Source organism: Artibeus jamaicensis, unplaced genomic scaffold (genome assembly GCF_021234435.1).
Source record: "Artibeus jamaicensis isolate MK-2021 breed Jamaican fruit bat unplaced genomic scaffold, CSHL_Jam_final contig_3214, whole genome shotgun sequence".
In the NCBI taxonomy this organism is placed as follows: Eukaryota; Metazoa; Chordata; class Mammalia; order Chiroptera; family Phyllostomidae; genus Artibeus; species Artibeus jamaicensis.
Window position 1 is genome coordinate 1,092,381 of NW_026521760.1, and position 1,153,433 is coordinate 2,245,813.

At 38.5% G+C, this 1,153,433-nt stretch overlaps 11 protein-coding genes across 42 annotated transcripts in view; 6 read left to right on the forward strand and 5 right to left on the reverse strand.

Moving 5' to 3' along the window:
• The window catches only part of KIAA0825 (KIAA0825 ortholog), a 412,101-nt gene extending 298,564 nt beyond the window's left edge, over positions 1 to 113,537 (reverse strand). For 3 of the 4 annotated variants that reach the window (XM_053663575.1, XM_053663576.1, XM_053663577.1), the window contains exons 1-4: positions 113,365 to 113,537; positions 61,023 to 61,154; positions 38,205 to 38,367; positions 34,630 to 35,299 (exon numbers count right to left, since the gene is read on the reverse strand). In XM_053663575.1, the coding sequence (XP_053519550.1) occupies positions 34,630 to 35,299; positions 38,205 to 38,367; positions 61,023 to 61,154; positions 113,365 to 113,369 (970 nt within the window). In that variant the 5' untranslated portion in view covers positions 113,370 to 113,537. Of the gene's footprint in view, positions 1 to 34,629; positions 35,300 to 38,204; positions 38,368 to 61,022; positions 61,155 to 90,217; positions 90,370 to 113,364 lie in introns of all 4 variants that reach the window. The other variant, XM_053663574.1, reaches the window with a different exon arrangement.
• Positions 113,538 to 113,545: 8 nt separating this feature from the next.
• On the forward strand, positions 113,546 to 179,526 carry SLF1 (SMC5-SMC6 complex localization factor 1). 4 transcript variants are annotated; one of them, XM_037164127.2, is made up of 21 exons: positions 113,546 to 113,630; positions 120,441 to 120,554; positions 120,718 to 120,793; positions 125,585 to 125,825; positions 130,878 to 131,040; positions 138,411 to 138,554; positions 140,859 to 141,002; positions 142,156 to 142,302; positions 143,679 to 143,801; positions 144,920 to 144,973; positions 145,970 to 146,128; positions 146,955 to 147,118; positions 149,515 to 149,646; positions 150,213 to 150,378; positions 158,850 to 158,997; positions 170,772 to 170,917; positions 172,130 to 172,293; positions 173,283 to 173,416; positions 175,335 to 175,427; positions 175,862 to 176,044; positions 178,543 to 179,526. In XM_037164127.2, exons 2-21 carry the CDS (start codon positions 120,441 to 120,443, stop codon positions 179,022 to 179,024), a joined length of 3,177 nt encoding a protein of 1,058 aa, XP_037020022.2. In that variant the 5' UTR covers positions 113,546 to 113,630; the 3' UTR covers positions 179,025 to 179,526. The 4 variants fall into 4 exon arrangements, with proteins under 4 accessions (XP_037020022.2, XP_037020023.2, XP_037020024.2 ...); XM_037164128.2 differs by having other exon boundaries at positions 170,844 to 170,917; XM_053663578.1 differs by having other exon boundaries at positions 113,571 to 113,713.
• Positions 179,527 to 197,905: 18,379 nt separating this feature from the next.
• On the reverse strand, positions 197,906 to 691,805 carry MCTP1 (multiple C2 and transmembrane domain containing 1). Of its 17 annotated transcripts, none has more exons than XM_053663569.1 (24): positions 691,721 to 691,805; positions 470,193 to 470,307; positions 433,973 to 434,115; positions 425,978 to 426,057; positions 422,656 to 422,767; positions 414,320 to 414,358; positions 413,349 to 413,384; positions 407,465 to 407,524; positions 401,222 to 401,299; positions 396,468 to 396,638; positions 393,718 to 393,848; positions 380,984 to 381,170; positions 376,171 to 376,264; positions 358,039 to 358,141; positions 356,197 to 356,299; positions 355,768 to 355,869; positions 355,313 to 355,387; positions 353,232 to 353,351; positions 291,130 to 291,249; positions 264,838 to 264,891; positions 207,183 to 207,292; positions 204,506 to 204,615; positions 200,841 to 200,938; positions 197,906 to 199,913 (listed from the first exon to the last, which is right to left on the reverse strand). In XM_053663569.1, exons 2-24 carry the CDS (start codon positions 470,251 to 470,253, stop codon positions 199,842 to 199,844), a joined length of 2,259 nt encoding a protein of 752 aa, XP_053519544.1. In that variant the 5' UTR covers positions 470,254 to 470,307; positions 691,721 to 691,805; the 3' UTR covers positions 197,906 to 199,841. The 17 variants fall into 17 exon arrangements, with proteins under 17 accessions (XP_053519544.1, XP_053519528.1, XP_053519542.1 ...); XM_053663553.1 differs by lacking the exon at positions 691,721 to 691,805 and adding an exon at positions 680,119 to 680,871; XM_053663567.1 differs by lacking the exon at positions 691,721 to 691,805 and adding an exon at positions 545,490 to 545,660.
• Positions 691,806 to 742,103: 50,298 nt separating this feature from the next.
• Positions 742,104 to 798,661, forward strand: FAM81B (family with sequence similarity 81 member B). The gene is made up of 11 exons (XM_037151706.2): positions 742,104 to 742,204; positions 747,807 to 747,841; positions 748,310 to 748,407; positions 750,550 to 750,614; positions 764,977 to 765,220; positions 769,311 to 769,429; positions 779,632 to 779,761; positions 787,449 to 787,555; positions 794,998 to 795,133; positions 796,701 to 796,896; positions 798,528 to 798,661. The coding sequence occupies exons 1-11, from the start codon at positions 742,104 to 742,106 to the stop codon at positions 798,659 to 798,661; spliced, it is 1,365 nt and encodes a 454-aa protein (XP_037007601.2).
• Positions 798,662 to 810,392: 11,731 nt separating this feature from the next.
• Positions 810,393 to 888,028, reverse strand: SKIC3 (SKI3 subunit of superkiller complex). Of its 5 annotated transcripts, XM_053663550.1 has the most exons (43): positions 887,961 to 888,011; positions 887,343 to 887,464; positions 886,404 to 886,536; positions 878,966 to 879,056; positions 874,890 to 875,033; positions 873,487 to 873,578; positions 872,992 to 873,067; positions 872,323 to 872,463; positions 869,555 to 869,653; positions 869,340 to 869,448; positions 863,732 to 863,872; positions 862,499 to 862,600; positions 861,547 to 861,686; positions 859,419 to 859,505; positions 859,226 to 859,329; positions 858,387 to 858,513; positions 857,637 to 857,816; positions 856,308 to 856,432; positions 855,042 to 855,295; positions 854,564 to 854,666; positions 852,206 to 852,382; positions 851,973 to 852,117; positions 851,751 to 851,829; positions 851,601 to 851,662; positions 851,437 to 851,493; positions 849,103 to 849,171; positions 847,380 to 847,454; positions 846,589 to 846,730; positions 844,419 to 844,512; positions 842,551 to 842,628; positions 840,705 to 840,829; positions 839,764 to 839,887; positions 837,176 to 837,394; positions 836,099 to 836,171; positions 832,264 to 832,317; positions 831,972 to 832,083; positions 828,528 to 828,656; positions 825,227 to 825,348; positions 823,041 to 823,199; positions 819,567 to 819,719; positions 815,232 to 815,362; positions 813,199 to 813,322; positions 810,393 to 811,589 (listed from the first exon to the last, which is right to left on the reverse strand). In XM_053663550.1, the coding sequence occupies exons 4-43, from the start codon at positions 879,053 to 879,055 to the stop codon at positions 811,515 to 811,517; spliced, it is 4,692 nt and encodes a 1,563-aa protein (XP_053519525.1). In that variant the 5' UTR covers position 879,056; positions 886,404 to 886,536; positions 887,343 to 887,464; positions 887,961 to 888,011; the 3' UTR covers positions 810,393 to 811,514. The 5 variants fall into 5 exon arrangements, with proteins under 5 accessions (XP_053519525.1, XP_053519523.1, XP_053519526.1 ...); XM_053663548.1 differs by lacking the exon at positions 887,343 to 887,464 and having other exon boundaries at positions 887,961 to 888,028; XM_053663551.1 differs by lacking the exon at positions 886,404 to 886,536.
• Positions 888,029 to 888,170: 142 nt separating this feature from the next.
• Positions 888,171 to 932,611, forward strand: ARSK (arylsulfatase family member K). Its single transcript, XM_037153851.2, has 8 exons — positions 888,171 to 888,421; positions 895,008 to 895,137; positions 901,629 to 901,788; positions 912,824 to 913,106; positions 915,493 to 915,664; positions 919,513 to 919,737; positions 927,104 to 927,328; positions 931,990 to 932,611. Exons 1-8 carry the CDS (start codon positions 888,284 to 888,286, stop codon positions 932,277 to 932,279), a joined length of 1,623 nt encoding a protein of 540 aa, XP_037009746.2. The 5' UTR covers positions 888,171 to 888,283; the 3' UTR covers positions 932,280 to 932,611.
• Positions 932,612 to 942,185: 9,574 nt separating this feature from the next.
• GPR150 (G protein-coupled receptor 150) lies at positions 942,186 to 944,054 on the forward strand. Its single transcript, XM_037153852.2, has one exon. It carries the CDS (start codon positions 942,186 to 942,188, stop codon positions 943,473 to 943,475), a length of 1,290 nt encoding a protein of 429 aa, XP_037009747.2. The 3' UTR covers positions 943,476 to 944,054.
• Positions 944,055 to 961,218: 17,164 nt separating this feature from the next.
• On the forward strand, positions 961,219 to 1,003,892 carry RFESD (Rieske Fe-S domain containing). Of its 4 annotated transcripts, none has more exons than XM_053663572.1 (5): positions 961,219 to 961,326; positions 968,904 to 969,079; positions 969,189 to 969,223; positions 974,852 to 974,917; positions 1,003,298 to 1,003,892. In XM_053663572.1, exons 2-5 carry the CDS (start codon positions 968,905 to 968,907, stop codon positions 1,003,553 to 1,003,555), a joined length of 534 nt encoding a protein of 177 aa, XP_053519547.1. In that variant the 5' UTR covers positions 961,219 to 961,326; position 968,904; the 3' UTR covers positions 1,003,556 to 1,003,892. The 4 variants fall into 4 exon arrangements, with proteins under 4 accessions (XP_053519547.1, XP_053519546.1, XP_037009724.2 ...); XM_053663571.1 differs by lacking the exon at positions 961,219 to 961,326 and adding an exon at positions 961,400 to 962,058; XM_037153829.2 differs by lacking the exons at positions 961,219 to 961,326; positions 974,852 to 974,917 and adding an exon at positions 961,409 to 962,058.
• On the reverse strand, positions 972,948 to 1,002,725 carry SPATA9 (spermatogenesis associated 9). Its single transcript, XM_037153830.2, has 5 exons — positions 1,002,559 to 1,002,725; positions 1,002,291 to 1,002,379; positions 989,291 to 989,518; positions 978,183 to 978,278; positions 972,948 to 973,211 (listed from the first exon to the last, which is right to left on the reverse strand). The coding sequence occupies exons 1-5, from the start codon at positions 1,002,617 to 1,002,619 to the stop codon at positions 972,948 to 972,950; spliced, it is 738 nt and encodes a 245-aa protein (XP_037009725.2). The 5' UTR covers positions 1,002,620 to 1,002,725.
• Positions 1,003,893 to 1,041,222: 37,330 nt separating the features above from the next.
• Positions 1,041,223 to 1,092,586, forward strand: RHOBTB3 (Rho related BTB domain containing 3). Of its 2 annotated transcripts, none has more exons than XM_037153824.2 (12): positions 1,041,223 to 1,041,354; positions 1,041,494 to 1,041,722; positions 1,046,398 to 1,046,584; positions 1,054,848 to 1,054,999; positions 1,058,073 to 1,058,184; positions 1,061,339 to 1,061,704; positions 1,068,398 to 1,068,510; positions 1,071,847 to 1,071,967; positions 1,076,574 to 1,076,747; positions 1,080,043 to 1,080,209; positions 1,084,112 to 1,084,208; positions 1,090,457 to 1,092,586. In XM_037153824.2, coding segments are annotated over exons 1-12 (1,836 nt in total). In that variant the 5' UTR covers positions 1,041,223 to 1,041,352; the 3' UTR covers positions 1,090,573 to 1,092,586. The 2 variants fall into 2 exon arrangements, with proteins under 2 accessions (XP_037009719.2, XP_037009718.2); XM_037153823.2 differs by having other exon boundaries at positions 1,041,224 to 1,041,354; positions 1,054,845 to 1,054,999.
• An 11,516-nt stretch (positions 1,092,587 to 1,104,102) lies between these two features.
• GLRX (glutaredoxin) lies at positions 1,104,103 to 1,113,625 on the reverse strand. 2 transcript variants are annotated; one of them, XM_037153845.2, is made up of 3 exons: positions 1,113,336 to 1,113,625; positions 1,106,885 to 1,107,003; positions 1,104,103 to 1,105,313 (listed from the first exon to the last, which is right to left on the reverse strand). In XM_037153845.2, exons 1-2 carry the CDS (start codon positions 1,113,540 to 1,113,542, stop codon positions 1,106,890 to 1,106,892), a joined length of 321 nt encoding a protein of 106 aa, XP_037009740.2. In that variant the 5' UTR covers positions 1,113,543 to 1,113,625; the 3' UTR covers positions 1,104,103 to 1,105,313; positions 1,106,885 to 1,106,889. The 2 variants fall into 2 exon arrangements, with proteins under 2 accessions (XP_037009740.2, XP_037009739.2); XM_037153844.2 differs by having other exon boundaries at positions 1,104,103 to 1,105,318; positions 1,113,336 to 1,113,621.
• Positions 1,113,626 to 1,153,433: the final 39,808 nt, after the last annotated feature.

Below are 1,153,433 nucleotides of genomic sequence, written 5' to 3' on the forward strand. Positions count from 1 at the left end.
CTATTTAATTCTACAATAATGTAAAAATTTTAAAAATGTTTCTCAAACTTTTTGACCAAAGAATACATTTACTAATACATCTATTAACATCAAGGATTTTCTCAGAAAAATTAAGAGGATCCTGCTTCTGATTATACTTTAAAATTTTTTTCACTGTGAAAAAATATGCACAGATAATCATAGAACTATTGTTCTAAAGTAAAAAATAAATAAATAAAGCCTAGAAAAGGGGGGGGAGAGAAAAAAAAGAAAGCAATATTAAAGAATATAAGCTATATTACATAGAAAATAAAAACTCTTTAAAAGCTGATATAAACTACAGACTATACACTTAGGGGTGTATCTCACCTAGTAATTAAAAGTTAAAATATTAATTCCATTCTCATATAGCAAAATTAGGGTCATTGAAAATAAATCTAGAAGGACATTAGGACTCCTCACATTTGATCCACAACAAAGCAGCATTTGGAATAATTATCAAAGTCCAGCTAAATCAGACAAACCATAAAAATAAAGGTAGTGGCTAAAAGCACACATATTATTTTTCAAAACCATTAGCAACAGAATTCTTGTTAATAATAGCATAAGATACAGGAGAAAATGAGAAGCTAGGAAATCAGATAATCCGAGGCTGGTGGATCAGTATAATAGGATAAAAGGTACATATTTTTGTTTTCCCAAGAAAAACGAACACTAGCCACCCTATGATTGAATGTAAAAGGATCTATTTCAGTGAGGAAGTATTCCTGGTGCCACCAGACAAGTGATATGAAAGAGAGGTGAAACAAAAAAGGTACTGAAAGTCTCATTATTCCAGATGAAATTCATGACATAATCCAAATGGAATACATTTGTTCCAGTAAAGAAAACTTTTAATCAATATTATAGTTGAAGTCAGGAGGGACCGCATAGGAACAAATAATAAGCAGTCCTTCTGCCAGTACCCTGGCCACTTCCTGAGATCAGGTGGGCTGCCGCCCTCACGGTGGCCTGAAGGAGCCCCGGGCTCCTCAAGCACCTGCTTCCACAGAGCCGAAGAGTAAGGGAAGGAGCAGAATATAAACACCATACCACTGAGTCTATAAAGACCCTTCTTTGTCGTGTGTGCCTAATTAGTAGCTGGAAAATCATGAAGGACTGCAGGCATGGTTTTTTGTCATAAACACCAGGAAGAAATAGAAGCTCTTCCCCCCCCCCCGCCCTTTTCTTCAGCATTATTTTTGTAACTTATTTTTCAAATTTGTATGACTAGAAAAGCATCTGAGGTCAAACTAAGACAAGATATATTTGCATCTTAGTTTTCAGAACTGAATTTATTATTTCTTCTCTCTTTTGAGGAAGCTTCATAAGTAGTGCCCAAAACAGCCAGGGTAAAATTTTAAGATAAACTGAGTAAATAAGCGAGTGAGTGAATAAATGATTCAAAGGATGAAAAGATCATCTTTGAAGTTGAGAGAGAATGCAACCTGGCTCAAGCTGAAGATGTGCAAAGGTAGATATCCCACAGATAAGTGTCAGAAGCCCTCTTCAATGTGGTCAGAGACTGAAGAAGGAACTACCAGGAAACTGAACCTCATAAAAGTTAAGGAATCTGAATTTGAAGTTAGAAAACACTGAACTCTTTGAAGATGGAAGTTGGACTCCTCTGACTCTCTCCCACTGCTGTTTTTCCCCCATGTTTTATTATGTGGCATACTGCTCTTTGTGGAACCACCACCTGATGCACAAGAGGGAGGAGAGTAGTTAACACATAGAATTATGAGCCAGATGGCCTGGGTTAAAATCCTGACACTGTTCCCTACTAGCTGTATGACTTTGAACATCTACTTCGTTTCTCTATGTGTCAATAGTATATGATGCTCACTGGAGTTCACATATTACAGTAGTAACAGAGAGGTAGTAAGTGCTGCAGAAACGTTAGGTATTTACACAGCACTTGGATATCGCCTCTGCGAAGCCTGCCCTCAGATCCCAGGCCAGTTTAGTTTCCTATTCTTGGTGCTCCTTCTATTTTAACCTGCACATAACTTCATTTTAGCTCTTACTACGTCACATTCTAATTGTTAGTTTGGGAGATGTCTCCAGATACTTTAATCTCCTGAAAGGCAAAGGTCTTTTTCCCCATTATGGCATTTCCACTATGCATTACAGTGTCTACATGAATGAATGACCGCAAAATGTTACATATTGCCAAGTGTTAGAGACAAGACTAACTGCTTTTAACTCACTTTGGCTCTTTCTTCCTGTCGTTAACATGCTTCTTCAGGGAGATACTAATATTAATGAGGTTAACATCAATTACTGTGTGTCAACCTGAAAAGGAAATATTTTGGGAGGAAAGAACCACAAACATCACATCAGAGACCTGACTCACTATGAACTACTTTAAATACCATTATTCTAATGGACTCCATCTCTAAGCTGAACCATGTGTCAAGTTGAATGGTGGCCATACTCCAAGACCTTCCACCACTTCTTGGTTGTGTCAACCCTTCAATGCACTGGGTTTGTTTTTGTGTGCTCATCACCTGTTTTTAAGAATTTAATACAGTTTATGTATTCGTGCTCATAAAAACAATTCTTCGCATATAGTTCTAGGAAGTTACCTGATCCTTCGAGTCCTATTGATCATCTGGAGGGTTCTATTGATCATCCGGTGAAGGACCTCTGCCTTTGGTCTGCCTGACTTTATAAGTAGGCACCATAGCACTCCCACCACCAAGGAAACCCATAGCTGCTAGACATTTCTACTTCCCTTTGTGGAAGAGGAATAGGTCCAGTCTAGCTTGTGGTTTATAATCTCCTTATTACTCTTCCCCTACAATAAAATTAAAAGGCCTCAAAGCTTTTAAGTAGATAACTAACTCTTGCCAACTATGACATAGTCACTGCCTAAGGTAAGGGGATAAAAAAACTAAGGAAAAATGAGGAATAACTAATGTTCCACCCTTTCAAGAACTTAGACAAACACACAGATTAGTACCAAGTGGCCACTGTTTTTATAGTGGTATATGACAACCAAAACATTCTAGTAGAAAAGAATGAATTGTTAGTATTTGTTACACCTGCATTTTCTGTAATTTCTTTATCTGATTGCTCTAGGCCAAGACAGGATCAACAATAGTGATCTAAAGATGGGTCGGCACATGGGCAGAGAGAACCATCATGTTTGGAATAAATCCTGACAGCCCACCAAAAGCCCCCACGGGACAGGGAGCTTTGGAGGGGCCCACACAGCAAATATATCCTTGCTGCACCACCTAAGAGAAACCTAACTGGCTGAAAAGAGAAGCGACAGAGTCACCTTGAAGCTATTCTTCTGGGTCAATGAGAAAACTGAAAAGAAACAACTTCTATTATTACCCTTGTATGGTTCCCAGGCCAACACTGATTCAACTGGATGTCACCTAAACATACTGTTAAATGATAACAAAATTCTCCCACACTCCATTCCATCTTCTCTGGCAAAAGCTGTCAGTATTACATGAACAAGGGATCAGACTTCTTGCTCATTTGCCAAGGGTATAATACTCATGTCCTTCTCCTATTTTCTACCTTTCTTATTTTGTTTTGTTTGACTGAGAACATGAGAGAGATATCTGACTCCTGATGTGGTCACAGTTAGTTTAACATGCTAATCAAAGAATAGTTTACCTTTGAATTCAGCCAAAATTGAGAATTGTACCCAGGACAAATTTCTGAATATTTTTCTCAACTGACTTTTCTTTTGTTTTATGCTGGTTTAATTCCCAGTTATAAATACTTAGATATGCTGACCCTTTCAGGGAATGTCTTAATAAAAAAGACATGTACAGCATAATAAAATGGGTTTTAAATTCTAAGTAATGTATGCTAATGGCACATTATTAATGAAATACCTTCCTAATATTCATTTCTTGGTCTCAATTTTGCTAGAGTTCAGTTAATTATATCTTTTATCATATGTGTTATTTCTAATATTATCATGACTAAAAATTAACTTATAAATAAAAAAATAAAAATTAACCAATAGAAAAAACTTAAACTCATTCATTTTTACTAAAGTCTAGAGCTGTATCTGAGTATTAATAATTCATTTTTTAAAGAAAGAAATATGTTATGACAGAGAGAGGTTACATTATCAGCTCTTAATATAACTTGTTAAAATTAATTTTAAAAATTTAGTACTGGAATAAAAATCACTATCATCAAAAAGATGGATTTAAGTTGACACCTGCTGAGTGTGCTTCCTGATATATTTTCTAATTGAATCATAAACCTTTCAAAGAAAATTGAACATTTTTTCCTTTTTTATACTAAAAAATAAAGAATAAGATATTCTTTACACTTTTTTAACAGGTAGGCAAATTGTAATACCTATCAATGTATATCAAAATTAATATGAAAAGTGAGAGCCATGGTGATAACAGAAATCTCTCGCACCCACACAGAAAGTTGTACTCGTGAACTCATTATTCTAACAGAGAGTGGGCAGCCATTTCTCAGGTTTGATGGCACTTCATAGGGTAAGTTTCATAATTAATTTTACCTCTTTAGCCACCTTCCTCACCTAAGAAACAGTTATTTAGCCACAGAAGTCATATTTCCTGCAAACTTCAAATACGGCATTGGAGCACCTTGGTGGCAGATACTACATTCTACACTGTCCTGCCTCAAAAGGCCTATGAGCTACAAGTAGCATTTTTAAGTGAGTTTCATCTGCTAATTCAACCAAGATTTGCCTTGTACCTACAATGTACCAGGCACCATGCAACAGATACACACACGTTTTTGGCCCAGGGTGAGATCCGAAAACAGGTTGGGGTGACCAACAAGGGCCAGAGCTCACCCCAGTCACTATCAGCTGCCTGTGGTCACCCCTGTCTCCTCAGAGTATAGTTATCCCTCTTTAACTATTTCAGTTCAGGCGAGAAGAATGTATTCAGTTCAATATACAAGAAACATTCAGAGCTAAGAAAGTCTATGGATAAAAACAGTAGTTGAGGAAAGTATCAGGAGTTGATTGTCATTATGTTTTGATACAAATGGTTGATATTGGGCTCTGTTGTTCTGTTATGGCTTGTTTCAAGGACACATTTTTTTTAAATTACAACAAGTAAATAGAAACTACATAAAAATTTAGGAAACCTGGGCATGTACTCTGACCTAGAATCGAACAAGCAACATTTCTGTCACACGATGACATTCCAACCAACTGAGCCATGCTAGCCAGGGCCTGATTTTTACATTACAATTAAAAAATAAAACTTTGATAAACACCAATACTTAAAAATCTACTTGTATTGCATGTTGGGTCCAGTGTTGTTAGTGGCTGGGTTGTGGCAAAACACAAAGTGAAACAAGAATAGACAGAAAGGGAGAAAAAGAGAAAGGCAGTGAGACACTGGTACTGACGGCTTATGAGACCCGTCTAACCCACAGCCTGTCTTGGTGAGCTAAGCTGGTTTTTCTCTTTGTAAATGGAATGGAAAAAATCAAAATAATAAGGATATTTCATGATGTGAACACTATATGAAATTTAAGTTTCAGGGTCCACAAATAAAGTTTCATTGGAACATAGCCACCTTGCTTTGTCTCCATGCTGTCCATGACTGTTGTAATATAACAGCAGAGTTGAGTAGTAAAGGGGGAGACTATAGCGTTTCTCCCCCTGCAGAGCTTAAAATATCAACTATTTATCTTTTCAGAGAAAAGGCTAGCTCTGCCTTTAGAAGAATAGGAAGAACAGAGAAGAAAGTCACAGACTAACTGACACAGGAAGGGAGAAACCATGGTTAAAAGGAGGAGAGGGAAGATGAAAGAAGAAATGGAACTGAGAACAATTATAGCTATGATTTACTAAGCACACACTATATAGTAAAAACTATGTACGGTATTTCTAATCTTCAGTGAAACCATAATGAGGCAACTGAGGTTCAGAGAAGGTAAGTTACTTAGCAGTGAAGGACAAAGTAAACTTACTCTTTCAGGAAAACAGCAATGACACCAGATTTTAAGTGAAGAGCAAAGTTTGGGGGTCAGGAGAAAATTTCTACTAACAGTTTGAATCTGTATGATCCATATTGGAATTATACAGACACTTCAGGTAGAATTAGGGATCATCTTTTATTTTTCTCTGTCTTTCAAACAACAAGTTCTATCAAGGATAATAACAGAAAATGCATATTGCTTACAATGTGTAAGAAGCTATTATAAATACTTTCCATGTATTTACACTAATCCTCTAAGCTCTGTGAGGAAAGCACCTATATTCATATTTAGCTCTAAGGCATGAAGAGGTTAAATAAATTACTCAAGGCCACAAAACTCAGAAGTAGCTTTTTAAATACACTATACTGGTATTAACCTGTAGCAGGTATCAGAGTCACCTGGAGAGCAGTTAACACACAGATTGCAAGGGCACCCCCTAAATTTCTGATTCAGAGTCTGGGGTAGAGCCTGAGGAGAATATAGATTTGTAACCTGTTCTAGGTGATGCTGTTGCTGCTGACTTAGAAATCACATTCTGAGAACTATTTCTCTACAAGGTCTGTCCAGAAAAAGTCCAGCCACTGTTTCTGTAACATGAACAATTTGGAAGACATCGATGTAACCTGGCAGCCAAGGAGAGTGGACTGGAATAAGCATGTGTGAACAATGACGACTTCACTGCACTAGTGAGGGCAGTGGATACCATTGAGTAAGCATGTGTATTGTGTGGCCATCACATTCAAAATGACTGAACAAGTAGAGTAATGAATCTACATCAAACTTTGCATTAAGCTTGACCATTCCTCTGCAAAAACTATTTGAATTATTCAGAAACCTGCAGCTAAGGGCAACTGGTGATTGGCAGCTTCATCCCAACAATATGCCCTCTCATGCATCACATCTCATACAGAGTTTGTTTGTGAAACATCAAATCACCCAGGTGACTCAGTCCCACTACAGCCCAGATCTGGTGCCCTGTGACTTCTGGCTTTTCCCCAAGATTAAAATCACCTTTGAAAGGGAAGAGATTTCAAACTGTCACTGAGATTCAGGAAAATATGATGGGGGAGCTGATGGCAATTGGGAGAACTGTGTGAGGTCTCAAGGTGCCTGCTTTGACGGGGACTGAGGCGTCATTGTCCCATGAACAATGTTTCTTGTATCTTTTTCAATAAATGTCTATTTTTCATATTATATGGCTGGATACCTTCTGGACAGACCTTTTATTGCCTATTATTCCTGTGTACTCCCACCTAGCTATCCTGTTCTCAATTTTTTAATTAATTGATTGATTTTTAGAGAGGGAGAGAGATTTGTTGTTCCATTTATTTATGCATTCATTGCTTGATTCTTGCGTGCATCTTGACTGGGGATCAAACCTGCCACCATAGGTTTTGGGATGATGCTCCAACCAACTGAGCTACCCAACCACAGTCTGGTTCTCAATTTTAAAGCTTCTCTTTAATATAAACTCTTATCAAAATTTACTTGGACTCTTGGGGAAAACTGGTCTTCTAGGGGGTTTCTTTCCATCATTCCCCCAGTTCAGGTGATCTTACACATCACTGGATAAGTTCTATTCCTGAAACACCTCTCAGGTTACTTTTCTGCTCAAAAACTTTAACCATCACATGTAATTTCAACATCAAAGACTAGTATGTTTCAAGACTCTTGGTAATCTGCCCTTATGCTACATATCACATTATCACAGTTGACCATTTATTTGACACTTTAGTTTTTGTGTGCATGGCACTCCTATCCCTTTTCTATTGTAGTAACGAGTTGATCCCTTGGCCAATCAGAGGTCTCCCTTGAGACTTTTTAAACAGAGGTTAACAGGGAAGTTGTTAGGATGTGAGCAGGAGGCTACCATGGGTACACACCCTACTAAGTGGAGAAACTGGCCTGAGAATGAAGTCATTGCATGAGGGAGAAATCAAAACGACAGATGGTGAAATACAGCTTGAAAGCTAAGTACAAGTTGCTCAGGTTTCCAGATATCCTCTAGTCTCTGTTCTTCCAGATGTTTAATTGTTTAGCTCCACATTCTGTGAATTACCACATTTTTCTTTAATAAATGCCCTTCCCTTCTTTGACATAAGAAGCAGAGATGAGAACTAGAGGAACAAAGACATCGCTTGCAAGCTAAGAGTCCTGGCTAAGGTCTTTATCAATAATATATAGAATAGATTTTTCAACTTCCACCAAGATGGAGGCATAGGTGGAGACGCTGTGCTTCCTCACACAACCAAGTTTAGAAACGACTAAATAATAGCAACAGAAAACACAGCCAGAACACAGAAAATTGAACTTTTCGGAAGTCTGATAACAACAAATTCTGCAGCCTGACCCGTAAGAGAGGTGAAAACAGCAGCTGGCAGAGTGGGGTTGCACAGGAAAACTAGGTCAGACAGACTCAGGCGCATGGAATCCAGGCGCAGGGTTGGACCTGGTGGGCAACTCAGCAAGCGACTGACCACGGGGAAGCAGCAAGGGAGCAGGTTGACTGTGGTCGCGCATTCGTGTGTGGATAGACAAGCGAGGGAGTGAGAGATTGGACGAGAGCCAGCAGCCCCAGCAGCAAGCGTAGGTGGAGGGCACCGCCATTTCCCTGCTTTGACCCCGCCTCCACATACAGCCTCAAAACCCAGCGACCTAAGTGGCCCTGCCCTGGTGAACAACCTAAGGCTCCTCTCGTCACCCAGCTGGGGGCCGCCATTTCCCCACTCTGACTCCACCTCCACATACAGCGTCACAAACCAGCGACCTGGGAGTCCAAGGCTCCACTTCTCAGACTTAAGGGGCACAAACAGACCAAAAATGGCTCAAGAAATCTCAAAGCCCCAGAGCCTATAAATGTAAGTGATGAAGAAATAGCAAAACTCTCAGACGCACAGTTTAAAACACTGGTCATCAGGATCCTCACAGAACTGGTTGATTATAGCCACAAATTAGACAAACATATGAAGGCGAAACTAATTGAAATGAATGGAATTGCACAGGAAACTAATAGTGATGAAAAGGAAACTGGGACTCAAATCAATGGAGTGGATGAGAAGAAAGCAAATAATGGCCAAACAGAAAAGAGTGAAGAAGCAAAAATTCAAAAAAATGAGGAGAGTCTTAGGAACCTCCAGGACATCTTTAAACACTCCAACATCCAAATTATAGGGGTACCAGAAGGGGGAAAGGCACAGCCACCAGTGGAAAACTTATTTGAACAAATAATAAAGGAGAATTTCCCCAATCTGGCAAAGGAAATAGACTTCCAGGAAATCCAGGAAGCTCAGAGAGTCCCAAAGAAGTTGGACCCAAGAAGAAACACACCAAGGCACATCATTATTATATTAGTCAAGATTAAAATGAAGGAGAGAATCCTAGAAGCAGCAAGAGCTAAGGGGACAGTCACCTACAAAGGAGTCCCCATCAGACTGTCAGCGGATTTCTCTGATGCTAATATTTAGTTGTCCTTAAACTTGGTTGTGAGAGGAGGCAGGCACATCCACCTTAAACCTCCATCTTGGCGGAAGTCCAGATTTCTCAAAAGAGACCTTACAGGCAAGAAGGGGCTGGAAAGAGGTATTCCAAGTCATGAAATCCAAAGACCTAAAACCAAGATTGCTCTATCCAGCAAAGCTTTCATTTAGAATGGAAGGACAGATAAAGTGCTTCTCAGATAAGATCAAATTCAAGGAGTTCATCATCACCAAGCCCTTATTATATAAAATGTTAAAGGGACTTATTTAAGAAAAAGAAGTTTAAAAAACATGAACAGTGAAAGGACAACAAACTCACAGTTATTAACAACCACACCTAAAACAAAAGCAAACTAAAAGGACAGCTAGATCAGGAGTGGAAACACAGAAATGAAAATCTCAAGGAGGGTTAGCAACAGGGGAGTGGGAGGAGGAGAAGGGGGAAGAAGGTACAGAAAATAAGTAGCATAGACAGTAGATAGAAAATAGATGGGGGGCAAGAATAGTATGGGAAATATAGAATCTAAAGAACTTGAGACACATGGTCATAAACTAAAGGGGGGGTAATGGTGGGGACTGGGGGGTAGGGTGGAGGGGAATGAAGGGGGGAATAGAACAACTGTAACAGCATAATCAATAAAAAAATAAATTAAAAAAAATATATAGAATAGGCCCCGGGTGCTGGTCTCTGCTCTCTTCACGGTCTCCAATGGTAACCCCCACCACTGGTATGCCTGAAGTGCAAGGGAAACTCTTTTTCTTTCCCCCTACCTATACAAGGCATACTCATCCTTCAAGACAAACTCAAGTTCAAATCCTTCATCATGTTTTTGTAGCTTGCTCTTCCTCACACAAAAATCTCCCTTCACTGAATTCCTTATGTACTTAAAGTCTTCTACAAATTATTTGATAATTTAAAATGGCATTATATACTTTTTTCCTTTCATATTGCTTTGTGGGTTAGTCTTATTTAGTACTGGATTTGACAGGCACCTGAAAACACTAAATTTCAAACTTCAAAAAAAAAATGCTTGCAGAAAAGGTTTGCATAAAAGAAATATAATTAGTTGCTCCAGAGCTGAGCTAGGGGGTGAGATGGGTGGTGGAGAGTAGGTCGGGGCTACTCAATAAGACACCTTGTTGTAATACTCAGGGTTGAGTGATGAGATGCGAGAAGCCAGAAGACCTGAGAAACAAGGTCCAGGATTTCTTCCTGTTATGCCTTCAAAAGGAACTCTCCATTCTGTATAGATCCTCTGCTTTGCATCATAGGAAAGCACCAGAAAGTGGACACTGTTGTTCATTTCTTCCTGCTTTCTGTTACTCCAGATACTGCCCATCTGCAACCAACACAGTTCCATTTCATCCTGATCACCCTGCACAGAAGTCAGAAGAGACCCCCTAGCTCCTGGGATCGCTTTCTCAGAACTCCCCACTGCTTGTCTGCCTAATTCCCAGCAGTCTTTCATATATTCATATTTTATTTCTCAGACTAGATGGGAAGTAATAAGGTTCTTCTACTTCTTGAAACCCCCATTAATGTTTGCACAATGTTTTAAAATAGTAAGGGCTCAATTAGTAAGTTGGTGATTACATTATACCTCCAGATACTGATTTATTTCAAGGAAATGAAGAAAATGATTCAGTTAAGAAATATTCATCAAACTCCTGTTGTGTGTTAGGCAGTGGATTGGGTGCTGAGGAAAATAAATAATACTTGCCCTTGGGTGCTGAGAGTGCATACGGGAGGCAGGCCCCTAATTAGATATTTTAATAGAATATGCTAAGAGCTTTGAAAAAGGCATATGGAGATGCTGTGGGAGCATGGGCTAGGGGCTCTGGCTCAGATAAAACTTCCTGGAAGAAATGACACACGAGCTGTCATAAAGGATCAGTGGAAATTAGGCAAAAGGGAAGAAGAGGGTAAGGAGATAGGAGAGGCCACCACACAGGATTTCTGTCAGTTCAGTGTTGGTAGAGGCTGAAAAATGAGTTGGGGAGAGGCATGCGATGAGGCTCGAGAAGGCAGGTACTAGGTGAAAGAAGGCTTGGCTTCTAATACTAAGTATAGCGGGTTTTATGCTGCCAGTGATGAGGACCCTGCCTTTTATTTACCTTTGGAGGTAAACAAAAATAAGGGCAAGGAATCCAACTGTAAAACAAAACTATTTTAATGGTCCAAATGAAAGGTGATAAAGACTTAAACTGGGCCTTGATGGCAAGAATAGAGAGGAAGAAATAGACTTGGAAATATTTAGGTGGCGTGTCAAAATAATCCTGATTGTTTTGATGGTAAGGAAGAGGGTCAGACAGGGAAAATGAGTCATAGTTTCTGCTTGAGCAGTTATTGATGGCATTAACCTGACCTGGGGAAGAGGAGCAGGGATCAGGGGAATAATAAGCTCTGGTTTATCCATGCTGTGTTTGAAGCGGAATATCTAAGGGACCCAGTGAGCAGGCGTTTAGCTCTAGAAGCAGGAAGCTCCTGGGTGGGACCAGCGCTGGAGCCAGTTCAGGCAGCCAGTCACACACAGTGATGGTCAGTGGAGAGGAAAAATAAGAGAGATCCCCAGATACATCTATCATTCTAATTTAGTCTGATTTCGTGACTATTATTTATTTAACTAGAAAAAAGTTACTGTAGCACTTCCAGGGAATATTATATGGAGCACTTTAAAGAGAAATTGAGAAATGAGAAATTGATTTAAAAATAACAAACACGTAGCCCTTTGTCTCATAGTGGTGTTGAGGAACACCACATGAAAGTCTGATGGCAAGTCTCACCTTGTCAGTTTAACACTATATATGTGTATGTATTTATGTATATGTCTTAAATAATATAACAAAGTGCTTAGTTTGTGCCAGACACTATGTATAATATCAACAGTAATACTTAGATACCATGAGGTAGGTTTTATTATCAGTTCCATCTTACAGATTAAACAGCTGACACTCCTAGAAGACAAGCAACCTGCCCAATGCCGCACAGCTACCCAGCGGCCAGGCTGGAACGGAAAGCCAATTCCACCTGGCTCCAAAGCTCCAAGACATTAAGCATTAAGTTCCTCTCTTTCACTCTATCCCTTTGCCCCATATTTTTCCATCATGAGAGGATATCTGGCAAAAAAAAAGCAATAAACTGGATAATCCAGGAGGAAGCAGGCTAGTACAGAAATTTTAACATACAAAGTAATTCATAACAAACTGATGTCTAAATGAATACAGGCATCAATACAGCTATTCACGCTTCTGAATAGTATATTTCAAACCCAGTGAGTATAATGGTCTTAAAGGGCAGTTTTGAGTTACATAACAAAATTTAAATTAGCTTACTCTTTGACTCAGAAATATTACTTCTAGGAATAATACTTTCAAAGATACTAACATAAGCATACAAAGAAATGAAACTGTGAAAGTCCTAATATCTATCAACAGGAGTTACTTAGCTAAATAATTAAATAATTATATAATCAGCCCTGGCTGGTATGGCTCAGTGGATTGAGTGCTGGACTACAAACCAAAGAGTTGCCAGTTCGATTCCCAGTCAAGGTATGTGCCTGGGTTGTGGGCCAGATTCCCACTAGGGGGCACACAAGAGGTAACCACATATGTATGTTTCTTTCCATCTCTTCCCCTCTAATAAAACATAAAATCTTTAAAAAATGATATAATCATACAATATCCTGTACAAAGAATAATGTAGACCATTTTGTATGTACTGGCAAAATTTATACAAGAGATCCATGATATGTTAAGTTTTTAAAAATTGCAGAGGAATTTGTAGAATGTAGGTATATAGTACATGCACATGCATAAGTGTGGAAGAGTACAAGCCAAACCATTAATAGGGATTAATTTAGGGTACAGCAATTAAGTGTAGAGAGGTGAAAGAGACCTAACAATTGTTACTTTATACACTTAAAATGTGTATACACACACACACATTTGTATATAACAGTGGGCATGTATTGCTTTTGGAGAGAAAAAATTAAGATTTTTCTAAATCTAGTGAGTCAACAAATCTAATAAAATCAATTTAAATTTAGCCTCATGCAAATAAATTATGCCACATCTATATTACGGAAGATCACGTCGCTGCTGAAAAGAATGTCAGACCAGATTGCACCGACATGGGAGGAGGTCATGAAATATTAATGAAAAAAGCACATTGCAGAACAATATGTCTAGTCTGATCACATTTTTAAAATCAGATTTATATATTAATTCTTATATGTGCATAATAAAATTCTAGAATATTCAACAAAGTGTAAATAAGATCGGTAATCCTGGGAATTGGAAATACAGAAGAGAAAATGAGAGGACTTTACTTTCTCCTTAATATAGATTTGATATTTTAAGTTTTATAATGAAATTTATTATCTGATAATTTTTAATAAAATCATTCCTAACAAAATGTATTTCTAGCAATCACTTTATTTCTTTTATTCCAGTCTTAAATATTTGATATAAAATCTACAAAAGTGTCCTAGAAAAAAATTTCAGATTCATGTTTATGAAATCTGTAAGTTAGCATAATTTTACATATTTAATTATGTACAAAGGATTGTACAAAAGGTAAAAATACTGTAATATATTTTTAAAATACTAGTTTTTCTTTCTTCCCATTATCAATGTAAATCTGGCCTTCTTCACATAATTTCCTAAATGATGAGTTTCTATAACATCTCATAAATAATCTAAACGATCTCAATTTTATCAATTCTTTCCCCCTTGTTAATGTGAGGAAACATAATCAAGGCTTTCACAAAGCTTCCACTTTTCACAAATCTGTATTATTTCTGAAACAAACCAAACCAACCCGGGCTCTAGAAATGCCCCTGGGTTCATCTGAAAGTCGCCCCTCTGGCCCCGCCTCCCCTCTGGTGACCATACAACTTAGATTTCTTCTCTAAGTGGGAAGGCCTCTGGTGAGACCCCACTGCCCTACAAATCGGGATGTGTCTTCACATTAAGGTCCTTAGCTGGAACATCTCATCTCTGTTCTAGCTCTTTCCACAGCACTCACACTCCATTATCTATTTAACAGTCTTACCCCTGCCTCTAAGAGCCTACTCATGCCTTAAGCATTTCTCTTTCCCTTCTTGGTTATCTTTAGAGAAACTCAATTCAAAAACCTCTCCGATTTCTCCTGAGGGTTCAGGAGGAAAGTCTTGCCACTTGAGAAGCAAGTATAGGTATCTTCCTAATGAGGAAGAGTCCACTCTGAATTTTCCAACCCTTGGCACCCTCCAGGTTGGTAGACATCTGGGAGCAAGACTCCCTCACCACTAGACCAAAGTGGCAGGGCCCTGCAAGGCAATGCTGTGGGAGAAGCCTATGATTTCAGCCTGAGCACCGAGGATTATCACCACAAATGTACCTATAATTCAAAGGGGCCTAAGGGAAGAAAAAACCTCATTTAGATCAGCTTGCAAATTACTCTAATTTTAACAAATGATATTGAGAGAATATTATCACACCCTAAAGATCTCTTAAATAAGGCATTTATTGAAAAGATCATATTTCTCCAAGGTGTTTGGAGAAGTAGTATCAGAGAAGAAGTAAATTTGAGCAATAACTGGGAATTTAGGGTAAGGCTATAAGGGTGGTCCTTGTCTCAAAAACGTAGAGGGACAATGACTAATATACCGGAGAGAAAGTTGTAAAGGCCCCTCCCTTTAATCACTGGTGGGCTTTGCTTTCTCTCATACCAAACGAACATGACTGGAAAGCAGTCATCTACAGTGGTTTGGAGAACCAAGACTTCCAGTACGCACAAGCGAGGCTTGCATGCTTGGAATTCACTTGAAGGCTAGAAGGCTATTTGGGACACACTGGGGAAGCATTTGTGTCTCTTTGTTTTTATCACAAAGTGGCAGGAGTGATGCCAAAGTGATATTAGATGAACAATCTTATTTTTGAGAGTGATTCAAGATGAAGACCAGATTTTATAAATTCTAACTACTGAGAAAAAAAGCACAACTCTGTTCTTTTCTTGAGAAAACATAAAGCTATATTAACAGAGACTACCTTTTTAGAATTACCTTATATTAATTAAAAGTCAAAGTTACCATTTAGAATTATGTCCATGTAATATTAAAAAGTAATCTCAGCATTCGACCCTTTATTTCATGGAGATACCAAAAGACAATTTTGAAGAAGCCAAAATCAAATCTAAGTTATGGTATAATAACTAAGCATGAAATATGTCCACTCCACCACAACACCAATGAAGATTAAATACCTCAAACTGTGAAAACATAGATAACTAAGCAATTTTATTTGATGACTATAAAAGCTGATTACATGCAAATTCTTTTAAAATTAGTATAGAGGGTCACATCTATATTGTATCAAAGATCTATTGTAAATAAAAAACATGAAAATAAACCATCACTGAGTAGAGACAGCAAATTCTTAAGAAAAAAGGTCCAATTAATGATAAATATACATAGAAATAATTCTAAAATAATTTAGCAGGAAATTCAAACTTTATTACAAGTCAAGATTCCAATACACAACTTCTGTATGATACTGAGTAACCTCATGACCTTTACTATTAGTTTGCAGGGTTTGAAAAATACAACTAGATATCAGCAACCAATTTGTTGACTCTATTATCCCAAGACAGTGTTTGCTACCAGTGGGAAAATGCTGCTTATGTCCTAACTACTATTGCACACTTCATAACCTGCTAATTAGCACTTAATTTTCCCTTTGCTTGGAGAATAATGATTGTTGCCTTCACCTAGTATGACAAAGAACCACCTTTAACAACTGATTTTTAAAAATTAGCTAATGATCCACAGACGATGCTCACCACTCCACGAGTGCCTTACATCTTCCATCAGGATGTGATCATCATTAGAACTGTCAAGCTCGGCCAGAGAGAGTAATACTATCATAAATGCAGAATAGCCACTTTGATTATTTTAGGAACTATAAAACTTTGAACATTTTGACCTTTGGTGTGAAAATTTGAATCAACAGTTTTAAATTTGCATTGTAAAAGATTAGGGCATGACTTAAAATTTTTACCATGATGTGGCAAAAGATATTAATTTCCATAAAGTAGATTTTGAAGAAGCAAAGCATAAACTTTTATATTCTTTAAACTATAGAGAGAGATTTGGTAACATGTAACCATTATTCTTGGTAAAGAAAATTATAAAAGGTGAAAGCTGACTTCTAAATTTTGTCTGTGGTTTTCAACAGCAGACTCTAATCTGGAGACAAACCTTTCTATTTAATATGTTTTTCTTTATATTCATAGATCAAAGCATGTAACAGTGTTCAATATTATTTTCTTTTTACTGAATCATGTAAATGTCATAAGGTCTTGATCTTAGGACTGAATGCACAGTTCCAAAGGGCAACTCTGCTCCACTGTCTAAACCTAAACACATGGCACACTCCATTCAAATAATGGGTTTGAAGTAAAAGGTAGTGAAATCTGGGTTATAACTCAGCTGATGATGAAAGCATCAAAACCTAGATATTCTAAACTATAACTGTGAATTTATGATGTGCATATAATGCTTGATGTGTATCACTATCAATTAATTCCTATCATACACAGTGCCAAATAAATGAATATGCAGTCAAGAAAATGAAGCCAAAAGGAGACTTACTAGTCTTAAAAGGAGTTAAGTAAAATATTAACCAAATTTCCAAATTCTCATTTCTAATTAAATCTATTTAATAAAAAATATAACAAACTACCAAAAATGTGAGCCAAAATAATTTAGATAACTGAAACAACAAATGATTGGCAAGAAAATGGAAAAAGCCATACCAAACACTTAGAGGTATAAGGTGAAAAAAACAGGAAAAAGAATATAAATTTTAACGGAGTGACCCACATTTTATTTGTGGATTATGGTATCCAAACGAAAGATTAAAGAAGTCAAGCATTAGGAAAAATTAATGGAAAAGCTCAATATTTAATGTTTATTATATAAGTTAAAACAGAAGAAAACAAAGTTAGGTTTGGGTTAAATGAGATATAGAATAGTTTGTTTTATAAAGTAAAGAGAAGGCAACAGCAATTGTGTACAGGGAAATTTTAAGGAGTAAATTATCAAGGTAGTACATGGGGAGATGCATGCATAAATCCCATTAGCAATAATGTGTTCCTCTGATCTTGGTGATAAGCACTTTTAAGTGATGCCATAACCACTGTAACAATCCTGCGTTTATGGCAGTATTCATCTACCCAGGTCCCCAAAGACAGTGAACTTAAAGGTAGCGTTATTCTTTCTTTTGCATTTACTAATGATGTATGTAGTTTTATAGGCACTAGTCACAGATAGACCCTTTTTTATGTCTCACTGTGGTGTGTAATTTTTAAAAATAACTGTATATTTGAAATACTTAGTACTGCTGGATATAATCACTAATTTCCTAAAACTGAAAAAGGCAACTTAATATTTCTGCATAGCAGCTGTAATATACAATATTGCACAAAACTAAATTATTACAAACAGTGCTGGCAGTTTTCTATACACAGTACTTAAGATAATTATAAAAAATCATCTTCATTACTGCTTGCTAGCATTTTTAAAACAGTTTAATTTGGATAGGTTACAAAATACATTCAAATCACACAGATATAATTACTGGAAATCTAAGAAGCTATAAAATGTTCCCAACCAAATCCCTTTGACCCTGTTAATGTCTATTTCTTGTTAATATAAGGCAAACATTGTTTGCAGCGTACATTTGTTACAGAATATAAAAAAGGAGGGGGTTAGAAAATCCCTTAACAGTTATTATTGATTCCACCATTTACACTGACTGAGAGTTAAGTGCTGTTTACAAAACAGAACAGATGCAGATGCTGACAAAAAGGTAAACAATTGTTGCATGGCTTCCTGCCAGATTCTGAACCGATATATTAAACTCCAAGTGAAGCACATTTCCCCTATGGATTGCACTTATTGCCACTTCATTTCCTGTGTGCTTCTACTCTCTATTGCAGTGCCTGGCACTAAGCTATTTCCAGTTCTTTGCTGACCCCTGAGGCCTGCTGCTACCACACACAGCCATTAGAGAAGGGAATTGCATGTGTCTGACACGGCCTGAAACCAATTATTTGATATTTTCTTCAGAATGATGCCCAACTCTGTTGGGAATGAGCAATCATGAAATAATTTACCTCCTGATTTAATTTTTTCCTGCACAAATTAGTTGTAGACTGAGCTGGCTATACAGGGATGCCTGTGACATAGCTGTGTCTTATCAAGATGATACTTGAAATGAAGCAGTGGTGTCTGAACTGAATAGGTTGGGGAATCCTGCTTTAAAGAGGCATTGACAAGTTTATCAGATATACTGATCACATGTACTCTCTGCTGATTGAAAATGACAGAACCTTAAAGAACTATCAGGATAGCAGAGAAACCACAAGGATGCAAACCTTATCACGGTATTTAATGTTTTGAAACATCTCTCTGATTTCTGGTTTCCTTTTGGTGGCCCAGAAATCTTGACACATTATCAAAATTTAACAAAAAACAAATTCACATTGATTCATGACTGAGTGAACCTTCAATAAATTTTGCAATTCAGTAATTCTGTTTTCAGATATAGTCATAAATGTTCAGAATGTTTTTTTGTTAACTCAAATCCCTACAAGTGCTTTATATGCTGTTCTCTGTATGTCACAGAAATAAGGCAAAACACCAGTTTACCACTCATCAATGAACAAAGAAAACTTGTATAAATTTGTTCATGTTTAATCCAAATCAAATCATGAAATATTAAGGTCAACTGCTCAAGCTCAGTAAAGACAACAGAGGTCTCTTCGGAGGGACTGGCTTGATCATAAGCTTCAACCAAATCTGTGCAGTGATTTCTATAAAGTCGAGTGAGGACTACCCTCATTTTTGCATACGGATTTCACATCAGATCTTAGCTATTTAAATCTTAAAAGGGCTATGATTGCTGTGCCTTCCTACTTCTCTTTAGGGTCTAGGCTCTACCAGCCACTAGACTCATGTACCAATAACCGTGAATTTTATGGCTTTTGTAACCATGACTAAGAAAAATGACAAGAAAAACCATGACCTTCCATTAAAGTACACCCTCTTCAAATAGCTGAAGGATTATGATTTTATTGTGCTTCAAAAAAGCACATGAAAATGATGATTACAATGGATTTCAGTATGATTTGGAAAAGAGATACAAGAAGGCATTATAAAACAATTTTATAATACAACTTTCTCTGATAACAATCATCATAAAATCTAGAGGTAATTTCTCTCCTTTTCAAGACAGATTATTTCTCAAACCTCCGTGTCTACTCCAGTAATTATTATAATTAGCACTGTTATTTTTTGCTAATGGAAATGCTAATATTGAATTTTAAACTTAATTTCTACCTTGGAGGACAAACAATATAATGTCAGTTATTCTAAAATGAGCTCAGTACATGCAGAAATCTAAAAATACCAAAAATTCAAATTATTTAGTCTTTTATATTTTAATGAAATAAAACCTTATTAAAAGCTTGTCAAAAAAAATAATAATAAATAAATAATAAAAGCTTGTCTCTCGCTAGCTTTTACCTGTTCACTTACTACTTACTATTGTTCTGTTATGCTCAAACTAGTAATAGGGTGAAATGAACTATATTTATCTAAATAATAGGCAAGGACTTTTATTTAGATAAAAGATTCAACCTTTAAAGGAATCTTACCAATGATTATTCACTTTTTAACCTTTTCTTCTTGAACCCTTATGAAAAAAAGAGTTGGGGTACTAATAATTGAGTAATAGTATAATAACCAGAAGCCAAAGATTACATTTTCTGAGAACCTGAGAAAAAAAAGTTAAACAACATTCAACATTATAATAGTTCACTGGAAAATAACCACATATTGAACAAGAATTTAGGGAGGTATGACATATACACACAAAAACCTGTACATGTGTTCATAAAAAAACAACAGAACTAAGAACTAGCATTTATTCTTATGTTCACAAACTCGAGATCTAGAGAAACAAATAATTTTCACACGGGAAAGCAGAATTCAGAAAAGTTCTAGGAAGCTTTCATAGCGAGTTAGCAACTCTCTTTCTAAAGAATATGAACTTCTGGCTTGTAGCAACCTCATGTATATTACTTGTTCATATTCTTTGTTCAATATAGGACAGCTGCAAAATAAATCTGTTCACTTTTAGAATAATTTTATTCTAAACTTCTCAATAACTTTTGTAATTATTTTCATTCTTTTAATGTATTACTTACAGTTTTAGATGATTTCTTTCTCCAGTTAAAAAATATGACTTTAATATCGCAGTATTTTAATCCCTTGTTTTAGTTTTTCAGTTTTAAAAAAGTTAGTGGGCAATAAGGTATATAAATCTCAAAGTGACCTATGATCCCTCCTGAGAAATCAAACTGAGTCACTTTTATCTATCATCCTCAGTATATAAATGACATAATTAGAGGATGTAATGAGTGAAATATTCTTTCTAACCCTCGGAAGAATATACAGCGTTTTAAGGAGGGAGGAAGTCAATAATTGAGTACAATTTACTATTTGCTAATTGTTGCTGTATGGAAGCAAACATATTATTCAAATTAAGTGTGTCGACTTTCTCTCTTCCAAAATATATGTTCCATCTCCCTTGCTCTATTGTCTTTAGAACAAAAAATCAGAGGCCTCATAACATTTAATGGTGAATAGTTGGGTGAGAGAAATAAGAGTTCACACAGCAGAAAACATGTTTTAGGTAAATAAAAATATGTGCACACATGCATAATATATACTATATACCTACTCAAGCACATAACATACACCCTCTAATACACATACACGTTCAGTCATTTTTATCATAGTTTTTAATCAAATAATTTTTCATATTATACAACCTTTAGTTGAAAGAACTTAAAAACACCATCAATTCCTTAGGGAAAGAACATGCTAATATTAGACATTCTGCTTATTTTCTTCTGAAGCATTGAGGTACAATGGGAAGATACTTCTTAGTTCAGTCTCAAACTTGACTTGTTAGGCAGCAAAAATGCCTTAGGTTTTTCACCCATAAAACAAGAACTCAAATTCTGCACTAATTTGACTGGTTACACAGCAAACATTTAATAAGTAATATACAAAAACCAAAAATGTGGAAGCATCTTGTAAACATAATGGTGTTATTAATCACAAAAAGGATCTCAAATCTAACCATAATTACATCAACTATTTCAACAATTTAGTTACTTTTAGCCAAGCTCTAACAAATAAGCTTAAATGTAAGCAGCTTATTTGAATCTCTGAGTAAGAGTCTTGATCTACTACTTATTTACATTGATTCAAATATTAATGTATTATTTTCCTTCTTATGTACTGATATGCATTACTTGGATTTTTGTCTTTCCAAATAATTCCCAAACAGAAAATCCAATGATATAGCTTTGTACTCTTTTACAGTTCCTTCCAAATTTCAAGTTTAATTTTATATGCAGAAAAAAAATAGTATAATTTCAGAAAGTCCAACACAAAAATCAGTATCTGTGGCTAAAGTGGGAATTACTCTTCAAATTACAAAAGGATTCTTTATCTTACAAGTAAATTTAGTTTGCAAAAGACAAACTCACAGTAGTAAGCTTGGTCATAATTCAGAAAAGGATCTGAATCCCAGTCAAGATACTTTCTGGCCATAGGACTTCAGGCAAGCTACTTAACTTGTCCGACCTCAGTTTCTGTATGTATACAACAGGGGTAATTCCAACTTTTCACAGCTGAGGCAAGAATTGAGTGGTATACTGATACCTAAAGTGCTTAATGATGCATGGTGAATAAAATGTACCTAAAACAGTATCTATTATGTAAATGACTTTATATACTTATAAACAGATAAGGAAAAATGATCAGTAGTAGGACAATATTAACAAAAATTAATGTTTAATTCATGTCTTAAGTAGCACAATTTGTAAAGTATGTACTTCATTCAAGTAGTTCCTGCAAAATAAAACCTAAGCTACTTGTATATCACTAAAACTCAAGAATCAGAATGGCTGTCCTGGCTGGTGTGGCTATGGGGATTGAGTGCCAGCCTGTGAACCAAAGGGTCACTGGTTCAATTCCCAGTCAGGGCATATGCCTGTGTTGAGGGCCAGGGCCCCTACTAGTAGTTGGCATGCAAGAGGTAACCACACATTGATGTTTCTCTCCCTCTCTTTCTCCCTCCCTTCCCCTCTGACTAAAAATAAATAAATAAAATCTTTAAAAAAAGGAATCAGAATGGCTGAGAATGACTTTTAATACAAAAATACTGTCTTAAATGGCAGGAATAATGTGTCCTGTTCTGCTTACTATATAAAAGATGAAATAAAAATGAACAGTTCTAACTTTTACATTTACTCCAATGGCTCATCTTATGTATGTCTACTATAGAAAGATGGGCAGTACAAAAAGGAATCAGACTGAATGGAGAATGCCTTCCTGGCTCAAACAAAGGGAAGACGAGCCCCTTTCTCTTTGATAAGGGCATGATGGCCCTAGCACACTCAAAGAGAAGCACAAAGAGGCAATGAACATGCCACATAACAGAGCTCATAGGAGGGAAGGCTTTAACTTCAGTTATAACAAAACCCAAATCACTTTTGATTTTCTTTACATACTAAAAAAAGGGAAAAACACTAAAATCATTTTCAAATGTTTAACATAAGTAATTGTTTCATTATAATATAGCTTGGAAATTCTTATCCGTGGACTCAGGAGAATATCAATCTTCCATGCTTTATAGGTCTAATTCTGAGTCTTTCCTTTTGTACTTATGCAGGGATTTGTATGGACCCAGGGATGCTTTTTGGGAAAAAGCATTGTCCATGCCTACTACCTACAGCCTTGCAGAATTGAGCTGGTTCTTCCCCAGGCCAAAACACAAATTATTATTGAATCCCTGTCTTGCATGCCAGAGAAAAGACCTATGGATTTCTTTTCAATCAACAATACAGAACAATAATAACATTTCCAGTTCTTTCCTCTGATCTTAATTTTCAATTATCTGATTTAAAACGTTCCTGCAAAAAATTACAACTGAAACTAAAAATAAAACAGAACAGAGGACTTCTGGCTAAGATGGAGGTGTAGGTAGAAACACTGCGCCTCTTTGCACAACCAAAAGAAGGACGACAACAATTTAAAAACAAAAACCAACCAGAACGGACAGAAAATCAAACTGTATGGAAGTCCAACAACAAAGGAGTTAAAGAAGAAACATTCATCCAGATGGGTAGGAGCGGGGGAGATGGGCAGCCAGGTTAGACAGGACTCATGGCAAGGCAGCAGCTGGAGGATCCAGAGAGGTGGCAGATTGTGGACTGGGGTGGGCAAGGCTGCAGCTGGCTGGCAAGGTGGCAGCTGGTGGACCAGCGAGGCTGCAGCTGGTGGAGTGGGCAGTCCCACCTTTGAGTGCAGATAAATAGGGAGGAAAAACAAGAACGAGACAGAGCCTACAACCCAGGGCTCTAGCATGGGGAAATAAAGCCTCAAACCTCCTATTGAAAACATCTGTAGGGGTTGTGGTGGCAACGGGAGAAACTCCCAGAATCACAGGAGTTCGTTGGAGAGACCCACAGGGTCCTAGAATGTACACAAACCCACCCACCTGAGAATCAGCACCAGAAGGGCCCAATTTGCTTGTGGGTAGCTGGGGAACTGACTACAAACTGGCAGAGAGCCGAGCAAGCAGCACTGTTTCCTCTTGGACCCCTCCTGGCATACAGCATCAAAACACAGCCACCTGGGTTGCCCTGCCCAGGTGAATATCTAAGGCTCCACCCCTTACTATGTAACAGGCATGCTGACACCAAAAAAAAAAAAAAAAAGGCCCAAATGAAAGAACAGATAAAAGCTCCAGAAAAAATACAACTAAGCAAGGAAGAGATAGCCAACCTATCAGATGCACAGTTCAAAACACTGGTAATCAGGATGCTCACAGAACTGGTTGAATGTGGTCACAAATTAGAGGAAAAAATGAAGACCATGCTAAACAAAATAAAGGAAAATGCACAGGGAACCAAAAGTGACAGAAGAAAACTGGGACTCAAATCAATGGAGTGGACCAGAAGGAAGAAATAAACATTCAACCAGAAAAGAATGAAGAAACAAGAATTCAAAAAAATGAGGACAGGCTTAGGAACCTCTGCGACAACTTTAAATGTCTCAACATCGGAATCATAGGGGTACCAGAAGGAGAAGAGGAAGAGCAACACATTGAGAGCTTATTTGAATAAATAATGAAGGAGAACTTCCCCAATCTGGCAAAAGAAATAGACTTCCAGGAAATCCAGGAAGCTCAGAGTCCCAAAGAAGTTGGACCCAAGGAGGTATACACCAAGGCACATCATAATTACATTACCCAAGTTTAACCAGGAGAAAATCTTAGAAGCAGCAAGAGAAAAGGAGACAATTACCTAAAAAGAAGTTCCCAGAAGAATGTCAGCTGATTTCTCAAAAGAGACCTTGTATGCAAGAAGGGGCTGGAAAGAAGTAGTCAAAGTCATGAAAGGCAAGGATCTACATCCGAGATTGCCCAATCCAGCAAAGCTATCATTTAGAATGGAAGGGCAGATAAAGTTCTTCCCAGATAAGGTCAAGTTAAAAGAGTTCATCACCAAGCCCTTATTATATGAAATGTTAAAGGGACTTATCTAAGAAGAAGATCACAACTATGAACAATAAAATAACCACAAATGCACAACTATCAACAAATGAACCTAAAAGAACCAAAAATTAAAACTAAGCAAACAACTAGAACAGGAACAGATTCATAGAAATGGAGATCCCATGGAGGGTTATCAGGAGGGGAGTAGAAGGGGGAAAGGTACAGAGAATAAGTAGCATAAGTAGTAGGTAGAAAATAGACAAGGGAGGTTAAGAATAGTATAGGACATGTAGAAGCCAAAGAACTTATATGTATGATCCATGGACAGGAACTAAAGGCGGGAAACGTGGGTAGGAGGGGATTTGCAGGGTGGAGGGAAATAAAGAGGGGGAATGGCCCCATTCCCTACACAGATGGGACAACCGTAATAGCATAATCAATAAAATACATTTTAAAAAATAAAACAGAACAAAATACTTGGTTATGAGACCAAAGGGGAAATCCCAGAAAGAATTACTAGGAATAGCTTCAGATATAAGCTGAAAGGAGAGACTCAATTTCCTGTTTTTGTTTAATTATCTACCTCCCTCCTCATACCCACTACCCCTATTAAAAAATGCATCCATAGGAGGTGAACGATTTTGATATTATTTTCAAGTTTCACTTGGGAAAGAAAAATCACACAGGTAAAGTCTAAATAAGACTTTTCTACCTACTACTGTGGCATACAAAGCCACACGCTTAGCCAGTTAATACATTTGTAATGTCAGCAGAAAAAATAAACCTGGCAGTTTCCAAAGACCAATTGTAGGCATGAAATTTGGTTGTGGAAGGACTTCATTGTCATTTACAATCTCAGAAAAAGTTTAAATTTAAAGTTCCTACTATAACCCTTTTATCTTATTACAAAAAGTCCAAGAGGTTAAATTACTTATTTAAGGCCACAAAACAAGGAGGTGGGAAATTTGGGACCAGCACCCTTGACTCTCAATCAAGTGCACTTTGCACCTTCTGTAATTAAAGTAAATGTCAACACAGAATGCACCCGTATTTCACTTAAAAATAGCAATTATCATAAAGCAGTGAGCGTGGGGGGAACCCTAATCAACAATTCATATTTTTGACAATGGTACAGCAAAAACCCCTGAAACTACATTATCATTTAAAAATAATTAGTGATAACTGAATAAAGATGTTTCATTAGTTTTTTCCCCACTTACTATTTCATATCACTTGAAATTCTAGCTTCTACTACTAGTAACACACATAATTTTCATCAGAGATCTAAAAGAGATCTTCTGTCTCAAGAGCACAAAAGGGTGTCTGTCTAGCAGTCTTGGTCTCTTCTGTAACAGCACTTATACCAATGCTTCATTTTGTATATATTTTGCATGCTGGCCTCAATATACATCTGTACCTTTCCTGGAGATCATCACTCAGGTAGTAATATCTTCTAAAAGAGGGTGACTTTTGTCTGGCCTACTTTCCAATTGTGATCTGTGTCTCCCTAACCAAGAATTCTACCAGTACCTTTTGGCTCTCTGAGCAACACCAGGGTGGTTGACGAGAATATGCACCTTACAAAAGGAGCCAAGGAGAAGTGGTTGGCCCATTTTCTAAGAAAGATTGGCATGATATGAAAGCACCAGCTATATTCAATATAAGAAATATTGGAAAAACACCAGTCACAAGAACTCAAGCAACCAAAATTGCATCTGATAGTTTCAAGCGTTGTATTTTTGAAATGTGCCTAGCTGATCTGTAGAATGATGAAGTTGCATTTAGAAAATTCAAACTATTACTAAGGATGTTCAGGGCAAAAACTGCCTACCTATTTTCAATGGCATGGATCTTACCCATAACAAAAATGTGTTCCATGGTCAAAAACTGGCAGATCATGATTGAAGTTCAGGTTGATGTCAAGACTATTGATGGGAGGATTTCCGCCAAGATGGAGGTGTAGGTGGAAGTGCTGTGCCTTCTCACACAACCAAGTTTAAAAAAAAACAAAGTTGTAGCCACAAAGACGCAGCCAAACCACAGAAAATTGAACTATATGGAAGTCTGACAACAACGAACCCTTCAGACAAACCGGTAAGAGGGGCAGAGCCAGCAGCAGAGTGGGGTTGGACAGGAAAGATCCACCAGACCGACCCGGGCACGTAACCAAGGTGCACCAGCACCTGTGAGGGGACCCATTGAGGGCTGAGGGAGTCACACATTAGCATGCAGATAAACCAGTGAAGGAGCGAGCAGTGAGATGGACCGCGCAGGCCCCAGGGGCAAGATGTGGCAGAGGGGATGACCACTGTCCCTCTCTGACCCCACCCCCACATACAGCATCACAAACCAGCAACCTGTGTGGCCCCATCCTGGTGAACACCTAAGGCTCTGCTCCCCATACGTAACAGGCAGGCACAGATCAAAACATGGCTCAAGAACAACCCAGAGCCCCAGAGCCGATAAATCTAAGCAATGAACAAATAGCCAAACTTTCAGATGCACAGTTCAAAACACTGGTGATCAGGATGCTCACAGAACTGGTTGATTTTAGTCACAAATTAGAGGAACATATGAAGGCTAAACTAATCGAAATGAAGGGAAATGCACAGGAAACCAATAGTGATGGAAAGGAAACTGGGATTCAAATCAAGGGAGTGGACCAAAAAGAAGAAAAAAATGACCAAACAGAAAATGAAAAAACAAAAATTCAAAAAAATTAGGACAGCCTTAGGAACCTCCAGGACATCTTTAAAGGCTCCAACATCCAAATTATAGGAGTGCCAGAAGGGGAAAAGGAACAGCCATGAGTGGAAAACTTATTTGAACAAATAATAAAGGAGAACTTCCCCAATCTGGCAAAGGAAATAGACTTCCAGGAAATCCAGGAAGCTCAGAGAGTCCCAAAGAAGTTGGACCCAACAAGGAACACACCAAGGCACATCATAATTACATTAGCTAAGATTAAAATGAAGGAGAGAATCCTAGAAGCAGCAAGAGCTAAGGGGACAGTCACCTACAAAGGACTTCCCATCAGACTGTCAGCAGATTTCTCCAAAGAGACCTTACAGGCAAGAAGAGGCTGGAAAGAGGTATTCCAAGTCATGAAATCCAAAGACCTACAACCAAGATTGCTCTATCCAGCAAAGCTTTCATTTAGAATGGAAGGGCAGATAAAGTGCTTCTCAGATAAGATCAAATTCAAGAAGCTCATCATCACCAAGCCCTTATTATATGAAATGTTAAAGGGACTTACCTAAGGAAAAGAAGATTAAAAGATGAACAGTGAAAGGACAGCAAACTCACAGTTATTAACAACCACACCTAAAACAAAAGCAAACTAAGAGGACAGCTAAATCAGGAGCAGAACCATAGAAATGGAGATCACATGGAGGGTTAGCAACAGGGGAGTGGGAGGAGAAGGTACAGAAAATAAGTAGCATAGACAGCAGGTAGAAAATAGATGGGGGGGGCAAGAATAGTATGGGAAATATAGAATCTACAGAACTTGAGACATGTGATCATAAACTAAAGGGGGGGGATGGTGGGGGAGAGGCTGGTCAGGGTGGAAGGGGGGAAATGGGACAATTGTAATGGCATAATCAATAAAATACATTAAAAAAGCCTATTGATGGTTATTTTCTTCATCTATTCTGTGTTGGTTTTACAAAAAAAAAAAAAAGCAAAAATCAGATTCTGACACCTGGAATGCTCAGCATTGACAGGTCCACCAAATCCAGAACATGATGGAAATCATGACCTGAGAGGTACAGACAAATGACTTCTACAAAATGGTCAATAAATTGATTTCAAATAGCATTGGAAAAGACATAGAAAAAGCTTTCCAATCTGTTTACCCACTCCATGATGTCTTAAAAAGATTAAAATGCTGAAGGAGCCCAAGTTTAATGAGGCAAACTCCTACAGCTTCATGGCGGCAATTCTGAAAAAGCTACTGGGAATGACACAGGCAGTACAGTTGAATGAACTGATAGATATAAACCCCAGTCCAAGAATCTGTTTAAACTTCAGACTTAATGGTGACAAAAAATCCTATTTGTGATTTTTAAAAAATTTACCCCTATTTTGGTTTGAGGGCTTTTTTATCCATAAACATCTTTTCATACCCATGTGGATTCTGCTTCCTCCCACCCTTGATTTCTTTTAAACAAAATACAAGGGGCTGTGAAAGAAAAGAGACATCAGAGGCGCTGAGTTTCACCCTCTCACCCACTGCAGAATGTTAGACCTCCCAAATATTCAAAGGCATGTATCACGTTCTCTTAAGTCTCTATCTTTCAAGCAAACAATAAACTCAAAGAAAGTCAGAATAAAATGTGCAGGGAACCATGAAATTTATCCTAATCACATTGTTTCATATTAAAATACAGAAGATTTATTTAACAAAATTTTCTACACAGAAAGAAAACTCTCTTTTTAAAGCACTGAGAAATGTAACAATAACTTTTCTTAAATCTAAAAAAATATAATTTTAAGAGTTAAAAGTAATTTGATCAACTATCCACTGCAAGTGTAGACGCAGAAGAATGGCACTGTTCTCCTGAACTGTAAATGACACCTGGGCACAGGTAAATATGAATCTGACTTCCCAGATAACGGTGGTCAGGTTACAGTCAAAGTGCTGGATGCAAATTTCTAGCTTTTTGAAAGCTGTTTGTTTTGACTTTCCAGTCTTTTAAACTAAATAAAAAATGGAGCAAAAACCTTAATAAAATGATAACTTTCCTGAACACTTATTAGAAAAACTGTAAGAATATGGATTTAAAAAGTTATTGAAAAGATCTTGGTTTTTAAATCTTCCTTGAAACTTTGTAAAGAGTGTATATAAAAATAGTAATTTTTTTTCTAGGATAGATCACCAAATCACAAAGATTCTCTAAATCTATATTACCACTATTTCATCATTTTCCTCAAATAATAAAATATAAAAGCTGTATGCTTCTAAATGTATTGTAATACTAAAGCAGCACACACTGCCTCCCCTAAATAAAACCTTCAAATTCATATGAATGTAAAGGAGGAAAAAGGGTACTATGTAATGCCAAAATGTACCATTTAAATCAGGGGATAAGCTTATATGTAAATAAAATTGTCTGGTATACCACAAGGAAATGGTGAGAGAGACTGTCACCATATTTTAAGTACATGTAAAGGACAGCCTGAATCAATGCCCAGCTATGTGGTTACAGGTGAAACTCACTCTGTGCTCACGTGAACACTACCACCGGAAAGGCAAGCTGGTAAAATAAATTAAAATAGCATAAAAGCTGAATTTAGTCAGTTTCTGAGTTAATAAGCACGAGCAAATCAGTTAGTTATGAGTGGTGGGGTGAAAATGAAGACAACTGTACTTGAACAACAATTTAAAAAAGAAGAAAAATAAATTTAAAAAAGCATAATTTGGGGGAGAAAAGGAGTCAGTTATGAATCATTGCCAATAAAAAAAGGAAAACAAAAACACTGAATGGGGTAAAACACAGGAATGTTAAAATCAAAAAAGAAAATTTAAAAAACTTTTTTTTGCTAACTATGAGAGTGCCTTGCACAGTTTTTGCCATGGAGATTAGCAGCACATCAGACAATATGCCAAGCAACTGCAAAAGGAGGAATCCTCTTTCTGAGGACTATTCGCTATGTGGCTTTGAAAAATAGTTGCCCTTATGAGCCCTGTTTTCTCATATTTAAAATATGAATAATATTAAGTGCTGTTTAGAAGATTAAAGGAACATTCATGTTAAGCCTTATACAAAATAATAAGTAGTAATTGTTATTTTTGATGCTCAAATAATATTCTCTTTATGTATATTTTATAACTATAAATATAAACATGCATATGTTTATACTAATGTGTACATAATTTAAAGATCATTCAGGGAAGAATCAATTAATTCTCAATTGACTAGCAAAATCAGAGTCAATTAAAAATTCAGTATGCTCAAATTGTCTAGCTCATTGAGAACATGGTAGATACATACATAAACAGACAGGACATTAGCTCATTATATACAAATTCTTCCAAAAAAATTAAGAAGAGGAAACATGCCCAAACTCATTTTAAGAAGCTAGCATTACCCTGATACTAGAGCCAAATAAGGGCACTAAAGAAAAAATTACAGACCAATATCCCTGATGAACACAGATGCAAAAATTCTCAATAAAATATTAGTAAACTGAATTCAACAGCACATTAAAATGATTATACATCAGGATCAAGAAGGATTTATCCCTGTGCAAGGATGGTTCAACATATGCAAATTAATAAATGTGATACAACACATTAATAGAATGAAAGGTAACAACCATATGAGCATCTCTACAGATGCATAAAAAGTATTTGACAAATTTCAACATTCTTTCATGAAAAAAGTTCTCAACAAAACAAATATAAAGAAATATACCTCAACATGATAAAGGCCATACATGCCAAAACATAGAGACAACATAAGTTCCATCTACAGATGAATGAATAAAGACGTGTAAACACACACACACACACACACATGCACACAAGAGAAGGAAATCCTGCCATTTGTAGCACATTGGATGGAACTTGAAGGCATTATGCTAAGTGAAGTCAGAGAAAGACAAATACTGTATGATATTGCTTGTATGTGAAATAAAAACAAACTGAACTTGGAGAAACCGAGGGTTTTAGGGTGGTTACCGGGGGAGAGGGCATGGGGAAAAAGAAGAAATGTTGGGATAAATTTCCAGTTAAAAGATAAGTAAGTTCTGGAAATCAAATGTACTTAATTATGATTATAGTTAGCACAAATATATTATATATTTAAAAGTTGTTTAAAAAGTAAATATCAAATGTTCTCTTCACCACTAAAAAATAAGGCTAGTTATACAAGGTGGTGGAGGTATTAGCTAATGCTACAGTGGTAACCATTTCCCAATATATGTGTATCAAATCAATACACTGTCCATCTCAAACTTATACAATGTTACATGTTAACATCTCAATAAACCTTGAAACAAAAAGACTGGCATACATACAAGGCCTGTTTAAGATATAGCAATAGATCACAAAAGAGAAATTATAAGCAAAATCTTTCAAAATGGCAATTATAGTCTTCAGATGAAAAGAGTGTAGGGTAGTTTGGAGAAAAGTAAAACAATGACCAAAGCCAAGTCCACGCACTGGGCAGTGTTTTTAATAGGATGTGCTACTTCCATACCGTTCTTCTAGGCTCTGGAGTAAGGCAGACGTGAGTCTGAATCCTGGCTTCACTCTGGAACCCCGAGTAAATTACTTCATATCCCTAGGCCTTAGTTTCCTCACTGTCCAATACAGATAGTAAATAATGTACCCACCTTGCTGAGTAGATTAGAGGAGATCATGAAGAGTTAAACAAGATAACATATCTGTGTCTGATCCAGTGAATGTTAGCTAAGGTAACTTAAGGAATGTCTTTCTATAGTTTCACACAAATATCAAAGACTTGGTGAGGATAAAGATGATACTATGTATATATACTAAAGATAATATAACATACAACCCATTCAATTCTATAGAGATTTTATTCAAATACGAATATAAATTGTTATTTTATTAATGTAAATAAATTCTTATCATTTTGTTTACCTTAAATTGTATTTCCTTAATAAATACAATTTGGTCATCGGGTCAGATATTAGTAATGTTGATCAATCTGGAGCTGGTTTAGCTGTATACACAGCATGAGCAATGACTCATTCACTTTTCTTCCCTTTAATGTGTCTAGCTCAGAACCTTAAACATGGGAGCTGCTAAATGACTTGCTTATAGTAGGTGCCCCAAAGAGCTGAACTGAATAGATTTTCAGGTAGCCCACACAAAAAGTACTGTTTAAAATTTCTTTTAAAATGACAAGTATTTAATTACACACTTTCAGATAATGACCAGTAGCATTAACGGTCAAGCTCATGGGTCTTAGAGACATAAAGACCATATGAATCCTGCCTCAGTACAATAAGATCTAGGGCAAGTTAATCTAAGCGTCTTTCTTTGTTTATGAAATTAGAATAATAAGAAACGTGATGTATTTAGCACAGTGCCCAACATATGGAACTCATTTGTGTAACAAGTGATTTATGCCAAAGTTCAGATAAAGGAGCTTGAGAAAGATCAGTGCACCTGGACTTGTGGAAAAAGCATCAATTTTTGGTATTAAAGCTGACCAACACACATAGTTTTCCCTCACAAATGGGAAAACACCTCAATATCAGCCTTAATGACTCCATAGCAAATTATATTTTCTACCATATGGATCTTTTCTTCTTTTATAAACTTATATTTAGCACATATAAAACTTTCACATTGAAAACACTTTATAAGTAAGCAGATTTTTTGGAGGATATAAACACTTTAGAAAATAAGTACACCCATGGAATGCATTTAAAATTTGTGTTAACAATTAAAATGAAACTCTATTTGCTTTGAGCAAAATGGTATTGGTCCTAAATTAGCCTACTTTGCATTCTGCCATAACCTAAACTTTGCTGATGCAGCCCTCTTCTGTAATGTGATACAGCTTCTGAAGGAAAATAAAAACTTTAAGAGAAAACATTAAATTATTTGAAAATTCATATATCAGAATAATTAGGCATTCTTGCATTTTACTAAGGAAGGTAAACAAAAATATAGTGAGCTATATAAATTTTCATAAAGTGATCATGACTTCAAAGATAGCATTTGCCAAATGATAATTTCCAAATACTGAAAAAAGTTTGTGAACCTATTTAGAAATATACCTGACTTTTACATAAAATCATGACTAATCAAGATTATCAAAATAATAATTTTTTTACCTTGATTTTTCGCCACTGGTGAAAAATTTAAATGATGACAGGACATAGTTTACTACCTCACAATAGTTTCTCTCCTTTTTTATCCTTTGAATAAAATCAGGGATTTTCAAATCATCTTTTATTTGTATATAATCTTACAGAAATTACATTAGAGTAACTTTTGCAACAGCTACAGTTAAAATGCTATGCCTCTATAACCAATTATAGTATAAAAGTTTATGATTAATATTTCATAATAGCTTTTTATTGGAATTGGCTCACTGAAATATAATTTTAAGCTTCCAAGTTCACTTAATGTAAATTTCAACAAATTTTCAACAATTCTTTTTACATTATAATACTTCAGCTTTGGAAGATACCATGGGTTAAAAATTATACTTTTTCATTTTATATATGTGTAAATACAACAGACTATGTGCATGTATTTATTGTATATGCATGTATACACACACATAGTTTCACCAAATAATTTATGCAATCAAAAAACTCAAAACTCTTCCTTGCAGTATTTTTTACTTATATTTCCACTATCTTTAATAATTTAAATAACAGGAAAGAAAACAGTTCTAATACTACTTACAGAAAAAAGAATGCATATGAGAAATGTGTTCTGCAAAATTTCATGACATTTATTTTCCTATTTATTTTCAGGTATGCAATTAGGTTTAACCAAATAGAAAAATGTTAGATAATTAGAGCTATCCAAAGGCTTAAGTTAAACCAAACAGAAATTGTAAAAATCACTAACCCAAAGCATGCACTGCTCCTCTATGCCTGCTGGAGCGCTTGCTTGTTTTAATCACACCAACAGCACTTCCTTTGAACTGCAGCTCACAAAAATTTGCAAGAAATTTTGCCATTTCTTCTGTAATAGTATCCAGGTAAGTTTCTTTAATGAATTTCACTGTTGAGGATGGAGCTAAAATTTCATGCAGTACATTAAAATCCTCTTTTATTACTGAGTATAACTTAAGCATTGCACTTTGGTGTCCATGAACCATTACGTCTAAATTCGATTCTCTGCTGTAAGAAGGAAAGCAGTTCTGCAGAAGTTTAGCCAACGGTTTATTCTGTATGCTTTGATACTTGATTATAACTTCTGATTCTGGATAAAGAAACAAGAGTTGTTGTATGCACTCATTTTTCAACAAAATTTTCTGCTGCAAACTGTTTATTTCATTATGGCTTTGTAATTTGCTCACTAAGAAGCGTCGAAGATGTAGTCTTATATCATCCCATAGAGATATTACATCCATAGAGGAATGATCTTCAACAGAATGAAGAGAGGTCCTAGAGAGGAAGTGGAAAGAGGTGCCACTCAGAGTTGACGGAAAGGAAATGCTGCGCTGGCAGGAGAGGTCCCAAAGTAAATCCAGTATCATTTCTTCTTGGTTTGGTTCATTCTTCAACAAATCTTGCTAGTAAAAGTAAATTATAATGTTAGAAATGTGATTAACCATAGGAGTGACAGCAAAATATTATGTCTACGGTCATATAGAATTTCATAATTCATTTTAAATTAGAATACTGATTCTCTTCAAGATTACTTTTGCACTTACAATGTAATGAATTAAGATATTTTAGAATGTTAATTTGTGATAAACTATATTTTCAGTTCAATTCTTAGACATACAGATTTTAGCCCTCACTACTAACTAGCCCTTGGTATGGCCTAGGTATTGTAAAAACTGCAGCTTACACGTTCCAAATAAAAACCTATAGTAAAACATCTATTGAAATGTATTCCTAAGACAAGATTATTTTGAAATCATATCCTAATTAATTCCTGGTCGAAAATTTCCATGCCTGAATGAGTAAACTTATTACTAGAGAACCCCAAACGAACATACAAAATGGAGACCCATGAATACAAGTTTGTTCCTAGGGGGCACTTATAGCTGCTATCCTGAGAAATAAAATTTAATACATTTAAAGACTTTCATTTAAATTCCTTTTTGAGAGCGATCTTAAGAGAAATTTTGCTTTGGAAATTAATCTGAGAATATTTAAGTTCTCTCCAAAAAAATAACTCAAAATGGGGAAATGACACTCTCAGAATCATTCCCCAAAAGATGCTATGAAAGTATTCCTTTATACTTCCCATGCTGACAAAAACCAACGGGAGGTGTAATGATGAATACCACGGGGACAAAATATTACTTTCTTTTTGGACTTTGTACACATTCTCTTAACATGCTGACTTTCTTAATTATGTCTACTTCAGCTAATACTGAAATTCATTTAAACTCTCTAGGTAGCAACAACCTGATTATAAGAAAATGGAAGCAAAGTTCAAGTGGCATAAAATAAGGCTGGTGTTGAAAATTTTTATTGACAAAAAATACCACAGGTATTATGTGTGATTGTGAATGAGGAACAACTCTTAGACACATTCCAGAAATTTGCTTTAGGTCATTCCAAGCACTGTAATGTCTAGTTTAATACTGTATCTGTGATAAATGATACCCAATATCTATACAGAATTTTATTATAGAAAAAGCACTTTCCATACAGTTTCTGACTTATTCATCCTGAAAACAGTGTGATATAGGTCTTTAAAAACCCAATCTACAGAGAAGAGCACTGAAGTGCATGTCCAAGTTCCTTTCCGAACGTCACACCAGGGTAGAACCCACGGATCCCCAGCTCCACTCCCCGCACCCCCGTGCCCCTTACTGCACTCTGCAGAGCCACAAAGCACACTGGCCTTGCTGAAGCTTCTCTCTCTTTGCCATGTAGTTAGTCTTTTGATATTTCTAGAAGAGAAATGTCCTTAGATAGAGTCCAGGAAATCAGTGTTATAGTCAATTGTATGAAGCAAGTGAGTCATATTGGTGCCACAATCTAGGGTTTCTTTAAATCAGTCAATAACTATAAATATTTGATCAAGCAAAGTATAATAGATTACAGAGATTTTAAAAATGTGTTTAGTCTGATTGCTTAAATTTTAAAAATAACTTCAGGATAACTGCCACAATGAGGACCTGTTTCTTATTTAAACAGCTAGATAATTAATAAACAGAAAATTTTCTATGAAAAAAAAGTTGGATGAAAAACACTGTTGAGATTAACAATTTTACCATGTAAAAACTTGTTAATAAGGTCATTTTAAACTGTATGTATTTTAATAATGTACTCTTTCCTCAAAATTACATGATCAGTTATGTAAAAATAAATCCCTACGTCTCAAACAAGCCTATCAGTCTAATGAATCTGAGCAAAACTAAGGCGGCCTTTGCCCTGCAGTGAATAGAAAATGACTTATGTGTGACAAATTAAAAGATAATTAAAAGCTTTTGCTTTTAATTAAATGAGAAAGCATTATTACATCAATATTAATGAAATTCAATACACATGGCTCTTAATAGAAATTAAAGGAATAACTATATCCATATTTATTCTTCAAGGCTCCACCTTCAAGAGATAATGGGTGAGAGGATTTTCTTAAAAGAATAAGGCTTCAGGGCACATAGTCTTCCTTTCTCTTCTTCCTTTTATTACTTTGTAAACATTAAAGAGACATCTGCAATAACAGCCAAAAACTATTTTCATCTGATTCTGTCATCCCAAGCCATCTACAACCTCCAGATATTTTCCACATTTTCCTTAGTCAGTGTTTGATGTTTAGACAAAAATGGTGTCCCCTTTTTTCCTGAATTAAATCAAAACCACAGCTACAGAAATACTGCTTTGTAACACTTGTGCTGTTGCTCTGGGAAACTGTTTTGCAAGCTAAGCACCCTTGTAGATATAGGAGTGATGTATTAAACAAAAATTTATTCAACATAGAGGGTGGTCAGTATCAAGAAATAACCAATGTAATAATTTTCCACCAATGAACGACAGTTTCATATAAACTGCTGCCTTGATTGAAAGAACTGGACATGCCTGCAGGTTAGGGATAAAGGGAATGACAGACAAGGCTACTTAACAGATAAAATCAATGGTGATCTTATTATGCTTAATAATGAGCACAGAGAGAAAATGACTAGTTACGGAGGAACACAAAATGTAATAAATATAAACTTTTCTGGTAGACAATTGTGGTATATACTTTGTGATGAACATTAAATCACAAATCATTCAGGAGTTACATATAATCTCTCCATAAAACTTCATTTTATTGATAAACATCATAGAAAAAATAAAATTAAACAGCTCACTGGAGTCCACTGGGGATACAGAAACAGAGTAAGATGCAAACCCCAACCCCAAGATACGGCAGGCTAACATGGACACTAAAATAAACCACATAGAGAACCTGAATGAATCATATTTCTTGTTTACCCACCCCACTTCACTACAAAACAAAGATTTTTTTACCAGTGTTTTGAGAAAGTTTATCAGATCTCCATGTGGAATAGAAGGTGATTTAGGTGAAGTATAGTTATTTAACAATTCAAAACAGTCAGTTGTTGTCTGCAGACGCACATCTGGCAATTGTTTGTTAACTTCGGACTGTATTTCTTTAATGCAATGTTCTAAGCTATAAAAACAAGAAAAGAAAAAATTATTTTGGTAGGAAGTAGGTAGTTGCTCTGTCTCATAATATCACAGACCCTGAAATGTTTATATGGGGTACTTGGTTTCATACAATTTACAAAATTATAAAATGTTCATATGATATGGAAATAACAAAGAGTCTATAATTGAAACTGAAAGTTAAAATTTTCTGGAAGTTTCATTTCAAATGCAACATGGGAAATATAAGGTATATAGTTGCTCAGAAATTAATTAGAAATTAGCTGTGTTAAAACAAAAATCAAGTATAGATGCAATGAAACAATGGCCTCTTGACGACAGGCAGTATATAGAAGGCAGAGATAGGATACATTTGATAACTGAAGACCAGAAATGTACATTATCTATAAATAGGCAAATGGCTACATAAATTAAGGAAAACTTCAGTAAATGGAATATTAAGAAGTGACAAAGCACATACAATGAACTTATAATTTTAAAAGTTGAAAAAGATATATGCTGTTACTATATACACTGTTACTATAGCTAAGTACCTTTTCCTGCCATTGAACTTTATTCCAAAAAATAAAAACATCCTAAACATTGCACATAAAAGAAGACTGGAAGGAAATAAAACATAAGGTTAATAGCAATTATCTTTGATAAAATTTGAGGCTTTTAATTTTATTTTTCTATATTTTCAAAATTTTTAGAACACATAAAATTCTTCATTCACTAAATAAATAAATGGGGAAATGAGAAAATATGTCCAATTGAATATTCCAATATATACCTGCTTCTAAAGGTTCATTTGAAGTCTCCTTAGCTCTGATATAAAGCAGATATACTACGTTATTTTACTTTTTGTATAAAAGTCTGTCCATCCGTGATACAAATCTTTGAGGGGTAAGCCGGAGCCACATGGATATGACATATTACTACCACCTGATGGCAGCATATCTAAACTGCGAGAAAGCTTATAAAAAGGAAAATTCATTTGAAGCTGAACCTCTTAAAACCAAAATTTATGGTTATGCATTTGCCTCTTAACAGTATTAAGAAAGATTTGTTATTAAATTTTTCTTACTGCTTTTAAAATATCATTACATTTAAAATATAATTATAGAATCCATGTGACTAAAAATGTAGGCTTTGGAAACCCAGCTCTGATTATTAAAATTGATAGCATATGAAACTTTTCAAAATTCATCAGGTATGTGTTATCTATAAAACATACACTGTAAAACTTTAAGGAAGGCTTCTCACGAGATTTCTGAGCATGGGTGAATTCAAACTGAATTATCTCGAACCAAATACATTCTGAGATTCAGAGAGCCTTTGCATGAAAACAAAGAACTTAAAAGAAAAACAATACCTCCTTTGGCCACAGGCCACTCAATTTCCTCCAGAAATGGTCTTATTCTGGAATGTCAGTTGTAAGCCTAACACGAGATTGGAATATATTTCCTTAACTTATGAAAGCACCTCTACGGACTCAGAAACATGATGCCCTAAACATACACCTTGACTTTAGGGGCCCTTTATCAAAGGTCTTTATCACAGCGCCCTCAACTGTGTCATTCGGTGAAATCTAAACAGATTACAGCAATGTGAATTGGAAAGGCTCAGTGGTTAGTCTGCCTGTTTCAATTAGGACTCAGCTTTTGGGCTAATCTCTAACATCTGAACCTGGGCAGAGGCCAATAACTATAGTTTATAAATAGAGCAGAGCCTACAGAGGGCCAGATACTTTAGCAATTTGCCCAAACACTGACAGGGACTGAGCAGTTGCATTTCAGAGGACCTCCCTCACTGCTAGTTGAGTTGCCTTTTAAAAGTATTTTGTCACAAATTTTAAAATGTCAGAACTCATTATCTGCACCTGATTTGGTTTTTAGTTAGCTAAATACCTTGTCATTCTGCCATTCACCACTGTCTGTCTATACATCTTGTTTTCAAAGTGCAATGGTTGAAGTCTAAAGATTTATTGCCTGATTATTATTCAAAATAAAATTTTCAAAATTTAAAATGGATGTCTTTCATCAGATACATGGTTAATCTCTTCATTAACATCTAAAATATATAAAAAGAACTCGTATAACTCAACAGCAAAACAAAACACCAGATACAATTTAAAAAGGGGTAAAGGAACTGAATAAACATTTTTTTCCGAAGAAGACATACAAACGGCAAACAGGTATATAAAAAGGTGCTCAACATCACTAATCATCAGGGAGATGCAAATGAAAACCACAGTGAGATACTCCCTTACAACTGTTAGCATGGCTATTATTAGAAAGTCAAAAGATAAGTGTTGGCAAAGATGTGGAGGAAAGCGAGTCTGTGCACTTTTGGTGGGAAGGTATTGTATGTATATTGGTAGAGCCATTACAGAAGATGGTGTGGAGTTTCCTCAAAAAATTAAAAATAGAACTATCATATGATCCAGCAACTCTACTTCTGGGTATATATTCACAGGAAATAAAATCAGTACCTTATAGAAGTACCTTCCCTGGCTGGTGTAGCTCAGTGGATTGAACATGGGCTTGTGAACCAAAGGATTGAGGTTCGATTCCCAGTCAGGGCACATGCCTGGGTTGCAGGCCAGTTTCAAGCAGGGGACCCATGAGAGGCAACCATACATTGATATTTCTCTCCCTCTCTCCTTCCCTTCCCCTCTAAAGATAAATAAATAAAATCTTTTAAAAAAAGTATATTCCGGCCAAGATGAAGGTATAGGTGGAAACACTGTGCCTCCTCGCACAAACAAGTTTAAAGACAACAAAGTTTTAGTAACAAAAACGCAACCAAAATACAGAAAACTGAACTGAATGGAAGTCTGACAACAACGAACCATTCAGCTAGACTGCTAAAAGGGACGGAGTCAGCAGCTGGCAGAGAGGGGTCACAGCAGGAAAAAGCAGCTGGACCAACCCAGGAGTGCAGGCAGCAGTTGGCAGATCCCAGGCGCCGGGTGGCAACGGGCAGACCCAGTGAGGGCAAAAGGTGGCTGACTGACCACAGTCACACATTCACGCGCAGATAAACCAGGCAAAGGAGCGAGCAGTGAGACCAGCCGAGCAGTCTAGGGCGCCAGTGATGGGAATTAAAGCCTAAAAGCACCAATTGGAAAAACTTTCAGGGTCAAGGGGCTGGGAGAAGCTCCCAGGCTCACACAGAGTTCGTTGGAGAGATGCGCAGGGTCCTGGAAGGTGCACAGGCCCACACACCTGGAAGCCAGCACCTGTGGGGCCAGCACCAGGGGGGCCAGGTTTGCTCGCGGGATGCAGCAGAGGGGACCAAAATCCAAGAGACAGCAGAACAAATGCCATTGCCCCTCTCTGACCTCACCCACACATACAGTCATAACCCAGCAACCTGGGTGGCCCCGCCCTGGTGAACACATAAGGCTCCGCCCCTCATACTTAACAGGGGGGAACAGACCAAAACAGGGCTCAAGAAGAACTCAAAGTCCCGGAGCCGATAACTCTAAGCAACCAAGAAATAGCCAACCTATCAGATGCACAGTTCAAAACACTGGTGATCAGGATGCTCACAGAACTGGTTGATTTTAGTCATAAATTAGAGGAACATATGAAGGCTAAACTAATTAAAATGAAGGGAAATGCACAGGAAACCGATAGTGATGGAAAGGAAACTGGGACTCAAATCAAGGGAGTGGACCAAAAAGAAGAAAAAAATGACCAAAAAGAAAATGAAAAAACAAAAATTCAAAAAAATTAGGACAGCCTGAGGAACCTCCAGGAAATCTTTAAATGCTCCAACATCCGAATTATAGGGGTACCAGAAGGGGGAAAGGCACAGCCACCAGTGGAAAACTTATTTGAACAAACAATAAAGAAAAACTTCCCCAATCTGGCAAAGGAAATAGACTTCTAGGAAATCCAGGAAGCTCAGAGAGTCCCAAAGAAGTTGGACCCAAGAAGGAACACACCAAGGCACATCATCATTACATTAGCCAAGATTAAAATGAAGGAGAGAATCCTAGAAGCAACAAGAGCTAAGGGGACAGTCACCTACAAAGGAGTTCCCATCAGACTGTCAGAGGATTTCTCCAAAGAGACCTTACAGGCAAGAAGGGGTTGGAAAGAGGCATTCCAAGTCATTAAAACCAAAGACCTACAACCAAGATTGCTCCATTCAGCAAAGCTTTCATTTTGAATGGAAGGGCAGATAAAGTGCTTCTCAGGTAAGGTCAAATTCAAGGAATTCATCATCACCAAGCCCTTATTATATGAAATGTTAAAGGGACTTATCTAAGAAAAAAAAAGATAAAAAAGATGAACAGTGAAAGGACAGCAAACTCACAGTTATTAACAACCACACCTAAAACAAAAGCAAACTAAGAGGACAGCTAGATCAGGAGTAGAACCATAGAAATGGAGATGACATGGAGGGTTAGCAACAGGGGAGTGGGAGGAGGAGAAGGTGGAAGAAGGTACAGAGAATAAGTAGCATAGACAGTAGATAGAAAATAGATAGGGGGAGGGTAAGAATAGTAGGGGAAATATAGAATCTAAAGAACTTGTGACACATGGACATGAACTAAAGGGGGAGGAGTGGTGGGGGAGGGGTGTGCAGAGTGGGGGGAATAGGACAACTTTAATGGCATAATCAATAAAATATATTTTAAAAAAAGAAGTATCTGCACTCCCATGTTCACTGCAGCATTGTTCACAGTAGCCAAGATATGCAAACAACCTACATGTCCATCAACCAATGAATGAAATAAAATGTGGCAAAATATACAATTGAATATTATTCAGCCCTAAAAAAGAATAAAAACCTGCTATTTGTGTCAAATGAATGAATCTGGAAGACAATATGCTAAGTGAAACGAACCAGACACAGACACATATATATCACATGATCTCACTCACAGGTGGGATCTAAAAAAAGTAAAAAGTTAAACTCATAGTAATAAAAGTAAAATGATGATTACCAGAGGCTATATAGTGGGTGCGTGAATGTTTATCATGGTCCTCTATATGCCTTTTCATATATCTCAACATTTCTTAATATATTTGAACACCAAAGTGCTTTAATTATAATAACTCAGAATTATCCAAGTTAATGATGTATGCAAGTGGATTGCATTGAGAAGCTGCACGTAAATCAATTTATGGTAAATTTTAAAAATGCAATATGCAGTATGCTTTTTAAAAGGATATCTGTGGTAATTTTCCCATTCTCACTTAGGTTCCTTAAGTATAAAAATTACTCATTGAAAGAAAGCATGTTTGATAATCATTAACTGAATGGTGGATGCATGTTAGGGACTGTGCTCTAGGAATGCAAACATAAATAAAACATGGTCCCAAACCTAAAGGATTCCAGCTAGTGAGAGAGCTAAGTAAATAAATGACTATAGTATAGTAACACTTGATCAGGTGTGTGTATAATATGCTAAGGCAATGCACAGGAGGAAGCCACTAAATGTGCATGTGGGAGGCGTAGAAAAGGCTTCTCCTTGCAGAATAACATTATGTGCAAGGGTCTTAATACTTAAAGAAAATTAATAGAATCACTGTAGTTGGAATTCCCTGACCCTTGACCCCTGAGAATCCAGTGTTGATCATTTAATCTTAATGCTCTGTCACTTTAAAACTATATTTATTTGGATAATAAAGATATGAATTTACCTTTATGCTCACAACTACATTTATTCTCATATGTATGTGTGTATGTATGCATTACTGTACCTCGGAACGATTGAGATGTCCTACCATTAAACAGACATAACTGAAAAAGGACATTAGCACAAGAGCTGGTGCAGGGGGCTGGTGCAGTTGAGGATGAGGAGAGGAACTGAGAAAAAGAATAATTATGACATAAAGTCTTAGAACTTAAGATTATTGTAAAAGCTCTTTTATGATTTAAAACACATAGCCTTTATTATTCAGCCACAAAATAGTTAAAAGGAAAAAAACATGTTTCACTGGTAAAAATTATGAGAACTTTTTTTGATGCAAAGGTTGTGGAAAACATACATATTTCCTTTGGCAGCAGGTCAGAATTTCTATTTTTAAAATCAGGATAGCAGTGTCATGACACAGATTAAATATTATTTTTATAGTATGGAAAATATAAACATTTGAATACTTTTGTAATGCTGTTACATTCTGATGATCTTGTTTATACTTTTTACTCACAATATACATTCAGTCTAAGGAAAAGGCTTTTTCAATTTGATTATATATTTAAAAGCACAAAGAAATAGTTGTAAGGTAGAGTTTTCTGGGTTTTAGGTAAGTCTTGCTTGTTTAATGAGATTACTAAAATGCCATGGAAATAACAGGTAATTGATAGTGAAGAGGGCTGATATATAAAATCTAGTGTGTAAACTCCAAGTGAGCCATGAAATGAAAGCTCATTTTCCTGAGACAAACATATTTCTGAGCAATAATTTTAAAGGCTGAGAAAAGTATTCATAAAAAAACTATAATGGCTAAAATGTATAGTAAGAGATTAAACATTTATGCTGAACTGTTTTCATTTTCTGAGAGGTTTTGGTTATTTCAAATGTTTTACCTATACTTTCAAGGAAAAAACTTCAACACCAAATCTTGTTAACATCATATCTTTAAATCTTTCTCAAATGTACACTCTCCTTTCATTTTTATCCTGAAAGACTGGGCTCAGATTCTTAATCCCTCATCTGCACTATGTTAATATCCTCCCAAGATTCTATTGTTAACCCTCCTTTTGTTCAGAGTTATTCTAGGAGGAACAGAGTATGAAAGAAACTTCAGAATTAGGACCCTCGGTAGTTTGTTGCGTTATACCACCAATTCTCACTGTAAAGTCTGAGAGGCTCTTAAATAGTCCAGATTGCTTTAAGTTCAGACCCAGTGTGTATCTATGCCAACCTGCAAAATCTAAAGTGCTTACAACAGAGTCAATTAATTGTGAAACACTGTCCAAACTTCCAGTCATGGCAGAGTAGTCCTGCTAGAACTGACCAGTCAGCCTGGCACTACATCCCAAGACACAGTTAAATCTCTTCTTCTCCCTCTTAAATTTATATCTGAGTTGGAATCACTTTTCACAGACTAGTTATGAGTCCTAGACAGAGGTGACACAGGGCTCTGTAAACACTGTAAAAAGAATTTTCCAGAAATGTTTGATAGAGACATATAGACAGGACAGTTTAATACCCATGACAAGCCAAAATAAGTTAATGCTCCTTTTTTTATCTGTGGAAGCTATGGAAGCTTGTCTAGTACTCTTAGCACAGTTACCGAAGTTAGAATTCGAGCCATTCCGAGTCCAAATAAACTGAAATCAGGAGAAAAGCAGGGAATCTGCACTAGTGTTAACTCTATGCCAATTCCCTGACTCTTTTCCTGAAAAGAGACAGAAAAGAAGAGGGAGAATTTACATAATAATGGGAATCAGAAGAGATTTGGAAATGCTTTCAGTCTATCTTTATTTCCATTGCCTGGATAAATTCAACCACTAAGCTAGATAAAAGATTTGACTAGAAGTTACAAACTGAGGGTTTTAATAAAACCTATGGTCTCACTGTAAGGAGGCAATGCAAACAGCATGCATTCTCATACAGTGCCAATGCAAGAAAAGACCGGGGCAGCCCTGCTGGAGAACAACTCTGCAAGCGTCCCTGTGTCATTTCTAAGAGACTATCACGTAGATCAGCACTCGTGAGGAAGTACACGGGTGCATGTGGGTGTGTGGTAATGGAAGAAAGGCTGCATAACAGGTAAATGCTCACAACAGGGAACTTGTAAGTAAAATTAAAAAGGATGAAGTAGCATTATATGAAGAGGTTTTTTAAATGTATTAAGTAAAAATATCTAATTATGATATATATATTCAAGATGGGCAAAAGTAGATTTACAGTTGATTAATAAATAATAATACAAGAATAAACCATGTTCCACATACATCTGTAAACCTACTTTTCCCTACTGCTGTATAATTCCCATTTGGGTAAAAAAAGAAAATGTATTTGGGGGTACATGCTTATATATGTAGAGAATATTTCTGGATAGTTCACAATAATTTGTCAATATAGACTACCTCTGAGGAACAAGACTGGTAGGGTCAGAGGAGGAAGAAAACTTTTGCTCGTCTCTCTTCACACTCAACTTTTCCTTATATCTGCTTTTCTCTACTGAAAGTTTCCATGAGAATGTATTACTTTAGTAATGTAAAAATACTTAATGAAAAAGTACCTGATGATAGCTTCTTCTATCATATCTACTCATCTAACTTCACATAAGATAAAGGAAACCTCACACATGCCAAACAAATGTGCCCAACAGGAATTCACTGACTGTCTTCAAGCCGACTTCGTGCCAGTGCTGTTTCAGGCAGTGGGAATACAGGAAAAAGAGGTGAAAGTCTTTAAAATAGAAATGAAGGAGGTAATAGCACCAGCTTCCAGCCTCCTCACTCGGCTCCCACCCCCGGTGCTATAGGGAGATATTCTTAGTTGTGACATTCTAAAATTAGGACTGTGATTAGCAATGGTGGTGTTGCTAGTGCTGATTTTTACACAAGGTATTGACTCCGATGAATCTCTGACAAGACCCTTTTCCAGGGAATGCTGGCAGGGTTGGGTTTAAAGGCATCAATCATCTAAGGGAAAGATGAGCCAGCCAGAGCAGTCCTAACTTCTTACCGGGCTCAGTCCTCTTTTCATATTCCCTCTTGTTGGTCTTGCCCTCACAGCTGATCAGGTCTTCACTGGCACCCCCTGTTGTTACCTCAGAAGTGGGGGCTTACTTCCCTCTAGTGGCTAGAGGCCCGATCAACTATGATTTTCCGTGGCCTAACTATTGTTGGCTCAATCTCTTTATCAGGTTTGGATTTTTACTACAATATTATTCATACTTTTGCTATCATAACAGTTTATACACAAGCAGACACTTGCCTTTTCTTATTTTACATGGAAAGATAATAACAATAACATTCTTTAGGTATATCCTCAAACAACAGTTCTCTTTTTTTCTATCCAGATATGATGGGAAATTCTAAAAAGGTCTTCTGGGTACCTTGATCTTGCTCCCTAGATGGGAATAAATCTTGGTATCTCTCTTGGGTGGCTAAAATCTGCCTTGGATCTGTCTCCCTATTTCTGGGAGTAGCTGTTGATATTTATAGCTGTAGATTTGTTTGCTTCCTTCTCTTTGTCCAATTAATCCATTTTTCAGCTGTGGTCAGTAACTAAAAGTGACACCCACACCATTCTTAAAGTGACTAAATGTATTTTATAAACAGGGCATCATTATTCTCGATGAGTAATTTGTACCAGAGCTGTGTGGTTCTTTTCAGATGTATTAAGTAAAATATTCCTAAACTACTTAAGTGATTTAATAATGGATTTAACCTATAAGAAACCATATTTAATAGAAAATGGGTAAAAGAGTTAACATTTATTGAACCTTAATTATGTTAGGCACTATGATAAGCATCTTAAATACATAAATTTCATTTAATCCACATAATGTTTTGTGAGGTAGGCATTATTATTCTGAGGAGTAAAGTAACCCTAGTAAAGGTCCAAAGTTTTGAGTCTACTTATAATTGATTTCTCAGAATATCACTTTGCCTCCTGGTGCTCTGGGAGACAATTCTCTATCGTTTTATACCTATTTGGCCAAAAGTAAGAGAAGCTAACACTTTTAAAAATAAGTTATACTCTTAAAAAATGTCAAACACTTAAAATTTCTGTATTACTTGAAAGAATCCATTGACAATCATCTAATGGAGCTACGTACTGATCCCACATTTTAGGATGATGAGTATCCTACTTGTCATGATAAAGCAGAGGTCTAAGGGAAGCACTGAATACACACAGCATAGAACTATGAGGGAAGGTGCTAAAAATATCACAGACTCTCAAACAATGAAGCCACTATTTGCTCCATTAGTGACAGAAATTGATGAGAAGAAAGTGGGGGAAAAGGCCACTATGAAACAGAGAGTGGCTTGTCTTTTTCTTATTTACCCCCATTTCTACCTGTATATATTCCCAGACTTCAGATTGGGAGCTTCAGTGGGAAGACTGGAGAAGTTTGAAGAGTAGAACATATGAATGGGGCTGGGGAAAATTTAGGTTATTGAGCTCTGAGGGCCAGGATGCCATGCGCCTTGGAGGCATTTTTCATTCTGAGGAAGATGAGAATAATGAAAAGGACCCAGACAGAAGAAACCGGAAAGTACCTGCGTAGGTCTTACTCTGGGTTCAAGCATAGATGGGAAACCTTTCAGGTATCTTCCCATGTGGCCTGGTCTGGTTCAGTAGGGTATGATAAAAGGTAGATTCTGTCAGATAAAGTACAGAAGAATAGAGAAGCACAAAAGAGAAGTACAGACACAGGAAATTAAAAAACAAGCAAATATTTATTCGCATCTTCTTGTTACTACTAAATAAGTGCTAAAATACTCCCATACATCAAAATACACAATATAGTCTTTAAAATGACTAATTTTCATCTTATATAATTTTCTTTGGCCATAAAATATATTAATGCGTGTGAGTGCCCACTGGCAGATTTGTCGTTGTGCCATGACAAAGCTGAAGTTAATAGCATATTTGAAGATTCGTTTTGGTTACTTCTTCTAAGACCTTTAGGCCATCATGTGGAAACTCAAAAGAAAATTTTCATATATAAATTCAAAAAACTGAAGCATTACGTGAGAAGTAAGTATAATCTATGGAATAGGTATGCTCTATGAATAAGCATGATTAAATTTATAAAAACCATGTACACAATATTCTATTACAAAAGTTGATGCCACCCCCCATCCCACCCCCATAACTGATCTCTTGGATTGAGACAAATATTGATGCTAGCACTTGTTTTTTTTCTTTACATTAAAAAAAAAAAAAAAAAGGAGCCCTGGCTGGTGTAGCTCAGTGGATTGAGCACAGGCCTGTAAAGCAAAGGGTCGCTGGTTCCATTCCCAGTGAGGGCACATGCCTGGGTTGCAAGTCAGGTCCCCAGTGGGGGCCATGTGAGAGGCAACCACACACTGATATTTCTCTCCCTCTCTTACTCCCTCCCTTCCCCTCTCTCTAAAAATAAATAAATAAAACTTTTTAAAAAAAGGAATAATATTTGCAGTACCAGCAAAACTGATGTCCTGTGAGGTTCACCAGATTGTCTATAATTACAAAACTGAAGGTAAAATAAACTCATAATGATAGAATTATATCTACCCAACTGAATATTAACAGGAGAAAAATCATCCTCTGTCACATTGTGAGTCCAAGAGAACATCTATATCCCAATATATTGTTAAACTAATAAGGTCCGTTTAGCTCAAAAAAATATTTCAGTGCTGTGTGCAGTTTTCACTTACTGAACTCCCTGAGTCTATAGGTACAACATTCATACATTTCTCTTTGGCAGATTATTTACCCTTTTGTTGCCAATGTTGAGATGTGTTTAAAGTAAATGATTCATTCTCACTGATTTCTACCATCAGACCTAGGAGACACCTAGCTGACTTGAATGGAAGTGAGGGTGTAAAAGTAAAAATAATCTGAGGGAATGACAGCCTCCTAAAGGGCAGGTGAAGGTTCAGTGACCTCTGGGCACTCTGGTCCATTCTGGTGAATCACTGCTTTGGGGAAGCAAAGACCTTGTGGCTCATAAAATCTGATGATATTAAGAAGGAAGGAAAGAGCTCTCACTTAGAATTCAAGACAACTGCTAGAAATACAACTTTAAAAATTTAAGGGTATGGAAAAATACTATATTTAAAAATGAATTACTAATGTTTCTTTCTTTAAAAAGTACTGGGAAAACCCGTATTATACAGATGCTCATTACTTATTCAATGTGCACCACTGAGAGACAAATAGAACTGTTTGAATACAAAAATGCCAAAGGTAATTCAACTACTGCAGTGTAAGTGTGGCATAACTGATTCGTCATGACATACAATTTTCTAAAAGCTATTCTGTTAGAAGGCAATAAATGAGTGCATAAATGATTTACACTCTTCTGAACTATGGTAACTATTCAGTATTTTATTTTTAAAAATATATACACCCTATACTATTATGTTTATTCTCTAGAGTATAATAAAAACATAATTGAATTTGATGAAAAATAGACTTGATTCTAAATGTAGCATGCAGTACATAGAGCTACTCCCTTATTTCATTTGTTGTAAAGATCAATGGTCACTTGAGGTGGTTCTGCTCAAGGTTTGTTTTAATATATGGACAATAAAATATTTTTAATTTAAAAATTATATCCTTATATTCCATGTCCCATTTTCTTTTTAATAATACCATCTGAGTTTTGACCTACATAGCAATTTATGAATGCAAAATACAGAATTTTAATCACTGTTTTACTTCTAAATATGATTTCTTATTGACCAGGTAGGGCAGGAAATTAACTACAGATGGTTTAGCAAATAAAAATGAAGCAGTCTATAATAAACGCTACGATGTTCACTGGCTTTTTTTTGTTTTGCTGGAACCTAAATGCTATTATGAATGAAGAAGGTTACCTTTTAAAAAAATACTAAAATTTGTTTTAATATAACCATCTCTAAAATTTATATAAATGACTGTTAATCTATTTCATTTAAAATTTCCTTTTGAGTTAGAAACTCTGTCTTGTAATGCTTAAATATATAATATATAACATAAATTACCATACTATATAATTATACTAAAGTTCCACACAGCTACTTTATATTTATATATAATACAAATTACAATATACATTGGCTACATATATATAATAGTGTGATTAAGTCATAAGTATACTATATTTAAAATCTATATTTATAAAATATGATACAGAATATCATTTTTAAATTAAGAACACACATATATTTGAGAGGATCGAGATGGCAGCAGAGTAGGTGGATGCTATACTAACCTCCTCCCAGGTTCCAAACTGGAAATACAACTAAATTATAGAACAATCAACCTGAATAACCAACTGAACAGAAGCTGGATAGAAGCCTTATAACTAAGGAGTTATGGAAGAAGCCACTGTACCACATGGAGACTGGTAGGAAGTACAGAGGAGTGAGAGGGCTAGCTGGGCTCCCATGGGCAGCGGCTTAAGTTCCAGAGAGGTATTTCAGCAGCTGGGGGGTGGGGGTTACCCTGAGAAGTATGGGGTCTAAAGACCAAGATGGGCTCCCCAGCCTATAGCAACACAACTGGGAAAGGAACCCAAATAACATCTGGCTACGAAAAGCAGTGGGGCTTCTGTCTAACAGGAAGAGAGAGCTAGAGAGGCAGAAAGCCTCTTAAAGGGCCAATGTACAAAAATTTGTTTGTAGCCACTAATCCTGGGCAACAGCAGACAGGGGAACAGTATACTAGGGATGCATGAGGAGAGACTAGGGTTGATGGCTCTGAGACCTGAAAGGTCAGCTACCAGGAACCATGAGATCTGCCATTCCAAACACTGCAGAAGCCGTCTTTCTCAGGTACACCACTCCCCTCCATGCAACATCCTGAGGGGAAGCAATAGCCCTACCTGCAGGGATCTCTCTCACCCCAACCTGTGGAGCTTAAGCCTGGCCGCTGAAGAATATAGCATGAGACTATTTCAGAGAAAAAGCCTAACAGAAAACCTGCAGTCTAAGGTGGATTTTTAGGAGCTCTGAGATCTTAGCTGACCCTTCTCCAGAACTGGTGCTGATAAAAGCCATGGTTCTGTCTGCACACAACCAGGCCCAGAAGAGGGAGCCATAAGCTGTGGATCACTGAGAGTCCAAACAGGTTGCCGGGGGCAAGCCATAGGCAGCGTCTGACAGAGATCTGCACCAGAGTCTTTGTAGATTTACCTAAAATTGTATATAGAAACACCCACAAAGAGGCAGACAAATAGGAAGATAAAGAAACACACACCAAATGAAAGAACAGGAGAATTCTCCAGAAGTAAAAGAAATGGAGGTAAGCAATTTATTAGATATAGAGTTTGGAGTAATGGTAATATGAGTACTCAACAGCATGAAAAAGAACATAGAAACCATAAAGAGGAGCATTCAGAAATAAAGAATGCAATATCTGCAATGAATAATACACTAGAAGGAATAAACAGTAGGTCAGATGAAGGAGAAGATCAAATCAGTAATTTGGAAGACAAGTTAGAAAAAAAAAAGAAACCCACCCAAGCAGAGCATCAAAAAGAAAAAGAATTTTTAAAAATGAGGAGAGTTTAAAAAACCATTGGGACATCATGAAGTGTAACAACATCTGCATGATGGGAATACCAGAAGGAAAAGGGAATGAGCCAGAGATGAATGCCAATTTGAAGAAATAACGATCGAAAGCTTTCCTAACCTGGTAAATGAAAAAGACATACAAGTCCAGGAAGTACAGAGAGTCCCAAACAAGACAGACCTGAAGAGACCGGCACCAAGACACATCATAATTAAAATGGCACAGCTTAAAGACAAGAACAGAATCCTAAAAGCCGCAATAGAAAAGCAGTTAGCTACCTACAAAGGAGCTCTAATTAGACTGTCATCTGATTTCTCAACAAAACATTTCAGGCAAGAAGGGACCGGCATGAAATATTCAAGATGATGAAAAGCAAAGACTTACAACCAAGCTGTCATTTAAAATTGAGAAGAAATAAAGAGCTTTCCATATAAGAAAAAGTTAAAGGAGTTTAACACCAAACCAGCATTCCAACAAATGTTAAAAGGCTTGTTTTAAGAAAAAGAAAGAAAAAAAAAAAAACAGAGGAAAATAGTTCAAAAATAAAATGGCAGTAAATATGTATCTATCAATAATCACTTTAAATGTAAATGGCTTAAATGTTCTAATCAAAAGATGTGGAGTAGCTGAATAGATAAGAGAATAAAACTAACTCTCTCTCTCTCTCTCTCTCTATATATATATATATATACACACACATACACATACATAGTTTTATATATATAAAAACTGTCTCCAAGAGAGAGACAACATGTCTCAGAACAAAAGATACACACAGAATAAAAGCAAAGGGAAGGAAAAAGAGATTTCACACAAATGAAAAGGGAAAAAAGCAGGGATAGCAATACTTATATCTGACAAAATAGGTTTTCAAAGAAGCAAGGCTATAATTAGAGACAGAGAAGGACACTACATAATGATAAAGGGAACAATCCAACAAGAGGATATAACCCTAGTAAGCATTTGGGCATCCAGCATAGGAGTACTTAAACATGTAAAACAAATCTTGATGGACATAAAGGGAGAGACAGACACAAATACAGTCATAGTTGTAGATTTTAACAACCCACTGACTTCAATGGTAGATCTTCCAGACAAAAAGTCAGCATGGAGATAGCAGCCCTAAATGACACACTAGATCAAATGGATTTAACTGATATTAGCAGAGCATTTCACCCCCACATCAGCAAACTATACATTCTTTTCAAGTGCACATTAACCATTTAATAAAATAGAGAACATGTTAGGACACAAACAAGTCTGAAAACACTTAAGAAGACTGAAATCATATCAAGCATCTTCTCCAGTCACAATGCCATGAAACTAGAAACCAATCGTAAAAAAGAAAACTGAAAAATACACCAAGACATGGAGCTAAATAACATTATTAAACAATGAATGGTCGAACAACAAGATCAAGGAAGAAATCAAAAGATACCTTGAAATGAATGAACATGAGGACACAACAACCTAAAATCTGTGGGACACGGGGAAAGCAATCCTGAGAGGGAGATTCATAGCATTACAGCCAACTCAAGAAAAGAAAAAGCTCAAATAAACAATCTAAATTTACACTGAAAGAAACTTGAAAAGAAAAATAAACAATGCCCAAAATGAGTAGAAAGAAGGAAATAATAAATATCAGAGCAGAAATAAACAAAACAAAGTCTAAAAAAACATACAAAAGATCAATGAAAACAAGAGCTGCTTCTTTGAAAAGATAAACAAGATTGACAAACCTTTAACAAGACTCATCCAGAAAAAAAGAGAGAGGATTCAAATAAGTAAAATCAGAAATGAGAGAGGAAAAATAACAACTGACACCAAAGAAATACAAAGGATTCTAAGAAAATATTATGGACAACTATATGCCAACAAACTGGACAACCTGTTCAAAATAAATAAATTCCTAGAAACATACAACCTTCCAAAACTAAATCAGGTATAATTGGATAATTTGAATAGACAGATTACACTTAGTAAAATTGAAGGAAAAATTAAAAAAAAAAAAAAAAACTCCCACAAACAAAAGCCCTGGACCAGATGGCTTCACATATAAATTCTGTCAAACACTCTGAGAAGAACAAACACCTCTTCATCTCAAACTATTTCAAAAAATTTGAGAGGACTCCCAGTCTCATTTTATGAGGCAAACCTATCCTAATTCCAAAACCAGATAGACAGATAGACACTAAAAAAAGTATGGACCAATATCTCTGATGAACATAGATGCTAAAATACTCAACAAAATAGTAGTATTCCAAATATAGCATATATCAGAAAGATCAAATGCTATGTTCAAGTGGGATTTATTCCAGGAAGGCACGGTTGGTACAACATTAGCAAATTAATAAATGTGAAACACCATATCGACAAAATGGAGGACAAAAACACATGATCATATCAATAGATGTAGAAAGAGCATTTGATATCCAGCACCCATTTATGATAAAAACTCTAAGCAGAGTGTGAATAGGGGGAATATACCTAAACATAATAATGGCCATATACCAAAAACCCATTGCTAACATCATAGTCAATCAACAAAAACTACAAGCATTCCCCTTAAGATCAGGAACAAGACAGGGATGTCTGCTTTCACCTCTTTTACTCAACAGAGTACTGGAAGTCTTAACCATAGCAATTGGACAAGAAGGAGAAATAAAGGGCATCTAAATAGAAAAGAAAGAAGTAAAACTGTCTTTATTTGCAGATGATATAATACTGTACATACAGAACCCTAAAATTCTACCAAGAAACCACTAGAACTGATAGCAGAATACAAGATTAATATACAGAAATCAGTTGCATTTTTATATGCCAATAATTAACAAAAAGGGAAATTCAGAGGACAATCCCAAACAAAACTGTTTCGAAAAGAATAAAATACTGAGGAATAAATTTAGCCAAGGGTGTAAAAGACCTATTCTCAGAAAGTTATAAGACACTGAACAAACAGATTGAAGAAGATACCAATAAGTGGAAGCACATACCATATTCATGGAGAGAAAGAATTAACATCATTAAAATGTCCATACTACCGAAAGCAATCTACAGTTTCAATGAAATTCCTAACAAGACACCAATGACGTATTTCACAGAACTGAAACAAATATTTAAAAAATGTATATGGAACCATAAAAGGCCCCTAATAGCAACAGTGATATTGAGAAAAGAGAACAAATTTGAAGGAATCATACTATCTAATATCAATACTATAAGGGCATAATAATCAAAACTGCATGGTACTGGCATAAAAACAGGCACACAGATTAATGGAACAGAACAGAGAGCTCAAGCCCTGGCTGGTGTAGCTCAGTGGATTGAGTGCCGGCCTGTGAACCAGACAATCGCAGTTCGATTCCCAGTCAGGGCACATGCAGGGGATGCAGGCTGGTTCCCTGCAGGCCAGTTCCCAACAGGGGACCCACGAAAGGCAACCATACATTGATGTTTCTCTCCCTCTCTCCTTCCCTTCCCCTCTAAAGATAAATAAATAAATAAATGAACAAAATCTTAAAAAAAAAAAAAAAAAAAAAGAATTGAGAGCCCAGAAATAAACCTACATCTTTACAGTTAATTAATATTTGACAGAAGAAGACCTCCGCCAAGATGGAGGCATAGGTGGAAGCACTTCACCTTCTCGCACAATCAAGTTTAAAAACAACAAAGTTTTAGCAACAAAAACGCAGCCAAACCACAGAAACTTGAACTACATGGAAGTCTGACAACAAGGAACTCTTCAGCCAAACTGGTAAGAGGAGCAGAGCCAGCAGCAGAGTGGGGCCAGGCAGGAAAGGTCCACCGACAGAGCCAGGCACTCACCCCAGGTGCGTCAGCAGCCGAGGGTGGATCCCAGGTGTGGAGAAGCGGGTGGACCCACTGAGGATGCAAGGCAGTGGACCCACTGAGGGCTGACGGAGGTCACACATTCGCATGCAGATAAACCGGTGAAGGAGTGAGCAGTGAGACAGACGGCTCTGGCCCCAGCGGCAGGAAGAGGCAGAGGGAACCGCCATTGTTCCTCTCTGACCCCGCCCCCACATGCAGCATCACAACCCAGCGACCTGGGTGGCCCTGCCCTGTTGAACAATTAAGGCTCCGCTCCTCACATGTAACAGGCAGGAACAGATCAAAACATGGCTCAAGAACACCCCAGAGCACCAGAGCCAGTAAATCTAAGCTATGAAGAAATAGCCAAACTTTCAGATGCACAGTTCAAAACACTAGTGATCAGGATGCTCACAGAACTGGCTGATTTTAGTCACAAAGTAGACAAACATATAAAGGCGAAACTAATTGAAATGAAGGGAATTGCACAGGAAACAAATAGTGATGGAAAAGAAACTGGGACTCAAATCAAGGGAGCGGACCAGAAGGAAGGAAAAAATGACCAAACAGAAAAATATGAAGAAACAAGAATTCAAAAACATGAGGAGAGGCTTAAAAACCTCCAGGACATCTTTAAATGCTCCACCATCCGAATTATAGGGGTACCAGAAGGGGAAAAGGAACAGCCACCAGTGGAAAACTTATTTGAACGGATAATAAAGGAAAACTTCCCTAATCTGGCAAAGGAAATAGACTTCCAGGAAATCCAGGAAGCTCAGAGAGTCCCAAAGAAGTTGGATCCAAGAAGGAACACACCAAGGCACATTATCATTACATTAGCCAAGATTAAAATGAAGGAGAGAATCCTAGAAGCAGCAAGACATAAGGGGACAGTCATCTACAAAGGAGTCCCCATCAGACTGTCGGTGGATTTCTCAAAAGAGACCTGACAGGCAAGAAGGGGCTGGAAAGAAGTATTCCAAGTCATGAAATCCAAAGACCTACATCCAAGATTGCTCTATCCAGCAAAGCTTTCATTTAGAATGGAAGGGCAGAATGGAAGTGCTTCTCAGATAAGATCAAATTCAAGGATTTCATCATCACCAAGCCCTGATTATATGAAATGTTAAAGGGACTTACCTAAGAAAGAGAAGATAAAAAAGATGAACAGTGAAAGGACAGCAAACTCACAGTTATTAACAACCACACCTAAAACAAAAGCAAACTAAGAGGACAGCTAGATCAGGAGCAGAACCATAGAAATGAAGATCACATGGAGGGTTAGCAACAGGGGAGTGGGAGAAGAAGAAGGGGGGAGAAGGTACAGAAAATAAGTAGCATAGATGGCAGGTAGAAAATAGTTGGGGGGAGGGCAAGAATAGTATGGGAAATATAGAATCCAAAGAACTTGAGACATGTGGTCATAAACTAAAGGGGGGGAATGGTGGGGGAGGGGTGTGCAGGGTGGAGGGGAATGAAGGAGGGAAATAGAACAAGTGTAATGGCATAATTAATAAAATATATTAAAAAAATATTTGACAGAAGAAGCAAGCAAACACAATGATCTAAAGATAGTTTATTCAATAAATAGTGTTGGGAAAATTGGACAGATATGGGCAGAAAAATGAAACTAGACCATTTTCTTATGCCATGCACAAGGATAAATTAAATATGAATTAAAGACTTAAATATTAGACCAGAAACCATAAAAACCCTAGAAGAAAACATTGGCAGTAAAATCTCGGACATTATTTGTAGCAATCTTTTTTCTAATACATCTCTTCAGGCAAGGGAAACAAAAGAAAAATAAAGAAATGGGACTACATCAAACTAAAAACATTTTGTGTAGCAAGGGGAACTATTAATAAAATAAAAAGACAAACCACTGAATGGGAGAACATACTGACTGACACATCTGATAAGGCTTAATATCCAAAATTTATAAAGTACATATAAAACTAAACACCAAAAAAAGGAAACAATCCAATTAAAAATGGTCAAAGGACCTGAAAAGACCCTTCTCCAAAGAGTACAGACAGATGGCCAATAGACATATGAAAAGATCTTCAACATTACTAAACATCAGAGAAATACAAATTAAAACCACAATGAAATATCACCACACAGTGGTCAGAATTGCTGTCATAAATAAATCAAGAAACAAGTGCTGGCGAGGACCTGGAGAAAGGAGAACCCTTTTGCACTGTTGGTGGGAATGCAGACTGGTGCAGCCACTGTATGGAGATACCTCAAAAAAATTAAAAATGGATCTGCCTTAATCTGGTGATTCCACTTCCGAGAATTTAGTGGAAGAAACCCAAAACGCTTATTGGAAAAAACATAAGCACCCCTATGTTTATTGCAATGTTATTTATAATCACCAAGATATGGAAGCAGCCATATTCAGTTCACTCATATGTGGAATCTAATAAACAAACTGAATGAACAAAAAAAAATAGAGACACACTCATACAAAGAAAGCAGGCTGACAGCTCTGCTGGGGGACAGAGGGTGGGTGTGGAGAGACTGAACAAAAAAGAAAAAAAAGGATTCTTGGACGTGGGCAATAGTGTGGTAATTGCAGGAGGGCACTGTAGGGGGTTAAATGATAATAAAAATACAACAAAATATTTAATAAAAATATAAATGTAGATTAAGGGCAAATACAAATTACGAATAAGACAATTCTTCCTGTTTTAATTAAGGAAAAAGATTTCCCTTTTTCTTAAAGCATTTACTTTAAAAGTTTGTAATTGTAAGCACTTTTTCAGCTCTTGGACATGTATCCCTTAGAAGACTAGATAGGCCTTCGGTCAACTTTCCTAGCCAGAACTGTCTTTCTCAAACCCTGGGAGCCATCTTTTCCAAAGGCAAACACCAAGGGAGATAGCTCCCAGTTTGTGTGGAAGTGTAAGAGCCTACTTCAGTGGCTCTGTTGTTCTCATTTACAAAACTACTTCTTTCCATAAAGATATGTGAAATTTGTTTCTCCTCACGATAAGGCCAAATAGCTAACACAGGTGTTTTTTAACCCTGATAAAGTTAGCATAAACTATGTGTGAAAAAATCTGCTGTGAAGTCCTATGTTTGAGGACTAGTTACCATGGAGACATATATGTAATGGGTTGTAGCTACTGAAGTATATGAAGGGATGAGATTCCTTTCTGTCACTGAAATCTCTTAGCAAAATGCCTATGGTGGGCATTGCATTCTGGTTCAATGCTTATTGAATAATAAAAGTGTTTTCTTTCTCTTCTGACTTTCTGGAGAGGATTTCCGGAATGGAAGGACATTTTGTCTTCACTATAATTTCCCAACAATATGCTATCCTTTGAATCTGTTATCTATATTCATTATTATAATGATAAAAATGTACTGTATTTTCATATAAAACTTGAGAATCATAGGAACATTTCACTTGCATGGTTCAGTTCCTTGACAATTCAATGTAAGTGTATGTTAAATTTTAAAAAAGGAAATACTGATATTGTACAAGAGAAATTTTTACTGTGGCTTGCATATTTGTAACCCACATGAGGTTAATTATTAGAAGTTTTGACCAAAAGGATTTAAATAATTGAACTGACTCGATTTAAGGGCTCAGAAGTACATGTGAAGACAAAGTACTTTCTATCAAAGAGCATATATTAGTGGGAAGCTACTTAGCTGTGCCAGCTTCCCTCAGTGTTTAACACTTCTGGAATAGGTAAGGAAGGCTAATATGACATAATTCTCTGTGGAATCTCTATTCCCCCAAGTAAATGAGAAGGAGGCTTTAAATGCCAGATATTGCATATTGCAGGGGAACTCCCTTCAGGTGCAATATGGCTCCAGCAGCAAAGGCATCTGGGAAATGCTGGAATCTTACTTCTCTGTAGCCTCAGCCTTGGCTGACTACCCAGAAAACAGGAATTCCACCCAAAGCAATGTCATGCTCCCAAGGAGTTTAATGAATATATAAAGTGTGATAACTGCCTAATGTTATCTGAGGAGTGCATAGTTCTTCCTGATGGTCTACATGACTATATGGTTTTACTATTAGCCCCCTATAAAAAGGGACCCAGTCCTGGGAGGAGGAGGATTCTTCCTGGCTACCACTGAGAACAGCAACTGCTTTGCCCATGTATATAAGTTTCTCTTATTAAAGCTCTTATGAATTTGAGTAAGGTGGGCTACATGCCAGTTTTTTTGGAATCAATCCAGAATTTAGACGTTTAGGGCTTTCCCCCAACACATACAAATAATTTTTAATGTTCTGTTTTCAGCAATTCAAACAATTCATGGTTTTATACCATTATTTTATTTCAATGCATTAATTTCACATTAAAAAATTTTGTGCACTAGTCATTGGATCAGAATGTTTAATTCTAAACATATTAATGAAAACCTAAGCCAACAATATTGGCAAAATCTAAGAAATCATTAATAGCAATTCAATAAACTTTAATGTAACTAACAGCAGCACCTTTTTTTTAAGTTTTATTTAAAGTACTAATCAGATAAGGAAAATCACGTTAAAATTTAGGGAGGAAGGTCTCATCAATTTTTTTCAGCAAAGTTAATGACAATGAAAACCTTAAGTCATCTAACAGTAGGTAAAATTCATGTAAATTGAACATGAAACCAACTTGCTTTAAATAATTAGCAACATTTACCTTGCAGCATTTTGTTCTATCTTTTCATCAATGTCACTGAAGATCTGCTTAAACTCCAAGTCTCCAGGAAATGAATTTAACAAACAATGTAGGTCAAAAGAATTATGGGAATATTCATCTCCCCAATCCATTCTGAGGAACAAGAATAAAAAACATGTTAGTTACACCAAAATAAAGAAAAAAACCTATCTCAAACTGTGACAGTAAATCAAAACAAATAATTCCCATTTTAGGCAAAATGAAATACAGCAGTAGAAGAACTAGGGTATTATTAAGCTAGGTAAAGTGTTTTGTTATTTAAATTTCATGAGGTATGACCTAATTTTCACACTTTCCTGTAGTTTGAAAGCCGAACAAAACAGCACCCCTCAGAGACCACTAACAAACATCATGCTGCTTCTCACTGTACCAAGAGCTGCAAAGTAAATCACAAAAACTCACAGACCACTGTGAACAAAAGTGGTTGCAGAGAGACTTTAACACCTTCTGTCCTCTCTTACCAACAAACTGATCTAGACATTGTAACCTCACAATGGTTTAGGTCTCATCTCCTGGCCCTGTTTAAATATGGAAACGGCAGAAAATTCTCTCTGGCATATTGATACAGGGTGCAGCCGGGGGGGGGGGGGCAGAAAAGGATTTGGGATGGGGTCCAGAGTTCAGGGTGTCCAGGAAATATTAAGATGTCCTCACCTACCCACCCCCCAGGGGGAAGGGACAAATAGAGCCAGGACCTTTGAGAGCTATTTTGCATAGCAACAGTTTTGCAGCTAACCTCTGGAATGATCATTTAACATATCTATAACCTTTAACTGGTTTCATAGATATGTTAAATAGCCGTGGCCAAGTTTGGAGCCAGGGAGAAGGGAGTGGCTTCTACCCAGAATGTAACTAGGGGCTGTGCCCCTGAGGGAGAATGCCTACATGAGAGCTCAGAAAAGACTGGCTCCAGGATGTGAGGTGATAACTGCCCAGGTGAGGAGGGAGCCACGCAGTTTCAGCAAAGTAAGGGTCCCCTCTTGGCCAGGTGAGGGGAGAGCCATGCGGTTTAGGGCAGAGTAAAGATCCCCTCTTGGTGAAGTGAAAGAGGGAGCCACGTGGCCTTGGCAGAGTGCGGACCCCCCCTTCCCAGGTGAAAGGGAAAACCACGCAGCTTTGCCAGAATGGAGATCCCTGCAGCCAGGTGAAGGAGAAAGCCACATGCTTTTGGTGGAGTGCAGACCCCTGCAGCTTTGGTAGAAGAGGCCCATGAGGCTTTGGGGTGCCCCCTTTGGCCGCGTGGCCTGGAAAGCAGGAGAGACTTTGACTGGAACTGGGTACAAAGAACTCTTGCCAGTGGACTGTGAGAGGGTACCACAGTACTTTGGATTAACTAGAGATCCTGCCTGACACAGCTGACGATACCAGCGGCCTGAAACACAGACGTGTGTTCTTTTCCTGATTTATGGTACCCGCAGTTGGGACAGTGGGAGAAGGGAGTGCTGTGTGGGTGTAGGTGTATACCCTAAAGGACTCTGATATTTTAGTGGAGGCATTAGACCTGAATAGCATTAAATAAACATTTCGTTTCCTTTTCACAAATCTCTGGCATTGAGAGATGTCTTTCCAATTGGCGGTGGACAGAAGAGCCCAGTAGATATTAGTATTCTGTCCTTGGAGGGGCCCTTGTTCTGTAGCAGTTTTTGGCATCCCTAGGTGGGCCAAATATTGCTCCCCCCCTCGGACCTCTTGTTCGGTAACAATACCTATTGATAAATAAAATTTGAATATGCTACTCCTTAAAGAAACATACTTTCCCACTATCAAGCATTATTCATCCATTCATTCCATATGTGTTTATTAAATGGTTGATAAGTAAGAAGCACTGCTGTACAAGCTGGGGATACAGATGCAACAACTCAAAGTCCCGGCCTTTATGGAGTTTTTATTCTAGTGGGGAAAGTAGATTTGAAAAACACATAAACAAATATTTTATCTGTTTAGCACAAGTATTGCTATATGAACAAGTAGATCAGGGCAATGGGATAGACTAAGAGTGACAGAGTTCATACAAAGTGTGTGTAACAGTGCAAACTGGGGCTTGGCCACTTGGCACCTTTGAGTCACATGACTCAATGATTTGTGTTGAAGGAAATAGATTTTTATTAATAGGGTTCCAACCTTGAGGGTTGCTGAGAGCATTCCTGCTCACAGCCCTCTCTCCCACGAGACCCAGAACTTTCCTTGCTCCCTGAAAGGCTCAGAAAGTCCTCATTTCCGTATCTGTCGTTAAGCTGGTCACACAAATGGATCTCCATCATCTCTGAAATATGCACTTGTGGTTTTCAAGGTTGCCATTCTCTCGCAGCAGCTCTCTCCGTCAGTATCTGTGGTGCACTGTTCCCAGTCTCTATGGTTCAGGAAACCACGTGCGGTGTTACCCTGCCCCAAAGGGTGGAGCCCAGGGAGGCACATGAACCCAGCATGGAATCCTGCCTCCAGGAGTTAGCCCCCATTCCCTGTGGGGTCTAAGTTCCTGATGGGCACCACATCTCCTGGTCCCACAAGTGCTCCCAAGCCATGTGGGGAGCAGGGCCAGAAGCCCAGAACATCCAAATGTCAAAAACACAGAGGGAGAGAGCTTGCATCAAGTTCTTAAGTCCTATACCAAGAGATTCCATACCAAGAGAGTGACTTCTCCTTAAGCCCTGGTCCCCTGGTCACGGTGAAGCTCCAAACATCTCCCATGTGTCTGTGTGCTTGGCCAGGCAGGCTCTGCAACTCCACCAGCTCTGTTGCCTTTGTCTCTAGACCTCCTGGCAGACTTCCCAACCTCCTTTGTGGCATGCTCCTGAACTCATGGCAAACTTCCCTTCAGACGTCCTGTTACTTGGCCTGCTCTAAGTTAAACACTTGGCTCGGACCTTCCTATGTGGCTGAACATATGGCTCTTCCTATGGTGCCTTAGTGTCTGCCATTTTTGTCAGCTCCCCGGTGTCTTTGACTCTCTTTCGGCTGCCATCTTTAGTCAGGGCAAGAGTTCCCGGCAATACATGGGCAACTGGATGCACATTCACCCACAAAACTCAAGCAGGCTCTGTATGAGCTCCTACCTTTTCGCCCCACCATTGTCGCCCCCACCAACGCCATCCCCCCCATCAGGAGTCACTCCACTGGAGCTTGTTCTCACAGTCAAGTGCACAATTTTGCCCCAGGCAGCAGCCTTCTTCCCTTCAGGATGGCAGGGCTGTTAATCTGCCTTTGTTATGCAACGTGCCTTAAACACTGTACTTTCCCTTGTTTCCCTGCCCCCTCTCCTGACTCTTGTGGGGCAAGGGGTTTCCTCTATTTTCAGGGGACCCATGCTCTGCACCCTGTTACATATGGACTGTTTTATTTAGGGATATGTTATTTTTGGACATAAAAGAGTGCTTATAAAATATTTTGATGACTGATGGTATAAATGAATGATAAATTTAAACATTAAATGATAACATATAACCAAAATATTAACAAAAAAGGTTTAGGTAAATATGGTTTTAGTTTGGATAAATCACAATGCTACTTGAAAAGCTGTCTATAAAAACTTTTGTAGAGGCTATAATACTAATAAAATTCATCATCTTAAATTAGTTAATTATTAATAATTTCAGCTAATTTATTACACTATAATAAAATGTCGACATAAGAAACATCCATACCTGTAAGAATTGTTGTGAGTTTATCTGAGCTAAAGTGACAACAATAGACAAGAAGCAAAACCTCAACAGACTATGAAAATTTCTGGAAAAAAGGCAGTTTTACACTTTATTTGTACATTACAATCAAATAGAAGACGCATATGTGGGTTACATGGAATCCACTGGTGATAGATTAGGGAGGTAGGCGAAAGCAAAGCTGAAGATTTCCAAGTCTGATCTAAAATGAAGAATTAGTCTGAGGATAAAGCTTTTATTATACTTCAAAGATACTATTTCAAAAGAAAAACATCCAATTAAAATGTTTTCATGTAAAAGTCTACAGTATCCAACATCTGTCATTTGTAAATTCAACTAGTTCCAAATACAGAACAAGAACTTTAGTGGTTTAAAAGAGTCACCCCAAGATGTACCCCATTGGTTTGTGGGTTATTCTGACCTAAAGGCAACTTTGAATGAGAGGGGCCACACATCAAACCTGACAAGGTCAGAAGAGGCCTGCATGATGGCTATACAAACTCAGAGACCTAAAGTAACCACATAGGATGTTCTGAAGTTAGAACCTTTCTAACTAAAAGTGAGTTATGGTGGGTAGTCATTGTCCTAGGCTGGAATTTTCCAGGACAAAAGTCAATCTTTACCTTAAACGAGACTGTCTATTGTATTTTTGCATCTCCTGATAACACACCTTTGGAATGTAAAATTTCCTTTTTCTGGACCCCTCAAAGCACAGGCACCACACCAGAGAGAGACCACAAATCCTCTCATTATTGTCATCATGTTAATTGTTGACTGTTAACTGTCCTGTACCTACCTACCTGTGTAAACAAGTATGTGTCTATCATTTTACTTTTTATCCAATCCCAGAGGTTTCCCTGCTTTGCTTTTTCCTGCCTACCTAATCAATCACCAGTGGAATTCACGTAACCCACTTATGCATCCTTTTGATTGTAGTGCATAAAATGAGGTGCAAAACTGCCATTTTCTGGAGCATTTTCTTATTCTGTTGAGGTTTTGCTTCCTGGCAATTGTTGTCACTTTAGTTCAAATAAACTCATAAAAGTTCTTACAGGTTTTGACATTTCTTGTGTTGACACATCAAAACCCCTGCAATCTGAAGAGAAATTTCTGCACCCCGAATCTCATCCAACTACCTAGAAAAATTTGAATTAGGGCTTAGCCCATCAGAGAAAATCTGGTTTAACCTATTTATACGACAAGACAGACTACTACAATTACTCAAGATCTGTTCTTCTTATCATCCTGCAATGACCTTCTTCCCCTCTGAAACCCCAAGTTGATCTTTAGCTCAGAATGTCATATATACCTCATTTTCCCTTTCTGTCTTCAAATCACTCATGTATGTGGGGTTCCCGAGCATGCGTATGTATTAAATTTGGTTATTCTCTCCTGTTAATCTGTCCTATGTGGATTTAATTATTAGATCAGTAGAAAGAACCTTGAGAGTAGAAGAAAGTTTCAGCCTCCTGCACAGCACAGATATAACATTTTAAAATAGCTAAATCAGTATTCCAGCCAAGATGTAATCATAAGTAGATTTCCTTTGCTTCCTCATATAACCAAAAGAAGGAGAGTAACAAATTTAAAACCAAAAAACAACCATAACATCCAGAAAAATCAAACAGTATGGAAGTCAGACAACCAAGAAGTTAAAGAAGAAACATTCACCCAGACTGGTAGGAGAGGTGGAGATGGGAAGCTGGGGCTAAGAGGACGGGTGGCAAAGTGGCAGCCAGTAGACTGGGCCGGGTGGGCAATGTGGCAGCTGGCAGACTGGGCAGTCCCACATTCACATGCAGATAAACCAGAAGAAACAACTGGGAAGTGAGATAGACCACACAACCCAGGGTTCCAGTGTGGGGAAGTAAAGCCTCAAAACCTCTGGCTGTAAAAATCTGTGGGGGTTGCAGTGGCAGAATAAACTCCCATTCTTACTGGAGAGTGCACTGGAGAGACCCAGAGGGTCCTACAATGTAAAAAAACCACCCACCTGGGAATCAGAAGCAGAAGGACCCAATCTGCTTGTAGGTAGTGGGAGGAGTGACTGAAAGCAGACTGACCACCAAGCAACTGGTACTGTTGTCTCTTTGACCCCTCCCACACACAGAGTGCCACAATGCATCAAAGTGAGTTGCCCCACCCTGATGAATACCTAAGGCTCTGCTCCCAACAATGTGACAGGTGCTCCGAGGCAAAGAAAAATGGCCCAAAAGAAAGAATAAATCAAAACTCCAGAAAAAGAACCAAACAGTGAGTAGATAGACCACCTATCAGAGGCAGAGCTCAAAACATTGGTAATCAAGATGCTCATAGAAATGATTGAGTATGGACTCAAAATAAAGGAAGAAGTAAAGACTATACAAAGTGAGATGTGAAAGGGAGGAAACCGGAACTCAAACCAACAATTTGGAGCAGAAGGAAGAAATAAACATTCAACCACAGCAAATGAAGAAATAAGAATTCAAAAAAATGAGGAGCGGCTTAGGAACCTCCAGGACAGCCTTTAAACATTCCGACATCCGAATCACAGGGGTGCCAGAGGAGAAGAGGAAGAAATTAAAAACTCACTTAAACAAATAATGAAGTAAACCTTCTCCAATCTGAAAAAGGAAATAGACATGCAAGTCCAGGAAGCTCAGAGAGTGCCAAACAAGTTGGACCCAAAAAGGAACACTGAGACGCACCATAATTGCATGACCTATGATTAAAGATAAGGAGAGAATCTTAAAAGCAGCAAGAGAGAAGCACAGAGTTACCTTGGAGTTCACAAAAAACTATCAGCTGATTTCTCAAAAGAAACCTTACAGGTAAGAAAGGCTAGAAAGACGTATTCAAAGTCATAAAAGGCAAGGACCTACATCCAAGATTACTCTATCCAGCAAAGCTATCATTTAGAATGGAAGGGCAGATAAAGTGCTTCCCAGTGAGCAATTTAAAAGAGTTCATCATCATCAAGCCCTCATTAAATGAAATGTTAAAGTGTGTTATGTAAGAAAAGGGAAAAGATCAAAACTATGAACAGTAAAATGATACCAAACTCACAACTTGATCAACAACTGAACCTAAAAAACAAAAACTAAGCAGACAACTAGAACAGGAACAGAATCACAGAATGGAGATCACATGGAAGGTATTCAGTAGGGAAGGGGAGAATGGGGGAAAAGGCACAGGGAATAGGAAGCATAAATGGTAGGTACAAAATAGGTTAAGAACAGTATAGAAAATGGAGAAGCCAAAGAACTTATATATACAACCCATGGATTGAACTAAAGGAGGGTGAGAATGCGGGTTGGAGGGGTTGCTGAACAGAGAAGAATAAAAAGGAGAAAGAATTGGGAGAACTGTAATAGCATAATCAACAAAATATACTTAAAATATAGAAAGTAAAATAAAATAGCTAAGTCCTAGTACATTTGGATATATCTCGTTCAAAGCATTTTGTAGTAAATGCTATAATTTCTCATTTGAAAACAAATATTTATCTAAATTTCCCATAATAAATATTACATTGAAATCAGGCTAAAAAACAAAAACAAAACAAAACCATAAGGTAAGTGGTGGGAAACCTCATGTCCATCAGAAGTTATACTTCTTTAGGACACCAAAACCTCAATATCTCCATATAATCAGTAAGTTTGACATTTTCATATCTCCCTAGCAGCTTAACTAGCTACTACTTTTATCAGAACAGTCACTTCTAAATCCAATAGCCATCATTAGTAATAATAAATTTAGTTTTTATATTTGCATACATTTAAATAATTTGGGGGTAGTCTAACACCTCAGATGATGAATTATTCAAAACTTGTTGCAAAAACCAAAATTTCACTTTTTTAATAAAAAGATTTGATGGCTGAAGGTTCTTGTACAGAACTCTAATTTGTACATATTTTGTGTTCACAGCAAACTTCTTTGTTATAAGGGGTTACAAGTTACAGTATCAATACTCTGTTTCAGAACTGTACAAATCTGTCAATACTATAAAGCCTCATTAATTCACACAACACATGCAAAACTTAAGAAATTATGTATAGAAATAAGCTTAAATATAATAGCAAAACAGCAATATGATCTGTTGTGTATCTACTCTGTACAAGGTATTTTACATACATCATCTTCTTTAATTTTCATGATAACTCTACAAATAATTCATATCCTAATTTACAGAGGAGGAAACTAGGGCCCGAAAAGATGAACTAGCACGTCCATGTGACACAGCTACTCAGTGTCAGGGACACAGTCTGCACCCTGACCTAGTTGGCTCTAAAACTGAGGATGCTCATACCCCTGCTCTCAGGGGACTATGATTTTTATTTTACATTTTCTATCTCTCTTTATTTGAAACATCTTCAATCCTTAATAATTCTCTCTTGCCAATTGGTGCTTATCATTTCTTGCAAAATCTAATTAAAAAATTATACAATTCCTAAACATCTCTTGACTATTACCATTTCACCAGCCTTTTGCATTATTTTGTACTATTTGTGCTTACAAATGCTGTTAAAAGAAAAAAAATTGTATTATTTTGATAATGAATGTATGTGTTATATTCCTCCCTGAAATCAGTTCTGGAGTAAAACCATAGTAAATTGCAACACGTAGAGCACTCAGATAAGGCTGGCAATCATGATTTTGAAGGATTCCCTATCTACATGGTTGTGTGATTTTTCTCTGCCTAACCACTGTAGAAGAGTTAATCAATAAACACAGCAAATGCATTAAAGGAATGTCATTTGATACCAATGATAAGGTACCAGAATGATGATGGGTCAGAGTTTTCTTGTGACTGGTATAAATCTATGATGCTTCCATACTTACACAGTTCCAAAGTAATGAATGATAAGAGAAACAAGAATCACCTTTTAGGTAAAGAGGCAGCAAGTTTAATATGCTGTGTGATAGGAAAAAAAATATGATGGGTAAAATATTACCAATAGGATAAGAAAATTAACTCAAGTAAATAGTGATGCACAGCATGAAATAAGAGATAAATAATGGAGAGTAGACTGTGGTAAGCAATGCTGAAGCTCGGATTTGGAAGTTTTCTCTTTAGATTGGCAGGGATCCCTACAAGACTGTGGGCATGACTGTAGGCACCAATCTCCTCTTTCCTTACATGCACTTCGTGGGCCTACAGAATGGCTTCCCTTGCTGGGCATCATGAAGGAGCACAGAGACTGAACAGTGTCTCCTCACAAGGAGCAGTGACAGTAAAAAGAGTAAGGACATAAAAAAGGGAGTCAGTAAAAAGATCACCTGCTATTTTGTAAACATAACTATGACCTCAGGAACAGAAAAGGAAATTATTGAGGGACCAATATAACTTGGCAAATACTCCAGTATTATTTCAGAAAGGCAGGACAGACCTGGCTTGAGCATGGATTGAGCAGGGGCCTGCAAACCAAAGGGTCATTGGTTGGATTCCCAGTTGGGGCACATGCCTGGGTTGTGGGCCAGGTCCCCAGTGCGGGGAGTATGTCAGAGACAACCACACGTTGATGTTTCTCTCCCTCTTCTTCTCCCTCCCTTCCCTTACCTCTGAAAATAAATAAATAAAGTCTTTTTTTTTTTAAAAAAGAAAGGTAGAACTATAAAATTTAGAGGAAAAAGGAAGAGGCAGTGAAGTTGTGGCCCAAGATACAGCTTTTATAACCTCTTTATGTTTCTATATTTCCAAATACTAAATTGTCATCAGGGAGACAACAATAACATGACATAACGAATGAGGTCTATTATCCTAATCCACGATCAATCAAAAATGGGGGCTATAGCTCTTAAAGTACAATCACTTTATTTTTGAAATTGCTATTCATAATACTGTTTTTAAATGCTCATTCTCCTATAATGTCTGATTGTTTTTTGTATATGATTAAAAACACAGTACTTAATATTTCAAACATGTGTAAATATCCAATCAAATATTAATTACTGCCTTTAAAAGTGAGTTATGTTTGAAGAATTGTATCTAAGTCAAACACCTGTATATCATGTTTCAGCCATAGGCAAACTGTAACAGTTGAGTTATAAATTCCTAAGAACAAGGAGTATAATAAATTTGAACATATTATTAGCACTGCCAGAAAACATTACAATAAAGCAATAAAAAATTTCCTACTTTATGAGACCAAAAGAAAGCTCCCCCCATCCAAAATTCTGAAATCTCACTTGTCCTTTAATGTATTTTAAAATGATACTTTTCTTTTTTCTAATTTAAACACATGTAATGGTTAGAGTCCTTATTTTATCTTTTTTCTGGTTCTTCAATAAGAAAAACCCAGAGTGCCATTTTTCTTATAACCAACTAATAAATGTCTAGAAAGGACTGGAGAGAAGACTGAAAAACTAACCATTGGGAAGAAACCACACTGTAACTGAGTTAGAAAAGGGAAACAATAGGGCCAGGTAATATTTCCTCTGCAAAAAAAAAACAAAACAAAACCCACAGTGAGACGTCATATACCTTCTGCCCACAGACTGTGGACTTAATGTTGCCACTGGCTCTGACTCACCTGAGGTGAGTATTAAGTATCATTGTCTAACCTAAAATAAACACTGTTAAAAAACATGGTAAGGGGTGGAGTGTTCTGATTAATTGAAAATAACTAAATATTATACCTATAACTCAACAAGTTTTAAAATGTTGCAGAATGGTAAAACAAATTGAACTCAAAACATTATTGAACAAAGAATCAATGGATTGGAGTCCTGATGCTGGTTCTGCTATGTCTGTGTGGATTTGGGTACGTCACTCAGTGGGAAGGCACTCACATTCCTCATTTATAAAATGAAGTGAATGGATTTATAGGCTCTAAGGTTTCTTCTAACTATAAATTTGTTTCATTCTCTTAAGAAATGATAATTGAAGTACATATTCCTAACCCCCCCAAATTAACTCTTCCAATGGACCATTTCATTTGTCAATACCATCATTTTTCCTGTAAGTTGGACTCTCAGATCCATTTTTTAACTATTCCCTTTTTCCTTCTCCAGGACTACCATGTAGAAAGCTAAAGTGATACCTATAGCTTAGCAATATGTTTGCTATTAAACAAATAAATAATATGTTTTAAAAAATGTGAGGAATCCAGACATTCTTTTATAGTAAGATAGATGCCTTGCATTGATGTTCCACTCTGAAAATCCCAGCTCCCTAAAATATTCTAAGAAGCAACTAGCCCATGTTTCTGAGCCACTCTGACTTGACAGACTCTTCCCCAGCAAAATATTTCTGAGACCAACTGACTTTGGACATGAGCCTCCAGAAGGAAAGGGGCAACATCAGAGAATCATATATTGACAAGCATCATGTATCCTTATATAGTCTTCATATTATTTGTATTATACTTTGTATTGTTGGTTTGGCTTGAGTTGCTCATTTGATTAAAAGCAAAGTGAAAATTAACTTTCATCATGTCATCATTCTTAAACTGAACCAGCCTTTTTCTGGCCTGGTTCATTTTTACTTTCCCATTCATATCTAATTATAAATTAATCTTCCTATATCATTCACAACATCCTGCCAACATTATATAACTCAAAATTTAATCTTTACTAAATCTAGAAAATTTTATATAAGTTAGTGAACTCATTCATTGAGATATAATTTAAAGGTAAGGAAGATACAAGTAAGTGGAAGCATATACTGTACTCATGCACTGGAATAATTAACATCATTAAAAGGCCCTTACTAACCAAAGCAATCTATAGATTCAATACAATTCTTATTAAAATACCAATGGCATATTTCACAGATCTAGAAAAAATATTCCAAAAATTTATATGGAACCAAAAGACCCCAAACAGCCCAAACAATCTTGAGAAATAACAAAGGTGGGGGGATCACAATGCCTGATATCAAACTATACTATAAGGCCATTGTAATGAAAACAGCATGGTCCAGGCATGCGAACAGGCATATAGATCAATGGAACAGAAGAGAGAGCCCATAGATAAACCCACACCTTTATGGTCAATTAATATCTGACAGAGGAGTCAGGAACACAAAATGGAGTAAAGACAGTCCCTTCAATAAATGGTACTGGGAAAATTGGACAGTGACATGCAAAAAATGAAACTACACCACCAACTTACATCCTATACAGGGAATAAGCCCAAAATAGACAAAAGACTTAAATGCTAAATCACGAACCCATAAAAATCCTAGAAGAAAACATCTCAGACATCTCCTATAGCAATATTTTTTGCTGATACATCTACTTGGTCAAGGGAAACAAAGAAAAAATAAACAATGGGAGTACAGCAAACTAAAAAGCTTTTGCACAACGAAACAAACCACCAACAAAATGAAAAGGGAACCCACTGAATGGGAGAACATATTGGCCAATGATACATTTTATAAACGGTTAATTTGCAAAATACATGAAGAACTTACACAACCCAACACCAAGAAGACAAAAAATCCAATTAAAAAATGGATAAAGAGCCTGAATAAACACTTCTCCAAAGAGGACATATAGATGGCCAATAGGCATATGAAAAAATGCTCAACATCACTAATCAGAGATATGCAAATTAAAACCACAAAGAGATATAACTCCATAGCTCTCAGAATGGCTATCATCAATAAATCAACCAACAACTAGTGCTTCTGAGGATGTAAAGAAAAGGGAACCCTTGTACACTGTTGGTGGCAATGCAGATTAGTGCATCCACTGTGGAAAAAATTAAAAATGGAACTTCCTTCTGACCCAACAATCTCACTTCTGGGAATATATCTTAAGAATCCCAAAGCACCAAGTCAGAAGAATATATGTAGCCCTATGTTCACTGCAGCATTATTTACAATTGCCAAGATATGGAAACAGCTCAAGTGCCCATCAGTAGATGAGTGGATAAAAAAGAGGTGCATTACACAATGGAATAGTACTTGGCAGTAAAAAAAAAAAAAAAAAGAAAAGAAAGCATATCTTCTGCAACAGCATGAATGGATCTAGAGATGATTATGCTAAGTGAAATAAGCCAGTAAAAGAAAGACAAAACACCATATAATCTCACTTATATGTGGAATCTAATGAACAAAACAGAAACAGAGAAGTATGGACACATGGAACAGACTGACAACTCTCAGAGGCGAGGGGTGATGGAGGACTGGATGAAGGAAGGTGAAGGGACACACACACATACACACACATGCATATCACACATATACACAGACCACAGTATAACAGTGTGGTGGTAGCCAGAGGAAAAGGGGGTGGAGGTAGGTGGAGACAGAAAAAGCAGGAGAAAAAGGAGACAGAAAGAGACATTGTTGGGACGACAGATGCAGGATGGAGTGTGCAGACAAGGTGTTACTGAGTTACACACTTGAAACAGGTATAGTTTTATGAACCAATGTCACCCCAATGAATTCAATAAAAAATCAAATAAAGTCAAATAAATAATAAAGAACAACAAAATAAAACAATCCCCACACACAAACATAAATTTATAATCTCCATACGGAGGATATGGAAACTGAGTCATAGAGAGGTTCATGATTTGCCCAAAATCACTGACATAGGAAGTAGCAAAGCTGGGATTCAGGCTGCTTCAACATCTATCCTTAGTTGCAATGCTAAATATAAAATGTCTCTGTGTATATAGCCATAGTTAAAAAAATACTTTACCTCTTACATGTGTTGATTTGTTTACAGGCTTATATATTTGACAGCATTTCTTAAAACCATTTCTTCACTATGGAATCTATGTAATCTCCCCTCCATTTTTTTTAAGGCTAGATCTTCCATTGTGATACTTCAGAATTGTCAGTAATTCATTTCTTTTAATCAGTTACTAGAAGTTAAAAATTTAATATATCATCTTCCCTCAGAGACTGAGAAGCAACTCATGGGGAGATCTCAATTTGTTGACAGTCACTTAGAATACCTTATGCATTAAAATCTTATACTAGAAAATTTTTAAAAACTTGTTATTCTACTCATTTTATTTTTCTACTCTCACCTGTATATTAGGTTTTCCTCCAGACTGCTACACTTTCCATAAATAACTGTGGAAGTTATTATTATCATAATTATATGGGCTAGACTATTAATATAGAGCCCCAAACTGCTCATATTAACATACTACAGCTATTAAAATTCCCTTTAATAAAATACAAAATATTTCATTGTAGCTCCTCTATTAGTGATGTGCTGGTATATATGTGTATGTATGAAGTAGAAATTGACAGGCTCAGTCAGCATACGCTATTGTAGCTTGACAAGCAAACAGAATTAACTGTCATATGCTTTACTCACCAAATATGACATTGCTGTCTTTAGTTTTCAATGCACTTCTCTTTCTAGAAAATATTTTCATTTTGATAACTATTTATTATCTTCAATATGCAATCCTGGCCATCTCTTGCTTTAATGTAACAGTGAGATTATGATATGTAAAAACAAGTTTTAATTTCTTCATTTTTTATAACTTTGCATGCAAACATTTCACATGATTTTAAAATCATGAAATTATCATAGTTTGAGATTAAATTGAAATAATATCACAAATCATGGAAGCAATGATTAACTAATGAAGTTTCAAGTGTAGTAAAACCTTAGTAATTTTACTAAGAAAATAGTACATCTGCATTAGTAGAAAGTTTAAGAGATGAAGCACTTTAAGAAAAGCAGCTGTACTATGTATCAATGAGAATAACAACAAACATAGCTTGTGAGATGTCAACTACATTTTAAGTAACTTTGTTTTAATAACTAGATTAGAATAATTTGAATTTAGCATGTACCTTGTATATAAATGGGTACTTCTAAAAGACTTAGGGTTCTTAAAATATGGTTCAAAGGTTTAAGAATTTCTCCTGAAATTTTACTAATATTAATTAGCTAGCCATATTAATGTGATACTGTCCTCTTAAATTTTAACAATGTTATTAACATTAATTTGATGGATAAATGTCTCCTTTGAAATACCCTTTTATGATTTCTGGAGCTTTTGCTCCATCAATTATCATGTGCTATAGTATCAATATCCCTTCCAGCTGACTATAATAAGTTCAAGTTTCTTGTTCGTTAGAAACCAACAAAACCCACCATCGGACACCTCCCTCTTCCTTTCAGAGCCCATCACATTAAAATTGCAGTCCATAGTTCCTAATTTTATATTCTCACCTCTCATTCACTTCTCAACCCAGAGTGATCTGGATTCTGCCTCTGTCCTTATACTGAAACTGACAAAATATTTTTCAGTCCCTGTCATACTTAATCTCTGCACTATTTGGAACTGACACCTACTTCTTCTTTGAAGTTGTCCTCTCTTGCCAATCTTCCTAAGTATTATGGGTTCCCAGTTCTCTTCTTGTCTTTCACACATTTATTCATGTGCTCTGGGTAAGAGTCCCCACTTTAGGTAGCTGGCAAGCTCACAAAATTTCTTCTTCTTTTTAATCTGAAATATACAGATATACAATGCTGTCCATTTCTATGCTAGAGGACCCGTCCACCTTTCCTGGTGGTAACGAATTGTTCCAGGGTTAAACAGTTGACCCAAGCTGAAGCATCAGATTCACACTATTTCAAATTTCAAAATGAATTTTGAAATTTGGAGCAAAGGCAGGGAAAGAGAGCCACTGGCGGTAAACTGATCAAGTTAACTCCAGCCTTCCAAGAGGAAGTGCACTGCCAACAGCCACTTTTTCTTTTTTCTTTCTTTCTTGCTTCAATTAACCAAAGAACTTTTTATTAAACTAATAAATATCTGGATTGGCTCCTCTCTCATCTCATCATCGAACACTGACATCGAACACCACAGGGATCTTTCTAGACTGGCTTCTCATTTTCAATACTTTGCCTAAGCATGTCATTCAAAGCCACTGCCTTCTTCTCATGTAATTTTACCAGAGTAGATGTGTGTTTTTCTCTGAAGAGTTTTAATTTTTTAATTTTGTTTTATTTTTATTAGTTGGATTTTTCTCCCCCTTAGACCTCAGAAAAAACTTTTTTTCTATTAGTTCTAATTTTGTAGTCTTCAGAAATTTCCTTCCGCCTTGCCTGACTTGGGAAAGGAAAATGAATAAATCTTTCTCTTCTCTTCTTATTCATTTCATGCTGGCATTCTTAGTGTTCACTGTATTCAACATGCTTCTCACCTACTATCTTGATGATAGAAATTCAGTCTGTCTCTCTAAACTTAGTTCTTCTTCCAAAACCCCCACGCTTATTTCCAAGCCCTTATTAGACAATTTCACTTCACTGATTCAAAAGGTCCCTTGCACTCAACATGTCCAAAGTTTAATTCAAAATTTTCCTAAATCTGGTTTTTCTTCCTCTGTTATGGGGTCACCACCTACCTAATCACTCCCTCCCTTACCCTAGTACCTTAGTATGAAGTATCAGCAAATGATGGTGCAGTCTGTTTATTCCATGCCCTGTAAGCTAAGAATGGGTTTTACATTTCTAATGAGTTGCAAAAATAAAAACAAACAGAAGATTATACAGTGGCTATATATGGTCCATAAGCCCTAAAATATATACTGTCTCTTGACAGAAAACATTTGCTGACCCCTTCAATAGTCACCAGATTCTTTGACCCTTTCTTTCTCTAGTGCCTTAATGGTCACCAAATTCTCTCAAAATGTTCTCCCTCTGTCTACTACCACTACATCCAAATTGATGTTATTTCCTGCCTGCTGAAAAAAGGAAAAAAGAAAAAAAAAAACCTCTTGTGTGGCCTCTGGGATTTACACCTTGTGGTATAATAAAATATATATGTATTTGGGTATTGCTCCTCATTTCCCCCACCTTCCTTTGTCCTATGCATCTAATTTGGCCATTCTTGAGTGTATGCTTTTAATAAAACTGTAATCAGAAGTATAGTGCTTTCCTGAGTTCTGTGAATCATTCCAATGAATTAAGGAACTAGAGGGGAGTTACAGGAATCCCCAAATTTGTAGTCAGCCAAGCAGAAGTCAGTATCCCTCGAAGACCCCACCTGTGGCTATGTCTGAAGTGGGGGGCAGTCTCATGGGGCTGAGCCTTTAACTTGTGGAGTTTGCACTAAGTCCAAATAGTTAATATTAGCATTGAATTGAACTAAATTACAGAACATCAGGTGGGTGTCCACACTACATACTGGCAACAGACTTCATGTTTTACAAACCGAATCAGATCTTTTCACTGAAGGACTTCTACAATGCACAGGACAACTCCAGGCCCTTTACCTTGTTTTTGTTTTACAAATAATTCTTCACGTTTCCTTATATTTTTCTACTATTACTATCCTTAACTGACGTCTTGAAATAGCTTCCTAACTATAACTCCCTCGACTAAGGATGGTTTTAGTTGAAAATCACAATCGTGGAGGGCATTAACTTTATCAGTACTCATAATACTATTTGTAGGCAACATATAACTATGATAACATAATTTGTACATTATCTTTAACCAGAAAAAGGTTATCTACAATTATGGTTTAAACTGTTAAGTCCCTTTTAACAACAAACTATTTTTTAGAAATTGTGAATGGTACAAAAATATACTTGTAATGAAAAATCAGGATTTAACATTTAAACTATCAAATAAAATTTAAATGTGATGCCTTAAAATGCTTTCTTGTTTCCATCAAGAAAAAAAACAATTAAATAATAATATTCTTTTAAAACTTAGTTTTAAAATTCTATTGTTTTTATCATGTGGTCTATTTCTTTCATCTTGCCTTTGCAGTAAACTTTTTAATTCTATAATTCAATAAGGTAATTTGTTACTGGTTAAAGTAAATTCATATAAAATGACCTAAAAATATTATTTAAAAGGCAATCAGTGAAAGTGAGTATCGGATTTCTTCATGTTAAATCTAAAAATCCATCACTATACTTGCTTTTCACTTTATTTGCTGCTTAACATATCTCAGCAGTGAATCTATCATATCAACATAGTCATCATGATTCAAGCTGCAAATAATAGAGAGTGTCAGTGTCAATTTTGCTTTCTCACACTTGCTTCCCTTCACTTCATCTGATTTTAATAATCCCTGTCAAACCACAAACAGTCCAAATTACCTTCATGACACAGAAGCTTTCAAGGAGCAGACAGAATCTCAACTTTCATTTAGCAACTACAAAAGAAAGCTGTCCAGCTGGACAAATATTATTTCCACACTTGACAATCTCTACAGTTGAGCATGAATTTTAATTTTAACTAAACCTGCCAGGAGTTTGATATGAGCTTCTTGTTTTGTGTAGACTGACTCACAGGATTATCAGACCAATGACTGTAATTGTGATGAAAGAACCCAACATTTTTATACTAAAAGATAAATTGTATACTAAAGCTGAGGGATCAAAATGAATGTCTTAAGAGATAATGTGAAGGAATAGATTTCAGGAATAAAAACTACTTACATTAGGTGTTTTAATGACTAAAACATGTCTAAATATATATAACACAACTTGATGTAATTTTTAAAAGTAACAGCTGAGTAAAACTAAAATATAAAAGTTAAAATCTTACTCCAAGATACCATGCAAAAACAGGTTCTAAGAATGAAATTTAAAGAGATTTTTACATCATTTTAGACTGACCTGATTTCAAAGTCAAATTTCTAAAATAGTTCTACGTATCCGATTATAATAAATCTGATGTTCTCGACACATATTAAAAAAGTCCACTCTACACTAATTAATGTGTAGACACATTACTTAGTATACACACAATGTAAACCTTCCAAAAAGCCAGAATGAAAATAAATGTTTGTAGAGTATTAGAATAAAAGTTATAGTGTAAACCATACTAAGGACTATTATATCTTGGAAGTTTGATTTGTTAAACTTAAGTCTAAAAGTTTCAAATGGTAAAGTATTTCTGGAAGGGTTTCCTGTCTATGCTAGGACTACATTCCCCCTACAGTTATGGGAACCTCATAATCGCCAAGTGTCTATCAAGTGTTCCACCCTGCTACACTTGATTCTCGTGTTAGGTTCTTCTTTCTCCAAAGGTGACCCATTGGCTATTCCAGCATGATTTCTCCCCCAACTCCACCTTGAACACTGCAGCTCAGTTTCCTTTACCACCTCTTTGCTCTTTCTTTCCCTTGGTCTTCTGACTGGACAATTTCATCCACAAACTCTAAACAGCAGAACTCCCTTGGAGCCACATAGGCTCCTCAAACTCAACATGCTCCCAATCAATTGCACTATCTGCTCTCTGAAACTTCTTTATTTTCTTGAGGTCCTTATGATCGTGAGCAGCAGTACTATCAATCTATATACTCAAGTCAGAAATGTGACAGTCATCTCCCACATTCCAACATTATCTCACCATATCATAGCCAAAGGATCAGTCTTGCCTTTTACCTCTCATATCCATTCATCTCCTATTACTCCTGAGTAGGTTAAAACTCCATCATCTGAATTAGTGCAGCAGTTTCCTAATGAGTCTCCCTTATATTTCATACCATCTCCTTCTAACTCGTTCTCTGTCCTACCACCAGAATGATCTTTGTAAAACAGAGAGAGGAATTGGTGCAGCAAGCTTTTAAGTCTAAGTGACTAGGAGAAAAGCCATCCTCTTAAGAGACAGACAGAAATCAAAGGAAGGAGTTAATTTCTAGGGAGAAATGGGCTTGAAGTACAAATATTACAGTTGTGTATAAATAAAAAGCAATTGAATAGGGAAAAATTAATTGTACTGAGGAAGAGAGAAGGACACATATACACATAAAAGGACCATATCATTTATCATCCAAGTCAGGATATTTTTTTGAGTGAAAATGGTACTGAAAATAGTTTAAATTACATAATTTTTGAAATGTATATATAATAACCAATTGAGTGGTTTTATTATATTGTGGGCCTATATATAATTATGTATTTTTTCAAAAATAGCATTTAAAAAATCTTATAACTGTACTTACAAAAGTAAAAATATTATTTGAATATTAAATATAGGAATATGATTCTGGATATATTTTCATATACTTTTAATCAATTTCTTAGTTGTCTCTGTCAGTTATTTTTCTGAAAAATGTATTTTTTATATTATTGTATTATTTTTATATTTTTCCAAGTTACATTTTAGGCTTAGTAAGTTTTAAATTGTCAATGCCTTCAACAGATTGTTCAAAATATCTTCCTTGAGGGGCTAAGCTACCTAATGAATTTGTTAAGTTCAGAGCAAAATTTTCTAACAGAGACTTTAATTTTTTAAAGTCTCAAATATTTCTCAAATCCAAAGAGAGAAAATGTATACTGCCATGGCTAAATTATTTTTGTTTTCTTTTTATCAGTCTAATCACAAAAATCTGTAGGTTGGTTATCATGTCTATGTATAAACACATTTGTACTTTTTGACAACTACATTTTCTACTTAGCTTGGTAGATTCTCCAGATTTTTGGATGCTATTATGAATTAGAATGTGTATCACAACATATTCCAAGTACAGTTTTCTCCATAGGTTTTACATTTATTTAAAAAATGTTTATGATGCCATGTTCCACCACAACATATTTTAACATCACCAAGACCAAATAATTTTACCATGTTGCAGTTTGTATTTCAAATTATAACAGTATGTAACATTTGCTGTTTCACCTTTTACAGAATGAATTTCTAAATGCTTTGATACCATGAATTAGACACAACACTTGAGCTATTGGAATTGATTTTCTAAATTAGAAATATTCAATGATACTGAAGTAAAACTGGTATCATTTAATTGTTGATAGAATTTTTTAATGAGCCAATATATTAAAAGCTGTTGTTTACCTTTCATACATGCACATGAAAACTTGAAACTGAAATTGTGTGATATCAATTTAGAACCATCACTTAATCTAAATCTCATGTTTCACAGAGGGGTACACAAATATACCTTCTGCAGCTAAGTATTAAAATGTAGTATTTGCAGGCGCAGTCTTAAAACAAGGCTGTGTAGTAGATGCTGATCTCCAGCAGACGGATGTCTTCTTGTTTTCATGAGATCAGGGATGTCATTACATCCCCCATCGAATGTGAGTTATACATGAATTCTTTTCAGCAAGTCATAGGAAATTCAGTACTAACTGTTAAATGTGCACTGCTGTCTGTTTTTATCGATTACTGTCATCAAAAGGATTATTACAAAATAAAAAACAGTTACCTAACAATACAATAAATAGGTAGTTGTAGATTTATACTACATGATATATGATAAAACCCCTGTAGCAACAGCATTTAGTGCACTCACTGTATGGCAAGATTAAATAGAGGCTGAAAAACTGTACAATCCATGGACCACGGCATGTGTCTAGTAGAACTGGCTGGCACATTAAGTGACCAGCGGTGGTAGCATCAAATATTTCCGCCATCACCGTCACACAAAAGCTGAAAAAGTTAGCCGTACCTAACTGTTCATGCCAGAGTGCAATCATTTTACCAGCAAGTACCTTTCATGATGCCCTTAAAAAAAAAAAAAGTGTTAGCTTATAGTATTACTTCTGGAAGGGAGCTGGAAAAGAAAAATGAGACATTGCCAATTTAACCATATGTTAAAGTGAGAATTCTGTTCACTACACTGACATCGCACATATGAGATCACGGCACAATGTGGAGATACAAAGTGCAGGTCTACCTAAATCTAACCTAGTTTATTTACATGCAATTTTTAAATAATACTTCATTCAAAAAAGAAAAATCTGAGACAAATAGTAAACCAGAATATCAGGACAAAAGGCATGAAATGAAATGATTCTGGGTAAGTTGTATAACAGGATGTCATTATGAATGCTATTTTAAATGACAATACGACATATATAAAGTGGAACTTATGTACCTATGAAAAATGATCATCTAGTTCTGTGTGGCATGACCCAGAAAGATTTCCAGAAAACTGTATTATTCCATTTTAAAAAGTAAGTTGTAGAACTACAAATACAGTACAATAATTGTTTAAAAAACATAAAACCACCCCAAAAAATCAGAAAGGATACTCGACAAGCTATTAACAGTGAAAATCTATGGGTGACAGAACTATAAAGGGAAAGGGAAAAAGAAATTTTTACTCTTTATAGTCTATTTTTTCTTGAACTTACTATAATAGGCATGTTTTATTTGTGACACATAGCAAAAAATATAAAAGCATAAAAATATTACAAAATATTAACTAGTTTACTATTAACTGAGTGGCAACAAGTAACAAATGACCTAGAATCCTGTATTGGGAAGTTCCCTATGGGTAGATGAAGATTGGGAAGTCAAGCTGCCAAGAAAATGGAAGATGAAGGCATTCTTTTTTTTATTATTATTTTAGTTTAATTGTTGTTCAAGTAGTTTTCTGTGTTTTACGCCCATCCCAGGCCAGCCACCCAGCCTTCCCCCACTCCCTCCCATTTCCGCCCCCCCTAGTTTTTGTCCATGTGTCTTTTATACTTGTTCCTGTAAACCCTTCCCCTTTTCCCCCGAAATCCCCTCCCCTCTCCCGTCTGGACACTGTCAACCTATTCTCTATTTCAGTGTCTTTGGTTATATTTTGCTTGTTTGACTGTTTTGTTATTTAGGTTCCTGTTAAAGGTAAGATCATATGGTATTTGTCTGTCACAGTCTGGCTTATTTCACTCAACATAATGCTTTCCAGTTCCATCCAAGCTGTTGCAAAGGGTAGCTCAGTGGAAGGAGCTCCTTCTTTCTTTCTGCTGCATAGAATTCCATTGTGTGTACGTACCATAGTTTGTGAATCCATTCTTTTAGTCATGGGAACCTAGGTTGCTTCCAGCACTTGGCTATTGTAAAATGTGCTGCTATGAGCACTGGGGTGCATAGATTCTTTTGGATTGGTGTTCCAGGGTTCTTAGGATATAATCATTGCAGTGGAATTGCTGGGTCAAAAGGCAAATCTATTTTTAGTTTTCTTAGAAAATTCCATAGTGTTTTCCATAGTGGTTGTACCAGTCTGCAATCCCACTGACAAAGTACTAGGGCCCCCTTTTCTCTAAAACCTCTCCAGTTTTCTTGGTTTTCTGGGAAAAATTCCATACTGTTTTCCATGGTGGTTATACCAGTCTGCAATCCCATCAACAGTGCATTCTAAAGGTAGTAGCCCAGTGATCTTCCCCAAAGCTCACAGGACCCACAGTGGGAGACGTTTAGTCTCTCACTATATATAGGTTCACGTGTTCTCCAATCCTGGGAATGATCCCATAACTACTGAAGGAAGGACGTAAGAAGCCTTAGACAGACAATAACTAGAGAATTAAAGAATATGTTTATCTACTACTTATTTCCCTCTCTTCCACAGCCAGGGCTTTTACTCAGGTGCGTATTACCAATGTATAATTAGGTCCCTATCTTGAATTTTCTTTGCGCATACTGGGATTCCACTCCTAGACCCTAGCCACAGGGACCTGCTCCAGATTCATGAAATACCACCAGCAGGGAGGGGTCTCTGGTAATTCAAATGATGAGAACATCCCCGGAGCATAAATGAAACTGTCTGGGGAAGCTGGAGCAGACAATTTATAGATGAAAACAGTGAAAGATAAAATTAAAGAAGTATGCTATGGCCAGCTAGGTATGCTAAACCCTGCTTTTTTCCTCTAAGAAAAATACATTTGAACTTTATCCTGTATAAAACAGGGAGTCATATGTTTTTAATTAAGGCAGTACATGACCAGTGTTTATAAATATTGATCAAACAGGGTAATACATGGTTTGGCATGGGGAGAAAAAATAGAAGTGGGAATATGAATTAGGAGGATGATCAATTAATCCAATTGAAGGACATGATGAATAGGAAGAGGATGAGGTCATGAGAAAAGGAAAAACAGCTTTTGTAAAGAATTTCCAGAGCATAAATTAGATAGCTTGGAGTCACTGAGGCAGGAAATTATAGCTGAAAGAAAACCAAGCAGGTGTAACACGTCCCAGGCATCAACAAGCTTCAACTTTAGACCCACCTCATCAGAAAGACCAAGCAGGACAACTGGAAATTATAAGGTCCTGTTAGGAGGCAGAAAATTTGTGGATATGTCGCTAGAAACTAGCAAAAGGTAAAAGCCAGGGTGTGGTCCTTCCTGGACAATAAAAATCAGTGCAGGGAAGGACCACTCATGACAGTAGTGACTAAGTAAAAGAGGTGAGCATCATGCAGAGCAGGGCATGCTTGTGGTCAAAGGCTCATACAGTCTTGCTGAAGACAGCCAAAAATACCATCCAGCGCATGTTCATGCTAGCCTTCAAAAGGCCGGCAGGGGAGCAGCTAACTACTATGGCTGTCCATAAGGTTTTCTGCTGGCTGGAGTCCAAGAACAGGCAAGGGCAACAAGATGAGGCTATAGGGAATTTTATGTGGCAAGGGATAAATTATTACAAAGGAAATTCTGAAACTTTCATCTGGATGACAGAATGATGGTTTATGAATATATTTTTAAAACTTAGGAAGAAAAAGTGATAAGGCACTGCAAATTCAGTTCTAGACATGACAATTCTGAGTGGATTATATGAATGGAAATGTCCAGAATAGAGATGGAGGAGGAATGGGAGGGAAATACATGAGAAAACATAGTGCTTATAATGTCTCACTGAAGTTCAGAACACCAAGAGTCAGACAGTCTCCTTCAAATTTTTTGAACTAGGAGACCCAGATTAAAAGAAGTACACTGCAGTCTAATGTGTATGTGTGAATGCACAAAACCTAAACAAAAGATTCATGAAATATTACTTACCTTTGGTACTTTCATTTTATTCTACTCTAGTCTTTTTCTTTCTCTTCCCACTACTTTTTCTTTTAATGCTGCACACAACCTCCAAATTGATTTAAATATGTATATTGTGGCTAAGATTTTTAGATTACAAAGAGATCTTTGTGGTCATTTTCTACAACTATCTACAAAAGTACAACTGACAAATCCAGAAGAGATGTTCTTTGAGAAAGGGTAGAGAGGAGAAAAGAAGAAAATTAAGGATTGGAATGCAGAATACAAATAAGAGGTAGGAGAAAGACCAAAGAAGATTCAGTAAAGCAGGATCAGAAGACGGGAAAAACAAAAATCAAAGAGGACAATGTTGAAAAGAGGAATGAGTAGTCAACAAAAGCTTCTTTCAGTTTGTGCCTTTGCCTCTACTGCAGTGTTTTTCAAAGTGTACTCTAAGAATAATTTAAGTAGAATTACCTCAGCCACTTGTTAAAAATTCAAATACCTGGGCCCCATTCCAGGCCCAGTGAATTGGAACTCTCTGGAGGTGGGTCCTGGAATTGGCAATATAAAAGTTTCTGAGGACATTCTTTTCACCGAGTATTTTATCTTAGTGCCTTTAACAAATCAGCTTTCAAAACGGTATTTTTTAGACACATGCAATTTTACTTTACACATTAGAGGTATTCTTAAAGAGCTGTTAGGTGAGTGCCTGCATACAAAACCATTATTCTCCTAAAGACTACAATGATTAATTTCAGAATTGTGTTCATCCTGAAGGAAACAAAAAAGTTTCTTGGAGTGCTCATCCTTTAAACAAACATCTTTATTCATCTAATTTTTCTGTATTGCTTATGCAAATGGCTGGCCAACTGGACTTACATCATTACCTTTATTCGGTTTAAAAGCACATAAATTAAAAAACTCAGTATACTGTTAACACATTTTATTTTTATTTTGAACTGATTTCACTGGACTTAACAGGTTAAATATCACAATCAAGTGACATTTAGCAGAACTCACAAGGAGAAAGTGCCACAGGAAAATAGTTTTCAGAAAATGTAAAAACTGAAGTTTGTAATTTAGACTTTAACAGCAAAAGTATGCCTTTATGTGATGAGTTCTGCTAAGATATATATTTGTCAGTTTATTGCTAAGTGATAGTCAAGATTCGAATCTATTCCTATTCCAAGATAGGAACCATAGCTAACAACTACAGTAGCTAACATTTATGCACTTTCCCATATAAGGCCCTGTTCTAAATCCTTTACCTGGATTAACTCATTTCTTCTTCACCACAATCCTGTGATGCATCATTTTAGACTTCATTTCCCAGATGATGAAGCTGAGGTACAGGAAGCTGTATAACTTTCCTGAGGTCCCACAGCTAGAAGTAGGAACTGAGATTCAAATCCACGCAGCCTGTCTCTGAAGTGTACTCAAAGGCAATTTGCCTCACTGTGATTATATTGATAGAAAGTCTCAGATGTTGAAGTAATTAGTTGCTATGCAGAAAGAGTTGCTGTTTATAATCGGGAATTTTTTTTCCTATTCTTTATACAATTGACTTCAAGGTAACTGGGGTCCTACTTTAGATCCCTACTCATGTTCAGTTACTAGATTTTATTATAAGGTACTTTATCTATGATAGGAATATCCCAAAGAGCATAAAGATGGGTTTTCAGTAACACATTATAAATAAAAATAGAAATTTGTTTTAAAAGATACTTAATTCTGTTTATAAGGGCAGGCTAGCACAGTGACTTAGAGGTGTGTTTCCCAAACTTTAAGCTACCAATAACCTAGAAATCTTGTTTAAAATGTAAGTCTTCAGTAGGCCTAGGTTGGGACCTGAGATTCTAAATCTCGAACAATTCCCAGGTAATAGCTGCTGGCCTGGAGACCATTACTTAGAGCAGTGAGGGCTTCGAGTATGAACTCTGGGGTTACACTACTTGTGTCTGAATCCCAGCTTCATTATTTTATTAGTTTTGTAACATTCTCTTCATGTGCCTGCATAGCATCTATGAAATAGTGAGGTCATTAAAAGGCTGTTAGGAGGATTACATGAACTAATCCATGGAGTGTATTAGATCAGTTGCTGGCATATAGAAAGTACTCAATACACATTATACCTTACTATTACAGAAAATTATTAAAAGCTTTTATTGTACCCTGTTAGCCATTTACAGAATTGACTGATGTAACAGAAACAACACACAAAATTTCATCATTCTTTTCCAGGCAGTCACTAGAACATGACTGTTCATTGAAGGACATTAAATATATAAGTTAGAATAACAACCCAGCTTCACTAAATAAGAAAATATGAAACTGCTCTAATTTGCAAGAAGTTGGGTTGGCCTATAATGTTTACGGTGAATATTTTAATTTCTCTCTCAGAAAAAAATTTTATACTGCACATGTACCCTGAGTTATAATTCATTTATTTGAATATTCTCCTCTGAATTTAGAAAGTTTCCTCTGAATTTTTGGTTAGAAATCTTATTTTTGTCAAATAGAAATCTGAACTAGTATTAGTATAGACAATAATAATGATTTTAAAAATTTGTTCAAACAAAGGCACTAGTGCAGAGAGAGTTTGGAAAACTTAGCTAAAACCTTCACACACAAGTGTATACATTTTCCAACCACTACACAATAAAGTATGATTACCTCTTATTGTTGAGGACGGGGGCTCAGAAAGAACACTACTTGTTAGAATTTTGATAATTTAATACTGATGAGATATGGGAGGACCCAGGGGGTAGGAAAAGTAAAGTTAGGGCTGGGAATGAAAACAAAATTCCACAGCGCTGTTCTAAATGAAAACTGTTAGAAATTTCTCGAATTCAACACTGTTTGAAAAATAAAGATACACACACATGTGTATGTGTAAGAGATAGGAGATGAAGTACACTAGGAAACAAAGATTATTGATGTTTGCCCAGTCATGGACAAAAAGCAGGAAGAATAAAATCTGGTGGTTCAATCAAGGAGGAGATGAGCTATGGAAGTGTTTTGGGTTGGTCAGTATCATCATGAGTCAGCAGGATAAGATCAATAAACAATTTGCTTCTCTTTTCATCTCTTATTTCTCTAATGCAGATGCTGAAAAAAGACAACTGTGTGATAGATTCTGATGTTCATTTCTCTAAATTAAAACTACATTCAGCATAGGCAATGTAGACGTGCTCTGGCAGATCATGACAGATAAGAATCAAAAAAGGACAGGAATTTGGGTAAGTAGATTATTATCCCCCTCCTCTCTTCCCTTTCTTTCTTTCCCTCCAGAATACTCCTGGGCTGCTCCTTTGATGTCTGGTGTGGCAGCTAAAAAACTCATTCCACAAGTAACAAGTGTTACTTACTTTAGAGAGCAAGATTTTATTTTCAGAAATCTGCACAACAGTGTGTTATAAAAATGTCTGCCATACGAAATTTGTTAAGGCATGGTTTACCCATACTCAAGTACACTGAATAAGAAATCTTCAAATGAAATAATTATCAAGTTTAACTCATAACTTTGGTGAAAAAAATAGCAATTGTGGGAACTGTGATTCTTAACATCTACAGATGTTAAGAGTATGAACTACCAAGATCTACAGAGGTGATAACCACCAAGATCAAATGGTTAGCCTTAATGGTGCAAGAATAATAGAGTGTGAACTGAATTATACCAACATCATGCCTTGCTATTTGGGTTTATATTAGCCTGAATCAAATTTCTGAAAAACAGAAATTCACTAAATGCCTCAGCTAACTTTTTCCACTTACAAGGCAGGTATTAGCTGTCTTTCAACGCCAGAGAAGCAAGGAATTCCTCTTCAGTGTGACCTATTTATGCCTCTTAGATTTAACATATGCATTTTTTAATGACCCCAAACCAAAGGAAATGTGGAAACCTATTTGAAAAAGCTGACATTAAGGTTGTGACACCAACCAAAACAACAAGAAAATTTAAAGTTAAACTGACACACAATCCCCAAATCAGCCCGTTACACTCCTAATTTAAAAACAGTTACTATGTGAAATTGTGATGGCATGTCAGCTTCTGCTTTGAAACTCCTGAATATTGTCATTTGGTGTTTGTGTCACAACCTCAGTATTTTTTAAATATCTATTATTTAAAAAATATCTTTGAATTGAAGATACTCGTAAAGCTTTGAAGAAGCCAACCTCAAAGCACTCGATTCCTAGAGTGCCACTTGTATCAGAAGTGGTGCATAAAACATTCTGTTGATAAATCTAATTCATTAAAAGGTGAGATGGATGCATTTTAAAATAACTGGCTGGCATCATTATCTGCAGTGCCTTTTATAAATTATTCCTCTTTCCCTTTTGACTGAACTTGTCACAGTTCCCTCTCAGGGTCTGAGTGTTATGCCATATAGTCAATGCTTTCAACATGTTTAGACAAGTCATAAGTTAAACAAGCAATCGTACTTTATTTTCTAGAAATGAGAAAGGGTTGCAGAAATAGTTACAGGTTATTTCAATCAATTCATTGATTTTTAACTAAAGACATGCAAAGATAGTTAGTGGTGGTTTCATCTCACACAAAGGATTTAAAAATAAAACTATACTGTTGGGGTAAAGGAAGACTGTCTGAGAAAGAAACAAAGAAAACAAAGAGACACGCTGGCAGCCCTGCTGCACTGTTGTACAGACTTAGTTTAAAATTGAATTGTGCTTCCCCTGACACGGGAGATCAGGTACATCATGAGGCTGACAGCTGGCTAGCAAGCTAACTTCCTAAGGGAAAATGTGAACTGCATTTCTGTTAGAGGCCAAAGGAATAGAACTGCAGAAGCCTTCAAGGAAATGAAGTTGGCAGAGTACAAATTATTCAGAATATGAAGGAAAACATTTCTTACCTAATTTTGTTTCAGAAGATGCTAAGAATGAGCTGGTCTTCTAATCCTAAGTAGGTGGAAAATTATTTCCTTCCGATTTGTCAGGTAAAAGCTGCCCTTTCTTTAGGATTTTTGGCAGAGCATGTTTTTTTCCCAAAATATACAAAATGCACCTATAAAATAATTAGATAAAACTTTATTACTGTCACAATAGAGGGGTCACAGTTACAACATTAGTTCTCCACATCGGTAGTGGCAGTACTCTCATTAGGTTATGACATGCGGCCTCAATCCAAGAGAGGCTGAAGATACAAAAAGACACGCTTCCGTTGGAGTACCTTAGAAAAGCTTATTAACAAGATGATCCACAGCTTACAAGCACATGGGTAACAAAGGCTCCTAGAAAAAGAAATATTCAAACATTTTCATTGATTTTTCAAATGTTTCTAGAGAAATGCAGGTCACAGAGAACAAGGGAGTGCTGCACAATATAGAGCAAGCAGTTAGTTGACCCGTAACAGTGTATTAAAACCATCCTCTGCCCACTCTTCTGGGTTAAAACAGATCTGACTCAACTGATCTGGGGCTGAGGCCTGAGATTCTGTATTTCTAACAAGCTCCCAGGTAATGCTACCAATGCTGTGGGTGGGTCCACAGGACACACTTTCTCTAGTGAGTTTCCACCAGTCTGTTTCTCCTTCCCTGCACCAAAGTACACTGCTGTTATTTTTAGCTATTGACCCTTTGTCTTTCCATATAATTTTAGAATCCTTTGTCAAGTATTTTCTCTTTTCCATCAATATAGGCACAAATTTGACTGAGATTTCACTAATTAAGAATCCATAAAACGTTGACTTTTACAAGTCATGCATATTTTATATCCTTCTACTTACTGAGGTCCTACTGACTACATGACAATGCTTCCCTGTCTTCCCCATGGGAGTTTTGTGCGTCTCGTTATGTTAGATGTTTTCCTATGTATCTCATATTTTGAATGTTAGTTTAAATAGTATCTCTCTACTAAAGCTTTTTTCGTTTGTGTTTATAAATATATTTGTATAGTTTTGTCTACTGACGTTTTTATACAGGATATTTGCTAAACTGTCAATTTTTCTGTAGTTTTACATCATGTACAAATAATTAGTTTTGCCTCATTCCCAAAATTATACTTCTTATTCATCTCACCTTACTAAAAGAAAAAACAATGAAGTAATAAATATACCTTCTAATAGAGAAGAACATTTTGTTATCTACAATCAGCCAAAATGATCTTTTGGTTAGGCAGGCCTAGGTTGACCAGAAAACTGATGTGAAGAAGATTCTGTGTTTCTGTTGACATTTATTCATTGTCCTCATATTTTTGGCTTTTCTTTGGTGCCTGACATACACAAGAGCTTGAATGTTACTAACATCTACTATCCCAAGCTGATTTCCAATGTATATTTCATCAGATACAGATAAGAACCCTCATGGACAACTTTTAGCACTTGTGAAATAAATCTGAAGGAAAGCAGAAACAGAGGAATTATTACTACAAGGGATGTGGTTCACTTCCACTTAAGAACTAATGTGGAGGTGCCAATGAGGGGAAGCCATTTTAGAGGTGCAGTCCATAGCCTAACTCCACAGCTAAAATCACAGGGGTTTTTTTTTAAACTCATAAATACCTAAAATTACGTTTCTGGTGACAAGGTCAGTCTGCTCCAGGGTAAACTGTTCTTCCTGAGAGCTCTCCTTCAATCAGCTTGACCAAAGGAAAAAATTAACACCTACTGTTGCACAAACTGTCAATGTTCATTAACACTATTACCTGAGGAAAGGTAAATATACATGATGATGGAATGGTGGAAAGGGTAAAGAAAAAAAGGAGGCATTGACTAAAATAATAACCATTATAGTAATCATAAAAACCCAGTAAACTGTTTCATTAAAAATGAGTTCACAATTGACTACAAACAGTAATTATGAAGAAGTAGGGCAATGTAGAATATGTTTAAATGGAGAAGTAAAAACAGAACTCAAGACAGCAGGTACTCACTTCATCACAACTATTTAAAAATACGTGCACAAGCCCTGGCTGGTGTGGTTCAGTGGATTGAGTGCTGCCAGCCCGCGAACCAAAAGGTCACCACTTCAATTCCCGGTCAGGGCACATATCTGGGTTGAAGGCCAGGTCTCCAGTAGGGTCTCACGAGAGGCAACCACACATAGATGTTTCCCTCTCTTTCTCCCTCCCTTCCCCACTCTCTAAAAATAAATAAATTAAAAATCCTTTAAAAATATGCGCACAAAATTTTTCATTAGAAACATCAATCAGTGTGTATATTTCTCCATCTCCCTCCAGAGATCCCCTTAAAAAGATCATAAAAGTGTATATTGGGGTGGAGGGAGAGGATGTGAACCCATTAACAGTGAAGATAATGAGCAAGCTCCCCCTATAAATTTGTACAAGGTAAGACAGATGTATAAACATTCACAGGAGAAATAGCAGGAAAAGCCAAATTACAGAATGTTTGCGCAGAGCACTGCAATGAAGGGAATAAACCAGATACCCCTGGCAGACGTGTGAAGTAAGAACTGGAGCTAAAATATGCAATCAATTGAAGATTTGTCCAAGAAACACTGAATCTCCCTTCCCTATCTTGTTGTGCAAGCAACTGCTTTCTTTTTATCTGTAGTCAAATATCTGACTGTGAATAAGAAAAAAATAAGTAAACGAGAGAAGTGTTGTGTTTGAGGAAATGAATTGTCTAGAAAAGTAGAAAACAGAGTGTGGATCTGAATGCCCTCAAAAAGAAGTTGGCCTCATTCTGGCCTTTAGTTGACTTCCAGTAAACTAATGATTCCCCACCTAGTCACTCTACAGCAAACCATGTAAGTCAAATCAGTACCATCCAAATATAATTTCCAGGCAGCTTTTTTATTTTTTTCTTTTCCAATATGAATGCACAGCCAAGGACCACTGGGCATTTGAAAAAAATCTTTTTTTTTCACATTTGAGATCAATGTAAAATAAAAATTTACCCCAAAAGAAAACAGAGATAAATCAGTGAATAGAACGTATAAATTTTCATCATCCTGAGAGAATAAAGGAAAAAACTGTATACATCACACAAGACCAAAAACAGGACTTTCGGGTATGGCTGATTGTGATCAGCAAATACCCTTCCAAAAAAGAAACTAAAGAGCTAGACAAAATTGACAAATACAACTATTTTGGTGTTCTAGAAATTGACCAAAGGAATATAACAATTTGAGAAACACTTACACTGGAAAAATTGCTCATCTTTAGGTAAGAACACTAGGGCCCTGTGGCATTCTGGCCTGGAGCTGCTCTATCAATCACAGCTTAGACTGTACAGAGGTCCTTCCAGGGTGGGGAAGATCACAGGACTGGAAATTTCTCTACTGTGGTCAAAGGGTGGTCACCTCTGTTTGAGTGGTAGGTGATGTCTAACTCAGCAGTGTCTTAGTGGAAGTGATAACCTGAGAAGCAGGCAAGCAGGGAGAGCCAAACAGGTCTATTAGTCCAAAATCACTGTCAAAATTGGGGCGAAAATATTCTTGGCTAAGGCTAAGTATGTGCAATGGAGACTAAAGAGAAACAAAACTAGCCACACATTCCTGAGGCTGAACAATCACATGCGTGGAGGAAATGTGAAAGTGTCCAGCAGAAACGCAGAAGCGGGGACACAGCAGGAAGATTAGAGATGACTTACTGACATCAAATGTTTAGGCACAACCACTGCCCAAGAATCGGCTTATCATTTAAGCTACACACAGACAGGGGCAAGTCCCAGAGAACCAAATGTAAAATTCAAAACAAGAATATTAAAATAAAAACCCAGATATACCAGTGGCCATACATTACAAAGGAGATTGATGCCAACGAATTAAGTTTAGCCAAATTACTAAAAAAGAAACCAGCAAATAAACAAATCAACAAGAACAACATTCAGAGATTACAAAATCAAAATCCAGAGCTGCTACTATATATGTTCTAAGATATCCACTTTTTAACAAAAATTATGAGGCATGAAATATGAAAAGAAAACAGTCAACAGCAACATTTTGAGTGTCCTTAGATGTTGGATTTAAACAAAGTCTTTAAAGCAGCTATTATAAATACACTTAAAGAACCAAAGATAACCATATTTAACTGTCTTTAATTTACCAATTCTTCCTACAGGTCATTTTGAATCTGCTCTCAAGGCCCTCTAGTGAATTTTCTTTTTGTATATTGGACTTTTTAACTTCAAAATTTCTACTTTGTTCAAAAATATTGAGAATCTTTTTTTTTATTCATTGTCTTACTTTCCTTTTATTTCTTAACATACACTACTCAATTTGGAAAAACAAAAAAAAAAATTTTTAAAAAATGAGCAAAAACTGCCTTGGCTAGTGTAGCTCAGTGGATTAAGCACGGGCCTTCGAACCAAAGGACTGCACTTAATTTCCAGTCAGGGCACATGCCTGGGTTGAAGGCCAGTTCCTGGCAGGGGACACACAATAGGCAACCATACATCAATGTTTCTCTCCTTCTCTCCTTCCCTTCCCCTCTAAAGAGAAATAAATAAAATCTTTTAAAAAATGAGCAAAAACTCATTGGCATTTGGGACAATCATAACCATATATTAGCATCCCAGAAGGAGACAGAATAACAAGTAGAAAAATATATATACAAAGAAATAAGGGGCAAAAACATACCAAATTAGATGAAAAGCAATAATCTACTCATCAAAGAAGTTCAAAGGACCCCAAGTAGAACAAATATGAAGAGACAGATATCCAGACATAACAATCAAACTATTAAAGGACAAAGACAAAAAAACTAAAAGCAGCAAGAGAAAAGTAACTCATCACATAAAGGTAAAGCATCAATGAAACAATGGAGGCCAGAAGTCAGTGGAATGAAATACTCAAAGTGCTGGAAAAAAAATTGTCCACCAAATATTCTGTATCGAGAATAACTATACTTCAAATTGAAGGCAAAATAAAGCCATCCCTTTTAAAGCTGAAGACAAGATAAAGATTGAGAATTTGTTACTAGCAGAGCAGTCTTTAATAATAAAGGAAACTTTTCAAGCTAAAAGAAAAATAACATCAGATGGTAAAATTGTGGGTTAATGTGAAAGACTGTGAAACATTATTTCATTGATATTTTTTACAAAGGCATAAATTGTATAAAGTTATAAGTATTAAAATACATTATTTAGTTTATAACATGTACAGCTACAATACATATGACAATAGCAGAAAAGGGAGGAAGGAATAGAATTACATTAGAACAAATTTCTACAGTTTGTCACAGGCAAATTGGTATTAACTGGATTGTATTTAGTTGGTTGTGGTAAATTAAAATGTAGCCTGTATTCTCCAGACCAAACACTTAGAAGATAATTTTTTCAAAGGTAAAGTTGCACTAGAAATTAAATGTGCATACATTAAAAATAATTATTTAATACAAAAGAGGGCACTGAAGGTAGAAAACAGAATTAAAAAGCTAGGAGTTATATAAAAATGAACCATAATGGGAAATGTAAGTCTTACCACACCAATAAGCACATTAAAATGTGAACCAGAAGCAGACATTGTCAAACTAGATAAAGAAAGCAAGATCCAATTAAATCAATAGCAAAAATAAATCCTGGAAAACCTCCAACATTTGGAAGTTAAAAAGCACACTTCTAAATAACAATGTCAAAAAAAATCACAAGGGATATTAGAAAATATTTTTTATTGAATGATAGTGAAAATACACACGTCACATTTTATGGGATACATAAAAAGCAGTGTTTAAAAGGACATCTATAATTCCACTTCTACCAGAACAGAATAAAGATCACAAATAGATAACATAACATTGGATCACTAAAAAAAGGAGAGTAACCACATCCAAAGCAAGGAGTAACACAAAAGATTACAGGTGAAACAAGATAGGAAAAAAAATAGAGAAAATAAAATCAAAACCTGGTTCTTTGAAAAGATCAACAAAATAGCAAACCTTTAGCTAGACTGATCAAGAACAACAATATACATATTACCAAAATAATAAAAAAATGCCACAACTGACCATACATAAATTAAAGGATTCTAACACAACACAATGAACAACTTTATAGACATTTTCTTTAGAAAGACATAAATGACTAAAACTGACTTAAGAAATTTGAAAATGGAATAGATAGGTCTATTCCGGGTAAAGAAACAGGTAAAGAAATTGAAATACTAATTCAAAAATTTTCCCATAAGGAAAAGTTACAAGAGCTTCACTGCCGAATTTCATGAAATAATACTAACATTTCACAGTCTCTTTCAGAAAACAAAGGAAAGAAAACTTCCTAACTCATTCAATGACAGTATTACCTCAATAAGAAAGCCAAATAAACACATCACAAGAACATAAAACTGCAGGTTAACTGCCTATATTAAAAAAGAAAGATCTAAAATCAATATGCTAACCTTCACCCTTAAGAAACTAGAAGAAAGAAGGGGAAGCAAAACCCAAAGCAAGCAGAAGAAAGGAAACAACAAATATTAGACTGGGAATAAATAAAAAGGATAGAAAGCCAACAGAAAAAAAGTAATGAAACTAAAGTTGATACTTTGAAAACATGTTCAAATGACAAATCTTTAGCTCAATTAAGGATTGAGCTAAAATTAGGAATGAAAGAGGATACATTATTACTGACTTACAGAAGTAACTATGAAGGGATACTAAAAGCAAATGTATATCATCAAATTTTATAATCTAGATCAAGGGTGTTGAACTCATTCTTACCAGGGGCCACATCAGCCTCACGGTTACCTTCAACGGGCTGAAATAATTTTAGGACTGTACAAATGTAACTACTCTTTAACTGTTAAGGAGTTGAAATTACATTCAGCCCTTTGAAGGCAACTGTGAGGCTGATGGCCCCCAGTGAAAATTAGTTTGACGCCCCTGATCTAGATGAACAAATTCCTAGAAAGACACAAAGTACTGACAAGAGTCAGGAAAATTTTTTAAATATGAGTAGACCTTTAACAAGTAAGCATATTGAATTAATAATTGAAAACTTTCCCACCAACAGAAGCCCAGGGCCAGATGGCTTCACTGGCTGGTGAATTCTACCAGAAACTTAAAGAAGAATGAACACCAATGCTTCACAGATTGTTCCAAAAAAAAAAAAACAGAACAGGAGGGAACACTTCCCAACTCATTCTCTGAGGTCAGTATTACCCTGATCCCAAAATAAGACAAAGACATTACAAGAAAACTGTAGACCAATGTCTCTAGAAATATGGAGGCAACATACTCAAAATATTAGCAAATAAATAAAAGAATTATATACCATGACTAAGTAGAATTTATTCACGATGGTAAAGTTGAACCTACATAGGAAACTGAGTCAATGTAATATACCTTGTTAATACGATAAAGGACAAAAACTACATAATAATCTAAGTATATGCAGAGAAGAATGTGTTAAATTCCAACACCCATTAATGATAAAAGCACTCAAAAAACTAGGAATGGAAGGGAACCTCTTCACCTGATAAAGGACATGGATAAAAACCCACAGCTGAGTTCATACTTAATAGTAAAAGACTGAAAACTTTTCTCTTAAGATTAGGAACAGGACAAGAATGTCTTTTAGCATTTCTAGTTAACATTTTATTGGAAGTTCTAGTCAGGACAACTAGGCAAAAGTAGTACATAGAAGGCATCCAGACTGGAAAGGGAGAAGTAAAAGTATCTACTCATAGATGACAAGATCTTGTATGTAGAAAATCCTAAGGGATTCTAAAACAAAAACCTCAAACTATTGGAGCTAATAAGTACATTAAACAAAGTTTGCAGCATATAAGATTAACAAACAAAAATCAATTATATTTCTATACACTAGCAATTAACAACTTGAAAATAAAATTAGGAAAATAATTTCAGTTACAATAGCACCAAATAAAATAAAATACTCAAGAAAAAATTAACGAAAAACACTGTAAGACCTGTTCACTGCAAACTACAAAACATCTTTGAAAGAAACTGAATTAGACCTAAATAAATGAAAAATCATGCTTATGTATTGAAATATTTACTATTGTTAAAGTGGCAATACTTCCCAAAATAATCTACAGATTCAATGCAATCCCTATCAAAATCCCGCTGCCTATTTTGCAATAATTAACAAATTGACTTTAAAATCCATATGGAAGTACAAGGAACGCAGAATAACCAAGCCATCTTTAAAAAGAACAGCACTAGAGAACTCACATTTCCCACTTTCAAGACTTATCGCAGAGCTACAGTAATCAAGGCTGTGTGACACGGCAGGCATAGGGTGGGCATGTCATCACCGCAATGGAACTCAGAGTCCAGAAACACAGCCGTACGACATCCAACTGATTTCTGGTGAGGGTTTCAAGAAAATTCAATAGGGAAATATTAGCGTTTTTAAGAAATGTTGCTGAGACAACTGGACAGCAACAGGCAGCAAAATGAAGTCAGACTCCATCAAAAGATGTTCAAAAATTGTTTGGTTTGCAGGCCCTCGCTCAATCCACTGAGCTACCCTTTGCAACAACATGGATGGAACTGGAAAGCATTATGCTGAGTGAAATAAGCCAGGTGTTGAAAGGCAAATACCATATGATCTCACCTTCAACAGGAAGCTAAACAACAAAACAAACAAGCAAGCAAAATAAAAACAAAGACACTGAAATAGAGAACAAGGGGACAATGACCAGAGGGGAGAGGGGAGGGAATTTAAGGGGAAAAAAAAGGGGAGAGATTTAGAGGAACAAGTATGAAGGACACAAGGACAATAATAAGGGGGGTGGAAATGGGAGGGAGGTGGGGAGCACAGGGCGGGGTGGGCTGGGATGGGAGAAATAGAAAACTGTACTTGAAAAATAACTAAATAAAAATTTTTTTAAAAGACAAAAAAAAGATGTTCAAAAATTAATTCAGACTTCATCAAGGACCCAAATATAAATGCTAAAATATCTAAAATTCTTAAAAGAAATTATAGGTGTCAATCTTCTTGACTGAGATATATACAAATTGAGAGCACATGAAGTACAACTTCACGGCTCACCAGAATAGCTAAAGATAACAAATAAACAGTAACAAGTGTTGGGGCAGGTATGGAAAAAATGAAGCCCCCAACACTGCTAAACGGAAATGTCTCTCCCCTGCCCTGTCAGTGAAGACATTTCCTTAACAGCACTTTGCATTTTGTAGGTAGTTTTGTGATCTCTCCCACTAAACTGAAAGCACATGAAGACAGTTATTAGGTTTCTTTCCTTCCCTTGCGGATATGATCAGTTAGGGTACTTATCATTCTATGGTATCTGCAATCACTGATTTATTTACCTCTTTCAACCACTAGATTATAATCTTCTTAAAACAGGGACCGTTTCTTCTTTATTTTTGCATCCCAGAAACCCAAACTACCCTTGACACAGAGAAAGTACACAGAAGAGGTTACATAAGAGATCTCAACGTGTGGTACACAAGCTCCCTGGTGGAGCCTCAGTATTCTTTCAGGGGGTTCTCAAGGTCATTATTTTCATAATAAGACATTATATGACATTGAGCCAGACATTCACTAAGTTGACATTTGTACTAAGAGTGCAAAAGCAATGGTGCCCTAGCACAAAGTGCAGTCCCCCAAACTATATTAGTTATATTAGTTTTCTATTGCTGTTGTAAAAAGTTACCACAAATTTATTATCTCACAGTTCTCCCTGTCATAAATCTGAATTGGGTCTCACTAAGCCAAAACCAATGACTGGCAGGGCTGCATTCTTTTCTGGAGGCTCTGAGAAGAATCCACTGCTACCTTGCATTTTCCAGCTTTTAGAAGCTGCTCTCATTCCTTGGATCCTGGCCCACTTCCCCCATTTTCCACCTAGCTATATGGGTGGCGTCCTTTTCACATTGAATCACTCTGAATTCCTCTTCTGTCTTCTACCATTTTTGAGAATCACTATGATTACACTGAACCCATTTGGATAATCCAGGATAAACTATTTTAAGGTAAACTGATCAACAACTTTAATTTTCTTTTCCATATAATGTAACATTCACAGGTGCCAGGAAGTTGAATGTAGGTATCTTTAAGGGGTCATATTTTTTCACTGCCACACAGTTGCAATAAAAAAGAATGCCAGGTGCATTTAACGATCTGACAGTAAAAATTATTAATTCTATTAACCTTTTAGGTATACCACAGATTTTCGCAAAATCAACCAAATTGGACTGTCATTTCAAGGAAAATATTAGTGTTATTAATGATAACATTAGAGCTTTCAAAGCAAATATAAAAACTTTGGAAAATTCATATATTGTCATATGGACAGTTTCCCAGTATTTTAAGATTTTCCTAATGAGACTGCTGCCGATATTAACATGCAATTTTTTGATAATGTATAACAAAATGAATTAAGATTCAAAAGATCAGCATACCTCAATGAGTCATTTTTTCCCATATGGCCTATGCATTGTGACAAAATCATGAGTTTGTAAAGATTCATTCAAAGTTCAAGACAGACCAAGGGATTTTAAAGTAACAGAGCACAAAAAGTTCATTGGTATGATTTCAAAGTCCATATTGTAATTAAACTTTAAGAAGCTATCACTTGTTACTGTTCTGGTGAAAAGGACACTGGAATACTCCTTTCTTTTACAATTACATGCCTGTATGAGGTTGGATTTTGTTTACTTTAACCTAAACATACTGTAACAGACTGAATATAGCAACAAATCTGAATTCAGCTCTCTTCTATTGAGCCGGACATTGAAGAGGTTGCAAAAATATAAAATAATTGTATTCTCCCATTACAATTTTTATTTTGGAAAAAATATATAGTTATTTAAAAAATACTTATGTTACTATGTATGGCTTTATTATTGAATTAAATCTTTTTAAAATAATAAATTTTAATTTATAATAAATAAAACTATAATTATATACATAAAAACTCCCTGAGGTCATCAATAATTTTTAAGTGTAAAGGACTCCGGAAACTGAATGTTTGAGAAGTGCTGAGTTAACTAAATGAGAAAACCCCAGAAAGAGTTTAAGTTACCGGATAAACCTAATCCAAACAATGAGCACAGACAGCCTCAGGATACCAGGGTGCAGCAGGCAACACAAAAACTGAGCCTAAGAAGAGAGTTCTTTTTGTAAATAGACCTTTCTGAAACTCTTCCCCAGTCAAATCTATGAATAGTAGGGGACAGAGGTCACCATTACTAAATTGCTCATAGGCATTTTTAAGGCAGGTATGAATATGTGCTAGAAAATAAAAGAATCATATATATTTTTATTATTAATGAATAAATTATGTGATTTTACACAAAACTTGCATTTTAAAAATGAAAAATATTTGGTGAACTGAAGCCTAAAAATGTAAACAAAATGGGTAAAGAATGTCATAACAATGAAGCACAAAATGATATTCATTGGTATTAGAAAAAATTAAAACCTTATCAATATAATGAGCCTCAAAAAGAACTTCCTTCACTCCTTAGTTAAATCAGGTAAACTCCAGTCTTAAACTGTTGCATTAGCTGTGTTCCTCCCACCCCCACCCCCCAAAATAGACTGTAAATTCAGCACAGCTGCTGAATGCTAGAAACCACCTCCCTCATACTTAATGGTCAGAGTCAAGGAAGAGTTCTTTTCAGTAGATCTTAAAAAAAAAAGTAATGAAAATGACAGGGAAAAAACCCCTATATTAACCAACTGGAAAACAGTAACTGTAAGTAAAGCAAACAAAAAGCCTCTTCTTGAAAATAGGAAGCCTTTTCCTGGAAGCATGATATAAAAGAAAGCTCTAAAGTTGCATTCTTAAGACCTAACTTCTGGTTCAAGTCACATGTTTCAAGTTATCTGGTCAAGTTAAATCACCTCTATAGTCCTCAATTCCTAATGTAAGATAAAGGAAGTTAGTTTAATCTTTTGCTTTAAAATTCAACTGTGATTCACAGTTATAAACATTTTATATCCAAATTCTGAAGCCACACATATCTGAAACAAAAATGCAGGCTCACCAGTCACCAAATTGATGGCGCTGTGACCTGCCATTTGAAAAGCATTGAACTGACTGATCTCCACAATTGCTAATTATTAAAAACAATATAAGGGGGAGAGGACCCAGACAAACAAAACTGTAATATCTAGATCTTTTTAACCAAAGAGGTATCTTTGTTAAGGAAGAAAATGGATATTAACATTACTCAGTTATTTAAGATTGCTGTATTTGGTTCTGGCCAGGATGGAGGCATAGGTAGAAACATTTTGCATCCTTGCACAACCAAAAGAAGGATAACAACCAATTTAAAAACAATAAACCACCAAAAGTGCCAGAAAATCAAATTGCATGGAACTCTGAAAAACAAGGAGTTTATTCAGACTGGTAGGAGGGGCAGAGACTAGAGACCAGCAGCTGAGTGGAGAGGAAGGGTAACAGGTGGTGGGCTGCTCAGACAAGGTGGAGCTGGCTGAACAGGAAACTAAAGCCTCAAAACCTCTATCTGTAAAACACTGCGTGGGTGCAATAGCTGGAGAAAATCCCAATCTCACAGGACAGTTCACTAGAAAGTGGGGCTAGAAAGGAGGGCATAGAATTGTTCCCTCTCTGAACTCTCCCCCGCATACAGTGCCACAATACAGCAAAGAAGGTTGCCTTGCCTGGTTGAATACCTAAGGCCCCGCCCCTGACAACAGAACAGGTGTACGGAGACAAAGAAACATGGCCCAAATAAAAGAACAGATCGAAATTCCAGAAAAAGAGCTAAGCGATGAGGAGATAGACAACTTATACAGAGTTCAAAACACTGGTAATGAGGATGCTCACAGAACTGATTGAGCTCAGTCACAAAAAGAAGGAAGAAAGGAAGGCTATACAAAATGAAATAAAGGAAAATGTACAGGGAACCAACAGTGAAGGGAAGGAAACCTGGATTCAAATCAATGAGCTGGAACAAAAGGAAGAAATAAACATCCAACTGGAACAGAATGAAGAAACAAGAATTAAAAAAAACAAAGAGAGGCTTAGGAACCTCTGGGACAACTTTAAGTGCTCCAACATCTGAATCATAGGGGTGCCAGAAGGAGAAGAATAAGAACAAGAAGTTGGAAACTTATTTCAACAAATAATGAAGGACAATTTCCCCAATCTGGTGAAGAAAACAGATGTTCAGGAAGCCCAGAGAGTCCCAAAGGAATTTGACCCAAGGAGGAATATACCAAGGCACATCATAATTAAGTTACCCAAAATTAAAGATAAGGAAAGAATCTTAAAAGCAGCAAGAGGAAAGGAGAGTTACCTACAAAGGAGTTCCCATAAGACTGTCAGCTGATTTCTCAAAAGAAACCTTGTAGGCAAAAATGGGCTGGAAAGAAGTATTCAAAGTCATGGAAGGCAAGGATCTACATCCAAGATTATTCTATCCAGCAAAGCTATCATTTAGAATAGAAGGGGAGATAAAGTGCTCCCCAGATAAAGTCAAGTTAAAGGAGTTCATCATCACCAAACCCTTATTATATGAAATGTTAAAGGGACTTGTCTAATAATAGATCAAAAACAATGAATAATAAAATAACAACAGACTCATAACTATCAACAACTGAACCTAAAAAACAAAAACAAAAACTAAGCAAACAACTAGAACAAGAAAAGAATCACAGAAATGGAGATAACATGGAGGATTATCAGTGGGGAGGGGAAGAATTTGGGGAAGGTACAGGGAATAAGAAGCATAATTGGAAGGCATAAAATAGACAAGGGAAGGTTAAGAATAGTATAGGAAACAGAGAAGCCAAAGAACTTATACATACAACCCATGCACAAGAACTAAGGGGGAGGGGAATGCTGCAGGGTGGGGGTTTGCAGGGTGGAAAGGGAATAAAGGGGAGGAAAAAATGGGAAAACTATAATGGCATAATCAATAAAATGTACTTTAAAAAGATTGCTATATTTATTGGCTACCTGGATTTAGAAATTTACACAGCAGTTTGTGTTTAACCATGTAATATCAAAAAAATTAGTTGCTTAGCTACTATTTGCATTTTTCAACTGTTACTTGCAAGAGATATTTTAATTCCTTTAATAGTTCTCTGGCTAACAAAACTGTATTATAAAATATAAAAAGCTGTTAGTCTGGGAACATGTGTCTCAAATGATAAGGTTGACATCTGAGAGCAGGGATTATATTTTTCTTAGGGGAAGTGGGGGCAGGCAGTGAAATTCAAGAGTTGAAATTTAAATACATTTGTAAATTATAGTGTATGACAACTGTTAATTATTTTTACTAATAGCTAACATTATATCAAGTACTGGGGTGACATGAGATGCCTCTAACAGAAGAATTTGGCTCAAAGATTCCCCATGGGCCTGGTTTAAGAAGCAGTTTGAGATACTACTGACCCTTCTCTCCTGCCTTCCTTCCTCTAGTCCTTCAGATTGTCAGACCTGTACTGAGGGCGCTGTCTTCCCACTCTTGCTCCCTTCTTTATCCTTCACAGGCACTTTCTCCTTGCATATCTAAATCCCTCTTTGGCATGTGCTTCTTTGAGAATTTGAGCCAATACAGTGCTTACAAGTCCAGCCACCATATTAAACTTTATGCATCATTATTTCATTTAATCTCCACAAAAGCCCCGTGAAGACATTATTACTATTCCCATTTTACAAATAAGGAAAGAACAGAAAAGTAACTTCCCCAGTGTCACACAACTAGTGACAGAGCTGGGATTTGAACTCAGTTCTATTTAACTTCATAATTGGAACTGCAGACCTCATTTTAAAGCAATTAGACTTTATTAAATAACAACAAAAAAGTGAGACCAATCTCTAATAAAATTTTTCTGATGACTATGTGCTTATATACATTATCACATTTAATCCTAATAAATCCATACAGCTGATGTTACCATTTTACAAATAGACAAATTGGGGCTCAAGGAATTTAAGTAAATTCTTAAGATCATAGAAGTTCATGAGTTTGAGCTCATGCTCAAGTGGTCTCTGAATTCAGCTCTTTTATATTATACTCCTTTACCTAATTAATCAAAATGGCAATTAGATCATTTTCATGAGAACTTAATTCAGCAAAAACTCCCTAAAGGATTTAAACAGCTGTATGTTTGTTGTCAATTCCTGTGGGGGTATGTGTAAATATATAGATACTATAGCAGCCATTTAGAATATTTCCTAAGCTGCCTCTCTCCTTGTTTACTTGTATTTTAACTGAAGTTTATGAGGATATAGCTTGAGCATTGTTTCAAAAACCTGTCCAATAACCTATCAACAATTGAGGCTGGGAAACAATATTCTTTTTTCCACATTCTCAGGCTTCTTAACATAATTATAATTTTTGCCTTTGCCTCCAGACTCAAAAACTTCCCTTAACCAGAGTCAACTGATGAGGTGAGGTCTGCAGAATCTTTACTTCTAATGAACAAACCCTGCTTCCCAGAGAAAAAAAAAGATACAGCCTAGCAGCAGTCTGCATTCTGACTGGCAGAGACTAATGGTGAACAGCCTGGGAGTAACTCAATCGTATTCGAATGCTAGAAAGGGGATGGGGTTTTTGTGGGGTGTTTTTTGTTTTGTTTTGTTTTGTTTTGCTATTTGTGGAGAAGGCTTCACAGAAGGTCATGGAGTAGAAAGGAGGGCCAGAGCACAGGAAGGAGAGGCACATCTAAGTCTGACCCCACCGTGGTTGTCCTAGAATTACTTCCGGCAGAGAAGAGCCTGAGGGTCTTCTACCCAGTTCGACCTGTGACTTTAGATGGGAAAACTGAGGTTCTGAGAGAAGCAAATGGTTGCTTAGAGTCACAGACATCAGGATCAGGAGCCACAGAGGAGACAGCAAGAAGGGGTGAGAAGACCTCAGAACTTGAGGGGCTCAGAACCCTACTACCATCGCAGCTGCGTCCCAGTACTAAGCCCCCACCCTCTCTATGTGTTTGTGGACCAGTCCCAATGTGAGTCCCAGATATGGGGAGATAGATGTCCCCTCCGAGCTCCCTCCCACCTCTGGGCCAACCTGAGCAGAGTTCACCAAAAACAGAGGGGTGCTCCCCAGCAAGGAGGGGATCTGGATGGGAGTGGGGGACAGTGGGCAAGGGAAGATCTGGGGCTGAAGTGGGATCATGGGCAATTATTCATTTATTTGTATATTCTTATTTCTGTAACAAATGAGTGTTATTTCCACAATAAAGAAATCAAATGGCAACCCACTCTCCACCTCATCCTGATAATTCACACAAATCACTGCTTACTGTGAAAAGCCTAATGTCTTTAGCATGATCACACTGTTATCCAGAGCTTACTCTAAACTCAGCCATTTTCTCTTTACTATTAGCCTACACATATGAAGTGAAGTAGTCACTATTTTCTCTTCTGTCGCCTTTTCATACTTCAATGGAACACTCTTCCATCTTGTCCCCCTACCAAAACCCTTACATTCTTTAAGGTCCAAATTCAGCACTACCTTCTTCATGATGTCTTTCCCTATCTGCCCTCCTTGAAGCGAATTTCTTGTCTGTTTTCCCATCATGTTCTGTGTTCAATGATCACATGTAAACTGTCTCTCATAATATAATAACTATTTGTGTATATACCTTTATCTTTCCTAGCAGACTGTAAGTGAAAAGATTTATCACCTTTGGCTAATTTATAAAGCATTTTTATATCCACCAATCTTCTGTTATCCTTACAAGACTGGGGGAAAGAAAATTTATATTCATTTAATGGCAACTGTGTGCCAGATGGTATGTTTGAGGCTTTCTGTATATCACTGCACTTAACCCACACAGCACTCTCATGGATCCATTCCACATGTGAAAACATAAGCTCACAAGGTTCACTGACTTACTGTGGTCATAAGCTAGCCAAAAGTATGGCTGAGTTGTTTTGTTTTGTTTAAATTTTGGTCTTGTTCTTTCCATTACAAAAACATAATTGTACAGCTACCAATGTTAAAGAAACAAATACATCCATGTAAAATTCCACTCATGGTTTTCTAGCACACTAGAGAACAGCTGCACTGAGTTAATACATAAAAGTCAACTAAAGTCAGTGGATTTTAAAGCTGGAAGGGACCTTAGAAACCATCTAATCCAACCTCTGAATCTTATAGATGAGAGATATGATCTTCAGAGAAATAAAATTCCCCGTGTATACATATACCTGGTTAGCAGACAAGCCAGGATTAAAACCTAATTGGAGGCATATAACAAAGTAGTTAAGATTATGGTATTTGAAAAAACTGTGGTACATTTATAAAATAGAATACTAAGCAGCAGAAAGAAAGAAGGAATTGCTACCCTTTACAACAGCATGGATGGAACTGGAGAGTATTATGGTAAGTGAAATAAACCAGGTGGCAAAAGACAAATACCATATTATCAAAAAAAACAAGTGAGAAAAACAGAACCAGAGGCATGGAAATAAGGAACAAAACAACTGACCAGAGGGGAAGAGAGTAAGGGGATAACAGCTGAAAGAAAAGGTCTAGTCAAGGAACATGTATAAAGGACCCATGGCCATGGACAACTTGGAGGGATTAACTGGTGGGCGGCGGGTAGGGTGGGGGAGAGCAACACTCTGACTGGTTCCAGGAATTGTTACTAACCCCCATGGCTAAGGATGAGTGAGCAACCTCCGGAATGCGAGCCACAGGAGACAAAGCTTGTCTCTGGTAGCAAATGCTGCCTCAGTTTCCTCCCTCTGCCCTCAAAGCATGGTGGGAAGTCCATGATGGGTAAGTCTCCTCACAGCCAGGGGCAACCTAAGCCAGACTGGATTACTTGGGAGGCCTTCATGGAAGGACTCGGGGGGCTGTGGCAAAGAGAGAGCAATAGACCCTTCCTTGCCCCACCACCACCACTTTGACATAGCACAAGTCCCCTTGTCCTTTGGGAGAAGTGCTTCCTGGCTCTAATCCACTTAAGCCTGAAAACCTGATGGAGAGGAGTGCAGCTTCTTGCCTTGCTAGAGCAGGATCCGGGGAGAAATCTGGCATAAGAAAGAATTCCTCAAAATCCTGTGAAACCTGCTTTGATAAGAGTGCTTTCATTTATATGTTAAGGACCCGACCAGGAAACCCCGAAGTTTCTGCAAACTCCCTTCCTGACAGACTCTGACTCACACTAAGCCCTCAGAGTTCTTTGAAATGTTATCTACTGTTTGATCCCTGCCGCCCTGTGTTCCTGTGTATTACAACCCAATAGAAGCCCCTGGAGGAAGGGCCTCCAGGCCTTTTTTTTCCCTCGGAAAAACTGGCCAACTCTCCTCCCCAAGCAGATCATGTCTTAGTAGTTTACTTTTATCCGTGGTGGACTGGGGGACTTGTGGGAAGAGTCACCCCCACAGTCAAGGAACAGGTATAAAGGACTCACAGACCTGGACAACACGGAAGGATGACTGGGGAGTGGGGGCAGGGTAGGAGAGAGCAATGGGGGAAAATTGGGACAACTAATTTAACAACAAAAAAAAGACTTGAAAAAAAAAGATTTTGGTCTTTGGAGTCAGCATTGGTTCAAATCACAGCTCTGACACTTCATGCTTGTTTGTAACCTATGATGATTTACAAATCTTATCCCTGGTTCAGTTTTTTCATCTATAAAAAGGTGGATAATAAACTCCTATAGCGCTGTGAGGGTTAAATGTAACACTACATAGAAGAAAGTAAGCAACAATAAATATTAGGTATTCTCTTATAGCTTGTCACAATGCCCAGTTTTCTTTGTAGGATGCCTTTTCTGGATAACTGTGAAGTGGACATACTATTTCGAAGTCAAAGTGTGTAGCAATAAATAAGTATGCATTTATCTATGTGATAAGTCTCTTTTAAAAAACACATACACAAGTACTTCTCTGTAGATTTAATTGTTCATTCAGTGTTTATTAAGACCCTACTTACTACATGTTAGGCAGAGCGATACGTGGCAGGGTAAAAAACTGATACAACCTCAACCTTCATAAGCACTGAAATGTGACCGAAAACAAAATACTGCTGAGCTCTACCTATGGGATACCCAAGGCAAATATCTTTCATATAGTTAAGTTAATGCAATATAATTAAATGCACATTAGAGACTTCCACCAAGATGGAGGCATAGATGGAAACACTTTGCGTCCTCGCACAACCAAACCTAAAAACAACAAGTTTTAACAACAATAAACGCAACCAAACCACACAGAAAATCGACAATATGGAGTGCGAGAACAATGAAATGCTCAGCTAAACCGGTGAGAGGGGCTTAGTCAGCATCTGAGCAGGTTGGACAGGGAAGATCCCACAACCCGGGAGGTGCACAGGAAGCCGAGGGTGCGGATCCCAGGTGCGGGCTAGGTACTGGCGGACACAGGGAAGAGGCTTGGCTGGCTGTCTGCGGTAGAGCATATGTGCGCAGATAAACCAGTGAAGAAGCGAGCACTGAGACTGGGAAGCACAGGGCGGTGGGGCTTGCACATTTACGCTCAGATAAATGGGGGGGGTTGAGCGGTGAGGCGGACTGGGGGAGCAGAGAGGACCGCCATTGCTCCATCTCTGACCCCGCCCCCACATACAGCATCATAATCCAGCGACCTAGGTGGCCCCGCCCTGGTGAACAACTAAGGTGCCTCTCCTCATATGTAACAGGCACAAACAGATCAAAACATAGCTCAAGAACAACTCAGAGCCCCAGAGCCAATAAGTCTAAGTGATGAAGAAATAGCCAAACTATCAGATGCACAGTTCAAAACACTGGTGATCAGGATGCTCACAGAACTGGTTGATTATAGCCACAAATCAGAGTAACATATGAAGGCTAAACTAATTGAAATGAATGGTAATGCATAGGAAACCAATAGTAATGGAAAGGAAACTGGGACTCAAATCAAGGGAGTAGACCAGAAAGAAGGAAAAAATGACCAAACCGAAAAGGATGAAGAAACAAAAATTCAAAAAAATGAGGAGAGGCTTAGGAACCTCCAGGACATCTTTAAACATTCCAACATCAAAATTATAGGGGTACCAGAAGGGGGAAGAGGAAGAGCAACAAGTGGAAAACTTATTTGAACAAATAATAAAGGAGAAATTTCCCAATCTGGCAAAGGAAATAGACTTCCAGGAAATCCAGGAAGCTCAGAGAGTCCCAAAGAAGTTGGACTCAAGAAGAAACACACCAAGGCACATCATCATTACATTAGCCAAGATTAAAATGAAGGAGAGAATCCTAGAAGCAGCAAGACATAAGGGGACTGTCACCTACAAAGGAGTTCCCATCAGACTGTCAGTGGATTTCTCAAAAGAGACCTTACAGGCAAGAAGGGGCTGAAAAGAAGTATTCCAAGTCATGATATCCAAAGACCTAAAACCAAGATTGCTCCATCCAGCAAAGCTTTCATCTAGAATGGAAGGACAGATAAAGTGCCTCTCAGATAAGATCAAATTCAAGGAGTTCATCATCACCAAGCCCTTATTATATGAAATGTTAAAGGGACTTACCTAAGAAAAAGAAGATAAAAAATATGAACAGTGAAAGGACAGCAAACTCACAGTTATTAACAACCACACCTAAAACAAAAGCAAACTAAGAGGACAGCTAGATCAGGAGCAGAACCATAGAAATGGAGATTACATGGAGGGTTAGCAACAGGGGAGTGGGAGATAGAGAAGGGGGGAGGAGGTACAGAAAATAAGTAGCATAGATATTAGATAGAAAATAGATGGGGGAGGGTAAGAATAGTAGGGGAAATACAGAATCTAAAGAACTTGAGACATGTGTTCATGAACTAAAGGGGGGGAATGGTGGGGGAGGGGTGTGCAGGGTGGAGGAGAACGGAGGGGGGAATAGAACAAATGTAATATCATAATCAATCAAATAAAAAATATTATAAAATAAATATAATGCACATTAGAATTTGAGGCTAGTTATGTACATTTTTTATACTTATGTCTCAGTAAAACAGGATATTCTTTCCAATTGTTGTCATTTCCAGTATTTGTCATTTCAACTATATTTTAGTGAATTCTCTAACAATTAGGCCATTTCTATTTCTCTACATTAAGTAGAATATTGGAATGGGCAGGTTTAATTAAGCACATTCCCTTAAAACATATGATAATTACCATCTGTTTGAAGATTATATGAATAGGGGAGAATAGTTTTACTAATAACCAGTAAATAGTAATAGTTCTTTACAGCACATTAAAAAATTAAATTTTATGAATTTGTGCTCATTCACTCACTTTCTCCATACATCCACACCATGCATAAGGGTATATGTATATAAATGTATGTGAACAGTTGCCTATAGATATAGTTGGATTTAGGGTCACCAATATACTGATGGTCTCCAGATTGCCTATATTTGTTTGAGTTAGGATAATAAAACTGGCCAAGGATCAATGCAAAAAAGAAATTTAATTATTTATATGTCATACCTTATGATAATTTCTATAATCTCTAATACATTCCTTCATCCTTAACACATTAACATAAGAAACTAATTCCTTACTTTCTTAACACAAGAATGTGATACACCTATCATCTATCCAATTTTATGTGACAGTGAAAATGATTCTGTTATGATTAATTATGAACCTGGTAAAGAAGCCAAAGTGTGGAGTCAGGTAGATTGGGTTCAAATCTCAATTGTCATTTAATTGCATAATTTGTGGGAACATCTTTGATTATTAGTCACACATCTTTGGGTCCCAATATAAAACATTTGCAAAATAGGGATAATATGATTTTTCTTGTAGAAGTATAGTCAGTTTAAATAACATAATGAATGTAAAGTGCCTGGCAGAAAATAGCTCTTTGTGGTTAGTATTGGTGGTTGGCTATATTAATTTGAAAGGCAGTATCACAAATCAAGAGTAATGATTTAAAAAAATCAGTGTCTACTTAAGAACTAGTTGCTATAAAGAAGAAACATGTAACCTCCCTTAAATTATTACAATTTTTTTCAATTGGAGAAATAAAGGAAAAACACAAGATTCTATAAAAATGGCGAAACTGAGATTAAAAAAGGTTATAAAAATTCGTTGTTATTAATCAAGATTAAACATGGTGCTGTACTTTCAAAAAGTAAAAAGGCTCTTGCTGATGCATCAGAGGCCTCGAATTAAACATACTTATTACATTGATCTTTATGGTACAGATATCCTTAGAACTCATTTTACAACTGGATGTTTTGAAAAAAAATCAATCAGCTGGCTTCTCTGAAAGAGAGAGAGATTATTTAAATATAAGGTGGTGAGGAGTGGAAACTATTTACCTGAAGAAACAGCATTACTCAAAGAAAGTCTCCAAGGTTTACTACATCACGTTGGTTTGGATTTTTTGTTTGTTTTTTAATCTTGGGCTGAAAGAGCACCTTACCTCATATTATCCCTTTTCCGGAAGCAATTTCTCTTCACAACTATTCTGCCTACCTCAGATCTCCAACCAAAATTCTCCTGAATCCTTTCTTATCTAGGAAGCTTGGACAGTGAGCCAGCACTTCTTTCAAGAAGGTGCACCTATTTACTGATCACTGGTGTTTCCAAAAGGTGAAACATGTATTTAAAGAGCGTTCTTGAAATTTTAAGCTTGTTCTCTATCTCATTAGGTGATAGCAACCAGTAAAATAAAGACAATTCTCACCCAATTCAAAACTGCAGCGGGAACGCTGAATTAATTCTAAATCAGGTACGAACCGCTCATCCAACTTCCAAAATGTTGGTAAAAAGATGTCCACGACTGCCTCTTTTTCAGGCACTGCAATCCAAGGCAATGGAAACAGTACTCAGGATAAAGGATGGTAAAGCAATTCTCGAAAATTGAGAATGACAAACCCTGCCAACGGTAGAGTAAGAACACTCTGATTATTGGTAGAGAGACTAGGTACTACACTGAGTTGGGGGTACCTGTTTCCTTGGCATTGCCTAGCAGGGACACCTGGGGACGGGAGATCAATTCCCAACTTGTAGATACTCCGAGTGAAAAAGATGGTAAGCCGAGATTACACACAGGGCCTTTTCCAGCAGCACAGAGGGTTAAGCGACTCAGGGATGGATGGGGACTCCCTGGTTCAACCCTCTCCCGCTCACTTCTAGGTCCAGGAAAAATGCTGTACGGTGTCCTGACCGGAAATAGCAGGCCCAGGAGGCAACTCAAAAAATCACTTACCGCATCCCACCTCCTGCGCGGATCTAGCAGGAGGCTGGCCAGCCCACCAGAATCTAGCGGGGCGCCCTCTCAGACCACCTGACGACGGCTGGAGAGAGTCACTGACAACCACCCGGAAGTAACACAACAGCTTCCGGGGCCATGAGCGCGCGGCGGGAAATTATTTCCCAGAGCCCGGATTAGCGAAGCAGCGAGTGCTGCAGCGTCAGTCGTCTCCCCTTGTCACCACCGCCACCCGAAGGGAGCGAGACACTCCGGCCTGGAAGGTAAAGGGCCTCAGCTCGGAAGACACAATGTACCCTGACTGTGGGGATGTTTCCTGCGTGCCCCCGAAGTTTCTTCCACTCCTGTGAGGCTGGGAAGGGGCTGGGGTGATCAACTGCGGCGCTGCCTCTTGCGCTTTTTGCAGCCGCTGTTCGATCTCTTTCGCAGGAGGAGGAGGAGGAGGAGGCTCCCGCGCGTGGGTGGGCGGCAGTCCCAGACCCCGCCCCACTCTGCCCGTGCTGCGGAGGGGTTGGCCACCGACCCCCCTTTCTGCAGGGCTGGGCCCAGCAGCTTCCCCGCCTCCTGTTTGCGCTGTTTCGCTGCTCATTCCTCTGCAAGCCTAGAGCTAGGCCTGCGCGTCTATCGTTTCCATAGAATCGCCTGGGACGCTTCTCCCTAGGTCCCAGATTCTTGGCTCTTTTCCATAATTTCGCGTCACGGCAGGTGGCTGGGATCCCCCAGGCCCACCTCCCTGTGACGAGGAAAAATGGTGTCATTCTTTTCTTCATAGTAGAATTTTTAAACGTATTCAAATGGTAGTCAGCGTATCTCTGCAGCTTACTGTAGGCCTTTAAACATAACACACGTACACACACGTTCTCCTAAAAAGGAGGGGAGGGCTGTTTTCCTGGGAATTAAAATATTTTAGCTGAGTGAAGGCTTGGAACGAGACATAATGGTAATTCTGGGATTTCTTTCACTCCCAAGGCCTCTGATTAAATACTGGCAAAAAGTTGGCCTTCCTCGGTTACTCCAAATCACAATTTCACGCAGAAATTAGAGCTTCATTTTGGAAGCTCCAAGGGAGCTCGCTCGCTCTCCCTCTTTTTCTCTCTTTAAACAAATGACTATTCTGTACCAACAACAACAAAAAAAATTACCGTTGAGACTTCAGGGGTGGAAAGTTAACAGAGTTTACAGTATACGTGTGACACTGTACCTAGTGAACTTTCTCGTTTTTTATTATGCCTCAATTCCTAGAAGTGTCTTTTGATGTGCAAGATGTTCCCATTTTAGGAAAGTTTGACTAACCTGTATTGCAGGTGTTCACTACATAAACTGGTAGTTTTGGGTGGATTTTTATAAGGGAATTAATTAATTTGTCAAGTCTAAGTTAACTCAGAGTTCATTTAAATGAACCTGGATGTTCAGATACTTGATTGGGTAAATTTTAATTGTAAAGACAGCCTTCAGTAATGCAAATAAGCCCCTGTTATATCTGTTTTCGAAATCCACTTTATCTTTTGCATTATCTACTTAAAGTTAGATTATATGATTGAATATTTTCCTACTTCCCTAGAGCAAAAAACATATATCTTGTGAAAGAGTCTTGGTCAGATGTGGGTACTTTTCATAGTTGAAACTCTTAAGATTTCATAAGTATCCTCCATTTCCTCTAATATCTGAAAACATTGGTTTTTAGAAAAACAATAGTATAGCTATTAATTAGACAGTGTTTTCTTGATTATTCTAAATAGTCTTCACTATTTAAAAATTTGTAAAATAAAAACAGTTCACTATAGAGTCTGAATATGAATAATAAAACCTAAAGATGGTGAAGAACACTCTCCCTCAAAAATATATAAAATAGAATATTGCATTACTCTTGTAATTGACTCTTCTTAAATATGCTAATAGGAAATATATGCCACAAAATACACTAAGTACTGTTTCTTCCCTTTAAGGACATCTTCCTGCTTAAAAGTAAACTATTCCTAAAACTTATAGGTTCACATAATTTTTACTTTCTTTATATCATAAAATAAAAATACACGATTTTTAAAAAGGTAGCAATTGTTATTACTAACAGTTTTTTTAAATATTTTTTGATGAAGGTGAAAAGCCCATATGCATTAGTCTAGTGATTAATTAATGCCATATCCATTTTGAGAGGCAAGTAATGAAAACTTTCTTTTTTATAAGGAAAAAAAGGTCCCTCTTTCCATGGTTGCTAGAAATGCTTTGAAAGTTTAAACATTAGTGTTATTTTTCTGAAATTTATTTATAGTTGTTTATGTAAACAACTATATAGTTGTTTATCACTATCATTTTTAGTGATATTGCTGATTTAAATGTTTCCCCACCCTCATAGCAGATTCCTTTCTGTGCAATTTATTTTTCCCTTACACTAGCTGAGAATAGATTGCTTTGTAAAATTATATTGTGGTTAAAAGTATTAGACAAGATTCTGATACTTCATTCAGAATGGTATTGCAGAAAAGGCATAGTTTTTGCACCATTTTTGATTTTTGAATCTTGGTTTCACCATTTACTAGTTGTGTAGTCTTCAGCTTGTTTCTTAACCTCACAGATTCTCCAGTATCCTTAACTTGTATATGAAGGGTAAACAACACTTAAATTGTTGAGAAGGAAATGAATTAAATATAGGAAGTACATAAACTGCAGGAGGTCCTCAGTTGAAATCCGACCTGTTCAGATTTAGACCTTTTGCTTCTACTAAGTAATACAAAGTCCCTGGGATATTGATGTGGGTGTGACTGTCATCCCCATAGCTAACCAATACTTACTGTCCATTCCTTTTTTCCTTGAACATTATACCTCCTTAGGGGTAAAAGGCCCCTTTATCACTAAAGCTAGCAACTCCAATCTAGCATGTTCTTTGTACAGTACTGGATTTAATGGCTATCTCCATAAATCCTCTTAGCTTATCATTTCTCACTATAGTCACTTGGCTACTGCTTCTTCACTTCCTTCATGTACTGATCATGACTGCTTCTTTTCCAAATAATGTCATTAAAGTAAAAACATCGTCCATGTCTTTCCACTGCAGACCTCAATAAATTAATTAGTTTATATTTGTACACACACAGGATCATTCCATATCTTCGAAGGATGGGACAGTCAACAGACTCTACATCTCTTTTTTTAAAATATTTTATTTATTTAATTTTAGAGAGATGGGAAGGGAAGGAGAAAGAGTGGGAGATAAACATCAAATGTGTGGTTGCCTCTCATGTGTCCTCTAACTGGGGACCTGGCCCGCAGCCAAGGCATGTGCCCTGACTGGGGATTGAACCGGCAACCTTTTGCTTCACAGGCCTGTACTCAATCCACTGAGCTACACCATCCAGGGCCAGACTCTACATCTCTTTAAAAAAAAAAATCCGAAGGTCAACTGAATGAAATTAAGACAAAGGCCTAATTCGACTCCTTGGCCCAGAGAGTACAGAATTCCTAAACTCCACTTGATGTTATAGCATTCAGAACCAAATAGTACTTTACTCACACAGTATGAGTACTGTGATTAATGCCTACTTTTGCAGTATTAGTTAAAGCATAGATCCAACATGTTAACTGACTTTTCCTAGTTTTAGCGCTTATTATTTTCCCAGCTAAATTCTTTAGATAACATGAATCATGAAAATCTTTCAAACTTTAATTCAGAGCAGCAGTATTGGTTGTATTCAAGGTATGGTGTATTCTTTCCAGGAGAGGTTATTAAAGGTATTTTCCTTAGGTTTAAAATAAAAAAAGAAGTAGGTTCAAAATTAAAATACTTCAGTTGAATAAGGAACATTAAGAAACCACTGGTTTGCCCTAAAACTGTACAGCCTTAAAACTGAAGAATATTCAGTGGCTTGGAAAAATGATCACAATATAATTTTATATAAAAACTAAGATAGAGAACCATATGATATTTAAATTTTGTGGTATATATATTCATAAACATGCATAAAACCTTCAATTCAAACTCCTTTCCCCATCCCCATATATTAACAGTGATATTATAGGATGAAAGAATTAGAGATGATTTCAATCATTATACTTTGTAGTATTTTTCAAAATTTCCGTAATAAGCATGTGTTAATTTAGACGGAGACAAGTCAGTAAAACTTACTTTGAAGAAAATTTTTAGTTCTTAAATGCAAATATAAACTGTATAAACTTTTTAGTAAAGTTTAAGGGATTTATAAACTTTTATAAATCCCTTAGTTATCTTAGTTAATAGCATACAACTTATAAGATTCATTATATTCTCCAAGTTGTATAATACCCAATGACTGGTCATAAAAAAATTTTAATGCACAGTAGGAAAAGTTTCTCCTTATTTTCCTACCACAGGCCTCTATTAAAACATTTCTTTAGCCCCCCTTTTTCTTGTAGCATTTTCTTCTTTAACCCAACTGTTACACCCTGCACTTCAAATTCTGCCTCTTGTATTCATAATCTGTATTCCCACCTCTACTTTTCTCTGACTTTTCAGCGTATTATAGCTATGTGTCATAAAGAATTCATAAGACCCAAAAAGCAAGTGCATAATGTTCTTAATTATGATGAATGCTATAGGTTTATTTGCATTTCTAACTGGCACAAACTGCAATGGAATTTCAGGCATCAGGGATAGGCCCATGTGGGAGATATTTTGGGAAAGTCCACACCACAGAGACAGTTGCTTGCTCTGCATAAATGCCAGCTCTGTTCACAATCATTATCTCCTTAGTTGTATGCATTATATGGTTCAAGGTAAGTGACTAGATTTATTTAAATTGCTACAGTGTTTTTTAAAATTACTATAAAACTATTTTTTGTAAATAAAAATCTAGTATATGATTTTTAATTTTTTTATAGTAAAGATAACACTTAACTACTAAGTAAATGCTCTTCTTTTTTTTTTACACTCCTCTCCTTTGTTGTGTTAGGATAGTATCTTCTGTGTGAATGCTTGAAGGACCACCTCCTTTATAAGTTCCAGAAAAATACATAATTTCCCTAGAAATACCACTAGTACAATTACATTGCAGTATATTTACTTTCTTTCTTGTGTTGAAAGACTTCTAGAAGTTACCTCTTAATTTTCCATACCCTAGAACATACGACCTGTACAAAACTTTACCCTACTTTTAAGGACTTGGATCATTAATAGGTATCACAGCAGTTGTATGTAGTGTTCTGTTTGGGTTGATTGACATATTAGGCTACTGTTTATTGTTTTCTTAATCTTGCAGGGTCATAGAAAGAACCATTAAACCACTAATTTCATAAATAAAAACAAATCTATCCATATATATATGTATATGGCTATTTTTATATATGAAGATATCAATTTTCCTATGGTACTATATGAGTAAGATCTGTGATCTAGGCTATTAGTTCATCATATAATGTGATATTAAGAAGCATTGCTAAATGTATTGTAAATGCAGTGACTTCGAGTAGATCATTTTATTATAGGAAGCTATTAGGTTATTGAAATTTGTTATTTAATCTTTGCTTATTGTATGCTATCACTAGGATTCAAAAATCTGTGAAAGTTAAGCAGATAGCCCAATTTTTCTGATAAACTTGTGAATAAATGTATATTCTGATTATTTTCAATATTTATATTTTAATGAAGATTAATGAATCATATTTTAATATTCATAGTGTTTGAATCAGGATGCCCTATTATTTCAGCTATATTTTTTCCCTCCCCCTTTTTTTGTTTCACTTCTATTTCATGTTTGTTTTTCAAAGGAAAAAATTCCTTTACAAAGCCTTGCCAGTTTCTACTGTTAAGCACAATTGGCCCTGTTTTTATTGTATTATGGACTCTGACACAAAATGTTAAATATACAAAGTGGGTATGTTTATTTCATTATAAATACTATAAGATTTAAGATGAAAACCTTGCATTATACACTGACTCTAGAAAATCTAAATCCTTTTTGCATCAAACCAAAAAATATAATAAAATATCACCTTGTTAATGATTAACATTTAAATTGTAAAATAGGTATTAATTTTGTCCAGAAGAGGAACATACTATGATTGTTTTTCTTACAAGTCTGTAGAAAATATATTTAATTCTCAGGAGGCAGAACAATAAAACTCAAAGGATAACCTTTAAATAAAACTTGAGTAGCATTACAGTGATATTCTTATTGCTTTCTATATATTCTGATTATCACTACTTTCTCTGTTACCAGATTTTAGATTTACGCAAGATTTTAGGTTTTTAAACCTACCCAAACTTCCTTAACATTATTTGAAATAGCTTCCTAAACAGGTTATGAAACTCTTGAATACATAAATAAAATGCATGTAGTAGGTAAATTATATGTGGTTAAAACACTCATAATCCTCTGATAAAAGTGGCTTTCAACAACTATAAAAACTGCTGTCAGTATCTATGAGTTATGTATATATGTTCTTTGGCTAGTCCCTTCACCTTCTTTCATCTAGTCTCCCTACACAAAAAAAAACCACAACAGTACTTTTATTTATTTATTTTTTTAAGATTTTATTTATTTATCTTTAGAGGGGAAGGGAAGGAGAGAGGGAGAGAAACATCAATGTAGGGTTGCCTTTTGTGCATCCCCTGCTGGGAACTGGCCTGCAGGGAGTCGGCCTGCAACCCAGGCATGTGCCCTGACTGGGAATCGAACCGCGATTGTCTGGTTCGCAGGCCCGCGCTCAATCCACTGAGCTACACCAGCCAGGGACAACAGTACTTTTAAAATGAAGCTAACATGCTGATATTTATATAATATATAGCTAATGTATAATATAAGAAGAACTATATTAATCAGTGTATCTTAGTGGAAAGTAATGTAGTATGGCAAACTTTCCATGTTCAAATTAGGAAAAAAATCTCACTCTTTTTGTCACATTTTGAGAAGACAAATTTTAAATCTAATTTTTATTTTAATAGGCAATTTTAATTTGGTATTTACAGCTTGGTTTAGTTCATTATATATTTAATGTAATGGTTTTAGTTTTATTTTTAGCATTCCTAAATAAGAAAAATAATAATTTTAACCCAGTGAATAATATCTCTAATATGTTACCTTCTTTATGTGTATATATGTTAGATGGAAGATGGTGCCCCGAAGCATGTCATTCAGATGACAGGATTTAAGATGGAAGAAAAGGAAGCCCTAGGCAAATTGCTTTTAAAACTAGATTGCACTTTTATTAAGAGTGAGGTGAGTACAGAAACTTTACTTACCAAATATTGATGTAGAAAAATAACATTAAAATACTTGCCTAAAAATGATAAGATGTCCCCTTAATATTTTAGGAATGAGAAGAATGTCATAAAGGAAATTTTACCTTTCTAACATTTTTTCATGTGGTTTGTCCTTCCAGAAATACAAAAATTGTACACATCTTATTGCTGAACGCCTATGTAAGAGTGAAAAATTTTTAGCAGCTTGTGCGGCAGGTAAGTTTAACTGCCTTCCTTCCATCATAAAATCTAAAAACATCTTTATGATAAAGAAAAAGTACCATAGCCCCTAGGAAGAGGTATGTTTATGTTCTGACATTTATCTGAAAATATCTATATTTGATATTCTGTTTTTCTTTATTTTTCTGAGTCAGACTTTGTAACACATGAAAAGTGCATTAAATAGGCAGAATATTTCTTTCACCAAAATTTTCATGTAAGTGCTTTATGTAAGAAAAAATATTTTAATGAAAAGATTTGGGTTGACTTCCAGGCAAGATGGAGGCATAGGTAGATATACATTGCCCCCTCCCACAACAAAAGAAGGTGAACAACCAATTTAAAAACAACAAAATAATAACCACACTGATAGGAGGGGCAGAGAAAATGCACAGCAAAGTGGTGGGTGGAGGACTGGGCAGGAGAGGCTGGCGGACTAGGCGAAGTGGCAGCTGGCAGAGCAGGTGGTCCCACATTTGTGTGAGGGTAAACCAGGAGGAACAACTGTGGAGTGAGACATACTGCACAACCCAGAGTTCCAGCTCAGGGAAATAAAGCTTCAAAACCTCTGACTACAAAAAGCTATGGGGGTTATAGTGGCGGGAGAAGCTCCCAACCTCACTGGAGAGTTCGTTGGAGAGACCCCCCAGGGTCCTAGAACATACACAAACCTACCCACCCACCCATGAATCAGTACCAGAAGGGCCCAATTTGCTTGTGAGTAGAGGGGGAAGTGAGTGAAAGCCAGCTGAGAGCTGAGCAAGTGACATTGTTTCTTCTCAGACCCCTTCTACACATATAGCATCACAACACAGCAATGTGATTTGCCCTGCTCTGGTGTATACCTGAGGCTTCACCCCTTACTATATAATAGGCATCAGGCATGTAGAGACTGTGTGTGTGTGTGTGTGTGTGTGTGTGTGTGTGTGTATACACACACACACACATACATACATACATATCCATATCCAAAATGAAAGAACAGATCAAAGCTCCAAAAATAGAACTAAGTGATAAAGAGATAGATAGCCAACCTATTAGATGCACAATTGAAAACATTTGTGATCAGGATGCTCACAGAAATGGTTGAGTATGGTCACAAAATAGAGGAAGAAGTGAAAGGAAGAGAAATGTACAGGGAACCAACAGTGACAGGAACAAAACTGGGACTCAACGATTTGGAGCAGAAGGAAGAAGTCAACATTCAACCAGAACAGAATGAAAAAACAAGAATGCAAAAACATGAGGAGAGGCTTAGGAGCCTCTGGGACAACTTAAAATGTCCCAACATCTGAATCATATGGGTGCCAGAAGGAGAAGAGGAACAACAAGAAATTGAAAATTTACTTAAAAAATAATGGAGAACTTCCCCAGTCTGTCAAAGGAAATAGACTTCCAGGAAGTCCAGGAGGCTCTGAGAGTCCCAAGGAAGTTGGATCCAAGGAAGCACACACCAAGGCACATCATAATTACATTACCCAAAATGAAAGAGAAGGAGAGAATCTTAAAAGCGAAAGAAAAGGAGACAGTTACCTACAAAAGAGTTCCCATAAGGCTATCAGCTGATTTCTCAGAAGAAATCTTGCAGTCAAGAAGGGGCTGGAAAGAAGTATTAAATGTCATGAAAGGCAAGGACCTACATCCAAGATTGCTCTGTCCATCAAGGCTATAATTTAGAATGGAAGGGCAGATAAAGTGCTTCCCAGATGAAGTCAAATTAAAGGAGTTCGTCACCACCCAGCCCTTATTACATGAAATGTTAAAGGGACTTGTCTAAGAAAAAAAAGATGATCAAAAATATGAACAATAAAATGACAACAAACTCACAGCTGTTAACAACTGAACTGTAAACAAAAGCTAAGCAAACAACTAGAACAGGAACAGAATCACAGAAATAGAGATCACATGCAGGGTAATCAGTGGGGAGGGGGAGAGTGGGGGGAAAGTTCAGGAAATGAGAAACATAAATGGTTGGTACAAAATAGACAGGGGGAGGTTAAAATAACATAGGAAATGTAGAAGCCAAAGAACTTATATGTACGACCCATGGACATGACCTAAGGTTGGGGAATGCTGGTGGAAGAGGGGATGCAGCATAGAAGGCAGTAAAGGAGAGGGGGGAAAAATGGGACAAGTGTAATAGTATAATCAATAAAATATTTTTTAAAAAGATTTGGCATGAAATGCAAAAAAAAAGCTGTTGTAGCTTTAGCTGTTGTCAGTCAAGTTTCTTTTCTTTGATCTACCATTAGAATTAATGCTTTTCCTCTTCTGCTACCTACCCTCTCATCTATGCTATAAATGATGATCATGCTACTTTATTTTTCTAAGATTTTAAATTCTATTCTCTCTTTGACACAATTGATGTTCCTTTTATAGTTTACTATGATTGCTGTTGTGTCATAGTAGTCTGCTGGTTGCAAAAAAATAAAAATATATTTAACTCAGGTGAATTCGCCATTTTTTAGAATAACTTACCAGAAAAACACTTGGATTCACTATTAAGGCCACAAACGAAAACATACGTTTTCCATTCTGTTTAAAAAGATCATTCCCAGATGAAGAAACTATCAAATGTTTGCAAATACCCTGAAAAACTCTCTATCTTATAAATTTGTTTTACAAAGTATAATGATGCTGTCAACATTATTGGAAAAGTTTTTAGCATGAGAGAGAATATAAATCTAACCCAAAATAGGGATTAAGAAGTAATCATAATTTAAATAATACTGCATTTTATTTTATTAAGCCTTTATATTTTATTTAGTAACAATTAGAATTATAATTATCATGGGGAAGTTTTCATACAATGTTCAGTGATGTTGTAGGTCTCAATATCAAAAAATTCAGGAAAACAGAGCGTAGTTCAAAGGTAATGGTTTAGTAGTCTAAGAGTCCCATGTTGAATAAAGTTAACTTTTTCAGTTACAGTGGATATATAATATTATATTACTTTCAGGTATAAACTGCAGTGATTAGACATTTATATACCTGATAAAGTGATCCTAACAAATCTAGTACCTGTCTGGCACCATACATAGTTTTTACAATATTATTGACTATATTTCCTTGTCGTACTTTATGAAGGCCTGCCCCCAAAACATGGAATTACCTTTTGGAGGACAGTCCCTTTATAGTACTGGCTTCCCCACTAGGTGAGTGTTTAGGAACCCATCTGTATCACTGTACCAGCTGGCATTGTAAGAAGCTACATTTGGATTCAATGAAATTTTTTTGAAGATTCTTTCAATGCATTTGCCCATTTCGTGATGGGTAATTTACAAGTGCACCTGCCCATACCAGGATGAATGTTCAGCAGGTTTTGACTAAAAACATCATGAACTCCCATGCCCCACCCTCCCGAGTCACCCAGTCTCTTTTCTAGCAACTTCTTTTTTGTTTCCCCTAATGAAAAACGTCAAAGGGAAGCATTTTGCAAATGTGGATAAAGTGAAACAAGCAACAGAAGCACTGAAAGGCATCAAAATTGACAAGTTCAAACTCTTTTGAGCAGTTGAAAAAAATGTCTTGATAGATATATTGCATCAAATGGAGAGTACTTTCAAGATGACTGAAGTTTAAGCATGTAAGAATTAATACAGAATTTTAAATAAATAAATACTGGGGTTTTGGGGTCCCCTCCTCATAAATTCCCTTGACTGTTTTTATAACTGCCAATTTGTACATCTCAGTCTTTCTCACTTTTTTCGCCCATCCCTCCAAACCCCTTCTGGTTTGGGAACCATCAGTTTTTCTCTTATCAGTGAGTTTGTTTATTTTCTTTTTTTAGGTTGTTGCACATATAAGTAAAAGCATATGGTGTTTGTCTTTCCCGAACTTGTTTCACTTAGCAAAATATACTCTAGGTCCATTCATATTATTTCAAATGACAAGATTCATTCTGTTTTATGGCTAATATTCCATTGCATGTTGAGCTGTTGTGAATTCTTTATTTTAGATATTTTGAATATTAACCCCTTCTTAGGTATATCATCTGCAAATATCTTCTCCCATTTAGTAGGTTACCTTTTTGTTTTGTTGATGGTTTTCTTTGTTGTGCAAAATCTTTTTAGTTTGATATAGTTTCATTTATTTATTTTTGTTTTTGTTGTTTTTGTCCTAGGAGACCAAACAAATATTGCTAAGACAAATGTCAGAGAATTTATTGCTTATGTTTTCTAAGTCTTTAATCCATATTGAGTTTGTTTTTGCATATGGTATAAAAAAGTGGCGTAAGTTCAGTTTTTAAAATGTATCCAGTTTTCCCAACACCATTTATTGAAGACACTCCCTTTACCCTAATGTATATTCTTGCCTCCTTTATCATAGATTAATTAACCCAATAAGCATGAATTTCTTTCTGGGCTTTCTTTTCTGTACCATTGATCTATGTGTTTGTTTTATTCTAGTGCCAGCTGTTTTGTTTGCTGTAGCCTTACAGTGTAGTTCAATATCAAATAGTATGATACCTCCAACTTTGTTCTCTTTCAAGATTGCTAAGGCTATTTGGGATCTTTTGTGGTTCCATATAAATTTTAGAATTGTTTGTTTTATTTCTGTGAAAAGTGCCATTGGAATTTTGATAGTGATTGCATTGAATCTGTAGATTGCTGTGGGTAGTGTGGATATTTTAACGATGCTAACTCTTTTTGTTCATGAACATGGTATATGTTTTTAATTACTGTGTTTTAAGTTTTGAGAAAATGTAAATTTTATTTGATATTTGGTCTTTACTGTTTACCACTTATTAGAACTGAAATTATAATTGACAGTATATTTGCTTTTCAGGAAAGTGGGTGCTAACTAAGGACTACATAATTCATAGTGCCAGAAGTGGCAGATGGCTTGATGAAACAACTTATGAATGGGGATATAAAATTGAAAAAGATTCCCATTATTCACCTCAAATGCAATCTGCACCCAAAAGATGGCGTGAAGAACTGAAACGCACTGGTGCTCCAGGAGCCTTTCACAGATGGAAAGTTGTCCTCCTTGTTAGAGCTGATAAACGAAGTGATTCTCTTGTAAGGTAAGGTCAGACCTTATAAAGGCTAAGGCAGTTCTGAGAAAACTACTTTAATTTGCTTGAATACCTTTTAGTATTCCTTTGTAATTATTAGTTTAGTTGAAATGAGCCACGGTGGTTTACTCTTAGTAATTTCTTGTGATTACTTAGTTAACCCATTCATTCTACACATTTAAATGTATGTGTCTAACGAAACAAAGTGTATTTTCTAATATTGCTTTACATTAGTTTTGTGTTCTTTATTTTACTTTTCGTGCTTTTTTTTTTCCTTTTGGCCAGTCAAGGCATATATATATTTTTTTAATTTTAACAGCACTTGCAGATTTTTGCAAGCAAAATATTACTTTTATCACATCTGTTCTCCAGGTTTATATAGTGTACTGTTCAACAGTAGGGCTCATACTGTTAACATCATAATTTCATTTCTTTTATACTTTATATCATATTTTAAAAAGTGTTTTTGTTGGATAAATTAATTCTAAGATTGCCATGACTTTGGGGAGGGGAGGATGCAGAGACTTCTTTTTTGTCACTAGCAGAAGTATAATTTATAGACAATAATATGCACGCATTTTAAGTGTCCATATTGATGAGTTTGAATAAATTTATACACCTTTGTTAATCCCCATTACAATCAAGATCTGTAACATTTACATCATCCTACAACTTTTGTTCTGTACCACCAATACCTGACAGCCACTGATATTTTTTGTCATTGTAGGTCAGATTTGTTATTTTTCTTTAGAGGTTCATATAAATGTGATTATATTGTATAATATTCCTTTGATTTTGAGATATATTAAAATCATGAAGCAGCACTTTATTTTTTTGTTGCTGAGTAGTAGTCTATGGATATATCACATCAATTTATTCAGCCATTGATGAGCATTTATGGGATTTTTGCCTGTTTTTAATACTCATCTGAGGACATGCCCATTGATATTAGAGAGATGGGATAGGAGGAAGGGAGAGAGGGAGAAAAACATGAATGTGAGAGAGAAACAGCAGTCAGTTGCCTCTCGAACACACCCTGACTGGGGACAGAACCCACAACCCAAGCATGTACCCTGACCAAGGATCAAAGATAGGGACCCTGGCTGGTGCAGCTCAGTGGATTGAGCGCGGGCCTGCAAACCAGACAATCGCGGTTCGATTCCCAGTCAGGGCACATACTGGGGTTGCAGGCCAGTTCCCAGCAGGGGACGCATGAAAGGCAACCATACATTGATGTTTCTCTTCCTCTCTCCTTCCCTTCCCCTCTAAAGATAAATAAATAAAATCTTAAAAAAAAAAAAAGGAATCAAAGATAACCTTTTGGTTTATAGGACAACACTCCAACCAATTGAGCCACACCAGCCTGTGCTGTTTGTTTTTTCTAGTATGAATAAAGTTGCTATGAACATATCAGTGCAAGTTTTCATGGAGACAAGTTTTCAGGAATGAAATTGCTGGCTCAAGTGGCTGTTGTATGCTTAACATTTTATGAATATACCAAACTATTTCCCAAAGTAGTTGTACTGTTTTACAAACCTACCAGCAGTGTATGAGAGTTCTGGTTGCTCTGCAGTTATAGTTGGCACTGTAGTTGAAAATCAGTTTACCATATTTGTGTGGTCTGTTTCTGGGCTTCTCATTTGGTTCCATTGGTATCTATGTTGACCTATGCAAACAACACACTGTTTAATTACTGTAGCTTTATAGTGAGTCTTGAAATCAGGTAGTATGAATCCTCCAGTCTTGTCTTTTTCAAATTTGTTTTAGTGATTCTTTTTTTTTTTTTTTTTAATCTTTAGAGGGGAAGGGAAGGAAAGAGGGAGAGAAATATCAATGTATGGTTGCCTCTAGTGTGTCCCCTGCAGGGAACTGGCCTACAACCCAGGCATGTACCCTGACTGGGAATCAAACCGTGATCCTTTGATTCACAGGCCCATGCTCAATCCACTGAGCTACACCAGCCAGAACTGTTTTAGTGATTCTTGATCCTTTATATTTCCATATACATTTTAGAGTTAGCTTGCCAACTTCTACAGAGACACAAGCTGGAATTTTAATACTGGAATTGTGTTGAAGTCAGATTGGGGAGAATTGAGATCTTAACAATATTGAGTTGTCCTGTCAAATTATATATCCATCCAAGTCTTTTAAAATTTTTTAAAATTTTAATTATTTTTAAGTTCCTGTCATTAAAGTTTTATAGTTTTCATTGTATAAATTTTGCACATGTTAAATTTAATCCTAGGTACTCAGTGTTCTGGAATGCAATTATAAATGGATTGCTCTGAAAGTTTTATCTACATCTGTTAAGATAATTGGCTTTTCTCCTTTATTTTTTAATATAGTAAATTGTTCTTTCAATTCTTAAGTGTTAAACCAAACTTTTGTCCCTGAAATAAACTTTATTTTAGTTTATTATTCATTTTTAAGAATTATTTATTGTATTTGCAAATATTTTATTAAGAATTTTTGTAATTTCAACCTGCAAAATGACATCTGTGACAAAATCTAACTTAATATCATGGAGTCTTTTTTTCCTTCCATAATTGGGAAGAAGACATGAATGCTTACTGTAGCCATTTCTACAGGTATTAGGCAGTGCAATAAGGCAAAGAAACTAAATAAGAGCGTAGAGTTGGAAAGAAACAAAAACGAAATAATTGTTTTTATTTTAAAAGCCATGATCATGTACTAAATAATTTACCAGAAAAAAAATGTTATTGTACTAACTAGTGAATTTAGCAGGATCACAGGATAACTATAAAAATTGTTTTTATATTCTAGTAATGAACAATTGGAAATTAAAATTTAAAAGTCAAGATGACTTTTGCTTTTTAGTGGTTTGATTATGTGTCCAGATGTGTGTGTGTGTGTGTGTTAATTTGTGTTTATGCTATTGCTTGGGGTTCTCTGAGTCTTGAACACATGCAGGTGTTTTTGTCCTATATTAGTTATGGAAAATTTTCCACCATTGTATTTTAAGTATTTATTCTATTGTATTTTTTCCTTGTGGACTGCTCTCCCCATATTTTGGACCATGTGATTATCTTACACAGTTTTTGTATGCTTTGTTCTGTTTATTTTTCATTTTGTGTTTTCATTGTATAATTTCTATTGACCTATCATCAAGTTCAGCAATTTCTTCCTTAGTTTTGTGCATTCCACTGTCAAACAAATTTTTCTTTCATATGGTATCTTTTATTTCTACCATTTCCATTGTACTCTCTTCCGGGTTCCCCATCTCTTCATGTAGATTGTTCACCTTTTTCCTATATCCTTTAACATGTTAGTCACAGTTATTTTAAAGTCACTTTCTGATAATTTCAATGTCTGAATCATCTCTATGTCCTGTTTATTCCTTTATATCTTGACAATCATTTTTTTTCTTGCTTTTTGTGGATGCCTTTATTTATATCTAAAAACATATTCTGCCTCTTCTGTAAAGTTAAGTTAGGTAGGAGTGGTTGAGTTAACCTTGTCAGTTGAGCTTGGTTTGGGTTTTTTAATGGTTATAGTCACCTTCAGTGCATCATTTCCGTTTATTCCAGCAGTGGGTTACCATTTCTTTGGCTTAGTGTAGGACCTGGGTTGCTAGAGGGTTTTTAATTAGTTTTCTTTCTTCACTCTCAGCTTTCTGTAGTCCCTGTACTACTGAAAGGACTCTTAAATGGACTCATAAAAGGATTCTCTCTTCATCCTCTTCCTGTCTAGCTTGTTACTCATTTCTGTGGTGGGGTTTAAGGGTGGATGTATTCTGAGTGCTGCTGGCTAAGCTCTATTCTTAATCATTCTTTGTGTTTTTGGTCCCTGGGCTTAGGACTTTCTCAATGTTTATGTCTCAGTCCTCCAAGGCAACCATATTCTGCCTGCCATCTATGGACAGGGTCTTGGTTAAAAAAAGAATTTCTATCCACTACCCAATATTAGATCTCTGCATTGTATTGGTGCAGGATCCTAAGCCTTAGTGGCATTCTTGCCCCTCTTCCAGGGATAGATGGCTTTTGCTTCTGTCCCTCAACCAGAAACAGTGGATCTTCTTTTGGGCTGCACTGCAGTTTTCCTGTCCCTCCATGGAGACAGATAGATTTATTTCCAGTCTCAGCAGAAGCAGTGCACCTTTCCTCAGTTCTGATGGTAGAATACTTTTTTCCTTTACCCAGATGGCTTAAGGCTCTTGTATATGAAAGGAGGATCCAGGGAAGTGGGTCTGGTTTTATGTGTGGCAAAGAGGTTGCATTCGAGAGTGGGCTTTCATTGTGTCAAGGACTCCTACTTAAGAGTAAACTGTCTTTCTACCTATACCTGGCCTAAAATTTAAAAAAAAAAAAATCTGGATTCTTATTTGCTTTGATGACAACCACTTCTCTCCTGCGCCCTGGCAAAAATGAAATAGTTTGAGTGTTGGAATCTCTATGGAAACTCAGTTTCTTGGTTGGCTTAGTTCCTCAGTTCTCTGACAGGTTCAGGCAAAATTATGATTTTTATAAATTATTTGACTTTTTTATTAGGTGGTAGCAGTGTTCTCTTGTGGCTTTCTAAATCCTAGCCAGAATCAGAACTTTCTGTGAAACTTTTTGGATATATGTGTCTGTGTGTGTGTCTTATGAATCTAAATGTAAAGTATATTTCCTAATGTATATTAGAGTTAAACTTTTTCAAAAGCTAATTAGAGGAAAGTTGGCAGTTAGTTTCATTTTTTTTTGTGGTTCAGAATTATTTCCTTGGAGGTAGGTTGCTGTCTGAGGTAGCTACTTCCTTAGAATTCTTTCACCATTTCTTTGGCTTATTGAAGTGACTTTTCCTGAGGAAGTGAATTTAATCTTGATTTTTAAAAGCCTATTCCATATCAAGCAATTGATAAATAGAATGAATAGCCCCATTCCTTAAGCATCTGTTCTGGAAAACTTATAATTTAAGAAATCACTGCAGTAGTTATTCTTCATAGCACTTAAATATGCCAAAGGAATTTAACTCCTTTCAGAAAACTACTCCTACTCCAAGGAAGTATAATTGATTTAGATAATTTGACTGAATATACTTACTATTTATATTCTTATTTAGAGTTTTGGAGGCTGGAAAAGCAAACGTTATTTTACCAAAAAGTTCATCAAGTGGAATAACTCATGTGATTGCCAGTAATGCAAGAATCAAAGCTGAGCAAGAAAAAGATAACTTTAAGGCTCCATTTTATCCAATTCAGTATCTAGGGGATTTTCTTTTAGAGGTAAGTGAAATAAATGAACACATTTTTTAAAGTTTATTTTATAAATTACTCATGTAGTAAGGTGAGACGGGACCCACCAAAAGCCAGAATTTATTTATTAAAAAATGTGTATTTATTCTTACATGTTTAAACTTTAGTCATCCTCAAAGTACTCTCCATTTGATGCAGTCTACCCATTGAGACTTTTTTCCACTGCTCAAACTAGTTTTTAAACTCATCGATTTTGACGCCTTTTAATGCTTCTGCTGTCTTTTTGTTTGTTAGTTTGTTTGTTTATCTCTTCCATAATGGCAAAATGTTTCCCTTTGAGGACTTTTTCATCTGGGGAAACAGACAGAACAGTCACTGGGGGCAAGATCATTCAGTGGGGGTGAATAGGAGGAGGGTGGGGCACAGGGGTCACCCCGAGTTTTTGGTCAAAAACTGTTGAACACTTAGTACAGTGTGGGCAGGTGTGCTTGTAAATAAAATCACCCATCATAAAATGGGCAAATACGTTGAAAGAGTCTTCAAAACAAATTCACTGGAGCTGAATGCTGCTTCTCACAACAGTGCCAGCTGGTTGCAGATGGGTTCCTAGTGGGGCAACACTTACCTAGTGGGGGAAGCCAGTACTACAAGGCATCCACCCTCCAGAAGATAATTCCATTTTTTGAGTGTGTCCCCTTGTACAGTAAAATTATGTTCTGAATTTTGAAAATATAATGGTTGAAAGTAATTAAAATGACATTTTAGACATTTGCACTCAGTTATTTTAAGTATCCAAGAATACTTATGATAATTTTGTCTTGAGTTTCTTTTTTTATTTTCAAGTGTTTTAATGATGTTTACCACAAAATAATTTTAAGCATTTTAATGTAAGTATAAATGAAATAGCAGTGGGCTATCTATCATATGGGAATTTGGGGTTTATTTTATACAATTTGTTAAAGAGGAGCTAGTTCTAAGAATTTAGAATTTTTTTTTTCTCTATTCTTCTACCTACCTCTTCCCACTTGGCGCATATACCACTGCTTAAGTAGTTTGAAAGGAAACGACTCCAGAAGAACCCCTCTGGAACTAAGCAAAGAAGAATTTTAAAGAAGGGTCACTCAAGTAGAAGAGAAACCTAAGTTATCTGAAACTGATCCTTTTCCTTCCAGGAAAAACTGTCTTCTTCTTTGGTGTTTTCATCTCAAAGGAAACCATAAGCTTTTATGTAATAATTCATGTTGGAGACCTGGGAATCACCCTTGAAACCTTCCTTGCCCTTATTCCCCAGTTGTCAGTTACCAAGGCCTATTGATTTTATTTCAAATACCTCTTCTATCAAGTTGCTTTTCTCCTTTTGTTTTATTTTTATTTAAGTTTTAATAATTTTTATTTTATTTTATTTTTTATTGAATTTATTGGGGTGACATTGGTTAATAAAATTATATACATTTCAGGTGTATGATTCTATAATACATCATCTGTATATTGTATTGTATGCTCTCCACCCAGAGTCAAGTCTCCTCCTTCCACCACCATTTAGCCCTTCTTTATCCTCTTCTATCTCCTCCCATTTTCCTCTCTCCCCCATTTTTTCCTCTGGTAATCACTATACTGTTGTCTGTGTCTTTACATTCTATTTTGTTTTATTTTTCTTTGCTTAATCCCTTTACCTTTTTCACCCACCCCCCCCAAACTTCCTTCTTTCTGACAACTGTCAGTCTGTTCTCTATATCTGTAAGTCTGTTTCATTTTGTTTGTTGGTTTATTTTGTTAATGAGATTCCACATGTAAGTGAAATCATATGGTATTTGTCTCTCTATGACTGGCTTATTTCACTTAGCATAGTACTCTCCAGGTCCATCCATGTTGTCACAAAAGGTAAGATTTCCTTCTTTTTTTAAGGCCTGTTAGTATCCTATTGTGTAAATATACCAGAGATTTTTACCCACTCATCTACTGATCGGAAGTTGGGCTGCTTCCACATCTTGGCTATTGTCAGTAACATTGCAATGAACGTAGGGTGGATACAGAGTGGGGCAAAAGTGGGTTCAGTAGTTCGAATGGAAAATAATACAGGAATAAACTCTGTTTTGTGTTGACTATAAACATGTATTTGCCTTATCCTGTATATCTTTCTAATTAGTGTCTCAAGTTTCTTTGGATAAATTCCCAGAAGTGGAATTACTGGGTTATAAGTCATTCCCATTTTTAAGTTTTTGAGGAATCTCCATACTATTTTCCATAGTGACTGCATCAATCTATATTCCCAGCGGTGGAAGGAGGGTTTCCTTTTCTATTACTCCTTGCCAGCACTTGTTTGTTGATTTATTGTTGGTAGTCATTCTGACAGGTGTGAGGTGATATCACATGGTAGTTTTAATTTGCATTTCTCTGATGACTAAGTGACATTGAGCATCTATTCATATGTCTGTTGGCCATCTTTATGTCCTCTTAATTCAGCTTCTTTGTTCATTTTTTAATTGAATTGCTTTAGGTTTTGTTTTTACTTGTTTTGCTGTCGAGTTTTGTGAGGTTACAAGGTTTTGATATCAACCCTTTATCATATGTCATTGATGAATATGTTCCCCCATTCATTGGGTTGTCTTTTAATTTTGTTGTTGGTTTCCTTTGCTGTGCAAAAACTTTAGTTTGATGTTATACTACCATCATACTGAGTTTATCCTCCTTACCCTGTGTTCCTGGACTAGAGTCCTAATTAGTCTTCCTGTTACCCTACCTTTACACTCTTGCTAATGTCCTAATTACTCTTCCCTTTTCTTTCTCTCGTTCATGGTACTTTATTCAAAAAGGAACAGCCAAAATGTTCTCTCTAAAACAATTCTGATTCTGTTACTCTCCCATTTAAAACCCTCCAGTGGTCTCCCATTGCCTTAAGATAATAAAGTTCTAAACCTCTAACATGGCTTACAGATTCCCATAGGATACCTGTCTCTCCTACCTGCTCCACTTTTTTCTGTGCTCACTCTACAATAACAAAACTACCTTCTCCCAGTTTCTGAACAGACTAAGCTACTTTCTACCTCAGTGTCTTCTCAGTAGCTATAGTCTCTGCTTGGCAATGTTCTCCCACTACTCTCTCACTCCCTGTGCTCATCATTCAGGTTCTGGAGATAATGTTGCCTTTTCAAGGAAGCCTCCTGATAACTGTATTAAGTTAGGTTCCCTATAATGGTGTTCTTATACCATTATTTTGCTTTATACTACCCATTTAATTATAATTAATTGGCTGATTACTTGGTTAATATCTATTTCCCTACTAAACCAAAAGTACCACCATGTCATCAAGGATGTTTCTTCCATAGTTATATCTGAATCATGCATAAAACCTGGTACATGAGTTCTCATTTTATGTCTGTCAGGTCAATAAGGAAATTATAAAAAACCTTTGAGTGTTCCAAACGTAGATGTATATTCTATATTTGCCTTTTCTTACTGAATAGCATCATTGTAGATTGGAAATTTGACCTTACTTCAAGGAATAACTCTTGAAAGTGATTGATCTAGGAATGGGCATGTGAACCAGGTCTGAACTCCACAACATGAAAAGAGGTGTATAAAAACTTCCTGGAAGTTTATTCTTCGTTCTGAAAAGAAAGCCACTGGTAGCCTGGCTCCTGCTAAATGTAAAGATGGAAGAATGCAACCTAAATTACCACTAGTAGCCATTCTTTGACTATGAGGAGAAGTAGCCACAGGATGAAACCAACTCTATAGAGAGAAAAGTATAGTGACATAATCTAGACCCTTACTAAGATACTTCAGTTGCTGGATTAACCAACCCTGAAAACTTAGTGTTAGACCACATTGCCATTCGGTGAGGTAGCATATTTCCATATTTAAGTTAGTTTGAGTTGGTTTTCTATTGTAGCCAAAAGCATTCTGATTTACATATCTGAACAGTTTAAAGGTAGAATTAACTGTCAACAGAATGAAAGCCATTCTTAAACACACAGGTTAGTAAAAGTACCCGAATTTTCCCCTTTTCATGGCAAGAAATGATTCAAATACAAAATGTTTTATCCACAGTCTTTTTTGCAGTAATCTGAAAACCTTCAGATATACTGGAGGGAAGCAATAATATATATCAACTAAAACTAGCAGATAATTTCTAATTTATATTTGTTTTTAGGATACATTGTTTTATTAGTTCTGGCTTAAGACAGCTGGGAGTTCATAACCATTCAGTCCAAATAACAAAGGCATTTTGTGATCACTTCCAAGGAGAAAATATTTAATTTTCATGTCTCGCCTTTCTTCTGCATCTTTGGCATAGAACATATTTACATTGTTCATTAGATGGATTCTGTGGTGTCCTCTAAAAATTGCTATTAAAATCGCTGAGTTAAAAGTAACAATTAGGAAATTGTTAAAGTAAACTTTTGTTTAACGTAATTACATCTTTTAGAAATCTGCTGTGTAACAGAATCAGGAATCTGTTTCGTTTAAGTTTATAGATACATACTGAAGACTTTTGTTGTAACAGGCAATATGCTATATACTAGGGAAAATGAATAATACTACACCTCAGACTTCAAGGTACTTACTATTTAGTGGTGAAAACAGTACATTGAAACTATTAATTACAGTTAGCGTATATCGTGCATTGGTAAAATAGTGTTCAAGGTTCAGGAATGCAAAGAAACAAAAATGACTAATGTGTCTCATTTGTTTAACCCAAGGAAGGCATCGCAGAAAGGGGAGCATACTTAGGAATACTTAACTACCTGCTTAGGAGAGGAGATGAAATTAACCACAGAAAAGTCTCATGGAGATGTAGGAATAATTAAAAATACAGTTTTTGCGTCAGATCCATAAATTTGTGACCCAGGTTTATAATTTATTCATGACCATATGAAAGTTATTTATCCTGTGAATGAGTTTTTTTTTTGTATATAGAAGATAATACTTACTTTACTTTAATTTTTGTGAGAATTGTTACAGCTATTATTTTGGACTAATATTTGTTGAGTAATTACCTTGTAATTACCATGCTAAGTATTTTCAATGCTTAATCTTATTTTAAACCTGATGCTTTTGTGGGGTATGCATTAAGGCCCCCTTTTGCAGTTGGTGATGTGAGGTACAGATTAATTTGCCCATGATCCCACAGCTATGTCATATCAAAAATTTAAAGCCATGCCCTCAATAAATTTTAAGACTTCCTCCTCAAATATTCCTTTCTTTCTATCATTTTGGGTATTATTAGATTCCCTTTATACTCACCTAGTCTCTTTCTAGGTAGTTAAAAATACCTAATGCTATAAAAATAATACCATACACTAGTAGTTAATCAGAGGATTATAATACATCATTTAAGAATTAGGGAATAAATACAAGTTAAGGACCATACAGAGCACTCAAAAGAACTTTGTTTTTTTATTTGACCTCTCTGGCTCTCCATATGGTCTCATGAATTCATTCAAATTGCATAGCAAATGCCATAGCAAATCAAGTAATAAGGCCTGGAGACCAGACTATACCTCTGCCTTGTCCAGAACAGGAAACCAAGTCAAAGATCTGCATCAAGGCAGGCCAACGGTTATTGCCACATAGCTCTGCTCTACATGTAGATAACAGAATGATTTACTGAATGGTAGGCTTTGGTCCTTTGTTTGGAATATACCTGGTATTATGCTATATAAAATACACTAGGCATGACCCTTCTTTCCTGCATCATATAGGAGACTGTCACCTAACAGAGTGTACTAAAAGTATGTAGTTGGAACAAAGGAAATATTTATAGAGTAAGAAATAAGAAATGAATATTTATAGATAAATAAAATAATTCCTATAAATTTTATAAGAGTAGCCAATTGGAGAGACTATTGGTGGCTTGGAAAAATTTATATGTTGATCATTTGTTTGGCTGTCCAGAAAATAGATCCTTTTATTTTAAGTTTTTCATATGCAATAGTTTATTTATCAGGTTATGGTTTTGAATAAGTTAATTTATATAGGGTGCTTACAGTGTCCTTCCTAATTCATAGATCAATATATGGCATCTGAAGTGAATATATAAGTAAATATATTCAAGATTAGAAGGTGTGTTCTTGCCTAATTGCTAATGATAATAGTATGTATGTTCTTTTGCATTTTTTGTGTAACCAGAATCTATATGGGGTTAATTTATCCTGTATTTTAGACATTTCTTGATGAAGTAGGACTGAGGATTTATCCTTCTCTTGTCAACCATGTGAAATTTAAAGCCAGAAGCTCATTTTATCCTACTTCAAGTTGTCCACAACAGAAATTGTTATTTGTACAGAGTAATTCTTTCCTTGATGCTAGAAATAAGGAAGAAACATCTTCATTTTTTTAGTTTTCAGTTTCACTTAATTCAATCAGCTACTCTCAGAGATTGTTTTCTATTTGCAGGATTGGAGCCTGGTAAAGGGCCTCATACTTGCATAGGAAGCTTAGTACAAGGGAACGAGAACCAAAGATACACTACAGGCATTACCATATTCTAGCTTACCCATATTTTTTAGACCATAGGACAGACCCAGGTTTTAGAGAAGGAAAATAGGAAAAAAAAAATTGAAGCAAAAAACGTGGTAAAATATTTAATAACATAAATAACATGATATTTCACCAATGTAAATGTAAAGCTACATTCGGACTATGAGACACACCCCCATTTTCCTCCCAACTTTGTGGGGGAAGGTGCATCTTAAAGTCCAAAAAACGCAGTACGTCATAACTGTTCCCTAGGAACACAGTGATTTTCTAGTCTCTTTGTGTAAAGGTAGTGACTTTGAATACTTATGTTTCATAAGTACATTTGGGACCTGTCATGAACTCAACTTTGCTCCTGACTGTTTATTCTACCAAACTTCTAGAATTATTTATATACATGTATATATGCAAATATTTTTTAAATTGTTGGTAGGTGGTTTATGAACCAGTTTGGATTTCTTTAAGTGAAGCTATTACTCAGCCTGTTTTTCTCTCTGTGTGGAACACTTGTAAATGAAAAATCTTATCAGTAAAAAACTGAAAAATAATGTGAGAAGTAATCTATAATCTGAAGATTTTGTATCTAATTGTAATTTTAACTTGGACAGGGACTGGATAATGTCATTTTGTTAGTAATTATTTTAAAAAAGGATTTATTGTGATTAGACCAGCAAGGTATCAGCTTTTATTGAGATACACAGAAGTCACTTTATTATTCAGAACCTTTGTTATAATGATTTTTTCCCCCTGAAAAAAATCACTAGGGTTTAATAATCTTTAATTTGGGAGAATGCATTTCACCTACTTGTTTGTTTGGCTACCAAAGTATTATACAATTATAGATAAAGTTGAATACCATGAAAAGTAGAATTATATTAAAATTATACTTAATTGTCTAAACCATTTTTACATACATACAGAAAGAAATTCAAAATGATGAAGATTCCCAGACCAGTTCTGTTTGGACTAAACATAGCAATCAAGAAAATAACAAAGATTTCAGGAAAGATACGGGTTTTCTTGAAATGAAAGGTGCCTTCAGAGAGACCATGTGTAGAACCCAGGTAAAACTTCATTGGCTGAAAAAAAAGTACATTTCTGGTTCTTACAGAATTGTTTGAGAGGCAATAGAAATAACATGGACTTTGGAATCACAGAGCTGGTATTTGAACCCAACTGTTTTAAAGACTGATTTGAGCATATTAGGATATTGCCCTATGTCTCTGTTTTGAGATTCTTTTTGAACTAATGCATATATGCATACAGAAACATAGTTCCTAAAACACAATATATTGTCAACACATAATTACTTAGAAATCTGCTCTATGCTTAATATAATGAACGTGTCTCACAAAGGATTTTTATCAGCACTATGTATATATTCATAATTCATCATCTAAATTCAAGTATTTTACTGAATATAGAACACATTTTTTAAATGACACAAATGAATTCTGTTTTCATAAAATGCAAAACAAAAAACAGGAATGACTTTGAACTTGAAGCAATGAAAAGAACTTTAAGACAGCATATACATGGCTGTCAATTAAAAATTTTTAAATAGCAGCAGCAACCAAAAAAGGGCACGATTAATTCAATTTCATATTGTGTTTTATAGAACAGACTGTTTGAGTTAACTTACCAAATCATTAGCCTAGTAATTATTATTATTTAGTCTAAACTAAAATGTATTTAGATGTGACTAGGAAGGAATTAAAAACAAATTCTGTTTTACTGCATCTTATCAAAAATTTTACAAAGAGAATTATAGGATCAATTTGGAACTTAATAAACTGAACAGTACTTCAAGAAATTTTATATGGAGAGTTTAGATAAAACTTTCTAAGAGTTTAAAATATTTTTTTATTTTTTCTGGCTTTCCCAAAGTATAGTTGATATTTATGTGACTTAGAAGACTACTACTTTCTTTTTAAGATTTTGTTTATTTATTTTTAGAGAGAGGAGAAGGGAGGGGAGAAAGAGAGGGAGAGAAACATCATTGTGTGGTTGCCTCCCACATGCCCCCCAACTGGGGACCTGGCCCACAACCCAGGCATGTGCCCTGACTGGGAATTAAACCAATGACCCTTTGGTTCACAGGATGGTGCTCAATCCACTGAGCCACACCAGGCAGGACGAGAATACTACTACTTTCTGTGATTAACTACATGTACGTGATCTTAAGAAGAGGCTATTTGAGTTGATGTGTCAATTTGCAATTATAGACCACAATCTAAATATTTTTAATTTAGAAAGGAATGATGAAGTTATTAAAATAAAATTTTTTATTGAACATGAAAAAAGAATCAAAAGGATATTTCATGAAAGAAATAGAACTTATTAAAATATAGCTTATATATACCTTGAACTCCTTTTAGGATTTGAGGATACAGTTATAACTCATGTAGAAATTTGTATTCTTTAATTTAAATTATTTTTAATTATTCATTAATTTTTAGAGGGAGGAAGGTAGGGAGAAAGAGAGAGATACATCAGTGTGTGGTTGTCTTTCACATGCCCCCTCCTGGAGACCTATCCACAACTCAGGTATGTGTCCTAGATTGGGAGTTGAACTGAACCTACAACCTTTTGGTTTGTAGGCTGGCATGTGATCCACTGAGCCACACCAGCCATGGCATAAAATAAGTTTCTTAATATAATTAACAATATAGCTTGTGATACACCATACTGTGTTTAATGGTATTATACTTGAGTCCTGTAAAATGATTTTCTTGAGGCCCTGGCTGGTATAGCTCTGGATTGAGCTAGGGCCTGTGAACCACACGATCGTGGTTCGATTCCCAGTTAGGGCACATGCCTGGGTTGCAGGCCAGTTCCCAGCAGGGGCCTCATGAGAGGCAACCACACATTGATATTTCTCTCCCTCTCCCCTTCTCTCCTTCTCCTTCTCTCCCTCTCTAAAAATAAATAAATAAATAAAATCTTTCTTGAGATGTTTCATTTGATATGCCTAATAATGGCAAGATTCTATTTGATCTGCAGCCTCAATTATTTTTACAAACATTTGGAAAAGTAAAATAATGAAATTAACTGTATTCCATTCAACAAATCATATGATAGAAGAAAAAAAGATTCCCAGAAAGACTAAGTTAATAAAATTAAAGCTCCTAATTAAATGTATATGTAAACATAATATAAGCCTTTGTGAACTAAAAATCTACATTTTCTACTTCATGGTAAAACTATAATGTAATATAATTCACAAGACTCTTTACAGTATTTAATATCACATGTATGTTTTACAAAAGCTACCTTCCTGAGTGGGTTTTTCTGTTGTGACTTGCTTTGGTTGTGTTAAGGTTATGGTTAACCTACAGTCTAATTAAAATACTTTTATAAACATGCAGAAAAAATTTCAGAATCATGAGGAAGATCTTAATATTTCTATTTTCACTGAACATCACAAAAAAGAAAAATTCAGAGAGTCCAGTAAATATTTAAAATTTATTAAAACAAGAAAAGCTTTAAGAAGGCACACAGATAGAAATCAGGTAAGATCTTCCAAATGAAAATTAATATTGATTTTACAGTTCTTTTTTAAATATACCAGATATGTCAGTTCTTTTCTAAATGTACCAAGTCTGTCAATCATGAAAATTTTTTAATTATATGTACAAAAGTATTTCTAAAGCATTTATGCACAGTTTTTCAAAGAATACAAAAATGAGTGCTGTGTTAATCCAACAACTAGGTTAAGAGGTAAAGTATTCCCTGTGTGTGTGTGTTATTTCCACACCGCATCTGTTTTTCTTCCTCTTACCTATTGGGAAGCTCTGTCTCAGAATTGGTTTTATTTTCTTCTTTTTCATTATAGTTTTACCAGCGATCACTGTATCCCTGATGATACATATCTCTAACAATATATTCCCTTTAGTTTTGACTGTTAATGAACTTTTTTCAGTTCATGGTATTTGTAAGTCTTCTTTGACTATTTTTTTTCTAGTATATATAGTTTTTCATTTTTGCATAATTTTATCTTCTGTCTATTTTACTACTGATAAGTTTTGGATTTCTTTATGTTCTGTTTTCTATTGGTTGGTTGATTTTTGCAATTATGAACAATCCTGCCATAAACAGTGAACATTGTTTAAATTTTATTTATTTATTTATTCTTAATTCTCACCTGAGGGCATGATTATTTATTTTTAGAGAATGGGGAAGGGAGAGAGAAAGAGAAACATCAGTGTGAGAGAAAAACATTGATTGGTTGCCTCCCATATGCCCCCTGACCTGGAACTGAACCAAAACCTAAGCATGTGCCCTGACTAGGAATTGAACCCATGACTCACCTTTCAGCTTTCAGGACAATGCTCCAACCGCCTGAGCCACAGAGGTCAGGGCAATAATGTGAACATTTTTTTAAGTGTGTGTTCAAGAGTTTCTCTAGCTTAGGATATACTCCAGGAATAGAATTCTTATGCTGGCCCATAAGGACTTTGCATGTTCAACAGTACTAGATAACATCCAACTCTTTTCCAAAATATTGTACTTAGGAGATACCCCCTCCAACAGTGGATGAGGGTTTCTATTGTATATAACTTTATTATTTTTTAAATATGTTATACTTGTCTTAAGTTTATTTGGAATTTATGACATATAGCATTCGTGTTGACATCGGTTTAATTGTGCTCCAAATACATGTAGAAGGAAGTTAAGAAAAAGCATGAAGACATTCAAAGGAGTTATGCTTTGAGGAAAAAAGACAAAAAAGAAAAAGAAAGAGGTTCCAAGAAGGACATCAAACATGACAAACTCAAAAGTACCTTAAGAGAGTACACATATCGAGATCAGGTAAAACTTTGTAAGCTAAGTGAAACAGTTTTAATTTTTTCTGGCTCTTCCCTAGTATAATGTAGGCATAAGTAATCTGCTTTTTATGATTTCTCACTGTGCACTGTTAAGTATAACCTGCACATCTTATTAAAAAAATGAGTTAATCTGGTATGATGTGCATAACTAATGTTATGATTAGCTTTGTTTCACAATGAAAGTATTTTTACATGTATACACAAAGAAATTGGAGTTAATAATCAGGATATTCGATTACATTTTGTTTTGCCTGAATGTAACAGAGAGAAACAACAAAAAAAGAGGCTAAAATTCTTAAAATGAAAAGTGCCTGAAGAAAAAATGTGTATGTATTTTGGTTGACACATTCTAATCTAATGATTAGTTTTTACCTTTCTCTTTTCTAGTGTAGTACAGACCATTTTATTAAGATAGCTTGTCTTTTTTTAAATATTTTATTTATTTTTCATGAGAGGGGAAGGGAAGGAGAAAGAGTGGGAGAGAAACATCAATGTGTGGTTGCCTCTCGTGAGTCCCCTGCTGGGAACTGGCCTGCAACCCAGGCATGTTCCCTGACTGGGAATCGAACCTCGATACTCTGGTTCGCAGGCCCGCGCTCAATCCACTGAGCTACACCAGCCAGGGCTAGCTTGTCTTTTAAATGGGATCATTCTTAAGGTAAATTTTCTAGCATATACTTTTATATTACCATTTAAACCACAGCGTGTGTGTGTGTGTGTGTGTGTGTGCACACATACTTATATATACAAATACATACATATACATATATATATTTAGGAGGCTCTTCAGAGAATGATGAGGGTAAAGAAATAATGGATCATGTTTTGTGAGAACAGGGCAACCAAGAAACAAAAGAGAGGTTCTAGGAGAGATTTGGGACAGGCTAAAATGAAAAATACCTTAAGAAAATGCATATGTAAATATCAGGTAAAACTTTCCAAATCAAAATGTTTGCTTTAAAATTTTATTTTTAATTTTTAAAGATTTTATTTATTTATTTTAGACAGAGGAGAAGGGAGGGAGAAAGAGAGGGAAAGAAACATCAGCGTGTGGTTCCTTCTCATGTGCCCCCTACAGGGGACCTGGCCAGCAACCCAGGCATGTGCCTAACTGGGAATCGAACCGGCAACCCTTTGGTTCACAGGCCAGTGCTCAATCCAGTAAACCATACCAGCCGGGGCTAAAATTTTTAAAAATTTTATTATATAATGTTTATATAATATTATTGTAAGGGTTTTTGCCTTCATTAATAGTTCGTTAATATGTCTTGTATTATATTGTCCATTGTAATACTAATCATTTGTGTTGACACTATCTATTGCACATTAAGGTACTTTTTTTCGTTTCTTTCCATGCAGAAAGAAGTGAAGATTTCTGTTTTTACTGATCATGCCAAAGACTCAAAAACCAAGGATATCAGGACAGATGTGGATATTGTTGAAATAAAAAATGCCTTAAGGAAGCACATATATAGAGCTCAGGTAGAATTTGGCATACTAAAAATTTTATATAGTTTCCTGTTCTTCTCTATTATAACGAAAATATAGGAATAGTAATAATAGTAATAGTAAATGGTTCATTATTATGTTCAGTATGTTGTAAAATAATGTGTTACTAATAGTAACGTATTTGGCTATTCAGTAAATATAATGAATTCTCTGCCTTTTATACCTCCATGATTACAGATAAATTATTTGTAACAAGATTTGCTGCCTTGCCCACAGCAACCACTGTTTATTCACCTTGCCCAGGCCTTCATCTAAAGGGAGGATTTCTTTAGTCTCCTGTCCTGGCTCCTTTCTTTTGCATAAGCACTTGGTGAGATCTGTGGAGAAGATCTTGCCATTAAGTGCAACCTCCCCTGATGTCTTAGATTTCCAGTAATTCTGTTGTCTTGTACCACTCACTTGACCTTTAGTTAGTGGTGAAAAATTTTAGCTGAAATTTTCTTACCCTCTTTAATTGAGGCCTCTTCTTTCTACCATGCTGTCTTAGAAAAATCAAGTCCCATATTGTTAGGGGCTCCTGTCTGTCTTCTCTTTCAGTCTAGTTGATTGTACTAAGGCCTTTGCTGTCTGATGGGTTCAAGAAAAATTATTTGGTAAAAATTTTAGTTTTTTATATAATTAGGATAGTATCTCTGTATTTGTTGCAGATATTTTTCTATTTTAATATTTTAAACAAATACAGTTATAGGAATTTTTAAACACTAGAGGAAGATTGATATGTGATTATATAGAAAATATGACTTTTTTCCTGTGGACCCTTATACAAAATGTTCTTCCTACTTATATTTCTAATTATTAGAATACTAAGGACAGTGGACCTCGCCAGGTCTTCAAAGTAAACATGACTTTACCTTTTAATTTATTTTAATTTAATTTAGAAGGAGAAAACAGAGAAAGTTCATACTCATCAGAGTACCATTACCCTAAAATGGTAGATGTCCTTGGCCTGAGGATACATGAGTATCAGATCCATTAATGGATCTTCCTGAATCTGTTTTATGAGTTTGGCCAAAGTTTGTAAGCTGAAATGTATTATTATTTTTTTTTACTAAAAATGTTTAATTTTTAATGATCTGGTTGCTGTTTTGTAGGCTATCAGATACAGCTGCGTTAGAATGGATAAACAACCAGTGTACAATGTAGAGGTAAGGACATGGAACAGAGTGTTGACAGGGGCAAAAATGAAGCTTTGTGTTTTGTTATTTTTAGTTATGTGATGTAAAGGAATGTGTGGTCTGCACAACAAAGCTCTCTGTTAAATTTTACTGTAGTTTCTCTCACTAGAAATGAAAACTAAAAATAGTATTATGTCAAAGCTTTAAAAAACTTTATATGGTAGTAAAAGCTAATAACAGGAATGAAAAACTTAGCTGTGCTCATCACAAGTGAGTTTTATACCCCTGTTCTCACATTTTATAGCTTTATAATTACTACTTCTAAAGTTGCAATATATTTACAAATGTCTGTTTCCTTTATATAATTATTCATTTCTTGAAAATGACTTTTATTTCACATAGTTTTTTAAAAAGAGTATTTTTGTTTCTTGACTAGTTCAAAGTAGTTACTTTTATTATTAAAAAATATTTTGACCAAGGGAATGTGTTTGGTGGGACTCTCAGAATTATATTCATGTCTACCCTCAGAGTGATTTTATAATTATAATAGCAGTTGTTTCTGAAAATCTTAATGGTGCTTGATGAATTCTAATGTATTTAGTATATCTTAAGAGACATAGTTTGCTTAGAGGTTTAAAAGAAAGGTAAAAAAATATTTTTACACCTGTGAATTATGTGTAGTTGTAGCTCCGACTTAGATTTCTTCATTGTCAGCCAGACATTGCAAATGCCTTTTAAGGGTTTTCTTTTAGAGATAGTGTTTTCCCTTTGTAAAGCAATAGAGAATTGCTTTATTTATTTATAGTAAATAAAACAGCAATATATTTTTTGCAGTGCCTTATAGTTGTAAAACACATTTATGTAAATAATTCTTTTTGAACCACCTAACAATTCTGTGAAATTATAAAGGCAGGATTTATCATCACTTTATATAGATGAGGAGATTACAGCTCCTTGGTAACTCAGGATTTGATCCCAGAATTCTATGACCCTTATCTTTTAGTCATAGAATCTTTCCTTTCTTAGGTTAAAAATGCTGAATTTCCCAGAGGTGTCTTAAATTTAATTGAAAGTCTCATAGAAGGCCAGTTTTTTAAAGAAGCGATTGAAGAACTTTCCTCTTTGCAAGCACATTATATCCCTCCTGTATGCCTTCTTCATGCTCTTCTAGAGAACATTCTACAGGTAAAAGCAATGTTTCAAAGAATGTTAAATGTGAACATTTTTTTTAATTTCTTGTATGTTTACAGCTAATTTTCTCTTTTCATTACTTCCTTGATTTCACTAGGTAATGTGGTTCCCATATATTACCATTTCTCTTCTGGTTTTAAACTATTTACTGGGTATCACTCTGAGTGCTTTTAACTTATTATTTTATCAGAATTTCCAAGATAATTTTATCTTGGATAAAATTTATCTGATTTTTTTTCTTGGCAATAAAGTATCCAGTATGAATGAAAATTTGATCTAGGATGCCATCTGGTAAAATCTCTGCTTCAGTACATTGATAATAATCATTTTTATTTATAGTATAGATAGACAACATGCTTTCTAAACTGTGAGAACCAATAGAAACAGTCTTCAGAGGTGACTCTCTAATCATATTCATCATCTAGGTGCCAATTTGAAGAAATAACAAATGTAAGCCTTGTCCGGCTAATGTTGGAAATAAGTAAGAGGAATGTTGCATGAAAATTTCTAACCTTCAGTTCCTTTTAGGTCATATTTGCGAACTCTTAATCTCACCACAATCAGTGAAAGTAAAACGAACATTTCATATAAGTTAATCCCAAAAGCTAGGATTACTTAATGTATAGATACATATTTAGAGTGTGACTCCCTCTGTTGTATTTAATTAGCTGAATATGATATTTTCATCTGATCTTTTGTCCAAACACATATTTCGAAAGAAAGATAGGCCAGGGTTGTTATAGTTTTAGACTGAAATAGCTGGTGAAACTATATTTTTAGCTATAGTGTTTTTATTTGTTTGTTTCTTTTTAAATAATAGGATAACATAGATACATATTCTGGTCGATACTTCCATATATTGGCAGCGCTTCTTCACTTGCATCCTCCTTGGAAATCCCCAGCCATGTCAAGATACTACTTAGAATTGTTTCAGTGTCCAACCTGTATGAAAGGAGCCTGGTCTCTAATAGAAGTGCTTATCAGGTAAGGAGTTTCCCAGGTGAGGCTTCAATTTAACTTAGTAGTTGTTACGCTTTTTAATTCATGAAAAGAAGTACTGTACATGTCTTTGAAAAGTTGATGTGTATGTGAATATAGAATGCTTGTGTTGTATGTATTACAAAACTCTTATAAAAAGGCTCCATTGAATTTGGTCATGTTTGTCAATCAGTTTATTTAAAAAACAAATATTTATTGAATGCATGAAATGGACTTACAGGAAAGCTGAATTTGTTTTTATTTTTAACAAAATGTTGTTTCCATATTTTAAAAGTTAATGGGGAAAATAAATTTTTTGAGTATGAATATCAACATCGAACTTTGGTCATCAAAAGTATAAAATTTTAACTGTATACAGTATCTATTTCAGTGTTTGTTGTATTTTTTCAACTAGTAATTTGAATTTTGAAACTGAACTTACTGGTTTGTTTTTTTGGTTTTTGTTTTTTTTAACCTAAGAGGTTTTTTTTAATGTTGTTCAAATACAATTGTCTCCATTTTCCTGCCACCACTTTACCTCAACCCACCTCCCACACTCCATCCTTCACCCCTTCGGCTTTGTCCATGGGTCCGTTTTACATGTTCCTTGACGACCCTTTCCATTCTTTCCCCAGTCATCTCTCTCCCTCCTCCCCTGCTGTAACTGTTAACTTGTTCTTTATTTCAATGTCTCTGGTTAGGTTTTACTTGCTTGTGAACTTACTGTTTTCTAAATATGTCATCTCTTTGTGCCTCTGCACATGCTGTTATCTAGATGCTTCGTTGTTTTACAAATGTTACTCTTTAGAAATCCTTCCTATTTCTCCTTTCTCCCAAAAAGAACTAATTGTTTTTCCATTCTTTTCTGATAGCTTTCTGTCTCTGACAGCCTTCCTCTGTATGAGAAGTACTTTCTTTTTATCCAGGTGTTCAGTTTTAGGGGGTCCATAGTAGTGACAGAAAGAATACTTGACTAGCCAGGCAAAGTCTAGCTAGACTTTTGGTTATCAATTTGAGATTGTAGAGTTGTAATATATTTGAAGCGAGTTAAACTGCTAGCTAGCATACATTTATTCATTCTTTCAACATATGTTTATTGAGTACTTACTGGGAGCCAGGCACTGTGCTACATTTTAGGGATAAGAAGATAAATATAAAAAACAGTTCCTACACTTTTGAATTTGACTGGAATATAAACACAATTCTAACACAATAGCACTAGCCCAGTATAGCTATAGATTTGAGGATATATGGTTTATGTAGTTGACATTTTCCAAATTTCTAAACCTGTCGTTCTCTTTATTTTGAAAGCCCTCATTGCTTTTCATGTAAACTATTACAATACCTGCTTTGTTGATCTTGATTTCACTTATTTTCTCTTAATCTTCTAAAGTACCCCAAGTATGATCTTTCCAAAGTGATCTTCTCATTTCCCAGATAAAAGTCCTACATTAACTCACATATCAGCTGTAGGAGAGGGTTTTAATTTCTTAGCAAAACATGTAAGACCCTTCATGATTTAGCCCTCTATATGAGGTCTGTCCAGAAAATGAAGACCCTTCATGATTTAGACCCTCTATATGAGGTCTGTCCAGAAAATGTCCAACCCTATAATGAGAATGGTTTGTGCCACATCATTGTGACCTGGCAGCCAAGGAGAATGGACTGAAGCAAGCATGCGTGAACAACAGTGACTTCACCGTATTAGTCAGGGGGCAGTAGGTGCCACTGAGTGAGCATGTATACTGTGTGGCCATCCCATTCAAAATGACTGAGCTGGTAGAATGAGTCTGCATCAAATTTTGCATTAAGCTTGACCATTCCTCCACGAAAACTCTTGGGATTATTTAGAAGGCCACAGCTATGGGCTACTGGTGATTGTCAGCTTCATCAAGACAGTGCAACCATATCCATCATCTCAGAATATTCTGTGGTACAGGACTACTATGAAGATTGAAAATATATTATGAATTTTTGGAACTTTAAAAAATAGCCCTAAAATGACTTATTTTACTAAATAATGAAAGAAGTTATCTTGAGTAAGAGGATGGTTATAGAGAGATGTAAGTTGAGGGTATAGCTGGCTATCCAAATTAAAAGGATTTAATGAAATTCATTATTGTTTTTTCTTTATCACTGATATGAAGAGTACAAAGGGAGAATACTAGGTGGTTGCTAAACATTACAGTCATTGAAAAATACAGACATTAGATCTGTATTATGAAATATTTGACATGGTTGAAATTTTAAAGAAAGAAAATATCATTAACATTTTATTGAATTTGCTTTAAATTTTTTAAAAACATTTCATTGAAATTCCAGTAATGCTGTAAAAAAAATTTTTTTTGTCTACAAATTACTCAATAAATTGATTATATTTTTGTTTTGTTTATATATTTCAGGTCTTGCCTTTTCAATGAAAGTTTTTGTCATGAAATTTCAGAAAATATTACTGGCCCTAAGGTACTCCACCTGACATTGCTCAAGTTTTTCTTTAATTTAGTTGAAAGTGAAGTGCGACATCTGAGTCAAAAGTAAGTGTTAATTGCAAAAAAACTCATTTTTCTATGTTTAGATTGTTTTACGTACCATTTTTCTAATCACTTTTATTCATAGTTTTTTAAAAAATCACTTGGTTTTCTAGTCTAGATTTATTTTTAAAACGTATTTTCTAGACACAATACTTCAGTGGCATTAGAGATTTATATACTCTTTTTAATGTATCCTTAGTTCACATATTTATCTTTAACTTATATATTCAATAGATGAGAGTATTTTTATTTTTTATGATTTATATATTTTTGAATTCTTTAGTAATTGAATGCTTAAGTAAAAAGTTATACTAGGTTTTAACATTGAATCTAATATTCATGATGTTTTGAGCAAAGTTAGATTACTATGTATGCTTGTTGGTGGTTATGTTGAACTCAGGCCATTTTTTATATTTTGTCCTTAAGATTACATATTATAATTTTTATGTATTATGACCTTTCTGTATCAAAAATCACTGATTTTCTTATTTACTGATAAGATATAATACCTAGTAACTATAATGATCAAATTGACCATAAAGATATGCTATTGTTCATACTTTCATCAGGTTATATGACTGGTCAGATTCTCCGAGTCTGAAAATAACAGGAAAAGCAATTCTCCTTGAAATCTTCTGGTCAGGAAGTGAGAACTCTGGGCTTTTCACCAAACAAGTAAATATGCTTTTGGAGTGGACTATATATTCTCACAAGGAGAGATGCAAGTCTAATGATGTAAGTAGAATTAGTTTTCAGATGAATAATTTTATGTGAAAAAAGTATACCTTTGAATTACACATTTTTCTTTACTTTTTGAATTGAAAAAAATTAAAACAAACCCAAATATATCATCATTTTCTATTTATTTGTCTAGTTTTAAGATAAAAGGTTTTTTGGAGACTCCTTTCTTTGTCATCTTACATTAGATATAGGAGCTAGAGATAGTTATTTGATCTTTAATGATGAGAAATCTATAGTTAGAGGTTTGATGAGGTTCTGGCCAAGATTGAGGTGTAGGTAGATAATGCTTTCCTTCCTCACGCAACCAAAAGGTAAAGGTATTTACTAAAGGTAGCTAGGTAATACTATTTTCAGGAGCAGTAAGCATGGTAACTAAGGTGGGCACATCTGGTGTCAGATGTCATAAAATCTATTCTACCTTAAGGGAAATCCATACATAGTTTCTCTTCTAATAATTTCTCATCTATTTTCTTCTACTTTTAAGTTCCAATTAATCTTATATTTCACCTCTTCTTTGTATTCTCTTTTACCCTCTCATTTACACTTTATTAATTTATTTTTAATTATATTATATTGATTATGCTATTACATTTACCCTGATTTTTCCCACTTTGCCCTCAGTCCACTTTGCCCAATGACTGACTGTGCTCTCCACCCAGCACTCCCACTCCCTCAGGCAATCCCAGCACCATTGTTCATATGCACGAGTCATGTGTATAAGTTCTTTGGCTACTCCATCCCTCTACTCTACCTTATATCCCCATGGTATTCTCTAACTATGTATTTGTTCTTCTTAATCCCCTCACCTCTGTACCCGGTCCCCAAACCCCCCTCCCATCCGGCAACCATCAAAATGCTCTCTTTATCCATAATTCTGTGTTCTTCTTGTTTGCTTAGTTTGTTTTTTAGATTCAATTGTTGATAGATTTGTGTATTTTGCCATTTTATTATTCATACTTTTGATTTGTTTTTCCTTAAATAAGTCCATTTAACATTTCATATAATAATGGTTTGGTGATGATGAACTCCATTTTTTTTTCTTGTCTTTGTAGCTCTTTATCTGCTCTTTGATTCTAAATTATAGCTTTGCTGGATAGAGCAATCTTGGCTGTAGGTCCCTGTTTTCCGTGATTTTGAGTATTTCTTACCAATCCCTTCTAGCGTGCAAAGTTTCTTTTGAGAAATCAGCTGACAGTCTTATGTTACCTACCTTCCAATAGGTAACTAACTGCTTTTCTCTAACAGCTTTTAAAATTCTTTCTTTATTTTTAACATTTGGTATTTTAAGTGTGATACATCTTGGAGTTGGCCTCTTTACATCCATCTTGTTTGAGACTCTTCTGTGCTTCCTGGACTTGCATGTCTATTTCCTACACCAAATTAGGGAAGTTCTTTTTCATTATTTTTTCAAATTTCCAATTCCTTGCTTTTTCTTTTCTGCTTTTGGTACTCCTATGACATGAATTTTGGAACACTTGAAATTGTCATTGAGGCTCCTTACATTATCCTTGATTTTGGGGATTCTTTCTTCTTCTTCTTGTTTTGATTGGTTGTTTTTTTTTTTCTTCCTTATGTTCCAAATCATTAGTTTGATTCTTGGCTCACCACTCTACTGTTGTTGCCCTATAAATTGTCTTTTATTTCAATCAGTGTAGCCTTTGTTTCTGACTGGACTTTTTTTTATGCTGTTGAGGTCCTCACTAAGTTCCTTGAGCATCCTAATAACCACTGTTTTGAACTCTGCATGTGACAGATTCCTTATCTCCATTTTGTTTAATTCTTTTTCTGGAGTTTTACTCTCTTCTTTCATTTGGGCCATGTTTTTCTGTTTCCTAATTTTGGTAGGCTCCCTGTTTTTGTTGCTATGTATTAAGTAGAGCTGCTGACTCCCTGTCTGGATAGCATGGCCTAATGTAGTGGGTGTCTTGTAGGGTCCAGTTGCACACCCTCCTTGTCACCCACACTGGGTACTTGAGGTATACACCGTCAATGTAGGCTGAGTCCAACCTCCTCTTGTAGTTGAGCCTTGATTACTGTTGGCAGGTCAATGGGGGGATTTACCCAGGCCAGTCAGCTGCAAGGACTGACCGTGACCACAGACTACTAACCTCTGCCCTTTATGGAGGGTCAGCTGTATAGAGAGGCACAGTGGTGGTGTTCGATGGGGTCTTTAGCTGTCCACTGGGTGTATAGATCCTGGGGTTCCCTGAATGGTACAGGCCAAGCTCAGTCCCCACTTCCGTTATGCCTAGGGCTACCCTGTGTGAGCACAATCTGCTACTTTTGCTGGGCTTGGAGATTCCTAGGGGAAACTAAGATGTGAATCTAGGCTGGCTGCTGCTAGTGCCAGGCCTGGGGTCACCTCACAAGAGGTATGAAGGCTGGAGCTCACTGAGGTCAGCTTTTGCTTCTTTGAGAGGATTTAGGAAGTTGTGAAGCATGAGCCAAGACCAGCCATTCCTATGGAAAAGCCACTATTAACAGCTACCTGGGCCTGTGAGTTGAGTGGAAAGGAACCTCGGGGTATCTCCAGGGTAGGGCAGTCTGGCTAATATTTAGTCTCAGATTCTCAGATACGGCATCTGCCTGCAGGCTCTGTGGCTCCCTGTGGGCAGGGTTCAGAAAAGGGACAGTGGCCTCTGCCTGCCTTTGTCTGTGAGAATGCTGGTCCCTTTCTGACACTTCATTCCTCCCTGTATGTCACTGGTGCCTTTCAAGCTGCTACAGAAATGCTGAGGCTCAGAGGGAGTAAGTCTAAGTAAGACTGTGTGTGATTTCTTTAGGAAGAACTGCTTGGTACCCCAGAAGTTTCTTCTACTGACTCATTCCCCTCTAGTTTTTGTAGCTAGAAGTTATGGGGACTTACCCTCCTGGTACTGGAACCCTGGGCTGGGGGACCTGGTGTGGGGCTTGGACTCCTCATTCCCAAGATATTCTGCCTGAATTTTATCCACTGCATATGGAAGTAGGACCAGCCCATTTCCTGTCTCCACCCCTCCTACTAGTCTGGATGGATGTGGTTTCTTTAATTCTGTGATTGTTGGACTTTCATTCAACTCTATTTCTGACAGTGTGAGTGATTGATGTTCTATAGTTTAGTTGTAATTTTGATGTGGTTGTGTGAGGAGGCAAGCCATGTTATCTACACCTCCATCTTGACTGGAAGTCCAGTTTCATTTGTATTTTCAAATATTGTGTGTACTTGGAACAGTCTGTATAATGTCTTTTCATTCAATTTTAATTCACTCTTTTCAGCTTTATCTAATTTGTTGTTAAACATGACTGTTGTACTTGAGTTTTTGTATTTTTTCCAGTTTTAAACCTTCTTACTTCAAAGTTACTATTACATATTTTTATGGCTTCTAGTTCCCTACAAAATTTTCAAGGTTTTTTTTTTTTTTGTCTTTCAACATGGCAATAATGGTTATTTTGTAATCTGTGTCTGATTATTGCATACTTGAAGTCTTTGAGGATCTGTTTGTATTTGTTTCTGATGTTCGTTATCTTATGTCTTTTATATTCCCTTGCAAGCTAATTATTGTTTTCTTTGAAACATAAATTGCATTTGAAAAATTGTCTGTCGAAACAATTGTGGCAAAGACACCAGATATCCTTCTCGGAAGAAAATTTCTCTTTGCTTCTGCCAGGTGCCTAGATGTAGTACCCTTGAGGACTGCTCTAGTCCAGTATTTAGGTTGGAGGGTTACCGGATGGTCCAAATGAAGTACCAGTCTACAAATACATGTATTTTGCTTCTGATTTACTCTTAGTCTGAGGGTAAAACCCTTCAGGATATAAGAGTATGAGCTATTAGGTCTTGGATGATTCTTTTTATACTCCTTTTTCCCTAGGTTCCAAAACCATACTTCTGTACTCCAGCTCTTTTTCTGGGGTTAGGAAAACGTTCTTAGGGCAATGTCAGCTAACTTTGAGTGCTTCACTTGGCTTTTACCTTCTCCCAGATTTTGACTTAGCAATTCTTCATAACTTTCCAGAAGATATTTTACATATTTTATTCAGCAGTTTTAGTTTTCTTTTTAATAGGGTTTATCTGAATTACCTAGGCCTCCATTATCAGAAACAGAAGTCCTTATTACCTTTTAAAAATTCAATTTGTTGGGGGTGGGGCAGAGAGGCAATGCTTAAAAGAAAATTCTTTTGAGGGCCCTAATTTTTTTAATTGACATTTTTTAAAAAGATTTTTTTTGGTGCGTAGCTAGACTTTGTGATCAGGTAAGCCTGTTACATAGCAATAACCAGGTGAGTAGCCATTTTCTTGTACATGTATCTGGTTTAAAAAGAATATGATTATACAAATGTGTGAAACTTCTAAATAGTCAGCAGAAATAGAACTATCTAAACTTCATTGCCAATTGACTGTAATACTTCTAAAGTAAAACTGAAAACATTCTTATTTATTACCATCTGCCTTTGTATGTATTTTTTAGACAATAATCATTAAGAATAGGAAACATTTCCTCATTTTTAATGTTTCTTTTTTATCCATTTGATTGCATAAATGAAATAGCTCATTTATCACTAAAAACAGTAAAACTAACATTCTCACAATTTTACTAAATTACCAAAGGACTATCATGAATAAGAATTTACTCAGGAAATAATTATATAAATAGAAACAGATTTATATGTATTTACCTCGAAGATTTTTGTTCACATTTATAAATGGCTTCATAAATATGTTGAATTTTTCTGCAATAAATTGTAGGATCAGTTGCATCATGAGAACTGGTTTTAAATGTTGCAAATTAATATTTTATTTATCATTTTAATTGCTTAAGCTCATATAAAGTATGTTTTATTGTGTTATCTGTTAGAATTCATTCTTGTACTTAATTAAATCTTTTTGGCAGTTTTCAATTTCAAGAATTCCATGCATGTTCACAGACATAATTTTCTGTACTGTAAAGCATTTGTTTCTTGATTTGCTGAGTTGAAGCATTCAATTTAAGTCATTAACTAAACAGAAGTCCTCAGTTTATGCTAATACTGTTTTGTCATAATGTCAATCAACAAGTATTGCCAAGTGACACCATGGCAGTGAATTTCATTGTCATTAATCTGAGAAAGCTTTGGGCTTTCCTTGGCAAAGAGCAGAGGTGGGCTGTGTCAAGGTTATTGAGGAGGTACAAATTTTTCTGAGCTTGGTGGTTAGTCCTCCTTTTCTTTGTGATGTCCTTAAGTGCTATTTCATGGTATTCTACAGTTGTAGGTAGAAACAGAACCTAGTTTGTATTTAAAGATAAGAAAATTGAGGCTAAAGAGTTTTAAGTATTCAAGGTGTTCTCAGCCTATTAGGCAAAGCCTTCATAGAGTCCAAATCTCCACCGCAGCATATTTTTTCTGATTTCATTCAAATGCAAGTTTTTAAAAGAGGGAGAGACACAATGTGTTCATTATGTTCACATCTTTGTGACAGAGGCACTAGAGGAGCAGTTTGTCATCTGTTTCAGTGGAATGTCAGAAAGCCCTACCTGGGAATTAGATGGCCGAGATTCTCGTTTGTTCTGTTATATGCTAGTCACTTTTCACAAGATTGTCAAGTTTCTAAACTGGAGAATACTTGTACTAGCAGATAATAGAGAACTCTATTGGCAGAATATCTGATAGTAAACTTTAGCATGTTAGAAACGAGTTCTAATGTAAGTATATGTTGGGTGTACAAACCATGTTATCATTTATTTCTTTCTTAATTCTTAGGGTATTCATGTTCTGTTCTTTAAGTTTTAGCAAACATTTCAGTATTTCATGAATACTTTTTTTCCTTTGGTGGTTTATCATTTTTCTCACTAATCCATTTCTAGAACATATGCTAGAAATCATAGTTTTCTTTGTACCCTATTAAAGTCACAGTGAATACAATCCATAGCACAATGTCTTGGCCCTATGTTGATAGTGCCATAGTTAAGAATATAGTATAATAGGATCCAAGAACCTTGATTTGAACGGGTCTTTTTATATAGAAATTTTCTACTGTGAATATGTGCTGTGTTTCATGTATGTTTAGCTAATAGCACACAGATAAGAATAACTTTGGCAGGATCTTTGCTAATCATAGTAACGGAGCTATAGTCCTTACATGGGAGCACTTCAAGACCTGTCTATTTCTAACTTTAATAGTGGTAATATCAAGGGAAATTGAACATTAAGTAATATTGATATTTCTTTGTGATACCAGGTACATATATGCACATATATTTGTGTACATATATTTGGAAAGAGGGAAAGTTCCATCTGGTTGATTTGAAGTTATTTTTAATTGATGGGAGTGCTGGATTGTGGTTTTATATGATGAGGCTTTAATAAGCCTCTGTAGGCTAACCTCCCTTTTCCCTGTCTACAGTCCTACGACCAGGGATCTGAAGTGATTCTGATTTACTATTCACTTGAGCTAGGAGAATGCTTTGAGAAATCGAAACCTACCAGCCTCTCGCTTCCTGAGAAATGTCATTGCCGATGTTCAGATACCCATTATGTTGGAATGAGCATTCTGTGGTGTGGCTCTTGACATGAGCAGTTTACTAGTTTACACATAGATTTTTCACTGTCCTGTTTTACTTTCTCTTCATAATTTGAACCATGAGAAGTGAAACTTGCCCAGGGTGATCATCTTCATACTGGCTTTACAAAGAATGAATTTGGCTTCCTGCAAAGTTCTTTGAAGACTGACTAAGACCCACTGCTTAAGGAGTTAGTTCTAGTCAGCTGCAAGGCTTGGACCCTACTAGGGTATAGGGGAGGCATTGGTACTTTTCCAGACTTCTAATCAAATCAAGGCAAAAGAGGTGGTGGTACTGATGTTCCACTCATGTATCCTGACCTGTCAGGATCTGGCTATAGTCAAGGTTCTGTATTGTGGGCCATGATCATATCACAGGAAGAATAGTGCTTCCCTAATCATAAAATCCTCTAACCCCATTCTTCAGAGTCTCTCTCCCAGATTCTAATGTGTAGCCCAGCCAGAGTACAGCATACTTACCCCATAATGTGATAGGGCAACAGAGGACTTGCACACCTGCTAAAGCACCCAGCTCTGAGTTTTCCCTCTGTAAACTGTTTGGTTTGCCTGATGTATGTGCTGCTTGAGCATTTGCCCTTGTTTGCACAACAAACCAGAAATAGCATCTCAGTTTTGAAGTCATTTAACTAGTAGTTTCTTATGATAATGAATGGTTCCCTAATGAAATACTATAGGTATACCTGTTAGAACCTTGTCACCTGAGGGCAGGGGAAATAAAACCAGTAGTCATTGAAGGTTCAAAGTGCTAGAGATTTTTTGTCATTGATCCCCTACTAGGCATAGTATGATGGTAGAACATAGCAGTTATAATCTATTTGGATACCATAACATTTATTGAAACCCTTTCACATGCCTTCTATACTACTGATAATTTGGTGGGTTTTTTTCATGACTAAACAAAATCAGCAAAAATATAGGAATTTCAGTGATATCAGTTTAATGTCATTGTGACAAAAGAGTTTTTATCTAAATCCAAGGTGTTTAAAACTATTTTAATACTTCCTCTTTACAGTTTACATGTTAGAAAGATATTTTTAAACACTAGGGTAAAGCACACTTACTATAAGTAAGGTTTGTATGTCTTGCTATAAGAATTTAATAGTATTTACTATAAAAGTGATAATATAGACAATATTCATTTTTAAACTATTATCTCTGTATATCTCTAAGTTATGTAATGGTGTTTGATATAATTTAATAGTTAAAATTTGAATCAGTTTCTTTACAACAAAGAGTAATTTCATTTGCCAAAGCTTTTACTTACTGTGTTTTTCAAGTATTTCTGTAGAAATGTAAAGGTTAATTTTAAATATAAACAGTAGGGGTGGCTAATCTATTTTTTTAAATAGTCATTCTATAGTCATATATTCCTATTAATAGAAATCCACTGAAGTAAGTTATTTCCTCATTATTTTAATGGATTTATTGCCTGACTAAAACACCTGACACCATTGGCTTAAGTAACCTTAAAGGTTTGTTATAAGCTATCCATACATAAATCCTGGAAATTTTGTTTTATTAACTGTTTTGTCATGTAGCGATAGATATAGATGGGGAGGAAGGAATAGGGAAGGAAGTAAAGGAAGAGAATAGAGGGAGTTAGTTTGCTTGGATTCTTAAGAATACCTTTTATCATTAGCATAGTCTGTTTTTAAATACCATATTTTGCTATGTATACTGCACACTTTTATGCCCAGATTTTTTAGGGAAAGATAAGATGCACATTATACAGGATGTAGTGATTACCTGCTGCTGTGGGTAAAATAATCTCATATATAATGTGCATAGAAACATGGGTGTGCATTATACACAGAAGCACATTATCTGTGGCAAAATACGGTAGCTAAGTTTTGCCTCAACAAATGACTCAAAAAAATACAGATAGAATTCATATGTTTTAATACCACTATTCTCATCTTAATGTTAGGTCTTCAAACATGAACTAGCTTACTTACTGACTGGAATTCTTGGAGCAGCAATAGATTATTGGATCTTCCTTGGTCTTAAAATGGGTAGAAATGTGATGCAACATATGTCTGATGACTTCGGAAGTTACGTTTCCCTTTCGTGTGATGGTAAGTATGTCTGTTTTTTGTTTTCCATTGTGGAAATTGGTTTTGAGTTTCCTTTAGGTAGTCGGTAATCTTTAACATGTGTTCATGTGAAGCTTCCCTTAAACCATTTATATACATACATACACACATATATATGTAGACAATATAAAGAGGAAGGTAAAAATTACCCATAATGACTTTTCCCGTGTAGATAACCACTGTTAAGCTGGGTTTTTTTTAAATATTTTATTTATTTATTTTTAGAGAGAGTAGAAGGGAGAAAGAAAGTTAGAGAAACATCAATGTGTGAGAGAAACATTGATTGGTTGCCTCTCAGCCTGCAACCCAGGCATGTGCTCTGACTGGGAATCAAACTGGTGACCTCTTGGTTCACAAGCCAGTGCTCAATCCACTGAGCTACACAAGCCAGGGCCCACGGTTAAGCTCTTAATATGCATTGGTACCTCAGTCCTCGTCGTTAATACCTTCCAGAACTCATGATGAGTGCCGAAACTGATGAGTACAGAACATGTCACATGATGAAGCATTTTCTCTTGCGGGGTGGTGTCATGACTCATACAAGTTCTAGCAAGTTTGATGAGTCCCAAGCAAGCACCGAGTGCTGAAACATTTTTTCTCTTCAAAATACGAGTACAGGGTTTGACGAGTTCTGAAGCCGACCAGTATGGAGGTATGACTGTATTTCTTTCTAGTATTTCTAACCTTTTTTACATAGCTAAGCTCATATATGTAATTCTTATTATTTTCTTCAGATACTACATGAGCCTTCCTCCCCACCCAACACCTACATCATTTGTTCAAAAATATTATCAACTCACCTATAAGTGGAACTTAACAAAAACAAACATGCAAGCAAAATAGAACCAGAGACATGGAAATAAAAAAAACAAACTGATAGTGACCAGAGGGAAGTGGGGAAGGGGATAACAGGCAGGGGGGTGGAGAAGGGGAAGGGTCAAGTCAAGGAACATACACAAAAAGGACCTACGGATAAAGACTACGGGGGGGGAGGATTGAATGTGGGAGAGAGGAGATGGGCAAGGCATGTGAGAGCAATGGGGGGAAAGTGGGGACAACTGTAACTGAACAATAAAAAATTTTTTTTAGATTTTATTTATTTATCTTTAGAGGGGAAGGAGAGAGGGAGAGAAACATCAGTGTATGGTTGCCTCTAGTGCATCCCCTGTAGGGAACTGGCCTGCAGGGAACCTGCCTGCAACCCAGGCATGTGCCCTGACTGGGAATCGAACCGTGATTCTCTGGTTCACAGGCCCGTGCTCAATCCACTGAGCTACACCAGCCAGGGCTTACAGTAAAAAAAATTTTTAAATATTATCTGGGTGATTTTTTGAAAACTGAAATTAGGTTATAGTATTAGATTATAGAAAATAGTACTTGGATGTAAATTATGTGTATAATATTACTGATGCTTCCCTTAATACTACAACTAAAAATTAAACCATCATATGCAAGCAAACATTTAACCAAATCTGAAATCAGTGTATTCTCTTTTTACTAGAGACAGAGATTGCTTGTTTATATATGGTATTTTTTGAATGTCACATGGTAAGAACTATTTTCAGTGTCTTCAGTACTTCTGATCATTAAAATTGAGGAAAAAGCATTGTAGTCCTCTAATTTTATCTGTGCTGTGTGAACAGTTCCTAGATCTCTTCCTCAATGAATACTTAACAATATTAAAAAATGAAATACATTGAATCAGAATACTTATTATGTTTTAAAGTGATATATATTTTCTTGGGTTATATAACTAATTAAAACATTTTTCCTGTATACTCGTTCCTGTATAATTTTTCTTATAATAAAAAGTAGCTGCTGTTTTTTCCATTGAATCCTGTAATCTAACAGATGAGCGTGGATGAAGCAAATAGAAGTAATTTCTATATAAACATTTTTATTTCTTCCTTTTATTCCCTTCATCTACTTCAAAGTATCCACTCAAATAAGTGGGAGGTAGAATATTTTTTAAGCAATGATGACAGAAATACTCATTTTCACATTCTCACCTTACGAAAGGTTCTACCTGTTTTGAGTCTCCTAGAGACAGGGAGGCTTTCATAAGACCTTATATATACTCCTAAACTTCAAAGCCAGTTTGGGGGAACTATGAATCCTTTTCTGTCTGTCTGTATTTGTATAATCCTAAATTCCTAAAGTAAACATATTGTAAACCTCGTGAGCTTTTTGTGGCCCTCGAATATAAAAGATGATTTTTATGTACTTAAACATATTTTAGACTGCCTAGTAAATATTCTTTTTTGTTACATGTGTTTTAGTGTGGCTTGGTTTTATATGTAAAAAAAAAAACTTTTTGAATATGCTGCCAGTCACTTTAATACTTTGAAAAGAAAATCTGGAATAAGAATCCAGTTCAGGATTTATTTGATGGTGTCCTCTACAAAGTGAAAGGTCTTATTCTTATACTACTGAGGTTAAAAGATTTTTATCTAAAGCATTTTATCTGCTTGTTTTCCTTTCTCATTGAGCTAAGGGGTGATTCTGTTTCTTTTGTAGAGGAGCTGCCCTTTGCTGCATGAGTTTTAACATTTTTTACCTCAGATTCAGTCTTCCCCAGAACCCTTTCTTCCCATTTCTTCCCCACCCTTTCTGCTCAGTGTTTTTTTCCATTTCCCACCCCCATTTTAGATACAGCAGAATTCTGGCATTATTTGCTAGTGTGATAACTAAACATTCAGTTAAAAGTTTTCCCAGTTTTCATTCCAAACAAAACCTCTGAGTTTGGCAACTCAGGACAAGAATAACAGTGATTTTAGAGACTGTGAATGTGGTTATATGTGTTGTTTCCTGTATGTATTGGCTTCCTTTATTGATTTTAGCCAAAAGCAGGAAATAATGAGCCCTTATTAACAGGGTTCTAATGTTAACAGGGTGCATCAGCCTTAGTGCTTTCTTTATTCATATTCTGAATCACCCTTCATTTTAAAGGTAATATTATCCACTGTTATTCCTAGTTTTCACATGGCAAGTTTAAACCCAACAAGTTTGAGCCTGTAAGTGACTTAAACTAAGATTAGAGTTTAATGTTAGCATAGAAGTCCTGTCAACTAAGTGGTTACTTTGCTTTCCAGAATCTGTTTGATCACTAATATTTAAAACTCTAGATGAGATTTAAACTATATCCGTGTTTGGAAAGTATGTGTAAGCTTTTCCTTACCTTTCTCAAACGCACACAGTTGCTTCTTTAGACTTGAGTTTAGGCCACAGATAGGCAGTTTTTAAAAAGCAACATATATTTCTCAAAATAGTTCAAATTAATATCTTCCTAAATTTTTGTTATTACTATGTCTAGATTTTTAACCTTTGTCAAGAGAGAGAATTCAAGTGAACAGTTCACTTGTAAGACAGCAATAACTTTTCTACTGCTCATATGCAAAATTAAAGTGTCTATTTTAGAGCTGGTAGAGTAACACATTTGTCTCAAAAAATTTTAAAAAATGTTCTAATCGTGTTCTTTTTGTCAGTGTTTTGATACTTTGATGAAGAGCCACTTCTTTTTCTCTGAGAATATGCCTTCTTTTTTTAAAAAAGATTTTATTTATTTATTTTTAGAGAGAGGGGAAGGGAGGGAGAAATAGAGGGAGAGAAACATCAATGTGTGGATGCCTCTTACTGGGGACCTGGCCCTCATCCCAGGCATGGGCCCTGGCTGATTGAACTACAGCCTTTCAGTTCCCAGGCCTGTGTTCAATCCACTGAGCCGTACCAGACAGGACTCTTTTTTTTTTTTAATGTTTCTTTGCACTGTTCTTCAGCTCAGTTACTATTTTTGCTTTTCTTAAGTCATTAGTAAAGATGTTATAATTTGGCAGCTCTGTAACTTCCAGTTGAAGGTATTGGTCCATCTGTTTCACTTATGGCAAACTGGATTGTTTTGTTTTTCCTAGTCCAAAAGAAACAATATATTATGATGAATTGGCTTAAACTAAGGTTGGGAAACTTTGTTTTGTAAAATACCAGGTAGTGAATGTTTTGGGCTTTACAGGCTCTCCAGCCTCTGTTCCAGCCCCTCAGCCCTGCAGTCTCAGGGAGAAGGCGGTGGCACGCGGTACACACACGAGCACGGTTGTGTTCCAGTGCAGCTTTAGTCATGATAACGGCCAGCAAGGCGCAGTTTGCGTATGTCCTGACTTAAACTCACTTCTTCTCCTGCTTTCAGTGGGAAGAAAACATTAAATCTCTAACATTTTTCACACCTTTGGATAACTTTAATAAAGCTTCCTTTGCCTTTGTCAGGCTATGTGATTATCTTTTGCTAGTAAGTAGTTTTCTCAAATCTTTATTTACCTTTTTAAAATCTGTATTCTAATGCTTCTCCATGGTTCAAACTTCTCCCAAAATTTAAATTTTATGATTTTACTGTCTCAGTGAAAACGTTTTTATTCCCTTCATTTATTTAACATATTTTCATTGTCCCTGTCCAATCATGGATCTTTACACTTCAGATACAGTGGAAGAGGGAAACAAAACATGGTTCTTGCTTATTTTTTTGGAGAGCTGTCAGTGGAAGAGGCAGATTGTAATTAAGTTAATATAAATATATTATTTAAAAATGCTATGTGCTCCAATGACAAAAACTAGCTGTAGAGATGGTTGAACTAACTTTTATTGGGTGGTCATGGAAAGCAGAACCTGAAGGCTAGCTAAGTAGGAGTTTGGCAGAGTTGGAAAAGTGCATTGCAGTCAGAAGGTACATTTACCAAAACTGAGATAAGAAAATGCCGGGCCTTTTAAGAACCTGGTACCTGGCTGATAGTAAGCTGTAAGGAGAAGAGAGACCAGAATAAAGCCAAAGAAGGAGAAATGGACTTTGCTTAGGAACTTCTAAGATGGGTTAAGGAGTTAGAAAATAAAGAAGTGGCACAATCTGATTAACTTTTCTAAAAAGATCCTCCTGGCCCTGGTCGGACGGCTCAATCAATTGGAGCATCGTCCCGTACACCAAAAAAGTTTTTGGGTTCCATTTCTGGTCAGGGCACACACCAAGACTGCATGCGGGTTGGATCCCCGGTCAGTGTGTGAATCAGGGGCAACCAACGGGTGTTTGTCTCTCCCCACGATGTCTCTCCCCGTCCTCTCCAAAATCAATAAAAACATATTCTTGCGTGAGGATTAATCCTAGAGTGGCTGTCTGCTAGTCATTTTTTGTTCATTTATCAATTATTAAATGTTTATTTTGTGCAGGTTAGTGACCTACAAGCTTGAGGGCTACAAAAATAATCCTTTTACAGATCTCACAGTCCAGAAGCTAAGTTTCTTATGTTCTTTTGTTTATTATTTATCATTCTCTTTGCATGTGATACTACTATTTGGATCCATTATAGTTTGTATTTCCTATTTCTTTCAACCCATCAAATGCTCTTACTAGCTGAATAACTGCATTTGGAAGTTCCAAGGTGAATGATGTCATTTCAACTGTATAGTACAAGCTATTTATGCTTTGCTTTTGCCTCTTGTTAGAATTGATAAGTTAAGAGATCAATTGATTATAATAAACTCCATGATGATAGATATGATTTTTTAAATGTGTATGACTTGAGATTTAATGTTCAGAAGATAATCTTTCAGTTCACTGCTTGTGTAGTTTCAGATAATACTAACAGCCTAGAAGGTTGTAAGTAGTCAGTTATAATAAAAGGTTGTAAATAACTACTTCTTCATCTCCATTTCTTGCAAAAAATGGTTGAAGCCATTTTGGAAAGTATTGTTTGAATTCAGCAATCCTGTCTGTATGGAAGTAGGTGAAACCTACCTGACATGTGGCTGGAGCCATTTGCCCACATGGCAGTCTGCCTAAAGGCAAGAACCTCAAGTGTCTTTATTCAAGGCAGAATTTCTCTCTTAGCCTGGGCCCTGTTTATGTTTTAAGGCCTGATGATTTGTGAATTGTAGGATGTTTAGTGACATCCCTGGCCTTTGCCCACTGGAGGCCAATAGCAGTTCCTCAGTTGTGACAACCAAAAATTGCCAGGTGTTCTCTGGGGATTACCCTACTCTCACCCTTCAATCCCTCATTCTTTCATACCCTGCCCCTCACACACACACCCACGTTACTAGAAAAGAAACAGTTAAGGACTGCAGATAACTGAGAGCCCAAGCCTTTTGGGAAGGCATTTGAGCCAGACAGGACTTTCATTGGGTGACTGACAGACCAAAGGAACTCAGCCCTTGAGTGAGGTGGTCGATTTTATACTTTATATTGATATTATGTTTATTGTTGTCTAATTATTTTTAATATATTTTATTGATTATTCTATTACAGTTGTCCCATTCTCCCCCTTTATTCCCCTCCACCTTGCATACCCCCTCCAACCTACATTCCCCCACTTTAGTTCATGTCCATGTGTCATAAGTTATTTAGTTTCTACATTTCCCATACTATTCTTGCCCTCCCCCTATTTTCTACTTACCATCTATGCTACTTATTCTCTGTACTTTTTCCCCCCTCTGTCCTCCTCCCACTCCCCTGTTGCTAACCTTCCATGTGATCTCCTTTTCTATGGTTCTGTTCCTGTTCTAGTTGTTTGCTTTTGTTTTAGGTGTAGTTGTTACTAACTGTGAGTTTGCTGTCTTTTTACTGTTCATAGTTTTGATCTTCTTTTTCTTAGATAAGTCCCCTTAACATATCATAAAGTAAGGGCTTGGTGATGATGAACTCCTTTAACTTGTCTTTATCTGAGAAGCACTTTATCTGTCCTTCCATTCTACATGAAAGCTTTGCTGGATAGAGCAATCTTGAATGTAGATCCTTGCCTTTCATGACTTTGACTACTTCTTTCCAGCCCCTTTTTTCTCTCTTAAGAAATCAGCTGACAGTCTGATGGGAACTCCTTTGTAGGTGACTGTCTCCTCATCTCTTGCAGCTTCTAGAATTCTCTCCTTCATTGTAATCTTAGCTAATGTAATTATGATGTGCCTTGGTGTGTTCCTTCTTGGGTCCAACTTTTTTGGACTCTCTGAACTTCCTGGACTTTTTGGAAGTCTGTTTCCTTTGCCAGATTTGGGGAAGTTCTCCTTTATTATTTGTTCAAATAAGTTTTTCACTTGTTGCTCTTCCTCTTTCCCTTCTGCTACCCCTATAATTCTGAATATTTAGAGATGTCCTGGAGGTTTCTAAGCCTCTCCTCATTTTTTAAAATTCTTCTGTCTTCATTCTTTTCTGTTTGATTGTTTCTTTCCTCCTTTTGGTCCATTCCATTGATTTGAGTCCTAGTTTCCTTTTCATCACTATTGGTTTCCTGTACATCTTCCTTCATTTCACTTAGTGTAGCCTTCATTTTTTCATCTAATTTGCATTCAGTGTCAACCAGTTCAGTGAGCATCCTGATCACCAGTGTTTTGAACTGTGCATCTGATAGGTTGGCTATCTCTTGGTCACTTAGATGTATTGGCTCTGGGGCTTTGATCTATTCTTTCATTTGAGCATCTTTTTTTGGGAGGGGGAGGTCTGGTTGAGCCTGTTAGGTAGTGAGGGCTGGAGCCTTAGGTGTTCACCAGGGCGGGGCAGTCTAGTTGCTGGGTTGTGACATTGTATGTGAGGGCAGGGTCCGAGAGTAAACAATGGCACTTGCTCTGTTCTCTCTCAGGTTTCAGTCCCCTCCGCCACTTCCCACAAGCAAATTGGGCCCTTCTGGCACTGGTTCCAAGGTGGGTGGGCTTGTGTACGTTCTAGGACCCTGTGGGTCTCTCCAGCAAATTCTCCTGTGAGGCTGGGAGTCTCTTCCGGCATCTCAACCCCCACAAGTGTTTTCAATCAGTGCTTTTAGGCTTTATTTCCCGTTGCTGGGGTCCTGGGTTGCGTGGTCTGTCTCCCTTCCTGTTTTCATCTGGTTTATCTGCTCTCGAATGTGTGACCTCAGTCAGCCAGCCACCTTGCATGCCTCACTGGGCCCACTCGTTGTCACCTTGCGCCCAGGGTGTGCCAACCGCCTCCTTTCCTGCTGTGACCCCTCTCGGGCCACCGACTCCACTCCTCTTACTGGTCTGGATGAATGGTTGTCGGACTTCCTGTACAGTTCCATTTTCTGTCAGTTCTGGTTGTGTTTTTGTTTCTAAATTTTTGTTGTCCTTAATTTTGGTTGTGCAAGGAGGAACAGTGTTTCTACCTGTGCCTCCATCTTGGCCAGAAGTCCATAATTATTTTTTATTATAATATGGCTTGTATCATATTTCTATTGGGAAACACTAGTTTATTTTTATTTTTTAAAATCTATTTTTTAATTATAGTTAACATTTAATGTTATATTAGTTTCAAGTGTATAGCATAGTGGTTAAACATTTATGTAACAAACAAAATGATCCCTGATAAATCTAGTACCCACCCAGCACCAAATATATTATTACAATATTATTGGCTATATTCCCTATGCTGTACTTGACATCCTGGGACTGTTTTGTGATTGCTAACTTGTATTTCTTGATCTCTTCGTCTTTTTTGCCCAACCCCATTAAGCCTCTCCCTCATGTAGCCATCAGTTCTCTGTATTTATGAGTTTGTTTCTATTTCTTGTTCATTTATTTTGTTTTTCATATATATAATTGAACCCATGTGGTTTTTGTCTTTTCTCTGTGTGACTTATTTCACATAGCATAATACCCTTTAGCTCCATCTATATTATCTCAAATGGCAAGATTTCTTTTTTATGGCTGAGTAATATTCCATTGTTTGTATGCACATCTTCATCCAATTGTGTATCAGTGGGTGCTTAGGTTGTTTCCATATATTCACTATTTTAAATAATGCTACAGTGAACATAGGGATACATATATCTTTTTGAGTAGCATTTTGGAGTTTCTCAGGTAAATATCTAGAAGTGGAATTGCTGGGTCACATGGTAGTTCTATTTTTAATACTTTGAGGAACCTTCATACTGTACCAATTTTTGATACCACCAACAGTGCACAAGGGTTTGTTCCCCACTTTCCACATCCTTGTCAATACTCGGTCACTGATTTACTGATGATAGCCATTCCAACAGGTGTGACGTAATATCTCATTATGGCTTTGGTAAGCATTTCTCTGATGATTAGTGACCTTCAGCATCTCTTAAGGGTCTGTTGACCATCCGTATATCCTTTTTGGAGAATGTCTTTTTGGGTCCTCTGCCCATTTTTTGATTGGATTGTTTGAAGAGGATTGCTTGTTTTTGGTATTAAGTCTCATGAATTCTTTGTATATTTTGGACATCAACCCCTTATCAAATGTATTATTGTCAAATATCTTCACCCATTCAGAAGGTCATCTTCTCATTTTGACTTCCTCCCTGTTTCTAAATATTAGGTAGATCTGCTACCCCTCCCAGTTTTGGCAGTGTCTCCTTAGGTAGTAGGTATCCTGTGAGTCACCTGTCACCTGAACTGGGTCCTCTAGGGGTATCCCTTCTGTGAGCTGTATTTGCCCTCCAGCTGTAGTTGAGCTGTAATTACTGTTATCACATCAGTCACATCATGCTGACTCTCTGTGAGTGTAACAGGGAATGTAGAGGTCCCCCAAATGGGGAGGTGCCCCCACTAACCTGGCTTGGGAGAAGGGGAAGGGGAGCAGGGCCATTCAGTTACTTTGCATATCTAAAGATGCTGGCCAGTATTTTAGTAATGCTAATAGCTGTGCTGGTCAAGCCAGGAGCCAGGGAGATGGGCATGACTCCAACCCATGATGCATGTGGGAGGTAGTCCCCTGTTACTCTACCACCCTTGTGAGAGACTTAGAGGAGGTTCCTAGGTCACAGGGCTACATCTGCCCACAGTAACAGTGGCAGCCAAGAAAAGCAGATGTAACCCATTGTGGGAGGTGTCGGAAATGGGGTTATGGAGGAAGAACCAGCTGGTATTTAAACTCAAGCATGGCAGCTAGGGCTTAACTCTGTGGCTTAAGAGCCTAGAATGCAGTCTTCACCATGCAGGAGGACCCCCATCGGCCAACCATGGGGAGGGGCCCTGCAGTTTTGGATTAAGAGAAGGAGCCTAGCTGAGGACCTCGGACTGGGAGCAGCCAAACGGGAATCTGCCTTCCTGAGCTGCAGACTTCCATTTCTTTTCCTGAGAGAGTACCTGTAACTGACCTGGTTTGGCAAAAGGAGGCAGAACTGTGTTTATGGGTGGGTGGGATTTTTTTCCATTTGTTTGTTTGTTTCTACAGGGAGTGGGATTTAACAGCAGAATTCTGCCGTTTTTCTCAATCTGCGTAACTTTGAAATAGTTCCTTTCCTTTTTATAAGACTGGCATTGGGGGGGGGGTCACAGTATTTTTTCAGCAGTGGGCAGGGGAATGCATTGGGGTCTGTTTCATGAGGACTGGCCATGACTTAGTGGACTACTGTTGTTAGAGGGCTTGTACCATGGAGCAGGATTTGTTTTAGCAGAGCTCTAGTGCCTAGAGAGTCCACCCTTTGCGTGTAAAGTTTGTGGATCTAACTGGGTGGTGCTTTGTTGTGGTCTAAGGTCACCCACCAGCTGTGTTAGTTCTGGGGCCTCTTGGGAGGGCCTTCAGTTCAAGCCAAGGTCAGTTACTGCCTGTACCTAACCAGGGACAACCTGGTAGGAGCTACAAAGTGATCTTGAGTTGCTAGCTACCTGTGTTGGACTTGGATATACTTGGGAGATGCTATCCTGGGAATCAAGGGCTGGCTTTCACTAGTGCTGGGCTTGGGCTGCTTAGCAAGTGGTTTTCAACGGTGGTTGTTCTATAATTTGTTGTAATTTTGATGTGATCATGGAAAAAAGATGACCACAGTATTATCTACTCCATCATCTTGACTGGAACCTCAGTTCTATGTAGTCATTGTGTCCAATTTTTTAAATGTCTTTTAACCTATTATGTTTATTTAGCTAATTTTATTGACCTGTTCCTCATTCTTCATATTTCTAGTGTTTGTAGTTTAATCTGCCTTATATAATACTACAGCGTTTTTATCTTGTTTGTTTCGGTTTTAGTTCTTTTAGTATGCTGTTATTTTGTTTTGTTTTTAATTCTTTCCACTGTATTATTCATTCTTATGCAGGAAGTATTAATGGAGAACATGTGTTTGTTCATACATTTCCATGTTATTGGAGAACTTGGGGATTTTGTAAAGAAGGTATTTGAGATTCTTAGTGTTTTGGTTTGTCATTTAAAATTATACTTCCCCCCCCCCACTTGCTATAGTAGAGTGGGTGCAAATTTCTAAAGAAGTCTGTATGCATTAGAACCTAAAGAAGTTCTCTTATATTACATTTTCCCTCTTCTTTACCTTTTGCCTTTCACTGTGGTGTTGGGATTCGTGGGTATTGTCAGGGAAAGGATATAATGTATTGCTTCCTATCAGCTCAAGACTGATCACTGCAAATTAAATATAGTTGTACCCATTTGAAAAACAAGTACTGGTTTTCGAAAAATGCTACCCTACTGTGGGAAGAGACCTTCCACATTAATTGGAAAATATAATGAAAAGTCCCATGTATATCTCACTTATTATCGGTCTGTTCACATGTGTATATATATAATTTCATGACTTTTATTTAAAATAATAAAAAGTAATGATTGTTTCAAATGTGAGAACATTGCCATAAAACAATTTCTCTTCAAAGGCAAGGAATGGGAATATTATCTGTTTTTCATGGTCTAAAATTATGTGGGTGAATTTTACTGGTGTGGGAATCATCATTTGCATGAATAAAATCCACAGAGGATATAGTCTGTAGAAAGAAATTTTATGTGGTATAGCAATAACTATATTTACTTATCTTGCTTTCTACAGACTTTTCTTCACATGAATTAGAGATTTTCATTTGTTCATTTTCATCCGCCTGGCTTCAAATGTTTGTTGCAGAGGCAGTTTTTAAAAAGTTGTGTTTACAGAGTTCCATCAGTGTTTCTTCTGAGCCGCTCTCTCTTCAGAAAATGGTGAGCACCACTCTGTTCTAATTCTTTTAATTTCTAAGAAGTGAGTCCATAAATTTAATTTTAAAACATTCTTAGTTGTTTCGGATGATTAGAGCATATTAATTATAAGTCTTTCAATGTAAGAGTATGTATTTTTCTACCTTAAAAATCAAGTAATTAGTAGATAGGAAGTTTCATTACTTGAGAGTAATTAAGGATTGATAACAGGAAAATAAATCAAGACTTTTTTTTTAGTGATTTGCCATAGCACATAAGATTATTTTAGCCTTGAGAATATTATGCTAAACGAAATAACTCAGTCAGAAAAAGCTAAGAACCATATGTGAGATATAAAACTAAAACTCATAGACACTGGCAATAGTATGGTGGTTACCAGAGGAAAGGAAATGGGGGAGTAAGGGTCAAAGGGGCCAAATATCTTGTGATAGAAGATGTTTTGACTTTGGGTGGTGTTCACAGAGTGCAGTATACAGATCATGTATCAGAGAAATCTATACTTGAAGCCTATATGGTCTTAATTAATCAATGCCACCCAAATAAATTTAATAAAAAAAAAGACCTAGAGTCCCCAAAATTCTACATAGTATTTAATAGTATTTAAAAATAAACATTGCAAATGATGTCCAATATTCCCTTGTATTCTGTATATACACACATGTAAACTGCATCTGATCCAAATTTTTCCAGTTTTACCTTGATTGTCTATCATTAATATGTAGTATCTCTAGCATTTTCTTCAATAAATGAGAAATACAGTTGCTAATCTGTTTGGCAACAATCCTTGCCTTTAACAACTTTTGCACTCTTTACTGTTTATTCCAGACTTGTTTTCTGTTGAAGGAAGACATTATTAGAATGGAAATAACGAAATACCAGTTGTACATTAGCTATAAATATTTAAAATATGCAAATAAATTATAAGTTGGGCATAAAACTAATCAAAAGAATTTTCTAAATGAAGATCACAATTGAATTTGTAAAATATAATTATCTTTAAGAAGGCATTTTTCTTGTATACATCATATTGACGTAATGACATGGAACTATTAACTTAATGTTCTAGCATGTTTAAAGGAGATTGTATGACAAACATAGTGTTAAAACCAGAAAAAATACAACCAAATTTTATGGTGCAATGAATTGAGTAATTTATTTTTACTGCTTTCCAGGTCTTTGTAGTTGAGAAACCAATATAATATTATTTTGCAACAGGTATATTCCTATTTGCCAGCTCTGGGGAAAACTGGTGTTCTTGGGACTGGAAAGATGCAGATACCGAAGAAAATAGGACATCGGCCTTGCCTTGAATCTCAGAGGGCCTTACTAATGCTGAATGGTGCTAAACAGAAACAAGTTGAAGGGCTACCACAGTTACCGTATGTAATGCCTATATGCCAGCTATGCTGTGTTTTAGAGTGTGGCCCTTTTTTCTAATACATTTCTTGAACTTTATGGTTATTTGCAGTACTTTCTGAATTATACTGACTAGCAAAAAACTCAGCTTTATAACTGTAAAATACACACAACCCAGATTTTTGTTTTCTTTAGTTAAAGGCACATGCTTTCTTTCTACTGACATTAAGTCCTTTCCAAAAGAAATAAAACTATTCATCACATCATTTTCCACATAATTTTTGCCCTGTGATTTAAATTACTACTTGTATATCACAAAGGTAGATTTCAGAATGGGTGGTCATGTAAGATACTTCGAATTGTTTAATAGCTTCCCCAAAATGAAAAACTTCCTCTAAAAGTATATTATATAAAACTCAAAAAAACAGAAATGTCTTTCGGAAGAAGAGAATAGGATCCAGTATTAAAATAAGAATGGGGCTCAGTGGATTGAGCGTGGGCCTGCGAACCAGACAATCGCGGTTCAATTCCCAGTCAGGGCACACACTTGCCTGTGTTGCAGGCCGGTTCCCTGCAGGCCAGTTCCCAGCAGGAGATGCATGAAAGGCAACCATACATTGATGTTTCCCTCCCTCTCTCCTTCCCTTCCCCTCTAAAGATAAATAAATTTTTTTTAATCTTAAAAAAAAAAAAAAAAAGAATGGGGAGTAGGAGCTTGCATTTTAATTTTAGCATTTTGCTTTATTCTCTCTGTCAAGTAACCTTTACTTTGTCTCTTTCTCTACATGACATTCCATATTCATAAACTTTTCAGTGGACAGTGGAGATACAAAGTTAATAAAATGAAAGCTGCTACATTAAAATTTATTTATGTAGAAAGCAGTAAAGATTTGAATAATAAAGGAGTTTAAATTAAAAGAGTACCAGATTTTTTAAAAATACTCATGAGCTAATGTATGCTGCCATTCCTTGGTGAAAAACAAGCTTTTATTATTTCTTACTTTCTTTTCAGAGAACTGAACCTTGCTAAATGTTCCTCATCATTAAAAAAATGGAAGAAGAAGTCAGAAGGAGAATTGTCCTTTTCCAAGGAGAATTGCCCCTCTTTAGTTAGAAAGATGAATTTCCACAAGACTAATTTAAAAGGTATTCCAAATGTCAAAATTAATTTATGCTAAAAAACTTCTCATGGTTGTAATCAGTATTTGCAAGTTTTACACACTGGCTCTGATGAATACCTGAATGTAACTGTTAGAGGAGGTCCAGGAAATACCTTCCTGAAAAGCATATTATTTTTTGAACTGAATGTCATTTATATAAAAAAGTAATTTTAATACCCGTATAATACAGCATTCCTTCCCTTCTTTTGTGCTGCTGCCTCACAGATACTGAACACAGTGTGTAGCTCACATAAGGATTTTCCCAGACTTGCCCGCCTTACTTTTTTATTCTACCTCAACCTTTGCTGCTTAGGATCAGTCAGTATCTTTTGATTTAAAAGTATAATTCAGTCTTCATCTCTTTCAGTCCTAGACATTTTGTGAACAAAGAGTGAGGACTAGGCTATGTTACATAGCTGTGTTAAGCATATGGACTCTTTTCTTCCAGGCATTGCGCCCAGACTGTGAAATGTGTTTGGCTTTTGGTTCTAACTATACTGGAACCTAAGTACCTAAAGGATGGAGTAACAAGAATAGTGTTGTAATAATTCACTCCAGCACCTCTTTTACTTATGCATCTCCTAACTCACAAATACAAGTTCCTTTTAAGGGGGTCTATACTTGGCCCAAGTAAATTTCTGAGTCTCTTGTTTATGTGCTGTGTTTTCTCTTTAACACAAATGTTACCGCTATGACACCAGTGGAAACAGTAACAGTGAAGCTCTTCCATCCTTTCACCATAAGTTCATAATTGCATATTACAAATTCAGAATAACTGTCCATTCGGCTCAAGATGTGAAAAATGTATTAAATGAGATCTCAGATATTAATTTTTAAAACAGTGTCCTTTTTCTTTGTTTATTGTGTTAGAAAGTAAAATGAAGAGCATATGAATGACTTTAGGCTGAACCGCAGAAAGAACTGAGGAAGGAAGGGAATTGAAAAATAGAGAAAAACTTCAAAAGCTCTTCAGTGCAGTAGAAGAAATGTTTAGTAGGACTTATGGAGTTAGTCTATAAAATAGAACACTGAAATAATGTGTCTAGTATTTTACAGCAAGGAAGAATTCAATTCAATATTTCATTTGTTTTCTAAGCACTAACTTTTATGTTTTTTTTTAATTCCCCTTCAAATTATCACTTACATCTTATTAATCTTGGTTATAACAAAGATAGATGTGGACAGTTTTAGCCAGCAGGCACTAATTGCATCTCTCCTAGAAAAAAAACTTTGCCATTCTATTTGTCACTCTTGTTCAGGTTTAAATGGTACTGGGATTTTTTCGTGTGTGTGTGTGTGTGTGTGTGTGTGTGTGTGTGTTTATATTAAGATTCTCCCATTCCCCCTTCTATGTGCTGCTGTAGCCAAGCCAGACAGCCTATTGAGAAGCAGCAAACCATCTAATGGATTTGAAGTTCTGAATTATACTTGAGTGTGTAGAGGCACTCGTGCTTAGCCAGAAACATTCATTTGAATTAAGCTATAAATGCTGTATTAAAAAGAGCCATACATTTAACGTAGGTTCATGAATAAATTTAAAAGAGGGCAATTGCACTCTAAACTTTTATTGCTGTAAAACCCAGTATTTTTGGTGTTCTCTGATCATTTGGGGTTTTATAGCGGGATTGAAGCTTTAAACCTTGAACTAGGGGGAGACAATGCCTGTGTTAAATCTTTTGCAGTAAAATTTCATTGCTGAATTGCTGATAGAACAGAAGCTCTATGGATTGGTGGGGTTCCCTCCCCCTCTTTTTTAATGCAAGAGATGTTTAAAACAGTCAAAAGGAAAACTCAATAAATAATTTTCTGTCATGGGGCCAGATCTCCTAGTTCATGCCCTTTGATTATTTTCTTTAGTTGATATCTTGTCTTCTCTGGAATAATCTATTAATATTTTATGGCAGGAGAAACAGCCCTCCATAGAGCATGCATAAATAACCAAGTGGAGAAATTGATTCTTCTTCTCTCTTTGCCAGGAATAGACATCAATGTTAAAGGTAAGTTTTAAATCTTTGTGCTCTAATCCAATATCTTAATATTTGTGATATTAAATAGCTAAATGTCAACATTAAGAAAAATCACTTAACTATTTTCTTAACGTATCTTAACATATCTATTTTCTTAACAAGTATTACTAATAGCAAAACCAAGAAATTCATAATAAATTGATTTATAGCTAATAGTGCAGAAACATTTTTTGGTGTCCATATTTTTATTAGATTTCGACATCAATATCTTAAAATTGTTTTAATATATTTTAATTTATTTTTCTTAAAATTATAAGTATGATTGTACTCTATGTATTTTTATCAGAGCATTCTATTTGTATATGAAGCATCTAGCAGATCACATTGATAAGGGAAGTAGAATATCATTACTTTACTACCAAAAGTCCTACTTTTGCTGTTTTAAAACTTGATTTTTAATTTAGACAATGCTGGCTGGACGCCTTTGCATGAAGCCTGTAACTATGGCAACACAGTGTGTGTCCAGGAAATTTTGCAACGTTGTCCAGAGGTAGATCTGCTCACTCAAGTGGACGGGGTGACTCCTTTGCATGATGCACTGTCAAACGGACATGTAGAAATTGGCAAGCTGCTACTCCAGCATGGGGGTGAGTGCATTTATGCTAAACTGGTTTTGATAAATTATCCAGTTTTTTGATGAATCCTTCAGAAGTAGATAGCATTTTATATATTTAAGATCTGTAAGGAAAGATGCCTTTATTTTATATTAGTGAAAAAGTAAAGATAAAAAGTCTCCCAGAATATAAGCACCTTTTATTTAGAAGGAATTAAAAGCCTTTTTATAATATGTATTTATTGTGTTATTAAGCCTGTTTAGTTTTGTGTATGAGAATGTATTTTGAATTGAGTATGTTGGTTTTAAATTAACACTTTTACTTAAAGTGTGTAATGTCTTTGTGAAATAGCCATTTCTGAAAGCTTATTAATAAGTGGATATAAATGTTCAATTGTAATTACTTAGATTTTTCATTCTTGTTTCATTTCCTATATATAACTGCCAACTGGATTAACCTTTTTTATGAATCATTTCTTTCAGACTATTAAAAGGTATCCTAGAGTATCTTCATTCACATTTTGCAGTCAATTAAGTTAAAGTAGGAGGATTTTCAAATGGTGATAACTGTTGTGCATGGGTTTTATGATGGAGGCAACTTGAGCTTAATATTTACCTTCTGCTTTTTCTGCTGATTTTTAATCTCTGGTTTCATGATCCCTCCCCCTCAGTGACATTGTTCTTATATGTGAACTTAATAATATAGATTTCCCATCAAAATATTCAAAACGGATTTTTGTTTTAAAAGAAAAACAAAGGAAAACTGATGACTAATTTACGGTTGTAGAAGGTTTATACAATTTCCTGTTTTTGGACCAATTTTATCTTGAAATTTAAAATTATTTCCCCCCATAATTAGTTATTTGATTCTGCATGAAAATAAAAAGCATATTTCTTTTAGATGTCTTTTTACTGTCTCTCGCTCTCTTTCTCTCTCTGTCTGTCTCTCTTTTTCAGAAAGGCTGTATAGCATGATAGCTTAAAATGTTTGCTTATTTATTGTCTTCTCCTGCCCCCTAAAGGCCTTAGAATGTCTCTTTTACTGAGAACATTTCATAATCCGTATGTATTTCAGTTCTCCATTCTTTAGTATTATATGTTTACTGAACAATGTTCTTGTTTCCTAAGTGTTTTACTTTTCTATAACCATGTATCTGACATCCCAAACCAATATTTGGCCTCACTTCAAATGTTCTCAGTGATATAACAGCCATTCTATTAAGTACAACTCTTCAGAAGAGAATAGCACCATACCAACCAGTGTGAATTCTTCTAGGGTCCTTGGTTAGGATGAGTCCCTTATCCTAAGAGGAAATCTAGTTGTCCTTGCATTTATCAGTCCTTTGGCAATTAGACTTTTCTTTGCCTTTGCCATTCTTGGTTTGGCTCTCTCAGATGGTTTGATACCATAATTTAGTCATTCAGTCTTAAGAACACTAATTTTAAAAGTTTATTTGTGTTTCCAAAACCTTTGTTTTGGTATCTCATGTCTGTAATTTTGTTGTAATTATTTTTAACAGGAGTAACTTGTAGCACTTTCATTGTTTAATATTGACATAATGAAAAGAAGCCTAATATTGATTTAGAATTCTTTTTCACAAATTACACGTAAATCATATATCATCATAGTATATCTTTAATAAATTAAATATATTTTTTTATCTAGACCACAACTTATGTCTGGTCAGATTCATCATTAAGAGTTTTAGCAGGTTAAACTGTTCTGTCTCTGTGACATTATGTTCTATGTTAAATGGTAGGACATTCTGATTGTACCAGTACTAAAATCTTTATAACAGTTTTATAGCAAAGTGCATAAATAATTATAGGACTTGACTGACAGATATACAGATATTTCCATACTTTGCTATGTGACCAAATAATGAATTACTGTTGTTTTTGCTCCTCCTTCATCATCCTTTACTACATAGAGGATAGTTTCTAAGTAGATGGTTAAATAGGTTTATGTAGGGTAAATGAATGAAATCTGAGTTTGACACAGCATAGTTAACATTGTATTTTTTATAAGCCAGTTACCTGTATTACAAATTGAACATGAACAAGGGTAAATGAAAAATACGTCCTGTGTCTGTGCGAGGTTGTGTAGTCCTTGCACGGCTCCAGTCCCCTGTCACCAGTGGAGGGGGTGCTGCTTTCCCCCTGGTGATGTTATGAGATACCTATAAGACTTACTCAGAATTTAAGATGAAAATATGGATTAGTTTCTCCTGGGAACATTGAAATTCTTATTTGAGGATGGTAATTTATGAAATTTCATAAAAGATTTTTTCCATTAGAATTTATATATTACTTAGGCAACTCTCATTAGGTGGTTGACTAGAATTTTGGTTTTTCTAAATGTACCGTTATTAGGCACTCAGTGTGCATAGCCAGTTAATTATATGAACATGAGTAAGTACAAAATATGATTGCAAACAGAGCTCTGGATGCTTTAAATAAAAGGAAAGAGAAAACAGCTGTGAAGCTGCCAAAATAAAAATGTTTTAATATTTTGCATTCTATTTTTCACAGGCCCAGTGCTTTTGCAGCAGAGGAACTCTAAGGGGGAGTTGCCCTTGGATTACATTTTATCATCTCAAATTAAGGAAGAACTGTTCGCAATCACAAAAATGGAAGATACAGTGGAGAACTTTCATGCACAAACAGAGAAACATTTTTACCACCAGCAACTTGAATTCAGCTCATTTTTACTCAGTAGGATGTTGCTAAATTTTTGTTCAATTTTTGATTTATCTTCAGAGTTCCTTTTAGCTTTCAAAGGGTTAACTCATCTAAATGAACTGCTTATGGCTTGTAAGAATTACAAGGAAACTACCAGTGCACATACTGACTGGTTATTGGATCTTTATGCTAGAAATATAAAAACTTTACTGAAGCTCCCAAGTATTCTTAAGGAGCTGCCTGAGAATTTAAAAGTGTGTCCCGGGGTACACACTGAGGCCTTACTGGTGACGCTGGAAATGATGTGTCGGTCAGCCACAGAGTTTTCATGATGATGCCAAAAAATGAGTCAACTTTTGAAACCTGTTCAGTTTGCTTTGTCATTTATATGGACTTCTTAGCTCGTTACCAAATGTTGATTTGATTTGATTTGATTTGATTTAGTGACAGAATTTGCAGCCTTGCTGAATTTCAACAGCACTTAAACAACTTCTTGAAACTTTAGGTTTTTCTGTCTTTTTCCAGTATAGAATTTGACTCAAAAGTAAAAATATAGTTTTGCTTGAAATATACCGCTTTCTTTAATGTTTATGATTATTTTGTGCCCCAAAGTGATATTATTTATCTATTTATATTGTATATGTAAAAATTAATTTAAATATTTTTGTAATGTTCTCTATTCTAGATGCTCCAGGTCTTAGAATCATGGTGAGAATATTCATGCAAATGTGCACCTGTAAACATGTAGCTTCCTATTTCTTCTCTGTAGTCTTCTTGTACTAAAATACCCATTTTAGTTTTACGTGTTTCTAAAATAAACATTTCTTAAATTTACAGTATTCTTTTTCTGATTTTTAAATGCAGTGAATGTGCAAAGTTTAACCATATGATCCCTTGATCTATTTTATTATAGCAATTTATGTACAAAGGTTGTTTCTACTTAGCAATCAATATTCTGTGAGTGAAAACATTTTGCATAAGTTTTATTAAATATTAAGGTTATAAATGGCAACTAAATAATAGATTTCAGATTATCTAAAATCCTAATGCACACTATGAATTTACAGAGTAGTAATGTTTTAGTTCACAGTTTTTTTCTGAATAGCAATTTATAGTAAAACGAAAAGAAAGGATGTGGATAACAGCCCCTTTTGAAACGAGTTGCTTCACTAGTGGGAATAAATTATGTTGTGATGCAGCTGGAAAAAAAAACATTAAAACTTTCATTTAGCTTTTTTTTCAATGTTTTTTTTTCAATTAACCAAGGTAAGCAATGTGTAAGAATCTTTTTTTTTAATGTTTATTTATTAATCTTTAGAGGGGAAGGGAAGGAGAGAGGGAGAAAAACATCAGTGTATGGTTGCCTTCTTATGAGTCCCCTGCTGGGAACTGACCTGCAGCCCAGGCATGTGCCTTGACTGGGAATCAAACCGCGATCGTGTGGTTCGCAGGCCCGCGCTCAATCCACTGAGCTACACCAGCGAGGGCTCATCTAGCTTTTACACAACTAAAGTGATGATCTCCAAGCAATCAGTCTGCTAAAGAAGCATACTTTAGTTTTACCTTATCAGTAGATCTTTTAACAGATAGAAATACAAATATTTGTATTTGTAACAAGATACAAATGCTGAGTGTTTTGTTACTGTGTTTATAATCTAAAATGAAAACTCCTATATTAGTTTATCAGCTCTGATTAAAAATCAGTTCTTTCCTATAATTTTAAATCAGTAATTTTTTACATACTGTAAGAAATATTGTTTCTAGTTAGCTTCAGATGTGACATCATACAAATTCTTTTTAATCTTTACTTAATCTGTCAAAGCCCCAAAGAAAATGTGATGACAGGACACTATCTAAGGAACACTAAAATGCCCATAGATTCCCCAGATGATGAGTAAGAACATTCTTATTCCAAAGAGTAAGACAGACATAGTTTAATATCCTTGTCTAATTTCTTACTAACTAAATTGCAAGGCAAGTTCCTTTCTGAGCTTCGTTTCATTTTTTTGTTTGTTCAGTTGTTTACAGTTTAAACACCATTACTCTATACATAATTGCAAATTAATATAAAGCATCTGGGTTTCAACCCCTTCTTATTTAATAGGATTCAGCACAGAAATATTCATATAGCATTTGAAACAACAAACAAAAGCAGAGGTGTATGGTGCATGCACTCAGCCTCTTGCATATACTTTTGTCTCCTCATGCCCCCTCTGGAATACGTACATGATACATAGGAAAGCACAGGTTAGACTGTGACCATGGGGGGGTCCCTGAGCTTTGGTGTCTTTACCTATTAAATGGAAATAGTACCAGGTATCTTTGATGTGATAGAATTAAGTTAGTCTATCACCTTTCATAGCACTAGTAAATGTTACTTCCTTTCTTGTTCTTACTTCCTCTTTAGAGTTGTAATGAATCATTTAAGTAAAAAGTTATGGGTTTGCACTGCTAAGAAACAGTTTTTGAAAACTAAATGTTCCTAAGAAATATTCATTTAGTTTCAATTAGTATATTTTATATTTGCATTTCTTAACTGCTAGCTTCTACAAGCCGTGATGACATAAAGTATTAAACACTTAAATGTCATTGAGGACTCTGTCTTTGAGAAGGTATTGCAGTTTTGCACTTCTGCAAAAGCACAACTTGGCAAACATTAAGTTAACTATGCTCTGTGGCCTTGTTAGCAATACCAATAAATGTAAATGAACCTAAACCTGCAATGAGAACATTTATTTCCAGTATAATTTCTTTTATTTTAGAAAACATAATTGCCTCAAGTCTATCTTTGAGATGGAGGAAGTAGAAATTTTATTAAATAAAATAAAATTTATAGACTTTGAATCCTGGCTTTTTAGTTGTAGATGTCTCAGAGTTACAGTAGCTGAAGACAAGGCTGAGTAATGCTGTTCTTCACTGCAGTCTCCCAGAATTCATATCATAGTCAATGGAATTGACTATGTGTTTTACCTGTTTGTTTGTTTATTTTTTCATTTAAAAGACTATAACAGCCTTTATTACAATATAAAGAAAGCCTGGAAGGTTTATTTTAAATAAATTTTATTGATTATGCTATTACAGTTGTCCCAATTTTTTCCCCTTTGCTCCCCTCCACCCAGTACCCCCCATTCCCTCTGGCAGTCAGTCCTCCCCTTAGCTTATGTCTGTGGGTCATGCATGTGCATCCTTCGGCTTCTCCATTTCCTATACTGTTCTTAATATCCCCTTGTCTACTCTGTACCTGTCAGTTTGTGCTTCTTAATTCATGCATCTTTTCCCCCATTCTTCCCCTTATCCCTCCCAACTGATAAGCCTCCAAATGATCTCCATACTCATGATTCTGTTTCTGTTGTTTGTTTGCTTAGTTTGTTATTTGGATTCAGTCTTAGATAGTTGTGAATTTATTGCCATTTTGATGTTCATTGTTTTGATCTTCTTTTTCTTAAATCACTTTAACATTTCTTGTAACAATGGCTTGGTGATGATGAAGTCCTTTAGCTTTACCTTCTGTGGAAAGCACTTTATCTATCTGACCTTGGGTTCTAAGGGATAGCTTTGCTGAATAGAGTAAAAACTACATTGTAGGTCCTTGCTTTTCATTGAATACTTTGAATGCTAGTATGTTCTAGCCTGAGAAGTTTCTTTTGAGAAATCAGCTGACAGTCTTATGGGAACTTCTCTGCTTTTTTCTTCTTGCTTTTAAGATTCTCTCTTTGTCTTCAACTTTTGGCATTGTAATTATGATGTGTCTTGGTGTGGTCCTCTTCAGATCCAACTTGTTTGGGACTCTGTGATTCTTGGACCTGTATGTATATTTCCCTCACCAACCTAGGGAAGTTTGCTTTCATTGTTTTATCAAATACGTTTTTTTCCATTTTTTAAAATATATTTTATTAATTATGCCATTACAGTTCTATTTCCCCCTTCATTCCCCTCCACCCTGCACACCCCTCCCCACCATTCCCCCCTTTAGTTTATGACCACGTGTCTCAAGTTCTTTAGGTTCTATATTTCCCATGCTATTCTTGCCCTCCCCCCATCTATTTTCTACCTACCATCTATGCTACTTATTTTCTATACCTTCTCCCCCCTTCTCCTTCTCCCACTCCCCTGTTGCTAACCCTCCATGTGATCTTCATTTCTATGGTTCTACTCCTGATCTAGCTGTCCTCTTAATTTGCTTTTGTTTTAGGTGTGGTTGTTAATAACTGTGTTTGCTGTCCTTTCACTGTTCATATTTTTTATCTTCTTTTTCTTAGATAAGTCCCTTTAACATTTCATATAATAAGGGCTTGGTGATGATGAACTTCTTGAATTTGATTTTATCTGAGAAGCACTTTGTCTGCCCTTCATTCTAAATGAAAGCTTTGCTGGATAGATCAATCTTGGATGTAGGTCTTTGGATTTCATGACTTGGAATACTTCTTTCCAGCCCCTTCTTGCCTGTAAGGTCTCTTTTGAGAAATCCACTGACAGTCTGATGGGAACTCCTTTGTAGGTGACTGTCCCTTAGCTCTTGCTGCTTCTAGGATTCTCTCCTTCATTTTAATCTTGGCTAATGTAATGATGATGTGCCTTGGTGTGTTCCTTCTTGGGTCCAGCTTCTTTGGGACTCTCTGAGCTTCCTGGATTTCCTGGAAGTCTATTGCCTTTGCCAGATTGGGGAAGTTTTTCTTTATTGTTTGTTCAAATAAGTTTTCCACTTGTGGCTGTTCCTCTTCCCCTTCTGGTACCTCTATAATTCGGATGTTGGAATGTTTAAAGATGTTCCTAAGCCTCTCCTCATTTTTTTAAATTCTTGTTTTTTCATCCTTTTCTGTTTGGTCATTTTTTTCCTCCTTCTGGTCCACTCCATTGATTTGAGTCCCAGTTTCCTTTTCATTACTATTGGTTTCCTGTGCATTTCCCTTAATTTCAATTAGTTTAGCCTTCATATGTTCCTCTAATTTGTGACTAAAATCAACCAGTTCTGTGAGCATCCTGATTACCAGTGTTTTGAACTGTGCATCTGAAAGTTTGGCTATTTTTTTGTCGCTAAGATTTATCGGCTCTGTGGCTTCCTTATGTTCGAACCTGTTAAGTATGAGCAGCGGAGCCTTAGTTTTTCACCAGGGCGGGGCCACCCAGGTCGCTGGTTTGTGACGCTATGTGTGGGGGCGGGGTCAAAGAGGGACGTTGGCTATTCCCTCTGCCACTTCCTGCTGCTGGGGCCTGCACAGTCCGTCTCACTGCTCGCTCCTTCACCAGTTTATCTGCGCAAGAATGTGTGACCGCAGTCAGCCCTCAGTGCGTCCACTGCCTTGCACCCTCAATGGTTTCTCCCGCTTTGCCACACCTGGGATTCGCCTAAGGCTGCCGGCGCGCCCGAGTCGGTCCCGTGGATCTTTCCTGCCCTACCCTGCTCTGCTGCTGGCTCTGCCCCTCTTACCGGTTTGGTTGAAGGGTTCGTTGTTGTCAGACTTCCGTGTAGTTCAATTTTCTGTGGTTTGGCTGCGTTTTTGTTGCTAAATCTTTGTTGTTTTTAAACTTGATTGTGGAGAAGGAGCACAGTGCCTCCACCTATGCCTCCATCTTGGCGGAAGACTTATCAAATAAGTTTTAAATTTCTTGCTCTTTCTCTTCTTCCAGCACCCTTATGATTCTAATGTTGATATAGTTGAAGTTGTCCCTGAGGCTCCTTACCCTATCCTCATTTTTTTGGATTTGTTTTTCTTCTTCTTGTTCTGATTTTTGTCTTCCATATGTTCTAAATCATTGACTCGATTCTCAGCTTCATCCACTCCACTGTTGGTTTCCTATAAGTTTTGTTTATTTCACTTAGTGTAACCTTCATTTCTGCCTGGGTCTTTGTTATGCTCTTGAAGTTTCCAATGAGTCCTAATAACCAGTGTTTTGGACTCAGCCTCTAATACATTGTTTATCTCCATTTTGTTTAGTTCTTTTTCTGGAGTTTTGTTCTGTTCTTTCATTTGGGCCATATTTCTTTGTCTCCTCATTTTGGCAGCCTCCCTGTGTTTGTTTCTATTTATTAGATAGAGCTACTTTGACTCTCTGTTTTAGTAGCATGGCCTATTGTAGAAAAGTGGTAAGTTGCACTGGTAAGTTGCATGGGATAAGAACCTTAGGTAATCACCAGGGTAGGGCAATCTGTGTTAACCAGGTTTATGGAGTCTCAGGGTATTGCACCTCTGTCACTGTTTGCAGGGTGGGCACTCAGAAAAGAGACAGTGGCCACCGCCTGGCCTCTGTAGTTTTGACCAGGAGTAAGCTGTCTCCCAGCACTTGTCCTCATGCCAGACACTTCACTTGCTCCCTTTATGTCACTGGTGACCTTCCAGCTACCACCCTGGTGCTGGAGCCCAGAGGGACTGAGTCTGCATAAGTCCTAAAGACCATTGCAGACCCTTTTAGAGGAGATGCCTGAGAATCCCACAGTTTCTTCTGGTACCCCAACCCCCAATTTTTTATAGCCAGAAGTTATGGGGATTTATCTTCTTAGCACTGGAACCCTGGCCTGAATAGGCTGGTGCGGGGCTGGGATCCCTTGTTTTTGAGGTATCTTTCCCGATTTGTATCCACCAGACATGGGTGTGGAAGTGCTCATTCTGCATCTCCGCCCCTCCTATCCATGTGAATGAATGTGACTTAATTCCTTGGTTGTCAGACTTCCATACTACTTGATTTTCTGACAGTTATAGGTAATAGTAGTTTTGTAGTTTAGTTGTAATTTTTACTGTGGTTGTGCGAGGAGGCAAGCTGTTTACGTATGCCCCCATCTCGACAACAAGTTCTGGAAGGACTTCTAAGCTGTTGAGATTAACTTTTCATTATGCATAATCCCCACAAATATTTGGAATATAAATGATTTAAAATGTTAACTGGAAACTCTCTAGCAAGGGTCTCCATAAAGTTAGAGTTCTTTAGCTTTTTAGTTCTTAATTCTATATGCAAAATAAAATAGTTGAAGTATGTACATATTCTGTCACTAACTCCAAGATGACCAGGAAAACTAATTACTAATTCTTGTATAAATCAAATGTGAAATTAATCAGTGTTTTGAATTTATCTTTTCCTAAGTAGCTATTATGTAGCAGGTTGTATGCCTGATGGGCTAACCACAATAAAAAAGGAAAAGCTTACAGTCCAGAAAGATAAACTGACCTTAAATATTCTTAGTTTTATTATCTTCTGTATAGGCTCTTGAAAAAATTAATTTCAGCTTTGTGCATTTCTAAACTTACATTAAGGATGCTCTTTCAGTTTTGGGATGTGAATATTACACGGCCTTTAAACCAAAGGGTTGCCGGTTCAATTCCCAGTCAGGGTGCACACCTGGGCTATGGGTCAGGTCACGTCTCCAGTAGGGAGCATGCAAGAGGCAACCACACATTGATGTTTCTCTCCCTCTTTCTCTGTCCCTTCCCTTCTGTCTAAAATAAATAAAAAATCTTTAAAATAAAAAAAAGGAAAAAAGTGAATATCACAAAGGTCTTATAATTTAATCCCTCAATCAGTATGATTTCAACAATTTTGTTTCAGACTGACTGGACTGTGGGGTATGCTTTTGCATCCTTAGTGAACTAGAACTCATTCCTAGGTAAACACAAATGCATTAACGCTAGTATAGTTTCTATAAACACGAGAAAGTGTTTGCCATTTTTGTTTATGCAGTTACAGAGATTTAAATGAATACTTCCATGTGAAAAAATTATTGGTCGAATGTACAGTCCATATGACTTCACACACCTTTCTAGCTAAGTGATGAACTTGATGAGAGCCTGTCACTGTTGCTCCTTAATCACTAGCAAGGGGTCATCATTGAGTGACATGAGGCACTCTTTCCCTCAGGCATTTATCACGGAGCTTCCACACCTGGCATACCTCTTTTTGACATGGAGTTTGCAGAATTGAGAATGATAATTGTTTTTATAGCATGTGGATTGAGTCAGTGATGGCATTATTGAAATTAGGCTGTCCCTATTGATATCAAAACTAGAAAAATGTAATACTTAAATATTTCTTGTAAATTATCAAAAAATTCGCCTTACATGTTAAAATAAATTATGGGAGAATATACTTCGATGGTTATTTGCTCTCATATAGAATTAGAGATTGTTTGACTATTAATTAGGAAAGGTTTCAATATTGTTTTATTTGGTTCCAGGTATACATTTTTCAAGGTACTACAAATCCTACTGAAACAAGACCTTTTTAGAGGAAACAAATGTAAGATATTTTTATATCATTGATTGTTAGATTTTTTAAAAAAAGAGTTTTCCCTCTTAAGTAAACAGTAACATTGAAGAACATTAAAAATATATTTAATTGTGTTTCCCAGTTTATGAAAGCACCAAGCAACATCTTTGTTTCTTGAGAGAATATGAATTCTTAAGGGGGAAATACTCTTATTAAGTTATTTGAAAAAGAAACTTCGTAATAATGTTCCCCAATCACAAATTCAAATGATTAGCTTTTTATTACAGAAGAATCTTTTCTGGGTTTATACTTTTGTATTATAAGTGAAGTTATATTTTATATATTTAATATATAAATATTTTTCAATATTTTGAATATTTGAACTCAGAACTGCAGGTCTTTTTCTTAGTATATGTATATAGTTTGGGTTAGAAGTACACTTGTATACCTTTATTTCTTTTTATTTTTTTATTTTAAACAAATTTATTGAGATGGCATTGGTTAGTAAAATTACATACATTTTAGGTATACAATCCTACAATACACCATTTATATATTGGAACAGTGTTCACCACCCCAAGTCTAGTCTCCTTCCATCACCATTTATACCTCCTTTACCCCTCTTTACCCCCTTCTACCTCCCCAGCCCCTGCCCTCTTGTATTCACCGTACTCCTGTCTATGTCCATGAGCCTTCCTTTTTTATATTATCCCTTCACCCATCTCACCAAGCCCCACCCTCCTTCCCCGAGAGCTGTTCACTGTATCCATGAGTCTGTCTCCACTTTGTGAGTTTATTTTGTTAATTAGATTTATCTTTTTTTTTAGGTGAAAAATCTTAAAATATAATCCTTAGCATTACATACAAGTGACTGCTTTTATTTTTTTTGTAATGCTGCTATACCGTTTAATATATAGGGTCCAGCACAAATAATGCTCCTTTTTTATTACAAAATCATATAAGCATGTAATCTGTAACATAACTATATCACATTCAAGCACACCATTTGACATTTTAGGTGAAATGTTCAAATTAAAACTATAGATAATTATACCCATATTATTACCCTACCAACCATACTCAAGTGGGCATCACTGCTGCTGAACTGTCTATATATACAGACACACACTTATATTTTTATTTTTTATTTTCTTTAATTTTTTTATTGATTATGCTGTTACAGTTCTATTCCCCCTTTCATTCCCCTCCACCCTACCCCCCCATCCCCTCCATTACCCCCCCTTTAGTTTATGACCATGTGTCTCAAGTCCTTTAGATTCTATATTTCCCATGCTATTCTTGCCCCCCCATCTATTTTCTATCTACTGTCTATGCTACTTATTTTCTGTACCTTCTCCCCCCTTCTCCTCCTCCCACTCCCCTCTTGCTAACCCTCCATGTGATCTTCATTTCTATGTTTCCACTCCTGATCTAGCTGTCCTTTTAGTTTGCTTTCGTTTCAGGTGTGGTTGTTAATAACTGTGAGTTTGTTGTCCTTTCACTGTTCATGTTTCTTTAACTTCTTTTTCTTAGATAAGTCCCTTTAACATTTCATATAATAAGGGCTTGGTGATGATGATCTTCTTGAATTTGATCTTATCTGAGAAGCACTTTATCTGTCCTTCCATTCTAAATGAAAGTTTTGCCGGATAGATCAATCTTGGTTGTAGGTCTTTGGATTTCATGACTTGGAATACCTCTTTCCAGCCCCTTCTTGCCTGTAAGGTCTCTTTTGAGAAATCCGCTGACAGTCTGATGGGGACTCCTTTGTAGGCGACTGTCCCCTTAGCTCTTGCTGCTTCTAGGATTCTCTCCTTCATTTTAATCTTGGCTAATGTAATTACGATGTGCCTTGGTGTGTTCCTTCTTGGGTCCAACTTCTTTGGGACTCTCTGAGCTTCCTGGATTTCCTGGAAGTCTATTTCCTTTGCCAGATTGGGGAAATTCTCCTTTATTATTTGTTCAAATAAGTTTTCCACTGGTGGCTGTGCCTTTCCCCCTTCTGGTACCCCTATAATTCGGATGTTGGAGCGTTTAAAGATGTCCTGGAGGTTCCTAAGACTCTCCTCATTTCTTTGAATTCTTGCTTCTTGACTCTTTTCTGTTTGGCCATTATTTGCTTTCTTCTGGTCCACTCCATTGATTTGAGTCCCAGTTTCCTTTTCATTGCTATTGGTTTCCTGTGCAAATCCATTCATTTCAATTAGTTTCACCTTCAGATATTTGTCTAATTTGTGGCTATGATCAACCAGTTCTATGGATCCTGAGGATCCTGATCACCAGTGTTTTAAACTGTGCGTCTGAGAGTTTTGCTATTTCTTCATCGCTTAGATTTATAGGCTCTGGGGCTTTGAGCTCTTCTTGAGCCATGTTTGGTCTGTTCGTGCCCTTTAAGTGTGAGGAACGGAGCCTTGGACTCCCAGGTCGCTGGGTTGTGACGCTGTATGTGGGGGCGTGGTCAGAGTGAGGAAATGGCGGCCCCCTCTGCTGTTTCTCTGCTGGGTGAGGAGCAGAGGCTTAGGTGGTTCACCTGGGCCGGGCCACTCTGAGTCGCTGGGTTATGACGCTGTATGTGGAGGTGGGGTCAGAGCAGGGAAATGGCGGCGCTCTCCCTGCCGCATGCCGTGGGGACCCGCTGGGTCCCGGTCCAATCGCCCTCTCCCTCGCTTGTCTATCCGGGCTCCAAGGCGTGACCACAGTCAACCCGCAGCCCTGCTCCCTTGCTGTTTCCCCCCCCCCCCCCCCCCGGTCGCTCACTAGGTCCAACCCTGCGCCTGGATTCTGCGTACTTGAGTTCGTCTGACCGAGTTTTCCTGTGCAATCCCACTCCACCAGCTGCTGGTTTTGCCCCTTACCGGTCAGGCTGAAGAATTTGTTGTTAACAGACTTCCGAAAAGTTCAATTTTCTGTGTTCTGGCTGTGTTTTCTGTTGCTAATATTTAGTTGTCTCTAAACTTGGTTGTGTGAGAAGGCAGGGATATCCACCTATGCCTCCATCTTGGCGGAAGTCTCTATATTTTTATTTTAAAACCAGATATAGTGAACTCTTTTCTGGCTTTTTAAACCACCTGCTGAATTAAGACCAGATAATGTAATTAGAAAAGTAACCAGTGATCACTCACTATAAAAATAATATTCCTAATAAAAATATAGACCAAAAATATATAATAAAGTTTCTTATTTAAAAACACCCCTAAATAGCAGTCTCCAGTTAGGATTGAAAATTATTCGACATTTTTTTTTATTCTGACCTCCAAATCTTTATAGAATGTTCAATCCAGATTTGGTAAATCTAATTCCAGTCCTTTCAAAAGTATCTAAATTGGATCAAGTGAACTTTAATACACAATGGTGTTAAAAATTAATAGAGAATGGCTAACTCCTTTGGAACATATGACTTAGTTCTACCAAACAATGGGCTTTTTGAAAAAATGGAAACGTGCTCAGCACTCCCAGCAGTTAAATGCACTGCAATGTAAATCTGGAGTCGGCTTTGAATTTACACCTATTACACTATCATTTATCTTAATAGTAAATGAACTAAAATTTCCAATGATTCTCATTCTTCTGTCCTGAAATGAAATAGTCATGTTGAATGAAATCATTAATCTTAAAGTGGTGACAGATAAAAAAGAACTTAGCTTGTCGTCAGTACTTCTTGACTTAAAGGTTAGGTCAGCAATGGTTAATGTCATGACACTGATAAATTTTTCCAGTGGCCAAAATGGTTTGATTTATAATAGTTTTTTGTTTTTGTTTTATGATGTTTATATCTAGGATATCAGACTTCATCCTAAACATGTACTTTTTTATTTTGTGTTGTTTCTCTTTGGCAACATTGAGGTAAAATTATAGAGCAATAAGTAAAATTTGGTAAAATTAAAATATGCATTTAAAAGAGCTTTTCATAAAAACAAACAAAAAATGTACCAGTGAGAATTGGGCAAAGGGATGAGGGGGGAAATGGGAAGGAATCATTCTTTTTTAAAGGAATTAAGAAAGATTTTTTTAATATATTTTATTGATTATGCCATTACAGTTGTTCTATTCCCCCCTTCATTCCCCTCCACCCTGCACACCCCTCCCCCACTATTCCCCCCTTTAGTTTATGACCACGTGTTTCAAGTTCTTTAGATTCTCCATTTCCCCTACTATTCTTGCCCTCCCCCCTATCTATTTTCTACCTACCATCTATGCTATTTATTTTTCTGTACCTTCTCCCCCCTTCTCCATCTCTCACTCCCCTGTTGCTAACCATCCATGTGATCTTCATTTCTATGGTTCTACTCCTGATCTAGCTGTCCTCTTAGTTTGCTTTTGTTTTAGGCGTGGTTGTTAATAACTGTGTTTGCTGTCCTTTCACTGTTCATCTTTTTTATCTTCTTTTTCTTAGGTAAGTCCCTTTAACATTTCATATCATAAGGGCTTGGTGATGATGAACTCCTTGAATGTGGTCTTATCTGAGAAGCACTTTATCTGCCCTTCCATTCTAAATGAAAGTTTTGCTGGATAGAGCAATCTTGGATGTAGGTCTTTGGATTTCATGACTTGAAATACCTCTTTCCAGCCCCTTCTTGCCTGTAAGGTCTCTTTTGAGAAATCTGCTGACAGTCTGATGGGGACTCCTTTGTAGGTGACTGTCCCCTTAGCTCTTGCTGCACCTAGGATTCTCTCCTTCATTTTAATCTTGGCTAATGTAATGATGATGTGCCTTGGTGTGTTCCTTCTTGGGTCCAACTTCTTTGGGACTCTGAGCTTCTTGGATTTCCTGGAAGTCTATTTCCTTTGCCAGATTGGGGAAATTCTCCTTTATTATTTGTTCAAATAAGTTTTCCACTGGTGGCTGTGCCTTTCCCCCTTCTGGCACCCCTATAATTCGGATGTCGGAGCGTTTAAAGATGTCCTGGAGGTTCCTAAGACTCTCCTCATTTCTTTGAATTCTTGCTTCTTGACTCTTTTCTGTTTGGCCATTATTTGCTTTCTTCTGGTTCACTCCATTGATTTGAGTCCCAGTTTCCTATTCATTGCTATTGGTTTCCTGTGCAAATCCATTCATTTCAATTAGTTTCGCCTTCAGATATTTGTCTAATTTGTGGCTATAATCAACCAGTTCTATGAGGATCCTGATCACCAGTGTTTTAAACTGTGCGTCTGAGAGTTTTGCTATTTCTTCATCGCTTAGATTTATAGGCTCTGGGGCTTTGAGCTCTTCTTGAGCCATGTTTGGTCTGTTCGTGCCCTTTAAGTGTGAGGAACGGAGCCTTGGACTCCCAGGTCGCTGGGTTGTGACGCTGTATGTGGGGGCGTGGTCAGAGTGGGGAAATGGCGGCACCCTCTGCTGTTCCTCTGCTGTTTCTCTGCTGGGTGAGGAGCAGAGGCTTAGGTGGTTCACCTGGGCCGGGCCACTCTGAGTCGCTGGGTTATGACGCTGTATGTGGAGGTGGGGTCAGAGCAGGGAAATGGCGGCGCTCTCCCTGCCGCATTGCCGTGGGGACCCGCTGGGTCCCGGTCCAATCACCCTCTCCCTCGCTTGTCTATCCGGGCTCCAAGGCGCGACCACAGTCAATCCACAGCCCTGCTCCCTTGCTGTTTCCCCGCGGTTGCTCGCTTGGTCTCTCGTTCAGTCACTCACTAGGTCCAACCCTGCACCTGGATTCCGCGCGCCTGAGTCCCTCTGACTGAGTTTTCCTGTGCAATCGTGCTCCACCAGCTGCTGGTTTCGCCCCTTACTGGTCAGGCTGAAGAATTTGTTGTTAACAGACTTCCGAAAAGTTCAATTTTCTGTGTTCTGGCTGTGTTTTCTGTTGCTAATATTTAGTTGTCTCTAAACTTGGTTGTGTGAGAAGGCACGGCTTATCCACCTATGCCTCCATCTTGGTGGAAGTCTCTGCTCTAAGTTCTTCTTGAGCCATGTTTTGATCTGTTCATGCCTGTTATGTATGAGGAGTGGAGCCTTAGTTTTTCACTAGGGCGGGGCCACCCAGGTCGCTCGTTTGTGAGGCTATATGTGGGGGCGGAGTCAGAGGCCACCCAGGTCGCTGTTTTGTGACGCCTAGGTGGGGGCGGGGTCAGAGAGGGACAATGGCGGTCCCCTCTGCCGCTTCCTGCCACTGCGGCCTGCAAGGTCTGTCTCACCGCTCCCTTCTTCACTGGTTTATCTGCGCGCAAATGTGTGGCCGTGGTCAGCCTTCAGTGATTTCACTCCCCCACACCTTCAGTGGGTTCGCCTGCTTCTCCACACCTGGGGTCCGCCTACAGCTGCCGGCGCACCTGGGTCGCGCGCCCGGGTCAGTCTGGTGGATCGTTCCTGCCCAACCCCACTCTGCTGCTGGCTCTGCCCCTCTTACAGATTTGGCTGAAGGGTTCGTTGTTGTCAGACTTCCATGAAGTTCAATTTTCTGTGGTTTTGGCTGTGTTTTTGTTGCTAAAACTTTGTTGTTTTTAAACTTGGTTGTGGGAGGAGGCACAGTGCTTCCACCTGCACCTCCATCTTGGCGGAAGTCCTCAAGAGAGGAAGGATTTTTAGATGTTTATTAATTGAAAAGTTAGGTAACATATACAATTAGATATGAGGCATATGGACAAATCTCCTGATCTCAGGAATAAGCTGCTTTTTAAAAATGTTTTAACAATGTTTAGTATAACAAGGGTGAAGATAAATCTTCTGTGGAAAGATCTTTCAGGTACAAGTCAATAAAAAACAAAAAATAAGAAAACTACCAGTTTTAATGGTATCATCAGAAATAGGCTATTTTGACTAGTAATATTAAGTCTTTTCCTCAAGTTTAGGTAAAGCTAGATTTCCTATTTCTTATTTTCTCATGATTTCAGTTCTTTTACTATTTAAAAAATACTTTTAAGTTCATACTCAGCCATGTTGTTGGAGAAAATGGACTTTAAAAGATGTTGAAAGTTTTTTATAAAAAGTGGCTGAACTGGTTCCCTCATGAATGCGATTTTTATTGACTAATTTTAGGGTGTTCTTTTAACGGAAACTATTAAAATGTAATTAAAATTTTCTCTAAGTAAAATTACATAGGGAAAAGAATTGTAAGCAAATATATTACTAACAGTGGTTGTACTTGTCGAAGAATTTTGAATATTTTCTTTTCACTTCTCCAAGTTTCCTTATAATGAGATTTATATTTATTTTTAACACCAATAGCCAATTTATTTTTCAAAGCAATGCTCTGATGTAAGTACGAATCAGTTTTAAATTTTTCTAAAGTTGTTTTCTTTACACTGGATTTTTAAAATATGCCACTTTCCTTCAAGGTAGGATATAATTCAACAGTATCACAAATCTCAAACATACACTTATACTTTATGCCTCTCCCTTCACAGTGAACCTGGCTTATCTTGGTAGTGATATGCTTCTTTAGTCTTCATTGTGAGCCACTTCCAAGTCCTGCCTCACCATGATGGGTAGAGTCATTACTCCTTAGTAGGATTCTTTTTTTTCTTGTTGTTCAAGTATTGTTCCCTCCACCATTCTCCCCCACCCTCACCTTCTACCCCCTTTGGCTTTGTCCATGGCTCCTTCATACGTGTTCCTTGAAGACCCCAAATTACAAAAGATTGAACTTCTTCATACAGACACCTTGTGGAGTCATTATAACATGTCTTCAACATCAGCCTTTTCTGAGTTTAGAAGTACTCGTGGAACGCGAAAATTACTTGTGTTCTGGTGGGGTTTTTTTTCCAGATTGAACACCAAAAGTAGTGAGACCATAAGAGTAAATAATGGCTGCACTTATCAAAGTTTGAACCTTAAAGGATTTTGGAGGGAATTCACTACTGTGTTATTAAATTGAGAATTTTTTTCTTCTATCATCATAGATATGCAAAACATTGACTTTCTAACCTAGATCTTGTTATTTACCATGTTAATGCAGATACAGCCAGCCTTCCGGTGAGAGAAATTGGAGTCAGTGTCTTGCCACAGCCCTCCAGAACATGTTATTTTGCACTTCGTCTATGGAGGCTAGGAAAATTGCTTATTGTAAGGTGCTGTTTTAAGTAGTACAGTAGAAAACACAGTGTTTTAGCAATTGTTTTATATAAATGCATTGGATGCCTACCTCATAACTACAGTACACTGGAGGGTGTATCACATCGAGGTGTTTTGGGGGAGATTTTTCACCTGCCTGTCAGGGTTGTGTCACAGTCATGAGGGATCATGGGAAATCAGGTCAGGAACTAGATGTGTGTTCTTCCTGTTAGCATTGTAGTGCCCCAAGAATAGATGGTGTGTACCTGGTAGCCCACCCCACAAGAGTTCCTATGCCTAACTCTTGGTTATCAAGTGCTGAATGTTTTGTGGCACCCCCACCCAAAGGTAGTTTTTTTCTGTTATATCTGAAAATGCATTTTTTATCCTACAAGGTAATTTAAAAAGTAATTTTCAGCAACCTCAAATAAAATGGAACACCATTTATTGATCTATTCCAAACATTCATAGTATGTTGACTTTTCCAGGTGGGTTCCCATGCACTTCAAAGACCCTTCTATGGTTAGCTAGGTCGCTGTGTTCATGGAGTCTGAGTTGGTAGGAGTTCTAGGACAAAGGTAAGTGTTAGGTATGCCATTGTGTAAGGTTGGGTCAGAACTTGGGTTAGCTACCTCCCTTATAAAACAAACATCCTCTCTGTATAGAAGAAAATAGATATTTGCATTTTTATCATGGTTGACACCAATAAATTGTCTTCCATGGTTCCAGTATCATGTTACACGCAAATTTTGACTTGTAATTGTCAACCACTATTGTATAAAGGGAGAATGTTTTGTGCAAATGATATAGTTTGGTTATAAGGTTTATACTTCTCTGAGCAGCTTTATTAAAAGATTTTCTCTGAACTTGGGGCAAATATTGGCATTTCCTTTCCCTCACCTTTTTTCTGTGGTCCAGCTGCCTCTATAATTTCTCTTAACTATTATTATAGGTGTGTCTCCAATCAAGAGTGGTTGGGGCCAGGTGTGCACCTTTCTCTATGCAAGTAGCGTTTCCTCTAAACTTGTTACCATTTTGAACTCTGGCAAAATAAGATGCTTCATGTTGACTCATGATATCCTGAAGTGTCTTTGACCAGGAAGTGGAACTGAGCCTGTATTACCACCTCGCCTCACCAGCAGCAGCAGCAGCCACCCTACTCAGCCAGCCAGGTCTGAGGATCTCATCAGATGCCTTCCTCTTGAGAAAATAAGAGATGGTTTGCAGGTTTGCTCATCGACTCTCAGCTTGGTCACTCCTTTTCTTTTTGGGAGCATTCTGTTGCAATTCTGTTTTTCCTGCAACTGATAAAATTTTGGCACTGCCAATTTCATAACTATTTCTGTTCTCCTTAATTCAAACAAAGACTCCAGCTTAGAATGACACTATTAATTGACTAGAGCAGAATGGCAGTGCCATTGGTTGCCTTTTTAAAATTGAGTCTCAGAGTTTTTCAGTGACATTTGGAGACAAAATGATAACATAAGAAACCTAACTGTACAAAAAAACTGCATGTACATAGGACAGTTTTTTGTCAGTTTAGAATGTGAAGGAAGGAGGATCCTAATAAATTGAAACTTTTTTGAGATCAATTATATATTTGATTGTCTCATTTTGGGGGGGAGGGAATGATTTAACCCCAATTACCACTATACAAATGTAAAAGTGAAGTCATAGAAGGTTACATTATCTCCAGAAAAAGAATGTTTTGTGTTTTTTCTTTCAGTGAGTTATACGAGTCCTGGGAAAGAGAATTCTAATGGAAAAGAATGACACTATTGTAAGTATTCATTACATTATTTTTTTTGTGGTTTTAATTCATACTTGACTGAGCAGTTAGAAAAGACTGATTCTAGATACTATAATCAAATGAATAGGCATCTGCACACACATACAAATTCATACTTGACATTTAAAGTCCCAGAATTTAAATAAACATTAATCTAATAATACCTGAGGCTTTTGCAAGAAGTATAATGGTGACTGTTTTTATTTGTATTTCTGGAGCATCTACTGCCTTATATATTTTGGGGGTTTGTTTTAAGCTAAGTGAGTACGAAAGTCAAAGATAGACATCTAGTTACATTTAGCAAGTGTAGAAACTGAAGTTACAACCTCTGAGTGAGACTTGTTAATAAAAGAGTTGACTACATTTAGTATTAGGGACATTTGGATAATGAGATTAAAATGGGGAAAAAAATAGTTCCTAAGGTCCCCGGATAGGAGAGCTTACTACTGAAGTTTTCTTCACTTTGAAATACAGAGTAAAATTCTATAAAAGGTACTTTCAGAAACATGTCAATTACATTTTGGTTTAACTGTACTTTAGCTCCGGATTTTAATATATTATTATTCGGTTGATCATTGCCTGTGACAGGGCAAGTCACACAGTATGTACTTAATCAGTATACCACAAAACAAAGTCACTTAAAGAATCTAATGAGAATCTGAGAATCTAATTGAGAACCTCTCAATTCAGGTTCTCCCTGTGCATAGAACGGTTTGAAAATAATTTGGAATCCCTATAGAATCTATCAGTTTGAGTCTGTGGAACTGTATCAAAATGAACCAGAAGTACTAAGTTCTTTTTATAGAAGAAAAAAGTTCATTCCTTACAAATTGTCATAGTTTGGAATATGAATGACCTTCAAAGAATTTACTCACTAAAAGATACTGGGGGAAAGATATCTTCAAATATTTACATGGCAAATCTCTCAAAACTGAATAAAGCTAAACATAGGGGAAATAGTTAAAAATTCTATAAGACATGTCTCTTGTTTTTAGCCTGTGAATGTCGAAGTTTCTAAGAGCAATGAAGATCCCTCTGAATATCACTTTCATACCTCAAAACAGTTCTTCCTGGATGCTCACCCCTCTGAAGGTACTGAGTTTTTTTACAACAGTCTAGGATTCGGAGAAAGCCTTGTTTGTCCAAACCAAGCATCACTCCTCTCTCAGCCAGCCACCCACTGCCCCCGACCCCCCCAAAAAAAGAAAGAGTACTGATTATACTTAGAAAAGGTTTTTTTTAATATTTAATGCGGCGAACGTATGTAGTCAACATTATTATTGAACTAAACATCTGAAATTTCATAAAATGAAACAAATTAGTCATCTGTTAATGGTTACTATCCACTAGGTACCTCTGAGGTTGTAGAATATCAGGCATGTAGACATCTGAGTAGACTGGCACCGTGAAACATAAATCTCACACAACATGTAATCAAAAGTTATTTCAAACAAATTATCCTACCGATAAGCTTTCTGTAGTAACATCAGCTTCGTGGAGTATTATGTTTTAGCAACGAACAGTGACGGTATGCAGATGTAAGCATGTCATGATAAACGATGCACTAAATAGAGCATATTGAGGTCACAGCCTTTCCGTAGAAAGGGATTTAATCGACAATCTCTCAACCATAGTGTATAAACATCAAAATAGTTCTATCATAAGAAATAGTATTTAACAACATAGCTTTAAAATAAAAATACTTTAAAAATCAGCTTTGATGAGATTAGTTTTAAAGAATCTTTAGAATGAAATATATATTTCTTGCTTTTCGTTTTTCTACACTTTTCCAACATAACCCCCACCTTCACCCCATCCCTTTATTATTAATAAAGTAGTGCAAAACATTGTAGCAATTTCAGCCAAGCTTAGTCCCCTACCAAGTAGGAGGGGGGAATAAGACATTCTCACCAAATTCTTTCTTTCCAGAGGTATACTTCCTTGATATGACCGGAAGCTAGGTAGAAAAACTACCCTAAGAGACTTGGGAATGCGATTTTTTTAAATATAGATTCTATAGTACGTAGTGAAACATTTGTAAAGGCAAACTCCCCCTCCCCATAAGCAGTTTATTTTACAAAATAGGTTTTCATGCATTCATATTATCAACAGTGATTATTTCTTCTACAAATGGATGTAATGAAACACTGGCATATCACCGAGCACACGCATTCTCTTCTGCATTCAAATTCGCACTAACAACAAAAACTGCAGTATGCACTAAAGCATTGCAGTAACCTAAGGAGACAGCAGGTACTTTATTTTTCTGTGAGAACACTTCAGTATTAAATATTTTTAGGTACACAGAGGTATACTCTAACAACAAAAGCAATATGGATATAGTTTGCTAGTAATATGTTTGACTACTGAAATTTTGCTAAGTTGCTAACTTGGTACAAATTAAAGTAGTGATAGATATAAAAATTCAGATAGGCAATCATTATAAACCTGGCAGTATTTATGTGTAATCCAGTAGAGATATTAAGGTTTTAGATGGAATGATAGAAGGTTTAGAAGTTTTCTTTGTAGGATTTCAAAGTGTAGAAGATTCTTTTGAGGTTGTGAATATACCTTCACTCAGTAGCTTAAAATCAGCCTAGTAATATCCAAATACTTTGCTCAGGAATAAACATTGGGATCTGAAATCAGAATTCATGTTAAATTGAAATACATCTGTTCCATTATTCACGTTTCAGGACTCCTCCCTCCCTTTTGAAATGTATAAAACATAGAAAACTGTAATGGATTACTTTTCAGATAAAAATAGTCACGTTTAAAAAAACTTTAAAATCAAATGGACATTTATATGTTATATAGATTTAATCAGAGCAAAGTATTTAATCTAATCTAGCTCTTCCACGTGTGGTTAGGGAGTGTGTATCCTGCCGTGTATCCATCCTCACGTTTGCTGTTCCAACATGTCATATTATTATCCACGGCTAACAAGGCTTTCACACAGCAGTAAGGAAACCTTTATCAAATTGATTCTGTACAATGGAAGTATATTTTCAAAGTCATATGCCCTTATACACTATTTACAAATTCTCTTGATCATGATAGAAAAAAAAGCAAAATAAATAAAAAGCAGAAAGAAAGGAAATGCTGCTGAGGCTTGAAGGCTTTTTCTTTTATCTTCCCAAACAGATGCTGGGCTTCTCAGAGCTGGCGAGCTGGCTAGCCAAGATTGTTTTTCTTCCTTTTACATGGGCTATGAGAGGGATCTGGTTTCAGTTCTTGGTATTGCACCTGTTTAAACAGAGTTCAGAGAAAGACTGGTCAGGTGGCCACTTTCTGGCAAAGGAAGCAAAAGCAAAGGAATGAAAGACTGCTTGGAGGAAAAAAGGGCTCACTCTGGAAGCTGCATGAGACCTGCAGCTGGGATGCTGGAACAATGGAATGATATAGTGAGAGTTGGAAGGGACATCCTGCCAGAAACTGCACGGGAGCCCTGACGTGAACTTTGGTAACAGACTGGGGTTTTCACTGTCTATGAGACATTCAAAATGGAAACCATCTCCATCTATTGATTCAGAAGGGACAGATAATGGTTCTTTGCAACTTATTGTTTATATAATATAGGTTTAATCTCCATCCAGCCTACTCTCACGTCTGATACTAAATCAAAAACTGAACTGAAACAAAGGAAAAAATGTAGCTGTAACCCAGCTTCAACATTTTGATAAAATCATTTTTCATTTTACTCTGAAAATAGTTGATGATTAATGGGCAATAATTAACCTCAAAGGATTTTTAAAGAATTGCGACGTGCCCCCGTCATTACTCTTCCCTCCTCACTGACTCCAGCATATGCGTCTTTAAAATTCATTTAACTTATGCAAATTGTGCAAAGAAGTGTTTTTCTCCCAAATGTCCACCAGCACACTTACTCATCTAATATTCCTATTTCCTCCCTTCAGGTAACGGTGACTTCCCTCGAGAGACCCCAGCTGACCTTTCCTTGGAGATCTGTTCCTGACAGCTCTGGTAGGTTCTTCATGTAATCCCGTCTCCTTCCCCGTTCTTCTCTGTATGGTTAGCACCCCAACTGGACTAAGTTTCTGAATGGCAAAATCTGCCACAGGCTTTATTAACTTCACCTGTCTCCTCTTAAAAGGATATAAAAGTTAAAAACCAATGCTATACTAAATCAAAATAATAATGAAAACTACATACCACTTGTACATCTGAAGGGACTCTGGAAAGGAAGTCAAGTAGTTCATTGTTATCAATTGCATAGGGACACCGAAGCTTTTTTGTAAATTTATTGATGCCTGAAAAAGTAGCAGATCAAACATTATTGAAATCTCCAAAGTTTGGAGTTGCAGAAAACACATTTCTGGCAAATGTACTAAAGTGATTCAAAGGTCTAGATTAAACAGTCCTTTAACCCTGACTGAATGAACCAATGCAGTCTATGGCCATACCACCCTGAATGCGCCCATCTCGTCTGAATGAACCAGTGCACCCAATTTTCTCCCTTCCTTCCTGATTCCTTCATTCCCTTCTTTCTCCTTTTGTCGATCCTTTACTCTCTCCTTCCCATCCCAGTGGCTGCTGTTTTTCTCTTTGTACTTCAGTGACTTCCTTTGCAGAAAAAAAAGCTCCTTATTTGGGCAACAAAAGACACCTGGCAAGAATGAGCAATGACCTTGCTTCTCCCCTCAGTGTTACAGACTTAGAAGCTTTGCTTTAGTGTCAAAGATGAAATGTCTTCCTACATTTTGGATTGAGATGGTTTTTAAGGCAAGAAGTCTTATTTATTGGTTTCCTCTTTTTCAAAATATAAAACAGTTTTTGCACATGTGTGGGGCAGTGAGGGGTATCTGTACGCTGAATGCTTAGAAGACACTTGACCTTTACTTTATTTCAAAACAAATCTAAATGTATATCTTTTTTCAGCTAGCACCTACACAGACATTTTTTTCAAAGAGGACATACGATGGCCAACAGGTACGTGAAAAGATGCTCAACATCACTAGTCATCAGGGAAATGCAAGTCAAAACCACAATGACATATCACTGCCCACCTGTTAGAATAGCCATTATAAAAAAAGAAATGTGTTGGCAAGGATGGGAAGACAGAATCTGTTGATGGGACTGTTGATGGGATTGTAAATTGGTGAAGCCAGTATGGAAAACAGCAGGAAGTTGCCTCAAAAAATTAAAAATAGAACTGCAGTATCATCAAGCAATTCCACTTTTGAGTATCCGAGGAAAATGTAAACACTAGCTCAAAAATATATGTACACCCATGTTCATTTAGCATTACTTATAATAGCCAAGATATGGAAACAACAAAATTGTCTACCAATGGATGGATAAAGAAAATGTGATATATATATATATATGCATATTTATACACACACATATACACATATGTGTGTTATTCAGTGATAAAAATAGAATGAAATCTCACCATCTGCAACTACATGGATGAACCTTGAGGGACATTATATGAAGTAAAATAAGTCAGACAAAAAATACCACATGATCTCATATGTGAAATCTGAAACAGAAACTAGTTTTTAGATACAGAGAACAGATTGGTGGGGTGGTCACAAGAAGAGGGTGTTGGATGGGAGGTGAAGGGAGTCATAAGGTACAAATTTCCAGTTATAAAATATATACGTCATGGGGATGTAATGAACAGCCTGGTGACTTGTTAGTAATACTGTATTGCATATTTGAAAGTTGCTAAGAGTACATCTTAAAAGTTCTCATCACAAGAAAAAAACTTTCCATTTCTACGTCTCTGTCATTTTAGAAACCAATTTTCCTATTAAATTACACAAGATTTACTTTTAATGCTTGCAAAAGACGCTGCCATGTTTGACTCTCTTGGATCACTTCTTGGATTAGAATAGCCAAGAAACTACTGACAAACAGTGTCTACCCATACTAAATTATTCACCAGTTAATCCTCTGTACTACCTCAAAAGTTAAATGTGGTTAAGGGGTCAGGGGAGGTGAAATTGGAGCTATTATACAAACAAAAGATTTCAAGAGATAGGAATGTCAAAATATAAAACTAGAAGTATATGTCCTATGTATTGTATGGTATAATGTAGGATTTCAATGGGATAAGTGTATTCTTTTATATTGCACTTAAATTATCAAACATATATAGATAAAAATATATACATAAACAGCTTGATACGAAATCAACAGTCTGGTATAACCTAAGCCATAAACTAGAGCACCTTGGCTCTCTTTAGGGTGTGCAGCAGAATAATTTTATTCATCAGTCATGATTTTGGTCCCTGTATCCCCTTGTGAGACCCATCTGAAATTTCTGGTTAATATTTCAGCAATCACCTACCACTTAAAGAAATACTGTTCTTATTTCCTTGGATGAAATAAGAAGCCCAAACACATTCTCTAAAAATTACGTTTAAGACAGCTAGCCAGTGAGGCCACCCCAGGTTACACAGCCAGATGTCCGCCATGGGTTCCAGTTTCTGAGAACCTGGGAAAGTGAAATCGGAGGTTCACCACCTATCACAACGGAGATGGCAGGCCCGACCCTAAGTTGGTTAAAGGTAATAAATTGCCACACCTCGTGCCCTGCCCTAATTCCTTCACTAAAATAGCATCTGTTTTAAATATCAGGAAGAAATGAAAGATGAGGGCATGAACATACAACAGGGAAATAAGAACATGGTGGGAAATGCCTCTTCCCTAGCATGGTGAAAGTACTGTCTCAGTTGAAACTGTTTCTCTAAACTATAGAAATTTAGAAAAGAAAAAAATAATCTCCATTCCCCCTACCTTTTTCTTCCTACCCAAGATACAAAGGTAATGCCAGTTATGGTAAGGGTTAGGAGGGCTTACTTGTGATATGAAAAGAGGCCAAAAAGAATAGGGGGATAGGAACCTTAAAACTGGAGGGCTTGGAGACATGAGACCCCCTTTTCACTATTCCAGCACAGTGCTGTAAAAGCCTTAAAAATAAAGGAAAGAATATGCTCTCTGATCTTACTGCTTTCAGTGTTTTCTGCAGTTAAGACTCATTTCAGTTCTCTGTATTTTGCACAGGTTTAGCAGTTTTAGGTGTGTAGGGGGCTAGGGCAAGTAGAGAATTCTGCTTCTACCCGTCTAGCCATTCGTGTGTGTGTGTGTGTGGTTACTGTTGAAGTTTTACATGTTAGTCAGTCTTGGAGACTAAGAATTGAATTTTTCAAACCAAGAACTTTGTCAGATGGGAGGAAGACTTAAAACTGAAGAATGCTGAAACTTAATACATGAGAACTATTGGCCTGCAACATAATTGCACTAAAATTAGGACCCCAAAATATCACCTTTAACGTGAGTTTTTGCAGAAGCATTCTTATTAATACACATAAAACAAGTTCCTTATTTCTGAACAGCCTGTCAGTGCCAAGGACCCTTTCCCTGCACCGCAAAGGTGACCTCTTAAACAGGAGGCTGTATATAGTGCCATGTTTACGGACACTTCCACAAGACAAAGTACCATAGCACAAAAGCATATTGTCCTAAATGCACCACATGGATCGAAATGCCTCGTTTGTTTACGTATAAGTGGGGAAAATAAATCAGAGTGATATCTAGACAAAACTACTCTTTGATATATGAAGAATCTGCACAACTACATGTTTATAGTATGATGCAGCCTATGGTGCCAGGCAAGAAAAATGCATTTTGCAGGTAGACCTAAATCTTTATACTGTTGTGATTTTTAACCAACCTGTCTCTTTTCATCATGGAATAGCTTCATGACCATAAATATAGGAAACTACTGACAGTGTAATTCATCCCTTAAAAATAGTTTGTTCTTAGCAGCTAAGACAGTTTAAAAAAAAAAAAAAGGTTTTACTTACCCCAGACAAGGACAATGTATCTCAGTGGAATGAAGTAGAGGATGACTGTGAACACACAGAGGGCGACGATGGCCAACCAGCTTAAGAATGGGACTGTCCAGTTGAAAGTACTGAATGAGAAGTGAACACATTAGCAACTGGCATTTCTGATCAGGAAGTGAGGAGGCCCCCAAAGACACTTCAGGAAAATGAGAAGTTGTTTTTCTTCTAATTTCCTGGTAATGTGTATTATACTCAATTGGGGTGGGGTTTGTCCAGGACAGTATTTGATCTAGTAAAGGGTGACTGTTAAGAGGTTTTTTCTTCCAACATCGTACCTCAACATAACACTTGGGAGTTATTTCTTAGCATTGAAGCATGTGGCTTGCTTCATGCTTCATGCTTGTGTCTCTCTAGGTCAAATGTTTCCTAATTTTTTTTGTGTGAGTAAAAGAACCAAAGTTGGATCAATCTGGTTGTCTTATTTTCAGTCACTCTTAGGGTCTGGCTTTTCTGTCTTTGTCCTTTCCTCCCATGGCCAGAGAGAGCGCCCTGAACGGTTGCCAGGTGAAAGATCACGGCTCCCCTCCCTTACTGACACCTGTGCTTCCCTTGGTTCTGCTGCTTCTAGAGAGAACAGAAGGCTGAGGGTCTGCTTGCTTTCCTGCGGCTCAGCTCAGAGCCGTCCATCGAGCCATCCATCACACCCTGCCATGTGTGAGGGCACTGGCTCTTCACTCAGAAAACCCTCCTTCTGGGCCGCTTCCCTGAAGGGCTCCCTGTGTTCCTTCTCCTCTTGAAAGAATAAATATAAAAGAATCTTTACCAGTGTACCTAATGTTAGAGGAAACAAGGCGGCCCTTTTCTGCTCCCACAATGCATCATGGAATCTAAATCTAGAACATGACATCCCCCACCCCCAATAAAGAGATGCAGTCCAAGAAACTTCTGAAATGAATAGTAACAAATTGTACTTATAGAGGCTTTTCACTTTGTACTTAAAGATCGCTTGCTTCTGAATCTGCTTTCTGGATCGATGTATTATAGTCCATATGACCCTAGAGGAATTTCTCTTTATTTTAAATATTGGAAAGAATACTGTGCAGAAGAGGTGGCTCCTACAAGACTCACTGGATCCTATGCTGAGCTATACCTCAGCCTATATTTATACCTATATCACTACTATACCTATGGAGCTTCAAAACCCAGTTTACCCCAAGGCTGGTCCACAGTCAGGAACTAGTCATATTCTTCAACTGGCCATGATGTTTTCCAGCCAAGCAGCTGTTCTGAGGCCTCCTGCCACCCAGAGTCATAATGAGACCTCTGGCCCTCGGTCATTCACTAGCCTGACCTCAGAGCTGACTGAGTTGTCTTCTGGTATAAATGAGATGCTGCTGTCATGTATCAGTACCCAGTGTACCTCAAAGAAAGGACAACACAATAGGGAAGTACCCCATGTAGGGCTTCCTCTGTGTTTCAGTGGACAGGGTGAAGAGGGCACAGAAACACTCTTAGAGGTGGAGAAAAAAATCAAATGGAAGAAGGAAAGAGCACAGATACAAGAGTCAATTTTCAGAAGTCTGAGACCGGATGTTGCTTAGAGGCACATGTGGGAACAAGAGGAAGGCTGTTCTCTCTAATATGCTCTGAGAAAGGAAACTCAGCACCTATGCATGTGTGGAAATGTATTATATAAAAAATTATATGAAATAAGATGCATTATCCCTTGAAACATGAAAGGCACCAAATGAATGACTCATAGCATTACTTTTAAGTAATTTGCTCCTCTCAAATTCTGTGTATGCCGAAGGAGCCAAATCTGCAGAACACCTTTGGTTATGAAAAATAAGCAATGAATAGGTATATGAAACTGGGAGAATGCAGGCTGAACTGGATATACAGCACCCTTCCTGAGGAGACCATGTAGCAGCCATTATGTAAGCCAATTTTACATGGTTTAGTAGTCTAGGGTCTTAGTACATCTTTCTACTGAAAAATCAACTGTTGTATGTCACCTTATTGTTTATACAACAAACAGTTGTTTATATAAGTATAGTAATAAAAAAATTATTTGAAGTAAAACACAACTAGTATAAAATTAAGAATGTAAGTTTCATAAATCTTCATTAGACATCAGTGAAGCTATATATCCTTATTTTAAAAAATTAAGGTGATTCTTTTAAATTTTTAAAAAATTCTGTGCATTTTTAAAAGACAAACCATTAGTTTATTTCATCTATAAGTTGGTAAGGTGAAAAATATATATATATATATATATATATATATATATATATATATATGTATAATATGATTTTTTTAAATTTTGGAGTAACTTGGAAAAAAACCCTCAACCAGTAATTATGTGGCTTATTTTTTTCTATCACAATTTCGTATTTTGTTTAAGAACAAAGTCTTTTATTGTGAAAATGTGCTAGAATTTAGGAAGGTGTTATTTCTTCAAAGCTAGAAGTATGACTTCTTTCCAAGCAATATGTTCTAAATTTCAGGAAGAAAATTGACAGAACTTTCATAAAACCAAGACTGGCAGGAACAAAGTAAATAATGAGGAAACTGAGCAATAGATCACCCAGAAGGAGTGTCCCGTGCCAAAAAGAATGTGGCATTTCACCCTCTGAGAAACAAATGGACCCTCTGTCCCACAGAAGGCCAGGGCTCACGTGTCAGCATCACTTACTTCTTTATCCTTTCGCCAAAGGAAGCCACTTCATCTAGGATGTTCTGGACACTGATACATACCTCCTGGATGGCATAGATTTTATTTATAAAGCCCTTTTTTTCACTGTCCTAAAATACAATAAAAAGAGAGGTTCTGTATGAGTGATGGTATTCTTTAGTGCTTGAATTCCTTGACTTGTCCCTCTCTTGTATTTTTAAAGTTAAATGAACTTTATGTCTGATTATATGTAAACAGATACAGGCAGCCCATGAGAATTTCAGAATATAAAGGGAGGTGGAGGAGGAAGAGTAGCTAGCATTATAGTATGCTAGTAAAAAGGTGTCTGCAAAGCAGGAGACTCAGATTCTGTTTCTTGTGCCCTGATGACAAGAAAAACTTCAGTCGGGGAGGGAGGGTACAAAGGTGTAAGAGGGAGGTCACATCTCAGAATGACCAAATCCAGAACCTGTGCTGACCTTGGACCCACCGTGACTCATGACTTAGCAGACCCAGTTTTTCTGAGCCACTCACACACCTAAGTTTGGTCTTAGCTCCAGACATTTCAATAGCAGAGGATGCTGGGTACAAATGAGAGGGGATGCTGGGTGCCTGTAAGCAATGAAAACTGTAAAAACATGACAGGGTCAAGTTTTTGGAACCCATAAAGTGGACACTTCTTAGTACCTTATACAGATGATATACACAGTAAGCCCAGCCCCTCTCAGGAGTAACAGTCACAGACTTCGTACAGTAGCATATGCTGTGTCAGTCAGGGTTCTAACTAAACATTTTCCCCCTTCTTTGTACTTAGTTTTCATTTTTAAACTTCTGCTGGAGTTAAGCAGACTGGTGTGCTCCAGGGAACAGGTGGATGGGGATTGAGCACAAAGCACCCAGAGAGTGGTGTTAGCCTGGGGGAGGTGTGTACATTTTGTAATTTTAGACCCAGAGGAAGAAATAGTGGTGGCCTTTCACGACTGAAAATTCTGCTTAGTAGCCTGGCATCACAGGCCCGTGCCTAGGCTGTTTGGTGGAGACTATCCAACCTTGATTCCATGACTCCAGTCCTCCATGCCAGCTTGAATATCTATGAAAATGTAGATCCAATTTCATTACTTTAACTTCTTTTGAACACTTGTGCACTGTGCCAGAACACTTGAGACCTCATGTGGCAGTTAGTACTTGCTGAAAGCAGCCAGGAAGCTAGAATAATAATGTCGTCATGTTGCACATTTACATACTTTCATTTCAGAAGAGTCTGAAGCACTTTGCACTGTGAGCACTTGGCTGAGGGTAGCATCCTGCCACCTTAGAAACCTGGGGTAAGTGAATGACAGGTGTGTTTGCAGCCCCCAAGGATAATAGGACACAGTGGTACTAAGGACATGGAGGCCAGTTTTATAACATGATCTTTAGACACCAGTCATTTAGATCTTTTGCTTTTAATTTAGTTCCCATAAGAGATATTGCCTACATTATTCATCTTACCTATGCCACAATGGACTAACAGACAGTGAAGCAGATGAGATGCATAAGGCTCAAAGTATAAGGTAAATTATGTACTCTCAGAGTCCCCACTGTCTTCAAAAGTTGTCCTTTTGTTATTACAGATGGGTTCAACAATTTCTTGTCCTTTTTCCCTCTTCAGTAATAAAAGAAAATGCATAATTTTACCAACTTATTTTACACTTTAGAATAAAATGGATAACCGGTGACTCTAGTCCCTTTCTCATTATCAAGTTGGTCTGCTCTAATCATCCCCATGGCCTTCAATGTTCTCTCTCAAGCATTACCTAAGTTCACTTACATTTATGAAGTAAACTGCTCCTATAAATATTTTTCCACATACAGAATAAATCGAGCTGGAGTGGAAGCATGCTGGTAGTACAATGAAAGTTCATTGAGAATAACATCTTACCAGTTTGAAATTAAGACATGAAAGATATTAGCAATAAAATATATAAAACATTTAGGCATAACCTTAACAAGAAATGTATAGAACCTATATAAAAAAAAAACCAGATATTGTGTTTCTGCATTGGGACACTGAATTATATTAAAAGAATGTATTCTAAGATGGTGGCATAAGTAGATATACACTTTGCCTCCTCACACAACCAAAAGAAGGGCAACAACAAATTTAAAAGCAAAAAATAACCAGAACTACCAGAAAACTGCACTATAAGGAAGTCCAGCAACCAAGGTGTTAAAAGAAGAAACATTCATCCAGACCAGTAGGAAGGGCAGAGATGGGCAGCTCGGGTGGAAAGAACTTGCAGCAAGGCAGTGGCTGGAGGACCAGGTGGCCCCACATTTGCATGTGGTTAAACCAGGAGGAACAGCTGGAGAGTGAGACAGACCCTGCAATACAGGATTACAGTACAGGGAAATAAAGCCTTGAAACCTCGGACTACAAAACCTGTGGGGGTTGTGGTGATGGGGGAAACTCCCAGCCTCATAGGACAGTTTGTTGGAGAGACCCACAGGGTCCTAGAACATACATAAACCCACCCACCAGAGAATCAGCACCAGAAGGGCCCCGATTTGATTATGGGTAGTGGGGGAAGTGACTGGAAGCCAGCAGAGACCTGAGCAAGCAGCATTGTTCTCTCTTGGACCCCTCCTACACAGACAGAGCCACAGCACAGCAACATGGGTTTCCCCACCCTGGTGAACACCTGAGGCTCCACCCCTTACTGTGTAATAGGTGTGCCGAGATGAAAAAAAATATGGCTCAAATGAACACATCAAAACTCCAAAAATAGAACTAAGTGATGAAGAGATAACCAACCTATCAGATGCACAATTTAAAACACTGGTAATCAGCATGCTAACAAATGGTTCAGTATGGTCTCAAAATGGAAATGTGAAAGCTATGAAAAGTGAAATGAAGGAAAATCTACAGGGAGCCAAAAGTGACAAGAAGGAAACAGAACTCAACAGTCTGGGGCAGAAGGAAGAAATCAACATCCAACCAGAATAGAATGAAGAAACAAGAATGCAAAAACATAAGGAGAGGCTTAGGAACCTCTGGGAAACAAAACATTCCAACATCCAAATCATAGGGGTGCCAGAAGGAGAAAAGGAACAGCAAGAAATTGAAAACTTACTTGAAAAAATAACAAAGGAGAACTCCCCCAGTCTGTCAAAGGCAATAGACTTCCAGAAAGTCCAGGAAGCTCAGAGAATACCAAAGAAGTTGGACCCAAGGAAGCACACACCAAGGCACATCATAATTATATTACCCAAGATGAAAGAGAAGGAGAGAATCTTAAAAGCAGCAAGAAAAAAGGAGACAATTACCTACAAAGGAGTTCCAGACTATCAGCTGATTTCTCAGAAGAAATCTTGCAGGCAAGAACGGGCTGGAAAGAAGTATTCAAAGTCATGAAAGGCAAGGACCTACATCCAAGATTACTCTACCCAGCAAAGCTATTATTTAGAATGGGAGGGTAGATAAAGTGCTTCCCAGACAAGGTCAAGTTAAGGGAGTACATTAGTAAAATGAACAGTAAAATGTTAACAAATTCACAACTATTAACAAATGAACCTAAAACACAAACAAAGTAAACAACTATAATAGGAACAGAATCACACAAATGGAGATCAGATGGAGGGTTATCCGTGGGGATGGGGAGGGGGGAAAAGATACAGGGAATTAGAAGCATAATTGGTAGGTACAAAATCAACAGGGGTAGGTTAAGAACAGTATAGGAAATGGAGAAGCCAAGGAATTTATATGCACAACCCATGGACATAAATAAGTTGAGGGGTGAGGTATGAATTCTGGTGGGAGAGGAGTGAGGGTGAGGGGAATAAAGAGGAGAGTAACAAATGGGATACCTTAATAGCATAATCAATAAAATATAATTTAAAAAAGAATATTCTTTTTTTCAGTTGGATGTGCAGGTTTAATGTGATTTCAAGCAAATCCCAATGTGTTTGGAGGGGAGTGAAATGGGGAAAATGTGATAAAGTGTATTGACAATTTGTTAGAATAAAGGAGGATAAGCAACAAATTTTTGTAAAAGAAATAATGAGAAAGCATGTATTGTTCTAGATATTTAAGTAATTAAAATATGAAAGATAAACACTGAAGGAGAGATTGGTGTATGATAAAGCTCCATCATAAAGAAGGAAGTATAATGTTGCTGGTAATTGTATTAACTATTGGGAGAAAATTATGTTAGATCCTACCTTAATAGATTCTCCAATCTATTTAAAATAGCACAAAACTCCCTTAGCAAAACTACCTCAGATAGAGAGCTTCCATACATTCTAGAGTAATTAAAAAGTGGAAAACTAAGCAAATTATGAAAACAGAAGAAAATACAGGTTAGTTATTTACTAACCTTGGAACAGGAAAGAACTCTCTAAACATACAAGCACTAAAGGAAATCACAAAGGAAAATAACTGATAGCAAAGGTTACAGAAAATTGAAAACATTATGTCAAGTCATAAATCTAAAAGGCTAAGGGGGGGACTTCTGCCAAGACAGAAGCATAGGTGGAAACACTGTGCCTTCTCGCACAACCAAATTTAAAGACAATAAAGTTTTAGTAACAAAAAATGCAGCCAAAACACAGAAATTGAACTGTACAGAAGTCCAACAACAACACACCATTCAGCCAGACCCGTAAGAGGGGCGGAACCAGCAACTGGTGGAGCAGGGTCATGCAGGAAAACTCGTCCAGACTGACCCAGGCGTGGGGTTGGGATGGGCAGACCCAGTGAGGGGGCAAGGTGGCAGGCTGACCGAAGTCACACATTCGGGTGCAGATAAACCTGCAAAGGAGCAAGCATTGAGACAGACCGCGCAGGCCCCAGTGGCAGGAAGCACCAGAGGGGGCTGCTATTGCCCAGCTCTGATCCCACCCCCACATACAGTGTCACAACCCAGTGACCTGGGTAGCCCCGCCCTGGTGAACACCTAAGGTTCCGCACCTCATAAACAACAGGCACAAACAGATCAAAACATGGCTCAAGAACTCAAAACCCCAGGGCCCATAACTCTAAGCAACCAAGAAATAGCCAACCTATCAGATGCGCAGTTCAAAACACTGGTGATCAGGATGCTCACAGAACTGGTTCATTTTAGTCACAAATTAGAGGAACGTATGAAGACTAAACTAATTGAAATGAAGGGAAATGCACAGGAAACCAATAGTGATGGAAAGGAAACTGGGACTCAAATCAAGGGAGTGGACCAGAAGGAAGGAAAAAATGACCAAACAGAAAAGGATGAAAAAACAAGAATTCAAAAAAATGAGGAGAGGCTTAGGAACACCCAGGGCATCTTTAAATGCTCCAACATCCAAATTATAGGGGTACCAGAAGGGGAAGAGGAACAGCCACCAGTGGAAAACTTATTTGAACAAATAATAAAAGAGAACTTCCCCAATCTGGCAAAGGGAATCCAGGAAGCTCAGAGTGTCCCAAAGAAGCTGGATCCAAGAAGGAACACACCAAGGCACATCATAATTACATTAGCCAAGATTAAAATGAAGGAGAGAATCCTAGAAGCAGCAAGAGCTAAGGGGACAGTCACCTACAAAGGAGTTCCCATCAGACTGTCAGTGGATTTCTCAAAAGAGACCTTACAGGCAAGAAGGGGCTGGAAAGAAGTATTCCAAGTCATGAAGGCCAAGGACCTACAACCAAGATTGCTCTATCCAGCAAAGCTTTCATTTAGAATGGAAGGGCAGATAAAGTGCTTCTCAGATAAGATCAAATTTAAGGAGTTCATCATCACCAAGCTCTTATTATATGAAATGTTAAAGGGACTTATCTAAGAAAAAGAAGATTAAAAAGATGAACAGTGAAAGGACAGCAAACTCACAGTTATTAACAACCACGCCTAAAACAAAAGCAAATTAAGAGGACAGCTAGATGAGGAGCGAAAACATAGAAATGAAGATCACATGGAGGGTTAGCAACAGGAGAGTGGGAGGAGGAGAAAGGGGGAGAAGGTACAGAAAATAAGTAGCATAGATAGTAGGTAGAAAATAGATGGGGGAGGGCAAGAATAGTATGGGAAATATAGAATCTAAAGAACTTGAGACACATGATCATAAACTAAACGGGGGGTAATGGTGAGGACGGGGGGTAGGGTGGAGGGGAATGAAGGGGGGGAATAGAACAACTGTAATGGCATAATCAATAAAAAATAATAATCTTAATTAAAAAATAAAAGGCTAAATGGGAAAAATTAACAGCAAATATGACAAATCAGGAGAGAGGATTTCCAATACATTCAGTAAGCATCTGAAAAATGCAGTTTTGTTTACAATAACAAAGGAAAAATCACATTATGGTGCATGCAATTGATATACTATTATGAAATCACACAATATTTTTTCGAGAGAATATTTAGTGAGAACAAAAATGCTTATGGTCTACTAGCAATTGAAAAATCAGAAAGTAGCCCTGGCTGGTGTAGCTCAGTGGATTGAGCGCGGGCCTGGGAACCAAGCAACCACGCTTCGATTCCCAGTCAGGGCACATGCCTGGGTTGTAGGTTAGTTCCCAGCAGGGGACACAGGAAAGGCAACCATACATTGATATTTCTCTCCCTCTCTCCCTTTCCCTCTAAAGATAAATAAAATATTAAATAAATAAATAAATAAAATCTCAATGCTACTAAGAATTAATAAATGTAAGTAAATTAAAAAAAAGAAAAATCAGAAAGTAAATGTGATATAGAGTATAAATAATACTGGCTTTTTTTTTTTTTTGAAGTGGTTAGGTTGGGAAAAAGGTGAAGGGAATGTGTCAAAATATTAAAAGTAATGGAAGTCTATTTTCTTCATACCTTCCTGTAATAACCAATTTTTTGTAATTAATGTGTTTTACTTTTATACTTGTATTCTCCAATATCACTATTAAAGGAACAAGAGTAGAAATAATAAATGAATTGATACTCATTGACCATGATCTTACATGGTTTATCTTTTTTCCTTATGTTCTTTTTATACCTATCTTAAATTATTTCCAGAAAGAAGTAGAATATAGACACTCACTGAGCACTGTAAAGTGTTTTTCACATAGTTCATCAATCCACACAACCTTTCTATAATGTAAGTATTTTTGTCCACTGTACAGAAGAGAAAACAGGGTCGGAGAAAAGTGGCAGAGCCTGGACTAGAACCGACTGCAGAGTCTGCCTGGTGTGTACCATGGGATCTTTCCATTCTACTCAGGAAGCTTTTAGTTCCTACCCAGAATGCCTGTGAGCTAAACAAGATGGCAAGACTTGAAAACATTTAGAAAGTTATATTGTAGACACCATGATCAGCAAGAAAATGACCTCTGAAAACAATTGTTCAAGAGTGGAAAGTAAAAGATGTGATGGAAACCACTAGAATTAATTTCAGTGCAGGGGTGGGCAAAAGTAGGTTTACTGTGCCATTGTAACATTCTTTAGAGTTCATAAAGCCATTGTAATCATCCTAACTGACATGTCTTTTCCATATGAACCACTTTAAACCTATTTTTGCCCACCCCTGTATTACAGTGTGCTCAAGCAGTGAGCCAAGATTAAATATAAGACCTTCATGAATAAGATGTGTTATTTAAGGCATTTCCAAGATCATATTTAGTAGCTGCTTGAACATCGAAAGTGTTGATGTATAATTATTGGCTAAAGAGTCTTAAAAATTTGCTCACTGTTGCTTTTTCTTATTTCTAATGCACTTACACCCACCCCGCTAGCCCCTCACCCCTGGCCACCAAAACCCAAAATAAGATAGTCTGTAATGTTGGCAAAGTTTTGACAAGCAAATGCTTTGGGATAAAATTTTTATTTTAAAATCTTTCACCAAATTCTATATTTCTCCACTGTGGTCTCCAACCAATGAAGTAATTACTCTTTATATACAGTATATGACCCAGAACTGCAATGGGTAATGGAATTGCTCTGGGTTGCATTCCAATATTTCATCCTTTTTTCACTAATGTTCAATACTTTATTAGTATAGAATAAATTGGTACATTTCTTTTATTGTCGTTTTTGCTTTCCTGTATAAACTAGCTTGGATGAAAGAAATATCATAAGGGTAGTTAATCATCCAAAGGCTTAGTAGTGACGCGGGTTTTTTTTTTTAATGCATTATTAAGGTTTCTTTTGAAGATGTAAAAAAAAATTACCCATAAAAAGAGCTATAACTATAAATCTGAGAACATGTGAGATTTATACGGTACAACTTTTTCTAATGATTCTATATAATTCTATATTTTCTAATGATTCTATATTTTCTAATGATTCTATATAATTTTTTAAAATCTTGTTATTGTATTTTAAATAGTCCATAAAACATCAATAACTGCACCTTGAAATACAGTGACTCCTTTATATTCACCTATTTTACTATCATATATCACAACAAAAAGTTAACTATATTTTTCCAAAGAAGTATCTGCTTCCTGGCTTTCAGATATTTAGGGAAATTTAAAGACCTAAAAATCAATAGGAAGGTCTTACATATTTGGAGGATCCTGTTCATTGATTTTCAAACTGAATAGCAAGTGCCATTCACTGAGTCTGTTCCAAAAGGGAACAAGAAGCCAGTGTGATAGGTGTTGAGATGTATATTGTGGGGGTGGGTTCCTCATGCATCCAGCTGCTTCCTGTCATGGTCATTAACGCTGTTTAGAGGCCCTTCCAAAGTGGTCATCATCAGTCCTGTTGACATCATAGAAAATGAATCTGTTGAACACGTGTGCCGTATTGATCACAGCAGGAGTGTAGAAAGTTTGCTTGAAATATTAATGTTATAAAACTAATATTATTTCACTTTCTAGAGTGAGATTGTCTCAAGAGTGTGAAGTATGTATAGGGTAGGGAAGGGGGGCACTGGTTAAATCTTACATTAGGTCTAGCATAAAATGAAATGGTCCTAGCAAACCAGGGCACAGGTTCGCCTAACTGATTTCCTAGAGAAAGCATTCAGATTTGCCACTCCAAAGAGCTAACCTTGACCATAACTTTGCTTTTCCTTTACAGTCTTGCTAGGTAACTTCTGGCAAAAGGTGAGCGACAAGATTGATACTTGCTATGAGACAACTGTTATAGTTTATTATTGACTATAGCTCTGTGAACAAATACAGCCTCACATCGCAGTAAGTGTACAATTGTTTGGAATGTGTTTGTTCGATGTGATTTAATTTTCATGCTAAGCATAGTTTTGGTGGAAAACTTCCTGAGTTCATTCAGGAAAATGCCCTGCAAGACAAACTTTCTCTCAGGTCTATACTTCTAACCCATGGAAAATATATTCAGTAAGAGGTATAAATTGAATAAAGGCACACAAAGTGATGAGATGTTTTCTCTGTGCCAATATTCCTTCTTTTTCAGATTTAGAAAACTATGTTTCAGCCTGAAATTTAGAATACTAAAATTCTCACAGAAGCTTAGCAGCTCACAGAGACCCTAGACGTACTGAATCTTCTCCTAGTGTCTTACTCGGTTCTTATTACATCAAATCTAACCTGGGTTACTTTGTGCCTTGGCTCTTTCCCTGATATTAACCTTAAAAATAGGAACCCTCCACGGAGACATTAAAGGACTTGGAGATATATTTCAGGTTAAGAGGACAGATGGACACCACTTAAAACAGTACTTTTTCTCTTAAAAAATAAAACAGCTCTCAAAAACATCTGTATTTCTGGGTTATAAAGAGAACTAAAATAAGACAAGATATGTAGAGCTTTTGGTACATGCCATGTACAAATAAACTGTCTATAATTATTACTGCTAGTAGTAGTATTAAACTTACGGATATAATTTCTTATTAAAAGAATTTGAATTATTTTAATCTATTTTTGCTTATATTAAAAACAATTTTTGAAATATTAGAATTCCCAAATATGACATCTTTCATGGGTGTTTAGTTTCTCCCCAGAAGACATAGTGTTAACTTGTCAGATTCCATTTTAGAAAATATGTTACTTTTAAGAAGATGTTTTTCCCCCTTCTGCTGACTCTGCACATATTTTGTGCAGAATGAGCATTTACCTGGTCTTAATTTTTTGTTTCCTCTGTTCAAGGTAGCCCGATGCTTTCCGGAACTCATTTTCTACAATGCAATTTTTAATCACATTTAGTTGTGCCTTGCCCTGTTAGTTTAATGTTACACATTTTCCACGTAACTTTCAAAGTATCCTCATGAGCCACAGTTCCACTCTACTCCTTTAGGAAATGCAATGAGAGGTTGATTTACTGTAGCAGAACTGAAGTCCGGAAGTAACAAAAACAGCCTTATTTGGCACCAGCCACATTCATCCCACCCCGAAGCTACAACCATGGGGCCAGCGGTGAAGGGACACGTGTCTGACAAATGTGACAGGCTGTTGAATGGTTTACGAAATAAGCCATGAGTATATGACTCACTGATAATTCTGTTCCTTGGCGGTGGGGGAGAAAAATCACATTTCTTCAGGAATTTTTATTTATTTTATTAAGAGCTTTTCTATGTAAAATCTAGCACTTTAGAATGATCTGTTCTCCCTTTACTTTGGGCCTAGGAAAGTGTGTCCTCTGGGCTCAGCAATATAAACAACAGCCATTTTTGTAAAGGCAGCTGGCACTTGTAAGGGGTATGCTGAAAGCCAAGAAAGGAAGAACAGAAGGAAGGGAAAAGAGAGGGAGGAAGGAGCAAAAAGACAGGCGCAGGGAAACAAAAAAAGAGAGAGAGAGAAAAGAGGTGGAGATTGAGGGAAAGAGAAAGGGGAGGGGCAGGGAACACTGGCAGAAGAGCCTCTCCAGGGACTGCAAGGACGCGGAGGAAGCCTGGCGCTTGCGGACGAACATGAGGGAGGGAAGAAAAACGTCATGGGTTAGAAACAAAGATGACAAAGCCAAGGCCAAAATAAAACTTGTTCACTGATCGTGTTCCCTTCTAATGAAGCAAAAGTAATTATTTGTAAAAGGCTGTTCATACTATATTTCATTTTCATTTAATGTAAATGTAAATAAACCTGAATTTCTTGCTGCTCAAAAACTCATCATGTGGGTCCTAAGGGACTTGCAAATCTGCCTCTTCCTAATGATTTAGGAAAACTTCTTTTAACTGTCCTGCTAGTGCTTGGAAGCTCTTAAAAGATTAGGACTATATATCAATATCAAAACCTTTGACTTAATCTCCTTGCCAGCAGGCAGGAAGTGTACTTTCCAGTGAGTGGCTTTATAGATTATCCCATGTCGGGCTTTGGTCCCATGAGAAGTTCTCCTTTTAGAAGGACTCCCAAGTGAAAGAAAGGGCCGACTGGCCCGGCTCGGGCTAACCCCATGGAAACAGCAACAGAAGCGGCAAAGCTGCTGTTCGGAAGGAACGGGAGAGGAATGGGAGTGAGTGACAAAGGAGACTTGCACCCGGGACAGTGCAAGTGTTGAGATAAGACTTTGTTTGCCTCCCAGGGTTTTCTGTCAAGTCCTGATGAACAGATTGTGGCAGGGGTTTGAATATGTGAAAGCATACTCAGGATTACGGTAGCCCGGGACAAGCCACTGCCTGTCCACAGACCTCATTTTTTAAAAATAGAGAAAGGTTAACTAAAGTGTGTCCTAAACTCCCTCTGGTTACCCATTTGCCAGTGTACAGAGAAGATGACAGGGCTGCGGATAGTCTCCACCACTCGGGGCCACCTGAAAGTTTAATTAAGGATGTTGCTGGGGTGTGGAAATTCTCCTGCTCTTTCTGTGGGCTCAGTAGTTGAATCTTGTGTGACAATAAGGAACCCAAGGTCCTGTTTATTTCTGAATCCAAACAGCAAATGCTAGGCTAGTTTTTCTTTTTCTTAACTTCTAATGAACAAGTTGTGTGTATATGTGTGATTTTGAAAAATGTTTGAAATCATTTGTGTTTTTCGAATGTGTCTGTAAATAGGGTTAGAGTTCAGATGCAGAGCTGAGAGGGCAGCTGGGAGTTTAGAGGAGGCTGTGCGCACTCTATTATTCCAGATGCCCACAATCATGGAGAAAATGGCCAGGTTTCAGACTGGCTCTATTGCTAAGCATGATTCAAATCCCCCCTCCACAATTTCCTTAGCTATGGGATTTTGGTCATTCTACTTATTTTCATCTGTGAAATGGGGATAATGATGAAACCTATGTAATGGTTATAAAATTAAATGAGTTTAATCCATTATCACAAATGTCTGGAACATAGGAAGTACTCGATGTATGTTAGTCATTAATATCAATAATTTGAACAGAGTGAAAAAGGAAATAGTAAAATTTACCATTTAAAAGTTTTATAAGTCTTAATAAAGATGACAGGATTTCCTCCCTTCTTATTTATGATATATCTCAGGCATATTATGTTTTTATAACTTCTTTGTCATCCAACATGATCATGGATGACCTTGTACATGTCATTTCTCATGATCCAACAGTCACACGGTCCTTACGATAATAGGTATTATTCTCATTCCCTCCATGAGGAAGCAGAAGACCAGTTACCTCATATCCCAGCACAAACTTCCACCCACTCTTCTTTGGTGCCTTCAGCCATATCTATTCTCACCTGAGATATGGGTTTTGAAAAACGAGCAGAAAATTCCTGTTTGTTGTATTCCCTGCTGAAAGTTACATATTCTCCCTAGACAATATTCATTCAGGTAAGGCACACACCTCTGTATCATGTGGTTTTCACATGTCATTACCAATATGGATAAACCATTAGAACCAGTGACTTGTCCTTCACAAGCCTCACGGTCGAATCAGGACCAGAGCTCATATCATTTTAAACAGCACAAGCTTTGTTGCTAATCTACTTACCCGTACAGTTTTTAACCAAAATATATACATATTATATATACCAGAAGGCACACACATGAAGGTATAGAACCCTCAAAGATTTGTTTTCTTGAATAGATTCATTAGAATAATTATTTACCTATTTACCTTTGTATAGGACTTCATGGTTGATAAAGCATTTTCCATTTATCTTCCCATTGCAATTGCAGGAGCAGGTGGCTCCCCTGTTTTACAGATGAGGATACTGAGGTTTGGAGAAGTAAAGATCTGGGTACTAACGAGTTCCTGAGACTTTAACCAACATCTCAGGACTGAAATTGGGCTCCTTTTCAGGTCACTGTCAAAAAGCCATCAAATCACATATGGTATTTCTTCACTATATTGTTTTAGATATTTAAACTTGGCTCTTCCCAAAAACTCATCTTGAGTTATAATCAAATTGTGTGAGAAAAGAATCATATTAGTATTGTAAAAACAATGCTCTTTGTGATATCTCCAAAACCAAGTAAGGATTACTTTGTGAAATCCGGAGGCTATTTTTCTTTACAAATATTTTACAAGACAAACTTGTACCTTTCTAAAAAAGCACATCTGTTGCAAATTACTCCCTTACAGAAACAGAGAGAATCACCATCCTTTCTTCCCATCTGAGCTTAAAAGAGATTTGTTGACATATTCTAAGGCCAGCACAGACAAAACAGCACAGGAAAGAGGAGGCGGTCAGCAGGACCAGGGCTCAGCTTTGCCTAAACTAATTCCACATGCCCCATGAACCATTAGCTGTTTTTTATTTCCTGCTCTAAAGATCTGTAGTGAAAATAATCTGGGGTAGAGAAAAGCTGCACTTATTATTTCTTTTTCCCCAACAAGATGCTGTGTTAGCAAATAGAACAGATGAGCCACCTTTCGAAAACCGAGGTCTTCAATAACCCATTTTTCAAACACGGCTGGTATTTCCTTTCCAAACAAAGATGGGCTGTGACTGGAATCAATTTCATCATTTGGATGGTTACAATTGCCAAGTTTCTGGAAATAATCGCCATTTAAATACTGGATAATATTTTTTATAGGAAGCCAACAACAGTTTTATTGGTATTTAATTTCCATGATTTGTTTGTTTGCTGTGAGTTTTCAGTGTTCTGAGAGCAAGATGTTTGGGGATAAAGAAAACCCTTAAGAACAGGTCAGGGAAAAAACAATGCCAAAGCCATGGTAATGCCCTGCCTGAGTCAACCGAATGAGGGAAATTAGCATTTGGAGAGAAGCGATTTTCTCTTCTATTTTGGGCTTTTCTTCCTCACTTTTCCTATGATTTGCACAATATGAAATCTACCATTTTCAGACCTTGGCATAATGAAGGAAATCAAGGACAAGACTGAGGCCTCAGATGAATCCCTCATGAAGATAATAGGGCTCATCAATGAAATTTGAAAAAACAGAGATGATGCTGGTACAAGGAAAGGGCCGCGTGAGTTTGGAGGGAGCGAGGCCATCTCTCTCTATTGATGCCATATGGAGCACATACCTGAAAAACAACTTCGTGCTCTATGGGATGCTGCTGATATATGGGGTGGACCCAGTCCGTAAACCCCTTCCTTACTGCAGACTAAATCATACTAAAGCAGGCTTAGTCTGAGGTCAACCTGGAAGAAAATGCCAAAGGCCCACTTTATCAATCTGACAGCGGTATTGTTGTTTACTTAGTTGTATGGATTATGGTTTCCATTTATTTAGGGAGGGGAGGTAGGGAGTGAGAAAGGACAAGAAAAACTTGGGAAGCAATTTGAAAAAAAATCTCAAATTATTTCACTGGGGATGGCCATTAGCTTAATAGGATAAAATAAGTGCTTCAGAAATAGTAGTTTATATTCCTGAATGTGAATTTCTGCATTTAAAATAAAAGGGCAGCAATCAGCCGAGGCTATGATGTACTTTCCTGGGCTGGTCCTAATGAGGCAGATGGAGGCCGTTGGCTTGAAGCCTCTTGTACATTTTACAGCTGTGTGATGGCATACATGTTACTTAACCTCTTAGGTCCTCGGAATCCCCATCAGTAACATGGAGATAGTGTCTGCCTGAGAGTGCCAGTGTGGGGACAGGTTGGAATACTGCATGTAAAGCCACTGGCACATTAGTAGATACTAAATAAATGTTCCTTTCTCCCCACTAACTGTCTTTCTTCTCCAAGTGTAACATTTCCCTCCTAATTTCTCTCTTATTTTCCTCTTTTTTCCCTGGAGTTTGTATTTCAAAGCCTGGTTATCCTTCACTTCATTCCCGTCACCTCTCCACTTGAGCAGTGTTGTGTTTAGCCAAATCTCAGTCCAGTCTTTTTTTCATCTATTCAATACATATTTCTTGCATGCCAACTATAATACATATCAGACACCATTCTAGGCTCTGGGGATACGGTGATAAACAAGACAGAACCAAACAAAGATACATAAAGAAGGAAATGGCAGGAAGTGAATGTACAATGAAGAACCTCAAAATGGGTACAGGTGCAGGAGAGCAGCCCAGTGCCCAGGGAGGGCTGCCTGTGGCCTGACTGCATAGCTGGGAGCTGTTACGGTCAGAAAAATAAAAACTGCTCTTGGTTTTCCAAACGAATGAATTTAACACAGTGAAGTAGCCACACTGGTAATGAAAGAACTGAGAATCAAATGGAGTGACAGATGTTAGGAATGCCGAAAGCCAGTACCGGGTGAAGGGGATGTTTCTGGGGCTCAGATGCTAGACAGACAAACCCACTAGCAGAAACCAGGGCCGTGGCCAGGGCTGCTCAGAGGTATTCATCGTGATCAGGGAGGAGGAGCTGTCTCTGTCCATTGCAGAGCTGAAGCACCGAGGGGGCCCCGCCCTAGTCACTCCTGGAAAATGCAGCCTGAAGCAGAGGTGGGGCAGTGCCTGGAGAAAGGGCAAAGAGGAAAGAAAGGGACTCTCCTGGTTTTTCCCTGCTTCCAGCATCTCCCATTGGTGAAATACTCCAAAAGCCATTGTCAAGGTAGCTGGGAAATGTGGTTTTGAGGAGTGGGGCGGGATCAACCTGGAAGCAAAGGCAGGGACCAGAACAAGCTCTGAATGATCACAGGGAGCTATCTGGAAAGACTAGGGAACCAGTACAGGTAATGCAAATGCTTAAAGGTAGAAACCAAGTTAACTTGCTTGAGGAAACCAAGGATGCATAGAACGTGGTGGTCAGGGGGAGGGGAGGTGCCACGGGAGGCCTTGTGAACCCAATACAGGAGTGGGGAACTTATTACAAGTGAGAGGGAAAGCCACTGGAGTGTTTCAACCAGAGGAATGACATGAACCTAATTTATGTTTTTAAAAGACCTTCGGGCAAAATGTATGGTGGAGGAAAAACAAGATGGGAAATTATCATTGTAGCCCACAAGAGAATGATAGCTGAGACCAAGGTGGACATACTCAGTGTTTTGGAAGTAAAGTCATGTAGACATGTTAATAGATTGTATCTAAGAGGTGAGAAATAGAAATCAAGGAACTGCCTACATTTTTGACTTGAGCAACTGGTTAAATGAGGCAGGTTTTACTGAGCTAGAGAAGAGTGTAGGAAGAGCAGCATTTGGGCCATGGGGCTGCATGACATACCTGGTGGATATCCAGGAAGTGATATCAGTAAGTGGATGGATATAAGAATCAGCGCCGGAGATGCAGATGTGAAAGTCCCTGGTATTTCACAGGTTCTTAAGATCACACTAATAGAAGGAGTCATTCAGGGAAAGGATATAGACAGAGAGGGGCCCAGAACAGAGTCTCAAAGCTCAACAAAGCTGTTGACCAGATGAGAAGAAGCCAGCAAGGGAGACTGAAAATGACTGAAGTAGGAGAAATACTAGGAAGAGGCTTCAGAGAAGTCAAAAGAAAGTAGTTCCAGAAGGAGGGAGGGGTTACCTCTGAAACTGCTGTCAGGTCAAGATGTACCAATGGACCGGGCAAGTGGAGTTTATTGACAAGAACAATTTCAGTTCGGTGCTGGGGATAGCAGCTGTGCATAGACTGACCAGAGAATGTGAGTGAAAGTGGACACACTGTAGACACCTCTCTCAGGAAGTTTTGCTGTAAAGGGTTAATGAAAAGTGAAGAGGGTGCTGGAGAGCACATGTGGGAGTCAAAAGGGGGATTTTTGTTGTTTTTTAAGATGGGAAATACAGCCTGACTACTCAAATTATGGTCAGTATTTAACAAGATCCTGGGTGATTCATATGCAGCTTCCTGTTTGAGAAGGGCTACACCAGACTGCTTCTCTTGCTCTTGGACTGATCTAGCACAGAGGAGAAGGGACGCTGCAGGAAGTGGGCACTAGCTGTAGGAGCAATATGATTGGGAAGGAATGGGACAGAGCCCAGTGGGGCGGAGAAGCAGGGATCCCTCTTCCCCTGCGAAGGGAGGGAAGGTAAGAGGGTGGGCACATAAAATTGGTTTGGGATTTGGCAGAAGCAGGGTATGGAGGTGTGGGAGTTCCTAACTGCTTCTGTTTTCTCAATGAGGCAGGAGGCAAAATCATTTGGTGAGAGTGAGCAGAAGCAGGGGTGGGTGGAGGAGGTTGGTGGAGACAGCGGCAAGTGTGAAAGTATCTCTTCACTGGCAAATACTTTGTCCTCAGGTGTGTTCACGGGCCCTGTGTGGTGATTCATACAAGCTCTGCACTGTCGTACTTGCTATTGATTTTTCATTTTAGTCTCTTTCACTGCCTTAATAAAATTAAGAATCTTATCCACCTTGCCTAGCCAGTCTCCTATTTAAAGCTTAAAAGGATGTCACACCCTTTAGAGTTAAAACGTCTAAGCCATTGTTGTGTTCAATAGCCATGATCTGTTTCCATAAGGAGAAAAAAAGACCCTCCTTTTGGATAAGCCCTGCCCCCCACAGTACTGAGCAATCCAGCTTGCACCTGAGCCACAACCGGGCACCTGAAAACAAAAACATATCACTCAGTCATTGTTCCTCACTATGTCTTACATTTTATACATGGCTCTTTTGATTTCTAAGGAAACCTCAGATAGTTCTTGGCTAAGTAATTGGAAAAACAGTTTACAGTGTGGTCAGGTAGCCAGTAACCTAGGTTTGCTCCACTGTGCTGGCGTGGTGGCAGAAAAATCAATCTCTGAAATCTGTGAACAGCCTGCCAGACTGATAACATCTACTGGGGAATGATTTGTTGCCACAAAAGAGCTTGGTTGACTTGAGGATCCACTTGCATCTGACTGGTCGTATTAAAGGAATGAAAGAAGGTTCCTACCGTCCTACCACAAGTGCTTAGTTCTACTAGAGTATGTTTCTAGTCCTGGCTCTTTACGTAAACATTCCTCCATTCTATATCCTGGGTGGACCTTTAACCCCAGTCCTGTTTGTGCCATCGAACAAGAGGCATTGTTTGGATGTAAGCTGGAAAGAAGTGGTGACCCAGAGGCAAGTATCAACGTCGTACCTTGGAAGAGGAGCTCAGTGGGCATCTCATACAGGTCCCCCTGCCAGCTGACTGTTAACTGCACTCCTCTCCTCCTGTGACAGCCGTTCTTCCCCGCTAAAACACTATTCCCAAATGTTCCAGAGGGGAATTAGAAATAGATACACATCTGGGAACCTCTGTGACATTAAATAAAACCATAAACACTTTGAGTTCTGGACCACGGGTAATGCAACTCCAGCCAAGGACAAACACACACACAAACTGCAGGAGAGGCTGGCCAACATAAAATCCGGTAGTTGGTTCAGAAACAGAAGAAGAAAAAGCCTCCAGTGGGAAGGAATTGGGGAGGGTGCCACGGCAAGAGGGTATGCCCTTACTTCCAAATCTTTCCTCTGAGTGTGCATTCCAGGCGGACAAAGAAAATTAGTTTTGGTATGTTTTCTTGCAGAGCTTAATAAGTCACTACATATTTAGAGAAATTTAAGATCATTCTGAGTCTAATAAGGTAAATTAATCTTGAATTTATAAAGTGTTTCCCTTACTGCTTGATGCATAGTAAGTTCTCAAAAAAGTCACTTACCATTTTAATACTGCTAGTTATTTTTGTTACTATTAGCAAGTGTTGGAAGATAGATTACGATAAATATTGACTTTTCCCCCTACCTGGTTTTTCTGTTTCTATGCTATCAGATACGCACAAACACTGAAACGCCTCTGTTGACGCACGTGCCTTGATTGTAAGCATGGAAGTTGCAACAATCTGCTCTTCCTCAAACACACTGTGCAGAGTTGATGGAAATTATTTTTAACCTTCTGGTTGGTGTGACTTTTTTGGCACATCCACCAGTATTATGAATTAGATATTTTCTCTGAGCCAAACTGCTGCTCCGCAGAAACACAAATAGGAGCGTCAGTCTCCAGACAAACCCGGAGCCGCGGGAAACAAAGACAGCACTGGAAACGGCATGCGTCACAAGGCTTTTTATTATTCACTTTATTAGTCTGAAGGCCCCGGACTTTTCCTGCAATTTCTGTCTTGTTTCTTTATTTCTGAGAGTCATTTAAATACTTCTCTCGAGTAAATTGGCATTTATTTATTCCTACTGACAGTAGAGAGAGCAGGTGATATCCATAAAAATGTAAAGTCAGTGATTCCAGGTAGCAGCCGAAGGTCATTTCATGGAAGACCTGTTGGAAATGTCCTGTGGGTGTCGTCAGCAAGGGGAAGAAAATTGCCCCAGTGACTGCAGTTCAGAAACAGTGCTAAAAAGCATTAAAAGGCAGCATAATCCCATTGCAGGAAGGGTCCATGACAGGCGATGCTTCTTTAACATTGCTGACTGCGGTGACTTTATTTTTCTGCCAATATAAAATGTTCACCCATCTAAAGGTTTGTATATTTCTTCTTAGTACCTTATTAGCTTAATTAAGAAATATAATCAACCTTTTAGTTGCTTAAAAAATTAAATCATCCAGGTACGGTTTATTCAATTGCTTTTATATATTGAAATTTTGGACCTATAACATTTAAAGTTGAATTTTGCACAATTACTGGTAGAATCCTTTTATCTGCCCCAAATATAACAAATTTGATTATTCTTATCTACTTCATGAGCTAAGTAAACTCACTGCTTGAGAGGGTGCTGAAAATTACTCGGAACACATGTTAGAAAAGCATTTTGTAAAATTAGTATTTAAAATATATTTAATGCGATTGAAGTCAGAGAGCAAGAAGCAGTACAGAATTTTTCCGTTAAAAGTTCTGCTTTATCTTATTTGTGGGAATTACATGAGTGATGAGAAATTTCTCAGGGCTCGAAGGTGGACATCAAAAGGTTTGTGGCTTTAGGCAAACATCCAAAACCCATCGTAATGCAATAAGTTCTCCAGAGTCCTCAGGCACAGCAACGCGATCAATAGAAGATTTCCATCTTTTTCCCTTAGAACATAATTCTGGAGGTCACAGGAAGGCTCTGTGCATGTTCTGCGTCAGCGCATAGGTGCCAATCATTGGGCCCTTAGGATGGTCCCGGCTCCCCCGCTATACTCCGTCCCCACACCAGTAAAAGGGGATGCTCCATACCTTAAAGGAGCATTAGTAGGGTTAAGTAAAATATTTGATTAAAAATCAGTCCCTTCCCTGTTTCTCAACCAACTTTCAGTTCTTTATTCATGACCAGGACACCGTAATGACTGTGAAGCAGAAATGGGAGGGAGGCATCCTGAGAGTCTTGCTCATGCCTGATACTCCACTAAACTCTTCACTTGCATTAGGAACACACTCCATGAGCAACCCAGCAGAGACCATGCTCTTAGCCTCATTTTGCAGATGGAGAAATATCATCTTAGAAAGATCACAGCGTATACCAGTGGCTGAGTGGGGACCAGAACATAGATCTGTCCACAGTCCAAACCAGGGAAAAAGAAAAAAACAAAGATCGGGCCTGGTGTTACAGAGAAGACCTTAATGTTTGATTAAGTAACTCCAATCCTAGTTCTGTGATCCCTCCTCTGTGCAAAGTGATGTTGTAATTAGCATTCAAATTACCCCCTCATGTACCTCCAATCCTTACTAAGTGTACCAGCTGCCACGTACATGCCACCACCATCCTTTCCAGAATCTCTGGAAGTGCTGCTAATCAAATGCAAACATTCTCTAGGACTCATTAAAATAGCTGTTTCTTCCTCTATAGTTAGATATGGCAAGAAAAATAGAATTTTTTTTAGGATGGAGGCTTATAACATTGTATTTCTTTCTAATCATAAATATACTACATGTTCACTATGGAAACATAGAAAATAAAAGCTATCACAGAAGTAAAAACTCTGGCAAACATAGTTAATATTTTAGAGTTTATCCTCCCAGTCTCTCCTCTAGTTGTTAATTTTTTTATTAATCACATGAATGTTGTGTGTCAAGCGCTGTGTCAGATGCTTTGGGTTTGATGAACAAGGGAGGCTTCACCTGAATCCCTGACACCAAGCATATAAATTGGTTGCACTTTTCAAAGGAGATTCTGTAGTGTGAACACATGTGTACATATTTGTTGCTTTTAATCTCCAAATGATGAACATTTTTTTATTCCTTTCTTCATTTTATCATCCTAAGTAATGATGCAAAGAATATCTTTGCACACATGTTTTTGGTGTATCTTTTACAATGTTCTCAACCTAAAGTCCTAGAACTTGAAAGGTAGGAATGAAGGATACACATATCTTTTAAAAATTTTAAATAACAAAAAAAAGGTTTTTTAAAAGTAGATCATACACATTCAAACAGGTATGGAAAAGACCACCCCTTACTGCCTGGCTCCCAGCCAGTTCGCTCCCCTCCCTGGAAGCAGGAAGGTCACCACTACGCATAGGAAAGCAAATATATATGGTAGTCAGGAGTGTGTGTATTCTTTTCTTTTCTTAAAGCATAAACAATATTATAAATACCATCATGCCTTTTTTTCTTCTTAACTAGTTTAGGTAGTTAGAAGACCCATACCAGTGCTGGAAAGTGTCTTCATTCTTACAGCTGCATAATAGTGAATGGTATCAATACACTGTAATTTATTTAATAATTTTTCCCTTAATGGAGGTGTAGGTTCTTTACCAACATTTGCTATTACCAAAAAAAAGTAGAAGCCAAGAATACCTTGTCTATATGATAATTTCACACAGGTGTCAATGTACCTGTAGGATAACCTTCTGGAAGTGGAATGGTTTGGCCGCAGAATTTGTGGTTTTGTGATTTCTACACCTACTGCCCAATGGCCTTCTAAAGAGACTGCAGAGTTCCTCTCCCACCTGGAGGGCGGGACGTGCCCAGGTCCTCCCCAGGCTGCGTCAGAGGCGTGCCGGGTCTCTCCCCTGCACTTTCAGGAACATGTGCAGATCCAGGCTAATTGCTGCGGCCATTCCATAGTGTTAGTTTTTACACCTTTAACCAAATATATGTCTATATTAAATTTTGAATCATGTGATAGTCACTTTTATTTACATGATTATTGAGTACATTTTATATCGTAGATAGGAGGACAGTGACAGTTTTCCTCTGGCTATGGAAGGCCAAACCAGGTCAGCATGTTACAGTGTAGGAGGGTCATGCATAATTTCCAAACTACTAATACAGTAGAAACTTTCTGGTTAAATGACAATATGTACCTATTGGGATTTTTGTGCAGGAAAATTCAACACCGCAACAGAGACAGGCAGTAGAGCATTCAGGGGGGCCCATGGGCTGTCCCCCCAGAAATAGCCCTGGGCTGGGCGCTCGGTTTGCTGACTACTTGTGTACCCAACTTATCCCCTCTGAGCTCAGTTTCTTTACCTATAACACATGATTGATAACACTGTTTGATTATTAGACATATTAAGTGCCATATACTAAATACTCAACAAATGGCATTTACTATGACCCCCACTCATAATACTGTTGTGGAAGCACACAGTCCCAAGTCCAAATATTCTATTCTATTGGAAGATGTGTTCCTCCCATATTTACATAAATAAATAAAAGCAATATAAACACAGGTTACCACTGAGAATTTTTGCATAACCAAAATCTGGTTGGGTTAATCTAGAAAGATTAATACCAAAGAGCTAGGACTCTCAAATACACACACATACATACCCAAATGTGTGAGAAAATATTTTTAATAAAAGATTGCAAGAAACAAAGAATATGTGAATATTTTTGCATGAAATTCTTTTGAGTCATTTTCAGAAGGTAATAGAGGTAAGCTCTGATTGCCTGATTGACAAAAATCACTATGCAGGACTTCCGCCAAGATGGAGGCGTAGGTGGAAACACTGTGCCTTCTCACACAACCAAATTTAAAGATAAGAAGGTTTTAACAACAATAAACGCAACCGAACCACACAGAAAATCGACAATACGAAGTCCAAAAACAATGAACCGCTCAGCTAAACTGGTGAGAAGGGTGAAGCCAACATCAGAGCAGGTCGGGCAGGGAAGATCCCCCGACCCGGAGGTGCACAGGCAGCCGAGGGCGCGGATCCCAGGTGCGGGCTAGGTAGCAGCGGACACAGGGAAGAGGCGTGGCTGGCTGTCTGCAGTCAAGCATTTGTGCACAGATAAACCAGTGAAGAGGTGAACATTGAGACCACGCAGTGCAGGGCGGTGGGGCTCACACATTTGCGCTCAGGTAAACAAGCGGGGGAGAGTGGTGAGGCGGACTGGGCAAGCAGAGAGGACCACCACTGCTCCCTCTCTGACCCTGCCCCCACATACAGCATCACAACCCAGCGACCTGGGGGGCCCCGCCCTGGTGAACAACTAAGGCACCTCTCCTCATATGTAACAGGCACGAATAGATCAAAACATGGCTCAAGAAGAACTCAGAGCCCCAGAGCCAATAAATATAAGTGATGAAGAAATAGCCAAACTTTCAGATGCACAGTTCAAAACACTGGTAATCAGGATGCTCACAGAACTGGTTGATTTTAGTCACAAATTAGAGGAACATATGAAGGCTAAACTAATTGAAATGAATGGTAATGCACAGGAAACCAATAGTAATGGAAAAGAAAGTGGGACTCAAATCAAGGGAGTAGACTAGAAAGAAGGAAAAAATGACCAAACAAAAGGATGAAGAAACAAGAATTCAAAAAAATGAGGAGAGGCTTAGAAACCTTCAGGACATCTTTAAATGTTCCAACATCTGAATTATAGGGATACCAGAAGGGAAAGAGCCACAAGTGGATAACTTATTTGAAGAAATAATAAAAGAGAACTTCCCCATTCTGGCAAAGGAAATAGACTTCTAGGAAATCCAGGAAGCTCAGTGTCCCAAAGAAGTTGGACCCAAGAAGGAACACACCAAGGCACATCATCATTACATTAGCCAAGATTAAAATGAAGGAGAGAATCCTAGAAGCAGCAAGAGATAAGGGGACAGTCACCTACAAAGGAGTTCCCATCAGACTGTCAGCTGATTTCTCAAAAGAGACCTTACAGGCAAGAAGGGGCTGGAAAGAGGTATTCCAAATCATGAAAACCAAAGACCTACAACCAAGATTGCTCTATCCAGCAAAGCTTTCATTTAGAATGGAAGGACAGATAAAGTGCTTCTCAGATAAGATCAAATTCAAGGAGTTCATCATCACCAAGCCCTTATTATATGTAATGTTAAAGGGACTTACCTAAGAAAAAGAAGATAAAAAATATGAACAGTGAAAGGACAGCAAACTCAGAGTTATTAACAACCACACCTAAAACAAAAGCAAATTAAGAGGACAGATCAGGAGTGAACCATAGAAATGAAGATCTCATGGAGGGTTAGCAACAGGGGAGTGAGAGATGGAGAAGGGGGGAGAGGTACAGATAATAAGTAGCATAGACAGTAGATAGAAAATAGATGGGGGGGGCAAGAATAGTATGGGAAATATAGAATCTAAAGAACCTGAGACACGTGTTCATGAACTAAAGGGGGGGAATGGTGGGGGAGGGGTGTGCAGGGTGGAGAATGGAGGGGGGGAAATAGAACAAATGTAATGGCATAATCAATAAAATTAAAAAATATATTTAAAGTAAAAAAATTACTATGCAATTGTACCTGATTTACTGAGATCAAATAGAAAGGACACTGCATTGTTTTTTTGGATGAGAAGAACAACTGCTAGTTCATGGAGGGTCTCCTCTATGTTCCATACCACACCAGGCCCTGGGAGAGAGTTCTAAGCCCAACAGACGTGGACCCTACCTTCCTGAAGCTTATAGGCAGGTAAAATACCATGACAGAGACAGTGCATGTGAGACACACTCTCATTGAGCTCGCCAATGGTGGGAGGAGCTTACCAGACAGGCTATTATCTAACACATTATGCCAACAGTGAAGTAGAAGCAACAGGCTATGCCGCAGAGCAGTCAGCTCAGATATTATTGGGTTGGCCAAGAAATTTGTTCGGGATTTTCGGTAAGCTGGCCCTAGTAGCATTTGTTTGCCTTTAACTTCATTCAAAACAATTCTGTTAGATTGTATTGTGACAGCTGTCACATCAATTCCCATTTTAAAAACTTATAAAAATTGGTGAATTTTTGTGTAGCCATTTTAATATTGAAGATGGAAAAATAAGCAATATTTTCAGCATATTATGCTTTATTATTTCAAGGAAGGCAAAAGTGCAACTGAAACACACATACACACACACACACACAAAAGATGTGTGCAGTGTATGGAGAAGGTGCTGTGACTGACTGAATGTGCCAAAAGTGGTTTGCAAAGTTTCATGCTGGACAAAGCTCCATGGTTGGGAGACCAGCTGAAGTTGGTAGCAATCAAATCAGGACATTTATTGAGAACAGTCAACGCTGTACCACACGGGATACAGCTGACATACTCAAAATATCCAAATCAATAAAGTTATTAGTGGACATAAAAATGCTTTTTTATTTTACTGAAAAACTATATGGGTTTTTGGCCAACCCAATAGAATGCACAATTTTCACACCACTAAGCACCTAAATAGTTTGATTTTATTTATTACAAAATGTACTTGTCACTATTTGGATACTAATTAAGTCAGTTTCCTGGGTAAGTGAATAGGAAAAATTAAAATAAAATGGGGAATCCTGGAAGAGTATCATTTAGATAGCTTCAATTTTGTACACAGGTTCTTATAAGTTTGAAATAAATACTACAGAGTAATAGTTCAGTTTTTTCTATTAATAACTAGTTACATAAGTTATAAAGTTATATTTTACTAATAGAAAATCTAATTTGATTTAATTAGAAATAGAATTTTCAAAATTAACTAAACAAACCTTTCAACTAAAGAGCAGTGAATCTAAAGCCACGAATAATGCACGTTCGCCACCCAGTGGCATTTTCAGCAAACTGCAGTCACGTTGCACTTAACAGTAAGTACTCTGCCAATTTAAGAGGAGAGTAACATCAAAAACTTTACTGATAACTTCTACTTTCTACATCATTTATGATGTTTTAGCCCCTCTAATGTTTTAGAAATTTAGCAAAATAACCTCTCGTTTCATCTTCAACTTCCACCATGCAGGCCACCCTCATCTTTTCCTGGCACTGTGGCTGGGTTCTCCGACTCCTCTTAAACACCACCATCACAGCTTTTCCCTGCTTAAGAAATAGGAAATAAATTCCTTTGCAGCACGTTCAATAGAAGCACCTGGGCCTGATGCAAAGTGGCTGGTCCTGAACTTGCTCATCAAGCTTAATTTAGTCTAGCAAGATGTTCAAGTGTGACCACTCTGAATACAAGTCATGCTTCCCAGCCTGTCCCTGTTCTGAATGCCCAGCCTTCAGACTCCTCATCCCTCCCCTCCACCTGGCAAATTCCTACCCATTCTTCAACACTTAGCTCAAAGTCCCTTGCCAGTAAGAAGCCTTCGCTGAAGACTGCAGTCCTTTCATCTCTCCCTGTGATGAATTTTGTCTGTGGGGTTAGACTTCCCCTTGACTTGCTTTTACTACCCTCTTATTAGTATTTATTATGTCTTCAGCCAGGTAGACAGTTTCCCAGTTGATGCAGAGACCATTTGCATGTAGCAATTGTTGTTGTGTGTTTTTCAAACCCCATCTCCATGCACCCAGCTCAGTGAAGAATACAAAGCTCAATAAATACCAGAGGGTTACATCCACCAATCCATAATAGCATTTCATTATTCTTTAGTCTGCAGATGACTCCCAGGTGTGGCTTCTGATCACCCTGTCATCTTTCACTAGTTAAACACATGTGATATTTTCAACAGCAGCAGCAGCAGCTTCATGTCAATATATCTGCATATTCAGTGAGGAGGAAAACTGCCATGATGTTTCCTAGTAATTTAGGCTATGAGAACAGACCTTCTTTGATTACCTGGGTATTTAGAGTGAAAGTTGGGGTTAATATTGGCAAGGATTTGTCTCATTTATTCATTTCACTTTGTATGTGCAGAGCAGTTGTAAGTGATTTATGAATGCCTTTCAAAGGTCACTATCCATCTTTAAACTACATCAATCTTAAGTAGCAACCTTCCACTTTGAAGAAAGAATCTTACTGTTTCACAAACACGTTGGACAAGAATGTGGTTTGATCAACAGGACATAGGATGCATGAAACCAACATTTATTCATGTGACACAACCCAAGGCAGCCAGCACACTTCTGGTTTTGATTAAAACTACTGCCACAACAACTAATGGGTCTAGAGGAACACTTAGTTCTTAAATTAATTTAAATATACCCTGGACTGACAAAAGGTATTAAAGTCTGCCACATGGGCCCGCAGTGGTATAGCATTCCAATAGGAAGGCTGGGCGGTGTTGGTCTCCCCACAGTGGGTAAAACAGGGATTACACACCCCACCCACTGACATCCCCAACCTTCATCTTAACCCTCTAGTCATAAGCATACAACGGGATGTTAATGCTCTTTAATTTGGAGTAAGGTCTAAGACAGTTTTAAATACATTTTTATAAGGCTCAAATCTCTTCATCACATGAAGTGCTACAGCAATTACTTGCCAGACACAATATTTTCCTGAATCATACACATATTGAAAATATATGCATATATACATTACAAAAATAAAATTCATGTTGACTTATCATTCCTAAAATAACTTTCTCTACTCATATCCATTTATCTCTAGACAAACAGTCATTGAAAATATGATTTGCCAAGGATTTGAATTTGTGTATCTACAGGCTGCATATTCTTACAATAAAAAAGTAGAAAAATCTATTTACATGCCTTCAGTTATCTTTGTTGGACTTGATTTTTTAGATATAAATAACCAAACTCTCAATGTAAGCCTGACACCGATAATGAATATGTTTCCGATGGCAACAGGAAAGCATACTACTGCTGCAATTAAATGCAAATGTTTTGAGAGCAGGCAGTATTCAAGTGTAGTCGAAGCCACTGAATGAGGAAATTCAGAAGTTAAGTGGCTCAAAAGGAGTAATTTAAACTTGCTGAGTCAGATTCTTCCAGTGAACAAGCTGCCCCTTGAAAGTAAATCTGATGTGGTTGTAAGTGGTAGAAGCTCTACGTGTTGGATTTCATAGTTTTAATATGAATCATTCCTGATCCCTTAGCAATTTCTATGCAAAGTACACAGGGTGTCATTCTGATGGAGTCCCCATCTCTGCTCATTTAGTCAGTCAGCCTGTATTTCCTGAGTACCCACTGGGGCAGCGTTATAAGCCAGGCATTTGGAGGTACGCTACTTCTGTGCCCTGGAAAAGCTGAACAATCCCTCCACACTTTCAGATACTTGAGAATCGTGAGTCCATTAATTTTGGGGGCAGTGATCATGAGGTAGGCAGGATTAATGAAAGAAGACTTCCTGGAGAAAGTGAGGATAAGGGATGCTGAAACACACGAATTATTACTGTATGAGGGTGAGAAATCGATGTTCTGGGATAAAGCCAAAAATCCACACGAGGGGGAGCTGAGGCTGGATGAAGTGGAGGGGCAAGCTGCTGTCTGGACCCGCCCCCTCCCTCCCCGAGGTGCCAAACGCTCCCTCTCCACCCGCAGTCTACAACTGATGCCAGAGAACCCCGAGAGAGTCTTTTTCACAATTCTGTTGTCAAAACTTAAAATTTCAGGTATTACACAGAAAATACTTGGTCTCTGGAGATACTCTCACATAGTGGCCCTTGTAAATCAATACCTTAAAATAAGAGAAGGAACTAATGATCCCTCACAACAGAAGTGTAAAAATGTAACTCTGGCTTACACATTTCTAATTGTACTTTCCATCCTAAACCAAAGGATAAGAGAAAATGTTAAGAGACACTCTGGTTTCCAAATTTAAAATATTTGTATCTGCTCTTAGTAAATAAGGTGCCCTTTACTTTTCTTGTTCTAATAATTACAGGGTTAAATTCAAGATGGAGTCCAATACAAAGGCCATGGCTGGTTGCAAACAGAAACAACGCAAGCTCAGGGCTCAGACCTGATGGCTGCTTCGGTCGGCTCTGCTACTGGTGCTGCATTCATTGTTTGTTTGTTTGTTTCTTTCTTTAATTGAACTTGTGTCTAGCTTCCTTTCAGATGCTTTACTAATAGTTGAATAAGGGCAGCCCATGCCACCAGGTGAGGCACTTCATCCTCTGAGAGTCACCAGCACCTCCTAGATGTGGAATTTCTGCAAAGCAGCCTATGAAAGCAGCATGTTGGGTTAGTAGAGGGGCAAATGCTTGATGACCTGGCTTGGAATTCCACTCTGTGACCTGGCATAAGTTCTTAGCCTCTCTAAACCTCAGTCTCCTCATCCGTAAGATTGGGTTAACAGTAATACCCATCTCTTAGGATGATTATAAGGATCAAATATAACAAAATGAAAATGCTCATCCTAGTGCTTAGCCACAGCAAACAGTCCATAAATGTTAGCACTTAGTTTATTTCCAGAATGTTTAAATTGTATCATGGAAGCTATGTGTTTAAGGCAGAATCTTGAGTGCCATTTTTAGGGTGAAAGTTCTGAAAAGTGGAAAACTATAAGAAGGAATATACAGTTCTACTTTAGACCAAAAGCTGAAAATAAAAGAAGTAACACATTCTTTTTTTTTCCAATAGTTTCAGGTATTTCTACTGGTTTTTCATTTCTTGGGACTGGTGGTCCTAGGCAGACAGAGTGCCTTGGCTGTCATTTGTCTCCATGAGGTGACAGCTGAGCCGGGAATGGTGGCTGCTGGCCATTAGGTGGGACAGCCCTCCAAGGGGGCTCCCTGGGCACAGGCAAAGGGCCCGAACACTGCCTGCTGAAGCCACATCACAGGAGGAAGGAATTAGGAATTTCTGAAGCTGCTTGGTTTTTCCAAGGACTGGACAACAAAATATCCATTTGGTGTTTAAGTACTTAACGCTAAATTCTTAAATGGAGGGAACAATAAAGAAAAAATACTGTATTAAACCATCAATACCATTGATTAACTTGAGGGAGTGGCATCTACATCCTTTCATGTCAGACTAAGGAAATGTCAGTTAGATCATCTTTCTATCCATTGTGCATGTGCTCAAGGAATAATTCAGTCACTGAAACCAAACTGAACACCTAGCATCCTCCAGGCTGTATCTGAGTAACTGATACACAGATGATGACACTCAGTTCTCGCCCCTAAGAGCACAGGCTGAGAAGTCCTTAGGATCCTATCTGGAAGCATAGAAAGATGGGGAGATAGCAACTGGTGGATTTAGGGAAGGCTCCAAGGGAAAGCAAATGACTTTGTAATCTACCAATCAGAATAATCAGGAACAAATTGAAAATCTAATGAAAACATCAATGCAATCCAGTACAAAAAAAATCTAGGTAATTATTCACTGCTTCACTCCCATTTTTCTACAAATGGACTAAGTCAGAATTGACTACACTAAAATTAACCCAAAAACTATGTTTGGAGAAATAGTAAATGTTGGGCTGATTAGCCAACTAGCCACTTACTTATATGCAGCTCAGTAAAAACGAGATCAAGGGTCTGACATGCCAAGCTCTGACTCCACTCTGAGCAGGAGAGCAGGCAGAAATGAGAGAGGCGGCCTGCAGTCTCAGGAAAGTGAAGTGAGGTAAGTGAGAGTCTGAAAAACGCTTTGTGACAGGTGCCAACGAGTAGCTGTCGGGGACTCAAGCTCAAATGCCTGCACCAGCCAGGCTGGGCGAGAGGCCACCAGAGCCCAGCTCCCCAGGACAGTGGCCATGTAGAACCCCAGATCCAAAGTGACCAGAACTTATTTTTTATTTTCTAAGAGAAGCTCAAACTCCAATTTTTTGTGTGGGAGCTCCTGATTTTTAAAGATTGTTTTAAAATCTTGCTCACGCTGAATTCAACCCCTTGACTGCAGTCCCTGGGTCTCCAACACACAGAGACGGTTGTGGTGGGTAAAGGATTAGGGCAGGGGCTTTCCGCTGGATTCACATCCCACCCCACCTGTGCTGTGCTGACTCGGCCAAATCCTTAAAATGGCTGAGTTTCAGTCCTACAGTCTTTAAACTGGGGATAAACAGGTCTTTCTCATAGGGTTTTTGTGAGAAGAAAAATATGAACTAACATACAGTAAGCTGCCTGCAAATGACAGGTTTATTATACCTTCAGAAAAGCCTTCATTAAGGAAGACGGGTGAGAGCCGGCTCACCAGAGAGAGGCAGCTTGGTGGGGGGGCTCCCAGGGATTTGGGAGAGAAGCAGCAAAGGCACGGACACTGCAAGGAGGCAAAAGATCCCACCTTGGAAAAGTGATGCCTTCTGGTTTGAATGGAACAGAGTAGGTGATGGTGTCAGGCCAGGACCCAAGTGCTGGGGCTCCCCAAATGCCCCCTGAGTGTGGGCTGGACTTTCTGTCGTGGGAAATGAGAAGACAATAAGGTTTTCGAGCCAGGAGTCAGAATCAGGTCGGGACTGTTCTTTATGATACATTTATCCCACCAGTGTTTACTGAGGGCCGACTATGTGCCAGGTGCTATGTTTGGCTCTGGGAATGCAGCAGTAACCAAGGCAAACAAACCAGGTCCCTGACCCATGGAACTTACACTGTGGGAAGCAGACGTGGGTCCGACTGCAGGAGCCCAGGGCTGAGGAGACCAGGTGGTTGGCCGCGGCAAGAGATAACGAGGGCCTGGTTTAAGGCAGTGGTGGTGAGATGGTAAAGAAGAGGAGTCAAAAGAAGCAACAAGCTGTTGGCAAACTGAGGTTTTGGGGCTAGGATGACAGTTACAATGTATTAGCAGACACAAAGAAGGCGCGAACAATGAGTAGGCTTCATCCTTGTAGAGTTGTGATAACCGGCGCACTGATTGGTTGCTGATGGCCCCATCTGCAGCATCTTGGCTAAATGATAATTTCTGGAAGAAGCTGGGTTTCCTTACCAAACAGTAATTCTTAACTGAATTACATCCACAGATGTGACACCAAGGCTGACTAAACCTATGATCAGCTCCTTTCCCAAAATACAGTATCAAAGACTGAGCCTGAAGACAAAGCATTTCATGTCAGAAAACCATTTGCTTTTAAGATGGTGAAAAACAAGATGAGAAGGAGGACTCCAGAGCATTCTTATGATACACTCCCACCTGCGTAGAATAAAAATGTTCCCTGGCTGTGGTTTATACGTGCGGATTTCTTTCTGCATAAACCTGAGTATGGCAAGGCCCAGGAGGGAATTTACAGGCTCTGGTTTGAGCACTTGCTTAATGAGCACCTTTGTGTTTGGGGGCAGTTTATCCACAACTGAACTACCCTTTTACCCGAGTGGATCTGTTATAATGTTCTAGATGGGGATTCTGTGGCTATGCCAGAGCTGAGAGAGTGCTCTTTGGTGCAAGACACAAAGCAGGATAAAGGAGCTGCATTGTCTTTCTTGACCAATTCTTACACAGTGACCATTTCTTTCCACTTCAAAGGGAAGGGGTAGGAGACATGTGTGATATATAAAAAAATAGATCAGCTCATCCTCACATCATCTGCACTTTCTCTCTCTTCTTTTCAGGGAATAGGAAGACTGGGCAGTTAGAATGGCATGAAAGACAGAGGTGGAGAGAAAAGGCCTTCAGTTACTTTCCATCTGAGTATCTTCCACAGAAAGCCTCAGGTACTTTTACAGAGTGAAATTAGGTGGCAATCATTTTATTTATATTCTTAGCATCTAGCACAGTACCTGACACATAGTAGGTGCTTGAAATACTTAAGGAAGTAAATGTGTCGAAGAAAAAATAATTTGTAGAAGAAATACATATTTGTAGAAATGAATAAACAAAGTCAACTTTACATAATGAGTCTTCTAGTTACTACCTGCAAGTACCTGGATACTGAACAAACAGTGATTCGGGTAATAAATTGTCCTCCTACAATAAGAAGTACAAGAGCTGATGGTCACTGATGGTGTTTTAGATGTTCAAAGACATCATTGGGGCCGCAAGAACTTTCTGTCTTTCCGTTCCCACGTGTTCTCTCTGACGGTCTCGTGGTGGCAGAATGGATGCGCCAACCAGGGCCGTCACATCCGCATTCAAACTGAATGAGAAGAGAAAGGATGGAGCCGGTGCTATCTGTCCTTTTTTTTTTTTTTAAATTAAGAAAGTAAAAAACTTTTCTAGAAATTCAAAAAAAGCCCTGTTTTTCCAGAAACCATCTCTGGCAAGAACTATATCAGATAGTCATTTGTAGATGTAACAAAACCTTAGAAAATGAGTATTTAGTCATATTTGTTGCCATCATGTATAAAACCAGTCTTCTATGAGCACGGGTAACGGGAAAAGTGGGTACTGGACATACAGGTAACAGTGTCACACTGTTAAAGCCCTTCCCGCTGCCCACCCCTTCTGTTTACTCAAATTATTGGGCTGGCCAAAAAGTTCGTTTATTTTTTTCCCTTAAGATGGCTCAGTAGCACTTAGTTGTCTTTAACTTCATTCGAAACAATTTTGTTAGATTGTATTGTGACAGCTGTCATATCAGCATATATTTTTAAAAACTTACCAAAATTGGTGAAGTTTTATGTAGCCATTTTAACATTGAAGATGGAAGAAAATATGCAATATTTTTGGTATACTATGCTTTATTATTTCAAGAAAAGTAAAAATGCAACAGAAATGCAAAAAAGAAAAAGAGAAGAGATTTCTGTAGTGTATGGGGAAGGTGCTGTGACCGATCCAACGTGTCAAAAGTGGTTTATGAAGTTTTGTGCTGGAGATTTCTCGGTGGACAATGCTCCACAGTCAGGTGGACCCACTGAAGTTGACAGCAATCAAATCAGGCACTTATTGAGAACAATCAACGTTGTACCATGCGGGATATAGCCAACATTCTCAGAATATCCAAATCAAAAAAGTTACTGGTGGAAATAAAAAATGTGTCTTTTATTTTACAGAAAAAAACTAAACAGACTTTTTGGCCACCCTGATACTTAAGGCCCTGTATTAACTTATTTTCGTCACATTTTCCCGAGTGAAGGCAGAGCCTGTGTTTTACTCATTCCACCTATCTTTTACACAGGAGGCCCTCAGTTAGTGTTGTTAAACTAAAAACATTATGCTTTTTTAAGTACATGTAAAAAGGTGTTTTTTAAGTAGCTATAAAAAGAAAAACTATGAATTCATTTTTACATTTATGCATTAGCTAGCATTCTATTTGACACACTCGTTAAAGTAGGTTTAAGTGTAGTTTCAGGAAGGGACATGAGAAAAATATAAACAACGAATGTAAAACATCCTTATAATCTTAACAGTGCAGACAAAATTGAAATTCATCTCTGTAAGAGGAAGTTAATTTCTTGTTTCTTTTTCCACTAATGCATTCTGTACCATAAAGATAGATACATTCTTCTGGAAGTACTAATTCTTTCAAGTTTAGAAACCGTATCTTGGGTGGATCTCAATGCAGTCAAGGACTTCCCACATCCCTTGCTTCAGTGCTTAGCACCGTACAGTCCCGCCCCAGCCAGCCTCCCTCGTTCTGTCATTCACAGCTCTTGTGTCAGAATACTTTGCTCCAGCCAAATCCTTTTACTCATCCCTCCCCAGTGCCTCATGGACATCCGAATTTCCTCGACTTCAAATGCCTTGGACTCCTCTCATGGCTTGTCGGAATCTGACTCAGCCTTCAAAGGTGATTCGAATATCAGGTTAATAATTAGATAATATGAGTTTCCAGAATTCCTTTTTTTTAAAATTTTATTTATTTATCTTTAGAGGGGAAGGGAACAAGAGAGGGAGAGAAATATCAATGCATGGTTGCTTCTCCTGCATCCCCTGCTGGGAACTGGCCTGCAACCCAGGCATGTGCCCTGACTGGGAATCCAACCACAGTCTTTTGGTTCGCAGGCCCATGCTCAATCAATCCACTGAGCTACATCAGCCAGGGCCAGAATTCTTTTATTTTTAATTGATTTAGAGAGAGAGAAGGATGAGAGAGAGAGGTTTATTATTCCTCTTATTTATGCATTCATTGTTTGATCCTTTTATGTGCCTTAACTGGGAATTGAACCTGCAACCTTGGCATTTAGGGACAATGATCAACTGAGCTACCCAGCCAGGGCCAGATTCCAGCATTCTCTAGGCTGGACATACCCTCTGTGTATAGAATATTTTCTGCCTATGTTGGGTTTTATCACTTCAGTTGTCCAAGATTCACGTAAGTAAACTGTCATCCTAACCTTTCTCACTCAGCAGAGCACAGCAGCGGCAACTGTTTCTTCTGCAGTGGCTTTGCTAGAACCCTGGTAGTGGTTACACTGTTTAGGGAACAATTATATTAGTATACTTACACGTTAGCTAACATTAACTATATAGGAACTGTGTAAAGAACTATAATTCGGTGCTTATAATATTATGAGGCACTATTTGTATTCCCATTTTGCAGATGAGGAAACAGAGGAACTCTAAGTTTCTGATCCAGATGTCTATAGATTTTTTCTGTAAAGGGCTATATAACAAATATTTTTACCTTGAAAGGACATGCAGTCTGTCACAACTGCTCAGCTCTGCCAGGGCAGCACAAAAGCAGCTGTGGACACTAAGTAAACAAATGGTTGTCATTGTGCTAAAAAAAAAAACACCACATTTACTGACAAAAACAGGCAGTGGGCTGGATCTGGCACATGAGCTGTAGTTTGTTGACCTTTTCTCTAATCCAAACGACCCATTTTATGTATTAGGCCAAGAGAGGAAAAGCCACTTGCTCCAGACTGCACCAGAGGCAGATCTAGCATCCAGGTCTTCTGACTGGTTGTTTATTGGTCTGTAATACTAACTGAATTGGGATAATTATTTCATAATAAATTAAGCTTTTGAAGCTAGAAGGCAGGTCTGAAACTATTGTCCAATTAGATCATTGTAACCAGGATAATTAGATTTATACATGTGGATTTTATTCTACTTCTATTTTGAACTCAGTTGCCTTATTTATCTTGCAGAGGAAAGCATTTCCCAGACCAATTGCATGCCATAATTGCATGTGTAGTGAGGACCCAGTGCTTGTTGAAAAGCAGGGTTTGGTGCGTTTGGTGCTCCTGGAACGTAGTTGGGACAGCAGTCCCTTAATGAGATTCCTCAGAGCAGCTCTGAATTTGCACGGCTCCCTGCCAACTTTCTAACTTGGCCTTCTATTTTACCAGGGACACTCTGACATGGTTGGAAGGGGCAGGTATATCCTTTGTGGTGACAGAACAAAACTCATGATTGCTTGACCTCCTTGGCCCCTTGCTCTAAAAATTTTTAGTTCTGCATTGTTGATTCAACTCTTTGACAGGAAATAAAATTTCTGTGGGGAAAGCTGTTACTCTGTGACCTTTGTTCCTTCTATTAATAGCCATGGAATGTCATGGAAAATGTCCTTAATATTCTTTTGCACATCTACTTCTCGAGCTCTGTCATCAGCACCCCGAGCTTCTCCATCATTGTCTTAGGGTTCTGTAATGACATTAATAGCTTCAAGAAGTATTTCTTGGAGCCAGAAGTATCATAACACTATATTTAAAGCTTTCTATTGGGCCTGCAAAGTAAGCAAAAACTGAGAGAAGTTGATTGGACCTATTATACTTTACTCTCCTGGGTAAAGACAAGATGCTGTTACCTTGACTGTCCACGGTGACTAACGGGGAGCAAGCTAGCCTCCCCACTCAGGAGCCTCAACCCATCGGAAGTCTGGGAGACGAGCTGACCCTAGAAGGTCAGGACATAGTTATCCTTCAAGCTCCAGCTGGAATTGTGGCCCCACAGCATTCTTGTCCTTGACTTATGTGATGACCCAAGTTATATTTTGATTCTGAGTATCCATATCTTATCAGGTTATACATATCATATTTCAACACTTATATCAACCTTGAAAGAGGTTCAGAATCTTTGCCAGCCTGCATAATTTTTGCTAGTCCAATCTGTCATGAAGGAGGCCATAGAAACTTTTTTTCTTTGAGTAGACATAGGTATTTGCTGTGGATGAATGGACAGAAGACACCTGCAATGGTGTCTTAATAGTTGACACCTTTTAGCACTTAAGATATATGCAGCCCTGTGCTCTGGAGCCTGTTTTTGAAGAATGAAAAATATTAAAACTATTTTATCAAAGTGGTGGAAAAAGAGCAGTTTCCCCCAATTTCAGAACCTATAATATTGTATTAAAGTGAATAAGAAAGGTATAAGTAACCTCCTGCTAGGGATAACATTCGTGGAGCCTTGACCAAGCACTTATAAATATATTTTATCAGTGCTGTGAAGTCAATATTATTACGATATCCATTAGACAGATGAGCAAACTGAGACTATAGAGAGTTAGGCAAATTTCCCAAGACCATTTAGCTAGCAAATGATGGGATCTAAATTGAGGAAGTCTGACTCCAGAGCCTGAACGAACCATTACTCTAATTTGCACAACCACCTGGTAAAATCTGTATCCTTCAGTGGAGACTTGGTGAGTGAGAGACAAAGCGTGGGTACAGCATATTGCAGTTTCCTTCCAGTAGAATACTGCTGACATATTACAGTGTACATCCCGCCTTGTGCTCTTGTCCACTCCTGTACAGTCACGGAGGGAGGTACTCATCACAGAAACCTGTCACCACATTTCCACATTGCTATTTCCCAGCAGTGACCAAAGTCCACACCTTGCTTTTGTAATGTTAAGTGAAGGGGGAGGCATTAAGATGTTAACAGATAAAATTGCCCATTTTGGGGTAAACAAGGCTTGTTTATTATAGTCATTTTCTCCCTTCATTATTTTAGACTCATGAAACTCCTAAACCTTTCTAGTAATCATTAAGGCCCTGCACAAATACTCTGGCTCTGTCTTTTCCAGCCTGTGGTAAGATTGTACTTCTCCAGCTTCTATAAAGTGAATTGCACTGGCCGATGAAAGGTGAGCAGAAATGGTTTGTGTTGCTTCCAGGAGGAAGCCTTAAAAGTCAGTGTGTGCTTTACCATGTCTCTCCTGCCGATGTGCTAACCGGCAAAACAGTGACTGCTCCATCAGCCGAGGGCCCAAGGAGAGCACAACAGCCAGCGTATGGAGCAAAGCCCCCTGCCCACCTCTGATGAATGCATAGTATAAGCAGAAATAAAGCAGCGTGGTTCTGAGCCCCCAAGATTTGGGGTTGTTACTGCAGCAAAGCCTAGCCTGTCCTGACTGGTCCATTCTTTCAGAAAATATTGATGCCTAATTCAAAGCAGCAACAGAGAGAATAAAGTAGAAGAAGGAGGTTAGGCTCCAGGCTGTTGTAAAGGCCATCAGTGCTACCAGCTAACAGGAAATCTCCAGGTGTTGCCAAAAAGACTGGAAATAGCAGTACAGAAAGAAAAAGTCCTCATCACCCATGGCTGGACCCCAGTCAGGATTTCTCTGGAAGTAGAAGTTGCAATTTCCACTTCCTGCGCCTGGCCCCAGCTGACAGAAGCACCCAAGAAGCCCTAGATCTTTCCCAGGTGTCCTTAGACACAAACAAGCACTCCCTGAAAGCAGTGTGGAGTTTTTAACCAAAAACTGGCCAGGCAGAGGAAGCCACTCAGAAGCACACTCTTTAACTTCCCTGGCACACAAGATCAGTCAGCAGAGCAGCCAAGGGCTTTTCTCTCCCTTTCTCCTTTCAGTCATGATCGAAAGGAGCGATGCTGGAAGTGAGGGGTTCAAACAGAAAGAAATTGAAATCCATGACAGTGATGACTTAATAATATTGCAAATTATAGTTTTTAGTTCAGGTAATTTAGCATACCAAATCACAGTTTAATTTCCTTCTACAGAGCCCAGGCATGTGAGACAGTATAAGGGAGAAGGGATAAGGTAGGTGGAAGAAGGGGGTGAAAATGAGAGTAAGAAAAAAAGATTTTTAAGGTCCCACAAATGCAGATGCCCTTGAAAGACTAATAAAAATGACCTGGAGAACGTAAACCACCGCTTAATTCGTGGCAAGGCCACAGCCCTGATCTTTGGCAGCCCGGGAGTCCTTGCTCGCTTCTGTTCGGGTGCAAGCTTCTCCTGCCTAGTGGAATGTGAGGATCAAGTCCCCAGAAGAAAAGCATAAAGTGTGCAGAGCTCTGACAGCTCTGAAAGGAAAGAATGACTTTGAGGGCGTCAGCAGAACGGAGCTGCTGTTGAATGGCATGTGTCCTTGATTGTGCGTGGCATCGCGCCTCCTGGAGGAGGGCAGGGTGGGGGCGCTGAATCACTCAGTGATCTGTCTTTTGTTCTAGGATCAACCTTCCAGAAATAAACCACTATGCCACCCCTACTCACCACTCACCTTGCAAAGTATTCAAAATAGCTTCCTCAGATATATCAATTAATTCACCTGGCTGAAGCAGTGTCTATGTGTTTGTAAGAGAATTGGGAAAGAATTCTTTTGCCTGAATTTCATTCAAAATAATCGCCTGAGTCCCAGCTGTGACAGGATAGTGAGGACCAGCTCGGACCAGCTCTCAGAGCGTGCTTGGGAAATACTAGTTGTTCAAGCTTGTCAGTATCACCCAGTCAGACTGCAGCTGATCATCTTGCTGGAATGTTCAGCAAAGAACCTTGGAGTAATTATATGCCTTTGCATGTACCCGAGTTCTGAGGTTAGGGGTCAAATAGCTAGCTTGAGTTTTTAGGTGCTTGAAACTAAAGTTTGCAAACTCTAGTCCAGTGACTAAAACTCACCTAGTTAAAAAAAAATTCCTAGATCCCACTCCATTCTAACTGAATTAGAATCTCTTGTGGGTGGGGCAGAGGAGTCTATGTTTTAAAATGGTCCCTAGATGACTTTGATAGAAACTAGGGTCTTCAAAATATCCTCAAATTTAGCCAAGTAATAAAAATAAATAAATAACCCCTTCATTGACATAAAAATCACAAACACAAAAGCACCTCCAAAAACAAAACTCAATCCAAAGACCTCATATAAATAGAGAGATCCTACCCTTTATCATCTAAACCAAGACAGTTCAGAGCATGAAATTGGGCACTATTAACAAATAATACAGTAGGGAAATGCGGGACTCTACTAAAGCAAATCAGGATCCTGGTTCCTTGCGTTCTGGGACTAATCTAGGCATGAAAGTTGATTAGGGTTTAGGCCACCAACCCCACAGGAAGCCCTCATCTAAGTCTCAAAGCTTGTCAAGCACTGTAAAGATTTTCACAGGGAGGGGCTGATAAACCCTAAATCCAGAGGATCTGGATTGGAGGCTTGCACTGGCTTGGACAGAGCAGGATAAACTCTCAGCTCCCAATTATCCTGACTAGGAAGAGAGCAGTAGAAGCCTTGACCTTGCAGTGGAAGAGTGCACACAGCAGCGACGTTTACCCACAGCAACTTCATGAAATGTGAAGGACTGATCCTCAGAGGCAGAGAGGAGGATAAATAAACCAGGCATTATTCTACTCCTTACACTCATCTTCCAGTTTCCAGGAAACTCCCTTTCCCAAAGTTTTCAGTTTTATTTTCATGTGGTTTGCACAAACCAGATGACAATTACTGTCACATGGATTTCCTACCGCTTTCTTTCTGGGATAACTATTGGGATAGTCTTGTAGAACAAAGAAAGAATGAGTTGTACATTTTCAGTATTCAATGTATACAATGTAATCAGTGTGTAAAGAACATTTTAGACGTGCAAAGTAGCTAAATGCAAAAGTATGTGTTTCTAAGAAATTTCATTTATTTCTTCAGTTTTAATGATAGTGATATAAAGTTACTTTTGCAAATAACTACAATGATGTTACTGCATGCTTACTTTCAGAGAGTACTTCCATTTTGAAAAATAAGCTCAAAATACAATGTTTATTCAATTGTGCATCTCTTAGCAAACAAAATTCTACTCTTAGCTTTATGAGTAAACTGCCCAATATTGGAGCCTCCTCCTTAAAATGTGAAGACTAAAGAAAACGTATAGGCAGAAGAATCAGTATCTTCGCGACTTAACTTCTCTTCTAGAAATTATATATAGGATAGACTGCACCTCTCTGTGTGTAGTTGCCAGCACATGGAATGGAAGGAGAACATAATTGGTGTGGGGACCCCCAAGAGAAAAGCAGTATCTGAGGAAACATTGAAATAATTACTAAGTATGTGTATAAAAGAGGCAAGTGATAGTACAGGAGAAGGGAAAGAGAAGGAAAGGAAGAGAAAAATCGTTCTTAGATGATTATAAAATATATCTTATTTACCTGAGAGAGTTAAAGTGCACTGGCTATGCTTTTTAAAAACGGGTCTTAATTACCCTTGAGAGCAGAATTCCATATGAGGTAAATATGTTTTTAGATAGTTTTCTAAAATATGTATAATTTACTCAAGGAAAAAAGGACTGTGTCCTCTAGAGCCAATGGAGCCTCACAGGTAAATACACATTGAAGTAGATTCCTAAGGAGGATATTATGTACAGTGGCTGATGGGGTAGATGTCTACGAAGAAGCTGGGAAGGTCCGTCAGTTAAGCACATAATAAAAATGTATTAGAAAAATACATCTTTTTCTCAGTGGACTATAATTGGCTATGCATAATAAGAAGCCTTATTTTCAGAAATGTATTCTGCATCCACAGAGCTTTAAATCTCGATAACTGTTATTTTTAAAACTCAAAATGCTAAGAAATATTAGTGAGAGTGACAGAGGAACCACATGGTAGATGTCATTCTACAATTTACAACTCTTTGACAACTTTTTTTTCTTCTTTTAAAGCAGACTTCATCTAAAGCCATGGGTGAAAAGTTAAAGAAGATGGAAAACAAAATTTAACTTTCCTTACTAAACAGTCTAATTGATGTTTTCAGAAATGTCACAGTACATTTAACTTTAAAAATATGTCCTCTTTTATTATCCAGGAAGAATTTTCTATTACAAACAACGAAGAGGAAAGAAAGGTAATTTAAAGTGTCCAGAGTAACACAATTACCTTGTTCTGCCATTTGCACCTTAGTTTGGTGGGCAAGCTTTCCCTATCCACTGAATAAGAGGCTTCCTCCTTCTACCTCTTCACCATTCTTCCATTTCATCCACTCAGTTTTGGCTTAACTTGTCTCTTCTTATGCAGACTTTATTGTACTTGTCATTATGTGCTTTCTGTGTTATCATCCTGTTTCTGTACAAATCACTCTGGGCTGTTGAGCTGCTACCTGCTCTGCTTCGACTGCTATATGTAGACTCCCGTTACGGTATATGGCCCCAGCCAGGCTTTCATGGTCACTGAAGGACCTGTTCATTCGTCTCGTGTGAACAGGCCATCACATTCCTCCCAAGCATTCTTTCAGTCATCCTCCTTTCTCCAGAGCCTCCCACTTCAACTTTCAGCTCACAACAGGTGACTATTTCTTCCACTTTCCTGAGACAGCTGAGGCCACATGTGTTTGCTCAGCACCCACCCTTTCAGCCAGGATCTACCCATAGAACTTCATCCCTCCTCTTGTGCTTTCTTCCACCCACTCCTGTCTCTTCCGAGACTTTGATTCTCTCGCTCTGGAATTCTGGCTCTGGAATTCAGCCTTCTCTACTGGTTCCTTCTCAAACAGCATGAGTTCTGCATTACTAAAACAAACCTTAAATTCTTGCCAACTTCATAAGCCCTTGTCCCTCCTCCTCTACCCCTTCAGAGTCAAACCACTTGGAAAGGCACTTCACACAAACTGCCTTCAGTTTGCCTTGTGCTTTCTGCCCTCACCATTCTAGGGAAAGTATGAGCACCAAAGTCATGACTGATCTAATTGTTACTATTCGTGATGTTTTTCTCAGTTCTCGTCTTCCATGAGCATTTGCCATATTGAATTCTAGCGAAATGTCTTGAAACACTTGGTTTCCATGAAAAGGACCCTTCTAATTCCCCTCCTACCACTCTGATGATTCCTTCTCAGGCATTTGCTCGGCTCCTTACTCTCTCTGGCCCCTGAAATGGAGACATCTCCACAGAACTGTCCTCAGCACCTTCCCTTTTACTCTCAACAGCCTCTGTTTCAGCAATTACTTTTATTTCTAATGAGTGCTTCTCAAGTTTCAGTTTCTAGCCATAACCTTGTTTGAACTCCAGGTTTCTATTTCTAGTACCTGCTGGAATACCCAGTTGGATGGCCTGGTGACATTTCAACAGACTTGGGACAAGAGGCATACCAGAGATCTTTAGGTCCTTGAGAAAAAATAATTTGGTCTCATTTCTTTTTAATACTTCAGAGCACCTAGCACTGTGCTTTGAACATTCCAAATACATAGTACATTGTTGCATAAATGAATGAAGGTAAAGATTCTGGAGTTATATTCACTGAAGTGACAGTTCAAATTGTGGGTATAGATTAGTTCTCTAAGGAAGAACAAGTTGGGAGGTGCAGCCAAACACTGGAGACAAAGTGAAAAATGAAAGTGTTCGACTAATGCAACGGGAACATATAGGGAAATAGAGGGGTGTGTTAAAGGGTGGTCAAGAGGGCAATGGGATAAATGCATTAAAACGGTATAGGACCAAGTGAAGTTATAGATTTCTTCAAAGAGCAAGTTTAGTAAAGTATTAAAGATGGAAGCCACAAAGGAAGAATAAAGATTGAACAAAAGTGGGATAAAAATGGAGGCCACAGGTGTGAAGCATTCCTGAGAGAGAAGGGGAATGGAGGAAAAGAAAACTCAGAAGAAGTCAAGAACCGGGTGATTTCACTCATATGTGGGATAGAAACCTGAAAGCAATAAATGAACAAATAAGACAAACGAAACTCATAGACGCAGACAACAGTGTAGGGTGGTTACCAGAGGGGAAGGGTCATGGAGGGGAGGTAGAAAAGGGAACGGGGGTCAGATGCATAGTGATGGGAGGAGACTTGACTTGTGTGGTGAATGCACAATGAACAGATGACGTATTACAGAATTGTATGCTTGAAACCTATATAATTTTATTAACCAACATTATCCCAATAAATTTAATAAAACGTAACAAGTGGAAAACTCACTACACTTTTCTTAATATGTATTAGTACATGAGGTATGAAATAGACGCTTGTCATTGGTATGCAAATATTTATTAAGTGCATGCATGCATGAGTATGTGAGAGAATTAATGGAGTGAATCATATTGAATATGAGAAAAGTACCATGTTTTGATTTCTTTTTGCTTAATCAGAAAATTTGCACCTTCATTTCTGTGTTGTGGGTGAGTACACAGATACACACATACCTATAGGTGACAAAGTTGACCAACCCGGTAAGATAAAAACTGATCTCTTTCTATCCTATTGCTCTTTTACCTGTTGTTATGGGAAGGGACTCACACAGGATGATTTAGACTGTGGGGAGGGGAACATTTATGAATAAATACAAGGGATTTTAATTTTCATATGATTGTTTAAGTGTAAGTTATAACCCCTCTAAGTGGGTGGCCCCAAGTGGCTCCCATATGGATAGTTTATTTTATTAAAACTAATTGTTTTGCATGTTTGGAAAATGTACAATTTTATCATCACAGAGAAAAGTCTGTACAATATCATTAAACTATGAAAAGAAAACATGACTGACGGGAACAAAGAACACCTGAAATCAATAAGCATCTATTTACTGTTCTTCATATAATGAGAAGCAGACACCAAAAAATATTTTAGATATGGGCTTGCCTTTTTTTTAATGCTATGAAATTCATGCTGAGTGGAGAAAACTCACTCGATTCATTCAACTTAGAGTACATTTTCAAGGTGAATTACTAAATTCCAAAGAGCTGACCTTCTAATGAAGGCACTGATGCAAGCACGGAGTTGGTGGAAAACCCTCAAAGACATAAAAATGCATAGATATATGATCAACGAGGGACGAATTCTGAAGGAATTATCACCAGATCTCTAGCACAAGGCATATCTATCGAACATGCGTCCTACAGGCTTTGATTCCATTAATCCCCTGACAAAAGACATCGGGTAGAGTTCTGGATACCAGGTGTGTAAACACTAAGGGATCCTGATATTACGCTATCTTTCCTGCAGAAATCCGAGCACAACCCAACCAGACGCAGCAGCCAGCTTCCGCTGGGAATGCCACCTACCCCTTTACTACTGGCATCATTACTGAAATGTTTAATGTAGGAGAAACTGAAGGCCAGAAAAGAACGTGCCTGCACTTAATTTCAAGTGACAGCTAATACGGTGCATTAAAGGTGTAATACTATACACATGGTAGTTATATATAAATAGTAACATTAAAAGGGGTTACAACATCCCTAAGACATTTTAAGTCTAAAACACTTAAAAAGCACATTTGCACTACAATTTATCTTAAATTATTTTAATTGGTTTCAAGAAGGCTTCAGATTAGTGATGGGCTTTGACTCTTTTTGATTATGAAAGAGAAACACAGATGAATGCTTTTCAGGCGGTCTGATGTCGTTCATCCCCAGGTAGACTACCAGGTAACCCGTGTTACTTAAATGCCATTAACTATCAAGGAATGGTATCTTCACATATGTTTTATGTAAATTTTATTTTCCTAAAGTTATCAGTTCTCTTCATAAATATAGCTAATGCAGAATGTCCTTTTCCCCCTCTTTTGTTCCTTCTATGCATTCATTATCCAGGAACTTCTTTAAAGAGAAAGGAGGGGGACAGGGGAGGCAGTGACAGAGTTTGAATACTTAGCAACCATTTTACTGTTGAGGGTGTGTGTGTGTGTGTGTGTGTGTGTAAAATCCAGTTACATTCTTTAGCTCGATTACTTACAAATAATTTATCTGAAGTAGAAAAAAATGAAGTAAATCTGTCGGTTGTGGAAGGTTTTTTTTTCCATGTGTTATCTAGAGATAAGCCAGCCTGTACTATTAGATTTCCACTGACATAATTGTGCATGAATTCTGATCTGATTTGGTATTACATGGTGCAAAAGGTGACACGTTTTCTCTAATATACCCCATTAGAAAGGAAAGAAATTGCCAAAGTATGAAATCCGAGGACCTTGATTCAGAAACTATGCGACTTTGAGGTCAGTGCAATGGAAAAAAAGAACTTGTTCAACCACCCCAGGCACTGAAGGTTGTGACAAGCAAACGTAATACCCAGGGCACTTATTCTGCTGGATAATCAATAAACTCTTAACACTATCAGACTGCAACAGCTGTATATGCGTTTATCATATTGCCTTGTATGTCTCCAAAATATTCAAGTTTGGAATCACAGAAAATACAGATGCTGGCCCCATTCCCAAATCACTGCTGATCAGAACACTCAGTTAAGACACCAGAACCAAGAAATAGCATTTATGCTCACAGCACGCTAGACATTGGTTTTTAACATCCACGTGATGCTACCTCACTACAGCAGGAAAACCTCAAGCTCCAAGGAGCCCTCAGGAGAGTCTTGACCGAGCTACTTACAGTTTCTCCAACAAACTTTTTAGAGATATTAGTGATTTTTAAATCCTATGAGAACTATCCTTGAACAAACTAGTAAAACACCAGATGTGAACTGTTGGCAGTTTCAAATTACATTTTCTAAAAAGTAGGAAGGCTTATGTTTTAAGAAGAAAATGTTCCTCAACCTCTTTTCTTCACTTGACTTTTTTATTTTTGCCAGCCAGAGAGTAAGCAAAGCCTGACTTCCCAGTCACAGGGCAGGGGCGTTTGTCTTCCCTCATGGCTGGAAGACAACAGATGTCCATCACAATTTAAATAGGAATTTAAGAAGAATTCCTTACAACTCCTTTCTACTCCCAACTAGCTTCAAGGGAGAGCTTAGCCAGCAGGTGAAATTTTGGGACCGAACCTTTATCTATGAGCAAAGCAAAAGATGTAAGTAGCCTCTGAGATTTCAGCAGAACAAGAATGACAATTCATCTATTCCTTGACTGTGTCTTATTTTGTAAATAAAAAACAAAAAATAAATAAAAACATATAAGATAATAACACTTGGATATACTGAGCAATTTGAAAGTGCTATGTTTGAGATAAACTAATTCGGCACTATATGCTGATAAACCTCAGATAAAGAGCGAGTCTCCTGGTAGGCAATAGGGTCCACTTTCCTTAATACTAGACAGCTGTTAGAGAACCTTTTGCTCTTTGGAAATTGTGGCTGATTTTACTTTCCAAAGACAGCCACATAATATCTCCCATTCCTTAGTTCTCACTCAGTATGATGTTGACACTCCTGATTAAGAGGTAGAGCCGAATTCGTCCTCTCTTTGAATCTGGGCTGGCCTTAGTGGCTTATTTGACTAATATTAATAGTATATGCAGCAGCGGTGACTTTCTAAGAATCTCACGGCAAGGTCATAAAAAAAACCTTGACCATTCCACTGGGTCTCTTGAAACACTCACTTTGGGATTTTCTCTCTCGGGACTGAGCTGCCATGTTGTGAGAAGCTAGCAAACAACCACTCATCATCAGAGGGAGGCATCGTGAATATTCGGCCTGGCTGAGCCTTTAGATGGCCACAGTCCCAGATGTCTGTCTAGAACCACAGGAGAGAGCTGGGGAAGAACTGCCCAGGTGAGCCCAGTCAACCCACCGAATAATGAAAGAATATCAGATTATTACTTTAGTCATTAATGTGTACATGCGTGTGTGTCTTATGCTAAATATAGTGAGCTCTGGAGAAAGACTAGGGTTTGAAGTTTGATTTCACTTTTGTGACTTTTAGTGAGTTGCTTTATGTCTCAGAGGTGTCAGTCTTTTCATCTAAAAATGTAGTGACAATAGTAGCTGTTTCTCAACTGACCCACGTTCCTCCAGCATCATTATTTTTCTGATGACTCTTAGATCAAAGCCAGAAAAAGCATGGTTACTAAACTACCTTTTGCTCTGAACCAACTTTTGAGGCATTAAGTATATTTTGCTTCCATTTACATTAATACTTCTTGTTTTTACATTGGATCTGTACTTACTTATTGGGATCACACTGGATAAAAGGCCCTGTATATGGACCTATTGCAATCATCTTTCCGAATGCTCTCCTAAGACGTAGTGCCCAGGGAAAAGAGCACTGGGCAGGCACATAGGGTCTCTACTGACCAGAACGGGCTATGGCTACGGCGACGCAAAACCGCATTCCAAGTGGCCTCGCTGTCATCTCTAGATAGGTGGACAGGCTTTGCTATAACAGGACTGGGGAGGAAAATTAACTAGAGGATTTATTTTCTGACCTCATTTTCTTCACATCAGACAAGTTATCTAATTCCTACACTTAGCATTTCTATTAGATATGTTAACTTGTTTTTAGGCTCAAGTACTTCTCCATTTTCGTCACATTAACTGATCTCTAATCTTAGCTACTTTCCCATTAGTCAAATTAATGTTCCTAACACTGACCCGTGGGAATGATATTTGATAAGTCAGTGCACAGCATTATTGTGAACATTAAATACAGCAAGGAAGGGAAAAGGAGTTAGAAACATGTGCCGTGCTGTACAAATGTAAAGATGTCTCAGCCGGGCATCTCCTGGCCACGTGCAGGCCTAAATTCCTCTTACTCTGTTCAACGTAATGTTTAAAGTAATCTTATCACAGTTACTGTTAAAAATCTCTTTCAAATTTGTTTCTATTCTCATTATGACTATTCAAGTGCAAGATGCCATTATTTCTTGCCAGGGCCACTGTGGCACCTCCTCCCTTTGTATTCCGTTCCCTGCCCAATGGCCCACTTTTTCTTCTTAAAGAACAAGTTCCACCACCACAGTTCCCTCCTTCGGAACCGCATTTGATCCCTCATTGCCTGGAGAATATAATTCAAGTTCCTCAGATGATGGGTAAAGCCTTCGGTCTTTTTTAAATATTAATACCTTTTAATGGTTCACACTGTTTCTTTTTTTTAAAGAATTATAACAAAAATACATGGAATTTAATATGAGATTCAATACATTGGACAATCACAGAATCTACACAAGACAAGTTCATAAAGTACAATCCTTCTCACGGGGCCAGAACCTTCCATTCCACTAAGCAGAGAGAACCACAACATGATTTGATGTGATCACCGCATCCTGCCTATTGTTCTAGTTTCAGAGACTGGCAGACCTGGAGGTGAGCAAATTAAGAAAACAAATAAAACAACACAGTCAACTGCCTCAGTTTCCCTCTCCACTTTTTCTTCTCTCATTTTTGTCATTCAACCAGGTGAGATGAAGGTGTGAGGCACAGCCCTGGCGGATGGTTCCCTGAGGTGACTGAGAAAAGTACTTTGAATCGACTATTCAGTGTTGTAGCTGAAAACTGTAAGTCGATGGTTCCCTGAGGTGACTGAGAAAAGTACTTTGAATCGACTATTCAGTGTTGTAGCTGAAAACCGTAAGTCGAGGGGAGGGAAAGAAAATGGAGCTATACAAGACTCGCTGGTGTCCACAGCATGGGTTTGTCTTCGGAAGCTTAAATGTGCCTTTCCAGTGTCCTTTTCCTCCAATCCCACCTGAATTTTAGGCTCCTACTACACCACGTACACACCACGTACTCCTTGATGTGACACACCACACTTCCTCTTACATTCGCATTCCTCCCTCAAGACCAAACTAAATGCCACTTTCAGCCTTTGCTGACGACTCTGTGAAAAGACACCTTCCTGATTTTCCCCACCCAAACTCTCTCCAAAACTTTATCATGTTTCTCGCTGCAATATAATTACTGGTTTACATAACCAAGGATCCCATCAGACAGTGACTACTGAAAGCCCATATTGCGTCATATTCATCTTTGTCTACTCAGTGACTGGTCCCTCAATATATGTTCATGGAAAAGAGTATTTTTCAATCAGAGAGACACAATAACAAAATGGTGAAACCCATATATGAGACTGGGCTTCAAGGTGTGAGGGTAGGTAGGTCTATGAACTTAGAAAAAGGCATTTTAAATCCTTTCTGAGACTTCGATTTTTATAAAAATTTATGTTTTATGCCAAATTATAATACTAAGACGGTGATTCACACAGAGTGGTATGGGATGGGGTGACGTATCTGTCAGCATAGACTAAATTATGTTGTAGTAGCAAAGGCCGAAATCACAGAGGCCTACAGAAACACAGGTGTCTCGCTCACACTACGGGCCCACCAACAGGGCTGGTGCCATGATGTCTTTATTTCGGAACTCAGGCTAATGGCAGACCCTCAGAGTGAACAGTTCTGGCTGCATTTCAGAAGGAAAAGACATGGCAGAGCCCAGAAGTACTCTTGAGTCTTCTCTCGGGCAGCAGCATGAGCTAGTGAAAGTGAGTTATATGTCAAACCTGAAATCAGGAGGCAGGGAAAGATGTCTTGAAAAGAAAGGAATCTACCCAAGATGCTGTTGAAGGTAAAGAGGAGACATTGTTACTACTGTGTTAGACCCTCTAAAATAGTTTCCTGTTGGTAGGCATTAAAAAAAACACCCCACTAACATAGTTATAGTCATACATCTGTGTTTATTTTGAGTCTAGCTTAAGTTGAAATTTTAAAAGTTAGTAGCATAAAGTTTTCAAATCCATTGGTTTTGTATTAGTTATGGAGGGCGATGAAACATAAGAAGTACAGTGTTTCTTGTGTGACGAGATCCTGGCCAATGGAAGCATGGAACCAATAAAATTGAAGGAGTACCTATCACTGCCTACTTTGGAAATCTATTAGACATTGTGGATTTTTGAAAAATAAAAACATCTTGATTTTTAAAGACTTGGACCCTACCTGGCTTTGGATTTGCCCTAAAAAAAAAAAAGAAAAACTTTTTTTTTAGTTCATCATATTACCAAGAAAAATAACCCACATGCCACTGGAAATATTTTGGTGAAGCCACACTTTTCTTGAAGTTGTGTTCTCACCAAATGATGTCAACACTACAAGAATTTCTGACATTTGCTTAATATTTCCCTTTGGCATGTAACCTAATGAAAATAGATACCTGCGTTTGCATAGCCAACTCCTGTTGGCAAGCTATTACAGTCAAGAATTCCTACTTCATGAAGTCCTTTAGAATCTGCAGAGTCAATATCGTTAGCATGGTAAAGCCTTTCTTTGCCAAACAAACTTTCAGGCAGAATAAAAATCTTGGCACTCTGGACTCAGATGGAGCATCTGTGATGCTTGGCAACACATCTGGTTTTACTGCTTTGGTGAAAAAACATGCTCCTCATCTCAACATACAGTGGTGTCAGCCGGTGTCAACGCCTCTGCCAGCGACACTGAAAAAAACTGTGTCTATTTCTACGAACGTTGTCAACCTCCTGAGAGCCAGGGCTGACATGCTGCTATTTCGAGAGGTTTTGTCAAGAAATGGGAGTGCGGGAGGAAGTTCACTGCTGTAGTAGAGAAGTTAACTAACTTTCCAGAAGACCTGTCTTGACACATTTGGTTGACCTTCAAATAAGAAGTTCTGCTTTTTTGAGGAAGAGGAAATCCAATTATTAGAATAATCCAACAAGAAAAAGTCCATTCATAGTTTGCTTTACTTGATGGATATTCTTGCCAAATTATCTAGTTAAATCTTTCCATTTAAATTCTCTTAGCTTAGCTGCCACTCTGGAAGGGCACAGAGGGCAGACATGCACCCGAACATGCCAAGGCTGGCAGGGGCAGTGCGTCTGCAAACTGGAGCGAGGAGTGACGAACTTGGCCAGTTTGCTTACAGAGAGAAGGATGGAAGGATCGCTGGAATCATTAAATAGAACTCCTTGAATGCTATTTCTGTCTCCAGTGACCTTAATGTGAAACCATGAATATACAGTCCTTTTTTTAAAGAAATAGTGTAGTACTAATGATGAAGACTTTCCCAAAGATGATCTCCTTGACACAATGTGAATTCGACAAGGGTTCTGGAGGACTCCAGGAATCTCACTATGTCTCACAAAGCCTCAGCGACTCCCAGGTTGTTTGTTACTCTTCTCTTTCGCCAACTCAGTGTTTTCCAGCCTGATGTCTGTACTTTGTACAGCATCTGTACTTTGATTTTGTTTTTCCTGGAAAACCTAGTCTTAAGGAAGGGCAAAGATGCCAAACTTGGAAAACCTGAGTGTTAGTACTGGCTCTGCCACTTATTATCTGTATCACCTTTGCCAATTCACTTAAATTGGGCTGAACCACAGCTTCCTCATTTTAAAATGAGATTGAGCTAGGAGAGGCAGGGAGAGGAGGGGCTGGGAAGGGTTGATGGCCAGGGGCTGCTCAGAGGATGGCAGGTCTCATGGGCTCTCCTAAGTTCCCTTGGCCTACCAAGGGAGTCCTGGGATGAGAGACAATGAGGCCCCGAATCCCAGAATTCCACTAAGAAGTCTGGCTCACACCATTCATCAATCAAACCCCAACCCTCCCGGGAACCTCACCAGTCAGAGTCACAGTGCTGCAGATCCTCTCTCCCCGGGGACTCAGCCAGGTGCGGTGTGTCTGGGCTGTGCTTAAGGACTATTTGGGGGCAGCACTAGCTGAGGCCACAATGAGGATGTGCACTGCACATGTACAGGCCTGCCTCCTCCAAGGAGGCATAAGGCCACAGGGCAGAGAGGCAGCCTTCTGAGGCTCACCTGTCTCGGGCATCCTGCAGCTGTGTGTTGCTGTGAGTCTAGATTAAGCAGAGAGTGTTTCTACCGTCTTGAGGTCAGTGAGCTCTTAGCTCAATGGATCTAAGCACCAACAGGTCCCCAAAAGAAGGAATGGACCCATCCCCACTTTTTGCCAATTTTATTCTTATTTGCTCTTCTTCCCAGAAGGAAACAACAAAAGGAAACAGCCCACTGGGTTGGCTGCATGTCCGGCTGCCTCTCACCCCAGAGCAGAATGAGGAAATAAGTGAAACATATTGCATTATAAAATATACCTCAGTTTACACCTCTGGTATGAAATGTTTCCTATAATTTTTGAGAGGACATGTCTGATTTGTTTATTATAGAACAGTTATATCACAGCCTAACAATAGATATAGACAAGGAACACAAACATTGCTCCATTTCTGTTCTAGAGCATGGGTGGGTCTGGATGGTTGTAGCAGGCAGAACTGTGAGATGGCTGCCAAGGTCCCACGTCCCAGGGCATTGCTCCTGTACACTCCATTCCCCCTGTGTGTGAGGGATCTAGAAGTATGATGGGATAGTCATTCCCATGATTGGGTTTTGATGGCACATTGACTTTTAAATGGGAGATTATTTTTGGTCAGCCTGACCTAATCAACAAGCCCTTAAAGGGAGTAGGCTCTTTGTGAAGAAGGAGTTTTGAAGGGTGAGAAGGATTTGACAGATGGGAGGGTCTCCACTGATGGGTGTAAATTTGGAGAGGGTCATGGAAAGTGGTCACTAAACGGAAAGCTGACAAGAAAACAAAGGCTTCAGCCTTCTAACTATGAGAAACTGAATTCTATGGACAAACGGAATGAGCTTGGAAGGGGACTGTTCTGTAGAGCCTCTAGACCAGAATGCAGCTTGACTGATACCCTGAGTGTGAGACTCTGAGCAGAGAACTCTCCTGAACTGTGCCTGGACTTCTGACCCACTAAACTGACAGCTAATAAATGCATATGGTTTTAAGCCTCAAAATTAATGGTGATTTTTTTATGCAGCAATAGAAACTAATAAACTAATAAAATGGTGTTCTACTTAAACATGATTTGGGATTTTATTTAAAGGAGATTTTTTTCTTGTCTTCTCTTTCCCTGCTTTTCTCCAAAGCTTTAATCTGTTTTCCCTGCATGCAGTTATTTTATTGAATAAGAAAATGCCATATTGTCAGATTAAAATCTTCTCTCATATCATGTATCAGAGTTATCTTTTTTTCCTCCCTCACAGTTGGTTTGAGACACAAAGATGTATGCACCTTGGGTATATTATATACATGCTTAGGGCTGGAGAATCTAACTGGAAGATACAGATTTCAAGAATTAAAGCAAACAATCTGTATTTTGAAGTAATTCAGATATGTTTCATTCACTGCATTTAGTTTATCTTGATACACAGTAACCTTGACATAATGGTTGAAGAAAAAAGGAAAAGCAATGTGAGCATAAACGCCTGGACATTTTAATATCTTTTACCAATAAACATTACTAGAATGCCATGCATTTGAGTCCTTGCCTTTCCTGAGGAAAACCTGCATTCTATCTTCTGCTTCCTGATATTGCAGCTGGGTCCCATTATAAGGGGAGGACACACCATGGGAAACATGCCTAAACTTTTTAAGCTACAAAACAAAAGTTGATATTCATTAATTAGATGTCTAAGTTATCTCGATTGACCACTGTATTATATATAACATAGTGAAAAACACCCTTATACGGCTTGTTGATAGCTCCTCCTAGGTAATTTAGCTAAGCCTTATTTACAAGATATTCTATTAACCACAAAGTCAGGATTTGGCGTCCGGTCAGAAATCAGATCAAACTGTGACTTTGTGGTTGGTGGCTGAAAAAACTCTCTATAGCGAAGGGAACTGAGAAACCAGTATGATGTCTTTCTAACATTTAATTGCATCTCCGGCAAAGCTTAACACAGCATTACTACATAAAGCAGGTAAGCAAAAATATTAACAAGCCAATGATGTAGGCTAAAGTCAACAATGGATTCTGGAATGAAGAATAAGTCCAAGGATCACAAACCCTCAGCTGTTTTAGTAAAAAGGAAGAATTCACATGCCCAAAAATACCCAAAAGGCCACAATGTACAACACTTAAGATCTAGGGATCCAGGTAAATGATGACTGAGCTTTTACCACCTTTACCCAAAGTCTTCCCAGGTGCTAAAATCAGCACTAAAGAAAAGCTATTACAAAACTACTATGTTAAGTAATTATATCTTGGTCTGCTTCAACTTCTTATACCATCTATGTAATTATGTTGAGAGAAAACACTCCAAGCTCAAATGAAATAAATGACTTCAGTTTATGCCCACACGGACCTTGTCAAGTAGCCAATGACTTGCCCTTTCATTGTGAGTGACTAATATCAATGCTGGCTCTAAAGAAAGACACTTTTCATAATCGCCCAACAATCTGCTAAGTGAAAACATATGGATAAGCTTAGGCAAAGCCTGCCAGGGGTCTTTGCTGAATGGAAAACAGGTGCTCTCATTCTGTGCCATGTAATACCCCATTTACCCCCAAGTCCAAAGGTTATAGGACTAATAGTTGCCTTGTGGTAATCAGGGAAAGCCAAGACACCAGCCCTGGTGAAACATCTGGGACATATTTTACATACTTGCAACATATGCTTCAGGTTCAATTAAAGTGAGGCTTTGGCACATTTATTAATCTTTTTTACTTTTATCCTATAAGAGGACCCATTGACCTGACCCTACTATTATACCATATGAGAAAACAGAGAAATAATGAGAGCTAGAGGTCAATACCTGCTCGTATGGCAAAAGATACATTTGTTTTCTCATGAAATTCCATTATGCATGACTCTATACACAAACTTTAAATAGAGGAACCAATGAATTTTTTAAAGTAGGAAATTACCCGTCTCCCACTCAGACACACTGATAGCCAAGGCTTGCAGCATTCACCACTGCAAGAGCTGCTCCAGAGAAGCTGGAAAATAGAAACTTGAAGAATCCTTTGGTATTTCCATTTCTTAGAGTAAAAACTTTGTTCTTCAAAATGTCCACTCTAAAAATATTCCCTCTACTATGCAAGCCCCTAAAGTCTACTGTAAACTATTACATTTGAGATTTTCTTTCTGTTCAGATATGATTTTAATGTTATAAATCACATTATGAATTTAAAAAGAAAAATCTTATATATCACTCAAATAAAGGACTGGATTTATGAAAAACAGCTCACAGTCCTTCCATATGGAAAACACAGTGTTTGTTGGCATCCTGTACAGAAGAATCCAGTTGAATCACACAGTAATTTGGGCACACCTTTCAATTAACTTCGGTAACTAGGTCTAAAAATGTGTTAAAAAGGGGGGGTGTCAAGTTCAGACAACTCAACACTGGATTACAAAGGGACTGGTGCTGCTTCCACCATGGCATGTCCTACTCGGCATCTATGTTTTGGTAAGCTGGCTAACCAGGTGTGCTATTGATTTTCCACTGCTACCATCCTCTCTGTTAGAAAATGACCATAAAGCAGAGATTAGTGGTATAGAATATCAACAAATTGGCTATAAAATACAGCCTGACTTCAAGCAGGGACAATTGAGGCACTAGACTTCACTAAGGGTCTCCATTTATTAACAGTTTTGGGGAAATGCCCACCGCCAGAATGGATCTTCATGGTGGCTTTAATAATAAAGCAGCAACAAGCAAAGGAAAATGGCCATAAATAGATGGCAGCTAAGTGTTTATCAGCAGGGAAATGATGATTCGGAACTGGCACGTTGAGTTAAAATACAAGCTCTCTACAACTCTACAACTGACCTTAACAATAAATCATACCACATAATGCCATAAGTGTATGGTCTTGTTATTAAAAACAAGCACATAGGTGTTTTTGTAGAAAGATTTTTGTTAGTTTATGTTTGCTGATATTGCTAATGACTAAATGATGTACATAAGAAAAATTTTACATAAAAGCTCTATTAATTTAAAAATGTTTGAAAGAGCATTAGTAAGGAAAAAATGTGTGTGTATGTGTTTCCATTTTCTTTTTAGCATTAAATATTAGGGAAAAAATCATTTGGGAGTTAAAGAATCACTGTGAATTTTTTTGACATTTCCAATGCTTGCCTCTAGCACACAAATTCTTAAACTAAAATATGACTGTACATCTCTACTAGAATCAAAGGTCAAGGGTATAAATTAAGATACACCATTTTTCTCCTTCCTTCAGAAAAATTTCACTGCTTTACTTTAACAGAATTCAGATAGATTCTGCTGAAAGTCAAAATCCGGTTTTACATGTTAGAACTAATGAACAAGAGTCTCGCTCGCCCTCTCAGTCCCACCCGAGGACGAGTTTGCCTCTTGAAGTGCCCAACATGACAAACCAGCGTTGCTATCCTCCCTGCCGCACAAGGCCGTTCTTCCGACCCCAGGCGCTGCTGCAGCAGTGCAAGGTCATTCTAATTCCTCCCCTGAGTTGTCCTCTCTCCCCAGGGGACAACCAATCCAAGTAGTCCTAGAAACTAGCTGTGCTTTACTGTAGACACCATCCCCAACCCCAGGAGCAATTGAAAAACAAGCCTCTCCAAACATGCTTTCCTGACCAGGAAGCCACAGGGCCATTCCAAGTCAGGTCTAGGCAGAGGGCAATGAGCACCAGGATTATTTAAATGCCCCTCTGCTCACATGTGTTCCTTTGATCAGCCACTTTTCGAAAATTACAGATGACAATATCCATGTTCAACTTAGGCAGCCTGCTATTTTTCCTCTTCTCTCTTCCCCCAAAGTGTAGCCCGATTTGTAACACTCAAGACAGGACAAATTTTTGCCCTTCAAAACAGTTGTCACTGCTGTTATCTTCAGGAGAGCTATCAAGTTCCAGACAAGCTGAATTATTTTTTTTGTCCCTGGCAGAAAAATATTTGACCCAGCTCTGGACAAAAGCGAAGAGGATTTATAGCCCTCTCTCCCTCTTTGCAACATGCAGTGGCATTGTTAGGATGATAAACAGCACTGTCCAATTTTCTGGACTCAAACACTTCAACTCCTTTGTTAACTGTCTGTGAAAACAGTGTCATGTCTGCATTTCCCCATCCCCAGGTACCCGAGTGCTGGGAAAGATAATTACCTTGTCATCTTTGTCATCTTCTTCTTCCTCGTCCTCTAGCATGTCCTCCACTACCTGCAGACAGAAACAGAAGTCGTTTTCATGCTCTTAAAGGAGAGAATTTTGTTCTGTCACTTTGAACCTTTTGGAAATGAAAACTTTATTAACGTTTGAAACAGATGCACTGTGAGGGAATATTTGATCTGGAGATAGTGATGAGGAAAATGCCATGCCTTTAATTGATTAAAACCAGGGAACTGAATCCCAGTCAGGGGAACCCTATTTGTGTGAAATATTCTGTGACAACCCAGAGAATCTGAAATATGCATTAGGTAAATGAACATTCATTTGAGAGATGCTTGAAATCAGGAAATTTCCTTTTTTACCTACTTTGCTGTCTCTACTTATCAAGCGCTTTAAATTTGGAGCTAGATAAGTAAGCAGAAAAAAGCTCTATTTTTAATTTAGTTTCACCAAACTCTGCTCATTGAATCATGTGGGTGGTCTATGGCACAAAACTAACCTTTCATGGCTCTAGTTTTAATTCTGTGTATAACTGTCAAGCCTTGACTATCTCTGTATTACTTTTTGATTTTGTAGGTTAGCTGATATGCTAACATTAATTCTCTGTGATTTACAATGAGAATGGATGTTATTATTGAAAGAAGATTAGAAGTGTATTTAATAATCAAAGGTGTATGATATGCATGTACGCAGGTGGATATGCACACATGTCTTTTTTTAACAGCTTTTAGTTTATCTCCTTAGCAGAATGGAATAGTCATTTTGGATTTGCCAGATAGTTTCTGTTTACCTTGATCATTATATAAATACAGCCATTATGACTAGGACTTCAGGTGTTAGATTATGATTTTATATACCTATGCACATATGCACATACACATAAACACAACATTCAATGGAAATAAAATTTTTTTAATTGGGAGGGTTGTTCAAGTGAGTGATAACTGATGATTCTATTCATGTCATTTCTAAATCATGTGGCATTTCTACTTTTTTTATCTAGTCTGTATCTCTAGCTCCTAATAAACTCAATAGATAATGTGATTATCAAATATTTTTAGCCTTCCTCCTCAGGGTGATACCTGTACAAGATAAGAGACCACTAGCCCTTCCTTCCTGGGGCTTTATGATACAGACAGGAACACACATAGTCATTGAACAAAAACTTCAATAACTAAGATGGTATCATGGGAAGAGTTACATAAACTAGATAACATACAGGACTCTCAGTTATCCTAATAATTTTTGTCACATATTCCAAAAGCATTATTCGCTTTAAAATAATAGCCCAAACACAAACATCCAGTTCTTATGAACCAATATGGCTCAAAGCATCTAATAACCTGAGAGACTGTTCTTAATTTAATGTCATACTTTCAACCTTCTATTATATGGTTTGTTCAAATTGTCTTGCATTTGAAATTCAGCATTTTGAATAAACTGTAGTAAAACAATGTGTTTTACTACACACGTTGTTTCCAGTGTCACTTGAGAGTTTACTCTTATTTTGGAGACATATAAAGCAATTCAGCCTCAGCAAGAAAGAAGGATTCTTGACCTTCTCTCTATAACTAGATGCAGCCAGTCCATAAGCACCATTATAAGTCCCATTGGCCCAAGGAGCACAGTGCTAGGTAAAGTGGAAATACAAAATGAGTAACACAGAGATAATTCATCTATACTCATATCAGCTCTCAAAAGGCTTATAATCCAGTAGAATTTTAATGAGGACTATAAGATAATTTTCCTGTTGATTTTTAATTTCCTACACTTTTAAAGTACTCATATCATAGGTATACAGACTACAATAGTAATGATGTATAACGTAGGCACTATATGCCAGACTATTCCCAACTGGGCTGTGTTGGAGGTTCAAACAGGAAAAGCAGTCACAATATTTCAGTACATTGTATTACATCAAAAGAAAAGAATTCACCGAACAACAAGTAGTTGAACTAGGACTCAAACCCAGACTGTGGCATAACAGAGTGGGGTTTCAAACCCTACCCAGTTCTTTAAAAAAAAAAGCCCAAAAACCTACCCCTCATGAGACTTTTAAAAATGATTATAATTTTGTATCTCTAATAAAATGATGTTTTAAATTTTAGATTTACAACTAAGTAATTTTTAAGGTTGATCATTATCTATTTCATTTTATTTATTTGGAGGCAAACTATGTATCCATTGACAGACAAATGGATAAAGAAGCTGTGATATATATATGCAGTGGACTATTGCTCAGCCATAAAATATTATAAAATGAAATATTGCCATTTGTGTCAATAAAGATAGACCTGGGACCTAGAGAGAATTACGGTAGGTGAAATGAGTCAGAGAAAAACAAATACCATATGATATTGATTGTATGTGAACCAGAAGAAACAAAATAAACAAAACAGAAACAAACTTATAGACAAACATCTTGATGGTTGCCAGGATGGGTGAAAAAGAGGAAGGGATAAGATGGGCAAATTGCCAGTTATAAAAGCAGTCATGGACATATGAAGTACAACACAGAGAATATGGTCAATAACATTTTAATAACTATGTAGGTATCAGAGGGGTACTAGACTTATTGAGGTGACCACTTGGCAAGTTATAGATATCTAATCACTATGCTGTACACCTGAAGCTAATTCACTATTGTATGTCAACTGTAATTAAAAAAGAAAAATTATTAAAAACAAATAAATAAAAATTATATACACTAATATTAAGGTATACAACATGATTATTTAATATGCATTAGATTAAGTAGTTTTTTGCTAAAGTTACCCATGCAAATCATGTATCAAAAATGTCAAGGAAAAAAATGAAGATTACATTCTTATTCCTGTGTATGAACTCTGACGATACTTTCACTAGATATTATTGAGAATCTTACATGCCTCCCCTCTTCAGTGTTGACCATCACACTGAAGGCGCTAGAAAGTCAGGGTGGTGGTGTTACATTGTGCCCAGCAGACTGCAAGATACATAGTGGGTATTCAAGAAGTATTTGTTGATAGAGCGAATAGATGCCTGCATCATCTATTCTTTGTATTCTTGAACACACTTTTTGGTAAGGTGCCTGTATTTATCTCACAGAACTGAACTAGCTCGCCTGGAAAGATTTGTACTTCATCATGCAGGTTAATAAAAGCAAATATTCAAAATGTCTTCACATATTTGTCTGAAGATACAAACCATGAATATCTAACCTTTATTTTAAGATCTGGAAATCTCCATCACCTTCAAGCTGATTTTCAAAAATTCAAAACATTATTGAACCATAAAACAAACCAAAAGCTTAATTGACACATTGTAAACTGCAGATCTTATGTTCAAGAATGACTCAAAGTGGACTACAGATCCAGGCTCTTCATTTGTGAAACCCACACTGTTCTTACCCTTCACAAGTGGGTAATTGGCTACGCACAATTGCTCCACAAATGTGCAGCCAGAACCACCCAATGCAACCATTTGCTTTTACATTTGGCAGAAGAGTGTTGTGTTAGCGAGAGGCCTTTGTGTTTTGTCTGGCTCTCTGGTGAGGGCTTTCCCTTCCTCCAGTGCTCTTTTAATGTTCCATCATAAACATCTACAAGGGAGGATTTATAATATAGCTGGTTTCTTATTGATGCCTTTAAGCTGGTTCAGAATGTATCCCACTATTATATTTTGCTAAGATGAAGCTTAAGATGGCTTGGAAAACAAAGATAGTAGTAGCACCTCTCCCACAGCTGACTGACAATCCAATGAGGCAATGTATTTAAAGTGCTCAGCACAGTTCCTGCACTGAAGTACTCATAATGTTAGTTATTAAAATAAAATCAATTTACTAGTATTTAGAACATTAAGTTTTGGAAATTAAATCATATATATACAATTTTTCTGTGTTCTTAATAGCATACAAAATTCCAGCTCCTGTTTCACAAACACTAAGAAATACACAGAAGGGCATGGGTAAAGGTGCGGCTAAAGATTCCCCAATTAAAATGATAATGCTTTCACAACTAATTTTCAGGCTTTAGTGGTCCAATGAAATAGATGGCTTTGAAGGCCACAGTGTCTCAGAAGCTGGGCTGTACTTGAAGACAAGAGCCCTAGCCAAATGCAACATATATAGAAACTGCAAACTGAGCTTTTAAATAAAAACAGTGTGCATATCACTGAAGTGCATTTAATGACTGCACAGAATTGCAACCTTTCCCGGAGAACTCACATAACACCCACTATTTAGAAAGAGAGTGCTGGAGTTTAACACAACCAAGGAAAACAAATAAAATAAAGGAGTCCTATTGTCCAATCCCAGCTCTTTCCTCTTCAAATAGAACCAGAGAAGGACTGCTGAGCTTTGTTTTCAAGCACACAAAGTCCAGTTGCCCAAACATCTGTCAGGAATAATTTTATAACAATACATATGTACTATTTCCTTAAGAAAAAAAAAGAAGTGACGAAAAATGCACATGTTAGAAAACATACATTTTTACAAAGTTGTTTATTTTCTTTTTCCTTGAGAGGGAATATCTTAGATCGGCTCTAGAATTTTTTTCCAAATTATGATTTTTGATACCTTGCTTGAAAACAAGTAGTATTAATCAAACAAAGGAAGGGCACCAGGGAAATCAGAAAGATGTAATGCAAGCAGTTAAAAGTGACATGACCTTCCGTAATGTCGCTCATCACAGACTTATATGCCACACACTGAAGGAAGGTCTGGAGAGAAACTGATTCTTGGTACTATTCCTTGAATGTAATACTAATAAAGATGACATTTTAAAAACACACGTAGATAGCCCCAAATACAGCATGCTAGCTACACTACGCCCCCCCCAAAAAAGCAGGTAACCTTTTTAAAAGCATAGTGTTTCTTCTTTCTTAGTCCATGTTTGCTGAACATTTGTCATTACCACATAAAATATGATATGTGGCTGTACATTTCTAAAAAGTCTATTTTCAAAATAAACCAAAATTGAATCTGTAGAATCAATGTATTTTACATAGTTGTTTAGGAGCTTTCTTAAATATTATGACTTTTAATTATAACTCAATACAACTAAAGAATTTATGATTTACAAGGAAATTAAGTTTTATCTGGGTGAAAATGTTAATAATGATGTTGGTAATCTGAGTAAAGATGTGACCGCATGGTTAGAACTATTCTACCAGACACAGATGTGCAGGTGAGGGGACCATACGGATGCCAAGAAGGAAGATCCAGGCAGTGCAAGGAGGAGGGAAGTGAACTTAGGTAAATGTCATATTAAAACCATCATGGGATGGTGGATACTAGTTATGCCTTTTTAATATCAATTTAGGGCACAAGTTTTAAAACTGACAGGACAAAAGGGGGTTAAAAGTTCCATGAAGAATCATGTTGTATTATCATGTTCCCAGGAATAAAGAATTCCACTAATTTATATCCCTTTAAACAAAAAGGAACCAAAAGAATCCTGGTGGGGTCACCCTTATCTCGAGTAACACAAAGCCAAAAAGCTTCCAAAATCAAAGCCGACACAAACCAGTTTCTGTCATATGTTTACTTTTTCCTTGGAAATAATCTTTGAATTAAATGGATGTTTTGCTATGTTCAGGATGAATAGTTGCACAATTCAAATTGCTTTACTCAAACAGTCTATTAAAAAAAGCAACACTTTCAAATTAAAGAAGAAATCACTGCTGTCCAGATGTGCACTGTGATGTTAAAAAATCAAAGAATGAAAATTGTCACAAAGGAACAAAGTTTTGTATTTCATTTCATATTCACAGAACATCTGACTGTGTACAGATACTATTTGGATATACTACAAACTAAATTTCCACCCTGAAGATATGGAAGAATTTGGGGAGAGGAGTATTCTTCAACCTGGTCTAGAGTCCATTTATTTCATTTCCTGTGTGCATAATCCAAGTATAGCATGCATGTGTGTGCCCATGGATTTGTTACATGTGTAAGCATCAGATAGACTGAGAAGATGCATATAATCACTCAGATTATCTCAGATCAGCCTGGCTGTAGACTTGTGTGGTCAGGAAGATCATCATAGGTGAGCTTGTGTGTCATTTTCACAAGAGGACATCTTCTGCTCACAAGATTTTTGAGAAAAAACTTTTGCAAAATGAATGGTGCAATTAAACCCTACATATAATTTACTCCATGTCTGAAAGGATAATAAGACCCATAAACAGGTCTGGGATATACTGTCTCATCGATTATATCTCAAAAGCAACTGCACGTATGATGGCTGCTTAGTTTGATTCATGCTATTAAAAATTTGACCTTGGAGTATTTCAGCTACAGTAGTCATCAAGATAACTGAACCTCTAGATGTAATAATAATTAGTGTGATAGACTTGCCAGTGAGGTTGAATATATCGCAATACAAAAGAAGGCAGACTAAAAAGAAAAGCATTACTACTTACTGCTAAAAGACTTCCTGATTTTTAGAGAGACACTCAAATACAATTATTTCTTCTTACAGAATGCATTTCCTTGGCTCATTCTCGGAAGTGCCATGTTGTAATTTAGTCTGAGTCTTAATAGGAAATGTGGCTTTAATGTGGCTATGAGGTGACTTTTGATGCACACCACTGATTACATACAGCCTGTACTCTGCATCATCAACAACAGCATTCTTATTTGCAGTATAATATGCTTTACTGTAAGGTGCATGGACGGTAAATTTATTTTACTGGCCAAGAGTATGTAACCTTTCATTTTTAAGTGTCAGCTTAATATGCAGAAAAACCCTCCCATTAAAAAAGGTTAAATATAATATAAATTCTATAATCAGTATAAGCATCTTAAATGAATTTCTTCTTTTATTTCCTTCTCAGTATTCCTAAATGCTCATTCTTATACTTACACAAAGCACTGTGAACAGAATTCTCGTGTTTATTTGAACTATGTCTCCATCTAAAGGCTTCCCGATGTATTGTATTTTGGCTTGCAGGGAAATTCTAATCTTGGCCGTCTTTAGGATATTGCATATCAATGCAATTCAGTAGGGAAGATAAGTCAACTGTTAACCTACAAGATGCTTCTTAAATAATGCTTTCTTGAAACTGGGTTATTTGTCAGGTTAAAACAAGTATGCAAAAGGTCAAAATATTGAATTGTTTAATGTGCTTTGCAAATGACATTAAAAGAAAACTATTAGGCTTATAACTAATATGTTTTATGAAATTTAAATTTTCAAAGCAAAACATTTTCCCATTAATAATAAACATATATCAAATAAAAATTATGTATGTAAGCCTTGCTATATAAAACCAAATTTCCATTCCAGAGCCAAAAATTTATAACAAAAAAGGCATAATTTTAACCTAAGGAATTTTTAATTTTTCAGTGTCTCATGAAAAGTCCACATTACCTATTGAAAATAGTTTCTGCCAAGCAAGAAGGAGCGGCTAGGGACTCTGAGAATTCTACATCCTTCAATCTCCAGTCTTCTCAGAAATGTCCTTTGCTTTTTAACCCCATCGGATATGTGTGAGAGCATGAATGCTACCACAACAAGAAGTTCTTATGAGGTAGATACGTAGTTCAGCACATGTACTACAGGAAAATGCTACACTTTTGGAACTTTAGAGACCTTTATAGCATTGGAAAAACAAAAAAATTTCCTGGAGATTAATGGTAGCAAACTTTGTTAGATTTGATTCACTCGTTACAAAAATTCACAGGTACTGCCCACATGAAGCCATGTATTGGGAGTAGGGTAGTGGGTGAGGGGAATAGGTGGACATTTGAAGAAAAAAATATTCTGATGCTAATTTGATTTTTCTTTTTCTTTATTTCCCCCTTGTGCCTAGAATATTTTGAGGCCTGAGAACATTTTTAGAAAATCGAACTTTAAAAATGAAGCATGTATTGAGTATCAAAAATCATATAGTCAGAAAACGTTATTCTTTTTTCTTATATCCCTTTTCTATACATAATAATGATAAAAATATTTTAAATCTTTTTTTGTAAAGAATAAGCACCTCACAAAAGACAATCTGTGTGGGTTTACATTTGAACTGGAAAGAATGTCTGTGGTGAATGGTGAATTGTAGCATAAAAGCCTGAATGAAAAGAATGTTCATGAAACCTCACACAGAACCTTCGTAACCATTTTATCATGGGCTTCCCACAATGTAACACAAGAGCTCTATATTCTAGGAAAAGCTGGCCTGGTCCACTTATCATTTTGGCGTTATGTAGTGTACTGTGTGATTGCTAAATTAGCGCATAATGCATTTATAATATTTATAGTACCAATACTTAGTTCAATAACCTTTATGTAAGATTTATGTTGATTTTTTTATTTCTCATTTAATGGCAAATTATGAAGAGCATGTTTCATAAAGATAATTCTCCATTTAAATTCATCAGTCCATTAAATATTAAAATTATGTTTCTGATGCAATTGAGAACAAATTTGTCCAGCTTCAGTGATTATTTGTACTCATAAAAATTAGGCTTGATTAATAAAATTTAAATGCTTGATTAAGTTGACATTTTCATGTTCTATTCTGATTTATTAAAATTAGTCCCTGTGCCCAGGCCTGGTACGTTAGTGTACGTTTACCTTTCACCTGCTCAGAGTTGACATCCGGAGTGAAGCTGGTAGGACCAAGTATTTAGCCTTGGACTCAGTGATGGCTTCAGGGAAACACCTTGTTCTTGGCTGACAGTGTCGCCAGTGCTTGTCCTTACGCATTGTGCATGGTGGAGATTTGTATAACAATAATCAAGGAAAATGTGTCTTTCAAATATCTATGGGTATGATCTGTAAAACGGCATACATGTATAGTGTTTCTGTAAAACTCAGTTACCAAGAACTCTTAATCTGTAGACGATTGCTCAAATATTTTCATTTGCTTTTTCTGGTGATAAAAATACATTAACAAATGTTTTGTGGGACTTCCAGATACACAGAAGGGGGATTATAGACACACAGGAAATCTTCCTTTGGCAATGCTGTTGTCTTTGTCTACAGACTCAAAATCTAGAACCACTAACGGCCATGTAAATTCATCCTTTCCAATAGTGCTTTCCAGGGAATAACTCTTCAGAAAAGGTAGTGACTTATATAATGTTTAAATTCCCATTATACCCACACTGGCCTGGCCTGTTTTATACAGGACTGTGTGCTTAATGGGCACTCACTGTATGCTTAGTACAGTATGTTAACTGGCTCTAACCCTCACAAGACCTCAACCAGGTGGGCATTATCAGCTTTTTAACTGGTGAGAAATCTGAGGCTTAGGAGAATGAATAAATTTGTATAGCTAACAGATAGAATGTGCAGAATTTAATCCCAAGTCTTTCTAATTTCACAGTTTGGGCTCTTAACCTTTACCAACTGGAAAGGGGTAGTGGTAACATTCCTTTTAAATATGCTTTTGATCTGGCCATGGGAGTGTAATTCATCTGGAAACTTTGTTTTGGTAAATGACCTTTCATTTAAACATGCTACCAGAATACTTGGTTATTTTTAAAATAAGTGATATGGTATAACAGTTATTTTATTTTTCCTGAATGGTGAAGTAAATTCTGTAACAAATGACAGAGAATGTCTTTGAAGGTGTGTGTAAGTAGCGTTGCCTATGCGCGCTGTTCCAGTGCAACAGATGGGATGGGGAAGGCTTTCAAGTTTCATGCTGTTGATATACGAACCTTAGGCAACACTGAAACAAATTACGAATACAAAACTCTCAGGATTATTGGAGCCCTAATAATAGTTCTGATTTATAAACATTTTCCACACACATATATCATGTGATTTGCACTTTTAGTTTGTTAATGGAGGTCTTGCAGTCTCCTGACACCTTTCTGAACCTGGGGCAATAACACTGCACAAATATCGTAGGACACCAGATGCCAACACCACCTATTACACAGGGTGTGATGACCAACAGCAGTTATGCAGACCAATCAGGGGGGCACGAGTCAGCCAGAAGGTGCTTCTGTTGGCCCCACATCCTACCTCCGTAACCATAAAGTTTCAAAGAGCTGCGGCTACCTCCAAAGAGTAGCGTGCAAAATCATTCAGAAAAAGCGAACAGGACATCACTACAAATAGGTAGCAGAACACATCCACCTTGAGAACTGAGACCAGAACTGTAGATATCCTTTTTTACTCCTTTCCTCAGTCTTTAATTATAGAATGGACAAAATTGTAGGGGCAGATCTTTTGGAAGAACAGAGATAATAAAAACATTTGGTTACCACATGGATAAATGCTTGTTTTGGACACATTAGAGAACCATCTTGATGGCGAATTCTTCGGATCCATGGGAGGCTTTGAGGGGAGTTTAAGAAGCTGATTTTCCAAGGAGTTCCTGGGGCTCCATGGGTCAGCTGGGGTTCAAATAAGAGACAATCAGCCACCTATGGGGCAAGATCTAAAGGTTTCCTTCAAAGTTTCCAGGATAATCTATTGGGTGGGAAAGAAACTGGGTTTCAGGGCAGAAATGTCTAAAAGAATGAAGGGCATCTCTTCACCTCCCTGCATTCTCATATGGATCTTTGGAGAGCCTGAGAGAGGTAGGCAGGACTCAGGAAGATGGGGGCGGGAGGGTGGGCAAAAATGTAAGATTAACTATAAGTATCTTCTATGACAGCTACTACTGACTTTAAATTCTAATTCTCTTTCCTGAGTCCCAATAGACATAAAGTGAGAAGTTTATATTCCCATGAGGAAAATCTTTAGTAAATTGACTTATAAAAACAGAAGTGTTTATCTTTATATCTTTCTCTACCTAAACTAACATGTCACATACAGGTAACACTCATCTTCTATCATTCTATGATTTTACCTTTTCAATTTGAAGTTTAGCTGCAATCTGAGAATAGAGTAACATAACAGCCAATACACAGAAGAAGTATTAAAGGCAAATATGGAGTTAAATACTGGGTGAAAGGGACAGACGAAAGTGTGGAATAAGAGTTGTGGCCACCGATAGATTGTTTCTTTTCTTTATATATGCAGCACACACACATATCTGGGGTGATCTAAATGTCTAATATGCACACTCTGAATATTACACAGAGACCTCTAACACCGCACCGATTCTACTCATGTATTCAATTTAGTTGTTTGTTTCCCTCACTACAACCTGTGATGGGCAAGGACCAGGGCTTAATCAATTTTGAACAACAGCCAGCACAGTGCCTGTAAATGTTCAATCAATTTTTGTGGAATGGAAATAATTCTGCATGAAATTTAGACCATTTTTGATTTGGAAAGGAAGATCAGACTAAAATATTTACTCATTCATCAAACATTTTTTGAGCAACTATTATGCTTCTCTGTCTGAGACATCTTGCTCTGTGCTGGAATTACATACAGAAATTGAAGATGTAATCATCAGAATAACCTCAGGCTGGTGGGGAAGACTAACAATGAGCTGAGTATTAGAACACAGCAGTGGGACATGGGGTCTCTGGGGGCGAGTTCACTTAACCTCTCAGAGAGCACATTGGTGGCAGTGGGCTGCAGGCAGGGAGTGAGAGTGTGAGAGAGGTCAGGAGTGGTAGAGACAACTGGTGGTTCTCCAGGCATGTATGTATAAAATATTAAAGCCTTAATGGGTGGCAAGAATACTCAAAATGCCTGTACTCTGACCCAAAAATTCTCTTCAAGGGCTTTATCAAAGGACATTACTGGAGACCTGCTAAAAAATGTGGTTGGGATTTTCTTTGCAGCAGCAGTTGAGGTGGCACACATATTGGAAACAAACATTTCTAAGATGAGTGTTTAAGGAAAAGCACGCATGGGGTGAAAACTATGTAGGAGTTAATAATCGTGTGGTTTTCCAGTGACATGAGGGATACTTATATATGTCGCTGAATATGAAAAGTAGGTATGTTGAGTGTGCTTAATTGGATTTAATTTTTGCAATAACAAAATGTGGATGCCAAGCAAGCAATCTACATTATATTCATAAATACTCTATTTTTAAAGAACAGGGTACAACACATACAGAGAGTGTATCCACTACTTGGGGAACTACTAGGACAGGAACTCTGTTCCGGATACTGCTGTGGTGGCCCCAGCCACCCTGGTCCTCCTCTCCTGAGGCCATGAACCCACCACCACCCCTCAAAATTCTCCTTTTTTTGAAGACAGAAGGCCATTCCTTCACCTCTTCCTCTGTAGTGGGGCCTTAAACCCCAGGGCTAATGGAAGCCAACACCTGCCCATCAAAGCCAACATGGTCCCCTAAAAGTTCCCAGTGCAGGTCAAGGAGGTGCCAGGATAGCTGAGCCCTCATAAGGATGTGTGTCCTGTCTTTGTCGGACCCAGTGGCTGCACTGTCTGTCCCTGGTGCCTCCGTGGCTTCCAGGACTCCTCAGAACTGGCATAGCACGTGCACCTCCATTAAATTCAAGAGCCAGGGTGTGCTGCCCTCCCCTAGGCCACCATCACTGTCTTGATCACTGTCTCTCTAGAGGTTACCACCTTATCCTAGGCCTCAGTTTTCCCTCTCTCCCTCCTTTCCTACTTCCTACTGTGTCATGCGGACCAAGTCTTTGCCTCCCTGGAGCCTGTGGAATAGGTGATTTGGAGGAGAGGCAGAAAACACTTGCAATGGTTGCTTTCAGCTAAAAGGGGTGACAAAATAACATGGGCATTATCTGCTTCATTCTGTAGCTCTCCCCATCTTCCCACTACCTCTACATTTTGCTCATTAAACATTCCATACTCAGAAACAAACAAACAAACAAACAAACAAACAAACAAGAACCAACAAAACACACATACAAACAATCCTGCCAGAATACAGGTGAGATAAAGCTGAGGCTATGGTTTGGATGGAGCTTGTTTATAAGGAACATTCTATGCCTGAAGCTGTTGTGGAAAGACCAAAGTAGCAGAGGAAGATAGAGTTTTCTTTCAGAACTATCATATTCCTGTAAGTCTTCAGGTTAGAATACCAGGAGCAATTTGGGGTAAAGTTGCCAGAAAAATACAGGACATCCAGTTAAATTAGAATTTCAGATAAATAATGACAATTATTTTATTATAAACATCTCCCATTGTTTATCTGAAATTCTGATTTAACTGGGAGTCTTTATCTTTATTTTCTAAAATTAGGTTTATAGGCAATCCTATCTTGGAGACAAATCCAGGAGCCTTCAGGGACTGGAATTTGAGGGAATTAAGAGAGGTGGAAGGCCCCCCGTCCGTTCACTGAGAGGAAAGAGATGGTGGCATGGTGGCAGTGAACAGTGGACCGGACGTGGGAAGCCTGTTGGTCCGGGTCCAGAGACGGATGAGGCGGCGGTCATCAGTGTGTGGGGAGACCCATCTGTACACCGAGCGGCTGGCATAGCTAAGCAGTTGGTGAACAGCTTTGAAAGGGTTCACAGGGGATGAACTTTTCTACTGACATCTGATTGGCTGTTGGTGTCTACTTCTTCATGCTAGTGAATTTGTTGGAAAACTAAAGGTCTTATTCTTTTCATGATCCTCTTTACATTTTTTTGCAATCTGGTGACCTTCTGAAAAAATTGAGAAAATTGCTGTTGAAATAAGCAGGAAAGAGAAAAGAGTGATCATCCATTTTTAGATGTGTTTACAGGCTGCATGACTCAGTGCTGCTTCTGTTAAGAGCAAGTGTGTGGTCTTTTTTGGTACAGAGATGCAAACACAGGAGGCTGTGGTCTACAGCACTTTCTGTGGATGATGAAGCCCCCATGAAGTATGAGGGTCTGACTGTACGTGAAGGTGCTTTACATACTGAGTCCTTTCCTCTCAGTTCAGCTTTGGACAGTCTCTCTAGGTCCTGTTAGGAATATTTCACTTATTCAATAGTTCATTTATTCAAATATTTCATCATGAATTTCTTTGCAGCTGAGAACACTGGCTGAGAAAATAAGAAGTTTGATTTACAGGAACTCAGGTCAAACAGTCAGATATTTCTTTGGGGACTTGTGTCTGGTGCACCATCCCATATTGTCCAAACAACAGCAGCATTTAGGGAGGCAAATAAAATTCTCGAGATGATGTCAGCAGCGTGGCAGTGTGAGAGACCTCTGGGTCCCCGACCCCAGCTTTGTGTTACAACTAATTGGACGGCTATAACTCAACAAAGGATTCCCTGCTCCACACACAAACATGTGTGAGAGACAAACGCATTGAGACATCTGAAGGTGAGCCTATCAGAGCAAGCAGGAGAGATGGGATGGGGAAGGACAGAGACAGGAGCAGCAGACACAGTCCAGCACTCACAGTGGCCCTGCTGCCTTGGTAGCTGCAGAGAGTCAGATTGCAGCCCTCATTTGACGGGTCATGAAAAAGCGGAAGCAACATCCCAGCCTTAGTGGTCAGTACACATTGCAGCTATACTCAGTGGGGGAAAAAGCCACAAATATGGGAACCTGCCTCCCTGCCCCGGTCCATCCTGTCCCCTAACTATTGCAAAGAACTTGGTAGAGGCTGCTGGGATATCTCAGACACTACAGCATCACTGGGGGTTTCTGGTTGCAGGGAACAAGCCGTGGGAACTCTGGCCTAGAGCCCCAGCACCTGCACAGCCCACCACGGGGTGGTGCCCTGAGACCAAGGTGACCCAGTCACAGAGGGGATGCCCATCTCTGGGAATATGGGGCATTTTCAGTGGCCATGGGGATATAGCTCCACCAAGATTCTGGAAGTCCCAGTAGTGCACATAGATTACTCTACTCAGCAAAGCTATCATTTAGAATGGAAGGGCAGATAAAGTGCTTCCTAGACAAGGTAAAACGAAAGGAGTTCATTATCACCAAGCCATTATTACATGAAATGTTAAAGGGACTTATTTAAGAAAAAGAAGATCAAAACTATGAACATTAATTAAAAAGGCAACAAATTCACAACTATCAACAATTGAATCTAAAAAAAAACAAAAAACAAAAAAACAAAACAAAAGCTAAGCAAACAACCAGAACAATCATAGGTATGGAGATCATTTGGAGAGTTAGCTGGGAGGGGGAAGGGGAAGAAGTGGGGGAAGGTACAGAAATTAAAACGCGTAATTGGCAGAAATCAGAGACTTGCTCTGTAGCACCCTCTACTGGAAAACAAAGACAGACCTCTACTTATCATCCTGCTAAATTGTTTTAAAAACAAAAATCAGAACTTAAAAACTATGATTTCAGTTCCTCAAATGCCCTGGCAGAGATATAATCCATCGAATAGCATGAATAACCAAGGTACCAAGGTAGCTCAGAAAGAAAGTTAAAAAGTCTCCAGGAAACAAACTCAAACACTCAGAAGACTATGTTTTAAATGACTGAGAATTCAAGATTGCAGTTCTGAAATAACCAGATATAAGAAAACTCAGAAAGGCAGTTCAGTGAGCTTAGGAACAAAATCAATGAACAAAGAGATTTTTGTTCATTTCACTCTCTTTGTCAACAAGATTGAAACTACAAAAAAAGAACCAAACAAAAATGCTGAAGCTGAAGAACTCAATAAATGGGTTGAAGAATGAATCAGAGAGCTTAGGAAATAGAGCAGACCAGATGAAAGAATTAGTGATTTTGAAGATAGAAATCTAGAAATAACTCCAAAGAAGAGAGAATTGAGAGTTTAAAAAACTGAAAGAAGTCTATGCAAACTGTCTGGCTCCATTAGAAAGAGCAATATAAGAATAATAGATAACACACGAAGAAGAGAGGGAACAGGGAACCTATTCAAGCAAATAATCAATGAGAACTTCCCAAAACTATGGAAAGAGCTAGACCCTCAAATCCAAGAAGCTAACAGAATATCTAATTATCTCAACACAAAAAGATCTTCTCCCAAACACATTATATTAAAATTGTCAAAAGTTAATGACAAGCAAAGAATCCTTAAGGCAGCCAGAAAAAACCTCCACAAAAACTATAACCTATAAAGAAAATTCTATCACTTTATCATTGAATTTTTGAGCAAAAAAAATACAAATCAGGAGAAAGTAGAATCAAATATGCAAAATATTAAAAGAAGAAATCACCAGCTAAGAGCAATATAACCACAAAGATATCGTTTGGATAAAGAGGTGAAGGAAAGTCTTTTCCAGACAAACAAGCTGAGGAAATTTACCACCATAAGACCTGAATTATAAGAAAGGTTGAGAGGAAGTCTTCTACCTAAAGAAAAAAGACAAAAGAATTGAAAACTGTGAAGTAAGATGACAGACAGTAACAAGAAACTGTAACTCCATTTTGGAGCAAATATTAAATATTTAATTATAACAAAGATTACTGGGGGGTTAAAGCAACAGAAATACAATAGCTTCTGCAATTTGGAAACAAAGACAAGCATAAAAAAAGGTTTAATTTGTGACAACAAAAGGGAGAAGAAAAAGTACGGAACTTGCAGAGATGAGATGCAATGGAGATAAGATGCAATGAGAAGGAAAAGAACTATTGTACATGTGAAACTTTTTTTCATAATGTAATGGTAATCACAAAATAAAAATCTAGAATGGAGACATGTAACATTAAAAAAAGGAAACTGAGGAAAAAAATCATAGAATACCACCAAACTAAAATAACACACAGAAACATAAGGGAAAAGAAACAATGGAGATACAGAACAACTAGAAAATTAAAGCTAAAATGGCATTAGTAAGTCCTCATATACAAATACACACCCTCAGTGTAAATGGAGTAACTCACCAATTAAAAGGCACAGCATAGTGGGATGGATTAAAAAAAGACTCATCCCAGTCAGGGCACAGGCCCGGGTTGCAGACCAGGTCCCCAGTAGGAGACACTTGAGAAGCAACTGCACATTGATATTTCTATCCCTCTCTTTCTCCCTTGCTTCCCCCATCTCTAAAAATAACTAAATAAATATTGGGGGGAAAAACAAGACTCAACTGTAATGTTGCCTTTAGAAGATCCAACTCAGCTACAAAAACAAACAAATGAGGTGGGACCCAAAAACCCTGAAATTTATTTGTAAAAAGTTGTGTATTTATTCTTACATGTTTAAACTCCAGTCACCTTACAAGTACTCTCCATTTGATGCAATGCACCTATTGAGCCTTTTTTTCCCACTGCTCAAAACAGTTTTGAACATGTTGATCTTGATACTGGTTAGTGCTTCTGCTGTTTTTTGTTTCACCTCTTCCACATCAGCAAACTGTCCCTCTTTGAAGATTTTTTTTTCATCCAGGGAAACAAAAAAAATCACTTGGGGTGATATCAGGTGAATAGAGAGAGTGAGGCATGAGGGTAATGCTGTTTTTGGTTAAAAAACTGCTGAACACTCAGTGAGGAGTGGGTAGGTGCGCTCATAAATCACCCATCATGAAATGGGCAAGTGTGTTGAGTCTTCAAAAAACATTCCCTGAAGCTCTCTCACAACAATGCCAGCTGATACACTGATACAGATGGGTTCCTAGAACACTCATCTAGTGGGGGAAGCCTGTACCACATGAGGCCCACCCTTCAGAAGATAAGGCTTTTTTTTGCTCTGGGTCTGACCCTGTAGACTCAAAGTAAAGGGCTAAAAGATGATACTTAAAAAATATCAAATGTAGCTATGCTTTCATCACACAAAATAGACTTCATGATAAAAAAGATATGTGTTCATCAAAGAAGATATAACACTTATCAACATATATGCACCGAACTTGGGAGCACAAAAATGTATGAAACAATTACTGGCAGATCTAACAAAGAAACTGAGAAACATACAATTACAGAAGGGTACCTAAAAACCCCATTGACAGCAATGGACAGAGCAGCCAAATAGGAACTCGATAGGAAATACATTAAACGACACAGCAGACACAACGGACATAATATTCACAGAGCTTTTTCATCCCCGAACAACAGAATATACATTTTTCTCAAGTGCATCTGAAAAGTTCTCAAGAATAGACTATATGCTGGGGCACAAGACAAGTTTCAATACATTGAAGAAGATTGTAATCATGCTAAGCATATTTAAGCATTTTTTTACCAGAAAGATATGAAACAAGAAATTAACTACCAGAAGAACACTGAAAAAAAAAGCACAAATGTGTAGAGAATAAACAATATGCTACTGAACAACCACTGAGTCAAATAAAACATAAAAGAAGAGATTAAAAATTCATAGAGACAGACAAAAATGACAACACAGCATATCGAAATTTGGGGGATGCAGTGAAAGTGGTACTAAGAGGGGAGAAGTTTATCGCATTACAGGCCTACCTCAAGAAACAAGAAAAATCTAAAATAATCTAGCATCTCAATTTAAAGAACTAGAAACATAAGAACAAATGAAGCCCAAAGTAAGAATAAGAAGGAAATAAAAACTATAGCAGAATTAAATGAAACAGAGTTCAAAAAGACAATAGAAAGATAATGAAACAAAAAGCTGAATCTGTGAAAAGATGAATAAAATTGACAAACCTCTGGCTAGACTCACCAAGGAAAAAAGAGAAATGACTCAAAATCAGTAATGAAACATAAGTAATGATGAACACCACAGAAATAGTAAGGATCATAAAAGAATACTAGGAACTATGCCACCAAATCTGACAACATGGAAGATATGGACATATTCTTAGAAATATATAACCTTCTAGATTGAACCACGAAGAGCCAGAAAACCTGAACAGATTGATCAACAGTAAGGAAATTAAAACAGCATTCAAAAACCTCCCAAAACACAAAAGTCCATAACCTAATGGCTTTCCTGATAAATTCTAACAAACATTCAAAGAAAATTTAATAACTATACTTCTTCAAGAAAACCAAAGAGGGAATAGTTTCTAACTCATTTTATGAGGCCAACATGACCCTGACACCCAAAACAGGCAAGAACAATACACACACACACACACACACACACACACACACACACACTTATGGGCCAATATCTCTGATGCAAAAATCCTCAACAAAATCCTCACAGACTGAATATAAAAATAAATTAAAGAGATAATATGTCACAATTAAGTGGGGTTTGTTCTGGATGCAAGAATGTTTCAATGTTGCAAATCAATGAATGTGATATACTACATTAACAAAGTAAAATTATACAATCATGTCAACAGATGTAGGAAAGCCTGACAAGATAAAACACCCATTTATGATGAACATACTTCATAAAACAGGTAGAGAAGGAAAATACCTCAACATATAGGAAAAATCTCAGCTAATATGATACTCAACTATGAAAAATTGAAAGCCTTTTCTTTCAGATCAGGAATAAGATGATGCCCATCATTATTTAGCATAGTAATGGAAGTCCTAGCCAGAGAAATCAGGCAAGAGAACAAAATAAAAGGCACCTAAATTGGGAATGAAGAAGTAAAACTGTCACTATTTGTAGATGATATAATTCTATATAGAGAAATCCTAAAGATTCCACCAAAATACTATTAGAAAAAAATAAGCAAATAAAGTTGTAGAATATAAAATTAATGTACAAAAATCTGTGCTCTTGTATACTACCAATGAAATGTTAGGAAAATGAAAACATCTATTTGCAATTGCAAGGAAAAAAGATTAAATACTTAGGAATAAATTTAACAAAGTAAATGGAGGACCTGTATATTGAAAAGTACAAAACATTGTTAAAAGAAATTAAAGAATACACAAAAGAAATGAAAAACTATTCCATGTTCATGAATTAGAAGAATTAACATAGTTAACATGGCCATATTACCCAAAGTAATATAAACATTTAATGCAATTGCCATCAAAATTCCAATGGCATTTTTAAAGAAATAAGACAAAAAACCCCTCATATTTGTATGAAACTGCAAAAGACCCTGAATAGCCACAGCAGTCCTGAGAAAAGATAACACAGCCAGAGGTATTGGATTCCCTAAATTCAAAGCTACAATAATCAAAACAGCATGACACTGGCAGAAGAAAACTGACACACAGACCAATGGAATAGAATTGAGAAATAAATCCACACATACAGGGGCAGCTAATTTTTGACAAAAGAGCCAAAAACATACAATGTAGAAAGGAAAGGCTCTTCAATAAATGGTGTTGGGAAAATGTGAAGCCATGTGCAAAAAAAATGAAACTACCCTGCTATCTGACACCAAACACAAAAATTAACTAAAAATGGATTGAAGACTTGAATGTAAGTCCTGAAAACAATAAAATACACAGAAGAAAACACAGGCACTAAACTTATGGATCCCGATCTCAGATGGATTTTTGTAAACTTGACCCCAAATGTAAGTGAAGTAAAAGCAAAAATGAATGAATGTGACTAGAACAAACTGTGCTTCTGTGCAGCAAAAGAAACCATCAACAAAATGAAACCCAAAGGGAGAAGATATTTACAAAGTACACTTCCAACAAAGAGCTAATATCCAAAATATAATGAGGAACTCATACAACTCAACAACAAAAAACGAACAATGTAATTAAAAAATGGGCAGAGGACCTGAACAGATACTTTCCCAAGATGACACACAAATGGCCAACAGATACTCATATATATAAAGACGCTTGATCTCACAAGCTATAAGGGAAATGTGAATCAAAACCCCAATTAGATACCACCTCACACCTCTTAGAATGGTCACTATCTATAAGACAAGAAATAACAAATATTAGAGAGAATGTTGAGAAAAGGAAACCTTTGTACACTGCTGGTGGGAGTGTAAATTAGTGCACCCTCTATGGAAAACAGTATGGAGATTCCTCAAAAAAATTAAGAATAGAGCTACCATATGACCCGGAAATCCCTCTTCTGGGTTTGTACTCAAATAAATTTGAAAACACTTAATTTGTAAATCTATATGTACCCTTATGCCCATTGCAGCATTATTCTCAATAGCCAAGGCCATTCTGAATAATTTGTGTCCTTTAAGGGATGATTGGATAAAGAAGATGTGGTACATATATACAGTGAAACACTACTCAGTCATAAGAAAACTCCCATTTGTCACAACAGGGATGGATCTTGAGAATATCATGACAAGTGAAATAAGTCAGGAGGAAAAGGAAAAGATTCACACAATTTCACTCATGTGGGGGATATAAAAAAGAGAAAGCAGCAAATGAACAAATAAAAACAACCCTATACACACACACAACAGCATGGTGGTTACCAGTGGGGAAGGGGAGGTTGAAGAAGGTCAAAGGAGGTCAAAATATGGAGGTGGAGGAAAACTAGAGTCTGGGTGCTGAGCACAGAATGCAACATCCAGATGTACTATAGAATTGATTACTTGAAACTTATATAATGTTATTAACCAATGTTATCCTAATATATTTAATTAAATTAAAAAATATTAACTTCTTATAAGCTGTATTCCTAGAGAGAAGGGCTCTGGGCCTAATCGGAACAGACCCAACAAGAAACAATATTCAAACAGAGAAAAGAATTCCCAGAGTCTTTGCCATTTGAGGGAGCTAACAAACTTTGCAGAACTTACTGAAGTACCTTAACAAGCAGACTTTGGCTCAGTCTCTGTCACAGTCAGATCCTGAGTCAGAAAGTGAGTTCATTGATCTGCTCTACTCTTCAGTCTTAATGCCTCCATTGATTAAGCAAGTGAGACTATGTGGGAGGAATATCATAAAGTAAAAAGGGATGTTCTTTTGAAGTATAATTAAAAAATGCTGTTGAAGAATTTTTGTATGCCAAAGACATTTAAAGATTTTCTCTACGAATGTGAAGGATGTTCAGCTTTGCTTACTCCTCCCATGCTCACCGGGGTAGATGGAAAGCAGTGCCCCAGGTCATGAATATTTTTAAAGTAAGGGGGTCACCTGGGATCCAACAGCACTAGTTCTTGAGGGGCCAGTGTGTACGTCCTAAGAAACTGATGTTCCCTGGGATGCCACGTAAGGACCTGGGCACTTAAAAAGTGATCCCTTGGGAAAGCCACGCCTCAGCGTGTGCCATGGAAATAACCATGGTCCCAGAGCACAGGGTTCCAGAGCACAGCAGCACTGGGTTCACATCCCACGTACCCTGTGGAGTTCATGAATATTTCCTGTCTGATTGTATCATTTGTAAAATGAGGACAAAATCATGTAGAATAATTTATTTGATGCAGTTACAGTGAAGAATAAAAAGAGTTGATGTCTTTAAAAGGCTTAGCAGAATACCAATATGTAAAAGTTGTTTGATCATTATCTGCTCCGTTTCCCTGAATGAGAGGTAAGGAGGCTGGGGTGGGGGGATGAGAAAAATAGGGTTTTCCTTCGAACAGTGTGCTTAAAGGTAGAGTGAGTGCTACTGGCTTTTCTGCAACTCCAGTGAGAAACTTGCTCTAAAGGTGCCCAGGGAGACCTAGGAGGTACCAAAACGCAGCCCTAAGATGAAATGTGACTGACTGGTGGTAAGGAGGGAACAGCACAAACGTCAGACGGATTGATGAGTTTTAATGCCCACTTTGCCATGTTCTAACTGTGTGCTTTTGGTGCTTTTGGCTAAGCTATTTAACCTCTCTGTTAACTGGATGTAAAGTATTGATAATGATACCTGTCTCATAAAGGAGCAATAGACAAGTGTCTGCTTGGCTAACCCATTCTTTCATTCTCTGACACTGGAGTCTCCTCTCTGAAGGAAGGCCTCTTGTAGCCATGCTTATTCCTCATATGTTCCCTTGCTTGTCATAAAGGAAGAGACCAGGGGTCACCTGACTTAGAAGAACCCAGCCCATTGGCTGGGCTGACACAATCAGCTTCTCTCTCCTGGGGGAGGACTAAATGACCTGAAAAACAGTACTTAACGTGGTGCGGTGCCCAAGGTGTCACGAGGGGTCAGTAGTAAGTGAAGACCACGGTAAAGGCCACTTCCTGACATCTACTCTCCAACACATACCCAACACACACAATTTCAGTCCACAGTAGCTGCAATGTGAAAAGTTGGCACAAGCCTCATGGGCAGTGCAGGGGACAGTTTCCCCAGGTTTTGCACTGACAGTTCAACTCGAGACACATTCCCATCTTACATCCCCTTCATGTCAGGGACATTTCTGTATGAAACATGTATTAAACAGTTTTCTCCGGAAAAGCCTCACAATTCTCATGCTGGAGGTTTCAATGTCATGATCGAGTATAGCTGGATTCAGATCTAGGACGTATTTCTAACAAGGCCAGCTAGGAAACAGCAGAGATGAAATACCGGTTCTAACCATGCCTCTTTCTCACGGCCCCTCAGAGTCTGCAGCGCTAGCCTCAGGAACAACTGTTTCCTTATCCTGTCCTCCACTGTCTCAGCTCATTAAGGGAGGCAAAAGGTACTTGGCAAGGATCACATGTCATTTTTCTCATTAACTAGAACAGGCACCATGGTGGGAAAGAGATGGGGGGTTTCAGCTCCTATGATCTTAAGTCTCCGAGAAAGGAAATGATCTCCTAAATAAACAATAAACACACAAAGAAATCCTTTCCTATTTTAGTATTAATCTCAACTATCAATATGTTGAAGACAGAATTTCTACCCATCTATGCACTTTTCATCTTTCGCAGTGTTTATTTTCTTTTCTCTTTTAACTCCTTACATAAGCAATATTTCCCTGTCTCTCTTTGCTATACAAACCCGAAGGTCATTTTGATTTATATTTTTTTATAATTTTCATCCTAATTGAATTTTCTCAGCTGAATGTACAGATGAGATTTTGTTTTTCATGACAGAAAATTCATTTATATTCATTTATTCATAATTCATATTCTCTCTCTCTCTCTCCCCACCCGCTCCCCACCCACTAAACAGAAAGTTTCATAGTTTGGAATCAGCCAACAGTGTGATTAAAGCACTTCAGACATTCCCCAAAGTTTTCACACAAGCAGAAAAAATTCTGCATTGTTTTGTGGATACCAATACAGACTTAGGGCAGAAGACCGTTCTAGTGCTATGCACTATGCAGTAGCCACTTAAGCACAGCATGGTAACTCCTACAAACGAACGCTTTCCTTTAATTTATGTGTGCGTGTGTGGGAATATATATGTACAAAAATACGTGATTTATACATATATAATTTGTAACCAGCAAAGTATAATAGCACAAACCAGGTTTCCTTTCAAAAGGAGCAACCAGTTCAAATGCACAGCTGGGTATGGCAGAACACACAATTAGACAAATTGGATTTAAGAGTTACATAAGGTCTCAACTGAGCCAGTGAATGAGAAGCTGAATAAAACGTTGTGATTGCCGCTCTGGTGTCTCGAAAGAACAGACTATGTGGCTATGTGTGTTTTGGGCAAAGGAAAGGCAATTACTGGGAGTTATGGAGTATAGCTGGCATTCCATGAAAGTTAGACTACGCAGTGCTTCACAGAGGGCTGTGCTGGGAATAAAATGTCCACGGTGTAAAGGGGGGAGTCTGTTAGGCACCCTAAAGAAAAGACTTGGCAAATACTATTTTGAAGTTCTATTTTTTGGAAAAAAATGAATGTAGAAAAATTTACATAATATGTAACTTTTCAATAGGTTTATAAAAATTCTTAGAGAATATTAAGTACAAGGGAATACATTATATATTATTTCCCCTCTAGAAGTGAACCTTTTCAGTTAAAACAGGAATATTGTGAAGAAGATAACAAGTCTATAGTTTCAAAATTTTTCACTAAGAATACTCAAGCCAGAGACTAAATATTGAAGATAAGCACCCTTATAGGATTAGAAAGCTGAAACTAAATTACCACTTTTCGCTATTTGCAAATAATCTTATTTGCAAATTTGTCTCAAGGCAGCTGAATGAAAAGCAGATATTCTTGTCTCTCAACAATCTCCCTGAAATAAATGGCACAAAAAAGCAATTGTCTGAGAGAGTTCTATTTTCTTAAAGAAAACGTCTTGTATTAATTGACAAAACTACCTACGAGTCCCCATGACACCAATGCCTATGGCATTCGGGGCTTGTCTCTCGGTGTGCAATTTAAAAGCATAGCCACGAAATCCTTGCCAACAACAATAACTTCTTGTGTGTTGGTGCTGTCTAACCACTAAAATCTCCTTTCAGCAATCTCACATTTAGTTTGTTAAGCCTTACAAAAGGTGTTTTGAACATCTCGAATTTGCAAAGCATATGCTAGAGACAGTGGCAAGGACGAAGGCAGACTGAGTGCCCCGCCTCAATTTATGATCCAGCGAGAGGGGCAGGCAGATCTGTTGGCAACTTTATCACATACTCGATGGCTGTGCATCAGGGTTTTCTCTTTTACTTTCATGGTAAAGCCAACTATTAAGAGTGTATTTTGCTTGTGTTACCATTTGAAGTGTATTTTGCTAGTGCTATTTAAAAGACAAATTCTTTTATGTCACAAGTAGGTCTGTAAAACCATTATGGTATTAACTATTATAATAAAGTATTTAATAAACTATTTAAGCTGATGATCAAATAACTGTTTCTGCATTATTATGGCAAAAAGTCCTGATTATAAGTCAAATGAAGACCCTTCATGGCAAGCAAAAAAAAAAAAAAAAAGAACTCCATGTAATCTAATGGAGACATATAACTACCAAGGTTTCTCATGTTTGACAAAACTTTAAATTCCTGTCCACAATTGTGTGTAGAGTTAGCAAATTGCAAATGTCCTATCTGGAGAAGTAACTCCCCTCTCATCTATTTATAGATGAGAAAGCTTTCTGAAGTTGGATGTTTGCTAAGGGTATAGCGATTGAGATAATCTAAGAGGAATCAAGGTTAGTAGAAGGACAAGTGTGATTGTTCTGTGGCTAGCTTCCGCTTCTCAGTCTGCGCCTCTTTCGGAGAAAGAGAAGGTGGTCTCACACATCCTAAAAAGTTTCAGGAATGCCAGAGAGGGCGAGGGTCCCGAATAACTTTCCCTAGGTTACATGAAACCTCTTTATCCTTGAACAGGTACCCTAACACACCCCTGACACAGAGAAGAATATTTGCTGTAGTTTGGTGAATGTTTATTGAATTAAGGTACTTTACCTACTTTTTCAGGCCAGCCGACCATCATCAGTTCTACCTTGGTTCTAATGATAGTCCACAGAGAAATGTCTTAAATAAAATACATTTCATTTGATCTGATCACTAATAATTTTGCGATATTATGTTTTAATTCAGAATTCATTAGGTCAAAATACAAATAAAGACAACAAAAGAAATAATCATTTGGAATAACCCATTTATAATTAAAAATTGTAGTTCATACTTTGGTGTTCTCCCAATTTTAGTTGCTACCAAGATGAGAAATTGTGTCAGAAATTGTGAATACTTTCTATTGTGTTAGAATCAAAGAGATCTTAGTTTTGAACTGATAAAACTTTTCTCCGAACCCGAATATTTATAAACAGAATTTCTGGTGTGTAAAACCAAATTCAATGTCGATCTTGTCAGAAGGACTAGACATAAGAACAAGAACACAGACAAACAAGGAAAGAGAGACTTACTGTATCACGTTGCCTGTTATCTTTCCCTGATATTATCAAGAAGTAGTTCCATGTCAATAGCAACAACAAAACCAGTGGTATCATGTAGAGCTCAAAGTTCCAGACAACAAAGAGAAAGAGCTGGAGGAGAGAGAAGAGAGGAAAAAAGATGAGTCAATTTTAAATTTCATTAAATGGACTCTCTTGTCCATACGCCACTTCAAAAAAAAAAAAAACAAACACAAAACTAAATGCTTCAAAACAAAAAGATCTATCTTGAAAACAAAACCTTGAAACTTGTTAGGCATTTTTATAGAAGTACAAGTGAGCCCTGGAAAGTTACAAGTAACAGTTTTATTTTGTTTCATTTCTGTGAAGGAAAAACTGGTATCACTGCATTGTCGACAAGGCAATTTTAATTTTTCTCCTTTAGTGAAATGAGTGTGAGGTGGAACAAAATACAGTTTTAAAAAAGAGGCAGCAAAATGAGTTTTACTACATTGTCAGAAATAGCCAGTCTAACTGCCTTAATAATAAAGAATGAATTGCTACTTAGTCTTAGGGACTTTTTAAAACATCTCACTTGGATGACACAATGTAACAAGCACAATAGGCAGATGAAAATACCAACACTATACAAGAGAGCCTCAAAGACTTCACGTTCCGAATAAAAGCACTGCTACCAACACATGTAAAAAAGATTGGCTTAACACTGAGCACCAACCATAGAAATCAAAAGGCTATTTCAAAAAAAAATATGCTGAAGGAAATTTTAAAATGTCTATTTCTATTATCTGTTTTAAAATACCTACTTCTCTAAGTACAGAAATGATTTTTTTAAATTGTAAGACAAATATTACATTAAGAAATCACCTAGGTGGGCACAATGAGAGCATCTAAGAGCACCTGCATTGTGAGTAACTAGCTGGGGATATAAAGTGTGACTCTTCCACACCCCCCATCAGGCTCTCATAATCCTGGACAGATCATTGAGATTTTCTGGGTCTGTGGCAGCTGCTGCTAAATTAAGATCATGTTAAGTGAGATGACAGTTAAAAGACAGATTCTACCCCTGATGCTCACTAGTCCTATAAAGTTTTGGCACCACACATATTTTCCCTTCAGTTTCTTCCTCTGCAAACTGGGAGTATCTACCTGCAAAATGCAAGTATCTACCTTAGAGGTTGTGAGAATCAAACAGCTGAAACACTTTAAGGATTTAAACACTGCCTAGCATCCAGTAAATGCTCACAACATATCATGGTGTAAATGATATCAATACCTTACACAAGTCAGAAAGTTAATTATTGACTGAGATCCTCAAGTAATGCATATTTTAATAGTGAAAACCAGAAAGTCATCTGCCTGCTAGGATTTAACTGAACCGTGGTATGACTGGGAATTTGAGCCAGATGGTAAAACAAGCACCTTGCATTTGATAGACCAGACGAGTTAGGAGCTTTACCCTAAGTCGCTAGTGTTGGGAACAGCCGCACCGGCCATTTGCAGCCTTCTTGATAAACCTCAGCCGAGTCTACAGCCTATTCAAATGGCAGAGAAAATAAAACTGTGCAAGGGCTTCTGAGCCTTAGAAAGTCATTCTGCCTCACTGTTTTAATTTCTAAACAGAGGTCTATAGATCGAATCACTGCTAACATATTTTCTCTAATATTTAAAGTGATATTATGATATTACTGTATCAGTAAGACTTTTTAAAATGTGACATTAAATTTTGAAAATTGTATATTTTTGCTGAATTACTTGATGTTTTTAACCCAGATAGACACCAAAAGCATAAGTAATGGCTAAAGATTCTGAGAAACAAATTGTGGACAGAATGACATGGTAACTATAGACTCAGATTCCTGGGGGAACAGATCTAAATTTACCTGTGCTTCACACACGGACCTTCTTTCCTCCCACCAGAAAGGTGAAAACATTCCAGAAAAGGAAATATTTCCCTTAAATTTAAAAATTTACACATAAACTATAACTTGGTGACTATGACTAATATCTTAAAATGTATTTTCAAAAGATAGTTCTTTACTTAGGATGCAAATTAAGGCAAATCTGGTGGACATTAACAAACATAGATGAAAAATTATTTCTGGCAAGAATCCACACTAATTCTTTACACATATATCAGTGAAATTTAAGTAAGCACTAGAACAGAAGTTATTATGGGTAGGGACTTTTTCATTTTGCTCACGGTTCTACCCCCAGAGCCTAGAACAATGCTCCATGTGCAACAGATGTTCAATAAATATATATTTGCAGAGTTCATGAATCAATGGACACCGGGTTAACATAAGTCTTCTTAATTGTTTGTATTAGTAAGTGTACTATAGAGGCACTGTACAAAACTGAGCGGCTTCAGGAAAATGTGTACAGAATTACAGCCTGGGACACCACTAATGAACCTACTAATGAACTTCTCTCCAAGGTGCATAAGGTAGAAGTACCTTGTGCTTCCAGATTCTCTTCCCATCCTTTCAGTGTAGTCACAAACGGTCTTGTGCATTACAGTCTGACCACAGTCTTTCCTATTCGTTGTTTTTCCCGAGGACATTCATCTGACTCAGTGTGTTCTGGCCCCATATGATTCCATTTCCAAATATACCAATTGTAATTATTTTTAACCTATTGAGCATATGTATATCCCCCCTGGTAATATCTACTCATTGGTGTTAGATTCCTGTTGTCGCCCATAATAAACTTTCCTATAGTGTCCACATACTGGTATTAGTTGTAGGCTAGACATTGCATAGAATCAACTCTCTAGATGACAGCTCTGTAAGTAATCCAGACACCTGCCATGCTTTTTATTCTCTAGGCTCAGCATCACTAGTTGCTTCAAGCACCAGTTACAAGGTGGTTTCTGGTATTCTACATGACAGACGTCTTCCTCTCAACACATACAAATCAATACATCAGTAGTTTTCTTAATGCGCAGCACTCAGAACTGACAACACTTCTCATGAATATCTGTGGTTACTGATATGACCTTACAACATGAGTACCAGAACTCAGGATGGAGAAAACTATAAAAGAGAGACAAAAGGAGAAACTGCATTAGTTTTGTGGATTCTGGTAGTATAAAAATAGTCCCTTTTCCTATTGTGCATTTTTTACAAATCTAATTTTTTGCTAACTATGCAAGGAACCTATGATGTTGGAAATAGCTTTTAAAAAAGAGTATGTTTCTGAAAACCATAAGACACTGAAGAAAGAAATTGAACAAAATAGAAATAAATGAAAGAATATATTTTGCTCATGGATTTGAAAGATTAATGATGTTAAAATGTCTTTATTACCTAAATTAATATACAGATTCAATGCAACCCCTATTAAAACACCAACAGTATTGTTCTCAGAATTAGAACTACTAATCCTAAACTTTATATGGAACCACAAAAGATCCCCCAAAACCAAAGAAATCTTGAGAAAGAACAGAGTGGAAGATATCATGCAACCTGATATCAAACTATACTAAAAAACTACAATAACCAAAACAATATGGCACTGGGAAAAAAACAGATACATATATCAATGGAACAGAATAGTGAGCCCAGAAATAAATTCCCACTTACTTGGTTAATTAATCTATGACTCAGGAGGCAAGGAAACACAATGAAGTAAAGACAGTCTTTTTATTAAGTAATGGCGGGAAAACTGGACAGACACATGCAAAAAAATAAAATTGGACCACTTTCTTACTCCATAAACAAAAATAAACTCTAAATGAATTGAAGATTTAAATGTTAGATCTAAAACTATAGAACTCCTTGAAAAAACATAAGCAGCAAACTCTGACACTAGCAATATTTTTTTGGATATATCACCTCAATCAAGGAAAACAAATGAGAATGCATCAAACTAAAAAGTTTTCCACTGAAGGAAACCATCAACAAAATGAAAGACAACCTACTAAATGGGAGAAGACATTCACCAATGATACATCTGATAAGTGGTTAATATCCAAAATAATTTTAAAAACTCATAAAACTTAACACCAAACAAAGCAATTAATAAAAACAGACAGAGGACCTGAATAGGCATTTCTTCCAAGAGGAAATACAGATTGCCAACAGAAATATGAAAGATGCTCAACATCAGTATCATAAAGAAAAGGCAAATTACAATGCGATATCACCTCATACCAGTCAGAATAAAAAAATCAACAAACAACAGTGCTGGTAAAGAAGTAGAGACAAGGGAATCCTTGTACACTGTTGGTAAGATTGTACATTAGTGCAGCTACTATGGAATATAATGTGGAAATTCTCCAAAATGAAAAATTCTGGGTATATATTAAAAAAAACACTAATTTGAAAGGATATGTGTACTCAACCTATGTTCATTGCACCATTAATAGTAATAGCCAAGCTATGGAAGCAAGCTGAGTGTCCATCAGTATATCAATGGATAAAGAAGATGTGATATATATTTATATATATATACACACACACACATGCACACACAATAGAATAATATTCAGTAATAAAAAATGAAATCCAGTCATCAGTGACAATATGGATGGACCTAGAGGATATTATGCTAAGTAAAATAAAGTCAGACAAAGACAAATACAGTATGTTCTCACTTGTGTGTGGAGTCTAAAAAAGCAAAATAAATAAATAAACAAAAGAGCAGTAGACCCACAGCTGTAGAGAATAAGCTTATAGTTGCAAAAGGGAAGTGAAAAGGGGATGGGAACAAAAATAATGAATCAATACATAAATAAAGAAATATGCAGTTCCATCCATGCTGTTGTGAATGGTAGGAGCTCCTTCCTTTTTCCTGCTGTATAGTATTCCATTGTGTAAATATACTATGGTTTTTGATCCACTCATTTACTGATGGGCACTTAGCTGTTTCCAGCACTTGGCTATTGTAAATTGTGCTGCTAGGAACAGTGGGGTGTGTAGGTTCTTTTGAATTGGTGTTTCAGGGTTCTTAGGGTATAGTACCAGCAGTGGAATTGCTGTGCCAAAAGGCAGTTCCATTTTTAGTTTTCTAAGGAAATTCTATACTGTTTTCCACAGTGGCTGCACCAGTCTGCATTCCCACCAACAGTGCACTTGGGTTGCCTTTTCTCCACGACCTTGCTAGCACTTGTATGTCGATTTGTTCATGATGACCATTCTGAATGGTGTGAAGTGGTATCTCATTGTGGAACTGCAAACAGAGCATTATGCTTAGTGAAATAAGCCAAGTGGTGAAAGACAAATACCATATGGTCTCACCTATAAGTGGAACCTAATCAATAAAACAAACAAGCAAGTGAAATATAACTAGAGACATTGAAATAAAGAACAAACCGACAGTAACCAGAGGGGAGGGATAAGGGAGATAATGAGGAAAGAAGTGGGAAGGGTTGTCAAGGAACACATATAAAAGACACATGGACAAAGCCAAAGGAAATAGGATTGAGGGTGGGAGGTGGGGGTGGCTGGAGCAGGAAAAGTGGTGACAATTGTATTTGAACAACAATAAAAAAAATCTATGTAAACAAGAGATCTTTGAGTAAACTCTAAATGCAAGAGCTTTTTTTTTCTTTCTGGATATCAAACAGTGGATTTCAAAAGTCCATGTGTTAATAAAATGAATTTATTGAACAGTTACTATGTGCTATATATTACTGGGTATTCAGATTAAGATATGACATTGTTTCTGGACTCAGATTGCTAAAAATTCCTAAGAAAGAAGCAATTGTTCACTATTGTATTAGTGACGTTTCTAACACTTGGTAGAAGGCAGGATGTTCTAATCAAGAGAGCCTTTTTAGGGGAAGAGGAGGATCGTTTAGCTCATCCTTTTCACACTGAGCTTCACTTCTCCCTGGGGCTCACCTGCACTAATTCTCTCCTCTTTGCTACAAAAACCAAGGCAACTTAAGGCTGGGTTCTCAGTGTTACTAGGACAACAGGGAAAGAAGGCAGCTCAGAGAAACCCCAGGAAGACCAACACAGCGCAGGATCTGTGCTTGTTCCGACCATGGTTTTTCATAGATCTGGTGGGGTGGGGGGAGATACAATGGACTAAAATGAGGTAAAAAAAAATCAAGGAATCCAAATAAATCACTGACATACCCACAAAATAAAAATGTAAACCATAAAATGCCTGGCATTTCATCCCAACCTAATACTTCCAGAACCTCTTCTAGCCTGTGAGGGGCATGGAAAGAGGACTTGATGATTCTAGAATTTCTCAGTGTTAAATTAGGTAAGAAGGACCCTCACACATTCACATAGTATTTTATTTTCTTTGCTTCCATAAAGAAATAAAGGCATTCATTTTTTATTTTCCTTTCTATTTCTATCACAGTCTCTCTGCCTTTTTTAATCTCTCCCAGTGCTTTTATAAAAAGTAAACTTGGACTACCTGCATTTTACTTTAATGAAACCCATGTCCCCATTCCAAATAAAATATCTAGCCCTACATTAGTCATCCTTGCTCAGTAGAGACAAAAATTATTCTAAAAATTTGATGATTTTCTTTTTGAAATCACTAGATAGCTGTTATAACTTACCATTAGGATTACATAGCATAAAACCTTCATGAGACATTAGTCAAATGGTAATAAGTACACATAACCTTTATCAGCAAAAGGATGTTGAGAGTTTCACTCACTATTCTGGACTTTAGAAGTTCTCTATCTGCCTTTGACTGCCAGCCATGACCATGGGGATTCCTCAAGAAGCAGCGGCAGTGTGGTACAGTGGAAAGAGTGTGGGTGCTTGAATCAGGAGCACATTTCCATCCAAGCTCTCTGGTCACTAGTTATGTGACCCTGGGCAAGTTACTAAATGTCTCTTAGTTTATCATCTGAAAAATGGAATTTGTGGATTTACTTTGTATATTTGAGAAGAAAATTAGCCTAGTGCCTGGCACCTATAACATGCTCATTGAGCAGTAGGTGTTATTACAAGCAGGAATCTACTGGCTCATACTATGCATAAGCTATTTGGCCCTTTTTTGCAACTCATTGCTTTTTTTCTATCTCCTAAGAATCCATAGATAATGACTGTTTTGATCATAAGAGTGATGTTAATAAAGCCACGCCAACTACAGGAGGAAAAGATGATGAAATGAGAACATTTTTAGTCTTTTTGTGTTTAGCTTGCTGTGACTGCATGCAGTAGTCATCCCATTTGTTTATGTCTCCCTGTACACCCACCTTTTGTAATACCCTCTCATAACAACACTGGGACTGGGCATGCGGCTTGTTTGGGCCATGGGGAGAGTAGCAGATATGAAACGCAGAGACTTAAAAAGCACTCGCACACTGGGCTTTGCCCCCTGCTCTCTTAGAACCCTGAGCTACTGTGTCAACCAGCCCAAGGCTGCCTGCTGCATAATAAAAGGCATGTGGCGCAGTTGTCTCCATCACCCCAGCTGAAAGCCGCACAGCAGCCGGCAGCAGAGCTGCCTAACTGACCAGGAGCTGACTACAGATACATGAATGAATCCTGCAGAGAACAGAAGAAATATCCTGCTGAGCTTGGTCCAAATTGTTGACGCAAAGAATCATCACTGCAAAAATGGTAGTTCCTTTAAGCTACTAATTATGGAGTGTCTTTTTCATAGTATAAAAGCAAATTGGTACATAATAATATTTCTCCAGTGGGACAATGTGATATGGACCAGGAGCCTGCAAAGAGCAGTTTTAATTTTATTTCTGCTATTTGATCATCATAGGAACTTGAGCAAGTCAGTTACCTCCTTTCATTTAAGTCTACCATCTATAAAATGGAGATGGTGATACCTGCTCGTTTCACAAGGTGACTGTAGGAAACGAGTGATGTAATATATGTGAAAATGTTTTACCACAAAACACTGTCGATATAATGTCTTTCATATTTAAAATTACTTCTGAAGAATTAGAGACTAACTAATACTACACTATAAACTAACACTACATGATAAGTCAGTATAGTAATCATTCTTTGAGCAATTGGAGATCACGGGCAGTGTTCCTTAGGGGTCTGTGTGTAGTAGGGAGAAGGGGTTTGTTGGGAGAAAGTCGTACTAAACACAGGGGTTGCAGTTAAAATTTTTACTACTAATAAAAAAGCCCAAATCTTTACAGAAACTCATTATTATTAGCAAATGGCATTAGCATGCACTGTGGGTTTTGTGAACTCTGAAGTCAAAACAATTAGGTTTTTAAATGTTAACTGTTTTTAACAACCCCATGCCCATAGATATAAAAGAATCTTGTTCTGAACTAGTAGTTTTATAAATGTCAATTCCTGCCCATAATTGTTTCACTTTTAAATCTCCGTATCCTTTATCTAAATTAACATGATCTTGCCAATGCTATTAGTATCAATGTCACAAAATGCAATCCTTCATCATCCATTTGGGCAAGGCTTTAAGAACAATCTACATTTAAATCCTAAGTATTCAGAATGGCTTTCTGGAAAAAATATATAATTTACTGAAAGGCAAATAACATAACTTGTTGTATGAAGTATCTCACATCGCATTGAAGAGAATGAACTTTAGGGAAAAAGTCCTGAGAGGCCGGCCGGGAAGACAGACTATTACCTGAATTTTACAGATGAGGGAGCCGAGACTCAGGAATTCGAGACTGTCTAAGGACACCTGTACTGAGTGGCGGACCCAGGTCCCTGGGTTCCTGATCCAGTGTGTTCTTCCCACAGTGCTCTGCTGCCTCTGCGGTGAAGGATTTGATGTGAATGTCAATGCCCTGAAGGTACTGATTTTTTAGGGACAGATTTTTCAGTTTGTAGGTTTCCGTATCTCTGTATTTCTTTTCCTTCCTCTTGCTTTGGGGTATCCACTTTTGCATTAGTAGGAGGAAATGGAATACCACTTTCTAGGTTTTCTGGTAAAAGTTTGGTATTGAAAAGAGGTCAAAAACTCAGGGTTGAAGTAAGGTTTGGGGAGCCAATTTTATTCTTCCTTTTTTTCACGATCTCACTTAGCTCTGAATAATTACAAATTCACTATCCACAAGGTTTCTATGAAGTGGGGTTTTCTTCTGTCCAAAATGTTTAGGAGAGGTTAGCAAGGTGGCTGTAAAGGTAAAGATTGGAAAATAAATGAGCCGATTACATTTTTATGGATTAAAAAAAAACCAAAGATGAAATAAACAAACAGAAAAAAGCAAGCCCTTTTCTCCTCAGAAGCCAAGTGAAAGTGGGCTAAGACTTCTTACTTCTATTGAAACAAGGTAAATTATAGAGTGAACAACTTGAAATATTAAGATTTTATAGCAACACCATTTCTTAGTAGGTGAAAGACAGGCATCTTTATTTCTTTGAGTCTGGGGTTTTCAGCGTCCCCGGTATGCCGGGGCCATTCACGTCATCCCATCAGTTGGTGCTCTCATTGAAGTACTGTGGAGGAAGCCTGCTTTCAATGATCACTCAGTGCGCCATGTGACAGCATCCCTGGGGGAGCGCACTTCAGAAAAATCATTTAAGTTGGAATATTGAATATCCTATTCTTTTGCAAACTACAGTATATTTTAAAAAGAAATCTCATCCAAAATGATTAACACTTCCTACTGTTCAGGAAAAAAGCCTGCCCTTTCAGACTAACAGCTGTGGATCATTAGCTCTCCAGTGATGAGATGTGTTTGATGAGTATTTTTCTTTCTAATTAAGAGATGAGATTCTCTGTTTGACTGTCTCTTCAAAAAGGAGGGAAGAAAAAATTCTCTGCCTACATGGAAAGGCCATCTCCTACAAAACAATTAATTATTTCCCGGCCTTTTTAGAAAATCATTTTCCTCCCTAATTTCGATTCATTTTTTCCTAAAACTTAACACATTGACACCACGCCTTCACGGTATTAACCCATTTTTCATCCAACCTTCACCCTCTGATTTTTCTGTGTTTCATTATTCAACAATATCATTTTTCAGATAAAATAGAATTATATATGTGTGTATGTGTGTGTGTGTGTCTTAACAGAGAGCATTTGAGACAGAAATAGTTTCTGATGTGAGAGAGGCCTCAAATTAGAAAGCTAAAACTACATAGTATTTGCCTTATGAGGAATTGGGCAATGCTTTAAAAAATAAAAACTTAAAGGTACCTGAAATATATAAAAACTTGTTATTTTTAATTAATTAATTAATCCTTAAAAGGAAACCTTTGTCAATAAGACTGGCCTTATAGAACAAAGCTAGAGGATGTCAAGTGAGACCACAATATATGGCTGCTCTTTCTGACAAAGCCATCATCAAGGTTGTAAAATTCCTGAATTAAAAACACGATGGAAAAGAATAGCAGGAAGAAAAAAAACCCAGTTTATAAATTAACCTTACCAATGGTATCCTTAACCTTTTTTGGTACAAGGAAAGAAAGAAAAGAAGGAAAAGAGTCAACTTCCAAACATTTGGGTGCTGTGCTGACGCGTCTGTCCCCTGCGAACATGGAAACAGGTAGGGATGTTTTTGGTTGTTCAACTGCCTGGTGCGACATAGAGCAGGTACGGGCATTCAGTGAGTGGGGCAGAGGGTGTGAAACACCCTCACACACACGGAACTGTCCACTACTATGAGAAATGTGTCTTCTCCAAATGCTAACAACAGTCCTTTTTGAGAACACTGACACAATTTCTCACATAGGCCATAGAACATCCTCCAGTTAACCTAGAAAAGAATAGCACATACATATACAAACAGCACATACATATACAAAGGCATCCCAAAGAAGGCTACGTTTATTTCCTAGATGATGGCATGAATTACGACTTAAGCGTTTAGGGAAAGACAGGAGTAGAGGGGAAAAATTACACTCACTCATAAACATTTGCACTAGATGCTCTTTTGCCACCTACTTAGGTTTAATATTCCTTAAAATATGCCTAAAGAAGAAGCAGAGGTGAGCCTTCTCTGCCCATTTACTCCCCTTCGGATGAAGTCGGGCCACACACATCATCATCAGAGTCTTCAGAACTGCATCTTCTGAAAGGGGGTGGTTTCGCCTTGATTTAACTAGCCAGATGGTTTCACCACCTGCTCTAAGGTCTTTCCTTCTGGTTGGTTCCACTAAAGTCTTTGTACCACTGCCATTCAACAGAGGAGAGAAGATCAGCAAAATGAACCTGATTAACTCCAGTGTCCTGAGAGACTTCTCAAGGTGGTTTCAAAGTATGACACATTGCTCTCTTGAGGAGAGGCTTCAGTTTGCTTGGACAATTTTCTAAAATAAACAGCAGAGAACTGGTGACAAGTTGGCTCACTTCAATTTGTTCTTCTGTTTCCTGTGGTCATGCCACCAATGCTTTTTTCTTGCTCAAATACTTGTTCCTATACAAGGCTTCTCTCCCCTCTCTCAAGATAGAACGAGGGCTAACATGGCTCCCGCAGCTGCTTTCTTTCCAGGTAGTTTCATCCAGACACCAAACTGACAAGACTTCTGTTGTGTTTTGGGGTGTGTGTCTATCATTTATGTGTTTAGAGAAAAAATCAAAGTGCACTCCCTACAAAATGACCCCTCATATTAATCAGGCACATTATATGAGAGAACCATCTATGTCTGTTCTGGTGACAGAATGAGTGTATAGTTAGGATTAGGAAAAAAAGAAAGAAAGTGGTTGAGTTCAAAGGCATAGCTTTGAATCAAATGCATATATTATAACATAGTTGATTTATTTACTGATAGTGTTGAAAAATCATTGTTTACTCCAATTCACTTAGACTACTTCTAAAATACATATCAGAAAGTCCCAATCCTTACTGTGTGACATCGTACACCGGGTTTTTGAAGTGGCTATCTGAATCTCAAAGCTCACAATCTTAGTGCATTCATGCCTTTTTGAAAAGCATGGCTTAACTCCATCTATTAAAGAAGCAAGTGTGACAACCAGATAGGACTCATTTGAAGATGGCTTATACCCAACTCATGAAAATGCCTACTAAAGAATCTCCACAAGAAAATGAACCAAAACAACCTCAAAAAATGGAGGAATCAACTAATGATAGCATAATGCACACTACTTTCTTTGATGGAGATATTATATCAATAGAATCTGTCAGCAGAAGGCTTGGGAAGTTATTTATTTATTTAGATATTTTCTTATTCTTTCCCAGATTACAAGTTGTACGGCTATTTTGTATCATTTTTATCAGTCAGAGATGGAAGGCTCTGGCTTTGCTTTGAGGACACTGACAACTCCAAAACACAGAGCCCAGAGTATGTCCAACTTGAGCATACATCAACCACACGTGAATAACTGATAAGAAATCCCTGCAATGTTGTGAATTTAATGTGAGTCAAAGTTTGGGTATAGAATGAAAGCTACAGATGCTCTTAAATGCCTGGAGAATGCTGATTCTCTGAGGCCCCTTTCATTAGAAATTATTACTTTACCTAGAAGTTTGTGATGCCTGGTGTGGTACCAAGCACAGCTGCGCTGTTTCATTTTAAGAGCTTTATCATTCACGGAAGTTCTGTGTTCAAAAGTGGGCTGCATGCAGAGTCATTCTTGCAGATTAAAGATCAACACATACTTATCGTTTTAAATGACCATATATGGACAATTAAGTGGAATTGGTGAATGGGTATCATTTGGTTCAGAAGGACATGTTGGTATCAAGTAACAGGCACTCTAAAAAATACTTAAGGACCACATCAAAGAAACATATAAGAATAAGTTAAGGTCATTAAGTTCTTCGAAGTGTTCCCATTTCTCCAGGATCCAACTGGTTCTGGAAGGACTCATGACTACCTATGCTGTAATTATTTTCTAGGTTAAAAAAAGGTGTTTTAATGTTGGTTCTTAATTTTCCTTTTTCTTGTCTTTATGTCTCCAGTGCCAGTGAAAAAGTCATCTTTTCCCCCTTCTATTCCAATCATTATATAATTTTCTGAGGTTACTTTATGTCTTTTAAGTTCACAAACTATCATTTAACAAAATTGTTGGATTAAAAATATTTTATTTAGGGATACTGTCTTGCAAATGTACTATTTCTATACATATTCTAGGACTTTAGAAGTGCTGTAAAAATGTGTTAAAGCTTATTAAAGGTAGTTATCTTTTTTATGTTTAAAGAACTGAATCTGTGGTCATTACTACTGTGAAGTAGGTTATTGATCAGCTCCCCTCTGTGTGTGTAAATGGTATGTCTAGACACACGAAGCTGACACCAATGTTTGCCGATGTACAAAACATAAGATTTTTCCCTGAGCTTGAAATCTGGCTTTCAAGCCATCTCCGTTGTGAACAGGTACAATATTTAGGGCAACAGCTGGCATGGAGTTGCTCCTGGGGGGAAACTCCCTCTGTTCTTTACACTGTGCCAGAAGTAGGGTGCCCAGCTGACAAGCCAAACACATGGCAGTGAAGTCTGTGACACCAGTTACTTTAAAAATTAGTCCTGTAGTCCTTATATTCCCCATTCTAACTCACCGAACAGGAACACCTTTAAAAAAGCAGATGATCAATTATAGTGACTGCTTTTTTATGCAGCAGCTGATATGCAGAGGGATGGGGTGCACTCTGCCAAGCTTTGGGATGTTTGGGACCATTCTGATTCATCCCCGCCAAAATTATCTTACTCAGACTTACCCAAATCATACCAATATCTTCTCTGGGCTACTGATTTCTGGTCTTTCTTTTTAATCCTTCATAATGTAACCTAGCAGTTACTGCTGGTTACTCTTTGTCCAGATTTAATATCTTCATTTCAATCTTAAAAATCACACAGCCAAAGTCAGAGAGTGTGTTTTAAAATTTTCACCCTCACAAATAGATTTAAGACCTAATAATATCATATATTTCCTCTGTCTTACCAGCTTCTGAAACTTCATCTCCCATTCTGTCTTATAATTTTCTAATTTTCTCCTTCACTGGTCTCATTCCCCCCAATCCCTCTGTTCTGGAAAAACCTCAAGAGTTATGTTTAGCAGCTCTAGCTATGTCTGAACATTTCTCTTTGCAATTCAAATAATCATCTTCGGCTGATTTTAACAGCCTCCTTCACTCCACTCCATCTTTTACCCTTGCTGTGTAATGTTTACTGATGAATGTCTTTCTCCCCATTTCTTAACAGATCTAAGTGGTCTAGTTACTGCACGGGAAGCCTCGGGGTTTGAACACTAAGTATACATTTCTCTTGGCTATTTTCCATACCTCTAAACATTCTCTTAAATGCAACAGGGCTTGTATGGCAACGGCAACAGAAGTTATCAGAGAACACTAGTTTAGACAGCAAGCAAGCCGAACTCCAACTGTTCAAACAGCCTGACTTTTACAGTAAAAGGAAAGGCCCTGGGCCAAGCCCACTGAGATGAGCAGGTATTTTTAGTTCACTTGTAGGCCAGCTCTAATGTAATTCTGAAATGTTTTCTTCAAACCAAACCCAACTTTTTCAGGGCTGTCCAAATCTGTTTTCTTTTATAGCAAGTACAAATTCTTGGAGCAAGGGAAGCATGCGTATCATTTGCAATGCTGCTGCACGTCTATGGTGTTGATGCCCGATGGCTCAAATTAGTCCGCAAAACAGATGAGCGCATTGTAATTAGCTCTTGTCAAACTGTTAGAAATACAAAAACCATTTCCACTGTAATAAAAATTACGAAAAAGAAAAATCTCTCATCTCATTGTCAGCCAAAATAGTTCCTGAAATGTCTGGTAGTTTAGGATTCCAGAGTTCTAAAAGAAGGCCATCTCATTTTCAGAAAGCTTTCACTGCATTGACATGTACATGCTGAGATGTGTTATCTTTCAGGCATTTTTGTTCTATTTGATTGCCTATGAAATCTCATGTCTAAAAATGACCTGTTGGGAGTGGGCACATTTTGTTCAGCCACACGACACTGATGTATGATTCTCAACACTTAAACTGCTTTGAGTAGTTTTTTTAATCAAGCTTTTCTGAACTTTTCCTAGCAGTGTGTTAGTGTCATCAGTTCCCCCAGGTAATTCAATAGTGCATTCTGTTTCAACAGAAGAGGACTTAATTAAGGGGACAGAATCCTATGTGCTGATGGAATAGCTTCTATGTTAAACTACCATGCAGTGTTTCCCAGTTTCTTAATGATGACTTATTTGGATGTTTATTGTTGAGACAGTGACGCAATAGAGTATATTTTGCTCAACATTTAAATTATTCCCAACCTTCAGGAGGGTTCTGGAGCTCTCTGGAATTTAATAACCTCTCAAAGAAAAAATAGGGCCATTAATAAGTGGCTAATTCAAAAAGTAAATTTAAATACTAACCAAAAGATTGTGCAGTTAGTTTGAGATTAGGTTACATGTACCAAAAATTTACCCCCTTCCTCTTGCTTTCAAAACTTTTCTGAAGATATTTTCAGGTGAAATTATGGGAATAAATAGGATGGTATTGATGTAGCTATCTTTAATTTTATAAAATTACCATATATAAAACATAACATAAATTGATCATAGAGCTAAAACTATAAAACTTCTAGAAGAAAACATTGTAGAAAATAGTTGTGGCCTTGGGCTCTGCAAAGAATTCACAGATATAACACCAAAATCATAATCTAAATACGTATTTAAAAAATTAGACTTCATTAGGGACTTCCGCCAAGATGGAGGCATAGGTGGATGTGCCGTGCCTTCTCCCACAACCAAGATTAGAGAAAACTAAATATTAGCAACAGAAAACACAGCCAGAACACGGAAAATTGAACTTTTCAGAAGCCCGTTAGCAACAAATTCTTCAGCCTGACCGGTAAGGGGCGAAACCAGCGGCTGGCGGAGCAGGGTTGCGCAGGAAAACTCGGCCAGACACACTCAGGCCCACAGAATCCAGGCGCAGGGTCGGACCTGGTGAGCGACCCAGCGAGCAACCAGGCGAGCTACCTCGGGGGAGACAGCCGGGCCCGGGGCTGCGTGTTGACTGAGGTCGCGCATTTGTGCGAGGGTGGACAGGCGAGGGAGTGGGCGGTTGGACCGGGCCGGCAGGTCCCCATGGCAAGCGCAGTGGAGGGCTCCGCCATTTCCCTGCTCTGACCCCACCTCCACATACAGCGTCATAACCCAGCAACTCTGAGTGGCCCGGCCCAGGTGAACCACCTAAGGCACTGCTCCTCCGCGCCCAGCTGTGAGAAGTGGCAGAGGGGGTCGCCATTTCCCCGCTCTGGCCACGCCCCCACATACAGCGTCACAACCCAGCGACCTGGGAATCCAAGCCACCGCTTCTCACACTTAAAGGGCCCGAACAGACCAAGAATGGCGCAGGAGGATCTCAGAGCCCCAGAAATAAATCTAAGCGATGAAGAAATAGCAAAACTCACAGACGCACAGTTTAAAAAATTGGTGATCAGGATCCTCACAGAACTGGTTGATTATACAGACAAATTAGACAAATATATGAAGGCGAAACTAATTGAAATGAATGGAATTGCACAGGACACCAATAGCAATGAAAAGGAAACTGGGACTCAAATCAATGGAGTGGACCAGAAGAAAGCAAATAATGGCCAAACAGAAAAGAGTCAAGAAGCAAGAATTCAAAGAAATGAGGAGAGTCTTAGGAACCTCCAGGACATCCTTAAACGCTCCAACATCCGAATTATAGGGGTACCAGAAGGGGGAAAGGCACAGCCACCAGTGGAGAACTTATTTGAACAAATAATAAAGGAGAATTTCCCCAATCTGGCAAAGGAAATAGCCTTCCAGGAAATCCAGGAAGCTCAGAGAGTACCAAAGAAGTTGGACCCAAGAAGGAACACACCAAGGCACATCGTAATTACATTAGCCAAGATTAAAATGAAGGAGAGAATCCTAGAAGCAGCAAGAGCTAAGGGGACAGTCACCTACAAAGGAGTCCCCATCAGACTGTCAGCGGATTTCTCAAAAGAGACCTTACAGGCAAGAAAGGGCTGGAAAGAGGTATTCCAAGTCATGAAATCTAAAGACCTACATCCAAGATTGCTCTATCCAGCAAAACTTTCATTTAAAATGGAAGGACAGATAAGGTGCTTCTCAGATAAGATCAAATTCAAGGAGTTCATCATCACCAAGCCCTTATTATATGAAACGTTAAAGGGACTTATCTAAGAAAAGAAGTTAAAGAAACATGAACAGTGAAAGGACAACAAACTCAGTTATTAACAACCACACCTAAAACGAAAGCAAACTAAAAGGACAGCTAGATCAGGAGTGGAAACATAGATATGAAGATCTCAAGGAGGGTTAGCAACAGGGGAGTGGGAGGAGGAGAAGGGGGAGAAGGTACAGAAAATAAGTAGCATAGACAGTAGATAGAAAATAGATGGGGGGGGGGGGGGCAAGAATAGCATAGGAAATATAGAATCTAAAGGACTTGAGACACATGGTCATAAACTAAAGGGGGGGTGATGGTGGGGATGGGGGGGTAGGGTGGAGGGGAATAAAGGGGGAATAGAACAACTGTAACAGCATAATCAATAAAAAAAATTAAAAAAGAAAAAAAATTAGACTTCATTAAAGTTAAAAACTTTTGTGCTTCAAAAGTCACCGTTAAAAAAAAAGACAAGGCACACACAGGAACAAAAGAGTTATAAATTATATACATATATAATAAAGGACTTGTACCCAGAGTATATGAAGAACACTTAAAACTTAATATCTAAAGACAAATCCCAATTAAATATGGGCAATAGATTTGAACAGACATTTCACCAAAGAAAACACATGAATGGCTAAGAAGCACATGAAAATATGGTCAACATCAGTAGTCACTAGGGAAATGTAAATTAAACCACAAGGGGTACTACTTCAACCACTACAATGAATATAATCAAGTCAGAAGGTACTAAATGAAGATATAGAGAAACTGAAACTCTCATACATTGCTGGTAAGGATGTAAAAGGGTGCAGTCATTTTGGAAAACAGTTTGGGAGTTTCTTAAAAAGATAGACAAACTTAACACATCAGCCAGCAATTCCACTCCTAGCTCTCTACCCCAAAAAACTAAAAACATATGCCAACATAAAAGACTTGTACCTGAATGCTCATTTATAACAGCATTATTCATGATACTCTAAAAATGGAAGCAACCCAATTGTTTATCAACTGGTGAATGGATAATCAAAATGTGCCACAGCCATACAATGGAATGGGACACAATAAAAAGACAATGCTGACACATTCTATGCCATGGCCTCAGAAACATTATGCTAAATGAAGTCAGTCAGATGTAAAAGACCACATGTGCGAGATTCCATTGATGTGAATCTTGGAGAAAAAGTAAACCACTGGAGACAGAAACAGACTCCTGGTTGCTGAAGTCTTGAGGTGGGAACAGGAGTGACTATAATTGGCATGAAGCATCTTTTTGAGGTGATGGTCATACAACTCTGTAAATTTACTAAAACTTAGTGAACTATGCACTTAAAATGGGTGAATTTCATGGTGTATAAATCACACTTAATGAAAGCTGTTAAAATGAAGATCAATAACTTCCATGAAAGTAAATTCCATTCCAAAAGCCTGAAAGAAAGTAGGCTGAAGAATGAATGATCATAGATCTTGGAGTTGTCTTGCCAACACTCTCAAAATATTTAAAACCCTAGTTGGTGACACCATCTACATGGTAATTCTTTGGGCAGTTGCTGCTCCTTTGAGTTCAGAGAAGTTTTATAGAGACTATTAGGAAATAGCTAAAGCAAACATTGGTATCAGTTATTGCTAATTACAATTAGGAAAGCTATATCCTGGAGGCAGATGATGAAAACATGGGAGCTAAATGCTACCACCCTAAGTTGAGACTGTTATGATCCATTTTGACAAAGAAAATGTTGAATTCCTTAGCCTTGGATTAAGAAATGGCTGAAAAGATGCAAAAAAAATGCTAAGGAAAACTTAGAGAAGATATGGGAAAAAGATAGAAAAGGAAGGATGGACAACTTAGAGCAACTGGCTAAAAGAAAAAAGTCAAATAAAGCAAAGCAGAACAAATCTTAGCACAGGAGAATGGAAATAGAGCATACAAGGTCAGCTTCCCAGCATACAAGGTCAGCAGAAGAAAGCACTGCTGGGTAAATATGACACTGTTTTCTTGCTTTGCAGTCATGCTGGGAAGCTCTTTTAATTTGAGCCTAGAGTCTTAGGCTTTCATTTGAATTCATCAGGGATCTCTATTACCAAGTTACCTACAGTACCACCTATCAGGAAATAAAACTTCTCGCCCCCACTTCCAACCACAAAAATAGCAAGAAAGCATTAGGAGGGATTTGTTTTATTTTTCTGGTCAGCAACAGTCAGCAGCTCCCTTTGGTTGATTGGGTTTGTTTTTTTTTCTTGGGATATTACATCAAGAAAATAGAAATGAAAACTGCTGAACACAGCAGGAAGAGTGAAATAAATCTGAAAACTGCTTCCAACTGTTTTTATTCAAGCACTTCTAAAACTCTAGGATAATCCCGTATCTTCCTATACTCCTACATACATTTTTTAATTTTTTTCATGACAAAGCTTAATACATGTGCTTGTAAGTTAACTAAATTATATCAGGCATGGAGAAGCAGGTGAGCCCTGGCAGATTTCCCGTTGTTTTTACAACCATTTTCTCTCTCTATCAATTGCTGCAATCTAACCTGGCCCCCTGGTCTGCTGTCAGTGCCACAGAGCTATTCTGTCTCCCAGGGCGACAGGTGTGGCTTTGTCCTCCCAGTGCATGACACCGGGCGAAATCCAGCTCACCTTTCAGAAGCTCACTCTTGTGGCAACACTGTACTTCTTTCATTTATGTCTCTGCCTTTCAGACATGTTCGACCACGTTTCTATCCAGAAGTGTTCCTTGTGTTTCTTGCTCTAATAAAGACATCTACCCAGTGGCAACTCTGGATTCAGCGTTTATTGGTGTAATAGAGAGGAAGTGGTATGTTTCCTCTTTTCTAGCTCTAGCTTGATCTTGAAGAGGCAGGGGGAGGTGTGTGGCTTCTAAATATCAACTACAGAAGAGCAATAGATTGCAAATTACAACAAAAGTAAATGGATTCAGGTCAATATCAAAGAGAGGGCAATATGCTCCCTAAAAACAAAACATGTACCATATCATCTATCATAAAGTTCTCTGAATCGACTATATAACTGTATTTCCCTCTCCTTTATGCCTAATCTATGCAAAATAAAGGGTAACTGTCATACAGACAGAGAAGCAGGGCCTAGAAGGGAACACTAGAAAGATAAAATTGAAAGGGCTGAAAAATGGGCTCTGAGATTTGTCCCATAAAATTATTAAGTCTGTTTTTCCTTTCCATTAGAAACTTTATGCACGAGAACCTTAAATCAGCTGAATCACTTTAGTGTTCAGGGAAAATAGGTTATGTATAAACATATTTACCAAGTGTGTATATTAAGATGTTTGTGTATATGAATATAAAATGTGTATATATAAATGTATATCTATGTTATTTAGTCTATATTTAACTATACTTTTATTTGTCCCATGAGAAGAATGTATCCATAAATATTAAGTAATTATTTATAGGCTCCTCTCCCTCAACTGTAGAACGGAAATATCAATTCAATTATAACATGAAAGTTCATTAAATGCTGTTAATGATAGAGTTTATCTCACTTCTAAGGAAATAATTTTAATGGGATTAATATAGTACTGTTAATATAGTTAAGGAATTTTATTATTCTTTAATAGGAATTGAAAATGAAGCCTGCTTTAAATAATTTTAATTAAGTAAAGTGATTACCATGGAGGTGTAATTAGATCTAAGCATATCTATGCCCCAAGGGACCATTTAACTTTTTTTGCCTTTATAATTTTTAATTACTTTTATTCCCATATTGCAGATAGGAAAGTTGAGTTTAGGATAAGGAAAGTATTTTCTAACATATATATTAGCCCTAATTTTTAATCTCTACTTTGCTATGTTATTTCCAGAAATCAGGTGTAAAATTGCAGAGGGTTTTAAACAACTTTTGTGTCCTCTCTTTAAGACCATATAAAAAGGCCTAAATATACATTTTTAAACATGTTAAATATAAAGGAATATTCTTATATTGTACGATGTAAAGGCATCCTTTTATTAATCTACTTTAAAAACTCTCTCTTGCTATCTTAAGATCTATTAAAGATCGTGTTAATGATAAAAGGTGTCAAAGATAAGAAATGTTCTTGATAACTGGTACTGAAAACCTATAACAGAGAAATCCTATACCTTGCTGAAAACCTCTTATCTTCTCACATCTTCAAGACTCACCCAGTGCCTTGGCACAGCTGAAATGTAACTGGCCTCCTATACGAAAGTAGCTGAAATTTGCAATCCATCATAACCTTTCCATTCCACCATCTGCTTGACAATTACAGGGGTCTTAGTTCCCTGATTCACTGGGTATCTAGAAAAGTAGTGTTGGTTCTAGTTTCAGTTGTTGCTTTCATCATTTCTTTTTTTAAATATATTTTATTAATTATGCCATTACAGTTGTTCTATTCCCCCCTTCATTCCCCTCCATCCTGCACACCCCCTCCCCCACAATCCCCCCTTTAGTTTATAACCACGTGTCTCAAGTTCTTTAGATTCTACATTTCCCATACTATTCTTGCCCTCCCCCTATCTATTTTCTACCTACAATCTATGCTACTTATTTTCTGTACCTTCTCCCCCCTTCTCCTTCTCCCACTCCCCTGTTGCTAACCCTCCATGTGATCTTCATTTCTATGGTTCTGCTCCTGATCTAGCTATCCTCTTAGTTTGCTTTTGTTTTAGGTGTGGTTGTTAATAACTGCGAGTTTGCTGTCCTTTCACTGTTCATCTTTTTTATCTTCCTTTTCTTAGGTAAGTCCCTTTAACATTTCATATAATAAGGGCTTGGTGATGATGAACTCCTTGAATTTGATCTTATCTGAGAAGCACTTTATCTGCCCTTCCATTCTAAATGAAAGCTTTGCTGGATAGAGCAATCTTGGATGTAGGTCCTTGGCCTCTCATGACTTGGAATACTTCTTTCCAGCCCCTTCTTGCCTGTAAGGTCCCTTTTGAGAAATCCGCTGACAGTCTGATGAGAACTTCTTTGCAGGTGACTGTCCCCTTAGCTCTTGCTGCTTCTAGGATTCTCTCCTTCATTTTAATCTTGGCTAATGTAATTATGATGTGCCTTAGTGTGCTCCTTCTTGGGTCCAATTTCTTTGGGACTCTCTGAGCTTCCTGGATTTCCTGGAAGTCTATTGCCTTTACCAGATTGGGGAAGTTCTCCTTTATTACTTGTTCAAATAAGTTTTCCACTGGTGGCTGTTCCTCTTCCCCTTCTGGTACCCCCATAATTTGAATGTTGGAATGTTTAAAGATATCCTGAAGGTTCCTAAGCCTCTCCTCATTTTTTTGAATTCTTGTTTCTTCATCCTTTTCTGTTTGGTCATTTTTTTCCTCCTTCTGGTCCACTCCTTTGACTTGAGTCCCAGTTTCCTTTCCATTACTATTGGTTTCCTGTGCATTTCCATTCATTTCAATTAGTTTAGCCTTCATATGTTCCTCTAATTTGTGACTAAAACCAACCAGTTCTGGGAGCATCCTGATCACCAGTGTTTTTAACTGTGCATCTGAACGTTTGGCTATTTCTTCATTGCTTAGATTTATCGGCTCTGGGGCTCTGAGTTGTTCTTGAACCATGTTTTGATCTGTTTATGCCTCTTAGGTATGAGGAGCAGAGCCTTAGTTGTTCACCAGGGTAGGGCCACCCAGGTCGCTGGTTTGTGAGGCTGTGTGTGGGGGCGGGGTCAAAGAGGGACATTGGCGGTTCCCTCTGCCGCTTCCTGCCGCTGGGGCCTGCGTGGTCCTTCTCACTGCTAGCTCCTTCACCAGATTATCTGCATGAGTATGTGTGACCTCGATTAGCCCTCAGTGGGTCCACTGCCTTGGGCCCTCAGTGGGTCCACCTGCTTCTCCACACCTGGGATCCACCCACAGCTGCTGGTGCACCTGGGTCACGAGCCCAGGTTTGTCTGGTGCATCTTTCCTGCCTGACCCTGCTCCACTGCTGGCTTCGCCCCTCTTACCGGTTTGGCTGAAGGGTTCGTTGTTGTCAGACTTCTGTGTAGTTCAATTATCTGTGGCTTGGCTGCATTTTTGTTGCTAAAACTTTGTTGTTTTTAAACTTAGTTGTGCGAGAAGGCGCAGTGCTTCCACCTATGCCTCCATCTTGGCGGAAGTCCCCTCATCATTGTTTCTTTTGCTATGCTTCAATCTCTATTCTAGGTTAAGTTTTAGTTATATAAATCTGACTTGATCTGCAACACGAGAAAGTTATTGTGTGAAGGGACCACCATGCCCTACCAAAAATCAGTTCATTAGTTTATAATTTACTTGTGGTAGTTCCCATTCTCGTAACTATTGGTTCAAATACACAATGGTTGCTGTCTTCATTAGGACTGATGATCCATCTGCCACTAACCCACAGTTGACCTCATTTGTTTCTTTACTCAGCACCCTGAATTTCCCTGTGGAAACTATCTACCACTCTCAGTTGATGATTTCTGATGGAGCTGATTCCACCTTTGGCTGCAGAAGGATGGACATTGGACCAAGCCCTGTTCAGTGACAGCAGCACCTGCTTCTAGTCATAGTCATTGGTTCAAGGATGGGCCAATCAAAACCAGTGAGACTCAAGTCTGGGTCTTTGGGTCTACTGCAAAAGAGAACCTCTTGTGTTTCCTGACTAAAAGCTAGACTAATGTAGTCCTGGAATTGCTGATTATCATTTAGGGGAAATCCTGCCTAAGATCAATGCTAACACAGCAAAAACTGGGCCAAGAAAGGACAAGAAACTGACCTCTGACTGAATCACTTGAGCCACTAGGTCCATACATGTCTGAAAGTGTCATTCGGCCTTACACATACAAAAAAAAAGGTAAAAAAGATGATCCAAACATTTCAGTGCAATTCTCATAGTTTTTGAAAACTTTTCAATTCATCCACCATTTCTGGCCCCACCAGCCTGACTAAACTAGAACCTGTGGCAGTGGAGCCCTGAAATCTGTATTTTCAATCATTCCCGCAGTGTTTCTGGTCACCAGTCAATCTGGGGAACCATTGTGGACATTCACCAAAGGCTGTCACTACTTCTCCAACACCGTCAACACACAAGATGAAGTTCACATAATGCCCTAGAGGCTTCCCAGAGAACACACTATAAACAGACAAAGTGTGCTAAGGGCCAGTTAGTCTCTTCTGGTAGGTTTAATGCTACCACCCTCTTTTTTTTTCCTTTCCAGTCAAGGAAGAGAAGAGACTGCAATTATGCGGGAGAGAATTTAATGGAGGGAGGTCTCCTTCCTTCTTTTCAATAGCCTTTTGGTAAATTAAGATGGTCTCTTAACCCATCGGTGTTCCAGAAAATGGGGAGCTTACTTTCCTGCTACCTGTTTGACTAGGACTGGTCAAAGTAGAATGATCAGATAAAATATAATTTGAAAAAGAACAACCAAATCTAATTTTTTTTAGAAAATTAGTTAAACTGTATAATAGAAGGAACTGGGTTTGTCTGTTATGTTCTTTGAATTATTTATTTTGATTATTTGGGGGACATAGTTTCCCAAGGTGTAAGTGGAGTCAGATCTCAATGGACTGGCTGCATTTCTTCCCAATTTTATAGCAATGGAGATTACTCCAAATTTACCTTCCCGTGTTTCTGACTGGCTTCCAGTAACACTTTCCACATAGCATAGTTGTTTAGAAAGGATGAGATAAGCAAAATATCCAGAGAATATTTTCAACTTTCAGGTCTGCTTAAGGGTGGTTTCTGATCCCTGAAGATTTGTCATCTATATCAAATCTAATTTTAGGCAACAGGCCCAATGTGACTAGCTCATTAAAAAGAGATGACTGTTTATTCTCCACAATTATCAGTATTTTTAATATCATTAGATATTCTAAGCTAGTTTTCCCCATAATAATTTTCAAGTCCACCTTTTCATGCCAGAATTTTATCTGAGGAGCAGGCTGATCCTAGGCACAGCTTCCTACCACTGACAACTGTGCCTTTTATGGAATTGGCCACAAACAATATGCTTTCATGTAGTTAATTCTGGGGCTTTTCAAAATGGACAGGAATTCAGTATGGGCAAGCTGCATGAGGCCCTCTGGGTTACCAAGAGTTAATGATCCTGTAGAATCTGTCCCTCTGTTTCATCTTGAGTTGGGTTTTAAGGATGAGTTGTATTGGTGAATAGAAAGTTCCATGAGATAAAACAGGATGTGTTCTTCCCTTCTTCACACTAGCCCACACTTTTCTTTTTAATTTTTACCTTAATGACATCTCTTTTGACTGAGAAGACAGCAAAAGAGCGAGAAAAGAGAAAACATTTCCTAAAGTATTAATATCATGGCTTTATTGTCACAAAAAATAGGCGTGAGTTTAAAAAACAAATGGCCTTCTATTTAATTAGTATTAAGAACTGCATTAAGATTAATCATTCTAAAACTCAAATAATTATTTTTGGCAGAGGCTCTATAACACTTCACTCACTTATTAGCCAACCACTCTGGACAGGATTTTATCACCTATGGGTAACAAGTTTATGTAGAGGACTCACAGGAAGTTCTACAGTTAGCTATTCTGTGAGTATTCTAATGGGGCCTTCCTTATGTCTCTGGCAGTGGGAATTTCGTAACATTCTCTTTAACATTTTTGCAGGCTAAAATAATCAGTCATGCTCTTTGGCATAGAATTTTGAGGTTTGTGAGAAAAATCTTGTCCCATTCTCAGCCCATGACCATGTGGAGGCGAGGTGGCATTTTGCAGACGTATGTTTTGGTTCAGCTTCTCAACTTTTAAAAGAGTTGTCAACTGTATTCCTGTCTCCGCTGAGGCTTAAAGCATGGTCTGTCCCTAACTGGCAACAGAATATTTGCACTCCCAGTACTTGTCAAAAGAGGATAACGCTGAGTCCTTGCTGCCCAGTGCTTATCAAAAATCAGTCATGAGAACTCGTATTTATGGAAGGGTGCCTGAAGGACATACATTCCCTTTTAGATCTTCTCAATTTTATTTTGGATTTAGCCAGACCATCTGAGAGTAACATACTTAAATGCCACAGCTAGGTCATGTCAAAATAATAGTCATCATTCGTGGTCATGTACCTAGCACTGAGTGAGGTGCTTTTACATATTAGTAATAATCTTTAAAATAACCATGCAAAGTAGGGCTTAATATCTCATTTCCCAAATGAGGAAACAATCCTAACACCATCAAATTGCTTGCTGAAGACCACCCACCAAGTAGTCACAATTCAAACCAAAGTTTGTCTGGCTCCAAATTTTATTCCCTGTATACAAAGCTAGAGTGGCTTTTACTGAACTACATTTTGGTGCTATAGTAGCCTCTATGAAGGGAAATCAAAAGAAAGAATTCTATGAAACAGCATTGTTTTAACTTGGGGGATTTTGCTTACTTTATACACTGTTAACTTTATGGAGGTTCTTTTTTTATTTTTTATTTTTTTGACTATAAATATTTTTTAAATTTATTTAGTTATTTTTCAAGTACTATGGAGGTTCTTGATGAAGAATTCTTGAGGTTTTAGTACCAGAAATAGTTGGGCTTTCATTGAATAACATAAACTTAATATAAAAATATTAAGAAGATTGTGAGTCATGTAACTGATAGTTTGTTCCTTCATCTACTGTCTGGGACTATCAGATCCCAAATTTTGACCTTCCTCTATCTAGTACTTGAGGCATTTTATATTCCACCTTCACCATGGGCATCATCTATTATATCCTCCCAATCTCTGGCCGTCAGTGTGATGCACTTTAACTATTCTACAGCATGTATTTTTGTAACCCTCTTCTATTATTTTTTGGAATGAGGTAGGATATAATTAAACTCAAATAAGAAGTCTGCATTTATTAGGCATTTAGTTTCAAGAGCTGTGCTAACTAGCATTATATAATATTATATTTTCACTTTGTAATCCTTATAATTACTGTGAATTAGGTCATATTATTAGCTCACTTTTATAGGTGAGGAAAATGAATCTCACAGCGGTTAAGTAAAATGCCCACATTCACATAGAAGAGCCAGATTTCTGGCTGATTCCAGAATCTGAGCTCCTAACCACTATGCAAGGGGCTCTTCAGATCCACAGGATGGTCAGTTAAGAAGAGAAGTATATAATAGAATGGGAATGAAAGGTTACATGGGGAAAGAAAAAGGGTAAGAAAAAGATACGCTAATGGGAAGAAAAGGGACAAGTAAAAACGGTGAGAGAAAAGTAAGGTAGAGAAAAGGAATGAAAGGTAATAGAGAAACAAAAGGACCCAGGACAGGGAAGGAATGTATTCACAACTCTGCCGTAACAGTGCAGAGTTGTCTGAATGCTCAGAATGATTTCTTCTTGAAGTTTCAGCTTGAATGTTACCAACACACAAACTTCAACTCTTCACTGTAAACTTCTCTATCTCATTTTGTTTGAATCATTCCTTTGCACAAGTATATGCTACTCTCCTTTGCTATTTATCTTGTTTTGTGTTTCTGTTCTCAACCCAAGTAGTGTCTACCACTTGACAGAAGATAGTTTTGTTGCATTTGATCTAGTAGAGGCAGCATCCATGAAATTTTATAATGTTAATTTCCAGGAAAAAGCCTGGTATTTTTTCACTCCAAATAAATTCATCTCTGTTACCATCCATGGGAGTAAACAAAAAGAAGATTCAAGCACACAAACAAAAACAAAACCTCATTTTTTTTTTCTGATACCAGGCCAAGAAAACATCACTTTTTAGTGTCCTTCCATAGCCAGGGACATAAAAAGTAAATGTGAAAAAAAACATTCTCAAGAAGTACAGCTATTTACATGGATATATATATATATATATATATATATATATATCAGAATAAGTTATCCCTGTAATTTGAATTTATAATTAACTCTCCAAAAACTTTAAAAGTAACCATTGCTGCATTAGAAAACACCTTCCCTCCTTTTACTTTTAAATTTAAGATTTTTCAAATAAAGGTTTCTTTTCCCATGAAATTTCAAAGGATATGTTATAGCTTAAAGGATGCTATGGATTTTTAAAGTTTGCATTGGAATCAGCTTAGTGTCTCTAAATTTACAAGCTGGAAATACCTTTAGAATTTAATATCTGCCATACTGATAGTATTCAAGAGAATTAGGTTATATAATTACTGATTTCTTTATGTCTTGTTTGGATTTGACATTCCAGATATGGTAATTTCTTTGAGTTCTCTTCTTTTCTGGATCAAATCTCATTTTTTATTAAGTCAGTTCCTCATGGAGGAAATATATGTTTTGGGGCTGAATGTTTCTTGTTTCCATAGTCACATTCTTGGCTTCTTTCCTTATCTCCATGGGAGAGATTTCTAAACACAGACAAGATGGGTCATTTCTTAAGTTGCAATGTCTCTGAACTGAAAAAGACTATAAAATGGTGAAGCAAGACGGGGTTTGGCTCCAGGTTTAGCCCCAGACCCACCACGCGTGACGTGCACTGCGCTGGGAAAACTGTGGCCCAACCGATCATACAAGATTGCTCTGAAGATAACATATGCGAACATGCTTTGTAAATGGTAAAACATTAACAAATTAAAGATAATTAAATCCAGACCCAGGTCCATATCTAGATAAAAATAAAGGAAAGACTCTGGATTTTCACTCCACTGCTGCCAATTAGCTGACACTTACTGAGCGCCGTTCGACTGCTCAGGAACACATGGAGCCCCAGACTTCTCTGTTAAAGGGTAGGCTACCGAAGCGCAGGGTCACACTCATAACCCAACACCAGGATCAGTAAACCACCCATCGTTGCCAGTAGACTGAAGACTGAGAATGAAGTGTGTAAGTAGGAATACCAAGAAAAATCTTGACTACTATATGGTTATAGGCTAATATAGTTCAGAGTTGATGGCGTTCAGTCAAGGGTGTCTCCAAACAGCACAAAATGGGCCTACCTATGAAACTCTGGCTCATTCACTTCTTCATCACTAGGTGTCCATAAGAGCCTCCAAACCACTTCTATATGCTTCCAACTTGCAAAAACTTATAAGGAATTTACTTTATCTTTCGTAACAATATGCCAATAAAAATACATTTACAAAGAATTTTTATAAGAACTTTGTTTAGTTTTGAAACTCCCAAACTTAATGTTACCTGTAAGGGCATGCTGAAAATGTTCTTCTCACAGCTGCCAGGCACCTGACATTTTAACCACTGAGCACGGTGTCCCATCTTTTCTGCAGGGTGCGTTTTTAGGAGTCAAAGGCGCTTAAGTGAGAATCCTCTTTATAAATTAAACTTGAGTTAAGATACTTAAGAGTATAAATGTCCACAAGGATTTTATATAATGATATATACATTTTCTTGTGGCAAATAGAGGTATTTGGTTCTTTAACAATAGAAAGATAAGAATTTTGTTAATGCCAATAATATTCAGGCTAGAGAGAAGGGAAAACATTCCAAGAAAGAAAGACTCCATGAAAATCTTTTACGGGTCAAATAGTAACCCTGAACAATTCCTTAGTGAATCTGCTAATGTTTGATTAGGATATTAAAAGATTTCTGACAACTGGGGCAATTCCAAGGGTTCTGCAGTCTCTGTGATAGCCTTAATTAATTCCACTTTGAATTCATTTTTCAACAACACCATTGGGAAAATAAAGGTTCTGCATCTCTTTACACAAATGTTTGGGAGTTTTTATAATGCGGTCCCCCCCTTTCACAAGCTATCTGTTCTAAACTAGAGTAAGAAAAGATACTACTCATTACATTGCTAGAGGAGTGAAGAAAGTCACCCTCTACTTTCTTCCATGTAGAAAAAGAAAGTTTTCAAGTAATCACCAATGCCCATGTCAAGAAGACAGAGCCAATTCTTCCCCAGCTTCATTTTTACTTAAGGGTATTTTTTTCTGGGGAAATATTATAGTGATTTCTTTGATCAATAACTTAAATACTTAGATCTCCCTCTATAAATTACTCTGAAAAAAGTACACTTGGTTTCTTTGGCTCACAGTCCCCAATTATCCTTTGAGCTCTTCTTCCAGTCATTTTGACATAGGTTCTCCTCTCTTACTTTGAGCTATCTGATCTCTCTCTCTCTCTCTCTCTCACACACACACACACACACACACTCACACGTGCATGCACACGTTCCCCTTCACACTGACTTCATGACAACTGGTCTGATTTTGAGCACTACCTTAAATTTCAGCTGCCCTGTTGGCTCCTGTACTTACAAAGTCTGAATTTATTGTGGGTTCCTTGTAGTGCAATTTTTGACACATCATTAAGCTTCTTTTTCATTGGGAGCCTAAAGGCGTATACAGGCTCACTGCGAAAAGCTAGCCTAAATAACGGTTAACACACGTGTCATGAGCTGCAAGGGGCTTGTTTGCCAGCAGGGCAAACAGTTCACTGCAGCTCAAGCAATACTCTACAACAGGCTGGGTGGGTATAATGAGATAACCACACACCACAAGTGAGTTCTTCATCTTTGTCTTCAAGCATCTAAGAACACAGTTATCTCAGTAGGATGGTGCACCCTGGAGAGTTATAAATATCTTTCAGAAGGTAAAGAAAAACAGTACAAAAAAAAACAAAACAAAAAACATAAGCAAAACAAGAGTTGTGAACAATTTTTTGAAGCAAAATTTCCCCTTACCGGAACTTATTGAATCAGACCAGTAAGTTCTGAGTGCCTTTTTTGCAACATGGTCTACTCTAATTGTATGCAGGTTTAGTCTAACATTATGATGCTAATCAATCTGTGTAGCTATAATAAAGGCAATGTCAACACCTCATCAACTAATCACACTGCTTCTTTTATCCTAGACACCATATCCTCCCTACACAACACCGAACTACTCTGAAAATTATTTATCCAAATAAACTATAATCTAAGGACTGAAAAAGCATAATAAATTATTCGTGATGTGGCCCAATTATGTGGTAATTTCTTTGTTTTAATTATTTGCATAGTTTTAATGAAGGGGTTGCTAGATGGTGGAATCATTTTTATATTTAATGGAAAAAACAAACTTGTTTTTAAGAATGAAAACAAAGACAATTATCTCTTAAATTAGAGGCATACTAATAGATGTGTGTTCCTAAATTATTACCAGTGTTATTACTTTGTTTGTGCTGTCAAAACTTTTTCTTTCTGGAGCTCTGATGTTGGCTATTCAAGTTATTTTTCCCATTTCTGTAAAATGTATTAATATCTTGCTGTTCATCAAGTGCCAAAGTAAAGGTTAAAAAAGTTCCCTAGTTTATCTACAGAAGAAAAATACTGGTGGGTGATGACAACTATGATCTTTCAAGATGCAGTTTATGAATTCATAATAACTTAAGAAAGTGAGAAAAAATAGATTTATCAAGAAAAGAGAGAACTCTCCTAAATTCAACACAGCAAATCAGCAAATTTCTTCAGGGAAAGACATCAAATTTGAAAGGCATCAATACTTTTCTGCTGTCACCAAACTGTTATTTATGCTCATGTGCCAGCTGGATTTGTGTATGTGCGTGCATAATCTTTTTCTCACCACTGATGTCATCATTAAAGCTGTGCAAGAATTTTGATTTTCGCCTTGCACAATCTTCAGGGGAGACTTGGACATTATGTGAAAGTTTGTGACAAGTCTGCAAAGTAAGAAAAGGAGGCTTTAAGGCAGTGAGATTCCACCCCTGCAAGACAGAGGAGGCTCCCCGACTGCGTGCTGTGGCCTGTGCAGCACACAGAGAAGAAACCACATGGAGCAACTGCAGAGAAATGTGGTTGACTTTTTTCTTTTAAGTAGAGGCAAAAAAACATTTAGTATGAGCCACTTAACACTCCCCAGAATTAGCTGTCCTTTTTGAGTTTTCAAGCGTATTCTAGAATTTTTTCAAGACATATATATCTACGATGCAGAGAGATACTGATCACTGGATGTGTTTCTCAAGGTTGATACTAGTACTACTTTCTAACTGCTGTAAGCCCTGTGAGGTTTATGAAGGCTCCAAGGTACTAAGATGTTTAGGAATTTTTGTTGCTAAAAATCTCAAAGCTGCGATGAATTAATGTTCAGACCCGGTACCAATAATCAGGAACACAAAGGCAACATATGGTGACCCAGAGGCAGCTGATTCTAGAGTTGAAGAGCTGAGGTTGCCCAGGGCACAACCTGTGCAGAGCGTGGAGGGTGGATGGAGTCCGTGAGAGGGATCCCTTCCTCTATCAAGAACGGGGCTTCGCTCACTTCGACTGACCTGACAGCTCCGAAGTCAGGGAACTTACCCTTCGGTTTAATTCTTTCAGGGATGTTGTGGTTTTTCCACAATCTAACCCAAACAACCTCTGCCCCCAGAAAACTTCATTTGGAGACCTAGTAACTGGATTATGTGATAGTGTGAGGTTATTCCACAGTATCTTTCTTCATTCAGTTAGTAGTTAAGAACGCACAGGTTTGAGGGTTTGTATGTGGGGAGGGGATTATGGGAAGGAAAACTTGGGAGTGGCTCACAGATCCCTGCAAGGTAGGCATGAGTTTCCCCATTCTGAAGAAAGAGTTAACTGGGGGTCAGAGAGTTTAGCTCACCTATCCAAGGTGAGAAGTCTAACAGGAAGAAGTGAGTTGCGATAGCCTGGGTGTGAACCCCAGCTTTGTCCTACCAACTCTGTGGGCTGGACCCATCGCCCATGCTCACTAGAAGAGTTGCTTCTGCCTGCGCCGTGACCTCTGGGACTCTCATAACCACTGCATCATTACCACCATTCTGATCAGAGTCATCAGCGGCATTCAGGCTGTCGTATTTCAAAGCACTTGCCCTTTCTCAATACAGTCCCTCAAACTGGATTATGGGAAGAAATAGTGAAAAAACAAGCCCATCTGTATGTTGGTCTTGTGTCATTGAGGTGCCACTAACCAGTCCTCAAGGGCTCACTATCCCGTTGGGGAGAGAAAACACATATAGGGCTGATTCAATACATAAAAGATGATATTGTTATTTCAGCCGCAGAATGAGCGGCAAAGACAGAAAGCACTTTAGGAGTTGAGGGGTTTTCATAACTATATTTCTTTGCCTTCTCCAGTCTCCTCTGCTTTGCTGGTTACCATGGTGGCTGGAATCAATCCAGATTCTTTATAAAGACACTCAGGGTTGAGACTTAACACTGGAAGGTTTAGACTGTGAAATTCCCTTTCCCTAGCGATTTTCTGATTTCACAGTCTGAGTCTCTGTCTTTGGAATAGATTTAAAAGACCCACCGGATTGCTCATGGCTCTGTTCTAAGTGGCAACCTTCATTTCTTATATAAACTAGAGCTGATAAAATTTGCAATTTCCTATTTATAACATCTTTGCTTCTCTTATACCACAGGTGGCAAATACAAGGCCCAAGGGCCGAATCTGGCCCTCCACCTTGTTTTATCCAGCCCAGTCCCTTGTTTGTATCTGGCGGCAGCACCAAGCTCCTTGCCCCTAGTTAAGGAGTAGTTACAGGTATACAGTCCTAAAATTACATTCAGCTGTTTGAAAGCAACCTCGAGGCTAATGTGATCCCTGGTAAAAATGAGTTTGACACCCCTGTCTTACACAAAAGAACAAGATAAGCAAAGCCAGTATTGGATTCTGCTCTGTGGTTTAAAAATCATGGGTTTAACATATGGAAGCAGCCCAAGTGTCCATCAGTAGATAGTGGATAAAACAACTATGGGGCATTTACACAATGGAATACTACTCAGCTGTAAAAACCAAAAATTTTACCTACTATGACAGCATGGATGGACTTGGAGAACATTATGCTAACCAAAATGAGCCAGTCAGAGAAAGACAAATACCACATTATTTCACACATCTGTGGAATCTAATGAATGAACTGAACTAATAAGCAAAATAGAGACAGACTCATGGATGGAAAGCAGGTAAAAGCTAAGGGGGGTGGTGGAGGTTATGGGGTGAAGGGATAGAGTGAAAAAGAAAAAGGACACATGGACAACAGTGTGGTGATTGTCAGGGTGCGGGTGGTATAAGAAAACTAAATGGTAATGACAAAATAGAATTAAAAAAGGAAAGAAAGAACATGGGCTTAAAAATTATGGGGCCATTTGCATCCCAGCAAAAAAAGAGGTTTTGACTGGGAATATGTTCTGCTGTATATACGACTATTAGTAACACCAATTGTAGAGTGCTTTTCCCCCCCACTAGAAGCAACTCTTCTTGTTGAAAATCTACTTTTCCTCTCTTTCCAGGACAATTCTAAGGTTTTGACAGAAGTGAAAATGAGCTGCAGCGTCCCTGGAGGAGTAGCAGAGCGCAGTGTCTCAGAGCAAAGCCAGGGGCTAGTCTGCTTGGGTGCGCGAGCTACTCCTCAGCAGCTCTGTGCTCCTGGGCAAACTGCTTCACTCCTCTGTCCCTCAGTCTCTTCTCCTGTGTGTATAATAAAAATAAAAGGAGTAACTACCACAGAGATCATGAGGGTTAAATGAGTTACTGTTTATAAAGTTCTTAGAACGAAGCCTGGCACAAGGGGAGCACAATTTAAGTGTAGGTTAAATGATTCCAGAGAGGTGAGCTTGCCGGCTAGTTTTCTTTAAAGTTTTTCTCCAGTTAGAGGGATGAAAAGTAAATGTCTGAAATGTGAAGCCCTCGGGTTTGAGGGTGGAGACTGGGACCCTGATTAATTGATCAGTCATCTCTTAAAGTAGAATGAGATTACTCCTCATGCTCAATCAAGTAAGAGTAAAGTATTAATCTGTATTTTTAACGTTACTTTATATTTGTAAGGAGTCAGGAAGGCAGATATCCTGAGGCACAGCTCTTGGACAGGACTTTTGGCAATAATATTTAAGCATTCCTTTATATACCACTGTTTGATTTAAGGCAGTAATTTGTTAACTGGGTCAACTGTTAACACATATCCCTTCCTTTTTTAGGAAATACACCTGTTTCTGCGATTTGATTTGGCTCCTAATTCAAACAGACTTCCAAGTGCTCTGAAACAAAATCAACCTAAAATTGTACACTTATCTAGAGTTACATTTAGGCCATATGGTTTAAGTTGTCCAAATGTCACAGAAGCAACAGCAGCAGCCATCATCACGCTTGACACTCACCCAGCATCTTTTCTGCCAGAATATTATATGTTATAAAAGTTTCATTAAGACAGAGGCGTTAACCCTAATTCCAAAGGACCAGTTACTTAACTGCTGTGTTTTAGTTTAGCTGTTTCACACTGAATTGCTACATAAGAGTTTCTCAAAGTCCATAATAGTTTCATGATGGTATTCTTACAACTGATCATCTAAACTGTGAAATCCTATGATATGGAGGAGATGGGAGGCATGTAGGGCCAAGACCATTTTCCTGGTTGTCTGAGAAGACTCAGCTAACTTATTAGACACAGTGGATTAGAGTCAGAGCAATGACTGGGATGTCATTCCTAGAGACTCCTGTAAAATGCATTGGAAGAGTCTGGGCAGTGAGGACATCTAAGTGCATCACCTTAAGTCTTTACCCATTGCTAATAAAACTTTAGGGGAAGGGGGAAAAATATATTCCTTTTTGCGTCCGCGGCCGAGGACCCGAGGAATAACGCATTTTCCCCACCCCGCAGCTGAACTTGAAATTTTCTATTAGATTTCCAGTTCTGCTTTTAAGCATCCAGCACAATGCCAAATATACAGGACGGGCTCAATAAGTAAATGATGAGTGGACAAATAACTGCCTAATTAACCTGCTGCGACTTAACAACCAGAGAGTTTTACAGTATATATGTGGAGCAGATGTGATGAATTTAGGTAGAGAAAAGGCATTAAGATGACGCTGGGCAAGAAAAATGATGGCGGGGTTAGTAGGGGCAGGTGTGGCCTGCTTGGACTGAAGGGTCCCTGAAGAGTGTCACTCTAATAATTCTCTAATAGTATGGTATGAGTCAAGACAGAATTCCATCATTGTTTTTCCTAGAGTCAGTTCTATGGTACTGAATGTCTATCCCTGGAATTCAATTAGGCTGGAACATTGTGAAGATTGATGCTTGTCTGCTCATTAACCAACTAACCAATCAACCAACTAACCAACCAAGCCACGTGCTCCCCTCACGGACACTCCTCTCAGATGCCACCCCTACAGTCAGTGAACTCACAATGAAATGAGAGAGGTAAAAAATTCAGTCTTTTGAAACAGGTCTCAAATTTTATCAAGTACTTAGCACCTGGCTATCAACTCCCAGTTGAAGCCATCACATCTGAATATCCAGAAAGTTTTATAATCAACTGTAACCATGCCTTTGGGTAAATATCCCTTTACTCCCCGTTGCTGCTTTACCTGCTAACCCAAATAGGAGGGTTTATACAGCCAATATGTAATCGTTTCCCTGCAGTCAAACTTTTACACTGGAATATTAAAAAACTCTTAGGGTTTGCCCATCAGTTTGCTGAAGGTAAACCAAATAAGACTAAGTAAGATAGGAGACTTTTTTAATGGTAGTAGTGTTTGCTTTTAAAAATATAAAATAAAGATCCAGAATGGAATGGCTAATTCATATTTTTTCAAAGTATTATGAGAGACTTCAAACAAAATGTTTCGCTTACCACAGTCCATCCCTGACGGGGCCAGCACAGGCCCACTAGGGAGGGGTAGTCAGTGTCTGGGAAGCACCAAGACACAAACTCAAACAATGGATTTGAAGGTTGGCTTTAGCACTTCCTGCCTCTATGATCTTAGACAAATTCCTCTTTCAGAGCTTTGATTTCTTCTTCCATGCATGGTAAAGCAACAGCACCTTCCTTAAGAGATGATTATAAAGATCACATGATGACATTTGCACACTGCCAGGCATATAATATATGCTCAATAAATATTCATTCTCCTTAATTGAAAGAAACTAATTCGCACATCAAATTCTAGGACTTCCTATACCCTAGATTCAGTGTTTAATTATGTCCTCTGGTAATAATTAGAGATCTAGAGTAATGACCTTAGGCTAAGCACTAAAAACATGCCTGCATCTGACCACCATAGGGGATACAGAGCCAACTCCTTTGAATGAACCTGGAATCACCTTAAGTGAATCCCATATGCTAAAACGGGGTTGGGTTTAAAACGACACTCACCTTAAACTTAAATACTGTAGCCAAGGAAAAAATCTCCTTTTCCTCAACTCTCATGGGGATTCTTGGAGCCATCTAAACCAGCCTGATAGTGGAAGAAACAATGAGAATTGTTTCTTATTTAAGAATGCAAACAGTATTAACTGTTCCAGAGAGGAACAGAGAAATGGCAAATAGCATCATCTTCTCTCCCTCCTCATTCCTGGGAAGGTGAGTATAAGAAAAAAGCTTTGCTTGGATCTTCTAAGGGAAGGTTATGTAAGGGAAAAGAATGTGAAGAAAGGGAATGTAAGAAGACAATTGGACCTATCTGGGCCACTTGCTTGGGGCTTTTCATCTCTGGGGCAGCTCTGGACTTCTTAAGGTTCTCATCCTTTCCCTGTAACCCTTTGTTTCCTCTGCATTTCTTATTTTGGGTAGGGAGCGAGAAGTATGTGGATTGACCAGGGCTTACTAGCTATGTGCTACTGAGCAAATGATTTAAATTTAACAAACTCAGTTTCCATTTCCTAAATAGGAGCACTACCACAAGACTCAAGTACTCTTATTAGAACAAAATAGTCTAATATTTGCAATATAATCTAGACAGTGAGACTTCCTAATTTCTAGAAAAGTGGTGTTACCATCAGAAATATAACTAGACTGACTTTGAAGTTGCATTTGAATATTAAACAAGCTGTTTTAATTAGCATCTGTGTTCATTTGAGGTGCCTTTTCTCTCTCTCTCACTATTTTTTTTTGTGGGAAGTTGTGATGGAGAGTATCACCCTTAGGTTAGGTTTGGCCACTTCAGATAAAACATCTAAGTACTTGGCACACAGTAGGTGCTCAATGGGGGAAGCACCTTTGACACGGGAGTTCTACAGGAGGCAGAAGAGCATACATATGGCTGTCTAGCATGCATCCAAGGCTTAAAGGATGGAACCATCCCTTGACCCTCTAAAATTGCCAGCCAAGTTCATTAGAGAATGAGGATAGAAATTGCAGGACACATCCCTGGGTGGAAATTTTGACCTAAAAATAAAATAATGGCATTACAAAGAAAGCACTTAATAGATTGGCAAAAAGTAACAGGTCTCAAATCTATGGTCAACCACAAAGATTGGCATTTATATTGGAAAAGCTCTTAGGATATGATATTTTCTACTAAAAATAGCTGAAAAACAAAGCTGATTCTCTATGCTGTTGCTACTCACCATTTCATAGTGGCTCAACTCCCACCCCAAATGTTGCAGAATTGCATTCAGAATAGATTTGTTTATCAGTTCTTCTACCCTATCCATTTTTCAGCAGCTGATTAGTCTCCCTGGGATGTAGACACATCTCTGATCAAGAGCTGCTTGACTCTCCTATCCTTACACATGCATCTTATACCCACATTACTTATAATAAATGTGCTTATATGTACATATATAAACACATTTGTATGCATATATGTTCCCAATGCCATATTCAAAGAAACATTCCAAATGGATGTATATATGCACTCATATACATATAGGAATCCAACTGAATTCCCACAGGGAAATGTGGAACACATTGTTAAAATGTCTGTCATCCATGTAAGAGAAACAGAAATGAGCTGGGCATTAAATTTGCATACAGCCCCGAGCACAGAGGTTCCTGCATGTGCACCGTTCTCCTGTTCTTGATGATGGGCATATCTGACAGAAAGATTCTGTCAGGATTAGCTCAGGAAAAACACCCCCAAGGAGATAATTTGAAGACATACTGAGAATTTGCCTCAATACATGAAAATAAACATGAAATCGGCAGCACTCTGTGTGCATTGAGAAGTTCCCACCAACACCCTGCTGCACACCAGGGGATAATCTGCTGGAGCTAATTAATACACAGTCATACGCAACGCTGTTAGAAGTGGTTGCCACTTAGGATTGATTTAGTTGTTGCAGTGTGTTAAAGAGACGAGAGGAGATTTTTGCGTGAGGAAAGAAGAGGAAATAAAAGTATAAAAACAGCTGCAAGACTAGAAGGTGTTAAGGTCTCCCTCCCCCCAAAAGATATTAGGGAAAGTTATTGAGAAACTATTAGTATTCTAGCAAAGAAAGCTTTTCACTTGATTTTATGTTTCCTTCCACATCAAAGTAACACACACACACACACACACACACACACACACAAACCCATACAGGCATTCTCCACCCCCTTCGATGCAGAGTCTATAGGTTGTGGCTAAGAAAAAGGGCATGTTTTACTTCACAAGCAAAGAAGCTCTTCATTAAATGCTGACATATGGATTGTGTCGTCTAAAAAAAAACCCCAATCTTCTCTCTCCATGTCTACATCTCCCTTTACTTCATCTTTCTGATTTATGTAAATTTTCAGCTAAGTTTTTAATTAGTAACATGTTTTGGGGAAAATCATCAAAGAGTATAAGGCCACATACATTTTTTCTTATTAAACTTTGTGATATAATCAGGATAAAACACATCCAAATACGTAAAAATGTTCTTCCTTAAAGTGAATGTTATGGATGCTATCTTATGAATAGATGATATCCTCAATACTAATGATAGTGAAATATCACAACTGAATAAGTAGAGAGGCTTTAGCAACCTGCTTTTTATGACTGAAACATGATGGAAATAATGTAGAAAAGACCATTAGTGTAGATCCCATTAAGTCAGGCTTTGTGAAAATTTAGAGAGTTGCAATTGATCTTTTGCCCTGATAAAAGGGTTTACTAAAGAAAATTATATAACATAAAAAGTATTTCAAGGAAGAAAGTGTTTACTTTGGAGTTGAGAATCCACTTTTTTTTATTTTTATTTTAGCTGTACCATTTGTATCCAAAATAGCTAGAAATCATCCTTGATTCAGAGTACTTCTATCTGGCTATATTTTGCTTTCCAGTAATTGAGACATTGTTTATTAAAAATAAAACCTACATGAAAAATGTTCTATAATATACATTTTCCCATCAGGCTAGACTAGCTTACAAAATAAAATTCAACAAAAATGCATTGACATTGAGTATGTGTTATGTACAAAGCCCTGTACCACATCCTGTAGAGAATACAAAAAAACCACATACAACCTCTTCTCCATTCTTTATAGGCGCAAACCCAGGAGAGGAACCAGACACATTTGCAAAGCATTTGGGAACAGCAGACAAGTTCATCTTGAGAACCAACTCTAAATATCTGGCAGTGGCAATGTGGAGTGTTTGGTTGAGATATGATACTGCCTGTATGCAAGCACGCATGCTGGAATTCACTTATAATGTCTTCCGAGAGAAAGGGCATCAGAAGGATAGACCCTGGGGCAGGCAATGCCACTGCCACCTCTGGCCTAGAAAATACAAGGTAAGGGTAGAGCGGGACTATTCGTAAGAGACAAGGTTAGTATAGTTATTGACGTTTTATTTTCAATCTCTCTCACAAAAACAATTTTTAACAATGGTTTGGGAACCATTCATTGTTGATTCTTATATGAATTTTAGAGTGGTTTATGTAGAAAATAAAAGCATGACTAAAGTGTTCAATGCTAAATCTGAAGAATGAAACTTGACCAAGTGTTACGTAAATGCAAGTGAGACATCGCTTTGAACTGGGCACAATACTAGAGAAGAATTTGTGGCTTCTGGGAATGTTCAACATGGGACCAGCATATCTGAATGAGGTAACCTTATTAAGTGGAGAGAAAGGTTGTGTTTTGCAAAAATAAAGATTTTTTTGCTATGTTTCTAAAGATTAAAAAAGATTAGCTGGAAGCAGCTACTCAGTCTACTGCAAACAGGACAGACACCAAGTACCACAAAGGACTATGAAAGATCACCCCCGTCCTATATTTCACCCCAGTCTGCTTCTTGGATGTTCCCCTACAAACACTGCCAAGTGAGTGACCTTGGCAACTGACAAGGCTTTTGGTCTTCATCTTTAAAAGAAGGAGTTGGAGAGATAAGGTAATTTTTTCTGTATTTCGAGCAATGTGTGGACCTTTTATTTTTATTCATCTCATTAACTCACTTCTAGAACTACACTCATCTATCTGCTCCAAGAGAAGTAAAACTGTGGAGGCCACGTCAAGGGGTTGCTTCTCCTGTGGGGCTAAGGGGCAGGAGGCTTTGGGGCAGACAAACGGACGGAACAGTGTCCGACACCAGTGTCTGTGGAATCCCAGCAGCTCCCCAGCCACCAATTGTAAGAACATTTTTCTGAACCTTATTCACTCACGAGTTTTACTTTATGTTGTTGTAAAAAAAAGAAAAAGGATCTTTACCGTGTCTTTCACCTCCTCCTTTGGAAATTTCTGGCTTTTTTCTTCAGTCTTTTGAAATGTTGCCTTCTCTCCTCTCTTGGTTAAGTCCTTCCTCTTACAATGTGTTATATGCCCTTTTGTGGAAGGAACCCAGGTGGGTTTTCTATTCTGATTTCACATTAGAATAACCTGATGGTAGTTAGATTTTATTCATTTTACCTGATCCCTGTCCGGTACCAGTGAAATCAGAATCACTGAAGGGCAGATACTGGGGTGTGTGTGTATGTGTGTGTGCATGAGAGAGAGTGTGTGTGAGTGAGTTCTTCGAATGCACCGTTGGGGACACTAATGAGCATCCAGTGGAGTGGACTGTAGCAGACCAGGGTTCTCAAAGCGCAGTCCCTGCAACATTAGCATGAGCATCACCTGGAAACCTGTTAAGAATGCAAATACTTTAGCTCCACCTCCACCCTACCACATAGCAAACCTCGGATAGAAGCCAAGATTTCTGTGTTTTTAAGAACCTTCCAGATGATTATGAAACATGTCTAAATTTGAAAAACCGTGTGCAGATCATTGGCATTTTTTTTGTCTAAGTTAAGATCTTTAGCAAGGTCTTATTTAAAGTATGGTCCCCAACTGGAAGCATCAGAATCACCTAAAAGCTCTTGGCCAACCGGGGTTTATAATCTGGGTTTCTAAGAAGACCCCCAGGTGACACAGATCGAAGGCTAAGAAGCACTTTGTTCTAAGAACTTATTCAAAGTTCCATGCACTCTGCCAAGGAGCTGGCTATTATGACCTTATTAATAAATGTAATAATTATTCATCTCTTAAAAATAGGATCTACTTATTCTTTAGCTATTAAAACAGAAACAAAGTTGTTTTTCCAATGTGGGGGCAGGTCTAAGTCTTTTTCTATGCTTCATTTCCAGTTCTAAAGGTATTTTCACATCTTCTGAGAAAATGAAGACATAAAAGATGACAATTCCTGATGTTTTCCTTAGTTCTGAGATACATCCATTGTATTCCCCTGAGAACAGGATTTCTGAGGTTTGACAGAGAACAAAGACGGCTTCTTTGCTCTGTGCCCTGTCGCACACACAGGAAGGGATCTCTGGGAGTGAAACAAAAAATCTTTATTGGCTTTATTAGGAGATAGCAATGTGTGTATTTGTATGCATATTGGGGTGGGCAAATAGAGAAAGAGAGAGAGAGAAATGTCCTTCCCCCCAAGCCAAGTTCATCACCCCTTAAGGTCAAGCCCTGACGTGAGGATGCCCCAGACTTCTCTGTAACAGAGGGAGCTCTGTTGTCCTTGTGATTATTCTAAAGCAATGAGACCCAGTGCAATGGCAAAAGATCACAACCCACCTGCTCAAGCACCTGTTTTTCCACTCTTCTATTTTCATATGCAACTTCAGCCTCATTTAGCTCAGATAAGAATTGATCCCTTGACACTGCAGGTCCTTCACCTGTTTGGTATCCTAGCCTAGGCCTTGATCTGGGAGGGGCAGTAAGCAGGTGGAGAGAAGGACTATTGGATGATCTACATTTTTTTGCTCTTAGAGACAACTTTCTCAGAATACAAAAGAGCATACTAAAAAAATAATGTTTTAATAGTACGCCCAAATCTGATTAAAGCCAACATGTAAACCAACTACATTTCACAAAGAAATATGTCACTGAATCCTATAATCAGAAAACTTTGGAAAAGTAAAGAAGGGTTCAAAATCAGATGTGTAACATTATGAAGAAGCCTCCCTACCATATAAAAGTTATTTTTCTCATCCACGTTTCAGCAGTAGGTTTGAAACTTCGTAGTCACTCAAGTTATTTCTTTCTGATCTTCTCCCCCACCCGCAGCCCTGGGGGTTAGCCTGTGAGAAAATGACTTCTCTATCTAACCACTTAAGATGTGAATATTTGTTGTGAACCAGCTGCAGCTCTAATAACCACTGATCCATGGAATCAAAGGAGACTCCTCACAAACAATAAGCTCTTCTTGTTCCTGAAACTGCACTCTGTAACCTTTGCAAGTATTATAAAAAGCGGGCATGACAGGTCCAAAATGCAATCACAGCCGTAAGTTTCTTATGACTGCATTAATTTCAAACTTTAGAAAAGTATTTGAAGTTTTGTCAACAAAGGTGGTAATGATAATATACAATTTCTAGGACTATGGGGCAATTTTTGCAAAATAAGATGCATCACACTTCCAATTTGGTCAACAGCTGAAACTTAAATTACTGATAGTTCAAAATATGTTGACATTGCAGTGACAATCAAAGGTTAGTTTCTCTCTCATTTAAGTATAATATTCCACATTAAGAGATGCAATCATTCAGAAACAATTTGTTCAAAGGCCCCCTGAAATAGACCAAGCTCCATTCTCTAAAATGCAGTAAGTTCCTTGGTAGCAAACAGAGGGATGAAGGTTTGTGATTTTTTGAACTCCACAAAATTAACATAGAATCAGACATTCATAGGTATGAAATATTAACCTGAGAGTAAAATATATTGATGAAATTTCAGTGCAATTAAAATCCATTTCCCTCCTCTGTAAGCTGTGGCTTTAATAAGAATATGAATATGTTCACAGTCAGGTCCTAAGCAATTTGAATCCCAATCCAGAACAGAACCTGGGCACCCAGTGGGCACTCAGCTGATGTGAGGGAGGAAGGGATGATCAAGAGATCAGAAGTGGACAAATAGCTCTGTTGACAAAAGAGAATTTATCTTTCTAAAAGAAAAATTTATACTTTTGATATTTTCAATATTTCAAGTTTGAAAACATCGCGTACTATTTTCAACCTGTTAATTAGAAATAAAGAAATATTTTTGTACCTGCTTGGCAACTGTTTGAATTAATACACTTATCAGTTACTCAAAAAAAACAGCTGAGAAGAAAGAAAATGATCCTCTTTGCTGTGTGTGTGTGTGCATGCAATGGCACTTTGCGGTATTTTTTTAAAAATAGCAAATTACAATAATGATGTTGATTCTTTTGGCCTTTAACTGTTCTTCATAGAAATACAATTAAACAATAACAACAACAAAGAAATACAATTAAACGGGTCTAAACTAGTAAAGGTTCTGAAATGCTAACAGCAATTGCCTCATTGCATGTGAGAGTCCCTGACTTCAGAAGCACTTTTCCATAATCTTTGCTACATAAATACTAAAATATTATTCTTTATTTTAGAAGACTTGTGGATTTCTCTTTTTATATAAAGGGTTGTATAGGAAACAAAACATTATGTTTCAGACAAGAGGCCTTATGATTATCAAGATTCCAGGTTATGCACCCAAGCATTCGGCTGTCTCCTACCTACATGGGGTCACGATGCAAAGTAAAGTCACCTCTGAGCAAAACTGTGAACTTCGAGGCCAAAAAACTGCATAAATAATCTGTAGGCCACAGACCATCATCAAAGTCTGGAATTTATGCAAATAACACTGCTCACATTTAACAGATCTGTAATGGTGTAAGCTTTTCTAGCCTAAATAAATGAGCAAATGGAGAGCTTTTTATGGTGCAAGATTGCTACCTACAGGCCAAACTGCAGAATGACATATTCAATGCAAGGCGATTGGGGTGGAGGAGAGAAAGAGGTAAACAATTTTTATCACGGCACAAAAGTTATTTGCTGACAAGCAGAAAAGCCCAGGAGCTTGTAAGATTCCATAATAAACATTAGGATGTGTACTGACAGTTGTGGTTTTAAAACTACAATCCAGTTTTAGTTTTCTATTATTTTCACTTTTTTCCTTTTGGATGTTTCTTTATATTCTGAAAAATATAAATTGCTTTTCCGATGGGGAAAATGTTCTCTTTAAATAATATATTCTAATAGCTATGAATGTAGACTGATTCCATATATAGGTTTTACACGGAATCTATACTGATGATTTTGATTGTTTTTGGTAGAGTGATCATTCATAAAATTTGGAATTAGTTACCATGGTCTGAATAAATCTCATCAGGAGGCAGTGATAGGGGAAGGGACTGTTTCTACTATATATTCCCTGTCTCTGTATAACTTTTAAAATTAATTTGTTCAATAGCTATTTTCATTTTTAGAGTAACTTACAGATTATATATATTTTAACCTATATTCCTTCTTTAAGAAAATATTAAATACTTTAGTTATGAAGCTCAGATATTAGTTCATCTTACAATAAAGGAATATGATTTTTACTTGCCCCAAAATATAAAATTTGTACTGAATTCTCAGAAATTTATATAAAAGCCCACATACTCTAAAGTACAGAGAGTGACTTTAAAAATGCAGATCTTCACATTGATAAGGCAGATCATTAGAAATGCATTTTTTCCTTCAATTATAAAAAAATTCCAACTCTAAAGAGAGTAGGTTTCAAAACTGAATAATATATTATGGCTTAAACACATCAACAATCTGTCACACCATATGTACAAATAAACATATCCCACCATTACTGCACATGCTGTACATGAGGCCGATGCAACATCTGAAAAGGTAGAGCAAAATCTTTCTCATACTGTTACAGACGCTAAGGAACATTGTCAACGTATTCTAAGATATGCAGAAAGGGAAGTTAATCACTCTCTAACGCTGCTATTTTTATAGTTCAAACATTCTGTTTGCCCATCTGATGAAGATGTTTCACACATCCTTAATTTTAAACATAATTTAGAACATATGCAGGTTGAATAAGGGAAGACTGGTATTCTTCATAATTGGAGTTTGGTTGTGAATAGTATAATTTTATTTATGATGTATGTTTAAAATATTTAGGCATTACAATCTTCACTGAAATTCAATTATAAAGAGTTCAAATATAACAAAATCATCAACAAGAGGGCATTGTACTAATAATCCAGATGATAGTTTATTTTGATGTAGAGCCAACTGTATACAGTTCAGTATTTTTTCCCAACTAAAGTGTGCATTTTGAGCAGTTAGGTGATGTAATAGATGAGTGTCATAGAATCTGTGACTTTAACCGTGGAAGTGCTGAAGGCATCAACCGACAGGTGTTTTTCCCAATTCTCAGAGTCTCATGAAGAGCAAATGTTTTATATATGATGTTTAATTGTATTTAATGATAATATAATCATGTAATGATTAAATGATTTCAATTTTATTTTAATTAAGTAGATGATCTATTTTATTAGAAACAGTTTTCTATAATTAAAATGTTAAGGAAAAATTTTAATAAAGATTTAGAATGAACCATATAATTTCTAAAAGCAAATTCAAAACAGATCTTCTGTGAATTAATATTTAATTCATCTAACAATATTTTCCTTCTTATATAGTTCTCAGTAAATTGTGTTGCTATTTGCCAACTGATTTATACTTTGTCAGTCAGTATAACTGTGAAGAGAATTAGCAAAAATGTTCAGGATGTGTGAGAGAATTATTATTTAAGGGTTAAATTTTTTTTAATATTGCCCTCTTAGGTAAAACAGACTGTAAAGGCATTATTATTATTTACCAGGGCAAATAAATTCATGTGTAGTCCTAATTCTACCATAATTATAAATCATAATAAAGGGTAAGACTTTTTATATTTGCATTTAAGAAGGTTTTAGAAGGAAAATATACAGCTGAGTAATAAAAACTGGTAGATTGGTAGATACCTATCCTAAGGCCATGTCTATCAGAGTCACCTACAATGACTGGTCACAATAAACAGTGTTATTATTCCGTGGCACAACCGTAATGCTCATGGAAAGGAGCCCACTGTGTTTATATGTTGTTTTAATGTGAATTGTGTATTGGGAATTTGCCCATAACAACTATTTTTTTCTTAGCTTGCAAAGCTGTACTTGACATTTTTCTTCTCATTTGTGTATTTTCACTGTTCTCATGCTAAACATGAATGGATTCTAAAACTAAATTCACATTATCACTATGAATTCTGAACCCGTCAGGTCTCTCGCTAGCAAGGTATGTTACTTTTATCTTTGTTACACGCTCTGCAAACCTTACCGGTAACACACTTCCAGAAAATGCCAGCCAATAAACTGCACTAAAATAATTTTCTTTATAAAAGCACAGTGATCTTTGGCATCACTCACTATTTTCAAAGCCATAAAAGAACAGATAACAAATATATGACTCACAAATTATCAATTATGAAAAATAATCTGGTTCAGAAAGCTGCAGTAATGTAAAAAGATGGATCACTTGTCACAAACCAATAAAGGCTATTGTTTGTGAATCCAATATTTGATTTTATCATTTATGTTGGGCAACTTAAAATGATTTTTAAACCACATTACTTTTTGCAAAAAAAATCACTATAAAGGTGAACATGGGGGTTGGGGGGAGAAGAAACCAGATGTATAATCTGTCATCCATGAAACAATTTATATTCTTACATTGAATCCGGCCTACAAGCCCAAGTTGCAAAGACCTAGTCAGCAAGCAGAGATACATGAGAAAAGGACCAAACCGTGTCCACGTTCCAGAGAATGGAGAGGAGCAGGAACGTTAACACGACTCTGATTGTATCTTTCCTTCCGATAGGCCACACGATGGCTGGAAATTTGCAGCCATCACACTTCATAATGCAGTGAAATTTAAACCCTGTGTGTGTGTTTTTTAAAGCTAATTGTGGCTTGTTACACTTCGTATGTGGATGTCTGCTTTTGCTTATTTTGTGTTACACAGAGAAAAGTCTGATGAGGCTGCCAAGCTCAGAAAACCTTTATGGCCAATTCTCTTCCAGATTGTTTCATAGAAGGAAGAGGTACAATTCTTATAAACCAAGAAGAGCATCTGTGCAAGTGACTGGGTCCATTGTAATGCTCTACAGGATCTCTGATATCTCAGCTAGAGCCTTTTTACACCTGCTTGTAAACAGGACTGGAATGGCAAGGAAAATTAGAAATACTTCGTCCACAAGGCCAGTGATAAAATGTGAGCATGTCATCTAGGGGTGGCCCCATTCCTATTCCTAGATAACAAACAGATTTGATCATCAGATGATACAGGGCATAGGTGAATTTCAATGACAGTAGCAGGAATTATAACATGGAAGACAAAGGTGAAAGGTAGCAGGGATCATAATGCACATAGTGGGGAGTAATTTCCCCAAAATGATGTGCCCAGATGGGTATCTGCTGGGGAGACTAAAGAACAGTGAAAATAAAGGTGGTCACCTCCTAGAGACATTACCGACCATGGGATTTTACCATTTAACACTTCTTTCCTCTCCCGACTCAGTGAAGAAACACTAGAAATCCCAAAATAAACAGAAAAGGGCAAGTCCAAGGGCCTAGTTATCCATACCAAAGCACGGCAAGAAAAATATAAGTATTAAACCCCGAGTTAACTTCAAACCGCCTGTTTGAGGTATGGCTCATGAGTGTTCTTGGACATATTCCTACTTGGACTCTGAAAAGAAGTGAAAATGAGGTGGGGGATGAACGTAATTGAGTAACTATTCAATTATGGCAACTGCTAGCTAATGAAGACCTATTACAACTAAGTTTTTAATAGAAAATGTGCTAATTGACTATGCTGGAGCTCAGAACAAGCATATGGCTGAGATGTTTGATTACCTAGTCTGGTTCCATGTCAGTGACCAACTATAACACTGTAAAATGAGTGTTTCTATGACAACTACTGAGCTTGCTGACTAAGCAGTGGGTGACCAACTTGAGGGATGACTTTCTCCAAATAGACAATCCATTAGTCCCCACGTGGTGTGACTTGCAAGCTCATCAGCTAAGGTATGCTTTCTCTTGTCCCATACTCAAAACATTCATCTTTCTCTCAGCCTTGGCAAAGCTTGACTCAGACTCTTAGGCAAAGAGTATTGCATAGGATTATTATTTTTTTAATTAGAAAGGGCATATAATCCTATGAATCTAATCTTCTTATACAAAGGAAACAAGTCAACATACCCCAACCAGCTCTGTAGCTAACATTCAACCTCACAGGGAATGAGTGATTAGAATAATTTCTGAAATTTCTTGGACAGGGCCTGTCTCGGAGTCAAACACAAGCTATATGGTAACTATCGGGAGATGGCTATTCCATCATCCACAACTCTATACAAACTTTCTATTCCAATGTCATTCTAAACTAAATTCAAAACAGGTGTTTGATGCTAAGGCTGTAACCAAACTATTCCCCTTATAACCCGCAACTCTGATAAGACTTCCCTCGGAAATATAATGGTTACATAGCCCTTGTACGGCTTTAACAAACCCCTATTTTCTTCTTTCTGCACCATACAATGTGCAGTCTATTTGCACCCATTCAGGACTAAATTACAGATAAAGTTACAGCAAATTTGTTTTCTCAAAAAAGCAGTCAGCCCTAATATCCCTTGAGTAATAAAAGCCTTGTCTTTCATTCAGAACTAGAACTGGCATAATTTTCTCCAAGAAACAAACTCTACTTCCTGTGACAATGGACCTGTTCTTAAAATTCTGAATGGGATACAGCTCAATTTGCAGGTGTTCAGGTATAAAGGTAAAAGGGCATTTGACCCCCCAACTGGCAATTGTTGCTGTGGTAGGTAACTTCAGTCTCCTAGTTATATCATTCTATTAGATAAGCTGCCAGAGTTTTCAGCTCTGAATTACAGAGGTAGGCTCAAGTGAATCAATAATTTATACAGATATATCTCATTCATTCTGATGGTATAAAGATACATACTAACAGCCTGCTGCAGCCACGGAACAAAGCCAAAAAGACATTATTCAAAAAGAGGGAGAGAGAAAGAAATTCATTTATCTATATGAGCAAAACCATTATGTAATAATGACCTAATGGCTTATTAATTTTATTTTTCAACTGTTTTAACAAATACTGTGATGAGATAAATAAGCTCTTTACGAATTTCAATAAGGTTACTCTGGCAAATGCTAAGTAAGCTAACATTTAAAACTTTAAGATTCCTTTTTTAAAAGAATAGTATTTTGCACAGCATTGTAATACAAATGTTTTGAAAAAATTCATGAATCCAAGAAGTTTACATGAACTAGCTTACTAAACCCTCAAACATTTTATTACTGAATTCCAGTACCAAATTACATTCTAAAAGATGAGAATCAAATACATTTAGGAACTGAACACTAAGAATATTGTTAATATAGCCTTATGCTGTTAATCATTACCTGGGGAAAATTATATAGTGTTTTATTCACTAATACTATGACACTTTTATTAACTCATAATCCCTGTGCTAACAGTGGTGCATTAAGCAAGTTATAATTAAGAGGGCAGCAAATATTAAAAATGCCTACTTTAAAATTCTTCAATCACGTTAAAGGGAAGCCTCTAACACATGAGTTCCTCTCAAGGAAAGTATTACCAAAAACAGTGTGGGTATGGTGTAAATTAATAATAGCCTAGATGGTTTAAATAATATTTCCATAAGTTCCTGTTGTCCTTAATGACAAAGGGAATCTGTGATTTAAAACATGACAAAAAAATCTCTCCTAGCAACTTTAATTATAAACAGCGACTACAGGTCTGAAAATTTGAGGATCAGATTTATTAGAAGTTGGTCCCTTGCCCATTTTATCTCTTTCAGTTCAAGGCCAGACATGCATCTGGCTTGGACACACGAACCACCCGCACTCAGGTTTGGTTTAGGAAGACTGCAAAATCCATTAGGGCACCAGATCCATGAGAAAGAGGAGAGCTTTAGAGGTAATGGTCAGGTACCATATTTTTCTGCACGTGCAGAAAACATCTTTTCCCTTCTTTAAAAAAAAAAAAAAAACCTTTGGGAAGAAGAGCAGATGAGAAAACCTGAAAAAAATGGTAAATAAAAGTGCACATGTGAGAGAAAGCAAGTGAGAACAAGAGAGACCAATGCTGTGGTCTCCAGGTCAAGTCCGTCAGCCTATTCATGCCACACCCTAGGGCCAAGTGCTGTAAACAGTTCACACTTCTGGCCTTCCAAGAAAATATTACAAGTCCCTTAAAAGTACAGAGAGGAAGGAGAAATAATGGAGTGCCCCATTTCTGACAGTCAAGAGGGAGAGAAGAGAAATGTTCCCACACTGATCTCATTAAGATGACAGAAATAATGAGTGTGAATCTTATGTATGAATCTCATAGTAGATGGAGAAGAGCATAAATGTACCCCACATTTACCCTTTTATGATGCCTGATATACTACATTTATTCTCAGCTTCATCTGATACTACTGTTGGGGGTTTCTGTTACAATATTACAGCTTTAACTTCAAGTTTTGCCGCGGAAGTCATCTGAGTCAGTCATTCAACACAGTTTTATGGAGTGTGCAGGAAAACGGGGAAGATCTGTTAATGGCAACGAGAATGCATCTCGAGCAGAACAGCCTGAATTTATTTCCTGTCACTGCTTCTAGTAATGGATTAAAAATACTGACAAATGGCATTTTTAAGTTTACAATCTATTTTATTTCCTAGTTCCTTAAACTTAGGTTAAGCATTCTAGTCAATTAGAAATAGACTTGGGTATTATTAAATATGTCTCCAGAATATTTTTGGAAGAAAAATCATGCATTTTCAGCAAACATGGATGGAATATTTTTCCTCATGATTTATCTCTCTTTCTTAGGTCCAACACAGAATATTTTCAAATAATAATTTTAAGCTAAATCACTTTTCAAGATTAATACCTAGCTCTGAGAAACAAAAACTTCGGGGTGCTGTGATCCTGTACATTCCTCAAGCCTAAATGGTCCACAGGCCCTTGTAGTTAAGGACTTCAAAGCATCACACAGATGATTTAATTTAGCTGTCTCCACTCCAGTAACTCCAATTGCAATAAATTGGTGCACTGAGTTTATAGCAAACTGTACCTCACATAATTGATGTAATGAAGTTGGCAACACCCTACAAATTCTAATAGTATCTCAAAATATGTCCAAGTTATTAATTTAGGATTAGAGCAATACAATGATGTTGGATCACCAACCAGCTTTCTTAATAATTCAGAATACATACACTGTTTCCCCCTGGCATTTATTTAGTCTAATGGAAATTTAGCCCATGTACAGGTTCATCTTAGCTACAATTAAATCAATATGGGTCAATATAGATGGTTTAAACTGTTTAAGCAGCTCAGTGATAATATATGTTTGAAACTGGGGAAATATATTCTTAATGAGTCTACATTTACCTTTGGGAATATGTAATTTATACTACTTGGAGGCCAAATGACATTTCTTTACTTGTGTAAGATGTACCTCATTTAAGCACACAGTGAACTCTTTAAGGGTTCTTTATTACCATATGTATATAACTGCAGGGTTTGGGGAGCCATCGTGCAGTACGACCTCAACTGATAGAAAAGTTCATCAAAACATAAGATATACACTTACTGCTTAAACCACAGGAATAATACTAAGCAAAGTGAACACAGACTTACTATTTCAAATAGGCAATTCCAGCCCTCCAAAATCAACACATTTTTTAACAGGAAATACCAATGATTGGTAGTCCAACTTTACACTCTTAGAACTCTACAGAATAATGTCAGGCACTTAGTTTTTCTTAATTAAAAAGGTATGAACTTCATAATCGCTCAATCTCTCTCTTTCTCTCTCCTCGCCCCTCTTGCTGTGTCTTTCTGACCATCTACCTTCTCAGAGCTGCTGTCTTTGTAGCCCCCATTACCAGCAAGTGGGGGAGAAGTAGAGTTAGTGTTTCAGTAAATCCCTTTACCTTTTAGCACTTTAATTTCCTCTATTGTAAAGTGATCTCTAAACTCCCTTTCCAGCTGTCATCTTCTATGACTACTGAACCTTTCAAAGCCCATACACTCTCTATCTTTGCAGGCCCCCTGCCTTTGCCACTGGGAAGATGCTCTATCCTGAAGCCGATGTTGGACAGATGTGCTCCTAGGATCCTGAGCACCCAGCTGTGATTGCAGTGAATCTACTTCCTACATGTAATGTTCCCATTCTACTGCTAGTACTCTGTGAAGGGCTCCACAGGCTTTGCAAATGTGTCTGTGTCATGCTCTGTGTGACATTGCTACCATGAGGAAATGGGATTCAAGGTAGCAACTACTTTACAAAACAGACTTGTACATCTTATTTGGAGGGTAGGAGCCCATATGAAACATATTTAGGAGTTAGAAATAAAACCATGGTAGGAGGCTCATATTCTGGGAATTTTAGATATGTAAACAACAGTGCACAACCAGACACACTTGTGGATCCCAGGTTTAAAGATCTCTTATGAATACCACCTTCCTGGTTTAGAGATACAATAGGTTTTTGCAATGGAAGAACCCAACTCTATTTAAAAGAATTTAAAACAAAATCTGGAAGTTTTCAGTACTGATGCCTAAGTAGAAAAGGTAAACTCAGCTCTCTGAGTTTCTATATTTATTAATTCATTTTTTCTGAGTAGCAGCCATCACTTTACTAATATCACTTCAAACATATAACATCTCTTTTTTATAACCTCAGTATACTAACTTGTGGTTAATTAACAGAGTGCTTTAAACCTCAGTGATCTATTATTTTAAATTAAATCCAAAAGATCTAATTGACTATGGGAAATGATATTTAATTCACCAACATTTACAACAAAAGTGAATGCTATATTCTTATTTGAAACATGTAAGCATTGCCTGAAGTCTGCTTGGCAGGAACTGTATAGAATGCCAACTATGGAAAATGCAGTAGAATTATTTGTATTTTAGTACAGTGGGTATAAAACATCATATATTTATATAGTATCGATAAATTGCAGTAGTAGAAGTTTTTTTATTCCTATGGGGAACTGGGGGACTTGTCATGTAGAATGGCCAGTAGAACATGCATCTTTACTGTTTCACATGACTTCCCTGCTCTACCACCTTTATTCCTGCCCTTCCAATGAAGATCTAATAGGTAATTGAGCCTGATGAAGTATGCTTTTATATCTCCGACATAATGATATTCATTTAAGAATATAAAGATTATCTATGAGTCATAAATATAGTACAAAGTATGGACAAAACCCATCAAATCCTCATAATAAGAGCTGTTAGATTACTTAGGCCAGAATTAGTGTTCACCCCACTTCTTGATTTCAGTGAAGCACAACAATGCACCCTTGGAATTGGTGGAGAGAAGAAAACTCTCATAAGGATTTTCATATGGGGAAGATTTAATTCTTCTATGTCTATGAAGCCAAACACAATTTTTCTTTTCATCAGACTCCAATGTAGTTAATGATTTTGTATAGAGATTACAAATTCTCTTTCTCCAGACTGAATATCTATGGGGATAATTTGCATTGTATGCAAACTATAGTAGATCCAAACATTATGAAAGCAAACATAGTTAAACTCACATTAAACTTCCTTTAGAGCATGCATTCTCAATGGAGACTATATGGCACCCAAGGGGGCAAAAATTGGTTCTTTGAGGAGAGAAAAAAATCATAAGATAGCACTATGATTCATGGCCCTCTGAAAATCAACACTCTCTGACAAAATCATATTCCTTAGTATTCAATTTCTCTCATTAAATTAAATGAATTTTTCCCCATGTCACCTCCTTAGATGGTGAATATGAAGAGACTGATTTACGATTTTTAAAAGCCAAGTTTTATCTCTAAAATTTTTGATACCATTCTTTGGTTCACAGCCCACGTTCAATCCACTAAGCTATGCCAGCCAGGGCATGATACCATTCTTAAAAAGTCAGGATTGACTTTGGTTTTTATCCAATTACCTGTTTACAACTGATATAATTTCCATCTTTCCTAGCATCTCAGCTTTTCTCTAATTTCTCTGCATTACTTCCCTTTGAGCCAGTCGCTGATAACTGCTGTGAACACAAGAAATGATCACTCATCTTCATTGTGTTACTGATCTCTAATGCTGCCACTTGGTGAGCACTGGACCTCTGTCTTCACAGCAGAGTAGAAGGGGCAACCAGAGCACAGTCATAAGGCCCAGTTCTACTGTGTCAAGACTGACTACTGTCTTTATACCCAATTCTGACTATCATGGTAAAATGTGGTAAAATGTCTAGAAAAGGGGCAATGGAAACAGGAACAATGACAACATTTCAGGGTAGCTTCTCACTTGGTAAATTAACTCTAACACATTCATAATTCTAAGGTATATCTTCATACCTGATCAAAGTAGAAAAAAGGGGATAACAGAAAGCATTCTGTTTCTTAATATTTACTTGAAACAAAGGGGTATTAAAATATGTATAGAGTGAACTTACTGTCTAAAGTATATTAATGAGTGTATTTCTATTATAATTTATAATCTTTGAAAAGTTATTCTTATTTTCTAAAATTATACTAAAATAAAATATGTAATTATCTTATTCATTGAAACATTTTTCTTTGCAAAATACTTTACATGAAAATAGTTTTCAGTGGAAGATGGCTTGCTAATTGGTTCAGAATGCATGTTCCTAACAATTTAAATTAAAGCGGGAAGGTAGAAAATTCTTCAGAGGATGAGAACTTTGGTTTAGGAATCTGGGGACAGACAGCTCTGATTTTATCATTTTATAATTTTTGATCTTAGTCAATTCTTATAAAATACACCAGGCACAATTATTTTCAGGGTCTCATAAAAGTTTTGAGACTAAAGCTACCTCATAAAGTGATGCAAAGAGGTTGCTTTAGGTGAATGGGACAGCAGCCGTACAGCAAGAAGGGGCTACAGTCAGGCATTACTGCCCCCACTCCAACCTTGCAGTGATGGTATCACTGCAGATGCCAGCAAAGTTTGTGAGAAGGCCAATTGCTAGATCCAATATCATATCATAGTTATTTTGGTGGTATCTGTGATTTGTGTTTGATTGTAATATAGCACAATAGCACTGTACTTGAGAAAAAGCAAAATAAAGTTATTTTCCCCAAATCGCCCCCAGAAGAAAATGTCTCCAGATGATAGCACCTTACTACTTCCTGCATTAGAGGACGCAGGAGAGAGAGTAGAGACAATAGAATGTGGGTGATGTGCTAGAAGAATTAAATTCTTCTTATCATAAATGTGAAGTAAAATTTAAGAGGAATAATCTTTTCAGAGAGTAGCACACTCTGTGGTTTATGTGATTATCTCACTCCGAAGAGGAGGCCCTCTTGATGACACCCATTAAAACAACGCAAAGAAGTGCATTGGCCTCATTTAAAGAGAACTAAGCAGTGATGTGAGGAAGTGCTTTATCTGTATATATAACAGCTACGAAAACAAAGCAAAAAGACTATACATTTACATAGACCTCCTAACTGAATTAGAACATCATTTCTCAAGAAGGATTAGAGAAATCTAGTCAAAACGCTCTGTTCCATTAATATCTGGAAATTTGCTAAATTTCCTGATTCAGGGGTGATTTTGGCTCATTGTGATCAATCCTAAAACTAAATTTGCTTCCAATTTGTGGTTTTTGATGCAATTGTAAAAAATTTATATGCACTGCTTTGTAAAAGGCACCAATTAAGAAAATCTAATTTTTCATAGGCCAATTTTTGAAAAAAAATTATTCTTTCTCAGAATTCAGACAAATTTGGGGAAAATTGTATTTTGAGTACCACCTGAAAGTGCCAGCCTGTCCATATGAATCGGGCACACAATCATCCATTTACTGAAAATAAAACTGTAGTAGAATCTTCTAGCTGTCAATAATCATTGACTTTGAAAAAGAAATTTTAGGCAACTTTGGAGGTATACCATCTTCTAAGTCAGTGAAATTATATTCAATATATAGGCTTTCTCCTTTCTTCATACATTTGGGAAAGCAATGTTTAAAGTACCTTTAAAATTTCTATACATTAAATTGGAAACAGTGTGTACTAACCTTAGTGTTTATATCAGAGGAAAGTATAAGTGAAGAAGGACCTGGAGGTTGAGATTTATATCAAGGATACAGGGGTATGACCAACACTTACAGGTAATTTTGCTTCAGTACTTGTTTCTTTGATTTTGGGGGGTCCTTCTGTTTTGCTATTGCAGGGAAGTAACAAAAATTACATCTGTAACATTTCCAATTTTTCTTCTAACCCTAAAGTAAAATCATGGCAATAAGAACATCAAAAAATTTCTACAAAAATCATTTGACTATTGCCATGGACTTGAAGCATAATGTTCTTGGTGTAGTGTTGGCAATGTCTCTGAAAGTTTTTAAAATAGGAATTTCTGTTGGAAACCCAAAGTCACCTTTCACATGTAGTACAATCACCCTACACTGTTCAGGAGCAGGAATGTTAAACCAGAACTACTGGTGACAGAGACATGCCTTTGTTTTCACTCTGATATTTCTCCTTAAGCAACGCTCCCTGTGTAGCCCCTGAACAAGAAGGCCACTGAAAATGTCTTCACTGTTTGCAATAACTTTTAGAAAAAAATCCATATGTTATTTAATAGCAGTGGGCTTTCTACTCAGGAAGTACTTGATAAAGAATCCTTCAGAGCCGATTGTCTTCAGAACATTGTATTAATATCCTTTGGCTCTGCAAGTCAGTTCCTCCTCCTCTGCTTGTCCTTCCTCCATTTTTTTTTTAATCATTTGGCTACACAGAGCTGCCCCATGTCTTTCTCTGCATACATCATCTGTTTTTTTTCTTTTCCTGCATAATGGTCCAGCTTTTCTGAGAGTAGCTGCTGTCCCAAGTGTGATCCTTTACTAAAATGGGGACTGAATGAAGGTGGAGCACAAATTATCTGGAAGCAAAGGAAAACCAGGCATTTGAAAAGGACTCAAAAGGAACGAGTAATGAATCGGAGTGGCCTCGATGAACTGCCGTAGAGGGAATTCTCAGTTTTGACACAAAAGGAATGCACGGATACCAAGGAAAACCTAGGGAGAGAATCTCAGTAGGAAGCCTGCCTCGTAGGTTGGTCAGAACAGAGGGTCAAAGCCAGCAGCCCTCAGATATGAACAGAAACAAATGTATTTTATGAGTAAGAGTTAAGCCTTTAAACATGCCGTTTTGGAGCACGGAGTACTTCGAGAAGTTGCCATCCCTTCATAATTCATGTTCATTGTTCCTCTAAGTAAAATATGTGCCTCTCTGTAGTTACTCTGTTAGGAATTGTACTTTAAAGGCAAGAGGACATTTTTGATAATGCACATCTTAAACTTTCCATTAAACTACCAAATTTAAATTCTACCTTTTTGTGCACTCTGACATTTTTGTCTGGCATTTTCATTAATTTTGCGACATACATAAATGTAGCTGAAATGTTAACTGATCAATACTTTGTCTCTCTCATGTAGCACTAGCACTCCGTTCCCTAAGGACCACACAGCAGAACAGAAATTAAATGTGTAAAATATCAAATGTTAATGTTAAACACAGCGGCACTTACTGTATAACGACAGAAAAGGCTAAAACAATTCCAAATGGACAGATGGTACCACAAATTATCTACAATCACATTTAAAGATTAAAGTTTGTCCTGTAAAATAATTCTTTGACGCACACTGAAGTGTGTCCTTTTACTGATAGCTCAGTTGTCCAATTATTTTTGTGCTCATTACAGTGAGAAATGACAGTACTGAAGAGAAAGAGAGAATGTGCACTCTTTTCCTCCCCGTGTTGTACCCACTGACATCCATAAGAACACAAATGTCTGGTCAAGAGCCTGATGAAAATTAGGCCCAATTTATGAGACATTTCCTGGTCTACAAATAGATGATTCCAATAGGCAAGCAGTGCCTTCTGTACCACATCCGTCTGTGTTCGCTCTCAGCCATACGATACGATATTCATAGCAGAATTTAAAAGCCTAATTCGGAGCACAAAAACACAGACGTCCCCAGGAACATGTTCACTTATATTGCATCCATCACTTCCTAGGCCGATTCCAGCTTCTCATACCGGCAGCTGGCTTGGATTCTTCCCCACAGCACAGAGCCCTGGTGCTGAAGAGGCCAGAGCAGCTCCACCCAGCATTTCTCATTCTCTCCACTTCACCTGACATTAGGACAAAAAGTTCCTCTTTTTCCACTTTGATTTCTTTGTTCTACAGTTATTTTGCAGTAGTAAATTAGAAAAGAAAAATAAAACAGAATAGAAAAAAATGGCACTTACATATTATAAAGTTTACTGATCTGGACCTAAAACCAAGCTGCATAATGGTACAAATGCACATGCTCCATGAGGCAGCTGCATTTATGAAAAAGTGGGCCAAGTGGAACCAATATCATAATAATAGACCATGATCCAGCCACAGGGAATGATGGGAACAATATGTTTGTAACAATGGGGTACTGCTCATACTCTTCCCCTAATGGAAAGCAGCTTTTTAAAAATAAACTGGCCTAAAAAGGTTCTGGCTATGCAATTATATATTTGAAAAATCTCACTTTTAAGTACTCTCATCATTTAGTATCTATAAAATAAATAAAGAGCCTACAACAGATTTTTTTTCCTGATTCTTATGATTACACAATGCACACTTAAAATTTCTTTTAGAAAGGAAATATCTGCTGTGTGACTTTGGCCAAGGCACTTAACTTTTCTGTGCCTCAGTTTCTTCCTCTGTATATTAGAAAATAGTAGTATCTATGCCATAATAAGGTTGTTGGAAATATTAAATTCATTAATGCACGAAAGACATCAGAGCTCCCCAAAACAATTCCCTGGCACATGGATGCTTAATAAATGCTAGTTATTATTGCATAAAATTTTTTGTAACAGAATTTAATCTGAGGTTAAAATAAATGATCAATAGATTAAAAAATAGTTTAGCATGTAAATGGAAGAAGGCCTAGGGAAAACTGGCACAACAGCACTAAGCTATGTCTATCATCATTTAATAACTAGCATTATTAGCAAAAACACTTTATTTATCTGGGATCATTGAATAAAAAGTTTCTCCACATAGGAAAAATTTCCAGATTGGTTCATTGGTTGGTCACTTGGTTTAGAGGGCCACTTATTTTGGATCCTACCAGGTGACAGACACCCTACACATGGTGCCGGAGTACCAGCGAGAGAGGCAGGGTTCCCGTTTTTGTGGAACTCTCGGTGCAGGTCTAGCTAAGTGAGGCTTGGTTTTATCATTCATTGTTTTCATCACATTCGACAGAATGTAATTTGGTGCTTTTTTTCCCCAACAAACATTTAGTGTTACTGTTTCTTCTCAAAAGTACCATTCGTGTGTGTTCACATATTAGTTTGTGGTCTCGTTTTTACCACTGGTGCCAGCAGTCCCTTTTCCCACCTTTATCATGCCCCCTTCCTTTGTGGCGAGCACCTTGCATTCAGCTTGGCTCACAGGACTGAGTCTGTTGGAAACTGACCACCAGCTAACAGAGACACTGCATTTCTTACCTGCTGAATTTTGATCCTCTTATAGTAAAATCACTCAAGTATTATCATGTACATGTGCTTAAGTTTCTCAGAATTTTGGTGTGTGATTTTTTTTTTTAATCAGAAAGAAATTTTAAACAAAGTCTGCCATCTTGAATTCACTTTACATGAGTGACATCTAGAAGCCAGATGAATTATATAAAGCCTTACAAAACACATTGCAATGCTAAAGTTTTAAAAATGAATGTTCCTGAACAAATTATATAATTTTGTAGTTTCTCTGTTTTCCAATTTCACAAACAGCTGTGGGGAATGACTTTGGAAGGAGTGAATCAAAGATGGCAGCACAATCTTTTTGGTAGAATATTATTGCATCTGTGACAAGGCACCATGGAACTTGGATATAATAGCATAAAATAGACCAAAAAAACCCCACCTCAATATCATTTTTTCCTCATCAACATCAAAGTGCCTCTATGATCATGAAAAATCATAATAAAGTTTGCTTAACAGCTCCCCTACCCCTGCTGAAAGTACTTGATATGTGAAAGAACTAAATAAAAGAGTCTTGAAAGGGGCAGGGTTTCCTTTCTAAAACTTAATGATGATGACAATCTCTTTCTTTAAGGAGACAACAACGTGTCCATGGGAAGCAGGCTGCCTAACTTTCTGGTAACTTACAACATAAAGGGACATATACACTCTTTGTTCCATGTGCTCAGACATTAATGAAAACCCCATACAAGGCCTGAGAGGAGGACAGAGCTCAAAGTACTAAACAGATGTGCACATACTCATTTGAATAGGAATACCAAAACGTTGATATGTTACTAGAATTAAGGCTCTTCGTGTAAGCGCCCATAATAAAGTCATATTTGGCTAAACTGGTAACTATAAGAAAGCATCAGGTACTCATATTCTAACAAATGTGACATTAAAGGATTTCAAAAGAAGAACTCCACTTAAACTTCAAACTGAAATCCTGAATAAGCAAAAATAATGTGAAAGCAGAAAATTCCAGCTAAAGCTCAGAGGAGAATATTCTTTCGGATTTTCTAGCTTTGCAAGTTGGTCTCATCAGCAGTTTTTAAATAACCGGAGTAAAAGGCTACAAGATGAACATTGTTAGAGGACTGTTTGGATCTATCAAATTCTCACTTGTGCCTTTTAAAAACTGGAAATCCCAGAAATAATGAAATGCTGCTTAAATAGGTCACATCTACTGCCAATTGATCCACATCTTAAAGCATTACCAGGTAGCATTCTGCTGTCAATGATTTCCATATTTTGAAAAAAATATCTCTATAGAATGAATACAAGTAAAATGAGGATGGGTCAAGATTATAACTTTTTTTTTAAACACTAAGGACTTTTCTTGGCTCTGCTGTTGGGATTTTGGATTATGTAATATATAAAATTTTACTTTTTAGCTGTCACGAGGAAATTTGTACATTGGTGGAGATGTTTATGTTCCGGAAGTCTGGGGGGGAGGGTGTATTCTTGGACTCAGACCTTGAACAATCCATCAGGTTCTGCCCACAGCAAATCTGTCCAGTCAAGTCTTAAAATAGGAGTTTTTAAATGGCCACATCAACGTAACTGTTACTATAGCCACAGAAACACACAGCTCTGGTCCCTGAATTTAATGAATAACAATATAAGTATAACAGTATGATCATACCACAAAAGCAGCAAGGCTCCTTGGGGGTGAGTCCCAATCAAAGCAACTATTAACGTAGTATGCAGCATTTACAAGCACCACGACACAACGCTTCGTCCTGATAAAGTTTCTGAGTAGCAGCTGTAATAAAGATGAAATATTATTAGAATTTGCAGGACGAAAAACCATCAGATAGACTGCAAAATTCTTCAACCTTACTGTGATTTAAAAAGGATTCAGAAAGTTAATAAAGTTATAAGAATATACCAAGCAATTTGGCTCATGAGTTAAAGGAAAAGAAGTATCTCTGGAGGAAGCGGAAGCACTGAATTATAAGAGCAATTTCTTAGCTAAATACATTCTTTAAATAATATTTTCAGGTAGATTAGACTACCTCTGTTCAAAAGGAAAAAAAAATCTCCAAAGGATTAATAACATTTTTTGCTACTTACATACTACAAACCTTAAATATACTTTTAACTCTCAAATCTTATTGAGATCTTAAGATTCTTTAATGCTTTAATTTTAAGCTATTTCAAAGTGAAATGGATAACTTGGAATGTTTTTATTTTGGGTCTTAGAGAAAAATCTGCCAAGTATTGTTTTATTATAACAAACATTTTTCTATCATTTTAGTAGGATTCTCCCTTTCTCACTATTATATCTCGTTTTCTATTTTTCCCTCTCTCTCTTTATCTCTACCTTTCTCTTTCCCAGAATGAATTTAACCTATATTTTCTTATAATTCTGGAGTCAGAGAAAAATTATGGTAACCATGTGCTTTACGAAATCTTTTACTAAAAAAGGTATATGAGAATTTATATAACTTAAAATTTAAATTTAAAACTAAGGCATAACTATACAAAGAACTAGATGATGTTCAAAAATTAGTTATAGCTGTGTTAATAATTAGGATAACACGTCCGTAGGTTAATATTTTGTTACTTCCAAATATACTTCAATGCTGATCTGGTATTTTAAGGAAGTGGCAATGTAAAATTTACTGAGGTCACAGGGAAAATTATATGTGTGTAAATATAGATACAAGTACACTAGTTCTAACAAGTTACTCAAATTCAAATTCCTTTCATTCGAATTTAAGGGTCTCCCTACTTGTTCTCCTTCTTGGCCCCTGATCATTTTCTTTAAGAGCTACTTTTATTAATTTTATCTCTAATTGTAGAAAAATGTAATCAGTGTTTCTATTTAGATACATATGGCATTTGTAACTCACACACTGTCCTTAAATAATCCAAGATCCTGCTGCTTATGGTAAATTGATTGGATTAAAAATAAAAATCAGTCTTCTAATGCTACAAAAATTATTAAACATTTTTACACACAAATGAGTTTGGTAAACTTTATAGGTGTATCAAATACATTTTATTTTAGCTGTGTTAATTAGAAATAAACATTTTAAAAGGGGTCGCTTAGTACTCTTTCTAACTTGATTCAAACCTAATTTAAATCCATCAGTCTAATTACAAGCTATCAAGCCCAATTTAAAACTTCTTCATGACAGAAAAATCAGAGTTCCTGATTTTCTATTTTCTTAGCTGAAAATGTCAATAAAAGTTCACTTCGAAAAGATCATAGTCAAAATCTCATTAAGAAGGTTTCTCTTAAAAGATGGAGCCCCCTCTCTTGTGGATTAGAGGGAAGAGCTTTGTGCTGGGCTCGCTTTACACACACCTGCACCATACCTGTGGGTGGTCTGGACAAATATTTGAACCTCAGCTTTTGGTGTTCTCATTTACACATTCCATGGCAATCACATTGTATTTTATGTTCAAAATGATCATTCTTCTGCTACTGCATGAATACATATCCATTCTATGCAACATCTACAGTATCCCCTTTCCTTTTTGACCACCCCCTTCAATTTATTAGTTTGGTATTGTCCTTGCTTGATCACTTAAGGAAAGGAAGGGAAGAGAGAAAAAGAAAGAAAAAAAGAAAGAGCCATTTCACATGAGTAGATGATCAAAAATTTCATAGTCTTCCCCCCCCTCCACACCTCCAAAGTGTATTTGAATTTAGTTAGATGTTTTACAGATATAATCAGGTCTTCCCAGAGGGATTAATCTTTCCTTGCTTTTTACCTGTTTAGAGAGTCTGTTTTCCTCTTCAATGTACTTCTGTTCTTTGGGTATTAATGTTCGTAAGCTGGCTTTCACCTATACATCAACATATGTGTCTGTTATGGATTAATATATTACAAATGTTTACAAGTTTTTCATGCAGTTCAATTTGCAATAATTTCTAAACTTTCAAAGTCCTGGCTGCTGTGCTCATAAAATATAAATGTATACAGTGGCACATGCATGCACTTCCATTTCTTACGCAGGCAGGCAGCGGCTGGAGTTCAGCTGCTGCGGCAGCCGCCAACTAGAACAGAAAGTGTGGGTGTGCCAGGCAGTGGCAGAAGCGTATTCTCCAAGATACATCAAGGTTTAGAGAAAATGAGGAATGACAGAAATTCTCTACAAATCAGGAACAAAAGCTTTCATGAAACTGAACTCTTTAGCAGTACAAAAAAGCCAAAGTTAAGACTTACAGCATTAAAAATCACATCTATTTCAAGATAGATGACCCCCTTTGTTGGCCCTGTCAGCTGCTTGTTTTTCAAGACGTAGGCTTTCTGTTCACCATTTTGAATCTGCGGGAAAAGGACATGACAGCCGTCTGTCTCACGGTCTCCACTGAATACACTCCCTCAGTGACCTTTGACCCCCAGCTGCTGAAACTGACAGAGAACCCAAAACAACTGTGGCAATTCTGACAAGTACCTGTTCATTACCAGGATCAAGTCTGTCAGGAAAAATTAACTATCATGGGATTCAACATGGCCGTGAATTGAGTATGTTAAAATTTTTAGTGTTCTTATTACAGACCTTCGTTGAAAAATGACAGATACAGAGCTAAGGGTTTTTTTTTCCTTGAGCAAAAGCAACACAGAGCAGTGTGTCAGGTGAATAAAACTTACAGACAGCAATGGTATAGCAACTTTGCCCAGAAAGTCAGCACTTCGATCTCGATCTTCATCATAAACTGTCACTTCAAGAACTGAATGGATATCTTTAATGTTGCTGCATAATAAACATATGTAAGAAAATAGAAGACCTCATCAGCAGAGAACAAGAATAAAAATGCTTTTGAAAATTTAGATAGCTCCAGCTGATTGTGTGTGTGTGTGTTTATGAATGCTATTTGCATACACACATACACAAGGTAGGTTAGTATCTGACAGAATTTCCCACAATGCACCTTAGTTAGACCACAGTGATGGTTCTATTATCTGGAACTGTGAACGCCATCAATATTTCAAATTATAATTTTTTAATGAAATGTAATTTCCCATCTGGATGGGTACAGAATAAATTATTGTATAAAAACAAACCACTAATAACTAGCCCTGATATTTTTTAGACTTTTCCTTCTTCTCCCTCTCACAATAATTCCTGTCTTCATATTACCCCCCAGAAAACATCACCAGGTTTGATATTAGCAAGAGTCACAGTTTATTTAATATAATTTTGTTTTTTTAATATAATAGGACATCTTTTTGTTTATAGCTCTCATGAAAACATTGACTTATTTCTGTCAGGTTTATAGTAAAACTTAACTGAAACAGAAAACGGAACAAGGAAAATGTAACATTGATAGCAACTGTACCACCCTAGGATTTAGAAATTAGGTAGCATTCCATTATGTTCCGAAGACAACATATGTTAATAAACAACTATACAAGTTCCTCATATTTTTGTTTCTGGAAAAATAAGCCCCAATTGTTGACAGCATTTTTTCTTTGATCAAACTGTTTACCAAGAAAACAGAAATTAAGAGAAGACAAAAAATGAATATATTCATTACTAAGAGACTGCAACCACATGTGAGAAGAGGCTTTATCAGGGCACAATCAATTAATGCCTTTGATAATAATCAACCCTATTCATTCAATTATGCATTCCAGAGAAAAACACTCTCTACAACTGTCTCAAGAAGGCAAGTCTCCTGACCAGGGCTTTCATCTCTTATAAAAATGTGGAATTCCTTAAAGATAAATTGGTCAGATAATTAAATTTGATTAGTTACTGCCTCTGAAGCAGAGACATTATAAGAAATAAGAAATTCAGAAGATTTTAAAATACAAAAAAAACTATATTAAAAAACTTTTAAGAAGTAATTCTGTTTGGAGTTTTCCCTTATTTAGAGTTTGTTACCAAAGCCCAGTTTGAAAAACAACAACAAATTAAATGACCTTAGAGGATACTGTAGTACATAGCATTGGAAGCTTTTACAGTGCATGATCAAAATGGTTTATAAACTTTTTAAAACAAAAGAAAAATTAACTGATAGGGTGTTTAGGTACCTAGGACAATACTTAATATTCTTATTGTGCTGAAATGCAACAAATGAAAACTAAAGCATCTGCCGAATCGGAGACCGGATTGTTTGCTGATTTGAGCAATGGAACAAATAGAGCTTTGTCTTGCTTGGTGTCAATGCAATTGAGGAGAGTTTCAATAGAAAGTATAAAAAGAAGCAGCAGTATGGCAATTCAGTTAATGGGAGCAAAATCCTTAGACAAACCATATGGAAAGTACAGTTTAAAAAAATATCTGTGAAAACAAAGAAAAATGACTTGGCCTTCCCCCAGGTTTCCCTATAGGAAGGTATTGCAATTATGATATTCATTGTTGCTAGCAAAGGCAGCCCAGATGCACTGAGTTGTTAATCAGTTAAGAATAAATGCACACACAAAATCTCAAAAGTAAATGTCATTTAGCACCATTTTTGAAATGAGCTCCAGGTAATTACTACTTACAATGTGAAGACTTTGTTCCACTCAGGATTGAGATTTTTGTAGACAGTATGTGTTAGCAGCCTATCATTGTTCAGTTCAACTACACAAAATGGGTCACTTTTACCTACAAGAGATTTTGGGGGAATGTTTTTAGAATAAATAGCACCCACAGCTCAGAGTATCATAATTATAACCACATCTCTTGTTAAAAAATTTTTATTTAAAAAATGGAGTACAATTAAAAACATTTCTTAAACAACATCAAAATAGAGTTAGCTGTAACAGGATGATGTTAATTACTGTTATTCATTGAAATATAGAACCAGGAAAAAAGTAAAAGAATGCAGATTATGCAGCTGATATTTCAATTTCTAATTTTTTACAAAAAATAATTTAACGGCTAACTACAAGGGGAAAATGTGATGCACGTCCATCCCTAAGTCAGTTTTTATTTAATTCCATAGTGATCATTTGAAAGTTTCAGGCTCGTTACTTTTATACATACATTTTCTAATTCATCGGACTAGTCACTTGTAACAGAAATTTCTAAACAAGATGATTTGGAGAAAACTGCTATATTGCAGAATTACAACGTTTTAATCTGACTTAAGACTGTCTTCTGAAATATCTAAGACATCACAAGAAGCTAAATTAAAACCTCTGAGGCAGAAAGAAAAATCTGCCTTTTGAGACTTAACCTCAACAAACAACCTGCATGTTAAAGAGCAGCCTTTCACTTTTGTCTACGGATAGCTAAGGGGCTGGAAGTTATCTGTTTACAGCAACTCGGTCCTTCCGTAGTCTAATCTCATCCATTCAGCAAGTGTATTTTGTGATGTCCTCAATATTCTGTAATGTCATGTCCTGTATTATAAGAACCCATAAAGTCAGAGGCTCTATGGGGGCAGCATTAATGATATTAGTGCAGCATGTAATTTGTTTGATACCTTATACAAATGACAATGAAATCAATATTTAGACAAAGCTGTCCAGAGGTCATATCTTTTAAACTACAATATTGATTTAGACTACATAAGAGGTTAATGTGCATATTATTAACTTTAATGATAAAGAATAATTGTTTTAAATGCATTGTGAATTATAGTCACAGTAGTTTACACTTCTGTGAAAGCTTAAATATCATTGAGGATTTTCAATTAAATTTTAATAGGGAAAGAATTCATTAGCTATCAGTGACAGATAAGCTATGCATTCTCACACAGCAGTGCACTTACTTCTTAAAATGAGTTGTACAAACTTTAGCTCACCTTTAATGTAATTTATTAATTTTATATTAAAAAAAGATTTAATATGTATGTGTTAGTTCAGTGGCCTTATATACCTCAGGATAACATTACGGTAGTCTTCTCAAGTTTTGGTCTTGGGAACAATTTTCAATAAACAGTAGAGGGCTAGAAAATCTTCTAGGTCTGGTGCAAATTCACCTGTGACTTTGGACGTGTGTTATCTTTTTTCCCACCTTCATTCCTCTTTGTCCTACCTGCTACTATCCTCACAACTCACATGCCATGGAAAATAATGTTCAAAAATATTTTGTTTATTAGACACATTGTAATAAGTTTTATTTGCCACATAAACAATACTTTTTCTCCCATATAAGTCACCTACAAGCATAAAAATTCCATGCAAACAGTTCTTAAAACCTTGCTTGTTCTTACAGCTAGAATTAAGTATCCTCTTTCCACCTAGCTTTGTGCTGGGACATAAACAAAAGAACAGAGAATATAAACTGCTACAACCTCAGATAGTTTATAAAAGTGCTGGATAAATAAAAATATCTACTATAATAATGACAGAGAAAATTGAAGCCCTATTTATGATTCCTTGTCGAACAAGTAACTATGTCATTTTAGACAAGACTTTAGATTAAATGATTAGCTTTGGAAGCACATACTTGGAAGACATGTGTAACTCTCACACTCTTTCTTGGACCTCTTTTTCATTTTTCTCACACATTCATCTTAATCTTAATTCAGTAAAAAAGGACTATGTAAAGGTAGTACTTTTGGTACTTTTTGTTCCCCCATTTTCACTTGCTCTACTTCAATCACTAGTCCATCTCAGTTGAGTTGGTTTTGCTTGCCCTCAAGTGGCTGACAATGTGCACAAGATTCAGAGATTCAGTCAGAACTGCACTGCCCCTCCCACAGCCAAAGCGTAGGAACTAACTCGGGAGACCAACATCTGGAGGGGCAGGGAAGGGACTTCAAACATCCACAAGCAGAGGATGAGAATATTTATTTGATTTTTTCACAGGAATTATATTCAATTGTGTGAAAATTTTCATTAAAAAAAATTAACCCCATGGAAAATCTCTTAAATCAACACCTTCTTGGTTAGTGTGTCTTTATTTGCTGACAAAAAGCAAATCTTGAGTCAGTGATTGGCTGAAAGATCTTAAAGAAACAAAATCTGTTCTTAATGTTGAACACTTTCCATGTCTTGTTAAGAAACTAATACATTTAGCAATGCCCAGGAGGCAGTAGCTATTCAGATTTTCTTAGTTGATTATTTTTCATAAAGCCATTCCCAGGGAAAACCAGTATCAGTCACCTATCATTACATTACTTCTCTCCCAGTCACTCTTTACTATTGGGATAAAGGTATTAAAGCCCCAGAGACCAAAATAACAGTTTGAGCACCTTCTGAAGCCACTTGTCAGTCATTTTGCTATTTTTAATTCCAGTGCCATACTATCATTATTATCATCAGCAAAAAATATTATCCTATCTGCACTTTTTTTATAACTTGAAGTCAGTAGGCAATACAATTTTTAAGAGACAATGTTATAAGACACTGTGTAAAATGTAATGGTACTTATGTTTTTTTAAAAAAAGAGCCTTTGTCTAAGATAGACCCAACTCCTATTTAACGTGGCTTTATTTATACTTGATTTTTTCCCAGTCTAAAATCCATTATTCTTAATGTGCTTAGAGTCACATTAAAAGACTGGACTGTATTCAGTGACATGAACCAATCCTTGGAAACTGTGCATCTCTGAAACCTTCCTCTCAAGTAGAACACCTTTGATGTCTTCCCAGGGCCTATAGGTTAAAATCCACATTGTACGGCATGGGATATAGTCTCAGCTTCATCTCCTCCCTCAAGAGCTTTTCAGCACCTTGCTTGAGCTACACCACACATTTCACATGCTCAACGACTCCATGGACTTCCAAGAGCACTGGGTAAGGCACTGGAGTTAAAGTGAGAGGACTGTGGTCTGGGGGGAAGAGGGCTAGATTTCGGAGGCTGAGCAAACTGCGATTGAACACTCGCTCCATGGCCCTGGGCCCATTCCCTTCAAAACAACACAGTGACTGTAATGGCCCCTTGCAGAGATAATACTTAGAATATAACTCGCAGAGGGTCTGGCACACACAAGTAGGGCATCAATAAGTAATAGCTTTAATAATGTCTTTTCAAGCAGAAATACATAAAACTTCAAAATGGGCTTTAAAGTACAAAAATAACAAAAAATGAGTCATACCTTAAGTTAAATCTCCTAATGAAAAGAATAAAGATTTGTAAAATATTTTATTTAAAAAATTAGCAAATAAAGGGCAATTATCATATTATAATCATTGTAAACATTTACTGAGTTTTATATCATTATAAATCCGATATTATGTTTTATGTTCATTTGCTTGAAGATTTTATGATCACTCTGTGAGAAAGGAACTTTTACTATTCCCGTTTTACAGATGAGAAAACTGACACTGGGGGATTCTATAACTCACCAGGTCACAGGTTGTAAGTAGTAGAGCTATCATTTAAACCTGGGTCTATCTGAGCTTCAGAGTCCTTGCTCTACCCCTAGGGTCCAAGTTCCCTTCAATGAAATATATTTCAATGCAAACCACTAGGCAAGACCTTTCCTAATAACTATGTCATTTCTTAGTAGTTAGTAGGCCACACACAGGAAGAACTGGCTAATGTTTTTACCACAAATTCACTCATTCAACAAATAATTGATACTTATCAGGTACCAGGCAGCGTTCTATGTGTTGAGAGATATAAGTGCATAAAACAATGAAAAAACAGCAACCTTGAATTCATAGACCGTATAATGAGAAAGAAGATAGATAGTGAATAACATTTGAGCGTATTTTAGAAGGCGATAAATACTATGAAGAAAAATTAAAATGGGGAGAGTGATGAGGGGTGCTGGTATGTCAGTGCAATTTTTAAAGGGACTGCCAGAGAAGGTCTCATTGATAAAAGGACATGGGCAAAGGAATGAAGGAGGCAGGGAGCGAGCCCTGAGCTACCTGGAGGGACAGGTCATGGGAAGGTCAGGGGCGTGACTGCGTCTGATGTTTCCAGGAATACCCAGGAAGTCACTGTGACTGGAGGAATGGACCGTGGCAGGGAAAGCCACAGACGGCATAATCAGAGAGGTGCAGGGAGGGCAGCAGGCCTCTTTTGGATCTGGCTATCCCTCTACATGGAGGGGGATGGGTTTGGAGGGATCTGGGCTGACTCGTGACATGATCTGATGACTCCTGTCTGGAAAACAGGTAGAGAGAGGGCACTGGAGGAGGCAGGGAGAAGTATTAGGAGGCTATTGCAATAATCCAGGTGATAAAAAGAAGTTAGATTCTGGATATATTTTGAAGGTAAAACTGAAAGGATTTGAAGATGTCAATATTGAACAATCTATTATGCCTGATACTGTTATTTGGAGATTAAAAAAAATTCATTCAGCTTAGCCAAACCTGTGTGTTTTTCTAAGCCCAAGAAGCATTCAATAAACTGCACAGACTGGATATCTACAATCTAGCAGAAGAAAATTTAGGTAAGAAAAGAGTAGGCTATTTTATGTTAACTTCTATTTACCTTTTCTTTATAAAGAGTTATATTTTTACAGGTACCAGGGATGGATACCAAGATCAGGTCATTATACAGTGTGTGATTTTTGACTAATTCAGAAAGCGTCCTTCTTCCACAGCATGATTCAAGGGCAATTAAAAATTAACGGTGATTTCAACCAAACTAATAGTAAATATACAATATTGAATTCTATAAACTTACTACTAAAAAGCATACAGTGTAGTTTTATTTTAAAGAAGTGGTTACACGCAGTTAATGTGCTTATCTGGGTTGCTAAATGATGCTTTAAATGACTTGCTTTTCAGTTCCTAAATTTTGCAGCCCCGATTATGTGCCACTTAAACAAATGAAAACAATCACAGAAATACCAGTGATGGACTTAACCATTAATTATCTCCTTAATTATTCCTTTCTTTCATCCTTTTCATCATTCCAGTTAGATGCTGTGCTGTGTGGCCTTGCCTGCTGATAGTATCTGAGGAGTGAGGCTGACTAAGGACTGAGTCCGTATCTCCAAAGTGCATTATACTCTGCAAAGCTTAGAGAGCGGTGCAGGGCCATACCTGGGATGCTTTTACTCCACACAGTAGGGCTAGGTGAGTAAAAGAATACAGGCAGTATTCATAATTGAAGTGCATTTTGTTTCTGATCATTTTTTGGCTATTTAAAGAGCCTAAATGTATAGGAACACAGATTATATAATTTCATCTCCCTCTTACTCATTCCTGTCCTAAGACTAAAGCAGACCTGTGAGTAACAACTGGTTTTTCCTCAGTGTCCACCATTTCAGCCAAAAAAAAGGGTGCTTCTTCCTGCCCTTCGCAGTATGTAAAACTGGGGACTTTGGTTTGGATGCAAGACAGGAATTGCAGCAGTGCTGAGGGAGGGTGAGGGCAGTGGGGTTGATTGCATTAAGCACCATGACAGCTAGAAGAGAATCTTAGCTTTCCTTGAGAACATGGTAATTTTCCATGTTGACAATTTTCTAGGAAGAAATAAGGATACCTTCTGAAGCATTAATTACTTGTGGAGTGTCTGCTCTTCTCACCCCAGAATTATAAGTATGATTAAGACATAGTCCAGCTCTCAAGGCACACGCAATTTAGAGGGCATGACAGACATGTAAATAACAATTACAGTGCAGGGTGGTAAGCACTGTAATAAAGGTAAGTGAAGGGTTTAATAGCAGCAATGAAAAGAAAGCATATCATGCTCTAACTCTGGAACAGGAAGGGGAAAAGGAAGGGAAGACTTCCCCCAAAGGAGGTGCCCCTGGTGATCTGTGGTGATTATATCTCTTTATCACTAGCAGTTTTAGAAGTGAAAGACAATTATATAAAAAAGAGACTAACAATTTACGATCAGGAATACTTAGCTTTAATCTATTTGTGTATCCTTTTAATATGTTCTCTATAATACAAAAATCGAGATATATGTTAATGTATCTCCTATAAAATGGATTACAAAATAAAATTAAATCATTCAAAATATACTAAAAACATTATATGAGGGCTGCTGCATTTATACATAACCTAGTTAAATACTAAGGGCTATTTTTTTCCTACAGATTTTTATAGGAAAAAAAATCTCCTAAGGGAATTAAAATTGGAAAGAGACTTTTTTACCCTAACTCATAAAACTAAATCAATAACAGATTTTAAAGCATATACTCGATTACTTCAATTCTTCTTATGGTGAAAAGCCATTTCTACAACAAAAAAAACAAATGTCAGAATTGTCTCCAGTGGGCATCCTTTCTGGCAACCTTCAAAACGGCACTGAGGATTAAATGAGGTGCATGGACTGGCTAATTCTCTCTCACTGTTTAGCCCTTGATCTCTGAGGTCACAACACTGACATATTTACAAAGAACTGTGGGAAAGTCTGCACCACCCCTGCTTGCTCGCTACCTGTTTTATGGGCAAGTGAATGACTTCAGTTTTTGCAAACTACTGGTTTGAGCATTAAAGTCACTCAAAAGATACTCAATGATATTCTTACTCCCAGAATAGAAAGTTAATCCTGATCCATCAGTGGTGGGCTTTGTCCAGGGTCATTTTGCTGTTGACAAGTAGCTCAGTCTGCTGGATGAGATGTGTTATAAAAATGTGTGTGGGATGGGGTGGGGGAGGGGAACCCAGTGACCACCTCTTTGTTGCCATGACTCTGTAAACACAGAAGGCTTTGAACAGCACAGATAGCAATTCATACTCGTGGGGGCCTTTTATTTTGGGCCTACCTTGCACAAATTAAGCTCTTTGGTTTAATTTCCTCAGTTGCCACAGTTCGAAATAGCTATACTTTCATCTTTTTTTAAAAATTGTAATCAAGGTTTCCATCTGTCCTTTCTGCAAACTGAAATTCCAATCATAACATATAACAATGTTATAGAGGGGGAATTCAATAGGATCGACCAGAACAAAAAGCAACGCATGTTGGAGACATCTTCCGATCCCCACCCCCCGTCACTGGTGTGGGGACTTTGACCTTAGCCTTTTTCCCTGACTGACCTAAACATATTTTAAACATCTGATTGGTAGAACTACATTAACTGACACTCTTCCCTAGGTTCCCACTGGATCTGATTCAGAGACTGAATAATAATAACAGGGCTTCTCTTTTCTCACTAAGTCATAAAGCAGGTTTAAATGTGGCAGGAAAATTGAGTTGTGGCTCTTGGCCCTCTAGATCTAATACATCTTTTTTCGTATTGAAGACTTTGTGATGCCCTCCTTACTATTGTGAATAAAATAAAACTAACCTATCTATGATTTTGAAATTTAATAGAATGCCTTAATGCTATTATCAAGGAGACCAAATAAAATGTTGTTTATAATAAACCATATGTTGATTTATTTAACAAGTATTTATTGAGTGTCTACTATGAACAGTAAAGGCCATATGAACAAAAAAAGTAAAGGTCTCTGGTACCTTGGAGTTTTTTACTTGCGGTGGTGAGGAAAGAAAAACTGAATTGGGCATTAATGAGAAATATATTTTATTGTATATTAGAGAGTGATATGTGTTAATGCAACACAGAAAAATATAGAACAGGGTAAGGGGTTTGAAAAGTATGAAGAAGAGACACAGTTTATAGATGTAATTAGGGTGGTTGGCGTTGGACTCAATTAGAAGGTGAGGTCAAAGTGGTTATCGGCGAACCACCATCATGAAGTGCCTGGGAGGTCACCCTAAGTTTTTAGGTGTTTATGGTGTAAAATGCCAGCCATTTGCAAGGACTGTGTGGATAATATGTATTTCAGGATGTAATCAAGGCCCAGATAATCATGGAACAAAGTTTAAACCTATTATCAATGTCCGTATTTAGTCATGTAGGACATGGGACAGTTTTATTATTAAATGCTTCCGAGGACATTTAGTGTCCCCAGCTCCTTGCCATAAATACCAGCAGGGCTCCCAGTAATTACTGTAATTAAATTTCCCCACAAATCTCAAAAATACCCAAGGAGCCCATACTGCCCTCCCCCAACTGAAAATCATCATCCTTCAGCAATAGCTTGTAATCATTTTGGCCTTAGGAACTTTTAAAAGTTATTGAGGATCTTAAAAGGATCTTGCTTATACAGGTTAGATCTATCAAAATTTACCATTTTAGAAATTTAAAGTGAGAACATGTAAAACTATTAATTATTCATTCACAAATAACAATAATAAATTCATGACATGTTGACATCAGAGCGATCAAACATTATGTAGCCTTTGAAAAATTCCATTGCGTACTCATGAGAGGGTGCAAAAGACATCTTAGTATTATTATGAAAGTAGTTGTGACTTCACAGACCCTTGAAAGGGGGCTGGGGATCCCCAGAAGTTTTGGGGCTACACTTTGAGAACCATGACAAAGTGCAACAGAATAAAGCTTCATGTAAATATGAGTTTATTTCCTCTGGGATCTGAAAGTAGATGCAAAAGAATATTTATAGTATTGTATGTAACTATCTATATTCTGGAGTCCTAAAATTGAATCATCTTGGTATATTCTAAGAAGCTTAAAATTTATGACAAGAGAATAGAAAATAAAATGAGACAGATAAGAAACTGGGAGAGAAAGAAAAAGAAGACTATGGAATCTATAAAACTTAGCAGAGGCTCTGAAAAATTATGTCCACGCTTTTAATAGTCTAGATAAATTGTGCTAAAAATGTTTAACTACTTTATTTTCCATTAATATTTAATATAGAAACTATATGCAATGACTTGTTACAAGATTAGGAACACAAAAGCTGTTTGGTCTAAAATGAGTATAAAACTATATCACAAGCTCCTTTCTCTTTACAAGTCACTTCTCTTTTCTCATAGATATTTTAGGACCCACAGTAAATATATATTCAATTAGATGCTCCATGGAACGGCATGAGGTTTCATATAATCTTCCCTATAAGTAAATTGATTAGGTGAAGAGTTCTTTTGCAGTGGAATAAAATTCTTTAGACTTAAAAAATCAAGTACTGTATTAAGTGATTGCATCTTTTTATATTTTTAGGTAATTCAAATGAAAATTGTCATATGTCAAGGCTTTGTCATTAGAATGTTATCTTTGTCTTTTTATTTCTCTTCTACATAGATCTATTCATTCAGGAGTTTGTTTTTCATCTTGGCACCTACTGCAAGATCTCAGGTTCTGAGAGGTGGGAGAACAGCCTTAGAGAGGCCGCATTCAAAAGTTCATCTAGGTTTTGAATCTCTGCAACCATGGGGTCATACAGGCTCTGTTTCAACAGTTCCAGTGATGGGGAAATCAACACTTCCACAGGAATGTGCTGATCTATTTTTCGGCAATTATAATTTTTGAGAAATGCTTCTTTACATTGTGCTCTTGTAGCCCAATGTGTCTCTGCAGCTTTCGTTTATTCCATGATGCGCCCACTGTAGTAACTTTCAAGTTTAAATACATTAATGGGTATACCCCGCAAGTCACTTAGTACCTGATTGATGTTCATTACCTGCCCTCCTGTACCAGACAGTGTGGATGCCTTGCTGAGCATCTATTCTAACTATCTTCTAGCATCACTTCCAGAACTAGAAAGGCCAAAAAGACCAAAGTGACATTTCTAGACTTTCTTGCAGCTGGGGTTGCAGATGTAATTTAGGTCACACAATCAGATACACTAAGATGTGACATTCAAACTCAGCTAACTGAGCATGTGGAGTCTATTCTGCTGCTGCAGACTGCAAGTAGGAATCACATAAAGAGTTGCCACAGTGTCTTCCCAGCATGCTAATGGAGACAAGTTACTTAGCCTCTCCACATCTCACTTTTCTAATTTGTAAAGTGAGGACAACAGTACCTAATTAGGTTGCTGTGAGATTAATTGTGATAATCCTTTTACCAAGTTTGGGTAGTGTCTGACATGTGATAAGGGTTCAATAAATGTTAGTTGTTACTATAATTACTATTGTTATTACCGTTTTCCTTGAGCTATTCTCAATAGACTTGACTTTAACCAGCAGCTATTCCAACCTAGAATATATTCTGGTTTGCTTGTCAAAAAGAATAGTTTCCAAAACTGAATTCACACCACAGTGTGTCTGATGGGCCCAGAAGAGAGTATCATCCTCAACATTTCCCTTTTTGTCAATGGAACAATAGTGATGCATATGTAATTCGCTCTCATGGAGTTTAAACTCAATTCAAATTCTAAAATATTTTCTGTACTTCCCACTGTTAAAGCAAGACATCACTGTTTTGTACTCAGTAAGGCTTTCATTTGTACTTTTTTTTAAATGCATTTTTTAATTTAAGTATAGTGGTATACAATCTTATATTGTTTATGGTATATTAGTTTCAGGTATACAATATAGTGATTCAACTTTTTTATAACTTAAAAAGTGATCACACTACTAATTCTAGTAATCATCTGTCACCATATAAACTTATTGCAATATTATTGACTATGTTCATTCGTACTTTTTATTGCTCATCGTGCTGAACCAAGCCTATTTATTTCAGTCTGAACTAAGCCATCATATAATTATACATTATAAATATGCTATATATAATACATATATATATAGATTGGTCTCATATCAAATGATTTAACTATCCCTCCAAGCAAGTTTGATAAGGAAGCAGTCAATTATCTCCCCAAAGTCATTAGTAAATGGGCAGAACAGGTCAGAACAAGGACAGACCCCCATGTTCCACAGCTTGGCTTCCCCACTGAGATCAACCCTGTAATATAATCACTCTTCTGGCCTGACTGTTTAGCCATTTATGTATCTAACTACATTATCATATAACCCAAATATTCTTGTAGTAAGATTTTTTTCACAGGCTCTCTTATGGCAGCATTTTCCAAACCCAACTTTCTAGGACATAAATTTACACAACTATATCATAATGTAACAAAATGTAAATTATAGTTTAATTTTAAACAATGAGTTTGACATCTCAAAGCATTTCTTCAAGTGCTGACTGAAATTCTGGAGCTATCCCTCTAAACCAAATCATCAATTCTCTGTTTCTTTACTCAAAGGATCGTTTTGTAATCTTAGTTCCACAGAACTCAGTTAATTATTTTATGGTATTTCTCCCTCCCTTATTTCCCAGTGAGAGTGGGACCACCATTTTCTCAGCCCATAGTCTTTCGCCTCTACAGCATATCAAACCTAATTATTAATCTCTTTTGTTATCCCACCTATTCTTCCAGAGCAGTATCTTCTAACCATGTGACTTGCATACGAATCACACAGGATTCCTGCAATTCCCTGTAAAACACTACTTCACAGTCAGGCCTCACCAGTCTTTGTGTTAAATTATGATTCGAATTCCTCTTGTCACAAATATTTGGTGTCAACTGTTTGGTTTTAGAATATTTTTGCATTTCCATAATTAGAATATGACTCTTAAAAAATGCAATTACTAAAAGAAAGTCACTTTTATACCTATGTGCTGACATGAAAGAATGAATCAATGATTTGCTTTCTTTCCATCTGATGCTTTTGTATAGCCTCATGTTACAAATTTGATGCCTTATATAGTATTCAGATATTTAACATACATGTTTGTAATATTGTTTTCTAACCTAAGTATATTATAATGATAAAAATGTCAGGTGCTGGATATTTTTGATACATTATAAATTGGATAAAATGTCTTCTCAAAGTAAACTATCTGCTTGATAGTCTTCTTGACAAGCTTAATTATCAAAAAGTAAACAGGGATAAATTAAGTTATATAGTGAAAATAAAGCATACTTGGCTTGGACAATTTTCTATATATTTCATGTTAGACTTAGGTCTTTTTGTTTCAAACAATAAAATTTTAATATTTTTAGATGGTAAAAGTTCAAAAATTGAGAATGAAATCCACACATAACCCCTTATATTTAGTAACTGATTTTACCCTTGATAATTTACAAATATGAAGAACTTCCATTATATTTTATATATTATCATACTTTTAATGGAACTATATAGAGTTTAAAGGACATATATTTTCTCTTCTTCCACCACAGATTTTAAATAATGATCATAAAATTTAAGGCCGCATTTATCAGATATAATCAATGTTATTGAATGTGATAATGGCAATTCAAGTAACCAGCTGTTAAAAATTCAAACTGCTACAATTCCATAAAAAAAGCAACTCAACTACTTCTCCCAGGAAACCCATTGTATTCTGAGGGCCACTCAAGCAACAATCACGTATGTCTTAATGCAATCTGCTCGAGCAACCCACAAAAAAGCATAATTTTTAAAGGACAGTATCACGTATATGTTATATATATATGTGTGTGTGTGGTTGGCATTTCTCCAACTGTATATAAAACTTTCAAAGAACAGATTTGCCTTTTTCTTTTCACTTTCTTTCTCTGAAAAGACCCATAATGTTCAGGGAAAAACACCAAGAATAATAAATCGAAATCTCTGTATAAAATACACCTTCATGACACACACAAGCTGGAAATCACAGGAACCAATAAAAATGCAGGCAGCCTACTGATAATGAGGTCAGAAATACAAATAAATTTACTTTTAATGAAGACTGGAGGCACAGTAATCAAAGTGTTAAAATTCATTTCATGCATATCTCATTTGCTTCTTTGCTGATATTTACCACACAATTCTGTGAGAAAGTAGAGGCCTAAGATGCTCCAGATAAATGGCTCAATTAATTGTACAGAGGTAGACCTCTTTGAGCTGAGCCAGAGCTGTGAGCTCTTTATTAAAAGCACTATTCTGTAGCCCATAACCTTGTTCCTTGACTCCTCTCTGGTTTCCAATTTAAACAAGTCCCCATGCGGCCTGCTCTAAAGGGCTTTGTCTCCCTGTCATTGTTAAGAGAGCTGAGGCATCCTGGAAGTGTGAAATCAGACCTCATGAGTTGAACGGTTCCCCAGGGAACGCTGGACTGTGCAGAAGGTCAAAGTCATGGGCTGGACCATCTAAAAGTGTCTGATCGCCGGTCTGTGACACAGCAAGTTGGGGAAGGGGGAGGGCTAGACTGAGAGGACTGAAATTGAACACATCTTAATTAAAGCCCACAGACAGCAAAACAAAATGTTTTCTAGGCAGCCTGTCAAATGGGGCTTAAATTTAGCTCTGCTAATGAATCTGAGCTGCTAACTGTTATTTCTTAAGATAATAAGACTCTCACAGGAAGCTGGAAAAAAAAACTGTAGCATGTCTTTTTCTGCTGTTTTGCTACTTAAATATTTTCCAACAATGAAGACGGTTTTCCTAAAGAAAAAACATGGGAAAAGTCTATGCAAATAAAGGGGTAGTAAACGTCTTTCTTTAATAACTAGTAGGTTTCCAGAGTATGGGGCTGGTAAGTCAAAGGCAAGTCTATATTTGGAGGCTTGCTTTAGAAAAAGATATGCTCATTTAAATGGGACTATTTCAGTGACAGATTATGTTAATTGTAAAATTCTCTCTCTTCCTCTTCCTGTCCCTCTCTCTCCACTCTTTTCTGAAAGAGATGGCGCATTAATTTGAGATCTCAATTCACCTGGGGTGCAGAAGTTTTATATTAGTGTACCTTTTAACACAGTGAAAAGGTAGGGCATCTTTTGAAAGGGTTTCACAGTGCTCCCATATCACTGTTTCTGAAACTGAGTGGCTGGTATCCCTGGGGAGGCTGTGACCTCTTCCTTAGAGCTCAAAAAAACAACCCAGGGGAAAATGAAGAGGGAGGGGCCGAGGAGAGAATTCTTTTCTCTAACTTCTTTTAGAACTTGAAAGAACCAATCGGCCAGGTCTAAATACTCTGCAAAGAAAGCCTCACTTGCTATAGACTTTAGATGTTCTGTTGAAGGCAGAAATTAGGATCCATCCAAGGAAAAGAATAATTAAAAGCCAGAAACAGCAAATTCCAACATGAACTGTTTCCCACCACCAAAAAAATAAATCAGCTTCCCCCCACACTGGTCTTTCTCTTCTCACCGTCCCCCCAGTTTTAAGGAATACTTGATTCAGTGGTAGAGAGAACCCTCCCCAATGCACGCAGGGCCAGACGGTCTCTGCGTTTTGCTTTGATGGCATAGAGAGACTTTGACCTTTTCACTGGCTGGTTGAAAGGTAAGTAAGTTGTACTGCACAGTATTTTTCAGTTAACCAAACTTTTTCTCCCCGCACGAAGAATGTAGCTGACCAACTTCGAAAACCAGAGTGCCACTTTCTCAGACTGTGAAAGGCAGCCCACAGTTTGACTGAAATTTCAATCCACTCTATGCCTTGCTCAATGCATGTGTATGTGTGGGAGTTGTAAATTGAGGCCTTAACCACCAGGCTTAATCTCTTTTAAATCTGTATTAACCTTAATGATTTGGAGTGCACTGTCCAACACTGGGCTATTGAGACTGAAGAAAAAACTACCCTCAACTATCAACAGTTTATTAGGGGCTTAACTGAAGTGACCTACTGTAGTAGCGTTCAGCGGAACAAGGCTGTAGGCTTTTTTGTGAAAAGGGAAAGAATTGAGGGTTTCATTAAAAAGTAATTTGTGCTTTATACTCACTCATTCAAAGAGTCTCAATTGCTCTTTATTCACACAGAGTTAATACAGTATCACAATGTTTCTCAATGAATGTGTTGTCACAAAAGAAAAATTTTACATTTTGAAAGAAAAAAAATTCTTTGAAAGTGTGGTAAGATGGATGGCTACTTAAAAGATTACAGACTTTCGTTTTCCTGTGCTCACGTTAAGTGATGAAATACTGTAATTTAAAATTGTTGGCTTAAATTATAGAAGTTTAGGTTTATGTTTGAATCATTAAAAATATTTTTAAAATAGAGCCAAGTTGGTCTTGTTAGATGTGTCCAGAAAAAAATGTTCCAAAGCCAGTTGAACACCTTACAGTAATAGCTTCATTTACATCAGATCATAAAATATTCTTCACTTAGCACAGACAGTTATCAGTGATTTAAAATCTCCCCCTCCATACGCAATGGCCCTAAATGGATGCTGATTGGAGGATTTGAAGATAGCACCACTGACTCTATTCCCTTTTTTTCTAAACTGTTGTTGAGTATCTTGTAGAGCCAGACAATGATTATCCACTGATATATGACATATTTTTAAAGCACTTCTTTTAACAAGTAAGAGTTGAAATGTGCACAAAGCTTGTTTGTGCCCCACATCTGATGGTAAAGACCAGGAAGGATCTGTACATATGTAAATATCTATCCTTTTCAGAAGTATTTTTAAATTGGTAGTGTACTCAGATATTTTGGACTTAAATATATGCTCCTCAGTCTCTGCCACCATCACAAATGTCATAAAGACGACCCAATGTCTGAGAGTGAGCAAAGTCAAAGGCTGGGTTATCCCCCTGCCCCCCAATAGTTAAATGTCTGTCTCCTTGTTCAATTCAGCGCACATTAGATGATAAGGCCAGGGTAGAATGAGGAATCATTATATTTATATCCCCAGAACTGGAGGGAAGAAATGAAGAATCTGTTATTTAGTATCTCCCAAATTAAAGTTTATTTTATCAGATCAAAATTATGCCTCATTGAATCCCTGGGAAGAAGACTATTGTTATTCACATTGATTTACATATTAGTACATTACAACCACTGGAAAGAGATATATCTGTTTTTGTCAGCTTTGAAGGAACATGTACTTTAACTTCCACAGTGGCACAGAGGCCAACAGGGTTAACACGGCTTGCATATTCATGAAGTTTTGAAAGTAATGACAGCTTCTCTCCAAGAGAAACAAACTATATAATTGCATTCAACTTTTGTAATGGGCAGGTTTCTAAGCTTGTAAAGTAAATGGCAGTTGAATTTTTCTATAACAAATTATTGTGCCCATTATAAATGTTCAACCATAGTTCTGAGCACTTAGGTGCCCTCTGAGATACTGATTTGTTTAGGTTTTTCTACCTATTTCAGATATTTTCAGCAAAACACTGTGTGCTCCCCTACAGAAAATCATGAAGAAAAGTGAAGGTGTTTCCTAAGAGACAATGTCATTGCCCTAAATTTCTTAATCTACCTGCTGCTGGGAATCACAGGCTAGGCGTAACCTCCACAGTGTAAAAGCAATACTATATTCCTATTACAGTCTTCAAGTTCATGTCCAAAGTGAATGAAAAGAGTAGTCGGATCATTTATTGTTGACTGTTGGCTTTAATAATAAATGCAGCATAATAATAATAATAATAAAATCTCTGTGTCCAGATTAATTTGATTACAACCACATCAGAAATAAAAAAGAAAATGAATAAAGTTAACATTCACTAATTGCTTAGTACAAGGAGCCAAATTAGCATGTACCCAGAACAATTACAAACTGCCTTCTCTCCAGCTGTTTTCGGGTACACCTATTTTGAAAGAATATTTGATAGCTGTTATGTTCTAAGCTTACAAATGAGTTGATAATTACCTCTTTAAAGAAACTGTAAATGCTGAACATTTTAATTTTTATCACACAATAAATAGTCATTTAATAATATGCAAAAATTAAAAATTTTAAAATATTGCTATTTTGGAGAAGTAATCTGTTACTTTAGTTTTAAAGCATGTGATCTTTTAATTTGGTTTTGATTTGATGAATTAAAGGAAGGTACCAGTGACCATGTGATAGATTTGTAATCCCACTGAGCAGTGATTTTCAAAGGGCGGGCCACAAGGATTTTTAAATATCTGACTATTTAGTCAGGGACAACTGACCTCTTTTTCCTTGAATTGTCAAATAAAGAGAAATAACAACAAGTCAATACAACAACAGCCATTTCATGTGAATGAATTAAAATTACACCAATTTTTTATCAGATTGGCAAGAACATATATATATATATATTTTTTTTAGTGTGCAGCAGAATTTTAGTAAATTAGTTTGTGTACCATGAAATGAAAGAGATTAAAAATCACTGCCTCAGATAGGAGGAGAAGTACATTTCTCCCCATCCAATAAGTCAGCTACCTTTGTTGGGCCAACTTGTTAAACACATAGTGGTAAGCATATTTCCACAAATAATAAGTGGATACTTTATTTCAGAAACAGTGAATATGCACAAAAATTGGTCATCAGTCCTATTTATTATCTATTTTGAGATGGACAATTTAAGAATTGGTATAAACACCCCCAAATTCCATAGAATTAAACAATACATGAACAGTCCCATAGTTGCAAATTCAAACCAATGATTCAGTTCTGAAAATCGACAAAATAATTACTGTTAGTCAATTATATGTTATAGAAACAGCAATACCCAAATGAGAAATTTAAGAGACAAGAGTAATTTTGGCATTTTTATGGGTCTGTTTCTTGGTTTAAAATATTTAGAACAACGTGGATGCTTAGTGTAGATCCAAAATTATCTCTGGAATATCCTAAGAAATTTAGACAACTAACAAATTGGATTAGCATCCCAAATACTAAGAGTTCATACCAAACAACTGAGCATTATGTATGTTTGAATTAAATTGTTAAAGCTATGGTGTCTTACATAAGCTGATACCCTCTGAGAGAAGATACAGTATTACTCCGAATGCCAAAATGACAAAACCAGGAAGAAAAATCCCTACTACGTTGACTGAACTTTGGAGGAGGCAACAATTCAAAAGTCATTTTATTTTACATTGTTTATTTTTTATTATATTACCCTTCTTTTTAAAAAGCAGTGAGAATATAAAAGTTGGTGGCTGGCAAACCTTTGTGAGATCAACCCTGAAACTTCATATTTATATCATGTACTTTAATAATCCAAAAGGTCAAATGAGGAGTTCCATCACTAAATGGTACAGATCTTGCATGCTGCTTGATATCTATACCTGGATGTATATCTATATACACACACAAAATAGGGTAATTGCATCGTTTCTTACCTGTGACGTCGGCGGCCATTAATCCTTCTGCTCTGATTACTTTCACCTGGAGAAATCCCACATCTTTCAGGTTGTGAAATATCCGCAATGGACTCTGGAAGACCCCAACGTCAGTATTAGAAAAGAAAGGCCCTAAACAGTCTCAAAGGGTGTTCCAGGAAAACACTAAGTTTTATGGTTGATTTCAGGATGTTGCTTAAGTGATTCAAAGGATATTTGTGTTTCTTCAGTGGAGGCTGTACTTCCACCATCACAAATGTGCACACACACACACATTTATATAGATACCAGTTGCTATGTAAGTACATTTTTCAAAGGATAAAAAAAAAGCCCACAACATTTCTTCCCCATAAATAATTATCAGTAGATAATGAACAATAAATTGTAAAATTGGAACATGTCTGCTTTTTCTCCCTTTCACCTCCTTTACCAAAGCACTCCAAGAAAGATTTCTTCTATGGGTATGATGGTTTGGACATTCATGCTTCTTAATTTTGAATCTTAAGTTGTTCATTATGTAATATTTCAGACTTTGGCAGCAAGGAAGTTAACATTAAATCAATCAATTATTTTTCTACTATTTTCTTCTTGATGAGCATTGGAAATTGCAGGTGCTACATGAAAGTTAAATCGTTGAAAGACCATTCTCTATATTTAATTTAAAAGACTTAGGTATTCTAAAAACCTTTTAGATAGAAGACATATAATCTTCAGAAAAATCAAATTGATCACTAAAAATAAACTCAAAAGTCATGAGTACTTTTTCTTACATTTATAATTTATTTACCATTGTGGTATGTATAAAAGTAGAAGTAGAAAAATTGTGATAGAAGAGTTAGGTCCAAACGATAAAACCTCTTTAATTTCATAAATTAATCATGGTAGTGTTTTACTAAGTGCAGTACTGGAAGGGATTAAAAGAGGGATACCAATAGAATAATTCAAAACTCTAATTAATGAGCACAAATACTGAGAGAATGAACCTACAGAACTTTATATGCCTTTGTTTATTTACAAATTATAGCATTTTTCTTATGACAAGATCAGCATTTCTACTCAGTAAATCAAAGGTATTTTTTTGTCATAATTTTAAAAATGCTTTCTGACCAGGGAGCATAACATACTTTTGCCTAACAAAGTTAGCTATTAAAATATTACTACAGACCACTTGCATCCCCGTATTAAGCACATGAGAACACTAAGGAGGAAAAGCTTAGTGCGATATTAACTTCATCAGTCCCGTATGATGAGCCACTGTTTACGCTGAAGCTGTGACCTTGGTATATTGAGAGGAGGAAATGCAGATATGTGTGTAATCTCATGACCTAGCTTAAAAAAATGTTTAGCACAGGGATTAGCTCTTAATCTTTTATTGTTTTTAAACAGTTGTTTATCTCCCAGAACTGTTTAAGCTACCCAGATAATAGAGCTAAATAAAAAGGTATGTCTCTCTCCATTTACATTCCTGTAAAGGAAGGGCTTAGCTTAACAGTGGGAAGTTTAGGCAGCAGTATTAGCATTCAGAGGTTTGTAGGCAGTTGTCTGCCTAATGGGGTAATGATCAGGTTTGGGAAGCTTCTTATCTCAGAGCTTACAGAGTGCTGCAAACCAGGTAAGTCTATCCTAATGATGGGGAAGAGTTTTCTGAAAAGGTTCCTGTCCTTTCATTTTCAGAAGCAATTCTAACTAAGTTTCATTGTGACTGAAACAAATATTATCAGTCTCATGTCTGAGAATCGTTTCATACTGCTAGCCTCCCTGCACAGCCCTATAGCTTCTGGTGCTTCAGCCCCAATGCTATGCTTCCCATTCGGAGGAGTAATTACTGTTTGAAGCTTTCATTTCCTTGAATCAGCTGACGCTCGGTAATGTCTTGTGAACTTCAACTGTTCAGGCCAGTGACATATCGATTATGATAAGAATTCCAGAATAGCCAAAGACTTACATATATCAGTTAAGAAATAAAACTTCAAGCCATGCCTCATCAAGAGGCATGCCTGCCCTCTTATTTATGGTTATTGTAGAAGGCCCCCAAAACCTGGACGGCTTCTGAAGCCAGAAATCTCCATAGCAGAGGAATCTATGATTTGCTGTGAATCCTTTCAGCCCTCAATAGATGGGGAAAGATTGAAATGCTCTGGAGAGGAGTCCTCTTTATTTTTTTAATGAAAGGCTGTATAATATATTTTCTCTATGGCTGCAGCAGCTGTCAGGGAGAGCATCTCAGTTCAGCTCTATTACAGGAGAGGCAATACCCCATCCTATGGCATCGAGATGCTCTGAGGGGCCAGGGCTGATTGACAGCTTGTCACCGTGACGTCTTATTCCATCTCTGTTATGGAGAAAATTAATGTCACACCACCAGCCTTATGACTCGCTGTCATCTTAGAACTGCTCACCTTTTATCAATGCTCTAAATAACATTTCAAGCCCATCGTCTCACGGTGGACAATCCGGTCAAGGGACATTAAATCAGATGACTGTGAAATGTCATAATAAAAATGGAATGCTAACAACTTCTTCTCTAAACTAGCTCCTCTGGTTTTTAAACTGTGACAAGGGGGAGCAAGGGTTCAGCATACCCGTTCTGAAAAGGTCATACAATCGCTCTTGGTCTACTACCCATTACTACCCGCCCCCTATTGACCTTCCCTGCTTTCCTCCCCCCAAAAGGAGAGAAAAAAAGAAAAATGGAATTAGCCATCTTTTCAGAATGTGGTGATCAAATAAGGGCTCACACAGTAATGTCTGTTTAATTTGTGGGGCTTCAGTGCTTGGCAATGAACCACTGAATGACAGCACTGGAAAGCCTTCTCGGGGCTCTTTCACGAGAGAGCAGGGAAACCCATCAACTTTCCTCGCCACAACCAAATTGTTAAGTCAAACCTAAATTTCAAAAAATATACATGTTCTCACATGAAAACGCATAAAAAATTTTCCAATTAACCTTCTTTCTACATTTCACTAAAACAAGTGATATTTCAGAGATGATACAGCACTCATTCATTTCATAATCTATCTAGTAAAAAGGAAACCTACTGAAACCTCTATGTAGGCCTTTGTCCTGGCTTTGCTATGGTTAATTAGGACGCACGTGCTATTACATACAGTAGCTTCCTGGCAAGTACGTCTGTAGAGGGAGATGCAGGCCTGTGCTTGAAGTTTGGGGCTAAAAACAAGTATATTTAAATGTGGCCCACTTTTTAATATAATGAGCAGAACATAACCTGAGAATTAGCTGGGACATCCACATAATATTTTATATTTTACTGAAATAATAACTAACATCTGAAAGAAGCATGGAAACAAATACTGAAATTCTGAATGGCAATGGCTGAAATAAAGAAGCCCATCCAGGAAAAAAAATCCTTAAGAGTTGGATTATTTCTAATTACCTAGCCTGCAGTATCATTCTAATATAAGGGATTAATCCATGAAATGCAGTATTATAATATCTAGAATAATTTTTATATTAATACATATACTAATTCATTCCTTTAAATTGCTTTAATTCATGAAGCTCACTTCTGGTAATAGGAGACTACATTTTGGTAGGTACCAAAATGTGAAATAATTTTCATAATTGCAATTAGACATTAGAAGATGCCACACAATACTTTAGGCTCTTAGCTAGTTTAAAAATATATACTATTTTGCCTTGCTAAGTCACCTCCATTAAACTGTTTATGATAACACCATTGGTGGGTGAGTTGTACAAGCATTAGCAGACAGCTGATTCAGTGGAGATAGCCAGAATAAATTTGCTGAGGCGCACATCCTGCTAATCTGTTTGAAGAATATTGTAGAGCATTAGTACCAGCACTTCATGTTATCTGCACAGCCTGATAAGGTACATCTTTATTAAATTCAGTTATTGAAAGGATGTCAGTCAGCAAATAGGAATATTTTAAAATCTAGAAAAAAATTAAGCGGTTCTTTGTTAGTCGGAGCTTGGTTTCATAGCCGAGAGTCTAGAGGAGCCTTCTAAACACCTGGCAGCATCACACAATACCAGCTTTGTGATTTTAAGTGGAAAAGCTTTTCTCCCCAGTTTCACGGGTACTGAGGTATTCACTTTTTCAAGCCTCCACTGAGAGAGAACAGTGGAGTAAGAGCTCCCCTCTCTGTTGCTTCAAGAAAACTACATGGTGGGAAATACATAGTGTAGGACGCTGGAAAATAGGTAGATTTGGTTGTGAATATTTTGGTTTGGTAAAAATAGAGAAGGTATTTATTTTAGGGACTCACTGTTCTACCCTATCTCTCTACATTTGATCAAAAGGTATGGAAGCTTCCTTTTAATTATATTTCACATTCACTAAAAAAAAATAAAAATAAAAGGATAAACTAAGGCTTCTTAAGTAGTTGAAAATAAAAGTAATTTCTGTGAATACCCTCTAGTTACCAAGCTGTTAATTAATGCAAGTGCCATTAACTCCATTTGAAACTTGGAGAGACAAGAAATATGGAATTACAAAGAGCTGATGAATTCATTTTAAAGTAAGATTGCATAACCTTGACTTTCCTTTATGGGAAGGTTACCTGCATATTTATGCTGCACAATAAAATCACTGAGGAGAATCTCAGAATCTAGAACTTGCTCTGGGGGAGGCCCTGGAAGAGTCCTGGCGTATGGACATCAGTGGGGGGTGAAAGCGAGGCTGCAGAGACACGTGGGACACCGCAGGTGCCCCATTTTGTGCTGACTGATCTGTGAGACAGCTTTTCAGGTGGACTTTTGTCACTCCAGGTAAATTATTTACAACCTCATCTTGGTACCGATGACCCCGAGAGGGGAGGGTTACATACGTACATATCTCTTTAATATTTCCTCCCGCTCTTTCTGCTCCTCCAGGGAGTTGACAGAGAGCTCAGAGATACTGACTGTGGCCGAAGCCGTCAGGGTGACCAGCAGCACCAGGTGGCCCTCACCCTCTTCCAGCTGCAATTCCAGCTTGTGCGTCTGTTCCCTACTGAGGGCTGACAGGTCGACCTGGCACCTACAAACAAATGTTTTGAATTAGCAAGTGGCTTTTTTCCCCCGACATCAAACAGTGGAAGTGCAGGCCGCTCAGGGCTACATGGAAAGTAAATCAATAGAAATACTATTTGGACCATTGGATGAATATTCTTTCACATTAGCTGACTTTCTTCATAAAATTCAGCTCCTGATTATGTGTCTAATTGCTGATTTCCTGTAAGATATGAAAGAAAAAGTGCATATCTGATTCAATTACTATCTACTGTCACCATATTCATATATCAGCAGGGACTTCGATCCCTGGATGGCCTAGGTCACTGGGGCTTTGCTTACAGAAATGATCATGAGCCACCTACAGAGGCAAGAGTCTGAATTTCTGTGCCGCTTTTAACCCAGTGGTTCCCCCGCATTCATAAATGTTGTATATAAAGCAGTGATTACAATATGCACTCTGCTGGTTCCATAAGTTTTACACTTTTAAAACCATGTTAATCTATTCATAGAACACTCACGGATCTAAATAAACAAACAAACAAATCCTCTGAAAACACTATAGCTCAAATGTCATGTACCAGCACTGTCCTGAGAGGCTTCACGATGCGGCAGCCTGTGGACAACAGCCACTGTCTCGGGGCTAAACACCTTGCAAGCTCTGTTCAAAGACATTTCGGTTGATTTGGAAGAGAAAGATACTGCGGTGACCACAAGGCCAACGCAGGGAGAGAAAGGGTGCAGATAGGAATAAAAGGTATTTAAAACAGGAAATAGCCAATTACATGACTACATGTTGTAACACATAAACAGGGTGGTCGGCTGTCAGGGACAGATTAAATTGTTGCTCCTTCTTTACCTTATCTACTGTTTATTGTTTTGCTTTTAAATATTTTATTTGTTTATTTTTAGAGAAGGGAAGGAGAAAGAGAGAGAAACATCAATCTGCAGTTGCCTCTCGAGTGCCCCCTGTTGGGGACCTGGCCCACAATCCAGGCATGTGCCTTGATGGGGAATCTAACCAGTGACCCTTTGATTTTCAGGCTGGCACTCAATCCACTGAGCCACACCAGCCAGGGCTATTGTTTTGCTTTTAAATTAAACGCCTATGAATAAGGCTTCAAAGCTTCTAGTTGTGCTCAAACACCTCTTCAAGCATGAGTGATTTTAGGAACTGAACCAGTGTCTGACATTTACCTTTTATTTTTGCCCATCAAAAATGACATCAGAGATGGCCAGTACCAGAAACGATTGGGAGGAAGAGGAATACAGATGCAAGAAACAAAAGAGAAAAGAAATGCCCTGGTCACTGACAGAAAAATGTATGTTTGCGAAATGCTAACTATTGGGAAAGAAGGAAATTAAAGTCTGTGGCAAGCCTGAAAAATATCTTCTTAAAGTTAGAAGGTACATCAAATGACCTCATTGTTTCTGAACACAACATCCATTTCAAAATACTCTCATGCTCTCTCATTAAACTGCTTATCTAATATTCTAATTTTAATTGAAATAAAGTTACTGTCAATAACACCTGGAACATGATGAGGGTAAAATACATACAATGGCAAAAAAAACAACCAATCATTTTCTAATAAAAAGAAAAACATCCATATCATTTTCTACAGCATCCGGCACAGTGCCTAGTCTGTAGTTGGCTGAATGTGAATGAACCTTTAGACTAGATTAGGAGTCTGATACCAGGGAATTGAACACAAGTTACAATTCAGATAACACTTTTGGTTGGATAAAGTTGGGAACAAGAAGGGTCTGTCACTCACTTCAGTCACGCATTTTCCAGTCCAGTCCTTGCCTCATCCTCTGGTGTGACACTGAATCACTCTTAAAACACTAAAACATGTTGAATCTTTCCAGAGGGTTTCCTTCCAGGCCAATTACCATTTCACATTGGTCATATAGATTCTGGGATACTTCTCATTCACATGAGAGTTTTTCATCAAATGCTTTAGAGCTGGGGAAGATGCTCTAAAGATAATCTGGTCCGGGTACTGCAAACTGGCAACTTTCAGATCAAATCTCTTCCATGGATTTGTTGATTTTCCTTGTATTGTTTAAGTCTTCAAGTCAAATAATTTTAAAAGTATAGTAAATGTCCTGTGATTTACTGTCCCGAATACTGTCTATTATTTATAGCTAGCCTACTTCACTTAATTCTGTACCTGGTTCTAATAGGCATAAGGATTTGTGATCCTTGAAACCTCCTTCATTTACCAGTGAGAAAACTGAGGGGGAGAGAAGTTACATGACTAAATGGAAATATTGTTCATTATTAGCAGAGCCAGGATCTGAACTTAGGGCTGTAGAATCCAAGATCTAGGCTTTTCTTCTTGACCAGTCTGTCATTAAGTAATTGCATGCCAGGAGGAAGTGTGTGCTGTTTGCAGTGTGGTTCTTAAACTGGGTATATCTGGATTCATTCTAAACAGAAAAAAATTATCTCAGTTTTAAAGTATGGAATCGTGTAATTTTTATGCTTTGAATATATATGAACTAGGGAAGAAGGATGTAAGTTATCACACTGGTAAGATAATAAACTAAGAAAAATTTAAAAATTGAATTAAAAAAACCCTGAAACTAAATAAAATTTAAATTAACCTCTCAACTTATAGGGAGTTATGCTTTTCTACTGAAACTAAATTTCCAATATCACTGTACTTACAGAAATAGTCTCAGCTCCTATCCTATATGTAATGTTTCAGAATTTTGACTTCAATCATTCTAATGTAGAAAATGTCTATTTATACAACTGTATTGGACAAGAGAAAATTAATGGTTTCAAGGTTCTTTTTGCTAGTTGAGGTTGAATATCTCCTATTCATCTAAAAACTCTGCTCAGGAGTAATCCTCTGAAGCCATTTTAAATGAAATTCTCCATATTGCCTGTCCATGGGTGGCTAAGTAGGTACACCTGCTGAGCAATCAGCTGTATCTCTGAAACACAGGAAACGGTGGCCAGCCCAGTAACACATCACCTTGCATTGCTTCCTGGTCTTCCCTGCCTCATGTTTTCTCTTTCCCTCTCAGTGCCTGGGATGGTACCTCCTAATAAAGCACCAGCACTTAACCATTGCCCCAAGTTCTATCTTCTAAGGAACCTGGGATAAAGCAAAGGCCATTGATAAAATTCAACCCCCTTAGTTACAGACGTCTAAAACACAAACCTGACCATGTCCCTCCCCTGGCTTCCCACCACCTATGAAATATCCTTAGCAAGGTAACAGTGCCCTCCACAGCCTACCCTCAGCTTGCGTGTCACTTGCTGACTCACTACTTAAGTCATTCGAGACCACTTATAATTCTTTCACCGTCCATGCTAGGGCTCAACTGTGTCTCTGTGTTTGAACAAGGCAACCTCTTTACCTATCTTTGCTTTGCTAATTTTTACTAATTCTCATTGTATTAACCTGCAGTCATCTTTCAATGTCAGCATCCTGAGACACCTCAAGGACAGGCACCTAGCATAGCACCTGGAACATAGTTGGTGCTCTGTAAGTTTTAAAGGACTCATGGGCAAGGAGGTAAAAGGTCAGAGATCCCCAAATTACCCATGGTGATGGCGCTAGTGCAGAACTAGCATGTAGTGCTTTCACTCTATCACGTCTATATTGTCTTCTTAGAAAGCAGTTTGATATCTTTCCAACACTCATTTCATTCATTCACTCATTCATTCATTCATTCATTCATTCACACATTCAGTATTTACTAAGTACCATCCACGTCAGATCTCTGTTAGGTGTGGGAGGTTCAACACTTTGTAAGCCTTCTAGAGTCTCACATCTTTATCTTCAGAACTACCATAGATTCAGTGTGTTGTAGTTTTATTTTCACATATGCTTTATTAGTTTGATATTGGAAAATTACAAAACTTACTATCTGTACCAGAGACTAACTTATCAATTAATCAATAGAAGAATCAAACCAATCTCAAAACTGAAGATTCTAGGGCTACTGTAATCTGTATACATAAATGGAGTAATTGAGGCTTAGAGAGATTAAGTGATGGAAGGACTCAAATGACATTTCCTGACTTCCATATCAAACCTTAAAATTCTTTACACTTCTAAAAACTATATGCATTTATTTAGCCACAGGAAAGGCATATGTCACATTTATTTGGTGATATTTTCCACTAAGAGTTCAAGGAGAGAAATTTCAGTGTTTCCATAACCTTTTCCTCCCCTGCCTTTTTCTCTGCCATGCCTGAACTGGTCGGTGACCAATGACATTCCTATCAGATGAAACAGTTCTGTGCATAATGCCCTGGATGCTGATTATATATGTAAGTACACTGAGGTGCAGGAAGTAAATATTAGGACTATTTGGATTTTTAAATAATTTAAAAATAAGATAATTTTCAGGAATTCTAGTTTACATAGGTAAACAAACTTTGCCTTCTCGCAAAACTACAGAAAAAATTAAACTAGACTACAAAACAAATATCACCCAGAAATGTCAGAAAATTGAGCTGTATGGAAGTCCGACAACCAAAGATTTGAGGAAGCAACATTCATCCAAATGGGTAGGAGGGGTGGAGATGTGAGAGAGGTAGAGAGATGCCAGAGCCACTGAGCCCCAGAGAAATGCAGAGAGGCAGCAGAACAGGCAGTCTCACATTCACAAGTGGATAAAAACTGGGAGGGATACCTTGTGAGCAAGTGATCCCAGCCATAAACCAGACCACCCAGCAGCCCAGAGTTCCAGTGCCAGGATGATACATCCTGGTAACTTCTAGCTCTAAAAATCAGAGGTAGTTGAGGCAGTAGAAGAAAGTGCCAGATTCTCAAGAGACTTCTCTTAAAAGGCCCACAAGGACTTAGGACTTATGCATATCCATTCCTCTGGGATTCAGCATCAGGGCAACAGCTGGAAGGACACAAGTGGCATACGGAGAGAAAGTGAAGTGACTAGAAACAGGGCAAGTTCTGGGAGACATCTTCCTTTTGGGCAAACATCCAGAAGCCAGGAAGTGGCACTGTCCCTTCTCAGAGCCTTCCCCCCAACGAGAGCCACAAAGCGGTGAAACTGGTTGCCCTACCCTGGCGATCACTTAAGAATCCACTCCACACAATTTACAGGTATGCTTTTGTACAATAGGCCATACTACTAAGACAGGGAGTCAAAGCAGCTTTACCTAATACATAGAAACAAACACAGGGAGGCTGTCAAATTGAGAAAACAAAGAAATATGGCCCAAATGAGTAAACAGAACAAAACTCCAGAAAGAGAATTAAATGAAACTGATACAACCAACCTATCAGATGTAGAGTTCAAAACACTGGTGATCAGGATGTTCAAAGAAATCAATGAGTATAGTAAAAACATAAAAAAAGAAATGAAGGTTACACTAAGTGAAATAAAGAGAAATCTACAAGGAACCAACAGTGAAGGGAAGGAAGCCAGGATTCAAATCAACAATTTGCAACATAAGGAAGAAATAAGTATTCGAGTAGAAGAGAAAGAAGAAACTATAATTCAAAAAAATTATAGTATAAGAAGACTCTGGGACATCTCCAAATGTGCCAACATCCACATCCTAAGGATTCCAGAAGAAGAAGAAGAAGAGCAAGAAATTAAAAACTTATGTGAAAAAATAATGAAAGAAAACTTCCCCAAGTCTGGCAAAGGAAATAGACTTTCAGGAAGTTCAGGAGGCTCAGAGAGTCCCCAGCAAGTTGGACCCAAGGAAGCACACACCAAGGTACATCATAATTACATTACCCAACTTTAATGAGAAAGAGAGAATCTTAAAAGCAGCAAGAGAAAAGGAGACAGTTATCTACAAAGGAGTTTCTATAAGTCTATCAGCTGATTTCTCAAAAGAAAATTTGCAGGCAAGAAGAGGCTGGAAAGAAGTATTCAAAGGCATGAGAGGCAAGGATCTACATCCAAGATTGCTCTATCCAGCAGAGCTTTCATTTAGAGGGCAGATAAAGTGCTTCTCAGATAAGGTCAAGTAAAAGGAGTTCATCATCACCAAGCCCTTACTTTATGAAATGTTAAGGGGACTTATCTAAGAAAAAGAAGATCAAAACTATGAACAGTAAAATGACAACAGACAACTATCAACAACTGAATATAAAAAACAAAAACAAATTAAGCAAACAACTAAAACAGGAACAGAATCACAGAAAGGGAGATCACATGGAGGGTTATCAGTGGGGATGGAGATAGCAGAATGGGAAAAAAACGTATAGGGAATAAGAAGCATAAATGGTAGGTGCAAAATAAACAGAGGAAGGTTAAGAATAGTATAGAAAATGGAGAAGCCAAAGAACTTACATGTACAACCCATGGACATGAACTAAGGTGGGGGAATGCTGGTGGGAGGGAATAAAGGGGAGAAAATATGGAACAACTGTAATAGCATAATCAATAAGATATATTTAAAAAATAAAAACAAAGCCTTCTGAATAAAAACAGCAGACTTTATAAAATTTCTTTGGTGGGGTAATTTTTAAAACCATATTTTATGTAATTTTGTCCAAATTTAACAACAAAGCTATGAAGCCTTTTTGAGATTTTATAATATATGGGAACTATTTTACATTAGTAAAACTAATAATATATTATATATTATAAAGTCTTACATCATAAATCAATATAGTACCCAATTCCTTGGAATGTTGCATTGTAAGGGATTCAACATATAACCAGTGAAGTGTTTGCAAGTTTCACAACTGTGCTGAAGCTGTCGGCCATCCCAGCCACCATAGAACGCCAGTGAGGTCATTACCTTTCTCCTGCCAGAGGTTCTCACTGTTCAACCATCTTTGGAGCCATTGCTTCATCAGAGCATACTTCTGTAAACTTGTGAAGTTTCCCATTCACTCACTCAAAGATAAACTGGCCATTGTATAAGAAATATTGCAATGAGTACAAACTTCCTGAGAAAATCTTCAGAAGAAAAAATAGTAACCATGAAAGCAAATAGATTCAAATCTTAATACATTTGGTGTAGGTCAAGTTTTTGAAAAATCAGAAAAAGATCAGTGACATAGTCCATTCTTTACTTAAGTGTTGTCCATCTTCCTAATGAAATATTCCATTCAACTCTTAGTAAGAAAAATGGTGGAATACAGGGATTTCATAAAAAAATGCTCTTAAGTGTTGAACTGTCTGATGATCTATGTGCTTTCAGATTAATCATGTACCAGGACCGCCCCTGCCCTTACTTACATACGAGGTAAAAGAATCATGGCAGCCCTGGTACTATGAGAAAAACTTGGCAAATCAGAATCTATGGAATGTCAAATGCTCAAATGCATTGACCTTCAACTTTCAGAAAATGTTAATTTGGTTTATATCACCAACACACCCCACATTTTCTTCCTTTCGGCATTAAATGCACAGGTATCAATTTATTTTTATGATTGTGGAATTCAAAGCATTTGTTTCTCACCTACAACTTGCCCATTTGGAAGGTTTTCCTTATACTATATCATTAATGAAAATTTTGTTGAAACCGAGCTCTCTATTCAAGTTTACATCTATAAGTCTGTTGTCAGGGGCAGCCACGGCCCTGATAACAGTGCAACAAATAAAGTCAGTAGCAATTCACCAACCTAAAATATATGTACCCCAAATCAATGCCACTTTACAGATAAACAAGTGTTTTGCACACTAATAAATAATGCTATAAATCTTGCTATATTGGATTGCAAATAACTCCAACTGAATAAAATTGCTTGACACAGGATTTACTTATTCTGCATGTTCATAAAAACAACTTGTCTGACAGCACTCATTCTTGGCAATTTACCACCACTGTCAGCCGCCAACGTTCAGATTACTGCTCCGCGTAAAAGTGTAACAATCACGAGGATTTATTAGCTGATTATCGTAAAGGTGGCAGTTTGTCTTGCCTGCCAAAATGCAGGTGATCAGAAAGTTAAATAATTACATGCAGATTAACATTATTTCACCTTCACTTGGAATTTGTAGTTCAATGACAGATAAAATTTGTTGTTTAAACTTGCAGTATGATGCACAACACCCAAGTTGGTTTATTGACTACTCAGAACCTTGTTGAGCACTTAATCACTTCGGAACATACTGAATAGAAGACGAAGGTGAAAGAGCATGGGCTTTCAAGTCAGGAGTCCTGGATCCGAGTCTCAGATCACCCAGTTCCAACACCGGGAGGCAACCTCTAGCCTCCATCTGTCCCACTTTTCATGTCTGCAAAATTGTTTTATGAACCACTTTCATTATCCCCTAATGTTGTGCTAATGAATGTAATAATGTAATAGTGCCCTTTAGGGTGTAAAAGATTATCATTATTGTTTCCTTCTACTCATGGTAAATTTATTTTTGTGTAATATTTAACAACCAGATGGCATTAACTCTTTAGTTTTACAATGATGAAAAAGTTATGATACCTTGATAAATGTATAGGCTTTTCTTCCAAACAACAATTCCATACTTTTTTAAGTATAAAGGTCACTCAGACACTTTTAGACTTTAACTCATTAGTTCTCCCCTGTTGAGTTATATACACATATGTTTCCTCAATTACCTTGAAACTTTGTACCTTCCACTAAGACATGTTGTTGTAATTGCCTTTTCATTAACACCTGGCATCAAATTATATATTTATTTACAGAAGGAAGAGCCATAATTTCTAATATTAAACCAAGCTTCAGATATTTAAATTAAAGTCCTGCAAATATTTATGAAATACCTATCATGTGTCTGATACTTTTGTGGGCATCAAGGATGCTGCAGTATACAAAACACTCGAAAATTCTCATGGAACAAAACCCACCTGGAGCATATGTTATAGTGACGAGAAATAAATGATAATACCCAGTATGTCAAGTGGTGGTTACTTCAACTGAGAAAACAAACCAGGATAGGGAAAAGGGAATGTCTAGGAAAGAAAGGGGTTTCAATTTTAAATAGGATTGGTATGGATGCCTCTCTAATGTGACATTTGTGCACAGACACAAGAAAGGTAAAGAAGCAAGGCAGATGAACACCGAAGAAAAGAGTCCAACAGACTGAGGGAGGAAGGGTCCGGGGGTGAGAGAGGGTTTGGCGTGCTTGAGGAATGGTGAAGGGGCTACCGTAGCACAAAGAGAGGGAAGAATAGAACAGCAGAAGTTCAAGGTGGAGGGATCACAGGGCCAGACCCTGAGGAGCATTATAAACTACCGTAGGGAATTTGGTTTTATCCAGATCACTGCGGGAAACAATTGAAGGGCTTTCTTTGCGAAGAGAAGTTTAATTACTTATTAATGTCATGTGGAAGGAAGAACAGGAGGCTGTTGCTATTGTCTGCACAAGAGCTGGTGGTGGCTTCAAACAGAATCGTAATGATCGCGATCATGACAGGAGTGAATTCTGAATATATTTGGAAGAAAAACTTAGCAGGTTGCTGATGGATTTAATGAGAGTGAGAGGAAGAAATGACTCACAAACAGCTCCAAGATTTTTGGTGTTAGCAACAAACTAGGGAGAATCCTGAAGGAAGGGAAGATTTGCGGGGTAGGGAGAGTGAGAACTTTGGCTTTGAACCTGCTATATTGGAGATGGCTATTAGATTCTAAAGAGAAGATATTGAGTAGAAAGCTGGATGTGGGAATCTGGAGTTTAGATGAGTTATGGACTGGAGCTGTATACCTTTGTCACTGTCAATTGGAGATGGAGCGAAAGCATGAGTGAATGAAGTCATCACAGGAGCAAGTATAGACACAGAAGATGCTGAAGGAGCAGGTTCCAAAGCTCTCCATAACTAAAACAGGAGGAAGATGAGAAAACACTTGCACAGAAGATCAAGAAAGAGCATGCAATGAGGTAAGATGAAAACAGTCTGCTGTCCTGGAAGCAGGTGGAAACATGTTTTAAGGTCAGGAAGTGGTCGGCCATGTCCACCTCTGCTGCTGGATCAGCTAAAATGAGGGTTGAAAACTGGCCATTGGATTCAACAACTTGGAAGTCACAAGAGACCTTTATTATGGGGGGAAAGCCCTGTTATTGAGTAGGCATTTAAAAAACAGTTTTCCAAAAATCATCATATATGACCAAAACTAGAAAATAAAGAGGATAATAACAAAACTAACACAATAAATTGGTATATGTAGATAATCTAATTTACACAAAGTGTTCTCAAATTTGGGAGTGACTTTGGACAGTATCTTTAAAAAAAGGTTATTAGGCATTGAAGGGGTAGTATTACCCTTCATGGCCAACTTTTATTTAGTCATTGATTATCAGCTGACTCTCTGAATAGCCTCTAACTTTTAAGTTAATACAGACATATCTTAATTATTCCCACCACAAAGCAAAAATTACAATTATGTGATGTGAAAGAGGTGCTAGTTATAGCTCTAATGGCAATCATATTACAGTATATGTCAAATCCATATGTTGTGCACCTGAAATTCACAGTTATATGTCAAATATATTTCAATAAAAATAAACAAATAAATAAGTAAAAAGCTTCATACATAAAATGTTGCAATGATAACCTGTAAAAGACAGAAGACCACAACTACAGTTTTGCTCCTATTATTTTACCCTTAAAGCCAAAATTTAACTGGGCATTAAGTCAATTTTCTTCTCAACTGTTCTAGGAACCAAGGAATTCTATTGTAATCTGCATTATTTCCACTGTTACCACACAACCGTTACATAAACACAAGTGACTTTACTTGCCTCCACTTAGGTATAGTAATATGTTGTTTTTCGGTGACAGAATGTATTTAAAGTGCAACTGAAAAAACACAAAGTTAGAAAGTTCAATGTCCAAATAGCATTATCTGGACATCAAGTAGATTAGAAATGATGATATACCATAGTTGTTTTCCTTTTTCTTCAGCAGGCATCTTTGTTAAATTAGCAGAGTGTATAACAAGTGTCTATTGTCCGTTTTTATTATTTCAAAATCCAACAGTAATTGTCTTTACTGTGTAAAGTGGTTTAAACTGATATCAAATGGTGTCCTGGGAGTCACTGTGTCCACACCTGTGCTCTTGTTTATTCTAAAATTTTTTTTGGCTCAAATTGCTTTCATAGGCAGATATGTTTGGCATGACCAAAAATTGATTTTTTTGTTTTTTGCTTATAGTGACACTGATGCCAGGCAAGTTTTCATTATAGTTATTTTAATTTTTTATTTTTAAAAATTTTATTGCTTGTAGTTTTCATTACATTTAGAAGAAACATGTAACTGAAAATAAAAGTAAGCCATTCAAAATGAATGAGAGTTTTTAAAAACCCTTATTATTCTTTAATGGTTGCATTTGAAATCACTGCACAAGGCAGTTTTAATCCAACAAAGATATTGGGAAGCAGAGTAGACAGTTGTACCCTCGAGGGCAATGGAGCCCAGGACTCCGGTTCTGCAGTCCGGATTTTCTGCCTGATTGGCACAAGCATGAAGAATGTGTCCCGCAATCCAGGTGAAGCTGGATCCAGACACTAAATGTGGGTGGTAAACACCTCCAACAGTCAGGAAAAAGAAGAAGGAAGGATACACTTCCAACTAGGTTACTCGTTTATTGGGAAGACTATACAGTGAAAGCCTTTTAAAAGGATTAAAATGTAAATACTATTAGGTTACAGAGGCATTTTTCTCATTTCACTTTATAAATAAAATATTAAAGGGTAACAAAAGCTAATCTTTGACCTCTCGCTTTATAATCCCATGAAGAAAATCATTGTTTGAAACATATATATCAGAATAATCAAAAAAAGAGATAAATACATTGGATTCAATTCCTGTTCTTGATTTTCTAGCATAAAAGTCCACTTGTTAGCACGCATGCAGTTCTTCAGGCTATATCTTTAGAGACTTAGAAATGTGAACTACAATGAAGAAAGAATTTTCTGCACTAACAAATTCTTCTGTACAGCATGCTTTTATTTCAGTATTGGAAGGTTTCGATATGTTTTTCTACAAAGAGACATATAAAACTATCAAGAAATATAAAAATAGGCCCTCAGGTGAGAAAATGGTTCACATACTCAAGCAGGCATTCAAAGTAACTTGGTGTGGGGATGTCACGTGAGCCTCAGAAGGGTCCTTTGCTGCATTATCAGACTAGCACGATCTGCCTCACTTAATGGCTCCTTCACTAAAACTTGGGGACTCTACCAATTTATGAACTCCTACAGCTGGAAGATTATAAAGACTCTTCACCTTGTGGGGAGTTCTAGGAAACTGCATTTTACAGTACCAATATGCTTTAGGAAAAGTAATATAATCTCCGATCACTTTACAGACTATGAATATGCTCTTTGTTCCTTTAAGTATGTTGTATCAAGTGAGATTCTTCTTTCTCAACTCCTACAACTTTTATGTGCAATGTTTCTGACATCTGGAGAAAATTTCTGGATATCAAATTTGAATGGCCTGTCCATCGCCTGGTCAAAGCTGCCACCTACTGGTCAGTGTTCAAACATAGTGTGCAGTTCACCCAAGCACTGCCTTACCACGGTAAGATCCCTTCCTTCTAAACAATAAAGATCATTTATAATAACCAGACTTAAAGCAAATATTCTCTTAACAAAATTCCCCTCCCTATGGTGAACCAAAAATATCAAATTGCACAAACCTGCCAATAAAATCATCTCTTTTCCCAGCATCTTTGTCCCATGCAGTGATATCAATAATTCCACCCCTTTCTTCATAGAGATGAAAATCAAATTGTTCTCTCCACTGAGGATTCAAAGTTTTTGGCATTATCTGCAAAACCAAAAAGTCATTATTATCTCATCAATATCAGTCTTTAAAAAAATTTAACTTGAGACATTCAATCAAATTTTAGATACTATTTAGAAAGTCATGTAAGGGTGAGAATGAACAAAAGCTTCCAGAAATATGAAAATGAGTCATTAGGACCCTAGCATATTCACTACATATTGTCTGAAAGAACCCTAAAGCATGTGTCCTGAAAACCTAAGTCACCTCCTCACCATCTTGAATAACAGAATAACAGACAAGAGAAATGCATTATATAGAAAAGGCAAAACCATAGTCTATAAGTGAAATATAGGTCATTCAGACACTAGCACTGTTTTATATAACCAGCATATGCACAAAGACATAACTTGATGTCTGTCATCTCATAACAAAAGAAGCTGAGGATCCTGAGTTTCTTTTTTTCTTACTTCCCCACACATGAGAATTTCTGCACTGAATACATAATAAAAAAATTCTGTGGGAGGAGAAAAAAGCAAGTAATTTTGGAGTAGTCAGGTAAACATGTCCTAGAATTATAGCCTTGATGTATCATCTCCATTTTATATATGGAAAAAATAAGACATGGAGTTTAAGTGACCCATACAAGGTCATTCATTACGTTTTGGTGCCTAGACTCTGAGTAAAGTCTTTGATTAAATCTTCAGATCTCTTTCACCCAAACAGTATGCTGAACATGTTTGTGAATTAGTATGAATGTGTGTGTATGTATAATCTCTATGCTGCACATACAAGAATGATACTTTATCTGAAGTGCAATTTTGTAACTTCAAGTATTCTGATAAGACACCTGGTGGAATCAATCAAGTGATCCATACCGATTTCCTTTAAAATTCCATTCCCCATTGGATTCTACAACACTTGTATTTGTTTCCCTAATCTTTCTAAGCAGGAGGGCATGCAGTGACCTTTTCTCTTTTTAATGTATGGGAGACAGATCTTCAGATGTAAAGACTTTGAAAGCAATGAAGTATGTTATGTGCAAAGGTAATGCAAATGAATCACAATTTTTAAAGTTCATAATCTGAAATTAATCAGCAATAGATCACGGAAAGAAAGAGCAAAGAGAGACACGTGTCCATAGCTGGGTTTCATATTTCATACCTAAAGAGCAGAACTATAAACATAAGTAATGTTTTAAGCCTACCAGAACATAGAAGTGATATTAATTGATAAAGGACAAGACAAAGTGGTCATAAGTAACTATTTTTGGAATCAGTAGTTTCTTTAAAGTATGTTATTAAGCCCATGGCAGAAAAAAGGATGGCACTGGATAGATGCTATGATAATTCAAATGTCTTCTGACTAAGTTCATATGAACTCCTATGGTATTTTGGGGGGGGGTTGTCTTACTTATTTGGCCATAAAGCACCTAACTTTTTCAGTTTCCTTTTTTAGGACTGTCCTTCCTACATGATTTCCTTCAGGTCAGAAGTGCTGCTCTCCCCCTCCGCGTGGTTACTCAGTGAGGTAACTGGTGAGCCAGGCAGCAGTGCTCATTGCCTGCGAACAAGTCCGATCTGTGATACTTCCAACTACCAGGTGCTAATAAAACCTCCCTGGGCCAGAAGGAACGGACGCAGGCTGTTTATCAACAATTCGCTAAAATAATGTCAAGGCCAAGATAGTCCCATCAAGGCAGAAGGTGATTTTTAATATGAGATGGATATGATCAGTTGCCCTAAGCTGTCTATGAATAGCAGCTGTAGAAGCTGACTGTTAAGGAGGCTGAATTTGAATACAACGAAGATATGACATGTGTCCCAAATATAACTATTACTACTGTGGCCTCTGCTAATTATTATTCCTTCTCTCAATAATATGACAATATGATTATTCAATATAGTGTTACTATATTGTGTTACTAATATAATAGCTATTACACGACGTACTTATTACTACTGCTGCTATTCTTCCTCTTTTTTCTGCTATTATCATTCATTGAGTATTTAATTATGGGCAAGGCAGAATTCCCAGCACTTCACGTGTATAAAATATTTATTCAGTCTTCTCAGTAACTTTACTAGGTAAGCACTACTTTGTCATTTTTACAGATGAGAAATTAGGGGATGAAGAGGTGAGTTGACTTGCCCCTTAGCTCACTGCTGGTAGAAGCAGCAGGAGTTTTTGTTTTCTAAATCAATTTTAAAACAACTCCAGTCTGTACTGGGGAACATCAGTTCGAAAAATGGCTCAGAGTAACTGATGCAGATTTTTATGGCATGTAAAATAATGCTACCTGTAGCACTGATACTAGTACTAGTTGTAATAATAAGAGTAGCCAATACGCTTTGAGCACTTTATGTGCCAGGCATTGACTTAGGTTTGTTACAGCCTTTTTGTTGTTGTTGTTCAAGATAGTTCCTCCTTTTATTTCTGTGTTACAAGTGAAGAAATGGAGACACAGAAGTTAAGTAGTTTACCCGAGGTCACATAGCGCATAAAGTAAGAGACGCAGTGCAATCATTGCTCGTTTCTTGATATGATGTTCAAAAGTTCTGTTAAGCATTTTAAAAAGAGTAGGGTTTTCATCTTCTAAAACATGTCTATTGACTAACCACTGCTTTCCAAATGCTGACAGGAACACAAAAGAGACACGGTCACCTTGCTTTTGTACTTCTGATGCCCAAGCCGGAACTTCACGTAGGGGTCACTCAGCCCGTTGGAATCCATCGCCTTGAGGTCCCGCCCCTCGATCAACGTGATACTGACTATTCCTCGCCAAAGGTGCGATTTTCTGTGCGCATCTGATAGGCGTAAACTTTGGGTCTGAAACTTTTGGTGAAAGAACACAGAGTTAGCTTATTGTGTTTTAAACCAAAGTATCTCGTGGGCACTACCTTTTCCAATATCGCTACCATTTTTCAAAAATAAAAATTAGGCAGTTATGAAGCTTTTAAATAAAAATGATTTATGAATCATTTATTAATTATATAGTTATCAATAAATATGAAATTATCAAATCATGATAAATTTAAGAATGTGTTAAAGAGGTGAATACTCAAAATAAAGAATATTGTCAATTCTTAAAACTACAAGCTATAGGCACTTCAAGAACATCAGAGAATATTTACATATATCAAACATGCCTGTGTTGAAATTAGAATAAAATAAATATAAATATGAAAGCCCTCATCCACACTGTTATATTTAATTTTTAATTATGGGTTTTAGAAAATATTTTTTTCGCATTACAAATGGATTTTACAGATGGTTTTTAGTTCTTAGTTACGAGTTCTAAGCACTTTAAAATCATCTTTATTGTCATATTAAAATAGTTTCAGCTCACTAAAGAACTATTTAAGGTACCAAAGAACAGAAAACAAAATCAGTATGTCCACCCAAAATGTCTTGCTTATGTTTGAGACTTACATTACAAGGCTTAAAATTTACATATGCAATTTATATTGGTAGGTATGTTTATGAATTTATTTCTCTCTCTGGTATTTAAACATTTTCTTAAATAATTTTTCATTATGCTCAGTTTTAAAACACAATATTTAAGTCAGTGAACCAAATCAGAAGTTTTAAAAATTAGTAATGCTACTAAAAATGGGAATATAATCTTTTTGAAGTAAACAGCACATAAAACAAGCCAGAGAAAGTGGATAAATTGTTAAAATCTTTACAATCTGTGTTCAATAACATAGAAACTGCTGTGTGTTTCATATTCTTCACTTATGGTCATTTCATGAAAAAATTCAACACTTCTTCAACTTCAAATTATTCTACTTCTAAATTATGAATTATTCCACTTTTAGCCTAGTTCCTCCTATGTTAATGTTATAACATTATACCTATTTTGTGTACTTCCCTCCCACTTTGAATTCCTATTTTATTCCAAATCATGGTAATGCCAGACATTTTTATCTGTCATCATCAAAAGTCATGCATTTCAGGGTGCTTTGATTAGAAAAATGAAAACTATATTCTTCAAAAGATAATATTTTTAATAGTTGAGCATTTAAAGGGAAATCTTTCCAAATCACATTACATACTTCCCTACCTTGGGGATCAACAAATTTTGAACAACATGGCTTGGTGGTTCTGCCTTACTAATAGCAATGTGAGACTCTGCCTCCACACCCCTCACCTTTGTGAGCTCCAAGGGCAGCCATACAAGTGTATTCTAAAATGCAGCAGAGGTCTCATGGCCCCTGTGACTTCTGAGGACTCCACTATCCCACTTCAGCTAGAGCCCCCTGCCCCCATCTGCTTCACACATTGGGTTTCCACAGTGGATTTGCTTTGAACCAAGGATTTCCCAGATTAAAATCATTGTTAGGATTTATTGCACCAAGTGATCTTCAAGGCTAATTGTTACTATATAATGCAGCAAGCAACTGATTTCAGTGTGTCTGTCTGAAATCAGTTGGTGCATTACACCCACTTCTCCTGCTCTGGAGACTACCTCTAACAGCAGACATTAGGGACTGGCTTCTAAATTTTGGGTCTGAAATTTTTGTTAAGGAATAGGAGTAGCGAGGAAGGGAAGAAGAAAAACACTTTTTTGCAAGTAGGAAGAAATAATTAGTGAAGATCAAGGAATTAGTAACTACCCCTTTATAGAGAGCTTTAGAATTTAGAAGTGTGTATGTGTACATTATATCACATGGTTTTCACTAAAACCCAATGAAGCAAGAAAGCAAGGCCCGCTAATTCCCATTTTACTGATGCAGAATTTAATGTGCAAAATCTTGACTTACAGGGTGGGAAGGACAAATAATGCTTTCCATGGGATCCTTCATGCTTTCATAGAAATAAGTGGTTTGTCTAATAAATAGTGGATATGTGACTAGAACCCAGTATTTTTGAACTTTATTCCTGCTCTTCTCCCAGTATTGGTCTTTGGCAGAGACTCTCTCCTAGGTTTAGAAGTGATCATTTAAGTATAATGTTGCTGAAAGAGTACTCTCCTGTTAAATGAGTTGAATATATTTGAAATTCCATGTTAGATTTTCCTATATAGCTAATACATGACATCACCTTCTACTTTATTATTATGTGAGCACATGTATTCATACTTACAATATTCCAGCTTGCTGATATACATATTTAGTAACATTTTCTATGCACTCTAGAAGTAGAAGTCATACACAGCACTCAGTAGAATAAGAGTGGGCACAATCTAGGTTATGTAGGATCTTTAGTCAGCAAGGCTAACTTAGGTTCTTGAATGATAGACACCATGTCTGAAACTTGGGTGCTCCTCCTCCCACTTTTCACATGAGAACAAGAACTTGACTTACAAGGTGGGAAGGACAAGAATGCTTTCCATGGGATCCTTCCTGCTTTCACAGAAATAAGATGAACTAAATGAAAGTTTTACCTAGTGTCACTAGTTGTTACAAAGTGCTCTTCTATGACCGGGAAGAACATTCCCAAAACAACCTGGGAAGCTAAGAGGGAGGGGGAGGGGAAATATTTTTTTATAAAAACAGGGCTAATGAATGTGAAATTAAGGTATAAAAGGTTTAAAGGAAAAAAAGGGGATGGGTCCCCAAAGACATATTATTCATATATCATTTTTAAAGTGATTTTCCCTTCTTCATTACTTTTTGTTAAATTGATACTCTTCTAAAAAGAAAGTCCATTAATTTACCTGTGATTTGATTAACTGCATAGTCATGAAACAGATAAATATTTAGTCTAAATGTGAAGAATAGGCACTGAAAATAAAATGATAAGGTAAAGGGGGAAGAGAGAAGCTTAGGTTAGCAATAGTTGAAAATATAAGTGCTTAGCATACACACCCAGAAACATCTTTCTAGCAATTTATGACTGTGTGATGTGAGCGTGTTTTCTTCATCATGACTGTCTAGACTGCACGCCAGGACCCCAAGTGTGCTGAGAGTGCTCTTGTGTCGCTTGTGCTGGGGGGGGGTGGTTAGGGGTGTCTGTGTATTGGGGGCCTGCATAGAAAAATGTATATTCTATAAACAAAGATTTAACCTGCTTAGGATAGCAATTAATTACTTTTACTTATTTTTTTAATTAAAGTTTTGGGGAGCCCACACAGAACTCCTTTGAAGGAGTGGTGACAAGTGGAATCCCAAAACTAAAAAAAGAAAAACCTTTGAAAACCACTAGCTCTAATGCTCTCCAAGGTACCTTCTGAGTCGTGTGCTACTCTGCTTCAAGTTTCTTTCCTCCGCACAGTACGGTTCTCACAGTGTAGTCCTCAGGCCAATGGCACCAATGGCATTTGGGAACGTGTTAGAAATTCAAATGCTTTAGCCCCATCCCAGACCAAACAATCTAAAGCGGTAGGGGTGGCAGCCAGCACTCAGGTTTCACCAGTCCTCTCTCGAGGTGGTTCTGATGTGCATGCAAGTGTGAGCAGCCCTGCTTCAAACGTTCTGGGGTGTGTGCACACTGGCTTTGCCCATGTTCTAACAACTACAACGAATTACTATAATTATAACATTATGCATTGTCTGGCATGGATGTGATATATGCTAATTAAAGTCCTTCTTTAGTTCTGCTTCTCAATGTACTGACTAGGAGAACATATCGATCTGGATATATGGAGGAGGATTTAAAGAGAGAAGTAGCAGCCTACTGAAAAATTAGGTGAAGCTTGTTTATTATTTCTTCTTTGGTTAACACTGTTTCTCATCAAATATATCAAATAATACTTGTTAATTGAAATCTCGATCAGTCAACCAAAAATTACTTACTGAGGCAAGGCGTATTAAACAAATATGAGATATCGCTCAATAAAATGAACATGGTACAGCTGGTACTTAGTTCCCTAAGGTAGTGTTTTCAACTTTGTCCCTGTTGAAATAGAATTCAATCTGAGGAGGAAAAGAAAAAAACAGAAAACCACCCTAGCTTCAGAGCAAAGAAGCAGCTTTGCAAAAGGAAGAAATAATCTTCACACTTTTGAAGCAACAGCCCCCAGGTCTTAGTGGGCAATTTGTTGAACTCACCAGGCAGGGCCACAAGTATATTTCCAATACGTGACCTGAGTCAACTCATGCATAACAGTGTCGCATTCTCTCAAAAGTAATATTGATCTGGGATCAGATTTAATAGAGAATATCTATATCTATATCTATATCTATATCTATATCTATATCTATATCTATATATGTATATATCAAAGTCTGAGGCAATTAGTCAACAATATTTATCTTTAGTAAGATTTTAGAATTAATGAGCTGGCATTTTAAAGATAATATTAGTTTATGTATATTATTCCTTGAAAAGAAATGTAAGATTTCAGTTTCTAATCATACGAGTAAAAGAAGTCAGGATAGGGAATGGGTTTTCAGAAAAGTAAATCAGCCATGAGAATCACAGCTCATGCAAGCTCAGAAAAATAAATAAATAAACTGAACAGTGGAACTTACTTGTACACTTTGGTAATAAGCACTGTGAAGCTCTGCTCTGCAGAAGCCCAGCACGGGAAAAGCAGGCCTGCCGCACGTCTGGATGGAAATGAACGATCAGAGCTGTGTGATCGTACGGGAGAGCTTTGTGCCCCTGTCAACACCTCATTGCAACCAGAGTTTAGCATGACTCTTCAGCAAACATTATTGGAAAAAAATATGTATTTGCTTCTTAAGTCACTGTCAGAAAATATCTCCCAGCACAATGAAGATAAATGTCAGTGCAACGATATAGTTTCCAGCCACTGTTTTCTTTAGCAGCATAATGCTGCAGTGGTCAAGACAATAAAGGTCAGAGATTATATGGTCCTAGATCCCACCTGAGTGATTCTGGTTTTTGTTAATAGGTTTAGTGGAAAAAGAAACACAGTGAGAGAAATCATGAAAAGAATCATTTTCCCAAGTCTGCTGTATCAAAAAGCTTTTGAGACTGTTTGCAGTAAGATTTTGTTTTGTTTCCAATGTCAAAAGCAGTGATAACACTCCAGGAGAATACATGTCACATGAACAAAAAATAACTATGACCATGTTAACTGCATCCTACATGTTAATATCTTATAATGATTACACAGATCTCTCTAAAGTAACAGAGAAACTTTGCCCCATATAACAATTGCCTTTGTTGCCCTTGCTTCTAAAAAAGCAACCCAGAGGTACCTTTAGTGCTACAGCCCAAAGCAGGAAGAGATGGGTTAAGAAAGATGCAGCTGAACAATACTGAGGGAAATGACAGTGGGGATAAAAGTTTCTATCACATGACTTCTAGAGCAGCTAGACAGTTTCCTAACAATTGTATGGTGAGATGAGAGTCATCGGTCTAATGCCATCAACAGAGCAGATTAAGATACACCAGTCTGAAAAACAGATAGGATCACACAGAAAGAAATAAACATGTATTGAGCAGCTATTATGTGCTGGAGTTTTCATAGTCCAGTGTTTTTCACGACAAGCATTTTTAAGGTAAGGAAACGGAGGCACAGAGAAGATAAACACCCTACTCAAAGCCATATGGCTCGAGATCAGCGAAGTTGAAATTTGAATCTAGAATTGATGAGACCTCACTGATGCTCTTTCTCACTATATCTCATTTGTTGGTCAGAGACTGAGAAGTTCATGATACAAAAGAAAGAAGTCAATTTGTACAGGATTTGTTGAAATATTTTGACTTACAGTTAGATAAAATATATGCTTGGGTATTAATTATTGAGAGAGGCTAATCAGGGGCTGAGGGGAACTAAATGTTGGCAGGTGGTAATAACTCTAGCACATGTTGTTTAGAAAAGCATTTGAGCAGTAGCTGTACCCCATAAGAAATGACAGCATACTGTCTATTAAGAAGGTGGTGAAGTTGTAGAATTTTGCATGTAAACTGACACCACTTATATATTCTAATCCTAGTTAATAAATTTTATTAATTCCATTTATTGAAAAAACCGAATCGCTATTAATAGTAGATATCCTGATTAAAAAAACAGATCAAACTGCCCCATAATAAAGGTCTATTTAGACTTACCATGTAGCTAAAGGAACACTCAGTCATACTGACCTCCTGATATGTGCAAATAATCCTTGGCTTTTGTTAGTGTGGATTTGATTACCTGTATACAACCTAATCCTTCCAAATGAGACCCAGGCACTGTGAACCTGGAATGAAAGGCATTGCTTGTGTCGTTACAATAGCTGTGCGTGGAGTCAGCCCTTTCCTCTATTTTTAGCACAGAGGTGAACATGCTTTCATTTAATCAAATGATTCACTGAGACACTACAAAGAAAAGGTAATGACAGCCTAGAAGGACGGTTTTGTACTGCAAAGCCTGGAGCATGGAACAATTATTAGCTCAACCCCAGGCACAAACATGTTCTATCTCTTCCCTTTCCTGCTGAGTTTATTCCCATGAATTGCACCTGGATGATGAAGACCAACAAGTAGATGTGCTCTGCAGCCATCTACCCTCTCAAGCATGATTGCCTTTACAGAAAACTGTCCAGGGCTTTGTGCAGCCTAGTTTGAAGTGTCTTGTCGAATAATAACACTTCGATCCCTTCCTCTTACAGGATGATTCAAACACTGTAATCCTTAAAGTTTCTTTCCTATTTCTACTGCTTCCTGGTGTCAGGAAGGTATTTATGCTTGCTTCAAATGTTTTAACTGCCCTCCCTAAACTTAATTGTTGCCAAACAAAGTTCTTAATCCTTTACTATATTTGCTCAAAATATATACTAATAAAAATTCATCATACATGCTGCAATCTTGTTGGTTTGCTAAGTAATCTATCAATTTTTACCAGTAATCTGGTAAAAAAAATAATAAGTCCTGGGTTTGACTTAAAGAGGCTTTTTTTGCGACTTTTAATTAAAAATTACAATTTTTTTCCCTGAGACTCTTACTTTCATCCCTGAAGACAGAAATAATAGCTGAACTTTCTTGAGTGTATATGTCACATTCTGCTGAGTTGTTCAGAACATAAGTACTTCAGCAGAGGATCATATTCCTGTTTTATCAAGCCAATACCTCTTCTCCTTGGTCTGGAGGGTCTTCCTTCGACCACACTTATCTTCGACCCTGCCATCAGATGGGCTCTGATGTACCTCAAAACTGCTCTAGAACCTAGGCATTCTTTTTTCCCCATTCCATATTATGATCTGTTTTTCTATTTCTTTATATAATGTATTGCAGCATAGCCCAGCCTTCTTCATTTAAACAATATTAAAATTTATTTTAATTAACTACAATGCTCTCTTAAGATGGTTTGTTCCATTAACTTTCAGTCATCAGAATCTAAATGTCTAATCAATGAGATAACTGGGGAAAAAACTTAAATGTATTAAGTATTTGAAAAATTATACTAACTTACCATCATTTAATTGAAAGTTAAAAGTCTTTAATGACTTCTGACTTAGTGTAATCCAAACGGTTTTACATGATTTTTATTAAATTTTATGAAAAACATGTTAATTACCATACCCATTGCTTAATGCTTTATGTCCAAAGATAATTGTTTTGTTGAATTATAAATGGTATGCTTTTGGAAGATTAGAATATCCCTATATCACATCAGCCTTTACTTCCCATTATTCTTCTCTCAAGAAAATTGAGATACAGCAAATAGCACTGATAGTCACTTGAGCGAGTTCTCACCAAGATTCAGCTTCACTCAGTGCAACTCAGTTGCTATCTCCTTAGACACATGTATTGGTCCTTATAAACAAGTGAATAAATTTTTCTTTCAAATCCCATCCTGTTTAATGCACAAAGCACATGTACTCTTTTTATGTAAAATGTCATCTGATCTATTTAGGTTTTCTGCATGTCTGAAAATGTCTATGAAAAACTTCCATTTATATACCTTTCTTCTAAAAGTTTATCAGAATACAAATATTGCTTCATATTCTGGCAAACAGCAATGAGGTTCAGTTATCAGAATGACTCTTGAATATGACTGTGAAAGCTCATGCTCATCGAAAGTAGACTTGATCACTGATTTGGTAAAATGGGACCTCAAACACAGCTACATCATAGAAAAACACCCATCCATCAGTGGCTTAAGAAGCTATGGAGAGGAGTCACATAATGCAAGAAGAATTTGAAAGGGTGTCACTAAGATAAACCAAGAGACAGCTCCATTTATACAGCATATCTCTATTCATCATCAACCCAAAAGGTAACTCTGCTGCTTTAAGTCTTCACCAAAACATTTATTTCTATGACATTTGGAGAGAAAAATATTGGTCCTGATCATACCATCTAGATACTACAGGCCAATGAACTCACATCTCTGGGCCTTAGTTTCCTTATTGGTTGTTGGAAACCACTCTGCCTGGTTTCGGGAGTTGTAACTGCCCACCATGAATAAGGCTGAGTGAGCAACCTCCGGACTGTGAGCCACTAAGGCGACAAAGCTTGTCTCCCTGGCAGAAGTGCTGCTTCTGCTTCATCCATCTCTGGCCCCCAATGCTTGGTCTGTTAGTCAGTGACAGCTAAGGCCCCTCAGAGGGGGGCAAACTAAGCGAGACAATCACTTGGGAGGCCCTCAAGGAAGAACTCAGGGGGCTGCAGCAAAGAGAAGGTAATAGACCCTTTCCCCCCAACCCCCCTGGCTATTCTGACATAGCCTGAGTTCCCATTTCCATCTGGGAGAAGCACTTCCTGGCTCTAATCCACTTAAGTCTAAAAAGCTATGACTGGGAAAGCGGTGCAGCCCTTTGCTGGCTAGAGCAGGATCCGAGGTGATCGGGCATAAGAAAAAATTCATAAAGTCCTGTGAAGCCTGCTTTGCTAAGAGTGCTTTCATTCATATGATAAGGGTCTGAGCAGGAAATGAGTATTTCTCCCAAAGTTTTTGCAACCCCCTTACCTGACACACACTAACTCAGATTAAGCCCTCAGATTTCTTTGAAATGTTATCTAGTGTTTGATCCTTGCCGCCTGACATTGATTCATGAGCTTTACCTGTATTCCTGTGTATTACGAACCTAATAAAAGCCCTTGAGGAAGGGGCTCTTGGTCTTTTTCCTGTGAGAGATTGGCCACCACTCCTCCCCAAGCAAATCATGTCTTGGTAGTTTTATTTTCATCTGTGGCAGATGGGATGACTTGTGGGCAAAGTTGCCCCTACAATTGGTAAAATAAATGACCACTAAAGGGTTGGCCTTTATGATTCAATTTTTTTGTCACTCAACATATTCTCAGAAGAAAAAAGACATTAGATGACTGCACCTAAATTTTTAAAAGAGCTATCTTTTAAATTTGCCTGTTTGCTATTCTAAAATAAGGCAGTTCAAGAGATTGAGAAAGGTTAGTAGGGAATACTTAAGGTTGAATACAACCAAATGGAAAGTACTGTAGAAGTGAAAGACTAATTTGGAACAGCAAAATGGAAAGAAGATGTTGAAAGAGTCATTTGAAAGGGAAATCCTTAAAAAGTACTGCATATGGAATCAGTCTGGTAGCAAGCCTACATTCATAAGGATGAGTCCACACATTTGCTGCGCACAGAACAAACTCAACACAGAACGCCCCTGAATTCTGCTCACTTGGCAAGGGAGTGGGCCATATGAATTCACCATATTTGTGGGTCTTAAGAAAACAGAGACAATTTTTTGAAAAAAGAAATCCATTTCCTATTTAGGATAATGAGACAATTCAAAAACAGTCACTCTGTGTGTTCATGGAAATGCAAGAACATATCAAAGGAATTATTTTTTAGCGAAGGTAGAGAATAATATTAGTGAAGGCAGCCATCAGCAGACTGAAAGGAAAGGAACAGAATATAATAATTAAAAGAAGCTTATAAGAATAAAAGACTACCAAAAAAAGTGTATGTGGAGGGAACAGAGTATAAATAGATGTGGTTTATACTTGGTCACTGGTCAAGTCAATGCATGACTTAGTCTAGTACCTGTGGTTGGCATAAGAGACAATGCAATGAATCTTAAAAATTTAAAGGAGAAAATTCATTTTCTGTATGAGCAGTTTACAAGCAAATAAATAAATAAACAAATAAAGCCCTCTGAGTGCACCATTTTCATTACAATATCTATTTTAAGGTAATCATGTACCAAGTGTGAATTTTCAAAGAACAAAACTCTTGAAAGCAAAGTAGTAAGTGCATTAGTAATACCTCATGCTGTGCATAATGCAGAATTATAGCAGAGGAAAAAGTAGACATAGCTCTTTATGTTTAAGTCATGAAGGTAAATAATATTAAATTGCAATGGCATTGAAAACAAATTCTCTGTGGAGTTTTCATAGAAAAGAGTTGCTGTTTTCTAATTCATAAGATTTTTTTCAAAGAAAGCACACTAACTATCTAGTATGTATAGAGTGTGAGATCACTACAATAGAGAACAAATCTTCTCAAATAGATGGAGCAGATTTTAAAAGAAGGGAAAAAGCAGCCAAATGGATGCTCGAGACAGCACCACTGTATCCCTGTGAGGTCAGTGGGCCTCTCAGTGGCTAAGAATTTGGGATAAACCTGGTCCCATGAGAAAATGACTTCAAAGAAACCTATTAAATATATGAAGTTCTCAGATTTTACAGATGGACAATGAGTCAATCATGTCAATGACAAACTCTAAGTAGGCAAATGAATGCATCTAAGAGCCTATTTTTAAAAGTAAATTTCTTAATTCATATTTATTTCAAAATGACTATTCAAAACCAAAAAGCAAGATTATTAATAAAAAGGATTTAGACATTACCCTCCAAAAGAAAGACTTCACAGAGAAATAAGATCCAACCACTTCATTTTTTGAGAGGTCCTAAAAACAAACAAATATTTAGCTAAATTTTGAGGTGTTCTTTAGAATACTTTATTAGTCCAACAAATTCAAAACAAACAAAAATGCCAAAATTATATATTCTAAAGATATTATGGGACTTTATAAATTGTAAATTTTCTTCCCTTGAGTAAGTTAAAGCTTTTATCTTATTCATATCTGATATTGGCAGTAGTCAAATGTAGACAGGATAATTTCTATAATTTTTTAAACAGTCTACTTACCTCTTAATTCTCAACTGCTGGTTAATATATCTGAAAGTCTAACATTTTATTTTAGAAAGAACTGCTTAAACATACTTTATGCATATCTTATGCATTTGAAATAAGTCAGATGATACCTGTTCCTTTTAACAAAACAATATAACACCATAGACCTTCAGAGTATTTTTAAAGAATATTAGCAGAAATATTACTTAGAAATATATACCTAGTCAAGCACATACCTGGTTTAATTTCTTACTAAAATCTTCCCAGTTTTATGATATATATATGTATGTCTCATATATATATACATACGTATATGTGTATATATATATATGTGTATATATGTATATAAATGACTTAGTTAACTTGAGCTTTCTAAGATAATTTAAAAGAAATGAACACTGAGCAAGGTGACTGTTGGGCTGGAAACAAAGCAACTAATTCATGTTGGATATTTTGCTACTTAATCCTCAGATTTTATAATATGAAAACAGTTCAACTTTAGAAAATAAAAAACATGGTTACATACTTTTAAACAGAAAATTTGAATTACATGGATCCTTTAAATTTCAATATTTGCCTGCTGTATCTGGGTGTCATTTATGCTAAAATTAAGAGAAACGAATGACAATTATGGGAAAGGATCAACCTTTGACATTGTGATAAAGAGGAAGCAGTTTTATAACTTCTTTGATTACACCATGATTTTATGTTAGCAACTAAGATCGCCATGGTCCAGCCTCTCAAATCATGCCTAATGCACAGTAGATGTTCAATAAATATTTGTTGACTGACTGTTAGCCACTTGAAGTTTTATTTGGTTGAGGATACATATTCCTTCATGTAGGATAGCAACACTATCTGAAAATAATAATAAACTAACGTCCTTTAGGGTATGCAGCAATTTGAATAATTTAAGTTTAAAAGTAGAAATACATCAGAGATCACTTATGCAATCTACCTGTGCTTTTTACATGAACTCTATTTCTTAAAGAAACTAATTACATTTTCCCAAGTCACCTGCATGGGGGTTCGGTTAGGTAGCATGACTAATGGCAGAGGTCACAGGAAAGAGGTATTGGGTTTAAGTCATTTGTTTTCCATCACTACAGAGTTATAATTCATTTACATAATTGATTTACAGTTACAGTTCTCACCTGTCACACTGAGCACATTGTCACATCAGTTTCTGAGAAAAATCCTTAAAGAACACACTGGTATATGCACATTGGGGCAGAAACCTGAGACGGAATGCCTGCAGTCTTTTCTCGATGCTACACTATTGTTTAACTCAAAAACCTTGTTCTAATTTTTAGAAAAGATGCATGTTTCCTTTCCCATTGCCAATTCTTTTCTTACTTTGATTCTCAGTTCTTTTTTTTAACTAAGCAGCATGTTTAGCAACATGTGAAAACATTTCAAGTATTATATTAAAGAAATAATTGTTTGACGTCTCATTCCACAAATATTTCCCCCCAGAATCAATTCCATAAGCTGTACAACTAACAGTAAATTTATCTTAATGTAAAATGTGTTATGGCAACATAAGTAGGTGTGAAAGTCTTGGCTCTAGACTCAAGATAGTCACAAGTAAGACAACCATTTAGAATTTAAAAGTATTGTAAATTCATTTAAACATTGCTTGCTCTAAGGTGACTAATATTGAAACCATGCCAACTCCATACTTTTCATTCTTCCTCAGATAAACACAGAGGGTAAAGACCTAATTATGTAACTAGTATGCAAAGAGCAAATGGGATTGATCAATTTTGGGTGGGGAGAGATTTCAGTGATTAAGGTTTTTAAAATTTAGTTATAATTAATAGAGGAGTATAGTTAACAGAGGTAAAAATACAGTCCTGTAGGAAGAGATGCTTATGCAATTTGCCCCTTGCGCATTGCTGCAGTTTGGAATTCAGGGGCTTTAACCATGGGGTTGACTTTATGGCATTTACAAGTAACAGTGTTGGGAGTACAGACAGAGGCAAAGTGAGGGTTTGAATCAGAGTTTTATATTTCTTTCAAAAACATGCAAGCACCTCATTTTTCAGATACATACACATAATAATTTGAAATGAGGCACCAAAGAAAAACCATTCTGGTCACTCACAGTTGACAGTGTTAATGACCAGGAAAGTTTACACTTGTTGCCGCTTTTACAAAATTACCTATTTATTATTAGGATATGAGGTCTTTGTAGAAAGGACCTGATCATTGTTAAAATAATGACCTTTTTTTGTTTTACTATCTCTGACTGACCGTATGAGACACTTAAAAGTGTGTTCACTTGTGTCTCCACCATTTGTTAAGTTTAAGCAGTTAGAAGTTTTCACAGATGATTTTCAATGTGTCATCCAAGATGTGAGGTTCAACCATGCCCTGCATACTTACAGAGTTGAAAGTTGTTCTCTAGTTTCAATTAATAATATTCTTGCCAAAAGTCTTATTAAAAATTACTTCATGCAACCAATGAGTAGAGTGTTTTATAGTTCATTAAAATTATGCTAAATCATTATGATGAAATCTTTATAAAAATACATTACTTAAAAAATAAGCCATTAAATAATAGAAGGTATGCTAATGAGACATGACCACAGAGTCTATATTATATTACTCAAAGAATGAACACTTCTAAAAAATAATTCTAAACTTATTGTTGAGAATATGAATTGCAACATGTGTATATATTATCACAATGGTTATTTCTCATACAATTAAAGTGATTTGTTGAAAGCATGTGTGTCATTATAACATCCACTGATAAACTCATTCTTCTTTATAAATACACACACAGGTAGTGTAAAATAATTTCTGCTTACTGTCTATAGATACAATTATTTCATTATTTTTCCATTTTTTGTTTGACCCCACAAAATTTATTCACAAAATAAATATATATCTTCTCTTCTGAGTTCATGAAACTTTATTGTTGAATGATTTAACCTTAAAATAAATTATCAATAATAAGCTTCTTCTAAAGAATAAAATATTGTACTAATTCAAAGTATTACCATTTCTCTGCCAAATGCATTTCATCATGGAAGTAAAACTCTTTGACTAGGATAATTATCCAGTTGCCCAAGTTTAGAGAGACATTGATCCCTTTCTTCTTAAAATGACATTTTTCTATAACTACTGAATGTTGGGGAGAATTAAAAATATATATGATGGAAAGTGTGCTGATAGAAACACAGCATGTTTTAAAGGATGTTACTGTACTCAGAAGAGACAATGTTACAGAATTCATAATTATTTACTGGCTTAAATACCATTCAAACACAGCACATATTTTACACATTTTTGCTTTTCAGAAGTAAGTTTAGGTATACTTTTTTTTACTAATTATTAGGTAGTAACATATTTATTCCAAATAGTATGTGTCAGCCCTGAGCAGCAATTACAATTTCCTTGCTGTCACGTTGGCTATTCATCTCATATTTTTCAACAGTAAGTACAACCCCATGTTATATGAGTGCCACAGATAATAAGACTCCCATTGAAAGAATTCATTATTGGCAACATGATGAAAAGGACAAGCAGATATTTAAGTGATGGGGAATTCCATGAGCTGATTCATTAGTACTGGGGAGATGTGCATATTAAAAACATTATGTATGTCTAGCTTTTCCTTTCTCCATGGTTTTGAAAAAATACAAGGAAATGGGGAAAAAAGCTCCATGCTGGAGAGAATGTCTGACTTTATGTAAGTTTTTGTCACAAAGTTTATATTACTCCGGTTTTATATTCAACATTGATGCTCAAAAATAGGCTGCATATCACAGCCCTGATATAAAAAAAGCAAAAGACCTCATTCTGGAAATTAAGATTCTAAAGAAGACATGACCTATTTGTATGAATTTGATTTTAAGCATAGTTACATAAAAAAATCTATATTTTAATGCAATGCAAATAAATTTATATCCTCTTTCCAACAATAAAAGAGGAAAAATTCTTACCCACACAAGAATCTTCAGAGAAGGTTTAAATAATTAAAGAAGAGATGCATTTCCACGAAACAGTAACATAATAAACAGTAATGTAAAACCACATAGTATAGTCACTGATCTCTTAGTTTCTCAGGAAGTACAATTTTGCCCCCCATCTGCAAAGGATAAATTTTGAGACCCTCAGGGGATGCTGGAATCCATATAGTACCAAACCCTATAGACACTATTTTTTCTTATACATACAGATTTATGATAAAGATTAATTTGTAAATTAGGCAAGTGAGAGATTAACAACAATGACTAATAATAAAATAGAGCAATTATAACAACATACTGTAATGAAAGTTATGTAAATGGGGTCTTTCTGTCTCTTCAATACCTGATCTGATAAGCTAGGTGGCTGTGAGGTGAGTAACAGGAGCGAAGTGTACAGCATGGATTCTCTGGACAAAGGGTGACTCGCATCCCAAGCTGGATGGAGTGAGACAGTTCAAGATTTCATCACACTAAGAACAGCATGCAATTTAAAATTTAAGAATTGTTTATTTCTGGAATTTTCCATTTAGTGTTTTTCAATTATGATCCACCACAGGTGAGTGAAAATATGAAAAGCAAAACTATGGATGAAAAAGGACTTGAACTTGAACATCATTCTAGCTCCTTTATTCCCTGGATGATAGACTTGTGGGAGCAGTTTCAATGTGTGAGAAGGATGGCAGACTGGTGGTAATAGAAATTTCAAATTTTCCCTGGATTTTGGATTTAACTCTCTGTACTTGTGACACCAATATGGACAAATATGGCAAGTATTTTAGGGGGCAGGGACAATTTGAATGAATTATCAATTTTTTACTATGTTCTCATAAAAAAATCAAATGAGTGAACTGATTTTCTTTTATTTAGTATTCTATACCTTGGTTAAATTTTATAGAATTGGAAATCCCTTATGATAAAAACCCAAAAGCCATATTACCATATACACTAAAAATAATCTGCTAGTAACCCAATGAGTGCAGAGTTAGATACAAGGAACTCTGCATCTTTAACAGCAAGATAGAAAAATGTACCAGTTTGAATGTACAAGTGAATTATTAATAACAAATAAAATCAAAGAATTTTAGATATAAAAACAGTGGAGTTTGATATTTATTATTAAATTTTAATTATTTTTGCAGACCAAAGAAAAACAAGTGGATTTATGTTCAGTTAATTTATCATTAAAATTAAATTTAAATATAAATTAAATGAATTAAAGAATCTTTATGTTATTCTTTTTCATAATATAAAATAGATTATACCCACTAACTAATACTAAATATTACATAATATCCTGCTCTAGCATTACATCTTAATTATATCTGGAAGAGAGAATACTGTCACATATTAATAGATTATGAATTTTTATACAGATATATCATAGTATTGATACCAAATGAGGACAGCCAACTTGCATGAATTTTTTAGAATATATACTTTAATATAACACTAATTTTGAAGTATAATTACAAAGAAAAACTATAATATAAAATATAAACAGTGCAAACATTTCTTCAAGACTTCTTGAAATTTTACTTTAGTCAATTAAAAACTACAAGTAACACTAAATCAGAAATACCCAGCAAGTTTCCTTAAAATGCTTTGCATTTTTTTTACCTTTTTTGTGAGCCAAATTATCTTTTGGTCATAATGCTACAAAAATTGGGAAGAAAATGTATAGAAGACTTATTAAAGCGATGAAGACATTACCATAAATGCAAAAATATTTTAAGTGTTTTCTTCATTTACAGTAATAAAAATGACAAAAATAAAAAAAATTTAATAGCATGATTCAATCAGAATGGGAAAAAAAGACTGTCATGTTCCAGGGTCTAAAAAAATTAGTCACTATTAAAAAAGAATACTGACTTCTTAAATAGAAATTTGAGCAAATAAGATTTTTACAAACAAAATCCCTTTGATTTTAAGGAGTATTCACATAAAAGTCAATTTTATCTTGATACTTATTTGTGTCCAAGAGTGGTACCACCATTGAATAAATTAGAACAAATTAGAAGTTTAGTTTATATCTTATATATTTTACAAGTTATGAGAGCCAGGACTTAGTAAGTTATAGGAACCATAAACTCTTCTCATGCCCAAGAGCTGAAGTGAGAAGCAGTAATGATGAAAAACTGTTCTCAGTATATGCTCCAAAGATGTAGCAATATAGGGATATCTGAGTTTTGAAAACCTTAGCCTCCATTTGCGGTGAACGGAAACAGTATGTCACATGAATTTTCCTTCTCTCTGAAGTCGGTCCTACCCTTGCCTCATCATTTCATTCCTGACCTAGAGCAGACATTTTCTAGACCCTGTGGTACAGGTAACAGAAAACAGACGCTGAGAATGATGCTGAGAGTGACCAGAGATTAGCAAGAGGATGATTTGGGTGTGACTGATCAGTGTGACTTCTATTTATTTAAAAAGCAACACATGGTTCGCTGAAAGCTTATGGGAAACAATAAGTAATTGAAGAGTGATGAAATCCCATGGTATAAATTGAAGAGGTATGAAAGAGATTTTGGAAAGTAGCTGATTGATAGTTCTCAATGAGAAAAGCTGAAAGATCACATGCTAAGCATTACCTTACTTGATCTTTTCCAACTCTTCCTCATTAGCATTGTCTGCAAATGAAATAAAGCATTTTCATTATCTTACCACTCAAGTAGAGAATAGGGCAGCCAACTGGTTACTAGAGGAAGCTTAACATTTAAAAAGAAAACATTTTCCAGCAACAGCTATAAAAGACAAAAAATTGTTTTTCACGCACAGCTAGAAGCAGCACCTTTAACATCCAAGCAGTCTTTCTGGTGAGAGCTCATTTATTTGACTTTTTTTTTTGTACAGAAAAACAGTACATTGTAAATAGAATGGCAGATTTTAAATATCTTAATTATTGACACACACACACACACAAACATCAAGTCTCATGACTGGTGATTGTTCCTTTTGGTGGATGTGCCATGACTTTACCAGGTATGTACTGGTAATAATTTTTTTCTTCAGACACATTCAAAGTCTGTTGCTTTTAAGGCAGCTTAGAATTGCCTCCACTTCCAGTTAATCTTTGATTACATCAGGATCTGTGAATGCTTTCAGTTGAGAAAAGTGTTGCATATTGTGATGGCTATTAGATCTTCCTGCTAAATGTTTAGCCATAATGTATCCCTTAAACTAGTTGTGTGTGTGTGTGTGTATATGTGTCTTAGTAAGAAGTATTTATGGCTACAAACTTTATTAAGGTTATGGAGATTTGTGAAGAATGCCCAAGATCATTGGTCATTGGTATAAAGTCATAAAAATCCAAAGATTTTTAAATTTCCTCTTTGGTTTTAAAAATTTCTCAATGAACACTGAGGTGTTAACTTTCTGATTAACCTCTTTACCCTCTCTTAACTTTATCACTGTCTTTAAGGTAGATGAATTGGAGAATAGGGAATATTTGAAGCAAAGACTACAGCTTATAGAAATGCTTGCTATTATTTGTGTATCAAGAAAGTGCACTTGTGCTTTTAAGAACTATTTCTCCCTCATCGGGGTTCACTATAAAGCAGGGCAATTTCAAAAACCACTCACAAATTACAAAAGTACAAAAAAGAAAAGACTTTAATATCAGACTAAGTCATATAGAAGGCAACCTTTAGCCTAAACTAAGACAAGGAAATAATGTAGACATTCTAGGGTAGAGAATGAGAAAAGCATAAAATAATCAAAGATACTTTCCTCTCTTCCATAGATAGTGGCTTTATGGGTTATATTTTCTTTATAGATGCTTTGTGTTAAAATTTTGACAAAAATATGGAATAACAGATTTCCTAACATTATAACAATTCACCATTTTTTTCCCAAATGGAGCTAGGAAACTGCAAAACATTGTTATTAAATACCATTATAGGAGGATTTTACATGTTTCCAAGTACTAATGTCCAATTCATTTTGAAGCAAAAAACCCACCATTGGATTGTGGAGATGCACTCGGAGTGGACAGGTGCTAAATGCTTGTTGATGTAAAATGAGTTATTGCAATCAGCATCAGCTCATCATCACCACCTCTACCACTTTCTCCACCATCACTAAAAGGCAACTGGAAATGAAACGCTTTTGTAGCATGACATGTTCACAAAAGCTGTTCCGTTAGGAGACAGATGATAAACATTCAACTTTCTCAGAAAGTAGAGTTTCAATAGACAAAGAATAGTAATTCCTAGAGACAATACTTTGAGTCAAATAGACAGAACAATTAAGAGAAATCAAAAAGTAAAATCATTTAACTCATGGTCATTTACCATCATCATCTAGCATCTAAGAATCTTATAAAATTTCACTCTGTAAGAAATGTTATACTCTGAAAAAGAAACTAAGAACATGAGGAAAAGTTAAATTTTCCAGGGTAAGGCTACCCAATAGTACACAGACTCACTACTGCTGGTGAAAGCCACACTCCCTGACTCAGACCACTGCATGCAATAGCTTTCACAATGTAAGACAAACCGCAGGGCTGGCATTGTTCCTGTCTCTCAGAATGGGCTTTACAAACAGGTTGCATGGCATTATTTTTCAGACTGGGACACTGATTTAAACAAAAAGGTGAGTAGTCCTTCCCCTCAGTATGAATATGAAAGATTTGACAGGCATGAAAACCAATCCATTATTTTCTTGATTCAGTACCTTCAGTTCTTTTATTAGACCCAGTGACTCTCAAAATGGCCCTTGATCTTATCTAAAAAGTTCTGCTTCTTATGCCAAAACAAGCTAAACAATGGCTTTGAGTGTCTTGCTCCCAAGTTCCTTTTTCTTTTCAGATGGTTGGGTTAAAGGTATATTCAATAAAAGTGAAAACAACAGAAAAGTTTTTTTAAGTGAACTCAACAGACATACTACTGATATTGTTACCTTTTCTCTCGTGAGACATGTGAAGAAAAAAAAGATTGTTTACAGAATGTTAAAGACAGGAGGTGAAGCTAATTATAGAAAAAGAAGATTCATGTTTTTGCTTTATGAGCTTCAGCTGAGAAACAGGAAATTGTTTTTGATAGTGTCCTTATCTAATATTATCATGGTGTAATTAAAATTCTTCATTAGGAGCTCAGCTTTATCTGAGGCCAATAAAACGTAAGTAGCATAAAAAGGTGGCCTGTGATAAACCTGCAAAACTGATTACTTTTTTAAAAGATTCCAAAATCTCAATCAAATTTTTGCTTTTATTTTTTGTTGTAGTGATTTTTTTTAGGCAATTAAATGTCTCTCTATAGAAGGAAAATCACAGAATGGGTATGTACAGAAAGGGTATAATCACAGAATTATAGTACATACATATGACAAAACATAACACATTTTCGCAGTGGATATTTTGCTGCATGCTAGCTATGAAATAGTTCAGAAAAAATTTCAAAAATAAACCAACATGAAAAAAATTTAATTCACTAAAAGCCAACTAGGGTCAAATCATACATTTTTTAGAATTTTCTATTTTTTAGCTTTAGTTTTAGCCAAGAAATTTGTAGGTCTGGACTATCTAAGATAGTGTATAACACAAATTAACTCCCTTTTATTTCACTTCTTTCATTCTCCAGTGAAGGAAGTTGTGGATTGGACTCTGCTAGAAAAAGAGTCAGAAAGAACTCAGACACACTATTGGACCAAACTGTCCTACACAGGACATACATGCATCAGAATCAGGATCAGGACAAGCATCAAAAACAGAGATGAGCATTGTGTCATGTGACTCTGCAGCATGTCCCCCTTGAAGATTCTAATCTCTCATACACACTATGCCAGGAACTTAAAAAATGTATACACACACATATACATATACATATACTTAGGCTCATATATGTATATATTCATATCTGGGATTTTTTCAAAGGACTCAAGTTGTGAACTCAATGGAGAAGATTTTAATATAAGCAACTATGAAATACTTAGGCTCTTAATTATACTATATGTCTTAAATTGCTATGATTACACATTGCATGTTTTAGAGGCCTTAAGAGATTTAGTAGGCTGATAGGTTTTTCTACCCATTCTTCAGTTATTAATTTCCAGAACTGGCAATCCATGCAAGGAGAAATCATCCCAGCTGAATTATACACAGTATGTATTGTCAGTATTAACAATGTTTGAAAAACTCGCAAGCTGATTTAGAAATCTTAGCATTTTTCAATGCTAAGTACTCTGTTTCCAGTTAGTCATCTCTTCCTATTTTGATAGCATTTTCTTATCATTAATGTTCCATTTTCTATTTGATTGTTAGGATTTATTTGTTAATGGCTCTTAAAACTCATATACCATTCTCCATTTCACTAAATATAAAATATTTAGCAAAATCTTATAAACATAGGCATAAGAGTAAACATGTGGTTTTTAAACTAGAGTCTTAAAGCTTAAAAAGATTATTTGTGAGCTAATAATCAAAGAGAACAGAGCTCCTATAATTTTTCCAAGTGCAAGTCAATGAAAAATCATCTTCTATTTCTTCCCTCTGTATCATTCTAAATATTAAATGGAATTGTGATCATGTAGTAACTTATTTCTGATTTACTGCATTTGAGTTGGGGTTTCTCTAAGATTCGTTTCTTGATAATTTGTGAAAGTTCAGTATGTCATTTTTACTACAGCAATATGTTATGTATTTTCAGGCATAAAAGAATTTAATTTGAAGATATATTGGATCTCTGATTGTTTTTTATTTTTTATTATTTTTCCTAATTTTTTTTCTTTTCAGATCTCTGACTGTTTTTAACCAAGAAACTTCGAATGTATGCCAGAGAAATATGTTTAGAAAACATGAGACATGTTACAAAATGAAGAATATACAATATTTTTCTAGATCATTGCTTCTAAATCATTGTTATCATTAGAAATCTTAGCCCTGGCTGGTGCGTCTCAGTGGCTTGAGCTCCCATCTGTGAACCAAAGGGTCACTGATTCAATTCCCTGTCAGGACACATGCCTGGGTTGTGAGCTGGACCCCCAGTTGGGGGTAGGTGAGAGGCAACCACAAATTTATATTTCTCTCCCATTCTTTTCCCTTCTCTAAAAATTAATTTTAAAATCTTAAAAAAAAAGAAATCTTCAGACAACAAGCAATAAAGACAGATTTCAAGCCCATTCTCATTAACCTACTAATTTTAAACATGCAAAAGGAAAATTAAATCATTATTTAATACTGTTTGTGATAACCTCAGGGATTTGTATATTGAAGGAAAAAAGAGATTTAAAATATTTTTCCCTACATATTTCAAGCATCCCTTCAAATCCTCACAGATATTCATCTACAACCACTGAACAACCATTAGGTACAGAAAGCTGGGCTAGATTTTGAGAGAAGTCATCATAAGAAAGGTATCAAGAGCAATAAGTTACATGTACATTTTTTTTTACCAGGCTGATGGTATATAGGATGCAGATGAGGAGAATTACACCTCAGATTTATTTTAGCTAGTATAAGTGACATTGAAGAAAGCTTGCTCTTATGAGAAGGTACATTTTACAGGAGTGTGCATGGCTGGAACAGAGGTTACAAGTGAGGGAACATATGTTGATCACTGGTGAACCTTTAAAGCCCACCATCAAGAGTTTCTCTTTAATCAGAGAAAACAGGTCACTGAACACTTAGAAGAAAAACGAAGAGGGAGGTATTGAATCTAGCACATGCTCAGTAGATAATTAGTAAGTGTTTTTTCTAAATAGGTGCCTACAAATGGCCCTTACTCCTAGTCTTAAAATCTCATAACTAGTGTTGCTTAACAGTTTTAGAGACATGAATAAAATAGCTAAAGAACCACTCCATGGACCAAAGCAAAGAGCAAAAGGCCCACTTATATGTATTTGTTAAAATTTTCCATAATGTAAAGCATATGTTTAGAAACACAGATCCAAATCTAGGACATCAGACTAGCCAGGACATTGGGGAACTCAACAGAATTTCCTATGAGGAGTATTTTATCCTTCCTCCCCACCTGCTGGCTCACCTCATTTCTCTATAACCAACCCCATATACCTGGCTATTAATCACATGATCACACCCACAAGGAGGAGCCAGTACAGCCACACTGGTCACCCTTCTCTTTGCTCCTCAGGTATGGCTGAGGTCAGGGTGGTTCCCCAGCCAGAGGCCAGCCTAGTAACAGCTGCAACTGTTATGCCTTTCTGAGGCACTGAGTCCTGGCTAAGCCACTCGCTTCTCTGACGAAGAAAGAAGACAGGAGAATCCGCATTAGAAATAGGCAAGAAGACACTGTTTTTCAATTGCCACAGAATAAATCCTGTGCTATTTAGGACTTTGAAGTGGGGGGACATGAAGTAAGACGGTGAATAAAAAGTACTTGTCAGTAAAAAATTTCTTCCAGAAAGCTGAGGTAGTCAAAGGAATTCAAGTAAAGAAAATGGCATGAGGATTTCAGAAAGAACTATTTGTGTTAAGAGTGAGTGTAGCTGGAGAGATATCAGGAAAAGGAAGAAAAGATGAATAATGCTAAATTTTAGTGTGTAACTGTTTCATGTAACCCACCTGTTACTTTTTCTACTTGTGTTTCATGAATCATCGATGATCAAAAACCAGGTACTGAAATATTATTAAATAATTTTTCTAATTAGAAAGACATTGTACCTAAATAATAAGTTTTAACAGCTATGAATATTGAAGAAGTTTTGCAAGAATTGTTGAAAATAAATAGGAACTATTCTGCCTGTGCTGACATATCCTTCCATGAAATTTGGAACAAGTAGCACCTCCATCACAAGGTCGCCTGATACTTATTTGACCCTTTTAACCCTCAGTTTGATGTTAGAGTACTTAATAAATATTTCTTTAATGTAAAAATTTAGTAGACTATTATCTATCATCAAGTTACCCAAATAACTACATGGTTTGAGATATACAAGACCTCAGGCACTTAGGTATTTTCATTTATGAAGTGCTTTCCCTTCATTAAAAATAACACAGAATCCCAAAGGAAAAAAGTACTAGCACCAAGTTTTGTTTATTTTACTTCCCATAGGTAAAGCAGACAATTTCCTTGCATTTCTATCTCTGACAGTTCTAGTCCAAACTTCTATCACCTTCCACCTGGACTTTTGCAATAGTCTCCTAATCGTTTTCCAGGCATCCATTCTTATCTTACATCTGTCTTCTGCCATGCAGCTACAGAGCTATTTTCAAACAGCAAACATGATTATGCCCTTCACAGTTACAGACTCTTCAATGGCTCGCCACTGCTCTTTGAGGAAAGACCGCAGACTGCAACGTGGCCTATGAACCCTGCGCTGACCGCGCAGCCCTTTCCACTCAAGTTGCCACCCTGATCTTCCGCACTCTCTTCACTTTCACCTTCTCTAAGCTCCAGCACTTTTTAAATTCTCAGAAAGCAGCATGGTTTCTCTAGCTACAGGGCCTTTGCACATGCCGTATTCTGCTGAAAATACTTTCTCTTTTCCTGGGAAAAGCCTTATTACCTCTTATGTACTTCAGACCTCAGCTGCCATTTGACTTCCTTAGAGAATTGCCATCCTCCTGACTAGAACACATTCCCCTATGTTTGCTGTTACAGCAACACGTACATCTCCTTCCATGGCACTTAAAACAGTTGGCATCACATCACTACACATCTTCTTCAGTGATTATTTGACTCCTGAGTTCTCCACTGGATATGAGTTTCCTGTGTCCTAAGGGTCTAGCCCAGGACCTGGCTACAGTGGGTTCTTACCGAGAACCAGGTCCTCACCTACCCTTCTGTCTGCACACCAGCCTCTGCATAGGCACCTGTACAAGCTCTCCCACCAGTCTCAGTTCTCACGGCAGGCACTAATTGGCAACACTTGCTGGAAAAGAGAAATTTCTTCCTCACTGAATAAAGTTACAGACACTTAAATCATGCTTACACAGTACATATGAATATGTGCACTCACTGTTTAATTTTTTAAAAGACAGAGAAAAATGCTCATTGAAAAGGGTGAATTCTTCAATGAGTTTAAAACACTTCCTAATTTGAAGATGGAGCTATGTTTATCTACAATTTAGAGAAAAATAGCAATAATACCTTTTCAGTAGACAATACATACCAAGTTTAATCATGCGTTATTTTAAGACAGCAGTACACACATTGCTATATTGGGTATTTGAACTTGCCTGAAAAATTTTCTACTGCTAAAATCAGAACCAGTGAGGGTAGCTCCCAGTGCACAAAAGCACAGTGAGTCTAATAAGTAATCTCTGGTAAACTGTGGCAAGAAGTGCACTGGACAGCATACCAGTGTGGGTCAGACCTGCTAATTTTTTAAAATGTCCCTTCAGCAATGCTGGAGTAAGCGGCTCCTCGGTGTCCTGGTCAGTTTCTCAGTGCAGCATGAGGGGCAAAGCAGCACAGCCAGCCAGTGCTGGAAAGTGGGTAACGCTGGGATGGCAGCCCGCCAGAAAGATGGAGGGTACTCAGTTACTCAGCAAATTCTGGAAAGCCCAAACTCTGTTATAATTCACTTCATTTTCTTTGTTAAGGTGCACCTGACAATATAGTCAAACACCAAGGTCTGGGTACCTCGGTATAAAATTCCAAATACTCAATAAATTAATAAATGTATTCCCTGAATGAATACTCTTCTTTGTCTACAATATAACAGGTCAGAAATTGGGAAATAAAATGATAACAAAAGATGCAAATGTGTTTCCTATTTTACAACAAGAGGTTCTGACCTGGAGCACAGAACAGGAAATGTGAGTTAAAAAGATACAACATATAGGTACTAGTGATACCCAGGATTCCCACAGAAACAAAGAACGGGCCGGGTTTCCATAGGTTGCTTCTCTTTATTATGACCTCCGGGCTCAGAGAAGGCTCACAACACCCAAACGGTGTCTGAGTGCACATCTGACAGTGAGTCTGAGGGCCAGAAAGCAGCCCTACAAGGCTGTGCAGGGACTTACCACATCCCTGTGCTCTCCTTCCTTAGGTGTGAGGACGACTGAGAGGAAAATGGCTCCAAGGTCATGGTCAGGATAGTGGGGATCTTTCAGTGTCAGAGTCACATCTGTGGGCCTATGAAGAAAAATATTAAGATTTTGAACAGTTATTCAGTGAATAAGCCAAAATGCATTTTATATGAACACTTTTGTATTCTTATACACTCCTGTTACAATTTTTGTTGTTATTGAAGTTTCATCAATGAATTAAGTTATTCAATAGTCATGGGCCAACTGGCTACACTTGGATTCACTAGATAAGTTTCAGTCCTGTGTGGGGCTCTAGGAATACCACAGGGTTGCCCAAAAGGCCAAATGCCCACAGTAGCATAGAGAAACCTACATGTACCTGCTCTCTGGTCTCTGAACACACAGAAGGCATGGTGGCTATTTTCTACAAATTTGACTCCAACAACTCAGTAGGGGTACTCATTGCCCACTAGCTTCCTTTTGGTTATTTAAGTTTTTTTTTTAATCAGGAGTATGACATAGAGTAAAAAAAAAGAGTGGGGAAGATAAAAATGAAAAACATAATTTGTTCCCATATTACAGATATACTTTAAAAAAATGTATAATTCCTTAAAGGAAATTCCAATATTTACAAGAGTGCTCCTATTTTTGGGTTGTCTAAACCTATGCCTGAACAATTTTTAGAATCAGAAACATGAGGAAATCAATAATTTGATCAATACTTAGAAGATTTTGGAATTATGTTTCTCTGAGGAAGAGATTATAAATTATTCATTACCCACAATCACTTTCAGGAAGCAAGCAAAGGATATATTCCATAGACAATGCATAGTGATGGCTTGTTTCCATATTTTAATTAATATTTAACAAATAGGAGTTCATGCCCTCCATAAACCTAAGGGACTGTGAAAAGCTTGGCATTAAACTTGAAGCTTGAAATGTTAGCAAATTAGTAATGTTCTTTTGCTTGATTAGTCACTTGTTCATTAATTTCATTCACAAAACATGTATTAATCACATATCAAATGCCACACACTAGGCTAGTTTCTGGGTAGAAACCAAAGGTCAAAGCCAAAGATAAGATCCTTGTCTTTGCTGACCTTAACTTTCAGGAAATGATCCAGTTGGAGTCTCACACTGGGAGGAAGGTTGAGTGGGCTAAGCTGGTCCAAATGAGAACTTTTGCTCCTGGTTGCACATCGGAATCAACTGGGGAGTTTTTACAAAAGTGCACAGTCCTGAATTCTGCCCATAAGGATTCTGGCTGTCTCTGCAGATCCATCAGGGTGGGGTCTGGAAACCTATACATTTATAAGGCTTCCCAAATGATTTTCTCATATGACCAGGGTTGAGAGCCTAAGTTTCCTTTTAATGCTAAGTTATTATAAGAGTAGAATATTCATATAATGCTTAATTTACCAAGTCAAGGAATGATGTTATTAAAAATATAAACAGTTTTCTGATATCAGGAGCTTTCATTGAAAATAAGTAACCTGTTAGATAAAATATGTGTTATAATAGTTGTGAAGCAAATTGTTCCATGTTATTTTAGTTATAACTAATCATTATGGTCATATAATAAGCACTTGTTTCTTTTAACAATATGTAATAAATTAAGCATTATATTGTATGTGTATTTGTGTGGAGGGGGATCCTAACTTGATTTGTTTTCCTGTAATGTTATACATAAAAATTAATAGAAAAATCTTCATTACATTTTTATAATGATTACATGATAAAGATTTAAGGACTTTGAAATTGCTTTAGTATATCTATTATTTTCTTTCAAAGAGATAGATACCTTAATGCATTATATAATAGCATAAGTGTTCATATGACTATTATTATAATCCTTCTTCTTACATCCTGAGAAATGGAATTTAATGGCATAATTATAGCTATGTAATTTATACATGGAATTTAATGGCATAATTACAGATATGTAATTTTTAAAAGTAGTATGTGATTTTAAAAGGTAGTTTTAGGGAAAGGGAATGGTTAGTTAATATGTAAAGTAAGTAAAGTGGCAACACGAACACCAAACGCTTGTATATATTTTCTTAATTATCCCACATTCTTCCATTTAGTTATTTTTTGCAATAATTTATCTAACAGAGAAGAAGAAAAATTGTACTCTGTACAACGGACTCTGATTATGTCCAGTAGTTTGCATTGCCTTGCACACAAGTCTATGGAAAATATAATATGGACTTCGTAGCAGAACAGCACAGCCCATTCCAGCTGGAGCTAGTTTCACGATAATAGACTATAAGCAACACCATCTAGGGCACTTCCTCCCACCGTAGTGAGGTGGGGAACCAGCTGTCAGTTGGTTCCATCTTCAGGTCAAGCCTGCACTATGGTTGCAATGAAGGACATGAAGGGAGTACAGAAAAGGCCCCCTTTTGTCCATTTTGAGGTAAAAATGACCTTTGGAAGGCCAATAAGTGGACTCAAACTTAGTCTGACTATAACACAGACAGGGCTCTAGAATTTATATTTCCCTACGCATTGGTATTCGTAGGGAAATCCAGCCCATTATACTGCTTTCCACTATTTCTGCCACATGATGCAGCAGCAGCATCTAACGCAAACTACCAAAGGAGATTACAGCTCCCTGTGCAACCCATTCCAGCAGCACTGGACCCTTTTCAAGCCTATTTTCTTCTTTTGTAGTATTAATCAATTCCTAGCTCCTATGCTGAAATGCACTTGAAAAAATAGCAGCCCATAATTAGGTACAAGAAATAATTAATATTAGTAGAAAATATAATTTTACAACTAGCCAAGCAACGGTAAGCTACTGTAACTGAGCAAATATGACTGGTCTGCCTCCATCCCACGGACATTCCTTGGTAAGCCAGGATCACTGGTAATGGCATGATTGGACTCTATTTTGACTCAGGTGATAAGAGAGTTGCTGTCTTTGAAGCAAAGTGCACATGTTTTATTTCCCATATGGTGGCCTGACTCTTAAGTTAATAAATATAACTAACAGGCATAATCTTCATGATGCTTCACTACAACCAGACAAGCAATGTGAGAACAAGGAATGTCTTTTATCTCTAGATTCCTTTACTTAGCACTGTACCAGGGGAAAGCAGGCATCTAAGAATTTTTCTGTTAAACAGTTGTTGAATGAGATAGTCAGGGGAGATGCTGTTATTTCCTTTGGGAAAATACAAAAACTATTCTTAAGAAGGCCTGCCTTGCACAAAGGCTCACAACCACACACGACAGAACAGCAACTGGAATCCAGACCCGCTGACCATCTTCCCAACAAGGTGTAGTGATTTTACAACAGCTCAGAAATCACCTTTTTAACTCCAACTGTGTGAGGTCCAGGAAGGCTGAGCCCATGAAGTCATCCTGCAGTCCAAAATCATAGTCAAATACCTAAGGAGCCAAAAAGACATTATTATAAACAATTTCAAAATAAGCTTTAAATAAAAATATCTTGATGATACAATATTGGTTCTTGTCTATGTCACCAAAACAATGACGTTTCCTAACATTTATTTTTTTTAAATATTTGTTTATGTAAACTGTGATAAAACATGTGCCAGAAAACATTAAAAGAAAATGGTGTTTAATATCCAACTTGAAATTATTTAGACGAAATAGAACTTTAAGAAAGATGAATAAAATCAAATGAAACATAGCAGATCATAAAAAATGTGGGAGACACAGACTCTGAAGCGTTTCCCCATACTATACAAGGGCGTTAGCATTACTGGAAGGCAAATGAGTTGGTATGAAATTCAACAAATGTGTCTTTCATCCCGAACTAAAGACAATGAGAGTATCATTCCAAGTTCTTCACATTTCTCAGGTCATAGAAGACAAATTCTATGATATTATAGCACAATGCCATTTAAAGCTACAAATAAGTGAAAACTGAGATATTACGATTAAAGCATTTTGTGATGTTACATTAAGATTAAGTTAAATTACATGTTTATTGTCACAAGCAATGATGAGGGGATAATGTTAATGTGATTAACAACAACTAAGGACAAGAAAAGAGAAGAAGGAGTTTCTTCCTTCTGTCAGAACAATTCGTCCAGTATCTCCTCTGTGCCTTTCCTTGTTCTTATTCATACTATAGTGAACAAGGCAGACAATGGCCCTGACTTATCTCCATTTAGAGGATGAGACAGCCAATAAATACTGAAATGGACATGCACAGTTTAGTGATGGACACTGTGGAGGCAAATATCTAAGGGGGCGTGGTGGGAGCTGCTATTTTGGACAGAGAGTTCAGGAAGGCCTGCGGGAGGAAGTGTGTTCATATGGAGACCCCAGTGATGAGAAAGATTAAGCCATGTTAATACGGAAAGAACACTCTAGGTCAGTGGTGTCAAATTCATATTCATCGGGGTCCACATCAGCCTCACAGTTACCTTCAAAGGGCTGAATGTAACTCTAGCACTTTATCAATGTAACTACTCCTTAACTAGGGGCAAGGAGCTCAGTGCTGTCACTGGGTAGAAACAAGGTGCCAGGCCAGATAAAACAAGGTGGAGAGCCAGATTCGGCCTGTGGGCCATGTGTTTGCCACCTGTGCTCTAGGTGAAGGAAACAGTAAGCAATTAGCATGTTCAAGGATAATTATTAAGAAGCCAGTGTGGTTAAAGCAGATTGAGAAAGATGGAGAGTGGAAGGGAATTAAAGAGACAGCTCAGAGCCAGATCAGTTAGGATCGTTCCTAAAAAAAATCTCTAAGTAAATGGGGGTTGGTTAACTTTCATCCATTTATTAAGTTTTTCTTGTTCATTCCCTCAGCCAGGATTGATCAAGGACTTATCATGTGTCAGACAATGTGCGAGGCACTGAGTGAACAGTGGCGAGCAAACTGACATTGTCTGTGTTTTCAGTACAATGCGGGAGGCAAATGTTAAACAAAGAGGTGCACAGGTGACGTGTAATTACACATTTCGATAACTGTTGTAAAGAAAACAACAGGGTCTGAAAAGAAACAAAGAACCGAGAAGGTCAGAGAAATTTCCAAGATGGAAAAAATGCTAGTACATGAAGTTTGGAGCTGTGTTTCTTCACCCTTTCGAACAGAAACTCATACACTCATGCACTGGAGTATATGAGCCTAAATAGGTAAGTTTTCTCTTGAAAGGACAAGCCAGGCCTTTAGATCTCCAGGATGCGGGAATCCATTAGCCTGAGAGAACCCGTAGCCCAGTGCTCCTGCGCCCAGTTCCCGGCACACTGTTAGGAAGCTGGAAGCAGAGGGAACAATATATACGGCGGCCCCGAAACAGTTCCTGTTTTTCTCTAGTGCAGGTGTGCCTCAATTTAAACAGATATAACATGGAAAAAAGTCAATGTTAAAACAAAAAGATAAATACTTTTCATTATATAAGGATTCTTAGATTTGAAGAGTCATAAGGGGATTTATTTAAGTAATAAGTTCCTCTAATGTCTCTTAAATTATTCAACCTCCAGTCATTTGATTTACATACAACCTTGCAGGAGCACATTTGTTGCAGAAAGCGCAGCATTCCTACAACAAATAGCCACCCTGATCCGTCACATCCCAGAGCTTTAGTCTTGTGCTCGGTGGCATATCACATGAGCATTGTGCTCATCTTTCCTACTGACACCTCGGTATTTGCAAGTGGCTGCAGTAGTGTATTTTATAACATAAAATTTATACCACAGATGAGAGAAATGTCTCCTGTGCAATCTCTTCTAACTATACTACCTTAAGGCTTAAAATTTCGAGGAGACCATAGTGATGTATAATCAAGGAGAACACCTGGGGCACATCCACACATGCACAGTGAAGAGCGGTAAACCCAGTGCATGTGTCAGTGTAGACCACCCAACCGAGCGGCTCAACTTTTAAACTCACTTCACTCTTGTGGTTGAGAGTCCTTCCTACTGGCCTGATGCTAGACATTTATTTTAGTTCTCAATTCCTATTTGTCAGTGAAGGCATCAACACGGAACAGAATGGAAACATCAAAATCCATTTGTCAATGAAATTACTACATACGCCACTTGGTTTCAAGCTCTACACACTGTTGGTCAGAGGGAGCATTGGCCTCAGCAGAGCTTCAGGAACACATGGCAGAGAAAAGCCACAAAAGGGGAAGACACCCACGACAATAACGACACGCGCAGCTAACTCTGGTCAATGTCGTTGCCTATGTTAATGATGATGTTAGGCACTGTGGTAAATACAAAGATTTTTAATTTAATTCCTACACAATTCAGTGAACTGAATTGGAAGGTATTGGAGGGTATGGAAGGTATTGTTTCCATATTTCAGATAAGGAACCCAAAGTTTAAAAAGTTTGTTCCTTTCCTCTAAATCCCAGGATAGAAAGAGGTCAGACTAAACTCTTGTTGTACTGGGCACCAGAAATGTAAAAACCATAACCTGGGTACCCACTCTTGGTGAAGCTCTTAAGAGTCAAATGTAAACAATTACATGTGATCCTTGATTTTGAACCCCCACTCCACTGTGCTGGAAACACAGGGTCACATCAGGTAGAAGTTGCTTGGGGACTCAGAAACAATTCTGTTCATTGTCAAATGAGTTTAGAACAACAAATATTTTATCCTAATCAATGCATTAGAGAATGGATCAGTTAAAATTATTTTGGATGCAAGTAACAGAAAAAAACTCACACTGGTTTCAGCAAAAATGGGGATTTGTTAGCTCAGCTGAGATATAACTATGTAATGGTGACTTCAGGGGAGCTGTAATTTGGCAGTTTGAACTATTCATATTTTTATTCATGAATTTATTGCAAAAATATTTGGTGAGTCCCTATAACTTGCCAAGTACTGTTCAAGGCACTGGAAATACAGCAGTGAACAAAACAAAGTCTTTATCTCTTCGGGTTTACATATAAGGGAAAGATGCAGATAATAAACAAATGTGTGTTAGGTACTCATAGTGCTGTGGAGAAAAATATCTCTGGGTATGGGATAACAGGAACTACTACTGATGTAAGAGAAGATGGCATTTGAATGAAGTGAGGATGCCTGAGAACAGGAAGTGGAAAGGTACCCAGATCAAACAATATGATCCAAAATATAAGATTCTACTCAGAAAATATATCCATGACCCATTTGCATACCCAGGCAGCTTCAAAATAACCATTTGATTATAAAAGAATCATTAAACTCTAAATCACAGAATTGACATTATAAAGCAAAGAAACAACACAAAACCTAACTGTGGCCATTGCAATTGATCACCTTTAGTGCAAAACAGAAACTATTTTGCAGAATTGCTGAGCAGACATAGCAATTTTAATCTCTCTGAGTCTCACTCGCCTATGCAAAGGAGAGGAGATAGGTACAGACAACAGTACAGTGGTTACCAGAGACAGAGTGCAGGGGTGGGAGGGAGGAACAGGGCAAAGGGGGTCGAATATACGGTGACAGGGGAGACTCGACTTGGGGGTGGTGAACACACAAATGCAATATACAGATGGCGCATCACAGAATTGCACGCTTGAAACCTATATAATTTTATTAACCAATGTCACCCTAATAAATTTAATAAGATTTAAAAAATAATGACACAGGAGATGGCAGCAGTTACTTGTAGGGTCAGACTCAGGCTCCTGTGCGTTAAGCAGCTAGAGCACACAGCACAGCGCTCAGCGAGTGGTAGGTATTATTCTACTGATGCGGCCTCTCAGGTTCTTTCCCAATAAAGCAAAAGCAAGTACAGTTAAAGTACAGTCATGCTTTTTTTCCCTTTGTTTTGTTCCTATTGATTTTTTAAAATCTAAAGTAGCTGAGATTCTTGATTCATGTCTTTAGAAACTGTTTTTGAACCATGCAGGAAAACATGTCTAAGATAATACAAACATTTAACTTTGGAGTAATTTCATTAGGTTGCTCTGTGGGTTATGGCTGTGAACCTATATCCATTCCAACTATTCAGTTTCCATTTAAATGACTAGAAATAAAACTGTCTACCCAAGCAGTCCATCAGAATAAACTATTGCGTTTTGAAAATACAGAAGCATGGACTCTACCTCCCAGGTCCTGAATCACAATCTTTAGGAGAGAGACTTGGACATCTAGGTTCTTTAAAGCTTTCTGCATAATTCTAAAATACAGCTAGGGTTGAGAATAATGGGTATATAACATCCTTTTAGAGCCCTTAAAACCTACTGAGGAATAGTTTTAGATTAAGACAGTTATGTGGTCTTTTTTTTAAAAAACTTGAACCAAGCTTAAGTACTTTTTTTACTTTATATCTTAAGCTTGAATCGATATGCATTATTTAAGAAACTATCCATTTTGTTAAGGTGGCAATCTAAGTAATATGGCCCCTAACTGAATTGCCTTGCTAATTCTCAAGATCTTTCTATTCTGTCAAAAAGCACTCCAATTTAATACCCAGATTACAAGCTCATGATAAGACCAAACAAGCAACAATATATATGAACATTTCCCCCTTTATATTATTTCAGTCTCTTCCACTGCAACTCTGGGTTTTCACTGTGTACCTTAGATATCACTGTCAATGAGATGATAACGGAGCATTTTAATTCAATTCAGTAGAAATGGGTGCCGATGGTACCCTGTTGTTTCAGACGTGCGTCAGAGCATCCCTGAGGACCCAGAGGGCGCTCCAGCGGCTGGAGGCTCACGACCGAGTACCGCACTCTAACTCCCTCCTCTCCCACCTTATTCCGAGCGTTTCCCAGCCCACTCCTCCAGCCTGGTCTCCCCTCCTGCCTTCCTGTGAAGGCATGCCAACCAACTGCAAAACAAATTCTTATTTATTTTGTACAGTCTTGAAAAATGGCTGTTTCAGGATTGTTTTTGAAAAGTATCTGTTTTTACTAGAAATGGTAGAAGGACTGCAACTTCGCTGTGGTTTTAAAACCTTGTTCAGAATGGGATTTTGTTTCCCTTGGTAACCTTTACAAGGACAGAAATTGGACAACAGGGTCTCTGTAGATCGATTTCTCTTTCCTTTAACTAGAGATGGCAGGGTAGTCCTTAATATCTTCTAACTATCAATCTAGCTTACGGGTACATTTTCATATTACCTGTCACTACAGAATTGGTTGGGCCCTAAGAAATCTTTGAGACACGATTAATCTCTCCTCATGGAGGCTGTGGTCATCATAGTAAAATTAAGTCAGTCAATCACACAGGGCTGTGGAGAGTCAATTACAATAATGCATTTTCATGAAATTCTAGTAACTTAAAATATCATTTCTGCCAATGCATTTTAGTTAGGGCTTCATGTATGCAAGGTTAGGTAAAAGTAGATAACACACAAAAAAAGGAAAAAGTTAGAGATTTTTTTCAAAAGAGGCCCTATGCAATTAATATCAAATGAAAATATAAAAGCATATTAAAAAGCATAAGGTAATACACAAAGTCAAATATTGTCATTTTTGCATTGTATTAGTCTTTGAGAGGCCAGTGTGATTTCTATAAAACCTTTTGTAACTCACTAAGCATCTTCTGGGTGGCAGGAGAGAAGCCGTGGCTGCTCACTGCTGGGCCTCAACACTCAGAGTGGTGGGCAGACAGACCCGAACAACCCATGGGCTCCCTCTGCCACCTTCTTCACTTGCAGGGCGTCACCCACCTGCACACAGTGTCACTGTCTCCATGTGCAGTACAAGTACATCTGTTACACATACCCTTTCTCTCTCAAACCAAACCAAAAAATTCCCCATCACTTTGTTTGGTTTTCAGCCAGTTAAGATATTCCTTTTGAAATACGCATTTTGACATTCAGATTTTTTACATAGATTAATACTCATTCTTGAACACAAGAGAAAAGCTAAAGAACCCAACCAATATCTAATGTATTTTGGGGGAGTTCATTTGTAACCCTTGTAAAAGACCGGTTCTCCTCATCGTCTGGCATAGAGAGATATCCCATTACAGAAACAGATCCACAACAAATGAATGTAAAAGTAACTCCCTTTCCTTCCCTGATTGTTCTTGTAGGGACATTAAATGACATCCAAATGGCCCAAATGTCTTTATTCACACCTTCTTTCCCTTCTCATCCATTTTTTTCATGACTGCAGCTGCTTAATTGATCTCTTCTAAAATTCCCTAGGAAAAAATTTCCTTTACATCCCACTTGTCTTTTCAAAATTCTTTTTTCGTCCTCTACTCAGTTCTTTATTGTGAAGGTATGTCCTTTTTTCTCATGTAAATATTTCTTTCTTTCCAGAGGTGAGGAGCAGGAGAAACATCTCTGACCCTGCAGGTCTTCTCTTCGGAGAGAGGTGGGTGGTTGATGAACATGCTCACGCTAACAATTCTTCTGCAGTCACACATTGTGTTCACTATTGCACTGAACTGGTTTCCTTACCCAAAGTACACCTGAGACTAAATCTTATGGGAAGACATAAGGGGTCTAGTAAGGGGCCTATTCTCCCCATAGTGAATTCCAAAAACTTATCAATTATAGACAGGAAATTCTCTTTCCATCAATCTTATAAACTGTCGTGCTATGATTTTAATAAAATCGTGTCATTTTTCCCTTTCTGTGGAGAAGAGAAACAGTGGGAAGGGATACATTTGAAAAGCCGAGGAGAAGGAGGGTGCCGAGACTTCTGAAAAAATGATGTGAGATTTTTGGTTTATGTGCCAGTCGCAATAATTTAGAGAAGAGGATGAGATGTGTGATGTGGTAAAAATGAGAATAAGGTTTAGTCACTGAATGGGTCCCCAGAACACAGGATCCAAAGAGAATAGACAACCTAAAGATATGAATTAAAGGAAAGTCGATTATGAAAACAAAGCAAGGAATTAGAGATGTAACCCTTTTCTTAAATTCTTCTTTAAAAAACTACATCAAACGAGAGAAAATACTTTTTTCCATCTTTGAATTTATAACAGAGACAGGGATATTTCTCCCACTATTATCTTAACTCTTCTCATTTTCCAGGTAAGGCATTTTGTTTGCCATCGGGACTGGTAGGTCCCCTGATAGGATTATTAATCAGAAAGGCTGGGTGCTGTGTAAGCTTTGCTTGTTGCTAGCTCCTATGGAGACGTGTTCTCATACGTCCTTAAAGTGCACAAATCGGTTGACTGAGCGAAGCAGAAGGCAATGAACTTCATGACCCTCCTAAATGACTGGCACCAGATCTGTCCTGAAGAAGCCTGCTCCCCCTGACTCTCCCCCCTCTATCTCGTGTTCGATCACATCATCCACGGATGAGAATTGTGCACAGCAGAATGTATCTCTGGTGAAAAATCTTGTCAGAGAGACATGACAGAAAACCACCAAACAGGGATTTTTATGTTACGTTGCATTGGGGAAAACCAAGCAATGGCTCACCTTGACATACAGCGGCTCCCTGAGGTGGTCGACAAGAATGGAAGCTGTCTCCTCCCACACCGGGTTGAGGTTCTTATATATTATTTTGCTTCTAAAAACTTCTTTTCCTCCGACTTTAAACTTCACGTAAGGATCACTTGTGCCTGTTAGAGAAATGCAGATTGGTCCATGTTAATTAGGCCTTTCTGTGGAGGGAAGAGAATAACTCATCAACATACCAGAAAGTATTCAAGGAATAAAAGTTCAACAAAGCTGATCACATGGAAAATAGGGTTAAGAGTATTTTCCTAAATTTTTCCTGAAACATTGAAGTGACAATAAATTATGTTAGTATAATAATAATAATCATTATTATTCACCTTCCATACTTAATACTGTTACCCTGTCCCGGTATTTTCAAAACTCTATTGTATGCTGCATATGTACATTTAATTAATGTTATAAATGGTAGGGATTAACCTGATATTTCTCTTGGTACCATCTGGTTAACTATAAAAAGGATGATCCATGATCTTGGCTGATTTAACTAGTTTTAGACTTAGATAAGCTGCTAAAATTTTATACTAGTCTAACAGGTTTTGTTAGGCACAGATGAGTCTCAAACTAGGCTTCAATTTCATTCTTGGTCCCATATTCTCTCTTTCTCAGAAGCTTCAGTTTTGAATGTTAGGAAGAAATGAAGGTCTCAGAGGAAGGAATCAGGGGAAGGTGACCAATGTTTAAGAAATAATCTGGATACCTCACGTTACCCTTTAATACTGTCCAAGCTCCCAAAGAGGATAAAAAGTCAGAGCTGTCAGGTAAGTTGCTCATGGACAACAGTTAGCAAGAGGTGGAGTTAGGACTCTATCAAGGATGTTTGAGTCTAATGCCTGTGCTGCTTCTACTACACCTGCAAGAGGGAGGGCTTTACACACCTCCACACACAGGGTCTGGCAAGTAACACCTGCCTGAGTGTGGTTGCTAGGGTAATAATATGGGTGTAATAACTTATAGTTTTAATGTGAACATTTCACCTAAAATGGCATATGGTGTGCTAGAGTATAATATTGTTTTACTACAGAATTACATGCTTATGATTTTGTGATAAAAGATTTTTTATTAAAAAAGGGGTGTTACTTGTGCCAGACCCTGTATATTACACAATTTCTGCCATTCTGACTGACGAAGGAGAGCGGTCTCGATCTAATGAGTCGATGTTGTTACTAAGAATCCCTAGAGAAGGGGTATCAGTGACGTTCCGGGTAAATCGTTCCAATGCGTGACAACCGTCATCCTCAGAAAATAGTTCTTTATATAAGACCCTTATAATAAAATTGTGTTCAATTTGTTTCCATTTTTCCACTGAAGTTATAGTTGATAACTATATATATACGATTTAAAAATGTGAGTGGGGCTATGAAAACTGAAAAGCACCAGATAAATATTAGGCATTACGACCATGAAACTGCTCCTAGATGCACACTCTGTATCCCTCCTCACCACTCACCTCAAAGGCACATAAACACCTCTGCCAAACATAAGGTACCTTCGAGGTTTTGGCTTTTCTTATTTAATCACTTGGGGGCTCTCTCAAAACTCCCCACATTCCTCAAATAAATGTAATACCTTGTATTTGTGTGTGTAGACCCATGTATAATTAAATAATGATCCCAATTTCTCATTGTAAAATTCCCACTTGGCATAGTGTAATTTTATCATAATGGTACCAACTCTTTAAAAAATTTATAAATACAAATGCAGACTAGTACATAGTCGCCTGTTACAATGCGTTCTCTAGGGGGCTCAATGCAACCAAAATGTTTAATATTTAAAATGGCTATTTTTAGCTCAGTGGTTTCTAGCGAGGACTGCAGACCCTGGAAACTGAACAGTGTAACACACACATTGAGGGATATTAGAATCCATGTGCTCATTTGTATTTTCCCAGTCAAGCCTTAGATCAAGTTATTGCCTTTCACTTTGAAAATCATTTATGTAACTGCTACCACCTGTGAAAATATAATAAGCTCCATGATACCAGAGCCTTTTTTGTCACTATTTTAAAAAATCTTTAGTGCTTAGTACAGAATCAACATTCTGTCATACCCATGATGCCATCTGAGGCAGTAAATACCCAGTGGGCTGGAGAAATAATCCAGCTAACGAGGGTCAGTCTAAGGGTGAAGGTAGGAACCAGAGACAGAATTTTTAGTCTGTGACAGGCACAAAGATCTCACGAATTGGTATAAGGAAAAGAGAAAGGCTGTTTTTAGGGACTTTGAAAACACGTTTTGATGGTAAAAATATTTTTTAGATGTGTAGATTTGGCCATGGGGTGACCTGGTTTAGAGAGAGCAAACATGTTAGCAAATTTCATCCAGACCACCACAGGGACAGCAGAGTCACATGCCCACTCATTGGGAGTGAGCCACCTGGCTTTCCTCACTTCATTCTGAGTTCACAGGGTAAAATTTGCTACACTTCTCTCTTTGCAAGCATTGATTAGCCCTCTGGGTACTACCATTAAAATTTAATAATACATTAATAGCCCAGTTTCTTTAAGAAAATTCAAATTGTTTTCAATTTATTAATTTAGGCGACCTTCGGTGACTTAGACTCCTTAACAGTTCAAAACTTTTAGCTTGTGATTCCAACACAGAGAACTGGAGACATTGTTTTAATTTAGAGTCAGTAAAAAATTTGTATCTAATCTTTTATGTTTGAAAGTGTTTTTCCAACCTTATTTCAGCTATTTCCTATATGATAATATTAATAGGTATTATTTATTTTTTTAAGTGTTCTTTGGTCAAGCATATTTGAAAAATGCTGGTTTAAAGCAAATAAAATAGATTTCCTTTTCTATAGCCTTTAAATAAGAGAATGGACTCTCCAAGAAGATATGAGACTTCTTTGACCATAGGGCCTACTTTTTTCAAGTTCATATTTCTAAAAATATTCCCCAATATTACTTTGAAAAGTGCTACCTTCTTATATTTCACAAGTAAGAAAATCTCACATGTTTCGGAGAGTCTTTCATTACAACAGACTTTCCAGTGAAATCAGGGAATTTTATTATAATGAAAACCCCACACAAATATAATCCATTAACATGTGATTAACCTTTATTAAATATATTATACCAAAAAAAGGTTTAGTTGGTTCAAAAAAATTAAAAAACTGTAATTCATGTGCCTGTTCTGTTTTGTTGCAATATTTCATTCAACCACAAGATGGCACTAACACTTACTAAATTCTGCAATTTAAAGTTAAGGCCTTTCTGCTGCACAGGTGTTCTCAGGCATTTTCTTGTGCTTTATTATCATTAGCTGGGTCATGACCATCATTAAAACATTTTTTATGGTGATAATAAAGTGAAAACAGGGTAAATAAATACAGGCAAGGAAAGTAGGAAGTGTTAGCCCTAAAATAAAGTTCACTTTGCTATCAATATCATATTAAGAGCAATCTTTCCACATTCATTTTATCATATTGCATTAACTTCAGAATTTATTTGTAAACATTATTTATTATTTTATAATTGTTAATTCTGTGCTTCAACAATTTTAGATTATCCATTGTTTATTTCTGTACCCTAAGATCAAATTGGTTTTTAAAAAATGGTCATTGTTTGTATAATGTCTTCTTGTGTAGTAAAGGATTACATGTCCCCACTGCCATGTTCAATCTTTTTCAGAGTCACACCACCAGTGTGCAGTTCAACATTTCACGTCATTGGTCAGCCTGTAATTAAAGTCCAACAGAACCAAACTTTGAAGGGGTCCCCTTCTGGCATCAGTGAGACCAGCAAACACCAGATGGCAGCCTCTCTCCCCTTCAAATTGTATCAGATATTTAAAACGTAAACAGCCATCTAATACTGAGTCTCTTGGTTTTCGTTCTCAGAATAAATAAGCCTCCTGGTTAACAAGTTTATATCACTCTTCTTCCAAATCTATTCTGCAATGAAAATAAGTAGCTACTGCTATTTCAGATACCTCTAATCTTTAATAATGCTAAATTCTAATAAAAAACAATGTGAATTTGAAAACTCAGCTTCTGTAAAGAAGGAGAAGAAGAAGGAGACAGAAGATGTACAGATGTTGATGTGAACAAACTGACTCCATCTTTATAGGCCCCACATTTTCTCTGTTCTCCATTTAACTTTGGCCTCACTGGTCCTGGCCAGTATACACAGGCTCTGTACCTGTGTTCCATAAGCCTACACAGGGCAACCATAAAGATTCCTCTCAGTTAACAGCCAGGAATACATAACAGCCAAGGTCAATATCACACTGGTGTTAGCATCAGCACTAAGCAATTATCTGCCACAATACTACCACCAGGCGGTATGCTCCTGGCTCTGCTGCATTCTTTGTCCCTTTGTCTCGTCAATCAGTAGTAGTTCAGCTACAGTAGTGCTATAAAATATTTATTGTAGCAACTGCCTTTCAGCAGAGAATAACCCGTGCAGGACTGCCAGTGCTGTTTGTCCACTCCCACCCTCCATCCCTGGGAGTAAATTGCCCCGTAGTAAATTCTGTTATATTCTATGGAGTTTTCCCGCTTCATTTTTGGTCTTAAGACACCTTTAAGGTTTGGTGATCACTTTACCTCTGCTCCACACTCAGACAGAGGAAAGAAAGAGAAGGGAAAAAAAACAACAAAAGAAAGAAGAGAAGTGACCCTAAATAATAAGTGTGGCCAGTTAAAAAGAACTCAAATGTAAGCTGGATCTTCCTGAAGGTACCCAATTTTCCTACATATATTGCAAATAACCTTTATTATCCAAATGCATTGAGGAAGGCAATTTTGTGTAATGCAGTCCTTCATATTAGAAAGAGGCTTGTAAAAATAATAATGTTCAAAATTTCTAGTTAATGATGTTACTTTACCATCATATAGCACATAGATGAATTAAAAATAATGTGGTAAAATGCAGAATGGAACTAAGTTTCTCTCTTTGAGAAGGCACTTCCAGACACACAAAACAAAGGTGTGTATGACAGAGACTATTGTTTTTGAGCAATATTTTGGCATATTTTTAAATGCAAAGTTCAGGATACACAAGAAAAAATTATATATATGTCATATGTATATGCTGCATAATTAATTTCAGTTGAGGTAACATTTATTATTTAGCTACTTTCACTAATCATTTAAGAATATATTAATATATAGAAGAAAAATAATGACTATTTTCAAATTTCTCATTCCTAGTTATATAGAGATAGCAAATCTATTATATTTGTTAAATTAAGAAAAATAGCCTATAAATAATTATAAACATTAGTACAAGGAAGTATCATACAATGCATGTGAAATGAACAAGTCCCATAGAATATATCCACTAAAAAATGTTATCTCAACCCTAAAATGAAAATCCTTTTTGTCAATCAAAACTATAACTAATAACAATGAAAATCATTTTATGACTCATTGATGGATTACCATCATTAACTGGAAGAATCTTAAGACAATTATATTACAATATGATTAAAATGCATCACAAATGCATGGTAACTGAATAACACATTCTTTAGCAAATTCACATGCTCAATTTGTGAGGAAAAAAAAACTACTTGCTTCCCTGCTTTTAGTCCTCTCCACCTCAATTTATTCTCCAAAATCTATGCTTAGATAATTTTATGACAGAAATCTGATGTTACTTTCTTGCTTGAAAATCCCTTATTGCTTTTTCACAGATTTCAGAATCAAGTTCAAACCCTGAGGATTTCACACAAACTGAGGTCTGCTACTAGTTCTTCAGACTCACCTTTCACCAGACCCCTCATCTATACGATGCAGCACCTCACGCGCAGGGCTTCTCCCCAAGGCCGTGCCCCTCTTGGTCCCGCTCCCTCTGCTTTGACCTTCCTTCACCACCCCCAGTCCTTCACCGCTAAACCCAGGCCACCTCACTGCTTCGATGGCTTTCCTGAGTCATCCCATGTACGTTACTAAGTTCTTCTCTTATGCTCCCCAACATTCTCCACTGTAAGTAGCACCTGTCACATTCAAGCCTTGTTTACTTCTGGTCCCTAGTGTCTGGCAACAACCCCTGGATTATCATGCACGGTCAACTCATGTTGGCTGACTACATGAATGCATGTATGGTCTCCAAGTAACAGAAACTTGTAGTCACTAGTACTTGAATTGCACCCTCTTTATTTCCAACTCTTTCTCCCTCACTCTTATTCACTATGATTCTAAGAATCTCATTTGAATTTTATTCTCAAATACTGAATCTGAAATACATAAAGCTTAATATCACAAAAGTATTATGCTATACCTTCTAGAATAGTAAGAATTTTGCCATTGCTACTTTCCCAAACTGGAAATTGATATTCATTGTAATTCCTAAAAATGGCCAATCTGCCCTAGTTTTACAAAGTGCTTTTTAAAAAATCTCATTTTAAGTAGCAATTTGCTTATTGTTTTACTTAATTGGTTGATTGGATTTATTCAGAACAAACAACTAGAAACCATACTAGGATAAAGATGAGTGAATATACTTGGGACATCTCTTCTATTATTATGTTGTATGCCTAATACATAGATATACTAAATATACAGTAAAAACTGTCCTATTTTTGCACAAAATGGATAGAAGGAAGGCTATTTTTTATGTGTACAGGAAAATTATGGCTGAAACTGCTACCTTCACTGACATCTGTGTTTTCCTCTTCTTCACAGGCAAGGAGACAAACCACACTTCCAAGACCTTTTACTGAGGTGTGGCCGTGTGACCGAGGGCATGGTTCTGCCAATGGAACGTGAGCAGAGCTGGTTCCCACTTTCAGGCCTAGCCCATGACACCTTTCCAGAAACAATCCTCTCTCCTTTTCCCCAACACTGAGGGCCAGAAGTCCAGAGTCCCTGAATGGAACCAAAGCCAGGTAACACTGGGAGTCTGGGCAGCCTTGTTAGGCCATAGTGAATATTTTGTAAAAGTGTTCCCAGGATAACCTGAAAGCAGACTACCTGCTGTTGAACCCAGGCTTTAGGGGATGGTTGGAAAAATGTGCTATTTCTAAAATTGGTTGCCTTCAGTAAGTAATCATAAGAAAGCAATGAGTCTAGGTGAAAATAGGATAATTTCCATGTGAAAACCAAAATGGAGTGAACAATTGGAAAAGCTGGTTTTAGATCCCAAATAATAGAAAATACGGTTTAAAAAGTCTTTGGACAACAATAGATAGATCATTAAAACAGCCTAGAGGCCAAGGTCAGATCAACCTTCCCACTGAAGCATGTTGGTCTCAATGTATCTGCCATTATGCTGAAAAGAAGGAGCAACAGAATAAATCATGTTTGAGGAGTACGTCTAAGAACGAACATTGGGTGAGGCTATTGGCACATGGAGGCCTACTGAGTGTTTTGAGAGAAGGAACTTAGCTGGTTGAGGTCTTTGATCGTGTGCCAGCAGGAAGCAGAATATGAAAGCCATACATGCCCAAGGAGGGCAGCTCCCCCGACCCATTTCAGATATGGCTACAGAGGGTGACAAGAGATAAGTACTTCTCAGATGATGCAGCCAGTTGCCTCAGAGAACAATGGACAAGGGGATTCTCCCCGAATAGTGGAGTTCTAACCCAGGAATTTCCCTGCCTTTCAGGTAAGTGGTCTAAGTTAGTGGGGATTTCAGAATTGCTATGGACAAGCAGCTGCTCTAAGTCTCCCATGAGTTCCTTGTGGTCATCACATATTGAATGTGTATGGCAAAGTGGCAGGCAGATTCACAATTCCCTGGGGGACAGGGACCACACTTGGACCTGATAAAGGATTTCCTTCTGTTCAGAGATCTTGGACTCAGAGCTGGATACAACGACCGGATGGGACTCTGGGCTGCTTCCCTTGGGAAGGGCGAATATGTTCTATGTTCAGGAAGAAGAGTGAACCAGGTATTTGGTGACTAGAAAGGTAGACTGTAGCCAGGACTGCTATTTCTTGGCAATAACCATGCCTTTTTCTTCCCAGGCACACAGCTGGTCTACATCTCCCAGACCCCTTTAAAATTAGGAGTGGCCATGTGGCTGCATTCTGGTCAACTGAACATGAACCCAGAGGGGGATCTGTGTCGATTCTAAGCCTGGTGCATGAAAAACCTCCCACGTGTGACTCTTATTTTATCATCCGCAGGCCAAAGAGAAAACACTTTGAGCACTAAACAGGAGGTTGTATCACTAGGAGGGCAAAATAAGTTGGGTCTCAATGACCGTGAGAAGCAGAGCTGGGGCCCTACCCCCCATCACTGGTCCACATTAGACTATGAGGAAACCAAGATGGAAGAGTCATCAGTTATCAAATCATTGATAGATGGCGTTTATCTGTTTAGAATTAGGTACCTTAACTAATACAAAAATTAATGCAAATCATACTATGATTACATTATTTGGTACAAATCATTTTTAAAATGCATGATTGAAGGCCTTAAAGAAAAAAACTTCATTGATATTTAGTCTTTAAAAATGCTTTAAAAATCCAATTTATAAAATATCCCATCAAGTGATTCATAACTTATTCAACTAGTGATTCTTTACAAAGAGCTAATACTAAAAAATGTAATTCTAAGGATTTATAATAGTTATATGTTATCTTAGCATGTTATTAGAATTTAGTGACATTTAAAAGTTTCTATTTTTTTAATTTTACTTATTTTAACAACAGCAACAAAAATTTTTTAAAGTCACATTATACATGTTACTCATCTTCCCATTCAGCAATATTTTCTCTTTAAAACAGAGTGATGACTGATAGTTTTGTAAAAAACATAAAGTCTTAGAATGAGAAGAAACATCATGAGTCTCTCACTAAATACAAAAATCTCAGCTACAAAAGGGACAGAAGACAGGGGGTCATGTAGATGGAATGCAGAGGCAGTTCAAATACCTCCAAGCTGGCACTTCAGAATTAAATTCAATATTTGTTGAATACGCACTGCACGGTACAGCACTTTATCTTGGACGGGTCTGTCACGCGTGTGCATTACTGAGCTAACCTGCCTCTTCTGGATCTTTAGAGCTAGAAGAAAACAGCTAGTCTTTGTTTCACAGGCACCCCTTCCACGCATGTGTGGTCCTTCAGGTATTCAGTCACTGACGCATGGTACGTCTGAGGTCATTAGAAGAAAGGTACAATAAGCTGACAATCATATCCATTGTGTTTCAATGAGAGAATTTTTAAAGAATATGCTTCTACAAGTAAGCAATTAACAATGTTTTTTTCTCTCCAAAATATAAGCTTCAAGAGAATGATTAGAGTTACCTCCATGTCCCTGGAGTAGTAATTGAAGGCTCTTATTCAATTACAGTATTATTTGATATATTCAATAGTTATATAAGTTTTATAAGCAAGGGAAAAAGATAAGCAAAGGGAAATGTTAACACCTACAATGTAACTAAAATACTTGAGGAACAATGAAAAAAAACCTTTGCCCCTTATGCTAAAAACAGTTAATAAGTGTTTAATGTGACAAGTGACTTCAAAACTTGCAATTATCCTGCTAAAGCATGTCGTCACTGATAGAAGAAAAGACAGCATGTGGAATAGTGGTAGGTGTTTGTGAGTTCTTGTTCCTGTCTTCAGCACAGCATTCCCCCTTCAACTCTCTAGTGGGCTGTGGAAAAGCCAGTGGCCGGCATTAGTAGGTTAAGAAAAACTGCAGGGTCAAGCTAAGGCCTACATCTCCCAGTGACTCACTCTTTCTTGCCTTCTGCCTTCCTGCCAACTCACTACTTTTCCTTTCCCATTAATGTGCTGCTACTTTTCAAAAGAAAATGAGGCTCCTTCTTAACACAAGATTTGTGCTAGTTTACAGAGTGAGTGAATTCTCTAACTGATATACTTTCCTTTTCTGAAATACATTTCACATGTTCAACCACATTTAGCAGATATCTAGTATGTGCTAGACTGGGGATTCAGCAGAGCATAAAACAAAACCCCTGCTCTCAAGGAGCTTTCGTTCTAGGACAGGAAAACAGGCAAGGAGCCAATAAAGAGCTAGATGACTTGCCCCGTGGTGGTAGGTGCATGAAGAAACATAAAACCCCAGGTAAAGGTCAGAGGGCCTGCTATTTGGGATAGGGTTCGGAGGGGAAGCCTCACCCACAGAGACAGAAAGGGGCCTAAAGCAAATTTCGGGCAGAAGGAGCAGGAGTGCAGAGACCCCAAAGAGTGCAAGTGTGGATGCAGTGAGTGACCCACAAAGTGAGTGGCAGGAGACAAAGTCAGAGCTTGGTGGGACAATAGGTCACGTGGGAATCTACAGATCCTGGGGAAGGATTTGGGATTTTTCTCCGAGTGAGTTAAAGTAGAACAGTACATGATGAAATGGGTAAAAATAGTTTAAGATTGCATTGTCTGATGTTAAATGATCAGTCTTTGAATAGAGAGTATACCAAAGCCTAAAAAATAGAATGTACTCAACAGGCCAACTATAAAAGGGCAGGTCTATTGTTTTCTTAAATTATTCAAAGTAATTTATAAATTTAAGACTAGTTGCTCTAAAATATTTGGACAAAGCCAACCTAAAGGTTAATAGTGCATGTAAAATAAATGTGAATTTTTACACTTCTTATCTTTATGCCTACACCACATCTTTCAAAACTTAGTGTTCAATGTTCTATATAATACAATCAAATATAAATTATTTTCAGAATCTGTTATGACTCCTGTTGTTGTCTATATTATCATCCAATGACATTTGACACCCAACATTTGCCATTAAAGTATCATATTTAAGGCAATGAGAATTTATTAATGTTGATGGGTTGCCACGAACATAATGAGAGAGCTATTACTGGGAGCTGGTGGTAAACATCTTTCCCACTGTGCATTTGAAAATGTACCCCCAAGATTATTTCTTGTTCTAATCCCTGGCCTGTGAGTGATGAGCTGTCATGCCCGTGGTTATGCTACTTGAATGACAAAGGGGATTTGGCAAATGTAATTAAGGTTACTAACGAGTTGACTTTGAGTTTGGCAAAGGGGAGACCGTCAGAGTAGACCTAAATTTCCTCTTTCTGATAACAGAAAAGAGAGTGAAATTTGAAGAATGAGGAGGATGTGACAGGCTGTTGCTACTTTGAAAATGGAAGGGGAGCCCTGGCTGCCGCGGCTCAGTGGATTGAGAGCCGACCTGTGAGCCAACAGGTTGCCGGTCTGATTCCAGTCAGGGCACAGGCCTGGGTTGTGGGCCAGGTTCTTAGTTGGGGGCGTGCCAAAAGCAACAACATATTGACGTTTCTCTCCCTTTCTCCCACCCTTCGCCTCCGTCTAAAAATAGATAAATAAAATCTTTAACAACAACAACAACAACAAAGAAAATGGAAGTGGTCACCAGGGAAGGATGATGGTGAAACCTCTAGTGGCAGACAGCGAGAAAACAGGAACCTCAGACTTTGAGCCACAAACAATTGAATGCTTCCAAAACTATGTGCAGAAACTTTATTTCCTTTAATCTGCCTTTTATTTTGTTGTTTTTTTCCCCTTTGACTCAAACTGGCCTCACCTAGTGCCCTGACTCACCCACCTCCCTCTCCCTTGCTTGATCATTAAGCTCTCAGGAAAACAAGGTTCTGATCAGGATCAGTTGTCTTTGACAATGTCCTGGGTCTATTGACTATTAAGACAGAGTTTTCAACTAAACATAATATGTTGGCGTCAGTGGTGTTTCAGCTTTGAAGCCAGGAAAGCAGAACGACCCCAAAGAAACTGGACAGAGCAGCCCCGTGGCTGACATCAGGCCCAGATGCAACAATCCACTACCGATACCCTAGTGCCGACCAGTCAGCGGAAACCACAATCCTAACCCTGCTAGTCACCATGATTAGTGCTTTCTTCCCTACGTAATCCAGCCCCTGCAAGCCACTGGGGAGGCTGACCTTGGAGCATAGCTACCTGTGACTCTGGGCATGGCGCCATCTCCTTAATAAATCCTACTTTCTTGGCTGCAGACTCCTGTTTGTGTCTCATTATGCTTTGATGTGAGCAGGCAAGTGAGCCCCTTTAGTCCAATAACAATAGCAAGAATGAACTTGGAAGAGGTCCAGACAAAACTTCAGCCCAGTTGACACCTTGATTTTGGCCTCGTGAGACTCTGAGCAGAGAACTCGCTTATGCTCTGTCCAGATTCCAGACCCACAGACCCTATGAACTATTGCATGGGTATTGTTTCAAGCTGCTAAACTTAATGTAAATTATTATAAAGCAAAAGAAAATGAATGTGTTCACCTTGAACTACATATTTACAGTATAGATGAAGAAATTTTAAAAAGCTTAAGGAAAATTGCTGAAATTAATAAAAGACTTTCTTGTAAAGGGTATCAGTGTTATTAGCTACAGGGCTGCCTAAGTTGCCATAACAAAGAGATTAACAAATACATAATGGGTTAAACTAGAGAGAAATTCATTCCCTTCCTTCAAAACCACAGATGGCGAGGCAATCCTAACTCAATACAACAATTCCATCATTCTCAGTGGGTGGCTTCTCACCTTTGGTCCAAAACAGTTACTCTTTTTATCCAGCTTTATTGAGATATAAGTGACATATGGCACTGCATAATCTTAAGGTATACAATGTAATGATTTGATATATATTGTGAAATAATTATCACTATAAGGTCAGTTAATACATCTATTACCTCCAATAGTCACCTTTTTTGTGGTGAGTACATTTAAGTTCAATTCTCTTAGCAAATTTCAAGTATACAATACAAAGTATACAATGCATTATCAGTTACAGTCACCACGATATACATTAGATCACAGGAACTAATTCATCCTGTAACTCGAAGTCTTAACGCTTTCATCACCATTACACATTTTTCCCATCCCCCAGTCCCTGGCAACCACAAATCCACTCTAAGTTCATTTTTTTAGGTCCCACATATCAGTGAGATCATACAGTATTCAAGAAAGCTAGTCTTCTTTTCACCATCTCTCCCTGGAAGGAAGGTGGAAGAAAGCTGGTGTAACACTTGCACATTTGTCTTAAGGGTCTGACCCAGAACTTGCATTACCCAAAATAGCCCATACTGCTCTGCTTACCTCTCATTGCTCAGAACTTAGAACTTCCCTGCAAAGAAGGCTGGTGAACGCCAGCTCCAGCTGAGAAACCTTATGCCTGTCTAACATGTGGGAGCTCTTATGATGAAAGATGGGAGAAAGGATATTGGTGGGCAACTCGCAGTTGTTTTCCCAGCCCTACAGATGAGCCCAGCGCTGCACTGTGAATACTGAGTTATTCAAATTGTTATGTGTTTTTCCATGGAAGTGAGTCACACAACTGCTTTATCAAAACTTTCCCCAATTAGCCCTACATTTATTTCGTAGACTCTAGACCTAGAGCAAAATATGAATAATCCCTTTTTTATGTAACAGTCTTCCAAATATTTGAATCAAGTTGTCAGTAACTTCATAAATCCCCAGTATTACTACCTTTCAATGCCTTTCCTGTTCATCTTTATTTACCATTAGTCACTTTCTTAAATGCTCTGAACTCATTTTTGCCTGTCGAGGATCCTTTAAAATCAGGCCCTCAGCACAGAACCTAGTCCTCGGAGAAAGTTTTTTGGTCAGGAACTTGAGTGGGCATTTGAAGGGGGGAAAAAGAGGAAAGGGATACTGTAAAGCAAAAAACCAAATCAGCTTATGTTTGCAGGTGAACTTTTAGGAAATCTATGAAAATCACACTGGCTGAAATAAAAAAATGGGGGGACTAATGTGAGATAAACTGTTCGATACTGCAGGTGGGGTCAGTAAATGAAGAGTCTTGAATGTCAGATTAAATAATTCTGATATAATCATATTAACATAAAGGAAGCAACAGAGGTAGAAAGTTGAAATCTATAATCTAAGTTACAAATGCCTGCTTTTAAGTGTGGACGTCAAAAAAGTAAAACAATGGCTCCACAGAGCCATAGAAAACAATCATCTTTTAACGCTTATGGGTGACATTATTTAATTTTTTCATTAATTTAAAGTCTGAAATACAAATAATTTTTCATGATACATAAAATTTACTTTAAATATAAATTCACTTTGCATTTAATATAAAAATAAATTACCTAAAACAAATTATATATGTATTAAAGACATAATATTTATAAATATTAAGTATGAGATACTTTTGAGAATTAAATGCTGACCTAACCCTGACATTTTCTATAATCTAGAAGAGAGCATTTGCTAATAAATTTTATAATAGGCATGGTTAAATCATACATCAATATTCTTTTACATCTCATTTAACACATTCTGATGTAACTAAAATATCCATGACATTTTAAGTATTATACAAAAGATTTATGTGACTATGTGATGAAACCAATTAAAATTTATCAGTGGGAGCATTACTCATTGATTATAAGTCTTCAAATTTTTCCAGCATCAGGAAGCAAGCTGTTGAGAAAAGATTTTGACCATGGTGATGTTATAAAAACCATCACCTTCAGAGTTGGTAAGAATCAGTGATACCAGGTACCAGAAAAGTACATGAGTGATAGGAAATGAAAATCAAAACTACAGTAAGACACCATCTCATGTCTATTAGGATGGCTACTACTAAAAATAAAGTGTTGTGAGGATGCATAGAAATTGGAATCCTTGTGCACTGTTGGAGGGAATGCAAAATAGTACAGCCACTATAGAAAACAATGGTTTTCTCAAAATTTAAGAATGGAATTACCATTGATCTAGTGATCCTGCTTATGGGTATACATCCAAAGGAAATGAAGTAACTAATTCGAAGAGGTAGCTACATGCCCACATTCATCACGGCATTATTCACAGTAGCCAAGATAAGGAAATAACTTAAGTGCCTGTTATTGAATGAATGGACAAAGAAAATGGGTTATACATATGCAATGAAATGTCATTCAACCTTAAAAAAGGATACTGTGACATCTGTGACCCAGTGGTTGAATCTGGAAGTCATTAAGCTAAATAAACTAGAAACAAAGACGAAATTATATAATCTCATTTCTATGTGGAATCTAAAAAAGTCAAACTCATGGGGAGTAGAATGTTGGCTACCAGGTGCTCGGGGACAGGGCAAATGGGGAGATGGAGGTCAAAGGGTACAAACTTTCAGTTGTAAATAAGTTCCAGAGACCTAACATACATCCTGGCCATAATATATTAATGATGTATTAATATATTATACTCTAAGTAATACATAATAATTCATTAATAATGTATTGTACACTCGAATTTGCTAGAAGAGTAGATCTTAAGTGTTCTCCTCAGGAAAAAAGGTAACTATGTGATGTGATAACTATGCTGATTAGCTTGATTGGAGTAATCATTTGACAGTGTACACATATATTGAAAGATCACATTGCATACCTTAAATATATAATTTTTTATCAATTACACTTCACTGATGCTGGGAAAAATAGTATTTTATGGAAAACAAAGAAATCATAGTGATCTTTAAAGGCTAGCCCAATAAATTAATCTGATCCAGCAAAAAAATTTGGGAAAAAAAAGTGCATGAGTGGTTAAGTGCAACCATGCACTTCTTTTGAGACTGAATAATAGCTCACCTTTCCCTAATAACACAGGTCAGTAAAAAGGAGCATTGAATGTGGAGATGTGCTGTTCACATCATTCAGCAGTATCAATAATTGATTCTGGGAGCTATAGTACATGGAACAATGACTGAAGCCCCAGTCATTAATGGTTTTAATTTTTGTATTGCGTGAAATAAGACATATTTTTTATTCTCTTTAGATTTGCACACCCACAATGTCTATTTGAACACAAAGAGATCAAAGGCCTTTCCCCAGAGACTAGTCACAATGCTGCCAGCATCAAAATACCTCAGATTCGCAAATTCCCCCAGTTCTGAAGCTTTTTACTTAAAAAAAAAAAAAAAACACCTCCAAACCCAAGTCCTACACTCTAACTTTTCACCAGTTTGTGATTATGACAGTTCGTAAAGTCCGTTTACTTCACTCTTAAAACTCATGTAGTATATGTTTGACTTCTATCTGGCTCTGTGGTCAGAATGAAGTTTTTAAAGTGTGAAAAATTCTAAAGTGCTATAGAAATGGAGAATGTGACTCTGTGTGTGTGTGTGTGTGTGTGTGTGTGTGTGCAGAGCTGGAAAAACAGCCGCTCTTATTTATTTCCTCAACCTTTACCTAATTACTTTTTTTGTTTTCCATATTCTTTAGCAAAGTATCCCAGATTGTGTTATCATGAACCTATGCTAAACTCCAGTCCACCGATCATAATGCTTTACTGGGAATGTAATACAGGTTTGTTGTTTTCTTCCCTAAAGATTAGTAGTTCAAACTTCAAAACACCCAAGCCCTCTGCTATGTCCATTCATGGTTGTTACTTTGATAAAAATAGTTAACATATATCACATGCATACTATTTGCCAGGCACTATTCTTATCACTTCAAATGTCTCAGTCACCAAATCTTCAAAATAATTTTATACTACATCACTTTATGATTTCACAGTATGCAATCTCTTATTGGTGGGTGTAATTACTATTAACATCCTTGTCGTCTGTGGCACTATCAGCACGGGACTTCTCAGGGCAGCATGTTGCGGAACTCCAGATCTGAGGGCAAAATGGCAGGCATCGAACACACAGGCTGCTCTCGGAAATTCGTTCTGTAAGACTTTTTTACTCCGTGCTTTTTTAAAAATTACATTTTGGGGGTGCTGTTTGTTCACATGGTCGCATAGGTTTTGGGTGTACGTTTCTATGACACATGAGCTGTACATTGCATTGTGTGCCTACAGTGAAGTGGCAGGGTACGAAATAATGTGCAAAAATATCTGTGCTCTGTCATGGCCTTCTTCTCATCCATGGTGTCTGAGGTGTTCTTATGACCTGTGTTGAAGATAAACCCTGAAAAAAGCAATGTTTATAGAATTCTAGGAGGCAGTACAAGTGGAAAGTAGAATCTGTCTAAGACTGGCACACAGAATAATATTTCAGGGGCAAAAGAGCACAACAGAAGTCTTTTAATAATGAGTTAATTTAGGCCACATCTTGGGACTCCCTCCAGTCAGTCGCCAGCCCAATCTACAAAACCAGAGCATGTAACTTAATGTGTGTGCATGGGAAGTAATAGCTACATTCCATGACTTGTGTGTAGGAGGCGGTACACTATTTTTGATAAGTCAAATGCATGATTCCATGAAAGGCCCAACGCTTTCACTGTTACAGGTAAAACCACTTGGCAAGTTTCTTAATGCTGAGTACAGGTTCACGGCCTTTATTCGTATGCTTTGGCCTTCCACATTTAATCACATTCTCACTATGAAACAATATAAAAATCAGGAAGTCCAAATAATTGATTTTTTTCTTTGCTTTTGTCAGAGATATTAATCCTGTTTGCTACAGATACTCCATAAATTATGACAAGGAAGAACGGCACTTAAATTTCAGCAATTTCGTCCTCCTAGCCTAGGATATATGTTTATTTTTATATTTTGATTTACTTGTCTTCTTTACAGTTGTTTCACTATAATTTTATTAAACCAGTTTTTCCCAACTTAAGGAAAATCTACTTTCCATTAACACTGAAAGCTCTGAAGGTTTCTATTACTATCTATTCTTGAGATAGAGATATCTTTCCTTAATAGCACTGAGGGTTTTTGGGGGGGGCGGGGAGTGTGGAGGCTGAGTCATTTCCCTAACATCCACATTTCCACTTAGAAACATGACAATTGATTTCTATTGTATTCAAGTAAAAGACTGCTGCCTCAAAAAATAATGAATATATTTTCCAAATGCTAATCTTTTAGTGAAATGAAAGTGCTCTTTAACAATTCTGTTTATTGGCGGTCATAAAAACAATTTTTGGAAGTAGGATTTTAAAACAACTTGGCATGTGATAATACCACATGTTAATTTATTTGGTTCTCCACCTCTAGCCTTATTAAAGGAAACTACTTAAGATGTGGTTAACTCCAGTGGTTCAAAGATTATTTTTTAAGAGTATCTTCTAGAAGAATTGAAACAGGCTGGGCCATCTAGAAGGAAAGACAACGATGGTCCCTTTTGTCTCCTTAACTTAGGCTCTGCATTAGTTTTCTATTAGCGTGACAAATTACCAGGAATTTTAAGTGCCTTAAAACAATCGATATTTCATTTTTTTATTTCCCCACTTATGGATATGCTTATTGATTTTAGAGAGAAAAGAAAAGAGAGAGAGAGAAATATTGATCAGTGGCTCCCACACACTCCCTGACTGGCGATCGAACCTCAACCTTTTTGTTGTTCAGGATGACGCTCCCACCGAGCTACCTGGCAAGGGCCAACACACATTTCTTATCTCAAGATTTCACACTTGACATAACTGAGAGCTCTGCTCACAGTTGCAAAGGCTGAAATCAAGGTGTCAGCCGCGCTGAGTCCTCACCTGGGCCTTGGGGTCATTTTCCAAGCTCATTTGGGTGGTTGGCAGAGCTCAGACCCTTGCAGCTGTGAGATGGAAGCACTGAGCTCCTAGAGGACATTCCTCTCCATTTTCAGTCCGCAACATGGCCGTGCACTTCTTCAAGGCCAGCAAGAGAAACTGTCTCAAAGGGCAACAGCCCTTTCCACAGACTCACCTGCTTATGTTAGGCCTACAAGAAACCATTTGCCTTTCAACTCAAAGTCAATGATTAGAGGCATTAACTACATTTGCAACCCCCCACTTCTGTCATCTAACATAAGACAGCATAATTATAAAAGCCACATGCCCTCGTATTCACAGGTTCCCCCCATTCTAAAAGGGAGGGGACTCATAAATAAGGACAGAGATCATAGAGGTCGATTTAGAATTCTGCCTATACCACAGGTCCTGGGTCCAATTTTATTTCACCAGTTTTTTTCATCCTATTTTACAGACCCCCCCCCCCAAGCTCCTGAGGAAGAGGCCCAAAGCTTAGAAAAATCACAGGACCACCAACTCCGAGGTCCTCCTTGGCAGGCCTGTCTCCCTAGCGATTCCCATATTACTTTTCCTACCATTTCTCCCATTGCTAGGCTGGACTTCTTAAAAGTAGGGTGTGCAATGCTTTGCTTTCACAAGGCTATAAAAGTTCAAAATCCATAAAGTGGTAGTACATGTACCATTAAGCACTGGTAATCTAAAATGTTCTTGTCTTTGCTAACGAAATTTTAAGGGCAAATTCTTTATTTTCTTGTAAAAAGTTAAACTGTAATTTTCTTCCATTTTCTCTATTATTGATACTCTACATTAATGTATTTCAAGAGCAATAATTATCCATTTAAGATGTTTCGTACTTTCACTCCATTGATTTTTTTGGTGTGTATGCTACAGTACAAAGAAAAATTTATTGGCTTCCTTTATGATATCTATTATTCATAACAGTGAAGAATAATTTAATTTCTCAACATTATTGAGTAACAATATTGAAACTGAAATCAGTAAAAAGTGAACTCTGAATAACTTTAAATACTCTGAGATACCAATTGCTTTTTATAGCTTTATTTTTCTTGCTACCTGGAAAATGAATAAGGATCATCTCAGAGTACAATTCTGACATAATTAAGAAAATGTAAGTATGCTATTTAAAGACAAAGTACAAAATATGACTTAGGGAAGAAAGCATGAGAAATGTCCTTAACATCACAACAATAATTGCTTTTTTCAATTCTCAACGAGAATCCTACTTTTATTTCCCTGGGAGGCAAACGGGCTGCTGCCCTGGGTCAGGTGGTACAAAGACAAAAAGCGAGTTGGCTGTTCACAATATCGGCTTGTCACTGGGGCAAAGGCTGTGTTGAGTTACTGTGGCATAAGACCATAGAAACTCTTAAAAGACTAAACCTCTAAAGCTGAATACCAGAACCCATTAGAATATCTAATACACATTAAAAATAATGACTAAGAGTCCTTGCCAGAATATTCACTGATTTCATCATTTTAGTTAATGTCATACTGATAATAATACTGGTATTGATTATGAAACTAGATGACCAGAGGGTTTGCCTTGTGCCCTAAAATGTCATGTGTAGAATCTCACTTAATCTTTAGAACAAGCCTGAGAGGCAGATGCACCTTGTTATCCCCATTTTACAGATGAGGATTCACTTAGTTATCCAGTGACTGGCTTCTGGTCCCTCTCATGCCCAGCCTATGCTGTAGCAAATGCTGTTGGTATCTAGCCATATCCTGTCTGCACTCTCAGTTTCCATAAACAGCAAGGGCTTTATATCTCCATTCATATCTCAAGTACCTAAGACTTTCTGCAGTCACAGGAGCCTGCAAAGTTCATGCCTGGGCCAGGCCACAGGTACCACACCTTTAAGAGCTGGCCTTAGGAAATGGCAAATGTGAACTGCTAAATAAATAACTCATCTTTTTGCTTCCTTATTGAGAATTGCTGGGGCCACTCTACACCCTGTCCAAGAAGTTCCAGAAGTAACTTGCTTCTTCACACCTCTATAATGGCCTCCTGCCTTCCCTGTCTTACCCTCGCCCTTATCTCTGCCTTCTGGAATTATCCCCCAAAGAAATTCCAATTCCTGTCTCAGGCTCTGCTCTGGAAGAACCAACCTAAAAAAAACATGGTCTTGTTTTCTATGACTGACTGCTAATAATGATAGGGGAACTCAAGAGTTAAACATTTTAGCCTTAGTTGACAGACTTAAGTAACTAATGCATGCGGAAAGCTGTCATTCCAGGAACTGGAATGCGTGACTCCACAAGGTCATAAACAAGTCAACCTGGTGCCCCAGAGGGTCAGCAAGCAAGATGGTATCTGAGCCATTGTGTTCCAGGGAGGGAACATCTGTAAGGCAGATAAAGAATTGTTGACCAACAGATAAAGAAGGACTAGGAAAATCACCACTCTTATCCAATTTACCTTTTTCCTAAACCACTTACCTACCCTTTCCTCTCCCTATCAAAAGGTCAGCTTGAGATGAGGTGTTAAGATGGTTTTTGAGACTATATAACCTGCCATCTTCGCAGACCATGGGCATCTGAATAGAATGCCCATAAGGATTTGATCCTTGTCTGTACCTATCAGTTTGGGTAGTGACAGGCAGCATGCACGCTGACTTTTTTCATTTCAATAAAACATCACTTTTTAAAAACTGACTGACATTTGAGGGTTTTTAAACTTAAATGCACTTTTTTAGAAAAGCAATTTATTTTCATTCTTCTTATAATTTATAGTCACAGATTTTACATAATAAAGAACAAAGTCTTGTTTATTCATTTCAAAATATAATGAGGAATTATTCTCTTATAACTTCTTTCAATAGGTAATGAAATCTCAAAAAAAGCTTAAATATACAATTTTGGAATTTGTTGCCTATGAATATATGTTGGTGCAAAACTACAATCTTTTAATATTCTAAATAACTCAGCAGTCTACATTTTTAAAATGTCTGTGTATGACAAATTGGTCATTCTCCAACTATAAAGGGAATTGCACTTCAGACCATAATTATAGAACATCTACACATATCCACAATGGACAAAACCCATGCTGAATAGAAAGGTAAGACAAATCACTGGGCGTAATAAATGATGTACAATACGCTAGAATGATAGAGAATGTCTTGTTTTCTCTAGAACCATTTTCTTTTCACATTCTAAGGCTGACAGGCTTAGAGATGAGTTTACACAGCAAACTACTGTCAAGATCTAAGCAACTTCTCTTTTCTCAAGAGAGGATTTGTTTACACCAGAAAAATAGCCCTTCTTCTCTTTCGAGAGTGGAGGTGTGGCAGCTCTGCAGCAGTTCCTACAGAAACTACAAACTGCATCCTTTCTGGGTTCCTCTCCTGCAGCACAGACCCCCTGTATGTGCAGCCGACATTTGCTCTTGCTGCACCTCCCCGAAGAGGGAGGGTGGGGCATGGGGAACCAATGCTATTAATAATGTCTGATCTTTGATCTGGAAATATCATGCTTACTATTAGGATAAAATAAATAAATACAGATACTAAACACTTGTCAATAAAATATTCATAGGAGTGAACCTTTACATTGGCATACAAGGGGCCTTTCCACGTGCAGAAAGATTGCAGTAAATTTCTCACATGCGCCCACACCTGACGTGACTAATCCATGTTGTTTCCACAATTATTGGAGGACCCACAGGCAGCCTGCTTCACAGTATAAAAAACAATGAAAATGGAGCCACTTCAAAACGGAGTCAGAGCTGCCACCCACAGGAACTACCTTGCACTCTAACTCCTCAAACCTTTAGCAAGTTAAAACTGGGCAAGGTTACCTTTGGACTGGGGCTAAAGCAGCTCTGGATTCCAAACAACTACTTGCAAAGCTAACAGGAAAGCAGAAGTTATGACTACAAGGAGACTGAAAATTAAAGACATTCTGTACATTTAGCATCTCTGTGTTAGCTTATCTGCGCATCTACAGAAGTTCCTTCTTTAGCTTAGCAACACCACAGAAATACCTTCCTTCTCTTCATGTAATCATTCCCCTTTCCCATAAAAACCCCTTACCTTCACCTCCTAATTCAAACACTGTTCAGGTTTCTGCCTAAATCAGTGCTTCCAGAATGGCTGTCCTTTTGGATCTCAGATACACACTTGCTGTTTCACTTTGGCCCTTTATTTTTAGATTAACAATAGGAACATCAAAGTCAAGCAGATGTCAACCTCTTTATCAAAGAACAACACAAGAAGGAACACTCAATATTTCTTGTGTTTTCCTGACTTTTCCCTTAAAGAGCAGTTCCGACCAACAAAGTACTAGATTTCTCAAAGACACAGCAATAGGAGCGCACATTCAGAGCTCCCTTATGCCAAACTCTAATGGCCCTTTGAAATGACTGTTGTTTTACGGCATCTTGCCATCTAACCTTTGGCCTGGGAGAAGTGAAATGGGCCTGAAGGGCCTGAGTGAGATGGGAAGGACAGTGTGGTATCTGCAAGAAATCAGGGGTGCCAGGAGGGGGAGCCCAGGATGGCTTCACAGGACTCTAAGGATATTTTAGATCTGAGGATTTCTGTGGTCCCTGTTTTGTGCTTGAGGAGTTCCATGTGCCTGTGCGCTGTGTCAAAAAGAGTGATCGAAACTCCCAGACAGAAAGTGTAGGGTGAGCATGTATTCATCACTGGAGTGATTTGCCCTAGGAGGTGTGTTCTTTTTCTCTTCCATAGTTTGTGACCATAGTTTCTTATTTGTTAAAATTATATACAGTAATCAGTGGGGTGATTTTCGGATTGTCTATTTGTATGTATGTGTGAATATGGCCAGTGAGATCCTTTAGACACTTACGGTTGTGGTTCTCAAACTTGAGCATGCATCAGAATCACCTAGAAGCTTTTTTAAAACACAGACTGATGAATGCGCATCCAGAGCTTATGACTCAGAGGGTTTGGAGTGGGGTCCAAGAATCTGCAAGCTCTACAGTGATTCCGATACCACTGGTCTGGGGACCAAACTCTGAGAATCGTTGCTATGCCTGCCTATATTTTAAGAGCATCTTTAAAATTTAAGAGCGACTGTGCATGTTATAAGAACATCTAGTTAAATGAATAAATACACATTAAAAATAGAAGAAGAAAGAATCTAATTGTTAATTTCATGAGAACTTGAAACAGAGACTCTTTCCTGCAGAAAGGGAACTGAAGATATAGCCCTACTTTTATTTTTTTTTGACTTAAGATCTTGTTTTATTTATTTTTTTACGATACAATCTAACATAATTGTTTTATTTTTAAATTTTATTTAGTTATTTTTCAAGTACAGTTTTTTTGTCTATTTCTCCCATCCCAGCCCCCCGCCCCCCACCCCATGCTCCCCACCTCCCTCCTATTTCCTATTTCCACCCCCTTTAGTTCTCATTCCTGTGTCCTTCCTATTTGTTCCTCCAAATCCCTCCCCTTTTTTCCCTTAAATTCCCTTCCCTCTCCCCTCTGGTCACTGTCCCCCTGTTCTCTATTTCAGTGTCTTTGTTTTTTGTTGTTTTTTTTTCTGCTTGCTTGTTTGTTTTGTTGTTTAGCTTCCTGTTAAAGGTGAGATCATATGGTATTTGTCCTTCAATGCCTGGCCTATTTCACTCAGCATAATGCTTTCCAGTTCCATCCATGTTGTTGCAAATGGTAGTAGCTCCTTCTTTCCTTCTGCTGCATAGAATTCCATTGTGTATATGTACCACAATTTTTTGATCCATTCATTTACTGATGGGCACCTAGGTTGCTTCCAACTCTTGGCTATTGTAAATTGTGCTGCAATGAACATTGTGGTGCATAGGTTCTTTGAAATTGATGTTTTAGGATTACTTTTAAAAGAACAAACAACTGAACAAGGGAACCTTCTATCCCTGAACCATATTAAGACAGAATTTTTCTTTTTGGCAAAGGACCTTTGCCTGCCTCCGGAGAGGGAAATCAACAAGACTGGGGAATCAACAAGATTGTACAGTCCCGCAAATTTTATGGAGCTCATATTCTCATTGGTCTTGAGTTTAATAGGTGCATATAAATTTAGAATAAGGAGTCTCAAACCTCCTCTTCCCACATAAATGAAAGAAGTGCTCAGAAGGAATGGTAGTTTTAGTTAAAAATAGGTGCCTTGGTTACTAAAATAAAGTGTAAAACAAAAGATCTGCTAATAGCCTGCCTGTAAGGGAACTTTTTTGTCTTAAAACTTTAAACTGTGAGTTAATGATTGTTAGTATTATTTGGTAAAGAAATGTTAAATTATGTAAAAGAGTTCTTTGAATTGACAATTAAATACTGTTAGTATTCCGGATCACAGAAAACACTTAAACAATTTAAATTATTTGTGAAGTTTGGCTTAAAAGACAGCTCAGTGTATACCTTTTGCTACCTGGAGTGAGATAATAATGCAGGCATAAAGTTTAGTTCATCTGAATGGGTTTTATTTTATGATAGGAGTCCTAATTAACTGTAAATCTGTAATGTTATCTTATAGAAGAGTTGGAGGATTTAATTACAGTAAAAATTAGATGAAAAATTTAACATTGCATGGATATAAATATGTGGAAATACACTGGATTAGAATAAAAGTATCTACTTTTAAAATATTTTATTTATTTAAGCCCTGGCTGGTGTAGTTCAGTGGATTGAGCACGGGCCTGTGAACCAAAAGATTGAGGTTCGATTCCCCATCAAGTCACATGCCTGGGTTGCAGGCCAGTTCCTAGCAGGGACCAGCTCCCAGCAGGAGATGCACCAGAAGCAACCACACATTGATATTTCTCTCCTTCTCTCCTTCCCTTCCCTTCTAAAGATAAATAAATGTTATTTAAAAAATATTTTTAATTTATTTATTTTTAGGCAGAGGGGAAGGGAGGGAGAAAGAGAGGGAGAGAAACATCAGTGTGTGGTTGCCTCCCATGTGGCTCCCCCTGGGGACCTGGCCTGCAACCCAGGCATGTGCCCTGACTGGGAATTGAACCAGCGACCCTTTAGTTCACAGCCTGTGCTCAATTCACTGAGCTGCACCAACCAGGGCAGAATAAGAGTATCTTTATTTTTAAAAAATATAGTCGTTTTAAACTTCAGACAATGACACGTGCTATTTCATATGGATCCATTGAGTAAAAATTTTAATATTAACCACTTATTATTTTGTGTATTTAAATTTGGAGACAGAGTAAACATACTTGATGACCACAGAGTAGTGTTTTGTTGTGTTTTTTAATAAACTTTATCTTTTGAGCAGTGTTAGGTTCATAGCAAAACTGAAAGTGCAGAGATTTCTATATGCCCCGCACCCCTCCCAAACCTCTCCCAATAACCAACATTCCCCACCAAAGCAGTACACTGTACCAATGAACCTACACTGACACGCTATTATCATTCAAAGTCCACATGTTACACTAGGGGTCAAGCAATAGTTCTTAGTTACATATTTTGTCAATATGTAAAAGCATTTGTGATGTAAACAGCATTCATGTTACAAGAAAAAAAATCAGTGCAGGAAAACAGTACCTTATGCTTTATAAAATTAATTATATTTAACTTCTAAAGTTTATCATCTACCATTTCATACATATATGTATATTTAAAATACATATATATTGAGGTAATTTAAAATTATGTTTTACAAATATCAGATTAATTGTTGCCAGGAGCTAGGAATTATAGAGAAAATTAATCACAAAGGATCATAAAGAAGCTTTTTGAGTGTATATATCTGTCAAACTCACCAAACTACAAGTTTTACTGTGTATAAATTATACCTCAATAAATTTAAGTTGAAAAAAATTTAATTAAATTATTTTTAAAGATTCTTATGTATAGTAGATGACTGGTAATTCAGAAAGAAAAATGGTCATTGGATTTGGAGGCTGTTCTCAACACAAGGTAGTAAAAATTTATTTGCTTTCTGCAGAGGCGGAGGATTTGTCTCACCCAAACTGAACATATAAACTGTTCAATGCTCTGCTTTTATGCTGATTTTGAGTATTTTATGACTGTGGTAAGTTATTTTAAAAAATAAACAAACAAGAGTACAGAGGGCTAGTTATACCTAGACAAACCTGAAGTCACTAAACTATTTGCTGTTTTATCTTTTTGTTAGGGTTACTATACTATAAAGTGTTGGTTAATAACACTTTATTTTATAACTTTGGTTAATAACACAGGCAAAGTTGTAGCTACTCTCCGTCCTTGAGCCCTTGTGTGCTTGTCTGGAAACTTTTGATGTTGCTGTTTTCCAAGACCAGGCCCTAAATTTGGACCAATAAAACTGACAGGGTGTTTTTATACCTGCACCAACTTTGATCCTTTCTCAACAGCGCCAAGGGCTTGCTCCTCACCTTGAAACCCTTCTTGTGGCTCTTGGGGGCATCCTGGCACAATTGGGCACAACTGCAATGCCCTATTTTTCTTAATTTTCCCAACACCAACCCCTGTGGAGAAACCTTTTTTTTCCTTCTTCATGAGAATATGACCTCTGGTTAACTCTCAATTTCCCTGGCAATCTGACTCGATAATATGCCAACTGTATTGCTAAGTGATATATAGTAAAAATGACCCCAGGTGGTAAATTCCATTTGGACTGGGAGAAGTAGAATCGTGACAGGAGCCACGTCTTCGGGTTTCCCTGAGTGAAAAGATTCTCATGCCTGGGCATGTCCCTGGAAACTATGTCTATGGAATAGTTACAAGATACTGGCTCCTGTGAAAATGAGGCCTTTATATACCCGAGTGGCTTCCACTCCTTCTCTGTGTGGATACTGTCTCTATCTGCCCTGTGTTACCTGGAGAGCCAAGGAAGATAACTCCCGGGTGGCTGTGGGGCTGCTGCCTCGACTGCAGGAAGGGATAGCTGATGTTGCAATGGGCACCTGTCACTGTCCTGCTGTTGAGCTGTGTTTCCTGCCCTCTGGCCTCCTGAAGAGGAATCAGGGTGGCCTTGGAGAGCCTTGTGAGTTTGACGTTTAATTAAACTAATGGTCACAACTGCATGGAATGTTGTTTTATGGGATAACAAAAAGTTTGCAAAATAAAAAGACAAGCCCAACTTACCTTAATAATTTACTTTAACAAGGATTATATTATTCTTCTTTGGGAAAATATTCTTTGATATGCTGTTACATGCCCTATAGAGTAAAAAGGGTTGACACAGTGTCTGTCTGTAAATTTACTTCCAGGAAGATTTTATTTTCTAGTTTTAAAATTCTTTTATCAATCAGAGACAATTGGGAGGTTTTGGAGATTTGCAAATGTCTCCACTATCTAAAATAGATGGCTCCCTATATGTTCATAGCAGCACAATTTACAATAGCCAAGTGCTGGAAGCAACCTAGGTGCCCATCAGTAAATGAATGGGTCAAAGAACTATGGTACATTTACACAATGGAATTCTATGCAGCAGAAAGAAAGAAGGAGCTCCTACCCTTTGCAACAGTGTGGATGGAACTGGAAACCATTATGCTAAGCGAAATAAGACAGGTGGTAAAAGACAAATACCATATGATCTCACCTTTAACAGGCACCTAATTAACAAAACAAACAAGCAAAATGTAGCCAAAGACACTGAAATTGAGAACAGGTTGACAATGCCCAGAGGGGAGAGGGGAGGGAATTTCAGGGGAATGGGAAGAAGGATTTGCAGGAACAAGTATAAAGGACAGAAGGACAAAAACAATGAGGGGGGGTTGGAAATGGGAGGGAGGTGGGTAGGGATGGGAGTAAAAGGCAAAAAACTGTACTTGAACAACAATTAAAATTTAAAAAATGAAAAATAAAATAGATGGCTCCCCTCGGGGCCATCATCACCTATTACAGTTATGCCCGATTGTTTATGTACTCACTTCCAATTGTTTACATGCTCTACTCAGAGTAGAGCAGGAGATTCTACTGTCTTCCATTCTGATATTCGTTTCCAAAACAAATTAACCAGATGCATCCAGACTAGCATCAACCAGCGGCTTATGTTCTCCCCTCTTGAGGCCTAAAGGTCCCCACGATTAGCTACAGATCAGACACTGTGTGTTCTGATAAAATTATGAGGAAAAGTCAGTTCCAGACCTTAGTGCAAAAGACTATTGAGGTGCTAAGAATAAACTGATGGGTCAGTTTCCAAATGTAAGTCAACATTACCACCTCAAGTAAATACCTGATAGACTGCATGAGGGGACTTAAAAATTAGAATTTCTAGAATTATTTTGGTCCAAAGACAGATGAGTTTTTTAATGTAGACTGTTAACCCAGTATCAGCATAAAAAGAAATAGGACTTCGTGAAAGTTAACACGTCCAATTGTAGTTATTTATTTCAGAACATTGTTGGTATTATGTTAGTGGTTTATTATATGATAAGTCATGACAAACCCCTTCAGTCCTTCATCCTCTCTCTGACCTCAAACTTAAAAGACAACTAACTAGCATTAGTGCTAGTTAGAATGAATGCCCTATCTTCAAATAATCTTAATCAATGGGCCTATATCCTTATGTAAGTTTTGTTGTATCAAAGAATCATACCGGACACATGAACCTATTCTGAACTGGCATACTATACCAACTGACCTTCCAGAAAGTATAAAAAGGGGAATTTTGTATATGTCTCGTGATCTGATTTTAGGGAACACATAACTAAATTCCTGAGGATAGTTTTTCCTTTGGGCACAATACATCCAAAGCCAGGAAAATACACTTGTAAAACTTCCTGTATGCATATACAAGTAAGGGACATATCCTTTAAGAAATCTAAATATGTCAAACCATGAATACAAGCTAATTAACCTCAGGTGAATTTAAGGACAACGCTTAATAAATGAACTCAGATCAACTTTTAAAATGAATTAAACTTAAAGCCATCCTTTGTTAACAGAGATGTTGAATTGAATTATACTTATTCTAAATCAAATTCATCTATAAATAATCAAATCATATTTCCGAAAAAACCACCATTAGCAAAGCCTATGCAGATTCTTAAAGCAATACGATGCATGCTGATGGGGCTTATCTACACACTGCTGAGAACAGTGTCAGTGTACACGGTGCCTTTCCTGGGTCCCTTTGCTTTTCAACGTAGCTATTTGCAAAGGCTCAATAAAAATTGGTCCTTCGTCCTATCTAAATATAATTAAGCGAAGCAACTACGTCACCGTAAGAGTATAAGAAACAGCATACAAAAGTTTTATTTAATTAGGTGTGATATGACTGCATTTCAAATGTGGGAACATCACCTTCAGAGTCTCTTCAGGAAACTGGTGTAGCACCTGCTCTAAGGCTTAAGAAGTTCCAGATTCACATTTGGTGCAGAATGGCAGCCCTGGGCCAGCCCTGGGGATTTCGAAGGTAGGAACGCCCCCACGGGTGCAGTGCTGCAGCCAGCCTGGAGAAGGGCTCCTGCACCCCTGCTTCTGGATCAGAATAAATCGAGTGGAAAGACCAGTACAGAAAGCTTTCTAGGACCATAGTTCAGTCACAGGGACTTTTACGAAATCTTCAGTGAGAGGTCATCCTCAGGTTTTAGAAATCGTATGGCTCTAACTTAAAGTGCAACAAGGGAATCTTCGTGTGTCAATGAGTGGTGTTTTTTGCATCTGTGAAAACAATACAGGAAAAACAGAACAGAATATTGGTATTCTGCAGAAGCTTATATATATAAGGTCATAGACCATAGGAAATAGCTATCATGAAAACTGAGTCACTATGATTTTTTCTAAAATTTCCCAGTGGTAGGAGACTGCTGAAAGGAATCACATTACATGTACATAAATAATTGTGTCTGTATGGGATAAAACAACCCTACACTTGATTCTACCATCTGTAAGAAATGTCCAAAATGACTGACGAGCAACTCCTCCAATTCACGATCTTAACACAAAAGTGCAACACAAAGTAGCTGTCAAAAGTCTCTCAAACCTGCTCAGAAATGAAGTTCTCTCTGATGATGTAAGCTGCATCTCCTTCTGAGAGAAGAAAAAAGGAACATTCATAATGCTTAATTTTCTGATCATCTCTAACAGAATTAAAGTTGTTTTTTAGGAAGCATCGGTATGTACTATGTCTCAGAATTGGGACCTTGTGAGAGTGATATGGAACACGAGCAAAAATTACGCCAGTCAACAGGATAAAATAAAAGACAACTGCCCCCAGGCCAACCAGGACACATGGCCGTTGTACCATAAAGGAAATCCACAAGGGCCAAAACCAAGACACCCTGCACATCAAACAGTGAGTGAATGTGCTGAGGTGGCAGCTGCTCTTAGGCCCAACCCCGTTTAGAGGAGAGGGAATGTATGTAAACTCCAAATAGCATGCCTGATGCCTAATATGCACTAGACACCTCACTGTGCCTTACCCACTCAGAGAATAACTCTCTAAGAGCTTTCCTAAATTACATTCTAGTGACAAAATTGCTGGCAAGGCTCCTGACTTGAAATGGGCTTTGTTTACACTTAGAATACTGAATATATTTCAGTTTTATCAAGTTGATTTATTTTTGGAAAAAAAGCTTTCCAATTCGTATTCTCCAATCTGACTATATTCTGATTAGTGTAATTTCTCAATTGGTAAGGTTTCACTAAACCAGGAGAAAAGTGAAAGCTGGCAGGGGAGAGCCTTCTAAAACCAGGCCCTGACGTCTATAATTCTTAACCAACTTGAAAAAACTGTTCTCAGACCACCGGAAACTTTCCTTTAGCACTTGTCACATCAAAACCCAGAGTGGACATTAGCAGTTTCAGAGAGGACTGACTGAGATACTCTAATTCTACTCAAGGCAGGGACTTCTAACAACAGCATCACAATTAGTTCATTCACATGGATCACTTTTTTGAAGATTTAAATTTGTTCTGAGCATGTGAAGAGAATCAGCTGTCCTCTGTAGTGGGTTGACATGGGTTTTCCTAAAGACATGTTCAAGTTCTGAACCCTAGTACCTGTGAATGTGACCTTATTTGGAAATAGGGCTTTTGTAGATGTAATTGAGAGCCTTTGGGTGAGATCATCCTGGATTTACGGTGGGCCTAAATCCAATGGCTGATGTCCTTCGGAGAGAAAGGAGAGAAAGGTTTGAGACAGGGTGACACAGAGGGAGTGCCACGGGAAGCTGGATGGGAGTGATGCTGCCACGGCCAAGGAATGCCCGGGGCTGCCAGGAGCAGGAGGGGCGAGGAGGGGTGGTTCCCAAGGGCCTTTACAGGGAGTGTTTCCCTGCTGCACTTTCATTTTTTTGGACTCCTGCGCTCCAGAACCATGAAATATTACATTTCTGTTGTTTCAAGCCACTGAGTTTATTGTTATTTGTTAAGGCAGCCCTAGAAAATTAAAACATCCTCCAAGACACAAATTTCAAGAAATCAAATTGTAGAGAATTGCTATCACTAAATGTAGCTACACAGATTGCTCATATCTTTCTAGCAATACAAAAAAATCATGTGAAGACATTATATTGAACATGTGATAATTGATAATACAGTCCTGAAAGGCCCAAACCAATTAAAATATAAATGACATTTTTCTGATACTAACTACACATGACAATTGTAATAGAGCTGCCAAATGAAACAAGGAATTCAGTTAAAAGGAGAATGTGCTGTTTATCTGAAATTAAAATTTAATTAGGCATCTTGTATTTTTATTTGGTAAATCTAGAACCCTATGATTTCAGCAGAGAAACTGCAGGTCTCAAAGTCACACAGTTAATATGATGTTGAACTTGGCTTTGAAATTATGTGGTCCGACTTCCCAAGACCATTTGCTTTCTAGTCCATTAAGCTGACATAATAAAACTTGGGAAAAGGCAGTATCATTCCAAGAAGCCATCTGGTTATTTTTCTGCAAAACAGGTTATAATAAATATGGAAGAACCATGGCCAGTTTTCACTGCTGAGTCCAGCTCAGTGCCTATTACATATGAAGGAAGATGCTGGAGATGCAAAATTCAAGCAACAGTCTAGCAAAAAGTAAATGAGGTTTTCTCTTCCACTATTCTGTACAAGGGTAATTCGAGATATAGGTGTCATAGGAATTTGGTTTTGCTGAGCAATAGGTAAGGGCATTATTGTAATGAATGTAAAAGAGTATAATAGCTTCTAATTATAATGTAATACAAATATTTTTTCTTACATTCATCTTCTTCCAAAATCCACATGGCTCCTAGGCACCATCAGCCTTAAAATCTCAACAGTTTTTTTTGAACCATCTCATCCAACTGATCTCAGGTGCTACTGGATGCTCTCCTGAACCTTCTCTCATAGTTTCCTTTCCTTCTCCATTTCCACATTCATAATTATGGCTCAGATCCTCAAAACTATACTCCTACGTAACTGCAGTATTTCCCGACTGGATTTATCACTTTAATCTATCTACCTATCTCCATCTAATTATCTTATATGCATATAATTACATATACATAAATTCACAAATCTAAAGTGCTCCAATATTATCTACATAATCATATGCTTAACATATTTGTGATTCACAGGTGGATCTAAGATAAATTTTAATCTATCTCAGACTTCACCCAGGTTTCCTCTGTTTAAATTTCTCTTCTCGTATCCATCCAACAAAAATGTCATGAATCCAGGCAAGTAAGTAAAATAGTGAAGCTGAATCCAAGTTTACATTTTAAACACTTTGGGATGTTCTCACTTCCACAAAGTAATACTTATCTTAAGACCTTGGCCCTCTCATTCTATCTTAACACAATTCCTATTTTGAGCAGAGATATCTATACAGAGAACAATTTGCTCCTTTAAGACAGAGAGTGGTGCATGCACAGTGCCATCCAGACCTAAAATTGGGGAACATGATCGTGCCCACCCCGTCCAAAGGGCAGCTGCTGGTCAGTTCAGACAACTGCCATCATGTCTTGCCAGACTTTGTGTGGTATTTTCTCAAGATTACATTGACTGTACACGTTACGACGAGAATCCCACGGACATGATGTGCCTGTCTCAGAACCTAGTATCAGCAGGTCCACGGTGTCTACCTGCCTCACTACTGCTGGTTAACTTCGATCACTTGGTCAAGGTGGTATTTGCCTAGTTTCTCCACTGTAAAGTACTGGTTTCCTCTTTGTACTTCATATGTGCATTTTGTGGGGAAATACTTTGAAATGATGAAAATACCCTGTTTTTATCATAATTCTGTACCTACAAATTTAGAGTCAATTGATGATTTTTGCCTGCAACAACTATTACTGTATTGTTTGTTAAAGGGTAGTTCTCTATTTCTATTTTTCCTTCTACATTTATTCATTGGAATTCTACTAGGAAGAAGAGCTATGCCTTCTCTCCCATTTATTTATTTGTTTATTTACTAGTAATAAGTCATAGACACTTATATTACCGTATGGCTTATAATCTACCATTGCTATTATTTATTTTGTTGCTGAACTTGTTCCGGCTGTAAGTCAAAAGATGCTCCTTTAAGTTGGCTCCTATTTTGACATTCTATCATTAATTTTTGGAGACTTCCTTACTTTCCGGCACTGAAGAATGTTCCAGGATCATCTTGTACTTTCATTGCTCCAAGTTTGCAATCAACCATTTCTCCAGGAGCCCTGCTTCCTTTTCTTGGGGAAATTGCATTTAGAAACCAAGATCTGAGACGGAGATGTGTTGATTACTACTTTATCATCATACCTTTTGAGGTTGCTTCCTGGGTCTCTCAGCAGACAGATCTAGAAATCATACACACACTCCCACACACCTCTATTCATTTTAATTTTTATATATAAATCTATCAATTCATACTAATACCTGTTAAATGACACAAATTTCATCCCAGCTCTCCTCTATTGTATATTGTAACTTCTCTCTCCAACGATAAAGCACTCATCTACAATACATTTACTAATTTGCTCATTCTTAGTATATACAATAAGTAGTTTCAGAACTGACACTCATGCTCTAAAGTACATTATTTATGTACAGCCATTTTGTCTTGAGTTATATAGTGTTTAATACAAATACTGTTTTACATAACCAGTTAAATTATTTTATTCCCTATCCCCTGAAGTGATTCCATTTTGAGTTCCTCTCACATCCTAGTTCATTTCACTAATTCATTCATTCATTCATTCATTCATTCAGTGCTGAAATATTGCCATGATTAAAGAGTTAGAACTATACAAGAAGATTTACTCAGAGAAATGTCACTTCCTCATTTTACCCTATTCCATCCCCTATTCCTGATATGTATACTCACCTATATTATGTTACTAATCTCATTAGTTTCTGGAGTTGACCTCTGATACAGCTTTTTGAACAAATGAGCAGATAATTCATAAGTTTTTATACTCCGTTTTTTCTTACATGAAACATTCCATATTGTCAACACTCTTTTGCACTTTACCTTTTCATTTAATTATATCTTGTAACTCCTCCCATATCAATTACTGGAGATTTTCCTTATTCCTTGTTTTACAGCTTCATGGTACTTCACCATATCAGTGTACCAGGTTCATTCAGCCACCTCTTGCATCGATGGGTAGTTCATAATCACCAACAACGCTGTGAGAAATCACTGTGTGCATGTGCATTTACTGATGTTGGGGGGCACATCTAGGATGAAGTTTGATGCCCCGATATCTAGCTTATGTAATGGAATTAAGAGTACTCTAAAAACTAGAAAAAAGTCCTATTGATATAGCAAAATAAAACTATGTTACTAGCATTATTTTCTTTTTCTGATCTAACTTTAACTTCATTTAAAGTTAAATGGTTCAATTCAATAAATATTTGTCCTCAGTTACTAAATCTGATGTTTAATTTTAAAAACTTTCCCCACGTGTTTAAATTCTATATTCTAATCACACATTCATTTATGAAGAATGTTCTGATATTGACTAGTTTTTACTTAAAAACTAAACCCATTATTTGTATAATTACTAGTCTAAAAACACTCTTATATCATTGCCTCCACTTTGTTCTTATAGGGACAGGAGATAAAAATTCTAAACTAGAGTTCTGAGTTGGTTCTTTCCACTCCCTACGTATGGATGTCATAAGACTGGAGGAGGTAAACCAGATTGTGTAATGCCAGGAACACTCTCCACATCCTCAGACAGTGAGTTAGAGGTTTAGGGTCTCTCCTCCTTTGTCGTGAGAGGAATTACACCAAATTCAGCTTCCTTTGGGAATGTGGGCCCCCAGAGCCCTCAGTTCTCTTCACATGCTCAGTAGCTGCTATTTTGAAACGTGCAAATGACTCTACACAGTCTGTTTAGGGTTTGTCTCTGGTCCTGCCCTTTACCTGGGTTCAAGGAGTCCTTAAAGCATCCCAGGCTAGTTCATCAGATTTTCTTGGGGTATGGAATCCAGGACCTAAGGAATATTTGCTTTGTCTTTTCCTTCATTATGGCCTACAAAGACTTGTTTAATCTACTTGTTAGGTCCAACAAAGCTTCAGAAAATCACTTCCTGGGAATCTCCAAAGTCCTGGTTTCTGTAATTTTATCCGATTCAACTGGGCAAATCAATTCAGAAAAACAAATGTCAAGTCTGTCAAAAGGTGACTTCTGATAAGGCTTCAAATACGTGTCTCACCTGCTCACCAGTTGTGTCACTAATTATGTATATGCACAGTCTAGTTTGTCAGCAGTTTTGCAGGGACCTTGCTGTCTGAGTTGGGACCAGTTCAAAGTGTTTGAACTTGCACCACAACCTCTTCCTCCACGGTCACAGGAGTCAGATAATGTTTCTAACAACATCACTGAATCTAACCTTCTAAAAATTATAATGCTATAGTTAATTTTTTAAATTTAAGCAACCATAAAAAAAAAAACAGTTTTTTCAGAAACACACAGAATAAGCTTCCAAGTGATGTTCTTATGGCCTTACCTCCCCGGTCTCGGGCAGCTAAACTCTGACCCCTTCTTAATGTAATGTCCAGTTGGTACATTCCGGGATCAGCCAAAGGGACATCTGCATTACTGGTTCCAGAAGTATTTATTTTCTAGGAAATGAGAAATATGCAAAATATTATCTTTGTTCTATTTTCTCCAATTGGGGCATATATAGTTTAACTCAAACCATAAGATAACTATAGTTTATCTAAAGTTTAACTCAAACTATTCAATAAAATAAACCATTTTAAATTCATATATCATAATTCTCTGAAGGCTTGAAATTCATTAAACTCAATAAAATCATGGCAGTAACAAAAATTCTTATTTTATTTTTATTGTTATTGTTCTTCACGTACAGTTTTTTTTTTACTCCCATCCCAGTCCACCCCCCAGCCCTCCCCACCTCGCTCCCATTTCCACCCCCCTTAGTTTTTGTCCATGTGTTCTTTGTACTTGTTCCTGTGAATCCTTCCCCTTCTCCCCTGAAATTCCCTCCCCTCTCCCCTCTGGTCACTGTCAGCCTGTTCTCAGAAAATTCTTGTTTTAATTCAAATTAGAAATAACAAATGGAACATTAAAAACACTATCCATGGAAAGCTCCACATAATTCAACTGAGAAGGACCAGCACAGGAATAGTTTTTGAGGTAAAAATACAATCAAGATGAACAGAAAAAATAAAGGTATCCAAGAGCAGTTGGTTGCCATAAAACTGAGCTGAAAATTAAAATGATTTATGCAGGTGACTTTGTTAACTCCTTTATGCAAAAGGGTTCAAACTGGTGAATTACACCCTTCTATCTCAGCCCCAACATAAAATACAACATAATTATGCAGAAATAAATTCACACAGCATATACTTTTTGAAAGTAAATAATACAAATATAAAGGCAATATATAATGCGGCCTTCTATGGAGTAAAAGTATACAAGCTATTTTTAGAATTAAATATCTTTGCAAGGCTACCTCTATAGAATATCTTTAGCAACAATATACTGTTTATTAGGCATTGAATTACAAACCCACTTGAAGAGGAATAACTATATTAAAATAACACAGTAGAAACATATAGTAAAAATTATATAGGTCATAGTTTATACTTTCTGCCACTTTGATATAACAGGAAAATTTACTTTTTTCATGTTTGAGATGATTCTAAATTATTATAATTCTTTTCCAATTCAAAAATCAATGGTCTTTTGTTTTGGAATAGTATGCACAAATAAGATAAAATATTAGACACCAATCTTGCTCTTTCAGTTCCAAAGTTTACCTGAAATTCAACTATCAGGCGTCATTTTGCTGAAGGTTTCAAGACCATGATAAGAATCTTTCCTATAGAAGCAATTATCATTTAAGATAACAAACAGCACAACTTTGACTGATAACCCAAACTCATCCTTTCTCCTCTGGTAATAGTAAAATAGAATTCTCTCTTCTAATGACATTCCTGTCGCTGTGAATGACAGCATCATCCCCCAGTCACGCAGGCTGGGACTTGATGAGCCAGCTTTGATTTCTTCACTTCCCTCTCCACCAAATTCAAATAGTTACCAAATTCCATCCACTCCATTTCCATATTACAACCCCAGTCGTCTTTGTCTTTAATTATCATTACTACTAATTTTGATCAGGCCTTCAAACAATCAAGGAGCAAAAGCTACAATGATCGCCTCACTCTTCCTGAAAACACCTAATTGCCCCACCTTCTTGGGGTTACCAAGTGTAAAAATTTAGGACACCATCCCACACTTTTGTTTGTATTCTTATACAAACAAAAACACATACACTTAGGTTTATTTTTTGTGGTTGAGTTTTCAGTTTTTGTTTGTTGCTAACAAAGATAGTATTATATTTTGTTCATTATTTCATAGCTTATTTAAGTTCAGTCATGGACACTTTTCTAACAGCACATAGATTTATCTGGTTCCATTTTATGTACATTGTTTTCCAGTGTGTGAACACCATGACTTCTTTAACTATCTCCCCACTGATGAACATAGGAGTTGGTTTCAGTATTTGCCACTACAGGGACCTGTGCTTCTAATTCTCTTAGGACATAATTTTTTCCCCAAAGGCTTAAATAGTTCATGCTCCTATTGAAATGTACAAGAGTGCCTATTTCCCATATCCTAGGCAAGATAAGTTTTTATTAATTTTCTCGTTTGATGGGCAAAAAATATCATCTCCCTTCATATATATTTTTTGAACTATGATAAGTTGTCTTAAAACAAGTGTAAAGAGCAAGAGAGTAACAGCTGTTCACCGGGCCACCCAGAAAATATATGGTGGAGAAAGAGAAAGCAACCAAGGTCTTCTAAACCACTTTTCAAAGAACCATTTGTAAGTGGGTCTAATTAATGTGCAAATTTAAATTCAAATCCAGCAAACATTTGTTTAGCTACAAGTATGCTCCAAGCCTTTCATTAGGTTCTTTTATATACATTATTTCAAAATAAAACCATTAATAAATATTAAATGTACATAGATTTCTTGTTCAAAAATATGGAATAAAATCTATAGGAAGGGAAATGTTTCTTTAGTGTTTTGATAGGTATCTTAAAAGTAAAAAAGTTTGAAAGTTCAGATATTTATATTTTTATAGCTTTCATTGCTCTGTTCAGTGCTTCTTAAAGTCTTGAGTGAATAATTCATACAATACCTGGTTTAATATTATTACATTTACTGGGTGGCAGTGGTTAATAAAATTACACAGGTTTCAAGTGTACAATTCTACAACACATCATCTGTATATCGCATTGTGTGTTCACCACCCCAAGTCAAGCCTCCTTCCATCACCATATAATGGCCTCTTTTACTGTTCCCTACCTCTCCTCTTTATGGGCTAGTTAAGGACTTTTCAAAAATAATTTTAACTACAGTAGATTTTTCACTTTTGCTGTTTTAAAATTTAACACTTTGTTAAGAGATTACTTGACTGGACTTCATAAATTGGCTTTTTAAAGCCTAAGTAATAACTCCATTTTCTGTGTGTATATGGATGTGTGTATCACATTTTATTTGTCCATTCATCTGATGACAGCCATTTAGACTGTTTCCATATCTTGGCTGTTGTGAATAATGCCGTAATGAATGGCAGTGCAGATATCTCACCAACGTACTGATTTCATTTCCTTTGGGTATACGAGGTCTGTCCAGAAGGTATCTGGTCATGTAATATGGAAAATAGAGACATTTATTGAAGAATACACAAGATACAAGAAACATTGTACATAGGTCAATGACACCTCAGTCCCCTTCAAAGTAGGCACCTTGGGACCTCACACAGTTTTCCCAATTGCCATCAGCTGCCTTGCTGTATTTTCCTGAATCTCCTCAATGGTCTGAAATCTCTTCCCTTTCAAAGGTGATTTTAGTTGAAGCCAGAAGTCACAGGGCACCAAATCTAAGCTGTAGGAGGGCCTGGAGGAGTTGATGTTTTGCCAAAATCTCTGCACAATGTGTGATGCATGAGCAGGTGCATTGTTGTGATGAAGCTGCCAATCACCATTTGCCCATAGCTGCAGCCTTATAAATTATCTGAATCATCTGAATAATTTACATAGAGGAATGTTCAAGTTTAACACAAAATGTGATGCAGATTCACTGCTCTACTCACTCACTTTGAGTATGATAGTCACACAGTACACATACTCAATGGCATCTACCACCCCCACTGACTAGTACAGTGAAGTCATCACTGTTCACACACGCACATTCTAGGTCACTCTTCTTGGCTTCCAGGTTACACTGATGTCTTGCAAGCTGTTCTCATTATATTCACAATGACTGGACTTTTTCCAGACAGACCTTGTATGCTGCCTTCACCGTCTTGTTCCCCATGTCTTCCTATCTATTCTTCAAGGATCATTTCATTATATTCTTTTCTCCATTATCTCAATTTCTTATATTCTTTTCTCCATTATCACATTCTATTACAAATATCATATTTGCCATGTTACATTGCAAACTTTAAAAATCAAGGAACAGAGTATCTAAGGATCAACTAAGCACAAACTGTGATAGAGGCTATGAGGAGGGAAATACGTCTCTAAGGACCCGTGATCTTGTGGAGTGGACACATACTCCACGGGGAGTTTGTTCTTTTTTCTTCTGTTCCCAGCTATGGTATCTAATGTGGTTTAGCACTTTCTTTCATGAGGAACCTAAGTATAACCTTAGAATCTTTCTCAATACAGTGTTCTAGGCTGCCATTACCAATTGATCAAAAGTAGCACTAAAAAAGAAACTGTCCACTCAAAAGCTCTAAGGACAGACTGTGCTGTAATGGAGTTTTGTCCACAGAAGAGCAGGAAAGGCCAACAATTATGGGAGAAGATTCTGAGGAGTCCTCATAGAGATGACAACAAAGAAGGGTGTGAATATGTGAACATGGATAAGAAAGAGTGGGAATATTTACATGATTCCAATGGTAAGCAGTCCTCAGAGGGTACATTGTGTGCATGTGTGAGCTCCGAGGTAGAAAGCATGGCTGGTGCACCTTCACGCCAGGCTGAGGAGAGTTCAACCCATGGGCAACAGGAGACTATCACAGGCTTTGAAGGGAGAAACCATATAACCAGGCCTCATTTGACAAATATTTATTGCCCATCTTTCATCTTTCCTGTTCTGGGTTAAGTGCTTAGATTACAGAGATGAACAAAACTGGGCCTTTTCTCTCTGTAGAATGAGAAAAAGAATAGAGAAATCCCGTGGATGTTGCACTTATTTAAAAGGTTTTATAATAGTGCAGTTTGAATCATATGGGCCTCATCTGGTCCATAGTGATGGAAATAAAGGATGAATTTGAGAGATATTGAGGGGACTCAATCAGCCGCATCTGTCAACTGACAAGATGTGGGAGATACGGGAAATGGATGGGTGAGTCACTCAGAAGTGCGAGCTGAGCTCCTGGGTGGACAGCAATGTCAGTAGTAGAACGCAGAAATGGGTGGAGAAACAAGTTCCCGGCCACCACTGTGTCCAGTTCCAAGGATATCTCCAACTTTGTAAAAGAAGGAAGTACAGAACTTAAATAGATCTAGAGAGACACTGCTCCTCAGGTCCACTGAACTGGTTCCAAGAGGAAAACTGGTAGGCCAATTATGGAAAGATACTAGAAATACAATTTTTTAAATTATAAAGTATGTTTTTATAAACATTTATTTAGTTACCAAATGTAAGGATATATTAGGAAAGATGTATCTGAAATGCTAGGCACTCATACAGCTGTCATACAAACTTTATCATTTTAAATCTTCTATTTTTTTCAAATTTAGCATTTATTTAGTGACTATTATCAGAACTTCAAATATACCTCTCCTCTCCCTTAATTGCCGTGCTCCACATTTACATATGTGTTGCTATTTTTCATCCACTTTATTGAGGTATGATTGATTTGTAAAAAGTTGTGTGTATAACTTGACGACTTTGGGGTAAGTACACCCCTGTGAAGCCATCACTACCATCAGGACTACAGACATATCCAGCACTTCCCAAAGTTTCTTCCTGCCAAAGTTCTTATTGCTATTACTATTATTATCTATGTGTGTGTGGTAAGAACATTTAGCATGAGATTTACCCTCTTAGAAAAATTTAAGTATATAATATGGCACTGTTAACTATAGGCACAATACTGTATAGTATATATCCAGAACTTATTCATCCTATATAACTAAAACTTTATACCCTTTGACCATGACCTCCCATTTTCTCCTTCCCCCAGACTCTGCCAATTTTAGATTCAACATACAACTGAGATCATATGATATTTGTCTAACTGTGTATTTCCCCTGACCTGATGTTTTCCAAGTCCATCTGTGTTGTTACAAATGATAGATTTTCCTTCTTGTTTTTTTTTAAGGCTTCATAACATTCCGTTGTATGCATGTACCAAATTTTCTTTATCCATTCATCCATCAATGGGCTTGTAGGTTGTTTCCATATCTGGGCTATTCTGAATAATGCTGCAATGAACATGGGGGTGCAGGTGTCAAGATCCTGATGCAAATCCCTTTGCATAAATACCCAGAAGTGGAATCGGCAGATTATACAGAACCACGAAAGCCTTTGAATAGCCAAAGCAATCTTTAGAAAGAAGAACAATACTGAAGGCATCACACTTCCTAATTTCAATCTATACTACAAAGTTGTATACTACAAAGCTGTATCAAAACAGTTATGATACTGGCATAAAAACAGACACATAGACCAAAGGAACAGCATAAAGAGCCTGGAATTAAACCTAACATAAAAGGTTAACTGACCTTCTCTGAGGACACCACAAATACAATACAAATACAAGCCTCTTTAACAAAAATGCACTAAAACTGAATATCCACATGCAAAGGAATAAAATTAAACCCTTCTCTTACACCATATGCAAAAATCAACTCAACATGAAATAAAGACTTAAACATAAGACCTGAGATCATAAAATGGACAGAAGAAAACAGGGGAAAACTCCTTAACATTGACCTTATTAACAAATTTTTGGACACCAAAAAGTATAGGTAGAAAAAGCAGAAACATAGAAGAATGTCTACGGCAAATTAAAAAGCTTCTGCACAGCAAAGAAAATAATCAACAAAATGAAAAGACAACCTATGAAACAGGAGATTTGTAAACTATATACATAATAAATGTTAATATCCAAATTATATAAGGAACACAATTCAATACAATTCAATAGCAAAAATAACAAACAAACAACTTAAAATATGGGCAAAGGACCTGAACACACATTTTTACAAAGAAGACATACAAATATACAAAAGTTCAACAGGTATAACATGAGAAGGTGCTCGACATCACTAATCAGCAAGGAAATGCCAGTCAAATCCACAATATCACCTCATGTATGTCAGGATGGCTATTAATTAAATAATAAAAGATAGATACTAGTGAGGATATAGAAAAGAGGGAATCTTTGTACATCTCTGGTGGGAATGTAAAGAAAAGATAGGCTCAAAATTTTAAATTCAGAGTTCTAGGCATAGTTAGAGAATTAGGGAAGTTTCTATGACAACACTTGGAGCTTTGGGGCTGTTGATGCTAAAAAGCAGATGTAATGTTTGCAGCTGTAAATTATAACATAAATGAAAATACACAACCTTATAGGTCACCTATGGGAAAATTGGGAAAAAAAGCTGTGGAAGAGACAGAGCCTGAGAATTTGGAAGGAGTACGACCAGAGCACCCACATCAGCTACTCCACTAAGCCACCGTTTTTGCAGAAGCTCTTCTTTAAACTACAACGGTTCCTGTGTGTGGTAATGTCTCATGTCCTCATGTCTAACCCTTCTGGACCTCCAAGGTACTGTGCAGTGATCACTGATGTTCACATACAGATGCCTCTGTGGTGCTAGCTCATCACCCAGAGGTCAAAGAAGGTCAGTGCTCTGCAGTTACTGAAGAAACCTTTGTGTACTTATGAATATTTTCAACAAGAACTGAGAAAAAGGCTTATGATTGGGGTACCCATATAATTTATAACTCAAGCTGGCATACTTTGGAGCGTGAAAGGAAGTGCTATTAATAATGACATGGCATAAACAGGCATAAACAAAATAATCTCAAGTAAACTGGGATGCATGGTTATATTATTTAATAAGTTAGCCTTCTGTTCACCCGAAAGATAAACTATGCAGAAAAGACAGATCTTCTGGTCATATCAAGCTTTATGATAGTTTGTTTTGGAACCAAACTACAACCCTGGGTTGAATTCTGGGATTTTGATTTTGCAATAGCCCAAACAAAACAAAATGGGCCTATAAATCCTCAGGCCCACCCAATGACAATATTAACTACTGCTGGAAAAAGTATGAAGTTCAGAACAACCAGAGCATCCTTTCATGGGACTCCCACACATGATTACTCACCCTGGGCTTGTCCACTAAATCGACTGTTCTGTGCAGCTTCATTACAGCTGGTAACCTTGCCACCTACACCTACAGGTAAAATAACCTGTGCCAAAGGAAAGCAAACAAAATTCTCTTTTCTCTATTCCAACATACAGACCACCCCTTTCTGGAATTAGACCTGCAACCAGCATTTGTATCACAAGAGGCAAATTCTGATGAGAAAGGGCAGGCATGATATCAACTATTTAACTTCAGCCAAAAATACTTATTCCCTCTGCATCTTTGTTTTTTAGTCTTTAAAATGGAGTGATACCTTACAAAGGACTGTTTTAATTATCATATAAAATATATAAAACTGCTTTGTAAGTGTAAGAAATTATTTAAATATAAGAAGATATTTGGGGAAGGAAGAGAGCCATTATAAAATAAAGGAAAGATTATAGGAGTTAAAACACAAAGACCTGTAAACAGGCCTAGTTGGATATTAAATTGCTTTAATGCAGAGGGAAAGTTTTTTGAGTTCTAAGGGCCTTGCTTTCCTCTTCTTTAAAAAATAGACTTGTCAAAATTAAAATAAATAATGTAATTTATACTGTTTTGTAAAGAGTCAAGTGATTTATAAATGCAAAGTAGATTCTTCCTGCTTTGCAAATCATAACTTAAACAGGGGTCTGGCCCAAATACTACCCCTTTTTAATGAGCTCGTGTTCTATACCAAATCTTCTCTTACAAAATCACAAGCATGATTGTGCAATGATCATAAGCATGTAATTGTGTAATGATATCACACTCCAGCCTACTATATGATGTTTTAGGTGAACTGTTCGAATTGCTCTCCATCTTGGGGGAGACACTGCTGTACCCTACCAGCCACACTCACTGGTGGGTCTTGTATTTTGTGTACACTGCTGCTAGTGTTCGCCTTTGGTTAATCAGAGATTAGAAAATATATTAAGCTCACATTGTCTTCTACTTTCAGTAGTATAATGCTTAATGACCGTTATCCTTACTATTTTTACCACAACATTTGTCAGAACTAAGAGCATGATAAATTTTGTTTGCATTAACTCTTCTGAACATTTGTTTTTCAGTGAGTACCCAAGCATACTCTTTCTCCCCTCACTCCCCTGCAAAAAAAAAAAAAAAAAAAAAGACAAAACTTGAGAAGAAAAGACTTGTCAGAACAAAGTTTACTATACTGTCTTTACAAACCCTGGAATAAAAAATTTAAGAGTTTTGGCAACAAGATAAATAACATAGTTTTGGATTATAACTCAAAGCATAAAATAAATATGCACAATTCCATATTGATATAAATGATTTGAATAATTAAATAAATACAATGAGAGGGGGATAGACAAGTCTATGATGCAGAGGATTCAAAATAGCTCCTCAAGGAAGTCGAGCATAACTTTCTACCTTTTAAGTGGGGGCTGTACCTAGTGACTTCCTTCCGAAGACGACAGCATGGGGAAGCCAGGCACAAACACCTCCTCACACAGGTGATCAAGGTTGAAAACAACACTGAGAAGCCATCTTGACAGCATGCTCCCTGGACAGTTTCTGATGAGCATGGCACTTTATCGCTGTGATTGTCCTTCCAAAACACATAACCTCTACTTAACCATGAGAAAAACACCAGAAAAATCCAAATTGAAGGACATCCTCTGAAATGTCTGACCAGCACTACTCAAAACTGTCAAGGCCATCATAAACATTGAAAGTGTAAAATGCCCTCACAGCCATGAGGAACCTAAGGAGACATGAAGACTAACCAAAATGTTATGTCCTGGATGGGATCCTAGAACAACAAAAGGACCTTAAGTGAAAACTGAAGATCTGAATAGAGTAGGAATTTAGTTAATATTAATCTATTCAATATGGATTCACTAGATATGACAAATGTACTGTATGTATGTAAGATGCTTAATAGAGGAAACTGGGTGTGGGATATGTGGAAATTCTCCGTTCTATCTTCACGACTTCTCTGTAACTCTAAAAATACTCAAATGAAAAGTTTAATTTTCCAAAGTTTCTGTACAGCTAATTCTTTTGAGTAAATAACCTAGTGTTTAGTGACTTCTGGCCAAGATGGAGGCATAGGTGGAAACACTGTGCCTCCTTGCACAACCAAGTTTAAAGACAACAAAGTTTTAGTAACAAAAATGCAACCAAAACACAGAAAATTGAACTGTACGGAAGTCCAACAACAACGAACCATTCAGCCAGACCGCTAAGAGGGGTGGTGCCAGTGGCTGGTGGAGTCGGGTCGCTCAGGAAAAACTGGCCAGACCAACCCAGGCACGCGGGCGGAGGTTGGCAGATCCCAGGTGTAGGGTGGCAACGGGCGGACCCAGTGAGGACGTGGGGAAGCTGGCTGACCATGGTCACACATTCACACTCAGATAAACCAAGCGAAGGAGTGAGCAGTGAGACAGACTGCATAGGCCCCAGCGGCTTACAGGAAGCAGCACAGGGGACCGCTATTACCCCTCTCTGACCCTGCCCCCACATACAGCATCACAAACCAGTGACTTGTGTTGCCCCGCCCTGGTGAACACGTAAGGCTCCACCCTTTATACATAGCAGGTGGGAACAGACCAAAACATTATGGCTCAAGAACAGCTCAAAGCTCCAGAGGCAATAATTCTAAGCAACCAAGAAATAGCCAACCTATCAGATGGCACAGTTCAAAACACTGGTGATCAGGATGCTCATGGAACTGGTTGATTTAATCACAAATAAGAGGAATATATGAAGGCTAAACTAATTGAAATGAAGGGAAATGCACAGAAAACCAATAGTGATGGGAAGGAAACTGGGACTCAAATCAATCGAGTGGACCAGAAGGAAGAAAATAATGACCAAACAGAGAAGAATGAAAAAACAAGAATTCAAAACAATGAGGAGAGGCTTTGGAACCTCCAGGACATCTTTAAACATTCCAACATCAAAATTATAGGGGTACCAGAAGGGGGAAGAGGAAGAGCAACAAGTGGAAAACTTATTTGAACAAATAATAAAGGAGAAATTCCCCAATCTGGCAAAGGAAAGAGACTTCCAGGAAATCCAGGAAGCTCAGAGAGTCCCAAAGAAGTTGGACCCAACAAGGCACACACCAAGGCACATCATCATTATATTATCCAAGATTAAAATGAAGGAGAGAATCCTAGAAGCAGCAAGAGATAAGGGGACAGTCACCTACAAAGGAGTGCCCATCAGATTGTCAGCTGATTTCTCAAAAGAGACCTTATAGGCAAGAAGGGGCTGGAAAGAAGTATTCCAAGTCATGAAAACCAAAGACCTACAACCGAGATTGCTCTATCCAGAAAAGCTTTCATTTAGAATGGAAGGGCAGATAAAGTGCTTCTCAGATAAGATCAAATTCCAGGAGTTCATCATCATCAAGCCCTTATTATATGAAATTTTAAAGGGACTTACCTAAGAAAAAGAAGATAAAAAAGATGAACAGTGAAACAACAGCAAACTCAGTTATTAACAACCACACCTAAAACAAAAGAAAACTAAATGGACAGCTAGATCAGGAGTGAACCATAGAAATGGAGATCACATGGAGGTTTAGCAACAGGGTAGTGGGAGGAGGAGAATGGGGGAGAAGGTGCAGAGAATAAGTAGAATAGATGGTAGGTAGAAAATACACAAGGGGGAGGGCAAGAATAGTATGGGAAATATAGAATCTAAAGAACTTGTTACACATGGACATGAACGAAAGGGGGCCATGGTGGGGGAGGAGTGTGCAGGGTAGAGGGGAATGAAAGGGGAAACAGGACAACTGAAATGGCATAATCAATAAAATATATTTTAAAAATAACCTAGTGTTTGGAAGGGCATGGCTATTCTAATTTGGTCTTTGCTTGATCAATATAATGATAAAGTTCATAGAAGGCATGTTAGTGATAAATTAACCTAATCCACCTCATCACCCCCTTTCCCCTCCACTATTTAACAGGTGAGAAACTGGGAATGGTGTATCTAAGGGACACAGTTACACATTAATTACACTTCATAAGAATAATTTGCTAGTGCTGCTGCTGTAAGGCTTTTAACTGCAGTGACTGAGAAAAATTATAGCAATAATCATGCATTAAGCTATAAGTCACAAGATTTAGGTATTACTTCCTACTCCTCCATAAAACAAACTTTATTACCTCAGGCAAATAACTTACTCTTTTTGACTCTCAATTCCGCATTTGTAGAAAGAAGAGATAGATCTACATTACTTACAAATTTGCTCTTTTAAAAAAAGAGATTCTATCCATATTTCTTTCTTTAAATTTTGGCTCTACCCCTCAGTAGTTTAGGTCCTCACCTTTAAAAAAATAAGGATAAAAATGGTACCCACCTGATAGTATTGTTGTGAAGAAGTAAAATAATATATGTAAAACACTTAGTATCCTATGTTAAACATGTAATATTTGGGCCCTCCCTTTGTACTCCTAAAATGACAGTCTAATTATAGATAAGGATATAAACTCGATAGTGTGAAAGATAGATTAGTATCTAGTTGAGACTTCAAGACACATTCACAAAGGAAGTGCTTTGAAGGAGAAAAGTCTGAGCAGTTGTAGGAAGTCACTTGTCAGGGATAAATATTGAGATTTCCCTCTTTTCAAAGAGCCTCCGAACCCTTCTCCCATAAATGGAAATGCTCTCACCTGAGAGAGGTTGAGAGGAAGTGTGCCATTCACAATTATTCTTAACTTACAGTGGGTGAAAGGACTGTGGGCTGGGGCGTGACTAATAACAATGGCAAGAAATAAAAAATACATTTATATTTCTGTTGGAAAGAAACTTTACACTTGTTTGTGAGATTCAGAGTTCAAAAATGTCATACATATCACAAGAGGAGTGTTCAATGTAGTTACCTGGTACACAAGTTTATCAGGGAGAAAGGTATTTTGTAAGGGTTTTCTATACATAAAAAAAATCTGTGAGCTAATACATGTTAAAGCAGAATCTACCACAGATAAATTATAGATCCTGGAAATTATCCAGAGTTGAATGCAGCTAAGTAAATACAATAAAAATAAATGCTTGCCTTAAATTACTCAATTAACTGATGATACTCTTTAAGGGTTCCAAGCACCTTGCTAAAGCAAAGTTATCAACTGCTTAAGCTTTCTCAGTACTCCTTGCAAAAAAAGAGACTTTTTAAACTGCCAAGACTTGAGTGCTACTATGAGTAGATAATGTTAGGTGTCACTTCTAATTTTTTCTAATGTTCTCAGAGTTTAGCATTAAACCGACATTCTGAAATGGACAAATGTTTCTCACTAATGGGTATTCAGCAAAGAGAAGCTTTGACTTATTACAGAAATGCATAGTTGGCAAAGCAAGTTGTGTGTTTTCTTTCTGAGAAATCACTAAGCCCAATTAGAGACACAGATAACATTCTGGCTGAGCAGGGAACAGCCCTCTCTGCGGTGCCTGGATGACAAGTATTGATTGCTTTCCAAGCAGGGGTTTCTACCTTTCTGCTTCCTCATAGCCCTTTATTTCCTCTGGATAATCAGTGTGCTTGTGGGAAACTGACTTGATCCTTAGCTCAAAGGTAGAGAATATCACAAAGATTAGGCCAATTCAACCCTCTAATTCCAATGACTGGTTTAGGGTCTGGAATGTGAACTAAACTCCTTCAAACTTTTTGGACCTAGTTGAGAATTCTGGAACAAATAGGCTCAATCATTCTCCCTGGAGGAGATGAGGAAGCATGTAGCCAGCTATGGGAGTGCTGGTAGCCTTCTTGGTTTCATGAGGGGAATAAAAATGGGATAAAGCTAACAACAAGGAAGGCTGGATAGAGAGACAGAAATACATTAAATTCTGGTGACTTGATTAAACCACTGAGTTAACCGCTAGATTTTCCAGTTATATGGATCAATAATTTCCCTTTACAATTTTAGTCAGTTTGAGTTGTGTTGTTACTTGCAACCAAAAGCATCCCAACTGATTAAACAACTAACATTGATAGAGCACAAACATTGTCTCATTTATTTTGCACATAACCTAAGGAATAATTATTCTAATTCTAGTAACACAGATGAAGAAACTGAGGATTAGAGAAGATGAATAATTTGCTTCAGCTAGGAAGCAGGTGAAGTAAGATTCAAACAGTTGTAATACCAAGAGCTCATGCTTTTAACCACTATGCTAACACTTTTCTCCCAGATTAAAAGAAAATCAGAATGTGAATTAGACATTTGAAACTACACGGCAATTTTAACTTCTCAGACTCTAATTACATAATTCTCTTTAGCTAAAAGTTCACATCAAAAGGAAAGGGTTGCTCATGGTGAAGGAAAAAGTATTTTAAATTTCTAATATCAAGGGTTTCAAAATCGCAGGAAACTGTCATTTATTTCTTTTGTCAAAGCTCTTTTACATATTCACACCTACAGCTGAATCTGTCCTGTTTCTATTGAAAATATAGAATTCTCTCCCTGTGGGCTTGCATCTTACTTTCTACAGAAGTTCTAGTTCAACTTGCAAAGGTCTGAAGACCCGAAATCTTCTCTCAGTTTCCCAATATCACTGTCTCATTCACTGAGATATTAAACCAGCTGCTTTTCTGTTGGTTCGGTGCAGTTCTTTGGGAAGTTCCCAGTTACTGATAATTGGCATACCCACAAACACTTTCACAGCCAGTGGCCTATTTTCCAATGCCAGTCAGGAAGAGTGTGTTTACACAACCAAATAAAATAGGTATTACACCTATTTACAGGGCTAAGAATTGCACTGAGTTACTGTATCAGGGAGGCACTGTACAAATGGTTTAAACTTTTGGCAATTCAAATGGCTCCATAGGAAACTCCCAGGACTGAGTGGCAAACACATGTAAATGATATAACATTACAAGAAAACAGTGGGAAATACAGAAATTTGCTGTCCACTTAGTGTCATGGTTTATAGATGGTGATAGGTGAGCAAAAAAAAGACAGTAAAAAATAATAGCCTGATATACCATCCTCTTATTAAAGACAAACCAGAACTTACATATACAAGGTCTGTCTGGAAAAAGTCCAGCCATTGATAATATAAGGAGAATGGTTTGCATGACACCAATGTAACCTGGCAGCCAGGAAGAGTGGACTGGAATGTGCATATGTGAACAATAACAACTTCACTATATTAGTCCATAGGAGTGGTAGGCTCCATTGAATGAGTATGTGTACTGTGTGGCCATTGCATTAAAAATGACTGAGCAAGTAGAGCAACGAATCATCAAATTTTGCATTAAGCTTGAACATTCCTCCACAAAAATTATTTAGATGAGTGAGAAGGCTGAAACTATGGGCAGCTGGTGATCGGCAGCTTCATCACGACAACCTGTCCACCCACGCATCGTGTCTCACGCGGAGTTTTTTGGTGAAACATCAAATCACGCAGGTGACTCAGCTCCCCTACAGCCCAGATTTAGCACACTGTGACTTCAAGCTTTTCCTATAATTGAAATCACCTTTGAAATGGAATAGATTTTGGACTGTTGATAAGATTCAGGAAAATACTATGGGGCAGCTGATGGCTTTTGGAAGAACTATGTGAGGTCCCAAGGTGCCTACTCTGAAGGGAACTGAGGCTTCATTGTCCTATATATGATATTTCTTATATTGTGTATTCTTCAATAAATGTCTCTATTTTTCATATTGTGTGGCTGGATACCCTCTAGACAGGCTGTGTATACTGGGGAGCACCACACATAGAATTCCTGATAATGTCTGTCTAAAGGTGTCATTTCTTTAAACCATATGCATTGACTGCAAACTTCAAACAGTCCGCAAATGTAATGGTGAGAAGTAAAATTTTCCCTCGCCTGCCTAAATTCCAGTGATTCTCCACAGCGGCGAACACCATGAACATTTTCTTGAGTATCCTCCAGAAAAAAAATTTGGCACATATCTTTTTAAAAGATGTACATATATAGAAATGAATATACTGTGTGTGCTGTTATACACTTTACTTCTTCACCTAGTAACATCTTAAAATTCTTTGGGTGGTCAGCACATTCAGATCTACCTCATTCTTTCTAAGAGGCCCTCAGGGTCCTATTAAATGCATGTACCACAAACTATTTACTCAGCCTTTCACTGGTGGACACTGGCCCCCTTTTTACACTACCACAACAAGGCTGCAAAAAGTCTCATCTTATGCAGTTCATGGTGCACAGTTTTGTATCTAACCTGTAAATTCTAACCAATGGAATTTCTAGGTCAAGGGCTGTGTTTTCAACTTGGGACATCTGGGCAAATCATCAACCCCCCAAAAATACCCCAGAATTTACCTTTTCTCTAACAGTGATTGAGAGTTTCCCCTATATTCACATCAAAAATAAGTGTTATCAGATATTTCCAATAAGCCAATCTTCTGCAGAGTCACCTTTAAAGATGCACAGTTCCAAAGCTATACAACATATTTCCTTCCTTACTTGCATTTATCAAAAATTTTAAAATTTAATCTAACTTATAATTTATTTTAACACTTCTCAAAAGTGCTTGACCCTCCAGATCTTCTCTCACACACCAGCCCTAAGGGGTACTTCCTGCTAATACCAATTCATCCCCCCACCCCCGCCCAGCCCACAAGGCTTTTGAAACCTGTGTGTCCCTTTTTGCTTCCTACCCTGACTTCCAACTGCCTAAGTATATTATTCCACTCAGCACTTTTCATTCTGTTTTCCTCTGCAGTTGTGGGGAAGAGAGAAATTGAGCATGAAAATGCCGTGAGTGCTGGGTGGGGAGTCCTGAACACTCGTACCTTCAACACTGAGCATTATACAAATTTCCAAATGCCTGCCACTCTGATGACAGGGAAAAACAGGCGCCTCCGTGTTTGGTTTTGCATAGCTTTAATTACCAGTGAGACTCTTTCCTGTCTACTAGCCATTTACATTTATTTTTTGTGAACTGCCTGTGCATATATCGACTTATTTTTATGTTGAGCTCTTTTTAATTGGTTAGTACGTGATCTTTATAAATTAAGAACATTAGAGAGGCTGCATTCTAAAGGACATTGCTTGCGTGGGTGGAATCAGGAACCAGGAAGTCCACCTTCAGAGTGAGTCTGACAGTATTCCCACAATTCTAGCTTTGCCTCTGCTGAATGCTGGATGCTCCTGGCCTTCCAACAGAACATCTGCCAGAAGCCATTTGCTAGCTCTTCCCTGAGCAGTGCAACAGAATCTAGAGTTCTTAGGGAAAACAATCTGGTGGAGGAGTGTGGACTCCCTATTTTTCTCTGCACACAGGCGGGATGATTCTGTGTCCTACAGAGAAGGCGGCAGCCATCCAAGAACTTTGTTGTTATCCATGGTGTGAGGCCATATCACGAAGTGAAGTTCTGGAAGGAGCTGCTCAAAAATTAGGTCCAGGTGAGAGAGAAGGGACTCCAGGAGAGACGAATGGAAGGGATGGAACAAATTTCCTCCCACTGGTAGAATTCAACTGGTGTTCTGCTATGTGTAGTCATAGGGGGAAAAAAGCAGGATAGGTCAGGCAGCAGAGGAAAAGCAGTTTTGCTCGAGAGAACAGAGAGCACTGATCTTCTTTCTCTGAATGTTGGCATGTTCCAGGGTATGATCTTTAGCCTTCTTCACATTTGTCTTCACACCCTGTCCCTGGGTGAGTCTGTCAAATCCCCAGGCTTTAGCTGATACCCATTCCATGGGGCTCAAATTCGCCTGAGTCTCAGGCCCACACAGTCAACCACTGATTTGACTTTTCTACTTGGAAGCCTCGTATGCAACCCAAATATCTGACATGTGGTTACATGGCAATTTCTCATATTTTGAGTTCTTAGAATAATCACATGGTAAGAGTCCTCATTCTGTATTTTAGGAACAATATAATATAGTGGTTAAGAACACAGCTCTGTGGCCTGAGTTTAAATCCTGGGGCTAACATTTTGTCTTGGGCAAGTGGCTTAACCTCTTTATACTCCAGTTTTTCTTTGAAATGCAGATAATAACAGGTCATGCCTCACTGGGTTTTGAGAATTTGGGGCATTAATAATAGTAAAGTGCTTGTAATTGTGTCAGGGACATAGTAGACACTATAGAAATGTTACCTATTATATTTCCAGACAGCAGGAAAGGCTGCAGTGGGAGAGGATGAACACTGACGTCCCCCAGCACACAGCATTCCATGGACCCAAGCACATGCAGCACTCACAAAAGTCTCCACAGATAGAGATGCTGTAATTCCACTGCTCTCATTACTTTGAAAATAATTCACATGAAAGGCTAATTAGCCATGTGTGCACTTCTTTAGAAGATGCATAGAAACCTTGAACAAAGGTTCTGTGATGGTCACCTAAATAATTGTGAAATATGTATCAGCTGTACCAGCTAATTTCACAATTTCACTGTGCTTCTACCCCTCTAGAGACGGAGCTGTTAGGAATAAAGGTAGGTATTATATTAACTTTTATCTTGGATGTTACTTCATTATGCTAGTAGTCTCCCTACTGATCAATTCAATTCTTCATTTTTTCAGCCCCCAGAAAGAAATGCTAAAATATTCAAAGACCAAAAATAAATGAATATGAGAACGAGTATAAATATTATCTCACCACTTTTACCTTAAAATGTCAAGTTACGAGTGTTTTAAAGGATAATTAGGAGCTTGCCAGACAGCAGACACCCCCACCGAAGCCTCCCTGACCATCCCCACCCTAGCCAGCCCCTCCCTGATGCCCCCTCTCCTTGTGGTTAGTCACCCTCCACTCCGTTACTGTCACACTGTGTTTTAACTGTTGACCACACTGCACCACTTACCCTGCTGGACTCTAAATTCCTAGGTAGCAGGGCCGGGACTGACTTACCTTCCAAGGTACCCTGATGAGGGTTTATCAACTGATTTGAAGTTCATGAAAGACGATATTCATGTTTAGTATTTGACGTTAATTACAGTGCTTCGAACAGCATTCTGCTGGAAGGTAAGCTCTTTGAGAGCAGTGATGTTTATCTATTTGGTTCACTCTGGTATGTACCAACAACAGTCCGATATGATGGGCACTCAGTATGTACTAAAGCAGTGAACAGAGGAGGTACCTATAACCTAAGTACTACTCATGGTTCCTGTATTGAAGGCTAAGAATTAACCAGAGGTTGCAACAACTAGGGAAATAGAATAAGACCATTTATTTCTCCTGTGTACCAGTTTCCATTTCACTTTGTAGATAGTGTATGAACTTGCATACAGTCCCACCCTGATATACATAAATTAGGAAAATTCAAATTTGCAAAGGTGTTTCATTTAATATTCATATTGTGGTTTAATTTACATAGTGCCTGGTTTATTATAGTTCCAAAGATTGGATTGGATTTCCAAGGCCTTAGAAACAGCTAAGCACCTGCTTGGCATCAGGCTGTATAACACCGTCTTTGCATTTGTACAGGTGGTACCAGGAGGTACCAGTTGCATGAAGTTCTCCTCACCAGGAACTGAGGATTAGCTTGTTAAGAGCATAGATTAACTGTGCATCATGTCCCTTTTGCTGGAGATCGCTTTACCATTTTTACGTTCAGATTAACTGTGTAAATAAAGAGAACTTAAAAACCAGTATTAATTAGAACTAACTAGACAGATATTTTCATTCTTCAGGAAATATGCCTAATGTGCTGCAAAGTGACCCCAAGCATGTACCACCATGGCTCCTGCGACATCTGCTCTGCCCAGCGCCCCACACAGCCCTGGCTAAATGACCACTAGGTAGGCACCGTGGCACAGACTCACACTGCTCCCAGAGAATATTCCTCCTTGGCACGGACAGTTTATCCTCTCAAAGTCACCTCCTGGGAGGAGGTTTTGGTTCCCTACACTCCTAACTGGTAGCATATGGCGGGGTCATGACTGGGTGAGCACTACTGAAACATTATGTCATTGCATTAATAAAAATGAGGAAATTCAGCAATGTTGCTCTTTGCTTTATTGTGCTTCACAGATGGCGCATTTTTTTTTGTTTTTACAAATTAAACACAAGACCCTCTACAAACAAAAGACTACAACTTAATTTACTGCAGTACCAGCTTTATTGCAGTGATCTGGAACCAAGCCTGCACTATGTCTGAGACATGCTTGAAGTTCCTTTTCACACAATAATAATTTGATGTAAGTTTTAAAGAATAAATATGAGGCCATCACCATTGTGTTTCCTGTTCTCCTGTGAAAACACCGTACCTCCTATGAAATTAACCATGGTGGCGTGTTAGTAATCTGACCCCAGTCGAGATATTTACATTATTATTTCTGAGGATTATAAATTATGAGTACCTAACAGCCTGCCCACCCTCTTTTCCTCTTTATCTCATCCCCTCTTTTTTCCATCTGTCCATTCATTAGGGAATGGATACACAAACATGGATTAAGATAGGGCTTCCTCCCATTTGAAACTCATATATTTGGTGTCTCATGTATTGTGATTAAGCAGAAAAGTTATTAAATATGATATATATTCAAAGTAAGTTTTCTGGTACTGACTGCATTTAAAATACATTGTGTATAATAATTAAATTATCATACTTGTGTTGAAATAACAAAAATCTACTAAGGTAATTAAAGCATAATTGCTTTTCCTCTCTTTTCAACATATCAAAAGAATAGAATTTGTTGCTTTAAAAATAGATTATCTAGGAGTCAGAGTACGAGTAATTTCCTGATGTACTTTTAATTTTTTCTGCCATTAATTGTAATTGCTGTCATAAACTAAAGATGGAAAAAAACTGTAACACATGGCTACATAATGTTTTTTACCAAAAAATATTATTTTGACTGGTTTAATGTTTACTAGAATTTGCACCCCATAGAAGAAAAGACACAGATCAATATAATGACAAGTTTTTTCCACTGGGGTTAATTTCATATAGAACATATGCCCACTGTTGTTATGCTGAGAATACCCAATAATCATGATAAATGTGGTTACAGAATCCAATCAAATATGCCATTTCTCTATCCTGAGGGATGATGAGATATTACTAAAATAGATAAATCATTGTCAGAAGTAAGAGTTAATCATTGGCCAGAACACATGTTAATTTCTGACTTACTAAGTAACTAAACTGACACCACAGAAATGTTCAGGAATAAGATGTCCAACTACTAGATCTGCTACAGTGAAGACTTGAAGCTACGGGTATCTCATGCTGCTTGCTGAGTGACTAGAGGGCCCAACTCACTTTCCTCAATGGAGAAATGTGTTCTTTACAGCAAACTACAACACTAAGAGACTTCTGCAATTTGGCTCACTATCAGCAAAGGGCATATTTGGAGAGAGGAAGAGAGTAACAAGGGATCAAAGCTACCATCTTTCTCCTTGCAGAACAGAAAGAGGAAGTCAAATGTTAAATCAAAGAGCTCTTGATGCATGATTGTTGGAGTCTACTTTCAAAGAACTTCATTCTAGACGTTGGAAAAGAGATATGTATAGCCGGGAAGCTGCACAAATGAAAAATCTGTGTGTACTGGGACAAACTGAATTCTAAAATGCATTGGTAGCAAAGCTTCTTAAGTGTTGGCATCAGCTGTTGAGCTCTTACTTCTTTAGAAATTAGATGTTGAGCATGCTCAACATCTAATTTCTTTAATGGCATCATCTTTAATTAAAGAATAATGCAGTCTTACTTTCTTCACCAAACAGGTGTGAGGAGCTCACAGTGCTGAGTACACACATTAGCTCATTTCTTGGCAAAATGAAGAAGAATGCCAGCAAGGCACTTCTGGGTCTAGCTTTTCCATTAGGTTTCATAACATTTGCCTCTGAAGGAATAGCACTCTCATTCAAGGAACACAACCTCAGTCGAGTGCCAAAACACTTTTGAGGAGGTTTGAACTACTGACCACTAATAAGAGCAAAGTTTGTTGGAGCGGAGACCTCAGAAGAACACATCAAAATCTGGACTATCATAAAAGCTAAAAAATTATTCCAAAATAGGCTAAATAAATAAAATAATATCAAATGAGGAAGACTAAAAACTCAAAAACTGAAAAGGTTAAAATGAAGAAAAGTAGTTACGAAAGGACAGTTCTCCCAGGAAAGTGCTAATCTATTACATATTTAAATAGCTCCCCAGTAGAAAAAAAAAATAATTATCTCGTTTATCAACCCTTTATCTGATTTTCAACACTTCATTAATAATTATCTAATGATGATGTTCTTTATCCTAATGCACAAATATGCTATTTTCAAATTCATCAAACCAACATTTAACTACCACCCCTAGAACAAAAGAACCAAATCTAAGATACAATAAAATAAACCTCCCTTTACTCTTTCCCACCCAAATCTGGAGGAAGCAGTTTAGCCATGGTTCCCGGGTTAAAGAAACCCCCATGTCATCCTATCTTCTCTCTTAAATCCCTTGGGTCACAGGTCCAGTTACATATAGTATTAAAATAAAAAAACAAATATTCAAGCTCAAAGCAAACCTTTGAAAAGCATCTTCGCTGTTAACTCATTAAGCTTTCAGGGAGACAGAATAAAGGCACAGCCCCAGCCGAGGCTCCCTACCTCTCGAGCATTGCAAGGCAGCCAGCCACCCAGACAAAGTGGCAGTCTCATGCCACCAAAAAAATATCTGTGAGACGTGTACCACAGCACCAGGGTCATAAGCAACATGATATCAAGGCAGGTACCAGATTTAGAAAAAACAATACAGAGTGACCAGCTAAACTGGAATTTCAGATAAATAATCTGAATTTTCTGGTGTAAGCATTTCCTGTGCAAAATTTTCTGGTATAAGCATTTCCTGTGCAATATTTAGGAAATACTTAAAGAGAATATTTGATGTTTATCTGAAATTCTAGCTTAACTGGGATTCCTATATTTTATCAGGCAGTCACATGTTTTGGAGTAGGGTGGGTCCCCAATCACTGGTGTCCTTATTAAAAAGGGGAAATGTGGACACATACCAGGAGGTGATGTGAAGATGAGGGCCATGCTGCCACAGCAAAGACACTCCCAGGGCCTAGGAGAAATGGCTCAACAGATCCCTCCCTGTGTCTTCATAAGGCACATGGCTCTGCTGACACCTTGATCTCAGAATTCCAGCATCAAAACCATGAGACAGTACCTGGCTGGTGTAGTTCAGTGGATTGAGCGTGGGCCTGCAAACCAAAGGATCGCGGTTCAATTCCCAGTCAGGGTACATGCCTGGGTTGCAGGCCAGTTCCCAGCAGGGAATGCATGCGAGGCAACCATACACTGATGTTTCTCTTTCTCCTTCCCTTCCCCTCTAAAGATAAATAAATAAAATCTTTAAAAAAACTGTGAGACAGTAAATTTTTGTTGTTTAAACCACTCAGTTTATGCAGCCCTAGGAAACTATTGTGTACCAAATCAGCACTCTATTGTCTTTTTTAAAGTATATTTCATTGATTATGTCATTACAGTTGTCCCAATTTTTCCCCTTTGCCCCTCTCTCTACTCAGCACTTCCATTCCCTCCAGCAATCCTCCCCCTTAGTTTATGTTCATGGATCATGCATATAAGTTCTTTGGCTTCTCCATTTCCTATAGTATTCTTAATATGCCCCTATTTTGTACCTACCATTTATGCTTCTTATTCCCTGACCCTTTTCCCCCATTGTCTCCCCTCCACCTCCCAGCTGATAATGCTCCATATGATCTCCATTTCTGTGATTCTGTTTCTGTTCTAGTTGTTTGCTTGTTTTGTTATTGTTTTGTTTGGATTCAGCTGTTGATAGTTGTGAATTTGTTTCTTTTTTAATGTTCATAGTTTGGTGATCTTCTTTTTATTAAATAAATCCTTTTAACTTTTCATGTAATAATGGCTTAGTGATGATGAACTCCTTTAGCTTTACCTTGTCTGAGAAGCACTTTATCTGTCCTTCCATTCTAAATGATAGCTTTGCTGGATAGAGTAATCTAGCTTGTAGGTCCTTGCTTTTCATCATTTTGAATACTTTTTTTAAAGATTTTATTTATTTATTTTTAGAGGGGAAGGGAAGGAGATAGGAAGAGAAACATCAATGTATGGTTGCCTCTTGTGTGTCTCCTGCTGGGAACTGGCCTGCAACCCAGGCATGTGCCCTGACTGGGAATCAAACCGCAATACTCTGGTTCGCAGGCCCACACTCAATTCACTGAGCTATACTAGCCAGGGCTTTGAATACTTCTTGACAGTCCCTTCTTGCCTGCAAAGTTTCTTTTGAGAAATCAACTGATGGTCTTATGGGAACTCCTTTGTAGGTAACTCTCTGCTTTTTAGATTCTTTCTTTATCTTTGACCTTTGGCATTTTAATTATGGTGTATCTTTGTATGACCCTCTTTGGATACAACTTGTTTGAGACTCTCTGTGCTTCTTGGACTTGCATATCTATTTCCTTTACCAAGTTAGGGAACTTTTCTTTCATTATTTTTCCAAATAAGTTTTCAATTTGTTGCTCTTCCTCTTCTCCTTCTGGAATCCCTATGATTCAGATATTGGTACATTTGGAGATGTGCCAGAGTCATCTTATACAATCCTCAAGAATTTTTTTTAAATTCTTGTTTCTTCTTTCTGTCCTGATTGAATGCTTATTTCCTCTTTATGTTACAAATCATTTATCTGAATCCTGGCTTCCTTCTCTTTACTGTTGGTTCTTTGTATGTATGTTTTTCTTTAGTTCACTTAGTGTAACCATTTTTTGTGTGCTGTTGCCATACTCAATTTTTTTTGAGCATCCTGATCACCAGTATTTTGAACTCTGCCATTTGATAGGTTGGCTATCTCTGTTTCATTTAGTCCTTTTTCTGGGGTTTTGCTGTGTTCTTCCATTTTGGCCATATTTCTTTGTCTCCTCAACTGGGCAGCCTCCCCATGTTTGTTTCTGTGTATTACGTAGAGCTGCTTTGACGCCCTGTAAAAGGTACCCATCTGGATGAATGTGGCTTCTTTAAATCTTTGGTTGTTGGACTATCATACAATTTAATCTTCTGACAGTTCTTGGTGTTGTTTTGAGATTTAGTTATAATTCTTTTTTATGTTTTCATGAGAAGGCAAAGTGTGTGTACTTATGCCTCCATATGACCCAAAGTCACTCTATTGTATATATTTTTTAAATTTACTCTGATTATAGGAATTGCTTTAGCCAAAGCCAGCCTTGTATTCCCATCTTATCCAGTCCTATCCCAGGCCTGAGGCTCTGCAACTATTCAGTACTCCAGACCCTCAAAGACTGTAGAATCCCCAATAACTAAGGAACCACAGACCAACGCATAAACCCCAATGCCCACAATGGATCCCCATTGGTCAACCACTACGATCACAGTAATTCCATCTACCTGCCGAAATGATCACCTACTGCTTAGCTCGGTACCTCCCTGCCAGCATTCCATTAACCAGCAGGACTTCCTCCTTAGGTTGTGGGCAGTGTGGCTTCTCCAGCTTTCTGTCCTATCTCTGAAGGTTGGTCTGTGAGCTGTTGGTCTAAGCCATCTCCTGTCCTTGACCAAGTAGCTTATTATGCTTTCAGTATAAATATGATAAAATATATATTTGAGAAATACATCTCTACATATTAAAAAAAAGTACAGATTAACATATAAAGAAACAAACTGCAAGAAAGTAACCTAACTGCAAGGCATTTGTAATACTGAATAAGTTTTATCTGATTCAGTATTACAGAAATTTTGGGATAGTAAGTATATTATCTTCTAAGTCAGTCCTATGAAAAGTTTTGAAATAAGATTCAGCACTTTCTGGGTAAGCCTTCATATCGAGTTAGACGAATTCCAAACATTTTAACTAGTACTAATATTTTTCAAAATGTGGTCCACTAAACCTTTATCAACATGTTAGCTTGGCAATGTCCTGGGTTCTAGCTTAGAGGTACTGAATCATTCAGACATTGCTGGATGGGACCCAGGGATCTGCCCTGAAAAATCTCTATGCATATAAAAGTTTGAGATTTGAAATTATTTAAAGTGTTTTGGTGGTTAGCTAAAACTTTGGACTTCTTCCTGACATTTTTTTCCTACTTGTGTACAAATTAGATTCTTGTTTTCCAGCCCCAAATCAAATGGCTACAAGATCTTAGATCTAATGCTACCATCCTAAAGCCCCTCTAAAGGCCTTCTGACTACAGGTGCAGAGTGGGCTGAGGGAACCCCAGACTGTGGCTCTTGTAGGTGGTGGTGTGCAGGGATCGAATGAGTAATAAACAGAGGAAGCACTATTTGACATGTGTACTTAGGAGCCCCAGGTTAAATTTATGATAATGGGCTACAGGACTTTTAAGGTGTAGTTTCTAAACATGTAAAATTTCATTAAGCTTGTTTTATAAAAGAAGACTGAAGGGGCTGTCCAGTTCAACCCAAGTTTTAATATGAAGAAAAAAAATCCTGGAGTTTTCACTTAATTCTAGCCATGCAACAGTTTGTGGCTTTTTTAAAGATTTTGTTTATTTTTTTCAAATTTTTAAAGTATATTTTATCGATTATGTTATTACAGTTGTCTCACTTTCTCCCTCTTTGCCTCCCTCAGCCTAGTACCTCCCTTTCTTCCAGCAATCCTTCACCCCTTAGTTTTAGAAAGAGGGAAAAGGAAGAAGAGAGAGGGAGAAACATCAGTCTGTAGTTGCTTCTTGCACGCCTCCTACTGGAGGCCTGGCCCACAACCCAGGCATGTGCCCTGACTGGGAATTGAACCAGAGATCCATGGTTCACAGGTTGGAGCTCAACTCACTGAACCACACTACCCAGTTAAATGAAAAGAAACTAATATCTCAACAGGGGGAAACATTTTACAAGTTTCTTTACCTCAGAAAGTCACTACAGCAAATAAAATGTGACAAAATTCCTTACAATACTAAAATAATTCTTTTTCAAAAAAATCATAGACATATTTTTAGGCACAAAACAATATACTCGCGAATGTTCCATATTCTTACATTTATTTATTTTTTTAAATATATTTTACTGTATTTTTTCCATTACCATTTATCCCCCCACACCCTCTTCCACATCCACCCACCCCTCTCCCTGCCATGATATCCACTCTCTTGTGTGTGTTCATATTCTTACATTTACATCAGAGAAATAAAACAATGTGTGGAGAACTGCAGGCCAAAATTCGAAGTGATAGAATTCACTCCAGGTTTTAACAAGAACATATGAAGCATGAGCTCTTTTCATGGGTTTAAATAAGTGTATTTTCACCACCTTAAATCAGAACAATAAGCTGATTTCAGTGTCTGTAAATTCATGCACTCCAAAGAAGACAACAATTCAATCAACTCAGACATCCTATTCATGCTTATGAATATGCTATTCACATATAAATGTAAAATTATGACTGAACATAGGTCACGACCTTCAGGGTCCTTTTGGGGGTAGCAAGGAGGAGTGTGAGAACCCCAACCACAGTCTCTGATTCCTACTTCTCCAATCTCAACGTGCTGTGGAAGCACCAAGCAACCTTGTCAAAACACAGACTGGACACCGTGGTCTGGGGAGAAGCCTCGGCTCCCAGGATGTGCACAGACCACACTTTGACAAGGAAGGCTCTATCTCACCATTTGTCTTCGCACTGGACAGAAAAGGAGAAGAGGAGAAACTAAAGGAACACAAAAAGGAGGAAAGCAACATTATTGAATACATCCTAGATCCCAAGCAGATGGTGAGGGACTTTGACTCACAAATAGCAACACAATCCCTCTGCCTGGTATGGTGCCCAGGAGTGGCCTCCACAACTCAAAACACAAAGGAGAATTCAGGGAGGCAGGCAAACATTCACAAAATGTTTGAAGCTGAAACGCAGAACCCTGAAGGGAACATTAAGGGAATGTATTATGTAATAATAAGATTGCACTTTTGACTAAAAGATATTCGGCAATTGATAGAAATCAGTTGTCTTCTATGACTGAAAGTTCCAAACTTGCCCTATCATAAGACTCATCCGGTCATGCTCCAAATCCACACTGACCTGCTGGATCAGCCTGGGTGGATTCTGGTCATTGTTCTAATCTGAGTGCAGAAAACATTGGGTTTTTGTTTTGTTTTGCTCTCAAGAATTTTGAATATTTAAAGCTTCAAGTGATCTTATCCTGCTCTAACATGCTCACAAAATGAGATACTACAGAATAGAATGGATGAGGGAGGAAAGCGCCCACAGCTCCAGGGCCTGTCCGCCATCACCCTGGCGGCTTTAGTGGGGCCAAGACTTGTTTCCATGTCTCCAGAGGCCAAAGTCAATACTTATGAGAAGTTGATTTTGAGCAAGTTAGTGAGGTCTTACATCCCTCTTAAAGCCCAGGTGCTCAACCATTCATTTGTCTCTGTAGCCTTTCACAGTGCATTAGTTACTTTCGGCCAATGGGCAGTAACAAATAACTCCAAAATTTCAGATGCTCAGTGATTAAGAAGGTAATATATTTCTCATTTAACAGTCCAGGGAAGGATTCAGCCCCTTTTTATTCACAGATCAGAGTCAACAACTGCTCTGCTATCTTCAGTAAGTGGTGTCTCAGCTCACCCTGTACATTAACACTACACTCAGCAGGAATTTTCAGATTCCACCTAAGTGTAGTGTTAAAACTAAGTTGAATCATTTGAAAACATAGAACACAAGTCAGGAGGGTATCTTTTTGGGATCCTTTAAAAAGAATAAATCATGGTTCAAATTAACAATCATCATTCTGTATAAGACATGGTATTAGATCCTGCAGAAGACATGAAAATGGACAAAAGGAAAATTCCTCCAGTTCTTACATAGATCTCTGAGGACAAGGTATTACTCATTTGACAGATGTAATCAAGACCTGGTCCCCACAATACCATGCCCCAGGGTTTACGCCTTCCCACTTATAGCATGATTCCTGGATCAGACTGATTTGTGATGTGATATGCTCTATCAAAGCTGTCGAATCCCCACTGTATGAAAGACAATTATTGGGTATTAATGGGAACAAATAAGAAGAGACATAGACCCTGAGATAAGGAAAAAACCTGAAGCTACAGTATATTTTTATTGTCATCATTTAATACACACTCTGGAGCTATGGTATTTATTTCTTTTAGCACATCTTTTTAGGTAGTTCACTACTGGTAAAGCAACCCATAAGGGCTCAGTGGAATTCTTTTGTGTTGGTTTGGAAAACTCGGATTTCCAGTGGGATCTTCCTATTTTGTAATATCATTACTTATTGGCCCCTCCTTTTTTGAAGTTCCTTCTAGTCTTATCAAGATTATTATCAATATTTTCTATAGAATATACACAGATATTTATTTATTCATTTTCAGATTCAACAGCATAAAAACTTTCTGACAATTCCAGGAATACTGAGGACCAAGCGAAATAGTTATATTAGTAAGAGTAATTAGAATTTGTTGAATATTTACTATGTATAAGGAACTTTTCTAAGCATTTTACAAATATTGACTAATTTAATCTTTATGAACAACTCTCCATGACTGAGATGAGGAGAGGTTAGGCAATATGCGCAAGCTCACACAACCAGTAAGTTAGCAATTAAGCCCAGACAAGTTGACTGAGAGTATATCTCAGAGCCAATATTAATCTTCAAGCCTTTTGCATGTTCCTAAGAACCAATGTGGCGTGATGTTAAAGGCACCAGCTTTGGAGTCTGACTGATGTAGATTCAAATTTTGTCTCTACCACATACTACTGTATTCCTTTGGGTCAGTCACTGAAAATCACGAAGCCTCAGTTTTTATCAAAGAATGTTTACCCCTACAGTCCTGTGAAGTGTGAGCCACCGAAGGTTGTTAACTTAACCCAACTGTAGTAAGGCAAATAACTCCACAGCCAACCTACCCCACTTATTCCACCTTTCAGTAGGAATCAGGGAGATGGAGGTACAAAAAAAACTGTGATAACAATGAAACATCAGGGTGTATCAAACTATGTAATATCTGCACTAAATCTGCACTTATATTCAAAGTACAACGCATCTCAAGATCTAATTATTGGACAGTTATAGGGTCCCAACAACTGTTTATTCATATACGCACTATAGAGTCGACCAGAAAATCCACTCCAAATGCAGGTGATAATGAAGTCAACTGACGGCATTTTATCTGAGAACAGCTGCCGTGAATGAACACGACCACGTGAAAATGACACTAATTGTGCACTGCCACTAATACTCAACCCAGATGTGTCTCTCAAGAGATAGGAAAAGCATCTGATAAAATTTAGTATCTTTCAACTTTTAACAATTCTAGCAAGCCAGTGATACAACTCTCTAAATCCAGTACAAGTGATTAACAAATAGCAGCCTACCTTGTGGTAAAATATTAAATCTTTCATCTTGAAATGTAAAAAAAGACAGGATGCCCCCAGGGTAATCAACTCATTTCAACATTTTATTAGAGGTTCTTGACCACATTGGTTAAAGATGAAAATGAAATATAAAATATATAATTTAGGCAAGAAATAAAATTGACAGTATTCATAAACTGCCTCATCTATATATTTACTACCTCTATTTTCTCTGTAGAAATTCAAAAAGATTTATAAATTATATATTAAAATTAACAATTTGCTAAAAATAACTATGCAAAAATAAACTAAAGTAGATTTTTTACTAATAGGTATAACAGAAATTGACCATAAAATCATTTTAAAGTCCACACAGTATAAGTAATTGGACGCACTCCTAACTTCGCAGATTTTAGTTTTCACTGGCTGTGTAGAGTTTTCCAAGGAAGAAGTTAAGCTGATCACCTTAAACAATAAAGGAACTGCTAACAAGGACTGTCCCTTACTCAACCCAGCCTCTGAAATCATAGGTCCTTAAAAAAAGCCTGACAGAGTAACATGTAAAAATACACTATATTTTGATGGCATAGGCCGGATAACTTCCCTGAAGGGCAGAATCTGATGTGCTTGTATGTGCAAGGATCTGGAAATAGGAAGCACGTGCAAGAAGCCACAGAAGCATCCTTTCCCAAAGCACGCTCTTTAGCTCTCCTCTACTGTGGGAGCTTCGGGTGGAAAAACAAATGACTGTCCCTTCCCATAATGGTTTCAGCAGCCTTGAAACCACAAACCTTAGAAGCCACAAAGGAGAAGAAAGCTGTCTTCCTGCTCTCTGTGGTGGCATTTGTCACTTTGACACCTATGTTAACACACTCTCTGGCACCTAACTTCTCTTCTTACACATCTGCCCACACCAGACCCACGAAAGGCCCACTAGGCTGTAGCCACAGCCAGTTCTGCTCTTGTGATTCTCTGAATCTCAGCTTTGCTTCTCACCCTAAGAGGGGGAAAGGTGCTGGAGCCATGAGGCTACAGGTGTACCTGCTTCCTGCTACCTACAGCATCCAGAACCCTTTAATGATTCCTGCGGATGAGGCCCACTCCATCTCCTCTAGTTCTCTCATCCTCTGTTAGTGGCACTCCGTTCCTACAGTACAGACTGGGGAATACCTTCAGGGAGCTCCAAACCTCCCAGCATCCACAGTAATGCTGGTTCCTTCATAATTCCTCTTGGATCCTCTGACAACTGATCCCCAGTCCATTTCTTCCTACTCTCAATGATGGCCTTACTCTCCTCAGCAAAGCCCAGTGTGGTCTGATCCTAATACAAGGTCTGCTATTCCCTCTGCCTTGGGAAGTGTCCTGCACTGCCATGTCCAGGGAGCAATGTGCTGGGACCTCACCAGCTACCCACGAGACTTCGGCCATGGTGAAGGCAGGGCCATCAAAGGCAGGCTAGCTGTGGGAGGGAGGACTAGGCAGACCTGAGCTGTGGCTTGCTGAATTCATGCAGCATTAGTCCCATCCCCTTAGGAGTAAATGAAGAAGTAGGAACCACAAAGTCTAAGGGGCAGATAAAGCTCTTCTGATCTTAACTATGAATGGCACTGGAGGGGTATGAACTGGTGAAGGTGGTTTGCAGGGTGGATGGGGAACATGCTGACACCTCTCACTGGGGAGATGGCAATGTCTTGGTTCAAGGTAACTTCTGTGGCAGTGGGGTTCCAGGAGATGAACCTGTTCCCCAGGAGAGGAGGCAGAGAACCAGAGCCAGGCTGAATGGACTAGAAAATGCAGGTAAGGAAGGGGAAGGGTGCTCATCTCTGCAGAGAAACACTGAACAAAGCAAATATGTACAGAAATTACACACAGAGCATGCTCAGCGGTGAGGCCTACCAGAAAAGCTGTGGGCTAGCTGGGTCCACGACAAAGCCAGGGCTTACCTACAAGGCCCCAAATGCAGAACCGAAGGTGGCAGCAGCGGGGCTCTAGAGCATAGATTAAGAGGTAGAGTGGACCTGAATCTCCTGGATACCTTTTTACCAAATACTGTGCTGGGTACTTTACTTACGTTTTCTCTAATCCTCAAAATCTTTCAGAAATTAAATCCATACATCTCTGGATCCAGTTTAAAAGTCACTTTCTTAGAGCAGACTTCCTTGAGCCAATAATCTGAATCCATTTCCACTGTTATACTCTGTATAACCTTCTCCTTCCTCTGTCGCTTACGGTAACTGATAATTTGACATTCATGAGAGTGACCAAAGCTCCTTGCTAACATACGCTGTGTTCATTTTATCTGCTAAATGTGCACTCAAAGTATCTGACACGAAAGCTTTCAAAAAATAATTCTGCCCCCTTGCATGCATGGACAAAATAGACAGAAATAATCAGTGAATTGCATGCGAGCTACAGAGGCCCTCGTACATTCAATGTTTCACTCTGTGGGGCTGTGGCCACTGCAGACTAATTAGTGTATCTAAAAATCAGAATGACATCCACGATCACATAAAAAATTGTCTTAAATAAAATTTAACATTGACTACATTTTTATTAAAATATGTCAGTCACACAAGAGGTGAGTTTTATATTTTACTGCTCTGCTAGAGTCCCAAGAAAACAAAACAGGTAAAAGTATATAATACACATGAAAGCCCATCTATTTGTACTCTTTTCCAGCATTTTCATATAGAAAATATGAAACTGCTGGCACAATTATAATAGGTCCATGAGAAAAATAAGTCTTTTAGAGTGAGCAAGTCTAACTGATACACAGGTTTCCTAACTACGGGACTTCTCAGACTTCAATACAAGACTATCTATTGTAACTCTGGGGTGTGTATGTGTGTGTGTGTGTGTGTGTGTGTGTGTGTGTGTGTGTGTGGGCTGTGACTGGCAGTCAGTTGGCACAGTGACACTAAGCATATTTGGCTTTGGTTTGGAGGCACCAATGAGCCCCATTCCCCTTCCCTCTCTAGAATAGAGTCTGACTAGTTGCTCTTGAATTCCAGTAAAATCAGAATTAGGAAGCATTCTGTCAATTCTGCAGTACATGAAAGCCTACCTCCCTGACCCTACTTGTATAAATTCTGAACAAAACAAATTACGTAAGGCTAAGGAAATATAAACAAGAGCTTGAAAGCAAGATCTTAATCAATCACTCCACTGTCAAATTTGTTCAGTACAGTATAGGCTGTTTCAATTATCGCCCAAGACTGTCTCACTTGAATAGACTGCTCCACTGACCACAGTGTATGCTCAAATCGTAACAATGCGGAAAGGCTCAGGCAACGATCAGGTGGAAACACCGAGAGCGTGAGAGAGCCCACATTATACTCCACATTCAACACACGCTAGTTACTTCCAAAGAAGGTATTTTTATGATCATTTTAGGAGGGGGAAATTAAAGCCTGGTGATGTGAAATAATGTTGTCAAAGTCCTGCAGTAAGTAGTGGGATCTGGATTTGAACCCAGCTCCTCTGGTTTCAAATCTGGACTCCACTCATCACCCATTTTCATGGGATGTATTGAGAGATCCCTTCTCAAGTGTTCTGTCACCTTGTTATACAGCTCATCATATTATGGTCACAGTGCAGCCCACAGGGCCTTCTTTCACCATCCCTGCTACCCTGGGCAGATAAGCCATCCTGCTTTTCAGGGAGTTCAACAAGCCCCACACCAGAGTTGGTCTTAATTATCTTTTAGCCTTGGGAAGAGAAGGGGTCAAGCCCACATTACGACACTTGCCAAAGCTTTTCCTTGGCTGTTCAGCAGAGTCTCAGCTTCCTGCCCTCATTAGTTTTCTCTTCATCCAGACTCATGGCTCACCTTCTCTCTGTTGCTGAGACTTGGCTGGGAGAGGACTGAGAGCACCTATTTCCGAAGCATTTTGTGACTATTCTCTTCCACTCCAGCGCTACCTCCTCAGCCTCACTGAGTAAGAAACGGGCAAGTGACTGGTCACAGCCCTGACTAGATCCACAGTGCACAGGATCTTCTGTGAGTTTCCCCTTCAAAGATCCTTCATTCTCCTGTTTTCCCAAATGGTCACTCCCATACTTCACGCGCCCTGCTGGTGCTAGGACAACTCTACCAGTAGGCCAGGTTTTCTCTAGTGTCTTTTCAACAAGGAGGTGCTCGGCTGCACAGAGGCCTGATGGCCGCAGTTACAGAAGAAGCTGACAGTGCTCTCAGGTGGGGCCACGCTACGTGTGCCAGGGTGGCAAAGCGGGAGGCAGGAAGGGAAGGGTGAAGAATGAGCAGAAGCTCAGTGGCATCCCCTTCAGTGCTTCCTGCCCTGCTTGTGAGCATCATCAAGCCAGAAACCCGGACATGCCTCGCTCACACATGCATTTGCTCGGCCACCAAATATTACAGACCCGTGGCATCCACCCCTCTCACTCTCACATCCTGCCTTTGTTCCCCTCGTTGCCTTTCACCCAGACAGCTGTGGGTACCTCCAAGTAGGTGTCCCTGCCTTTGGAATTATTCCTCTCAAATCTTCCTCCTCAAAGCCTTCAAAATTCCAATTACGACAACCCCTCCTTGTAACCCTTTTTTCATGCTCCAAGTTTTCATTCAATGTGCACATTAGAATCACCTTGGTGTTTTTCCCAAAATTTACATTTAACCTAATGAATCAGCATAAGAACTGGGTACCGATAGTCTGAAAAAAATTCCTGGTGAATCTGATGCACCATCCTGTTGAAAAATCACTGCTCTGTGAGACAAAGGCCAAGATAGTTAGCACAACATTGAAAGACTGGGCTGACCTCCTTTTTCCTCCTTAGACTCCAAAGACACTGCTGTGCTTTCCAAACCAGGTTCCTGAACTGTCATGCTAAGCCATGCCTCTGTGCCCATGCTCTTAACCGCCTGGAAAATGCCAACAATACATCCCTCTAGGTCAAGCCTAAGGAACATTTCTGTGAAATCCCTGCCTCCCACGTCAGAGGTTTATCACTGCCTGCCCCGAGCTTCCTCCTTTGCTTTGTGATCAAAACAGTTCAGAAAAATAGTATCTTAGGTGCTTCTGACATTACTGAATGAGGTGAAATCTCAAAGTCAAAATTATTCTAAGACTCCCTGCCAAGATCGAGGCATAGGTAGACACACTGTGCCTCCTCACACAACCAAAAGGAAAACAACAATTTAATAACAAAAAACAACCAGAGCTGACAGAACATTGAACTGTCTGGAAGTACAACAAGCAAGGAGTTAAAGAAGAAACATTCACCCAGACCAGTAGGAGGGGCGGAGTAGGGCAGCAGGGCAGAGAGACAGGCAGAGAGGACTCCTGGCAAGGCAGCGGCTGGGGGACCTGGTGGAGCAGGCAGTCCCACATTCATGTGCAGATAAACTGGGAGGAACAATTGGGGAGCAAGACAACTGCAAAACCCAGGCCTCCAACATGGGGAAATAAAGCCTCCAACCTCTGATTGAAAACACTAGTGGGGGTTGAGGCAGCAGTGGGAAAAACTCCCAGCCTCACAGGAGAGTTTGTTGGAGACACCCACAGGGTCCTAAAATGTACACAAGCCCACCCACTCAGGAATCAGCACCAGAAGGGGCCACTTTGCTTGTGGGTAGCAGGGGAAGTGAATGAAAACAGCAGCACTGTTCCCTCTCTGACCCCTTCCCCACTTACAGTGTCACAACCCAGCCACATGGGTTGCCCCGCCCTGCTGAGGACCTAAGGCTCTGCCTCTTACTACATAACAGGTATGCCAAGACAAAAAAAAAAAGCCCAAATGAAAGAACAGATCAAAGCTCCAGAAGAAATACAACTAAGTGATGAATAGATAGCCAACCTAACAGGTGCACAGTTCAAAACGCCGGTGATCAGGACGCTCACAGAATTGGTTGAATACAGTCACAAATTAGATGAAAAAATGAAGACTATGCTAAGTGAAATAAAGGAAAATGTACAGGGAACCAACAGTGACAGGAAGGAAACGGATTTTCAAATCAATGGTGTAGACCAGAAGGAAGAAAGAAACATTTAACCAGAAGAGAATGAAGAAATAAGAATTTGAAAAAAATGAGGAGCGCTTAGGAGTCTGGACAAATGGGGGGACAAATGGGACAAATATAATAGCATAATCAATAAAATATATGTTAAAAAAGAGAAAAATATTCACCTACTCAGTGCTGATCTCACATTATGAGAGGCTTACAGGGATAGAAACCGTGAGGAAACAGCGTATTCCCGTGTCCTAACCCACCCTTTTCCAAGAAGTACAGTCACTGAAGGGAATGCTTAACCTGTATTTCCCAAGTGTGTTCTACAATGTGAATAGTAATATTTTGAAAATGGGTTCATTTGAAAAATATTGGGTTAAAGAATATTAAACAAACCTCTCTTTTAAAGTGTTTGCCTCTTGCCTTCAGTGTGAATATTCAAAGGGGGAATCCATATGCCATGTTTCCCAAAGTTATTTGATTACAGAATGCCATTTTCATACAACTAACATTCCAAAGAATACTCTGGAAAAGATCTGCCTCCCTCATTCCCCATAGCATTGCAAGTGAGAAGCCAAGTGAGACATAGTCTTTGGTGGTTCTATCTAAAAGAAAAGAGGTCAGACCCTATTAACTGTGGTGGTCTGCAACTGGGCCATCTCCTAAGGGGACCTGCTACCGGGAGCTACATCCCCAGTGTGGCCACCCACTTCTGAAGGAGCCACCGAGCGAGGCAATGGGGCTGAGGACTTCCAGTACATTACTACTTTGATAATGAAGTATAGTTATTAGAATAGAGCATTGTTTTACTAATCATTTCCATTTATTTGATTAAGTGATTCAAATAGGTGTATATATTATCTACTAATACAATAATTTGCATTTCTGGAGTTTTTTGTCAGTTGGATACAAGCATTTATTTTGAGGATCTGGAAATTCGGAGGGGGTGGGAAACAATAACTGGTCTTCAATGCTCGCGAGTGGTTAGAAGTAAACTCTTCTGTGTGAATGTGCATGCATCTGCAGGGCCAAGTCAGTAGACTACAGGTACATGTTCAAGTGCTAGGAAAAGCTTCTATGTAGAATCTGTGGTTAACCACACCCTTCTACAAATATGGTTAAAAATGTTTAGTGTCCAAAAGAAAATTAGGCCAACCTTAAATTGATTTATGCTGCACATAATTAGCATTTTAATAAGAAGTGCACCATCTGAATACTAAATTCAGATAATGATGGTCTCACTGACTCGTGTACTGAAAGTTTGCAGAGCTGCATGTTAGGAGCCCCATGTCCAGCTTGGCTCTGTTGGGAACTGGGTACATATAACCTTGGAAGAGTCATTTAATTTGCCTGTAACAGAATATTTTTCATTTGCAAAATCTGAGATTTGAGTTAGTTGGTCTCTAAGTCACCTTTTAAATCCAAAATTTTGTGACTCTGAATAACATACTACTTAGGTAAAGGAAGGAATGATGGAAATTTTATAGCCGGTTCAATACTCTGCACTAATTTGAATTACTGAACTACACTTTTCAAATAAAAATTATGTTCAGTTGTTAGTTAACTTCTCTTTAATTTTTGTTTAAAAACATCAATTAAAATAGTAGAATGTAATAGGAATTTTTCATGGAAATATAAAAATAATAAAGAGATCACAGTATAAAAATTATTTTTTAAAGATTTTATTTATTTATTTTTTAGACAGAGGTGCAGGGGGGGAGAAAGACAGAAAGAGAAACATCAATGTGTGGTTACCCCTTGTGTTTCCCACACCGGGGAACCTGGCCCACAACCCAGGCATGTGCCCTGACTGGGAATTGAAGCAGCAACCCTCTACTTCACAGTCTAGCACTCAATCCACTGAGCCACACCAGCCAGGGCTGAAAAGTATTCTAATGCAGCAAATATAGTTTTCAGACCTTAGTTGCTTTCTGAATAAAATTATTAGTGTCTGATATATAAAAATCATCCAAATGGGGACTCTGTTCTTTGTTGCAAAGATCGGGCCAAGTAGAATCCAAAAATAGTACTATTTTTCCAATAGACTTGTTTCCATTATCTAAAACTTGCATATATGTTGATCCTATTTAGTTGTGTTTGATCAGGTATTTTTACAAAAATGTTTCCTCTTTCTTCTTTCCCCTAAAAAACCCGAAACAATAACCACCTTAACACCCTCCCTTGAAAGTGATGAGTATAAGAAGTCATATTCATCAGTATCAGTGGCTTCCTGGTAGTTATCTGGATACCTTTGGAATTACAATGTGCTTGTCAAAAAGTCTTGAATATTAACATACTATATAGTTAATCAATTATGTTAAACAGGTAATAAGGCTACAAAGTCTTCTTATGTTTGGTGTATTAATGATTCTTCACAACTATTTACACATTTAGAGGGCACATTTGCAAAGAGGAATCTGCCTGTGTGTCTGTACGTCTGTCTATTTATCTATCTACCACATGACCATTTTTCAAACTCCAGGTATGGGCTTAGCAAAACTTTTCAGCCACTTTGGCTAAACTTGGAAGTAATTGTTCCAGAATAGGTTTCAAGATTTACAGCAACCACTGAACTGGAAGTGAAAAAAAAAAGTATAAAATAATCCTATCTTAAAATAGTTCCCAGTCTTCGAAAAATGTGAGAGGGGCTAGAGGATGATCTTGCACTTGAGGGATGTTGGAAACGAGGCCCACACTGCACAATGCAGTGTCCAGGTGTGCTGCTGGCCAGAGGCAGTAACCTTTCTCTAATTGCTGACTTAGATCACGCCATTTCTAAGGTACAAAAATTGCCACCAGAAAACAGTGGGCCATAGGAATGAAATACATTTCAAATAACAAAGGCACCTGTACAACAAGGAACAGAACATCCTCGAATACCCAACATGTGCCGTTGTGTTTAGGACCAGGGAAAAGAAAACTATCAAATGATTTTTTGCTAATTAGATTTTTTTTCTCTTTTGCACATGTGTGTCTTGTTTTTAATGATTGCTTTGGGTCAAGACCAAATGCATAATTTTTCCAACAGATAATTCTTCTTCCATTTTCTAAAATTTGGATATATTTTGTGTTTGACCGAGTCTCTTTACAGGAAGGTTTTCTGTGTTTCCCCGCATTGGAAAACATGAAACGATAACCTCATAAATACTCTCCCTTGAAATCTGTGGCATTTCCTAGCCTAGGTCCTTGGTCCCTAGTCATGAGGACATTTGGGAGATCACCCCTCACAACGGACAGATTATGCCAAATAAATCTTGGTCCCCAGACTTCTTTGTTTGAACTCTTTAATGAAATTTTACGAAAAAAACTTCTGTTCAAAGATTGAAAAATACATTGTTAATAAACAAGCATTAAAAATACCATCGTTTTCTTCCATCCTCTGCCTCAGTTGTTTCTTCCACATTTTGATTTTTTTTCACAGGAAATTAAAAAACAGTTAAACTTTAACCACCCCACTAAACTAGACACTCAAATTTATTTTGACTTTTTAGCTTTATTATCTAACCTCTCTCTGCATGTATATAATCCATATAAGTTATATATGTATATCTCGGCACATATATACATAAATTACATATGTATATCTCTGTTTTAGCTTTTGACTCAAGGGGGTAAGGCAGTTATGGCACCGATGTGTATTACAGAAACCCTAATATAAAACAGTGGGAAAGGCTTGTGGCTAGAAATGATTTACAGCCACATCAGTTCTACACTGAAAACCATCAGATGATAAAGTATGAGATGAACTGAGGTAAACTTTCACATCATTCCCTTGTGCCCACATGCTCCCCGAGTGACACCTTGGTCCCAGTCCAGTCTCAGGTACATGAGCCATGACTCGGAGCAGATCAGAATATAAGCCAATTTATCCCATCTCTCCATCCATCCCTCCATCCATCCACCCACCCACCCAGCCAGCCAGCCAAGCTGCCACAAAGACAAATGGATGGCCTAGTTGCGTATTAGGCACTCTGCTAGCACTAACGGTACACAACACTGTAAAGCAGGTTTTTATTTGTAAGACCTGAGTATGCATGAGGTTTGAAAACTACCCAAGAATTTCAAGCATAATTTGTAGGGTCTTTGGGGGAAGCAGATCAAAATGAACCTAGTTATATAATGGACCTGAACTCCTGCTACCATTCTTCAAGGCACTCCCCCACCCAGGTAGACTTCCAGCAGGAACTATTTAGGGAGTGTGCATAGGAAAGGAGACATGGCATTACTCCCCTCTCTAAACACAAAAATTTCCACTAGCTTTCCTGGGACTGTTGGGGATGTACATTGAAAGCTGTTTCTCTTTCCCTCTCTCAGATAAAATAAATAAATAAGTAATCTTTTCACGTTGCCAAAGAGTATGATCAGCTAGGAGAACTCAGTTATATCTGCTCATTCCAGACACATTTTGCATTATTACTAGCCTCATCTTACATGAATTTCCAAATAAATTAGTTTATTTCTAATTCATAAAGGTCCGGGTTTCACTAAGAACAAGAATGTTGAAGTCATCGGAAATGATTAAATATAGTAGCATTGAAAATATTTCTTTTTCTGTGTGCAGCACTTGACAGCAGTCATTTCGTGTTACTGGGATGCAGGGGTGCTAACAGGAAGCAGCACAGAATATAGTTAAAAACCCCGCCTCTGAAGCCTGGCTGCATAGCTGCAGTTCTGGTCCTTCCACTGCCATTTGTGCAATGTCAGGGATAAGTCACTTAATTTCTCTTTACTCCAATGTGTCCATCTGTACAAAGGGGATGACAATAATCATGGTGCCCAAATCTCAGAAGGTGGTATTAAGAAATAAATAACATAGTTCATAAAAAGCTATTATGTAACCACACTGAAATGTTAGCCATTATTATTATTTTCATCTTCGAGAGAAACACTTGCAGAGTGAATGATCTGGGACTTGCTTTGTTATATTTAGGTATGCTGTAAACTGCCGTGAATAAATATTAATCCCATCCCACTAGTAAAATGACTCAAGGGAGACTAAGTGACTAATTTGAGTATCTCTACTAAATTAAGATGGAATTAAAAACCCACAAACCACCTCTGAAGCTTTCTTCCTTAGGCTTTGCCCAAAGGGATTCCCATTATAAACCTTAGCACTTACAACAATGGTACATCCATGGACTTGGATTTCAAGGTGCTTCACCCAACTTGACATTCACAGGATCACTGCTCAATATTTACCAAGCACCTATGCAATGTGTGGGACTATGGTCTGGCATTAAAGTGTTTTCTCAACTTTGTGGATAAAAAAAAACAAAATCAAAAAAAGGCAAGAGCTTCATTTTCACCTCCAAAACCATAGGAGGGGTCAATATTATTTAAAAAACACTGATTCCTTCTACCACAGAACCCAGGATTCTGTGCCTTACCACACACTACCCCACTGCATCTATATTTAACAAAGTTTTTAAGACCCTTACCTATTTATCACATTTATTTTTCTTTATCTCTTAATGGTTACATAGCAGATTTGTATAGTTCTTGGAATAAAGTAAACATAAACTTTATTGCAAAAAAAACTAGAATTTGTTCATAAGCTAGCATGATGATGATAGAATTTCACTTATTTCTTAAAGATACAAGTTGGTCCACAACTAGGCTATGAAAATAGCATATACCTTTCATAAGACTTACATTTTAATTAAAGTCAATAGTGACCATTGATTGAATTCTTAGGAGTAAGAAATAACTCTTGGTAATACCACCAATACAGAAACAAACCTTTTAATTAACCTGTCTTCTAATCTTAGAGTTAATAGGTTTTAAAGGAAAAAATTGACTTATAAATATATTGTGTTTATTCATATAGTAGGATATGTCATTAACTTCCATAATAATGAAAAGTCATCTTTTTCTCATTTCATGTCCCTAGAAAGAGTAGTGTCCCACAAATATAAAACAGTCAGATAAGTTTTAACAGAAATGGTTGAAAACTCATTGGTTGTTTAGATTTTCCTAATCTCTTCCTCTTTTTAATCAAAGCGGCTATTCTGCATTTATAATAGCATTTACTCCCTCTGGCAGAGCTTGAAAATTCTAATAGTTATCATGTCCTGATGAAAAATGTAAGGCACTTGCAGAGTGTTCAGCTTTGTCTGTGGATCATTAGCTAATTTTTAAAAATTATTTATTGTTGTTCAGTTACAGTTGTCTGCATTTACCCCTCACCACTCTCGCCCCACCACTCCCCTGCAACTCCAGCCAAATCCATCTCCCTCCCTTTCTTCCTCCCCACCCTTGGTTTTGTCCATGTGTCCTTTATAGTTGTTCCTGAAAACTCTTCCCATCATCCCCTCCCACCTGCCTTCAGGTTACTGTCAGATTGTTCTTAATTTCAATGTCTCTGGTTATATTTTACTTGCTTTTTTCTTTTGTCGATTAGGTTCCTGTTAAAGGTGAGATCATATGGTATTTGTCCCTTACTGTCTTGCTTATTTCATTTAGCATAATGCTCTCCAGTTCCATCCATGCTGTTGCAAAGGGTAGGAGCTCCTTCTTTCTCTCTCTCTCTCTGCTGTGTAGTATTCCATTGTGTAAGTGTACCATAGTTTTTTGATCCACTCATTTACTGATGGGCACTTAGGTTGCTTCCAGTACTTGGCTATTGTAAATTGTACTGCTATGAACATTGCGGTGCATAGGTTTTTTTGGATTGGCGTTTCAGTGTTCTTAGGGTATAAGGGTAAATTAATATTCAACAAAGGGAGAAGAAGCATAAAATGGAGTAAAGATAGCCTCTTCAGCAAATGGTGTTGGGAGAACTGGACAGCTACATGCAAAAAAATGAAACTCGATCACCAACTTACACCATACACAAAAATAAATTCAAGGTGAATAAAAGACTTAAATATAAGTCATGACACCATAAAAGTCCTTCAGGAGAACATAGGCAGGAAAATCTCAAGACATTCCATGCAGCAATATCTTCACTGATATGTTCCCTAAAGCAAAGGACATAAAGGAAAGAATAAATAAATGGGACCTCATCAAATTGAAAAGCTCCTACATGGCTAAAGAAAACAGCATTAAAATAAAAAGAGAACCAACTATATGGGAGAACATATTTGTCAGTGACACCTCAGACAAGGGTTTGATCTCCAAAACATATAAAGAACTCACATGACTCCACTCTAGGAAGACAAACAACCCAATTAAAAAATGGGCAAAAGATTTTGAATAGATGCTTCTCCAAGGAGGACACACAGAGGGCCCAGAGGCATTTGAAAAGATGCTCAGCATTGTTAGCCATCAGAGAGATGCAAATTAAAAACACAATGAGATACCACTTTACACCGGTCAGAATAACCATCATAAACAAAGCAACAAACAACAAGTGTTGGAGAGGTGGTGGAGAAAAGGGGACCCTAGTGCACTGTTTGTGGGAATGCAGACTGGTGCAGCCACTGTGGAAAACAGTATGGAATTTCCTCAGAAAATTGAAAATGGAACTGCCTAATCTCTTCTAAGGACAAGCTCTTGGGGAAATCCCTTTTTGCTGACCACTTTCAACAAACATATCAAAACAATCCACCATACTACCTGCAATTTTAAAAACTAAAAAACTGATTTTATAATTCAGTTCCCAAGAGTAAGGCCTTGGATTCTTTTACTGTGGCAATAGCTACAAGTCAGATGTTAGAGTTAGATTATCATTCCACCAATCCATGCTCCACTGAACTAGATCCAAATGAAAATCCTCAGCCCATAAAAATATGTAGACATGGATGTCTTCTGTGAAATATTATTCAAGGATATATCTTCCTATAAGGATGTTCATCAATATGTGTATTTACGCATGTGTGTATGTGTACACACACTTGTACATATACACATACATCTGTGTGTATAATGTGTGTGTACGTGTGTATTTTTTAAACCCTTAGCAGTAGGACTCAAGAAACAGCTAGTCTTCTGATTAACTTCTAGCAAGTGGGCAGAGAGAAAGACCTAGATTTAGGTCTTGACTCAGACTGCCTGAGTGAAGCTAAGCACCTTTCTTTCTTTTTCTTTTTTTAGTCCTCACCCAGAGACAGGCTTATCAATTCAGAGAGAGGCAGAGAGAGGGAAAGAGAGGGAGAGAAAGAGAGAAACATTGATGTGAGAGAGAAAAATTGATTGGGCACCTCTTGTATGCACCCCAACTGGGACCCAAACCCACAGCCTAGCCATGTGCCCTGACTTGGAATCAAACCCATGACATTTTGGTTTACAGGACAATGCTCCAACCAACTGAGCCACAAACAGCCAGAGCAGGGCTCCCTTTTTTAATCCTTTTATGCCTTAGTTCCCTTCTTTGTGAAATGAGAAAATATATGACATCTAAGTTCCCTTCCAAATACATAATTTTGTATATCTTACTTTGTGATAGTGATATTTGTAAACTCTGTAGAGTTCAAAAACATTTCTCTCCAGTCCTCTCAACTGATCTGCATAACTGATTTTCAGAGGTGGGTAGGGGTGTTATCACTATTTAATTCTTTCCTAGCAAGTGTTCTGCTTTGTTATCCAGCAGGATGCACTGGAGACAGTAAGGTTTAAAGCACCATCCAGAAAGATTTCATTTTTGGGAGTCAGAACAAATACTCCCTTAACAAATTTCCTCCTACTCACTGGTTCCTCATCATGAATCATTCAAAGTCTTACTTAAAAGAAAAAAATATTTAAAGAGAAAGAGAAAATATCACACTGTATGCCTCTGCCAATGCAGTCCCTAATGGGGGACAACCATGTCAATTTTAGGTTGAAAAGAAAATTTAATTGCCACTTGATAAATATCATTTGCATGAAGATGAGTTTCCCTGAGCTACTGAAAATTTTAAGAGAGCACTGGGGCTTAGGTAAAATTGGGTTTTTATTTTTGGAGCTTATCTTTGTAAAATATATCTCTATGAGCTGGAAATTAACAGGTAAAATAGCTTTCAAAGGGGAAAAAAGAAGGCCCTCATTACTAAAAGAAATACTCTGAATCCAGGGTGAAATTCTGAGTATCTTTGATGTCTTGTCAGCTAGCTGCCTTACTTCAGGAAGACAAAAAGCAATTCCTCAGAAATATGTCTAATAATTTACAGTTAATAAAACAAAATAACAATTGTGATATTATTTCATCTTTGCAACAACCCTACAAGGTGGGTAAGGTTGCCCCCCCCCAAGTTACCCAATTATTCTTAATCACAGGTTATCTAAAAGATTCATTTTTGCCATTATATCTAACCTCTTTCTGATTTCTTTTCTCATCAAAACCATTATGAAAGGCAAGAATTGCAACACTCCACTATTTGTGTTTGCTCACCACTTCCCTTCTCTTTCCCTGCCCACTACCCATTCGCCCCTTCTGCCCATCTCCACTTTCCTGCAAACAGGGAGGAAAACAGCCAAAGGAGGCAGGAAACAGAAAAGATGGAGGAGAAATAAGATGCCTCCATAATTTCTGATTAGCAGTTGGCTGTACAATGCCATAAATACTTGAGTGCATATTTGAAAGAGCATATTATGAAAAACTTGGTTTTACAACATTTTATCAGTCTAAGTTGGCATTCATAGCAACGGTTTGTGTAAACCATAATTAATCTGAAACAATGCAAAGTGCAATAAGACTTGCTTTTGTCATGATGCAGATATATTACATGGTGTTCTTTTTATTGGCATTTGTTCACTTGTAACATAAGAAAAAATTCTCAAGCAGGATCCTTAACCAGAATAGCTTCCTCCCTGTCCTAGCAGAAAAGTGGAGGTTGATAGATCTCTCACATCAGGATGTTCTACTTATAACATGTGGTGTCCTAATCTTTTGGGATCTTTGACTTTTCACCATGCAACATCCCAAGGGCTTTCGTGGTACTAAGTCATTTCCTTTAAAGTTTTTCTCCTCCAATTTGGAATACTATCTTCAAAGATGTTTGGAAGTTGAACTAGTTTTACCTTTCCCTTCAAAAAAGAAGAAAACTAGATGGTTTCCATCAGTTCATTTACCTTTTCACCTTTGCAAAAACATGAGCTAATGAATATGTATCTAATAAAAAGAAATTTCCATGCTGTGTTTGAATCTAGCAATTTTGTGAAGGGTATCATTTTGAACAGAATAAAACAGTCTTTAAGCATGACAGTGAGGCAACTGAAAAAAATAGAAAGTATACTAAAGCCAACTGTCTTTAAGCATACAGAACTCCTCAGTTCATTAATATCTTTCAAATTTACCGCCGGAGCTCTCAAAATCAAATTAACATTTTCTACTTCAAAAGAATTCAAAGGCCTTAAATATAAACATTCAAAGCCACGTAACACCAAATACCATCTTTAACTCTAACTTAATGTTATTTCCTTAATCAATTAAAAAACCAAAACAGCATTCCTGTCTTTCACATCAACCTCTTGGCAGCAAGCTTAAGGAATTTTTTAAAACCTCTCATTCACTTCTCCATCCACAGACTTCTCTATCCTGACAATCTATATATGAGTGTCTCTGACAGCCACCAAGAAAGAGGTCTTCTGACAAAGTCATGCACATTTTAGAATAAGCAGAGCAATTAGAAGTTTATAACTATGGTGGCTTTTCATTTAAATAGAAAGCCAAATATGAAGGTTGACAGACTTTCACTACTTTTCAACTTCTAGCTCTCTAATGATTATTAAGACTACTTTTTATTTCAGTGGAGGTATATAGCTGTAGAGCTATGATTCTTTAGAATAAAATCTAAGCATAATCATATAAATTTTTTGCATGTTTTACCTTTTAAGCAGGATTATGAGATCACAGAGAAGAAAAAATTAAATAAAAACATCCTGGCCTGGCACTACTTAATCCTCAAAAAAATTTATATATATAATATGTATAATATATATATACATTACTACTACAATGTTTCTATGTCTCAGGCACACGTTTTCATAAAAAAAATTTAAAAGTAATAGCAATCTATTAAATTAAATATCTTACAAATGAATTTATACTTTAAGTTTAAAATTGCATCTGAATTTCCAATGCCACCTTCAATATCCTGTGAGAAGGCATTTTCTGAAACATAATCATGTTCTAAAACTGCCACGTTAATTCAAGGCTGCCACAATACAGTGAGTAAACCAAAATATGAAACTTACCTTATTATAAATAAGTGGCAAACTGCAGGCACTTCTCAGCTTGCAGCTATCTAGCATAGTTGATTAGAAAGAAACAAAACATCTTTCACTCCAGTGAGAGAGCAGCACACTAAGGCTTTCCTTACCGAATCCCAGCAAGGGATGCTGTCCGCCTCCCAGGACTAGTAACAGCTTCTTTGCAGAGAGCACTTGCTGCTCTGAACTGCCGTGACTTAGAATGAAATTAAAAGGAACCCGTGATGTTTAAATACCATTGCTTCACATTCACAGGATATGACTCAACTCTTTCTCAGACCAGTAGGGGTAGAGTTTCCCTTTGCAAAACTGTTAGATTACATAACAAACGTCACACTGGGGGTCCTCAAGTGTTTACAAACTAACACGTAAATTGTTCACCTGTGAAACATATCTTTTTAGTAATTAACCTTTTCCCTGTGGCACACGCCACAAACAGAAAGGAGAATAATAACATGGCACAAAGAAAAATGCTTCTGCTTGCTCTCTGCAGTGAATTAATTTAATGTTATTAAATATATGTGAACTTATTGGCATCTTGACAGAGATATAAAAAGAAAAGAGGCACCCTAAAGTAATTAACAGTGCAAAAACAATGTGTAGAGTAAAGCTCTACCTTAACAGGAAAGAGGTAACAATTCCATACAACATAGTAGCATCTCCTTCACTAAGTAGAGAATTAGAAGCATATTTTCATGGTTTGCCGTTGCTGATTCCCACAGAAATCTCATCCTACACTGTCATTACCTTGTGATGCTCGCTCTGCCTACCTCTCCAACTCTGAGCTCTCCTTCACCTGGGTTGTGAGCATTTCTGAAGAAACATAACTGATGCCACAACTCCTCTAGGAAATGTAGCAATTTTCTGTGCTTTCTCTCCCCTCTTAAGCCTTATGAAGCTTGATCACATGTTGAATCATAATATATGGATACCTGAGTCAATAAATGGGATAGACTTACACCCTTGGAGAAAAATCTACTACATAAATTTCACTGCCAGCAACATCATCAAGGACAAAAAGATGTACAAAAACCACATGTCAATAATACCAAATAGACTGGAATTATCTAGACAAGGACTATTCAATATAAAGTAACCACATATGTAATTTTAAACATTTTAGTGGTCACAACAGAGCAAGTGTAGGAAATGGAGTTGCCAAAGAACTTATATGCATGACCGCCAGACATGAAAAAGGAAGGGGTGATCACTGGAGGTATTTGGGTACTGCATGGAGGAGGCAAAGGGGGAAAAATTGGGACAACTGTGATAGCCTCATCATTTTTTTAAAAGAAAAAGGAAATCTAAAATTAATTTTAATGTTTACCTCAATATACTAAAATATTACAATGTCAACATTTAATCAGTATAAAATTAAATATTTTACAATTTTTGTACTAGTCTTAGAGATCTGATGTGTATTTGACATTTATAGTACATTTTAACTGGAACTGGCTACATTCAGCTGCTCAGCAGCCATACATGGCTAGCAGCTGCCACATTAGACAGCAGAAATCTAGAGTCTGAGGTTCGTTCTTAATTCTCAGGTTGCAGTTTCAGATGGGTCTCCCCTTACCACCTTGCCTGCAATGACCTGCCCAGTTCCTTTCTATCTCATGATCCTTTTAATTTCCATGCTAGTGCATCACAGCCTGGAATTTTCTCCTTTATGCATTTGTTTATTTCGTCATAATATGTGGGCCCTAACAATAATGTAGGAAACCTGAGGGCAGAGATCTTGGTATACTCAATATTTTGTCCTCAGCCTCTGGCATGGTAACCCATCCATAGCAAAATATGATAAGCGTTGCTTTATAAATGAATAAATAAAATATAAAATTTGTGCCATAGTTTGCTAAATGATCTATCATATATCCAATTTTTTAGGAAATATATTGGATAACACTTTTCTGCATTGAAAAATTCTCTTTTTTATAATGTTAATGATCTTCAACCTGTAACATGCTCTATTTTCATACACAATATTATACATAAACATACTTATTTCATATTCTAGCAAAGATTTGAAAAGGTACTTATAAGAATGATTTGGTCCTTATGTAATAAATCTGGATACCTAGAAGACATTTATAGAGAACATTGATATATTGGTTTGACCAGCACATGCCTCCTCCTTTGGTATCATCATCCTAATTTTTATCTGGCAAGCCGCCCACTCTTTCCTCCTCGATCCACATGTTTAGAGCCATGATGAGCTGGCCCCAGAAGTGGGCATGAGACCCATGATCAATCAGTGTATACTAGCCACAGAGCTACAGTAACAGGGTCAAGAATGGGCATGTGGCCCAAGCTAATTCGGTAAAAGCCAACCCCTCCACTTTTGCTGATACTGGGAAAGAGGTTGTTCAGTTGGTAGAACATAAGCCTGGAACTGCTGGTTGACATATCTGCTATCTATGAAGTCAGGCTGTCTGGAAAAGAGGTCATCCCCGAGAAAAACAAAGTCAAAGATGTGAAGACAGATAACAAACCGCACCATAGTTCCTAGGCCTGGCCATGCATCAGTTCACATCCGCCCTCAGCAATGATGATGGATGTACTAGACTGTTTACTGCAGAATTTTATTTAATAGTGAAAAACTGAAAACTGTGCAATAGGCCATGAACAGTGGAAGAGTTAAATAAAAAATGGATTAACCATACAAAGGAATATTGTATAGAAAGTATCAGAATATCTTGGCATACTGACAAGCAAAGCTCCTTTAAAAAAAAAAACCTTACCTGTTTAAATGGAAATAACATGTTACAAGAAATACATTATCCCAGTAGTTATGGGTACATAAATTTTACATGCAAATTCATGGAAAAGTGCTTGGATGGCTGCACACCAACTATGAGACAAGTGGTTACATCTGGGGAAGAGATTTGAAATAAAAAAGTGATGGGGGACCAATTTTGCTCAGCTTATTACCTACAGCATAAATCTGATAAAATTAAAATTAATTCATATATTATCTAGGTAACTTGAAAAGAATGTTACTATTTAAAATCATTATTTGATATTTTATATCTCCATATTGAACTACATTATTGTCACTCTAGGTGGACTACTATTCTTTATTTTTTTATTTAAAAAAAACAACCTAGTAGAAAGAAAAGTGTTCTTGTCTCCCCCACTGTCTCCACTCTTTACCAGCCCAAAGGTATGCATTCTCTGTTTTCTGGCTAAAGAACACACTGAGATGGAGGCAAAGAAGAGAGAGAGACAGGAACAGACAGCAAGCTGCATTAAGATCTCCAATGAGCCTTCTAACCTTGGCCAATGTCTTCACATTTATTTTTTATCTTGACCCCTTGAAAGCCCTTTTACTGACTTCAGTAAAGTACAGCCTGGATTTATTCAACTGTCAACATAACGACCAACTGTTTATAAAAATGTGCCTCACATTAATTGTTAGCCTTGGATCAGAGTAAATAAACTTGCTTATATTATCAATTCATTGAAAAACTTCTCATCTCTGAATTGGGCACAATTACTTTCCTAATTAACATAAAACCGAAACCCTTTACTGCTGTTTTGGCTTGCTCTAGTCCTCCGAAATCTTCACATTATCTTGGATATGTGCATAGCATATCATGCTTTTATATTCCCTTCAATTTCTACAGTGTTCTCTCTTTGAAAGTTATACAGCTAAAGATGTTGGAGCCCGAGGCAGGGGTCAGGTCCTTTTGATACCAGAACTTGAATTTATTCAGTGCTGGCAAACCGATGAGTTTGTCAGGCAGCAAGTACTGCTCTATTTTATCCTCAAAGCCCACTGAGCCTAATGTCCTAAAGCTCCTATCTGAAACTTCCAGAGTCTGTTGACTTCCTCCTTTCATCCTCCTTGCCTCCACTTAAAACATTAACATTCTACCAGATATGCTTCAGATTTTCTGGAAGAAATAAAATATTATAGATACAATGAAAGGCCCCAGATTCCTCTACTTATTTTATCTCTTTCCCTTCTCCCCAAAGGTAAACACACTCAGGGCTGTCTTTTATCATTCCATACATCTTTTTATATTTTGGTTAAATATCTTTGTATCCCTAAAATGTTGATGCATGTTTTAAGTTTTGTAAAATAAAAATCATAGTATATAGATCCTTTAATTAATTAACTTTTGCTTCACATTTTCTTGGGATTTGCATGCAGTTCTATACAATTTTGTTCTTTTTTTAACTGCTATAGAGCATTCTAACCCATGCATCCATTCTTCTGTTAGTGGATATTCAGGCTGTCTCTAATTTATTGTTACTGTTGAAGTACTTTCTTTCTTATAAATGTTCAAGAATTTATTTTGAAAAATTTTTACCTAGGAATGAAATTATAAGGTCATAGGGTATGCCTGGCTTTGTCTTTACTAATATTGCTGAACTACATCTCAATATAATTAGACTAACAGACTAACAATTCAACAAGCAAAAAAGCACCATGGTTCTGATCTTCCAGACTTTAACATTTTTGCCACTTATTTATGATTGGTATAAGATCTTAATGTTTTAATTTGGTTTCTCTGATGACTACTGAAGTTGACATATTATTATTATTGGCCCTTTCCCTATTGGGTTGTTTGTCTTTCCCTTATTTTGGGGAGGACTATATGTAGTATAGTTCTACGCTTTTGTCAATTATAAGTTATAGATATCATCCTTTGGTGTGTCTGTTGAATTTGTAAGAATGTATCTTGTTCTTTATTACCTTAAAATATATTGTTTTTTAATAACATTTCACTTTTTAGTTATTTATATATTTTGTCATTATAATGTGCACTTATTTGCCCAATTTTTGAGGGTAAAATAAGAATGAGCATTATATATGTTTATAATGATTATATACCATGGGTATAATAATGGGTACAACAATCCCATGTATAATGCACACAAAACCATGGCTACACATGATATATCACAAAATAAGGTACTATATTTTTTGAGTCAAAAATACAATGAAAATTGAGTGGCCCTCAGTCATTATTCCTGACACATTCCCAATATTAATGTCAGACTGCATATCTAAAGGGCAACTGAGAGAGATTCCTATTTCCAATAAAAAGTTCAGTTCATCATTTGCTGAGCACCTGCGCTATGCCCTGTACTATGTGGAAGGGTATAAACATAAACTATAAACATGAACCAGTGCATATAATCAGAAAATATACAGTCTAATTGAGGGGAAAAAAACTTGTAAGTAAATGGACAAGTGACTGTGTGCCAAAGGCTATGCTAATTCAGTATTTAACAGTAGTTTAATAAGATGGAGTAAATGTTCGTATGAGATATATACAAGATGTTATGGGAGCAGAGAGAAGAGAAAATATTATTATCTTGCATCCTAAAGGTCATTCAAATATATAAAATGGCCAAATTTGAGGTAGTATGGACCTGTGAGATAAAGTAAGAACTAGAACTGGCACTTCTATTTTCTCAAGCAGATCTCTTCCCAAATAGATCACTCATAAATTAATCCTAATTTACTTAGAAGATTAATATGAATTAAGGGCCCTTGGCTGCTGTGGCTCAGTGGATTGAATGCAGGCCTATGAACCAAATGGTCACTGGTTCTATTCCCAGGCAGGGCACAGGCCTGGGTTATGGGCCAGGTCTCCGGTAGGGGGCATGTGAGAAGCAACCACACATTGATGTTTCTTTCCCTCTCTTTCTCCCTTCCCCTCTCTCTAAATTTAAATAAATAAATAAAAATATTTTAAAAAATAATTAAAGGGCTGGCTGATTATTCATTTGAAAAAAATGCTTCCTTGGGAAGCATTCATGTTTACAATCAGTGATTCAATTACATAATGACACTGTCTGTATTTATAAGAGAAAAAGTTTTAAAGGAAAAGCCATCTGTTCTTAGGAATTGCAACAAATGACATACCTTCCTAATCAGATTATTATTTCTAACCCTGGAGTTAAAAATAAGCTCTTGTTCCTTGAAGAAGTTCAATGGTAAAACATTTGTAAACAAAGCATCCGTATTCATCTTTTTGGTAAATATGATGTTCACATTATATTTCTCTCAGTGTAGGCAATATCTACCACCTTAAAAAATACAGAACAAGGAAGGACTTCATATTCTTCACAAGGAGGAAGAAAGACTCGGGCCAGAAACAGAGAAGGGTGGCCTGCAGCCACACCCGTTCCCTGAGGAAAGATTAAGGGCATCCCATTTCCTTAAAGCTGTGAGCTTTACCATTTTGTCTTCCTATCACTGCAGCCCTCTATGACATAGAAGTTAAATGTGCTTTGTCAGTACTTGGGGTCACAATGAAATGAACTTGGAAATGAGAAAATAAGACTATCTGAGAATTAAACTTTGAAATAAAAATATAGGAGGTCAGAGCATCTGGATAAATGAAAGCAGCTTTGATTGTCAGAATGATGGAAACTCAAATGCCAAGAGACATCCACATTACCGGGAGGTAATGCAGATCAAAGTCAGGGATGTGGTGGGGAGCACAAGTGAGCTGGATGATGGGCAGGACTCAAGCCTCATCTAAAAGGGACAGCCTCTGCTTGGCTCCAGAGACCTGCCCTAATATGGGAAGGGTCCAGGAAGGCCAGATCTCTGGATTTTTCAGGAAAGACAAGAAATCTGGCTTGTTATGTAATTACTCCAAATGTTTAAATCTTAGCCTCTCTACTGTGTAAGAGATTAAAAAAATAAAAAGCTTTTGAAGACCAGATGTACCCTGGGGACAGCTAGTTTTGGATTCTTAGGTTGAATGAACACAACCTCTGGCATGGAAATAATCTGATAGAAAGACATAGTCCAGACAAGGAAAGAGTTTGAAAACACTCTGAAGCAAGTCTAGGAAGTGGCCATTCAAACACTGGGAACTAGTGCTCTGGGCTGGTGGCATGTCCCTTTTAATTGTACATCTGCCTCTAATTTCATTACACATGTGGCTCTAAGAACAAACTGCCCTTCTGATTCCACACTCACTAAGGAGATTTCTGATTAGAATTTGGTATCTTGTCTAAATGCTCTCAAGGAGAACTTGCTGGAAACCAGAAGAACTTGAGAGACCTGAGGAGAAACTCAGTAGCTATGTGTCATTGTAAATTAATAAACTGACGGCCTGGTTAGAGATGTTGCCTGCTCACAGGCACAAAATGGGCTGGGTGGGGACCCTAGCTGCCAGGCCCCCGCAGCTTCACTTCCTGTTGTAAATGGAAACATTGGCATTCTCATCCTGTGCATTAGTCCTATAAGCTGTTCATCTGAGCCCAGCTCTTGGGGACAGATGGGCTCTGGAACTGCTGATGAGAAAGGTTTCTGGGCCCACATGGCTGTGGATAACCCAGGATAATGGCAAATTCCCTAATACGAGTCTGCCCTGCGAGGCCTCTTGGGAGCTCAAGTAATTTCTCTTACAGCCTCACTTATCTGCACTCTGCCCCCATGACCATCTCTTCCCAAGGATCTCTACTTGGTTCTCTGAAGATCCAAAAATGACCTAGAAGTACGAAGTGAAGAGTTAAACATAGTTCTGTCTGGGTTGCTCAGTTGTTTGCAGCATCATCTTGTGTACCAAGGGGTTGCCAGTTCAATCCCCAGTCAGGGCACCTACCGAGGTTGTAGGTTCCATCCCTGGTTGGGGCTTGTACAGGAGGCAACCGATCAATGTTTCTCTCTTATATCGATCTCTCTCTCTCGCTTTCTCTCCCAAATCAATAAAAACATATCCTCGAGTAAAGATTTAAAAAAGAATTAAGGATAAAACCCAACTAATAGCCACAGAAAGCTCACAGAAACTAAAATATATATTTGTAGTCAGTGGCCCTAGAAAGCAGGCACTGTGCTCTGTGCTCACCGGAGACCACCCCACCCACGTAATCCTTCGGAAACTTAATAAAGCAGCTGCTACTTTGGGCAATTATTCTTTTTTTAAAAGGGGGAAACTGAGGCTTAAAGAGATTAACTTGACCTAATTTACACAGCTCACAAGTAGTAGAGCCGGGACAAGCACATGCACTATTAAACACTGCACTGTTTTTTGTATAATTTATTTCACTTAAAAAAAAACATAAATTGTTATATGTCAGACACTGTTCTAAATACTTTACAAACATTAAGTAATTTCTTCCTTATAATATAAAATGGACAAGAAAATATGCCTTTTCCCAATAAGGAAACTGAGGCAAAGAGAAGTGAATGAACTCGCCTCAGATGATACCACTACCAGGCGGCGCGGCCGGGATTCACAGCCCGGCGGTCCGCTCCCAGGCCCCCGCTCTCGGACTCTGTGCTGTTCTCACAGAGGAAGGACTGATGACACTCCCGATCGTTCCATTTCAACTTCAGTACTATTGTAAGTTGTACTGTGAGTTGTAAGTTGTACACATTGTAAGTGCAATTTTTCAGGAGGATGAATAGAAACACAAGGGAAAGAAATCTCTTATGTCAAATCATTTTTCTTTGTTTATATATCAATTAGAGAAACTGCAATTCTTCTGTATTTGAGAAATACGGAGCAAGTAATTGCCATAAAATACTACAGCCCAGTATACAATCATTCTTAGGAGATATATCCAAGGAGGGTGACAAATTTAAGTCTGTATTTTTTTCTTCACTACTACAGAGGAAATGGAAGAAATACTTTTTATTTCTGCATTTGTAAATCCTAGGAGATAAAGGCTGGAAACTCTTGATAAATCTAGGATGAAGCAAACATTCCAAAGTTTAATTTAAAGGCCAATTTGTCTTAGAACTGAGAAAATGTAATTTCGGAATAAAAGTACATTGAACATAAAAAATCAATGTGGCCACCTCCTACTTTAAGCCAAACTTCCTGTTAACTTTAAATGGAACTTTCAGATCCATAAATTACCCACATTTATTCAGAATAATACTTTGGAATTGATTTAGTGAAAATTACACCCGACTCATATTGTAAATGTAAAAAAAACGTTTGTACTTAAATAGAAAGAAAAGGCCTTCCTTGGCTCCTCTACCACTTAATTCAATTTAGACCCTTGGATGGGTCTAAAAAGGTAGCTCCATTCTGAACTCAAAAGTCTCTTTAAGACCTGAGTCTGTGTTGTTCCCCTACAGTCTCTGCTTCTTGACTTCGTCTGTAAACTCTTCCAGGAAACTCCCACCTTGGGAGGCAGAGGCTGCCAGCCTGTCAGGTGGCACAGAACAAAGAGGACCACACCGATGAGCCTCCTTTCTCTCAGCCCCGTTCTCCAAAACAGTCCAGCCACTTTGCTGAACATAGTTTGGTCATCAAAACGTAGCTCACTCCCCTAGTAATACTTCTTCCTAGTCCTTACACTTCATAGACTTCCCATAGCAACACAGCCCACAAAGTGTTAAGAGAATTGTCCTGGAATAGGAACCACCAGTTTGTCCTAGAAGAAACAGGAAGAGTACAAAACTAAAAGACTTTGGACATTATTGACAATCTAAGGATAGTAAATAGGCCGAGAAGGCTACTTAGTTGCAAAGGCAGCTTTTAACAGAGAGGAACATCCATGTGAGAGAGAAACACTGATCAGTTGCCACTCCCATGTGCCTTGACTGGGATTGGACCCACAACCTTTTGATGTATGGAGTGATGCTCCAACCACCTGAGCCACCTGGCCAGGGCTTTTTAATATACCTTTATATAAAATTTTTATTGTATTTTTTCCACCATCATTTAGTTTACTCCCTCCCCACTACAATCATCCACAGTTGTCCATGTCCATGAATCCTTTCTCCTTTTTTTGCTCGATCCCTCCCCTCATTCCTTAGCCGTCACCTTGCTCTCTAAGAGTCTGTCTCTATTTTGCTTGTTAGCTCAGTTTGTCCATTAGATTCCACACATAAGTGAAATCATATGGTATTTGTCTTTTTCTGACTGGCTTATTTCACTCAGCATAATCTGCTCTAGGTCCATCTGTATAGACAACACTTTCTTCTTTTTTATGGCCAAATGTTATTCCATTGTATATAAATATTCTAGAAGAAAACATAGGCAGCAAAATCTCAGACACTGCTTATAGCAATATTTTATCAGATATACCTCCCCAGGCAAAGGAAACAAAAGAAGAAATAAACAAATGAGACTACATCAAACTAACAAGTGTTTGCACAGCAAAGGACAACATCAACAAAATAAAAAGACAGCCCACAGAATGGGAGAACATATTTGGTGATACATCTGACAAGAGCAATGTCCAAAATTTATAAAGAACTTGCAAAACCCAACACCAAAAAACCAAATATTCCAATTAAAAAATAGGCAAATCGCTTGAATAGACCCTTATCCAAAGACAACATACAGATGGCCAACAGACATGAAAAGATGTTCAATGTCACTAATTATCAGGAAAAAAGCAAATTAAAACCACATTGAGATATCACCCCACACCTGTCAGAATGGCTATCATCAGTAAATCGAGAAACAACCAGTTCTGGAACGGATGTGGAGAAAGGGGAACCCTTTCGCACTGTTGCTGGGAATGCAGACTGGTGCAGCCACTGTGAAAAGCAGTATGCGGATACCTCAAAAAGGTAAAAAGGGATCTGCCTTTTGACGCAGCTGTCCCAAAACATTACTTTGAAAGAACATAAGTACTTCTATGTTCACTGCAGCATTATTTACAGTTGCCAAGAAATGAAAGCAGTCCAAGTGTCCATCAGTAGATGAGTTGGTAAAACAACTATGGGACATTCACACAATGGAATTTTTTAAAAATGAAATGCAAGAACTGATTCAGAGGGCAGAACTGAGTGCCTAGAGGGAGGAATCAAGAGGTGGAAGTGATAATTCCCAGCAGTAGCACTACACCCTAATGAGAAAACTGGCAGCTAGATTTCATGACTACTATGGGCCAGTGACTGCTGTGTGTCTCCTGCATCCCCAGTTCTTTAAAATGGGTAAGTCTATAGTAGTTTACGTATGGCTGCCTTGCCACCGAAAGTTGGGTGTCATGGTGAGCTGGGGATATAGGGAAATGTTGGTCAAATCATACAGTTTCGGTTATGCAGTATATGAGGCCTTTCTGGAAAAAGTCCAGCTGTTGTTAATGTAACAAGATTGCAACATTGATGTAATCTGGTAGCCAAGAAGAGTGGACTGGAATGAACATGCATGAACAATGACAACTTCACTGTACTAGTCAGTGGGGGTGGTAGATGGTATTGAGTGAACATGTGTGCTTATGGCCATTGCATTCAAAATGACTGAGAGAGTAGAGCAAAGATTCTGCATCAAATTTTGTGTTAAGCTTGAATATTCCTCCATGGAAACTATTCAGCTGATTCAGAAGGCCACAGCTGTGGGCAACTGGAGATTGGCAGCTTCATCACAGGAACGCATTTGCTCATGTATCATGTTTCATGTAGAGTTTTTTGGTGAAACATCAAGTCACCCAAGTGACTCAGTGCTGTTATAGCCCAAATTTGGTGGCCTGCAACTTCTGTCTTTTCCCCAAACTAAAGTCACTTTTGAAAGAGAAGATATTTCAGACCTTTTATGAGATTCAGGAAAATGTGATGGAGCAGCTGATGGCGATTGGGAGAACTGTGTGAGGTCCCAAGGTGGCTACTTTGAAGGGGACTGAGGTGTCATTCTCCTATGTCTTATATCTTGTATCTTCTTCGATACATGTCTCTATTTTTCATACAATGTGACTGGATACCTTCTGGACAGACCTTGTGAATAAGGCCTAGAGATCTAATGTGCAGTATGATGACCGTAGTTAATACTACGACATTGTTTACTTAGAATTTGCTAAGATTTTATATATTTTTATTTTATTTTATTTTTTAATCCTCTGCCGAGGATACGTTTAGAGAGAGGAAATGGCAGTGACAGGGAGAATCACTGATCAGATGCCTCCCATATACGCTCCAACTGGGGTTCTAACTGCAGCCTAGGTATGCGCTCTCATCAGGAATCAAACCTATAACTTCTTTGTGTCTGAGATGAGCTCCAACTAGTTGAACAACCTAGCCAGGGATGCTAAGATTTTAAATCTTAAATGATGTCATCACCTACAAAAAATGAGAACTATGGGAACTGATGGATATGTTAATTATTTTGATTGTGGTAATCACTTCACAATGTATACAAATATCAAAATAGCATATTATATAGCATATATATAATTTCTATTTGTCAGTTATACCTTTAATAAAGCTGGGACCAAAAAAGTTGTTTGTGGGAGTTGAGGGGGGCAGATAACTTTTCTTCTCAGTTTACGATTCCTCAATTTAGGAGCTATAACCAAAGAACCGCAATAAAGAGCCTAATCTTCACCTGGACCTTAGATGATAAAATACTAGAATTCAAGCAGATATTTAGATTTGAGGGACTTGGGGATGAGTATATGTTGCCTGGGAGGTGATGTGAGTTACAGCTGTGCAGTAGATTATAAAAGAATACATCTTCCAAAAAACCCAGACAAAAAAATCTCTCCCATTCCACATGTTCTTCTCACTATGTGACTTTGACACTCCTCCCAACAAGAAGTGCTACAGGCACAATCCTGTCCTGTCCTGTAGCAGAAGTGATGCTGTATGACTTCTAAGATTTGGTCATGAAAGCTGGTACAGTGTCCATCTGGTTTTCTTGGGGGCTTGCTCTTAGCATTCGGTTCTCATATCACAAGGAAACCCAACATGGAGAAAAAGCTAGTCAATAGCCCCAGCTGAACTTCCAGCCAAAGGCCAGCACTAACTTTCTGGGTGCCTGATGGGCCTTGAGAGTGGATCCTGTATGCCAACTGAATGCTGCGGCATGGAGCAGAGACAAGTGGCCCGTGCCAAGCCCTGCCAAAATTGTATCTTTATGAACAAAATAAATGGTGGGTGCTGTCTTAAGCCATTAAGCTTTGGGGTAGCATGTTAGGCAACAATATATAACTGGAGTACCTTTTTCCCTTGTCTGTTGTCCTCTCTCCTTATTTCCCATCACTTTTCCAGAAGAGAAAGCTGATCAAGTCATGTTCCAAGCCTTTCTCGTTTTTCTTTCCATTTGGATTTCTGCCACTAAACTATAATCACCTTGAGGCTATGAATGATTTCTTAGCATTATAATAGCATTACAAATTTACTGAGTAAGTCATCACAATCTTTTGTTCTTGAGTCTTTAATAGGATCTCTAATGGAGTCTTAACTCATAACATGGAAATTCTGTGAAACTGACTAACAAATTAACAATACTGCTAATTTCTCTTTAATGAATCTAAGAGAAACATTAAAAAAATTAATCCACTTGCCTATGTTAAAATAGTTTGTACTTATAAATTGAGAGGTATCCTTGATGAAAACACCTCATGACTAAAAAAATACGGTAGGAAAAATCATCACACATTTCTTCATAAGCAAATGATATGCTGTTTTGCCTAAATCTTAATAATCTGAGTTTGATAAATACTGAACCATGAGTACAAACACAGTTCTGCTTTATCATATAAAAGCACAGCTTATAAGCATTTCTCAGTATTTAAGTATATTTGCTATTACCATTCTGAGAATGCCAATTTTTTGTTAGTTCAATATACTACACTTTTCTAAATATTAATTATTCCTTTTATAACACACAACCACTCCCAAATTCTCCCTGTAACAAATTCTTAATTTTTTGCACATTCTTTTTTGTTTTGCTTATTAATGATTATTTCTGCCCAAGGCAAACTACTTTCCCTTTTATTAATTATGTTAGATTTTTATAAAACCCATTTCTTGCCCTGGCTGGTGTGGCTCAGTGGATTGATTGAGTGCTGGCCTGCAAACCAAAGAGTCACTGGTTCAATTCCCAGTCAGGGCACATGCCCGGATTGTGAGCCAGGTCCCCCCTGTAGGGGGTGTGCAAGAGGCAACCACACATTGATGTTTCTCTCCCTACCTTTCTCCCTCCCTTTCCCTCTCTCAAAGATAGATAAATAAAATCTTTAAAAAATAAAACATTTCTTCCCAGGGGTTTTAGGTGCTCGGTATACAGAGGGTTTTCATGTGTGTTTTGTTTGTTTATTTTAACAAACATCTTTCTAGCATTGCAATAGCAAAAAACAACAAAGTTAGAAAGAAAAGATCACAAGTGAATGACAGAGCAACAAGGGCAAGGTCAAAAGTGAATAGGGGTCTGTTTATTGGTAGACAGTAAGAATTCAGGGAATTGTGAAAATATAATAAGTATATCCAAATGATGTTCAACATTATAGTGCTTCCCTTGGGACAAGAAGATGTTCTGACCTCTCGTTTTTAAGTTGACTCCAGGATCCCTGTCTCCAGGTTACTTTGCTCTTTTCTGTCTCTATATTGGTGTCAAGAAAAAAAAAGTTCAATAGCAGTCCCTGCTCTTTGCACATTACACTGGATTTAAGGAAGGCTAAATGCAGACGCAGCCTGAAGTCAATGATTCTAGTGAACTTCTATATTTAAACTCATTAAAGCAATTAATTGATATACCATATTGGCAGTGGAGGGGGATGTTGACAGTGGATTTGAAATAATGGAAGATACACCGGACAGTGAAGACGGTTTTGTGGGTCCCTTTCCCTGAGAGGTGACAAGACTTCTTGGGTAAGGCTAGCAAGTCATGCTTATCAAAGTGGAACCTTAGATACTCTGAATGGTGAGTATAGAGTTAGAACTAAGAGTTAGAACTAAGCTGATTTAAAGCAGAGTTAGAACTAAGCTGATTTAAAGACAGTAAAGAAATGTGATCTTTATCACACACTGATTTCATGGGCAGACTCATTCAAAAGTGCCACACTTTCTTCAGCAAAGAAAGATGGGAAAAGCATGCACCAGTGTCCCTTTCATGCCACGCAAAAATATTCACATTTCCATTGTGGGGATTGTGATTCCTTGAGAGATATTTTTGATGGGGGGGGGAGCGAAGTCGTTCAACAACTTCTTTAAGAGATATTAATGACACAATTATAGTTAGTGAACAAACACTAAAGAACTTTTTCATTCTCAGGCAGATAAAAAGGAAATCCTTAATAGTATGTGCAGATTGATATAGTAAGAAATCTACAAGAGAAATAAACCCGTAACAACCAAGACAGCTTCAGTTGGTAAAAACAGAAACTTCTGAGAAGAGTGATTACAGGCTGCTCAGCTTCTGCTTTGTTGAGAGCCTTAAGAGTAGTGAGGGAAAAGAAAGAAAATGAACGTGTCTGAAGCAAGAAAGTAATGCAAGAAAGGCAAAAGCAAAGAATTGTCTCAAATTTGCTTGAAAAAGTGGGTCTGCTTTCCATACATGGTAGAAGCTCGAATTCTTGCAGTATGCTAAAGCACAGAAGTTTTAGCATCTTACAGAGCTAAGTAAAAGGCATGGGAGCAGAACGTCAAGAACAAAAGCTACACACCGTAAAAGGCCCAGCATACCCTTCTTAGAATGGGCAGAATTTTAATTACAAATTCTTTTTGTGAATATTGAATGGAACAGAGAAAGAATCTGTTAAATTCTCAAAATAGTTCCCCTACTCATCAATGAACATGATACCATTCTAAAATATATATTATATACAACACTCTTAACCAAGCAGCTGCTATATAATTTTGTGTGATTCCATTAGGTTTTTGCTTTTTCATGATGTCTAAATACAGCAGGCATTATAATTGTTCACACACATGCAAGCAGGACTTAGGGCTGGGGTGTCACACTCTTTTTCATCGGGGTCCACATCAGCCTCGCAGTTGCTTTTTAGGATTGTATACAGGTAATTTCAGGACTGTATACATATAACTACTCCTGCACAGTTAAGCAAGAGCTTGGCACTGCCACCAGGTAGAAACAAGGTGCTGGGCCGGATAAAACAAGGTGCAGGGCCGGTTTGGCCCATGGGCCTTGGGTTTGCTGCTTGTGACTTAGGGGCTTCTACCATTATATTGAATCATTATTTTTAACAGCTTTCCCTCACCCTGACTAAAATGGTAATCAGTGTTTATTCTCACATATTAGAGACTTTTAAAAAATGTAGCTTGTAAAAATTGCCTATAAAGCAGCTCTTAGAAGTAATTAATATTAATATTTATGTCTTTAACAAATACCTATTAATTACCTAATTTGCACCAGGTCCTTGTCTTAGAATAAAAATACGACAGAATTTCTACCCTTCTAGTAAGAGCAGATAGAAAACAAATCTATAAACAAAAAAATACTAACACCTAAAAAATGAAGAAAATAGAAAGGCTAATGTAATATTGTAGAGAGGGGGAGGAGAGCTTGCACTGGCAGAGAAAGGCCTGTCACTCTCACAAGGTAATCCTGGAGTGAAGAGTGGACGGACAAGAAGGAACCAGCTGCGGCAAGATCCCAGGGAAGACTGTTTCGGGAACACAGCCCAGCACAAGCAAAGGGTCCGGGAGAAAAATGAGCTTCCAATGTGGGAGAAACAGAAGAAGGCCACTGTGGCCAGGATGCTGTGAATGAGCGCAGAGTCAAAGGAGAGGATGCAAAAGAGCTGGGAGGGGGTCTGAAAGCATAGGGTCTTGGAAACGATGGGAAAATGTGGATTTCGTTTTGGCGATTTCCATTGTAGGAATCACGTGGTCTCTTTTAGATAAAAAGTCCCCTCTGCTGTGTGTAGGTTGGATCACAGAAAACAAAATTGTGAACATGGGTGTACCTGTGAAGAGGTGGTTGCAGACAACCAGTTGGCTTGGAAGAAAGTGAATTAAGATTCAGGATGATTTTGGATAAAGGTGATATAACTTGCTAATAGAATAGAACAGAGTATAAAGAAAAAGAAGGTATCAAGGATAATTCTTGGAATTTTAGTCTAAGCATTTTGGTGCTTAGTGGTTCTATTTACGAAGTAGCAAACTTTAATAAGTAAAAGTCCTCTTACCACACAATAAGAAATATATCACCAAAACTGCACCCATTTTGGTTAGCTGCTCAGAGGAACTCAGAGACTCAATTAGCTTTAAATTGCAATTATTGGCATCTGAGATTTCTGTCAACTTTTTAAAATTCACCTAAATAATTTATGATGTTTTTGTTGTTATTTATTTAAGATCCTATTTTATAGGTCAATGGAAGGTTTATCTTTTTTAATACTGGAAGGTTATTAAAAATAAAAGTATGTCTCTAACTAAGGACATACCCATATCCCAAGATTGAACATTTAGATGTACTGGTCACCTTTATTTATTCTTTTGTTATGGCTGACTTGGGTTCTTTGCCTATTTTAGGGGTATATGTATGTGTCCCCCCATCAATTTAAAAACACATTTTTAAAAATATTAAGAACATTAACCCTTGATCTGCTTCCAATCTCAATTTGTCATTTGCCTATCTTGTTTTTATTTTCTTATACATAAATATATGTAATTTTCACATAAATTTATCAATAATTCCTTTGTGATTTCTTGTGGTTATAATGCATGCCAGTTAACTATTCACTCTTTGCACTTATTTTCCAAACTACTTGAAACTAAAGAAATCATTCATAAAATGGTTTTTGGGGGCCCTGGATCTAAGGGCTGTGACCTTCTTTCATAAAGTAACTGCATCTTTCCTGGCAGGTCTACTTTGAGTGCTTTGTCTCCCAGGATTTTCACTCTTTGGCAGAATTTACTTGGTAGATCCTAACATTTCACAAAAGTAGTAATGTTGTCATTTCATCGCCACATATCCCAGTAATAAAATTATGAAATCAGTTCAAAACACCAAGTGAATTCATTAGGCCTGAAAGCAAAACAAACCCAAACAAAGAATGAAAAAGAACAGGAACTAAAATTGAACACAGTTAGAAGCAAATTAACAGTTTATCAAATAGATCAGACAGACACACAGAACAAACACTAATTCAAAGTTTTTCCACCAAAACGAACCAGAGATTTTTAAATAAATGACTGACTCCAAGTCTGAGGTAAGGAAAGTACAAGGTGAATCAGGACATTTTATGCCAGAAAGCAACAATGCACTAAAAATAAACAGGTTTTGGCATAAGGAAAAAAAGACACAATAAAAGATCCTCAAACTGTAAGACCATAGGATTTATCTGAGAGAGTGAAAAGGGAGGTAGAAGGACACGCTCCTTTGTAAAGTATTCCGGCTAATAGACCCAGAAGGGGGATTTCTGGTTTCTGGACCAGCACTGAAGAAGCTTGGAAGTTAACGCACTGTCAAAACAAGTAAAAAAGCTGAACGCACTGAAAAACCAACTCTTCTTATGTGGCAGGGAAGTGCAGTCACAGGACAAAGCATTGCCTCAAAAACTAGACAGACAGGCAGGGAGAGAGAATCACAACCTACTGGAGCAAAAAAAAACAATTGGTGGAAATCACTTTGGAAACCAGTGCCAGGATAGGAGAACCTATGTGCAATTGACAAGTGGCTGGAGGCCCAGTGTGAACTAGTCTGAGAGTTAAAAACTCCAAGGGTCTAGTCATAGGGGGTCCCCATGCTTTTGTGAGTTTTACCTCCAAGAACTCTCACAGGATATCAAAGAAAAATACCCAGTGCTTCCAGCAGGGAGTGGGGCGGGAGAAGGAGGAGGCTACCATTTTGAAATAAGGCAGGACACTCTGGGTTGGTTTTTTTTTCTGTTCTTTTAAAAAATATATTTTATTGTTGTTCAATTCCAGTTGTCTGCCTTTTCTCCCCACCACTCCCTCCCACCCCAGCCAAATCCACCTTCCTCCCTTGCTTCCACCTTCCCCCTTGGTTTTGTCCATGTGTCCTTTATAGTTGTTCCTGAAAACCCTTCTCCCCATTATCCCCTCCCTCCTCCCCTCTGGTTACTGTCAGATTGTTCTTAATTTCAATGTCTCTGGTTATATTTTGCTTGCTTTTTTCTTTTGTTGATTATATTCCAATTAAAGGTAAGATCATAATGAGACCTGCCCTCAAGAGAAACTAGTTGCCATATTTTGCTGTGTATAGTGAGCTCCCATGTATAATGGGCACCTATGTTTTTGGCCCAAACTTTCAGAAAAAAAATCTTTCATTTTAATTTTTAATTCAATTTTTTATTTATGTTTAGAAACAAAACAAATTATCATTTTCCGGGATATTATTTTTCATATGAATATCTTTACTGCTTTCTAGAGTAACACTTTAAATGCATAAGCATAAATAAAAGAATTAAAAACATTTATATAGATATGGAATTAATACTACCCACGCATTATGCGCATCCTTATTTTTCCCTCAGAAATTTGGGCAAAAAATTGCACATCCTACAGAGCAAAACACAGTAATCAGAGCCTGCTGGGCTATGACCAGAGCCTAACTGACCTGGAGGAAGGGAAATAAATACTCAGCTCCAGCGGCTGTAGCGTCCGGCCCACCTGAAGGGGAAAGTGGGGTGGAGAACTGAGAAGCACTGGAAGCTCACAGCCCAGGAGCACAGGCCCAGCAACAGATGGAACCGCGAGATGGGACGGTAGGACCCTTCCCTGTCGTCCCCATCCTGCCAACACTTCACTGGCTGTTTATTTACTGGAGCTCCTTTTACCCAAAACATTATGTCTACCTTTCACCAAAAATTAAAAAGCATCTAAGAGGCAAAAAAAAACCCACAAAAAACCAAAACGACAGCCTGAAGAGACAGAGCAAGCATCAGAGCCAGATTCAGAAGCGGCAAGGGTATTGGAATGATCAGATCGGGGATTTTAAAAAACTGTGATTAATGTGCTAAGGGATATAAAGGGAAAGTAGATAACATACAGGAAAAGATGAGCAGTGTAAGCAGAGACAGAAGTTCTAAAAAAGAATTTTTTAAAAAGCCAGAGAACACAAACACTCTAATAGAATTTTTTTTAAAAAGCCTTTGATAAGCTTTTTACTAGACAAGATATGGCTGACAGATTTCTGAGCTTGAGGCTATGTCAATAAAAACTTCCCAAATGAAAAGCAAGGAGAAAAAGACTGAAAAACAAACAAACAGAACAGAACAGAATATTCAAGAACTGTGGGACAACTATAAAAAGTGTAACCTGTGGGCGGTGTAATCACAATACCAGGAGGAAGGGAGAAAAAGGAGCAGAAGAAATACTGGAAGCAATGATGACTGAGGATTTTCACAAAATAGTGTCAGACAGCAAACTACAGACCCAGGAAGCTCAGAGAATACCAAAAAACAGATAACAAAAAACACAGAAGGAATAATAAAATCAGAATTAAAAAATGTAAACAAAAAGCCCACACCTAGTTAATTTTTTTTTAAAGTTCTATATCCTGAAGTAAAACCCTCTTATTTCAAAATAGGTAGTTTTCCACTGGATTTTTAACCCTGGATTCCCACATTAAAAATACTTGTCACAGCTCTGGCTGGGCGTGGCCCTCCCACAGAGGGAAAGGCTGCTGGTCGGTTCCCTGTCGAGGAACAGACCTGGGCTGTGCACTCGGGCCCTGGTCGGGGGCCTACAAGAGGTTCTGACCAATATTTCTTTCTTGCATCAATATTCCTCACCCTCTCTTTCTCCCTCTCTTCCCTTCTCTCTTAAATTTAACAAATAAAATCTTTAAAAAAAAATAGATAGTTTTCCTGTCAAGATAAAAAATAGCACATAGAGGGGAAAAACATCTTATTTCTTTGGGTTCAACTGTGTGAAGAGCAATGCACATCATAGTATAAAGCCTCTGCTCTTAGTCAAAGTAACATTTTCCCTGTACTTATGTTTTATTGTCAGCCCAACAAACCTAGCGGGGATTCTGAGCTAGAGCCACGGAAGTGAGTAATTTCACTGCCAGACCCACCAAGACCCTAGTCCATCTACCAGCTTAGTCCTGAATGTGTGTGGTAGGCAGTCTGTGTGGCCCAGGCAGGGTGGAAGGAGGACTAAGTTCCCCCAGCAGAGAGAAATACCCTAAAGAAGCAGATCTAAGCTGTGGGAAGATCCAGTGGGAAGTGATCCCACTGTTCCTACAGTTCCCAGGCTTCAGTGGGGAATGCCTTCTGCTGGCCAGATGTTTCAAGGGAGAAGATGGGCACAGAGAACCCGCACTCTATACAGACAAGCTAAAGAGTTAGTTGATCTACAGAACCCCCATCAAAGACTAAACAAACGGCTTTAATGGCTTCTAATTTTAGATGGTATATAAGAACATATCTATTATTTTGACCTATAGCCATCCTTTTGACATATGTAATACATTTCATCCACTAGATCATGTGCTCATTTAGGCCAGGAACTATGGTTTTTTTTCCACCATGTGTGGTCAATTACTAACATGTCAATGATCTTTTATTCCTCCTCATATGAGACAATGGGACTTCGAAGCTAGTCCTATAAAGAGGTGGAGTTTCCCCCTCTTCTCAAATAGAGGCTAGCCTTGCGTGACTTGCTTTGAATGATAGGATGCATCATAATGAATGCTGTGCTAAGCTCCAAGCAAAGATCTCAAAGGATCCTTTCATGCTTTAACAAACCTAACAATGTGAACAAGCCCAGCCTAGCTGGCTGGGGCAGGCATGAGACCACTTCAGCTAGACACTAGTAGCTGAGACAATTCTAGACTAGCCAGCCTCAGCTGACCCTACAGCTAACTGCAGATGTATCAGCGGGCCAAACCAAGGCCAGAAGAAAAGCCCAGCTCAACCCAGCCAAAATGTCAATTTGCAGAATTATGAGCTAAATAAATGGCTATTGTTTTAAGCCATAAAGTTTAGAAGTAGTTTACTATGCAGCAAAAGCTAACCGATACACTGCAATCCTTAGTGACCACCACAATAGGAGACATGTAGAAGGCACACATCTCAAGCTGTATAAATATGTTGTTGAATAAATTAATGCATCTAATACAATGCCCCTCACATGCTAAACATGAAGATACACAGAAAACAGACATAGTATCTGTCATCAAGGAGCTTTCAGTACAGCAGAAGAGACAACTAGAACATATTTGCACAAGGCACTGTGGCAATCCATGATAATGGTATGTTCGGGATAATGTGGGAGAGTCCCAGGGCCCAGATTAGAGGTAGTAGTCAGAGGAAGCTCCATTAGGGTGTGATTCCTATAAGTGTCAAAAAATTAGCTAAAGTAACTAGCTGAAGTAGTAGGGGTTGTGTGTGTGTGTGTGTGTGTGTGTGTGTGTATACTGTACAAACATAGAGAAAGGTATAGAAGGCCACAAATGACACTGCTCAGGGAAACAGGACTGAAGTAGGGAGGGAAGATGAATAACTGTTCGTGGTCACTCTATCACCAGCTACGTGGACCTCGACAAATCACTCCAGCTAAGCATTCATTTCCTCATCAGCAAAATAGGATATGAATTGGACTTGGCACTGAGTTGTTTTGAGCAATAAGTAAGACATTCTAGGTGAAGTGCTAACATAATGCCAGCATATAATGTATAATTAAAAAAGGCTGTCTATTACACCGGTCAGGATGGCTATCATAAACAAAGCAACAAACAACAAATGTTGGAGAGGGTGTGGGGAAAAGGGGTCCTTAGTTCACTGTTGGTGGGATTGCAGACTGGTACAGCCATTATAGAAAACAGTATGGAATTTTCTCAGAAAAATAAAAATCGTCCTGCCTTTTGACCCAGCAATTCCACTGCTAGGATTATATCATATGAATCTTAAAACATCAATATCGAAGAACCTATGCACCACAATGTTCATAGCAGCACAATTTACAATAGCCAAGAGTTGGAAGCAACCTAGGTGCCCGTCAGTAAATGAATGGATCAAAAAATTGTGGTACATGTACACAATGGAATTCTATGCAGCAGAGAGAAAGAAGGAGCTCCTACCCTTTGCAACAACATGGATGGAACTGGAAAGCATTATGCTGAGTGAAATAGGCCAGGTGCTGAAAGACAAATACCATATGATCTCACCTTTAACAGGAAGCTAAACAACAAAACAAATAAGCAAGCAGAAAAAAAAAAAAAAACAAAGACACTGAAATAGAGAACAAGGGGACAGTGACCAGAGGGGAGGGGGAAGGGAAGTTAAGGGGGAAAAGGGGAAGGGATTTGGAGGAACAAATAGGAAGGACACAGGGATGAGAACTAAGGGGGGGTGGAAATGGGAGGGAGGTGGGGAGCAAGGGACGGGGGAGGCTGGGATGGGAGACATAGACAAAAAAACTGTACTTGAAATATAACTAAATAAAATTAATTTAAAAAAGGCTGTCTATTATTATTGTTTTATTGTCTATTGGTCATAAGTACATATTTCTTTGGATTTAAAAGTATCTCAACAAAGTAGAAAATATATCTTAATCACACAGACTACAGAACACTACAAATATAAATGTGAATTTTGAAAAGAAGCAAATTCTTTACCTGAATTTTTTATGATATGTTTCTGTAATAAATCAAACTAATAAAATAAAAGTGGAGAACAGGTTTCCCAGATGGAAGGGCCAGTAAGAATGCAGAAAGGAAACAGTGAATTGTTTGGCAATACGTGAGACTACAAATGTCAAACATGACTAAAATACAATGTGCAAAAGACAAGTTCTGACTGATGAGGCAGAGAAAATACCAAGTGCCTGGTCATAAAGGGCCTCATATGTAAAGCAGAATTCAGAGTTTATTTCAAAGGCAATGAGGAGCCAGTGCTACATTTTATTTGGAATTAAGGTATGTAGCAGTCTTAGGAGATAAACAAAATACACACTTGCTATTTAAGTAAAAGTGAGACCATCTCATTTATTCAACTGTATTCAAGTTTTGAGTGCCTTCTATATAGATCAGCACTTCTCCAATGTAAAGGAGTCCAAGTAATAAGACCTTGGTCCTGCTCATAGAGAGATTCCAGGCTGATAGGTAAGACAGCCTTGAAAGCAAATTCTCACAATTCAACATGCTCTGTTGTTACAGGGAAATGGATCAAGTTCAGTGAGTATAATGGGTTGGAAATGGGGAGGTTCAGGGATATTAAGGACAAAGCTTTAAAAACTAAGGTTTGAGAGATGTACTGAGTGAACTAGGATCCCAGTCTCCGTCCATTCCTGCGACCTCCAGCTCCCCTGTAATGGGAAGCCATGCCTTCTCATTATGCTCTCCATCACATCTGAGGACCATTTCTATTTCCACATCTGCAGCTTGAAATCTCATGACAAGATTTCAAGTCCCAATACAAATGCCTTAGACATCAATTATAAAAGGAATAAGATAATTATTATACTATATACCCTGTATAATATATAAGCTGTATTTGTGCCATTGTTTTCTTTGGTCTACTATAGTCATTCATTTTGTTTTGGTAAATGGCTTTGGCCCATAATAACTGCAAAAATAGCACAAAAGTGACAGTAACATATCAGATCTTCCACAAAGAAATAAAAGAATATCATGCTGAATATTAAGATAAAATTTTGTGGAGGCTCAAAACTTAGGGAATCTAGGAGACAAACTAAAAACAACTAGTAGCAACAACAACTACTAAGGAATGGCGAGAATCCTTTATTTCTTAGAAGGCACACTGGGCCCTGCCCATTAACAACCCTATCTTCATGTGGGTCTTGATGACCCATGAGTGAATGTAAGTGATAATATAAAGACTTACCATTTAAGTTTTATTAAAAAGGGTCTATGTAAAATAGAACATTCTTGTATAGCATTTGAATTAACTTGCTAAAATAAAATGTTTCCAATGTATTGCTATTTTAATTTGGATAGATTAAGAAAACTAATTTTTAAATAAAATATAAAATAGTACTATTTTATTATAACTATATATTCCATCAGTTACCAAAAGATTTATTTTTTATCAAGTAATAATTGATATGAAATTCTTTAAAAGTCGATTAATCTTTTTACAATAAGTAAAAATATGTATAGTATGGAAAAGCATAGTGATATATGCATTTATGCAGCATCTCAATATAATAAAAATAAGTTTACTTGACTACTATATTTTATTGTGTTCTGCTATAGAACCTTACTTTTCAATATTCTTAATTAGTATAATTTCTATAGACATTCACAAAAACACAATATGAGTCCAAGTCACCAGGAAGTGATATCTCAAGAGTAACAGAGGGCCCCAGACAACTTGAAAGTGCATCTTGTATTTGCAAACCAGGGGAGAAAGAGGAGGGTACGCTGTTAAGGTTCAAAGGTTTTTGATAGGAGTCATAGCAAGTTTCAGCTTCTACTCTGCCTGACCTCATGAAGGTAAGACAGTACCTTGTAAGGAGATTATAGCATAGGGTTAACTTAGCAATGCACTTTCTCGTGGAACTTGGGTTCATTATTAGGGCTTTTGTCTGTCCTGTCCTGGGGAATGCTGGGATTCACAAAACTTTTCACAGGAATCAATTTGCATGCGAGCACTTGTAACCCAAACAAGGACATTTAAAAAGAACCCTAGGGAATTTTGCAGAGTCCCGAAGAAACGTAGGCTAAGGTTTCAGGGAAGACAGTGTCTCATCTTTATACTCCAGGAGACCCTCTTAAGAATGGGACATTCAGCCCTGGCTGATGTGGCTCAGTGGATTGAGAACAAACCTGTGAACCAAAGGGTTGCTTGTTCGAGTCCCAGTCAGGGCACATGCTTGAGTTGCATACCAGGTCCCCAGTAGGGGGCGCTCAAGAGGAAACCACACATTGATGTTTCTCTCCCTCTCCTTCTCCTTTCCTTCCCTCTCCCTTCCCCACTCTCTAAAAATAAATAAATAAAATATTTTTTAAAAAGAATGGGACATTGAGGGAGTTTCTGCCACTAGGGTGAAGCCCTGGGCACACTGCTAAGAGGGAAATCCAGTAATTGTCCCTTATAAGAGATTCCATCAGGAGTCGCAGAAACAAAGGTCAGACTAAACAAAACTTGTGCTAGTCAGTGTTTGTTTCATAATGATTCATCTTTAAGAGGAAAATAATTAAATCTGCAATGGGCACAATATCCAGACAAATACGATGATTAATCTTTCAACAGTCTACACACCAAGGAGGGAGAATACGTTTTTTCCCACCATGTCTTGCAGGTTTAGAGGCTCGGAAACCCCTAGTAGAGGTTTAAATCTACTACTGAGTCCCTAAAAACACTAAGTGCAGCCTCTTGGAAGGAGGTTAATCCAGTTTTAAACTTACAATATATTTTGCATTTGTGATCTATTGCCAGTTGCTACCATTCCTGACTTTGTAGCATCTTCCTGGGGTGGTAGTCACCGGCAGGCATCTTTCTGGAGAACCACCATGTCCCTTCCTGAGAACATACAGTTTCGGTGGATCCTGACCCAGGTCTGGCTAGAATACACTATTCCCCTGCACAGAGTGATGAGTTCGGAAATGGTGAAGCCACCTTCGACGGCGGGCCACTGAGACTCAGAGCATCAGAACGTGACTCGTGCTGAAGGTATGTCTGTCTACAGAGACGCTTCTCCTGAGCAGGCTAGCGCTGGTCAGGGCAACGTAAGGCTGAAGCTGTGGGTGGTCCTCTTGGCCGCCACATGCAGGGAGCCTGCCCACACAGAGGACAGCAGAGTCCAGGGCAGAAAGAAAAAGGGAGCAGCGCAGCATTCTAATGACACTAGGAAGACCCTGGGATCCTGTCAAATCTGAAGTCCTGTGTATTTATGGACATCTCTGTTACTTGAGCCAGTAAATTCCCATTTCGTTCAGGCCGATTTGAGCTGGCTTTTCTATCACTTGACAATCAGAGAATTCTGACTTACTTGCCTGTATTTCCATTCACTTCGATTCAACCAGCTTTGACTGAGAACCCACTAAGGACCAGGACCTGCGCGAGGTGCTAGGACTCCAAATATGAGTGAAACATAGTTTGCTGACCTCATGGGAGTTTTGTGCTTGGCTGTAAACCTGAGATTTCGAAGTTCCCTCCAAGTTAGCAGGCCACATGCTGTGGGGAAGCACAGATCCTAGTTGCCTGTTCTGACCCCATGTCACTGGACCAGAACAAGGGCAAGGAAAGGGAATGACACAGAGCTGGAAAGCAGACTTTAGAAAACAAAACTGGCAGTGTGTTTTTAATAAACAAAGACTAAAAAACAAAACTAATATACTAAAACTAAAATAACTAAAAGCTAAATAAAGCAAGACTAATAAACAAAGAATTAAATTATCCTTGAGAAGCTATTCTATGACAAGCAGAATATTTACCATCTGTAAAGAGTATTCTAAAACACAATAGTAATTACTGTATTTAAAACTCACTGTACCAAAAATAACCAGGTAGAAAAATAAATTAATAGTAACTTTAGTTAAGTGTTATTGTGAAAAGGACAAAAAAATTAAGCCAGAGAAAATGTGAAACATGGGTACAACATAATTGAGGGGTTCATTTGGAAAGTTCTGTATTTAAAATAATTTACTTTGATAAGATTAATTAATATTCATTTTTAACCCAAAACTGCATGAGGAAACCAATTACCTTTCTAAACTGACATTACTTAGTTCCTACTGTGGATTAGGTACTCTGCAGGGCACAGTATTGAGATGTGTCATGGAATTTGCTCTTGACAAGCAAGGACTAGCTAGCCTTTCCTCCTAAGAACATAGCAACACCCTTCATAAAACTAGAGAAATTCAAGCTGAGTTAAAATAGACCTTTTGCAATGATTTCCTATTAGTATCATTCACCTTTTATAAATAAATAGTAACACTTTATTACAAAAGTTTTTAAGTAGGTCAAAATAAAAAAGATAAAATAAGAGCTAGCAGATAACTTTTACAGAAATAAATCTGGTAGTGATACAGAGGTTGTCACATACAGCAAACTCTAAGTAAAACTAAGACATAAAGTTTGGCTTTAGCCCAAACTTTCTGAGCTCTCGGCTTTTTAATACCATTCTTCAGGTGCCATGTGTCCCTCACTTCTATTGATTTGAAAAAATCTCCAAATTTTAAAGGTATTTCTCAGCTTTTTCCCAAGTATTGAGAAGTTCTTATGTAGGGAAGAATATGCTGCCATGTAGCCTGAAAATCAATTTTCTTCACATGAGATATGGCTGGGAAAGCTTCAGTCAGTTTTCAGTCTATTTAGTCTCGCCATTCAGAAGCACTGTGAATGGCTGTACCAAAGAGAATTTGGGGCTTCCCTTTCCAACAGCATGGTTAAATCCAGCTAAAGGAATCAACCAAACCAACCTGCACACTACAGTTAAGAAAGATAAGCTATCGGTACTCTGTATTTCTCTTTATTTCCATACATAAGGGTTTATTTTCTTTTCTTCAGTATTCCAGTAATAATTTCTTTAAAAGACTGAGCCTTACCTGAGCTGCCCCAAAGGAAAGGGATTTTTTTTCACTCTCTCTCCAAGTGCTCTTTGTTTCAGGAACAGTTGTGGAAGCAGCCAGGCTGACTCTGGACCCCAAGAGGAGGATGAGATAAAAACTGAGACCCTTTGCTAAAAGTCAGGACAGTTCCCTCCTTTCAGGTCCCAGGCCTTGCTACACTTTATTAACTGGCCCAAAGTAACCTCACAAAAATATTCACAGCAAGGTGTTAATGATTAATAGTAAGTTTAAAGTATTATAGCTCCAACACTAGCCAACAATAGACTTTAAAAGAGTGAAGCAAAGAGGATGGAATATTACAGTGGAATCTCAAAGACCAGGCAGCTTGTAGATTTTTAGACCAATAAGCATGCCAGCAGCCTTAGAATGAAATCAATTTCATAAACGTTACCCCATCTGTCATTAAGGAAAGCTGGCCTTGCTAACAGCCTATGAATCACCCATATCCAGCCACCTTCCCCCCTGCAGCTTCCATGAGGTTCCTCATGTGTCATAATATCCACCAGTACACATAATAAGGTCCTCCCATCCAGTGGATGCTACTAAACATCTGTAAAGGGGTCTCAGTGTGGGCTGAGAGAATCCAAAAGAATCAACATAGTCTTGAAAGGGTGAAAATCCAGAAAAAAGTTATTTAGTAGAAACAATAAGTAGTTACCTATTGTTTCAGTATCTACTAAATGACAGATGCTCCTCTTTGAAAAATTAAAACAATATTTAGTATGGCATTCAAAGGAATGACAAAAGTGGTATTCAATAGAAGTAAAATTATTTTCATTATAAAAGTAGTTGACGGTTGCCTGATAAGGACCTGTTCAGTATACTTACAATGTACCAAGAGTCTAACCCAATCAGCACACACCCTGAGATCAATGACATTTGCCATCAGAAAGCTAGGCTGCTCTCACAGATGACCTAGAATTCAGGGAGGTACATTCAACAGTTCAGTCTTGACCACTCAGGGTCCCCCTAACACCAAAAAAACAAACAAAACTAATGCCTACATTTCCCAGCATAGAGGACGTACTCTAAGCAAAAGCTAAGAATGATACAAACTACAGTCCATTTACAAGGCTGAGGGGCCCAATAAAATTCTAAAAGCCCCCTAAACTGGCAGACAATTATAAAATCATCACCAGATTAATTTATATTTTAAATATCTTTTACTCTGAATACAAATTCTGAGAAGACGGGAACTTTTTTGTTCAACAAGGGAAGTGCTTGATATGCCAGCCATATTCTTTTTACTCTTCACCCTTCAGGCTATCCCTTTAAATTTCAGTCTTTAAACTATAGATTAAAACAAATTTAATATAGAAAGAGTCAGAGCTGGATCATCAAGTTCAATTTTAATTTTACACTTGAGGGTGATTAAGAACTTGCCTAGGCCCACAGAGAAGCAGCAAATAACGTCAGAAGACAAATGTACTGACTTCAATGAGGGGGTGATTTCTTAGGCACCTACCTTACATCTCTGAGCCCAAAAGTTCTTAGTCATGACATTCCACTGTAGGTTAATACCTTTGTCAGAAAACAATTTCCTTATATCACTACTTCAGCAGCTCAAATGTTTTCAGACAAGCAAAACAAGTTAGAAGTATCTTTGCATAAATTCCCATTTCCTTTTAGAAGGAACATGCAAAGTTAAAAAAAAAAGAGCAGGTGGGTTTACTGGATTTGAAATTCTCACAAACACTAGGTTAGTGAGTATGAAATATATTCCCCAAAGCAACACAGCTTTTCAAAACAAATGACCACTGAGCTTTCCAAAGAATCTTCTTCAATCAGGTGTAAACAACTTGCACTGTTCAAAGACAGCTTACTATCCAAAAAAAAATTTATGGGCCCTGTCACCAACCTCCCTCTTGCAACGCCATCCCACCCTACTACCACCACACTACAGATACTGTGCAGCCAGCAAACTGACCCACTCTTTCTTTGTGTGTCTTTCCAGAAAGCAGCTGCCCAGCTGGTTACATTTTCCAGCAACCCTTGCATTCTAGACGGGGCCATATCTTACCAGTGGAATAGAAGTCCAAGAGATGTGTGTCACTTAACAGCCAAGGTGAGAAGAAGGCCGTGTCTCCTCTTCTCTCTCCTTTATCTTTCTCTTTTTGACTGAACACAGAGGATTCCAAGACCTCTACCAAATAGCATGGTCCAAATATGAAAGTAGCCTAGATTGCAGGAAAGCTCAAACACACATACTAGATGTTATATGAGTGAGAAATCAACTTCTATTGTTTCAAGCCACTGAAATTTTCTTTAGTTTATTTTCTGTAGCCACTAGCACAACCCTAAGTGACACACTGGCCTTACAAAGCAGACATCCAGATGCTAGTAGCTGCCAATAAATGTGGACTGGAATACATCAGTTTTATTATTGAATTTCTCCTTGGTCTAGCCCGGTCCCAAGATCACAGTCACTGGTGAGGCCAAACGAAGTTCAATTGAAACACAGAGGTTCCTATAGTCAAGCTGAACATTTGAAATCCTTTCTATTCTGTCACTGTAGTGAGTGGTAAGATTTACTGCAACCACACCTGAGTTCAAATTTCTGCTGCCAGTTGCATCTCTCTAAGTTGCTGAAATCGATGTGAGAGTGTTATTATTTTTTAAGAAGAAAAAAAAAAGCATCAATTCCTGGTGCTAACATGTAAGATTTTGGGGGAAACACTTTATAATCTTTAATAAATATGGTTTTAAAACCTGTTCAGATATCCAAGGTTCTGACTACAATTAAAGTTGTGCCTCCTTTTCAATGAAAACATATGCAAGATATAATAAATCTCCTCTGGCCAATAAATCTCTGTTCAAATGATGACTTAAATACCCATGGAAATGTTTATTTTCTATTTTGCACCTGTTTTTACAGTAAGTAGTGATGGCAATGCCTCCTTAAAAGAAAATAGGGAGAAAACAGAGGAGCTAATTGTGGATTCTGGACTAAACTAGGGAAGCGAGACCACGGCAGTGCCCTCCCCTCAGGGGCACACTGAAGAACGCAGGTCTGAAATAAGGGAAAGTGTAGAGTCCCACAAAGTTTCTATCACAGACAGGATGACTAATTCCGGGACCCATTACTTCCCACCGAACCCAACGTCTATTTTCAGCTTAGCTCACAGTGAGTTAGTATCAGGGGTTGCATGCACACTCATGCTCTCAAACCCCTAAGCAACTTTGCCCATTTTAACTTTGTGTCATGCTTGTCAAATAACAAGGGAGATTACCCAGAGTTTTGACAGAACATTTCACTTAAAACTATACAGACAAAAAGTCACTATTATCTTGGAAAGGGGGCTAGCTCACCTACATTGAACATTAAAAATCAGTAAAATGGTGTTTCCAATAATTGAGAGTAACCAATTAATTTCCTGTGGTAATTTGTAATCAATTTTCTAGAAATACTTCCTTCATGAAGATTTTCTTATCTTTTTCTGATGCATGTCATGTCTTTCTCTTCACTGATGTGCCTTTCACGGCACTGTTTACCTCTTCAATTTCTTTTCTGGCTATTTGCACGCTGCTTCTCTACACCAACAGACCCAAGCCCTGAGGAAGCAACACGTCTAATTTATCTTGGTCCTCCTGGTACATCTGTGTCTCACACAGTGCCAAGCCAAGCATTTTAAAAACAAATGTTTTTAAAGGAAGCACACACACTGTAGAACACTATCAAGTGGACCCCATTTGTAATGTCTTACAGAAAAAAATCTCCTTTTACATTTCAATACCGGTGAGGATATCACTTCTGCACCTTGTATAACAAGGAGGTGCTGCTAGATATTTTCCTAAGAACTAAACTTCGTTCTGAATAATGCTAGAGAGCAGTTCTCAAGTTAAATTCAGTAGATCTGTATCTCCAATAAATGTCCAAACAGTAGTATTTAAAATATATATTGACTTAATCACCTTATTAAACATTAGTCTGCAGTATTTCTTCATCTACATCATTAGGCGACTTTAAAAATCAGAATATTATATTTTTAAATTCTAGTTATATACATTGTACTATAGTCTGAAGTCTAAAAATAATTAAAGATTGGAAGTAAAATTTTAAATAATTTTCATTTTTGTTTTTGGGTCTAACAGAGGCCTAGCAAACACTCCTCACTTATTGTATTTACCATAGTTGTAATTTGTCATTTTTTCAAGAAATAATAAGGTTAAAATATATTTCATCTAATCTAAGACACATAGTTATTTATTTATTATGTCACTAAGAAACAAAAACACTGCCAACTAATTGTAAGATACCAAGAATTATAAGAAACATTTTAATTTTGGAATCAATGAAACGAGATACTTAGCAGAGAACATGTAAGATGAAATAAACATTATGGAAATATAAAAAGAATGAAAGAAATAGTAAGAACTAAAAACTTCTTTTATGATGTCTGCTGATTGTCTTTTATTAATATAATTATTTGTTTAATTATAGTATGTACACTTTTAAAGGTATAAAGTATATTCAGATTTTTAGTGATGTACATGAACTGTTACATTAGTGTCACCTTAAGGGTCAAGAGTACAGTGGTGTATATACCTAGAAATCGGTAACCCTGGTTTCCTCTAGAGAGGACTGGGTAATAAAACATAGCACAGAAAAAGAATTTTCACTGTGTCATTAAATATTTCTGAACGAAGTGCCATGTGCATGTATTAACTATGCAAATTTTAAAGTAAAACTAAAATAGCCTCTCTTTTTAAAAATAATTGAGGAAATAACATATAATGTGTAAAATATTTGATTCTTCTAATCCACTGGTTTAGGGAGAAAAGAAAGAACTCTAAGCAAGATTTATGACATCAGACTCACTGCAGGCTTCACCGGCAGTTCAGAGGTCACTGAGGGTCCTTGAAGTGTCTTCCAGAAGAGAAAAATACTGTTCCTTTAAGTGGTGACATCCATCCTGAGGTTTTCAAGAAAACCACCCACCCCTTCACATGTGAAATGATTGTCACCCCTTTTTATTGGAGACACTATTGGGCTTCTTCAGGAGAGGCAGAATTTACCATTCAAAATGAGATTATACTTTTGGCTTCCAGAAACAAATTGGATTATAACAAGATCTGATTTGGGGGGATAAAGTCATGTAGCAATGTACAAATAAGGGTTTCCTAAGACACGTTTTGATGTCTAAAGGCATAAAGGAGAACAGAATTTTAAGGGCAATATGTACACACATTTACGAGTAGTGTTCCTGAACCTGACCTCATGCCTGAGAGGTGCCACAAAGGTCCTGGTGTTTATCCATCCCGAAGTTGCCCACTGAGGTATAGGTTAGGGTGCCAGATAAATGAAGGTATCAGACAAATTTTTACTTTTCAGTTTTCACCCAACTGCCTCTGAATGACTAGCATTCTCTGCTTCAGGAGGTTTTCAAATCCAAACCGCAGGTGGGGGTGGTGGATAAAGATGAGTGAACTGACAGATCTGTGTGGGAAAGCACATGCTACCTGTCAGATGTCTTTATAAAATGGGAAGAGTCACTTTATAAAAAGGGAGAACCTGATTCAAAATGTATGGATGAAACAAAGGACTTGAAACAATGCTTTAAAGTGTTCCTAACACCTTAAAAGCTTCTCTCAGCTTCTCATTCCTAATCCTTCTAACACTTTGCTGTGATGCTGTGGCCAAGTACACATTTCAAAGTATCTACAGAAGGCATCTGGCTAGAACACGTGCCACACAAAACCAGTTCCTGAACTGTGTGCACTAGCTCTCCTACCAGAACCTTCCACAGGCTTTCATCACCCCTCCAAAACTGACCACAGGAATCCAAAATACACATATAACATTCCGAAGAGACTCTGGTTCAATTGCCACTGGATATAGCAATGCATTTCCCATGACCTTTATCTCATTAACTGAGCCTTGAAAGACTTGTGGAAGGGGATTTTTGTGGGAGTGACTACAGGGGGGTGTCAATAGTTTTGTCTTGGCCAATGTTAAGTATGAGATGCCTAACAGAAATCAGAGCAGAGAAGTCTTGTAGGGCTTTGACTCTGTAAAGTCCGGAGCTCATGGGGGAACAGCATTGAGAGTGAGCAGTGTGGAGATGGTATCTCCAGCTATGAGCCCAGGTACAAGTAAAGAAGACTGAGGACAGAGCTCTAGGGAACTACAGCCTTTGAAGGGCTGAAGGGAAGGAGGAGCCAGCAAATAAGACTCAGAGAGAATGACCAGGAAAGCAAGAAATTAAAACTAATTAGTTAATTAAAATTAGATTTAAAACTCTATGGTTCACAGAGGACTAAAGATGAGGTAATTCGTGTAGGCTACTGTCAACCATATTAAGTGCTGCTGAACTGGGAAACAGAGTAGTGATAAGGAATGGTACAGTGGTTCAGAGGGAAAACCCTAAACCCGACTGCTGCAGGTCCAAACCCTGGCTGTATCACTTACCCACAGTGAGACCTCTGTCAAATTATTTAACCTTCCAGTGTTTTCATTTGTAAAATGGGTATTATCATGGTCCCTAGCTTACAAAGGTTGTTGTAAAAATTAAGTGAGTTAATATAGATTAAGCAATTAGAATAGTGCTTGACATATAGTAGGCATTATAGATAGGATGTTATTATTATTTATCATCATTATCATCATCATCGTCTTTGGCTTGGGAAAGATGTGGACCTTGATGGAAGCCATTTCAGTGAAGTTATAAGAATAAAAACCTACTTTCCTGGATTGAGACAGTATGAGATAGAGAAAAGCATAAAGCCTCGAATGGAGCAGGAATACGCCTGCCATCGTGAGAGATGGTCAGTGGACTTTGGTGGGAAGTGGGAAGACAACGTAGAGTGTGCCCGAGTGTATTTACTTTCTCTGAAAGTATGTAGAGAAATAATCAACTGGGAGAGGTTTCTGGAAATTTGAGAAGAAGAAGAGTAAAAACATTGTCTAAGAAGAGGTGACTTTATTACATAAGATGGGTAGGATCGCCTGGCAGCACTAAGCATCTATTTCAAATTTGCAGTCATAAATCTATAACTAGTCCAGTCAGCATTATTTTAAAATATCCTTTTAAAAGCACTTCCAGTGCTTTATATAAAGAAAATATATAACCTTTTTTCTGTATTCTCTCCACATTAGTTGCCTTTTAATGTAATATATTAAAATTTTATTATTTAAGTTAACTTAAGAATTCGTTTTTTTCTTTACTACACAGGGAGCTATATAATGCATATAAATATTTTAATATTCAAATAGAACATTTATTTTCATACTGGAACATGAAATTTCCCAAAGATAATGATTATTTTTAAACTAAATCAACTTAGGGCTATATCCATCATGAGTATGTATTTCAGGATACCAGTGATTGGATGTCTGTTAGATTTTAGGTTCTGAAACGCAGTACTTTCTTGTTTGAATCCAGGATTCCAGAATTGTACCCTGATAAATGTATCCCCTTTAAAATGACCTTAACATATGCAATCCTGGTTCATTCCCTCACCATGATTTATGACACATGTTGAAAACAGGATATTATTAGTTGTTATAGAAAAGCAAAGGCCTAATTCCCATGTTTGTAGAACTTACACACTGTATTATTTCCCACAAATATATAATCCTACTATCCTGGATTGTGTGATGACTAAACCACTCAGTCAAATTATTCAATAAAATCTAAAAGATGCTAGAGACCTCAAAGATATTTCTCCCAGTCTTTTCCTTCTCTTCTTGCGTTACCTAATGATCTTCATCTTTTGCATATATTTTATTTTGTTGCACTAGAATATAAAAGTACTTTTATCTGTACATCAAGGATATTACTTCACATAGAACAGATTATAGTTAAACCATAAGATCTTTCTTTGAAAATACTTCAGTAATGATCAGCAATCAAAAACTAGGGTGCACTGGACTTTTATCCTTAAAAAGCCAACACTTTAAAAGGTAAAAAAAATTAACACTAAAATTACACACACATTAAACATTAGAATGTATTATTTTATGTGGAAGGGAGGGGAATAATGTCCATTTATTATTAGGAAATAGTCCAATGTGCAACTCTTGGGTTTGTACCTCCCAATGTAATTGCTTGTTCAATTAATGGTAGTTATCTTTTTAGGATGTTAAAATGACTCAAGTATTGTTATGGACATGAGTTGAGTCCAAAAATTCACATGCTCAAGCCCTAAGCTCCAATGTGATGATATTTAGAAATAGGCTCCTTAGGGAGGTAATTAGCAATGAATGAAATAATAAGGGTGGGACCCTAATGTAAGGAGATTGGTGTCCTTATAAGAGGAAAATGGAGCTGGAGAATATTATGCTAAGTGAAATACGCCACTTGGTGAAAGAGAAATGCCATATGATCTCACCTACAAGAGGAATCTAATGAACAAAATAAACTAACGGACTAGAACCACAGGCATGGAAATATGGAGCAGACTGACAGTGACCAGAGTGCTGGGGAAAGGGGAGTAATGTTGGAGGAAAGGGTAAGGGATGAAAGAGCATGTATGAGTGGCCCATGGACATGGACCATGGTGTGGGGATTAACTGTGGGAGTGATGGGCTGGGCAGAGGAGAGCAGGGTGGGGGGACTGTGATGACTATAATAGAATAATAATAAAATTTTTTAAAATAATGAACTATATAACTATAAAGAAATGATTGTATAGAACTTTAAAAAATAATATAAATAAAGCTACATAAGAAAGGGAAAAAGAGAAGAAAAATAGACACCAGAATGCGTGTTATCTTTTTATCTCTCTCTCTCTCTCTGTCTCTCTGTCTCTCTCTTTCTGTACATCTACAGGGAAAACACCATGTGAGAACAAAGCAAGAAGGCAACCATCTGCAAGCCAGGAAAGAAGGCTCTCGCCAGAAACTGAATGTGCTGACACCTTGATCTTGGACTTCAAGTCTCTAGAACTATGAGGAAATAAATATCTGTTCTTTAAGCTACCTAGTCTGTGGCCTTTTGTTATGGCAGCCTGAGCAAATTAATAGAAGTATGTATTTATTTACCTACATAGATCGACTGTCTGGTTTGTTTTGATTAAATCATTTTAAACTTATACACTCATATTGAGGACAAAGCAATAATGTGATCATAACCTCTCTGCCATATAGCTAATTAATCTCAGTGGCTTCCTGAGTCCCATGCCTTTGGCCCAATGAACCCTGTGTCTGGAAATTGATAGCCCCATAGTATCACCTGGTTGTATCTTTGTCTTTTAGGAATTAGTGAGGGTTTCTTTGCTCATCTAAGATTTTTCTCCACCACCACGCAAGGACACTATAAAATCAGACTGTCCTATTTTACTCCTAATACTCATTACCAACTGAGCATTTTTTATTTAATTTTTTATTGTGTTTTTCTTAGTAAAATGTAAACTCAATGAAGACAGGGATTCTGTGCTATTGGCTGGTGTATCCCCAGAGTCTGAAATAGCTCTTGGCACATAGCAGGTGCTCAATCAATGCTCAGTGACAAAAAATGAAACCATGTACATAATTCATAGTTGCCTCGAAATTAATGTTCACAACTTATCGGATCTGAAAAATCTCATTTGATTCACCCACTTTGTGTTAATGTAAGCAATACATAACAAATATGTAATCACCCAATAAAATCTTCTTCAACTACTACTCTCCACGTTACTCTAAAACTGTAAGTATCTTTCAATTCTTCATCTTCAAAGTCAAATAAAATATCTCAAACCCCAGGACAGAAATAACCCGGACTGGGCTTAGAGGCAGTTAGATGTGTATGATTTAAGTCCAAAGGTTGAAGCATGATGTTTGAGGGGAGCCAGAGCCACCAAGTGCTGCTGGAACCTAAAATGGGAGTTAGGGAACGGGGCAAGACAAGGTTGGTGTGACCAGGGTAGTGGAAAGATGGTAGGCCTTCTTGTACACCTTGTGACCAAACAGTTGCACTCATGTCAGTGATTATGGAAAGCCATGGGAGGATTTTAGAAGGAAAATTACGTTCTTAGATATGTCTTTTAGAAAATTCACTCTGGTTTCCATACAGTGGTTGGTTTGAGGAGGAAAAGGCTGCAGGCAGGGAGGACAGAGAGAAATAAGCATGGTCAGCAGTGAGTGCCCCACCTTTGTCTAAAGCTCCGTCTGTGACCAGCACCACAGCTAGTTATGGTGATTCAAAGCACAGAGCGAATGAGAAAACTCCTCAGCCCACTCCTCAAAGGGTTAAATGTAGAGTTACCAAAAGACCCAGCAACTCAATGCCTAGGAATTCTGACCAATAAAAAGGAAAACATGTCTCCACACACAAACTGATATATAAATGTTCACAGCAGCATTATTCATAAAAGCCAAACAGAAGAAACAACCCAAATGTCTATGAACTGAAGAGTGGGTAAAATGTGGTATATCTATACAACGAAATATTTAGCAAAAAAAAAAAAAAAAGAAGAAAATGAAGTACTATACATGTTACATTATTGATGAAAACATTATCTTAAGTGATTTAAGCCACATATGTCTTATTCTACAAGTGGAATAAATGGAGTAAGTGGAATAAAGAACCATATATTATACAATTCCATTTATATAAATTTTCCAGAGCAGGCAAATCTACAGAGACATACAGTAGGTTAGCAGTTGCCTAGAACCCGGGGTGGGCAGAAGGAAAGATGGGGAGAGTGGCAGTTGTCAACTAAGGGGCCCAGGATTTCTTTTTGGGATAATGAAAATGCTCTAAAATTGATCATGTAATGGATACACAACTCTGTGAATACATTTAAAGCCATTGCACATAGACTTCCAGGAAGTCCAGGAAGCACAGAGAGTCCCAAAGATGGTGGACCCAAGAAGGAACACACCAAGGCACATCATCATTACATTAGCCAAGATTAAAATGAAGGAGAGAATCTTAGAAGCAGCAAGAGATAAGGGGACAGTCACCTACAAAGGAGTTCCCATCAGACTGTCAGTTGATTTCTCAAAAGAGACCTTACAGGCAAGAAGGGGCTGGAAAGAAGTATTCCAAGTCATGAAATCCAAAGACCTACATCCAAGATTGCTCTATCCAGCAAAGCTTTCATTTAGAATGGAAAGGCAGATAAAGTGCTTCTCACATAAGGTCAAATTCAAGGAGTTCATCATCACCAAGCCCTTATTACATGAAATGTTAAAGGGACTTACCTAAGAAAAAGAAGATAAAAAAGATGAACAGTGAAAGGACAGCAAACTCACAGTTATTAACAAGCACACCTAAAACAGAAGCAAACTAAAAGGACAGCTAGATCAGGAGTGGAACCATAGAAATGGAGATACATGGAGGGTTAGCAACAGGGGAGTGGGAGGAGGAGAAGGGGGGAGAAGGTACAGAGAATAAGTAGCATAGACGGTAGGTAGAAAATAGACAGGGGGCAATAGACAGGGGTAGGTAGAAAATGGGACAACTGTAATGGCATAATCAATCAAATATATTAAAAAGAAAAAAGCTGTTGCACAGTATACTTTAAAGGGGAGCATTGTATACTATGTGACTTACATATCGATAGAGCTGTTGGAAAAGAACCAGGGCCTGAGAGCCCCTCCAACAACGTAAACATTGTAAAGTGGTTGGACAGAGGCCAGCTGGAGAACACTAACATATAGGCACTAGGCAGAGTAAGGAAACTCCCCCAAAGAGAGAGAAAAATAAATAGTCAGAAATGTTTGTTTAAGAATTGGAAGTCAAATGAATAAAAGAGGCCTAAAAATTCTGGTTCAAGTTTATTCTATTGAGAATGAAATTACGTCCATACTTACAAGAGCCCTACAGGAAAGAAGTGTCCAGTTTCTTAAAAAGACCGAAGAAAGACTCTACTGAGGGATGAAGGATTAAATAAGCACTGGCTCATGAACATCTCACAAGAAAAGTCATTGGCCTTGTATTTGCAGCTCACGATTTGCAGCACTTCCTCATGTGATGCAAGTTTCACAGTTTTCACCAAGTGCTTCAATCAATGTCACAATAAGCCATCCGACTGACATGTGATGTGCTGAGTGGCTTACCCTAACTGGCTTTCATCTAACCTTTATCAGTCGTCACCTAAATCCACAAGATAAGGGGCACAAAGCAGGCTGGAATGGCCAATATTTTCATAAGGAAATGTGTCTTTTTTCCAGAAACTTTGAAACAGTGGGGGGATGGGCTGCTGACAGTAAGTCCGTAAGAAAAGCATGGGAACTTCGTTTCCAGTGGGAAGAAAGAAACTTTTTGACTTGGTCAAAGGAGGTAGAATTAAAGGGTAAGAATTATTCATACAATAAATTATTGTATTTAAATTTGTTTGAAGGAAATTTCAGGGTCTTCTTTTATTACGTTTTGTTCTAATCAGAAGTATCCATCCACTACTCAGAAATCGGGAGGTTCACTCTATAATCAACCCAGTCTGGTGACCTGCTGGTGGTTAAAGTTGGCGTCAATTATTTCCTGCTGCCCAGTAGAGAATGATCTCATTAACCTTGGGGACAACATGGAACAAGTAGAGTTGCTTTTCCACGTCTTGGTGTTGTCAGAGGGTTGCCTCTAAAAACAGGAAGGAAACCCCGCCTTTCTCACACTCTACTCTCAGATCTAAGACACTGCACACAGGAGCAAGAGGGAAGAGGCAAAGCACCATATATGAGTGACAAAATTATTAATAAAGCCAGGCTGAACCCCTGAAATATGACTTAAGGGACAGTGTTAGATTGAATAGACGTGGCTCTGTCCATGGGGCTAGGTTTCAATACCAAGTACTTTTCCTTTACTCACTGCATCGTAACATTTCAAGAAGCGCTGGTGTGACCTCAGAGTTAGACTAATTAGTGGCCAACACTGCATTCAGGAAATGGAAGTCAGGACAAAGAGAGTCAGGCTTTTACATGAAGAAGAAATTTTTAAAGTAAAGCTTATTATTTATTATGCTTTATGCCTCGCTTTTGGTTTTATAACATTAGATGCCTAAGTCTGGGCACATTTCCAGGCTCCTAATTCTACTCTACTTTTTCTTTTTTGTCATAGTAGTTACCACTTGTAATATACTGTATGATTGACTTATTTAATTTCATCCACTTTTTAACTTTTTAATCTCTCTATACCACACTAAAATGTAAATTCCTCAAGGGCAGGTATCTCCACCTGTTTTACTCTTTGATGTATGCCAAGCACCTAGAGGAAAGCTGCTCCCAGCGTAGACATTCAATAAAGTTTGAGTGAATGAATGAACAAATGAAAGAGTTTCATTAAATGAAGTAAATCATCTTTTTAAACATGTATTTCAGTTTTCATAATTATGTAAGTGTGTTTTCTCTCAAAATAATCATCCTAAGGGGCTCTTATTCTAGTTATGCCATTACTCAAAAAATATTTAGAATTTCTTAATCTTTGCTTTAAGGGTCACATAAGACATTAGTCTCACAAATTTATGGTTATATATTTTCAACACAATTATAAATTTTCAGTTCAATCATCTGTTTTCTTTTTCAAACCTTGTTCTAAATGAATTTTAGCTCTTTCCCTAAGTCACATTCAACCTGAAAAGGCAAAGGTTTGTAATGATTCCATAGAGAATTAACAGCAACAAAAATCTCTCATTGCACAATGACCAGAATTGAAGAAAGAGAACCCCAGTAATATCCTACAATGTTATCAATATTAGTGTGGACTGCATATGAGTCTGTCAAGAGAGTATCCAGCCATGTACTATGAAAGAGACATTTGTTGAAAAAGATACAAAATATAAGAAACATTGTACGTAAGACAATGACAACTCAGTCCCCTTAAAAATAGGCACCTTGGGACCTCACACAGTTCTCCCAGTGTCTCTTCCACTGTTCAAAACACTCTGCAAAATCCTTTGTTGGAATCACCATCAGCTGCCTCATTGTGTTTTCCTGAATCTCATTGATGGTCTGAAATCTCTTTCCTTTCAAAAGGAATTTTTAAAATTTTATTTATTTACCTTTAGAGGGGAAGGGAAGGAGAGAGGGAGAGAAATATCAATGGATGGTTGCCTCTCGTGGGTCCCCTGCTGGGAACTAGCCTGCCACCCAGGCTGGGAATCAACCACAATCCTTTTATTCGCAGGCCCGAACTCAATCCGCTGAGCTATACCAGCCAGGGCTCAAAGGGGATTTTAGTTTTAGGAAAAGTCGGAAGTCACAGGGTAGCAAATCTGGGCTGTAAGGGGGCTGAGTTACCTGGGTGATTTGATATTTCACCAAAAAACTCCACATGAAACATGATGCATGAGCAGGTCCATTGTCACAATGAAGCTGCCAATCACCATTTGCCCATAGCTGTGGCCTTCTGAATCATCCCAATAGTTTCCACAGAAGAATGTTTAAGATTAAATGAATCTGCAAAATCTGATGCAGATTCATTGTTCTACTCACTCAGTCATTTTGAATGTGATGGCCACACAGTACATATTCTCACTCAACAGCATCTGTCACTCCCACCCACTAATACAGTGAAGTACTAGCCATTGTTCATGCATGCAATCCACCCTACTCTCCCTGGCTGCTAGGCTACATCAGTGTCATGCAAAGCATTCTCGTTATGTTAACAATGGCTGGACTTTTTCTGGAGAGACCTCATATAACATTTTGGGTAGGACACATAGCTCTTATTTTTCAAGAACTATTTGAGTAATCACATTTGACAGCAAGTTTGTTCTTTTATACTGTGTATTTTTCCAACTCTAGCTAATTTAATTAAAATCTTAAATTAAGTACTGAGCTGGGTGTTGAGTACAATAAGAAGCAAAGGCATAAAAAATTAGCAAAGTGGCACATCTTTATAAGACAAAAGGTACACAGCGCTGCCTTTTACAAACAACTTTTTTCCCAATACAAAAATATTTCATGCTTCATGGAGAAAATTCAAAAGACATATAAAAGTGTTTTGATGGACTTTCCCTGTGTGCTGGAAATTAATGAGGGGGAGGCCTGATGGCCACATCTTCACCTCATCCTGTACTCTCTCGCTCTCTGTGCACCAGGCGCACTGGCCTTATTTTACTACAATTCCCTGACTGCTTCCCCTGTGGTCCAACTGCCTCAGCATCTTCGTTAGTGACTCTTTCCTCTACCAGGGTGCTGTTCCCCAGTGATCACTCCCTTCATCTGGTGGCCTTGCCTCACCAAGCAGATCTTAGTGCTCTCATTGCTCCCTCTGGGGAGCCTCTGTCACTTCCAGGTATGTGAAGATCCTTCTATTTTGGCTTGCAGCACTGATCACAATCGATGGTTATAGAAAGGGTGGGTATTTGATTCCAACCTGTCTCCACAATTATTTAAGGAACACAAGGCAGGGCTACCAATAGTCCTTTCAGTTTTCCTGATGGGCCTGGCACAAATAGATGTTCAATAAACACATCCTTCTATTCTGCACACACTTTTCAGGTGATGAATGCCTGACAGAAACCAGGTGAGGTGCTAGGAAAACTGGAGGTGTTTGTATCTGGATTCTGAGCAAGCTCTTCCGTTCATATGGAAATCATCACACCTGGTACCCTAGTGCCTCTAAGGAAGTCCTAAGCTGATTTAAGATTTTCTTACATGTATTAAGATTTTTAATAGATCATATAAACAATCTATTAAAAATATTTCCATAATTTTTGTAAAACAGTAGTCAAATATCTATTACCTATTGGAATACAATTAAGATCTGAGTTGTAAATTTCTCCTATGGAAGAAAAAAGGTTTGTCATTCAAATGGATTTGTGTACTTCCTATTGCTTTGGGTCTTCAAGTCTTAATACTGTAAAATTCTTCAAATCTATTCTGTAAATAGCCAGAAGTATAAATAATAAGTAAATATTAATTAGGCAATTATTTGTTACAAGGTCAGGTGTTTTAATTATTTTAGAAAGTTTATGCTTTTTGAGATTTTATTTTTCATATCTTGAGTTCTTAAATATTATTCCACTAAAATCATTTGAATATTTGATCTAGCCTCAATTCTTATATTTGTATATATGTATATATGTTACAGACAACAAAAATGGCAAATGGTACAACAGTATTATGTAACAAGCCTCACTAACTCAGTGGTTTAAAATGACAATCACCTCACTAGCCCAAAATTCAGTGGGTTGGCAATATGGGCTGGGTTCAGTCAGACAGGTCTTTGGTGGCCTCATCCATGAGGCTGCAATCAGATGGATTTTCAGCTGAGACTGGATGGTCCAAGATGACCTCACTCAGATGTTGGTGCTGGCTGTTGGCTACGCCACATGTCTCTAGCAAGCTAGCCAGGGCTGCTTCAGACACACAGCACCTGGGTTCCAAAAGCAGCAAGAGAAACACAGTCCCAATGCTCAAGTGCTTTTCAAGGCTCTGCTTGCAACATTTTGGTAATATCCTATTGGTTAAAGCAAAACATATGGTCTAGCTCAATGTCAGAGTAGGACTCTGATATAGAGAGGCATGATTAATGGAAGGCTATCACTTTAACAATTTACTACAGAATATAATAAATTAATTTAAATAATCTTTTTCTTTGTTTTCAAAATAGCATTGCAATTACTGTCTTTGGCTAAATAGTATGCAGTCTCTGGAAAGCAACCGTGTGTTATAACCTGTGTGTTACACTGCTTTTCTAGGGTCTTGACTCACTTGTCTGATGGCAAAAGAAATATGTATTTTTTCAAAATTAGAAAAAAGATCAGACTCAGACACTGATGTATATGAAAATCAATATTTCACTAGCTCAAGCCCAGTTCCCGTACCAATGCAGGGAAATAAAACTGAAAAAAAATTATGCTCGCAGAACAAATATGGAGACAGTTTCTATAACAGTGAAAAAATATACTAAATAGCAATAAATATTCTCAACTTTTCAGTCAAGGACCAGAATTACAAAAAAATCACAAAGAAAGAAAAACAAATATTATGCTGGTAAACTGAGGATAGCAATGATAATTATGACTAAACAGTTATAATATAATCTGAATTTAGAAGGTCCTGTAAAATTAAGTTCTGAAATCAAATGAAATATTATTGGGTTTAGTGAATATTATAGTATTTTGGTTCAATAAAACTGAGAAAAAATAGCCTGGTTTACCTTTCAAACCAGTTCATTAGGCATTTTCTATATCGAAAAATAAGCAAATGTATTAAGATTTGCTTATTTGTCACTTCCAGGTATGTTAGGTTCCTTCTATTTTGGCTTTGTAGCACTGGTCACAATCGATGGTTATAAAAAGGGTGGCTATTTGATTCAAACCCATCTCCACAATTATTTAAGTAACACAAGGCAGGGCCACCAATAGTCCTTCCAGTTCTTCCTGATGGGCCTGGCACAAATAGATGCTCAATAAATACATCCTCCTATCCTGCACACACTTTTCAGGTGATATCTGTATATATGTATATGTGTTACAGACAACAAAAATGGCAAATGGCAAATGGCATTTTCGATATAGAAAATGTCTAATGAACTGGTTTGAAAGGTAAACCAGGCTATTTTTTCTCAGTTTTATTGAACCAAAATACTATAATATTCACTAAACCCAATAATATTTCATTTGATTTGAGAACTTTATTTCACAGGACCTTCTAAATTCAGATTATATTATAAATGTTTAGTCATAATTATCATTGCTATCCTCAGTTTACCACTAACATACACTCAGAAGTCTGCAATTAGGGTTCAGTGTAATTAGAGTAGGCTTCACAAATCTGAACCTAAACTACTTCATTTTCCTCATCTCCCACATTGCATAAGCCCTCTGCTCCTTCACAATGCACAACTTGACAATCATGATAACCTCCCTCTCCTTTCAATCTCACCCATTCTTCTTCTTTATGAAAATGCAGCAACATGTCACTTGCTGTGTGAGTGCCGTCGAGCAGAAATGACTGCTCACTTACTCCTGGAGGCCCCACACTCAGAGCAGAGCACTGTAGGGCCTTTGTCTTCCCCACAGATCTTATCCCCCCCTTGGCATGGTTCCCTGGGTGGACGGCTTTGTCCACTAGAAGAACTGAGTTAGGGAGCAAATTCATGACAAGGTGTCAGGTCAAGCTCTCTGCTTAATTGAAGACAAGAGGATGAACTGGGGTGATGGCTGGTGGTGAGGTGGAGGAGAGAGCAGAGGAGATGAAAAACAAGAAGTTGATGAGAGGAAAGGAGAAGGAAATGAGGGAAGTTAGGATGAAAAGAATCAAGGAGGGGAAAGAAGGAAGTCTGGGAAGAAGGAATCCAGGGAGGAGAAGAGGTGAGGAACTAAAGCAGCACTAGCCTACAGAAAGCTTATAGTGTGCTCAGCTCTAGACTTTATAAACATTGTATTTTTAATAACAATTACCTTACAAGGTAAATACTATTATTATTTATATTTTATGGATGAAGAAACAGAGACATAGAGATATTGAGTACCTTGTCCGGAATCTCACAGTTGAGAAGTGGGCAAAAGATTTAACAAGGGTCTAGATCTAGACATCCTCACCCAGAGCAATACCCATTACCATTCCTGCCTCACGGTGAGCTGCCCTTAAATCAACAGAGATCTGCCCTTAAAACTCCGGACTCTTATCCGGAACTGCCTCCTGATCAATTTCATCAAGATCACAAGGACACAAACTGTATTTTGCAAAGATTATTTATAAAGTACTTCCTCCCTATTCAACAAGATTTAGATTTTAAACCTCAATCAACAAAAACAGTTACTAAGCTAAGTATGTGACTTACTCTCACTTCCTAGAAGAAATTCTTTTCCTGAATTCCTTCAATGTGTTACCCCAAGCTTACCTTCAGAGATGTTATAAGCAACAACCTTATAAAATCTAACGCTGTATTTGTTGCTGGCATGTTGCCCGTGACCTCGAATCCTGCTACAGGGGACAGGGAGCACTGCACAGGGGAGCTGTAACCCAGAGGCCAGCGGGGGGGCTCAGCAGTTGTGGAAGGCCTGTCTCCAACTGTTCCCTTGCAAAGTGTTTGTTGGATTCCCCAAGGCTCAGTTTTGTCATCAATGACATGACAGTCCCTGGGTCCTAAAGTTGTGAAGATTACATGAGGAAAATCTTGTAAAACACTTAAAACCATTCCTCACACATAGAAAGCACTCAATAAATGTCACCATCAAGCGGTATTTCTCAATACAAAAGTTCCATGCAATTTCTGTAAAATGTGCATTCTAGAAAAGGTTTTGCCTCTCCTGAAGAGTTGACATATTTTTCTTTTTCTTCCTGTTGTTGCATTAAATTCACATTTTTTTCTTTCCTTTTTTTAAAATTAAATTTACTGGAGGACACTGGTTAATAAGGTTATATAGGGTTCAAGTATACATTTCTATGATACCTCGTCTGTAGACTATACTGTATGCCCATTTCCCCAAATCAAATCCTCTTCTGTCACCATATATTTGACCCCCCTACTCTCCCCAGCCTCCCACCCCCTTTCCCTATAGTATCTTCTTTTTATGAACTCAAACCTTCTTTTTTACTTTTGGTCACTCCTGAAAAGAGATCCAGAATTTCACTTTAACCTTAGCAGCTTTGTTTAACTCTGTTGCTTGCTGTCTCTCATCTAACACTGCTTTCCATTCCATCTGGATTTCCCCTCACCCTGACTGTTTGTTTGTATTGCTATACTCATTATTATAGGCTGCTTCAAATTTGTGGGCTACAGCAAAAACAATAAACGAATGAATAATTTTCTTTGTTTAAGTGTGCTCAGCCACCAGGCAAGAATGTTCCCTGAAAGTCAGGAACATATTGGTTTCCCCTCAATTGAACTTGACGATTTGTGTGCAGCATGTTATTAGAAAATGTTCACTGAATTAGCACATCAATACTGAATTACAGAGAATATGATACTAAATGAAAGTTTTACCATAAACATTAAAATTCCAGGTCTAGATAAACAATCATGCCAGTTTAAATATTTTCAAGTTACTTCAAATTTATTTTTCAATGAGAAGTGGTTTTTTCTTCCATTTTGGGGTCATCTTTCACAATACTTTCAATGAATGTCCTTTCTCAGTCTCCCAGGAGAACTGCTGTGCTGAGTCTGTGAGTAAACTCACCGCGATCATACACCAGGACGCAGTCACAGACTTTCCTGTTAGGCCCCCAACAGAACAATCACGGTTTTTGGAGCTGTTTCTGGATGGGAATATAGAGAGCAACTATGCCCCATTTCACACGAGAAAATAAGGTTTAGAGAGTTTACATGATACAAAGGTCATGGCAACAGAGCTGAACTGGAACACAGGCCCAGCGATCTCCATTTAGGTTCTTCTCACTACACTCACCTATAACCTTCTAGAAGAGCAAGAACCACGACGACAGAACACTAAAATTAGTTACATACATTAAAAAAAGGAAAGCAAGAATCAACTGTTCTTTTAGTTCAGGTTTCCTTTCTAAAATGCCGTATTAGGCAAACAACAAACTTTTTAAATAGAAATTCTGTGGAACTGATGTATTGATCTGGCAGGGCCTTAGAAAAGTTGAAAAGGTCTACTAACAAATGAATAGTCAGCCTTCTCACCTCTCAGCTCCCAAAACAAATGTCACCTCCTCACAGAGACCTTCCCTGCATTTAAACAATGCATTTAAACAGCTGTCCCTCCTGTGGCCCTCACCCTACTAGCTGTCCCCTAGTGTATCACCTTATCACAATGTATAATCATCTTTATTTTTTATTTGTTTTGTTTGTTCTTTTTGTTTGGGTTTTTAGTTTTTGTTTTGTTGTTGCTGTTCTTTGGGGGTGGGGTGGGTTAGACTGGCATTGCCTGTCAAAATAGAAAGAAATAAACCTTTCCCATTAGCTGTATGGGCCATTTGTAACCAGTATCTGTAATGTCTCTGGATAAAGTAGTATATACTATATTATGTTATGTATACAAAATTATGTAACATATTTTAACTAGTATCTTGTCATATAGCTAGACAATCCATTACCAGTTATTTTCAATTCAACCCTTCCCTGAAGTGTTAAAACTGTCAGCATCTTCATTTGAATTTACTCATATATATATATATATATTTTTTAATTGTTTACTATGCTATTTTAAAATTAGCTTAAATTTTCAAAAAGTTTAGAACTTGTTAAAAACATTTAAGATATTTTCTTTCAATACTTATATTAGTTTTATATCAATTAAGAAATATAACCAAGATTTAGCCCTGGCTGGTATAGCCCAATGGATTGAGCATGGGCCTGCAAACCAAAGGGTTGCTGGTTCAATTCCCAGTCAGGGCACATGCCTAGGTGGTGGGCCATGTTACCAGTAGGGAGCGCTCAAGAGGCAACCACGCACTGATGTTTCTCTCCCTCTCTCCTTCCCTTCCCCTCCCTCTAAAAATAAACAAATAAAATCTATTTTAAAAAATATATAATACAACCGATATTTAATACATTCACCATAAAAGTTAGATCTTCATGTCAAAGCCCAAAATATAAATGCCAAGGATAGAAGAATTAATGCATGCATGCTAACAGCTAGAAATACATGCTGCTCAAAAAAGAAAATATAACTAAATTATACTATTCTAATGCCTTTGTAGTCTAGGAAGCTTTATGAGAGTATACCCAATATGAAGGAACAGGGTTAGTAATTTACAGATATTTGCATGGTATTCTTTCTGGCAAATGCAAATTTCCTAAGGAAATATAAAGATCTAAAAATGGCAGCATGTCAAATGAAAATGAGTACAGGTGAGAGCAAAATTTGCCTGTTGCAGCATCTTTGCCTCTTACTCTGGGAACAAGGGAGCTTGTTTTTACATTTTTTTTCTTTCTTGCAGAACTATTTTAGTCAAGGGAATTTTAAAAGTCTCAAAATCAACCTTATGAAAATATAAAAAAGTTAATAAAAGAGATATTTTGAGAACTTTGCTACCCAGAAAAAAAGATCTATTTCTAGATCAAATGCTTCTATTTGTAGCCACTTACCCAGGAACACAGGCTGAAAACTAAGTAATGCAAAGCTGTCTCATGAGCAGAATCAAGTGGCTTGGCCCCACTCCCCACTAAACTGAGGGCTCTTCAAGAGTGAAAATGGTCATTAATTTCTGTCTTGTTAATTAACACATAACCTGACACAGATATCCCCTTCACATTAGGACAGAGCGACTTACCCATTATTTCTCTTCCCTACAAAACCTCAAAGATGGGATTGGACCAGGCTGAAACTTTTTCACTGCAACCTACTCATACTTGGTATATAAGATACTTAAGTTTTAACATTTTAATAAAATCTCATTAGTTTGGTGCTTACAAATTTGAAATTTATAATCATAAAGTTAACCTTTGATTTAATTATGACATGTTAAAAAGACTTAATCACACAAATAAAAAGTGTGAAAAGATTCCAAGAGGATTATGCTGTTTACTGAAGAGAACAGTATTTAAAAAAATACTTTAGAACCTCTCAAGTACCTACAGTCACTATGCAAAGTGAATCAAGGGGTATCTGTTTCACTGGAGAGCACACCCTCAGGCCTGCACTCACTCATGTGGTTGGGGGACTTTCTGAACCGGGCTCAGTTTAAATCACTGCTGTTAGTGTGCGAGGATCTGAGAGTCATGCTGTTTTTGTTTTTTTAAAGCAATGTCCCAGATGTCTTTTTGCCATCTGATACCAAACTGTCAAGAAGGAGTCTTTGCATCCCTGAACCTGGTCACCACTGCTTCTGCTCATCCACATTGCCTTCTGGATTCCTTTCTTATTTTCTATTTCTTCTCTGTCTCTCTGTCTCCCTTGCTCTACCCCTGCCCACCCTCTCTGCCTTTCTCTCCCCCTCTCTCTCTCTGTAGCAAAAGAAGGGAGGTGAAGCACATCAGTGCTGATTTTCACAGAAGAATATAATTTTTACCTTTATTTAGACCATAATTTTGATTACAGTATGTTAGAAACCTAGTGGACACTTGCTAAAATGTTTTGCTTTAGAAAAAGACTTTAAGAAAAACTACCATAAGACTTTACTTACTGATAGTTTTCCATTTTTCTTTAATTATTTTATTGTTCAAGTATAGTTTTCTGCATTTACCCCCACCAGCCATCCCCACCTCCCTCCCCTGCTTCCACCCCCCTTGTTATTGTCCACGTGTCCTTTACAGTCGTTTCTGAAAACCCTTCCCCCCATTATCCCCTCCCATTTCAACAATAACGACCACATTTCATCTACTGCATGTTTAAAAATGTTTTTACAAAAGAGCTACTATGAATTAAAGGGACTAAAACACAGTTCCTTTTAAAATATATTCAATCTTGGAAGACGCATGGGGAAGTATTTAGAGATGAATTATTCTGGTGCTTGCAATTGCCATTTAGTAAGTTTAAGTGAGGGGCATATGGGTGTTAATGGTACCGTTTCTCCAACTTTTCTGTAGGTTTTAAAGTTTCTTCCAAATTGAAATTTTAAAACTGAGAAAAAATTATTCTATGATTACCTTGTGAACAGGTGGTGCTCCTCACCAATGCTGTAAGTGAGGAGACCACCCACAGATCTGCACGGAGGGCGAGACGAACCTGCACCTGCGGCACTGTCTTTGGACCGCTCTATCTCCAGTGAGGAGCAGGGAACACAGGGCGTGGCAGGCTCGCAGGGGGGCTCCCACCTGCTGCCATTCTTACTGTACCGCTCTTAAAATTGTAGCTCGACTAATAGTCTATTTGTGGTTTTCTATTATTTGTGGTTTTGTCCTTCTCAATTGGGTAGATAATAAAGCACTAATTACTGGTATAAAGAATAAAATAAATACATTCAAAATTACATTCTTCATTGTTGACTCACATTGATTTGCCATTAGAATTTCACCCACAATTTTTTATTAGACAATTGTCTAAAGCCTTTAATTCAGGTCTCATTAAGGCTATACACAGAGTTAACTTGGGCCATTAGGAATTTTAAAACACAGACTTGAGATTGGTCATTGTCTCCAGAAAGACCACGTGATTCTCCTACTTGCCAAGTCTCCAGTTAACAAGAATCCTGGCTTACCCTGTCTCTATTGTTAGTGCTAATGTGAATTCCCTGCCAAGAAATAAAGCTAACAGGAAAAATAATAACTTTTTACAAATGGAACTTGTGCTTATAATTAGAAATCAAACATGAGATTTCTACACCAGAAACAACCCCTCGTGCTGAGAAGTTTCATTCAGTGCAGGCCCTACGTCACATTTCCCTGCAGGCACATGTGGTCAGAGTCTTCAGTTCCCAGAAGACGGAAAATGATTACTGTTTTTTCCATTATTACAGGCATTGAGGGTAAAAAAAACAAAGTAAAATAAATATACTATAGGCAGGGGCTGTGGGCCAAGAACACAGTCATGAAAAGTTGTAAATATAAGTTCTGTTTAATGAAAAAACTTAACAAAAACCTGTTTCAAAGTCAGAATTGAGTCTATTTGCATAGAACCAAAAGGAATGAGCAGAGCTTATTGGGCATGGTCCACCAGTTGTTTTGAGCTTTCCCTGTGGGCCTAGTGTGTACAGCATGAAGCTTTAATTATCCACTAACATTAACTAATACTTAAAAGAGCCAGAAAAGTTAACTGATATTTAAAAGAGTGGAAAGAGCAGTCATACTAAGTGAGAGTAACCATGTTGCTTAAAGTCGGCGGGTGACCCAAGCCAGTGAAGAAGCACCTGCTGCTTCAGCAGTGTGATTGATGTAGAAGAGAAACATAAACTGTAAAATACTGTGTAAACTAAAGGTATTATATTTCCTCATAACAAGAAAAATTAAACAAATTTTTATTGTTGTTTTAATTGTCTTCATTGCCCCCACTATCACTCCCCCCACCTCACCTATCCCTACTTCCCACCCTCAATCCTACCCTTTTTGGCTTTGTCCAACTGTCCTTTATACATGTGCCTTCATGACTCTGCTCCTCTTCCCCCTGTTATTCCCTAATAAATTAAATTTTAACAGGAAAGACAGAAGGGCCAATGCCAAAAAGTTACAAGACCAAAGGTTACTAAGAATCATCCACTTTCCTCTGCCAGTGAAGATTACCATGTATTACAGGCAGCCTCTTCTTCTGTTACTATAGGTAGTTAACTAGTTATTAATAAGAAGAGAGCAAAGGGAATTAAACACTGAGTTTAATAAACTAGAGAGCGTAAGACAGAGAGCCATATCATTTAAAGACTCATTCTAGAGGACTGCTGCCAAGGGCACTTAACCCTAGAAACACAGGAAATCTCCCCGGGAGAACTGTCCACCCTCTGGCACAAGGTTGTTGGGGAAGCAGGGGAAAGTGCTTGACCATAAAGGCCTGTCAATCTAAGTAGGGGGTGGACCCATCATAAGCCCACAAAAGTTTGGGAAAGTTGATTGGTTAGTTTGAAAAAGGTCCTGATTGTAACCCCAGGGGAAAACAGGGCTCTCTCCCTCTCACTCAGTGACCCACACTCGCTCTTGCCCCCTTTGTTTGTGCATTTGCTCTCACTCAGGAACGCACACAGCCATGTGGGTTTAGCAGCTATCGGGCCTGCAGGAGAGCACACAGGCTCTAAAGGACTAAGCTCTAATATGGAACAGATACTCTGGACACTGGCCTTTGGTTGGCCTTGCTGGGGAGACAGTTGGACTTTTTCCGTGTCAGGACAGACACAGATGAAACCTTGGAAACCTGGGGGCAGAGTTCTACCTAAATAAGTCTTAGCAGAAGACTACAATCTTGTGCATGTGTCTGTAAACTGCATGCTTTTCTCACGATCCTGTGGAAGAGCCTGACTTCACAGGGTACCAGCACTCCAGGACACCCCCACCTCTGGCAGAGGGACACAGAGGAACAGGGTGCAGCTCAGTGGCTCTTCATTGAAAATTCAGGACTTCCGCCAAGATGGAGGATTAAGGTGGATGTGCCTGCCTCCTCTCACAACCAAGTTTAAGGACAACTAAATATTAGCACCAGAAAACACAACCAGAACACGGAAAACTGAACTTTTCAGAAGTCCGCAAACAACAAATCCTTCGGCCCGACCCGTAAGGGGCGAAACCGGCGAAACCAGCGGCGGGTGAGGAGTTACAAAGGAGAACTCGATCGACCCGGGCGCGGGCGCGGAATCCAGATGCGCGAATCCAGCCGCAAGGGTTCCAAACCCAGGATTGGACCTAGTGAGCAGCCCACCGGGTGAGCGACTACGGAGGAGTCAGTGGGGAGGCGGTGGCAGCGAGTTGACTGTGGGTGCCCGGTTACGCGCGGGGGACCGGCTGCGGCAGCGCCATTTTCCCCGCTCTGACCACGCCCCCATATACAGCGTCACAACCCAGCGACCTGGGACTCCAAGGCGCCGCTTCTTTCACTTAAAGGGCCAGAACAGACCAAAAATGTCACAGGGGGACCTCAAAGTCCCGGAGATAAATCTAAGTGACGAAGAAATAGCAAATCTCTCAGACGCACAGTTTAAAACACTGGTCGTCAGCTTCCTCACAGATCTGGTGGACTATAGCCACAAATTAGAGAAACATATGAAGGCTAAATTAAGGGAAATGAATGGAATTCCACAGGAAACCCATAGAGATGAAAAAAAAAACTGGGACTCAACTCAATGGAGTGAACCAGAAGGAAGAAAAAAATGATCAATCAGAAAGGAATGAAGAAATAAGAATTCAGAAAAATGAGGAGAAGCTTAGGAACTTCCAGGACATCTATAAACGCTCCAATATCCGAATTATAGGGGTACCAGAAGGGGGAAAGACACAACCACCAGTGGAAAAACTATTTGAACAAATAATAAAAGAAAATTTCCCCAATCTGGCAAAGGAAACAGACTTCCAAGAAATCCAAGAAGCCCAGAGAGTACCAAAAAAGTTGGACTCAAGAAGAAACACACCAAGGCATATCATAATTACATTAGCCAAAATTAAAACGAAGGAGAGAATCCTGGAAGCAGCAAGAGCTAAGGGGACAATCACCTACAAAGGAGTCCCCATCAGGCTGTCAGCAGATTTCTCAAAAGAGACCTTACAGGCAAGAAGGGGCTGGAAAGAAATATTCCAAGTCATGAAAACTAAAGACCTACAACCAAGATTGCTCTACCCAGCAAAACTTTCATTTAGAAGGGAAGGACAGATAAGGTGCTTCTCAGATAAGACCAAATTCAAGGAGTTCATCATCACCAAGCCCTTATTATACGAAATGTTAAAGGGACTTATCTAAGAAAAAGAAGTTAAAGAAACATGAACAGTGAAAGGACAACAAGCTCACAGTTATTAACAACCACACCTAAAACGAAAGCAAACTAAAAGGACAGCTAGATCAGGAGTGGAAACATAGAAATGAAGATCTCAAGTAGGGTTAGCAACAGGGGAGTGGGAGGAGAAGACGGGGAGAGAAGGTACAGAAAACAAGTAGCATAGACAGTAGATAGAAATTAGATGGGGGGGGGCAAGAATAATATGGGAAATATAGAACCTAAAGGAATTGAGACACATGGACATAAGCTAAAGGGGGGGTAATGGGGGGGTTGGGGGGGCAGGGTGGAGGGGAATGAAGGGGGGAATAGAACAACTGTAACAGCATAAACAATTCAAAAAAATAAATAAATTTATTTAATTAAAAAAAAAAAAGAAAATTCATGCGAACCTTACAGGCTCCATCCTCACCAACAGGCTTAAGGGTTTTACAAAAACTTTTCCTTATTTTACAGGTTTCTAATTGGCCCAATTCTTTACAATCAACACATTTTGCTATAAAGTTGTAAAATAAGCTATTCTATATAAATAAAAGTTTTAGGAAAGAGAAACTGCACACATCAGGTAACAAAAGGAGTGCTTTTATTTTCTACCATTTTTGATGAAAGCCTTCTAAAACATAGTATCCCTTCTCTGAATTTGTTTTAAATATAAAACCTAACGATAATAAATTAAACTTTTATGGATGGCTGGAACATTATAAGCATCTTTACTTTACTGCTAATGTAATAATATCTCTGCCTTCTAATTTCTTTCTCTTTTCTCTTGACATTAGATTATAACTGTTGCTCTCGTGGAGCCAGCCTCTGGTACAACAACTTTTCTTATAAACTGCTGCTGATCAGCTTTGGAAAAGGAAATAACTGAATTTTATATGGCATCCTAAGTAAAAAAACAATGAATTATATGTGAGGCCTAGGAGTAAAAACTTTGGCTTTAGCTGAGGGGCTTTCTCATTTACAGTCTTATTCAACTATTTTTGGATTAAAACAGACTTAAAGCTAACAAAAACAATTACAAAAATCAAAGTTATTAGTAAATTGAATGTCTTTCTACTAGAAAATGTGGTTATAATATTTTCTAATACCACAGAAGTATAAGAATTAGAAATATTTAGCATTTCTTCTAAGAAAGTTAAAAGAGCACTCAAGTTCAACTGAATTTCTGTTCTAAAAATGATGCTTTGGGGACAATATAGATTTCAAAATATAATATTATTGCATTAAGCTTATTATCATGTGATAACTTCTGAAAGGGCCATTACTTTACAGCTCCACCAAGCAGATATCTTAATCATCATATTCAGTCCACTCTCAACACCATCTTGTACTTTCCACAAGGCCTTATCTCCATCCTAACCCATTTCCCCACTTAGCTCACTGCCCCTGACTTGACTATGGGGATTAGGAGATCATACCATCTGCCACTCATTTTAACTCTCAGGCAAAATCCTTCTCTACACAGTTGAAGGTGGTCTCTTAACCTGGCATTTCTTCTCTGCTCCATCCTTTGACTCAATGCTGCCAACCAGATGCCAGCACTCCCAGAACAGTCTCAACTCTCCCTTCCTCTCTTCTCTCTCTCTCTCACACGTGCGTGCGCGCACACACACACGTGCATACACACATGCACACACACACTCACACACATACACACAACATCTCTTTGGCTCCCTCTATAGACAACCAGCAGTTGCAAATGCCAACAACACTTCTGTAGATCTTCACTGATGAATATTCCATGTTATAGCAAAAGATATCATGTTGCCATTTATCTTTTCTTTAAATGGTATGAAACAAAGGCTTTGGATTATGAATGCAATTAACAGCAGTTTATCATCTAAAATCATTTAATATAGACAAAAATAGTAACTAAAGACAAACTGAACTAAATGTAAAAATGTCACTTGCTCTCCATCACCCTACTAATATTTGGAAATGAGAGATGGTTTGAATTTATTCTTAACTTAAATCTGATCTAAATTCCAAGATCATTCCAAATTGTATTCCACTATTTCTGCATCTTCAAACTAGGCATGCAGGAAGACTCAGGATCAGCAGACTGAAAAACAAAAGCCAGAAAATGCATTTGATATGTAGGGTACAAGATCTCTCTTATATCCTGGACCTAAATTCTCAAGCTATTTTTGGAGGTTTATCACAGGATACCTGGTTAATATCTAGGATAATTCTCCACTTACAAACTACAGGATGCTACCAGATATGGAGAAAAATATTAACTCTACAAGTGGTTAATTTGGACACAGAAAGTGAATCTAGATCTATTTATCTTCATTAGTGAGAATTATAGTTAAATTATATTCCTTTGTTTTATTCTTTTGGCAAATATTCCTGTAGGATAGGTGGCGGGGGGGGGGGAGATATCTTTCGGCTTCAGTATTTACTTACATTCCTCTGTTTGTGTGGAGTTTGCCAAAGGGAAAAAATTCTCATTAGAGAATAATCAGGTCTAGGAACGACGACTTGTGGCTACTTGGCTTAGTTGCCCAATACACCCACTGTGGATACCAAAGACATGAACTCGGTCCCAAACAGCCTCTTCTTTTCAGAAAGAGTACAGACATCCCTTTTCCCAACCACTCATCTCATGAAGAGGAGATGAGTACACATCTTTACAGATATGGGCATGTGGTCTCTTAACTTCATCATTTCCATTAAGAAGAAACAAAAGAAAATGGCCACCATTCTTAACCAGCAACATGCAATTACACTAATCATGGTACACATACGAGAAGATTAATTCACCTAAACCGAACTCTGGCTAGTTCAAGTAACCAGCTCAGCAAGCCACACACACAATAAACTGTGCCCAGGACAGGAGGTACTGACATCCTGTGCTGACAAAGGTAGAAAATGAGAGAAAAGGCTCCCAAACATGAATGTTTGCATAGAAGTTTGAAAACCTCAGTGCAAATGGCAATAGATAACTTTTCAAAGTAATAAAAACACATCCTTAAATCTGCTTTGTGCTTCTTTCTCAGAAGAGTGATCAAGAAGTAGTGAGGCAAAAGGCTTTCTCTTGATGAGGAAACTCCACTCTCCATAGCCAGGAAGTTCTGTAGGACTCGGAAGCCTCATTAGGAGCACTTTCTGGTTTTAAAGCTCGCTTTTTCCTCTAAGAAAAGAGAATGAGCAATTAGAAGCCTTCGATTTGTTGATGTGCATTTTTCTCAAAGATTTTTAGTATACTTCTAAAGAATTAAGAAACTATATTTTATCTCCTTTCTCAAAATCATGCCTGAAACAAATGGTAAATAATTTTAATGATGAAAGAAATGTTTCTTTTTGATAAAACACACTTGCCATTTTACCCACTTAGAATCTGCCATCACAATAATGATGCGGCCGACAGAAAGCTTTGAGGGGTGGGGGTGCTGGAGTTTCTGCTTTGTCAAGTTTGCGCTCATCTTTTCACACTCCGCCACTCAGACACAGACAGGCATTTGACCCCCCACCCCCATGTCCCTCCCCAGTGGTGAATTAGGTGCATGCACAGGGCCTAGTTGTTTCCTACTAACAAACAGCTATTATCTGAATTCCTCTCCATGAAATAAAAGAATTAGAGTACATCACAAAAATTAGAACTAATGAAAATTAGAGCACCTAGAATACTGGAAAAATTAACTTTATAATGTACCTTTCATAATAGAAAGAAGCTCGTGAGGTTTAGGGTCATACAAGCAAAAGTGCTGAGTGCTCACATAGCAAAAGGAAGTTTTTCTGCCAAGAAAAACCTGAGGCCAGCGGACCATTCTCAGCCTTTGACCACATTTCTACTGGATCTTAGCTCCCTTGGTATTCATTTCCTCAACTGTGAAATAAAGGAATAGAGTTCATCAATTAGATGAACTCTAAGTCCCATTTTAGCTATACAATTCTAACATCCAACATAATCGACCACATTCACATACTAATTAAAAATTTTTACTTTACATGAGTTAACCTCCTTAAAATAAATTATACAGGATCCTAACCAAGATCCAAACACTGCGGTTTTGTGTAACTATAGCAAATAACTTAATCCTATAATGAAAATTTTGTGACTATTGCCCAAAATTCCTGCATGAAGTGATTTTTACAATGCGTGAAATAACAGAGAATGCAAATAAAAATTAGAGCACCAAAAATATAACTTTATATCTTTCATAACAATATTAAATACTAGAACTTTTTAATGAAAATGTGACTATGGTGGATAAATTTTGTGATAATTTTGCCTTTCCCTTTACCTATTAGGATTATCCTCGATAGATATCCTACTGAGAGAAGTTTTCTTTTTTAATAGATTAAAAAAATGGTTAAAGTACAAATATAATGAGTTATATGGTTTATAGAGAAGAAAGGGGTCATTATAATTAGGTACTAGGCTGTGTAGCTATGTTTTATAAATAGAAAATATAAGCTTGCATAATTTTATAGTTAGTATACCCAAAGCCTATGAGTAGAAATAAAATAGATAGCATCACATAAACACACCAATAATTATTAATAAAATCAAATTTTCCTTTAAGCCCTTAAGGAAGACACTAGCTACTTAGAGTTCTACTCATACCATTCAGTGTATATAGAAGAGTGACTAGAAAAAGGAGGAAGGACTGCATGGTTAGAACATAAAGACACAGGCAAGGAGATGTTGAGATGAAATTAAAAGTATGTTGCAGAGGCACATGTCATAAGGAGGGGAAAGCCAGAAATGGTGAGCATGTAATTTGTGGAAAATTGTTCTCAACACATCCTACATTCTCAGGAAAAGTTTTGGCAAGATTGTTACTCCTGTTCACCTCATTTCTTTGCATATAATTCCCTCAAATGTACATTATATATTTGAAATCAGTATGTGTATGATGTGGCTTTTTAATGGCTAATTAAAAAGGGAAACTTAGAGTGGAAATAAGAAGTTATTTTTTGCTGACACCTCAATCTTTAAAATTGTTTAACTTTGAGCCCTAAAATAGAGCCTATAACAAAGACAAAAATTAAGACTATCAATCAAGTTTAGAATTTTAATCATATTTTAAGAAAACTTATAAATGAGATGGCTAGAACCCCTTAAACTGCACAGACCTCAAAGTCATGGAAGGAGACCTAAACTGCACATTAACTGTAGTGGGCAGAATTCCAAGATGGCCCCCAAGACTCCGGCCCCGTGGTGTTGGTGCCCAGTATAATCCCTTTCTTTTGCAGGGGGAGGGGGGGATGGGGGTCATGGAACTATGATAGAGTAGGCTTTCCTTTGCTTAGGTTCCATTATGTGACAAAGGTGATGGTTTAGAGACTCCCTTGTTTACAATGCATGACATAAGTCTTCCTAGTAGGAGACTGAAAAGAGGTTCTTGCAGCTGGCTTTGAAGACCTAAACTGCCATACTGTGAGATCACCACCTGGCTGGGTTCTAAATGGCCTCCAGGAGCTAAGCACCCAGTAGCCAACAGCCATCAAGACAACAGGGACCGCAGTGCTACAGCCACAAGGAACCAAATTCCACCAATAACCTTACTAGACCTGGAAGAGTCTCCCAGCTCTGGTTGAGAACCACATGTGGCTCACACCTGGATGCAGCCCAGAGAAATTGTGAGTGGAGTACCCCAAAAAAGGCTGCCTGACTCCAGACCTGTGGAAACTAAACTAATAAATTTGTATGGTTTTAAGTTGCTAGGTTGATGATAAGAGTTTATTACATAGCAATAGAAAGCTAATGACCAACACTTGACTGACTGTGCTACATTTCAGGGCCAATGGACCTCATAAATGCAGGATCTCAACTGCAGAATGAGTGAGAGATATCCTGAATCAAACATCCAACCACTTTGGAACCTCATCCTGAATCAAACACCCAACTACTTTGGAACCTCTTTTGTGAGTTTTAATTAAACTACATATGCATTATTCACTAACGTGGATAAGTTTCAGCAATGATCACCATTCTCTATATACCTTAACTCAAATCCAGTCTGCTCACAAACACCACTTCACCAGCATGTTATGTTGTACGATATTATTTAAACTCTCATCTGTCTACTTTTTCACAGCCATGCTGATAATGGTTCTGAAGATAAAGAACAAAGAAGAATAAATGACTTACTGAAGAACACATTCTTAATGGGACTACTACTTGGGAAACCTGGGCTTCTGTAAAAATCTGTACTTTTTGATAAGTATTATTCCCTCCTCCTATAATTGACTATAAAATAGTTGTATAAAAATATGGAGGTTTTTGTATCCCTGTCACTGGTCAGCTGAAGCCTCAAAACAATTTTAAATCTAAATATTTTTCATGCACTGATTTGACAATAAAATATAATTTCCCGATTAGTTGATACACTGATGAAACTTTTTAATTCATTTTTCATGCATTCATAGCTGGTCCTTTATTAATTCATACTTTCTCAGGCATTCTGGCTTCCCAGAGCAGCCAAGTTCACTGAGATGATTTGAGAGTGACTAAAAGCTTAACCCAAGGCTCTCATATAATTCTAATAAAGTGCCTCACAATATTACTATCATTAAGATTTATGTGGTGCCTCAAATACTTTCTGAAGTATGTATGTGAAAATTTGAAATAAGCAAAGAATAAACACATACATAAATAAATGGGAGGTTAACTTTCTCAGGTTAAAATTATCTTAAGAAAGCCTATGGAAATCCAAATACACTATAAAGTAGATGTTAGGTATCAGAATATACTAACTGATTGGCTACATTCTGTTCTGATATAACACGATGTACCCTAAATGCCCTAAAGAGCTCAGTGACAGGAGGGAGGCACTGGACCCTCAGGTGCCTTACAGAAAACTGATGCATTCACTTCATGGATTTACTTGCACTGACTCTAGATAAAGATAAGACACTGAAAGTTAATTTCCTAGTTTATATACTTCTATCAAAGAAATTCCATTGCCCACGCAGAAAACCAAGGAGTAGAGAACTGTAGCAACTTGCCTATGATATGGGACTGATTTGCATTTAATCCATTTTTCAGATGAGAAAATTAATCTGAGACTTTTAAAAAGTATTTTATTTATTTATCTTTAGAGGAAGAGGGAAGCAGAGAGGGAGAGAAATATCAATGTGTGGCTGCCTCTCGTGTGTCCCCTGCTGGCAACTGGCCTGCAGCCCAGGCATGTGCCCTGACTGGGAATCAAACTGCGATCCTCTGGTTCACAGGCCTGTGCTCAATCCACTGAGCTACACCAGCCAGGGCTAATCTGAGATTTTTGAATTTCTATTTTAAATTGACTTGAAATTGATCAAGGATTTTTTCCTAGTATTTTAAGAATCTATGTAATGCAGTTTAGTAGTTACTAAATACATTGTTTATTTATATGATTAATGAAATACTAGGAAGAAAGTTTAAGATTTCTAGTTACAGGTGAATAGACAAATGCACAAACAAAGCCACATGCAATGGAGGCCTCTTCTCACTTGTCATTCTTCGAATCAAACATATGATTTTGGGTGGGAAAATGGAGGCAACTGTATTCATGTATTAATAAAAATGATGTAAAAATGATGATGTACAGCAGGAATCAGCCAACTGCAGCTCACGGCTGACTCGGCAGCTGCGTGTTTTGGTGGATAACTTTTTCACTGAAACACAGCCACACCCTTTCCTTTATGAACTGCATGTGGCTACACTGACAACACAGTCGTCGTGACAGAGAGCACATGGCCTCAGATATCTGACCCTTTACTGAAAACCTGTGACCACTCCTGTTCTAGTGCATCAAAAGTCAGCATTTCATTTAAGCCTGTATCTACTATACTGATAACACCTAGAAAAGAATTAGATATGACTCTATTTAGAAGAAATTCTTGGTTAAGTAAAATACATGGAATTGACATTAAACATACACAACCAAAATTTTATATATTGAGTATATGTTGATTCCCCAAACACAGATCTGCACAATATGAATTGTGAAAACATCTTGCTTTTTTTGTTAGCATCTTTAAAAATTTTTTTTAATTTTATTTTTAGAGAGGGGAAGGGAGGAAAAAAGAGACAGAGAGAAACATCAGCGTGTGGTTGCCTCTCACACACACCCTCATGGGGACCTGGCCCACAACCCAGCCATGTGTCCTGACTGAGAATCAAACTGGTAACCCTTTGGTTCACAGGCCAGCAATCAATCCACTGAGCTACACCAGCCAGGGCCTCTGTTAGCATCTTAAAATGGTAAACATTACAAATCTTTCCTTTGTTCCAAAATCTCCTCTTGAGATTTTAGTCACAAAACATTTTTGATGGATTTCATTTCTTCACAGTCCCGTGAGTAATACAACTCTATAAGAATTTTTATAACCCTCTATCTACAAATTAATTCTAGAACCTGGCTGAGATGGAAAGTAAAAAATGGAAGTAAAAAAGGCCATGAGAGCTTTTGAAATTATAGGATATGTTTTTGTAATAAATATTAAATCTAGTACATTCTAAGGACATTCTTGTTAAGGATCCAGATAAAAAAATAACACCAAGGAACGCAAGCCCATTCCCAGTATTTTCAAAAAGGCATATAATTTGAATAGTCCATGTAATTTTAGGTAAATGCAAGCTCAAAAGCAAATGGTTAAAACTTAAATATATTTTATTTCTTTCTTTATGGGGCAGAATTTTTGAGTGTCTGATCAGTATTTATTCATATCCCTGAGCAGAGTATTTTTTAAATATTTGATTTTGCCTACAGTCTACAACCATGTGGAAGTAAAAAGACACCATGTCTACAGAAGAACTCAAGTCAGGATACCTGATTTTTATTAAGGTTGTCAACTTTAGAAAAGTGTGTGTCAGTCCATATGGTAAAAAGAAATTAAATTATAATATCATCTCTAAAATTGACTTTAAGGCTCAGTTACCCGAAGTTCAGGTCTCATATCTGACATTTCCAATATTTGAGAGATTCAAGGGGCTATGTTAATAATTTACCTATCTTCCCTGAGGTCTTTTCATTCTTCATTCATTCAATTGTTAATTCATATGCACAAATATCACACACTTTCTGATGACCTATGTGCCAGGTATATTAGCTGTTCTATCAGTATGTATGTTAGCTCACCAAAAAAGCCATATTTTTCTTCCAACAAACTGTTGTTAAATGCCCACAATATACTTTATATACTGTGCTAGGTCCTAAAAATAAAGAGATGACTAAAACAGAACAAGGGTCCTAAAACTTGGTTGTACACTAGATACATTTGGAGATCTCATAAACACATTAAAACAAGTTGGCAAACACAAGGCCCGCGGGCCAAATCCCGCCCTCCACCTTGTTTTATCTGGCCCAGCACCTTGTTTCTCCCCAGTGGCAGCACCAAGCTCTCACTTAACTCTTAAGGAGTAGTTACATTTATACAGTCCTAAAATTACATTCGGCCCTTTGAAGGCACCACGAGGCTGATGTGGCCCCTGATGAAAATGAATTTGACAACCCCGCATTAAATGTTCCAGTTTCATCCTGATCCAATGAATCAGAATTTCTGATGGTGGGACCCATAACTTTGAGTTTTGCAAAATCTGCTAATGATTCTTAGATACATTGAATTTTGAGGGCCATTTGTCTGGAATATGTACCATATAGACACAGATAAGGAAAGTAGCCTGAATAAAATGGAAATATAAGGAAGGAAGTATCAAATTCTGCACAGAAAGATCAGACAGAGCTTTTCTTCTTTTTTTTAAAATTTTTTTATTGATTATGCTGTTACAGTTGTTCTATTCCCCCCTTCATTCCCCTCCACCCTACCCCCACCATCCCCACCATTACCCCCCTTTAGTTTATGTCCCTGTGTCTCAAGTTCTTTAGATTCTATATTTCCCATGCTATTCTTGCCCCCCCCCCATCTATTTTCTATTTACTGTCTATGCTACTTATTTTCTGTACCTTCTCCCCCCTTCTCCTCCTCCCACTCCCCTGTTGCTAACCCTCCTTGAGATCTTCATTTCTATGTTTCCACTCCTGATCTAGCTGTCCTTTTAGTTTGCTTTTGTTTTAGGTGTGGTTGTTAATAACTGTGAGTTTGCTGTCCTTTCACTGTTCATGTTTCTTTAACTTCTTTTTCTTAGATAAGTCCCTTTAGCATTTCATATAATAAGGGCTTGGAGCAGAGAGAGCTTTTCTGAAGAGGCAGGCTAGAAGATTAGTATTAACAAATGAGAAATTCACCAACTGGATAAGCAGGCAGAGGTAAGTACCTGCAAAAGAAGTAAATCTATATAGAAATAAATGAAGGCATGAGAACGGCATGGTATGTTTGGAGAACTACCAATAGCTAGGTATGGATGGAATGTATGCAAAGGGAAAGTCCAGGAGAAGTTGTTGAAAACATAAGTAGAAGAAATCAGACCATGAAGAACCCTGTATGCACTGCTGTTATTTTTTATTGTATCTTGGGGACCATGTGGAGCTACTGGAGTTTTATAATCAATGAAGTGATATAATTAGACAAATGGCAGTAATATGGGAGAAAAGGTTGAATGCAGGGAAATACATTATCCTGGCTGAGAAATAATGAGGAAATAAACTAAAATAGTGGTATTAGGAGGAAAAGGGAAAGACAGATAAAATAAATACACTAGGTTGGGAGGGGTGAGTAGTAAAGACATGTCCACATCATAAAATAGGTCCTGAAGAAATATATGTAGATTTATACCCATTTATCTATATCTATTCCATTATAAACCAAATTTCATTTTTGAAAAGAGAAGGCTGCCACTTATCAAAAGATAATTTAAACTGTTTTTGAAAAAGAAATGTAACAATCATTTGACAGGATTTTCAACACTTTTATGTTGCCCTAAAATGATAGGCCAGGAAAGCCAGAGAAGACTTACATGAAAACAAAGCAATACAACTTCCTCGTTCAGATTATTTATAGGCTAGGAGGGAAACAGTCAAGCTACAACATGTGTGGCGAAATCTACCAACTATCTTATATCAGCAAGATTTTATAATCTAGTCCTAAAGGATTATTCCAAAAAGATTCATTACATTGCTCTGAGACATTTCAGCCAAAATATTAATGGAATGCGATGATCCAATGTGAAACTGAGAGCTGCAGACACATAATTTTGCTGGCAAGGAAAATTTTGGATTACTTTCATTTCTCCCAGCTTCAGTAATAGCCTACTTCATTCTGTAACGATGAGGTTCCATGTCATCACTGCCATTAATCTGTCAAGTATGAACATTACTTAACCTTGTGCTTTTCCCTGAGGATTTACATATGAACTTGACAGCATCATTTGGTACTACATTCTGGCTCTACTCAGCAGAGGCACAATATTGTCAGGAACTAGGATTAAATGCCAAGTCATAGCAAAACAATGGCCTAAGTTGGAAATCAGTATTAAAAACATCATTCTTACTCTTCGAACAAGTCCATATGATCCAGGCCTTCAGAATTTTCATTTTATTTACTGTTAAAATATATTTTAGAGCTTATTTTTAAAAGATTTTATTTTATTTTTTAAAGAGGGAAAGGGAGAGAGAATGAGAGGGAGAGAAACATCAGTGTGTGTCTGCCTCTCACACACCCGCTACTGGGGACCAGGCCCACAACCAAGGCATGTGCCCAGATTGGAATTTGAACCGACAATCCTTTGATTCACAGGCTGGCGCTCAACCACTGAGTCACACCAGCCAGGGCTAGAATATATTTTAGAGTTTAAAAAAATTACAGATCAGAATTTCTTTCTGTATATGAATCTGTCAAAGGTACATTTTTCTAATACTATTTCACCCCAAATACCTTAACTTTTTATTTATTTTTAAGAGTTTAAACATTTAGTACAGTGAAGCAGAGAGTCAGAAAATCCTGTTTGTCACCTGGATGAAGATCAAGAACAACTCAAGAACATGGTCTCACTTGGCAAGGTGATAGATAGAGTGTGACCTTTGGGGTCAGACAGATAACATTTGTTAAGTGTATTGTCGGCCCAATATATATACACCATCTATTGATGTTTCTTGGCTGGCATTAGCTTGATGTTAAAAATGCATCATTTATTATGAAAGTATTTTAAATGTTCTCTTTGTTCTCTCTGAGAAAATTCCTTCACTGTTCCAAAGGAAGAAGAAAAATACCATATTGACCTGTAAGCCATAATCATTTTATAGATAGTAGTAGCCCTATTTAACAGGTACTTGCAATAGTGTATATTCATTAGTATATAAACCATGTAAGTGTATTGAAATTTTTATGATTTGCTACTCTCATTAGAGAGATGTGTTGTATCACTGAGTTCTACTTTTGTTGTTCAAGTCAATTAAACATAAGTATTGTTCTCTTAATGATGAAACAGAATTTGATCTTTTTTTCTCAGTTTGCTTCCATTATATGAATTTCTCCATAGGAGATAGAGATAGACATAAGAAAAGTCATATGACTAGGATTTTGTGGCACTAATTAACTGTGTAGTCGTGGGCACAGGCATAACTTTTTTGGGCCTCAATTATCTCTCTGAAAAGGGGGGATTTCATTATACAGTAGCAGAGAATCACTGATTTTCTCTTAATCTGAATCTGTGACATTAATTATCTCATGATCTTATTTTAGAAAGGCATTTCTCTTATAGCTCTAGTTTATATTAACGGTTTCAATTAAAATACTTCAATGTCAATCAACTTCTATTTTCTCTAAATGGCAATCCTTTGAAATCCTTCATATCTATGACTTACTACTTCTGCATCTGAATTCATATATCGTATTTTCCATTACTTCGGAACCAGGCAGGAAAGGAACCAGCCTCTGTAAAAAAATGCCTGCATTCCTGAGTTCTGCATAATTTTCTTTGAAAATACTTCGAGCTTTTTTTCCTTTACCACAATCAAAAGAGTGAAAAATTAAACTGGTAGAATTATTTGTCTCCATTAAAATATTATCCATTTGTGTAGAACATTTAACTCACTTTTAATTTTTTTAACACTTCCTTTCCTATCCATTTTCAGGACAGGTTTACAAGCAGCCCCTTAGCAAATTCTCACTTTTAGATTGTCTGCAACAATGAATGTCTTGGGGTTTTAAATGCTGCAATTCTCCAACGACAGCAGGATTAAAGAAACCATTTGCTCCGAAACAAATCTCTTCCAAAATAGAATGCTTCACACAACAAATTAATTATCTAAATACAATTATTTCACCAGCTCTTCAATATGCTTAATCATAAGTCTAGGGTTATCAGATAAAATATAGGATGTCCAGTTAAATTTGGATTTCAGATGAACAATGAATAAGTTCTAGTATAATTATGCATGCAATATTGGAACATACTTATACTAAATTTTATTAAGATGATTACTATATTAAAATTCATTTGCTATTTATCTAAAATTCCAATTTAACTGCATTTTTTGTGCTAAATCTGACCACCCTTCTTAATTCCTATCTGTAAAAGGAACTAGGGTAATGATAGCTGCTGAACGTGAACTCCTGGTGGCCTACTCCAAGAAGAGTCTACTTCTCCCATTCCACTGTCTGATCCCAGCTGGCAGACAGCTTTTCTCCTGTGGTGATTCAAGAATCCAAGCTCCTCCCATTTTGTGCTTCTGCCACCCCTAGAGACTTTCAGGGGGTCCCTCGTGTCCAGTTTACAGAAGGAAGAAGAAGAATGGATAAGAAGTATCCACTTCTTAACCGCTTTGGCCCAGAAGGTACAGTAGTTTTCACTCATAATCACTGGGAAAAAAAGTATTCATATCACCCCGTCTAGATTAAACAGAGGCTGAGAAATTGAATCCCTTGCTGGGTACAGACTTTCCGGAGACAACTCTATGCAATGAAAAAGAGAGATGACATTTGGTAAAAAGTCATCTGTGCTTCAGCTTAGAACCAAAGGAAATAAACACAGTACTCACGCTATACCAGCTCACTCCATACCTTGGAGAGATAAAACACTGAACATATTTGAGACCTTCCCAAATATAATACAATAAATAGTAAAAACAAAGTTGACCTAGTTCATGGTTTTATGTTGAATTGTTTCTCCTGAGACTGAAAAATTGAAATTGTGAATCTATACCAATGTATGTCAAAGATCTATCATGAGAATCAACAAATAATAGACACGAATTGCTTTGAGGAATTCAAATGCCATTCACACATAAAACCAAATTACATGCTACAAGTGGAGACTCTTCAGAAGATCTAGCTGTCCTCTGCAAAGACCACCGGTAGCCAAATCCCCACTTCTTCTGGTGTGTAGTACTTAACCATCAGCCCTGAAGGCTGCTTGAACCTGGACCACAAGGGTCTACTACAACCCATGGGTCTTGACCTGTGAGTCTCCATGTTTCCAACTCTGAGAGGGAGTCAATTCCTTACTTGCTGGCTCGTGCCTCATCTGACCTGACACAAAGACAGAGTTTTGTACTTTCTGATTCTGTCTGACTGCTTCCTGTGTCTTTGTTCATCTTGGATCTCCCCCACTGCCTTTGACCTTCCCAAATAACCCAGAATTTCCCATTTGACCTGCTGTTAGATCTGTCTCACTTTCAGGACTTGTAATGATCATAGTAACACCCCTTTTCTTGGAACTGGGCTCCTGGTCAAAGTTTCCATAATCCCACTGTTACCATTTCACTTGCTAGCTTCTGTCCCTATGGGCTCTGATATTAAATCTGTGGCCACTAATGATAAGCTGAATTTCCCAAGTTAAATCCTGATGAAAGTGAGACAGGATAGTATGAAGCTAGGAAAACTGCCTGGCAAGTGGAGCAGGGAAACTGAGAGAGAAAGCTGAACACAGTAGCCAAGCAATTTACAGCCAGGTGCAGATGGTCACCAGGGCGAAAGGACCCACTGGCACATAAAAACAGACACATAGATCAATAAAACAAAATAGAGAGCCCAGAAATAAATCCTTAGGTATATGGTCAATTACTCTAGACAAAGGAAATAAGAATATACAATGGAGTAAAAACATCTCTACAATAAGTGGTGTTGGCAAAACTGGACCAATACATGCAAAAAAATTAAATTAGACCACTTTCTTACACCATACACAAAAATAACTCAAAATGGATTAAAGATTTACATGTTAGACCTGAAACCATAAAACTCCTAGAAGAAAACACAGCAGTAAACTCTATGATTCACTCTTAGAAACATCTTTCTGGATATGTCTCTTGGGAGAAGAAAAACAAAAGAAGAAATAAACAAATGGAACTACATTAAACTAAAAACTATTAGCACAGCAAAGGAAACCATCAACAAAATGAAAAGGAACATACTGAATAGGAGAAGATATTCACAAATGATACATCCAATATGGGGTTAATATTCAAAATATATAAGGAACTCACACAATTTAAGACCAAAAAAATTTCCCAATCCCATTTTAAAAAATGGGCAGAGAACCCAAATAGACATTTCTCCAAAGAAGACATATACATGGTCAACAGACATATGAAAAGGTGCCCAATGTCACTAATGATCAGGGAAATGCAAATTAAAACCACAGTGAGCTATCACCTTACACCTATCAAAATGGCTATGATCAATAAATCAATAAAAAACAAGTGTTGGAGAGAATGTGGAGAAAGGGGAACCCTCATTACACTATTAAAGAGACTGTAAAGTAGCACAGCCATTGTAGAAAACAGTATGAAAATTACTCAAAAAATTCAAAACAGAGATGTCATATGATCAGTGCCACTTATCTGAAGAAAACAAAAACACTAATTTGAAAAGGAAATATGCACCCCTATCTTCACTGCTACTGCAGCATTACTACTAATAGTCAAGATATGGAAGCAACACAGATATCTACCAACAGATGAATAGATAAAGAAGATATTGTAGATACATGATGCAATATTATTCAGCCATAAAAAAGAAATAAATCTTGCCAGTTGTAATAACTTAGGGGTTATTATGCTAAGTGAAGTAACTCAGACAGAGGAAAATTATTTCAATTATATGTAGAAACTAAAAAAATAAAATAAATGAATAAACAAAACAGACTCATAGATACAGAGAATAAGTTGATGGCTGCCTAAGGGGAGGAGGCTGAGGTGGAAATGAAAAAAAAATATTGCAGGATCATTTGTATAGTAAGGTTTTATTTATGCAAGAAGAAAATTAAATTTAAAAAATAAAATATTGATTGACCGTAGAGGCTTGGGTTTATTTCTGAGCTCTCTGTTCTTTTCCATTGGTCTATATGCCTGTTTTTATACCAGCACCAGGCTGTTTTGATTACAGTGGCCTTGTATACAGTTTGGTATTAGGTATTGTGATCCCTCCTACTTTGCTCTTCTTTCTCAAAATTACAACCGCTATTCAGGGTCGTTTATGGTCCATACAAATTTTTACAGTGTTTGTTCTATGTCTGTGAAATATGCCATTGGTACTTTAATAGGTATTGCATTGAATCTGTAAATTGCTTTGGGTAGTATGGACATTTTGATGATGTTAATTCTTCTAAACCATGAACACGGTATATGTTTCCATTTGTTTGTGTCTTCCTGGATTTCTTTCTTCAGTGTTGTGTAGTATTCTGCATACAGGTGTTTTATATCCTTGGTTAGGTTTATTCCTAGGTATTTTATTTTGCTTTTCACTATATTGAATGGGATTTTTTCTTGATTTCTGTTTCTGCTGATTCATTGTTGGTATACAAAACCACCTCTGATTTCTGGATATTGACTTTGTATCTGCTGTTTTGCCAAATTCATTTATTAGGTTGAGCAGTTTTGGGGTAGAGTCTATGGGATTTTCCATGTACAATATCATGTCATCTGCAAACAAAATGACAGTTTTGTTTCTTCCTTTCCAATCTGGATGCCTTTTATTTCCTTTTTTTGTCTGATCACTGTGGCTTAAACTTCCAATACTATATTGAATAGAAGTGGTGAAAGTGGACAGCCTTGTCTTGTTCCTGATCTTAGTGGAAAAGCTTTTTAGTTTTTGCCCATTGAGTATGATGTTGGCTGTAGCTCTCATATTTTGCCTTTATTATGTTGAGAAATGTTCCCTCTATTCCAACTTTCCTGAGTGTTTCTATCATAAATGGGTGCTGTGCCTTATCAAATGCCTTTTTAGCATCTATTGATATGATCATGTGGTTTTTGTCTTCGCTTTTGTTTATGTGATTACATTTATTTTGTTTATGTGATTACATTTTGTTTATTCGATTACATTTATTGATTTGTGAATACTGTGCCATCCAAGTATAGGTTACTTCCAATACTTGGTTGCAGCCAAGTATTGGAAGCAACCTAGGTGCCCATCAGTAAATGAATGGATCAAAAAACTATGGTACATTTATACAATAAAATTCTATGCAGTAGAAAGAAAGAAGGAGCTCCTACCCTTTGCAACAGCATGGATGAAACTGGAAAGCACTGTGCTAAGCAAAATAAGCCAGGTGGAGAAAGACAAATACCATATGATCTCACCTTTAACAGGAACCTAATCAACAGAACAGACAGACAAGCAAAATATAACCAAAGACACTGAAATAGAGAACAGGCTGACAGTGACCAGAGGGGAGGGGGAAGGGAATTTCAGGGGAAAAAGGGAAGGATTTTCAGAAACAAGTATAAAGGACACATGGACAAAAAAAGTGGGGGGTGGAAACAGGAAGGAGGTGGGGAGGGCTGGGGAGGTGGGCTGGGATGGGAGTAAAAGGCAGAAAACTGTACTAGAACAATTAAAATTTAAAAAATAGCCCTAGCTGGTGTAGCTCAGTGGATTGAGCATGGGCCTATAAAGCAAAGGGTCGCCGGTTCAATTCCCAGTCAGGGCACATGCCTAGGTTGCAGGTCAGGTCTCCAGTAGGGGACACATGAGAAGCAACCATACACTGATGTTTCTCTTCTACTCTTTCTCCTTCCCTTCCCCTCTGTCTAAAAATAAATAAATAAAATATTTTTAAAAATCAAAATAAATAAAATATAACATGATAGCCAGGGAGAATATTTATGACAGAATGAAACAAAGACAGGAAATTTGTATCCTAGGACAATGCGAATGATAGCAAAAGACTTGCCTCAAGTATGAGCATCATCTAGATTCTCAGTATTTACAAAATAAAGCACAAATTGCCTGTACAGGTACACAAGGCACAGTACACCGATTCCAGCAATAATGTCCAATCTCAGTTTCACTGTCTTCCCTCTTTTGCCACATAATTGACCTACAGAGCAATTTACCAAACTATAAACTCACATATGCAGGCAGAATGTCTAACTAGCACTTTAGTGCTTAACTTTTAAATATTAACACAGAGAAAAGAATCGTCAGACATTCACGAACAACCACCAACCTGAAAGAGACCCACATAAGCAAACCACAAAACGAATTTAGAATAAATGAAGACCATGCAGAGAATAGAGGAAGACTCTTTAAAAAATTAATTAATTTCCTCAGAGAAAGATAAAAAATAAGACAATATACAATAAAAAGGGAACAGTGAGGGAATAACAGAGCAACTGGAAATTAAAAATTAAAAACCTAAAACTAAAAATAAACCAATCAATGACTCGGAAGATAAAAATCACCGAAATCTTTCAGAAAGAAGGACGTAGTGGATGAATAGGTGGAGTGCAGGAAAAGTAAATTAAGAAAACTGACTGCTCAATCGAGAAGGCCCATGTCTGACTAATGGGTTTGATGAGGGCAGTGTTTCTTCCACCGCCGACTCGTCTAGCACAGAATCACAATGCCTGGCACACAGAAGGCACTAGTTATAGTTCGTTATTCAGCACATAACTGTACCTGACGAGTGAATGAATGCACGACCCCAAAAGGAGAGATGGCGATGGGAACAAAAAAAGAAAACATTTAAAAAATCAAGAACTTGTATCATATGAAATGGCCCATCAAGTATCCAGGACAACTATTAAAAAGTTCACATCAGTGTTCATTATCATGAAATTTCAAAAGTAGAGATAAAGACCCTAAACCCAATAGCAAACTCAGATTGATTACAAAGGATTTGGAAATCAGAATGCCTTGAATCTCCCAAACATTACAGTCCAGAAGTCAAAAGAATGATGCCTTCAAAATTTCAAAGAAAATTATTTCTTAGCCCAGAACTATTCATCAAACTGTAGGATAAAGACATTTTTATACATGAAAAGTAGCAGACAATTCTGTCTTAAACACTTTTTTTCTCAGAAAACTACTGGAGAATATGTTCCACCAAAACAAAACAGTAAAGCATGAAAGAGATCCATGCAGGGTCTAGGAAAGGGGATTGAACTTGAGAAATGCAACAGGGCTTTCAGGATGGCAGTGAAAGGAGGCCCTGGACAACAATGGCTCAGTAAGCCCACAGAGCAGTCAGTCCAGACAGAAGCCAGAGGATAGAGCATTCAGCAGAAATATCTCCAAGAAAACAACTGGGAGCACCATTTTGATGAGCTGGACTTTGGGGAAAGTTATAGTTACTAGAGAGAGCAGAAAGAATTAGCATGGATTCAAAGAAAACTTGGCAAATAAAAAATAGCAGGAAAAGAGTTACACCTGAAAAGAAGCTAATCATGGCTCAGCCTGAAATGTATTTACAGAGTCATAAAGCTAAAGACACTACAATGCATTTAATGAAAATTCAGCCAAGGTATATTGGGAGAAAGGGTGCAGAGGGAATAAGAACTACAATACTCGTTTGAGGACTGGAGGAAAGAAGGAATGCTGTGGGCCACGCAAAATAGGGACAGCTCAGCAGCTTTGAAGTCTAGGCCATGGATCATGGTTCGACCTTTAAATCTATGTAAATGGATTACTTTGATTATAATGTTTAAAGCTGATAAATGCATTTCTAGAAACTGCAATGATGTAATTAACCAACTGGCAATTAATTTTGTAAAGTCATATTAAATCACTGAATTTGCTATCTATTGGATTCAGACACTAGAAGATTCATTAAATTTAGTCAGAAATAATTTAGCACAGCAATTTCAAAAAGTTGTTTATTTCCATATATAGCCATCTGAAAAAGCACCAGTGTAATAAGCAACAACAACAAAAACCATGTCAAAGTTTGGCACGGTTCAGGGGCTAACCAAGTTCAATTCAGAGCGACGCCACCTGCATTGGGACCTTAGTACCATCACTTACTCACAATGTGGCCTTAGGCAAGTTACTTTGGGATAGTCACTAAGTTCATGTACACACGTTATTTGGTTATTATAAAGCCATTTGTACTTTTCTCTCTCCATAGTAGTAGCCAGACATTGCATTCTCCTTTATTTTTTCCATTTTGTCTCCCTGTCTTCCTTACTTCAACTTTATTATATATCACTGTTATAAAAATGTTAAGGTTTTGTCAAGTGAGAAAATAGCTATGCTTAAGTCAAGATCCATGCCGAAGTAAATCAGCATAAGTAAATATTACTTAATAATAAATGAGTTAATAATGTTAATATCATTGATGAAAATACAACACTTGTCCTCCAGACACATAGGGAAAAAACAAAGTAAACCCATATTGTCCACTAAAACCAACATATTTAAGTTAAAAATTGTAAGTGAAAATTACCTTTTGAAATTGCAATTCAATCATCAGTGTTGAACGAAAGCACCTGGTACTCCTCCAGCTCTTAATGTCATTCTAGGCTGACCTGCTTCACACTGTCCAGTGAGCTTTAAGTCAAGAGGGGTAGCTTTGAACACTTGCTGCCTATTTCCAAACATGCAGGAAATAGCTTTAAACCAGTCTCCTATTCTTAGATTCAGTTTTCTTTTCATTCACTGTGGCTGATTAGTATTGTTGAATATACTTATTCAACTAACATTGCTGCCTTTCAACTCTATTCCTTTATGAAGTTATATTTTCCATTGTGAAGAAAATAGAAGAACATCTTGAACTAGGGTCATGTGGAAGAAACTAGAACAATCTCCAAAGCAACATCCTCCTCCCACCATACCAAAAAAAAAAGGCTCCTGTATTACAGAAAAATCCACTTTCAAATCAAATATTAAAGCATTCTAAAGGATGACTTTTGGTAAATATGGCTGGAAATAGCTTCTGGCTACGTCCACGGTTTCAGTACAATTGCATCTTAAGTGTAAGAGGAAACGCCTTCTGCAGCCACACTTCCTCTCCATAAACAAGGCGTCCTCAGGAGCCTTTGGAGGCCCACCCGCTTCTACCTGCTCGCCTCTACCAGCAGTTGTCCCATCCACCGCACAACGCGCCAGCCAAATTGCTCAGCCTAAAAGAAACAAAAGCTAAAAGAGGTTCTTCCCAAAAATAAAGCAAACCAAAAACAGGAAAAATGGACATTGATCTTGCCCTTTTGCCTTCCAAGAGTGCTACCAGGACATAAGGGTTACAATGGACGAAACACAGGCTAAGAGTCAAGAATACCAGTTCTTACCCCAAAATCTGACTTAATTTTACTGGGTCTACATTTCTTCTCTGTACAGTTCTGGTGATTCCTATTTATATACATTACTGCATCCTTGAGAAAATAAAATGAGCTAATTGATGTGAAAAGACTCAGAAACTTTTTATTCCAATTGATCTACACATCTATACATCAATGAGACCCAAATTTGTATCTCTAGCCTTCATCTCTTCGCTAAGTGCTAAATAGGCGATAAAAGGCATTTTAGACTTATCATGTCTAAAAGAAAACTTTACATCAGAGGATGTAGATGGGATGTGCTCCCATCTATTGCTTCCGTCTTTGTATATGATGCTATCATGCCCTCAGTTGCCCTAGCCAAAAACATAGACATGATCTTTAATTACGGTCTTTTCCTCATAGCCCACACCCAATCTAGTAACAATTCTGCTCAGTTCTGTTTTCAGGATGCATTCTGGAGCTGACATCTTCTCCTATCACCATTGCTAAAACCCTGGTCTAAACCATAATTTTTGTCTCACCTGAACTGCTGCAATTTGAATGAGATCAATGGATTGTATTGATGCAATATACTGGAAGTGATAACATACTATAATTTTGCAAGTTATTACCACTGCAGAATACTGAATAAAGGGTACACAAAATCCATATTACTTCTTAAAACTAAATGACAATCTATAACTATGTCAAAATAAAAAGTTTTATTAAAACAAAAAGATTTGTACACATCGTCTTACCTGGCATTCTTCATATGAGTCCCAAACTGAGAATAATCCAAATGTCCTTCAGCAGGTAAATGGAGAAATAACATGTATTATGTCAAGACAACTCAGAAAGGAAAATAAACTAATTGCTTATATATATGCCACACCTCACAGACACTATTTTAAAAGCCTTTCCTTTAGAGGAAGTACAAGGACAAACAGAACTAATCTATGGTGATAAAAATTAAGTCAGTGGACAAAGGGATAAAAGAGGTGAGTGGGAGGGGTTACAAAGAGACATGAGGGGACATTTCTAGGATGATGGAAGGATTTTTTATCTTAATTAGGGTAACGGTTATACACATGGTATACACATCTGTCAAAGCCCAACAAATTTTACTCTTAAAATCTGTGCTCTTTGTTGTAAGCTACATCTCAGTGAGTTATTTAAAATAATGGGTCCACATCGTTATAGGGCAGAGAGAAAAGGAGGCTAGAACACTGATTAAGGTGAGGAAGTATTTGGGCAGGTCCTGGTGCAGGCATCGTCTGTGCAGGTCAGGTGACCTGAAAGGGCAGGAAATACCAACCAAGGGAAGTAGAGGATGCACATCATTTACGATAGCCAAGGCATGGAAGCAATTGAGGTGTTCACTGACGGGTAAACGGTAAAGAAAATGTCTCTCTCTCTCTCTCTCTCTCTCTCTCTCTCTCACACACACACACACACACACTCACACACAGAGGAATGTTACTCAGCCATAAAAAAGAAACCCTGCCTCTTGAGACAACATGGTTGGATCTTGAGGGCATTAAGAGAAATAAGTCAGAGAAAGACAAACACTGTGTGATCTCACCTATATGTGGCATCTAAAAAGATCAAATTCACAGAAACAGAAAATAGAATGATGAGCACCAGGAGCTAAGGGGCAGGGGAGATAGTTGGTCACATGGAACAAACTTCCAGTTGAAGAGGTGCATAAGTTCTGGGGCTCCCACGTACTGCATGGTGACCGCAGCTAACAATACTCCCTGTAGACTTGGAAGTTTCTATGAGAGTAAAGCTTTAACTTCTCACCATGGCAACAACAAAAAATGGTAATTAGGGGAGGTAGAGGACATATTAATAAACTTATTGTGGTGACATTTTGCAATATATTCATGAATAAGATCACAATGTTCACCTTAAGCTTATACAATAGGTCAATTATATCTCAATGAAGCTAAGGGGAAAAAAAAGAAAGCCAAGAAATCTGTGGAAGATAAAGCCTCTTTTCTGTTATAATATCTCTCTATACCATAGAGTCCATGGGGAATGGGAACACTTAGTCAGAGACTGTTCATGATGACTGAAAAATTGCAATTACTACAGTCTTTTTCCACATATGTCTAATTAGTGTTATGCTTAAGGTGTAAATAAACAAACTTGTTGGTTCGAGAACACCCCAACTCATCACGTCTTCCCATAACTGTGCACTTTTGATTACTGAGCACTTTCAGAGAATCAACAAATAGACTAGGAGATTAAATGACATGGAAAGTATTGACTGGTGGTTTTAATATTCATACTTGGCAGGAGAGACACATAGGCAAACAGACTGAAATATATTGCAAAGAAAAAGAAGCTTAGAATATGAAAACTATCAGCCTCTTATTAATGGCCTTCAACTGCCTCTGTTTTGCTGTGTTTTTAAAGCAACAGCATGTATTTCTAACACAAACACACCAGGAGCACACTGCAACCAGAAAGGGAAATCGGTAAAGATACAAACAGTTCTCCCTCATCTTCTGGAATCACCATTGAATTCCTTTTTAAAAAATTGTTGTTCAATTACAGGTGCCCCAATTTTCCCACCATTACTCTCCCCTGCCCTGCCCCCCTACCCCTCCGCTCCCTCAGTCAATCCCCACCCTGTTGCCCATTACCATGGGTCCTTTATATATATTACTTGACTAGACCCTTCCCCTTCTTTACCCTGTTATCCCTCTCCCTTCTTCCCTCAGGTCACTGTCAGTTTGTTCCTCATTTTCATGTCTCTGGTTCTATTTAGGTTATTTGTTTGTTTTGTTCATTAGGTTCCACTTATAGATGAGATCAAATGGTATTTGTCTTTCACCGCCTGGCTTATGTCACTTAGCAAGATACTCTCCAGTTCCATCCATGTTGTCAGGAAGGGTAGGAGCTCCTTCTTTCTTTCTGCTCATGGTATTCCATTGGTATAAATGTACCACAGTTTTTTGATCCACTCATTTACTGATGGGCACCTAGGCTGCTTCCAGCACTTGGCTATTGTAAATAACACTGCTATGAACATTGGGGTGCATGGGCTCTTTTGAATAAGTGTTTCTTAGGGTATAATCCCAACAGTAGAATTGCTGGCTCGAAAAGCAGTTCCACTTTCAGTTTTTTGAGGAAATTCCATACTGTTTTCACAGTGGCTGCACCAGTCTGCGTTCCCACCAACAATGTATTAGGGTTCCCTCTTATCCACAACCTCACCAGTGCTTGTTTGTTGATTTCATTAAGATGGCCATTCTGACTGGTATTTCATATGAAGTGGTATCTCATTGTGGTGTTAATTTGCATCTCTCTGATGTCTAGTGATGCTGAGCATCCTGTCATGTGTCTCTGGGCCCTGTCTGTACATCCTCCTGGGAGAAGTGTCTGTTCATGTTCTTTGTCCATTTTTTAATTGATTGTTTGTCTTCCTGGTGTTGAGTCGTGTGAGTTCTTTATGTATTTTGGAGATCAAACCCTTCTGCAAGGTATCATTGACCAATATGTTTTCCCACACTGTTGGTTCCCTTTTCATTTTGCAAATGTTTTCTTTAGCTGTGCAGAATCTTTTTAATTTGATATAGTCTCATTTCTTCATTCTTTCCTTTATATCTCTTGTCTAGAAGATACATTGCTAAAGATACTGCTGCGTGGGATATCTGACATTTTACTGCCTCACCTTGAATTCTGATGCCCAGATACTTGGAACCTCCAACTAGCCTGCAAATAAGTCAATTCTAGGAAATTGCATCATCTTCTTAATTAAAAAAAAGAAATTATAAGACATGAGGAAAATATGTCTGAGGTGCTGAATATAAAGGCAGTAATCAATTATTCTGGAGTCAGTTACCTAATGTGGAGGATCAGTTCTTCACTACTAAAAGCAATATACCAATCTCTTTCTGTAATGGTTTTTTCTACTACATCTCTTCTTTTTAGACACTTCTATTCTGCAGATACTGATTTTCATCTCTTTCCTTCCGTGCAAAAGTAAGAACAAATATACTGTTGACTTCCAATATGACACCAGGAAAAAGCAGAGCTATTAAAACCTGAAATACATGCAAGAACATATGTGAATCTGAAAAGGCTGCTATTAATCTAAGAAGCCGGAGTCTTCATCATTTTACCCAAGTAAGAAATTTGCTTTTTCTTCTACCACTATGCACTCCTGTTCATCTCATGACTGTCAGTTATGACTCTCTCTGAGTTGCTTTTCTTTAATTTTTTCAAACATTTCTAGGAAAGTAAAACTAAGTATTAATATTCTTAGTTATTAATTAGTTGCTTGAAATTTTTTCTACTGTTTTTTCTCAAATGGTTAATAGTGCATTGGTAACAAATGCATTTTAACCAAAAAGTATGTTACCTGAACTGACTCTCACCCCTGTTACAAGTGCATTATTATATTTAAGTAATCCATTTGTCTTTCTCTCCCATTGCATAAGAATATGTTTCCTGGAAGATTTTACTTATGCTTTTACTTAAGATTTTACTTAAGATTTTGATTAGGAATCAAAATCCAAGTAGCTATAGTCAGGCTCTATGCCTTCATTCTCTATAAAAATTACAAACTTTAAATCTCTTTTTGTTCAACCTTACTTCCTAACTGTTGAGACGGCTAATTATCTCAGTACCATGCAGCAAGTCAGACTCCTAACTATATACCCAATATAAAAATTACATACACTCAAAATTTATACTTTTTGCTCTATGGCAAAATTTTCCATATAACCCACAGCCTGCCAAAATTGTATGCACAGGAAGAGTGTGCTCGGGAAATGAGAAAAGCTTTCACATGAACCTAATTTATATTTACTGAAAATATTGACTTAGTAAAATATATGTTTTAGATCAGTACGTATTTTCCAATGTGGATAAGTCATGTGTGTATAACCACATTTATAATATAGTACATTAAGATTTTGGAGTATTTTTTCTTTGCAATATTGAGAATTCAGTCTATTTCCATTTTACCCTGACTACCAGGAAGTTGAGAGTCAAATCAGCTTCTCATTTCATAACTAATTAGTCTTTTTTTAAACAAATTGGGGTTTTTTTCATTTCTCAATTTCTAGAGTACTGTCTAGTAAAACTTATTAGTTTTATTGTGAGCGTGTTATAAATTCATTAGTTTCGTTGTGTACATGTTATTTATTATAACCTTTTTGGAATCTCTTCCAAAGAACTAGTAGGATACAACAAAAGTTTACACATACCCATGTATGTGACCAAGGAGATAAGTTTTAATTTTAGTAAAAATTAACAGAAGTTGACAAATACTATTACATGGTCTTTAACAAGCATTTAAAGCCCCATTCCATAAAACAAAGTAGATTTTCTTTTAGCCTACATCCTTGACATTTCCAAGCCTTCTGGGGAGCCTGGGAGGACTTTCATTAAGAATGTCAGAAGACTTAGAAACACAATGGTGTTATATTGAAGCCAGGATTTATACAGGCCTATTACGGTTCCAGTGACATTCCCTTTCTCTTTTTCCAGGTTAGCAGGAGAACCTTGAGGGAATAGACTGCTATTTGCTAGTGAGGTGTTCTGACAGTGAACACAGCCTAGGTGAGAAGCTGTAAACTAGAAAATGTGAAGCCTATGATGTTTTATCTGTTTTGTAAGTGGATTTACCTAACTTGAGGCTGCAAAGGAAGGTCATTGCTTTTCCTCAGAACTGTGCCCTAGTAAATGTTAGGGGGCAACAAAACAACATTATGCTCCACTAAACTTCATATATTTTAAAAATCATGTTAAGCATAGTTAAAGTTAAATAAGTATTTAAAGATATTTACAAGCAAATAAATAATTATTGTCATTGATTAACAAATCAGAATCAAACATTCATGCACTTTTTACCATCTTCAAGGCTTTTTTGACTACATGAATTTAACTATAACTGCCTTATTTCCAGCTGAAAATAGCCTTATAGGCTATTTGATGTTAATCTATTTTATACTTGCATTGAATTTTCCTGTTTACAAAAGATTTTCATTCATGGATAACCTCAGTCAAGTCTCACCATTTTGTGAGAACAGATTTATATAAAAAGCATTAGAAGAACCCTGGCTCGTGTGGCTCAGTTGGTTGGAGCATTGGCCCATACACCAAAAGCGTGCAGGTTCAATTCCTGCTCAGGGAACATCCATAGGTTGCAGGTTTGATCCCTGGTCAAGATGCATATGGGAGGCAACTGACTGATGATATTTCTCTTTCTCTCTCTTTCTTCCTCTCTCCCTCCTTCCCTCCTTCTTCCCCTCTCTACAAATCAATAAGCTTGTCCTCAGGTGAGAATTAAAAGAGAAAAGAAGCATTAGATGGAGTTAAAAAATAAATCAAATATGCAAACAGAGTTAAATCAGTCTGATTAAGACTATAAGATTCGGGTATTTTGAAGTCCTTGCAAACCCCAAATTAAGACAATGTACTTTATCATCAAGTGCATTAAAAAGCTTTTGTTAAGTAATATTTGTATGAAGCACTATTCTTTAGGATAAACTATAAACCATTAACATGGACAAACATACAAGGAGCAGACAAGTAGAGGACAAAGATATGAAAAATGTACATAATTGCAAGAAAATAATTTAGTCTTTTATCAGTCAAAGACCAGATGCATAGCCCCAATGATAGGTATCAAGGGTGCCCAACCTTTTGGTGTCTCTGGGCCACACTGTAAGAAGAAGAGTTGTCTTGGGCCACACATTAAATACACAAACACTTACATAAACTAATGAGCAAAAAAAAGGTCCATTCATAATTTATGATTTTGCGTTGGGCCTCATTCATAGCCCCATGAGGCCTGTGGGCCACAGACTGGACACCCCTTGCATCACTTACTTACTTGGTTCAAGATGAGATAGATTTTTAATTTATGTAATCGCTACCAGAACACTATGAGTATCCTGCCCATTTTATGCCTAGGGAAACTAGGGAACAGGGATTAAGAAATGTCACTTGAGATTATATACCTAACACATGGCCATCGTGAGATTCCAACCCAGGCTCACCAACCCCACTCTGCTGCCTGGAGAGGTAATCTGCTGTTGTGAACAGGAAGTTGAACCTGTGAAGGAAAAAAGCAGGGAGGGGCTTATCTCATGGTCAGGTGGTACCCACAGGCATGATTTGAGGGGAACAAAAGACACCTCTTTAGAATATTTACTTCACTGACTCTGCACCTTCAGGAGTTCCTTTCTTAGGTTCTGTTTTCAAAAGTCCCCAGTGTGATACAGGCATTCTGGGACATACACAATCATAATCCAACACCTTAGTTTTCAACAAATAATCACAGAGATAACAATGACTCTTAACTTATGACACCAACATGAAAAAAACAAATAAAAGCCCACATTCAGGGTTGTGCCAAGACTCGAACACTCCAAGAGGAAATGGCAACCAACATACTTGCTTGACGTTTGGGTTGGGGACCATGGCAGAATGTGGATGATGTGAAGAGGAGCCCTCAAAACACACAGGGGAGCACCCACAGAAACAAAGACCACAGGGGTGGTCATTGATCAAATGAGGCCAGAGGTATGGAAGGGAAAAGGCAAGCTTTTAAGGCTTTAATGATGGGAGCAGAGACCTTGGCAATGAGAAACTGCTGGAAAGCTTTCACACAAAGTTCAGAATAGAAAGGCAGTTTGGTTAAATTGGCACCAGCAGACAATGAGGAGTCTGGCCAGGCCTAAGAGACCTTGAACCTTGAGACTGAGAGGCGGCAGGCAACCTAAGTGCAGGAAGTGGCACTAGGACTATGGTGTCCTTGTTCACAGCACACCCTAGAATACAGTTCAGGGACTCAGAATGATCGATGGTGAACAAGGGATCCTTGCTTTTGCTGTTCCCAAGAAAGGTTTGGGGCACAGCAGCTTCCCAGAATCTCGAGTTTTGCCCCAGAGGCAACTTGACAGGAGGTGACAATTTCGATACAATATCTACTTTCCTTTTACCACCTCCCAGAGAAGCTCAGAGGGGATGTGAAAATAAAAATTCACTCTTCAAAAAGAGTGAGATAATATTTCACATCTATGTCTAAAAGAGTAAAGGAGAGAAAGACAGAAAAAGAAGAGAGAAAGTAAAAAGCAAAGATGCTCAGCAGTGGAGGGGAGCATGGAGGGTAGAAAAAGGAGCTCCCTGGGCTGTTGGATCACAGAAAGGGGTTCTGTTGATGAGCTGTACTTTTCCAGAAGGAAAGAGAATTATAAAAGAAATATATGCAATACAGAAGGTATAGGTTTGGATCCAAAAGCCCAGTCAATAGATTCTCTGAAATGAACAACGCGAAGAAGACTGGGCATAAAATGACAGTGGAGAGGAAATTCCTAGACCCAGATTTTTTTTTATTTTATTAAATTTATTGGGGTGACACTGGTTAATAAAACTAAACAGGTTTCAGGTGTACAATTCTATAACACATCATCTGTATATGGTATTGTGTGTTCACCACCCTAAGTCTCCTTCCATCACCATTTATCCTCACTTTACCCTCTTCTACCTCCTCCACTCCCTCCCCTCTTACAACTGGCAGGCTGTTCTCTGTATCTGTGAGTCTTTTTCTGTTTTGTCTGTTTATTTTATTCATTAGATGCCAAGTACAAGTCAAATCATAGGTACTTGTCTTTCTCTGACTGGCTTATTTCACTTAGCATCATATTATATTACTCTCCAGGTCCATCATGCTGTCCTAAAGGGTAGGAATTCCTTTTAGTGTTTTTTTAATGGCTGAATAGTATTACATTGTGAAAGATAGCTCTTGGTGGAAAAAATAAATATTTTATGTGTATGAAAGCCAGAGTGACGTGTGAGCTGACGCCCAAGGGGGATTAAAGATCTACAAGGACGGCAATGCCAGTCATGGGGTCCAGTGCTTGGAACCCACTCCCTTCTGAAATCGCTGCACTGGGCCTCATAGGAGACCACCAACCTCAGTGCTCTGAGTCACTCCTAGATATTTTTATCACTACTAAGTGCTGTGCTCTCTGCCAAAATTTTAGTGCTTGATCAAACAAAAATCTTGGAAACCTCACCCTATTTTGCATTGAGCTCCTTAAGTCTGTGCTGAATAAACAGCAAGAGACACAGCTTATAGTGGGGCAAAATGGGGGGACAACCGTAACTGGACAATTAAAAAAAAGGGAACTTAAAAACAGTAGGAAACTTTGCAAATACAGGAAGAAAGAAAGAAAGAAAACAAAAGTAACTCACATCTATTCCTAATATTGAAAAATAAAGTGACTGGGAAATTTGAGTTACATTTTTATAATAAATGATCCCTCCTTTAGTCTTAGGAGTTTTTCTTACATATTTCTGTCCTCTTGAACTATATTTCAACAACAGCAGCTATCATTTCACTGTGTATACTGTGCTAAGCATGCAGTTAGTAATCTTAGGTAATCCTCCCCAAATAATCTTCTGTGGTCGATAGCTTCAATTTACCAAAAAGGACACAGAGACATAAGTGTCTTAGGGAACTTCCCCAAGAATACACAGAGCTGGAAAGTGGCAGAACAGAAGTTTGAAGACACATCTATCTAAACCCGCATCCTTAACCACCAGGCTCCTAAGCTCAGGGCTGCCGGGCAGGAATACAATGGTGAACAAGTCATGGTTCAGTGTTCAAGGAGTCAATATGGGTAGTGAGGAGAGAAAGGAAAAATAATAGATATAATTTATAAGAACATGAGGAGTTCTAAAAGAATACATAAGCTTAGCACCAATAGCCTGAGCATGAAAAATGAGGGCAGGCATGTCTGCAGTAGCTGTGGAGAGCAGTAGGTGGAAAATCTCCAGCCAGGATGAGAGCCAATTACCAGCTGACTGAATGCGTGCTAAACATCCCTGGAATGAAGTATTAGATTGAGTCACCAATGAGGAAGATTCTAGTTTTTATGCTCACTTTTCCAAAACAGCCCAAGGTCCCCAATATTCTAAGCTATGTTCAAGCTTTTTGTCTGCTTTTTATTCCATAAATTTAAAAAAATCAAGAGTATCAAATCAGAGGAACTTCAATAAAGCCCCTCAGATTGATGCTGAGTCATAGACCACTGGCTTTCTGTTTTGGAACTATAGTTATTTGAGTACCTGACCACTGTATATTTCAAAGCAGTTTTCCAAGGTTCACCAGTAAGAAAACTATGTAATTCAAATCCAAAGCTTCAGTTCAAATATATTATTTTCTTTCTTCCCCTTTATCTACAAGGCCATAATTTATTACTCAGGAAATTAAGCTGAGAAGGGACAAGTTGTTATTCACAAAGCTCACTTTTAAAATTTAATACTTTGTAATATCAATAAGATTAGATCTACCCCAATTTATTTAGCAATTTAGAAGTATCTAACAAAACATAAAAGGTATATAACCTATGATAGAGCAATCTGACCATTCAATGGTTATTACCTCACAGAAACGCCCACATGGGGGTGCACAAGGGAGCCTGCATGAGAGGGGTCAGTGCAGTGCTATTGTACGAGCAAAAGCTGGAAGCTGCATAAATGATCACCCAAAAGGTGACACTGAAATAGGGATCCGTGCAACAATCACAGACGGTGAGGCCAGTCTACATGGACTACCGCAGTAAGCTCTCCAAGATATATTAATGAAAAACTCAAGTTGCAAAACATGTATGGTAAGATACATATTATGTAGAAAGAGCACCCCCTCACACCCCATCACATATGTATTTATATAAGGATCTCTCTTTATCCATATGTGTATATATACATACATATATATACATACACATAATTCACATATAATGCATAGAGATTAGGGTTCAGGAAAGTAGTCGAAGGAGATTTTTCTGTCCCTATTTATTTACTTTATTGCTATAACAACAACAAATATCTATCAATATATTACTTGTACAATGAAAACTAAACAGTATGTTTTTAATTTCATATAAATCATAAATTAATCTGTTGCATTCCCTTTTTAATCAACTTATTAAAGTTAACTAGCCTGTAATTTTTAGTTTCCTCCCCCTTTGAAAGAAAAATCAAACTTGCATTTGCAAACTTCTATGTCCCAGGCTCATTTCCTGATGGAAATTCAACTTTACGGGTTTCTCAATCCATCTAGGACCTAAGTGGGAGCAAGACACACTCTCTTTTCTAACTGAGCACCGCAAAATAGGGTCTGATAAATATGAAAGAATGAAGGAACAAACCAGCCGACAAATACACGACAACATCAGGAAATGTTATACACCTGTTTCTCGACTTTGGTTGGGATTGAAAGTCTGGCAATTGGCAGAGAGGCATTAAGAGAATATCAAGAAAAAGCTTAAATACCTTTTATTCTTGGCCACATACTATAGTGCTTTTGTTAACAGTGCTACCCATTAAACCACAAAGCATATTAAGGATTATACCTGAGACTTTCTTTCTTCACTAGCCCTAAAAATTAGTTTGTTAATTTTCTTTGTTAGATTTGGAAGACAATGAAGACAGTGAACACAGAGGCAGAGGCTGGAGTGATGGGTCCATAAGCCAAGAAACACCAGGAAAAGAATACAGCCTCGTTTGCAGTACATTTGAAGTGAAGCTTTGGATTTGAATTACATAATTTCTTTCACCAGAGAACTTGGGAAAATGGCTTTGAAATGTGCGATGGTCAGATATGTAGTTAGCTACACGAGAGCTCCATGAAACAGATTCTTCATCAAACCCTGCAGAAGGAACCAACTCTGCTGACACATGATTTCATAGTTCTGGCCTCCAGAACTGCAAGGGGGTAAAATTTTATTGTTTCACACCAAATTTGAGGTTATTTGTTATGGCAGTCTTAAGACATTAATGTAGTTTCTATGGCTTTGCCTTTCAGAGTCTTTACTTTCATCTATAAGCATCATGTGATTTAGCCAATTCAAAAAATGATTGCAATTTATCACTATATATTTAACTTCCCATATTATTTTCTTAATTTTGACTGCTCATTTTCTCATATTTGTCTTATTTTCTGAATGCAAAAAGCATTAGAATCTCCCTGAAGATGTTAATTTAAATTTTTTAATTTCTATCTTGTTGCCTAAATCATGGTTTTTGGTCAAAGTCATTTTATTTGTTCTATCATTTGCTGTTTTTTTCTCAGGTACATAGTAATATTTTGTGTCCATTTATGTTTGTGAATTACAGGCTACACTGGTTAGCATAAATATCAGGATTAAATATCCTACAATGCCATGTAAGTCTGTTTCCCAGCTTGCCTCCCCTTGGCATATGTGTCTACATATGTTGGGGTAAAGGGAAGCTGACCCACATACTTAGGCTTCCATCTTGAACTAGAAGTCTGTATCAACCACTGCATATTATTTTATTTTAATTTCCCTAATAAATTATAAATTCCTGCAATGTAGGGATTTCTGTTTTATTTACATCTCACATAGAAATTATCATAAATCCAGATTTTTTTAAATTAATTGAATAAAATAAGTAAATTGGTGAGCTATTAAGTGAGTGAGTGAGTGAAAGAAAGCCAGTAAATCAAAGTTGAAAGCTAATCTGCCCAAGGGATGGGCAAACACAACACTTTCACTATCTGAGAAACCTGGCAGAGGTGAATTATCACTTAATATACACATAAGGAAAAATCATTAATCCTCAGCTCTCAATTAATATATCACCTTAAATTCATTTTACTGGATCAGATAGCTCACAGTCTCTTTTCTATTACAGGTTATTCAAGAGTTATCATTTTAGATCTGTATTTTTCCATCCATATTTTTAATAGATTTTTTGCAAGTGCATAGATTACTAACAATGCAAACTGATATGGAACGATTTGTAGTTTATAAATGTATTCCTGCTTATGTAAAACTCATGTCTGAGTTTAGCACTTCAAAATCAACACCAAGACAGGTTAAATAGAATTATGTGTAGGAATCTGTGATTTTAGTGTCTTGAATTCATAATTTTCCAAGTTTGGACATTTTTCAATTTGAAAAGCCTTTTTAAAAGTGACTCAAAGTCACTTTCTTCCAGTGACTCAATTTCTTCCAGTCTGTTTGGCTTATATTCCTACAAATTGGTAGTGGAAAAGAGAGAAGATCATTGTTGCGTGGGTATATTTAAGCAAGTCTTAGAGAATAAGAGGGGATGTACCAGGTGGAAGAGAGAGGAAAGGGTATTCCAAGCATAGAAACCCTCAACAAACTAGGATTAAAAGGAAATGTCCTCACCATTATAAAGAGCATTCACGAAAAACCCACAGCTAGCATCATACTTGCTGGTGAAAGACAGTATTTTCCATAAGATTAGTAACAAGAAAGATGTCTTCTTTTTCACTCTATTCAATATTGCACTGGCAATTTTAATCAGAACAATTAGCAAGAAAATAAAAAAGCATCCAGAGTGGAAAGGAAGAAATAAGATTATCTCATTTGCAGATGACAAAATCTTAAATACAGAACATCCTGGAACCCATTAAAAAACTATATTACATCTAATAAATGAGTTCAGCAAGATTTCAGGATACAAGATTAATATATAAAAATTAATTATACGTCTATAGAGTAGCAATGAGCAACTGAAAATAAAGAAAACAATTCCATTTACAATAGCATCAAGAAATAAAATAGGAATACATTTAACAAAATAAGTACAAAATTTATACTCTGGAACTATATAACATTGTTGAAAGAAAGTAAGACTTAAATAAATGGAAAGACATCCTATTTTCATGGATCAGAAGATGACTTAACATTGTTAAGACGGCAATATTCCCCAAATTGATCTATAGATTCAACACCATTTCTATCACAATCCCTGTTAGCTTCTTTGTAAAAACTGATAAGCTAATCCTAAAATTCATGTAGAAATTCCAAGATCAGAATACCCCAAACAATTTAGAAAAAGAAAAAATTTGAAGTATACTTCCTAATTTTAAAAATTCCTACAAAGATACAGTACTCAAGATAGTATGGTACTATCATGAGGCTAGAAATATAGATAAATGGAATAGAATTTACAGTTTAGAAGTAAACCCTCACACTCATGGTCAATTAATTTTGACAGGTTGCCAAGAAATTAAATAGGTAAAAATATTCTTCAACAAATGGTGCTGAAACAACTGGCTGGCTGCATTAAAAATAATGAAATTATACTCCCATCTGACACCATATATAAAAATTAACCCCAAATGGATCAAAGGCCTAAAAGTAAGAACTGAAACCATAAAGCGCTTAGAAGAAATCAAAATTTGCTCCTTTATGGAGGAGCAAAATGTCAAGCAAACTAGACCTTTTCAAGTTTAGGCAATGGCTCCTCAGGACATCAAAAGATAAGAAACAAAAAAATGTAAATGAACCTTATAAAATTAAAAATCTTTTGTGTTTTAAAAGATACCATGAGTAAAGTGAAAAGATAACCCACAGAGTAGAAAAACATTTATAATCATATGTTTGATAGAAAAGGAAATAAAAGGCATCCAAATAGGAAAGGAGGAAGCAAAACTGTCACTGTTTGCAGATGACATGATAGTGTACATGGAAAATCCTATAGACTCTACCCAAAAACAGTTGGAACTAATTAATGAATTTGGCAAAACAGCTGGTTACAAAGTCAATATCCAGAAATCAAAGGCATTTTTGTATACCAACAATGAATCAGCAGAAGCAGAAATCAAGGAAAAAATCCCATTCGATATAGCAAAAACAAAAATAAAATATCTGGGAATAAACCTAACCAAGGAGGTAAAACACCTGTATGCAGAAAACTACACAGCCCTGAAGAAAGAAATCAAGGAAGGCTCAAACAAATGGAAACATATACCGTGTTCATGGATTGGAAGAATTAACATCATCAAAATGTCCATACTACCCAAAGCAATATACAGATTCAATGCAATACCTATTAAAGTACCAATGGCATATTTCACAGACATAGAACAAACACTTCAAAAATTTATATGAGACCATAAACGATCCAGAATAGCAGCTGCACTTTTGAGAAAGAAGAACAAAGTAGGAGGGATCACAATACCTGATATCAAACTGTATTACAAGGCCACTGTAATCAAAACAGCCTGGTACTGGTATAAAAACAGGCACATAGACCAATGGAACAGAACAGAGAGCCCAGAAATAAACCCAAGTCCCTAAGGTCAATTAATTTTCGACAAAGCAGGCAGCAACATAAAATGGACTAAAAATAGCCTCTTCAACAAATGGTGTTGGGAGAAATGGATAGCTACGTGCAAAAAAAATGAAACTCGAGCACTAACTTACACCATATACCAAAATAAATTCAAGATGGATAAAAGACTTAAATATAAGCCATGAAACCATTAAAGTCCCAGAGGAGAACATCGACAAGAAAATCTCAGATATTTCACACAGCAACTTTTTTACTGATATGTCCCCTAGAGCAAGGAATATAAAGGAAAGAATAAACAAATGGAATCTCATCAAAATAAAAAGCTTCTGTGTGGCTAAAGAAAACACTATTAAATTAGCAAGACAACCAACTGTATGGGAAAACATATTTGCCAATGATACCTCAGACAAAGGTCTAATCTCCAAAATATACAAAGAACTTACACGACTCCACTCTAAGAAGACACCCAACCCAATTAAAAAATGGGAAAAGGACTTGAACAGACACTTCTCCAAGGAGGACATACAGAATATCCAGAGACACATGAAGAAATGCTCAATATCGTTAGCTATCAGAGAGATGCAAATTAAAACCACAATGAGATACCACTTTACACCTGTCAGGATGGCTATCATAAAGCAACAAACAACAAATATTGGAGAGGTTGTGGGGAAAAGGGGTCCTTAGTTCACTGTTGGTGGGATTGCAGACTGGTACAACCATTATGGAAAACAACAGTATGGAATTTTCTCAGAAAACTAAAAATCAACCTGCCTTTTGACCCAGCAATTCCACTGCTAGGATTATATCCTAAGAATCCTAAAACATCAATTTCAAAGAACCTATGCACCACAATGTTCATAGCAGCACAATTTACAATAGCCAAGAGTTGGAAGCAACCTAGGTGCCCATCAGTAAATGAATGGATCAAAAAATTGTGGTACATATACACAATGGAATTCTATGCAGCAGAGAGAAAGAAGGAGCTACTACCCTTTGCAACAACATGGATGGAACTGGAAAGCATTATGCTGAGTGAAATAGGCCAGGTGCTGAAAGACAAATACCATATGATCTCACCTTTAACAGGAAGCTAAACAACAAAACAAACAAGCAAGCAGAAAAAAAAAAAACAACCAAGACACTGAAATAGAGAACAAGGGGACAGTGACCAGAGGGGAGAGGGAAGGGAAGTTAAGGGGAAAAAGGGGGAGGGATTTGGAGAAACAAATAGGAAGGACACAGGGACAAGAACTAAGGGGGGTAGAAATGGGAGGGAGGTGGGGAGCAAGGGGTGGGGGAGGCTGGGATGGGAGAAATAGACAAAAAAAACTGTACTTGAAAAATAACTAAATAAAATTTTAAATATATATATATCTAGAAATATATTAAAATTTTTTCCAATTCCATAATAGAAAGACAAATGAGCCAATTAAAATATGGGCAAAGGATATGAACAGATATTTCTCTAAAGATATGTAAGTGGAAAATAGCATGTAAAAAGATGCTCCACATTATTATCAGGGAAATTCAAATCAAAATGATAATGAAATGCCATTTCACACCCTCTAAGATTGCCATAATCAAGAAGATGAGTAATAACAAACGCTAGCAATGATAAGTAGAAATTGGAATCTTCACACACTACTTACTGGTGGGAATGTAAAATAGTGGCTCCACTTTGGGAAACAGTCTGGGAATTACTCAAAAGGTCAAACACAAAGTTACCATATGACCCAGGAGTTCTACTGTTAGTTATTTACCTTAGAGAAGTGAAAGCATATGTACAAATGAACACAAATGTTCATAGTGAAATTATTAGTAATAGTCAAAAAGTGGAAATCACCCAGACCAGACACTCGTCAATTAATGAATGGATAAATAAAATACGGTATATCGGCACAAGGTAATATTATCTGACAATAAAAATAAATGAAGTATTGATAGATGTTATGACATGAATAAAATTTCAAAACATCATGCTAAGTAAAAAAGAAAACTTATTTTGAACCCTAACCAATCAGAATTAGGGAACAAAAGAGATAAAAGCACATTTATATCCTTCATTTTATAGATCATTTTTAAAAAGACAATTGGAGCAGTTTATATTACATCACAGACTTGAAGAGTACTGGGGGATCCAAGAAAAACCACAAAACTCGGAGCTGATTTACAAAAAAATGTGTTTATTCTTACATGTTTAACTCTGGTCACCTTCAAAGCACTCTCCATTTGATACAACACACTGATGGAGATGTTTTCTCCACCGTTCAAGACAGTTTTTGAGCTTGTCAATTTTGATGCCTCTTAGTGCTTCTGCCTTTTTTGTTTCACCTCTTCCACATCCTCCCCACTGGCAAAACGTTTCCCTGTGAGGACTTTTTCATCAGGGAAGGCAAAGCATGGGGGTCATGCTGGTGTTGGTCAAAAACTGCTGAACACTCAGTGCAGTGTGGTCAGCTGTGCTCATAAATCACCCACCATGAAATGGGCAAACGTGTTGGAAGAGTATTAAAAAAAGATCACTGAAGCCAAATGCAGCCTCTCACAACAATGCCAGCTGGCACACTGACGCAGATGGGCTCCTAGAACACTCATCCTAGTGGGGGAAGCCTGTATTGCTAGGGACCCACCCTCCAGAAGATAATTCTGTTTTTAGGGGGGTCCCCTCTTGTATCTAACTTATAATTTAATTATGACATTTATTAAATATTATTAAATATTAATAAATGTGATTTCAGGATTTCGTTTATTCTGTAAGTAAAATTACATATTTATACCCACTGATATATATGCCTCATATTATCTCTATCCAATATACCAATGATTCTTAGTCTTTTATTTTTTAACTAATTCTAATGCACCTGCAGAACTGGGCAAATTTCCATCAGGGACGTTCCTCAATAAAGGACATTAGGAGTGGGGAGTAGGTAGCATGTCTCTGGAATGAGGGAAGGGAAGAGTGTTTGGCAGCTGCCCAGGTGAGATACATATTTTGTGTCCTCAAATTCTGACAAACACATATAGGGAGCTGCCTTTCCTGGATCTAATGACAGTCACTGTGGAGGCAATATTCCAAAGTTTCTGAATTAATTGTTCTGATTCTGATTAAAATTATCAGAGTTTAGACAAAATGAAGTAGATCAAAAATAGTAAACCTGAAATACAGGTTCAGAATATGAATAATAAGATTTGTGAGAGTGAGGTATAGTAATTGGGAGAGCTAAATGCCAATTCTTATAAAAATACCCTGGTAGACACACTTGATCACAAAGACTGCAGACTAGTGTGTGTCCAGATCCCCCGAGAGTTCCCAGTGTATAATAGATGCTCAATAAATATTTGCTGGACACATTAATACAATATATAATTGAGGGAGAGAAAAAGGATACGGGAGAAAAATAAGAACAAAATAAGAAAAGACGAAGAACGAAATGTCACGGTGATGAGACTGGGGAGATGGAGGAGACAGAAAACACAACGCCAGGGCTTTCCTACAGAAAATAAGACACGGAACCACTTTCTAACACGTCCAAAATAAAGAAAAAGAAGGATCACTCAGGGAAGCAATAGCAAGAAACAAATGAATATTTTGTAATTCTGTATTATTCACCATGTTATCGAAAGTCAATACAGATGTTTTAATAGCAACATTTGTATAGTGCTTTACAGACTATAAAATGCTTTCACGTGCATTAGCTCATTCCCAACATTCTCTGAGGTAGATAATATATTATTTCTTCCAGCAGATGAAAAAACCAAGTCTATCAGAGTTTAAGTAACATGAACAGAAGCATATTAGTAGAGGCACTGGAACTTCAGTCAGTCCTGAACCCATGTGTGCATGTCTATCATGGCTGTCAGGAGTAGAAGCACAGAGTGAAATGTGAAAGAGGTACGAGACCTCTATGTTCATCTGAACCTTTCTTGAGTGAGAGGGGGGTGAGAGGGCTTTTAAAAAGTGCTTATTGTCTTTAATTTGAATGTTCTTACTTATCTTAAAGTGACTTTTTTGGATATCACTGATGATCCACTAATCATTAAATTCAATGAATTTTCCATTTTAAGTCCAGTTTTCCAATCTATAGTATTTTTCACTGTTGACCATATCTTCCTCCTTTAATCTGCTTCTTTTAATGACCCTGTTCTCTGTCACTTCCTCATTACCTTTCTTTTCCTGTCATTGCTCCACCTATACATTGTTTTCTTCAATCTCAGGAGGACACTTCAAATACCTAGACCTTTATCACCATTACTTGTATCATATAACTCAGGGGTCTGATTGCCCCACAGGAACATCGCACTAATCCTCATGAATAACAATGACCAAAGGAAATTTTTTATTTCCCCTAATTGTCTTCCAGCATTACCAACTCTAGCTAACAGCATCACCATTCTCCATCACTAAGTCAAAATATTGAGGTGAAAAGTTTTGACTCCTGTGTTTTCCCTTCCCAGGCTAATCATGAATTAGACCCCCACTATATTACTCAGAAATCCATTCTCACTATGAGCTTCTCAATTTAGTCCACTGTGTCAAACTGCTGGCAGCCTCCAAATAAATATCTCCGAATGCCTGGCCCTCCGTCCCTCTCTTTTTCTTTCTCACCTACATCTTTCCTACCACAGCAGTGTCACTGCCTTACAATTCCTCCACTCAAAACCCTTCAGAATCCCCACAATTCAGAGAATGTTAAGATTCCTCAACACAATCTCAACCTCTTCCGTGGTCTAGTTTCAATTTACCCTTTTAGGCTCCCCCTAAGAAATTAATTTTTTGATGTTTCCAAACATACCTAAGACTACACTTTAACACGTGACATGGACACCGGCTCGCAGTGCCCGCAGCATCATGGATGAGACATGAGACAAATTCACACGGACTACCGAGTCCTGTGGAAGAAAAGGGACAGCACAGCTACTCCCTCAAGGGGGTAGCGCATCAGAGCGGCCGGGCCACCCTCTCAAGGAGAAAGGCCTAGACAGGCTTGCCTGCACTCTTGCCTAGACAGGCTTTTATTGGGTTTAATTTGTGCAGGAATACAGGTACAGCTCATTAATCATTGTCAGGCAGTAAGGATCAAACAGTAGACAGCAAACAAAGAACTATTAGGGCTCCTTCTGAATCAGGGTCTATTAGCTAAAGGGCTACAAGACTTTGGGAAACGAACTCATCTCCTGCTCAGACCTTTATCATTTAACTAAGAGCATTCTTAGCAAAGCAGGCTTCACAGGATTTTACATATACTTTCTCAGGCCTCATCACCCAGGGAGCCCGCCCTTTCCAGCACAGAGCTGTATCACCCTCTGTCGTTGTTTCAGGCTTAAGTCAGGCAGAGGAAGCAAGATAGCCAAGGAATTCTAGGAGACTTCTCCCAGACTCAGGGGAGTCAGGCTTCATCAAACCTGAGGGGCGAGAGTCCATCACCCCCTTTCTCCATAGCCCCCCAAGTCCTTCCCTGGGGCCTCCACATGATCATGCCTGTCTTAGGTGGTTCCCCCCTTGGGGAATCTTACCTGTCATTGGCTAACTGATCAAGCCTTGGAGGCCAGTTATGGAAAAAAGGAGCAGAAGCAGCACCCCTGCCAGGGAGATAAGCTTTGTCTCCTTAGTGGCTTATGGTCCGAAGGTCACTCACTCAGCTTTAGCCATGGAGGGGATGTGGGGGTTAAGCTCCTGAAACCATGCAGGGCGGTTCCCAGCAAACACGTGTCAGGCCACCTCACCACCAGCCCACACCTGGAAACCACCGGTGGCTGTCTACACCTTCTTCCAAGGCCCTGTCTCATCATTATTCCCTCCAGGAAGTGCCTTTTAATTATACCTCCACTCCAAAGTCTCAGTCAAAATTAACGCTATTTTTCTTAATAGTTATGTTTTGTTTTACCTCTCAACCATCGTATTCATACTTATTCATATAGGTATCTCCTTCCCCAGCAGTATACAATTTTCTATTTGTTATTCTATAAAACTCTTAGCATATAAATGCTGCACAAATGTTTATTGAATTGTGGCATCATCAAGTAAAAAACATTTAAATTAAAATATAAAGCATTATACCAATAAGAAGCATATGATATTTTATAAAATTAATTGGATATCTGCCCCTCCAAAAGGTATATTTTCTACTTTTATTGCCAGATAAAATGCATAGTGTATTTGTAATAGAAGTTACAAGAAAGTAAACACAATTTAATGAAAAATTTTAAAGTTAATTACAGTTAATAAAACAAACAAAATTATTTCATTTATCATTTTTAAATTTTTTAATTTTTAATTTTTATTTTAGAGAAAGAAGTAGGGAGAGAGAAGTAGAGAGAGAGAAACATTGATGTGAGAGAGAAACATGGATCAGTTGCCTTCTGTACTGCCCCCACTGGGAACCAAACCTGCAACCCAGGCAAGTGCCCTGATATGGAATCAAACTGGTGACATTTTGGTTTGCAGAACAATGCTTAACCGAGTTATACCAGCTGAGAATCTTTTGTTTTTTATTATAGTGCCAACAATACGTAGCCATCTTTGTTCTACTTGCAGATCCTTGTACAAACAGAATGAGCTTTGGAAGGAATTCACAAGTTTGAGCGGTAAAAGAAGACTAAGTATAATGCTGTTTGTACTCAAAGCTCCTAGTCATAACCCTCAGATGCGATCAGCAGTATGACCTAGAAGCTTGACGCCCTCCACTCCACTCTCCTCACTGACTTGCAGCTTCTGACTTGTGTGCTGAGGAACGTTTTCTAGCCCTGCACCAGACCCATAAATGTGAATTCAAATCCTTCCATGTTGGCTACTTTGATGCTGCAAAAAAACTAAGGCTTTTTTTAAAGGAATTGAATAAGGTGAGAAAAAAGAAACTGTACTAGGCTAACTTCTCCCTTTGCCAAAAGAGCAGAAGAAAATATCTTAGCAGTTGGATAAAAAAAAGAGAGCACAAAATATTAAACAGTAACATACTGTTCTGTAAATGCTTGACTTTCAAATGTAAAAAAGAAATCAGTTCATAACAGTGTGAAAAAGGGAAAGACTAACTGCAAGTATTAATTGCCACTAGTCTGAGGTCATTTGGAGAGTCAAAGCCCTCTGCTGTATAACAAGTGATATTATAAAGTAGAACCACATAAAAGTAAAAAAAAAAACTCTCATGTGTTAATTGTATCATCAAGAAATAGAATTTATAAATTTCTAAGAGTTATTAATTTCATTAACTTTCTTTGAATCGATGGACACTTGAATTATCCCTACTAATAACTCACCAGCAGAGATAAACTCACTCTTCAGTAAAGTAAGTCATGTTAGGGTATATATTGAAAATCTTACAACAGATTTTTCTTTTAATTATATGGAGTTTGTTGGTTTGGAAATACCTTTATTTTTAGTGTCTTTGTCAGAGATATAATATTTTATTTCTTATAATATCTACTTGTCCACTTTTGAAATAACATAGTCTTTAAAGTTATAAATGCATTATTATACGACAATTTTTCTATGTTTCATTTTTAACCTTCATGTGGGAAACAAAGCTTATTTTCCTATTATGAATAAATCTAAATATACATAACCTTAGCATCCACAAGTTTCTCCCAATATAACTTACAAAACTAGGATATCTGTTCTCTAATACGAAAAACGGATTTTCTTGGGAGCTTAATTCTCTCAACAAAACACATCAATTTTTTTCAGGATTATTTCAGAACACTTCAGAAACTAATAAAATGAAAACCATAAAACAGAGTTTAAACAATGAACTATGAGTAGTAATATTTTATTTTATATATTGCTTCTAAGGGAGATAATTATCCCAATACTGTATGCCTAGAAAATTACGATAAATTTAATTATAATCCATAACCTGAAACTCTCCAATAAAGTTCTTTCACGTTCTAAAAGCACCACACAATACAGACTGGGTACCGTGCTACACCAGATCACTCTACAAGAAATGATTTATAATAACACAAAGGTGAAAGCTGATCTAACCCAAGAGAAGATAACTGTCTCTTCTTGAAGCAAACAGACTGAACTGCTAACTTCTATACTCAAATAACCCCTTTGTACTATATGCAGAGGACCACCACGCATATCTTTTCATGCAAAGTTAGACCCTTATTGCATAAAACTAATTATCAACAGTTCAGCCCTCGGGGATGCAGAAGACAGACTGCATTCACGTAGAAAATGCTGGAACTACTGGAACTGCAACCTGAGACCCACTTGTAACTGATGATTCTTGTAAAGCCCCAAATTTGATGCCTGCTAAGTGTGGACTAGTGAAATAATTTTCAAGTAATTGGGTTTTCAGAAATTTAATCTCTCTGCCTCTGTTCTGAAAAAACACTTGGAAAAGAAAAAACAAATTCAGTATAAACTATCATGTACCTAGCCACAGGAAATAACAACCTCTCTACACGCTATTTATAAATCCTTCTAATGAATATTCCTTTTCGGATTTCACAATCACCTGGGTTAATTTTCACTGACCAGTTGAAAGCGCACACTAATTAGACCACCACAGACCCCCTTGCTACGCAGAGTCATCTAAGTTTCCCCAGAACTGTTTGTGGATTGGTCAGAAGTTGGACATGAAAGTGCCTAAAGCAAAGTCTGGGCTGCAGCAGGCATTCAATACACAATGATTCTTCATCTCTCTTCAGTGAATCAAGCGGAAGACAGAGGGAGGAGGAAGGCATGAAAGGGTTTTATGAGAAAGAAGGATTTCTTCTGGCCCCTTGAATCCCCGTGTCCTCAGGACATCCCACGCCCTCACGCATTCCCCCTTTTTCCCACCTCCCCCAGGGTAATGCTGGCTCCTTACATCATCCTGCTGCATTTCTACCCCCAAGTAGAGCTCCACTAATTGTTAAGCGATAAAACACTGAAGGTTTGCATCCACTCACCCTAATCCTTATGACCTCACCTTTCCAGGGGCCTCTGACACACACACAGGTATGCATTAATACAGACAATATTCCAACCCACTTATGGAGAATCTCCTAAATTAGCCAGAATTCAAAATAAGTCCTTTCTTTCTAACCATCTTTATTTCTTACAGAAAGGACTCTCATAATACAAAACTGAATCAAACAAAATATGACCCTGATGATGGCATTTCTTATGAAATTTGCTGAGGTCTACCATCTTCATTCTTTTCCTCAGGCGGCGATGGCAAAGCCTTCTCCTGTGATCAGGACTTGCTTTGCAGCATTCCTGGAGTCACTCTAATGAACCAGTGAAGGTCAGGTTTGCACCAGGTAATTCTCATCTGACTGATCAAAGTGGTGATTGTAATATCTGTGGTAAGACCAACAGTCTTACAGTAGGGAAAGTGGTTCATAATCATGGTTTTCTGGTCTTTTTACTAAACACACTTCTGATTGGCCCCTATAGCACTTTCTGATTTTCCCAATAAAAATGTGCGAAATATACTTATATCCCTCCTACCTCACGTTATTAGAGCTTCCATGATTGGGTACATTGGGGTAATTAATTACATTAACAAGTAAATAATAGCAGATTAAGACAACCTACATTTAATCAGAGATGACACGGACTTTTATTTTTAAAGAGACTTCATTTTCAATCCCACGATTTTCAAACATGAATGATGATGCTTACCATGAAGGATAAGATGGTTGGAATGCTACATTGTCATTTAAAAAGACAACAACACTGCCTCCATTTTTAAATGTAATCTCACCCTCCAGTAGGGATATATGGCAATAGTACTCAAATATACTGCTATCTTTGTTAGGCATGACTGATAGCAAGGAAGAGAATGCCAAAGATACCAGTGTAAGAAAATTGACTGAAATGACGCTGTAGATTTTCATGGAAGGAAAGGTGAAGTCTAGCCAAACCTCTGGACCTGGAAATTTCCTCTATTTTTTTCACTTTTAGTACATATTCTGTTTTTGTTTTAGTTTTTTTTTTAACATTTTTTATTGTTGCTCAAGTACAGTTTTCTGCCTTTTCCCCCTTCCCCTCCCCACCACCCCAGCCCTCCCTACCTACCTCCCCTGTTTCCACCCCCCCTTGTTATTGTCCACGTGTCCTTTATAGTTGTTCCTGCAGACCCTTCACCCTTTCCCCCTATAATCCCGGCCCTCTGGTCACTAGTGGCCTGTTCTCAATTTTTTCTTTTCTTTGAAATTGACACCTTACCATTTGCATCTCCCTGCACTTTTTCTCTATGCAGAGCAGCTTCTTCTGCTTATTCCTGATTTATAGCCTCCCCTCCCCCTCATTACTTGGATCTGCTTGTCAGTGAACCAATTTCTACATAGACTGGTTTGTTTCCTGAGACAAATTTTTAAGACTGTTAGAAACCACTAACTGAAATTCTTAAGTATACATATATATGTGTGTACACATAGACACACATAAACATATATTTGGCTCAAATCATCTGCTAGGAATGAGCCTCCTCTGACTCATAAGACATGTCTAAAATACCAACATGGCAGTTGTGACTGGCCTTTGAACAGGCTCTATGGCCATTCCTAGACTGCTGGTTGGTAAGGGAGGGTTATTCTGAAAATATGAGTACTTTCTACATTCTGGGAAGGTGATGAAAAGTAAATTATCCTAAAAACTTGGAAAATTCAAGATAGTCTTGAAGGAGATGGGCTATAAAAATAAAGAAGGCATATTAATTAGCTATGGATGAAGACTACATTTAGAGATGTATTTTTTCTTTTTGAAACCTTATAATTTGCATTGCTCCATGCTTTTCCATAATACTACATAACAATCAGATCTGAGTATCTGACATAGTTCTCTCCATTCATTTTACTTTTTTCAAAAAATAGCTATAAGATTTTCCAAATAACTCAAGCAAGTATGACCTGCTAAATTGTCTCTTTGCCCATAACCATAATCACACTTACATATACCACAATCGTTTCATCTTGGGTTTTTTTTCCTTTATTTCCTTCTGTTTGTAATTCCTCCCCTACTTACTTCTCCAAATTATAGCTAAACTTCAAAACTTAACTTCAACTCTCACTTCCTCCATGAGACCCTCCCTGATTATTCTAATTAACTGGTATCTTCTTATTTCTCAATTGTTAAATATGGTGTAAAAGGAAATGCATGAATATGAATTAATTTGAGAATTATTTGAGATAACGTTAATGACAGATTTTTGTAACACATGAATTCTCCGTATTTTCTGTCTTTCTTCTAAGAGAATATCAAGCTGGGGAGTCGAGGACAGTAACAGTCTCATCAGGAAACAATAACAAGCTGCTCTGTCAGAGAGGGTGCCGTGCAGTATGGTTCTAAAGAATGGGATATAAGTACATTGGGAAGTTTCTAAAAAAATGAAGTAACTTTACTCTAACTTTGCATTAGCCCTTTTCCCTTCCCATCCTTTTCTCTCCAAGGAATTCTTTTTAAAAAGATTTTATTCATCTATTTTTAGACAGAGGGGATGAGAGGGAGAAAGAAAGGGAGAGAAACATCAATGTGTGGTTGCCTCTCACATGCCCCCCACCAGGGACCTGGCCCACGATCCAGGCATGTGCCCTGGAATTGAACCAGTGACCCTTTGGTTCACAGGTTGGCACTCAGTCCACTGAACCATGCTAGCCAGAACTAGGAATTATTTTTCATTTTTGAAAAATTACAGTTTACATCGAATATTATTGTATATTAGTTTCAAGTGTACAGCATAGTGGTTAGATAATCATATACCGTACTTATGGCCAAGATGGAAGTGTATGTAGACACACTGTGCCTCCTCGCACAACCAAAATAAGGACAACAAAAATTTAGAAACAAAAAAACAACCAGAACTGACACAAAATCGAACTGTATGGAAGTCCAACAACCAAGGAGTTAAAATAGATACATACATCCAGACCGGTAAGAGGTGCAGAGTCCAGCAGCCGGGCAGAGAGGGGTGGAGGCAAAAGTAAAAGTGGCGCCTTGTGGACCCCGGTGCGAAAGGCAACAACTTATGGACCCCACTTGTGCAAGACGGAAGCAGGCGGACCCAGCGAGGTGAGCAAGGCGGCTGGCGGACTGGGCAGTCCCACATTTGCGTGCAGATAAACCAGGTGAAACTGCGGAGCAATACAGACCATGTGACCCAGGGCCCCTGCGCTGGGAAATAAAGCCTTGAAACACCAATTGAAAACACCTGTGGGGGTTGAGGCTGTGGGAGAGACCCCCAGCCTCACAAGAAAGTTTGTTGGAGAGACCCACAAAAATCTTAGAATGTACACAAGCCCACCCAAGTGGAAATTAGCACCAGAAGGGCCCAGATTGCTTGGTAGAAGTAATGGAAGAGACTAAAATGGGAGAGAGAGTGGAGCAAGCACAGTTGTTCCCTCTCTGACCCCGCCCCCACAACCAGAGTCACAACTCAGCAAATGGGTTGCCCTGCCCTGGTGAACACCTAAGGCTCTGCCCCTCACTACGTAACATGTGCAACAAGACAAAAAAAATGGCCCAATTGGAAGAACAAATCAAAGCTCCGGAACAAATACAACCACGCAACTAAGAGATAGCCAACCTATCAGATGCACAGTTCAAACCACTGGTTATCAGAATGCTCACAGAATTGGTTGAATTTGGTTGCAAATTAGATGAAAAAAATGAAGGCTACATTAAGTGAAATAAAGGAAAATGTACAGGGAACCAATAGTGATGGGAAGAAAACTGGGACTCAAATCAATGGAATGGACTAAAAGGAAGAAAGAAACAACCGAACAGAAAAGAATGAAGAAACAAGAATTCAAAAACATGAGGAGAGGCTTAGGAACCTCCAGGACATCTTTAAATGTTCGAGCATCCAAATCATAGGAGTGCCAGAAGGAGAAGAGGAAGACCAAGAAACTGAAAACTTATTTGAACAAATAACGAAGGAGAACTTTCCCAATCTCACAAAGAAAATAGACTTCCAGGAAGTCCAGGAGGCTCAGAGAGTCCCAACGAAGTTGGACCCCAGGAGGAACACACCAAGACACATCATAATTTCATTATCCAAGACTGAAGATAAGGAGAGAATCTTAGAAGCAGAGAGAGAAAAGGAGACAGTTACTTTCAAAGGAGTTCCCATAAGGCTATCAGCTGATTTCTCAAAAGGAACCTTACAGGCAAGAAGGGGCTGGAAAGAAGTATTCCAAGTCATGAAAGGCAAGGACCTACATCCAAGATTGCTCTACCCAGCAACGCTTTCATTGAGAATGGAAGGGCAGATAAAGTGCTTCTCAGATAAGGTCAAGTTAAAGCAGTTCATCATCACCAAGCCCTCATTATAGAAAATGTTAAAGGGACTTATCTAAGACAAGCAAGATAAAAACGTATACAGTAACAAGACAGCAAACTCACAGTTATTAACAACCATACCTAAAACAAAAGCAAAAACAAACTAAGCAAACAACTAGAACAGGAACAGAACCACAGAAATGGAGATTACAGGCAAGGTTAGCAACAGGGAAGTGGGAGGAGGCAAGAGGGGGAAAAGTACAGCGAAAAAGTAGCATAGATGGCAGGTAGAAAATAGACAGTGGGAGGGCAAGAATAGTATGGGAAATGTAGAAGCTGAAGAACTTGTGACACATGGACATAAACTAAAGGCGGGGAATATGGGTGGGAGAAGGTATGCAGGGTGGAAGGGAGTGAAGTGGGGAAATTGGATAACTGTAATAGCATAATCAATAAAATATATGAAAAATAATAGTAATCATATACTTTACAAATTGTTTACCTGATATTTCCAGTACCCAACTGGCACCATACATAGTTATTACAATGATACTAACTATATTCCTTATACTGTACTTTAATCCCCATGATGAGCTTGTAACTACCAATCTGTACTTCTCAATCCCTTTATCTTTTTGCCCAGTCTCCCCAGCCCCCTCCACTCTGCCAAACATCAGTCTGTTCTCAGCACCTATGAGTCTGTTTTTGTTTTGCTTGTTAGTTTATTTTGTTCATTAGAATCCATGTATAAGCAAAATCATATGGCATTTGTCTCTCTGACTGACTTATTTCACTTAGCATAATACCATCTAGGTCCATCCATGCTGTTGCAAATAGTAAGATTTCATTTTTATGACCATTTATTATTCCGATTTTTATCTTTTTTTTCTTTTTATTACTAAAGAAGACCCTTTCACATTTCATGTAATACTCATTTGGTGATAATAAACTCCTTCAGCTTTTCCTTGTCTGGGAATCTCTTCAACTCTCTTTCAATTTTAAGTGATAGTTTGGCTGGGTAGAGTATTCTTAGTTGTAGGACCTTGATTTTTTCTTCGTTTTGAATATTTCATGTCAACCCCTTCTGGTCTACAAAGGATCTTCTGAGAAATCAGCTGACAGTCTTATGAAAGAGCCCTTGTAGGTAACTAACTGCTTTTCTCTTACTGCTTTAAGATTCTCTCTTTGTCAAATGCTTCTTCTGTATATATTGATATAATCATGTGGTTTTTATCCTTTTTTTGTTTATGTGGTAAATCACATTTATTGATTTCCAAATGTTGTACCATCTTGCATTCTCAGAATAAATCCCACTTGATCATGGTGTATGATCTTTCTGATGCATTGATGTATTAGGTTTGCTAATATTTTGTTGAGGATTTTAGCATCTATGTTAATCAGGAATGTTAGCTTATACTTTTCTTTTTTGTAGTGTCTCTACTTGGTTTTGGAATTAGGATAATGTTGGCCTCATAAAATGAACTTGGGAGCCTTACCACCTCTTGAATTTTTTGAAATAGTTTGAAAAGGAAAAGACTTAGTTCTTCTCAGAATGCTTGGTAAAATTAGCTGTGAGGCCACCCAGTCCAGGGCTTTTGTTTGTAGGGAGTTTTTGATTATTGTTTCAATTTCACTAGGTATAATTCTGTCTGTTCAGATTCTCCGATTTATTTTTGGAAGACTTTAAGTTTCTAAGACTTTATCTGTTCATCTAGCTGTTCCAGTTTGTTGGTATATAACCAACAAACAGTTGTTCATAACAGTTTCTTACAATCCTTTGTATTTCTTTGGTGTCAGTTGTTATTTCTTCTCTTTCACTTCTGATTTTATTTATTTGGATACTCTCCTGTTTTACATGATGAGTCAGGTTAAAGGTATGTCAACCTTGTTTATCTTTTTAAAGAACCAGCTTTTGGATTCACTGACTCTTGTATCATTTTTTAGACTCTATTTTGTTCTTCTGCTCTGATATTTATTATTTATTTCCTTCAACTACTTTTGGCTTCGTTTGTTGCCTTTTTCAAGTTCCTTGATAAATTACAGCACCCATTTATGATAACAAAATCTCTCAGCAAAGTGAGAAGGGAGGGAACATACCTAATATAATAAAGGCCATATATGACAAATGCACTGCCAGCAATGCAGTCAATGGACAAAAAGTACAAGCATTCCCCTTAAGACTGGGAACAAGACAGAGATGTCTGCTTTCACCTCTCTTATTCAAGATAATATTGGATGTCCTAGCCATAGCAATCAGACAAAAAGAAGAAATAAAAGGTATCCAAATTGGAAAGGAAGAAGTAAAACTGTTTTTATTTGCAGATGACATGATACTGTAAATAGAGAACCCCAAAGATTCCACCAAGTAACTATTAGAACTAATAAATTAATCAGCAAAATAGCAGAATACAAAATTCATATCCAGAAATCAGTTGCATTTTATATACCAAATAGGAACTAAAAAAAAATAGAAATTAAGAAAATAGCCCTGGCTGGTGTAGCTCAGTGGATTGAGCGCGGGCCTGCGAACCAGAGTATCGTGGTTCAATTCCCAGTCAGGGCACATGCCTGGGTTGCAGGCCAGTTCCCTGCAGGGGACACATGTGAGGCAACCATACATTGATATTTCTCTCCCTCTCTCCTTCCCTTCCCCTCTAAAGACAAATAAATAAAATCTTTTAAAAAAAGAAAATAATCACATTTCCAATTACTTCAGGAAAAAAATAAAATACCTAAGAATAAACCTAACCAAGGATGTAAAAGACCTGTACTCAGAAAATTATAAGACACTGAAGAAGATACAAATAAGTAGAAGCACATATCATGTTCATGGATAGGAAGAATTAACACCATTAGAATGTACATATTAACCAAAGTAATCTACAGATTCAATGCAATTCCTATCAAGATTCCAATGACATATTTCACAGAACTGGAACAAATATTTCAAAAATTTATATGGAACCACAAAAGACCCTGCATAGCAACAGTGATCCCAAGAAAGAAGAACAAAGTTGTAGGAATCAAGCTACCTAATATGCAACTATACTTTAAGACCATAGTAATCAAAACAGCATGGGTCTTGTGGGGGCAACTTTGCCTGCAAAGTACCCCCGTCCACCACGGATGAAAGTGAAACTACCAAGACATGATCTGCTTGGGGAGGAGAGGTGGCCAATCTCTCAGAGGAGAAAGGCCAAGAGCCCCTTCCTCAAGGGCTTTTATTGGGTTGTAATACAGAGGAATACAGGTAAAACTCATCAACCAATGTCAGGCAGCAAGGATCAAACAGTAGATGACATTTCAAAGAAATCTGAGGGCTTAATCTGAGTCAGTGTCTGTCAGGTAAGGGGGTTGCAAAAACTTTGGAAGACATACTCATTTCCTGCTCGGACCCTATCATATGAATGAAAGCACTCTTAGCAAGGCAGGCCTCACAGAACTTTGTGAATTCTTTCTTATGCCCGATCACCCCAGAATCCTCTCTAGCTGGCAAAGGGCTGCACCACCTTCCCAGTCATAGGTTTTATGCTTAAGTGGATTAGAGCCAGGAAGCGCTTCTCCTAGCTGGAAATGAGGACTCGAGCTGTGTCAGAATAGCTTGGGGGGGGGGGTTGCGGGGAGCGAGGGTCCATCACTCCCTCTTTGTTGCAGCCCCCTGAGTCCTTCCATGATGGTCTGTCAAGTGATCATATCTAGCTTAGGCTGCCCCTCCTTCGAGGGGTCGTACCCGTCTCTGACTAACCAGCCAAGCATCAGGGGAAGGGGATGAAGCAGAAGCAGCACTGCTGCCAGAGACAAGCTTTGTCTCCTTAGTGGCCCACAGTCCAGAGGTCACTTATTCAGCCTTAGCCATGAGGGGCAGTTACAACTCCTGAAACCAGGCAGAGGGGTTCCCAACAAGTACTAGCATATAAATAGATGCATACATCAAAGGAACAGAATAGACTGCCCAGAAATAAACCCAGACCTTGACAGTTAATTAATATTTGACAGAGGAAGCAAGCACATACAATGGGCTAAAGATTGTTTATTCAATAAATGAGGTTGAGAAAAATTGGACAATACAAGCAAAAAGAAAAAGAAACTAGACCACCTTCTTACATCACAAATGAGAATAAATTCAAAATGAATCAAAAATTTAAATGTTAGACCCAAAACCATAAAAATCATAGCAGAAAATACAAATAGCAAAATCTTGGATATTGCTCATAGCAATATTTTATCAGATATATCTCCGAGGCAAGGGAAACAAAAGAAAAAATAAGCAAATAGGACTATATAAAACTAAAAAGTTTTTGCATAGCAAAGGAAAACATCAACAAAATAAAAAGACAACCCACAGAATAGGAAAACATATTCACCAATACATCTGATAAGGGATTACTCTCCAATATTTATAAAGAACTTAGAAGACTCAACACCAAAAAAAAACCACCCAAACAACCCAATTAAAAATTGGCAAAGGACCTGAATAGACACTTCTCCAAAGAGGACATACATATAGCCCATAGACATATGAAAAGATGCTCAATGTCACTAATCATCAGAGAACAGCAATTTAAAAGCACAGTGAAATTTTGCACACCCATCACAATGGCCATCATCAATGAGTCAACAAACAACAAGTGCTGGTGAAGATGTGGAGAAAGGGGAACCCTTTCACACTGTTGGTGGGAATGCAGACTGGTGCAGCCACTGTGAAAAGCAGTATGCAGATACCTCAAAAAGGTAAAAAGGGATCTGCCTTTGGACCTAGTGAACCACTTCTGGGAATATATCTGAAAAAACCCAAAACACTAATTCGAAAGAACAAAAGCACCTCTATGTTCATTGCAGCATTATTTACAATCATCAAGGTATGGATGGAGCCCGGGTGTCCATCAGTAGATGAGTGAATAAAACAACTATGGGGCATTTACACAATGGAATACTACTCTACCATAAAAAGGAAGAAAATTTTACCTTTTGCAACAGTATGGATGAACCTGGAAAACATTTTGCTAAGTGAAGTAAGCCAGTTAGAGAAAGACAAATACCATATGATTTCACTCACATATGGAATGTAATGAACAAACTGAACTAACAAGCAAAATGCAGACAGACTCATAGAGAGAGAGCAGGATGACAGCTAAGGGGAGGGCGGATGGGGGTGGAGGGATTGAGCAAAAAGGAAAAAGGCCTCGTGGACATGGACGACAGTGTGGTGGTTGCAGGGGAGGGGAGGAGGGAAGTATAAACTGGACTAAATGCTAATGGAAACAATACATAAAAAAGAACTACCATCTTCAACACCCCAAATTTAAATTCTCACCTGTTCATGATACTTATTTTTAAATAAAGGAAGTTATACACTGAGAATTTCATAGCATGCTAACTAGTATTAGCCTGGCACAGTTTTACCTAAAGAACTAAAAACCACAAACAAAAACCTTTATACTATCAAAAAAGATAACAGTTTTGAAACAATTTCATATTTTCTTAGTGTTTATGAACACAAATTAATATATTTCTCAATGTAATAAACCAAGACTTTACCTTCTTAGATCATTGTTTGGCATTTATTATGAACATTTTTCATGGTACTTTATGATAAATTCCTTTTCCAATGAAGAAAAATATACATAAATATTATCTGAAACATAGTCCTGACTATGTACATTCCTTTGTCTCAATGTCTTTCCTATTCATAGATGTCTCTCCGAGTGTATGTAATGCAATCGGAGACACCGCTCCGTTGATAGGAATTCTGGCTATAATACGTCCATAGGAAGCCAGGGCTTTGGCCCGGGGAACTGGAGCTGGGAAAGTCATTCCCTGTCTTCCCAGAGAATTACTAAAAAACCCCTCCATCCTGAAAGTAGTCCTTTTTCCACAGCTACCCTTAGCAAGAATATTTTCTTGGCAATTTTTCTCTGATACTGTGTTCTACTGGCATTTCTCCAGCTTGGAGAAGAGTCAGGCTATAGGCCTGACAGGTTCCTGCTGGGATGGCCCCACAGAACTGTCCCTGTGTTCCTCCTAAAGCGTTCCAAGGAAATTCCAGCAGATGCCAAAGCCCCTTCCACCATCACAGCAGCCTCAGAAGCAGCCATCCATAAGAGACCCAGGTCACACACACTGGGTAGTGAGATGGCAGAATTATAACTTCTGGTTATGAACATGCTGTCATACCAAAGTGAGAGATTACAGAGCTGCATTAAACTGATGGATAATCTGGCAGCAAACTTGTACTTATTGTCCTTTCAATCTAAGCTGTGCAACTGTTCTCCCCGTCTTGCACATCAAGTGTTTCAAAACTTCATCTCCAAATTACTATCATTAGCAAAGCACAAGAGTGCAGCCAGTATCATCTCTCCTGAAGCTATTTCTGGAAGAAAAAGATGAAATAAAAAGAGAGGAAGTCAGCTCTTTTTCAGTTCAAATTTTTAGTGACTATCCCAGGGCTACGTGACTCGAGCAGATGCATAAGGTTATACAGCACTAGAGGAATCCACAATCAAAAGCATGCACAGTAAAGCTTTCATAAAGCAACAAGACAGATTTGCTTTCAAATAAGGCCCATATGTATGATCACTGATGCCACTGCAAACTTCAGAAAATAGTTATTACTCATGCAATCTAGCATATTCATATTTCCTAGTATTGTTTTCAAATTCCTACCATACACTGTAAATAGCTTTTCTTTCCTGGAATTTACCTTTGACACTACTTTTTAAATTTGTTCATGGGTTTGGTTTCATTAGAGTTCTGAAGATTTTTCTTCCCTTAAAGGATGTCAAAATTTATCATATCTAAATTTAGCAAGATAACTGAATAGGTATACCCTCTTCTCAAAGCACTTGAAATAATTACACTGAGATTCAGAGAGAACACAATGGGAATTTGGGGATTTTACATTCTAACTACAGTCTATTTGTTCCAATAAAGATGGGAGGGGCTGCTATTACCACAGCTGGTCTTGGCCACAACTGCTTTCCTCTGGCAAATGGAACATGAGTCCATGTCTTTGTTATTAAACTCTCATGACATCAAATAACAAACACTGTGATTTCATTGGTATTGACCCTGAAGAAATTTTAAAGGTTGGTAATAACACTGGAGGCAAGATTTGACATACAAAGTTAGAAAAGCACTTACTAGCATACTAAATATTAGTAAAATAAATATCTTTTGTATTAACTGCCTTTGGAGAAGAATTTTTACCAGGCTATGTTTAGACTGATTGATGTGGCCTGGTTGTACAATCAAGACCCTGGAGCACATGTTGGAATTAAAACCTAACTCACTACCAAATAGTAGCACAAATGGGAAGAATAACTAGGACCCTGGACCTCCTAACATTACATATACCTCCTGGCTTTCTCATTTCTCTGACCTTGCAAGATTGGCAGAAACTGCATAAGATACTTGAAATATTTATGTTTGCTAGTTCAGAGAAGTCCTATCTCTAAGCAAATCAAGGTACATTCCAAAGCCAAGACTTGACAAATGAACTAACTTGATGTCAGAAGAGAACAAGGGCCCTAAAATGCTTCCAGTAAGTTACACTGGGTTGGGGTAGCAGTGAGAGAAAAGCTGGGACAAAAAGAACTAGAGAAGGTAGCATTGCAGAGAGCCAGTTGAAAGGAAATATTTGTACTTGATGATTAGTCCATGGGGACAGAGATTTGTGTGTTCTGTTCAACATTACATGCCATGTCCAACGCTAACCATGTTGTCTGACAAAGTCACAGCATGGGGACTACGACTTCACAGAAGAGTGTTCCGGCCAGGTGGACGTGGCATAAGTGGATATATGGTGTTGATTCTATTCATGCTGACGCTTGGTATTCTGACATTTATTTTTCTGATAATTTGGAATCTTCTAGAAGTGATGGCCATTCTCAGAGCTGATCAACAACTAGGTCAGACTGAGAAAAATGCCACCTTGGCCTTTCCCAAAAATAATACCCTCTCTGGGAGCCCAGAGGAGAAAAGGCCCACAATGTCCAGTGAGTCCAACGGGAAGAATATTTCCTTCCCTGACCCAGGTAAGCAGATGCAGGACAAGTTAATATTAGGTAGCAGGGAGCCAGAATTACCCAGAGTGCTCCCCCAAGTTAATCCCCTCTAATGAAATAGCCCCTGAATATCTAAAAGTTATTGGAGTAACAGCCCCTCCTTTACCTTGAACAGGAATATATATTAATTAGAATTTAGTAGGCAAAGAAACAGGAGAAATTTGTTAGATACTATAAACTAAGCACATAGATACAATTACCAAGGAGTTAGAGTCCATAGTACATAGAGAAACATTTTGGACAGAAAGATAGATAGCTAAGTTAGACATCACAAAGGCCTTATAATAAATTCCCTAACCTCTGCTTGGTCTAGCGTACCTTTTGCCCCATGCCAAATTCCAGACCTTTAATAAACAATAAGACATTCAAACTCTGTACATAGAGCTATTTCAAATTGTCTGAGTAATGGTTCTCCTGGTCAAAACAACTTTTGTTTAATATAACTGAAACTATGGAAATTCTTGTACTTTTCCTGGTTACCTTTGTATTGATTTTTTCTGCTTAACTGATCATGCTATACTGCAAATGTTAATCACTACCTAAAATGAAAATATAAAAACCTGGTTGTACTTGCAATAAACGGAACAGAGCTTCACTGTCCTTTGAGGCGTGTTGTCGTCTGTTATCCATCGCCGACGCCTCACCCACCTTTGGGAATCCCTGGACCCTGCTGCGGCTGGACCGCGGCAATTACATACCCAAAGTGGGGGCACACAGTAAGTTCAACAAATAAATGAATGAATGGACTAGGCTATTGGATCTGTTTTTTTGTTTCTTTTTTAAAACTTTTTAAAGTCCTCACCCAGGGATATGTTTACTGATTTTTAGAAGGGAGGGAGGGAGGAAAGAGAAACATCAATGTAAGACACATCGATCAGTTGTCTCCTGTACACGCCCCAACTGGGGACTGAACCCACAACTTAAGTATGTGACCTAAATAGAGTTCGAACCTGCAACCTTTTGGTTTATGGGAGAATGCTCCAACCAACTGAGCCACCCACCCGGCCAAGGCTGTTGTTTGTTTCTTTAATCCAATATTCCCAAAGAGAGGTCCTGGATATACCTGTAGGTGGTAATGGTACATTAAAAACTCTAAATCAGGGATTGACAGTGTTTTCCCTTTTCGATTTTCTAACATCATGAAAAATCTCAGTTTTGTGCTAGAGGTCTTTAACATCTCTCCCTTCTTGTTTTAATGGAACAAAGGTGTCATCAGGCACTAAGTCTCCCAGTAACTCCATCTGGCTAGAAGTGTATACTTCGATCCTATTTATTTTTCTAGTTATCACTTATTTTAGGAAAGGATACTGATTTTTCTGATTTATGACAGTAATATAAAGTTTCCTTTTAAAATAATTTATTTAAGTCACAAAATTGAGCTGATTGAAAAGAACAATATTAGGTGAATAATAAAGCTGATATGTACATATGGCAAAAGTCAGGATTTGATACTCAAATGAATAAAATTTGGGAGGCTCTGTTTCACTTGCCTTGGGCCTCACATGCAGCCTTACATCTTACATTGCCGTTCTAACCACAGTGACTTGAAGTCAGCTTTAAAGGGCACTCAAAGAGCCCTGTCAGTGTGTGGAACAAGGCGCAGGACCAGAAGCTGCAGTGGGCCCACTGGATGCAGCAACCAGTCAAATGTTCACCAGACAAATCCACTTCAATTCTGCAGCCTCCTGGTGAACAACTAAAATGCAAATACAGAAACTCCACTTCTCAAAACTTGCCATATATTTTATATTCATACTGAGAGAGATACCCATTAATTGCTCCCTCACAATTACTCATTTGACTCTTTACAGTTAAGCGAGTTAATAAATACATACTAGGATAATTAACTATTAACCTTAAGAAGTAAGAAAAAAATACAAATTTAGTAATGGCAAAATCAATAAAATTTTTTAAAAAGAAAAAAAAAGAAGTCAAATATCAACTAGAAATCCTGTTAAACACCACATGATATTTTTTAGATGAGCTTAACTTTAATTTCATAAGAAGCAACTGAAAGATCTCAAACTAAATTCAGCATCAGCCTGCGTTATCTAAACTGGGAGACCAAAGTTCTTGAACTAACTTGCAAAGCTGGTATGAGTTGCTAAAAGATGACATTTAATACCTGACATTCAAAACTAGAGATAAAAAAGAGGTAAATGAGAGCTGAGGTTCCTAATACACCTGTTAATGGCCTATACCATTGGAGAGTCAATTAAAAATATTGCTTAATGACAGAAGAAATTAATGATTTTAAATGTCTAACCAAGTATAATCTGATTCCCACAGTAAGTTATTAAAAATAAAATACAATAAACACATTCAGTAATCAAAATGAATTTTCATTTTCCCCATTTTATAAAGGACTTCTTCATCTACAGTCTTTAGAAGTATTATATGTTAAAACTACTGCAGTTTAAAAGGAAGAGAAACAATATGGCACATTTTTATCATCCTTAATAATTTATTTTACCTGATTATTATTTTTTAAATATATTTTATTGATTATGCCATTACAGTTGTTGTTCTATTTCCCCCCTTCATTCCCCTCCACCCTGCACACCCCCTCCCACACCATCCCTCCCTTTAGTCCATGAACACGTGTCTCAAGTTCTTTAGCTTCTACATTTCCCACACTATTCTTGCCCTCCCCCCTATCTATTTTTTACCTACCATCTATGCTACTTATTTTCTGTACCTTCTCCCCCTTCTCCTTCTCCCACTCCCCTGTTGCTAACCCTCCATGTGATCTTCATTTCTATGGTTCTGCTCCTGATCTAGCTGTCCTCTTAGTTTGCTTTTGTTTTAGGTGTGGTTGTTAATAACTGTGAGTTTGCTGTCCTTTCACTGTTCATCTTTTTTATCTTCTTTTTCTTAGGTAAGTCCCTTTAACATTTCATATAATAAGGGCTTGGTGATGATGAACTCCTTGAATTTGATCTTATCTGAGGAGCACTTTATCTGCCCTTCCATTGTAAATGAAAGCTTTGCTGGATAGAGCACTCTTGGTTGTAGGTTTTTGGATTTCGTGACTTGGAATACTTCCTTCCAGCCCCTTCTATCCTGGAAGGTCTCTTTTGAGAAATCAGCTGACAGTCTGATGGGAACTCCTTTGTAGGTGACTGTCCCCTTATCTCTTGCTGCTTCTAGGATTCTCTCCTTCATTTTAATCTTGGCTAATATAATGATGATGTGCCTTGGTATGTCCCTTCTTGGGTCCAACTTCTTTGGGACTCTCTGAGCTTCCTGGATTTCCTGGAAGTCTATTGCCTTTGCCAGATTGGGGGAGTTCTCCTTTATTATTTGTTCAAATAAGATTTCCACTTGCTGTTCCTCTTCCCCTTCTGGTACCCCTATAATTCAGATGTTGGAGCATTTAAAGATGTCCTGGAGGTTCCTTAGCCTCTCCTCATTTTTTTTAATTCTTGTTTCTTCATATTTTTCTGTTTGGTCATTTTTTCCTTCCTTCTGGTCCACTCCCTCGATTTGAGTCCCAGTTTCCTTTCTATCACTATTGCTTTCCAGTGAAGGTGCAAGGCGGCAGGCTGACCACAGTCACACATTTACGCGCAGATAAACCAGTGAAGGAGCAAGCAGTGAGACAGACCGTGCAGGCCCCAGCGAAGATAAGGAGCAGAGGGGACCAATATTGCTGCCTCTCTGACCCTGCCCCACATACAGCGTCACAAACCAGCAACCTGGGTGGCCCCGCCCTGGTGAACAACTAAGGCTCCTTTCCTCATACGTAACAAGCCGGAACAGATCAAAACATGGCTCAAGAAGAATTCAGAGCCCCAGAGCCGATAAATCTAAGCGAACAAGAAATTTCCAACCTATCAGAGGCACAGTTCAAAACACTGGTGAGCAGGATGCTCACAGAACTGGTTGATATTTTACCTGATTATTTTGTTTCTCCTTTTTCTTCTAACTTTATTTGCTTTTTGCCACTTCACAATAATTAAGACTTAGTACTGGGGCTAAGAGGGGACTGGGGAAAAGAAGTAACTTATTCATCAATCTAACCCCATCACTCCCTCCTCTTTTGTCAGTATACAACCAGCAGAAGTTACCGTAACACCACCCTAAATGGCTCAGAGCAACAAGAGCACCTAAGAGCAGGCAATGCCTGAACTCTAGAATCACTGAAATACTTCTTTCTATTTAAGTAAGTCATAATAATGTTGAAGTGCAACTGTAACTTCTTTACCTCAGATGGGTGCTATTGTTTAATACAATATCTTTATAAATATACTTTGGAGTTTTGTGGAAAAGTGACATGTAAATAAGGCATTATTGCCATAACATCTCCCTTAATGATCTAGAAGAGGCAGTAAATAGCAAGCTGATGGATTCACAGATGGTACTAAATTGAAAAGTGTTGCAAACATCAGTAAAGGAAAGAAAAATTATGCAGAAAAAACCTTTAACATGCTTTAAATAAAAGCAAAACATGTTTAACTCTACAGAAGAAAGTGACATTTTTTAGAGGACCCAAATATGCTGTCCAGCAGAAATGCTACAACCAGCACGTAAAAACGTGAAAGCCAGAATCATGTCCAACCCTTCAAAATCAGCGAACATGTCAACATGCCTTGAAGAGGGACTGGCCATTACATATACATGAAACTTGTGATACATAGGAGGGGAAAACCTATAATTGCAGTAGACAGTGCCAATGAGAAGCTCAGATTTATACTTTTACAACTTCAAAAGAATATAAAGTTCCTTTAAGGAAGCTTATTCCAAGTAAACCTGCTCCATCCAGCATGTTTGTAAGGCTAAATCTGTCTCCCAGTTAGGCAGAGCCATCTGTCTGGGCAGATTTCACATATGGACCAAAAGAGAAATAATGTGTCTTAGAAGGTTGGGCTACGGGCTGCAGGTGACTTCAAGTGTGTCCTCTACTTCCCATGGTGACAAATAGGGAACAGTGAGACATTTCTGTGGTTGCTAATACCCTCTGTAATAGTGGCAACAAAATAAGGTACATGTTGACATTACCATGACGACCACTGCCACACCTTCATCTTCTGCATCCTAATATGCACCTTTGGAGAAACTTATATCTATTTTTAATATCAAAACATTTTCAAATCAAAATATATTTATTTCCTCTTGGCCCCCAATATAGCTGCTGGTTATTTTCTTTGTTTTGGTGACAGTCAATGGTCGCTGAATATAAGGTCTTGAAGAACTCAGTATAGGTTCTCTTTTTTGGCCAAAGCCAGGCACATTCGCCTGTTCTGCCTACCTGAGTTCTGTGATCGATGAGGTCTCACACATGAGGTCTTCATGTCCAACAGGCCTTCAATGTTGTTGATCCGAGAACATATCATTCAGCTTTATTATCCCAAAGAATTTATTTACACAGGAAATCATCTTACGAGTGATGAAAAAGAAAAATAATTTGATGCACTTGTCAGGGTTAACTTCAGTAACCCTGAACCCTAACAGGGGATGTATATCCAGTAGCGAAAAATAAGTTGATGGAACAAAATCGTTTGTTTCTCTCCATCCACGAAAGAAAAAGCCTGGAGGCCGTTGAGCCAGATCTGGAACGGCGAGCCTCCACGGCAGGAGCCCAGCTGCTAGCCGCTCGGGCGCGTCGCCATCGTCGGCGTGCACCTGCCACCTCACAGGCCCAGGTGGCTGCCCACAGCCCAAACATCGTGTCCACCTACGGCCCCCCACGGCCATGTCCGGTGGCAGGCCAGCAGGAGAATAAAGTCTTTATTCCAGTAACCCCTGTGACAGGTAAAAATTAGGGGTTCTAGTCCATTACCGAGTAAAAAAGAGAGACTAGACTCTGGAGAACAACTAGTTTCAATTAAGAATCATATTTTAGTATTCAAAGCTTGGTAATTTTAAAGATTCTTTCAACACTAGTCTTTGGTTAATAAAATCAGTATTCACCCTCAACTCTTTATTCAACACAGTTTCCTTGAGCTTAGAATCTGAATAAAATTTCCTATTTTTCTCAACTTTAAGAATTCTGCTTCATGGTTTTATAGTTTGTTGTACCAGAGGGATTTCTTTGTTTACACTATTACAAAAGATAAGCCAAAATGAAAAAGTTTATTAAATAATAAAAGGTAAAACTTTTAAGTTTTCCCTACAAAGGCTTCTACTGTTTTAAATTAGATTTCTGGACTAGGTAAAATTGTCACTTTAGTAAGAACCATTTCCCCCATTTTATCCACAATTTTCTGTATATCTCTTCATATTTAAAAAATCTGTAATTAATATACATTATTGAGGTTTTTTATAGCAGTCCCATGATATGAACAAATATTCATTTAGCCCCCCCCCTTTAAAGGGGGGTGAACAAGGTAGTTTTTTGTGTAGCAAGGGGCTCATTATTGGTTATAACAGTTAACCAGAGGCATTAATAATTGTATTAGTTATTGTTTAATGATTAATAATGCTTCCACAATTCTTTCTTGTGTATTTCTAGAAAATAAAAATTACTGCATTAATAGAAAGCCAAATTCAAAAAAGTTAACTAAGGGCATTACGTGAAAGGAATATCAAATACTGCAAAATTCAAAAAGATTTTTTTCAGGTGTCACAGGATACAATTCCATTCCTCTTCAAAGGTAACTTGGGCCTACCCCTAAAATTCAATAGTCGGGTCTCTAAGTCATGACCTGTATTTTGCCTAAAAACCATTTATCTGTGTGTTCTTAAAGATCATATCAGTTATGATCAGCTTGTAGAGAAACTTTTTTCTGTTTTTCCAGGCTCTTTTCATAGTATACAATGAAAACATTGCTAAGAAACACCTAAATAGCAGGCAATTATGTATAAACTTTGAGAAATACAATGCAAATAAAGGACACTTTAGCATCGTGACAAATGTCAACGGTTCTGTCGAGAATGAGGACGAACTGGAGCACACACCCACTGCTGGTGGGAAGGTACAATGTTAAAAACTTTGGAAAACAGTTTGGTGGTATCTTAAAAAGTGAAACATACACTTAACTATATAATTCAGCCATTCCACTCCTAGGTATTTAACCAAGAGCAGTGAAAGCATGTCCATACAAAGATGTGCACTGGAGTATCCACAGTAGCATTATTTACAACAGCCGAAGTGTAGGCACAGTACAAGTGTCCACCAATGAGCGAATGAGTAAACAAGGTGTTGCATATCCATACAGCAGCATACCACTGCAATAAAAAGAAATAAATAATTGATGATGCAACATGGATGAATCTCAAATAATCATACTGAGTGAAAGAACCTAGAACAACAAAAGCAAAGATGTGTCTTCTTAGCAGCCAAGAAATGTGTAAACAACTAGTAAGTAAAATCCCAGAGTGTTTGAATTTGCGACAAATTCAAACACTTCTCCCAGACACCCTGTGTTTCCTTTATATAACCATGTCAAATAAACTGGTCAGTTTTCTAACAACAGCCTCCGGCCCTGAAGGAAAAAGGAAAGATTAGATTCCTCATAGCTGTAAAGCAGCCCAGGGTTAGACACACTTCTTACTGCTTGACTGACCCACTTTTACATTCTCCGAACCCTAGAAACGCAAGTGAGCACTTGTCACTGATATGCAATTTGATCCAAAATTGGATCAACAAGTTAACTTTTTGTTTAAATACATTTTTGCCTCCCTTTCTAAAACTTTCAATTACAAGAGGTTTTACTTAATCCACAAGCGTAGCTGGGGCCATGTTTCAGCCAGAGCTCTCCCCTCAATCTGGAGCTGCACAGAACCTTATGAGTTTGTTAAACATGCAGATATGCAAGTCCCACTCCAGACATACTGTGGTAGGCAGAATTCGAAGACGTCCCTCATGATATTTGCCCTCTAATGTTCCTCCACTCTGCCAGCTCAAACCTGTTTTTTTCCACACACTGTGCTTGCAGATGCTGAGTGGATATGAAAAGCATAACTGGCACATGGGTCTGAGTACTCACACTGACATGCCTGGTACATTCTCTGCAACAGGCAAGTATATGATGGGCCACGCTGTGCACCAAATGCAGCTGAATAGGCATGAAATCAAAACAAGGAGAATTCATTGATGATTCAGAACTTTAGAGGAATAACTAGACATGACATTTCCAGCAAGCCTTCTTAACTCGTTTTTAGCCAGGTCCCTCCAAAATTTCTTTCTAGACCCTCTCCTACCCTTATGTAGGTTTCAGTCTGGCATATGTACTTCCCTTATAATTGGCATATTATTTATCTTTAAATATGTTAATTCTTCAGGTAGTTTATGGTTAACTCTTAGCAAATCTCAGAGAGCCATTCTGATATTTCCATCTCTGCTTTATGTTGATTTTATACTTCCCTTGGGGGCCAACACTGTCTCTGAGTTTTTGCACAATGCCTCATTGTAACCCCATGGATGCCTTTTAAATATAAAAATTATGTGCATGCCAAACTAATGTGGCATTCATGCCAAAATTCCTTTGGTTAATTCATGTTCTAGAAGTTGGACCACACATACATATAACACACTCAGGTAAAGAACAGCAATCACAATCCCTTTGATCCAGCAATCCCACTTCTGGGAACATATCTGAAGAAACCCAAAACACTAATTTGAAAGAAATAAGCACCCCTATGTTCATTGTGGCATTATTTACAATCGTCAAGACATGAAAGCAGCCCAAGCGTCCATCAATAGATGAGTGCATAAGACAACTGTGGGACATTTACACAAGGGAATTCTACTTGGCTGTAAAACAGAAGAAAATTACACCCTTTGCAACAGTATGGATGGACTTGGAGAACATCATGCTAAGCGAAATAAGCCAGTCAGAGAAAGAAATACCATATGGTCTCATTCATATGTGGGATCTAATGAACAAACTGAACTAACAAGGAAGATGGGCACAGTCTCATAGATAGAAAGCAGGCTGACAGCTAGTCGCAGTGTGGAGTGGAGGTTAGGGGGTAGAAGGATTGAGCAAAAAGAAAAAAGGACTCATGAACATGGACCACAGCATGGTGATTGCTGGGGGGTAGGGGACCACAAGGGGACTAAAGGGTAATGGGAAAAATACCATAAAGATACACTTAAAAAGAGAGAGAGAATATGCAACAAGGAATCCTGGAACTGTCCATGACCACTATTGCCTTAACACACACTCCTATAGCCTTTTGATTAGTCCTTAAGAATAGTCCCATCTCATACCCCCAAGTGCATTAATCACATAGCCCCTGGTTTACTGCAGGCCTCTCAGCCTCCCTATTCCACCTCTCCTCCCTGCTGCCACTAGCACACACACACCAGCACACACATGCAAGCACATCACAGATGCACAAGCACACACTGAAAGTTTTGCCCAGCACAACCTCAGTAACCTGTATTCTCTGAGAGAGATATTAGTGCAGCCTATCCGATTCAAATCTACATGAAGCGATGAAAAGACTCTCCATCCTTGAAGGCAGTTAGGGCTGTAATGATACATACACTTGGGGGATAGGTGGCACCTAAATGTACCACCCATCCCCCAAAACACAGGTTTCCCCAAAAGAAGAGGAAAAATTTGGTTCCAAGTCTCACTGTTACGCAAACATGAATTTGGTCTCCTAAAAGGAACATTAAAAATGCCATTGAGCCCTCCAGTGGCAACATTATGAAAACAGTATGATGCACATTCAAGCACCCTGGAGAACTCTCCTGACACGTTGAAACTGCGTAGATAAAATTAAGTCGGGTCAGGGGACTGGAGTTTTCAGGTCCACAGACTGTTAAGTACAATCAGCCTAATGTGCAATAATGACCACTGTCCAAGCATTCAATTTTTAGAAAAAATCTTTTATAGGTAATTCTTGTAATAGAAAAGAATGTTCTGTTAAATTTATTTACTGGGTCTTGAGGTTCATTTTAAATCTGTAGGTTTTAGTAAACAGTTTAATTAAAACTATTGTCACAAGATATACCTGGCAAATCTATTTCTGGGTTTGAATTATAAGATGTGAAAATAAAACATCAAATGCAAACAGTATTCACTCTAATAGATCTGTAATCAAAGATTGAATGTCTTAATTTGGAGACTGTTTGCCTCAGGTTAAAGATGTTCTGTGAATTTTCTAATTATTTTCTCTTGCCATAGGCATTTTCCTGCATTTAGTTAGAGATGTGGGTACACGTACAACTCTCTTTTTTTCTTCTCTAACTTCTGAATGACTAAAACAATAGAAAAAGGCAAAGGGCACTTGATTTCAATGGCTGGTGAAGACAGATGACCTCCAACCAGGTTTCTGACATTTGATTAAACCCTGTCTCCCTCCTCAATGCAGTTACCAAGTGAGAAGCGCAATGTATTGAACAGTTTGGTCAGAGGCTTAGAGTCTTCCTTCCACTTCATTATGTCATCCATTCAATCATGCATTAACTGATTCACAAGTCACCCAGCAAATATTTATTGGGTGCCATAAGTGTCTGTCCTCATGAAATGTAGAGTCTTCATGAAGTAGACTTCAAGGGGTGTAGACTCATTAATCATATATTTACAAACAAGCTACAAAAAGGAAAATCACTATGAGCCTTGAGATTATATAACAACACGAACTTAATGTAGTCTGAGAGGTGGTCAGGGAAGACCTCTTTTTTAAGAAAGTGATGTTTAAAAGAGATCTGAAAGAGCAGGCAGAGTTAGTTAAAGATGAACGGTAAGGGGAAGGGAATTTCACGAGAAGATCCACGTGTGCAGAGACGAGGTGAGAGAGGGTCACTATGCCACCAGCCCAGCGTCCGCAGCAGGTGAAGCTGGAATATCTCCCTGGATTGCTGCACCAACTTGCTTACGGTCTTTGCTCACATTGTTGTCTTTATCCCCAGTCTATTCCCAACCCAACAGCCATAGTGATTTCTTGAAAATCTAAGTCATTACTTAGTCACATCACTACTTTGCTCAGACCCTTCAACACTTCACATCTGATACAGAAAAAAGGCAAAGTGCTCATGAAGAACTGTAAAGCCCCGCACGATGTGGCCCCGTGTTGTCTCTGTGGTCCCCCTCCTTTCACTCCCCCCCCTCACTCACCCATCCCAGCCACTCTGGCCTTCTCCGCGCTCTGTGTTTGCCCCAGACTAGCTCCCAGGTCGGGGCCTTTGCTCCGCCTGTCCCCTCTGCCCTGCATATTTAGCCAAAAGAGTGAAGTCGACTTCACCATTGCAGGTCGAAATATGATTAATTTATGAACTGTAAGAATAATTTAAGGAACTTTATCAATGTCTTGATGTTTGACTACTTATAATTTTATGTTAAAATTGTTTTACATATCTCCCCAGCTCTGACAGCCACTAGATCGCTCCTACCGTTACTATGCCACATTTGCTTTATAAAGCAAATGCTTCAACAGAGCTTGGTTGCGATTTTGAGGTACATCAATTTTGCTACCACTTTCTTCACACTTTTTGTTATTTATTATGTCTGATTTTAAAAGGTTTCTCATGGATGTTGTTACACAATACTGCAATTTTCTTCTTCATGAGATTCTGAGTCCTAAAGTTTTTTACAAAGATTAGAATTCTATAAAGATTAGAAATATAATATGATCTCATCTATATTCTTGTTTCATGTCATTAAATGTTTATAATGTATATATAAATTGAATATCTTTATAAACATTTACCTTTAAATCATTTTTATTGTTATTCTGTTACAGTTGTCCCAATTTTCCCCCTTTGCCCTCCTCTGCCAGCCCAGCCCAGCCCACCCTCAGTCCCACAGTCAATCCCCACACTGTTGGCCATGTCCATGGTCATTCATACGTGTTCTTTGTCTACTTCCTTCCTCTCCTTTCCACCATTATCCCCCTCCCCCACCTTTCTGGTCACTTTCAAAAGTACATAATATTTTTCATAAATTTATCTAGCTAATTCATCTCTTACTTTTGTGCTATTTGCCCATCTATTTCTCTATTTACTTAATTATTTGGAATTCAACAATTAACACAAAAAGCACATAGCCTTATCCATCATCATTTAAAGTTATATGTACAATTCTTACCTATATCTAAAAGTCATCAATCAGGCATCAACCTTGCAAATGTAAGAAATGCTGTACAGATTGGACATTATGTGAACCTGGTATTCCCACACAAGTTCGGGAGTGACAGAAACAATGGCAAGGTGGCCATGTGCTCGTGAGCTCTCCAGAGGCTAAGACCTGAGAGCGGGTTCAGGCCCTAGATCTTTGGTAGTTGCATATACTTGGGCAGATCCAAACTTGGTCATGCATGGTGAGGTCTTAGCAGCATTCCACTCAGAATTTAACAAAACCCCTCTCTAGCTTTGGAATCTCTCATCATTCTCTTCTGTTCATACTTCTTTTCATACTTACAGTTTATATTCTGACCAGTTAAATCCTAATATTTCCTTCCTTGCTGTCTACAAACACACACAGACTCACACACAACTTTCTTCATGTTAATGAAGAACACATATTTGAAAATATTTTAGTAGGATGTTTTATACCAAAAATATTAGTTATTATAATTGATTCTAAGCCAACATGAATTTCTTTGCATTTTGTTCTTAAGTACAGATTCTTCAGCAGGTTTCACAAAACCAAGGAGATCCTACCAGGTAATACGTACACTTTTTAAATGATAAAAGTGTAACAGTTGTAAAAAATCAAAAGGATTACATGTATTTCCATGAATTACAAAGTAGTTTCCCAATCACACCTCAAGAAAGAATTTTAAATTTTTCAGCACTACCTTTCAGTTCTTAATCTATCCATTTTTATGAAACTTTATTAAGTACAAACTACATGTAGGGTGCATCTCTGGGCACTGCCATAAAGCCAGAACATATTTTAATTAGTCAGATAGGTAGTGTGTATCATTGTCTCTCATATTTCATAAGCCCTATCCATGTGAGGACTGTGCTTAGAAATACTAACACCAGCCTTCCCACACAAAGCTCATTCTCATGTCTCAGTACAGCAGCAGCTTTGCAGGACAGTGATATTTGCAACTCATCTTTTCGTGGTCTCCAAAATAAGGGCAATGCCATTGCTTTTAGAATACTAAGTCTGCAGAGGAAGGTAACTGTACAACCCACTTCCTCGTTTCTCTACACCACAGTCCTCTAAAGCACATGTATCCTGGCTGACTTCTATGAATTCACAACAGTCAGAAGTCTTAAAAATAGATCTAGATGATCTGGTGCATCGGGCCTCCATTACCCCTGGGGCATCACCCTGCTCGGGCGTGCACAGCCAGGAATCAATATTTTGGAGAGAAGAAAGCATCTCAAAGGATACATCAGCAGTTTTATAACATTTTATAACACACTACTTTTTAATTTGCCCAAAGTTCTTCCTCACAACACAGAACCCTTACCAACTTCTGAACTTATTTTCCAATTTAAATTCCTGAGGAAATTTAAATCCTTCCTATTTTAGTAGCTGTAAAACTCCATTTATACAGGCATTAGAGTCTATTTCTACCTAGCAGGAGCATTCATCAAACACCTACATGCTACTGTATAGAACTGAGTCATTTCCTCTTCTGGAGATTTTTTTCCCTCTCCTTTTTCTTTTTGTTGTTGTTCAAGTACAATTGTCTCCATTTTCTCCCCACCACTCCTGCCCACCCCAGCCATTCCTACCTCCCACCCTTGATCCTACCCCGCTTTGGCTTTGTTCGTGTGTCCTTTATACAGGTTCCTTAACAACCCTTCCCCCGCTTCCCCGTTATTCCCTCCTTCCTCTCCTCCATTTACTGTCAGTTTGTTCTTTATTTCCATGTCTCTGGTTGTATTTTGCTTGCTTGTTTGTTTTGCTGATTAGGTTCCACTGGTAGGTGAGATCATGTGGTATTTGTCTTTCACCACCTGGCTTATTTGACTCAGCATAATGCTTTCCAGTTCCGTCCATGCTGTTGCAAAGTGTAGGAGCTCCTTCTTTCTCTCTGCTGCAAAGAATTCTACTGTGTAAATGCATCACAGTTTTCGGATCCACTCATTTACTGATGGGCCCTTAGGTTGCTTCCAGCACTTGGCTATTGTAAATTGTGCTGCTATGAACATTGGGGTGCATAGGTTCTTTTGAATGGGTGCTTCAGGGTTCTTAGGCTATAATCCCAGCAGTGGAATTGTCCGGTCAAAAGGCAGTTCCATTTTTATTTTTCTAGGAAATTCCATACTGTTTCCACAGTGGCTGCACCAATCTGCATTCCCCAGTCTGTACTAGGGTTCTCTTTTCTCCACACCCTCACAGACACTTGCGGTTGGTTGATTTGTTTATGATGGCCATTGTGACTGGTGAGAAGTGGTATCTCACTGTGGTTTTAATTTGCATCTCTCTGATGACTAGTGATGCCAAGCATCTTTTCATATGTCTCTGGGCCTCTGTATATCTTCTGGAGGGGATTTAAAGCACAACTCTCTGAAGCAAAATAGTCTGGGGTAGGTAGAAAGTGACATACTTACCAAAAGAGCAAAAAACAAAAACAATGAACCACAGCCTCTTACTTAGTGAATATAGTCAAAGAATATAAGAGCATAAACTAAATATAAGGTTTAATGAACATTAATATCTTTGTGGATCAAAATGCCTAGGCAAAAGACTTAGTGTTTAAAAATCCACAGAAGCCCTGGCTGGTGTAGCTCAGTGGATTGAGCGTGGGCCTTCAAACCAGAGTATCGTGGTTCGATTCCCAGTCAGGGCACATGCCGGGGTTGCAGGCCAGTTCACAGCAGGGGACACAAGAAAGGCAACCATACATTGATATTTCTTTCTCTCTCTCCTTCCCTTCCCCTCTAAAGATAAATAAATAAAATCTTTAAAAAAAAAATCCACAGAAAAATGCTTATAATACAGGGTGAGGCAAAAGTAGGTTTACAGTTGTATGTATTGAAAATAATACAATACATTAATAAATAATAATACAAGAATAAACTCTACACTTTGCATACAACTGTAATCCTACTTTTGCCCCACCCTACACTCTATTCAAATGAAAAAGCCCTTACTTACTCATTTAAAACACAACTCTGTGTGTTAAACTCTGAAAGTTGAAACACAACTTTCAACTAAGTTCATCTCTAACCAACATAAACTATATTTTTCTAATTTGTTATGTTACTCTTCCCCTTTTTTCCCGTTTCTATTTCCTGTGAAGTATTAATTTTAAAAAATAAAGGAAACGTAAAAGTATATGCAAACTCAGTCATTTGGAAACTTAATTGACATTCTGAAAATTTTCTAATGGCTGGAATCATCTAAAAGCCAGTTTGTTTAATCAGTCCCTAAATAATTGAATGTGAGAAGCAGTAAGAAAATACTCTCCTGGAAGCAGTAATATCTCATAATTCTGGTCTTATGTGTCATAGCACAGAAGTGGACATAACCCAAATATCCCTTAACAGGTGAATAGAAAGACAAATGGAAGCGTATCCACACAATGGATATAGTCATCAGTGAAAAGGAATGAACTATTAATAACTGAAACATGAATAAGTCTCAAAATCTTTATACTGAATAAAAAACCTAGCCATCCCAAATATACATACTATGTATTTCACTTACATACAACTCTAGAAAATGCAAACTAAAAAGCGTAGATCAGTGGCCACTTGGGAAAGGGGAATGAAAGGAGGGAGGGATTAAAAAGTAGCACAAGAAAACTTTCTTGATCCATCATAGTATATATTTTTTCATCTAGATTATAATGCAGATTTTACAGGGATCTACAAATTTTGAAATTCATCAAACTGTACACTGTTTACATGTGAAATTTATTACATGGTAATTATTGTACAATAAATAAGGCTTTAAAAAAAGCAAATAAAACGTCCTTATAAAATGCCACTCCCACAAGGAAATCATTCAAGTTCCTGTCAAAATTCAATCTTCCAGCGGCTCTAATTCAAGACTACAGTATAAGAGAATCCTGCACTCACCTCCTCCCACAAACACACCAGATCTACAGCTACAGGTGGAACAACTTCTCGGGGAAAATAGAAACAAAACACCTAAACACTGGCTGAGTGACTCCTACACACTAGGCGAATGAGAGAAGGCCCACAATGAAAAGGGTAGAAGGGGCTGGGACACAATATGGCCATGAATTGTGAGAATAAGGGAATGTGGTGTTGTTAGATATTTACCTCTTGATGATGCAGTAATGAAGGACTGGGAAAGTAATAAAATTCCCAATGATAAGAAAAGATGAGACTGGTTGAAAATAGAGAAAGGAGAAACTATACAATGGGAAAAAATATGAGCAGCCACTGTTTTCAAACCCGCAGCAACATGTGGCTTAGATCTCTGGTCTGGGAAGAAGGGAAAGGGAAACTCAAGTCCAGGATTGGACTTGCTGGGGCAGCACTTTCCATGTATTTAACCACTTAGTCTCCATAATAATCCTAGTAACAACAACAGCACTAAATGCTGCTATTATCTGCAATTAACAGGTAAGGAACCTGAGGTGCAAAAAAATTCAGAAGCTTGCCCCAAATCACATTATCTAATAAATATTGGGAAAATATAATTAAAAACAAAATGTATTCCCAATATAAAAAACCTCTCCTTTACAAAGTTAGAAGAGAAAAAAAGTTTCATTATTGAATAAGCATCAAACCAGAAGGCAATGTGCATCACAGGCAACCCACTCAGCGATTGAAATACAGAAAAAAATGTTAGCCTTTTTATATAGTCAAACAAATGCAACCCATTATGAAAATGTTTATAAGAAAGCCAGTTACTAGCCCTCAAGTGAGAAGCCTGGGTGCACCATTTTGCCACACACAGGGCATCCTAAATCCATCTGGTAATTTGGGTGATCATCTGTGTTTAGCTCACTGACTTTGTCCAGAGGAAAAATAAATATCTCAAATTTTTTGACAAAAGATAGTTTCAGGGCCAGGCACCCACCTAAGTTATGCTCCTCCCCTCCCACAGAAACTGGAAGATAGGGGTCCAGTCTTCCTCAATAAGTACATTTCCAAGAGATGGTTCTCAAGGATCTGGAGAGAGACATTCCTGGGACTTAAACTTGACAAGAGCCTGTGTGGAGTTCACAAAGATTTACACACATCTCAGAGTCAGAGGAAGAACTTGCAGTTACAAGTTTTCTAAAGTAAACGCTCCAAGAAAACGGAGGAGGTAGAAGTCTCTTATTTTTAAGGAGAATTAAACCACTAATTCTTCATTTGGATTTGCCCTTACTTACATAAGTAGTGGAACTGGGATCTGAACCAACACAGTCTGGTCTACCATCCCCACTTTTACACTTCTATTTCTCAGGAGTTTCATTTCTATTTCTTCCCATATATAATTACATTTCTAATTCTCACCTTCTTCGTCTTCAGTTTGACAAATAATAGATATGAGGATCAACCTAAAAATCACAAGTATTGTGCCTCATACTGTCAATAGGATTGACTTAACTCCCAAAGATGAAACATTGTAGCAAATACAGCTCAATCCTATCAGATTAGCAATCTAATCCTAAAAAATTAGCAATCTGACCACCTAATGATACATTAACAACCCTAGAAGGTCAGAAATATAAAGTGATTTTATATACATTCCAAATGATTATTTGTACAAGTAGTTGTTTACCACGTAGCTATGTTGACCAACATATAAATCATTCAAGGAAAAAATACTTGGGGATCAGAAGGTTAAAAAAATACTTGGGAAATGAAAATCAGCAGTAATTGCAATAAACAGGCAGATTAGAAGGCAACTAGCAGAATATACAAGAGACCAAAATGACAGTGAGTACACCTAAGACACATTTTAAATCTGTGTAATAAAATCACTATTTTTAGCAATAAAACTTTATTTTTAAACTAGCTCTTTTTTTAGAAGATCTATCTCCTTTTCTTTTTTATTGTTATTCAAGTAGAGTTGTCTCCATTTATATACTCTATTAGAATTTTTATCTGTGTACTGTACAAGAACATTTCCAGGGGATGGGATAACCACCTTCCCGGTATAATTTGAGTTCTTCTGACCAAAATAAGTTTAGTAAATCCATTCAAAACAAGAAAAAGATAAAATGTATGACATGTACTAGTTCAACTTTAATAGAAATCAACCAGGATGAAGTTAAACAATATACAGCAAAGACAGATGTTGTATTAAGTATCCCCTTGTATTAACCTTCCATAATGAATCATTGTCTTTGTTTTTTCCCAATGAAAATGCATAAAAGGAGTTACTGTACAAAGGACCGAACTGACATAAATTCATTTATAACCACAGGACACATCATTAGAAAAAAATAAAGGTCTAAGTACTCACAAAATAATAAACATGTAAATCCAAAGTAATATACAAAGACAAGACTATTAGAGGTCCTGAAAAGAAGACTTCTCATTTCATTGCATAGGAAACATTGTGGCGGGAACAATGGGAGAGGAGTGTATTGTAAAACTGCTCATTTGAAAGCCTAATCCAATATTAACATCAGACAGTTTATTGTTCAATTTGCAATTTTTGTGATTGCCGAATATTCTTGCAGTCTGGGCCACAGAATACCTATTAGCATGTTAACTTTATATTGAAACAGCAATAAATTCCAATCTTTTAAACTCAAGTCAGACAATTTTACTACTCCTGCTAAAAATTCAGTCAATAAAAATATCAATTAACTTAGTCTTCCAACCCACAATCTACTGAACCATTTCATTTATAATAGGCAAATGAAGGTTCAAATAATTCCTTTCCCTGTTGAATTTCTAAAAATCAACTTTGTGTTCAAGATCCCAAACTTCCCAATGATAATATACCTCTACAAGCTACCTATAATCAACCACAAATGACAATGATAATGATGACGATGACGACAATTATAGCAGCTAACATTTGTTGAGGGCTCACTACATGCCAAGCAGTATCTAAGTGCTTTATGTGCATTTTGTCCTCAGAGAAACCCTATGAGATAAACAGTACAATTTACCCAATTGCTAGACGACAAAATGAAGAAACAGAGTGGTAGAATAACCCACATAATGTCACACAGCTGCTTAATGGCAGAGCCAGACTTCCAACTCATGAAGACTAGCTCCAGAGCTCTTATCTTAACTACAAGTTTAACTATTGAGAAAACATTTTGTCCTTTGCAGTCGTCTACAAATAATGCCTTTCAGTATTTAATCTCAGCAGAAATTAGCATTGACTCCTCCATAGAAGTTATTATGCTGAGCCACGGGAGGCCATAAAGAAATGCAGATGTGGATACTGTGACAGGATGCTTAAAACATAATGAGACAAAGTAACAAATTAATTATATTAATTAATGAAAGTCAAAATTTAAAGTTTAAGACAGTAAAAAATACCTTTCAAAAACCACTGTGTATGTTAATTGCCCAGTTAATCATCTGTGTAGGTGCTGTAGAAATCAGAGGCAGGAGAGGGAACTCCATGACGTGGGATGCAGTGCTGACACTTCCACTCACCAGTTCTGTGATTTATCCAACTTCTGGGAACAGTTATACTAGTTTATATAATAATTCCGAAGTATATTGACATCAGCTTTTTTCAAATTATAGGTTACAAGTCATTAGTGAGTCATGAAATCAATAAAATAGGTAAAAACCTGCAACTTTATTTTTAAAATGGAATGGTAAGTAGAATGGAAAATATCAATATTATCTTAGTAAGTTTCTTGAATTTGAACATATATTTGTTTATGTGCATGTGTAGAGAATGTCATGTAAAATATGTTTCTTAATATGGACACAGTCATGAAACTGTGAAAGCCACTGTCATATTTCAAATTGATAGGAACTGCAGGAGACTATTTAAGTGAGACGTTCTTTTCCCTATAAAGAGCTTCCCAAAGGTGAATGAATAGCATTCTCTACAGTGCAAACTCCTTGGGAGTGACTACCATGTCTTACTAACATTTGTACTCCTAGCGCTAAACAGCGCCTGACACAGAGCCAGTCTTCGGTAAATGATGGAGAGATGGATGGATACACAGGAAGAGCCAGAGATATTTTAGGAATTTAGAACTTACCTTGATTTTAGAGAATTGATAAGATTGTGATAATTTAAAGAAAAGAGTAGTGGGCATTTTTAGAATTCATTCTTTCACTTCCTGACCTTATAGTAGAGCTGGGAAGGAAACAGAACAAAAAGGGTTCTGCTCTGAGTGGGGAGAAAATAAACATAATGACACCGCTGTCAGGATTGCCACCCCTCCACCCCCGGAGTCCACTGACCCACCCCCAGCCCTGGGAATAGTGAGAAGGTTACAGGTCCTGGGACCTGAGGCTGGAAAAATGCACTCAGAACACTGACAGGGGCCAATGTTAACCCTTTTCACAAAAAGATAAAATTAGAGGGTGGTGATTCATGTTTCCTATTTTAAACAGGAGTACAGAGAACAAAGGTTAGATCTTTACCCAAAAAGCAGAGCATCAGAGAACTGGGAAATGAAGATTCAGGCCAATTCCCTTAGCATAGAACTACAACCTGCCGGATTGTGCCCCAGAACTTCTTGACCACTTTTCCAGAGAAATCAGTGAGTCACCGCTCCCCCAAAGCAATCTGTACATCCCAGCATTGAACAGGCAGGAGTTCTGCCACAAACCAGCACAAAGGAAGGTGGTTCATCTGTAGCTCAGGGCACGGATGCCTAAACAGAAACATGAGGGGCACTTAAAGGGCTACATACTGTATTTCAGGGAATTCTTTTGCTCAAAATCCACACCAAGTCCTGCCATATGGCACTTAAATCATCTTACATCTTTCCACCTTTGATTTATTCTTTGATAGTTTTCAAAAAAAACAAAAGAAGGAAAAGAGAGAGGGAAGGAGGAAAGAAGAGAGGAAAGGAAGGAAGGAAGGAAGGAAGGAAGGAAGGAAGGAAGGAAGGAAGGAAGGAAGGAAGGAAGGAAGGAAGGAAGGAAGAAAGAAAGAAAGAAAGAAGAAAGAAAAAAGAAAGAAAAAAAAAGAAGAAAGAAAGAAAAAAAAAAAAAGAAAGAAAGAAAGAAAGAAGAAAGGAAAATAAACAAGGGCTTCTTTCCGGGAAGGTATTAAGAAATTATCTTGGAGTGGCTCTGGCCAAGTAAAACTTTTACCCCTCCGTCATGAGAGGAACAGGGCACGGCTGTGCTGGCCCTACTCTTACTCACCGCCGGCTCCTGATGAGCCTGTCCACTGGCCTCTGACTGGGTTCAGCCGCTAGAGAGGAGTTGGCAGGGAGAAGCAAGAGTATTTCCTCTCCTATGTGCCTCTGAAGGACGCTCTAACCCGGGCTGTAAGTCTCTTTTGGCTCCATTCCCCTCACTAATAAGTCCAATGTGGTACCCACTTCACTGGATGACCCCAACCACTAGGCTCCAATCACTCCAGTCACCTCTTCCCTTTGTTTGTCCAGCCTAAGGGTAACAGAGACTGCCTGCTCTTGCCAAACCGCTTGCCTCGCTCGTCCCGGTTGCATTTCTCAGCTTTCCCACCATCTGTGTAGCCAGTCCCCCGCGTTATAGTCCCTCTGCTTCACATACTCAGAGTGGTATGTGCTTTCTTTATGGGGCCTGACTAACATGACTCTTCAGAAACAGTGCTAAAAAGAGAGAGAAGAAAAAATCCTGTGTACCATTAAATATGATTGGAACAAGGTCTTTTCTTTGGTAAAATAAATAACTTCTTTAAAAACAGTCTTTTCCACCCTGCCTTCACTACTCAAATCTTTAGTCAGTGTGGTCTGCGGCCTGATTTGGCTATACAAAATGACCTCAGGAGGTACAAAGATAATCTCTTTTTCCCCCTAATTTAACAGTCATGCACATATTTAAATGTGTTAAAGCTACAGCTTTGTCTTATTACAGGTATTTTATGTGAAAGTAGGCCAGTGACTTGGGGAATAACTGGAATACCATTAGCTAAGGAGAATCCAGGGGGCCCGAACATCAAAATCCTTCTGAAGGGCGCAGAAAGCCAACTGGGTTTTATTCCCTATCCTTCGTTATCGCTAAGTCAAAATGGACATAACCTGGGAGAGAAACAAATTGAATATAGATAAAAATCACACTCAAAAGGTATGTTTGGAATCTATAATTGCAAAACCTTGAGGAGCTGTCTATTCATTTCAGTACTCAGTGAGTTCCTACCATAAGGCAGGCACTATCTGACCTGCTTGGAAAAAACAGTGAGTCCAAATCCATACCCTCGTCAAGGAAAAGTAAGAAAGCAATAGGCAATCAAATAACCTCAGTACTATAGCATTGCTGTGGGGAGCAGCACACAGGGCAGGGTCTGAAAAGGAGAGTATGACAACTGGGGATGCGACCGCGTCTGGGAGGCCAGGAATGGCTTCCCTGAAGATGAGCCGATAGCCGGCAAATGAGTAGATACTAACTAAATACTCCTGACAGAAGGAACAGCAGGGCACGGAAGGCTATGACCAATAAAAGGCTCTAAAGTAAGAGCAGTATGGGGTAGTTGGAGGGAGCAAGAAAAATCGAGACGAGGTGGTGAAGTGGCCCCAACCAGGCAGGAATTTTTAGGTCATATTTACACGCTGACATTATTATCATCATACCCTTCACTTTATTTTTTAGCTTTCATAACACTGCTTTGTTCCATTGTCTTTGTTTTATATTTATGCTCTATTCTTGACATTTTTTATTTAGGGTCTTGAAAAAGGGTTTTGTAAAGTTATCTATAATTTTTTAAAAACCAATTTAGAGAAAACTATTAAATAAATATTGTATGTGTAGTAGGTAAATGTGGCAGGAACTATGAATTAATGAAGTTTAAGACAGCCTGACATAAGAAATAAAATTGTTCTTGAGTGATTTCAATACCGATAAGGAAATTTTACAACATTGTGGTTTGCTGGAAAATTTCCATCATGACTTTTTAACTGCCCTCAAATTCTCCTCAAAACAGATGTTGATAACAGCTTCTGGCTCAATTCCTAGCATAGAGAGGGAGAACATGCGGAATATTAGAGCTTAATGGTTACTAAATATACAGTTCAAGGAGATGGGTAATATTGACAAAGCCTGCCACATTTCAATTTTTTAAAAAAATTTTAATGTTAAAAACACTAGCTCCTTTTTTTCTAATTGCAAGGTGTATGATTCATGATTCAGAACTTATAGGGGAATATAAAAAAACAAAATCTCACAACTCTTTGATAAATGAACTGTTGACATATTAATATTTCTCTTTATTTTCTATGAATGTATATTTTTATCTGATACATGTACACAATCCATATCACTGTTTATCAAAAGTTTGTGTTTTTAACATTTTGGATTATAATAGACAGTGTTCTAGGCCATTAAAAGTGCTCCCCAATAGTAATAAGTGCACCTAGTGCCCAGCGCTTGGCTTCTAATTCCATTCTCCAATGAAAGGAACCAGGGATTCGTAGACAAATGGCAGGAAATACACAAGATGCAGCTGGGGCATTTCACAGTGAGAAAGTAAGGAAGTGCCCAAGCAGCACACGCGCCAACACGGGAGTAGGTCAAAGGGGCACCAGGGGGCCAACTGCAAGAGCCCCTGACGGCCAAAACTGGAGCAATCTGAGCAAAAAGGTAAATAAATTAGTACTAAGCTATAACTCAAAGTACATAATATCCGAGTTCATACTAATATAAATAAATAACAATAAATAAATAATGGGGGAGCTGGGCAAATTTCTTGTGATGAATATCAAACATTTATGTAAACAGTCCATTCTCAAAGAAGTGAAATGTAACTTCCTTCCCACTCCTTCAGTGTAAACTGTGCGTAGCAACTTCCTTCCAAAGACACAGCCTGTGGGGTGGGAGGGGGGACAACTTTACAGAGAAGTCTGGCAAAGATCACCTCAGCCAAGTGGTCAAGGTTAAGATTAATTATGATATGTTAACACATTATAGTGTGTACCCTTGATAAGATGTGATGCAAAATCACACTTTATCTTTGTAATCCATCTCCCCAAAATCCATAACTCCAGTCTAATTCTGAGAAAAACAAAAAATCCCAATTAAGAAACATTCTGTAAAACATCTGCCCAGTACTCCTCAAACCTGTCAAAGTCATCCAAAATGAAGAGAGTCTGAGAAACTGTCATAGACAACGGGAGCCTAAAGAGACATGACAAAACGTGATTTGTTGTCCTGAATGGTATCCTGGAACAGAACATTGATATTAGGTAAAAACTAAGGAGATCTGAATAAAGTACTGACTTTAAGTTAATGATAACATACCTATGTCACTTCATTGACTGTGACAAATGTGCCCTGGTTAAGCACGGGGTGCTGATTACGTGGGAACTCTCTGATTTTCCTCATATCCAAAATTGTTCTAAAAATAAAGTTTATTTAAAAATGCATATCAAAAATATTTTGAAAACATTTTAAATTACTACATCATAATCCAGAGAGTTTATTATAATTATCTAAGAATTTCCAAGTGAGCAAAATAGAACCAGAAACATGGAAATAAAGAACAAACTGATAGAAACCATAGGGAAGGGGGGAAGGTTATAACAGAGGAAAGCAGGGGAAGGGTCTTCAAGGAACATGTATAAAGGACCCATGAACAAAGACGACAGGTGGGGGAAGGATTGAGGGTGGAAGGTGGGGATGAGTAGAGCAGGGGAGAGTAATGGAGGAAAAATGGGGACAACCGGAACTCAACAACACTAAAAAAAATAGAATTTCCTTATTGATGAAAACTTGAGCCATTGCCAATTTGTCCCTATTAAAAGTAATGGTGTGATGAGTAATGCTACATACTTATCTGGGTCAGAACTTTGATTATGTCCTAACAATAGATTTCTAGACGTTCTCTCTACTTTTTAAAAAAGTCAAAATAACACATTTACCTTCATTAGCTCTAACTGCAATAATAACCAAAAGCATTGCTAAGTCTCATTAAACTGTAAAACTTTTCTGAAATAAGTTCTATTCCTCTAAGCAGTAAGGAAGATATCCAGAATTTGGATTTGACTTCCAGCATTATTCACTGATTTATGCATACTCATTCAATAAACATCTGAGTAACTGCTGTATACTAGGCAAATATACTATTAGGAAAATCATTCAACCACCATAAAAGCTGACACACCCAGACACACAACACAGGGACCCCTCACAGAACCCTTTCTTTTGACAGCTGAAGACCATCTCCGGATCCTTGCAATGACAGTGTGTCCAAATGGTTACTGCTAAGCGTTATTATACAAATTTTTGCAGCACTTGGTACTCCAGGCCACAGTGTGATTTTGTAGCTAAAAAAGATTCTTCCCACATTAGCATTTGGTGACTTTCGAAAATACTTAAAAACTTAAAATTTTGAATCTATAATTCACGATATTTTTTGTAGTATTCTTCACTTCCTCCAAGTTCACTGCCCTCTGGTGCCACCTAATGCCAGTCTCATCCCGCACTTCTGCACTGCTTCATCTTCCCATCGACATTATTTTGAGCCCGGGTGTAACCCCAGCAGCAAAACTTCCCTTCATTGTCTTCAGACTGCCCATGTGTCACTGAGCTCTTCAAAACTGTTGCCACTATTTCCATGACGTTTAATTGTTTCTTCCTAAAACGTGGAAATCACTTCGAGAAGTGTAATAATGATGCCTATCAGACTGAATTCCTTGGAAAGGTTCTCTGCGATGGAGAGCTGCATGCAGTTGATTTATTGGGGTGACAGGTTCCCCAGGAGATAAATCTGTAAGGAAGTGAGGGAGGCAAGACGGCAGAGAGGAAGGTGACCCACAAGGCAGTTCCAGTGGAGGCCTGCACGGTCCTACAGGGCACCCTGGAACTGGGGCACTGCGAGGTGCCCCAAATCAAGGCAAGAGGACTAGGCCTTTAAATCCCTTCATTAAGCATGCCCTTGGTGCAGGGCAACCTTGGGAGAGGCATTTTTCTGTGGCCAAAGGCAATGCCCAACTGTGAAACCAATACAGTCTATCACCCCAGCAGTCAAGGGAGCGGTGGTTTGGAGGTGTGGCCACACCACCAGATGAAGGTACAGGGCGGAGCACCGGAGTTTCCTCTATGGGTCTGTCCTTTCTGAATTTTTGCCTGCTCGTTCACTCTCACCAGTGGATCTCAAATTAAAAGGATCAAGCTATTAATGATGAAATCTATAATCAAACACAATTTTTAGTCAAAAAGACTTCTGTTGGGAACCACTCTGCCTGGTTTCAGGAGTTGTAACTGCCTCCCATGGATAAGGCTGAGTGAGCAACCTCTGGACTGTGAGCCAATAAGGAGACAAAGCTTGTCTCTGGCAGCAACACTGCTTCTGCTTCATCCATCTCTGGCCCCCAGTGCTTGGTCGGTTAGTCAGTGATGGGTAAGACCCCTCCGGGGGCTGGGGGGAACCTAAGCCAGACACGATCACCTGGGAGGCCATCAAGGAAGGACTCGGGGGGCTGCAGCAAAGAGGGAGTGATTGGACCCTCGCCCCCTAGGCTATTCTGACATAGCCTGAGTTCCCATTTCCATCTGGGAGAACTGCTTCCCAGCTCTAATCCACATAAGTCTAAAAACCTATGACTGGGAAGGCAGTGCAGCCCTTTGCCAGCTAGAGTAGGTTCCAGGGTGACTGGGCATAAGAAAAAAATTGTAAAGAGTGCTTTCATTCATCTAAGGGTTCGAGCAGGAAATGAGTATGTCTCCCAAAGTTTTTTTCTCCCAAAACCCTTACCTGACAGACACTGACTCAGATTAAGCCCTCACCTCAGATTTCTTTGAAATGTTATCTATTGTTTGATCTTTGCCACCTGACTTTGACTGATGAGCTTTTACCTGTATTCCTGTGTATTACAACCTAACAAAAGCCGTTGAAGAAGAGGTTCTTGGTCCTTCTCCTCTGAGAGATCATGCCTTGGTGGTTTCACTTTCATCCGTGTCAGATGGGGGGACTTTCGGGCAAAGTTGCCTGCACAGACTTCTAAGAGCACGTATTTCATATCGAACATGTGAACTGGTTAAGGAAGGAAGGCATTCCTATGGGTAGCTCCTAGCACAGTGCCCAGCATGGAGACTATAAGCACTCTGTAACGATACCCAAAGCATCATTATTCTTAAGCATTACAATCATTTTTTGGAAGTGAAATAAAACAACATAAAAACTAAAATTATATAAATAATATAAAAGGACCAATCGTGAGATAAAGGCATCTAAGTCAGTTCCCAGCACAAAAATCTGAGGGAGAACCCTTCAGATGTCTGTCTGCTTAGAAAGATTTGGAATCACATTACAGCATCTATATTTGAGAAATAAAATCCCTGTAAACATAGTTGTAGCAATGTGGGAAGTTCTCAGTAGACAATTTCAAACATGTTAAATCCTTTCTTTGAAAAGAGTTTAGGATGCATAAAATGTTTTATTTGAAAAAGTTCACCATTGTACAGGTATTAGGAAATTAATAAAGAAATATTAAATATTTTTAAACCTGATGGCTAATCAGTTCCTTGAGATATTTTAATATAATAGCCAAAACCATTCAATAAATATCAGAGAATTAAAGTCCATTTATGTGATACCATATCATCTATCCCTAATAATCCTCTTAGTACTTGAAAAATTAAAAGTTTTTCTTCAATTAAGAGAAACACCATATATATTAATTATTCCATTGGATTTCACATTTGTGGGGTATCTACTAAGTACAAGGCATATGTAAGCAAAGGAAGTAACTAAAAGTGACCCCTCTGAGACTCTCCACTTTAGGATGTGGTACAAAGAAAGTCGCCAAGTGTAGGAAGGCTAAGTGTTATGAAAACATTATCTATAAAGTGCAGGCAGCCCCTGGCTTCCTGAACTGCTAAGGTTCCAGAAGTTCATTAGAAAACTGTTTACTGGCTTTGTTTGCCCAAAGAAGCAATGTCATTGAAGAGGTCTGGTTTCCAGATGAGACTGCCTATAATTCAATGCTAGCAGTTGCAGCCCAAGTTCTGGGAACAAGAAGTTATGAGTGACAGGAGGAGAAGATGGCAGTTTCTCATTCCCTTGGCAGACCCAGAGCCATTCTATGGCAAATATCTGCATCAGAGAAAGTCTCCCTCCCCATACCACTCCACTCAAAGCTCTACTATTCTCCAGTCTCTTAGTGCCTTCTCTCCCACACTAAGTCCTATAGCACCCACCCCAGACCATGTCACTGCCATGAGTTCTACAGATTGAGCTAATTCCCGTCCATCCCATCCACTCTGCCCCCTATTCAATCCAAGAATTAGGAGGAAAGAATACAATTGAAATAATTTATGCTAGAGTGTGAATGACCATCCCTTAAGGCTCTAAAAGACACCATTGTCATTTTAAAGAAAATACTTAAGCCAAATGTGGAAATCAACAGGTCATTAGCAATGATGGGTGAGGGAAGGCAATGGGAGAATAATGAGATTTATTGAGCCCTTACCAAGACTTTATACTCTTTGTGTGTCAAAAATTTATACTCTTTGTGTACCAAGAATTTATACTCTTTGCTGGACTCTCTTAACACCCTTAGGTAGGTATCTTATCCTCCCAATTTCAGAGAAGAGGAATGTGAGGTTTGGAGAAGGTAAGGACCTTACTGTATGCTCTGGAAGACAACTCACCTAGGTTGGGGTTTTTTGTTTTGGTTTGGTTTTTTGCATTATTTTTCTCTTCCTTTGTACTGAAACCACAGATCCTCTAAAGGTGTCACTTTTTTCCTATTGTCAAGGAAAAACTAAGGCAGTAAGGGGTAGATACCACTAAAGCACATTTGTAAAAATAAAATAGCTTCTAAGTAAGGTGTAGGTCAGGAATTGATTGTATTCTAGGCTCTGAGAAAGAGAGGAGAGAATATCTCAACTTCTTCAGTGTATGTAACTCCTGGGGATCAGTATCTCCCTAATGTAAAGTTCATTTTATAGGTTATTTTCCAACATTCTAGGACTCAACAAATAAGTTAAGCTGTAGGTTAACTGGGATACTATCATTTGTACCACAGTAGATTTGAAAACTAGTTATTTCATCACTCTAACTTTACAAATAGTATAACCCATTCAAAAAGAAAGGCATAAAAGACTCTAGTGGACATATTTTTTAACCCTATACTTTATGCTCATTTTATATTAAAAACACAGGAAAAAGCAGTCTCCCTCTGCTGGGCTGGAATGAGCCTGTGTCCCAGTCCAGTAGCTGGGTCCAGCAGCTCACAGAGAGATTTTTCGAATGGCTGATCATTCATCTTCCCAATTGCTGATTATTGACCAAAACCCAAGTGGACACTGGAGACTGTTGCCTGTCAACAGCAATCTGATTTGCCTTTAAGGACCTGCCTCCCTCCCACTCTCAATCCACACCATCTACATGGCATATTCCTCACTCCTAGACACAAAGGACACATACCTGACCTGCCACTCTCCTCATCCCTCGGCCACAGTGGGCAGAGTGTGGATCCAAATCATCCCAGTGAGACTCCCTCCAAATAACTATAAGGAAGATGTATGCCAAGAGCTTCTGGGGCCACCATGTACAGAAACCTTACCTGAGAAGATGCCCAAAGCCAAGAAATTTGGGGGGAAGGAAGGAAAGAAGGAGGCGAGGGGCAGGCAGACAGATCTAGAACCAGATCCAGGGAGAACTGAGCTCCTGTCACTTACAAGGAAAGAGTGCTGAATAAGACATCCCGGACGCCTGGGCTCCATCTGTCTCATTGGGCATCACTATTCCCTACCCACCTCTCCTCAAATTATGATGTGTGCCCCTCCTGCTCCCAAGCCCAGCATGCTTGGCAGGACCTTGTGGAACCAACCCTGGAAGCAGATCTCTCTTCTCATCCCTGGGACACTAAGCATCAATTCTCCAAAAGCTCTCGACATTCCACCCCCAGCTCTACCCATCTTCCTTCTCAAAGGCCAATGCCCCAAGCGGAGAATCAGGTTTCCAGGCAAGGAGCTCTGAGTTAGGTAGGCCTGTGTTGGTTTTTTAAATTTAATTTTTATTTTTTTGGTAATGTGTATTTATTTCTTATTTAATCTTTATTGTATTTTTTCCATCATCTTTTAGTTCCTTTATGCCCCTCTCCCCCGGGAATCACCACACTGCTGTCCATTTCCATGAGTCCTTTTTCATGTTTGCTCAATCCCTCCAACCCCTCACTTCACCCTACCACTAGCTGTCATCCTGCTCTCTATCTATGAGTCTGTACCTATTTTCCTTGTTAGTTCAGTTTGCTCATTATATTCCACATATGAGCAAAATCGTATGGTATTTGTCTTTCTCTAAATGACTTATTTCATTTAGAATAATGTTCTCCAGGTTCATCCATGCTTTTGTAAAGGGTAAAATTTTTCTTCTTTTTTATGGCCGAGTAGTATTCAGTTGTGTGAATGTCCTATACTTGTTTTATCCACTCATCTACTGATGGACACTTGGGTTGCTTCCATATCTTGACAACTGTAAATAATGCTGAAATGAATGCAGGGGTGGTTATGTTCTTTCAAATTAGTGTTTGGGGTCCCTTAGATATATTCCCAGAAGTGGAATCACTGGGTCAAAGGCAGATCCATTTTTAATTTTTTGAGGTATCTCCATACTGCTTTCCATAGAGGCTGCACCAGTCTGCATTCTCACCAACAGTGCAAAAGTGTTCCCCTTTCTCCACATCTTCACCAGCACTTGTTGTTTGTTGATTTGTTGATAATGGCCATTCTGACAGGTGTGCAATGGTATCTCATTGTGATTAATTTGCATTTCTCTGATGATTAGTGACATTGAGCATCTTTTCATATGTCCATTGGCCATCTGTATGTCCTCTTTGGAGAAGTGTCTATTGAGGTCCTTTGCCTATTTTTTAATTGAGTTGCTTGTTTTTTGGTATTGAGTTTTGTTAAGTTCTTTATAAATTTTGGATATTAACCTCTTATCAGATGTATCAGATACAGATCATCTTAACACATGTTCTCCCGTTCTGTGGGTTGTCTTTTTATATTGTTGATTTCCTTTGCTGTGCAAAAACTTTTATTCTGATGTAGTCTCATGTGTTTATTTTTTCTTTTGTTTTCCTTGCCTGGGGAGATATGTCTGATAAAAAAATTGTTACAAGCAATGTCCAAGATTTCCAAGTCAACTCCAGATTGTGGGCTTCTGTATTTTATAGCACACTTATTTCTTTAAAAAAAATGGCCATGTTATCATGGAGAGGAAATGAGTATAGAGAGTTGAGAGAACAAAAGCCTATTCACACTAACACTGGTGTAAACCAGACCAATTCTCCCCACAGCAGTTACAGAGTGGTAATTAAGCCTCTGTATCCCCTGAGATCCAGAATTCCCGTGGTACTATTTCCTTAACAGTACAATACTCCAGTGCTCTAGTATAGGAATCTGACTTCCCAGTGGTTTAGTCCCAAAGCAGAATCTTTATACAAGATCTAATAAGAAGGGAACACAAATTAATTTCTTAATATTAACAGGAAACTCCAATTGTGACCAAATTAGGGTTCCAGTTGTATGCTGGTCTCCTTAGTAGATCAGCTGCAAGATATGACAAGCTTTTTATTTCTGGGAAAAATTGCACTTCTTCCTAGGAAGCCAGTCCACAGAGCTTTCCTGAGAATAAATCATGTATCGTGCCAGATTCTGGGATAAATAAACATACAAGATCATAGTTGAAAATTCAAGGACTCAGGTTTTCATTTTTTTCTAGTGCTAATGAGGCCATCCTATTTCATGAGAATTATGACTGAATTCTTCTTTTCTCCCAAGGGTACTAATGGGGGATTCTGGAGTCCACGGGCGGACAGTGAAGAACTCCCTTGCTTGAAGGAGAAGGCATAATATTGATTTCATGTACATTTGTGTTTCTTTGTGAGGGAAATGGCACAACTTTCCTTAGCTTCTGAAAAGGGTCCATGATCCCCAAACAGAATGAGAATTAATGTTACATTTCTTTGCTGTTTTTATGGTGTTTACTTGGTTATGACTCTGGCAAAATGCTACAAAAAGACAAATAAAGAGACATCACATGTTTCCATGTTAGCAGATTAAAAATATGTTTGTTCTAGCTACTCTTTTGACTTGAACATGGCTTATGCCATTTGATTTTTTACGAGATGTTCTTTTCCACTCCAGATGGCAGTAATGCTTGGGTGCTCGGGGCAGCCCACATCGCCCGGGTGGTTGTTCATCAGAGCAATCGGCTGGGGAGGTCAAGCACAGATTGGCGGACTTGTTTTGGTTAAGGGCTTGGTACAATTTCTGAGCATTTACACTTGCCTACCAAACATATTAGAATCTATATCCTGAGCTTTCACAGAGTAAAAGGTGGGCTGGCTTTCGGCTGCCACTTCAAGTTCGATTGTTTGAGGGGCTTACAGTCTCAGTAAGAAATGTTGACGTTTCCTCTTTTTCATCCTATACCATAGTGTTAACAATTGTAACGGTGAGCTCTGACACACTTTAAGTTTTCCTTCTGGCTTCAGTGCACGGTTGCAAATCTGTTTCATAACTGTGAATGTTGGCCGTACATGAAAATATCAAACTTAGGCTTTACATCTAAAAATATAGAAAAATACAAAATTTAAATCAAATCTCCATTATTGTGCTTTAGATTTGTTCAAGAAGTAGTCTTTCTAATCACCCCACAATTATAATAAACAATATAGACTTTTAAGTGCACACCTCCTAACAGACTCCCTTTCCAAACCTTTTCTCTTTTTTTAAAATCCTCACTTCAGGAAAGAAATTGGAAGCTCACAAAAAATATGCTCTCTACAATTTGCAGTAGTAATGTTGGATCACGGGCTTCATCTCATTTTCATCCCTACCTGGGCTTGGCAATGCGCTGAGAGTCTCTCCCCTGAGCACTGACGATGGAAGATCAAGCTGTCTTTGCTGCCATCAGTTACCTTCCAATAGTGCTCAGGAAAACAAGCAATAGGAAGAATGAAATGTCATGTTTTTCTATAAGGAAACATATTTTCTTTCAACAGGCATTTCTAATTCTTATAGATATTTAAAAATGCCGTTATCTTAGAGAATGACAGCCCCAACATGCTTCTGAATCTCCTTACAAAACCCCCCTCTCTATGGGTGCAAAGTGGTTCCACGCATAGCAGCAAAGCAAAGCTACTCCCAAAGGTCATGGACTTTCCCGAAAAGGGTTCTCTGATTCATGGCCAAGCACACGAGCTCTCAAAACTGCTTTAGTACTTGTCGAAGTCCAACATCTACCCACAGCCCTCAAGGTCCTATGCAGTCTGGCCCCTGCCAGCCATTCCAGACCCTCCCCTCCTCTATTTACCTCTTATTCACCAAATTCTGCTGCCTCGGTAATTCTCTAAGTGCCGTCTGCTCTGGGTTCCTCTGCCCAGAACACTCGGCCACAACCCGCAGTTCCGGCCTCTCCCCAGACCTGGCCAACTCCTGTTCCTTGTTTTGTTTCATCCTAAATGTATCTTCTTTAGGAATGCCTTCCAGGCTCCTCCCCTTCCTTCAGGATCAGGGTGGGACTTCTAACAATTCACTCCTATAGTTCTCTGTGCTTCTCTGAGTGTTATCATGCTTATTATTGATCATGATTTGTGTATGTCTAAAAATTCAATGGATGTTTCCTCTACTATATCAGGAATTAGTGTTTTTTATCAAGGTATCACAAGGCACCATGCCTACCACAAGGTAGGTACTTAATAAATATGTGAGGACGAGAGAGAAAGGAATTATTGGTATTGCAGTGTAAGGAGATCTTCCAGGTGCAGGTATATATCTGGGGCTGGTTTGTTATACAGAATATTTAACCAAATCTTTTGCCCATTCCAAAACACCTGGAAAAGAGCTACATGACAGTGCTCCTGAGCAGACGCAGCAGCTCTTTGGTGCAGGGGAAAGCTGCGTAACATGGCAGTTAGACTCCTGAGTTTTAGAGCCAGCCATGTAGGAACCAAGTCCCAGCTCTGCCATGTGCCAGCTGTGTGGCCTTGAGGAATTTTCTCACCCTTTCTGAGTCTCCACTGATTTATCAATAAAATGGGACAAAGAATTCTTGCTCCTTTAAAGTCGTCTCAAAGATTAAATGAATACCTGGGAAGTACTGAAGGTGTTGACTTTTCAGCTGGAGAACTTCCAGCCAAGATGTAGGCATATGCTTTGCTTCCTCACAGAACCAAAAGAAAGTCAAGGACAAGTTTAAATACAAAAAACAACCAGAACTGCCAGAAAATTGAACTATATAGAAGTCTGACAACCAGGAGTTAAAGAAACATTCATCCAGACTGGTAGGAGGAGAAGAGATGGGCAGCCAGGGCAAGAGGATGGGAAGCAAGGAGGCAGACCAGCAGGTGAGGTGGCAGCTGGCAGACCAGGCAGTCCCACGTTCACATGCAGATAAGCAGGGAGGAACCACTGGGGAGCAAGGCTGACTGCACAACCCAGGGTTCCAGCATGGGAAACAAAAGCCTAAAAGCCTCTGGCTGTAAAATCCTGTGGGGATTGCAGCAGTGGGAGAAACTCTCAACTCACAGGAGAGTTTGTTAGAGAGACTCACAGGTCTCTAGAACATACACAAATCCACCCACCCGGGAACCAACACCAGAAGGGCCCAATCTGCTTGTGGATAGTGGGGGAAGTTAATGAAAGCCAACTAAGAGCTGAGCAAGAGGCATTGTTCCCTCTCAGACCTCTGCCCCACATACGTCACCACGAGGCAGCCACATGAGCTGCCCTGCCCTGGCAAATACCTAAGGCTCCCTCCAACTGCATAACAGCTGCACTGAGACAAAAAATATATGGCGCAAATAAAAGAACAGATCAAAACTCTAGGAAAACAACTAGGCAACAAGGAGATAGCCAACCTATCAGATGCACAGTTCAAAACACTCGTAATCAGGATGCTCACAGAAATGACTGAGTGCAGACACCAAATAGAGGAAGAAGTGAAGGCTAAGCAAAGTGAAATAAAGAAAAATATACAGGGAATCAACAGTGAAGAGAAGGAAATGGGGACTCAAATCAATGATCCAGAGCAGAAGAAAGAAATAAACATTCAACCAGAACAGAATGAAGAAACAAGAATTTTAAAAAATGAGGAGAGGCTTAGTAACCTATGAACAACTTTAAATGTTCCAACATTCAAGTCATAGGGGTGCTAGCAGGAGAAGAGAAAGAGCAAGAAATTGAAAACTTACTTGAAAAAATAATGAAAGAAAACTTCCCCAATCTGGCCAAGGAAATAGACATGCAAGTCCAGGAAGCTCAGAGAGTTCCAAAGAAATTGGACCCAAGGAGGAACACACCAAGACACATCATAATTACATTAGCCAAGTTTAAAGAGGAGAAAATCTTAAAATCAGCAAGAGAATAGAAGACAAAAGGAGTTCCCATAAGACTATCAGCTGCTTTCTCAAAAGAAACCTTATAGGCAAGAAGGAACTGGAAAGAAGTATTCAAAGTCATGAAAGGCAAGGACCTACATCCAAGATGATTCTATAAGCAAAGCTATCATTTAGAATAGAAGGACAGATAAAGTGCTTCCCAGATAAGTTAAAGTGAAGGGAGTTCATCATCACCAAGACCTTATTATATGAAATGTTAAAGGGACTTTTCTAAAAAATATATCAAAACTATGAATAGTAAAATGACAACGAACTCACAACTATCAACAACTGAACTTAAAACAAAAACAAAAACAAACTAAGCAAACAACCAGAACAAGAACAGAATCTCAGAAATGGAGATCACATGGAAGGTTATCAGCAGGGAGGGAAAGGTACAGGGAATAAGAAGCATAACTAGTAGGTATAAAATAGACAGGGGAAGATTAGGAATAGTAGAGAAAATGGAGAAGCCAAAGAACTTATATGCATAACCCATGGAAAAACATATATTTTTTGCTGTGCTGCAGAATTTTAATAATTAGTTCATACATACCATGAGATATAAAAGGTCAAAATCACAGACCTAGACTGCCATCCAAATTTTTACAGGCATTTAACAATGTGATTGAAAGTCAAGACATACATATAGAATTCATAAGGAGAATGATCTGAAAAATATTCAATTATAAGCTCTCAGAACTGAGCCCCCAAATAAAAATTCATGCATTCCCATTTCATTATATCTTCCTAGATACTTTTCTCCAACTAATAATAGCACATTTCTCTAGATGTCTCTCCAAAACCATGGTGATTCTCAGACCCACCAGCAAGGCTGGTGTGGAAGAAATGCCAGACTCAACCACGAATCTCTAGTCTGGGCAACAGTCACACACCAGGCACTCGTGCACCGGTGTGGCCGCACTCATCGGTGGGGTAGTGGGTACCCAGAAATTATGGCCCTGGCAGAAAGCAGACACCTTTCACCTGAGCTCTGCCACTTACTAACTATGGACAGAAACAGGACTACAGTAAATTACTTAATCTCCCCCCAAATTTTCCAGATACAAGATGCAATGAACAATACCACTCTGTCAAAATATCTGTGAGGTGTTAAGCGAGTTAATGCATATACTATACAATGCTTATTTAAGACACTGTATAAAAAATACCTCGAAGAGAGATCTACTTTGTTTCTTCCCCCAATACCATGCCCTTCATGGAATAAGAAAGCATTAATGACAGAAATGAGAGGAAGCTATAGAAAACAGAAAATACACAATTACAAGGGTGTTGTAACTTATATCATGTCCCTAATAAAAAACCAGTAAATGAAATACTGGTGATGGTCTAGTGGGTACTTGATGAGAAAGAATTTTTTTAAGCAGGACTGAGAAGTAAAAGTTGCTCTCAAAGGAAGGTTAGAGGGCTTTGCACAAGTGAGAAGTAAGGGATAGAGCCAGGATTAAGCCTGAAACCAAAATCTGCTGTTACACTAAATCGGCTTTTATTAAATTTACTTGTTATGAGGAAACCTCCAGAAATAAGGAATAGGGGATGGAAATGGCAGAGGCAAAGAAGAGCTATAATGTCACTCCTGAGAGGGGGAAAGAGATGGGGCTTTTGAACTGCGTTCCAAACTTCCCCTTGTGGTTCTGGTTCCCTCATCTGGGCTTCTCGGGCACGACCTACTTCAGACAGCCTTCCTTTGTCGTGCTTGAGGGCCAGACGACCTGGATCCAAACTAGACTGATGTGTGACTTTGGGCAAGTCACCGAATCTCCTGTGGCTCGGTGTAGTCATCTAGAAAATGCAGGAAGTAATAAACCTACTTCAGAAAGTGTTGTAATAAATTAGTGAGTTAAGACACAGAAAACAGAACAGTGTCAATACAACGAATGTGCTGTGTGGTTTGGCTACAGTTAATAGTAGTTTTAACATGTCATTTTAAAATGGCCCCACCTGCTGGTTAATTTTATTTAGGTTCAGGGTGAAATGATACAATTGAGCAAAGAGAAAGAACCCAGCACAGAGTGGGCTGGGGAGGACCACATAAGCATGTCCTACCACATGTGATACAAGGTCAGAAGGTGGCATGTGTATTGTGATTTAACAAAACTTCATTCAAAGACTAGGTAATAAAGGCCAAGCCCCACCATTATAAGTACCGTTATGAAGAAGTTCATGGATACTTATGCAAACTAATTCATATAACCAATTTCTGACACCAAATGCAAACAAAATTTGTGTAGCACTTGAAACTCATTGGAGTGATACTTCTAGAAAAAAATTAATATGAAATGGGCACTTGTGAATAAACCACTCGGGATGCAATCAAGATACAATTAAGAGGATGAATAAAGAAATGAAATGGTATAAGAAATTATTTTCAAAAATAAAAAAGCCACTAATACTCATTAACAGAAATAGCACATTCTTTAAGCAGCCAACACCAAAGCCCCGCTGCCCAGATCCATTTGCCCCTAAAAGCCTGTGGCTCCCTACTCTCTTTCCAAGCTTCCTGTGATTACAAGAATACATCTTTATTATCCCAAAGGCATCACTTTTTCTCTAATAAAAAGCTGAACTATATCAATAAAGAGCTTACCAAAAGGCCTTCTTATTCTTTGTAAGGATCATTTTGTGATGGTAAAGCCAGGCCAGCCTTGAAAATACTAATGATAGATATTAGTTATTCTGACAACTAGACTTTAAAAGATGAAGGAATAATTCAATGACCTCTTTTCAGTGATAGCTATAAGATGGACACTTGAAGAAGAAGGATTATTCTACTGAAGAAAAGGCTCTCCTTATACATCGGTTTATATTCAAAGCCAGGTTATTCATCCCCTTTTGTAGAACACACCCCACTGTAAACCGCAAAAGCCGTCTGATTGTTTTTTTTTCTCTTTGGCAGAGCGGGTTACAGCTCTGGTACAGCCACCCAAACTGGATAAATGTAAACCACCTGCAAATATTATGCTATCAATGACATTTAGAACTATCAGATTAAATTTAGAAGTGGAGAAATATTGCAGATATTCTGGTTATTTTTGACTCTACGAAGTGTGTAAAAAAATAGGCATGTGTATGAGCCACTCCCAGTGCAGTCCTGCTGTGTGTGTGTGTGTGTGCGTGTGTGTGTGTGTGACCAGCATATGCCAAAGCAACACAAAATGTCAACCATCAGAAGTCAATTATTTCAACTTCAATGTCAAAAAATACACATATAAAAGCCTCTAGTAAAAAAGTGCCTAACTTTCCTGTTTTATTTTTTATTTTCTCTGCCCCTGTTCCCAGAATGAAAGAGAAGTGAAATAGCTGAAAGGCAGGTAGCAGGAGGGCAGAGAGTGAAGAGCCACCCAAGTAACACACCACCTGGGTGGTCCTGTGACAGAGTTAGATACACTGACTGCGGCTGACCACCCAGGATGCACCAAGATCCCTTCACGGGCAGTTCCATACAGCCCTACCTCACATTCTGGCATACACTCGGGAAGAAAAAAGTTGAAGACAGAGAAAGTGAAAATGCCAGGTGGAGAGGAACAGCTGTAAGAACACTTTTCAAAGTTCTCTCTTCCTTGAAAAGAGGCCGTGGGATGGGGGTCTGGGAAACTGCAAAGTGGAGGTCTCCTTCCCATCTGCCTGTTCCCCTCAGTCTCGCTCAGCTGGCCGCCACAGAGCAGGCTAGAAAGTCACAAAAGCACCAGCCAGAAGTGAGAGTAAGTGGACGCTGCCTGAGGAGCCAGAAGTGATACAGGGTGCAGCCAGGGGGGGCCCCCCCAAAAAAAGATTTGGAATGGTGTCCAGAATTCAAAGTGTATAGGAATATTGGAGAGACATAATAAGATGTCCTCACCCAAGGGGGAAGGAACGAATGGAGCAGGGCCATTGAGAGCTGTTTTGCATAGCAACAGTTTTGCAGCTAACCTCTGGAATGATTATTTAACATATCTATAACCTTTAACTAGTTTCATAGATATGTTAAATAGGTGTGGCCAAGTTTGGAGCAGAAGTGAGAAGGGCTGGGACTCAGGAGGAGGTAACTAGGGTCAGCGCTCCAGAGGGAGAAGGTTGTGGCAGGGACTCAAGACGGGAACTAGGGGCTGCGCTCCGGAGTGAGAAGGCCTGTGTGAGAGCTTGGAAAAGACTGGCTCCAAGACATGAAGGGTCCCCCCTTGGCCAGATGGGGAGAGAGCCACGCGGTTTCAGCAGAGTGAGGACCCCCTCTAGGTGAGGTGAAAGAGGGAGCCACGTGGTTTTGGCAGGGTGCGGACCCCCTCTTTCCCAGGTGAAAGGGAAGAACCACGCAGCTTTGCCAGAATGGAGATCCCTGCAGCCAGGTGAAGAAGAAAGCCACATGCTTTTGGTGGAGTGCGGACTCCTGCAGCTTTGGTAGAAGAGGCCCACGCGGCTTTGGGGTGCCCCCTTTGGCCGCGGGGCCTGAAAAGCAACAGAGACTTTGACTGGAACTGGGTACAAAGGACTCTTGCCAGTGGACCATGAGAGGGTACCACAGTACTTTGGATTAACTCGAGATCCTCCTGCACAGTGACACCGCTGACGGTGCCAGCGGCCTGCAACACAGACGTGTGCTCTTTTCCTGATTTACGGTACCCGGAGTTGGGACAGTGGGAGAAGGGAGCGCTGTGTGGGTGTAGGTGTATACCCTAAAGGACTTTGATATTTTAGTAGAGGCTTTAGGCCTGAATGGCATTAAATAAACATTTTGTTTCCTTTTCACAAATCTCTGACATTAAGAGATGTCTTTCCAATTGGCGGCGGACAGAAGGGCCCAGTAGATTTTAGTATTTTGTTTTTGGGAGGGGCCCCTGTTGTATAGCAGGGCATCCCTAGGTGGGCCAAATATTGTATTGCCCCTCCCTCAGACCACCTCTTGTTCGGTAACAGAAGGAGTAGAGAGGAGCTGAGGGCTGATGACCAAAATGGTTAAGTAAATGTCTTTTCACTTGGAACTGTTGGGTTGAATGGACATATATGTAAGGAAAGCCAGAGAGAACCAGGCAAGGTCATAATCTCAGCTGGGCCTGATCCCTGTCCCTTACCTCCTGCTTCCTTGTAAAGATGGAGGGACACAAAGAAAGTAGAAAGGGAAGGAGCAGCCCCATCTGCTCTGGGCCGGGGTCAGCAGGCCGTGCTGATTCAGGCTGTTCTGACCTCTAAGGAGCACGAGGATTGGCGACAGCTCTGGAGCGACACAGAACTTGTCTGCAAAACCTATTTCGATCTCAAAAGATATTTTGGAAAACACTCAGACTTCTAATCTTGTGTGCTGAAAATACTATTCAAAGGCAACTGCAAATGCTGGCCTTTTCTTTGATCAGAAGCTATTTTACATTTCAATAAAAGTACAGGAGTCAACTATGGCTTTAAGGCACAGGTAGAATATGGTTTCTATTTTGAGAATATCTATCTGCAATCTTCAAAACTTGACCACTTGCCATGCACAAACCGACCTTCCATCTCAGAGAGAATGCATACTTAACACATTTGAAGCACACTGCCTGAAGAAGAGGAATTTCCAGCAGAGCCAATGGATTCTAAATCCTTTTATTATAACTATTTCTTCAAGTATGTAGCCACTCTGATATCAGGAACCTTAAGTGTCTGTCATAGAGATATGTAGCAGGTTTTCTTGTTTTACCTGATTTTTTAACTGACAAACATGTTTTGCTTTTCTTTGGCACTATAGTAACACTCTACTTTCAGGGCCTAATGCTGCACAGAAAAAGAACTATTTTATTCAGGAAGAATACAAAATAACTACAACACATGTGAGCTTTTTAAAGTAAATAAAGGACAACCTGCCACTCAGGCACCTGGTGCCTTCAACCATTCTGCATTGCGTGCAAACTCAAAACTCAACCCTCCCTCACCCTCTCCAAGAAAAGGACTTTGCAATAAAAGAACTTCTGAACAGAACCAAAACAGATCAAAGGGAAAAGGAAAAGCGTGCTTTGACCGATTCCTTCCACTTTTCCTTCCCTGAAGGTTCAGCCACAGGCTGGTCTTTCCCATCTTTTCCATCTTCCCAGGCCACAGGCCAGGTCAACGCCCAGCTCCCAGGGCCTGTTGTGGGCTCAGCTTGGCCTCCTGCCTGTGCTGCCAACTTGACCCTCCTAAGGCTCACTTGACCCTGCTCAAAAGCCACCAGGGGTCCCTGCTGCTGCCCTGGAGATAGCCTACATAGACGGCTCAGTCTAGCATGCTGTCATTCCCACCTTTCTTTCCCACTCTCCCCATGTCCACACCACAGGCCTCATCCCAATGCTCACTCTCCGCTTCTTGAATACACAGGGCACTTACTCATCTCTGTGCCCATGGACAGATTCTTTCCCCCTTCCCCCTGTACCTAAATCCTGACCACACTTTGAAACAGTGCAGAAGCCATCAGGTGGAAACACCCTCGAATCACTGCCACCAAACCTGCGGCTCACCTGCATCCACCTTCCGGCCGAGGCTACCACTTCCCCTGGTCTCTAGGGTCAGCATCCTTTCACACATCCTTACCCACCCCCATACACATCCCAGGGACCTCATTCCATTGAGTACTCCCATTTCCGCCCTTAACTTCAACTACTTCTCTACACACTCTGCTCATCAACCCACTCAAGCGTTAGACATTAAAAAAAAATTAAACTAAAAGTCTTCCCGATTCCACCTCAACATTGTTCTTCTCACTCTCCTACTACCACTTTTTTATCCTCTGGAGAGAGCCAGACAGCCTGGCCCTCTCTCCGTCCCCACCTCCTCTTCCCACCACCCCCCCCAACCCACTGCATTCCCGATTCCCTCCCGCCACTCCTGGTTCAGTTACTTTGTAACAGCATCGCATCACACACGACATATTCTTGGCAGTGGGAGGAGAGGAGAAATCAGACATGAGGTCTCTGAGTCAGAAGGTGGAACCGAGAACTAGATTCAGTCCAGACATACATTGTATTTAGCCCTTGCGGTGTTTTTAAAAATACAAATTATGTCAAAAAGTCAAGATTCTGGAGACTTCCCACAAAATCCCAGATTTCTGGCTTCTACCAAAGAATGCAGACACTCTGGCAATGCTGCTTCCTCACTGTGTGGCGGTGACCCCTGGAGCTGAGAAGCAGCCGCCCCTTCCAAGGGCGGAGGGCTCCTTGCGTCACCGTGGGCCCCGCCCAACCCTCCTTGCTCATTTTCTTTACCCTGACGACTGAGCAATGGAGTTTGAACACTGGCTTTAAGTCCATGCTGTTCAATAAAAATAAAAATGTGAGCCACATACATAATTTTAAATTGTCTAGTAGCCACATTTTTAAAAAATGAAAAGAAATAGATGAAATTAGCTTTAATAATATTTTAATACATTGTATCCAAAGGAGTATTTCAACATGCAAGTATTATCTAAAAATAGTAATTAATTAGATATTTTACTTCCTTTTCTTTATGCTAAGGCCTCAAAACTTAGTGTGTTTTTTACTCTCACGGCCCAATTTCCACTGCCAATAGCCTTGTGTGGCCAGTGGCTGCCCTGAGGGACAGCACAGTTCCAGATGCAAAAATAGTCTTGCAAGTGGAGAGACAGACATTAGGGAAAAAGACAAAAGCAAGTGGTACTTACTGAGGAAAAGGGTGGTGATCTTAAAGAGCGGGTGTAGTGAGAGCTTTAAAAACAGGAGAGAAGGGAGTGTGGACACAGAGAAAGTGAATGGTGCTCAGTGAGAAGACCAGCTCTGGTCCAGTGCCCCAGGGGAAGAAACGCCCCAACGGAATGTAATAAGCCAGCAAAGTAGATTTTCTGGAGAGAGGCTTTGGTGTTTTATAAATGGTCTCTGTATGAGACAGGAGATCTGCCTCACCATGAAAAGCAACTGGCCAAGTCTCTAAACCCCAGTGCACACCCTTGGCACTCAAGAGGTGGCAGAATGGACCAGGCTAGTGAGGGCAGGATTCTTGATCAAGATTAGGATTTTAACTTATTGCAAGGAGACAAGTTTGAAGAAAAGTGGCCATGAAGCTGGCAGGAAAGTACAGTATCTTGAGCTAAGATTCCAGAGCAGAGTTTAAGACTCAGAGTTCAGAAGTGACTGAGGATACAGCAGCAGGTTGTCTGGATGTGAGGGCACAATGTCAGAGGCCAGGCAAGGAAACCTGGGTGCAAAAGCAGATGCCGGCAGTCGGAGACCAGCTGCGAGAAATGCACCCCTGAGCCAGAGACCTCAGGAACAGAAACCACTGCTCCATCTTTCACGTGAGCACAGAATGCAGCCTTTAGCTGGTGTCAGGTCCTCCCTCCGTGCCTGCAGACATGATCCAGAATTAAAGGACAAGCTGAGAAAAGGCAAGCTACCAGCTGGGAGAAGAGGGGGAGGTCAAGCACATCTGCCAGGCTTAAAAAGACGCAGAAAAAAGGAGGTATTAACATCATTACACAGCTGCAAAGTGATTTTGAAACTTTTCCAGAGACCTTATCTCTGAACAGCTCTGGCCCATCCATTCACACCATCATTCATTCAGCAACCATTCACTGAGTGGTCTTCCCTGAACCGTTTACAATGCTGATTAAATAGGTCAATTGTACCAGGCCTTGCCAAATTCTACTCTGGCAGTGCTGGTGTAGCTAGCTCAGGCTTAACCAAAATAGGGTGCTATTAGTAATGCTGAAGGGGCCTCTCTGAATAAAACCAGTGGGATTAGGAAGCAACAATCCTAAAATGTCCAGAGGTCCACTTATCTATTATATGTTGTAATTTTCCATATTGGCTAGGACCCGAGAGAATGGGAAATAGGCTGGTGTAAAATATCACAAAAGAGACTTTACAGGAAAATCATTCTCTTAAGAAGGCAGTATGGAGAACTTCCAAATCTCATTATATGAAAAATACAGTTTTTCACATTGCTTACATTCGGATGAATGCTAAATACAAACATTTAGAGACATTAGGAAAATCATGGCCTGAAATTCTACTGATAAAAAGAAATTCTAATAAAAAGCTGGTTACAGTGGAGGGGAAAATCTGTTCGCATAAAGCCCTGAGTTGCTGAAGGACAGTTTTCGCTTTCTCCACCTGATTTATAAAAACTATGTGAAGAAAAGGTTGATAGTGACAAGGAAATCCAAACGGCGCATAGAGTTAATCATGCAGGGGAAAAAAATAGGTACTTTTAATGGTGCTGACAAGTCAAAATTCACAAATACTGTAAAGATTATTTGACAAGTGAAAAAAATGACTTGAGGAAGGGTGCCTCACACCTTTCAATAATTATAGAGAAATAAACATGTCCAATATAGGTATGCTTTATACTGTAATTTTAGGAAAACAAGCAAGCTTATCTAAAGAAAGTTCCAGGACAATACTTGCAGAAAATACCTATTTCATTCACATTAAATAACCCCCCAAAAGTCCATAGGACTCAAACCATGATCCTTGTTTATTAAGAAAAGATTTTATTTAGGTTGCTAGGCTTACTGAGGCACAGAAATGTGTAATGTATAGTAAGTTTTCCAGAAACAAAGAACAAAACATTTCAGATTTCAAAAAATTGATGTCTGCTTATCCAACACAGGTGTCTGCTATGGTAATGTAAACAGCTGTGAATCTACAACAACAAAAATGCATTACCCTAATTTCTGAACTGCAGGTCTTGTCGATGCTGACCCTGCTCTCCAGGAAAACCACACACTCCTCATCAGCTAGAGCTGGCAGACATTGTGGTAATGATCGTGAGCAAAGAAATTACACTATATGTTTCCTGAAGTACCAAAGATATATTAGTCACCTTTAATTTTGTAAAGTCACCTCTTATTTCCAAACAATGGGGAAAAGAAAACAAGGTAGAAATGTTTGTTCTATTTTCTTTATAAATCTATTAATCCTGGTTTACCCCTCAGAGTATTTATTCACTTTTCCATGATAACATGCCAAAGTAATATGACTTTTTTTTTAATATGTGAAGTTGTGAGTCACCAGTACTGCCTTGGCTGATTTGGAGCTACTTTTGCCACCACAGCAAGTAAAATAATTTATACCTTAAATCAAATGAAAAGGACCATCAAAGCTCCCTATCATTTTTTTTCACCACCCGTCATCTGTGACGGCGACAGTGGCAAAACTTTACTATACCCTTCAGTGAAACAACAGCAACTGCTAATGTTTACTGACCTTCATTTCAAGTCAGTCTCATACAAGATCTGTGTTACAACACTTCCATTTATACAAAATTTACAGCTCTACTCAGATCTGCCGGATCCACAGGATAGAAACCAAAGGTTACAGGGAGTGATTCCACTCCAAAGTAAACCTCTCACTCCCGGAATGACCTGAAGATGACCCTGTTCTTCAAGAAAACGCTATCACACATCAAACTTACTCCACACCCTGCTCTACAAAGTCCTACCCCACCCCCAGCACGCATGCACTTTGAAAAAGCTACTCATGTTACTTTTAGGCATTTTTGTGATTAAGAGTTTTTAATGGTTTTAGTCATTTCCCTTAGGTATACTTTTTAAATCTGTGCCTCCCCAAGATGAAGTTATGTTCCTTGAAGTAATATTGAAGATACTTGAAAACTAGACAGCAAAAATTAACTCAAGTCACCTTTTTAAATAGGTTTTGAAAATACTTTCTTTAAAGGGTGAGACAATTAACAAAGCAAGATGAATTTCACATATAGACTTAATTTTAGAAAAGATTTGTCCACTTTTTGTCAGAGCATACAGATATGTTTCAGGAATTTCGTCCCAATGAATGAATATTCCTGTTACTATGTTTTGAAACATTTCTATCATACCTTAAATAATTTACCCACTTAAAAAAATATTTTTATTTTTTATTTTGGAGAGAGGGGAAGGGAAAGAGAAAGAGAGGACAAGAAACATCGATGTGAGGGAGAAATGCTGATTGGTTGCCTTCAGTGTGTGCCCAGCACACAGAACATGCAACCCAGGCCTGTGCCCCGACCAGAAATTCCACCCATGACCTTTTGGTTTGCGGGATGATGCCCAACGAACTGAACCACACTGGCAGGGGCAATTTACCCACTTAAAAATTCTTGCTTCTCTATGAAGACAATTTTAACAAAATGAATCTAAAAGAAAAACGGTAAAAGTTTAACATTCACGAACACTACAAGCTTTTTTGTTAAGACACTGAAGAATGCAATATGTTCATCCCGCACTCTTCATCCTAAAATACTGACTTTCTGATTCTAGCATAATATAATTTTAGTAACTCATCAAGACAGAACACATAAAATTGGCATATTTTTGATACGCACACAAATTGAGACAGCATCTTTCCCAACTGTGCAGCAGAAAATGAAATGCATCTGGTGTGACAATATGGCCCAGCACGTGAACAAGAATCAGTGGGATGTCTTTCTTGTTTTTTTCAGAGCAAATTATTTTAAATAGTGCACATTACTTAATGTGCAAGACATTCTCAAGTGTGTTATTGTGTTTCGAAGGTATATTTGGCTAAAAAAAAAACATCATTTCAGAGGGCTAGCAGGGGCAGGGGAGGTAGTTTGTTCAGTTTTAATCACCATTCATCGTGACTTCCTAATCTCTTTCCCCAGCAACCCAATTTGATTTTTGGCTTTTGCTTAACATCTCTACCCAGTGTCAGAGCATGTGCACATATGTTGTTGGGGCCTCATGATGGGCTGGGGGATGGAGATGTGGGGAGTGTTTGGGAGAAGGTGGCTGGTGCCAGGATCACCCAGAGAACACAAGAAAAATTGAGCAATTTGACTTGTTTTTTTGCAACGAATTTTCTTTCTTCCTTGAAACAAAGTCCTTTTTATCTGGGCAATCTGGAGATGAATTTAATGCTTTTATTGTATTTTCTTTCACGTGTTCCCATCTGTCCCTGTGAACTGTGAATAAAAGTGAAATCTACATGTGCTACACACTCTATCCCCATGCCCAAGCATTTCTGCAGATGAGGTGTTGGGAGAGCCAGGAAAGACCTCTGAGATATGTAGGGTACTTGGAAGGGTGCTGCAGAGGTAAGCTTATTCCTGGACACCTTACCGAGCTCTCCAACTCCATTTCCTCCTCTTCCCCATTTGGAGAGGTACATGGGCTCTTTTGAGTAAGGGCAAAGAAACATTTAGAGAGGACTGAGGAATCTTCTCTTCTGAATTGGTGAGAAAGTTCTACAGAAACTTGGATTTCCAGCTCATAGCAGAGAAAACTGTTTCTTAGGGAACAAGGCTCCATTAGCAGGAGATGTTGGGAAGCAACCATGGTGCCTCATCCTGGGACTGTGTCCAGCACAGGACAAGCCCCTCAGGGTTTACTGTTCTGCCTACACCCCACCCATCTTTCACTTATTCTTGGAGAGATATTTTAGCTTTTTATTCCTCCTATGTCTTCACTGAAATGCTAGTTCTTTATAATGAAAAGCTTCTTTAAAACTATAGATGGAATGATTAATTATATCATTTGTAAATGTGATATAATAGATATACAACAATCAATCACAGAGAACAAAAACCAGATTAATGTAGCTAATCCATCATAGAACTGATTCTAGGGATGGAGAAGAAAGTAAGAAAGTCCAGAATGTACGTAAACTTGCAAGTATTAGTCAGTAAGACTGACAGGAGTCATCTGAGAAACATAGTAAGTTCTAAAAGTTGTCATGGAAAAAGATGCTAGAGAAGGACTTAACTACAAACCCCCTGGCATTTATTAACCATGTGACCCTGAAAAGGTTATTTTAATTCTTTGGGCATTGGTTTCCCAATCCATAACAATGGCACCAAGAATTTCTGTCAGGTAGGTTTGCTCTGAGGATTAAAGCCTGCAAGGCTCAAAGTGCCCAGTATACAGTGAAGGTATACAAAATAATGTTATTTTGGTGTCTTGTCCAAAATTGATTTAGGTCCTTTCAATACAAAATTCATATTTACACAGCAACATTTTTAAATAAAAACTGATGGTGTCTGAAAGCTTTTTAGTAAAAAATAAACATAAAGATCAATTCAGAATTCTCTGCTTTTGCTTTGAAAATGTTTTGCTTCAGTGAACTGCAAAGTAATTTAGTAAGTTAACATTTGCAGTAATATATCTACCCTCCAAAATAATCTATTATTTATTTTTATTATTCTTTATTGCAAAAGTCCATAAAAAGAAATGTAAACAGTACCCCACTCTAAAATTCTTATAATTAGGATTATGTATACACTCAAAAAATACACTTTAAATACGTAGTATTCATCTATACTGAATTTAAAACATCCTTTTTAAATGACTTTTTACTTTACTTTTGGAACCAGAAACAGTCTATTAAATTCTCTTGCAAGGTGAAGGGAAAGGTAAGTTTATTTAGCCTTTTCTGTCAGTAATATCTCTACCTACTTTTCTGAGAAGAACTAAAACGACATCAGGCGGTTCCTCGAACATCAGTAACATCAGGTTGCTGCAATCAAATGTTTTTATTAAACAATAAAACACATATTCCGCTTTATTTTCTGAAACTATACTGACAAGCTATAAAAATTTTCAACTGAAAGCACATCTATTCTCATACCTTATTCTTCAAAACATGGCCTACGTTTATTGCAGCGCTAATCTAAATAAAGCCTGAATGTATATGTCATTAATCTAAAAATAACTCAGAGTAAAAATAATGAGTTTAAATAAAGTAAGATATATTGAAAGGAAAGAGTTCCGTAGGTCCCTGGCAGAACGGAACTTTGAAAATATTTGCTAACACTAACTCGAGCTGATAAACGTTTACAAGAGGCGAGCCTCCCTCTACAACATCCAGGGAGTAGAAGCAGCCGCTCGGTGGAGCGCCTTCGGGACCCTACGGGTACATTTTTACCTGATTCTTGTCTGACCAAACGTGCGCGATCAGAGGCAACATCATGTAGAAAGCAGCACAGATGAAGCGCAAACGCTTCGGATGACTATTAAATCTTAGAAAAGGCCATAGGAACACATTTGACTAACTCAGATGACACGTTCAAGCTGCGCGCTTGTTGGGCGCAAATCCCCTTGCTGCGGGAAGTTTGAAGAGCGCGTGGGTAAATCCGCAGACTTCTGCTTCAAGGCTTTCCCCCCAAGCGATTGCCTCGGGTTTACCACTAAGTAAGTCACCTCTCCGCATTTCTATTCCTTCCTGTAAACCATTTTTTCAAATGCTAGCCTCTCCACAACACCAACATACAGCGTTGTAATCTTTTTACGCTGTTGGGTTTGTTTTTCTTTGGAAAAGGTTGAAGCATAGTAAAGAGTCCTAGGTCACCTCCAAAAACTACCCTAAATTATATCTAACTTCATTCCTCTCCTATGTGGCTACCATGAATACTTCCAGTTTCACTGGCAACTCATAAAGCTATTTATGTCAACAGTCAAGTCAGGGTACAAGTCTTATCTTTACTAAGCAGGAGCTGGATGTTTTTTTCTTTCCACCGTTTGATTCACTCGGTGGCACCCTCTCCCCGCACACCGCCCCAGCCCGCGCCGGCTCCCCCTACCCAGGCACCGCTTCCAGTTTGTCCAAAGCTGGGGGCGTGGCCCCGGGCACCAGAAACTCACCTGGCTGCCACCCGGTTCCCCGTCCTTCTCCTGCACTCGCTTCTCCGGGCTCTGCGCTGCCTCTGCAGGAGGCGGAGGCGGCTCCAGAAACTGCTCCAGGTTGGTGGTGCCCGGCAGGGAGGAACTCTTCTGATGGCATAAGAGTGCCGCGGTGCCCCGACGCCGTGCACCCTCATCTCGGGCACGATCGCCCCTCGGGGGTGGCTGGGGAGATGAGGACAGAGAAGATGAAGCGGAGGACGACGAGGGAGCTGAGTCTGGGGAGCGTCCGCCAGGAGGCGTCCCTCCGCCTGCTCCAGCCGCAGCGGGCCCCTTTCCCGCGGGGAGCAAATGCTCACGGATCCGGCGGCGCAGCGTGGAACCCTGCTCCGCTTTGCCGGGACCGCCCGGCTCAAGAGCCTCTGTCGAGGAGCAGCACAGGTTGGGCTGGGAGGAGGAGAAGACGCGGTCCAGCACTTGCTTCCGTTTCTTGAAGCCAATCCATCTACTGCCAGTGCCCCCAACGCCGGCCAGTGCTTCCCGCCTGCCTCCTGGGGGCGGCGGGGAGGGTGACGGGGTGGCCGCAGGGCGTCGCTCCTGGCCCCCGGCACGCCCGCTGCTGCCACTGCCCTTACTCTTGACCACCCCCAGCTGCAAGTTCTTCCAGAGCCGGGCCTGGAAAGAGGAGGACGCTGCCGGCTCCGGCGAGCCCGCGGCGGCTGCCCGGGGCTCCATCCTCCACCCCCTGCTCCTCCTCTTCTCTCCTCCTCCTCCTCCTCCTCCCTCACCGCCCTCCCTGGCTGCGCCCCCTCCCGGAGCCCCGCGGCGGCGGCGGCGGCGGGGGGCGCAGCAGCAGAGGCAGGGAGTGCCCGGCGGCTTCAGGCCAGCCCCGGGCACGGGCGCTCCTGCCGCGGTTCTCCGGCCGCGGGACGCCGGCGCCGCCTCTCCTTCCCGCGCCCGCCGGTGTGGGCTGGCGCTGGCGCTGAATTCCTGCAGCCGAGCCTGCAAAGTTTCTAGCTTCGACCTCCACGGCTCCAGTCCACCGGAGTCCCCCGGGCCGCGCCCTGCCTCCCTCTCCTCGCTGGTTCCGGGCTCAGAAGCTACGCTCACCCGGGCGCACGCGTCCAGCTGCACCAAGGTCCGCACCTGTCAGCGGCCGGGGAGGCTGCCTCTAAACTGGACGCACTCGCGGCTCACACAACTGGGAAGGTCGAGCTGAAGACACCCCCGACCAGCAGCCCCGCAGAAGCTCCCCTGGACCATCCTCCAGCTCCGGGGTGGGAGGACAGGCGGACCAGAGCCGGGTGGAGCTGGGTAGGGATCGGAGCCAGCTCGCTTCCTAGAATCCGGCCACAGTTCCCCAGGCAGCTCGCTCGGGCCGCCACTAGACACGCCCGCCAGCGATCGCCTGGGTCTGATGAAGTGACTGGAGCGGAGATCACGCGCCTTCGGTGGTGGGTCCTGTGGGACGTCCTCACGGAGAAATGAACCCGATTCAGTTCTGGGACTGAACACCGCTGCCCCCTCCCCGTAGCGCGCCCCGAGTCCAAAACGAGAGTTCTGTATTGACTTCATCTCAGTCCAGCTCGCCCCTCTCTTTATTTATTTATGTATGGACCGGTAGTTTCTCTTACAGTCAGGGTCTAGAGATTTCCGAATTCTGGCTACAGGGCCAACCCTAAAGTTGCGGGAGTTTACAGTAGACGGGGATGTGGAGGATGCGCACTGCCTCTGACCCCATTCCAAAGGAAGAGAATCTTGCTCTTTTCACTCAGTTGCATTTTTCTGTGGTTACTTCATTTACTTCATTGCAAATGGAAAAGGCTTTTTAGTTCATTCAGACGTTGCTTCTCCCCAGATCTACTCATCCCAGGGTCTTCTGATTCTAAGAGAGCCTCTTCCCTCTTCCACTGCCTTTGCACCCCTAAAGGTGGAAAACATGGAAGAGGTCCCTGAGCTTTTTAGCACCACGCTGATTCCAATGTCATTTAGCTAGCAGCATGCCATCGACGTTTTACCAAACTGTCTAAGCCTTTAATTTGTCTGTTTTTCTTACCTTTAAATAACGAATACTTAAATATTTATTGAGAGCACCTACTATGCAGGCACCACCAATAGGCTACGGGGATGCAGCTGCTGAACAAAGGAAAGAGGGCCCTTCCCCTCCTGGAGCTCATACCCCAGGGGGAGAGTCAGAACAGACACAGTTTCTGGTACTTAACAGTCCCAAGGAGACAGTAAAACAGGCTACCGCAACAGTGTCTGTGGAGGTTGGGTTGCCAGATAAATTGCAGGATGCCCAATTAAATTCAAATTTCAAATAAGGAATGAATAATTTGATAGCTATGTATGCCCCAAATATTGCATGAGACATACTAAAGTGCTATTTGTTGTCTATCTAAAATTCAAATTTAATTTAGTGGTTTGTATGTTTATTTGCTTAACCTAGCAACCCAAAAGAGTTTGAGAGGTTTTGATTTTTTGGTTTGTTTATTTTTTACATTGTGTATGCAGGGAGGGTCTCCCTGAGGACTCAGCTCAGTGCCTGAGGCTTTTTTGACCACAAAAATTACCTGAATATAGAGCTACTCTAATAGCCCAAAAGGAAACTGCAATACCTAGGAGTGTTCTTCTCTATAACATATTTTGGAAAGTAACATAACTAGAAAAAATATTTTGTTACTAGTTTTTCTAGAACATGGTAAGCAAAGTATGGAGAAGATAAGTAGAGAAATGTAGGATTACTGTAGAGAATTTAGAAGAAATGACCCCTGTTTCTCCAGAATTCTTCATAAATATTTAAGTTTATAATATTTATATGATATGGACCCATGGATCCATAAAGAAAACTCTACACAATTCAACCTTAAAGTCATATAGTCTCATAATGATGTATTTCGTTGACTTTCATATCTTAATGTTTTCATTTTTCTCTTTACCTAATTTTGTCTTGAATGTACTATCTCTCAGATACTATCTCAGAGATTTCGGGGTCTGAAATCTATGATCCCAAATCACAATTATTTATGCATGTGAGTTCATTTATACAACTTGAAAGAGCATACATAACTTTTTCTGAACATCTGAAGTGGATTATAAAATGTGAGGCTGCCCTATAAATTGTACATTATATAAAGTTGTATTGGATGTGGTCTCTGTCATCAAATGTCTTGGTATATTTAAGAGAAGATACTTATTTTTAAAATATTTTATTTATTTACTTTTGGAGAGAGGGAAAGGGAGAAAGAGTGGGAGAGAAACATTGATGTGTGTGGGGGTCCAGGCCAGGAACACAGCCACATGCCCTGACCATGAATCAAACTGGTGACCTTTTGGTTTGTGGGACCATGCCCAACCTACTGAACCACACCAGTCAGGGCAAGAGAGGATATTTATTAAAAGCTCTACAATACAAGGGAAAAGTGAATGGTACAAATCACTTTTGATCACTGAGGGAATACAGAGGAGTGAAGAATCACTTCTGGCTTAACTAATAAAAGGTTTCTTGCTGGAGGCATCACCCAAGTTAACCTCTATTGCAGGTGATGGGGTACAATAAGAAGATAGATGGCCACCTGCAAAAGAAAGCAAAATTCATGGCCCATAGCAAGACTTCAGTGAAGTGTTACCTATTCGTTTTATTGCAATTTACTATCCATCTTAAATATTGACAGAACAGCCCTGCCCAGGTGGCTCCATTGGTTGCAAAATCATCCATGCACCAAAAAGTTGCAGGTTTGATTCCCAGTCAGGGCACATACCTGGATCGTGGGTTTGATCCATGGCCAGGGCACGTGTGGGAAGCAGCCAATACATGTTTCTTTCTCGCATCAATGTTTCTCTCTGTCTCTCTCCCTCCCTCCTTCTGTTCCTCTCTCTCAAATCATTTTTTTAAGTGCAATGGACTGAGTGTCTGCATCTCTCCCAAACAAGTAAAAAATATATATATTACATATATAATATATAAAATATATAAATATATTAATAAATATATTATATTTATATATTTAATAAATATATAATATATATTAATATAATATATAATATATATTATATATGTAATATATTGTGTATGTAATATATAGTGTATGTAATATATTTTATATATATAGAACACCTATTGACTGAATTAATATTAAATGTATATATATTTATAATATACATAATATATAATATAATATATATGAGGTTGGGGAGGTGATAGGTAATGTAATATCCAAGCAGAAACCTAAAGGAAATGGGGGAGGAAACAAAGTAGTCAATCTAAAGAAAACTTTTCTCAAGAAGAAAGAATATTGAATGCAGATAGGCTGAGTCAGGAACTTGCTCAGCTTGACAAATGGCAAAGAAGACAGCATCTGGAACAGAGAAAAAGGGGCTGGGGAGAGAAGATATGGCAGAGATAGCTAAGGGACAGATAGATCACTTAGGACTCTGCAGGCAACAGTGAGAATTTTGGACTTGGGTGGGATGGGAAGCCACTGGAGGGCTTTGAGTTTCTTCATAATTCAACTCAAATTTTTAGGGATTCATTCTGGCCTCTATGTTGACGATAAAGTAGAGGGAAGGAATAGGTGGGAACATAGTTTAGAGAGGAGCTATCAGTACAAGTGAGGAACATGATGCCTTTGAGTGAGGTAGTAGGTGGAGGTGGTAAAAGTGGTTAAATTCTAGATATAGTGTTTTGAAGACAGAAATGACAGGACATGCCATGGTTAGGACATGCGGTACTCAAGCATGACGCTAAATGGTTTGCATCATTGGACACATGTTATTTTCATAGAGATCTCATTTTATAGATCTTGCAAATCACTTCTTGAGTAACTAGCAGATCCCAGATCTACAGGATTCCAATTTCTTAATTTTAAAATTCATAAGTAAATAGAATGGAATAATCAAAAGCGTCCTCAAAAGACACACTGACCCATGTCCTTGCCTTGGGTAAGCAACAAGATGCCTTAGACAGAATCGCAACTTCCCCTTGAAGAGAAGAAGGCTGTGCATGCAAGCACAAAAACAGAATCTCTGGGACTATCTGTGTTAAAGTGCCAACTACCTGGCACTTCCGGCGCTCTCTTGTAAGTGGAGATCTGGCTGCCACACCAGCTCCCACTACTGGGCCAGGTATCTTCAGGCCCTCATTTCCTCTCAGTCTCTGAAATGGGGATAGTAATATCAATTGGCCTGACCCACCTCACAAGGTCCCAACTGAAAGTCAAACATAGGCAGCATTCTTGATGATGAGTTAAGCTTGTCCTCAAGTGAGATATTATCATCACTTTGTTATCAAAAACAAGAAAGTACTACCAGACCGAGTTGTAATACCACATGTGGAAAAACCCTGCCTGTGTGGAGAGGATTTTGAACTTTTTGAAACCGGGAACCCAGACAACACTTCCATGTGTTGAGATGCCTGCCAACATACTGTCAACTCAACAGAATAAATTCTTCAGGTGTAAACTAGGTTTTGCCTTTTTCTTCCTTGAAAGTTTTCTCATCAGTTCTCAAATGCCATTTAACGTCTAAGTAAATTCAAAGGAGTTATTTCTGTTTATTCGTTTAATCTAAGCCACTTCCTATTTTCTTCTTAACCAGACTGGAACACAATATAGGAATTCTAGACCAAGAAATACGCTGGCATTTCCAAGTCAAAAGGGGATAGGAGTGTCCGGGTAGCTTAAATTGGAGCAAAGTGGGATTTGAAGCTGTAGTTACACTAATTTTTTTTAATTGTCTGTATAAAAGAAGAGAAGAAACAATTTACTGGAGGTTTGGAGAGAGCAGAAATTGCCCCATGCCCATCCCTCACGTCGATTCTCAGCTGCACAAAGACAGAAGACATGGGAGGTGGCCTGGAGTTGCCCCAAGGCAGACCTTGGGGCCTCAGTTTTTCATTAGTAACATGAAAAAATAGAAATAGTTTCCCTCTAAGGTCCCTTTCTGCTTTAAAATTATGCAAGCTTCTGAAACAGTTCTCCAAGGTAGGATATAGTTCATCTTTTCATTCCTGGTTTGATTCCCCACTGTCAGTGGTACATACAAAGGTAGGTACTGCTGGATGGGCATGTAAATAACCCCCTTTGAATGTACATACCATGTCACAGAAGCTATTAGAGCCATAAACTCTGTTGTGCAGGCATCTGATCTCTCCACCTGAGAGCTTTTTTCCAAACCACACTCCCCAATCCAAATGCCTGGAGCAGCTCTCAACCAATGAGTTCTGGCAATAGATATATTCTTAACTCGCTGATGCCCTGAGAGGGCACTCAGGTGGAATAACTCAGGCAGGGACTTGCTATTTTCCAGTGCTAGTGCCCTTGATGTTAATTGGCTTGACAACACACTCTTTCTCAGCTTCCTTTCCTTCCAGTCCCATGTATCCCCTTCCCCTAAGGCTGGGCCCTGCACCTCACAAACATACTGCTTGCATGTGAATTCTATCACTAAGCCAGCTTCTGAGAAAACTCAAGCTAAGGCACATTTTAATGTCTAGCTAATGAGGTTCCCAACTTGACCATTCAATAAGAAAGAGTAATGTTCTCCAGCAAGATTCCTTTGGGTTATACAACCCCTTTATATGGGAAAATAAAGACAATTTATCCTAGAGCCCACAATCTATCATCCCTTGAAAGAGAGACACCTTAAGAACAAGAGTATTCACCTATGATTTACCTTCTTGATATAGTCCACTGACCTCCTAGAGCAGAGAACAGGTGGACACCCAGCACCCATTACAGCCTGGAAAAGTAGTATCAACTGATTGTGGTCATTCTACCCCTTTGACAGACCTATAACCAATCACAGACACTAGAAAGGCACATTACTTGGGACTGAATTCAACTACAATGAACACAAACCTTACACATGTTCTAGGAGTCTGAAGGTCATCACCTAGACCTAGTATGACATTTCTTCTATCTTATTGCTCCACTATGCATGCCTACCATTCCCAAAGTCACCATATGCTCCAAGATCATCAGTGGAACTCCAGCCATTTATAGGAAACTTCCAGCCAACCAGCAGACAGGAGGAAAGGGTGGAAGAGATCATGTCCCTGCCTTTAAAGTTACTTCCCAACTGGGAAGAACTGAGTTCTTACATTCCAGAGGTTAGAACTCAGGCACATGACCATGCCTAGTCATAAAAATCTTTATTCAGGGCAGTCAGTGTCCAGCTAAAAATCTGGGTGTTGCTACTGAGGAAGAAGGGGAAGGTGGGTGTAAGGGAACAACAAGGAGACTCTGGCACAGACCAGTATTCGTGCGATGGGCTTCTTCACTCATAAAGGAAAAGCACAAAAGCAAGGATCTCTTTTCTTAATCTACATGTTTTGGTGTTTGGTGCAATGCACAGAACTGCTGCAGCCTTCTCACTCATTACAAGTCTGAGGATGAATTGAACACTAAAGTTGGCAGAAAAGAGAAGTGGAAAAAAACCCAGTTCTTAATGATGTCATTGTGCTACAGAATCAATCAACCTAAGGCCTTCCTTAACTCTGGTCCTACTATTATGTAGTTATCTATTAACTATTAATTAGAAAATGAATTTATCTAGTTTTTTATCTAGTTTTTAGATAAATAAATTTATCTAGTTAATTTATCTAGGGGTTTTTTTTTTTGCCATTTTTAGCATTTTATTAGTCCTTTTTTTGTTGTCAAAGAAATTACCACAAATTTAACTGCTTAAAACAACACCCATTTATTAACTCGGTGTCTGTGAGTCAGAAGTCTGGACACAGTGTGACTTTACCGGTTCCCATGTCCCAGGACAAAATCAAAGAGCTGTGCTCCTTCCCAGAGGCTCTGCAGAAGAAGAATCTGCTTCTAAGGTCACTCAGGTTGTTGGCCAGATTAATTTCTGTGCTCTTGCGGGACTGAGATCCCTGTCCCCTTACTAGGGAGTCACACTTCGCCTCTAGAGGCTGCCTGCATTCCTTGGCTTATGGCCAACTCTTTCTCATCTTCGAAGCCAACAAAGGCAGATTGAGTTCTTCTCACGCTTCAGGTTTCCCAGGCCTTCCTCTCTGCCTCATCTCTCTTACTGATTCATCTGCCTTCTCCTGACTTTAAGGGCCCATGTAATCACATTGGGCCCACCTGGATAACCTGGATAACCCAGCAAGGTCAGTTGATTACTAAACATAACCACACCTACAATGTCCCTTCACACCTGTAACTATATTAGTATTTGATTGAATAACTAAGGGATAGGAGTCTTGGGGGGCACATCTTTAGAATTCTGCTTACCACAAGTTTCCTATAGCCCAAAGCATCCTGGTTGACACGTCCCTTTTGTAGACCAGAAGAAAGGATACATCTCCCCCAACCTGCCTCATTCACAGTGTTAAACCCAGAGGAACTGGTCAGTGCTGCAAAGTAACAGAGTGAAAACAGGCCAATGTTCATTAATGATAAGAACATTGAGAGACTGGCTAAACAGGGCAGCCTCTTTGCTGTGTTATTTTGAATTTGGCCATTTTGCTCATTACAATCATACTGCTCCTCACTTTTCTCCTAACATGATGCTTTCCAGGTGGCGATCAGTTTGGGGGTTATTTCAAATCCAATCCCCTAATTCACACATTTTTCTCTGAGTGAGAAAAAATGGTTATTTAGGAAATATACATTATTGATTTCAAACCAGTGCCTGAAACTTTAGCTGCTTTTCTGGCAAGCTCTGTTTTTTAAATGCCTGCCTAGAAAATACACAAGCAAGAACTAGTTAGAAGTAACTTGCAGTTTTATTCTGAGATGAACCTCTTTCAGAATTCCATGGGAAAAATAGAAAATGGAAGGAAAGATGAAGTAGCTAAATGTGTATTAGCATCCTTGGAAAAATAAAATCCAGTACATCTTTCTGAAGAAAATTACCTTCAGTGAAACCACAGTGGCTGAAGCAGCTTTTCAGACCCTGATTTCAAGCCTATAAATCCACCCCACGAGTTTGTCTTAATCTTGACTTCTGCCATCATCCACATGTAAACCTCTAAATTCTAGCCATTTAATTGTATAGATAGTTCAGGAATTGTAGTCTCCCTGTGCTAGAATACCTAAGAAACCAAGATATAAGGGAACTTGGCCCAGATCTCATATAAAGTCAGTGGTGGGACCAATGAGGTAATTCCAAGCAGTAACATCTTTTAGGGGGCCTGAGGTCTGCGCCATCCTTATTCCCTATTATGCCCAGAGTTAGCAAATGTATTTCTCACTCAACTCCACCATTCAGCAGATTGGATGTAAGCACAATTTAACCACCCCAAGATCAAGTATCATTCGTCTCTGTCAGGATGCATCTGACAATAGCCTGAACTAAAGACAGCTGGCCCAACATTGAACAGCTTTGGCTGGGGCTGGACAGCAACACCTAGGAGCTCTGCACGTTACCTCCAGCATTGGGTTAAAAACTAAGCTGAGGTTCAAAAATGTCTGCTGCAAATAAACACAGTGTCACTCAACATTTATAGGGGCTCTCATCTTTATATAGGACCTCCAGGCATTGAAGAGAATGGATACAAGGCGAGAGGACCAGGGACCTGTAGAGGCAGTTTTGCTTCACAAATAGTGTGTTGGTATCAAGAATCAGTGCTGCCTATTTTTGTGCAGATGTGCAGGAAAATATAGCTCCTTTATGTTTTATGTAACTAATCTGGTTTCCCTCAAAGTAATGTCAGTCAGTCAGAGGTTAATGAACAGAAAAATAATGATTTTTTAAACAATCATCAAGATTTAATTATTTAAACAATCCCTTTATAAAACGCCTGCAAGTCTTCTTGGGACATGCTCATCCCTCAGATGGCCTTCTCTGCCCTTGTTACTCTTCCTGAGAAGGCATGGGTGAATGGGAAGAGGACACCATTCTTACGTCTTCATGAAAGTTGAAACGTGTCAGGGTATGGGAGTGGTTCCATCTGCTACTTCCGCTCTGAGGAAGATGTCCCTTGTGACCTGGTTGCCTGCTAACATTCACAAGCTATTCACACAATCTGGTCTCCCCCACCCAAATCAGAGCCCAAAGAAGCTTCCAGATGGATTCAACCTCCTCTTGGCTGCCACTGGCAGAGTCCGTGACATCTATCTGCCATTTCCCTCATCTAGCCCAGTGGCTCTCAACTCAATACCCACAACACAAGGGCTGAGACAGGCTCAGAAAGGCTGATTCTTGGGGCCTCCTCCTGCCAGCCATAGAACACCACCTACTTTTTAAAGCAGCTGCATCCTAAATTGGTTTGACACAGCTCTGTCCATAGGGAGTAGATAGGTGGAATTCCTTCTCTTTAACCTCTGTCTCCCTATTCCTATCTGTATCCCTGTCCACAACCAAACCCCCATCCCTAACCCTATCCCCACCTCTATCTCTCTTGCCTTTTTTCCTTCCCCTTGGACAGTCCTAGGTAACTAGACAATGTCTATTCGTTACAGTTATAGCAGGAAATAGATGGCACATTCAAATAAAAAAACTTTTATGTAAATTTAATAAATTTAACTACCTTTAAATATATGACTCTCAGAATGTGGGCCAGGTACCTGAAATTATTTCAGACCAAAGATGTTTTCCAATAATTTTAAGATGTTGTGTGACTTTATTCTTAATCTTTCACAAGTGTACAGTGGAGTTTTTCAGTAGCTCCATAACATGTAATATTTACAACAAAGGGCATCATGAACAAAGTAAAAGTCAAAATAATGGGGGGATATTTGTGAAATACACAACAGAAAGAGATTAAAATGAAGAAATTATAAAGAACATCTCAATTGATAAGAAAAGAAAAAACAATAGAAAAATAAGCAAAGGACGTATACAAGAAATTCACAAAAGAAAAATATCTATAGCAATAAAGAAAAAACCCATATTTAAACTTCATTATGATATGTTTTAAAAAATTTATTACAGAGATTAGTAAGATGTCATCTTTGTTATGGGTATGGCAATGTGAATTTTTAAAGTCACTTTAAGAGATCAATGTGGCAATACCTATTTAAATGAACATAATATATGACTCTGGAAATTCTACTCCTAGGCAACTTCCCCACCCCGCACCTCCAGACTGCACATAGTCTAGGAGACATGTTTAAAGATTGTATTGTAGCATTGTTAGAAATAGCAATAAAGGTTAGTAATAGCCAAGAAAAAGGAGGGAAATTTGAATGCCCTTTAACATGATTATATAAATTGTAATTTATCCATAATACAAAATTCTGTGCAGTATACAAAAAGAAAGGAATAGATGACTACATTCACATAAGGTCACCAAAACATTGCTGATCACATACATACATACACAGGGCTTTTGGGATAAGTTTGGATTTGCTGTTATGGTCAGGCTCATATCTGGGAATTCCCAGCTTAAATACATAAGTAAGAGATGACACAATTGGTATTACATAATTCTGTCAGATATTGACTAACATGACTTTGGTTTCAAAATATTTTTTTCAAAATACTTATTTTATATATACTTTAACAATGTTTGTCTATAATACTGTGCAAATGATTTTAAAGCAACTATTTTGCACTGCTTTACTCAACTAAATTAAGTTTGGGTGTCTAAGCCACGGCCCACAAGCTACATGCAGCCCAGGATGGGTATGAATCTAGCCCAATGCAAAATTGTAAATTTACTTACATTTTTTGGTCATCAATTTTCACTAGTGTTTGTATATCTGATGTGTGGCCTGAGACAACTTTTCTTCTTCCAGTGTGGCCTAGAGACACCAAACAGTTGAACCTCCCCCTGCTAAAGAAAGATGAAATCAATAAGATAAGGGAGAAGAGAGAATAAATAATAATTATGTTGAACCTATTGAGAACTATAAAGAAATTGCTTTTCTACCAATGCAACTTTTAGGTGTAATGAACAGAAAAGCATTTCAGTTTGAGAATCACTTAGTCAACTCGAATTAGAGATAACTCAACTATTTCTACTGTAGTATACATAGTGAAGAAGAATTGCATTTTCATCGGCCAGGGCATTTTTTTAGTGTTTCTGGATTGTTTTTGCGATTTATTCTCTCTGGTAATAAACCGAATGACTAAGATTGAGAGACATGAGCAACTTTTAAGAAACTCCAATTTTTAGAATTCAATAAAAGGACCCAATAAATCAATTCAACAGACACATCCTAAGTACTCCAAAGTGCAGAGACTACCCTGAGTGCTAAGTAGACAGAAGATGAGTCACGCTTGATCTCTACCATTGCAGAGCGTATATTTTAGGGAGGGAGCTATGACACATGCATACATAACAATTAAATAATAAAAATAATTCCTTTACTTTAAGAGAAATAAAAGATGCTTGAGAGATAGGTGGAGGAAGAATTTTTGGCTGGCAGATGGGATGGATGATATGTGTCAGCAAGTTTCCATAACCCATGTAGCTCTGGAGTTAAGCCTCAGAAAGTTGATAAGATTCTCTTTGACCATTGGAGATGAGGTGCAGGAATGCAAAATGGAGGGGAAAGCTTAAGTAAAAGCTTGGTAGTGGAAAAGTAAGATCATGGGCAAGAATCATCAAATGATCCAGTTTGTCCAGCTTACTTTAGCAAATATTTGGAGAGGGAGCCACATATTAGAAGCAGGGTATTACCATACTTTATTTATACCAGATGTTTATCTTGAATTTTATGCTAAGTAATGGAGGGCCATGAAATTTTTTTTAAGCAGAGAAATGACATGGTTAGAGCTGTACTTTAGAGAGCTTCCACTTAATAGACAAGGGCAAAACTGGAAGGTGAGAGAACAGTTAAGAATTATAATGGCAAGAAGATAAGTAATAAGAGCCTTAGTGCCTTGGGCTCAGGTTGTGGCAAAAAGGAATAGTCTAGAAACCCAGAGGAAAGTGAAACTAATACATATTGAGATCTTACTTCACCCTAGATCTTTTATATATAAGCCTTTGTAATTCTCACAAGAATCCTAGAAGGTAATATTATCCCCCTTAACTAAGGCTAAGAGAGATTAAATAATTTGCTAAAGTGTGTCTGATTTGAAAATGCATATTTTTTCTAATGTGCCTTTCTACCTTCTTGAGTAAAACTGACAGGACTTGCTCATGGATTAATGTTAGGGAATAAAAGAGGGACATGAGTAAAGGATGACTCTCTGGATTTGACTACGCGTAATGGAGAAAATGGAGATTCCACCAATAAAAATAAAATTCTAGAGAAAATATAGATTTAGGAGGAGGAGGATAGTGCAGTTTTAGACACTTTGAGTTTGCATCAGTTCAAAAGTTTTTTCCATATTCATTGTATCTAATTTCTGTTACCCACTATTTCTTATTCACTCACTCACATCAGGCTTTCGTCCCTACTACTCCACCAAGACTGTTGATGTGAAAGTCACCAATGACAGCCTCATTGTTAAATCTGATGGCTCATTCTGTACTTGAATTCTTCGATTATCAGCAGTATTTGATGCAAAGGTGCTCTCTCTCCTCCCTGATAATTTTTTTGTTTTGTTTTCTAAGGTCTCATGCTCTCTCACTTTTCCTCCTACCTCACAGATAAACTTCTTCGTCTCCTTTGCTGGGCCTTCCTCTCCTCCCCAAACTTGGAGTGTGCCAGGGCTCACTCCTCAGTCACTTTGTCCTTTCTATTCACGCTCATCCTCTTGGTGAGCTCATCTGGAGTCACGGCTTTAAATACCATCCATACGCCACCAATGGTCTTGTTTTTTTCCAGTCCAATATCACCCCTATATCCCAGACCCCTATAATCAAACATTTCCACTTGAATGTCTAATAGATGCTTCAAATGTAATGTGTCCAAATTTAAACTCCTGATCTTCTCCACCAAACATGTTTTACCTACAGCCTTCCCAAACTCAATTGATGGCAACTCCATGTTTCTAGTTAGTTGTTCAGACTAAGCATATCTAATACATCAGTAAATTCTGATGGCTCTGTCTTCAAAATATCCACAAGCTGCTCACTTCTCATCGGCTCTACTTCTACAAGTCTGGTCCCAGCCACTGTTATGCCTGCCCTGGATTGCTACAACAGCTTTGTAATTGGTCTCTCAGTGCTACCCCTACCACCCCATAGCCTATTCTCAGCACAGTAACCAGAATGATCCTTTAAAAATGTAAAATACTTTATGTCATCCTCTGCTCCAAACTCTCCAATAGCTCACCCATTTCACTAAGGATAAAGGTCAAAGTCCTTATAAGGGCTGACAAGATCCAACACAATCTGATTTCTCATTTTCTTTCTGACATTCTCTCCTACCACTATTGCCTAAATAAACCAGGCACACTTGTGCCTTAAGATCTTTGCAATGGCTATTCCTCTGCCCAGATTTTTGCAGGGCAAACGCTTTTGCATTCTTGAAGACCTGTACAAGTATTTTCTTCTTGGCAAGGTCAACCCAGGTTATCATCTGGAAGAGTACAGCCAGTGCTCCCGTCCCCACCCCTCCTGACTGCAGTCTTTATTCCCTTCATCCTGTTCCATCTTTTCTCTTCTTTTTCATAGAGCTTCTCAAATATGATATAATTTCTGTATTTTGCTGTTTGTTTGTTTGTTTATGGTTTCTTGTCTGTCTTTTGTCACTAAACAGTAAGGTCCATGAGGGCTGGTAACTTTGTTTTATTCACTGATGCATCCCCAGCACCCACAACATTGGTACTTAGTAGGTACCTAGTCAACATCCATTGAATAAATGAGATTTTCTGCAAACAGAAATTTAATTCAAAAAATCTTTAGTAAGTATTTAGTTTGCTCAAGATTCTGAATAGATCTGGAGCACAGGAAAATGTTAAAGACATATTTGAAAGTCATCAGAATAATTTTAAACTCTGAAATGTGGAAATGTATGTATTGCCAGGGGGGAAAATTCATGGAGGCAAAGGAAAGCAACTACAGATGAGTCTTGGGTGTAGAAGGACAAACAGATGCCAGCAAAGGATAGAAGGCAAGCTCAGAATCACGAGCACACAACTACATAAGGAAGGGTTCATGAAGAAAGGGAATGTTGACAGTGTCAAGTTCAGTAGAAGACAAACAGGACTACAAACTGGTATCAGATTTGGTGTTTATATTTCAAAGTTACTATGACCTTAAAAAGAACAGTTATTAAAGCAATTATTCATAAAAAGTTATATGGGTGTGGTAAACCAATCTCTGCTAGTCTTTTGTTTCTGTGATTGTTGTAACAAACTAATTTATATCCCCCCCCACAAAACTTAGATGACACCAAGTTATAAAAAGAAGGCAATGAAATCAAAAAAAGATTTTATTTGCTACACTAATGAGAAAGCCAAATACACATAAGAAACACTTCATAGTATGAGCAATATTTATTAAATATGAAACGATCCAAAATCTTAAAATATTTATACTTCATTTCAACTTCTTCATTTGTTGGTCACTTGGGTAGTGGTAAAACATAGACAGCAGGTAGCACTTGGACTTGAAAAAACTGAGTCAAGTCCAGGTTTTTGCCACTTTTTAGCTTATGACTCTGGGTACTTCACTTCACCTCTGTGAGTCTTAGTTTTCTCCTCTGTCAAACAGATTTAATTTTATTTGCCTCATCTGCAGCACAGGATTAATGGGGAAAATAAATGTAAAAGAATGAATAAATTATAAAATCATCATTCCAGGGACAAAGTTTTCCATAGGCAGCACGTTGTGTTAAGAGAACCTAGTTCTTTAGCTTGACGATGGCTTGACCAGGACCTTAGGCATTGCAGATACCCACTGTCTCATCTGTAACATAAAAATATAACACCTGCCTTGTTTATCCCATTTGACCCCTCTAAGGCATCTAATGCACTGCTATATAAAAGTGCTTTGCAAACTTTAAAGCACTATGCATTGGTAAGGAAATAACTACAGATTCTCTGTGTTAAACACAGAGTCTGGGAACAGTGGTTCTCAAACTTGAGTGTGTCTAAGAATCACCTGGGGATCTGGATAAACCTGCAGATTCCAGAGGCCACCACCTGCCCCCCCCCACCCCCCTGCCAAAATTCCCAGTCAGTGATCTCAGAGAGAAGTAGGCATCTACTTTTGGAACAAGCTCCCAAAGTGATTCTGTTTCACACAGGTAAATGGCAGAGTAGCAAGACAGGGAGTGTTGAGGAGGTATGAAAGCATTGGGTACAAAGGGGGACAGAAAGAAAGAAGGCCCTTTCTCCATTCCTGCTGGTGGAGACCTAGAGGTTGGGAAAGAGTCGCCTTATTCTGAGACCTTGGGTCTCCTTCATGACCTCTACTGGGGAGGAATGGTCTTTCTGTCCACAGTCTAGAAAGCTCTAGAAGCTTTTTTCTAACTGTAGGCATTTGGTCAGAAAGTAGACTACAAATACCACTGACCATTTTATAAGTTCAAAATTGGAATAGTCACTTGAACATTGATGAAAAAATTAATATAATGAGATATGGAATGCTTTTCTATCACAGTGTTAGCCTTTCCCAGTCCCCTATGCCAAAATTACTTTGAAAAGGGATGATCATTATGGAAACAAGCACAGAACTCTTTCCTGCTGGGCACAGAGGTGATCTCTCCCCCAGGCGTCCCTTTGGCTGTCTCAGACTTTTGCTTTATGAGTGCCAGACACCTCAGTTTAAAAGGAGATGGCCGTCCTAGTCTTTCACTGATTGATTTCACAGAGCTGCCACTTGACCTTGAAATAAGTGCTCTTTTTGCCTGCAAAAATCCCCTTCCTACCCTTAAAGCGTATCATGTTTTCAAGTGCATGACAGCACTTTTCCCATATTTAATTTGAAACCATGCAGTAGTTCTGCATAGCAACACAAAGACAAGGTCAATGGTTGTTACAATAAAAACAATAAATGAAGCAAACCTATGTAGAGTTAAAAATTGAGTCCATACTTCCTTGCTTTGAAGATTTCTCAATGATAAAAATTCCCAAATAGTTTTCATCTCATTTAAAAACTTTCCTATGTTTATTTAGCATAGATGATCAAGAAATTTAAATATATTCCAGGGAAGAAAAATAAGCCATATTTTCTCTCAAGAATATTACAAATTCAACAAACTTTCACTCTAAGATCAAGTGCCCCAATTCACTTATAAGTGTGTGATAGTTTTTCCTTAACAAATAATCCCAAGAGTTTTACTGTACTTTCATCCTTCAGATTTTTCCTGGATTGATATTATACCACTTCTTGTCCATGTTTTATCATATAGAACAGGATTTTTTTTCCATCCAGGGGAGCGTGCAGGAGCATTTTACTTTCTTTTGCTGAAGATGTACACATGCTGACTCTACTTCTGAGGACATCATGAAAAGATGTTCAGGCACATACTGAAGATTAGATGTGCCTGATAATACCTTCAATGGGGATGACCACCACTCTTTTCCCCAACCGTGTACCACAGTTGTGCTTTACTGTGAGGGGGAGGGAGATGGTTAACAAATGATGATACATCAACGGTGAAATGCAGTATTTCCATTCAAATCACAAATCTGTAAGCTATGCTAATACTGTAAATGGACATATGTAACAAAATGGTGTTTGTTTTCAAAGTAACTGCAAAATATATAATTTATATGCTGTTTAAAATCACTACTGTTTACTTAAAGTCCACTTTCAAGAAAAATACTCCATCGCTTTGAATGGTTTATAAAACAAAAGATGATAATACAAACTAGAAGAAAATTTAAAAGTGAAAGGAAATAAAGTATAACTATGAAAAACATTAATATCTAAGCTAATGTGGTCAGAAGTTAATTTAGTGAAATAAAGTGTTATGTTCCCCGAGTTGTTGTTTCTATAAAGTCAAGTGCATAATCAAATATTTTTTAGTCACAGTTCATAGAAAATGCCCAAAATAGATTTATGGGGAAGTTGTTCCTCTGAGACAGAAGATGTGTTCTGAGCCCAGAGGACTATTGTTTCTGGAGTATATTATTTGAACATGAAAAGACTAAAGACAGTGTTATAAACATAATTCTTTGGGTGTTGGTCTCTTCTTCTGGAATGTAAATTCAGTCAATCTAAATCAACAAACATGAGAAGCCAACACATATAAGACACTATTCCATCTCCCTACCTTTAAAAAAAAATGCCTTCAATAATCACTAGCGTCTGCTTCATACTTTACAGATAATTATTCCCCCTTTGCTGAAACAAGCTTTTCCTGATTCTAACAAAGCACAGCACATTTAGAGGTAAATTACCATTGCCTGAGTAAATCACATTAAGTGCTAAATTTATCTGAATAATCCAAAACAATTACCAGAAAATAAATGTTTCTAGCTCTTAAGAGCTAGAATTCTCAATACCTCAGCAAAGTATTTTACCCCAATGAAATGGTTCCAGAGAAGTGAGGCTAAAATATGTCACTACGATCTTGGTGTATATTCTATACTAATTGCATTTTAGTCAAATTAAGTACAAGAAGAAAATGACTCAGAGCTTCTAATACATTTAGCTGTCTACAAGATCACTGAGTCCCCTCGGGTTTGTTACTTGCCTTTAATAAATTAGCATCGTTTTCCTTTGGAGAAGCCAGTTTGGCTTCCGAGAGGCCTGAGGAGAGGACAAAGGCCAGCAAGAAAGTTCGGCATCTTCTGATGCCCAGGAAGCGACAAAGGAAAAAAAGGAGCAGTGGCTGGGGCTCCAACAAGGACTTTAGAGAGCGAACCCAGCAGGAATGAGGGCAGGTACGGCCCAGCTCAGCAAGAGGTCAACTGGCCCTCATGTAGGATGGTCCAGCCTGCCTGCTGACGTGTAATCAATCCCCAACCAGCATCCTTGGCAGTTCGTTTCTGAGTCACAAACAGCAGGGGAGAATTAACCCACCGACACCATCTCGCCATCTCCCCGAACGCCGGCATGTTAACGTGGATATCTGCTTGAGTTCCCTGGACTTCTTCAGTTGTGGACTATACCTTTTCCCCCCCTTTCCCCCCTTTTTCTCTTGTCTTTTGAAGGGTTTTGCTTTATTTTTTTTCTTTTGATGTCAGGATTAACACCCATCTTTCCCATGAAAACTCAAATATAAAGTTTCACTATACTTAGCATGAAAAATGCTTGTGAGAAATCCATGGTTTAATTTCTAGCTCCATCTTAAAGATCAGGTTGAATTCATTATTGTTGCTCCAAACATTACAATTAAAATTTTTTTCTTAGACTTTAAATTCCAGGAGGCAGGGACCAGGAGGTCAGGGACCATATCCATTTTGTCCACCACTGTGTAAACATCACTCAGCAGAGTACTGATAACACAGTGGCTCAACATTTCAATCCCCCAGGGTGGGGTCCACTCCAGCCTAAGGTATCAGTACAGAGTATGAGACCGTTCAGATGAATCACCTGCCTTTCATCCTGTCGGCACAGGGCAGTGCAGTGAGTGACCAGCAAGGAACTGGGCTTTGGGGCAGAGCTGGCCTCAAGATTCTTCTGTCACACTACTATGGCAAAAATCTCCAAGACTCTCCCTTTCTGAGATTAGACTTTCTTTAATTATTTAAATAAAATTATGTACCCTGAGAGAGGTCTTGTACCTCCCCAATATTTCTGAGGATTGTAAGAGAAGGGACCTTCACATTCCTGTTCTTTCTTTCTCTACATTCTTGCTCTGAGTTTGCTTCTCAGGCTCCACTCATATCTCCTCTCCTGTAACTGCTCTCCTTTCTCTCCCTCACTTCACCCTAAACATGGGCCACACGACCGAAGTGCTATCAACACAAGACTCTTAAGTGTAACAAGGTTTTACTAAGTTTTGACTGCAACCAAGAACAAGCCAATGCAGTGCAAAATACAGCTTTAAATTCAAAGCAGATCTCACTGTCCCTTAAAATGTTTTAACTTCCAACCAGATGGTCTTTTCTTCCTCAGATTCTGATTTGCTACTGGGTGATTGGCCACACTGAACCTCCATGCAGTCTCTCCTTTCTTTTTTAAAAAATTTATTTAATTGTTGTTCAAGTACAGTTTTCTGTCTTTTACTTTCATCCCAGCCCACCCCCCCCAATGCTCCCCACCTCCCTCCCATTTCCATTCCCCTTAGTTGTTGTCCATGTGTCCTTTATACTAGTTCCTATAAATCCTTCCCCTTTTCCCCTGAAATTCCCTCCCCTCTCCCCTTTGGTCACTGTCTGCCTGTTCTCTATTTCAGTTTCTTTGGTTATATTTTGCTTGCTTGTTTGGTTTGTTGTTTAGGTTCCTGTTAAAGGTGAGATCATATGGTATTTGTCTTTCAACACCTGGCTTATTTCACCCAGCATAATGCTTTCCAGTTCCATCCATGCTGTTGCAAAGGGTAGGAGCTCCTTCTTTCTTTCTGCTGCATAGAATTCCACTGTGTAAGTGTACCATAGTTTTTTGATCCATTCATTTATCGATCCATTCATTATCCATTTATCCATGATGGGCACCTAGGTTGCTTCCAACTCTTGGCTATAGTAAATTGTGCTGCTATAAACATTGAGATGCATAGGTTCTTTTGGATTGGCGTTTCAGGGTTCTTAGGATATAATCCCAGCAGTGAAATTGCTGAGACAAAAGGAAGATCCATTTTTATTTTTCTGAGAAAATTCCATACTGTTTTCCATAGTGGTTGTACCAGTCTGCAATCCCACTAACAATGGATTAGGGTCCCCTTTTCTCCACAACCTCTCCAACACTTGGTGTTTGTTGCTTTGTTTATGATGGCCATTCTGACCAGTGTAAAGTGGTATCTCACTATGGTTTTAATTTGTATCTCTCTGATAGTTAGCAATATTGAGCATCTTTTCATGTGTCTCTGGATCTTCTGTATGTCCTCCTTGGAGAAATGTCTGTTCAAGTCCTTTGCCCACTTTTTAATTGGGTTGCTTGTCTTCTTAGAGTGGAGTCATGTAAGTTCTTTATATATGTTGGAGATTAAACCCTTGTCTGAGGTATCATTAGCAAATATGTTTTCCCATACAGTTGGTTGTCTTTTTATTTTAATACAGTTTTCTTTAGCCGTGCAGAAGCTTTTTATTTTGATGAGATCCCATTTGATTATTCTTTCCTTTATGTCCCTTGCTCCTAGAGGGGCAAAACAACAAAAATGTTGTTGCATGAAATACCTGAGATTTTTCTGCCAATGTTCTCCTCTAGGACTTTAATGGTTTTATGGCTTATATTTAAGTCTTTTATCCACCTTGAACTTATTTTGGTGTATGTTGTAAATTGGTGCTCAAATTTCATTTTTTTGCACATAGCTGTCCAGTTCTCCCAACACCATTTGTTGAAGAGGCTATTTTTAGTCCATTTTATGTTGCTGCCCGCTTTGTCGAAAATTAATTGACCTTAGGGACTTGGGTTTATTTCTGGGCTCTCTGTTCTGTTCCATTGGTCTATATGCCTGTTTTTATGCAGTACTGGCATAAAAACAGTCTCTCCTTTCTGTTCACTCCTCTCCCTTCCAGAAATTCTGTCCTCTCCAGTCACTAGTGATCAATCTAGAAATTCATGTTACTTTACTATGCAGAGCCACTCCATTTCTCGAAATTTGCCTTAGACTTGTTGTTGGCTCCTTTACATAACCAAAAACGAACTCTCTTCCCCTTGAAGGAACTATATTGCTATCTTGGAATGCTAGTGCATGATGGTAGTCATCTTTTCCAATAGCACTTTTCCCTTTCCATGACTGTAGCTACATGGATGTGTTCAAGCCAATCAATTTTTCTCAGTCCCAGTTTATTTGCCTACTTCATTTAGTTGCTATGAATATTAAATGTAAAAGCCAAGCCTAACACTTGCCCAATGATAGCTGCTAATATTATTAATCATAGGGAGTTTCCCTTGGAAAGGGTAACTAATAACAGCATCACTTGAATAGTATTGGCCACCACCCCCAGCCAGTAGCTGGCGTGCCAGGCTGGAGCTGAGAGTGCCACACTCTGGCATGAGGGGCTGCATTTCCAGATCCCCTGGATACCTTGTTTTCTGGCAAATATATAGTTAGAAATATTAGGCAAATCATCACTTCCAAGAGTTAAAAATATCCCCACCACCTCCCAGCAGCAAGGGATGGTGTTCTCTCTTGCTTATGTTGTTTACTTCTTTCCCTGGGAGAGGAGATCCGAGCTGGACAGAGGCCCAGCTAAGTGCTACACGCTTCTGCAGCCCACTGCCTACCACTGCATAGCTGCTCTGAGAATAAAACCGCAGTCCCAGTCAGGCAAGGATTTAACTTCCCAGTGAAACAAGAATCAGACTATAGATAATCTGCAAATCATTTCAGCTGACAGATTACTTAATGTCAGTTAATGTCAATGAAAAAGGAGCCAAATGTAAGGCGAATACCAGGGACTTGAATCAGGTCCCATCAGCCTACTCCTTGTTCCCAGGTTTTCTCTAGACCAAGATGTGGCTCTGTTCCTCCTCCCTCCCCTTTCTTCTCTTCTCCTTTTCCTTCTTTACCTCCCTCTCTCTTATATCTTTCTCATGCCTTCTGGGATGATTTCTACTCTTACAGAACTTGCCCTGAACCATAATCTAGGCAGTCTCTTAACAAAGGGGGTGGTCCAAGTACCTTCGGCTTTGTAGTACAAGTCCTGGGCACCAGCTCTGTGGCAGGTGCTCTGCTGTGTGCTTCACATGCATAATCTCAATTATTTTCCCAGCAACACAATGAAATATGGGTAGTGTACCCATTTTAAAGGCAGAAAACATACTCAAGAAGGTAAGTGCTTGATCATGGTTTAGGTTGAGTCTCATGTCTTTTACCACATCCGTCAGAACACCAGGTACATCAGCTCAAAGGAGATTCCGACTTAGAATTAAAGAATTCCATACTTCTTAAAAGTGTTCACAGTCTAAAATACTTCTAAACTGTTTTCCTCTACCAAAATGGGGATAGTGTGGCATTCTTGTGGAATGCAGGAATAATGCACCGTTTGAGGCTAATTTGATAAATTAGTGAGTGCTATCTGGTAGTACATGGGTGATTAATATATTTAGAGCCCTAGGAACTGCCTCAACAATGGAGTAAACATTCCCAGCCTCTGTACTTCTCAGTTCAGCCTACATCACGGTGTCTTTTACTGTTCTAATTCCCAAACTTTCATTATGTATTTCTTCTTTTAAAAACTACCTATCACCTCCTGAAGGGCCTCTGCTTAATATTCAAGGCTCTGGACAATCTGGTCCCAATGCAATCTTTCAGCTTTATCTTCACTGGCCCTGTCACCTACAGAGCTTTTCAGTCATGTGAAGCCACTCACATGACTGAGCCTTTGCCTTCCCATTTACAATGCTCTAGTTCAGGGTGGGAGGGAAAGTAAATTCATCTTCCATAAAAAGCCACAGAAACTTACCACTTTATACCTACTAGGATGGCTATAATCAAAAACGTGCTAAACAACAAGGGTTGGCAAGGATATAGAAAACCTGGAGCCTCCGTGCATTGCTAGTGGGAATGTAAAGTGGTATATTCACTGAGGAAACAGTGTGGTGGTTTGTCCAATGGTTAAGCATAGAACTACCATGTGATTCATCAATTTCACCCCTACATATATATACAAAAGAATTAAAAGGAGGGACTTGAACAAATATCGGTACACCAATGTTCATAGCAGAATTACTCATGATAGCCAAAAGGTGGAAACAACCAAATGTCCATCAATAAATGAATGGATAAACAAAATGTGGTACATACAAACAATGGAACATTATTCCACCATAGAAAGACTGAAATATGGATATAGACTTCAACATGGATGTACTTTAAAAACATCACACTGAGTGAAGTAAGCTAGACATGAAACATTACATATTATATGATTTAATTTATATGAAATAGCCAGTATAAAAAATCTGTAGAGACAGATATCAGATTAGTGGTTGCCAGGGTCTGGGATCCGGGGAGTGACTGCTTAATGGGTATGGAGTTTCCTTTTGGGGTGACAAAGCAGTTCTGAAACTAGCTAGTGCTGATGGTCACACAACACTGCAAGTACTAAATGCCACCGAACTGTGTCCCTGAAATGTGAAAATAATACATCATATGTTATATGTAACTTATTACAATAAAAAATTTTAAAGTCTACAGAACTGACTTATACAACCTGCTCCATTTATAGTAACTCATTTATCCAGAGATACTTGCCTTGAGGAAAAATGGACTCCAGCCTTAATGCAACTAATATTGATTTGAAATTGATAAAGACAAAAAAGTAGCCTCAATTAATGTTAAAGGGAAAGAACTGGGTCCTCTTTTTTGTTATTAAAACTCTAGGCAAAATGTATGACATAGTACATGGTTAAGAAATACAATTTAAAAATTTTAAAGAATTGGGTAATATTAATATTTTGAGAAATGTATTGAACTGTCAAGGTATACTGGATTCAAGTCAATTCAATAATCATCCATGAGAAATACCCAAAGGATTTTTTAATTTTTATATCTATATTCCTGAGAAACTCCATGACAGTGAACCTGGGTCCAATCTCACCAGTACTAGTTATATTTCAGACATCTACCCATTGCCACCAATTACCTATTAACCTATTAAACAGAAATAAAGAATAAAGAACACTTTGCAATCTAGGCAAACCAAAAGTAAGGACAGCCTTGGTAAATTCCCACTTTTGGGGAACTGGTAAACAACTACAAAAATTGTGCAGCATATCAAATTCAATACAGCAGTTAGTTTCTATAAAAATGTTTTTCTTCCCAAACAACTCATGACAAATACAATCAAAAGGGAAAACACACATTCTTTTTACCACTTGGATCAATGTGCTGCATAAAATTTGCAATAATTGGAGCTTCAGAAGAAACACAGCCCTGCAGACTCCTCAATTCTAGTCCCATAAGATTCAGTTCAGACTTCTGACCTCCAGCACCGTAACCGAGGAAACACGTGGCTTTCCCAACGTTTAAAGTGGCAGAGGGGTCGGTCCTACTGTTCAATGGCTGATGCCATCTCCTGGCCACCCAGTGGCTATGATGATCCAGCCCGTACTGCTGAGCCAGAAGGTGGTGGTCATGTGCTTTAAGGGCATCAACATTTCTGGCAATTTCTACAAAAACAAGGGCAGACCCTTCAAGGTGCACTGGTCCACAAGACCCAGAGAAGCCAGGGGCTGCCCTGGAGCACCTCAAGGCATTTGATGAGACCCCTTTGCCCCAAGACGGAAATGAAGCAGTGGTGCTTCCTGCCACCCTCCAGGCTGACTACCTACAGACTACGCAAAATTTGCCACTCTGGGATGCCACAAGGTTGGCTGGAAGTATCAGGTGATGACAGCCACCCTAGAAGAGAAGAGGAAGAAAGCCAAGATCCATCACTGGAAGAAAAAATAGCTCTTGAGGCTATGAGAACAGAACAAAAAGAACATGGAGAAGAAAACCTCCCAATACACAAGGTCTTCAGGACTCGTGAACTCCTGGACTGTGCCCAATAGACTATTTACTCTTTACGCTTGGCCTGGCCTGCCCGTCCACAGTGAAGCAGGAAAAAAATGAAGATAAGCATGTGTTATGAAGTCATAGCAGAGAGAGGGAGAGAACAAACCTGTGGGAAGAAATGTACTATACAGGTTGAGTCAGAGTCCCACGAGAGCCCCAGGGAGAGGATTCAGTTCAGGTACAGAGCCAGATCCTCTGTAACTTAATCATGCACAAGTTCTCTGGCTCAGGTGAGCAGACAGGCCATTCTGTCCCACTAGAACCTGACTGCTCCCCCAGGCTTTCTACTCACGTGAGGGATGCATCCATCTATTTAATGGTCTGCATTCTGAAAGTAGTTCATGCTTAGATGCCTACAACGAACCAACATTTCTAAGTAAAGTAACATTTCTAACTAAGTCCCTTAACACTGAGTTAACAATACCAAGTTAATTTTTTCAAACAGTTTCTCTTTTAAGATATATTCACTTTGGACCATGTATAACCAAAAAGCTGCCAACCGGGTTTTCCAAAATTATAAATGCTAACATTTCTGCATGCCACTAGTAGAGTAAAACTGTTAAGGTTATAATCTTTGGAATAAGACTTTGTAGTATCCAGAATTGTGCCCTACTCCTGCCCCCACAAAAATCCATGTCTTGATGCTGGAAACTGTGACTATATTCTCTTACCTGGCAAAGGAAAATTGAAGTTGCTGGTGGAATTAATGTTCCTCATCAGCTGACCTTCCAATAGAGAGAGCATCTTGAATTACACAGGGAGCAATGTTATTGCTAGGGCCCTTAAAAGCATATAAGGGAGGCAAGTGAGGAGGTGAGAGTGATGCAACATGAAAAGGACACAACTTGCGTTTGCTGGCCTTGAAGTTGTAGGAAGGGAGCCATGAGCCAAGAAAGCAGGCAGTCCCTAGAAGCTGGAAAAGGCAAGGCAAGGAATCACCCCCTAGAGTTTCCAGAAAGGAATGCTGACCTGCTCAACCTTGATTGTAACACATTGAGACCCTTATCGGACCTCTAGAAATATAAGATAATAAATTTGTATTGGTTAAGATGCTAAATTTGGGACAATTGGTTTTGTCAGCAATATTACAGGGTTCAATTTTTGACAATTGTTTAGCACCTGTAGGAGTTTGGGTAGGCTGCTTGACATTTCTATTCCTATTTATTTATCTGTAAAGTGAGATTAATAATACTACCTACTTGAGGATAAAATAAAATGAATTAATAATTAAAATAATGACAGGCTTGTAATTAATGCTCAGTAAATGTTAAATGGTGTTACTGTGATTTTATTATTGTTTTGTATCTACCTTCCTCTTTGATATTTATCATGTGAGCTTCCTGAGAACCATATTTCAAATGTTTGGGGGTTTGTTATTATTTAAACACTACAAGAAAGATGCCTGCTAAATGTTTAATAGCCTTAAAGTCCTGAATTGCTTGGGGCACCTTCTTAGGATGTTTTGATTTTAGCTTTAACATATAACTCATCTTGCTTATTTCTAACTTGTTAGAACAAGCTGTGCTACACCATTTTTAAAAGAACTTTTTACTTCTTGAGGACTTAATTACAGTGCTGCTGGTTGATGAGTTTGCATTTTAAACCAAGACCTTGAAATAAACACAGTCATCTCAGTTCTTGATACAACAGAGTGAAAGTACATTCCCTGATTAGCTTGTTGGCTTGAGAGCACACCATGACAATGGGATAAAATTAGTCACACTTGCCAATGACCTAATATTCAGTACAGATTTAGGCTTTTTCTGAACTTTCCTTTTTGAAAAATTTTGTATTTGATATATCTGGTGTGTTTACGGCACATCTAGCCATTTTGTTTGGGAAATGTAATGATATGATTAACTTAAATATTTATATTTTCACAACAGAAAAGTTCTATTAGACATAAAATATAAAGTCATTTTATTTTTAACAGATCCTGGAATCCTCTAAGAGATCCAAGTTATAAGCAATGTTCATCTTCATGACTACAAAGTGTGAAGAGTCCCACCTTTATACTCAATGGTTGTTAATCATATAAATGTCTTATATTGTGGTTCACAGCAATATACATTTGAAAGTATGAAAGAGCACTGTTCAGAAAAGAGGTTTTACTAATGTACCACATCTTTGCTAATTTCAATGGCGGGCAAAAGAGAATAAACTGAGCTTTCTTGTTTGTCAGTCACTCATTCATCTATTCATTCTTTCAACAAATGTTTATTAAGCTTGTGTAATGTCCCAGGAATTGTGAAACTCCCTCAAAGCTAAGTCGTGTATTGTTTAGGAACAGGATATATACATGTGGTCTAATTGATTTTAACACCCACAAAATTCAGAATAGTGCTGCCTCTGGGGAAAGTAGAGAGATGGGATGGGTGAGGAATACGCAGGTAGCTGAATGGTACAGAAACAGGATGCAGCCCTGGCTGGTGGAGCTCAGCGGATTGAGCACTGGCCTGCGAACCAAAGCAAACCAAAGCGCTGCCAGTTTGGTTCCCAGTCAGGGCACATGCCTGGGTTGCAAGCCATATCCCCAGTATGGGGTGTGCTAGAAGCAACCATACATTGATGTTTCACTCCCTCTCTTTCTCCTTCCATTCCCCATCGCTCTAAAAATAAACAAATAAAATCTTTTAAAAAAAGAAAAGAGGGTATAGAGTGAGGGGGAAATCCCCAGGAAACCCCCAGAGCCCTTGGTTGGGGGATGCAGGAGCAGATGATAGGACAATTAAGATACTTGGCATTACAATGGCAAGTGGCTAGCTGTGTCTTCCCTGAAGAGAAGCGATGCTGCCACCCAGGGCAAAAGGTGTACAAGGTGTGTACATGACTTCCAGAATGTATGGTGACTCATGATGTAGCCAGGGTTTTGTACAGTGCCTGTGAAAAAGCAAAAAGCAGAGGCCCCTGGTCACTGAGTCATTCTTGCCCTGGCTGGAGATGGCAGCCGAGAGAAGGCAAAAGACACTGGCAAATGTAGCTCATTGTGGGCGGAGCCAGATAGGAGGTCATGTTGGAAGTTCCGGGTCAGTATTTAAAGTAAGGGTGGGTAAAGAGGGCTGAGAGAACAGGTAACAGCTGTGCTGGTCTGTAGTGAAGAGGGCAGCCTTGTGAGAGAGATTCAGCCTTGCTGCCTGTAGTGAAATAGGAGCCATGTGGGCAGAATAAGTGTAGAGGAGAAAGAGCCATGATGTAGCAGCTGGGCAATCTGTAGTCAGGATTCAGCCATGTGGCCTGCTGCAGTAAGGGGTAGAATGGCACGCTGCTGCTCTGATTGTGCCTGTTCTCGCTGACTCCAGAACCACCAAAGACCCTGTCTTGCAAGATGCTGACCAGCTACCTCGCAGACCCAGACTCTCTGTGAACTCTTGGGTCTTGGGACATACAGAGAGGCCATTCTCTTGGCACTTGTGCCTTTATCAGACTTCACCATGATCCAGCGCAACACAGCACATGCTTTCCTGGACGATTACACAGAGGCTGAGAACAACATACCCCAGACCCTAAAAGGGAGAGCAGCTGTGAGAGGATAGAGATCTGCTTTTGCAGCTGGCTTAAGATAAAAAGATGGGGAGGTATTGGACTTGGTTTTGGCTCATAGCCTGGTGAAGAGCAAGGGAAGTGCCGGGTCTCATGAGAGAACAGGGCTTGGAGCATAGGTACTCTCAGCCCCGCCAAGGTTGGAATCTTGTAAATAAAAACCTGCTTCTCTCAACACTGATTGTTGGGTCACGCACCAAGGCACCATGTGAACAGGCCCATGTTTGCTCAGCTACAGTATGGGTGGTGTTGGATTTCAGGGCTGGGTGGTAGGTCCTCAGGTATTGGTTCTATTATGTTTTATAATATACATACACATTATTTACATTTATTTTGTGTATCAAATATTTATTTCAAAAAAGAACAATCAATTTATGCCTTAAGGAGGTTGTAGTCTGGTCTCCAAAACTTGACTATTTCTTATATTTTGCACTGTAACTATAGCCACTCAGTCCTCAATTTTTAGGAGTGTTGCCACTTTTTTTAGGAAAAACAAAAGCTATATACATCTAATTTTTTGATTAGTTGCAATAAAAAGAGATAAATACTTAGGAATAAACTTAATCAAAGATATGAAGAACCTATATATACTGAAAACTACAAGGATTATGAAAAGAGATTTAAAAAAACAATGAAATGGAAAGATATTCCGTGTTTATGAATGGGAAGAATCAACATAGTTAAAATGTCTGTATTACCTAAATCAATATATGATTTAATGCACTCTCAATCAAAATCCCAATGACATTTTTTGTACTTTACTTTTTTATTTATCAGTGTCAAAATGCTCACATGTGTAGCCTATCTTCACAAGTGTATAAAATATAATTAAAATATAAAAGCATTTTTAAAAGTTAGGTGCTAAAGTTTGATACTATCCTAAATATTTTTGTTACAAGCATATGAATTTAATAAACATTTGTAAAGAAATTTCTGTCTATAATTCAATACAAATAATAAGGTACAAGAGCACAGTGTGATGGAAAAAAAGGCAGATGGACAGCCAGACAAGTCTGGCTTGTTTGTTATTAACTGTGTCATCTTTGTCAAATAACTTTATTCCTTTGAAACTATTTCTTCACCTGTAAAGTGGGGTAATAATACTAGCTTCATAGGATTGTTGGAAAGATTAAGTAAAAGAAAAACGCTAATGCACACAGATATATGCACTCCTAAACACATTTCAGTATTATTTATAAAAGTCAAGATATGGAAGCTACCTAGGTATCCATCGATAGATCGAATGTGTGTGTGTGTGTGTTCATAGAAACAGAAGTTAAAGGATGGTTGCCAGAGGAGGAGGGAAGTAGATGAAAAGGATGAAGGGGAATATAGTCAATAATACTGTGATAGGCTTACATGGTGACAAATGATTACAAGAATTAGTGAGTTGATCAAGTTGTAAGGTATAAAAATTTCAAATCATGATACTGTACACCTGAAACTAATATAACTAACATAGTATTGTACACTAATTTGTAAAAGATTATTATAGTAAATTCTATACTACTCTCTGCTGGCAGGAATGAAAACTGGTACAGCGTCTGAGGACATATAGCAACATCTATTCATGTAATGCCCTTCTCCTTTGAACAAGCAATTCCACTTGAAGAAATTTTTCACACAGACTCACACAATTATGAAGTGACATTATATGCATGGTTGTTCACTACAGGATTTAGAAATAACCTAAACCTAATTGTGTAGGTTTAGAAATAACCTAAATAGCTCGGGTTGGTGTGGCTCAGTAGGTTGAGCATATGAACCAGAGGGTAGCCAATTCAATCTCCAATCAGAGCACATGTCTGGGTTTCGGGCCAGGTTCCCCAGAAGGGGGTGCTCAAGAGGCAACCATACATTCATGTTTCTCTCCCTCTCTTTATCCCCTCCTTTCCCCCTCTAAAAGTAAATAAATAAAATCTTTTTTTAAAAAAAGAACCTAAATACACAAAAATAATAAAACTTTCAAAACATTCACATTCATACAACACACAATTACAAAGTTATATAAAATGAGAAAATTCTTTGTGGAATAATTATATGAAATGATCTTCAAGATAACTTGTTCAGTGAAAAAGCAAACTACAAAAAGAAAAGTAATTTTTTAAGAAAAAGATATGTATTTTAATATGCATGAAATATTTCTGTAAAGGCTCACAAGGACCGTATAACTTTGGTGACCTCTGAGGAAGGAAAGTGAGAGTCTCGAAGACAGAAAGAGACTTCCTGGGAACTCTTCTGTACCTTTCAAATTTTGAACCATCAAAATATCTATTTGATAAAGAAAGAATGAATGGATGGGTGAATGAATCAATGGATAAGTCACAATATCTGGCATAAAATAAATGTTCAAAAACTCTTTTTATTCTTTGCCACCACCATCTAAATTATTTTAAAACTAAATGTATACATTGTAACCCTCTAGTAATTTCCCAAATAATTTCAAATATTCAATATCTTAGTTTAAATAAATAAACAGTAAATTTGCCGGGTTTTTAAAATCCATGTTTCCCTATGGCATCAATTGCAAAAAAAATGAAATAGAATACTGTATCTTTCAACTGATTCTAATTCTTTATTTTTAAAAAGGCCTATTTCCAATCCAAAGTGACACTAGGAATGAGAGAACAAGCTTGAGGCACCTCTGAACCTCCCCAAAGGGAGCAAGGTGAATTCTGCCTGCAGACCCAAGGCAAGTCATCATTTGAATTCCACATCCCTTTGCACTTGACCTTTATGGACACCTTTGAGCAGCAGAAAGAAATTCCCTGATTAAATAGCCAACAAACAAGAAAATGTTCCAGAAATGGGAAGAGGCCAACAATGCTACAAATCCAATAATCCAAGCAGTTGGAAGTATGAACAGAGTAATTTGATTTTACTTTATTTCCAATTTTTATTCAAAATTTTATACTTGATTAAGGCGATCTCCCTTTACCTACAACATTCACCTTTGTTTCCTGGGGCATTTTTAGAATCCCTTTGGATTCTTAACGTACTTAAATAGGTTTGAGCCCATTTGATGGTTCTTATTTCAATTCTCAGGGTATCTGCTTTCATCTTTATGTGTGTTGGTTCTTTCAAAAAAAGGTAGATGGAGATAGTGGTGCATTTTTCCCTTTTGACTGCATTTATCACATCTATCTTCTAATCAACAAAACAGGTGTGTGGATATAGAGACTATATGCTACGAGGCAATGAGAAGTCAGTAATAACCCAAGACAAGGGTACTACAGGTGAGGCAGCTCCATCTTGCCCTAAGAGTCACATGGGGAGAGGAGGAGGGGTCGTGGGTCCAGAAAAGGAGAAAGCTCTTGTGGTCTTAATGGGACTGGAAATATTTTGTTAAGGAAAAGGCCCTTCTGGGTCCTAAAGTGTTTGGATAAAGGAATGAAGAGGTGAGGATGTCCCAGAAGGGAGGTCCAAGGAGCTCCATATCCATAACGAGGGTATGAAAAATGGAAAATCTAACCACACCTGTCCAGGAGCTATCAGCTTAAAGCAGTTATTTCCCAAAGAGTGGACCATATAACATGAGAAGCACTGCATGACGTTAGTTGATACAAGAAAAATTATTTCATATTTTAATAGCTGAAAACCCCACTTGCAAAGAGAGACTAGAATGATCTGAAACAAGCAGGGGTAAGGAATTCCGTTCAGGAGCACCCGCCTGTAGTCAGCACTACCTCTGGCACTTCCGGTTCCTCGGGAGGGCCCCCAGAGCCCTCAGCAGCCAGGTGAACTCAGGGACTGAGGGAATTCTGATGGAGTGCAGCAATAAAAGAATCTCAGGACCAGAACAGCCACTGTACTTTGTTTCCCCCGTACCAGAGGCCTCGTAGCCTCTGCTGCACTCTGCCTAGGGTAGGAACTTCCACCCAGACCGAAGACATGGACAGACAGGTTCTGCTATATGCCCAGAGACTCAGGGCAGTAAATTTATTTCAATTTTAAAAGGGAGTCATCTCAGTAAAAAAAAACTGTCAGTAGTACTTTATAATTGCAGGAAGTTCACCCATATGGCCAAAAATTGTGACGTATGTATTAGTTGTCTTAGGAGAGCCATAACAAAGTACCACTAAGTGGCTTAATCTACAGACATTTATGACCTCTGAGTTCTGGAAGTCGAAAATCAAGTTGTCACAAGGTTGGTTCTTCTGAGGGTTCTCAGGGAGAATCTGTCTCACGACTCTCTCCTGGCTTCTGGTAGCCTCAGGCATTCTTCAGCTTGTAGATGGTATTCTCTGTATATCTTAATATCACTTTCCTTCTATTGGTGTCTGTGTTTGTGTGAAAATACCTCCTTTTTATAAGGACACCAGTTATTTTGGATTAGAGCCCACCTTAATAAGCTTAACTGAATTACCCTCTTAATAATCTTATTTCCAAACAAGGTCACATTCTTAAGTATTGGGGGATTTCAACACATCTTTTAGAGGAGGAGGCACAACTAAACAGATAACAAGGGAATGATTTGAATGACTGGCTTAGTGAAAACTGTCCATCCTGGCTTTAGTTTGTGCAAGTTTATATGTTGTCATTTTACAGCTGTGCTATCTTGGGCAAGTCATTTAAATTTCTATAATTTGTTTCCTTATTTACAAAATCAGGAAAATGAGCTAGATCAGCAGTTACCAATTTTTTGGATGTTATGCAGTAGCTAAATTTTCAAAGAAGAAGGGAAGATATGATAAAAGTCCTAAAACTTAATTTTGCCAACTGTGGCAGGGGGTGGCTAATTTATCATTAATCCCACTTCTCTTTCCTCCTGAGCACACAGCTAACCTGTATTTCTCAGCCTCATTTGCACTTAAGTTTGGCTACGTGGTGAATTCTGGCCAATGAAATGAGAAAATAGAAGTGATGTGCTCCACTTCCAGCCATAGCCAATGACACCTTCCCTCATGAAATCTTCCTTCTCTTTCTACATTTGTCTGTTGGATGGAAAAGACTTTGGGGACCTAGGTGAGGGCAGAGCCACAAGAGGAAAGTAGCTTGGGTCTCTAAGTGAACATAAGCAAAACTCCCTATATTCAGATATTACTTGAGGAAGACATGAACTTGATTGGGTTAATCCATTGATATTTGGGAATCACAACAACTTTCGTTACTTATCATAACTTGCAAGGTGTGTCCAGAAAAAGTCCAGCAATTGTTAATATAATGAGAACAGTTTGTGTGATATTCATGTAACCTGGCAGCCAAGAATAGACTGGAACGCTCAGGCATGAACCAGGACAACTTCACTGTATTAGTGTACTAGTCAGTGGGGGTGGTAGACACTATTGAATGAGCATGTGTACTGTGTGGCTATTGCATTCAAAATGACTTAGTGAGTAGAGCAACAAATCTGCATAAAATTTTGCATTATGCTTGAACATTTTGCAAAAATGTTCTCTGCAGAAACTCTTTAGATGATTCGGAGGCTTTTGGGGATGTTGCAATGAGTGCAGTGCAAATAAAAGTGTGGCACAAATGCTTCAAAGGTGGTCGAGAATCTGTTGAAAGCGATCCCCATTCTGGAAGGCCTGCAACAAGGAAACACCTGAGAATGTTGAACATGTACAGGCTGCAATCAACAAAGATTGGAGATTGGCAATGCAAGAACTAGAAGCTGATCTGGGGATTCCGAAAACTACTGTGTCCAAGATGTTAATACAGGATCTTGGCACAAAACGTGTTGTGGCAATATCTATTCTGTGGCTTAAGCTACCAGAGCAGAAGCAACATCGTACTGCAGTTGGGAGAACTATGTGAGGTCCCAAGGTGCCTACTTTGAAGTAGACTGAGGCATCATTGTCCCATATACCATGTTTCTAATATCTTGTATCTTCTTCAGTAAATGTCTCTATTTTTCACGGTATGTGTCTGGATACTTTCTGGACAGGCCTCATACCAAGTGAGGACATTAAAAAGATATCTGCTATCATAAAGGACATTTTAACATCAAAATTGTAGAAAACATAGTCTTTAGAAGAGCAGTTTTTCAGACTGCAAAGCTAGTTCTCTGAAAAAACTCATTGTCTTGAAACTGATTTTTCTTATTTCACTATGAGTAAATAAAAACTTCATTACAGACAGTTATTGGTCCATGAACCAACTTTGAACTTCTGGGATAGGTGACTGTCCATTCAGTCAGAACTCAGGTGACAAGCTGAACAAAGTTGTTAGGGAGCAGCCGCCCTCGGCCTCATTGATGGGCCATCCTCTGTATTGCTTCATTCCCACCAGGCTCTATTCTCATGGGCTTCCTTCCAATCTCCAGGCTAACATGAGCGTAGCTCTGGGGGAAGAAAAGCCTTCCTCCTGTTCCTCCATGAAAAGTCCCCGGGTCGGTTAGTGCTTACCCTAACCAAGCACTGCAGCCCTTCCAGGTCTGAAACCCTGTTTGTGACTGGGGCAATCTGGCTTGAAGAAGTGAGAGAACGTCTTAGAACCTCATGGCGTTCCTCATGGTTGGATGCCATAATGCTACAGAAGACCTTACACAAAGATTTTGTGCATCTTTTCAGTGGGATTTAAAGCAAGAACGGAGAAGAACTGGCTTACAGGGAAGCACTTTGAATATAAAGGGTAAATAAATAATAATCAAGCAGGCAATATATTTCACATAAAATGTGTTTTTAGCTATACCAAGACAAATGTAGATGCCAAATTCTTGGGCTTAACAAGGCCTATTAATTTAAATGTGAGCTTTGTGTTTACTTAGGAGCATAAAAACAAATGAGGTGAATTTGGGATAGTTAAAAACAAAGTTTCTCCATCTATCATAATATTTTATATGCTATTAGAATCATTCCATCTGTAAGAAAAGATTCAAAATAAAGACATCCAACACTTAGTATTATCAAGGCCTCATAACAGTTTCCTCTCCTGAAATCTGTTGCCTTCCTTTCTTCTTAACTTGGTGCTTCTTAGTATAATTAAATGTGCTTTTTCTTTATCTGAATTTAGTACGAAATTTCAGGCCTTCAGTTCAAGTCCTATAGAATTTAGTATCTTTCCAAATCCTTTGAAAGGACTGTGCTATCATTTTGGTTTCTGTCATTCTAATTATGCCAGGATACAAAATATATTTTCTACTTTTCAACCATCTAACCTGGACTCATATAATGTAACCCAGGGTATATCTTCCAGAAATAATTGGGCAACAAAAATTTTTCAAACCAGTTCAGATAAAAAGTACAATATTATTCTTCAGTTGCTGGTATTTTTCAGGCTATTTTTCTTTTCATATTTATTGTCACAATTCAGTCAATAGTCCTAAGTTCCTAATATAAGGAACTTCAATATAAGTTCCTAACACAGTAATAAATTTGTTTCTGTTCTTTTCTGTCCATACTTTTCTCTTTTCTCTCGTAAGCAAACATAAATGCTAACTCTTGTTTTTATTGCTTCACCGTCTCTGTTCTGAATCACCATGTAACACTGTATTGTTCCCCCTTAAGAAAGAAAAAAAAGAAAAAAAAACCCCATGTCCTACACAACTGCTTGCTATTTCCACTCCATCAAAATATGGGGATCAACCTCTGTTTTGGAAATCAAGTATTCACGATTATTAAGATGATGATTGAATGTAAAAATAAAATTTAGAGTTTTTTCTAAAGACAGTCAACATTTCTAAAGTATCATCAAATATCAGGGAATAATCAATCACTCATTCTTTTAACCCATGTTTTTTGATTCCCTGGTCCTGCCAGTCATGGCGGTCTAGGAGTGGAGGGCACCGCACTAACCCGAACACTGGATCCGGAGGAGGCAGCAGGATACGAACACATGGACACTCGAGACAAAACGCCTTGTTGTGAGAAAAAACTGGGTAAAGAGATAGAGAGTGACTGATGGAGAACACTTAAGGAAGTGCTCTCTGAGACCACAGGGATGAGAAAAAGACAACCAGGCTTTGGAGCTGGGTGGTGATAACCTTCCCGGCAGAGAGAATACCTGTGCAAAGGTCTAGTGGCTGGAAAAAGTTCCCCAAAGTTGGGGCATAGAAAGGAGGTCAGTGTGGCTACATCATTTTCACTCATCTCCACAATCACTGTGAAGTCCACTTTAGAAACATTTTTTCTCATACCTAACACACCATCTTAATTTCCTAGAAAGTAACTTACTGCTTGACTTTATTAATGACTTACCCAGTGATTGAGACTGTCTTGGACACTAGAGAAGGCTTCTGAGAGTCAATGTTTTGAAAGCAGCTACCACTCCAATGGTCAGAAAGAGTTAATACACCTCCCAAACACCTACTTTACTGCCAAGTCATTCTATATACCCTGAGACAATCTGGCTAGGTATTTGTCACCATCTGGTATTTAAAACAAACCCATTGTGCAGAACTGGCCAGCATTTTAAAAACAATACAACAAATCTAGGTTTAAATGCATGCATCCATTGTAGCAGGCTGTGCTAATCTTTGCCTTTGAGTGCCCTGGTTTTAGTAACATTTCAAACTTCTTAACAGAATGTCATATAAAAAAGAGTAAAGAAGCAGGGCGTGGATGCCTCTTTTGAGCTCAGCAGGATGCTAATGTCTGCTCCATCTGCTTCCTGTAAGTACTGGGTCAATCGTGAATCTGCCAACTTGAATCAGATAAAGTGTGGACTGCTGCCTCAGCTCTGCTCCTGTTCTGTTGTAGTAACTGGGGGAAGAGGCTTCCTGGACAAAGAATGGGGTAATCATTAAGAGGATGAACTCTGACATTACGGAGACTTGAGTGCAAATTCTAGGCTGGCACTCACTGGTATTTAGACCTCAATGCCCGGGTAACTTACTTGACTTCTCCAAGATTCACTTGTAGCCACTGTAGAATGATAAGCACTACTTATGTGATTTGTTGTGAGAATTAAGTGCAAAAATGTGTAAGAAGTATGTGGCACATACCACATGTTCAACAATAGCAGGTATTATTTTTTTAGTCTTAGTAACAAATTTTATTCTTCAGGTGAGCAGAGGAACCTGAAGCAATTTTCCATCCTCATAGAAATACCATGGGTTTTAAGGACATATAAGTCCACCAACCTACCAGGGCCACCTTATACCAGTTCAATTGCTACATCCACCGTGTCCCCACTTATCTAAGGAGAAGGACCACAGAAGGACCACTGACCTAGTGGTCCCCACTGATGAGGGACCTGAAATTTAGACATGTTAGGTAAATACCTTGCAAGGTGATTCTGACATGACCTTCTTGCTTCCCTGTACCTTCTCTCCAAAGGTCTCCTGGATTTCAAGTGGGAGAAAGTAGCAGCTGATAATAATGCCCCTTTGCTCACCAATTCTACAATAGCTCTGTTAAACCCCGTCTCTTAGATATCAAAGTTTAAGAGAAATTTTAAAATATAGCTGTTTCTCACACAATAAAAGTTCTAAAACATTTTACCCCAGATAGAATAGAAAACACTTGAAACTTACAAATGATTTCAGATACTCATCACTTGATAACAATTTGTGTTTGTAACTTAGTAACAGCCAAACAGCTTATAAACAACTCTGTTTCTTCAAATCAAAATAGGATCTGTTAAAATGTCAGATCACCTACAAAGAATACAGGACTTGAAACATGACTTTAAGAAACAACCTGGACGGAAACAATTCCTAGTCACTTTGAAGATCCCTCTACTTGGTGCTGGCACACTGGACCCCTGACAGCAGGATTCCAAAGGCTGGGTCTCCGCCCTGGCCCCAGGGGGCAATGCCTGCAGATCCAGCTACCTCTGCCTGGAGATGAGAACATCAACAGGAAGCCCAGAGGCACTGGCTGTTTTCCAACCACTGGTGATCTCTTTTTGGCCTGTGTCCCAAGGCTTTAGCCCCGTTTTAGAGATGGATTATCTGGAAAGTCTTCCTCCAGAGAACCTCTTAAGAGAATTCCTCTTAAGGGAGTGATCCCTGTGCCACCGGAAATGAGTATGTGGCAATGACAGAGTCTTCTCTCAGCTTCTGTCTCCCTCTGACTTCACCTTGTACCACTCTGCCCCTTATTCAGCCTTTGTAGCCTTTTTTCAATTCTTCTCACACAACCTGTTCTTCCATTTCTCAAGTCTGGGAACATGATGTTTTTTCTAATTGGAATGCTTTGCCCCAGAACCAGCCATATAATTTTCAGGGTCTAGTGCAAAATTAAAATGGAAGCATTCTTTTTGCACAGCAAAGGAAATTATCAACAAAATAAAAAGACAACCCACAGAATGGGAGAACATATTTTCTGACAGACTGATAAGGAGATAATATCCAAAATGTATAAAGAACTTACAAAACTCAGCACCAACAAAACAAACAACACAATTAAAAAATGAGCAGAGGACCTGAATAGATACTTCTCCAAAGAGGACATACAGATGACCCATAAACATATGGAAAGATGCTCAATGTCACTAATCATTAAAGAAATGCACATTAAAACCACAATGTGGTATCATCTCATACCTGTCAGGTTGGCTATCATCAATAAATCAACAAACAGCAAGTGCTGGATAGGATGTGGAGAAAAGGAAACTCTTTTGTACCTTTGGTGGGAATGCAGACTGGTGAAGCCATTGTGGAAAGCAATATGCAGATACCTCAAAAAATTAAAAATGGATCTGCCTTTTGACCCAGCAACCGCACATCTGGAAGTATATCCAAAGGAACCCAAAACACTAATTCAAAAGAACACAAGCATCCCCGTGTTCATTGCAGCATATTTACAATCACCAAAATATGGAAGCAGTCCAAGTGTCCATCAGTAGGTGAGTGGATAAAACAACTATGGGACATTTACACAATGGAATACTACTCAGCCATAATATAGAAGAGAATTTTACCCTTTGCAACAGTATGGATGGACCTGGAGAACATTTTGCTAAGTGAAATAAGCCAGTCAGAGAAAGACAAATATCACATGACTTCACTCATATGTGGAATCTAATGAACAAACTGAACTAACAAGGAAAATGGGGACAGACAAATAGAGCAGATGAGCTGATGGGGAGGTATGGCAGGGCGTGGAAGGATCGAACAAAAAGGAAAAAAGACTCGTGGACACAAACAACAGTGTGGTGATTGCTGGGGGGAGGGGTATATAAGGGTACTGAATGGTAATGGGAAAAAATACGATAAAGGTTAAATAAAAGAATAAGTAAAAACAAAATAAAATGCAAGCATCCTTATTAAAAACTTATTAAGCATTCGAAGACAGATATAGCAGAACTTTACACCAAGCTTGGGGCCCTTTTAAGCACAGGGTGCTGAGCAAATGCACAGGTCTCACACCCACAAAAGCTGGCCTTGCTTTTTCTTCCACTCCTCACATGGCCAGCTCATCATCAATGAGGTCATCATGTCTGTCTATTCTCTTTCTGATCTTTTTTTTCCTGATAGCATGTATCACAACTTTAGATATTGACTAGTTGATGAATTAGCTTATTTTGGGGGGGTCTATTTCCCCTGTTCAGCTTCTGGTTAGACTGTAAGCTCAGAAGGGCAGAGGCTATGACTAGTCTTGGCCATGGCTGGATCCCCAGTACCTAGAAATGTATAGACATTTAATAAATACCTGTTGCATGGGTAGCTTAATTTACCTTCCTCTGCTTTTAGCTTGAAGCTACTTTTAATACTGAAATCTTTGGTGCATAAAAGTAGTGATCAGTGCCTGAGCTCAGTGGATGGAAAGGCATGTTCTCTCATTTGAGAAACTGCCTCTCCTTTCCCAGATATGGCTTGCGTTCAAGAATCATTTCACTGCTTTTATGATTTCTGATCTACCAAGACTTTCATAGTTTTCTTGTATAAAGAAACCATCTCAGTCACTTTACGAGGCTAGTTTAGAAAAGAAAAAGATGAGTATCATGATGTGTCTGGAGAAGGGAAGGAGGGGTCACTTCGGCCCCCATGGGTACGCTGTGTGCTGCCACACCACTGTGGCTCTAACCACCCAGAGTCAGCACGGACCCCTCCGGCAGAAAGCTACTGCCCCACCAAGAACGCCCCCCTTCAGACACCAGCCTCAATGGAGTCCAGCCACACTTCCAACAGCTGGCTACACACTTGAGTTCTCTAGTGAGAGAGCAGCACAGGCCTCCCAGGCTGGTTCAAAATGGCTTAAGAAAGCAAAGGAAGGAGACTGGCCTGGGTTTTTATTGTGGTTTGCGGTGAGGACAGGGTGAGCCTCGCATGCTTGGAAAGGGAAGAAGGAGGGGTGAGTTTAAAAGCTGTGTTAGCAAAGAGAAATATGAAGGCAGATTCCTCATTACACAACCTAAAGTAGACAGAATGTGCCATGATCACCGTGTACCATCACACAGCCTCAAAAGTTATCTCGCAACTTTTGTGTCTTCTAAACTTCTTCCTGCTTCCTCAACCCCACTGGTTTATCTTGAGGTAAATTTTAAGCAACAGACTGTTTTGCTTAAAAATTTTTCACCACGTATCTCCAAAATACAGACTTTCCTTTTGAAATATTACTACAATTCCATCATAAGACATAAAAATTTTTAACAATAATTTTTTTCATACTATAAAACATTCATTCTGTTTTCGTATTTCCACAGCTGGCTTATAAATATTTTAAATGTATTTTCTTGTAATTTGGATCCAAAGAACACAAGTACAACTTGTTAATATGATTCCTAAGTCTCTAATAATTTACGGGTTCTTGGTAGAACTAATTATGTTTTCCTTGCAATTTTGTTGCTGAAGAAACTAAGTTGTTTGTCTTATGGAGATTTTCACAGTCTGGCACACTGTCAGTGGTTCTGTGTATTCCCACTGGGAGACATGGTGTCTGGTTTCCTTCTTTCATGTGAGGTTAAGAACCACTGAGAGTTGGTTCATAGATCAATAATTCACTAAGGGTTGTGCAATGATGATTTTCTAATTCTATCATTCCATCTTGATTAGTTAAAAAACTTTTAGAAGTAGAAACTTCTCTTTATCACTTGCTTTCTCTGAGGTATATTTCTTAGAAGAAAATCACAATAAATGCTTGCTTCTTTCCCTGTAACATTATTGATAATGAGTTGGTGCCCTGTGTCCTTAAAAGTCAATCTTTGAGTTTATTGGAGGCTTTAAAGGAATAAAAAGCATAAATGATAGGCACAAAATAGACAGGGGGAAGCTAACAATAGTATGGGAAGTAGAGAAGCCAAAGAACTTATATGTATGACCCATGAACATGAACTAAGGTGGGGGAATGCTGGTGGGGGAGGGTACAGGGCAGAGGGGAATAAAAGGGAGAAAAATGAGACAACCATAATAGCATAATCAAAACATATTAAAAATAAAGAAATAGTGCTTTAAACTCATGAATTTTAATATATTTGATTTTATTATTCTTATTAATTATAAAATTTTTTAACCTCAAGCCAGTAAAAACAAACCAGTTTGACCTAGCTCTTGACCCCAGTAGTCTTTGCTAGCGTACTTATTGTTTGTTGTGACAAGGCTAGGCATGAATGTTCACTTGAACCAGACATTTCTCTAAGATGCTCTTGTTCCTTTCGTGGGAAATGGTACTTGGAGATCACAATGTGAAAACTAGAAGTATCTGTGGCTGTTCAGTTTGTTGTAGAATTGGTTTATGATAGGGGATCTTTTCTGTATTTTCATTCTCATTTTGAGTGATTTTGTAAATTCTAACTTCCACCTTCATTAACTTCATAGTGTTACAGAGTTTTAATAGCGTGTCAGGGGTTACTAGAGATTATAAACAATTATTTGTAACTTATCAAAATGTAACATGAAAAGTATTTTATTTCCTTCCAGGTACTGTGAGGACCTTAACAATTTGATTCCATTCACATTTTCTCTCAGTTTATATTCTATTGCTGACTTATATAATTTAAAAGGATATGTATTTTATTTACTGCCTATGTTTTCCTCAAGGACTTTTATGATGTCAAAACTTATAATTAAGTCTTTTAACCATTTTGAGTTTATTCTGGTGTATGGTGTAAGTTGGTGGTCTAGTTTCACTTTTTTTGCATGTACCTGTCCAGTTCTGCCAGCACCATTTATTAAAGAGACTATCTTTACTCCATTGTATCCTTATGCCCCTTTGTCAAATATTAATTGACCATAGAGATGTGGGTTTATTTCTGGGTTCTCTATTCTGTTCCATTGATCTATGTGTCTCTACTTAACTTGGTACCAGACTATTTTGATTACAGTGGACTTGTGGAATAGTTTGATATCAGGTATTGTGATCACTCCAACTTTATTCTTCTTTCGCAAGATTGCTGAGGTTATTATCACCTTTTTTTGTTCCATATAAATTTTTGAAATATTTGTTCTGGATCTGTGAAATATGTCATTGGTATTTTAATAGAAATTGCATTGAAACTATAAATTGCTTTGGGTAGTATAGACATTTTAATTATGTTAATTATTCCAATCCATGAACAGGGTATATGCTTCTATTTATTTGTATCTTCCTTAATTTCTTTCTGCAGTGTTCTATAGTTTTTCAAGTACAGGTATTTTACCTCGTTGGTTAAATTTATTGTTAGGTACTTTATTTTTCTTGTGGCTATAGTAAATAAGACTTTTTCCCTAGTTTCTGATATTTCATTATTGGTGCACAAAAATACCCTCAATTTCTGAATTTGGGCTTTATCCTGTTATTTTGCCAAATTTACTTATTAGGTCAAGTAGTTTTTTGGTGGATATGATAGGATCTACCACACTACCATGTCATCTGCAAATAATGAGAGTTTTACTTTCTTCTTTCCAATTTGGATGACTTTTATTTCTTCTTATTGTCTACTTGCGGTGGCTACAACTTCCAGTAATATACTGAACAAGAGTGGTAAAAGTAGACACCCTTGTTTTGTTCCTGATCTTAAGGGGATAGCTTTTGTTTTTTGCCCATTAAGTATGATGTTGGCAGTAGGTTTCTTATATATGACCTTTACTATGTTCAGGTATGCTCCCTCTATTTCCACTTTGCTGAGGTTTTTTTATTATAAATGGGTGCTGGATTTTATCAAATGCTTTTTTCAGCATCTATTGATATGATCATATAATTACTAGCATCAAAGTGAAAAGGAAACTGACTGTATGGAAGAACATATTTGCCAATGAGACATCAGAAAAGGGTTTAATCTCTGAAATATACTTAAAAACTCATATGACTCAACACCAGGAAGGCAAGCAAGCCAATTAAAAATGGACAAAGGACCTGAATAGGCATGACACTTCTCCAAGGAGGACATGTAGATGGCCACTGTGGAAAATAATACAGAATTCCCCCCAAAATTAAAAATGGAACTGCCTTTTGACCCAGTGATTACACTGCTGGGAATATACCCTAAAAATCTCAAATCACCAATTCAAAAGGACTTATGCACTCCTGTGTTCATAGCAGTGCTATTCACAATAAGCAAGTGCTAGAAACAGCCTGAGTGCCCATCAGTAAATGAGTGGGTCAAAAGGCTGTGGTACATTTACACAATGGAATACTGTATAGCAGAAAGAAGGAAGGAGCTCCTACCTTCTGTGACAGCATGGATGGAACTGGAGAATATTATGCTAAGTAAAATAAGCCCGCTGGTGAAAGACAAATACAATATGATCTCACCTATTAGAGGAATCTAATGAACAAAATAAACTAACAAGCAAAATGGAACAGACTGACATCAACCAGAGGGGAGAGGCGAGTGGGATAATGGTGGAAAGAAAGGGAAGGCACTGGTCAAGGAACATGTATGAATGACCCATGGGCATGGACAACAGTGCGGGGATTGACTGTGGGAGTGGGGGGTGGGCTGAACAGAGGAGAGCAAAGGGGGAAAATTGGGACAACTATAATGGAATAATTTAAAAAATTAAAAATAAATGTCTTTTATTTATATTTTCAACATTACTTCATACTGTCAATATTCATTTAGACTTACCCTTTTTAGTGCTTTCTTATCTCTTTCTGCCTGAATAATAATGATTCCTTTAGTGAAGGTCTTCTGGTGAAAAACTCTATTTTTATGTGTTTGAAAAAGTCTTTATCTTTATTTTCTCTAGGTTGGAAATTATTTTGGTTTCAGTAATTTGGAAAATAGTATACATTGTCTTCTGGAGTCATTTGTCTTTCTAATTTTTCATTTTTACTCAGACTACTATTTAAAATATTTTCATCTTTATCATTTCTTTTCAGCAATTTTACCATGAGTTTTCTAGGTGTGATTTTCTTTGTCTTTAACCTGTTTGATACAAGTTTGTTTCTCAAAACTGTGGCTTGATGTCTTTCACCAGTTTTGGGAAAAAAATCTTTAGCTAGTATCTCTTCAAATAGATAGAGATAGGACCTCCTCCATCTATCTCTTTTTCTCAATTTTCTGGAACGTCAGTGGAATGTGTCTTACTTTTTTCTGTGTCTTCTTTATGTCTTTCTTCAGTATTTCAAACCTTTTGTTCCTTTGTACTTCTTCTAGATATTTTCTTCTGACCTATCACTTGTTCATTAATTTTCCCTTTGGTGGTATCTTCTCATCTTCTATAAAGTCCAACCTTGGAGCCATTAATTTCAGATATTGCATTTCTCATTTCATTTCATTTTTAGGTCTTTACAAAAGGTCTTGACCTTGTCTTTTATTCCTTAATCAAATTATACAGTTTTGAATTCTATTATCTAGATCCTTTGGAGATCTGTTTCAGTTTGTAGTTTCTAATGATATTGTCTAATTTCCTTCTATGCCTTTTATTTTTTATTGAGTGTAAGACATTATAAATTGAAAATAATAGGTGTACCTTGAGCCCTATGATATAATCTTTCTCCAAAGAGAATTTACCTTTACATTTGGTAGGGACCATGAACACTGCAATTCTGGATTTGCTTGATTCAATAAGGAGTTGAAATTATTTGAAACTGGGCCTCAGCACCTGAGAACACTGGCCCAATTTCTACACACCTTACTTGGGTAGTAGATAAATCTGTGGGTACCATCCCGTTGACAGGAGGTTTATTGGGGACCTCCTTTTTTCTATCTTCCCCCCTAGCCACGTGAGTCTGTTGAACTATCTGTTCAGCTTTTCAGATTCTCAACCAACATTTCTGGATTTTGCAGGCATCACTGTGGAGAAAGCAGCCCAAATTCTGAGCTCACCTCTCTGGGTTTACCTACCCTGGAACTTAGTCCCATAATTCTTTGCACCTTGGTAGCTCTCTGATGTCTTCGAAAAAATTATTTTCATATTTTGTCCAAACTTCTTTGTTGTTCTTAATGGAAATGTTACCTATTCTGCCTTAATAAGAAGCCAAAGGCTAATGTCTATATTTTAGATTACTAGCATAGTTAGGGTTAAAGCTATTCTCTCTGTGAATTAAAAGAGTATTTAAAAGTTTTAAATCTGAAAAACTTATAGTACATGAAATGATTGTAGGTGGCAAACAAACTTTTTTTAAAGATTTCATTTATTTATCTTTAGAGGGGAAGGGAAGAAGAGAGGGAGAGAAATATCAATGCATGGTTGCCTCTCGTGCATCCTCTGCTGGGAACTGGCCTGCAGCCTAGGCATGCGCCCTGACTGGGAATCGAACTGCAATCCTCTGGTTCACAGGCCCATGCTCAATCCACTGAGCTATACCAGCCAGGGCCGCAAACTTTTTAATTTTAATATGAATATATTGATATTAATAATTGCCTTTTCTTTGTGGAAAGTTAAAAAATGAGTTGACTTTTAAAAAAACCCTAATGAGAGAAAAGGTGGTGCTTTTTAATGTGGCAAAAATTATTGATATCTTTCACAAATAATTGAAGTGTAAAAAAACTGAATTGAAAAAATGTGGGCAATTAGAGAAGTGGGAGAGAGACCCCTTTCTTGCTTTATTTGAAATATAAATTAAGTGTTCATCTTCAAGCCAACTGGCTTGAAAATACCTTGAATAAGACTAACTGCCAGTCATAGATTTACTACTCCAAGATATACAGCAAATACTAACAATTTAATAAACAAGCAAGCAAAATATGACCAAAGACACTGAAATACAGAACAGGCTGACAGGGACCAGAGGGGAGAGGGGAGGGAATTTCAGGGGAGAAGGGGAAGGATTCACAGGAACAAGTATAAAGGACACATGGACAAAAACTAAGGTGGGTGGGGGAAATGGGAGGGAGGTGGGGAGCACTGGGGGGGGCAGGGATGGGAGTAAAAGACAGAAAACTGTACTTGAACAATAATTAAATACATTTTTTTAAATTTCTTTTGAAATTTTTTTGCTTATTAATAAAATTGCTTATCTATCAAACTAATTTCAGTCTCTAAACAGATGCCAGGTCATTACATTACCCTGGTTTAACTGATTCATACAGAAGACCTTATTTTGTACTCCGGCTTTTTGTGATCAGAATTTCTGCCTTTTTTCACATGAGAAAAAAAAAGAAAAGAAAAAGCTACACGTGGCATCTTTCCAATGAGACTATAACAGCACCTTTCCTCCTTATGCCAAAACCCTCTTCAGGGGCAGACTTCTCTTCCAATTACCATTGCGTTCTTAGCCTTAATTCTTTTTCCAGAATGACTCATTCTTTTAATTTTCCAGTAACATTTCACCAAGCTGAACTGAGATACTATCTACAAGGAGCCTAAGTGATTTTCTAAAAATACTGTATTCTTTGTAGAAAACAGAACTCTGAACAAAATTTAAATATGCATTTTTTTAAAGACATCTAAATTTCTTTCATAATAAGATACTACATGTTCCCCTCCATTTAGAGACTTTCTTCACAGAACAGCTTACCCCATAGAGAAGCACATCCAAGTTTAGGTGCGTTATCAACTCCATAGGTCTCAGGGCCCTCCGCCCCCAACACTCACAGATACACACACACAACTTTAAATTGTCAGCATTTCACATGTTCTGTCACACCTCTAATTCTGGATTACTTTCCACCTGTGATTTCTCAGCGTTACTATGTACAAAGCCCCACACTTGTACTTCGGACTTCAAAACACCGTGGGGTTGCCAGCAGGTCCAGCCGGGCTTCCCGTGACAACCCCCAGGGCCACTAACCACACAGTCAGTCACCGGCACCAGTAATTTGGGCTCTACTGCCAGCATGTGTGCTGTTAGTTGACAACATTTTTATCTGACTTCTGCTAAAATTAACCTCACTTGGAATACAGTCTTTTTGTTTCATCAGTATAATTACTGGCCCTAGATTGCCTTCCCAAAGCTGTTGTTTATAATGATTCATGTAGCAGAAAACATACAACCTGGTTCTTGAGAGCTGAGCAATGAAAATTTAAGCCTATAGCACAGAACATGCAAGAAGAATAAGTGAAAAAACCCAGTGGTATAGATTTCTTCCTCTTTTAAGTGAATCTTTTTTTCATGAAGGAAAGACACGTACACATAGAGACACCAAACAAACACAAGCTTGCACTCTAAAACATCTGTTACTCTAAAAATCTCAGAACAACATCTATTTGGTGACTCAGGTAAATTGTAAACTGGGTAAACCATATGCAAGATCAAAATGAGGGATGACTTCTGATGTTATTTCAGGAGTGCCGTAATGAGAAGGCCCTGATGCTTCTTCAAATGCTTTCTCTGTCCTGGTAAATCACAATTTCACCATTAGTGCATCATTCCTTTAGCTTAAGAGTTGGATATGGTTAAAATACTAATACTCCCAAAGAAGTTTAGCCCTTGAACTTCATCATTCTCTATATGAAAGATGGACAGATTCTTCCCAGCATCAAGTTTAACTTACAGCAGAAGTTCTCTAATCCTGTCTGCACATTAAAATCACCAAGGAAACTTTTACAAAACACACCCAAAAGGGTGCTTTTTTAAAAAAAAACTGAATCAGAATCTCTAGGGGTGGGGTCTAGGCACCAGTATTTTCTTAAGTTAAAGTGTCCCATGTGACTTCTAATGAAGAGGTATGATTATGAGGCTAGAGAGCTTAGGAGTGAGGAAAAATGGAGAAGATAGAGTGCCAGGTATACAGTGAGGGTACAACATAGGCAGACTGAAGACTCCGCCCAGGAAGAAAAGAATAAAAGAGGGCCAGACCCGGCAAGCCTATACATATTTGAAGGAAGTCTTTCTCACACTTGAAATGCCCACTCCACCCCCACACCTGTGTGCATATACTCTAGGTCTCTCAGACAGGTGGGTCCTCCTCTCCTTAGAGGGAAGGTGTCACCCAAGCCTTGCCAATTAGAGCACAACATCCTTGGTGATGGGTTTGGTCTGAGCCAAACCGGGCCCCTCGGAACCAATAACCTTTAGGTCCACAACTTTCACCTGAACTGTTGAGATAGATGCTCTCTCTCCACTGAGACTGCTAAAGTGGTAAAATGAAAGGCTAGATCTGCAAGTGGCCATCTGACCATAATGATGAGAGAGCCACTGGGAATGAAGCCCACACAGAGGAAGCAGAACTGGGATGGAGAGAGTCGATCATAATGTCATCCTATGACCTGCTGGTTCTTGCCTGGCACATTGCCTATATTTACAGTGCCAAGAGCTAATAAGTTCTTGTGCCTGAGTCATTCTGAGCTGAATTACCTGTACATTATAACAGAATGACTTCTGAATTATAGACCAGTAGTGAGGATGAAATTAGTCAATCTCTGGGTTTAGGGTCAGATCTGTTACTACCACTACCCTTGGGGTAGGCTTGCTTGACTCAACTTGGGTAAAAGTTACTAGAAGCCATAAAAAAGAAATTGAGATTCTCCTAGTGTCTCCGAGTGAATGCCTTCATCTCCTCATTTCAGTTGTAAATAAATATCACAAAGTTATGACTTTAACTATGTTTCTAATTTTAAGAAAAATCTATAATAATCTTTTGCTAATTGAATCAGTTTGACCTAGATTAATGATACCATCAGTTAATTATCGCCAACAGTCAATCTCCTATAATAAATCAACCTCCGGTAAAAAAATTCAGTGTATAACTTTAAGTGAAACAACACAAATTTATGTAACAGTCTAATAAATTGGTGTCTCTAATAAATTTATTCTAATAAATAAAGTCTCATTTGGAACTTATAAGACAATAATTCTTGAAACTACTCAAATCAGTGTCTCAGTATTTCAGGAAAGCTGGAGGTCCTTTCTAGCAAACAGAGAAAAAAAATCAATTTTATGATGACGAGATATAGAATAAGTTTGTATTTAACTTAAATTTCATAGTAATTGTTCTGAAAATACTTGTCACAATGTAATGGGGGAGTAAGTCTTTTCTTCTCAAATCTTGTTTCAACAGACTGCCATTCTTTCCTGGTTCTTTATAAATACTTCTAGTTGGAACTGAAAATCCACCGAATTCAGTTACACTTTTTAATGAAAATTGATTTATATAATCAATTATATAAGCTTATATAAATAAGCTTCCGATCTTCTGATTTCACAGGCCTGTACTCAAGATTCCCCAGTCTTGCGTTTACTGTGTGAAGAAAGTAGGATGTAAGGGGGTTTTAGAGATGAGACTCCCCACGCGTGTAGGAATGTGCTCAGGGCCAAACCGTAAGTCAGAAAGTCCTAGCCACGAGGCCAAAGCACGACCTGTGCGAGTGTCCCACGTCAAACTAATCATCTGGTCCCCGTTCTAATTGATATTCCTTAAATATGTCGCATATTTAGTGCTCTGTGAACAGCTAGCAAGCACATTTTGTTCATTGATTGTTTCAAAGTTGTGTTGTTTTCATTACCACTTGAGAGCTTTCACAGCAGGAGTGGGACCAACTGGCGTTTCAGTCATTGTGTAAGAGGCTGCATATGGAAACCTGAGGTGACTGCTGCCACAGCTCTCCCGTATGTTAACTGCGTCTCACCCACCTTAAAAACTGGTACCCTGACTGACCTGCTTTGTCTTCTTGCCTTTGGCCTGTCATCCTGGTTTGGAGCCAGCCATTGCTTAGATGGATTCATAGCACTGCAGTGGCTGTAGTCCTGGGGTCAAGGACGTTTTCTCTAGGAGTTTACTTCCTGAAGCAGACGTACTCTGCCACTAATCCAACGGGGGCACACAGGGACCTGACTCCAGGCCATCTCCATGCCCTGTCGTCCTGACGGGAGCCTTTTATCTCATCCCATAGCCCCAGTCAGACCGCAGCACGGGGTCAGCCCATCTTCCACCCTGAATATTTCAGGCAAGACACATCTTCAGAAGAATCCTTCTTTTTCTAACCAATCTAATGAATGCCTGTTGTTCCTCTTGTCTGAATAAAACCCCACCTTTTTTTTTAACTCAATGCAAAAAAAAAATGTTCTCAAGTCATGATGAATAACCTGTTTATGTCACAAGAAAATAAGAATATATTGTTCCTAGCCTGAAAGACTTACGTTTAGGCTAAACATAAGACATATTCGGCTAAAATGTTCTCTTATAAATATTTAAAAAATATTTATAAAGTAATTGTTTTATGTTTTATTCTTTCAACAGGTTGGCAGTTATAAGTGTAGTGTTTTGGGTAGGAAATAGCTTTGTATTTTGGGAAGATCAACCATCTTCCCAAGTGAATAGCAATCTTTTCCTAATGGGCCCTTACCCAACATGGTAACATTCATTTTTAACTCCATCTAAATTTTAGACAGAATTTTAGCACCTGTTTCAAGTAATATTTTTTTTAATGTAAACACTACTCTGATCTTCAGATGACTTCAATTTTAGTATTTGCCTTTTTAACTCTTTTCTCGTTTGTAGCATTTCTAAAAGACTGGTGCCCTTTTATTTTCTTTTTAAAGATTTTATTTATTTAATTTTAGAGAGAGGGGAAGGAAGGGAGAGAGAGAAATATCAATGTGTGGTTTCCTCCCACACACTCCCTTCTGGGGTCCTGGCCCACAACCCAGACATGTGCCCTGACTGAGAATCCCACCAGCGACCCTTTGGTTTGCAGGCCAGCACTCAATACACTGAGCAGCACCAGCCGGCACAGACTGCTGCCCTTTTAGATTTTAGATTTTAAATGTCTGTTTAAAGAGAAGACTCCCAAAGATTCAATCACACAGAGCTCCAACAAAATAAGTCAATGCTTCTTTTCTGAAAGGCCAGATATTCTAATGTCAAACCTGACTTTCAGCAGAGGGACCAATCTCCTGAGCAGTTGGTATCGACACTGGTCCTATACCTCTTTTTTAAAAAATATATTTTATTGATTATGCCATTACAGTTGTCCTATCCCCCCTTCATTCCCCTCCACCCTGCACACCCCTCCCCCACCATTCCTCCCTTTTTGTTTATGTCCATGTGTCACAAGTTCTTTAGATTCTATATTTCCCATACTATTCTTGCCCTCCCCTCCTCCCTGTCTATTTTCTACCTACCGTCTATGCCACACCTAAAACAAAAGCAAACTAAGAGGACAGCTAGATCAGGAGCGGAACCATAGAAATGGAGATCACATGGAGGGTTAGCAACAGGGGAGTGGGAGGAAGAGAAGGGAGGAGAAGGTACAGAGAACGGTCCTATACCTCTTATTGGGGGAAGGTGTCCCATTGTGGAAGTCCACCAATGAAGATGCCATTAACCCCTAACACAATTTCCAGAAAATTCCTTTCTGAGCTTTCCACTAAGATTATTCTCAGAAACTCTTTAAGGCAGTATTTCTGAATTATGTTGTATGCTTTACTATTTCCCTGGGAAGATAATTCTTTTTAAACTTAAAATAAAATAAAATTAGGTGGTTATGTAACTTTTGAAAATAGTTAAGCAGTTTCACATGCTAAAGTACGTGCTAAAGAGGGAGCTAAAGGAAATGCTGTTTCCCAAACTTATTTGACCACAAAACACTTCTTTCAAGGAAAAACTATTAAATGCCCCAATGAAAAACTTAGAGCCACCAAGGCAGCTTAAGAGGTAAATTTCTCTTCCTCAACACCCTACTCCACTCCCAGTTACCCCCACTCCACTATTACCTGGACCACTTCTCCCTGGTGATTCTCCAGGTTTCTTACCCTTAGCTGTGCATCCTTTCTGGATTTACATCAGAAGGTGCTCGCTCCATAGAAAGCCTTTTCTTTAGTGAAAGAACATAACTGTTTTTGTCTCTAATTCCTGTAAAAGGATAGGTTGCTGCTTCTAATGTGTGTCATGGCATAACTTTATCTCCTATATATTTGCCCCAGGTGTCTTTCTGATAAACAAACATATCTTCAGTTGAAATCAGTGGGACTTTCCCCCACATAATTTGATTTTCTTGTCTATTTATTTACAAATTGTGATAGCTTCTTCCAACAGGAGCTCTGACATGTGCTTTGCTTCCTGTCAAGAGAGTCAAGTCAAACTAACACTCAGCTGCTTGCTGTGGCAGAGGTGAGGGTAGAAGAACCTTCTTGCCAAGCCTCTACTGCCACTCCCTGCACCTCCTCTTTTTCATGCCTTTAGCTCTGTCCTCTGAAACAAAATACAAATCTGTTGGCTTCCTGACATTAAGAATGATCTGGAACTTCAACAGTACTGACTTTGTCCTCCTTCCTCTACACCAAGGGATCCAGAAATCCAAATCGAAATGAGAGAAGAGTAAATCTTTCAATGTGAACCATGTTTTTCAGATTTGCTCCCCATTGCTGCCCCTTTCACTTGCCCTGGCTAGTTATCTCACATCCAAGGGAGCACCCCTCTCTGCAAGGTCCCTACTCACCAGCTCTGCATCAAATTCCACAGGACTCCAGGGTGACCAACCACTGAGGGGTTTCCCAACACACAGGACTTTTAGTGCAGAAGCCAGAACGTCCTAGACTCACTGGAATTGGTCACTTTGTTGCCAAACAAACCACCTTTCACCGGGTCTTTCCTAGTAACAGCACAGCTTGGGTAGCAGAACTCCTTTCATGAGATTCCACTTGAAAGCTCTTGCTTCCAGGGGGCTAATAACCAGCAGGAGCCCCACCAAGACCATGACTCAGTGGGAAATCTGGCTCCTCCCCTCTTTGTCTCTTCCCCTTCAGCACCTCCAAACTGCCCCCCTGAAACCTCCTCTTTTCATCTCTGTGTACTTCAATTCTTGACCACAGAATTCCAACCTTAGTTGATCATTTCTTTTATCGTGTCATATAAACATATCATTTTAATTAGGAGAGTCAGCCAGAGACTTTATCTCCCTCAAGTATGCATGTAGAATCAGTACCACCAGATGCTCCTTGGGGCCAGCTGGCACTTCCATATTCTTGCAGTAAAGTTGATGCTGTTTCTACCCAGTTGTTATTTGTGACCAGTGGGGCTGATAAAGTCTCTGGTACAGTTCCTCCCACAACAGTCTAGCTGACTCACAGCTTCCTGAATTCATCCTTCCTCATTTACCCAGAGAGAAATACATCTCTATGTTCTATGGACAGATGCATACTGAATAGAGAATGCTGAACGCATATGTGTGTCAACTTCTACCTATTTCTCTCTTACAGCTTTGTCTTTCTAACAGAGAGACATACTATGATAGCACAATTCTAATAGGACGAGCCACAGTTCTTCGGTAAATGAGAAAAAGAATTTTAAAGATTAGTGAAAGTTGCAAATGGATCTGGGCTCAGGTACCCAGGACTGCTCCTCCTGTTTGGAGGTAAAAATGTCAAATGGATGAGAAAGTTGGGTTTATGTGAAAAGAAGTGATATTCTGAAACTCTTTCATGAGGATTTGCAATATACACTTTCAACTATGTATACTAAACTGGAAACATTCTAATGTTCAAAATATCTGCAATTAAGTTGCTAAACTTGAAATGACAAGGTTTTATCTATGTTCTCAGCTTAATGACACTGGTTACTTGGAACATTTCCATTCCAGAGACTTCAAGAACATGAATTATTATAAAAGGTACAAGCAAAAAAATAATTAACTTTGCACCTTGGGGAAATTATTTCACATCTCTTAAATACCACAGGTCTGTGAGCAGCTATGAGTAATTCTAAAATAAATTTTCTTTTGTAGAGAGAGAAGTTAATTGAAGTTTATCCTTAACTAAATTTATTATGTTTTACCAGTATATGAAAAAAAATCTATGAATATATACAAATAAATCTGGAGTTGCAACTTAAACATCTTGCCAATATGAGGTAGTTTTTTAATACTTTCTAATGATCAACTAATCATTCATGAAAGATATTTGAAATATTAAAAACTATTCCACATCAAGTGATTCAGTGCAATCGCACAAAGTCAGTGGGCTGTTTTATAGCTTTTTTACTTGCTTACTGAAAGCTTTTTAAAATAAATATGCCCTTTACTTGTTTGTATACCTAAAATCTAAACAGTATGATCTACATATATGATAATCTACATTTTATTATATCAATTAGGATATTTCTTTGCAAGTAACAGGCAAGCCTATTCCAACTGATTTGTACAATAAAGGAATTGTGTTGTTTCAAAAAACTTGAAAGTCTAAAGTAAAGAAGCTTTCAGAAGTTATCTGACTTAGTACTCAGTGAAGCTACCCAGGATCCAATGTTTTCATTGTCTGCTCTGCCTCTGAAGGTTTTGCTCTATCATAAGACTGTGGTCGTTACACCACAAAGGCTTTTTTTTTTAAATCAAAACCTGAACCATGTGAAATCCTCAGGGCTTCTTTCTTCATGTTCCTCTCTTGTATCCAGCCCCTATGACTGTGTGCTTGGATCTCTGTTCCTCTAGTGCAAGCCGAGCACGGCACCATGACGATTCACTGGTTTCCAAAACAAGCAAACAAAAATACCAATCTCCCCAAGCACATGATGAATCTGGAAACCAATATTTGCAGCAAGAGGTGGCTTCATGTCAAGTCCAAACTGGTTCACACCTAGATGCTCTGTCCTTATTCTTTTACTCACATCCCTCTCAGGAGCACACTAGTCCTCTCCAGCTTCCTGTACAGTGGTTTTCCCCACCATCTTCCCAGAAGCCTGGACCCCTGCAGACACATTCCCCAGTGAATAATGAAGGCATTTTCCTTTAAAAAGTGGTTGCCCTATCTTGAGGCATCCACACCATACCAATCGGATAAGGCAAGGGCACCTACAGGGCCTGAGACCTAGGGCCGGACAATGTCATCCCCCAGCCCTCCTACTGTGTGGCAGCAGGTTCCAGGTCCTTCCACCAGGGAGTGCTGCCCAGAGAGATGGGAAAGATCAAACACTTACTGGGTATCTGGATGACTTTTTATGGTGCTCATCATTTGGTCAGTACCATTATTATGTAGGACATTTAAGTGTTCTAATATAAATATCATTCATCCTCTTTCTCCCGATTTGGATAAATTGAAAAACTGCATTATTGAGTAGTTTTATTACCAAGACATAGTTTTATTACTTATGTTTTTAATTATTTCTGTTGCTTATTCTATTACAGTTGTCCCAATTCTTTTTTCCCTTTTGCTGTCCTCCACCCAGCTCACCCCTCTTACCCACAGTCAATTACTTATTTATTAATTATTGCTTAAACATACTACGCTAACAAAGAACTATCCAGTGGAATGCCCAAAGATTTTGTTGAAAAGATTTTAAAATAAATAAGTAAATACATATGTGCATACGCACCAGACATTCTTCTTTCTTCAAAATATTGAGTTGGTAAAAAAATTCGTATGGTTTTTCCCACAAGATGGCTCTAGTAGCACTTAGTTGACTTTAACTTCATTTGAAACAAATTTGTTAGATTGTATTGTGATAGCTGTCATATCAGTGTGCATTTTTTTAAAAAAAACATCAAAATTAGTGAATTTTTATGTAGCCATTTTAACATTGAAGATGAAAAATAAGCAACATTTTTGGCATATTATGCTTTAATATTTCAAAAAAAGTAAAAGCACAACTAAAACACAAAGAAGGATTTGTGTGGTGTATGGAGAGGGGGCTGTACTGGTCAAATGTGTCAAAGTGGTTCGTGAAGTTTCAAGCTGGAGACTTCTTGCTAAATGATACTCCACAGTCAGATAGACCAGTTAAAGATGGTAGCAATCAAATGGAGACATTAACTGAGAACAATCAACTTTATACCATGCGGGAGATAGCAACATACTCAAAATATCCATGTTAATAAAGTTATTGGCAAAAATAAAAAAATTTCTTTTATTTTATGGGAAAAAAACATATGGACTTTTTGGCTACACCACCGTAGTTGAAGTCTTTCGTCATGAGTATCTTCAATATCCCTCTTTAATTCAATTTATTCATTAAATTTTTTAGACTCTTGAACTTTTGAAAGAGTTTACCAGAAATATTAGCAAAAACTTCAACCCCCATAAGCTTTCCCAGATTCTGCTCACTAATTCAGTTGAATTAGTCCAGTTTTACTCAGTGTTATTTGCATAAATTTAGTTATTCAGTGTAGAACACCCAATATTACATTAGATTTTTGCATTGTTTCTCAAAATTGACATTTTAAAACTAAACTTGCCAATATTAAAAATTAATCCTGAAACAAGGTGTAGAGGCCATGAGAGGCGGTTGGAAACATTTGGTAGAAGGCCTGCTTTCCCGTGCTGGCACCCAGGCACCCAGGGGCTCCCACACAACCCACAACGGCCAGCCTGGCTCCCCTTCAGACCTATTCGCTGCCACACCCTTCCACCGCCTTCTGCATTTCCCAGCCCCGCGCTGTCCCCTCCCCAGGGGACACTGCCCTGCTCCTCAGCTTTGGCTGAGGCCAGAACAATCGGACTCCCTGTGGGATTTAGGAACAATGAATGAAGAGCACAGGGGAAACCACCTCTCTGTTGCTTTTAACATGAACTGAGGTGCAAGGCAGGCTCTTCCTGACAACATACAACACAACTTCAAGGACAGTGTTCAATAGCAGGCCAAATGCTGGGGAGTGGAGGAAATGAGATTATCCACTTTGTCCATTTTATGGCCTAATTTTTACTGTTGCTAACAAAGAGCACTTTATAGTGAGATGCACTGTCAAGCCATTCCCTGGATGATAGTATATTTGTTGTCATGATTAAAGTAAATACTAAAATAAAAAGCATAATTAAGTTTAGCTCAAAACTGCCTTAAAAAAAGACTGTAACAAGCAGTTGGAGAGATGCTTGGCTCAAAAATCATGATGTTTGTTTCATTAACTAGTACCTATTTCTCTGCCAACATATGTTTGGTACAGTCATGAGAAAGAGAAGACAGAAAGAAACATTGAGACAAAGAATTGGACTGTGTCTCCATAACACACCAAAGCAAGAACTGCCTCCTTCTCCATCTTCTGCCACTACTCCGGAGATGCTCGTAGAAGCAGAAAGAGTTGAGAGGCTTCTCTGGCACAACGAGGCTGTAATGCAAGCAGCTCTGCTGGCATTCGTTTGGCTCTTTGTCGCCTGCAGACCCACTTTTGCTTTTCTGTCACTTTTCAGTCCTCAAATGGGCCCCCAGAACAAATCCTCGGAAATCCACAGATTGGGGAGGGGTGAGGACAGTAATGATAAATCACAATGTCTTCACAGCAAATTCTGAAGACCCAGAGTTTAGATGAATAGAAATGTTTTTGTATGAGAAGCTTTATTTGGGTATAGTTTACCTACAACAAAATGCACCCATTTTAAGCACATACTCAACAGGGTTTGACTAATGTTGTATACACCCATATAATCACCCCTAGAGTCAAAATATAGGACATTGCTATCCCTGTAGAAAGTTCCTTTGCACCCTTCCATGTAAGTGCCGAAAAAATGATGTTTTTTTAAGTCACAGAACATCTATTTGAACATATTAAAATTGAGATAGCATAAAAAGAATCTGTTCACTTGCCAGAAACAACATTTAGATCTTCCATTCTTAACATAAAATCAGATAACACTTCTCTAAGTACAGTTTTAGCACAGACTAGCTACGAATAAGAAGCCGTTGCCACAGAGCTTGCAAACCTGGCTGCGTTTGAACTGTAACATTCCCCCAAAATCTGAGCGGGAAACAGGTGTTTAAACCTGACATAGTCTAGAGTTACAAAGGTCTCCTACTAAGGCTACCCAGTAGATGGTTAACATGGGTGAGAGGGCTGGGGGAAAGGAGGAAGCAAAAATGGAAAGAAAAAAGATTCACCTAAAAATGTGATATCACATTTATGCATTTATGTAAAATTATATATGTATATATGTATACATTCAATTTAAAGTATAAAAAATAATTACAGAAACACTAAAATTCTTACAAAAATTTTTAAAGTCTCCTAATGAATCCCCTTTGAAACATTTCTTGTTTTATGTCTCATCAACTAATTTTCTCTTTCATCTTAAAAAATAAAAACAAGCTAAAATCTAAAGCACAATATTGATTGATGGAGACTGAGTCTGAGACCTGGAGTGAAAAGTGCTTTCTCAGCCTGAAGCCGGACACTCTGCTCCAAAAGTGCCTTGCTACGTACCTCTCTCTTCATGGATCAATGACAGATCTGATGAGAACTTCTCCTGACTCTGCTTTCTAAGACAGGTGAAGGTTCGGGCAAGTAAGGAACCCAACCCAAATTCCTGACCCTAAACCCTGTGTCTGTCTCCAATGGGAGGGATCTGTAAAAGAATTCTGGAGTTAGCAGGCACTTCCAGCTTGTAGCTAGGAAACTCATGCTTTCTAGTATAATTTCTTAAAAAAAAATGTAAATCAGGTATGCTCCATTAGAAAATGAAAATATGTCTAAAGTTTAATTAGAAATGGATATTGAGCCCTTGCTGGCGTAGCTCAGTGGATTGAGCTCAGGCTGTGAACCAAAGGGTCGCCAGTTCAATTCCCAGTCAGGGCACATGCCTGGGTTGCAGGCCAGCTCCCCAGTGGGGACCACGTGAGAGGCAACCACACATTGATGTTTCTTACCCTCTCTTTCTCCCTCCCTTCCACATTCTCTAAATGAATAAATAAAATATTTTTAAAAAATGGACATCGGTAAAGAAATCTGGTTTTGAAAATGTGTAATTGCACAACAGAGGAAAAGCTGTCTTTTATTTACTTTTTAAAATATAAGAATAATTCATACTATTAAAAATGGTAAGCTACAAAGAAAAAAGTATTCCTAATCCTACCTCTCCAAAGCAATTATAGCTTTGATCAAATTCCTTTTGAATTGTTTCTTAGTGTATTTAAAATCAAACTGTATGTTATATTTGGTACCCCAATTTTTTATTTAGCAGTGTAACACATACATTCTAAATATGATAAATAATTATTAATAAAATTGTTAATGTTTGTCATAATTAAGTCATACAAAACAATACTCAGCATTTCCCTAGTGTTGGACAATTAAGACAAAGAATTTTTTGGTTATTTTAGCACTATGGCACATAAAGTTGTCCTCAGAGCAAAGAAAAACTTTTCTCTTCTGGACTTGATTACCCTTTCTATTCATGAGAGAAACACATACAATATTAAACGCTGTCCTATTTGAGCTATTTAGCTAAATGTGTGGATGTCTAGGGCCAAAAACACAGTCATTGATTTGGGGATTAAGATCTATTCGCATGTTTTCAAACAGATATTCCTGTTCACTCTGAAGCGCCTGTGCTTGTGTCAGGCTGCACGGTCTCACTGGTCTTACTACGTAACAGAAACTGGCTCCTCGAGGTCACTGGGGCAGCGAGTGGACGACCCGCCACCACCGACCTGTGGCTGGCGAGCTGACTGCCGGACCCACAAGGCTCACTCAGGCCCTTGTGTCAGAGCAAGAAGCTTCCCTGCAGCAGGAGAGATTTTTGCAGAGAAATAAGTCCTGAGACTGGAGCAGCTAGAATAAATATTCCTGCCAGCAGTAGCCCAGAGACTCTGTAAATGAATTTAACACGCACAAGGTTTTATTGACTCCACAGAATCTCATGGCTCCTACACCTGGCAGCAGCACAATAAATCTCCGTGCAAATTGTCACTGTTTCTGAATTATTAGCTTACCTGCTTTTGTACTGCATTACCTGCCAGGTGGAATTTTGTCAGTCTTTTTAGTTGTATTTCCTTTGTTTGTTTTGAACTTTGTTTGCATGTGTGAATGTGTGACAGATTGCATACGATGGGGAATCCACTTCCCAATTGTATGTTTTTCCCTTGGCATTTTATTTAATTATATTGTTAATGTTACTATATTTTAATGCATTGCTCTTCTTCTTTTGGTTAATCAATATACTGGGCTGATATTAACCAATGCCAGATAAAGGGCAGTGGGTGTTGGAGGTGGGAAACACAGCTAAGGGAGGTGGGAATTCACCACAGCAGCTTGGCTACAATGAGGTGTCCAGGAGACACAGTTTGTTCAGAGGTGGGAGGGAGAGAAGTGATAACCGGGGACCAGAGAATGGAAACAGGGACTAGCTGACAGGTGGAGAAGGAGGAGGAGCCAGCTATAAAGACAAAGTGCCAAGCAAATTGCTGCTTGGCACCTGAGGGAAGACTGCTGGTAGGATGTGGTTTGGCCTTGGGGGAAGTACAGATAGTAATCAGGGTCTGAGGAAGTTGTTTGGAAAAGAGAATGCTCAGGCACTGCTATAGTGTAGGAAAATGCACACTCGCACAGAATCTAAGACACTGAGAGATGGATGGATGAATGGATGGATGGATGAGTAAACAGATAGACAAGCAGATGAATGTTTATAGGAATACAGTAACAATTATAAGAACACCAAAGAGGTCCCCGGCCAAAATTATGAGCCTTCAGGGACACCACCTTTGTAAGTTCTTTCCTTTGAGATGTTCAGTGAGTAGTTCTGGGATCTCCTGATGAAAATGAACTTGTTTAGAAACTCGTGGGATCGGGACCTAATAGTCTGCAGTTTAAGAAGCTCTATAGGTTTTATGTATACTAATGGTTGAAATGCCTGCACTAAGGCATCATCCTTTGTCAGGTGCAAAGTCCATGCTAACCTGATCAGGTCCTTTCTACTAGAGGACTGCTTAGAAGTCAGACAGGAAGAGAATAGGGCAATAAATATTCGGTGGTGGAGAAAAATGCCTCTCTACGTGCCAGTGCAGGGCCCTAAGCAGTAAGAGCTCCCAGAAGGGTCCTCAGGGCTGTTATGAAGAGAAAGAGGAAAGTCAAACCACCATGAGCGCCACTCAGGCGTCAGGAACTACCATTTTTCAAGGTTCAAATAAAATGCCCGTGCCTTCACAACTCATGCCACATTCCATGAGATTATCGAGGTAGTGAGTGCACGAGTCCAAGAACAGCTCTGAGTGGTTCTGGTTTACCCAGGGCTGAGGGTTCCCAGGACACAGAACTCCTGAGAAATCTTGAAGCCAACAAAGATGACTGATCACCAGTTCGGGCTCAGAGAGAGGAGTGAGAAGTCCGTAAAAAGGAACAGCAGAGCCGAGGGAGACATGTTGCCGTGGGCACCAAGTAAAAAGTGAGTTTCAACCCTCTGGAAGAGAGCTCTCAGCCCTGTCAAATGCTGCTGATGGGGCACTAAGATGCGGACCGAGGAGGGACTGCTGCATTTAGTAACAGAGAGGTCACAGGGGACCTTGCCGAGAGCAGTTTTTGTGGAAGAAGTAAGGGGCAGAAAGACTGATTTTAGTGATTCGAGATTGTTTTAGCCTACTCAGGCTGCTATAACAAAATAACCACAGACTATGTTGCTTAAACAACATAAATTTATTTCTCACAATTCTAGAGGCTGGGAAGTCTAGGGTCAAGGTGGCAACAGATTTGGTTCCTGGTAAGAACTCTCTTTCTGGCCTACAGACAACTGTCATCTTACGGTGTCCTCACCCTTTCCTGACTGTGTGGGAGAAGGAGTGGGTAGGGAGAGAGAGAAGGGAAGAGACATTGCTTTTTCATCTTATAAGGACACCAGTCCTGTAAGACTAGGACCCCACTCTTAAGAGCTCACCTAACCTTAATTTCCTCCTAACAATCCTATCTCCAAATACGGTCACGTTCAGGGTGAGGGCTTCAACATACGAATGTGGGGAGGGACACAATTCAGACCACAGCAAAGAGAAACTGGGGAGAGAAAAATAGAAAGAACACTCTCAGGGAGCTTTCCTGCACAGAAAAGGAAAAGAGTGAGTGGTAGCTGAGGGATATATAGGATCGGAAGAAGGTTGTTTATTTGCTTCAAGGTGAGTGGAAGGGAAAGAAGGGACGATTGTATGTCAATGGGAACAATCTAGTAAAGAGGGAATGGGGTCCTTGTTTAGGTAAGAGGGAGTGGGACCTAAGGACCGCTGGGAGGCACCTGAGTGGGGAGCAAAGAGGGTTCATCTGCTGAAACAGGAGAGGAGACAGAATTGATGGACATAAATTCATGTAGGTCTATAGGTGTAGTGGGTGGGCTTATAAACATCCCCTTCTGATTACTTCTATATTCGTGGTGAAATAGGAAGGAAAGGTCATTAAGCTGAGAGTGATGATAAGAGAGGAGCTGATGGCAGTTTGAGGTCAGAGGAAAGGGTAGGACAGTCATCTAAGGAAAGTAGGAATGGACCAAGGAAACAAAATATAACTGCCAGGGAACAATTAAGAGCCTGCTTAGCACTGAGCACTGCTTTGGATTGGAAGTCAAACACTCACACTGTAGCAGAATTCAATATGACTCATCCCAGGAGGGAAGGTGCGTGAGTGACGATTGGAAGATTTGAAGTCTGGTCAAATTTTTACCCTTTGCTTATGTGAGTCACCTAATAATCTGAACCCGCTTGTATTTTTATCTGTAAAATCAGGATATTTGCATCTGCACTGCCTTCCTCAGAAAAACCTGAGGTGGAACATGAGGGATATCTTCCAAAATGTCAAGTACTAAACACATCAAGCTTACTTGGAGACTAGAGCAGGTCCAATTAGAACAGCACAAGAACAGGTGTGAGGCCTGATGGAGTCCCCCAGTCCAAATGAGATCTTCCCCAGAAAGAATGGCCTAAGGCCATTTGGGATAGCAGGTAGGAGGTGACAAAAAAGAAAGTGAAGGAGGATACACTCTGCCACAACCACTGGCTGCTGTGGCCCAGGGCTGGTTGAGGCCAGTTCAGCTGAGGACAGGGAATTCTGCAGACACCCAAGACGGGGGCTCCCCTGGCCAATACACGCTCTTAGAAACAGGTGCTCCTTCCTCAAGACCCTTCACTTCCTCTTGTCAGAAAATTGTCCTGGTACACCCACTTTCTTAGAATAAGATACTTTATTGATATATGCCTCAAAAATCATTGTATAAAACATGGAAATCTACAGCGTTATGGTGCGAACGGCGCCCCCTTGGGTTGTGCAGTGCACACACCACAGAGCAGATTTGTGCTGGTCGACCCTGAACACTGACCAAGCCCTTACTGAACACCACCTCGAAATGAATCCTTCATGCCTATATAGAAAATAATATCAGAATATAATGGCTTTTAAGATCAGAATTGAACATGATTGGGTTTTGTGCTTTAGGCTAGGTACTCTCGGTAGGCCTGGATTAGAAGCGATCTTTTAAGATCGTTGACTTCCAGGAAGGATTTTATATATACATTCAGGCAGGAGGGATTTCAAGGGTATGTATATTATGTGTACTGTCCTGTTAAAAACTAAGCAGCCATTTACAGAACAAACAAGTTAGACTCATTTCATTCAGACCCATTTTTCTAGACAAATCATATACATTAGAAGCTGAATTTAAGGAAAGAATCGCAAAAAGTTCTTTTGCATGGTCAAACCCAGTTGTCCTTTCTCACACAGTTCCTGTTTCTGCTTCTTGGATAATTACATCTTGTAAAATAATCACTAACGATCGATACAGCTTAGTGGATTCCCGGCCTGGTACTCAGGGGAGAACTTCAAGTGTTTTATTGCATTTAATCCTATCTGCCACCCTATGAGGTCCCCATTATTACTTCACCTTATGGATGAGAAAAACTGAGAATTAGAGAGGTAACCTTGCCCAAAGTAAACACCAGTAGGTTGAGCAGTCAACATTCTCACCCACTCTCTTGGTATCCATCCTGTCCTCTGTCACTGGTGTATTTAGTCTGTCTTTTTTTTTTTTTATCTTTTATTTTTTTTATTTTTAATTAATTTATTTTTTTAAATTGATTATGCTGTTACAGTTGTTCTATTCCCCCCTTCATTCCCCTCCACCCTGTCCCCCCAACCCCACCATTACCCCCCTTTAGTTTATGTCCATGTGTCTCAAGTCCTTTAGGTTCTATATTTCCCATGCTATTCTTGCCCCCCCCATCTATTTTCTATCTACTGTCTATGCTACTTGTTTTCTGTACCTTCTCCCCCCATCTCCTCCTCCCACTCCCCTGTTGCTAACCCTCCTTGAGATCTTCATTTCTATGTTTCCACTCCTGATCTAGCTGTCCTTTTAGTTTGCTTTCATTTTAGGTGTGGTTGTTAATAACTGTGAGTTTGTTGTCCTTTCACTGTTCATGTTTCTTTAACTTCTTTTTCTTCGATAAGTCCCTTTAACATTTCATATAATAAGGGCTTGGTGATGATGAACTCCTTGAATTTGGTCTTATCTGAGAAGCACCTTATCTGTCCTTCCATTCTAAATGAAAGTTTTGCTGGATAGAGCAATCTTGGTTGTAGGTCTTTAGATTTCATGACTTGGAATATTTCTTTCCAGCCCCTTCTTGCCTGTAAGGTCTCTTTTGAGAAATCTGCTGACAGTCTGATGGGGACTCCTTTGTAGGTGATTGTCCCCTTAGCTCTTGCTGCTTCCAGGATTCTCTCCTTCATTTTAATTTTGGCTAATGTAATTATGATATGCCTTGGTGTGTTTCTTCTTGAGTCCAACTTTTTTGGTACTCTCTGGGCTTCTTGGATTTCTTGGAAGTCTATTTCCTTTGCCAGATTGGGGAAATTTTCTTTTATTATTTGTTCAAATAGTTTTTCCACTGGTGGTTGTGTCTTTCCCCCTTCTGGTACCCCTATAATTCGGATATTGGAGCGTTTAAAGATGTCCTGGAGGTTCCTAAGACTCTCCTCATTTCTTTGAATTCTTGCTCCTTGACTCTTTTCTGTTTGGCCATTATTTGGTTTCTTCTGGTCCACTCCATTGATTTGAGTCCCAGTTTCCTTTTCATCTCTATGGGTTTCCTGTGGAATTCCATTCATTTCCCTTAATTTAGCCTTCATATGTTTGTCTAATTTGTGGCTATAATCAACCAGATCTGTGAGGAAGCTGATGACCAGTGTTTTAAACTGTGCATCTGAGAGTTTTGCTATTTCTTCGTCGCTTAGATTTATCTGTGGGGCTTTGAGGTCTTCCTGCGACATTTTTGGTCTGTTCTGGCCCTTTAAGTGGGAGAAGCGGTGCCTTGGAGTCCCAGGTCGCTTGGTTGTGACACTGTATGTGGGGGCGTGGTCAGAGCGGGGAAATGGCGGCGCCCTCTATCGCCTTGGCCGCCGTCTAATGCTGCCGCGGTCGGTCCAACCGCCCACTCCCTCGCTCGCGCGCGCAAATAGGCAACCGCAGTCAACACGCTGCACCGCCTCCCCACTGTCTCCTCTGCAGTCGCTCACCCGGTGGGTTGCTCGGTCGCTCACTAGGTCCAATCCTGGGTTTGGAACCCGTGCATCTGGATTCGCGCGTCTGGATTCCGGCCCGGGTCCGACCGAGACCTCCTTTGTAACTCCTCACCAGACGCCGGTTTCGCCCCTTACCGGTCGGGCTGAAGAATTTGTTGTTAGCGGACTTCCGAAAAGTTCAGTTTTCCGTGTTCTGGTTGTGTTTTCTGATGCTAATATTTAGTTGTCCCTAAACTTGGTTGTGTGAGGAGGCACGGCACATCCACCTAAACCTCCATCTTGGCGGAAGTTCTAGTCTGTCTTGACTCTTGCTAAAATGATGACTAGGATGATATAATGAGTCTTTGGGGCTGCTTAGGTAACCATTAAACAGTGTATCGCTCTGTTTTAAGGGCTTAGTTTAGCACTAGAAGGCATACCATTGAAGCCAAAACTTATGGTTGGTATTTATCTGTGGGAAAAGCTTGTCATTCAGCATCCTGAACATCATGTGTCCTCAGGGCAAGGCAAACAGAGCACCATAATTTGAAAAGTAACTCAGGCAATAATATTATTTCTGTATATGAGGGCAAAGTAGTATTAGCAAAAGAGACAAATTCCAATTTTTTAATATTCAAAATATTTTATAGAAAAATATTTCAGAGCTGAAATAATTAATTTTTTGTCAAATAACTAAGTAAAATGTTCCCACAATGCCAAAGTTCAATGTTTTAATTGATTTAAAGCCCTGTCCCACCTCACCTGCCATTGCTGCATTCTTTCAGACACTCCCCCTAGTGGCCTAGAAGTGTTAGCTTCCTTAACTAGCATGCTGGAGGAAGATTTGGGAGTGGTGCAGTAATTCATCTTTGTCTACTTTTGAAAACTTAGCCCCTTTAGCCTCATTGTTTTAGATTTTATTTTCCAGTTACGGCTGACATTCAATATTATTTTATATTAGTTTCAGGGGTACATAGTGGTTAGACAATTATATAATTTACAAAATGATTCCCCCCACCCCATCATTCAAGAACCCACATGGAATCATACCTATTTATTACAATATCATTGACCATATTCCTTATGCTGAACTTTACATTCTGTGACCCTTTAATAACTACCAATCTTCTTCATCTACTCTTATGGGAACTAGTCTCTTACCAAACTGTCAAGGTGAAATTAGAGGAAAGGTGTGAAACATCAGTTTGAAAATAGCCACACCCCACCAGTAAGACAAAGACATGAAGGCCCCAGTAATTTTTAGGGCAGTGAGCATTAAGGAAAACCCTTCAGGTTCCTAAGTTTTAGGGACTCACTGACTCCAGGGTGAGGGCCAGCCACGTTGACATCACAGAGTCTCCCTGTAGTCACAATGCTGCGGAGCCGCCCTGGAAGATGCCCCAGAAATGTAAAGACTTTAGTCAGGATTCAATCAATATTCACTAGTCTTCAGCTTTTTAAGAAAGAAACATTTAAAAAAATCTCTGCTCCCCTTTAAAAAATCAAATCGACAGAAATGAAGCCAGAAAACGAAGCATCATGAGTTCAGGTATGTATCTTATGGATTATTCAAGGTCTCTAAATGTCTCATACTTTATTATCTGAATTATCTTTCATATTACATATAAACAAGGTAATAAATCCCAAAGAAGATTGTCAGATGGCTTAGGCACAATAGGGTGAGAAACCATTCCCTATTCTCACTATTATTTAGAACAGCTTGAATTGTTCTATTATTTAGAACAGTTTGATCTACATGAGTGCATTTCTGACCGTCTAATGGAAGTATCTGAGATGATAAGCTCTTCTGGCTGACTATAGGGGTGACCAGGAGTCTTAAGGAGGGGAGGGAATTGGGGTAAGGAAGCAGGGAAGAGGGAAATGTAAAACAAATTGGAAGGCTCCCTTTAACCATTGCCATATGTATAGAAACTGCCTTTATTTAAGTAAAGAAATTACCACTGCAAAAATTCCCAAGCCTGGGTTCCTGATCTGATTCAGCATTCTGGTTGCCTAGATACAAATGTAAACAAAAGTTCCTCCGGGACAGCGGAGGAACCGTCAAATGAACCTGATGGCCCCCTTCCTGGCTCAGCGGGTGACCAAGAAAACAAAGTAAGTACCTGCAGATATTCTCATTAAACATAGCATGTTTCGATCACCTTCTTTAAAGCTCAGCATTGCTTAGAGAGTTCTAAGGAATCTTGGAAAGCTGTTTTTTTCTTTCACTTTACCCACGTTTCCTGTTTTGTCTTGTTTTGTTTTGTTTCCTGCTTTAGCAAAGTAATGAATGACAGCACAAGCTGAAGAGCAAAAGGGGCTCAATTTGGGAATACAGTCATTGGACTGACTTTTAATAAGTATGGCTAAAAATTGATCATTTATTTTTCATTCAAAAGAAACTATGATAAACTTAAGGAATATTATCTCTCACATGCAAATGAGAATAGCTAAATGGAGTTTCTTTTATTGGTACTTGTCATATCTTTCCAATAAATGAAAAAAATCCAGAGAAGTGTTTTCAGACTTTGCTTTGTGATCCTCATAACACCTGACCAGCAGATGCAGCTTCCTGTGATGGAAAGAACCCTGGACGTCTGACACACCAGGAAGCACTGACCAATATTTCTGTCTATTGGGCTGCACCACCTACTAGCTGTGTGACTTGCAGCAAAGTCTTTCTTTGCTCTGGGAAATGGGCCAATTAAGCCTGTCATTCAAAGAAGTGGGATTTGTTTTTATTCTATTTTTGTATTGACTTTATTGGAGTGACATTCCTTAATAAAATCACATAAGTTTCAGGTATACAATTCTACAATACATCATTTGTATATTGTATTGTGCGTTCACCACCCAAAGTCAAGTCTCCTTACATCACCACTTATGCCTCCTTTACCCTCCTACTTCCCCCCACCCCTGTTGTCTGTGCCCATGACTCATTTCTTTTGTTTTTCCAAGAAATATTAAGCAAGGAATTTGCTTAATTCCTTCACCTTTCTCAAAACAATTATAGTATGTAATAACCATTATAGTATATAATAACATAAACCATGTAAAATGTCCTAGGAACATATTTTAGTTTTAAAATGAAGTGGAATTCCACTCTTCTCTCCCTATTGAATCCAGTTCAGTGACAGGTATTAAGACGAAGACAAAAATATGTTCTGTTTTTAAACTTACAATAAAAAGAACATTGAATTTGAAAAGTTCCAGCATATTCAAAAGCAGGGAGTACATATTGATCCTCTTTTTTTCCCCTAGAATTGCTAAAAACTTATGAATTTTCAGACACACAGAACATTCTAATGGTACAATTTTATTGAACTAGTTAAGGGTTCATATGGCCAGCTGTGTTTACTAGTAGTAGATAACTGTGTTCTGACTTTTATTTCTCATTGACAATAATAATCTGATATCCAGCTTTATTAAAGAACAAAATTACCTGGGTAGACTAATTTTCTAGATATTGGGTTGTTTTTTTTTTAATTTAGCTGATTTCCCTCTAAATTCTGTATATCAGGAATAATTTACTCTCTGAGGACTTCTTCAGTAATTCAGCCAGTAACCATTGGATATTTCATTTAAAAATTATCTAAGAATAATCCATGGCTTTGATCTTCCCAAAAGTCTTTCCTGACTGATACCGAGTCTGTGGAAGCTCTTTAGCATCCCCAGTACTTGATTTTGGTTTTAGTCTCTAGCAATACAAAGGGGCCATGTGCAAGGTTAACTGAGCTGATGGGCTATAACCTCGAGTTCATAGTTTGTTGATGTGGTAAAAGCTGAGGAGGGGACAAAGGAGGGAAATGGGGGACATCTGTAACAGCATCAACAGTAAAAAAAGAGACAAGCCATTCACAAAAGGCCACATATTGTTTCCATGTATATGTTTCCATATATATGGAATATCCACAATAGGCAAACCTATGGAGACAGAAAGCAGATGAACGGTCGCCGGGGCCTGGGTGGAAGAAAGAGCAGGGAGAGGCTGCTCACTGGGCGTGGAGCTGCCCCTCAGAGGGACGAAAATTTTCTTGAAGTAGATACTGGGGATAGTTGCCCAACACTGCAAACGTACTACATAGCACAAAATGGAGTACTTAAACTAGTTTAAATGGTAAGTTTTATCTTACACGTATTTTATTGCAATAAAAAACATATTACTAAACAATGAAAAATTTATGTAAGGATAAGATAGATAGGATTTCCCCGTGAAGTACTTGATGATACATTTTAAATTCATGACCTTTGTTTTAGGTAAGATTATCTCCAGCCAAAATGTCAACCAAGAAGTCTACCGATCTAATTGAATATGTTGACAAGTAAGTCTGTAAATTACAACTAGTTTTAACTATTTACTGTATTTAATGAATCAGTTTGAGATTGAAGGGGCTGAATGAGATCTATGAGTTCATCCAAACGAGGCCTCTGCTTTACCGTCTCAGGACATCTCCTTGCCCCATTCCTCTTGGACTGACAGGGGAAGCTGATTTTATCGTCTCCTCTTTCATAACCCCCTAGGTTCCCGTATACTTATGAATAAAATAATGCAACTTAGGCAAGAAATGGCATATAACAGGATCTGATATAGTTAACAATGACTTAAAAATAAACCAAATAAATCTTTTAACATTTTACAATACAAAGTCAGGAAAAATCTAAATATACTAATCATCAGGAAATTTTGATGGTGCTGTTTGTAGTGCCGCACCTAGAGCTCATCCAGGGAAGAGGGACAGCCCTGGGACTTGGAAATATAACATTTCTGATCCGTGGGCAATGTCTGAAAGACCCTAGAATCCCAGTTTGAAAAGGTGAGGTCGCAGAGGCAATGCATGTTAAGTTTGAGCTGTTCTCTATTCCACTCGCCAAACTGAGATTTAGTCTTGTACACTAATTACTGTTTCCAGGGCCTTGGAGTTAGTACCAGGCTTCCTGAAGTTCTCAGTCAGGCCCACAGTGAGACAGTCCCTGGCTCTGGGCTTTGACCCTTTCACTTGCCAAATGAAGAGCTTAAGACTAGAAGCTCCCTAGGACCTACTGCAGCTTTGAGATAATTCTGATTCTAAAATATACAACATGACAGCAGATGGAAATGACCAAATGGAATGAATCAATGTGAAGAGAAAAATCTGTACACTAAATTTCCATTGTACAAGTACCTTGAACAATAAGATGATACAGTTTTCAAATTCACTCATTTTCATTATAATATATTCACAACTAAGAATTTCCCTGTCCTTAACCTATTCAATATAATACTTTCCAAATAGTATAACCATAGTATTTTGACCCGTCTTTTCACGCTACCCATACCTTGTATTTGGACTATAATTTAGAGAAAATAAAAGCAGACAAGGAAAAGTAATTCTTTACTGTTTAAATATATGACATCTGGACAGCTAACATTTTCTTCTGAGTGAAGGAAAGTGAGTGTGCTGTGCACAAAAACAGTGATCGTTGTAGGATGTGTCAACTCACTGCCATCCAAGGAGAAAGGGAGACCTGGTTCTGCCTGACTTTTCAGGTGACCAGTGGAAAATAGAAATCATCCTTCTGCTCCATCAAACTCCAGTAGAAACCTAAGTGGATTTCTTTGGCGCAGGCTGGTGACCTACATCCCAGGAGAGGAGAGAACAATTTCCTGAAAGATGGCAACAGACTTAAACCCAAGGACACTTTTTTCTATTTCTTGGATTCCAGAGAAACTAAACAAGAGAAAGGGGAAGAAATACTCTATAATTCAAAGCAAAAGCATGATGAAGATTACCTGGTGGCAACGTTTATTTCTACCTTGATCTCCCCAACATCTCTTGCACCCTGAGCCATGTATCTAGAACCTTCTGTGCAGCACCTGAGATGGTCAGTTTTCTTTCCTTTCATCTCCCAGAACAGGCTGCAAGATCCCTAAAGGCAAGGTCCCTAAAGGTCACTCTGTGACCTCATGTTTCTGGGACCCCTGAAGTCCACAGTTCCCAAGGAACTGTAGTGGACAGATTTCAGGGGGAGTCATGGCGGGACAATGGCACGTTAACGGCTCTTCTTAGAACAGTAGACTGCCAAAGAGCTGATTTCCTGGAACAACAAACAGGCATTGGGGCATTTCAAACACCAGTGCAGGTATTTTGAATTGACCTGTCGAATCCAGTAAAATGAACACAAAAACAGTCATGGTTAAAATAACTTCATCCTTTGAGTCATAGCATTCATTGAGTGGCAACAAATTTATTGATATGCAAACAGAGAACTTACACAAGTAAAAGTCATTGATTGACTCATTAAACTGCCTGAATATATAGTGTTACATATTCTCCTTGGTTCTCTGCCTTATAGATCTATCTAGATGTACTTATAGGTAATACTGAAACCAAACAACAACAACCAAAAAACCCCCAAATCCAGCAACAAAAGATGTAATGCCTGCCCTATGAACAAGGCTTGCCTGAGATACAGACATTGAAAAGGCAGGCAGACCGAGGGCCCTTCTCAGTCTCAGGCAGTTGGAGCAACACCCACACACTATCAGTGCTTGTTAAACGCTAGGTCATATGAATAATCCATGGGGCAGGAGGAGGCGGAATGCTTGCAATCACTTCTCTGACAATTATGGTGACACTATGTTAAAGGGAGTGAATAATTCTGATTTCCACATGTTCATTCACAATAGGCAGACATCCGCTGATTTTTATAACAGTGTTTCCAATGCTTGTTTAAGCCTAATTGAGCAGAAATCAAAGCCAAAGAAAGGAGCATTGCAGAGAGGCCGGGCACCCAGGTCTACTCTAAAATCCATTCCTATCCAGCTGTGTGACCTGAGAAAAAGAAAGGCCCTCTCTTCGCCAGGCAACATCTGCCTCCGCTGTACAGTGGAGCAGGAGCTAAGGGGTGGGTGATGAGTAGCCTGAGTCCCAAGGGCTGTCTGTGTTCCAGATAAGCCCCTGATAGAAAATAGCATGGAATTTTCTCAGAAAACTAAAAATAGATCTGCCTTTTGACCCAGCAATTCCACTGCTTGGATTATGCCCTATAACCCTGAAACACCATTCCAGAAGAACCTATGCACCCCAATGTTCACAGCAGCACAATTTACAGTAGCCAAGAGCTGGAAGCAACCTAGGTGCTCATCAGCAAAGGAATGGGTCAAAAAACTATGGTACATATACACAATGGAATTCTATGGAGCAGAAAGAAAGAAGGAGCTCCTACCCTTTGCAACAGCATGGATGGAACTGGAGAGCGTTATGCTAAGCGAAATAAGCCAGGCGGTGAAAGACAAATACCATATGATCTCACCTTTAACAGAAACCTAATTAACAAACCAAACAAGCAAGCAAAATATAACCAAAGACACTGAAAGAGAGACTAGGTGGACAGTGACCAGAGGGGAAAGGGGAGGGAATTTCAGGGGAAAAGGGGAAGGATTTACAGGAACAATTATAAAGGACACATGGACAACAACTAAGGGGGGTGGAAATGGGAGGGAGGTGGGGAGCACTGGAAGGGTGAGCTGGGATGGGAGTAAAAGACAGAAAACTGTACTTGAACAACAATTAAATAAAATAAAATTTTACAAAGACCCCAATTTCACTTCCAGGACATGGATTAGAAAGATGCCTTCTATTTCTCAGCTCAGCCCCCATTTCTCATAAATATTCTTTTATGTGGTAAAGTAAGTGGCTAAGATTTAAGAACATACATTATTTACCCATAGGATTTAATTTTAAATGGAAAACAAATTCTTCCCATAAATTAATTTTCATATTTCTTCAATGGACACTCCTTAAAAAATGTCTCTTGCCACTGAATCAAATAATTTATAAGGTCTCTTCCATTCCTAAGATACTTCAGTCTTCCAAAATCAGTTATTACCATTTATTCCTGTGGCAAATACTTATTGAGTATCTGCTATGTTCCAGACAGTATGCTAGAAACTTGGAGAGTCATCGGTGAACAAAACAAAGACCCCTGCCTCAAGGGTTTCTGTCCTAGCAGGAGGAAGGGACGCATGTTGGTAGAGAGTCTGACAAGGGAGGGCCCCATCGAGGGCTGACTCTTGAGTGTGAAGACCAGACGAGGAGGTTGGGCACATGGGCCTCTCAAGAAAGAGCAGTTTCTAAGGCAGGAACAATCCCATGGTGTGGCAAAAAGAGCACGGGGGTGAAGATGGCTGGAATTAAAAGGAGGGAAGTATGAGCTTGAACTCATACCCACAGTATGAGCTTGAACTATGCTGCTGCCTGGATGAGAAAAATGAAATCGTTTTGCACTGAGGAGTTGTCTGGGCTGAGCTAGGGCCGATACATATCTCAGGTTTTCTCTCTGTAGTAAATTTTGGAAAGATGAGGGTCTGGCTGACAGCCAAAATATGGTATTTAAAATGTGGATACATAAAACTATCAGTAAGTCAAATGGGCAGAATAATCAATGATTAATGGTTTCTCCCTGTGATGGAATATGGCATTCAGGCTCTAGAAAGTATTCATCTTCAAGGGTTTGTTGTCAGTGCCGCGGCAGATGTTTTATTATACCATGACATACTGCGTTTGTTGCTACGTGATGGAGATGGATATTTCACATTACAGCACACAAGGAAGAAGACAAAACATGGTTGTTTTGAGCCTTCTGTGGGATAAGTCATGTTAGGCTGGGGATTTTCAGGTCTCATTTTGCAATGTCATCTTGGAGGGCAACTAGCTCCCAGGTAAGAAAGCTCAAAAGAGTGTGCACACTCTTTTATGAAGAAAGGGATGCATTGGCTAGTTTTTTATTACCTGGTGGACCCTCCCTTGCCCTGAACAGTTCCCTGGCCCCACTGACCACCTTTATTTTTATAGCTCCCAGCTCTCACTCAACATTAATCATCTTATTTAATTCTCACAATAACTCTAAGAGGTGAACAATGTTACGATTTTAAAGACAGACAAGACACTGGGGTTCAGAGGAGTCAAATATTTGCCCAAGGTCACACAATGCTATGATTGAACCAGAAATTTATGTCTATGTTTCTTCAAAGACTATTTTCTTAATCACACCTCTATCCACACTCCCTACCAGCTACACACACACCCGCCTTGAGGCATCCTCATCTCCAGCCCCTCCCTTGCAGCACAGAAGATGTAATAATGCAGCCGAGGATTCCCCATCTTCCTCCACAGGCGCCCCAGACTCACAGCATTTTAGGTGCAACCTGGAGGCACTGTCATAAGGCACAGTGCAGACCTTCATTCTTCCCTGTCTGGCATCTTCTCACTGCCCCAACCTGTGATGGGCAAGACTCTGGGCGTGGGTGGTCACAGCTGTAGGGATTGGCATTACCCACAATACCTTCCCCCACATCCGGCAGGGCAGGGGCTGCCCAGGTGAAGTCTAGTCCCTACCAGCACAGGAGGCTCTCTGGACTCCTACCACACCTAAGAGCTTCTGCTCAAGTGTGAGAACTCCACTGTGGTAGGACTGAGACCAGTCTCGGTGCTCGAGAGCAGAAAGGAAGCCCCTCTAACCTCTGGTCTCACAGAGGGCCCTGAGGGCTCCAAAAATAGATATGAGCCTGGTGGAGGAAAAGTAATTGGGGTGAAAATTATATAATATTGGGAGCAAGTTATACATTAAAAATCAGAGTAATAAAAAGGGGGAGGGATTTGGAGGAACAAATAGGAAGGACACAGGGACGAGAACTAAGGGGGTGGAAATGGGAGGGAGGTGGGGAGCAAGGGGCGGGGGAGGCTGGGATGGGAAAAATAGACAAAAACTGTACTTGAAAAATAACTAAATAAAATTAATTTAAAAAATCAGAGTAATAAATGCATCTTATATCTGAGAAAGATACAAATATAACAGGAAGAGCTACTAACTGGTCTACACAAAGCTGCTGTGGTGGAGGAGAGTCAAAGAGGCAGATCGAAATGTCCCCTGGTTGAGTGACTGATAATTTCTGGGCCTCAGTTTTTACCTAAATTGGGGCACTTTCACTTATGCCATAGGGTAGTTGTGGGAATAAAATAAAATAATGTTTATGAAAGTGATAGGTTGACTATAAGCACTATTGTAGAAAATAGAGAATGTAATAATACATTTTTTACATTTCTCCAGGAACTCCCCTAAAATCGTCTCCCATTTGTATTAGTTTCGGAGGGATGCCAAAACACAACAGCACAGACTGGGTGGCTTAAAACTACAAAAATTTGTTGTCTTACAGTTCTGGAGGTTGGAAGGCCAAGATAAAGGTGTCAGCAGGGTTGGTTCCTTCCAAGGGGTCTGAGGGACAGTCCGCCCCATGCCCCTGTCCTCACTTCTGGTGACAGCCGGTAACCCCTGGCATTTCTGGGCTTGCAGATGCATCTCTGCAACCTCTGTCTTCATCTCCACATGGTGTTCTCCCTGCATATCCCTGTCTTCACATGGCCATTCTTTTAAGAACACTGGCCATATTGGACTAGGGGCCCAGGCTACTTCAGTAGGACCTCATCCCAGTCAGTTGTATCTGCAACAACCCTATTTCCAAATTAGGTCACATTCTGAGGCACTAGGGGTTAGGACTTCAACATATCTTGTGGGGGGTGGGGTGCAATTCAGTCTGTAACACTTTCTAATAATTAGTAGTAACTATAATAAGGATGCATGTCTATAAAACCCACAGAAAGGACAAAGCACTTTAGGTATGTTATTTAAATTGACTCCCCAGGCAGCTGGGGCAGAAGTCATTATCTCTATAGGACAAACAAGGAGGTGTCTTCTGGGCAACCTAAAAGAGGTTAAAGGCAGTAAGTGGCAGTGGCAGAACTTGAACCCAGGTCTTCTGATGCCAAGTACAGTGTCTTTCCCCTGCAGATGCACATAAATTACACATACCCTTCAAAATAGCAACGTAATATGGAAAAGTGGCCCAGGAGCACTAACATGCAATAGGAATGCCAAAAGTCATCAAAACAATTTGCTGCTGCAGTTCACATATGTTCTACCTGTAAGTGTAACCCAAACACACAGTACGCCCTCATTCCTGCTTGCCTTCCTAAGAAAGCCAATCACAACAGGTACATCATTAATTCTGTAATTTTATTGTTTTTTGAAGTTTTTATTTTTATTTTTCTATTAAATTTATTGGGTTGACATTGGTTAATTAAGATTATGTAGGTTTCAGGTGTGCATTTCTGTGACACATGATCTGTATATTGCTTGCCGTGCCCACCACCCACAGTCAGATCATCTGCTGTCACCATGTATTTGGTCCCTTTACCCTTTATTAAATTTACCGAACATGAGGAGTTTGTCTCATACAATTTTCTCTATAAACGATCCACAACTGGTTTCTTTCTCTAGTCTCCTCTTGGCCTGATCACTGTTTGGCATCCTCTCCTTCCCAGACCTCTCCATTCAGACCTCGGTGCTGGCCTAACCCTACTGGCCTTGTCTGCTTCCTCCTGGACTTCACCCACCAAAACCTGAATTGCCTCCCTCCCCCTAGAACATTCAGCCCTTTACAAAACTCAGCCACAGGGGGTCCTATAGCTATCCAAATCTTCCAGCATGGTTATAAACAAGCAATAGAGAAAACATCAGAAAGTATATTTTCAATTTCATTGCTACACTACACCTTCAGATTGTTTGTCTGAGGCATCAAAATGGTCTGTAAAATTTCAATATACAAAGTCTATCCAGAAAAAGTTAAGCCATTGTTAGTATAATGGTTTGTGTGACATCGATGTAACCTGGCAGCCAAGGAGAGTGGACTGACATGTTCATGCATGAACAATGACAACTTCACTGTACCAGTCAGTGGGGGTTGTAGACACCATTGAGCGAGCATGTGTACTGTGTAGCCATTGAATTCAAAATGATTGAGTAGAATAATGACACTGCATCAAATTTTGCATTAAGCTTGAAAATTCCTCCTTGGAAACTATTCTGATGACTCAGAAGGCCGCAACTATGGGCAGCTGATTGGAAGCTTCATCATGACGACTCACCCACTCATGTATCACATCTTTGATGTTTTTTTTTTTGTGAAACATCAAATCACCCAGGTGACTCAGCCCCACTACAGCCCAGATTTAGCACCCTGCAACTTCCAGCTTTTCCCAAAACTAAAATCACCTTTGAAAGGGAAGATATTTCAGAGCATCAATAAAATTCAGGAAAATACTGTGATGGTGACTGGGAAAACTGTGTGAGATCCCCAGGTGCCTGCTTTGATAGGGACTGAGGTATCATTGTCTTATGTACAATATTTCTTGTATCTTGTCTCTTCTCCAATAAATGTCTCTTTTTCATGTGACATGGCTGGATATTTTCTGGACAGAACTCTATGCACTGTGAATGTAACTAGTCATATTAACTAGATCTCACAAAAAGTGAAATATTCATTTAGTTATGCCCTTGCCTATTCTAGAAAAGAAGTTAAATTTTCAAATTTTTGTGTCTTGAGTATTAGAGGTTGCCAAAATGGTTCCCAGAATCTTCTAAGTAAATTTAGTTCTTTTTTCGCAAGAACAGAACAAGCAGAGAAGTGAGAGGCTCCGTGTACCCATGCATCTGCCAGCGCCAGCGCAGCTCGTGGAAGTCACGCGACGGCAGAGCAGCAGAACTCAGTCTGTGGAAAATCTGTTCAGGTTCAGTTGTCAGCTACATCATCAATGATTTATGTAAATCCCAAAACTCTCTCTGAAAGCCCCCTAGTGAGTCTTCCTCCTGTGCTTAGTAACTCCATCTGGACTAGTCTGGAATATTCAGTTACATTTCCTTTCATAGTTAAATTGACATATACTGATACACTGCGTATACTAATGAAGCAGCGAATGGTTTTCATGTGCTGAAAGAATCATGGGGGCCACGCTTTGATACAGCAAAGACTGTTCACAGGTGCATGCTTCCAGTTGTTAATTCAGAAAAGTCGATTTGAAAACCTTCTCCTTTCTTATGGTGAATGGAAATAGAAAAAGATCTAAGGTCTGTGTTCATCTTGTAGGAATCAGGTAAATGGAACTAAGCAGAGCATTATTAGGTGCTTCATTAAGCCTCATTAATAAGTTATAATAATAACACTCCAATTAATAGTAAATCTTAAGTATAAGAAGAAATTTCAAAAAGAATACCCTCCACTTAAATATAACATAACTTTAAAAAATAAACTTTAAGGAAAAAAACAACTACAGTTCAGAATTTATGTCTCTTAATGTCCCCCGGGTTGCAGGCAAATACATTTACATAGCACCAGGCACTACTCTCCCTAGAGACTTCCCCCAGTGCCGACCAGCAGCCACACTGAGGCCAGCCAAGACAGGAAGGACCACAAGCTGGCGTCTGAGCAGAGAAGCAGCCTCGTTTCACTGACATGTCTGCTGGCTTAGGTCTGCTTCCTCATCTCCTCTGGGTACAGTCTTGACACCAGCCAACAGCACATGGGAAGAATGAGTGCACATGGGTCCTGCCTAACCCTGGACTGCAGAGCAGCTGTATGGCACATGCTTCTCACGTGTCATCTCCGAATTCACAACCGTACAGTGAAGTAGGCCTTGTTAGCACTGTTTAAAGATGAATGAATAGAAACACTTGGTTGGAGAGGGGTAGAACCTATATTCTACCTTCAGTCTATCTTGCCTCTCGACTTGCCAAGGTTCTTCTGTATAGCTTGAGAAATCATATCCCATATTTCACACTTCAGCACTTTATTACACAGGGTCCGGCAGAAGTAACGCCTGCTTGAGTGTGGTTGGTACGGTATGTGAGTGTCTTGCACGAGATGGACAGCAATTTGAACATGTCACCTAAAATAGCGTATGGTATGCCTGAGTATGATACTGTTATGTTACAGAATTACGTGCTTATGATTTTGTAATAAAAGCTTTTGTAATAAAAGGGGGGTTTTGTGCTGAACCCTGTATATCCTGCCTTATAGTGTTCTTGACTCCACATGACCAGTTTTAAAACAGTGCTGTTCAGTTTTTAGAATACATTACAATCACATAAGTGCTCATTTGAAACACATATTCTTGCTGTCCTCTTCACACCCCCAAGATTATGATTTAGTAGATGGATGGTAGAGCCAAGGAATCTGTATTCTAACAGCTTCCCTGTCTTCCCCGTCCCCTTAATACTAATTCAAGTTTATGAGAAACACTGAATTAGACTAAGTTCCCTGAGGAATGAAAGTATTGTAAAGTGTGTATGGACTAGAATAGACATTTAATAAATTCTGACAAACTGACATATTTCTATTGCAACTGACATTTTTACCAGTAAGTTATTAAATATAGATATAGTATTTTCAGATGCATATTAAAAAAAAAACCTAAACCAAAATAGCTTAAATGAAAGAGCAATGATTAGTTCGCATAAAAAATCTAGAATTTGTTTAATAAGAAGCTTAACAACATCATCAAGAACCCTCATGTTTTTCCATCCTTTCTGCTTGCCATCCTCTTTCCCACCATGATCAGATGGCCCCAAGAATTCCAGGCATCAGGCACAGATGTGACAACATCCAGCAAAGACAAGGAAAGTTTCTTCCTTTGTGTCTCTTCTTGAAGGCAAAGAAACCTTACCCAGAAGCCCACAGCAGGTTTCCCCTTGAGTCTCACTGGCCAGAATTGGTTCACATACTTCTGCCTAAACTAACTGCATCTCAGCCCAGAAGGATGAGGCCACCATGATTAGTTCACCTCCAGCCCCAAAGGACACAGAGGGCAGGAGGATGAAGCAAATCAGGCAGAATGGAAGGAATGCAGCATAATTTACAAGTCTCAGTATGGAACTGAAGACTGAAGATCAAATACGCTTTCCCTGGCAAATTCTTGCTGCAGATTGTCTAGAGGCCAGAAAGAAGCACTAGCTCAGGAAAATAATGAGAAAATCCACAGTCCACCACCAGGCTCTGAGTCACCATCAGTGGGGCTGGACATCCTCCTCCCTTCTGCCTGTGACTCAGACAACCAGGGTAGCACTGTCAGCACGCTGGGGATTTAGGGGAATGGGTTTAATCGAGATGAATATCCACTTGGTAATTCTCCAGGAGAACACTGTGAGCCAAATGAGTGGTAGATGGAATCTGATTAATTGAAACTGTTAGCAAAGCCTTCTTCATTGCTCAGACGTGCAGGTAATAGGAAAGCAGAGCCTCGCCCAGACAGAGGCTATTTTATGCTGCGTAAGAGAGGAAACTGTAAATCTGGAAGTTCCAATGCCTTGTAGCTTCATGAAACCATTATTTTCCAACAACTGTGCGGTAAAGGAGCAAACAGCCAGAGAAGTCAGTCAGTTTCAACAAATATCTATTGACCACCTACTATGTGTCAGGCACTCTTCTCAGTGTTGGGACACTGTGTAGCCAGTTCGAGCAACTGGCCAAAAGCTGTTATTCTGGTAATGGAGAAAAGAATGTTAACACAAACAAGCACATAAGATAGTTTTTGGTAATAACAGATGCTATGAAGAGGATGAAATGGTGCATTATGAGAGAAGGTGACTGAGGAGAAGCCTTGTCTGAGGTGGAATGGAGACTAAACAATGAGAAGGATGCAGCCGTGAAGCCAAAGAAACAGCAGGTGCCAAAACCTGGGCTGGGAACTAGCTCGGTTTGTTTGAGGAACAGAAAGAGGGCCAATGTGGAGGAATGCAAGGGAATGGAAAGAAGAGTAGGAGGAGAAGAGGTTGGAAAGGAGAGCAAAGATTTTCTCCTCAGAGAACGGGTAAGCCATTGGAGGGTTTTAAACAGGCAAGTGCTATCATCTACGCTTTTAGAAAGACCACTCTAGCTGCTCTGTGGAGGGTGCACTCTTTGTTAGAACGGAACGTAGAAGAGGGAATGGCGTCCAGGGCCAAGAAAGGAAGAATGAACTAAAGAACAAGTGGACATGGAGAATGGGGGTGGTTCTGTCATTTCCACTGCCACCCTGCTAGGTCATAGGAGTAGCATTAATCAAAATGCATCCCCTACTTCTGCTCATCTCCTAGGATAACAGGAATATAAGAGAGTTAAGGTTAGCATTTAATTTTAGAGTTGGACCAACATGAGTTTCAAATTCTGGCCTAGATCTCTCCAAACAGTGTGGCCATTCCTTTTTCTACCTGGTAAATTCCCTTCATCAGGTCTCCCAAATCTCTAGATTCTTTAGCTAATCCCTCTGCTATCTTTATCCCATCTTTTATTTCTCTTTCTTTCAGTTATATATTTTTTTGTGCCTAATATCTCTACTGGTTTACTTTTGATGTTTTCTAGCTTTTTTGTATCTATTTTTCTAATATCTTCCCTTATCTTATTTCTTAATATGTTTATTAGCCTTTCTAACAATTTCCTACTGCATATATTTTTTACTTCTCTTCTGTAGGACTCTGTTATCCACTGATTTGTTTCTTTGTTGGCCAGTTTTTATAAAGACTATGCTACTCAAATGTCCTGTTATTTTGACCTGTGGGTTCATTTTCTCCTGTGGATTGCAGCCCGACCTTGGTCTCCAATGGAGTGTCATAAGCTTCATTGGGCTCGGCAGGTGGGATGTGGATGAGCCCCCGGGACAGTGAAATCATAATTCTACATTCTACAAAAGAATCCCTCATTGTACAGCATAATTTCTCCTATCCTTTAGCTTTTGCTCCTTAGGAAGAAATAATGGGAGAGCAGTAGCTTTCCCACCTCTGAGGCATGTGGAAGTAGAATAGTACAGAAGCAACTGCTTAAGGTCAGTTGTTCCCCAGGTGGTTGGTTATTATTTTTTCAGCTTCTTACCAACACAGGTCTGTGTCTTGCATGATCTTAGTCTTTAGGACACAAACCTGGGTCTGAAATTTCAGGATTCTATTGCAGCTTGTCCCAAGGCAATAGGGGGAGAAACAAAAGTAGATCTACAATGGTCCCTCCTCCCCGTTTTATTCTCCCATAACCACATCTGTCTCAGGCCCAAGTAGCCATCTGACTAGAGTCGGGTTGCCCAGGAAACAGGCTCTGAGACAGAGACTGGGGAACAGAAGGCTTATCATAGAGCCTTCTGGGATCAACACTTGTGGAAGGGAAGGAAAGGAAACCATTGGGAAGAAAGAAAAGTATTGAGATGCAGTACCAAGAAGACATCAGCTGACCCCACAGGGAACTCTGAAGTGGAGATGATCCTCAAAGTTGTTCTGAGATAGAGCAAGTGGGCCAGGCCTTTATTATGCCCACACACTGACCATCCACTGGATGTGAGCTGCCCTAGGAAGTGGGCATGACCTTCGGAAAGTGTCTTTATCACCAAGATAGTTTCCAGAGAAGGCTAACAGCTGCGGTCTGTTCACTGGTAGTGCTCCCAGGAGTTGGAGAAATAAGTCCTACCTTCCTGAAAGAGGAGGTGGGTGGCATATGACAGCAGCCACTACACCACCCCACACATTCACTGGTATGAACTAGTCCCCACTCCCAAGGGGGTTTTCACAGTTTTCTCACTTTTTCTCTCTAAGCCCTCTGAGGTTTTAAAAGGGAGTGAAAATGGGAAACCACTAGTCATGTCAGCATTTTGGTCAGAATCAAAGTAAGCCCAGGAACTTGAATGCCCAAGGAACTGTGTAACCCATTTCCCTCCTGACTGTGCTCTGCTTCACATAAGCTGTCATGTTCTTGTGGAGCCAATTCCCTTTAGCTGGCTTGTTCACTCTAGACCTCAACTCTCGGTCCCTGAGAGCTTCAATTTCCTGGGACGCTGAAGCTGAGTGGGTTCTCTGAGGACCAACCAGGGCTGAGCAGAAGGGCGCTGTGGTTGAACGAGCCTCACCCATGGGCTCTGCAAAAACACCAGCAACCCTGGCCATGGGGGAGAGCTGTCTGTTCCCTTGTTCCAAAGTCTGTCTTGTGAGCCCCACAGAATCCCCATCACTTCTCAGACCCCAGACCCCCACCTCAGAATGACCCCCAATTTGCTTTCCACCAACTTTGCACTGATGCAGCAGGAGGAGGGGTGCAGGGCAAGGTGCAACTAGAGACAGAAGCCAGTTCTATGAGTGTGACAGAGCGGTGGTTTTTAAATGCCCACAGAGTCTTTGATATCTCATTTTTTAAGAGGTTGAGCCCAATTCTACCACCATCCCCACCCAAGAAAATAGGCTGAATTTAGTGACTTGCTTCTTAGGAACACACTAAAGCAAAACCACTGATATGTGATTTCAGAGACTAGGTCACAAAACTAAGCAAAGTAAATTAAAGAAAATGACAACAAAAGTAGCTTGTCCCTCAAGAAGTTTATTTGTTACAGGAAGGAGTCATATGCTAATGCCAATAGGGGCTATCGGGATCTTATGTTTCTTTGCCATAATACTAAATAGTCCTAGCCTTTGTCTTTACCCTTTTCTTATTTAATTCATTTACTCTTCATTGAACTATTATTTTTTCACTTATAAGAAAGGAGCCCTCTTCTCAATATTGAATTAATAGGTGTTAAATTTATGTGGATCCAACTTGGCTTATTAGAATAGTAAGTAAAATACAGAACAATTCTTGCTTGGGAAACATGAAAAATGCAGGATACAGGATAAAGGCATAAGTCAGCACTGCTTCTTAGATGAGATTTGAACCAAGATTCTAACCACACAGATGCCAAAGTCCTACCAGACTTCTCTCTCACAGGTGAGAAAATACAGGAGCAGAAGTGAGGATGCAAGTTCTGGTTCTGCCTCCTCCAAGCTCGCTCTTGTAACCGCACTGGTGTTGTTCTTTTTCCTGCCCAGGGATCATGCTTTCCTTCCTGTCATTCCACACACCCAGAGAAGTCACCTAGAAGACAGACTGAACACCCAGGAGCGCACCATAGCTTTCCTCCTTGAACAAGCCTTCCGCATCAAGGAAGACCTCTCGGCTTGCCTTCAGGGGAGCCATGGCTTTCAAAAAGAGGAGTCACTTGCCAGGAAGTTACTGGAAAACCATATTCAGACCATCACCAGCATTGTCAAAAAACTCAGCCAAAACATTGAGGTAGTTCTTTATTTCCCATATGTTAGCATCATTGCTTAAAGAAGATTTTCAACCACCAATGTCATTTTTCAACTATAGAAATGAGTTGTTATTGTTTAAATTTACATAATGACAATTTAGTTGCCTCTGATGAAAGTTCAATATTCCAACTGCTCGAATACACCAAAAAGTAGAAGAAATTCTATTCAAAAAATTATTTGTTGAATATGTATGCAACAGCAAAGACAGTTGCTGCTTTATGTCACATGTTGTGCTAAGATATTTTGTCTTGTCTTAGTCTAAATCTCCAAGGTTATACTAATGCAATCATCTCAAATAGAGGTTTTTATAATGTAGTGTTGATGCTGGTTCATTGGCCCATTACAGTCTGACCCCCAAACCCTCTCTGACCCCCATCTCCCACTGCTCCCTCTGCGCTCTGGTCACACTGTCTCCCAGCTCTCCCTGCAACATAGCAACCCCTCAGGCTTCAGGGAATTTGCACTTGCTATTTATTCACTCTGTTTAAATCATCTTCCCTTAGAAGTTCCTAAGAAATGGTCTTCAATCCCTTCAGGTCTCCAGGGCTTAAAAGTCAATGCCATTTCTAAAATCACTCAAAGGCGTTTTCAGGCATAATAAGGTGTCATAAAAGTGATGAGAGACAAGGGACTCAGTGCCTTTAAGATGTTGAGAAATTTAAGCAAGTATAGAGCTATCACTAAAATAAGATTCCAGTTGAGCAGTCAAAACTTCTTGGTAATTGGAAATAGAACAGCATTCTCAGAAATACCAAAATGCTTCTGGAAAAATCTATATTTTGATCTGAATACTTGTTACATAGTTGATTATATTCATTAAAATTATCCAGATACACACTTTGATTTCTACTATTTTTTGAGGGGGCGGTTGATGAGAGGGAGAAAGAGAGAGAAACATTGATGTGAGAAACATCAATCGTCTCTTGTACACACCCCACCTGGGGACCAAACCTACAACCCAGGCATGTGCCCTGACCAGGAGGGAACTGAACCAGTGGCCTTTTGCTTTATAAGATGGTGTCCAACCAACTGAGCTGCACTAGTCAAGGCAATTTCTACATTTTAATACATATTAATTATACCCCAATAAAAAATCTTAGCATTAAGAGAAGAGATATTCCCAGATCTCTAGAAGTTTTGCCAAGAGTTCCTTTTCATATAATAATCATCTTAGATTATCTTGAAAAAAGATAAACCCAACAAAACCTTTCCCCAAAAATGTAAAATCTCAAAATATTTACAATTCTGTTAAAATTTTGGCATATATAGGAAAAATGATGAGACTGGTTTGATTGCTTATTTTCAAAATCAAATTAATTTTTAAGCTGCCAACTAATTATATTTTAAGATTAATTTACTATGTTTTTAAATTAACTAATTTTTAATTCACGAAAAGAGTTTTATGTTTAACATTGCTTTACAGTGTTTCCCCCAACTTATAAAAGTAATACTTGTTTGTTGTAATTATTTTGAAGGTTTAGGGAAAAAATGTCAAACCTGGAACAAAAATTTCTCATAATTCCACCACCAAAGGGTAATCTCTACATTCAAATGTATCTCCCTCTAATTCTTCCAAACATTATACAGAGAATGCTGAGGCTACATTTATAAGCACAATCTTTAATATAAAATTATGTCATAAACTCTTTCATGTTTCATTAAAGCTCTTTGGATGCTGTATATACCGTGATATGCTTAATTATTCTAATACTGAAGTATCTTTATGCATGAGTGTATGAGCATTTGGATTATTTCCATACCATACATTCTCAGAAGTAGAATTATGAGGGGATGAACCCTGAAAACTTTTGACTCATTTTTCCAAATTGGTTTCCAGAGAGTTTATAGTTACTTATACTTCCATTAGCATTCTATGAAAGTACTTTCTCCACTGTGCTGATGCCAGCATTGAGATGGATTGTTTAAATCTTCACTAATTCAACGAGATAGAAATGAGGTGTCTTTTCACTTCTTAAAAGTGACTATAAGAATCTACATTTTCTTCGTCAATAATCTCTTAATGCCTTAGCCAGTGTGTTTGGAGAGGGGTGGTGCTTTTTAGTTCTTACTGATTTGATGCATTTTTTAAATTTATTAAGAAAATTAAACTGGTACACTGGTAAATGTTTAACACTCAGCAATCAATTTTCATGGGTGAAAAGAGTCTGATTTGCATCACCTGCTTATTTCCATGGTGTAAATCCTCTCAACGTGGTTCATTTCGAACACCAACAGTATGTCACTGACGAAACTGGAAAGAGGTACATACAGTGGGTTCTCACAAACAGGTGCATGCTGTTGGCAGCCCGGCACGGAAACCTTTGGCAACGACACTGGTCATAAATGTTATTCCAGTTTGTTGTTTTTATCTTAATTATATTTACAATGTTTTTAGAAGCTTTTTTTATTAACCTCAACAGCCCATTATTTTGCTTTGTGATTTTTCTCAATTTTAAGAATAGAAATTTCTTTATTCAAAGATGTAATGGTCTTCTCTATTATCTTTTAGTTTTGTGGTTTAACATTTTACTTATTTATAATCTATTTTTTTCTAAAATCTACATTGATGTGACCTGAGATAAAGATCTAAATGGATTATTTTCTGAATCAGTTATGAGAGAGCCCAATGTCATTTATGACACTAACCTCCTCCATTGATTTGTGAGGCTCCTGTACAACATATTTCTGTCTTAGATTTACTGAAGTCTTAATTACATTGATCTATTTGGCAATACACATCTATTTAGCCACACTGATTTACTGACCCTTACTTTACAAATTTTTTTGGTACTTAGTAGGGCATGTTCCCCTTCATCACTCACTGTTCTTTACCAAAACAAAGCATGATAGCACCTGCTGCTGTGATCCGAGTACTTGAGTCGCTCACAGATTCTTATGTTGAAACCCCAATGCCCAATGTGACGGTATTAGGAGGCAAGGCCTTCGGGAGGTACTTAGGTCGGGGGTGAAATCTTTGTGAATAGCGTTGGGGATAGGACCCTCCTAAGGGGGATTCCACAGAGCTCCCTAGCCCCTACCACCATATGAAGACCCAGTAAGAAGCTGGCAGTCTGCAGCCCAGAACAGGGCTCCCACCAGGACTGGATCAGGCAGTCACCCTGTCATGGACTGCCAGCCTCCAGAACTGTGAGAAATACATTTCTGATTGCATAAACTCCCCAGTCTGTGCTGTCTGGTTAGGGCAGCCCAGACTAAGGCATCTACACACATGCAGAAACAAGCTAAGGAAAACAAACAAAAAAATCTAGCTGCTGTTTTTGACACCTTTATGTCTTCATTTAAGCTTAATTTGCTCTTAAATTGTCTTGATCTGCCATCTTATAAATGGGCATGATTCTGTACATGGTCTTTGAAATTTCTATAGATTATTAGCTACAAAAATTCTTTTCCTTAGAAAATTTATAAACATAAGTTTAAACATACTTCAGGCCTTCATTATCTATAGCAACTGAACTTGAATGCTTTTTTCACATCACAAATGTGTTTTCCAAAGTCCCATACTCTCTCTGTTTTCTGATTAAATATATAAAAATTATTTTTATGAGTCCTGACATTATGTTGGAACTTTTTTGAATGTCAAGTGAGATATAATTTTTATGGACAAAAATTTAATTAGTAAATTAATATTTATATTATGAGTGCAAAAGATATTTTAAACTACTGTTCTTGACCACAAAGTCTGACCGTATAGGTCAGTCGGCTCTATTTCAGAACACCAAGACATAGTGAAGACATGACTGAGGAAGGCTTTTGAATAACATGTCAATATTTAAACGCAGAAATTTAACATAAAATCTGGGTTTCTGGCTCCCATTCAAACCCAGTGAAACCACTGTGCCCACCCGACAACAGTCAGCTCGAGTCCAGCCATCGCCGCCGCCCTGGGATGCAGCAGGAGCGCTTCCCTCTGACATCACACTCCACCACTCTCCTAGCCAAATGATCAGCCTAACTTACAAATGTATTTGATTTTTTAACCTCTGCTTTAAATGATACTTTATTATCATATGTGAAGAGAAATTAATAGGAATTCTATCACAAAATTACAGGTTTTAGAAAACCAAATAAGAGTTCGAGACCAGGCGGCCACAGGAACTAACCTTGCAGTACAGGAGCTAAACACCAAACACCTCCATGGAGTTGGAGACCTTCGAGGAAGAGTAGCCAGGTGAGATACAGCATAACAACTAATGTTTAGCAGTCAGTCCTTGGCCACTGAACTCTCACTCCCAAGTAAGTTCTGTATTGTTCCAAATAAGATACTGTCTTTACATGAAGCTAAAGTGATGACAGGGTAGTTGGAAAAGTGTGTCACGGAATTTGAAAGCCTCAGGCTGCCTGAGGGATCCAAGGTTCCTATAAAAGCCCCTCTATACAGAATGTCCAGTTCAACCGCACGTGGCACGAGTCTCACCTTTGCAGCCCTCAGTCGTCCAAACACCAACATCCGTGCAGAGACATGCCCTCAAAACCACATAGAAACCCCCAGAGGTACCAAATTCTGATTAAACATTTAAACTATACAAGAATTACATGTAAAAGTTTAATGAAATGGATCTACTGACATGGATAAAATTTTGAATGACAACTTATGTATGAGATTTCTGATCAAAAGAACTGATGGTATGCAGCTCAGTGAACACCTGTTGGTACTGACAATAGCAGGACCACTCTGGAAGAAACGTCAAAGAAACTTGTGAATGGCTGACCTTGAATACCACCCATCTCTCCAACTCCTGCCAGCACCTCTTTCCTCACTCCTGGATTACCCCTACCTTTGTCTTCTTAATCACTCTGAAGTACTAATGAACAAATAAGAATTAGGTGATTAATACCTAACACAAACTTTTCCATCCAATTCAACAAAAATATATTGGGTTGGCCAAAAAATCCATTATTTTTTTCTGTACGATGCCTCTAGTAGTGCTTAGTTGTCTTTAACTTCATTCGAAACAATTTTGTTAGACTGTATTAGGACAGCTGTCATATCAGCATGTATTTTTTTTAAAAACGTATCAAAATTGGTGAATTTTTGTGTAGCCATTTTAATATTAAAGATAGAAGAAAAATGCAACATTTTGGGCACATTGTGCTTTATTATTCCAAGAAAGGTAAAAACATAACTGAAACACAAAGAAAGATTTGTGCAGTGTATGGAGAAAGCGCGTTGACTGATCAAACATGTCAAAAGCGGTTTGCAGAGTTTCTTGGTACTATTGACATTTTGGCCAAATAATTTTTCTGCTATGGGGCTGTCTTATGCATCGGAAGATGTGTAACTGCATCTTCTAGTGGCCTCTACCCACTAGAAGCCAATAGCATGAGATAGCCAACATACTCAAAATATCCAAATCAGTAAAGTAATTGGTAAAAATGAAAAATGTGTTTATTTTACAGAAAAAAAACATACAAACTTTTTGGCCAACCCAATAATAAGCGCTTATGAGCCTGGCAGTGTGCTAGGATTTGGGGTCTCAGTAACACAGGTCCCCTTCCTATATCTGTTTACAATCTACCCCAAAAAACAAAGCCACAAATATAAGCCATGAGGTGAGCACTATAATGAAAGCCTGAGCACTATGAGAATATCCCAATCAGACTGGGGCTTTAAGAAGGCTTCCTGGAGGAGGTGACACTTGAGATGAGTCTTGAATGATTTACATAACAGTTAGCTAGACAGGAAAGGGTGGGAGAGGCATTTCACATAGAAGGAATAACATGTTCATAAGAACTCAGATGAATTATTGTGACATGTTCAATGACCTACCTGTGAGAAGAGTATTTTCATTCTGATATTTTGGGATTTGCATTTAGGGAGAGATGGGAGATTAGGAGATAAAGCTAGAGAAGCGGTCCAGAGTTGGGTGATGAGAGATCTCGTGGGCCAAGGTAAAGACTTTGAACTTTACATAGAAGGTTATAAATAGCCGTGGGAAGATTTAAAATAAATGGATGGCATACCATATTTAGTGACATTCTAGTACTAAGTGGATCGGTGGGGTACAGGAAGAAGGCATGAAGATGAACTGAAGCCCATTGCAGCAAAAAAAGGTAAGAAATGCCAAGGGCCTGCAGTAAGCACTGGCCGTGAGAGTTCAGAGAAGATAATATGCAACATAGACATTAGGGAAACAGAATCTGCCGGAATAATACCTGTATGTGTACACACTCATGTGCACATATATACATATAGAATTGATTATATTATGTGTAAATATGTTTTATATGTCTAGAATATATTAAATTCCTAATTATCTATAATATTTCATACATATAAAGAACTGTATATTTGTATAAGTGATGAAGCAAGACAATAAAATAAACACAAACACCCTACTTAGATATGCCATGACTTTGCAAAGAAGATAAAGAGAAAACATCTGTTTTGAATGAAACTTGCAATTTGATTCAATTCTGGTGTTCTGGTGACACTCCAACCATTCATTTCTTTCTGCAAACTACATACTTACAAACCTATTATTCTATTCTTGTAAATCCTGTCTTATATACAAGGCAAAATAACAAACAGATTTAAATAAAACCAAGAGATGGATAAAATAATATCACGAGAAAAGATGCAACTCTCTTTGATCTGCTCCAGTTCTTTTTTCTTTGTTTCTCCTTTTTTAAGTAAAAATTGCATATATTTAAGGTGTACAACCTGATGATTTGATATACATCATGAAATGAATACTACACTCAAACTAATTAACATACCTTCTCCTTACATAGTTATCTTTCCCTTGTGTGAATAGAGCCCCTGGGATTTATACTCTGTCAGCACATTTCCACTCTTCAGTGCAGTACTAAATATCATCACCATGCTGCACATCAGACCCCTAGACTTTCTGCTCCTACACAGCTGCGACCCTGCGCCCCTTGATCAACACCTTCTCATTTTTCCTACCTCTTCACTCCTGATGACCACTGTTCTATCCCTGCTTCTATGTATTTGATTTCTTTAAATTCCATAGATAAATAAGATCATGCAGTTTTTGTCCTTCTGTGTCTAGCATATTTTACTTATGATAATGCCCCAGGTTAACACATGTTGTCTCAAATGGTAATATCTCGTTCTTTTTTGAGGCTGAAAATATTCCATTGTGTGTGTGCATCTATATCTCAATTTCTTTATGCATTCATCCATCAACAGACACTTATTTCCATGACTTGGCTACTGTGAATAATGCTACAGTGGGTATGGGAGTGCAGATATTTCTTCCAGGTACTGACTTCATTTCCTTTGGAGAGGTATTCAGAAGAGGGATTGCTGGATGTTACTAGTTTTAGTCTTTTGAAGAACCTCCATACTGTTTTCTATAATGACTGCACCAATTCACATACCTGCAGTGTATGAAGGTTCCTTTTCCTCCACATACTCTCCAACACTTATCTTTTATTTTTTTGATAATAGCCATCTTAACAGGTATGAGGTGATATCTTATCATGGTTTTATTTCCCTGCTGATTAGCGATGTTGAGTATCATTCCATGTACCTGTTGGCCACTTATATGTTGTCTTTGGACAAATGCCCATTCAGGGCCAGTTTTTAATCCTGCGGCCATTTGAAACCACCCTCTTTGTTTTCCGTGGTCCAACAGCACTCACACATGAACCCATCGTCTCTCAGAGATTGGTGAATTGGGAGCCAGCCTTCAAGGTGGCAGCTGTAAAAGCTTGAGTGTTTGATGTGGGTTCAAACCTTGCACTCCTCAGGAAGAAGTTGGGACTTGGGGTTTCCCTCCCAATTGCAAAGCACTGTGCCAAGGATGGATTTTATGGCATTAGTGTATATCAGCTCTTCCTACCCATTTTGATATGGGTATTTTCTTTCTTTTTTTTTTGAATATTTTATTTATTTATCTTTAGAGGGGAAGGGAAGGAAAGAAGGAGAGAAATATCAATGTATGGTTGCCTTTTGTGGGTCCCCTGCTGGGAACTGGCCTGCAACCCAGGCATGTGCCTTGACTGGGAATCGAACCACAATCCTTTGGTTCGCAGGCCCATGCTCAATCCACCGAGCTACACCAGCCAGGGCTAATATGGGTATATTCTTTGCCCCATGTATAAGAGTTACCATGTTTTTCTCCAGAGGGGATTGATCCACATGTAGCTGTTTATTTCATGTGTCTGAGGAAAGAGTGAAACTCAAGTGCCTCCTATTCTTTCATCTTCCTCTCCAATTGCTTACTTACCTTCCCTTTCAATCTTAAGCGGCGGTATGAAGACAAGGTCTTATTTTTCCTTGAAATGTCTTCCTTTTATGAAAATTTCCCCAGTCTATTTGGTAATCTGCACCAGAATCTGTTTGTGAGCCATAAGATTTAAATTTGCCTTTCCTATTCTCTGTATTTCTGCCAAGCAATGGACTGATAGACAGGTTAAAGCAGATTAATTACTATTTCTTCCCACATATATTGACCTTCATTTCAATTATCATTTTGGCATAAGTAAAATTAAATTATTTTAACATAATTCTTACAAAACATGTCATTGCTTCATAAATCAAACTCAATATTTGATAACTCCAATGTGCTCTGAATTTCACAACACATTTTCCATCCCCAAATAGTGGCAGTTTAAAAGCAAGTACTTCCAATGAGCCGAGGAGCTCTGAGTTGCCTGGCCTGCTTCTGACACCCTCTCTGTTTGACAGATTAGTCTCACTGTGAAAGGAGAAGGCGAGCAGGTACAGGGCACCTGGAGGGCTGCCCCCGACTCACACTCTGTAGCAGCCAGAGGAGGCCAACCCTCTTTGGCCATTTGGGACCCCAGGACAGACCTGCATATAAAAAAATGGCAAATCATGTTGATGTGTGATTAAAAGCAAAAGTTGCCCCCTTTGAAGAAACAATAATGATATTGTGAGTATTATCAATTTTTAAAAGGTAAAGAATGAGGACTTTTGCTTAAAGATAGTAAAGATTGTTTTACTCCCCTCTTCTCACTTGAGATGTCTTAATGCCATTTACAAGTAAAGAAGACAAACATAATATATATTTCATATAATATGAATGTTGCCACAACTGATGACATGCAGAGCACACTTACCAAATGCTGTAATATTAACCATAATGATTTCCTTCATAACAAGAGTCATAATCCTGAAAAGTATAGGCCAAATAATCTGAATAGAGCACTACTACCTAAGGGCTTGATTCAATCACAGGAGAGATAAGAGACACTCTAGAGATTCGGGTCAGCAACGCAGAAAGCTGGGGAGGGAGCTGAAGATGCAAGCATGTTATTCATCGTCCAAGACGCCCCCCTTTGCCAATTCACACCTGAGAGAAACTGGCCGAAGTGCAACAGGATGAGGAAGGAGAGGAGGTGATCGTGTCACAGCAGAGAGTGACTTGCTGTGAGATACACAACCTGGTTTTTGAGGGGAAAATGGCAAGGTGTGCCCCACCACCAGCCACCTAAGGAAATTATAAATTTTGACTCATACACACCTGAGTAGAGGGTATGATTTAGTCTCTACCAAGGACATACTCACTAATCTGCAGATAGCCAGAATCATTCAAAAAATAAGAGTGGTACTTAGGAAGAATCTAGCCTGTAAAAATCACCACCACCATCATCTATGGATGGATGGATGGATGGATAGATGATATATGATAGATAGATAGATAGATAGATAGATAGATATAAAGACTGATAAAAATGTAAGGCTGATGAATATACCTTATGAGAGGAATTACCCAGAAAAACAAAAGAGGAGTTCAAATTAAAGATTCTCCTGGTTTCAAAGAAATTAAGAGCAAGAGAAACATTAAAAATTGCAGATAGAACAGTTACATGTAATTTTGCTTCTTCCAAAAGCCCCACCAAATTTATAGTTAGATTTTCTCTTTAAAACATCAACCCACAAAGATCAGGGATATCAGCACAGAAATCTTGGAACCTAGAAAACAGATGGACATGTGGAAACTGACTTCCTGACATAATAAAACCAATTTTAAAACTGCGAGATAAGTTGAAAATGACTGCATTTTATATCACAATATTCTCAACAGGCTTAGGAGTTAGTTGGCTACACCATGAACCTCTGAAACTATGTGTGAGGGTGAGCACTTTCCTCTAGGGAGAAGAACTGAGAGGTAGAGCAAGGAACCACTATTATTATTAGCCTTTTAGTTGTTGTTGACTTTTAAATTATAGGCATATTTTACTTTAGTAAAAATATGAGGTAAGCCCTGGCTGGTGTGGCTCAGTGGATTGAGCGCGGGCCTGCGAACCAAAGGGTTGATTCCAAGTCAGGTCACATGCCTGGGTTGCAGGCCAGGTCCCCAGTAGGGGACACATGAGAGGCAATCACACGTTAATGTTTCTCTCCCTCTCTTTCTCTCTCCTTTCCCTTCTCTATAAAAATAAATAAACAAAATCTTTTAAAAATATGTGAGATAAAAAGCTTTCACCCAAAAAGAGAGTATCAGACAACAAAAGGAAATAGATGAATGAATTGCTCAGGGATAAGGTAAAAGAAAAAAATTAAAATATTACATAGATTAAACCTATGAATACTCTAGAAGCTTCCCAAATAGAATAAATACAACTAAAGGTAATAGAGCTATTTTTTAATTATGAGAATACCATACAAAATAAAATGAAAATACTTTTTAATATAAAAATGCTTATAGAGAAATAATGTATACGCCAGACAAGTAAAACTCATTCAACATAGACCTAATAGTAGGAGCTCTGAAAGTAGCAGAAAAAATTCTTCAAGAGGAAAATACTTAAGGTTATAAGAGAAGAGATTTGAATTTATAGCTCAAAACAACACCACCGACAAAAAACTGCAACCCAAGAAAAATTAAATAAAAACAATTAAACCAAGATATTCTCGTTGAAGTTACTGACCGCCAAGAAAAAAATAAAAACAATCATTGAACATTTGGATAGACAAAACAGATCACATAAAACAAGAAAAAAATGTAGTCACATCAGATTTCTCTACCTTCACCAGTGCCAGAAAAGGAGGGAGCTCCACCTGCCACGTTCTGAACAAAAGAAAAAGTGACCCAGTGCTGTTATCTTAACCGAGTTACCTTTCAAGTATTAGAGGGCTGACAGCCATTCACACTCCAGCACTTGAGATCTTAAAGGTTCCAACATTCTCAAGACTGTCATTTGCAGTCTGGGTGGCAAAACCTGGCGAACCAAGCAATACATCAGAATAAGGTTATCAGGAAGGAAATCGTGGTTTAAAAGAACTGTCAGTGAACACGAATCAGACTGGAGAATGAAGACTAAGCAACAGTGGGAACTGTAGTTACAGAACACAGTGTAAATGTCATATAACATGACATTTTCAAAATAGCAGCATATGAACAAAAGCTTTTTGCAAAAACAAGTATATAAACTTATTTTCTCAGTTTTTAGCACATGGTCAATAAATAATGTCTACAGTTGAAATGGTAGGTGTAAAAAGTCCAATTCCAATCTGTGATAGCTTTTTATCACATTTTTAGAAGCAAATATATCTATTGTTTAGAAACAAATATATGTAGTAAAGAAATGTATTTGTCTATATATATAATACATATAAAATCTTAAGTTCAGCAATTTAAAAAAATTTTTCACTACAGGTACCTTTCCTAGCTTAAATGAAATTAAAATTCAATATTACATTTTAAACTAAAATTGACATGTATAACAATACAAATATTCTAAAATTATTTTTATTGTATTTCTGACTTCTGTGTCTGTGTATATATACATGTATGACACATTATATACATGTATATGTGTATGTATATGTCTGTGTATATATATATGAAATGATAATCAAATATTAACAATGATTATTTCTGAAAAATGGGACTTGGGATGTGTGGTGGACTCTGACCAGCAGAGTCCACCTGTTGTGACTGAAGATGAGAATGAATGGCGACAACAATCCTGTGGAGAAAAAGGGAACAGGCACGACTACTCTCTCAAGAGGAGAGTGTCTATGGTGCCTCAGCCACTCCCTCAAGAGGGGAGCGCCCCGACCCTTGCCTAGACGGGCTTTTATTGTTTTCCTGGGGTCTTACATCGAGAAAGATTTATTATCTATTACATAGAATGTTATTATCTACATTTTAGGTACAATCAAGAAAATGAAAATAACATGCAGAGGGGAATGGCGATGAGCTGATTAGCTCTGTTCTTGGGAAAATTCACACAGGCTTTGGAAATTACCTTGAAGATAGACAATACACATTTGTTGTTTCAGACCAGGATGAGGGAGTTTTAGCAAGAGCAAGCCATAGCAGTCTGGATGCATTTTCTAGGCCTGATTCCCACGGGAAAACTCAGTTTGAAGGTCTGGCTCCTGCCCACCACCTTACTTCTGTAGATTTTCTATACAGAGCTGAGTCACATTTGCCAGACAAAAAACAAACTGGTCCCCTCCAGGGATGAAGTTAACTCTCCTCTGTGTTTTTTTTTCTTTTGTATCATATGAAATTTTATAATGAATATGTGTTAATTTAAAAGAAACAATAAAATTATTCTACAAAAGGAGAGAAGGAGTAGCTTCTTTTTGAAATATGGAGTGCAGGCTTTGAGAAACAGCTAATCCCTGACTCCAGCATGCAGGATGAGGAGGCCAGGTTGGTCAGGAGGTGAAAATGAGTAGGCCAGCAACTCCCAAGTTGAATAAATAAATAATAACTGCTGACTTTGTGTAGGCACTTTCTCTGTGCCAGGTGCTGACTAAATGCTTTGCATTCATTGCCTCCTTTCATCCTCAAATAACCCTGTGAAGCCACGTTATTCAGGCGTCTAGTGAGGTGGGAAGGTTGATCTCACAGCACTTTGGGAGACACTACTCACCCCATTGCCTGTGTCTGACAACTGCTATGGTTACCCAGTGGACAAATAAGTTAGTTGTACATTTCTATGCAGTCACCTTGGCATCATTATCCTCTCATAGAAGCTGATAAAACTTGTCCTGGATCACAAACCTAGGGAGCTGCAGAAGCCAATTTCAAAGCCTGGTCTATCTGACACCAGAGACCAGATGCTTAACCACCAGTGCACAATGCACAGACCAGCTGTCCCAGCGGGCAGGGATCGAGGTGGGTGCTGGGGGAAGGTGTCAGGAAGGGGTAGCAGCAACCGCTGCTGTGTGGTCCTTGGGGATCTTAATGTAGACTCACGTAAGAATATTCTAACTAACCCACAATAGAGGTTTTTCCGACAATAATGTTTTATATATACAAATGTGTGAAATGGCTTTTGTCCATGACTGTGGTGCATAGCATCCAGGTACCATTGGGGATTAGATCATTTCCTTTTTTTTTTTCCCAGCAGCCCTCTCCCCCCTCACCACAGTCCCCTGGTATTGCCTCAAGGGACTGCTCAGACAAAATTACCATCTTACCTTTGACTCAACATTGGCACCAAAAATATTTAAAAAATAGAATTTATTTCTGGATCCTAAAACATGTTAACAGTCATAAAACAAACTATTTATAGCACTTAGCATAACATGAAAACGTGGTTCCTGATACATGTTATGTGTTGACGGTCAAAACAATTACTTCATCAAATGGCAAACTTCAAAGTGATCTCTGGTAACTTGTACACAAAACGCAGCCCAGACTGACAGTCAGTACAGTATGCAGCCTGCTCTCTCCCAGAAGAGGCCGTGAGTGGTGGTAGTGGGGTGGGTTCCCAGACATCCTGGCAAGATAGTTAATCTTCAGCTCTGACCCCATTTCACTAGAGTTCCTTCCTTAAAATACCAAATGCAACTTTATGGGCCAAAGCTTCATTCACATGTTAGTGTGAATTGTTGCCCTAATACAGGCAATATTTGATGGAGACCACTCAAAGAGCAGGAGCTTTGGTAGGGGTTAAAAGAAGGGAAATTTTGTTTTGAGAATGGGTTGGAAGATCTAGGTGGGCCTGGGCACTTTACTGGCCAAAGGAGAATGGAGAATCTGGGAGCCAAGGGAAGAAGTTAATGGGAAGAAAGGGGATCCAGAATATGATATAGAAAAGGAAAAATGTTCAATTTTACCTAACAGTACGCAGCAGGGAATATTCTCAAACATTAAAAACACATTAGAACTCCTACGACTTAGTTAGTGTATTAGGCTGAAAATCTAAAATTTCCTCCCAATTTCCCCCAATGTTCTCACCTAGACCGACTCAGTTCTCTGGTTTGGGCCTGAGTATTGTTATCCAACCTGGTGTTTCTCCCATCAAGAGGAGGAAAGTGAAGGAGAGTCCTGTATATGCTCCTACATCTACCAACTCGTTACTCAAAGAACTCCAGAACAGTCGCCATCAAATGAATGCACAGAGCCTACCATAGCATTAAAAATGTTTTGAGCCTGTTGATCTCACGACCAATTTCCATCTTGCCACTAGATGTGATTCCAGCATTGTGAAGCTTTCTGGAGACCTTCATTTCATCAGGCATGAGTACCGACAAATTGAAAAAACAATTCAAGAGCTCATGTCTTCCCTACAAACTATTTCTAAGAACTTGGATATGAAGGTAACTGAAAATTGATGGAACTCATAGTATGTTTTACTGCCTGAAGATCATTATAGCTTATCAATATGCCCAGTAAAGTGGTAACTAACTATTCAGGAGAACTCTTTTCTTCCAAAGGACTTAAATAGGACAGCTCATGCACAAGTGCCATGGATACTGTCAGTTTAATCAACAAATATTTAATGAGTGCCTCCTATGTTCCAATACACCCACCCAATCAAGTATGCCACTTGAGCTCACTATTGCCATTGCTTCCTTCCTCTCTAGGTTCCCCTCAAACACTATAGAGCCATCAATTATTAGCAAAAGGATTTCTCAAGGGTAGCTATTATTGTTAAAGTTCCAACATAAATGTGAATTGATCATGTTACATCCCTTCAATGGGTTATGTCTCTTACAAAATACTGTACAAGACCATTGTCCTGGATGTTGAAGGCCATGTCTACGCTGGCCCCTGCTTATGTCTTAGCTCACCCTTTATACCCAGTGATACTGAACTACCTGCGGGGAGGGCCCCACTCACTCCTATATCGCACAGCCTCCACCTTCTTGTTCTTCTCTGACTGAACTGTCTCTCCCCTTTCTCAACCAGTTGGTGTTTTGACTCTAAGAGCCAATGCCAAGTTCTCTGTGCCCCACTTTGTCAGGCCTTATGTGAACTTAGCACATCTTTTCGGAAGTCGTTTGAGGAGAGTGAAGTGGAAATTCTTTGGGAGTTGGGGAAGATGAAAGTTGGGTGTTTGAGGATCTGTTTCAGGAAGCCAGTTTAACAGAGAAAAGGTTCACAGGGCACAGCATGATGACTGTGTCACAGTTTACTCCAGCCCCACGAGGCTCTGCTTGCCCACCCCACTGTGTTCCCACCTTAGTCCTAATAGTTTTGTGTTGATTATCTGAGTTTTTCAAGGTGCTCAATTGTGTTAACAACAAATTATGACAGTTTTATGTCTGGTTTTCTGATTTAATACCTCATTACTTTTTTTAAGGTCTTGACTATAACTTTCAAGATATTGTTAAATAAAAGTCATCATAGAAGGCAACCTTATCTGGCTCCAGATTATACTGGAAATGTTTTGTTGTCTGTTGTTAATTTGGCATATTTTTAATCGTGTTAAGAAAGTATCCATCCATTCCTACTTAGTTTTTATTAGGACTGAACATTTAATTTTATCAAATGTTTTGTAGACATCAGTGAATGTTTAAATCAACACACTGGGTATTTTTTGTTTGAGTTTGTTTACTTCTTTGGCCTCCTCATGTGCCATATTAACACATTTCCCAATACTGAAAACATTCTTGCATTTCTGTAATAAAATCTATTTAGTCATTGGTACTATTTAATTCTGTATCTAAGTTCAAAAGTGAAGTGACATTGGACTGTAGTTTCTATCTGCACCTAGTTTTTTAAAAACAGGTAATACACACATATGATCCAAAAATCATATGACATACCCTGAGAATTTTTACTCCTACCCCATTACCAGTCAACACATCCTCTCATAGGTCATCATTTCGGCCAGTGTGTGTGGACCCTCTCAGTATCCCTCATGCAGATACAAGCCAATGCAAATAGATATTCTTATTCCCTTTATTACTCAAGAGATAGAGTATTACATATATTACAATGTATCTCTCTTTTTTTTTTACCTGAACAAATATGTCCTGGAGGTCCACCATATCACAACATGGAGACCTTCTTCATTCTTTTTAAACAACTGCATGCTCTTCCTTTGTATATACTAGTTCATTGAACACAGTTTCTCATAATGGACATTTGCTTCTTTTCAGTATTTTGGTCTTTCAAACAGTGCTGCAATGTATAACCTTGCACTTACGTCATTTTTGTGTATAAGCAGGATAAATATAAGAAGTGGGATTCCTGGGTCCAAAGTACCTGTGTTTGTTATTTTGAAAGATCTTGTCCTCTGTGGGACTTTTACATATTGCACACCCACCAGCCGTAAGTGAAATGGCCTGCATCCTCACTGCCTCACCAGTATTGTCGACTGTTCAATTTTGCTATTCTGACAGCAAAAAGACAACATCGCTGTGTTTTAATTAGCCTTTCTTATTACGAGTGGGGTTGAGCATCTTTGCATATATTTAAGAACTATTTAGTTCGTTTTTTTAAAATCCTTTGCAGTGAGCAGTCTGTTCATGTCTTTTATCCATTTCCCTATTGGCCTATTTTTCTTTTTCTTCTAAATTTCCAGGAGTCCTTCATGATATGAGCTGAAAATACATTTTCCCAGTTTGTCATTTGTCTTTGACATGCATATGTTCCCTATTTGTAGCTGAATTTATCAGTCTTTTTTATTGTGGCTTCTGGAATTTTAACTCACAGTTAGAAAGAGCTTTTGCACACAAAGATGTGAAAGAAGTACTCGTATTCTCTTCTAGCATTTTCAATACCTTATTATTTATATTTAAATACTTGATCCATTTGGAGTTTCTCCTAGTATAGGATGTATCTTACTTACTGTTTTATTGAAACCTTATAATATTTTTAATACCTGGGAGGGCTAGCCCCTCCCATCACTTTCTTTTTTCCTGGTGATAATTGTTTTTGTATATAATTTTGAAATCCACCTAGTTCCAGCAAAAAATCAACAAATAAACTCTGCTCTTAATTTTTACTAAAATTATATTTAATTTATAATATAATTTTAGCCTTGACATAGTCATAATGGTGAATGTTCTACCTACAAACAGAATATTTCCCACTTATCCAAGGTTTGCTTCTATGTCCTTCAGGAGGGGTTTCCGATTTTCCTCATATAGTTTGGCATCATTTTTTCTTAAATATATTTCAAGACTTTGTTTATTTCTTTATTATAATGGGTATTTCATGTATCTTGTGACTGGTTGTTGAATATTATGAAGGCTATATTAATTTATACTCCACTCAGTAAATTCTCTTGACAAGAGTAATTTTTCAATTGTTTGTTTTGTTTGTTTTGTAGGCACACAATCATTTAACTTTTAAGTCATTTTACCTCATCTTTTTCTGTTTCCATACAAATTATTTTTCTTGCTTTCCTAAGCTTTTCTTGCTTTTCTAAGCTTTTATTAGAAACTCCAGTGTAATATTCATAGTAGAACAAGGACGGTGGGCATGCGGCTTTGTTCCTGATTTTAACAGAAATGTACCTACTGGTCCTGGGTGCTGTGACTCAGGGTGTTGGGAGCCAGCCTGTGAACCAAATGGTTCAATTCCCTGTTGGGGCCATGCCAGAGTTGTGGGCTGAGTCTCCAATAGGGGGTATATAAGAGGCAAGCACACAATGATGTTTCTCCCTCCCCCTCTCCCTCCCTCCCTCTCTCTCTAAAAATAAATAAATAGAATCTAAAAAAAATTACTTCATTAAAAAAATAGAAATGCCCCACTCTTTCCCTTATGATGTGGAAGTTTCCTACATAAACATGTTTAACACACAAATTTTCCTATTTTATGAGGCTTTTTAAAAAATCAAAACTTGTTTGAATGTTGCCAAATGCCTTTTCAGTATTTGTAAAGATAATCATATCACTTTTCTCCTCAGTTTTACTAGAATAATTATTTATATTAATATATTTCCTATTATTAAACCATCTTTACTTTTTACAAAATAAACTACACTTGATTATATTTTTTATTCTGCTGTTTATTATTATATTTTTTATTTTACTTAAAAAATGTTGACCAATATATATAAATGAAATTAGTCTCTAGGGTTTTTGTTCAATATTTTCAGATTTTTGGAATTAATGTTGCACTGACTTAAAAAATAATTTTGAAATTTTTCCTTTTTGTATGCTTTGAAACAATTTAAAAAGCATTATAATTTTTCAATCTTTAAGGATTTGGTAGCTTTGCAGCTGAAACACCTGGGCCTGATGCTCCGGTAAAAAAAAAAAGGGCACCCTTCGATATCTTTGTTCAATTTTTTTTCTAAAATTAGACTGTGTAAACATTCTATCTCTTCAAGGGTCAGCTTTAGTAAGTAAATTACTTTTTCTTGAAAAAGAAAATATTTATCTCACCCGGATTTTGAAATGTATTGGCATGAAGTTATACAAAATAATTTTAGGATTATTTTAATCCCCTCTACTTTTATCTTTTCTCGTTGCCATTTTATAATTTATCTTGTGCTTTTTTTTCTTGATTAGATAGGTTAGTTGTCCCTTAACAATTATATTGATTGTTCTCCGATGAGCCAGTCTTTTAATGTGTTTTTTAATTCTTTCATTCTGTTTTTCATTCCACCAATTTAAGCTTTTGTCTTTATTATTTGTTTCCTTTCCTGCAGTTTATATTGCTGTTCATTTTCTTTCTGCACCATATTGTGTGTTCTTTATTTTATAATAATATAACCATTTATGATTGTGAATTTTTCCTGAATATTCATTTATTCCCATATCCCCTGGAGTTTGATATATAATGTGTTCATGATTATTTCCTAGGAATTTTGCAATTGCTGATCATATTTTTTATTTATAAGAGGAGTCATTATATTGGTCTTTTCCCTGAGTTAAGAATTTTATGCTTTGTTATATTACCATTCATCTTTAATTTTATTTCACTGTATATAAAACTTGTATATACTGGCATTAGTTTTTAGAACATTTCTGAGAATTTTTTGTGGCTGGATGGTAAAATTTTGTATGTTTCCTAAACGAATGCATATTCAGTATTTCTAGGGTATGAAGTTTGTGGAAATCTGTAAAAAGTAGCTTATTGGTTAAGTCTTCTTATCCTTATTTTTTGGTCTCCTGTCTTGGACTGAGAAAGGTGAATTAACTTCTCATAATTATTGAGTTTCCATTTCATCTATAATTCCAGCTTTGTGAGTTTTTCTGTTATGTTATTTGAATCATAGATATCTATCTTTTCTTATCCCTAATTTTAATGTTTCCATTTTCTCTTCACATTGACAGCAGGACAAACTTTGCATATTACCTTTTCAAAAAAATACCCCTTGAATTTATACAATAATCTCATATTTTCTTCTTATTCTTAATTTTTTAATATTGTATATTAGTCTTATATTGCTGCCATAACAAATCACCTCCTACCTAGTGGTTTATAACAAAACATATATATATATTATCTTGGTTTTTGTAGGTCAGAATTCGAGAAGGGCTGGACTGGATCTTCTGCTGAGGATTTCACAGGCTAAAACTGCTGTGTTCCTTTGAGGGAGGGGCTGGGATGAATCCTTTTCTAGGCTCATTCATAAGTTTTTGGCCAAATTCGGTCTCCTGAAGTTGTGGGTCCTTGCTGGCTGTCAGTTGGGGACTGATCTTCCTCCAGCTACCTGCCTTCCTTCTTGCATTTTCAATGGGACCTCTCTCCAGCAACGACAAATCAAGTTCATCTCATACCTCAAATCTCTCTGACTCCAGCCACAGCTGGTTCCCTGCTTTAAGGGGCTCCTGTGATTAGATTGGGCCACTTAAATAAAATAGTATAATTTTTTCCATTTTAGGGTCTGTAACCTTACTTACAGCTGCAAATCCTTGTGGCCATCTAACAACACATTTGCAGGTGCCTCAGAGGACGGCATGGATGTCTCTGTGAGCCAGTCTGCCTTCCTCAATCTGTTTGTTTCTTTATCCTGCTTTCCTTTGGTTAGGTTTATTATTCTTTTTAATTTTATGAAATAAATAATTAGTTCAGATAGCTCCATTCTACCTTGTATAATCATGGAAACATTTCATACCACCAATCTACCTCTATACATGTACTGTGTCTTTTTGATATGTAATGTTCTCATTATTCTTTCCTAAGTAAATTGCAATTGCAGATTTGATTTGTTCTTTGACACTTGTGTTAGTCCTGTGAGAAGAAAATGCCATTAAAAAATTAGATGTGCAAGGGATTTATTGAGAGAAAAGACACCGAAGAAAACTGGGGAGGAAGCTGAAGGAAACAGAGGCCCTCAGACTGCAACACAGGTCTGATTTCTGTGAAAAGAGTGCGAAGGAAGGTCTCCGACTGCCGCTCCATGCTAACAGTCTTCTCAAAGTCCGTGAGCCATAGCCACTCGTCAGAACGGTACTGCTCGGGCCCTGGCTGGGAGCAGCCAGCGGGAAGCACGGCTTTGACACAAGGGATGAGTTTCAGGCTCAGGCCGTCCAGGCCCTGGGTCTTGTAGTAGGTGATCTGAAAGGCATGTTTTCACATGAAACTCGGGAATTAAATGATAGAATTATGCAAATGATTATATTTTTGCTTTATATTTTTTTATTAATTTCTAGTTTTAGTGCAATATAGAGTTATGGTCTGTGCTTTTTCTGCTTTTGAAATAGTTTGAGAGTTTCTTCAGTCATGTGTGCTTGGTTACTGCAAATGCTCAGTGGGTGCTGGGAAGAATCAGTGTTTGCTGTTTGCAAGTTAGATTGGTATACAAATCTGTTAAATAAACTTTATATTTTTATGTCTTTCTAATCTTTATTCATTTGTTACTTATTTGGCCAGTAAAGAATCAAGAAAAGCCATTTAAAATCACTAGTATATCATTGCTGTTAGTTTATCCTTGTAATTCTTTAGTTGTTTCTTTTTAGTTCCATATAGAAGGTAAATACAGGTTCAAAGCTCTATTTTTCACTGTGGCTTGCACTTTTAATCTATAGAAATGACCATCTGTGTTGGTTTAACATATTTGGCCTTGAAAAATATTTTATCTAACAATATTGCTTGGCCTGCCTTCTCTTTCTTTGCTTTTACCGGGCATGTATTTGCTTATTATTTTACTGTTAAAACAATCCTGTCTTTAAGTGTGCCTCCTATCAGTAGCCTGTTTTAAATGTATCTCCCATAGTCATTCATGTGTTATTGGTTGCTCACCCAATATTTATCTATTTAAACCGTTCCATTATCCCCCCTCTTTCTTTCCTAGGAGAACTCTGACTTTATTAAGTGCCCACTCTTTTCCACATGACCACCTATTTAGGAGCTGGAGTCTGTTTGGCCAAAGTCAGTCACATAGTTTCATTTCCCTCAACAGTGATTCCTTTAGGCACGACTATGTGCTGCAACTCTACCTCTGTTTTTCTAGTCCAGTCCTTTTACCTAAACGAATGTCCTCAGTGTCTCTGGCATTGTAGGTGGCACTCTTAGTCCAACATCCAGGCCTGGAACGTGGGTTTTCCTGTCTTTGTACCCCTAAGTCATGCGCTTGGGTCTCACTTGTGCTCATGTCAGAATCCTACCTAGAAATTCCTGAGGCCTCATCGTAGGCCACTCGTGTGTTCTTCTCAGACCCTACCTGTATGTTTAAACACTGATTCAATGAGTATTTGGTGAATATTTACCACTGGCCATCTAAGGAGCACTGAGGTTGTAGTGCTGATAGAGAATATAGTGGTTTACACTCTATCTGGGAAAACAGGAAGGAAGGAAATAATCAAATTAACAAACTGATAAAGAAACTAATGTCAATAGTGGGTTTTTGTGGAATCAGTGAGTAGCCTATTATCAAAAGAACATTACAGACAGTAGAATCAAATACTCCTCTACTGTTCTTTCCATGAGGAGAGCTCTACAACTACTGAATCACTCCTTTAGAAAAAAGTCATTTTCAAATGAAAACATGTTTTAGACTCAAGTCTGCTTCCCAACTCCTTTAGGAATAAAGTATAATTAATGTAACAGCTAGTGCGTCTGTTCACACACACACAAAGTTCCTTTTTCTACTTTCATTAGGTAATACAACTCTTAGGAAGGATAGAGGCTTCCAGTTCTGAACAAATCTCAAATTTAAAGGTGGTCCAGGGGGATTATCACCATGAAATGAACCTTTTGGAGTTCAAGTAAGTACATGGAAGATTTTCAATTCTGTTAAATGCATTCCTAAGGGTTTAGCCTAATGAAATCCTTGGCATTAAATAAAAACCTATCCTAGGAATATAAACCTGGTCAAGAAGGAAAGAAACAAAAGTAATGTAGAGAATATTCTACAATAAAGTAGCTTATGTAATGTCCATAATAAAAGAAAAACCATGAATATTAATGTCATTCTCTCTGCATTGCATCTCAACTGAATCGATGTACTCACTCAGACCTTTCCTATAGAGAAATTTTTAACTTATCATTGGTTGTGTATTAAGATGCCTCAATAAAAAGCACTAATGGATGTACATCGATTGCACAAGATTATCAAGTAATTTTTAAAACAACTTTGATTACAAAAACTTTGTTAACGAGCTTTTTTAAGATTTACTTTTTAGGATCCTCTAGTCAGCCCTTCGCATTACGCCTTTTGAAGCTGGTGCGCACCTCATCTTAACTGAGTTTTCCCCATGCAATGAAGAAAGCAGTAAAGGAGACAAGACTCCACAAATATTCAAATCACTTAGCCTCCTTCTCCTCAAATCCTCCTTGCTTGCTTAAATGGCCACCATTCCCTGGGATTCCAGTGCAGGCAAAAGAAAATTCCATACACTTGAATGATATTACCTTACAGCCCCTTCTACCCTTGTTCTTCATGCTCTCTGTCCCCCATGACTTGGATGTAATGCCTTGGTCAAACCTAGTATTATAATAACTCTCTGCTTTCTCCATTTTTTCCCATCTCTACCATATTTCACAAAGTCTAAGTGCCATTGACTGTAAGATGTACCATATAGTTTTGTACCTCCATGACATGAAACTGACTATTAAAGCATAGCACACCATTATTTTAACACACCTCCTGATTTCAGAGACATTAAATTGGGAGATGTCCTAGGAGTTGATGGAAAACATACTCATAACTAAAGCTCAGAGAAGTAGATGTCATGAGTAAAGAGAAAGTGCCCACTTTATTACATTCTTCAAAAGCATATTAGGTTCTTCAAATCTAGCACAATGAGAATGCTCAGTAAGTATCTGTGTGGTACTTCGTCTAATCCCTTTAGCTTGGAATTAAAATAAAGAGAAATATCCAGAGGAGAAGTAGAAAAGTAAGCTGTTTCTAGAAGTACAGTGTAAGAATTTATTTTACTGTGGGAGAAATGGGACTTGTACTTTGCAATGGAAGACTGGCAAGAGATGAAGTGTATTAACAAACAGGGAAGAGGGAGAGAGGAGATGTTGCAGACCCAGGGCTGACTGCCTTACTGGTGATGCATGTACTGTTTCTAACTTTTCCCTGTGGGAAATTGGCTTATAGACAAATAATCTCAGTAGTTAAATCTGGATGTTGACACTTTTGTAACAGTATAAACTTGAATCTTTTTCTCACCAAAAATAATGAAGTTTGAACATTTCATTAGTCTCACAGTATGCTACAGTGACCTTATAAACCAGATTTTTCCCCAGGCAAATACTTATGATCTCTAATAAATCAATGAATTACGTGACTTCTTTTTGTTTAAATATTTTCCATCATTTCAAAATAAAAAAGTAATACGTATTCGCTATAACAAACAAAATAAAACAAAGATGAAAAAAGCGGTCCCCACCTCAGCAACCTAATGTCACCAATGATAACAACTGGGCACATATCCCTCTACACCATTCTCCTCGTTAATGTAAATATAGAACAGAAAGATGACGTTTGTGTGTGTGCACATATATTGACATACATGCACATGTTTATATAACATGTATATTACATATAGATATATAAATCACTCATATAAGTATAGAGAAAGCATAGTTTAAAAAAATAAATTCTCTACACATTACTCAGTAATTGGCCTCTTTCCAGTGCATCTTCAGTATCTCTCTAGATTAATGATTATTATTTTTCATAGTTGCATATTTTAACTTACAGATATGCCATAATTAATTCAATCACTTATCTTATTGATAGGTTCTTTTGGATTTATGGCTACCATACACAAACAAAATATTATCGTGTGTATATCCTTAGATAACCTTAGATATAGGTGCTTTTATTTCTACAGGCAAGATTCCTAGGTCAAAAAGTTTACATATTTTTATAAATTTCTTTCTAAAAGTGTAGTAATTTATACTTCCACCAGTAGTGTATAAGAAATCTTTCTCAACATTCTTACCAACTCTGGAGTTTATCTCTTTTTAATATTTGCCAGTTAAAGAATGAAAAACTAGCATGTCCTCCGTTCATTTGTATTCCCTTTATCATTTGAATTTTCTTTTCTGTGAATTGCCTGTTATTATCATTCATCAAATTTTGTCATGATTTTCATCAGTTTTAATCAATTGATAGGATTCCTTTACCCCATGGGTATTAGCTTTGACTGAGATATGTATTGCAAATCTATTCTCCTCAAGGAGAAAGTAAGGCAGAGAGAGTTTTCTGGGACCCTGCCCCCCAATCCAGGCACTTGTCAGATCAAAGTAGATGGATTTAGGATTTGTTTTTCTTTCTTTTTAAGAAACGACTGTCTCTGATCAAAGGGATTAAAAGCATTTTAATAACATTAAAGGGTAAGTGTAATTGAGCAATTTTCCCATTTAGAGACTTTAACAAATTTGAGTTGAATAACCAACTAAATATATTTTGTATGTAACTTAAATGTCACAGTATTTTCTAAGGGTTTGCCAGTGAGTTCCTGGGGCTTTGGCACTGACCACGAGACCTAACAAAAGGGGCTTTGTCATGTGAACCCCCGCACTGAGCCTCTTTTTCCAGGAGGGTTTTAGTGTTCAATGAAGTAATGACCTCAGCCCACAACTCAGTGCTTATAGGGCAAGTTTTGGACTTCACAGGTGTCCTTGAGAATGGGTTTGGCAGAGGCAGCACCTACCGGTCACTCCCCAAGATGGCTCTTACTGCTGATGCTGTGTAGTTGATAGTGAGTTATAAGAAACAATATTTGGTCAATGAAGCAAATGCATAGACTTGAATTTTACTACACAACTTTGAAAGTGCTGACACAGTGGGAAGTTACAGACTATCCAGGCAAGAACATGTCTCATTTATCCCCAGCACCCCTTATTTAGACACAAATAGAAGTCAATGAAGGAAGGGAGGGAGGAAGGGTTTTGAGTACCTCTAATATGTAAGTTGTGGTTTTAGACTATCCAAAGACAATCATAGCCACATACGGTTGGAGAGAAAATGAGTAAATAAGTGACAAGCTAAACACAGGGAAAGTAAAAGTGAAGATAATGTTACATGAGACATATCATTAGGCATAAATAAAATAGGTATTATAATTTATAAATGCCTACCAATAACTCAGTGCTCCAAATGTGCGAGTGCACCCAACTCTCTAGAGCGGGCTTTATCCATTTTGCAGATAAGGAAACTTATAATTACGGAGATTAAGTAATTTGCACAGTCACACAGCTAGAGAGTGACTCCACATCTCAAACTATGTTAATCTATGATGCCTCTATTTCATGATCCCCTTATTAGTAAACTAATTATGCACAGAAATTTAGAAAAATGAGAGATCACATCTGCTTGAAAACAGAATTTCATGACGCTGTAAAGACGTTGGCATTTAAGCTCAAGTACAATTTGGAGTGACCAGGAAGCAGGTCTTGTTATCAGGGTAGAGTTGGAGGTACTTTTTAATTAGTGTCACTAATCAGAAATCACAGAACATTAATAAGAAATTATTTTATGGTCTATAAGTATAAATTTAGCTAAAAAGTGTTTCTGAAAATTAATTTGTTGCTTCTGACATGAAAATTAAAATTTTAGATTTAATCTTCACTTATTTAAATGTCATTACAAAAATGAAAATATCTTCATTGTTAATATCAAAGGGCATTAAATCTTTTTAGGTTCACATTGGTTAAAGCTGCTATCTAAATTCTTGAAAGCCTGTTAAATGTAATGGCTTCTAAAACTTCGAAGTTCTCATATCCTCTTGAAAAGTTCATTGAACAGGTGGTTGAATGCAAGACTAGACTGGAAGCTGGCTCGCAATGAAGCTGTGTCCTCACTTGTGTGTGTCACAATCAGGGTGGTCTCCAGGGTGTCTGTTCCCAGCTTATGCTCCGCCCTCACCACTCACTCTCAGCACAGCTCTCTGCCCCGAGCCCTGCTGTGTCTACAGATCCCGGCCACATTTTCTTTTACTCCTTTGTAACTTCCCCCCTTATAATTGCCCTTGGAATATATTTTAACCTGACTCTACCAGTATAAAAATTCAGGGAAAAAAGACCCAGCCATTATCCTATGAGACTTTTGACCATAATTTTAAAATATTAGTTTTGTTTTGAAAAAAAAGGAAAGAAAAATATGTCTATCTATCTATTCATCCATCCACCCATCAATCTATCTACCTCTTTATATCTGTCTACATCTAATAGAAATACCCACTTAACCACTGCAATACAGGATTTGGGAACTAAAATGTGACTACATTGAAGATAATTCATTTTGTTGTGATTTGAATATAAGTTCTACAATTAATAGAACAGTGATTTTTACATGGTAAATCACATCCAATGTGTTAGAAAAAAAGTATAGGGAAAGAAAAAGGATTCACAAAAACTTTTACTCTATCCTTTTTATCTTTCAAGGAGAATGCTATCTAAATAATGTTTTCCTGTTTTAATAAACTACCAACAGACAGAGTCTGCCTTCCAGTAGTTACCAGAAAGTGAGTCTCCAATTGCAGGCAAAACTGTGTAATGAAAGGATTATAAGTAATAACTCACTCTTTATGGCTTTATTTTAATTTCAGAATTTCAATTACTTATGTGACCTTGCAGGGATATTGCTTGGACACATTGGATTTTAGAGGGATTTAATGTTGCATCACTGATGGGAGGAAGTGCTCTCATTTATTTACACAGTAAAGGTGAGCGGTGAAGGCTGGCTCCTCAATGGTAAAGCTACCTCTTCATTACCCGAGAATTTACTGCCCCCTTAACCACCACTATTAATTAATATTTCCACCAGAAACAGGGAAAGGAAGATGAAAGTCAAAGTTTAGGTATCTCAATAGCTTGGTGAGTGTCTGATTTATTGGTGAACAGGTGGAATAAAAGGTATCAAATGAGAAAACATGGCTCATTTATTCATTTATTTAGCAACTCTTTATTGAGCACTTTCTATGTTTTAGGCATTGTTCGCAGCCAAAAACAGTGAAATCCTTGCCTTTGTGGGACTTAGGTTCTGGGGAAGGGGAGAGCACACAAATGAGAGTGATGAGCATTTTCAAGGAAAACAGAGTAAGGGCACAGAGAGCATTGGGTGGGGAAAGGGTCATTGTTTTCTTGTTTGTTTTGTTTTAGTGTAGTACCAAAATGTTTCTGGTGGTAAGGTGGTGCTTGAATCTAAATCTGAAAGAAGTTAAGGCAGGAGCCACTGTGCGTTCTGAGAAGAGTTCCAGGCAGAGGAAAGAGTTGGCCAAAATTACATCCACCTTTCAGTTGGGGGCTTACCTGTCTGAAATCCGACAGCTGTAAGCCGCAAGCACACGTGTTTGGAACTCATTAGACTAAGAAAAGGAATAACCAACCTCACCACCTTCAGTGTGGAGGTGCTCACCTGAATCATGGTATGCTTTCTAACTGTGAAATATCCCTTTCTGTATTAAAAAATATATAATTCAAGGAGATGACAATCAGAGCATAGCTACACTACTACAATTATATATAACTTATGGAAAATTAACTTTTTCCATTCCTGGATTTCAGCATCTAAGTGCTTGTTTCTCAGCCTCGGCATGATGGTCTTTTGGCTGGATAATTTTTGCTGTGGGCTGCGCTGTGGGCTGCCTGGACATTCTAGGATGTGCGGCAGCATGCTGGCATGTAGCATTCCTCAGTTGGGACAACCACAGTGTCTCCATACCATTACTAGATGCCCATGGTCTAAATAAAAATGATTATGGCCTCACACAACTTGTCTTTTCTGATTACTAGTCTAAACACTTTATCAGGAGAGCCAAAGAGGAATATTTTATGTCCAGCATGTAGTAAGCCATCTCCAATGATAAATATCACAAACTAAATTATCTGCATGTAAGTTGTAGTAAAAAACAGTTAAGTGACTTAATTCAAGCCACAAATAATCTTAATATTTTCAATATCAACATGCATTGCTCCTGCCAATCTAATATTTTGCCCATTCTCAAAGGGAATTTGAAACTGACATCTCATCACGAGCAAGGGACAGGCGGAACACACATACAGAAACCGCCGGCCAGGCCCCGCCTCTCATCCCGCCTCTTCTCAGTTCCCCACGTGGACCCTTCCTTCTGCCCAAACCCTCAGCCGCTCTACAGTGACTTTTCAAATTGATAATTGATTCCAACCCTTTTAATAATATCCACTTCCATATTTAAAAACCCTTCATTCTCTATTATTTACTACTATATGGTGCATCACCTCAATGCCAGCAGTTCCTTCCTGCACTTTGCCTATCATTTTCTGCTTTTGCCCACACGAGTAATTCAGCACCACTTTAAGTCCCCCCCCCACCCAGAATCCATTTGCAGAGACCCATTGGTGGTGGTAGGGACTCGAAGAAAGATTTCACCTGAGACAGAAAAGACAACCAAGGAATGCTCTGCTTCCCCGAAGTCTTTTGGGGGCTCTCTTTCTTCCCCCTTCCCCCCTCTGAGTTCTCTCTCTTCAACTAAACGATGCAGGTCCGTCTGGCCCAGCTCCTCCGCCAGCTTTGCAGTGGCCCTTGCACATCAGGGGTTCCTTTAGCCAATCTGCCCACAGTTAAGACTGTTGCTCACTCTTTCTAATACACTCTAAATAAAAATCACATTACATGACATGTGAATAGAGTATGAAATTTAAACTTCAGCATACATAGAGCTAGATTAGACCACAACTGTGCTCTTCTGCTCATTTTCTATCTATAAATATAAGCCTTGCTAATCTGTGGCAGCCGTGGCTGCTTTCCAACTGTGGTGGCAGCTCTGAGTGGTGGCAGAGTTGAGTGGTTGCCAAAGAGACCGACCTGCAAAGCTGAAAATATTTACTATAACCCTTTACAGAAGATTCCCAACCCCTAGATAAAGTAATACTCCCCAGCCCAGGTGACTTAGCAAAGTATTTCTTCCAGACACATGCATGTGCCCAGGGCCCTGAGAGGAAATCTGCAGGGGTGACAAGTGTTTCTGTCCCCGGTGGCTGCAAGTGTGTGTATTTTAGGGTGTGTGGAGGGGTGCTGGCAGGAGCTGTTTCGAACACAAGCTCAGGACAAGGACCCAGAGCGGACTCGCCCCGCCCCACATCACCCATAAGGACTTGCTAGACACACTGAGCCTCATTATCTGAAAAAAAAATTGCAGATGTTTTTCAATACTAAATTATGGTTTTACATTTAAATCCACATATTAAAATAGAACAATTTTTCTCTTAGATTTAATTCACTCTCAAGTAATCTGTATGAGGAAGTTGAGAAAATTAAAAAATGGATAGAAAACCAGTTCATCAAATACGAAAAAGACCAGCTGGGCCAAATGAACCAGTGTCTGAAGCGCCTACAGGAGAAGCTGGTAAGGAGTTCTGCTATTCAGGACGCGCGCTGCCGCTTGGCCCTTGTCCAGAGTTTGGCCGTGAGTAAAGGTCTCCAAAGTCACACTTCAACACCCACAGTGACCTGAACTGTCAGTAACTTCCTCAGTGGGAGGCAGGGAGTGGTCACTGGAACAGGAATCTAGAGGCCTGCCTCCTGGTCCTGTTTGCTGCTCTCCAACCCTGTGAACCCACCCTGCTGACTGTGTTCTACCTCTGGAGTAATCAAAAGAGGGTTTTTTAAAGACACAGATTCCTTGTCCCAGCCCAGAGCTGAGGCATCAGCCAGGCCTCCCCAGGCCTCCCCTGGGAACCTGAGCTGTCAAGCAAGCTGCCAGGGTGGTGCTTAGACACAGTGAAGCCTGAAAACCTCAGCCTCAGACCAGCCATTTTACCTCTCCTGAGAGCCGTTAGCAGATTCGAGGTTTTCAAAACTGCTTTTCCAGATCAGACCTTACAGAGGGACCCCAGGCCTTAGGGTGAGGAGGGTACAGCCTGTAGTGCAGTGCAGGGCACCCTTCTCCCAGTCTGCCAGCATGGAAGCCCTGCTGCTGAGCCCAAAGGAGAGAGAGCAGCACTTGCCACCGGGGTCCTCAGTGGCTGCCAGCCTTGAAGGTGATTCAAATATGTTTCTGGAACTTCATTAGAGGGGCTTTAGGCAGCCCAGTAAATAATGCTCCCAGACCCCCCGAGTTTGTAAACAACTGATAGAAACCTGGTCCATGAGATGGAGAGAAGCATTACAGCTTTGTCACTAAGGCTGTTGATAAGATCTCAGCCCAGCGCCTGCTAGTACCCTACCTGATTCAGGCAGACACCTCCACCAGCTCCAGGCAGCACTAGATGACCACGGGGTCACCTGCAGCCAGAAACCATCCACCACCAGGGAAGAGAGAGACTGGAATCCACCTTCCTGAGGCAGGCAGGACTAAAGAGACGAGAACCAAGGGGCCAAAGCTCATCTAGCCTGTTCTTGCTCCTACATTCCCTGTAGGGGAGAGAGGAGGAGCAGAGAAGCTAATTAGCCTCACGCTGCTGAACATTAGAATCACCAGGAGCCCTTTTACACTAGCTCCACCCCAAGCTCCATCATAGATCATTTAATTAAGTCAGAATTTTGGCGGTGGCGTGTGGTCCAGGTGATTCTAATAGCACAGTGGAGCATCACTACTCCAGCTGAAGCTGATCCGCATGGAGACACGAAGTTCAGGGAATAAGGACATCGAACACTTGGGAGCATGTCCAAGGAGCTCAGCTCAGGCGGAATCGAAAACGCCTTGCTTCTGTCAACACTAGGCTGAAATTCCAAATCCTCAAGGTGTTTCTGCAAGACGTCATCTGTTTCCTTTCTAGGAACTACAAATGAGCCAGGCCACACAAAGGGATGAATCTTATACTTGTGAACATAGTTTTAGACGCAAGGGAACTTGGTTTGAATTTCCATGTTTAACATGGAAAAGTGAATTTGTTAAAAACGATCTCTAAACTGAAATACAAATCCACATAGATTTTCTTATCTTCAGTTTTACCATGTGATCTCTTTTATAGGAAAAGTCTGAAAATAAAATGGAAGAAAAATTGCTGCAGCTTTCCAACAAATTAGGAAATTTCATTAACACACACAAACAGGAAGCAGAACCAAGCAAAGCAAAGCATATAGAAAATAAACTGTCTAAAAAGATGAGCCAACTGGAAAAGCACATCTGGGATGAATTAGAGAAAATGCAGAATGAATATCAAGCAGGTGAGCGGGTACCTTTAACTAAGAACGTCAGTCCTTTTGTGTCCAATCCCTCTGCTTTCTACTTTGAGCTAATGGCTGGGAATCAATTTTGTCATTAGTGAACTGCTTTTGTATTTAACCTGACTTTCCTGTCTCATAAAATGTCAGCATACCACAGGAAGGTAGGAAAATAAGTTTTACTTTCTTTGCTCACACTTAGCAGCGTCACAAACTTGTCATTGATGTGAGACTTTTTTTAACTCTCTATCATCAGAGACTCATAGAATCGTTAGACGTGCTACGTCCTTGGAGATTAAGATGTGGCTTGTGGGTATATCAGGAAACTAGGAGCCTAAATCATTGAACTTGCAGGTAATGAGCCTGGACAGATGTCAGACTGGAGACCTGAACTTTAGAAGAAGGAGATGAATTAGCAGAGGCTGGTATACTGACGGTCTTTCTCCTTGAGGCGAATGGCAGCAGTATCAAACTGAGCGAACAATCGGTTTGAAAGGCTCATCTAATTTGTCACAGTGAAGGACTTGGACTAGGCGCTGTGGCACAGCCATCTGCTTCGTCACGAGTTTAAAGGAATTCCCAGGAACCAGAAGTTTCCTGTAGCAGAGAAAGCCACAACTCATTTTGTCCCCTAAGTCTCAAAAAAAATGCACGTAAATTCTACCTAATTTTGATCCTATGTAGAGATGCCTTGAAGGTCTTGGAAAAACATTATCATCTCATTCTGCCAGATGTTGCTGGCATATGAACAACATTCTCTGATTGGAAACCTGACCCTCACTCCCTCTACTCACCAGCTCCTACTGCCAAATCAAATAATGAATTATCTGGCCAGAAATCATGTCCCAAACCTAACCAACCCTTCTTTTAGGGCCCTGCTTTCCACTTACGTACCTACCAAAGGTTCAGTTTTATTCATTCCAGTAATACAGCCATAGCATGAACTGAAGAGGGATTTGTAAATTCCATGTCTGCATTTTATCCAGTGGGAATTTAGCAAACAGGAACTCTAAACTAATAGTTGCTCCTTTATGCTTTCAATAAAAATGTTGAGAAATGACAATGTAAAAGGCTCCAATGAACATGCACTGGGCTGTACCCTGAGGAGCCTGAAGTCTGGGAGACTGGGCTCCTGAGTGACCAGACTTGCAGAGATAGAGGTGCTGGAGGGCACGGGGGGAGGGGGAGGGGGAGGGGGCAGCTGGTGCGGTGCAGCTCTTCATGGCCCTCAAACCCATTGTCAGGGCCGCTTAAAATCTCATCTGTGATTGGAAAGGTCTTCACCTTCAATTTGGCAACAAAAATTAAAAAAGATCATCCAAATCTCTTGTCAAAGTGTACAGAAAGAAGCAACTATTTTAAATTTCTCTCTTGAAATATAGAATCATTCCATTATGCAATATATCTGGGTGGGGAGAGAAAATAAATTTTCACAATAAAGCCAGATAAAAGTCAAAACACTATTGTTAATGAATCTTTATAACATACAAGAAATGGTTAAACATTTTTAGACTGGCCTTTATAAAATTTAATGTGCTTTGAATTAAAAGATGATCGGTTATGGCAGAACTGTTGATGAATAACTTCTGTCATAAAAGTTCCAATGCATTAAATGCACTCATGTCTTTTTCCAGGATTTAAATCAATTCATGACTCTCTCAGCTCCCTCCAACAAATACACCAAACAAAGATGGATTTAGAGATATATAAAGTACAGAAAGACCTGAAGAAATTGCAGCGTAAGATAGTGGAACTCCGGGAAGCATGAACTTTCCAGTCACCTTCTTTTCACCAGCCAGTGCAGTGCTTTGTTGGTAGAAGTTGGGAAGAAGAAAGGTGACATCTCTGAATGTTTATTGCTTCTACTGACTCTGTATTCCTTACCACCTTTTTAAGGAAATGAATGTATCAAAAAATCTAATAAAACAAAGAAGCTTTATGAAGTTTTCATTAATTTATTAATGAAAAAATTAAAATTTTAACATACATGCCTTTTCATATTTTTATTTACCTACAAATGAAAAAGAGCAATCTATATAATGTAACTGAGTGAAGTAGGCCAGAGTAATAGATTTAAAAATGGCAGGAACTGTGGCAAGTTGGCAACCACTTGCCCTGTCTAAAAAGACCAGCCACTATGGAGTTCCAGTTTACTTAACATAAATATTATCTATTAATGCCCAAATTTTTATTTTTCAAAGAAACCAGAAATCTGGGTTTTATACTAAAATCTCTGCATTTATAAGAATTAGCAAGAGTTAGCCTTCCATATCCATGGGTTTTGCATTGATGGATTCAAACAACTGTGGATTGAAAACACCCTCCCCACGCAAAAAAAGTTTCCAGAACATTCCAAAAAAGGCCAAACTTGAATGTTCCCTGCACCGAGCACTGTTCTGAACCCCTGAGAACAAAGTAATGTGCAGGTACACCCCACTGTAGCCTGCACGCAAATACAGGATATGTGCAAGTACTGTGCCATTTCTTAGAAGGGACTTGAACATCCTTGGATTTCGGTATCCTCAGGGATGGGGGCTGGGAGGGTGGTCCGGGAACCAACCCTCCCCGTCCCAGTCCAAAGATACTGAGGGATAGCTCCAGTTCAAAATGTCAATAGTTCCTAAACCATGAGGGCATGTCTGTGGGGCACATATGGTTGGTAGGCTGTCCATTTGCAACTGCGGACCCAGAGATTTTTGTTTTCTAGCAATCCCAATATGTATAGCAAGTAATATGGTTTCACTGTATCCAATATGTATCAGAATCATGAGCAAATAAAGAGCTAACTCATGCAAAATAAGAGAACACGAGTTACCATGAAAAACATCCAAAATGATATAATCTAGGTATCAAATTCAAAAGCACTTCAAAAACACTTAGTTTCCCATGAAATTAAAAAATTTCTAACTTTTCTAGATATAGATGTTAAATGTGGAGTCTGGTATTAGGCAGTAAAATCAAGAAAAATGAAGCAATCTATTTATGTCATGCACTATTCTCTAGAACAAGGACCAATTTCTAAACTAGGTGAGGCAACTTTGCTTGAGACTTAGGCTCCTTCCTTGGCTTAGGGAAGAAGAGTGATAATGAACAAACTTGCCTTTGCAAATAACTTTCTTACTAATGCCTACCTTTTTTAGATGTATGGAACATCTGCATTAATTTTTATTAACTTACACACAGCATAACTGAGTATTTTCCAGGGATGAATTTAAGGGTTTAAAATACAATTGCAAGGGTCCTTTGCTATCAAGGGTCATACTATAGGACAACAGGCTAATGTCTCAAGGAATCCCAGTAACTCTTGCAAATTGTTGTGTTTTTAATGAAAAAAGAATATGCAGAAGAGTATGATAAATAATAAATGGCTGGAGCTGGTGTGGCTTGGTTAGTTGGGAGTGTTCTCCCGTAACCAAAAGGTTGCAGGTTCGATTTCTGGTCAGGGCACATGACTGGGTTGTGGCTTCAGCCCCGGGTCCAGGTGAGTATGGGAGGCAACTGGTTGATGTCTCTTTGTCACATCAGTGTTTTTCTCTTGCCCTTCCTCTCTCCCTGCCTCTCTCTAAAAGCAATGAAAGGGTGTCCTCAAGTGAGGAAAAATAAATAAGTAAACAAACAGTCAACCTACTAAAGAAATAAAAATTAAAGGACTCTACAGCTACCATTTTCAGACTGACAAACATCACACAAGTGATTGATAATACTGGGTTAACATGGGCACAGAGAAATGTGTGCTCCCATACATTACTGGTGAGTCTATAAACTGGTGTGATGACTTACAGGGCAATGTGGAAACTTCTGTCAACATGCTCAGTATATATGTCCTTTGACCCTGGAAGTCTAAATTTCTACTAGAAATTGCTATTACAGGAGGAATGCAAAGATATATGAACAAGGATGCTCATTACAGCACCATCTGTTGTAGTAACAAAGCCGAACCTGAAAACATCCCAAATATAAGGGCATCACCAAACAAAAATGCTCTCTAGCCCTTAAAAAGAATTCATAAAAATATTCAGGATACACAGGTGAAAAAAGAAAGCTGTGAAGTGAAAAGGCTATGATCCCATTTGTGTCAAAAAAAAAAAAAAACCATTTTAAAGGAAGTTAAACACAATATGTATTTCACAGTATGCAAAAAATAAGAATTTATAACAAACTTAGAAGTGAGGCTATGAAGACTTGTTTTCTAGTCATTATTAATGCTTTTACATTACAACACAATACTTTGTTCCCAGTGAAAATATATTTTAAAAACAGCCTCAAAAACAAATACACTATTAGGCTGAATGAGTAACTCTTTGTAACCAATCAACAAGTGGTGGTAGGAAGGGTTAAGGTAGAAACTCATTCAGGCGAAGGGCCAACGCATCCCACTCATACTTATTTTTAATTCTACAGACACAGCTACAAAAGCGAGGACATACAGCAAGTGAGGGGAAAAAAAGAAAGGATGCTGATGCACTTTTTTTTTCTAAGCAAAATGCTCCAGATGAAAATGTAATTCAAACATTAGAGCAGGCTGAAGTGAAAAGCTTTCCCAAAACAGGTTGCTCTCATTGCTGGTGACAGGGTAGTAACTGAACATGCTGCGAGGGGGTAATCAAAGCATTGAATGTAAGCAAACATTGTCTAGCTTGGGATCCCAAGTTGGGCTGCTCACACGTCTGCACAGACTCTAGATGGCCCAAGGACTATGCCCAGTGAGACAGTGGGTCCAGGTTTTGTGTGCCCCAAAGCTTGCAAAGTTTGATTTGTTGTTGTCCTGTCCTGAGGAGTTGGCACATTGGCCTGTGCCAACCCATTGCTACCCCAGGTCAGCAGGAGCTTAACTCCATACAGAAGTGACTGTGACCAACTTAAAATATCCTCTAACTCAAATGTATCCCCAACTCAACTTCTCTGTAGCTGGATCCAAAGATGCCCACAGCCATTCCAGGGGCACCTAACATCAAGAGAAGTGAGAGTGGAAAGTGGTCCTAATCAGTGACCTTACTGTAATTAAAATGTCTTACTTCTGCAAATTTTACAACCACCTTGTAAGCACATCACCAGGGTTCAGTCAAGTGAGGCGCTCTGAAGTTCAACAGCCATGGTTTCACAGTGGGTTCACTTATGCTCAGGAACCAGTAGAACACTGGACCTCCCTCCCTTTGCATTTATCTTGCCATGGATCCAAAAGGATGACAAGGATGAACAATCTACCTAGAGAACCTCAATATATACTGCACTTTATTCTATACCAAACGACAAATGTTAATCCTGAGAAATGTCAGACTTTTCTCTCCACATATACAGGGGAGGGTTTGAGAACCTCAGAATTTACAACCCAGATCCACCCAGTAGACTTGAGGCAAATGTTCAAATATCTCGGACAGTCCTCACTCACTTCAGGCATACGCACCACCTGAGCAGGTGTATAGTCCAAGAGCCCTGCAACCTCCCAGTGTTTCCTGCCATTTCTTTCCTCTGATCAAAACCTGCTTAGGGGGGAAATCACAGGAAATTATTTAGAGGGAAGTCTAAATCATAATGTTCAAAGTATTTTTGCTTCCCCATAGAAGATGAAGGACAAATCTACCACTTATGCTACCAGGGTAGGAGAGCTTTCAGCCTGCCTGGTAAGTGGATGTATTCAGCACCTGATAGCTGGGATGGCAATAAGGCCCGAGGTCAAAGAAATTGAATCCCCGAAGAGCTCTGGACACCAGCAGCTGTCCCCTCTCCCACTGAAAGTTAGCAAACATCTACGAACTACTACTAGTGTCGCCCATAATAGCAGCAAGTAGTATCCAAACACTCCAAGAAGGAAAAACTTGATCTATAATATATAAACACACACACGTACATGTATGTATTTTTACCTTATAAAGGGTCTCCAACTTCTGAGAGATATTGCTTTGCAGGCTCCATCCACTCATGTGCTAGGCACTTGAGATACGATATTGAACACACAAAACATGGATCCTGACCTTTGAGAACTTATAGTCTACTGGAAAAAAAAACAATTAAACTTGCAAATATATGGGCAACTGAAGGGTGTAATGGGAAGACCTGGGAGAGGCATTTAGCATAAACATGGGAAGTCAGGCAGACATCCCTTCTGGAAGAAAGGATGTCTAAATAGAAACTCTCAAGTATAAGTAAGCATTAGCCAAAGGAAAGGGGCTACCTAGGTAGATGTGGGAGTTCAGGTGGATGGAGTGGCCTGTGCCAAGGCCTGAGGCCAAAAGAGTAGAATACGTGGTGCAGAAAATATGTCAGAACCTAAAGTATGTGAGAAGGTGGGGGAGGAGGAGTGGGGTGGGTCAGTAATGAAAGGCTGGAAGTTAGGAGTAGTAGGGTGGGCCTTATAAATAATGTTGAAGAACTTGGACTTTATCTTGAGAGCCCAGACTAGCTTTTAAAAGATTTTAAATAGGAGAATGACACCAGATTTGCATTTTAGAGATCCCTCTGGCTGTAATGTGGAGAATAGATTACAGGCACTGGGAGAAGCAGATCTGGGAGGGAAAGACGGGAGACGGTACAGGAGAAAGAGGATAACGAGCTCAGTTTTAAACTAACTGCTTTCAAGGTACCTGTGATTTCTAAGTAGAGGTGCCCAGTGGTGAGAGAGAGGTAAAGGCCTGGAGCATGAGAGAAAGAGCTGAACTGGGGATTTGGCACAGATATGGTGGCTGGAGTTATGGGTGAGGAAGGGGGACATGGGGACATCAGTGAGAAACAGAGGCTCGGGATGAACTCCAAAGGATACCACACTGAAGGGACAGGCAGAAGGGGAAGCGTGAAGTCCCTAGGTGAGCATGTGCAGACAACAGTGGAGAGAGGGAGTATCATCATTTGAGGGTTACGGGCTTCTGTAGCAGTTTCTGCTACCTGATGATGCCATCAGCCAATGTGGAGGTCTAGCAGGGATGCTTTACGACCTGCCGTTACATGTTCGCCTACTGACCCTGTCCCACTGATTCTGTAAACCCGAAAAGCTGGGTGCACTCCACAGCTCGGCAGGCAGTGGTCGTGAACGTCCCTGACGGCCTTCCCAAGCCATAAAATAACCGTGCCACATCTTGTCAGCCACAGAGAGGGTAAGCCCTCCCGGAGAGAGGCAGGGCCGCTGCCAGGACAAACACTCAGTTGTTTTGCCCCTACCAGGCTTGGCACTGTCCTCCCCGGGAGATACGTCACATACATTCATGGTAAAGGTTTGTTATTTCAGATCTTTCCCTTAAGACCAAATCTCCATAGACTAAATCTCTACAACCCTCAGTCCTTGGCGGAGTTCTGCTACTTCACTTTCAGAAGGTATTTTCACGTGATAAATGTTGTAAGTACAACATGATGTGCGCAGCAGCATGTCGTCCACCAAGCCCTCTTTTCCAGTCCCAAGACAACCAGAGAAAACAGGAAAACAATGTAAACTTCTGTGCTGAGAAGTCCTGAGCGGTCCTGAGGTAGGACAAATGTGAGTTTAACCCAGTGCTACCCAGTCAGTCTGTGACTGGTCCTTCACACAGTCTCACTTTCCTCATCTTAAAATGGGGGGTGGAGCGGGGGGCGGGTAACAATACCTACCTTGTTTGTTATTGGAAGAGTTAGGAAAAACATGTATGGAGCCATGAACAGGTCCCAAGGACTGCCCTGAGCACTGGGTGACCCCATCTAACACTCCAGACAGATGCCTGGTACTGAGGCACATAGACCAGGGAGTTATGTTTGGTTCCACCACTAGTAGGAGATGGAGTCAGGATTCGACCTTATCCATCCAGAGAACCACTAAAACATCCTGCTATATTATTTATTTAAATATGTGTTGAATCTAATACAGTGTCTAATACATAGCAATCAGTACTGCACTTGATAAACAGTACTGGTTAAGAACAATACAGCTTTTGAATCTTATGGGAAAGACAAATCCCATGGTACTCCTTGTCCAACTTATTAAGACCAGTATCTAAAAATAACTGAGTTCAAAAGTCCCTTTTACTATATGTGAGTAGAAATAGCTTGGCTTGCAATAATTCTAGCAATGGAGCAGAGCAGGAAGAAGTACAAAATGTAGATTTCTCCTGGAAAAAAATTATGGAGAAATATTCCTCTACGTTAAAAGCACTTCTCTCCCATCTCTGAGGAGGGAGGCACACAGCTGATGGAGCATTATAGTCGCTGACTGGAGGTAGGCACAGTGCTGACCCTGAACCCCTACTGCTATCACCGCCAGGTAAGAAGAGCCTTTAGTAGCCAACTACCAGATGCCTCTCCCAAAGTAATGCACTCTATGCACAAAGGAAACATTCGGGGATGGATTCAAGTGGGAGGTGCCTACGCAGAGGGATATGAACAGCGCTGGACGAACTGGTAAGTGGATGTATTCAGCCATTTGGACCCTGAAGCCCAAAACAACTTTTATATCACGAGATCTATCTAGTCTTTACGCCTAAATTCCACAGCTTAGCACTTATGGCTTTTAAGTATTCACGACACTAACATAAAACCTTCAAAAACAAACACACACCAATGAGCCTTTATAAGACCCCCCTTCCTCCCCTCCCCCTTGCAGGGATTAGTTGATTACTAAGGAAGGCAAAGTTTTTCAAAACCAAGGAAGCACCAGGTTCCAGAGACCTGGGGAGGGCCAAAAGAAAGTTGACGGAAAGAGGGTTAGGGGAAGAGGAACAGCCATCAGTGGAAAACTTATGTGAACAAATAATAAAGGAGAACTTCCCCAATCTGGCAAAGGAAATAGACTTCCAGGAAATCCAGGAAGCTCAGAGAGTCCCAAAGAAGTTGGACCCAAGAAGGGACACACCAAGGCATATCATCATTACATTAGCCAAGATTAAAATGAAGGAGAAAATCCTAGAAGCAGCAAGAGATAAGAGGACAGTCACCTACAAAGGAGTTCCCATCAGACTGTCAGCGGATTTCTCAAAAGACACCTTACAAGCAAGAAGGGGCTGGAAAGAAGTATTCCAAGTCATGAAAACCAAAGACCTACAACCAAGATTGCTCTATCCAGCAAAGCTTTCATTTAGAATGGAAGGACAGATAAAATGCTTCTCAGATAAGATCAAATTCAAGAAGTTCATCATCACCAAGCCCTTATTATATGAAATGTTAAAGGGACTTACCTAAGAAAAAGAAAATAAAAAAGATGAACAGTGAAAGGACAGCAAACTCACAGTTATTAACAACCACACCTAAAACAAAAGCAAACTAAGAGGACAGCTAGATCAGGAGTAGAACCATAGAAATGAAGATCACATGGAGGGTTAGCAATAGGAGAGTGGGAGAAGGGGGGAGAAGGTACAGAAAATAAGTAGCATAGATGGTAGGTAGAAAATAGATGGGGGGGCAAGAATAGTATGGGAAATATAGAATCTAAAGAACTTGAGACACATGGTCATAAACTAAAGGGGGAGAATGGTGGGGGAGGTGTGTACAGGGTGGAGGGGAATGAAGGGGGGAAATAAAACAACTGTAATGGCATAATTAATAAAATATATTTTAAAAAAAAGAAAGAGGGTCAGAAAAGCCAGAGGAAATCAACAGCCAGCACTTGTGATGTTATCAATGATTAACTAGAACAGTTAGTTCACTGTTGGCCTCAGCTTCTATCAAGTTCAAAATCTAACAAGGGTGGAGTGTTCCTTACCATTGCATAGGTTTAAATTTGCAAATAAGCTGGAAAAAAATAATACATTTGCCAAGTTGATCCATTGGCAGAAGCTCCCTTCCTCGGAAGGTTCTTCCTAGAATTCAAGTACAGGTGCCGAGAAACTGGTGGCATCAAAATACACCCAAGACACACCTCAATTCATTTATATTTCTTTGATTTAACAAAATTTGACAATACTATTGGAAATAATCACAGGAGCCAGATTGTTTTCCTAAGACTTACAGTTTTAGAAGAGTACCTCTATCCAAGCTTTTGTTTTTTTTGAGTCTCTAAAGCAAGAATAGTTAACTACTGTAGAAAATGATGTGAGAATTAACAGAGCCCGGCACACAGCAGTCAGTCAAGCTCTCCTGCCTATAAATCCTGGGCTGCCTAGGCCTGGTGGGGAGTGACTGCTACCTCATGAGCACAGAGCTCCCCTGCTGAAGCAAATGGTGCTGTACCGAGATACTCAACCACCTACAAATGCTGGCTCCTTCTACATAGTATGAGTGCAGGTCTACCTTCTCAGGGTCTTAGTTCCTAGAACGGATTATCTTTCAACAGTGGAGGTCTCACTGGAAAAGGGTTCCACTCTAAGGTTTGTAAGCACGGGGTGGGGGGTGCTGTTCAATGAAAACGAGAGTTGCTACGTATAGGTTCTGCACACAGTAGTTGGTTTCAGTGTTTTGTCGGGCTTGCTTTGGTGACTGTAGAACAACAGAATGCAGCTATCAGAAGTCTAGCTCAAGGACCTGATTTTACAAATTCACATTAAAACTAAAGGCCAAGAGATTAAGAATTATCTAGTCATATACTTATTCAATATTGAAAATGTAAAACATACCACTGTTTTAATTTAATGCAGTTTCTTTTAAAAAGAATCAGAATGAAGTACTTAATCAACTATGTTGGTGATACTGAGCTGTAAGTAGTATGTTGAGTGAGACTAGTTCAGATACTATTATAGAAATGAACAGCCACATATTCTTAGCCAACTACTTTTGACATTTTTATTTTCCCAGTAACCATTTTTAATAGCTTGTCATCTTTGTCTGATGACTCCTTTTTTGGCAACAACTTAGATCATGATCCCCGATTTCAGTAATCTGGTAAAATTCAAACTCAAAGGAACGTCTATTCATTTTAACAATAGACACAGTAAGCAATGTACTAATTTTCTACTGCCACCAAAACAAATTACCACAAACATAGTGGCTTAAAAACATAAGGTATCATCTTATAGAAGTCCTCCCGGGTCGGACGAGGCTGTCATCAGGTATCAGCAGGATGGCGTCCCTTTCTGGGGAACTCCACAGGAGAAATTTTTCTAGCTCTTTCCAGTTTCTGGAGGCTGCCCTTACTACGTCTTCATAGCTGGCAAAGTAAAATATCTCTGTCCTTCTGTTGTCGCTTCTCTCTCCACTTTGAAGGACTCTTGTGATTAAATGGGGTCTCCCAGGATAAATCTCCCCCTTCCGAGGTCCCTGTCCCAACTCACACCTGCACAGCCCCTTCACCATGTATTCACGATACGGGATCAGGGCGCAGACTCCTCTCGGGGCCGTTATTCTGCCTACCATAATCAGATATCAAAACAAGCCTTTTTTCATTACCCATCTTATCTCCAGAAAAATTATTATTACTTGTGTTTATAATGGGCTCTATATACAGGTAAAGTACATGGTGAAGCCTAAAGCCCAAACCTACTTTCCGCACTGACTCAAATAGAGATCAATGTGCCCATTATCTCCAGTGATGTAATATGGAATCCAACTCTTTTCAAGGGGTACACACATTTTCATTATCCCTTTTCTGGTATCGTTTCCCTTTACTAAAACAAATAGGTATTTTCAATTCTAAGTTCAAAATATAAGAAAAAATATCAAGTGTTTCACAAGAGTTGTTCATTAGAGATACTAAAATCTCTTCAAAACACTTTGAGGTCTAAAGATAACAGTGTTTATAAAAAAATTTTAGTTGAGTAGGGTATCTGTTTAGTTACATTAGAATTTAAAATATTGCTACTCAAAAAGTTCCTATTCTAATCAGCCAAAGAAAGAAAAAACCCATTATTACAAAGACAGCTAGGAACTGTGTGTGGTCTTCAGGTGCAATAGAGCAAGTGAGTATAACTTTTAAACAAAAAATGAGGCACATACTGTAAATAAGAAAATTTTCTCACTTTTTACTTTATCTGTACAGTCTTAAAAATAAAGATTACTATACTTCTATCTGATACATAAATGTGTATTTCTAAAGAAAAAAACGCAGCCAAAATAAACAAATGAACAAACAAATGCCCCCTCCTTCAAAGTGAAGGTCAGCTTAACACCAACAGCTGTTACACCTTGCAGTAAGCACCATGGGAGTCTGAGACGTTTTCTATCCATTAGCCAATAAAGTGAGAGAAAGGAAGAAATAAGACCTGTAGACATAAAGGTCCACTCTGCCAAAACAAAGTGTCCATATTTTTTAATGTGCAAAAAATGAAATGGACCTGCAAGCCACGCTGACTCACACACAAATCTTTATGCTTCCTAATTTTGTCCCTATAAACCTTCCTCAAAGCAGACATCAGACTTTCTATGGAACAACCAAATATGTATTGTTTCATATATATTATCTATCGGTAAATATTTACCTAATATGTCATACTCTTTTAATGTCTATCTTTTAATTCCCTTAATGTACAGTAACCTGAGTACTTCTATCCAATGCTGTTCTATGTTGATTATTGAGTTAAAGGAACTCATTTTGTAACATGAAAAAAGAGTAAAACATTTTAAACTAAGGTGGTATTTTTATCCTAACCAGATAGTAATGCAAGACTCTTCAAGATATATGACCTGATTCCAAACAAATAGACTGTATTCTAAAAGTTTACTCATAAGCTGAAATGTATCTCTACCACAGAAAATGACTATCAGATGCCAAGCTAACCTATAAACATTGAATTAATCATTAACAAATGGTAGCTAAAATCAAGCAGAAAAAGTACTACAATTCTCAAAAAAAAAAACAAAAAACCACCAAATAGTGAAATAATATAAATACTAAATATTGATCCTTCAGGAAAATACATGTAATTTTTCCAACTAAGGTTACAGATAAAATCAAAAAAGAAATTTCAGTAATTTTAAATTACTTTTAAACATCTGAGGATCTGATAAAACTGATTCACCTAGAATTTGCTTTAAGCATCCTGTTTAGGACAACTCTCCTTTACTAACTAGGATTAAAGGACCACATTTAAAACACTTAGCATAGGTCTGGTTTGAAGTAAGCGCTATAAATTTTACTTACATGGTTAGGGATGATTTAAGGCTCATGGTAACTAGGCAACAACTTGAAGAGAAGGGAACAAGATGTATGTACATCTATGCCAAAAAGTATCACCTGTGGTAGTATTTTAATAAGGTTTTTTTCCAATCTTGCCTTCTAGAAAACCTGAGTCTGAGGCCCCTGGAGGCCAGAACTAAAAAACGGAGTTAAAAAGTTACTCTGACTACAGGTCTGGTGGAGCAAAGGCTAACCAAATCCACACTGCAGGTAAAAGTTACCTGGTGGTCACAGCCCAGAAAGCAAAGATCTAGAGCTGAATCCTGAGCACTTAAGCAGATGGAACCGGCCGCTCTGGAGGTCCGGGCGGAGTGGTCTCCTGAGGGAGTGGAAGGGCACGGGCACAGCTGCAGCCTTCCACAGCACAGCCAGTGCGCCAGGCTGTCCACACACTGACTGTCTGACAGATGAGGATAAGGAAGAATGGGGGAGGGAACAGCCAGTTGCTTGCTCTTGTTTAAAAAAAGAAAAAAAAAGGTGAATCATTATTGGATTAATCTAGTGATTCATACACTTTAATGGCAATTATGATCTCTTAGGCATGCCCTTAAAATGCAGAGATCTAGGCCCCATTTTAAATATTCTGATTGCACAAATCTAAATGATGAAAATATTTAGCAAAATTTGGGAATTCATCAAATTACAGTTAGTTCAACAGATTAACCTCTAAAGTAAAATTTAATTACAGAATGTTACCAATTCATATGATCTCACAAAGTAACATTGTAAAACTTCTGGTTTGGAAAAACATACATAAAATACAACAACATATTTTTATATGATAAATAATATGTGTAAATGTCTGAAAACATTTTTCAAAACACTAATCCAAAGTAAGTGACATAGTTTCTTCAAATATATAAAGTGCTTTTTGAAATAAGTAAATGTACTCTCAAGTTTTAAAATTTGAAATTTAAAAATTATATCTGATAATGATACTATAAGGAAAATAAAACACTGTTTTTATTTCAGAAAATTCAAGTCTTTTCATCATAGTTGAAGGAATTCCATGATTGAGTATATATTGTCAGTATTATTTTCCGTTCATTTTTTTAAATGCAGTCATACACCTGAGTGTCTTGAACTATATAAACATATCCATCTTCAGTCTAAGCCTCACCAAGATTTATATCATGCTTCTTCAATAGGATCTGAGATGAACCACTAGTAAACAGGTCATAAGATTATTTAGATTTTCTGAGTTGGCCTGCTGAACTCTAAAACTTCATAAAAACAAATTAAGTTCTGTACCATGCTTCTTATTACTACTTAGGAAACAACTATTAAGGCTTTATTGTAGGGGATCATAAAAAATCCTATTGTGTACAATGTAAAAAATAGAGAAAATAATGGTTTACATAACTTTTGAATAACTAAGGGAATCATGGTTTTTCCTCTCATTATGGACTTCTCAAAATCCAAGCTGTTTTTCAGATTAAAGTTACATTAGAGTTCATGAAAAATTGCATCCCTAGTTTAAGAACTTAAATGTCTTTATATTTTAAAAAGGAATAAATAATATATAGTTTTAAAAAATGGTGCTCTGGGGAAAGGTATTGATTCTTGTTTCACTCTTTCTAACAGCTTTCAGTTTGCTTGCTTTGTACAGAGAAATGCACTGTTATTGTGAGGACAGTTTCTGATTCAGTTCCAAGGCTCTTGAATCTCCATGCGTTTTGGCATTGTTTACCAGCACCTGTGGGAAATCACACACAGGAGCATTAGTACTTCGTTCATGAACAATATCTACATTTAGATGCATAGAAGCCAAATATGTCAAAGAGCAGCAGGCAATATCAAACTACACAAAAAAAATGTGACTATGTGTAATCTTTCTTTTTCGCTGAAACAAATTGTTCTCCCAGAAATAATACCGGAGATAAGAAAAATTTATTCAAATGCTCAATTCCTATAGATGCCAACACTTTGAATGTGACCACTCTCAGCACTGTGTAAAATTAAAGGTTTTGTTTGGCAACTTTGTTTACAATACTGTCACTTCTAAACTCTTACCCAAAAGTCCACTTTGGAAAGTGGTCCAAATGACACCACTTTCCTTTAACACCACAGCTTAGGGTCGAAGCTCTAGGTTCTAGGTTCTATCAAGAAACTTTCCATGATTTTCACCAATTCCACAAACTAGAAGATTTCATTTAAGTTGGTCAGTTGATTACTAAGACAGCTTTTGGTTGTTCATTTTCAAATACTGTGAAAGGACCCAGATTTTGTTCTACTTGCAACATAACAAGTTAGCCTGCCATGGTACAGCAAACTGCACGAGCATCAACACTTTTGCATCTCTTCCCCACCAAGTCTAAGTCTCACAGGGGTGACATGGATGGACACATATAGTTTGCCACATACATACTGGGGTGCATTACAAGGGGGAACACTGAGCCCAGGAGACTTGAGGCTGCTATAGTGGGCAGTACACAGGCCTACCCTTTGCTTATCGCAGTCCCCCAAAGTTGTCAGTACTTGTACATCCTTGAAAATGTTGTCTGGCACAAAGGGCATTCAGGCCCTGTGCTCATAGGATGTTCAGAAATGCACAAGACCCATGATGAACTGTCTCCCAAGATTCATGTAAGTTCTTCCCTTTTGGTTTGTGATATGCTTATTATAATGCCTTTCTCCAAACATTGTTTTCATTAATATTTTTCAATATTATAAATTTCACTAAAAGTCAAACAGAAGTTCAAATGTCATAGGTGTTTTTATAAAGTTTCTCATTCATTTTTATTGTGTTTTAAAAATTGCTGGCTGAAGCTGTGACTCTTAACCCAATACATGTATTATATACTCTACATTTAAAAAAACAATTATATATATATACATTTATATATTTAGGTAATAGAGCCGCCCCATAAGAAGTAGAGTAGAAATTGTCATGTGCATTTCATAGAAAAAAGTAAGATGTAGACATAGAGTAACTTTTCTAAAGATAATATGAATATCCCATTAAATCTTGCTACTTCTAAACGTACCCTGTCTACCTATTTGCCTCACGGCACTGATCATAAGAAATGCCACAAGCAGCAGCTAGCGCCTTTGTCTGTCTTCTCCTCTCCCATGTATTTCCTGCTGGGTAAGTCACTACTTCTCAACCAGGGGCAATTTCACCTCAGGTGTCATTTGGCCATGTCTGGAAGACAATCTTGGTGTCACGGTCGGGGAGAGGGAGGACGACAGTGCACACGGTGGTTAGGGATGCTGCTGAAACCCTGCAGTGCGCAGGACAGCAACCCTCACCCTCTTCCAGCAAAGGTCCACATGAAATACTCCGAATAAATTCAATGCCTTACATCAATGAGCTCACAGTCATTTTTGGCGTACAAGTGCCTCAGGAGGTACCAACGTGCGGTTGATACAATAGACTTGGGATAGCCAGGCTGATACACCAGTCTCTCCAAAAGTCGCCGTGTCTCTCTGGGAAAAAGATATTCATATTTAGTTCAAAGCATATAAATAATACAAAATATTTCATTGACTAGTCTCTTACACCTATTACCTTTCTTTTGTAGATGTGGTGCTAATTCACATTAAAAAAAATTTTATAACAATAAAGGTAATAATAATGGTTAACATTATTGTTTACTATGTGCTGTGTACTACATCTAGTATTTTACATATATGGCCACATTTAATATTCGCAACCTTGTAAGGCAACTTGCTGTTATTATTCCCATTAAGGCTCATTCCAAATAGAATGAGGAAGGGGTTCCTATTTTATGAGCACTTCTGAGTGCTCTATCTCCAATCTTTTTTCAAAACAGGAATATAAATAAATCAATGAATTATCATAAATAGTATAGAGTGGAATAAGAACAAATACTATCTATATTAAAGCCTAAATGCATAGTATTGGGCTTTTAGTATGTTTTCAAGAATGTGTACAATGTGAGAATCCATGCAATAATAGCCTGATTTACAGTTGTGTTCCGATATTTTCTTTCCAAATTTATTAACACCTAAGACTCCAAAGATGTCTGTACAGGGAGAATCACCCTAAGTAGTGGTAATTCAGAACTGTGGAATAGGAGGATCTTATAAATAGCATTGGTCTAAAGCAAGAACTGAAGAACTTGCCTTAAGGATGCTTCTACATAGAAACCACACAGTGAGTGCACTGCTTTTTCTTAGACTGTATGTTTATTTGGGCTGATTTTGGTGGTAATAAAAATTATGAGAGGTACTGACAGAGATTATGAGGGAAAGGGAATTAGAGCCCTCTAAGTAACCCATGCTGAGCAGCAGCAGAAAGAGTTCATTAGGAAGTTTAAATCACAGCATAAAACATGTTTTGGTAAAATCAGTCATATAAAATGGCCATAAATAAATGTTAATAAATCATGCTGAAACCAACCGCTGATTAGCCATATGTCCTAAGTCTTCCTTAACACCAATTTTGTGGTATTGGTGTGATCTCTGACATATATTTGCATGCATCTGTCTTCCTACGTATTCTGTTCCAGTGACCTGTGTTTCTAAACCACTGGTTTACTTGACTGCTCCGTGTTATGCGTGATATCCAGTAGGGCGAGTTATTATTCTTAGTATTTTGAAATACTCTTTTTCCTTCTTTTTAATTATATTTTTTCCATTGCCATTTATCCACCTTATACCCTCTCCCACCTCCACCTACCCCCCACCGTGACAATTGCCACTCTGTTGTCCATGTCTATGACATGTCCTTTTTCTTTCTGGCTTGATCCGTCTACCCCCTAACACACCCCCCACCCCAGAGCTATCAGTCTGCTATCTATGAGTCTGAAATATTCTCCCCTGTTTTATCATCCATATGACCTTTAATTAACTTTCTTTAAATTTATTTCTAACCCCATCCCCACCCTCCAATAAAAAGACTCCTGAAATTTTTTATTCTAATCTGAGAAGCTTTTGGATTTTCTAGATATAAAACCCACATTATTTATGTATATGTCTTTTCAATAGTCATTACTTTCTCATAGCTCATTGGCTTGCAAGAACTTGTGTCAATCTAGCCTTCAACTTGGACATTTTGGTTTTGTTTGTTTCTAGCATGCGCAATACACTAGTAGCTCATCCTAAGACAGTAAAGAGCAAAAGCCCCAAGGCCTTCTTCACCTGAAATACTGTCACACCAAATTTCATGTTCTGTGTTTGTGTTCCAATTTTTTTAATTACAAACGTAGGGCTTTATTTTCTTCCTTATTGGGTTACTAGAACCAGTCTTTTTCAAGTAGATAAATAAGTAAGAAAAGTTGCTAAACTAATAGAAAACCTTTGCTTGTGTCCTAGAAGGATTAAAAATAAAGAAATATTCCTAAGATAAAACACAAACAAAGACTCTTCACACCTTGCCCCCATTTTGCGGTTGAACTGTAACAAGGCTTGTGCAAGGACGGCCAGTGGACAGAAGCAAAGTTTCAAGGCTTCGGTTGTAGCTTCCTGAACCAGGGATGGCCAGTGATCGTCAGAAATGTTGGCCTGTGAAAATGTAAGACAAATATCCAATCAAAGCTTTTGACATGTTTACCTCACAAGAATGCTACTCAGCTCTCATTTATTCAATGCCTACTTGTCTTAAGTTGCATGTAAATGCAACAGGGAGCATAATTCTACAAAATGATTGAGATTGGATTCCTCCCCCTCAGGAGCTGCTACGTAACAGAGTAGACTGGGATAAAGGAAGATTCCAAAAACAAGATATTACTTAAAACACTAAAGTACTTGCTAAAAGAAAATGCACTATTCTATTATATAGGTGAATAAAATACATCAGTTTAGTTACTAAGCTTATGGTCTACCAAATACACAAAACTAAATTTAACACAGTGAGAAATATAAAGTCCTGCATTTCAGAAATTATCTGAAAAGAGAGGAAATAAAATATCTTAATAAAATCCCAATACACAAAAAACATGCAAAGCAGACCAGAGATAAAGAAATTAAAGTCATCAATAGTGAAAATATTTTTTAAAGAATTTCACTTTATGGATTAAGAATAGAGTTACCATATGACCCAGGAATCCCTTATCTAGGCATCTACCCAAAAACTGGAAAACATTTATTTGCAAAGACATATGTACTGCTTTGTTCATTGCAACATTATTCACAGTGGCCAAGACAGGGAGATAACCAAGGTGTCCACTGATAGAGGACTGAATAAAGAATATGCGGTATATACATACTATTGATATACTACTTGGCCATAAGAAAAGATGAAATACGCTATTTACGATAACATGGATGGACCCTGAGAATATCGTGCTAAGCAAAATAAGTCAGCAAAAGTTATGAACCATATGATTTCACTCAAATGTGGGATATGAGACTGAAACTCATAGACACAGACAACAGTACGTTGGTTACCAGAGGGAGGAGAATGGCGGGTGGTAAAGGATGAAGGGGGCCAAATACATAGTGAGGGAAGAGGATTTGACTGTGGGTGGTGGGCATACAATGCAATGTACAAATCGTGTATCACAGAAATGTACACTTGAAACTTTTATATAATCTTATTAACCAATGTCACCCAATAAATATAATTTCAAAATTAATAAGAAGAATTTTACTTTATGGAGAAAGTGTATATTACTTAAGTTGCAAACTTTTGTTTCTTATAATACATACTTTATAACAGGGATAAGTTATTTCCTAGGAAACAGTAATGAGAATAAACACTTTACTGAATTATGTAGAAAGAAAAATGCATTTTAAATCTTTCATTAAAAAACTAAAAAAAAAACACCTCAAACTGCATCCAAGATTTCATAATTACAGGTAGCTAGAATATACATTTTAATAAGGTTAAAATGAGTCAATACATAGTCCATTTCAAAAACTAAATGATCAAAGAAAAAGAGCAATAAACTTTGAGGGTAGTCCAGGCAACAGTGATCAGTGTAATCAAGAAAGAGGAGGCCACGAAGATAATGAATTTGTAAACAGAGAACAGCTGTGAGGCATCTTCTACAAAGACAGGAGCAATGGAACCTTGGGTGCATCTGGCAATAAAAGGCAAAGCCTGTACTAATATAATTATTCTGAATATATTTTTGAAACCAGTAACACAAACTCACTGGTTGCTTTTATAATACACTCTATAAATTCCAAGAACTCATTTATATAAAGTATTCTGCAAAGTTATCCTAAAGAGTATTATATAAGGAAAAAGTTGCTATATGTAACTGGTATGCTAAACAATATGATCAGAATGTTTATTTTTGTCTCCCATTATGTCTTTAGAATTTATTACACAAAGAAGACTTTTCCTCTGTCCCTAGATGTAAATTTACAGTAGGCCCCATGACTCTTACATCCATGTTTTTTACAGATTCACAAACACAGTCTTAATTAAAATGTCCACTTCTTTTCAATACTTCAATCTTCATTAAGGTAATACTTGTACCCACTCTCATCTCCTAAATGCCCAGCTGAGATGCGGGTACGGGCAGCAGCAGATGGCTTGTTGCCCCACCCCACAATCCCATCTATTCTTTCTAATTGCGGTCTCGAGCCTCTAGTGAACTATCTCAAGTCTAGATCTGACTGGTGCAACTGTAAGATGATGTCTAGCTCTCTGGAAATTTCACAGTCCTTCTCCAACTTCAGTCTTCTAATTCCTTTACAGCTTCCTTATAGGTTAGTCATTCTACCTTCTTCAGAAATCTGTATCTTGATCTGATATCTCACTATGGAATTTGGTATTTAAAATCTTAGTCACACCTTTCAGTTTAATATCCTTGTCATATATTATCACACATACAGTTGCCTCTCATAAAACAGTCCCATTTTAACATATCACTTCTCCACACATTGCTATCTGTTCACCACAGAAATATGGAGTTTCCTGATAATAGTAATTGTTGGGTGTCAAATCTTAGAGCTTATACTCTTTTAGTCTAACTTACTATTTTTTGGTTAATAAATATTATTTAGTGGTATCCTGGTTTTAGGTAGTGCTTTGAGGTTCACAAATACATTTGTAAATTTTATTTGATATTCATAACAACTCTATAAGAAGGCAAGTAGGTGTAATCTCCACTGTTACAAAAAAAAAAGTGAAGGGGGGCTGCTCTAACCAGCTTAATTGGCTGAAGTTTTCACAGGTATTAAATAGCAGAACCAGAACCAAGGTTCTTAGAGAAAACACTTCTGTGGCGGTAGGTGGGGTGGGGAGGGAGGCATACGTGGTTATGACTAAACTGCAAGCTAATCCCCTCATCTGTAAAACGGGGTTACTGTGACTATTAAATTAGTTAATCCATGTGAAGCACTACCATAATGCCTAGAACAAGCTGAGTACTATCTACATATGTTTGCTATTATTTGTTCCAGGTCAGATGAATTTCCCAGAATTAAGAACAAACAAAAGAAGCACACCACTAAATAATACTTATTAACTAACGAATACTAAGTTAGACTAAAAGAGTACAGACTTCTCCAGCTCACATATTCAAGAGCACGTACAGGTACTCTGTGGCTTCCACAGCTCACCACCTGCCAACGTCACAAAGACTTTGGCTAAATATAAATATGGGATGAACAAAATGTTTGGGGTATACAGTTTCAATTATCCATGATTTCTTTCCACCCAAATCACCTCAAATATGACAATTAGTATTTGTCCATTTATTCAAAAATCATTTATTGAGAAACCCTTAGGTACAGGCAGAGTGGTAAAACAAGGATGCAAAGATGACTAAATATGGTCAAGAGCCCTGACCTACAGTGCTCTTAAATGCGCTGTATATTAACAGCACCATAGTGAAAGAGTCCTAATTCTTATATTTCTTTGTCAAATTGTCTAGTTAAAACAGGTAACAATGTGCTGACAAGGATTACTATGGCGAGAGTATGAGTGAATTAAGGCCTGTCTAGGACAGTTTCTTCTAATAATTTAAAACAAAAAAATGACAGTTTGTCTTTGAACTATAGAAGTAACATACATAAGATAAATTCAAACACTTAGGAAATAAATTAAAAATTCTCCTCTACTGTCCCTCATGACCTCCAGTGCTATATTATACAAAGTAACTGTCATTAAGATTCTTTTATATCTTTTTACACCTTCCTATGTGCCTATACACATGCACACAATACATACTCAAGGTATTTAGAGATACAGACTCTTAAAAACATATAAAGTACTCAAATAAGATATCATAGACACTGTGGTGTAGTTTGCCTCCCCACACATCCCCTTAAACATTTATTTTGAATAGTTTTCCCTACTAGCACATGACACTTCAAGACGAATAAGCTTATCTTGGTATTGGAAAATAGGGTGTCGGGTCAAAAATTACAAGATATTACTTACAGAATGTCAAACTGAACTCAGAAATGAGTTAAAATGTTAATTACTGGCATCTTTTTCACATGTGAGTAACTGCATTAATTCTAAATTAAATCACCAGAAAACAAAAATGTGTATTCTGACATAGTCCAACTTAAAATAGGAATTTTGGGGTTTTTTCTCCAAACACTGAGAAGGTCTGGCTAGAGTCTATGGGTATGTGTTACTCTTATATCCACCGAGAGCCCAAATACAAAGTTTATCAGGAGACCATGATAGATAGCAATGAAACATTAGAAACTCAGTAAGATGTCACTATATAAAAAACTTTCACCTGAAAGAAAAAATTAAAGAATCAATTTTCGTGATTATAATTATATAACATGAACTTACCACACAGACTTCTAACGCAAGCAGCGCTAGCCTCAGCAGACTCGAGAGCTTCCCACTCCAGCTGCCCTGCTGGGACGCGACTTGCAGACTCTTCCTGTAACACATCTCGGCAGCACCCATCATTCCTTGAGACTGATATATGTGTGCCAACCACTGAGAAACAAACAAAAAAAAGGAGCACCCAAAAGATCTTAGTTTAGTACACAGTGTGATAATCCACTTCCAACAAATTCAATAAACTTTGATGAAGTTGAATTTTTAAAAAATTATTGGTAAATTCTGTGCCCGAAAAACTAAAATCCCAGGTCAAAACAGAAGTTAGCATTCTTGACCATTCTGTTAGCAACAGCTTACCAGTCAAGCCTACTATGAAGTCTTAAAAAGTTCCCCAAAATGACAAGTCAAGAACAAAATCAAAATGCAATATAAAAAGATATATTATGTAAACCAAAAGGAAGTCTGTACAGCTGCATTAACATCCAAAAAAGCAGACTTCAGGACAAGAAATATTAAGAGATAAAGTGGACTACTTCATAATGATAAAAGTCAACTCAATAGGAAGAAATAACACTCCTACATTTGTATATATCTAATAGCACAGAATTTATGAAGCAAAAGTTTACAGAAATAAAAGGAGTAATAGACAAATCTAGAACCATAGTTGGAGATTTGAACACACCTATCTCAACAATGATAAAAGAAACTGACAATAAGTTAGTAAGGGTATGCAAGATTTAAATATAACTAACCAGCTTGACTTAAAGGACATATTTTTAGAAGACTATACTCAATAACTGCAGAATATACATTCTTTGCAAGTGGATGAAACATCTACCAATCTGACCATATGCTACCACATACACAAGTGTCAACAAATTTCAAAAAAATGAAATCACACAAAGTATATTCTGATCAAGTAAAATTAAACTAGAAGTCAGTAACAAAAAGCCAACTAAAATATTCCCACCATATTATATACTAAAAATTTTGCAACATGCATCAAAGAAGAAATCCCAGTGAAAATTAGAAAATATTTTTAAATGAATGACGATAAAAGCATTGTATAAAATCTTGTGGGATTCATACCCTGGAGAAAAATTAAAATCCTATAATACAAATTTCTATCTCAAGAAGCTAGGTGAAAAAAAAACTAAATCCAAAGAAAGTAAAAAAAAATAACATAGAAGAAATCAATAACATATAAAGAAAGTATAATATCAAAACAAAAGTTGGTTCTTTCATAAGTTAATAAAATTGCTTATGTTAACAGGAAAAAATGCAAAACACATTATCAATGTTAAAATAAAAAAGGGAAACTCCTTACAGATTTTACAAAATAAATACTGGAACAACTTTATGCTAATAAATTTGAAACTGAGATGAACTTTGGACAAATTCCTCGCAACTCAACAAAGCTAAAGATACAGGAAATCTTAATAGTCTTATGCCTATTAAAGAAATTTAATCTGCAATTGAAAAAAAGCTTTCCCATAAAGAGAATTCTTGGCCTGAATGGCTTTGATGGTGAATTCTTCCAAAAGTTAAAGAAAAATTACTCTTACACAAGCTCTTTCGGAAAACAAAACAACAGCAACAAAAGGGAGTAACACCACAGATATCAAAATCTAACAAGAATCTTATGACAATGAAAATTTATAGGTCAAACTCTCTCATGAATAGAAGTACAAAAATTCTAAGGAAATATATTAACAAATTGGCCCCAGCAACATGTAAAAGAATAACACATCTTCTAAAAATGCAAGCTATTTTAACACTGGAAAATCAAGGTAGCCCATAACATTAATGGAATAAAGAAAAAGAACCATTACAGTAGATACCAGTGAAATTTCTGATGAAATTCAATACCCATTCATGATTAAAAAAATCTCTCTTGAAAAATTCTGAACTAAAGAGAACTACCTTAACCTGATAAAAATAACTAAAACCTACAGCAAATACACTTAATTATGAAATATCAAATATTTCTTCCCGAGGTAAAGAATAAGAATGTTCACTTATCACGACTTCTATTTAACACTGTATTTAAAGTTCGGAACAGTGCAACCTCGTAAGAAAAAACATAAAAATATTACAATGAAACGTAAAACTTTATTATTCATTTGCAAATGACATAATTGTGTATGTAGAAAACCCAAAATCATTTCAAAACAGTAAGTAAATTTAGCAAGGTTGCTGCAGGGTCGACACGCAAAATGGAAGGCATTCCTAAATGTTTGAAGCTAATAGCAAAAAGACCATTTTCAATGGAACCACAAGAAAAACTTAGAAATAAATTTAACACAAAAATATAACAGACCTCTGCATTAAAAATTATAAAACATGCTGAAATTGAGAACTTAAATAATTTGAGGGATATACCACATTCATGGAGAGAGAAATTTACCAGCATTACTTTGTCACTTCTCTCCATATTAAACTACAGGTTCGTGCAGTTCCAGTTAAGATCCCATCAGGGTTTCGTGGAGTGAGAGGTTAGAGGGGGAAAGTAATTGACAATCTAAATGTAAATGCAAAAGCCCTAAAATGACTGAGACAAACTAGGGGAACAAGAAAGTTGGAGGTCTTAATAGTAGCACATGTCAAGACTGATTATAAATCTATATGCAGAAATAAACACACAGATCAATGGAACAGAACAGGGAGCCCTAAAATGTAGATTCATACACACACAAGTCACCTGATCTATGATAAAAGCATCACTACAACTCAGTGGGGAGAGAACAGTCTTCTCAAAAACAGTGTTCTCAGAGGAGTAACTGGTTGCTAGTAAGTATGACAATAAAACTTACGCATACACAATTTTTAAAACTCACATGAACCACTGGAACACCATATACTATCCAATCATGAGAAAGCATATTCCTATCATGGTAGGAATATCTGTGATTAAATAACTTAAGACCTTGTATACTTGTGACATAAAAATCACTGTATCTATAATAAAAGTAAAAATAATTCATAGAAAACTTAAAGATGTATTGCAATTACTGACATACAATAAACTGCACCTATTCAAAGTGCACAACCTGATGAGTTCCGACATAAGCACACATCTGTGAACCATCACTACAATCAAGACAATGAACACATTCATCATCATCAGAGTCTCCACCTGCAGCTCTGTAATCACTTTTCTCTCAAGGTGCACCCCCTCCTCTTACCCTTTGTCTCTAAGCAACCACTAGTCATTTTCAGTAAAAAACAGACCACTTTGCATTTTCTAAAACATCTTATAATGAAATCATAAAATATAAACTCTTTGGCATCTTTCACAATGTTAACATAGTAAATGCTGATTTTCTGTTTTCTAATCACGACACCCTTTAAATCTTGAAAATGAGATCTCTGGTGAGTTTAAAAGCAACACAAGTAAAAATGGAGCATACCCTGACCTTAGCTAATATCATAGAGTATTTTAATTCAGGACTCATGTTAAGAAGGGAGAGGATTTACCTGCCAGGCTGGAACAGAGACTGAGTTGGACATGACTGTTTTCTGGAGCTCATCGAGTACGGCATCCGGAAGAGGCTTCTGTGATTCCAGGAGTGGTTTACACTGAACTTGTCTCAAAAGTAAGATAATGTCTGGCTGATCAGGGTTACTTTTTAAGTTCTAAAATTTAAACCCCAAATAGAAATATATCACATAGGTTAAAAAAAAGAAATATATCAAATGGGTTCTTAAATATGAAATGCAATAAGCAATTAAGCTATTCTCCATGCTTGGGGAAAAAAATCTAAATTTGACCTTTTCTTATTAAAAAGATAAACAACTGCAAAAGTAAAATAAATGAAACACTAAACATCTTGGAAATATCAAACTCTACATATAAATAATCTTTAAATTGGTTAATACTATTATTGTAGTTTATGGGTCATTCATTTTAGATTTACCATATTTTGCCTTGTATAATGTGCACTTTTTGCCCAAATATTTCGGAAAAATAAGGAAGTGCACTGTACATGGGTATAACGGTTACATGGCATAGGTATAATAATAGGTATAATAATCCTGTGTATGATGCACACAAAAACATGGGCATGCATTATATACAGCAAAATACAGTAGTATGTCCCCTTCACTTGGTTTATTCTCAGGTGATATCCTAAGAACTTTAGGTCCTAAACATAAATAACACAAGAAAATATGAAATTAACAATGAAGGCTAACACTATACCTTACTGGAAAAACAATTATATGTAAAAATGAAAGTGCTATAATATTTTTCCTTTCTGAATCTCTTAATGAAGATATCATTGTATGTCCTTCCCCAGGCACAGACTTTGTACACACTGGGAGCTTCCGCAAGCTACTTACACCCTAAAATACATACATACATACATACGTATGTGTATTTTATATGTCTATCTCCTTCCACATGTGCGTATATATATACACACACATATATATACATACATATATATATATGAGAAAGAAGTTAAAGTTCTCTATACAAGTCCTTCCACTACTGTTTTAAATATTTCTTCCTTTATTGCTTGTCCCTCAATAACATGTTTCTCTCTATTTTTTTACTAATTAGGTCACAGTCTTAAATGCATTTATTCCTGAAATGTAAAAAGTTGCTTTTTTTCTAGGAGAGAGACTGGAACAATAAAATGAAAAGGAAAGGTTCATAAAAGTATCTGTTACTCTGTCAGACAGAGCATAGCCAACTGTCAATTTAGGATTACTCTCACTATAAAATATTAACCTGCCCTGAACTTAAATGGAATTTCTTAAATAAAAGATAAAATGTATTGCTCTACTTTTCAGAGAATTCAAGAGCCACAGAGATCTTCACAAATCCATTCTTCTTTCTCTGAAAAATTTATACTGCTCTTTCAAAAAAAATTTCTCGGAAGACAACACAATCTCCTGGGTAAACATTTATGAAACATGATGTTTTCAGGAAAAGTGATGCTTAAAACTCTCCTACCACAATAAATTATTTCTGAGTAGGTTTATGAAACTTATGTGTTCTTTCAGTAAATATTTATTGAGCACTTACTATGGGACAGGTAAGGTGCTAATAAGAATTTACTCACAGAGCCTGTAATTCAGGTATGTAAACACTACTTTGAAGGGAATAAGCAGAAATTAAAAAAAATTGTCTCCTTAATACTATCTCTCTCTCTATCTCTATCTATCTATCTATCTATCTCTCTCTCTCTCTCTCTCTCTATATATCTCTATATATATATATATACACACACACACACATATATATGTGTGTGTGTACTAAGAGCTTGGATCCTAGAGTCAAACAAATGTGAGTTCCAATGGCAACTTTATCAATTTATAGCTGTGAGCTCATGTGCAAATTATCTTCTCTAAGCCCTAGTTTTCCCACTTATAAAAATGGGGATAGTTATAAATACCTTTGCCCTCAGGATTGTTGTGAAGTTCAAATACCAACTGCTAAATGCAGTGACTGGCTTGTGTAAGCACTCAATATATTGCGTGTTATCGTCATCATTACTATCATCATTACCCCCACCCCTACCCCCACTACCACCATTACCACCCCCAACCACCACCATATTCTCTTTAAATAACATGCATTTTATTTTTGAAATTAGTTTCCAAGACAAGAATCCATAAATCTCAGTGGTCAAATCCGTAATAATCTATAACAATACCGTTGTGCAAAGGGCTTCAGCTTCGGCTATTCTTCCTGTGTCCGCCAGACCAGTGACAGCTTGGGACAGAGACCACTTTTCAAGGGATTCACGGTAACTTCCAAGGAATTCTTTGTCTTTAACTATAAACAAAAAATGTCAATGTTTCCTTTTTCTCAGAGGAAACATTATAATGTGATCTCAGAGGAGTAACTGGTTGCTAGTAAGTATGACAATAAGACTTATGTACACACAATTTTTAAAACTCACATGAACCACTGGAACACCATAGACTATCCTGAGAAAGCATATTCCTATCATGGTAGGAATATCTGTGATTAAATAACTTAAGACCTTGTATACTTGTGACATATTAAAAATCACTGTATCTATAATAAAAGTAAAAATAATTCATGGAGAACTTAAAGATGTATTGCAATTACTGACATACAATAAACTGCACCTATTCAAAGAGCACAACCTGATGAGTTCCGACATAAGCACACATCTGTGAACCATCACTACAATCAAGACAATGAACATTCATCATCATCAGACTCTCCACCTGCAGCTCTGTAATCACTTTTCTCTCTAATGCGCACCCCCTCCTCTTACCCTGTGTGTCTCTAAGCAACCACTAATCATTTTCAGTAAAAACAGACCACTTTGCATTTTCTAAAACTTCTTATAATGAATTCATAAAGTATAAACTCTGGCATCTTTCACAGCACTAACAAGGTAAATGTTGATTTTTCTGTTTTCTATTTCATTGATCTCTACTCTTCATTATTTCTTTGTCTTCTTACTTTGGATTTAATTTCCTCTTCCTTTTGCTAGTTTCTTCAGGTAGCTACAAGGTCACTGATTAGAGGTCTTTCTTAGTTTCCAATGTAGACATTTAATGTTAAAAGCAGTGCTTCAGCAGAACTATAGAATTTTGATACTTGTTTTCATTTGATTCAAAATGTTTTCTAATTTCTCTTCTGATTTATTCTTTAATCTGGATTATTTAACATAACTATAGTATTTAGTTTCCGAATACTTGAGAATTTTCCAGATATTTTCCTATTATTGATGTCTAACTTAATTCCATTGTATTAAGATAACATAATACTTTGTATGACTTGAATCCTTTTCAATTTACTGAGGCCTGTTTTATGGCCCAGAACATATGTGGGTAAATGTTCTATGTGCACTTGACAACAATACGCATTCCACAGTGATTAGAAGTGTATTCCCACGGGCAATCAGGTCATATTAGCTGACAGTGTTGTTCAAGTCTTTATTATATAATTACTAGTTTTTCTGTATAATTGTTCTCTCAATTATCAAAAGAAAGGTGTTGAAACCTCTAACTATAATTGTGGAGTTCTCTATTGCTCCTTTCAGTTCTATCTATAAGTTTTTGCTCCAAATTTCCCCTCCAAATTCCTCATGTCTTCTGCTATTTTACTGTAAAATAAAATGTATATTTTGTTTTTTAAAGTTCTGTTAATCAGTGCCTAAATGTATATTACAGGCATGCCTCAGAGATTATTATATGTTCAGTTACAAACCACTCCAAAAGGGAGTTACGTGAATTTTCTGGTTTCTTAGTGAATATAAAAGTTATGTTTATATTATACTGTAGTTTATTAGGTATGCAATAGCATTGTATGTAAAAAACAATGTACATACCTTAATTTAAAAATACTTTATTGCTAAAACTGCAAATCAGCTTCTGAGCCTTCAGTGAGCCTTCATAACCTTTTTGCTTTTACCTATATTCTTGCCTTGATATTGATGGCTACTGACTGATCAGGATGCTGGCTGCTAAAGGTTAGGGTGGCTGTGGAATTTCTTAAAATAAGGCAAAAAGTTTGTCAAATCGATTTCTTCCTTTCACTTGAACAGTTCCAGGCCATTGCAGGATTATTAATCGCCTAATTTCATTAGTGTGGTAGGTCAGGGAATAGAGAAGTCCAAGGAGAGAGACAGAGATGGGGAAATGGAGGGTCAGTGGAGCAGTCAGAACACACACATTTACTGGTCAAGTTTGCCATCTTATATGGGTGTGGCTGGTGGCGTCCCAAAATAACTATAATAGTGATATCAATGATCATTGATCACAGATCACCATAACGTATTTGGTAATCATGAAATATTGCAAGAGTTACCAAAATGTGAGAGATATAAAGTGAGTAAATGCTGCTGAGATGGTGCAAAGACTGGCTGAACACAGGGTTGTCTTCAACTTTCAATTCATAAAGAACACAGTAATACATGTATGTACAGAGTGCTATGAAGCAAAGTGCAACAAAAGGAAGATGGCCCATATTATGTCCTCTAGATGAATTGATGCCATGGAAAAATGACCCTTCCAATCACTGCAATATTCTTTGTCCTGAATTCTAATGTGTCTGAAATGAACATGGCCACTTTAGCATTATTTTGATTACTGTTGGCATAGTACATGTATCTTTTTTTATCCTTATCCTTTTTAGGCTCTATTTATCTTTAAATTTAAATACAGATTTATAGTTTTGTCTGTATATTTCTTTTTGGTAGTAGTTGGCTCTTGCTTTTTTTTATCCAATCTGACAATCTCTGCCTTTCAACTAAGTATTTAGATCATTTATATTTAATTTGATTATTAATATAGCTGGGGTTTAACTCTAATACATTATTACTGTTTTACAGTTTGCTCTATCTATTCTTTGTTCCCTTTTTCTCTTCTTCTGGATAATTTTTCTGATTCCAGTGCATCTACTTTGGTGGCTTATTAGCTATAACTTTATTCTTTTAGTGTCTATTTTAAGGTTTAGAGTATTCATCTTTAACCTGTTACAGTCTATATTTCAGTTATGCAACACTGTTTCACTTATAGTACAAAAGTTTTACAACAAAATACTTCTATTTTCTCTCATGGCTCGTATGTTATTGTTGCCATGCATTCTTTACAGTCCATTACGTTCTGCAGAGACCTCCGGTGTGCGTCGTTTGTGGGTTTCTTTCCACTGATGGATCTCTCTCCTCACTGTGGGGGGGTACTTTTCTGCTTCTTTGCATACCTATTAAATTTTAACTGGATACGAGACATTGGGAATTTTGCCTTGCTTAATGCTAGATATTTTTGTATTGCTATAATGTTCTTCAGTTTTGTCCTATAATCAGTTCAGCTTCTTAAAAATGATTTGATCTTTTCCAGGCTTATTTGTAAACTTTGTTAGATGAGACCATAACAGCCTTTGGTGTACAGCTAATTGTCCCCACTGCTTTTGGCAGTATTCTTCTGAGTCTTTTATCCTGCATTTATCATTATAAAGTGCTTTTAAAAACTTACTTGAAGCAGAAACAGCAGATAATAGTGCCAAGTATAAATCTACCCTCTTTGGCTGAGTGTTGTTCACCAGAGCAAGTTTATTATCAGCATAACAGGCTGCCATTAGTCCAGCCCAGACAGCAGGATCACCTAAACATAGGGAATATAGTTAGAAGGCTTGTTAATATTGCTGAAAAACTACCAAAAATTAGTTTATAAACACATGAAAAAATTATTTATATCTAGAAAAATTCCATTTTCATAAAGGAAACTAAATATACTTGTTTTAGAAGACACATTACTACATTCATCCTTCAAGATTTGCTATTTTTGTCAAACATATCAGAGGATGAGAAATATCCTATTAAGCTGTTCTTCCAAAGCTTGTTAGTTCACTTGCCTAGACTACTATGCTACTATGGAAAGGTCAATTATAGTCACTTTCTTTGGATACCAAAGACAAGTCTCAAACAGGCACTCATGCTCCAGGTCCATGTTTCAAAGGCTCAGTCTTAGGAAAAGCAAGATTACACAAATTCTCAGTTCTTAAGAAGAGTCTGAGCCAAAGGAAAAGCTCAAGACAACTTCACTTTACCTATATTCTAACAGCCAGGAATGAAAGTCACTTTGTCTTACAGGTGAGTTCATACGGTATTGTCCACCTATAAGTGGAACCTAATCAACAAAACAAATAAGCAAGCAAAATATAACCAGAGACATGGAAATTAAGAACAAACTGACAGTAACCAGAGGGGAGGTGGGAGGGGATAATGGGGAAAGGATTGTCAGGAACATGTATGAAGGACACATGGACAAAGCCAAAGGTGGGTAGGATTGAAGGTGGGAGGTGGGGATGGGTTGGGTGGAGGGGAGTGGTGGGGGAAATGGAGACAACTGTACCTGAACAACAATAACAAAAATATTATGTTAGCATTTTAACAATGCTGTCATATTGTGATTAAAATTTATCATAAAAAAGCTTCTCATTCCAAGTGAAGCAATTCTTTTTTATTATATACCTTTTCATTCATTTTATCTTCCCTTCCTCACATCCTCAAAGAAGCTTCAGAGGAAGGGATGCAAGGCGGGGGGAGTGCGGGAGCAGTGGGAGTCTGACGGAGTGGGTGGAAGATGTAGTAACAGAGGTTGCAAGTACAGACTCCTCTTTTTAAGAAAGGTAGCTATGAAAAAAGGCTGCAAGGGACTTGGAACTCAGGTTTTTAAAATTTGTTTGGTCTTTTATTTTACACATTTGAGTAGATTGTGCAGTTCACATCAATGGTTACCATTTTAGTCCTGCTACCCCTAAAAAACAAATAGATAAGAGTTCCACAAGGGGGTGCTAGTTAATGAATAGTCATTTAAGCATACATTTTTAGCTTTAGTTCATTTTTTCTTAACCTAACTGCCCAATCCAGTATATGTCCCCTATCGAAAGTCTGAAATCTACATATATCATTTATAGATAAACAGTATTACTGCTATGAGCACAAGAATCATAGAAATCTTATGTAGATCAAAAGCTTTTATAAAAAATTGTATATCTCTATATTATCAAATAATTTCTACCCCAGATGACTACCTTATCTTACATAATATAAATTCCAGAATCAGGAAATGGGGGCCATTCCCTAGAATTTACGATAAGATCTGATTTCTGTATAATGCAAGGCCATGACCTAGTGCGAGCTCTGGGTTTGAGGTCTAACAAGGACACGAGCTACGTGGCAGCTCTTCCTCCGGGATTTTTCTCAGGAAACTGAACTAGAGGATGGCTCACATGCTATCAGGTCTAAAGTACTATAATTCTGGCTGAGGTGGACTCAACTTCTGAACAGTGACCTACTCCTAAAATTAACTGAACAACCCTTTAAGGAATCTTAGGGTATTCTACTGTTTAGATTTTGGTAGGGGGAATGGACATTAGTTGCCAGATATTTGTTCTGTCACGATTAAAAAGAACTGCTGTTTTCATGAACTCTTTCATAGATAATCAGCAACTCAAATTCCCTAGGCAAGTGATAATATAAATATTATATTTAAAAAATGTATAAACTATAAACCTAAAAATTTTTAAATATCATTTGCTAAAAATACTTCTAGTATCACAGAAACAGTAAATCTAGCAAAAATTGGATTTCCTTCCATTTAATTCTAAATTCTTGGGATTACATTTAAATTCCTGAAAAGATCCACTGGAGTACCATCTATCAAAACTGTACTTTGTTCAACTAAAGATCTACAAAAACTACATGTACAGCTTCTACAGTAACTACAATTATATTCACTTTCACTGGACTCCAAAGACAAATCTCAAGCAGGTACTCATCTTCATCACTCGGTCCTCATTATTAGCATCTTATAGATGACTTTGCTTCCTTAAGTATGTATTTCTCCAGATAATATAGGAAAATCAGAAAACATCATTAGAGAGAACCTTATTTGGGCAATATCGCCTTTCTAAAGTTTAGGCCACTTAAAGGCTAACAGATCTTCTATAACTGTGGATCACAATAAGAATTATTCAGAGTAATTCCATCTAATACTTGCTTGAAAACTGCTCCAAAAATCAGAAGCATACCCAATGTGTAAGAAACTCAAATGTTGAGGGTCTCTTTTATTTTGAAAATGAAAGAAATAATAAGCAACAGGATATGGGTCTGTTTACTTGTTTTATAAAACATTCTCTGATATGTTAGATATTTTGCAGTTTAATTGGGGCCTTTACCACTTACTGTGAAGGTAACATAGAATCTGTTCTTTGTAAAATTTGTTTCCCAACAATCCCTGTCCAAAAGCAACTGCATTCTGCTCTAACAACTGTTTGACATGGTCTGGGGAGTAAATGATTTATTTAATGCTGTATTTCATATTAAAAATAATAGTATATAAGAATACATCTCTTAACCCTACACCGCTAGCCATCCCTGCCTTCTGTGGCAGCAGGAGCAGGCTGACGCAGTCCAAATGCGGTTCCCCAGGACCTTTGTGATGGATGACATGCATATGGTACACCGGTTAGAGCTAGGAAAAGCTGGTGCAGGCGAGGCCAGCACTCGACATTTCTAACCACAGAAGACATATTTCCAATCTTCAAGGAGCTAACTACACAAAAAATTAACAAAATATGTTCATCCAATAATTAGTAGCTATAGGTAAACCTTACTAAAAAAACCTAACAAAAAATGAAAATAAAACTACTTCTTGAAAATATATAAATTCAGATTTTCAATAACAGGTAATAAATTATCTTTGAGCAGATATTCCTTTGAACCTCCTTCAATAATTGATTGCCTCTTAATTATCACTAGCCAAATGTAGATAATCAAATATTTATATGTAAATTTTTCAAATATTTTCTTAAAATTCCCTTGTATTACTTCATAATACAAGCTTTGCTCCCCTAAATCACGAATGAAAGATGAATAGAATCCTAATTAACAAAGTAAATTATATTGTATTCACCTGGAGAAAGGAGCGCTGCCTTCTGAATGGTCTTCAGTGCAATATTTTTTTCATCTTCTGCTGAACTGCTTCCCATAGCCAACTGGTTTACTGCAGTGTACAGTAACGCCTTCTATGTAAGAGAAAGGAAGGGTGTTAGGCAATTCTCTTTATAGCACCCTAGCTTTCAAAGTAACTAAAAGTATGACTTTATTGGATATGATGTGACCCCTAAGCCTAGGAAGAAGAATTATTCTTTCATCAATAATATTATTTATCAAGCAAAACATTTCCTTTACTGGGGCAAACTAACCTTTCCATGATTTGAGTCCAGAATATGAGCCACATTTCCTGCTACAGCACCTCCCTATAATAGAAAAGAACTGGTTATTTAAATAAATGCATAAATGTTGTAGACTGCTCTGCCTAGTTTTAGGAATTGTCTCTCTATCCCTTGTGGCTAAGGGTGAGAAGGACGACCTTTGGAATGCCAGCCGCAGGAGACAAAGCCTGTCTCTGGTAGCAAATGCTGCCTCAGTTCCTCTCCCTGCCCTCAAAGCTTGGTCGGAAGTCAATGATGGTTAAGACCCCTCACAGCAGGGGGGAGGGGGACAACCTAAGACAGACTCGATCACTTCCCCAGGTCTTCTCGGAGAGGCGCTTCCTGGCTCTAATCCCCTTAGAGAGTGGGGACCCCCTTATAGCGTGCAGCTCCCCAAGGAGCTGCACCTGATGGGGAGGGGTGCAGCTTCTTGCCTTGCCAGAGCATGCCCTGGGGAAAAATCTGGCATCACAAAGACTTCCTGATAAATCTGTGAAATCTGCTCTGCTAAGAGTGCTTTCATTCATATGTTAAGGGTTCAAGCAGGAAACCCTAAAACTCTGTTCCTGACAGACTCTGACTCATACTAAGCCCTCAGATCTCTTTGAAATGTTATCTACTGTTTGATCCTTGCCACCCTGTATTCCTGTGTATTACAACCCAATAAAAGGCTATGGAAGAGGGCACCCGAGGCCTTTTTCTCCTCGGAGAAACTGGCTGCTGCTGGCCTTTGTCTCCCCTGAGAAACTGGCCACAGCCCACTCCTCCTCCCCTAAACAGATCTCATCTTGTTGATACAGGGTGCAGCCAAGGGGGGGGGCAAAAAAAAAAGGATTTGGAATGGTGTCCAGAATTCAAAGTGTATAGGAATATTGGAGAAACATACAGAATGTCCTCACCACCACCCCCCCCGAGGGGGAAGAGATGAATACAAAGGACTCTTGCCAGTGGACCATGAGAGGGTACCACAGTACTTTGGATTAACTCGAGATCCTGCACAGTGACACAGCTGACGGTGCCAGTGGCCTGCAACACAGACGTGTGCTCTTTTCCTGATTTACGGTACCCAGAGTTGGGACAGTGGGAGAAGGGAGCGCTGTGTGGGTGTAGGTGTATTCCCTACAGGACTTTGCTATTTTAGTGGTGGCATTAGGCCTGAATAGCATTAAATAAACAGTTCGTTTCCTTTTCACAAATCTCTGGCATTGAGAGATGTCTTTCCAATTGGTGGCGGACAGAAGAGCCCAGTAGATTTTAGTATTTTGTTTTTGGGAGGGGCCCCTGTTGTATAGCAGTTTTCGGCATTCCTAGGTGGGCCGAATATTGTACTGCCCCTCCCTTGGACCTCTTGTTTGGTAACATTGTCTCGGCCATATTTATTCATTCACGTGTGTCCATGGCATGGGGGGGGGGGACTCGCAAAGAAGTTGCCCCCACACATAAACTTTCACAAAATAATAAAAATTGAGACTGATAAAATCTCCATTTAATCATTTGAAAGGTTCAGTTTTATCACATTCACAATGCTTTAACTCCTTTAAGTATCACTCATTATTATTGCTTTAAAAGACTAATTTAATATTTTATGAACGAAAATCATTTTTTACTATAATAATTTGAACTCTACCCAATACAGATCTAAAAGTTATACGATTTTACAGTGATACCACACAAATGCACATGTTTTCTAACAATATAAAAGACTGTCATAGACTGAAAGAGAAAAAGAGATAGCCAGGGCAAGAGACCACAAAACCTATTATAAGATAAACTAACATAATTTTCCCACAAAAAACCACTAGCTTAAAAACTTCTGTAATCCCTAGTAAAACAAATTAAGTTTAGAGGACCATGAGGCTCATCACTGCTTCAATGCTCAATACTAAAATAAGAGAAACATATAACAGGTTTCATAAAGCTGATTTGAAATACTTCATTTTTAAAAATTCAATTAGATGTTTTACCTGGAAAAGAAATGAGGATGATTTCATTTTAAATCAGAAGCATACTGCAGTCTTCATTTTATATGAGAAGTGTGTAAGTGTACCAGAAATGTTTTCAAAACTGTATTTAGGGGATAACGAGGGCAAAAAGAGGAAGGGTTTTCAGAAACAACTATAAAGGACACAGACAAAACCAAAGGGGGGCGGGTGGTGGAATCGGGGGAGGGAGGTGGGAACGGGTGAGGGCGGGGGTGGTGGTGAGGGAGAAAAAGCAGACAACTGTACTTGAACAATGAAATTTTAAAAAATGAAAAAGTGCTAAAAATGAACTTTTAAAAATGTCAACATAAAACAAATAGAAGATGGATTAAAAAGAAGAAAGACAGCACAGTAGGCAGAAAGAGGACTCAGGATTTAGAGGTGGGTTAACCATCATCATAACCACTAGCTATGATTTGTACAAGTTATTTCATCTCCATGTCTCTAGCATCCTCCTCTATAAAGTGGACATTAACTGTGCCAACTTCATATGTTGGGATCAAATGACAAAATATATAAAAATGCTGCTCTGCTACTCAACGTGTGGTCTGTACACCAGCAGAATCAGACTAGCAGGCTGCATCCCATACCTAGTGCATTAGAATCTGAACTTTAATAAGACCATCAGGTGATTCTATTTGCATATTAAAGCTTGAGAAGCACTGGAATAAGATTTTAAAAACATGTATGCTTCAAAGCATTGAATAACTGACAAGATATTAAGGTCTTACCAGGCCAAAACTAAGAGTTAAAACTAGAATCCAGAGAGATAAGAGGGAAGCCACTTCTGCCATTTGCAGATTCTAACAAATTTGAATTTTCATTTTGAAGGACACACGGGCTAGGGGGTCAGATATCAAGGTCCAGGGCTCACATAACAAGGGGGAATTATAAAGCTGAGACCCCAAGAGTCTATACCCTTGGGTTAAAGATGAATCAAAAGTAAACCATGCTTCAAATGACCTTGAAACCCAGCCACATAGTAGCCAGTTTGGCCCAGAAACCTCAAGCTCTAAGCCTTGTTTAAGGTGGTTCCAGACTGTTGACACTCTCAAGCAGCTGGCAGAAATAAGTACAATTTCTATGAATAGAAAGGTACCTTCATCCTAGGTCCCAAACTATTTCCATACAGAATTTTCAAGTACACACAATCAGGTAAGCAAAGAGACCAAGCCATCACACATGAATGACCAACACAGGCCCTTGCAGACTTCAGATACTGGAATTTGCAGATGCAGTAAGCATTCAAAACCTATTTGCTACTTTCATTATGTTTATCGACTAATTAAGTAAGCAATGAAAGCTCCTATTACCCACGGCAGCTAAAAAATGCTCTCTCTAAAAAGAAAAACAACTTTCTAGACTCCTGAAAATATTCGGCTTTTATGAACTAAAATACAGTATGTAATCCCTTGCACAGAACATTAATGACTCCATGTTTAGAGTTACATCTTTAAATATTAACAGTGTTCTAGTGCTTATTTTATCTTTAAGGAGCTTTTAAATAAAATTATCTTTTGGGATTCAAAAGTACAATAGCTAATGCTTCTTAAATGGCAACATGGCAAGCACAACCTCTTCATATGGCTATTGACATAATCTGTGTGTTCAAAAAAGCCCCCCTGACTCTCTCACCCATCGCACCCAAAGTAGCACAAGAGTAGGTGGCAGAAACTCAATGTAATACTTGTCAAATAAACAATGGAAAATTCGGTTAAAGAGCAGAACTCCCTTGCTGTATTAGTTAATTTTTTTAGGATGATAATGCTAATACTTTAAAATTATACTATTTACCACATCACAAGTTGCTGGATTTTTTTGCCGGCATTTAGAACATTACTCACCTTCGCATTTCGTTGAGCATGCTGAGCAACCACTCGGGACAACAGAGACCAAAGAGCCGGATCGGCGGGGTTGCTACAGAGACCGTCAAAGGTAGAGAGAGCTGAGGTGGGAGTTACTTTATCCACAAAAAGCGCAAGCAACCAACATTTTATTTAGTACTTAAGTTTAAAATCCTTTAGACATCTAAAACAAGTTCATATAATTGTCCATGTGCAATTAAAAGTGCCTTAATTTTTAGAAAACATATTTTATACCTCTTATATACACCAACAGTCCTTATAAAAATAAGAAAAAAAATCAGAAACATGATGATTACAAAGCCAAGAAATCTAATTAAGAAAGGTTAAGTAATGTAGTATACTGTGTGCAAAGAAAACACAGAGGTGAGAATTATGAAAGGAACAGAAACTACTGACATAACACTTTGCTGCTGAAAATAAATAAGCACCGCACTAGTAATAACAGTTTTCTACTTTCCAAATTTTGAATACACTAATGAATGCTTACATGGCCAAAATGTTCCTAAAACCATCAGAATGGACACTATCAGATAACAAACTGACAACATCACAAACCGGAAAATTAATAAGGGCTTTCATACTAAAACAAAGTTTGGAAAGGCAAAATTTCTGTTGTGTCTCTCTCTCTTTGAAAGATTTTACTTGTTTTTAGAGAGAAGGGGAAAGGGAGGAAGAAAGACAGGGAAAGAAACATTGATGTGTAAGAGAAACATCAATCGGATGTGTCTCACAGGCCCCAACTGGGGACCAGGTCTGCGACCCAGGCATGTGCCCTGATTAGGAATAGAACTGGTGACCTTTGGCTTTGCAGGCTGACACTCAACCACCTGAGCCATGCAGGGCTGTTTTCTATTTCTATTAACTGAATTTTTTAAAGAAAATCTTCATAGGTGAAATAATATGTATAGTCAGCTGATTCTACAGCTTCATAAAGCCACATTTTGATTTCCAAATGTATATGCTTACCACTTCATTTTATATTCTTAGTAAGTTCCAAATGTTAAAGACCACCTCATCAAGCACAATCAGAGCCCGAGGTCACAAGCCCCAATTTACCTGTGAACAGCTTTAGATGCTTGTCTCTGCACGGCCACGCCGCGGCCTTGCAGCGCATAGATCGCTGAAGTAAGAAGGCACCTCGGATAGTCGTCTTTCTGTTTGACGTGCTTCAGTAACTCGTTAAGTGCTGCTTTTGACAGGGTAGCATCCTGCATTGCCAATCCTAGAGCGCACAGGGCTTGAAGGCTCTCTGTGTTTGGCTCCTTTAAGATAGAGCTGTGAACATATTTTTAAATGCCAATTAGCATGAACACAGTAGTCTATAACTGTTAAAACCTATTTAAAATTTAGTAGAAAAGGCAATTTACTTAAAAGACTCACTAAATTAAACCCAGCTTTACGTAAATATAAGAACAAATTGCTTGGCTTCTTGGGACAGCAATTTCCCTGAATATGTAAACTGTTTAAGAGTATCAATGGCCTTTCACAGAGCAGCAATAGCCAAATTTCTTTCTTTCTTTCTTTCTTTTTTAAAGATTTTATTCATCTATTTTTAGATGAGGGGAAAGGAGGACATTACAGAGGGAGAGAAACATCAATGTGTGGTTGCCTCTCACATGGGGACCTGGCCTATAACCCAGGCATGTGCCCTAGACTGGGAATCGAACCAGCAACCCTTTGGTTTGCAGGCCTGCGCTCAATCCACTGAGCTACGCCAGCCAGGGCCAAATTTCTTTTCTGGTCATTACATCTAAGTTTTACAAAACGAACTTAGTATTTTTAATAGTAATTATGAATGCTGTACCATAACGAAACAGAGGAACTTCCAAACACTTTTTAAACAGTTTATGAAAATAGTAATTTTTAAAACATTACAAAATATTATCTACCTACCACTATATCTTTGTACTGTTTGGGGGAGGGGGAAACAAAATGCTTAGAATCTAATTTTGACAAAGAGGTATAAAACCATGAATTTTCATGGGCAGCTCTGGACTTAACCACTTACACAGAGCATCCATAGTAACTCTTCTTACAATAAGGGTTAAGAGATGTAAAAGTTCAAATATGGAAAAATGTCAATTTCTATCAATATCGGTAACTGCACTGTATATTGTTACAACTAAAAAAACACATAGTAAAATATAAATTACAATACTGATGGTAAAAGAAGAAATTCTCATTTGCACCTTCATTCAAAAGGGAAAAAAACTACTCATACTAATCTACAAAAATCTAAATTATTACTGGAATAACTAAATCCCATTGAGCTACATGTGCTGAACACTCAGTAACTGCATGTTGTCTTGTACCATGTTCCAGTGACTTTACATGTAGTCATTCAACATGATACATTCTGTGAAGGTGGTGACCAGACATTTTCCCCTTATATATTGAACTTACACTCGCTGTCCTTAAATAAACATCTAGGACATTGCTTAGTTCCCAACATATGCATGTCAAGCAAGACTGATAAAAATTTGGGGACTGAGTTTTTCATAGAAAGAATTTTTCCTAGTTACATGCCAAGGGGCGGGAAGGGAACAGTTGGTAAGTATTAAGTTTGAAAGATGACATGCAGAGAATCAAAAACAAAGAAACATAAATCAGATAAAATACCTAGTCCTGGATCCAACAACATGAAACAAGAAGGTAAAAGTTATTTCTTTCTTATAAGAGAAGAGGAAAAGGATGAGATTATAGTCTATTATTTTTCTCCACTTTTACCAATGTTCAAAATGATTTTGGTTACTGTTTTAACCCAAAACTCATCTCATTGTTTCTAATACATTAATATCTAAGATTCTTGCCCCCAAGTCACTTGAAAATTTGGGTTCTCTGAACATGTTACATAAGGAAGGGTGGTAATTTGGAGATGCCCGGAGGTAATTTTTGGTTTTCACAATGACTGAGGAGTGTTGTTAGCATCTAGTGGGTGGGGGACAGAGATGCAATTTTCCTGCAGTGGGGGGACAACTCTGTACCATGAGGATTCTGAGGATTCGTGCCACTGAAAATGCCAAGAAACTCACTGAGAACCACTCTCCAACAGCATATATTAATTGTTTACTGTTTTTGAAGAAATTAAGATCAACATTCTAAAAGAAAATTCCAGAAGCCAAAAAATATCATGTAAAAATAATCCCATATATCAAGGCCTTTTTTTTTTAACTGAGCCAAAAATATAGAAATAGTTACAAGTTGTAACAGTAGCATTTTTTTATTGTATTGGTAGCATTTTTTAAAAAATGACTCAACTTTAAATGAACTTTATCATGTTAACCTGAAAGGGAAAGAGGAAAAAATCTCTCGGGACACCGAAGGCCAGAAAACAAGCAGTTACAACTGTCTTCATTAAAATTTTAAGATCCTACTAGATTAGGTGACCCACTACTCTTTTCAGAAATAAATAAAACAGAGTGTGCAGGATGATTCCGAAGGACTGGAAGGATCCAGGACTAAGAATTAAGCTATGATTTTTAGTTCTACCTGTGACTACCAGTTCAGAGGTTGGGGGGTTTCCAATCCCTTCTGTTCATCAAAAAGTTCTTAAAACATTAGGGTCTTCATTTGACATTGATCCAAATCTGAACCCAATCTTTAAGCAACTGGTCGTATTAAGCAATGATTTCAACTATACGCACCATTTAAATAGCAGTGTCTTGGCTACGTCCATTTTTCCTTGTTTATACTCCGTTATTGCCAGAGCTGTCAAGATATGGGCTTTGTCTTGCTCTGATTCGACAATAGACAAGGCTCTCTCGTAGGCTGTTACATAGGGTTAGAAACAAAGAGCAAACAATACATAAGCAACCCTGAGTGACAAGCTATGGGATTTTTCCTTTCCTAATTCTATTTTTCAAAAAAGATCTAACTAAAATAATATCTTACTGTTCCCTAGATCTCAAGAATAAAATTTTATAACCTAATTTCATTTAGTCGTTCCCAGGTGATTCTGGGAATATCATTAGAATTATTATGTAACACTCCCTAATTTCTACCTTCAGTATCTGGAGGGAGGTAGGTCTCAGCCACTTGATCTGCAAAACAAGTGGAGGCCAGCAGCCACTGAGAGAGCACCAAAACCCCCGGTGCAGACCGACAACTCCACCAAAGAACAGATCCTCTCAGTGAGCTGCACACACAGAGGCTGGGCCCATGTATGTGAGTATGCACTCAATGAGCACTTTTGCAGAAACCAAAATATACTATTACTAACAAAAGTTGAGGTCTTCATTCATCAAAAATTTACAGTTAAGCACTGGGAATTAGTAAAGGCCTGCTTTCAAATGCTAACTCCTATGTCAACCATAAGTGATCTTGGGTTCGGTTTCCTCATCTAAATAATGAAAATAAAACTCACCTCATGATACTGCTATAAGAACTATTCATCACAATGCCCTACTAAATGGCAAAACCGATAAAAAGTCCCTAATACTGTCCTGACTCCTAGTCAGATTTTAATAAACACTGCAACCCCTACCCCATCTCGATACATCTTTCTTTATGTAAGGTCTTCACGATCAAATTCCTCTCAGCCCTGGAAAAGTAAGATGTGTCCTTCAGCTTCAAAAAACATACTCACCTTTGCTGCTCTCTTTATACAGACCCTTCATAAATAAAGCCAATGCAAAACCAATGATGTCCTCTAGCTCTTCAAGGGGTGTTGACTTAAAAGCCTGGATAGCTTTATCATATTCACCAATGGCACTAAGAAACAAAACTTAACTTACTTTTAATATAAAAAATAATTTTGGCTTACATCTTCAAAATATAGAACATTATTATACCATGTTTCTTTTAATAACTTTATCTCTCAGAGTTAAAGCTGCAGAAAAGACTTAAAATAGAAGGCATATCATTTATTTCTCATAGGATATACAAGGGAGATTTAGCTTCACACTTTGCTTCTTTTAAATAATGTGAAAATGGCCAGTTTTGCTAAATGGAGAAGAGTTTTTAAACAAACTTGAATTAAAATCCCAAATTATAAAATAATTTCAAGTTGACTTTTATACAAAATTCTAAATTTTTAAGCTTAATACATTAGTTAAATATTACTCCCATAAGTAAGGTTCTAGCAACTCTGATGAGCTTAACAAGTCATAGAACATCTACGTTGGCATCAAACCTAACCTTCGTGTACACCAAGGGTATCAAACTCATTGTCACTGGGGGCCACATCAGCCTCACGGTTGCCTTCAAAGGGCTGAATGTAATTTTAGGACTGTATAAATGTAACTACTCCTTAACTAGGGGCAAGGAGTTCTACATTTGGCCCTTTGAAGGCAACTGCAAAGCTGATGTGACCCCCAGTGACAATGAGTTTGCACCCCTGGTGTACACTGTTTATCTGAACACCCATTTTTTTGGAGGACACATAGATACATTAAAATTCCTCAGACAAAACTATATATTACCTTTCCTATATTTATTAGGAACGAATTAAAAACTGTTCTATGTGGTACTACATATAATACTTTTTAATGTAAAAAAAATAACTTGTTTTGCTTATTTAAAAATGAAGAGAAACTGTATAAGCTCAGCTGCCATCCTAGAATAGATATACTGTATCTTTGATATTCTTATTCAGAGTCTATCACTATAATCAGAAGCCCTTTCTATTTTTAATGTTATTAGAAATATTTTCATAAACTCTTTTTAATCCTCAGGGTGTGGGTGGGAACTAAAAATACAAGCAATCTTTGCTTCTAAAATTCACTTTATAAAGGTGAAAATTTAAAAGTCAGTAAAATCACATTTGGATAGATATTTCGATGAAAGGAAGAAGGCTACCTTAGATTGTTTATGAATAAATACATTCGAATTGGGAGCAGCTCTCAACCTGAGAAATGATTCTTTACCTTGAGCCAAAGACTTTCTTCCCATAATACCTGTTCTCTGGTCCTAGTTCTATCCTCTAAAACAGCTGGATTCATTTTTAATCTTTTCAAAAGAAAACTTTTTTGAAGCCAGAAATCTTTGAGAATCTGAAGGAAGCTATGTGACTCCCTTTCTACCCCCAAAACGTACACACAGAAATTTTCATGTGCTATTTCAAAATAATTCAGAATGTTTCTGAATTCCTAATGTCCATTCCCTAAAAAACCATACAGAAAATCAGATTAAACCTAATTCTTCCAATTAACTAGGCTTCTACTATTAGAGAGAGCAACTGCCTCTCTTCAAATGTTCTCTTATATAGTCCACAACCATCAATTCTAAACCTGCTCCTTATAAAGCCCACTGGAGTCAGGTGTTGTTACAGATACAGGACACTGTCAGCACCACCTGAGACTGTGGGAATTCTGTATCCTGCACGAATGTCACCAGCACACTACTCTAGAAACTGGTCACCACCTCAATAGTCCCATTGCTTTCAACAGAAAAATCTAGTACGGTCACAGAATTAATGGGAAAAATATGCTTACCATAACAATCTGCCATAATTTCTAATTGTATCATTATAAGTAACTTGGTCTTCTGCATTCTGTAACAACAAAATTGCCCTTAAAAAAAAAGACAAGGTATTTTAAATTATCTTTATGCAGTAGCATTATTTTACCATTTTCTATTAACTTAATGTTCAGATTTTTATTTTCACTTAATTCTACTAATTCTTATATGCTAGTTATAACATTTGTTCACATTTTTATTAAGTTCGCACCACAAAAGAATACTCAATACTTAAGATTTTAGAATGTCAGGAAAATTACTTTAGTAAAGTGAACCTCCTAAGTGAAATTATTTATCCTACTTGAGATTTCTTTGCTCATTGAGGAGGGAGAGGGATAATGGGGAAAAGAAGGGGAAGGGGTGAGCCAAGGAACATGTATCAAGGACCCACGGACCTGGACAACACGGTGGGGACTGACTATGGGAGTGGCAGGGGTGGGCGGGGCAGGGGAGAGCAATGGGGGAAAAACTTGGAACTGTAATAGAACAACAAGAAAATTAACAATTAAAAATTTTAAATTAAAAAAATTTTAAAAAGAAAGGGCGATGCGTATCCAAGTGACGATGTAGCTGCTATTTTCGGCTAAAGGTAAAACGAGTGTCAGATTTACAACATGTGCAATTATAATATGTATCCCCAAAAGTGAGTACCCTAAAGATGTCTAGTTTTCTGTTAAAAAATCCTGCCTACTGTTGTATTCTATCATGTTTATATAGTTTGTTTACTGGCAAGTTTACTGTAAGAATGAAAGAAATAGAATTGTGGTTTTTCATAAACCTCTCTCCACATGCACCTGAAGAAATAAGAACTTCATTACACAGCTTCCAGTACCATCTAGTGATTACGTCTTTGAACTACAGAGATCCATTAAAAAGTGGCAAAGTATTTAGGATACCTCAATTATTCTTTTTTTTTAAAAGGCCTCTTCTAAAAGTTGATTTATTTAGACTGAGGGCATGAATGTATCCCAGAAGTTAGGCAATCGGGTCTTTCAATTCTTCATCTGGTTCTCACAAGATCAACAGTCATTTTCTTATTCATGAATCAATTAGTTTGCAGAGAACAAACCTTCCAGTTGATTCCCTGTCCTACCATTCTCCTGACTGGTCATTCCACTTGACCACACTGTCCTTGTGTGTTTGACATGCTGACGCCACTCCTAATTCTAAGCCCCTGCTCTTGCTGGCCCCTCTGCCTGGAATGCTCTCGTGCTGACCATGGAATGGCTGGTGGCTTCACTGCGTTCAGGCCAGGCCATGCTGCCTCTTTAACAAACTGACCTCAAATTCACTGTCTGCTCTATAGTTGCAGGTCCTTGACTTTGTTTTTCTTTCTTTGCAATCATTCCCATCACAGATGTCTATTAGTTTATTGTGCATCTCCCCTAACCAGAGCATGAGCTCCAGGAGAAAGGGGCTTGTGTCTGTTTTAATCCTGCTAAACTGCCAGTGCCAAGGACACTGCTGGACACACAGCAGTTTCACAAGTACTTTCTGAAAGGATACATATATAGTAGACTGAAATGACTCAAACAAATATATAATGTTCTGGTTTCTTCTCTGAACAAATACATTATTAATATTTAATAAAGCCAGACTAAGTGTAAAGGGGAGGAGCTGTTTGGTTTTTGTTTTTTATTCCCTCTCTCTCGGGTTAAGCAATAAAAGCGAAAATACAGATCAAAATTTGGATTGTATACTTTCACCTTCCAAGATGTAATATTAGATTATGAAAGATTGGGGGGAAGATCAGAACATTTACTCAGTACCTTATTCATGAGAATGTGAGACGAAATTTAAAAAGGACGACAGAGGAGCACAGCTCCAGTACCTGCAGAGTTACCTGTGGTAGGCGTCTGCTGCTTCCTTTTTCAGTTGAAGATGCTCATTTAAATAGCCCAACATTGTGAAAGCTGGAGCATAATTCTGAATTCTTTCTGGAAATCCAAAAATATCTTTTCTTTAAATGTACGTAATGTTTGTGTTTGTAAAATACTAGTTTTATTTTCAACTTATTCAATATCTTAAATACCAGATCATCTCCTGAGATCACTGACATTGTTAAGAATAGTAGTCTGATTATCTTGACTATAAAATTCCAATAATCATTTTATAATTCTTCTAAATTACTAAATAATATTTATAGTTATTATCTACTCAATGTTCTAAAGTTAAAACATTTTTTATCCCTAATGGTATAATCATTTGAAAATGTACCTCATGTTAAAACTCTTGACTGAATTCATAAAGAAAATTCAGTTCTTTGGCTAATCACTTAAACCTTCCTGTGATTAATTTTAGCAATAATTTTTCTTGATGGTTGTGTTCCAATTTCTATAGAAACTGGATTTTTAAAAAGAAAATTAACTCAGTATTATATACTAGAAAGAGAGTATGATGTTGGTATTGCCAATACAGTACTTTTAAATTTTAATGTCAAAAAACATCAAACATCCGATGATGTATAAAACAGAAACACATCTGATCTGATTGAAGTTGTGCTGGGAAGCAAGCATTCAAACCTTTTATATGGTTTAACAAAAGAGAGTATGATCATATATCTTAGGCAATGGTTAGGTTCTAACATCAAAGCACAAGGTGAAAACCATACAAAGTTTTTCTTGAAAAATCCTCGAGTTACCAGACAAAGAGACTGAGTCAAACTGAGTGAGAGAAGATCCGTGCTTTCCATCCACAAGCACCCAGAGGCAGTCAGCAGGACAGATGATGAGACCATACTCTCTGTGTATTCGCCCTCATTTCTCTTCTAATCTACTTACTTACTTTTGGCTAAGCACATGTAGTTGAATTTGTTAAATGAGTATGTTATCATTATGACACCACTACAGACTTAAAAATGTAACTAAGTGAACTGTCAGGAAGTGATTTGTTCATTGTTCTAAATATCTGAACTTTGCAGAAAGTTAAAGATTTACCTCTTTATATAAATCCTTTTAAATGTTCCTCATTCTGTAAGGAAACCTATCAATAACACTTCTGATCACAAGCTTTCTCAGAGGCTCTAGGTACTCACTAGTCATTTGTTTTGGCACACTGTTAACATGTGGATGCCCCACAGGGCTGATCTGTAAACTGGGTGCGATGCACCCGAGTGCCCCAGGCTCAGAGCAGGGAGAGTATTACAATCCTCTCAATATCTACAATGAAGCCTTTTCTCTTCCGCTTTTCACAATTTGTCTGATTCTTTTTATTATTTAACTGCCAGCATTCCTGCTTAAACTCCTTGCTTCTTTTACTATAATTCTGTCAAAAGATCAAAAATTGCTAGTAAAACTAATATTTCTTGAGCATATAGGATATGTCAGGTACTCTCCACATTCTGTATAAATCATCTTATTTAAACCCTAAGCAATCAATATTTTCATTAGTTTGTTATAGGCAGGAAAACTAAAATTCAATTTGGTAGTATGCCTAAGGTATTATCATGGCTGCTAAATAATGGAACAGAGATTCAAACTCAATAGTAGTTGTATCAAGGAAAGGAAATTATTATAATAGATGGTTAATAAAACTTCACCATTCTGTCCTTTTCCTAAGCCTAAATCTATTTTTCCAGTATCTTAGAGAAAAATCAGGTATTAAAGCGGGAAGTTAAAGGCATTGGATTTAGAGCTTAAAGTATATTATCTTATTTAATTCTCAAATCTCTACAACCTAGGTATTATTACCTCTATTTTCCAAAGTTAACAGAGGCCAAGGGAAGCAAAATACTTGGCCCACGGCTGTAGAAACAGTAATGGCAGAGCCAGAGCATCAGCAGCTCAGGCCAAATGCTTTTTACTACAACACAGAAGTCACTTTTATCGTGAACTATTAGCTAACATTTCATCACTCTTCTAAAGTCCTTACTAAAATAAAGTTTAAAAAGTAGACTGGCCACTGGGGAGGAAAAAAAAGCCAGTATTTAACTTGAAATCAATTACTTTGTAAAATTCATTAAATTATTTCAACAGTTATTAAAACACCTTGCCATTATATAACAGGTGACTTACCTACATATTTACTCAAAACAACTTGTGCTGCGGGGACAGCATTCATCTGAAGGATGTTGTACTGGTACAGCTCGGTTTCTCTGTTGCTTTTGTCTTGCAGTGTTGTACAGACCCAGTACGCATAACCTATCGCTCCCTCAGTCTTGAAAAAAGCCAAAGTTAACAAACAGACATTGGGTAATAAATACGTGAAAAAAAATTAAGAAATGAAACAATATACTTCAATACAGAAAACATCACATTTTAGTCTTCTTTAAGTCAACTGTTAAGTGCCTTTACAGGGTCACTAGGATAAAACACAGCTAAGACCACATTCAAGTCACTTGATTCAACTCTAAGTAAGGGAATCGAATGGGATAAATTAAGTGCAGAAGACAGAGGCCTGCCTGATGGGTTAGTCTGCTTCTTTTCAGCACCATTCCCATAGGTCGAAGTAATAACTACCAATCAAAAGAATTCTAAAACACTTTCATAAATCAGCTAGAAATGTCAACCAAGCCTAGTCCGTATCTCATGTATGTGTTTTCTAGAGTCTTGGTTTCTAGTCTACATGACTACTGCCGCATTTGCTAAATCCCAATGTCATGTCTTCATCAGATCTTGAAAGATAATAGGTAGATAAACATGAGAACTTCTTTAATTAAAGACAGCTTTTCTGCTTTCAGGAAAGAATACAGAGTAGAGACAAATGCTGTTGTTAAAAATCTGATACCACTAAGTACCCATTTTCTCAAAAAGGTTTAATGCTTTACTCGTTAATGAATCCCTGAGAAGAATGTTCAAATTCTTACATGCATGCTGAGTTCCGTAGTGTGCCTGAAAAGATCCATGGTGTCATAACTTCCAACTGTCTCTGCAATTAGAGACTAAAAGAAAAAAAAAAAAGAATTTCTTCATGTGTTTAAGAGGAGTAATCATCATCGTCGTCATAAGTGAAACTGGAAAAACAAAGGTTTATGAGCTGTGCTTACACTGGTAGGTGAGTGGAAAAGCAGAGTTAACTTCAACTTCAGGCCTGGCCACCACAGTCACACAGCTCAGAGGACAAGAACGACTTACTATATCAGCCCTTAAGCTGAAAAATGCTTTCAGACTTCCATCTGTAACCTTCTCCCTCCCCTCTCACCCTTGATTATTCATACTGGTATTTGTCCGGAACAGGATTATCACAGGATCACCTGGGTAGCTTTTTTAAAAGCAGGTCCTCACTCCTAGTTTCCACAGATACAGGTAAAGTCACAACATGCTTATTTTTTAAAACTGCTTCAGAATTTTAAATATTACACCTATGCTACTGACTTTACAGACTACATAACAAATTAAAATTACTTTCAACCTCATCTATCTTTTAGAAGAAATCAGGGCTTTTTAGTTATCATATATTATTAATATAATTACAAAATTAATGTTTCACTTCTATTGTTACCATTTAAATTAAACCTACCAGTTATTTCCTGAAATAAACTATTTTTAACAACTAAATTATTTGAAAAATTTTTAAAAATAGATGTTTTCTGATGGCATCTACAATGTGGACCTATGCAGTACTACTCAGGTGAAGTCCTTGGACCAGCACAGTGCCGTCCCTCAGGACAGTTAGAAATGAAAATTCTTGAGCCCCTGAGTCCAGTACCTTACACAGAACTTAGCATAGTAGTGACGTTGCTCCCAAATGCTACCACAGTTAATGGAAATAGGAAGTTTGCCTTAATTCTGTTTGCTTCACCAATTAACAAGAATCAGACTGAGTCAAAAGTACAGTAAAGAATATCAAAACCCAGATTTATGATTTTCTGACATGGGTGATGCTTCTACTATTCTCTGAACCAAAATAAATCAACCACTTAGTAATTCAGTACAATTTTCTAGCTATACAGGACTTAGAGGTTACTCTTTCTAATCCCCTTCTTTTTCAGGTGAAAACACTGAAATCCAGCAGTTTTAAGGTTAAAACCTTAGTCAATGATAGAGTCAAGATTATTAACCAAGTATCCTGATTCTTATTTTGCAATACAAAAATCTAAATTCAGGGGGATGGGTGGTAGTGGGAAGATTCATATAAACAAGTACCAAACCAAATTATGAAGATTTTAATAAAATATAATAAAAATGATCTCCATAAATGTTTATGGGGGGTAAATACATATTAAGGGAGCTCTTGGTTTATTTTTAAATATAATAATGTCAGACTGATGAGGTTCAAAGCCCCTCCAAATCAAAGTTTAATCATTGCAAGCTGTATGACCTTGGGCACAATACTTAGGATCTCTGAGCTTCAATTTCCACATCTATGAAAAGTTTAACAACTACCACTAACTTAAAGCACTGATGAAAGTTGAACTGAAATAATGTATACAAAGAGCCCAGCACAGTGACTGGCAAAAAGTCCTCAAATGTCATCTGTAATCATAATTATCATTGTTATTTATATTAATAGGGCATTTATAACACTTTATATTAATAGGTTATTTATATCAACAGAATTGTTAATAACTAAAATGTTATATATCTTACTTGTCCAATCCAGCACATTAAATAAGATGGATCAAGGGACTGAGCCATTTTGAAAGCTTCATGAGCTTGCTAGGAAAGAAAAGCAAAAAAATAATACATTAAGTCATTTCATAAATTTAATATTAAATTGTTCATGTTAAAATCATAAAGAGAATAAGAAAAGCCAGACTTATCAGCATAAACACATATGAACCAAAAACTGTTTAAGCACAATTAACAATGTTTAAAACAGTGTCCACCAGAACACTAAAGCACGCTGGTCAGGGCATTTTGTATAAATTAAAAAAATATATTTTCACATATTTTAAGATCCACATTATTTTCCTTTATTCTATTTACAATCTTCTAAAGCAATCTCTGCTGTGACTTAATATAGTCCTAAGAAGATTACTAACTCTATTTTAAAAGGATGATATGCAGGAACTTCTGGTCGAGATGGAGGCGTAGGTAGACTAGCTTTGTCTCCTAGTACAACCACAAGAATCACAACTAACATCAAATCAAAAAAAACCCAGAACTGCCAGAAAATTGAACTGTACGGAAGTCTGACAACCAAGGATTTCAAGAAGCCAAATTTATCCATAGGGGTAGGAGGGGCAGAGACAGGCAGTTGGGACAGAGAGGACACAATATGGCACAGAGCAGCAATGGCAGAATAAGTGGTCCGACCTTCAGGTGTGGTGAATAAAAATCAGAGGGTTTTTACCTTGGGAGTGAGCAAACCCAGCTCCAGGTCAGATCACACAAGCCAGGGTTCCAAAACTGAAGGAAAGGAAGCTGTGATTCAAATCAACGATTTGGAACATAAAGATGTTCCAAATCAACATTCAACCAGAACAGAATGAAGAAACAACAATTTTAAAAAAATTAGGATAATGTAAGATGACTCTGGGACATACCCAAAGGTACCAACATCTGAATCATAGGGATTCCAGAAGGAGAAGAGGAAGAGCAACAAATTGAAAACTTATTTGGAAAAATAATGAAGAACTTCCCTAATTTGGTGAAAGAAATAGACATACAAGTCTAGGAAGCAGAGAGTCCCAAACAGTTGAACCCAAAGAGGACCACAGCAAGACACACTGTAATTAAAATGCCAAAGGTTAAAGATAAAGAGAGAATCTTAAAAGCAGCAAGAGAAAGGCAGAGAGTTACCTACAAAGGAGTTCCCATAAGACTGTCAGCTGCTTTTTCAAAAGAAACTTTGCAGGCAAGAAGTACTCAAAGAAGTATACAAAGTGATGAAAAGCAAGTAATCTAGAGTAACCTAGATTACTCTATCCAGCAAAGCTATTATTTAGAATGGAAGGGCAGATAAAGTACTTCCCATACAAGGTAAAGCTAAAGGAGTTTATCATCACCAAGCTATTATTACATGAAATATTAAGGGACTCATTTAAGAAAAAAGATCAAAACTACAAACGAACATTAAAAGGGCAACAAAATCTCAACTATCAAGAACTGAATCTAAAAGAAATAAAAATAAATTAAGCAAACCTAGAACAGGAACAGAGTCATAGATATGGAGATTATTTGGAGGGTTATCAGCTGGGAGTGGGAAGGGGAAGAATTGCAAAAAGGTCCAGGAATTAAGAAATACAATGGGAAGGTAAGAAATAGGGGAGGTTATGAATGATACAGGAAATGGAGTAGCCAAAGAACTTACATGCATGACCCATGGACATGACTAAGGGGAGTGACTGCTGGAAGGAAGGGGGATACAGGTAGAGGGGGTCAGAAAAAGAAAAACTGGGACAAATGTAATAGCATAATCAATAAAATATAGTTTTAAAATGCTGATGTTCAATATAGTGGCTGAAAACATAAAACAATACAAGTATGTTATATGTAGATTTGTAGAAGCTTCTAACCATGATCTATAAACACACAGTTCTCTAATGTATAACTGTTTGAGTATGACAAATTATGTGTGGATCACAAAGGAGTTAATATCTGCTAAAGTCAAATCAAAATCACACAAGCAAACGTTAAGTAAGTTGATAGAGTGCTAATTCTTTCCCATATTCCATCACCCTACCCCCCCAAACCACCTACATGGCACTCCTCTTACATGTTTACAGATAAAAAGAAAAACATTCAAACAGTTCGTACTAGAGTTGTTTTAATCTCTAAATGAAAAATAAACATAATTATAAAACCATAAATTTCTTGAGTGGTATACAAAAGAATATAAATCTTACACATTCATTAGAGAGCACACTGGATAGATAAAAATGTACACAGTATTTCTCCATAAGAAGATGAGCTATTATGAAGAAATCATATATAGAAAACGTTCTTTATTTTCAATGTGACAAAAGACAACACATTTACCTCAATCTTTTCATTTGCAAGGTATAATACTCCCAAGTTGGTCCATGCAACAGCATTCTGAAAAACATATATATGAATAAAAATTAGTTCCCTTGTCTACATAGAAGAGTCAGAAAATTATTAACACTAAATTTTGAAGTTCTTTTCATAGATAAAACACTCACAACTTGCTCTGATTGGATTGATTTGATGAAACAGTGCTGAGCAAGGGCATAATTTCCAATACCTGAAAAATACAGAATTTGATGAAACTGAGCTTTATTACTTGAAATAGACAATATTCTACAACTATTGAAGTATAATGCAATTCTTACCACTGTGACACGAAACCACACCAAGAGCATTCCAGTATAGGTGATTATTACTATTGAGTCTCACTGCCTTTTTTAGACACTGAAAAGTAAAATTAGATTAATTTTAATCCTTTGAATGTCAACATTTATATTAAGATAAATGTGGTTTATGTGAAATCGCTATTTACATTATCAAAACTATCTTTCAGAAAACTAGTTTTTTTTAATTTCTCAAAACCTTACCTGTAATGATTTCTCCAACAGTTCTTTAAGGTCGTTTGTGTTGCTGCCTGTTTCTACTAGATGTTGTACCTGGCGATAATAATTAATCCCAAGATCACACCATGTGTTAGATGTAGACATCAGTTTTAATGCACATCCATAACACCTACAGAAACATAAAAGTGAGTATTATGTTTTGTTATAACATCCTAATTTAATTTGAATGTCATGCTCTGGCAATCTTTGTAAATTACCTTCCTCCAAGATGGAGGAGCTCATTTTTCTTTAATACTTGTTCTCCTTCTTTCTGACCTAGAAGGACTCCTAAAACTTGCACATTCACTTTAGATGGTGAGACAGCATAGAGACTAGTACAGGCATCCCCGACCAGCTTCCAAAGGCAAGACACATCAGCTCGATGCTGCAGAGCCCTGAAAAAAAAAGTGGAATTCTTTTAAATTATATCCAAAAAGTACAGACTTTATCTCTCTCACTACTGTGTACAATTAAAACAAAAATATTATACACACAATCCTGATTAAACCTAATTCCTTAATTAAGAGCAGTGAATGATTTACTAAATTCCTTGGAACTGAATTACATCTTTTCACTTCCCTAATAGGAAGAAGAAAGGAAGGGAATGAAGGAGAATGAATTGATTATTTTAAGTGCCAAAAATTTTACAAACATTTCTTTGGTACTCTTCATTACTTTTGTAAAAAGTAGCAGAAACCACATAAATATATCAATGTTTTCTGAACCAATTTACCTTTAATATTGACTTTTTTAAAACTATGTTCTTTCTTTGGACCATAACCAAGCAGTAAAACTGAGAACTCTCTTAACAGTTGATTACTGTAAACTCACGGTTTTGTTTTTAAACCTTCTGGAAAAAAAAATAAAAAAGACTAGTAAATGTATGACATACCAAATATATTTGGTGGTCCAAACCATTTTTACTCTCTGAAACCAATACCAAAAACCTAAACATAAAAATGTGAAAACCCATTATATTGAAGTAAGATTGAATACACAAGCTCAAAAAGTAAACAGAATATTATGATGATAAAGAGAACTTCTTTTTAGAATGAGAAAATCTCAACTACACTCTTCATTTTTTCCTTCTCAAGACCTTATAAATAAAACACAGCAATTGCATTTCAGCCAAATCTTGATAATCAGCTGTCGCAAACAGCTATGTTACTAGCAGATGGACAAGCACATGGGATATTTTTCACTGCCTTTTCTACTCATGGAGTCCAACCAAAAATCATTTTCCAATAACTAAAATACTTGAAGGGAAGTAAGATTAATTATTAAAGTTATCACTGAAAACCCCTTGTGAGGACCAAAAAAAAAAAGGAGGACAGTGTATTTCTCGTGCTTTTGTCTAAATATCTTAGCATAATTTCCCAAATTGACAGCATGAAAAAATAAAATAAAAGGAGAGAAACAAGAAATTTTAAGTGTCTATATACTCATTTCCTTTTCATTTCAATAAAAAAAAATATATGTGAAGTGAAATAACTTCTGCCCACTTACATAATTATTGTGGTAGTGTGAACTTTTGATTAGAGATGTAAATATAAATTTTGGGATTATCACTTCAAAGTTTTATATACCTCCTTATAACTGGTTGTGTTACATGCTTTCCAGAAAAAAATTTCCCAAGCTAAGAAAGGCAATATTTTTAGCTCAAGTATCATCACTCAAAGGTTCACATTTACTCTTAAATATAGTTCCAACAAAGTACGCCTTCTTCACAATACCTCCATCGTTGGAAAGAGCTATATTATGTGAGACTTGAGAAATAGCAGTAAAAATCAGTGGGAGAAAAAAGGCTACGGTTTTCATTTTATATTTGGTTCATATTTGAAGCAAAGCAATCCTAGAGCAACCAAATCAAGAGGGACCAGAGAAGAAGGCAAATAAGAAAAGAAAAGAAGGGAAGCACAGAACAATGTTTAAGAGCAAAAAATATTCAGATGTAAGTCTAACTTACAGACTTTTTAAAGCCATCTACCACAAATAACACTTTTATCTAGCTAATGAATTTACAGTTCTATAAAATACAAGATTTACTCAAATTTTTCTGACTCCTTTCTTTTATTGGACGTCACTATTTTTTCCTACATGGATTCTCTCCAGGAGCAATCAGATTATTTCTTTCCCTTTCCCTCTGGCCTTACCAGTGAGCTTAAAATGAGCCCTTACCCCTGACGTAAAGCACATTGTGCACCTGAAGCCCCTATTTTCTAATCATTCCAATTCTAGATACTCACATTTCTAGGCCTCCTGAAAGAACACTACGCTGCTCCACCAGCAGACAGCTTCTTCATTCCCACCCTTTCCTATGCGTCCAGCATGTCACACACTTAAGAACAAGAAATTGCACCTATCCCCACTGCAAAATTCCTAGTGTACGCATTAGAATATGTTCTAGAATTAATTGGTTTGTCTGTTATTCTTTATGCTTGATATTCTGAATAATGAATGCTATAACTAACAAAATTAACATAGAATGTTTTTTACTCTAAATGGCATTTATTCTAAATTTGGCTTTATTATTTTACTAAGAAAAAAACGCAATAAATAATAAGAATAATACTAACCGAGTAAAATATCCCAGTGCTTTTTCTACGTAGTCTACAGCTTTCCCATCCAGGTAATCGATTAGAGCTGCTTTTGCCATCATGAGATGGCACTCCCCCAGACCTGAAATCAGGTAAGGCGGCACATGTTAAAACATGTAAACAACACCTAGAGTAAACTTCAAATAAATTTATATTGAAGCTGCTTTCCAGAAAGTGAAGCTCATTTTAGAAATCTATTTCAGATCCAGTATCTATCATGGTATTTGTCTAAAAGTTAAATCTCTATCATACTACTATTTACTGACTGTTATGAGTCAAGATTTAATGTTTCTGTATTCAAATCTATACAACAAGCTATACCATAAGAGGTTCATACTAGATGCTGTTGACTAAAGAAGTCTTTTTATCAAGTTGTTCGATGCATTCAGGAAATTCACTTGAGGATTTTGTACTTTAGTATCATAAAAGTCAAAGGAGCTATTATTAAAAAAAATACCTTTCAAAGCAGGCACATAATCTTCCTTCTTTTTAATGATCAGCTGGTATTGAGCTATAGCCTCTTTGTATTTGCCTAGGATTTGCTGTATTGCTGCAACCTTAAACACACTGTATGTGGATTCTGGGTTCAGCTCACTGGCTTTAGTGAAGGATTTCAATGCTGTTGTATAGCCACCTCTGCTTAAGTAGGCTTCTCCTAAGGATTCCCAACAGTTGAAGTCCTTTGGGTCTGCCCTTATTGCTGCCTGTAAACTAAAATTTCAAGAAAATAAGAAGACGAAAAGCAATAGAACTACTTCCATATCTGAAAGGAAAATATAAAATAAATAATTCAATAGATTACAAATTTGGAAGGAATAAGAACAAAATAACTTTTTTGAAAAAGTGCTGACCAGAGTTTCTTTCCTTGACTATCTAGAAAAACTTTACTAAACGATCCTACCAGTATGCCTCCTCACAGCTTATAGACCCACACCAAAATGGAAACATCACGGTTAAAAAACAAGAATAGGCATGCTTTAAATTTCTGATTAAATTCCATTTACAAAAAAAAAAAAAAATCTGAATGCCTGTGTTCTGGGTATTAAGATAAATCAGAAACTATTTTACCTTTTTAAAAAATATTTTACTTGCTTTTGGAGAAAGGGTAAAAGAGGAAGAAAGACAGGGAGAGAAACATCATCAATGTGAGAGAGAAAAATCAATCAGTTGCCTCTCACATGTGCCCCAACTGGGGACTGAACCCACAACCCAGGCCCTGATCAGGTTTTGGTTTGCGGGATGATGCCCAACTAAGTCACTCTGGCCAGGCAAACAACTTTATCTTGATTCAAATATATTTTATTTACCCTCAAGTGGAGCTCAAACTAAATGACTAAAAACGAGCTGCTCCAAATGCCTTTCAAGCTGCCAAATGTATCCCCTGCCCAAAACCAACATATCCTTCAGTGGGAGAACAAAGATATCAACCTAGGCTTTTATCATCCCTTAAATTTCTATCTAGAATCTACTGTATGTAGAATACTATTAAGACTTCACCAGACTGGCTCTCTCCTTAACTATAGGACATCATTTAATCCACTTTTGCAATTCCAGTGCCTTGGAGGTAATAACCAACCAACCTTAAATAATCATTGTTATTTCTTCCCTCAAGACACAACCTGGTGTGAGGCAACCTGTAAAGTTCATTTTGGGTACACATGGACTTTAAATTAAGAAACCACTAGGTTGTGAGACAGAGCTTAAATATAAGTAGGTGCCTTACTCAGCTACTGCTTGAGAATGCTGACCAGCTTTCAAATAGTACAGGCCTCGTCTGAGCCAGGCCCATTTTGCAGTTCCAGCACTCGCCTTTTGAGTTACTGTTGTTAGGATAGCTAAGGCAGTTTCCTAATAAAAAGAAAAGAATAATATTAGAGGTATCAAACACCGTAAAATTCAGAACACCTATGTAAAGTAGGCAAATACATGAGGTCTATCCAGAAAGAAGTCCAGCCACTGTTAATATAATGAGAAAGGTTTGTGTGACATCGATGTAACCTGACAGCCAAGGAGAGTGGACTAGAATGCACATGTGTGAACAATGATGACTTCATTGTATTAGTCTGTGGGGGTGGTAGACACCATTGAGTGAGCATGTGTACTGTAGAAAAAGGAATTTTGCATTAAGCTTGAACATTCCTCCACAGAAACTACTGACATGATTCAGAAGGCCCCATCTATGGGCAACTGGAGATTGGCAGCTTCATCAGGACAATGCACCTGCTCACACATCATGTCTTGTGCAGAGTTTGTTTTTTTTTAAAGATTTTATTCACTTATTTTTAGAGGGGAAAGGAAAGAGAGGGAGAGAAACATCAATGTATAGTTGCTTCTGGTGCATCCCCTGCTGGGAACTGGACCCTGCTGGGAACTGGCCTGCAACACAGGCATGTGCCCTGACAGGGAATCAAACCATGATCGTCTGCTTCACAGGCCCATGCTCAATCCACTGAGCTATACCAGCCTGGGCTTTTGTGCAGAGTTTTTTGGTGAAACATCAAATTACCCAGGTAACTTAGCCCTGCTACAGCCCAGATTTGGCATCCTGCAACTAACTTCTGGCTTTTCCCAAGGCTAAAATCACCTTTGAAAGGGAAGAGATTTCATGCCACCAGTGAGATTCAGGAAAATATAATGGTGCAGATGATGGCAATTGGGAAGAACTGTGTGAGGTCTGAAGTTGCCTAGTTTGAAGGGGACTGAGGTGTCATTGTCCCATGTATGATGTTTCTTGTATTTTCTTCAATAACTGTCTCTATTTCTCATATAACATGGTTGGACACCTTCTGGACAGGCCTTGTATTTTCATTTACCACTTCCAATTTTTGAAACTTACACTGGTATATAATGACCTATAGTTTTAACAATAAATGGTGAGAATTTTAATGTCTGCCAAAGAAAAGAAAATTTACAGTGACAAGAAAATATTTCTATTGCAACTATAAAGAAAGATAAAAATAATGATAACTTTCAAGTACACATATGCAAAAATATCTCTATTTCTACATTTCACATAAAAACAAGACAAAAATGTTTAAGTTATTAGACACACCATCTCTTCAAGCTCCACACTTAAATCGACAGCCGCAGCTCCAGATTCGGCATCGGTGTCATCTAATTCAAAAGCTTTCCTGTAGCACCCACGGGCTCTGTTTTTATCTCCTACTACATCTCTGTAATAATGACCCAAATAGCAGAAAACTTTGCCCATGTATGTGTCCAGTTTGGCAGCCTTCAAAATAAAACACAAAAGATAAAAGCATAGTTTTTGTTTAAAGAAAGTTTTATTAAATATATAAAAATATGCCAACACATTCTTTAATGTAAGATTTAAAACAACATAAAAGCTGGCTGTCACTGCTTATAAGTGTGCAAATGTTATCTTTGTTAGAAGACATGTGATATTTCAATTGTTACATTACTCTACTTTTATTAGTCAAGGTAAGAAACACTTCTAGATTTTAGACATCCAAACAACAAAAAGTTAAACATCTAGAATTACATAAGGCTCATACGCCCATAAAATGAGAGTGGAAGTTTTCTGAAAACAACATTGTTTTCCAGATATAATCATGTCTCATTTTCTATAACATGTGATTCTTAAATAAGTAACTTTTATACTTGTATGGTTTAATTTTCTTCTTGAAAACCCACATAACATTCTCACAAACCTCAGGTGTGAGATATGAAACATGAAAACAGTTCAGTACTAATTTTTAAAGTACCTAACTTATATAATTATTATTATGGTTTTATAATAAATCCATTTAAACAAAGAACTGAATACTCGCACTTATTTTACCTTTAAAAAGTGGGTAAGAGCCTTTGTTTTATCTTTTCTTGTTTCTTCGCCCATGAACCAATATATTAACCCAAGTTGGTAATGATATTCAGCAACTTCAGCATCTTTCTCAAGAGCTCTCTGCAAACTACGTCACCAAGGGGAAGTAAAAAGGAATATTGAAATACATATGATATAGCAGACTCCTCACTGAAACAATCAAAGTTTGCGTGATTCAAGGATGCTGAATTTGAAACAAGTCATTACTTTAGGATTCAGATTACAATGAGAAAAACAACAATTTGTTTTTCAGTAACAGTAGCTTTAAAAAGGACAATGGCCTTTAGCTCTACCAATGTGCTAAGTGTTCACACCAAACATTATGTTTGAACATTATAATCAGCAAATCATATTTCAAATCCCTAATGGAAATTTTTTATAGTTACTGTGTTACACGCTAAATACACTTTTTTTCATTTAAAAAAAAAACAACTCTTTTATCCTCAACAGAGGACATTTTTTCATCCCTTTTAGAGAAAGAGGAAGGGAGAGCAGGAAACATCAATGTGAGAGAAGAACATCAACCGGCTGCTGTGTACTCTTAGACCAGAGATGGTATGCATCCGGGCCAGGGATTGAACCCAGAACCTAGGTATGTTCCCTTTCGGTTACAGGACAACCCTCCAATCGAGCCACACTGGCCAGAGTGCTAAATACATTTCTTTAAAATACTAATAAAGCCCATACAGATGAAATTTATACAAAACTGGATCTTTATCAAGTCCAGTTGTTTTGAATTTTTGAAAAATTTAATAAACTAACTTATAACTTGCTTCTATAAGTAATCTATATACCCTTACCATTTTTCTGCTTGTAGATAGTCCTTTTTGGTAAAATGAATAAAACCTTCCAGAGCATGAGCTTCAGCTAGGTCAGGGTAAGAAGACAGAACATCTTCCATAACCTGTGAAGGAGACAGCTGTCAATTCCATATCCAAATAAAATTAACATAACTTAAAAAAACACACCTCATTTTAAATGAAAAAAACCAACCTTTGAAGCTTCATCTAATGCGCCTTTGTTCAGATAGGCCAAACTTTTGAGAACCAGAAGTCCTGGGATTTCATTTGCATCAGAAACCTTGAAAGCAATGGGAAAGAACTGCTATAAATCTCCTTCAATACAATCCCGTAATGATGACTTCAATTAAAGAAGGACCACAGAAGAGCACAGAATAAAGACACAGAGGTCCTGATTTCAATCACTATTACCACTTCCATTCTCTGTAACCTTTTTATTAGGAAAAATTTCAAACACACAAAAAAATTAGAGAATAGTAAGTATAACAGAACCAACCACATGTACTCATCATCCAGCTTCAAAACTAACTCAAAGCCAATCTTTTCTTCTTGATAGCTCCACCCACTTTACTACACCCCTGCTTGGATTATCCCACATATTTCATAACTTTTTATCTGATACTTCAACATCTATATCTAAAAACTAAGTTCCTCTTTAAATAACAATCATACTACCATTATTAACACCTAAACAAAACCAATACATCATTATCATCATCGAACAATCAGTGTTTAAAGTTCTCAGTTGTCTAAGTAAGGTACATACATTCAAAGTCACTAACAGGTCTATTAAGTCTCTTTTACTGTCTAGGTTTCCCTTCTGTCTCTTTTCCCTCCCATTACAGTTTAACTGTTGAAAAATATGGGCCATTTTTCAGTTTCTCGTAATCTGTTTTTTTGCTGAATGTACTGTCATGATATTGACATGTTCCTTGGTCTTCTGTATCTTCTATAAAGTGGATAATCCAAGTTTGATGATTTGGAGAAGATACCTCATGTGTATTTGCACTTGGTCATGTCTAGTTGTCTTTCTTTTCCTGATGCTAATAAGCAGCCCTTGATAGTCAATACCTAGATCTATTCATTCAGTACAAATTGCAACAATGGTGATTCTTTTTCTCATTCTATCATTCATTTGTGGAACACTAAAACAAAGAGAAATTTCCCTTCCTCTCATTATCCGTTTGATTATTCTTAGGATCAGTCACACAGAAAGTCATACAGAAAAAAAAATGCCTTGATTCTTTTCAATTGGTTGCTTAGCATCCTTCAAAGATTTACTTTATTGAGGATGTATTGCTGATTTTTTTGTATAACGAACATGTGGATTTAAACACAGTTGAAGTCTCTTAATCCACTGCAATAACTGGTACTCAAACTGTCCACTCTTCAGCTACCGATGATCAATCCACGCCAATTCCTGAGCCCTTCTGACAAAGTTGGGTTCTATTATATTCCCTTGCTTTCTAGCACCGTAAGATATCATTCTGTACATTTCCTCTCTCAAACCTGAACTCTTCCAGTTCTCCAAAGAACTTTTGTTTTCTTCTTTAAAAAAAAAAGTATTGGAAAAACATCTATAGAGCATTCACACAAAACACATTATTGGTGGGAAGGAATGTAGAAAATAAAAAGATATGAGTTCCTGAAGGTTGCTGACAACTCTTCTAATTTCAAAGAAATAATATGAAATGCAAAAGCCCAAGCCCTTTGAAATATATAAAAAATGACTTTTAAAATCAATACCTTGTAATATACTAATATAATTTTAATTTTAGATAAAAAATCCTTTCGTCTGACAAAAATCTTTAAAGGTACTATGTTGTTTAATAATAATTTACCAGTTAGGTTTTTTTGCTAGGGAATTTCAAAGTGCTTGGAACAAAAACATTAAGAAATCAGTTTCATTTTTAAACATCAATCTTCCTCTTAGTGTTTTACTGAATAAAACAACATTCTCTATCATGAAGCTACCAGTGTCCTTAATTATTCTTGTCAATACCAGTAAAATATTTTCTGTAAGAAAAAATTTGGAATCCCAAATTAGTAATAATCAAGTAGTAACCTAAAAGAGCAAAAAGAAGAGAGAGTAAGAGCAAGAACTAAAGAAAGACACTGCATCATATGAAGAGCATCATAAGTACTTAACTAAGAAGCTCTCATTTGTGTGAAAGATTCACAAAAGCACAGATGTGGTGAATTCATACCTCTAACACAAAATGCATGTAAGAACACATCTGTGGTGAGGAAAAAGAGGTTGATGCCTGGTTGATTAGAAACTAATTATTAAGTTAAAGGGGAGAATTCAATGATAAGACTACCTGATCAAGAGTACAAATTGCTTCCTCTGAAGATTCATTATCTGAGAGTTTAACCAAAGCCTCTGCTTTCAAACGAAGACAAAGATTCTTCTGATGAAGGCTGCCACCAGATGCACCAAGATTATCTATCTTCTTCAGAGCTGACAAAATTAAGGACATATGAATGAAGACAACCATATCACTTCATTTTTTTCTTTTTAAGAGAGATATATACTAAATTATACGAATAAGTTGTTAAAAATATACATGAAGAAAATTCAAAGCCAAGTATGAATTCTTTGCTGAACTCTTTATGGAAATATATGAATTTGAAACAGAACAGTTCTCAATTTAAAATCTTTATCTTCATATAACATAATAAAACTGAACATCCTGAAATACAACAATTGCTATCCCCATCTGCTACATTACAAAGGGTATCCTTAGCCAATGCATCTGTAACAAACAGCAAACTAAGGATACTGGAAGGGAAAAAAGCTGCATTAGAATGGACCAGGGTGAACTATTTCTCAACTATAGAGGCTAGGTCACCAGCTGTGTCGGAACAGTGAATCTCTTCTTGTGATTGTCTATCCCATGTCATTCAAATAGGCTCCAAGACACCTTTCCTTATCTACAGCAGAGGAATCAAGAACTAGGGAAGGCGCTGGGACACACCAGGAACTTCCTTGTTACAAAGACAGAGTGCCACTATTCAAGCCAATTCTCACTGTCAAAATGCCAAGAGTCAGAAATCTTTGATAAATATTCATTGTCAGTTAAACAATAGATACACTAGTACACATGCATAGACACTTGGCATTTTTTAATCTCAATGAAATTTAAGTTAGTTGGCAAGTTCAAATACAAAAATAGCAGTCTTTAAGACATATCTGTATTTTTTTAAACCACTACCTTTCTCCTTTAAGCAAAAAGAAACAGGATTGGCAGCACTTAAAGATGTCAGGAGTACCTTGATTACATGAAAGAACTGCGTCCTTAGGTCTGTGCATTCTGACTTGGGCCTCTGCCAGATGACACCATCCATTTGTGCATTGAGGGCTTTCTTTTAATCCTAAAAGGATGAAAGCAAGGAGAAAATACAAGGTTTCCATGACTACTGAGATGAATGGCACTACCATCTACTCTCCAAATCAGACTTCTCCCCTTTCCCTCATCTCCCACATCTACTCAGCCACAAAGCCACACTGATTCCAGACCCCCGTTCACTTCTCTCCTACCAGGGCTTCGGTTCAGACTTCCGTCACCTTTACCCCAGATCACTGCGAGTGTCTGCCATCCACTCAGATTCATTCTCTACACTGTGAAGAGAGTATTTCTAAGACTACAAACCGACTTGTGAAATTCCCCTGCTTCCACTAGTTCCCTGCTACCCTTGGGGTGCTTACAAGGTTTGCACTGCTCTTCTCCAGCCTCAATTCTCACCCCTTCCTCCTCCCACACTTCATTAGCAAATCTGACCCAACTACAAGCAGTTCCCTGAATACCAGCTTTCCCCTAACTCAGGCTACTTCATTTCTTGGCCTGAAATGCTCCTCCAACCACCAGGCTTGTATTTGTCATTCAGATCTCAATTTGAATGTAAGGATACAGATAGTATTATCACTATTTTATAAATGAAGACACTGAAACACAGAGACTTTAATTAACTTCCCCAAGGTCTTGAAATTAGTAAGTGGCAGAGCTGGAATTCAAACTTAAGCATACTCCAAAGTATGTAAATTCATTTTTTTTCACTCCTATGTCAAACATGGATTCCTTAAAGAACAACCACACCTAAAACAAAAGCAAACTAAGAAGACAGCTAGATCAGGAGCAAACCATAGAAAGGAAGATCTCATGGAGGGTTAGCAACAGGGGAGTGGGAGGAGGAGAAGGGGGGAGAAGGTACAGAAAATAAGTAGCAAAGACAGTGGGTAGAAAATAGATAGGGGGAGGGCAAGAATAGTAGGGGAAATACAGAATCTAAAGAACTTGAAACACGTGGTCATAAACTAAAAGGGAGGAATGGTGGGGGAGGGGTGTGCAGGGTGGAGGGGAATGAAGGGAGGGAAATAAAACAACTGTAATGGCATAATCAATAAAATATATTTAAAAAAAGAAAAAAAGAAAAGCCCAAAGTTAAATATCTATTGGCCAAATAACAACTATACCTCATGTTACATGGTGTGCACTGTACACTTACCTTCTGTTAAGTTCCTAACAGCATCTTCATACTTTTTCTCTTGTAATGCTATAATGCCTAAACCAATGAGGCCTGGGCCACTTTTTGAATCCATTTCCACTAGTCTGCAACAATACTGCTGACCTTCAACAGTAAGATTTCCTGGAGTTAAAAGAAAAAGCTATTAGCATACATATACCAAGTTTCTAAGCATCAAAACCTATATATAATTTAAATCTCAAAAGCTGTCTTAAAAAAGAGAATGAAATGGCTACTAAAATTGCACCTTCAATTTCCACCCATCTGAATCAAAACTCTCTCACTGCATGGAAACAAAACACGGCAGACTACTCTGGCTACACAAACTGTTACTAGGGCAAATACACTTGAGATAAAAAGGAAAAAAGCCAGTCATGTAACTTCCATGGTCATCCATACTGAGAGTACCTAAAAACTGCACGCAAGTAAGAAAAGTCTGAATAGGTACTTGAACTAATTTCCAAAAGGCTAGGATGAACACAGAAAACTTTTAAAACAAGGTAAACTTTCCTAACATGTTCCCCTTTGCTAATATCTGCCAGCACAACCACAGAAAGATAAAGAGAATTGTGAGGATTACATTTGTGTTTAGCTCTGTGCAACACATTCTTTACATATGCCAACATGGCACTTGGAGGAATTCTCTGTAGTGTCCCCAAAAGCCATTGACAATAATAACACAATGGATCCTGTGTCAAGACACAAGGAATATTCCAGCTTCAACCCTCAATTCTCCTCTCCTCCGTACTAACTCCTGATGAAAATATTAGCTAAATAAACATAGACAATGACAACAGGAAATTGACTTCATTGTTTTTGAAGAGACAATCATTTATTTAACTTATCTGCTCTTTTTAACATTTAAAAGATTTCAAGATTCCAAATTTAATGACTTTAAAACAGTTTGACTATTTTGTTTTTATTTCTCAATAAGGTAAGCCAGTCTTGAGGCCGATGAATACTAAATTTCCATGGATAAAAGGTATTCTGAAGAGATTCAGGGTGGATGCAAGTAATATCTATGAGAACTCTGTTTCCTAAAGTTTAACATAAAAAAGTGAGTTTTTTAAAATAACAAATTCATTTCTCACATCCCAAAGAAGCTAATCACTACCACAGAATTCTTCTTTTAAATAAACCTAGAGGGGAAAAAACAGCATGTACTCAATTCTTTATTTTCAAATATTTCTAGAACACAAAATCGTAAGCTCTTTTCTCTTTGTATTGAAGAACCAAGCTTTATTATCCTCCCTGATTTCAGCAGTAAAACAAAATAAAATAAAGTCATTTAGCATGAAATAGCATTCATCAGATGACAACTGTGAAAGCTATTCAGTACTTGTTATGTGAAGCTTTATAAACTGAGTCATTTTGAAAATCAGTCTTCCAGTCTCAACATGCAAAGGAGAACAAAGAATAAAATATATTTGTCCCCAGTGAAAGAGAACCCAGTAATTAACTCCTGTCAAGCAGCAAATTTCACAGATACTAAAGTACTCAGGGGGAGGATAGAGACCTTATAATTTTCAGTTCTTAATACACAGAAAAATTGGTTTAGAGGAGCAATAAAAAGAAGAAAAATGGAAGTCATTAAGCAGTAGTACTGTACTTCTGCTCTAGAATATTAATATACCTTAGAATGTACTTAAACCTAAACTGCTCTAGTCCACAAGTTCTTACAACCCAAAACTGAGCAGGGAAAGCACTCTTCCTTGTGTACCACACACATGAGCACCCCCTACCCCATTGCCCCTTTGCCAGGGCATCGACCTCTCTTTCTCTCAATCCTGCAAAATACCCACCTCAAACCCTTTTTAAGAACTTTCTTTTCACATAAATCAATACACTCGTCATCAGTCAGCATAATCCCTTTGCTACTTCTTTATTAGAAACTTAGTCCAACACTGAATTTAGGTACAAAACTCTAAAGACTCTTTGTTGATTGCGTTTCTTATATATTTTTGTAGGCTCTGGGAATATAAGGACCATGTTTACTCAACAAATCCACTGTATAAGCATAAATGTACTTATTGGAAAAGCATTCAATCAGTTCTCAGGAAGAAATCTCAAAGTATCCTCTTGTGCCATTTGGCATATGAGCAGGTCAAGAATGAGGAAAAGGTACAAACCACTGATAGCTGAACGGGCACAGACAGAAAAGAGTGAACATTGGTCATTAATTTCTTAATAGCAATTTTAACAGTAGAAAATGGAACAGAGGGGGTTGTACTAGAGGCAACCCCATAATCAGTCCACTTATATTGAAAACACATTGGGACTCGTAAAATTTGAAGAAACTGGGAGATTTTGAAACTATGCTTCCTGTCAGCAAAACACACACACACACACACACATACACTCACTCACAAGCATACTCTTTGTACTGAAGTCTCTTAGCCAGCCTCACCCTCCTTGGCCTCACACAATGTTCATAATGTTAACTAGTCCTTTCTTCTTAAAACTCTCCTGCCAAGTGCTTCTATTGCAATTTTCCTCCTCCTCTACAAACTTTCTTTCCCTTTACCTGCTTCCTCTTCCTCTCCCTTAACTGCAGTCAGTCAAGTCCCTGGATTGCTTTTTTACAGCTGCTAAACACGTCTTCCATCACTGTAATTTATGTTACAGTTCAATAACTCTGATTTTAAAAGATAATGCTAAGGAAGGCCTCCTACTCATAAAGTCAGTTACAGACGTATTTTCTGAAATGCTCTTGGGCTGCCTTCTGTGTTGCTTTGCAGGCCCCCAACCTTCCTCCCTGACTTCTCCTCTTTTCTGTCCTCTATTTTCCTCTCCCCCTTCTCCCTCCTTTCGCCTCCAAGCTGGCCAGAACTGCATGCGTACAGTTCTCATCTTTCTGCCCTTAGTTCTCTTCCGAAGTCATCCACTACACTTCACTCTCACCTATTGCTATATACTGGTTTGATAGGATTTCAAATCCACTTCTTTATGACAAAAAATGAAGTTTTTTTAAAAGTATGTTTTATTAATTATGCTATTATAGCTGTCCCATTTTTTCCTCCACTTTATCTCCCTGTGCCTGGCACCTCCCTCCCATCATCACCCCTGCCCCACCACCCTGCTTAGTTCATGCCCATGGGTGATACACACAAGTTCTTTGGCTTCTCCATTTCCTACACTATTCTTAACCTCCCCGTCTACTTTGTACCTACCATTTATGCTTCTTATTCCCTGCACCTTTCCCCCCATTCTCCCTGTCCCCCCTCCCCACTAATAATCCTCCATATGATCTCCATTTCTGTGATTCTGTTCCTGTTCTGATTATTTGCTTGGTTTGTTTTTGTTTTTTAGGTTCAGTTGTTGATAGTTGTGAGTTTGTTGTTATTTTACTGTTTGTAAAATGATGAAGTTTTTTTAAAACTTTCTTTTTTAATTATAATTTATTTTGTATTAGTTTCAGGTGTAGAGCACAGAGGTTAGACAATCCCATCCTTTACAAAGTGGTCCCCCCAACATTTCAACTACCCATCTGGACCACACATAGTTACTACAATATTATTGATTACATTCCCTATGCTGTACTCTATATCCCCCTGACTGTCTTGTAACTACCAATTCCTACTTCTCACTTCCTTCACTTTTTTACCCAGTACTCCAACACCCCTCCCACTGGCAAGCATCGGTCTGTTTTCTGTGTCTATGAGTCTGTTTCTATGTTGTTTGTTCATTTATTTTGTTCTTCAGATTCCACATATAAGTGAAATCATCTAGGATTTGCCTTTTTCTGTCTGATTTGAAGAGTGAAGTTGCTTTGATACAAGAGTGAAGTAAGATGTGTCGGGGTATCATCATCTCATCTGTTGTCACTGATAAGCAGTCAGCAGCTCAGCTGCGAAGGGACACCACTGGGGACTTATCCATAAAAAATATGAAGAAGCAACTACAGCAAAGGAACACACAGACTATAATCACTGAGAGTTTGTGAGGACTATTCAAAAGTGTTTGGTCTGGGCAAGGCGGCCCTATGCTGATCCAAAAGCTCTCCAAAGACCTTTGGGGCATTAGCTCCCACACTGGTGAAGGCAGCTCTTTCCCCAGCAGTGGTGAAAGCTGTGCAGCGGCCCCTGGAAAGAGAACATCCTGCCAGCCAACACCAGCACTGTGAGCACTGCAGTTCCCTAGCATTGTACTCTAGCAACAAGGGACTTTCTGGGTTTATGTTTGGCAGCTGGAAGTCACCTCTGTTGTTGGTTAAGCCATCCCTCCTACAAAAGAGAACCAACCTGGCAGAAAAGATAATGCAAACCCAAATTTGGACTGTGTTTCTTTCATCTCCCATTGCCTTAAACAATAATGTGATTAATCTATTATTGGTTTGGAGTATGTCATTTCTTTATTGCCTTCTTAAGAGACCTTATCCTATATGCTACTGGCTTGTGAAATTCCTGCAACAAACCTGTGTTAAATAATCTGTTGACAAAGACAAATTCAGTCTCTGAGCATGATTTGCCACCCAAATGAAACACCTACGTATAAACTAATTACAAACCATATGCCTAGCCTTAGTATTAATAGCTCATCTGCAAACCGCTGAAGGACAATTCCTTTTGAATGTCTCTCAACAACTTACCTTTCATACAAAGCATTATTCCACAGCCGGCCAACTTTTAAGGAGACCTACAAGTTAAAATTGATTTTCCCTACCTTTACCTCTAAAAATCTCTTCTATATTTTTTATTCATTGTTACTTTTAATTTCTATCATGTTCCCAGTATCACTGTGAACATGTGAACTTTGTTCTGTGAACTTTGTTCACATCAGGTGAATATAGGCATGAATGGAGTAAGATCAAAATTATTTAAAAACACCTTATTCAGCACAGAAACAGAAACCAAGGACAGAGGCTGCTGTGAAAACCAATACAGTTCCCCTGTAAACCGGCTGAACACCAGCCATGGGCAAGCACACCCACCGCTGCAGGTTTTAGCAACACCCGGCAAGCTAGCTGCCGTCACTTCTCTATTCCCCCAAAGAAGCAAGATCAGGAAGCATACACTGAGACACACTCTGACTTGAATCTGCTCCATTTCATTAAAAGAGGAGATAATTCGCACTCCATTTGTATATACTGCAGTATTTATAATAATGTATGCGTGACACTATAATATCAACACTGAAAACGCTAATCTTCCACGAAATCCTTTGTGTGACATTCATAGCCCTATGTAATAGAGTCCAACCTACTTAAAGCAAAATATATCTTAGTTATTCCTTCTACTATTGCAAATACAACTATTTTACTCGTCCTTAAAACTGCACCAAGCTCATGCCATCTGGAGTACATTTTACCTCTTCCCATTTATCTAATGTTTATGGAAAATTCAAGGCCTTCTTCAATCCACACACTCAAAAAGACTTCACTGATCAACAACTCATAATTCCTCTGTATCACTACACTTTCCTATACCCATCGGCCTTTTCATGTACACAAAGACCATATGCTGTACTTCGTTTTATTCCCAGAAATACTGAAATAATACCTTATACACAGTAGGCACTAAAACAATTTTTGATAGATAGTAACATCATTCCCACATTCATAGAACATGAACTATAAAAAAGGAGAAATTACCTGATTCAATTAAATGCAAACAAAGCACTTCTAATGGATATTGCACAGTGGGATAGATGTTTATCATTCCTTCACAGGCCTTCTTCAACCCAGCAGTTTCATGAGGAAACTTGAAAATATAAAAGTAAAATAAACTAAGTAGCAGTAAAATATACTTCTGGATACTTCCCATCTAGAATAGCAAACTCACATTAGACATTTTAAAATCAACTTACTTTGGATAAGCACTGAATGAAATGTCTATAAAGTACTTGGTGATCTTCACTAGGAATCTTATCTGATAATTCCAGTGCATTCTCGAAAGCAGTTAAAAGCTGAAACAAATAACAAGAAACATATCACCTGTAACACATTTAAGTAACTATTCTAAAACAGCTGAGTGCATAAAACTCAAACAAACTTCACTCAACTCACTGCAAATGCATTTTATTATATGGCCCTGATAATTTCAACGAAGAAAAACATGTATATGTAAGTTTTGGAATACATTCTGATTCCACTGGCCAGCAGACTGCACTGAACTAATAAGGGATAACTATAAATTGGTGACATTAATTTAACAAAACAGTCTTACAAGTCTGCTGTTCCATATAAAGTAGTCAACCAGAGATGTAGAGTCTTATGTACCAATGTAGCTGCTACCGCTCAAGTCACTTTCAAAAGACCTCTTCTGAAATCACCAGCATGTTCTTTGGAACATCTTTAACAGTACCAAGTTTTCAATCTTAAAAATATATTTTGTGAAGTTAAGTTATACTTTTGGTAAAAGAAAACCAGAAATAAAATAAATTTTTATACAGTATCATTAACTGACTTTCAGGAAAACTCCAAAAGAGGACTTCTAAATATGTTTTGAGCCAGAACAGCAATACTAGAATCCAAGGCAAGCACTTTTAAAGAATATCATTCATTTGGTTACTTAGGTTCTACATTTTAAAAAAGATTTCCTATGACTATAATAAAAACTTGTAATACAGTTCACTATCTCAAAATTTTCTTTATGAATTATGGTAAAAAAAATCTATATAAATAAGCAAAATTTTACTGCTCTGATGGAGGAGGAGGAGAAACCACTGCTGCCTAACTGCCCTGGCCTGTGTGGCTCAGCTGGTCAGAGAATTGTCTTGTAAACTGAAAGGCTGTGGGTTCAATTCCTAGTCACAGCACATGCCTGGGTTACAGATTTGGTCCCAGTTGGGGCGCCTAAAAGAAGAAACCAATCAATATTTCTCTCCCTTTCCCTCTCTCTCTCCCTCCCTTCCCCTCTCTTTAAAAATTAAAGGCATGTCCTCCATGTCCGTGGGAGAGGATTAAAAAAATAAAAGTCATCTAACTTAAACAGTCAAGCACAGGGGTTAAAAAAAAAAAGCAATGAAATTAATCCACATGGAAAGTAGGCAATACATTTGTTTTTCTGAACACTTAAATAACATAGTTATCATTAACAAGGTGAGAATAACCACCTTTGAAAACCCTTTTATAGTATTTTTAACAGTTATAAGTCAATTCTTAGGATAAGTATAATTAATTCTCTTTCAAGAAGAAGTACAGTACAGATAATTCAAAGATATATTACTTATTTTGGTATGTGTTTGATTTTCTGGTAACCTATACTATTTCAGGAAAATAATGAAGTCATAATATGAAGGTATAATTTAAGAGAACTTGGTAAATCATCTAATTTTGTCACTGCTCAATTTTCTGCACAACTGAATCTATACACAGATAAACCTACACACAAACAAATGCAAATCTTGTTCTCACATTCTTATCCCCAGCACTCAGCACACAGCCTGACATTTAGGAGGCTCTTGATAAACATTTTCTGAATCAAGGGACAAATGAATGAGGGGGACAAATGAACAGAGTGAACAAATGAACAACACACAAGGGAATGAGCTTCCCATCCTGGACAGAGCGTTGCTTATTACGTTTAAATTTCCATTCAATTTAGAAAGTGTATACTTAGTTGCTACATACTATAATAAGAAACTAAGTTTACTTTTAAACTTACAAATATTAAAAAGTAGGATAATGAAAATATTTCCCAATTATGGTTCTAAAACCAGGTATTTTCATGTATTTTAAAAATGATTTACAATTACTTCAAAATCTGCACATTAAAAAGGACTATTTCTTTCCCGTTCTCCAAATGGGAAAGACAAATACCATATGATTTCACTTATATGTAGAATCTAATGAACAAACTGAACTAACGAATGAAACAGAGGCAGACTCCTAGATGGAGAGCAGCAGGCTGACAGCTCTGGGGGGGGGCAGAAGGGTTCAAGGGGTGCAGGGATCCAGCAGAGAATGAAAAGGACTCATGGACAATGGCGTAGTGATTGTGGGTAAGGGAGGGGTGGTAGGGGTAGAACAGGGAATAAAGGGGATAAATGATAATGGAAAAAATACAATAAAAAATAAACTATTAAAAAAAGAATAAAGAAAAGAATGATAACAATATTCTCTAGTGAAATGGAGAATATCAACTTCTTCCAGGAAAAAAGACATATATACACTTTAAATATATATATTAAAAAATATATTTAAATATATATAAAAACATAAATGAATATACTTTAAATAAAATACTCTAGTTGAATTGTTACACCTCAAAGTAATTTAGTACTCTTAGTTTCATAAATAAAAAGAATCATGTCTTTAAGGTATAACTTTTTAGAAATTATAGCAGTTTTATAAAGGCCAATTTCATAGCTTTTTTTTTTTAACAGTGAAAAAGTAACTGATCTCTTGTTGATTCTTAACGGAATAGAATTCTGATACCCAAAATACTAATTTCACTCTGTCCAGACTTAACAAAGGACTATAGGCCAATAATTATGACTTTATCAGGAAGAGCCTCTGAATTTAAAACTGAACATTTATAAACTACCTATTCTGACATACAGTACTTTTTTATATTCTAAGTATATCATTATGCTTCCATTTTCTAAATCCAGGGGGATAAACAAGCCAATACCAGCTGCTGGGTCTCACTGTTCTCATCCTGGGCACTCTCGGCCAGCAGCTGCGTCAACTTCCTCCACAGCTGATGAAGCTCGGGCTTGTCTGCACCTTCTCCTTGTCGCATCTCGATCAACTTGTGCCATGTTCGGGCCGCCTATCAAGGAAACTGAAAATGGTTATTTTATCTTAAATATTAAAAATGTCAATGAAGAAATAAAATCTGTAAACAAAATATTTTACCTGCTAATACCTAAAAGTAGCAAAAGCACGGAACTCCATCTATAATGAATGCCACAAAAACTAAGCTGACTAGGTGAATCTACAGTCATTACATCATTAGCATGACTGAGATCATTAGCATGACTGCGCTGTCCTAACAGTCCTCATAACTCACAGCATCAGCTGCAGAGACACCACGAATAGGATACTATATTCTACACATAATGCTTTCACTTATTTTATTTACTCCCGCAGTTTAAAAAAAGTTTAGAAATTATGATGCCTGAAATTTAAATTCTGATTTAGTTTTCAAATCACTATAATGTGTATTATCCCTCTAAATTTTTAAAATTCTATATTACATAGCAATTGTAAAAATCTTCCCTTAAGCTAAATGAAAGCTTTCTTCTAATGATGGTTTTACTAAAAGTAGTATACTGCCCCCAGAAAATCATTAACCAACCTCCATGTGTTTCTTTTCTTGGTAATACAGATCCACAAGTTTCTTACAGACATCACACCACTTCTGTTTGTCGACACTTAAAATAAAAAAAAAAAAGAACTTTGAATATGACTAATAAAAACAACCAAAGACTTAAAATGCCAAAATGAAAATATCTCAATAATATTGTCAGGTACTATTTTAAATCAGAACATACTACATCTTTTATAGTACAGTAAAATTTTATAAAAATGAGACTCTCATAAAAAGTTTTAAGAAATATTATTTATCTTCCATTACACTGACTGAAAGTATCACAGTTCCCAAATTAGTCAGTCCTCTTACTATCAGCATTTGATTCTGTTCTCATCACAATCAAGAGATTCTGTTATAACTGTGTAAAAGACAAGCGTTTTCCTATTCACAGTAAATGTTTGAAGTACTTCCGTATAATTTTTATCCAGTTTTCTAATTCATGCTTTTAAAGAAACTGGTCTTTCCCCACATATTGATTACCTTTCATAAAGGTCCAGGAGCTTTTTGTAAACACGAGGTAAGTCATCCTTAGCATTTATCTGACTACATTTCTCATACAGGCTTGCTAACCCCTAAAAGAAGAAGTAATAGAGATTATTCTTCCAAAAACATCTAATATTCTTGCATCTATTTTGCTAAAGTAACAATCTATAAAGATTATTTATGTTAAAGATAACTGTAATTAATAAACATGTTTGAGATTTGCCTCCATAATTAGAAATGGAGGGAGCAGGTGAGGGTTTAGATGAAAAAACAGTGGCCGTGAGAGGATTTTAACTGAATCTGGATGGTGGATATAGAAGGACTCGCACCATTTTCTTTTCAAAATATATTTGAAATGTTTCACTATAAAAAACATATTTTAATGGTTATTATACAATCTTCATCCCTAAGACATTACCATATAATGCTACTTTTACACAGTGAAATAAACAAAAAATCCAAGTAGTCTGTAGAAATTGCCATTTTTGTTTCAGTAAAGATCAGATATCCTCAACCAATCAGTACATTAAAAAGGCAACCATCTAAGTCAGTGATTTTCAACCAGCGTGCCACAGAATTTTCAAAACACGCAGCACCTGACTCTCTAGTCAGGGGCACTGACCTCTTTTCCCTTAGATTGTTAAATTAAAAACGACAACAGCCAACACAACAATAGTCATCCAGTGTGAATAAATAAAAATCATACCCATTTTTTTGCCAGATCAACAAAAAAGTGTGTTTTTTGGTGTGCTGCAGAATTTTATTAATTAGTTTGTGTGCCACGAGATGAATGAGGTTGAAAATCACTGCTCTGAGTGTTACCAGACACCCTTGTTCATGTTCTTGGTCCTGACACAGACCCTTGTTCTCCAGAGCCTGTGACTTTCTTTTAATCACAGGTTCTCAGAAGTGATTAAGGTGTGAAACAAAGTTATTAAATAAGAAATAGTTGGAGAAGCCAACTAAAAAACATGAAGACTATTAAATAAGAAAGAAGAATTTAACTTGTACTCAAAGAATTACAAATTTTTAACATTATTTTTAGAAAATATAATGCACATTTACTTTCTCTTGGGTAAACATAAAGTATATTCATGACAACTCTTGCACACGCACATATAATTAAGTTGGAGATTAACACAGTCATGTCTTAATTCCATTCCTTATATTTGGAAATAATTCATTGGGTTGGAGTGTTAAGTAGTGGTAAATAACATCAGTGATACTACTTTATTTTGAAATTAACTTTCAGTTTTAGAAGACCAATGAATTAAATTTTTTTCTCATGTGGGATAAGTGGAGGTTTAAATTTTTTTAATATAAAGCTATTACCTATAATTTTACAAATCAGGGGGCGGGGGAAACTCTTCCCTATAACATGAGGAAAAAATGTTACATACCTGCCAAGCTAATAATTGGTCTGGCTCTAGTTCAGCAGCTTTCTTATAGGCACCCTGGGCCTGATCAGGTTGTTCTAGCTCGGCCGCCGCAACTCCAATAAAAACCCAGGCATTATAGTTATTTTTCTCTTGTTTTAACACTGTCTGATTAAAAAATTAAAAGAGAAGGTCATTAAATTTTGCAAGTGATGGACAAACAACAACAAAAAGCAGTCTACTTGAAGGTCTAAAAATCTGGATCTATCTCTAACTGGACAATCCTAAAAATGCCACTTAACCTCTCTGGTCTTCAGTTTTCTCAGTGAAAGAGGGAGTTAGACTGGATAGGTAATTTTAAGGGGTCTGAAATATGAGGTACATTTTTAAAAGGTACCCAAGTAATAATGATGCCTCCACCCAATGCCTCCCCTGGCGCCTTGAGAACACTGGGTATGAAAAGAACAACAAGATGTTCTTACCGACCAGCCACCCCACCTGCCTCCACTCCACAGTGCTACCAGTCAACTCACAACTGTTTTCCATAGCATTGCATTTTACCCAGCTCCCATATTTTCATTCACCATGATGACATTTCCCACACATTAGGCAGGTATTGTCATTGAAATTATAGGCTAGGAAAGTAGACTGACCCCAACCTGACTGTACAAAATATGTTCTAATAAACAGTGGTGATGAATGTTTAAACAACACCTGCCAACTAGAACAAAAGTTGTATGTACAGCTATTATTTTCAGAAACAACAGCTACTTGCTAAGGTAAAATAGTTTGAAACAGGAAGCAAAAATGTTTGAGTAAAAGAAAACAATAGTAGCTAAAAAGAAATCAGCTCTTAAGGTTTTACATATTCTGGAGAAAATAAGAACATCTCTATGAGTTGTACAAGTCAGGTTGTCAGGTTTACGTGTATCCACATGACACTTCTAGCAATCTGCTAGACATACGGCACAATCATCCCCAACGTATAGCACAAATTCATTCTACCCAACGATGCTGCCTCCTAAAACACCAATGACAATGAGGTTAGCTACCAGAGTTAAGCTCCAAACACTGAGGCCTTATAATGCTTATGTCCCCCACACCAATGACAGTGACTGGCATGCAGCTGCTGAGCAAATGATAAATGGCACAGTCAACCCACCATCAGCAAGGACCTACTATCTGCCTGTTGGACCAGGGCTCCAAATTTTAAACAGACTTTTAAGGAACTAATTATAACACTGTGATGAAAGCAGGTATGGTGTTCTGAGAAAATATAAAGAGTGAAAAGGTTTTATCTTAAATACTAAAAATGTCAATAAAGAAATAAAATCTGCAAGTAAAAATATTTTTATCCACTAATATATAAAAATAGGGAAAGCACAGAACTGCATCTATTACAAACTCCATAAAAGCTAAGTTGTAAAAATAGTTACAGGGATATAAAGTAAGCATAGGTAATACAGTCAACAGTACATATTTTTTTAAGTACATAACTTCAAACTCCATGTACACAAGCCAGAGAAGGCTCCAGAAAAAGGATGCTTATACCAAGATATAAAGGCACACAGGCAGACAAAATGATAATCAGACAAGACACAGCAAATAAAGAGAGGCAACATTTCTTTACAAAAAAATTTAGTCTCAGACAAATACCATATGATTTCACCTGTAAGTGGAACCTACTTAACAAAACAAACTTGCCAGCAAAATATAGCCAGAGATATTGAAATCGAAAACAAAATGACAGGAGCCAGAGGGGAGGGGAGAGGGAAATAACGTGGGGAAGAAGGGAGAGGGACCCAGGGAGGAGCCAAGTGGGGGTGTGAATGAGGGTGGGAGGTGGGCGTGGGTAGGGCGGGGGAAAGTGATGGTGGGAAAGTGGGACAACTGTATTCGAACATCAATAAAAAAAAGTTTAAAAAAATTATTTAGTTTCAATGAACATTCTACATTACTACACATAAGTAATCACACTGACTAGTTCCCCACCTCTGCTTTCTGGCTGGGTCCCTCCAGCACAAACTATGAACTACTTGGTGGAATTCACACTGCACCAGGAAGGAGACTGCTGTGGTCCTGCTGAACGGAATAATAAAATCAGATTCCTAGAAGCCTAGGGCCAAAGGAAACAGACCCTGTCCCTCCCCCGACCCTGCAGCTCCCCCAGTTTGAATGCAGTGGCTCATCCTTCTTCTGTTTCAGAAGAAGGTTCCATCATGGCCTCCATCCCTGCTGGGCTCAGTCACCACTAGAAACCTAAACCTCACAAGGGCATCCTTTGCCCCTTGAGACTCTCACCCATTATTGATGTATATTTCCCTCAATCTAACCCAATTCCCTCCCTCCAACTCTTGTAAACTCTTCACTGTGCCCTCTGGAATTCCCAGTATGGACCAGCCTGGTTTCTTCTACATTTTCAACCTTTTTTTTTAAAACTGTACCAAGCTCTGCCTCAACCAAAACGTGGCTATTCCCCTACCGATCTTACATGCTGCAGCTGATTTCCTTGCTCTTACACCCCACATTTCACAGGACCAGAACTGAGGAAGGGGTTCTCCTTGCTCACACTGTCACCTACACTCCTCTTCTGTGCCTCCCTCCTTCATTAAACCCCAGTACCTCTGAAGCTCAGACTTTCTGCTATCCTACAAAAAACCCCTTCTTGCTACTATATTAACTTCTGAGGAACTCTCCTTTTCTTCAGTGAAAATTGTGTATCCTTCCTCTCCACCTCAATCCCTGTAATCATTCTAACATTCAGGTGACCCACTGACCATCATGGCCTCTAAGCTACTTACCCTCATTGCTACTCAGCCACCAATGGGTTGCCAGCACACCCCTCTCCTATCCCCGCCCCCCCCAGCCTCGCCGCTAACACAATTCTTTACCCTCTGACTGGTGTTAGTTTTTTTATGGCACCACTTTTTTTCTCTTTCTCCCATTTCTCAATTCTCATCCCTCCTTTCCCAATTTAGACCCATGACCCATCACTGTCATCACTCCCTTGCTAACATCCTCAACATCTTTGCCTCTGTTTCCCTTGTCTTTCTTACTATCTATATTTGAATTCCATTATCTCAAGTGGCCAAGTCTGAGAAGCTGAACATGAAGGGAGAAATTACCCAGCTGAGTCCACAGATTTCACTTTAACAGAAAACTCTCAATTAACATTCATTAAAGTCTGGTAATCTTTTTAATCCTTACTACTACTATGCTTGTTTTCCCACCATGAACAAAAACTACTTCGTACTTTTTTTTCTTAATGTATTCTTTTACTTAAGTATAGTTGGCATACAATCTTATTTTGGCTATATTAGCTTAGTTTCAGGTGTACAATACAGCGATTTGACATTTTTATGCCTTACAATGTGATCGCCCCACTAATTTTAGTAATCATCTCTCACTCTATAAACCTGTCACAATAGTATTGATATTTACTTCATACCTCTTTGGTCTCGAACCTCCCACAGAGCTCCTCTTTCACTGTCACTCGGACATTTCACTAAGAAAATAGAAGCCATCAGAGGGGCTCACTCTCATCTTCCCACCCCCAAATCTCTCAGCCTGAGCACAAAGACCTGCATCTATCTTCCCTCCTTCCAAGATGGAAGAAGTATCACAGACCCTCCTCTTAAGCTCTGGATCCCATCATCTCTCTTACCTTCCCAAGGACTTCACTCCTACTACTACCTTCTATTTCTCCTGCACATTCAACCTCTCCTTCTGGACTGGAACATTCCCATCAGCATACAAAGGCACTTTAGAATCCACAAACCAAATAGAAGTAAAATGTCAACATACTATGAAAGAACGCAAGCTGTAAGATAGTGTAATGTACCCACAGCAAACACATCAAGGGGATACCTAAGAGATATTCAAGTTTTAAGAACTTGGCTTTGATACGTTACCAATACGGAGAAAGACAAAATCAAATGTGACAGAAGTAGCTTATCCTAGCACAATGGCTCTAATCATCCTACTAAATAACCTCCCCGCTTTTGTTATAATGAAACAGTAAATGATGTACTTATCGTAAACTGGTAATGCTCACAAAGAAGTAACATACTTTTATGGTGGAAGAACAAACTACCAGTTACCTTACAATGTTTCAAAGCTTCTTTGTATTCTTTGTTCCTGATTGCATCCCGAGCACTTTTCAGAGCAGTCTTCACTTCCCTGCTGGACATTCTGTCAAAATGAAAAGTCAGACTGAACGTACAATAGTAACCTGCCTGACTGTAACAATTCCAGCAAACTTAACCATCTGAAGAAGGCACATGATTTCTTCTACTTGGAACACTGCCCCCCCCCCCCACCGACTGTACACACAGCTTATCCCTGTTCTTCAGATTGTTACTCAGCTGTCACTTCCTCAGGGAAACCTCCGCGGGCCGCCCTATGTAAAACGTCGGCACTGCCTCACCACACTCCCTACCATCCAGTATTAACCCCTTAACCCCTCCCCAACACGGCATTTCTTTTTCTTCACAGCACTTACCACTATTTTATATGCTTATATTTTATACTCTATATATTTTATTTATCTTACTTATTACCTGTTCTCCAACCCCATCAGAATGTAATTTCTATGTAGGCATGGATGTTTGTCTGCTGTTATTCTTGCTTTTTTTTACCTGCTGCTATATAGTCAGCACCTAGTATCTGACAAATTATATATATTCACAAATATTTGTTGAAACTGAGCTGTATTTGAATTATACTCACTCTCCATATAGTGAGATAAATACACAGATGATTTTATGGGCCAAGACCCAAAACACATACCAATTTCGATCTAATTCTACACTAAGGAAGATTAAGTAGCATAAATCCAAGTCACAGAGTATAAACACTAACAGAAAATAAATTTCATTAACTATATATAAGAGTTTAAGAGAGCATTCTGTTTTTAAGCCAGTTTCTTTAATATATGAATCAGGAGGTCAACTTTCTTCACAGTAAGAGTTACTGTAGGATTACAGTAGTATAGCGTTCTTTGTTGTACAGTAATCTTTGAAAAGAAAAAATGCAGTGTTTACACTTAAATGAAGGTGATGAATATGCAAGAGGATTGTACACTAACTTCAGCCATAAAAAGATATACCAATTGGTAGACAAAGTATTTCCATTTAATATAAATATATATTATTTAATTTTAAGTAAACTAACATATCTTAAAATTTCACAACTTACTCTGGTTCACCAGTAAACAAGTCAAATTCAAGCACAACGTGATGTTGGAAAAAATGGAACATTTCTATTTTTTGCCAACTCCACTGAAGTCTATCATCATCATGAATGCAAACCAAAGCTGCATAAATATTAAGTTGTTACAGACTGCAGATGCTCAAGGCAGCAAAATGAACTTAGAAGGTGGCTGGCTGCCATGGTATACCAACCATCCTTTAAATCCAATGAAGCTGAGGCAGAAGTACAAGATCAAAGAAGTTACGGAATTTTTTAAAAAAATTTTTTGATGTACTGAATGTTAAATTAAAAATATAAAAATTAGGATATTATAAAATCAATTTACCTGTAGCCAGAACCAGATTCCCTAAATTAGCATAAAAGTGACTTTTTGCCTAGTTATAATAATTACATAACTAAAGCAACATATTTCATATGCTGTTATTTCAGAAACTGTCTTCATACCTGAAATTATCTTGGTATAAATTTATAGCTGCAAACCTCAGAGTGATTTTTCCTGGAGTTTACAAATCTAGACTGGAGCAGGCAACAAATTTTAATGCTCATTTCAACTTAAGATTTTTCATGCTGAAGTTATCTTTGGTGGCTAAACCCGCAGATGAAAAAGAAGAGAACATCAATGATGATGACAACTAATCTAGACTGCCAGAAAAGGATAAAAAGACATCCGAGGAAGAAAAATTAAGAGTACAAGTTTTAAAAGAACAAAAACCAAGAGCAAGCAAAAACAAAAAAAATGCAACTTTTCCAGGGCAAAGGTCACCATCTTTTCTACCACCCAACATATGAATGGTAGCACATCTGAGCAAGGCAGAACTAACTGGCATGAACACTCCCAAACTATACACAACACTCAGCATAAAAGAAATAGAAGAGAGGACCTCTGCTCTTAGTAATATAATCTAACTCAACAAAAAGGCCTAACTTATTGAGTCACTTAGTGAATCAAAAGTCAGAGAGAGAGCAATGAATGTAGCATGTATAGGACACAGTGAGAAAACCAGGCTGAATGGAACAGAAGGGACTTGAAGAACAGAAGAGAATGAGGCTGGGCAGGTGAAGCAGAGCACCAGATTACAGGCCTTCAAAGTCAGACAGACAAGTTTAGACTTAAACACAGCAGCACACATGGAGCTGTAAAATGCTTCTATGCAGGCTGTTTTTCAAGGCCACTAGAGACAAACTCCATTCTTCTCTTGGTAACCATTCTAATGGTCAATATCTTTCCATATCTCTCTATATCTCCATATGTAATTACAATTACTCATGCTTTGGGGGAATCCTCTATTTTTCTCTTCCAATGCTTTTTTCATTAATTTGTCATTTAACATAATAAGACAGCATAGAGGCCTCTTCACCTAAAATAAATAATCATATGTTTTTCCCCACACACACAGGTTCTATGTATTTTTTTCTTTCTCTTGCAGAAACTATTCAGAATCTGGTTTTATGCAATTTTTCAAAAGACAAAAAATGTTTCCTACTTTCTAGCCCTGAACACATTTTCATCTTTTGAAGAGGTGGGGTGGGGAAGGGAGAGGCTCATTCACACACTTTCTAAACAAAACTTTACTGAGCACTAACCACCTACTAGGCACCATCGAAACCCCTTTCCTTTCACAGAGTAAAAACATGACTCCCCCATACTCTTCTATTTGCGATACTTCCCTCCATTCCAAGCATTTCTGACACTTTAAAGAAAAATTTAGTTCTTTTACAAACGTCTAATCTTCTTTCTCAGTCCTGCACACTTCCGCCTTATATCTCTTCTTCTATATTTTTCTCTTAAGTCTCAACTGACTTTTTAAAATAAGATCATTCACTTTGCACATTCTTATCCCACAAAAAGTTTTCTACTACCAACTTAAAAGATTTTAATTCAACGCATCAAGCATAAAAAGTAGCAACAATGCCACTTTAAAAAGTCAGAAAGTGCCCTGGCTGGAGCTCCGTGGATTGAGGGCAGGCTGTGAACCAAAGGGTCAGGGTTCAATTCCAGGCAGGGCACATGCCTGGGTTGCGTGCCAGGTCCCCGGTGGGGGCCATGTGAGAGGCAACCACACACTGATGTTTCTCTCCCTCTCTTTCTCCTTCCCATCCCCTCTCTCTAAAAATTAAAAAAAGAGAAATAAAATATTTTTTAAAAAGTCAGAAAGTGACGACCATGCCAATAAGACAATAATATCCCTCAAAACTAACAAACATGGTTAGATGGAATAATGGACTTCCTGGAACCTTAAGCTACATTCAGTTATGCAGATGCAGAGATTCCACAAAGCAACAATAATAATCATGACAACAGTAATTATAAATAACAGTAACAATGGCAATGAAGATTAATTACAGAAAAGTGAAAAATGGTCACTTTAATGACAAAAGTCTAAAAGTATCCGGTGATAACCTTTCTTCTGAACATAATGGGTAAAAACAATTATTAAGTAAAAGTAGACCCCACTTACCTATTACTGAGCATTCTAGACACCTTTTACCATTATATCTACCTCTGTCTTCTTTTTGAATGGAATTTCAGATTGTTCCTCAACCATTATCCATGTAAATTAAGGAAAATATGAGACAGGCACATAAAAAGGGTGGCATACATAATACCTGCTGAACTTTTTATTTAATACATCAGATTCAAGCTCACTTTCATAACTTAAATTCATAAGTTCAAATTCATAACTTAAAACATGAGAAATAATTATGTAATAATTTTTTGTCTTTTTCTTTCCCAAAGAGACAATAATCTTAATCTCCAAATTTCAAAATTACCAGTAGTCTAACCCTATTCTCGCGGCTTCAGGAGGTAAAAGAAACTTCATAAACAATCGGGTTCTCAAAAGAAACATTCCAGAAACACAAAACACGCTAACTGCAGCATAAAAACTGAGCGGAAAGAGAGTACCTCCTATTTCTGTGCTACTCTGTTCTGAATCCAGGACAACTAAGGGCACTTACTTACACCCAATCCGCAATGTAACTACACTACAGTGAACCTTGTTCTAAGCCGCATAAAGCACTATAAATATTTTAAAATATTGCCCACATCATGTAACTAGATTAGTTTGTAATTTAAACAGAGAAAACTTTTTAAGGTTAAAAATCCACCTAAATAACCATCTAAAATACTGACACAAATCCTACATGACTACAGATTCTAAGTATCTTTTGATGGCACCACTGGAATACATTCTGTCAAACAAAATTCATCTGGAAAACTTCATGGAGAGAATGGAGGTGGTTTTGAAAAACTGAATAAAGTTTTTAAAAAAACATGCTACCTGATAACTAGGAAAGGAACAAAATTTAGATGAAGCAGGTGGGTATAAACAAGAAAAAGGAAGTGAGTTAATGGACTAAAACATACTACCAGCATCCTTAAATAGAATGATTAGTTGCACAAAAAAGCATCTTACCATAAAGAAAACAAAGACTTGTGATCCAAACAAGGAAAGTAAAAGTTAAAACAAGGGGTGGGGAGGTAAAATAAATGTTAAAACTCGATTCTCCCACATAGCTAACTTCTTTAAGTCCCTATCCAGCTACATTTGATTATTTTCCCACCCAACTTGATTTTAATTTATTACTTAGTCACTTCAAGGCTGTTCTTACAAAATATTCCAGATTCCGTTGGCCCCTTCTTTTTTCCATATCTGCCCAGCAAAGCAAGACTTCAGATGGTTGAGAAGGGGCCTAGGAACCAAATGGACCTGGGTTCAAGTGCTGTCAGACCCTGGGCACCCTACTGCCTGACTCCAAGCCTATTTCCTCACTGGTAAAGTAAAGGTCACATCACTTACCTGACAGGTACATAGGTGGAGTGTACATGTAGCTCTGTCCACCCTCTCGATCAACTTCACTCCTTGTTTTCTATTCCTAATCCACATCATTATTATTTGCTCTATGTACACATATAAAATCTCCTAGGAAGCAACCTTCTGGCCTATATTCTTCAAAAAATGGCTATCATTAAACACAAATATCCTCTTTAAGTTGGTCAGTACACAAATACTAAACGAAAGCCTGCAACAGACACCGCTCCCTCTTCTGAACCACTGACGCATTTACTGGTTGAGCCATTGAACTGACACCAGATACTTTTTATTGTTTTATATAGATGTGTCCTATCTCCCAGGCCAAAAAAAAAATCCCTAAATAAAACTAATATACCTTGATGTACATAATTACAATGATGTAAGGAGCTCCTTACACATCCAACACCTGTTGAATACTATCTTCTAGCTTCCAGAGCCTGCTAAAAGACAGTTTCTAGTTCCCCACTCCCCCATAAAGCAGTAATTCTCCATCTGCTACAATTAGAAAGGAGGAATCTTCTTTTCAACATTACCTCACATTACTTTTTTTCTCCACCCCCAGAGCTTTCCAACTCTGCATCTTTACTTCTCCCATTCAGCCTGTCCACTTTTGCTTCTGTCTTCTCAAGCTACATATAATTCAAGGCCACATTCAAGTGTCAAGCATAATAAAGCCCTAGACACATCTCACACTAGCCCAAACTTTATAACTTATTTTCTATACTGACATTTCTAAGAGTGTATTCTAAAAAATATTAATATACTCAAAGGTGTTAATATATGGCTTAGTAATTTTGCTACTGCTGCACATTATGCATATCTCTCTTTGAAAGTCACAATGTATATTAGCATTTTAAAGGCTCTAAGATGTCCTGTAGTACAGACCCAAAGACAGTTCAAGTCAACAACTCTGCAATGTACCACGGGGACCCCCCGATAAATGAAATTTATTTATTAAAACCTGTGTATTTATTCTCACATGTTTAAATGTCAGTCACCTTCAAAGTACACTCCATTTGCTGCAATATAATTTTCAGGACTTTTTTTCCACTGCTCAAAAAAATGTCTGAACTCATCGATTTTGATGCCTTTTAGTGCTTCTGCTGTTTTTCACCTCTTCCACATCAGCAAAATATTTCCCTTTGAGGATTTTTTCCACCAGATGAAACAAAAAAAATGGCATTGGAGAGCAATATGGGGTAAATAGGGAGGGTAGGTTATAGGAGTCATGCCGTTTTTTTTGGTCAAAACTTGTAAATCACCCAGCATGAAATGCACGAATACATTGAAAGTCTCCAAAAAAAATTCACTGAAGCGGAATGCAGCCTCTCACAATGCCGGCTGGTGCACTGATACAGAGGGATTCCTACAACACTTCACCTAGTGGGGCTACCCTGTACCACAAGGGGCCTGTCCTCCAAAAGATAATTCCAGTTAGGGGGGTATCCCCCCTTGTATGTTACTATAAAACACTTATTTCCATGAATATTAACATTCTGAAGCATACTATCATTGTCCAAAGTACAACTGGCATATTCTGGTTTGGGTTTTCATTTGTTTGACAACTAACTATACTTTTTGATACCTTTTGCTATTAAATTTACAAGGGTGTGTGTTTGTTTCCCACAACTAGCTGGCAGTCCTTTAGGAGCAAAGACAGTTCTCTGGTACATTGTTAGTTCCTAGTGTCTAGTACATTGAGATATTCAACAAATACTCACAAAACCACTGCAGGTGAAGACAATGCTGCTTATTCCATACAGTCACTAACTGCACACTTAGCCTGTTTTTCATAAGGCAGAATAGAGGGTGGATCAAGAGCCAGTTTACAGTTGCTTGTGTGGAAAATGATATAAGAATTAATAAATAGTAATACAAGAATAAACTCTGTTTCATGTACTCACAACTGTAAACCTACTTTTGCCCCATGTTTTATAATGCTGCTGGTATTTGGGACATTAAAAGAACTATGAAGAACCAACACCTAGACCAAGGCCTTCAGCTGAAGTCTTTGATGAACTGCAGGATTAAGTATCTTACTAAAGCAAATAATCCCTAACAAACAAATCTGTAATTGATGACTTAAACATACATGTAATGGACACCCCTACCCTAACTGCAACACACATATGCATACATGTACACACAAAAAGATGCACACTCATACCTCAAAAGTTCCGTTTCTGATAAAGTTACTGATTAGCAGAAAAGCTCTATGTGCAGAAGAGAGTGACCAAAATAATGAAGAAACTTGAAATTATATAATAACAGCTGAAGAAATTGGGGAAGACCTCGGGTGGGGGTGAGAGGAACTTGTGGGGAAAAGGTGAGAAGGGTAGTTAAGAGGACAGATTATTCATGTAAAAAGATAAAGATAAAAAGTAGAGAAATGCTGACTTCGGCTCAAGATAGGAACTTTTAATAATCAGACTAGTACAAATGTGGAATAGGTGCTCATAGGAAGCATGTTTCCCATCACTAAAGATGAAAAGGCAAAGACTGGACAACCCACCGGCAGGAATATTATAGGACAAACTGAATGTCAGATGAGAAGCTGGACTAGAAGCCTCTTAGAGTCTTCCTGTCAGGGGGCCTAAGATACTCGTCTTGTCCCCACACAATGCAGCAGCTGCTCCCACTGGACACTATCAAGGGGGAGAAAGAGGAAGAAAAAAAGATGTATTTCTGTCATCCTGACCAGGAATTCAGAATACATGTCCTGTGAAACGAAGGCCACAGAGAGTAAACGCTGCTCACAGAGGCAGTGCTGTGCCACGGATAGAGCTGAACACATCTTTGAAGAATCGAGATGTCAGTCAGCATTGTTTCTATCATAAAATGTGTTCTACATTCCAAATTAACTCAAATTTTTTAAATCTATCTTGTTCATGAAAGAGCCTACCTGTATTACCTTCCACGCTGTACTATTACTTCACCTTTGTTTCCCTAGAGTGTAAGTTGCTTGCAGCCGAGGAGTATTGTTTATGTATTCGTGTTCACCACAGATCTCTGGCAGGCGATTTCAGTTAAGAGGCCTGCTTCACTAACAGAGAGTAAGCTCAGTAGAATATCGTGAAGTCCTGTAATTAATTGGAGTTAGGGCACAGGGTTAGGGCACAGATGTGCCCTAACTCAGACTGACTCCCTGTATTACTCATTTAACCTCTTCAAGCCTCAGTTTTCCCATCTGCAAAATGGTGAAAGTAAGGATAATGAAGAATATTCCATAAAAAAGTACTTGTCACACAGTAAATGATCAATAAATGGTTAGTATAATCTTCGGCATGGAGTGTTATATGAATATTAAATAAGTCTGTCCCTTATTACAATTATTTTATGGAAAACACTATCAAATATTACTATTAAGAGTTGATTATGTATTAAATAAATACTGCAACTCCTTTACCTGTCAAAATATTAAAACGACTAATATGATGTGCAAATTATATACCTGCAACTGTGATAAAGAAATCAGGAATTTGGCCCTGGGGCAGATATCGGCTTCTTCCGGATTTCTCCGAAGGAGTTCAACAGTCAAGGCCCTGTGATTTTTCTGCAGCAAAACAATGGGTTCTGATCCTACGTCAATTAATCGAACACGTCACACAGCCCAATATACCTTCTTCTGGGAGACTGTCCGTTTCTCTGCTTTACACTTTAAAGGCCAGAGGTGCCTGCCTAGAATCTGAACTTTAAGGAACAGGCCCCGCTCCTCACCCCACGCGAGTACAATAAATTCTAACTGCACCGGCAAAAGTGGAAATAAGATGAGGCAGACTGCAAAGTCCCTTGGGGAAACGTATTCGAGGGGCTCCACGGTATCCAAACAGCACCTATGCGGGTCCAGCCAGAGGCCCCACAAAGAACCACCCATACAACTTAAGTGACAGACGCGCCGCCACCTCATCGCTGCCCACTTCACGATCCCGCCTACTGCTCAGACACGCTAGTTCAGAGCAAAATAAGCACCCGCGGCCCCTGATCCTTTCTCTCACTTAATTTTCATTTCAATTATTTCAACCGCCTACCAACTTCCACTTCTGCAAAAGCCGCAGTGACCCGAACTCACCTGGGACAGATGTTTCTACAAACCTGTCCACGGTCAGAGCGCAAGCGTGTTTCCCTGGCATCGCTCACGTGACTAGAAGTGGGTGGCTCTTGGTGTGCTCGGTATTTGATTAAAAGGTCTTAAACATGAATTAGGGCCGTGGAATTCCGGCTCTGCGCATGTACCCGCTCCGATGCTGATGGGAGTTGTAGTTCTGTGTGTGAAGCGCTAGTAGGAAAGCGAACTGCCACCTTTTCGATCTCCGCCCACCTCTTCCTAAGCGGGTTGCGGGTGGTGGGAGGCAAATCCAGCACCAGGGAGCTGGGCTCTCTGTATTCCTTACGATGCTGCTGCTGTGCGTGTGGGTGGTCGCAGCCTACGCGCTGGCAGTGCCAGCTCCCAGGACTAGTGGGAAGTGGCGGGGAGCAGCTCAGGCTTGGCCCGAAAAGCCTAATGTGGTGCTAGTTGTGAGTGACTCCTTTGTAAGTACCTAGCGGCGGCGGGAGCCGGAGCGGGCGGGAGGAGGGAGGCGGTACACTAGTCCAGGTAGCTATCCGCCCACAGCCTTTCCCGTGCTTGCAGGCTTTGGGAAGCAGAATCTGAAACTTTTCAAACACATTTTACCCGGATGCAAAGTAAGAAGTGCCTTTTATCTTGAGGCCCAATATACACACGTACACCACATAAATATGCATGTCACACATGTAATAATATTTTAGTAAATGCACTCTGATAGCGTCTTTGCAAATCTTTTATTTTTATTTTATTGCTAGCCTCGATGCATTAAGTTATTTTACCACTCTTATTGAACGGTTAGTCCATACCCCCATTTCATTTAATAGTGGGGGAAAAATAACATTCTGCATCTCCATAAAAGGTTGTTAGTTTTCCAGTGATCATTTCCCAGTTCACGTCAGGTTTGCAAGAATTTGTGTTTGGGTGAGAAGTGAAGAAAATTAAACTTATTTTTATCAAAGGTATCTGATAATCCTATTCGTTATGATGTAAGTGCATTAGTTGATACAATGTGATCCACTCCCTGATATTCCAGGAAAATTGTGTGTGTGTTGTCCTAACCTTGAAGAGTTTTTAAAACTTTTCCCAAGCCGTCAACCAAAAGAAAACTACTATCAATATTACCTGATACTTTTAGTGTTATCCACGATTTTAAAACTAATGCTTGGACAAATGTTCAGTTACTAATTATAACATTAGTATGTTATCACTGCGTGTTAGTGTGCTCAGGTATATAGTTGTTGATGAGGGTGTCTGGCGCCAGAGTGCTTTTAATCACTATGTCTATTGCCTTTCTCACAGACTAACCCGTGATGATTCAAGTTACATACTCTGGGTATCCCGGTAGGATTTGTTGAGAAGATTACTTAAAGTAATATGAATATTTAGTAATCTTTAGGATTATCTAAATTTACAGAACAGGCAATATTGGAGAGTAACATGAAAGAGTTCATTAGGTAGTGCTCCTGAGATCAAAGGGAAAGGAAAGAACCAGGAGTGTGCCCAGAAAGAAGTTGAGTTTTGTTGCTGTGTCAGTGGAAGCCTCGGCTGACCTTACGGGTAGTTCTCACGCTGGTATGATGCTTCAGAACTGATTCCGGTTGGGGTGAGCGGCCAGCCTTTGTACCCTCCTGTCGGGTAACCATTAGCTAAGGGCTGCTCCCAGAATGGGGCGCGATCACGGGCAAGGCAACAGCTCTCTCCAGCAGAGGCAGTCTTTCGTTTCTAAAAGGAAATGTGGGGGGTGCATCATAACATCCAGAAACTTCCAAAGGTGATTGAAATAATTAGCTTGTTATTTTTTAGTATACTAAGACTACATAGGCTTTTATATATTGGTATATATAAAAACATAATATTGTGTACACATTAATATCTTTTACGAATATAGAAGCAAAGATCCTGAACAAAATACCAGAAAATTAAATTCAGCAATATGTAAAAAGTATTATACACCATTACTGCATGGCATTTATCCCCAGACTGGAAGGTAGGTTTAATATCTGAAAATCAGTTAATGTAACACACCATGTTAATTGAATAAAGGGAGAAAACCACATGATCTTCTCAACATATGCAGAAAGAGCTTCTAACAAAATTCAACAATGCTTCATGATAAAAGCACTCAACCAACTAGAAATAGAAGATAATTTCCTCAGTCTCATAAAGGGCATCTGCTAAAAAGCTGCAGCTAATATTATGCATAACTGTAGAAAACAATGTTTTTTTCGTAAGATCAGGAACAAGACAAAGAAATCTGTTCTTACTGTGTCTATTCAATATTGTACTGGAGGGTTTAGGCAGGGAATTTGACAAGAAAATGAAGTAAAGGACATCAAGACTGGAAAAGAAGAAGTAAAAGTATCTCTATTTTGCAGATAACCTCATCTTGTATATAGGAAATCCTAGGGAATCTACTTCAAAACTATTAGAACTAATGAGTAAGTTTAGCAAGACTGTAGGATATAAGATCAATATAAAAAAACAATTGTATTTCTCCCTGGCTGGTGTGGCTCAGTGGACTGAATTCTGGCCTGAGAACCAGAGGGTCAGCAGTTCAATTCCCAGTCAGGGCACATGCCTGGATTTTGGGCCAGGTTCCCAACAGGGGGTGCACAAGAAGCAACCACACATTGATGCTTCTCTCTCTTTCTCCCTCTCTTCCCCTCTGTCTAAAAATAAATAAATAAAATATTTTTTAAAATTATATTTCTACACACTTGATTGATGAACAAACTTATTTGCTTGTTCATCAACAAACTTAATGAACAAACTTAATTGTCTTTCTTAAAATACAATTAACAAAATAATTGTATTTAAAATAGTATCAAAGAGATTGAAATAGGAATATATCTAACCAAAAAAAGTACAATTTTTATACTCAGAAAACTGCAAAACACTGTTGAAAGAAATTAAAGAACACCTAAATAAATGGAAAGACATCTCATGGTTATGGATCAGAATATTTAATATTGTTAATAAAGTAACAATCATCAAATTGATCTACAGATTCAGTACAATTTCTATAAAAATTCCTATGATGTTTTTGCAGAAATAGAGAAACCCATCCTAAAATTGATATGGAAATTCAAGTGTCCTAGAATAATCAAGATGATCTTTTAAAAGAACAAAGTTGGAGGACTCACACTTTCTAATTTCATAGCTTACTAGAAACTACAGTAATCAAGTTAGTGTTTTACTGGCATAAAGATAGATAGACTTACAGATCAATGGAATAGAATTAATAGTACAGAAATAAACTCTCACATTTATAGTTGATTGATTTTCAACAAAGATGCCAAAATCATGTAATAGAGAAAGAGTAGTTTTTTCAATAAATACTGCTAGGGAAACTGAGTAACCATATGCAAAAGAATTACGTTGGACTCTGCCTCACACTTCCAGAAACTAACTCAAAGTGAGTCAATGAATCAAACAAAAGCTAAAACTATAAAATTCTTAGGCAAAAATATAGGCGCATATCTTTGTGACTTTGGGTTAGGCAATTTTAAAAATGGGCAGAAGATCTGAATAGACATATCTCTAACTAAGATACGCAAATGGCCAATAAGCACATGAAAAGGTACTCAACATTGTTAATAATTAGAGAAATGCACATCAAACCCACAATGAGACCCCAGTTCACACCCACCACAACCAAGAGGGCTATGATCAAAAAGACACAGTAACCAGAGTTGTCAAGGGTACAGGGGAATTGGACTGCTCACACACTACCAGCAGGAATGTACAAGGGTGGAGCTACTTTGCAAAACCATTCAGCAATTCCTAAAATGGTTAAACGTGAGTTACTATATGACCCAGCAATTCTACTTCTAGGTATATATCCAAGAGAAAGGAACATATGTGTCCACACAAAAACTTGTATATGAAATTATATATAATACTTCCAAGTAGTGGAAACAATCCAAATATCCATCAGCTGATAAATAGATTTTTTAATTTAGTAATATTATTGAACAATAAATAAATGTGGTATTGATTCATGCAGCAATGTGATGAACCTAGAACTTATTAAGCTAAGTGAAAGAAGCTAGTCACAAAGGACCACATATTGTATGATTCCATTTCTCTATACAAGAAATGTATAGAGAAAGCAACTCTATAGAGAAAGAAAGCAGAAATGAAGATTTGCAATTGCCTATGGTTTGGGTGGGGTAGGAGGCTGATGGCTAAGGAGTGCAGGGTTTCTTTTTAGAATGATGAAAATGTTCTAAAATCGACTGTGGTGATTGTTGCACAACTCTGTGAATATACCAAAAACCACTGACTTGGGTCAGTTGTATGGTTTGTGAATTATATCTTAAACTTGTTTTCTAAAAAGAAACTAAGTGCCAGCCTGGGTCTTCAAGGACATAAGCATCATCTCTCTGTCCTCCCACCGCTGCACTTTTGTTATTTTTAGCTTTGGTGAGGTTTCAGGAGTGGGATGCAGGTCAGGAGTGTACACCACAGAATCTAGTAAGAATCTCATCAATCTGATGGACCCATCTGAGAACAACACTATAAATAGCCCTGTTGTGATAACAGATAGACAGAGTTACTGTTACATCTAGCCTTAAAATGATGCCTTGAAATCTAAATTTCACTGGTTTCCCCTGGTCCAGAATGACAAGGAACTGAGTACCAAGTCATGATTCTAAAAGGAGCAACCAAATCACAAGTCCCACAGGCTTGGTTCCAACCGGTGTAACTATTGCTGGTGTAAATGGCTACCGCCCCCTATGGATAATTCATGTGTCAGGTTAAAATTCATGTTAGCACTTTCTGGATTCATTTCTGTAACTAATACAAGGCCTGCATCTCTTTAAATCAGGAACAGAAAGCAGGACTGTACATTACAGAGCCGCAGGGATGGCAGGAGGGAGAGGGATGACTGCCTCATTTGGGGAGGTTTCTAACTTGGAACGTGTGAAAGGTGGTCTGTGTCAGGATTATTGACTGAGATTTATAAGGCACTCAATAAATATTTGGTGAAGGAAGTGAATCTTTAATCCAGAGATGTTCAATTTATAAAAGACAAATGTAGTATGTTTGTAAATGAACTGTATTTTTGCAAAATAACTAGATTAAGTACGTCGGTGGCAAGATTTGCATTTGATTGGGTTCTTAGGAATTTACATTATGCATATGCAACACATACCCTCGATGTCAAAAGCATGCCCCTAATACTCTAAATGAAGCTCAGACTTGTAAGAGAATTTGAACTGCACACACCATGCTTCTCTGCCCTGTGGCCTACTCTATCCCTCCAACCAGATAAGCCTGGGTTTCCTAGGTTCAAAACAGTGGCCACAGATGGTTATTATCCTTCGTGTACAAAAGATTGTAAAAGTAAGACATGCAGGCATTTGGGATTTGTGAGGATAGGTTCCTGTGAGTTTGAATTTGTGAAATTCTTCTGAGGAGAGAATATGCACTTTGGTCTTGGACTTCCTAGCTCATCATTCAGGAAATTAGTAGGTGTTTTCTTAGCCTTCAGTGATTACTCCTGCTAGATGTGGTTGTTTATTTCCACATACAACCGTGCTCTAATTCTTCCCATCTTGAAAAGACCCTGATCTTAATTCTAGATTCTCCTGTAGCTAACACTGCATTTTCTAAATTTTTCTGTTCCCTTTGCAAAATAACTCATTAGAAAATGAGTTGCTTCACTTTCTCACCCCCCACTGTCTTTTCCCCTTTCCAGTTTTGCCGTGCATCCTGCCACTCTGTTGAGAGTGCTCTTGTCAAGGTCACCAACTCTCTCCATACTACCAATTCCAGTGTGCATTTTCTGGCCTAATTTCAGGTACCCTCTCAGCACAGCTGACATTTCCCCTCTCTTGACATACTGTCTTCTCTCAGCTTTCATGGGACCCGGTCTCCTGATATCTCGCTCCCTCACTGGCCCTTCTTTCTCAGTTTCCCATGCTGCCTTCTGCTCTTACTTAGGAATCCTCAGGGCTCCAGTGGATTTCTTTCTTTCCTCTTTTTGCTCTCTCCTTAAAAGTTTTCATTTAGTCTCACAGTTTTCTGTGAGACTCTTCTTCACAGTACTCTGATTATGCTAAAGGTGCTCAAGTCTATTACACCAGCATAGGCTTCTCTGAGCTCCAGAATCCTGCCTGTAACTAACATCCTACTTTATATATCCATTTGGAAATCTTATATATCTCAAAGGGGTGTGTGTGTGTGTGTGTGTGTGTGTGCGTGTGTGTGTCTATCTCCATCCCAGATTTTGGATGGGCTTGTGGTTTAAACTGTTCTTTACTTATAATTATATTGAAAATATATAATACATATAATTCCAGGACTAGAATATTCTCTTTTTCCGTATTTGCTTTTGTACCAAGGAGAGTTCTTCAATTCCCAGTTCAATCCCCAAATGCATGTCTCCAGCCCAAACATCTCTCCCAACTTTCAGACTCATTTATCTAGCTTCTTAATTAATACCTCCACTTATGTCTTACAGTTGTCTCTAACTTTACACACCCCTTAAATTATTTGAATAGCTGGGTCCTTCTCATTATTAGGTCTCTTACTTCCCAGAGAAGCCTTCCCAGTCCATTTTATCTAAAGTGGGTCACATTCGTTATTCTGTATCTCAAGTTTTTTTCAAGTTATGTATCACAATTTGTAATTATATTTTATTTTATTTACCAGTGTACTTTTTGCCTCCCCCACTGGACTAAACTTCAGAGGCTCCAGGGACTCTATTTTATCTCCAGACTGTGTCCCCAGATCTTTCACAGTGCTTGGCTCTTAGTAAATTCTCAATAAATGTTGGTTCAATCAGTCGACTCATCATCCCCCAAAAGAACTTTCCAGACAGTCCTTTAATTTATTTACTGTATTCAAGTGAATCTAAGTGTAATTCTGCATTGAATTCTCAATATAATGAGCCAGATGCTGATATCACTGTCTATACTTGTTTTGAGGATTTTAAGGTCACATTGAAGTCTTTTGATGCTTGTAAATTTTATGGTTAAAATTAAAGGAAATAATTTTCTTTCATGCGATGCGGTCATTGTTAATTACCTTTCTTTATTCCAGGATGGAAGGCTAACATTTTATCCAGGAAATCAGGTAGTGACACTTCCTTTTATCAACTTCATGAGCGCACACGGCACTTCGTTTCTGAATGCCTACACAAACTCTCCAGTCTGTTGTCCGTCACGTGCAGGTATGAACATGCTTAATATTAATGGAGGAAAGTGGCCACATACTGGAAATGATTTTACAATTTAAAAGATTATCCCCAAAAGTAATATAGTAAGTCATATTTGGTATCTAATGCAAAAATTTTAGTGATGTGGGGTTTAAGGTATCTATTGGGTATTGGTGTTACTTGAATTTCTAATTTATTTTTCCAGGATAGGGATTTCTTATCATTTAAAACAGTGTTTAGTTCGGGTGTTACTGTTTCATTTCCTTATGACTGGTGACTAACAGTCTTTTGACCATACAGACAAATGAGGAAACATTTGAATTTTCTGAAAGAGTCCTATTTCCAAGGAATTTTTCAGGAAGAGTACAGGGAGTTGGGAGGGGACTTTATAGCATATCACAGAGCAGTAAGAACTTGTCAGGTATATCCGGTGTTGCCCAGGTTATTCCAGGTTACATACCTTATCTGTCTTCAGGCTCAATTTACTTCTATCCCAAACCTAATTAATCACTTTTATTATAGTAATTTAACAAGTAGGCATAGTTTGAATGGCAAAATGTCTTTTACAGTAAGCCATGTATAACTGAGAAATGGAAAAACTACTATTCTTATAAATTGTCTCTTGCTTTGGACCCTATAAATAACACTCAGCAACTTGCTTGTGCCTGTAAGTTTCCAGCATGACGTTCTCTGTGAGTTGAGTCACAAGTTTCTTCACCTACATCTTCAGCACTATCAACTGTATAATCACCCATGATTAAAGGGAATCTGAACTGTATTTTAAAATATATATCAGTGATTAAGGACAAGGCATATTGAAAAGCCATTTTGTTAATTTTTTATCCCTAATTGAGCAAGTCGAATGAGGAATAGACTGGGGGATGTGATGACCTGCATCTGAGTCCTCCGTGGGCCATGTCAAATAAGTCATTCGGTTTTCTTCTGTACAAAATGCCATCTACACTGTGTATCTCATAGGGTTGTTCCCAGCAGCAAATGACATAATGAATAAAAACAGCTCAGTGGACTCTTAAGATTTCAAAAGGGTTAGGTGATGCTCTTCCTGGAAGAAGTATATTTTGAGCAAAGTGAAGGAATAAGAGTAATAAAAACTAACATTTATTGCATTCTTACTGTGTGCTTGACAATATTCTAAGTGCCTTACATGGCTTAATTCATATCCTTACATTTCTATGAAATAGTTATTGTTATCCTCATTTTTTTAGATAAAACTAAAGTACTAAAAGGTTAAGTAGCTTATTAAATATCAAAAGCCGCTCAGTAACTGATACTGGGATTCAAACCCAGGTACTCCCCCATCCCACTCCTCAAGAAAAAAAAAGCCATTTTGTTAGATGAGAAAAAAAAAAGCTTATTTAACGTTACTCTGTGTGTATACATGGTAGGAGGAAAAGGATTTTTTCCCAGTTTTATTGAGATATAATTGACATAAAACATTGTATTAGGTTAAGGTGTATAACATAATTACTTGATATATTTATGATTTGCAAAATGATTATCGCATTGAGTTTGGTTAATATCCATCACACCTCACATAGTTAAACTTCTTTCTTGTGATAACTTTTAGGATCTACTTTCTTAGCAACTTTCAAATATACAGTCCGACACTAACTACGGTCATCATGCTGTGCATCACATGTCTAGAACTTACTTAACTGGAAGTTGGCATGTTTTCACCATTACCCCTCCTTCAAAGCCATAGCAACTTCTGGCAACCTCAGGCTGTTTTGAGTTTGGCTCTTTTTAGATTGCACATATATGTGAGCTTATACAGCATTTAGTATCTGTCTTCCTTTGTCTGACTTATTTCACTTCAGGTACATCCATGTTGTCACAAAATGTAGGATTTCCTTCTCTTATTGCTGAATATTATTATATACAGCACATCAAACTTATTTTAGTCATTCATCTTTTGATGGACACTTAGGTTGTTTCCATGCCTTGGCTATGGTAAATAATGCAGTAATATACAGGTGCAGATACCTCTTTGAGATAGTGTTTTAATTTCTTTCAGACATATAATGAAAAGTAGAATTGCTGGATTCTTGGTAGTTCTAGTTTTTTTGAGGAACTTGCATAGTGGCTTCCTTAATTTACATTCCCATCAGCCATGTTGAGGGTTCTCCTGTGTTCTTTTCTCCATATTCTAGCCAACCATTGTTATCTCTTGTCTTTGATGATAGACATTTTAACAGGCACCAGGTAATAACTCATACAGCTTTGATTTGCATTTCCCTGATGATTAGTGATGTTGAGCATCTTTCCTTGTACCTGTTGGCCATTTCTAAGTCTGTGGGAAAATGTTTATTAAGATCCTCTGCCCATTTTTTAATTGTACATTTTTGTTTTTATTTTTGCTGTTGATTTTTATGAGGTCTTTGTATTTTTTGGATTATTGGATTATTGGATTATTTTTTGGATATTAACCCCTTATTCAATAGATGACTTGTAAATGTGTTTTCCGGTCCATGGGTTTCCTTTTCATTTTATTGATGGTTTCCTTTGCTGAAGAGAAGCTCTTTAGTTTGATCTAGTCTCATGTGTTTATTTCTGCTTTTCTTGCTTTTGCTTTTGGTGTCGCATCCAAAAAACACTGTGAAAATCAATGTCCAGAACCTTACCTGCTATGTTTTCTTCTAGGAGTTTCATGATTTCAGGTTTTATGTTCATGTGTTCAACCCATTTTGAGTTGATTTTGTGTATGGTGTAAGACAGGGGTTCAGTTTCCCCATCGCTAGTTATTGAAGAAACTATCCTTTCCCCATTGTATATTATTAACTCTGTTGTCATAAGTTAATTTAACATATATTCATGGGTTTATTTCTGGGCTATCCTATTTATTGATCTATGTGTCTGTTTTATGACAGTATCATACTGTTTTGATGATTATACCTTTGTAATATAGTTTGAAGTCAGGAAGTGTGATGCCTCCAGCTTTGTTCTTCTTTCTCAAGACTGCTGTGGCTGCTCAAAGTCTTACATGGTTTCATACAAATTTCATTCAATTTCTGTGAAAAATGCCATTGGAATTTTGATAGATATTACACTGAATCTGTAGATTGCTTTGGGTAGTTATGGCAATTATAACAATATTAATTCTTTCAATCTGTGAGCACACATTATCTTTCTAATTAGTTTTGTTTCTTTTATTAGTATATTATAGTTTTTAAATGATTTTATTTATTTATTTTTAGAGAGAGAAGGGGAGGGAGGGAGAAAGAGAAGGAGAGAAACTTCGATGTGTGGAGAGATACTACATCAGTCGGTTGCCTCTCACATGTCCCTAACTGAGAACCTGGCCTACAACCCAGGCATGTACAGTGACCAGAAATCAAACTGGAAACCTTTTGGTTCACAGGCTGGCACTCAGTCCACTGAGTCATACTAGCCAGGACATAGTTTTTAGTGTATATATTTTTCACCTTCTTGATTAAATTTGTTTCTAGGTATTTTATTCTTTTTTATGTAATTCTAAATGGCATTATTTTCTAAATTTCTCTTTCTGGTAATTGACTGATTTGTGGGTATTGAACTATCTTTACATTCCTGGAATAAATCCCAATTGATTATAGTATATGATCCTCTTAATGTATTGTTGAATTTGGTTTGCTAATATTTTTTTGAGAATTTTTATACCTGTGTTCATCAATATAGGTATATTGGCCTATAATTGGCTTTTCTTTCTTTTTTTTTTTTTTTGGTAATTTTCTTAAATGATTTTAGCACCAGGCCTTGTAAAATGAGTTTGGAAGTATTCCCTCCTCTTCTATTTTTTGGAAGATTTTGAGAATGATTGGTATTAATTCCTTTCGGTGTTTGATAGAATTCACCAGTGAAGCCATCTGGTCCTGGACTTTTATTTGCTGCAAAGTTTTTTGTTTTGTTTTGTTTTGTTTTGTTTTGTTTTAGGTTGTTTTATTTCATTTTTTCCTATTAGCATTTAGTCCCCTTCTATATTCCTCCTCCCTTGCAATCACCACACTGTTGTCCATGACCATGAGTCCTTTCTCCTTTTTGCTAAATCACTCCACCCCCTACCCATCAACCCCCATAGCTGTCATCCTGGTCTTTATGAGTCTCCGTTTTGCTTGTTTGTTCAGTTCGTTCCTTAGATTCCACATGAGTGAAATCATAGGGTATTTTTCTTTATCTGACTGGCTTATTTCACTTAGCATAATGTTCTCCAGGTGGATCCTTACTGTTGCAAAGGGTAAAATTTTCTTCTTTTTAAAATGGGAATAGAGGGAACATACCTGAACATAATAAAAGCCACATATGACAAACCCACTGCCAGCATCATCCTCAATGGGCGAAAACTAAAAGTGTTTCCCTTAAGATTGGGAACAAGACAGGGATACCTGCTTTCACCTTTCTTATTCAACATAGTACTGGAAGTCCTAGCCACAGCAATCAGACAAGAAGAAGAATAAAAGGCATCCAAATTGGACAGGAAGAAGTAAAACTATCTTAATTTGTAGATGACATGATATTGTACATAGAGAATCCTAGAGATTCCACCAAGAAATTACTAGAACTGATAAATGAATTCAGCAAAGTAGCAGGATATAAAATTAATATTCAGAAATCAGTTGCATTTTTATATATCAATAATGAACTAACAGAAGGGGAAATTAAGAAAACAATTCCATTTATAATTGCTTCAAAAAAGAATAAAATACCTAGGAATAAACCTAACCAAGGCGGTAAAAGACCTATACTTGGAAAATTATAAGACATGAAGAAAGAAACTGAAGAAGATACCAGTGGAAGCACATACCATGTTCATGGATAGGAAAAATTAACATCATTAAAATGTCCATACTACCCAAAGCAATCTATAGATTCAACACTATTTCTATCAAGTTTCCAAAGATGTATTTCACAGAACGAGAACAAATATTTCAAAAACTTATATGGAACCACAAAAGGCCCCAAATAGCAACAGCAATCCTGAAAAAGAACAAAGTTGGAGGAATCATGCTGCCTAATATCAACCTGCAAAGTTTTTGATTAATGATCTGATCTCCTTACTTGTAATTGGTCTGTTTAAATTTTCTGTTTCTTCATGATCCAGTCTTGTTGACTGTATTTTTTTTTTAGGAATTTATCCATTTCTATGTTATCTAATTTGTTGGCATATAATTGTTCATTGTAGTCTCTATTGATCTTTTGCATTTCTGCAGTATCAGTTGTAACATCTTCTCATTCATTTCTAACTTTATTTAAGTCCTTTCTATTTCTTTTAGTCTAGCTAAAGGTTTATCTTTTTTAAAAACCAGCTTAGTTTTAGCAGTCTTTTCAATTGCCTTATAAGTCTCTGTTTCATTTATTTTCAACTCTGATCTTTGTTATTTCCTTTTTCTTACTAACTTTGGGGATAGTTCTTCTTTTTCAAGTTCCATAAGATGTACAATTAGATTGTTTATTTGAGCTCTTTCTTTTTCCTTACTGTAGGCGTTCATTGCTCTGGACATCCTTCTTAGAACTGCTTTTTCTGCATGCCATTAGTTTTGGAATGCTGAATTTCCATTTTCAATTGTCTGAAGATCTATTTTGACTTTTCGAGACTTCTTTGACCCATTGGTTGTTCTGTAGTATGTTGCCTAATTTTCACATATTTGTGAACTTTCCAGTTTTCTTCATGGTAGTCAGAAAATTGCTTCAATCTTTTTAAACTTACTAAGACTTGTTCTGTAGCCTAACATATGATCTATCCTGAAATGTCCCATGTGTGCTTGAAAAGAATATATATTATGTTGCTTTTGGATGGAATGTTCTTTAAATGTCTGTGAAGTCTACCTGGTATAACAAGTAGTTTAAGTCCAGTGTTTTCTTACTGATGTTGTTGAATGTGGGGTATTAAAGTTCCCTTGTATTATTGTATTGCTGTCTATTTCTCCCTTAGGTTTGTTAATATTTGAAGAAAGATTTATTAAGTAGTTGTGTAAAATGAGGAATTAACCAATATGTACTTAGTGATCATTTTTATGATTGAAAGGAGACTCTAAAGTCTGACAGACTTTATATTGAATTCCAGCTGTATTTACCTTACAAAACTTTAACCTACCAGGGGTGTATAACCTTTTGACATCTCTGAGCCACACTGGAAGAAGAGTTGTCTTGGGTCACACATTAAATATGTTGTGACATGTAATCACAAAAGAATCTCATAGTGTTTTAAGTCAATTTACAATTTTGTGTTGGGCCGCATTCACAGCCATTCTGGGCTGCAGGTGGCCCATGGGCCACAGGTTGGACACTCCTGCAAACCTTAGAGACTCACCTGTAAAATGCAAATGGTAACTCCTAGCAGAGTGTCCCCCTGATAAATGAAGTCGTTAGAAATGTTAGGGCAAAGCACCTAATGCAGCTATGTTTTATTCATGAGCTCTAAACTAGTAGACTCCAGTTCTCCAGGAATAACTGTCTCAATAGTGACCAAAAATTGTTAAGCTTTACACTAATCCCAATTTCTTTTCCCCCAGCAATGTGGAGCGGCCTCTTCACTCACTTAACAGAATCTTGGAACAACTTTAAGGGCCTAGATCCAAATTATACCACATGGATGGATGTCATGGAGAAGCATGGCTACCGAACACAAAAATTTGGAAAACTGGACTATACTTCAGGACATCATTCCATTAGGTAAAAAAAAATAAAACAAAAAACAGTCCTACTAGGTTTCCCTCTGCTATATCACATAAGTGAATTCTTTTTGACTTTTTAAAAATTTCTCTACAAAGGTAAAATTAAATCTCTTAATCCCTCAATTATATTAATTTAGCTAAAACTTTAGCTTTCTTTAATCTTCTTAAAATATTAAATTTGCTAATATGCTGATAATTTTGTTTTTCTTAAACACTAAAGGTCTATAAAAGTATTTATAAAATTGTTTAGCCCATGACTTATTGTTGAGTTTTTGTTATGTAATAGCTACTTTTTTATTTATTTCACAGCCTGTTTTAAGATTATAGTCTTCTTGCTACTTGTTTTTGTCAGTTCATTCTGTTTCGAGTCTATTGTAACTTTTTTTTTTTTTTCCATTTTACTAAGCCCTCACAAATCACACCGCCCAGCCTGGTAGATAATACTAGAGATCTAGAATCAGATTACCTACTTTTGAATCCCAGTTTCTTTATTTACTACTAACCTGTAATGGTATAATCTTGGAAACATTATCTAAGTTAAGGAACTTTAATTTCTTTCTTGTAAAGATAAAATGAAATAATATGTGCAGAAAAGAGCTAACACAATCAGTCTCGGATTTCTATCCTTAGATAAACTTGCTTTCAAAATTGGCCCTTGGTTGACACCTGGGAACTTGAATTTCAGGAGTGTTCCCCATATTCCCTAGCTGATAAAATGACTTACTGTGTACCTTGAATTTTTGTACCATGTGGTTTTATGTTGAACCTGCTTTCACTCTGGGAGACTGGGGTTTTGGTATGTTCTAAGGCAGAAAGAGTCTACATAATCAACCCTAATAACAACTTAGATGTTGAGTCTGTAATAGCTTTCTGACAGACAACACTTCACATATATTGCCACAGTTAGATGCCAGATGAACTGTGTGTCCTTTGTGACTCCACTTGGCTACTGATACCTGGTTTCCTGTGGAATTACCCGAAGCATATTTTCCCTTCTCTGATTCTGCTTTGTGTCCTTTCACTGTCATAAATCATCACCATGAGTAACACTATTTGCTGAGTCCCGTGAGTCCTCCTGCTTGGGGTATCCCAACACTTGTGACTCCTGGCTCAAATATATATTAAGACCTCAGAGCAGTACCTCTTGCTTAACAGGTGCTAGTTGAGGACTATGATAACGATATCAGTGATGAGGATCACTGATAAGTGATAAGAATGATAAGAATGAGCCAGAGAAATAAATCAATAAAAATAATGGTGAGTGTAGTGAGAAGAATGTTTCCCAAAAGTTCATGTCCACCTGGAGCTACAGAATATGACCTTAGTCAAAAATAGATCTTATTCGAAGATTTAATTGGAGGTGAATTCATCCTGGATTTAGAGTGAATCCTAAATCCAATGGCCAGTCCTTATTAGAAGAAGAAAGGACACACACAGAGAAAGCAGTGTGGAGACGTAGACACAGATGGAAGTGATCACAGCTACAAGCTAAAGGATGCTAAAGATTGCCAGGAGTTACCAGAGGCTAGGAGGAAGCAAGGAAAAATTCTTCCCTAGAGCCTATAGATGAGGGATTTTCAACCACTGTGCCACAGGGTCACACTGGCGTGCCACGGGGTTCTTAAAACTTGCAGTCAGGGGCACTGACCTCTTTTCCCTTAGGTTGTCACATAAAAAAATAACAACAGCCAATAACAACAAAAGCCATCTAGTGTGAATGAATCAAAATTATACCTATTTTTTCAGACTGGTAAAAATATATTTTGGGTGTCCTGCAGAATTTTAACCATTAGTTTATGTGTGCCACGAGGTGAACAAGGTTGCAAATCGCTGCGTTAGAGGGAACACGGCCCTGCCAGCACCTTGAGTTCAGATATGCAGCCTCCAGAACTGTAAGAGAATAAATTTCTGTTGTTTTAATCCATGCAATTTGGGTTAGAACAACACCTGGTTTGTAGTGATTTGTTATAGCAGCCCAAGGAAACTAATACAGTGAGATTTCGGTAAACAGATACTGGAATAATCTAGAAGAATCTTAGTAGAGCAGGTCTTCCAATAATGTCCTTTTATTCAACCCCTCATTTCATTATAATGTTGATGAGTTGCCCTAGGAACATAACACTTTTTTTGTATCCATTAGCCATTGGTAAAATTGGTCTTGTTATAGGTCATTTCACTAAAGTCACAAAAATGATCAGTGATGTTAAGTGAGGACTTAATGTATTAATCTTCCTCTTCTGATTAATGTTAATTTTTTTTCCCTTTCTGTCATCCAAAATCTAAAAGATATCAAGACTGGATACCCAGAAGAAATCCTGATTTCTCTTCCCCACCCGTGCCTTCTAATCCATCACCAAATATTATCAGCTCTACTTCTAAAATATTTCTCCAATTTATTCACCTCTCATCCTCTCCAGCAAGTACTAACAGCTCTTGCCTAAACTATTGAAATGGCCTCCTAACTTCTTTTCTTCTTATTTTCTATAGGCAGCCAGAATGATATTTTTTAAATATACATCTAACTGAGTGACTTACCTGGTTAAAATCAGTGATTTTTTATCTTTGCACACAGGCCAAAATCTCAAATCCATAACACTGTTAATGAGACCCTACATAATCTAGCCCCCACCTACCTCCAGTCTCACTTAGTACCACTCCCTTTCTCCCTCAGTATGCACTTGGTCTTTCTTTAATCCCTTGAACATGCTTTTGACTCCATCTGGACCATGGACAAGCTAGTCAGTCCTCCTATACAAAATGCTCCTCCCCTATTCTGCCCAGCTACCACAGCAGAAAGAAAAGGTGTGGGGGGGGGAGGGGGGAGGAGCATAGGCTTTGAATGTATCAAAATAGCTGCCTAGAGCTGCCTTGCCTACCATCCTTGTAACCTTGGGCAAGTTCTGTGTCAGTGTTCTTATCTGTCACTGAAATTAATAATTTCCACCTCACTGGATAACTGTCATTTTTAAATGAGTAATAAGATTATATAGAAGAATTAAATGAAATGATAAAGTATTAACAATTCCTGGCAAAAGGTAAGCATTGGTAAAATATCAATCAAGGTAAAATATTATTGTTATAAAAATGGCTTGGCCAGAATTGTAGTTTAATACTTACATAACTTTCCCTTCTTCTAAAGTTCTTTGCATTACTATTATTTCATGGAGTTTCACAAATTTCTCTTCAAAATCCTTCTCCTCTTTTTAAAAAATAAAGCCAATCCAAAGTAACATACAACTGTTCATATTATCCTATTTGAAATTCTTCCTATTTGTTTCCTCAGTCAAGCCGCTAATAAAAAGAAACTGGCCCTGGCTGGTATAGTCAGATAGAGCTCTGGCCTGAAAACCAAAGGGTGGCCAGTTTGATTCCCAGTCAGGGCACGTGCCTGGGTTGCAGGTCAGGCCCCCAGTAGGGAGCGTGGGAGAAGCAACCACACACTGATGTTTCTCTCCTTCTCTTTCTCCTTCCCTTCCCCTCTATCTAAAAATAAATAAATAAAATCTTAAAAAAAATAAAATATAAAGAAACTGAAGTTGAACCCCTTGTGCTCCCTGTTATCATCACTCTAGGTATGAAATGGTTAAAATATGGCCTGAATTTTATTCTTCAGTGTGATAACAATTCTTGAAGGGAAGGACCCTGTCTTTTTCATTCTTTTGTCCCATTATAGGAACACAATTAAATGTTTGTTGAATTAGTGAATGGAATAAAAAGTTATATTGCTCTGCCTATAGCTTGTTATTTGATAAACATTGATGTTTATGTTTATCATGTCATCTCTTCATTATTAGTATTTTGTGTATATCCTCAACTAATAGAGTATATCCTGGTTTTGAGTTTTTTAATATTTTAAATATCCTTATTTTTCCTAAGTTCTTTCTCATGTGGAATGCTAAAATTAGCAAAAGGAAAAAGACACAAAAATGTTGACATTGCAGAGGTCAATTGCCTGCCGTGTATTTTCATTTACTCACCCTCCCACCAGAGCTTAGGAAATTGAAATAAACTGTCGAGACTAATTGTATGGGTACTGTATCTTCCTACACAGGCATACGGCTGACAAATAGGTCAAGGTTTCTGTTGATAGCATGTCTGCCAAGGCTATATGAGTTATGGCACATTATCTTTCAGATATTTCTGTGTGAGTTTAAAAGTGGATCTAGGGGGAAAAGTTCTCTTAATATCAAACTTCATAAGTAGAGGCGCATTCAGTGTTTTTGATAGACTGACTCTTAAAATCAATACTCAAGTTTCTATAACTCTTTGTGCTACATTTACCACTGAAATTGGCTATTTTTGATCCTGCTTCTATTTCCAACCAGAAATACAAGTTTTCCAGTTTATTACTACAGTGCCTGCCTGTCTTTCTGAGGCATCCAGCGATGCTTCCTTTGTGTACCCGTGTAGGAACACTGGTCCCACTGTGTGCTTTTTACGGTGTGCAGTGAACTGCACGGCACTGGAGCTCTACGGGCCACACGCTTGTTTGTTCCAGACGGTCATGCATAAAGTGGTGGTGGTACCACTCATTAAGATCCCACTTACTAACTGGAAGACCTCAAGCAAGCTATTTGTCTGCTTAGGATCCCAGTTGATTCAAATGAGCTTACACTGCATGACTTCAAAGGATTTTCCTTTCTGAAATTCTGCGACTTTGATGGAGTACAGTGAAGTGGTTAATAAAGTCCTGATATTCATTTGCCCCCTCATATTATATGTATTGTGCTTATAGTAGTTTTGATCAGGTTCATATTTGCTATATCTTCTTAGCAATTGGACAAAAAAAAAACCATTTGTGTTTAATTCATTAGGTTTTTTAAATCTCTTCTGCTATCAGATAAAACTGCTTTGCCAGTATATTCCCAGTATTTAAAACAGTGGTTCTCAGCCAAGGACAGTTTTCCTCGCAGAAGACATCTGGCGATGTCTAGAGAGGTTATGGCCGACACCACTGGGAGAAGACCACGGGCGTCTGGAGAGGAGGCCAGAGAGGCTGCTAACAGGCTGGGAGGCACAGGACGGCCCCTCCCCCAACCGGGACTTACCAAGCCCAACCTGTCGGGGGTGCAGAGGGTGAGAAACCATGATCTAAAACTGTTTTATACTCATCAGCTTGGCCTTAGGAATCTCAACTTAATATCACATCCACATTTTTTATTTTACACTTATTCCTCCATATTCTAAGGGACCAGATCCAACCGATACTAGTGTATCAATTTAGAATTAACAAAACCAAAGGAAATATTCATTTGGAAGTGTATAGAATTATAAGGGAATTGATTTTATATAGCTACTTTAAAAACTAGATTTGTAAGATCAATACAGTTTAATAAAGAATTTGAATATTAAGTAATATTCCTTAAAGTACTAAAACTAAAAGATGACCTTTATTTAAGGTACAAAAGTAAGATCAGATATGTGCAATACCTACTCAGCAAATATTTATGGGCCCACCTCCTATGTGCCAGACACTGTTTTTTAGAGTGTAGGGGACACAGTAGTGACAGAACACAAACACCTCTGACCTCATGGAACTCACTTTCTGCGGCATCAGAAGAGAATTTCAACAAGCTGCTGTTTTATCTTTCCTAGCTAAAAATTTAAAACTTAAAATACAGTTGTTCTTTATTTTACCTTACCACCACTGTAATTATGTACAATTCTTATAGCTTTATGTTTTTCTGAAGCCAGTCCACAATAGGCAATTTTTAATCTCCTCAAATGAAAAAGAGGCCTGCTTCCAAAGTGAGAGGATTGCTATGGAAAAACACTCTGAAGCTAGAGCCTCTTGGCAAACAGCAAAAGGAAGCAAAACACAAGCTGCTAACACCACTCTTCCTCGCATCCCTGGCTTTCTAATTGGAGCCAGAGTGACCCTGAGGAGGGAAGTCGGGAACAGCAACCCCTCCCTCAGTCCCCCAGAATTCTGCCGCCCAACGAATTAGTCTGTGTTTACCTCACCATATCCACTATTATTTTATAGTCTAATATCATCTCTGTCTCTAGGTTAGTTTTATACCTATGGAGTAAGATTTTATCTTATTCTTTTCCTTACAGTGGAGAAAGACATCTATTCCTTTGGTCATTTTAGAAGCTTTTTTAGAACCTCCCTGCCTACCCACACTCACGTGCCGTATTATATTTATGGATGTTCAGTGTCTAGAACAGCTTGCATAATTCTGCGTGCATTCTCAGCGCGATATTTGATGGTAGTGGAAGAGCCTGCTGATGAGTTGGTTGTGTTTCATTATTCCAGAACTCTCACTTGCGATGACCAGCAAATTCTCGGCTGAAGCAGCCTTTGGGGCTGTCTTCGGATTACTGCCTACTGTACCTCCTCTGTCCTTGTCCCGTGCACAGGTGTTGGCTCTGAGCCTACAGCCTCGTTCCAGTCTTGGATTTTTTCCCCATTTAATTACCAAAGTTTTAATGTAATGTGTTTAGTTGCCCACAATGGAGTTTATCTCCTCCTGTTGCCAGTGTTAGCCATTTGAGGATTTGAGAGTTTATCTCAATCTACAAGAGAAGAGCCTGAAACTATCTAATAAGGTGGAGATTTAACTTTTTTGATTTAATTAACTTTAGCAATAGCCAGGTACGACCTAACTGAGGAGACATTTGGTTCAAAAGAGGTTAAAAAGAAGTCTAGTTAACTACACTAAAGGGCAAATTGTGGTGAGTTCTATTTAAAGGAGGAAGCGATCATATGCAGATTGTCCTTAAAGGATGGGAGGAAAGGCTGCAAGGCACTGTATTTAACACAATTTTTCACAATTTAACATGTCTGAAATTGCAGTCCATCTTACAATTGATGGAAATTCCCTAATATTGACAGCTGCTATAATTTCACCCCCCCCACAAAAAAAGGAAACTGGTTGGAATTAATGAAATTAATCAATGGGAAAACATACATATATTGAGCATTTATATAATGTATATTGAAAAATGATATTCCAATCTGAATTTGCCAGGGTTAGAATTACTCATTCAATTAAAATAGACTTTTTGTAAATGAACACATATGTAAGGAAGATGGACGACAGCATTTGAGTCCTTTTAAAAATGCTATGTGTATTTCTCACAACTTTGAAAGAAGAGTGTATTATGGGAATGGGTATGGATTCCTTTTTCTCTTATAGAATTTGTTAGGCTGATAATATTTACATGGCCTTATTCAGCATTATAAATTTCCATGCAGAGACTTACCTGAGACAGGTTACCTGTTATAATCCCATCAGTAATGATGACTTGTGTGTATGCACGCATGCATGAGAGAGGGAGAAAAATAGATATGAGTCTCCCCACAATATGAGATAATTATCTTTGGAATCTTCGTATGCTGAAGGTTTAAGTGTAGCCTCCTTATTCATTTTAAAAGAAAACATCATCAATTTTAATATGTGATATTTTTTCAGATGAGATTGTTACTATGTAAATTAGCCCTGGGCCACCTGTAGACTCAGTATCCAGGGCTACAGCAGTAGAAATTGGCACACTGGCACAGAACACCCACACAGCAATGGCACACATGCAAATTTATACGGTAATTAGTAATGCGTTAAGTAGTTCTGTTTTCCATTTTTATTAAGAGGAGAGTGTGGTGTTAAAGAGAAATGAATCAAACTGCTGACTTTTGGGCCAAGGGCATTTAACCATCACCTTATTTTCTGGAACTGAACCAAGGTGGAATAATTCTGTTTATGGGCTACTACGAAAACTGTTTTGATTATTCTGTCTAAAAATGGAGGTTTTTTTCCCTGGCTGGTGTGGCTTAGTGGATTGAGTGCCAGCCTGTGAACCAAAGGGTCGCCGCTTAGATTCCCATTCAGGGCACGTGCCTGGGTTGCAGGCCAGGTCCCCAGTAGGGGGCATGTGACAGGCAACCTTACACATGGATGTTTCTATCCCTGTCTCGGTTATGGGGGTCAGTTATGGAAACTTCATTGCACAGGCAAGTTTAATTAGCTCATTGACCATTAGTGATTAAACTCTACCTCCTCTTCCCTCCCTTAAAGCAAGGTGCGGGTAGGGGGTTAAAAGTTTCAACCCTTCAGTCACATGGTTGCTTCTCTGGGCAACCAGCCTCATCAAGTAACTTCTTCAGAGGAACAAAAGGTACCTTTGTTGCTCTCATCACTCAGGAAATTACAAGGGTTTTAGGAGCTGGAAAAAGGACTAAGGCCTAATATGCAGGGTTGGGCAAAAGTAGGTTTACAGTTGTGAGTACACAAAACCCAGTTTTTTCTTGCATTATTTATTTTTCTGAATTTTCCATATGAACTGTAAACCTACTTTTGCCCACTCCTGTATATTTCTTCTTTATAAACCACAGTATCACACTTGGCAAGTAGTTAAGTTATATTATAAGCTTGCTTGAATTTTCTTGCTTCCTGCAATAATTTCTCAGCCGTATTTTCTAATGTAACACTCCTGGTCGAAAAGAAAGTACTTTGGTTTCTGTCCATCTGTGTGAGTCTCTCTCACTGTCCCCTTTCTTCTCAACATCCTTGAGCTCCAGCACATGTCCTGCTGGTGCAGTGACCCCTAACATCCTGTCCCCTGCACTGACTCTGGCAATGGCCAGACAATGAGATTTCAGCACTGACGGAAGACTGAAAAACTAATGCTTTATTGTTTGGACAGTTATAAATTTTGTAAAACATACTATTCTAGGACTTTCCATATGGTAGATAGAATTCATTAAAATCTGTTAGGTGTAATTCCACCAAAATTCTGCTTTTCATTGTATTTATCAAAATATACTGAGTATCTACTACAAAAATTATGTTTTTATTGTGGTGGCTTAAATTTCTTTACCTATCTTCAAAAGGCAGATAAAAGCTCTATTCAGCTCACCTCTGGGCTGCCAGTCATTTTAGGTGCTTTGAAATTTCCCTTATATGGAGTATTAAGGTTTAATATAAAATATTGTTTGTTTTTCCACTGGTATTGGAATTTTTTAACCCTTTTCTTAATTGAAAGGCCACTTTACAGGTGCTCACCTCAACCAACTTATAAAAACAAATGTGGAAGAAAAGGTGCCACATACCAAACCTGTCAGCTCAGGGGAGGCCTGCACGGCAGCCTCTCAAACTCAGAGACCTAAAGCAACCACAGAGGATGGTCTGAAATGAAATCCTGAACTAAAAGCAGTTCATGGAGGGTAGTCATGTCCTAGGCCAGTATTTTTCTCTAACAAAGGTCAATCTTTACCTTAATCGAGGCTGTCCCTTGTCTCTGTGCATCAATGACAACACGCTTTTGGAAATGTCAAGGTAACTTCCAGTTTTCCGAAATCAGTGGGCACATCCACCAGAGTTGAGACCACAAGTCCTCTGACTGTTATTGTTATCATGTTAATTGTTGATTGTTAACCATCCTTTATCCACCTACGGGATGAGGCACTACTACCCACCCTGGTAACATGTTCCTTTTGCATGAATTGTTACATCGTCTGGTAGAAGCAAAAACAGTAATATGGCAATTATGTTACAAAAATTTGATTAAGTAACTTTGGAAAGCTTGTAAATGTCAGATTGACTATTAAGGGTTTTATATGCATTGTATCTCACATATTTTTATTGAGAATAAATTATAAATTGTTCTTATATTGAGAAAGATACAGCTAGAAACAGTTTGAAACACAAAATTCTACTAGCAAAACTAATTTGCTAGACACTAAATAATTTTAAAGGTCATACATTGTAAGTATCAAAGCCAGAATTTATTCTATATCTCACTGACTACAGAACGCAATGACTGAATTATTAAATTACATTTTCTTTTACCAATGTAAAAGAAGTATGTGTCTATCATTTTACCTTTTATCCAATTCCAGAGCTCCCCCTCTAACCCATCACCAGTGAATTTTATGTAACCCCCTTATGTCTCCTCCTTGGATTGTAATGTATAAAATAAGGTGCTAAACTTCCATTTTCCAGAGCATTTCTCAATCCTTTGAGATTCTGCTTCCCGGCAACTATTGTCAGTTGGGCTCAAATAAACTCACAAAATTTCTTTACAGGTCTGAATGTCTCTTACATTGACACAAGCTTCTTACAAATCTCCATGACTGCTTCCTAAACAATTATGCCAACTGAATATACTTATACATGGATTGAGAAAAAGTAGTAGTAAGCACTGCTACTTAACTTACCAAGTAGTTAGATAAAATAGAGATTTAGAAGAGTTAGATCGACTAAATCATTTAACTGTTATAGCAGGTCATAAATATATATATATAGTTTATAATGGATAAGAAATTTGTATCACTGTTAGCTTAGCTTAGATCATAGTTTAAATTGTTCTTGTAATGAGAAAGATATAGCTAGAAACAGTTTGGAACACAAAACTCCCTAGACACATAAGATACATACTGGAGGTAGGATTTTTAAATATAAATATTTAGTGTCAGGAGAAGATGATGGTAGCTTTGGTTGGAAATACTATCTCTTCTTTTAATGGAAAAAAACCCAAAATGCTAGGAAATTCAGAAGTACTAGGAGTAAAAAACATCCCTTTTTATTTTACTAAATATCTTGTTATAAGAAAGAGTAACCTTTCTAGACAATCTTCGTTTTAAAGAACACAGGTAAATGTTTTATTTTTGTTACTTTTTCCTCATTTTTTAATTTGCAATGTCAATAATTTTCTTAAATGAGATCTAGTTCTGTTAGTCTGAACACTTACATGAATGAGTCTAAAAATTGTTTTCCTTGTCCTATCTGAGAAAAAAGTTCACAGCAAATATCAAGTGTAACATTTGCTCTAAGCTTTTTGCAGATATTTATATCTGATTAAGAAGGATTTCTTTTACTCTTACTTTGCAGTAGTATCCCTATGAATAGGTATTATATCTCCTATATTTTGTTAAAAAGGTAAAATATGTTGATTCAATGTCAAATGTTAAACCATATTTTCCTTTCTAGAATAAATGCTTTGTCAAGTTAAAAAAATCATTTTCCATACTGCTTACTTTTATGCTTAGTTTTTAAAATACATTGGGGTACAGCTGTCTTCTCCCTCCCCAGCAATCGTGTGGAAGCATGGACAAGGGATGTGGCTTTTTTACTCAGACAAGAAGGTAGACCTGTGGTTAACCTTATCCCCCAAAAGACTAAGATAAGAGTAATGGAAAAGGACTGGAAGACTACAGACAGAGCAGTGAACTGGTTAAGAAAAGCAGCAACTAATCACACTCAACCATTTGTTCTGTATTTGGGATTAAATTTACCACACCCTTATCCTTCACCATCTTCAGGAGAAAATTTTGGATCTTCAACATTTCACACATCTCGCTATTGGCTTAAAAAAGTAAGTATACTGTGTGTGCTCAAGACTAGAAGTTAACATTTTATCTTTATGTTCTGGTATTTACTCAGCTCCTTTTATTATCACTTATAAAGAAAAATTTGAATATCATATATTCTTATTAAATCAAATTGACCAGTAACTAGCTGACAAAAACTGAAGGGGCAATTTACAAAAATAAAATGTGTTAACACTTAGAAGCCCACTTCTGAATTGAATACATTTGCATCTAATATGTCTATTAAAAGAGAAACTAAAAGACATTCTCTAAGTAGTGAAGATAGTGCTCACTTTGCACAGTTCAGGGTTATAAAGTTACCACATGGGCTGAAAACTGCACAGGGAGATCTTAGTAATCGATTGGGAGAATGATCATTCTCTAGGACTCTTAAAACATTTGTCAAAACATTTCAATCTCTCTTATTTGGGGTTATAAGTGTGTAAGGAAATGAAAAACATTAAAATTAGTATTTAAAGCACTGTAAAGAAACATTGAGAATTAAAGCGTTTTGCTCATTGTAAAAGAAAATGATCGAGAGTACTTTGAACAGTGCTTTGTGTTCTCATTGTATAGTTTGGCATGGAGCAAGCCTCTTCTCTGTGTGTGGCCACACTGTCGTATTCCTTTGTAAGTGTGGATCACCTTCCAGCATTTTGCCCTTTGCGCTTTCAGTGTTGTGATACATCCCCGAGAGCTCCTTTTATGTGAAGATCTTTGCCTCCCTCACTTCCTCTAGGTCATGTTTACCCTTTCTTTCCAATGACCGCCCCATTTATGTCCACGAGCGTGTCTTCGCTGAGTTCCTCTGGCTGCGTATCCAGCTGCGTCAGCATTCCCGTGTCAGCTGTTCCTTCTGTAACTGCAGTCAGTGTTTGATTCAGGTTTCACTCCACTGTTACCACTTCTCATCTCTTTAGTCTACATTCCTCTCTGTTAACCAGCTCCCTGTTGGGATGACCCATTTGTATGCAGTGTCCCATGGACTTGCCACCGGAAAACGGGGGCAGCGCAACCACACACCCTGCTGTCTGTGTGTGTGCTGAATCCGGGGTGTGCAGTGACCAGTCAGGACGGACTTGGGAAGAAGTGGCCTGATTAGTCACTGATACTCATCTTTCATTTATGCAGTGATTTGTAGACTAGAGAGCCAGCAGCATATGGATGTGAAAGCTTGTACTTTATGTGATAACTCAGTTAACGCACCTTGAACCCTGAACCCTGAACCCTGTCAGTGGGAGACTGGTGTTACCTAACCGGACTGCGGTACCTGAAATCTGTGTGTATCTGAACCATGCACAGGAAGGACTGCCTGTGTTTTGAAACATATTATCTTAAATCAAATTTAACTCACTTTAAACACTCGAATCAGGCCCTGGCAGGGTAGCTCGGTTGGTTGGAGTGTTATCCTGTACACCAAAAATGTTGCGTGTTTGGTCCCTGGGAAGGGTTCACGGTGAGGGCTCATACCCAGGTTGCAGGTTCAATCCCCAGTCAGGTGCGTACAAGAGGCAACAGATCAATGTTTCTCTTTCTTTCTCTCTTTCTTTCTCCATTCTTCTGTCTCTAAAACCAGTAAACATATCCACAGGTGAGGATTCAGAAAAAAATTCTAATCAGAAACACTTTCAGTGCACCATATTTTAAAGGAAATATTGTCAAAGTTTCAAATAAATCATCTTTTTAAAAAGTTCTAACTCGTTCATATCTAAAAACTCATTTGTAGTATTAGCCTAATAACATGATTCAAGAAAATACCTTGAATCATTTAAGTAAAACCTTTAAGTAAATAATAAGTAGATGCTTGAATTTTTTTAATTATTTTATGGTTGTTCAAGTACAGCTGTAACCTAATCAACAAAACAAACAAACAGGCAAGTTATTTGAATTTATTAAAGTTACATGACTAAAAGGCATTTAGGACTTAAATCTTGTCTTGTTTTCACCAAAACTGTAAGTACTTCTATATGAAAAGGTTGTATTTGTTTTTAATAAACAGTTGGCTATCTCACTGGATATCGTCATTTGGCTAGTGAATTACTGGAGAAAAGGAGTCTATATTCCTAGGTTGATGATTCTGAAACTGGAGCTGATCGCACAGCTATTTAAAGCGCTTAGACCCTTCTTCTGAACTAGAGACTGTCTAATACAGCTCATGGTATTTTCACCGACAGGTATAATTTTAAAAAGAATCTTGACAACTTTTTCACTATATATATAGATATTAATATATAACTCTTGTTACTACTGAGAATAGTTTGTTCCTAATTTATGTATTTGATTCACTGTTTTCTGTACATAATTTTTAACCATTCTCTTCTGCTCTCTGCGATAATTAAAGTGTACTTGTTGGATGAGACGAACATCACACTCTTTTTCTCCCGGTTTGAGGTGTCTCATGGTGCCATCCAAATCCCAGAGTGGCTGCCTCTGTCAGAGACGCACCCTACAGACTACTACTCTTCTTACACAAAGAACTGCACTGGGAAGTTCACAGAAAAAGAAATTAGGAACATCAGAGCATTCTATTATGCTATGTGTGCTGAGACAGACGCCATGCTTGGTAGGTGGTATAATAATTAGCAATTTTGTGAAGAAAAAGTATATTTTCCCAAGTAACTGTGATTATGCTGGTTGGTGACTTGTATGAACATCCTAAGATCACTTCTTTTATCAGTTGCTTAGATACTTCAGACTTAGCATTATAAGGTTCTTGACACATATAAAAGTTGGATCATTTCCATTAATAATAGAATAAAGGCCTTTTCTATTTTATTTATTCATAAATTAATAAATACTTAGATCTGTTCATATACAAAGAAAGGGTCACGGAAGGCTATGTCATCTGCTTGGAACAAATCCTTTTGCCAGCTTTAATCAGAAATCGGTACAGTCATGCCTCTTCATTGCACTTCACAGGTTGCATTTTATACAAGTTAAAGGGAAGACCCTCCACCAGCAAAAGATTACAGCTTTACTGCAGTGGCCTAGAACCAAACCCAAAACATCTCTGAAGTATGCCTGTATTCAAACACAGTTACCCTTGTGATAGGTAACAGAGGCAGCTTAGGTTCCAGATTCTAGAATCTAGACGATGAGACAGTTTAGTTGTAAACTTTGTGACTTCTCCTAGACTTGTAATACCTACGAAACCAATATTTCCCCCCAGGCCCCTCGGAGCAAGGCTTACCTAGAGGTGAAGTCAGTTTCCCCGTGTGTATTCTGGTCCAGAATCATAGCGAATGTCCTTTTGTAATTCAGCTCAAAACCAAACCTGTCTCCCTAAAATGACTGTCAAGAATGTGTTTGGCCACTCACTTGTAGAGTTGTGACAGTTTCCACTTCAGGTGGAGGAACCCTGGTTTAAAAAACATACCCATTTTTATGGGTATGTCCTTTTCACAAACCATATCATTAACTTTGCTGCACAGTGGAATAGAGCATAGATTCATTGCGAAGTATAGGTAACACCTTTTCTGTACAAAGTAAATCTTGGTAGTGAACAAGTAAATGGCTATTTATTAAGAAACATTTATTGGGCAAAAATAGAAAAATATAAAACAGGAACAGCCTGTTTGCCATATGGCAAAACAGCCATATGGTTAAATTATGTATAATATATAAAGTATAATATGTACTAAGTCTTAAGGACTTTCCAACTATTTAATTTAAAATGCAAGATTTTAAGTAAGTTTCTTTAATCCTTAAATCCACACAGATGTTGAATTGTATTTATATATTTTCTGATATTAGTGATAGTCACCCATTTGCACCCTGGAAATCTCTTTTGAATGTTTGCAACTATCCATTCATCCATATCTGCTAAAGTGAAATAGTATATAATGTTATGCAGGCAGTGTGGGAACACTACCCTTGATGTCTCTTCAGGAAGCAGCCCACTTCAAGTTAGCAAGGTTATGAAATACATTGTATCCTTGCTGTTAAATCTACAACAGGTTTGGTCACCAAATACAGTAGTATTTATTACTGTTCACAATGCCTGTTCAAAAACATTTATTGCCTCCTAGTGATCAGGCAGTATGTCAGGCATTGGTAGTATTAAGTTGAATGTTATCAAGAAATTATGTATTAATTAAAATACCACTACGGAAAACAATACGGAATTTTCTAAGAAAACTAAAAATGGAACTGCCTTTTGACCCAGCAATTCCACTGCTAGGATTATATCCTAAGAACCCTGAAACACCTATCAAAAAAAACCCTACGCACCCCAATGTTCATAGCAGCACAATTTACAATAGCCAAGAGCTGGAAGCAACCTAAGTGCCCATCAGTAAATGAATGGATCAAAAAATTGTGGTACATATACACAATGGAATTCTATGCAGCAGAAAGAAAGAAGGAGCTCCTACCCTTTGCAACAGCATGGATGGAACTGGAGAGCATTATGCTGAGTGAAATAAGCCAGGCAGTAATAGACAAATACCATGTGATCTCACCTCTAACAGGAACCTAAACAACAAAACAAACAAGCAAGCAAAATATAACCAAAGACACTGAAATAGAGAACAGGCTGACAGTGACCAGAGGAGAGAGGGGAGGGAATTTCAGGGGAAAAGGGGAAGGATTTACAGGAACAATTACAAAGGACACATGGACAAAACTAAGGGGGGTGGAAATGGGAGGGAGGTGGGGAGCACTGGGCGGGGGTGAACTGAGATGGAGTAAAAGACAGAAAACTGTATTTGAACAATTAAAATAAATTAATTTTAAAAAATAAAAATTAAATTTTAAAAAATCCTCTAGGCATGCACTCTACCTCAGGGCCTTATATGCACTGTTCCCTCTGCCTGGGATGGCCTTCCCTGTTTTTCCATGGCTGGCTATCATCACTCTTTAGCTGTCAGCTCAAATACCACCACCACAGCAGTCTCTTCCCAGCCACTCTGAGTTCGTGTACCCCATCATCCTACTTACTCTATACCTTGTTTGCTTACATCATAATCTTTAATTATTTAGTCTATTTACTTGTTTATCATCCATTTCCCTTGAAAAATAGGAGCTTCATGAAGGCAGGGACATTCAGTCTTACTCAACATTGCATTTTAGGAACCTAGCTTTGCATCTGTAGTGCCTGCCATGTAGTGAGAACTCAGTAAAACATTTACCGGCAATTATAACACGTGGAAACCACAGCAGTGCACAAGCTATAGGGTCTTGGAGGTCAGAGTGATTCACTCTGCCTAGAGGAGCGGGGAGCTTCACCAGGGGGAAAATGCTTGAGCTGGGTCATAAAGAAGGCAATTTGCTAAGCAGTCAGTGGGAGAAAAGGCATTGACATAGAAGTCAAGAAAGTCTAAACTGATAAATATCAGTTCAGGGAATTCTAAGTTGTTAGGATTGTGAACCTTAAAGGTCTGAAGGTATGGAGCTAAAGGATTAAATGATGGGAAGCTGTGAAAGAGGTTTGCACTGGGTGTGATGTGATCAGAAATTTTAGAAGGATATCCACCAGAGTGGCACAAGAAATATTACGGAAGGCAAAGAGTGCAGGCCAGAAGACCAATTAGGAAGCAGTATCTGTTGTCCAGTTGAAAATCCTAATGGTAAGAATCCCATCAATAACTCCACAGAGCTCTGGGTCTCATTTCTGACTGGACCTCTGAGTTATCTGTCATTTTTAGTTTCGCTTTTTATTGTTTAATCTTTTGTTTAATCTTTTTGTTTCATCTTTTAAATAGCACAGCACCCTGTATCCTAGATTAAAAAAATGCCAAAATAGGGGATACTATTCTCTCTGGACAATACAGTGATCTCTTAATTATAATGAGGAAGAAGTTTCAGGACATGAAGGAGTAGGGACTGACCAGAGGGATTCTGCTGTCCAGGAATATGCGAAATCACACTCAGATGCTATTTGTACTGCTTCCAGCCCTTCTTCAAAGATGGGATTTCCATAACTCTCTGCCACCTTCATGGACAAGATCTGGTGATTATGGACTTGGGAAAAGTGTGGCAGGGCAGGGGAGTTCTGACCCCTCTTACCACCTCCCACTGGGCAGAAATTGTGGGTCAGTGCAATATCCACCCTTTCAGTATCTGAGACGTGTGGTGCTGATGTCCAGACTTAGTATTTTTTCTTTCAAGTCACTAAATGGGAAAAAAGTTTTCCCCATTCTTCCATAGGAACATAGAAAGCATGCCAGTATCATCTTCAAATAAAATAAACTATCCTATAAGTATTATAATTTTCTTCTTCCTCTCTCTTGTCTGTCAGCTGAGGAAGAGGCACAGGAAACTTGGTGTTACTTACTTAGGAGCAGTAAATACTACTCAGTTGTTAAGAAACATTTGGACCACCTCTTATAGGATAGAGATGTTATAAACTTATTATGATAGAATAAAACATTAACTAAAAGCTAATTAAGATTTATCTTGATTATATTGTAGGTGAGATTATTTTGGCTCTTCACCAGTTAGGCCTTCTTAAGAACACTATCGTCATATACACCTCGGACCACGGCGAGCTGGCCATGGAACACCGCCAGTTCTACAAAATGAGCATGTACGAAGCGAGCGCCCACGTCCCACTCTTGATAATGGGGCCAGGGATTCAGGCCAACCTACAAGTATCGGATGTGGTTTCTCTTGTGGATATTTACCCTACTATGCTTGGTAAGTAATGTAATTCTATAAATCTTTATTTGTAATAATGCTGGAGAATGAATAAGCAAACTAGTCAGGCTGCGCTGACTTCTTTACAACTTTGAGCAACTCCTTTAACTATGAATCAAATCCAAATCTGAAACATGAGGATAATATTGCTTAAGTTCCCTTGGCCTTCACTTACTTGTAGACATCTCATCAGGATATGACTATGGAGTAAGCCACAGAAGATATTCGGGTTCATAACTTCATAGATAGGTATGTACAAGGTCTGTCCAGAAAGTATCCAGACATGTAATATGAAAAATGGAGACAGACATTTATTGAAAAAGATACAAGAAACATTGTACACAGGACAATAGTGCCTCAGTCCCCTTCAGAGTAGGCACATTGGGACCTCACACAGTTCTCCCAGCATCTCTTCCACTGTTCAAAACACTCTGCAAAATCCTTTGTTGGCATCTCCATCAGCTGCCCCTTTGTATTTTCTTGAATCTCACTGACAATCTGAAATCTCTTCTTTTTAAAGGTGATGTTAGCTTTGGAAAAAGCCAGAAGTTGCAGGGCACCAAATCTGGGCTGTAGGGGGACTGAGCCACCTGGGTGATTTGATATTTCACTAGAAAACTCTGTATGAGACAAGATTCATGAGCAGGCGCACTGTGATGAAGCTGCCAATCACCAGTTGCCCGTAGCTGTAGCCATTTTCTTCATACTGCATCTCTCAATTGACAAAGATTATTATTAATCCTTATTAATTATTTGGTCTGGAGGAGCATACTCATAATGGACAATAACTTCCTAATCAAAAAACACATTCAACATGGTCTTGATCTTGCTGCAACTTTGCTGCACCATCTTTGGGCGTGGAGAACCAGGCAGTTTCCATTGGGACCACTAGGCCTTCATTTCTGGATCATGGCCATAGACCCACCATTCATCTCTGGTTATGATCTTCTTGAGGAAATCTGGTTCACTGGTAGTGGTTTGAATCAAGTCATTAGCAACTGCAGCGTGATTTTCATTCTGCTCTGGTAGCAGAAGCCATGGAACAAATTTTGCCACAACATGTTTCATGCTAAGATCCTGTGTCAAAATCTCAGATACAGTAGTTTTTGGAATCCCCCAATCAGCTTCTAGTTCTTGCACTGTCAGTCACAGAGGTTTGTTGATTGCATCCCGTACTCATTCAACATTCTCAGGTGTTCTGCTTGTTGGCAGGCCTTCAGAACATGAATCACTTTCAACAGATTCTCAACCATCTGTTAAGAGTTTGTTCTACACTTTTATTTCCATTGCACTCATTGCACCATCCCCAAAAGTTTTCCATGTCATCCAAATGGTTTCTGTGGAGGAATGTTCAAACTTAACGCAAAATTTGATGCAGATCCATTGCTCTACTCAGTAATTTTGAATGCTATGACTACACAGTACACACGCTCACTCAACAGCATCTACTGGCCCCACTGGCTTGTAGTGAAGTCATCATTGTTCACACATGAGCAATCCAGACCACTCTCCTTGGCTGCCAGGTTACATCAATGTCCTGCAAACCACTCTCTCTATATTAAGAATGGCTGGACTTTTCCCAGACAGACCTTGTATGTCATCTGATTCTTCACCTTCCTAAATGTAAGCATTTCCCTTCTTGACTATTTCATCCACTTTGGAACTACTAATTTTGTACAGTGTTTGCAAAGTCCCTTAATCTGATTCTATGAACATTTCTCCTGAGAAACTTTAGATGGTTCTGAACTATCTGCTTTACTAGTTTCTTAATGTCTATAAGCATAACCATGCTTATAGAACAGCAACATTTGGATAGTGGTACTTAGCAGTTTTTACTAACATAATGCCATCATCAACACAGAGGGAATTAATATAGAACTGTTAGTTTCTATCTAATTTAGCAGAGTACTTCAAGTACAATATAATTTAAACATTATATTTCCACTGTTTTAAAGAGACATCAGTTACAAAAAGTACCATCAATCTGTAAATAGGTTTTGGTGAAAGAAAAAGATAACACAACACAAGATACATATGTTTAATATACATATTAAAATGTGAAAGAATTCCCAGTCAGGGCACATGCCTGGGTTGCAGGTCAGTTCCTAGCAGGGGCCAGTTCCCAGCAGGGGACACGCCAGAAGCAACCATACATTGATATTTCTCTCCTTCTCTCCTTCCCTTCCCTTCTAAAGATAAATAAATTAAATTTTTTAAAAATGTGAAAGAAACAAGTCTCTGAAAAATCAAGAAATTTGAGAGTTCTTTTTATCTCCTTCCTTCTGCTAAAAGTCTTTCTCTTCATTTACCTAAAGACTATTCCAAGGTCTTAAATTTTTTTACAGTTAATTTGTATCAGTGTCTTTTCCTTTTTTCATTTATTTCATATTACTTCTTGTATATTTGAACACAATTCTTTGTCGTACTTTTGCCTGATGCATATTTTTAATTTCAGTTTCTTAGTCATCATTTGCTGGTTCTCCTTTATCTTAAGCAGTTTTAACACTTAGCCATATTTCTGCCACTTTCTGGCTCTGCTAGTCCCTATTATTTTTCACCATTTCTAGGAGGGAAGGGGAGAACTGGGCAGAGGGGAGCAAAGGGGGAAAAATTGGGACAGCTATAATGGCATAATTAATAAAATATACTTAAAAAATAAATGTACATGCAACTGTGTATATTTGTAACTATTTTAAGTATCTCCCTTATTATCATCTTTATAATTTTATGAATATATGGTTATTTATATTGGCATTTCTTTACAGCTTCCTCCCCTAGTTTTTCCTCATGTACTCCTTGCCCCCCCCACCCCATTTCCAGTGAAAAGCCTCCTCAGGATCGTCAGGTTTGATGACTTCTTAGCCCTGTTCAGTTTCCTTGAGGTACAGCGACTAAGGTTGGGGTGATTATTTCTCAGTTTCCCCCAGTATATTTCATGGTGATCTCTGGCATTTTGTTTGTCTATAGTCTATCCTAATCGGTTCCTAGTCATCCTATCACCTTATCTGCTAGTTGACTAATATGCATTGTTTACATCATTTTTCTTTAAATAGTTTTTTATATTTGCCCTTGATGTAAATTCTCTGTTTTACAATCTTGAGATTAAAAAGTATGCACACTGTTTTTCAAAATATACATACGCATGTATAATTCTGAAATTCCGATATTAGAGAATAAACTATAGATGAACAGACAAATTTATCTCTATGGTTAAAAAGTACAAACTGTTTGAATATATAGTAGTAATATAGTGGGTAAAAAATAGTTAACTTTATTTCAAAAAATGAAATGACACGTGAAAATGACCCCCATGCATTACTGAAAAGAAAATGTAGGCTTTAACACTACATGAACATGGCTTTTTGTCTTCTTTTGTTTGCTTACTGAGATAGATGTCTAACTTACTGTCCAAATCAGCACACTTTTGATAGTAAAAGGTTACTAGCAACAGTTATAACTGAAAATAAAAATAAAGCCAGATTTTTTAAATTGTGAAAATCTAATTACCTTAAAATACAGTTATAGTTAAAAAGAATGCTTAATTGCTAAAATGAATAATTTACATTGCAAAATCCTCCTTGTTACAGGATTTTAGTGGAGGCTTGGGAGAGGAATTCTCTATAGACTGTTTTGTTTTTATTTTATTTTTTATTTTTCAGTTACAACTGACATACATCATTATATTAGTTTCAATGTACAACACAGCGATTAGACATTTATAAAACTTACAAATGATCACCCAATAAGTCTTGTACCCACTTAATACCATTCATAGTTATTACAGTATTATGGACTATCTTCCCTATGCTGTACATTACATTCCTGTGACTATTTTATTGTAACTGCCGATTCGTACTTTTTCATCCTTTTGCCTTTCACCTAGTCGAGTCCCATTCCATCTGGCAACCATCAGTTTGCTATGTTTATGAGTCTGTTTGTTTTTTTAGATTCCATATAAGAGAGGAATCATATGGTACTTGTCTTTCTCTGTCTTTTTTTTTTTTTTAATCTTTAGAGGGGAAGGGAAGGAGAGAGGGAGAAAAACATCAATGTATGGTTGCCTTTCGTGCGTCCCCTGCTGGGAACTGGCCTGCAACCCTGGTATGTGCCCTGACTGAGAATCGAACCGGGATTGTCTGGTTCGCAGGCCAGCGCTTAATCCACTGAGCTACACCAGCCAGGGCTTGTCTTTCTCTGTCTTATTTCACTTAACATAATACCCTCTAGGTCCATCCATGCTGTTGCAAATGGCAAAAGTCCTTGTTCCCTGCTGCAAATTAGTATACACCAGTTTGACTTTTTTTGGCTGAAAACCATTGTGCGGTCAAATAACTACAGTAAAGCAAGACTGTGAGGTAGTACTGAAGAAGCAGAGATCCTGGGCTTCCTGAATTTAAATCCCTTCTTCAGGATTTACCAACTGTTTGGCCCTGGGCAAGTTACTTAATATCTTGGATCTTCAATTTTCTTATGAATGAAATGGAAATAATTGCGATAATTCCATGGTTTAAGACTATGGCGTGGTAAACAATTAAATGTTATATTTATTACCTTTGATATTTTTTATTTTTCTTAGATATGCCCTTAAAATGCACAGTTGGATCATTGCCATACCAGTCTAATTCCTTATCTACTCATATGGTCAGGAAGAAATATAACCTTTTCTGTCTTCATCCAGATCGGTTAGAAGAACAAAGAAGAAAAATGGTTTTAAACAAAGATCAATAAGCTTTTTGAAAAGCAGTTTAAGCTAAAGTGCTTTTAAGGAAATTATTAATAAATATACAATAAATAAATATGCAGTTTCTTGATACATAGAAAAGCTGATTAATATGTATTTATTAAATACTATGGATATTGGACCTGGGTTTTACTCAACATCAATTACAAAGGTACATTGTTCTACTGATAATAATAGACTAGAAATAAACCACATTATCTCTTGCCTGGACTCTTGCCATATAGCTTCCTAACTCCTACTTTCTACTTGTATCCACTTTTAATCAGTTCACTCGCCATACAGTAGTTAGTGTGAGACGTCACAATTCTGCTCAAAATGCCCTACTGGTTTCCTATTTTTGTTAGAGTAAAACCCAAAATCTAACTGGGCACAGGAGTCCACCATGATCTCTTCCTCTTCCCAATACATCTTTTATAGTTTCACTCCTCACTTGCTCTGCTCTAGCCCTAGAGGACACCCTTGGTGTCTGGGCAATGAGCCCAGCAGGTCCCTGCCTCCAGGTCTTCACACTTGCTGTTCCCTGAGCTGATACCCTTCCCCCATGTATCCACAGGGCTCACTCCAGCCTTTCCTCAGGTTTCTGTTTAAATGTTACCTCATCAGAGAGGCCTTCCTTGATCACATTGTATAAAACAGGACATAAACATTCATTTTCTCTCCCTTATCTTGCTTTATTTTTCTTCATTACATTTACCACCATCTGGCATACTTGTTTGTCTAAATTCCATTAGAATTTAAGTTTTAAGAGAGCTTATCTGTTTTGCCCATTGTTTTTTTTTTTTTCCTACTCCTAGAATAGAAGTAGGAAAGAAAGGGGGTAAGTGAAAGGGAATAATTTTGTTGAATAAGTGAAAAAAAAATTATACTTAAATGTACTCTTATCCTAGCTTACTACTTGTCATATGAACACAGGAAACTGTACATTTTCTTAGGCTTTCAAGCTTCTTTAGGAAAATTAGGCTAAGAATGGATATGAAATAAGGTATGTCTACGTATTAAAGGCTATTAAAATGCTCAATGCAGTAACTTCCCAGTCATGATACGTGCCAGTTGGTCGCTGCTGCCCAGCCATCGAAGTTCTCTTCTCTCCCTGTGCCTCTCTGGTGTTGCCACCCGATGGCTGGCACACGTTAACAGGCCTCCTAAGCCAGCCTCTTCCCCCACGACTTCCTTTCCTTACAGTCGACCGTGCAGTGAGTAGCCTACTGTCTTGTAGAGCAGTTAGTTTCGTCTTGGGCAGTTCTCTCATGCGTGTTTTCTTCAGTGTCTTTCCTCCTGCTCCGTTTTTAACCAGTTATCTCTGGAATAGTTCTTTTTAAATTAAATCTACTGGGGTGACTTTACAGGTTTCAAGTGTACATTTCTATGATACCAAATCTATAGTTCTTTCCTTTTCTTTCTTTCTTACTCTCTTGCTTTTTCTTTCTTCCTCAAACTCCCTGATTATGATTGGTTGGGAGAAGATTAGTACTTGCAATATGCCCCCTCCAAGGAAATGGAAGATACAAAGTTTTTAATTAAGTTATATTTAAAACAGGTACCTAAAGAAGACTTACAGAGGTCTTTTTCTATTTCTTTATTCTCCTTTAATAAACCTGTTTTTCGACAAATACATATAGTCAAGCTAAATTAATTTTCACATTCAGTTTTAATTTCCAGCAATGCAGATATATTGCTTCTATTTTTCTTTGGAAATATTTAATTATACATAAAAACACAGAACACTGAAACCAGAAAAGGGTGGAGAGAGCAACCAGAGACCTGTTTTGGAGCTCTCCTAAGTACCCAGCCATAATTAATGGTAATTTTCTCATTTAAAAAAAAACAGCTTGGATTAAAGAAAAATACCTTGAAAGTAATTCTTACATTGTTGCATTACAAATACCTCTTTTAAACAACCTCTTTATAAGTTTGACATTTCATTTTTCATCCTATTGCTTATATGTCTATAGTTGATGAGGAAAATAATTATTTTTCCCTAAGTCAGTATAACGTAGGATTTCCCAGCATAAATTCTGCAAAACACTAATTCCTCAAGATAGTACTTGGAGGTAAAAAAAAAAAAGTCCTATCATCAAATAACTCTAGGACACATGGCTTAGTATATACCTCCTCTTAAGGTGTGTGATATGCATCAGCAGTAAATTTACATCTACAATAAATATACCTGTTTAATTTTAACCATTGTTTGACAACATATGACAAATAAATCCCTTTCTTATATAGATCTTAGTAATATCTTATGGGACAAATGTGAGCAACAACAGTGATTATTTAATCATTCAGAAAAAAAAGGACTGATAATAATATTAACATTTGTTGAGGGTTTCCTGTGTGCCAGGCACTGGTCTCAGAATTTTACATAAATTATCATATTGAAACCAAAAATAAACCTATGAAATACAGGCACCATTACTATTATTTCCCTTTTACAAAGGAGGAAACTGAGGTTCAAAGTGGTTAATAACGTGCACAAGCATAGCTAGTAGAGAAAGTACTTGGATCCAGACAATTTTTTTTACAAAATCCATACACAGTCTCTAGTCTCTGTGATAATGTCATTTATGAATGTCTCACAAATGAAAAAACGAGTTATTTTAAAATATTATATTATTTGTGTTACAGACATTGCTGGAATTCCTCTGCCTCTGAACCTGAGTGGATACTCTTTGTTGCCATTATCATCAGAAGTGTTTAAGAATGAGAATAAATTCAAAAACCCACATGCACCCTGGATTCTCAGTGAATTTCATGGATGCAATGTGAATGCTTCCACCTACATGCTTCGGACCAGCCAGTGGAAGTATATAGCCTACTCTGATGGTGCCTCTGTATCGCCTCAACTCTTTGGTAAATTTGTTGATATATATTTTTTAAGTTTAATTTTTATTGGATATTTTCCATTACCATTTAGCCCTCTTATACTCCCTTTCCCTCCACAATCGCCACATTGTTGTCCATGTCCATGAGACCTTTTGCCTTTTTACTCAATCCTACCACTGAACCTCCGCTCCCCCAACTAGCTTTTATCTGCTCTCCATCTGTGAGTCTGTCTCTGTTTTGCCTGTCAGTTCAGCTTGCTCATTAGATTCCACATATGACTGAAATCATATGGTATTTGTCTTTCTCTGCTGGCTTATTTCACTTAGCATAATGTTTTCCAGGTACATCCATACGGTTATAAAGGGAAAATTGTATTCTTTTTTTATGGCTGAATAGAATCCCATTGTGTAAATGTCCCATAGTTGTTTTACCCACTCATCTACTGATGGACACTTGGGCTGCTTCCATATCTTGGCAATTGTAAATAGTGCTGCAGTGAACATACAGGTGCTTACGTTCTTTAAAATTAGTGTTTTGGGTACCTTTGGATATATTCCCAGAAGTGGGATTGCTGGGTCAAAAGGTAGTTCCATTTCTAATTTTTTTAGGTAACCCCATACTGCTTTCCACAGTGGCTGCACCAGTCTGCATTCCCACCAACAGTACAAAAGGGTTCTCCTTTCTCCACATCCTCACCAGCACTTGTTTGTTGATTTATTGATGATACACATGCTGACAGGCGTGAGATGATATCACACTGTTGGTTTTAATTTGCATTTCTCTGATGATTAGTGAAATTGAGCATCTTTCCCTGTGTCTATTGGCCATCTGTATGTCCTCTTTGGGGAAGTGTCTATTCAGATCCATTGCCCATTTTTTAGTTGGGTGATTTGTTTTTTTGGTGTTGAGTTTTGTAAGTACTTTATAAATTTTAGGTATTAACCCCTTATCAAAAGTACCAGAGAATATGTTCTCCCTTCTTTGGTTAGTCCTTGTATATTGTTGAGGTTTTTTCTTTGCTGTGCAGAACCTTTTTAGTTTGATGTGGTCCTATTTGTTTATTTTTTCTTTTGTTTCTCTTACTTGGGGAGATATATCTGATAAAAAATTTCTACGAGCAGTATCCAAGATTTTGCTGCCTATATTTCCTTCTAGGATTTTTATGGTTTCAGGTCTAACATTTAAGTCTTTGATCCATTTTGAATTTATTCTTGTGTGTGGTGTAAGAAGCTGGTCTAGTTTCATTTTTCTGCACGTATCCAATTTTCCCAACACCATTTATTGAGTAAATTATCGTTAGCCCATTGTATATGTTGCTTCCACTGTCAAATAGTAATTAACTGTAAAAGTGTGGATTTATTTCTGGGCTCTCTATTCTGTTCCATTGATCTATGTGTCTGTTTTTATGCCAGTACCAGGCTGTTTTGATTACCATGCCTTATAGTATAGTTTAATACTAGGTAGCATGATTCTTCCAACTTCATTCTTCTCAGGATCACTGTTGCTATGCAGTGATCTTTTGTGGTTCCGTATAAATTTTTTAAATATTTGTTCTAGTTCTGTGAAATATATCATTGGAATCTTGATAGGAATTGCATTGAATCTATAAATTGTAGTATTGACATTTTATTATGTTAATTCTTCCTATCCATAAACACACTATGTATTTCCATTTATTTGTTATCTTCTTCACTTTCTTTCTTCAGCGTCTTATAATTTTCTGTGTACAGATCTTTTACATCCTTGGTTAGTTTTATTCCTAGGTATTTTATTCTTATTGAAGGACCTGTGAATGGGAGTAGTAAGTGAAAGCTACACTAAGCTCCTCTCAGGACCAATCTGGAATTACAACTAAATTGTAAACAAATCATCCAGAATAACCAACTGAATACTAGCTGGAGAGGAGCCTTATAGCCAAGACAGACAGAAGAAACCACTTCACCACAGGACTGGTAGGGGGAGTGGGGAAGGCACAAGAGAGCTGACTAGACTCCCATGGGTGGCAGCTGAAGTTCCAAAGGGATATTTCAGCAGCTGGTGGTTTCCCCTGAGAAGTGTGAGGTCTAAACCTCAAGATGGGCTCCCCAGCCTACAGAACGAGAGGTGGAAAGAAACCCAGGTAGCATCGAGCTGTGAAAAGCAGTAGGCTTTCTGTCTTCCAGGAAGAGATGACTAGAAATGCAGAGAGCCTCTTAAAGGGCCAATGCACAAAATTTCATTTGCAGCTACTTACCCCGGGCTCCAGCAGAGGAAGGGCAGAGTGGAGTAAAGATGCTTGAGTAAAGTCTGGAGCTGAAGGCTCCTCCAGAGGTTCCTCCAGCCAACTAGAAAAAGCCACCGGGAACCTTGTGCTGAGTCATTCCCCATATTGCAGAAGCCATCTTTCTCAGGCAAAGTACTCTTCCCTGAATGGCATCAGCCTGAGGGGAAGCAATATCCCTGTGGGAAGGAATTACTGTGCCCCACCCTGTGGTGCTTAAGCCAGATTGCTGATTACAGATTGATTAGATTAACAATTGAGTAACATAATGGCTGATTAGTTTAACATCTAAGGTGCAAAATACAAAGCAGGAGCCAAAATGGGAACAAAGAAACAGACCCCAAATGAAAGAACAAGCATATTCTCTGGAAAAACTACATGAAATGGAGGCAAGCAATTTATCAGATAGAGATTTTAGAGCAATAATTATAAGGATACTCAACAGCATGAAAAGAGACAATGGAAACCATAAAAAAAAGAATGAGTCAGAAATAAAGAGTGAAATATTTGAGACAGATAATACACAGGGAGTAATAAACAGTAGGTTTGATGAAGCAGAGGATAGAATCAGTGTTTTGGAAGACAAGGTAGAAAATAACACCCAGGCAGAGCAGAAAAAAAGAATTTTAAGAAAAATAAGGAGAGCTTAAGAAACATTTAGACAGCATGAAATGCAGTAACAGATTCCTATGATGCAGTAACATCATAGGAATACCACAAGAAAAGAGGGAGCAAGGGATCAAGAACATAACTGAAGAAATAATGACTGAAGACTTGCCTAGTCTGGTAAAGGAAGATGTCACACAAGTCCAGGAAGCTCAGAGAGTCCCAAAGAAGTTGGACCCAGAGGCCTACACCAAGATACATCATAATTAAAATTACAAGGTTTAAAGAGAAGGAATCCTAAAAGCCACAAGAGAAAAGCAGATAATTACCTACAAGGGAGCACCAATTAGACTAGCATCTAATTACTCAACAGAAACATTTTAGGCCAGAAGAGTGGTGTGAAATATTCAAGGTGATGAAAAATCAAGGGCCTACAACCAAGGCTACTTTACCAAAGCAAGGCTATCATTTCAATTGAAGAAGAAATAAAGAGCTTCCCAAACAAGAAAAAGCTAAAGGAGTTTGTTAACACCAAATCTGTACTGCAACAAATGTTAAAGGGCTTGCTTTAAGAAGAGGAAAAAGAGAAAAAAAATCAGAGGAAAATGTTTTCTAATAAAATGGCACTACATACATATCATCAATAATCACCTTAAATGTAAGTAGCTTAAATGATCTGAACAAAAGACAGGGTAGCTGGATGGAAGATACATTTTTTTAAAGTGTATGATGTGTAATGAGCTGACCTTTTTAAGTGTAGTACTGCCTAGGAGATACAGTAATTAGCATTAAATAAATAAATACCTGCTGCTTCTCATACTGAGATAATCTACCAAAGGTTGCCCACGTGGGGAGCAGCGTCTTTGCAAATCACCCTCTGAATTCCAGAGTAATTGTCCTAAAGCTTTTGATCTGGAATGCAATATTCAAATCACTGTCTTTCTCAGATCAAGGCATCTTCTAATATTCATGGTTATCTTTGCCAGTCAGTAGTCAACACCCTGATATTGTACCTTGGTTGCAGCTTTCCTGGAGAATTAACACCTATATCTTATGGAGCCTGACATTTTACACATATATTTAATGTTGCCTCCAACCCTACAAGATGGTATAATAATCCTCATTTTTATAGAGATGACCAGGGGTCAAAGGGATTCAGATACCTGTCCAAGGTTTCATGGTAAGAAGTGGCATAACTGGGATTTCAAGCCTGGTCTGACTCCAAAATCCATCTTCCTTTCACCCTATACTAATGCCTGGTAGCTCCACTATTTTGTGAATTCACTTTCAATCAACATTATTATAACTAAGATTTTACTTATCCCATGCTCCCTTTTTGCACATGAAATATGTACTAAACCATTATTAATAGTAACTTATCCCTAAGTTTCCCAATTACAAATGTCAAAATTATTAACTCAAAATATTCTTTAGTTTGGGGCTATTGATGATACAGGACAATAAAAGCATTACTGCTTTTTTTTCCTGTATGTCATAGTAAGCAAGGCATCAAAATCAGGAGGAATTAGGGCTAAGCCAGCTTACTAGTGATAAGTTTGACCGTTTCTGCCATCTAGGGATGAATAAGAAAAAATGGGACAGAAGATGATGGTAAGAAGGAAGATAATTTGAACATACATTTAAAGAGGTGTTTAACTTTTGGTATATGGTTTTACCATTTATACTGTCCTTTGTCTTACTATGCTAAGAGGAACTGAAAATAAAAATAAATTCTAATACATTATCTGTCACAGAGTAATGACATTCTAAAAAATGTTCTTATAGCAGGTAATTATTTTGACAGATATTTTTTTTCTTTCAGATGTTTCCTCAGATCCAGATGAACTAACAAATATTGCTACAAAATTTCCAGAAATAGCATCTTCTTTGGACCAGAAGCTTCGTTCCATTATAAACTACCCTGAAGTTTCTGCTTCTGTCCACCAGTACAATAAAGAGCAATTTATCAAGTGGAAACAAAGCTTAGGGCAGAACTATTCAGATGTTATAGCAAATCTTAGGTGGCATCAAGACTGGCTGAAAGAACCTAAGAAGTATGAAAGCGCAATTGATCAGTGGCTTAAAACTGATGCTAACCAAAAAAAATTATGAATAAAAATGAGAAAGTGTTCCAGAACTATATAGAAATACTTTAAAAGATCATGATTAATTATGTATTTTAAGTGTTACTTTTAATAATTACTGACTTTTACTTTTAAAGAATGTACACTATTTAAAGTAAAAAACAATCATTAGAGAATTATATATTTTCAAAAATGATTATTATTAACATCTTCTTACTAACTTCTAACAACTTAATGGAAGCATTAAAAGAATGGAAGCAAATGGAAGAATATAAAATTATATTCCTCTGAACAATATGGAATGTAGAATATCTATTATCGATTATTATTTATGAACCATAAAATAGCAATTTCTGAGTATTTGATGGTGTCTAATGAGTTATTTGTATCTGACAGGACATGGACCATTTGTGTTTTTTTCGATGGAAGTATCTGATGGGACATAGTCCCTGGATAAGGCTCATTTAATACTGTAAATATATGTACAAAGTACAAGCTTTGGATTGTACAAAGGAGTTAACACTGAAGATGAAGTCTCCCTCCTTTCCAAGTGCCCCAGCCACCCAGTTCCCCTTCTTGGAGGCCACTACTATAACCTGTGCATCCTCTTAGAGACAGACCAGGCATATACAAACTTTATATTCTTTACCCCCCCCCACAAAAATGTCCTGCATATTGCTTCCCCCCCACACTTAACAATAGATACCTTGACCAATAATAAAACATTTTAAAAAAATAGACACCTAGAAATGAAATTGCTGGGGCAAGACCTATCTAGCAAAGTATTACCAAATTACCCCTAAAGAAATTACACCAACTTAAACTCTCACCAGCAATGCAAGCCCTCACATCCTTTGCTAATCTAATAGATTAAAAATATATTATTACTGCCCAGGCCCAGGTAGCTCAGCTGTTTAGAGCACTGTCCCAATGTGTCAAGGATGCAGATTTGATCCCCAGTCAGGGCACACACAAGAAGCAAGGAATGAATGCAAGAATAAGTAGAACCACAAGCCAGTGTTTCTCTCTCTAAAATCAATAATTTTAAAATTTTTAATATATATTATTTTATTTTTTGAGTAATTCATATCATGTTTTCATATATTTAATAACCATTGAAATTTCCTTTACTATGACCTTTCCTATTTTTCTCTTCTTTGCCCATTTTTCTCTTTATTTTTTACAGGCATGCTTTAGATATTAGTTCTTTGTCTGTAAAAGGAGCTGAAAATATTTCTTTTCCTTTTTGTAATTTGTCTTTTGATTTTGCTGACATGTTTTTAACATGTATAAATTGGTATTTTCATGCAATCAAGTGTATGAATATTTGCTTTTGTAGCTCTGGGATTTCATGTCATATATATTTAGAATAGTCTTCCCCATTTATATTCTTTTAGAGTTATATTTTTCATCTTTAGGTCCTTGACCCATCTGGAGTGGTTACCAAGGAGAGATCTAATTTTAGTTTGTTTTATAAGATGGCTACCCAGTTGACCTTTCACTGAATAAACATTGGTCCCATTGGTCAGAAAATGCCACTTTAAGACTTCCAGTCAAGACGGTGGCACAGGCAAACATGACTCACCTCCTTGCACAACCACATCAAAATGACCACTAAAATTAGAACAACCATCAATCTGAACTGTCAGAAATTGAGTTTAATGAAAGTCTGACAACCATGGAATTAAAAAAAAAAAACACTTCCATCCAGACTGGTAGAAGAGGCAGACTCACGGAGTGGGCTGGTCCCACATCCACATATGGTGAATAAAAATTTGGAAGGGTAAGTCCACATAACTTCTGCCTGCAAAAACCAGCAGGGACTGAGTCAGTGGAAGAAACTTCTGGGGTCCCGAGCAGTTCTGCTTAAAGAACCCACATGTGGATGGACTTAGATTCACTCCCTCTGAGCTCCAGCTCTGGGATAGCAGCTTAAAAGGTGCTAGTGGCATATAGGGAGGAAAAGAAGTATTGGGCATGAAGGCAAGAACTGGTGGACAGCTTTCTCCCAAACAGAAAGGCAGGCAGAGGCCATTGTCCTTTTCCAAGCCCTCCCCTGACAGAGCCACAGAGCTACAGGCTAGTGCCATATCTGAGACTCCATCAACCTGCCTAACACTATGTGCCCCACCCTGGAGATCCCCTGAGACTCCATTCCACCCAACTTATGGGCCTGTGACTTTTCATTGTGAACGTTGGGTTTTGGCTTATGCTTCACAACTTCCTAAAGCCCTATCAAACAAGCAACAGCTGGTCTCAGTGAGTTCCCAGCCCCTGTACTTCTTGCTAACTGGCCCAGGGCTGGGCACTAGCTGCAGCCAGCCTTGATTCACAGCTTGGCTTCACTGCAAATCTCCAAGCCCAGCACAAGTAGCAACCATTCCAAATTACTTTATAGCCTAAGCAAGGCAGCACCAGGCTCACCTTGGCATGTACCACTTGGGAGATCCTAAAGCCTGTGTACCCAGTGGGCAGCTACAGACCATTTCAGAGTACCACCACCCTGCCCCTGCATAACTGATTCTCCATGGAGGGGAGAGATTGGTGGTCAGTAGTCACAGCCAAAACATGCAACTGACTGGCCTGGGTAAATCCCTCCAGTTGATCTGCCAACAGCAACCAACCCTCAACTACAAGAGGAGGCTGTATTCAGCCCACAAGAAGGGTGTACCTTGCATACCCAGCTTGGGCGGTAGGTGAGGCTGTGCACTGGACCCTACAGGACACCTACTAAATTAAGCCATACTACCAAGACACAGAATTAAAGCAGCTCTACCTAATACATAGAAACAAACACAGGGAGGCTGCCAAAATGAAGAGATAAACATGGTCTAAATAAAAGAACAGATCAAAACTCCAGAGAGAGAGCTAAATGAAACAAAGATAAGCAGTTGGATGCAGAGTCTAAAATACTGGTTGTAATGATACTCAAGGAACTTAGTGAGGACCTCAACAGCATAAAACAGATCTAGTCAGAAATGAAGAATACACTAATTGAAATAAACAATAATTTACAGGGAAACAACAGCAAAGTGGATGAAGCTGAGAATCAAATCAATGATTTGGAACAAAAGGCAGAAAAAACAACCAATCAGAACAAGAAGTAAAAAGAATTCCAAAAAAATTGAGGATAGTATAAGCAGCCTCTGGGACAACTTCAAGCAGTCCAACATTTGCATCATATGATGGCAGAAGGAGGGGAGAAAGAGCAAGAAATTGGGTATCTATTTGAAGAAGTAATGAAAGAAAACTTTCCTAATTTGGTGAAGGTAATAGACATGCAAGTCTAAGAAGCACAGAGAGTCCCAGACAAGATGGATGCAAAGAGGTCCACTCCTAGACACATCAAAATTAAAATCCCAAAGGTTAAAGATAAAGAACCTTAAAAGCAGCAAAAGAAAAGAAGGTAGTTACCTACAGGGCAGTTCCCATGAGAATGTCAGCTGATTTCTCAAAAGAAACTTTGTAGGCTAGAAGGGACTGGCAAGAAATATTCAAAGTCTTGAAAAGCAGGGACCTACAACCAAGATTGCTCTACCCAGCAAAGCTATCATTTAGAATAGAAGGGCAGATAAAGAGCTTCCCAGGGGGAAAAAAAACCCTAAAAAACTAAAGGAGTTTCATCATCACCAAACCATTATTATATGAAGTGTTAAAGGGACTTTTTTTTAGGAAAAAGGTCAAAATTATGAATAATAAAATGGCAATAAATACATATCTATGTATTTAACAACTGAATCTAAAAATCAGACTAAGCAAGTAAGAACAGAGACAGAATCAAAGAAATGGAGAGTGTTTGAACAGCTACCAGATGAGGGAGGTGCGGGGGGAATGGGTGAGGAGGTAAGGGGATTAAGAAGTACAAATAGGTAGTCACAGAGTAGCTATGGGGATGTACAGTACAGTGTAGGAAAGGGAGAAGCCAAAGAACCCACAGGCATGACCCATGGACATGGACAAGGTATGAGGATTGCCTGAGTAGGGGGAGAAAGGGGGGAAAATTGGGACAACTGTAATAGCATAATCAATAAAATATAATTCTAAAAAGAAAATGCCACTTTATTATTTATCTTTTATGAAATAAATTGATCTTTTCCTCTGTGGATCTGAAATGACATTTTATCATATACCAATGTCTCATTTTCATTTGGGTCCTTTCAGAACATTTGTTTTTGTGTTGCAGTGGACCACTCTAATTTGTTTATTAGGGTGGTAGTCAATATCTGGTCATGCTTGTCCTTTTGCAATAGTTTTCTTTTTAGAATTGTCCTGGGTACTCTTGCTAACTTATTTTTTTTCTATACAAATTTAGAATAAGTTCATCTAGTTTTAAAAATGAAGATCCTGTTAGTCTTTTTATGCAATCATAAATGTATAGCCAAGTTTAGGGAGAACTAAACTTGTTAAAATATTCCATTATTCTAAAGAATAGAGTATGCTTTTCCCTTTCTTCAAGCCTTCTATTATAACACTCAGTAGTATTATAAGGTTTCCTCAAATGAATCAGTTTCTTCATAGAGGTATTTGGAAAGTAGGGTCTTTATAAAATACCACCTAAGGCCTCACCCCACACCAATTGAATTAGAATTCTAGGGATGACACCTGGGCACTGTTTTGCTCTTACTGTTGTTTTGTTTATTCTCTCCAGATGACGATCCTTGCTTGTGATGTCTTGCTTGTGTAGCCAGAGATGAGCTTATTCCTAGTTGTTTTATCAATCACTGGTGGTGGTGCAATTTTTAAGTAAATCTTTCTTCCATTATATCTTCTGATTGTTGTTTATATGCAAACTTTATTGCTTTATTGCTATATGTTTATTTTGTACCAAACCATCTTATTGCTTATAGTAGTTTTTCAGTTGATATCTTATACTTTCCAGGTTAAAAAAACCTTCTCTGCAAATAATAATTTTCCCTAACTTCCTTTTTCAAACTGTCCTTTTTCTTTATGAGTCAGTTTATCTATTTTATTGTTCTTTGGTGAATTTGCATGAGCTTATCTTTGTAGTTACGTATGAATTTCTAAGAAATAAATTTCACTTCAGGTACATTCTGAAGTAAAACCTTTAAGAAAAAGATATCAATCTTAGATTATTAAGGTTAAAATGAAAATATTCAAACCTACCTACCATCTCCTAATTAAAACTGAAAAACATAAAATAGCTAAGGTGTGTGTGTGTGCGCCAATTTTAGGGAAAAATAAAACATTAGTAGAAATGTGGTCCTGAAAACACAGGCATGTGAAGATAAAACCACCTTGCTTTACACAAACCCCTTAATATGCATCCATTGTTAGAAGTTACCGAGCATTCGTGATGTTTTAAGCAGGATCATAATAGATACGATTGAATCTTAAGGATATCTACATAATTCAAAATGTTATCTAACAACCATGAAAACAAAAAAGAAAAACTTATAAAACCAAGATAAATTATGGCAGAATCTGAGAGAAGCCAACAGAAATTATAAACTGGATTGGGGACCATATTTGGGCTTCATTTTTTACTACGTCCGCAGCAACCACCTTGTTACAATGCACCATAATCTGTTGTTTAGAATTTTGCAATAGCCTCCTAAGGTCTCCCTGAATCTGCCTGTGGCTTTCTTCAGTCTATTGTCACCACAGCAACCACAGTGATTCTGTTAAAAATATATCCAGTTACGTCACTGAATACTCAAAACCCTCCACTGGTTTCCCATCTTACTCTCTAAAAGTCAAAGTCATTACATTGGCCTTCAAGGCCCTAAATGATCTGGTCAAATGTTCTGTCTCAGACAGCATCTCTATCCACACTGCCATTTCATTCACTCTGCTCCAGCCACACTGACTTCCCTGTTATTTGCCAGCATACCAGCCACGTACCATCTCAAGACGTCTGTGCTTGTCAATTCTTTCTGCCTGGAATGCAGTTCTTTCCTCAAATTTCCACGTGGCTCAACTGTTTCCTCCCCAGATCAGTGCTCAGAAGCTACCTTCTCACAAGGACTCCCCTGGTTTATTTTTCTCCACGGAAAACATTACCACTCAATTCAGTGTACATTTTGTACATTGAACTTGCTTGTGATGTCTCCCATACCTCCTCCCCAACTAGGATGAAAGCTCCATATAGTCAGGGCCTTTTGTCCTTTTTGTTTCCTGGCAAAAGTGTCCCAAGTGCCTGACACATGGGAGAACTTTAGTACTTGTTGAGTTACTATGAGTTAGAATTAGAGTTTTTCAGATATCACATTGGAGAAGAAAACTAACACGTTAGGTCATGGCAGGACAGGGGTGAAAGGGACTGGCCTTCTCAATAAAGCAGAACTTTCTAGAAACAGTAACTTCTAGCAAAAGCCTACACAGGAGAGCTGACAAAGGGATGCCATCTCTCTTTGTTTTATCCTTTTCTATGAAAAAGGCCAGATACTAACTACTTTAAGCTTTGTGAGCCATGTGGTCTCTGACAACTACTCAGTCTTGCCCTGGTAGCATAAAAGCAGCAACAGACAACAGCAAACAAATTAGCTGGCTGTGTGCCCATGAAACTGTGCTTACCAGAACACAGGGTTCCACCTGTGCGTCATAACTCGCTAACTTCCAACCTAGAACAATGGTTCATAAGTTTGCTGCAAATTGAAATCACCCGAGTATGTTTAAAAACTATCAATGCCTGGCTCTCATTTTCATTGCATGGAGAGTTTTAAAGGCTTCTCAATTTAAAAATGAAGAAATAACAAACATGATTTTTTCTTGTAAGAGAATGACAAAAATTCAAAACAGTGATGAGGCCCATTATTGTTTGGGTTATAAGGAAAAACAAACATGCATTGCTTGTGCCCCAAGTCTTAAAATGCTTTAAAAATACATGTGCTCTGTCTGTCCTTGCGATTTCAGTTCCAGGAGTTTATAAGGGAATGACTGAATGTGATGGAAGTACGTATGTGAAGAGACATTCTTCACAGAAGTATTTATAAAGTGAAACCTGGGAAACCTCTGCCCAGAAACACGGGGCGATTTAAATCATTGTATTCACTTCACATCACACGTAGTTACATCACGTTTCTTAGTCATTAAATGGGAACTTGTCCACATGTAATTTTAAGTGGGGGGAAAGCAGGATACAAAACATTGTATATAGTATGATCTACTTGTTTGTATGATCTATTTTTATAAATACATAGTTCTAGTCATTACCATCTGAAGGATGTATAACATAAGTATTAACAATGATTATCTCTGGGTGATCTGTGAAGTGGTTTTTGTTGCTAATCTGTATTGTCTAATTTTTCTGCAATTAATGTATACTATTTTTATAATAAGACATGTTTAATTTAAAAAAATATATATGTGACACTTAAAACATCACCAATATTGAGACAAACTAGTACTGTGTGCCCTGACCTTGTGGAAATTGAGGAACTATTGAAGGGTACAAAAAGAATTAGCTGTGGAAACTAAAAATTTAAAAAGGCAATTATTTAACAAAATTTAAAAGAAAATTATATTCATAATATAATATAATATTCAGCTGAGAATACTATCATTTCATACTAATGTAAATAGTAAACATATATTTAACCTGAAATTACAACATTACTTTATTAATAGTATGTAAAGAAATAGTAGGTACAGAGGTGTGAAAGCTAAATCTTTATCTAATAAGGTACTAATACCTAAAATCACTGAATCAATAAACAGAATTATGGAATGAAGTACATGCCAGAAAACCAGCCCACAGAATCTAAACTGGTTCTGTCCAGAAGAGGGGAAGGAGTGAGGGTGTGTGGACAGGGAACCCTTTATTTATTTATTTTTTTTTTACCAGCCCTCCAGTTCCATTTGACTTTTGAAATAATATGCAAATATTATTTTAATAAGAATTTGAAATTAACATTTTATCAGGTCTTAGTAAAGCTCTGTGCAATATAATTTCACTAGTAGAATCTTGTTTTCTTATATGAAAGTATTTTGATATATTTGAAACAAATTACAGAACCATCTTGAAAAACATTAAACTGATATTAGCTATTACCTTCTCCCAGGAAGAAATAAATCAGAAGCTGGAATGACATATTACAAAGAGAAAGAACCTGGGCAAACCTTTTGAAGGGAAAAATGTGAAAATGAAACCAAGAGTTTGATTTCTTAAGGCTATCATTCTACCTCTTTCTTAAATATTCTGCCGTGAATGGCTATTCCTACATCTCCCCAGAGCTCCCCTGGGCTCCTCTAGATAATACCAGCATATGGATAAAAGGCATTTTTTCTTAAGTGATGGATTTATAGTCAAGGCAGGAGCATTTGCTCAAAGTTCCAAAACACATCACATAACCATCAACTCAAAACATATGTACTAATACCTGCCATGTGTCAGGCGCAGTGCTAGGTACTAGGAATACGATGATGAAATGGTAAATGTCTCTGGCCAAAGGACAATAGCTCAGGAAAAGGGATTACTACCGCAAAGGGCAGGACTGTCATCTCTGCCCACCACACCTTCCTGTCCCATGCACCTTGAAGTGCCAAATGTTTTCTCAGCCCAGGAACGTGAACCCTAACAGACTCCCAGTTCAGGAAGTGTAGGAATTCTACTTTCAGAGTGACTAACATGAAGGGTGTCCAAAAGACAAATGGATGTTTCCAACAGGAAAAAACTAAAATTTTTCCTGAGGATGGAGGGCTAAAATAAACGAGGCAGCACTTACTCTCAACCAGTTCCTATAGCTTGGATTTCTTTTTTTAAAAATTGGCCCCATTATTATTTTCTTAGTCACCTCTTCTGTAGGCGTATTGGAGGCCTAGTTCCCCCCCAGCAACTTCCCATCCCCTGGAAAACATAATCAAGAGAATGAGAAGCCATGATGACACATCATCCCTGGATGGAAAGCAATAAATGTGCTACTGCTCGCATACACCTATCAGTGCCTTCTTCAGACCAGTGAAAAGAGTTTCACACCACTGAGAAAGCAGCTGCGATCCTCTCCGCCTAGTAAAGAGGAGCATTTGGAACCATCTGCAAACCACTGCAACTCTAATTGCCAAACAACAGCACTGACTTTTGTCTAAGTAAATCTTCTCACTGGTAGCCAGAGAAAGGCATATCTTTATCAATTGGCATCCTCTGTGCTCAAAACGCTGTCAGGTTTCTTGTGTTTGTTTTTTTTCTCCTACTAGTGCAGATCCATGGCATCTCGAACCTTTTTTTATTTTTAATCAAAACTACTTTCACCCTGGCTAGGTGGCTCAGTTGGTTGGAACGTCGTCAGGGAACCAAAACGTTGCTGTTAGATTCCCGGTAATGGCACTTAACCTGGGATGAGGTTTGATTCCCAAGTTCAGGAGGGTCGAAGGAAACCAATCTCCCCTCCCTCACCCCTCCCCTTCTTTCTAAAATCAATAAACATATCCTTGGGTGAGGATTAAGGAAAAAACTACTTTCTTTACTATTTTTTTCCTACTGGCAATCACAAAACCACCTTTGAGGGGTACAATCTCAGTCTCGAGCTTCATCTCTTGAGTTGGTCCTGGGTTAACATGAGCCTTTACAACGGCCCCTCAAAACGACTTTCTGTCCAGAAGCACTCTACCCGAAAACAGCCAACAGGGAAGGTTCCAGAGCTCACTGATCTGCGGCTCCTGCAAGGGCAGCTTGGGGGCCTTGGGAAAGATTGGACGGGGAGAAAGGATTGAGAGGGGAGTCTCCGAGAAGGTGGAGAATAGGAATCATGTGTGTTGCTCGAGTGTACAACCCACATGCGAGCGACAAGTGACGAGGACAACCTATAAAAAACAACTAAGCGCAAATCTACCGGAATCCAGCTTCCTCTCTATGCATGTGCGTTTTCAATTATGGGACTGATAGACCCAGCCTCGCGCCCCGCACCGCCTCACCTCCACCTTGGTGTCCCGCGCCCTGCCTCCTGTCTCCGGTACTCACTCTTCCTTTAGACTAAGGATGGAGTATCCCTTCGGCCACTCAACTCTGTCGCCGGCGCCCAACCTCTCCGTACCCCCCTTGCCGGGTTGGGGTATCAATCTGACTTCCGGACAGGAAGTCCCGGCTCCGGGGCCACCGCCGCCTCCGCCGCCCAGGTCGCCCAGTCGCCTGGTCTACCTGGGGGTCATCCTGGTGCTGTCCGTGGCCGGCAACGCCAAGGTACTGCGCCGCCTGTGTGGCGGCGGCGGGCCCTGGGCTGGTCCCAAACGTCGCAAGATGGACTTTCTGCTGGTGCAACTAGCCCTGGCTGACCTGTACGCGTGCGGGGGCACCACGCTGTCGCAGCTGGCCTGGGAGCTGCGGGGCGAGCCGCGGCGGGCGGCGGGCGACCCGGAGTGCCGCTTAGTGCGGCTGCTGCAGGTATCCGGCCGGGGAGCCTCGGCCCACCTGGTGGCGCTCATTGCCCTCGAGCGCCAGCGCGCCTTGCGCTGTCCGCAGGGCCCGCTGCTGCCGGCCCGCGTCCTAGCGGCCCTGGGTTGGCTGCTGGCTCTGCTGCTGGCGCTACCCCCGGTCTTCGTGGTGCGCGGGGGAGCCCCGTCCGCGCGACCCGCCCCGTCCCCAGACGCCCGCGCCTGGGCCGGAGGGCATCGATGCCGCGGCATCTTTGCGCCTCTGCCGCGCTGGCACCTGCAGGTCTACGCGCTGTACGAGGCCGCCGCGGGATTCGCGGCTCCAGCCGCAGTCCTGGGCGTCGCTTGCAGCCGCCTGATCTGCACCTGGTGGCAGCACCCGCCTCCAGCACCATCTGCTGGGGCGCCCAAGTCAGCGGGTCCTGGCCGAGCCGCCGCTCACAGCGCTCTACCGCGCGCCAAAGTCCAGAGCCTGAAGATGAGCCTGATGCTCGCGCTGCTCTTCGTGGGCTTTGAACTGCCCTACTTTGCTGCTCTGCTGGCAGCCGCGTGGTCGTCCGGACCGGTGGGAGAGTGGGAAGCTGAGGACTTGGCGGTGGCGCTGCGCCTGGTGGGGGTGGCTAACAGCGCCCTCAACCCCTTCGTCTACCTCTTCTTCCAGGCGGGCGACTGCCAGCTCTGGTGGTGGCTGCGGAAGCGCCTGGGCGCTCTCTGCCGTGAGCAGAAGGGAGTCTCGGAGGATGACGAGGGGGCCCAAGTCCACCAAGCGCTCCGCCGCCACCGCTGGCCCCACGCCCACTACCACCACGCTCGGCGGGCGCAGCCAGAGAGGGGCTGCTTGCGCCCACCGCCGCCGCGTCCCCGGCCGCTGCCCTGCTCCTGCGAAAGCGCATTCTAGGTGGTCGGTGGCCAGAGACAGGTCATCTGTCACTACGGCACGGCCTCCGGGAAACCCCAGGCTGGCCGCCTGGGTCAGTCTAGATAACAACGGACAGGTGAACAGGAGGGTCTCCGAGAGAGGTGACACGGAAGCTGTCCACTTTCTCCACTCTCCTTTATAGTCCTTTGTAATGTTTACATTCTCCTATATTATTACAATCTCTTTTCTTCCTTTCAGTCCCTTTTCACAATTTCCCTCTTGGAAACGAGGGAGCGAGCCATTAGGAAATTGTAAAAGCAGTTCAGGTTACAGTTCTTTTTCAAGTTCTCTGTTACAGTCCCGTAGTTTTCTGGGTAACATCATCTGTTTTAACTAAATTGCCAAGATTTTATTTGATGGTTTATTACCTGTTTTGACTTATTTCGAATTGTGTTTAAATCAAGTGTACCTTTGGGGCCATACAATTTGCCTTTCTTTCCAGGAGAAAAATTTCCACCTTCCCCTCCCTGAAAAGCCCGGAAATTGTACCAGTGATACCGTAAGAAATGTAACCGTGCTGTTACTTCAGAGCCACAGAGTATTTGTAAAATAAAAACATTTCCCACAGCACAATTACTACTGTGTCTTTCTTAACATGGTAATGTGTTTCTCCGAAGAAAATCAATGTGGCCTTTATTCATAGTATAGCTTCCACTTCAGTAGCAATTTGGCTTGTAAGAGGGACACATAAAGCTTCCCTTAGTCCCTTTCGAAAATGCCCAGTTTCGATAGGAAGTTGTCTGTGTGCCCAGACCCGCGTCTACAGCAGCGATACTGTCTGCAGGTGGAGCCTCTCAGCACGTGCCCCTGGCAAACTAGAGAAAAGAAGTACCAAGGCGGTGAGTTTGGGTGGCACTCACTGTCTCAGGTCAGGGAGCCACATGGAAATTTGCAGCTAAGAAGGAAGCTGTGCCCTCAGAATGCTACATGTACATATAAAACTCCCTTTAAAAAAAATGAAAGCAGTATCTATTGGTGTGGAATGCTGAGAACAAAGTCAAAGAGTAGATTTAATTGGCACCCTCCTAATTGTCCTTTGATTCTACAGCAATCTTGAACAATATATCCATGGGTTTCCCAGTGTCTTTCAGCTGAGAATCTGTAAGCTTTCCATTATCATGGTTCCTTTTCCTGCACAAATGCAGGACTAAGATGCAGAAAGAGGCAAGGACTGGTGCGATTCACTTGCAGGCTCAATGCTCTCTCCAGGCTTTCTTTGTTTTGTTCACTGATACATATAATCATATTTTCATTTAAAAGGAAAAATCTCTACAAATTACATTGAGGACAAAATGTAAAATTGAATGTGGACTGGCTACAAGGCGGTATTTGGCAATTAATGTTAATTTAAAGTGTGATAACACTTGTGGTTATACAAGCATGTCTTCAGAGTTTTCAGAGGTGAAGTATAACAATATGTCTGCAACTAATTTTCAAGTTATTAAAAAATGACAACTACATATATATTTAATAATGTTAACATTTAAAAATGTTAACTGTTGAAGCTGTTCTTTTGTATTATTCAATTTTTCTTTAAGTTTTGTAATAAAAAGTTTAAAAAAGAGGGCAGCTGCATTTAACCTAGTGTTCCAAACATTTAACCATGGAACTATTTTTCCTTTATAACATATTAATATGGAAGCATCTTCTGCTTCACAAGTATACTCTAGGACACATTTGCTTAGGGCAGGCTTTTGGTAACTACATTTTAAAATATACAGTAATGATAAATATTCACTGAATAATAAAATCTTTTTAAAAATTCAAAATATACTTTAAAGGCTCCATTCAGTTAGCTGAGGGAATGTTTGCTGAATCATTTGCAAGGAAGCAGTTCTAATGCTCTTAACATTGGTGTGACCTCATTGGCCAGAGGAATGAAGGCTGCAGCTTGTGTAGCAACTCTAGTACCCTGTGGGGGCGGGCGACCTCTCCGCAAGTCCCCCCAGTGCCACGGACACACGTGAATGAGTAAATATGGCCGAGACAAGAGGAGATCTGTTTGGGGATGTTGGAGTGAGCTGTGGCCAGTTTCTCAGGGGAGACAAAGGCCAGCAGCGGCCAGTTCCTCCGAGGAGAAAAAGGTCCTGAGCACCCTCTTCCATAGCATTTTATTGGGTTGTAATACACAGGAATACAGGACAGCAAGGATCAAACAGTAGATAACATTTCAAAGAGATCTGAGGGCTTAGTATGAGTCAGTGTCTGTCAGGAAGAGAGTTGCAGAAACGGAGACATACTCATTTCCTCTTGGACCCTTATCATATGAATGAAAGCACTTTTAGCAGATTTCACAGGTTAATCAGCAAGTCTTTGTGATGCCAGATTGTTCCCCAGGACACGCTCTAGCAAGGCAAGGAGCTGCACCCCTCCCCAACAGGTATTCAGGCTTAAGGGGATTAGAGCCAGGAAGAGCTTCTCCCAGAGGACGTGGGGACTCCAGCTTTGTCAAAGGGTGGGGGGGGGGAGTCCATTGCTCTTTGTTGCAGCCCCCCCACACTCTTTCCATGAAGGCCTCCCAAGTGATCGAGTGTGGCTTAGGTTGCCCCCCCCCCCCCCCCGCTGTGAGGGGTCTTACCCATCATTGATTTCCGACCAAGCTTTGGGGGCAGCAGGGAGAGGAACTGAGGCAGCGTTTGCTACCAGAGACAGGCTTTGTCCCCTGCGGCTGGCATTCCAAAGGTCGTCTCTTGCCCTTAGCCACAAGGGGTAGAGATACAATTCCTAAAACTAGGCAGAGTAGACCGCTCTACTCCGTCCCCAAATCTTTTCTCTTGGTATAGAGACTACAGTACCCGAATCTTTTCTCTTCGTATAACCTCATGGATTTTGACACAGGCTGAACTTTCATTCATGTGTATCCTTCAGTGCTTAATAAGATGAAATTACATATCACTTAGAGCATTTTCAGGAAGAGAAATGAAAATGTATAGGTATTTGACACTTCCCATTAGGGATGAAGTTATAAGGAGAACTCATAATTTCTCGTGATGGTTAATTTTATTTGTCAACTTGACTGGGCCATGGAATGCCCAGATATTTGATCGAATGTTTTTTCTGGGTGTAGCTGTAAGGGTGTTGATGGAGGAGCTGAGCATTTGACCCAGGAGACTGAGGAGATTGCACTTCCAAATCTGAGAGCCTGAATGAAACAAAAGGTGGAAGAAGGGAGAGGCCCAGTAGTCCACTGGACTGGGTTGTAGGTCTTCTTACCTTGAACTAGAATTATACCACTGGCTCTCCTGAGTCTCTAGGGGTTAAGGCTGGGGCCCTAACTCTATCCCCTGAGCTTCACCCAAGGGTAAGGGTACAAGTTGCCATCTTTCATTTCAAGTTGGTATAAAATCTCATCAAATTACACAGTAAGCAGTTAAATATCTCAATTTGATATTGTTACCGAACAAGAGGTCTGGGGAGGGGGGGCAATATTTGGCCCACCTACAGATGCCAAAAACTGCCACAGAACAGGGGCCCCTCCCAAGGATAGAACACTAAAATCTCCTGGGCTCTTCTCTCTGCCGCCAGTTGGAAAGACATCTCTCAATGCCAGAGATTTGTGAAAAGGAAACAAAATGTTTATTTAATGCTATTCAGGCCTAACGCCTCCACTAAAATATCAAAGTCCTTTAGGGTATACACCTATACCCACACAGCTCCTGTTTCTCCCACTGTCCCAACTCCGGGTACCGTAAATCAGGAAAAGAGCACACGTCTATGTTTTAGGCCACTGGCAACGTCAGCGGTGTCACTGTGCAGGACCTCTAGTTAATCCAAAGTCATGTGGTACCCTCTCACGGTCCACTGGCAAGAGTTCTTTGTACCCAGTTCCAGTCAAAGTCTCTCCTGCTTTCCAGGCCACACGGCCAAAGGGGCACCCCAAAGCCACGTGGGCCTCTTCTACCAAAGCTGCAGGGGTTCGCACTCCACCAAAAGCAGGTGGCTTTCTTCTTCACCTGGATGCAGGGATCTCCATTCTGGCAAAGCTGCGTGGCTCTCCCTTTCACCTGGCTGCAGGGGTGTGCCCTCTCGCCAAAACTGCATGGTTCTCTCCTACATGACTGCAGGGGTCCTCACTCTGCCCCGAACTGCATGGCTGTCTCTTCACCTGGCCAAGCGGGGACCCTTCATTTCCTGGAGCCAGTCTTTTCCCAGCTCTCACACAGAGGCTCTCACTCAGGGGCACAGCCCCTAGTTCCATCCTGGGTAGAAGCCACTCACTTCTCCCTGGCTCAAAACTTGGCCACAGCTATTTAACATATCTATGAAACCAGTTAAAGGTTATAGATATGTTAAATAATCATTCCAGAGGTTAGCTGTAAAACTGTTGCTGTGCAAAATAGCTCTCGATGGCCCTGCTCCATTCATTTCTTCTGACATCTTATATGTCTCTCCAATATTCCTATACACTTTGAATTCTAAATACCATTACAAATCTTTTTGGGCCCCCCCCCCTTGGCTGCATCCTGTATCAATATGTGGTTGGAGACTATAACCTAGATCTTCTGATACCCAGGCCTTTGGCTCCCATTTTTAAGGCATCAAAACCGTTTTACCCATGATTTAGTTGTCTGTTGCTGGAAAACAAACCATCCCAAACCTTAAGGGCTATGATTCACTATTTCTCACCAGTCTGTGTGTTAGTTAGCTCAGCAGTTCTTTTCCTGGTTTCTCCTAAGCTCACTCATGCAGGTGCATTAGCTGGAGGGTCTTCTGCGAATGGGGTCTGGCTGCAATGGCTGAGTAGCTGGCCCTTCCTGTCTACCTGATCTTTCATTTTGGGGTTGCTTCATTGCATGGTAGTCTAAGGGGAGCTTCGAGAGGGCATATACCTATGCACAGATGCTATTAAGACTTTGCTTGTGAAAGATCTGCTGATGTCCATTGCCAAAGAGGGTGATGTGGCCAAACCCATAATCTTTGTGGGAACAGGTTACACAAACAGTGGATATCAAAAAGAGTGATTCACTGGGGGACATTATATAATACTCTACCCCAGCTCATTTTATGGTTGTCACTTTTTGGTCTGGCTAAATTTTAAGTGGAAAATATGTTTGTGATAAGCGATATATACCTATGTGTATAATAAAGTTCATATATTACTTTGTACATAGTGAATCTTTAATAAATATCAATATCAAATGAATTAGTAAATCAATAAAATTATCAATGACAAGAATTTGCAAATAATGTCATTAATAATTGTAGTTTGAGATTTCTCAACAAAATCCTTACTTAATACAAGAATTACATCTTTTATTTTCTCCCATTTGCTCCTCTCTGCCCATGACAGTGTCCCATCCCTTGATACAAGCTGGCTGAAATAAAAGTGCACATGGAATGTTCCTATTTCTTTGATAAACAACATGCCGTAAGCTAAAATGAGCCTTTTTTTCTTGCCAAAATTCTTCAATTTGCTTGCTGCTACAAATAACAGAATCCAGCTTAACTGCCCCAAGCAAATGCATTGGTCTGTAAGTTTAGTACCTATCTTTTCTTCTACATAAATTATTGTTTCAGGTTTTATAGTCAGGTCTTTGATCCATTTTGAGTTTCTTTTTGTAGATGGGGGAAAACTGTAGTCTAGTTTCAATCTTTTGCATGTGGCTTTTCAATTTTCCCAGCATCATTTATTGAAGAGGCTTTCTTTTCTCAATTGCATGTTTTTGGCTCCTTTGTCAAAAATTATTCACCATTATACATGTGGGTTTATTTCTGGATTCTCAATTTTTTCCATTGATCTGTGCATCTGGTTTTCTGCCAGTGCCATGCTACTTTGATTATTCTCATTCTTTTTTATACTCTAAATCCAGATAGTGTGATACCTCCAGCTTCATTTCCTTTTACTAGTATTGCTTTGGTTATTTGAGGTCTTTCATGTTTCCATACAAATCTGATGATTTTTATGTTCTATTTCTTTTTAAATGTGTCACTGAGATTTTGATGGGAATTGCATTAAATCTGTGTATTGCTTTGGATATTTTAACTAAGTTGATTCTTCCAATCCATGTACAGGGAATATCTTTCCATTTCATTGTGTCTTTTTCAATCTCTTTTAGTAATGCTTAAAGAAGATTTCATGAATTTGAGCCCAAAAGCCAGGGAAGTAAAGGCAAAAATAAATAAATGGGACTAGATCAAACTAAAAAGCTTCTGCATAGCAAAAGAAACCACCAACAAAACTAAAAGGTAACCAACCAAATGGGAAAAGGTATTTGCAAACAACAGCTCTAACAAGGGGTTAATATACAATATATATAAAGAACTCATATGACTCATCACCAAAAAACAAACAATCCAATTTTAAAAAATGGGCAGAGGACCTGAACAGATACTTCTCCCATGAAGACATACAAATGGCCAACACAAGTATGAAAATATCCTCAACTTCAGGAGCTATCAGGGAGATGCAAATCAAAACCGCAGTAAGATAACACCTCACACCTGTTATAATGGCTGTTAGCAACAAGACAAGTAATAACAAGTGTTGGAGAGGTTGTGGAGAAAAAGGAACCCTCATTCACTGCTGTTGCAGCCACTATAGAAAACTGTATGGAGGCTCAAGCCTAACTATTACCAGTGAGATGACAAGACCTTGCCTTTTGTCTTCCTTCATTGCATTTGATTGTATGGCTCTTTAGTCTCTTTTATTCTAAAATAGCCTCCTGACATTTTTAAAAGGTATTGTGTTTTTGAAGAGACCATGCCAGTTTTCTTGCAGAATATCCTACATTATTAATTTTTTCTTAATATTTGGTATCTTCTAATGTATTCTTTTCCCAATAGGTTTCTTTACAGAAGTACTTCTCAAAGTTAATATGTTAATGTACAAAATGGCTCTCCAAGTGGACACCTTTTAAGCAGCCTCTGCCCTCTTCATAATAACCCTTTCTTTGGGAATTGTCCCCATCTCCAAACAAAACACATACGCATGCCTCTAGCAGTCACATATAGACTATGTGATCCCACCTTTGGAGCTAGCCCATTAGAAACACCTGGGAAATGAATGTAGCTATAAGTGGTTACAGAAATTTGGGCATACTTAAGGAAGGAGAAGACTAAGAAAGCCAGGATAAAAGAATCAGTATTTTCAAGTGAGTGCAAAAGTGGTACAGTCATTACAGTTGGAGATACTGATAATGCCTACTCCCTGAGAAAACAAACAAGAGAATGGTGCTGAGTTAGGGCCCTGGAGAAGATACAGTCAAGATGACACATACTAAAGTAATGTCAGGCTGGACAACACCAGAGCAAGTGCAGGTCTGGCTTAGATGCCGGCCTGGTGGAAGGTTAGCTTCTACTGGTATCATCCCACTAGAGGAAAATTGGTTCTTGCATAGTACATTCTGTGCAACCCCAGAAAAAATACTCTGGGCTTGAAAACAAGGAGAAAGTGAACAGAAGCAAGGAAAGCACTCAGTTTTGGCACACAGTGTACATGGTAGAGAAGGAAAGCATCCAACACAAGAAGAAAGTTAAACTGCCAGAAACGCTGAGCCGTCCCAGGAGGAACAGGGCACTGCACAGGGGACTGAAGTTCTGAAGGCATACTGTACCATGCACAGCCTGGAACATCCCAGATCCAAAGAATGGCAGTGCCTTGAAAAGCACGTGGCAGAGGTATTCTCGCTCCCTAAGACCTGAGGAAACCAGACGCAGAAGCAGCAATGGCGGACTCAGAAATGTGCACAGGGGACACCCCAGGGGACACAGAGGTGAGGAGAACTGGGGGGGGGTCACCACTGCAAGCAAGCTGCATGAACTGAAGTCATTCCATAACAGGAGCAGCTGAAATCAGCCTCTGTGTTCAAGACTTAGAATGCTGCTGACAGCAGATGTGGAGACTTTGACACCATACAGAATCGACCTTCAGTGCAGCACACCCATGCCAAAATCAGCGGGCTCAGTGAAGTGTTAAATGGGAACACCCCGTGTGGGTCTCATATAAAGGAATTCGATTAGACTAACACTCTAGGACTCACTCCCTTACTGGGGCTAAAAGGTTCCGGTTAAAAACAAAACCAATTAAAACTAAAACCCCCCAAAACCCTTTCTATATCTGTACTCCAAACCAATGACTGGGAAGAAGTTGAGACCCAAAGATGAAATCCTCTGTGAGTTAAAGCCCAAAAACAACAAAATTCAAAGAATTAAAGTTCAAAAATAAAAGCTGCTCCGGCCCGCAGAGCAATCAACTGGGGCTCGACCACCTACCTAGAACAAATGAGTTGGGGGGACAAGAGACGCGAAGAATGGCAGCAAGACAAAAGATTCTGATCAAGCTGCAAACTTTATTTTTCCGAACTGGGTATATATATATATGGGGGTGGGAGGAGATTAGGTTGCTTGCTATTGGCTAGCTTGAGACAAAGAAGGGCCGCTTATTGGTTACTTGGGTGCAACTGGTACTCGTGGACACCTCATGTGCCTGTAGCCGATTGGCTTGTGGAGCGCACAGGTTCCTGTAATCAACGCAATGTTTTTAGCTAGAAGCCAGGTGTAAGGTTCCCAACAAAAAGCTTCTTACCCTTGTAGAAACACACAGAAGCGTCCCTCAGTTGCTGACTCCACGCAGCCTCTGCCGGAGGTTCCTGAAGCTGGAGGAGCTGCGGATCCTCTGGCAGTGGCAGCCCCAGCCTGTCTCCCCCTGAGATAGATTGTTCCTTTAGGACTGAGAGGTTCTGTTTTTTCAGTTCCTGTTTTGTGATGAACTCTTTTAAAGAGTTCAAAGTGTTACTAGAAAGAAGAAAATTATCATAGCATGGGCCCCTCAATTACCTACCAAAGTTAGGAAAACAAATCATCCCTGGCCGCTGGAGCAACGGCCAAACATAATTGTACTCCCAGAACCCTGCATTTGGTGTCACCAAAGTCTCTATCACAGAAGGATCCAAAAGAAGGCAGGATCTTGGCCTCAGAGAGCCCAAGGTGGCTGTCAGTTGGTCAATGCAGGTGATTGCAAATCTATGATTCCTGAAGGTAAACTCAACTGGGAGAAATCTTTTCATAAGAATTTAATTTGGGTTCGTGTTTAACATATAAGGAGGGCGGGGAGAAAATTTATCTATGTATTTATCTGAGACAGAGGCAACTGAATTTTTCCTGCCTTCTTGCAAGTTTAGAAATTTGCAGAGTTGGAATCCCCAGGCCCCAGGTGCCTCGCTGCAGATTAACGATCTCTTCATTGCCATGTCCACTCTGAGCCCTCCCACTTAGGTGAGTGGAAGCGCTCTCTCATGCCATAGAGCCCTCGTGAGCATGTGTTTCCAGTCCTGTCCCTCAGTGGCTGTTTTCAGTAACTTGGCAAAACAACCTGCTTCTAGGTATATTTTCTCCAGCACCATCCTGAGTCCACGGGGTGGCAGGGAGTGACTCTGAGCATGCATGGAGTATGGCACGAATCGAAGGCTAGTCCTTCCAGGCTTCCCTCTCTGAAACAGAATGAAAAATGGAATTTGGGGCAGCCCGGCAATATACTCTCTCCATACCTGTCATGGAAAATTTCCAGTTGATATTCACTCGTTCTCTGGAGCACACACAGGGGACAATCACCGCCCAGTTTAAATGCAGCTGAGGGTAGATCCAAGTCACAATATGTGTGAGGGGGCAGGGAGGAGTCTATCCTTTAAAAAAGAATATAAAATAATAAATAAAAAATTGTATATGAAAGTGAATATTTATATAGGGTAGGCAAATAATCGTGAAAATATAAACGTTAAAAACTGACATCCGTGAACCACACGATCGTGGATCAATTCCCAGTCAGGACACATGCCTGGGTTGCAGGCCAGTTCCCAGCAGGGGATTCATGAGAGGCAACCACACGCTAATGTTTCTCTCCTTCTCTCTCTCTCTAAAGATAAATAAATAAAATTTTAAAAAAACTGACATAATCCCCTGGCTGGTGTAGCTCAGTGGATTGAGCATGGGCTGTGAACCAAAGGGTCGCTGGTTCGATTCCCAGTCAGGCAGGGCACATGCCTAGGTTGCAGGCAAGGTCCCCCCAGTGGGGGCCACATGAAAGGCAACCACACAGTGATGTTTCTCTAACTCTCTTTCTCCTTCCCTTCCCCTCTCTCTAAAAATAAATAAATAAAATCTTTTTAAAAACCTGACATAATAATGAACATGCATTCATTAATTGCTAGGTACACATCTATAATACTTTTTACTTACAATTTTTGTCTATCTACTCTTTAGTCATCTATTCATGTGATAACAATTTTATGATAATATTTTATTTAAAGAGAATAGAAATATAACTCAATCTTTCCAACAGCATAACCAATCACTTTTTAATTAACAGGAAGCATTAAAAACACTGTATTCCTAGTACAGGTTTGTGTGCTTATAAGACAAAAGTATTTTGATAAATTCTTTCATATGATTCCCATCAAGAAAGACATAGAGTGTCTTTCTTGATTTACAGCTCGCAAGCTATATTACTGAGCATATTTCATGTGTACTAAGTGCCAATGAGAGCAGAAGTCAGTGCTTATAATTTTGCCCAAAGTCTGGTGATGGAATTTCCCACAGACTAGTTTCTGGCTCCATCCATTCAAATTCTGTTTCCATTCCAGATGCCCATGCTTCCTGTGCCAGACACCACAGCACACACTCACAGTGATAGAACCTGGAGCCTCACCGGCGTGGCAGCATGGAGAGGTCACTGCAGTGGGCACTGGGAATATTCTGGGAAGGCCTTTGGCACTGGGAAGTCAGGAAAAACTTAACCGTACATACAATTACTAGCAAACCATATACATATATTCCACTAACCCTAAACTGCGTATATTCCCAACTTGTCTGCCCCCTAGCCAAATCCCCAAAATGCCTGTGTGATGGAAGAAAAAGAGACAATGGCCTTAATCCATTGAAATATTGTCATCTTACTTATGCACATTTTACAAAAACATATGGTCATTATTTCTCTCCCTCTGTTCTTTCCTTCCTGAAAAATTCTGTCCTAAAGCCAAAAGATGGGACAGAGCAGCACAGATACCCATGCTGGCTGGTGAAGGGTGAGGGGGAAGCACAGTCTCTAGTGGGATGACAGCCAGAATGAGGTGATGGCACCGCTGTAGTGTATGTAGTAAGACGAGCTGGGGACAAGTGAGAAGGGCATGGGGAGGCAGCCTGTACGGACTGAGTCCAGTCTCGGTAGTTTTCCTGCCAAAGATGCACACCTGAAAGTAATCATGAGGAAATATCAGACAAACTGAGAGACATTTGATAAAATAAATGGCCTACAATTAAAAAATATATCAATATCATGGATGTTGAGGAAAGATTAAGGAACTGTCCTGGTCAAGAAAACTAAAGAGACATGAAAAGTAAATACAACTTCATTCAGAAGGGGACTTGAGGATTAGATGGTAGAAATGTATCAGTGTTAACTTCCTGATTTTGGTGGTTGTGTTATAGTTATGTAGAAGGGTGTCCCTGTTTGCAGGAAATACACACTAAAGCATTAGAGACTGATGGGGCGTTAGACTGGCAACACACTCTCAACTGCTTGTTAGGGAACAGAGTTCCCTATACTACTTTTCTATAATTTGTGTTTTCAAATTATATTAAAGGGATATATAGGATAACCATGTGAATGCATTATTGGGGTCCTTTGGGACCTTGGAAAGGGCCCACACATGTGAGGGGATCTAAAACTTGTTTACCTGACTTCACAACCCCTAATTTCAGCAAATACTACTCTACCCAGTACCTTCTGAAAGGTCAACGTACCAAAAAAACCCACATTTTTCCTATAATTTAGTCCTTGCTTTAGCTATGCTTGCTTTCAAGGTCTCTGTGTCCTCCCTGCCTCTGCCGAGACCTAATGTGGTAGAATGACTATGTTCTGAACACTGATCAAGGTCAGGGGGCAGCAGCCTGCCCCCTGAGGACCACATCACCTAAGGCCCTCTAGACTGCACCTTTGCTGGGCCCACATAGCGCTGTGTGGATTTGCTGAGCCTGATTTGATACTAATACCTGTGTTTTGCTCAGGGCTCACTGCATTCTCCCTAGTGTTCACTGACCACACTTCTGTCTCCACTCCCACTTATGGTCAGCTTGTGTATCATCTGCTTAATGCCTAGAACTCAGAGTTCTACCTGGAAGATAAAAGTCAGGAGTGAGAAAGAAATATTGCAATCTCCAACCTTCTCTCTCCCTTCCCTCTCCCTTTTATTTGAATGCTCAGCTCAGCCTCTTCCTTCCCCTTTCTACAGATCTCTGTGCTTGCAGAGAGGGTAAAATCTGGTCCAGCATCTCAAGAGAACATCTCTAAAGGCAGCATTTAGGGTACATAAATTTAATTACAGATGTTGTTAATAAGTCCATTAGGCTGCACATTTAAGTCACTCCAACACAGATTTTTCTTATTAAATAAAGCTTATACTTTGATCTCTTCCTGTTGGGTTCCAAATAATCCAATACAGATAAAAGATGATGGTACCTTACAGAGTGATGATGACAGATTAAGAGAAGAAGTAGAGCAATTTGAAAGTAGAATCAACAGGACTTGGTGCTGGATCAGATATAGAGGGATATCATGGGAGTTCCTAAGACCATGTCATGTCTGGACATATACTAGAATGACTCACAGAACTCGTTGTACAGTTCTCATGCTAGGACTATTACAGAGATGTTGTCAAGTTATACTGCTGGGTCATAAGGAAAAAGGACACAGGTGGAGTATGGAAGAATCCATGTGAAGGCTTCCTTATCCTCTCTGCCTCTTTGAGGGGGCAGCAGTCACACAGAACTCACTCTTCCTCCAACAATGAAAATACAGAAAGAGCCTTGGCTGGTGTGGCTCAGTTGGCTGGGCATTTCCGGTAAACTGAAAGGTAACAGGTTCGATTCCCAGTCAGGGAACATGCCTAGATTGTGGGTTTGGGCCCTGGTTGGGGGTCCATACAAGAGGCAACCAATCGTTGTTTCTCTCTCACATCAGTGTTTCTCTCCCACTCTTTCTCTTTCCCTTCCTCTCTTTCTCCCTCCCTTCTTCTGTCTAAAAATCAAAAAGCATGTCCTCAAGGAGGGAGGGACGGAAGGAGAGAAAGAAAGAAGAAAGGATTTTTTTGAAGGCTGGTCACATAGGCACCTCTGCCCAGAGTGTACCAAAGCTCCAGACTCCCAGAATGAAGCAGGTTGAGGTCAGTATAAAACCACAGTGTTTGTATAAACAGTTTAATCCGCTTTATTATTTAGGGAAAGCCTTATATCAATGTAGGGAACTGTTTACCAGCCAAGTTCCCAGATACCAGCCAAGGGCCAACCTTGCATGCAGAGCTTTTAAAGGGTAACAGTCTCAGGTCAGCTATGTTAACTCTTTTTTTTTTTTCTTTTCTGCACAGGAGGAGTGAGAAAACAGGAGCTGCCACCCAGGTTTCTACTGAAAGCATGCAGATGGACGTGTTATCACTTATGGAGATGGTGGGAACAAAAGGAGGTATAGGTTTATGGGAAAAAAATTAAATTCTGAACCCATAAAATTGGAGATAGCTCTGTATGAGGTATCAGGTTAAGTATGCTATGTTGCAATCATAAACAACCTTAAAGTTTCAGTGGCTTAACATAATAAAGTTTATTTCTCACTTAAGTTACAGATCTTTTATAGCCTGGTAGAAGTTGGCAAGCTGGGAAAGGGTGGTTTCTGTTCCACGTAGTTACTTGAGGACCCAAGCTGGTGGAGGCTGTATGTTGGGAACCACCCTGCCTGGTTTCAGGAGCTGTAACCCCACCATGGCTAAGGCTGAGTGAGCGACCTTTGGACCATAAGCCACTAAGGAGACAAAGCTTATCTCCTTGGCAGGAGCCCCGCTTCTGCTCCTTTTTCCATAACTGGCCTTCAATGCTTGATCGGTTAGCCAATGACGGGTAAGATTCCCAAAGAGGGGAACCACCTAAGACAGGCATGATCTCATGGAGGCCCCAGGGAAGGACTTGGGGGACTATGGAGAAAGGGGGTGATGGACCCTCAGCCCTAGGCTTTGACGAAGTCTGAGTCCTCAGTCTGTCTGTGAGAAGTCTCTGAGAATTCCTTGGCTATCTGCCTCCTCTGCCTGACTTAAGCCCGAAACAATGACAGATGGTGGTGCAGCCCTGTGCTGGAAAGGGCGGGCTCCCCAGGTGATCAGACCTGAGAAAGGATATGTAAAATCCTGTGAAGAATGCTTTGCTAAGAATGCTTAGTTAAATGATCAAGGCCCAGGCAGAAAATGAGTTTGTTTTCCCAAAGTTTTGTAGCCTTTTACCTGATAGACCCTGACTTAGAAGAAGCCCTAATAGTTCTTCATATGCTATCCTCTGTTTACTGCCTGGCAATTGATTAATAAGTTGTATCTGAACTCCTGTGCAAAAAAATAAAATAAAATAAAAGCCTGTCTAGGCAAGGGCTGGGCTCCATGCTCTCTCCTTGAGAGAGTTGCCAGGCCGTCCCTTTTCCTCCACAGGACTCTGTAGTCCACGTGAATTTGTCTCATATCTCATCCATGACGCCGCTGGCACTGCAGGCCAGTGCACGTGTCGGCTGTACCATCTAGAAAGCCAATTTTTGTGATAGAAAAGAGGTGACTGGAGAGGTCTTATATCAGCTCCACAATGCTTTAGTCTAGGGTGGCAGACAGCATTTTCACTCACAGTCCAAAACTAGTCACGGGCCCTCCACTAACTGTTAAGAGGGGCTGGGAAACGTGGGATAGTAGCTGGGATGTTTAATGAGCATACTGCTTCTGCCACAATATCCAGGGGGAATATCAGGCAGGTATAAATATTGTGGAGACTTCCATTTAGGAGTCCTAAGAAGACAGGTGATATTTAAAGCCATCCTAACTTCCTCATGATCTGAATCCCAATGGCTTAATAAAGGCCACGTTATCACCCTTTTCTGGTTTGAAGGAACATGAAATCCCCATTGGTGGATACTCTTCAAACCTCCCTGTAATGAAACTAGCAACACACAGATGTTTTCACTAGCTCACAAGACAGAATTTGGCTAAGGATTGAAGGAAGGTTTTGAAGCAATCTGAGAATACTTGGTCCCAGAAAGGCCTGCCTAGAAATACCCTGATGCTCAGAGCAGAGGAAGCAGGCTCACAAATGTGAGAAGGGACATATGAAAATGTAGATGGAGGTATTAAGGGGCAAGATCACAGAAGCTTGAGTTTTCAACAGTAGGTAACAAAACTCATGCCAAGGGCTACCACTAGGTGTCACTAGTAGGAAAAGAAAGAATGAAAGGAGGAAGAAAATGCCTCCAAATGACCTCAGGTACAATTTAGTGGAAGCTGTACCTACACTAGCTAGAACTGTGCTAATGAAAAAAAATGAGGGCAGGAGTAAAATGACAGTAGGAATCATGAATTTTATTCTGAACTGTAATGACTTTCAAATGGACCTTATGGGTTCCTGTTTTAAGATCACATGCATACCTGAGCTGCATGGGTGTGCACGTGAGCATCTGTGTACCTGGGTCTCTGCAGTGGAGAAAGGTAGTTTATTCAGCCTCCAAATGCTTTCCAAACATTTTATACTTTTATGTGACTAACCACATCAATTATTTAGGTGGAGATACAAAAAAAAGTTTCATTTCTCTCTCATTCTTGTGTATGTATGTGCAAGGTCTGTCCAGAAAAAGTCCAGCCATTGTTAATATGAGAATGATCTTCACAACATTAGTGTAACCTGGCCGTCAAGGAGAGTGCACTGGAATGCACATGCATGAACAATGATGACTTCACTGTACTAGTCAGTGAGGCAGAAGACACTGCTGAGTACTTTGTCTACTATGTATTGTGTACTGTGGGGCCATCACATTCAAAATGACTGAGCAAGTAGAGCAATGAATTTGCAACAAATTTGTGTTAAGCTTGAACATATCTCTGTGGGAACTATTCCGATGATTCAGAAGGCCACAGCTATGGGCAACTGGTGATTGGCAGTTTCATCACAAAAATGTGCCTGCTCATGCATTACACCTCGGCAGAGTTTTTTCGGAGAAACATCATCAAACTACCAAAGTGACTCAGCCCTTCTACAGCCTTATTTGGCACTATGAGACTTAAAATCACCATTGAAAGGGAAGAGATTTCAGAGCATCAAGGAGTTTCAGGAAAATATAATGAAGCAGCTGATGGCAATTGGGAGAACTGTGTGAGGTCCTTGAGTGCACACTTTGAAGGGAACTGTGGTGTCATTGTCTGACATACAATGTTTCTTGTATCTTGTATCTTCTTCAATAAATGTCCGTATTTTTCATATTACAGGGCTGGATTCCTTCTGGACAGACTTCATATGCATGCATACCTACTGAGGTCTTCAGTTTATTCAATATCAGATTTAAGGTCAATAGATCTAAGATGTATCTTATTTTAATGTCCAGCTTATATCAAAGCAAAAAAGAAGAACTTCACCAGAAATAGCAACCCTTATTTAGTCCTTCAGTGACACCAAGTGAGGACTGCTAACATACTCCGTGTACCAATAAAATAACTTGGGATTGCTAACAAATAATGTAAATTATAATAAATCAAAATATATTTGATTATCGCATAGGTAAAGTGATTCTTCAAAACTATGTGCATGGACCAATGAAACAAATTTGTCAAAAGGGAAATTATCCCATAAAATATGACAATCTCCCTAAAACTATATTGAACAGAATAGAAATAAGAACAAAATAGCATTGCAGGAAAATCCATTATTCTGGGCTTCTCAATCTTCTATATGTCTGGGGTCATAGAACAAAAAAAAAACATCATTTATGTGGCATATTGGGGTAAATGGACAAGGTCTCTGGGTTTCAGCAGCTCCACGCCCAATGGGTGATTCAAGAATCTGCGATCAGTATGTCAGGACATTAAATGTAGATTATGATTTTCAATCTTGAAGTCACACCTGAATCACTTGGGAAGTCAGAAAAGGACATATTTATCCCTCTCCCTCTTTAAGATTTTTACCCATTGGTCTGGGCATCAGAACTTTTTAATAGCCCCAGGCGACTCTAAGGGAGTTTAAGAGTTAAGAAACACCACAGTAGAAGATAGTCAAAGAAATACATATATATCATATATATATGAATATGAAAAACTATCAGACTCATCCAGTCTCCAGTTTTGAACACAAGTATGAGACTTTAAAAAAAAAGACCTGAGAAGTATAAGGAGAAAAATCAAATTTGCAAAGATCAAAATATTAAAGTGAAAATCTTTCATCACTTCCCCAGGCAACCACTACTTTTTTTTTAAGAAAAGTCTTACCAATGCAATATATGCCCTCATATCTGTAGAAACGTTTCTCCTATCTAGAGAAACAGTATTTTCTGTACACTAAAGAGGGCACACTACACATATTCTGTGGCTACAAGTAATTAATATGCCTACACTGTATTTCATGTAATCATTCCCCTGTTGATGATCGCTTTAGCTATCCCCATTCTTCCTTAAAATAAAACAATCTTCATATATTGATTATATGCATTGTGACTAATTTTCCTAATTTTTAGAAGGTAAAATCCTTGAAATAAGATCGCTAGGTGCATTTAAAATTTGGATAAACATGGTAAGACCAAACATTTCACAATAAATGGATGCCACCTACGTTTGTCAAATATAAGATTAATAAAACCGCCGGTTTGGAGGTCCTGCCAGAGAGTGGTTGGTCCGCGGAGCTTTCAAATGGGCCACCGACGACTGGCACTCTGGGGTCACGTGGGCGGCCTCGCCACGCCTTGCTCAGGCTCAGCGCCTCGGCCTAGCTCTGGATCACTCTGTAGTACCTCGTGGGGTCCGCAGTCCGTCGCTCTCGCGGAGGTGGAGCGAGGGAAAAGAAGGTAAATTTTGTTCTAGCTGTGGGGTTGGGTGGCCGGGCCGGGGCGGAGCTCGCAAGAGCCGCTGCTTCCGGTAGGGCGGTGGGTCCGGGCTCGGACTTCCGGCGGCGGCGGCGGCGGCTGTCCATAGCTGGCTCGGCTTGCAGTTTTGTGCCCTCTGCCCCTGGGCTTTCTGAGCAGAGTGACCCTCCCGGGCGTCTTACCCGGCACCGGCTTGCGCCCAGTCACAGCGAGGCCCACCAACTTCGTTCCCCTTAGAGCCTGCGTCTGCCTGAACCTGCCGCCCCAGTTGAGCAGGCGGGGCGTTTTTAACAAGCTTTCTCAGCTTTTGTTTGCTCTAAGGGGTGAAAACGGCTGCGGGGCCGATCTCCGTGCCCCGGCGGCCCTAGCTGTCTTCGCCGGGAGGGTGCAGGCAGAGCAGTCCACAGCTGGACAGCCCCGCGCAGGCCGGCGCTGGTCTTTGAGCGCCGATCCTTCTAGCAGCTGCAGACCGACTGGACTAAAAGGTTAAACAGCTCGAAGTCCTGTGCCCATAAACTGTCAGAGCTGGACCTTCGTGAAGACAGCTAATTCATGACGGGCGCGAAACGCGCCCACTCTCAGGCCCTGCTCTGACTTGACTAGAGTGAACCATTAATTCCTGACCAGAACCACAAGTGGCAGGCCTTAATTATTGCAGCACAATGATATAAAGACACTTGCCCGACATCACGCAGAGGCCGGATTCCAACCCAGGTGAGTTCACCTGGTGATCTCCATCTCTAATGTCCCAAACAGTAGCAGATTCCAGAACAACTACGTGACTTTATTAAATTATTAGGGAAAATATTCCATTTTAAACACTTGTTGACACAACTCTTGCACAACAGCGTTCCTAACTTTAAAAGAATTCAAAGCTGTCATCTTTGGTGATATATATGGTGAGATAGAGATAGAGATAGATAATATCTTTATTTTGCTAAAAGCTTTGGTACCTGTGAGATACTTTACTTGCAGGCCATGTGTTTTTATGAGTCCATGGATACTACTTAGATGAAATGTTAAGATTTATGTGTTGGTTTTCACAAATTTAGACCCATAAGATCCGGGTTTGATTCTTAACTGCTATTTTGTGAGTTTGGGTAAGCTTTTGTTAAAAAGGACCCTTTACCCTTAGTTTCCTCATCTGGAAAATAGATGGTTTTTGTGTTTTGTTTTGTTTTGGATTAATGAACTCCTATATGCAAAGAGTCCAAGCCCTGGCACTCACTGAAAGATATCTAGTTTTATCCATTATTCTGCTACCCAAAGAGATTGTACAAATCTACTATCTACAGTATTTCTCTTCTCTGAACCTAAAAGCAAGGGTGACACCCTGGAGCTATGCATCTGAACATGTGTAGACCAAGTCCCAGGCGTAGTAAAAGCACTTAAGTCAGTGCTGAAGAGGTTAACAAATACGTTCCTTTAATTTCATGTCTCTTCTGTCTCCACTGTCTTATAGATAACTTAGTTATTTTCTTCAGTTCAACCTGAATGGATTCCCTATGCTGGAAAGGTATATAATAGAGACTGAGGATCCACTTAGCTAATTTGTAATTTTTGTGGTGTTGTTAACACCTTTAGGAACCTAATTTTAGGCACAAGCCAAAAACAAAAACAAAACACCAAACCCAAAAAATGTTTCTTGAAGAGTGAACTGTGGAACAAAATGATTAGATTTTTCCGAATGGTTTTCTTCATCTAGCCCACATATTGGATAAGCTGTTTAATTTTCCTCTTTATTTTTATTCAGTTAAGATTCTACAATCTTAAAGTTGATTCAAAATATGGGAAATGTCTGGGAGAATATAAGTCATTCATCAAAGTAACAGAAATTAAGGTGAACACATTGACCCTTGTTCTCTGAATGGACAGACCTTCTTATTCACAATATTTAATTAAGAATAATATGGGTGTTAATTACAAATAATCACCACATATCATAACTAAAACCATTTATGGAACAGTTATTTGAAGGATGAGATAATACTTTCCTAAGCAAGATGAAAGACCATAAACATAGTTCTCCGAAACCTTTATCATTAGTGTCAGCTTCTTCTGCTCATTTCTTATCAGCCCCTGCAAAGTTCACTGCAGTGTTCCTTGGTAGAGGGCAAACCTGCAAAGACAGCGTGTTCTAAGAGGTGGAAACTTGAAGGGTTGTGTTTGGTTCTCAATATTTGGGGGTTGGAGAAACCTCATTTAACTTTGGATGCTTCTCTACATCACATGTGTTTCATTACTTGCTTCATATTAGTATTTCTTTGTTTTTGCCTGTAAAAAGAACAGTAAGAACTATTTATTTCCTCTGCTAATGCTAAGTTTTGAAATAAGCTGAATGTGCACAGGCACTTTCTCTGAGGATAGAAAGTGCCATTTAATTATCTTTTTCTTGGATTTCAGATCATATGGATCACAATTATAAGGCAGGATACAACTTAAATGTTGAAAAAAAGAATAATTTTAAATATAAGACTAAATCTAATACTTGGAGACATTTAAGAAATTTTGTGTTAACTATCCCCTTGCTTTTCTTTATAAATTTTATTCTATATACATGTGTCCATGAATATTGTTTGGTTTTACCTGTTTTTGCACTTGATAAAAATGGAAGTGTACTCTGAAATCTTTAAACAATTTTTTCATTTAAAATTACATTTTTAAATTAATCCTAATTAATATAGCCATGTTACTGCTGCATTCCACTGAATGACTATAAAAATTATCCATTTCACAGTTGATTAATTTTGAGTTGTTTCCTGTCTAATTTGTTATTACAGCCTTTCTTGTGCATGTCTCCTGGTGTACCTGTAAATGTTTCTCTGTAATATACCGAAAGCAGGATTAATGGGTCATGAGTTTGTTGAGCATTACTAGGTAATGTCAAACTGTAGGTTGCATTAATTGATGTCATCACTATCAGTCGCTTTGTATCCTTGCCAATACTTGGTATAATTTTTTCTAGTCTGTTAGATAGAAAAATGATATCCCATATATGACAGCTTTGCATTTCTTTTGCATTTTCCTACTAACAAAGTGGAGCACTTTCACATGTTATTAGTGGCCTTTCAGATTTCCTTATCCATGAAATGTTTGTTCATGTCTTTTGCCCATTTTTCTGTGATTATTTGGGATTTTCTTTTTGGTTGATAGGCATTTCTATATTGTGAATCTTAATTCTTTGTCAATTAAATGTGTGGCAAACTCCATATTTATTTCTTTTGGTTCAGGCTATTTCCCCCTCTTTTAGTTCATCTTTCTGTTTTCTGTTCATTTTTCTTATCATTATCGCCCTTCCGTCTGTTCTGCCGCAAAATGTGATAAAGGGCTGCAAGTCCAACACTGTGGAGGTAATTACTACTGCCTGAGTAATTTGTATACTTTGAGTAGCTTCTGGACTGTTTAAAGATGTAGTATGCAGCCTCCTGTCAGCCGTGGCTAATTCACAAAATCATTACCTTTAAAAAAAAAAACTATAGCACTGTGTGGTGTGGCTCAATGCACTGAGTACTGGCCTGTGAACCAAAGAGTCACTGGTTCGATTTCCAGTCAGGGCACATACCTGGGTTGCAAGCTGGGTCCCAGTTGAGGGTATGTGAGAGGCAACCACACACACATTCAAGTGAATTTGGCAAAAGATGGGGATAGAAGTCAATATTCAGAAATTGAAGGTATTTTTGTGCACCAACAATGAAATATCAGAAACAGAAATCAAGAAAAAATATCCCATTTGCTATAGCAACAAGAAAAACAAAGTACCTAGGTATACATTTAACCCAGGGGTTAAAAGAACTGTACTCAGAAAACTACACAAACTATAAGAAAGAAATTAAGGAAGACACAAATAAATGGAAGCATATACCATTTTCATGGATTAGAAGAATTAACATCATCAAAATGTCCATACTACCCAAAGCAATTTATAGATTCAGTGAAATCCCTATTAAAACACCAATAACATTTCACAGATATAGAAAAGCATTTCAAAAAATGTATATAGAGCCATAAACTACCCTGAGTAGCCTCAGCAATTTTGAGAAAGAAGAGCAAAGTAGGAGGGATCACAATATATGATCAAACTGACATCAAACTATATTACAAGGCCACTGTAATCAAAACAGTCTACTATTGACAGACACATAGATCAATGGAACAGAATAGGGAGCCCAGAAATAAACCCATATCTCTATGATCAATTAATATTTGATAAAGGGGCAGAAGCATAAAGAGGAATAAAAATAGCTCTTCAACAAATGATATAGGGAGATCTGGACAGCTACATGCAAAAAAATGAAACTCAACCACCAACTTACACCATACACAAAAATAAACTCAAGATGGATAAAAGACTCAAATATATGTTGTGAAACCATGAAAGTCCTAAAGGAGAACAGAGAAAGGAAAATCTCAGATATTCCACACAGCAATATTTTCACCAATATGTCTTCTAGAGCGAGGGGCATAAAGGAAAGAGGGAACAAATGGGGCTTCGACAAACTAAAAAGCTTCTGCATGGCTAAAGAAAACATCAGCAAAATGAACAGGGAATCCACTGTATGGGAAATTATATTTGCTAATGATACCTCAGACAAGGTCCTGATCTCCACAATGTATAAAGAACCTATGTGACTCCACTACAGGAAGACAAACAATCCAATTAAAAAGTGGGCAAAGGACCTAAATAGACACTTCTCCAAGGAGGACATACGGAGGGCCCAGAGACATATGAAAGAATGTTCAACTTCAGTAGCCATGGAAGAGATGCAAATTAAAATCACAATGAGATACCACTTCACACTGATCACAATGGCCATCATAAACAAATCAACAAACAACAAGTGCTGGTGAGGTTGTGGAGGAAAGGGAACCCTAGTACAATATTGTTGACCGGTGCAGCCACTGTGGAAAACAATGTGGAATTTCCTCAAAAAACTAAAAATGGAACTGCCTGTTGACCTGGCAATTCCACTGCTGGGATTATACACTAACAATCCTGAAACACCAATTTTGAAGAGCCTATGCACCCCAGTGTTCACAGCAGCACAATTTACAATAGCCAAGTATTGGAAACAACCTAAGTAACCATCAGTAAATGAGTGGATAAAAAAAACTATGGTACATTTACACAATGGAATACTGCAAAGCAGAAGGAAATAAGGAGCTCCTATTCTTTACAACATCATGGATGCAACTGGAGAGCATTATGCTAAGTGATGTAAGCCAATCACTGACAGACAAATACCATATGATCTCACCCTTAAGTGGAACCTAATCAACAAAACAAACAAGCAAGCAAAATATAACCAGAGACACTGAAATAAAGAACAAACTGACAGTAACCAGAGGGGTGGGGAGAGGGGTGTAATTGGGAAAAAGGGGGAAGGGTCATCAAGGAACATGTATAAAGGACACATGGACAAAGCCAAAGGAGGGTAAGATTGAGGGTGGGAGGTAGGGATGGGTTGGGCGGGGGGAATGGTGGGGGGAAAATGGGGACAACCGTACTCGAATAACAATAAAAATAAAAATAAATACATAAAAGAAAAAAGAAAAAGCTGTAGTTTTTCTTTTATTATTGTGAAATAATTTTTCAAAACTAGCATATGAGTTTTTCCCATCCTTTAAAAAAGTAACTAGGTTTGTTTTAGAGCAAAGGTTAATGGTGCTAACTTCAAGGTACAAACTGATATCTCTGTAATTTCCTAAACTTGATTTGTGTAATGCTTTCCTCTGTACTTTGAATTAATAGCTCCTGCTTCTTCCCATCAACACACACACACATACACACACCCCACATCCTATACTTCAGTTTTGGAGCTCAGGCTTATATGATATCTAATATATATTCAGCATCTTCCTCATGGCTCAGAACTAACCTCAAAAGAGTGGTCTATAAATTCTTTTTTTGAAAGCTTGTTTCTCGCTTTCACAAAGAGATTTTACTTCTTAATAATTTTTGTTATGAACTTATTTTTTAAACAAGCCATCCTCTCACTTGAAAGTTGCTAAGAGAGTAAATCTTAAAAGCCCTCAGCACAAGAAAAAAATTCTATAACTATGTATATTGATGGATGTTATCTAGACTTATTGCAGTGATCATTTCACAATACATACAAGCATCACATCATTATGTTGTACACATTAAACTAATGTTGTATGTCAGTTATACCTTAGTTTTTTAAAATAGCTAGATAAGCCAATGTTTTTTTCCTACTGACTTTTTCAAACTTCTAGTCAGCCATGCAGGATTAAATAAATATTTAGAGAAACCACTGGAAGGCCTGAAGACTATGTTCTTAAAGTACACAGAAGGTCTCTTTGAAAGGCTTGCTTTCAAAGAAATAGGCTGAGTATCTGTGCTGAGAAAAATTATATTTAGAATACCCACAAACTCTTTATGAAATCTTTGTTTAGAAATATGAGTTTGTACAATACATTGCTATAGATTAACTGAAGAGAAGTCATCTCTTTGCCCAAATGAGGAAGACAGTAATGACAATTACTGATTTATCTCCTTCTATCAGAATAGTCTCTAGTTTATCTGTAGGAGATAGCTATCCCTGCTGGAAAAACCAAGTGAGCCAACCCAGTGATTCCACTTCCAAAAATTTATATGGAGAAACCCAAAAAACTATATGCACCCCTATGTTTATTGCACCATTATTTGCAATAGCCAACTATGGAAGCAACACAAGTGCCTATTAATAGACAAGTGGATAAAAAACCTGTGGTTCATATATACAATGGAATATTACTCAGCCATAAAAAGAAAGAAATCTTATCATTTGCAACAGCATGGATGAACCTAGAGGGTATTATGCTCATGAATAAGTCAGTCAGAGAAAGGCAAATACCATATAAGTAGAATCTCAAGAACAAAATAAATGAACAAACGAAATTGAAAGAGATTCATAGATACAGAGAGAGAGCTGGTGGTTGCCAAAGGGAGGGGATTTGGGGCACTGGGTGAAGGAGGTGAAGGCACTAAGAAGCATAAACTGGCACCTGTGAAATAGTCATGGGGAGGTAAGTAAAGCATAGGAAATATAGTTGATGATATTGTGATAACTGTGTATGGTGCCATGTGGAGTACTAGAAATATTGAGTGGAGTACTCTGTAAATTATGATTGTCTAACCACTGAGCTGTATGCCTGAAACCAATAGTTTTTTTTTTATGAAAAATAAAATCAAGTGAGCCATCTCAACCTTGAGGTCCAAGAGTATTTAGACTCAGAGAACCCTACCTTCAGTGGGATAACAACCAAATGTTGTTTAGTTCTGCAATATCCATCTTACATGTTAAAATCAATCTAATACAAGTCCAGCCTCAATGTGAGGAGTTCTCCATAATTTTGGCAAGCTTTAAGAGTCTCTAACTCAAAATCATGACTAACTATAATCCAATATTTAGGAATGATTTAGTTTATATAGCTACCAAAAATGCTTCTACCAGTCTTAGAGAAATCAGATTTCTCATATGATATGATTATCTCTGAGCTAAGTTATAGCCAAACCAGTGAAGACCACTTGCAATTTTCTCTCTTTTTGGTTCAACCAGCATGGATCTTGATGGCTCTCAGCAAGATCCTGAAATGAAGGACAATCCTCCCGTCTATGTTGGCAGAGAAGATGACATTAAGAAATCTGAAAGAATGACAGCTGTTGTCCATGAGAGAGAAGTGGTCATTTTCTACCACAAAGGAGAATATCATGCTATGGATATTCGCTGTTACCGTAAGATTTTATTTTTTCATTTGTAAATCTTGTATTTGCTTACTAAGCATAAGACTGTCAAAATTTCAGATTTTTTAGTGACTAGATGTAATATTCAATTTCTTTTCAGACTCCGGAGGACCTTTACATTTGGGAGACATAGAGGTATGTAAAATTAAATCTATTCTCATAAAACTCAGATATTTCTTATTTACATTCTTATTTCATTTTGTATTCAAAATAATTTACATTTAGGTTTGGACTACATTTTAATGCTTCTAGTATCATTTTTAATATTCTAGAAATTTACAGCCCTACAATGTAAAGAAAACCATTTCACAGGTAAATGTGAGAAGCATACATGTCTTCTAATGAAGCAATCATACTCTAAGATATCTACCTCACAGATATAATTGCACAAATGTTTAATTGTATCTATAGGAGAGGGTCATTGTAACATTATTTATTTTAATAAAAATGGACAACAACCTAAATGTTTCAGCAATAGGAAACAGTGTAAATTATGAATAGTCGTGCTGTGGAATACTGCACAACAACTAAATTAACGAGGCAGATCTATATATGTTGGTATGAAAGGATGTCAACAATATATTTTTGAGTGAAAAAATTAAGTCATAGAATAATAGTTCTAATGTAATCCCATTTCTAAATAAAAAATAACATTCACTTTTTAATCACTCTTCAATTAATATATGAACTCATGCCTTTAGTAACCTGTCTTTATTTATATCTGAAGCTTATCATTCTTCCAGCAGCTAGTGAAAATTGCTTTAGAAGCACCTGAAGCCATTGCTTCATTTCTGTCAAGGAAGTGACATTGGCATGTCATATTTAACAGCACAGATACAGTAACATGGTGTAGTTACGTGAGCTAGTAACCGTCTGATCCAGCTGTAATCCACCAGGTCTCACATCAACAGCAAAAGGGACTGATGACTGTTAAGATTATATTCTGCCTAATGATGAATAATTTTTAAATGGAAGGGAAAAAGAAAAGCTGGTTTGTTCTTTAACCTGATTCTTCTGCAATATATTGTGCTGAGTTTGAGGTTTATTGTAAACATTGGAAAGGTCAGATTATTAAATCAGTTTTTCCTTCTCCAGGATTTTGATGGACGACCATGTATAGTTTGCCCCTGGCATAAATATAAAATTACTTTGGCAACAGGAGAAGGACTATATCAGTCTATAAACCCTAAAGATCCGTCAGCCAAACCCAAGTGGTGTTCTAAAGGAATAAAGCAAAGGATTCATACAGTGACAGTGGACAATGGGAATATTTATGTGACTCTTTCTACTGATCCTTTCAAGTGTGACTCTGATTTTTATGCCACTGGAAACTTCAAAGTAATTAAGAGTTCTTCCTGATAAAATTATATGGCAGTGAGCAATGTGCATGTTTTGAAAATAACCTTGTTTCAATACCAAAGATGATTTTTTCCAACACAGGTGCCTTACTTATCTTTAAAAATCATATAAATCTGACAGACCCCAAAGCACATGGACTGGGTAGGATGTAAGGATTAGCATCAGGATCTGCAGAATACATTTCATCCAGTCCTCCGGACTGACCGGAACCTGAAGGTTATAGGTCTGGTATGGGCATTGTAAGAAGGATGAAAGTAATTTGAAGTAACTAAAATGAAGAAAAGGTATAAAATAAGATCTGCTAAGAAAAATGGGTGGGAGCAATTCCACCCATTTGATGTAGCAATGTTATCATGGAAAAGTTTAATATATACAAAGTAAACAAAATAGTATAATAAACTCCCATCACCCAACTTCAACAATTTCAGCATTCTCCTATTACTGTTTTATTGCCACCTTCATGCATTCCCCACCTCTCCTATTTGATCATTACTTTTTTCTTTTTTTAATTTATTTTTTAATTGTTCAAGTACAGTTTTCTGTCTTTTACTCCCATCCCAGCCCATGCACCCAGCCCCCCTCCCATTTCCACTCCCCCTAGTTTTTGTCCATGTCTGACCATTACTTTTTAATGGTAAAATTTAAATATTTTGAAATAGATCTTAACTTCAGACTTTCTAAATACAGGGGAGGGCAAAAGTAGGTTTACAGTTGTAAGTGTGTGAAACAATTTATTCTTATATTATTATTTATCAATTATTGTATGATATGCCATATGAACAACTGTAAACCTGCTTTTGCCTACCCCTGTGTATAAGACTTTTTACACTTAAAATTCGCCTCCAGAAATGGGATAAGTTTACATGCTGAGTTTAAAATAAGAAATTTATCAATATGCTGGACATCAAAACCAAATAAACTGTGGTCAGTTCCTCTCTGATCAAGACAAACCGTCTCAAAGTGAGAAGACACACACAGCTGCTGCCCAGCCAGGGGAGATGTGACGTTTCCTGGTCAGTGAGCCAAAGTACTTTGAATTTGAATGCCTATGTGAAATTTTCAAGTAAAGACTTTTTTAAAAAAATTATAGAGAACCTTGCTCTTGTATGTACAACTGTTTCATGTAAATGTTATAAAGAGAAGAGGTACCGGGCATTCTTCCTCAGAGTCCTCTCTGTTGCGTTGGTGTTAGGGGTTCACCCTGCTTTACCATGACAGATACCTTTGGGCAGTGCTGTTCTGGTTGCCTGGGGCCCACCCTGCACTTTAACACCCTGGGTGCTAGGTATCTAAAACTTGGCAGCACGTAGAATGTAAGAGTAAGTCCAACGACAAAGAGCCGGGGTAAGCAGAATAGGAATTCAGAGTGAGAAGAACTGCCGTGTTTGGAACCTCTTCCCCAAAGCACGGTGATGTTCTTAGTGGCACAGGGTTGAATTAAGGTTCCAAACTTGGACTCTTTCCCTTGATTATTATAAAAATAATAAGCAAATAAAGTATCATTAAGGCTCTGCTTACAGAGCCCTTTTCTACACACTATTAAATTTCCCTTTCTGCTGGAATATGGGAAGCCTGAGGTAATACAACACTTGCACTCATTTTTCAGACTACTGCTAAAGAGTCAGGCTTGAGCTCTGTATAAATACTGTTTATGGCAGCAGCTACTCACGGGGTATAAGAAATGTGCCATCTCTGGAATGGGCACATCCCAACCTATTATATTAGGTGCCAGTCCTCTAATGACCAATCAGGTCCTAACATGTGGCCAGAATTTTAAATACACAGAAGAAACCAAAGAATCTCCTGCAGGCAAAACCATGGCTTTGGTTAGCAGGGCCAGTTATAGACTCTCTTAGGATCCAGTAGTAACAGTGAGTAACATGAACTCTATTTCTGGTTTTAGATTTGTTACTCTAAATCTGGAAATGAAAAATGTCCTGTCCTGTCCTGTTCTCATATACAGAACTCTTCTCAGATTTGTAAACAATATTCTATTTTACAACTTTATGAAATCTATGAATTGCGAGTCCTACTTTACAGATAAGTTTTAAAAGAAGTGGTAATAGGCAGACTCAAACTAGGCAAACTGTAGATAGAACACAAATATCTTTTGAAAAATGTCTCTAAAAAAGATATGTAGCATTTTTATTGGGATGGTTTTACCCTCCCAGAAAAATAATTAGAAAGATACTCAAAACAAGTCTTTAATAAAAAACATAAATGTATTATAAATAGACCTATATTATAAAACACAGCATAAAGTCTTCCCACCAAAGGGTACATTTTCTTGTTCATTAAAAGATATCAGATAGTGATACATGTATTTTATTTTCTCTACCTTATAAATACTTGAGTATGACATTTTATTAATTCCTCCCCTCCCTTCTTAAAAGCAGCTTAACTCTTAGTATATGAAAACTAGTTTCCTACCTTTGTCAGATAAAATGTTATTAGATAGATAACTCTTAAACTGTTCAGTGATATTTATGTTTAGATTTCCTCACTCATTTATTTCAGTTGATTGGTCAAACACAGAATGTAAAACCTGGATCTCATCATTCAAATGACGAGCAGGAACATCTGAAACATTGTCTGGCCTCTCCGGCCACGACCTGTAAGGTCTAGCTTTGATTTCGCCTTCAGGAAATACAGGCTCCGAAAAGGCTTTTCTAAGATTCCCGCTCTCCTCTCTGTTGTGCCTTATGGATTCTTCTTCTTGGAAAATCTTCTTTACCTTCTCCAGAACAGCATTAACACAGACTGTCTAACAATGAAAACAAATTGAAAAGCAAAGTTTCTTTTTTAGCCACTGGACTTGCAGATAGAAAAGTCCAATAAAGTGTTTAAGATAAAGTCACTCATTAGTCTCCTTATTCTAATGGAGAAGCCCTTCCTTTCAGGAACCACTGGCACATGATAAACATCAAGAGATTGGTCCCTTGTTCTGAATATATTACATCATAATCTAGAAAGAAAAGTAAAACATAGTGTGACTAAATAAAGCTTCACATCTTTTTTCCCAATTCATTAGATGTTTTATATTTTTATTCTGATTTAATTAAATGAAACATTTCCTTTATTCTCCTGATTTAATCCAGTGGAATTTTCTGAGAGTTGAAATTTGTCTCTAACATGTTAATACCACACAATAGGTTTTTGTTTTTGCTTTTTCCCACCTGGACTTTGCTCATACCCATGGGTACAACTGGAAGGGCATGAACAGTCTGGTGAGAATTTAGTAAGCTAGTAGATCAATGATTTCTAAAGAAACATGTGATCCATTTTCCCTCAAAAATGCCATTTCATAATTTAAGACAGTGTCAAAACATATAGAGAAAAATACTTCAAAAACTGAGAATCACTAAGAACTTCACCCACTAAACATATTCTATAAGTTTGCTGATGATGAAGACAATGATAATGCCAAATATCTAAGGCACAGGTGGCAAACACAAGGCCCATGGGTCAAATCCAGCTCTCTACCTTGTTTTATCTGGCCTGGCATCTTGTTTCTACCTGGTAGCAGTGTTGAGCTCTTTGCCCCTAATTAAGGAGTAGTTACATTTATACAGTCCTAAAATTACATTCGGCCCTTTAAATGCTGATGTGGTCCTCGGTGAAAATGAGTTTGACAGCCTGGACCTAAGGCAAACAATAAGAATAATACAGTCCATGAAATATAAAAAGACCTAGACTAGTTTATTTTACCAGCGATGCCTTAAGGTGATATAATTGGCTATAAACACTTGGAAGATGTTCAGAGAATAACAGGAAGGACTGGAGAAAGGATTGATTTCCTCCTTTCTTGCCTGCCTCTCACTGGAGAATGGGTAAACATCAGATGCTTCTCCTAACCATCCTGCAGTTAGTCTGTGGCCATGTGACCCTGTTCTGTCCAAAGAAACAAAATGTCTTCTAGACAGGAGATCAGAAAGGATTTTTGGGAAAGTTTTTCTTCCTATACAAAAAGAAAGACTGTCTTTTGCCTCTACCTATCCCCTTCTTTGTGGCTTGGAAACTGATAGGGATGTAATGCCTGAGCAAACCCAAGGACTAAAGAACAAACAGGATAGCAGAAAAAAAAGATAGAAAGGCCTTGGGTTCATGATGACATTGTAGACCTGCTGGGCAAACTTGGGAACTCCAGCCCAATTCCAGACTTCTAACTAAGAGGGGTGTTTAAATGTCTTTATTGATAAAGGCACTGTCAGGTGTTTTTTGTTACTTGCATCTGAGTATATCCAAACCCAGAACGATAAAGCTGGAAGTGCGTCACTTACAGATGCAGATGCAGATAGCTTCGTGTATTTATCCCAAATATGATCATTTTTTATATTCCATGCTCTGAAAACAGGTTGGGAAGCCCTATCATATCTGATACATTTATTCTTCCCTCACCTACAGAACTTTATCTGTGCCCATTCTAACCACTTCTGTCCCAGTTTTAGACAACGAAATGTCTTGATCAAGGTCAGTATTTGTCTGTCTTTGCTTTTAACGTATACCCTGTCACCTTCCCTGTCACTTATTCCTGCCTTTTTAGTTTAGTTTAACTGGCTCTCCCCCTGCTACACGTTCAACTGTCATCCATCCTAAAACTTAAAAAATTAATAATCCCTGGGACCCTGTTTCCCTCTTAATTGCCACACACTGTCTTCTTGACCAAACAAAAAAGAAGAATCTGCACTCATGGTTTCTACGTTATCATCTCTTCATTCCAAAGCCTTCTCGTTTCTGTCTTCTGTATCCCACCCATCACACCACTGAGATAGTTCTCAAGATAGTTATCTCCAACACCTCCACTTCTAGGTCTAATGGAAACGCAAAACCTTCACTGGTCTTGCCATTTTCTGCTTGTTTTTGATGTCACTCTTCAGTTCCTGAGTCTCTCTTTCCTTGACACTATTTCTCCTGATTCTCCTTTTACTTTTCATTTTATTGCTTTTTTGTGTCCATGGATTTCTCCCTAGCTCTTCATAAATGTTGCCATGTGCTCCACATTTCTGTCAACTTCCCACTCTTTCCATTTGGCATGGTTCCACTCAGAGTATTGACTTCCAACATAAATGTCATTTGCCTTCAAAACCGTAATTCCAGACCCGACCACTCCTAGGCTTTGCTTGGATGCACATATGACCGATTATCAGATAACCAAAAATTGTTTTATTGCCTACTTAGAGAATTTATAGCATGACAAATCATGTGACATGATTTCAAAAAAGCCTTTAAGAAATTGGAGTTTAATTTTGGCTGTAGACTCATTTTTTTTTAATTTCAACATGGCCATTTAATCTCACCCCTTTTTCACAGTTTATTTGCATTCTAGCTCAGCTGGATGTCAATTCTGTATGAAATTCACATTTAAGATATTGAGCACATCTCAAAAATTTAAAACACTTTTAAAATACTTATTTGATAAACTCAGGTTTTTTTTTAAAAAACTGTATGTGTTTAAAAGTAAATTCTTTTAATACTTTTTTTTTCAAAATGTCTTAAATAGTCTTGACTCCTTGCATGTCCCTATATATTTTACAATAAACTAGTCAACTTATAAACACTGCTCAGATTTGCATTGGGACTGAACTAACTCTACAGATTATGGGAAATTTTTATATTATTGTACGTTTTAAAGTGATCAAAAATAATAACAAAATGTGTAAGACATTAACAAAAAAACATAAAAATTATTAAGAGAAAATAAAGAAAACAGAGAGATATACCATGTTCACAGATTGGAAGGATTTATTCTACCAGTTATTAAGACTTTTAAGGTTTCTGTAAATAACAGTGTTGAATTGGTAGAAGCATAGACACGTAGATCAACAGTATAAAGCAAAGAGTATACAAACAGACTTACATATATAAGGACAGTTGATTTATGATAAAAGAAGTGTTCTTGAGCAATAGGGAAAGGGTGTTTTTTTTCACCAATAAATTGAGTCAGTTCAATTGGATACCCATGGAGGAAAAAATCGACCCTTACTTCATACCAATTTCAGGTGCATTATCAACCTGAAAGTGAAAGGTATAATAATAAAGCTCCTAGAGCACATACATCAAAGGGAAGAGCCTCATGTGTTGGATGTGGGTTGAAATTCCACAGTTAAGATATATAAAGCTCTTAACATAAAGGAAAAATTATAAACTGGATTACATTAAAATTAAGAACTTCTTTTTTTAAACATACTGATAAAAGAGGAAAAGGCAAGTCATAGAAAAAATAAATCTGCCCATATGTAACCCAAAGAGAACTTGTTCCTAGAATATGGGGGTAGGTAAAAGTAGTTTCACAGTTGTTCATATTGAAAATACAATAATAAATAATAATACAATAATAAACTCTGTGTTTTGGATACTCAAAACTGTAAACCTACTTTTGCTCACCCCTGCATATTTTAGAAGTATAGATCAATAATAAAAGAATGAACAACTCCCAACAGAAAAATAAGAAGATACAATTCTTTAATAGATATTCACAAAAAGACCTGGCTGGTGTAGCTCAGTGGATTGAGCACGGGCCTGCGAACCAGATATTCACAAAAAGGATATCCAAATGTCCAATTAATGTCCAATAAGGTATTCAATCTCATTAATAATCAAGGAAATATAAGTTCAAATCACAATGTGATAATAATGTATACCCATAAGAATGGCTACAATAAAAAATATTGAAATACCAAGTGTTGGTGATGATATAGAGAAACTGGAAATCTTATAATCTCCTGGAAGGAATTGTTAAAACCATTTTGGAAAACTGTTTGACAACCTCTACTATAGATGAACATGTACATATTTTATGGTCTAGCAATTTCATCAAAATATATGTACAATAATATTTATAGCACTTCATTCAAAATAGCCAAAACTGTAAATAATCTAGATATTCAACAGTAGAATGGATAAACAGTAACAGAGTCAATCAGTGGAATACTACACAGCAATGAAAATCCACAACCTACTGCTATAAGCATCAAATAAATGAATCTCGTAATAATAGTGTTGAGCAAAAAAGGGAAAATACAAAAGAATATATAGTATAGGATTCACTTATATGCCATTCAGACAAAAACACCTGCTATATTATAAGTCAAAGTAGTGGTTGTCTTTTTAGAAGAGGTTAGTGATTATGAGGGAGCCAAGAAAGAGGCTTCTAGAATAATAGTAATATTTTGTTTCTTGACCTGTGTGATATATAGATTAATAAATTTTGTGGTAATTCATCAAGCTGTATACTTCCCTCTTTGTATGTTATACTTTTTTTTAAAATGTAGAGGTAAGTATAAATGGAAATAGATTAAAAGAAATAACCCCTTATAATTTATAAAATCTTTTCTATTTTGTCATGCTTTTTGTTGAACACTTTTGAACTTGTAATTCAAAATATACTTTAAGTTTATAGCACTCAGAATTCAAACTACACTAGTATTTGTTTTCCCCCAAATCATATGGGGGAAAATTAAATGCCGGGATACTGAATTTGAACCAACCATGGCACAATGGCTAAAACAAAACAACTGTAGCTAAATGAAAACAAAATAATAATATTTTGAGCAAGTGGTAATACACTTTATAGAAATAAAATAATTTTAGTTATTTAAGTAAATTTGGTTTTGGTGAAGTAAATTTTTAATGTAAAATTACCTTGTTTCATGAATATAATGTACAGTATACTTTTAACAATGTTACATAGAATCAGTATATTTATTTATAGATCCTAATAATTTTCTTAACTTACCAAATAAATTAATGCTGCATATGAGGCATATATTAGGCTAGCTAAAGCAGTCTTTGCTGGGAAGGAAATGATATCGAACAAAGAACCCTTCCTGACCTGTAAAAAAAAAAAGTTCTCAATGTTACAGTGTTAAATTTTACAGTGTTATTGAAAAATGAGAATTTAAAGTTTTTCAAAGAAAGTCATGTACTTTAGATCTGGCTTTGTTCACATCCTAAAAATATATTGGTTTGTTTTTCTTCTTTTATAAAAAAAAATACATTCTTTTGCTCATCAAAACCTATGACATATCTATTTTAAAAACCTTGCATTTCCAAAATCCAAATTATTTTAACTTTTTTACATTTACCAAGTGCTCACCAGAGGGTGCTGCTGTGCATGTTGGAAAAACAGCCTGTGTCTCCCTTGCCTGAGGAGATATAGCAGAAAAAATCTCACTAGGAGCAGTCTCTGAGATTTTACTGCCTATGTTTTCTTCTAGAATCTGTATGGTTTTCGGTCTAATATTTAAGTCTTTATTTTGAATTTATTCTTGCATGTGGTGAAAGGAGGTGGTCTAGTTTATTTTTTACGTGTATCTGTCCAATTTTCCCGACACCATTTGTTGAATAAACTGTCTTTAACCCATGGTATGTGCCTGCTTCCTCTGTCAAATATTAATTGATATAAAGGTGTGGGTTTATTTCTGGGCTCTCTATTCTGTTCCATTGATCTATGTGTCTTTTTTGTGTGTGTGCCAGTACCATGCTGTTTTGATTATGATGGCCTTATTGTTTGATATTAGGTAGTGTGAGGCTTTCGACTTTGTTCTTTCTCAAGGTCACTGTTGCTATTTGGGGTCTTTTGTGGTTTCAGAAAAGAAAAAATAAACAAATGGGACTACATCAAACTAAAAAGGTTTTGCACAGCAAAGGAAAACACCAACAAAATAAAAAATCCACAGAATGGGAGAATATATTCACCAACACATCTGATAAGAGGTTAATATCCAAAATTTATAAAGAACCTAAAAAACTCAACAACAAAAAAACCAAACGATTTGATTAAAAAGTTGGCAATGGACCTGAATAGACACTTCCCCAAAGACGACATACAGATGGCCAATAGACATAGGAAAAGATGTTCAATGTCACTAATCATCAGAGAAATGCAAATTAAAACCATAATGATATATTATCTCACACCTGTCAGCATGTTTATCATCAATAAATCAACAAATAACAAGTGCTGGTTAGGAAGTGGAGAAAAGGGAACCCTAGTGCACTGTTGGTGGGAATGCAGACAGGTGCAGCCTCTGTGGGAAGCGGTATGAAGATACCTTAAAAAATTAGAAATGGAACTGCCTTATGACCCAGTGATTCCACTTCTGGGAATTTATGTAAAAACCCCCCAAAACAGTAATTCAAAAGAACATAAGCACCCCTATGTTCATTGCAACATTATTTACAATCACCAAGATATGGAAGCAGCCCAAGTGTGCATCAGCAGTAGATGAGTGGGTAAAACAAGTGTCTTAGTGTCCAACCCACTGCCTGTGGGCTGCATGGGGCCCAAGATGGCTATGAATGTGGCCCAACACGAAATCATACATTTACTTAAAGCCTCTTTTTTTCATCAGTTTTAACTAGTGTTCGTGTATTTAATGTGTGGCCCAAGACAACTTCTCTTCTTCTAGTGTGGCCCAGAGAAGCCAAGGGTTTGGACACCCAGAGAATGGAATTTTACTTGGCTGTAAAAAAGAAGAAAATTTTACCCTTTGTGACAGCATGGATGGACCTGGAGAATCTTAGGCTAAGTGAAATGAGCCAATCAGAGAGAAACAAATAATAAGTGATTTCACTCATATGGGGAATCTAATGAGCAAACTGAACAAGCAAAACAGAGACAGACTCATAGATGGAGAGCAGATAAAAGCTAGTTGGGGGAGGGGACATTCAGTGGTGGAAGGATTGAGCAAAAAAGGAAAAAGGACTCATCATGGACAGGGAGAACAGTGTAGGGATTGCAGGGGGGATGGAGTATAGGAGGATAAATGGTAATGAAAAAATATAATAAAAACAAACACATTGGAAAAATAAAGGAATAAAATCAAAAGTCTTTGTTCAAATTCATGTAATCATCCTTTATTAAATTATTCATTTCTTCAATTAAGCAATCAAAATGCTGAGCATTTCCTGGAGATTAATGACCTGCTTGAAAATGCTAATCATGAAATTGCTGAAGGCCAGCATTAACCTTAGATGATCACTAAGCTTCAAGAAATGCTCTGTGCTCATGCCCAGCATGCTTTTTTGAAATGCAGAAAAGGTTTACACCAATAATGACTTTATCTCTCAAATGTTTCTAGCTTCTGGTAATAGAAGGTGCCCCTGCCTAAAACCTAATAGCATAATATATTCCGTTTAAGGGAACTGTACCCTCACAGGCCACCTCCACCTCTGCTGCCTTGAGCAGAATATGAAATGAGGACATTAGGGAAACCATTCCCCTCCCAGTCAGCAGTGCTGAGGCAGTTAGCCATGCATGCGCCTGTGAAGTAGAGCCAAGCCACTCTATGGCTTCAATAACTTCCAAAAGGTACAGGCTATAGCGAATAAAGTCATGCATTTGCACAGCAAAAATGCATACAATGTTATAAAACATTGAAAAACTGAAACAATGACAGAATGACTAGGTAAATTACACCATTGTTTACTTGATGGTATAGTGCAGCATTTAAAATCTGCTTCAATAGTCATCTAGACACTGGGGTTTGGAGGAGGTAAGAATAAATTATAAAGGGACATGAGGAAATCTGGGAGTGATGAATATGTTTCTTGACTGTGGCAATGGTGTTATAGGTGTATATACACATCAAATCTTATCACATTATATACTTTAAATATATGCAGTTTAATTTATATTAATGATATCTTGCCAAACTATTAAAACATGTGCTTGGGCTTGGGGTGGGGGGGCAGAATGTGCTTCCAAAGAACTGATAACATTTTAATGAAGAGTTACATGGCACTGTGTACAGGGTCAGGTTCTAAGTACTTGTTATTGCAGTAAACTCTGTTTTTGCTTACTGCTGCCACTGCTGAGTGACAAACAAAATTCCCCATCGCAATTTCCCTTCATCTCTTTTAAAAGATTTATGGAATGCGGAAGCTGAAGCCAAGAATACTATCTAGCCTAGTCGCTAAGAGATGGCTGTTGTGGAGGGGAGGGGGAGGGGGTGCTTATTTCAGGCCATACCAACTCCTACATGCGTAAGGGACATGTAGGGGCAGTTTTAGCTCCCTCTCTCCGCAAGTCAGTCTGGAAAATTTCCCAGCATTCCTGGCTTCTGGAAAGAGTTTCCAGGAAATAAAGCAGCTGTTGCTGTTTCCCAATTGTTAGGAGAATCAAAATGATAGCATGCCTTTGAATCCCACTGTTAGGCCACAAGGAGGCATTATATTAGTAGAGAGCAGATATACTCCAGCAAATGCCTCTGGCAGAGTGAAAGATTATGAGTTTGTGAATATATAAATGTAAGTGGGAATTCCATATTCAGTAACTGGTAGGCCATATACAATAAAAATAAAAGTGGCATCTGCATGCGTAAGGAGTTACTATTTCTGTTTCACTACATCTTTCTTTTTCAAATTTTGTCCTTCACCTAAAAAGAGTAATTAAAACCAATTAGTTTCAAAATAAATTATGTATTTGATACTCGTTATGCTTCTGAATAATGAATCACTATATTGCCTAAGGGTCACATTTTCACCATTTTAATGCTTTTAATAAATGCTTGCCATTCCTGTGACAAATCACCCCTGTAGAGAATGCATTTCCTCCCAAATTCATGTGGCTACTGGCAAGTAGCCATTTTTCTATTTTATGACTCATTTGCAATACATGTTTTTCATATTATAAGCTACTCTGTGTCATCTTTGGCTTGCTGTGAGCAGGGATAGTGTATGGTAAAAACAGATAAATAAACAGGAGAAATTTAGTAAATGGGAGGCTTTATTTAGATTGTCTTGGCCTATTTCAAAAATTTTATCTTAACCTTGTTGTTATATTAACTTATGTTTTTGCATATTTAAATTAAAAGTACTTCATATCAACGTCATGCCCACAGTTATTTTTTTAATTTGGTGACATTAATACATAAGTTATATGGATATAACAGTAAAAACATTTCAACTTTTAACTAAATTTTGCCCACATAATTTTGATTGCCTCATTTCATAAACAAACTGTTCTTATTTCTTTTCACTAATAATGAGATAAACCACAAAAAGAGCACGCTACAAGCAGTTTAGAAAACAAAGATCCCCCTGCAGATGATCTGAGGTTACACAATGACCAGGCCCCACTTAGTTTATGTTGTCCAAAACCACCTTGGTGAGGGATACCAGGGGAATGATAGGGGGAAACCAACTCAGTAACTCACGGGTAAGTAAGTGCTGCAAGAAGTACTGGCTCCTGTTAATAGGTCCAGAAGAAAGTGTTTCCTATAAGTTTGGGAAAGCTACAAAGACCATGTCTTTGCTTAGCAACTCACAGTACTCATGATCACAGGGAAGACTCCTCAAGTCTGCACACAGTAAAGGAAGCTGTTTGACTTTTTTTATCCCAGTATTAATGTCCTGTGGAACACTGATCTTAAATAAGCTCTTAATCAGGTGGTTCTGTAAGAGCTCAATGTCCCAACCTCCTGGCCAAATTGGAGAATTAAGTCTTCAAGATCCAGTAGTTCTGCTTTCTAGAATGGTCCTTTTTTCCCCAGCTCTGAAATTACACCACCCAAGATAGCCTCACAGCAGGCTCATCCAAGGACCTACAGCAGTTCCTGATTATTTGTGAGGGTTACAGTTTAACCCAACTGGAGTCTACCTTGGAGGGTTAGCTGCAGGGAGTAACTCTTACTTAGAAAAGCCTCGGACTTTCATCCTGAATAGGGGGCCACAAGTCACTGGGCTCCACCTATCTATGGCACAGGCATTTTAGAGGCTGAGCATTTTCTTTGCTTTGCCTGCACAAAGTGGAAACAGTTATCTCTGATGCCACTATGAGTGCTCCCTGTCCTGTGGCCCTGCATTGGCCTGCCAAAGTCAACAACTGTGTCTGGGAGCTGACGCGTCTTGGCTGAAATCAGCATTCGAGCTGATTATCTAGGTCATTGCAGCTCAGAGCAGCTGCAGGCTTCACTCTGCCAGGCAGCTTACAGGGCTAAGCAGATGAGCCATTTTGTAAGCACTGGTGCTGGGGACATTGCAAACCATCAGGATATTCTCTCCTCAGTTTTCCATTCCTAAGGCCCCTTATAGAATTAGCAGATATTTCACTATAATCTCCACCCTGCAGAACTTGCAAGGGTTTGAGGAGCAACCTGACTCAGCATCCCTAGTGCCAGGTACAAAGGAAGTCTCTTCTAACAAGATGTCCAGCTGGAGCCTCCTAACCCTAACTCATCATGTTCATGTCACAGAACAAGCCACCAGAAACTCTCAAGTCACCTGTATCAGATGGGTCTTTGGGTAATCCATATTTGGCACAATATCTTTGGATATATCTCTGAAGATATGCAGGACATACTCTAGAGCTAAATATGCTTAAACAAAAAGTCTGGGAAGATCGTAAAGGAAGGTCCTGTGGTAGGGTCCATTCCCTGTCTCGGGGAGACCATTACCATAGGATTCATCTCAGACCACGGCAAAGAGCTGAAACGCTATCCTAGTTACAGTCAGTCTCCAAATGAAAATGCTCCTTTATTCCAGGTTCTTGAGGGAGGTAAGACCCTGACTAGTGTTCCCAGCTATATAATATCCAACAGAGTTTTGGCAGAACCATTTAAGTCACTCTAGATACATCACCCTCTTATCAGTGATGAAAAAGAGCACACGAAGAGGCTCTTTGAACATACTGCAGACAGGTTGAAAAGGCTGCTTACTTTCCTACATAAAGCGATGTCCTCCATGTGTACACAAAGCATATCTCTTTGCAAAGTATTGGTAATTCCAGAGCTCACTCCTTCTACTTCTGCATATCATAAAGTTCCACCTTGACACAGGCAGCCTGACAATTCTTGAAGGAATTCGTACTGGATCCCCTCCAGGTAAGCTGAACTCTCTCACTCTGGGCAGGCAGCCAAGCTGTGTACCAGGACCGCTGCAGCTCCTTTGGGCTGTGCCTCTCACCTCTCCGCACACTCTGGCGCTGTGGTACACCATTCACAGGCCAATCCACGGGCCCCCACCACACCTCAAACATTAGTTGTTCCTTTGACCCTCCAGGCCACTGTCTCCATTATTTATACTTGTTTTTAGTCATCACTGAGACTTTCAGATTTGAGATATGCTGTTTTCTTCTGTTCTATGACTTAGTTTCCTCCCAGTGACAGTTTTCTCTCTTCACATCCCAGCTTATGCATATTACTCAAGTAAAACTCCTTCCTCACTCCTCCCTCAAGGACCCTGGAACCTCTGACCCGGAACTGTTCCCACTTGTCTCACTCCAGCCATACAAAAATCCTTACATTTCCTAAGTAAGTCATGCTCTCTCTTGCTCCAGCACCTTAATATACACTGTTCTCTTCCTGGAATAATTCTCCTCCTTCTTTACAAGGCTAATTTCTCCTACTTCAAGTCTCAGGTCAAGTATCACCTTCTGGAAAGCCTATACTGACTGCCCTTTGGAACTACATGCCCCTCGTTGATGCTTCTACAGTGCACTTTGCACACTTTGATGATGCGCTTGCTGCACTCTACTGGCACTGCTTACTGCTCACTTGTCTACCATCCCCACAGGTCACAGGCCAAGGGCAAGACATCTATGAATCCCTAGTACCTAAATTAGTGATTTCACATGTCAGGTTTTCAATAAGTATTTGTTGAATAAATGACAAGCTAGAATTATACATACTTTACTTACTTCCAAAAATAAATTCAACCATCTTACATTAAAATTTGTAAAAGATACTAAGAAGTGAAACTGAAGAACATCTACTTCCAGCAACATAGCAGAGCTAAGGAGGAAATGCCCTTCACACACACACACACAGAAAAACCTACAAATTCTACATAAAGGGATACACCAAAAATTTTATATAAAACTGAATTGAAAGGAAGAAAAAGAGGGAGGGAAATCCCCATACTAGAAACAAATTGGGAACTAAAAGTTGGAGCAGTGAGTGTCTAAATTTATGTCCCAGGAACTCTGGGCATCTTACAGGAACCTGAAATAATGGCTGGGGGCTTGAATTTTAATACAGAGGCTGGAGATGAGACTTAGAGGCGCACGGAGCAGGCTTTCAGGCTGTCCGGGTGGAAGTGGGGCTGGGGCGGCTGCACCCAGTCCAGGAAGAGGGTAAGGGAGCTGGTCTCCACCAGGGATGACACCCCAGGAGCACCAGCAAAATCCTCCAGAGGGAAGGTTCCAGGCGAGAAGGGTTTCTATTTATTAAAAAAAAAATCTCTGAAGAAAAACGTTCAGTTAAACAAAACACCCAAAGATCTGCTGAATGAGACACAATCTAGATCATCAATAGTCAGGAAGATTAGCATCCCCTGAATATCTCAGAGAAAAGCCCTTAAAAAGATCATAAATAGTATGTTTAAAATATCTAAGGATTTTTCAAAAGGCACTTTGAAAAAAATTACAAATTGGGGAACACCACCAAATAAAATTTCCAAGAGTGGTAAGTATAGTGTTTGAAATTTAAAATACATTCAATAAGTAAAAGAGTATATTAAATATAGCTGGAGAGAATTGATTAACTGGAAGAAAGTTCAGAGGAAATTATTCAAAATGTATCAAAAAGAGATACAGAAATGGAAAATATGAAGAAGGTAAACAAAGAACAAAATAAGAAGATCCCAAGTATATGTTTAGTAGGCATTGTAGAAGAAGAGACTAGAAAAAATGCGAAAGAGGTAATATCTTAAGAAATAATGGCTAAGAACTTTCCAGAAATGAAGAAATTATTCTCAGATTCGAGAATCACAGTGACCCCCAAGTGTACCATTCTGAAAAGCATTTTGACAACAGATAATAAAATTGAAGGTGTGGCTCCCTCATGACCCGGCAACCCCTCTTCTGGATATACACGTGGATACACAAGTGTCTCAGACACATGGATAAGGAGCCATGGACGAAAGGGTTCACCAAAACACTGTTTGTAATGCAAAAAAATGGAAACTAACTGTCCATCTGTCGAGTAATAGATAAACTGTAATTTTTTTCTTAAGATGGAATACCACAAGCAAGATAATAAATCCTAGCTACATATATATATATATAAATGTTGAAATATATGCTTATATATATATAAATGTTGAAAAATGCTTATATATAAAAATATTAAAAGGAAGTGTCAGAAGGTCAAGTATTATATACCTTTTATATACATTTTAAATATATAAAGAAAAATAGCTGTATACGAATGTAGTGAAAATATAAACATATGCATGGAAATGTTCACATCAACCTCAGGGTCATGATTAACTTTGGTGGAGAAAAACAGGGACAGGATTAGGGCCTGGTCAATTATAGTTCTTTATAAAGGAGACATGTGAAGGCCATATGGCAAAATACTATCACCAGGTAAGTTCTGGTGGGATTTATGATAAACTACCTTTGATATATTTTTGAAATATTTTAAAATAAGGAGTTTAAAAGTTAAAGCTATGTCCTAAGACAATTAGAACAAGAGCAAAGGAGAAGAAATTTCATGGGTGTTAATCTCAAATACAGTAAGAAGAGTCACAGTCAGCATGTGGACCTTCCACAAGTCATTTAATCCTTCGGACTGTTTCTCTCACCTCAGGTTCCTGAGAATAAGTATATCACAACTAAGCTCTAAATTTACCTGTGAAACGTACTGCCGATCAAAGCAAAAAGGCAACAGACTATGTTTTTTGTTCTCATTATTGGACAAAAGGAATCAAATTCAAGTACAAATAGAGATTATTTTTCTGTTACCGAATTTTCATGAGCACTGGAAGACAATTCTGCATGGATGTTTCTCATTCCTGTATAGATTGGGTCTTCTGGGCAAAGGACATGGTTGAATAGCAACCATCCTTGGAAGGAAGTATAAACCTCTGGATCTAGTGATATCCCCCCTAAGAGATGTCAAAGAGCACTAAAGATAAAGCCCTCTCCTGCTTCCCCTCTAGAGACATCTGCTTCTCTCTCTCTCTCTCTCTCTTTCCCCCCACCCACCTTCACCACAACCCCCCAAGTTGGGCAGACGCACCAACAACCCTATGTAAAGCCGAACGAATCTCCTCATTTCGGGGTTCCTCTCCTGTGATACAGCTTACTAGGTACATGCACAGGTAACACCTGGCTCTAATCCCATTGCCCTGTAGGAACTGAGGTGAGGAAAACTGACACAAGATAATGTTCTTGTCACTGCTTTAGCTGCAAACAATAAACAACCTGAGTCTCTGCCACAAGGATCTTGCGTGGTCTGTCAGTGTGTGTGTGTGTTTGTGTAACTGTGGCAGGCTATCTTGCTAGCTTGTATATAATGTAAAAACTCAGACCCTTTACAATTTTGACTTAGCAAAGAGGAGCAAAAAAAAAAAAAAAAAAGACTGAATAATACAATGAACAATGTCTTTAAACATGATTTCCTAATAAATACAGAAATAGTCTCCAAGGGACACTTCCTATATGATCCTCTGTAAAAACGATGGGTCTAACAATGTAAAGAAAGAACTGCTGAGGGACAACATTAGATTTGGAAAGATATTGCAGTGGGAATTTAAAATAATAGGGTTCAGCTATGTTTCTTTTTGATGATCTAAAGATGTAGGCAAAAGGTTTATTAGTACTTAGGCAATCCAATGGTTAACAAACACAAACCATTTTTTACTTTCTCAAACATCTACTATTATAAGAGAGCTATTTAAAAATGCTGTCCTCGGCAGTCCACAGTTGAAATATCTGTTAATTTTAGCCATCCCATCCATTGTCCATTTTCTCATCTAGAAACAGCTAAGGTTTTTATTTGCAGATTCATCCTTTCCTTACTCTCAGGTCACGTGGTGTGGATGGAGCTCCACCCTCCGTTCTGGGAGTATGGAGTACTCCCAGGTAACTGAGTCCTAGGCCAATCTGTGATTCCCCTTCCCTGCTTCAGAGGTAAGCCATTCTCTATGAGTGAACCTCAGGCTTGGCCAGGAATGCGAGGTCAAAGATTCTCACTCTCTTCTGCTGAAACTCAATCTGGAAGGATGAAGCTCTGAAATAGCTGCAAATCATCTTGTGACCATGAGGGACAGGTTGGCCTGATAATGGAGTCACCCCTGAGAAAGCAGAGTCAGGCGACAGAAAGAGAAGGAGGATCCTGAAGGCATCATTTGAGTATCTCTCTCCAGCAATGCCTGAAGCCTTAACGACTCTGGATTGTTCAGCTACATGAACTAATGTATCTCCTCTTTGTTGTAACTCAGTTTGAGCCAGGTTTTTTCTTCCTCCAACAAAGAAGTTAAGTTTATTCACTCTGGGGATCAGGTGCCAGACTTGCAAGACTCCAAATCTGTTGTCACATTTAGAATGCTCTGAAAAGTGTCCAGACTGAAAAATCCAGAATTCTGTGACATAAAACTTAGAAAAAAAAACTTGGTCTGAAAGAGCTTTAAGAATTGTCATCCTTTAACAGAGCCTCCATGAAGCAATGCAGGACACATAACTTGAAATATACCTGGATGTTGATAGGTCTAACAAAATGAGTTTATAGTTAAATGTTCTCAAAATGTTGTGTCAATTAAGGATTGTTTTGGAAACATAGGTTATGGGGAAAATGAAACAAAACATTTATTTTTAAGGTTCGTTGTAAGATTTTAGGTTTGACATACGTAGTAATCTGTATGCTTACATTTAGGATGAACTATTTGAAATTGACAGTTTCAATTAAATAACAAGGTAAAAAAAAAGTCCACACTACTTCCTCTTTTAGATTTATTTAAACCAATATATATATACTATCTTTAAAAAAGGAATTTCTCTTCTCCAACTATTCTTGTTTTATATGTAAATGTGCTACATTTTTCATTTTTCAAATCTTACAATTTTAAAAGTTTCTATAAAAAGGCCCTATACTTTGTGCATATGCAATATTCACTTACCTGCATGTTATATAGGGGTTGCTTTGGCGCATCGACTTCCGTCAGCAGATGATGAGCTATGTCCCTTAACTCTAAAAGTCTACAGACAAGCTGAGGCTGCAGGAGTTCAGCCACTGATTTGGAGGATCTGGATATGCTGTGTAATCCTTGAATTAACGTTCCCCGGTTGATCTTCGCCAAAGCAATGGCCATTCTGATTTTTGATGTTTTCTGCATGGGTTCTCTTTTCTGGAAAATAAGCCTTTGAAAAGTGACTAATGTGTGATTCTCCAGAGAATTACTAACATTTACTTTAGGCAGAGACGACATACCACATAATTGTCTCTGGGTGTGGTCCCATGCATATTTATATCCAGTGTTTAATCATTATATCCCACCCTCTATACAACTCATTGATTGACCGCACCATGTATTTTAAATCTTTATATGAATATGTGAATTTTTTCCTTAGGATAACTATCCAGAATTTAAGTTACTATCATAAACATATAAATTTTTCACTTTTCTGTCTAGGTTTATTTTTTTACATTGATTTTTAAGAGCTTTTTTCAAAAATACACAATTCTTATTCAAATATTATTCACTGTTTAAATTATGCAACCAATAATTCTTATTCAAAGCTTGCAAATATTTTCCAAGATTACTTTCAAATTTTTAAATAATAAAATACAGCATACATACATAATGCATAAAACAAATACCCTATATACTAATCAACAAACTTAGGAAACTTTTACTTCTAAAAACTTTATAACTTCTGTGAGCATTCTGATAGAAAAAACCTTGTGATATTACCAAAACACATAAAATGTAGTTCTTTCTTTGCTCTACTAGAAAATAAACCACAGGGAAATTACTTACAATGTGGTCAGACTGTTCCAGGCAACAGGGAAGTATAGTTTTCATTATTCATTTAAATAATGTTATGGGCTTTTTTTTGGCATTTTAGTATAAGCAACTTAGAATCTCTATTTGTTGAGTCAAAATTTAAGTTTAAAACATATTTTAACTGCATTTTTGGTTCCACAATGAACATTATATACTTGTCTAAGAGCTATTACACTATATATTTAAGATGCCTCAAATTTTATTTCTAAGTAGTAACAATTTTATTATTGTTGCCTTTGCCCTCAAAGTTCAGTCTTTTCTTACTGCTCGGCATTTGCTGGAGATACACAAAACTGTTCTAGCCTATCAGTGAGGATGTATTTCGGCAGCATCTGGTGCCCCTGTTGTGTGGTTTAACCTGTTAACTCTACTGAAGGAGTCCCATTAGCTCACTGTGCTCTTCACCTCATTAGTCAATAGTAACAGAATGCAACCAAAACTGCAGGCTGCTGCAATTACTACACTTCTAAGACATTCTATTTATTTTTTTTTATAACACTTGTCCTAATTTTTCTGCTTTGGTCCTCCTCTTTCCAGTCCACCCCCCACATGTACAGTCAATACCCATACCACTGTCCATGTCCATGGGTCATTCATACATGTTCTTGACTAGTCCTTTCCCCTTCTTTCCAACATTACCCCCCTACCCCGTCTCCACTGGCCACCATCAGTCTGTTCCATGTTTTCATGCCTCTGGTTCTATTTTACTTGTTACTTTATTTAGTTCATTAGATACCTCTTAAAAGTGAGATCATATGGTATTTTTTTCACTGACTAGCTTATTTCACTTAGTAAAATACTCTCCAGTTTCATCCATGCTGTTGTGAAAAGTAGGAGCTCCTTCTTTCCTTCTGCTGTGTAGTATTCCATTGCATAAGTGTACCAGAGTTTTTTGATTCACTTATTTACTGATGGGCACTTAGGCTGTTTCCAGCACTTGGCTATTGTAAAGAACACTGCTATGAACATAGGGGTGCCTAAGTTCTTTTGAATTGGTGTTTCAGGATACTAAGGATATATTCCCAGCAGTGGAATCACGGGGTCAAAAGGCCATTCCATTTTTAGTTTTTTGAGGAAATTTCATAGTGCTTTCTAGAGTGGCTACACTGATATGCATTCCTACCAACAGTGCAAAAGGGTTCCCTTTTCTCAACATCCTCACCAGCACTTGTTGGTTTTGAATCATTGAGGTTGGCCATTCTGACAGGAGTGAGATCTCCTCATGGTTTTAATTTGCATCTCTCTGATGACTAGTGATGTTGAGCATCTTTCCCTATATCTATGGGCCCTCTTGTATGTCCTCCTTGGAGGAGTGTCTGTTCATGTCCCTTGCTCATTTTTAATTGGATTATTTGTCTTCCTGGTGTTGAGTCATATGAGTTCTTTATATGTTTTGGAGATTAAACCCTTGTCTGCTGTCTCATTGGCAAATATATTTTCCCATACAGTCAGTTCCATTTTCATTTGATGATTGTTTCTTTAGCTGTGCAGAAGCTTTTTAATTTGAGGTAGTCCCATTTATTTTTTCTTTACTTCCCTTGCCATAGGAGGTATGTCAGCAAAAATATTGCTACATGGGATACCTGAATTTTTTTATTTATTTATTTATTTTTAGACAGAAGGGAAGGCAGGGAGAGAAACATCAGTGTGTGGTTGCCTTTCACATGCTCCCAACTGAGCCCTGGCCTGCAACCCAGGCAGGTGCCCTGACTAGGAATACAACCTGGGACTTTTTGGTTTGCTGGCCAGCACTCAATCCACTGAGCCACAGAAGCCAGGACTGGATATCTGAAATTTTACTGCCTCATTTTTCTGCTGGGGCTTTTATGGTATTTAAGTCTTTTATCTTTTTTAGTTTATTCTGGCGTATGATATAACTTACTGGTCTAGTTTCATTTTTTTTGCATGTATCAGTTCAGTTCTCCCAACACCATTTATTGAGAGGCTGTTTTTATTCCATTATATGCTTATGTCACCTTTGTCAAATATTTATTGATCATAGACACATGAGTTTATTTCTGGGCTCTCTATTCTGTTCCATTGATTTATGTGTCTGTTCTTATGCCAGTACCACACTGTTTTGACTATAGTGGCCTTGTAATATAGTTTTACATCAGGTACTGTGATCCCCCCAAGCTTTTTCTACTCTCTCAAGATTGCTGAAGCTATTCGGAGTCTTTTTTGGTTCCATATAAACTTTTGGCATATTTGTACTAGATCAGTGAAATATGTAATTGGTATTTTAATTGGAATTGTGTTATATCTATAGATTGTTTTGGGTAGTCTGGACATTTTAATGATGTTAATTCTTTTACTCCATGAACACAGTTCATGCTTCCATTCATATGCTTCGTTTATCTTCCTCAATTTCTTTCTTCAGTGTTCTATAATTTTCCTAGTACAGGTGTTTTATATCCTTAGTTAAATTTATTTCTAGGCACTTTATTTTTCTTGTTGCTATATAGCAAGTGGGATTCGTTTTTTTAGTTTCTCTTTCTTTTAGTACATTTGGTATACAAAACTGGTATTGATTTCTGAATATTGACTTTGTATTGTACTACTCTGGCAAATTACTTATTAGGTTGAGTAGTTTTCTGGTGGAGACTATAGGGTTTTCTATGTAAACCATCATGTCATCTGTAAATAATGACAGTTTTGTTTCCTCCTTTCCAATTTGGTTGCCTTTTATTTCTTCTTGTCTAATTGCTGTGGCTAGAACTTCTAGTACTATGTTGAATAAGAGTGGTAAAAGTGGACACCCTTCTCTTGTTCCTGATTTTAAGGAAAAAGTTTTTTGTTTTGGCCCATTGAGTATGATGTTGGCAGTAGCCTGCTTTGCTGTTTTTATCATAAATTGGTACTGGATTTTATCAAGTGCTTTTTTAGTATCTATGGATATGATCATGTGGTTTTTGTCCTTCATTTTGTTTATGTGTTATGTTTATTGATTTGCAAATATTGTACCATCCTTGCATCCTTGAGATAAATCCCACTTGATCAAAGTATATGATCTTCTTCATATATAGCTTGGTCTGGATTGCCAATATTTTGTTGAGAATCTTAGTATCTATGTTCATCAGAGGTATTGGCCTGTAATTTTCTTTCTTTGTTGTGTCTTTACCTGGGTTTGGAATTAGGATAATACTGGACTCATAAAAAAGTTTTGGAGTCTTTCTTCTCCTTGAATTTTTTGGAATAGTTTAAGAAGTTCTTCAATAGTTCTTCCTTGAATGTTTGGTGAAATTTGCCTGGAAGCCATCTGGCCCAGGGCTTTTGTGTGCTGGGAGGGTTTTTTATTATTACTGCTTCAATTTCACTAGTTGTTATCAGTCTATTTAGGCTTTCTGCTTTGTCTTGTTTCAGTTTTGGAAGATTGTATGTTTCTAGAAATTTATCCATTTTGCCCAGGCTGTCCAATTTCTTACTATGTTCATAGTAATTTCTTACAATCCTTTGCATTTCTGTGATATCAGTGTTAGTCTTCTATCATTTTTTATTTTATTTATTTTAGTCCTCTCTGTTTTTTCTTGATGAGTGTGGTTAAAGGTTTGTCAATTTTGTTTATCTTTTCCTAGAACCAGCTCCTGGATTCATTCATCATTTGATCAATGTCTCCATGTCATTTTAGTCTCTATGTCATTTGTTTCTGCTCTGACCTTATTTCCTTCCTTCTACTTGCTCTGGGCTTTGTTTGTTGTTGTTCCTCTAGTTCTTTTAGATGTAGGGTTAGGTTGTTTATTTGAGATTTTTCTATCTTCTTTAGGCAGGCCTGTATTGCTATGAACTTCCTCTCAGGACTCCCTTTGCTGTGTCCCATAGGTTTTAGGTTGTTTTGCGTTCATTTTCATTTGTTTCCAGGTACTTTTTGATCTCTTCCTTGATCTCATTGTTATCCCATTCATTATTTAATAGAATGTTATTTAGTCTCCATGTATTTGTATGTTTTTGAGTTTTTTTCCTTGAGGTTGGTTTCTAGTTTCAAGACACTGTGATCCAAGAAGATGCTTGATATGATTTCAATTTTCTTGAGTCTTTTGAGGCTTGTTTTCTGCCCTACCATGTGGTCTATCTTTGAAAATTATCTATATGTATTTGAAAGAATATAGATTTTGCTTCTTTGGGGTGAAATATCCTGTAAATATAAATTAAGTTCATTTGATCTAGGGTGTTATTCAATACCTCAGTATCCTTATAGATTTTTTTGTTTGGATGATCTATCTGTTGTTGACAATGGGGTGTTAAAATCCCCTATGATGACTGTATTACTGTCAATCTCCTTCTTAAAGTCCTCCAAGATTTTCCTTACATATTTATATCTCCTATGTTGGATGCATATATGAAGCCTGTTCAGAAAGTGTCCAGCCATATAATATGAAAAATAAAAACATTTACTGAAGAAGATACAAGATATAAGAAACAATGTACATAGAACAATGATACCTCAGTCCCCTTCATTATAGACACCTTGGGACCTCACACAGTCCTCCCAATCACAATCAGCTGAGCCATCATATTTTCCTGAATCTCATCAGTGGTCTGAAATCTCTTCTCTTTCAAAGAGGATTTTAGTTTGGGGAAAAGCCTGAAGTTGCAGGGTGCCAAATCTGGGCCATAGGGGGCATGAGTCACCTGAGTGATTTGATGTTTCAACAAAAACCTCTGCATAAGACATGATACTTGAGCAGGTGGGTTGTTATGATGGAGCTGTCAATCACCAGTTGCCCATAGCTGCAGCCTTCTGAATCACTGGAATAGTTTCCAAGGAGGAATGTTCAAGCTTATTGCAAAATTTGATGCAGATTTGTTGCTCTACTCATTCAGTCATTTTGAATGTGACAGCCACACAATACACATGCTCACTGGATGGTGTCTACCACCCCCACTCACTAGTACAGTGTAGTTGTCATTGTTCATGCATGTGCATTCCAGTCCACTCTCCTCAGCTTCCAGGTTACATCATTGTCACTCAAACTCTTCATTATATTAACAATAGCTGGAATGTTTTTGGACAGACCTCATATGTTTTCAAGAATTATATCCTCTTCTTGCACTATTCCTTTCCATATGATATAGTGACCTTCTTTGTCTCTTGTTATGGCCTTTGTTTTGAAGTCTATTTTATCTAAGTATTGCTGCCCCAGCTTTTTTTTTCATGTCAATTTGCCAAGCCATTTCAGAACACAGCAATCCTTACAAGTAGTTATATGGTAGCAAAATAACACGAGGTACAATCACCTGATATTATCATCTACTCTGGCTGCAAGCACACCCACACTGGGGGAGAGAAAGCACATTGTCTGCAGTAACCAAAGCTCCTGCACATACAGATTCGATTTCTTTTGTGACCTTATGCTTTGCTGCAGTCAGGGCCCCGGGCAGGCCACCCCAAAATATGCCACAATGGCATATTGTTTATTTTAAATTGAAGTTACTTAAGAAACAGCTAATGCAAGAACTATGACCTCTCTTTCTCTCTCTGTGTGTTCGCCTAAAAGCAGGAGATAAATCTCTAATGTGAAAGGTCTATCCCTGCACCTAGAGTCTAATGAGAAACATTCTTATCAGCATGGTTAGGGAATTCAGGGCTGAGAAATGTGCATTAACAAACTTTGTCATTTTTTCTTTGTACTAATTAACTACTCAGGCCTGAACTTCAGTTAGATTCCTAATAAGCACCCAAATCTAAGTTCCTTTATCCTGTTAATTCTTCACAAATCTATTGTTTGTCTAAAAGGTGTAAAAAGCTACCTGTATCAGTCATTTCTCTGAGTATCATGTATGATCTGTATGCATGCATTAACTGGTTTTTCTCCTGTTAATCTGGTTTCGTGCCAATTTTATTATTAGTCCCATCATAAGAACTGGAGAGCAGCAAAGGAAGGAATTTCTCTTCCCCCACACTGCTCTGACTCTTCCTCCCAACTCCTCCTCAAGGTGAAGCAGCTAGAGTAAGTTTAGGTTTGCTTCTTATTACAATTAACTGTGCCTTCTCTCATTACAATTCATAACCATAAGGTGAGGGCCACAGTGCGAAGGCAAATGGGCTGGGATGTGCGCAGTCCCACCTCTCCTGAAACCGCCCTCCGTGGTCATTCAGTGTGGTTTCTCCCTGAAGGAGCCCTTCAGGCTTGCAGTTGTAAAATATCAATGCTCCGCAGTTTTCCTCTCCTCGTTTTATACGTTTCTTTGCAAGATCTTGGTGATCTTTACATGTGGGCCTATATTTGCTAGCCAATGTGTATTTCTAGGAACCAATCTTGATTAACTCACCCAAACACTGTACTAGATTGATCCATTCAACTTCCTTCTCTTTTATAAAATTATCTTTCTAAATTTTAATCTCTGTAGAAAAATTAACTTATTTGTAATTGTAATCTGTTAATCAAAACTCTCCTATAAAGTTCACATAATTTATGTTGAGCAAAATATAGCATTTATTACACACAATATTTTAAAAAAATTGAAGTGTACGTTACACTGATGCTTTAGTGCACTTTTTATTAGCTTTCTCATTTTAGTATCATCATGAATTTGTGGCTTTTTCCAACAGACTTACCTATCCTTTTTTATTTTTATTAAAGGGAGGGAGAAAAAAAGAAAGAGAAATATCAATGTGTGGTTGCCTCTCATGCAACCCACCAACTAGGGACCTGGCCTGCAACCCAGGCATGTGCCCTGACTGGGGAATCAAACCAGTGTCCCTCTGGTTCACAGGCCAGCGCCCAATCCACTGAACTGCACCAACCAGGGCTTACCTGTTCTTAATTATCTGCATTTGACATGTATAATGCACACCATGTTTTGGAAAAAAGTCTTTCATTTTAATTTTTTAATTCAATTTTTTTATTTATATATCAAACCAATTATCATATTTCAGGGTATTATTTTCCATACAGATATTGTTACTGCTTTGTAGAGTTACCCTTTCAATGCATAAGCATAAATAAGAGCATTAAAAGCATTTATATAGATACAGAATTAGTACTACCTATGTATAATGTGCATCCTTATTTTTCCCTCAAAAATTTTGGCAAAAAAGTGCATTTTACAGGGCAAAATACAGTACTATCTTCCTTATTTCCTTTAATGGTCATATGTTACAATTTAATGACTGTGCTTCCTTTCAGAGTTTTTAAAGCTTTCTCTTCTTTTTCATACTTTCTTAGATACCTCTGAAAGAATCACTTCTGGTAAAATGGTTTAACTACCTTCACTTTCCCTGCAATTAAACATGGAATCAATTTATTCCCAAGAAGACTGTTACTGCTCTTAAGAATAGTATTAGAAACCAAACAGCAGAACAGGGGTGCAAGCTCAGGGGTTCTCCTGTCCCTGGGAACATGGAAGTGACAGCAGAGGACAGGCTACTCATCATGTTTTTCATACCATAAGACATACCTAGGTTTAGAGGAGGAAAATAGGAAAAAAAGTTTTGAAGCAAAAAATGTGGTAAAAAAAGGTGCATCTTATAGTCCAACAATATGATATATTCTTTTAGTGCAGAATGAGACATTCTTCTTTAAAAAAAAAAAAAACAGTCACCAGTTTAAGTTGATGAGTCCAATTAGTTACTTTTAAAATTAGCTCCAATAGAAAAAAATTTTAAATAAAATGTTTTCCCCTTTTATTGACCTATCAACTTTTTACTTTTCTGTGTTATCTATGCTATGTATTTTCTAACCAAACAGTGTGTGTAAATGTAAATTTACACACAATTTAACTCCAAATTGAGAAGTCCTCATTTCTTTTCCCTGTGTATATTTATTATTTTTTTACTCTCGGCTTAATTAAGCATCCTCAGATTGTCTATAAAGTACGCAAGTTTAGGTGATTCTTCTTGTCATCATTATCTTCATCCGACCGCATCACCACATGTCAGCCCCCAGCACTACCAACACCTCAGAGACACACAAAGGTACTCAGACCATTTACCAAAAGAAACTAGCACCAGTTAATCAGATTGGTTCAAGAATCCTGCTCCAGATTTCTCTATTTGAGCTCCATTCTTTCAACATAGAATGCTTTCCCTTTTCATTTTTTTCTACAGTCATTCCCATTTCTCTATCATCAGCAGTTTTAATGCTGAACTCCAATTTCTATTACATCAGCTTACTACCCTACATCTGTAAAGCGAGCCTGTCAGCAAATCCTATTCAATTTTTTTCTCTGAATAGCCCCAGAATGTGAGCCCTTCTCACTGTCCCGGTATCAATACCCAGTTCATTTTATTTATATATCACCATCATCTCTTCTCCAGACTAGTAAATTAGCCTCCTCAGTAGTCTTCCTGCTTCTGCTCTTGCCTGTTTTCATTCTTTTCCTCAACACAGCAGCCAGAGAGCTACAGTGAAAGCTAATGTTAGAGCACATCTTGCTTTTCTGCCTAACTGCTTCAGCGGCTTCTGGTGCACTCAGTGGAAACGCCAAAGCACGTACAGTGGTCTGCAAGGCCCGACAAAGGTGGTCTCTTTACCTCTCCGACCTCTTCTTCTTTCGACCTCCCCTTCCCCCCTCACTGCCTGTGGAACGTGTTAGGTATGCTCCCACCCTCAGGGACTTTGCACTAGTTGTGCACTTAATCCCTGAAGGGTACCAAGGTTCTTTTCCTCACTCGCTTCAGGTCTTAATTCAAAAATCACTTTCTCACTAAGATCCATGAAGGTCTTAACCATCAATTGTTCTCCCTATCCCTACCCCTACTTTATATCCTTTCTCTGCTGTATTTTTTCTGTCCCTCAAGACCTACCATTAACATATATTTTTCCTTGTTTAGTTTTTTTGCTTGACTAAAATTTATGTTCTGTGATACTGTTTTATGTCCATTTGGGCTTGCCGGTCTTTTACCTGTGCCTACAGCAGTGCTGACACAGCAGGTGCTCTATAAATGCAAGTTAAAATGCATGGGGTATCAGAGAAAGTATAACGAGGTAATATGAAAAATATCAGGCCAATATACCAAATATTAAACTAGAAACCAATGAGAAAAATTTCAGTGCACAATTCACTTTGTAACTTTCACAACGATAATCGTCCCCACAAGGAACAACTCACCAAAGATATAAATATTATTGAATTATAGAACATTTTGGTTACAGTCCTACTCTCCTTATATTTAGAGACCTTAATACCAATATAAGTAATTTCCAGGTGTTATTCATGCATCTCTAGTAGTTTTTGTCTCACTTTTTTTAAAGCAAAGGGAATTCAGAAAAAGTACATCTACAGAAGAAAATTCCAAATTTTGCATGGATTCTAGTATGTTCTGTCTATAAGTCCCAATTCTTTAGCATATAGTTAAGTGCAAAATAATTACAAAATAAAACATATAGTTATATTTCATAATTATGTCACAAATATTAACCTTATTTATCACAAAAGATTTTTCTCATGCAAGTAAAGATCATCTGGATTAAAAAATTTTAATTCTCCAATTGTAGTACACATTTTTCACATGTTCAAACTTAAAGGTTTACTATTTTAAGTCCTTATATCCTCATAAGGAAATCATCTACAATTTGCAAGTGTAAATCTTAAAAACTCACTTATTACTGAAGGAAGTAGATGCTGAAGGTATGGAGGTCTGGGCTGATTGGGAGGGAGGAATGGAGTATACAGGACCTCAGGACCCACAACCTCAAGCCAAGATTCTAAAATTAACTTTACCCAGCCCCAGAAAAAAAGTTTCCTTCAAAATCTTTAGTCATGAAGAACTATGTAGTAGAAACTATTAGCCTTGTAGATTCCTCTGTAAAAAAAAACTCCACTATCATTCCCATCAAATCTTTTTTTTGCAAGACAGCCTTTTCTCAAATAAATACCTAAAATGATCATTTAAAAAATATTTAAATACTACTCACATAATCTAGAGTTTTGAAATACAATCCAGTTAATAAAGGCCCCTAAGCATTCTTAAAACCATTCCTTTCGGTGTGTTTGGAAACTAAGGAGCATCGTGGAAATAACGACATTTGAAGCATTCACAATCTGACCTTTTAAAAATAATCAAGTTCACAATGAAGTATTAGTATTGTTTTCTGGATAATTCACTTTTGAAGAGCAAATAATTTCAATGTGTTATCTTATCCCCTAACTACTTAGCTTCCCTGCCAATCTCAGCAACACATTCTTCACAGTAAATGGCAGAAGAACAATGTTACATGTTTTGAAAATGCTCAATGAAGAACATTTAACTCTATTTATATTCTTCTCCGAGTGGGGTAAGGTTCTTATAAGTAAATGATCTCAATGGTTTGGAAATAGGAAGTCAGGGTTCTTTCTCTGAAAATCAGAATTCCAGCCTCTCTAGCCAGAAAGCGTGCTTCAGTGTCCAGCCTCTCTAGCCAGAAAGGCTGTCTTGCAGAAAAAGCGTCTCTAGTGATAACGAGGCTATGCAGAGGGCAGGAGGAGAGGAAGGATGCTGTGAAGAGACCTGCAACTTCTTTGATTATCTAAAATCCCTGTTTCTCTGTTATTGGCAATGGTGGGAGAATCACACCTGAAAGAGGCAATGGGGCTTCCCTGGTCTGTCTCTGGCTTCCCAGGATTCACTGAGGCTCTCACAATAATTACTGCCACCACTGTGCCAGCCTCACCCATGTGACATCCCAGACCAGGCATGGTCCCCTGTCCATCTTCTTCCTTTATACTCCAGAGCACGGTCCCCCCACTTCCCAAATAACTCTCTTCTGTTTCAGAAGAAGTTATACCAAGACTAGGGGAATGCAAAGAGGGGAAGCAAGGCACTAAGGCTAAGGCATGGTATTACAAAAGCCCATCTGCCCTCTGGAGATTTTAAGATGTGCTCCACCCCACTTAGACTACCACCATCTGGATGCCATCTTACCATTGTGCGTCCAGGTAACGCTGCTTCAGTGTCCCTGTCCTAGAGTCTGGGCTGAGACCTGAGGACATACTGTTTCATAGTTTTGGGCCTGGCACTGCTTCCTTTGGAGTATTCTTCTCTCCTCCTACCCCATACCTTCTCCCTTTCTTTACCTTTAAAACCCCTATTTGTCCTTTGAAACTCAATATAAGCACCCTTCCTTCATGAAGCCCTCTCTGACCGTCCTAAGTGAAGTGACTCATTCCTCTAAACTGGATACACCTCTCACCATATTCTAGTGCAATTACTTGTTTATAACTTTGTCTCCATTAAATTAAATTCAGTGACTGAAAGAATCCTATCACGTGTAGCTCCATCTTCCCTCTCCCCAGGCCCATGCAATAGTAAAGCATTTAGTTAACATCTGATGCCTGGTGTTTGGGTGAATGGTTAAAGGCAGCTCTAATACCTCTTTCTCTGGAATAAAATATATAGACTTTGCCATTACTGCTATCAGAGTGTTTTTTGTTGTTGACTGTGTTGCAAGTGTTGACTGTGTTTCTCATGCCTGACATTGCCAACAGCTGATTTCTGGGTGAGCAGATTGTTACTGAACCATGTAACTTTACAATGTATTCCATTCCGACTGTGGGCAGAATGACTGAAATAACACCTTTCCTTTAAGAGGTGTGTACTTTTGAGTAAAGTAGGTCACATGTGCCCCCTAAACATGGTGTTACTTTTTCCCAACCATATATATCTTCAAAATTTCTCCCTACCCCCTTTTCTAATCCCACTATTTTATATTTCAAATCCTTTTTTGGAACAGATGTTTAAAACATATACATATATACTTTGTTAAACTTATATCACTATTTTCTTTCCACATAAAACACACACTCAAACAGGACTCATCTTTCTATTGTTATAATGTATGTGTTATTTTTTCCGCTTATTTTATTACCAGATATTTTCATTAAAGTATATCTAGGTATTTTTCTGAGTTTTCATTGTCTGAAGTAAACTACATTGCAATTGGGCTATAAGAGAGTTCTAGATTTTCAATCTAATGATATGGAGTCTGTCTTTAAACTTAATTATCTGTCTACAGAACTTCTTTGTCTCCCATCTCCCTCAATGAGTAGGAGTTGAAATTTGTTTTTTTTTTTTAAGTAAAATTGTTTTCCTAATCTTCAAACACTGATCTCAAAATCAAGCATTAAATAATTGGTATGATACTAAAAATACAATATACTTTTACAATTCTGTTCAGTTATGAAATCACATTACCTGATTAGACTTTGATAACCTTAGGATGGTAGGGAACTCATCTTTAAACTCATCGATAAGGTCCATGACTGTTTTCTGGATCCCCTCGACTAAGACAAAAAGAAGTTAGAGGGGAAAAGGAGCTTTAAAAACATCCCCTGACCATGACTCAAAAGAATATGGAACACTGTGCCCATGGCCTAGGGGGATGGAAAACCAAGCAAATCCTACGGGACTTTATTCCCAACTTCCCACACCCACACCCCCTTTACAACAAGATTGCGTGTACTTCTTCCAGAAAAGTTCTTCAACACCTGCCCACATATCCACCCAACAGGTTTGATTGGCATGGCGAGTTCTTGCTCGGGCTCCTAGTGCTGGGCAAGCTTGTCCTCCACCATCGGTGAGCAGTGAGGGCAGCCTTGTGCTCAGGAAAGCGGGGCAAGGGCAGAGCCCCAGCTCGCTGCCGGAATGCTTTGTGAGTGCACAATAGGCCTCTGAGAACTTGTTACGGAATCTTCTGAAATTACTCTGGCAATGAGAAGAGAGTTTGTTTGGAGGCACAAGGGGAGGAGACAGAGGATTGAAAAATGAACCGCACTAAGGAGTTCTACAATATAAATTAAATTTTGTTCCAATTTCTGCAATGATACCTCAATTAATGGACCCTCTGAGAACAAAGCTCCCTCTGAAACGAGTTGGCACATGCTCTGAAAGAAATGCTTCACGTACGATGCCAAGTGGACAAAAAACACCAGCAGAAATTCAGAGAGACTTCTGAACAGATTGTTTTTCCTTACCCAGATGAGGGCCACTGTGTCCAGTCCTGGCAACATTATGATGTACTTGGTTGGTCTCATTTAAAATCTCTTCAGCCTTTCCCCTCCTACTACTCTCCCACTTCAGATGACCATTATCTCCCTGTTAACAAACCTGGGAAGAACTACCTGTCAACTATAATTTAGTTTGGATTTGAGGTGGTTAATTCAAATCCCATTGTAACTTGAAGTCTTTATATTTAATTGCAGCTAAATGGCTTTCTTCAGCAAGCATCAAGTGGCCGCTGGATGTCTATTGGTGGGAACTGTTTGGAAAAGAGAAATGTCATCAGAAGACTCCTCTGCCACGTGGAGGTAGACAGATTTCCAGCTTTCACGTCATCCTTAGTCCTGAGAACACTCCCCCACCAAACCCCAACCACCTGTTCTGATTTTAACCTGCCTTCCTCCATCAGGACACTTAACATTTGGAAAGCACAGTCAGTGCCTGAGAGAATATCTAATTAAGCAATGGTGAACACAAAAACTGGGAGTGTATAAGGAAATGCGAAGTGAAGTAAGCCAGGCAGTGAAAGACAAACACCATATGATGCCACCTATAAGTGGAACCTGATCAACAAAATAAACGAGCAAGCAAAATATGACCATAGACATTGAAATAAAGAACAAACTAACTAGAGGGGAGGTGGGAGGAGACAATGGGTAAAAAGGGGGGAGGGTCATCAAGGAACACGTATGTAGCAAGGACCCAAGGACAGAGCCAAAGGAGAAAAGGAGTAAGGGCCACGCAGGGGAAAGTGGTGGCAGAAAAATGGAGACAACTGTACATTGCTAACCAACAATGAAAAAAGAAAATAAATAAATAAATAAATAAATAAATAATAAATGAAAGTGAAACCTTTTATTTGTCCTATCAAGACACTTGGCCATCAGAGTCTACCTCAGAGCAACATCTGGTAGTAAGTACCTTCTCTGACCCAGCTTCTTCCCTGTTCCCTGTCCCCCTCTCTCTCCTAGTTCTTTTCATCCTTGTGCTCACCACCCAGTGTCCTAGGCCCCAGCTGGCTTCTCTGTTTTCATCAGCTCTCACCCTCATAGGCATTCTATAAATGATAAACCTACAAGAAGAACATTTCCCATCCTAATATTTCCCACGATTTAAGCACAACCTGACTCTGTGGTGTGCTAACAAAGTCCTTTTTGCCTTTTCTTTCTTGATGACCCTGGTGAAAAACGACTGGTGGTTACAAAGTTTAGAAAACCCTACCCTGCACCCTGCCACATGTATATTTGTGACCATTTATAATAATATTTTGGTTTTTATATAATTATTTATATTCATATCCCGATGCATCTTTAGTTATTTCACATAAAGTTAGATGAAATGTCAATGACTACCTTTTAAAATTATTTATTGTTAATTTTTAAACCGTAAAATAGGGTACTTTATACTTATAAAATAAATTCTAATAAGAATTTGAAGCAGTTTGTAGGGAAGTAGGATGTTTGTAAGTTGAATCATTTGAAATGTACTAGAAAAATAGTCTTCAAAAGTAACCCTAGATAAAATTCTTCTGCAAGGTAAATAATCATCTTTTTAAACCAAAAGTAAATTCCTGCTACATAGCTTGTAAATACAGCTTTCTCAAAGATGTTTCAAAACATTCATATTAATACATTTTGTTTCTTCTTAAAAATTCTTTAATAACTATATTCTATAATTTCAGTTTTATACCATTAATATGTAGTAGGCCTGGAAATCTTCAAATAGTTATACTAAAGTGACAATCTGGACAGGGGACAGAGTTAGCAACATTGGAATTGTTACCCGAGTTGGGAATTGCCAACATTTGGTTGAATGGTGGGAAGTTAAGAAGGTCAGACATCTTTATCAGCTGTTCTACCCACCACAATATAACCTCCATGGGTCCAGAGACTCTGCTCCGCTCAAGGCTATATCCCCAATAGCCAGTGCTTTTACAATTTCACATATGACAATAAACATTTCCTGAATGAATATCATCACATTTGTTACTTATGTCTCACAGATTGAAATACTTTATCATTAACGAATTCATCTTGGAGTGAATCAACTGATCTACAAATGCAGAACTCATAAGACATATTCATATACATATCTGCACATGTAAAGTTTATCAAAATTAGGGAAGAAAACTTTTCCTCCCCACATATGAAACACTGCATTTTAATCTATTTTTGCCCATCATAGTGAATCCTAGCCCACATGACATGTCCCAATTAACTGAATTAATTAAATCAAGATGAGCTAAATAAAAACTTCAAAAGAGACACAATGCAAACATTTGTCTTTGCTTTCCCCGTTTGCCTTTTCTGGCAAATAATACTGACTATATTAATTGTAGACAATCTATTATTCTATTTATCTGAGAATAGAAAATAAAAGTGTAGCAAATTAGTGGCATTAGTATTGATAAATGTGTGAGTAAAGTTAAAATACATACTACAGTAAATATAAAAAATGTACATGTAAAACATTTCAAAATATTTATTTTTAGACTAGGATCCCTAAAACTGAAGAGAAATTGAATATAGCAGTATATCAAATCAGTTATAACAACAAAAAATTATTGATTTCAAGTGACTTTAGAACATAGTTCAGAGGATTCTAAAGGAAAAAAGACACTAAAAAGATATTTTGAATTTCAATCAGTCATTTTCTTGGTAGTATTAATATTGGTTTTATTTGAAATTATTTTCCTCATAGTACAGAATAAAAACACTTTTGGATTAACAATGTTAGGAACTACTGAAGGAGGAGGGAGAGAACTGGGGAAAGAAGGGAAAGGTCATCAAGGAACACGTATGAAGGACCCATGGACAAGGACAAAGGGGTGTAAGGTTGAGGGTGGGAGTTGGGGTGGATGGAGCAGGGGGAGTGGAAGGGGGAAAATGAAGACAACTGTATTCAAACAACAATAAAACAAATGATAAAAAATTAAGAAGCTACCAGGACTGACTGGAAAAAAAAAAACACACTTGGAAAGTTCTGTGTGAGTTCAGATTAAGATCCATACAAATAAATATCTTTCCTTGACAATTGCTACTAATAAAATGGTATACATGCCTTAGAAAACAAAAAAAAAACCCCAAAACCAAAACAATGTTAGGAATTAAGAACTTCAGTAAAAGAGAAGAAGAGACCTAATTAGTAAATCAAAGAACAAAGTAAAACATTGTTGAAAATATCATCATGAATGGATGATTTATAAATATATATATTTTTTCTGGCTGTACAGACTTAAATGGCTAGAATCATTGCCAACTCAGTAGGAAAGTGCATCCACCACTAGTACCTAGATTCTGGACTGTAATATTATCCCCACTACAATGAACCAGGACTCCTTGAAAAAAAATAGCTTATATTAGGCAGAAGTGAACGGGGGAGATCTCGGGCCAGAAAGGCCAAAAGTTTTTGAAGATTAATGGAATCCTATTAAAAGGACCCAGGGGTGCAGAGTGGAGGGGAATGAAGGGGGGAAACAGAACAACTGTAATGGCATAATCAATAAAGTAAAAAAAATGGAAAAAAATAAAGAAAAATGAAAAATAAAAGGACCCAGAGCCAGCTTGAAGGGGCTTCTACTGGCCTCCAATGTGGTAATTTGGGCTTTACAATGGAAGGATCAGGCCATCACCATGCTAATCCCCTAGTCAATACAGCATCACTAATTATGGAACAAACAAATATTATGTGTCTCCTAATATAACGCAATATGAACATATCACCTATGATCTATCCTAGCCCAAAAATGTCTCACTTGACCTAACTTTTAGATTTATCTTTCAGTTTCTCAGAAACACAGGAGACAAACAACCTAATTCAGTGTTTCTCAATCTGAAGTAAAACCAATACTTTTGTGAACTGTCTGAAAAAAAAATAAATGTATATAAAACTATAAAGGCAACTTTTTGTTTACTTTTAAGTATTTATAGAGTCAAATAAAAGTATTTTCTCTTTTTAAAGCTTCTGGTTTTTTTGTTAAAAAAGTTTTCCCAGAAATGTGTAATCCCCTAAATATTCTTCTGTTTTCTTTCTTTAAAAATTAACTGGTGGAAGATGATTTGACTTAGGATAGTGAGCACACAAAGCAATACACAGATCATAGATCACAGACATGTATGCTTGAAACTTCTATGATCTTATTAACCAATGTCACCCCAATAAATTTTATAAGAAAGAAAAAATGTAATTTATCATTTAAAAATTTTCAATTTACCTCTCCATTCTTAATAGGCTGTTATTTTCTTCTATCTGAATATCTAATGGTTTTAGTACCACTAATTAAATAAGCTATTGTTTTCTCATTGATATGAAATGACACTTTTATTATATGCACACACAGAGAAAGATATTGAGAGCTATTTCTGACCTTTCTATTCTGCCCCACTGATCTATTTGTCTACTCTGTGTCATTACAATACTGATGAGTACAGTGGCTTTACAGTACGCTTTCTTTTCTGTGAAGTCCCTGCCACTCTTCCTTTTCATCATATCACGTCTAGTAGTGTGCTTCCAACCCCACAACCCATCCCACTAATCTTAGTTTTCTCCACTCATCTCTTGGATTTCAGCATCATTTGGGGTGGAAATGATCATTTTATTGCTTCTTTTTTTATTTCCATGCCAATTATTTTGTTGTTGTATTTAGCTGCATTCACGAAGACTTTAAACCAGAGCTGAATAATAATGAACACAGCAGGAATGCCTATGTTGCTCCTGTTTTCAGTTAAAATGGTTTCAATGTTTTACTGCTTACCAAAAACTAATGGCAAGTCTTGTTCTAAACAACCTTTAACATACTTAGTTTCCTTCTACTACTGTTTTGATTTTGTTTGTTTTTGTTGGAAGTGGTTGTTGAACTTTATCAAGTTCCAATTCATAGTCTATGGATAGAATCACTTTCCCCCCTCAATTTGTTGATAAAATAAATCATGTACTAGCCTTCCTGATATTGGAAACATAGCATTCCTGAAAGAAGAATTTATATTTGGCTATAGTGTATTATTCCTTTGATATTTGGCTAGACTTTATTTGCTAAGATTTCATTTACACTTTTCCCAACTATATTCATAAAGATTGGTTCATGGCCTTCTTTTTTGTACTTAACAGGTTAGTATTACATTTGTATGCATTTGAATTGAGAAGGCTTCCATTTTTCAGAGGCGTCTAGAATGATATCAGAATTATTTGGGATTCCTTTTTCTTTCTTTTCTTTTATTTATAATAGAGTTATAACTTACATACAGCAAAATTTCTTATGTTTTTTAATGCTAGCAAGAACTCAGTTGTGGAACTATTTGATACTGATATATTTTTTGAAGATTTTCTTTCTTTCTTTTTAGAGAGAGGGGAAGGTAGGGTGGAAGAGACAGAGAAAAACATCCATGCGTGAGAGAGAAATATCCATTGGCCATCTCTCACATGCCTCAAACCAGGGACCAGGCCTGCAACCCAAGCATGTGCCTAGACTGGGAATCCAACCAACAACCATTTGCTTCGTGGGATGACACCAACCCCCTGAACCATGCCAGTCAGGGAATGATCCTAGTATTTTTTATAGCTATATTTACCAATTTTTAAATGTCATATATATCCATTTTATACATTAAAATTTTATTATTGGGCCATTTTGAAACATTTTATTGGGAAATCCTCTTATACAAGAGTTTCAATTATGTTGTCACAGTTGCATGTAAGTATTTTAATCTTCTGGATGTATATTGTTTATAAAATTACAAGATTTTCTTTCTCTTTTTTCTTTAATTCGTACTCGGGACAAATTTAAAATAAGTACCAGATTACTCCATTTTTGTCTTATTTCTTTAATAATGAATGTATTCTAAATATATCTCATAGATTTATCCCATAGATTTTTGAAAGAAGAGTTTTCTTCCAATGCTTTCTTTGATCTAAGAGCTATCTCACTTATATTTTATAATTTTCAAGTAATTGAGATTTGATACTCTTGTTATTTATTTCTACTTGATTGGTTTTAAGTCAGAGAATATGACCTATAAAAATCTCTAATTTTCCAATTTTAAGGTTTTCTTTGTGTCCATCTACATGACAAAATTTTCACAAATGTGATAAGTCACACAAATGTCATGTTTTGTCAAAGAATATAAAAATACAGTAAACTGAGTTTATTGATTATACTATTGAATTATTTCATAGCCCACCAATATTTGCCCCTTAGCTCTATACTGAAAATGTTAAAATCTCTCACAAATTGTATTTTCGTCAAGTTTTTCTTGTATTTCTCATTGTCTTCATATTGCATCAAGTATTGAACACTACCAAAGATGTGGAACTCAGAAATTCTCATACACTGGTAGGAAGAATGTAAGTTGGTATACCTGCTTTGAGAAATAATTACTATTAATATTATCAAGTACAATTAAAGGTAGGCTTAGCTATGAATAATAATATATTCTAATAAATATATTATTCATTATTCTAAGAGTATAATTATTCTTATTATATGTTATATGTCATTATATTGTTATGTTATTACAACACATATAATATGTGGTGTTACTATATAACATTATATGTATGGTTGTATATTATATAATTATATTGTGTTATCTTATTATATCATGTGTGCTTATATGTTATTCTTATGTTATACATTCTAAAAATAATAATATATTCTTAATGATTATCATACAGCAGTAAAAAATAATTATTGCTACATACAATATCATGAATAAATTTCAGGAATGTGATCATTTTGAATGGGAAAAAGCAAGATACAGAAAAATAAAGCGCAGATTCAATTTATATAAAGTTCAAAAACATTCCAAATTAAGCAATCTGTTAGGAGTATACGTATGTACGGTAAAACTATGAAGAAAAACACAAGGGAGTGATGGGTATAAAATTCAGGGCAGTGGTCGCTGCCCCTGCGGGAGGAGCAGGGAGACGTGGCTGGACAACGGCCCAGGAGGGTTTCGGGGGGGGGGTGCCAGCACACTTTTTCCCAGCTGTCTCTAGTCGTGTGGGCTGAGTCAAGGTACTGTAACTCTTTACATTTTACAATTTATAAATATATCCATCTTCTCAATATTAATACAATTAAATGAAATAACTTGATGAACAAGTCACTGTAACACCTTCAGTGAACAATTATCATTAAAGGCTATTCCAGCAATAATGATAACTATTTCTATTTATTCAATATTTATTGAGCATCTACTGTGTGTCATCACGGTTCAGCATGGAGGATGAAGTCATGAACAAAACAGACAGAAACCCTTGCTCTACTGGAGCGTATATCCAATGGTACAGACTCAGACTGGCAGAAGCAAGGCTTACTTGAGTGTGGTAGGTAGGGCAATAATATGGGTGTAATAATTTATAGTTCTAATTTCAACATTTCATCTAAAATCTTACATGGTGTGCTTAAGTGTGATATTGTTATGCTACAGAATTACATACTTATGATTTTGTCATAAAAAGGGGGATGTTATTTGTGTGGGATCCTGTATTTGCTACTTTCTATAAACCTACACAAGCCATTTCTTTCATTAGTAACTTGCTCAGATTTTGAGGTAAATATTTCACAACTGCATTCTATATGACACTTGAAAAACTAGTTATATATTATACATATAAAATTTTATATGAATATAAAATATCCTGACTCAAAAGTAGATCTTACTGTGGCCATAAAATTTTTGTAATAAATCTGTTTTCAATTAAAATCTTTCTTTTCTTATGTCTCACTCACCAATTCTGCAGTCATCACTGTCCCAAAGAAAAGGTTTCTGCATGGCCGTGTATCTTCTGATGGGTTCCTCTGCCCTGGAAACAGGCAATCTATAAAGGAAGCATTTCAAGGAAAGCAACATTAAATACATTTAAATATGCATTAAATACATTTGAGTATCCATAATCCACATTTTTATAGGCTTTGGTTAAAAACCTTACATTTACCTACTTAGGCTGTAACCTCTTGCAAAGCGTGCCTAAAAATACAGATTTTGTATTTTGGTCCCTTCATTTATTTTCATAGAATGGGTAAGTTAGTTGCCTAGATACATAGGCAGGTCTTCCTGGTCCAACCAGTAAAGTTCAAACATAATGGGAAAAAAAACCCAAAAAAAACCCTGGCTATTCTGTGTAATTCTACATAATTATAAAAAAAATATGTTCACTCAATGGCGCTAAAAATGAAAACACGAAAGGATGTATTCCATTCTTTCTCTTGGTCCAACACTTTGATGGCAAGTCAATGACACTTCTCAGAGCTGGGCCCAGTCCAGACGTGATTTGCCAGGTGTGAATGGATCTAAAAACACTGTGAGACCGCATTTATCTTTAGCCAGTACCAATCGGTGCTCTTAGGAATTTCTAAGTTACTCTGTACAAAAATAATCATGAAGGCTACCTGTAAAATTTATATTAATAACTAAGACTGATTTGTGTTTTTTCCTTTAATTTTTACCTGAAAAAGTCAGTAAAACTCAAAAGTGATTATGTCTAATATGACTTATCTTGGCAGTTAGAGGATTGAAAAGCAAAGAACTACTTTTTAAAAAGGATATAGGAAAGGCAGATTTTTTTTTCAGATTCTATTTAAAGACAGGAAACTAAATGATTACGTGGACCATATCTAAGTATTACCATATCTTTATACAAATGACAAACCAGGCTCTGAGCAATTTAGAAATATTCAATTTTCAAAATTTTGAATTCTTTTCACCACACAGAGTGCCTCTCTTAGTTGGAGTAAGAGGCTTTCAAGATGAGCAAGAAAAATGAGAAAGCAACAACACTAGGAAAAATCTCTACTTAAGATGGTCTAAGAAGTTTAGAGAGAGATACAGACTATCAGAAATTCTGTTATGGGTCATTTTCATCTTTTAAATAAGAATCTGAGAACTTCCGCCAAGATGGAGGCATAGGTGGAAAAGCCATGCCTTCTCACACAACCAAGTTTAGAGACAACTAAATATTAGCAATAGAAAACACAGCCAGAACACAGAAAATTGAACTTTTCGGAAGTCTGTTAACAACAAATTCTTCAGCCTGACCGGTAAGGGGCGAAACCAGCAGCTGGTGGAGCGGGTTGCACAGGAAAACTTGGTCAGACGGACTCAGGCGCGTGCGAAATCCAGGCACAGGGTTGGACTCAGTGAGCTACCGAGAGAGCGACCAAGTGAGCGACCGCAGGGAAATAGCGAGGGAGCAGGGCTGCGGGTTGACTGTGGTCGCACATTCCACATTCGGGCGCAGATAGACAAGCGAGGGAGTGGGAGGTGAGACTACAGGGAGCTGGAGCAGGCCCCACAGCGAGCGGCAGCAGAGGGCGCCGCCATTTCCCGGCTCTGACCCCGCCTCCACATACAGCGTCATAACCCAGCGACTCTGAGTGGCCCGGCCCAGGTGAACCACCTAAGCCTCTGCTCCTCACCCAGCGGCACGAAATAGCAGAGGGGGCCACCAGTTCCCGGCTCTGACCACGCCCCCACATACAGCATCACAACCCAGCAACCTGGGAGTCCAAGGCTCCGTTCCTCACACTTAAAAAGCACGAACAGACCAAAAATGGCTCAATAAGAGCTCAAAGCCCTGGAGCCTATAAATCTAAGCGATGAAGAAATAGCAAAACTCTCAGATGTACAGTTTAAAACACTGGTGAGCAGGATCCTCACAGAACTGGTTGATTATAGCCACAAATTAGACAAATATATGAAGGCAAAACTAATTGAAATGAATGGAATTGCACAGGACACCAATAGCAATGAAAAGGAAACTGGGACTCAAATCAATGGAGTGGACCAAAAGAAAGCAAATAATGGCCAAACAGAAAAGAGTCAAGAAGCAAGAATTCAAAGAAATGAGGCGAGTCTTAGGAACCTCCAGGACATCTTTAAACGCTCCAACATACGAATTATAGGGGTACCAGAAGGGGGAAAGGCACAGCCACCAGTGGAAAACTTATTTGAACAAATAATAAAGGAGAATTTCCCCAATCTGGCAAAGGAAATAGATTTCCAGGAAATCCAGGAAGCTCAGAGAGTACCAAAGAAGTTGTACCCAAGAAGGAACACACCAAGGCACATCGTAATTACATTAGCCAAGATTAAAATGAAGGAGAGAATCCTAGAAGCAGCAAGAACTAAGGGGACAGTCACCTACAAAGGACTTCCCATCAGACTGTCAGCAGATTTCTCAAAAGAGACCTTCCAGGCAAGAAGGGGCTGGAAAGAGGTATTCCAAGTCATGAAATCCAAAGACCTACAACCAAGATTGCTCTATCCAGCAAAACTTTCATTTAGAATGGAAGGACAGATAAAGTGCTTCTCAGATAAGATCAAATTCGAGGAGTTCATCATCACCAAGCCCTTATTATATGAAATGTTAAAGGGACTTATCTAAGAAAAAGAAGATAAAGAAACATGAACAGTGAAAGGACAACAAACTCACAGTTATTAACAACCACACCTAAAACAAAAGCAAACTAAAAGGACAGCTAAATCAGGAGTGGAAACATAGAAATGAAGATCTCAAGGAGGGTTAGCAACAGGGGAGTGGGAGGAGGAGAAGAGGGGAGAAGTTACAGAAAATAAGTAGCATAGACAGTAGATAGAAAATAGATGGGGGGGGCAAGAATAGCAGGGGAAATATAGAATCTAAAGAACTTGTGACACATGGACATAAACTAAAGGGGGGTAATGGTGGGGATGGGGGGTAGGGTGGAGGGGAATGAAGGGGGGGGAATAGAACAACTGTAACAGCATAATCAATAAAAAAATTTTAAAAAAAGGAATCTGAGTATTTACTGGGCACTTGGGATACAAAAATGAACAAAAAGGTCCTTGATTTAAATCAAGGGGCACACGATATAAAACAGACATGTTCAGAGACAATCACAATAAAATATAAGAGTAATAAACCAAACATGCAGAGGATGTTAACTATGCAAGCAAGAGAAAGGGTGTCAACTTTGGGTGGCCAACATCAGAAAAGATTTTGTTTGCTAAACAGACATGCCAGGCACTGTGGAGGAGGAAATGGTGAATAAAACATGGAACCCCCGCCTCTCTCATGAAGCTTGCCTTACAGTGGGAGAAGAAACAGCAAATATACAAGGCCATCCCAACACGGTCATAAAGGCTATCATGGAAATGAACCAGAGCCATGCATAGGCAAGACTAGGCCACTGCTGTACATGGGCATGTCAAGGAAGAACGCCCCTGAGAATGAGAAACACCTGAACAGTCACACGTGCATGCAGCTTCCAACGGTTACTGCTTAACTTTAGCAGCAAAATCATTGTTTTTTGAAAACCGAGTACCTTTATTCTGCAATAGAGCTTACCTTCAAGCTAATAGTGTAATTTCGCCACAGCTCAAAATCTATTGATTTCATTTTCATGTTTTCCAACTTAAAGAGAAAAAAAAAGCTGAAAGATCTCTCCCTGCCTTTATTTTTTCAATAAACAGGAGGCTGGCCCACGGGCGGTGGCGATGTGCTGCCTAATCCAAGCACTGTCCTCGCCTTGACCAGTTCCCCTGGAAGGGCAGAGTCTGGATGAGGCTGCGGTGTACCTGAGCCGGTGCTTGTCCAGGTGCCAGGGGGAGGCCGCCAACTCACACTGGCCCGAGGCCACTCCCACACATTCCCCTTCGCCTCCAGTCGCATCTCCCACCCAGAGCAGCATGCGAAGCACTCCAAGACCCAGCTACTCCCATGTCCATTGCCTGGGAGCAGGGGCCTTCCGGCCAGTCCTCACAGGCCCCACTGCACATACTGTGATGCGTGACTTCACACACTGGCTGGAGCGAGGTGAGGGCAGGGAGCCTGAGACAGCAGGCTCCTGGAACAGGAGGCTCCCGAGCTGCTGGAGTGGGTGTTCCGGAACTCAGCCTCTCCAAGTCCCAAGTGCCCTTCTGCTGGCTATGGCACAGGTACCCACCAGCTGCCTTACCCTCTCCTCCAGCTCACTACCCATCCCTGACTTTGGACACCTAAATGCCATCCCAGAGACCTTCACTCCTATTTAAAATCAGAGACCTTCAGCCAAAGGTGTTTGGCCTGTGGAAAAGCACGAAAGGTATAGAATGTAGTTGATTTCTTTGTGAAGAAAATGAAGGCTCAAAGGACGGGATTCTGCAATCATTTTGAAGGAAATGGATGATAGTTTTAGGAATAAAGTCCAAGAATAGTATCAGCAGAAAGATTTAATGATAAAAGATAACCCCCTTTAATTTTTGTCAACACAGTATCCCTTATTTGTCAGAGGTTTCTTCACCTTCAGTACAGTACTGACCGTCCACCCCCAAGTATAAAGTTTCAGTCAACTCACACCAGTAATAATTTTGGAAAATATCATAAAAAATTATGTGCTGTGACTAAGGGATCCCAGGATTAGAAGTCAAGACACCCAGGAATATTAGTCTGTCTTGCACTTTGAATGTGTTTTACTGATGCACAATTTTATAACATCATGCATTTATCATGTGGATAATATTAGTTGTCTAAGTTATGCAGACCTTCCATTGACACATTTCATTATAGAACTGCCTTGCACCCCTCGTCCCCCCCTAAAATAAAACCTTTTGGTAATATCACCACCACTCTTATCAGAAAAGTCTTCGAGTTTTGGGAAACTGGTGTATTACTTATTATTCCATAGCAAATTACTCCAAATTTAACTTCAAGCCAAGATGGAGGTGGAAACACTGTGCTTCCTCGCACAACCAGGTTTAAAGACAACAAAGTTTTAGTAACAAAAACACAACCAAAACACAGAAAATTGAACTGTACGGAAGTCCAACAACAAGGAACCCTTCAGCCAGACCAGTAAGAGGGGCGGAGTCAGCGGCTGGCGGAGCGAGGTCCTGCAGGGAAAAGTGGCCACACCACCCCAGGTGCACAGGCCGCGGTTTGTGGATCCCAGGTGCGGGGTGGCAACGGGCAGACCCAGTGAAGGTGCAAAGCGGCTGGCTGACCACGGTCACACATTCACACTCAGATAAACCAGGCAAAGGAGTGAGCAATGAGACAGGCCAAGCAGGCCAGGGCCCCAGTGATGGGATTAAAGCCTAAAAGCACCAATTGGAAAAACTTTCAGAGTCGAGGTGCCGGGAGAAGCTCCCAGGCTCACAGAGAGTTTGTTAGAGAGACTCACAGGGTCCTGGAGGGTGCACAGGCCCACACACCCGGGAGCCAGCACCTGGGGGGCCAGGTTTGCTTGTGGGAAGCAGCAGAGGGGACCAAAATCCAAGAGAGAGCAGAACAAATGCCATAGCCCTTCTCTGACCCCGCCCACACATACAGCATCACAGTCCAGCAACCTGGGTAGCCCTACCCTGGTGAACACCGAAGGCTCCGCCCCTCATACTTAACAGGTGGGAACAGACCAAAACATTATGGGTCAAGAAGAATTCAAAGCCCCAAAGCCAATAACTCTAAGCAACCAAGAAATAGCCAACCTATCAGATGCACAGTTCAAAACACTGGTGATCAGGATGCTCACAGAACTGGTTGAATTTGGTCACAAATTAGAGGAAGAAATGAAGGCTAAACTAATTGAAATGAAGGGAAATGCACAGGAAACCAATAGTGAGGGGAAGGAAACTGGGCCTCAAATCAATCAAGTGGACCAGAAGGAAGAAAAAAATGACCAAACAGAAAAGAATGAAGAAACAAGAATTGAAAAAATTGAGGAGAGGCTTAGGAACCTCCAGGACATCTTCAAACATTCCAACATCCGAATTATAGGGGTACCAAAAGGGGAAGAGGAACAGCAACAAGTGGAAAACTTATTTGAATAATAATAAAGGAGAAATTCCTCAATCTGGCAAAGGCAATAGACTTCCAGGAAATCCAGGAAGCTCAGAGAGTCCCAAAGAAGTTGGACCCAAGGAGGAACACACCAAGGCACATCATAATTACATTAGCCAAGATTAAAATGAAGGAGAGAATCCTAGAAGCAGCAAGAGATAAGGGGACAGTCACCTACAAAGGAGTTCCCATCAGATTGTCAGCTGATTTCTCACAAGAGACCTTACAGGCAAGAAGGGGCTGGAAAGAGGTATTCCAAGTCATGAAATACAAAGACCTACATCTAAGATCGCTCTATTCAACTAAGCTTTCATTTAGAATGGAAGGGCAGATAAGTGCTTCTCAGATAAGATCAAATTCAAGAAGTTCATCATCACCAAGCCTTTATTATATGAAATGTTAAATGGACTTATCTGAGAAAAAGAAGATAAAAAAGATGAACAGTGTAAGGACAACAAACTCACAGTTATTAACAACCACACCTAAAACAAAAGCAAACTAAGAGGACAGCTAGATCAGGGGCAGACCCATAGAAATGAAGATCTCAAGGAGGGTTAGCAACAGGGGAGTGGGAGAAGGAGAAGGAGAAGGGGGGAGAAGGTACAGAAAATAAGTAGCATAGATGGTAGGTAGAAAATAGATAGGGGGAGGGCAAGAATAGTATGGGAAATATAGAATCTAAAGAACTTGTGACACATGGACATGAACTAAAGCGTGGATGGTGGGGGAGGGGGTGTGCAGGGTGGAGGGGAATAAAGGGGGAAATGGGACAACTGTAATGGCATAATCAATAAAATATATTAAAAATAAAATAAAATAAATTATTCCAAATTCAACAACATAAAACAACAAACATTGACCTCACGATTCCTGTGGGGCAGGAATCCAGGAGTGGATTAGCTGGGCATTTCTGGCTCAGTGTCTTTTAAGAGATTTCAGTCAAGTTGTTGGCTGAGCTGCAGTCATTTTAAGGCTCAGAGGCTATCTACTTCCAAACTCACTCCCTCACCACTTGGCAGGCTCCAGAAGATCCAGTTCAAAATTCACCTGATGGTTGCTTCCGTGCCTCAGTTACATAGATTGCCTGAGTCTCCCAATGATGTAGCAGCTGGTTGACCTCTCCTAGAGCTCCTTCACATCACAATGTGGTAGCTTGTGCCAATGAAAGCGATGTGAGCTCAGATAGGTAGGTAGGTGGATAAAGAGACAGAAGCCACAGCCGTTTTATAACCTGATCTTAATAGGACGGCTCATCACTTCAGCTCTGTCCCATTTACTAGAAACAGTCCAGCTGATACTCAAAGGGAAGAAAACTAAGCGCCACCTCTTGAGGGGGCTGTATCGAAGAATGGCGACACATATCTTTAAAACCACTGCATGTTGTCAAGCCCAGGGTGCCAGATTTAAGTTTTCCCAGATTCCAGTCTTTGCTGTAAAGCTCAAATTTACCATGGACAATAAATACTGTCACTCCCCTCCCCCCGAATGACAGATCTACTTTTTTCATTTTTGAGTAAATATTTCACCAAACATTCAACTCTGTATAACCACAGTTTCTCTGGCAGTCATTCTTTCAAGTGAAAATGATATTGTAAGAAAAAAGCAGTTAGTTCCACTCACTGCTCAAATAAGTATACTACTGCTTTTCCTTGGAGCAATCATGTATTTCTGTATGCAGAAGGGCTTTATGCATAATTCCTATTAAATCACATAGAATATTAAAATCATGTACACTCAGAGGTCAAAAATTTTTTTAAATTAATAATTTTTACTTCTTCTCCAGGAGTCAGTTTGGTAAAACTGACTTTTTTGTTTGTTTGTTTTTGGTAGACAGACTAGACTGCTTAAGACTTCAAATTGGTAAAATCATTTTAGAAGGAGGTAAATCAGGAAGGGCTTCAAGGAAAAAGGTTTGTACTGAGATTGCATAGGAATTACATTCAGAGTGGCAGAAAAAGAAAGGTGGGAAAGGAAAATAAGCTAAACAGTGGGGCTAGACTGAAATGAGCACATTATGTCCAAGAACAGAGAGAGGAAAAGGTGAGTTGGGAGCAAGGTGTGTGGGCTTGATATGGGCGCCTGTGAAGGCCACCAGCCTGCTGCCTCACAACTTAGACCCTGTCTGAAGGAGCAGTGTGAGAGAGGAGGACTGATACAAGTCCAAGGGCTTCTCAGGATTGCTCTGGAGCCAGAAATGCAGTGGGAATTCCCCTGCAGGGTTCCATGAGGCATAGGGGGTCATGTTTGACTCTTTGCCACTTCTGAGGGCACAAATGCTAGTCACAGCCACAGGATTAAATAAGAGCTTCTCCCTGTCTTATTTTTTCTCCTTCCCTCTTGCAGGTCTGACAAGGCCCACAGAGGTGCCAGTGAGGGAGATGGGGCACTGGGAAGAGGACGAGCAGCTGACTCTCCCTCCCTGCTCCACTGTAGACTTCTGGGCCTGGTCCAAAACTCACGTGGGAAAGAAAAGAAGTTTTAAATGAAATGAGATTAGAGTTTGGATATTACACTGGATGGACTCTAGTGACTCAAAAGATACTATTCATTTTTCACCCGGGAGCAAGCACAAAACTATAAAATCTACCTGAGATTTCGAGGAAGTAGAGGTAGCGCTCAGTGAACTTGAAAAACACAGGTAGTGCAAGTTCGAAGGACAGTGGGAGAGAAGAGATAGCTGCTTGCAGCTAGTAAACTACTGAATTCAACTCTTTTCATATAAACCGGTTACAAGAACTATGTATTGAACACTTATTTTTGCCAGGCTGGGGTTTTGCTGGGCATGTTTCGATGACTGGACAAGATGTATTTATATTTAGGCAAATGGTGTTTTCAGAGTGATTGGAACCAGGCTAATCTGAGTTCATGTCCTTGCTCTACCACCTTAAAAATGGGACATATTTTAATCTCTTGGACTCTTATATTCCGTTATCTATAAAATGAAGATAAACAATGCCTACTTCCTAAGGTGGCGGTAAAGAGGAAGTGAGATAACACATGCTCAGTAACACCAAGTCTGGGACACTCAGCCTGTGGGAGCGAAGGTTATGGTCACCATGGTCTTAGTCTGTACAGTGACCCAATGGCAGTAGCAGTTTTGGAAACACTGAACAGACATTAGTGTACAAGACAGGCTGATGGTGAATCAGGACTAGAACGGGGAGAAAAATCGGAAACACTGAGTAATAAAATAAGGCAAAAGTGGTAGCCATAAGACAAGATGGAGGTGAAGGGCCAAATGTAGAGAATATTTGAGAGCAAAATAAACAAGAGGTAACTGCTTAGCTATAATATGGTAAATAAAGAGAGTCAAAGGTAGCTTAAATTTTTAAAACTTGGTTGGATGAGAGGAAAGTAGAAATTGGAGAGATACATACAGACATTGGCAGAAGAAGCAGATTGGATCCACAAGAGCGGTGAGAAGAAAATATTAGTTTTATTTTGCTACATGTCAAATTTAGGTGATGCACAGCTTCCCAGTGCAAATAGCCTATGTTTGGAAAGTCATTATTAATTCACTTGTGTAGTATTTCTTGAGAGCCTACTTGGTGTCAGATACCATGTTAAGCTTTAGTGAGAACAATATAAAGACTTGGAGTTTCAGTGAGATATCTGGGCCAGACAGAATGATTTGGGGCCTTCGACACAGAGCTGGTCCCTGAAATCATGAATATTAATCAGTTTACTCATGGGGGGTGTCAATAAGAGACAATTTCTGGGAAGAGTCCCAGGCAAGGAGACACAAGAAATGGGCAAATGGGTGAGCACTAAACCAGGATCACATGTTGTAATTATTTTTATATTAAATTCTAACCGCCTATAGCTTATACATATTTAATTATGACAAAAAGTGGTTTCATAGCAGCTGCTCATAACTTTTAAACTTTTTATTTTGAAATACTAACAGATTCACAGAAAGTTGCAAAAATAGTAGAGAGGTCCCATTTATGCTTCACCCAGTTCCTCCTAATGACCACATCCCATGTAGCACAAAATGAAAATCAGGAAATTGACCTTAGTATAACCCATTGACTTTATTCAGATTTTACTAGTTTTATATGTGTATATACGTGTGTGTATAATTATATACCATGCTGTCACATGAATGGATTCATGTAATCTTCCTTAATTGTTAAATATTTTTCTTTTTGCTCACTCGTTACTAGGGTTACGTAAATGATCCACACCACAGCAATTTTTTAAAAGCATGTTTTATAGTTGATAGATACTCGCTAATGTTCAAACGGCCAATATAGCAAAGGTCATAACAGACTTTTAAAATATTTAATTAGCAAGGAACTTGTGTATGTTTTACTCTATTGAATACATCGAGCCAAATTCTTCTGAGACCTTTAGCCAGTCACTGTTGTCCAAGTTCTTTATCAGTGAAGTGTGAGTTATGATTTCCAAAGTCCTTTATAACCCTGCAATTCTACAGTTTTAGAATTCTAATTCCTAGTCGCTTGGTCTCTTGATACAAAGCAGAGACTTGTGGTTACTGCAACAATTCTTTTGAGTCAGTCCAGTGGGGCACAGTTAATCACTGTCTTATTGTAGCAAAGCTTGAAAGATTTTAACATAGTTTCTACAGGTTTCTACCTGTAGCTTCCTCCTCAGAATGGCTTGTAATACCTTAGGTAATGACAGAATAAACTAATAGTCATTCTAACAAAAATAATTTGTATTTTTCAAATGAAAACATATTTACTCCATAATTTTTAATAACAATTTAACTAAATCATCATGAATCATTTCTATTCTGGCAACATGCAACATGTTAGCAGTGAACACCATTCCTACTTAATTAAATCAAAATCTGTGATACTCTGACTGGGCTAGACAAGGAGGAAGTTTTATTTAGGAAGTAAATAGTACTAGGTCAATTGCTAGGAAAAGTAATATTTATAAAACTAAATTTCCCCCTCCTCCAAACATCTGCAATTAATTTCATGAAAATAATAAAAACTTTTGTGCTTGGGTAAAACTGGTGATAGAAGGTCCATGTAAGTAAGATCAGTGTTAAAGTAAATATTTGTAGGCTGAGTAAACATTACTTTATAGATGTAGACTTTGTACAACAGTCACATGAGAAAGCTTAAGACTATGTTTTCCGTATTGATGGCAATGCCCTGCAATAGCAGAGACAGCTTTCTACTTCAGTAATGTTCTAGAAAATAATGTGCACTGAAAGGAACACCACAAAGTGCTTTCGTACACTTCATGGTATTCCTTTTACTGAACTGAAGTTAATAGAGTATGTCATTTCATTATACCCACATTCTTTCAAGGGAAAACTTAAGAACACAGAGTACTTGGCTTTTAGTCAACAAGGTTGGTAAGGAGAGAAGAAAAAAATTCTAAGAAGTACAAAACATGACAAAGCAAAACCAGGGCATTTAAAAATAATAATGGCAAACAAATAGAAAAAAATTTATGTTATCGTCAAATTTTGGGCAGAGAAACTTAGCCAGATCTGGGGACCTACATCTAATTTTTTTCTCATACTTAAGAATAAATACCCATTTTGGAAATACCTATGAAGGAATTTAGTACCACAGACAGACCGTTTGTTGGACACTAACTCAGGGAGGCAGGCCAGAATACCCCCAATTTACAGGTGCTCAGAGGCATGAAGTAATTCTCCATTATCACACAGCTGCTGAGGGGCAGAAATGAGATAAAAAACAAATCTGTCTGACTCAAAAATGCACTGCCATTAGGCACAGTCCATACTAATAATATCTACTTATCATTCCTATACATTTAAATAGAGCAGAACCTCTATTGAGATGCAGTCAGTATTTTGTTCCTTATATTGCATTTATTTTTTTAAATCACAATAAAACACCATTTTTATTAAATCAGATGATGTTTTTATTCAATTAAATCAAACTATATGTTCAAATATTTTCTATTCTTTTGGAAAGGGAAAATTTAAATTAAATACACATAGGGAAAATTACATTTGTAACATATATAACAATGGGCCAAAAATCTTCACTTCACCATGAAATTCATAAGTAAATATGTAAACATGCCAAAGGGGAAAGATGGACAAAACAAAAAATTCCTCCATTTATTTAATGGATATTTTCTGAATGCCTTCCACATACCCTGCACAGTACTATATGCATATATATTAGGGGTAGAATGAACAAGAATTTATTAATTTTATTCCTTATTTCTAAAAAATTATTTATTTAGGATAGTTCCATTTTGCAAAAATATTCATGTCCGTATATTGGGAACCACTCTGCCTGGTTTCAGGAATTGTAACTGCCCCCCATAGATAAGGCTGAGTATGTGACCTCTGGACTGTGAGCCACTGAGGAGACAAAGCTTGTCTCTGCTTCATCCCCTGCCCCCAATGCTTGGTCGGATAGTCTATGATGGGTATGACCCCTCAGAGGGGGGCAACCTAAGCCAGACACAATCACTTGGGAGGCCATCATGGAAGGACTCGGGGCTGCAACAAAGAGGGAGTGATGGACCCTGCCCCCCCCCCCATTATTCTGACATAGCCTGAGTCCCCATGTCCTCTGGGAAAAGTGCTTCCTGGCTCTAATCCACTGAAGCCTAAAAACCTATGATGGGGAAGGTGGAGCAGCTCTTTGCCAGGTAGAGTGGGATCTGGGGTGATCGGGTCTAAGAAAGAATATGTAAAATTCTGTGAAACTTGTGTTCTTTAGAAGGGGCCAAGCAAGAAGTTTGTTCCTCAAAGTTTTATGACTCTTTAGCTATCTGACCCTGACTGAGAATAAGCCCTCATAGTTCTTTGAATGCTATCTATTGTTTGAATCTTACCTGCATTCTTGTGCAAATGAACCCAATAAGAGCCTTTTGAGGAAGAATGTCTTGGCTCTTCTCCTTTGAGGGACCAGCCACCTTTCCTCCCCAAGCAAATCCTGTCTTGGTGGTTTCACTTTCATCCATGGCAGACAAGGGGACTTTGTGGGCCAAATTGCCCCCACATCCATATACACAAAAATATATCTGAAGTGCATATATCAGGTGGTTATCAACAGATGGTCAGATTTGTTTATCTGAAGCATAAAATAATGAACATGCATTTCATTTGAAATAAAGTTTTACTTTAAAAGATTTAAACTTACAGGCATAGTATTATTCAGTTATTTCACCTATTGTTCGGGGGGAGGGTATTGTAATAAAAATACACTTCTCTTCTCTTATCCAGTGAAAGGTGGATTCCAGCAGAAATGGATTCAGTCCTTTCTTTTATACGCTATCTGCCCACCTCTTGGACCCTGCCCCCAAGACACAACAGAGTCACAAACACTGACAGACACACACACAGAGACACAGATACACAGACACAAGACAGTCTCCCACACAGTAGACACACACAAACACACAGAAACTCACAGAGATACACAGTCTCATTAAACTTATACTGGTATAACTGAAAGTTTGGCAGAGATATGATGGTTTTAATCATGGAAATAGCTTATATTATTCTCTAGATTTTCTTTTTTATTACATGCAACCCCCGAATAAAATATTTTTCCTGCTTGCATATTATAACGTGTATAACTTCCTTTAGTGGAAAGATAGATCTCTGATGGACCCCTTTTTGGGTTTTTGCTTTTATCTATTTGTTCTATCTATTTGTCCTGGGAACTAGACTGTTTGATAACACATGATAGACGTAGGCTGCAGCAGCTGCTAGTCTAAAGAGATGACAAATAGCCCTGGGGAATCAAAATGGACTCATATGAAACAGTTAACAGGAGACAGTAATTTTTTTCACTTAATTAAAAAAATTAGCCCTAGCTGGTGTAGCTCAGTGGATTGAGTGCGGGCCCGTGAAGCAAAGGATCGTGGTTCGATTTCCAGTCGGGGCACATGCCTAGGTTGAAGGCCAGTTCCCAGTGGGGGACACATGAGAGGCAACTACACATTGATATTTCTCTCCCTCTCTCCTTCCCTTCCCCTCTCTCTGAAAATAAATAAATAAATATATTTTTAAAAAATTAATTTGTTTAGGCTCATGTATAGAGTTATGTTACTAATCACAAGAAATAGTTTTAAATAAAATATGAGTACCCATTCATTAATTAAAGAATGCAGTAGAGAGATAGAACCAGCCCCCTAATATATTCCATATAAATGTTATTAAATTTTCATTCATGAAATTCAATAATTACATGTTAGTAGCATGTCAATGACTATTTTTAAAATATATATATAATGGTTTATTTACAGTAAAAAGTTTTCTGATTCTCAACTTTTTCAGTTTTACAATCATGTACAGAGCTAATGATTGACATTTTTTTAAAGAATCAAATAAAGGTCAGCAGGTAACCCTGATTGGTGTGGTTCAGTGGGTTGGGCATCACCCGCAAACTAAAAGCTCGCTGGTTCGTTTCCCAGTCAGGGCATATATCTGCGTTATAGGCCTGGTCCCTGGTTGGGGGCATGTGAGAGGCAACCAACTGATGTTTCTCTTCCTCTCTCTCCTTCCCCTCCCCCTCTCTAAAAATAAATAAATAAAATCTTCATTTAAAAAGGTCAGCAGGTAGTAAGTATGAAGTATGTTTCCCTACTACAATTTTGAAAAAGAAAATTGAGTATTTATGGAGAGCCTGCTTTAAACCTAACACTATACATTTATTTGAATGACAATAGACTAGTTTGAATGTCACTGTAATCTAACATTTATCCAATTTTTACTACAGCATAAGAATCCCTTTCATTTAAAATCTTTTTATGGCTAATAACTGTCAAGAAACACTCAAACATTAACTGAAATCTAAAACAACAGACGAGTAAGTCAAAACCTATTTCAGGATTTTACTATAGGTCCAGTATTTGTACATGGTTTCTACACAATCATAAATTGTCCAAGGTTTCTGTTAGTCAGAAACCTCCCTATATTTTTAAAAATATTCCAGAAAGAGTGGTCTATCTCCTCACTTTTCTATTTCCATAAGGAAAATCAGGGAGGCACAGAGGGGGGAAAGGAGGAAAGGCAAATGTTTCCTGTAACTGTTGGGGGGCCATGATTCCTGAAGCATCTCCATGTGACCTTCTCCCACCCAAAAACATCAGCCAATTCTCTAGACTCTCTTTTAGCTTTATTAGTAACAAATGTCTTGATGGCCTGTTTGATTCCTTTAGAGTGCAACTTCTTCCAGAATCCAGAGAGAAGCCCTGGCTGGTGTAGCTCAGTGGATTGAGCGCGGGCCTGCGAACCAGAGTATCGCGGTTCGATTCCCAGTCAGGGCACATGCCTGGGTTGCAGGCCAGGTCCCCACTGGGGGACACATGAGTGGCAACCACACATTGATGTTTCTTTCCCACTCTTTCTCCTTCCCTTCCCCTCTCTCTAAAAATAAATAAATAAAATATAAAAAAAAAAAAAAGAATCCAGAGAGGATTTGGTGTTTTCCTACAGGAACTGCCCCACTGGCCAGTCTCTGCTAGGGGCAGGCAGACCCTCTGCCTTTACAACAGAAATTATGTTCTGTTGTAAATTATGTTCTTCCCTCCCTGCTCATTCCTTTAATTGTTTGAATGCTTTTTAAAGTTCTAATATTTCTTTCAGTAAATACAAAAGAGGGTACTTTCTCCCTTTTTCAGTCTTACCTAACCAGAGACACTGAGTACATCATCAAAATTTTCAACAATTCTTATTTTGTTTGATATATGAGGTCCGTTCAGAAAAAGTCCATTGGTTGTTAATATAACAAGAGCAGTTTGCATGGTATCGATGTAAACTGGCAGTCAAGGAGTGTGGACTGGAATGCACCTGCAGGAACAATGACAATGTCACTGGACTAGTCAGTGGGGACAGTAGGCACTGTAGAGTGAGCATGTGTACTGTATGGCCCTCACTTTCAAAATGACTGAGCGAGTAAAGCAACAAATCTGCATCAAATTCTGCATTAAGCTTGAACATTCTTCCACAGAAACTATTCCAATGACTCAGAAGGCCACAGCTATGGCCAACTGGTGATTGGCAGCTTCACTGAGACAATGCGCCTGCTCATGTTTCATATATCATATATCATGTATCAAGTATCAGGTATCATGTATCATGTCTCATGCAGAGTTTTCTGGCATCAAATCATCCAGGTGACTCAGCCCCCCTACAACACAGATATGGTGCCCTGTGACTTTTGGCTTCTCCCAAAACTAAAATCACCTTTGAAAGGGAAGAGATTTCAGATTATTGATGAGATTCAGGAAAATATGATGGGGCAGCTGATGGTGATTGGGAGAACTGTGTGAGGTCCCAAGGTGTCTATTTTGAAGGGGACTGAGACATCATTGTTCTACGCACAGTGTTTCTTGTATCTTTTTCAATAAACATCTCTCTTTTTCATAGTACATGGCTGGGTACTTTCTGGACAGACCTCATGTATCATATAAAATATACAACTTAATAACTTGTATATAAGGTATATACTTTATACTCAATAATAATAAAGTATACTATTCATTTTTTGTCTACTGTTTCTGCTTCACAGTTAAAGAGACAACAGCTCCTTGCTAGCAGGAACAGGCCTTATCAAGCTGCATACACGGTATCCTGGGGCAATGGGGGGCTTGGTCTCGCCACCCGACTCCACTACTTTTGAACCTGAGGGCATTTTGACACAAAAGCATTTTCAGTAAAAATATTTCACATAAAAAACAAGCATTAACTAATTTTAGAATTCTATAGTCAGTTAAATTATCATTCAAGAATAAAAGTAAAATAAAGGGTATTTTTTTAGACAAAAATCAGAAGAATTTACCATAGCTGCAGCCTATTCACTTTGATTCTTGAATGACAGTTTAGCTGAAGGACAAATGGGTGAATAAGTAAATTTAATAAAAGAGATTTTTAAATGCATGCACAAATCTAACCAATCCCCTTTAAAATAATAATGACTAAGTTTAATAGCATAAACAGAAAACTAAAATACCAGGCAAAAATTACATGTAAGGGGGTGTGGGTAGAGACATTCTATATATTAAACTTATGCATTAACTGATAGGAGAATTGACATTCATGTGATAGTAAGTTGTTCTAAGAACATGTGTGCCAGATGACCTTTTCCAAAGATGCTGCAACGGCATCTTCCATCCCACATGCTCTTCTGCAGTGTGGCACTGTCACACTGTGTGACACCTCAGCAGCCCTGTCATTCACTGTAACAGAGAAAATGCAGTCGAGGTGATGCTGTGTGCATTCTAAGACCACAGTATAAAAGGTGATACAGTTTCCTCTCTGATCAGTGGGACAGTCACTTCTGTATCCCTGAACCATAATGCAAGAAGTCCAACTACCCTGAGACATCTATGCTGTGAGGAAGGCACAAGGAGAGGACATATGTAGGTGATCTGGTTGTTCCCTAGCTGAAATCCCAACCAAATGCAAGCATTACCTCTCAGACATGTAAGTGAAGAAGCCTCCAGACGATTCCAGCCCCAAGTCATTGGGCCACTTAAAGCTGTTGCTTCACTGCAAAACATCAGAATGTACTCTCTCTCAAATGTATATATTCATCAGGGTTAGCCAGAGAAGCACTGTGGTTTCATTTCTCTGGCTAACCCTGACATATGTTGTTGGTGACAAAACCAGCCCAGCTAACCTTTGGAGAGAGACCCCGAGGTAGGGGAGACACCAGGAGAGGGAAACATCCTGTCTCATTTTGCTCCTTCTAATCTCCCCATCGACTAAGTGGAACTAGAAGCTAGAAAGAAGAAAGAGCCTATTGACATAGTTCATACTGCCTAGCTCCCCAGTATACACAGCAGGGTGGGGAAGAGAAAAGGGTGGGCCCGGATTGGCAAAGGAAGAGTTAAACTCATATAAAAAAGCTGGGAAAATATTACCATAAAATTCAGAATGGTGTTCACCTCTGGAAGGGGGAGAAGATCCTGAAGGGACCCATGGGTGGAGGGGCATTTTCTTAACAGAATGGTGGTTTGTCTTAAGTGGGTGTTTGTCTTATAATTACTCATTAAACTATACACTGATGTTTTATGCTTTTTGTGTATTTCATAAAAGTTTAAAGAAAACAACGCTGACCAATACTAATTTGTGTATTTGAATTCTAAAAGTCAGTAAATTTTCAGATGAGCACATTGGTAGCCCTTAAAACAAGTCTGTTTAAAATATAAGAACACTTTATAGACAAGCAAACAAGTCCTTACAGGTGAAAGAATTAAATAACTCATAACTAAAAGATCTTTTCTTTTTTTTTTAAAAGGTGTTTTGAGCCAGATGTGGACGAGAGAATAGCAGCTAGAGTCCTGGACATGTTTAAATGCTGATCGCAGAGAACAACTGAGAGGTCAGCGCTGAAGAGGTCAACGGGGAAGAAGGGGAAAGAGATGGAACGCAGTCCCTCCAAGTCAACAGGGGTGCAGTCTGCCAGAGGGGTGCAATGAGGAATGGTTATTGCACTGTGGCTGTAGGAACAGCATGCATGTAGCTGCATATAAACTTGTTGGCTGAGTAGTGGGAAACTGAGGGGATTTCCCTATTTGATGCTTCTGCTTCCTCTGTGGCAGAAAACATGGAGAGAGATGTGCAAGTCAGAGATGGAGGACCGTGAGAAGGCTTGAAGCACTCTGCCATGGTGGAGGACCAAGGACCTGCTGGAGCAGAGAGAGAAACAGTGAACAGGGTACGTGAGTGGGGAGGGTGGGGGTAGACTGGGAGGTTGCTAAATGACAGCAACACGAGAGGAGCAGGGATTCATAGTCTCTCTTGGATCTCAGAACAGAAGTTCTTCAGGAGGATGGAGGAGTAATGGTCTGGCTCTCACCTTCCACTCCAACTGAAGTGCAGAAAGTAAAATAGAAAGTTTTGGCAGGAAGCCAAGCACAGGCAAACTTAGATGACTAAGATAAGTTATAGTTGGGTCTGTGGTAAGATTATCAGGAAATGGGATGTGTTATGTTAAACTGGCTGTAAGGTTTTAAAGAAGAATTTGCCCTAGAAGTGTCCTCATATTGATTAGTGGATGGTATTGTGGCCTAGATGCTCAGATTGGCTCTGGAAGACTCTGAGTTTTTAGGTCACTTTCTGACATGAGAATCTCATGGTAACAACCACATGTTCATTATAGATAATTGTTTTCCTACATGTTCAGCGGGTTATCATATTCCTTTGAAGTTCTGGGTTAAAAACCATATTCTTTAGAAGGCGGCTTTGTATTGGATGTGGTTATGGGGTGATCCTCATGGCTAATCCTATCACACAGAGAGATATTATTCTCTCCTAAAAGGCTGATCAGAAGAGACTACCTTAAAAAACTGATCAGAGCCTAAATTGGCTTAATGTAGTTTGCTTTGGAAAGTAATGTTTCTATGACAACTCAGTATTCCCACCCCTCTAATTAAAGTGTTTATATATGCAAAACATCCTTGGGATCAAAATAACTTGACCCTGTCCTGACCAGTGTGGCTCAGTTGTTTGGACATCGCCCACGAAGTGACAGTTCACTGGTTCTATTCCCAGTCAGGACACATGCCTGGGTTGCGGGTTCGGTCCCTGGCCAGGGTGGGTCAGAGAAGCAACTGATAGATGTTTCTCTCTTACACTGATGTTTCTGTCCTTCTCTTTCTCTCTTTCCCCTCTCTCTAAAAATAAATAAATAAAATCTTTAAAAAATGATCTGTACCTTAGGTACTTGATAAACATTTGTTAAACTGAAGTGGTAACAATGGGCTTCCTATGGAGACTTTCCTACAGAGAAAAGAAGGTGTTGGCCACATATACTCTTAGGCCCTCTGATAGTTCCCTTTCTCATTATAAATGAGCAAATTGGTATTCTAGTCTATGCACTGGCCTCCTGTGCACTGGGCTAGCACAAGCCTTGCCCCTTGAGTATGATCGACTCTGGGCACCCTGACAAAATTAAGTTTCTAGACTTCCAAAACCAAGAAACCTGGAAAATGTAACTTGACTGAGGCAATGGCATCCTCAGGCCAGCCTAAGCGGCCCAGCTGGCCTCTCCCTAGGACATTTCTAGCTTGGGTTTTAGAACAGTGACTCTATTTAAATCAATTTGACCTCCTGCAATAAAAATCTTTGAGACCGTGATGGAGTTGTTACCAAAACAGTGTTGCAATCATAGTTAATGCAAGAGGACTGAGTAATCTATTAGAAATCATAGTGAGTTCATAAAATATGCTGGCTGAGAGCGCTGCCGAATTCCAGAGTCTAGCACGGGGAGTTACTGCAAGGGCACAATTTGTAAGTGACCTGGAAACAGGCTTCCGTTTTAAGGCTGCAGCGAGTGAGTTCTCACATGCCTGTAGGAAAACAAAGCAAGGCGACGTAAATGCCGCCTTTTTGTCTCTTCTGTTTGTATCTACTTCATTGCTTCTTATTACACAGGGTTGCACATTTCAGAGCGCCTCGTTCTTTTTGTTTGTAGAAATCACAGACTATTCTCACAATTCTGAAGAGGTAGACATAATGACCAGTAAAAACGTAATTTTTTTCCCAACATGACAAACATTCCAATAATAATTACTAATTATGCTTTTGTTTCTGTTCACCTACAAAAAGATAGTTTGTAACTAACCAGTTCTACAAAGTGTTATTTCTTGCCAGGTTTCCCTCTAAGAGTTTTCTAGCCATCAGAATTTCATAAATTCTCTTTAAAGATTTACTGATTTCCATAGTGGTAAACCAAGATATGTGAAAGAAAAATAGCAGTATAAACAAGACCCATCCTTTAATTTTACCTGTTGACAGGTCATTTAATTCTTATTTTTTATACTAAATCAACAAAGGTATACTATAGCTTCAAAAAAAATCCTGGGCTTGCTGTGGGCAACTTACGCTGCCACCTGGGTGGGAGGTTAGGGACAGGGATGCTGGGGGCATCGTTTGGGACGATATTTCAGAGGAAGGTCTGAGAAGCTCTGCTCGCTTCTGGAATTAGTCCAGAGAAGTCTCTGCTTTGCTTTCCCTTCTCATCCTTCACTGAGAAAACTGTGAATGCCTTTCAGTGTGGCCTGAACTGCCCTTGTCCTACCCTGTCCTAACACCGGAAGGAGTTTGTAACAGGAGAACAGCTGGGGAAGCACATGGAACAAGCCCCTCAGTAGCGGACACTGTATCAGCCCTGTAGGAGAGGGGCAGTTATTGGCTGACAAGGGGGTTTGGATCTTGCTCTGGTGTGAAAAGAAACTAGTGTTCTAGCTGAAGAGATGATAATGATTACGCAAGCCCAGGTGTTTTAATTTGAAGGTAAGAGGAGAGAATATCAATCAAAAGTGGTACTCTTGTCCCAGATTAGGATTTTAAAAATAGAATGGATTCTAAAGAGGAACATGGAGATCAGCAACAGTAAGAACGTGCCCAAGGGAACCTCTGGAAAAAGTGAGAAGTAGGAAAAAAGGAAGAGAAAAAAAATGTCCTTCGGATAAGCCAAAAAATGTAAATTCCTCAGCTAGGTGATTTGTTAGAATGCCAGGAGGACTATTCACCAAGGATACAAGCTGCCAGCTTCATATTGAATGGTATCAGTTGGACTTTCCTCAGAAAAAAAACAGTCTGTAAGAAAATTTAATTGCTGTTCACTGTAAAATGGAGTTTTTAACTGCACACAGGATAATAGACTTGGAAGTGTCAAGTAAAAAGCAGGTACAGACAAATCAGGATCAGAAGTACTGTGTGAGGGCAGAAGTCAGGCTAAGTGGCATGTGAGAGCTGTTGAACGGAAGAGGAGCACATTTCAGAGCACGCTGGTGAGATGCCCCAGGTGGGACAATGTCCAACTGAGGACCACAGCAGAGAGGCACGAACAAACACAGTAAGGTAAAGGGTACAAAGGGTGATGGGGAAGCCTTCAGAGACATTTACTGAAGTAAATAACACAACCTTTAGTAAAGTGAAAACTACAGCCAGATTATAGTACTATTAAAACGATTAAACTATTAAACTATTAAAATGATTTTTAAATGTATTTGAGTTTTCATAAAGAATGTCTACCAGCAAAGTATTATAGCACTCAAATCTAACATCCTATATTTCTGTATGGCTACAAACAGAAAACTTCACAAAATATTCTGCATGAATACATGACATAATCAATAGTGCTGGACTATGTATTTTTTTAAGGGCTAAATAACACAGCAGGCATATAAAAGATTATATGCATATAAAAGATTAAAAGGCATATAAAAGGCAAACAACCAGATTTCTTTGAAGTACAATCCTTTGAAAAATGATGGTGGAAACAGTCCTGGTTCAAAGAAACATACATGTACCGGTATTTTAAAGTAACATTTTAACTGAAAAACAGAATGGCTGTTTTAAAAATACAACTGGACACAATGATAGAGGTGGGTGGGTAACATAAATTCAATCAAGCATTTTAGACCTTTTTTCTGAAAGAGCTTACAGTAGTTGTTGCATATAAATAACTCTGGATTTCCACTGCAGCTTCTCTGAAGAGAAGTGAGGATATTGCAGTCTTGCAATTTAGGAGAAATCCACAATTAGAAGAAAACTGTTGGCTATTTCTCTAGGAAAAATTACCCAAATAATAAAACAAGTAAAGTCAACTTTTCTTACGACTAACTATGGTTACCAACCCTGGCACGTGACTTTGCTTAAGTTACTCTGTAACAAGTACGTGCAAGCTCTTGTAAAAAGCAAAAAAGTCTAATCTTGAATTTTACGATTTTTGTGTAAATTTACAAACTTTATCACTCATTTGATTAGTAATACAATACAAATACACTTTTCACCAGGCTGATTCTAGGCAAGTAGGTCTGCGGTCTATCTGTGTTGCGTTCTCCTATCTCCTCGCACTTCCTTTCTCACAGCCGCCCTCGCCCCGCCCCCCCCCCCCCCCCCGTCCCTGTTCTGCTCCCTGGTGGCTCCGGACTCCACCAATGCCAGTGTCCTTCTAGGCTTGCCCTCTAGAACACAGTCCTAGGCATCAGACCGGCAAGTCTGGAAACCATTTTAAAAAATTTTTATTTTTCAATTCCACCTGACATTCAATATTACATTAGTTTCAGGTGTACCGTATAGTGATTAGGCATTTATATAACTTACAAAGTGATCTGCAAACTCTTTTGACTGAACAGCCTATCAGAAAGCACTTCGAATATACCCTCAATATCTTTTTAAATTACATGCATATATTAATCTCAATCTATTATAACATACTAAAATAGAAAATTTTCAATAGATGAAATAACCATAGTTTTAAACATTTTAAAATGTTTAACACACAACACATTTTTCTCCAAAATGTTATTTTTAACAAAGCTTTTAGGGGGAAACAATAATTGAATAGGCCTCAAATTTTTAAAATCTCGACTTCACATTTTGTGAGACAGCAGTGCGGTGTCTTTCTGTCCAGTTTCCTTGAAGGCCCCCTGAGGAGAGCTCACAAAGATGTGTGGGTTTAGATGGAGGAACTGCTTCCTTAGCTGGGTTACTGATATTTTTCAGTCCCATCACTCATTATACAAAGATTTTGGTTGAAATCTGATGAATACATTTCCATCCTGCCTACTGTTATACTCATTTGCTCCAGCTAACTAATTAGGTGCTGTACATGTTTATATTTTTAACAAGTGGCTTCAAAATCCATAGGATTGTACTCAGAAACTGTTTAGGTTGGTTAAAAAATCCTGTAAATACAAGAGTTGTTATAGGCTAAATACATGCCTTTCAATCACAAAAAAGTACATAATAAAGGAGACATTATCAAACATCCTCACAGCACAGTGGGTAAAGGGCAAAGCCCCTGGATCCGGTTGTCCAGGCTGGAATCCCAAACCCTCTACTCACCGCTTGTGTCCCTGGGAGCAAGTGACTCAGCATCCTTATGCCTCAAAGTTCTCTCCTGGAAGTTCGGGTAGCAGCAGAGCATATTCAGTAGGGTTGTTATGAGAATTAAATAACTCAATAATCATAAAGGACTTATCATATTTTGCCATGTACAATGTACTCCCGAGTATCATGTGCACCCACGTTTTTGGTCCAAAGTTTCAGGAAAAAAATCACTTTAATTTTTAAGTTCAATTTTTTATTTATCTTTAGAAACAAAATTGATTTTCATATTTCAGGGTATTAATTTGCAAACAGATATTGTTATAGCTTCCTAGAGTAACACTTTTAATGCACAAGTATAGATAAAAGAATTAAAAACATTTATATAGATTGGAATTAGTACTACCCATGTATAATGCACCTTATTTTTTCCTAAAAATTTTGGGCAAAAAAGTGCACATTACACATGGAAAAATATGGCCATATCAATATAGTACCTAGTATAGTAAGTATATTTAAGTATGTAAAGCATTATGGGTAGATTTCTTGTGCCCTGCTATTAGAAGTATAATCATTAAAATTGCTTTTGCAATCAGTTGGGTATTATTTACCAAAGTAGGACAGACGCATACCCTGTGACAGCATATCCACCGAGAAACTATGTTTTAAAACGAGAGTAGTCCTAGCAGCTTTGCTTGTAATATGCAAAAACTAGAAATAACCCCCATGTGCATCTACAATGAAACAGATAAATGAATGGTCACGCTGAATGCTACTCAGTAACAAAAAGAAATGGAAGGAACCAATCACAGCTACATCCACATGGATAAATCTTCCAAATGATGATAAGCATAAGAACCAAGACACAACAGAGTACATATGTTTTATATAGGTACTCAATATACGCCTTTTATATAAAGTTCAAAGAGAAGAAAAACCAAAATATTAGTTTAGGAATGCATATATATAGGTAGTAAAACTGTAAGAAAAAATAATCATCACAAAGTCAGACTCCAGGTTATCTCTGAGAGAAAGGACCGTAACTGAGGGCAGGGGTGTGTGTGTGCATCTTAGCATGAGTGTTGATAATGCTCTATTTTTCTGACCTGGGAGATGTTTAGAAATGTTTATTTTATAATTATATTAACTCACATTCATAAGCATTAGCACTTTTCTTTATGTGTATGATATTTCACAATAAAGAAATGCTTAAAAAATATCCTGCTATATAAATCTTGTTTTCACAAAATTAATCACATTGATAACATCCTATATGGTTTGTGTTCTGGCTTCAGCTTCTTTGCTAGAATAACTGCCTATGAGATATACTGTGAATTTAATGTGGTTGCTGTCTCTGTAACATTAGCTTGGACTCCTTTCTATATGCCAAAAAAATTATTTTTTATTTTTTAATCTAAACAACTAATCCGCCAGTGGTTACACAAGTTTTGCATATAACAGTTTTTATTTTTTTAAGTTAATTATGTTTAAAATGTCATTAAAAGATGTAATAGAGAAAGAATATCTACTACCAAAATTGCCATTTTAAAATAAATTTTATTCCCCTGGCTGGTGTGGCTCAGTGGATAGAGTGTGGGCCTGCGAACCAGAGGATCGAGGTTCGGTTCCCAGTCAGGGCACATGCCTGGGTTGCAGACTGCTCCCCTGAAGGCCAGTTTCCAGCAGGGGACGCACGAAAGGCAACCATAGATTGATGTTTCTCTCCCTCTCTCCTCCCCCTCTATAAACAAACAAACAAACAAATAAATAAACAAATAAAATCTTTTAAAAAAATAAATAAAATAAATTTTATTATTGAAACACAATCCAGTAAAAACCACACTGAAACAGAATCTACTAAATACAACAGCATGAGACATATTAAAAACATCTATGCTTTCAGTTTAACCTTATCATAAACTTTCACACTGTGTATCTTATTTCAATAATTGTGTCTTTGGGTCCTGAGCAGTATTTTATGACCATATTCTGAAGGTATTCACTGTGAAAAGAATGCAATTGTTTCTTTCCACTTGTGTTCCATGTATATTTCAGCCATTTTTGTCTTGGCAAGAAGCAAACTATTTTCTCAATTGTATGTTGCTTTTTGACTTTCATTTTTAAAAGAAAGTTCAGAAGCTTTTTAGCATTTATAATTGGTGAGTTCTCTTTAAAGTATCAGCTTGAATAGTACTTTAGTTTAATGTCCTGGAAATACTGTTGAGTTTTATCTTCCTGTTTGGATGTCTAGTTTTTAAATGGCTAGCTAATTGTGATCAGTTCAGAATACTGTTATCTATTAACCATAATACACAGAGTGAAGTCAATGTTAGCAAAAGTAGATGTAAATTCATACTTAAACCAGTGTTCTTGATAGTTTCAATTTTGGCCAACATATTGTCAGATCTGACCAGTCATTAGTTTTTCACCTTTCAATGTAGCTCCCAAAGGGTGTCAGAAAGGTCAGCTTATGTCTGTTGCCCATTATGGCATTATTAACACTGTCGCCCCTGCTCCACGCCGAAACAGTTAGTTTACTTAAATGCCATCCACAAATCCACTTAGATAAAGTGCAACATGTGGCAATATGTTCAAAGTGAACTAAGGGGAGAGCCTTCTCCTCCCCGGGCCTGCACTGTGCTCCCACCCACTCCCAAGAACACCAGGTGCTTGCCTTCCTACTGGCCAAGTGGGGATGCCAGTGCCAATCCTCATGTTAAACATTAGTAAAGCTTACTTCCTTTCTTTCTTTTTGGTAAAAAAAAAAAAAAGTATGCTTTTAAATAGAATTCAAATATCTCATTCTGGAATTTCAGGGGTTATCACCTACACATCTTTCTGGAGACCCATGCTCTAGATAAGTAGTCTTAAAATAACGTCAGAAAGCCCTCTTTTAATGAAAGTGAACACGAAACTCTAACATTTAAAAAGCAGATGGCAATAAGCTGCTGTGACTGACTGAGATGGGAGGAGGAGGGGCTCAGCCCTCTCTGCTAGGCATTTCCCCACCACCTCTTTAGGTAGACTTGAAGATTCTCTGTGGAAACCTAGTTTCCTTGAAACACAGTTGGAAAAATCTTATGCCAGGCCCAGCTCCTCAGACCTGCCCTTACTGACACTTGGTTCCTCTTTAGACATTAAGGACCAGCATGTTTTTAAAGGCTGACACATTAGTACTCACAACATGGGGACCAATAATAGCTCACGGAGTTACTGCCCATGTACCTTACACTCAAATATGGCTACACTTTGTCTGAGGATAAGAACATTAAAAATGAATATAAAGTGATGGCCCTTCAGCTAAGAAAATATGAAAACATGTTGTCTGGCCTGGAGGTACTTCCTTGTATGTTCCCCAGTGACCTTGAGGTTAGAGAACATATATGATAATACAATTTGTTACACCCTGGTTAAAAAAATAACAATGCTACAAATGAAGCAAACTATAAACGTATAAATCAAATAAAAACTAAATAAAAGGAAATAATTATAAAAATGTCTCAAGGTAATTATGAAAAATCATTAAGATATCAGGAAATGGACGGTCTGTGATAACTGTATTAACAAGATAAGTAACACTAACTGCTGTAAAAACTGACTTCAAAATGTCTGGCTTAACCCAGTGAAGATCTGTTTTCTCATTCATATCACAGTGCAAGGCATGCTATGAGAAAACTATGCTGTATCTAACTCATTTAGGGACCCAGGCTTCCACACTGTGGACCAACACATTGAAGCACATGGTGTCAAGGCTGGCCTGGTTTCATCCAGTTGGTAGATGGAAAGATAAAAGAGAGTAGAGAAGGCATGCCTTCTCTTAACTGCAGGGATTATATTCCTCTGATAGGAACTAATCATACGGCCCTACCTTTGTGCAAACACTTTGGTACATACAGCTGAGCTATGGGTCCTGGAAGAGAAACCGGTTTTGGTCAGCATCTAGCAAGGCTTCACCACATAAACAGGGCTTGGTATAGGGTTTCCCAATGTATAACATGAATATCACTAGGTCTGCTTTTGGAAGTCTCTTGGAAAGTCTCTATCACTCTCTTTTCAACCTGCTGTAATAAAGGAATCTGCTTGCCTGCACTAATTTCAGCTCTTGTTCCCAGAACAAGCCATGATGTTCCATGTCTCTACACTTTTGCATGTGATTTGCGTATGTCTGTCCATTCTTTCCACTACTACTTCCCTTCCAACCTCCTCTTCCTCCAAATCTAGCAAGCTCCTTTTCATCTATTAAGACCTAAAATGATGCTTACTTTCTCTGTGAACTTTCTCTGTGTATGAAGATACACAGATCTCTGTTTAATGTTTGCTAGACCTTACCATTGTAGTTTGTACCTACCTCTATTACCAGGTCATTAGCCTGTACTATAATTATTTAAGGAACCAGTATGTTTTCAAAAGAATCAGACACATTAATATGCACAGTATAGTGACCATTAGTAGTAGACTTAGCTTCTCAAGGCTAAGGACTGAGTCTCATGTATCTTAGTATCTCCCATGCCTACTCAGCACAGGTCTGGCTCACTCAATCATTGAGGGCAAAAATGCATCCTGCCTCCATTTTTGCCACTTCCTAGTCAGTCTGTCTGTCTCCCTCTCTCTCTGTGGAGTGGCGATAAAACACATGTAATTTACCACATTCACCATTTTTTAACTGTACATTACAGTAATGTTAACTAATGCCCCTTGTTTGCAACAGATCTCTACAATTTTTTTCATCTTGCAAAACTGAAATGATACTCATTAAACTCCCCATTTCCCCCTCTCTCCAGCCCTTGGTAACCATCATTCTACTTTCTGTTTCTAAGAATGTGACTACCTTAGCTACCTCATATAAGTGGAAAATTTTAGCATTTGGTATTTGATGACTGGCTAATTTCACTTAGTAAAATGATTTAAACATCCATTCATGTTGTAACATACAATAGGATTTCCTTCTCTATTTTTGAGGCTGAATAATATTTCATTGTATGTATATACCACATTTTATTTATCCATTCATCCCTTATGTGTCTTTGATTTTGACCTGTGGTCACTGGGGAGGACTACGAGAACATATATTTTCCATTGACCCAAAAGAAAAGTTAATTGTACTTATCTATTTCAGGATGGCTTGGGTTCTAGAGACTAAAAGATAAATTATACTGAGTACAAAGGGAAAGTAGATTTTTTTAAAAGAATGATTTTACCAAAAAAAATGCCTATCATACCCTATTTGAACATAAAAAACTATTACACAAATTTCATCTGAGGAACAAGGGCCCATAATAAAAAGCTGCTCGCATTCAGAAGGCCTCTTACCCCAGTCTTTTCACCGCCCTCCTCAGTACCTCCTGTTTCATGCCCTCAAAATAGCTCTGCTGAGAAAAGCAGCAGCAAAATTTTAAAGTAGGGCAAAATAAATGAATAAAGGGATAAACAAGAACTCGGTCCACAGAGCACTTGTGAGAATTCTCATGTTTATGCAGAAGCTGAGTAACCTCTGGTCCTTTTTGATATTAGTAGGTTCCAGCATTCATTTGCACTGAGCTAGTTTGAGTCCATTTAGAGACATTCATAACATTGATGGAATCTAAAGTATCTTTGCATTAGCATGAACTTTATTTCTGCAGTTGGTCTGAGGGGCTCTTATGAAATACAGAGCCATAATGCGTATTTTTAAAAAATCTCAAGGTAAAATAGCATTTAGCTTGTAAACGCGTTAAACACCTCATCCATCGCAGTAAAAACCCCAGCACTTAAAATCTTGCAGTTTTTAGTAATATAGGCCAATATAGCTTGAAATTGTAAATAATCCCCGCAGAGCGGTATTAGCAACTTGGTGTGTGAACAAAGAGCCCTTTCTGCATCAGCATGAATGTTGCCTTTTTCCGCCCTCCTCACAAGCGTGATTTTAGAAAACAGCTGTAGCGCTTGTTGACAAATGACAAAGCGACAGACGTGGTCAAACACTTCGGTCAATGCCAAGCAGGGGCTGCTGCAGAGGCCAACGGGCTCGAATCCCTAGCTTCACTAACCTCTCTCCTCCGGTCTTTAGGGCGCGGGGCCCCTCCGTCCCCCCCCCCTCCCCCCTTTCCCTGGCTCCGGTTACAGCCTTTCGAGTTGAACAAACTTGCTGCAGGCGGATTGGCGACCCGGCGCTCTTCGGCTGCGGCGCTGTATTTATTCATTTACATTCCGCGGCGTCCCGCCTGGGCCGCTCCTTTGTATCCTCCGCCGCCTCCCGGGCTCCGGGCCTCCGCCGGCCGCGTGTCCCCTGCGTCTGCCCGACCCCGGGGCCGGCACGTGCTGCGCCCGCCCGGCCCGCGGAGGGGGCGGAGGCCCAGCATTTCTTCTGACCCCGGTGAGGCCAGGAGGAGGAGCCCCGGGGGCCGAGGGCGACAGCTGTCCGGCAGTGGGAGCCAGGCGGAGCAGGGAGCCCGCGACTCGCGGCGGCGGCGGCGGGGAGGCGGGGACCCGGCAGGGATGTTCCCGGTCCCGGGCACTTCCTGACTGGCCGGCCCCGCGCTCCGCGCGCCCCGGCCCCCAGCTCGCTGCCCGGCGGGGGCCGCTCTGCGTCGGCGGTGGAGGCTCTCGAGGGGGTCGCGGCGGGGGATGAGCTGATCGCGGGTGAATACGCCGCGGACCGGCCGGAGAGGCCGTGGGGAGCCGCGTTTCTCGGAGTCGCCGCCCTGCCCTTGGATTCGAGACCATGTACGTGCGCTTTTCGGTCCTGCCATTGTCCCAGCCAGGGCGCCGCCGCTGCGTGCGCCCCCGGGCGGGGGCCCGGCGCCCGACCCCGCCGCGCGCTGACCACGCGCCTCGCCCCCCTCTGCCCCTCTCCGTCCCGTAGGTCCATTCACATCGTGGCGCTGGGGAACGAGGGGGACTCCTTTCACCAGGACAGTCGGCCGTCGGGGCTCATCCGCACGTACCTGGGGAGAAGCCCGCTGGTCTCCGGGGACGAGAGCAGCTTGTTGCTGAACGCGACCGGCAGCAGCGTCGCGCGTCCCGTGTTCACGGAGTATCAGGCCAGCGCGTTCGGAAACGTCAAGCTGGTGGTCCACGACTGCCCCGTCTGGGTAAGGCGCGGCAGCTGCTCTGGGACGACACTGACGCAGCTTCTCTTTCATTTTTTTTCCGCCTCCCCTCTTTCCCTCTTTCATGAAAGGGAAGTGTCCAGGTCCCCCAGGTGGAGTTTTTTTTGTTTTTTTTTAACACTTTTGGGAATACATTTGGTCCTTTGTTTCATCAGGCAGGGAGCAGCCCTAAGAACACTCTTAGAAGGCAAAAAGCCCCGGTGGGAAAGTGGGGCGTTTACACTTTAGGACTGTGGCTTGTCCCCGGGTAGACGCTGACAGTTGAATGTGCCAGCCACAAGGGACAGGGTTACTAAGTTTCACCAGCAGAGAGCAATGTTTTTTATGCCTACTCTGTCAGTGATAGTGGAATACCTAGTGTTCTAAAAATAAAGCCCTCCGAGAACTCAACACAGGCAAAGAAACGTTTCACTGGGGCAGTTCAGAAATAGGACCCTGGAAAGGAGAAGGAGAGACAGGGACTGAGAATTAATTTTTAAAAACTCATGTATATTACTACCTACCTTTGAAATTTTTTAGTGTTTCTAATAGTAATAATGCAGACCCTCTTGATATATTAGGCATTTGTCTTTGGTAATTCATAAATCAAATGATATTACTAATACTGCTTGGAATTTTGAAAAGCTTTATATTTTGTAATAATTGACAGGAATTGTCATGAAGTTGATAAACTCTAATATAATTCTTGAGTGTCTGATAAAAGGAGAAAAATTTTCTCATTGACACATATGTTTTTAGTACACAATAACATCATATTTTTAAATGTTTTCATTTCATCCTATTTGACAATGCCTGATTCTTTACTGGTCTTTAAGTCATATTGCTACTAAACATTACATTTTGTAACAGAACAACAGTTTAGTGTCTGAAAAAGAAAATACAAATTATCATTATGTGAGATTTTTACATTTAAGCAGCATTTCTTAAAAATGGAATTAGGGGCTATAGGGAATTAATATACATTCCTAAAGAAATGTATAGAATTTACATATAACATTTTCTTATGCAAATATCCATATCATGGAAACAAAAGATCACTTGCCCAAACAAATGTGTGGTTAAAGGGAAATTTATATTAACAGGCTAAAAGAAATTTAAAAAATAGGTTTTTTTCCAATAACTGTGATGCTGTTAAACTCCTGGTTATGACAGCGGTGAGGCTGATCATAAGACGCATTAGTAGAGAATTTATTGACTGGAGTCCGTGCAAGCAAATAAAACACTTGTTTTAACGTGGTCATTGCACTGTGAAAGAAAAGGCCGTACAGTCTAAAAACTTACTGGTTTTACACAAAGCAGAACAAATGTTGACTAAATACAGGAAATAAAATGGAGGGAAAATAAAATAAGCTGAATTAGGGTGTTAGGGTTACCTTTTACATTTTTTCTTTGAGATGTTAAGTGTTTCCCCTTTACGTTGTTAATTTAGCAAACAGCAATACTTGTAATCCCGTGAATTGTAGTAAATGGAATCTTCCGGATGGATTTAGATAAGCCCCAGTAGTATGGGTTTTTGCCATTTACTGATTGTTATGTTAAATCATGCTGATTTAATCACCTTTGTTTGGTTAGACTCTGGCCCTATAGAAGGCATTGAGTTTGTAACCAGATGTAGTTTTTTAGGTTATTATGGTCCACAGACGTGGTAGAATACATTTGTAGAGTTACTCTTTGTAAGGTGATTTTCTTCTCTTGGCATTAAATGAAAGTATATCAGAGATATTAAACTTGATTATACTCGTACTCATCAGCTGATATTTGGCAGAATATTAAATATAGCAGAGCAGATAGAGCACAAGTTTCGATATCAAAAGGACCTGATTTCAGATTCTCACATTGCTACTTGGTAGCTGTGTTCCTTGCTAAGTCATTTGTCCTCTCTCTGTGTTACCTTTCCTGTATATAAAGTAAATATAAGAGTCCGTACCTCCTAAAACTATGCCAAAGAGTAAATGAGAGAGTCCATGTAAAGATCTTAATATAGAAGCCTAGCATGTGGTAGACACGTGATAAGCGGTAGCTACTACAATAATAGAGTATTTATTACAACTTTGGTACAGCCAGGTATCACTGATGCTAAGCCAAAGTACAATAGTTTTCCCACACATCATTCAAGATTTAAACAAATACAGGTACAGAACTGTGCAGAACTGTTAGTACTTAGTAAGTATTGTGTTTGCAGCCCCACAATCAAATGGAATGAAATCATTGTTTTGCTTTAAAAATTCAGATTAGTTTTTAAAAGATGAGCTTTATTCTCCAAATGTGGCTCCAAGCCTTGTGTTGCATAACCTCCTAAAGGAAATCCTGAAACTGACTTACAAGGAGCGGGAAAACCTTATTTCCTTCATATTTCTAGAAACCAGTGGAGCATTTTCTCTTTGACATTGTTTGAGAAGAAATGTGTTTTTTCCTTGAACCTGGAATGGGATAGCTGTGTTTCTTTTTTCTTGTTTTCTTCTATAGACCTGTAGTCTTACTCTGCATCCTTGCCATATATACTTGGCATTTTAAAAATAAATATGCTTCAAATTTATCTCATGTAGCTCATTTTTAGTATCTCAAGCCCACCCCTTTTGTTGCAGTTATTATTTTATTTATTTCTATGCTTTTTCCTGTTTACCAGAAATAATTCCACAAGCAGCAGTGAGGTAATACATGCATACTTTTCTTATGCAAGGTTTGAAACTCTGATTTATATTTAAAATAAAATAGAAATTAAATTAAATTATTTATGTCTTTGTAGTCTCAGTACCATAGTGTTAATGATTCCAAAACGTATTTTTTTATGACATTTTATCTTAAATATTTGTCCCACAACCCATCATCCCCTGTACACCTCTCTGGTAACTGGAATGTTGAATTATTTGGAATGCAAAGAGCAAATTACTTTTGATTTGTTTTCCCGGAGTTAAACGGCCACTTAATATTGATCCTGCTTGTGTTTACTTTTTGTATACTGTTCTGCTGTCCTTCTGCCTTATTATCCTTGCACACTTGGAGCTCCCACACTATGTAACAGATACAGTTGGAACTGAACGGGTTTGTGGTTTGGGGTTTGGAAATTAGCACAGAACTCTGCTGGGAAACTTTCACATTTTCTTGATCTGTGTCTTCCTTCACTTCTCCCCCCTCTTACACCCTCTGCTAAGTGCAAGACTTTGTATTTTATATTCCTATAGTTTGTCTTCGGGTGGGGTTTTTTGAGGGGGATTAATTTTCTTTTAAAATGCTGCATTCATCCTACTTTCAGTAGGGTATGTGTAGCTAAAAATTCCATAATTCTTGTTATTCTGAGTGTGCTTGTAGGAGAAGGGTGGGTTGGGAAGGCACAGGGAGTAGACGCAGGCTTTGCCTGGCCTGGGGGGCTGTGCTGGTGAGAAGCAGCTCTCTGCCAAAGGGCATTGCTGTGAATCACTTCTCCAGAATTTTGCATCGTAGGACAAGAGCTCTGACACACAGACACAGATCTTTACTGATCGATTCAACACTATTAACTGTTTATGACTCATATTTCAAAGTGAAAACTACATAGTCCAACAGATTTTGGGCCACCTAGCCATATCAGGCTATCTGTTTTCTTTCTTTGTGTGTCTGTGTGTTCCAATAAATCTTTATTCACACACACATATACACACACACACATTGGACCAGATTAGCCTGCAAAGCTATTTTCCTAATCCAATTTTATTATATCCTAGACATACATACTAAAGGCCACATAAAAACACAAATAATGATTAATAGTTAACTAGAATATGAGAAGAACACTACTTAGGCATATTTAGTAATGGTATCAGAACATATAAAGATATTTTCTTTATACCACTATGCACAGGAACTTTGAAAAATTATTTCTAAAATATTAAAGGACAAATTTTTAAGGGCTCACATCCACAATGAATTATTTTTGGTCCAAGTTCTAAATATAAGTATTATAACTGTAGCCCAAAAGTAAAGATTTCAAAACTAGAAGGACTTATCCTAAGTTTTTAAATTTATATAAGCAAAATACATGAATTGCCACTATATTCCTTACCATGTTAGCACCTTATTATACTGTATCATTTTACGAAGGCATCTCTCATGCATGTACATACTTCACGTATGCAGTGCTGTGCAAAGGATACATGAAGATGAAAAGTACAAATGAATTTCTAAAATCTGGATACAATATAGGAACTCCACAGAATTTACAGTGCGCTGCAAACAGCACTGAACATTCTGCAGTGTTGAACTGGGTCACAGAAAATCCTTTGAAGCTTCCTTACTCATGTGTTGCTTTTGTATCTAATGTATAGTGTTATGCTTTTAAAATTATTAGTTGGTAAAAATAAGGCATAATTTTAAAACAAAGTGCTTATTTTTAAACACGGTTACTGAAAGAGGCTTCTTATTTTGGTAGACTCTCAGGACTTCAGTAAGTCCTCTACCACCACCTGGTCGTCTAAGCTGCAAGAAATAAAATGTTTGAAAAAATAGAGGAGTTGGTACACTTCAAACATTTTTAAAATTATGTAGTTATTTTGTAAAATAAAAAATTGTAGTGAATCCCAGAAGTTTGAAATATAGGGAAAAAATTAAACTACTGTGTTGCAGTTTATTTCATGATTGATTTGAAGACAGACTAAAGATGACTCTTCGCATTTTGGTGTAGGATGTTTTTGACAGCGATTGGTACACCTCTCGGAATCTAATTGGGGGCGCCGACATCATTGTGATCAAATACAGTGTGAATGACAAGATTTCATTCCACGAAGTGAAGGATAATTATATCCCAGTGATAAAAAGGTCATCAAATTCAGTTCCAGTGATTATTGCCGCCATTGGGACCAGACAGAATGGTAAGTATTTAATTTTCCTTTTTTATAATGAGAAGGCAGGTACCATATGAATTATTAATAGAGCTGTTTATTAATGGTTAATGCAGTTTTTAATAAAAAATCCAGAATGACTGTGGGTTCAAATGCCAGCTGTTGTCTCTTCATCACTGGATATGTTAATGAGACATCAGAGGAAAGGATTGCAAACTTCTGCCGTGATTATGCTGGGTCAGATATCTCAGGGCCAACTCAGAATTCACTCTGATTTGGTGATATTTTATCATTCTTAGTGGTATTTTCTCAGTACAGCTGACTTTAAATTTTTAGTTTTATTCCTTTATTTTTATTGTGGTATAGCAGAGTGAGGACATAAAGTTCACTAATCTTTGAATGCAGCTTGATTCATTTTTACTTCTGCAACCAACACACGGATTGAGATGTAGACACATCTGTGGCACTTAGTGTCTCACTTGTCTCTTCCCAGTTAATAACACCCTCCCAGAGGTAACCACTATTCTGATTTCTAAAAACATAGATTAGTTCTATCTATTCTTGAACTTTGTATAAATGGAGTTATACAGTGTGTAATGTCCAGTGTCTAATTTCAGTGAGTGCAACACTATTGAGATTCATCCATGTTGTGCTTATCTATCATTTGCTTTCTGGTTGCTACATATCATTCCATTGTACAAGTATGCTGTAATTGATTTGTCCATGCTGCTTTGGATGGTGCTTAAGTTTTTACCTAGGAGTAGGGTCGTTGAGTCATAGGGCAAGCTACATGTTTAACATGAGTGGATATAAAAGTAGGTTTGACCATTCCTTGAAATCATATCTTCTCTGTTTCTCAACCTTTCTTTTCATTGCTGGCCATGAATCTCAAAAGTGTCATCCACACTTCCTGAGTTCACTTCCTGGCTTCCCATTTATTCTTCAGTCTGATTTTTACTTTTACAGTTACACTGAGTTTGTTCTCAGTCAGGGTTGCTAGTTTATATGTTTATTGCCAAATTTAATATGTTCCAACAATAATTCTCTCTTTGAAATTATTCAGTCATGCCTTTTCCTCCTGATTCCCAGTCAGGGCACATGCCTGGGTCGCAGGCCAGGACCCCAGCTGGGGTCATGCACTAGGCAAACACACATCGATGTTTCTCTCCCTTTCTCCCTCCCTTCCCTCTTCTTTAAAAGTAAATAAATAAAATATTTAAAAAATACAGCTATTCGTTCCTTCCTAATTGTTCTGTCTTCTTGTTCCCCAACACTGCCCCCCACACATACACCAACACATCCTGTAGTTGTTGCCCAGAGTGTTCCATCCTTTGATTTCACTGTTTCTTGCTCTTTACTTTGACCGTGAACGCAGTCATCTCCTGTCCTTGCCTTGTATAGACACTGGTGATTACCCAGTTGTTTCTCTGGCTCCTGTCTCTCTTAGGGCCCAAAGCCCCACAGACGTCTTCCTCTCTCTCCTGAATTCCCTGTCTTGGTGAAGAATGCCAAACCTATCCGTTCGCCCAAACTAGAATCATCCAACCCAGCTTTTACTCCTGCTCCCTGTATCCAGTTGACTAAGAAAGTCTTTAGATTTTGTATTTTAAATAGATCTCAAATTCATTGTTTTTTCTTCATCTTCATTGGATTTCAGATTATAGTCATTTAATTATCTGTCACCGTGACCTTCTTTTTGATCTGCTAAAGGGGCAATTCCAGATTTTGTAGGACCCAAAACATAGAATTTTAGAGGGTTTTTTGCAAGAAAACACCCCCCCATCACAGATACCTATCGATATTTAAAGTGAATTGAAAGAGAGAAGAAACCACAACAAATTACAAACCTAAATAGCTGTCAAGTACCACAGGTTGTTAAAAGATGCTTCTATTATTTAACACCTTGACACTTCTTTAACTTTTCTTATATTTTAGAGGGCTGCAGAGTCTTTAATCACCTCTTCATATGGTAACCACTTTTTAATGTGTTTTATGGAAAGAAGAAAATGATGATCAGTTTTTCCCCTGCATGTTTCTTCACTGTCTGCTTTGGTTCTGGCACTGTAATTCGTGTTGTGCTCGTCCTTCAGCTTGGACACTCCGTGCCATAACACCAAGTAAGTCAGCACAGTGGGTGGCCAAAGCACGCCTAAAGGCCATTCCTATACCAGGACACTTACTAACCATGCAAGGAAGTGACTACGAACTACAAATAATATCTCCCTAAACCTAAATCTAAATTCCTCTTCGCACAACCCCTCAGATGCTCCTGGTTACTCTAGAGCTGCCTGATACAAGGTGAAATGGGCTGGGTTGGAAAGAGACAGTGGTCTTAACCAAACATAGTTAAAATAGCTTATCTTGAAAATTTCACAAAAGCCCATGACCATGTGAGACAGTCTAATGCCCAGGCTCCTCCCAGAGCTTTGGTGAGGACCACAAGAAAAGGGCCTGAGGCTGGAGCTTTTTCTAAGCTTTGTGGTAAATTGACCTCTAGTCTCCAGTTCCTACCTGGCCTCTTTCTGAGACACAGCCTCACAGGATAATCACCCCAGAATACAAGTCAGACCGTGACACTCAATGCACCACATTGTTCAGAAACTCGTTTCTTTTTCCCTAGCTTTTATTCGCAACATTTTAAACCTAAGAAAATTGATAAGAATAGAACAATGAACCCCAGAAATTACACACACACACTTTTCTCCTCTGAACCACTGGAGAGTAAATTGTAGACATTATGAGATTTCTTCAGTTCTAATTATTTAAGCCTGTATCACCTAAGAACAAAGTTATTCTTCTACTAACAGGAATACAACTGTCACCCTCAAAAATGTAACTGTTACCTATTACACTGTTATTTAAAATAGTCACATTTTCCCAATTGTTCTAAAGCTGTTTTGTTTTTAAAACACGACGAAATAAAGGACTACACATTGGATTCAATAGCCATGTGTCTCTACTCTCTTTAAATCTAGAATAGGTCCCCCACCTTTCAGGGACTAGAGTGGGAAGGGAAGATGGTGGCAATGACATTTTTAAAGAACCCAAGCTCATTATTTAATTGCACAGTTCCTTCAGGTCTGATAACTCTGGTTGCAGTTAGCAATTTTTTTTGGCAAAATAGTGATGTTTTTTGCAAAAGCAATTTTTAAATCATTCCTTCTTACTGGTTGGTATCCTTCTGAAAGCACAGCTTTCCCTTCTTTCTGCTCCATCTTTCTTTTAGAATCATTATGATTCATGAACTTGCTCTTTAAATTCAGTATCTTATAAACTGTTCTTCTTATTCTCTCTAGTGCTCAAATTACCCCAAATTTAACCCCCCCTAGAGGGGGCCTCTTTAAGCTAACACCAATTAATTTTTGAGTCCTTCCTTATTTTCTGGCATAAGATGTCCCAGGCTCACCTTAGGCCTTGTCTGCCCCAGCCCTGGAATCGGTCCTTTCTTCAAGGAACCCTGGTTCCTCATAATAAATAATGATGTTTAGAAACCAAGAATTGGGCTGTGGGGGGTGTTCATTACTTTAGATGTCATGGCTTCTAGGTCCATATATATGTGGCTGTATCCAATGGCTTTGTCCCCCCCTCCCCACACACACACAGGGCCTGGCCCAAATAACACATCTTTCTATTACAAAAATCATAAGCATATAATTTTGTAACATAATGTAATCACACTCAGTCACACCATGTGACATTTTGGGTGAAATTTTCAAATTGAAACTATAAATTATTGCCCCCGTGTTATTACCCTGCCAACCACACTCAAGCAGGCCTTCCTTCTGCTGGACCCTGTGTGTGTGTGTGTGTGTGTGTGTGTGTGTGTGTAAAATCATGGGTTCTCACTGATACCCTTATTCCAATCCAATCATTTTTACCTCATTTTAGTAATTTTCTATGGTAAAGTCTTATCTAAAATACAAGATAAGTGTATCCTCTGGGCCACATGCCCGCCATACTGAACTACTGGAAAAACTTAACTTCTTTCTTTAAGTCTGGGAAAATCTCCACTTTCTGACATCTTCAGATACCACCTTTCCTTCATTTTCTCTAGTCTCTTTTCGAGACTCTTCCTAAGTTAATGTTGAGGCTTCTGGATCTTTTCTCCATCTCTCTCTCTCTCTTTTTAATGTTTCATGTCCCTTTATTTCTCCCTGTCCCATTGTGGGAGAATTGCTTGGTGTTTTGTTTTCTCCCCCCAGCTCACAAATTAGTTCTTCTGGGTCCATTCTTATTTTAAGATTCTGTTTTGATTGCTCTGTTAAGTCTGTTTTTGAGGGGGGTTGCATTTTACGTCTTTCATTTGATGAGACTTTATTTCGTGGTATGGATGCTTCCTACACATTTGATCATTCTTGGTTTGGCCAGTGTTGCAGTTTGGACTCCCTGTCAGACTGATGCCTTTCTCCTCCTCCGTGCATCTGCTGTCTGGGGTCAAGGTGGAGTGGGGAACACACGGACCTGCAGGCCTGTCTGCTCGCACTGCGATACTCCAGACGGTCTCCCCTGGGTCACCCTGGGGTCTCCTTCCCCTCACCAGCTTTGAGCAGTGAATGTTCTTCTCTTTCTTTACTGTTATTTTTACAGATGTCCCTCTTTCCCCTCCTCCTTTGCCCACCTCCACCTAGCCACCCTCTGCCCTTGATGTTGCCACAGTGCAGAACTTGGAGTCCCACCTGTGCGATGAGTTTTAGCGTCCCTCTTTGGTCTTGTGCTGTCTGCCGGCAGTCTCTCAGGCACTCCTGGGTTCTGAGTTGATGAGACTCTCTCCTCTGTTTTTTGTGTTGCTGTATATGCACATTTCCCACCTCCCCCCTCTTCCTTCCTCCCACTTCCCTCCCTTTCTTCTCTTCTCTTCCTTTCTCCATCACTCTTCTTCCCACTCCCTGTATTTCATCATTTTGTGAGTCAGCAGGAGAAGATGGAGAAGAGATTGCGGTGTGGGCATCGCCTGCCATCTTGGCACTGGAAGTGCATGCCTTCTCCTTTTCCCTGACATCCAGGCCTCCACATGTGCTCCGTCTTACGATCAGAGTGCCTCTCTGTATGCCCCTTCATACCTGCACAGCAAATTCATATTTATCTTGTAGATCTCTGCCTCTTCCATGCAGCCCTCCAGAATCCCCCAGGCAGAGTTTACTTTCGTCTGTTCCCAGGGAGATTTTGTGTACCTTTATTTTAGTACTTAGGTTGTAATTGTTGGCAGTCAGGTCTGTCTGGGTTCCACTGACCATGAACTTCTTTTCTTTGTGTATTCTTATATCCCTAGTATTTGATGTGGTAGGTGTTCAATAAATATTTGTTCAGAGGATGCTTTAATGGTAATTTTATGAATGATATACCTAAGTGAGAAAAAAATAAATTGCACTGACAAGATGAACTTAATTTACCATTTAAAATTTGATCACAAAGTAGTTACAAAGCTAAAGCTGTCTGTTCAACTCAAGGACATTTATTGTCTCCCCTCCACCTGCCAATCCCTTGTAATACATGAAACTCCTAGTATCTCCTCTCTTGATCTCTTTTTAGAATTAGTTCAGCAAACACAATCAGTCTCATGTCTTTCCTTTGTTACACGTGTTTTGACAAGCTAGACTGTGTATATCTTCTGCCTCATTCTTAGCTCTGAATAAAGTTTGGGGTTTTACTAAATATTGAATTTATCTTTAAAGTAGAAAAATTTTCTCAACAATTCCCAGGGTGTATTCATCACCTTCAGCTCCTAAAAATTGTCATACTGTCTTTTTTTCTCTTTGAAGCTCTTACATAGCCTAGTACATTGCTAGGCTAGTATTCTTACAAGGAATTCCGAAAGTTTCAGCATTGGCAACATTGTAAGATTCTCAAAGCCACTGCTTTGAAAGTGTTGCCTTCCTTTGAGTTCCAAAGGTACATTGTGTTTGCTTTAAAATAATACACATTTAGTGATGACTACAAAGGCAACATATAAGAAACAAACCTGCAATGTTAACTAGAAACATAGCACTCTGATTTGCAAAGTGTCTTCGCCCCTGAGGGTCGGCTCACAGGAGTGAGCTCCTAAAGAAGGCACCACGGTTTAAAGTTATTTGGGTCCTCAGTGTTCCCGATGGCATGTTCAGTGAAGGTTTCTTTAATCCGTAAATGTTTTTTCGATGGTCCTACCCAACACATAATGACTAAGCAGTTTTTGTTTTGTACGTGTGAACAAAAAGAAATGTCTTCTGTGACCGAGAGGCTCTGTAAGGATTAGCAATAAGGAGGGGCTTTCTAGGCCTGTGTGTCAGCAAGGTGCTTGTGGCTGCTCCCAGTGGGGGCGCCTCAGCTGGACGAAACCTGAAATTAGTTTCCTTCAAATCCAGATCATTGGTTAAAAATTATTTTAAATTATGTTCACTTAATTTCCCACTTGAAACACTACTGACTTTGCTTTATTTTTGAATAGAAATACAGTTTAATGCCTGCCCACCCCATTCCACCAACATAAGGAGACCTTTGTAGCCATAAGAAGCCCTCTGTCTCCAGAAAATCAAAGACACTACTGATGAAGGCTTTGTAAAGAATGTGAAATACCGATTTCAAAATAGGGTAAATTCTGTATGAAAACTTTATCTGCTCCAAACCTAAAATTTTCTTAGAAAAAGTAAATGCAGAAAGAGTAGAACTTATGACATAATTTAGAGAACTCAAGCTTAACCTGTTAAATCACCACATATTTGAAATCTATAATTCTTTACTCAAACTAAATTTTTAGCTTCTTTTTCATGTTCCTTTATCAGGTGGAGCAAGAATCAGTTTTTTATTATTTCTCCATCTCTAACACAAGGAAGCTTGGGCAGGTCCCTTCACTTCTCTGAGCCTCAGTTTCCTCCTCTGTGGAATGAGGACTTGAGTATGTACATGGTTTCTGAGCTCTAAAATGCTTCCAGTGAAGCTAAAATGATTTAAGTCATGTGTACACACACATAACTACATGCATGTTAGGAGTGTGTGCTAAATATCCTTGGTATACACAGTATATGTACATATATGTGCACCATCTATATGCAACTCGTTGGCAGAAAATCTGTTGTGCATGCTGTGGGGAGTTTCCCAGATGCCCTTTCTAGGCCCCTGTGGTTACTAATCCCTCGGTCACTGGGCTTGTTGGTGCCTGCTGCCATATAGCTGAGTCCCTTTTCAGACATTACCTTCTGCCGATAGAAGTTGCTTGCCCAAGGTTATGGCCTCTCCACGTGGTGGTCCTCCTCTAATCTCTGGTGGATTTAGGAATGTAAAGGTCCAGCTGCCTTCCTCCAAATAGGGAACCATTCTAAGGACCATGTAAGCTCCAGAGCCCCCCGCCCCCCCGTAGGATCAGTGGAGGTCCCTGTTGCAGCTCTATTGCAGCTTGCATTTTCCCTCTGCCCAGTCCCACTTCCTCACTCCTGAGAAGAGTTGTTTTCAAGGTCACCCCCCACCCCCATAATCCTCCTGCACACCGATTTCCATCAATCTGCTTCCAAGGGAAGCCAACCTACAACAGCATGCATTTCCAGAAATAGATTTATCCGCTTCTGCCTTGGCTGCCTTTGAACAGTGACATATCTGATGTTTTGGCATGAAACAAAATGAAGCTAGCCAACCAATACCGGGTTGAACATACATTTTGAGCCTTATTATGGAGTGCGTACATGCACATAGGTTGATCTAGCACCTTCCCAGTCAGATCTGTACGTGATATAATCATGAATCTTGGAACAATACAATACACATTTTGAATAAATGCTTTTTATTCCTTCGGTTTTTTGTATTTCAGTCTTGAAGAAAAGAGTGATTGAATTTGTTCTTTGCAGTTGAATGCTTTAGAGTCTAATAATTGAAATGTTTGGATTGATAAGAATGTACTTTATAAGAAATCTACAAAGATAGTGGCAATTTCACTCTCCTGTGGAGATTCAGGTCAAATTGAGGATTCTGTTAAACTGAAAGTATAAGGTCTATTCAAACTTGGTGAACATATTTCAGATTTAACAACCCACTATTTTTTATGGTGTTTATGAGCAACCAATCTGTTCAATATGTATTGATACCGAGGATGTCGAGGTTGTTTAAAAGGAAGTGGGCCAGCCATTACTGGCTCATGGTACCGTTGCTGTAATAGCCTTGGAAATATTCAGTCACCTATTTTTAAGTCCTTCTGTTTTGTAAAATACTGTTTATTCTTCTTACAGTTTAACGTTTAACTTGTTTAACATTCAGATCATCTATGTACATGGGTTTCTTTCTGCTTAAATTCAAAGCTCTTTGTTGCTCCCATTTATTTTCCCAGAAGAATTACCTTGCACGTGCCCTCTGTGCACCTCAGACAGAGGGAGCTGTGTCAGCACAACGGAAGGGATCCAACTTGCTAAAGAACTAGGAGCCACCTACCTGGAGCTGCACAGCCTTGACGACTTCTATATAGGGAAATATTTTGGAGGAGTGGTGAGTGGAAATTCCTGTTACATACATCAGGGTCAGGGGGTGCTTTAGCTATTTGCCAGAACCTCAGTTAGAACTTTAGTTTTAAAAGCATGATTAGTTTTAACTTTGAGAGATAATATGTGTGTAAGTAGGAAAGAAGGTTTTGTTAGAATAAAATGGAAATCATATTTTTCTCTTCAAATGAAACATTTTCTGTTGTCTAGTATGATGTTTTAGAGTTTTCTATTTGGTGCCACTTTCTTAAAGCATGTTTACTTACACAAAGCCATGATGTCAGCTTTAATAGTAATCTTTAAATCGCTCGACTAGCTTGGCATCCTGAACCAGTGGTCTTGAAAGTCCTCCTTCATTTCTGTCTTCTACTTGAAGAGAATAATCATTCTTATCTGTGTGTGTTTCACCAAGATTCCATGTACTTCTGATTTTGGTGTCGCTCAAAACTACCCAGAGGAACTACATGTAAAATAGCTCTTGCTGGATAAGCGGGGAGCGGAGTTCGTTGCTCTGCGGCAGTGACATTGCCTGGCTCTGCAGGCAACCCTGAGGCCCCGCAGCCTTAGGACGCCATGGTCCTCGGAGAATACTGGGGAGTTGTTTCCGGGATCAGACAAGATTGGGCGTGTTGAGGGCGGTGTCGCTGTAGACTAGAGTTGTCTCATGTCAGTGTTAACTAACTTTGGAACTATCTTCCCAACCCTCTAAGAAGTAACTTCTTTTAATAGATACATTAGTAAACACTGGTGGGAGGTTTCAACCAAGGAAAGCCTACATTAAGCAGGAGCACTTTGGACTTCCCCATCAGCATCCTACCTCCTCAATGGGTACCCTTCCCTGGGCCAGAATATTCGCTGTGTAGGTTGATGCTGAAATGTTGAGGTTCCCCTAGATAACTACAGAAAATGCATTTGTTCTGGAGTTACTAAGCTCCAGATAAGAACCAAAGATAAAATAAGGACCAAATATAAATGTTTCTGATTTCTATCAAATATAAGTGGCTATTATTCACCCAGTATTAGAGAGAAACAGTAATAATAAATCATTAAGGGAGATATACTCATAATACTGGCATTATCAATGATTGAGAAACTTTTGTCCTATTTATCTATATTGATAAGCAGTGGGTAGAAAGATTGAGAGGGGTGAAATCCAATTTTCCTGTCAAGCAGATTATATTATAGTAGCTTTAAAAACTTAATTTAGTTTAATACTCTTACATTTTTCTGAAATATCTAGGGAGTTGGGGGCCATGGGGGAAGAAGATAGTTTAGTTTCATTTATTGGAGAAGAGGGGTCTGGTTCTCTTGGCAGGGGTGGTGGGGAACAGCTTAAGCCTGCTGTTCCCCATTCAGGTTCCTGAACCTGAACTTCTCAAGATCACTCTTCCCACCGCCCAACTCCCACTTTCTCTTCTCTCTTTCTCTTCTTCCCCGTCTTTGTTTTTCTTTGCTCCTAATGCCTAGTGTTTTAGCTAGGGTTGGATGCATGGTGAGGAATGAAGATGTGGTCAATGCTGGAAGAAAAACATGGTACTTTCCTTTTTTCTTAACTCAGGACTTAATAAGAATGTGGAAATAAGATCAGAGTGCTCTCTTTTTAGACTCTTGAAAAGTAGAGTACAACTGAGATCTTGAGCATGAGAAGTAATGATGTTCACAAGAATACGCATGGAGGCGATAATGTCAAAGTGAAAGGAACATTTAAAACCTTGTGCTTAAAAGTCAGTGACGACGATCTGTGCTACCGCTGGTTAGATTGGGAGTGGCTTGTGCTCTCGAGCTTCAGGGGGCCCCCTCTGGCCCTCCTCCAGTTGTACCCACCCCACAGGGCACAAGACTCTGGAGCCAAGGGGATGTGCCCACGAGAGCTGGTAGCCCTCACAGACCTGCAGCATCTAACTAAGGTGGTAGTCACTAGCCACATGTGGCTATTTATATTTAAATTAATAAAAAATTTTCAGTTCCTCAAGTACACTCGTCATGTTTCAGGTACACATTTTAATAGCTACATGTGGCTACCAGCTACTGCATCAATTAGCACAGATACTACAGAACATTTCCATCAGCACAGAAAAGAGAGTTGTACTGACCGTGTTCCAAAACCCAGCACTCCAGAATTCTCCGGGTAGCCGGCCCTGAGTCTGTTTCCCAGGCCCCTCCTCCTGCAGGTGGGCCACATTGCTGGGGAGTGCCCTCGCAGACCTAAGAGGTGGCCATGGGGTGATTGTGTATGTAGACCGGGGGAAGGGAAAGTGGACGGAGCTTGGTTGTGCAGCCATGGACATCGGTGTCTGTGCACACACCTCAAGGCAGGGGATGGGGTAAGGGCTAGGGAGAGGAGGGTCTGGGGCCCTGGAGTCAGAGACCAGCTCTCCTGTGCTGCACGAGACTCTGAGGAGTCTGAGCGTTTAACTCTGAACCTGGCCTTCCTGGCTTTTATGATCATGTATTTGTCATAGAAGGAGGCTAGAATATTTCTTACATAACAGTTTGTTCTCTTGATTTACATTGTTTAAATATTTGGATATGTGGTATGGGGACCTGCCTTCGTACCTTTGTGTAAAGGTACCTTTACCTCACAGTAAAGCGCAGGCCTGTGAGGAGCTGTGTGAGTGCACGTGGTTGGGATTTTAAATTTATAAAGTACAGGATATACTTCAAAGTAATTTATTAAGGAAAAAAACAGAGCGAGTGTGAACCTCCCTGGATGAGATGAGCATATACGTGACACAGCCAAACCTCCTCCTGCCTCAACTTTCTCTAGTACCAACGGCCACCGTTACTGGAGAGACCCTTGTTGACAGTCACGTGGTTTTATTGCTCCGCTTTCTTGATTATTCAAGGAAATAAACAGTTCCTTCTTAATTGGATAGTCGGTTTATGTTTAGACGAGGTACAACCTGACCTACCTGGAACGTTTTTTAAAACCGGAAAAGGCGTTGGAAAGTGTTTGCTAAAGCTTAGGTGTAGGTGGCACTGGCGTCGGAAACAGTGGGCAAGTGGGATTTGGGTGCAAATAATCATGTCAGATACACAACGTTGTTGGAGCTTTAATTAAAATGTGATTCATGTTTTAGTTGGAGTATTTTATGATTCAAGCCTTAAACCAGAAGACAAGTGAAAAAATGAAGAAAAGGAAAATGAGCAACTCGTTTCATGGAATTAGACCACCCCAGCTTGAACAACCAGGTGCATTTATTAGCTGATATCTAGTCATTTAGTTGGTATTTATTATAGACCATTTTACAAGTCTTAGAGCAACTGTTCTCAAATTTTGGTATATTTAGGACCCACCTGGGATTCTGATTCAGTAAATCTGGCATGGAGCCTATAATCTGCCTTTTAAATAATACTCCCAGGTGATTTGGAAGCAGGTGGTACTTGGACTGTATTTTAAGGACTACTGTCTTAAAAACTTGAACCTATATAGATTCTTAAAAATAGTGTGTGCTGTGGAGAGCTATCTAGATTATAGTCTAGTGAGAAATAACAACCAAATGCAGTGCACAAACCTTGATTGGCTACTGGCTTGATAAAAACATCTAAAAGACATTCACGGGACAGTTGGATAAAATTTTAAAGTGGACTAGAAATTACATGATATTACGCAATTATCGTTAATTTTCTTATGTATGATAATGCTGTTGTGATTAATAGGATGTCATTAATCACAGACAGAGGGGAAGGGAGGGAGAAAGAGAGGGAGAGAAACATCAATGTATGGTTGCCTCTTGTGTGCCCCCCACTGGGGACCTGGCTTGCAGCACATGCATGTGCCCTGCCTGGGAATCAAAGCAGTAACCCTTTGGTTCACAGGCTGGAGCTCAATCCATTGAGCCAGACCAGCCAGGGCCTTATTATTCTTTTTTAAAATTTATTTTTATTGTTGTTCAGTTACAGTGGTCCCACATTTTTCCCCTGTTGCTCTTCTCCCTGCCCCTCCCAAACACACCCTCCTCCACAGTCAATCCCCATCCAGAGGTCCGTGCCCATGGGTCCTCTGTGCATGTCCCTTGACTTGCCCCTTCTTAGGAGATGAAGTTGAAAGTATTTAAAGCCAAAATGTTTTGATGATTTTGCAACTTTTAAATGGCTCAGCAGTGTGAGTTGAGTGTGTTGTGTGAGACAGAGGGAGAATAGAGCTAAGGCAAAAAATGACAAAATATTAATAATGGCAGAATTTAAGGGAAAGATATACGTGTCCTTATTGTATCAGTATTGCAACTTTTAGAATATTTGGGAATGTCCATAATACAAGGCTGAAAGAAAATAAAGTTAAAAATTAATACATTTATATCCACTGGTATCAATAATTTTTTGCATAATTTTGTGATACAAGTAGTAGAACAGTACTCTATCCAGATCAATTTGTTATGGACTTTGCTTTAAAAATGAGGAGCTTGATAAGTATTTGTTGAATGAATGAGTGTAAATTAATCATGAAAAATATAAATTAGTATGGAAAGTCAGTTCCAGGTTTTAAAAACAAATGCAGATATAGATACCATAAATCAGTGATTTTCAGCTTCTTTTCATCTCATGGCACATGTTAACTTATAAAATTCTGCAGCACACTAAAAAATATATTTTTTGCCAATCTGACAAAATAAATAGGTATAATTCTGATTCATTCACACTGGATGGCTGTTGTTGGATTGGCTGTTGTCATTTTTTTATTTGACAACTTAAGGGAAAAAAGATCAGTTCCCCTGACTGAGTAGACAGGTGTTGAATGTTTTCAGAGTTCTTGCAGTGCAGTGCACCAGTTAAAAATCGTTGCTGTAAGCGGTACACACCTGGCTTTTAACTTCCGGTTGTGCAGAGTGAAAGGAGACGCAGTCTATTATTGTGGCAAACACCGGGGCCATAAATACTTCCTAGATGGGAAGATGGGTGGGGAATAGCCAAATAAATAATGCAGATAGATAATTTATTCTTATTAATCATGAAGAGAACACACACCGGTTCCTTGGAGAAAGCAAAGTGTTTCATGTTATTTACCACTAAGAGAAGTTTCTCCTGTGGGTCTTCATCTGGGGGACACTAGGAGATACAGTGGACAAGGCTTTCAAAAGTGTCCCATCAGCAAGTGCAGTCTCAACTTTCCCAAGGCTGTTTCTCTTCTGGTAGGAGAGCTGTGGATATCACACTGCACAGAACCCAGAGGCCCAGGACAGTACAGGTCCGGGCACACACATTTGTTCTGGTTCTCACTTGTTGCAATGAGGCAAATCCTGGATTCTGAGGCACGTGACTTGTAGACTGTACTCAGCCTTAAAGGGTCTGTGAAAGTACCTCGGGCAGTGGAGAGGGGGAAGGGTGAGGTTCAGTGCAAAAGGAGCCTGGCCCCCAAATTACCTTGTTATTCATTTTATAGACTGGAGTTTTGCTTTAGAACAAAGCATTTTCATTGCCAAAGAAGTTTGAATTTCACAGTTTTAGGTGATTGCAAATTCTCCAAGCAGCCCTAAACAGATAACACTTTGCTCAGCTCAGCTATGGATAAAAATTAGAGAGCAGTTTCTAATGAGAGTCTATGATGAGAGTGTAGGGCGTGGTCTTCTGTGTGGATATTCTGGATTGATTACCTGTTTTTGGTGGTAATCAAACTAGGAAATGGGAGGTTGTACCCTCTCTTGGAAATGAGGAAGACTAGCCGACACTGCCTGGGATATGCTGAGGGGAAAAAGCTCATTCTGGGAAAGCGTATTGTTTTACTAGAAAGAAAAATACACTAATTTTGGGATCCACATAAAATGGTTATGGTGGTTTTAAACAGTGAAGTCCAAGATACTGAGCCCTGGCTTTGAGAAGTTGCAGTTTTAATAATTTATCTCCCCACTTTCAGTCCCAGGAGGAAAATGACTTTCGATGTTAGGTTGGGTTTCTTCAGGACTTATTCTATAATTTGTTTGAATTTTGTATCGGGTATCAGTAACAAATGAGGACTACCAACGTACTAAAATTCAGTATCTGGAGGGATGTTTTATTTTGGGACAGACAAATAATGAGAAATGTTATTTTATTGCTCCTTGTGGATTAATAGGTTTTTTTTTGTTTGCACTATCAAAAATACAGCATTTCTGTGTGTCTGTGCTATGAAATCCTAATCCTTGGATAATTATTTTCATATGTTTTTGATTAGGTTCAACTATAAATGAAAAGAAAAAACTGTAAAATTGCTGTTTTTATAGGTCAAAATGGCCAAATATTGGCAATTTCATATGGCTCAATCTAATAATACTAAAAAATACTGTTTTGTTGTATTTAAGGTAAACCTGAAATGACTGGGTCTGTAGACCTGGAGGATAACTTACTATTCTCATTTTCTTTTTTGAAACAGAAAAAATGCCCGTCTTAAAGGCTGAAGCATCGCATTATAACTCCGACTTAAATAACTTGCTGTTCTGCTGCCAGTGTGTGGATGTGGTATTTTACAACCCAGATTTAAAGGAGGTTGCAGAGGCCCACAAGATCGTTCTCTGCGCCGTGAGCCATGTTTTCATGCTGCTTTTCAACGTGAAGAGCCCTGCTGACATTCAGGATTCCAGTATCGTCCGAACTACTCAGGATCTCTTTGCTGTCAACAGAGATACTGGGTTTCCAGGTGCTAGCCAGGAGTCTCTGGGCAACCCGCCATTGCCTGTCATTGTTAAAGACGCCCTCTTCTGTTCGTGTTTATCGGACATTCTGCGCTTCATTTATTCAGGTATCTCGTCAAATGGTTCTGGTACAGTCTCTTGAGCTTTTTCGAAAGCAGTGTGCCTGTGGTCCTCGGGAGTATTGGTTAGTTTTACATTTACCTTCTTCCTATCATCTGAAGTGAAGATATACATGAATTAGTGTTGGCCTTATGCACAGTAATTGTTCCAAGCTTTCTGTGTTCTTTACAAGTTTACTTGCCCTGGTTTTAAAACTACTTATAAAAGCAATAATCTCTTCTCAAACTAAGCAAGAAATACCCCAACTATGAAAATACAAAAATTTATTGTCCAGCTTAACTTTAAAGACAGAAAATTTTCCAGGTATATATATCAAACTAAGTGTCTGTTTCCTAAAACCCAGCTATATATTCACCTTTCTGTCTATAGTTAGATTTGGGAAGGGAATGAGGAGAGGAATTAACAGGATCACTGTGTTCTGTTTAGGAACTGGAAACACAGTTTGAAGGGTGTTCAGGCTGATATCTGACCAACTTTAGCTATGACTATTTTAAACTTAATTTTTCTTCTTACTGCACTCTAACCTTTTTAGGATTCAGCTTATCTTTCTCTTTGTCCTTTTAACAACTCAACAGCAACTTTATTTTAAAGAACAGAAGTTTTATCTGAGTCATTTTAGAATATGAATTGAAGGTCTCACACCTAAATGTCCCATGTAGGAGTGGAACAGAATGGGATATAACACGACCTTTAAAGTGAGCATCTAAATATGCATTTTGGGGGAACTTCTTTCTTCTTCAGTTTTCTTTTTCCACATGGAATCATGCTAATAAAACATTAGGTTAAGCTCATTCCTTCTCTCAAATGTGTCTGGAGAAACATAATCTGTTTTTAGACCTCAGAATTGGGGGCAGATATGATGTTAATAAAGGCTTGCAAATAAAGAAGTAGCATTCCTGCCCTGGCTGGTGTAGCTCAGTGGATAGAGCACGGGCCTGCAAACCAGAGGATTGCGGTTCAATTCCCAGTCAGGGCACATGCCTGGGTTGCAGGCCAGTTCCCAGTGGAGGACACACGAGAGGCAACCGTATATTGATATTTCTCTCCCTTTCCCCTTCCCCTCTAAAGATAAATAAATAAAAAAATTTAAAAAAGAAAAAGCATTCCTGTAGGTAAGAAAGTAGCCTTCAGTTGAAATGATTGATTCTAAAAATAAGATTTTATTTGGGTTGTGGTTATATAATTTTATGTTAAAAATTAATGACTGTGGAAAGTACAGTTGCAGCATGCAGGCAGGTACAAGTAGGTTAAAATATATACCTACTGGAGTAGAAGATGGTGGTAGGTGTTAAACCCATTGTTCAGTGAATTTTGGCTTGGAAAAGGCACTAATGCTCACTCCTGCAGGGCCCACGAGCACAGTGTCTTATGCACGGCGGGGTCTCCGTTAGTGTTGGTTAAGTTAGTGGTAGACTCCAGTAGCAGGAAACCGTCATATGAGGAAACCAAACTAAAGACTTAATAATTTAGTACTAGAAATTTTTATGTTGAAACCTAGAATCTCACAGTTCAGAATTTAAGACTGATTTTGCAAAAATTGAATGTTTTCATGTTTAAAGGAAAAAGTGACTTTAATGATATGTTTAGAAAACTATGGAGGAAGTATTTGGCTTTCCCTTTTAATGATTTTACTGTTACAATTATGAATTATTCAGGAAGTTTCCCACAATGTCCACTCAACACTTTCAAAGGCACATGAACACTTTGAGGTCAGTTATATCTTCTTTAATATTGTAATAGTAAAATTGCTAGCTGTCTCTCTAGTGACAGAACCTACTTGTCTTTCTGCTAGGACTGATTTTTTTTAGTTGCAAAATTAATACATGCAGATGGGAAAAGGGAAAGAAAAGCTCTCCTCATTCCCTAGTCCCCTCCCCAGAGTCAGTTGCCTGTCATCGGTTTTTCATATGTTCAAGTCTAATGTTATTTGAAAGAAATGAACTCCTGGGAGATTTGCATTGATGAAAATGTAATCTTTGGGAACGGCTGTTTTCCAGGAAGCACAGGCAGTTCCCCACGGCTGGAGCCTAGAGTGGGAGCCATGGAGAGAGAGAGGCTGACAGGGTCGGTGGGACCTGCTCCTGCTGTTCTCAGAAGCTGTTCTCAGAAGCTGTTCTCAGAAGCTGTTCTAGACTTTTAAGCATGAGCAGATGGGGCTTTAGAAAACTCCTCTCTGGGAATGTTGGGAAGAATGAGTCGAGCAGACCAGACTGGGGTCCATTTAGGAGGTCCCCTCCCTCTGGTGATCAACCTCAGGAGGGCAAAACATTCTGACAGCAGGCGGTTGGTGTTGCGGTTTGTCCATCATCTGGGCCAGTGCTTTTCAAACACTGAATGAAGTGCATACAAGTCACCTAGGGGTCTTGTTAATGGGCAGGTTGTGATTCAGTAGCCCCAGGGTGGGGCATAAGATTCTGCGTTCCCAGCAGTCTCCAGGGGATGTGGGTGCTCTGGACCACAGCAGTTGCAACACCTGCTCTTAGAAGAACTGGCTACCAGCCACAGCCATGGGCTAAGGGTCCAGAATTCACCCCAGAGGCCCAGGAGAGGAAGCCAGTCCTCAGTTGTAGGGTCCAGAGTCAAGATGGGCTCAGCTGTAAGGCTGTCCAACACAGCGCTGTTTGGAGTTGGGGCTCCCAGTGCCTTATTGTCACCTCTTCCTGAAGCTGGGAGAAGGGAACGCTTAGTGGTTGGGTGGAAACTGAGTCTGGGAATAGTGACGACAGGGCCGAGGGCTGTGATGGCAAGGACAGCCGGCGGATCTGCGAGCCTTTGACGGGTTCGGAGCTCAGCGTCTTCACCTGACGCTGAGCTGTTGCACTCTGCTCTGATCTGTGTGTGTGTCACAGCCCAGCAGGACGTGGTGTCGGCTTGACCAGGCCACAGCCCTGGGGTGCAGGGAGGCCCTGATGCTGGCTGAGGGGAAGCAGAGATACATGCTTCAGCAGGCACTGTGTATTAGTCTTCGGTTATTTAGAAAGTATAACCTCAAACGCAAGCAAAATTTATATTATCTAAGTTGTATTTAAAAACAAATTAACGCTATATTTACACAGGAAAGACACTTTGTAAAAAATATAAAAAGTTTGCTGAGAAAAAAAAATCAGATCCCCACTCTCAATGCCTAAACATTTATTAATGTTTTGTTTTACCTTCTAGTTGTTTCTGAATTGGTTACTGTTTTTTGTTTTTCCTCAGAGACTTTGGTAAGGACATCAGGGTTGTGGATTTTTTTTTCCTGTTGTTCTTAAACATTTAAAAACGTTTGAACAGAGCACAGGTTTTAAGAGTCGGTTATGTAATGGTTTCCTCGCAGAAGCCTGCCCACGGGCTGTGTTAGAGGCCTGATGAGGACAGGAGCCGTGTGTACTCACGTCAGCCGGGTTGGCAAAGCAGCGGCGGAATTCCAGGACGTGACACACTCGGGAATATTTGCCCTGAGCAAACGTGGGCTGAAAAACTGCCTAAAACCTAGCTCCTGCCTTTAAAACAAAATGAACCAAATTACAAAGACTGTCTTAATTTTTAATAACATACTTGTTTAATCTGTGGGAATTTGAAATTTTTGTATACAACAATTGGGCCGTATATTTAGGAAAGGCCTGTTTAATAGTCTGGATAGCACATTACACCTATAAGTTTTCAGTTTATTTTTCTGTCCACAGTTCTGAGTAGACACCATGAAAGTGTGTGCATGTTACTGTTCCATTGGCCAACAGCTGGCACTGTGTGCTGTCTGGGCACTGTGTGGCTGACACTAAAGAAGGAGCGGTCTGAAGAGCGAGGGCAGCAGTTTCCTGGCTGGTGCAGTAATCCTTAAATGGTGTACAACTGTAACATTCTCACACCCCTGATACCGTCTTTATGCCTGCAAATTCCTGAGCCACATGATCTCAGATGGTTAGACACTGAAATATTTGTAAGAGCCTCAGGAATTCAGCTTTGAGTTCTTCCTGCCACAGATGGCCCTTAGAACTGCACATCACTTACTGAAATGCCGCCCGGGTAAGTGAGTACGCGGAAGCGCACTTTCATCTTCGGTTTGCATAGTGTCCTTCAGCTGTTGGAACTGTTCTGTGGCGTGCTCCTTTCTGCACTGCATAAAAACGCAACTTAGGACACACAAGTGCACCGTGTTCCGTAAGAGTCTGAGTAAATAAATGCTCTGAGAAGTTAACCCCAGCCAGTTATGCAAGACAAGTCTCAGTTCTAGAGACCTGCTGCACACACAACATCATGCCTGTTGTTAACACTGTTGCATTGAATACTTAAAACTCTGGTAAGAGGATGGATTGCATGTTAAGTGATTTTACCACAGTAGGAAAGAGAAAAGAAAAGAGAAGAAAAGAAAATCCCAGTCTAAGGATCATTGCTTTATTAGGACCTAAAAGTGTCAAAGATGATTAGTTAGCAAGTCTAACTGTGAAAACAGCCCAGTCATTGGAGTATCCTTATGACTTAGTCTTGCTCTCAGGTTTAGTTACTGGATCTTTATGTCTGTTCCTAAACAGATCAGTAGCCTGTGGGAACTTGCCTGCTACTTATCCCATATATTTGGATTTGACCCTTGCTTGCTTTCACATAATCTTCTGAATGGGGATATTGTAGAGGGGTTCTTTAGTTAGTATGATTTTATTTTTAAGAGACAGTGTCTGTGCCCTCCTTTAACATGCACGAGTGCAGACACATGAAACATACCTGCACGTACTGTTTGCTGCATGCCGGGGGCCCTGGGTTTGATAATGGGTGAAATGTCGAAGGACAGAGCCATGGTTGTCAGTACTCAGTGCACATTAGGTTGACCTGGGAGGCTTTTAAAATCAATGTCTGGGCCCCAGCACCAAAAATTTTAATTCACTTGGTCTGAGGATGAGACCTTCTCCAATGGTATTTTATAGAAGATCTTTAGGTAAATGTTGGGAATCATAAGCATGGAGTAAATTTTCTCGCTGTGGCATCCTTTGGCTTGTAAAGGGTTCTTCTACTCCTGACATTGTCATACGGACTTTGTTGCCTATATAGTCATTTTAATGTAGACTTTGTTGCATGTGACATTTTCTGGAGCAATGACGCAAATAATTTATCAAATCATGAAAAGAGTACGTTATCTTACAGTTAAAAATCATTAGCGCAGAAAGAGGAACACAAAAAGGATAGACCTGCTCTAGATGGCACACCTGTGGGAATTTGAGGTGGAAAGGGAGCAAGCAGTGAAGTCGGAACTCGGGATCAGAGGTAGGAAGGAACACGGTGGGCTGGAGCCAGCTGGCACTGGCTGGGAGAGCCGGCTGTGTTTACTCCTCATTCTGTCTTCTGTGCCATCATGTTGGTAGCTAGAGTGTGGTCCTGGTGGGAGTATTTACACCATAGAAATAGCCAAGGATACACTGTAGTCATCATGAAGGTCAGGGGAGGAGAAGTTTAAAGATACATAAAAGTGCCAAGTCCTGCAGGGCTCCGTTGTCTGGAGGCCTGAGAGCTGCTAGACTATCATCATTCTCACTCTTCAGACCAACTTTGGATCTCATGGGTACAGGCTGCCTGCGACTGCCTGGTCTCCTTGGTTCCATACCTGTTTATTATGTGCCCTCTCCACTCCCCAAGATGCATGAAGGCTTCTGGCCAAGTTCTGGATACATAAAGGGAAGCATCGGAAGAGACAGATTGAGGGAAGATGGAAGAGGGCCCCAAGGTGCCCAGACAGGGGGAGTGACTTGCTTTAAAGTCACACTAGTAATTAATGGCAGAGATAGAACTAGAAACAGGGTCCCCCAACTATGCCCACTGGTACATCTTTTTGAATTATGTTTTTAGAAGTTAGGACTTTATATAAACCATGGGGTGGATGAGGGTGAACCCTCAGAATACCATGATGAGAACTGTACTTTTGGGTCCATATCAGCATGGAGTAAGGGGGGAGGCCAGATGAGGGAGAGGCCACCAGGGAGCAGGGAGGCTGCTTTAGGCCATGTGAGGAGAGCGCTCGGGGATGAGGTGAGCCTTTGCTGACCATACTATAGGGATTTCTTAAGACAGCGGGGGAGAGGGGTGGAAAGAGTATGAGACACAGTGAAGGGAGCCTGGGAAGAGGTAATTTGGAGGTGGGTTGGGGTAAAGACGGGGAGGGAGGGACCAGGTGGGGTGATTCTGCTCCAATGCCAGGGTCATGTAGCTCATCAGACAATTGCCTGCTCCTGTCTTCTGGTTGGCCTGTAGAGGTGGCTGTGGAACGTGTCCAGACGTGGCCCAGACAACACGTGAGACCTTCTGACAGCATTCTGTCCCCACTGCCCGCTCCTCTGCCTGGTGGCAGTTACTGCTCTCCACGATTAGTATGATTTAATTCAACCTTAGAAAAGACCCCAGGGCAAGTACATAATTTGGGTGTTGGACCACGTGTGGTGGTGACTCAGATTCTGGCCATTGCAGGTGTCACTGGCTGACCACCTCCTCCAGGGAGGTGGCAGCTGTCCAAGGAGGAGGACTAGCTTTTGAGTAATTTAGGTGAAGGCAAACTGGTTTTCTTTTAATGTGAGAGTTGTGTGTTTTAGTGTAGTTACAAGGATGTATATTTGGTAAAGAAAAATTAGACTGTGAGAAGAGAGGAAACATTGATACCTTATATTTATTTTTCTTCCTGCATTAACAGAAATAGTCAACATGTATTCCTTTGTTTACAGGTGCTTTCCTGTGGGAAGAATTGGAAGAAGATATCAGGAAGAAGTTAAAAGATTCCGGGGATGTTTCAAATGTAATTGAGAAAGTTAAATGCATTTTAAAAACACCAGGAAAGGTAAGTTAGTTTATTGTGAGTTCGTTTACTTTAACGTTCTCTGAATTATAAGTGGTATACTATAACGAATCTGACATTGAGCCACAAAGACTCAATAATATACAAATGTTTTTCTTCAGTATACTTTTGCCATTTAAATATTTTCCATGTAAACACATTATTTCTCACCATCTCCCATTTTAATTCACTTAAGAGAACTAAAGTATGTGCAGGTCAAAAGTGTACAAAGCACTGACCGGGGGCCCTGCTCAGAAATGCTGCCTGGTGCTCCGGGACGTCCAGGGGCAGGGCAGTCTGGGCGCCGTTCCAGGGTCTCAGAGATCTGTTCGAGCCAGCGATCGGCTAAGGGTCTGTTTTTCATCTAACACAGATTCAGAAGTGTATGTTAGATTCAAAGGTTATAAAACTGCAGACTTTCTGTGTGGTCACATACCTGTGCACATTAAACCTTTCGTCATTTAGATCGTATAGTGTCTGTAAGGGTTTTAAAAGTACCTTTGTTACATTTTAAAACAACAACATTGCACAGTTGAGCCAGTGTATTCTTGTTTCAGACTCTGTGATAAATAAAGTGGCTATAGTAGATAAAAAGGTAAGTGATGTGCAATACCTAGCAAAATATAGGTTTATATTAAATGTAAGAAAAAAATTTTCTTTAATTTTTATACAGATTACTACTATCAGTTATACAACTGAAATTATTAACATTTAAGTTAATATTTTAAAATGTAAAGCTGTACTCGTTTTCGATGAAGATTCCTGACAGTTCTTTAATTGAGAAAAGGGACACTTTTTTAAACAAAGTAACATGGAGTCAAGGGCAAGACCTTCCTTCTCTTGAACCAGAGAAGGTCCTTCTCTTCTTCCTTCTCAAGACCAGTTTCACAGGCGTGCGGCACGGCGGTAGCTCTCCTGCAATCTAAATCAACTAAACGATGCTTTTGTATAAATGTGCACACAGCCTGCATTCAGTTTTCAAAGGTTCTCTGGATAACTAGTTTATAGACCAGTGAAAATGTCTGTGTGCTCTCCAAACTCCTGCCCTTTCATTTAAGGCATAGGTGGCAAGAAAAAAATATATGCATACATATATTCATATACATACATGTATAGTGTACATCTACACAGTATTCATAATATACAAACTCATAACCTTTATATTTCAATGGTTAAGACAGAAATGTTGCCTTTTGTTCTAAGCCACACCTTCCTTGGGTTTGATTCTGAACAGTCATTCCTTTGAGTACTAAGAATAAAATGAATTGTTATTGGGGAAGCAACTGATCAGCTTTCCCTCTCAAATCAATGTTTCTCTCTTTCTCCTTCCCCCTCCCCCTCCATCCCCTCCTCGTGTCCCCCCTCTCCCCCTCTCTCCCTCCTTCCTCTCTAAATCAATAAACATTCTTGGGTGAGGATTTTTAAAAAAATAATAGACTGGATGATTTCTAAGGTTCCTGTTAGCTCTCAAATTTTGTGATGCTTTTGACTATTACTCTCTTTAACGTGTAGCAGTCACCTGAGTCCTTTCCATCAGTTCCTTCCATGTGTATTTGTGGGGGAGACTCTGCCTGCAAGTCCCCCCATCCACCACAGATAAAAGTAACACTACCGAGACATAATCTGCTTGGGGAGGAAAGGTGGCCAATCTCTCAAAGGAGAAAGGCCAAGAGCCTCTTCCTCAATGGTTTTTATTGGGTTGTAATACACAGGAGTACAGGCAGTAAGGATCAAACAGTGGATAACATTTCAAAGAAATCTGAGGGCTTAGTCTGAGTCAGTGTCTGTCAGGTAAGGGGGCTGCAGAAACTTTGGGAGACATACTCATTCCCTGCTTGGACCCTTATCATATGAATGAAAGCACTCTTAACAAAGCAGGCTTCACAGGACTTTTAGGAACTCTTTCTTATGCCCGATCACCCCGGATCCCACTCTAGCCAGCAAGAGCCTGCACCACCTCCTCCATCACAGGTTTTCAGGATTAAGTGGATTAGAGCCAGGAAGAGCTTCTCCCAGAGGACATGGGGACTCGGGCTATGTCAGAATAGCCAACGGGGCAAGGGTCCATCACTCCCTTTTTGTTGCAGCCCCCCAAGTCCTTCCATGATGTCCTCCCAAGTGATCGTGTCTGGCTTAGGTTTCCCCCACTCTGAGGGGTTGTACCCATCACTGACTAACTAACCAAGCATTGGGGGCAGGGGATGAAGCAGAAGCAGCGCTGCTTCCAGAGACAAGCTTTGTCTCCTAAGTGACTCGCATTCCGAAGGTTGCTCACTCAGCCTTAGCCACCGGGGCAGTTACAACTCCTGAAATCAGACAGAGCAGTTCCCAACATGTACTAACTTGTATAATGTACAGAATCAGAGCAAAGATAGCATTCTAGAGTGTTTTCTTTTTCCTTGTGAGGAGGGGTAATATTGTTTTCTCCTCACCAAATATTTGAACTTCCCACCATAGTAGATTTATCCAGAGTGGAGAGTAGGTGATCCTTATTCTTAATGCTGAAGTTGTATGCTTGTGTTTTTTTCCGGCATAAATCTTTATTCTCCAGCTAGGCAAGCAGAGGTCAGAGTTCACCACAGGCTGAAGTGGTGAGATTCATCAGGGGAAATGGGTAGAAGGGGGAAAGGCAGGAGGGGCTGGCCCTTGACTCCTGAGAAGTCAGAATGATGGCAGAAATGGCAAACCGAGCACCAGATCCTGAGCCGGGAGCCGAGGAAGGCTGGAGACCAGCAGGTCTGACGGAGGCCACCAGCTAGAGTGAGCGGGTGTGAGAGGACAGACCAGTGCAGTCCTGTGGGAGGTTCTCTGGGCTCCACATCAGAGACCCAGCAGGCAACCTTTCATAGATTCCAGCAGTCCCCGCTGAGGGTGTTTAGAATTGTAAAATTGTAGATTATGGTGGAAGTGAGTCAAGTCATCACTCTTGGGTGTTTTAATACTGGTCTAGTAGGACATGGTGTGATAAGGGGAAAATGGGTACTTGTCTTAAATGCAGATTGAATTTTTGTGTATGTACTTTCTGAATTAGTGAACAAACGAGCAGGTTGCGTTTGTAAACATTTTTTCTAGGTTGGATGGCTGTTGTCTGTTTCCCAGGTAACAGAGAACCCCAGGGATTCAGAGCCCCAGGGCCTCTCAGCCCTGGAGTCCAGTTCTCACTCAGCCCGAGCATTCGCTGCTGGGAGTGCACGTGGCACAGTGCCGCTCCCTGACTCGGCACAGACACTGTCCTTGACGGCGAGGTCCCCTGAAAGCTGTGGCCGGGGATCCCAGAGTATATATATATCAGAGATTTTCGTATAACATTTACCCTTGTATTTTTCTTTTCACTTATAGATTAATTGCCTAAGGAATTGCAAAACCTATCAAGCCAGAAAACCTCTGTGGTTTTATAACACTTCCCTCAAGTTTTTCCTGAATAAGCCAATGCTTGCTGATGTTGTCTTTGAAATACAAGGTATGCTTCATTTTTACAAAGTTTATTATTGACTTTTATTTCTTGTTTTCTTACCTAACCTACTTCAGCTTTGGATATTTTGGGTGTGAGAGTGACATTTCTCTATTGAAGGAAATAGATTAACACTGAATTTCAACAAAATCTTCTAGAGAATGAAGTATTTTATTAAAATAAGAAATGCAATTTATATCTTCTTAGTTTTTTTCTTACTATATATTTCACTAATATTTAGGGGCCAACAAGGGATGGGGTGATCTTTAATATAAACCCATTATAAATATTTTCGTTTGTGTATTTCTTTAAGATCCTAGTTTTTGAATCATGTGAAACCAGCTTCCTTAAAATTATATTACCTCTGGCTTATTCTCTTCCACCCTCTTTCTTTTTATTTGAGCAAAAGCAGCTAGGCATGGGCAGAGCCTCAGGTCTGGCTCCCCCCCGCCCCCATGGGCATCCATCCGTGGGCACTGCTGCAGTTACTCCTCCCAGCACCAGAACTGTCCGTCACCAGGGCAACTGGGAGCTGCTTTTTATCTCTGTAGGAGAGTGCTGCCACCTAAGTTTCATTAAGATGAGCTGAAATAATGCCCATTATTGATTATGCACTTGGATAATTTTGTCACTTTGGTAGATTAAAAACATAATCCTAAAAATGAAATGTCAGCTCCCTTCAATTATGCAAGGATAGAAGGGGTAGTTTTTAAATGAAATAAGTACAACTTCAGGTGGGCTATTGCTAAAAGGAATATATAATTCTATTTTATGGTAGAAATGTATGCAGCTAACAGTCATTTACTTTTTAAAATTTTTCCCCGGAAAGATCCATTTTACTTTTAAGTTTGGCCATTTACCAAGTCAAGAAGTGACTTGGAAACTACCCAGAGCGCCTTCTAATGAGTTACAGTCAGCTCTGTCTGCAGCGTGAGCTGGCGACACTGAGAATGGGACAATAAGAGTGAGCTTGGAGTACATAAAACCCAGTTTGGGATAAAACAAAGCTAACAAGACACTAAATTTGCTTATTTGCATGAGAGTTATTAACACCTGCTTTTAATTTGATAGGAGGCACTGACACCAAACGTTGTATTAGTGTAAACCACTGAAAAGATTTTCACAGGGAATATGCAACACACAGAAATATGTTACATAAGAAGAAAAGAAATAAGCAGCGATGTGGAGAAGCCTTTCTCCTCATAATCTCTTGCTTCTTCCCCTTGATTCCACCTGTGGACCCTTGCATGCCCCTGTTCATGCCCCGCCAGTGCAGAGGAGGGGGTCTGCAGGGCTGGGGGGGGGTGTGCCTGTGCAGATGCCCAGCCGCTGTGGCACTCTGGCTCCTCTCCAGCTCTAAAACCAAGGCCTTCCAGGGAGTCAGGAGCAAAGGGAAATGGGATGGGTGGAAGCAGGTCCAGCGGCAGTTTCTCTGGCATCCCCTGGAGGAGAAACAAGCCTCACTTATAAAGAATATGGGGCAGGCAGCTGCCAGGGTGTAGAGGGCAGTAGTGCTCTCTCTTCCTGAGGAGGCTGAGCTTGTTCTGAAGCCCTGGCTCCAGCCTTGGCTTTGCATCCCAGCCAGTGTGTGTCGTGGGCAAGTCACTTACCACGTCTGGCCTAAGTCTTCTCATTTGCGAAGTGAAGAAGAAGGTAACCCATAGAGATTTGGGGAAGGTCCTTTGTAGTGTTAAGCTTGATGAGGTGGGAGTGGAAAGGCCTGGTTCAGATCTTGCTTGGATGCTTATCTACTATATAATAGGTTTGCTGTGTTGCTCTACATTTCTGATCCTTTGTTCCCTCACCTGTAAAATGGGTTCCTCATTTCCACCTGGCAGGGTGGTCACAGGGAGTGAGGCGGTGTGTACAGAGGTGAAGCTGGAGGCCCGCAATGGCAGCCAGCACAGGCAGATGAGGCGCTGTGTCCTCCTGCACCTAGGGCCTCCTCCCCCTTCTCTTCCAACATTCCAGGCCATCAGCAGCAGCTGGCTGGAGGTGACGCAGGATATAAAACCTGTGTCCTGTCCCTGGACTAGACAGTCATCAAAAATACCCCCCCCCCAGTTTGTTGTTTGGGCTTGTATCTTTTCCCATGAAATAATTTCTGAAGAAGGTACCGTAGCAGTTCTAAAACTAGTCTTGGTAAACACTCAAGCCTGATGTAGAAAGACGTGAATTTCCATTTGACATTTGAATCTTTGCCTCGTGAAAAATACTTTTACATTCTGTTCCTGTTTACTTAAGTAGCGCATATTCTAAATCTCTCTTGAGTGAGGCAAGTTTTCTATTTTCAGAATAAAACAAAGAACATTTCTAAAAATTTTATTTTTAAAACTTGGTAAGCAGTGTGAAAAGGAGTGATAAATATAGCATTTTATTTTAGCATATAATAAAAATCTTGGATAATCAATGTAAAATTTCTAGAAAACTTGGGCTTGTACATTTTGTTTCACTCTTATAACCCTTTTCCTTTAAAAAACTTTTTCTTAAAACTGTAACAGCAATTAGATACTACAAAGGAAAGAAACTTTAGGCCTTGACATTTTCAAAGAGCATGTTTATCTTTTAACTAGAAAAACCGATGTCTTTTTTCCTCCCGGAGCAATTCTTCAGCTCTGCCCTGTTGCTGTGTAGTGTGTAAACACTGCATGATGTTTACTTAGCAAGTTTGTACAATGTTTGTATACTGATACAGTTTATGTACAATGTTCAAAAATGTGGCCAAACTGAGGTATTGTATTACAGTTTCACAGTACAACAGTTTATAATACTAAAACAGTAGTTTGAAATGGTGAGAAGCAGAGGTATCTGATATATTCTTAACTGAAGGTATAATGGTTTTCTAAACTAAATTCTAAGGTTGAAATTGACTAAAAATACCCTAAGGTATTGAACGTTTTGTTGCTGATTTTGTAACTACATTGTCAGTGGAAATTTTCTATTAAAATTTCTCCAAGGCTACTTATCAAAGTCCTTCCCCATCTACTATCCACTTGGCATTTTTGGCCAATCTTAAATCCCTCTGTTTAACCCAAGTGAAAGGTTATCTAATTTGTTTATGCCATGCTTCTAATTTTCCTTTTTTCCCCCCATGGCACCCAATTCAAGATATTAGAACCTTGAAATTGCAAGTTAAATTGCACTACCTGTTTGAGTTCTTTGTTAATTGCTGTATACATCTGCATACATATTACAGTGTCCTCTGAGTAAAGAAGCTGGTCATTCTGTAGATGGACACTGAGGGCAGGCAGCCTCCAGGCAAAGACATGGGGAGGAGGAAGGACAGGGAGGAGGGGTGTCTGCGAGCAGGTGTGTGCCCACCTGGAGGATGCGCACTGTGGCCCTTCTCCCTCCCCTGTGGGAGGTGCCTGTGCAGATCACAGTGGGGGCAGTGAGCTCAAACCAGCCATGTTGGGAGCTGCCTCTGACTCCTGAGGGGTTGGTTAGTAGCTCTGGAGGAAGCCACTGGGCTTAGATGGAACTCTTTTCTGAGCCAAAAGATGTTTTGCTTGGCTTTGAAGAGAGTGAAGAAACCAATAATTGTAAATATTTTAGAGAAGAGTATGAGATTTTAGGGATGCATAGGTGAAGACTCTTGGTCACAGGAGGGTAGCTTGGCTCATAGAGTTACTTTCCAGAAGGTGACATCGTTGTCACTCACACTGGCTGTGGCATCTTCCACCAAACTAAAAGCCTGGCTTCTCTGAAGCCAGGTAGCTTGTCTTTATCATCTTCATATCTGTGCTACTTAAGTGGCAGGTGCTGGATAATGATTTGTTGAACGGATGTAGACGACACTGAAGGCTGGCTGTGGATTCCTGGTTTCCTAATATGGGGAGAATAGTAAGAACGGCTTCTCTGCCCACAAGCCCCAGGAGACACATGTCCCTTCTGGAGTCTGCTGTGTTGGCACAGTTGCCGGAGAAGAAGTTTTTACTAGAGAGTCAGTTTAGTTTAATGAGCTTCGGTGAGGGGTATGGGCTGAGAGGTCTTTAATATTTGCAGCAGCTCTGGCTCTCCCAGAAGCAGGCGTTGCTCATTTAGGAAGCAGAGGTTCCCTGGGGAGACAGCCAGGGAGACTAGCCATCCCCTCCCCAATTTTCTGTAAGATCTGAAGTGCTCTCCTTGGCTCCACAAAGATGCTGATTCGGCCAGTGATGTTTTATTTCCTGTGTCTGCTAAGGGGAAGCCTGGCCAGGACTGTCCGGTGAGTTGGCCAAGAGAAGAATGGCATTTTTTTTTCTGGAGGCACTTGGGCAGGGTGGGTGGTAGTGGTACTTGAGGCCAATTGGAAAGGATAAAAGGATAGGTGTTTCTTATAAACACGTGAAGCAAAAATTGTTCAGGGTTTCTATCACCAAGAAATATAAACTAGTAACAAATAATTGCCTGACTTGCAAATTGTTGGTTTTAAAGCCAACTTTCGAACTCTTTATTTTTCAGTGAAAAACTAAAAAGTCTCTGAATTAATGCTGGCCATTGCCCCCAGATATGGTTTCCATGGATCAGCTTAGCTGTGCCTCATGCAGTAGCAGTCTTATCACAGGGAAGTTGCCAGAGTAATAACTCTGCCAGCCCGTCTCACTTAACTTTGTTTCCCTTTGGAACCACGCAGGTACGACGGTGCCGGCCCACAGGGCCATCCTGGTGGCGCGCTGTGAGGTGATGGCAGCCATGTTTAACGGGAATTACGTGGAAGCAAAGAGCATTCTGATCCCAGTTTATGGTGTTTCCAAAGAGACTTTCTTGTCCTTCTTAGAGTACTTATACACAGACTCCTGTTGCCCAGGTGAGCAGTATAAATAAATGTTAGATAATAGCTAACAATTCTTTCTCTTCTTGACACCTGTTCCAATAAATCGCTTCACAAAAATCTGGTTTCAGCTAGGGTTTATCGGAGACCATCTTGGAGTGTGCTGAGCAGGTGGAAGTAGTGTTGGAACAACAGTGAATTTTCAGTGGGTGCAAGTGGCTGAGCCAGATTGGGAACCTCCTACAGCTCAGACTCTGACGTAGGTTCATGTCAGGTCCCAGGTGGCTCCAGCAGCATGGTGGTCCCTGTGGGCACCCCGGAAATGGAGGGGTCCTGTGGGACCCGGTGGCTACTCCAGTTCTATAGATTGGGACAGAAATGTCCTTGGGGCATTGTCCCTTCTGTGAGAAAAGGTTCAGACGACTACTTTTGTGGCTCTAGAATTTGTTGAGGGCACTTCTGAGGACTTTCAGTATACTGAGGCCTCCTTGGTCATCTCTCTGGCCCAAAGGATGTGGGCTCTTTGAAGGCATTCTTCTGACTTCTAAAGTCAGGCTCTTCTAAAGCTGACTTCTTCGAAATCTTTTTCTAATGTTTAGAATGCCTAATTGACTGAAGACTTTCTTTCCCTATTCATGATTATATTTGAACCAGGAATTAACTGTCTTTGGCAGCTACAAGTTGGAACAGATCTTAACAGGTTTCCACTAGCCAGAGGCAAAAAAGCCTGTGGATGTAGGCACAGAAGACCCCTTTGACAATCTTCCCCCTTTGGCCACCAGAGGGCTCCCACCACAAACGTAACTAGAATAAGGCCCTGGTGGCTTAGTCCGGGCCTGAGACCTTGGTTACAGAATGAGGCCAGGCATCCTAGCAAATATAAAAAGAAACACACTTCAGACCGCACCTCCCTTCAGGTTTCCTCTTTAGATTTTTACATTTGGAAGATATCATGTGTTTGTTATTGTACAGTTTGAAACAAGTCATGAGTGCTCTACTCAAAGGTTTTAGAGCTCCAAAAAAGAAAAGTCGCTTTTAAATTGAACTAATTTAAAGGTCTGGTCTCGCAACTAGCCACAACATTTTGGAGCCAGTTACCGTTCTTACTGTCAGTGGAAAAGACTGGTGTATCGTTTTTGCATAATAAAAACAAAAGCATAAACAGTAGAAACAAAGAAGCAGCTCCTACCCTTTGTGACAGCATGGATGGAACTGGAGAGCATTATGCTGAGCAAGATAAGCCAGGCAATGGAAGACAAATACCGTATGATCTCATTTATAAGAGGAATCTAATAAACAAAATAAACTAATGAACAGAGGAGAATCCGGGGCGTGGAATCACGGAATAACTGACAGCGGTAAGAAGGAAGGGGGCAGGTGGGGGCCCACGGAACCAAGGTGAAGGGATTAGTCAAAGAACACACGTGAAGAGCCCATGGACACAGACCACAGTGAGGGGATTGATTGGAGGTGGGGGGGCTTGGCAGAAGGGGATGTTGGGGGGAAATAAAGGACAACAGTAATAGCATAAACAATAAGTCATTCATAAAAATAAAAATTAAAACATTTGTGAGAGGCAAGCACACATTAATGTTTCCCTCTCTTCCTCCCTCCCTCTCTGTCTAAAAATAAATAAATAAAATCTTTAAAAAATTAAAGCATCGATTCTCATCAAAATGAGTGTTATTGTTTATTTTATTATTTTGATACTGGCAAATATGTGTATTAAATTAAAAACTTTATTGGATTGGAAATATTAAGAAACTTTAGTTTCTCAGTCATCCTCTCCTTAGAGAAATTAAAGCTTTAAATTTTAGATTTTATCTTGCTAACTAGAAAAAATGCTCAGAGAAGCAATAATAACTATAGGATAAAGCCCTTTAAAAATTTGTAAAAGGTATAGGGAGAAAATGAATGAAAATGGATAATCAAAAAGTTAATCTGGATACTAGAATGTTTGCATGGGGAAAATCACAGAAAGAAAAGTATTCTATTCATTATGTTAAACATGCATAGCATTCTTGGTACCTAAGTACAAAAGAATATAAGGAATTTAAGGAGGCATAAGAGAATTACATAAAAAATCAGATATATTCCACAGACAGATGTTATTTGGACAGCATGGATGGGCCTGGAGAACATTATGCTAAATGAAATAAGCCAGCCAGAGAAAGACAAGTACCGTATGATTTCACCCATATGTGGAATCTAATGAACAAACTGAACCGACAAGCAGAACAGAGGCAGACTTGTAGAGAGCAGGCTGATAGCTGTGGGGGGTGCAGTGGGGAGGTTAGGGGTTACAGGGATCAAGGGAAAAGGAAAAAGGACTCCTGGTCATGGACAACAGTGTGGTGCCTGTGGTGGGGAGAGGGAGGTACAAGGGGAATAAATGGCAATGGGGAAAATAGAGTTAAAAAAGAAACAGACTTGTAGGGGGTTGTTAAAAAAACAACCACCAGGGTGATTGCCAGGGCTGGAAGGAAGGGGACATGGGGAGCTATTGTATATGGACCCAGAGTTTTAGTTTGGAATATCATAGAGCTCTGGAGATGGATAGTGGTAATGGATGCACAACAGTGTGAATTTACTTAACGCCAGCGAACTACACACTTAAAAATGGTTATTGGCAGCATGGCGGAGGGGGAATTGGAAGAAGCTGGTCAGTGAATAAGTACTGGAGATGTAATGTACAACATGACTGTAATTGGCACTGCTGTACATCTAGGACAGTTGTTAAGATTATAGATCCTAAGACTTCTCATCGCAAGGAGAAAAGTTTTTTCTTTTTTATTGTATCCGTATGAAATGATGGATGTTACCTAAACCTATTGTGGTAATTAGTATATGTCAATCAAACCATCACGCTGTATACCTTAAACTTACACAGTGATGTATGTCAGTTATTTTTCAGTAAAACTGGAAAAAGTGGTTAGTGGTTTTATGATATGTTTATTTTACACAATTAAAATAAAGCAAATCTGGAACTAAAGCCAGAAGTAGAAGAACTGCAAGGCTTTAGTTTACTTAGAAGAGGGAATGGCCCCATAACTCTGTGACTGATCATTAAGGGCAATGGTCCAGTCTCCCCCTCTGGAGAGATGCAAACAAAAACAACACAGGCTCACGTCTGAGTGTGAAGGCGTGAGTTCTTTTTTAAATGGCGTTTAGAATGCTGACTGCTCCAAGGTTTTTTCCTAGGCATTCTGTTCTACATTATATGACACAGTCAGCATTTTTTGTTTCTTTTTTTGTTATTATTGTTTTGTTTCAGGTCATAAAAGAAACGGTTTTATTGTCCACTTTCTCTTATTTCCCTTTTGCGCATCAGCTGGCATTTTCCAGGCCATGTGCCTCCTGATCTGTGCTGAGATGTATCAGGTGTCCAGACTGCAGCACATCTGCGAGCTGTTCATCATCACCCAGCTACAGAGCATGCCCAGCAGGGAGCTGGCGTCCATGAGCCTCGACATAGTCGACCTGCTCAAAAAAGCCAAGGTAATGGGGCCCTATGCCTCTGCTTATTTGCTTTTCTAAAAATCTCATAAAATTGTATATTTTTAAAATTGCATCTTATTAGGAGATATATTAGTAGCTGTCTTAGAGTGGAAGTTTGGCTAAATGAGGTTCAGGTGCCCTCACAATATGATTTCCATGGCTGGGTAATTTTGAAGATAGGGTTTTTGAGTGATCCCTTTCTAAGGAGGTAGAATTTGCTGATAGGGAATTTCTCAACTAAGTGGTGGCTGTTATTAGAGTCATTTGAATGTGGAGCTATATTGTGTCATGTCAGTGTTACAGGAAATGGAATTTATATTGAATTTCCCCCAGATGATCACATCTTAGGGTTCCTGAAAAGAAAATGACAGGATTGGTCCATTTATACTGACAGATGATTAGGCTGAACTCACTTACTTGTTCATTCATTCATCCACCTCATGAATCTGTTTTTGAAGTTTCATTTGTTTGTAGGAGGTATTGGTGTGCCTCGTTAGTCCTTTCAAACCACCTTTTGTTGCTACGTGTCCTGGTATCAGGAATATATTTGGTAAAAATGTTTGAGTTGGGAATCACTGCAGTACACCAGGCCTTCTGGCCTCTTCTAAGCTCAGGGCCCTTTTGTTTTTAGTAATTGTATTTTGCTGTACATTCTAGGGAACAGACAGAACTTACCCATTCAACTAATTGTCACATATTTACATGGAGCTTGGGATAAAGAGCTACCCTCTAGACTTAATTTAAAAATGCATTTTTATTCTGCCTAGCATTTTCACAACCTCAGTTCATGTTTGATGTACCATCTTCATTCTATTTTAACAAGTCTGTCATACTTTTTAAAAAGGGACACAAACTTCTCTTACAGTACATTTTTAAATAGATAGTTCATACATAAGAAAACTTCCTGTCTGGGTGCACTGATTTCTTTTAATAGGTGCCGCCTCCCCACCAAATACACACACACACACACACTAATCAGCATCATTTAGGGCTGTGTTGTCAGAAATTTTTCCGAACTTCTTTTCCCTGACGGTGTGGTTTCTGATTATGTGATTATACTTATTTTTTCTGTTGAATTTTAAAATTCTAAGATAACTCTTTAAATTTTATTGCTTGTTTCTGATCACTTTTCTGTTTGCTAAGATTAAGCCTACATTTACCAGTTCTTCTCTCTTCTATTGCGGGTGGTCCCTAGTTTGAAATTATGGATCCCAGATAGCAGGATAATCAGCTCCTCCAAGTTCTCTTTGAATTTTCTAGTTTAAGGTTCTACTTTATTAGAGAGTTGATCATGTGGTTGGAATTTAGTTAACCTTTTCCTCATTATTTGTCTGACTTGCTAGGAGATAAAATTGTCTTTTAGCAGATTGAGACTTTGGAGCTCTGTGAGTAGCCGAAATTTCCAGTCCTCCTTTCATCTCTGTCAGTTTTATATTGTTTATCAGGAAAGCATCATTCGCACCTCCAGTCTAGGTGAGCAGCTTTGGTGTTCTCTCACTTCTGCTTCAACTTCCCCCTAAATTCCTTCAGCCCCTTACCTTGATTCTACCTTTAGGTCCGAGTATTTCCATCAAGTTTAACTCTTAACATGTAATAGAGGCTTCTTTCCCTTAATCAAATCAGTTCCTTCAGATTAAGGGAGAGATTTCCTTATCTCTTCTCCCCTTTAAACTCTATCTAGCCAAATTTGTTGATTCCCATGAAGTCCTATTTACTTTCATATTAAAGTTTTCAACTCAACTTCTTTATAATCTGTGCATTATACTTGGCTGCTTCAGGCCATCAGTTTTGTTTCTGACCTTTTCCTATTGAGTTCTTGGTACTTCTCCATTATTATTCTTTATAGAGCTGTTAAATGCTATAGCATTTGGTTGATAGTTTTTTTAATGCCTCTTCTTTTTTATTTTGTCATTTATTTGTCTAAATCTATTTTCTCAGGTCAGCACACATTCTGCCCTAAAAGTAGTTTATAGTGAGATACATTCCATCTCTTGCCAAGAGCCCACAATTATATCTTAAATTTTGGTCAAAAATAAAATTCTTCATTTGAACTATGTTTTTGTAGGCAGCTATTCATTTCTGTGATCTCCCTTCTCTTTGCCAATCACAGCCGTTAGGCAATGTTCTGAACTTTTGTTGGTAGATTATTCATCTAATAGTATTTTTGGCTTCTATTAAAACAGCTACATGTTCTCACCTTACTCCCTTGAGATCATTCAGTTCATCTGCTAAAAGATAAGGTGAAAAAAACATTGTTAAAATGTGATGTGGGAATAGATGACCTATAAATTCTCATACAACTCAAAAATTCTGATTTCGTTTAATAAAAATCAGAGATACCTATGAATTTACATGTTAAAGTATTCTCACATTGTAACTTTCCAAAAGAGAAATATTCGAGTTTCTGTCTTAAAATTTGAGATTACAGCCCTGGCTGGTGTAGCTCAGTGGACTGAGCATCATCAGTTCAATTCCCAGCCAGGGCACGTGGCTGGGTTGCAGGCCAGGTCCCCAGTAGGGGTTGCACGAGAGACATGCAATCGATGTTTCTCTTGCTCGTTGATGTTTCTTCTTTTCTTTCTTCCTCCCTTCCCCTGTCTGAAAATAAATTTTAAAAAAAGATTTGAGGTTACAAATCTTTCTTCAACTTACAATTACTTATTTTTAAATAATAATTTTGAGTGTCCTTAAAAGAGCTATCGTTGGCCTAAGAGTGGAAACAATTTAAATATCCATCAGTAGATGAATGGGTAAACCAAGTGTGTTTCACACACACAATGGAATATTACTCTGCCTCAAAAAGCAGGAAATGTTAATACATGCTGCAACATGGAGGAACCTTGAGGACATTATGCTAAGTAAAATAGGCCAGACAGAAAATGAACAAATACTGTACCATTCAACTTATATGAGGACCCTAGAATAGTCCATTTCATAAAGGTCAAATAAAACAGTTGTTGACAGAGAGTGAGGGTGAGGGAAAGGAGATGTTTTATTTAATGGGTAAAGAGTTTCAGTTTGGGGTGATAAAAAGAGTTCTGAAAATAGATAAAGGTAATGGTTGCACAATAATGTGAATATACATAACGCATTGAACCATATACTTAAACATGGTAAATTTTATGTGTACTCCAACCACAACAATAATAAAAAGAACTATACTCATGTACCAGAGTTATCTGATAGCAAGTTATTGTAATCTGAATTGGGTGGTTAGCTGGATCGGTGAGTATCACTGGATTGGTCCAAGGTGATGATGTCATGGTCAGGTTGCTCTAAGTTCCCCCTCCATTAAGGTCAGAATGAGAAATATGCTGGGAATCCTGTTCAATGTAACAGTATTTCTGAGTTAAAAGCAACTATTCAAACATACGTTCTCACAGAAATATTTATGCTTTGCCGCCCATAACCGTAGGTGGATGACGTTTCCCCCTCAAAATAATTTTTGGCTTTCTCGTTGTGTAGATTTGTTTAGATATGGCCAAGTATATGCCTTTGCTAACCATAATCTTATATCTCTGCTACACAGACATAGGTGCAGTGAGTGAAGGCCATGACCTTAGATGAAAAGCTTAAACTAAACCCTCAAGAACCTCAAGAATAGTCTTTGTGAACCATGAATGCAATCATACATCTGCTTCAAGATATCTAGCCACTGCAGCAGCAGTAGCTTGTGATTCATTTGATTCCGTTCATTCATTGTTGTGATTTTATTAGTATGTGTTATTAATACTCCTTTTTTCTTTCCATTGTCAGAGTAGTCTGAAGGCTGCATCAGACACAGACACATGGAACATGGGTTTGGGCTCTCCATGAGGTCTCCCAGACCACCCTCTCCAATCCAGTCATCAGAGTGCTGGTCATTGTGTACGATGCTGTTTCACTCTCCATTTTTCTTGCAGTTTCACCACTCTGATTGCCTTTCAACCTGGCTACTTCATTTCATTGCCACTAACTACCTCATCTTCAGTCAAAAGCCTGAATTTCAGGATCTTTCAGGTAGATTGCCAATTACTGTGTTGAAAGAAAACTTTGTGTTGTTTGTTCTTATATTTGGGACATAATTTGTAGGAATAGTGGTTTTTAAAAATTAAAAGGTCAGTGCAATACATTCCTTTTACATATGCAGAGTGGTACCTGAGGATACATTAACTAGTCACCCGTGCCGTGTAAGTAGCTTTGTCTGTATTACACAAGAAGTTTTCTAATGATGAGAGCACCCATGATTTTTAAATGCATTTTTCCCTGAAGTGTAGAGATAAGGTAGCCTCAGGCAGCATTTGGAGTTGATACAAAATATCTTGGTTTTATCTACCCAAATCAGAAGCAAAATTTAAGCAGTGCAGATTGAAAAACGTTTTTATTGTAAAGAAATTGTAATTGTTGTATATTATTTATAATATATAGTTCTATTGTAGCGATATCTCTATTAAGTGTATCTATATGGGAATTTACCGTATTACCTCAGAATAACAGTTTTGTGTAGATCAAAGTGCTGCAAAGCTTACTGACCCTGGTCGGGTAGTTCAGTTGGGTAGAGAGTTGTCCTGATGAGCCAAGGTTGCAGGTTCAGTCTCTGGTCAGGGCACATACAAGAATCCACCAGTGAAAGCGTAAATACATTGAACAACAAGTTGATGTTTCTCTCTTTGTCTCTCCCCTTTCCTTTTTTTCCCTAAAATCAATAAATAAAAAGAAATATTTTTTAAATTTACTGAGCGGCGAGTATGCATAGTGTGATTTTAAAGATAAATTATAAAGATTAAAACAAATCAAAGGTTGAGCTTCTCAGTTGTTACATAAGAGGAAATAAAAATGAAAATAGGCTAGTTATCAGGGTAGATAATCATTTTAGTACAAAGAACTGCTCATGTTATTACCTAGAATAGACTCAAGAAATAAACTAGAAGGAAATTAAAAGATCACCTAGTGAAGTAAATTCAGACTCTAAATGGAGAACTCTCCTTGGAAATGCCTGAACGTCTTCTGAGGTGGGGCAGAGAGTGCGGAGTGGGTACAGGAAGAGGAGGGAGTGAAATGAGGGAAGAGAAGGCTACATTTACACTTCTTGGAGTTTTTCCCTCTCGCCTTCAACCAGAGCAGTCTGCTTTATGTCTTAGCTTTCTACATGTATTTTACTTGTAAAAGAGAACCTGCTGCTAAAAAAAAAACCCTGAAAATCTCTGGTTTCATTTGGCTACTTGTTGTACAGTTAAGGAAACCAAAACATAGAGTTTTTGGCAGCTGTCTTGGCAGACGTTCAGCCAGTCAGCAAACACTAAGTGGCTGCTGGCAGCCTCTTCACATAGAATTCAACTCTTAGTGTCATAGGGGAACATAATAAACCAAAGCAGAACAATAGATATTTACTAACCACTTACTTTGTGCAAGAAATGAACAAAAAGTCCATCCATAAAGATAAGGCATATTTCTGCTTGCTGTTCGTTGGTAGGGACATTCTTAAACAGTTATTTTTTTCAGAAGTCAGTTGAAATGAATGGACATTTTGATTTTAGAAGCACCTTCATTTTGCCGCCTCAGTTTACCTCCATTTGAAAACAAAGAATACAGTTATTTTCCCACTTACTACCTTGCAAAAATGTATGATACACATGGAGAGTGCTGTTACAACCTTGGGAGAAAGATCTCTGTAAATCCTTTGAGCTGTTAATTTTGATTTGATTTTATTACTTACACAGTGCTTTATAAGTATGCTCTGACCTCCTGACATAGTGAGAAGCAGGCCCCCAGGGTGTATTTGACAAGGCAGGGCAAGGAAATGAGGCTGCATCAGTGATTGTCTTCTACTCCTTTGCGGGGAACTACAAGGTATCACAAGGGCTCTGAACCAGTGGGACCTGCTCTGTCGGGACCTGCTGTGACCGTCCTTGGGGCAGAGATAAAAAAGCCTCTGTGGATAAGGAAAATTTGATAGTCTGAACAGGTGGTCACAAACTGGTAGTCTGTGGGTTGAATGTAGCCTGCCAAGGGGTTTTATTTAGACCACATGGTTTTTGTTTTGTTTGTTTGTTTGTTTGTTTGAATTTAGTGTCAGCATTTAAAAACTATAACATTGTCACTTTAAAAAAAAATCCAAAATTTTGGCCTCTTTTGAAAAGTTGTAAGATCCAGCTGCTCTGGGCCCATCTTCCCACACGACACCCCCTGGGAATAAGCAGTGGCTGCCTGTGTAAAGGAGCATGTCCTCCAGACTGTGACCGTCACTTCTCCTCTCTGTTGCCTCACACGTGGTCTACTCCCAGTGCTCACCTGAAGTTCAGGAGGGTTCTCGTCACAATCACTCTATAGCTTTCCTAAAGAATTGCCTGTTTTCAGTTTCAAAGATTATCAAATTAGTATTAGAATTGTTTTCTCTTAACTGAGAATTTTACTTAGAGTTATTTAGAAATTCAAAGGTGAGACTGGAAAAGATCTCATCAATTCTGGCACAGATGCATCAGAACTCCATTAAATAGCTCATTAACTGTTAGACATTTTCTATACTGGACTCATGGAGACAAACAGCAATGCACAGGAATATAAGTTACCGGCATTATGAAATCATTATTCTAGTTTTATTTAGCTGAATGTTACACATTTTATATTATAGAGGGTATTTTTGTCTTGTTTTGTTGGTGGTGGTGGTGTTGGCCAGAGCTCATCTGTGATAACTTTTTTATTTTATCTTAACTGAAGGAGCAGTTCTATATTACCTTTGCATCCTAATGAAACTAAAATGAGTTTCCCTGAGCAGCTAATTCAGTTCTTGTCTGGGCCCCACAGCCTGGATCCAGACCTCGTTAGTCCAAGTTAGGGTGGCTGGAGAGGTGGGGACCGACTTAGCAGGAGGAAGCCTGAGTGCCCGCAGAAGGGAATAATGAGGAGAAACAAGCTGATTCGCCCAGCGAAATAACAAAAACCTTCAACATCCGAGGGACCAGGTGTTTTATAAAGCAGAATGAAGCTTGGGGCCAAAAGCAGTACAATAACTTAAATGTTGATTAAGACACTTTTACCACACACCATACCACCCAGGCTTCTCCTTTATCATCACTGGAGATAGGAGGCTCATTACTGAATAAATGAAACCAAAAAAGCTATAAAATCATGAACTCTGAACATAGTTGAGATTAGGCAGGGAGCTGGACTGAAAACATGGGGCTTAGGCGAAAGTGTGCACATTTCGTAGTAAACATCCAGCTTCCTTCCTCTATCCAGACTGTAGAATTCTGGCAGCCACATATTTTCTACCTCTATAGCCTGGGCACAGAATTAAAGCATCAGAGGGAGGAAAAGGTCCAGTTGCGATCATCTGGGAATTCTTTTGATGAACCCAACATTAATCTGCTTAGTTGTGCTTCAGTGTATTCATTCCACCAGTCAGCAGGTCTAGCCCCTGCCCCAAAGATTCCCAAACAGCTTTCCAGCATCTCACTCCTCAATAGAAAGAGATGACTGAGAATCAACAGATATATGGGGCAGTGTCCAGCCTTAAAGATAGATACCTTTGCCATTTGCACAGAATACTTCCCTTCTGACACTTCTGCTTGCCGGTGTGGGGGTTTTACCCCACCCCAAGCAGTTCTCACCACCAGCTGGGTGACCTACCATCTAACTCAGTTCTGACACTGTACCTGCAGATGGTGAGAGGGTCAGATCCCACAGGTTAGGGGCTCAGTCCCACAAAACTGTCTCCCACCTCACTTTAGACACCAGTTGCAATTTCAGTATTTCCGACCAATTGGTTATAGATAAGAGGTTCCAATGACTCCTTCCTTGGGTTCAATTAATTTGCTAGATTGGCTCACACACTTAGCTAAGTTTACCAGTTTATTAAAGGATACAGATGAGCAGCCAGATGAAGAGATGTATCGAGTGAGGTCTGGGAGGATCCCAAGTGTGGGAGCTTCTGTCCCAGTGGAGTTGGGGGCTTGGGGCATCATCCTCTGTACATGGATGTGTTTACCAACCTGGAAGCTCTCTGAATGGTGTAGTTTTGGAGTTTTATGGAGGCTTCACTGTATGGGCATGACTGATCATGAACTCTACTTTCAGTCCTTTTCTTAAGAAAATGTAGGGGGCAGCAGGGAGGCATGGCTGAAAAATCCAAGCTTTTAATCATGGCCTTTCAGTGATCAGCCCTCATCTGGGAGCCCAGCCAATATTGCCTCATTAGAATAAATGACACTTTATCACCCAGGAAATTACAGGGGTTGCAGGAACCTTGAAACAGGGGTTAAAGACCATGTATTAGAACAAAAGACTCTCCAAGTGCTCTTATTGCTGAGGGAATTACGAGAGTTTCAAGAGCTCTAGGCCAAGAACTGGGTACAGAGGCGATTACATATGTATGTTTTCTATTATCTCACAAGAAGGAACTTAGAGGAATAAAGAGACACAAAGAATAGAAGAAAACCTTAAAAAACCCTTTAAAACTATCCTCTAAGACTAAGAAATGTACACCCATAAAAAGCGGGGATAGAATATTGCTAAGGAGAAATAGCAGCAAGGGTGGGGGGCGGAGCTGTTGGTCGCTAGGCAGAGTTTCAGTGTTGCAGTTTGAAAAGGGTTCTGCAGCTTGGCTACACAGCCCCGTGAATGTACTTAAGGTCACTCAGCATACACTGTGCACTTAAAATAGTTGAGATGGTTTATTTCATGTGTATTTTACAATTTACAAAAAGCCGCAAAAGAATACGTCATTCTTGGAAATGTGAAATATGATAGCGAAAACACAATAAAATAGTTGAAAAATTAAGATAACGAAATCTCCCAGAAAGCAGAACAAAAAAAAAAGATAAGAAAGAAAGTTAAAAAAAAAAAAGAAAAACTTGGGGGCTCAATACAGGAGGTAAAGATCCTGAATGATAGAAGTTAGTACAGGGGAAAAAAAACAAGAGAAAATTACCAAGAAATGATACGAGAGGTTGTCTATCCCAGTAGTGAAGGCCTTGGGTCAGCCGAGTGCAAGCATCTGCTAAGTGCTCAGCTTAATGAACAAGATACGCCATTGAGACCTGTAAAAATGCCACTGTAAATAGAAAAAAATTGAAAACATTACAGGATAAAAAAACACACATATTACTTACACCAAGGACTATGAATCTGAATGGTAGTGGAGTTCTTAGGAACCCTGGCAACTAGAAAGCAGTGGTGTGCTGTCTCCAACATTCTGAGACAGTTTTAACCGAGGATTCTATACCAAACCAAATCATAAATTGTGTGCAAGGATAGATTGAAGTCATTTCATCATAAGCAAAAATACTTCTGATGTACCCACTTTTTTCAGGAAGCTATAAAGCAGAGGTGTCAAACTCATTTTCACCAGGGGCCGCATCAGCCTCGTGGTTGCCCTCAAAGGGCCGAATATAATTATAGGACTGTGTAAAAGTAACTACTCCTTAACCAGGGGCAAGGAGCTCGGCGCTGTCGCCAGGTAGAAACAAGGTGCCGGGCTGAATAAAATGAGGTGGAGCACCAGATTCAGCACGCAGGCCTTGGTTTTGCCACCTGTGTAATAAAGGTTCTGCTTCACCAAAACTAGAGAATAAACAAAGTGAAGGACTGGAGTCCAGAGTGGAGGGATCCAGCACAAAAGCAAGGAGCAAGCCTGGAGAGAGAGCAGTAGGATGCAAGCTCTGAGCAAAAGGTCCCCAGGGCAGCAACAACAACAACAGTGCAGGAATGCATAGATTATTTGATAACTCTGGCTTGGTGTAAGATAAAACTGAGAGAACTTTAAAGAGTTTGGAAGGTTACCCTGGCCTGTGTGGCTTAGTTAGTTGGGGCGTCATCCCATAGACTCAGAGGTCTCAGGTTTGATTCCCTGTTAGGGCACATACCCAGGTGTGGGTTCCATCCCTGCTCAATTGTGCGTGAAAGCAACCAGTCAATGTCTCTTATGCATCAATGTTTCTCTCTCCCTCTACCTTCCTCTCTCTCTAAAAGCAATGAAAACAACCTTGGGTGAGGAAAAAAATTTTTTTGAGAGTTTGAAAGGTTGAGTTAGCTACAAAGAAAAAAAAAACCAATTAAATGAAGAAAATCGAAGCAATGGACAAGATGTATCTTAGTGACTGATTTAACCAAAATTGTATTCAATGATTTGGGAAGGCTTGAGGGAGGTGTAGAGAGTATGTAATAGAGCTCGGATGTCATCTATTAAATAGGAAACTAATAATTAATGCCTAAACTTGACCCCAAATAAAATATATTCAATTAACTTTTTTTTTTTCTAAAAATTTTAGTGGAAGAACGCAGTTTTGTTGAAAAGCACAGATGGCCATCGAATTTGTACTTGAAGCAGCTTGCGGAATACAGGAAGTATATTCACTCCCGGAAATGTCGTTGCTTAGTGATGTAACCTGGCGCTTTTGTATACATACACTTTTCAAAAATATTATTATGAAGAATGGGATACCTCTGGGTTCCAGTAAATTCTTGTGACTGAAACATGGGCGTTAAAAAACAAACAAAATATATATATATATGAATATATATATATATTATGGTGTTAAATATTACCATACAGCTTAATGAGTTTACTAGCTCTCTTTGACAAAAACTGTTGTGATCCTAAAAGGGAACAGCATACACCATAGGCTAAATCTAAGGCTTTACCCTAGTGTGTAAAGCTGTTATACAGCTACTTACCCCCTTGAAGATGGCCTATTGCTTTAGTAACATTAATACCCTCCCCAGTTAAGAAATGTGTAGCTTAAAAAAATCATGTAGGATTAATACTGATATTTTATCATGTCTGATTAATTGCTCTGTTAAAATAAGGGGCATTTAAAGACCTAGTCTGACTATTTCTGTAATGAAAAATCTAGGGGAAGACTGACCAATCTGAGACTTTAGGAATCAAAGGTTGTCTGCAATTTTGAATGTGAAATGACACTTAGTTCCAAATCAGTGACAGCGTTTGAACGATCATGAAAAAAAATTCTGTTTTTTTATCTGAACAGCCCAACTGAGCCACTTTGTCTCCTCCCTGGGATTCCGATTAGGCAGGAAGTCTGAACAGAGATGACTCTACAGCCACGCCACCTGTGCAGGGGGACAGGGCTACAGGCTTAAATGGGCCCCTGCCTGTTCAGTGCTCTTCTGTCACTGCCTTGACATTCATAATAATGTTTGAAGAAGGGCCCTGCCTCTCCACGTGGTACTGGACCCCCCCAATCACGTCAGTCTCGTAGCGGGATAGGTACTACGTTTTCTCGCTCAAACATCCGTGTCCCTGGACGCAGAAAAGAGGTGCTGCTGTCCGGGGAAGAGCAGAGGCTTTCTGAAGGGAAAGCATGTGGGGGGGGGGGGTTCTGGGATCTCTCGGGAGATCCATCCCACCCAGGGCCTCTGCTGCCACTTGACCGACCAGTGAGAAACGCCTTCTGTTATCTTGTCTTTAAACACTCACGGTTCTATGTCTGTCACAGCCCAGCACATACTTTCTCATTCATTCTGAAAGGCCAGGGTATTGGTAAAAGTGACTGACCAGTGGGACTTTAATATGTATTTATAAAGATACTCATGGGAAAAAGTGCTTTTTTAGAGAACTTGCTGTTGAAGCCTCCGATGTTTTTGTTTTAGTGTGTTTACTAAGATTAGGATGTTGGTAGCTTGGATTGTTTCTGAGGACCACAAGGTTATTTGATGGGGAGTAGCATGAATTTTGTCCTTCCAGATTACCCAGTGAGTAAAAAGAAAGGCTAGAAGTGAAAGGCTTGTTACAAGTAGAGAAAATGGTACTAGGATAGAGGACAGAATTATAAATTCTCTTGTATTGCGTGTGAACAGAATAATTACACTAGAAACTCACAAACAGAGAGAGGGCAAACCTGATTACTATTACTGTGCTATTGTTAGTGTCATTTTCATCTGTAAAATAATTCAGTGGTGGATATATTTTTCTTCTAATTTCCAGCTATTTTAGAATATGTATAGTTTTCCAACTGCTCCAAGGTTTGATTAAACAGTTTTATACTACAGTATTGGAATCACACACAGTTAGTCCTTGGGTGCACACCAGCACTGTCAGACTGAAACAATGAAATTTCCCTACCTATTTCTTCCAAGAAACCTGATTTTAATTGAATTGTGTTGGTGAAGATTACTATAATGCATTTGATGGTTTTTGTATTTTAATCACTTGAGTGAATCAGCTGTTGGCGAATCCCACTTGATATGGACCAGCATTGTAAAGAATAGAGACTGTGGTAGATTTCTAGAAATCCATTCACATTCAAGAACTTTTAAAATGCAGTGATAGCATTTGGTTCTTCATAGGCTATTCTTACCCCTATGTTAATTAGAGCGCTTAAAGTTCTAAATCAGTAACTTTTAATCTAGGAAATTGAAAAATAAAAGTTCAAAAGTAAGATATATTCTTGCAAATACTATTTAACATTTAAAGGGACCACAGCTAGTTTTTTGGTTGTGTGACCGGAACTGAACTGCAAGGTGGTGTTCTGTGGGTGCTCAGCGTGCGGTTTTCGTGAGGAAAGGCCTTCACCATCTGCACAGAAGTGACAGCTCACCAGAGCTGGGCAGAACAGTGACCACATGAGTTTTTAAATCTAGATGAAAACTTCTGAATTAATGGAATTTAAAATAACAAGGCATTAAAAAATAAGCTGTCGTGGAGAAGTGAGTGCTCTTTTGATTTTATTTTTAATTGAAAGCCTATTTCTCGATGAATGTGCGCTCTGTGCCGACGTATTTGCCAGCTATTTTACTTAGAGAAGATGCTGTTTGGTGGGACTAAATCCTTGTCCTTCTGGGCCAGGTTTTCACCTCGTAGAACCCTTTGCATACTTCTGACTGTTCTGTGTTCATAGTATAGGAGAGTAGGCTTGTAATATAAAAGTTGCAGTAACGTGCCTGAAATTCATCCAGTGCAGGCCAGCACGGCAGCTGCATATGGGTAGTAGCAAGGAACTGAAGAATTGGGTAAATCTGACCTTCAAGACTGAGAAACTTTTCAACTATGATTTTTAAAGACTACACTACACTGATACAGTTAATTATACAAAAGTATCTTCAAGAGTATTTTATTTTATTTAAAGCATCTGTTTAATTCAATCTTTAATAATTTTGCAAGGAAGGGTATGTGTGTATTTTAATATAGCCTGATCTGAATTTATATGTTTTTAGCTTTAGTATTTAACATTTTGTAACAAATAAACCTTTTTTAAAAAACAAGTTTACCACAGTGTTCTATAATTATTTTATCTTGGATGTTGAAATGCTGGAATTAATTTGTGAATATTGCCTTGTGTTTTTCAAGTAAAATTATGTTGCACAGAAAATTTCCATTACGTGTAAAATTTTTAGAGAATTGCTGATATTATAGATGAATCATATGCACGTGATTAGAGAAAAATTATATCATAGCTTATATAAAATATTCTATTTAACAGTTGTTACAGAATTTTTCTTAACAAAATAATTGCCTTTATTTACAAAAAATTTTTTTGATAATTATTTAGCACAGAAGTGAGTCCTCCCACTTGCAGTCTTGAGTGTTGCCTTTGCAGAACAGAGTTAAGAATCTAGAACTTTCAAGAGCTAAGGAGCCCAGATAGGAGCTGAAGAAAGACCAGACGGCCATGATGTGCCGATGGAGTGTGCACTACACAATACGGTCTCTCCCCAGGAGGCTCCCGGATTATCAGTGAAGGCAGCTAAATCCATACAGGCCTCCGCAGTGCCACTGGAATTGTGTTCCTGACGCAAGTCTGACCTGGGATCACACTCTCCTAGAAGACTTCTGTTGCCCATAGAGGAGCCCCCACAGTCTTCACTGCCCTTCATAACCTATCTCAGCTTTTCTTCTTTGACGCTCAGGACCGGCTATACACTTGCGCACTTCATATACTTCCTGTGGCTTGGTTTGGGTTCCCATCCCCTGTCCACTTTGCAGACTCCTGCATATCCCATAAAGCATCGTCTTTCTTTTGCTTTGTATGACTCTCCCAGGAAGAATTAGTTGTTTCTGCACGTGTCTTTCTTAGCTCTTTATTCACTTAGGTCTTGGTGGCACTTACTGCACTTTGAGAACTCATGTATTGGTGGTCTCTACTTGGCTATAACTTGAAGCAAGGACCACGTCTCAGTTATCTTTGTGACCCCTTCTCCAACCTACCAAGCACTGGGACTGACACAGACTGTGTGTCTAAAATAAATGGCACTGAAAAGGCCAGACTGCCTCAGCTGGAACAAGAGTCAAAAGTTGCAAATGCCAGTGGAAAGTATGCTCACACTTGAAGGTCTGTTTGCTCTGTGTCTGGAGAAGCCTGAGTCAGTTGGCATGAGAGCTGGGGTGACCAGGGTAGCTGGCTGTCTGGGGAGTTAATGAACATAGAATGGAAAAGCGATCAACTGTTGGACCATTGAGGGAGGTGCAGAACATATACAAAGTGATTCTTGAGGACACCTCTGCCTGGGAGTCTACTGCACACTGGGCAGCAAGATGTGTTTGGGGAACAGAAAACGTCTTATTGGACATGATGAAGGGAAAATGGCTCCCAGTGTTAAACATAGTGTTGACTTTGTGCAACCAGTTCTTTAACTATGCAAATGATGCCCCTAGCATGCAGCTGGCTATGTTCTCAAAACCTTAGTTGTCTTGCCCTACTATTAGAGATAAACATTCAACAATTAACTAATGATCAGCATTAATATGAGAGGGTAGACATTTTCCCATGTACGTGTTCAGAGAGCTCTCTTATTTACTCCCATTTAAGGAAATAGCATGCGCTTTAGTGGACACAATACCGGTCTGGCACAAATAATGCCCCTTGTTTAGTACAAAATCTTTTATTAGGAAACTGTAAGCATGTAATTCTATAACATAACAATACGCTGAGGCACATCATATGACATTTCATGTGAGATGTTCAAATTAAAACTATAAATGATTACACCAGTATTATTGTCCTGCCAACTACACTCAAGCAGGTGTTACTTCTGCTGGACCCTGTATATTACTTATTTTTAAAAATTAAGTGGAAAGAAGCTGGGATCTGAGTTTCTCCCCCTTTATTGGAAACTTGGACTAGAAAGATCCTCAGGAGAATACTTTCTTGAAAACAAACTAACCAAAACAGTAAATTTTCCTTAAAGCTGAGCTTAGTGCCTCATCTATGACTTAGTGCCTATCTTGTTCACAATGACAGGTTTTGCTACTACGTCAGAATATACTATTTGTCAGAAAATTGTCTACCCTTCCATTTTCTGATTTTTTAAAAAAATATTCAACTTCCCTTAAGAATTGGAAGCATCATTGAAGCATATTTGTAAATAATTTTTAAAGATTTTGTTTGTTTCTAGAGAAAGGGGGAAGGAGAGAGGAAGAGAGGGCGAGAACCATTAATGTGAGAGAGAAACATCGATCTGTTGTTTCTTCTCGTACACGCCCCAACCTGGGTTCAAACTGCAAACCCATCACACACCCTAACCAGGAATTGAACCTGCCACCCGCCCAACCAACTGAGCCACGTCAGTGGGGGCAATCAATAATTTTTTGCCACATGGTCTATAGGACAAAGCCACAAGGTCTATAGGACAAGCTAGTTAAACCAGCTTTATGAGCCCCAGGAATTCTTGTCACAGGCAGCAGGAAGTTACGAAGTGGCCACTGTCCCCCCTCACGGAGGTCACTTCAGACTCCTGAGAGCTTTTCCCTTCTCCCTCCTCACTGCAACTACCTCGCTTTTGCCTTCGCTCTGAGAAACACTGAGGCTGTAGAAAAAGAACTACAATTTCCTCAGTCCCAGTTTTCATTAAATTATGTGGATGCTTTTTATTTTCCTGGAAGTCTCATGTCTAATTCTCTACAGCATGGTCACTTACATAACAATCCATCATTGTTCTTGGGCCTTGTGTCCCCCTGGGTGGAGGAGGAGCAGGGGTGGTGTTCTGAACTCACAGTGACTTCCTCTGAGGAACGAATTGCCTCAGAGTGAATTAGGACATGCAACCCCCCGAGAGGCCACAAATAGAACCCCGAGCAGTGGTGAGGAAGGCGGGCTGCAATGCTGCAGTGCCCCAGAGGTGTTTCGATGCTTTCCCTGACTAGAAGGAAAGTAAAAGGACATTTCCTTGGCGAAAATTCAAATGTAAAGATTGTCCAAATAAATCAAATAGATAAGTGTCAAGAATTGCCTGGGCATTTTCCTCAGCTATGCACTACCACCATTAACAACAAAACTTTCTACTTCATGACCCTCACTATCTTTAATGAACATGATAAAAAGGCTGATCTTGTAGGGGACCTTAGCAGACATAAGAGGTTCCTAAGCTGCTCTGGGGTTCCAGTTTGGACATACTGGTCGTTTGTGTCTTACTTCTTTTTTGTGTGTATCCTCTGGCACCATTTCCAAAACATTACACTTGGTTAAGAGTTGTCTGTTGTCCCTGAGCCAGTGTGGCTCTGTTGGTTGGAGCATTGTCTCATAAACCAAAGTGTCATGGGTTCAGTCCCCAGTTGTAGTGCTTGCAAGAGGTAACCAGTCGATGTTTCTCTCCTTCTCTCTCTCCCTCCCTTCTCTCTCTAACATCAATAAGCATGTCCTTGGGTGAGGATTTACAAAGGGAGAGAAAGATGTCTGCTGAATGTAACAGGACATGGGTGATGGAGAGCCCAGCATAGTTACTAGTCTCCAAGGCAACAGAGTTGACTGCTATGTCCCAGACCCAGCATTTCTGCTTAGGGACCAGCGAGGTGAGTTCTGTAAAGGGCACAGAGGACACTCACAACAGAAGTGGAAGAGGCCTCACCTTCAGGGAACTTCAAGGGCAGGGCCTTTGGGGAGGGCAAGTGTGGGAGAACAGGAGAGCCATGTGAGATGCCCCAGAAGTAACTTGGAGAAACGTAGACCGTACAGGCAGAGGTATAGTCAAGTGAACTTGCTGTTATTACTGTTCGTGTGAACTCCAGGGGCTGGTGAGGCCTGGGGAAATTGAAGTAATATTTACTGTTTCAACATTATCATTTACTGCACTTTTACTAAGTGCCAGGCATTTTTCATGTACTTTTTTTTTTAGAAGAGACAGTATAGCACAGGAAAGTAGTCTGGGCAAAGAAAGCAGACTGCCCGGGTTGATTCAGATCCTAGCTCCATGTCTTACTGTGTGTCCTGGGACAGATGAAGTGGCTCCTCTCTCCAGACTTTGCTCATTTATAAAGTGAAGCTAGTGGAGGTAGTAACCTCATAGTTTTGTTGGGAGGGATAAAGGAAGTGATACATATAAAATGCTGAAACCAGTGTCTCCCAGAGAGTTAGCACTCTGTAAGAATTATCATCATTATTATCATCGTCACATTATTCTAGCAATCCCATTCCAGCATGGGGCACATGCTGTCCATATCTCCATTCTAAAATGGGCACAGTGAGTAAAAGGGTAAGGCCATGCAGCTAATAAATGGCAGAGTTGGAACCTGATTCCAAGGCCTCCAGGCTCTGCCGACCAGCAAACAGCCTCCATGAGCATTCTGGGTAATGTAAATTAGCCCAGCTAAGGCTCCCTGTGGAGGTGCTGCAACACTGCTGCCTTTGTGAGAAGAAACTGGACCTGTCCCTGGGAGCTTCCTTGCAAGGGTAACTCCAAGGTCAAGGAGTCATCAAGGTCGTCACTCCTACCCTACCTCCATCCCCTTTCCTCCACTCCCTGCTTAGAAAACTATAAAAAGGCCTGATCTGGTCATGATTCTTTAAATATTATGACTGGTTAACACTCCACCTTTGTGGTTAATATTTGAAATAAACAACTAAAGGCTGAGGGCTGGAAAACAAATAGCATATCCCGGTAGGAAGGGATCAGAGAGAGAGGTGGGTGGTTGCAGAACCCATTCAATCCCCACGGCCAGGAGGTGAGATTTCTCTGTTAATCTGCTTTCATTGAAATTAATTTTAATTTAATTAGTTAATTTCATTATTACCAATTCTATATCAATATTAATATCAACGGTAAGAACCCAAACTGGGTAAATTTGCATAGCCACATGTTGGGAACTGCCCTGCCTGGTTTCAGGAGCTGTAAACCCACCGTGGATAAGGCTGAGTGGGCGACATTCAGACCATAAGCCACTAAGAAGACAAAGCTTATCTCCCTGGCAGGAGCGCTCCTTCTGCTCCTTTTTTTCATAACTGGCCCAGTTTTTTCATAACTGATGCTTGGTCAGTTAGCCAATGACGGGTAAGATTCCTCAAGGGAGGATTGACCTAAGACAGACATGATCACGTGGAGGCCCCAGGGAAGGACTCGGGGGGCTATGGAGAAAGGGGGCGATGGACCCTTGCCCCTCAGCTTTGATGAAGCCTGAATCCCCTGAGTCCGAGAGAAGTCTCCTAGAATTCCTTGGCTGTCTGCCTCCTCTGCCTGACTAAAGCCTGAAACAATGACAGAGGGTGGTGCAGCCCTGTGCTGGGAATGGCAGGCTCCCTGGGTAATTAGGTTTGAGAAAGGATATGTGAAATCTTGTCAAGTCAACTTTGCTAAGAATGTTCTTAGTTAAATAATGAAGGCCTAGGCAGAAAATGAGTTTGTTTTCCCAAAGTTTTGTAGCCTTTTAGCTGATAGACCCTGACATAGAAGAAGCCCTAATAGTTCTTTGTATGCTATCTACTGTTTACTGCCTGACAATGAGTTATAAGTTGTACCTGTATTCCTGTGCAAAAAAAAAAAAAAAACAATAAAACCCTGTCAGGGCAAGGGTCGGCACGCTCTCCCCTTGAGACGGTGGCCAGGCTGCTCCGAGGCGCTCCCCCCTTGAGGGAGTGTCTGTGCCGTTCCTTTTCCTCCACAAGACTTGGTAGTCTGTGTGAATTTGTCTTGATTTTCCATCCATAATGCCACGGGCACGGCAGGCCAGTGCATGCTTCAGCCACAGGCACACATCTAGGAAATAGCCTAACTAGGACTTGAATTCAGTCCATGTTGCTCTTAAACCATTGAAATCTACTCTTGGAGCAGGGATTTCATGTTCTTGGGCCAGTTTCTATAGCAACTGTGCAGCTTAGATGAACATTCTCTTGTGAATTGTACAACCAAAATGAGTGAGTTATATGAGCTATAGACTATGCCTAAATAAAGTTGTTTTTTAAAAAAAATCAAAGGAGGGAGGGAGGGAGAAAGAAAGGAAGGGAAGAAGGGAAGAAGGAAGGAAGGAAAATATGAGTAGCCAGAAAATTTTTTCTTAGGGGTTCCATAATCACTATAAACCAGCTACATGAGTTCAATGAAGACCAGTAGAACTGGATAAACACTGAAAAATTTGGTTTCCAGGTAATTGCCTTGCACACCTGGAACTTCTTGTGAACTTCTTGTGAATTTCTTATTCAGCCCTTCCCTCCTAAGGCCACCCCCCCACAAATCAGCCTGGTGACCATGAAATTCTACACTCCAGGAAGTATAAACACCCTTGTGTGCATGTTTGCATTGGGGGTGGCGTGCATGCAGCAGTGAACAGAGTCTCAGGATGTAGGACTTTCTGAAAGAATTCAGTCTTCAGGACGTCATTTTAGGCAGTTACTAATGCTTAGGCCTGTGCTGATAAATGAGCTCCAACAGCATGCGGCACAGACTTTGGGTTACAATAATGCTTGAACTGAACCAGAAGATGAAGACTTTGATGGATTTTGTGTCATTATGGGGAGCGTCAAGACTTATGCCAGCTGTCAGCTGAAAGTATAATAAACAAATTAGGAGATGCTGACATGGAAAAAAAAACGCCAAACCTTGACGAGAGGCACCTGGTGAGCATCTCTTGCTGGCAGTGGTGTTAGTCACAGAAAGCAAGGGAGGGTTGGCAAACCGAAGGGAGAGACATGAAAGGGAAATAAATCAGTATTTTCTGTGCTTGTTGCTCTTATAACAAATTCTGATTAGTGCTTCTTGAAGAAAGGACAGCTAGTTAAAAGCTTTGACAAATAATGGGTACTTCATTACTGTGCCGGAAATTCACAGTTTGCACTAGCATGTTAAAGACTCTGGAACAGTAGAGCTGGCAAGCCTGCGTGGGTGTCTCCGGGTAAATTCCACAAGCTCAAAGCTTGTCCAGCGCCAGGACATCAGACATCCACTTCTAACACGTCCATCGCAGATGCTGACTTAGTACATCTGGAAGGTCCGAAGAGTAAGGCTGGGTGCAGGGCCTGGCTGAGCTTCCCTGCTCAGGAGCCTTTGTAACCCAGCCCAGCATCGCCCCTTCAACCTGGAGATGCCCCTCCAGGAGACTGTCTCGCCCATATCCATTCTTTGTTGTCCCCTTCCCACGTCTCAGCAAAAGGGGAGAGTATGTATGCCTGTGGGGTTTGGTGAGGCTAAGACCGTGATTTTTGTTTTATTCTTTAAGAGACTTTATTTTTTTAGAGCAGCTTTGAGCTGAGTCCTCTATCTAATTTGGCCTTCCCGGGCATTGCTGGTCCTCCGTTCCCAGAGTGGCTCCTCTGGTCGCTGTTTGCCCCTTAGTTACAATTGGGGCAGATTGTGTTAAAGAGCATCCATACCCATTCCTCAGAGTGACTTGGAAGATTAATAAAGAAAGTCAGTGCAAAATCCCTACCTTAGAAACAACTTGGAACTTTAGGTATAAAGTACTGCAAGTTTCACAAGGCACACAAAAGTGCAAAGGCAGTTGCTCTGCTCTCTCCTGAGAAATATCAGCTGTAGGTGCTGCCCAGAGGCCCCAGCCCTGCTGGCTGGGAGGGGGAACCCACTGGGAATAGAGCCCCAGGTGCACTAGGGACACCCAGAGAGGTTACACAAGTTCTGTGCTTTCACTGGCTCTCCTAACACCCTTTCTTCTGTCTGCAGCTCTGCACAGCTCGCCAGGAAAGTCACCTGGGACAGGAAATAGAAATCTCTGTGTAGATACAGACCCACATTTAAATATCACTTGTGCTTAAAGGGACTGGGTCAGAATTCTTTTTTACTAATTAGTGAAATTAAATTCTGCCCCTTAAATGTTCAATGTGTATAATAAGAAAATATCACTTATGAAAGAATTGTATTTAAAATGTCTCAGGAGCCCAGTTCTTTAAAGTAGTTCCAGGACCACTAGTAAGTGTTATGGTGCAGTGAGTTAGGCAGCATGGCTTTCTCTTAATGTCCAAATGTCAAGATAATGGCCTATATTACTCACTGGAGATACAAATAGTGTGATCTCAGCCGCCCAGGCCCATGGATCACCAGTTACTACTGTGTCCCCTTAGGGCCACCTTTGGACAGCCTTGAATAGAGAGGAATGACTGCCAGTTGTCCCACTCAGGGAGCCAGGCAGTTACTAAAATGAGACCATGCATGGGGGACTGAGTCATTTGCTTTTTAAAGTGAACAGAAGGAGTGTTGCTTTGGCTATGCATTTTTTGCCTGGTTATTCTTGTTGCTTTCTCCTGCCGACCTCTTGTGCCAACCTCTCAGTGCTCTTTGGATTATAGTTTTTCTATCCCTGCAATTCACACAGAATTACTCTGCAAGACACTGGAGAAAACAGAGATTACGGGAGTCTGTACCCTGACCGGAGGCTGCCAAGCCCCTTTGCCCTGCTTGGCAGCCTAAACTGGAAGCAAGACCCAACCCCCACCCTGAGCCGGGGAACAGGAGAAACTGAACAGCTCAAAAGAAAAACTTCCAGGAACTATATTACTTGGGGCATCTGCACCTGATCATTCACTCATTCAAATATCCATTCATTCAAACTCTGGGCAGATATTTATGAGGTGCCTACTGTGTGCAGATAGTCTTCTCAATTCTGTACACACAGCAGTAAATAGACACAAATTCCTGGCCTCAAGGGTCTTACATCTGAGTGGTGAAGGCACATAGTGAACAAAATAACTAAGTAAAGTACCAATATATTAGGTGATAATAAATTAGGGAAAAATAAAACAAGGAAGAGGCATGGGGAATTCCAGTGATGTTTTTAAGTAAGGTGATGTGGAAGGCCTTGTTTAGAAGGTAACATTTCCACTAAATCTCTGTGGCGAAGCCCAAACCACACACAGAGATCTGGCCAGTTTTTCGTGTCATTCATAGCAATTTACAGACAACCAAATCTCAAATGTTCTAAGGGTCACAGAACATTGGGAGGCCTGCATGTGTGAAGCAGAAACAGAGAACAGCGACTCAAGGAGAAGAGAGGGAATACAGGCATCAGAAGACAGGCTCAGCTGTGATTAATATCTCCTGAGGGAGAAGCGATTGCACCGTAAAACAAGAAAAATGCAAACAACTCTGCTTGCCTTTGCGCCGATGACATTGCTTCCCCATACCACCCACACCAGCCAGTGGAGGGCTGTGCCCACCAGCCCTCCCCCTACCCACCGCCTGCAGAAGCGGCGTGTGCTTTGACCTGCTCCTGAAAGCGGCTGGAGGTGGTCCACAACTCGAAAATGCAGAGCAGCCCACTTCTGTTGACCTTATTTCTGGGGGCCACCCCTTAGCTGTCCGCACAAGGGCCTCCCCAACCATGGGGTGCCCTGTGTTTACAGGCTCACTCAGGACTACCCTCTGGTCAATTCCCAGGGAAGCTGAGCCTCCCTTCAGCTCATCTCTTCCTGGGGCAGTTCATCTATTTTCATAATATTGCTCTTTTCTTACACAGCTAGGTTGCTGTTTGGTATTGCTTTTTCAATATGTATTGCTTAGGGCAGGGATGTCAAACTCATTTTCACTGGGGGGCCACATCAGCCTCATGGTTGCCTTCAAAGGGCTGAATGTAATTTTAGGACTGTAGAAATGTAACTACTTCTTAACAGTTAAGTGAGAGCTCGGCACTGCCACTGGGTTGAAACAAGGTGCTGGACTGGCTGAAACAAGGCAGAGGGCCGGATCCGGCCCTCAGGCCTTGGAATTGCCACCCTTGGCTTAGGGGTATTGTAGGGGGTAAAACTATAAAAAGAAACATCAGAATGATTACAACAGAAATGAGCTAGATTAATGTGCAGAGCGAGGGAAGGATTCATTGGGAAGGGCCACATGGGCTTCTAAGGTACTTTACCAGTACTATAGAGACACTGTTACAGAGTTGCTTTATTTATTAACATTAAGGGCATATATCCAGGTGTTAAATAGAACTCTGCCTGCTTACCTCTTATATGTATTTAACACATTTTACAATAGTTTTAAATAGGCTTCAATAGCCATGAAACTGATCAATATGTAGCAAGGACTGGGGTTTGAGAGGGGAGGAGAAGGAAAGACTTTGGGTAGAGATTGATGTGTTAAACCACATGCAGATGTTGCTTTGATAAAGTCAAAGTTCTGTGCTAGGAGCTGGGCTTACAAAGATGTTAAAATCCAGACTCTTGCCTTTGAGTGTGGTATTTCTGCATCTGGCAAGAGACCAGTGCAGATGACTAAATACAGCCGTAAAGTATTCAAATATGGAGTGCTTTAGGGTTACAGAAGAGGGAGCAATGGCTTTTTTAGACAAAGAGCGATGAGAAGAGAGGATAGGAACAGCATAGATAGTCTGTAATCAGGCCTTGAAGGAGGAATCTGAAAGCAAAGCAAAGGAGAAGAAACACAATGAGCAAGGGCAGGAGGTGAGGGGGGGAAGTGCAGATGAGCGGTCCGGAGCAGATCAGGGACTGTGCAGGTTGCGCTCTGCAGAGCCGCCAGGGGCGGCATCATAGCGTGGCACAGAGTGTCGCCTGCACCGTAGGCACACTCCTTTAGTTTGGTTAAAGGGACTGGTGTGGGCCCGCAAGGGAAGAGAGAGGAAGCCAAAAGTACAAGGGTATGAGGTGAGGAATGGAAAAATGGAATGTGAAATGGGAGAAAAAAAAACAAACTTTAAGCATTATTGAATTGTCTAGTGTTGACATATAACATTCAAATTATTTGTCACTTCAATATGAGATTCAAAAATCATGCCAACCATTTGTACTCAATGAAGGACAGCAGCATGTGCCTTTATTTATAATGGCAGGGACCAAACATGACCACAGCTTCTGACTGATGCCTCTCACATTAATATCATCCCTTATGGTCTCAACATAAATAAGAATTGGACAAAAAGAAAATCTCTGTCACCTATGACTACTTTATTACACAGAAATTAACCTTTCACAATAGAGACTGCAAAAGGAAATTAAATTAACCCTGTGATTCTAGAACAAACTTCGCAATGACGAATTCTTAAGTTTTCAGAGGAAGGAGTAAAAGGAGAGAAAATCATTTAGGACCGTGTTTCTCAAATGCTACTTTCACAAACATATTCTTGGGTGACTAGGTTGCAAGTTTATGATAATGTTTTGAATATATGTTTTCATTTGGTCATAATGTAAACAAATCAATACACACTTGTGCAGGAGCACCTGGACGATCACCTCACATGACAGAGCTGCCACAGGGTCACAGCATCTGCATGCGGACCTCTGACCCCTGAGGCACCAAGCAAAGGCCCGCTGTGCCGAACTCTCCGTGCAGCATTCCTCAGACTGGGCCCCAGGCCCTGCACAGGCCTGGTGGACATTCCTGGGAGCACCGTGTGTTGTTACCGAGCTACGGAGCGGTGATGCTCAAGGTGGGGTGAGAACGGACTGGGGAGACACATGTCATTTCAGAAAGCACATTGAAAATACTTACTTCATTTTATGTACAAACTCTATGAAGTCAAACTCAACAAACTAATTTTGGGGGTGGTAGCATAAAGTTAACTTGCAGAATCATCCTAGGGGGCCTGGGAGACACTGGGCTGAGAAGCGCTGGCTTAGAGGTAGTCCTGGCATGTGAAGAACAGGTAGTAAGAGCCACGTGCAAAAGAGAGGGAACTTTCTGTGGGTCAGTGAGGGAATCCTAAGCTATACCTTGTCACAGTCTTTTGGAACCCAAGGGCCACCGGAGAAGGAACCCAAGGAGCACATCCGCCTTCTCAGACCTGTGGTTTGTGGCAGGCAGGTCCCCTTTCAACACTGAGTCAGTAGAAGCAAAGCCTGTTTGTTGCCAAGAACTGCCCCCTGCCATTTTTTTGGTTTAGCTATTTCAGAATTTTAAGTAAACAGTTGCTGGGTAAAGGAAGGCCCAGGCCCCAGTCAGGAGGAAGTGCTGTCGTCATTCACGGGCCGGTCAGCTGTCAGGGAGGTGTCAGCCCGGGGTCTGTCCTGCCAGGAAAAACACAAAGAACTGAGTTTTCTTGAACAGGTAAATTCCCCTCACTTCTCTTTCATCACCAGCACACTTATTCTTGTTATTTAGACACAATCTGTTACGATGACTTTGAGACGCAGTTGTCAGCCAAATACTGGGAGCGCACAATGCCAAAGGACAATGCAAATAGAGGCCTTGTGAATGTAGGGACTCTAATAACTGGGCAAATGATATTTCCCATGTTCCCGGGAAAGTCATTCATTTTCTCCCATTCTTAATCTAAGCCTAAAGTGTTCTCCCATCTAAGCCTAAATTGCTGAAAAAAGAAAAAAGAAGTGTTCTGGAAAACACCTGGCCCCACAATTAATTGAGTTTTGAGTGCTTTAGCACATGTGGTAAGGCCAGAAAGCTAACACAAATACCGTGGTCGCCTGCTGTTGTGATGTTATAGAATTGTGATGACAAGGTTTATAACATTTTTATCACAAATGGTTCAGTGGGAGTTTTTCAGAACTTTTTTTTTTTTTACTTCTGTTGCTATTCAGAGTAACCACCACAAATTATGTATACTCATCACTCAAGGGTACATTATTCATTAGTGGGCAATAAATACCCCTCAAAAAACAGTTTGGTTTGAGGACCAGAAATGTCTCCTCTGACCAACCACTGAATCTGTGTGTGTGAGTCTGAGGAGCTGGCCTCGGTAGGAGCTGAGGGGAGGGGGAGCTCATCAGACCCCCAAAGTATCCTGGTATCTTTCAAAGGGTTCATCACCCTATGGGAAGTTTCCCCTTCAGCCGAAGATATCCTTTAGGTTACAGTTTTCGAAAACTTTGTTTTGATGTTTGAGAGGTCCATTAGATTGAAACTGAGTTGCAGTATGAACACGGGCGAAGCAAAATTACCTTGATTCCACACTGCACTTATAATCCGAACTGCTCACTGTCACCTGTGGGCCCTGGCCACGGTCCACATCTGTCACTCCTCTTCCCTCTCACTGAACTTTACTCAGTCTGTTCTTCCTTGTTTCTGGTTCTGGAACTTTCTGTACCAGTTATCTCAAGGCCTTTGCATCTGCTAGTTCCTCTGAGAGCTTTCCTGCTTCACTGCAACATGACTGTCACGTGACCTTTAGCTCAACCAGCCCCCCTGAGAAAGACCTTCCCTCACCACATTAGTGAACTTCGCTCCCCACCCCCTGCCACGTTCTACCACATTAGTCTGTTCATTTGTTTCAGGAATTATTTACTTGTTTCTCATCTGCCCACCTCTCTAGAATGAGTCTCATGTTATCTTTTTTTCCATCACTGTATTCCTAGTGCCTCAGACAGTGTCTGGCACATAGTAAATGCTCAATAAATATCTGTGAAATGAAGGTCCAGTGAAAGGATTTCTCTCATTGACACAATCCCTTTATAAAAAGGGGAATTCACAAAAGACATTACAGTTCTTCAGATCACTCCAAACCACCCTTTTCCTAGCCAGAGGGCCTTCCCAGATTATGATAAAACCTGGCAGTAGAATCCCACCATCTCCCCGTTTTCCCAGTGCCCATGGCCCAAGTCCCATCTGTCACTCACCATAATTACTGCAGAGCTCCAATTTGCTTTAGCCGTGTCAACAGTTCCCTACGTTGATGCATATTTATTAGATCACTGCATCCACCTATACACTCTTCACCGATAAAGACTCGAGGTACCTAAAAAAAGTAAACCAGAACAGTTAAGGAGCTTAATTATTAACTTGGAGAATGACTTTTTACCCTTCTTCTAAACATTTCCCATGATCCAAACTTTTTTTTTTAACTTTTTTATTGATTATGCCATTACATTTGTTCTATTCCCCCCCCCTCCGTTCCCCTCCACCCTGCATACCCCTCCCCCACCATTTCCCCCTTTAGTTCATGAACACATGTCTCAAATTCTTTAGATTCTGTATTTCCCCTACTATTCTTACCCTCCCCCCTATTTTCTATCTACTGTCTATGCTACTTATTTTCTGTACCTTCTCCCCCCTTCTCCTCCTCCCACTCCCCTGTTGCTAACCCTCCTTGAGATCTTCATTTCTATGATTCACTCCTGATCCAGCTGTCCTTTTAATTTGCTTTTGTTTTAGGTGTGGTTGTTAATAACTGTGAGTTTGTTGTCCTTTCACTGTTTATCTTTTTTATCTTCTTTTTCTTAGGTAAGTGCCTTTAACATTTCATATAATAAGGGCTTGGTGATGATGAACTCCTTGAATCTGATCTTATCTGAGAAGCACTTTATCTTCCCTTCCATTCTAAATGAAAGCTTTGCTGGATAGAGCAATCTTGGTTGTAGGTCTTTGGATTTCACAACTTGGAATACTTCTTTCCAGCCCCTTCTTGCCTGTAAGGTCTCTTGAGAAATCCACTGACAGTATGATGGGAACTCCTTTATAGGTGACTGTCCTCTTATCTCTTGCTGCTTCTAGGATTCTCTCCTTCATTTTAATCTTGGCTAATGTAATGATGATGTGCCTTGGTGTGTTTTTTCTTGGGTCCAACTTCTTTGGGACTCTCTGAGCTTCCTGGAAGTCTATTTCCTTGGCCAGATTGGGGAAGTTCTCCTTTATTACTTGTTCAAATAAGTTTTCCACTCGTGGCTGTTCCTCTCCCCCTTCTGGTACCCCTATAATTCGGATGTTGGAATTTTTAAAGATTTCCTGAAGGTTCCTAAGCCTCTCCTCATTTTTTTGAATTCTTGTTTCTACATTCTTTTCTGTTTGGCCATTATTTGCTTTCTTCTGGTCCACTCCATTGATTTGAGTCCCAGTTTCCTTTCCATTACTATTGGTTTCCTGTGCATTTCCATTTATTTCAATTAGTTTAGCTTTCATATGTTTCTCTAATTTGTGACTAAGATCAACCAGTTCTGCGAGGATCCTGATAACCAGTGTTTTGAACTGTGCAGCTGAAAGTTTGGCTATTTCTTCATCGCTTAGATTTATCGGCTCTGGGGCTCTGAGTTGTTCTTGAGCCATTTTTGGTCTGTTCGCGCAGCGAAGCCTTAGTTGTTTACCAGGGCGGGGCCACCCAAGTTGCTGGTTTGTGACGCTGTGTGTGGGGGCGGGGTCAGAGAGGGAGCAATGGCGGTCCTCTCCGGTAGCCCAGTCCTTCCAGTCCTACCACTCGCCCTGGCCTGTTTATCTGAGCAGAATCGTGCGAGCCTGCTGCCCTGCGCCCTGCTGTCTCAATGCTCGCCTCTTCACTGGTTTATCTGTACACAAATGCGCGACCGACCGCAGACAGCCAGCCGCGCCTCTTCCCTGTGTGCGCCTGTAGCTAGCCCGTGATCCGCGCCTTCGGCTGCTTGTGTACCACTAGGTCAGGGATCGTTTTGGTCAACCGGCTCTGCTGCTGGCTTCACCCCCCTTACCAGTTTAGCCGAGCATTTCGTCCTTTTTTCGGACTCCGTATTGTCGATTTTCTGTGTGGTCTGGTTGTGTTTATCGTTGTTAAAAATAGTTGTTCTTAGATTTGGTTGTGCACGGAAGCAAGGTGGGTCCACCTATGCCTTTATCTTGGCGGAAGTCCCCAAACTTTCCAAATCACTTTACGATCTCCTCATGTGTATTAAAGGTCAAACCTTTGTCTAAGAATAAAATTATGCCCCAGGGTGCGGGGGTGGAAAATAGTCCTCACAACTGTGTTGCAGAGAAAAAGCGAGGAAGGTCTTCTTCTCAAGTCACAGAAGGGGCTGCCCGCTCCTCTGGCACTGCAGGCTTGCGGGGACCTTTGCAAAGGGAACATGGCTTTCGTGAGGCTGAAAGAAGAACAGCCTTGGAAAGCTGAGGTCAGAAACCCAAGTGTTCCCCTGGGTCCTCATCATTACTTTAAGGAACATAAAGCTTCCCCCATAAATAGTTGGGGTCTTTTGGCTTCTGTCTCCCCAGGAACACTTAGCTAATGTAGGTCTAATGTATATTGCAGAACTGCTGTGGAAGGCAGTGCCTATAATGAAATACAAATCACCTGATTTTTATATTATACTATTGTTATATTCCATACGGAAGAGATATAATCCTTCTAGGATTTTTACCTTATCAAAAAGAATTGAGCAACTGCCACCACTCCTCCAGTTTGCCACAGTTCCACCTTTGACAAGGGTGTTGGCCAAGAGGGTGTTAGTTAAGTTAGTAGGACAGTATGTCCTGAGAAACCAGGAGTCCTCTTTTTAGGCAGGGGAACCTGCACCAGAACCGCCAGAGGGCTTGTTGAAACATAGATTTCTACTCCTCCTGGCTGCCCGCCCCCCAAACTTCTGACACGGGAGATTTCGGTTGGGGCCCAGGAATTTGCATTTTTGAGAAGTTACTGGGTGGTACTGACGATTCCTCCCAGGGTAACCGAGACTTTTACCTTTAACAACTCACAGCCCCCAGCAGCCCCCAGGTGCCTGAGACAGGCGCTGAAGCACAGCTGAGCTCTCTGCAGGGCAGAGCCTTGTGGAGCTATCTGACCAGGAAGCTGGTTTGCCTAACAGCCTAAAGGCTGCTCTGCACTTACACCCGCTCTCTAGTCTCTGCAGCCCCAAACCACCTTAAAGCCACCCGTTAGCTGCATTACAGGTTGCACCAGACATTGAGGGGGTGGAGGGGACTGTGGTGGCAAAACAGGAAACTTCATTCGGCTGAGGAAGGAAGAGGACATGCACCCTCAGTGCCTGCCCTTCCGGGCTCCATTCCCCTTTTCTGAGGAACCTGCGTCTGCTACAGACAAGAAGCAGAAAGAGAACTCCCACCACAAACAAGCTCGGTAGTACAGGCACCCTCACTCTCCTGGAGCAAGTTTCTCCAGTCCTCAGCCCCAGTTGGGCACATCATCTGTGCTCTAAGGTTGCTCGGATATGGCCACTCAAAGCTGCTTCCCTGCACTCCTCACCACTGCCATGGGTACAGGCCTGGAACAAGCCACCATCGTTCTTCATCACGAGTGAAGCTACGGTCTCCAGGCATCTCTGTTTCAACCTTCAACTTGGCCCTCCTCCAGTCTCTTCCCCACAGCTGCCAGGGTGAGGCTTTCTAAACTAAGGCAGTTCACCTCACTCCTCTCATCTCACATCACCAGCCATAGTCCTGATGGTAACTTGAAAGGCCCTCCCAGCCTATACCCCATGATGTCCCAGACTTCAGCTCCTCCACTATCTTACTAGCTTCCAATGACCCAGGCACACAGGCCTCCTCATGAGGCCCACGTTCGGCCTAGGTGGGACCTTTGCGCTTGCTACTGCCTGTGCCTGGAACACTCTTACCCTTACATTTCTGCAAGCCTGGCTCCCTCACCTCCTTTAGAGATCTAGTCAAATCAATGAAGCCCCAGTGATTCCATCTAAAAAACTGTACCTTGCTGCTTGCTGCCTACCTCCCTTTCCTACTTAGTTTTCTCCATAGCACATATTAATTGTCACCTTCCAACACAGTTTCTTGCATTTACTAGAATGTAAGTTCTGCAAAGGTAAGAGTTTTTGTTTGTTCTGTTCATGGAGGTGTTTCCAAAGGCTCGAAAAGTACCCAGTATGTAGTAGGTGCTTTTAAAAAAATATTTGTTGTATTCAGTAAAATTATTCTTCAAAAGTGAAGAAGAAATACTCTTTCTCTCTCTCTCTCTCTCATACACACACACACACACACACACACACACACACACTGAAGGAATTTGTTGCCATTAGACCTGCCTTACAAGAAATGTTTGAAGACATTATTCAGAGAGAAGGAAAGTAACAGGCCAGAAACTTGAATGTATATGAAGAATTTCAAAGAAGGAATAAATGAATGGCCTGATCCAGGACTCATGGCTACAGCAAAACCAAAACAGGTTTCTCCAGGTACATGACGTAACTGAAGGCATACGTTTCTATAGTTAATCAAGTCCTGCTGGCTCTTACTACACACAGAGCACCGAGTGCCATTACAGGGCTGGACAGCACGTGCTTCCAAGTTTTCCATCTCTTCCGAGATAAATGCATCGTTGTTGGGGACCGTAAAGCACACAACTCTAAAGAATTTGTTCTTCCCCTTGGAGGAAGCTGTGAAAAAATAGTTTTTGGAATTTAAAAACAAATTTAAAACACCACTGGAAGAAAAGTCATTGATTACAAAGAAATGAAAACAATTGTTGAACGAATGCATGAAGAGGCTTGTTTGTCCTGCTAGAGAATAGATGGTGTCCAGCTGAAGGCTGTAGCTGCCAAACTTATTGCAAATTGGAATCACCTGGGGAACTTTTTCTGGCTAGAAAATAAACTATTTTCCCAGCTTTACTGAAATATAACTGACAAATATACTTGTATATATTAAGGTATAAGATGTCATGGTTTGGTAGAAATTGTAAAGTGCTTACTATGATTAACTTAATACATCCATACCTCACATGGTTGTCATTTTTGTGTGTGCGCTGGAACACACTCTGCAAATTTCAAGCATACAACTCAATTCTGTTAACTACCGCCGCCGTGCTATCCATTAGATCCCTAGAACTTACTCCTCTTCTCACTGAATGTTTGCACCCTTTGACCTAGGAGAGATCTTTAAACTACTGAGGCCTGGTTCCCACCTCTGACTCGGTGATTAAATTGGTATGAGGGATCATTTGGGCATCAGGATTTTTTTAAAGCCCCTCAGGTGATTTTTAATGTGCAGCAGCATTTGGGAATCACTGGCTGAGAGGGACCGGTCACAGTGCGGGCTGTAGTAATACTTGCATGGCCCTTTCCCTCCCACGGCCCAGGCAGCCTGTAGGGCTGGTGGTCCAGCTAAGTGGCAAGAGTGTTTCTTGCCATTGAGTCCTCTGCTCCAGGACCTCCCAGAGACAAGAGTCTGCCACCCACAGCTAGAGCTCTGGAAGCAACAGGGTCATGTGGCCAGCCCCCCTCCACACCAGAGTTGATTTCTCAGGAGAAAGCCCCCTGTGCTTTCAAATTGAGAACCCAGGGAACACCCTGTGAGCCAAACTAACACTGAACTTGGATGTGTGCTTCTGGAACACTGTCTGAGAAAGTGCATCTTGAAAGAGAACTTGGGTGAGCTGCTGGGAGGCCGGTTACCCTGGCCAGCACCAAAACTGATACAGGCAATCTGGTTGGCTGGGCAACCCACAAGAAGCCATGGGTGCTGAAGAAGCCTTTCCAGAGAGAGGGCGGCAATTCTTGGAGAGTCCCTCGGTTTCTTCATAGCAAAGGAAACTCTGGTTCAGTCTTGCAGCCAAGAAGGTCCTTGAGGGTCACAGAGGAGGGGACTTGCCTGGGATCGCACAGCAAACCAATGTGAGAGCCAGACCCTGGCCTCTGGACTCCCTACTATGACAGGCCTAGAAACAGCCTATAATTTAGGACAAGGAGCAAATAATAAGCCGTTTTTTAAGTTATAAGATTAATAATATTTTTTTCAACTCTCAGTATCATTTATTTTTTCTAGAATCCAGATACAATTAACTGTACCCATTAATAAGATTTTTCCAATGGGAGGAGTTAGGCAAGACATGGAAGAATAAGCGTATTAGGTTAGCCTTAGAGAGCCCAGAGGAAAGACTGAAGGACAGCAAGTTCCACTTGGCCAGAGGAAAACAGGAGAGTGCACGCAATTCCCATAGGGAAACAGACCTACAGATTGCATCTGGCCCCTTCACCCCACCCCCCTCCCCTCCCCCCGCACCCCCAGCTCTGCAAGCTGAAAACTGTCACTTCACGGCTTGCTTAAAACAAAGACTCCAGCTAACTCCTCCCACTCCTGACAGCTGCTGGACCCACGGACCCTGATGCCCAGCACAATCAGCTGTGTCCCCTCCTGGGTTCTGAGAGGACCCTTGGCGGCAGCCCAGCTGCCCATTCAAGGGAGCAGTGTTTTCTCTCAGGCGCCCTCCCCCACCTCACACGCCTCCCCGAGGAGCCTTTAAGTGACAGAGCCCTAGTGGTGTCCTAGAGAAAGACACAGGCTAGGCTTACAGCTTTACCGAGAAAAAGGAACCCGGGGCAGCCTTTCCATGGGCCTTTTAGAACAAAATCCCAGACTCACTGTTCTGGCTCCGGTGAGCTGTTGCAGATAATCTTGAATCTTGTCTGGGTCACGGGTGGCTGTGATATCAACAAATTCCAAAGCTCCTTGTCTGAAGGGGAATTGGACGAGGAGCTCTTGAGCCTGTCTGCAGTAGGGGCAGGTGGGCTTGATGAACACCACCACCTTCCCAGGACGGATTTTGCTGTTCACAAACTCCTGAGCCATGCTGACAGGCTGCTGCCTCCTAGGTGGGAATCCTCAACTGCAGGTATCACTCACAAGTACAAAACGAGGCCCAGCCAGCTGGCTCTCATTTAAAGGAACCTCCCTGGAGGAGGAGTTTGCCCGATAGCGTGCTGGAGTTTTAAAGGGACAGCCCCAAAGTCATTCCACTGAAAGATGATTCACCAGCTAGTGATTCCAAGAAATGCATATTGCATTTAATCACCAATAGCTGTGCTCAGGATGTCATTGTTGTCCTCAGATCTTTTAGGAGTGCCTGCCCTTTGGCAGAAAGCAGGGTCAGAACACGCTCTGGGGATTCACAAAACCCACAGACCAGCCCCAGCCTGGGGACTGAGCAGGCAGTGACCTTCTAGAGCAAAATATTTGTTTGCCCTCCAGGAGACAGTGTTGTAAAAAACATACGTGCAAACAGAATCATTCAAGAAGCAGAGCACATGGCACTCTGTTCAGAGGAAGTGAAACTACACTTACACCTTGCCTTGAAGTTCCTCCCAGGCCTTTTACTGACCCTGAACAGGGTCTTTGTTACCGCAATTATTTTACAACATTTAAAAATCTGGAGATTTCACAAAAGATTCTGGTCTTGAACTTCTCTTATAAGTCAAGTTGGACAAAACAGCTTGCAGCCCTCCATGGCAGCAGCTGAGGTTGAATAGCTGCTGTCCACTTAGGACGGACAGAGCGTGGCTCCGGTTTGCTGGACAAGCTGGTGCTCGCCTCTGGGGTGCTGTACCCCCTAGTAGGCAGCCCTGTTCTGCCTAGAAGGCTGTTTTAGGTCAGTTCTGACTCCCTCTGTGTTCAGGACGTTAAATAAACAAACCGGGGAAAAGCCATTTGCTTTAAAATTACACCATCCTTTTCCCTAGGAAGTTTTACACTCAAACCAGAGTATCACCAGAGAGCTTCGGCCTGGGTTGCAGCCGGACATGCCCATGGATGGTCCTGTCTGTGGAATCCCGAGCACAGTGTGATTTCTCAAGAGAAGGAAAGGGATTCCCAGAAGCTGCTCTGATGATTACTAAAATTCAGTGGAAAATGGGAAACAGATTCTGAGTCTTGGACGGGAAGCTGAGAAGTGAGATGGAGGAATGTGTGACACCAGGAAGCCTGAGGCATTTGTCCTGGTCAGGGCTTGGGACTTCTCAACCCTTAGCTTCATTTCCCTCCTGAAGAAACCCATGGGAGAGTGTTGTCTCTCTTCTTTTTCTCCCTTTTACTTGGACTCCCGTGGCCAATCCCTCCCTGAGGCTGAGGATCTCTTCTGGACCCTCAAAGCTACCGCCTGCGGCTCCCCTGGTCCAGGGCTCAGCAGTGAGCCTGTGTCTGGCTGTTCCCTCAGCACCTCTCCCTCCTCAGGGTCCAGGGTTCACATCTCCTCCTCAGCGTGTGATTGTACGAGTCTCTGCCTGGTTAGAACCACCACCACCACCACCACCGTGTATCGCACTAGGGCCTGCTTTCCTGCCTCTGCCCTTCTCTTATCAGACAGGTTCCATGAAACTGGCTGTTACGTTGTTTGCAAAACAACGGAGAAACATAACGACGGAGAAAAGGGGTCTTGGGGACAGGTCAGGGGGATCAGCCTGGGACGAGCTGCCAGACGCCCATTGCCTTAGAGTTTAGGAGGTGCTTGCTTTCATGGAAAGAACTGGGAGAAGGGAAAGGAAATGTCCCCGGCTGCCCCTGAGGGAGAGCGTGTGCCAGGGCCTTTGTTTGAGGCTTTTATCTTTCTCTTGCAGGTGAGAATTTTAGGGGAGGTCTCAGGGGGGGGTTTCCTCAGAGTATCCAGCAGTTCTTCGGGTGTGCCCCCTCAGCGTCGGGGACTCCATGACTGGTCGGTGACAGGGTGGGGTTCTTTAATCACTGGAGTTGGTCCTCATGTCGCCCATCTGGTTTTGCTGCTCTGCTGAGCCTGAAGCTGAAATACGCCCGAGGCCTCGATGTTCCCTCCAGGGAGGAAAGGCCAGGGGAGGAAAGGTTACCCTGGTGGTGAGGTCCTTGTTTTCCCAGTTTGGGCTCCTGCCACACACTGGGGCCTTCCGCCCTGGTGACCATCTGTACCTGGCTGTGAATTGCTCGGCCCCTGTGTTCAGCTGTCTGTCTCAGTTTCCCTGCTCCACTCGCCAAGGAATTGTCCTAGCTTCTCACTACCCTGTCTCTTGGTGTTGAGTGTGGCTGTGTGTGGCAAAACACTGGGGGTGGAGGTAGGCACAGTGGAGAGAGACAGCTGGAGAGCAGGGTGCCCTTTACCAAGCAGAAGGGTGAGGACTTCACACATAGGAGTGAGGAGCCATGGTAGGTATATTTAAAGCATGAACCGATTTACAGTTAAATGTTTGATGAATTCAGGACTTTCTGGACTGATCACGGCCACGTTGGCCCTTGCACTAGGCCGCTGTCGGTAAATGAGACGTGTTGTCAGCCGCTTTCAGAGTCGTGGAAATGCTGGTTTGTGGCTATGCCTGGTTTTAGTCTGATCCTCTTTGGTAATGTCTCTCTGGACCTCGGCAGGTGTGACCACAGAGCAATGCAGCCCTAACTGGAGATTCTAACCCCAGACTTGGCCACAGAAAACTTCTGACTGTGACTGTAAGTATATAGTCCTCTGGTCAGACTCTTCCTCACCTTCCACCTCTACGTGGCAGAGCTCGATGCTGAACCCAGTGTCTCTGACAGCGACCACTTACTGTGGACCCACTGTGTGCCAGCCTCGGTGCTAGGAGGTATACATATATTGTTTCTTATCCTTATAGCAACTTCGGGAGGTAGATGCTTTAGATCCCAAACTGACCAGAGGAATAAGGAGAGGATCCCTGACCTGGAGGGCCTGAAGGTCATCCAAGGTTACGAGTGGAGGCTGCTTTCCAACATATTATTTGGGAGGTTGCCACCTTTTGTAAAACCCAGGCTCAGTTTTACATATGGCGTGTCACCTACTAATACTGGTGACCTGAAAGTCCCTGCATCCCACTGGGGTTTCTTGCTGTCATTTAAGTTCAAGACTGTATCCTTGAGCTTTCTACGTGTCTCCCCACACATAGATCTTACTCTTGCTATTGGCTTCATAGGAGGGAAAAACCCGTATTCCTTTTCTCTCCTTAACCTAATCACATCAGGCTAACTAAACTAAGCCTTTAATTTCGTTTGAATTTATTAGAAATCTCTTCATTAGGCTTCCTCTGAGGCGGTCCTAGGGGGTTTTGAGGGAAAACACATAGTTTCACATTTCAGAGCATCCTGTGGACAAGTGTAATATAATACCCAGGCTCTGTAGCCCCAGCCATCTAACCATATTTAGCCATTCAAACATTTTAGGTAGAAGGTAACTGGTTTTGATTAGAAGGGTTTGTTTTTCTTGGCTGTTGGGAAGTCGGAGGTAGGAAATTGGCTCCGAGGCCCAGTGGTCTCTGGTTGAGTGTCTCTGAGGTTCTCTGGGTCCTCCCCTCACGACTGCAGGTTGGCTGCAACCGGTCTGAGCATCCATCCTCGCACGGCTGTGCTGTGAGAAAGCAGGCAGAGGCCGGGCGGTCCTTCTCCCACGGCTCCCCCCCCCCCACAGGCTTCCCTCTGTTTCCTGGACTGGAGGTGGTTCACATGCTCGCCCCCAAAGTCAGGGGCTCCCTTCTCTAAGCACATTGATCCGTGCTCCATACCTGAATCCTCTGGGCCAGCAAGAAGCACACTTCTTGTAACTGGTGAACCTACACTGACACATTGTCACCAAAAGTCCATAGTTTACTTTAGGGTTCTCTCTCGATGGCGTACCTTCTATGGGTTTGAAGAAATGTGTGATGACATGAGCTACTTTATACAGCAACTGCCCTAAGAGTCCTCTGTGTTCTCCTTATTCATCTCACCCTCTCAGGAGGAGCTTTTAATTTTCCATGTTATGCCTTCCACAGCGAATTTTTATCACATGCATGTACTAGTTTTATGTTTCATGTTTTACTTATTTAAAGTAGTGATCGGGCAGTGAGGGGGTGGAGAAGACCAGAGTTGAGAAAAAGTGTCTGTGGCATGAGGGAGCTGGAGCACATGTCTTGTTTCGTTTTTGCAAAGGTAGCAACCAGATGCAGGAGGAGAATATGAGTGAGAGAGAGGTTGCTTGATAGAGCAAGGTCCCCTAGAGAGATGGGAGTAGGGGATGGAGGGTCAGGCAATGGGGTCGGTCTTGGCGAGAAGGAGGAACACATCTTCCGAGGGGGTGCTGTGGTGGCGGGGACACATGGGGAGGGACTTCTGGGGCTGAGGATGAGAAGCCAAGTGGCTGCAATGAAAGCCCAAGAGACAAGAGACTCTAGACACCGACACATGGCTCAAAGAGCCCGATGTGGGCTCCAGGCTGGGAGGAGGCAGGGGAAGCCAGGGGAAGATGATGAGTGAGCAGAAGGGGGAGATGCTGATGTCACAACAAAGATGAAAAACTGGTTCAGTGCCAGGGATTAAAAAATAATTCAAAAAATTGTGCTCAGTGACAGGTAATTCAGGCTTATAAGCAAGTACTCGGTGGCTACATGGCTGTGTGACTAAATATGAGAAGCAGTGTCAGAAATGCTAAACAAAACACTAAAATGTTTTTTAGAACTTCTGGTCAGGACAGCAGTGTAGGCAGACATGGTTCTCCTTCTCCCAAAACCACATCAAACTTTTAACTAGAATAGAGAACAACCATCACTCAGAATTTTCAGAAATCAAGGTGAATGGAAATGTGACAACTACAGAATCAAAGAAACCACATCCATCTAGACTGGTAGGAGGGGTGAAGACAGAGAACAGGCTGGTCCCACATCCATGTGTGGTGGATACAAATTTGGGAGGAATATCTCGGGACCAAGAAGTCCCAGCCCCACACCAGGCCCTGCAGCCCAGGGCTCCTCACAAATTCTGGCTACAAACACCAGCAGGGATTGAGTTGGTGGGAGAAACTGTGGGAACCCTAAGCAGTTCCTCTTTTAAAAACCCTTACCTGGATTCACCTACTCAGACTCACTCCCTAGAAGCTCCAGCTCCGGGATAGCAGCTTGAAAGGCACCAGTGCCATAAAGGGAGGAACCAATATGTTGGCATCAAGGCAAGCAGAGGCCGTTGCCCCTTTCTGAACCCTCCCCCCAGAGAGCCAGCAAGCTTCTGCCACATCTGAGACACTGTCAACTCCATTTGCCCCACCCTGGAGATCCCCTGAGACTCCGCCCACCCAACTGATACCCATCCAAGCTACTTTTCTATGTGAATGGAGGTCTTAGCTCATGCTTCAAAACCTCCTAACTCTTCCCAAACGAGCAACAGCTGGCCTCGGTCAGTCCCAAGCCAGGCACTCTCAGAAGCCAGCCTAGATTCACAGCTTGGCTTTGCCTGGGAATCTCCAAGCCCAGCACAAGTAGCAGCTATCCAAGATTGCTTTATAGGCCAGGCGTGGTGGCCCTGGGCTGACCTTGGCCTGCACTACCTGGGGAACCCCAGAGCCTGCACACCCAGCGGGTAACTACACACCATGTCAGAGCATCACTACCCAGCCCCCGGACAGCTGATTCCTCATGGAAGATGGAGGTTGTGGTGAGTGGTCACAGCCAGTCCTCGTAACTGACTGGCTTGGGTAAATCCCTCCCATTCATCTGCCAAGAGCAGCCAAAGCTCAACTACAAGAGAAAGGTGTTCTCAACCACACAAAGGGCATATCACTCCTATCTTGAGTGATAACGGAGTCTGTGCCACTGGACCCTACAGGACACCTACTGCATTAGGCCACACTACCAAGATGAAGTCAAAGCAGTTCTACCTAATACATAGAAACAAACACAGGGAGGCTGCCAAAACAGATAGACAAAGAAACATGGCCTATATGAAAGGACAGATCAGAATTACGAAAAAAGAGCTAAACAAAATGGAGGTAAGCAATCAGATGTAGAATTCAAAACACTGTTTACAATAATGCTCAAGGAACCTAGAGAGGAACCTGAACAGCATTTAAAAAAACCCAGTCAGAAACAAAAGATACACTGATTTTAATAAAGGACAATTTATAGGGAAACACAGTAGAGTGGATGAAGCCGAGAATCAGATTAATGGTTTGGAACATACAGCAGCAAAAGCAACCAATCAGAACAACAAGAAAAAAAGAATTAAAAAAAAAAGACAAGGAAAGTATAAGCAGCTTCTGGGACCACTTCAAGAGATCAAACATTCAGATTCAGGGGCACTGGAAAGAGAAGAGAAAGCAAGAAATTGAAAACTTATTTGAAAAAATAATGAAAAAAAACTTCCCTAATTTGGTGTAGGAAGTAGACATGCAAATCCAGGAAGCACAGAGTGTCCCAAAAAAGGCAGATGCAAAAAGGCACACTCCTAGACACATCAAAATTAAAATTCCAAAGTAAAGATTGTTGGGGACCGCTCTGCCTAGTTTCAGGAATTGTAACTGCCCCCCATGGCTAAGGCTGAGTGAGCAACCTCTGGATTGCAAGCCACAAAGGAGACAAAGCTTATCTCTGGTAGCAAATGCTGACTCAGCTTCCTCTCCCTGCCCCCAAAGCATGGTCGATGTTGATGATGGGTTAAGACTCCTCACAGAGAGAGGGGCAACCTAAGCCAAACTCAATCACTTGGGAGGCCATCACGGAAGGACTTGGGGGGGCTGCAACAAAGAGGAGAAAATGGATCCTTGCCCCCCGGCTATGTGACATAGCCCGAGTCCCCATGTCCTCTGGGAGAAGTGCTTCCTGGCTCTAATCCACTTAAGCCTGAAAACCTGATGGAGAGGGGTGCAGCTCCTTGCCTTGCTAGAGCAGTATCCGGGGAGAAATCTGGCATAAGGAAGAATTCCAAAAAATCTTGTGAAACCTGCCTTGCTAAGAGTGTTTTTATTCATATGTTAAGGGTCTGAGCAGGAAATGAGTATACCTCCCAGAGTTTCTGCAACCTCCTTTCCTGACAGACACTGACTCAGACTAAGCCCTCAGATTTCTTTGAAATGTTATCTACTGTTTGATCCTTGCCGCCCGGTATTCCTGTGTATTACAACCCAATAAAAGCCATTGAGGAAGGGGCCCGAGGCCTTTTTCCTCTGAGAAACTGGCCACCTCTCCTCCCCAAGCAGATCATGTCTTGGTACTGCTTACTTTTATCTATGGTGGATGGGGAGACTCGAGGACAAAGTCACCTCCACAAAGATAAAGAGAGAATTTTAAAAGCAGCAAGAGAAAAGAAGGTAGTTACCTACAGGAGAGTTCCCATGAGACTGTCATCTGACTTCTCAAAAGAGACTTTGCAGGCTAGAAGGGACTGGCAAGAAATATTCAAAGTCTTGAAAAGCAGGGGCCTACAACCAAGATTGCTCTACCCAGCAAAGCTATCATTTAGAATCGAAAGGCAGATAAAGAGTTTCCCAGGAAAAAAAAAAAAAAAGCTAAACTAGAGGAGTTCATTACCACCAAACCATTAGTATATGAAGTATTTAAGGCACTTATTTAATAAAAAAAGATCAAAACTATGAACAATAAAATGGCAATAAATACATGTCTATCAACAATTGAATCTAAAACTGAAACTAAACAAACAACAAGAACAGAGACAGAATCATGGATATGGAAAGCATTTTGAGGGTTGTCAGATGGGAGGGGGTGGATGCATGAGGTGGTGATGGGATTAAGAAGTACAAATAGATGGTCACAGAATAGCTGTGGGGGTGTGAAGTACAGTGTAGGAAATGGAGTAGCCAGAGAACTCATGTGCAGGACCCATGGACATGAACAAGGTGTGGGGACCGCCTCGGGGAGTGGGGGCTGCTAGGGATGGATGGGGACACAGGGGGGAAAATCAGGACAACTGTAATAGCATAGTCGATAAAATACAATTAAAATAAAACTCTAAAAAATATCAAAAAATAAAACTTTCCTCTTAAAAAAAGCAGTTTCAAGCCTTTCTTGGGAAACACAATTTTGCTTTGGCTGCAACAACCCTACAACGACCTTACAACCAAACGAGGTCTGTGTGACCAGGGAGGGAAGTGAACCACCTGGGCCGATTAGATACCAGTGCATCAAAACATTGAATTAGTACTTTTTGGTTATCAGGGGCACAGCACCTGCCTTATACAGAAGTGGATGCTACATTTATGCACAACAGGTTGTGGGGAAAAAAAATCTTACATAGCAACTGAGATGCTCAAAGGAAATGATTCACTTAGGGACAAAGCGTCTTTAATGGGAAAGGATGGCTTGTCCTGCCCAGGGACATCGCTGGGCACATGCGTATGCAGTTGTCATTTGGAATGACTTGTCCTAAGTGCTTGAGGTAAAACTGAAAGAAGCAAAAACTGGGACATAACGATCTGAGCTGGCAGCAGCTACCGAACCCCATCCCCAGCAGGGTAAGCGGTGAATCAAGAGGGAATACCAGGCTCTCAGCCCTTCCTCACGTGGAACTTCCCTCCATTTCTCTCTGCCCATCATCCTGTTCCTAGGTAACAGCTCTCAGGTTCCATGACTCCTCCACAGAATCTGAGGGTCAGCTACAGATGCCACGTGTGCTTGTGACAAAAATGTTCTTCAGTGGGCTTCTGGTTGATACATTTTAGGTACCCAGATGATGAAAGAAGATGTAGTTGTTAAAAATAGCAAGGGAGATAAGCATGTGCTAAGTTTTCTGGGGTCTAAAAACACCAAAGTGTAAAATCATGTGTGTAAAACAATATCTTCCACCCTGGCTGGTGTAGCTCAGTAGATTGAGCGTGGGCCTATGAACCAGACGATTGCGGTTTGATTCCCAGTCAGAGCACATGCCTGGGTTGCAGGCCAGTTCCCAGTGGGGGACACACGAGAAGCAACCATACGTTAATATCTCTCTCCCTCTCTCCTTCCCTTCCTCTCTAAAAATAAATGAATAAAATCTTAAAAACAATATCTTCCACATGAATATAAATAGTAGGGTATGAAAGTATTATATTGAGTATGTATATCTATCTATATGAGATAGCTATAGAGATATAGAGAAATGCATATATCTCATATAGATAGATATCCTAACATTAAAGACTTCCAAGTGAAAAACATACCAATTTTTAAAAGTTGCAAATAATGTGTATTTTTTTAAATAGAAATAAAAAATGATCTACGTGCATGGACCCACGTACTATGTAGGCGTGACTGAAATGCCAGCAAGGTGGCTGGAAGGTCACACAGCAACCTGGGCAAGTGTGGCCTCCGAGGGGGGGGATGGTGGACCTCTGGCTGTGCTCTGGAGACTTCTGTATTGTTTGAAACTTGTACAGTAAGGACAGATTCATGTACAACTTACTTAAGAAAAAGAAACAATGAAGAGCAACAATGAAAACTATGTGAGCAGCCCTTGACACCCCCCTGATAGACTGGAGAACTGGAAAGGTGGGAATACAGACCTGAGCAGACGCTCTCCAGGTTCATTAGTCACAGCCAGGCTGGGAGCTGACCCACGTGAAAGAGAGGGGGACATGGAGAGGGAACGGGAGGTCTGGTAGCCACTCCAGGCCCCAGGCCCTCACTTCTGCAGATCCGAGCTTTGCTGAGCTGCGAAGTTCATTTCCAGAAGTTGTAACCCCTCAGCAGCTCCATGCATGGCAACGGGGAGACAAAACCAACTAACTGCCTTATTGAAGTTGCTGAAGAGTAACGTTCAGCAAAATATGGAATTTTAGGGCTTACCCGCTGGACTCCAAATTACTAGACAAATTGAAGTCTTTCTGGAGAAGGCCGATTGCCCGCCTGTGGCTGGTGATGCTTGAGTGCTAGAGCGTGAGCTTGCCTGGGGGCTGGCAACGAGGGCCAGCAGGTAGGGACCGGCAGAAGCCAGCACCCCTTCTGTATGTGATGGAGACACTACATGGTCAGAAACCGCCACCCCTAGGAAGAAACCTCTGAATCTTGGCTAACGTTAAAACTCTGCAAGCACGTTGGTCTCCGGTGAACGACAGCCGCTGAAGGAATGTCTCAGAGACCTAGCCCCCGAGGTCCTTTGTGTCTCCAGGTGACTGTTGCCTAACTCTGACCTAATTCCTGACGTTGCTCAGGTACAAGGGTGAGGAGCTAGGGTGGGCTAAAGTCAGTCTTCTAAACCTCCTACTAAAATTTAAGGAAGTGTTGTCTTTCTAAGCACAGAATTTAGAAATATCAGCCCTGGCTGGTGTAGCTCAGTGGATTGAGCACCTGCCTGCGAACTAAAGGGTCGCTGGTTCGATTCCCAGTCAGAGCACATGCCTGGTTTGTGGGCCAGGTCCCCAGTGGGGGGCATGCAAGAGGCAACCACATATTGATGTTTCTCTCCCTCTCTTTCTCCTTCCTTTCCCCTCTCTCAACAAATAAATAAGTAAAAGTCCTTAAAAAAAAGGAAATATTGGTCCAGAGCATGTGGTAGTTTACTGCTCCAGGGGGCACCAGTCCTGTTGTCTCTGTGGCAGGAAAGCAGACGCTAAACTGGAGCTAGTGAGTACAGTGAAGGCCGGGGAGAGAGATGAGTGTTTGTCTCCATGGCTGAGGGGGATACAGCATGGAAGTGGGGGTCCAGGCCCTGCCAGCCAGGGAGAGGGGCTGCACCACACAGCCGTGGACACCATGGATCACCAATATGCTCTCCTGAAGCCCGATATGCCTCTTCATCACCGTCCCGCTCTCCTGCGTCCCATCTGGTTGCCAAGGCAAAGGGGCCCCAGCTTTCCTTTCTCTGTGAAGCCGAAGGATGGGTCACTGGGGAGGGGAGCTCTTCTCCCAATATTGGCACACCACCCCCAGGAGGAGGAAGGGCCCGGGCGTGGGCAGGGCGCATCCGCATCGAACCATGTGTGGTGTGGACACTGTGGAGCGTGAGGACTCAGAGAACACGCAGAGGGTGTTTTTCTGAAGACACGCTATGCGTGAGACAGGAGGGTAAGAAGCTAGGAAAATTCCTGGGCACGTGGAAAGGGGAAACTGAGACAAGAGAATTAAACAAGGCCAAACAGTTTGAGCAATTTGATTTATAGCCAGCTGGTGAACCAAGGATACTTGAGAGCAAATCATTTCAACCTCTCCTCCCTGACAGAGAATACAGAGCCGCCCTGGCCGTAACTGCAGGTGTTCAGGGAAGAGAGGAATGCTGAGAGGAATGCTGACTGACGCACAGCAGAGATAACACCCAACTCGGGGACAAAGGGAGCCAGTTTGGAAAGAAGCCCCATGACTCCCTGGTCAGCTCCCCGTCCTCGGAGAAACAGCACAGGTGCACATCTGCGTGCCCCCAGGAAGTCCCCCTCCCCAAATCCCATGTTTCCCTGATAGAAACGTACTTCTGAAAGCTCAAGGTAAGGTGGGTGTCAGGGTTTTAACCCGCCACCTCTCAGACTGCTGGCCTGTGATATTAATAAAAGCACATTGATAAGGAAACCCCTGTCTCTGCGGTTTGGGTGAGTGGTCACAGGCAGCATCGGCCCCAGACTCGGGTGCCTTTGGGTTTCAGTTCTGGCGACTCCGCTGGGACAGGGATCAGGACTCTTTGGTGAGGCAGAGTGTTTGACGGGGAGTCCCATTGGCTGCCTGGGCTGGGGGGCCCTGGGGTGTGTGTTTGGAGACTCCCTGGCAGCTGCCAAGCGATTTCACTTGGGGACTCTCTTTCTCCAATTCTTGGCACCCCGCCCCCACCCACTGTCACCATCACTTTTGGTAAGAGATTGGATTTGCTCTCAGAAAGCCCATCTGGTTTATGACCTTCGGCTCTCTGGTGGTCTATTGGTCTATGGACTGAATCTGGGCTTTTCTGTAATTTGGTAATTCTGGGGGGTCCATGGACTTCAAACAAGCTGGGTACGTCCCTGCTGTGCGTGACCAGGGGCCCTTGCCCCACCATTTACGTGGTAGGCACATGAAATCCCAGTTCCCCAGTGTGGGCTTGGGCTGGAGCATTCTTCTGGCTCTGGCATGTGAATTTCGTGTGTTGCTGGTTTATCTCGTTGTGCACTCCGTTTAATGAATTGTCTTTTGGGTTCGTTTCTCTGTTTCCCCGTGGGAGGAAGTCAGTTTTATTTGAGAGCTCTCCTGTTTATCTTGTCTGTCTGAAATGAAAGGTGGCGTGAGGTAAGATGCCAAGGCTAGTCTCAGTCCGAACTTTGTCTTTTGTTTTAGATTTTGTTTTTGTGTCTGTTTTGAAAAGGAACAGCTTGGTCTCAATCCCATCCAGAGTCCATTAGGTTGCATTTCCGCTGACTCATCAATTTATAGCTGTAAGTCACTAATTAGTTTTGCTAAGGTCTAATAAATAGAATAAGATCACGTATGTGCAAGCTTTATGTTGTTACATCATGAGGATTCTACTTAGGGAGGATTTAAATTGATGGTTTAAAGAGGGAGGTGATGTTACTCCCCTCCTAGGCTGTAAAACTCAGAAAAGGAAAAACAACAAATAAGTCTTTTAAACATTCTAAATACTCCTCCCGGAGGCCTGGGAACTGTTGAAGTCCCGGGAACAGTAGAGGAAGTAATAATACTACTTCCCAAAAGTTGTGTGGGAGCAACAGAGGCACCGGCCTGTCCTCAGTGTGGAGGAAAACATCGGCACTTTAAACGCAGGCCGCTCACCTGACATCTCTGCTGCCCCTCCCCAGCCTCCTTAAAGTTGTCAAGGACAAAAATAAGGACTCTATCAAATGTGGTTTTTTTTTTCAGGATCACGTACTCTGGAAAATACTGAATATTAAAGCTGGTTTAAGTTTAGTATCTCTGAAGTCATTCACATAAAATGTTTGTTTTGTCTGGGTTTACAGGAAAAAGTTCATTGATCCCTATTACAAAATGTTTTAATAAAACGGCTTGAACGACCATTGTTGCCCTTTGGTTTCATGGGGAGATGGAGTTGGGGGCTTGGAAACCAACCTGTCGCTCAGTGAAATTCAAACCCTTGGGCCTATGTGTGATCAGCTTTCAATTCTGTCTGCATAGGGGACGCCCTGGGACACTTTAAAAATACTTGCCTGAGCCCCACCTCAGACCCACTGGATCAGACCCACTGGGGGTCATGCGCCCACCAAGGACTCAGGAAGACCTGTCCAAAGACCTTTCTCCTGCTCTTGCAAGGAGGCGGGAAATTCCCTTTGTGCTCCGACTCACCTGCCAAACCCAGGGAAGCTTACCAGCCCTGTGAGGTGCCGCTTTACTGTGCAAGTTACTCTCCTGTGACATTAAATCCACAAAACTGGGTCTCAGGTACCCTGGATAAGCAGGGCTCTTGCCTCCCTCTGAAAGTCTCCGTATTTATTCATGTAGTGTATTTACCCCTTATAGAGCACAAAGATTGTAACAGAGGGTGTAACAGAGTAGTGGGTTAATTCCTGTGTGGGGCTTTTTGATGTGTGTGTGTGTGTGTGTGTGTGTGTGTGTGTGTGTGGAAACCTCCCTTGGACAGGAAAGAAGCACAGGCTTTTTTGTCCTGATTTCGGGACCCTTTTGTATGGGATGGGCCAGGGGCCAGATTTATGCTGTTTTGCACTTTAAAATGGAAACATTAATTTTGAAATATGGGGAGGAGCTGGAGAAAAGAGGGGATGGGAAGTGGGCTTTGAGGGGAAGAAGGAAGAGCCTAGTTCCAATGGCAGAGAGGAGGGGACAGGTTTCAGGTAGTGGGGACCTGCGTGCCTCTCAGTACCTGGCACCTGAGCTGTGATACCCCTGGGGTGAGGTCAGTGTGGGGACCTGGGGGTGAGCACTGAGTGTCAGGACCTGGGAGCCGGGAGAGAGGCCCGGGTCTGGCGGCCGGCAGAGGCAGGCAAAGTCTACCGGAGGAGCCTGTGGGTGGAGCTGGGCCGGGCCCCAGGCAGGGAGCTGGGATGACAGCTGTGGTGCCCCAAAGACCCTGGCCCAGTGTGCTTGGATCCGGGAAAATTTAAAACTACAGAATTCTCTGATGACCCCAAAGGAGGGACTGGGGCAGGGCGGCTGGGGACTGAGCCAGGTATATTCTCTGTAGAGATACTAAGAAGTGTGGCAGTTCTACTTTTAGGAGTGATTCCCATCACACGGCGAGATTTGTTGGTAGATCACTGAGGAAGGGAGTTTCCATTCAGTGGCTTTGACAGAGGGGGTAGGATGGTGTGGGGGAGACCGCACGGGAAGAGACAGCAGAGCTGAAGGCGTGAGGTGGGGGGGCCGGCACAGGACCTCCCAGAAGCAGGTGTTGAAAAGGGACTTGGGGACCGGAAGCCTGCGGCTTTCTGTGGCTGTGGGCCTCATGCCCTGCTCTGCCTCCTTCTGGACATCCATCATCAGAGAAGCTGGAACTCGTTTCCCAAGGCTCTTCCTCCCCCCGCTTCCTCATTGGAAATGTTTTCAAAGTAACTCTGGTTTATTGTTACAAAAGATGATATATGAAAAAGATGTGCTTCCTCTTACTCCTGACCTCAAGCTCAAGTTCCACTCTCCACATGCAGCCATGGTTACCTGCTTTTTACTTATGGACATGGTTGTGTATGTACAAGGCTTTTCCCTAAACAGCATCTTATCTGCCCACTGCCCTGTGCTCGCTTTTGCTCAGGTAACAACTGACCTAGAGCATGTGTAGCTCCAACCCGTCTCCATCAGTGCTACTAAGTATTCCACTTGATGAATGTCTCCAAGCACACCGAGCCAGTTTCCTGTTGCTGGGTTTGGGTCGTTTCCGTCCAGCAGGGCTGCTACCGTGCCTGTCCCCGTGCTGTGATCACATTCTCCCCCAGGAGCCTCGGTGTGGCAGAGCCAGCTGGAGGGGACTCAGCAGCCTGAAGTCAGAGACCCAGAGTTACTAACGCCCAGGAACTGTTAACGCTGAGGCACTTGGGGGCTTCCCAGCCCAGGAAGTGGAGAGTTGAGGTGATCCGAGAGAGCTCAAGGGCTGAGGGTTCAAGGTCTCCCTCAGAATCCTGGGAACACCTACCATCCTCCCCCAGTGCACTTGCACTGGGGCCTCCTGGAGGCCCTCACGGTTATGTTCCTTGCAGCCCTTTCCCATAACATTCGATCGAACTGACTGGATCTTAATTTTTTTGTGAACAAAAATGTGGCATCTGTTTCACTGTTTGTTTCACTGTTTGTTTGTTTCTCTTTTTTTTGTGAATCTTCTAATGGAGAACTGCAGGCCTTGCAAAGACCTTCCACTTATTTCTGAGAATCAACCAACGGTGTTCTGCATGACATTGACAGTCCTGTCAGACTGCCAGACGTCCCTGACACTTTTTACCTCCTCCCCTGCGTTCAGGCTCCATCTCTTTGGCGCCCCCTGCAGTTGTGCTGAGCATGCACCACACTTTTCACCTCCCCCAAAGTCTCTGAGCCCGCCCCATATGCCCACCCACAGCTGGGGCGTGGCCTCGCTCTCCGGCTGAGTCCCGGAGCTCCTCTTCCCACCTGGGCAAGGGCACAGGTGTTCCAGTGTGGGCGTCGCCTTCTTCCAAGACTGCGTGGATGTTCAGGAATTATAAAACCAAGCACCTCGCTTCCTCCTGACCTGAAAAGCAAGTGGGAATTCCCTTGGGAGCAGTAAGTGGGCGGCTACTGTACAGACAGACATCTGCCGAGTTTCCCAATAGCGGAGGCGGAGGCGAGCAGTGGGGTGATGCACCTGACAGCCGCTTGCTGGCCTGTAGGCTGCGTTCTGACTCGCAGTAGCACACCTGGCTGCTGCCCACTCGCCTCTGATAATTCCATCCCTTGTACGAGAAGAAACTGGTTAGGAAGAAAGTCTTAGGTAAAAGAAAGGAGAAAGAATCACGCGGCTCCCATTTTCGTCGCTCCCCTACCCGGTGGAGTCCTGTGGTCACAGCAGGAACACGAGCGCCCCCTGCGCTCCTCCTGGCTGTGGTGGTGGACCCCCTGGCCCGGCGCAGGCAGGGCTCACTGATGTTCGCTGGCATGTCCCCAGCGTGCCGTGAGGACCCGCAGGGTTCTGACGGGTCCGTGTCCATGCCACCCGAGGCGCTGAATATTTTAAACGTGTTTGGGTGTATTCTGAAAATCATACTCAATATAACACAGTAATTTTATACATGGAAAATAAAAAGGAATTTCTTTTGTAGTTCAAACTACAGGAAGGGTGAAGTTCAGCAAAAATCCATTGACTGGTGAGGTGGAGAAATGCAAAAGGCAGGACCGGAGAGGAGACACCGCTGGGACCGAACCAGGGTCTGGGGTGGTGTTAGCAAGAGTTTTGCACTCATCGGAGGGCACATGGATGAACTGCAGTTGAGAAACACCCAGTTACATAAAATGGGCCTGATTCTGGACAGGTACCACTGTGGGTAACACATGAGGAAAACCCGTATTATTGCCTCTTCTCTGTGTGTTGGTTGGAGACGTGAGTCCTGAGACATTTTGAAACCACTCAGCCACGTGGTCATCGGAGGTGCCGGTGGCCTTCCTGGGACTCTGGGAGCCCCTGAGTGGTCTTCTGTGCGCCCTTGCTCGTTCTGGTCATGCTGCACCTTCAGGCTTTCCTGCTGGAACCGGGGGTCCACAGAGGACAGTGTGAAGTCATTAAAAGCATGGCTTCGGGGCCAGGCAGACCTGGTGCCAGTCCCTCAAATGCCAGTGACAGGCCATGTGACGTCGGGTGGGTGACTTCACCTCTCCAGCCCCCAGCTTCCTCTCCGGTGGGTGGCATCAGACTGAGTGGTATTGGAACCTCCCTCAGAGGGGAGCTGAGGGTTCCATGAGTCACAGACTGAGGTCGTTTCCAAAGTGCCTGGCCCAGATGAGTCCTCAGGACACGGTAACTATTGTTGCTGATTCACAGGGGTGAGAGAGATTCTGGGAAGTATGTTTCATGTGCAAGAGGAGACAGAAGTGTCTTAAAGGTCCCATGGTTGCGAACCCGACAAGGGTAATGATGAGGAATAATGACCATAAAAGAACTGTAAGATTTCTGAATTTTGAAGTTGCCCCAGTTCTCCATGTATCTCCAGTTTAATGGAAAAAAAAAAAAAAAGAAAATTTTGTTCCTTATTTTCAACAGTATCAACTGTAGCTGAAAAGACATGTCCTAGGCCTAGCCAGACCTAGGAAAAGAGAAGCTTCCCACAAACAGAATAGACAGAAAAACATAAAAGGCTGGTGCCCTGGGGCCTGCACGAACATAGCGAGCAACCAGCCAAGGCTCAAATGCGGCCCTGGGGCCCTGGCCAGCCCAAGGCCTGTGGTACCTCCTGACGCAGTGGCTCCTGGAAGCCAGTTCACCCAATCACACTCCCCACGGGGGCTCAGTCCAAGCTTGTGGCTTACTGCACATAAACGTTAGTTTAATGGACACATTGTTGAATGGGCAGGCTGGCCTGGCTGAGAGTTTCTGTTACTTAGCTGCTCTCCAGCCCACCGAAGGCATCAGGTGAGCATCGTTCGATCAGCAACAGAGAGCACCATTGCTGAGCAGACAAAGGGAGTTCACGGCTGTGGTTTTTACTGCCTCCAATCCCTCTTCCACCAATGGAATCAATCTTTTCCTCTTGGGGAACTGCTCCTCCTCTACCCTTAGCCTTTGGTTTAGGTTTCACCTTTTGAAGGCTTGGTTCTAGCAAAATGTGGCCTCTGGTAAATTCTCAACTTCCAGAGCCAGAGGTGGGTGTGACACAGGCTGACCAATCAGGATCAAAGCAATATGTTGAAGGCAGGGCATATGCTACACTGCATTCAATGAGATGCTACTCCCAATACCTGGAGCTATTGGGACACAGGTGGGCTTTCCCTGGGGGGCTTTGAGTTTAATGCCTGCAACTGTTGGACTTTAGCTTTTCCTTCAGGAGAGACTCAGTGAGGATGAAGTCAATCAGAATAAAGTGGAAACAAAAGAGGGAGAAAGAGGCCTGATGACACCATGTGAATGACCCTGCCCTTTTCAACAGGCTGCTCCATTCTCCTTTTTGCTCAAGTTGGTTTGAGGTGAGCTGCTTTCACCTAAATACAGCAAGAAGCTGAGGACACACCTTCTGTTTTCAGCAGCAGAGTAGAAAAGCAACAGGGCCCTTTTCCTTGTGACTGAGTTTATAAATATCCTACCAAAATTTGTATTGTATTTTTCTATTACCATTTAGTCCCCTTATACCCCCCCACACACACACAGTCACCACACTGGTGTCCATGTCCATGAGTCCTTTTTCCTTTCAGCTCAATCCCTCCACTCCCCATCACCTAAGCTGTCATCCTGCTCTTCATCTGTGAGTCTGTCTCTGTTTTGCTTGTTAGTTCAGGTTGTTCATTGGATTCTACATATGAGTGAAATCGTATGGTATCTGTCTTCTCTGACTGGCTTATTGCACTTAGCATAATGTTCTCCAGGTCCATCCATGCTGTCACAAAGTGTATAATTTTCTTCCTTTTTTTATTGGCCAAGTAGCATTCCATTGTGTAAATGTACCATAGTCATTTTATTCACTCATCTACTGTGATGGACACTTGGGCTGCTTCCATATCTTAGCAACTGTAAATAATGCTGCAATGAACACAGGGGTGCTTATGTTCTTTTGAATTAGTGTTTTGGGTTCCTTTGGATATATTCCCAGAAGTGGGATTGCTGGGTCAAAAGGCAGATCATTTTTAATTTTTTGAGGTATCGCCATACTGCTTTCCACAGTGGCTACACCAGTCAGCATTCCCAGCAACAGCACAAAAGGGTTCTTTTTTTCCACATCCTTGCCAGCACTTGTTTGTTGATTTATTGATGATAGCCATGCTGACAGGTGTGAGATAGTATCTGGTTGTGGTTTTAATTTGCATTTCCCTGATGATTAGTGACGTTGAGGATCTTTTCATATGTCTCTGGGTCCTCTGTATGTCCTCTTTGGAGAAGTGCTCATTCAGGTCCTTTGCCCATTTTTTAAATTGGTTTTTTTTTTTTGGCATTCAGTTATGTTGGATATTAACCCCTTATTAGATGGGTCAGGGAGTATGTTCTCCCATTCTGTGGGTCTCTTCCTGCTGATCCTTGGTTTTCCCAACTTACATCTTGACTTAAACTTTTGCAGCGAGTTTAAAATTGATTCCACATTTTTGTAAAGTAAGGAGGAGACTGGAGATGGTGAGAAATAGTAAGTATTTTACAATGTGATAAGACTTGGGGCCAAATGTCTACCCATACATCTATCGCCAAGCCTGTGACATCACTCCGGGAGTAGAGCCTTTTTCTTAATTGTGTTGCAGGCGTTTTGACAAAGGGTGGTAAAGAGCTTTAAGATTCCTGGTGAAAAGATGGGAGAGAAAAGCAGGCATCTGGACAATGGAACGTAGTGTTCCCTGGTCATGTTCCGCGGGTCTAACTTGGGACTCAGTAAGTGTTAAAGATGTGTTGCACCTGAGTCTCCAGCCTGTGTCTCTGGTGAGAGAAAATGTCTCTCTTAATTGAACCTGGGAGGCAAATGCCAACAGCCTTTAGTTTCACGCGGTTTGACAAACACGCTGTGCTAACCTGTGGGTTAGATGTGGTTCACTCTCCCTTCTTCAGCATATCCAAAATATTCCTTACTGTGTGTATCTCTGGGAAAGTCCCCAGCATGCTTTGGGGTTGTCATCTGTAAAATGAGCAGTTGGCACTAGTTCTGTGTTCCAACAGCAACAGCAAAAGAGCTTCTGCAGAAACCCAGCTGGAGATATTTGGGCTGAAGTGGGGGTGGCGGGCTGGGCCTTCTCCCTTCTCACCCTCCAGGTGAGCTCGCCCAACCCCTAGGACTTGGAGGGAACATTTGAAACACGCTGCCCAGATGTTCCCAAAGGCCCTTTCCGGCTCCAGACTTTACAGTTGTGTTATCCTAAGCGCCTCCTCTTTGATGAAACCTTTCTAGCACCCTGGACCACATGGATTGCTTCTTTTTCTGTACAGTGTAGCGTTTGTGAGCATATCACACACCCTCGCCATGCTTGTAAACCGACATTTGTCTTCTTTCAAAGCTGGAGTGTCCATGTCTTTCTTTTGGAAAGTGGCTCAAAACTTACTTGGGAAACTAAATATAACTAAAAGAACTCTAGGAAATGGGGAGAGAAGCTTTGTTCACAGACTGGGGAAGCCTGGACCTGCGTGTCTGACAGCACGTCACCTGTGCTGGCAAAGGCGGGGCTACTGGCCCAGAGTCCGGAGTAGGCCGAGCAGGCCCGCACAGCCCTGAGCCCCAGGCTGGCCCTCCCCTAGGCCTTCTCTCAGTGCACATGTTGGCCAGGCCTCGGTAACGGGGCGGTCATAGAAAGTGCCTGTGTGCGCTGGGCCATGGCCTCTCCTGGCAGCCTCACTGGGCCAGCCCCTGAATTCGGAGATTAAGTCCCTATTGGAAGCATCACCAGGAGGAAACGACTGGGCCTGCTGGCCCTAGGGCCCCACCTGCGTTAGTCATTTTCTTACCACCGTGGGTAGCATTCTGCTTTCCCAACTAGAGTGCTTTACCATTGCCATCCTCACTCCGGGTTCTGTGTGCACTTCAGTGATTTTGGAGACATAATTCATATGGGTGGATTTTATTCAAGACCGGCCCTGGTCCAGTGAGTTCTAACAGGACCAACTGTACGCCACAAGCAAGTTCCTTAGGCTCAGGCAGGAACATTATGGTTGGAGCACCACCTAGTGGCAGCAGAGAATAATGCGTGTGGTGAGCGACAGGAATCTTTCCAAGGGGTGGATGTATGGTAAGAGAAATAGCGCTTAGGAGTCTGGGATCTCTGAAAACAATTCCATTGAAAATATGCTTTCAAGTAAAATTATACTGAACATCATTTTAGTCCTTCCTTAATGATTCTAAAGGCATGTTCACCGTAATGAACACTAGCTTTTATTTCAGAGTGCTATAAATGTAGGAGATTGGAAAAAATCTGTAAGAAGGTTTCCACCTCATTTAAGTTTCTATTTTAAAAAATTTGGTACATCCAGAAATAATATGCCATGTGACCACTACAAGGAAAAAGGCTTATGTGTAGAACTGGCTAAAAGAAATAAATAAGATGTAGAATACTACAATTTGTGTGAGAAACACAGTAGAAGTACCTATCTGTGATTTACAACATATAACTACATGCTTGTTTTGTTGGACGGGAACCTAATAAATTTATCGTTGCCTCTGGGGAGACCTGAGAGCCGGGGGAGGGGTGGAAAGGAAAGCACTGCGTGCACAGGCATGTGCATACGTGCACACATGTGTGATTGGTTGCTTCTGGGCTGCTTTCATTCCCTTTGGATCTGGCAAGTAATGTGTTGTCTATTCTAACAAGTGAACATTGTGAACATAGATTAAGTCCTTGATAGTGCTCATCAATAGTGCTCATTGTTATTATTAACTGTTATTGGTAGTAGCAGCAGTCACAATGGTCCTAATCTTGTCATTTTTATCTTCTTTCTGGAAAACCTGAGTGCAGAAAATACTACCCCCCAAGTTAGCACCTTAAAAACCTGGACTTTTCCCTGTCAGGAAACTTCTACTTAGTGAATTTCTTCACTAGCTGATGTTTTGTTATCTGGCAAACTAATAGCTTTTCATTTTTATCCATCCATCCACCCACCCACCCATCTATCCATTTATCCATCTTCCATCCATCTCTTCGTGTATTATTTATTTATTAGCTCTGATGTTATTTTATTTGTTAGCAGACATAAATAAGTATATGTAAAGCACTGATATGTGATACCTACTATTGTCTTATTCACTCACTGGAACCTTGTGCGTGTTACATGAACACCAAGTCGCTGAAGTTTTTGAATCGTATTTCCATAAAGGCAACATCAGTGCTGACACATGGACTTCAGACGACAGGCCGTTTCGAAGCCAGGTTTGTCAGTGACGCTGTGGAGTCAGGAGCACTCCGTCCGTCTGGCCTCTGCAGGACTGGCGGCGGAGACTCTGAGCCTCTCCAGTGAGACACAGGCTGATACATTCAGGTGTAAGTTTAGGGTCAGACACTTTGAAGTGTGAAAGCCTATTCATTCTGATTCTCTCTAATTTATGGACTTTTTGAAAACCATAACTCTCTGAGGAAATGGAGTTAAAATGTCGTTTGTTCGTGTCTGCAAGGCCTGTTTCAAAGCTCGGCATGTGCACACACGTGCACCCATCATGCCGCCTTGGTCTCCCACTGCAAACTCCCAGCATGGCACACAAGAGCGAGCCCTTCTTCCCAAGGATACTGAGGACACTTCTCCATAGGCGATACCTGACAAGGACCTTTTGTTCCCTACGCCTGCTGTTGTCTGCAACCCGACGCTCTAGGCCCTATCCCTGCTCACCTGGTCAGTCATGGCTACAGTGGCAGCGGCCAATCCGGGCTTTCCTGGGTGACTTCAGCCCATTCTCTCTCCCTTCCCACCTCCCCAGGTAGTCATGGTACACGTTTGAACTGGCCAATTAAGACAGTTCTTGGACAATTTAGAATTAGCTGCCAAATGCTCCAGAGACTTCAAACACAGAAATGGAATGGGTCAGTGAGCTCAGGGCTCTGGACGCCGCTGCCTGTGGTCAGAGCACCTGCTTTGGCAGATCAGGTGACGGAGCGCTGGGAACTGGGTGACAAAGGTGATGGCAGAGTCACTCAGATGGAGCCAACAGTCCTGGCCATTTCTAGCCAGGAACCAGCTCTGCTTCAGGTGTGAGTTATTCCTTTTCTAAATGTGCTTTTAGTCAAAATTAATTATTTACTTAGCATCTCTACTTCTTGCCAATCATCCAGCTGGCAAGCTGTGTCTCCTCTCCCCAAACCAGCACCAAAGAAACTGTGGAATTGAAAAGGAAACACGGATTCTAAAATTTAGCGACAAACCACCCACCCGAGTTGTGCTTCTCCTTAGGATTATGACTTGAACATTCACATTTCTGTCAAGAGAATGTTTGAATGTTCTTTCCTCTCACAGAGTTTCTCCTTCCTCTGATGGTCCAAGGCCCCCAAAAGGCTGGTTGGTTCAGTCCATTGCCAGGGCCGCCATCTGCGCTACGCTGGGGCCTGCTGTGCCAGGAGGTGAGGGCAGGCCCGCGCCCTGCTGTGGTGGCCGAGGCACAGAGGCTCACTGAGTCAGGAGGCCGGCCCCTGACGCGGGTGTGGGAGAGAACGCCCTTCTCCCAGCCTCTCCCTGGAGTTACAGCATTTTGTTAATCTCCTTCCCTCTCTGTCTCACACACACACAGCCATTGCCCCCAAGTCATGCGCATAGTTCAGGGTGACTGGTTCTGGTCCCAATACATCCTGGGAAAAGCCCTCCCTGAGGAGGCCCTGCCCTGGGGGTAAGCCTGGTCACCAGTCCAGAAGCCCTCGTCAGCCTTTCTTTCGGTGTTGCTGCCAGTCTGCTGGCCTCCTTGGGACCTGTAGATGGTGGCTGATCTGACATGGAGGCTTCACTGTTTTGGGTGGGGATGGCTGGAAGGCTGGGCTCAGCTGGGCTCATCTCTGTCTTGAATGGTCTCAGGCCTCTCCATGTGCATAGCTGGCAGGGCACCTGGACTTCTTCCATGAACACTTGGGGCTCCAAGATCCTTAAGGATGAGCTTGGAGCCAGCATAATGTGACTTTCACCATACTCAGTTGGCCAAAGCAGTCACAGGCCAGCCCAGATTCAAAAGGAGGAGAAATGCACACTGTGGGGGCAACTTTGCCCGCAAAGTCTCCCCCCCCGCCCCGTCCACCATGGAAGACAGTGAAACTACCAAGACATGATCTGCTTGGGGAGGAGAGGTGGCCAGTCTCTCAAAGGAGAAAGGCCAAGAGCCCCTTCCTCAATGGCTTTTATTGGGTTGTAATACACAGGAATACAGGTGGTGAGGATCAAACAGTAGATAACAATTCAAAGAAATCTGAGGGCTTAGTCTGAGGCAGTGTCTGTCAGGAAAGGGGGTTGCAGAAACTTTCGGAGACATACTCATTTCCTGCTCAGACCCTTATCATATGAATGAAAGCACTCTTAGCAAAGCAGGCTTCACAGGACTTTAGGAATTCTTTCTTATGCCCGGTCACCCAGGATCTTGCTTTAGCTGGCAAAGGGCAGCACCACCCTCTCAATCATAGGTTTTTAGGCTTAAGTGGATTAGAGCCAGGAAGCGCTTCTCCCAGGAGGAAATGGGAACCCAGGCTATGTCAGAATAGCTGGGGGGCGAGGGTCCATCACCCCCTCTTTGCTGCAGCCTCCCGGGTCCTTCCTTGAGGGCCTCCCAAGTGATCGTGTCTGGCTTAGGTTGCCCTCCCTCTGAGGGGTCGGACCTGTCATCGACTAACCAACCAAGCGTTGGGGGCACGGGATGGATGAAGCAGAAGCAGTGCTGCTGCCAGAGAGATAAGCTTTGTCTCCTTAGTGGCTCAGTCCGGAGGTCGCTCACTCGGCCTTATCCACGGGTGGCAGTTACAGCTCCTGAAACCAGACAGAACGGTTCCCAACAAGACACCATCTCTTGGTGGGAATTGTCAAAGGATTTGCAGCCATCTTTAATCCACCATAAGGACAAACTATGGGCCAGGTATACACAGAAGCAGGGCACACAAAAATAAATAAGACACGGCCCTTCTTCAAGATGTGCCTAGTCACATAAGGTTAAATGACCAGCAAGCGAATGAAGACAGCACATGAAATCAATGCAAACATACGTTGTAAGATGCAAAATAACTCTAATGTGAAGAATTAGCTCGACAACTAGGATATAAGAAACTCCTCTAATGCTCTCAAGTATCTGAACTCAGTTATTGACTAGTTGGCCAATAATCAGGAACAAGTCTACAAGTTTTCCCAGCGCAGTCATCCCTGAGTCCCAGACCAACTCTACTGCTGTAACTTCCACCAGTCGAACACAGTAGACTCAGTTCTTCTTGTTTAATCACACACCTTGAGATCTTGTTTTCTGTCAGCACCCGCTACCCTCTGCTTCTCGATGCCATTGAACGGATGCTTGTCAAAAGGCCCCCCCTGACCTCTCCTTAGGAAGAGACTTTTCAGTCTGCAGCGACCACCCAGCTGCTCCCCGAAGGCTCTCGTTCCAGCCTCCCTCACAGTCATTACTTTCACCTGCAGCCCTCACCTGGGCCACGAGGCGGCGCATGTTTGGGTTATAAGGCAACGGAGTTGAAGACATATTTAAAGGTGCTTGTGTTTTCTTAGCAAAATTTATTAAGTTTGTACCGTACAGAAAACTAGACAGCTGACCACTTGGAGCATACACAGTTTTTCCCTCAGAGAACAGTCACCCGGACAAGGATTTAAAACCGTACCTGTGTTTGATCTGACTGATCAAGTGACACATAAATATAAACAAAATGAAAATGTAGACAATTCAAAGAGCAAAAACAAAACAATAATCATAATCTTATCATCCAATGCAGTATTATTGACATTTTGATTTATTTCCTCCTGTTTGTTTATTTATTTATTTTCAGTTAACAAAAGTCATAGACTTCCTATTTTAGGAGTTTTAGCTTTATAGAAGAATTGACCAGACAGTACAAATATCAGTCATCTATTCTCATTTCCTCCTGCACACAGCTTCCCCTAATTGAGATCCTGCATTAGTTGGTACTGTCGTTACAATTGATGAACCAATACCAGAACACTATCATTAACTCAAGTTCATCATTTACATTAAGGTTCACTTTTTGTGTTGTATGGTTCTGTAGGTTTGGGCAAATGCATAAGTAAGATCATGCACCCACCCTTACGGTATCATACTGATTCCGGGTACATGTCAACACAGTCTTTCTCTCTCTTTCACCTCAGAGCCCAACACAAGCCTTCCTTTACATTATTGCACTTTTCCTCCACATGTTGATAAACTCATAAACATCACAGGATATGCCAGCCTCTACCTAATCATTGCCCTTGTGATGGGCATTCATATTTACTGACAATTTTTCACTTACCATATAGGATATTTTAAAATCAGCTTAGTCCTGGCTGGTGTGGCTCGGTGGATTGAGTGCCAGCCTGAAAACCCAAAGGTAGCCAGTTCGATTCCCAGTTGGGTCACAGGCCTGGGTTGCAGGCCAGGTCCCCAGTGGGGGGCCTGTGAGAGGCAACCTCACATGGATGTTTCTCTCTCTCTCTTTCTCCCTCCTTTTCTAAGAATAAATAAAGAGAATCTTAAAAAAAAAAAAACAAAGTCAGTTGAGAGAAATAGCTTTCCGGGGTCTAGATCAGTTCAGGGAGAAGTACTGTGTGGTGTGCCCAGCACGTCCCAGACACAAGGCCTTCGTCTAAAAGCTCCAGGCCCGCTTCCCCGCGGCCGCCCCGCTCCTCGTGGGGGTGGGCCTCTCCCGGAAGGCAGGGCGTGGGGGAGGCTGGCCGGCTGGGCTTCCGCGCGTCCAGGGAGTCGGCCCTCCCGCCCTCGCCCGCCCGGGGCCCCCAGACCCGTGGACGCCGCCCCGGCGCCGGTACCCCCAGGTCTGCGGTTTTGCTTCCGGAGGTTTCACTGCCCTTCGTCAGCTGCGGTCTGAAAAGATTAACTGGAAAAACTCCAGAAACTCTGCATGTGTAAGTTTTAAATTGCGTGTCAGTCTGAGCAGTGTGATGACATCCTGCGTCATCTCCATCCTGCGGTCACACGAATCGTGTTCGAGCCCCGCCCGGCACCGGCCGGCACGCAGGTCAGAGGGACCGGGAAGGCGTCGCAGTGCTGGGTCCCGGTGGCCCACGCGGTCACCTCGGCTGTGTCGGGATGTCTGCCCTTCGCCTCAGGCGTCTCACCGGGTGGACACTGTCTTCTCGGCCGCCGGAAGGGTGAGTGCAGTAAAGTAAGACGCCTCGAGAGTGACAGAGGCTACAGTCACATAATTTTTATTACAACATATTGTTCTAATTGTTCTATTTTATTATTGCCGCTTTTGATCTCTTACTGAGCCTAAATTATAAGTTCAATTTTATCACAAATGTGTATATATAGGACAACCAGTATATCCAGGGTGGGGCAACAGTAGGCCTCCGTTCTTCGTCCGGGAAGTACTGCGATAATCAATCAGCGACGAGACGAGAGGCAACTCTGTGGTTTGCACGGTCACAGCTGGAACCTGCTTTGGCCGCGGCCTGGGTCACCCCCGGTGTCAGGCGCCATCCGCCGAGGGGTCGGGGGCGCTGCTGCCGTGTCGTGGCCCCGAGGACGCGTTGGCTTTTACTGGGGCAAATGGCCCTGGTCTTGGTGGCGGCGAACGGAGCCCGCGTGGGGCAGCTTTGACGGACGTGTCGCTCTGGTTCCCAGGCAGGTCCAGCTGCCCGTCCGGACGCTTCCAACTGCGCGGTTCCTACAGAAAAAGCTTTCACCGGGGGCACGGACGCGGGGCCACCTGCGCTTGCCGCGTCTCCCGTGCGCGCCCCCAGAACGAACGAGAACATGGTACTCCCGGCCCGGCCCTGGAACCGAGGACCTCAAAGCCCGGCACCCACGGAGCCCGAGCATCGCCGCGCTTCCGTGCGCGTCGGCCCAGGCCACCCCACCGCGCACGCCGCGGGCGTCGTTTTTCTCGACGGCGAGAAGCCTCGGAACCTCAGGCTCTGCACGAGGACGCCGCCGCGAGCTGCGCTTCCACCTGAGTCCACGGCGGGCACGTGGCAGAAGTGGGAGCGGCGTCCCGTACAGCGCTCCCCCCTCCTCCCCCGCGGCCTGGGCCCACCGGGTGCGGAGACACTCGTGGGAGCCTCCGCCTGGGGGCCCCGCGCAGCGCGAGGAGCCGCCGTGACGGCCTCGTCTGTCTGCCGACCCCGGACCCAGAACTGTCCTGTCGCGGCCGCAGCCCGCGGTCCTGGCTCAAAACCCAGTGAAACCAAAGCTGCTTTCCTCCTCGGGGGTCAGGGAGAGTGGGTGGCGTCCCGTGGCCGATGAGTCACCTGGGCCCTGAAGTTCCCAGGAAATACGCCGCAGTTAAGGGCCGGCAGGGTACAAACAGCTGGGAAGCAGCAAACTTTGGGCCAAAGAGACCTGGGCTTGTGCGCCCTTAGGCGGGCCACTTAACCTCTCTGAGCCTCGGTTTCCTCATCTGTAAAGAAAGCTGATCACACCGCGTAGCTCACAGGGCCGTTGTGAGCGTTACAGGAAAAAAGGAAAAGGTAAAGCACCTGGCCTACTGCTTGGCCAGGTGGGCCCCCGAGATCCTGTAGTTTCTGTTCCCCAATCCCCAGGAAACCCCAGAAGAGTCTCCCTGGTGCTCGCTGGGGTTCCCGGCACCGTCAACAAACACCTCCGCGTTGCTGGACACCTTTGCCTTGTGTCGCAGGCCTCCTGCTTCAGCACCTGGCCTCGGTTTTAGGTTAGTAGCCCTTAGGCAGGGAAAGTCACCTCACGGTTGTGACAGATGTGAGCGCATCTAACGAGCCACAGACGTTCCCGCGGACACCCACACACGCCCGCTTGGGTGTCGTCTGACAAACCCACTCCCCGCTGCTGGGAAGCCGCGGACTGAGGTTGGGCTTCAGACTTCTCCCCGTGGCTGGCTGCAGTTTACTCCACCTCAGACTCAGCCTCGACCTCCCGTGCACAGCCCGTGTGCCCGGCTCGGGGGTGGGACAGTCTTTGTTTCCATGTGGGGGGAGTCTTTTGAAAAGGGGAAGCGTTCATTAGTTAGCTGTCGTCCTTAAACGAGAGCCAAGATGTGGGCAGTTCATTTGGTTGAGACTATTTTATCTACTTGTAGAGAGTAGTGGGGGGCTAATTAAATGGCATAATTTATATAAATGTCGGTCACCTGTAGAGTTCCCCACCAACCTAGCGAGGAGGATGACGACGATACTGCCTTTTCTAGCTCGGAGTGAGGAGGTTACATACAGACACACCCGAATGGGTGACCACCTCCCCCCACTCACACGTGCACACACACCACACCGCAGTCCACAATGAGGAAAGGATTGCGTGTGGCCTCGAGGGTTGGTTTGGATAAATGGTGTGTGTTCCTGCTAGTGTTTTTACTCTGCTTCCAGTCAGGCCTGGGTGTTGCCTCAAAGCAAACAGCACTTCTTGGGCTGGCGGTCACCTCCAGTGGGCTGCTTGATCACCGAGCGCCCAGCAGGTGGCGCTGCGCCCCCCGTGGACCCGGCGCGTCTCCGCGGTTGGGCGGAGGCCGGAGTCACCGGGAAGTCGGGAAGTGGGTCTGCGCGCAGTCCCGCGGAGCCGAGGCCCGGCGAACGCACGGGATGACACACTGGCTTGATGACGGTCTTCGTCAGAAGCAACGGGGTTTGGCGTCACGGCACCACGGAAAATAAAGTGCTTCTGCCTGCCCGGAGAGGCAGACATTTGCTCACCATTGATTCTGGGGCATTTACAGGCAGAACGAGTTCCTGTGAAATGTCAGGACTTGGCCATGACTCAGATTCATTTTCTGTAAACCAGAGTCAACATTGCACTTCCCCTCACTGTGGGTCTTACTTGAAATTTTAGGTCACCAAATGGATTTGTGCTAACTGGAGAGATTTGAGTATTTCATAAGCATTTTTTTTTACAAGTGCAAACAACTTTAGGACAGATTTCCAGTTTGAGATCTTTTTCAATCTTAGGTCCGAAAATCGGTTGACCTTATTTACATGTATAAACTTATGCAGTGTAGAAATATTTTTTTTTGTAAAGCACTTCTTTGGCAGGAAGCCCCAGAGGGGGTTATTCATGGAAACAATGATTGACTGGACCAGGCAGGGGAGCAAGAAATGCAGGTAAAGAGGAAGGGAACTGAGGAGACTGGATCAAAGGTTTTGCTGGAGTTGTTGTTTTGAACCTAGAAAAATGTAGGTGACTAGAATGAATCTATTCTGAGAATTATGCCAAAAGTCTGATATTGAGGGAAAGAGATGTGATGGGGTTACAACCGGAGAGAAAAAAACCCAAACTCTTCTAGGAGAGTTTGAAAGGATTTGCACGAGAAGGAGCCTGAATAAACCCTGGGTTTCCATCAGGCGAAGCACCTGAAGAGAATTAACTTGGAAGCGGGAGGACGGGGCGGCAAAGCTTTTCATCTGCAGAGAGAAAGAACAGCAGCTGGCCTGAACTTGAAGGCCCATCAGGGAGCAGCGTCCCCGAGCCAGGAGAAGGTGATTCCCTTACCTGCCTTTCTCCATGGGGAGCTCCTGACTCCTCTCTACCACATTTAGAAGGACATGTGTCCTGGAGAAGTTCCCTGTGTCCTCGTTCCTAGCTTCAGCTCATTGTTTCCCCAGGATTTTTATCCTACTGATAGCGAATACCACTTCTTACCTCGCGAAATCTCAAATCTCATTGTCCCTTAAAAGTTCTCCTACAGAAATCTCTATGCCCGGTTGGCTTTTTTTGTGTTTTATTTATATTTCTTTCTTGTTTTTGTTTGGTCCTGAAGAAGGGAAGTTAGGAAATCATCTATGGCCTCTGGAGCTGCCTTTTCCTGCCAGGACTGGGGTGTGGGGGCAGTGGGGGTGGGGATCTGCAGCCGCCCCGCTGATCTCTGTCTTTGGTGCAACAGGGTGGGGCCAGCACGAGGGGCGTGGGTCCTTGCACTGAGTGCCTTCAGACACGAGGATGTGGACATTTCAGGTGACCGAGCAGACAACCAACCAACCAAAGAAACAAAAAGCCTCAAACACTTTGAAAACTAAGTCTAGCAGAGTTTAGCTTTGTCCAAGTTAACACACCCCCATCCCCATTGCTGCCTCTCAGGTGGCAGGAAGAATGATGCTCACACATGTAATGTAGTCTCATGGATGTAGGAAATGTTACGAGTAATTCTTGGCTTTGGATGTAAATTCTATCTTCTTCCTTGCTCAAAGAAATATTGGGATTCAAGAAAACAAAAACTCTGATTCTTTATGAGTGTGTGTGTGTTTGCGGGTATGTGTTTTATGTGAGAGAGTAAACAAATGCAAACTGAAATGTTGCTAAGCAATAGGCTATGGCTGAATTCGGTGCATCGGGGTAGTAGAGAACAGTAACGCAAAACGCCTCAAAAGAACAATAATCACCCCCCAAACTGTTACCCACACGTGCACACACTCGTGCAGGAAGAACTTTGCTTTGGTGTGGCATTTTTAATATCTGACTTTGAGGAATAGGTAAGGCAGATTTACATTGTTTTTGTGATGGGGAAACTGAGACTCAAAGAGGACTTTAGTGGATTTCCTAAGACAACAATATGTCAGAAGTGCAACTAAGTTTTCAACTTCCAATTCATGTCATTAAACTCCTGCCTCTCATCCTTAACAAGGTAACTGGGGAAGACCAGGTGCAGGTCTGATAAACAACTCATTCCATTTTCAGAGATGCTGAGGTCAAGTGCTTCCTACAAGTCGAGAAGGCTCAGGATGGGGTGGGGGGCACGTTCCCAGGTGCTCGGGTGAGTGTTCTCCCCTGGGTGATAGTGCCTGACGAATCCAGCAACTGTGAACGCACAGGCAGAGACTGGTTAGAATATTCCCCAGTCAATTAACAGCATTAGTTTTAGGCAGTTTGAGAGGAGTGTGACCTGTCAGCCAGGCTTTTATCACACATCTCTCTCCCCTTCTTGAGGATTGTTTGCATTGTGGACACTTCCCATCTATGGTTCTAGTTTTTAGTTCTCCATGGTTGCTGAAGTACCTGTGACCATGTTTTACTGATTCGCACAGATGCCCTGCTGCCCTGGAAAGAACTGATAACTGTTGAAGGGAAAGCAGTGAGTGTGGAAAACCCAGGAGTTGCCTCAGAAATTTCCTTACTGGTTGCAGCTAATTATTCAAAAGTTTTGCAGATAGCTTCTCTTCCAGAAATACAGACTTTTTTACTAGTTAACCTTCTTCCTGCTGAATCAGAAAAAGGATATATTCTGGGGTAAAGCACAAGGGAATGGGTGCAGCGAATTTCCACGTACCCTTTTCTCTCCCTGCTGCCTTTTTCATGCCCGCTCCAGCCCCGAAGCCCTGCGTCTGTGGGCAAAGCTACGTGGTGAAACAGCTGAGTCACAGCTTTGAGTCTTCTCTGTAATTACAAAGTTTATCACCTCATCTGACACAGAAATGAAATACACATTAGAAACACTCTTTAGAAACAGGGTGGGGGGAAGCGCAAAACCAGCAAAAACAGCTTTTATAACATGAAGGGTCCCCCCACCCCCAGAAGTCTGGAGCTAAAGGTTACAAAGAGAACACAGAAGTCATCTCTGCTTCCTTTTCAGAGTCATAAAAATTAAAACATCAGAATAAACAACATTGTACATTTCTCATTCTGTCAACACATATCTTCTAGTTATTTTGTTTCACGTCCTCTTTGCTGTTAACACTATCTCTCAAGACCTTATTCAAAATCACCTCCATCATGAAATCTTCTTGTCCCCCTAGTATATATTTCTTCATGGTATATTATTTTGCTTCTGAAACTTAAACAAAAATTGTCCTCAGGTTATTGTCCGTGTACATACGTGCCCACCACAGACTGGAAGTTCCTCCAGCGCAGAGGCAGGGCCTCCTCAGCCTCTTTACTCTCCCTCCCATGGGGCGGTAGTCAGTATGAGGAGGACCCAACCTCAGATCTGTCTCCTTCCCAACTCAGGCCGACCACGGCCCTCCCCACAGGCCAGGAACAAAGCCCCACTCCCAAATGCACCAGTAGCCAAACAGCCCCTCAAAGAGCCAGGGCCTATGAGCTAGGTAACTTTCCTATTCTCCTTCTACCCATGCGTGACCTTACTGATACCATCTCCTATTAGATGACAGATCTGGACGTTTCTGTTGCATAGCTGCTATTTGCCACATGCTTCCTGGACAGGTTTCCAGGTAACCTTAATGATCGTGCTTCTGGGGAAGGAGGAGTAGGAAATAACTCACCTTTTCAGTAAGTGGTTTTAAAAATATAACAGCATTTAAAAGCTTTTAAAGAGCAGCTCTCTTCTTCTGGCTGCTCTGGCCCTGTCTGCTGATAGGAGCCCCCATAATGCTTCGTGCTTGGCAACCTCAGATTAGGACAGAAGGCAGATTCAAAGGCCAGAAGATGGATTGTTCTGTGGAGGGCTTTACGTGAGGGGAGGGGGAGAAATCACTCACGGAAGTGAAGCTCGCCGTGGTCAGTGAGGCTTGCTTGCCCATATGCTCTTCATCCCTGTGTGAGGCTGAACAAACTCTTTGTCTCCATAAGTAAATTCAAAACTACAGAGGGGAGCCCCTTATCCTGGAGGTGACAGGGGACCTGGTGGGTAAGAGGTTGGGGCTGTCACAGCCTTCCTCCCACTCACATTTCCATCCAAAACTTGCAGGAGAAATGTCCCCAAATTGCTTGTGTGTTTTGCTTTCATGTGGCCACAGTGAGGCCACCCAGGCTCGCTCCGGTACAGCTGGATCCCGCGGCTCAAACTGGGCCTGACTGTCCTGTTTTGGGAACTGGGAGGAGTTTTTCTCTCTGCCAGGGCTTGGGGTTTACCTTCCTTAGAGTATTGAACAAGAACCTCATGTTTACAAAACGCCAGGCCCCCTGGTTTCTTCCTGGCAGGGCAGGAGGAGAAGTAGGCACATCGTGTTGGCTAGGCCTTGCAACTCGGTCCCTTCCATCCTGCGCAGCAAAGTTAGCAGGGAAAGACCATGTATGGGTCAGGTGCAGGGTGTGAGGCCGTGTTCTGGTGGTTTGAGCTCTGAAGATAGAATTTTAAAATTCTCGCTGTAAACCAAATCATTAGATCTTCTGCATATAGCTGTATTTTTCTAAAACTATTTATAAAAGCTGCATCTAAATTAAAGTGTAAAACCTAAGCTGTATTTTAAATGCTCTAGGCAATGCAGTGGTGTGGGTTTTTCTTTAAAGAAGTGTGTGGATCCTCTAAAATATGCATACTCTCCACCTGGTTTATTTTTCTGTGCAAATTTACATTATTTTAGTATGTTAAAGCTATTTAAAATCAAGCACTCAAACAGTATTTGATGGTGTCTACTAGCCGCTAAATCAGCCCCAAACCTCCCCGAGGGTTTTTCTCCTGTTGGCGTGGCCTGCAGCAGAAACCCACTTACTACACACAGCCTGGGCCTGCTGATGGAGGGCTCTTTCACCTCGCTGTGCAAACTGCTCCTCGTGGCTCAGGGGGAGCTGGGTTACGTAGCACCTCCTAGGTTTTGAAATAAAAAAGATCAATGTCCTTTTTATATCATGGGTCTTGTGGGACCTAATTAAAATATGCACGTAAGTCTTTTAGAAGACATGAGAGGTAGGAGTCCTGCAATATTTTACATGTGTGAAGAGACAACCATATATATTTTTGTGTTCATTAACTCTAGGAAAAGAAAGATTCCAAACCACCACCAAATTGTCATTTGGTTTTATCATTTGGCTTTAAAGACTAAAAGGACTGGCTTTTAAACAATCTCCTTAGGTAATTGGGGCTGTGCAAGGGTTGAATGCTAGGAGGTAAACAGTTCATATGAATGCAGATTGAGGCTCAACGTGTCCCAGATTCCAGAGGGACTGGCCTCCCTGAGCCATATCATCTTTCGGTGGAAGTGTCACTGGGGAGTGGGGAGTGGCAAAAGCCAGTCTGCGGGGCACTAGGAAGCAGGGCCTGAGGATGACATTTAGAGTCCCCATGAATCAGAGATACTAAGATTCATTCTCCCCCACACCACCATATATAATTCAAAATAAGGACTGCACAAAGCCACAGCCTAAATGTAAAAAATTCTCCCACAGTAACTACCTGCTGATTAAAATATATTAAATTGGTACTTTCTCTCTGAATGCTGCAGTCCAAAGCATGTGCTTGGTCTGCCTGTTGGTTACCTTAGCAAACTGAGCAAGGTGGGGAAGGGCAGCTATGGAGGTGGTCATTTGAGGGAATGTAGGTGAAGGCCGTAGGTAGCTCTCGCTAGAGAGCAGCACACCTGTCCAGCCCTGGGGCAACCGGAGTGAAGAGACAGAGCCAAGAATTGTTCTAGAGCGGGTGGGTTTCAAAATGTGTGAAACAACTCCTCGTAGGTCCTGAGTACTGGGTACTTGGTTTATGATTTGCACACATTCATTTTCTGGCTGGTCGGCTGGGAGCAAACAGACAGCTCATTAGGAAAATAACCAAAGAGCTAAATATACTGGAGGAAGTAGGCAGCAGATTCTAGACAGATGAGCATGGCTCACAGCCCTTCATGGGCGATCAGAGGCCAAGCCAAACCAATGTGTCTGTCCCTCCAGGTCAGTCATCTAAGGCTTTGTCAGACCAGGATAGGAAAGGAGTTTCAAAGGGCCTTTTGTGGAATACACACAGATCTGGCCCCTGAGATTCAATTTCAGGATCTGGAAACTTGTATAGCAACTGCTTGCACGTACAATGCTTAGATATCAGCCAGGGCTCGCCCATCCTTTCTTTCCTTTCTTCCTTTCTTCTTTTCTTCCTTCCTTTCTTCTTCTTTCTCATGAGCACTAAGGTTTCCCTATAGTTGGGAAAGAGATCACTTAAAAAAATGGTTACTTATTTTTGAATAAAACCAAAGAACGTTACATAGTACTTTTTCTTGAACATTACTCAGTAAACTGTATAGGAAATATATTTTAAAACTATTGTAGACATTATTATTTGTATGATAGATCATGCTGCCTAGTTGATAATGTAATATGCATAAATCAAATCTATGGGGTAGATCAGCAATGACCTTCTTAAAATTGGAAATATAACTGAAAGCAGACTCTCAACTGTTTCTGGCCTTCAGTTTCTTCTGCTGGATCCCATCTTCTGTGTATATTATTATTTCTTTTATTTCCTTTTTTTACTTAGAATGGCCAATAATGCTTCTCCAATGCTTTCTGTCTGCAGTGAGTGTTATAAACGTTAGAAATTATCTCTACTAGGAAACCTGGGAATTGTGTCTATGTTTACTGTTTGGCTCCTGTTTACTATTTTACTGTCTCGTTTTTGATCAGCACATAGTTCTTGTTTGAGTGTTTGTTTTGTTTATTGGTTTTCCTCAAGATCTTCAGATTTTGTTGTGAGAAGGAGCCCACGTCCCGAGAGCAGGGGGCCAGCCCCCTAATCTGGCTGGTGCCCCACTTCCAAGTCTTAGGCCGATGGCTGGTCCTCCTGGTTCTCTGAGATAGATAAGCATCTTTAGCTGTTTACAAGGTTGTTATGGGCATCAAACAAAACAATGATGCTGACAGCATTACTCAGGTTTAAATTATGTGTCATTATTAGCAAAGTTTCTATTTTTTCCAAGACAAAGGAATACTGGTACTCATCAATTTAGTGTTTCTATTACTCTTATCATGCATTTTACATTTCCCCCTTCTATTTCTGTCCGTGATGCTCTTCAAATTGTGTAAGTTTAAAATAATGTCATCACTGAGTCATGACTCTGAGTCAGCCCCTGAGAATATGAATCAGCTGAAATGAAGGGAGGAATCATCTCAAGTCCAGTAGGACCTGACTCTGAAGTCAGCTTCTGTTGAAGACAAAGAAGCTTCTTTCATTGTCAAGTTGTAAGTGAAACTCTCAGTCGAAGTAAAAAACTAGAACTTCGGGGCAAAGAACTAGGCCAGTCAATAGGCAATAGAGAGTCAGAAGATTTTGCAAATAGCTGCAGAAGGCAATTTTAAACCTGCAGGCCCAGTAACTAATAATCATCCTTGAAGACAAGAGTATCATAGTCTCAGCAAGCTGAATAAAGGAGGCCAACCAGCGAATCAAGCCTATAGTTACGCAACGGCTTGCCTTGCAGTTCTGGGAGCTGGCTGACAATAGTTTCTCCTTCTCTCTGCCCTTTCATGGAAGCGTCTCGACCCAGCAGGGTTGAACACCTGTTAGATGCCTAAATCATATTCCTTAAGCGTTTGTCATTATCATCTGCTGTATTTCTATTGTGATTGGTGTATTTATAGGCAATCAAATTTGTCTTCGAAGCCCTAGTGCAGAGTCTCAGTCTTTGATTTTAAGCCAGAGCCCCCTTTGGAAGTCTGGTGGATCCTGTGGACCATCTCTCAGAATGATGTTCTTAAAAGCATAAAATCAAATATGCAGCATACTAAGAAAATAAGTTATATTGAAGAATAGTTACCACACACATTAAAATATGTAATATAGTAACATACTATTACATTAAATAAGGTCTACTGGTAGATTTATTAAGTACTATACCATCAAAGTAGTGATGAATGTTAATAATATTCCAGAGTACTGGCAACAAGTATTAGCAACAAATTTACCAGTAACTATTGAGATTTTGTTACATATTTTCAGAATTGAAGGAAATGCTGAATATCAGCTCTAAGTTAGTAAAAATAAATGAGAGAGTCTTTTCATGTCTGAATGTGGAATTCTAACCAAGAACTCCTTGGGTGTCTGTGGACCCCAGGGTGGGCACCCTGCCAAAGTGGCTTCTTCCTCCTGGCCCAAAGGGCAGCCACATGGACCGAGGAGGACAGCACTGAGTGTCTCTTCTCATAGTATCTACTTACAAAACCCAAGTTCCACAGCTTATCTCCAAATGGCATACTTTTGCTTAATGGAAAGAAATGAACTTAAAATTCACTTGGGAGCTTGAGACAATGTGTATTTGTTTTGTGTTTTTGTTAAGGCAACCAGCTATCCTTCCAACAGGTAGTCATAGTTTTAGAGTGCTTGTCTAAATACACTTGTAAAGTCATCTGCACTTTAATCGAGGGCTTCCAGGCTGAGAAGAGTTCCCATACAACTTCATCCCCTGACCCCATGCCTGGGACTGCCACAGAATGTGGGCCAAACAAGGTGTTTTTTTTCTTAGCCAATTTCACCATGAAGACATTTGCAATCCTTTCCCCACCATGAACTAATATACCACATGAGTAGAAATAAAAACAAAACCTACCATTGCTTGGTTTGGGGAAACTGGTGTTACTTTGGAGCTAAAAAGACGCAAAGAATGTGCTGATGAACACGATTAAGCAATGTTTATATAGAATGCATGCTCCAGAAAGAAAAAGGATTTAACAGATCTTTAGAAATACTGTTTTAGTTCTATCCAGTATGTCCCCTGGGGCAAGGGATATAAAGGAAAGAAAAAACAAATGGGACTACATCAAAATAAAAAGCTTCTGCACAACTAAAGAAACCATCAGCAAAATAAAAAGGAAACCAACCATGTGGGAAAACATATGTGGCAATGATACCTCAGATAAGGGTTTGCTCTCCAGAATACATAAAGAACTCACATGACTCCATTCCAAGAAGAAAACAATCCAATTAAAAATGGGCAAAGGACCTGAATAGACACTTCTCCAAGGAGGACATACAGATGGCCATAGGCATAGGAAAGGATGCTCAACATCACTAGCCATCAGAGAGATGCCAATTAAAACCACGAGATACCACTTCACACTGGTCAGAATAGCCATTATAACAAATTAACAAACAACAAGTGTTGGAGAGGTTGTGGAGAAAAGGGGACCCTAGTGTACTGTTGGTGGGAATGCAGACTGGTGCGGTCACTGTGGAAAACAGTACGGAATTTCCTCAAAAAACTAAAAATGAAACTGCCTTTTGACCTGGCAATTCCACTGCTGGGATTATACCCTAAGAACCCTGAAAGAGCAATCCAAAAGAACCTATACACCCCAATGTTCATAGCAGTGTTATTAACAATAGCCAACTGCTGGAAACAGCCTAGATGCCCATCAGTAAATGAGTAGATCAAAAAACTCTGGTACACTTACATAGTGGAATACTAGGCAACAGAAAGAAGGAGCCCCTACCCTTCTCCACAGCATGGATGGAACTGGAGAGCATCATGCTGAGGGAAATAAGCCAGGTGGTGAAAGACAAACACCATATGATCTCACCTGGAAGTGGAACCTAATCAACAAAACAAACAAAAAAGAACCAGAGACAAGGAAATAAAGAACAAACTGACAGTAACCAGAAGGGATGGGGAGGGGGATAAGGGGAAAAGACAGGGGAGGGGCAAGTCAAGGACCACGTGCACAGGACCCATGGACAAGGACAGCGGGGTGGGACTGTCTCTGGGAGTGGGGGTGGATGGGGCAGGGGACAGCACTGGTAAAAAGTGGGGACAACTAACTGACCAAAAATATAAAAATATTTTTTTAAGAAAAAATATTATGTTTTAATTTTTCAGTAACATAGTTTCTAATTTTGGCATTTTTAAAAGAGATGTTGCTATAATATTTTCTTTGAATGTGTACAACTTTTGCAGTACACTATATTGGAATCAGCCAAATTTTATATACATGTGTATTTATAAAATATGCGTTATATATGTATGAATACATGTGTACCCACATGTATAGTTTTGTTTTTGTATGTGCTGTTAGCTAATACTTGGGCAAAGTACCACTTTTAAAAAATAAAGGCTGGTTAACCAAAGGGCCGAGGCAGGTGTGCTCGTGTTTACGTGCACCGTCGCTCCCGAGCCGCTCCTGCAGCGTCCCTGACAAGTGCCCGAGGGCGTGACGCACGCTCTGATAGAGGCTGAGATGAAACTGGACAAGGAAACAGCTATGAATATAAAGAAGGGAATTGCCTTTTTTAGGAAATGTGGAAATGAGGTTGTACACAGAGAGCAAGCTTACTTTTGAAAATAAGCTTTTCTGAAGTGACGATAAACAACTCGTCGCCCAGCTGGTGGACACACGCAGGGGGATGGGCAGCTGCCCATGTCTCTGGGAAATGGCTTTGGGAGGCTGAGGGCGGAGGCTGTGTGCAGCTGTTGCTCCTCCTGCAGGTGGCGATGCTGGGGGGGCGAGGAAGTGGCGTGCCCGGCGGGTCTCACTGTTACCGTGTACTTCGTTCAGTGCCATTTCCCTCCCCGTGGTCTGAGTGTGCCCTGTGGCGTTCTCACAGCTTCTTCTGCTATCTTTTGATTTTGATGTTTCTGAGAAGCAGCTGAGTCTCACTGTGGTCCCATCTCAGTGGGCACCGGGCTTAGTGGAAACTCTCCAGCCACGCTGATACTACCCTCTGCCCCGCAGGTGCTGACACAGCCCAGGGAAGCCTCTCATTTTTCCATTCCCCTTCACGGAAGGTTGATGTTTCAAGTCCCAGC

Bases quoted from the DNA above. Each gene is read 5' to 3' on its own strand.
- SLF1 (XM_037164127.2), top strand. From the start codon at position 120,441: ATGGAAGATGGTGCCCCGAAGCATGTCATTCAGATGACAGGATTTAAG. The intron at 147,119-149,514 runs GTAAGGAGTTTC...TATATATTTCAG, and splicing joins CTAATAGAAGTGCTTATCAG to GTCTTGCCTTTTCAATGAAA. The intron at 173,417-175,334 runs GTATTCCAAATG...ATTTTATGGCAG, and splicing joins CCACAAGACTAATTTAAAAG to GAGAAACAGCCCTCCATAGA.
- MCTP1 (XM_053663553.1), bottom strand. From the start codon at position 680,832: ATGGAGCCCCGGGCAGCCGCCGCGGGCTCGCCGGAGCCGGCAGCGTCC. The intron at 401,300-407,464 runs GTAATGTCTAAA...ATTTCCATCCAG, and splicing joins TGAAGTCTTTCTTTTGGAGG to ACGTGCGGCAGGCCTGCTTT. The intron at 264,892-291,129 runs GTAAGTCTCTCT...TTCTGTCTGCAG, and splicing joins ATAACAGGCAACGTGATACA to GTAGTGGAGGACATGCTAGA.
- ARSK (XM_037153851.2), top strand. From the start codon at position 888,284: ATGCTGCTGCTGTGCGTGTGGGTGGTCGCAGCCTACGCGCTGGCAGTG. The intron at 901,789-912,823 runs GTAAAAAAAAAT...CTCCCTCCCCAG, and splicing joins TCAGGACATCATTCCATTAG to CAATCGTGTGGAAGCATGGA. The intron at 915,665-919,512 runs GTAGGTGGTATA...ATTATATTGTAG, and splicing joins TGAGACAGACGCCATGCTTG to GTGAGATTATTTTGGCTCTT.
- SPATA9 (XM_037153830.2), bottom strand. From the start codon at position 1,002,619: ATGCCAATCAAACCTGTTGGGTGGATATGTGGGCAGGTGTTGAAGAAC. The intron at 989,519-1,002,290 runs GTAATGTGATTT...CTTATTTTCCAG, and splicing joins GGTTATCAAAGTCTAATCAG to AAAAGAGAACCCATGCAGAA. The intron at 973,212-978,182 runs GTAAGTTAAGAA...TTTCATTGTTAG, and splicing joins ATGCAGCATTAATTTATTTG to ACAGTCTGTGTTAATGCTGT.
- GPR150 (XM_037153852.2), top strand. From the start codon at position 942,186: ATGGAGTATCCCTTCGGCCACTCAACTCTGTCGCCGGCGCCCAACCTC.
- SKIC3 (XM_053663548.1), bottom strand. From the start codon at position 879,055: ATGTCCAGCAGGGAAGTGAAGACTGCTCTGAAAAGTGCTCGGGATGCA. The intron at 858,514-859,225 runs GTAAGGGTATAT...TTGGTGACGTAG, and splicing joins TATCTACAAGCAGAAAAATG to TTTGCAGAGAGCTCTTGAGA. The intron at 847,455-849,102 runs GTAAGATATATA...TTTTTCTTTTAG, and splicing joins TAATGTGCTGGATTGGACAA to TCTCTAATTGCAGAGACAGT.
- RHOBTB3 (XM_037153823.2), top strand. The intron at 1,076,748-1,080,042 runs GTGAGCAGTATA...TTTGCGCATCAG, and splicing joins CACAGACTCCTGTTGCCCAG to CTGGCATTTTCCAGGCCATG. The intron at 1,080,210-1,084,111 runs GTAATGGGGCCC...TTTTTCTTGCAG, and splicing joins ACCTGCTCAAAAAAGCCAAG to TTTCACCACTCTGATTGCCT.
- GLRX (XM_037153845.2), bottom strand. From the start codon at position 1,113,542: ATGGCTCAGGAGTTTGTGAACAGCAAAATCCGTCCTGGGAAGGTGGTG. The intron at 1,107,004-1,113,335 runs GTGAGTCTGGGA...TACTTTTTTTAG, and splicing joins AGCTCACCGGAGCCAGAACA to GTACCTCGAGTCTTTATCGG.
- FAM81B (XM_037151706.2), top strand. From the start codon at position 742,104: ATGACTGATCACCAGTTCGGGCTCAGAGAGAGGAGTGAGAAGTCCGTA. The intron at 742,205-747,806 runs GTGAGTTTCAAC...TCAAATCGACAG, and splicing joins CCGTGGGCACCAAGTAAAAA to AAATGAAGCCAGAAAACGAA. The intron at 769,430-779,631 runs GTGAGATACAGC...TCTTGCCACTAG, and splicing joins CTTCGAGGAAGAGTAGCCAG to ATGTGATTCCAGCATTGTGA.
- RFESD (XM_053663572.1), top strand. From the start codon at position 968,905: ATGGATCTTGATGGCTCTCAGCAAGATCCTGAAATGAAGGACAATCCT. The intron at 969,080-969,188 runs GTAAGATTTTAT...ATTTCTTTTCAG, and splicing joins TATGGATATTCGCTGTTACC to ACTCCGGAGGACCTTTACAT. The intron at 974,918-1,003,297 runs GTCAGTATTTGT...ATTTAATTGCAG, and splicing joins AACGAAATGTCTTGATCAAG to CTAAATGGCTTTCTTCAGCA.